This window comes from Equus przewalskii, chromosome 9 (genome assembly GCF_037783145.1).
Source record: "Equus przewalskii isolate Varuska chromosome 9, EquPr2, whole genome shotgun sequence".
In the NCBI taxonomy this organism is placed as follows: domain Eukaryota; kingdom Metazoa; phylum Chordata; class Mammalia; order Perissodactyla; family Equidae; genus Equus; species Equus przewalskii.
In genome coordinates, this window is record NC_091839.1 from 74,803,161 (window position 1) to 75,956,593 (window position 1,153,433).

The following is a 1,153,433-nucleotide window of genomic DNA, read 5'->3' on the forward strand; positions in this document are numbered from 1 at the left end:
TATAAATTTGGTATAACTTAGAAGGAAATTGCCAATGTGCATTAAAAAACATCACTAAAATATTCACATTCTTTATTCTCCTAGTTATTTTAAGGAAATTATCCAAAATATGGAAAGTTTTATATACACAAAGATATTTATCATTTACAAAAGGGAAAGGTAGAAATAATATAAATGTCCAACAATAGGCAAATTCATGAGCATTATCTTGATAGAGTATCTCACAGCCACTAGAAATGAAGATTATTTAAAAAAAGAGTAAGTTGCAATGTGGAAAAATGCTTATGATAAAATGTTGGGTAAAAAAACTCAGAAAACAGTACAGAGTTTCAGTTTGGGAAGATGAAAGCATTGTGGAGATGGATGGTGGTGACACTTGCACAACAATGGGAATGTACTTGAATGCCACGGAACTGTATACTTAAATGTGGGTAAAATGGTACGTTTTATGTTATGCATATTTTACTACAATGAAATAATCAGAAGACAAAAGTTAATATGTGCTATGATTACAACTAAGAAAAAAGACTGAAAAAAACCCATAAACCATAATATTGATATAATTAGTAGAGGATGTAAAATAATAAAATTTTATAACTGCCCTTCTCTATTTCCCTACTGTTTTTGGTATATAGTTAAAGTGTATCTTTTTATTTATTTATTTATTTATTTATTTTGTTTTTGCTGAGCTAACATCTGTGCCAATCTTCCTCTATTTTTTGTATGGGTCATTGCCACAGCACGGCTGACAAGTGGTGTAGGTTGGTGTCCAGGATCCAAACCCATGAACCCAGGCCACTGAAGGGGAGCACACCAATCTTAACCACGAGGCCATGGGGCCTGCCCAAAGTATATCTTTTTAAAGAGGACAAATTTGTATTCTGATTACAGATTTACCACACAGTTAATCCAAACATAAATTTAGATCTGCATTTGGCAAAAATGTTTTCTGGGGAATCCCAGTTCTATCAGAATTTAGTAAGTGTAATTGGAAAATAGGGTCTCCAGATCAAATAAGCTTGGACAACTCTGGACTGAGCACAGTTAAGTTCAACAGTTTCCTTCTCTATATCAGGCTTCTTTGCTATATAGGACTTTTCCATGGTTACCAATATGGTATTGCTCACTCTGAATCTGTTGGAGGCAGGGAAAGGAATGCATTGTTCTCAAATTTGGGACCATAGAACTCTTCAGTAGAGAAGTATTACTCAAGATTAGGGTTCAGGGAACAGAATTTAGGAAGTACTGCCATAAGCAGCATTTAATATCTCTGTATCTCAGTTTTTTCCCTATGAAAATGAGGCGAATCAATCAGATTTTTCAGAGGATTAAGTGAAATCTATATTTTTAATATATATTTTTCATATAAATGTAAATTTACTTTAGGTATAGATATGAAAGGGCCAGGGTGATAGTAATTGCTGTGTAAGTGTTCTTTTCCTTCTCTTGTTCCACTTAAGGATTATGTACAAACCTGAGACCCAGCAGAAGCAAGGTTTTATTTACCCACTGACAGACCATGAGTGTACCCACAATATGTATTTATAAGCAATTAGATAATATTCTCAGCTTGTTAATAACTAATTGCTAATATTAGGCTTTTCAGTTTGTAATGCCTACTCACCCACATGATCTCGGTGTCTCCTCAGTCCAACCCTGTGGAGTAGGCAGGGCAGGTAGTTTTATTAATTTCACGTAACGGATGAGGAAAACCAAAGTTTAGAGGGAATAAAATACTTAGCCAGGGTTATGATGCTGGTCAACAGCAGAGCTGTCACTCTGACCTGCGTATTCTGATTCCAAATCTCATCTTTTGCCCATTCCCCAATACCTAGGTACCTAATTCTAATCTCTGAAAACTTCCATTTGAGTTAGGCGTCAAAATCCTCAACGCCGTTCCTCAGACAGAGCCTGTTGGGCTGGTTGGTGGAAACGAGCTTCCATTTTCTCTTTCAAAGGAGATAAAAAAAAAAGAAGAAGAAAACCGAAAAGCACTTCCTTACAGTAATAGTCTTGCATGGGTGGGTATGTTGTCAGTAGAGTCCTCCAGGAAGGGAGGGGCAGGGAATTTCTGACAATAAAGTCCTTGAATAGAACCGGGACATTCAAAAAGAAAAAAAAAAAGGCGACCGTTAGTGCCTTTGAAAGCTGTTGCTCTGGACTGGTGTTGGAGTTTTCGACTGTAGGGCAAAGCCCAATTGCTCCCTGGAGTAGTGCTGGAACCTGGCCAGTTACTGCTTAGGTCTTAACACCAGAGGATCCAGGAACAAATGGAATAGTCATGACCATGTGCCTAAATCTCTAAGGAAATTCTCCTCTCTATATGTTCTTAGGTAATTCTGGATCAAATGGAAAGAAATGCACTGTTCTCAAAACCAGAGCTATTTTGTGAGTCCCTTGAACCCTTTAAAATATCCATAACTGAGGATTAGTTCAGAAACACTAGTCAAGAAAATGCACGGTCCGAAGGTTTTATCCAGGGGAAAAAAAAAAATAGCAAGCAGCTTTGAGAGCTCAGCGTTGCCAATTTGGAAGAGCAATTTGCCTACAGCTGGATATAATTAACAAGCATGGGTCAAAAAGGAAGCCAATCATAAAAGTGTGAATTGGATTGAGCTGGAGGGATGGGCCAGTGACAGTCACTTCCAGAGCTGACATATTCTGACTTCAGAGTCTCTCCCCATTTTCAAAAAGCCTAGTCTAATCATGCTAATAAAAGATTGAACTCTGAAGGAAAAAGTGTTTGGTTTTCATGGTACCCTAGGATGAGTTTAAGTCATCTGGGACACTCAATAGTGCGTTATTCACGCTTTATACTAGAGAGTAATTTCCATGCCATATATATATATATGTATATATATATTTCCCCTGCCCCCCTGGCTAGCCATAGGAGAGAAGGTATAAACGACCCTGACTACGTAGTATCCCATTGAATCCTGTTTGAATTCCTTTAATCTGAATGGACAAATTATCCTGAGATTTTTTTTTTCGTTTGTTTATTTTAGTAAAAACCAGGAAAGAGGATAACTCTTAAAACTAATTAAATACATCATGTACTCAATAATATATTTTGCAGGGTTAAGAGCTCATATGCAGAGTTGCAGCCTGAGGAGAATTAACACAGCTGAATGAGAAATTCTCTAATGACTATGCTCCTTCCTTCCTCCCACTTACTTCTGAAGGGGATTGGGGCGCTGGTTTCACGTATGGAACCCTGTGGATCTTACCATCTTTCTTCTCTGCTTCTTCTGGTCTGGAGACAGAGTGAAATAGAATTCGGAACACAGAATGTGGTGCTTCCAAAGCCCTGGAGATTTTTCTCATCCTCCAAATGTTCTTCAATAAAATCCTCCTTTAAACTGTTGGTGCTGCCACAGCATTCATAACCAGGGGAAGTCTGACAGCAAAATGAACCGTTAAAGCCTACGCGCAAACATAAGGGCTCATTTCAGTGCTCAAGGCCTCTTTAACCAAAGCAAAGAATTCATTTTGTCATTTGCAACCATTTATTGAGTGTACAACACAGTGATAGTTACTCTATGGGGGATACAGGAGAATTAGTAGTTTACATTTGAGTTTAACAGACAAAAAAATAAGAGACAACAAACTGTGTGTGTAATGTATACATACATATATATATATTCTCCTAAATGTGAAGGAATAGAAAGCAAACTATTAGGTCATGGTGAAGTGAAGTTGGAGGCAAAAGCCTTTGGGGGATGACCAGTTTTGAGCTAAATCTTGAAGAAAGTGATGGTGTGACTGGAAGAAAAAAAGGCCGGAGGTATAAACCACTTTTTGGAGCTTGAACTTCTTACTCCAACAGGCTTTCTGGGAAGTAACTGACCAAAATATGCCTCTCATTGACTGCAATCCCTGTCTATCCTGGAGATGAGTTCTCATTTTATTGTTCGATGTTTTCAAATCACCTGAGAAGCCGTGTTGGAAGACGCATAAAATACAGATTTCTTGTAACATCCGTTTTTATGCTTTTAAAGGTTCACAACTGCCTAAACTAAATAAGCCCAGAGAAGAGTTCAGTAAGAAATAGCCATCCAAGCACAGTGGAGTATTAAAATCACATGCAATTTCTTTGGGGCCATAATGAAATAATCAATTAGCTATTTTATTTGTTGACAACTACAGCTGATACGAACTAATGGTCCACCAATCTCAGCAGAAAGTCAAAGCACCACAAGCTACAACACTCTGGGGAAAGAATCAGAGGCTGAGTTGGTCAAAGCCTGGTTTTATTCCAGCTTCTGCGTGATGTAAAATGTCCATTTAACTAGTTCATATAAACTTTAGAGAAGCTTGGTGGACAATGTGAATTTACATAAGAAATGATAGTACTAGCTAATTTTTTAAAAAACACTTTCCATGGGGGTGGTAGGCAGAATACTGACAACCCCTTCACTCCCCCCCCAAAATATTCATGTCCTTGGAACCTATGACTATGTTCCCTTACATGGCAAAAGAGTCTTTGCAGGTGTGATTAAGTTAAGAACCTTGAGATGGCAATGTTATCCTGGGTGGGCTCAATGTAATCCACAAAGTCCTTATAAGGCAGGCAATAGAGTAGAAAAAAGATACAGGGATGGAAGCAGAGATCAGAGAGGAGAGAAAATGCTATACTGCTAGCTTTGAAGACAGAGGAGGGGGCCACGAGCCAAGGAATGCAAGTGTACTCTAGAAAGTGGAAAAATCGAGTGAATGGATTATCCCCTAGAGCCTCCATATGGAATGCAGCCCCCCTGACACCTTGATTTTAGTCCAGTGGAATCCATTTCAGACTTCTGACCTACAGAACTGTAAGATAGTAAATTTGTGTTGCTTTAAGCCACCAAGTTTATAATTGCTGTTATAGCAGAACAGGAAGCACATATTCATGGGTTATCTCGTTTGATCCTTGAAGCTATGATATCCATTTTACATGCTCAAATGAAAAATGACAAAACTGAGGAGAAAATCAATACTCAAATAGGTTACACAATTTGCTTAAGTAAGTGGTGGAGCGGAAGCACAGATCCAGGTACTGTGACCCCAGAGTCTGCAGTGTTAAGGAATGTGCTGTTTCAAAATACTGATTTTGAATGGCAAGAATATACTGAATTACCACAGAAAGGTACATTGTGAGAGAAAATTTGTAAAAATTTTTTGAAGGTATTTGCCATTTTCTGTGTTTGCAACAAATACCGTTCTGAACATTCTGTTTCAGTTCCTTTGCTATAAATGCAAGCAATCACATTCTAGTCCAGTAGAATTATATTATTTACTCAGAGGAACACATAAACTAGGAGATAGCCTTATCAGTAGTTGTCTTGAAGGTTAATCAGTTACATTTGGTATATTTCCTTTGGTATATACCATTTGGCATAGTTGTACCTGTCATTACATTGTCTTCCATAGATTATATGCCACTGAAGGGGCTGAGACAATATTTCTTCTATTGTCTGCAAGGCCCGGAGCCCATGTCATCCTAGCCACTTGCTTGAATCTTTTATATCTGAATCAGTTTGTCATTAATTCTGGGCTTCGTTGCCCCATTAGGAATCAAACTTTTGTTTCATTGTTGCATAGGCTGTCACTCTAATTTCCTGCAAGTCAAGGACTGTATATTGTTTATCATTGTATCTCCACCCGTAAAATAGTTATCACACAGTTGTTCAATCAGTAATAGTTGAGAAATGAATCAATGAATGGATGGGTGAATGAATGAAAAGACTTTTCAAGGTCAAGCAGCTTTATAGTCTGGCAGGAAAATGTACAGAATTCTGAGATAATGAAAGAACAAACCCTGGAGAGAGAGTTTAAGAATAATAGAATAAACTGAGAAAATCTTAACTCCTGTGGCCATTGGAAGTTTACAAGTATCGTTCTGATGCAAGATATTGAAGCCCATTTTTTCCTTTATTCCATTTCTAAGTTTTTTTTTGATAGCTACAACATTGATCAAGAATGCAGACTTATTAGTTTATTTCTTATGGTGTTCTTCCTGCCGATGAAATACTTATTGCATGCATAATAAATAGCCGTCAACACCACTTATTTACACCGAGAGATACAGAAGGTTTATATTCACAGCTCATTGTGTGAAACTCAGAACTCAGTTTCTACTGCAGCAATGAAGCTGTGAGTGTAAATCCAAGGCATCCTGAGTAAAGTGAGATTGCACCCTGAGACAGTTTAGGGCTGGTGAAGTCATCTTAGATCTGGGGGTTTGGAGGGTTTCCCCTCTTCCTAGATGGTTTCAAGAAGGGAAAGCTAAGTCTATACCTCTTATTCAGAATGTTGTCTCTCAGCTGTGAAATACCTAAGTAAACACATCCTGATCAGGTCAATGGCCCAGGATCAGTGATTGGTTATCCACCCTCAATTCAGGGGTGGTAAGATACCTCTGCTTTGAGCCTGCCCCACGCCACCTGATTTTTTCCTTCATTTATTTAATAAATATTCACTGTATGCCTCACAGTGCTGGGTACTATTCTAAGTACTGTTCATACAGCAGGGCACAAACTAGGCAAAAATCTCTGCACTGTGTTTCTATTCTAGCAGAAGGAGATGGACAATAAACAAATAAGTAAAACATATCGAAGGCCAAAAAAGAATAACTTCTATCATTACAATTAATACTGCAATATCTGAAAAATATCATTAAAAATAGTTTTTTTCATATTTTGCTTTTGAAACCAAGACTAGGTTCAACAAAATAATGTTACCGAAAGTAAAATTTTGACTAAGTATAAGAAAAGAATGTGTGATTAATAGATAAGAAAGATTTCTTTCTTTGCAACCATGTGTATTTATATTTTATGAATAACTATTTGACAGTCAGGGTTTCCTTTTTTACTTTGCCTGCTAGGAAACTCAGAGCTAAATTTTTAGTCATCTTTAGTAACTGTGTGTGACTTTTTGATCTACTTGGTTATGTACTAAATTTCTAGTGGTCTTATTTGCCTATTCTACCCTGGTTTTTCTTTCACTTTGATTTCTTTACTTATTTATATTTTAATGTATTGGTTTCATTTTTGTAAACCTGGAGCTAAGCCTACCAATAAATCAGAAAAAAAAAAACACTACTTCAGGAGAATGCGTACCTAAGTTTCATAGATTTATAGAATAGATTGAGAAGTTCTAACTCCCAGCTTCTTAAATCTTTTTAGATGAAAAATGCCAAGTCACAGAAAGTTAGGGTGCCTTATCCAAGATTTCACATCGCATCCTCAGGCATGTGCTAATTGACCAGCTGTCAGGGTGAAATGAGAATGGGGGTGGATTCTGCATTATGAAAGGCTATTGGTTAAAATGTAATCTAAGGGTATTCATCTCTAAATCACAGATTCTTGCTAGCTCTTAAGCTCCTATCTCCTCCATGTGACATTCTGCCAGTTATCCTTGGATTTGGGTGAGAGAAAGGGATTAGGATGACCTACCAGGTCCTGCAAATTATTAACAAAACTGTCAAGGAAAATAAATCTTGGTACAGAATCTATAAATCTTAGCAGATGGACATGTTTGAGGAGACTAGGTAAGACATTAGAAATGCTTTGAAATTATGCAACCTACTCCTGCATTAAAAAGAAATTATGTGATTCAGATCCAAAGGTATGATTTCTCAAGAAGAAAAATGACACTTGAGTTGGTAAGTGACAAGGCCCATCACAGAGCTATTTTGTCCAGTAGTAATACAGCTGCCGATCAGTTTACTAAGGAGCCCAAGGACAGATTAATTATTTAACAGTGGAATAAATTGAAAAGTTGGCCCTAACTACTCCAGTACAAATTGAAACACCAGATTCTGGGAAACTCTCAGCAATAATCACAGAAAATGCAAGTGAATTTGAAACTAGGTATTGCGATTGGTTTATCATTGCCATCTGCTTTTTCTTCCTCTTAACCCTCAACTTCCGTCGCCCCCCGCTCCAGCCCATCCAATTACCTCACTCCCCACATCCCCATATGCTCCTTCATATTTACCAATACATTCCTTTTTTTAATTTTCTTCTTCTTCTCCCCAAAGCCCCCCAGTAAACAGTTGTGTATTCTAGTTGTGGGTCCTTCTAGTTGTGGCATGTGGGATACCGCCTCAGTACGGCCTGATGAGCGGTGCCATGTCCGAGCCCAGGACCTGAACTGGCGAAACCCGTACCTCCAAAGCGGAGTGCGCAAACTTAACCACTCAGCCCCAGGGCCAGCCCCACCAATACCTTCCAATATGGCAATTCCTGTCTACATCGCTCCCTCCCTCCTTCCCTCTCCCTTCCTTCCTATATTTAATGTTCTGTACCCAGCATTGAGAGGACAGAGATAGAGCACAGGGGCCCAAACCTTCAGGTGCGTATGTTACCATCTAATGGTGAGTATGGGGACAGGGAGAATGATATGTGAAAAAAGAATTATGAATAAAGGCAAAAATGATGGGCACAACTGAGGTACAAACAACATGCTGTGAAAACACCGATGAAGAAGCAATTAATTTCTGTCATTTTCAAGCAAGCATGGGTGACAAATATCTTCACTCTGTTTATTCCCCGCCCATCTGTTTCTCTCACTTCTAATAGGGACAATTTGGGATGTGGGTTGTCAGTTTCTGCTACTGAAATGTGAAACTGGAGGATGAAATTTATTCTGATGTAAACCTCAGAAGAGGCTGTATTTAAGTTAGTATAGTGAAAGAACACTTTGGTGACCAAATCTCTGTGAGGAACAATGATCCCGTTGCCAGTTTCCACTTTAGGACCTGCCGTACTGGTTATTCCGACCATGTGTTCTCATTTCTCCCTCTCTTGTCCAACTTACCAATGCCTTTCTAGGATTTTCCAGTATTTCGCCTCACTAGTTCCTTGTACCAGACTATTCTAGCTGCTGTTTGCTTCAGATACAGACCAGTCTATATACCAGGACGACCTGATTGCCTGTGGATTATGAATTTAGAAGCACTCTCTAGAGACACTTTGTCTAAAATGCCATCATTTTATGAGTCTTACCAAACATTCAAATGTTCCTGTGAGGCTAGAACAGAAGGTCTATCAGTCATTTATACCTCAGTTTGAATGATTTCTTCATATCATTTTTCTCTAAACATCCAGCAGACGCAAGTTACCCTCGGGAGGCTAATTCATTCATGCAGCCACTATTTATTTAGCACCCTATTACAGGTTAACTTGTTACAAAAGCGAATTAGACTTGTCCCATTCATATGCCTGTTGGGGAAAGAAACATACCATAATTTTAATAAATGATAATTGTATGGAGGAACCACAAATGCTACCTTGGGAACTGGGTACAGGCTTCAGAGAGAGGACCACAGATCTGAGGTAAATCTTGAAGTTTGAGTTGGAGTTGGCCAGAGGGGGAAGAAAATTGGAATTAGGAACACTTTAAAATGAGGAAGTTTTGAGTGAAGGCCAGGATAGAAACTTACGCAGCCAGGAATAGCATAAGACACTGTGGGTAGGGGAGAAGAGGTCGATTCAGAACTTGGGAGAAAACACCAAAAAGGAGAAAGAGATCAGAGGAGATTATAAGACAGCCTGTGACTATTTTAGATTTTTGTCATTGAAAGCTTGTTTTAAGAGGCAAAGGAATAAGACAGTTGGGATTACATTAGTAGGATAACTTGGAAGGAATTAGAATGTGAAAAGTAGAACTGACAGTACATAAATCGTTAACATTACTTTTAACCAACCCTTCTCCCGGTCACCTAGGATCGGCATGGTTTGTTACACAGCAACATGTTGAAAAGCACAGGAGTGTCGGTTCCATCACTGATTGACTGCTTGCAAGTACCCACACTCTCAGGGCTCCGTTTCTTCATATTTCATAAGAAAGCACAGGAAAAGATGATCCCTAAGATCTCTCTTAGTCCTAAAGGCTATGCTTATTTTTAGGTCTTGGAAGAACTGTGCTGTGTATTGCAGTATCTGAGTAGACACAATCTCCTCCCCCTGGGAGTGTTACCAGAACATTGGCATCAAGGAACTCAGGGTTTTATTATTTTAAATTTTAAAAATAGCTTTTTTCCTCATTACAAAAATAATGCATGTTCATTACAGAAAAATTAGAAAGAAGAGAATTGTAAAACATCACAATTCCTACCCACTCCCACACAACCACAGTTAATACTTAGTGTATAATCTTACTGAGAATGCTATGATTTCATGTAAGACCATGTTCATTTAATGATGCCTTATTCCCTACCAGAAAAAGCTGCTTGTTTGCTTCCTCCAGAGCCAAGAGATTGTCACACAAATAACCATTGAGCATTTCATGGGGTTCAACAAATCCAGGCAGATTTCATTCTCCCTAGAAAGTCAATCAACATACATTAAGTAAAAGCTAATAGGATCACAGCTCAATACAAATGTCTTCCCTGTGATTTTAGATTAATGCTTCCTCTTCAAGGAACACACTCAAACATTAATAGGAGGTGTGATTTATAGCATATATACCATGTGTCAGGCACTGTACAAGGTACTTTCTATGTGCTATCTTTAAACCTCACATAATTCTCAAGGGCAGGTGTTTTGATCCCAGTTTTGCAGATACGCTCTCAGCAGCTTGCAGAGGTTAACTGACTTTATTATGACCACCTTGTTAGTAAATAGCTGAGCCAAGATATGGAACCCAAACAGCCTGGTGCCGAATGCCATCTTCTTACCACAATAGCAGCATTCACCAAAATGTTTTCCAAATAATATTAGTGTCCAGCGAGATGATATGAGTGTTCCATGAAAAAAGGCTTCACTGTCAACTCCGTTTGAAGAACATCACACTGCAGGAAAGAAACATATCTAACTTTATTTAATGCTTAGTTCCTTAATCTTATTTGGGCACTACACATGTTTTCACTGACAGACCTTCAGCCACATCACTGTAGAGACCAAGGTGAGCAATAATGAAACCAGGAAACATTCACTGGTCTAGATTTTTCTCTATTCAGTACAATTTAAACAACTACTGCCCACTAGGGACATTTCATGCAAGATCAGGGAACCCTTGAATACTAGAGCATAAAACTACCAAAAGCCATTATTTTCTTTGTAGTCTCAAGTACAAACTGAAACTGATTTATTGCAAAGTTAATGAAGATTAATCCATAAGCCCCCTTGCATGGACCCCTTCCAAAACCCTGGGAGGTTTCTAACAAGGTGCTCATATAATCATAAGCTTTTTGTAAAATTTGCGAGGAAAAAAAAAAAAAGTTGTACTTGTCATTGGCTAAGACTTTGTCTCCTTCCTCTTCAACTTGCCCTGTGCTGCGTTTTGTCCCGCTGAGTGATGTTGGGATAGCTGTGGACCTTTTCGGTAGTGAGCTAACTAGATGAATTAGGAATGCCATTAGATTTGCCTAATGCAGTGATTCTCAAGTGGGGGCAATTTGCCCTCTCAGGAGACATTCAGTGATGTCTAGGGACATGTTGGGGTGTCACAGCTGGGGTTGGGGTGGGACTATTCCTGGCTTACAGAGGCCAGGAGAGCTGCCAAACACCTGGAGTTCACAGAACACCGGTTCCTCCCACCGACAAAGATTTGCAGGGCTCAAGATGTCAATAGTGCCAAAATTGAGAAATCTTGGTTTAGTGGAATAAATTTTTATGGTTTGCAATCACTTTCACGTAGAGTTAAGTTATTCCTGATTGTCCTCATGTAGAAATGGCTTCCGTGAATATTCTGTGCTGACTTGCCCAGGGTCATGACTTCAAGACAGAAGACCAGACATCATATCACTGTATGAACTGACTCCGCCATAATAGACACTGCAAGTGTATAGGTGGCGGGAAAGAAAGAAGGTTTGAAATTTATGGGGCCAGAAGCCAGTCTGAGATAATTTTCCCAAACATTTAACATTGAAAATTAATAGGAGGATAACCTTTCAAACCAGAAGTCCTCTTCTGTTAAGAATGTCCTCAATAATGCAGTATGTAAAATTATTAACACAGCATACATTTTTCTCTTTTTGAATGAGGATTATGCAAAGTGGAGTTTATAGAACTCTTCAGATTGTAGGGCACATGCCTAAAGCGGTCCTACAAACTCCATGTATGTCTATTTTTAAAGTCACCTGTTTTATGCATCCCGACAGAGGGGCATCTTGCCATGACATTAGCAGCTACGAACTGTGAGGCTGAAATAAAGCTTTCCAAACTATCATTAATTTAAAACTCACTTGATCTACTATGCTAGAAGACAGACTGAATTATCTTTCCATTCCATTTCTAGAAAATATAGAAATTGTCATAGAAAGAGGTGCTGGTGAAAAAGTAGTATATAGGTATTAGGCAGAAAATTAATAGAAATGTTATGGTTTTCTTGAATTTTTCTGATGTTTATTTTATTTGACAGCTTTTTAAAATATATAATTTGTTGTGATTTCTTTTATCATTTTAAATATTCACTTTTGAATCCAATTTTGAATTTGTAATTTTAATTTCTTTGCTTAAAAAGGCTCCACAAAGTTATGTTAAACTTCACGCCCCACAGAACCTAGATATTCTCCTAGAAACACACTTTATTTTCGTACAAAATGCTAAATTGGTCTTTCTTTTATTTCTTTAAAGGCAATGTTTGCTTCCTGCTAATGGCTCGTTGCAGAAAGCAGCCCCACTGAGAAGTCCATTTTTTTCCCTTTCTTCTGTTCTGTCTTACTAGGACTGAAATATTCTCTTCCATTTCCCTTACTTAATGGAAAATGAAGATGCAAGGGGAAAAAAATCCCATTTCCTCTGTGAAACCTGCTGCCCTAGAGTCACAAGTATAATTTATGGATTCTAGGCATGCTTGCATTCCTTGCCACGCCAATAAAGTTTATTGAAATTGGAAGTGGAATTAAAAAGCTTAAACCAATAGAACCAGTCCAGGGGTCAGACAAAAATACATATGTAGGCTATACCCAAATAAGAATGTTGCTCTACCCTCAGCCAGACTGTAATGCACGTTAGCAAAAGCCAGTCTGCTTTATTTTCTAATCCAGGCTAATCATGTTAACATTAAGGAAAATTTTCATTTTTATTTAATATTTTAAGATCTAAGATTTGTCATTCCATATTAGAATGAGAGTCCAAGAAAAAGAGAACTTTTTGCCTTACAGTTCAGAGTTCCAGGACTTTAAGATTTAGAGAGAACGTGACAAAAAATATCTACGGTAAGGCTAAAATTACGAGTCAGGGTGAGCATTATAAAATTTAAGTAAAAATGAATTTAAAAGTGATATGAGTACATTGAATTGGTTGAAACATAAAATCCCACAGAGAAGTATTTGTGGATTGCTGCAGGAAATCCACATTAAAGCACGTTATTTCATGCCGAGAGAATCTCACTGAAATTATCAAGTACTCCTGTGGCAAAAGGGAAAGAACAACCCACAGCTTGATGGCAGCAGTCAGGAGAACAGCGCAACCCAAAATAAACCCCTCACACTTTCCGAGGGCTAGCTCCTGCTAATCAAATGTCTGGAAACATCTGGGCACTACTCGAAGTTGCCTGAACATTCGGGCCAAAGAGACAGACATGCAGGTGGCAATAGCGCGCAATAATATTTCAGAGACACTGCTTTTGAAGCATTTCTAATTTCATTCCATGTTAAAAACCTCCAGTCTAACAGGGAGGCAAAGACGACGGTCATCAAGAGCCTTAGAATGCAGATCAGGGAACATCTGAAGCTAAATGCACTCAGTAGGCTGGATGTGTGGGGATAATGCGACAAACGAAGCGTTAGGGCTCCTGACTCAACTTCTTATTCTCTACTTTGTGTAGCTCTGGAGTGATCAGAGAGGCTTGCTACCAGAAACTTTCGGAGGGAGAATTTGTGTACTTCAATGTTGCAGTGGGAGAATTTAGCTGAGAATTCTGTCAAGCTCCTGGCATTAGGGAAAATATCTAGAGGGCTCTGTAGGCTGAATCGTTTGCAGAATCAGGAAAAAAGGAAGTAGTCCGACATAAAGAAAAGGCTACTGATTTAGAGACAGAGAAAAGGTACAGAGCTGTGACCTGGGTAAATCTCTGCACCTTATCTGTCGAGTCTAGACCAGTACACATCTGAGAGTAGGGTGATGAAGACTGAATAACAGTAACAGATGTGAAATGACTTCACAAGGGGCCTGGAACTGAGTGGTTTCGTTGTTGTTTTAATAATTATTTTTCTCTTCCTTCATCTAACCTCAACTACACTTAGTTGATCATGTTTAAGAGAAAGCTGTTTGTCTACTATATTTTGAAATTAATCATCAGCATTTTGTTTCTTTATATGAGTAAACATTTTGAAATTTGAGGGAGAAGCTGTTAACAAAATGGAGAGACTTACTCATTAGATGGCTCACAGAATAACATTAGATTTCCCGTTTGCTGAGGAGAGGGAATGGAGACGTGACTTCCTAAGGACTCTGACTATGTTGTGTACTCGGAATTTCTTTTCAATTGATCAAATAAGTCCAACCTAATCTGAATAAAAATAAAGTTTCTAAAAAACAATATTACATATGAAAACCATGCTGAAATTAAGTCGTATTTTAATTTAAGCAGGAAGCTTGAGCTAACAATTTCTACTACCACGCGTGAAATGTCTAATCACTATTTACTAGAATGAAATACACCTGCATCTTTCTTCTTTCTTCTCTCCCTCCCTCTGTCTCGCTTTCTTTCTTTCTCTCTTTTGTTCCAGATGAACCAGAAGTGAGTTGGATCTCAGTCTCAATGTACTACATTTTAGACCTAAAAGATTTCGCATGATAGTCTTATTTATAAGCTTGTTCTATAAAGACTCTGATGACAGGATCATACTGTATTCCAATGTAACAGAAAAGTAGTTTACTATGTTAAATATAATATGAGAAGTCTATATAAAAGTATATTTTAAGAATACTATTTTAAATATAGTAATATTATAATTTTTACAGTTCTTCCTACCACACCATTATTCATAATTCTTGTTTTTTTCTATAAAAATAACATTGGTTTCATGACCCATAACCACATTTCTCAGAAACTACATGACCATTCTGTTAAAACTCTGGGGAAATAAAACTGAAATAAATAGCTGAAATCTACCAGCCATGTAACTATATTATCAGCACTTCGAAAGTTAATGGGCATCTGTTAAAATGTATGCATATATTTTCTTTCATACCTAAGCCCATCTTCCCCAGTTTTATGTCACAGTTTTCTTCTCTTCTTTTCAACACACTGAAATTACAGGTCCATAATGCCTTATCTGAAAATCTAAGATCCAAAATAATCTGAATACCAACAGGCGTTTTGAAACTCATATGATGGGAAAACCTAGCTGAACATGAGGTTACTTATGATCTCTATTTTACGCACTTAGGGCTGTTAACATATTTCGCTGTGAAAATAGCCATCTTTGATTACAGAGCTTCCACAGACCCCACTGTGGATGGATATAATGTATGATACGTATCCCACATCATTGGTTTAAAATTTCAAAAGTTCTTAACTTTGACACACATCTTGCATCATGGATTTCAGGAAAGAGATTGTAGACCTGGATTTCCTTCAAGACTGCTCCTGTTTTATTGACTCTCAACTTTTCTTCTTTATTTCTATTTTTAAAAATTCAATACACTTGGATTACATTAAAGTTCAGCAGCGTTTAGAAATTGATCAGGGGTTAATAATTCAAGGCCTCTTTTGTGAGCTATTAAAAGTAGAATTAAAATTATTTCTATTGGAGAGCAAGGGAGAAAATTAGATGTCAAACAAGAGTATGCATTTGAAAACACACAGAAAGGTGTGATTCCTTATCATGGAGGGGGATAGAATGCTAAATTCTAGGTAACCTTATTTAAATGAAGGAGTTTCATTTTATCAACACATCTCAAAAAGCAGATCCCTGGCACTGTATACTAACTGCTAAGAGCCCTATGATTTTCTATCATAATCCAGCTGTTTTCCAAGTTTTTGATAGATGGCCCTCAGTGCTCTGCCACCCTGCTCTGTGAATCATGTAATTGTTTACTGTACCGGTCCATTTAACTCCCTTTTAGTGCCATATCTCATACATACCCAGAGCATTTATATTTCCTTTCTTTGATGATGAAAGAAAACATTTTATGTTTTCTATATATGGGAACTCAGAAGACAAATTATTAATGCAAAAAGATAATTCACTTTTTTCCCTGTGTTGTCTTTTCCTTTCTTCCTTCCTTCTTTCCTTCTTTCCCTCTTTCCTTCCTTCTTTTCTCCCTTCCACCTTCTCTCCCTTCCATCCTTCCTTCCTTCCTTCCTTCTCTCTCCCTCCTTCGTTTACTCCTTTCCCTTACTTCTTCATTCTCATTTGCCCTTTCTTTCTTCAAATGAATATTATTTTGAAGCAACTTTGATGCATGTGGAGCCCTTCTCTTGAAATATAGTGTTTTTTTCTCATATGGAAGTTAAACACATAAATATTGCCCCATTTAAAACAACCGTAATGAACTTTTGTCCTTATTATCAAAATGCTGTTAGATATTACTTTAATAAGTGATAATATGATTATATCAATTAAGCAAACATAGATTATGTGTTAATGACATCTGGTCTGGATAGAAAAATAGGAATTTGAGAGTAAACTTTTCTAAATTTGTAAAATTTCCAAATCAACTCAGAAGTGTAAAAATATACAATAAACTGCACATAAAGTATACAATTTGATTAATTTTGGCATATATATTGCACCTGTGAAAACATCAACACAGTCGAGATAATGAACATATCCATCACCCAAAAAAGTTTCTTCAAGATTCTTTGTCACCCCTTCCTCCCATCCCTCCTGGTCCTCTCCCCCATCTTGTCATCAGACAACCACTCATCTGCTTTCTGTCATCATAAATTAGTTTGCATTTTGAACAATTTTACATAAATGGAATCAAGCAATGTGTACTCCTTTTTTTACTGACTTATATCACTTAGTATAGTTATTTTGAAATACATCCATGCTGTTAGGTGCATTAATAGTTTATTCCTTTTGATGTTGAGTCGTGTTACATTGTATGGCTATGCCACAATTTCTTTATCCATTTACGTGTTTATGAATCACTTTGGGTATATTCCAGTATTGGATATTACTAATAAATCTGCTGTGAACATCTACGTAAGTATTTGTATGGACAAATGCTTTCATTTTTCTTGAGTAAATATCTAGGAGTGAAATAGATGCATCATATGGTAGGTGTATATTTAACTTTTTGAGAAACTGCGACACCGTTCTTCAAAGGAATTGTACCATTTTACATTCCCTTCAGCAGTGGATGAGAATTTTGATTATACTGCATCTTCATCGACATTCGGTATGGTCAGCCTTTTGATTTGAGACATTCAAATAATTGTGTAATGGTATCCAACTGTGGCTTTAATTTGCATTTTTCTACTGACTAATGATGTTGAGAATCTTTTCATGTGACTGTTCTCCATCCATATGTCTTATTTGGTGAAGTATCTTTTCAAATTTTATATCCAGCCTTTAAAAATAGACTTTATATTTTAGAACAGTTTTAGATTTACAGAAAAACTGAGAAGTTGGTACCAGAGTTCCCACACACCCTACATCCAGTTTCCTCGAACATTTTATGTTAGTATGGTACCTTTGTTACAATTAAGGAACCAATACTACTGATACATTATTATTAGCCAAAATCCATATTTTACTCAGATTTCCTCAGTTTTTACCTGATGTCCTACATTTTTCCTGGGATCTCATCCAGGATGCCACATTATATTTAGTTATCATGTCTCCTTAGGCTCCTCTCATCTGTGACAGTTTCTCAGACTTCCCTTGTGTTCAATGGCCCGATAATTTTGAGAGTATGGATCAGGTATTTTGTAGGATGCTCCTTTAATTGAATTTGTCTGGTATTTTTTTCATGGTTAGACTAGGATTATAATTTTTTTTGGAAAAGTCTACAAGGGTAAAGTGCCAGTTTGATGATATCATATCAACAACATACACTATCAACTTGATTTATCACTGTTGGTGTTAATTTTGATCACCTGACTACGGTAGTGTCAGTTTTCTTCACTGTAAGGTTGCTCTTCCCCTTCCTTCTTTCCATTCTATACTCTTTGCAAAGAAATCACTATGTGCAGCCCACACCTAATAGGTGGGAAGTTATACTTCCCCTGTTTGAGGGTGAGGATTTATATAAATTATTCAGAATTCTTCTGCACAGGAAAGTTACCACTTTTTCTTCATTTATTTATTGCTCAAATGGGTCCAGCTTTGGACACTGAGGGCTCTTTCAGTTTGTTTCTGTATCCCTTTAACATACCTCTGATAATGTTTTGAGCACCTCGTGACTTTCCGGCATAAAAGATGCTCCAGCTTCATCCTCCTTATGAACATTTTTAAATTAGGTTGTTGTTTTCTTATTAATGATTCTTGAGGGTTCTTTATATATTTTGGATATAAGCCCTCTATTAAATATAGGATATGCACATATTTTCTCTAAGTCTCTGGTTTGTCTTTTCATTCTCTTAGCAGTGTCTTTTGAAGAGCAGAGGTTTTTAATTTGATAAACTCCAGTTTATAATTCTTTTTCTTTTATGTGTCATGATTTCAGTATTACAGCTAAGAATTCTTTCCCTAACCCAATGTCACAAATTTTCTGAGACTCTTCTAAATTATTTAAAGTTTAGGTTTGACACTTAGGTTTCTGATGCATCTTGATTTGTTTTGTATATATGGTGTGAGGTATGGACTGAGGTGCCCTTTTTTAGTATTCAGTATCCAATTGTTCCAGCACAATTTGATGAAGAGAGTATACTTTCTCCACCCACTGAATTCCCTTTGCACCTTTGCCAAAACACAATTGGCCATATATATGAGTATCTACTTTTGCACACTATATTTATTCTCTTCCTTTGGCCTATTTTTCTATCTTTACATCATTACCACCTTGTTTCGATTACTGTACCTTTATATTGTCTAGAAATAAGGTGATATAATTCTCCCAGCTTTGTTCTTCCTCAAAATTTGTTTTGACCATTCCAGGTTCTTTGAATTTCTAGATGAATTTTAGAATCAGATTCTCAATTTCTACAAAACAAAGATTGCTGGAATTTTTACTAGAATTGCATTGAATCTATGGTAAAATCTTGGCTGGGGAGAATTGACATTTTACAATATTGAACTTCTGATCCATGAACATAGTATATCTCTCTATTGGTTTAGGTCTTTTACTTCTCTCTGCATTGTCTTGAAGTTTTCAGTATATACGTCTTGACAACTTTTATCAAATTTATTCATAATTATTTAACTTATTTCATGCTATTGTAAATGCTATTTCAAAATCTCAACTTCTAATTGTTCACTGCCAGCATATAGGAATACAATTGATTTTGTATATTGATGCTGCATACTGCAAATTGCTAAACTAACTTAGTGGTTCTGGTAGGTTTTTTTGGTACATTTTAAAGGTTTTCTCCATATGACCAGGCCATCTGAGAATAAAGATAATTTTACTTTTTATTTTCCACCGTGGATGTCTTTTACCTTATTTTCTTGTGTTGTTGCACTACCTAGAATCTCCAGTGCAATATTGAACAGAAGCGGTGAAGTAGTCATCCAAAATTTGTTCCTGATCTTAAGCAGAAAGACTTTTGTCTTTCTTCATTTAGTGTAATGTTACCTGTTCCATGTTGCAATCAGAAAGCATTCAATGTTTTACTTTAAGTAGCTGAAGGTTAACTGTAGATTGTGGCCCTTGTCAAGTTAAGGTTTTCCTTTCTATTCCGGGTCAGTTGAGAGGTTTTTGTTTGTTTGTTTTGAGGAAGATTAGCTTTGAGCTAACATGTGCTGCGAATCCTCCTCATTTTTTGCTGAGGAACATTGGCCCTGAGCTAATATCTGTGCCCATCTTCCTCTACTTTATATGTGGGACACCTGCTACAGTATGACTTGATAAGAAATGCTTAGGTCCGCACCCAGGATCTGAACTGGAGAACTCCAGGCCGCCAAAGTGGAGTGTGCAAACTTAACCACTACACCACTGGGCTGGCCCCTGGTTGAGAGTTTTTATCAGGAATGAATATTGGATTTTGTCAAATGATTTTTCTGCATTCATTGAGATGTTCACAGAGTTTTTCTTTTCAGTCTGTTAATATGGTGAATTACACTGATTGATTTACATGTTATCAATTGTGATTTTGCTAAAATATTAAGAATTATATCATCTATGTTCATCATAAATATTTGTCTGGTTTTGGTATTAGCATCCTAGTGCTAGCACCGCAGAATGAACATGGGAAGTATTCCTTCCTGTTTAATTTTTGGGAGCATTTTGCCTAGAATTGGTATTATGTCTTCCATAGAATTCACCAGTGAAGCCGTCTATAACTAGAATTGTCTTTCTGAGAAAGTTTTTAACCACAAATTCAATTTTTAAAGTAAATGTAACGTGATTCAAGGAGGTGAGTGAAATCCGAATGGGCCAAACCCAAAGAAATTCACACAAAGCCCTATCAGTGTCATACTTGCAAAAACTAAAGACAAAGAAAACCTCTTGAAGGCAGAGAGGGAGAAATGACACTTTGCTCATAGAGAAAACCATTCAAATGACAGTAGACTTCTCATTAGAAACCATGAAGACCACAAGGATGTGGCACAATATTTTTTGAGTAGTTAAAGTAAAAGACTGCCAACCCAGAAGTCTATATCCAGCAAAAATAACCTTCAGGAATAAAGTGGAAATCAAGAAATATTCAGATGAAGAAAACTGAGAGAATTTGTCGCCAGTAGACCTATCCTCAAATAATGGCTAAAGGAAGTCATCTAACAGGAAAGTAATAATAAAAGAATAAATCTTGAAACATGAGGAAGAAAAAACAATGGAAAAGTAAAAATATGTTTAATCACAATAGTTTTTTCTTCCCTTCTTGAGTTTTCATATTGTGTTTTACAGTTGAAGCAATAATTACAATACTGTCTGATGCATTTCTAAATGTATGCAGAGGAATTATCTAAGACAATTATTTTATACATGGGTAAAGGATTATGAGGGAGCTAAGGTTTCTACACTTCACTTGATCTAGTAAAATATCAATGCCAGTAGACTGTGATATATTGTGTATATATAATGTGATAACTATCACAGCCACTAAGAAAGATGTACAAAGAGATACACGTAAAACACTACAGATGAATCAAAATGGAATTCTAAAAAACGCTCGAATAATCTGCAGGAAAGCAGGAAAAAGAAAACAGAAATGAAAAAGGAAAAGAACAAACAGAAAACAAAAAATAAAATGGCATACTTAAACCCTAACATACTGATAATTGCACTAAACGTAAATTATATACACACACAATTAGAAGACAGATTTTGGCAGAGTAGATAAAAATACATCGCCTAACCATATACTGTCTACAAGAAACTCACTTCAACTGTAATGTCATAGATAGGTTGAAAGAAAAAGACCGGAAAAAGGTATACTATGCAAACCTTAATCAAAAGAAAGCAGGAGTGGTAGTATTAATATCAGATAAAGTAGACTTCAGAGCAAAGAAAACTGCTAGAGACAGAGAAGGACATTACATAATGACAAAAGGGTCAATCCACCAAAAAGGCATAGTAATCCTAAATGTGTTTTGCACTGAACAATGAGCTGTAAAATGTGTGAAGCAAAAACAGACAGGACTGAAAGGAGAGATAGACATATCCATAATTATATTTGGAGACTTCAACCTTCCTCTGTCAAAAATTGATAGAAAAACAAGACAGGATTTAGAAGAACTCAACAACACCATCAACCAGTAAGATCTCATGGAGACTGAACATTCTATCCAACACAGCAGAAATCTTAAAATTGCTACAGAATATGTACCAAGACAGATCACATTCTGGGCCATAAAACAAACCTCAACAAATTAAAAGGACTTGAAATAATGTACAGTCTAATCTTTGATGACAATGGAATCAAACTAGAAATCAACAACAAAAACAATAAGAAGAAAACCCCCAAACATGTGCATACTAAACAATCCACTTCTAAGTAATTCATGGATTAAAGAAGAAGTCTCAAGGGAAATAGATACATTGAACAGAATCAAAATGAAAAAAAATCAAACTGTGTGGGACACAGATAAAGCAAAGCTGAGAGGGAAATTGCTAGCCCAAAGTGTTTACATTAGAAAAGAGGAAAAGTCTCAAGACCATAATCTAAACTCCCACCTCAAAGATCTAGAAAAATTTAAAAAAACCAAAACACCAAATCAAGCAAAAGGAAGGAAGTAATAGGAAAAAAAATGACAGTAAAGAGCAGAAATGAATGAAATTGAAAACATAAAAACAGTAGAAAAAAGAAATGAAGAAAAAACTGATTCTTTGAAAAGATCTATACATTTGACAACTCTGGCAAGACTAACAAACAAACGAACAAAGGCACAGATTATCAACACAGTAATGAAGGAGGACATCACTACATATCCTGCAGCCATTAAAATGACATCAGGGATTCTATAAACAACTTTATGCTTGAAAATTTAACTGCTTAGCTGAAGTGAACCATTTCCTCAAAAAGCCAAACTCACTCAACTCAATATGAAATAGATAATTTGAATAGCTTATAAATATTAAGTAAATTGAAGCATAATTAAAAACTCTTCCCCCAAATATTCGGATTAGATAGTTTTACTGCATAACTCTTCCAAACATTTAAAGGAGATTTAACACTAATTCTATATAATCTCTTCCACATAATAGGAGAGTACACGTCCTAATCCATTTTTGAAGCTAGTATTTCCCTGATATGAAAACCAAACCAAGATGGTACAAGAGAAGAAAAATACAAACCAATATCTCCACAGAATATAGACGACAAAATTCTTAAGAAAATATTAGCAAATAGAATTTAACAGCGTAAAAGGTTATACTCCATGACTTAGTGGGATTTATTCCAAAGAGACAAGGCTAGATCAATATTTGAAAAGCAATCAATATAATTCACTGTATTAACAGGATAGAGAAGTATCACATGATCATATGAATTGACACAAAAACACATTTGACAAAATTCAAAATCTATCTATGATAATAGCTCTCAGAAAACTTGGAATAGAGGGGAATTTCTCAAATTGATTTTAAAAAAACCTACAGAAAAGCTACAACAAATATCATACTTAATAGTTAAAGACTGAATGCTTTTCCTCTAAAGTCAAGAACAAAGGAAGTATGTCTATTCTCACCATTGCTATTCAACATGATACTGGAAGTTTTAGCCAGCACAATAAGAAAAAGAAATCAAAGTCATACAGATAAAAAAGGAAGGAATAAAATTGTCTCTATTTGCAGACGCCATGATGTTCTACATAGAAAATTCTAAGGAATCTACAAAAGAACACCTAGAACTAATGAGTGAGTTCAGCAAGGTCACAAGATACAAGATCAAGACACAAAACCAATCACATTTTTATGGTCTAACAATAAATACATGGACATGAAATTAAAAATAGAATACCATTTACAATCACTCAAAGAAAAATAAGTATAACCCTTACAAAACACGTACGGGACTTGCATACTGTAAATTATAAAGTGATGAGAAAAAGAAACTTTGAAGTTCCAAATAAATGGAGAGATGTAACCTGTTCATGGACTCGAAATTTCAATAGTATAAATGTCAGGTCTTCCCAAATTGATATACAAGCACAATGCAATTCCTATCAAAATCCAGAAGTATTTGCTTTTAGATATAGACAAAAGTTTTCTAAATTTATTTGGAAAGGCAAAGGGACTAAAAGAGCTAAAGCAATTTTGAAAAAAGAATAAAGTGGGAGAAATCACTTTACTCGATTTTGTCTTATATAAATAACTACAGTAATCAAGACTGTGTGGTGTTGGTCAAGGAATAGACACATATATCAATAGACCAGAATAAAGAACTCAGATATAGCTCTAAACAAGTATGCCCCACTGACTTTTTACAAAGATACAAAAGCAATTCAATGGAGGAAGGGCAGTCTTTTCTTTTTTTTTCTGTTGCCACCCCTCTCTCTTTTTAAAATTAAGATTACGATAGTTAACAACCTTGTGAAATTACAGTTGTACATTATTATTAGTCATGTTGTGGGTACACCACTTCACCCTTAGTGCCCTCCCCCCACCCCCCCTTTCCCCTGGTAACCACTGATCAGTTCTCTTTGTCTATATGTTAACTACCACCTATGAGTGGAGTCATACAGAGTTCGTCTTTCTCTGTCTGGCTTATTTCACTCAACATAATAGGAAGGGCAGTCTTTTTAACAAATGGTGCTGGAGGGATTGGATAACCATGGGCAAAAAAATCCTGCAGCAAAAAAATCGCACCTTATACAAAAACTGACTCCAAGTGGATTGTAGATTGAAATGTAGTACATAAAACTACAAATATTTCAAAGATTATATAGGATAAAATCTTTAGGACCTAGAGTTTAGTGAGAGCCTTAACCATGATCTCCCCAAATGTGATCCCTAGATGAAAAGAAATCCAATAAATTGGGCTTCATCAATATGAAGCACTTTTGCTCTTCAAAAGATCCTGTTAAGATGATAAAAAGACAAGCTACAGATTGAGAGAAAATATTTGTAAACCTCAACAGACAAAGGACTCATATCTTGAATATACAAAGAATTCTCATAACCACAATAAAAAACAATCCAACTAGAAAATGGACAAAACATATGAAGAGGCATTTCACTGGAGAGGATGTGCAGATGGCAAATGAGCACATGAAAAGATGTTCAGCATCACTCGCCATCAGGGAAATACAAGAACATGATGAGATATTACTTTGCATATATTAGGAGAGCTAAAATTAAAAAATAGTGATATACCAACTGCTCTTGAGGATGTGGAGAAACTCAATCTCTCATACTTGCTGTTGGGAATGTAAAATGTTACTGTCTTTCTGGAAAATAGCTTGACAGCTTCTTTAAAAACTACATACATTTACCATACATACCAGCAATTGCACTCCTGAGCATTTATCCCAGAGAAATGAAAATTTATGTGCACACTAAAACTTGGATATGATTGTTTATAGCAGTTTTATTTGTAATAGCCTCAAACTGGAAACAACTAAAATGCCTCTCAATAGTTGAATGTCTCTTAAAAGTATATCCATACCGTGGAATACTACTCAGCCATAAAAAGGAATGAACTATGGATATACGTGACAACTTGGATTGATTTGAAAAGCATTATGCTGAGTTTAAAGAGCCAAATTCAAAGGTCACATACTGTATGATTCCATTTATATAAAAGTCTCAGAATGAAAAATTATAGAAAGAGAAAGTAGATTAGTAATTTCTTAGGGTTAGAGATGATGAGGAGAAGGGAGTGAAAGTGACCGTAAAGGGGGACCTGGAGGCAGATCTTTGCAGCAATGGAATAGTTCTGTATCTTGATTGTGTTGGTGGTTACATGAATCTACATACAGGAGAAAATGGGGTAGAACTATACACAAACATTGTACCAATGTCGATTTCCTGGTTTATTATATTGTACTACAGTTACGGAAGACGTAACCATTGAGGAAATTGGGTGAATGGAACAACGAATCTCTCTGTACTACCTTTGCAACTTCCTGTGACTCCATAATTATTTCAAAATAAAATGTTTTATAAAGATAAATATAATAAATTAAATTATTTGTCATCTTGGGAAAGGTATGGGATTGTTGAATTTTCTTCTGATAGTCTGGGTTTTAAAATTGTTTTTACTGAGACTTAAAGGGAACATATAAATGAATATTTACATAGAATACAGGGGCAAAAAAAAGAGAAGGAGACAGAGAGGTATTTTAAGTCCAATGTGGAAAGACTAAATTATTTAATAGATATTGTTGGAAAATGGACTATATGTCTATAAATTTCAAATGTATCAAAGTCTAGCAATATTGGGAGGAAATATGCGAGAATATTTGATAGTCTTTATTTTCTTTCTTTTGAGGAAGATTAGCACTGAGCTAACATCTGCCACCAATCTGCCTCTTTTTGCTGAGGAAGACTGGTCCTGAGCTAACATCTGTGTCAACCTTCCTCTACTTTATATGTGGGACGCCTGCCACAGCATGGCCTGACAAGCGGCAGCTGTAGGTGTGTACCCATGACCCAAATGGGTGAACCCCAGGGCACCGAAGCAGAACCTGTGACCTTACCTGCTGTGCCACCGGGCTGGCTCCTGATATAGTCTTCATGTGGAAAGTTTTTCATTTTTTTAAAAAAGGAGGACAAAGAAGAAAAAAAACAGCCATTAAAGAAAGATGGGCAGATCTGAATATCAAAAAATTAGTTATCTATACAGCAATAAACCAATAAATTTACCAATATCCAAGTTCAGAGAACAAACAGCATATTGGAGACTAATATGCATCATTCATATTTTAAAGAGTGTAAGTTGCTGAAAGCCTGGCCACTGGAGCTTAGCTAACTGGGTTAGATCCCACCTGTACCTCTTCATTATTTATTAGGCTTTGGACAATTTACACAAACACTCTGCCTCAATTATTATTTATTTGTTTAATTTGATTTATTTTGGTAAGAACACAACATGGGATTATCTTATTTTAAATGATTATAAATATTCAAGACTGAAGAAAACATGGGAAAAATAGGAATGTCCATACACTGCTGATGAGAGGGTAAATTGTCAAATTTTGTTTTGTTCTCTGTGTTAAATGTTGCAGGTTTTCCTCAAACGTGTTTGAATTCGTAGCTCATTGCTGCTGCCCTTGGGCATTGGCATGGGAAGAGAGTTGGTGGTTAGTGGGATGGGAGTTATAAGTACTCAGCATTCATTCTTTCACTTAATCTGTTTATTTTTTCGGTCTAACGCTTCAGTCTCCCTGATCAACCCTCGGGTCCTCTGCTGGAGTGGGGAAACTGATCTGAGGGTCCGTGGGCCCCAAGAAACACCCCTTCCTGTACCAGATCTCGGGGCCTCTGAGTCTCATGCCTTTTTGGGATTCAGAGGGGGTGAATCTGCTAGCTAGTCGTTAATATTCTCCTCTGCAGCTCTTAGATTTCATCTTCATTTTGTTCTGCCAATTTGATTACTCTCCATCTGCTTTTCATCTTCTAAAATTTGTTCGCCTCTCTTACCCACTGTTGTCTTCTCTCTAATTCTCTTTGTCCTTGCAGGTTTATTCTTTTATCAGCATTACTTTCCATCAGTTTCATTTCTAGAGGGAGTGGAAATAAACACAGGAGTTCTCTCCACCGTGCTTAAATGAGACCCGTTTCCTAAAATTACCACAAGAAATATGATTTAATTTTAAAATTAAAAAAGTTACTTTAAAATGAATGTTGAATTAACAGATGAGGCCACCTCCATCTCTGTATTTCTATGATTCTTTCATTAAGCATGAATCAAATAGAGAGGAAAATGACTGTTTGATGATGTCCACATCCCACATATTCAACAGAGCCCTATCAAGTTTATTTTTATGGTTCCCTTTTCCTTTTTATGTCGAGATTTTATTTTTCAATTTGTTGAACAGTTGCTTGTGTTTGATGTAGGACCACACAATGTGGGATTGGCTTTTGCACATTGAAGAACTGTCAGCTCACTATGATGGAAATCTTCAGAGCTAGTTTCAGGGAATATTTGTCTAATTTGTATTGTTTTTTAAGTCCAAATTGCAAGGAAACAATTTATTATCACCAGAAATGTAAAAATGCCCAATAATCTCTAGCAGCTCCAAAAAATGTTAATTAGGACAAAAATACTAATAAAACCTTCCTGACCTATATAGAATATTATTGATTTGTTGGCTTGGGTTTACTTTCACAGATGTTTCCTACAAGATTTGAAAATAGAAACTAAGTTTAACTAATGTCATCTGATGTGTAAATACCTACCCCGTGCATGTACATATCAGTTTAGACCTCTTCATGGACTATAATACAGTACTCTCAAAGAGGAGTTTTATCTTTTCTGCTCTGTAATTGTTTTCGTTTCCATTAAAAGAGAAAGACACAAATAATAGCTAGAATGAAAGCACGCAATCTATGTTATGTCAGTAAATCCTTGATGTCTATTAAAGCCCCACCTAAACTTGCAATTCCCCTGACAGAGCACGTAGGAAGGCCTTTCTCCAGCTGCTGTTTTTGCTGATGAGATGCCAAATGTCTTTACAGATACATCTCAAAAAGAGAGAGAGATGGGAATGCAATTATAGGAACTCTGCTTTTAAAAGCAGTAGTTCAGAAAAGGTGAGTGATTTTATACTTACTAGATCACCACACAAGAATGATTTCAAATGATGTTCATTAACAATAAAAAAATGTTATCTGATTTTTAAGTGTTGCTTTATATCTAATAAATGATGGATGAGCTGCCCATCAACTGCCACTCAAAACTGTGGAGCTTCATCATGTGATGATTTTTTCATTTAAAAAAATCTTTCAATTTTAAACTTTGAACATTTGTTTCATTTACCTGGAATCTAATTTATTCCTATGCATCAATACTCATGAGCTGTACTCTGAAGACTTGTTATACCACAATGAATATAGAGGCAATCAATATGCAAATGTTAGTTATTTTCATGCATATCTTGATTTTATGTAAGTAACGTAACAAAGGAGTAGCGTTAGTGTTGTAAATATAAACTGTATAGTCTGAGAGTGAAATTTCAAGAATTTCCCTTCCTGTTTTCAAGGAAAAAACACTGCAATATCCAAATAATTCCCACTACTCCTGCTTTTCACATGATCCGCCCTCCAAAGAGCTTGCTCCTTATGTAGGAGGTGTTGGTTTAGATGAATATTCATATTTGTGAACATATTGTTTGCATTAATAGTCTTTAATGAGGATCAGCATAACATTAAAAATTTCTAATTTCAAACTTGGGATTGCAGAAATATTGATTCTTTGTTTTTTGCTATATTCTCCAGGCGTTTACAATCAGGATTACAACTTGTTAACTGTGATGGCCCAGGAAATAGAAATCTTGGAGGTAACAAGAAAAAAATAAAATAGAATAACAAACTCCTCTCTCTCCCTCTCTGTCTTTTCTTCCCATCCCTCCCATCTTCCTTCTCCCTCTTTCTTCTTTTTTTTTTAATAATAGTAACCATAGCAAATTGAGTTCACAGTTATTTGAGATTGGACGATGTTTCTTATTCATCACTTCCTAAGTTAGATTACACGTCTGTTCTTTAAAACAGCAAATTGTTACAAAAGTGTGGAGGAAAAATAAAACTGCCTTTGAGGATGGGTGATACATTTTTAGTGTTCTTGAATATAGGTGCAAATTGAAACGGAATAAAACAAGCAAGAGCAAATAGGGTAAGAATTAAAAACACTTTATCTTCGTTCTTCCATTTCCTTCACTACAGAGTGCAATCAATACTTTACAACAGGGTTAATACACTCTCTTCAAACATGCTATTATTCTTTCAGAAGCGCACAATAGCTTTATGAGTTATGCAGTCTGCAGTCTTTCCAAAGTGACAAGACTGTGAGGCTGGGTAGATCGCAAGCAATTCTTGGTACCCTCTGTTGGAGTATTTCCAGCCCACACCAACAATACAGCAAGGACTATACAGCTGCAGGTAATTTTAACGGTGGACGTTCTAATTTTAATTAGTATAATTAACAGAAACAAAAAACCCAGAAGTTTACTCTTTCTGCTCAGTACTTATTGAATATTCAGATCTTACATCTGCTCTCCATTCGAGCAAAGCCTGAGTTGCGCTACTTTGTTTTAGAGTGGTCTTAGTTTTATTTCGTATGAAGACAGTATCCCAGCTTACTCCTGGATACTTTAGCATAGTTCAACTTACTTTTATATAGGTTTTTGTATTTCTAAAAATATATTTAAAAACAAAAGCAAAAATATTATTTGAGCAACATATGAAATGTTGAATAATGTTGAAGAATACTGAGTAGCATTACTAAAACTTGTATTTCAACCTATTTTTCACAGATGACAGCAGAAAATCCTTTCTCATTGCAGTTTTCTTATTATTACCATTACCACCAAAATAACTAAGGGTAAAAAGCATTATAAGTATAGAAATCAAATAATGTAAATTAAATATCTGCAGTATATATAATGTCATATTAGAGAACTCATCATTGTGATTTCAAATGGGAAAAAAATGGAAAGGCATCTGTTACGGGTTGAACTGTCTCACCAAAAACAAAAATGTTGAAGTCCTAACCCCAGTAACTGTGAATGTGACCTTTCTTGGACATAAGATCTTTGCAGAGGTAATCCAGCTAAGATGAGGTCATATTGAAAATGGACCTAATCCTGTGGCTGGGGTCTTTCTAAGAAAAGAAAACAGAGACACGGAGACACACACAGGAAGAATGCCATGTGAAGACAAGTCGAGATTGAAACTATTCTGTCAGAAACCAAGGAACACCAAGGGTTGCCAACCGCCACCAGCATCTGGAGATAGGCAAGGAAGGATTCTCTCCTAGAGGCTTCAGAGAGAGTGTGATTCGGCTGACATCTTGTTTTCAAACGGTGAGTCTTCAGAACTGTGAGACGGTACCTTTCTGTTGGTTACAGCCACAGGGTTTGTGGTACTTTCTTAGAGCAGCCCTAGGAAACTAATACAGTATCCTCTGGCCAAATGAGATTCCACCTAATCAAAGATATTCTGTTATATATTAAGGCCCTTAAAGCCCTACGATTTGGCTGGGAGTGTAGGCAAGGCTGAGAGAAGAGTTTGTAGGAGAGGAAGACCCATCATAAACTGATTCTGTGCGTGATTACCGGAGGACAATCACCTACACCTAACCGATGAAGCCAATAAGCTGTGCAACGATAATGGCACACATTCTCATGTTCTTCAAATACTGAAACTCTGAAAAGGAAAAACATGTGTCTCATCACTTTAACAAGTACTTAGCACAGCTGAAGTTCTTTTTTTTTTTTTAAGATTTTATTTATTTTTTGCTTTTTATTTTTCCTTCTCCCCAAAGCCCCCCAGTGCACAGTTGTATATTTTAGTTGTGGGTCCTTCTAGTTATGGCATGGGGGACGCCACCTCAGCATGGCTTGATGAGCAGTGCTAGGTCCCCACCCAGGATCCGAACAGGCAAAACCCTGGGCCAGAGAAGCGGAACGCGCGAACTCAGCCACTTGGCCATGGCTCTTTTAAAAACGTTTTTTGAGAAATTATCAAAGTGGAGAATCATCAAATATAAAACAAACCAATGAAGGAAGGTATCAACTAATTTTAGAGCTGGAGGTTTAGGCCCTAATCTTGTTGACTTGTTACTCTGCCTCTTTGCCTGGTCTTTGCTCTCCTGGCTTTGGCCCTGGCTTATTCCAGCATCAGTTTGCAACGTTATTTGCAAGTATTAGGAATCCCCTTATATGGAGAGAGCAAGACATAGATGATCCAGAGACGATAATGCATTAGATTGAGAGAATAGAAGAAAAAGATAGAAACAGAACTTTCACAGATGGATTGGAGAAAAATAATTAAAAGATAGCACATTACACCAAGGAGAGGAAATAAACATTGGAAAGGAAGCAGAAGAAAGGAAGAATCAGAAACAGACAGTGCCCTGGAAAAACAGGGAAGACTGAAACGATATTAGAGGCAGAAAAACGATAACCTAAATTGCATTTGAGAGCAATATTTTAGAATAATGTATAGGATTATAACTTCACAAATATCTTTATAAAATGATAATTTGATTCGAAACAAGTATTAAATAATTATGTAAATGCAGCTTCTTTTTGAGCAAATATGTGACTGGAGAGGTTTGTAACAGATGCATCAGAACGACAGGGGAGAACAGATCAGGCAGGCCTCAGAGACATTGCAGGTTGGTTCCAGACCACCGCAATAAAGCCAATATTGCAATAAAGCAAGTGACACGATGTTTTTGGTTTCCCAGTGACATAAAAGAGATGTGTAATCTATTAAGTGTTCAATAACATTATGTCTAAATAAACAATGTACATACCTTAATTAAAAAATACTATATTACTAAAAAGATGCTAACCATCATCGGAGCCTTCCTCGAGTTATAATCTTTTTGCTAGTGGAGGGTCTTATAAAAAAAAATGCAATATCTGTGAAATACCATAAAGCAAAGTGCTACAAAATGAGGTATGCCTATGTTTAGAGGCCACAACATATTCTTAAATTAGTCTTCTACATGCTTGTCGAATAATCTCAGGACCTGTACTTTCTCTGTGTTCTTTCCCTTTAGATATTGTTACCGGGAGCTTTGGTGATATTTAATTAGCGTTTATAAAATACTTTAATCATTTTCACAAAATGTGGTATAAACTGTTATCAGAGTTTTGTGTATGCATTGTGTATGTGTGACAGTATCTACCAGTAAACAATACAACACCATTTTTCAGAAAGCCTTATCTGCTCAAACGATGTTCACATTCAATCACTCCTATGATGAGAACAGGCTCATCGGCTGCTGTGTGTAGATAAGAGGCACAAAGTGTGTAAGAAGAGAATGGAGTGGAAGAAGCATTTCATAATTTATCAAGATCTGCTGGCAGTAAGTTATTAAAAAAACATAACATTATTATTATAAGGTCATTTCATCCTGTTTGCTTTTCTACTGTCTACACTATTTTCCCCTTTGTTCCAATTAGTTTCTATTTTCTACACTTTGCTGTTTCCTTCACCCTCAAAATCGTTAAGTTTCCAAAGTCCTATTAGCCTAGGAAATATACATTCTCACCTCCCACATTAATCTATTCCACCTCATCTCTTTCTTTTGGTCATTTTTTATAGTTTCTGTTGCCTAGAAATCTGTCCATTGTGTCAAAATTCTCCCCATTACTTATAATTCCATAAAGGTAAGGGTGGGGGTGAGGGGTGATGAATATCAGGCTTAATTCGAATCTCCTAAATTTCCTCTAGACTATGGAGATGTAAAATACTCCTTTGGGAGGACAGGGCATATGTATATTTCTTTACAGAATACACGTTAAAAAAAAATGTGTGCATCTAAGGACCTGGGGAGACGAGCATCTTGGCATTTGTAATCCTCCCAGTCACTTTGAACACCCAGTGCTAGAAGCCTTTGTCTAGTTGTCTGGAAGGATTTGTACAAGTGTTTTCTGTTTAAATATAAACATATTAATCTATTATCAACTAACTTTTTAACGGAGATTATCCATGATTATCCAATGGGCAGGCCCTGGGGAAGCCGTAGAACCCTAAGAAGGCAGAGAACCTGGTAGGTTAGAATGACTCAAGGTGAGGTGGAAGCAGCTAAGGACAAACTGCCTGGTCATTTTGATGGCTTTTCCATCCAAAAGTACTACCACTGACTGTCCCATTGTCCAAAACTTTGCCACAATATTTTGAATATTCAATGTTCGATTCTCTTCTGCCGTTTGTGTGCGTTACATTTGAAAGCACAGCTAGGTTCCCTTGTTCAATACCCTCCCAGGTACTTTTTCTCTGACCCCATCGAAAGCCTATATTTGTTTGTTCTGTACTCAGATGTATTAAACAAATGTGCCAGTTGGAAATAGGGTAAAAACTTGTCATAAATACTTGTGTCTTCCTTTTGGGTTTTATTGTAGTTTGGCTTCTCTTCTCTAAAAGGTTTTTCTCTTTTTGAGTTCAGTTATCATCTCTGTAGCACGACTCTCAATTCTATTGCTTCACTCAACAACTTCCACACAGAGACTTTAATTTTACTAACATGTCTTGGGGTTCCTTATTTTCTTTTCATTATTTTTCTTTTTTTACCTTTGACCAACATCTCCCCGATTCCCCCATTCCCCAGCCCCTGGTAACCACCATTCTATTCTCTGTTCCTATGAATTCGGCTTTTTAGACTTCACATATAATTGATATCATATAGTATTTGTTTTCTTTATCTGCCATATCTCTCATAGCATGATGTCCTCAAGGTCCATCCATATTGTCACAAATGGCAAGATTTCTTTCTTTCTCATGATTGAATAATATTCCATTGTATATATATACCACATCTTCTTTATCCATTCATCCATTGACTGACAGTTAAGTTGTTTCCACATCTTAGCTATTGTGAATAATGCTCCAATAAATATTTTCTGTGTTTAATTTTTTTCTTTTCCTCACTAAATCTCTGTTCTTTGTATCTTTCGGTAAGATGTCCAAAGTCACTCCAAGTCAATCAATGGCCAAGCTTTTGCTCTCTCTTTTTTGTCTCTCCTTTTCAAGCTTTTCTCTCCATACTGCACTCAATCTTAGCCCTTTGCTCTCTAAGAGCTTCCTCATCTTTGCGCTGATATCTATGACCTTCTTCTCTTTAACTTTCTTGCACTTTTCCTGTTTTCCAAATCCATTTATTCCCCCACTCTCCAAAAGATTTTATTCTCTCATAAACTGCTGCATTTGTTCAATTCTCTTCCACATTAGCAAGGTGTATCTTTATACTGAAGATCCTTCAAGCTCCTTTCCATATCCTAAGCTTTCCTTTAAATGTATATATTACTGGTTTTGATAATTAATGATGTGTGTATGTGTTTTTCAAACATGATGAGTCCAAAGAGAGCAGGCAAAACCCACAACTATAAGGTGTAAAATTGGGAAAACAATTCAAAAGTGGTTATACGTGCACAAGCCCTGCTCATTCAATCACAGGAAACATCAGATGGACCCATTGCAGAAGCTGCAACAGGGTTGGGGATTTGGGTAGCTTGATTATGTGAATATGATAGAGCCTTGCTTATTTATACATATTCAACAGGTATTGGTTGAACTTTCATTATATACCCGAGTACGCTCCTATGTGATATGAAAAATACAGATGTGTTTGAGAAACTATGCATATCTTACAGAAACGAACAATTCAGTAGCTATGTCTTTGGACTTCTGGTATTGTCGTGCTTAAAAGAAATTATTGCCTAGATCAGGGATTGTCTAGGTTACAGAATCCATGTTCTGGTTACTATATTACACCATTTCACAGGACCTATTGATGATTTCTTCTAAATAATTCTCTTCTGTCCAGTTCTCACTATTCTACTACTAGTATTTCAGTTTGGACTTTAAAAAATAATTAGCTAAATAACTATTTTAGCCCCCTAACTGGTCTTCCTGCCTTCTAAGTTCTCTCTCTGTCACTCTCTTTCTCCCCACTTATCCATCTGTCTACCCCTCTATTTATTTTCTTCTATTTGCCATGTTCTTGACTAATTTCTGGGGATCCTATGGTGATACCAAGGTGGTGCCTCCCTTAAGGAACTGACAGCCTAGTTTAGTTCACTGCTGTTCAATTGAAGCTTGTATTTTCCTCCCTGAAAAGTCTTGAACATCTTTCAGTGCCTTTTAGGATAACGTTTGACCTTGTCAGGTCTTGCAGCACCTTCACATTTTGGCACAATGCGTTATTATTTGGAGGGAAAGGCAGGAGCCAGGGATGATTGATACCTTGCAATGTGCAGGGCAGTTCTATTTAACAAGGATCCCGCATGATAGTCAAATGCCCACAGGTGTTCAAAACTTCATCTGAACTCAGAGACTAACTCTGTTTTCATTATATGCCAAGCTTTTAATTTATTTTTTGAAATGGTTTTAATATGTACTCATTTTGATGCTAATTTCAACCAAGGTAGTAAACTAGCCCAATGGCTAGAAGCCTCTCGTATATTCAAACTTCAGGAACCAGAACAGGAAAATGAACAATGCTGTAAGAGAACCCTGGGGTATCACCTCTCCATTGCTCTCTCGACAGTTGACTAGGGGTGGGGTGGGGGGGTGGTGTGTATGTGTGTGTCTGCAGATGTTTTTAGCCTGGGATAGGCTGCAGTGCAATAGGGCACTTAGGGGATAAAATAGAGAAGAATTTATATTCTGTTCTTGCTCCACTGCCCCCCATTATCTTGGGACAAACAGCACCTACTCTAAATCCCTGCTCAGAACTCTTGTCCCAGGATCCTCAAGAGGAAATTTTGGGCAGAAAACAGCACTTTTTTTCTGAGGCTCCAAGAAAAACAGTTGGAGACAATCTGACCTCATCCTGTTGTGCCTCAATCTTACCAGCACAGTGGAACTGTCTCTGGAACTTTCACAAAGACTAATGCCCTGATCCCGCCCTTAACAGTTTCAGATGTAATTGTTTAGGGCGTGGCTTGGAGAATCTAAAGCGGGTCTCTAAACAGTTTAGGACTAGGGAATTCTAATTTAAGGAGTATCTCCTCCTAACACTGATTTGGCCAAGGGTGGTGAAAGATGAAGACCTGACCTGAGATGTTTTTGGGGTAAGGAGTGATTTTTCTGGTGTTTCAAGCTCTTCATCTTAGGAGTTACTAACCCCCTACCTGCACTCCCTGATTCGTTGAGCTGACACATTGGGACATACACATTACCTGACAGCGTGGCTGATACTTCTAGAGCAGTGGTTCCCAAATTTTGTTGCACAGGGGCTGGCTCCGTGGCCAAGTGATTAAGTTTGCACGCTCCGCTGCAGGAGGGGGTTGGGGAGATAAAGCAGAAAAAAAAAAAAAAAAGATTGGCAACAATTGTTAGCCCAGGTGCCAATCCTTTTAAAAAAAGGATTGGCAACAGTTGTTAGCCCAGGTGCCAATCTTAAAAAAAAAAAAAAAAATTTGTTGCACATTGGCCTCACACAACAAAGGACAGAGATCTCTGGAAGATAGGAAACAAATGAAGTGTGAGCCCTATGATTGCTCCAACTTTGAGAGAATTTCCAGATCATAAGGAGGATAAACACAGCTGGAGATCAGTGGGCTCCCCAGATTGAGGACACATAATTGGAGTCTCCAAAGGGGGAGGGACAGAAAAAATATTTGAAGAAATAATGGTCAAAAATTTTCCAAATTTGATGAAAGCTATAAACTTACACTTCCAAAAAAAATTATTTGGGGGAACACAATTTAGTCTGCAACATTTTTCAATCTATATATTTTTAATTTGCTCTGTAATCTATCAGTTAGAAGTCTTTTGTGGAAAAGCACAGTGAAATTATTCATATAATAGTGGCTTGACCATTGTTTTTCAAACTTTGATACTATCCCCAGATGATAATTGTACAACTTCTCTATAGACTTCTGTTTTATAGTCTGTTTCTTTTTTATTTCTTCTTAATCCATCTTTTATTTCCCCAAACCAACAGAAGGATACACTTCAAGATCAAAGTACCAGTGCCTGATATGGTTGTGGGTATTTTTGCTATAAGCATCTTTGGTGAAAGGGATTTCACTGCACAACTAATTGACTATAAAGACAATTTTGCTGTAAAAGATAAAATAACTGGTTGATTGATAGTTTGGGTTTCATTATGATTTCATCTGGTTACAAATGTTTTTCCTTTGGTCCATATAGCTTTCATTTGGGTACAACTATGCACTCTAACATTTGGGTGAAACTGATAGCTGTCTTAATGAAGGAAGAAATTTTAGCAAAGAAAAAAAGTGTGATGCCAAACAAGGAGATGAATCAATATGCCAAAAATTTTTTTAAAAAGTGTAATACTGTGAGTGAAAGACTTGGAAGACAAAGTGCTTAGGTAACAATCCACAAAATAAAATCACTTCTTTGTGCAGTATTGCCATAAATCTATACACATTTAAATATTCAAATATTTGTATTCAAATATTTTGTACTTTCATTTTTTGCAGTCGTCTTTTTAACTTTGTTATTAACTTTTTATGTTTCATTCTGACCTTTTCAATGTCTCTCTTTTTATTTTTTGTGACTTTATCTTTTATGGCAAAATTACCTTATGGCCAATTACTTGTGCTTTGAAAATGTTCTGGGTGAAACTGCTTGCCGAAAAGATGCTTATGACGAAAATACCAGGTACAACCTAATGTATGCCGTGGCAGGTAGCAGGCTATCAGGAAATGAGATGTGTGTTCTGTGATGTATCTCAGTCTCGTTCCATGCCATAAAATGAGGAATTATATGACTCCATATTTATAAAGTTCAGGTCATTTGTGAGGCTATCGTATTTCCCTTTTTTTCTCCTCTATGAAAATTTGTTAATTTTGTTACCGCCCAAGTTGGTCATCTGCCTACTGCAAGACACGCCAATAATCGACAGGCAAGGTGGTTAGAAAGAAAGGGATTTATTACAGCTGGCTAGCAAGGAGGAAGATGGGGACTAATGTCCAAAAGAACCGTCTTATGGAACAAAGACTACAGGCCACTTATGTAGGGGGCTGCTCTCTGGGTGGGGCAGACATCTGGTCTTAGTTTCTGATGATCTTTTGTTTTATTGGATATGGATTAGAGACCAGAGTGATGCCTTATACCCTGATCTATCAGTTGTCATTGATGGCTATCCACATAGACTCTCTGTCTAGGGGTCATCACATTCCTAAGGAACTGAAAGAACAAAGGTATTGACTTATTGCAGCTAGGAGGGGCCATAAATCTACAGAGCATGTATATCTCCTGGAGGGTGTGTATCCAGCTGGGTTAGTTAATCAGGTCAAATTACAATATGGTTTCTTTTCTACAATGTGGCTTCCCTTATGTCAACCTTGTGTTGAGCTGATATCAATTTGTCTTGACTTATCCTTATTTCAGTTAAGGTTATGTCCCTTTTCCCCTTATCATATAAGTAAGATTGGTGTGTTTACTTATTGTACTAATTTTCTATTGCTGCTGTAAAAATTACCACAAACTTAGTGGCTTGAAACAACAAATATTTATCTTACAGTTCTATAGGTAAGAAGTCCGGCACAGTTCTCACTGGGCTAAAGTCAAGGTTATGACAGGACATGTTCCTTTCTGGAGGCTGTCGGAGTGAATCATTCCTTCCCCTTTCCAGCTTCTAGAGGCTGCCAACATTCCTTTACTGCTTCTCCATCTTCACAGCTAGCAAAGGCAAGCTCAATGGCATCACTCTGAGCTTGCTTCTGTCTCCACATCTCTTCCTTGGCTTTAACTCTCTCTCCCACTTTTAATGGGCCTCAAGATACCCAGACAATCCAGGATAATCTCCCTATTTTAAGGTTAGCCGATTAGCAATCTTAATTCCATCTTAATTTCTCTTTGCCAGGTAACTTAATTTACATATTCGTGTGTTCTGGGGATTAGAATGTGGACATTTGCAGGGTGGCATTATTTTGCCTACCACACTTTTTCATAACATCAATTTTTGTTCTAGCATCCATGAATATTTCCCCTTTTTCATTTTCTTATGTTTATATGAAACGAGTTCACTTTACCCTACTTATCACAAATTGTATCTTATTCATTTCACATAGGTATAATCATCTGATAATTTCAATACTTTTTCTGGTGTACTAGTGCCTAATTCTTTACGTGTTGAAATGTAAATTATTTTATTTTCCTATTATGACTATAATTTTATAGTTAAGCCTTCCTTCATTTTTGAAGTTATGTGTGTTAGTTGGCTACATTATCTATGAATTTTATTTCAGGATCATAAAGAGGATGTAACAAAATAATTATAATAATTATTGTACGGGAGGGTTGGGTATCATAAGATTGAGAGCTACTGTGTTAGAAGTAGAAAGCTGACTCCTTGAGCCATAAACTGAAACCTCTTCAAGGCTAATTGAAGTGTTCTATCCAAAAAAATCATACAAACACCACTCATCCGCAAGAGGTGCATCCAAATACTTTGGATATTCAGGCAGATCTGGAGCTACCATTAATGGAAATGTCGACCTTGGCATGTCATTCATTTTAGTTTTATGAAGAACCTCTCCTCGCAGACCTGCGACTAGAGTATGAAATAGAGCTCAAATAATATACTTCGTTAAAATCTTCACAAAGCAATAACAGTTTAAGCAAATTACCTGAATGATTAAAACCAAAATTGGGCTAGAATTTACATTTTCTAGAGAAAAATTAAAAATGTGTCTTAATTTTATGTTGGCTACCAAATGACAATGTGCATACATTTTCAAAATTAAAATAAATATTGTATTCTTCTTTGTAACACTTTTAATTTCTATTTATATATTTATAATGGAATTCATTACCAAAAGTTTCCTTAATTTTATGGGGATAGTTTACATGCAAATATATATTGAACTAGAAAGTTTTTGTGTTTTTTTTAAATTCTCCACATTTTTCAATGGAGTAAATCTCATCTCTGACATTACAAGTCAAACACAAGCCTACAACAGACTTTTTTGGCTTCCTTCATAAAGATAATAGAGTGACTCAATATTCTGCTTCAGAGTTTTTTCTCTGAAACCTCTTCCCTTCTCCAGCTATGTAGTGATGGCGAGAGGGGCGGTGATGGTAGGATAAGGTGGCGCGTAAAGTGCTGGAAATCCTATCCCTCTCACAACTCTTTCACAGTTGGTTCCTTCCATGGGTCATGCTACGAAGGAAGACACCTCAGAATCTAGAAGGAGTTGAATAGAAATAATCTGTGGAGTCCTATCCTGGAATGTCTTGAGGGAGAAGAGTCCTTGATGATCTCCTCCTTCTAGAGGTACATGTGCACCTCCTAATCAAATGGGGGCTCAGTAGATGGTGGTCTTCTGCCTCCAAGAAACTGCCAATCAACAACTCAAATAGCCTCCACTGCCATGAGGATATGTATACAATTGAGTGTCTGGCTGGCTTCACTCATTCGCCTGCCTCCCTGCCCTCTTTCTGGTTTAGGCAGTAATAGATAGCTGTGGTGAATTCTTTTTTGTTAGACCTGGTGCTCTTTACTCATATCATTTCATTTAATGCTTATACCATCTCTATGTGGTTAGAATTATTATTATTTTACCGAGGAAGCCAATCAAAAGACACTTAGGAAGGCAATTAACTCTCAAGGTTATCGCAGTAAACAAGTCTCAAGGCCAATAAAAGAACAGTGGTTGTTTAACATGAATTTGCGCAATTCGTTCATTCTTTCAACAAAATATCTGAGTACTTAATATACGTCAAGCAGAGAGCTAGGTGTTGAGAAGGCAATGATCAATGAGAAAGAGAAGGTATTTGCCCTTTGGGAATGTAAATTCTCTTGAGGGAAATAGATGCAAACAAGGGAATAGACTAAGTAGTTACAAAGTGTAAAAATTTTGATGAAGAAAACACCTAAGGAACCCCAGTCAGGAAGAAAGTTATTCCAAGTAGAAAGTTCAGGCAAGGTGCCTCTGAGTGGGGACCATTTAAGCCAAGTCTTTAGGAAGACAAAGGAGAGAGTGTAGGAGCAAGCACAGCTTTCCAGGCCCTCACACAAATGGATGAGGAGGATGAATCATGTGTGGTTTGGGTAAGACTGCAGAGGTCATACAGGTAAAGCATTTTTTGGAGTGTAATTTGGCAATACCCATCCACATTTTAAGTATATCTTAAATTTGCTTGGATGCTGCACTTTCTTTTTGGTAGGCTTATAAAAATGTTCTTGCCTATGTGAACTAAGCTACTGGAAATCAGGTGAATCTCTTCCTTTCCTAAGGGAAAGGAGGATACGGATCCCAGGTTGTCATTGCTGTTTTTTCTTTTCTTTTTCTATCCTCTGGGCTATAAGTGATAGTGCTCCATTTTGGATTTTTTCCCTACTCTGCAGGCAGTCACTGATAGAGATCTTTCCTGGAATAGTAATAGGAAAATAATGGACAGCAAAGCTGACACACCACACGCTGGCCTCTGTTGAAGGTGCAATCATAACTTTTACTAAAAAAAGTTTATTTTGGTAAAATAATATCTTTCAAGCTGTCCTAACAGATACCAATGAGACCCGTTCTCTGTGGACAGGATGGCGGCGGGAAGCCATCCCAGATCCCCAGGGCCATGCCGTTGGGGCGGAATCCCAGAGCACTCACACAGTGTAGCGACGAGATTGCAGCTATACCAGTAAAACCTGCTCTGTAGGACGGCACCAGGCTAGATTGTTATTTGTGCTTTTGTTTTCCTGTAAATCACTTTTGAGTTTCTGTTTCTCAAGTCTGGAAGCAGCAGGCATGTAATTTTGGCAGAACCATTCTCAGAGAGTTTCTAGTTGTTTTATTGTTTATTTAGAGTGTGGGGGTAAGTAATAATGAAGAGACTGGTGCCATGGGTTAAGACTGGGCAAATTTCCATTTGCAGCTCTGCCAGCTGTCTACATTGTAGGCAAAATGGAGAGTTAAGCTAATTATCCAGGTAGTTTAGGCAAAAAGGCGTAAATAAAGAGAGAAGGATCCAGTGTTCCCTCCAGCCCCTGCCTGTGTCATTGAGGTAACAACCACAATGTTCTGCTTTAGTCTGGCTGTGGAAACCTGAGCCTCTTGTGGCTCAGGGTGACTTGCATTCTGAGAGTAGACTCTATCCAGCTCAGTAGGCTGTGACTTCCTTCCTGTGGCATAAAGAACATATGAGGTTAACTAGGGCAGGTAGGTAGACGTGATTTAATTCCAGGTACAAAACTTATCCCGTATTGCCTTGTATCCTTTGCTTTTGTGTGCTCTTAAATCTCCAGCGTAATTTGGCATCAATATATTTAGTTCTATTAAGAATTCTCCAGGCTCAGGTCATGCAATCATTTTAGGCAAACTGTGACATGTATTCACATGGATTTTTTTTCAATTGAGGCAACACTGGTTTATAACATTATATAGATTTCAGGTGTACGTCATTATATTTCAACTTCTGTGAGAACTACATCACATTCATTACCCAAAATCTAATTGACATCCGTCACTGCAGACATGTATCCTTTTACGCCTTTCGCCCTCCCCCTTTCTCCTTTCCTCTCTGGTAACCACCAATCTGTGTTTGTTTGTTGTTGTTGTCGTTGTTTTATCTTTCACAAATTAGTGAAATCGTTGGTATTTGGCTTTCTCTGTCTGACTTATTTTGCTTAGCATAATGCCCTTAAAGTCCATTCATTGTTTTTTTTTATGGTTGCGTAGTATTTCATATGGATTTTTATCTCTTTCTTTCCTTCCACATTTATTTAGTGTATATAATATTCTAGGCATTGTGCTACATATTAGAGAAACAAGTCAAACAATATTCCATTATGCTAATAAACTCAGACTATAGTTGTTGGGGAGACAGATAAGTAAATTAATAATTATACTACACTATGGATGACTATTTAGATAGAAATGTATATTGGAAGCTGCTAGAAAATGATACATGATAACATTATAGTACCCTAATACACTCACACACACAGAAAATACACAAAAACCAAACAAAACAAAGAGCAAATAATAAATAGCAAAGCTACCCAGAAAGAAAAATCTGGACTATCAACTCAGATGAATATTAATATGACATAGTTGTTGTTAGTTTTACGGGAAATGAACCTTATATGCAATTATTGGTGATCTAGGAGAATAGATTTACTGGATAAAATAATTTTTTTAAATAAGAGGTTTAATCTCTCTTTCATTGAATTATAAACATCATTACAGAATGGGGCATATTTATTTCTTCTTTGAATTATCTACATTTCATGACACATAATAGATGCTTAATTAAAAGGTTTGGAGGAAAGAAGTAAATACCACAACTTTAGAAAGTAATGATTCTTTTTTTGTAGGGTATATTAATGAAACATATTGCATACCTCTCTGTGTTAGTAAAGACAACATTAAATATGACATCATTTCTTTGAGAATTCAGAGTCATTGTTATGAGCAATAATTATTTAATTGAACTTTAGATGTGCATGCAGATAGAGATATAGGATGTAGGGACAAATGGCTATCAATATGAGGAGGTACTTTACATTTTCTTTCTTTTTTTTTTCTTGAGGAAGATCAGCCCTGAGCTAACTACCACCAATCCTCCTCTTTTTGCTGAGGAAGATCAGCCCTGAGCTAATATCCATTCCCATCTTCCTCTACTTTATACGTGGGATGCCTACCACAGCATGGCTTTTGCCAAGAGGTGCCATGTCCACGCACGGGATCCGAACTGGCAAACCCCGGGCCACTGAGAAGCTGAACATGTGAACTTAACCACTGCGCCACTGGGCCGGCCCCTACATTTTCTTTCTTGAAAAGACCCGTAGATTGCTGAATGATTGCTTCTAGTTTATTGCCATTGATTTGTTTTCTTTCTTACATATGTGGAAGTAAACCAGTGTACTGCTTGGCCCCAAGGGAAATGTAATATGACTATTCTGTCCCAATGTAAATCATAGAACAAAAATACACAGTCTTCTCTCAAGTGTTTCCTTACCCTCCAGAAAATTCTTCATTCTCATTGCCAGTTGATTTCTCAGTAGTACACAAATCATCATCTCTTTTTTCCAACCTGTCACTACTAACATGTAAACTTCAATATATTTTTCTATATATTTAGGTTAATATTTATCAAACAAGTATTTATTGAACAACTGCTATGTATCAGGTATTGTTGTAGGAGTTCAAGAAACATCAAGGAACGAAACAGTCAGAATCCCTAACTTCATGGAATTTATAATTATATATATAACTATAGTGTCTCACTGTTTTAAGAATTCATATTAGTGTAATTGGAACAAGAACACCTATTTATGAAAGAGTTTATAATATTTTACAGTTGACAATGCTCTTATAGAGAATACAATTTCATTGGAATTTCACAGATAAGATAGATAGATAGACAGGTGTTATTACTGTTTTTTTGCAATGTACAGATAGAGAACTTGGGCTTGGACAAAGCAAATTACTTCTGAAGGTCACATGGGGATAAGTAGCTGAGCTGCTTGATTCTAGATACTTAAATATTCCAAAGCTGCCTCAGTATTTTTTAATTTAGAAAATATTTGTATATTCATTATTTAATTTGTTCTTCACAGTAATCTATGTGGTACCTCCTGGTTCCACCCTAATTTTGGTACCTGATGGTATAGAATTTCTGGGTTATCTGTCCAAGATCATCTGGCTGGTAATGGTGGAACTGGAAATCCAACCACGTTCATTGAAGAAATCATCTCTGTGTGCTAAATGCCTGATGAATATTTTCTTTAATCTCTCTATATTCTTTTAGGCGAATGAAGTCCTAAAAATTCATCACTATGATGGAAATTTTTGAATGCTTTATGAATTAATATCCCATGACATCAATTTTTCTTATAACATTACATATTCTGAATAACACCCAGGTATACAGTTTGAATAACGAGTTGACAGTGGCAGGCAGCAGAATCACAAAACCATTACACGACGCATTCTGCTTCTCAGAGTATGTTCTACGATTTTCTTAGGTGAACCTATCATTCAGACAAGGCTTTCAAAAAAGCACATTGCAGATGCCAAAGTAAGGTTAAAACAACCAGAAAAACAAAAACAAACCCTAGCCACTCATCCATTAACACATACCTTGTAAATATAGATCTAGAAATGTACATTATTTTTGATGGATGGAATTCCCAATAGTGCAGGTTTTGTTACATAAAAGACAGCAGGATTGGTATATGCAAAAGCTGTTAAGGTATCCTTTTTCTTCTTAAACTCAGCGGTTTGAGATTATTACTGTTTGGCAAGCAGGAGTAAATTGGACCACAATTTCACCAGCTTTGTAGGAGTATTCCAAGAGACGGTGTTCATAAATGAGTCCCGAAATGCCACATAATTTTCCTGCCACTTCATTGTTTGATGGGTTTCTTTCTATGGACACACTCAGTCCTTAGGTTTCGTGTCCCACTGCCAAATGTAAAACCTGCTTGTCAAGTGGCACATAAGGGCCTCTGCCTTTTTGTTAATAGGAAGCACTTTGTATAGTAATGTGGTTTCTACTAAACTAACTGTTATCCTTCTTGTATAAACCTGAACGTTGCTCTGATTGCCCTGGATATTATGGTTTCCTTTGCCAGTAGATACCCCAGCGGAGGGCCCCTTGCCGGGACTGTTTGGAGTAACTTCAAAATGACACCTCCTCCAATACAGTGATGCTCTCGGGGCTCCTATGGTCAATAGGACTCGGGTTGTCCTTCTCCATGAATAGCCTAAACCATCTGACGAAATGTAGCTATTTTAGAGTTTGTTCTAAGAGGCTATTAGGCATTTAGGGTAACGGAAAGATAGGAAATCATCATATATCAGGCACCTAAAATATCTATCAGGCCCTGTGAGATGCCTTCCACACGGTATCTTATTTAATTGACACAAAAAAATATCTCTATAAATTACATATCATCTCCATTTCACAGATGAGAAATCTGGTACTCAAGAAACTTACATAGCTTATCTAAAGTTAAATAACAGAGCTGGGATTTCAAACTCAGATTTATCTCACTCCTAAGATGATGCTCTTTTTTCTTACCTTTTGGTTTACTGGGTTTAATTTGCCTTTAGACTAAATGAAAGTGAAAGAATTTCTCTTATGATAGGCAAACTGGTAGATTACATATCTTTTTCTTGAATCCATGAGTCTTTTAGTTTTCATGGCTCTATTTTTGGTTTGTTTTCTGTTAGTGAAAATAGACCATATCTATGCAGATGTAGGTTTGGCTATGGGGAAATTTTGTAAGTTGCATAGCAGTAGAACTGCCAAACTGGTTTTGCCCACTCTTTGCCCCAAAGCTCAGTTATAATGGGTAGGGTCTACTCAGTTCAGATATCTGCATATGAAATAGGTTAGAAAGAATCTTTTACTTGAGACTTTATGAAGGTAACCAAATGACTTATTAAGAATGACTAACTGTATTCCAGGATGAGCAGGGACCACGTTCCTTTTCTGTATAGGTAACTTAGGTCCATCTAGGGTTGCCATGGAAATAGCTTCTACAGGTGATTTTTCTGGATGCTTTGTATCCCTTGATCCTTTTGGTGATTTAACCAGTCTCTACCATCTGGAATTGATACTCTGTTTCAGAACCCTTACTGACAAGATCTTGGTCCTTGCATCTACAAATAGCAAGGGTTCACTTTGAGTAGAATGTTCATCAGTAGATTTCTACGCACACTGTGTCTCTCCAGTATGCTTGCTGCTTCGTTTGCTTATTAGCTCTTCAATTTTCTCCCCTTTGTCTCCACCTATTTAGGTAGGAGTTTCCTTTTTCTTTTTTTTTTAAATTTTGATTTGTTTGTTTTATTTTTGGTGAAAGTAACCAAGAACCTAACTCAAACTGGCTTAAAAAGTAAAAGTGGTTAACCCACCGGCGTAACTGAAGGTTTTAGTGGTTAGTCTGGACTTCTGGTTCTGTTCAATGAACAATCTTGCTTTATTTTTCTGTTATTCTCTTGGCACCCATCTCCTGCAATTTTAGCTTTGCCCTCAGCCTGGCTTGCCTTATGGTTATAAAATGGCTGCCAGTAGCTTCTGGATTGACCTGTTTCTCCATCCAGGTTTGTGGAAAAGAACGAGAATATTGCTTCCCAAACCATTGAGCTGCAGTTCTAAATTTTTCTCTGAATGAACCAATCATGGATGCCCAGGGGGCATGAGTCTAACCTAAATGATTTATTCCAATCAAGGCTCATCCCTGCTGGAGGTCATGTGCACCACAAATGCTTGGTTTCTACACAGTGGAGAACGACAAATACTCCATAGAAAGTAATCAAAATGCCCTACATACTGCATGAACCTAAACACTAAATTTGTCTTTATTTACTTTTTTGTTTGTTTTGCTACTAATACTGGAGCAAAGAAACTTAGAGGGAGGTTATTGGGATCTTTTTTGATGAGAAAGTCACATTCTTCTTGGTAACCATGGTGAAAACAGATTTTCTCATTTGTGCAAGTACTGAGACACAGCGTTATCAAGGCTTTCAGCAGGAGTTAGTATGGTCTAACCATGTGGTTCTCAAAGTATGGTCCCCAGGCCAGCAGCATCAGCATCACCTGGGAATGTTTAGAAATGCAATTATTGAAACAGAAATCCTGGAAGTGTGGCAAATATGAGTTTTAACAAACACTACAGTTGATTCTGATCACATTCAAGTTGGAGAACCATTGGTCGAACAATGACGTCCACCGTCACTATCCTGTGGTTTCCATATGTACTTGACAGCCTTGTTTACTTTCATTTAATTGCAATTTGAGATTGGGGTGTACCAGACCACTGAGCCCCCAAAAAACCATTTTCTTGTTATATTCTGGCGCATACCAATATAATTTTGAATTCAGCCAACATTGTACAGTTAGTTCTGCTATAATGAGTGTTTTTAAAAATGTGATTTTGTTCCAATGCAATTGATATATTAGGAAACAAGTTTGGCAGAAAGCAAACTTTGCATATACTTATGTGCTATTTCATCTGCTAGAAAAATTAGGTGACTACAGGAAACTGTACACAGCTGAGCTGAACAACATACACACGCTCATACCTCACAAGGACAATCGGTGGCCCACATTAATCCACATCTGGTGTTACAACTTCCTGTCGATTCAGAAAACCTTCCTTCCACCATTTCACAGTAACTCACAGCTGCAACCCTTCCACAAACTTCAGGTCATTTTCAAGGTAAAGTGCCATATTTGTTGTAGTATTCATGTATTTCTTATCCATTCAACAAGTGTAAAACTGTGCTACCTTTATTAGGTTCTTTCTGTTTCTGGTTCCACTGACAAATTTTTTAAGTATCATGCCCAGACTCCTATAGTTTTATGCCTTCTTTCTTTTGCATAGTGTGGAGATTTTCTTTTTCTTTCTTTTCTTTTTTTTTTTTTAAAAGATTGGCACCTGTGCTAACAACCGTTGCCAATCTTCTTTTTTTTCCTGCTTTTTCTTCCCAAATGCCCCCAGTGCATAGTTGTATATTCTAGTTGTAGGTCCTTGAAGTTCTGCTACGTGGGACGCCCTCTCAGCATAGCTTGATGAGTGCTGCTACTTCTGCACCCAGGAGGCGAACTGGTGAAACCCCGGGCTGCTGAAGCAGAGCGCTCGAACTTAACCATTCTGCCGCGGGGCAGACTCAAGATTTTCAGAAACATTTGTTGCATTAAAGCAGAACTGAGTGTAATTTGAGCAAAAATTAGCAACTTAAAACTGTTATAATCCTTATTTCAGGGTAGATTCTTTGTTTTATAATCATTATTACTTTGTTTCTTCACTGGTAAGCGCAAAAAACTTAAAACTTTCACCATCAGGGAGTGACAGCCTTAAAAACATTTATCAGTTTTTATAGCTATGCATTTTGCTTGGATGTATCATTGCAGGCTTTAAATACTAAAATATGTTACTCTATATCAGAAAATGTTCCAAGAAAAAAAATCTCATTTTTCCTTAGTTTCTTCTCTTTTTGATAACCAATTATCATAAAATACGAATACCTGAAAATGTCAAATTATCCTTCCCTTCTCAGAATAAAGATTTATTGATAAAAGCCAAAAGATTTTTAAAGAACATTAGGAGTTTGGCATCATATTGGGAAGGTTTAATAGCTTTTTATTATTGCTGTTGTTTTTATTGCTATTATCATTATTACTTGAATATATATATTTCTTTGTCTTATTTACCCTTTTCCAAAAGATTTTTATTCTTATATTTTTTATTAAACTCTTTAAGGGATGCAAAAAAATGCTTGTCGATTATAGTCATCCCTTACTGTATGAAGGAGGAAAGTTCTTTGGTGATTAGCTGTGTATATGTTATGCGCTGTTAAAACAATTGGCTTAAAGGCTGTGCTGAAATGACTCTTTGGACTTGCTTATTTTCCACTACATTCCCTGTCACCCTCACCCCCATCCGGTGGTACAGTGCTAGGAAAGCATGATTTCTGGAGTAATGAAAGCTCAGTGAGGAAATAATAGCACCTGCTGGCCGTTTAAAGCATTTAGCAATCAAACATGAATTGTCCAAAATGCATTGACCCTGAACAGAAATACACTGAAGCTGCTAAGTTTTATCTTAGTAATTATTCATTGCTTATTACTTTGTTGTTTGCATACCCTCTATGTTTTCCACATCAGTGTTATCTGTCTTAGATTGTGATCTGTTGTGACCTAGACTCTGTTTCTTAAATTGCTCTGTGCAATTAAACGCTTTGTGATTATGGTAAAAAGCATCATTATAACTGTTAGACTAGAGGTCTATGTACAAGCTGTATGCCATGGAGAGCAGCTTCTGTCACTGAGCAACGGCTGGGAATGCTCTAGATAAGGGCAGGACTGACAATTACTCAGTTTAAAACAATCCACTTATGCATACCTCTCAGTATACAACACTGGGCCAATGTGTGTGTGCGCGTGTGTGTTTGTGTAATTCACTTACTAATCTATAACAAAGGGAATACCAATTACATTTGGTTATATAGGAAGATCAATTAATAAATTTGTTAATGAGGACCTTTGGTTGGCTGAGTTGATTTCCTATGGTTTGGTCTCTTAAATCTGCAATCTTTATTATTCTCACTAGTGACTCACAGTAAGTGGTGAGGCATTTACAGCTATAAATACATTTTAAAATATCAGATTTGATACTTTGTATAATAAGAAATTCCCAAGCAATAGTCTCAAATAACTTCCATTAATATTTGCTTAGTGTCTGATAAATCGTTAGACATATGGTCCCACATAACCAACAAAATACTTTTTTCCAAAATTAAACTAACAGTCTTTGCAAAGATGTTCACTAAAAGAAAATGGAACACAATTACACAAATCAGGTCATTGGGTAAGAGTCAGTTTCGAGAAACACAAATTTGTGTTAAACAGTCTATAAAAACCTCTGAAGAAATATGACTAGTCATTAACTTCCTTATTCTTGAAAGATTCTTTTCCTCACTGAGTTTGTAGTCTTCTGCTTGTTAGCAAATACCAATTGGGCTTAAAAAAAAGGAAAGGAAAAAACCCACAAATGAATGTCAATCATTCATGTAAACTTTTGGCATTGTGTAATGAAGTACCCTGAAATCCTTGATGAATAAACATCTTGAATGCCAAATGGATTTTCAGGGGAAATATAAACTGACAAACATTTCTAAAGTTCTAAAGTCAATTTCCAAATTCCAAGTTATTCTTTCATAATGTACAAAACCCTTCAGGCTTCAACAGAAAGTACTTTTTACAATTTAAAAAAACCCCTGAAATTTGAGAATAAAAGCTTATATTTTAGAGAATTGGTGAGGAAATAACCCTTTAAAGGCTCCTTTTGTAAATATAAACTGCTGGGGGAAAAATAAGAATTTTAAAAGACAATGAAAACATTCTGACGTCTGGGCGTGATTTAGTGCTGACAAATATGTCCTGTACACAAAGTCTTTGTGTTCTAGTTCTGACTTGTTCACTAGCTCAAGGTTTGACCTTGGGCAGGTCATTCATCTCTGAGGGTCTTGTTTCTCTTAAGTCAACGAAGAGTTTTGTCTGTAAAATCTTTAAGGTGCTTCTCTTTCTAAAATATTATAAAATTATCATTCAGATACCATGGTATGATTTTTTAAAACCATTTAAATGTTTACAGAAAAGTATTTTTAATGCACACATTATGCTTAGCTACAACGTTGAAAGAGTTCTAAAAAATCCCAGAAGTGTCGCTTAAATTTACTATTGCTCTGATGACCAACCACTATTGGGAACGGGTGCACTTTTTCTCTTAAAACTTGTTTGTTCGCCTCAAATACTGTTGGAGGTAAAAGTACATGAATGTCTATTACAAAAAAACAGACAATTGGATATTATTTATCATAATAGATCTGTAGATAACATGGACCATTACCTACATATTACTTGTTAAATTTAATGCCCTCTAGCACTCGAGTAATTGTATTGAACCCCTCATTTGTGTATGTGTGTTTATCTTGAGTAAAGTTTATTCCAAAGATCAGTGCCTCTCAGTTAGTCAGGAAAAGGTCAAAGCTCTTACATCAGTCTGATGTATGTCAACTAAAAGCCTCAGAACTGGTGGTATTTCTCATTAGAGCCTTTCAATTGCAAGGTAAAGAGAGAGAGAGAGAAACCACAGGGCAGATATTTTTCTACAGTGGTTTGATTCAGTGAATGTTGTTGGACAAGTAAACCATTAACTGAATATAAAAATATTGCAAATACATATTTCTCATGTTTGTTTTCATGTTGTCTGCCATTCTGACAACTAAGGGGAAAATAATGCATTTGTAGAGGTAGGTAATCCTTGTATCTCTGTGTTTCCTGGGCCTGAAATAATTGGCAGTGTGAATCTGAAATGCAGACACAGGAAGTCACCCTTGGTTTGATGCCTTTTTTTGGCTTTTCGTGTTTTTATTTTGGTGCATTTTTTCTGATATCAAATATTACCTTGGTGCTAAAAAATCAAGAGGGGGAAAATGCAGGCGGAAGAACGAGAAAAATCAGCTCATTACTTCTCTCCTCTGTATGATTGGGCTCATGTGATTGGCGCATTAGACTTTGTAGTGTCATTTCCCTCCTTTCTCTGTAGACATCAATACTAGCAAATGAAAAGCAAAATTCTAAAGTGCGAGGAAAAGCACCAATTATTTATGTATGCACATAGTTTGCAAGGATTTCTAACCATTGATCTTCAGGTAACTGTCTAAGCTGAAGTAGACCTAAATGCGTAGGTGGCTGTGCTGTATTTTTACATTTATTGTAATTAATATCTAAAGCAAGAAGGAAAGGACAAATTGTCACTCTTATTATTTTCCCCATTGGCCTCTGCAAAAGTAGAAAAGAGGGGAGATTGCTTTCTATCTACTTGAAAAACATTTAAGGCATAGTGAATTCAAAGATCCTTAGGCATTTTCCTCAAAATTTCTTTCAGTGAAAATTGATATGAATCAGATTTATATTGAAAAAAAGGCAGGGCCATTGCTCCTAGCAGAGTTATCTGAATGGTTTGCTAGGTCAAACACTCTGCCAACTATTTTCCTCTTGATCATAGGATTAGTGTATTAGGCCAGATTCTTATCCTGTGTAACGTGGAGCAAAGTTATTTTTGGAATCTGACAGAGTGTACAATTTAACACTCCTAAAGGAGACTTTCTAAGATTTTACTCCCAAAAACTGAGTGGGTATTATAGTAAAATATAATTCCTATACTAAAGTACAGCTGTAAAAACTAAAATGCAGTTTGAATACATTCAGAGCGAGTCTTCAATGCTTTCTCCATTAAATAAAGAGATTGCAAATTAAAAGTACTCAAAAATTGCAGTTGACATTCAGAAACTCATTAGCTTCATTCTTTTCCAAAATTACCATAGCAATTAGTCTAAACTTTAATTGGCCAAAATTGTTCACCATTAAAACACTGATTTTTAAAAGACATTTTTTTTTTCTGCCTTGGACTTACATTTTTTAGAATTTTAAATCCATTCCTCTACCAGTTCCTGAAATCATCTGGCACATTTGCATTTGCATTTTATCTGTGCAGAGAGGACCTTCCCTTTCTTGGTCTCTCGCATGTTGACCTCTTCTGCTTGGTCAGACGTCTACGAGCATCTTGTGCCAATCATCTATAGATTGCACGCCAGTCATTATTTCCCCCCCAAAAAGGAAAAACCTGTACATAGGGATCCAATTTCTATTTAGAAATCTGAGATATGATCTTTTGTCAATTCCTAACTTTTTCTTCATGATATAATCTTTACGTTTTCATCTCAATTTAACTACTTCAGTTTAAGATCTTACTTCTTTATTAAAATATTTACCACCTTAAAATTATCTACTACAACTTACTACATGCAAACTTTTATATTCCTTCCTTCCTGTGTTCAATTAGTCATTTGTTCATTCAACAGCTTCTAGTGCTGACACTGTGCTAGCAACACGGAGTAAGAGGAAAGGGATGTGTCTATGATTTAAAAGTGCTTGCAAAGAACAGGTAAACAAAAAGTACTTTTAAGTGGTTAAGAGAACAAAGGAAGCAGATTACACAGGGCCTGCTGGGGTCCCAAAGGAAGGTATGGTTGCTACCATGTGGGAGGGAGATGGTGAAACAGACACCTGCGGGTGCAGATGATGCTTGACCTGAGTGTTCAAAGGTGTTTTTGCCGGATGGTCAATAGATGAAGGTGCTCTCCCTACAGACAGAGAACTAGAGGAAAAGCAAAGGCTGAGAAACTGCAGGGCGAATTCAGGGAACAGCAAGTAGCTCAGCCTGGCTCAAGCAGAATGAGAAACAAGGCACAATAGTGAGACAGGGTCCAATTAAATGGCTGATACTGAGACAGAGTGCGGATTTCAAACAGCATATAGGTCAGGGGGAGAAGCAACAAAGTTAAGCAAGAAAAATAATATGCTATGTATTTTTTTTTTTTTATTTTAGAGGGAACACACCAGATACCAGAAGAAATAGAAATAAAACATTTCAGAATCTAGCTTTTGCTTCCTGTTAGCAAAGACTCCACTAAGGTGGAGTAAAGGAGTATAACGAGGAATAAAAACAGAAGTAAGGAAGAGAGGGAGAGAAGCTGCTCTCCTTCCTGGAATGACAAGAAAGGTGGCCTACACAATTGTGGGAATGTGGGTACTCAAACACAGGTCCTTTCACCAAAGCTTGGTAAATATGTGGGTAAATATGAAATTATATTCAAACAGTTTCCTTAAAAGTCATATGACAAAAACCAAAACTATAAACCCATGATTGAGAAAATAAACTATATGATTGAAACTATAAACCATATGTAGAAGTGATATTTATGACAACAACAGCAAAAAGGACAATAGTGGATAAATATAACTCTTACTTTATAAAATTCTTACATTTTATGTGAAGTGCTATAAAACTAACTCTAAGTAGATCATGGTAAGTTAACGATGCATGTTGTAATCCTGTAAACATCCACTGAAAATAATGGACAGATGTGTATTTAAAAAGTCAATAGAAGAATTCAACAACAACAAAAAAATCAGTTAACCTAAAAGAAGTCAAGAAAGAAAGAAGATAGGAAGAAAAAAACAGGTAAGACAAATAAAAAACAAATAGCAAGTTATAGTCTGTTCTTGTTGTTTTAATTCAGGCTAAGAATCTCTGTCTTCTAATAGGAAGAAATAATTCACTCGTATCTACCATAATTATCAATTTCGTTAGGCCCAAGTCTTATTAAAATACAGAGATTTTTAGCCTGGATAAAAATATAAGGCCCAATTATATCCTGCTTATAGGATAATAACCTTTCTTTAAAGAAATACAGATTGCCTCGAGCAAAACAATGGACAAAAATTATACTATGGAGTCTGTAAGCACAGGAAATTAGTGGTCATATTAATGTCAGACAAAGTAGACTTCATGACAAAGTGTATTATCAGATATAAGTGTAATATTTAATAATGATAAACTGTTAATTCATTAAGGAAATATAACAATCATACGTGTGTACATGCCTGAGAACAGAACTTTAAAATTCTTGAAAAACGCTTGACAGAACTGAAAAGACATATAGACATAGCCAAGTAACATACTGTATTCTTTCATTAAGATAGAACTAGACAAAAAATTAGTAAGGATAAGGAAGATCAGAACAATATTGACTACCTTGAGCTAAATGATATCAGTAGAATACACTTAGCAACTGCAGAATATACGTTCTTTTTAAGTGTGTGTGGAACATTGACAATACAGTTGATATGACAGATCCAAAATTAAGTCCAAATAAATTTCAAAAGATCGCAATATTCCTGAGTATATTCTCTGATGACAATGAATGTAAATTAGAAATAAATAACAATAAGATATCTAGAAAAGTCTGAAATATTTGGAAATTAAATAACATTCTAATTTAATATATGAGTCTAAAGATGAAATCACAGAGAATATTAGAAAATATTTTAAACTGAATGGTAATGAAAATACAATATGTAAGCATTTGTTGTATAGGACGGCAAATTCTGTTTTCTTCCATAAGGAGTAACTGGTACAGGACTTGCCCTTTCTCTGTGAACAATTAGAAAACTGGACCAAATATATGAAACAATTGTTTGCAGACCTTGGCCAACAGATAACAGAGGACTGTGTTTCCTTAACAAATGAGTTAAGACCTATAAGCCATAGGGAGAAAAGGTGCATGAGAATAACCACAGACTTTTCTTTAAAAAGAATGCAAGTCAGAAAGTAATGAAACAATATTTTTTAAAATGCTAAAAGAATTCTATATCCAAAAAAATATTTTCATAAAAGGCAGGCAAATAAAGACTACTCAGACAAACAAAAACTGGAAGAGTTTCTTGCCAGCAGATTTTAACTACAAGAAATATTAAACAAAGTACTTCAGGTTGAAGGAAAATGATACCAGATGGAAACCTGTTTGAATGCAAAGGAATAGAGTGCCAGAAATGGTAAATACGCAGTAAATATAAAATCCTTTTTGCTTTCGTTTTTTGTGGCAAAATATACATAACATAAAATTTACCATTTTAACCATTTTTAAGTGTACAGTTCAGTGGTAGTAAGTACATTCATGTTGTCGTTCAACCATTGCCATGATGCATCTCCAGAACTTTTTCATCTTCCACAAAATTCCTTTCTTTCTCGTTTCATTTCTTTTATTTTTTACTTATTTAAATGATACTATACCATTTAAAGCAAAAATAATGACAACATATTTTGTGACTTGTAAGATACTTAGAAGTAAAATACATGACAACAATAGTACTAGGTGGGGGAGATATAAGTCTACAATCATAACATCCTTACGCTTTACATAAAGAGGTATAATATTTGGATGTTGAATAGATCACTTAAATAACAATAATTTAAAAACGCGTAGTGTGAAAAGTTGAAGATACATATTGTAAACCATAGAGAAACCACTAAAATAGCAAATATATGGCCAATAAACCAAGAGTGGAGATGAATTGTGTTACTAAAAAATACTCATATAATCCAAAAGAAGCATAAGATGAAAAAATGAAGAACAAATGGGACAAATAGAAACCAATAGCAAGATTGGAGACTTAAAAGCAGCCATATCAATAATTAGGTTAATTCAAATGGTTTAAGTACTCCAATTAAGAGGCAAAGAGTGTCAGCCTAGATTAAAAATGGAGTACTCAACTACATGCGGTCTATGTGAGATACACTTTTAATATAATGACACAGGTTTAAAGGTTTAAAAGTAAAAGAATGGAGAAAGATGTATCGTGCATTAGAAAGCCCTTATGATACATTGAGAGAGACACGGCACCCTTCTGTGGGAGTCCTTCCCAAATGCATATCCTGAATCCAGCCACGAGGAAACATTAGACAAAGACAAGACCCACTGAGGGAGAGCCCACGAAATAACTGATCTGTCCTCTTCAAAAGTGTCAAGGTTGTTAAAGTCAAGGAAAAATGGAAGCCTTCGTCCAGACTGAAAGAGACTAAAGAGACCTACAAGAAGTGATTCTGGAATTGGATCCTTTAAGTACAAACATTATTGGGACAATTGGCCAAACTTGAATAGGGCCCCAAGAGGCAGCCTGAAGAGTTAAATGAGTTACATGGTAGTATTGCATCAATGCTAATTTTCTGATTTTGATGATTACATTTTCTTGTGTAGGAGAATATCGAATGTCTTTGTTTGTAGGAAATATACACCAAAGCCATCAGTGTATTGAGGTTTCAGATTGATACCTTATTCTCAAATGATTCAGGAAAATATTCTTTGTGCTATTTGTACAACTTTTCTGTATGTTTGAGAATCTTGAGAATTTTTTTTAGCTTTAAAATTGCCCATAGAGATGAACAATAATTGGAATAACATTGAAACTCTCAATAGTATCGTTAGATTCCAGAGATAGTGGAGTAGTGCCTTCAAAATTCTGAGGGAAACTGCTGTTCAACACTGAATCCAATACCCAGACCACCTGTTAATCAAGCATGAGGGTAGAGTCGCAATGTTTTCAGATGCTCAAGAACTCAGAAAGCTTATCTTGTCTGTCAGACACTAGAGAATTTACTCTTTCAAAATGAGGGAATAAAAAAAATCCTTCCATTGATGGAGAGAAACATTAAAATGGCAGTGCTCAGATAGCCTAAAGAGTTAAAAGAGGGGCTCAAGAGTAGCCGAATTAGGAGACGGACCGAGGTCTGTCTGGAAACTACTCTTCAGTGTAGGTCTTTATAAATAGGTACATGCATTGCTTTACTCATGATGTTAAAGAATTATATTTAAAATGAAGGAGCTAAGGAAAGTAAATGAGGAAGTAAAGACGGTAAGTGAAGGCCAGTCTTCTCTACAATAAAAGGAAGGAAAAAGCAGGAAAGGTGGTTGGAGAAGAACATGGGTTTGAGAGAGATTATATTTCCTGCTAAATTAAGAGAAATAAGCATGGTGTTATAATCTGAGGGGAAGCCAGAAGAGTAGGTGATCAAATAGAAAGCACTAGAAGGATGCTTTTTCAACTATGCTGGTAGAAATGACATGTTCCAGGTAGATAGAAATAATTTGTAGTCCTGCATGCCATGGAGAGCTCCACTTTTCTTCATACAGAACATAGGCTAAGAAAAAATCGGACATATAGAACAAAGAGGATTGCAAAGTTTGGTGAAGATTTGAGATAATATTTGGGCTCATAGTTGAAGGAGCTGAAAGAGGGACTCATAGGATTGCCAAGCAGCACAGATGGTCCAGCTTAAGAGGTGAATAGACATTTTTCAGTAGCACTAGCCACACATTTGTATGGTTTTTTTCTTCAAATGTTATCACAGCCTGGGTGAAGGCGCTAAATTTAGATTTGGGACTTGCCCAATGGGTACAAAACAAGTGTTAACCCAGGGGGTGGTCTAAACTGAAGAGAAAAGGTAGCGAAACTCTGCAAGATGAGGAAGGAGGGATTGAAAAACTGGAGGTCAGAATGCGTTGAAACAGCAGTAAGAGTGGGATTAAAGGAGCCTAAAACTGGGATGGTGTGAAATTGTAGTTCAAGAAAGAATGTGGTGGAGGAGCAGGAGACAGAATTGGGACTGACTATTCAAAAGAATTGCCATTCAAAAGAAGTGGCCTGGCGGAAAAGATCACCAATAACTAAGCAGGGCTGATTGTGTAGAAGGAGGCAAAGCAGAGAGGTGCCTGGGGAACGTGGAGCTAGCTCTCTAATTGTTCGGGGAAGTTAGGCTGACTGAGAGCCTCTGCAGCATCCTCGCATTTTGGGGCTGACATTTCTCGGATGAATCAAACTTTCACCACGTCAAACTGTCTGTGGGTGATAAACCGCCTACTGTGGAGCTGGCCTTTTCCTGGTTTCTACTTTGGCACCGATTTAACACCTTAGTCCTTTCTAGCAAGGTCGTTTTTATTTACGTTTGCAATTTCCTCTGCATTTCAGCGGTACTTGTCTTGGCACACAGTCTCAGCTGCAGACAGCTTTTATTTGTAGGTTTCCCTATTCAGGAAGAGTTGTCCCTGTCATTCTAAGCTTTCCACGGAGCTACGACCCTGCGACTTCCTTCGAATTCAACTCACTGGGGAGGCCTCTTGAAATGCTGAAAAAAACAAGACAACATTTTGTACAAAGGAGAGAAGGCAATCAAAAAGAGATTCCAGAACCAAGTAGATACCACAAAAAGGACAGGAAAGTGAAGACAGTGACAGGAGCCAAAAGGACAAATGACAATACATCAAATCCTTCATAAGCCAGCCAGAAGCGCCAACACCAAGAGCAATGGCGTGGAGTTAGAGGTTTGCAAACAAGGAAGGAAGTTCTTGCTTCATAATTCCCAAAACTACCACCCAAGCTACTACAGGTCATAAAAAGACATCCTATTGTTAAAGTAAGGAAGTTACTTCCTGGCCTACAGTATTAGTGAACTGGTTAGTTTTGGGGGACTCTCCTTGAAATTCATTCAGGTATAGATTTTCAAATAAATACATTAATTGAGTGAAACAAACTTGTGTTGAACCTACATTTTAAAAACACAATGGTATAGTTAAGTAATGTGCCTAGATACTGAAAACATATTTGTCTAAGCACTGTCGTATTTTATAAAGGATGTTTGTATCTCTTTTCCCAATATTTAGCTGTCCTGGCTATGATGCAAGATAGATTAACAGATGTTCTGTAAAGTAATTGTAGTCAAATATAAAGATACAGTTCAGGGCACTTATAACATGCCTTTAAACATGGATGTCAGGAGCAAACTGTAGGTCACACGATCCCCTAATATGCCACATTTTGGACTGTTTGAAAAACATGGAAGTAGTGATGGTCAGGAGAGGATGCAGAAAGCAAGGTGCATGGCAGTTACAAAGTTCCAGAAGGAAAGTCCTAGAAGGTGTTAAAGATTTGTGGCTCCCAAATGAGCCTCTTTTTATCTGGGAAGATTTTCAGAATGATTTTTCAATCATCTATTTCTTTAAAATTAAGGGTATTTTAATCTAAAATACTCCACCCACTTGAGGTAGACATAAGAAATACTGAAAGACCATTTTCACACCCCCACTAACCATTTAAACTAACTCAGCTGTAGCATGTCCTGCCCTCACCCACAGATTGACTCCTGGTTCAATATGGCTATTGACTTTCACCATAAGTGGTACCCTGCATTACTCTCAGCAGGGTGAGGGGGAGCCCAAGAAGAAGGACAGGAGGGCAGGCTGCCTCAGCCCACTGTCCAGCCCTGGCTTCAGGTCAGAAAAGTTTTGCCTCATCTTCTCTCCACTTTCTACATTTGTTTCACTCTCCTGATAATTTCTGAGGGCCTGACCCTTTGGTCACACACTTGTTCTTCCCCCTCCCATTTCTGATGATCATCCAGACACTGTTTGCTGGGACTTGTGAAACTCCTAACTTGCTCTGATTTCCAATATTTATTTCTGTCCTCTTCATTCTTCCTTGATTACCCATTTCCCTGACTTTTTTTTTTTTTTTTTTTTTTGGTGAGGATGATTGGCCCTGAGCAAACATCTGTAGCCAATCTTTCTCTTTTTGCTTGAGGAAGAGTGGCCCTGAGCTAAAATCTGTGGTAATCTTCCTCTATTTCGCATGTGGGATACCACCACAGCTTGGCTTGATAAACAGTGTATAGGTCCATGCCCAGGATCCGAACCCACAAACTGTGGGCCGTCAAAGTGGAGTGCACAAACTTAACCACTACACCACCAGGCTGGTCCCTTCCCTGATGTTTTAAAATGTGTTTCTCTCCAGTTTCAGTGCTTTTCCTGACCTCCATTTTGCCCTGCCCCTGGATATCCTGCAGTAATTAATGCTGTGTGAAAGAAACTAATCAACCAATACTTGAAATTCACAAAAACTTTGAAGTGAGAAAAAACAAATCTTGCTTTTCTTTTTTCAATATGTCCCCATAGATTTCACTATCCTCCTTTATACAGGGACCTCAGTGGCACTAAGTGACAAATTACTTCTGGCAGTTTTCTGGTGATCATGGGTCAAACCCTCCATTCAGATCCAATGAGTCACTAGCTCCAACTTGTGAGCTGGTATTAATTTTGCCTCATTTGCAAAAACCAGCAAGAATTTGGGAGACAAACCATAGCCATTATAAGATATAGCTTCGGAATAAGTGAGGTTTGGGCTCGTGTCCCAGCTCTATTATATCATAACTTTGATCAGGATAACAACAACAATACTTTTTCCCCTAGTCTTACCATAGAGCTTGGTACATAATAAGTGCTTAATATGTATTAACTATGATGGTGATGAGTAAACACATGTAATGAATTGCCAAGATTTGGATTGGCTTTTACATGGACTTTCTTTAGCAGATGCCTGGCTCCCCAAAGATTCTCATGTCGATGGCATCCTCTCTCGCATAACTTACCGGCATTGTTTGTTAACTGTACTGTTCGCTAGAATGTCCATAAATACACTTCTGGCTTTGTGGAAATACTTCCCTCCCAACAGTGTCTGCTGACAGTTCCAGCTGGTATGACAGTCCCTGTCTAGTCAGGTGCTATCTTTCTGTCCTGTGACACACCTACCAGAAGTATGTGTCTCCAAGTTCATCAGCTGACCTCAGGAACCACCTGGAAAGGTTCCCTCCTGAATGTGACAACACCTCTGACTGAGCCCTTCATATCTCGTCACCACAGACCATCAGGAAAGAAGGTCAGGAGGAAAATGGCACTCCTCTCTTTATCATCTCTTTCTTTGCCTCATTATGATAAGCCTCACAATCCTTAGGTTGGGATGACCTACACAGCCTGGCCCTGGAGTTCTTCCCTGGCTCTTGTAGCACTTGCCACTTGTGACTTAATGGGTTGTTTTCAGCACGTCTCCCCTTCAAAATTCTAAGCTTTATGAAAACAAAGAAAACCTATGTACCTCCTGATTACCGCTTTATTCCCAGTTCCCAGCCCAGGGATGGGTAGGATCACTCACTGGTTAAGAGCTTGCGATCTGCAGCCAGCTGCTTGATGCAACTTATGACTCCACCCCTGCTCCCTGTGTGGATTTAGACAAGTTACTTCAATTTACTCGCTTGAAAAATAGGTTTTTTAATAAGAATGTTTACCTCTTAGGGAAAATTAAATAAGTTCATATGCATACAGCACTTAGCATTGTGCTTGGCACAGAGCAAATAGCTATTAAAGTAGGTGCTTGATAAATATTTGATGAATTAATAAATGCCACAGTAGGTCCAGCCATCAGCATTCCGCAGACATCATTTAATCACTCTGACTGGTCCAGCTGCCTTGAGAGCCTCCTGATTTTTTTCACACTTGTTTTTCATTTACTGCCTCTCAGGCTTTATTGTATTTGTGTCAAATCCTCTTGTCTAAACATTTAAGAAAGCAAAACAGTGTTACATAGTTTTAAAAACAATTATAATTTGACTCTATGGATTTCTAAAATTTCCCATACACAGTGCTTAATTGCCTCATATGAGGTTTTACATTGCTGATCAAATCCATTCATTTAATAGACCTGTCATAATGTGGTGAGTGGTGTGTAAAGAAGGATGCTAGATTAATGTGTGTATATGTGTGTGTGTGTAGGTATATTTGTGTGTATGTGTGCCTGTGTATATTTGTATGTGTGTGTGTGTTGGGAGTGGAGCTGGCAATGCCAAAGATGAATAGGATGAAGTTTCTGCTCTATGGAATCTTGAAATTCAATAAAGAAGATAACCATGCAAACATCTAAGTAAATCACAAGGTCCCATCCTCTGGGAGCCTGTGAGTATCTGCATCCTGCTCTGGGACGGCATAATCTTTCTTTGTGTCTATAATTTTACCCAGGCTGGCATCTGAATTAGAGTGTAGCTCCTAATGTTTCACTTTATCAGTTTGTACAATGCCCCACGTCTCTGTACACCGAAATACTGTTGCTATTAGCACAATGCGAAAAGAATCGTTTTCCCTGAAAGGAACAAAAGTGGTGCCACGAAGCTATAGAAAAAGGTAAGTCTCACAGTAAAAAGACTTTTCCTAAAAGGACTTCCTAGGGAACATTTAAAAGTATTTAAACAAACAAACAAATAAAAAAAGACAACTGAGTAGAATTTAAGCCTGTGTCCCTTCCATATTCTCTTACCCTGGTTCTTTTGACCCTTAGTGAATCACTTCTTGGGGTTATTTATTTCCCTCCCAACTTTGCTGTAAGACTGAGTGAATTCCCAGAGGGGAGGCTACAGGAGTCTGTCAGCATCAGAGTCTATTCTGGCAGGAAAACTATTCTATATAAGAAAAAAGAAATGGATTTCCTTTCCCTGTCGTTCAATATTTTCTTCCTCTACTTATTGGCTAAATTCCCCCATCCTATTTCCTCACAAATGTCAGGGTTGGGTTGCCCCACTCTCAGACAGCTCTCTTCATTATGATTATCAGTGTTAATGCCATGTCATTAATCCTCCTGGGCATACGGAGGCCTCACACTGAATGAATGGGGAAGGTCACCATGGAAACATTTGTCTCCATAGCTGACTCACTGCATCCCCCAGAACTGCTCAACCACATCCTGTCTGCCATCTGAATTGCACTGGATCAAGCCACAAATTTGGCATTGTCTGTAGGGCCATAATCTTTTTAAAAGCTATTAAAAACCTATGCCAAGGAAACGTTCCTCAGACTCATGGTAATAATATCGCTTGAGATGTGTTGACGTGGGAGATGCTATGCGACTAGTTGTTAACACCTTTCAATAAACATACAGAGCAAATATTACCTGTGGTTTTCAGCTCCCAGTTACTGCCCGATCCTGTGGTCTCCGGAGATAGGCACGGGCAAGAAACAAAGTGCCCATGTCGAAAGTAAGCAAACTGCCTTCACTCTCACATTTCAGACAGCATCCTCCTCAGGGTGTAGTGGGATCTATCAACCTGTAGCACAGTGAAGTGGAGGGGAATAAAATAGTCTTGGCTGGATTTTTTTGGCTGTTTCAATGAAAAAAGCAAGCAAGATAACACATGTAGGAAAATTATAGTTGAGGACTGCAGACTTCTCACTCAGCCTTATCATGGGAAGGCAGGAGAGCAGCATTTCCTAGATGGGAAATTAGGTCTATGCCGGGAGATATCAGGCTTACATGAAATTATCCGAGAACTACGGTGTACACCCCAGCCACCTCAGCACAGCCCAGTGGAACAATCTGTCTGGGCTTGCTACACTCAGAGCTGGCTGTAATCATGCCAACCTAGACCTGCAGGAGAAGCAAGCCTGGGAGTGAAAAAGGGAACAGACTATTTCCAAAGCCGAGCACATTCACTGGATCTTTGCAGGCAGGTGGGTCTGCATTTCTTGTTTATACTTTGGGTATCGGATGGAAGTCTTTACTTTGAGGGATAATAATAGTAGACATTTCTGTAGCACTTGCTGAAACATATGCCAAGCTGTCCATGTATGAGTTCATCTGATTCTAGAAATTATCATATGAGGTAGGTAGTATTCTTTACTTGATTTGACAATTTAAGAAACTGAGGCATGGAGCAATTTAGTGATTTTCCCCTGGTCACATAGCTCTTAAGTGACTGAGCTGGGACAGAAACCCAGACAGTTGGCTTCCAGAGTTTATTTACTTAAGCATTAGGCCATATATTTGCCTCATTCTCTCCTCTCTCCCTGTCTCCTCCTCTTTCTTTTCTCCCTCTCTCCTCTCTCCTTTCCTCTCTCTCTCTCTCTCCCCCTCCAACTGGCTGTCCTCTTGATTGGTCTCTTGCTCTCTCATATCCTTCCCACTGCCTCCTGTCTCTCCCTTAACTCCCACTCCTCCTTTCTTCTCCCTCCCATCTCTCTGTCTCTGGAAGTGGACAGTTGATGGGCCCTACTGGGTACAGCAGCTGGTCCCAGGACAAGGGACTTGGTCTCTCCCAAACTAACTTCTACCTGTAAAGCAGGAAAAGCTGGTCTTTGCTTCCAGATCCCCGCTTCCCACCAACCCTGCTCAGTCCCTCTCACGTTTCCTTTCTTTTCCACGGACTTCCAATTCTCTTGTACTCTTTTCCCTATCAAAACTTTTCTCAGAAAGGATGGATATCTCAAACTCATACAGTGAGTTCAATCTCCTTGTTTATATTAAAGTGTTCCCATTTTATGGACATTTGCTCCTTTTTTTTTTTTTTAAACTTTGTTATTGAAATATACCATATAGATGGTGCTGTGGACTGAAATGTGTATCCCTCCAAAATTTATATGTTGAAGCCTTAAATCTCAATGTGACTGTATTTAGAGATAAGGCCTTTAAAAAGAAAATTAGGAGCTGGCCCAGTGGCACAGCAGTTTAAGTTCACACGTTCCACTTCTTGGGTGGCCTGGGGTTCCCTGGTTCAGATCCCAGGTGCGGACATGGCACTGCTTGGCAAAAGCCATGCTGTGGTAGGCATCCCACATATAAAGTAGAGGAAGATGGGCATGGATGCTAGCTCAGGGCCAGTCTTCCTCAGCAAAAAGAGGAGGATTGGCAGTAGTTAGCTCAGGGCTAATCTTCCTCAAAAAAAAAAAAAAGAAAGAAAATTAAGGCTAAGTGAGGTCATAAGGATGGGGCCCTATTCCAATATGATTGGTGTCCTTTTAAGAGGATAAAGAGACATCAAGAATGCGTGCACACAGAGAAAAGAGCATGTGAGGATGAAGGAGGGAGAAGGCAGCCATTTGCAAGCTAAAGAGAGCAGCCTCTGGAAAACATTGTTAGCACCTCAATTTTGGACTTCCAGACTCCAGAGCTACAAGAAAATAAATTTCAGTTGTTTAAGCCACTCAGTCTGTGACATTTTGTTATGGCAGCCCTAACAGATTAATACGTATGGAGAAATAGACAAATCTTAAGTGTACAACTTGATAGATGTTGACATATTTATGTACTCTTGAAATCCCTACAGATCAAGAAACAGAACATTTCATGCACCCAAAGAAGCTCTCTCATGCCTCTTCCCACTCACTTTGCAAATTATGCCCATGTTTTCAGATCTACCTTCCTGCAGAAAGGGTGTGCTTAGGTCTACCCCAACATGTGGGAGGCCTGTGCCTCTGCAGGCATCCATCATGTCAGTGCCTGGGTGAGTGGGTTGATTCCAAGGGTCAGGGGTGGCAAGGATCTTGGCTCAAGATCTAAAGCAACATTCTTCAAGCTGTTTCACAAATGATAAAGATGATGTTACAATCTTCATCTGATTTCTGTGTCTGTTTCTCAATTGTTTCTCAATTGGGGATGGAAAAATATACCATTAGCTTCTTAAAACCTAACATCTTGGTGCTTGGCTGGGCCCAAGGTTGGAATTTTTAAAAATACCTTAATATTTTTATCATGAAAGGTTTCAAACATTACAAAATATAGGTACTAATATAATGAATCTACCACCTGATTTCAATAAATTGAGACAATTTGCTATATTTACCTGTGAAAAAAATTTTAATTTAAACTCCCTTAGTAAATCACAGAGTTCTACTACTATTCTTAAAGTCTAAAGGCTCTGGGTCTTGCAAACAAATAAAGACCGCCTCTGACAGAATCAAATGAAAACACAACCCAACCCAAAACTCATAATTGCCAATCCCATTGTTATCTAATGTATTTCCCAGTATGTTGGATATCATCTGCTAATCTAATGAAATACCCCAGAGCTCAAATTGGTCAATTTTAAAACTTATCACTTCCTTTGATATGTGATTGAGGATCCCATCTTGATTTGAATTAGACCTCTGGTGAAGGGGTGGGGGCAGCTGGAAGTTTAAGCAGATTTGGGGCTGACTTGCATGACTAACATAATTTGTCTCAGTTCCCACTCTCCAGGCCGGAAAGGTCTCAAAATCCATTTACTCATCTTGTACTCCATTATACATATAGGAAGAGCAAGTGGTGAGCCACCACTTGAAAATGGGACAACTTCACCACAGAAAATCTGGACAGATTTGTGAGGGGAAGAGTAGCATAAACTCTTAGAAGAATTGCTGAATGGGTTTAGAGGTGACAAAACTATTACTGGTGGATAGTCACCATGAAGAGTCCTGTGTCCTGAGGGAACATGCTCAAAAAATGAGAAAATTGGGACTTTAAGGGAAGACAGACAAATCGAATCATATTAAAGGTGAGCCAGGGAGAAGTTTACATTCAGAGCTGGTTTGTTAACGTTTTGGTGGGATTATCCATTCTAGCGTGGTGGAGGTAAACTATAGGTAACTTAGAACATAAAGAACTCGTCGACTTCGTGTACTTACACCAAAGACCTAAAGAGCATGTTTGAAAAACAAATGACCAGGCCTCCTGGAGAGAGAGAAAGAGAGAGAGAGTGAGAAAGAGAGAGAGATTGATTGATTGGAATTGAGAGAGCAAGAAAATGGAAAAGAAATTCGTCCCTAAAAATCTGCAAGTGGTGAGACCCCTACATAAGGTGGAGAAGACAAGGGACCAATTTAACAAGCAGGTTAAACTGTTCAAGGGTCCATTCCTTGATTATCTTGTGTGATCGTCTGTTAACTCTTTGGACTTATCAATGCAAATGAGAGACCACATATATTCCAGTAATAAAGAATCCCAGGCCACAGCTGCTGAAGAAACTCGAAACTGATCCTAGCGTGAGTGAGATGCTTCCGCCAGGACTCAGCAGGAGTTGTAGAGAAATAAGTATGGACTTTAATTTCTTTGAAAAATTAACTCACAGGGAGGAGATTTTATGTGTCAACCTGACTGGGCTAAGGGATGCCCTGGTATTTGGTAAAACATTATTTCTGAGAGTGTCTGTGAGAATGTCTCTGGAAGAGATTAGCTTTCTAATCAGTAGATTGAGTCAGGAAGGTTGCCTTCACCAATATGAGTGGACATCATCCGATCTGCTGAGATCCTAAATAGAATAAAAAGATGGAGGAAGGGCAAACTCGTTTTCTGCTTGAGCTGGGATATCCATCTACTTCTACCCTCGGACATCAGCCTTCCTGGTTTTGGGGCTTTCGGCCACAGACCTGGACTCACACCACTGGCCCCAAGATTCTCAGGCCTTTGAATTTGGACCAAGTTATACTACCAGCATGCCCAGTTTTCCAGCTTGCAAACAGGAGATTGTGGGACTTCTTGGCCTCCATAACTACATGAGCCAATTCCTATAATAAATCTCTTATAATAAATTCCTACGTAAATCTCTCTCTACATCCTATTGGATATGTTTCTCTGGAGAACCGTAACTAATGCATGGCCTGAACTCAGAGTGGATACTCTTAACTTACAATACACTGGAACTTTATTAAAACTTCTTTTTCCCTTTTTCCTTTTTATATTAGGATATGTTACTAGGAGAAAAATGAATAATTTAATGATCTCTTAGGATATCCTGCAAAAGTATGCTCGGAAACGTTTCCCCCATTTTACCTGCCACTAACAGTATATAAAGCGTGCAATTTTAATATACCTTGTCAAAATGGGCTGTTATCAATTTTTACATTTTATTTCAGTCCAGATAGACTATGTCATTCACAGTAACAAGCAACCCCCAAATCTCAATGACTTACAATAATTTTAAGTTTATATCTTGCTCAAACTACACATCTTTTTCAGGCTAGATGGGCACTCTGCTCTGTGTCATCCTCTCTCTGGAATCCACCCAGGAGAGCTCTGGAGGATGTTACATCAGCAATTAAATGTTCTGGCCCAGAAGTGAAAAATACCACTGATGTTCACAATCCCGTTAGCCATTACTAGTTACATGGCTTCACCTAATCACAGATTGCTCTGGAAATGCACATCTACCATGGGCCAACAAGGAAGAAAGCTAGAAAATACCTCGTGATCAGCAGCAGGATTGTTACATATTTTCACAAATGTCATAGCTGAAGAATGACAACTTGCCATATTTTCATTTATATTACAAGAAAGGTTGAGAAATTTCTTCTGTGTAAATTGTTCATGCTCTTTTTGTCTTATATATTATATTTGGCATGTTGGTGGAGTCTAGTACAAAAGTCGGTTGAGGAATTGAAATTGTTCTCAAGTTATCAGAAAGGATTTGCCAATGTCCCTTCTTCCCCAAGAAGCTCCATATAAGGAAATATTCTGGATGGTAGTGATCACCTGATCTGCAACACACCATAAGCAACACATCTTAGAGTTGTTTCAAGAGGGGAATTGACAATCAACCCCTGTTGGTGACTTGTGATTGATTCTTACTTATGCCAGTATAACATTAGGCAGTCTACCTAACTTACTCTGCTAAAGGCACCTCTTTTTCCAAGGTATGTTTGTTGGGTCTCTTCAATTGAAAGTGACAGGCTTCTAACTCAAACTAATTTAATAAAACAAAAATGTATGGGCTCGAGTAAAAACTACAGGCATTCCTTAGGTTTAGGCATGCTGGATATATGTGGTCAAATAATATTATCAGAAATCTCTCTCCTTCTCCCCATCTCTCATGTCTGTTTTCCTCATGTTGATCACAGGTTTTCTCCACGTGGCTGCAAAGAGAACCTTGTAAGTAAGTGTCAAACCTATATCATCCTTGGAACTAGGAATCTCAGAGAATAGGGTATGACCTTCCTTTTGCCACATTCTTATCAATCCTCAAAGAGACACTGCTTAACCTTACTTGAAAAATATCCCCCAATGGGACCAATCTCTCTATTTAGGGACAAGGGATAAGTATGTCAATCAGTAATTGGCTAGCTTTAGTTTCATGATATTGTGGGTCAAGTTATGTTCCCCCAAAATTCACATGTTGAAGTTCTAACCCCTAGTAACTCAGAATGTGACTGTATTTCTTGAGATAGTTTCCTTAAGGAGGGCAATTAAGTTAAAATGAGGTCTTTGGAGTGGACCCTAATCCAATATGACTGATGTTCTTATAAGAGGAACTCTAGACACAGATGTGTACAGACGGGAAGATCATGTGAAGACACAGGGAGAAAATGGCCATTGACAAGTCAAGGAGTAAGGCCTCAGAAGAAACCAATCCTGCCAACACCTTGATCTCAGACTCTTATGTTTCAAACTGTAAGAAAATACATTTCTATTGCTGAAGCCACCCAGCCTTTGGTATTTTGTTATGATAGCCCTAGCAAACTAATTCATGTCCTTACTCCTGTGGTGTGATGGGATAGGTGTGGCCCTTGGAGTGCCCACCAAGCCACAATCTCCACAAAGGGAGACAGGCAGCCCTCAGGAGGAAAAGAGAGGTCTCAGACTTGAAGAAGGTGGGAGGGATGCTGGACACACCATAATTGCTGATGTCCGCACAGGTGGAGAGTAACCAGTTTGCCTTGGTCCAAAGGTCATGATTTCACAGCACCATTCTGGAAGGACTATTGTTTACAATAGATTTCTTATCAGAATTATTCCAAACATTTTGAACCTCAGCTTCAACCATGACAATTTGGTGTAGTTTGGAATGACCGCAGAGCATAGTGTTTACAGGCTCTTGGGTTAGTCCTGTCTGGATTTGGATTCTGAATCCATCCATTTGCAACTAAGATTACCTTAAGAAGCTATTGGAGTCTGTGTTTCCTCATTTATACAATGAGGATAATGAAAGTACTTTTCTCTTACAGTTGTGAAGATTCTTTAAGTTAATTCATGTAAAATTCTTAACACAATGTCTAATATAGTAATAGAAATAGATGATACTGTCTACTATTATTCTTATCATACCTATTATTATTGTTATTTTTGTTATGTATAGATTGTCCAACACACTAAAATTACCTAATTGAATATGTCATTCAGAGTTCTGAATTTATAGCTTAAATATTATCTATATACCTTATCATTGACATACAAATGAAGATTTGTATCGACATACAAATGGAGATTTTAAATATGTCCTAAAGCATGTTTCAGGAAGAGAATAGAAACTAGACTTGCCAAATTACACACATTAGTGATGAGTACGTTGAATTCGAGGTGCCTGTGCAATAGCAAACTGGGAATATCCAGTTGATGACCGGAGCTCTGATGTCTAAGGACAGAAGTCAGGACACGAGATAATAATTAAAGAGTTGTTTGTTTATGTCAGAGATTGCAAATGCAAATTGAAGGAATTGATTTTTTTTTTCTTCCTAAGCAGCTTTTAACACATAAATGGGCTACCATTTCATATCATATCATGTAAAAATTTAAAAAAATAGAGCTCTTCTTAATAAATCAGGTGATGTGGGCATAGTGCTTGGCATTTTCATATGCCGAATATCGTTGGGAACTGAGGAGTAGCTGCCCCTTTTGGCCATGAAGCCAACTCTTCACTCAGGATATGAATGTACATATATTTGCCACTCATTTGGGCCACCTCCCTCCTCTCTGGAGGCGTTTGAGTGAGACCCTTGGTGAGGTTGACATTTAAAGCCAGAGATGCTAGTGAGGTTGCTTGTGGAAGTGGAAGGAAAATGGGCCAATTACTGAAGTGGGGAGAGAAAGAGGAGTCATTCAAGGAAACGGAGAAGAATCAGTTAGTAAGAACACCAGGAGAGAGCATCGTTATAGCACTCAAAGTGGCGGATAATGTTAATCAAAGGGTGATGGTCAAACAGTGCCACGTTCCCGAAGACACCTGGCAGGCTGAGTGAAAAGAATCTACTAGTTTTCTCAATTAGATCACTCATGACGTACATTAACTAAAGTAGATTCATTCTTGTGATGGAACAGAAATCTATCATGGGCAGAGGAAGTGAGGAACTCCTTTTCTGTTTTTTCAGTCTTTTGTCTAATGGAGAGATAGATGAGGTTTTATGGGAGTGTTGCCCCTCTGTTATAGAATAAAAAAGTATTTATTGACCACCTGGGAAGTTGTTCAAGTAGAAGACACTGCAAATAGGAGAGACAGAAACAATTGATGGAGCCCAATTCTAGCCAGCTGATACTGATAGAAGAAAATTTTAGTCACACCTATATATGTGAATTTTAAGTCTTGTTAGTCTTGAGGTGAATGTTCCATAAGTTCTTGGAGCTCAAAAAGTTTAAAAACTAATTTCACTCATTGATCCTACCCATCCTCAAACATATTTCTATTCCTGTATCCTCTCTCCTTGTTACGCAGTCTCCCCAATGAGAAATCTGGAAGTCGCTTTGTACTTTTTTTTTTTTTTTTTACCACCAGTATGTTCCTTTTATCTTTCCTGCCACCTCTCATCCAATCAGACATAAATCCTATTGATTCTTCTCTCAAGTATGTCTGGAGTCTCTTTTTTCTTAATCAGGGTTCTCTTTTCTGTGATATCCACTGAACCAGAAGCTGTTTGAGGATGAGGTTTATTCTCTATGTTTTCCCTCATTTCAGTTCATAAAAGCTTAGAAAACATATAAAAAATGATCAGTAAGTTTTGTGGAGATGAACTAAATGGTCTGGTCCTTGGTTTTCCAGTTTCCTGTCCTGCTACCCTTGCATCCTACACTCCACACTGGCTCTACAACCCGCTCTTACACCAATACCCCAGACTAGTCCGTGTTCCATGTATTCACACAAGCTATTACCTCGCTATTACCTCTGCCTGGAATGCTCTTGACAATGCGTTGTGCCCCTGGAAAGCGGACCTTGTCTCTGAAAAGTTAGTAGAAAAACTAATGCCCCTGTGAAATTTCCCCTTATTTTTCTACTTTTGTGCAGACCTTGCTGCAGAATATCAAATACATTTCTTTTTCTTTCTGGCATACAACGAAACATTTCCCAGCCTCACTTGTGTGACACGGCCACAGAATGCGAGTGGAAACAATGTGTGTACGCTCAGGCTTGGCCCATAAATTCCTCCCAGTTGCCATCCTCCATACCATTTCCCACATTCCAAAGGCAGATTTAAAGAACCCCTCAAGGAGATGTTAGGAGCTATGTGGTGAAGATGATAGCGCTATTGGAAAAAGGGACCCCAGGTCTACAAGTCATTGGTTGGAGGAGACCTGCAAACCAGCAGCTCCTGCAGGGGACCCTTGTGAGAGTGAGAAATAAACCCTCATTGTATTAAACCACTGGGATTTTGGCATTTATTCATTATAGTTACTAGTGTAATCTTAGCTAAAACAGCTGTCAATGCATCTTGTATCTCCATTATAATTCACCATGTTAGACTGTAATATAATCGATGGATGTGTCTATTTCTCCACTAGACTGTGCCTGTTCTGTAGACTTAGTCTCTATCTCAATATTCACAATATCTGGCACAAGAAAGGGGTTGTTTTACAAACATAAACCCTACATTTTATAAGAGATCCACAATATACTATATTGGCCTTTTCTCAAATTATTTTTTGAGGGGGAGGTTTCACAAAAAATAGTCCTCATAATTACAAGTATCTAGATTTTTTTCACACATGAAATTCTCTTATTAGAAAACACATCAGGTGTAAGCAGTCATATTTTTACCCAGTTACCACAAGGAGTTCCTTCTATTCAGAATAATGAGTGATATTGGACATATTTTCAAATTCAAATGTAATTTTAAAGTGTATAATTTGTTATTTGTATTTTCATCACTGGCAAGTGATGGTAGTTTGTGCAAATTAACGCTCACAGTAGGAGTGTTTTAGTACTATTGAATAATAACAATGCAATTTGAAAGGTAATTCTATTATGGCAAGCTTCCTGGGAAAAACAAGTGGCCTGACTGTTATAAAATTTGGAGTCGTTGTTAGAAATTACAAGTTTATTGAATAAGAAATACAGTAGTCATTTGGCCTTTAAAAGTGAAGTTTTGAATAGGTGTTAAAAAGAGGTAGTTTCATACAATTCTTTTCATTACCTGTCTCTTCTTTTTTTCCAAATTTTCAAACCCTGGATTGGAAGTAAGAATGAGTTGTGAAGGGAGCGAAAGGGTAATTGTTGTTCAAGTCAAAATAATAGCTCTTTTAGTTCTTTCTAAGCTTTTCTCTTCATTCCGGGGCAAATAAGATAGTTTCAAGCCATTTTAATTATAATGAGTGATTGTTAAAATAATAGAGAACAGAAAATGCCTTTGTTATTCAGCATTATTCTAAAAAGTAATTAGTACAAGTAAATCTGAGAAGTACTGGTTACTAAAATCCAATATGAGGGTATATGAATATCATTGTTATGTAGAATCTTACTTTATATTTTTTCTTCAGAGTAAAATCTAATTAATTTGAATTGATAATTATTAACTTTATGAGGAGTGAAACATTTTAGTCAGAAGTTTGTTTTATTTATTTGTTTTAAAATGTTGACAGTAAAAATGAAATTTCAGAAGATTTGTTTAATCTACTTACAATGTTTAAAAAGAGAAAAAAAGTCATAGTCCTGTTCACGGAGTTAATGCAAATTACAATGGAATCATAGATATTTACCAAAGTAAGTATAATAGGATCTGATTAATAAATAATTGAGTTTATGTTAGTGTATAAACTTGGAGTGGATGCAATTACATTTCTGTTATTTTATTTTTTACTGAGGAAGATTAGCCCTGAACTTAACCAGTAGGCCATGGGACCGGCCCCTACATTTCTTTTAAAATATCATAGAATCTTAGTTTTCTGTGTTTTGTTCACATATTTCTTCATTAAACAACAAGGGACAAGCAGATAGCATTTACAAGATCAATAATGAATCTTTGCTGCTCGGAAAAAAATGTCTCCTCAAGTTAAAATGCAGAAATTCGAAACAGGAGATACTAGGAAGCTGGTGACCCAAAGTGGGTTTTTTCCCTTCCATTATCTACTCCATCCAAACTATCTGCCTCTCTTGATTCAAATGGCTTCTGGGACCCATGGAATGGCTGATCTGAAAGGTCTTCATTTCTCCTCTTCCCGTAGGGCAAATGCCCAAGACCATCAAAGAAGCCTTGGGCTAGAATGTTAATCACTGGAATCAGAGAAAGCTTGGCCCTTAGAGATTAGTGGAAACCCAGAGGGAGATAACCATGTTTGTGGGCCTGGTTTTCATTGGTTTCCTAAGGGAAATGACATTTTTTTTTTGTAAATGAAAGAAAGAGAGTTGGACCATCCTCAGACTTCTTACGTGTCCCCAAGCCTGGGAGAGAATGACCGGTGCGTTAGCAAGGACTTCTACACTGCTGGTGGACCACCAGCGAGACCTCCAATATTTGTGCTACTTTATCACTGGTACTCTACCACCAGCCCTGACTTCCACTGAGTAGAAAAAATAAAACAAAGTCAAAAACATCAAAAGGGGCTTGGTAGCCAGATAGAGGAAGATCATGCAGAACAAACAAAACACGTCAAACACAATCGAACTCCTGAAGAACATAGACAGTAATTTGTACTGACATATAGAGTAACCATGGAGATTCAAGTACTTCTCAAGAAGTCTCTTTGGAGCTAAAATGAGCAAACAAACAAAAATAAAATTCACCCCTTCCCTCCCAAAAAGAAAAAACATGGTTTTCCAACCAAAGAATTTACGAGAATAATCGAAGGAGTGGCAGTCTTTGGTAAACGTGATGAGACTGCTATATGTCCCACAAAACCTGGTTCCTCTTTGTCCTAGGCATGTGGTAGATTACACTCCCCAGCCCCTTTGGCACTTATGAGTGCCCAAGCTGTTGAGTTCTTGCTAAAGGAATGTGAGTAGAAGTAATGTGCACCGATTCCAGAGCTGAAATACAAACTTCTAATCGTGATCCTCCGCTCTATCCCCATCTGCTAGCTTGTTGTAGATGCTTAAGGTGACCCGGGAAGCCCTATGTTGAATATGACAAGTCTCCGTCAGACTAGGTTGGCCAATCAGAGCAGACTCTCCCTGACTTTTACCACTGACACACTATGTGATCAGGAAATGCACTGCAGTTGGGTTGAGCAATTGAGTTTATTGGTTATGCCTTAAGTATACCTAATGAATACAGTGAGCTGAAAATTAGTGGTCTGAAAGATCAAAGGAAAGTAATATCATAATGTATATAATATAAAAATAGATTTATGGAAATTATAAGATATTTGGAAAGTAACTAATATCTGAACAAATGGAGTTCCAGAAGAGAAAAAAAGAACAGAGAGGAGAGCAATGATTAAACCAATGAAGAAAACTTCCCTGAGGTGAAGACTCGAGAGAAGTTAATGAAGTTCAAGTAGAACTGCTGAGAAAATATATACACCTAAGGATTCCATGGTAAAATGCTTAAAGAAAGACCATCATAAATATTCACCCAAAAGAAGGAAAAAAATTCTTACAGAAGAAAGAGAATCTGACTGTCAATGGAATTCTCATCTGTAAATGGTAAACACAGAAGAGAGTAGAGTAACATCTTGAAGGAAAAAAGACTTCAAGCCAGGAATCCAATGTCCACTTATAGAAGATATTCATCTATCAGTGTGTAAGAAAGATATTTATGATTACGCAAACCAAGTAGTCTTTGCTGCATTAGAAGAAAATAATTGAGAAAACAATGTATTCAATCCATAAATAAAATAGAAGAGAGATCCTGCAATAGAGGAAGAGGAGAAGAGAATATATAGCCATATAGCTAAATCTATGTGGATAATAATATCCTACTGATTTGGACTGTTAATGTGTTAATTGTGGAGTCATGATACTGAAGGGATATATGAGGACTGAATATTAGCATATGACCAAAAGTACTACATCGTTTGAGCCAAACCTAGGAATTGATAGTGGATGGGAGAGGAGAAGAGTAAAAGCATTTCAATAGTTTTATCTGGAGCATGTAGAGAGGGAAAAACTAAACATAGCTCATTGGTTTGTTATGTGTGAATATGTATGTGTGTATGTTTGTGTGTGTGTATATGTAAGGGTGGGAAAGCAGGAAGTAGGATGGAATTAGAGCATCTTGGTTGAGGAAAGATTTGCCATCTGATTTTTAATAGTAGTAGAGAGATAAGAAAGATATGTACCTGATTAAGAGTCTCATTAATATTACTATTAAAAAGTACGAAAATATAGAAGAGACCCATTAATATGAACATGAAAATAAAATGAATTATAACAATATAACCAGCAAAAATAAGGAAAAGGAAAAAGAAGGAGAAAGAATGTAAAATGCAGTCAGTTCTACAACTCAACATGCTCATTCCTAAAATAAATTCTTCTGCAAAATCATGCAATTAAAGAACCACAAGGCTTAGGGGAAAAATGGGGTCAGGGGTACAACACTCAAAAACTTTGTCAGTGATGCACTAATAAAAAGATTGGAACCTGATAAAAATGGTGGGACAGTTTTATATATGTGGAATTGTTAAAAAATACATAAATACTACAATTGACATGGCAAATTACCTTGAAAAGACCACAATTTGCTTGTGAAGGGAGGAGCTGGAAGAGTTGCAGCATGTGAGTTACTGTGAGGTCGGGGGAAGGAGGGCTAGCAAAATTTGCAATCTTTTGCAGCTTTAAATCCTGAGGCATGCTTTTTCTGCCTTTGAGATGTAGGTCCTTCAAGACACCTGTTTATAATAGATACTTGTTTCATCAATATTTAAAATTTGATCCAATGCAAAGCCTTCTTCTTTAATTAACTTTGATACTGTGGCTGGAAATTCTCTGACTTTCTCATCTGCATGTAGCTTTACCAACAGCTGAAGGCTTTGGGAAGTGTGACGTTTGAAACACCAAACCGGGTGTACTAACCCAGGTGTATTAGTAGCACTAACAGGAGCCAATTCTGCAGGGTTTGGTGACTGACATCTCTGTAAATGGTGCTTCCTCTTTGATTGTGAGAAAGGTTGTTCCCAATTGTGGCACTATTTGGTCTTTAATTCATATGCTCAGCAATTTTTCAATTTCTTCTATTTCTTTGGGCCTTGTTCTCATTTTATTGACTTTCACAGTACTTGAAGTTTTTCCAGACATAGACATTATTTTTGCGGAGTTGTCTCTGATGGTCCCCAATGTGGATTCTTTATGCTTGTCGGTCGGGAGATATCACACATTCTCTCATCTCTTCCAAAACACTTTATGTCCTGTTTCTCCTCCATACCTAAAGCTTTTCTCTTATAAGCACTGCTTACATGTTTGAGATGTTTAAAGAGTGGTTTTCTTCATATAGGAAAGTTCATAAATTCAAAAGAATAGAAGAATAGAACCATGGAGGACAATGCATGCTGTGAACTGCAGTCGCTGCTGCATGTCTCAGGGGTGAGCATGGTGCGTTTTGTGTATTAATTATGACATGGCTCAGGTCAGCCAGTACAGGCTTCTGCCTTTACTTGGTGTTTTTTAGGATATTTATGAAATGGTTCATAAGAAAACATGAAATTTATTGTATATCCAAGTTGTTCCCAAATATGTCAATCATGTTGGAAGAAATTTGTATTTTAAAATAAGCACAATAGCAGAACCAACTGAATATGGTAAAAAAGTAACATAAGTAACAAAATGTTATATCTGTCATTACATTAAATGTTAGTTGAAATCTCCCTTTCCAAGAAACTGTCAAATTGATGTAAACAAATCACAGTTATGTACTGATTTCACAGAAAATACATTATAACAAAGAGATGAGCAGAGAGATAATGAGGTAAATTCAAAAAAAATAACGCAGGAGTGCTAATACAAATAGCAGAGAAGTTGAAATTTAAAGATAATGGTACTAATCAGAATAAAGACAGACATTATATAAAAATAAAATTGCATTTATGAGGGAGATATACTGATTATAAACTTTTATTTAACAAACATAGCGACTAAATAAACTAAAATCTATTAAAAACTAAATTAAAATCTAGTGGAATTTATATATACAACAAAATTTTAGGATACCACTTTCAATTTTGAATAGATAAAGTAGAGAAAAAATTAAAAAGTTGTTTTGAATAAAACAATATTATATGTATATATACACACATATACTTGTATATGACCATAAATATAACATTTTTATATCCTTTAAGTATAGAAAATATTATAGATCAATTTTACATTTTAACTAGACGTAAAAAAATAAGTTAAGTATCAGAAAAAAGAATCTTACAATTTATCAAAGAATTAAAACACTATGATAAAGGCTTTATATTAGAAATGAATAGAGATTCATTATCATGAACTCTGCCGCCAGAGTTTAATATAAAACAAAGAGAATAAGCATATGTTCATAACAATATGTGATGGAAACAGCATTTTTAAAATTTATCAGGGATTTCGAGGAAAACTTTTAGAAAAAAACATTAAAATTAAAAAGGCCATTTACCAAAAACACAGCTGAAGTTTATTTCTTTCCTAAACAATGAAATACTAAAAATCCCTAAGAAATCATTGAGGCTTTATGTTTCCAAATGAAAAATGGACAAAGGATGTAAATGGGCGATTCATAGGAGAGGAAATCCAAAGTGTTCACAAATAAATGAAAAGATGGTCAAACTCACCAGGAGTCAAAGAAATGGAAATTAAATTAACAGTGCAATGTCATTATAACCTGATTACATTGGCCACAATAAAAAAAGACTGCTATCTTCCTACTGCTTGTGGCAGAATAAAGAAAAGAGTATTTTAAAAAATTGCTAGGGAATATATGAATTATTACTTTTTTTGGATAGGAAATCTAGTGACAGCTATTGTAATTAAAAGAGAAAAAATACCTTACATACCCTTTGATCCAGCAATCCAATCCTAGGTTTTTAGGCTGTAGAGTTAAAAGCACCAGTATGTAAGTATAAATATGTAAGAATGCTTAATTAAGCATTGTTCATAATACTTCCCCTCAAAATGGGAGGAAAATGAATACCCAGTATAACGGTTGAATTATGATAGCTGCGTATAATGACTTATTTTGCAGCTATTAAAAATGAATTAGAGCCATATCAAGGAACTTTGCAGAATTTCCGTGAGGTGTTATTGAAGAAATAAGAAGGAAAGGAAAAGAAACAGAAAAGTGTATATAATAAGATTTTGGTTTTTAGTAGCAAATAATGAAAAAATAAGTATATATTTATGAAAATATATATCAAAAAATAGGGTAAAATAGCTACTATGTCTTTAACATGGTTTTCTTGGAAAGATAAGGTAGAATAAATGTTGTGAAGAGGGGAGGTGAGGAAAGGTGGTATCAAGAAAAAAGCAAAGGAAAAACAAGCAGTAACAGACTACAAAAGAAAAAAAATGTCCAGGATATGATCACATTTATTCATCTATGCAAGTTAATATCCTGCTAGTCTTATAGGTTTCTATAAGAAGAGATTGGTATTTAATCATCAATTGGGCTTAATTGCAAATGCAATAAAAGCCCCCATAATGGCAACCTCACTCTATCAGAATATCAAGCTCTAAGAATGTGGGATTACATGGAAAATTTGGGTTTAAGAAGGGTGTGCTTGGGCTAGGCTCCCCTTGTACCTTACAGACCAGAGAGAGCATAGGCAAGATGCCGGCCTGACCTTGCCTCAGGAGCAGTAATGACGGCTTGAGGGCTTGGGTTTCTCCAAAAGGGAGAAACCCTACACATTTCCAAAGGAACCAGTAGGATTATCTTTACATAAGGATCTCATTACTCTGCTTTGCTTTCTCCATTGACAACTGGAGCCAATTGTGTGGAAGGTTATGGCAGGTGGCTACCTATGTACAAGAATATGAACAAATTCCTGCCTTACAGAATGGTTCCCTAGGTTTGAAACAAACATTCTGATGCCTAGGTCCCAACTACAGAGATTCTAGTTCAACTACTATGGAGAGAGGGGCTGGCTTTTTTGAGATAGAACAACAGAGAGACAGAGAGAGGGAGAATTAACTCTATTGTTCAGCTAGAATTGTAATCCATTTCAAATCTATCAAAGTCTCTGTATTACAAACCATTCCACATCCATCATTTAATCATTTAATGGGCTACATCATTTAATCCTCATCTGTTAGTGAACTAGGACAAAATAATTATCTAATTATTATCTCACAGGTACTGAGAAATAGTTAAAAGGGAATGGTGATGTTTGTCATCAAATAAATATATAAGAGGTGAGACATGGACTAGAACAGAAGAGATGAAGCTCTAACTGTGGTCAACTCTGGCAATACATTGGAACCACCTGGGGAACTTTACAAACTACTGATGCTCCCCTCCCCCAAGATTCTGATGCGACTGGCCTGGGCACGCGATTTTAAAAGTTTGCCCAAGTGATTCTATTGTGTAGCTAGGGTTACAGATAGCCACTGATCTAAGAGGAAATAGCATCAAACACTATAGAGATGTGTATAGAGGTGTGAAGACCCTTTGAGATGGATGTCACTTTATTCATTCATTACCTGAGTCAGACATTCAGTTTAGTCATTCTTTTCATTACATTCAATTAACTTGGTATTTATTAAGCACTTACTTTGTATTTTGTCAGTGAACCAGGGGCAGAGATTCTCCACTCACTCACCACTTGATAGCTAAAATGCAAATTTGTTTTCACTAATTTCTCCTTGTGCCTGGAAGGCGTCGTGTATTCTGACTCTGGCTCTGTTAGCAAGAGGGGCAAGTTTTCTCTTCTTTTCTCTTCTCTTCTTTTCTCTTGTTTGGTTTTAGCAAAGTGGGAAAGAGCCTAGGAAACTTTTGCTGAGTATCTACTCTATGTTAGGCAAGGGTTAGCATTTCACAGTTGGAGTCTCACAAATCTGTGAAGGAGGTATTATTAACACCATCTTACAAATGAGGCTACTGAGACTCGAAGTGATTACGTAACTTGTTCAAGGTTAAATAGCCACTTGGTTGCAAAGCTAGGATATGAACTGCGAAGTACTTCCTCCAAAACTTTTGATTACAGTTTCTCTAAAGCCAGAGGAGAATAAAATTACGTCCCCACTGGAAATTGGGTGTATAAGCATGTATTTAGGGAGGTGTCTGGGAAGTTAGCTTCTTTGAAGTTTCTTCTTATAGCTTAAAAATTCATTTGAATTTTTATTTCATCTCCAATATGCTAATTAAAATGTAAAAATTGTGTTTAACATACAATTAGAAAACATATTCTGATGTTTCTGCCTTAATGGCTGCAATTGATCAAGTTTATCAATTTCAGAAAATTGTGTCAAACTACAGACAACTGCCTCTACAGACAAATTTCGGTATCCAGACAATTCTGGTTTGCCTTGTAATCACTAAATTTCAGGAATTCATACTAACATAAATCTGGGGGTACAAATGGCAACAGGCTCTTTTTCACTGTAGTTCTGAATCTCCGACAAGTCTTTCTGAAAAGAAGCTCTCAAATGCCACCTGGATTGAAAACGTCTCTGCATCCCCTGGCCAGTCTTACTTACTTGCTGATGCTGATCTTTATTTTCCCCAGTGGCGTACTCCTCATCTCATGAATCAAGAATCTCAAGTGACTCATAGTCCCTATTATTAACTGTCTTCATCCAATTAAAACTTCATTTTCTGTGTAGTGATCATACACGTATTTCAACCACTCAGTTTGCAGCAATTTGCACCCTTGTAATTATTTATCCAACTCGCATAATTGTCTGTTTAATTTGTATATTTCCTGCTGGTATAAACTCCAGGAAGGTAGGAACTTTGTTTATCTTTTTAACGAGTGTATCCCCACACCTCGCATTTTGCCTGGTACATATTAGGCACTCAGGATTTGTCTAATGATTACAGTGTAGGACTTTCCAAAATAATTTACCCCTAAAATATACTTTTTACGTGCCAATCTTCATTGACCTTGAAGAAAGCATGAAGTAATTTTTAATTTAATTGATTGTGCTTTTTACTGTATTGTTCTAGCCATATTTTCCTTTTAGTTGCAAGATATTCTGAGAAGTTTTTGAGATTTTTTTTTGAAATGTTGATCTAAGAATGATGATTTCTTGTTGCTATTGCCTAGGGGTTTTATACAACAAAAATCCCAATATTCTTGATTATTTATATCTTTATGATAAAAAATTTTAAATATAAATAAGCATCAAAGTTCATCAATACCATTAGTATTAATAGCTTCTATGTACCATAAATTCATGAGTTTGGATTAGGAAAGTATTCTTTGGTTGTTTCTTCTGTCAAGATCATCTCAGGGACATCTGAGGGACAACTGAGTCAATGATATCAGATTGCTATGCATTTCTATTGTCCTGTGTGTTTTTACTGATTTCAGACCTGATTTTCAGATTGTTGGCTTTTAAATCCCTGTCAACATGGCCAATTGAAAATATAATTTAAAAACTATTTCTCTTTTGTAAAGTAAATGAAAAAGTCAATAAATTCCCTATCTACCCACAATTATTAGAATTCTCATATAATTGGGGAGCTCATCAAATCAGGAAATGGAGTAGCTTTCAAAGTTTCCCTGTGCATATCTACTAATTAGGTACATGCAACCACTCAAGTCTAAAAGTTTTTTAGGGTATTATTTCATATGTATTCTTTATTTATCACATGTCAAATACTACAGTTTTATCACATACACAGAAGCATATACATCATTTTTAGTGACACACAATTTTATATTATCTCATAGCATCCTCACATTAACAGAGAAGATATTTGTTGTCTGTTAAAAAAATGAAGCAAACAACAGAAAGCAGCTGAGAACATTGAGATTCAGTCTTGCCCAAGGTCACAGAAGCCCGTCTAGAGTTGGAACGAGTCACAGATCTGCTCTTTGTCTGCTGCTGTCCACTCTGATTTCAAAGTAGAGGCTCTTTCTCACTCTTTTCTATTTTAGTTTCAGAGTTCTGGCAGAATGGAAGAAGTATAAAGAGAATGGTTCACTGCTTCTCGGGTATACACTATCTTGTGAGAATTTATGGGTCGTGCTTGAGAACAGTGCCTGCATGGCAATTCTTGCAGCATCTTGACTGCTGTATATCATCCCATTTTCTTATTTGCCACAGTATAAATCAGCTTTGCAAATCGCCACTCACGCAGGTAAGTAACACTTTAGCCTGGACAGTATAGTACTTCCCAATCTCATATAGGGTTTAGTAAGCTATATCTGCTAAATAGACCACATTTTTTATCATTGTCATCTCCGAACCATGATTAATATTAACTGACGAATGGTGACCAAGGTAATAGTCTCAAACTCTTGGGGCAAAGAAATGATGCTATTGCAGCACCGCTTTGTTAGCAGGATGTCTATGAGTAATTAATAATTTTAAGATACCTAAACGGATAGTCTATGGGGTTGAGGTAGAAAACCTTCACCAGGCGTTGGCAAAAATAAATAAATAAATGAAAAATGTGCGGTAGAGTAAAATGCAGCTAAAAAATAACCTTGGCAGAAAGAACAGGCACAAAATACAAACTGGGAGCTCTTTTCAAGAAAAGTTTTGAGCTGATCCAACTGAGTATAAAGTAGAGCTGCAGGCCCAGGGTAAGGTTTTGCAAAAAACATTGATAGTGGATGTGTTTATGGTTTTTAAAGCTCGAACTAGCTCGTGTGCCCACAGCTCTGACAGCTCCTGGTGGAGGGGAAGCAGCAGGAGCCAGGAGGGAGCCTCGGACTAGCCAGCGGCGCCCCAGTTCTGCCTAAAGAGTTGGCCTCTCCTCTTGCCTGGGGCTGAGAAGCTGCAGCTGGTCCAGATCAAGGTACAGGGAGGGAGTAAGTAGGTGGTTTGATTGGAAAGACTTGATCTGGCACGAAGTCAAGTAGGTCAGCCAGGTGGGGCCAAGGCAGGCAGGGCCAGAGCTCCGTGAACTTGTAGCTTTGAGGAGGGATACCTGGCCTCTAAGGGCTTCTTGGCTAGAGGCTGCTCTGTTGTTCTTTCCTTTCCTGCCACAGCCCCCACCCCCGCAACCATGGGGTGGAATCCTCAAGTCTAAAAGTTTCAAAATGTTGGGAATTGTCTTATTGCCTGGAAGTAGTATCACATTACCAGGGGAAGTTTTTGTGTCCTGAATTAGAACTAGTTATTGATCTTTGCCCTCCATGGGAAAATCATTCCCTGGTGCTCGAAAAAGGGGAGTTCGTGCTGGTGAAAGGGGGAATCCTAAAGCCAAGGACACATCTGCGCTTAAGCAGATAAATCCTCACCTGAGAGCATCCGTAGACTCCGCAGCTCTCCTTCCTTTGCCCTTGACTCCGTCAGCTCTCTGACTTCACGAAAACAGTGTGAAGCAACTGATGAGAGGGGTTCCCCAGAGCATATCTGGCCCCTCTTCCCCCTGACTGCGGGTTGACAGTTGATGCAACACTAACTCTGAATAGGTGGAACTGACTGTTGTCAAATTAATATTTATACAGAATTTGCTCTGTATGCAAAACCAGTCAGGCTCAAGTTTCTAAACAGTGGACACTGGTTTTACAGATTGTGATGTTTTTAAATACCGTCCCGGTATGACTGAATCCTATGTTGGCGTGAAAGCGTAGTCATGCAAGTGAGTGCTGGGCCACTTTTAGTGCACAGTAATTAAGAGTCGCCCACAAGGTAACTTTATCATTATCTTTCAAGATAACCATGAGATTTTCAAAACTATTCTTTTTTCTCTCCTGTCTAACTCGAGTAAGAAACTCTCACAGAAAGAAGTCTTAACTAAATTTTCATTTTCCCCGTAACTTTTGTACGACTCTATTCAAGCTTCAGAATTTGGAATAGGCCCAAAAGTTTCCCTTTAGGCCATTCACTGACCAAAATGTCTCTTCTCTACATTCACAAAATGGACAATAGGCTTAAGGTATCATTACTCCAAGAAATTGCACAAGCTGAAAACATATACAGAATTAAAAGACATATACTTAAAAATATTTAAAAAAAACATTTAGATGTGTCTGAGGAATATTTCAGTCACTTGAAAATACTATGGAAGACAGTTATTCTTAAGCAGGTCTTAAAGGCAGCTGAACGGTCAGAGCCAGGCTCCACATCTGGAGCCACGAAGATGTTTGAGATATAAGGCTGTGGTCAATGGACAACCACAAGGCAATTTCTGAGCAGGGAAGTAAATAAGATTAAGAGGAGTTAAGAAAGGGAATGTAATGAAATGACGAAGGAGATCCTTCTCTCACGTCCCCATCGGATGTCTTCAACATCCTTTATATTTTTCCCTTTTGACACTTAGTAAGTTTAGAATTATGTATATTTAAGTGAAGACTGCCTACTTCTCAAATAAACTGTAAAATCCACAAGGGCAGGAACATTGCTCTTTTTCCTCATCTTGAATCCCTCATTTTCTGTGTATCATGCACATAACCTGTGCAATATGAGTGCTCAATACACTTTTATGAAAGAATAAATAAATGAGTGGAAGAATGAATGAATCTAGTAGGTAATTAGAAGTTTAGACAATGAAGGAAATAAGTCCAAGGATACCACAGAAAGCAGAGTTGACGTTGAATAATAGACTGAAGGTTTTGTGCTCTGTGTCCTGATTTACAGTCTGTTGGGGACCTGAGTGCCCAGGTGTTGACAGTGGCCAAGGAGCATTATGAGACCTGGAGGTGAATCTTTTCTCTGTGTTGGTGTTAACAGCAAAGCTAGTACCATACCCTGGATTGTGATTACACACTGTGTATACAATAATTGTGTAACCATCCAGGTAAGCGGTAAACAAAAACTGTTTTCATTTCTTAAACTCCCTGTGCAATTCTTTAGCATAAGAGATGATAAACAATTTTGGCAGACAGTCAAATGTTTGGAAAATATTTTCAGGGTAGTAATGAATACATAATTATTGTAATTCCTCAAATTTCATGGTAACTCTTAATTGCATGTTCAATAGGAACAAATTCAACCTGATTTGTCTAACTAGGTGGTTGTACAATAATTAATACCCATAATAAAGATATTAAAGGACCATCTTAGCTAATAATAGCAAGTTTATCCTCCTTAAATGGGCTATTTCTTTTTCCAAAATGTTTTGCAGTATAATTTATTAGGACTAGTTTGCATTCACCAAATTTCTTTACTAACTATCTACTAGAAGCAATTTGTCTTTTTGTTAATAGGCTTAGAAATTTGAGTTTTAAAGCCAATTAAAGAGAAAATTATCAAATGAAGTAAGCCTAATTTATTTAGCTAACTGACCAGCTTTTGCTTTTACAGAATAAAAAAATATGGAATTTTATGTCTTGTTTTTAATGACTTTCACTCTAGTACTTTAGACGTCAGTGCCCCTGTTACAGAATCCACAGAGTGGGCTTAGTCATTTACTGGTTAGCCTCTGAGTATTGCAGAGGTGTTACTTATAAACTAAAGAGGATCAAACTTGAAACAGTCAAAACAAATCTGTATTAAGGAATGTGTTTACTACCTCGTATTTACTAAAACATTAAAAAAAAAACTCAAGAGTTTCAGAAAATGTTTATTCAAATAGCAGGCTAGAGATTGGGGACATAGAGATGAAAAATGTAATCTTTGTCCTCAGGAAGTTCGCTGTCTAGTAGGGAATATAGATAAGCAAACCAAGCATTTCATTCCAGTGTGATGAGTCATGTAATAGAAGAATTCACACAATGTTTAAAAATGAGAGCCGAGAGTTAGAGACATGATTTTTCACCCTAGAAATAATCTATTTTGTTGTCAAAGAAGATTTTCTAAAGGCAGTTATACTTGATGGGTTTCTTGAAGGAAAAGAAGATATCAACCAGGAGGAAATGTGTGTGTATATGGTTGTGTGAGGGCCTATAGTTTGAATGTTTCAAATGGAGAAAAAAGCATGTGTGAAGAGATTAAGGCAACACATAGGTCTTTATTACTTGTAGCTCTGTATAGTATTTATATTTAGTAATCATTGATGAGACGCTGGGGGAGATAAACAGGAGCCAGATCATTGAGAACCTTGTAGAACATGATAAACCAATGACTCTTTATTCTGAGAATGATTTGGACCCAATGAACAATTTTATGCAGTATAGTGCCTTTTTTCTTTCTCCTTTGTTAGAATACATGCTATCTTTCAACATACATAAAAATAATATGGCCTCCTTTAAAAGATTTTGAATTTCGGGGCTGGCCCGGTGGCCGAGTGGTTAAGTTCGCGGGCTCTGCTGTAGGCGGCCCAGTGTTTCGTTAGTTCGAATCCTGGGCGCTGGCTGACATGGCACTGCTCATCAAACCACGCTGAGGCAGGGTCCCACATGCTACAAGTAGAAGGACCCACAACGAAGAATATACAACTATGTACTGGGGGGCTTTGTGGAGAAAAAAGAAAAAAAATAAAATATTTAAAAAAAAAAGATTTTGCATTTCAAAATAAAAATTATTACTAAAAACAAAGAATTATAATCTCCAATAAGATTTCTAAGTTACTCTGTAATAAATATGATTTGTTTAATTAAAGAAGTCTCTCTTCTTTCATCCTACTCCTTCCCCAACATTTAGATGGGATTATATGATTTCCTTCCAGGCACTCAGTTAAGAATAACAGCTTTAGGATCAGTGCGGAATGTGGATAGAGAAATTTCAGAATAAACTCGGGAGATCTGTGAGGAGGCTGCTGGGTATTGCAGGTAAGAAGCCACAGGTGCCTGAGCTGGAGAAGCAGTGGTAGGAACTGAGAGAATGGGGTTGATGTAAGAGATACCAAGGAGGTTAGATCAATAGGTCTGAATAAGAGATTAAATGGGTGATGGAAAAGATACAATGTTTAAAGTTGATTGCTCAGTTTCTGATTCAGCCTAATAGGTAGATGGCGACTCACATCAAAGTGTTTTGAAGGAATGGGTATGGAAAAGAGGTAGGAAAAATGTTGAGCTCAATTGAGGATCTATTGATTTAGAAATGAATGATATCTAACAGACGTGAATAAATGGGTTGGAGCTCAGGAGAGAGATGTGAGAGGCAAATACAGATTGAAACTCATTGCTGAACAGATGGTAGTTGAAATCGCAAGTTTGGCCAAAATGTTCTAGGACAAAGCGTTAACTGGAATTAGAAGAGTAAAAATGAAGAAACTTTGGGAAAAACCCATATCTTATAGGGAAGGGGAGGAAGATGAAACTTCAAAGACACTGAGAAAGAGTACCATAGAAGTAGGAATAAAACCCAGACATAGCAGAATCTTGGAAGATGATGGAGGAAATAATTTCAAGGTAGGAAAAATAGTCACGGGGCTGGCCCGGTGACATAGCGGTTAAGTTCACAGGCTCTGTTTCAGCAGCTGAGTGTTCGCTGGTTCAAATCCCAGGTGCAGCCCTAGACACTACTTATCAAGCCACTCTGTGGCAGGTGTCCCACATATAAAGTAGAGGAAGATGGGCATGGATGTTAGCTCAGGGCCAATCTTCTCAGCAAAAATGAGGAGGATTGGTGGTGGATGTTAGCTCAGGGCTAATCTTCCTCAAAAAAAAAAAAAAAAAAGAAACAAAAGTAATCACAATGTCAAAAGTGGCTGAGAGGTCAAGTAAGATGAGGATCTACAAGTGTCCATTCAAACTGGGAATTAAAAAGTCATTAGTGGCCAGACTACCTCATTTGTGAAAACTCAGGCAACATTTTAAGAATTTATGTTAAGCCAAAAGATTTCTCTTGTGAGGATAAAACCAAACCAAATCAAACAAAAACACTCTGATATCATAAAAGTATTTCCTTTACTTATTTTTCTAAATGTTACAAGGCCCTTTGGCCAATTGGTTTTTAAAAAAAGGAGAAGAGGAGTTATAATTGCTGCATCAATATCCTTATTAATTCAATCAATTTTGTTGATTTTAGTAAATCCATGTAATCAAAATGACAAAATTGGCCTCTCACATTCTATTTCTTTTTTTCATATTATTTGTATTTCTTTTATTAATTAATAATTCTGAATATAGCTTTCTAAACTAGCGTTAATGATTCTATATCCATAATTTAGTTATTATAATGTGAAGATTTTTTCCAGCTTTATTGAGACATAATTGGCATATAACATTGTGTAAGTAAAGTGTACAACATAGTGATTTGATCCACATATATATTGTGAAATGATTACCACAATAAGGTTAAGTAACACATCCATCACCTCACATAGTTATCACTTGTGTGTTTGTGTGTGGTGAGAACGTTTAAGATTTACTCCCTTAGCAACTTTCAGGTATACGATACAGTTTTGTTAACTCTAGTCACCATGCTATATGTTAGATCCCCCAAACTCAATCCCTTATAACTGAAAGTTTGTGCCCTTTGACTACCTCACCCTCCTCAATGCTGGTAACCACCAATCTACTCTGTTTCTATGATACGTTTCTTTTTTTTAGATTCCACATATAAGTAAGATCATGCCGTATTTGTCTTTCACTGTTTGACTTATTTCACTTAACATAATACCCTCAAGTTCCATCCATGTTGCAAATGGCAGGATTTCTTTCTTTCTTATCTCTGAAGAATATTCCACTGTATCTATGTACCATATTTTCTTTATTTATTCATCTGTTGATGGACACTTAGATTGTTTCCATGTCTTGACTATTGTGAATAATGATGTCATGAACATGGAGGTGCAGAGATCTCCTCGAGGTAGTGATTTCATTTCCTTTGGATATATACCAGAAGTGGAATTGCTGGGTCATAAGGAGTTCTATTTTGAATTTTTTGAGGCACATCCATGTTGTTTTCCATAGTGGCTGCACCAATTTACATTCCCGCCCACAAGGCACAAGCCTTCCCTCTTCTGCATATCCTTGCCGGTATTTGTTTTCTCTTGTCTTTTTGATAATAGCCATTCTAACAGAGGGGAAGTGATATGTATAATGTGAAACTTAGCATCAACTTTGGTAGAAGTTAAGAAAGAATTTAATGATTTTTTTAACCCTATAGAACCTCTCAGGAGGAGAGCCTTCCCCAAGTAAATCAGTCAATTAAAAGCATCAAGGAAAATTTATGCCCAGAGCTGGATTTCTCTCCAGCTGATTCAGGTTTTTCAGTTTAACCCTTAATAGGAGTAACACTACATAAAGTTCGAATTTGGTGACAATGAAGACAGAAAAGGGGAGGGAAATACAAACTCTTACTTGCATTACCTAACAGCTTTATTGTAAACACAGGCTAACTTCTATTTCAAAGTGAAATGATCACAAAAGCTCAAAATAATCTTGGGCAGTACAGGAGAGGAGAGAAAGCACTGAAGTAGACGCCAAAGATGAAGTCTCATGAGATGAAAAAATGGCAGGAGTAATATTTTTGGCCTGGGAAAGGACGAGATGTTTCCAAGAGGTGACTCCTTCCCTGAAACAGGACTGTGTGAATTATGTTTCCTGGGTACATGGCACCTGCAATGTAGATGGTTGGGAATTTTGGAAAAGTTAAATTGGTTACTTATTTCATTCCAGATCACTGCAAACATTTCCCAATAAATAGAACATCTCTACGATTAACAAAGGAAAGTTCCAGAAAGTATAACTCTTCCTAAGTCAGGGTCTCCTTGGTGAATATGAAGATATGTTCTTACTTCTGTGATCTGTTGTTCACTCAGGGAGCAGAAACAAGACTGATAAAGAGAATTTCTATTCTTTCATTAATTTAGCAGAGCGAGTTGGAGCCCTTGGTCTTCAGAACATCCACAGACCTGTGACGTCCTCTAATCCAGCTTGTGAGGAACAGAAGAACACCTGTCATTCCAGAGTCAGAGAGACACTCTAGGCTTCAAGTGAAGGTTAGAGGCCCAAAAACTTTCCAGAAATACCCCATGGAGCTATATGTGAAAGCAATAATTTCCTTTCTAATTCTAATTGATTTTAAAAAGTTTCAGTTTGGAAACCAATTGGAATTTTCACCTAAATATTTGAATAATCTAGCACTATGTGTCCGACTTAAGACACCTTTGAAAATCACTGCACGTGTCCACATAACCACATGGATCACCTATGCATGAATATACACAAGATTTTCAGGCCATGCCTCAAAGAAATATGAGATTATACTCTTTGCTGGAAAATTTCCAGCCCTGGTATTTATATCTATAGCATAATTTCCATCTTAAGATGTGATTAGATAATTTTTATAAGAGCTATACAAAAGTGCTTTAGGAAAGAGACATACTTCTCTAGAAAGGTTATCAACCAAATGATAGCCAAAGGTTATCAACTGGGAACAGGTCATTGCTCAAATTTCTATGATCTTGTGAAATATAGGAATGGCTAATTATTTCACAAAATTTATTACCAGTTTTAAATTTGTGAAGGTTACTGGGACAAATTAAACAGTGTTAGAAGGAATACAAAAATCTCCCTTTGGAATGAATAAAATTGCCTCTAAAGATGATCAAGCAATTCCTTAGCTCCTGCTTGTCAAACCCTGGCTACAGAGGGTGACATCTTTCTCACGTACAATAGCTACCACTCTTGTTCAAAAACATGCAGTGACTGAATATTTTCTAGCAAATAATGCTTCCCCCAGCTCTGCTTGACAAAAGTCTTAATCATCTTCAGGTTCTTTCCAAAACGTCATCTCTTTGTGAAGCCTTTTCTGAAGCGTTTCAATGGAATATAATCTCTCCTTCCTCTGACTTCACTAAGTACCCTGCTCTTCACTTCAGTATTCTGTTTAATTTGTTCAATTGCCACACTATTTTGTAAACTTCTTGGGGCACAGAGTTTCTTCTTCTGCTTTGTATTTTCTCTCTCCTTAGCCCTGTGTCAGATAGGTAGATGGATAGATAAACAGACAGACAGACAGATAGATAGTTGATGTTCTAATATTTTATTTTTAATTTAAATTGCAGCGAGGAAAAGGAGGCGACATAAAAGGATTTTGAACGACAGAGACAAGACAAGACACTGGCCAAAAAGATCTTTATCATCAGCTACTAATGGACTACAGTTGGAAGTGTTATGCCAATCCGTGTGGAGACTGGCTCTTTTTTTGTCATCGCATAATTTTCACTCTTGTTACAGTAGCTTATTTATTATATGTTTACCTTGATCCACTTTCTTCCTACTGCTGGATGCTAGAATGATCATGTCCCCTCCCTTTTCCTTAACTTCCTTCCCTCTTTTCCTTCGTTTTACAAAAATAATCTCTGCTACGTACACTATGCTAACATTTATTATAGTAATAACTAAGATGTGTTCCCTGCCTCGACAGAGTTCTCAGACTGTGTGTTGAGATCATAGGTTAACATCTGTCTTCACCTAATAGATCCTGAGTACTCATCATTTGCTGTGTTTCAGCTGTTCACCATCTAAAATATGAATCTAATGCTGAACACGTGGCTCATGCTGCAGAGAGTTATGTGCTTATGGGCAGAAACTTCACCCCTGACCTTCAGACGAAAATGACTGTTCCAATCGATGTAGTGTGTATAGCTCATGATGTTTTACAGTAGAATTCACTTGGAACAGAGGTACTGAGAGATTTGGATAATGGCCGCATGTCAATTTAGTGATAAAACCAGAGAAATTCATGATGAACCTTTAAGTGAGAGGACATGATTTTTCTTGCAGCACAGCTGAATCCTTGCTATTATAAGAAACTTTAGGGTGAAATTTTCTAGAATTACGCAAAACATATTGAACTACTATTGCAATAGTATGAAGTATGATGTCAAACCCATACTGGGATAGGATACACGCTCAGGCATAAAATATATTGTATTTCAAGTTGAACTTCGTGACAGCTGAATAAGAGGTATGGTATTGCCTTTTAATGAGCTAATTCCTTCCCAATTTTAAGAATGATGAAAGATCAACCCTTTGAGATTGCACAGCGCACATTTCTAAGAACTTTTATAAATCATCCCTATGTTCAAGTGCAAGGCAACCATAGCACAACTCTAAGTGTTAAACCAAAAGTGCCTTTCCAAATAGGGGAGAGAGAAGCAAATATTCACAGTAACAATATGCTGATTGCTTTATGAAATAGAGAATTAACCTTGGTAGTTCCTCAGTGGACAAGGCTTGGATAAAAGAGAAAGGTACTTCTTTTTATTATTATTATTATTATATTTTATTGAGTTATTGATAGGTTACAATCTTGTGAAATTTCAATTGTGCATTACTGTTTGTCAGTCATGTTGTAGGTGCACCACTTCACCCTTTGTGCCCACCCCCCACCCCACCTTTCCCCTGGTATCCACTAAACTGTTCTTGGTCCATAGTTTTAAATTCCTCATATGAGTGGAGTCATACACAGATTATCTTTCTCTCGCTGGCTTATTTCACTTAACATAATTCCCTCAAGGTCCATCCATGTTATTGCAAATGGAATGATTTTGTTCTGTTTTGCAGCTGAGTAGTATTCCATTGTATATATGTACCACATCTTCTTTATCCATTCGTCTGTTGATGGGCACTTAGGTTGCTTCCACGTCTTGGCTATTGTAAACAGTGCTGCAATAAACATTGGGGTGCACAGGACTTTTGGGATTGCTGACTTCAGGCTCTTTGGATAAATACCCAGTAGTGGGATGGCTGGATCGTATGGTAGTTCTATTTTTAGTTTTTTGAGGAATCTCCATACTGTTTTCCATAGTGGCTGCACCAGTTTGCATTCCCACCAGCAGTGTATGAGGGTTCCTTTTTCTCCGCAACCTCTCCAACATTTGTTGCTATTAGTTTTAGATATTTTTGTCATTCTAACGGGTGTAAGGTGATATCTTAGTGTAGTTTTGATTTGCATTTCCCTGATGATCAGCGGTGATGAGCATCTTTTCATGTGCCTATTGGCCATCTGTATATCTTCTTTGGAGAAATGTCTGTTCATGTCTCCAGCCCATTTTTTGATTGGGTTGTTTGATGTTTTGTGGTTGAGTTGCGAGAGTTCTTTATATATTAAGGATATTAAGCCTTTGTCAGATATATGACTTGCAAATATTTTTTCCCAGTTAGTGGGTTGTTTTTTTGTTTCAATCCTGTTTTCATTTGCCTTGAAGAAGCTCTTTAATCTGATGAAGTCCCATTTGTTTATTCTTTCTATTGTTTCCCTTCTCTGAGAAGGCATGATGTCCGAAAAGATCCTTTTCATACTGATGTCAAAGAGTGTACTGCCTACGTTTTCTTCCAGAAGCCTTATGGTTTCAGGTCTCACCTTTAGGTCTTTAATCCATTTTGAGTTTATTTTGGTGAATGGTGAAAAAGAATGGTCAATTTTCATTCTTTTACATGTGGCTTTCCAGTTTTCCCAGCACCATTTATTGAAAAGACTTTCTTTTCTCCATTGTATGCCCTCAGCTCCTTTGTCAAAGATAAGCTGTCCATAGATGTGTGGTTTTATTTCTGGGCTTTCAATTCTGTTCCATTGATCTGTGCACCTGTTTTTGTACCAGTACCATGCTGTTTTGATTACTGTAGCTTTGTAGTATGTTTTGAAGTCAGGGATTGTGATGCCTCCCATTTTGTTCTTTTAAGAGAAAGGTACTTCTTAGAGGAGACCAGACCGCACAGAACACTTCTTATCCGGATGTGGATATGTGCACTATCTGTTTAGCTCTGTGTGTCAGGTCCTTCTGCCTTATCCTCAGATTTCAGAAAACGCGTGCTATGTACAGCATGGCCATGATGGATCTGGTTTAGAGAGGGGTTGCCTGAGCATTGGAACATTTCTAAATGTTCAGTTTAGAGAGATTGAAAAATAGTAAGTACCACAACTGAAACCAGTGCAGAACCTGGGGTAGGTAGTTGGTGTTGGCGGGTGCCTAGAATTTGGGTTCCACCTCCAAAATTCCAAGGATATTCAGATGTATTTCTCTAACAAAATTGCAGTTAAAGGGGAATGGCATTGGGAATATAAATTGGTATCATATTTATATTTTTAAATCCTTTTCAGTGAGGAAGATTGGCCGTGAGCTAACATTTGTTGCCGATCTCTCCCACCCCCATTTTTTCCCCTCCCCAAACCCCCAGTGCATGTTGTATATCTTAGTTGCAGATCCTTCTGATTCTGCTATGTGGGACGCCACCACAGCCTGACTTGATGAGTGGTGTGTAGGTTTGCGCCCAGGATCTGAACCAGTGAACCCTGGGCCACTGAAGCAGAGCAGGGAAACTTAACCACTCGGACACAGGGCTGGCCCCTGGTATTTTCGTTTTAAAAATTACCTAGCATTAATTAGTACTTTCTATATGCCAGGGACTATACTAAGTTATTTACAGATAGTTTTATTTACTATGTGTCATGTGTCTCAAAAGTGTTAATTTTCTTGAGCCAATATTTCTACATCCAGGAACTTATACTATGATAGTAACCAATGATCCATACAAAGAATGCACTAAGGTGTTTGCTGCAGCATTATTTATATAGCACAGACTCTGAAATAAATGTCCAACAATAAAGAATGCTTCAGCAAAGTTACATGTTAGGATATTATGTACTTGTTGGAATCATGCTTGCAAAGAATACCTAATAAAATTGGAAAATGATCTCCATGAAATGTTAAGCAAAAAATTAAGTAGGCTGCAAAATAAAATATGTAAAATAGCTTTAACGTTACAACAGCAATAAACATATGCACTTTTATAAGAAGACAGAGGAAATACAGCAAAACGTTAATTATGGTTTTATCTGAGCGATGGGAATGATGAATAATTTTAGTAACTCTTTTAAAATGCATTTCTGCTTGTTCCAAATTTTCTGCAAGTTTATGTTGTTTATAATTAGAAAAATAAGCTTAGAAAATTTTCTGACAATATAATTCCTGGCTTCTCTGGAGGAAGATTCCCTTCACTTGGCTCCCTGCCTAACAACTGTGTCAGTGAGACCTCCTGCTCCTCTGATAATTCCTTGGGCTAGTGTTTGGATCTCCAGTTAGAGTGATTTTCTTCTAGACTTTGAGTGCATGATTTCTTTCCTCTGAAGAAACCAGGCCCCACGGCAGACTGTTGATTGTGGTGCCTCCCTTTGGTGAAGGGATCCTCGGGTAAACTATTCCATTCCACCTTTAGTTACGCACCGACACCCTGACTGGCTTCCTGCCTTGCTGAAGGTACTCTGGTGGGAACTCTGGGGATATACTGAGTGTCTCAAAAAGTACTTGAAAATTTGGGATGTGGATGGGGGATATCAAGCAGTCCTCAGCTCTCGTCGGCTTGACCACAGCTGTCTGTCTACTTTGAAGACTTTACTGGCAAGACAGCCTGCAAGAATGTCTTCATGAAAGTCCCTAGGACTCCTGGGTAAGCTAAGGGTAAGGGACTTTGGGGTTAGAAGTCAGTGGCTCCGGGGCTGGCCCCGTGGCCGGCCCTGTGGCCGAGCGGTTAAGTTCGCGGGCTCTGCTGCAGGCGGCCCAGTGTTTCGTTGGTTTGAATCCTGGGCGCGGACATGGCACTGCTCATCAAACCACGCTGAGGCAACATCCCACATGCCACAACTAGAAGGACCCACAACAAAGAATATACAACTATGTACTGGGGGTGGCTTTGGGGAGAAAAAGGAAAAAAATAAAATCTTTAAAAAAAAAAGTCAATGAACTATAAAAAAAAAAAAAAGTCAGTGGCTCCTACAGACCTTGGAGCATATGGAGACTCAAGAAATATATGATGAAGGGAAGAATATGGGGGAGATAAAAGTAGCCTTTAACATAGTAAGTATTTTAATTTTATTTATTTACTTAAAATGGAGAGTGTTGAATGGGGTAGTGGGGCAACTTAATTAATTAGTTCATTACTTTTGAGAAAGATTATCCCTGAGCTAACATCTGCTGCCAATCCTCCTCTCCTGCTGAGGAAGACTGGCCCTGAGCTCACATCTGTGCCCATCTTCCTCTACTTTATATGTGGCATGCCTGCCACAGCATGGCTTGACAAGCAGGACATAGGTCTGCTCCTGGGATCTGAACTGGCAAACCCTGGCCCTCCAAAGTGGAGAGGTGAACTTAACCACTACACCACTGGGCCAGCCCCTGATAAGTACTTATATTTATCAACATTGCTTTTCAGAGAATAGATAGAAGATAGGGAACACACATGAAGGAGGTCAGGAAATCGTTCTGAGGTAGGGCAAGTTTAGGGACAAGTGCCCCATCCTAGGACAAATATTCAGAGTTGATAAGGAAAATGAAGAGGATATTGCAGGGAGACATCATATAAAGGACATCGAGATACTTGATACCAACTCTTCAATAAAAGAAATTAAACATTGCTTCTTTTAAGGATCCAAAGAAGTAAAATTACTTATGGCTCAGCCCATCTATGGGCTACTGTGGTAGATGGAATAATGGCGCTGAAATGTGGCAAATCCTAATCTCTGGAATTTGTCAACATTACTTTATTTGGGAAAAGGGTCTTTGCAGATGTGACTAAATTAAGGATCTTGAGGAGATTATGCCGGATTATCCAGTGGGCCCTAAATACCATCACTAGTCTCCTTTTAAGCTAGAGGCAGAGGGAGATGCCACACAGACACACAGAGGAGAGGACATACAGAGGAGGTAACGTGGCCGCAGAAGCGAAGATTGGAGTGATGCTGCCGGTCTGCGAAAATGCTTGGAACCACCAGAAGATGGAAGAGGCGAGGAAGGATACTCCCATGGAGACTTTGGAGGGAATGCAGTCCTGCTGACACCTTGATTTCAGCCTTCAGGACTTCAGAACGGTGAAGGAATAAATTCTTGTTGTTTTAGGCCACTAAATTTGTGGTAAGTTGTTACTATAGCACTAGGAAACTAATACATAAAATAACTCACATTGGAGAACATCCTCATTACGATTGGTTGGGGAGAAACATGATTTTAAACGTTGTGCTTGCCATATGGTGAGAGGTAAAACCAACCTTAAAGAGTAGGCAGGCAGTGGTGGCAGGTATCTAGGAGCACAGCGGCAGCAATGCCATTAGCTATTCTTAGAGAATTGGAGAGTGAAAGGAGGGAAAAGTAAGAGGGAAAGCCTCCCCCTCCTGAGGCCCCAATTTCTCTTTTAGTTGAAACATTAAATCCTGGCACCTAGATGAGACGAAGTTGTTCTAGTTACAATACTGGGTGGGAACTGGAGCCAGAGACTCTGTGGGGTTATTTACCCAAATCCTGAATTATTCTTCAGAATTGCACGGCTGGGTAAAAAGGATCTATGCTATAGTTTATCAACATGGAAACCAATGGAAGGAAAGTGGTCTGACTCATTTTTCTGGACCTGAAGTACAGTTCTTTTCAAAGAAATGGTTTAAATTACTGGTTTTAAAAACAAAACAAAAACAACTGCTACTTCAAAACTCAAACTAGATCCACTCCGAAGCACTCTTTCCTCAAAACTACCTTGGGGATGCCAGACCTAGGAAATTTACATTTGACAGACAAATAGGAAAGTTTTTCATGTTACACAAAGGCGACCTTATAATCTAGCTGTCGGGCTGTAGCTCCATTGAAGCAGAGAAATGTGGGACAGATGAAGATCATTGGGGGAATCCAGCTGCAGCCACGGTCTCAGGGAGCCCCACTTTGGTTGGGTGAAATCCCAGACGCTTATCACAAAAGCAAGAGAAATTCGATAACGACCTGGCAGCCGCGACCAGGCTTATTCTTGCTGGAACAAGAGAGTGATATTCAGAGATTGACATGCTCTTGAAGCGATCAAAAGGGAAATGCAAAAGTGTTTCTTCTCAGAGGTTCCAGTCACAGTGAGTTTGGTCAGATAGTGCGCAGCGCCCCGTCAAGGTACTTGTTAGAGTGCGTAAAATAAAGTTGGGAAAGAAAGGAAGAGATCGAGGAGAGCAGAGTATTTATTTACTAAAAGGACCAATGAAATCAATCCCCTCTGAGTGTAAAAGGAGGAAGGAACTTACTCTGCTAGGTTTTTAAAATATGTGGGCAGATGATTATTTCTAGAGAACACGTAGTGGATGTTTGCCATGTATGCACCAAAGGTAAGAGAATTCTGCTGTGTCAACTCTCACAAAATAATGTATTAAAAAATCGATATTGATTTTTTTTACAAAAGTGATACATATTATTATTATTATTTTTAAAAACCAAGACTTGTAATAAAGGCATATAATATGGAGAGCGACTTTCCCATAAGTGTTCCCTCCTTGGAGTTAACTACAGTTAACAGCACAAAATTATAGAAATAGAGCTGATAAATTTGTAGATGCCATCCAGTCCAATTCACTTATTTGACAGTGGTGGAAAATGAGGCACAAACAAAGCTATTGAGTTGTTGAAGTTTGTGCAGCTAATTAGAAAAAATCTCGGTTTGCTCTTATATCACCTAAACATACAGATGCTTTTGTTCACCTGATTTTTCTCTCGAGCCACCAGGAACTCCTAGATATTTTGAACCTCTTGCTAGGTTGACCCAAACAAAGCAAGGAAGGAAGTTAAAAATAATAGCTGAAGACAGCTACAGAGAGTTACCTAAGGTAATCACATGAAGAGGTGGTTTATATTTGAATCATCAGTCTCAATAAATTGAAGAGAGGCCATTCTTATTTTCAAACTCGAGGAAAAAAACTCAAGATTGATAATGATAATATAATGATAGAGTATTGACCAATCTCCAGAACTTTGTGTAGTATAGGAATATATTTTTAGCTCTTTCTCTAGGAAACCTCCAGTTTCTGAATCATTTTGGCCAGTTCCTACATCTTCCTAATTTATCCTTTGCGGTACCTCCCAAAGCTGCTTATTTTATGGCAAATAATATGAAACAATTTCTGAGTTCTCTCCGAGGTTTACAAAGTTTCACTGAATGCTGGTGTTTTTTCCTCTAAAAGAATCTTTATAAATGTCCCTTTATTTCCATATCCTTTAAAAACCACATTTAATATTTAACCCTCTCTGGGGAGATTGTTCTATGGAAATCCCAGAAAATTCACTAAAATCACTTTACATATTCTTAACTGGTACTAACAACTGTGTCTCTCTTAAATATTTTCATATTTTTCCATGATTTTCTGCTTTTTCAGTCTTTCAAACTAGAGTAGTGAATACGATGAACAAAGAAATTGTCAATCTACCATTTTGGCCCTCGTAGCTTCCAGTACCGTTATCAAAGTGCCCTAAGATATGTCTATGAATGATACACTAAAAATACGTGTATTCATATTGTGTATGCATGTGTATTTATATATGTACATATGAATTGATAGATATATAGTTCAAGATTTTTGAATAGGAAAGGAGCTTGGACTTTGAGCCATGTAAATTTGGGATCAAATGTTGGCTGTTCTACTCGCTGGCTGTGTGATCTTGGGCAAATTGCCCAGCTTCTGAACCGTACTTTCCTCGTTTATAAAATGAAGATAATAATGAGTATCTTGGGGTGCTGTCACCAGGACTAAATAAGATAAAGAAGTAAAGGACAAGATACAATTCCTGGCGCCTAGTAGATGTCAACAAATAGCAGTTATTATTATTGTCTCACAAATAACGTTACATTTTCAGAGGACTAAACGATGTTGCTTAAAAATATTCAGCACTTGTCCTTTCTGTAACAATTTCTGTCATTTGGAAAATGCTACTTCTGTGGGGATCATTTGCAGATTGGAACTTTATTCAGTCTTTCTCAAACTGACATTTTCTCCTCTGCTCCGTCTCTGACAGCTGTGGCTGCTCTGCTGTTATCGCTTTCTGGCTCTTCTCCTTGTTCATGCATTGTTTCAGATTGGATTGTAACATGTTCTGGAACCATTTCAGGTATTCCGCCCTCTGTGCAATGGCCTTAGAATCAACTTCTCCCACAACTGGTTGTGACATTTTTATCTGTTGACCAAAAGTCTTAGTTGAACGTAGGTGATGTTGCCATGCCTCTGGAGTGCCTGAAGTTCAGAACTTTTTACTGGACACTTTCTCTTGTCACCTGATGCTAAGAGGAACATGTCAACAGTGAAATTTATCTGGAAGCTGAAAATGATGTTACTGATAGATTTAGGTGTCACATTATATGGTAGACAGTAATGTTGCTTGATAGAATATTGTTTGACTTTGTGCCAAAAACACATTGGGTTCACTCTAGCTGTCTAGCTCTTCGTGTATCAGTATGTCATTTGCTAGCATGCTAAAAATGTAGCAAGAGGCCAAGATTATTTTTAGTTGGAAAAGCTTCATTTACTTCTTATAGGCTGAATAGATCTTTAATGAATAACTTCTTTAATTTAGCCTTGTTTTTAACACATGAAAAGGAAATAAATATTCAGTGATTTGAATGATGGATTCTCTATAACAATGAAATATTTAAATGCTCTTACCAGGAGCATTAATCGACTGCAACGTTTCTTTTGACACCACAAGGATTTTCTATTAAGTGAGAGTAATCTTTTTTAAGCTAAACATAAAATCACAAACACAGAGAGCTTCCATTTTGAACTTTTAATGCTTAGAAGTGAGCGTTTATTCAGACTGCACATGGAGGTGTTTTCCTTAACTGTTGCATGCATAATGACCTCTTCTAAATCAGCATTAGTTTTATGATTAATTTTGAAACAAAAGCCTAAATTTTAGTCACTGGTGTGAAATGTTTCTTGGAGCAGGAAAGTGGAATTTGTTTTCCTCTAGCGCTAACTCATTCATCATTTAATGCCTTCTGATATTAAATGCCATATTTTCAATAATCTAAAATGATGCATAATTTACAAAATGCTTCAATTCTATTGCTATAACATTAACTGGGGTAGATGATATAGAGTAATATGAGCCTGCTGATAATGAATTTGCTGAGATAAACTGAAATCTAGGCGAGAGGGATGCCTGTAGAGGATTATCCTACCTTGAAAGTAAGAACCAAAAAGATGGTTCATTCGTTTGACTAAAGCATTGAGTTCATGCTCATGTAGTGAACTGTTTTCCTCCATTTTCTATCCAAAAATGTGTAACCAGGAAAAAATAATATTTTTGAATAATTTCTTATGGTAAATTAAGATAATAATAATAATTCTTCTATTTCTCATACAAGTAGCCCTTGAGGTAGACCATTACATAGCAAAAAACCCGCATCTATGACCTCACCAGATATCGAGGTCATTGTTGGTTATTTTTTGTTTTTTCTTTTTAAATTTTCTTTCTTTTTTTTTTTTTGAGGAAGATTAGCCTTGAGCTAACATCTACTGCCAATCCTCCTCTTTTTGTTTTTGCTGAGAAAGACTGGCCCTGAGCTGATATCCGTCCCCATCTTCCTCTACTTTATCTGTGGGCAGCCTGCCACAGCATGGCTTTCCAAGCGGTGCCATGTCCGCACCCAGGATCTGAAGTGGCGAACCCAGGTCTGCCAAGAAGTGGAATGTGCGAACTTGACCACTGTGCCATCAGGCCAGCCCCCTCTCTTTAAATTTCCTGAAGGATTATTTCTCAATCACTTTTTGCCCATTTGAAACCTGTGGTGTTTTCCTATACTGGTAGATTTCAGTCAAAAAATCAGAAGTCTTTCTGGATATTCAAACAGGAAGGGATTGACACAGGAATTACAGACACCACCATTGTTGGGGCTGGGGAGCGGCAGACAGGGAGGCCAACCTGCTTATCACAGTGGCCAGCAGACCTAGAGAGGACTCCTCTTGAAGATGCCATAATCTTAAGAATCTCCAAGAAGTGGCTGTCAATGTTCCTGCTGGCTGAGCCAGCCAAAGCGGATGATTTGGAAGCCTTTGCCCGTAGAATCCCATGTCTACCTGTCCTTATTTCTTTAACTGCTGTCAGAAAAGAATGCTGTTTTCTTCTTTGCTACTTGCTGCGGATCTTAATGCTCGCTCTCCATTTGCAGACTAACCTGCAACCATCCAGTTAAAGAGTCTGGGAAATGGAGTTTCAGATTCTTTTCCTTTGAATCAGTTGGGGTTACTATAAAAAAAAATACTGTAGTGCAGCAGATCCAGTGTCTGGTGACAGAGCTCTTCCTGGTTTACAGGTGGCCGTCTTCACGCTGTATCCTCACATGGTGGTGAGAGAGAGCTCATGTCTCTTACTCTTTTTATAAAGGCGTTAGTTCCTTCATGAAGACGCCACCCTCATGACCTAATCTAATCCCAAAAATTTCATAAAGGCCCCACCTCCAAATTGGGGATTAGGGTTTCAACATATAAATTTTGGGTGGACACAAACATTCAGTCCGTAGTAAATTCAGCATCCATATATGCCCTTCTACCCATATTTTAATTTCAAAAACAACCACCACCCAACTTCATGCTTCCATGTGATATGATGTAACTATGCCTTATTCGGCTATATACAAATGTGATCAAACACAGCTCACCCTTCCCACAAAAGGGCGGACACAGAGTTCCAGGAATCATCTGTCCCTGGGGGATGTCCATTCCTTTTCTAAGTCAATTCCAATTTTCCTTTGATATCTTATAACTCATAGAGTGACTTATAGGGTTAATCTATACTAATACATTTTAGATAGAAGAGGAAGGTTAGAAAATAAACTGGTTGATATATGCAAATTTGCATATAATAAAGCAGAAAAGGAGACAGGCTTAGCTTCTGCATACCTCATTTCTGCAAGTGGCTAAGAGGCCATGGTTGGTATTTATGATTTCCTTCTCTCACTACCCATTCCATTTACCCTCAGGAAGCATCTTGGTTGGTCATGGTTCTTTACCTGATGGGGTGATGCAAAACTTCATTTTTGAAGAGCTAGAGTTATTAATGGCCCTGCTTTTATGAGATTGCTCCACTCCTTTATTAAACTTTTCCACTGGACACATGAGTACTAAGAGACAACCTAGAGAATCGCTTGAATCCTCTCTGCCTTCATTATGTAGTAGCAACTCTATTTCTGCTTGATAATCAGCATAAATCGCTCCAGTTAGTACAGCAAACCCTTCTTTGCCTGTTGGCTTAGTGGCATGAAGAGTTCAAAGTGATGGGGGGGCTGGGAAGGCAGGGGACGAGGATTGTTTAAACTTCAGTTCAGTGAAATCATTGTTAGGTCCACTAGTGGAAGCATTTTCTTTAGCAATTAAGGCTTCTAAACTTGTAGAGCCAAAAGATGGGAAATGGGAAGAAAAACTTTCATGATTGGGTCCCTGAGGATAGCAGTGAGAGGAATCACTCCCATTTCCACTTCTTGGTTCCTTGGTCCATGTCTTGGGGCTATGAGAAAAATAGTGCCATATTGGTTGCTGGTTCAGAACATATACAAAATCTTGTAGGACAGCACCTAGCTGAACAAGGTGTTATTACTTAACCAGCATCCTAACTGGGTTTTTAATAGGATATTCCACTGTTGTATCAGGCGAGGAAACTTGAGGTGACGAGGCACATGATAAGCCCAATAAATTCCATGCCTGTGAACCTTTTTCTCAATCTTTGCTGGTAGCCCTTGGGCTAAAAGTGAAATTTTGTGGGTATCCTGATAGAGAATCAGGAATTCCATTAGTGTAAGGGTAGTGGTGATTACAAAGCAGTGCAGACAGGGAAGGCATATTCATATCTGTCGTGTTTGTTGTTGTGAAACATGTTGCTTCCTCCTCCATGATGAAGTGGTCAACCTGGCTAGTGGATCCTCTTGGGTATGGTGCCATAAAAGGGGACCAGCATCCTCCTCAGCTGATGGCATGTTAGGTGTTTAGCAATAACAGTAGCGAGGATAGTCTGGTTGAAGGAAGACCATGTTTTTTGAATCCAAGTGTAGACTCTATCCCTGATGCCTTGACTACTTTGTTCTTGAGCTCGTTGGTCAAGCTGAGGAAAGAAGGTGGCCAATATCCACAGGAAGTGTTATCTTCTCCACTTAATTACTGGGAAAATTCTCTGCAGTTGATGCCTGTTTGTGAGCACTTACTTGGGGCACAAACAATTTCAAACTTACCCATTCACAAAAGTTTACCACCTCTCATTCAGATCTTGTTTCCAATCCTTTGTTTTGTTTCTTTCAAAATCCTGAGCAAGAGGAAAACTGTTATCCACTTCCCATGGTGTAGATCTGCCATCTCTTTCAAGAAAAAGTAAGAAGTTGAATGCATTGATTTATGTACAAAAATGCATCCATTTTTGGATACTTTAATGAATTTTGGTGAATGTGTACATTGTGACCTCCACAAAACCCAAAATACAGAACATTTCCTTCATCCAGAAAGTATCCTTGTGCCTATTCGCAGTCAAAAAGTCCACTTAGCCCTTTTCCCAAACAAATACTGATTGGCTTTCCATCACTATAGAGTAGTTTTGCCTATTCTAAAATTTCATCTAAGGGGAATCATGTAGTATACAGTCTTTAGTGTCTGGCTTCAGTTCACTGTATAATATTTTGAGATCCACCAATGTTGCTCTAGGTATCAGCAGGTGGTTCTGTTTCACTGCTGACTAATATTCCATTGTATGAATATATCACAATTTGTTTGCCCATCACCATGATGGATATTCTTGTACAAGTCTTTCTGTAAATGTATGTTATTAATTCTCATGAATAAATACTTAGGAGTGGAATTAACGGTCCACATGTTAAGTGCATGTTTCACCTTACAAGAAATTCCCAAATATTTTCCAAATAGTGGTGGAATTTTCTGTTCCTCTCAGCCATATATGAGCATTCCCATTGCTTCACATTCTTGCCAATACTTTGTATTGTCAGACTTTTAAATTTTAGCAGTCTCGAATGGGTATTTACTGGTTTTAATTTGCATTTTTCAGTTGATTGATGATGTTTCAAAGGCTTATTGGCAAATTGTATATCTTTTTTTGTGATGTGTCAGTTCAATTCTTTTTCCCCTTTACAGTTTTGCTATTTTTCTCACTATTGAGCTGTAAGATGTCTTTATATATTCTGGAAGCAAGTCCTTTGTCAGATTATATGTACTGTGAGTATTTTCTCCCAGTCTGTGTCTTGCTTTTTTATTTTTGTAAAGGTCTCTCAAAGGGCAGTCATTTTTAAACTTGATGAAGTGCAAGTATCATTTTTTTGTGTGTTCATACTTTTTATGTGCTACCTAAAAATAGTACACAAAAACAGTGAAAATAGTACACCAAGGTCGCAAAGATTTTTCTCGTATGTTTTATTCTACAAGTTTTATAGTTTTAACTTTTACACTTGGGACTATGATCTATTTCAAGTTAATTTTTATGTATGATTTGAAGTAAGGGTAGAGGCTGCACATTACAGTCTTTATCTCTTGTGTGATTTCTTTCCATATCATCCACGTCTCTATTTAAAATACCCAATCTTTCCTTTAGTTTCTTAAACACACAGATACAGCTATAATAACTATTTGAATATCTTTGTTTATAAACTCTATCATCTTCATAATTTGGGGTCAGTTTTGATGGGTTTGTTTTTCTCCGCATTGAGTCTTATTTTCTGCTCTTTTAATGTGTGGAGGACAGACTTTGGGAGTTTTACCATATAGGGTGCTGGATATTTTTGCATCACTATAAATGTCTTTGAATTTTGTTCTGGGACATAGTTCAGTTGCTTGGAAGCAGATCAGTTCTTTCAGGTCTCGAGTTTAATCTGTTCTAGGTGGGATCAGAACAGCTAACTTTGCCGCACTGCTAAGGAAAAACCATTATGTGTGTTCTACCCAAGGCCCTATTTTCCACTCTGACTTGTGAGTAGAACTATTCCTGGCCTTGTGAGAACTTTGGGAATTTTCCCCTCGAATCCTTTTGGGTTGTTCTTTTCCATCCTTAGAGAGTCTCCTCACAGATATGCGCTGATCAGGACTCAGCCAAAGGGTCCGAGGGAAGGGCGAGCCTCTGAAGATTTCTCAACCTCTCTGTGTGCAACCATCTTCTCTCTGGGACTCTGATCAGCAAAATGTCGCCTTTTCCAAAGAGGCCTTTGGAGAAGTGTGGCAGGGTCATCCAGGTCAATTTTAGTACACTGTTTCCTCGTCTTCAGAAATATGTCGTATGCAGGCAAGAAAGTTCATGTCAGCTGACTGGAAATCCTCTCCCCTGGACGAGGCAGGAGACTCTCAAAGACTCTCACCCTCTACTCTCCTCTTCCGTTGCTGCTGTTGACAGATCTTTGCTTGATAAACCCTCTTTCTTTAGTGGTAATTTTGAGTCTTTCTTAGTCCTAGTCACATTGCAATCTCACTAATTAGTCATCTGCCTTGGGGTTTCCAAAACTCTTATTCACGTATACTGATAGTCAAGTGAGTCATTCCCATAAATGAGTAATTCAGTAATTATGTGTTGATTTTGACCAGTTTTACTTTCAGAGATAAATTCTGCTGTAAAAATTGTGACTACAATTATTGTGAATTAAGAATCTTGGAACACATTCCTGATTGAAAAAAATCTTTACTGGGGCCTTCTGTCTTATCATATGAGCTTATCTGTTAATATTTTCCTGTTTGCTCTTGCCCTTTTTATTTTAATTATATTTCATTGTCTAGAATATTAAATTCTTCCATAGTAAAAACTATTAATCTTTATATCTATTGTTTCATCTCTTACTTCAATGCACATGGATGAATTCATCTCTAATCCAGAGACTTGATAATCATTAAATTCTATTTTCTGCTAGATTGTGAATATTTATTTTATATTTGCAGATATTTAGGAGTGCTGTCCCAGCTCACATATTTCCCTCCTTATAATGAAGCTAGTCCCCTCCTACCTCACCACCCTCACCACATCACTTGGCTAATCTATAGCATCATGGAGATGAGTCCTCGACAGCCATGTTGGCCCAATGTGATTCTTCCTCTTTGATCATAGTGTTGTAACACAGTGGCCATCTGAATCAAGATGGTCTAATTAGCATTATTTTTCTGGGATTTTAAATCTGGGCTCTAAAATTTAAATTGAAAACGAGGGGAGCCACTTGAACGTATAAGATGCAATCTTAGGATGCTGCAGGATGAGCATCTTTGTTCACTGTATCTCTGAGGCCTTCAGAGAGAGATAAATGGATGAAGTTAGTACTCTGCAAGAAGCAGAGGGGAGAGGAGGAGAAAGGGAATTTTCTGGGGTTTTGATGTCTTCCACTTTTCTCTAAAGCCAGCCTATATTCATGTCCTTGGGCACTAATCAAATGTACTTATATCCTTGTAATAAATTCTCTTTCTTTTTTTCTTTCTCTCTTTTGCTTGGTCTAGCTAAAATTAGTTTATAGTGCTTATAATGCAGGAATTCCAACTAATAAAGTTTTCAACTTTTTTTTAGTAATAATTCTGGTATAAGCTGTCAGATATGTTTTCCAACATACACCCTAAGAGTAGAAACTACATAAACTATATACCATCTTCTGAGCAGCGTATGAAGGCAATTTGCAAAAGAAGGAGGCTAAGGTCGAGTCAGAGGCTGGTTAGGCAGATATCTTGCAGATCCTGTAATTTCTAAGAAAAAGAAGACTAGACTTGAGCCAGGTTAAAAAAAAGTTCTGTGTGGGAAGTTTAAGTACAAATACTCTAGAGCTGGAGACGGGACAGAAGCAAAATTGAAGGATGTTAGGAGAAGGCTGGAAGTAACATTTAGTAAAACAAGCTAATCTATGCAGAACCAATCTAGGATGAATCTTAAGAATAAGAGGTTTAGTTAATCATTTATTTTATCATTAAGCAGCTATGGGTGCAAAAGGCGCTGGACATATAGCAGAAACTAAGGCAGACACCACCCTTTCCTTGTGGAACTCACATTGTTGTTGGGATGGAGGAGGAAGAATTAAATAACTAATTACACATTTATTTACTTCCTGGTTACTGTGATGACTACTATTCAGGAGGACCATAAGGGAAGGAATTTGACCAGGTCTGGATAACACAGAATGATTCTTTGAGGAACTAATAAAGTGTTTCTGTATGTATTTCCTAAGCCAGACATTAAAGTAGCAGACTTGTTCCAGTGGGCCTGTGGATTGGAAAAAAAAAAAAGACTTTATAATTACTTGTAGAAAACAGTGGCAGAAATGTAAAAGCGTATGGGTTTAAATTTCTGAGTTTTTTTTTGTTATTACTTTGACATCAATTTTCTTCTTGAAATAAGTGTTAGTCTTGTGACGTAAAATGCAAAGAATAATACACATTGTCTAGCGTTGTCAGAAGGATGCAGAGAATACAAAGAATTATCCTGCCTAGGAAATCGACCATTCAAAGTGGAAAGGCTTTAACTATCAAATGAATCTAATGTGGGTTATGTATATCTCCTCATGCTGTTTCAGTAAGACTCGTTTTCTTTCTCCTACTCAGCTCACATTGCTCAGACTTTCCTTCAAACCTGCAGGCACTGGGAAGAGAAAGCAGATAGGAGAACTAAGCAGATTTTAAGCACGAGTTGTGTGCCAGATCGTATAGGAGGTGGTTTGCCATTCTTGGTTGCTTCCGTATTCTTAGAAATCCATTCTTTTCCTCAACAATCTAGTCATATCTAATTATCTAACAGAAGAAGGCTTTTTCACCAAGGCCATGGATCTTTGGAGTTTGGGCATAGGTCAGTGAAAACTTAGTATGTAATTGCATGTATATTTTGGAGTAGAGATTGGGCAAGAGAAGTGAGCTCATAATATTCACCAGCTTTAAGAGAAAACAGTGAGTCAAACTTGTTAGGTAATCTTGATCAAAAATCCTACCTTGTTCCTGAAAACTCTGACCCACGTTGATCTCACTCTGGAAGCGGTTCTGAAAGACTTAATATACTTAAACATAAACTGGTTTACATGCTACTTACTGGTTTGAGAAATGAATGTCTCTCGCAGATCAGAGGGAAAGTTTCTAGAGACATAGTTCTTTTATGCCTTTTTTATCTCTCAGTTTCCAGCACAGAGGTTTCATCTTAAAGGATAATTAAAAATTCTTGTTAACAAATATCATAAATCATTGCTCCTTAAAATTATTGAAAAACTGAATTTCCTAGTGAAAATTCATCTACCATCATATATTTCTATAATTTACAATTGGATTTGATTACTGTTCACAGGGTTTAATTATTTATAAAGGTAAAAATATCTTAAGTTTAATGAACAATACACATACAGTTAGTTGACTAATATCATTGAGTTATTTTGAAAAGGAATCTTATAAATGGCAATGTTTTCCTATTATGCCTAACTTTAAAAAATGTTATAATTAGTAAATTAAATAATATTGTTTAATTACTCAGTATGTGGTAAGCAGAATAACAACCCCCCAGCGATATCCACCTGCTAATCCTCAAATCTGTGAGTAAATTATGTTGGAATGATTTCATGGCAAGGGGGAAAGCGGTTGCAGACAGAATTAAGGCTGCTAATCAACTGACTTTAGAATAAGGAAATTATCCTGGATTTTCGGGGTGGGTGCAGTGTGATCACAAAGGCCTTTAAATGAGGAAGAGGAAGGCAGAAGGATCAGGGTCAGAGTGATTTGATGTGAGAAACTCACCAGTCTGTTGCTGGCTACGAAGATGGAAGGGTGCCATGAGCCAAGGAATGCAGGGGGCCTCTAGAAGCTGGCAAAGGCAAGAAAATGAGTTCTCTGGAGCCTCCAGATGGAGCGCAGCCCTGCTGATACCTTGATTTTAACCTTTTCAGACTTGTTATGAACTTCCGACCTCCAGAACTGTAAAATAATAAATTTGTATGGTTTTAAGCCACTAAATTTGTGATAATGTGTTACATTAACAACAGGAAACTTAATACACTATCAGCTAGGAATAATAACATTAGATTACATTATTGTCTACATTCTGTGCACAGAGTAATTGGTTAAAAACTTTACGTACATTCTTTTCGTTATCATACAACCTTGTGAATTAGACTCTTACAGCAGCGGACAGAAGGAAGTTTTGGATCAAGCTCTTTCTGACTCCAGAGCCCATGGTCTTAACCACTGTCTGAGCTTTACACTCTCCTCTTTGTAAATCATTCAATGAATGGTTGAGATATGTAGCACCAAGCCAATTATACATGGAGCACACATGAAGTGCTCAGAAAATGCATATGAATAATTTATATTATAATTATAGATGGATTTTTCTGTAAAGATACAATTCTTAATTTTCTAAAGAGCAGCATTTTGGTCCATAGGAATGTTCAGGATGCTGGAGTTATCTACCTCCCTAGGTAGAGGTGTTAGTGGCTGGAGCAACCTTGAGCTTGGCTATTTCTATTCTAGCTGTTCATTGCATCTATCATTTGAGAGATACTCAAGCCTTTGAGAGTTCAGTTCTTAAAGTTCTGAGACTAAGAAGATATATGAACCTCCCAGCACACGCTGGTGAGTCATCTTAATGTGGGTGTTTCCCTCAAGGTGCTCCACAAAGACATTTGTTACAGTACGAGAAAGTGAAGGCATATTGAACGTAAGGTCAAGTTACAGGTTCCCAAAAGCTGAGCATCGTATAAAACAACCGATCCATTTCTTCTTCAACTTCCCAAACTTGTTTTTCTCCATTTGCTTGAAATGTTTTCTCTCTTACACTGTAAGTAGGTTACCTGTAGTGCCCGATTCTCCCGATGGTATTTGCTTTCCGTTAACTTCCTATTGATTTTCGGTTATGTGTACACAGTACTGCACAGACATAAACTGCAAACCTCAGACTGAGAGAAGCTCTGAGCTATAACTGTTTTATCTTGGTGACAGAGCACTACAGCATGAATGTTATCTGTGGCCTCTTTAAAAAAATGTATTTAAAGGCAGTTGTGACAAGTAGGGTCAAGCCTAACCAAGTGGTGACATATATAAATTATAGTGGGGAGAAATTTGGCATCTGGGGGTGAAGAATGTTCAAGTAGAAAGGAGAGAATGGAATGGATAAAGATGAGTTTTTGAAAATATAGCATTATAGAAGGTGATGCAAGGTATAAATCATTATGAAAAGAAAAGTGAGAAAAGTGGGGAAGGGTGGTAAGGAAGAAACAGACAGCAAGTTGAGACCACATCTAAAAGGGGATACTATTTCTGAGACAAGTGAAATTTTAACCATTATTTTAACTTAATATGATTAATAACACCTCTCACATTTAAAAGCATTAAAATTTTTATTGTTTTGCTTTAGAACCTCAAACATGGTGGCAATACTTTGAAATCAGAGAGACTTTGATATATATTGGGCACATTACTTAACTTCTTTATTAGTCTCTGTTATGTCTTCTGTAAAATGGAAATAATACATATAACTTACTGAGTTATCGAATGGCTTTTCTACTAGTAAAGTACCTGTATAACTTTTATATTTTTTGAAAGTAGTAGAAATAACTAATATTCATATTTATATTAAAGCTGATTGAAATGAAAAGCAGTAAATGCAATAGAAAAGACTAACCATAAATAAAATAGATTGAAACAATCAAGCAAAACACAGGTGTTTTAATTTCTTTCACTTATTTTAAAAGTTTTGACTGAAGTCCACAATGGTGATTAAATGTATGACTCCATTAATAGGCATTAATAGGACAGAAGAAATACGCAAGCTAAGGAGACTGATGGCAGAGATAAGATTTTTTTAAAGCTGATGCATTGTGAAATCAATCTTAAATTAAAAGATTGTAGAGACTCTTTATATTATAATCTCATGTTTCAAGGGTTTGTGAATGTATGATTACATTGAGCTAAAACTGAAATTGAAGATTTTTTTCCTTTATCAAGTCAATAACAAGTAACTTTCTAGAATTTTAAGATTGTATTCCGCTTTTAGATGGCACTTCTAGAAACAGAGCTGTTATAATTACAAGAAAATTTTTATCACATTTTGGAAAAATGTTTACATAAAAGACCTGTAATGCATGAAGAACATTTAAATAATATTCACCTACATGAAAATGATGTCCCTCCTGAAGATTTTTTTCTTTGTTGAGGAAGATTAGCCCTGAGCTACCTGCTGCCAATCCTCCTCTTTTTGCTGAGGAAGACTGGCCCTGAGCTAACATCTGTGCCCTTCTTCCTCTACTTTCTATGTAGGATGCCTACCACAGCATGGCTTACCAAGCGGTTCCATGTCCACACCCGGAATCCAAACCTGCAAACCCCGGGCAGCCAAAGCGGAACCTGTGAACTTTACTGCGCCACCTGGCTGGCCCTGAAGCTTTTTCTTATTTGAGGAAGAGAATAAAGAAAGGGGTGTTTTTGGAGAAAAGACAAATTGCCTGTTATGTTTTAGCTCTATGCCTTTTTTTTTTTTAAAGATTGGCACCTGGGCTAACAACTATTGCCTATCTTTTTTTTTTTTTTTTTTTTTTTCTGCTTTATCTCCCCAACCCCCCCCCCCCATACATAGTTGTATATCTTAGTTGCAGGTCCTTCTAGCTGCGGGATGTGGGATGCCCCCTCAACATGCGTGGCCTGATGAGTGGTGCTATGTCCGCGCCCAGGATCCGAACCCTGGGACGCCGCAGCAGAGCACTCGAACTTAACCACTCGGCCACGGAGCCGGCCCCTATGCCTTCTTTCTTATGTATCATTTATACAAATGAAAATTTCCCATTTGTCTTTCATTAGTTAGTTATTGGAAACACTATTTTGTCATTCTTTTTTTTAACCGCATTTTGTTTGAAGAGTTCAAGATTCTAAAGCAAGAAGCTTAGTTACTGAATATTTTATATTGATCTCATTTCTTTCCTTTCCATCAAAAAGTTCTTACAAGTCTTCAGGTGCAGGAAAGAACACTTTGATGTTTTTCTCCTTTGGCCTGGTTGAGTTGGGCGGAGTGGTTTACTGGAATACAATTGACAAACGACTTTTTCTTGCATAATGACTTCTTAGACCATTGACTAACTTGTAAAAACTTAATTGAATTTCCCCAGCCCAACTTTAAGCTTCAATCAAATTTAGCATTTCTTACACAAATTATTAAAAAAGGAAAAAGAGTGTCTGTTGAGCACCTACTTTCCTGTTCTCATCCTCTACCAGGATACCCTTCTGGTTGGGACCAACATCGCCTCTTGATAGAATGATTTATGCTGCTGTGGTGTTAAAACCTCCTTCTGGACCGTGGTTCAGTCTTGCAGATCACCATGCTCCTGGACTGGGGAGGAGGAAGGCCACGCTTTCAAGTGTCTCGGAAGAAAGTGGATCACCACCACTTGTGGTAGTCCTGTTATGTGATTAGGACTTGGATCTTTTAAAAGGAACTTCCTCTCAATGTTGCTTCTCCATGCAGCCTCCCCTGATAGCTGATTCCCCTCCCCATTACCACTCATCAAAGAAGAGCATAGACAGCCAGCCCTGATGGCTTAGTGGTTAAAGTTCTGCATGCTCCGCTTTGGTGGCCCCGGCCCACTTCCCAGGTGTGGAACTATGCAACTTGTCTGTCGGTAGCCTTGCTGTCGCAGTGGCTCACATAGAAGAACCAGAAGAACTTACAACTATATACAACTATGTACTGGGGCTTTGGTCAGAGTTGTGGGGAGGAAAGAAGAAAAAAGCAGGAAGATTGGCAGATATTAACTTAGGATGAGTCTTCCCCTGCAAAAAAAAAAAAAAAAGAAGAAGAAGAGCATGGAGGAATTGAGGTGAGTCTGTACTCATGCAAGAGGGGTACATAATACTTATTGGCTTATTTCCTCATAATTCAGTCAAAGAAATGTGTATAGTGTCATTGTTTTAACTACTATTTGTTTATCTACTTTGTCTTTCTTTGGGAAACTAGATTAAGGAATCAGAACATTCTGTTGAGTTCTATTTACCAAAGTTATCTTTGAATCATCCTAATTTAGAAACAAAACCTGGTTACTCTTTGAGCACTGCTATTTAGTGTCTTTTTAGGTTCTATTTTCCAAGGGGAGAAAAACCAAAGAGGAAAATTCCCACTTGCAGCCTAACTCATTTATCAACCAGACCCTCAAGGTTGGATTCCCTAACTAAAATTTAAGAAATATCCAATACACTGACAGAAAATATTCCTGATCCTGATTTACTTCACATTACGTTGTTCCCAGGTCATCAGTTCCAGATTGGACAAGAATATAGGTATGGCAATTGAATTTACTCCATTTCCAACATATTCTTCCCTTTTTAGTGAAATAAACCTTGACTGTTTCACTCTGTTCCTAGAGTCAGCCCTCTGTGTCAGAAATTTGAAGTGGAAATGGGGATGTTACAATCCATCCAACCTTTTTCAGTGCCTCCTACGAGGAAGCATGGTGACACGTGCAGCCAGCACTGAGCAAAAGTTTCAGCAACAGAAACTAGTGCAAGAATAGGAACAGAGCAATAAGAGGTACAGCCATCAGTCCCTCAAGATATATTTATATTTGCTTCAGTCAATACTTTCTGGGTTTCATGCAGACCACTTACAATTTTAAGGTGAAGGAGGGAAGACAGAAGCAGAGGTGTTGCCAAGAGAATATTGAGAAAGTTGATTGCGGAGTCAATGTTCAATAAATACTTGGCATGTTAACAACACATCCTGCATTACCAGCTTCAAAAATTAGACTCCATATTTTTATGATAAAAAGAAGATGACGCAGAGACTTGAGCATAGAGAAGGATGTTCAGCAGGCTGTTGACCCAGAAGGCAGCATCTCCCCTAGTGCATTCATCATCATATCAGGTCTGTCCTACAGCCTTTCAGGCAGGGATGCTTGATCCATCACACGTCAAGAGCAGATCAGCCTCCGACAGTGAACTCTCACTGACCAAACACACAGGAAATGTGTATAAGATTAGATTCCTTAAAGCCACATCTGGCCAGAGTATTCATTATTCATTACTGAAGACTGCAGAGCATGGAATGGCTCCTCCCTAACTGCTGTCTCCCTTCCGTCTGAGGCTGTGGACATCATTTGGAAAGAGGCTACACTCTCCAGGTAAGGACGTTCCTCCAGATACTCTGCTTTCAGCTCTCTACCTCAATTCCTCTTTGAACCTGTTTTCTCTCATCTTCTACTCTTTCCGTCTTATGCCTCTTCTCTAATTCTCCCTTTTTACTGAATCCCTTTGTATTGATGCTTCAGTCAGATTTCTGACTGGCCATTTTTTTCAACTTTTCCCTTGGATATTGCCTCTCAAATGACTCATTTTATTTTCAATAACTGCAGTTCAATCCCCATACCCATCTGGGTGCTCTGGACTCGACAGCCTAGTATGGGACTAGAGACTCAGGAACGTATTTGACTGGACAGGAGAGTTAGTTATGTAATGAGGTGTTTAATGGCATCTGACAAGGAAAGCCTGATACGCCCATCTACACAATAGGGATATATGTGCTCCTAGAATTGCGCAGGTCATGGCTTTGGGCCATCACTCTCTTCCTAAACATTACCTAGATGAGCACTCCCACTATTTGTCTCTGAGGCACTTCTTTTTCTAGGATTACAGTCCTAACAATCCTCACCTCTGATGGATATTTTGCGTGTGTGTGTGTGTGTGTGTGTAGTAATACCTTAAATAAAGTGACTATCAAAACTGGCCAACTTTTTGGTTAACTTCATCATTTTGCTTGAATCAGTTATGTATTGGCCTATAGTTATGCTCAGGTGTCATTTTTTCCCTCTTATTCCCAAAATCTTGACAGGACACCTCACTACTATTCCCACATATCACCCACAATATTTATATTGCATACTGGTAACTGACTATGGGTTCCATATATTGAAAACACCATTCTGCATTCATTTGCTAAACAAATGATTGAGATTCTACTGTATACCATGCACCAAAATCTTGTGTTAATACAGTTATTCATTCATTTATTAATTCCTTTAAGGCATGCTATATTTATTGAGCATGTGCTACTATATATTGGGAACTATGTTAGATGCTTAGTATTCCACAGTGAACAAGGGGACAGTGTCTAGCCTCAAAGTGTTTACAGATCAGTTTGGGAAATCAAGTGAATAGTAATCACATACTGCTGGTAAGAGAAAACGTGGAGGAAGTCCTAAGGTCTTGTGGGAGCAATGATGCATAAATGTGGTGGCTTTCATATTGTAAAACGTAGTGGCAATGTGACATGAACAAAATGTACAAAGTGACCCAATACGTGAAGTAGGAAATCAGAATATTAGCTAACAGGAAAACAATTAAATAGTTTAAATCTTCAGATGCCAGTTGCTGGGCTGGAAATTTTTACCAAGTCTTTTTGAATGAAGGGAGAAAAAACCTCAATCCAGGTGGTTTGGTGCCTAAGAAAAGAAAAACCAAAGGCCAACAACAGTCTGAGAAACAGAAACTCAGTCAAGAACAAAGCTAAAAATTATCTTGTAACATTAATAAACAAAAGTGGAAATGTGGAAATGAAGAAGTTTGGCGGAAAGACAAATAGAAAAATTGCACCGCTCGAGAGTCAAAAGGAAGTCGAGATCTTCATGAAACAAAGACTTAAAGGGAAGAGCTAATGTTAGAAAACCACACAAAAGCCTGAAAGCTCAGAATGTTCAGATCCCTAAAGAAATAAGGATACCATCGTGCACATTTTATGGGGCATTTTATTTTCACAGTAGTTGATACTGAATGTTATTTTTTTCCCAAAGTGAGTCTACCGTATAACAACTAGTAAAATGGCAAGAACAACAGGCAAAATTGGATGGAAGACTCCATCTTCTAGCAGTCCAGCACCTTACCCTGTAATTTGTCTTTACGTTTTTTACTGTTAGCCTGTTCCTGAGTGTCTCATGTAACAACTGCTTTGTGGATTATCCCAACAATGAGTAGTTTGAGTGTCCCTGCATCATAGGCTGGGAAGACTTACGGGGAGTCTATTTTCCTGACTCCAGGCTCAGTAGTATTCAAACTAACCTAAATACATCACTCTTTTGGTTCTTTAAAACCTTTTATGAAGGAGAGGCCACGATCTCCTTGTTATAAGCTCTGTGGAAAACATCTAATTGGTAGGCTATTTTTAGATACATTTTCAAAGATTATGTTTTTTCCAAGTCTCTTCTTAATATAGTACTAGTGCACAATGCCAACATCACATGTTATTATCACGTCATCCTGGTACTTTAACTAATAGACCCCTGGGAGGGGGAAAATGAGTTTATTCCTTTGAAATGATATGTAGATTTCCTTTCTTAATTTTATCTAGTGTGTAAATTTGTCTGTCCAGATCGTGTATTTTCTTTTGCATCCTACATAACCCTCTCTTTGCTTTAGTCAAGGCTTAGAAGAAATAATGAGGAAGGGTACTTAAAAAGGTAGTGGAATTAAAGGTGAATGAGAGATTTGGGCTGAGTGTGAAAGGACTTGAGTAGGTAGTTCCTGAAATAAGAGGGAACGATGGGACTTTGTCTTCAGAGAAGGCTTCTTGGAGAGGCAGACTGGGTGTCTTTGTCAGAAAACATTCTGGACCAGGTGAATTGGGAAGATTAATTCAGACTGGTACAGGACTTTCAACATAGCTGCGATTACCTAATTTGTAAACTGACATACCTGTGTTTTTTCCACTGTCCTTAGGAAGTCAACATTTTATTATAAAATACTCTTCTGAATATATCTGCTACTGGATATCTGCGACTTTTGCCCATCTAGAACCCATTACCTTTCTCTCTTGCATTGTTTTTTTTTTTTTCTCCCTTTGGAAAACTATCCTACTCCCACTTTTAGGGCTTGTATTTTGAAGGAAATGACCACCTACCTAGATCCAGAGAGGGCTGTGATCCTGGCCTAGATAAGGAGTTTATTGGATTCCTTGCCTATGGAGCATGGTGGAGGTGGTGGAGGGGCATGGTGGGAATGACACTTCTCAGAGCAATCCTAGGATTAAACTATTGAAAAGGAGGAGCTCTCTCCGCCATGGTTCCTGAAAGAAAATGTAGCTTGGAGCTGCTCTCAGCTGTTTTGCTACTCCCTGGGGTATGCTTGAATGAATGAAGCCCATAGGGACAAAAGCAGACCCGAGAGAAGGAGAGAGACCAAGTCCTTATTGAGATACTTTGAGGCACTAGATTTAGTGCTTCTGAATGTGGAGTTTCTTAAACCTATAGAGTACCCTACCCCCCTTTACTTCCCACAAGCTGCGTTGACTTGCATTTTTCTGTTACTCACAACTAAAACAATCCTAAGTAATGAAATTGTGTTTTGCGTCCCCCTCACAGAGGGGCTTGGTTGCTTCTACATTTCAAATGCTGAGAATTCTACCTGAATCCACTTCCTTTCTGTCTTGCTTCACCGTCTGAAGAGAGGACAGTGAAGGCAGCATGAGTGGCCAACCAGCTAGGCACGCCACACAAATGGCTGCCATGGGTCATCTTGCTTATGCTGATAGCATAATAAACACTTCTCTCCCTTGTTAGGGAACAGGGTGGACTTATCTTAAACTAAAATTTCTTCTGAAGTGAATAGCAGTGAACAGCTGATATTTTTTTTAAGAAAGATCACTACCAACACCCTTTCATAGAGCCCATGAGGCTGCAAGGAGAAAGGAACAAAACGACACGACTCTCCAGGCTGCCCTACTGGAACCCTAATGTAGAAATTGCTGCCTTATAATCTTTCTCTTCCTATCCAGCAAGGCTAGTGTTGCAGAGGATCACAGACGCTAATCACTTGTTCTTGCTAAACTTCAAAGGGTGGATAAGAGAAAGAAACAGTCCCCACTGAGAAGGCGTGGTCTATAATATCTGAAGTTAGTTCTCTCCCTGAAGGAGAATGTGATTATGAGATACTGGGGTATTACAATGCTATTCTGGTGGTTTAAAGAAAGATAAATAGATTCATAACACTAGATATTAATTATACTAGATGATATATAAATTTGTAATACTAGGACAGAAAAAAGTCTTGTTTTCTTTATTAATTTTCAAGTTCCATCAGTTTTTCTCCTCAAGACTTGCATGAAAGCCATCTCTGTACTAGCAGATATAATGTCAAGTTGAGAAGGCTCTAAGTCGTTTGACAATAGGGAAAGTGTTGGGTTTTTAACTTAACAGATTTTATTATTTTTAGAAAATTTAAGAAAATATATCACATACATTGAAAATTGCACAAATCCTAAGTGAAAGCTTGACGAATTCTCACAAAGTGAACATGTAGTGAAACAAACAACCAAATCGAGAAACGCAACATGACCCGCACCCAAAATCCCCTGCTTGGTCAATCTACTCCTTTCCCCACCGAAAGTAACTGCCCTCCTGACTTGCAACAATGTGGATTAGTTATTGGCAGAGATTTGGACAGGTGGAATGGCCTACCGAAAGGTGAGGGAAGTTCCACTGATGAGTTTAAGCCTACAACTCTATGTGTATCTTTTACAACAGTCCCTACTTTCCTCCAACCCACACAGGAACCCACCCATGCATACTCCACATTTCCTCTGGAGCATGTTTTACATTGTTTTAAATCTTGCAATTGGATGATGTAAGAGGTTTTGTCATAAAGAGCTATGTAACATTGAATAAGGTTGCCATGGGGATGTCTGGGTCAAGTAAGCACCTGGAATGGTCATTGGGAGCACAGGTTAAGGTGGAGGCAGCCCTGTCCTCTCTTTCTCCCTCTTGTCCTCTCCAGAACTACCACCGTTTGCTCTTTAAATAGAAGCGAAAGGAAAAGAAATGAAAGTGTCATTTGAAGGCTTTCAATTTAAATCTCTTGCTTCATTCTTAAACCCCTCTTAATCCCTCCTGGTTTCCACTTTAAGGAGTACAAATCTCTTTTGGCAGGCTCTGCCTGCCTTCTGAGGCACTGACTTGGACACAAGCAAACAGGTTAAGGGAGAGTCTGGGAGCTCTGGCCAGGGTGTGGCCTGTCAGGCTGGTGAAGTGAAGTGAAAGGTGGCTTCCTTCGGAAAAATAATGGTCATTCCAATGTACTGCTGGCTGTTCTGAGTTTGAGAGTGTGATATCCTATGTCCCGCTAAACTAATCTCTTGGTCATTTGCCAAAGACAATAGCAAATGTTTAACAGAATCTAGTACAAATGCAGGTGTATGCTCCCCAGTCTAATAGGTGTTACTCAGTATGCTGGGATATCAGAGACATTTGACTTTTACAAGCATAGAAAAATGATTTGGTTTAAAGCTAGAGATGCTGGATCACACAATTACTCATAGCATTAAGCAGATTCAGAATTAAAAGAATATGCCTTAAATGATATTTTATTCTCTTCATTGAACAACAAATCTCAGTTACACGGACAGTGGGAATCTATGGATTTAGTAGTTTTCAGGGCAGTTATTTTAATTGGATTTAAAAGGGACATTATACTGTATAAACCCTCAAAATACTTTTATGTGGTAGTGCCATGGTTTATTATGTAGAACTCATTTAAAGACACACTGCAACATATTACATTAGCTTCTTAAAATCTTATGTATCACATACACATTTTTTTCTTGCAATGAGTAGTTATTGGGAAATAATGAGAATGATTGAGAGAGTGACGTTATGAGTTTAAAAAAGAAGGTCTCTGTCCTTAGAAGCTTGAAGATAGGGATTCTGAGTCTGTGCTTTGACTTAGTGCCATCCTTGTGTGAAATAGTATGTGGAAAACTGCAATAATGGGAATTATTGTATTTGTATATTGTATTTGTAGTGTATTTGAGGGAGGAGTGGACAGTTCAGTCCATGAATGCTCTGTGTCTGTGTGTGTGTTTATGAACTAAGTATAAAATAAAGTAGGAGTCATAAAATTGGACATAGGGATGGTCTTGCATAGTAACAGACACAATTGTATTCAATAAATGTTGAATAAAATAATGAATGAACAAAGAGCCTTGAATACCTAATGGAGGATTTGAGTCTTCATCCTGTAGGTACCAGGGAGATATCATGAGTATAAGGTATTTCCCTCTTTGTGACTGGAGATGCTGGAGTTCCTTTGATAGACGGGGCAAAGTTACAAGTTCTTAGATAGATGGGAACTGAAACAACTTTTCAGCTTTGAGGAGAAAATCCTATCTGACATCGTACGTATTTAAATTTATGGGAAGTTGCCCACAGGCAGTGGAAGGAGTTAGTCAAATACATGATAAAGAAACTTCAAAACATCTTGTACTTGGATATAAATTTGGAGGTTCAGTATCCTATGAACTATAACCAATCCATCTTTCCCAAAGCCTAATAGCACTTTTTTTCTGTGACATTAAAAGGCTTTAAATTATACCAGCAAGAGTTGTGACAATATCAACTGCTGCTAGAGTGATAAACCAAAATGCCATATTTATGTATATATAAGTACATATATGTACATATACACACACCAAAATGATATACACATATATAAATATATATACATATAAATGATATATACATACATATACATATTATATAAGCTAGATATATAAATGCTATACATACATGCACAAACACTTGTTAACTAGGTATTTAAACATTCCACGAGACAGAATTTTGAAAACTTTAAAAAATATTAATTCATTGGAGTTTCTTTTTTCTTTTTATAATTCAATTTATTTAAATTAAAAACAAAAACAGTTCACTTATTTCTCCCCCCACTGTCAGATTCTGATAGGAATCCAAATTTTATAAGTTATTTCCTTGAAGTCAGATCTATGACTTTTAAAATATAAACCAATTTATCTTATTCAGTTATTTTATTTTATTTTTAGTAATGAGTTCTAACAAAATGGTCCTCTTGGTTGTGCTCAGGGCACAGCTGGTGTCAGTATATTACTAGCCCGATGTAGGTGACATATCTTGATCTCTGGTCCTGTCACTATACTGTTCCCATCACCATTGTTACCGAACATGAGATGGGCCATGTGGGTCAATTATTTCCTGATCCTTATTGTCTGCATAATTTAGTTACCCTCTAGATACAATCTTTGTAAATAGTGTTGGGTTCTGGAAACTAGAGTGAGCAGATGGCATATGGGGAAACATTCACCAATCTTACCCAAGTTTACAACAGCTTCTAGTATAAGAAGACTTGGATGTTTCTGAGGTCAGCATGACATTTTGCTCACAAGTTGCCAACATAATATGAAACTTAACAGAAAATAGGTGAGGAAAATAAAGCTTTAGGAGTGTTTTCAACCTTCTATTTTTGGGGAACAAATGAGAGTCTGGTCATCATTCCATTTGGCATCTTTGGATTATTTTAATGGATTTTGTCCCAGATGGGTATTAGCATATTGGTAGGGCATGGTCAAATTTTTTAAAAAGGCGACAGCTACTGGATTGGCTTGAACTGTTTCCTTAAAATGGCAGATTAGTTTTGAGTGGTGTTTTAATACAGCTTCACAGCAAAGCAGATTTGTGTAATTTGGCCACCTGCTGTAAACATCAATTTTAATCAATCACATATATCTTTGCCAATATAGTTTATCAGTGGTAAAATGTTTGAAGATTTTGAAATGAATTTCATGATAAAATGGAGCAGCCATCTGGAATTGTAATATAGATTTTCTCTAAATGATTTACAAGGTATAAATTTGAAATGTTGCATAGAGAGAATATATACATATAAGTGTGCATCTATTTTGTTCCTGTTTACAATGCTGTTTGCAAGGACATTTTATCGTGAATGACACAGAAATTTTACCTACTTAACGAGGCCTGTAAACAGCCATGGGCAGAAAGACCCTGGAGCTCCTCTGGTCTAGCTTGTGTGCTTAGATAATGAATCCATCTGCTCTGCCCAGGATCTCAGTGATTATGATCCAATCTTGTAGCTTTTCAGTCAGTGTAAAATTATTGCAAAACACAAAATCTGCTTTCTGACATTTATTTCAAGCGATGCTCCTTTAACAATGTACCCCCCAATCCAAATACAATTTATGGGAAAAATGTTGTATTTATCCTGCATATGCAAGTTAGTTTGCCCCCTCCTACTCCCCCCCGCCCCCCCCCCCCCCAATTCTCTATAGTAGAAACTGCACGAACTGTTCAGGAAAGACATATTCAAAGAATTTGCATAAAGATTATATTACAGTCTGAATCTGTGAAGACAAAGATATTGAATATTTAAATTAGTAGTAATTTCTGCATTAACCCTTCAATCCACCTATTTCAAGGACGTGGCTTATTTTAGATTTTCTTATCTTAGGCTTATTTTAGGTTTAGTGATTTATTCATCACTAGTGGTAGGGAATGTGGGGGTTGGTTTTCATTTCCTCTGTTTTATCCCTCTTTTTATATTCCTTTTATTAGTCTATAACGTGCCACCTGTGGGGTTTTCTCCTTGAAGTAACTAGTATTCCTCCAGCTAAGAACATATTTTATTAGTTTTAAAACTCATCCTGCCTTTTATTCAAAATTATAGGTTTTGAAAAAGATTGGATATAAAATTAAAAATGTATACTCTGAATAAAAATATGTTTAAAAAAAGACTTAGGATTGCCAATGAAAGACTCATTATTAGCACTTAGAAAATAAACTATTTTATTTTATTCTATTTATTTTTTATTTTGTTAAATTAATTAATTAATTTATTTTTGGATATACGTCATATTTCAAGTTCTGTGTAGATTACATCATGATCACCACCTGAAAATTAATTATAGTCCATCCCCTCACATGTGAGCCTAACCTCCCCTTTTGCCCTCCCCCAACCCCCCTTCCCCTATGGTAACCACCAATCCAATCTCCAATGCTATGTGTTTTTTTGCTGTTGTTTTTATCTTCTACTTAAGATTGAGATCATATTGTATTTGACTTTCTCTCTGTGACTTATTTCACTCAGCATAATACCCTCAAGGTCCATCCATGTTGTCACAAATGAGCAGATTTCATCATTTCTTATGGCTGAGTGGTATTTCATCGTGTATAAATACCACATCTTCTTTATCCATTCGTCCCTTGATGGGCACCTAGGTTGCTTCCATGTCTTGGCTATTGTGTATAATGTTGCAATGAACATAGGGGTGCAAGTATCTTTATGCCTTTGTGTTTTCAAGTTCTTTGGATAAATACCCAGCAGTCGGATAGCTGGATCACATGGTAGATCTATCCTTAATTTTCTGGCTATAATTAACAAGACAGGAAACAACAAATGTTGGAGAGGATGTGGAGAGAAGGGAACCCTTGTTCACTGCTGACGGGAGTGCAAACTGGTGCAACGACTATGGAAAGCATTATGGAGTATCCTCAGAAAATTAAAAAATAAACTATTTTAAAGTCATTAGGGATGACATGTTATCCTTTTAATTTCTGTGGTATTGCCAATATATGGGATATGGAATACCAACTTTATAGAGATTAACTTTGAACATGTAACTAGACCAAGACTCGTGTAACCTCTCTTGTGCATTCTTTTTTTATTTCACTTAAAAGTAAAATATTTTGTATATTTGAAGTATATCCTTAGGTTATCACCTCATATAGAGAGAAATGAAAGTTCTTCTCACTTATGCATTTAACAAAACACATATAATGGACTGGGTATTTACCTACATCATCTGATGTAAAAACCCTGTGAGGTGACCGAGGCTGACTCTGGATGGCAAGCTGTTATCAATATAACATAGTAACTCCCAGGTAAGCAAATATTCATGACCCAACTTGATGCATGGTATCATGATTATGAAGAAATGCCTGTTTGGAAAACAGAGTTGGAAGCAACTCATTCTTCCTTGAATAGTAGGTAATGATTTCACAGAGGAAGTAACATTTATACTGGACCTTGAGGAATGCATAAGAGTTTGCCAGGCAGTAAAGAGCCTTCCAACAGAAAAAAACAGTATGAAAGAGTATAGGGAATTAATAGAAGGCTGAGAAGTTGAAGCCCACAGAGTTGCGTGAAAGAAGAAGATGGTGAAGAAGTAGGATGAAGAGTTTAGAATTCATCTAAGGTCAAATTATTAAAGGTATTATTGCCGTGATAAAGACTTATTCTGTAGGCATAGAGAGGTAGCCAGTATTTTAAAGCAGAGGTCTGACATGAATTGATGGATTTTTGTAAATAAATTATAAAGCGATATCATGGAGGTTGTACCAAACAGAAACAGACTGGTAGCAGAGTCAGTTATACAGAAATGGTACTGATCTGACACTTTTTTTCCAGCAGAAAACGAAACCATGGATTTTTCTAGAAAGAATTGGAAGAAAGTTGCTATTTCTCTCTTGTGCATGTTATACACTAGCATTGGTTTTACTGGTAGATTATAAAAAAATATGTAAGGATTAAAGAAGACCGTGCATACTTAAGTATTTTTTTTTAAAAAGTTTATCATCCTAGGATGATTTTTGTCTCTTCATACTTTTCTCAAGTTTCATGAGTGTTTTCATATGTCCAAGTTACTATTATATATACTGCTAAGTAGTTCCATCACGTTGATGAATGAACTCCATTATAACCCAAAAGACTGTTTCTTAAAATAAATGTCTCCTTTATCAATATTTTGCAGATGTCCAAGAGTACAAGCAACTGGTTTGTGTTTTGTCTCCTTTACTTGACTCTTCTTCAGAAACAGACATAGTATGAATTATTAGATAAATATCCAATAGGCAGCTGGTTAAAGAGAAAAAGAGAAGGAAGTATGTGAATGAGGAACACACCAAAAGATAATTTAATTCTTGTACCATTGAAAGTTAAAAAGGCAAGATGTCATGGGCTTTGGAAAGCAGGAACTCTTGTTATGAAGATTATTATTACTGTTGCTATATACGATGTCTCTATTTTTTACTTTACTTTCTTATTTACACTGTTCAAAACTCCTACTGTAATTGTTTATGAAACAGGATTCACATGTCTGGGATTGTTTGTCCATGTCAAGTATCATTTGATGGTTTTGACTTGATTTGACAGGTCAGGTCAATCAAAACAATGAAACAAGCCGCTACACTATACCCAGTCTAATTATACTGTCAACACTTTGATGTTTTGAAACAGTAAAGCACATTAATTATTTGCTACAAGGAATTTGGGGTCCTTAGCTGCCCTTCCAGCATGTAAAATGTTGTTCACTTTAGCAAATATGTAAAGGAATAGCTGGATTAAATTTTGAGCAAAGCAATTTATTTCCTTACTTACTGCTAGACTAGTACTAATGATTCTTGTAACAATTGTCATAAAGATGATTCATATTTTTCTGTGTGGCTTTACAAATGCACCATCCAGCATAAGATAGAAGATTCTAGTTTAATTGCTAACATTTATCTTTTTGGGTCTCATTTTCCCCCTGGAGTAACATTTCTAGAAATGATAAAAAATAAATCATTACTTAAAAGATTAGGCTTTAAAAATGGAATTCAATGTTATTAGACAAAAGCTTTTATGGGTGTGGGGGATGGCACATGTATTATTCTAGTTTATGCATTTTTTTCCCTGTTAGGCCACCAATATAATTAAAGAGTTAACTGGTATAATTGTCTTTTGGAGGTCAAAGTTTAGATTAAAAATATAAGAGCAGTAGACATTTGCTTTAAGTTTATTCTTTTAAACAATGCCTTAAATGAGTAACTCTTTCTATATCATTCCTCATCTCTTGCCCTCTGCCCCCCTTACCTTCATTACTTACTTCCTCCTTCTTTTCCTTTCACAAATAGTTATTGAGAGCTTACTGAGTGAGTACAAAATGTGTTAATGTAATGCCAAAGATGTTGCTGCATAAACAAATGCAAAGATTTCTGAGATTACAAGTACTGTTAAGATTAGTCTTGAGCAATATTTGAAGAAGGAAAGAGCTGCACTTTTGGAGGGATAATATCGTGAGTGGGTACCGAATATATTAGGGAAAAATTGGCTATTTAAGACTAAGTTCAAAAGTCCAGTTAGGTAGGAGTCTTGCAGGCATTGCAGATCTATCAGGCAAGAGGTCGTGTTCCAGCTAGCAGAGAGCCAATTTCTAGTAGACGATGACTCAGGTAAGGATGTAACAAATCACGGTTCTCCCTGGCCTTTTAACATGCCCTTATAAGGGAAAAGGGCATGGTGCAGACAAAGAACATGGGTAGTGAGGAGGAGGCAGGCACAAGTACTGGCTTGAGCTTTCAGAGAAAATGAATTCATTATAAGAGAAACCAAGTCCCTTTGTCTTCATCAGTGAGCATTAGCTGGACCCTAGTGGAGCTGGCCAAACAGAGTGGGCCCTTGTCTAGGATATTAATTCAAATTGATTGGCTAGATGTTTTTTGTTGTTGTTGTTGTTTTCTTCAAGAGGGGAAATATGGTAATTATAGAATCAAAAATTATCTAAGGAGAATAATTTCAGAGAACATAGTGATTAAGAGCATGCATTTTGGAGTCACACTGCCTGGATTCCAATCTCAGCTTCACTACTTACAAACTACATGACTTTGGGCAAGTTATTTAACCTCTTTGTGCTCCCGGAGTATTCTTATCTTAAAAATGAGAAAAATTATAGTATACACCTCAAAGAATTGTAATGAGGATTAACTGAAATAATGCTTGTAAAATGCTTAGAATAATACCTTGCCAATAGTAAATGATTGTTAAATACATTTAAAAAATTAGATAAAGGCTGAATGCACGAATAGCTCATGACAGAAATGATAAATACTGCTGTTATAGAAAAAAAGGTAAATGTGAGGTAATTCGAGTTTGGACTAGAAGTGTGGCTTGTGGTATGTAGAGGAAGGAGTGGATCTAGAATTTATTTCCTCTCGTTTTACAAGGCCAATCCATTTCTTGCCCAGACATGCCAAATTAGCCTGTATGTACTGCAAGCTCAGTCATATAAGAATTAAAAGAATCTAAGATTTCACACTCTGACTTGAAGGGACAAGAGCTATTGAAACCCCAACTCCATTTTTGAATTAGCAAAATTTGGACCAAACTTCTCTTTCCAGGGGACTTAGTAATCTTCAGGCCTAGAAACCTTGGGGCTTCTGAGAAAAGCGCCGTATCGCGCAGTGCACACAGGTCTGCAGACTGAATAGGCCAATCACAACAGCCGTAAGGATTTTAGAGCTGGTTCAGAGGCTCGTTACTAACCAGCTGGCTCTTGTGATTTGCATAGTATTTTTGTGGGTAGCACCTAGGACTTTTGACCTTTGAAAGTCTCATTCCATCTTTAAATTCATGATGTATCCATTTGGAGAGTCCCACAAAGGTGAAGACATTTTGTAGAAGCTGGAGAATGATGCAGATTAAGAAATGACTAATTGTCCTGTTGGAAGGTTGATTCATATTTTCCGTTATTCTAGGAGGAGAGATCTATTGGATGAAAAAAGTGTGAATTTCTCTGTATGTCACTTTGTTCAGTCCGTGGGGATAAGGGATTATTCTTTACAATATTTTCTAATGATTTGTCAAACTAATTTTGTATTCCAGAGTCACATATTGCTCTTGGGTTTTTCTCTCCACGTTTCCCCCTAGTGGATTATTTATATTTTTAACAAAATGATGAATGATTCTTTGTATGTTCTAAATGTGTTTATTTCCTCTGGAGAATCTGAATGAAACAAGTCCATTCTTGCAGAAGAATCCTAATATGGTTACCTATTCCTTTGAAATTGGATTTATCTTTGATTTTAAGAATTCTATACAAATTGGATACTGTATATTAAAAAGCTGCAATATTTCATATTTTTAATAGCAGAGATAAGATTGTAGAAGCAAGTTATTATAGAGAAGGCATTTTAGTTTCTTCTAGAGAGGAATATTTCAACATAAAATAAATCCATTTAGGGAAATATATTTTCTCTACATGTTACTAGGAAACTTTTAAAGACATGAAATTATTTTTATCCTTCCTGGAGATCTTTTTTCTTTTTTTCCCCTCTCTCTCTGATTTTTTTCTCTGGCCCCTATCACATTTTTGTACTTTGGCACTTAAACATTTGACTAAAATTTTGACTTAAAAGATTTATCTATTTGTTTTCAAACTGCACACACACACACACACACACACATATTATATATGTATGATGGCTGATTTTGGAGAAGAAAGAATAAAGTAAAGGGAAGATATGGGGCAACTAAGGCACAAAATTCTCCAGAAAATTGCTTCATTTTTTTCCTTCCTATATAATAAAAAAGTCATAAAAATTATATTTAGGGGTTGGCCCAGTGTCCGAGTGGCTAAGTTTGTGCACTCCACTTCAGCAGGCCAGGGTTTCACTGGTTTGAATCCTGGGCCCGGACATGGCACTGCTCATCAAGCCATGCTGAGGCGGTGTCCCACATGCCACAATTGGAAGGACCTACAACTAAAAATACACAACTATGTACTGGGGGCTTTGGTGAGAAAAAGGAAAAATAAAATCTTAAAAAAAATTATATTTAAGTCTTTGGAATTTCTCAAATTGGAATGGTATTAACTATCATTTGGAGATTTTCTAAAGGGTAGTTATGAACACACACATAAGTAATTGTGCAGTAGATAGCATGAGTAAAAAATGCATACAAGCTTAGTTGTCATTATTCTTATTGAAAATTGTTTATAAGATGGACTTCAATAAACTGTAGATCTTTAAGTTTTTAAAAATTTTGAGCTCTAATCAAGACACTGTGACACTTACGTGGGAAGGTATATATGTTCATGGCACATTGATAATATTTGTATCTTCCTTGAAGAGATTTATAGTTTATAACTTAGTTGAAGAGAAAGAAAGTTGCATCATGAAGATACAAGCTGGTTGTGAGTGGCACGGGAGATTAAAGGCATTTTTGACTCCTTAGGAGGATATTGGGTTGATGTGTATACACATAGTTCCCTGGAGAACAGATTCATACATTCCATTAGTTTCTCCTTAAACTTTAAAACCATGAATGCTTTCATTGTTTGGAGAGCTGTTGGAATTATTAGGGATGGTTTCTTGGAGGAAGTAAGATAAACTTAGAACTTAAAAGTTGGGTAAGCTGCCTATGGGTGGGGACACATACAGAGAAAAGGGAGAGTGTTCTATGAGAGGTCAAGAGTGCGAATGATGTTATAAGGCAAGAAAGTGTAAAGTAAATTTGTTCAGATGTGATGAGTAGGCAGCCAAGTTGAATTAGAGCTGAATTAAGTTGGGCCAAATTATGGAAAGCTTTGGATTCCAATTAAGATATTATCAGTAGAACGGGGTCTTTAAATGTTTTTGAAAGCTGAAATTTACTGTGTTGTATAAAACAGATTGGGAAATGGAGAGACATGGAGTTGGTGTTTTTTTTTTCATAGCATATATAAGTACGTGCAAGATTTAACAGGGAGAAGAAAAAGAAGTGAGGATGAGAGAAAATGATTAAAAAAAAGTGGAAATGTTTTTTCCAATTAGATGTGTGGATGCAAGAGCTATAACTACATTTATTCACCACAACAAAAAATGATTGAGTGCTTATTCTGTGACCCAGGCACTATTTTAGGGACTGGAGATACATCGGTGAACAAAGCAAAGTTGCTGCTCCTAAGGTGTTTACATTCTAGAGGATGCTACAGAAATCCTACTAGATGGGACAATTATGGTGGCACAGAGTGCTAGTTGTAAAAGGGGAAACTGTCACAAAGTTGTGGAGCTACTTCTAAATTTTTGTGCCAAAACAGTAGGCAAGAAATTTGCTCATTGGCATTTGGAAGAGACAATATTATTTGTCATTAATATTCCTTGTGAACTAAAGAATAAAGTAACTGGAGAGTATTTATATTAAACATCTATTTCAGGGGCCAGCCCAGTGGCATAGTGGTTAAGTGCACATGCTCTGCTTCAGTGGACCAGGGTTTGCAGGTTCAAATCCTGGGTGTGGATCCATACACCATTCATCAAGCCATGCTGTGGCAGCATCTCTCATACAAAACAGAGGAAGATGGGCACAGATGTTAGCTCAGGGTCAATCTTCCTCACCAAAAAGCAAAAACAAAGACAACACACACATGAAAACAAAACAAACAAAAAAACCACACTTATTTCAGAATAATTTTAACACTTCATCTATTTGAATGTTCTACAATGGCCTGATAGAAAAGGAGAAAGAAAAGAAAAAAAGAAAGAAAAAGAAATGGAAAAAATTTTTCTGGAAGTTTTTGGCTACCCAGATAGCAGCATTGAATTGACTAGGTATTGAACATCATATAAAACAAAAAGTCTTCAATATGTGGCAGTTTCTGTTCATGTTTGTAATATTGAGACAACTTCAAGAAATACATTTTCCTCAAGACTGTTTTGTCAGTGAGGCTGACTAGTTATAGTCTTACTAAGCATGGAGAAAGGATTGAAAGTAAGATACCACAATTCAGACAGGACAGCAGCCTTATAATGATATTAGAAATTTTCTTTGATTGGCTTAGATTTGTGTGCAATTCAAAATTTTAATTTAGCAAATGTTTAATAAATACTTTCTATGTTCAAGTTACTGTCAAAGACAATGGAAATTAAAAAAAGAAAGAATAAAAACCAGAATCCATCTTCAAGAAATTCACCATCCAGATAGGGAAACAAGCATGTTAAAAGCCAAAACAAACAAAAACTGTTATAATAAAACACGGCTAAAGGAGTTTAGAAAAAGGATGTCTAATTCTGCTTGGGGCTGTCTGGCAAGCAATGCCCAAATGAGTGAGTCTCAAGATAAGTCCCAAAGGCAGACCAGGTAGGAAAGGGCATTTTATGCAGAGGAAATTGTACAGGCAAATGCGTAAATGAGGCGTCTAGTAGAGAATTGCAGAGGTGGAAAAATTTTCCCTTCTTCCTTTCTAGGTTCTTTGGGTGGTCTAAAATTAAGTTGATATAAGACGGATTAACAGAAGAGAAACAAATTTAATTTTGTACGTGTGGGAACCCCATAAAAATATGAGACTCAAAGAAGTGGCAGCAGCAAGCTTTTATACTTTTTAGACAAAGAAACAATAAATTTGTGAAGAATTGACAAAACAAAGAAGTTTGGGCTTGGGGTAATAAATTGGTGAAGAAGTAACAAGGTTTGTTTATCCAGCCTTCTTGGCCCTAAATTCCCTGTGTCTGATGACAAGGATGCCTTCTACCTTCCTGTATAGGGAGGGTACCTTGCACATAGGAGATTTATCTCCTGCTTTCAGGGGACAAAGGAGGGTCAGAATGTCCTCGCACCAGCTGTTTCTCAAGTACCTTTAATTCAAAAAGATCAATATGCCAAAGTGGCATATTTCAGGGTGACAGATTCTGAACCCCTACAGAATGCTAAGAAAATTGCAAACCGAATGGTAGAATGCTAGTGGAGTTGCCAGAAGACATGACCTTGAGTGTGGCAAAGGCAGCTCGTGAAAAGCCTTCCACATCAGGCTGTGTTAGAACATTCTGAAGTGGACTTGTTCAAACCCGTATTATTAGAAGAAATAATGCTGTCATTAATCCCCAAACATAATATATCAAGCAATAACGCAAACCTATGAAGTGTTGTGAAATAGAATAGCTTAGTCTAATGTACAGCAAGGGGTTATTTTTGAAGAATGAATCTAGATTCTCTGGAGTGAAGGAGAGTCAGACCATAAAGAGATTTAAGGAGGTTTAATGAGCTTCCAAAAGGCAATCTTCATCTAGTCAGAGTGTAGAAGAGAGTCACAAAAAAGAATAACACTAATTTATTAATTTATCCAATACATCTTTATTAACTGCCCGTAACATATCACTGTGGGAGATGAGAATCTTGCTCTTGAGGGGTTTGTAACGTACCACAAACATCATGATCTCTGAGTCTGAAGAACTAGAGTAATAGCATCTTCTGAGCGATGTTGTGGTTACTTCCTGCCCCCAGGTATCTAGAGTGAATTATGTTGCTGATCTTCAAAGATTAGGAAGGTTAATGGACAATTGCATTTCTTAATGTGCTTGTAAGTGCTTCTTTTGTGAACTGAATGTTAGCCTATTTATAAGACCTGCCACAAAGTGGTCTAGTGGGAACTCTTTAAACTGGTGCTACAAACTTGGGGTTGTGAAAAATAAAAGTATTTTAAGTATATAATGAAAGCAGGAGAGAAAAGATTGCATGAGCAGAACAAAGAGATTGCATTAGCAACCATCACAGACAGTGTTGGTTGGTGGCCTACATGCAAATGTTCACTGATTTTGTTCTTGCTTTGCCCAGGGACGTTGAGCATCAGGAGAATTTGGCTTCTTCCCCAACTCCAGGGGTGAAGCTTGATTAGTCCAAGCCAATTATGGTAATTCATACCCCTGCCAAGTGATTCATTCTGGCATGGACATGTGACAGAATTTTGGCAAGTGAGATGTGAAGGAAAATCAGTTGACAGCTTCTGAGACAGTTTTAGCCATTCTTATTTAAGGATATAAGGAAGAGAATATGACCTCTCTCCATTGTGGCTTTTGGATATTGTGTGAGGATGTAATGTTTGAATGTTGAATGCAGCCATCTTGCTATCACGAAAGGACAAGGCTGAGGACAGATGCCTACAATCAGGTGATGGCTGTATGGAAGAGGTGGAGAGATGGTGGGTTCTTCCTGATGTAATGGACTGGCAAATTAACCAGCTAACCGTTCTGGCCCTGCCGTAGCTATAACATCCTATATGACACGACAAATGTCTATACTGAAGCCAATTTTGTTTTCATGGCTTTTCTATTTCTCGCAACTGAAAGCATTGCTGGGATGGAAAAACTTTTCCTCTACCCTTTTAGGATCAGTGTTTGGGAGCCTGCAAATTACTCTGATCAAAGACAGATTAATAGGAGAAAAGGCATATTCTTTTAAATTGATGTTAATATTCTTATGTGCATGCAGGCCTCAGAAAAGAAGTGAAAACACAAAGAGACAGTTAGACCTGGCAGCATATACAGTTATGCGTTGCTTAATGACAGGGATATGTTCTGAGAAATGTGTTGTTGGGTAATACTGTCGCTGTGCGAACATTATAGAGTGTACTTGCACAAACCTAGATGGTATGGCCTACTACACACCTAGGCCCTATAGTACTAACCTTATGGGACCACTGTTGTATATGCCGTCTGTTGTTGACCAAAATGTCATTATGGAGTGCATGACTATATACCATTTTAACAAAGGGCAATTTGTCATTTGTGGGGAAATGAGTACACAAAAGAAAAAGGGGTTTGTCTTCCTAGGGGAAGTAAACTGTAGGAAGATGACTAGGAAATATATGGTAGATGAGGGTCAGTGAGCATGGTTCATTATGCAGATAATTGTTGTCCTCTTTCTGGAGAGGGGAACACATTTACGAATGGAAATTGATGTCACGTTTACAAAGGGAAGTTTATGCTCCACTTTCAGGCAAAAAGGGGGAGGGCAGAAAGTTCTTACTCCACCTGTTCCTTCTCAATAGCCTTCAGCTTAAAATAATCCTTATGTCAAATTACATATTTTGGGGTGATATATTCTGATCCCCGTCAGCATCCTACCTGATATGGCAATTACTCCATGTTATGGACGGAACGTTTGTGTCCTCCCAAAATTCTTATGTTGAAACCCCACCCCGCAAAGTGAGGGTATTAGGAAGTGGGGACTTTGAGAGGTAAGTTGGATTAGATGAGGTCTTGAGGGCGGAGCCCTTGTGAGTGGGATTCACGCCCTTATAGGAGTCACGAGAGAGCTTGCTTCCCCTTTCTGCTTTCTGCCCCGTGAAGATAGAACAAATCAGCAGTCTGCAACCAAGTCGAGGGGGAAGGCTCTCACCAGAACTCAACCATGCTGGCACCCTCATCTCAGACTTCCAGTCTCCAGGACTGTATGAAATAAATTTCTGTTTATAAGCCACCTAGCTTATGGTATTTTGTTTAGCAGCTTGAACTGACTAAGACACCCCACTCTTGTGTTCCAAGAGTGGAGCCTGAGCATTTGCCCAGGCTGGTGGGTACGTTTTGTGCTTTCTAGGAGCTAAAGCAGATCAGAAGGGGGTAAGATTTCACGTTACATAGATTTATAAATTATAACTTTTATGTCTATAGTAAAACCAAATCTTATACATCCTTACAGTGAAGCTGGAGGTGAAAATGAGTTGAGAAATAAAAAATGAAATGGTTTACAAAAAATCTGCAGGCAGGTTTTAAACTAAGGATTTTATAGTTTATAATTAAGATGTTTTTCTTGCTTTTATGACTTACTAAGGGTAAAAACAGAAAGACCAAAAGCAAGTGATCAAGAACTAGCGATGGCTCAGGCAGACAGCTATTCAGGTGTAGAAATAAATGCAGTTCTGTGGGAAGTTAAAAGGAATGGATGAGCCCCAGCTGTCTCTTAAAACAGACATTTAAGGGAGACAAAGTTTAACCCTTAATGACTACAGCCTGGGAGTAAGGAAATTCAGAGATCTGTCATATGATCAATAAAATGTCTCTTTTTATATCACTATTGATACTATTTGTGTAGGGGTCTGAATGACATTTAAGAACCTCTTGGTTATCTGAAATTGAATTTCAGTGAAACTAGACTGTTATTTTGTGAAGCATCTGACTTAGCGTTTTTTTCTTTAGGAAGATATCATTTTAATTAGTGTATTTGAAGTTTGAGTGGATAGCTTTATCCTTTCAAAGTAGTGATTTTCTTCACAGACTTCAATTCTATGTCATATATTACTGACCTTTAAAATGTCTCTGAATTACTGCTGTTTTCCCTTCTTAAATTGGAAGAACTTTATTCCTGATTGAGAAGCAAGAACTGAAAATGTCACTTCTCCCGTTGCGGAGTGGAGGAAATCTTTTGGAAATGCTCAGTTTTCTACTTTCACAAAGTGCAGCTTATACTTGTAAAGAATGTTAGGTCAAAATTTTTTACCATTGGTATTTCTCACAGTCAAGTTTAGGGGCTTGACATCACGTAAAAACAAGCAGCAGAACCTGCAAAAAAATTTTCACCTGTTTTAGGGTATTCGGTACCCAACTGAGAGCAATTACTGGCAATATTAACGTATTGGCAAGAAATGTCAGAGTTTAAATGGCCAGTCTGAGTGTTCACTTTTTCTTTTACTTGCTCTGTGACTGGCTTATGAACAGTCTCTCTTTAAGGAAGATTGTGATCTTACATTGATTGACAGGCAGCAGTCACGGCTCCTATAATACGTGTCATGGCTCCAGACCAAGAGAAAATTATTTGTTCACTTGGAAAATGCTGTAAGTATAGGATTTGGTGTCCTGATTCATCAAGTGTTTACTGTGTGGGTGGCTTGTCTAATAAGTGATCATAGCACTTTAAAAATTGTTCTAGCAGCCTCCTAAACTGCATGGGGAAACATTCATTTTCTCAACAATTTATTGGATACCACCATAGGACAGAAGCCTGTACTAGGCTCTTGATAGCCATAGATAATTATGAATCTGCAGACTAGTAGAAGGAAACAGGGGTGTACATGCAGAGATATCCAAGTCTAAAAAGAGCCACCGGTGATATAGCTAAAGTACAATGTGATGAAGAGACAAAGATTGGGTACCATTTGTTGAAAAGAAAATCACCCATCTATTCATGTAACAAGTATCTGTTGAACATCTCTGATCCGCTGGGGACCATGCTTTGTGTAAGAGTTATAATGGTGAACAAAAGAGACTTATGAGGCTTATTCTTGGATGGTAAGATATTAATTAAAACATCTCACTAGTGTTTAATTACAAACTAAGTTAAGTATTGTGGTTGAAATGTACAGCTGGGTGGGGGTTGCAGTATATACAGGACAGAGAATTTAGCTTCTATATTTTCTTAAAGAGCTGGGAACCATAAGGTGGGTTCTATACTTGGATTTAGTCGTGTGACCCTTTGGTGCTTCATTTTCTTCATCCTCAAAACCAGCAGAAGTCATATTTATCTCATCTCACACAGCAAATTAACATAAATGAAGGAGCCTTGAAAAATGAAAAGCATTATACAGATGTAAGTCGTACGGCGTTACGGGGTAGTGGTTGAAAGCGCTGAGTCCAGGAACATCCTTTGCAGAACAAGATTGTTATACAAAATTAATTATGGTAAGGTCAATATATGGATTTTTTTTGTTGCAAGTATTTCACAAAAACATTTTACAGTAGGTAGCTGTTGGTTTGAGTCAGTAGAATGCTAAGTAGAGAATCAGGTTGCAGTGGTTTCAGGAAAAAATCAGAGGGGAAGAGACGTAAGGAGGGACCAGAAGTAGAAGTCCTGATTCAGTTCCTTTCGCAGAGGCACAAGTCAGTGGAGACAGCCCCTCTTTAAGTTCTGATCTCTTTCTTCAGGGAGAAATTCTTCACCCTCAACTCTCTTCCCCAGCTTTCCTCTGCCACTTTGGCCAGCAATGTCTGATCCCTCCAGTGGGCAGTTACGACGCGTCTGTGAGCTAGATAGGTCATCGAACCCCGAAGGACCTATGTCTGGGTCCTTGTGGGTTTTGCTTTTTGCTCCTTCTTCCTTTTTAAACAGAGTAGTCTATATGGTTATCTATTCCTTCATGTTTTTCTGCATATTTCCCTAATTTATGTTGTCTACACTTTGCTCTTCTAGAGGTGGAATCTTTAAAGATTAAATTCTGTAGATCTCGTACTTCCTTCAGCCTAAGTCCAGAGCACACTGAAACCAGATTTGATACTGCCTGTTTCTGAGCCTTCCAGGGAGTCCTCAGACGTACCTAACGGCAAAGGCATTTCAAATCAGCCGAAGAGGTAGCCAATGACCTTTTGTCATCCTCAAGCCACTCAAAATTATAATCTATTTCAGGAAGAAAAAATATTCTGGAGCTACTTGTTATGTTCCTTTATATCAGATAAGCAAGTGCTCTGACATTCTGGGTTTTTAAGGAACATATCACATAGAATTGATAGGTTCTTTTGAAAGAATTACCCACTGTGATATTTACTTCATGCCTACACATCACTCCTGGCAGGTCAAAAATCGCTATATTCTGAACATCTGAACTGGTTCTTTAATATCTTTATGTTAGCAGCAGCACATCTCCTGAAAGGAAGACTTAGATTTTGAGGCTATAAGGGTGATTGGGCACCGACGTCAGTCAGTCCCTTTATCACTGGGCAAGATTTGGCTGAATTAATCTGCTGTCTGGTGATCTACTTTCTCCTCTACTGTTCCATTTCATCCTTCAGAAGTTTGCAATCCTGGACAGCTTCAAGACACCTTCCAAGACAGAGAAGGGCTTTCATTAAAGCTATGAAAACCAAGTACATAAATGTAACAACAGTTCAGTGCAGTTTCCAAAACATGAAACATCATTGGGCATAAGGCAAGCTTTTTATACCCATCTCTAGAACAGCACTTCAGCTTCATGAACAATTCCTCAAACATTTCATGACAGTTGACTCTGTGCCAGGCATTGACCGTAAGCTGGGAGCTCAGGCTGGGGACTAGGGGTGAGGACGTGAGCATGAACTCAAGTGAAGACACACACAAAGGAGGCACTTCCAGGCCTTGTCAAATTCCCTATCATCTGATTGTATTTCTATTTAAAAATGAAGAATCTTTGTTTAGTTTTTCGGGGAGGAGGAGTGGTCTGTCACCAAATAAGGCGGGTTATTTTCTCCTTTGTATTTGCAACAATCCTCTTCTGTAGTTGATGTTGTCTTTGTCCTCCACCTGCTTGGTTCCCATCTGGGTATAACCCTGTGTCTTTTCTGTTTTCATGACCACTTTTCTTTTCAGGGGAAATTGGAAGAAAGTAGAACAGGATAAGCCTGTATTATTTTGTGCTCTTTGTTATATCTCATAAGTTTTTCTGTCTCTTCTGTACTACTTAAAAAAACAAAAAACAAGCCTTTGTCCATGCTTTTCCCTCTCTTCTGAATATCTTTTTTTCTTTTTCTTTCTTCTCTTTTGTCTTTCTTGTCTGAGTTAACGGTGCACGTTTTCTAAGTTTTTCTAAAGCTATTTTTAAAAGGATTCCCATTTTGTTTTCATAAAGTTTCTTTTTTCCTCCTATCCCATCTTCTATATGACTTTAATGTGATCTCTGCCCAAACAGCTAGAATAAATATCACTATTATTTATGCACAGATTACATAGCGTGAAAAAGACTCTATTCTTGTACTTTCCATCTAAAAACACTTGCATGTATTGCAATTCATGTTTTAGTGCCCAAAAACTGTACATAGAGCCTTATCTCAAAAGAATTGCTTATACACTCTATTTCTTCTTTATTTGAGTAGGGAGTCCTTCTTGTGATTTCTTTGAGGGTATAGAGACATCGGAAGACTAATTATTCACATGTCAGCTGGAACAAAAGTGAGGTGGCAAGTGTTGACATTTGGATTTCTAGAGAAGGCACTTTGTTTTTATCAAAAGGTAATGGTGCCAATTAGGATTTTATATGTGTTGATTCATTTTCACAAATATGAAGTTAGAGGACAGCTCAAAAGTGAAAGTCTTTGTGAAAGGGATCAGATGATAAAACTTGGTACCTATGTAAAAGGTGAGACAACCAAAAATTAAAGAAGAAAAAAGAAAGCTGAATTTACCACTCTTAGAAATTCTACATTGGGAATGGGAAAAGCTAAATGAAAGGGAAATGGCTTTAACTATTTCAACTCCAAACCCCTTATTTGAAAGTACTGTTAATTATATATTTGCTAATCATGATAAAATGATACTAATGTACGTTTTACTTCAACTCTGTCAGTGCTGTCATCATCATTGTCATCTTCATCAACATTATCATCATTATCATTGAATGCCCACTCCATGTAAAGTGAGATGTTATGTGTTTGTGCTATAAACAGACTAGACAACAGCCCTGATCACAAGGATGCTGTAATCTAGTAGTAGAGACGGTAGATGTACATAGCAATGACTGAATACTAATCAAAATCATTAGACTTCCTTGAATAGTCCCCAGAATTTGCCTTAATAGATTGTGATTTTTCTTCTTTATGCTATTATACATAATTCCTCTAACATTCATAATTAGATGAAGATTGGGTTTTAATCTATGTGGTTGGTATAAAAAACCCTGTAATTCCAAACATGATTTATCCTCTACAAAACTAATCTGGTATGAACTATATTTGACTCACTAGAGAATACAGTGATTCCTTAAATTATTGATCTCTATTTGTGTTAATCAGTGTAATTAATGCTTACTACTGGAACAAGTAAACTAGCAAATCTCATAATCTTAACATGATATCTGATAAGGGTTTGGGTCGATGGCTTTCCTGGACTGCTCACCTTAAGCAATGACTCAGGGTTGTAGTCTCTTTCAGTTGTGCAGCTCTGCCATCTTGGAGTCCATCATTTCCTGCCTCAGACAGAAGAAAGAGTAAACTATTAAAATGGAACCTTTTAGGAATAAGTAGCTTCTTCCAGTGTTCCATTGGCCTGAATTTAATCATATGGCTTCAACATAATAGTAAGCATGGCTGAAGTGTGGTCTTCTTTTGAGACCCTCAAAAAGGAGAACGGTGGGTCCACAGCATTGTCTCTGTTGCACTGTAGAATATTCAAGTAGAGATGACAATAGGCATTTGGAAATTAGGAACTTATGAGAAAGGACAGAATGATAAATACAGCCTTGGAAGACAATGACAATGATATAGATTTGATTGGTTGGGTGTTGGATAATGAAAACCGTTACCCATAGAAAGAACATAGTGATTAATGATTAGTGATTAAAACAGGATTTAAAGAATAGTTTTAAAAATGAGGAACAAAGAGAAAATCCTTATGTGACATGGACTTTTAATTGCCTCAATGTCCATTTCTTCTTTTGCAGAAAACCTGATTTACTGTCCAGCTAAAAGACTATTTTGTACTCTCCCTTGTGGTTGGGTATGACCATGTGGCTAATTTATTTCCATTGATATATAAGTGGAAATGTTACGTGGGATTTCTGCAAAGTCTCTTTTAAAAAGAGGAAGTATGTATGCACTTCATCTTCCGTTTCTCTTTTTTGAATCAGAGTTGACCTTTAGAATGGAAAGCAGGCACTAGGATGGTGGAGTAGGAAGAAAGAAGTCTGGGTCTCTGAAAGCTCTGACTGCCTTCCTCCAAAATCCTTTTACATGAGAGAAAATTATACTACTATTTTGTTAAAGCCACTATTAAATTTTGTTTTCTGTCTCATGCAACTTGTCTAAATCTTAAATAATACATCAAGGAACACCAACATTCAACACAAATAACTCTATGGTAAACTGAACCTAGATTTAATACTTCATATTTCTGATTTTTTCCAGATAGACATCAGAGTTACATGACAACAAAGGCACAAAAATATCAATAGAAGGTGTAACTTCTGACTGTTTATCATTCTCAAACCACTCAAAATTATAATCTATTTTAGCAAGAAAATAAATAGAAAAATCTAGATCTCCCTCTTATCTTCTTTTCTGTAAGATAAGCAACCTCTCTGACTTTCCAGGTGTTTAAGGAACCAATATCTTTGGAAAATCACCATTCAAGAAAACAGAAAAGAGTTCTGTGTTTAGGTCTTTCTCTCTGAAATATATAGAGACTATGGAAGGTGAAATAAAAAGAGGATGTGATCATAAAAAATTTTAATTGATTTTGCTAAACCCGTCCTTCCTATAAGCTGTTATATATATAACATTTTGGAAAATTTAGAGGGCAACGGAATCAATGAGTAATAAGTAACATGGTCTTATAAAAGACAAGTCATGTTGAAATTGATAGCTTCATGCAGAATCACAAACTTTGAGAACAGAGGAAAGATGGTAGATGCAATATGTAGTTCTTGGAATTTAAAAAACCATTAAAAGTACCTGAAGAAATATGTGAAAAATTAATTAGAATTGGCACTGTCATTTTGGCTCCGAAATGAGTGTCATTGAAAGAATTGAAAACTGTCTGATGGGTGATAAATACACGGTAAGATTAATGGCATTGCACTGAATTTTGGCAGAGCTATCCAGAAACAAGTCAGGGCTCTGATGACTTGCTCTCTCTCCTGTCTCCTTCTGTCTCTTTTTCTTTTTCAGCAGATTTTCATTAATCTTCTGAAAGGATAATATCATATAGTATTCCAACCAACTAATACAGAAATCTATATTGCATGTTGGACTCTTGTGTTGACCAAGAATTTTGATTAATTGTTATTAACAGATGAGTTGATCGTAATTGGTAGTTTTGTGTTATTTTGATGTCTTACTTTTCCTGAAGCTGCGTTTCAAAAATGCGGTGGCTGTGAGATTCTTTTACAGACTCTTGATCTACGCTGTTTATTTTTAAAATCTTTTGGAGGGGACACAACTTTCTTCTAGAACTTCTTTCTTGCCCTATTTTCTGGAATGATCTTTCCCCCTCCTTTGACTGTTTTTACTTTGCCACTTTTTTCCTTTGGCTCCAATGTTCTCATGAAGATATTAGATTTTTAAGTGTTTGGTAGTATAAATGAGTGATGGGGTATTAGGATTGTGAAGTATAAAAAAGTTGGTCTTCAGAGTTAGATCTGGTTTAAAATTACTACTCGTTAATTGAGTAATCTTGGGTAGTTTGTCTAACAGCTTCAAGCATGTTATTTTTATTCATAAGAATTTGTATATAAATATATATGTTATAAGCATGCTGTGAGAATTAAATGATACGACACATATAAAAATGGTTATTGGGTGCATCTTGTAGAGTAGATAGGCGGCCTATAAAGTATTTGTTTCTGTCCTTTTCTCTTATGTTCATCCATCCTTCTAGTCTTCCCTGTTCCTCTTCATCTCTTCAAAATAACGTTTGTATTTTAATAGAGACAACAGTATTCTAATCTAAGGATTAACTTCAGCGTAACTCTTGAGTTACACTTTGCCAAATACTTATTCAATCACCAGAGACTCAGCTTACCTCTGCCAGAAAACAAAGGAGCAAACAAAACATTTCTGTGAGTATTTTTATCCTGGCACATTCAGTGTGAACTTAGGGGAAATGTTACGTTGGCTGCTTTCTGTATCATCTTAGGAGTGTTTCTCATTGCACTCTTGATTACACTCACCCACACATTCTGATTAATGTCATAGTGGTGGCAAGCCCGTAGATGCCTAAAGCTGTATAAATAGAAAGAAGCTGTTTCAGGGCAGCATTTTGAAGTGGCTGTTTTTGTGGGGGTTAACCATATCTGTTTCCTGACAGAGTTCAAGACTTCTGTGGTAGTTTGTAGTCACGGGCCATCCAACTAGTGAGGAAATAGCAGCACTGACAGTGATTTCTCCTAAAAATTCTCCTCTCTGCTACTGTGGAAACTCCTAGTACTTCCTCATTGTGTCTCTTCTTCTCCCTCACCTGCCCTGACACTAAGTGGACAACCTTTATTTGAAATGTTAGCACTGACTCAGTTCGTCTCTCATCATGAGTTCTTTTTGCTTCCCTCCTTTCTTAAATGCTTCCTGAATTGTAACACCAGACTGTTTTGCAGCTCATGGATACAATTTAAAAACTGGTGAATTAGTTTATGTTTTCTTAAGAAGTGAAACTCTCATACGTTGACCTATTGTGCAGAAGTAAATACTACTCAGCAGAAGACAAGTTATGATTGTAGAAACTGAGTGTTTAGTGAGAAGTTGCTATTTAAGTGGCCACTTTGGAAAAAAGGAACAGGAATGGTTGGCAGTCCAAAGGAAGCATAGATCTACTTATATTGAGTGTGTGGCTGCAGAAGTCATTTTGAATATCCGTGTTATGAGTAAGAGGTGCAAGTACAAAGACGAATCCATACTCTGTATGGAATTAAGAGGACAAGCAATTTATTTTCCTAAATCTGTGGACGTACCTTAATTCATCAGAAACAGCAAATTCACAAGCACAAAATTGACAGAAACATGTAAAACTTTTCCAACAGTTTTACTTCTGAATACATTACGAAATATGACAGAACATAGTAAATTTCGTGTCATTTTATTTCCTGAGGGAAGTGCTAGGTTTGTAAATCCTAGAATATCATCAAACTGTTTTGAACTTCATTTCTTTTTGAGCTAGAATTTTAAAAGATTACATATTTTCTTGAAGAAAATGTTCATCCAGTTACTAATAATGAGGCTGAAGGAAAGGAAATGTAATTTCTAGAAATCACTTATCACTTTTTAAAGTTTTATAGTTCATGAACTGGAATACTGAAGATTGAAGTTTGATTTAATATTTAGTGGAAAGAGGAGAGTTTATTATTTATGTCTCTGACATTAGAAATTATTTGAGGTTTCTGTTACCAAACTTCATAAAATGTATTTTGTAAAAATGATTCTTAAATCAGGTTTTAGAGTGAAAAAAAAAAAAAACGTGTGCTGAAAGGAATTAGATCTTTAACACTGTAGCTGACCTAAATAAGTTGGAGAAAGTTTTTAAGCAATTTTGTTTCATTTTCCCATCAATAAAGAGAGAGATAATAATACTTACTTATTGCACAGGAGTCTTGCAATAATTAATTAATGTCTTAAAGCACTTTGAAGATGAAGACAATTTTATAGGGCTCATTATTAAAGATACATTTTTATAGTAAATATTAACCAATCAAAGTCAAGCATTTGGTCTCCTCAATTTATTTTTAAATGCTTCATATGGATCCCTATAGTAATTAGGAATTTAAAAAACAGCACGTATGAAAAGGATGTGAGATTCTGCTCTGCATCTTGCTGTTTGGATGTGAAGTCATGGGTAACTTGGTTTTCTGAATTTTGTTTTTCCCATGGACATGAGCCTCCCTCGTATCCCAGGGAGCGAGCGTGTATTGCTCCCAGCTCTGTATTCCAAAAACAGATTTGCCAGGTTAGACTCTAAGATTCATCTTTCTCTAAAGCCCTTTACTTAATACAAAGAGAAAGTGTGATATGATGGAGATTCTGCATATGGGCAAAACAAGAGTATTCATTCATTTAAAAAATATTTATTGACCATATACTAAAGCCTATAAAGATACACTAATAGGTACATTAGGAAATATAGAAATGTAATCATTCTCATGGCATTTTTATCTAATAGAGGAATTCAGGTAATTAAATTCAAGGTGGAAAGTGATAGATGCTCTATAGAAGGTTAAAAGTCAGTATTCCAATGGCTGAAAAAAGGGAGACATCATATGTGGTTTCAGGAGACAAAAAGTTTCTGTAAAGGTAGCATCTTAGTGGTGCCTTTATATTCAGTAGGAAAAAGGGGAGGAGCAGTATTTTAGAACAATGGTTCTTAACAGGGGCAATACTCCTAACCCACCCTGTCACACCCAGGGGACATTTAGAAATATCTGGAGACATTTTTGTTTTTTCACAACTAAAGAAGTGCTACTGGCAACTAATAGGATGCTGCTAAACATCCTGCAGTGCATAGGACAGCCCATTGCAACAAAGAGTAATCTGACCTTAATGTCAATTGGGCCAAGCTTGAGAAATTCTGTCCTTGATAGAAAGCACAGGACTGTCAAAGGTAGCAGATGGAGAAAGTATCAGATGTGTATGAGGAATAGTAGGCAGGAGTAGAGAAATAGAGGTAGGTAGTATTGAAAATGTTATTAGGAGAATCTTGAATATTAGGTTGGAGTTGATTCATTCTTTTCACTCATTCACTCACATATTCATTCAATAAATATTTATATCTCAGGCAATGGGGACAGAGACGGAAGGCATAGGTCTTGCTCTCAAGTTTCCAGTGTAGTTGGAGAGAGTTAGGTAAACCAGCTATTGTATGCCTGGTGCATCTTTGCCCGGTGATTGCTGCAGAACACCAATTCTACTAAGTGTCTTTAGAAAAGTTTGATTAAAAATAAAGCTTTGAAAAGACTACATACTATATCCTTCCCCTGCCTTGGGACTACACAAACAGACATATATTTATATCTGCTTGGCTTCATTTCAGCCAGTCATTATTTTGCCAATGTACCTTTTCTCTCCTTTTATGTAACAACTATTAGCAACCTATGGTGTGTTGGATAGCTTCCACTGTTGGGCCTTCGAGATTTGCTCTCTACTCTTCTCTACACTGTTCCATGCTCCAGGATGCTGGTCGCTATGGATTTCACACTCTAGTGCCCCTGGGCTTGGTTTTTGGTTGTGTTTGGCTTACCTGGGACACTTGCACTTCCAGGAGATGAGAGGGAGAGCAGAGAGGAGTTAGAGGTTTTCTGTCTGGGCTCCCTCTTCCTGTTATTTTTCCCAAGTAACCAGGTCACCAGAGTTTTGCTGCATCCCTCAACTGAGGGCCACAACTCCTTTCAGTTGGCCTTTCTCACAGACCTACCCTCTCTGCGTTCTTGTAACTGCTCCCTCTTTCTACCCCGCAGACCAAGGGCTGCCAATGTCCCTCACCTCTCGGAAGCCTTATGATTCTACACTATGAACCTGTCTACGTGTTTGTAAAAAGTCCTTTATTAAGTGCTTCTCAAATTACTCATGTAGGACCTCATTGTTATGTATAGAATACTTAGGAAATTATCTTATGGTAGCTGCTTATAAAAAGAATTCTGCATAGGAAGGAGTCCAGAAAAGTTTAAATTTCATATCATGGCCCATGAGAATCTTTTGAAGAATTTATTAGTTTTTTTCTGTGTCTGTTTATTTTTAAATGTGGCACACCTTAGTCAAACAGTTTGGCTGTTTCAAGAACCATTTTGATATTCTCTGTGTAATTCCACTTTTGGTATATTTGACTTCAGAGCAAACTTAAGGTTTTGGAAAAACAATGTGGCTCAAAAAGAGGTTGCTTTATTCTGGCAGATAGATTGCAAAGGAGGGAAGAGGGAATGAGGAGAGGAGCTGAGATGCATAGTCAACACTGCGTAGTTAATATTTTATTCCTCAAGTTTTCCTTTATTTCCTAAGTCTCAAGAAATAAAGACAATACTTTAAAAAGTCAGGATAATGACTCAGAGAGTTAGCATTGACAGGGAAAGCAAGAATGGACAGGGAATTATGTGAGTGTGGTTTACAATGCTTGGCAGCTTATCGGATATGATAGTGTAGAATGCTGATGTGTGATAAGCAGGGGAAGATGGTAATGGAAATGTAAAACATGATGCAAAAAACTGAACTCTTTCCCCTCCAACTCCTTTTTAGCTACCGATCACATCTATCTCTTATGAACATTGTGGTTAGAGTTTGTACTGAGATGAGATTAGCATGCAGGGTTATGACAATAATCATTTAGGTAAATAGAGACTCAGTTAATGGGGAAAGTAACTCCTGGTGTCAATTAACTAGAGAAAAGGTGATTCTTTTTTACAGGAAACTTGAATTTTGAAGTCAGACCCTAAATAGGCTGGAGCAGGGACTCGATCTCTTTCTTTTGATCTTGAAAACATCTACCTCAAGAAGGACCTGTAGTGGATTGCCTGTACCACAGGGAGGGGGACCGGAGACTACAAAGAGACTTAGGTAAAATCTCATCTTTGTCCTAAAGTCCCACTTGGATGAAATAAGCCTGCATCCCCAGCGAAAACAATGCATTTGTTGCAAACCAGTTTAGTTTAAGTGAAGGTACTCTTTGCATTTTCTTTTTTGTTCAGTTAATTCATACTCACAGGGCACCATACTTGCCAACCACTGTCATCAATTCTAGGAATACAGAAATGAGTAAGATACGGTTCCTGCCTTCAAGGGTCTTTTAATAATCTTCTTTCCAAATATGTCTCAACTGTGCTATGGATAACCAAGGAATGAGTTATTTAGCCAACTTGGTAGAAAAAAGATCCTCCTTGGTTGGCATGGTGGTAACAGCAGGAATCTGTAAGAAAACCAAAGACCAGTATGAATCTCAGAACAAAGTGAGGTGGTTGGTGTGATACAGTGATTCTCCCCATCGGGAGATACTCTGTGGGTCAACCATGGAGCATCTCTATTTTTTTTCCTTGAAAGGGGGTGGTATTTCCTTTCAGTTAAAGCCATTTCCCCTGAGGAATTAAGATAATGGTTGTATAACAAAGTTAGTATCAGGTCAGTATTTATTTTAGTTACAAAATGTCAAAAAATATTAACATTTTCAGTCTGAACGATACATTTCTGATGTCTGGTAGACTACTACCATCCAAAGACCAATTACCATCCATCACCATACACATGTGCCCTCTAGATTTCATGATGTAGCTTACACAGAAATTGAAATATAATGATGTACTCCTGAAATTCACATAAAGTTATGAACCAGTGGTATTTCAATTAAAAAAAATGAGGGGCCACCTGCTGCTCTAGTGGTTAAGTTCACAAGCTCCACTTTGGTGACCTGGGGTTCATTGGTTCAGACTCTGGGTGTGGACCTATATACTGCTCATCAAGCCATGTTGTGTTGGTGTCCCACATACAAAAAATAGAGGAAGATTGGCATGGATTTTAGCTCAGGGACAATTTTCTTCAAGCAAAAAATAAGTAAATAAATAAAATATCTGTTATTCATACTTTTTTAAAAATTGAAAGCAACAGAAATTTTTAGAGTGCTTTATATCTGATACACTCAGATAAATATTTGAGAAATTGGTATCAAATAATACTTTATCTTTGAACATATGCATTTGATCATCTCCAAGTTCTTTTTCTTTTTCAATTACTGTCCCAACCCTCTTCCCCTCCATTCACCAGCATCATCAAACACCACCCCCCTTTCCCAGTTACTTATGTATCCTATCATGTTTTAACAGCTTTATTGAGATACAACTTACATATCATGAAATTCACCCATTTAAAGTATACAGTTCAATGAGGTTTAGAAATTTATATAATTGTGCTACTATCACCATAATCCAGTTTTTTAATGTTTCAATTACCAAAAAAATCCCCTTGTACCCCTTTGCAGTTAGCCCCTGCTCCCACCCAAGCCCGAGACAATCACTGATCTTTCTGTCTCTATAGTTTTGGCTTTTTAAAGATATTTTGTATATGTAGAATCATACAACAGGTAGTCTTTGTTACTAGTTTCTTTACTTCATATAATGTTTTTGAGGTTCGTCCATGTTGCTGCCTGTGTTAGTACTTTGTTCCTGTAACTGCTGAGTAGTATTTCACATTCGGAGATACCAAATTGTTTATCCATTCACCAGTCAATGGATATTTGGATTGTTTCTAGTTTTTGCCTATCACGAATTGTTCTAAATAAGTGATTCTGAATAATGCTTATTTGCACCCAAGTATTTGTGTGAATGTGTGTTTTCACTTTTCTTGGGTAGACATCTAAGACTGAAATTTCTGGGTTAATATTATAAGTATGTGTTTAACTGTTTAAGAAACTACCAAACCACCACTTTTCCAAAGTGACTGTACCACCATATGTTGCCACTGGCAAGGTAAGAGGGTTCCAGTTTCTCCACATTTTTACTAATACTTGACAGTGTCAGTTGTTTTGATTATAGCCACTCTAGTGGATGTGTAGTGGTATCAAATTATGGTTTAATATCCAATTTCCTAATGGCTACTTATGTTGAGCATTTTTCATGTTTATGTTTATTAGACATTTGCATATTCTTTTTTATAAGTTCTTCTTATTGGATTATAAGAATTCTTTCTAAATTCTGAACACAAGGCCTTTATCAGCTATGACTTGCACTTATTTTCTCCCAGCCTATGGCTTCTCTTTTCATTTTGTTAATGTTGTCTTTTAAAGCCATGATTATATAAACATACATAGCCATAAACATATACATATGTAGGGATTTTATTTTGTCTTATTGGTTTTATTGAAATGGAAGCTGACTCTACATATCTTTCAGCATCTTGATTTTCTCACCAACATTAACTCGTGGAAATTCCTCCATTGGTTCTAATTCATTCCTTCTAATGACTGCATCCTATTCCGTGATGTCCATTCCCCTGTTGATGAGCATTGGATTTGTTTCTAGGCTTATTTTTTTCCTCCACAACAGCCAGTGAAACAACAACTACACTTGTATCTATATCTATATATCCTAAGTACTGCTGCCTTTATTTCTGGAGTTTGTAGCCCAAGAGGATGACTTTTGGCTGAAAAACTGGATATACTTTTAATTTTGATAGATATTTCTGGATTGATTTCTGAAATAGATGTGATAACTCACTGTTCTACTAAATGTGTGAGGATATTTTATCCCATATTCACACAATTCAGATAGTTGTCCACTTAAAAATACTTTCCAGTGACAAAGGTAAAATGTGATTGGACATTTGCATTTCTGTGATGACTAGCAAATTTGGGCATTTTTCATATGTTTACTACTTGATTGCATTTGCTCATCTATTAACTCCCATTTGAATCTTCATATATTTTTCCATTGGTTGTTTGTCTTTTCTTTTCAGATTATAATTGTATTTGAAGATTATAGGTATGAGCTTTTGCTATTTGAATTATAAATATTTCTTTCAGCCATTTTGTTTGAATCTTGGTTTTGCTTTTGGTATTCTTTGCAGTAAGAATTTTAAAATTTTATAGTTCCTAGTCTTGTTTAAGAAACTTTTCATCTCTAGACTCATGTAGTTTCTTAAAATACTTGTGTTGTCTTTTTAATATATTTTAAAATTCTTTTCTAATTTTTTAAGGAGGGTACTAATTTCCTTTATTTGTGTCTTTCTCCTTTAATAGTAAAGTGGTATAGTGGAAACAGTGACATTCCATTAGCCGACACCTAGAGGCCAGATCTTGGATTCTGAATACCATTGACTTCTAAAAGGAGCTAAATCTCCTAGGAGAAAGGGCTGATTAAAGGATGTGGCCAGGAAAATACAACCGAGTCAGGATTTTTGTGGTGCTAGAAAGCAAGAAAGTGCTCAGAGACTAATGGGATCATGTCAAAAGGACTCAGAAATCAGACTGAAGTTTCTCCCACTGGTCTGATTTAGGAAAATTGGTACATTAAAAATAGAGAATGAATAACAATGATGGTAAATGATTATACAACATTTGAATAAATGAAAAACCCTCCATAAGTCAATAGAGACATTCCAGGAAAAGAAATAAGAGAAAAGAGTAAATACAGAATCTAACAAATGTAGGAAAAGAGATAGATTGAAAAAATCACTATTGCAGCACCAATGTAATAGCTAATTTAGGCAGGAACGTCAATGGAGGCTAAACTCTTTGGCTAAAAGATTGTTGGGGAACATAGTCTCCCAGCGATAAAGTGTCACTCCAAGGATTGCTCACTAATTGCAAAGGGGAAAGTGTACCTTTAGTATGGAAAGATCTGACAGTCACCACGCCAATGGAGCAGACAATCTTAGCATTTACTAATAACACAACAGCAAATAAAACAAGCTGACCTTTGTGTCTCCTCTGCTCTACAACATAAAGTACTGTATACAAATCGTCACCAATAAAGTAGCCTTGCCAAAAATGTTTATTCTGACTAAAGCATCTGCTTAACTCTCAGTTTACAAGAAGTATTGGAATCAGAGAAACAAGTTAAATGACACTATTATGAATCAATCAGACAAATCTATAATTTGGGACATTAGCAGAGCCAACTGGGCTGGGCTTTTTATAAGTCAAAGTCAAGAGAAAATAAAAATTAAAAAAGTCAGTCTAGAGGAAAGAAAAGTACTCTCTAAACAGTAGGAAGGCTCTCTAGATTAAAACTGATTTCAGAAATATAAGAATTTTTATTGCAATATATGACTCTTTACTGGAGTTTAAAAAAACTATAAAATATATTTTCAGCATACTTGGGGGAATTTGAATAATGAATGAATTAGATGACATTATGAAATTATGATTAATTATTTTCAGTTGTGATGGTGGTGTTGAACCTATGTGGAAGCATGTTCTTCTTAGGATATGTGTGCTGACATGTTGTAGGTTTTAATTGCTACAAAAGTCTTCTTCATGTAAAGTGAAAATCTTTTCAGTACTACCTACTGGTCCTCATTATGACATCTGGAACTCAAAACATATGAGTTAATACTGTCAACAAGAAGATATGGTCTCTGCTATCAACAGAATAACCAAAATGTAACATGTAAAAGAGAGGATAGCAAAAATTGAGTTCTGACACTATTATTTCTGATACTGTTAATACTAATTATACACTACTCTGGCACACCACCTTTTAAATATATGATTCCTCCTAACAGATATATCTAGGCAAAAGTCACATATGTTGACTGCTTCCTCCCACTTTAGATGCCATTAAATCACAGAGAATTAAATAAATATTTGTTTGGTAGTCTGCAAAAATAACTTATTTATAAAAATAACCTATTTACAGGCACAGACACATATGTCTGTGTGTGATCTCTTTTTACAAAGATTATATATTTTATACAATAGGCATATTATATGTAATATACTATTGCATTATTATAAAAGAATATTGCCTGTAAAACTATTTATTTCAATTTGCTAAAATATTCTTAGTCATTTTGTACTCGATATACATTACAAGAATTTCAAGCACATACAAAAATAATGCATACTGTCTTGAGTAACTCTCTCCACTCCGTAATCCATCCTCCCATTGGCAAAAAGAACGACTTAACTGATGGCGAGTGGTGAGTGTAGAACACCATTGCTTCATGTTGTTGGATGTAAAAGTCACCCGTGCAGCCTCTATCTTTGCAACACACTGAGTGCTGAAGTGTTCGCTAGGTAGTTGAAGCCAGGATTCTGCTCCCAGCAACCTGAGTAAAGTTGTCCGTTCCCAGGGACCCGCACTGTCTTCTAGTGGGGAGTCCCCAGGTCTACACTCAGGTGACAGTACCAGGAAGCTCATGAGCTCTTGTAGTTACAGGTTTAGACTACATCCTCCAATTTAGTGCTATTAACCCCAATGCTGATATTTTGATATTCATCTATTTGGTACCTGTTTCTATTTTTATAATGTTTAGAACTTGAAGAGGAAGAGAAGATTTAATTTAGTGCCTACCCCTCAATCTGTAAGTTTTAGTAATTATGTATTTTGAGTATGTATGATAGTAGCCAAAAGCAACTCAGAATGCTACTGTTTATTTGCATTTTAATTTGACTATAGAATTATTTATTCTTTATTCTTTAGGTCCTTTGGTTCAATTCTAATTTAAATCACTTTCAATAAAACGTTGTTTCCTTACCTTCATGCTTTATAACCTCAGATAATAAAAGATACCATCATTTACTTTAAAGTCCGTATTCTGTAGGCTTGATTTTGAGCTTCACGAAGGGTTAAGAGAAAGACTGATGAATGGTTGTGATAAGGTGGTTATAGAAGCAGCTGCATAGGGTAAAGAGCTTGGCTTCAAATCCCGTTATATTAACTTATATTAACTGTGTGAAGAGACTAAAATTACTTAATCTCTCTGTACCTCAGTTTCCTTATATGTGAAATAATAACAATAATGTGTACCTCATAGAGTAGTTGCGAAGATTAAATGAGCTAAGACATGTGCAGTGCTTAGTATGGTACCTGCCATATAAAACTCAAAAAGCTAGCTCTTATTATGCATACTTGGTTGATAAGTAGATGAAGAATTAGGTGGGAATTCATTCTTGCCATGATTACAGTGAATGATGATCCATTTTCAGAGGTTGTGAAGAAAGCCAAGAATAGACCTATCCTAAAACAGAGAGGGGCAATGGCTATCATCTTTGTCCCAGAGAGGTGAAAACAAGTGGGAACTACACTCCATAAAGGATAAGGAAATCAAAACCTCAAGGACAAAATTCTGAGGAGAAGGAAAGAAACATAACAGGCAAATTATCAGTTATGTAGGGGAAAAAGCACTTGAAAAAAGAAATCTCCAAAAAAATGACTAAAGATATATAAAGATGATTATTCTGAATTGATCCATCCATCAATGGGCTGATCAAACAGTATCTGTAAGATTGCAAAGTGACCATTCGTTACATAGATGCTTTCTCTACTTGATGACAACGACACCAGGCAACCAGAAAATGTCATTTAGCCAGCACGCCCACCTGGACCTTCCTTGACTTTCATGGCGAAACTCTATCTATGTAGAGACTACATATTTTATCCTTGATACCAGATCTCACGATAGAGGGAAGACATGCATGTGCTTTGGAGTTCGTAGTTTCTAGTATTTTTGGTTGGTACTTCACAGATGTGGAGACAAAAAAGTTTCATGAGGAAAACATTATGGTTAACGTATATTAAAATAAAACTACCTTTTTTATATAGAAAGAATTCTACTTTTGAATTATATTCTTTTAGGTGAAATCTGTTGTACCCATAGCATCACTAGTGGTTTTTAAAAGTCACTAAGCCTCACAGTTCACTTGGTCAAACGCAAAGAACTATGAGCTCTGATTTCTAAGAAAGCTAATATGAAGTAATTTAAGTAAAAAATTAGCTTAATTTTAATTTACAATCATCTAACATTTTGGAAAGATTTATTTATTAACATATCACAATGATATTTCTTAGAATAACATGCTTATTTTCAGAGGCTTATAAGGATGCACTATACATGATTCTGTTTTATATACATAACTGTGGATAGATTTAACGTTGGAAGTTTCAAGCCCTTTTTTTTAGAATTTGGATTTTTATTTTCACTCTCTGTAGCAAGATAACTTTGAGATATGTGTGAGAAATATAGAGTGGATGGCAAAATAGAATTCTGTGATGTGAAGGGAAATTTGATGAAAGTATAATTGATTCAGAGATTTTTGTTGAACGAATGAAACCAAGCACTTTTCCCCCAACATCACAAACTAATTGCATTTCTTTGATTTCCTTGGAGACATAAGTGGAAAAAAATGTAATAAATACTGTACTTGTGTGTTTACTTACCAGAATGTTCTCCTCAGAAGAAGTAATGATACCCTTTCATTGACATCATCCAAGTGATAATATACTTTTGTTTCTGTCATTGGAGTAATAATAACCTTTCAACCACATCACTGCACAGTTCTTCTTTCTTTTATCGTACATAATGCATAAAAATAAAAAGGCTATAATATTTCTTAAGGAAAAAAGTTGTTATTTAAATAAATTCACAGACATCTGAAAACTATAGTTCTTTGGTAATGTGTACGAAAATTTCTATAGATACTTGTAACTTTGTACAAAAATTTAATTTTAATATCCTTTCAATTGTCACATTATACTTAACTACAGATCTCTGCTACTTCATATCTCAAAAATATGACTTAAAACCAGTTTTAGTTGCTTATATCGTGATAATAAGGAATTCTATTTTTTCACCAGATACTTCTCAGGCTGTTTCAAAGTCTGGTTTGCATAAAATATTACTGGTAGATAAACTGTTTGTTGCTAAAGACAGATATTATGTCTGAGCTTAGGTTGATGAGTGAATGTAATATATTTCAATAAGGGTTGACACTACTCATGGTGAGAATATAAACTATTTCTTTCAAATTACTTTAATCAGTTAACTTATAGCTTTAGTATAAAACATTGATATGTGTTTAGCAGTGTCCTTTATGAATTGCTTTCTATCATAATGAATTGTATACAGGGTGAAATGTATTGTGACTCTAATCTCTTTACTTCGTATTGCTTAAGAATAAAGAACATAAGACCTCTCTGTTTTTTCTTACTGTTTGCTTTACATCATCATAAATTGTAAAACTATGATTTTTGCTAGATGAAGGAAATCTGAACAGCATTGGTCTATATAATCAGAAAAGTGAACCATATGTTGAATATTGGAAATAAAGAACTAATCTTACTAGTAATAAACTGATCAGAAAGTTTCCTCCTGCAGACATGAATCTCAGGAAATAGGCAAGAGACATTTTATAGGAATTAATTATAAAATTTTATATCCTTTAAATATATGTTTATTAAATAAGTATCTGTTTCTGGTCTTGTTCCATGCCCTAAACTGCTTCATCTGAGCTGGATAATGTTGGTTTGAAGGCACACTTATGAGTGGAGGGCAGAAATGATGCCATCACTTCCAAATTTCTTCTATGCAAATAGTCTCTAAGTTAAAGCCTAAATTGTCTGGTGGGTTTTAATGGAACAAGGGAAGCCTAATTAGTAAGCTTTTTTCCAAAATTCATATTTAGTGTTTAGTAGAGCAAGAAAATAACTTTAAGACTGACTTTTAGCTGTTCTAAAAGTCATATTTTGGTTTTGTTATTGGAAGCAGAGGGGTTGTCCACCAAATTGGTGATAAGAGTGCTGAGATGACATGGTTATCTTGTTGGTGTGACTTCACGTGCCAGGTCCCTTTCTGTGGATATTAAAAGTGATGTGTTATTCTCAGCTGTAATTGTACTAAAATTCTTTTAGTAACGGCTTTATTGAGATATAATTCACATACTGCATAATTCACCCACTTATAGTGTACAATTAAATGGTTTTTAACATATTCACAGAGTTATGCAACCATTGTCATAATCAATTTTAGAACATTGCCATCACCCCAAAAAGAAATCCCATGCCCATTTACAATCACTCTCTATTTCTTCCCAGCTACCCTCCTACTGCCCCAACCCTAGGTGACCACTAATTTACCTTCTGTCTTTACAGATTTGCCTAGTCTGGACATTTCATATAATTGGAATCATACAATGTGTGGTCTTTTGTGACTGCCTTCTTTCACTTGGCATAACGTTTCCAAGGCTCGTCCATGTTGTAGCATGTATCAGTACTTCATTGCTTTTAATGCCAGATAAGGGTTATACTGCATTTTATCTATCCATTCATCAGTTGAAGGACATTTGGGTTGTTTCCATCCTTTAGCCATTATGCATAATGCTGCTATGAACATTTCTGTACAAGTTTTGAAGTGAGGATATATTTTCACTTCCCTTAGGTATATGACTGGGAGTGGAATTGCTGGATCATATAGTAACTCTAGGAACAACCATTTGAAGAGTTGTCAGAGTGTTTTCCAAAGAGATTGTGCCATTTTACATTCCTACCAGTGGTGTATGAGGGTTCTGATTTCTACACATCCTTGTCAACACTTGTTATTATGTGTCTTTTTGATTATAGCCATCCTAGTGGGGGTGGGTAAAGGGTATCTCATTGTGGTTTTGATTTGCATTTCCCCATTGATGTTGAACATAGTTCCAGGTGCTTATTGGCCATTTGTATATCTTCTAGGAAAAACGTCTATTTAAATCCTTTGCCCATTTTAACCGTTATTATTTGTCTTTTTATTATTGTTATAAAAATTTTTTAGATATTTTATGAATTTTGCTTTGTGTGGTTTACTAGAATGAAAACCTTAAGTGTGTGTGTGTGTCTTTCAATTATTTGGGAGTCTGTTTGACTAGCAAACTTTGTGGATTTTAATATGTTACCCAAGGCACAGCTTATAAAATAATGCAATGTATTGATTAGAACTAAAATTCAGGGAAGTAAATTATTTGTTGTGGGTCTTCAGAAAGAGTCTTCATTTTAGAAGGATATAATATGAAGAAAAAAGTAGATTTCCATGGACCTGTCTTTGCTTTATAAGGCATTTGAATTATTTTTTAAAAGAAGTATTGAAAATTTTAGCATTTGAGCACTTTTCCTCTGTTCAAATTTTTCTCATAATCCTTTCCTTGTACAAAATTATTACTTTTAGGCTACAAATTAAACCTAAAAGAACATAAATGTTTTTACATTTCAACAAAACAATCATCTTCACTCCCCACTCCCTTATCTTCAATTGAACAAATCAGGGAAAGAGTGAAAATCATGGTTATCCCCTTGGTGTTGCTGTGCTGGCCCATTTTCCAGGCACAGTATGGCAGAGATATAAACCTAGTTTGCATGGAAGAAAACTTAAGAGCAATCAAGGTTTGGAGAGGAAGCCAGCTGCCATGAAATGTTAAAGTATTAAGTATTTCTACATGTGCAGGTGGTGAAAATGGAGAAAACAGCAGTGTGCTCATGATGAGGCCCAGGTTCCCCGGCATTTGAAAGAAGGGTGACAGGTATTAATGGTCCCTTCGTTTGGATGTCCTTCTTTGGGTCAGGGATGTAGTATGAAAGTCTCCTTAAATGCACTGGGCAGAAAGAATGTGTAGCTCAACACATACATGACCGCCCTTTTCTAAAAGGAAGAAATTATTAAGAAGTATAACTAAAAATTATCATCCCAATTTGCAAACTCACTGGACAGTGTGAATTTCTTTCAGTGCTCCAAATATATTTTGGTCAGACAATTAAGGCTTCACCATGAAAACAAAACCAAAATGGACTAAAAATTTGAACAGACTGGACTTAGTTATAAATTTGAAAGTTTCGGCATACTCAGGGAACCAGCCTCTAAAATATAATCCCTATTTTAAGTACTCTTTGAAATAAAACAGGGTATAAATGTATGGTATAACTTTAAGACAAAATAAATTCACAAATGTACAAAAAATTTGTAAATATATGTAAATAATTTTTTATAGAACACATGCAATTCCTACTCACAAACAGATGAATTCCTAAATATCAGCAAGTTACTACTAATAAGGTGCTGAATGTAAGTCATGATCCAAGATCCGGACATAGAGGTAACACTGGTGTTTCATTTGAGTAATAGCTCCTTACACCGAGTGCAAGCGACATCATCTTCTGAGCTTCTCATTCTTATGCTTACCCTTCTTTATTTTACCTCACAGACATGCACTTGGAGTTTTGCTATTTAACAACCGAGTCCTTTGACAAGATAATAGTAACAGCCTAGTAGTGTGAATGTAGAGAAGAGCATGTGTTAGGCCAGGAGAGATGGAAATTGTTGATGTAGAAGGAAAAAAGAAAAAGGAGGGAAGAGGGAAAGAAAACCAGTAAGAGAAATAAAACTTTAAGCACAAGAATTTTGTATTTATAAATATGCTTTCTTTTAGCACTAGCTTTTGCAAGTGAGTGCCTGCATTTCGTGGTCTTAGTAAATCATAGCTGCTTAACCACGAGTTTAAAGCCGTTAAATTACCGAGAGCCAATTCTCCAAAACTTATATGCATGAAAAGATGTAAAAATAAAATAAAACAATAAGGAAAATTTCCTGTTTAAAATTTAATGCTGATGTGATTAAAAGCATATATCAATAGCTTAAAGGCAACCAGACTTCATAATCAAGGAGTAGGCTTACTATAACAAAAATAAGCTTCATTGTCATTTCTGGGTGCAGGTTTAATTTATTATTACTTTTTAAAAAGCAAAAATGGTAGGAGATGATTCATGTATTTGGATTGGAAACTACATTGGGGTCAGAGTTACCAGCCATTTAAAAGTAAAGTATCATTTGAGAAGGCTCCGGGGTATGCCTGAAGCTTTTTACTTGTATATCATTTGCTAATAAGCTAGTTATCTGGAAGCTATTAAATTAGAATATTTGATTTTGCTGAGATTAAAAAGAAATATTGGACTCATGCTTAATCTTTTGCGTAGAAAGCTTCCATTACATACTGCAACATTTTTTTAGTCCAATGTAATGTCTTTTTTTTTCTTTTACTTTACTGTATGTTTCTCTATTTGTTGTACGTAAAATAAAATGAGTATAACAATTGAAGTAAGATAAGGTACTGAGCTGATGTTTTACAAAGCTTCAACTTTAGAACCATGCCTGGTTTAAAGAATTTCATGGTTATTTGTGATGTATGAATTCACTGGTTTTTGCTAGTATATATTAAATTCCCAAAAGCCTATATCTGAAGGATAATTAGTTATCCTCTAAACATTTTTCCCCCTGGCTCTAATGGGAAGATAGGTATAGCATAGGAAAATGTGAGAATATTAGTGAGCCACTCAGAAACAAACTAAACTTGAGGAAAAAATTAGAGGTAAGAAAAATATCATGACCAAACTGGACTTAATGTATATTTGGCAAATGTTATGTTTTTTAGACTGTTATTTTTTATATTTGTATTTTCCTCCATTCATTTTCCCTTCTTTTTTTGTTCTTCTCTCCTATCCTTTCTCATTCCTCCATTTCTTTTCTCTTCTTTTTTTTTCCGACCAAAACTATTTTCTGCTGCAAACAAGACATGTTTCTACTCTGAAGAAAGTTTTAGAATGCCAGTGTCCTTCCATTTAGTTTTGCAAGCTCAAGGCATTTGTGTGTATGTGTGTGTATGCGTATTGGAGAAGTTTTTATTCTAAGAAAATTTTAAATATAAATTTGAGTTATCTTTCTCTTTGCCTAACATTTTATACATAGTTTGGAAACAAACTGCAGTGAATACTTCAGAATCTCTGTGGTCATATTTCCTTAAAATTTCTTTACTAGAAATGACTTTATTGACTTCTTTTAACTTGGAATATACACACAACTTAGTAGATCTCCCTATAATAGTTTTCTCAAGGTTCAAACTATGGAACTGCAAATATAAAAATATTACAACTAATTTCTTGAACTACTTATTAAACACAGTCTTCAAAGATCAAGTTCTTTGGCACAGGGAGTTATTGACTATAAATGAGATTTTTAAAATTTCACCCATAAGATAATCATTTAGAAATTTTGGAAATAACTTGCTCTCTGCAACGATGTTACAAGAGTGGGACTTGATCCAAGAATGATCTCCAAACTGGTTTGTTTATCTCATAATGAAGCTAAAGTGTAGAAATGGAGACTCTAACTTCAATGCATTGTTTGGAGGGAAAAAAAAAGACTGAAGCACTCTTGATTTTCTGATTTATCAGAGTTTTGCTCTGCCTGTGTAATCGGATTCTTATCCCTGGCTGCGCAGCTCCACAGGGAGAAAACAAGGAATTGCTCAGATCTGGCTCACCACAATTTCATGCTAATTTCAACTGAGCCCATCTCACTGTCCTCTTTTTATCTCTTACTGACTTTCTAACAAAATAATCAAAAGAGGAGATGCCATGGATATTTTATCTTTCTCCTTATTCTTCCAATTCCATATTCCCTTCGTCCTCAAGTTCCATTCTATTCCTCATCAAATGACTATTCTTCCTATCTATTTGAAAATATTCAGGGCACTTTCCCTCCTCCGCAGTTTGTCTATTTGTGATTCCCTTCAATTTTAGAGAAAGAGATGATTCTAGTATACAACCAAACTGTCTTTTTGTCCTTGAGCCAGCTCTTCCTGTTTCATAAGGGATAGTATGTTTACAGTTCATCTTTGCCAGGCCATGATTCCTACATCCTGCTTGACATACACGTTTATTCCCACATCCCTTTCTAGCTATGGTCATCTTTCCTTCTTTCCTTGTATTGACAAACATCTTAAATTTATTTAATTGTTTTCTCTTCTCCCTCACTCTTTTGGGATTACCCTCTCAAGATCTACTCACTGTCAACTCTAATAGCCATTTACTCTCAATCTTCTTAATTCTTTAATGTATTTCGTTCCTTAAAATGACTTTTCCTTAACTTCTGGGAAAGCTCATTACATTGCTCTGCGATACTCAAATTCTTCTTTTACTCTTTTCCAAATGCTCAACCTTTCTCAAATATTCCCATTAAGTCTTCTGTTGTTCTCTCTACTGAATACTACACCTCAGAGAACTCCTCTCCCCAGGACCACAACTCTCCTTTGTGTGTGAACAATCATAAAGTAACAATTGTTTCTCATTTTCAAAGATTTTGCTGGCATAATTATATTTAATCTTCAACATGAACCTGTGAGGTAGATATTATTATACTCAAATACAGACTCCTAAATTCATATTTTTTCAGCTTCTAACTATCTGGCCACTTTCCAAAAGTAAATTAGACATATATTGTAGTCAGACATTCAATATAGTGCAGTAAAGTATCCAGGGTCAAAGTTATAATTTTTTGTCTGTCCCATCCAGTGTACCCTCTCAGCTTTCCTATTTGGATTAATAATATACCCACTAGCCAAAGTCATTTAGTTCCAAATCTTGAGTTAAGGTTGGTTTCAAACTGTAGAGCTGTCAAGGGGATTAACTTGGATCATCATCTCTTGTTGGCAACTATGATCTGTTCCTACCCCCAGCACTTCTGACATCAAATGTGTGGGGTTTCCACAGCAAGCAATCCTCCATTTCTCTGTGGACTCAGCTGGGTGTCCTACCGTTTAATTCAATTCTGACGCTAACTCCTCAGAGTGATTGCAGACTCCACAGGTTAAGGGCTCAGTCCCACAAGATTGTCCACCTCTCTGCTTCAGATGCCAGTCACACGGAGTGGGTCCCCAGGTTACTCACACTTTTGTCCAATTTGACTACAAATCAGAGGTTCTCATGGCCCCCTCCTCAGGTTGCTTTAATGGCTCATAGAACTCATAGAAACACTTTAATTCCTATTACCAGTCTATTATAAAGGATATTACAAAGGATACAAATGAACAGCCAGATGAAGAGGCACACAGGGCAAGGTCTGGAAGGTTCCTGAAGGCAGGAGCTTCTGTCCCTATGGAGTTTGGGGAACACCACCCTACTGGCATGTGGATGCGCTCACCAGCCTTTCCTCTAGAGTGTTTATGAAGGTTCCATTAAGTAGGTACGGTTGATTAAATCATTGGCCATTGGAGATTAACTGACCCTCTAGCCCCTCCAGAGGCAGGTCAGGAGTGGGGCTGAACATTCCAACCCTCTAATTACACGGTTGGTTTCTCTGACAACCAGTGCCCATCCTGAGCTTCTTAGGGACTCATTGAGAGTTAGCTTCTTAACATAAACGCAGATATTGTTGAAAGGACTTATTACGAATAACAAATACACTCCTCTCACCCCCTATCACTCAGGAAATTCCAAGAGTTTTAAGATCTCTGTGCCAGGAACTGGGGGTGAAGTGCAAATATGTATTTCTAATTATATCACAATATCACAGCAGCCCTCTCTATTACCTGCCAGCTCATCCTTTAAAAGTCCACTCAAGGGGCTGGCCTCCTGGCCGAGTGGTTAAGTTCGCACGCTCCGCTGCAGGTGGCCCAGTGTTTCGTTGGTTCGAATCCTGGGCGCGGACATGGCACTGTTCATCAAACCACGCTGAGGCAGCATCCCACATGCCACAACTAGAAGAACCCACAATGAAGAATATACAACTATGTACCAGGGGGCTTTGGGGAGAAAAAATAAATAAATAAATAAGTCTTTAAAAAAAAAAAAGCCCACTCAAATGCCAACTCCTTCATGGAGTCTTCACCTGATTCCCCCCTTCCGAGGAAATGTCTCACAACTCTCTGTTCCTGTGGTACTTGTTTGTCCCCAGCCCGATATCGCTGAATAGTGTGGCTGTCAGAGCTCAAGTTCTTGGGTCACACAGGCCTGTACTCTCATCCTTGTGCTGCCACTTCCAGGCTGGATGACTTGTTTCAAGTCACTTACCTTTCCAAAACTTCATTTTTGCATGGTAAACATTGTCAATAACAATAACGCCTAATTTGTGAGATGCTTAAAAACATTAAAGGCCCGTAGCTGGAACATCGTAAGTGCTCAAAAAAATGACTGGCTAACTCACCTCGTAAAGCATAATATTGTGAAAACAAGCAGAACCTGGAATTTGAAGATCCAGTTCGCAGTTGTGTACGCTGTGGCTTTACAGTGCCGTGACCTGGCCATGATAACTAGACTCAGTGCTTTTCCTATCTCTGCTATACATTGAGATGGATTATAATTCAAATGAAAATTTCTGGGACAAGAGGAGAAATTTTTCGTTAAACATGTTCATAAACTATAAGATTCTTGGTAAAATGTAAACAATGATTAAATTCAAGCACTTGAACAGAGGAATCAGGTTTTGCACATCTTTGCATTTTGTACATCTTTGCATTTTGTTCATTAGATGAATAAACAAGAATTATGTGAAGAAACATGAATAACAGTATCTTACACATAAGCCTTTGGTTTGTTGATTGAATATACTTTGATATCAATTCTCCATTTCTTATATATAGATACTTTCCAAATCTGGTTGATTAAAAAAAAACCCTCTTATCTTTATTATTTCCCCCTGTAACCCAAAGCCACTCTCCTAATTAGGCCCAGTCTCTTTTGAGAATAACTGTAAGTGCCACCTACATGGCTGCCTTGCCTCCAGGTTTTAGCTCTATGAATTCATTCATTACTTTTGGCCATATCATCCCCTCCCTGAAGAACCTTCAGTGGCTTGCTTTTTCCCAGCACAACAAAGCTAAACTTCCCCCTGAATTTTAAAATCCCACATCTGTTTCTACTCTTCCTAGGCAATATTATTTCCCATCATTCCGTAACAAGCTTCCACTGCCCTACCAAGACAGGTATATTTTTTGTCTCTAGTAAACTAGGCCCTGAAGATAAAAATTTGCGTAAAATATTCAGGAACGTGTTCCTTATCTTCCTCTCACCTCGTATGCTTTCACACATGCAGTTTCCGTGTCCTGGAACGCCTCTTCCCTCCCACCACCTCATATAAATCTACCCAAACTCCATGACCCAACAAGTGTTCTTATTCCCCTCCCAATCTTTCCTCCAGTTCTCATTAATCTTTCCCCTCTCTTAAGGTCATTACATAGTCTTTTAAAATAGTCTAAAATAGATGATTTAGTCACATGGTCTAAGATTCAGAGGGTACCATGGGGCATATAAATCTTCTGTCCCTTGGCAGCTCCTCATTTCCCTGCTCCGAGATGTGCTATGTGTAAACAAACATTATACATATCCATCCCTCATGCCTTTTCCTCCCCGCTTTTTAATGCAAATAATGAATGGAGTGATGAAGCTGTCCCTACGGAGGTCACATTTGACCAGAAACCTAAATGAAGTGATTGAGCATGGCAGGTGAAAATCTGGGGAAAGAGAATTCCAGGCAAAGTAAACAGCAATTGCAAAATCCTTCACGTGGCAACAAGCTTGTTGTGCTGCAGGGAAAGCAAGTGGGCCAGTGTGGTCTGATTGGGAAGGTAAGAATGAGATGCACACCACGTGAGGATGGGGCGATGGAGGACCAAAACAAGGAGAATGATGTCAGCATGGTGAGGGGTTTGGAACTTATTCGAAGCTTGATGAAAATTTGCTGTAGGAATTTGAGCAGAGCATGTCATAAACTATTTACATTTTTAAGTGGCCATTAAGGGATGCTCTATTGAGATCTGACAATAGGCAAGTACAGAGAAGCAGGGAAGATATTGAGAGGTCTCAGCAAAAAGAAAGCTGTAAAAACACTTTCTTAAATGGGTCTTGACGTTGCAAATCAACTGAAATGACAGATCACCTAGAAATTAATGGCATTACTACATATTAAAACCCAGAGGATATAGACAGAGTGGTTCTTGGGGAGAAATTTGTAACAGTAAAAGCATCCATTTGAAATGTTGAAAGTCAACTAAACATTTAGCTAAATAAGAGTAGGATTAAGAAAGTAAGGTAAAATAAGTGGAAAAGATGAAGAAACCTATAAACAGGAATTAAATATAAATAAAATAAGACTAAAACTTGGTTCTTTGAAAAGAAGTGAAAAGGAGACAATTGGCAAGCTTGAGGAAGAAGAAAAAAGAAGACACATTAAGATCTATTAAAGGGAACTCTTGTGAGGGTGATATGGCTCACAATTCCACATTTTCTAGGATTGGCGTCTAGTACACGGTGGTTGATTCTTGGCCCCATCTATGGTATGTGGTCCTAACCCAGTACCCACCATTCATCAAGCAAGGACTGAAACACTCACTCAAGCTGGACCAATTATATTCCTTTCCCTGGGAATTTGACATTTACAACCTCAGAGACCGAGAGTGGTTAGAGCAGAGCAGTGGTCTTCCCTGGGGTTCAGTGTGCTCCTGCACATACGGGCAGACTCTTCAAAAGTTACCTGGACTCTTGGATAGATTAAGGGAACCAATTTCCATGTCTTGACCATCAATCTGCGCTTTAATTACGCTTTCTCCTTTTTATTTTTACAATAGCCTATTTCTCTTTTATAAAAAAATGCTGTGTACCTCACTCTGGCTTCCTGAATATTATAATGGTGAATTGCAGCAGTATGTAAAAACACGAGGATGCCAAAGAAAGACAGCTGGAAATATTGATGTTGGTGTTGAGAAAGTGAAACTCTAATGATTAGGTAGCAAATCTCCTGCAAATCAGGGGATTTCTTTTTCATCGAATTAAATGAAATTTAAGGGGAACCTAATAGAATTTCCATTGATTAGTCATTAAAAATAATTTTTAAAGAAATATCACTAAGTAATTTTTGTCATATATCCAATAATGAGTTCAAAGAATTAAATAACATTGCTATATCAAAACTCCTTCTAGAACCAGTTATTAATTTATATCAACAAGTTTCTCAGCACTTATATCTATGAAAATGAAAACAAGGGTAATAGGAATGTTGAGCCCTATTTCATTAGAGCAATAATAACATTCATCAATGAATATATAAATTAACAATAAAAATAAACGAAAAAACAGAAAATCTTCAGTTCCATCCACTTCACTAAGAAATGCTTTTTCAATTGAAGTTTAACAGTTTATGATTGCTAATTGTTAAAATTTGTGAATTTGTTTAAATCAGCTGAGAATAACTAGTAATTACAATAATAATTCAATCCAAAAGAAAAAAATAATTTAACACTTAGAAACTTATAGTCAAAGGAAATTAAACGTTAAACATATGCATAGTTTTCTTGTAGAAAAATATTAAAGGATAATAAATAAAAGATGCTCAAGCATAAAAATATCTATCACCTTGGTATAAAGTTTTATGGGGTCAAGTGAAACATAAAAAGGAAAATAGGAATGATATAAAATTCTTTACTTATAAAAGCTTTTTAAAAAAATGAATTATGGTGGGTGTCAAATCACTGTGGTATTTAGATTCTACTGGAAATATCTTAATGTGATAGAGCAGTTTCATTTGTAAAGTCCCACATTTACAACATACAGAAAATGATCTTTTTGCAAATACTTAAGTTTACAATACAAAATTTTAATTCTCAACTTAAAAATTCTTTACAAGTATTGAATCATTAGGTTGTATACCTGAAACTAACATAATATGTCAATTTTATCTGCATAAAAAATCCTTATGGAGATACACAAGCTAAATGTTTGTGACCTCTAGTTTAGAGAAGACCCACCCCTGAAAGAACCTTAACAACTGCTGGGTTTTTATAGTGTACAGCTGAAGAACACAGGCTTTGAGTTTGAACCGTTGACAGGCCACTTGCTCTCTGCAGGATATTGGATGAGTAATATACTAATTTATTCCTCAGTTTCCTCATCTAAAAAGTGGGAAAAAATATGGTACTTATCTCAAAAGTTGTTGTAGGAAGTAAATTAATACAGTGCCTGGCATACAGTAGGAATCTGAAAGCTTAGTTATTGTTAGTATAATGAAGAATGGGCTCTAATTAAAGGAATGGGAGGGAATATTAGTAGCTTTTAAACAAATATTTGACAAAAGAATTGTGAAAGGCTGGATTTATTGGATTTATCTTTAAGAAAATATAAATTGCTAAATTCTGCTCATATAAAGTAGGAAACATGAACAGAATGACAATTACAGAAGAAACTGGTACCTAAGAAAGGCACTAGGATTAGATGATTTTATGAACAAGTTCTTCTAATTTGTGAAAGATTTTTAGGTTTTTAAAACTACTTCCAAAAACAGGACAAGGTGGAAATTGCTATATTGGTACTAGTGTAACACTGCTAGCAAAACCTGTCACAGAAAGGAGTCATGTCCACAAACACACACACACGACAAGTCTCATTTATAGAGTATGATGTAGGGGCTGGTTCAGCGGTGCAGTGGTTAAGTTCGCATGTTCCGCTTCATCGGCCTGGGGTTCGCTGGTTTGGATCCCAGGTGCTGACATGGCACCACTTGGCACGCCATGCTGTGGTAGGCATCCCACATAGAAAGTAGAGGAAGATGGGCATGGATGTTAGCTCAGGGCCAGCCTTCCTCAGCAAAAAGAGGAGAATTGGCTCAGGGCTAATCTTCCTCAAAAAAAAAAAAGTATGATTTAAAAATCAAAGTTTAGGATTACAATCATGCTTAAGTATTAGGGAAACTATTGCTAAAATGGGACTAAGAAAAAAAACCACAACGCATACTTATATTGAGAATTGCTGACCTGAGAAATAGTAGCATATAGGATGTTCATAGTTAGGGAAACTCGGTATGTACAGATATCAATTGTCCTTAAATTAATCTATAAATTGAGTGCAATCAAAATAAAAATTTTAATGGAATCATGATTCCAAATTTTATCAGAATTAATATGTGCAAAGAAATGGACATACTCAGACATGCTTGGTGAGAGTGCTGTTTGTTACAATAGCAAATATGCTCTTATATATGCATATGGCATATACTATATATGGCTAACACATCATTATATATTTAGATGAGTAATGTGCATATTCGTTGGTCTAGCAGTGAGGTAGATGTTAATTGATTGGTGGAGATATTAGTAAGGGAAGAAAGCAAGTTGAAAGCCTGTTTAATATAATTTTATTTGGCTAAAAGTTCATATTTGTGTTTTAGATATATTTGAAAATACAGAGGAAAATGTCTCAAAAAATGCACATCCAAATGTTAACCCATAAGGCATTGGGAACTCTTTACTGCTTACTGCATACAGTTCTGTAACATTAATTGTTTTTTTTTTTTTTAACAAGAACACAAATTCTAACAATTAAAGTAAAAGTCAAGTCTTAGGAAAAATCATAAAGTCATCAGCAGCTATTGGATAAACCTGGTGCTTAGCTTGGACTTATCGTCAGAGAGACACAGACAGATGTGTCTCTTCTCCAGGTAGTAAATAGGGGCAGATCTGTGTTAGAAACTCGATTTTCACTTCAGTGAAACCACGCCATCTCTTTTGCAGTTGAATGTTTAGACCTATGTGCAAGGCCTTACATTGATCTCATTTAATGTTATCTTGTTAATTTAGCCCATTCTCCTCACCTAATCCAGATGGTTTGGGAACTTTCGGCCAGTCAAAAGGAGGTATTGTCTTCCTAACTTTATGACATATTACGTATTTGCCTAAATTATTGGTTGCTTAAACGTTTTCATTGTATAGAACCAAGAACAAGATCTAAGTCTGAATTATAGTATCAAAAGTCTCATTGTTTCAAGGACATAGGTGTTAAGAGAAGGTAGGCTCTCACAAAACTGGGATGTCAGCAATTTATCCTTGGGATGTTCCCATGTTCCTGTCTTGACTTTGGTTGCTCTGCCTTCCAGTCACGTCTTCCACCCTGATGCCACCCAGAAGCACTGTACTCTCATTCTTCCCCAATTTATTCTGTAGTTGTCTGTTCTTCCCTTAAATATGGACTCACCCTCCGTCAAAGTGCTTTCTCTCATATCTATCTGTCATCTATCGATCATCTATCATTTATCATCTATTTTTTTCCGTACCAGCAGCTGCCCTTGTTTTTCACACGGATAGGAGAAACACACACATTTCTTTTAACAACTTTGTATGTTGTCTCTCCCAGGAGAGTCTCAATTTGAACAGAGAATTTGATCTCAAACTTTTCCATAGAATTATCCCAAATAGAAGGAAAAAATCTCTATAAACCCAAAGGACTTGGAAAAATAGCTTAAACACCCCAGCAAATACTAAATTTGTTTGAAGCCCCATGTTTTCTCTGTTTAATTCAAGCATTACTGAATTCCATTTCATAATATATGCAGTTTAATATGAAATTATGGCTTCACATATGAAGTAAAATGAATCATTTACTTCACCAAATCTTTCATAAAATTGACTCTGCATCTTCAGGATGTGTTCTGTTAATACCATCACTCATGCTTCCTTGCACACCGCCTCCCCAAAGCACAGTATTTACTACTTAACTTTCATATGCATTTGTCTTTGGGAGTGTGCGTGCGTGTGCGTGTGTGTGAGTAGGGTATCATTTTGTACTACTATTTGGCAAGGTGAAATCACCTTCCTGACGTTTCTTAGGATCCTGCTATGCTTACTTGTAGGAGTTCTATGTAAGGAAATCAAAATGTATGCATAAGTTCCTTCCTAGGATTCTCTGCACTTTTGAAAGCGGAATTTCAAAGAGGACATTTCAGTGTCTTAGGAAATTAGTCACTGGAAGGAATTGATGCAGCTTTTAAAAGAAACGGAAGTTCCCAGAGAGAGTGCTAGTGCCTTGCTAGAATGAGCATCAGTAGGCAGGTTAATCAGTCATACAAAATGAAATTATGTGTGCACCTATTAAAGATTACCTTCTTGCTAAATAAATGAAAATTTTTATGATAGACATATTGCTTGTAATTGAAAGACCTTGATTGCGGGGGTATAATGACAGCAGAAACTTGAGGCAACCTGTTTGAATGAATTCTTTTTACAAAAATATTGAAAATGCAGATTAAAAGAGGGTATTTTACTTTCTTCCAAATATTTAAAATCAGAAACACAAAAGGAATAAAATAAATCTTTTAGTACTAAATCATCTTGGCGAGTGAAATCTTGTGTTTTGTTAATATAAATACAATCCTTTCAAAGTCTGATTTTAAATAATTTAGCATATGTGATCTAAATAATTTACAGCCACAAGTTAGATAACAGATGCTTGCTAGGAACCATTTATGTGAAACAAAAAGCGATGTCTTTCTTGATAAAGGCAAGGGGGCAGATCTACAGGTTGAAGATAGAGGATGTAAGAGAAAAAAAGGAAAATCGACTTTGCATGAAATTTAGGGATTCCAGTAAGGTTTGGCGGTTTTAAATGACTAATAAAAATCCTTTGCCAGTAGACTGGCACTTAGAAAGCCTAAGATCCCAGCTGTGAAGTTCTTACAAAGCAAAAGGTTCTCTTTTCGTGGAATCATTAGAACAAAGCAAGAAAATGAATCCACATCCTAAGAACTGGATTCGTGTGTTGTATGGATGATGGACGATGTGCAGGCAAGCGTTGTTAACAGACAAAGTTATATTTTCCTTCTTAACTCTTCCTCCCAGATTAAATTGACAATTTCATCACCATATTCAATTTCCTTCTTATTCCTTGTTTCCCTCCTCATTCTGCTCTTTTCCTCGTCGAGTCTATATGAGTAAAAGGAAATGGCAGAGCTGTCCTCAGCACAAACTTTGCTTCGGCAACTCTTATGTCACCTTGGCACCTGAAACTCAAGAGGAGAACATTAAGTGTCTAATTTTTGCTTAGCTCTGTGCTGGTGCCAAGCCAGCTCCAGTCAGGAGCTTTGGTAAATAATGGCCATAAAACGATCCTTAATAGGAAAGAACTGCAGGGCTTTCCGACATACTACCTATATTTTTTTCTCTGGGAAGAATTCATCCTCACATATAAGGTTTACCTGTCCTGGCATGTCCTCTTTTTGCCAAAGCCTCCTCTTGTTGGTGACAATGAGTTCAAATGATGCAGTAAGTCACTTTCGACCTCTCATATCATTTCATTTTGTCACAAGTGACAGGTGTTTAAGCTGAACTCTTTTCATTTTTCTGCAGGACTGGTGACCTTGAATTTGTTGAAGGTGAAATTTTCTATGCAAAAACTAGTAAGGAAATAAATGATTCTCTCAAGATTTCTTTCCTAAATACTTCACATAATTCTAGTGCTGTGGCTTAAGTATAATTTGCTATCTTCAGTGCAATGTGGAGTTAATGTTTAGGCTGTATTTTGTCCTTGGCTAGTTTTCTCTTTGCTCATTCAAGCAAATCTTATACCCTATTCCTCTTATTTTATTCTTTTGTGATTTGTACACTTGCTGTGAGTGAAAGCGTATGTGGGAACTGTGTTGTCATTTGAAAGTTTTCCTTAAAGCATTTTAATAATCTCTTAATTAATAGTTATTCGTGTGTCCACAGACAATTAAGATAAGTAAATTAGGTATTTTGACTTGTTTTATAACATGTGCTACTGAATTCTTCCCCACATTTTTGGAGCCTTGTGGTTTTACAAGTATTTGGTTTCTAAAGGCCAACACTAGGGGTCACCCTTCCTTATTTTAAAGTTTTAGTCATCGCCTAGAACCCACTGGCAGTCCATTAATCTCAGAAGAAAGTAAGCAATTTTGTAGAGGAAAGCAAAAGACTTTTGGGTCTGGGTGCTAGTAATTTTGCTTTTTGTCCTTGCCTTGTCGTGAAGCCCAAATTTGTAACAGAGTTTAATGAATGAGGGAATGTTGTTGAGCTTTTCTGGGCAAAAAAAAAATGTTTTGAGAATAAAAATTAACTTGGTTTGAGGCAGGAGTCTTTAGACAATAAGCATTTTAGGATATAATATATAGGGTAATACTTAAAACCATTAAATTTAAAATGTGTTTTTCATTTGATAATTTACTTATAGATATAATGATTTTGCTTAATAAAATAATATAAATATCTTCATAAAATGAAACGGGAGGAGTTAGGTAATTAGCAATTATGCACATCATAAAACTATGCGTTTATAAAAATTATTTGAGGGGCCGGCCCCATGCCAGAGCAGTTAGGTTCGCGTGCTCCACTTCAGTGGCCTGGGGTTTTGTTGGTTCGGATCCTGGGTGTGAACATGGCACCGCTCATCAGGCCATGCTGAGGCGGGCATCCCACACAGCACAACTAGAAGGACCCACAACTAAATATGCAACTATGTACTGGAGGGATTTGGGGAGAAAAAGCAGAAAAAAAAGAATATTGACAAAAGTTGTTAGCTAAGGTGCCAATCTTTAAAAAAAAATTATCTGACAATGAAATTGCAGATGAAAGTATATACTAAATCACATAATGTTGTTTGTTCACACTTTCTTTGGTGTGTGTAGAAGTGTTCATGTGTATGTGTGTGTGCATGTGCACGTGTGTGTATCTGATTGAAAGAATATTTCCATCTATAATAAAGCAAAGCATTTGTAGAGTAGCAATCACTAGTTCCTAGATTTGCTCCATAGTTCAATTCTGAAGGTAGGTCTTACAGTTTTATTTAGGAAGTGTGCTCCTCTTGGTAGCTATCTCTTCTCAGTTCAAATATTTCGAGTATAATGTGGCTCTAAAAAAGATCAGTCAGAATCCCAAAGAGGGTTTCTTTTTCCCTGAATTCAGATCAACCGTCTTAAAGTCTTTTTTTCTTTCCTACAAACTCTTTCCTCTGCCCTCTTCTCCCTTTTATTTTTTTTCTGGTTTTGAATGGGTTCCCACTGATCTTTCATTTCAGACATCCAGATAATAAAGACAATACTCTCAGTTATTAAATGCTTATTATGTGCTAGGCATGAAGTCTTCACAAGATCTTCATTTTAGAGATGAAGAAACTGAGGCACAGTGGTGTAAGTAGGGAGCCAGAGGCAGGCTCTGAAGTGAGGCTGTCAGACTATAGAAAGCATGTTCTGAAGCTCTAGGCTGTGCAGAGTGTGCCAGCTGACCACACAATTGTACATTGGCTACACATGTAGAAACACCCAAAGAGCACATCTTTAAACATGCGGTGGCCAATGCAGGATTATCTATAGCCTTCTATAGACGGTGATGCAACTTCAAAGGAATGATTGGAGTAGTGGCGTTTTCGATACAATAGAGGAATCAGCAGGGCAGCTATGTGGGAATCATGGGGATCACATCACACCCTAACTCTTTCCCCACAAAGGGAGCCGCATCATTTGGAGGGAAGAGTCTCGTTCAAGTGCTTAGCAGGGCCAGCGGCCTCCACGGCAACAACCAGGCCAAGCACTCCTGCTGCTTGTTGACAGCGATGTTCCTGTGTGCTGAACAGGAAGATGGGGAGTGGTTAGAAGGAGATTAAATTACATTTCCTTCATTCTTTAGCTAATTTTTTTCCTGTATGTAGGTTTTCCCGAATCTGGAGGAAGAACAGATTCATCTTTCCTCTGTGCTCCTATAGTAATTTGTATATATATTTTATTGTAATTTTCTCATTATCTTATAATTACGTCTTTGGTGTCCTGTTTCTGTACCTAATCTACAAGCTCACTGAAGCTGAGGCAATGTCTTATTCTTTGTTGCATGCCCAACATGTGCACAATGTCAGACATATGAGAAAATGAAAAAATGATGGTGATGAAATGAACTCAATTTTTAAAGGACTTTTTGCCCTATTTTGTAATATGAGACTAAAATATTGCTCAATACTGGTAAGATGGAGACTGGGGGTGTGAGGATATTTTGCTAGGCAGATGCAGCAGGTTATGGATGATTTTTAGGGAGGAAGGGAGAGAGTGAGGCCAAATTGAATTTCCAGAAAGGGAAGGGAGGGAAATGATGAGGCTCACCCCGTTCCTGGACCAAGGTAGCTGTTCTGTGTCAATTTCTAGATGGCAGGCTGTATGTTGTACTTGGAAGGTTAGAATAATCTTTTGCCAAATTGAGTTTGATATAGGTAATTACATTTCCTCACTTCATTTTCAGAGTTGAATGGAACTCGATTTGGGGCTGAGGAAGCATCCTCTTGCAATCTAGATGCCCACTGAGGCGCCTCTGTCTGCATCCACACGTGCTGCTCCTATTTACTCTACAGGAATCTAGTCATGAAATCTGCCAAGTTCCCATGGTTGCCACAAAATTTTCACTCACATTGGGTATTTTTTGAATTAGAAACTCTCTTTAAGGCTGACAAGTCCGTAGGTAGCAGTCACATGTCCCCCCTTATTTTGACTTTATTCTGTCCTTTGAACCCATCCCATCTCTCTCTCCTCTTTTCTCTGAGTACATCTTCCTCCCCGACTCATGCAGCCCTGACACTAGCTAAGAGAGAGAAGAGAAGAAATGAGCAGGAAGGTTCTTGCTTGATTGATGCTTTCATGAGGTGGCCCTGAGCTTCCTGGGAATTGATGTTCTTTTAAACTGCGTTGTTTTCCCACAAGGCGCTTGTGTGGGTTCCTCACAGACTCCCCTCATTCCACCTCTTAGTGCTAAGGGTCTCACACCAGTAGTTTCCTTGTGAGGGAGAGTTCCTTTCTACTTTCATATTTAGACAGACATCACTCTCTCTAAATGCTTTCTCCAAAGCCCTCTCTTTTGTTCTGACATGAAGACAAAAGAAGGCCTAATTCCTTCTCCCTTGGGTAGGGAAGAAGCGTAGCACAGTAACTTTCCAAAAATTCTTTACTAAATTCCTCCAACCCTTTTATACACTCAATGTGGGTGGAAATTGAAGACCCGCAAAGTCAGTTCCTCTCACCATTTTCTGCAAATCTCATTACTGGTCTTGCACCTGACTTTGATATGTGGTCTTAGGGCTTTGGAGGAAAACGGAGGTTAAAAGTTCAATTTTAATGTCCTATTAGTCAAGTTACCACTTGTGCCATGATGCTGAAAAAGAACTAAAACTTCGCGTGGTTAAAATACTTACCCTGTGTCACATATCTAGTAAATGGTAGAATCTCCTTTTTGGTTATTGTGGTAAAATATGCATAACATAAAATTTACCATTTTAACCATTTTTAAGTGTAAAATTCAGCAGTATTAAGTACATTCACATTGTTGCGTGTTGAATCTACTTTTAAACCAAGGTCTTTATACATCCAGGCCGAGCGCACGTTTGTGACTCCAGTGGTTTTCCTTCTGTTTGTGGCACTCCAGGCTTCATGAGAGCTTCATCAGCCTCTTCCAATACCCTCTTCTTTCTCCTAAACCTTCTTTCTCTCTTAAACCCTTCTCTATATGTGATAAGTTTTCTTGTATAAATATTTCACTTTTAAGTTCTACTCAAAATAAATGTTTAGAAACTGTCCTACTCTATCTTTCCTTGAGGACCAATTGTTCCATCCCACCCAGTCTTTCCCATTCCTACTGGAATTTTCCATCTTACATTTTTCAGCTCACAAGAAAATGAAAAAAACTTGGAGCTCTCTTTAATAGTAAACCGAGGTACTATCAATTTACTAACTCCAATCTCTGAAAACCATCCTGCCTGAAAGTTTAATCATGTCTCATCCCATAAATAGGCAGTTCACGTAATGATTTCCTATTTCCTGCCTTGGCCTAGGATGCCGCTCATTAATTAATTTATACAATATTTGTAAATATACTCACGTGCCGCATAACGAGGTTTTGGTCAACGATAGACCACATATACAACGGTGCACCCATAAGATGAGTACCGTAGAGCTTATGTGTGTAGTAGGCTATACCATCTAGGTCTGTGTAAGTGCACTCTATGATGTTTGCACAACGACTAAATCACCTAATGATGCATTTCTGAGAACATATCACCATCGTTAAGCGATGCATGACTGTATATAAGGACTTGCCTGTAAAGAAAAAATAGATATATCTACTACTTAAATTTGAAATGTTAAATCAAAAGACAGTGTAAACAAAGATAAAATCCAAATGACAGACTGAAAAAACTTTTTCACATATATACGAAATATATATTTTGTATATATATGTTCATATATATTTTTTCCAGTTCCGGTATTATATAATATATACTTCATATATATATGTATGAAAAAGCATATGAAGTATATATATGCCAGAACTGGTGTGACACACAATGCTTTTGTTTGTCCATTAGTACTTCTTGTTTTTGAACTTGGCTCACAGTACTCCCCTTCCCTTGAAAAGCTACTCCACCCCACTTTGACGGGGTGATTGTCTCAGTGCTTTCAGTCCCTGATCCCTTGGCCATAGGGATGGGCTCTTGACCCAGGCCTGACCAGTCAGAGCACTCCCTTCTTCCCAGCCACAAGAAGGCCCATGGGTTGTCACATATCCGAGGGCAGAAGGGTGTGAGAGTCTCTCTGTCAGTGAGGTGAGGCTGTGGTGCTGAGTGTGGGGTGAGTGGAGGCGTGGGGCACAGAATCTTGCTCTTTCCCTTGAGATTATTAATTTGGGATAATGTAAATCTAGAATGGCCAGCCGCAATACTTTTTTTCCCGTCTCTTCATCTTATGAAGGAAACTGTCTGAAGTTAAAGAGAATGAGGACATCAATGTGAGAGAAATTCAAGACAAGAAATACATTCAGCTCTGGTGACATTGTTTGGATGCTGGAATTTACTCATCCTCAAAACATATGCCTTTAATGCCCTTGGAAGTTTTCCCCTTAATAAAACTTTCGGTTGTCTTTCTGTCATGAATAATCTGAAAAGGCCTGACTAACAAAATTCTGAATACATATATTGATTTTCAATCAATAAGAAAAAATATAAATGGCTTAAGAGAAATGGGCAAAATTATGAAGAAGAAATTAGAACAGTTGAAAAACTTATGGAAAAATTAGTTCCCTAGTTCATACTTGCTACTGAAAACAGAAGATTGAGACAGATTAAAGATTTAAATGTAGGGAAAATGATCAAGAAGAAAATATAGAAGTATCTATATTTTTTTCTAACCTTTGTGTAGCAAAGATCTTTCTTATCATGAAAGGATCATAGGAGCCACAAGGAAAAAGATAGGTTTGACCAAATGCAAATGTAAACAAAATTAGTGATAGACAATACTTTGGTATGACTTTTTTTAATATTTAAAAGGCATAAGCACAAATATTTTTAAAAAACAGAGTAATTCAATAAAAAGGAGAAAAAGAATAGACAATTACTATGACAATAGCAACAGCAATAACTAAATAAAACTTATCTTCAGGATTAGTGGATGCAAAAGGAAATGAAATTACTCCATTTTTACTCTTTAGACTGGTGACAATCAGAAGATGCAATAACCTCTAGGATGACAACTGTGAAACAAAACAGGACTTTTTAATACAACATTGGTAGGATGGTAAATTGGTAAAAATTTTTGGTGGATTGGACAAAATACTTTCATGCATTCATTCAAAAATATCCATTGAGTGTCTGCAACGTGCCTGTTCTACTCCCCGGAGTTAAAGCACTGAACGTGATGGACAGAAATCTCAGATCTCACAGAATTTCATTCTGTCCAACTTAGCGTGCAAACTCTTTGACCCAATAATTACACTTCTAGAAATTTATCCAACAGAAAATTTGCGCAAGTGCACTGAGGTTGATGTAAAACGATATTCTTTGTAGCACTGTTAGTCATGTAAAAAATTAGAAACAAGCTAAAAGTTCATCAATATAGGACTGGTTGAATAAGTTGTGGTATTCACTGTGTAAAAATTTCCTGTAGCTATTAAAAATAACGAGGTAGTTTTAGGTCTATGTGTTTAGGCATGAAAGATATTTATCTATGTATATACATATTTGCATTTTTGAAATTCTAGAGGCAACTACATAAAAATGGTTTCCTCTGGTGGGGAAATTACGACAGACTGTCCTTTGTGCGTTTCTAAGTGGAGTGGATGTGTTTTCTAAAGGGTATATTTTGTTTGTATATCAGAATTTTAAAATGTACAACCTTATTAGTAATCCAAGAAATCCAAATGAAAACAACATGAGATACTATTATTGTCTTTCATATTAGTTAAAAAAAAAAGAAAAAAGAGCAATGTTGGCAGAGAAATACACACTCTAATACATGGGTGTTCTATTGACGTCACTTTTTCTAGATGACAGTACTTAGGCAGGGTCCCCTCTGACTGTCAGACTAGCTTGTGGCTTTAGGCAATACTACCCCCTAGCGGTCGTCATCATTCTCTTGTCACACAAATTTTTCGACTTCCAAGGGACTCAGAAGTAGACTCGCAGCTAGGATTCTGGCCTTAAGAGTCCACGTATTGGGCATGCTTGACCATCCACTCAACCAGCAATCTACCCACCCCTAATCCAGCCTTTGTTATCTGAGAAAAAAGCCAGTGATATGTAAGGAGAGAAATGTATCACCAGAGTCCCAATGCTTGTGAAAGAGCAAGGTCTTGAGAAGGGGAGAGATTTTTTGGCTGGCCAGTAAACAAAAGCACCAGCATCCAGAGGTCCAGAAGAGGGAAGCGCAGGGTTCAGTGTGGGCAGCCGAGGGGGCGTGGAAAAGAGGAAGACTGCACAGCTAGAAGACAACCACCAGGGGGCTACAGAACCGTCCATATCTCCTTCTATTCCCCTAGCCCAGCCGTCATGGGAGGATTAATTAGGAGAGTAAACGGGAAACCGTCCAACTTTCTTCTAACTTGTGTTCTCACCCTGCATTAAACACATTTGTATTTCCAATCAGGAGGCCAGTGAAAAAGATCTGCCTATCAAAGGCCAAACAGCGTATCTGTTCACCTGGCAATTCCAATTCTAGGAATTCAAGTTTAGGAAAAGTACTTGGCATCTCTGTAGATTTATGTACAACAAGGGTTACTACGAAGGGTAGGAATAATCTAAAATCCAATAATAAGGGAATTCTGAAATATATGGCATTATCCAGTGATTGGATACTGGGTAGCCTTCAGAATCGTCTTGAAGAATACCTACTTTCAAGAGAAATACTAAAATATTTTTATTATGTGAAAAAATCAGGATGCAGAACAATACATAACCAATTTTGTAAGAAATCTGAAAGGCATGTATATATAGTGGTCCCCCCTTATTCATGGGGGATCGTCCCAAGACTCCCGGTGGATGCCTAAAACAGTGGATACTACTGAACTTTCTGTATACTGTGTTTTTTCCCATACACACATATTATGATAAAGTTTAATTTATAAATTAGGCACAGTAAGAGATTAACAACAATAACTAATAATAAAATAGAACAATTGTAACAATATATTGTAATTAAAGTCCCGTACATCTTAGCAACCTCACCATACAACTATTTTCTTTCCTTAAGGCAAGAACTTTCACCTCTTCACTTAAAGGAAGCATTTTACTGCTTCTCCTTGGCGTATCTGAATTGCCACCGTCACTACTCTTGCACTTTGACGCCATTACAAAGTAAAAGAAGGGTTTCTTGAACACAAGCACTGCAATAAGGCAGCAGTCCATCTGATAACTGAGATGGGCACTAAGTGACTAAAACAGGCAGGTAAGGGTAGTGGGTAGTGGGTAGCTAAAACAGCGTGGATTCGCTAGACAAAGGGATGATTCACGTCCTGGCAGGAGGGAGCGGCTCAGCATCAGATTCCATCACACAACTCAGAATGGTGTGCAATTCGAAACTTATGAATTGTTTATTTCTGGAATTTTCCATTTAATATATTTGGACCACAGTTGACCACAGGTAACTGAAACTGCAGAAATTGAATCTGCAGATAAGGGAGGACTACTGTATTAACACGGTTGAAAGGATATACGTCCCGAATGTTAACAGTGGTTATCCCGGAGAGGTGGGACGGTTTTTGTGATTGATGCTTCCTTATGCTTTTGTACATTTCCAAATGTTTTAAATAGACATATATTACTTTTATAATTAGAAAATATTTAATTTAGGGCAGTATCCCCTGTTGGATTGTAGGTGCAATTCAAATTCTTCCTTTTATGCAACCGTTCTCATAATAGTTTTTACTGGCTTAATTTAAGAGTCAGTGATTTTAGATAGCCTAACTTGTGTCTTTAAGATTGTCTTCTTATTATTTAACCATAAAGAACGTAATAATACATATCATATGATGTTTTAAAAAAATATTTCAGGTTTTGTTTTTTTTTAACTGAGGAGAATGGCATGTGTAGCTTGGGGAAGTGGCCTTCCCTACATAATAGAGCTAATGCCATTGTCTAGCCCACTGGCTCTTTGAGAAGTAAATCAACTTGATTTATGGAAAAGGCCTGGCTCATAGTAAATTACAGAGCTGTAATATTACCTACCATCATCATCGGCAGCAAGAAACAATAATTTAACAGACGTGATATTCTATATAATATTCTAACATCACGTCTATTATATTATTGTCAACCCCTTTGCTTTCAGCGCTTAGCACTGGTCACGTATGCAGAGAATTGTATACCTAGCGTTCCTCCAAGTGGTTGAGGAGATATCAGCAAATAACGTGTCCACGGTTCAATCATTACTATTCCCCATCTTTCTGAGAAAAATTCTTAAATCTTCAACAAGCAGACAGATCAAATCTGTTACCAAAATCCATATGGATACAATACTATTAAATTTGGTTTGGCTCTTCATTTGGCTTCATTTTAATCAGTAGTTGAAAGAAATTGTCATCTTCTTGGCAAAATATTCTAAAGTCTGCTGATTTTTGTTCTCTGAGCTTGCTTTCTGACATATGAAACTTTGTTAAAATTCATCAAGTGAGTAAACAAATTAGAAGGCAATTCTGAATGGCTCTGCTTTCTGCTCAGATTCGCACAGTGAATAACACTGGTGCACAGGTAAATTAAGGAAGAGATGAGCAGATACAAAGGGCACAGATAACTACTTCCTATCCACAGTAAGGTTCTCATATCCACACGCGTACCCAGGAGATTCAGAGGAAGGCTGAGTTTTAACTGTTAATAATTTTACACTATTTCAACATTGCAGTATTTCTAAATAAATACCACAGTAAGATTCCTACCTACTCCTTTATGACATCTCACTACACAGAAGTGTTTGAAGAAGATCCCCATGAGGAAGAGCCTGTAACTTTAGAAAGTGAAATGAAAGCTGCCCTGAAAGTGCTGGGAGGAAATACGTCACGGGGGAGGACGGGACAGCAATAGAATTATTTCAAGCCACAGAGACCGAATCTGTCAAAGTCCTAACAACAATATGCCAACAAATATGGAAAACAAAACAATGGCCTACAGACTGGCGACGCTCAACATGTATGCCAATCCCAAGAAAGGAGATGCCAAGGAGGGCAGTAAGTACAGGACCATTGCTGTCATTTCCGGGCAAGTGAGGGGATGCTCCAGGTGCTGCAGCAAAGGCTTTTCCCTCATAGGGAGCAGGAAAGGCCTAATGTCTGACCTGGATTTCAAAAGGGGAGAGGCACACGGCTCTAACTGTGATTGTTCATTGGCTACCAGAGTGCCCCAAAGAATTTCAGAAGAAGGTTGGTCTATGTTTTACGGACGACAGTAAAGCCTTTGACTGTGTGGATCATGAAAAGCGATGCGCTGCTCTGAAAGAAACGGGCGTGCCTCCGCACTTGATTGTCCTGATGTGTGACCTGTACTGTGGGCAAGAAGCCCCTGTCAGGGCAAAATATGGAGAGACAGAATGTTTCCTACAGGCAGAGGTGTCAGACAAGTTACCTTTTATCTCCCTATCTGTTTAATCTGTACGTAGAACATATACGAAAAACTGGGCTAGACTCAGATGGAAGAATGAAAATTGGTGGAAGAAATGACAATCTAAGAGATGCAGATGACACATCTTACTGGCAGAAAGCAGCAATGACTTGAAATGACTTCTGAGAAAAGTGAAAGAAGGAAGTGCCAAAGCAGGACTGTGTTTGAACATCAAGAAGACGAAAATCATGACTGAAGAAGAACTACAATGGTTAATGTAGACCATGAAGACATCGAAATTGTTAAAGATTTTGTTTCCCTTGGTTCAGTCATCAACTTAAGTGGAGACTGCAGCCAAGAAATCAAGAGAATGGGGCCAGCCGAGTGGCATAGTGGTTGAATTCGCACACTCCACTTTGGCAGCCCAAGGTTCACAGGTTTAGATCCCGGGTGCGGACCTACACATCACTCTTCAAACCTGCTGTGGCAGCACCTTACATACAAAATAGAGGGAAATTGGCATGGATGTTAGCGTGGGGGCAACCTTCCTTACCAAAAAAAAAAAAAAAAAAAAAAAATCAAGAGAATACTGAGACTTGGAAGGGCAGCAATGAAAGAATTAGGAAAGATCAAACGTAAGGGAGTATCATTAGATTATCTACACTTTTGTATCCCCAATTACTATGTATGGGTGTGAAACCTGGACATAGTGAAAAAGCCTGGCAGGAAAATAAATTGATTCATTTGAAATATGGTGTTGGAGGAGAGCTCTATGGCTACCCAGGACAGTCAGAAAGATGAATAAGTGGATCTTAGAGCAGATTAAGCCTGAAATATCGCTAACGGCAAAACTGTTAAAACTGACGCTGTCCTGGGGCTGGCCCCGTGGCCGAGTGGTTAAGTTCGCACGCTCCGCTGCAGGCGGCCCAGTGTTTCATTAGTTTGAATCCCAGGCGCGGACATGGCACTGCTCATCAGACCACGCTGAGGCAGCGTCCCACATGCCACAACTAGAAGAACCCACAACGAAGAATACACAACTATGTACCGGGGGGGCTTTGGGGAGAAAAAGGAAAAAATAAAATCTTTAAAAAAAAAAAAACAAAAAACTGAGGCTGTCCTACTTTGGGTACATCATGAGAAGGCAGGATTCTTTGGAAAAGACAATAGTGCTGGGAAAAGTAAAAGCAGCAGGAAAAGAGGAGGAACAAATTTGAGATGGACTGACTCCATAAAGGAAGCCATAGGCGTGAGTCTCCAGGAGCTGAGGACGGCTGTTAAGGACTGGACATCATGGACAGCACTCATTCACAGGGTCACCAGGAGTCGGAGCTCACTTGATGGCCTGTAACAACAAAAAAAGAATCTCTAAAGTCATTCGGCTTTTTGTTTGTTTTGTTTTCTGGATGAGTGAATTGAGATTCACAATCTTAGTTTGAAGGAGGATTTTGCATTTATCTTTTGCACTTCTTCCCCATCAATGAAAACTATTGATTGGGCAAGCCAGACTTATTACAATAGTACAAATGTGCAAAGTTAAGTGGATTTATTAAAATGCAAATCACATACCCCTATATAATCACTAGCCTATTAAACGGTAGCTAGAAACATCTATTTTCAATGGAGCAATTTACTAATTCTGAATAGTTTGTCATGGGAATTAGAATGACCGACTTTTCAGGCTATGAATTATTTATTAACAGGAATAATCATCAAATGGCCCTTTGCCGTTATTATGTTTATGGGGCCAGAATATTTTTAAAAAGCAATATTTAAAGTGCCAAAAAAGTAGCAAGCTCAACTTAAATTTGTTTATGTGAAGAATTCAGGACTTTTACCTCTCATGATTTCTGATCTAGCGACTTTAAAAATCAAAAAGGACAGGAAAATTTAGTTCTGGCTTATCAACTTCAAGCTCACTGGACTAGTCAAGCAGCATTTGTCCCTATTTTGAAGCCATATATTAAAACTTGCTTACTAACTTTTTAATGCACATTTAGGCTGCCAACTTGAACTAATATAATTATCTCTAGAAATTTCACTCAGTGTAATTTATTTCAGATTTTGATTTACAAAATCCAAAATGAGTATTTACTGAGAACTTAAGAAAATAACAAATAACTAATTGATCTTGATCATATTATACAGGTTTGCTACTATTTCTAAAAAATATGATGGGTAAGATACTCTGAATGACTCTCCCAAACAAAATAATTACAATGCTTTTTAGAATATTTAAATATTTTGAAATGTATTGCTTAGCTGGCACAAAGGAAAGGAATTTAGAAAGGAAAACCACAAAATGAAAGCAGAAACCCCTGGGGGTAAAGAAGAGCCAAAAAGTTGCTATCACTCTGATAGATCTAAAGCTTACCCTTGGAAGGGTACATGGAGTGTAGGGCATAGGATATAAAGCCCAGAACCCATGCAGGATGCAGAGTCTTACAGGAGACATTTACATAAGCTGAGACCCTAAGGATATAAGGGTAAAGAGAAAAGATGTGCAGTGCTGAAGGGGATAGCAAGGGCATTTTCCTGTCTTAACCTTTGTTCTGGGAAAAAGGAGAAAAAATAAACTTGATGAAACAATAAACTTCACAATCAGATTTAACACTTTAGACTTTGTTAGTGCAGGGGAGGAAGACATTTCCTCTTCCCAAATGTGGGTTCGTCTGGCCAGAGAACAAATTAAATTCACATGAGACAGAATAGCAAGAGAAAATTAAACAAAGCTTTATGAGGAACCATGGCCCGGGGCCTTTCTTCCCGAAGGAAGAAAGGGCACTGAAGAAGTGGGGTGCACATAGTGGTTATATACCCCCAAACAGGGTGTTTCACATGTGATTGAAATGTCCCTTTTACAATAGTCACGAGGCTGCTCTGTCAGCACAGAACTCGATGGAAATGACAGATAGGTCTGCTGTCCCAGTGAACGCCGCGGGGTGGCAGGTGTGTTGCCTCGGGCTGGGGGGGGGGTCACAGATGAGCGCCGCAATCAGTTCCCAGCCTAAAGAAAGATGCTTAATCTTTAAGGAGATGCCAACGTTGGGAGGGGGAGGGAAGTCAGTTACAGGAGGTTGCCAGAGAAGCGTAATAAAATGCAGATTTAAGTCCTTGTCTTTGGTATTGATTAAGAGTTTTTAGAGAGAAGGTCATCACCTTTCTTCTTCCTGGTACAGAGAGGGAGGCACCTTTACAGATAGAGATTTACCTTACAAATGTAAATGTGTCCTAACGAAGGGCAAGTTCCATTCCTCAGAGCCTCCTTCCCTGTCCCAGTTTATCAAAAGCAATCAGCCTCAAATAATCCTGATGCCAAAGAGACATATCTTGGGGTGGCCAATTCCAGGTCCCCACATTAGATACACATCTTAAAATAGTAAGGGTGGCTAAAAAACTGTATTCTGACAGAGTATAATTTCTAACAGGTAGAAGGAAAAATGTGATGAAGAAAACCAAACTCAATCTTCAAAGAATATAAGAAATTAGTAAAAGCAAAAAAAGAAACAGAAAAAAAAAAGACTCAGGTCAATAGAAAGCACATAAAAATTGGTGTGAATAAATCCAAATACAGCAGTAATTACAATAAATATAAATGGGTTAAACTTTAAGCATATAATTTTCAATCTAGGAGGAGAGCGTAATGAGGAAAACAAGATCTAACCCAAAAGAAGGCTAGAAAGTCATAAAAGCAAAAAGAAAGCAGAAAAAATAAGCAGAAGAACAACAGAAACATGCAAGAAGGTGATACTAGTAAATCCAAACACAGCCATGATCACAATAAATAGAAATGACTGAACTAAATTCCTAGTTAACATAAAAATTATCAGAGTGAAAATTCAAATATCTGCCATTTATATCAGACACACTTACTATTATAAAGATATAAAATTAAAAGAATGGAAAAGATAGCCCTCCTAAAAAAACTAAACCAAAGAAAGCTATGTTATTACCAACAATATAGACTTTTAAAGCAAAAAGCATTATTAGATATGAAAAGGGTACTAGATTTGCTATAAAAAATGAAAACATTAAAATTGTAAATGAACAAATCCACTTTCTTAGAAGAAGATTTTAAAATCATTTCTCCAGGAATTGATAGTTCAAGGAGACAAAATAAATAGTAAAAATATAGCATATTAACATATTGGATCTAACAAGCAAAGAATGATGCTCCTAAGGTACCCTTACAGACAATCACTTGGACAAACTCGTGATGTGACATTTTACCATTCTCCACTGATCTGCATTACCTTTGTTATACATCTTTCCCATATGTGTGAAGATCTATGGCTAGGCTGTTTATTCTCTATTTGTTTATACCTGCATTGAGATAACATTGGCATAATTATTATAATTTTTTAGTAAAAATAATGTTAGGACTATATCTTCACCTTGCTCTTCTTCTTCAAAATTTTATTTTTTATTGGTAGAATCATTGGTTTTCCATATGAATTTTAGGAATATAAAATTAAGTTCTATGAAATTCTGTCAGGATTTTATTTGGAATTGCATTGAAACTATAAATTACTTTTTGTTGCTATTGCAAATTGTATCTCATTTTCCTTATATTTTATAATAGATTACTGAATCTATTTTTCTGCAATGCCTCTTATAATTTCCTGCAATACGACTCTAGATTGCCTTTGATTTTCTAATTAAAAACCATGTCTCCTGAAAATATGCCCAGTTTTATTTTCTCCATTCAGATTCTCATAACTCTCTAATTTTCTTACCTTTTTGAAATGCTTGAAGCCACAGTATGATGTTCAACATGATAGTAATAGCAGGCCTATTTGTTCTCCTGATTTCAATGTCAATGTGTATTACATTTCCTATGAATTTTTGTAAGATGTCCTTTTCCAGGATATAGTAGTTCTCGTCTAATTCTATTTTCTTCATTTTTTAAAAAGCCATGAATGTTGAATTTGGTCAAATGTATTTTTCTATCTATTGAGGTTTCATATAGGTTTACTCTTTGATTTGATACAATGGTATCTTACATTAATATTCAATTATCCTTATGGTAAAACCAAACTAGACATCTATGTGTGTGTCTGTGTTTAAGATCCTACCAACTATGACATGCTAATATTGGAGTTTTTGCATACATGCTCATAAAAGATATTGATATTTAATTTCCTTTCCCTAACTGTCTTTGTCCAGTCTTAGCATCAAGACTACACTAGCTTCATAAAATTAGCTGGAGAGTATTCTATCTTGGGAACATTTTGCATATGATCGAAATTCGTTCCTTACATTTTTTATGGAAATTATCTCCTTGGGTGGAAAATAAATAAATAAAAATGCGTGTGTGTATGTCTGTTTATATATATATATATATTTGCAAAATCGAGGTTTTTAGTTGTTACCGGTTTATTCAACTTTTCTACTTACATGGCGGAAAAAATTAATAGACATATGCTCAGATAAAAAAAGTGATAGTTCTATTTTAAAAGAAGAAGAGAAGAATTAAATTGAGGAAAATTGAGTGGCTCCTTTCATATATTAAATAAGTATCCTAAATAGTTCTATCAAAATCTTTTATGGTGTGTCTTATATGTTTTATACTTGTTCTATTTTCTGATACAGATTTGTTAAAAATTGTCATCATATTTGTAGATTTTAAAATTTCTAATTATAATTCAGATTTTGTGTTTTACATTTCAGGCCTATATTGTTAAGTGCATATAATTTCATAGTTATTTTTTCTTCTTGGGAGATTATATCTTTTATGATTGTATGTCAACCTTCTTTATTCCTAATAATATTTTTGCTTAAAATTCTATTTTCCCTGGTATCAATATCAATATTGCTTCAACATCTGTGTATCTGTTACTATTTGCATGGTATATCTTCTTAACCCCTTTATTTTCAAACTTTCTGCATGGTTTTATTTGAGGCATGATGCTTGTACGTAGAATGCAGTTGAATATATATATGTATATATTGAATAAACAGGAAATATATATATTTGTTTAAATTTTTTCCGGTATGGATTTGGCAGTTAAATATTGTCTTTTTTGTTTAATCCTAAGTTAACATAACTACAATTTTTAATTCAAATCTATAACTTTTTAGTATTTCTATTTCTGAGACACACAATAAAGATCTGAGCATGATTTGCTTATCAAACAATGTCTGAAACTTCCTTGTCTTGTTATTTTAGCTAAGAATATTAATTCCCCACTTTAAAACTCAAAAGCATATTTTTAAAGTGTAGCTAGTTGAATTTACTATTTTATCAATTTCAATGCTCAACATTTTTTTCTATTTTTCCTACCTTACCTCCTTGTTAGCTGTTCTTTTGATAAAATACGTGGTTCAATTTTCTTTCAGAGAATGGCTAGTGGGTAAATAGTCTTAGATATTGTATGTCTGAAAACATCTTTATTTTGCCCTTACTCTTGAATAATAGTTTGGTTAAATATAAAATTGATGTTGACAGTTTTCTTTTGTTGCCTTCCATCTGTCTTTGGATATAATTATTCTACAGAATTTTCAAATGTATTGTTTCAGATGAGAAGTATGTCTTCTATCTGACCTGTCACTTGTAAGTAATTTGTCTTTTTTGCTCTGGTAGCTCTTAAGAGTGTCGCTTTGTGCCTCATGCTCTATAGTATCAGTACGCTGTGTCTACATATGCAAGTTAGCAACAAATCAGAGGCTGAGCTCATGCTTTTCTTCAGTTCTAGAGAATTCTCAAGGAGCTATATCTTCAAATATTACATCATTGTCAGTCTCTCCTATTGTATCAGTGTTTTAGGCTTTCAATCCATCCTCCATATTTCTTCACTGCTTTGTCGTATTTATTCTTCCTTCTCTGAACTGTATTCTGAAGGAGCTCCTTCCTTATGCTCATCTTCCCAGTTATTCTGTAGTTGTTCCCATTTCTATGTTAGTCACATATATTACCTTTTATTTTAATGATGTTAGTTTTCGTTTTTAGTGTACTTAAATAATCTTTTTTATATTCTTGATTTATTTCTTAAGGATTTCTAAATTTTGTAATTTGTTAAGTTTAAAAGGAACCATGTCTCCTTTTCCCTTGCATATCTTCAACATATTTATTTTAAAATCCTTGCCCCCATTTTTAAAAATAATTCTAAATTAATTGGAAGGAATTTGCATTTTAATTATCAATTTTCTTACCTGTCTTTAGTGTTACATTTCTTTACATGTTTTAGAATTTTTACTGTCTCTCTTTCTCCCTCTCTCTTCCCCCAACCCCTCACTTTCTCCCACTTTGTCACACTCTGTCGTATCTCCCTGCCCAGCATTTTGCATTTGCTTCAAGCTGGTCCTCTGATCCTCTTTTTCAGAACCAGGTCAGATAATGACAATCAGTAATGCCTGGCCAGTGGAGATATTGGAACTATCAGATCTATTCACAAAGCCAGTGATTAGTTTGGTTCAGTCTCTTGTCACAAGGTTGTCTATCTTTTTGTCTATTTTCTAGTCCTGAAATGTCAGGCTGTGCTGTTTTCATTTGCATTCCATTTCTGGTCAATGGAGATATTTATTTTGAATTTAAGTATGCCTATGTCATTTTGGTTTCTCTATATTTTATTTGTCATTGCCGTGGATCAGGGGAATTTATCAAAGGACGTAAACTTTGTACTACTTTGGCCTGGGTATCTGTTTATTCACCTTAGTGTTCACCCTTGCATCATGCTTTCTTGCCCCTAACCATATTTTGTCTTCTTGGTATTGTGATAATTTTTGAAAGGTGGTTACAGGTCTTTCAAGCTCCTTTAAATTTGTTTAGTCTCTGGCTATTGAATCACAAGCCTTTGCCACTCTCCTAAGAGCAGTTCTCTTATCGCTGGAGCTGCCGTTGCACTGCTTCTTGGTCTGTGGCACTGTCTCTGTGCCATACACCATTCTTCTCTTACACTTGCTTTGTGTCTGCATCTTCCCTGAAATGTAGCAGTTTTTTCTTTTCCTGTTAACCACCAAAATAGAGATCTTATTCTAAGGGTTCTCAGGATTGATTTTATGGGATATATTCTTGTTAGGTGTGACCAGATCTCGTCTTGGTCATTCTAACTTTGGTGGATGCTGTTGGTGCCTCATCCGTATCCTCTTGGTATTCACTCTAAATGCTGAAGCTTGCTTTTTGAAAGCACATATGGCTTTCCCTTATGGGCATTTTATGGCTACAGTAACTTGTCTGGCCCAAACTAGTACACACCCAAAGTGCTGGAACATTAATGCCATTAGAAACAGTCCTCAGAAAATTGTGTGACGTGGTATGTATCTATCCCAGGTTCCTGCCCCTCATTTGGGTAACTATGAAGCATATTCTACACTGTTTCCCACAGTTCTTTAGTGATATTTGGTTCTAGTTGTCCACAGCAGTAACTTACTTGTATCGCATCTTTTGGCTTCCTTTTCTCTCCACTCTTTTATAGGTATTTACCTGGATCATTTCCCATATAAATTACTTATATTCTAACCCTTATCTCTGGGTTTGCTGCCGGGGGATTTCAACCCAGATTGCAACGATCTTGTTGACACGCTCTGACTAGTGTTGATCCATTCCTATTGGATCTGACAGCAGATATTGGCACCACATTTTGGCTATCTCTTCTGAACGTTTTAGTTTGCTCTTTTTACACGTCTGTTTTTTCTATGTGCTGAAGTATTTACCTACTCCGTAAGAGAAGTCCCCTTGTTTTTGCTAAAGGGGCAAGATTCTAGCAGTGCCGTTTAGAAAAATTCTCCCTTGCTGACTCCTAGTACCTGACAAAGAGTCTCTCTTTGACCCAACTTTAGTCAGGTTCCTCTGAATCCTTTTCCCAATGAAGACTTGATTTTTGGACTTCTGCAAAACAAACTCAGAAATCCTCAAGATACGAGACACCCCTCACGTTAAATAAGAAAACAGCAAATTGACAAGATTCATCTATGTCTGTGTTGGGAACAAGGTCACAAGGCAATCATGTTCTTAGTGAATATCTACAGTAACTCTCAGGTTCCCAGCTTCGATTGCATGGTGTCTTTAGGGGCTGGAAAACTACACCTGTTTACTTGACTTGAGAGTTTCAAAGAATAGAGTGGTGGATGGTATGGTTGAAAGCTTGGTTTATAGGGATCAGAGGCAATGGTGTCATACAGTACTGGGACTTCTCTTCTTCCTGTTCCTCCTCCTCTTTCTGTGTAGTGGTAAAATAATTATTTAACAGGTAAAATGATAAACCTTTGTAAATGTATTCTGGATACATAACTAACTTTTATAATGGTACAACAAGCAGGAACTTTTTAGTTTCCTCTGTTTTTCATAGTCTCCTTCGTTTCCATTTTTCATCGGGGAAGTCACATTGATTTCTGCTATAGAAAGAAGGCTAAAATCTGTCACAAACTGCTCTACAAAGCAATTTAATCTCAATAATCAGCTAGCTGAATGGATATCATTCAGAGGCAAAGAGACCACCATGCAAATTCAAGAGCATTTAAACCCAATGTACTTTTAATCTCTCCCCAGTTGACAGTAGGCAAATATTGATACTGGGTACTAAAATCTGTAAAGCAAAAGAGAATGATTTTCATGGCTTTTGAAAAAAGCCACCGGAGTCACTTTGCCAGTTGTTGTTTCTTTTCATCTCTTTGAATTGGCTTATTGTTTCAGGCTTTGTCCCTCACTCAGAGGCAATTTACACAGAAAAGAAGTTTACATTTGCATATTCTGTTGAAGAATTTGAAGCTTGTTTCCTTGGAAACTTTGGTTGTCTGGAACAGTTATTTACATAAACAATGTTTTCATCAAAGCTAACACTTCCAGGGGAAGGGGCATATTAATACTTCGCCCCAGATAATTCATGAATTAAAAGTAAAATATTTTTCTGCTGAGATTTATTATGATTAGCAGAACTTGATTACTTTTATCAACAATTTGAAATAATTAAAAAAAAAACTTTCCAAAGTACAGGTTTGGTTACATGCTCTATATATTACATAAAAATATCCCTTTATTCAATTCAGTACTGGTAGGTGGAAAGTTAATTGAAATAGTTGTTGAAAGTTGGATATGAGAAAAAAATGTATAGATGCATATTTCAACATTTCCCTTTAAGTTAAAATGAGTGAATTTGTATTCATTTGTTGATGGAGATCCCAAACCTTTGCTTTGCTGGATCTGCTGAGAAAAGTTCTACTTCTTGTTTCTTATGTGAACACATCTATAAGGCACTCTGTAATCTTCTATTTTGGTTTCCTTAAACTTAGAATGAGAACCCATGTACTTGCAAAAACAATTGTGTAAATGCCTTCTAGATTTTTTTTGTCAGTCTCATGTCAACCTTTTACAGTTTTCTTGTCTACACTTCACACAACAGAGAATACATGTTAGTGACTCACAATTATGGAATCTTTCAAAGCATTTAATTTAGTTTACCTAGCAAACCCATCATCAATCACATTTCATCAATTTGCATAAAATTTAATTTAATTACATAATTGTAGTAACAAGTACAACTGGCATAAACAGTTTAGGAAATTCAACTGAATCTTGGTAAGCATATAACTCCACTGGTGGGAACACATCCACTCACAACAATTCCCCTGCATAGTGTAGCGGAGAAAAACTTCTTTCTATCCTCTTAGGTTCTGTGGCTGGGCCTAAGAATTAAACAGATAAAAGAGAGATTAACAGGAGAAAAATATAGAAATTTTATTTAATATTATTATATGTACATGGGAACTTTTAAAAGGAAAAGGAAAATGAAGGCTCAAACAGCCATTAGGTCCAAAAAATTATATAGCTTTTTTCTTTCTTTCTTTTTTGAGGAAGATTGGCCCTGAGCTAACATCTGTTGCCAATCTTCCTCTATTTTATGTGGGATGCCATGGCTTGATGAGCGGTGCTACGTCCATGCCTGGGATCCAAACCTGTGAACTGAGGGGCTGCCAAAGTGGACCTCATGAACTTAACCATGATGCCACCTGGCTGGCCCCTATTTCTTTTTTAAAAACAGCAATAAATTTTGGGGATGTGACAAAACAAAGGAGCTTGGGCTATGGGCAAGTGGGACAGTGGCATAGTGACTAGGAAATATAGGTGGGAAACTAATGGAAGCAAAGGGTTGTTTTAGTAGGTTTGTTTGTACAGATCCATTGGGCGTTGACTCCTAGTCACTGGTGATAAGAATGTTCTTCTTTTCCTCGTGGAGGGAGATCACCCTTCCTGTGTGAAATTTTACAACTTTCTTTTAGGTAGAAAAGGGAGGTCAGAGAGCCTTTTCCGCATTTGCTGTTTCTCATGTGCCTTCAGCTCAAAATGATCAGCATGCCAAAGCGGCAGATTTTGGGGTGACATGTACCAGGCTCTGCACTTTGTCTTGGTGATACAAGAGTGAATCAAACAGAGGAGAATCTCTGCCAGCATGGAAAGGTAGATTAGCAAATAAATAAATAAGGGCCAGTGCAGTGGCCGAGCGGTACGTTCCTGTGCTCTGCTTCAGCAGCTTGGGGTTCGCCAGTTTGGATCCTGGGTGTGGACTTATGCCCCACTCAGCAAGTCATGCTGTGGTGGCGTCCCACATGGAAGAACTAGAGCCACCTACAACTAGGATATACAAGTATGTACTGAGGCTTTGGGGAGGAAAAATAACAAGGAGGAAGATTGGCAACAGATGTTAGCGCAGGGACAATCTTTGTCCCCCAAAAAAGTGTAAAAAAATAAATAGTTATTAGTAAATAACTGTAACCTCTCTTATGACAAATCAGGAATGTCCGTTACCTGAATACTTTCTCACTTTCACAACATGTGTGGTCCTTTCCCCGTGTGAGGTCCGTGATGTTGAAGTTAGAAGCTATCACCATGGCCCTTCCCACATTGAGTGCATTCAGAGGGTTTTCCTCCAGTGTTAACTCTCTGAGGTGGAAAAGATATGTGATCTGGCTGAAGACAAAACCTATCTTTTCCTTCACCTTTTCCATCCACTGTGACTTCTTTTTGACTTTGAGCAAAGTATGCATTCTGGTGAAGATTTTCTCCAGTGAGCCTTTGAGCAGAAGTGTAAGGGCGTTTGGAGAAGAGCTGGCAGACTTCAGGATGCAGTGCACATCAGTCAGTATCTTTCTAGGAGGAATGGAGAGAGTAACTCATCCTGCTGATTCAGTCAAGCAGACTGAATCTTCCTATGTATTTGTCATTACAGTACGATTTGGGGGCATAGGAACACAATTAAGCATGCTATCATCATTTTTCTGATTGGCACACTGGAAATGTTTTCTTCCAGATAATATAAATGCTACTGCCTTTACCCTATTTTGACATATCAGTATTATTTTTATAAAATCTAAAAAGTAATATTTTAATAATAAATATGTTTACTTATAACTATTAAAAAAAATTTTTTTTTTGAGGAAGATTGGCCCTGAGCTAACATCTGCTGCCAATCCTCCTCTTTTTGCTGAGGAAGACTGGCCCTGAGCTAACACCCATACCCATCTTCCTCTACTTTATACATGGGATGTCTACCACAGCATGGCTTACTAAGCGGTGCCATGTCCGCACCTGGGATCCGAACCGGGGAACTCCAGGCCACCAAAGCAGAATGTGTGCACTTAACTGCTGCATCACCAGCCTGGCCTGATGAGTGGTGCTAGGTCCATGCCCAGGATCTGAACCAATGAAACACTGGGCCACTGAAGCGGAGCATGTGAACTTAAACACTCGGCCATGGGGCTGGCTCAAAAAATATTTTTTTATGTTTTCAAGTTGAATTTTTATTCATTCATTCATTAAGCGTTTGTTAAACTCTAGGTGGTAGACATGATTCTAAGCGTTTGGGATGTACCAGTGAATAAAACAGCCAAGATTCCTGCCTTCTTAGAGCTTAACTTCTAGCATGAAAAAGAAATGATAGTAAAACAAACATAAGAGATAAGAGAGTTGTAGTATGTTAGAGGATGAGCACTATGGGAAAGGAAGCCGAGCAGAGTAGGAGGGGTGGGAGTTTGAAGAGGAAAGGGTGGAGTCAGGGTAAGTCCCATCTGGAAGGTGATAATTTGGGCAAAAAGCTAAAAGAGGAAGGGAGTTAGTTTTGTACATGTAGTGGGGAGAAGAAAGCACTAAAGTGTTGAAGGTAGAAGTGAGCCTGGGGTGATGGAGGACCCCAAGGGGCCAGGAGGCAGGAGCTGATGACTGAAGTGAATATGAGAAAGATAGAAGTCAGAACAGTAGAGTTACATGGTCTCAATATTGTAAAAGGATTACTCTGGTTGCTGTGCTGAGGGTAAAGTGTATGTGGCCAAAGGATGAAGTAAAAAGAACAGTTGGGAGGGTATTGAAACAAAATAGATGAGAAATGATGATCCAGACCCTAGGATTTGCATGGTAGGATTCTGGATATATTTTGATGGCAGAGCCCTTAAAATTTGTATTATTATATGTTTTTAAAAAGTATTCTGGTTCTTTGCATAGGATGGAAATCATATATTGGAAAGATTCTATTATTACTTTGTAATATTTCTGGACTGTTTATTACTCTTCCTTAACATGAAAAAATATTGAAAGTCTATCTGGCTGATACTCACACAAAAAACCATCATTTTTTTAGTGGGAGTGATCAACCCTTGGAGATACATTTCACAGATCATACACGGATTAGTTTTTAAGATGAGCTTGGCTCTCCTACCGTGTATCACTTCTCAGTGCGTTGAACATAAACAGATCTCTAGTTATAGAAATGCTGTAATTCATGCCAAATTTTAATTCTAAAATTTATTTTCAAAATAAACACCAGTGTTAAGAAGGATGATTTACATATACATACATCACACATATATGTTATCTTTCTAAATGGGCCTTCCTAAACTATTAATGACTTTATTTCTTTTCTTTTACTACCAACTTATTTGAAACAAGGAGGCTGACATTCTGAAATGTTTGCAGATGAATCTTACATTTTTCCCCTTTTCTCTAAGTGCCAATTCTGGTCAGAAATTGAAAAACAAATCAAATATCACCAACTTATTTAACATTGCTGTCAAAATCATTCAACTTTTAATATAGCTGCTCTCTAGATCTTTGACTCCCAATTATAAGAAGATATCTAGTATTTTCTTTTTCACTCTTTTACCCTAATCTTTATTTCAGCAGCTTATTTTCTTTCCAAACAATTGAAAATTGTGTCATAACTAGTTTATTGCCTTCTACTGACATGGTGACTTATTGAAATTTTTTAGGCTATAAGACGTGATGTGTTAATGAAAAAAACAGAGACGAAAATGATTAAAGTGAATATAAGAATAGAGAGTGAATGTACCACAGTGGTAAAATCCACTCATCCTCCTGGATAGGAATCTGAACAACCTGAACATTTTTTATAGCAACTTGATTTTGACAGCCTGGGTCTTGCTGACAGCTGAAAAATATGTGTTGAAAGTTTCAGAATTTCTTCAGTTTGGGTACTGATAAGCTTGTTTCTTCTAGCAAAAGCAGCATTCTCTTTATTGGAATTTAGGCAGCTAGCTCTTCATGGACAACATAGCCTTAAAATGATGACAGGAATGGATAAAAAAAGATCTCCAATAAGTATTCTCAATTATCAATTTGATTCCATGCATTTAGGGGTTATTCATGTTTTATTTAGATCAATTTCAGTTGTCTAATACCACTCACAAATTTTTCTCTCCAGCAAGATCTTTCCCCTGAATATGAGGCTGTATGTCTATGTGCCTGCCATTCATGAATCCCAAACTCATCTCTCAGTCAGGACCCCTCCCCACCACCTCGCTCGTTCCAAACTCTGTAAAGGTCATCTCACCTTAATTGATAGCACTTAATCCTTCTGATCTCTCTGGCCCTAAATTTGGATTCATCCTTGACTCCTCTCTTTCTCCCTTATCCCACATTCAGTCATCAGGAAATCCTGTTTGTGGTATTTTCAAAGTATATATAGCATCTAACCACGTCTCTGTCTGAACCACCTTCTGCAGACTAGATGATTACAACAGACTTTTACGAAGTAGGTAGATCTTCCTACCTCTCATCTTGCCTCTTAACAATTTATTCCTGTTACAGCAACTGAATGACCCATTTAAAACATAATTAATTTTCATGTCACTTCTCTGCTGAAAACTTCCATTGATTCTCCATTTCAATTAGAGTAAAGCCAAAGTTCCTACAATGGCCTATAAGTCCTTACGTGACCTAGCCTACTGTTACTTCTCTTACACAAGTGTTCTTGATCAAGTGTTCAAGAGCCACCAGGAAAAGAGGCCTTAGTGAACACACCTGGATCTCAGGTCAGAACACGGAGGGGATTACCTTAGGAGGGAGTAAAAATCAGAGGAATCTTAACAAAACTGTAATCCAGACTCTACTTAGCTCAATCTCTCATTAGGTTAAGATGGCAGCTACCCCATTCAACTCTATTTGCTAGGTGGAGAGAATACAAAGCCTCTTTGGAGGAAGTCAATGTTATCTGGAGTCACGATTATATTTTTACAGACAATCTGTGCTATTTCATTAACATTAGGCATGTTAAGAGAGAGAATAACATGATCAGAAAAGGGGAAAAAGTAGACAATAGAAGCAGATTCACAGGTGATCTATAATTAGAGTTAGCAGATAGGAACGTTAACATAAATATAAGTAATATGTTCAAAAAGAGGACAACATGGGTGAAAAAATGAAAAGTTAGAGAATGTTACTATAAAATTAGAAATTGAAAAAATTTTGCCACTCTAGGGCTAAAATTAAGAATGCTATAAAAGCTTAGAAACATCAGGAAGCAGGATTCAATGGAAAATATCTAATTTGAATCCTTAAAAAGAAAGAACATCAGAGACATATAGAACACATGGATATAATCTGGAGTTCTAGAAGGAGAGAGAAAATGCAGTAGGGGCAGTATTTGAATAGACAATGACCCCAAATTACCAAAAATTGATGAAGGACTCACTGGAAATACTCTCCCAGAAAACCTTTAGCAGAATATTTACAAAGAAATAATACTCAGGCATATCATAGCAAAACTTTGAGAACCAAACACAAATAGAAAATCTCAAAAGCAGCAAAAATAAAAAAAGACACTTAATCTTCAAAACCTGACAGCTAATTACTCAGTGGAAATGATGGAAACCAGAAATCAATAGAATGACATCTTAAAAAAGCTGGAGAAGAGATGTGCCTACATGAATTTTACATCAAACAAATAATCCTCCAAAAATGTAGAAAAATAATTAATGACATTTTCAGACAAACAAAAAGTGAGAAGTCACCACCAGCAGATGTGAGTGAACAGAGATATTTGTGGAATTCCTCAGGCAGAAGTAAAATAATTCCAGATAGAAATGTGGAAATTCAGGAGATAAGATAAATATGTGGGTAAACCCAAACCTATACTGTTCACACAAAACAATAATAATAGTAATGATTTAGCGTGCTTAAAATATTTGAAGAATTAAAATACATGGTAATACAAAATATGAGAAGGGGTGATAACCAGTTTTTAATTACTGTTCTGGCTTTTTCTAGAGCAACAAGCTGAATGACTTCCAACATAGCGATAGTTTTACTAAATATTTTGCCATTAAGTAATATAGTCATCCATCTTTTCCATTTCTAACATCAGTTTTCTCACTGTGTCCTGCCTGATCACTGTCAATGCCACACATGCATGGTATTTCTTAAAGGAGTTAATCCACTTCAAATAACTAATGTCTATAGTAGTTAAGATCATATTAGATGCTGTAAAATTAACAAACAATACAAACAAAACAAAATTTTGTGGGTTTATATGACTGAAGATTACTTTTTGCTCAAGTAATATCCAACACAAGGGCTCTTGGTTGACAATTGGCCTTACATCAAGTGCTTCAGGACCTCGCTCCTTCCATCTTATGTTCCCACTGTCCTTTGGGACCACTAAGTCCTCTGCATTTAGTTGGCAAATAGGATAAGAGAGTGTGAAGAAAGCAGAGCTGTTTCTCAGCTTGAGGTGACACCACTTTGACTCACATTACACCGGTGTCACTGCCTAAGGGTGGCAAAGAATTGGAATTGCAGACTTTGGAAGGACAATAGGCATCCCATAGGAGCTCTTACATTAGTGAAGAGACATCATGAATTTTTATTGGACAGTTAATCAGTTCAGTCACAGGAAGCTTTGTAAATAAATAAACCGAATGGTTTGAAATTTGTAAACAAAGCTTTCCTCCCATCACAATAACTTTAAACCACATTCAAAATTCAATAGACTTGATGAGGTATCTCCAGTATGGGGATGGGAAACCTGTGTATTTTGTGCCATTCTGTAAAAACTTTCTTTTAAATCACTAAATTTAATTGTGAGTTATATCACTAAAATGATAATACAATCACTTATTTTATGATACACATGTTGAAAAAATACATACATTGTACTTGAGAGAAGTATTTGTGCATTTCAAGTTATCTACAATGAATTTAATCTAATTAAAGGCAAGAAATAAAGAGAAGATATTCATGAGAGTGTTTTAAATGTGGATATTTTGTAAATCCTCTTTTAATTCTACCCGCAACAGCAAGAGTCTTGAAGTTACACAAGCTTTCAAAATTTAGATTAGCCTTTCAAAACTCACTCCTATTAAACATGGGAGGGTATAAAACAAATAAAAATGAGCATCTTAAAGAGATAGTGCTGAAATGCTTAATTTCTCAAAATCGCTCATACTTTAACCGTGGAAGAAACATATGATAATTATGGTCCTCTCATGCGTGACCTGAGCCCATACCTCCAGAGGAGAGGGGTGACTATTTCGACAACATAAATTCAAACTCACAGGCTATTTGCATATATTAGATATACTCAGCAGTATCAAGCCCAATTAATGGGAGAAGATATTTTGTGAGTTGCAATAACAATTTAACATGTAAAAATGTGTCTTATAATATTAAATCTAAATTAAATATCTACTCAATTATTCATTCTACCCATTTAATATGGAAGTGCTACTTTTTAGGTTTTAATTTACAAATGGAAACGTTTAAAACAACTACATTCATCCATGGATATATTTATTTGCATCTCAGAATCAAATGAGATGGCTGTTTAGAAATGGCTCAATCTCATATACTGAGCTTATGCCTTCTATTAGTTTGCCAAACTCATTTAGATTTAATGAAAACTTCTCACCAGTTATCCATTTTCAACATCCTTATTAAATTAGTGCTGAAAAATTGTGTCTATAAAGCATTCAGTGCATTGACTCGAGTTGAGTCCCTGGAAGGCACCTTCCAGTATGACACAATAAAGACACCTTTAAAAAGTTTTAAACATCATATTAAGTGCTAATTAGATCTGATCAAATACATATTACATTTTTATTGTAGTTCATTTTGTCTTGATTTATTATTGAATACAGTAGTTGCATTTCTTAACTTGGTAGGAAATGGATTGATTTCAACTTGTAATCTTTAAGACTGCAACTGACCTGTTGATTTTTCTTTCGTTTGACACAGGAGTTTTATTTGGATTTGGCAATGAAGTTTTTTGAATAGACAAAGTAGATGAAGACCTACCTGTGAGGTATTCCTTTTGTCTTTAGGGCCAACGCTAGAAAAATTAATATATACTTTTCATTGCCAGAATCAAGGGAATTTTGGTCTTTTGTAAAGATTATAAATGACGTGAGGGCAATGGCTATGTCTTAGATATTTTTTATATCTAGACTACAGCTAAGCAGTTTTACAGCCTGTAGCTGTACTGAAGGAAGGGCGGGAGGGAGCTGGAGAGGGAAGCAGAAGCTCATTCCTCCCCAGAACCAGAGAGGGGAATGGGAAACGCCTTGCTGCAGCCTCTCACAAAATCAGTCTCCTCCGTGAACAGAGTGTCTTCCTGTTTGTTTTCCTTAATTTCTCTCAGATGACGTTTGTGATTTTCAGTACATAGGACTGGCATATCTTACCTTAAATTTCTTTCCAAGTATTTTATGTTCCTCAATGCCTATACAAATGATATATTTTTTAATTTTTTTAATTTTTTTTTAAAGATTTTATTTTTTTCCTTTTTCTCCCCAAAGCCCCCCGGTACATAGTTGTGTATCTTCGTTGTGGGTCCTTCTAGTTGTGGCATGTGGGATGCTGCCTCAGCGTGGTTTGATGAGCGGTGCCACGTCTGCCCCCAAGATTCGAACCAACGAAACAATGGGCTGCCTGCAGTGGAGCGTGCGAACTTTAACCACTTGGCCATGGGGCCAGCCCCACAAATGATATTTTTAAAAGATTTCTTTCACAACTGTTTGTTTCTAATACAGAGAAAAGGAACTGATTTTTTTATATTAGCTTTGTATTCTAGAACCGTGATAAATTCATTTATTCATTCTACTAGTTTGTTTTTTAGGTTACTTAAATTTCTGTATGTAATGATGTACGCTGTGAATAAACACAGTTTTACTTCTTGCCTTCATATCCTTTATTTATTTTTTAAATTTCATTCTTGCCTTATTGCACCTCCTAGGACCTCCAATAAAATTTTGGGTAGGAAATTGAGAGTGGGCATCTTTGCCTTGTTTCATATATTAAGTGGAAGTATTTGATATTTTACTGAAGTAGCTATAGGACTATGGAGGTATCGTATCCTTCCTCAGATTAAATATATTATCTTCTATTCCTAGTTGCTGTGGATTTCTGTCATGAGTGGGTGTTAAATTTTGTCAAATGATTTTTTCTGCATCTATTGAAATGATTTAATTATTTGACTCATTTTGTTAATATGGTGGATTACATTGACAGATGTTCAGATACTAACCCAACTTTTCATTCCTGTGTTAAACTCCATTCAGTCAAGATGTGTAATCACTTTTTATATTCCTCGATTAGGTTTGCTAATATTTTGTTAAGGATTTTTGCATCTATAGTCATGAAAGATATTGTTCTGGAATTTTCTTGCCTTTTAATGCTCTCATCAGGTGTGGCTCTGAGGATTCATTTCCAGCAGGGCTCTGGAAACCTTGCACCCCAGAAGGTCTAAGACCGTGTGAATTCTGTTTCATACCCTTCTTCCACTGCCACTCCTCAGGAAAATTCAGGGAGTTATGGAGAAATTGTCAGGCACATTGATTTATCTTTTGCATCTGAGGCTCTTCAGATTTCAGTTCTTTCCACCAGCATACACTGATTTTAAAAGCTAGTCTGGTTTCTCTTCATTTCTGCAAAGTCTTTCTATGACAGGCCCACTTACTGCCCACTTGTTTCTAGGCAAGTCATGTGCCCCCAGGCATGGAAGCTGTCTTGGCTCCCTAAGCCTCTATGCATGGTTCATTTCTTGGTGGGATTTAGCTTCTGGAGGCTTCCATGAATCCACCAACATTTGATGTTCCCATAGAATGCTAGATATAGGTTTATTATTTGTCTTTTTTTCTTGTGGTTACCATGAAAAGCATATATTTTTTGCATTCTTCTATATCCTACTTAGAAGTAGAAATTCTTTCAACTATTATATTGTGCCTTCTGCTTGTAGAGACAGAATTATCCCTCTTGTCTGTGTTTGCTAATAGACCAATTTTTTTCCTACTAAACCTTTTTCTAAGAGTACAGTCCAGCATGGATCCAGCTTACCGTTATGTCTAAGATCTTGTCTCTTACTTTCACCTGTTCTTTAAAATCCAAGCCTCTAGTTCATTAAAATCAATAGACATTTCATGAAGAATCATCCTTAGGTTTTAGCATACTGTGCAGGTTGTCAGCGCTTTCTCTTTTTTTTCTTCCTTACTCACCCTTCTAGAAACTGTTGCGAATTCCCTTATCCTCAAGTGAGCTCAACTCTGCTTATAGAAGCTTGTTTTCTATATTTTATCCAGCATTTCTAGGTGCTTTGTGGTTGGACCGTATCTAATGTGCCATATTGACAGAAAACAGAGTCACCTCTTAGGGCTTCATAAAGCTTTTAACCTTTCACCCACACAATCTGGAAATAATATTTTTTCTTCCTCTGAAACACTCCAGTACTTTTCAGTTCTTCTTTTGTGACACTCAACATGTTCTGTGCTCTATCATTGTGAGTTTGCATGCGTGTCCTAGCTGTACGAGAGCGTAAGTTCAATACAGGAAGGAATTTTCTTACATTCTTTGTATCACAGTGCAAGCCTGGTACAATACACTGCATATACCATGCACTCCGTGGAGGAATTGATGTGTGAAGAGTATAATAACGTGGATGAATTTCCACAGAGAAAAAGCAAAACCATTTCTGTAGACGAGGTAAAATTCTGAAACTTTTTTCCCTTTAGTTGTAGCTTCAGACAAGAATAAATCCAAAAGGAAGAAGACAATGGAGAATGGTCCTTTTCTCAAATCACTTACCCCAAAGTTGTGCTGCCTTCAGAGCATGATTGCCAGACTTACTAAATAATAATAACAATAATATAAAATATCCAGTTAAATTTGAATTTCAGATAAACAAGGAATAATTTTTTAACATAAGTATGTTCCAAATTGCGATATTTGCTCAAATTTAACTAGATGTCCTGTATTTGATCTGGCGACCCTATTTAAATTACAACCAGGATACCTGGAGTCCCACTGCTGAACACTTTCCAGGTTTAGTTTCCTTGGCCTGAATCCTGTACCCAAGACTTTCTTTCTGAACCCCACTTCTTTCAGGAGGATAATTTCCTCAGTGTTCTTCTTCCTGTTTTTCAAGATGGCTATTAGAAAACATACAAAATTAAGCTGTGTTTTAAGTAACAGTGGGTCAATCCCGGAATTTTCAAGTTCCTATAATACATGCCCAAGTTAATAGTGCTCTTTTGGAGTCAATGTTATAACCCAAAATAAGAGATTCTATTAATGGAAATTTCCAACTAGAAACAAAGATATTTCCAAAAAGCAAGGCAGAGCTTTATTTTCAAAACAGACCAGCAATGTGGCTGCTAATGACACTTATGTTAGGAGGAACACTCTGCCTCTTGGGATCATTATCATATAGATTTTGTGAATATTAGTTGCCTGGTCTTAACTATAATTGAAAACTTTTTTTTGGTGTTGTTATTTAAAAATATTTTTAAAAATTTTCTTGGAATATTTTAAAATTTCAAATGATCACTGTAGTCTTGAGTTCTAAAAAATTAGTGAAAAAATCATAATACGAACATAATTAAAACCAGCCATTAAAGCCATAAAATTGCTCACACCACCAGTGTTTTTTTTCTCTCCAGATCATACATACTTACTGAATACCACAACTTTCCCATTACTAAAGTAAGCGGTAAATCAGGAAATAAAATAGGATATAATCGGAATTAAGAAGAAATAAACTGCTACCTAAAGTATTCATCTAACTAGATGAATTTTTGCATTTGGGACTAATGGTAATCCTTTCATCTATAAATTTAGATTTCAGACTGATCCTCTCAGAGAATATTATTACTAGAAGAGGGGATAGGAAGAGGAATTATGAAATGTTTTCAAGTAAAATAAGAGGAATCTTATGAGTATTTTAAGCACACATTTATTTTTATGAGATAATAGAGATTTTTAAATTATAGCAAACAATTGTTACATTGAATATAAGGAAATACTTGTAATTGGAGTGTATAAACCAGGAAGGTAGCTACCAACTGTGGACAACTTTCGGATGAACTCTGATAATCATCATTCTGGGATAGACATCTTTTTGATGGTTTTGTACATTCTAAAGACTTGTCTGCAGTTTATTTCTGTACAACAAATCAGATTTTAGAGTTGAAAGGGGCTATTTTTCCTGTGGTCCTCAACCATTTTCTCCCCTACTCAATACACTTGATGGAAACAACCAATTCCTATAGGTAACTAACTGCTGGAGTGGTTCCCAAAGGAGTGGAAGTTCAGCCTCTTGGTGAGGGACTGGGAGACTGATGAGGGGCATGGGTAGTTTGACACAGTCCTCCAAATCATTGTGATATCCTTTGCCCTTCCTTAGGGATCTTGTATCTAATATCATTTTTTTTTTTTAAATGAGGCAATTGAGAGTCACTTTTGTCCAACATCGTCCAGAAAATGAGGCAAGGAGTTAGAATTGAAACCCAAGTCTCAAATGCATGTTCAAATGCAGTGCTCTTCCTAATGCATCATGTTTTACTACACCCTTCCTAAAAGCAGCTTGGCGTCAGTAATGATTTATCACTTCAGTTCACAGATGCATGTGGATTCTTTGACCCTTCTTTTTCTTTTTTAAACTGATTCCCTTTAACTGCTGTGAAACAGAAGGTCTCTGGGCAGAGAAATACTCACATATGAATTGCCTGAGTTATTCTTAGTTTGATGCTTCCTGCACACTCAGAAATATCAATACAGTTTTACCAGTCGTTAAGCCGATTTTGTCTTCTTTGATTATTTTAGGTTTTGAAACATATTGTTAAGATGTTTAATCAAAGATGAAAAATGTCAGGGCTTTTGCCCGAGTGACTAATTTTGATTAACTCATCCAACCAGCCTGGTTTGCGTTTCCATACTATGGTTTCCCTAATTTCATAAGTTCAGACAGTCATGTGACTGGGAGGATCCTCTCAGGGGACAGCAGAGAGTGATGGCGCACCTTCCTTGTCTGGTACTAAGGACAAGTAGATAAAAGAGGCATTGTCATGCAGCTGGGATCTGTCGGGCTCTGCTCATGGCACCAGCTTCTTGGGTGAATCTTAAGGAGCTACAATTCAGAAACAATCTAGTCAGATCAAAATGGTGCCTCCTCTTTCTTTCAAATACTCACTACATAAATTCTTTCATGTCCCTCAATTTAATGTCTAAGCTTTGAAAGATACTCTTCATTTGTGTTACATCTTGAACGTTCATTTTATCTAAAATAAGTAGATATATAAACTCTTATCAGGATTACATTCTTTTATTAGAGCTCCTTTAATTTATTACTAATTACTAATTCATTTATATTAAAAAATTCATTGGGTGTCTATTATGTGACAGATATTGTCCTAGGTCATGTGCACAGAGTAGTCAATAAAACAACATCTTTGGGGCCAGATGGAAACTAGACTTTCGGCATGAACATGAGGCAGTCTATACAGAAGCCAAAACATAATGACTTACACCTGAAATTTACACGATGTTATAAACCAATGTAACTTTAATAAAAAAGGAATCTTTGCTCTCATGGAACTTGTAGTCTAGTTGGAACTTACAGTTTTATAGTCTGGTTGGTAAAGATTTTATGTGTACATACATACCACACACACACACACACACACACACATGTCTGCACATGCGTATACATATATATGAGAATGTTATGTGTGTATGTAGATATACATTCATGTCTACATACATATATGTATATCTATGTACATGTGTGTTTGGTGATAAGTGCTAATAAAAAAATAAAGTGAAGAAGCGGACAGAGATATTCCCAGGGGTGCTATTTTAGCTAGTCAGGGAATGCTTCCCTGATGAAGTAACAAAGTCCAGAGGAAGATTAAGTGAAGGAGTGAGCCAGGGACGTATCTGAGGAAGAACACTGCAGGCCAAGGCAGGGGCTTGCTGTGTGTGTTTGTGGAATTACCAAGAGGGGGTGTGGCTGGTGCGCTGTGACAGGAGAGGGACATGAGGTCTGAGAAGCTGTCGGGAGCTGGGTCATGCAGAGCTTTGTGGGCCTTCGTGAAGACTTTGGATTTTATTCTGCATAAAATGGCCATACAGTGGAGGGTTCTGAGTCGGGGAAGAGCATAATCTAGCTTATGTTTTAAAAATGCTGTGTGTGTGGTGTAAAGAATAGACTCTAGCGGAACAAATGTCGAAGAGGGAGATGCATGGGGAAACTGGTAAGTCAATACAGGCAAGAAATGATGCTTGGACTGATGTGGCATCTGTAGGGGGTCAGATTCTCAATATGTTTCAAAGGTAGAACAAGAGGCTTGGCTGATGTTTTGGATATGAAATGTGAGAGGAAGAACAGCTAAGATGCCATCACGATTTTGACCTGAAAACTTGGAGGAACAGACATTACCATTTGATTGAGAGGAAAAAATAAGATTAGATAAGTAGCAATTTCCAGATTCTTCCTACCAGTCTAACAATTCTCCCTGGATATGAGTAAAAACTCCCCCGAAAGGCTGAATTGGTTCAGTACCTCTTTCTGTTACTTCACGGGCATTTTTCACACTTGCTAATGAAAGCTCAGGTTGGCAGCAGAGATAAAAATGATTGGTGGAGCTATTATGGAAATATTCAGAGAGTCTAACAACTGTCTTGCTTGACAGGCAGAAACAATGACTACTTAAGTGGCTTTAGGGACTAGGAGTGGCCTAAAAAAACCCCAGCTTAAAAGAATGTCAATCTTGCTGCTGAGTTTCTGACTTTACTACCTGTTTGCTAGTATAAAAGAAATAGGGAAATTTCTTTCCCTTACCTGGATTTTAAATCAGTACTAAATGTTTAAATGCTGAAAATGAAATTGATTTAATTTTTCCTTTTTAATTAGCAGGAAAGGATTTGCTGTTTATTGGGTCCTGAGAGTAGAAAGGAGAAATCTAGGACCGTTTAGTATACTGATACTTCCGGTACTGACAAAAAATAATTAGAGATACTGAATAGAAATTAAAAATAATTTATAAAAATAATTCTTCAAATTTGTATCATGGACTGATTTTTTCCTTGGATATATGGTTTTTGACTTTTTTGGTCTGCATTTCATAAAATCCAGGATATTTTATTGCTAGGGGAAACTAGCAATAAAAAGAGCATGGTAATTTAAAAAATACAATAGCGTACCAGGAGGCAAACATTTCCAGAAATGACACAATATTTTGTGTGCTATGTTAACATCCTACATGCTGGGCTCCTACCACACTTATTCTAAGAATATAAGCCACAAAACCAAAACTATTTTCAAAATTTGTTTTAGAGCTTTATGTAAAACTCATTTCTAAATGTATAATTTTTCAACTGAGCATTTCCTCCAATTATTTGCTCCTTCTGAGCACACTCCTTATTCTGTCCCACGACACTGTCATCAGGAAGCAGAACGGTCCTCTTTCCGTTACAAGCCATTCCTCCTTAGCATCAACATCAAACACCCTGCTGTTTTTGAGAACTTCACTCTGACTCCAAAACACTTCCTCATTTCTTTCCTGAACAGCCTTCTCGATCTTTCCCTCCCATTCACTGAGGACTTTAATACACAGATGACAGTTTTCCATTTTCTGCCATATTCCTGTACCATCCTTGGTTACTGCAACAAATATATGGGTGATTTTTGCAACATTCCAACTCCTCAGTTTCATGCATTCTCATCTCCACTTTTCTTCATTCCCTCAGCCACATAGCCTAGAAATTTGTACCACCCGGGACTTACCCCCCTCTGAAATACTCAATCCACAATTCCAATTTCTGTGCACACCAACCTTCTTCTTCTCACCCCAACCTTCTCACTCTTTCCCCCTCATCTTACCTTGTCTCTGCCTTCACTGGGCTTTCTTGTGTTTGAACACTTTCATTTTCCACCTCCGCCCGCTCCTGTCTTTGCACGCATTCTTATTCAGGGTAGATGTCTTGGTGTATTACTTCACTCTCTTTCCAGCCTTTCAATCCCATATTAAATTCCCTTTCCATCCTATCTACTTGGCACGATATGACTGTGTCCATCAGGAATTCTGGTTACAAGTAACAAAGACTGCTTCTGGATCACTAGAGCAGAAAATAATTCATTGGAAGGATATGAATAGCTTACAAATTGGTGAAAAGACAGGAGAACAAGGCTCAGAAAATGGGCAGACAGCAGTGGAGGCTTTCCAATGAGCTCGCAAGCAAGGTCAGGTTACAGGGACATCTGCTTAGGATGCTAATGGGGTTTAGATCATGCTAACCCCCAAAATGGCACCTCGACATATTGAATCTCTCAAGCTGGAGAAATTTGAGAAAATTGCCAACGCCTGACATACCAAGGCTGTAGCAATCTAGCGGGCTTCCTCACTGCACCTACACATGGGCTGCCGAACTCTGCTAGAGAAACTTATACAGTTATAAATTCATATCCTTAATCACAGGCAAAAATCCAAGTGTCACCAGGGTTGTATTTCCTCCTGGAGACTCTAGGAGAATCCATTTCTTCGTCTTTTCTAGCTTCTAGAGTCTGCCTGCACATCTTGGTTCATGATCCTCTTCCTCCATCTTCAAAATAAGCAATGAGGGTCGAGTCCTCCTTGCATTCCATCATGCTGATCTCCCCTTCTGCCTCTCTCTTCCTCTTTTAAGGAGCATTGTGATTACTCTGGACTCACTAGGATAATTCAGGATAATCATCTCAAGATCCTTAATCATATTTGCAAAATCCTTTGCTATGAAGGGTAACATAGGTACAGGTTCTGGGAATTAGAACATGGACATCATTGTGGGGCCATTATCCTGCCTACTACATACCTCAAGCACTCCTTGTTGCCCCTAGACAAAGGTCATTTCTCAGCGTTCTTCAGAGTGGCAGGCACAAAGTCTAAATAAGGAGAAAACAGCTCATTTACCAAAAAAATTGTGAGATTTTTCTAAGATATATTGCAGAAACTTAAGGAACAGATTTGGGAATGTCTTTTAAGAGTGTTAGACTTAGGAGGACAAATGTAACCCTACATTGGACCAATTTTTTGAAATGGGTACATTTATTAGATATTCTCAACTTTATATGTTAACTTTAGCAGCTGGAATTAGCTTTAATAATTTGTTCTGCTGGTGATTGAAACTTCAACTGAAAAAGGTTGATGTCCAGAATTCCCAAGCATAATATACAGGAAGGATCCAAAATTTAAGGAAATAAGAGTTTTGGAATATTTATCATGTATGACCCGAGCATTCCCCATCTGTTATGTATTCTAAGGAGAGCTAAAGGATCCTCACTTAACTAAGGCAGTGTCCTTGAAAAGCCTGTGGTGACTGTCTTCTGCAGACTATTGATGACCATGGGAGATGCTGCTGGTGAGATAGGTTCCCTGATTTTATCAGGGATGATGGGCTCCAGAGTGACAGAAACTAAGTCTCCATGCTTACATAGGACCAGAGACAGGGTAGGTAGGTTTACAGTGATGGGCAGTAGGGATGTGGTGGGAATCTGAATGTTTTAACCCACAGGAATATTTCAGGATGGCTATTTTTTAAAAAATGGTATGTATCAAAGAGGTATTTTAACTCATTATTGATGGAACCAACAGAATGGTAAAACTTATTTTTTTAAAAAAGCTATAGAGTAGATAGAATTACTTATAGCCATGGAAAGAAAGAATGCTAGATTAAGATTTCTAAATTACATACAAAAAATTTCAATGCCCTATGGGTTATATAAGGTTTTCTATGGTATAACAATCGTTTGCATCTCTCCAGGATAAAATTAATCTGCATTGCTATAGAAACAGAATCATCTGCTTCCTGTCAGTTTTCTACTCACCAACACCTACCCTTAAGGAGTGGCGAAATACTCTAATCAAACGTACACTTCCCTAGGGGTTAGATAATCCTTGTCAGATAAACCCGCTGCATAAGAGTGTGACAGTGAGAGGACATGCGATCATCCATTTGCGTTTCCAAGTTTTGGATTTTTTTTTTAACAGTCCCTCCTTGTTGAACCCAAATTTTCTTCACCTGTGACCAAAGGCAACCACTGAGGCTTTTTGCCACTATAAATAAGATTTGTCTTGCATCGAATCATATACGATGTGCTCTTTGTGTCTGGATCTTTTGCTTAGTATAAAAATTTGGGGCTGAATATTTTTTGATCGTCCACTGTTTTTGTTGCTCTTCAGTTGTATTCCATTATGTGGATATACCGAAATTTATCCTTCTATCTACTGGTGGGCTTTTTGTGTCTATTTTGAATAAAGCTGCTAATAATCTTCATATACAAGCCTTTATGTGAACACATGCTTTCATTTCTACTGGATAAATAGCTACAACTGGAATTAATAAGTTGTATGGAATGTGTACACCTTTATAAAAAGCTGCCAAAGAGTTTTTTAAAGTGGTTAAACCATTTTACATTCCCACCAGTAGTTCATGAGAGTTCCTGGAGCTCCCTATCCTCACAAACAATTGGTATTGTTAGTCTTCTTTATTTTAACCATAATAATGAGGAGGTAGTGTGTTTTAGTCACTTTGGGCTGCTATAACAAAAATACCATAGATTGTCTGCCTTAAACAACAAACGTATGTTTCTCATAGTTCTAGAGGATGGGAAGTCCAAGATCAAGTCCCTAGCAGATTCAGTGTCTCATGAGAGCCTGCTTCCTGGTTCACAGATGGCTTTGTTCTTGCTTCGCCCTCACATGGCAGAAAGAGAGTGGGAGAGCTCTCTGGGGTCTCGTTTATAAGGGCACTAATCTCATTTATGAGGGCTCCACTCTTACGACCTAATCACTTCCCAGAGGCCCCATCTCCAAATATCATCTCATTTGGGATTAAGTTTCAACATATGAGTTTTGAGGGACACAAACATCCAGTCTATATTATCGTGATCACTTATTGTGATTTTAATTTTCATTTAACAGATTGCTAATCACATTGAGCCTTTTTGCACGTAGTTGTTAGTCATTAGTATGTCTTCTTTTGTGAGATACTTGATTAGGTCTTTTGCCTGTTTTGGTGGGGAGGTGCTTTGTCTTCTAAATATTGAGTTGTGAAATTTCTTTATATATTGTGGATACAAATCAGTTTCAAATATACACATTGAAAATATTTTCTTTCAATCCATGGTTTGTCTTTCCATTGTCTTTACAATGTATTTTCAAGAGCAGAAGTTTTGAATTTTAATGAAGTCCAATTTAACAATTTTTTTTAATGAATGATGCTTTTTTTTTTTTGGCTATCTTTGACTGTTCCAGAATCACAGAGGTTTCGTCCTATGTTTTCTCAACAAAAATATTATATTTTTAGATTTTATGGTTATGTCTACAATCCACGTTAAGCTAAATTTTTTTGTATGGTATAAAGTAAAGGTCAAGGTTTATGTTTTTCTATATTTATATCCAGTTGTTCTAGCACCGTTTATTAAAAAGACTACATTTTTCCCATTAAGTTACCTTGGCACTATTGTCAAAAATCAATTAACCACACGTGTGCAGGTCTACTCAGTACTCTGTATTTTGTTCCTTTGATCCACAGCTTTATCCTTACACCAGTGACAAATTGTCTAGATTTCTGTAGCTTTATACCAAGTCTTGAATTCAAGTAATGCATGTTCTTCAACTTTGTTCTTCTTAACAACTATTTTGGCTATTCTTGATCTTTTGCATTTCCGTATAGTTTTAGAATCAATCTAGCAGTTATCACAAAAAGCCTGTTTGTTTTATTGGAATTGTATTAAAGCTGTAGATCATTTGTGGAAAACTGTCTTAACAATATTATGTCTGTGAATTCACGAACATGGTTTATCACTCCATCTTTTTAGATGTTTTAAGAGTTTGCTCAGCAACGTTTCCAAGTATTTAATATACAAATTTCCCACATATTCAGCTAAAGAATCAGGGGTATAGCTGTGAGTATTTCTGGGGCTCTTTTTCTGTGTAGACCCCTCATCAGTAGAATATCACCCTGCAATTTCCAGCCTCCTCAACCTCCCTGAATCCAGATTTTCACTCTTTCATTCAGTGAAATCATTGCACTGTCTTTGAGATTTTCTCCATGAACTAAGGTCAGGACTGTGTTTCCAGATAAAAATACAGGGCAATATAAGGCTCACTGGTTTGTTTCCTACCTCTTACTATATTTTTGTCCAGTTTTCCAGTTCTTGATGTTGAAATAACTAGTAGGATATTTGTTATTCCAGCTTGGTCAGAAGTTGTGATATTGTGATTTACAATAACAAGAATATTTGGATGGCAACTCGACTCTTGTGGTGAACATGATGCAGCCTATAAAGAAGCTGAAATATAATGATGTACACCTGACATTTATATAATGTTATAAATCAATGTTACCTCAATAGAAAAATGAAGGAAGAAAGGAAAAGAAAAAAAGAAATATATTTCTGGTCGTTGTCCTCATTTCTGGCACAGAGCTCCTAAAACCCTTGTAATTTCTAGGTGGTGAGAGTGATAAAGGTGTATTTCGTTACATTAATGAGGTGACTTGGAATGCGCTTAAGGATGGGGGCTGGTTGCCAGTGGAGCCAACCGTGTGCCTAGACGGTTGTAACTGTCAGTCCCAAACCCTAAACTCCTTGTGTGGGGAGAGGCGTCAGGGACTGGAGATGAAGTTCAATCATCAATGGCCAATGATTTAATCAACCATGACTATGTAATGAAGCCTCCATGAAAACCTAAAAGGATGACGTTCAGAGAGCTTCCATGTTGGTGAACATGTGGAGGTGCTGGGAGAGTGGTGCTTGGAGAGGGCACGGAAGCTCCAGGCCCCTTCCCTATACCTTGCCCTATGCATCTCTTCCATCTGACTGCCCCTGAGTTATACCCTTTTATAATAAACTAGTAATCTAGTAAGTAAAATGTTTCTCTGAGTTCTGTGAGCTCTTTAGCATAAGAATTGAAGCCAAGGAGGGCCTGGTTGGAACCTCTTATCCATAGGGGTTTGGTTAGAAGCACAGGTCATAAACTGAGCTAGCAACTGGCGTCTGAAATGGAGTTGTGGAGGAAGCAGTCTTGTGAGACTAAGTTCTCAACCTGTAGAATCTGATGCTGTCTCTGGTAGATAGCATCAGGATTGAGTTGAATTGTAGGACACCCAGCGGGTGTTGAGACTTTTTGTTTAGATGTGTGGAGGCCACCCCTATACTCACGTCAGAACTGTGATCAGAAATCTTAGAAGCAGATCTCCTAAAAATCATTTTAGGTTATGATGTGAGATAAAGAGCTAACTTCTTTAATTTCTAAGTACTAAATGAATTCTTAGAGCACTGTTTAAAATCGTTATTCATTGACTTGAAACATCAACTTTATCATAAAGTTAATTCTTAAGTATACTTATGTCTGCTTCTGGACTTGCTATTCTCTTCCATTCATTTCTTTACTTATACTTAAGAAAGTATCTAACAGTTTAATGTTAGCAGGTTGAAATATATTTTAGAATCTTCTAGTGCAGTATCCTCTACCTATCTTTTCTTATAATTGATAAGGTATGATATGTTATGATTAAACATAGAAATATAAGACTGTGTACATTTATGTTTTTAATATGTCATTAATCTAAAAAATATTTTCTTCTTTCATTTAAAAATACCATTTAATCTCACTTTGGTTAACTACATATTATCCTGGATTTGGTTGTTTAGTAGTATTTAGATTTGATGAAGGAAAAGAAAAGATTAATCTGAAGAAATTATTCCTTATTAAAACAGGCTTATTTTCTCTATGCTATTTTGTAGATGAATGAATGAATTGGTATATCTGAGCTATTAGTAAGAAATTTGTATAAATTCAAATATTAATAACTTTAAACTTACAAATGTTAAATATAATCTAAGGATTTAAGATGAACAATCTACATAGGAATTGAGAATTTGATTTGATTCCATTTTATAGCAATAAAAGTATATTTTTGAAGACTGAGTAACTTCTGGAGGATGTTGAACTGAACCAAGTAAATAAAACAAATTCCAATAAAAATATGAACTTTTGGGACTGAATGTAATAAGATATTATACAGAGATATGAAAAATTCACATATGGAAGCCACAGTTGAAGTTAAGTTTGTAGACAGAAATATAAATATTAAAAACCTTATGTAAAAGCAGGAGGCATATGTGAAAAAAGATAAATTGTTCATTTGGCTCTAGAAGGATTTGTTTAACTTTGATCATCCATTAATTTATTCGGTCTACAAACATTTATCGAGTTTAGAATCTGCAGTATAGCACATTGCTATGTGTTGAGGATATAAAGTTATGTAAAAAAGACCTTTTCTAACTTCAATGATGACACATGTTCATAACGATTAAATTAAATTTGATACAATTTTTAAAGTGATAATACAGATATATAACACATATGCTCTCAATGAATAGATATGATCTATAAATTTTATAACATTAATAATAACCATGCTAATATGGATTATTAGCCTAATGTTAATATTCCCACCTTTAAAAATATTATTTTATTATATGTGCATATTTTATATCAAACTAACAACCTAGGATCTTAACAAAAGAAAAAAGTTGTCACAAAGGTTGCCACAGCTTTGACCAGTGAGAAAACAGAACTATAGTTTGTCCTTCTGAATTTTCTCCTTTCCCTTGGGCTTCACTTAAACCCGAGAAAACAAATAGTTGACCCAGTTAAAGGCTTGAAAGAAAGCAGTTCCTGGGGGAGTAAGAGAGATCACGAAAACGAGACCAAAGAGGGTGAAACACGAAGGTCCTGCTCTGAAATTGTGCCTCCTGGACACCTAGTTGTCACACCAGCACTACTGCTGCCCACTCCATGTTACCCATGTGGCCCTTTATCTTTCTCTTGCCCCAATTGTTCACCTCTTCTTCTACCCTCATATCCTCTCATGCTGTCACCTCAGTAAAAGTGGGACTCAGGAGCGCCATTCTAGAACACTCGTGAACACAGAAGCACTGTGCCTCCTGGTTCACCACTGCACATCTTAAGGTAGCTTCAAGAAACTGATCCTCAAGAGAAATTCTAATTGAGGATCACATGCAGCAAAGATCAAATTTGCAGATTATAAATCTATTCATAATCTTCATTATCAGTAGGTTAGTATTATCTTCATGAGCTCCTAAGCATTGGCAGAGAAAACAAGGTACCCACTGTCCTAGATTAGACAGTCTCTACTGGTCTGGTGCCTGGTTATTTATTCCTTGAGCATGTTTAACTTACTCACATATTAAACATACCACTTTGAAGGAACTTTACTCTCTCCTTCTCCCTCCTATACTCAGGCATTATGGTTCCCATCTGTGGGATGTGATATCATGACCTTTCCCCATGTCCTTTTTGGTGATGATAGAACTCATTCTAGTCTCAGCGATCGTGGAAGTTCTCTCTGCATCAAACCACAGAATCTTTCCTGATGCTTCTGAAACAAGCAAATATGCGAACAAACAACTGAGCCTCTAATGCCAGCTTCCTGGAATTTTGCCTCTTCCTGGTTTCTCTGTGAACTCACATCGGTATCCGGCACGTGAAAGACGCTGTAAAGGTGCAGTGTTGGTGCCAAGGCATAAAATTCCCTGACTCTCAAACTGTAGGAATTTAACAAATGGGCATTGACTGTAATGGAATAACGAGGCTGATGTTTATGGAATGGATTTTCGTAACTTGAGCAGCATTTCCTAAAGCAAGCCCCCAGACTATCCCATGGGACAATTCATGAAAATACACACAAAAAAAGGTTTTAGGGCCTAATGAAGGCAGTATAATAAATATAAACTAGGTCTTATGTTGTAGATTCAATGCACTTAAACAGAGATTCTCTCTCGTATGTCCCATTGAGGAAATCTACTTGGCATAATAATTCCCAAGTTTATTTGAAATGTGGCTTAGGGCATTGGTTAGGAGCTCAAGGTCTGCAATCAGGCAACTCAAGATCACATCCTGACTCTGCCATTTGCCAGCTGTGTGACCTTGGGCCAATTATTAAATCTCTCTGTTTCTCAGTTCTATCGCCTACAAGAAAGGAATGGATGATGAAAACTGCCTCATAGGTTTCTTGTGAGGATCGACTGAATTAACAAATGTGAAGTGTTTTGAATAGTACTCGATATAAGTGCTCCAAAAAGATCTGTGATTGTGACTTGATTTTCATATCCTCTTTTCACGTAGCACCTACTAGTAGCTAGTTATTAATAATCTATTTGTCACTCACTAATTCCCAAATGCTGGTCATGTGTTAGCTGTTGTCATGGTCAGTTTGGGCTGCTAGAATAAAATACCATAGATTGAGTGGCTTAAACAACAAACATTTATTTCTCACAGTTATGGATGTTAAGAAGTCCAAGATCAAGGTGCTGGCAGATCCCATGTCTGGTGAGGGCCCACTTCCTGGCTTGTAGATGGCTGTCTTCTTGAATTTTCTCGGGGTAGAGAGTGGACAGCGAGGCAGGAAGCTTCCACTTCTCTTCTTCTACAAGCACGAATCACATTCATGAGGGCTCCGCCCTCAGGACCTAATTACTCCCCGAAGGCCCCATCTCCCAATATCATCACATTAGGGGTTAGAATTTCAACATATGAATTTGAGGCGGGGGAGGGGGGGGACACACAAACAGTCAATCTGTACCAACTGTACTACTAATATTTATTTTTATTTTAAAGATTACAAAATTGAGACATAGATTAAGTCATTTCATTCGATCAACAAATATTTACATAGCAAGACATAAGTATCAGGCCTATATTTAGAGGTAAGGGGCGCACAGGGTAGAAACCTTGGTCTGTCTGACTCCGAAGCTTGTGCCAGCAGTGGATGTGCTTAACCGTCTGCTTGTATATGTTTAAGATACGTGAGACATTGAACATGACTATCTGCTACCAAGATCTCCAGTGCAGAAGAATCTATTGTGTTCTGCGAACTTGGCACATCTAAGAGTGTTGTCTAGGCCTAGTTTCCCATGGCTGAATGCACGAGGGGTGAGTGCCTGACCCAAGGATGGGTGATCAGGTGCCTGATGAGTTCTGCCAAACAGGGACAATAGTGATCAAATGAACAATCTCAGACTTTCTCTTAGGGCACTTGAATATCAGAAATACTAAGAAAGAGTCTTTAATCTCATAAACACAGGATGGAGAGATGAAATGTTGTGAACTCATCACAACATGGTTAAGTCCTAGGCTCAAAACACTCACTTCTGATAGAACAGTAAGAGTCAGGTGCATCTGATTTTCTACTAGAGCTGTTACTAGATTGCAGTGTCTATGAGGTCTGGCTTGTTGCTGTTCATATCTTACTTTCTTCCCATGCATCCTTTGGAACAGGAAACTTGACTAGCTAAGACGGTGCAAAGATGCTGCTAACCCTTTCTCTAGATCTGACTACCACAAATATCTGTATCCACATAAGCAAAGAATCTTTGGTTCCTAACTAGAGAAAGAGGTAAGGATTCTAGTTAGAGGTCTGAATTTTTTGAGAGAGAGGATAGAGAAGATGATTCTTTGAGTTTTGAGTTCATTACTACTACCCTTTCACAGGGAATCAAACTCAGCAAAAGGAGTTATAAAGAGATATAATTCCCTCCATCCCTTTGAAAGAACTGTGTGGTATTCAGGGCAAGAGATTGTGACCCCATTTGGTGGAACCATTAGTGTAGGTGCCATGAGTCTAGGGGCCCTGCAGAGCAGATCTATGCTCACAGACAAAGCAGAGCCCAAAGTTAGTGAGGAGGATATTCTTCTCACATCTGCATCGAACAGGGTATCCTCCCCATCCTTTGGAGTCCTACAGCTTGGAGCACTGGCGTTTCCTGACTAGAAGCAGTGACTGTCCCAAGGGCTTCTGCAGTCAGAGCGTAAGAACTTGCGTGAGTTCGAAAGGAAAGCTTAAGATTAGTATACATGTGACATGATGACTGCAACTGACCGACTGGTTTCTAAGCACAAGACAAACATCCTTTGAGCACTTCCAGAAGAAAATTAAAAACCTGGAGAACAAGTTGAGGGGAGATTATTTCCTGCTTAGGCAGATAGCAGTGAGGATGATGACTCATAATTGAATATCTCTCCATTTTTAAAAATCAGTCTGTTAAGGCTTGGGAATACTGGTTATAATTAAAATAAATCCCTAGCACCTGGGGTAACATCAGCATGTCCTTAGAGATTCCTTCCAACCTGAAAAAGCTTAACTAACACAATTATATGGTATACTACCGACAAGAAGTGAGTACAGAGGGCAGTATTGAGAGTTTTTTTCTACGAGATTAATTTGGGGATGGGAAAGACTGAAAGTTATTTTGTTATTTTTATTTTTGGTCATTTCAAACCAGAAAGCGTTACAATCAAAGAAATAAATAACAAAGAAAGAATCACATGGTAGAAGTTCTCTCATAGAAATAAATAGTTGAATTAAATTTGTACACTTTAACAAATTACTAACCATTACTATAAAAAGATATATGTACTTCTTTTTATTCAACTTTTTATTTTGAAAAAAATTATGGACTCACTAGAAGTTGCAAAAATCGTACAGAGAGGGTCCATGTACCCATCATCCAACTTCTATTAGTGGTGGCATCTTACACAGTACGTTATCCAAACCACGGGATTGACATTGGCAAATTACAATTAACTAGACCAATTTCTCAAATACCACAAACCACCAAAATTCATCCAAGATGAAATAGATAATCTGAATACTACTGTAAATATTAGAGAAATTGATCTGTATTTAAAAGCTTCTGGAAACCAAATTTACAGATGGTTTCACTGGAGAATTCTACCAAGTTTAAAGAAGAATTGATGTCAGTTCTACAAAATGTTTTCTGGAAAACAGAAGAGGAGAGACCATTTCCAAACACTTATGTTTTTGAGGCTAGCATTACCTTAATATCAAAACCAGATGAAGATTGTACAAAAAAGCACACCACAGATCAGTATTCCTCATGAACATAGGCACAAAAATCCTCAATATTGGCAAGTTCAATCCAGCAATATATTTCGAAAAATTATACACAATGACTAGGTAGGTTTTATTCTAGCTACACAAGACTAGTTCAACACTTGAAAATCCGTCAACGTATCTGTATGCTAAAAACTAGAAAACCATGATGAAAGTAATAGAGAAGATCTAAGTAAGTGGAGAGGGAAACTATGTTCATGGATAGGAAAGCTCAACATAATAAAGATGTCAATTCTCCACTAACTGATCTATAGATTAAACACAATTCCTATCAAATTCTCAGGAAGAGTTTTTTCATAGACATACACAAATATATCTTAAAATAAATATGGAAATGCAAAGGAAATAGAATAGCCTGAACAGTTTTGAAATACAATAAAGCCAGAAGAATCACACTATTCAATTTTAATACACTGTAATACATATATTTTTTCTATGTCTCTACTTAACATGATAAATATTTCTATCTTCTGAATATATAAAAAACTAGTATAATTATAAATGTGTTTTCATGTTCTGTGTGTTAATTCTAACACTTGTTGCAGTTCTGGGTCTGTTACAATTGGTTGGTTTTTCCCCTAACATAATTTCCTGCTTCTTGGGATGCTTGTTGATTTTTTTTATTGGATGACAGGGTATATAAATTTTACTTGGTTTGTTGATATATAATTTTGTATTTCTAGAAATATTCCTGACCTTTTCTCAATGTGGCTAAGTTACTTGGAAACAGTCTGATCTCTTCTGCTTTTTAAAATTTGTTTTGCAGAATAAGAAGAGCATTTAATCTAGGGCTAATTTTACTCCATTACTGGGTCAAGACCTGTCTGAGCAATCTTTACAATGCTCCTTGTACTATGAGGTTTGCCAGTCTGGCTGGTGGGAACAGGCTCTACTCCTGGTCCAGGATGAGCACCAGATACTGGTCTCTCTAATTATTTGAGGTGGTCTTTTCCTCAGCCATGAGTCGTCTCCTCACATTCATGTACCAGTGAATACTCATCTACATATGGGAGGTGAATCCTCCACAGTACTCTAGGGTTCATTCTCTATGAAGCTATCTTCTCTGCTGGTACTCCTGCCTTTGACTCTTGTCACCTTGGTCTTTCTAGATTTTCAGCTTTGTTTTCTCCACCCAGGGAGCCTGCCAGTTTCCTTCTGTGTACCCCTTTTCTGCACAGAAGCCTGGAAATTCTTTCAAGGCACTAAACTGGGGCAGTAGTAGAAATCACCTCATTTGGGTCCCATCTCTCAAGGATCACTGTTTTTCATCTGATGTATTGAAAACTGTTGTTTCGTATATTTTATCTGCCTTTTTTAGTTATTGCAAGTAGAAGGATAAATTCACTTCCTGTTACTCCTTCTTGGCCACAGGTGAAAGTCCCACCATTCTATTTTACCTGGACATTTTTAATGTCCTATATTCTCTCTCTTATGCCACTTTCACTCTCTTACAGTAAAGTCCTTTTGCTGCAACCAGAATAATTCTTCTAAAACACATAGTTGATCAAGAACTCTGCTAAAAAACCTTGATGGCTTCCCATAGCATTTAGCATGAAGAATAAAATCTGATAAAAGCCTAATATGGCTTAGACATCTTCCATGTAAATCTGGCCTTAATCCCTCCAATCCAGTATCTTTCACTTCTTCCTTTCATATCCTATACTCCAGCCACATTTAACTTGAGTTCTTCAGAGGTATGAGATAGCCTTGCATCTTTAGATGTTCACACATCCTTGACCCCTTCTCCTAGCTATCTCTTACTCATCCTTCACTTTTTCCTTTAAAGTGTATTTTCTCTAGGTTTAACTCAGTACCTAGCACACAACAGGCACATAATAAATGTTTCCTTTAGCATATTGTTTTTTGGGCTTGATGTGGGGAGGATGGAGTTGAAAATAGATTAATCCTGGATATTTGTGACATTTTGATTGTAAAACTAAGTGAATTCTAAATAAAATTATGTAACTCATGCTTACTTTCTCAAGATCTTTCTATTTATACTGAATAGTTATAAGTAAGGCTGTTTTCAAAGTCTTAAATTTCCAGTGGAGTTTATCCACCTGCTCCTTTTTCTCATCACCTCCACTGAGTCGTCTGGCCTCTCTCCAGGGCTCTCCACTTCGTGCCAGACTTCACCCAACTCAAAGTTGGCGTAATCATCCAATTTTATTCCAGGAAAGGCCCTTCTCCTCCTTCCTCAGGCCAACTGGCATCTTCTTAAAACCCTTTCATATTCGTGGCCCATGTTGTGTTCCAGGTTCCTCTAGCCTTGGCTTTTTCTCATAGCACACCAGATTCTCTAACGAGGCAGAGACTATTCGTCTTGACTGGTGGTGGGCAGAATTCCTAGTCCTATTACAAACCACCAAGCAGAAATTATTTAACTAGAAAGAAAGATGGCATTTAAATCTAAAAAAAAATATCAAAGGATAAAAATAGAGGACAAAATCTAATTTCGACACTTTAGATACAGACCCTCAAGAGAATATTCTCATAAAAACCATAATGTTGTTAATTACTGACACGTAAAACTGTACTTTAGAACACGCTTCAAAGGTTTTCTTTTTAATTTAAATGACTTTAAAGTATGTGTACAATGATGTTCTTTGAAAAATATTTTTCTCTCCTTTTAATTTTTGAGGCCTTCTTGAATATAGACTTAGTTAACATTTGAATCATATATCTATTTGTCATAAAATATTTATTAAGTACAGATATGTGCAAAGCACTGTGCTTGATCTCAGAGACACATAAGGATCAACAATGGACGTGTGGGCTCTGCCTCCATGGACCTACGTGTGGTTAGATCACTAGAAAGCTAGATTTTGGTTCAGCGCTGAACCACAAAATTTTAGAACCTCTACAATGCCTAACTATATTACATACCTATTATATTATTTTTGCATGTACTTTGCAGAAACTGATATAGTAATTAAAATTTGACTTCCTTTCTATCCTACTGTTTTTTTGTTTGTATTCCATTGGTGCACAGAATTAGATTAATATTTATCTTTGTTTTATCCTATATTCTTATCAGTGGCTCTTACAGACCTTATTTATTAGTTTGTTTTTGTCTGCAAGCAATAATATAAAAGCAGGTAAACTAACACCCACCTTAGAAACTAGCACATCTAATGATCCAGTCCTTGCCATTTCTCCCCCCACCTACCTCTTAGCGCCTTTTAATCACTATTATCTTGGATCACATATGGATATTGTCTTGCTTTTAGAAATATGCCTTAGTCGTAGTTAAGTATCCTTAACAAGTAGATTGCTTTAATTTCTCAATTTTATAAAAATATATTATGCAGTATTTTAACTTTTTGGACTTACTTTTCCCACTTAAATTTATATTGCTTCATTAGTGTTGTTGTATGAAACATTTTCATTCATTATTTGAAATTATTGCATTTTGTGAATATACAATAATTTAGTCATCCATTTGCCTGTCAGTGTACTTTTGATTGTTTATAAATTTTTGCTATTAGAAACATTACTGAAATAAACATTCTTTATATATGTCCCATTTACCTTTGCAAGTTCTTCTCTTTGATATAAGATTATCTGAGTTAACCACAAGTTTCCTAAAAGTTATCAGGAAAGACAGGAATGTTTTAAACTGAATTTTGTTATTATATGAACTTATGTCTCCCAGACAAATTTCTATTCATTGTGACATACGTGTATATAGAAATGAGATACTAATATTTTTTGAAAGCTAATTTTGTCAGAAATCTCAAATTTGCTGTCCAAAGATTAAATTCAACCTGCAAATGTTTCCTTTTTTTGTTTCATTTTCAAAAGTACACACAGTTCTCTTTTTCTTAATTAAAAGAAAAAGTTAAATATTATGTTGTATCTCACTTGGTGTGTCAGTTAAGATGACATCCACTTCTGCACAGGACAAGGATTTCTCATGTTCAGCTAAAAAAAAAGTAAGACAAGAGTTGGGACTAGATCTGACAAATTGAGAGAAACTAGGAAGCATTGTCCAAATACCACTTTCTCATATGATAGAACACAGAAGTTTGAACAAGCAATTTGGAGTCAGTGAATCCACTGATGTCTGTTCAGTGTTGATATTATTGAACATCACTTTCAGTGACCTCTCTTATAAACTTAATTAGAGATTATTTTCTGTTGTAAACCTTCTTGTTTAAACCATTTATCTTGTATCTCTCTTCATAAAGAAAACCTCACAATAAACTTTTTTTACCCATGACCAGCTAGGACAGTGGCTGGTGCTTCCCGAAAGTATGGAACAGAGGAATCTCAGTTGCTTCTCTCAGGGCTGGCTTGATGCTCTGAAATTTTGAGGTTGCATTTGTAACTTATTACTTGACCACACGGGTGCACTCAGAAGCCCTCATAAACACGAGAATCAGCTATTTAATTTGCTATAACTCATTTATCCAGAGCTGTAAAGTGTTTCTATTGGATTCACATGAAGGTGTTGATACTCAAAGAACTTTCCTACATTGTTAGAGATCCTGTGCATAGGAGCAAGAAATGAATTACCCTCACAAATAAAATACAGCAGATAAGACTTTCTTTACAATAATTAAGTCTTTAAAACTGTTTCACAGATTGTGTCAGGTATGAAAATGAATTTATTCAGGGATTTTTAAATTTCTCTGGCACTTAAAAAGTAGTTTTCCTCTCTAAAAAGAATTTTTAATTATTTGGAAGCAATAGTGATGGGATTTTAGCAAATATTCTGATTATGAACTGTAAAACTTTAATACATTATGTTAGCATTATATCAATTTTTCTTCATTACTTAGATTAAATAAAATTGGATATTGGGTTTTTATGAGCCTTACATAAATCAAGAGACACTTTACATAGTGCATACACCAACCTGGACTATTGGAAGTGGGTTTTATTTTGTTTTACAAAGCAAGCAAACAAATAAAAAACCCACTCCAACAATAGTGCCACTAACCTAATTATGTCTATATAGTCGAAGGACTGTTCACATAACCTCTGTGATCTCATTGACAAAAAGTGGCAATTATTTTGCTTTTAGATAATGCTTTGTAATTGTTGACATATAAATCTGCCACATCCTTAATTCTCCAGTGGGCATTTATTAACTGCCCACGGTATGTCAGGCACTATGATAGATCTTGGAGAATCAAGGTTAACAACAATAGCAGATTCAAAGGCTCCTTTAAGGCATTAACCATCTATTAGGATAGCAGCGGAGATGGACTTATTAGAAAGGAGTGTGAAGGGTCAAATCTTCAATATTCCTTGGAGAGTTTGCATTAGCAACAATCAAAACGGATTTATTTACAAGGGACACTATCTTATATTATGTTTTTAGGTTGGGTAGTGGAAGTACTAGGTTGGGAGGTGGAAGTTCTGGGTTTTGGTCTCAGCTCAGTCAACAATACCTTAAGAACTTCAAAAGATCCTGTTTTCTCATTTGTAAAATACAGGAGGTAGAGTAAACGATCTTTCAATTTTCTTTGAACTTTAACATGCTATCATTCTACTTATGTGCCTGCATAATTAAGAGATTTGCTCTACTAAAATGCAAAAGAAACTGGATTGCAAACAACTTTTTGTAGTAACAGGACAATAAATATATTGTGGGCTTTTGATTTTCAACAGAAAGACATTATTCATTTTTACAGTTTAGTTCAGCAGTAGGCATCTTGCCAATATGATAGGCACAAAACCACCCCTTACATACAAAATAATCCTTTGAATACCACAACATTCCAGTCCACTGCTATTCACTACTGTAAATTTCTTGGTAGGCTAGTTCACTTGATGATGGAAAAATGTGGACTGTCATTCCAAGAAATTATATTTCATATTGAAGATTTAATATTGTGAGATTCTATTGAGGACTTCCTTATTTTGTATTACACCTATCATCACCTTGTTTTACATTTAAAAATTTTGGTTTATTATGGAAAATGTCAAACATACAAAAAATGACAATGATATAATAGTATTCATCATATAGTTTTAACAATTATCAATCCATGACCCATCCATTACTATATGCTATCCATTCCTGATTATTTTCAAGGAAATCCCAACATTGGGTCATGTCATCTATAAAGATAATGAGAAAGCAATCTAACCCATATGGAAACCAGGCTCAGACTTTTTCCTACTTCTTCAGTTGTTTGTATCTGACCTTCCATCAGCGTGAGCATGGTGCGTGATGAGAGATTATAGGAAGCCTGCTCAATTGTTTCACTAATTAATGTGCTTTAGTCTTTTTTGAGCTTGATCTCAGATGCACCATTTCCATCTTCTTATGAGTTGCTGCTGGGCCTGCCTGACTTTACGACTTAGTGGACTTAGTAGAGCACGACTCATGATAGGCAGTTCCATATGTATGGCCCCTTGGTGCTCCAGGGTCAAGTGTTACATCTTTATCAGGGCCCAGTAACCCACTAGGAGCTGTCTTACACAAAGTATGTAGTTCTCCACTGCAGATGTCATGACCCTGCTCCATCACCTAGCTGCCTGAATTGTGATTCATCTGCTAGGGCTTGCAATAAATTCCTCACTACCTTTTTCTACCATTGATACATCCATATTATTACAGGGTCTACTAACCTGTATAGCTTAAGAAGCAGGTTCTTTATACCACGCCCTCAAACTGTTTCATATCCCCTACCTACTCGGCTCTAGGCAGAGATAGCAGCATTTCATGCTACCCAGTATATGGACTGGGAGGAATGTGTTGCCCTCAGAACCTTAAGAGATCAAAGAGGTAATGTCTTTCCTACTTTGTGGTTGGGGATGCAAGATATGGTAATTTGTCTTTTCATCTGGAGAAATTGTCCTGTCGTGCCCCTGACCACTGGACCTCCTAAAATTTTGCTGATATGGCAGTCCCCTTTATCTTCAGAGGAGTTCACTTCCCTTCCTCTGGAGCACGTGTCTTTCCAAGGCTTTCAGTGTGCAGACCACCTTTTGCTCCTCCTGCCTGATCATCGTGATATCACTGATGTAATGTGTCAATTTGGTGTTCCGGGGGATGTCCATAAGACACAGGTCTCCTTGTACTATATCATGATGTGGAGCCAGAGAGTTAACCCAGCTAGTTTTGAGGCAAAACTGTGACTGTATCTTGGATATTCCATATGAATGCAAACATTTTCTGTTCCCCTTTTCTGATTGTGATAGAAATATAAAGGCACAGTCGCTCACACATTCTTTCAGTCTACCACACACCATGTACCTAAGGTCTTATTAATGTGTTTGAGCAAAAACACCATATTCGGCAGACCAGATGCAATTGGGATTCTACTTGGTTGAGCTTGCAGCAATCTATAGTCATTATCCAGAATCCACATTTTTTTAGGAACCAAATTGGTGATAGAAATGGATATATACGTTAGGGACCATGCCGCTCTCTCATTCACTATTCTCTACCCATCCCACCCCCAAGATGTGATATTGTCTCTGACAATATTAATATTCTCCACTGTGACCTCTTTTACCAAGGATCCATTGCAACCGTTACTACAAACTGTTAAGAATATTCACCTCAATTATACATTTGGGGTTCAGCTGGGTCTGTGTGTCCAATAAACGCATTGTAAACTAGACTTAAGCCAGAACTCCATTTATTACTTACCGCTTTCCCACCCCATCACTCTAAAAGGGGAGCTATACTGATTCTTTGTGTCTCTAGAGTTCAATGTCAACTTTGAATTCTCTGTCCAATATTCCTCAGAATATCTGATTATTCCTGGTATACAAAGACTTGAGAAATGGTTTTAGATCCCTCCGGAGAATGGCTGAGGGGAGTCCTTACCATATATACTTGCTGAGGTGTTGCAGGCTCCTAACTGCTGGTGAATTCATTTGCGTCGTTTCATATAGATTTGGTATTGATTCCTAGAAATTGAATTGCTGGGTCAAATGGTAAATGTACATGTAATTTGCTAGATGGTTTCAAATTTCTCTCCACAAGAGTTGTATTGCTTTCCTTTTCCATTTTTTTTTACTATTGTTATTTTCAAAAATTTTTGTAGGGGTGGGACTGGACTGGTGGTTTAGTGATCAAGTTCGTGTGCTCTGCTTGGGGTTTGGGGGTTTGGACCCTGGGCGCAGACCTATACACTGCTGATCAAGCCATGCTGTGGTGGCACCCCACGTACAAAATACAGGAAGACTGGTGCAGATGTTAGCTCAGGGTCAATCTTCCTCACACAAAAATTTTTTTTTGTAATTTTGTTTTATATTTCTGTTTGTTTAATAGAGTGTCTTTAATTTCCAGTTGGATAAAACTCTCAATTTTTAAAAGTTTATGTTTAGTTTTATTGCATTGTGATCAAAGGATGATTGTATTATATCCATATTTTCAAATTCGCTGAGTTTTTGTGGACTATATCTTTATCTTTACTTATTTTTTCTACCTCATTTGTCTTGACTTGATAGAGGTATGTTAAAAATTTCTCCTTGTTAGTTTACTTCTATTTCTCCTAAAATCTCCTGCAGTTTCTTCTTCATGAAGTTTTTCTTGTGTTATTGGTTTCATGAATATTAATGTGCTACTTCTTCATTGTGAATTGTAAACTTCTACTTTATAAACTGTTCTACTTTGTCTCCTGTAGTGCTTTTTTGTCTGAATTCCACCTGTCAGACATAAAGATTGATATCCCCTGCCTTCTTACTATTTTCATTTTCCTGATAGAGCTTTCTCTATCCCTTTAATTTTAATCTTTCTTAATCTCTTTGTTCTGACTCCTGAATGTACACCCTGTTGGGTTTTACTTTGTTAGCAAATCTGAGCACCAATCTTTAAACAGGTAAGTTAAGCCCACTTACTTTTATCCGTACAATTTCTATGCTTGTCTTCAATTCCCAGCATTATTTTATGTTGTATTTACACTTAAGTATATCATACACTAAAACATACAGTCCTCATTATTTTGGCTATTTTATTTGTTCTCTCTCAAATGCTCTCTTTTGCTCTTTGGCATATCTTTTGACATGTATATTTCTGTTTTAATGGTTATCTTTAATAATGCCTTTACAAAATATCCTTATTCACTCCCCTACTGCCTTTTTCTTTTTTCCAGTTATTGCCCACTGGTGTTCTCCTATGAATATTAATGAATTTAGTTAGTGTATTTGTTTCCTAGGCTTTCCATGACAAATTGCCACAAACTTCATGGCTTAAAACAATAGGAACTTATTGTCTCACAGTTCTGGAGGCCAGAAGTCCAAACTCGAGCCGTCAGCAGGGCCTCCAGAGCTCTAGGAGAGACTCTGTTCCTTGCCTCTTCCAGCTTCTGCTGGCAGTTGGCATTCCTTTGCTGCATAACACCAATGTCTGCCTCTGTGGCCATGTTACCTCCTGCTCCTCTGTCTGTTCTCTGTGTGTCTTTCATAAGGTTCTTGTCATTAGATTTGGGCATGCTTGGATAATCCAGGATGATCTCATCTCAAGGTCCTTAACTTAATTACATCTGCAATGATCCTTTTGCCAAATAAAGTAACATTTATATGTTCACGGATTTGGCATGGCCATCTTTTGGGTGCCATTTTTCTTTGAAAATTTTTATTTTGAAAAATTATCCATCACCCAACTTTAACGACCATCAATATTTTGACATGCTTGCTTCATCTATCCTTCAATTATTTCTACTGAAGTATTTCCAAGGAAATCCCAGACTCACGTCATTTCAACCCCTCAAAAAAGCAGAGATATTTTCTTACATAACCGCAGTGCCATTATCACATCTTGTATAATTATAAATAATTTTTATTATGATCTAATATCCAGTTCATATTCAAATTTCCCTAATTATCTCAAAATGTCTTTCTGCAGTTGGTTTGAGTTAGGAACTAAGCAAGAGACTCTGACTGTGTTTGCTTACTACGTCTTTTAAGTTATTTTTAGTGTAGAACGGTCCTCTCTCCTTTGGTTTTTGATGCCACTGACTTGTTAAAGACATTGGGTCAAGTGTCCTGAGGAGTTCTGGATTTGGTACATTTCTTCCTGTGCCATCATTTAACTTGTTTCTTTATCTGCAGTCTTTCCTGTAGACTAGAATTTAGGTGAAGAAACTTAGAAATACATTCAAATTATTTTTGGGTGCCATCTTTTGGACCACCTCACTTAGTGTCTGTTCCTCCTCAGTATAAAATACTCAATATTACTTTTATACTTAAAATACTCAGTAATACTTTTATACTGAGTCCCATACTCAGTATAAAATAATTGTAGTCTATACTTTTAGAGAACATAGTTATTGTGACCATACTGTTTCTTTATAGCTATCATTTCATTTTAGTTCTACAGGTAAATACATACTCAAAGCTTCTTCCAGACATCATGCTGATGGCTCCCAATTTGTTTAGGTTGCTTAAAACTTGTTCTCTAATGGTTTCCTCCAGAAGTGCTCATGGAAGCAATATTCCTTTGGTTCTTCATGTTCCTGATAGTTGTATGCTTTGAAGCTTGATGTGTAGTATGGCTTGTACGTATGTATGGCAGTTTGCCTGAATATAAAAATCATTGGCTTACATTTTCTTTCATTGTGTTTCTCAAATATGTTTCTTTGTTGTCTTCCAGAGTAAAGTCCTGCTGTCAAAAAGTCTAACGACAATCCAATTTCCTTTCCCTTTTAGGTGTCTGAATGTTTTTGCCCAAATGCTCAAACTGCCCCACTCCTCTTTTCCTCCTTTTTCTTAAAAATTCAATTATTTTCCTAAATGTGACTGGATTTTCTTTTTCTGGATCATTTATCCACTATACAGTGTGCCTTACAATATATACTTTCCACTTCTCTTTTTTTCAGGAAAGATATTTTGAAACATGTTTTTAGTATTTGTTCTGTTTCCTGGTGTTGGTTTTCATATGTTGGATGTCCCCTGTCTTCCAGTGACAGCTATCATTTTCTTTTGAATCTCTTTTGAGCTCTTTCTTTATTTTATCTTGATTTTTAAACATTAGCTCCTTTCTATCTTCTCTTTCTCTCATCATTATACATGCTAGTGTATGTGTGTGTCCTTCTAGTTTAGTCTTAATTTCTGAAATGATTTTTTTCTTTTATTTATAATTTTTTCTAAGTTTTGTAGCAATCTTTTCAAATCATGCTTTTGTCCAGTCATCACATTTATGTTTCTATAATTCTTACTTACGCTATTCATTTATAGCTTGTAACAATTTCTTAATTTCTTAGTACTCATTTTTTTAATTGCAGTGTTTTTGGGGTTTTTTTTGTGAGGAAGATTAGCTCTGAGCTAACGTCTGCTGCCAATCTTCCTCTTTTTGCTGAGTAAGACTGGCCCTGATAACATTCAAGGCCACCTTCCTCTACTTTATGTGTGTGATGCCTGACACAGCATGGCTGGACAAGCGGTTCATAGGTCTGCACCCGGGATCTGAACTGGTGAACCTGGGGCCACCAAAGCAGAACGTGAGAACTTAACCACTGCACCATGGGGCCAGCCCCCTCTTTGTACTCATTTTTAATGATTAGATAACTGTTTTGTGGGAATGTCTTTCTAGTGCACCTTCATTGTCTATAGGGACATAAGCTTTCTTCTTAATCTCAGTCTTCTTACAATAATTTTATCTGTGATTTGATTGCAGTCCTTTTCATTGCTTGTTCTTGAGATTACTTTTCTTATTTTCTTAGGAGAGAAGAGTGGGTAAGACTATATTTTCTAACTTCGTGATTCTAGACCTCCTTCTTGTGTTAGCTTAGTGAAGTGTTGAGATAAATGTGTCCTCGTACTCTGAGATTTATGACTTTTGCCCTCTCCAGCAATAGATGACCCGTTCTTTCTTTGCCCCTCCCTGATTTCCCGTGTCCTGCTCAATTTGGATCCTAGTCTCCAGCGGGTTTTAGAAAGAGCTTTGATGGTTTATTTTATTTGTTCATTTTTTAAATAGAGTTCAAAGGGCTCAGACTACTCTGATACCTTATGATCCTACCATGGTTTCCTCCATTGTGTCCACAAATTAGAACCTATCAAGTCCTTTCCCAAATTAGCTACTGTTCCCATGTTTGCTCTCCCAGGTTTCCAGAGCTTGGTGGTTTGGGGGTTTTCTAGCTCTCAAGGCCCTCCAAAGTCCCTGTGCCTTTCCTCTGCCTCCTTCTGCACAGTCGCCCAACAGGACGATCTGGGTCTTGTCCTTGCAGTGTGCATCCTCACCTAGTAGCATTTTAAGGTTTGCAAGGATAACTTGTCACCTACTATTGATGTAAAGGTTTTCCACGGTTTTTGATTTTGCTCCCCCGAGTACACCACCTGTGCCTGTGGGAACATTAGCTAAGATTCAAAAACTACATGTATTAGTTTGTGAAGCTGCTGTAACAAAGTACCACAGATGGGGTGGCTTAAACAGCAGAATGTATTGTCTCACAGTTCTGGAGGCAGGACGTCCTAGAAGTGCGATCAAAGGTCTAGAAGTGAGAGAATGTGCATGCCTGTCCAAATTGTCCTGAGAAGTCTTAGAGATTACGGTAGTCCTCGGGAAGTCATTGGGAAACGATTAGATAGGGACGGTGTGAACAACGTTTGGTGACCTTGAAAGTTAGGCAGAGGAGACAGACTGCCTGAGAAAAACCGAAAGCCGATCAAGCTTCGGGAGTCATATTGTGTGTTAAAGCAAATTTCAGGAGATTAGCCTATCTGTAACATGCTTGATGGAGTCAAAATAAAATTAAAATTGGTAGATTAATTTACATTTTATAAAATATGTTTACATTCATTTTCTCAATGCTGGTGGAAGATAGGAATTGAAAACTTATTTAGCTTTGATAATTTCCCAGGAGATTTGCACAAGTGTTATTTCATCTAGTTCCTGCAAAAACACTTTGATGTATGAGTTAATGCTCATATGTTATAAATGGAGTAGTTTAACCCAGAGAGTTGAAGTAACTTCCTCAATAACATACATTTCATAAGTGTTAAAGGTTAGATTTGAATCCAGGTCTCTCTGATGTCAAGGTTCCTGTTCATTTTCACTATCATACTCTGGCTCACAGGAGCTTGCCATTTCAGGGGTGTCATAAAATATATATTGGAGACTTGACAATGAGATTGGAGTGGAAAGAATGGACATGAGAGATTTGGGGAAGGAGGATGAGTGAGTGAATATCACATATATGTATATATATATATATATATATATATATATATTTTTTTTTTTTTTTTTTTTTTTGGTGAGGAAGATTTACCCTGAGCTAACATCCAGTGCGAATCTTCCTCTTTTTTTCTATTTTTGCTTGAGGAAGATTAGCCCTGAGCTAACATTTGTGCCAATCTCTCTATGCTTTGTCTGTGAGCTGGCTTCACAGCCTGGCTGATGACTGGAGCAGGTCCACGCCTGGGATCAGAACCTGCAAACCCGGGCCGCTGAAACATAGCGTGCAGAACTTTAACCACTCTGACACGGCGCTGGCCCTGTGATTGTATATTTTTTGAAGTCAGGAATTATATCTAGCTCATTTTTGCATGTCCTGTACTCAGCACAATGAAGCAATCTGTTAGTTGCTTTTCAAATTGTTCTATGGGAATACAATGCCGAACTTCATTCTTACTCTCACTCAAGTCAAAACAGCACTCTGTCATTTTGTGTTGCCCCCACTAGAGTAAAAATAAATTTTGAAAAAATTAATAGTGTGTAATTAATCATTTACAGATTTAACTGTCCCATATATTAGAGAGAAAGCTATTTGCTTAGTCATTTTTCTTAAGTTAGTGATCAACGATGTCCTCCTTAGTACTGTGGGCCTGGGAGAAGTCTGTGTAATAGTTGAAAGTAACAGAAGAAAACTGAGAGAAGGGAAAGAGAAGCAGTAGTGACCAGTTAAGCCTTTCTTTCTGGGGAACAGAATTGAGCCGAGTAGCAGCGCGACCACGCCATTTTACCTCCACCTTCTCCCGGGTCTGGCTTCTGGTCTTTAATGCTTCTACGTTCAGAACAATTTTTGGATCTCTCTTAATTGCATCCAGTCATGGATAATGTAAGGATGTTACTATGTTGTCTGCACAAAACAGGGAAGAGAAACAAGGGATGTTGACACTAAAAACATGGACAGAGTGAGGAGCTTCTTCCATATAATATTTTAAAATATATTTTAAGTGATGTTAATAATTAAAGAATTAGGTGATGTTAAAATTTGTTAAATTATTTTATTATATTAAAATTATGGGATTATGTTAAACATATAGAATATACGTTTCATTAATAGTATTGAATGCTATTTATAAATTGCTTTTGATTTATTATAAGCTTAAAAAGTTCATGAAATCAAACTTTAAAAATTAAATAATAAATCATGAATGCATTAAATTTATTTTATAATAAATAGTGAATAAATATATAGGAATCACGGAGGGCTTGCATTATGAACTTTTTTTTTTAACCCAAAAACACCGATTAGAGTTCCCATCCCAGTAACAGTGAGTCACTTTTATCAAACTGACCCTCCTGTTGATAACTGTTGTAACTCCAGATTTTAAAAAATTGTTTAAAGATATTCAAAGCAATCAAAAGCATCAGAAACTGCATGGGACACAATCTTTTAAAGAAAACAAGTGAGCAAGATGATATTCTTACTCACTTGGTTTTCTCCCCGAGGGCACTTCCCAGTTTCCTGAGACATACAGAGTAACAGAGTTCAAGCAAACATTGGCAGTCTTACTGGACTGAAAAGACTGAGGTTGGAAAAGACAAGATCAGGTGAAAATTGAGGGTAAAATCCTCAGAAAAGAGGAAGCCTCGGAGAAGAGATGCCCACCCCGGAATTCTGCACACACACTTCAGCATACGTGTTACCTTCAACTCCTTGGAATATTTTAGGAATCCTAAAATATGCATATGGTAAGCAAGACTCCGAGGAGCCAAGAGGAAAGCAGAAACTGGGAGGTCAAAGAAGTGCGAGTTTGTCATTTAAATGTTGCTAAATTCTAGCTTCTGGCCCGTGAGGCAATAAATTTCTGCTGTTTAAGCCACTCAGTTTGTGTGCTTTGTTACAGCAGCCCTGGCAATGAGCAAAGCCTATGCAGCAATATATAACAAAGAAAATAGATCTTGACCAAGTGCAGTTTATTCCATGAATGCAAGGTTGGTTTAAACTTTGAAATCAGTCCGTGTAATTTCAACACATTACCAGGAAAAAAGGAGAAAAAATAGGATCATCTCAAAGATGCAGAAAAATCATGTGACAAAATTCAACACCAATTCACGACATAAACAAATGAACAAAAACTCCCAGGAAGCTAATAATGAAAGGAAACATCCCCAACCTGATTGAGGACATCTATGAAAACTCTACAATTAACATCATATATAATGGTGAAAGACTAGACAGTCTCCCTAAAATGAGGGTGAAGAGACTTATCACTCTCATTGGCTTTTTTCACCATTGAAATGAAAGTCCTAGACAGGAAAATAAAGCAAGAAGAAAAAAGGCAGGAAGATTGGAAAGGAAGAAGTAAAACTTTACTTGAGGATGATATTTGTATACTTTAAAAACTATGCGTTTTACAAAAGAAAACAAAAATGGAAAACTGAGCCCACTAGAACTAATGAGTAAATTTAGCATGGTCACACAACTTCTTCCAGAAAAATGAGGGAGAAGGAATACTTTCTAATTTATTCTTTAAAGCCAGCATCACCCTCACACCAAAAGCAGACAAATACACTTACAAGGAAAGAAAATCATAGACTAATATCCCTTGCAGACGGATGCAAAAATGATTGACAAATATAGTATATAAAAATGATAAAGTATTATTCCCAAGTGGGTTTATTCCAGTAATACAAGTTTGATTTAACATTTGCAAATCAAAGATATGATTCACCATATGAACGAACTGAAGCAGAAAAACCCATATCATCATCTCAATACATGCAGAAAAACGCTTGATAAAACGTTTTGATGAAATGTTTGATAAAACCCAAATTCCTGTCAAAACACATAGCAAACGAGGAATAGAAAGTATAATAGTTGGTTTTCTCCAGAGGAACAGACCAATAAGGTATCTGTATCTCAATCTACCTATTTGAAGAAGGGGAGGGGAATGATAGAGATGGCTGAGGTGGGTGGTGGGATGGAGACATTTATTTTAAGGAATTGGTTCATGTGATTGTTGGGGCCGTTAAGTCTGAAATCCGCAGGGCAGCCTGGCTGGCTGGGAACCCAGGGCAGAGTTGATGCTGTAGTCTTGAGTCTGAAGGCAGTCTGGAGGCACAATTCCTTCCTCTTTGGAGGATCTCAGTCTTTTCTCTTAAGTCCTTCAATTGATTGGATGAGACCCACCCACATTATGGACAGCAAACTGCTTCGCTCCCTGTCTACCGATTTAAATGTTAATCACATCTAAAAAATACCTTCATAAAAACATCTAGACTGGTGTTTGACCAAACGGCTGGGCACCAAAGCCTAGCAAAGTTGATACATGAAATTAACTCACAGAAGAGAAAGTCCTCAACTTGATAAAAGTCTTCTATGAAAAATCTACAGCTAACCTCATACTTGATGGTGAAAGATTAAATGCTATCCTCCTAAGAAGAGGGAAAAAGCAAGAATATTCAATCCCACCACTTCTAATGAACATCATTTTGCAGCTTTTAGCCAGGACAATATGGTAAGCAAAAGAAATAAAAGGAATCCAGATTGGAAAGGAAGTAATTTTATTTTCATAAAATGATCATTTTCGTAGAATATCCTATGGAAGCTACAATAAAGCTATTATAACTAATAAATGAGTATAACAATGTTGTAAGATACAAGATCAATATGTAAAAATCACTTACACTGGGGGCCGGGCCCTTGGCTGAGTGGTTAAGTTTGTCTGCTCTGCCTCAGCGGCCCAGGGTTTCACCAGTTCGGATACTGGGCGTGGACATGACACTGCTCACCAGGCCATGTTGAGGTGGCGTCCACATGCACAACTAGAAGAACCCACAACTAAAGTGTGCAACTATGTACTGGGGGAATTTGGGGAGAAAAAGCAGGGGGAAAAAGAAAGTAAATACTTAAAAAAAATCAATTATATTTCTACATACTAGCAACAAAAAATATGAAAATTAAATAAAATAATGTTGTTTATAATGGCATCTAAAATATGCAATAGGGATAAATCTGACAAAAAAGGGCAAGACTTGTACAATGAAAACTATAAAACATTGCTGAGTAAAATGAAAGAACTAAGTAAGTGAAAAGACACACAATGTTCATGGGTCAGAAGACTAAATACTGGTAAGATGTCAATTTTCCACAAATTGATCCATACATCCAGTCGATTATATTCATTTATGTATTGTCTAAGGTTGCTTTAGCTCTCCAATAGCAGATGTGAGTCGTTGAGACAGACTGCACAGCCCACAAGCCACAAGTATTTACTGCCTGGTCCTTTACAGAAAGTTTACTGCCCTCTGCTCTACTTTATTTTCCACCCTGGCCCTGGATGTTTTTCTGGCCCCCTCTCTGTCCCTTCCCACTCTTACACTCCACCCAGGCTGAACTGCACACAGACCATCTAATCCACCGTGCTGTCTTTCATCTGTGGTTTTGAACATGTTGCACTGTAAAATTTTTTAACCATTGTTCCTCCTATTTGACTGGATTATCTCTTTTTGTAACCCCTCAAGCCACAGTTGAACATATTGCTTCCTTTAGAAAGCCTCACTGAGCCTGGAAATCTTATGGAGTTGCCCTGACCACATGCTCTTCTTGAGTGTTCTACATTTTCTAATGTAAGAGTCAACACACTGTAAGTAGTTACTTCTGTCTTCTTCGAAAGATTGTAAGCTGCTTGAGGAAGGAATTGTGTCTAAAATTTTTTACTGAGGACTGGCACATAATTTCTGTTCAGTAAGTAATTACTGATTGAATTAATAAATAAATGACACCTTAAGACCGAGATAGCTTTGGCCCTAGATAGCATGGTCAAAGAAAGCTTTTATAATTATCACTATGATGCTGACTACTGTTCTCTTCCAAAAGAACTCCATCCTATTTCTCCTGGTTAGTCTACATTCTAATTTGAGACACTGAATTACAGTTCACTGACTCTAACATTTCAAGAAAATCACAGAAGCATATTACAAAGAATTCTTCTATAAACATTTATGAAATTAACCTTTCCTCTGGCATAGCATTGGTAGAATTCTGCCTAGGACATAACTGAAACTAGGCTCTTCCAGTCGTGTGATCTCATCTTAAAGAAAAACAAAAATTAGTCTATTGACTGATAGGCTAACCTAGGAGGCAAATTCCCTGGGCTCCTTTCCTAGACCAACCACTGACCTATGTATATAAAAAGTGCCTACTTTTATTTGCAGCCCAGCTTCTTCCTATTCAAAGAAAAACGTGGGGAGACAATTGCTTCCCCCATAATTCCTTAATATGGTTGTTGAGAGGATTGACATCCCTGCAATATTTTAAAATAAAAAATTCGAAGAATTCTGAGTGCACCTTCAGGTTGCATGGAGGAGGAAGAAGCACACACAGATGCTGGAAATGATGGATCCCAGCAGCTGGGTAAAGGGAAGGACAAAAATTTACATTTTTATCATGTAAAGAAATACTGTATTGATAGTCAGGATAAGTAAATGAAGTTGCTTTAAAGTAAAAATGAAATTTGAAACTAGTGTGCAATGGAGACACCATATGGTGTTGACAAGTGAGAGTGATTTGTGAAGATTTACCAGTGAAATTTACAAGTGGAGTCTTGAATGCAAATTATTAGTTTACATAGCCAGTTACTTAGTCTTTTATAAGTAGAGGATTTGACCCAGGACAGCTGCGTTTTGACTGAAGAGGAGGGGACAAGATGGCTCTAATACTAACTGGTTGGCAGTTTGGATTAAATACAGTAGGAGCAACTCTGGGAGCTAGAAGGCACAGTGAGATGTCTAAAAAATGAGAGGATGATATTTGAGAAAGACACAGGTTCATTATTGAGATTTTAAAAGACTAAAAGGGGGTGTTAAATGGAAGTGCTTATTTTTAATTAAAGATTTATGTCATAACTATATATTGGAATATAACAAAATGGCACACATTTTGGAATACACAGATATTAAGTTAGCTAGAAAAAATACAAAGTGACATCAGTTATGTTGCCCCAGAAAAGTAATGTCCTGAAATTTCTCTTCCTCTGTTTTGCACGGTGTGTTTGACCCCTACCTGTGTGAGAGAAAAGGTGATGAGCAGAAGCCACTATCATCTCTGCAGAACATTTTTGACTCAGCAGCTGAAAGTGACAGCTTAGGTTATAGAAAATTGGTGGAGATACAATTGGATAAATAAAAGTCATTTTTTCTTTCAGAAGTTAGAGTATATAAACTAAGAAACAGAAGTTTGCAGAGCCTAAATATCCGAACTTTGGTGGAGCGGTAAGCAGAAACTGTTGACTTGGAGTGAAAAATAAAAAAAAGATAAGAGAAAGATAAAGCATGAGCACATGATAAGATTACCAGTGTTCTTTGCTCCTTCTGGGTAATTTCCCACTTCCCAGAGATGAAGGACAGATGTGTTAGAAAGCAAGCAATACAGCAACAAGTGAAAAACTGCCACAAACACCAAAAAAAAAAATCCCCAAAAAACTCAATATGAACATTTATGAAAAAAATACTTGAGAAGGAGGGCAGAATTAAAGTCAATCATTAAATAAATTAAGAAACCATTTAGCAAGAGATTTATGATCTTTATACAATTCATAAGGTATTTTTAGAGGGAATATGTCATTGGAAGAAAAATAATAAACCATTTAGTGTTGGGTTTAGGGGATGTTTATCATTCAAATTTGGAAAGTAATGAGAGCTGTCTTTTAAAAGATGCTACTATAAATAATAATAGTAGAAGCATTAAAAAGTCTTTTGATATGTGAAAAGTTCAGTTTATTAAACATGACTCCACCAACACTGACTGATGACAACGCTGCCGTTAGGTGTTGAATAGCAGAACTATGTTCCCGGCACTTTGCAAGGCACTAGAGGTCCTCAGGTAACAGTCACAATATCTGCTATTGAATTGCTTATAATACAGTGAGAAAGAGACATGGAAACAGAAAAGTACACTACGATGTACGGTTGGAGAGGCGTGCCTGGTACCTACATGAAATATTGATGAAAGTGCTCTTAAGTCTCAAATTCTCAGATTGGATGTTCAATTTGTAGAGCAGAGAGAGATCTTATCTGTTTTCTTCAACACTTTATTTCCGGTTCCTAGAATAGTGATTGGCATAGAAGAGTCTCAGAATTTTTTAAAGGAATGAAAAAAATTAAATCTGCCTTGGGATGTTAGGCTACATTTCACAGTGGAGGCGATGCATAAACTGACTCTTCAGAAAAGACAGGGAAACAACATACCAACATGTTCAATGTCACAGAAGGGTAAAGCAGCTTGATTGTCTGGTTAGCAGCCATTAGTGGCTGCCAGCCTTGGAGGAGGAGATGATGTCTCTAATGGCTGAAGAGCCTAGAGAGGTGGGCAGGAGTCATTTCAGATGGATCAGAAACGTGGAGGATACTGAAGATTTGATGAAGAAGTTTGCTGAGATAATGGACGAAAGTCACTTGCCTGAAATTTTCTTCCTGAAGGAACAGAGTTTGAATGGATCCTTCGATTAGGGCAGAGAAATTTCTGAGACTTGGAGATGCCAGGAGAGTTTCTGGGGGTGGGGTCTATGTTGCCTCCAGACATGGAGAGGCAGACCAAGGTAAATAGTTCCTAGCACTGGGCTATTGTATATCACAGTATAAGTCATTTACTGTCCAAGAATTCTGTTCTGTTGCCATTCAGTCTTTAGTGGGAATCTTGTCCAAAGTTGTAGCATTGTCTTGGTTGACTGTGGAATGTTAAGACAATATCTTGGGATACCATCAGGGATATCTGGAGGACAATGCAATAAAGCCATTGATGGCTAATGCAGTTGTAGTTTGAATAAGACGCATGGCACATTGCTTGGACATAGGAGTCGTGCATAGATATTAGTCGCCTTTATCTCCTCTGCCCTATAACATTGAATATTCTCACCATCACAAGTATTCATTTGTCTCTCACTGCTCTGTATCAGTGAGCTTCTCATTTAGTGTTTGATCTTCTTCTTTTCCTCTGTAAACAACTTTCATTCCTCTCCTTCCTATTCCCTAAAATGCTTGCCCACATTCTCTCCAATAATCCATGTTAATCAGTTGCATTAAAAATCCAGGGATTATCTCTATTGAGATACCTAACATCAACCTAATCCTGTGTGTTTATTTCCTATGCTTGAAATTGATTTTCCTTTGGTCTCACAAAATCTTAGCCAACCCTTATGTTCCACCACAGGCCCTACCTAGTCCAAAAAGTACCCTAGCCCTACTGAGTTTGGATTTGAACTACTATTGCCTTTAGATTAATACCACTCACTAGGTCTTAATGATTTTCTGTGCTAGTTATGTCATCATGAATGGAGTGTAAGCTCTTCGACATCAGACCTTTATGTGTAATTATATCCCTCATAGTGTTACATGCAAAGCTAAGCACATGATGGATGCTCATTAAATGTGCTTGTGTTTGCTGACTTCAAGAGAGGCCACATGTGGGTGGAAGAAGGATTCTTGAGTCTCCGGACAGTACTAACCCTTGGCCCTTTCCTAACAGGGAATAGTTTGCTGATTGTGCTGGGATGTGCCTCTTCTTCTTCCCTTCCCTGTCAGACATCTTTATGACCTTCCTTTTGTCACTCTACTATTTTCCTTCTGCCATCAAGGATTTCCTTGGTTCTGCCTCTATGGGATCTTTATGATTATAAAATGACATGAGGTAAGCATGGAAAGAATTTGTTGCATATCACTGAATAAGAGCTGTTGCTCATCATGAGGTAATGTGATATGGCAAGCCTCTAATCACTGGAATGTTCTGGGTATATTATTTAACACAACAAAAATGGAACAGTTACACCATGCCCATATGACTTTATGAATTTATTCTCAGGATTGGTGAAGCAGTAACCATAAATAGCTGCTTGTATTTTGCTCTGTTATATATAAATGTAACAAGTAAGTACAGATTTATTTCCAGTGTCTTGGTTAGTCAACTGGTTATCAGATATCTAAGGATCTTTGCTGCTATATAAATACAAAATGGACTAGCACTTGCTTGAGCTTTTGTTTTTATGTTCTATAAAGTTAGAAAAAAATAAGTAAGAACATTGGAACATTTATCAATGACATTAATGTTGTACAAAAACTTGTATAGTAAATTTGACTGTTGATACAAAATTGTTATCCCTCTCAATATCCTTATTACAAAGCTTTGTGAATATATAATGTACTCAAGTTATTCTAAACAGCAAATGAGAATCATGTACACAATTAACTGAAAATTTCATTAAATGAATTATGGTAGTATTTTTCTGATGAATAACTTAGAATATTAGAAAAGGCAAGATGATATATTTTCTGCATTTGGTCTTCAGACAGAGCTGTATTTTTGCTTCTACTGACCATAACAGAAGTTTTCTCTCTGAGATGTGACAGAGAAGAAAAGATGGTCATTTCTCTCTGAGAATATCTCTGATTGTTATTCCCAAGAGAAATTGCCCAAAGGCCCTCTTCTGCAGTTACAATCTTTCTCAGACAAAAAAACAGCCCCTCAAAAGCCATGGAGAGCTGTGAGCAAAGAAGCCTTTCCCGTGGGCTTTGCCCAGCGCTTCAGGTCTAATGCCTCTGCAATGCCTCCTCAATACCTTTCAACCGGTTCTGATTCCCAAATTGAACAGGGTTAGAAATTAATACTAGAAAGACTATTTGGAAATACTTGGTGAGATTAATGTGAGAGTGACTGGTATGCAGTCATTGCTCTCCAAATGCTACTTAAAGTTGATTAAATATGATGAAGTAAGGCAGAACTCTAAAAGGAAAAGATTCAATACATAGATTATATAGTACTGGTTTTGATTGTTTGTTGGTTTTTATTTTTTTTTAAAGATTTTGTTTTTCCTTTTTCTCCCAAAGCCACCCAGTACATAGTTGTGTATTTTTAGTTGTGGGTCATTCCAGCCGTGGCATGTGGGACACCACCCCAGCATGGCCCAACGAGCAATGCCATGTCCATGCCCAGGACTCAAACCAGTGAAACCCTGGGCCTCGGAAGCAGAGTACATGAACCCAACCACTCGGCCACGGACCAGCCCCCTGTTTTGCTGGTTTTTTACAGTGGCAAATGTGATGAAGTGATGTCTGTGTGTGTTGCACTTACACGTGTTTTGTGACTGTTAGCAGTTAACTCTTTAGTTAGTTATAGATCGATCCCTGTTTGGGGGAAGTACAATCACATCGCTTTTCTAATGGCTGACTTCCTGTTTGTGGATGTATATTCAAAGGAGCCAGAAGACAGCCTTTATGAGATGAGCACCACAGTCTGTGAGAAATGTGAAGGTGCTGATAATTTATTGTTACTTCCTTTGCCTTTCTTATCTGTCCTCAGCAACTGGACCACATCAGCCTTAGAACAAGCTAAGTCTAGAGCAAAAGTTACAAAGGCAAAGTCCCTAAGCCCACACCTTGCACTGCTGCAGGAGACTTAGGTCCCTGTGTTGGCTCATGGACTTATGTTTTCACTTACCCATTCTCTGAGAGACCATGGAATCTTCGGCTTCCATTACCACTGAGAGGCTCCCGCAGGACTGTGGGTGCACGCCCACCATGTCTACTCTTAGAATATTAATTCAAACGTTTTCCACCAGTTCTCACTTTTTCTCTCATCTCTAAATACCACCACAGACTGCTCCACAAGTTCACAGAGTTGGCAGAGATTTCCTTCATTGATTTCAGCATGAGTAACCAACAATGTGTAATTGTCTTTCTCAACGATTATTGCATTTTGTCTTCAGCTTTGAGGTTTTTCGCTGAGGTTATGAAGAAGAGGGGTAATCAAACATCAGAATTAAAAAACTTTGTTTTCCAGAATGTACCTGTGGCAGCCACGAAGGCGGGCTGTTTGAATCTCTCTTCAAGAAGGAACTTGTTGTTCAACCGCAGTTAGTGCTGTGAGTTGATAGTCTACAGCTAGGAGTATCTTCAGTGTCTGTCCCAGCCTTAGGTCCAAATCTATGCTATTCCCAGCCAGCTCATAGTCATGACTGAGCAGGATATGGGTGCTGGTCCTGGCATGTCTGCCCAAGACACGACTCCACTAAGGGACAGTCTTTGCTCCAGCACTCCCTATTGATTCGCCGAGATTTTGTCAGCTCTGTTTTGCTGTTAGAAGATCTCCCTGCCCATTCCTTCGTATAGCTCCCTTTTCCTTTCATACATGTCAGATTTTCATTGTGATCTCAAGTCTTTCTCTATGAGATTCTACTTCCTCCAACTTTTACCTTTTATTGGCATTACTCTTCAACAAGCTTTTTATCTCAGAGTCTGCCTCCCACGGCACCCAACTGACAGTATTTTACCTCATTTGTTAATGCTTAAAAAAACTGCTATAATTTAGAATCTAATCTCCCTTTTACTCGCTTAAGTTCCCCAAGAAGCAGAGCTTGAGACAAGGGCTTATGTCTAGCAAGCTTATTTCACTAAGTCATTCCTAGGAACAACAGTTGGGCTGTGGACAGAGTGAAACAGATAATGCAAGGGTAGTTAAAACAATCACTGCGAGTTACTGGGGCTACGTTCCAGTAGAGACCTGTTGAGGAGGCCGTTCAAACCCCCACACAATTATCTCCAGGAGGAAGGGAGAAAGGGAGTAATTTTCATCAGCTCCCCTCCCTCATTGGTCAAGGGTTGTCCTTGGGGTGCTAACTCATTGCCATTGCCAGGTTTGCCTGTGTAGCAGAATAGCTGAATGGATTCTTGCTGGCAACCCAAAAGTGGGATAGCAGAGAATCATCCCCTTGCCCAGAAGTGAGAGAGATGAGGAGCAGCTGAATCAAGATGCTGACATTTACGCCTCTGCACAGCTGGAAGCTGCAATGAAGGCAGTGGGTTAAGTGGATGTGAGGTGTGGCAAAGAGGTGCCCTATATATCCCCTCTAGGAGCTTCATTACCCATGAAGTTAGGTTGAATTTCTCCTATCTTAAGGGCTTCTGGGAAATTTCCATCTTTGAGCATCTATTTATTAAGAAAATTCTGAAATCAGTAAAATTATAAAGAATAGTGTGCTAAAACCCCAGGTATCCAGCTTTAACAACTACCAATATTCTGCTATTGGTATAAGGTTCACCTTTCTCTTCCCTCACTTTTTTCCTGTTTTTTTTTTTTAAAGATTTTATTTTTTCCTTTTTCTCCCCAAAGCCCCTGGGTACATAGTTGTATACTCTTCGTTGTGGGTCCTTCTAGTGGTGGCATGTGAGACACCGCCCCAGCGTGGCTTGATGAGCAGTGCCATGTCCGTGCCCAGGATCTGAACCAATGAAACACAGGGCCGCCTGCAGCGCAGCGTGCGAACCCAACCACTCGGCCACGGGGCCAGCCCCTCCTGGTTTATTTTAAAGCAAATTCAAAGTAACATTAATTTTCATCCACAATAACTTCAGTATATATCTCTACTAGATAAGAATTTTTAAACCTAATCACAATATCATTGTTATATTCAGCAAAATAAACTTAATTTAATACCCAGTCCATGCTTATTTTTACCTGACAGTTTCCAAATTTTTTTATAGTTGGTTAATTTGAATTGGGATTGTAACATTGCATTTGGTTGACCATCTCTAAAGTTTTCTAAAAATCTGTTATATATGTAATATATTTGCTGAAGTAACTGGATATGCCCTGTGGAATTTCCCACACTCCACCTTTCACTGATAAAAAACTTCCTGGTACTGTATAATATTCCTCCATACCAAAGTTCTAACCTGGGGGTCCCAGATCCATAGAATTCAGGGAGCCTGTGAACATGGGGGGCGTGGAAAGACATCTTTATATTCCCTAACGTCTAAGAGAAAATCAGCATTTCCTTCATGTTGAACGTAGGCAACAAACCACAGAAGTATGAGCACTGCTGTACAGATTTTTGTTTCTATTTTTCATAAATAGAAATTATTATGGCTGTATCATATAATACTTGTTACAGAGACTTTGAAATATTATTTTCCTTCATCAATACTCCATGAGACTCCAAGTAATCACAGTCTCGTTGTCCACAAACCTGGCCAGCCGACTAGGGGGCAAACCTGGGTCTAATGATTATTCAATGACACCACAGTGACTTCTGTGTCCAGCTCACATGAGAATTCTCAGCTCTGTTTGTGTTACAAAAAGACAATAGCCTTTTGTAACACAAGTGGGTGCACAGGCTATGATTGCAGATTAAGCAAATTTAAAACACCCTACCGTTGAGGTCAATACAGTATTTGCTACTTGATAGAATTTATTGTGATTATAAGCAGGTTGTGTAGTGGATTATTTACCAATTCTAAGTTCTGTGAATAACCTACCTTATTTCTTTTGTTTTTCTTGTTTTTTTTTAAAATTTTTTATTGAGTTAATGATAGGTTACAATCTTGTGAAATTTCAGTTGTACATTATTGTCTGTCAGTCGTGTTGTAGGTGCACCACTTCACCCTTTGTGCCCACTCCCCACCCCCACTTTCCCCTGGTAGCCACTAATCTGTTCTCTTTGTCCACGTGTTTAAATTCCTCATATGAGTGGAGTCGTACAGAGATTGTCCTTCTCTATCTGGCTTATTTCACTTAACATAATTCCCTCAAGGCCCATTCGTGTTGTTGCAAATGGGACGGTTGTGTTCTTTTTTTATGGCTGAGTAGTATTCCATCATATATATATATATATATATATATATATATATATATATATATATATACACACACCACACCTTGTTTATCCAATCATCTGTTGATGGGCACTTAGGTTGCTTCCACATCCTGGCTATTGTAAATAATGCTGCAATGAACATTGGGGTACATAGGACTTTTGGAATTGCTGACTTCAAGCTCTTTGGATACATACCCAGTAGTGGGATAGCTGGATCATACGGTAGTTCTATTTTTAATTTTTTGAGGAATCTCCATACTGTTTTCCATAGTGTCTGCATCAGTTTGCATTCCCACCAGCAGTGTATGAGGGTTCCTTTTTCTCCACGACCTCTCCAACATATGTTACTATTAGTTTTAGTTATTTTTGTCATTCTAAGGGGTGTAAGGTGATATCTTAGTGTAGTTTTGATTTGCCTTTCCTTGACGATCAGCGATGATGAGCATCTTTTCATGTGCCTATTGGCCATCCGTATATCTTCTTTGTAGAAATGTCTGTTCATGTCTCCTGCCCATTTTTTGGTTGGGTTGTTTAATTTTTTGTTGTTGAGTTGTGTGAGTACCTACTATGTGCCCAAATCTGAGAATAATAAAGTAGAGAAGCTTTACTGGAGGGAATTATTCTGAATGAGTGTCTAGTTTTACTTTATATCACAAAATAATTGTTAGTGTTTAGCTTCTACCTGCAACTTCATGTTTCCACATTATTATTACATCATTCAATTTTTTTCCATAGGAAATGAATCAGTATTTTATTTATGAAATTAAGATAATTAGACTTAAGATAAAATGTGATGGATCCAACGTAAAGCCACTTCACTAAATCTGAAAAGCAAGGTAGGCCTGAAGAGCTTATGTTTATAAATAGTAGATTGAGATACTATCTTAGTTTTCTAGGGCTGCCATAACAAAATATCACAGCTTAAACAATAAAAAGTTATTTCCCACAGTTCTGGAGGCTGGTAGTCCAGGATCAAGGTGTCAGGAGGATTGGTTTCTGGTGAGAGCTCTCTTCTTGGCTTGCCGATAGCCTTCCTCTCACTGGGTCCTCACCTTACCTTTGCTCAGTGCCTGAGCATTCCTGGTGCTTTCTCTTCTTATAAACACACCAGTCATATCGCATTAAGGCCCGACTCTATTAGTCTCATTTGAACTAAATCACCTCTTTGAAGGCCCTATCTCCAAATATAGTCACATGGATTAGGGCCCACCCATGTGACCTCATTTAACCGTAATCACTTCTTTAAAGGCCCTATCTCCAAATGCGCTTGCATTCTGAGGTTACTGGGGATTGGGACTTCAGCATAGGAATTTTGGGTGAACATATTTCATCCCATAACAGATACTCACAGTTGTTACAAGAAAACACACTCTTGAGGATACAACTTTAAAATTGTTCCCCCTGAGTTTGTGTCGAAAACATCATCTTTTCTGTTTTCCCACAATCAGTCCCTCTATAACCAAATATTAAGAGGCTACATTTCCAGGACAACCGGAGGAGCAAAGAGAATAAAGAAAGCTTACTTTGTCTTTAATTTTGAAGGCTCTTTCCAAATGTTTATTTGTAAATTTGCCTACTTGCAAATTGAGATGCATAGTCCTATAGAAACAATATTTTGGTTGATTGTCAGTTGCCTAAAAGAACTCAAAAAGTCCATTTAATTTATAATGAGATTGAACTACTGTGTAACTCAAACATAAACTCTCTCATTCCAATTGGACTAAGCATAATTCAGATTTCTTGATGCAAGTGGTAAATGGGGACAGCTGTAATCACAGCAGCGAATGTTTCTCTCCTTGATCTTTAGCAGCAACTTCCATCCATTCATTCAACATTCTTTGGACACTTGCTTTGTGTTCAGGGTCCTGCCTGAGAGCTTAAAATACAGCATTAAGAAGGGTAAATTTTTGCCGGAATGGAGCTTATGATCTAGGAGGTGATTGGGAAGTGAAAGTCCAACAGCAGGCGGAAATCAAGCTGTCCTCAGCAATATCGAGGACGACAGTTCTGGCGACCAAACAGTCCTGTCGCAAAACCAGTTTTCCCCAGATGACTCAAAAGAAGTTTTCTCTATAAAAATCTACTTAGGAAGATGATGACAAGGTTGAGGAAACAAAATATATTGAGATTCTCAGAGCCTAGCCATTACCATCCCTATATATGAAGAGTCCAAGGAGGGAAATCCTGGTATTGGAGCCCCATGAGAAGTGGGATCATGGAAGAAGGGACACAGAGTGGGGGCTGTAGATGGTGGTGGTGGTGGTGGCGGGGGTGCTACTGACAGAAACATGGGCCAAAGAATGGCAGTAGGGAGAAGAGAACATTTCAATTTCTTTGTCCTTCTGCTCTCTATTCTCCCAAGAGTAGCTTCCTTGTCCAAATCCTACAGGAAGCCAGGCAGGGAACTTGAGTGATGCAGTCCACTGGGATTAGCAGAGAGGGAGGAGGATAGGCGGGGGAGAGGAGGTCCACAGGATAACAGCAAATCACTAGCACAGAGGCTGCAGTAGGGCTGAGATTATAGCTAGAATAGCCATTTGGACGCATTATGTACAGCCAAGAATACTTGTATGTCAAGCACTGTTGTTATGAAATAAAGTTTATATTTTGTCTCTAAAATCAAATCATGGGGAAGACTAAGTAACATATGCAAAAAATCAGAGCCAGAAAGAATAGTAAACAATCATGAGTGGAATAATTTAAGGAAAGTGGAGTCTCAGGCAGACAGATCACTGAGAGTTGCAAATTTACATTTTATCAAAAATCAATTTTGATCAACTGACCAATTTTATTCAATGGTGGCCTAATTCTTTTTCCTGAGCTTGTGCTCAGTGTCATGGTAATTCCGTCACTGATGTAAGATATTTTTCCAGTCCGTGAAGTGGATATGCCCTACTGGAGTCTATTTCTTTGAGAAAAGGCTCTGACAGCAAGGTCTTGGCAGTATTCCCAGGGTGGCAAAGTCTTTCTATCTTTGGAAAGAGTTGTACAATTTCAGAGACTGCTAAGGTAGCTGGGTGGTAGTTGGATTAAATATAATTGGATAGTATTTTTAGGACATTGTGTGAGTATGAAATGTGTTAAGTGATAAGGTAAATGAATTCTGTTAGAATGATAGAAAATCACCAAGTATTCATGTACAGAAAACAGCAAAAATTATAAGTAGTTTTATAAAATATTTTCATATTGTTTATCAAAATAATTGGGACAATTATAATTAAGAAATCTACTGTCTGATCAATTTACTCCCATCTCTGCATAGTTTCTTGGCATTCTAAAATGCAACCCATATTATGATTGACAAGCAAATTCATCTTTTACATAGCTTCTAAAACTTCATCCTCTTAGGCAAATATTTCTCAGTTCAATCTATCTGAACATGTAAACTCTGTAACTCATTATTTCCTTAGTGTATTATTTGCACAAAATATACATCATGACTGTAAATACTTAGCTTGCTTAATTGCTGGATTTAATTCTATTTGTTAACTGACTGATCATTTGTCTCACATTTTTGTAGTAATTTTTAAACTTTTATTTTGCCTTTTTTATTGGGGTAATAAAAATGGCTTAACATTGTGTAATTTCAGGTGTACATTATTATACATTAGTTTCTGTATAGACTGCATTCTTCTCAACACCAGTAGTCTGTTTTTTTTGTATATTAATTAATTAATTAATTAATATTTATTTATTTATTTATTTATTTTTGTGGTAACATTGGTTTATAGCATTATATAAATTTCAGGTGTACATCATAATATATTTTAAATTATTTGTAGATTACATTGTGTGCACCACCCAAAGGCTAATTACAATCAATCACCACACACATGTGCTTGATCACATTCTCCTCCCTCCTTCCCCGCTTCCCCTCTGGTAAGCACCAATCCAATCTCTGTTGCTATGCATTTGTTTGTTGTTGTTTTTATTTTCTGCTTATGAGTGAGACTATATGGTATTTGACTTTCTCCCTCTGACTTATTTCACTTAGCATAATATCCTCAAGGTCCATCCATGTTGTCACAAATGGCCAGATTTCATCATTTCTTATGGCTGAGTAGTATTCCATTGTGCATATATACCACATTTTCGTTATCCATTCGTCCCTTGATGGGCACCTAGGTTGCTTCCAAGTCTTGGCTATTGTGAATAATGTTGCAATGAACATAGGGGTGCATGTATCTTCATGCACGTGTGTTTTCAAGTTCTTTGGATAAATACCCAGGAGTGGAATAGCTGGATTATATGGTAGGTCTATTCTTAATTTTCTGGGCTCTATAGTGTTTTCCATGGTGGCTGCACCACTTAGCACTCCCACAAGCAGTGTAGGAGGGTTCCCTTCTCTCCACATCCTCTCCAACACCTATTGTTTCCTGTCTTGTTAATTGTAGCCATTCTGATGGAAGTGAGGTGATATCTCATTGTAGTTTTGATTTGCATTTCCTTGATAGTTAATGATGTTGAACATTTTTTCCTGTGCCTGTTGGCCATCAGCCAAAAGAATCACAAAAATCATGGAAACTAATCTTGGTGATTTTTTAAATATCACTCTACATCTTAAATTATATATAGAAATAAACAAAAGTATATCTAAAGAACATATCTACAGATATTACAATAATCACTTGACTTTTTTTTTTTTATCAAATAGAACCTCTATTCCCAGAGATTATATCTCTTTTTCTATGTAAGTTTATCGAAGTTTATGATCTGGAGATCCAAGAGTCTTAAATGACTGTGGCTGTGTGAATTGGGTAATGTGTCTCAAACAAGAGCATTATCAATTACGAGAATTGAACATTTGTTTTGAAAATATAACTCCTGGTAACTTAGCTCTTAATGGATCTGGAAGACACTTATCATTTGGTTCCATCATGTTCAGTTCAGACACATTTTCCTCTGGAAGCATGAATAATATTGCATTTCTAGATCTGGTTGAATACTGAACAATTTAAGAATGCAGGAGTACAGTATATATCAAAGTTTTAGACGGCTTTCTCTCTTCTATTTCTCTGCTGCCAGCAATAACCACACCTCCTTATTTCGCATAGACTTCCAGAACTGACAACTGTGTCTGAAGAGGGAAAGAAGAGTTAACATTCCTCTTGTCTTTTTGGTTTTAACAAATCATTCTGGATGAGCTGAGGCAAAACTCCAGTTAGAATGAGCTTGAGAGCACTAGGCCAGAATTACAGTATGAGCTCAGGATGGTTTGTGTTAAAAGTGGACAGAGCCTTTCAATTCTTCTTTAGGGACTGAAAAGTCAATTTGGTTTACAGTTCAAATGAAAAAAGATATAAGGATTTGTTCCAAACTTTTTAAGGCTTTAAAGCCAAAATTCTTCAGTTTTTAAAATCTACACGTAACAACTACACAAAACAAATAAATATGGGTTTTTATATGACTGTATTGGAGGAAAGATTAGAGGGATTAGAGCTATAGGAAACATTGTTTAGCTCAGAAAAGAGTTCCAGGAAGGATATCTCGATAATGTACGTATCTTCAGATCAAATCATGCTTAAAGATTATGGTACTAATATTTCTTAAAATCCTACAGAAGAGCAGGCTCAGGCAACAATTTGATAGTCAAGTTATTGTATACTATATGTTAAAGGAGTTATTGCTTAGAAGGCCATTTATGAGTTTATTTACATGGAGAGAAAGACTTGGAGGTGGTTTGTTCTTAGCTGGGGTGGGAACGTGAGCAGTGCAGAAGTAGACCCATGGACTCCCTTTATAAAGGACTCCGTGAACCAAAGGAGGCTCCAGCAATGTCAGTTCAATGCTTCGGCCTAAAATGTGGCAAAGAGAGAGGCACATTCCACTTGTTTATTTTTTCTGAGCAATGCAGCATGATGCAGACACAGTGAAGACTGGAGGAAATTCAGTGTCATTTTCTTCTCTAGTGGGTTTGTAGCTTTGTAAGCAACAAGAAAAACTACCCTTCTCCTGAAACAATATTCCTTGGAGGGCACAGACAGCAGCAGCAGTGTGAGGGGCTGTATTCAGAGTGCCTTGGTAGATAGCAAACTTCAGGGAAATGTTCGACCAAGATCAGAACATTGTGAGCATGTATGAGACAAACAGGGGTAGGGGACTGTGCGGGGATGCTGAGTATTTTTCATAGACAAAATCATAATCCAGTGATATTTGAAGTATTTCTGTTAATATGATTATTTTCTATTGGTAAAGTATGCAGACAATAGCTCCTTTCCTAGCTCTATGATCTTAAAAAATGAAAGAAACAAGAAAATGAACAAAACAAAGACGATTAACAAATCTCAAGGCAAAGAATGGCATATTCCATTTATGCTCTGTATTTCAAGAGCTATTTCCCTCCCACATGGTTTCCATGTTCATTACTTCTAACTACAGTTGTGTAAATGGTAGTAGGTTTCTTACTTTAAGTTTCAAGGTTGTTTGGATCAGCTGGCATGTGGAGAATTAAATGCATAAAGGAAGACCCAGGAGCCTCTTTTTCTATTGTGGGGGGGTAACACTACATTTGGAAACCTTTAGAGAGTAACTCTTCAAATTTCTTAAAGTCAATAGATTTATGAGAAAAGCATGGAGTGTCTTTGATGAGTTGATTCAAATAACTTCTTTACATTGCCCTGATTCTGATGTTTTTTTGATGATTTTAAGCACAAATTTTTGGGTAAAGTAAATTTCAAGTATGAGAGCTATACAATAGCCTTTCAATATATTTCTTCTGCTTAAAATAGAAATGTTAGTTACAGGTATTCAACCAAAAACCTTGTCTGGAACAACAGACATTGAAATAAAATGGATCGTATTTTCTATGGAGCTGCTAAAGGACACATACAGCTTTAATGATTTTATTTTATTTAGAGTATTGAACTGGGTGTCAGCGTCCGACAGGATTTCCAGGGTCTGCAACTTTCCTTCTATCACAATCATTGCCTCTTGACTCCATCAACTTTGTTCTTGAACTGGTTTAGAGACAAGGGAGGAAAGAGTAAGGATTGCTTACTCAAGAGTTGGGATCTCTTACTCAGTAGATCGAGGTTAAGTCTCTCCAGCTCTCACCTTTTTATTTCTGAAAACTAGGGTTCTGGTCTGCTCTTATTAGTAGGAGGCATGAATTAATTAAATGAACTCATTATTTTTTATGGGTGCAAACATGTCCTTTCAAATTCCCTACCTCAGTAACACCACTAACATGGGTGTCAGAGTAAGAAATTTTGGAATTGTCCTTAATTCTACCCTCTACCTCATATCTCAGATTTAGTTGTTCATCAAGTTCTATTGTTTTCACATCAAAAGCCTGTTTCATCTGTTCATCCCAACTCTGTCTTCCGAGTCTAAGAATTCCATCATCTTTTGTCAGGTCATTTGGCATTGCCTCTTAGAAGTTTTCATTGCTGTTGGCTTTCCATTTATAATTTATCTTTCAAGATAAATTATAACTCTGGAAGAGTTAGAGTTAATATGTGCACTGGCAAAGTCTTGACTCAGCTTTCACAACCTGGATTAAAATTCTACCTCTATCTGACCTTCGGTGAGTTGCTTAGCCACCCTGTGCCTCAGTTTCCTAGTCTATAAAGTTGGGATAATAGTACCTTGTTGTCAGGGCTGTGTAGCTGATTCTGACTCCTAGCAACCCTCTGGACAGCAGAGTGGGACCCTGCCCGGGCTTTCTGCACCATCTTCTTACCTTCCGGAGCTCTATCAGACAATGCTCCACTGCTATTCATAGGGTTTCCATGGCCAATTTTTTTTCAGAAGTGGGTGGCTTGGTCATTCTTCCTAGTCTGTCTTAGTCAGAGAGCTCCCTTGAAAACTGTCCACCATGGGTGACCCTGCTGGTATTTGAAATACTGGTGGCATAGCTTTCAGCATCATAGCAACACACAGCCACTACAGTATGACAATCAACAGATGGGTGGTGTGGTTCCCTAACCAGGAAACTAACCCAGGCCATGGCAGTGAGAGCACTGAATCTTAATCACTAGACCACCAGGGCTGGCTATAATAGTCCCTAGTTGTGAGGAATAGGAGAGAAAATATATGTGAGGCACTTAGAAGAAAGTGTTCTATGATGCCGACTATAATAAAACATTTTTCTGATCTGAACCCTGTGTGATTCTCCTGTAACCTGTTGAGTATATTCATACCATGGCATATAAGGATTTTCACAGTGATTCCAGGTTACCTTTCCAGGCTTGTCTCTGTGCCCCATAAATATGCCCTATCTACTCTAAAATATTTGCTATTTTGTTGATGCATACTGTATATTCCAACTACATATTTCCTCATTTCCACTTCCTAGAATGACCTTGCATTGCTTATTGCCTGGAAACTCCCATTTGTATTTCAAAGCCACAGTCAAGTTCACCTCTGCTTGTAGCTTCTTCTGACCCTTGCTTTTTGTAACGGACATTGGTGTTTTGCCCATACCCCCTTGGTTCTGTCATTTCTTTCCACGTACAATGGCCTGATTTCCAACAGTCATTTTTGTCTAATGGCAGCCTTTGGGCTATCAAACTCACTTTGCCATCCTGCTACTGAACCTACTTCACAAAATAAGTGTTGGGATGAAGAGATGAGATATAGAGTTCCTGGGAATTAGCATCCCTCTTGGAGCAGTCCTTAATTACTAAGTATCATATTGATGCTATGCAGGGTAAGTATGCATTCTGCTGGGATAATCTTGAGGTATGTGTTTTGCTTTGTTTGCTGGAGTTTCTTTCACAGTGATAACTTAACAGTGTACCCTTTAATGGCTGTGTTTCCATCCTGCAAAAACTGCTTGTATTCAAGTTCTTGGCTCAGGGTCTGTTCCTGGGGGAGCTCAAGGTAACACACTCCTTTATAAGCTTTTCCATAGCAGTTTATGCATGTTCTCTCTAGGTTTCTTAGAAGATTTTATTATAGAACATTTTATCTGTTTTGTCACATCCTCTGGACTGTGAGATGTTGCAGCAAAGGGTCATATCTCATTTATCCTTGTATTTCCATGATCTTGGACTAGACTTGGCCCATGACGGGGCGTCAACCATTGTTGGTTACTGAAATGGACAGAGATTATCCTTTGTGTCTTCAAAGTCCCTTAATCACACTTTTTAGTCCTCTGGAGTATTTGACCCTGCTGTGACCTTAAACTTCCCTTTCAGGCTTTGCCTTCCAACTGGTCACTGGTTTTTCTGCTCCTGCTTTCCTGGCTGGTCTTTCCTGAAGAAAACGAGGGAAGAAAGGAATTAAGAAAAAGAAGGAAAGGAAGTGAGAGAGAGATAGGGAAAGAAAGTGAGACAAGGAAGGAGCAAAATGAGAGAGAAGAGAAAGAGATAGAGAGGTAGAAGAAGAAGAGGAGGAATAAGAAAAAGAAGAAGAAGAAGAAGAAGAAGAAAGAGGAGGGAGCAGTAAATGACAGGACAAAATTGAAATGGAGAACAATGTTGAGAGTTCATGTTAGATACTCTTCTCCTTTCAATAAACTACAAGAGGAAATCAGCTGAATAAAATTAACTGAGATAAAGGGAATAGAAAATGCAAGTTTGAGTGGAGTGGAAAAGGCTTCCAAAACTTGATGAGAAGAATAGTGTAGATATATAGTCAGTGATGAGTCAAAGTATTGGCATTTTGCAATCAATAATCAATCACAGAGCATCTATTATACATCATGTCCCATAGCGAGCAGGCCTTAGACCATTATATCTCACAAATAATGTAACACTATTACCTTTCATTGGTCTTCTCATTCTAAGTTTTTGGCAAAGCTACCTCAAAATGTGTATAAATAATACCATTAACCAGAAATCTGAAAATATTCATAAACAAAATATTATGTTAAATAACTTATTTGAGCCTTGAAAGTAAGCATTCCTTCATAACATACAGCTGCTATCAATGTCAGAATCTATTTTTTGCTATTTTGTTGTCCAGTAAAGAGAAAAGTACCTCTGGCAATATCACTTTCTTTATCATCTTTGCTGATGTTATCCAGGAAGCAGGATATTGAGTCATTGTCCCAAAACAGGAAAAAAATGTCTGTTGAGGTCTGCTCTCAGGTTTACAATATATTCGAAAGTAAAGTGTAATTTTATAACTAGAGTCTTCTGACCCAATTTCACGATCTTAAGAAATTTTAGGCCTATGGCAAAAGTCTTAATCTAATGAGTCAGGTTTTAAATTCAATCACAATCTTACATTCTTCTTCTTTGATATGATATTTCCTTAGCAGTTTATCAGTTTTCCCCAAAAGATAAGCAATATTTTCTGTCGAAATTACTACATACTTTGGACCTTGTGAGAAGTTAATTATGCAATTATAAACAGTGTCCATAATAGGTAAGAGGGTGGATTTGGCATCTAACACACCTGAAATGGAAATTTTTTTCTATCACTATGAGCTGTGACCTCAGAGAAGTTATTTAACTTCACTGTATTTTAGTTTCCTCTCCCAAAATGCAAAAAGGGAGTAATGTAAGAACTTAATGAATTAAAGGATAGCTCATAAAACACAGCCTGGAAATGACAAGAATTTGATAAATGTTAACAATTTATATTGAATATTGATTTGCCTTTCTGTTTGTTTGTTTACGCTGTCCATTACACAGACTATCTCCCCATATACAGGGAGTTCCCCACCTAAAAACCCCAGGGAGGAGGGAGAGTCCACTTTCCTCAACAGAGGCTTAAATGGCAAGTATTTGAGATGCTGGGATATCTAGCATCCTTTCCAAGCCCTTAGGCTTGGAACCAAATGCATGTAGCCTATACTTTGAATTGTGAGATAATGATGCAAAGAAATATGCATGGAAGTGAATCTGTTTGGTAGGAGACAGAGACAGGTATAGCAGCAACAACCACCTTCCAGGGACAGCAGGAGCAGAAGTCCTGACAGTTGTGTCCAGAATTGTTAGCAGTGATTCCTGTGGCCTTGAACATCCAGCAGTGGCAGTGGTCGCACAAGAAGTAGCAAGTTTGTAGGGTATGATTTGCCTGCTGCTCTGATTGTGTGGCCTCTGAGTCTGGTTCTCCAACCCATTTGGAATTAATTTCAAAACATTCCGTTATCTTGAATCAGCTAGGTCAACTTTCAGTGCAGCCTTTGTGGCTTTCAGTGAAGATCCCTGACTAATACAAAATTAGGACCAGAGACATTTGCAATCAACAAGCCTAAGGGAAAATGGGCGTGGGGGGAGAGCACATGAACACACGCATGTTGACAAGTCTGGGATTTGTTCACCGGCCTAAAGGCAGAAAAATTCTAGCAAATATTAAAGGATGGAACTTTGGTAACCAATGGCATGTGGTACCTGAGCTACTAATTAAATTACCCCCTGGGGTCATCTACTATAAAATAACAATTCAAAGCAAGGCTGTGAGAGACCAGAGGCCGTTACAGTAGAGTATGAAGGGAAATTCAAGTATGAGAGATTTTTTTTCTAAAAGTAGACACCTTTAATAAAGAGAATGGTTTGCTCAAATTCCAAAATTCTTGGCTGAAGTCTATAAACAAGAGTGTAAATAAGTGAATTTCTATGTCCATGTTAAAAGCAAAGAAAAAACCCCTATCATCTTTCGCTGCACAGAGCCAAAGACACTGAAAGCTAAACATAAGTTTGAGTCTCTGCATTGCTGAATTATTTTGGGTGAATTCATTGCCTCACTGACTTTCTTAGATGAAAGTTAGAGCCCTTATTGGGAAAAAGGTGCCCAATGAAATTGGAATTGAGATGCTTGGAAAGTTCAGAGAAGCCCGAACCTCCAATGCTTTCTCAGCCTCCTTTGCCTTGTGAAAGCTGCCACATCTGTTTTGATGAGGTTGCTCCTCTCTCGCCTGGCTCACCTAAGAGAGGAAGGGAGGGATTGCTAAGAGGAAGCTGATTCTATTCATGCCCTGTGCCAATAGTTTCCTCATCTCTAAACCAATCAGAAAAGATAGAGTCCAGAATGCTTTAGGGGCACAATTACAAAGTCAAACCTGGCAAAGTTATATGCACACACACACACACACACACACACACATGCAAGAAGTTGCAAGAACTTGCAAATTTATACGGATAAAAATATGATGAATATATGTAAGGTTTTTTGAGAGCCTAGACTAGGGGTGGCCTGTAGACTAAATCTGCTCCACTAACTGTGTTTATAAATAAAATTTATTGGAACACAACTCTGCTCATTTGATTACATATTGTTTATGCTGCTTTATCATTACAATGGCAGAATTTAATTGCTGTGACAGAGACTGTCCCACCTACAAAGCCAAAAATATTTACTATCTGGACCTTTACAGAAAAAGTCTGCTGACTCTCAGTTTAGGCCAAGGAGGAGAGAACAAAGTTTTGCATCAGCCTGAATTTGTCGATCAAGGTTGGCTCTACCAGCAAATCTGGAGCCAATGTGCTGCTGAAGCTGGTGAAGGTGATGTGAATGTTTTACTTTTATTTTGCATTAGACTCAGTAGTGAGAAATTCCATATTAATTTAGGTGCCAGAAATTCCTTACTATTAATGTAGGAGAAAAAATCCCAATATTGGAGAAGTTAGACATTTTGGAGTGGACTTAGTATGCACTTCCCTCCTTAATTTGTCACATCTTCTGCCCCTATAAATGGACAGAAGCCATAGGAATATTTCATTTTCAGAGACAAAATAGGCCTGGTCACCGTAAAAGGCATTAGGACTGTCTTAGAAATTGGATTGATCATACACCAAGGTGTTTTGGTGGTGTTACTTTTGTTGTGTTGCAGTGGCTAATTGACCACGGAATTTCTAGCGCTGAAAAATATGGACAATCCTTTAAGGCCCTATTTGATTTATATGTTCAAAAACTCTGTGTCTGAAGGACAGTGGTGTGATTTGAACTCACAACACCTGAATCTACTCACAGGTCCTCAGCCCCTGGATTAGAGGAGGTGAGGCTCCCAGGAGGAAAGACCTCTCAATAAAAGGTCTTGTATAGAATAGAAATAATAAATTCTCAAAAATATTCAGGATATCATTGGCCAGGATAACGGTACACTGTGGAAAGAGAAATTGTCACACGGATCAGGAGTAATTGAACCATACCTTGAATGAAGACTGGTTTTTTGGTTTTTGGGTTTTTTCCCCCTGTTTAACTACACTCTATTAAGTAGTTGATAAACATGAAAAATTGTTTAAACTCACTAGTAATCAAAAACATAAATAAATCAAGAGGCCAATTTGCCTATCAAATTAGCAAATATATTTTTTTATTGAGGTCATAATGGTTTATAACATTGTGTAACTTCAAGTGTACATTATTGTTTATCAGTTTCTTCATAGACTGCATTGTGCTCACCACGAATAGTCTAATTTTTATCAATCATCATATATATGTGCCCCTTTACCTCTTTTGCCCACCTCCCTACCCCCTTACCCTCCGGTCACTATTAATCTGTTCTCTTTATCCATGTGTTTATCTTCCACATATGAATGAAATCGTGCAGTGTTTGTCTTTCTGTGTCTGGCTTATTTTGCTTAACATCATACCCTCAAGGTCCAACCATGTTGTTGCAAATGGGACAATTTTGTCTTTTTTAATGGCTGAGTAGTATTCCATTGTATATATATATATATATATATATATATATATATACACCACATCTTCTTTATTCATTCATCAGTTGAAGGAAACTTGGATTGCTTCCAGGTCTCGGTTATTGTGAATGATGCTGCAATGAACATAGGGGTACATTAATCTCTTTGAATTGTTGATTTCAAGATCTTTGGATAAAAACCCAGTAGTGGGAAAATTTTTTAATTTTTTCAGAAATCTCCACACTGTTTTCCATAGTGGCTGCACCAGTTTGCATTCCCACTAGTAGTTTATGAGGATTCCCTTTTCTCCACATCCTCTCCAACATTTGTTATTCTTTGTCTTGTTTGCCCATTCTGATGGGCATGAGGTGATATCTCATTGTAGTTTTGATTTACATTTCCCTAATAATTAGTGATGTTGAACATCTTTTAGTGTGCCTGTTGGGCATCTGTATATCTTTTTTTGGAAAATTGTCTGTTCATGTCCTCTGCCCATTTTTCGATCAGGTTGTTTGTTTATTTCTTGTGGCATTGTATGAGTTCTTTAGATATTTTGGAAATTAACCCCTTGTCTGATATATGATGTGTAAATATTTTCTCCAATTTGGTGGGTTGTCTTTTTGTTTTGTTCATAGTTTCCTTTTACTTGCAGACACTTTTTAGTATGATGTAGTCCCATTTGTTTATTTTTCCTTTTGTTTTTCTTGCCTGAATAGTAGACATGGTATTTGAAAATATGCTGCTAAGACCAATGTTAAAGAGTGTAGCGCCTATATTTTCTTCTGGGAGTTTTACAGTTTTAGGTCATCCATTTAATCTTTGATTCATTTTGAGTTAATTTTTGTATATGGTACAAGATAATGGTCTACTTTCATTTTTTGTATGTGGCTGTCTAGTCTTCCCAACGCTATTTATTGAAGATACTTTCCTTTCTCCATTGTATGTTCTTGGCTCTCCTGTCAAAAATTAGCTGTCCATAGATGTGTGGGTTTATTTCTGGGCTTTCAATTCTGTTCCATTGATTTGTGTGTCTGTTTTTGTGCCAGTACCATGCTGTTTGGTTTCTATAGCTTTGTAGTATAGTTTGAAGTGAAGAATTGTGATGCCTCCAGGTTTTTTTTTTTTGTTTTGAGGATTGCTTTGGCTATTGGGGGTCTTTGCTGTTCCATATAAATTTTAGAATTCTTTGTTCTATTTCTGGGAAGAATGTCCTTGGCGTTCTGATTGAGATTGCATTGAATCTGTAGCTTGCTTCAGGTAATATGACTATTTTAACTACATTTATTCTTCCAATCCATGACCATGGAATATCTTTCCATTTCTTTACATCTTCTTCAATGTCTTTCAATAGTGTCCTATAATTTTCATTGTATAGTTCTTCCACCACCTTAGTTAAATTTATTCCTAGATATTTTATGCTTTTTGTTGTGGTTGTTAATGGGATTGTTTTATTCACTTCTCTTTCTGCTAGTTCATTATTATACTTTCCTTCTATACCCATTGTATTGAGATTTTTTTTATCATAAATGGATGTTAGAACTTGTCAAATGCTTTCTCTGCATTTATTGAGACAATCATGTGATATTTCTGCCTCACCTTGTTAATGTGGTGTATCACATTGAAGGATTTGTGGATGTTGAACCATCCCTGCATCCCTGGTATAAATCCCACTTGATCATGGTATTTGATCCTTTTAATGTATTGCTGTATTTCGCTTGCCTATATTTTGTGGAGGATTTTTGAATCTATGTTCATCAGTGATATTGGCCTGTAATTTTCCTTCTTTGTGTTGTCCTTGCCTGCTTTTGCAAACAGGGTAATAGTGGCCTCATAGAATGAGTTAGGAAGCGTCCCATCTTCTTCAATTTTTTGGAATAGTTTAAGAAGGATCGGTATTAAATCTTCTTTAAATGTTTGTAGAATTTGTCTGCAGAGCCGTCTGGTCCCAGAGTTTTGTTTTCTTGGAGGTTTCAATTACTGTTTCAATCTATTCACTTGTGATCTGTTTATTCAGATTCTCTATTTCTTCTTGATTCAATTTTGGGAGGTCACGTGAGTCTAAGAATTTATCCATTTCTTCTAGGTTATCCAATTTTTTGACATATAGTTTTCCACAGTATTATCTTAGAATCCTTGGTATTTCTGTGGTATCTGTTGTAATTTCTCCTCTTTCATTTCTCCTTTTATTTATTTGAGCCTTCTCTCCTTTTTCTTAGTGAGTCTGGCTAAGGGTTTGTCAATTTTGTTTATCTTCTCAAAGAACTAGCTCTCAGTTTCATTGATCCTCTCTACTATTTTTTTGATGTTTCTTTTTTTTCTGCTCTAATTTTTATTGTTTCCCTCCTGCTGTCTTTGGGCTTCGTTTATTCTTCCTTTTCTAGTTCTGTTAGGTACAGTTTAAGATTAGTTATTTGAGATTTTTCTTATTTGGTGAGGTGGACCTGTTTTACTATGAATTTCCACCTTATAACTGCTTTTACTGCATCCCATAAGAGTTGGTATGTTGTATTTTTCATTTCTCTCCAGGTATTTTTAAATTTCTCCTTTGATTTCTTCATTAATCCAATGGTTGTTCAGTAGCTTGTTGTTTAGTCTCCACATATCTGTGAATTTCCCAGTTTTTTCTTGTAGTTGATTTCTAGTTTCACAGCAATTTGGTTGGAAAAGGCATGATTTCAATCTTCTTAAATTTATTGAGGCTTGCCTCGTTTCCCAACATATGTTCTATCTTTGAGAATGTTCCATGTACACTTGAGAAGACTGTCTATTCTGCTTGTTTTGGATGGAATGTTTTATATATATCTGTTAAGTCCATTTGCTCAAGTTTTTCATTTAAATCTACTATTTAGTTTTTGACTTTCTATCTGGATGATCTATCTATTGATGTCAGCGGGGTGTTGAGGTCCCCTACTGTTATTGTGTTGCTGTTAATTTCTCCTTTTAGGTCTGTTAACAGTTGTTTTATATACCTTGGTGCACCTGTGTTAGGTGTAAATATATTCATAAGTGTTATGTATTCTTGGTGGAAAGTCCCTTTTATCATTATACACTGCCCCTCTTTGTCTCTCATTATCTTTTTTATCTTGAAGTCTACTTTGTCTTATATAAGTAAGGAAAAATCTGCTTCCTTTTGTTTGCCATTTGCTTAGAGTATCATCTTCCATCCCTTCACTCTGAGCCTGTGTTTGTCTTTAGAGTTGAGATGTGTTTCCTGGAGGCAGCATATTGTTGGGTCTTGTTTTTTAAAAAGCAATTACTTTCCAAGAAATAACACCAATCTGACGCACTCTGCTAGGGTATTATTGCTAGGATTGCATTGTGGGGTATGTTCACCCAGATAATAAGAAAGTATAGGAAAAACAGAGAAGGTTTGTCGTGATTCATTCACTTGGGCTGGGCACATTGGTCTCCTGAGTCAAAATTAGAATAGTAGAAGGATGAAGCGGGGAATGAATGTTAAGTTCCCAGTTAATAAGTTCTGCCACATCATCCTATATTTATTTTGCCATATTCCAAGTGTATGATTGGAATAAATATGTTTAGTAACTAGCAACTCCTCCTATTTACTCATCTGAACCGTGGTATATAGGTTACTATGGTAGGGAGGGCTAAATGAATTCCCTGGAGTTCTCCTTTCCTAGCAAGGTATAACTTGAAACCAATATCCCCTCCATGGGGAAATTCATACAATCAACAAAGACTTGAAAGAACCCCAGGAAGCCCGCCAAGCATTGTGCTTCCTTTTTAGTGTTGAGGGGTGTAAGAGACAATGATTTGCCTTGTCCTTTGAAAGGGATCTACTGGCATTCTCCAGACCACTGACTCCCAAATTTCACTAATATAGTAGACCCCTACCTTTTCATAGTTTATTTTCCCCCTTCTGGAGCTCATTTATTTTATCAAGGCTTCTGATGTAGTTGCCACTTATTGCTCATGTGGCCCTTTTAACATGACATCCTTGATACCGAGGGGAACATTATGCTGTTCTGCAGAATGTCCACATGCTCCAGATCCCCTCAAGCTATATTGTGATAGACTGTGTGTTAGAGAATTAACACAGATGAGGGAGAAGATTGTAAATGCACATGCCAAGAATCAGATCAGTGTCCTTAACTGTTCTTTAAATTTGAAAGTCTGATGAATCATAGCACTGTGTGTGTGTGTGTGTGTGTGTGTGTGTGTGTACAAGGACAATCCCAATATAGAAACAGATTTATTTCTAACAGTTCATTTATAAGTTGGTTATTTGGGCTTTGGATTATTCCTAAAAAAATATTGTATGCTTAATTACACTGCTTACTAGGCCAGCCCACAAAGGTCAACTTAGTCCTATTGGACTATAAAGTAGGTACAGTATGATAGCACAATGTTGATTTTCGGTCCTAGGAAAAGATAGCCATGAAATACAGTAGGATAAGAAAGAAGAGCCTTCTTTTGTCTTTGGGAATTAAAAAGAAAACAAGTTTTCCCATCCTACTTATTGGCCCTTTCATACTTCTACTTCCTTGCCTGAAATTAATTCATTAAGTTAGTTATTGAAGTGTAGCACTGACCCAACTTCACTACAATATCTAAAGGGATCTATATTTTAAAATTCTCTACCTCTCTTTAATTAATTTACACTAACGTTTGTACCACTGTATTTTCATGTAAATATGGGAAAGCTTTAAATTTGGGTTGATGAAACACTACATTGGTAGCCGGCTGTGCCTGTAGGTCTGCTCCCAAGACTGGTTCACCAAAGCTGTTTTACTTTGTACAGCTCCTTCTTTTCTCTGTTTCTAAGTACGTAGATCACTTGAAAACCTTTAAGGTTTTTTTGGTGGCTCGTTGGCTTCTGAGGGTAGAGAAAGTGGGTAAAGGTAGGTGGTTACACTTAGGATTATCTGTAGATTGAGTTTTAGTTAAAATGAGGCTATAAAAAGAAGATTATCTTCTCATTAGGTAGATATTATCTTTAGAGAGTATCATTAGTTCTATTTAGGAACCCTGAATGCACTAGGGGTCCAAAAAGGAGTAGTGAGGACCACTGCGAGGGAGAAAGAGGGAGAAGCATAGAGAGCTGCTGAGTGGGCAGGGCTCCAGTGCCCTTCCCTCCCACCACAACTCCTTCTCTCCCACTCCTTCATCCCAGTCACCTTTAGGCTGAGCACTTCACTGGTTCTATTTGATTTGCATCCTAGACTTTATTTGAGGAAAGGATTCCATTGCTCACACACTTTTAAGAATATCTAGATAAGATGATCTTTAATGTCCATTCTGAATCTGAATTCAGTGGCATGGCACTTAAAAGCTCATCACTTATAAAGTCCTACCAATTTTTTGAGATATGTGAAATATTTTGTTTGTATTACAATTTTTGATGAATTTCAGAGAAATTAAATAAAATATATTTTGTTTAGTTATAAATAAAATTTAAAACTTAATGAGAGACAAATACATTAAATTTTAGGATAAAAACTTTTTTCCCCTTCTAAGTCTTGATATTTTAAAACAGCATTGAATCCCTTCAATTTCCTCATCTGTAAAATGGAGATAATAAATGTACCTACTTAGTGGTTAAGAAAAACTAAAGTATTTAAAGCTTTAGGAGAGTGACTGGAACCTAGTAAGCATATAACATAAATTAGTAAATTATTATTATTGCTTATATTGAAATCATCAACTCTACATTACTTGTTTGACCACTGAAAATTTGAGTAACTAATTTATGAAATCACAAAAAAGAAAGAAATAAAGAAAAATTAGGACATTTAGAATAGTTTGAAGTAGAAATGCAAAAAAGAAAACAGATGGGCAATATCTAGAAAGAAAATTTTGCTCAATATTGCTCATCTGCTACTCCTTGCCTGCATGCTTTGCAGTAATATAAATTTTCCCTTTTTTTCCTGCAGTAATACAAATCTTCAAACAAGCAATAGAGTCCTCAGTCTAGATTGTGTCTGCACCTCTTTGGTTGCTGGCAAGGGAACGGTTAGATCCAGATTTTTTGATAAAACTACATAGTTCTCATATTTATCCCATGAGAAGCAAAGCGGTACAAATTATTAAAATTAGTAAGAGGCAATTATTCTCCTTGTTAATCAATTCTGGACACATTTGGCAGCTTTTCTCTTGCAACAGAAGTACAATTCAAATAGATGTGGTAAAGACTCTTTGCAATAGTGTTATTTTAATTGACAGCATCAAGTTCTCTTTAGTAGGCCATAACCTTTGCCTAAGAAAGTGTTAAGATTAGTGTTTTTCATTTGAAAATTACAGTTTCCTAAAAACACCATTACTGTTCATTCTCTTATTAATTTAAAGTATGCTTGTTCACAGAAAAATAAATAGAAGCTTATCCAATTCAGGAGTTAGAAAATAATGCATTTTTCTCCTAATGGGAAAAAGTTGGTATTATTTTGTTTTCTTTTAATAAATGGCCATTCACATAGGTCAGATCAGATATCAGGGTTTTTTAAAGGCCAGACTAAAATGAAGCTTCTATATTTAGTGAGCATTTACCAGTTTTTGCAGAGATAAAGATGGTAAAGGATTGTCTATAGGGTACTAGACCAGATGATCATTTTTCTGTTTTAATGGGTCCGTTCAAGCACTTAGTAATGATTTAAAACAAGAGTGACTTTTACTCACTTTTAGTCCAGAAGAGGAAAAGAGATCAAAGGACTTTTCTCTCCCTTCTGGATGATTCTTGGTATCTGTAAGAATAGGGATGCTCTCACGCCCTCAGCAACAACTCCAAACTCTCAAGGTCTTACAACAGCAGGCCAATGGTTCTGGCTTACTGGAACATTGCCAGACCTCAGGACAGAGTGGGGGAAAGCATGGTGAAGCAGGCAGAATGACAGCACCTCTTATTTCACCGGCCACAGCAAGTCACTCAGCAAGCCTGAGTTCATACTGTGGGGAGGAGTTATCCCTCCTCTGGGAGGGTCGGTAAGTGTCTTTTGCAGCTCTCTTCACAACCATAACAGCAAGAGGCCTCGCCAGACCCTGCAGGCCTGCACGTGAAATGTGCAAGGAGAGAAGAGTTTTAGTTGTGCCCTAAGTTGGTCATTTCTCTAGAGTGAGAAGATGGAGAAAAGATCAAATGAGTAAAAAAGTTAAAATTGATCTTTTATCCTGAGCATCACCTCTAGCTATCCCCAAATTACTCTAGTTAAGAGTGTTCTGGGTTTACATGTCCTGACAAGAACAGGGAGTTTGAATTTTGTAACCGCATTTTGCTCGCTAACTTAGAATTAAGAGATTATATCAAATTATTTTCTTTCTCAATACCTCTTTTGATGTAAGTGTTCTTTCAGTTGAAAATTTCTGTAGTACTATTCTAGTTATAATGAGTCTTCAAGCACTTTGTCCTTTATATGTTCCTTTTTATAGTTTTTGCCTTCATGCAGATCATGGACACGTTTTGATCTCAAATTACGATACGATGTAAGGTATAACAGGTTGGTGGGACATTTAGAATCTAAAGAACATCAATCTGACACTTAAGATATAAATTTCAACCGTATTTTTCTCCTTCAGAGGAGTGCTGATTCAGGGAACACTCTATATTCTTAAAACTCTAAGTCAAGGTTAACGATGCATTTTATGTTTCATATAAGGGCTTAAAGTTTATCTGCTGCAGAAGTTAAATAAAAAATCTGAAAGGAACAAATTTCCTTTAAAATGGTAGAAACTGTTTTACAATACGTTTTATAATTTATATTAATAACTGTGAGTTAATTATTCTTTGAAATTTTTTCATCTCTTCTGGGGTAGACTTACCCTAATTACATAGTTAAATCTCCATTTTTCCTTCTAGCCTCTGTCCGAAGGGGTGGGTCCTCCTGTCACTTGCCTTCCTGTTCCCATATGAGGGACATGCATTCACACCCCGTCCTCTGCTCTTCTCACTCTCTCCCTCCACGGGAGGAGGAGTGAATTCTCCGGTTGACAAATTGGGGGCAGGAACCGAGCACGCAAAGCTGAGGCTTTCCCATTTTTGCTGTTGCCTGCTTGCTCAGGCTCTCCGCCCCATAAATAAGGTCTATTCGGGTGGACTCTGCGGGGTGGTGGTTCTTGCGGTTCCCCAGAGTCGACTGTAAGTAGGTGGATAAGTGTCTAACTCTGGGGTCGGGAACTGAGAAGTTCTTGTGGCTACACGATTAAGCTGCATTCTCCAATGGTACTATCACATACACTGGTTTTCGGTTTCTCCTCTGCCTGACTTCTTGGTCTATCTTTTAACTGATTCTGAACTCAAGCAAGGAAAACATTGCTCGTCTTCAAACCCTAACCTGCTATGCATCCTCTAAGCACTCCCACACCTTGCTCACTGCCACAGATTAACCGCTGTATGACATCTCGTGATTCTATCCAATTTTCCTGTTCCTCTTCACCAGACTAAGCTGGAATGTCTGGAAGCAGGGCTGGGCATCTATATTTTCAGAAAACTACACTTATCTTTTGATGTGCTCCCATGTTAATGAAGATGCTGATTTATATGAGTTATATTTGTTGCGTATATCCTCGTTTGCTTTTATATTTTCATTTCATTTATGATTTATGAGATAAATATTTGAAATTTACTAGTAAAAGCTATTCATCTTATCTTTTTCCATTCTATTCTCCTTTATCCTAAGAACTGGAAATTTTCTTGTAGATGTTTAGTGTTTGAACTTAAAGCAAGTTTTTAAAAATCGCTACAAACATGATCCATGGATATACGTATATTGTTTTTTAAAAGCCTAAATTGCACAGAGACATATTTACTAAAACATGAACATTCTCCATTAATAACATTTGTGTCCTTATATGTAACTGTTGGGAAGAATTTGGCACATGCAGATATAGTTTTATATTCCTAACTTTAATGTAAAACTACATATTGCTTAGTAACTTTTTTTTGTTTTTTTCTGCCCTCAGGAAGATTTGCCCTGAGCTAACATCTGCTGCTAATCTTCCTCTTTTTGTTTTTTTTTTTTTTTTTTTTTTTTTTTTAAGATTTTATTTTTTCCTTTTTCTCCCCAAAGCCCCCCGGTACATAGTTGTGTACTCTTCCTTGTGGGCTCCTCCAGTTGTGGCATGTGGGACGCCGCCTCAGCGTGGTCTGATGAGCAGTGCCATGTCCGCGCCCAGGATTCGAACCAACGAAACACTGGGCCGCCTGCAGCGGAGCGCGCGAACTTAACCACTCGGCCACGGGGCCAGCCCTAATCTTCCTCTTTTTGTATATGAGCCACCACGACAGCATGGCCTCTGACAGAGGAGTGGTGTAGGTCTGCGTCCAGGAACTGAATCCAGGCCGCCAAAGCGGAGCATGCCGAAATTAACCACTAGGCCACTGGGGCTGGCCTGCTTAGTAACTTTTTAAACTTAAAATATCTTGGTGACATGTCTGTGCTTATAGATCTACCTCATTTTGGTAATGGCATAGGATTCTATATAAAAGACAAATTGTAATTTAGCTAACCCTTCCCCAGTGGATAGAGTTTGAGTTCCCAGTTACGTACCATCACAAACACTCCTGTGACAATCATCCTTGCACCCATATCTCTTGGCTCACTTCTACAAGTACGGGCTTCCTTCTCTAATGTTATGTATGAGCTCCTAAAAATCCTTACGTTCTTCAAGATGGTGCAGTTAAGATACCAGGACATAAAATAGAGTGTGGCAAATCACTCAACACCTATCCCTCTTGGAAACTAGAGCACCAACAAAACCAAGTTGATAATTGGGGACATCATGTGGGCTGTCCAGGCAAGAGAGCTCTGTGTGCCTGGGGCTGCCATGGTGGAGATTAAAAATGTACAAAGTCAGTAAATGGAAATGCTGATAAAAGCAGGGCTGGTGGTGCTGAGAGAGTGTCGATGAGGTGGAGCTGTGAGCTGGGTGGATGCCATGATGGTGGGCACAGGTGGCAATACAACCTGCCATAAGATGAGAGTGACATTACGCTGAGGGTGAGCCACCTCGGGAAAAGCCTGGGCTCAGGCACTAATTTTTAATTTTTGAAAATAGAGCTGAATGGAGCCCTGGTACTACCACGTCAGCCCAGCTGTGGGCTTTTTCCTTTTCTGCTTAAGGCTGTATTTCTATTCATGCTTTCTCTGCTTCCTTCACTTGGGAAAAATAATGTATAAACCTACACAACTTCTGTGTGATATTTGCATCCATTCCCTTACTTATGAATCAAGTATGAGTAATTCACATTACAGAAACATGGACCAAAGTCAAACAGACTGTATTTATGAGACATATGTTCCTGCAAGTGGAATAATTGGATCAAAGGCAATGTATGTTTTATATGCACGGATTCTGTCAAATTGTTCTCCAAAAACCCGATAATAATTTATGACCGCAGAGTACAACAGCATTTGTTTTCCTGTATTTTCCCCAGCACTAGACAGGATTCCTCCTTACATTTTTTTTTGATCAATTTATTTCACACATCTGAGTAGAAACAGAGATTTCATTATTGTTTTCATTTAGATTTCTGAGATAACTAGTTGAACAATTTTTTTATCTTTTTTTAAAAAATGCGAATCTTTGTTCTTGTGCATTATTTGTTTATATTCTTTGTTTCTTTTATGTTGGATCATTTGCTTTCTTGTTAGTGGTTCATAGAAACCTTTTAAAAACAATTTATATAAACCATGTGCCCAATTATTATTTAAACAAAAATTCCTCATAGTCTTTTGCCTATAATTTAACTTTACATGTGGTTTCTTCCCACATGAAAAGTTTAACATTTTTATGTGGTCAGTTCTGCAAATTTTTCTCTCATGGTTCTGAGCTTTGTGACTTGTTGGGGAGGAACTTTCAAATCTCTGTATTATTAACATATCCTCCTCTATGTTTATTTACACTTTTAAAGTGCTTTTGTAGTGTTAAAATTTGAATCCATTTGGTATTTATTGTTATACAAAGAATGCAGTCATAACCTAATTTCATTTTTTTCTCAATTGATAGTCAATAGTCATGGTGCCATCCTTTCTCCACTAATTCATGATATTTGTAAATCTAAATATACACCATTAAATTGTTCTATTATTTCCCCATTGCTAAAGCATTAATGTCTTCCCTGGTTCCTCTTCTTTTTTCTCTTTTTTGTTTCCAGTTTCCAAAGGTTTTATTGGTAAGTATGCTTTAGAAAAGAATACTCACTCCTATTGTTTCCATGTCAGTAGAATGGAGAGCTGTGTCCAGACACTCAAGTGGTGCCCAACGAGAGTACTGCATGTCTACCTCTCGTATATGGATCCAGTCATGAGCAGAAGATATGTAGTCAACCACTTCTTCAGGTTTAAACTGTAGGCTGATTTCTTCTTGAGGACTTTTTACCGAATCACTGCCATGAATGATGGTCCTGCCAACGTGAATGCAGAAGTCCTGCGTTCTTGCCTGGCTTAGAATCTGCTGGATTGTCTCCCCAACCGTAGTCACCCTGCCTTCACCATATCCAATACCTCTCTGACCATGGCCACAACCGGCCCTGAGTTCAGGTACTTCACAAGTAAGTACTTGCCAAAAAGAATGAGCAGTCTTCCAACTTAATATAGGACTGCTCCAGGTGTTCCTCAGTGACCCAAAGGAACATCATGGTCACAAGATGGAGTCCCTTTTGCTTGAAGACGTTGATGATCTTGCCCACCAGATCTCAATGCACCTTGTCTGGCTTGATGGCGATGAAGGTGCCCTGGGTGTTGGCTATAGCCTGAGAAGCTGGTGGAGGCCAGATGACCACTGTGCTGCTGTGCCAGAGCTGAAAACTGGAGCTTCTTTTTTTGTTTTTAAGCAAAATTTTGTTTTGGCTATTTGTAAACTTTTTTTTTTTTCCTAAAAGAATTGTAAAGTGACAAAGATGATCTCCATGATAAAACTTCAGTCAACCTCTTCTGAGCCCTCTTCTGGACTAGGCCTTGACCTCAGGCTTCCATCACCATACTTGCAGAGCCCACTTTTAGCAAGAATCCTGTTAAGTCAGTGTAGAGAGACTCTTCCTACTCTTAATATCTGATCACCCACAATAGCTGATCCGATTCCTCATCCCCACACCTCACCCTCAATATCTTATCACCATAACCTGCCTTCAGCAAGTATCCTGTGAAGTCTGTTTAGCAAGAATCTCCCTACCCTTGATATCTCCTCTTAGTAATTTTCCATCACTGACTCCCCCCAACCCACCCAACCTCTTCCTTGCCTGCGAATCCACTTGCTCTTGTATTTGGAGTTGAGCTTATCCCTCTTCCCTGCTGCAGACCTCTCATTGCAATATTCCCTCTGAATAAAGCCTTACTTATCATCTTTAAGAAACGTCAGAAGAATTTTTTCTTTAACAAGGTCGGCTTGTCAGATTTCATAAATAATTCTTCTAGTATTTTAATTGTTATTGATGAATTTTGAGAAGAACTGATATATTTAATATTTGATTCTTTCTTCAAGAAACATGGTCTATTTCTCTATTTCAGAAGGTTTTGAAGTCTTGTTTTTTCTTTTTTTAACGCCTGTTAGAAGGTTTACTTTATCTTTTTTTTTGTAAGGAAGTTTGGCCCTGAGCTAACATCTGTTGCCAATCTTCCTCTTTTTGCTTGAGGAAGACTGTTTCTGAACTAACATCTGTGCCAATCTTCCTCTATTTTATGTCAGAAGCCACCACAGTGTGGCTTGACCAGGGGTGTTAGGTCTGCATGGGGGATCCGAACTTATAAACCCTGGGCTGCTGAAGTGGAGTGGGGGAACTTAACCACTATGCCACCAGGCCGGCCCCTAGAAGACTCATTTTATCTTTTATAGGTCTAGCATCTGTATACAAACACACACATGTGTGCAATTTAAAGCTTTAGTAAGATGAGAAGTATTACAGCCTTACAAAACATATCATTTAAAAGTTTAATTACATAACTAAGTTTCTTTACATTTATTTAGTTTTGAGAAATTGAATGAAAATTTTTTAGTTATTTTTAGTAATGTTTGCTACTCTCAATTAGAAAGACTAAAACAAAATTAAATATTTATGGTTTACAAAATTAAATATGTATACAGGAAATGTAAGGAAATAAACTTTCAAATGATTTTTTTGGTAGGTTTGTAAAACTCACACTTCTGAAGGATCAAAGCTTAAAACTGCACCAACACATTTGAGACATGTTGTCTATTGATTTAATATAATTTGTACTAGATGTCATTTAATGTAAATTCCTTACAAAAAGGACATTTCCTTGTAGATAGAGGGGGAAAACTTCTACTAGCATTCTATCTTGAAAATAAGACAAAAATTAAAAAAATAAATATTTCTCTTAATTTTATCAAAATAAAGGATATCGTTTTAATTGCTCTTATTTTCGGCATACCTAAAGAATGAATTGGGTGCTTTGCTGTAAAATTGTCTGACAAAATTGTATAAAAACATGATATGAGATCATTTGTTTCACATTTGACCTTTGCAACAGAGTCCTGAAACAGATCACTTTCGCTAAAGTGTGCAAGCTCTGTTTGCTAAACATTTTGATCTTAAAACCATTCTTTGATCTTAAAACCAATTCTTGTTTAAAGCATTCTTCTTGTTACTATGCTTCTTCATTGTCTCTTCTTTAATTGCTAACTGGACCAATTTCAAATGGTCTGGTCTGTGACTTGTGTGGCTCCCCAAATCACTTTCATTGACTTCATGCAGAGTTACAGTTTTGGCATGATTTTTATTTTCATATTGCAATTCAGTTGCGTTGTACTTTTATTGTATTATTTGAAGTAATACCTGATAATCAATAAGAAATCAACAAATAATTTAGTATGACGTGAGGGATAGATATTTCACTTACGTTCAGGCACTAATTTTAAAATTGAGCTATTAAACTATTTTAATGTCATAATTACTTAATAATGACTTTATTTTTCTCTATTTAACCTCACAACTGTAGAGACTTAGAAAACTTCTCAGACAATCATCATAATCATCATTGTTTTATCATGTCAATACTGTCTCAGATATTTTCAGTCAACTTTCTTTTTTGGTAAGTTATATATTAGTTCTCTTTCCATGTTGGAACCCATGGATATATCTTATTCTTTTAACTCATACGTATGCTTCTTAGGTTTATCTAGTCTTCAGTTGGTGGAAAGTTGGGAAACTTCTGATTTGTCAACAGTACAATGAAAATCTTGCATAGCCTTATTTAAGTGATATGAGAATATTTCTCTAGAATAGATATCAATTAGCCTTGCTTTGTTGAAATGATAAGTATTTTACATTTTAATATATTTTGCCAATTTGTGCTTCTCAATGTATTGGCCAATTACACACTTTCGTGGATATTGTATGAGCACCCCCTTTCATGCTTTGTCCAACTTTTGAATGTTTAAACTTCTTATTTTTTCGCTAACCTTGTGGATGAAACCTGTCATTTCATTGTTGTTTTCATTTGTTTTCCAACTAGCTAACAAGGTTGAGTGCCTTGTTGTGTGCGTATTGTTGTTCACATTTCCTCTTTTATGAATATTCTCGACACATTCTTGCTCACTTCTCTGTTTAATTGTTCACCTTTCTCTGTTGATTTTATGAGTATTTTATAAATTCTAGGTACTAAACTTTTATCTCTTATATATGTTACACATATTTCCTACCTATCTGTGGCTTATATGTTCATTTTATTTATTTTAATGTTGACACTGTTTATGGCTTTTGAATTTTGGAGGGTTAAGAAGTCTTCCCTATCTTCAGCTATATTTCCTTCTAATGCTTTTATCATTTACTTTTAACAGTTTTAGTGGTTAGCGTCTTAATCCACTAAAAATTTGATTTTGTGAAAAGTCTGAAGCAAGGAAATCCTGTGGGCTGTACCTTTAGAGTATGTCCAAAATCTGTCACTTCTCTCCACCTCTGCTACTCCTCTGGTTCAGGCCACCACCCGATGTTCTGGATTTCTGCAGCAGTCTGCTAACTTGCAGTCTGCTAACTTGTGCCTACACTTGCTCATGATGGGTTATTTTCAACAAAGCAACCAGAGACATCTTTTAAAAATGTAAAATAGCAATTGCTGCCCGTTTCACTCAGAGTAAAACCAATATCCTCAAAATGATCTGGCCCCATCACTTCGACCTGTCTCTTACCACTTTGCCCACGCCTTCCTCTGTCCCTCGCCATCTGCAGGTGTGCATTGGCTTCAGTTTATACACCACCCAGATCAGCACTCATGCACTGCTTTCTACCTGGAGTAGTGGCTTCCTCGGTCCAATAGGTCTGGAGCCAGATTGCTGCTGTGACAGCTGTTTCTGCTTTAGATTGATGTCCCCCTGCTATGCCAGCTGCTCCTGATCCCTCTTTAATGAATGGGTACAATCTCCCTCTTGCCTCCTGTTTTGAGGTTCCATATTGCCAGTGACTTTCAAGACAGAGGCAGCAGCTCCCATTTTACTAAGCACCCGTACATATGCAAGTGTGAGGGGCTAATTCCTAAATGGTGAACTTTGACAAAGGAGGATGGGAGTGAGTGGATAAATTCTCCCTTCTCCCTCTTTTTGGGCCAGAGGAGCTTAGTGTGACCTCTGTGAAAATTTCTTGCATGACCCAGCAACTGGTTTGCCATAAAGTTGTGTCCACAACAATAATATTCCGCTTTATTTTGTTCCATCTCATCCCCTGCTTTGCTGCATTTTTCCTGTGTTCTGCTTCCCCGGGATTGTACTTCCCAATAAAATGTTAGCAAAAATGTGTTTCCTTCAGAGTCTGTTTTCTACAGACACAGAGTAAGGCAAGTCTCTCTTCAAATGTCACATTTTCCCTGAGGCCTAAGGCAGATGCTCACTCCCAGTTCCAACCCCCATCTCCTTGACCATTGCATCTATTATCTAATATTTAACTTACTTAATCATTGTGGTTACTGTTTTTATCTGCTCTCCTTCCCCAGAATAAAAGCTTTAAGGCTACAGAGAAACACAGATTTTTGTTTTGTTGACAGTCCTAGCCTCAACATTCCAAACAATGCTTGGCATATAGGAAGCGGTGAAAAAATAGTAGTTGAATGTACTGAGAGAATGGGTGTTCACATGAATGCTATTGACTGAGTGTAACCACCATTGCCACTACAATGAATTTGAACTTGTCTTTGCTTCTTTATATTATTAGTTGCCCATTAGAAGACCTGCAGGGGTGAGAGTGCCTGGGCGGCAATGCTTAACACTCTTGCCCTTGTCAGCTTCCAAGAGAGCTTTTTATCTTCTTATTGGGCAAGAAGGGCCCTCCTACAGAGAATCGAATAATGGCTGGGTTCCCAAAAGGACAAACCAAAAAAAAAAAAAAAAGAAAAAAGATAAATGTTCCTGACATTAGATTTATAAATTAATTTGGAGGGACTCTTAATAATGTTGAATATTCTTATCCAAGAGTATGGTAAAATCCTCTGTTTAATTAGGTCTCCTTTTCAGGCTATATACACTTTTGGAAATATTGTTTTACATATAAGTTTTATGCATTTCTTGTTATACTTATTTCTAGATAGAATTTTTCAAAATTTGTGTTAATAAGTTCTCATTTTCTAATTGATTGCTTGTGATATATGCCACAAATATTGTTCTTTATTTCTACAATAATTTTGCATATATCTTCCTTGCTGGATTCATTTGTCACTTTTTAAAATAATTTGTCATTTTTCCATTTAATCATTAAATTTATTTGGAATTTTATGTACTGGGTTTAGTGAAGATCTAACTAAATTTTATTTTTTTCAAATGCTCAGCCGACTGTTTAAGCCTTTACAGTTGATTATTTCTTTTTTTCTCTTCGTTAATTTATGGTGCAAATGAGCATAGACTAAATTGTTTTGTATGCTTGCCTTTGCTTCTAGGCTAGCTATGTCTTATTATTCCCTTTACACCCATTCCTCAACTACATAGAGAAATCTGTTCCTTTGATTGTGTGGTCTGCTTACAGGATGGCTATGAAATGCCTTTAGCAGAACTAAAAATAACCAACTAACTGGACGTCTCCAATGGCAATTACCTCAATATAGCCAACCCACACCTGGCGGTCTTCCTATATTTCCCATCTCAGTTACTAACACTGCCAGACAGCCAGCTGCTCCAACTTGAAACTTTAGAGTAATCCTTAAATCCTCATATCCGGTTGGTGAGCAAGTCTTGGTAATTCGCTCTCTCAAACATCTCCAAAATATTTTCTCTCCTCCCTACTGACACTGCATTCATTTGAGCCCTGTGCTCTGTCAGATCTCGGCTTAAGTGTCACCTCCTTGGAGAGGGTTTCTTGATACCCTATTTAAAGAAAGCTTTACCTTACAGTTACTATCACTTGTCTGTTTCCTTTATAAGTGGTACAATGATTTGCAATGACTCATTTAAAACTTTTTACTAATTTATTATTTGTTTCACCACTGGAATGTAAGTGCTATGACAGCAGGACCTTGTCTATCTGGTTTTCTGTAGTAGCCACAGCATCTAGTTTCCAGCTCTCTGCAGCCACTCTATAATGATTTGTTACAAAAATGAATGAATAAAGGACACAATGCCTTCTTATTAGGTTCATTTGCTTCCATTTTCCTTACTCATCTTTTCCAATCAAACTTTCACGCTGATAGAATTGTTTATCAAAAACAGAGATCTGATTGTGTTACTTTCCAGCTTAAAAACTTTCAGTGTATTCTTAAGTACGAGATAGATAGACATCAATTTCCTCAGCCTATAAAAAGTGGTAGAACTACTTTTAATCCACTTTAAATGAAGTTTTGAATAGAACTGAAGGTACAGTATTAGGTCAAAATCTTAAAATTCATATTTGGTCTTAAATTCTGCATTTTAAAAACTTAATTCTCTATAGAGTTTTGGACTAAAAAAAACTCCATGAATTTGTCTAGATTATATTTACCCTTTCTTCAAAGACGTTTTCAACTTAATTTTTCCCATATATTAATTTCCATTTTTCTACTTTCCATGTTTCTATTATTTTTTATTTCAATTGTTAATCTTTTTCTATATTTTAGAATCCTAATAGTTAAACACTATCCTTTCTTTGGTAAAGCTATGGAAATTTCACATAAAATAATTGTATTTTGTCATTAACATTTGAGGTTGATTTCTCTCATGCCATTCTCTCTTCTACAGATCACACGTGTGTGGCAATTATCCAGAAACTTACATTTTAATATCTTTTCCTCTTTAAATAGAAATAATTTAAAAATCACAAATAATTGACATTAAAATTATGTATTGGACATGTAATCATTTTTAATAGCTTTCTATATTGTAGAAATATAATGGGCCTATAATATATTGAGAGTTTTTTTACCTACTAAATTTATTTCCATATAGTTTAGTAAAATGATTTCCTGAGTTTTCACTCTTTTTAGAATATTTTAATAACGTTATCTTGAGTTTTACTTTGTTCTTTCAGATCTATTCTGTTTTTACTTCTACATTTTTCTTTTTAAGTCAGTGTCTTAAATTATATGAACAAGACAGTCTTTCTATTGTTGAAATTTCCTAATTTGTAAATCAACTCTTTAATTTTCTGAACTTTAATGCTACTTTCTAATATAAAATGGTCCCATGTTTATTGTCAATCCAATATTTTGTGACTAATTACTTAGAGAATATATTTTTGTAAATAAATCCCTAGTTTATTAATAAATAGTGCTATGACTCCTCATTATCTATAATGTCAACAATTAATTAAATAAATAATGACATAATTTTATAGGTTGTAAAAAAATATCAATTGGGTTACCCACAATTATTCTTTCTGTTCTTGATCCTCTCATATTTTCTTAAAGTACAGCTTGTGAGGAGCTATTAAATATAATTTGAAAAAATTTTTAAACATTGTGATCCATTTCAAAGGCCATATTATTAATATGTAGAGTAATAGAATAATCTCAGGTTATGATCCTCAAAATTGTCCTAACTCATTACATTTTTTACATAATTAAGATGTATTGTCATTACTTATACCCAGTCTTTCTTTATTATTTAAAAAGTGTAACTTTGAGACTTTTACTCCCAGACATGAGGGACTAATTGGTACTAAATTTCCTATATGGAATAAATAGAACACTGGGAAAAATGTAAAATGCTGTTTTAAGATATTGGGTAACAGGCAGTACAAATCTGTATGCCCTGAAAAAAGAGAAATATGCAAGATGATTCTAGTGATTGACCCAACTTTCTGTCTGGAGACAGCTCATGAACAATAGTGCAAGGAGAGAGAATGCAAGCAGAACATGGCAGTCCCACTGAACTGCAGAAATAGAGATCAGAGTTTGCAGAGAGGCAACTTAAATTTGTGATGTATAGGGCTGGATGAGGGTAATTTTGAGGGATAAAGCTACAGGAACCTCTGTGGGGGTGCTCTTGTATTTTTGACTGAATATCAAACTCCCCGTGCAAGAGTTGAAGCTCTGCGGAACCATGTAAAGAATTATGAGAGAATTGAAGCTGAACATACAGGACCCGGAGACATTCATTTCCAGCCAGCTACAGTGAAGAGATACTATTTAGCAGTTCTATAATTCAAGAGAGACCTAGAGGAGTCATGTTTTAACAGAATAGCTAAACCAGATCTAGAGTAAAGGTGACTCTAGTTATACCCTAACAAAGCTTAAAAACTAACACTGAAAGGATCATGCTTATCCACACTTGATCTTAGTGAAATGGCTGAGAAGTGACTCATCCACAAAACAAAAAACATCCTTCTTCAAAGGAAGATAACAAAGTCTAGTCACTCAACAACATAAAATTTATAATATTTCATTACCTTAACAATCAGTCAATAATTACTAAACACAGAAAGCAGCAGAAAATGTATGACTTATAATTAGAAAAAAGTCAATAGTAAAAGAACCAGAAACGAGAGATGTTTGAATAAGCAGATAAGAACTTCAAGATATCAGTTGTAAATATTTTCAAAGAGTTAAAGTTGAACACAAGAAAAAGAGAAAAGGAAACCATAAAAAGAAAAGAATGAAATATAAAACAAAATATGTACTGGATGGACTTGAAAGCAGATTAGGTGCTGCAGAAGAAAAGATAAATTCGCATAGCGTGGGGCCGGCCCCATGGCCAAGTGGTTAAGTTTGCATGCTTTGTTTTGGCTGCCCAGGGTTTCGCTAATTCAGATCCTGGGTGCAGACATGGCACTGCTCATCAGGTCATGTTGAGGCAGTGTCCCACATACCACAACCAGAGGCAGTCACAGCTAGAATATACAACTATGTACTAGGGGGCTATGGGGCTTTGTGGAGGAGAAGAAGAAGAAGAAAGAAAAAAAAAAGATTGGCAACAGTTAGCTCAGGTGCCAATCTTTAAAAAAAAAAAGAGAGAAACTTAAAAATAAATACACATAGCACTATAGACTGAAAGTTTATGTCCTCCAAAAATTCATATGGTGAAACCTAATCCCTAATATGATGGTATTTGGAGGTGGTGCCTTTGGGAGATGATAAGGTCATGAAGGTAGAGTCCTCAAAAATGGGATTAGTGCCTTTATAAAAGAGACCCCAGAAAACTCTCTTGCACATCTGCCGTGTGGTCTATGAACCAGGAAGGGACTCTCACCAGACACTGAATCTGTGAGCACCTTGATCTTGGACTTCTCAGCCTCTAGAACTATGAGAAATAAATTTATGCTGTTTATAAGCCACCCAGTCTATGGTAATTTGTTACAGCAGCCCAAACAAACTAAGCTACAATGATGCAGCAATGAAAAGTAAACACACTGAACCACAGAGAGAAAAAAGATTTTTTAAAAAAATGAATAGAATGAGAACTGGTCTCATAAATAGAGGAAGGGGGACATAAAAGATTGTTGAAGGGGCTGGCCCCATGGCCAAGTGGTCGGGTTTGCGCTCTCTGCTTTGGCAGCCTGGGGTTTCACGGTTTCAGATCCTGGATGCAGACATGGCACCGCTCATCAGGCCATGCTGAGGCAGCATCCTGCATGCCACAGCTAGAGGGACCCACAACTAAAAATATATAACTGTGTACCAGGGGGCTTTAGGGAAAAAAAGGAAAAATAAAATCTTAAAAAAAATTTGTTGAAGAAGTTACTTAAATTTTCCTAAATTTTAAGAAAAATCTAAGCTCACAGTTCCAAGAAGCTGAGAAATCCCTCAGCAAGATAAACATTAAAGAAATCCATGCAAGGTGCATAATAATAAAATTTACGCAAAGCAGGGATTATGCAATAATCTTAAAATCTGCCAGATAAAATAAAGAAACAAAGATAAGAATAACTGCAGGTTTCTATAGTCAGAAACTGTGCAATCTGGAAGACAATGAAACATCTTTAAAATGCTAAAGAGGAAAAAAGCCTGGCAAGGTAGATTTCTGTATGAAGAATAAAGTCTAAGTAAAAACTTTTTCAGCAGCCATAAGATGAGACAATTTCTTACTAAAAGACAACTTACTATTATAGAAAATAAGAACTATTGGGATTATAACATATAGAAGAATAATATAAAAGAATAACAGTAAAAGGGCAGAAAGGGAAAATGAAAGCATACTGTTTTAATATTTTACATTATATATGAAGTAATATAATGTGAAAGTGTGATGTAAGTTAAAGTTACATATTTTACACCATATACATGTACAATGTACATATATATGTATGCTATTATTTATAATAATACATGTTATGATGTATATTTAACTTACATCACTGTATATATATATGACAAAAATGTATATAATATATATGTATGATGGTGCAGATAAAAATAGAATACTAAAAAATATTTTTCAAAAGGAAAGTAGAAAAAGAAAAAAAGAATAAAGAACAGATGGGGCAAATTGAAAACATAAAAAGCTGGTAGATTTGACTGAATCGTACGAATATTTATGTTAAGTGTAAAGTGTCTAAACCAGAACTGTATGTATGATTGAACTTTCAGTTGCAAAAGAAATGTCCCTTGTCCATGTACAGTCTAAACTGTCCATATGTGGATTTGAACACTTGAATTGTGGCTAGGGTGACTGAAGACCTGAATTTTTAATTTTATTTGATGTTAATTTATTTATATTTAAATTTAAGCAGCCATATAAGGCTAGTGGTTACTGCACTAGACAATGCAGATCTAAAAGCCCCAATAAGAAGGCAAAAACTTATCAGTCTAGATGAAAAAGCAAGATTCAATGACATATTGGATAAAAGAGATACTCTTTATACATAAAGACTCAAATTGATCCACAATAACTTTGAGATAATAAATGTTTACTATTTTAAGCTTCTAAATGTGGGGGTAATTTATTCTGAAGCAGCAGATAACTAACATAACGCCTGAAAGGTGAAATAGAAATATCAACATTTAGACTTGGAGATTTCAACATTGATCTTGGAGTAATTGATAGAATAAACAGGAAAAGTGTAAGTATAAAGAACAACACTATCAACCAACTTGACTTAATTAACCTTTATAGAACACTCCACCTGAGAACAGCAGAATACCATTGTTTTCAACTGAATATGGAATATTCACTAAGATAGACCATGTGCTACAATGAAAAACATATCTCAATAAATTTAAAAGTTTTGAAGTCAACAAAAGAGAATCAAACTAGAAAATAATAACGATAAGATATCTTTAAGATGTCAAAAAATTACATAACAACTGCCTTAATCCATTTGGGCCGCTATAACAAAATGCCATAGACTAGATGGCTTATAAAGAACACATATTTATTTCTCACAGTTTTAGAGATAGAGAAGTGCAAGATCAAGGCACTGGTACATTTGGTGTTTGGTGAGGACCTGCTTCCTGGTCTTTTTGCTGTGTTCTCACATGGTGATAGCGGGCAAGAGAGCTCTCTGGAATGTCTTTTATAAGAGCATTAATCCCATTCATGAGGCTCTATCTTCATGCCTAATCACCTCTCAAAGCTCCCACCTCCTAATACCATCATATGGGGTGTTAGGCTTTCAACATATAAATCTTGGGGAGGCACAAATATTGAGATCATAGCAACAACACACTTCAAAATAACATGTGTCAAAGAAGAAACCACAAAAGAAATGTAAACAAATATTTTGAATTGAATTAAAAATTTCTTAAATTCCAAATTTGTGAGATGCAGCTAAAGCCCTACTTAGAGAAAAATTCAGAGCTTTGACAGTTGAGTTATGTAATAACTATTAATATAATAGTTACAATATAATACTTATATAAGCTATATAAGAAGAAAGGTCTAAAATCAATGATCTAAGCTTCCACCACAAGAAGCTAAAAAGAAGAGTGAAGTAAACCTAAAATAAGTAGAAGGAAGGAGATTTTAAAGAAATAAGGGGAAATTAATGGAACAGAAAATGGACTGACAGTAGAAGAAAATTATTGAAACCAAAGGCTGATTCTTTGAAAGAATAAATAAAATTGACAAGCCTCTATAAAAAAGCTTGATATAAAAAAATAAGGGAGACACAAATTGCCAGTATCAGGAAAAAGGGGTCATCACTACAGGTCCTACAGACATTAAAAAGATAATAAGGAAATATCACAAAAAGTGATGTCAGCAACAAGGCACAGTGAGCTCTTCCCTTAGACTCTCCCCCTAAGATACAATGAACAGGACATTTGTAAACCAGCAGAGGACATTTACACAACACAATATATGTCTGAGAGATCCATCCAGCCATATATCTGAAGCTGGAGGTGCTGGACCCTGTAGGAGGCAGTGGAAAGATGTAAGGATCTTCTTTCCCTCCCTGGAAGTGACCTAGGGTGCCAGATTGTGCACAGCTCTGAGATGAGAGGAAGAGGGGTAGTCTTCTGTGAGAATGCCTTCACTCTCCAAGTTGCCTCCCAGGCTGTGTGAAAGCTCCACACCGAGGAGGCTAAGCAATTGCAGGAGCATCTTCACCAAGCTGAGTACCCCAGAAGGGCAGATGCAAGTGCATAGTAGGAGTGCCCCCAGGATCACACAAGTGAAAGTGCTCCTCACCCTGTCTGGCTTACCAGCTCAGCAGGTCATCCAGAGTAAGGGACCATGACTAGAGCACCTGTGCATATGTTTGTAAAGCAGTGGTGGCAAGTGGGAAAATGCAGATAGGCCAGTCAGCATAGCTTCCAAAGGACAGGCACAGCTACCAGGGATTGCAGCAGGCTCAGAAGACACAGCTCCTGCTCCCCACCCCAGTGACAGCAGGTAGAATCTGCCACCGGATACTTTCACTATGTGAAGGCAGAAATCCATCCTGTCAAATAGTACAAAGAGGGATATAAATACTCCAGACCAGAAGGAAATTGACAACAAGCCAGAAATTAATCCTGAAGACACAGATATTTGCAATCTAAATGACAGAGAATTCAAAATAGCTATTATAAAAAAACTCAATGAGATACAAGAAAACTCAGAAAGATAATTCAATGAAATCAGGAATAAAATTAATGAACATAGGAAATTATTCACAAAATAGATTGAAACTATAAAGAAAAACCAAACAGAAATGTTGGAGATGAAAAACACAATGAATGAGATAAAGAAAAATCTGGAGTCCTTAAATAAGAGAGCTGATATTATGGAGGACAGAAATATAGAAATGCTTCAGATGGAGGAGGAGTGAGAACTAAGGCTAAAAAGAAATGAAGAAATTCTCTAAGAAACATCCAACCTTATTGGGAAAGGCAACATAAGGATTATAGGTATTCCAGAGGGAGAAAGGAGGAGAGAGCTTGTTCAAAGAACTAATAGCTGAGAACTTCCCAAACCTGGTGAAGGAGCTGGAATTACAAGTAAAATAACCTAATAGAACTCCTATTACATCAGTATAAGAAGACTTTCTCCAAGGCACATATTAGTAAAACTGACAAAAGTAAATGACAAAGAAAAAATATTAAGGGCAGCAAGGCAGTAGAAAATTGCCTACAAAGGAACCCCTATCAGGCTTTTGGCGGCTTCCTCAGACAAAAATTTTCAGCCAAAATTACTCTATCTGGCAAAAACGTCCTTCAGATATGATGGAGAAATAAAACAAAAGGTAAACAAAAGTTGATGGAGCTCATTGCCACAAGAACCCCTCTATAAGAAATGATCAAGAAGGCCCTCACACCTGGGGAAAAAAAAAGAAAAGGTTTATAAAGCCTTGAGCAGGGAGATAAATAGGCAAAATCAGAAAATTGCAGCTCTCTAGCAAAACAGGTTAGCTAATACTTAACTATAACATTAAAGATAAAGGGAAGGAAGACATCAAAAATAACAATAATCACTTCATTTTAACCACAAACACAATACAAAACAGAATAAGTTGTGACAATAACTTAGACAGGGAAGAGGAAAGGGATGAGACCTGCTTAGACTAAGAAATAAGAGGCTATCAGAAAATGGACTATCTCATCTACAAGATCTTTTATACAAACCTCATGGTAACCACTAAACAAAAAATCAGAACAGAGACAGAAATGATAATAAAGAGAAAACTGAGAAAACCATCTTAGAGAACCACCAAACTGAATTGGCAATCCAAAATACATGGGATGAGAAACAAGAAAAATACAGAACAACAGCAAAACAAGTGACAAAATGGCAGCTGTAAGCCCTGGCATATCAATAGTCACTCTAAATGTAAATGAATTGAATTCTCCAATAAAAAGACACAGAGTGGCAGGATAGAATAAAAATCAAGACCCAACAGGGCCTGGCCCAGTGGCATACTCGTTAAGTTCACACTCTCTGCTTTGGCAGCCTGGGTTGGCAGGTTTGGATTCCAGGCACAAACCTAGCACCACTCATCAAGCCACACTGCGGTGGCATCCTACATAAAGTAGAGGAAGATTCACATGGATGTTAGTTTAGTAACAATCTTCCTCAAGTAAAAAGCAGAAGATTGGCAACAAATGTTAGTTCAGGGCTAACAAATGTTGCCAATCTTCCTTACCAAAAAACCAAGACCCAACAATATGCTGCCTCCAGAGACATCTCAGCTCTAAAGACAAACACAGGCTCAGGGGGACAGGATGGAAGATGATACTCCAAGCTAATGGCAAACAAAAGAAAGCTGGTGTTGCCATACTTATATCAGACAAAGTAGACTTTGAGATAAAAAAGGCAATGAGAGACAAAGAGGGGCAGCATACAATGATAAAAGAGACACTCCACCAAGAAGATATAACACTTATAAATATATATATACACTTAACACAGGAGCAGTAAATTTTATAAAGCAACTATTAACAGACCTAGAGGGAGATACTAACAGCAACACAATAAGAGTAGGGGACCTCAACACTCCACTTACATCAATGGATAGATCATCCAGCCTGAAAGTTAACAAGGAAATAGTGGAACTAAACAAAAACCTAGACCAGATGGACTTAAAAGACACATAAAGAACACTCTATCCAAAAACAGCAGAATATACATTCTTCTAAAGTGCGCATGGAATATTCTCAAAGATAGACCATATGTTGGGAAACAAGGCAAGCCTCAATAAATTTAAGAAGAGTGAAATCATATCAAGCATCTTTTTCGATCACACTGCTATGAAACTAGAAATCAACTACAAGAAAAAAGCTGGGAAAGCCACAGATATGTGGAGACTAAAGAACATGCTACTGAACAACCAATGGTCATTGAAGAAATTAAAGGAGAAATAAAAAAATATATGGAGAAAATGACAGTGAAAATACAACATACCAACTCATATGGGATGCAGCAATTGGTCCTAAGAGGAAAATTAATAGCAATACAGGCCCATCTTAACAAACAAGAAAAATCTCAAATAAGAAACACTAAACCTACACTTAACAGAATTAGAAAAAGAAGAACAAAGCCCAAAGTCAGCAGAAGGAGGGAAATAATAAAAATTAGAGCATAAATAAATGAAATTGGAACCAAAAAAACAGCAGAAAGGATGAGTGAAGCTAAGAGCTGGTTCCTTGAGAAGATAAACAAAATTGACAAACCATTAGCCAGACTCACTAATAAAAAAAGAGAGAAGGTTCAAATAAATAAAATTAGAAATAGAAGAGGAGAAATTATAATGGATAGCACAGAAACACAAAGGATTATAAGAGAATACTATGAAAAAGTATATGCCAATAAATTGGACAATCTAGATGAAATGGATAAATTCTTAGGCTCATACAACCTCCCAAAACTGAATCAAGAAGAAGTAGAGAATCTGAATAGACCAATCACAAGTAAAGAGATTGAAAGAGTAATCAAACCCCGCCCCCCCAAAAAAGTCTAGGACCAGATGGCTTCTCTGGAGAATTCTACCAAACATTCAAAGCAGATTTAATACCTCTCCTCCTCAAACGATTCCAAAAAATTGAAGAAGACAGAACAATTCCTAACACATTTTATGAGGCCAACATCACCCTGATACCAAAGCCAGACAAGGACAATAGAAACAAGGAAAATTACAGGTCAATATCACTGATGAACATAGGTGCAAAATTCCCCAACAAAATATTGGCAAACTGAATACTGCAACATATTAAAAGGATCATACATCGTGATCAAGTGGGATTTATACCAGGGACACAGGAATGGTTCAACATCCCCAAATCAATCAATGTCATACACCACATTAACAAAATGAGGAATAAAAACCACATGATCATCTCAATAGATGCAGAGAAAGCATTTGACAAGATCTAACATCCATTTATAACAAAAACTCTCAATAAAATGGATATAGAAGGAAAGTACCTCAACATAATAAAGGCCATATATAACAAACCTGGAGCCAACATCATACTAAATGGGGAAAAACTTAACAGGAAACCTCTGAGAACAGGAAAAAGACAAGGGTGCAGACTCTTGCCACTCTTATTCAACACAGTACTGGAAGTTTTGGCCACAGCTATTAGCCAAGAAAAAGGAATAAAAGGTATCCAAATTGTCAATGAAAAAGTGAAACTCTCGCTGTCTGCAGATGACATGATTTTATATATAGAAAACCCTAAAGAATCCATTGGACAATTATTAGAAATAGTCAACAATTACTGCAAAGTTTCAGGGTGCAAAATCAACTTAAAAAACTCAGTTGCATTTCTATATTCTTAATAAAGAAATAGCAGAAAAAGAACTCAAGAATACAATCCCATTTACAATTGCAACAAAAAGAATAAAATATCTAGGAATAAATTTAACCACGGAGGTGAAAGACTATGCAATGAAAATTATAAAACATTATTGAAAGAAATTGATGATGACATAAAGAAATGGAAAGATTTCCTATGCACATGGATTGGAAGAATAAACATAGTTAAAATGTCCATGGGGCCGGCTCCATGGCCAAGTGGTTAAGTTTGCGTGCTCTACTGCGGCGGCCCAGGTTTTCGGATCCTGGGCATGGACATGGCACTGCCTGTCAGGCCACGTTGAAGTGGCATCCCACAACCCACAACTAGAAGGACGTGCAACTAAGATATACAACTGTGTACGGGGGGGTTTGGGGAGATAAAAGCAGAAAAAAAAAAGGAAGATTGGCAACAGTTGTTAGCCCAAGTGCCAATCTTTAAAAAAAAAAAAAAAGTCCATACTCCCTGAAGCAACTAACAGATTCAATGCAATGCCAATCAGAATCCTAGTGATATTCACAGAAATAGAACAAAGAATCCTAAAACTCATATGGGGCAACAAAAGACCCCGAATAGCTAAAGCATCCTGAGAAAAAGGAACAAAGCTGGAGGCATCACAATCCTTAACTTCAAAATATACTACCAAGCTATAGTAATCAAAACAGCACGGTACTGGCACAAAAACAGATGCACAGATCAATGGAACAGAATTGAAGGCATAGAAATAAAACCATTTATGGACAGCTAATCTTCAAACGAAGGAGTTAAGAACATACAAAGGAGAAAGGAAAGTCTCTTTAACAGATGGTGTTGGGAAATCTAGACAGCCACTTGCAAAAGAATGAAAATAGACCATTATCTTACACCATATGGAAAAACTAACTCAAAATGCATTCAGGACTTGAAGTTAAGACCTGAAACCATAAAACTCCCAGAAGAAAATATAGGCATACAGTCTTTTACATTGGTCTTAGAAGGATCTTTTTGAATACCATGTCTACTTGGGCAAGAGAAATAAAAGAAAAACTAAAAAAATGGGACTTAATCAGACTAAAGAGCTTCTCCAAGGCAATAGAAACCAGGAACAAAATGAAAAGACAACCCACCAAGTGGGAGAAAATATTTGCAAATCATATATCCAACATGGGGTTAATCTCCAAAATATATAAAGAACTCACACAACTTAACCATGAACAAACAAATAACCTGATCAAAAAATGAGCAGAGGATATGAACAGACATTTTTTCCAAAGAAGATATACAGATGGCCAACAGGCACACGAAAAGATGCTCAACGTCACTAGTCACCAGGGAAATTGCAAATCAAAACTACATTGAGGTATTACGTTACATCCTGTAGAATGAGTATAATCACCAAGACAAAAAAATAACAAGTGTTGGAGAGGATGTGGAGAAAAGGGAACCCTCATACACAGCTGGTGGGAATGCAAACTGGTGTAGCCACTATGGAAAACAGTATGGAGATTTCTCAAAAAATTAAAAATAGAAATACCATATGACCCAGCTATCCCACTACCGGGTATTTATCCAAAGAATTGAAATAAAAAATTTGAAGAGACTTATGCACCCCTACTTTCATTGCGGCATTATTCACAATAGCGAAGACGTGGAAGCAACCCAGGTGCCCATCAACTGATGAATGGATAAAGAAGATGGGATATATATATACAATGGAATACTACTCAGCCATAAAAAGACAAACTATCCCATTTGCAACAATATGGATGGACTTTGAAGGTATTATGTTAAGGAAAATAAACCAGACAGAGAAAGAAAAACACCATATTTCATTCATTCATATGTGGAAGATGAACGAACATTTGGCCAAAGAGAACAAATTAGGGGTTACTAGAGGAGAAGGGGGTTAGAAGGTGGGCATAAGGGGCAATGGGGCACATATACATGGAGACTGACAAATGTACAATTGAAATTTCACAATGTTATAAACTATTATGATCTCAATAATATAAAAAAGGAAATATCATCAATACCTTTATGCCAATGAATTTGACAGCTTAGCCAAAGAGATAAATTCCCTAAAAGGTACACATTACCGAAACTGACACAAGAAAAAACAGAAAATCTGAATCATTCTATATCTACTTAAAACATAGAATTTGTAATAAAAATCCTTCCAGAAAAACCTGTAGGCCCAGACGGTTTCACTATTGAGTTCTATCAAACATTTAAGGAAGAAATTATACAAATTCTACATAAACTCTTTCAGGAAAGACTATATTCCACCTAATTATATAAGGCAGCAGGACTCTGATACCAAAAGCCGATATAAATATTACAAGAAAATTTACCATAGACTAATATCCCTCATGAATATAAAAATAATTAAGTATTATTAAATCTAAATCAGAAACATATAAAAGGGATAATATCATGACAAATTGGGCTTTATGCCAGGACTGTGAGTTTGATTCACATTGAAAAATCAGTCACATAATTTATCATATTAACTGAAAAAAAAGTTTATCGAAACAGATGCAGAAAAAGCATTGCCCAAATTTAATACTCTTTTGTCACAAAAACTCTCAGCAGAAGAAGAGAATTTCCTGAACTTCATAAGAAGCACCTATTGAAAACCTATGGTCATCATCATAATGGTGAATGAATGACTGCTTTCCCGGCCAATCAGAAACAAGGCAAAACGTCCACTCTCATCACTTCTATTCAACTTTTTACTGGAGGCCAAAGGCTGTGCAATGAAGCAGGAAAAAAATAAAAGGCATACAGGGTGAAAAAAGAGAAGTAAAACTGTATTTGTAGATGACACGATCCTGCACATGGAGCATACTAAGGAAACACATATAAGCTACCTTAGGTGGTTTTAACAATTTTGCAGGACGCAGTGTATATAGCGAAAATCACTTGTATTACTATTAGCATGAAAAATTAAATTAAAAAATTCTGATTACAATAGAATCCAAAAACACGAAAAATTTAGAGGTAAATTTTAGGAAGTATGTTGAAGACATACGCATGGAAAACTACAAAGTACTGCTTAGAATATTAAAGATGTAAATGAATGGAGACGTTATATTCACGGATTGGAAGGCGCACTATTGCTAAAATATCAATTCCCCAAAAATCTAATCTATAGATTCAACCCAATTGCAATGAAACTCCCCATTACATTATTTTTATGGTAGAAATTGACAAACCGATTTTTAAAATTGTATGGAAATGCAAAGGACCTAGAATAGTCAAAAGGGTTTTGTTTTGTAAAGCGAAATTGTAGGGTTTACGTTACCTAACTTTGAGGGTACTATAAAGCTACAGTAATTAAGACTATGGCATTGGCATCAAGATATTTATATATAATATCAATGAAAAGAGAGGCCAAAAATAGACCCACGCATGATGAGCCGACTTCTGAAACAAGGGCCAAGGTGATCAGATGGAGAAATGACATCTTTCTCAGCAAACGAGGAGGCAATGAATGGATGTCTGCATGGAAAAAGGAAAGCCCTGACCTAAGCCCTTTACTTCACAGCAAATGCCAAAATTTGTGAAGTGAACCGTAAACTGAAATGGAGTAGCCGAGGCTATAAAACCTCTAGGAAAAAATAGAGAAGACAATCTTCACAACTTTGGGGTAAGCAAAGATTTCTGATTCAGGACACAAAAAGTATTAAGCATTAATGAAAAATTTTAATAAATTGGACTTAATCAGGTTTAAACACGTATGTTCTTCTAAAGTAGTTTTTGTTCACAAACTGGTCCCTGTACACCAAGGACAAGGAGAGACCGAAGAAAGAGGCAGACTGCTCCAGATTGGTAGGTGTGGGGTTTAATAAGCAAGGGGACTTATTTGCTTACAAGGCTGGTCTTGGGTGGCCACAAGACAAGTCGATCTCCGCACCCACCCGCCACAATCTTAGAAGTTTATATAGAGACCTTAATTGGGTTCAGTCATGTACACTGTCCAGATGGTCTCAACAACACATTGCTATTTCAAGGCCACGTCCTTGAGGCAGCTTCTGGTGTGGGGAAGGCGGGCAAAATGCACATTCCAAGGACAGGGGAGGGGGTGAGGGACCGCCAATTGCTCAGGCCCAGCTGGTGGGTCAAACAGAGGTCACACCCTCTAGATGATGCCCTCTAACAGCAGTCGAGAAATGGGAAAGTCGTGCAACAGACTGAGAACAATGGTCACTATATTAAGTATATTTGACAAAGGACTTTTCTCCAGAATATATATTTAAATCTTACAACTTAATAATAATATGACAAAGCAATTGGGAAAAATGAGCAAAAAGTCTGAACAGACATTTCACAAGAGAAGTAACAGAAACACCCAGTAAGCCCTTGGAAACATTTTCAGCTTCATCAGAGAAATGCAAATGACAATGCCAATAAGATACCCCCACACCACCACTAGAGTTGTTAAAATTAAATAATAGGTGCTGATAAAGATGTGGAGCATCTAGAACTCTCAAATATTACTGGGAGAATTTAAAATGATATAATCATATTGCAAAACAGTGTCAGAGTTTCTTATAATTGTATGTCCACGGACCAACCCAATAATATCACTCTTATGAATTGAGAAATATAAACACATGTTCATACAAACACCGTATTCAAATATCCATCGCAGCTTTACACTTAGTAGCTCAAAATTGGAACAATCCAGATGTACTTCTTCAACAGGTAAATGCACAAATTGTGATGGATCTGTACAATAGAATATTACTCAGCAATGCAAAGGAATGCACTGCTGATATAAAGCAACAACAAGTCTGTATTTCCAGAACATGGTGCTGAGTGAAAGAAGCCAGATGCCAAAGACTATTATTTTATTGTTCTACTACATTAAATTTTTTGCTAAAATAATCTATAGTGACAGAATCAGATTAGTGGCTGCCTGTTTCTAGGGGTGGAGTTTCGGGAATTACTACAAAAGGGCAGAAAGGAAACTTTGGGGGAGTTGCAGAAATAGACTATATATTAATAGGGGTAACCATCAAGTGAGAGTTTACATTTTCAAAGCATATCAAATTGGTGCCTCAATTAGGTGTATTTGAAAAAAAATTACAGCTCTGATAACACTGGTTCTGTATCTTAATTTTCATTAAAGAATTTGTAGTTTTTCCCTGTGTTGAATCAAACAAGTAGAGTTGACAGCAGAGATTATAGCCTTAGTCTCAAGACTTGAGCCAGATTCCATTTTGCAGTTTCCTCAATAAAAGAAAAACGATTATACAGTTTCCTAGTACTAATATTAGCAGAACTAAGGGAGGCAGATAACACTGAGAGATATTCACTCTCTTCAGCAGCATTTGGCCAGTGGTTCGCGATCAGTCCTATTAGGAACAATACCTCCTTTATTTTATTGAAAGGAATTTCATAGATAGATCACCTAACTTCAATGTAATATTTTTAAAAAAGGAAAAAAGCCATCTATATAAAACAATATGTATTTCAATGTAATTGCTTGAATAAAACTACCTTAGTAAACAAAATGCAATAGAAGTCTGAACCTGTTCCCAGAGTCACTGTCACTGTCACAGAGGGGTATTGATACCGTCCTGGAGACAAGGCCACGAGCAGGGTTATCAGTGATGTGATTTTCTGAAACAGTCAACAAATCTTGGTAAAGTCAAAAACCACAGAGAATATTATTTCCTAAATTTATATGGTAGATGGATCCTGGAAAATAAAAACCACGCAAAAAAATTTATGTGCAAAATAGACTTAAATAAGGCTGCAAATATAATGCAAGGTTTTTTTACCTACATAAATTGCCCAGTGGCCCATTCAGCCCTGCGTGGAGGACAATTTATGGTGTAGGACTGTCCCGTCCACTACAGGACAGCTAGCACTCTGCCCTCACAGTACACCTGTGCCAGCAGTATCCCCCAATCACAGAGGAAGCCAAATGACATCCTACAAGTCTCATAAAAACCCTGTAAGGAGCTGTTCCAAACCTGATGAGAACCACAGACCAGAAAGAAACCAACAAACAAAAAATTAGTAAGGAATTGTCATCTGAGCCTGGGGTGGCAGAAAAACCCCAGAAATTCTGTTGAGTTAAAGGATGAAATGGGGACTGGAAAAGATGAAATTTTGAGTCTGAAAGGAAACAGCTGAAGAGGGGTTTTAGCAGCTTTAAATAAATGTCTCGTGACTGAACTGAAAACCTTAATGTTAACCTTTCTATTGGTCACAGGCATTGCAGTGGAGCAAGGGCACTTACTTTCTTCTGTCCTTTCTTTCCTGCCCTGGCAGCAGTCTATCAAGCAGTTTAGTCCCCTGGCCTGATTTGCAGCGTCCCAGGACCACCTTCCACCCTCTGGTAACGTGTGGGCCCCCAGGCCTTTGGTACGGTCCTGTCTCCAACGTGGGCCACCTGGACACACAGGGCCGGCACAGCCCTGCCCAGGCCTTTCTCACGAGGTACGTATCCCCTGCCTTGGTAAAGTTCCTCGCTAGGCAGATTTCCCACAAATAATGCTTTCCATGTGTAAGGATTTTACAGATCACAAAGTGCTTTCATATCAATTACTTCCTTTAATTTAAAAGAAGTTCAGCTGGCAGATCAAGCTGAGAATGATCCCCTCTCAGAGGGAAGGACCGCTCGAGGCAAGGTCTTTTGCACCGAGGACCCTTTAAGGGCCTGTGCCGGGCCTTCTGTGGGGCGAGGGCCCGGGAGGGGGAGCGCGGGGGAGTGTCCTCTTTCTCCCCCCATCCTCCGTCGGCGGCCAAGCCAAAGCCACGGGGGCCTGTCTCCTCCTCTAACCCAGCAGCTGCTGCTCACTCAGCTCACAAGCCAGGGCCAGGGGCGAGGGCGCAGCGACTCCTCCGGCTCCCAAGAAGCGGATCCACTCGGGGCCACCGCGATGCCCGGAGCCGCCCGGCTCCTTCTGGTCCTGCTGCTCGGCGGGGGCCTCGGGGGCGGCCGGGCGCAGCGGCCGCAGCAGCAGCGGCAGCCACAGGCGCATCAGCAGAGAGGTACAGTCTAGGCACGGGCTCTAGATTACATCCTTTGCCGGGCTCGCGGCCCCTCGCCGGTCCCGTCCTCCTTCCCACAGTTGCCGGCCAGGGACCGCTTTCTTGCTTTGCCCTTGGGGAGTGCGCTTTGGGGCGAGAGGGGCTAAACTTGGTTCAAGTTCACTTTCAGCTCTTCGAGTACACCGTGTAGGGGAATTGCCTACCTCCTCCAAAGAACGTGAGGCGCTTTTCACGTTCATTCTTCTCTGAGAGGACTTGCTGTGACTACACACCCTGCAAATTGATTTCCGAAATCTTTCTAAGAGGCAAACTTTTAACCAATTGAAAATTTAATAAAAGTTTCTCCAAATCAGATTCCATCCCGACAGAGAAAAGTTCCCCAAGCTGTGGTCCATCTTGGAACGGTATGGAGAGCAGCTCACACATCTTTTTTAGTTAAAGGGACTTTGTTTCTTACTATTTGAAGAGGATTTGTAAGGCGGTGAAGTATGTATGTGGATATTTTCTTTTCTGGCAATGGCGCCTCCGGCCTCACCTTTTCTTTACCCACATCCTCTCTCAGATACCTTATTTTATTATAGTGAAATTTCTGCTGTTACTTAGATACAGATAAGGTTTCTGTGTTATCTGTATTTTAACTAAGACCGCAGTGACCAGATAGACGCTTCAGGGGACTTTGGAAAACAGTTGTACTTAGTGTAACTCAAATTATTCTCTTCAGAGTGCCTTGGTGTTTATATGCCCATCCTTTCAGAAACTTGGGAGTCTTTGAAGAGTTATTTTATGATCATGAATTTAAAGGAAGCACATGTGCAGCGTTTTAAAACATAATTTATAATGCATTATTTCACCAAACATTTCTGTAAGTGGGAGACCATCTATCAAAGTAAAAAAATATTTAACAAATATTTAAGGTCTGTTTTCAAATATCAAAGTATTTATCCTAAGAGTGCGAAATCTGGAGGTTAGCAGCTTTTGGAAGTTTTGATGAGGCTGAACCTGCCAAAGTTTTGAAATATACTTATCCCTCTTTTAGTTAACTGGAATAAAGCTGTGTCTAACAGTTTTGATAGTTTTTCTTTGATAATCAGGATTTCTAGCAGTACTATTTTATTTTAGAAGGAGTGAAAAAATACTCTAAGCTCCTTGCTACAATAATAACTCTGATTAAAATTCCTAGGATAAAAATGACCTTAAGTTCACCATATAACTTTTTTCTTCTATTTTTGCTTTTCCTTCTCGGAGAAGTAAAATGGGGTCAATGTGGCTTAATAGAATTTATGAGAGTGATTTTGAGAATATCTCTGGCAGCTGATTTTTAAAAATACTGCTTTTAAAGATTAACCTTGCTCAGTTATGTGATATGTTTTAAGAATACACAGTACTTTAAAACTGTTAGGCAGCTGGGAGTGAAGAGAAGCCAAGCTTACCAACCCTTCTGTTTACTTGGAGTGGGGCAGAAGCTCAAAGCATGCAGAGTAGGGATCAAGTGGGTTCCTGAGAATTTTTCCTAGCATGCTCTCCCTCCCCTTTCTGATAATTCCTCCTTCTCTCCCTTCTCCTCCTTCCCTCCTTTCCTTCCTCCTCCTCTCTTTTTTTGTTTGAAATAAAATTCACTCTGATTTCTATGGTCCAGGCACAAGTTGAGTTGAACGCAGAAGGGCGAGTTTATGCTGCCATTCTGTTGAAAGATCGCTTGAACATCATATACATGTACAGTAAGGACTTCTGGGTGAAATAACTATAACATGGAATCTACTATAGACTGCTATATTCTGTATTCTAAAATCTATTATTGTATATTTTATGGATCATTTGCAACATGTTTAGAGACTGGCTCAAGGATATAATGGTTGAAACCTGTTCATATTAAAAGTGTATATAAAATGTATTTCATAATACCTTAAATTTGTATAGTGCTTTCTAATTTAAACATGCCTTATATAGATGAGCTTATTAGACTTTCAGCTATTATTATTCTTGGTGGACAAATTTCAAACCCTAAGGCTGGGAGTAGCTGTGACTTAAGTTCATGAACTCATAATAACTTAATTTTTAACAACTGAAAGTGCTTCTAGTAATGTTTATGCTAAAGTTCCCTTCTTATGGTACCCAGATTTCTTCCATTTATTTTTTTGAAGCTATACTTCCTTTTCAATGTTGTTCTGATAATGCAAGCTCTCAGTGAAGCTCATTGGATATGAGTTTGACTGAAGAGGTGTTTTCCTGGCTATCATCAGTTTTTGTCTTTTCACTTATACTAGCGTTGAGCTTCCTGGCCAAGCACTAATGGTTTGGCATGAGTGCTATTTTCCCTTCTAGTATGGTGCCAATTTATTATGAATGTTGACATGAAGCAACCATTTTTAGTTGTTGCAACTCAGTTAAAAACTAGCTTTTTGTTTGATTTTTTATTTTTTCTTAAAATTTTGTGTAGTTTCTATAGGATACTGAATGGTAGAATGAACAGCATTGATTCAGGAAGAATGATATTCCAAGGAAATTCTTTAACTAGATTTAACATTGATAAAATAGGAGAACGATGTGGTCAAAGTGTTTCTGCATTTCAGCAAGACAGTAGATAAAATCTTTTCCAGATATTCTCATGAATAATGTTTGGAAATGGAAATGTGATGGTAGGTAAATTGGAATTGATTGAAAATAGTTTCCAAAGACTATTGCATAGTGGATCAAGATCAATTGAGAAAGAAGTCTCTAGGAGTGTGACAGGGGTTTCCCTGTGTTCATTTGTCTTAGTAATGACTTGATGGAACAACATAAAATCCAGTCTTATCAGAAGAGCAGGTGGTCCAAAGTGGATTCAGGTGGCTAAGCTGGTTAATAATAGATTCAGGAATTTTAAAGGTCTTTATAGCCTGGACCATGAGCAGAAGCTACACGGAGTTAGGTTTATTATTTGTATCCAGATGTTAAGTAATTTCATTTGCCCTCTTCTGAAAATTTATCATGTCCTTTATATGTTCAGGAATGAGTACAAAAATAGTATGAGAAAAGACAGTCTGAACTGAAGCAAGTTGAATATGAACAGAGAGTGTGACACAGTGACAGAAAAGTTAACTCACTTTTATAAAAAAACTCAGAAGCAGATGGGTTTGTTGGTTTAGGACACATTTGGGTGCCTCATTGACAAAGGGATAAAAATTCAGAGGAGGAAGAGCAGAATAGGAGTCTGAAAATATTTTCAGAGGAGGACTATTCCAAGTAAAGACTGTTAATTTGGAGAAAGGCAGACTTGGGAAATCATGAGATATCCTCGAATTTTTGGAAGGCTTGTTGTTTGGAAGAGAGACTAAAATGTCCTTTCTACAGCCTGAACTTGGATCCACAGAATATGACAAAGAGGAACCGTTGAGTTAAATAAAATAGGGGGGAGCCTCCTCCCTCTCCCTGCCCCTCCCCGCCCCTCCCCATTCTGAGCTGTTCAGAAATAACTGTTGGATTGTGTTGGGTTGTGTTGGAGCACGTAGCTTCTGGAAATGTCCACACAGTGGTCAGATGTACAACTTGTCAGGGATGATTTGGGATGGGCTGTTCTACAGAGAGGAAGTTACTCTTCAAGTCTCAGTCCTTTTCCGAGTCCCCAAGATTCTGGTGTTACAGTCTATTGTTTCTTGGAGTGCACAATTCTTAAACATGTCAAGAAAATATTAAATGTGTATAAATGTGTTTTTCGATGCCTTCTGGGTTTTAAGATAGAACCATGTTTGAGACGATTCTCTCATATTTTTGGCAAGAATACTTAGAAGTTTCCACATCACTGTCAATTGCATGGTTCTAAAACATGTTGTGTTACAAAATGTGAGGACACCTTGTAAATTACCTGAGAACTTTTCAGGGGGTTTGTTGTGGCTGTGAACCTGGAATTAATTTTATTTGGTATTTTCTTTTGCTACATATGTAATTTGTTGGCTTGCTCACTACTCACTGACCTAATGGTTTAGTAAAAATGATTCTTAACAGACAAAATGTATAGCTGAGAATAAGAACATATTCAATACTGACTATTACATTGTAGATTAGTAGAATTGTTAAAGTGACAAATTTTATATTTTTTATCTCACATAGTGTATAAAAAGTGCTGGTCTATCTTATGCCTAAAAGTTTTCTATCCTAGGATTTCGTGCTAAGTAATGAACTGAATCTATATCAGGAGTTGCTAAGGATTATGAAAATATTGCCCATGCTCTGCCAATGCTTCTTCATTCTCTTCAGTTACTCAAGCTCCTGAAATATGGGATAACTGTCATCTATACTGTAATAACTACACTTTTCACCTTCTTTATATGTAGTTATTTTAAAAGTCAAATGGGTATCCCAAAAGTTATAGCCAGGTATGACTGCTGTAAGAAAATCATGAGTCCGTATTTTATGGGAGAGATTTAGTAAAATAGGAAGAACAAATTCTGAAGGAGTAGGATTTGCAATTCTTAAATCTTTCAAATAAATTGCAATAGCTATGACTCAAAATTTTGCTTTTTGGTAGATTTCACATCTCCGTATTTTCTCAGTTCCTACTTATCTGAGGCAGATCATTGTCACTATTTTTCTATTCATGTATTTAATAAATACTCATTATTCGTTGACAATGACTAATGTGCCAGACATTTCAACTTGGACCCCTGTGACTGAACCATTGTTCCTTCTTTTGATCCCATTAGATTTAGCAGTGAACTATAAAAAAAATTCACTTAAACTTTATATGAGGTCTCATCTTCTTTCATAATGTGCTTTAGGATTACAGGACCACAATTCTGGGCCACAATGGAAGAGGAGGAATTGGGACCTAATAGGATCCAGAATAGGGAAAACTAACTTCAACCTAGTCTATACATAGCAAGATGCGTGGGGTGGCTGGCTGTCTAAGTTATGAGTCCAAAGAATGTATCAAATGCATGCTTGATTCCAGTCAGCATAACTATCCAGTAGGATTCTACCATGAGGGTGGAGCCTGGCTGGAAGAATTTCCAAGCAGGGTAATAAAAAAAATGATGACTCCAGGTCGTCTGTCTAGTTTGCAGTATGTCCTTATTTAGCAGCTGGAGACTGTGTAAAAAGATGAGGAAGAAAATGTTGTCAATGGCCAAACAATTTGTTTAGCTTCTAATCCAGAAGATTAGGATTTAGGATTTGTGTATAGTCACAACTCTGAAATGGGTAGCTAAGTGAGAAATTAGGCAGAAGCCTACTTGCAGTGAATGAGAAAACGAGGGAGAGAGTAAAGCCAACCTTAGATTGGCACATGTTCTCAAGACTCATACTGGGCTCAGTGTATACCAGGCAGACAGAAAGAAGACTAATTCTGGGCTGTGCCAATTGGTCGACTGCGTTCCAAGGTCAGAATTTGTGCAGGAAGTCGGTGGGGTTGGGCCTATGTGTATTGGAATGTGGTTAATGAATGAATGTGTTCAGTGAGTAAAACAGACAAAAAAAAACAAACCCCTGCTCATGTCGAGCTTATTTTGCAGTTGAGAAGACAGAAATGTAATGAATAAGTAATGAACAAGTAACGTAATGGATACCTATATTGTGCAGAATGTAGAGGGTGATGAGATTCCTGAACAAATACAGCAAGGTAAGAGAGTCAGGAGTTCTAGGAGTGGAGGGAGGTTGGTGCCACTTTAAATAGAGTGATGAAGGCCGACCTCATTGAGAAGGTTACACTTGAGCAAACACTTGAAGGTGATGTGGGAGCGATTCATACAGACATCAGGTGGAAGACAACTCTCAGCCCAGGGAACAGGCTTATGAAAAGGCACAGTGAGAAGGATCAGAGAAGTAATGGGAGGCTGGGTAATGTAAAGATTTTGCCTTTTAGTTTGAGTGAGATGGGTGGAATTGGAGAGTTTTGAGCAGAGTTAAATGAATGAATGAAATAATAGTTAATATTTCTTTTCTCAAGCAGGCTTGAATCCATTGGACTGGACCAACGGTCCAAGTGTATAATTATTATAGATTCATCTCCTGCCCAAAACCTCCCATTCATAGAGCATGTTTAAGTGACTCCATTCCAGAGGATTCCATCTCAAGAACCTTATTATTGGGAAGCTCAGATGCATCTTTGTAAAACTTTTTTTTTTCCTTTTGGCATCTCAATCCTATTTCACAATTAAAAGAATATCAACACCTCAAAAAAACTCAAGTGCAGGAAACTTCTATATTTTCTTTTGTTTTGCCCCAGTGTTCTTAGAAATATGCCATAGGTTTCTTAGAGTTATTTTAACTAATGTGCATGTTAAAACAAAAATAAGTTATTCACAATCCCGCGTGGATACATGTGTACCTTGGAGTTCTCTTTTTATTATTCGTTTTGATATCAGAGCTAAAGTTTAGATACTATTGTTAAAAATGACACAATGATGTATTGATCTGATGACTTCTTTTAGGAAATGAACTTTGAAATGTTACCTAGTTTTACAATCAGAAACTTATTCTATGGGCTGTTTCGATTTTTATAACTTCTTTAAGGATCACTGTAAGTCTTGCAGTAACCTTTGGAGTAAAGTAATGCAATTTTGTCCTGACTAAATTCAATCATTTAGAACAAATTTAGGTGAAGAAAATTGCATAGCTTCTCTTTCTCTCTTTCTTTCTTTCTTTTCTTTCTCTTTTTCTCTTTCTCTCTCTCTCCTTCGTTCCTTCCCTCCCTCCCTTTCTCCTTTCCTTCCTTTTTTTTCCCTTTTGTATCCTGCTTGTGAATAAAATATGGTTTTCAAAGAGATGATTCTAGCAAATGTAACTTTTAAGAGTATATGTAAGGCAAAACTTCACTTAAATCTTTCTTCTTATTAAAAGCCACAGATAATTACTGTCTAAAGATAGCTTTGAGGCATAATCTAAATTTACACGATGAGTTAAAGCTAGCCGTTTGCTTGTCAAAGATGTACAATATGGGTAAAAAAAAAAACCCCAGCTTTTTTGCAGTCATTTTGAATGTGGGTTTTGACAAGGGAGCTTTAGACTACTTGGCTTTTATTTGGACACGTGACATTTAGAAAAAGATCATAGAGGACAGTCTATTAGTGGGTTATTACTCATAGCACTGGCTTCCTGTGACAGGCCTAATCTAGTTCAAACAGCAAGTTAATCTATGCAAATTCTGCGTGATGAAGACCTGAGTTACTGTTTGGTGCCTGGAACTTAAGAAGGGCACCTTGTGCAAAGTTAGTGATGTCTTTCCATGTACGGTCCTTTTAGCCGGCCACTGGGCTGTGCACCTGCCCAAGGCTCTTCCTTTTAGCTGCATCTTGAGTGCCAGATGCTTTAGATTGGTTTAATAGTATCTAGCACATTGTGAACATTTGCATGTTTATTTACATTGTAGAGCTGTTTAGTAGATTAATTTAATTATCCTCATTTTATAGAAGGAAAATAGATGCCTAGCAACTTGGCAAGGACAAACTCAAATTGCAATGCTAGTTTTAGAATTAGAAGTTAGAATATGTTCTTGCTCCTGATTTTATAGATGCTAAGTTGTCATCTCCTTTGGAGTTTTAGATCCTTCCTTATCTTTTATAAAATACCTTGGAAAAAAATCATATATCCATTTCTGAGTTATGTTAGTAGTCTAATTTGAAACAGGAGATTCACTAGATATTATGGAAGAATAAGAAATAATATGTATAGTCTTGAGGGGTCTTTTTCGTTTAAACATACACACACACAGAAATAAAACTATGCAGAAGTATACATACACATATGACTTAAAACTATGCATAAATTCAAAAGTATTCATCAAATTTTAGGCTTTAAATTCTTAGGATTTGGATTACTGGATGCTGAACTATAAGAAAGTATTAATTGACTATTGGCTTGTCTAAAGTCAACTTATAGAATCTACTTCAGCAGACTAGAAACATAATGATGTTTATTATGTAATGAATTATTTAAAAAATAGTCAATGTATATGTCAGCGAATGAAAAGAGCACGAACCAAGTGGATACACCTAAGAATCAGAGCAGGGTTACTCTGAAAATTCCTTCTGAAAAAATGTAGACCACGAGCATCTTCATAAGAGGATTCAAAGAGTTCCAACTGAAGTTGAACTTCTCATTGAAGACAGAAAATTTTGCAAACCTTCTAGATTTTGAGAGTATGTATATATGGATGGGTGGATGATGTCAGTGTGTATGTGTGTTGTATGTGTGTATGTATCATTTATAGTTTAGCACTCTCAGTACCTAATTAACTTATTTATCATATTGCTATTTGATTTGTTTTCTTAAATCATTAGATTTTCAATTTTATAAAAAAATCCAGGATAAGAGCATCTTATTCTAAGAGCTTATAAAACTCTCTTATAAGAATATATAAAACAATGAATATATAAAACAATGAACCTAAAAATTGAATTTACAGAAAAGCCTAGTTGCCTTGATAAATAATTACGGACCGCAGAATAAATTGTAAATGAGATCATTATATTTTTCATTCTGGTGGCTGCACCATTAAAACCCTAAAATGTAATCTCTTTTAAGTTGTTTGTAACATATAAGGTCCTATTCTAAAGGGGAAATAGGGCTAGTGGAGTTCGCTGCATCAAGTATATTTTTTCAAAAGTCTATATAGCCACCACAATTTCCTGGCTTATTGCCTGCCATGCCTTTTTCAGTTACTGAATGAGACTGAAATTATGAAAGAGAGCATGAAGTAGTGCAATTGTCATTTCAGGGAGCTCCTTTATCTCACTGGTTTGTCATGAGTATATAAAACAATGAATATAAAACATGGAGCATCTATTAGTGCTTCAATAAATGTGAATTTTCAAAATGCCTCAAGAAAAATGAATTAAGTCTAAAAACTGTCTTGGTGCCAAGAGATTCTTTGGTTTAAAGCAACACTTTTCCTCTAATGCTGTGGATTACCAACTCAGCTGAGGCTGTTGATGAAGGAATTTACTCATATCCTTGAAAACACAAATGTGTAAATTCAGTTTTAGTTGGAACTTGTGTTGTAGTATTTCGCTATTCTGAACTTCATAGCTTATCCTACAAAAAATACTCTTGTTAACGTATGTCTCCTTATACCTTCAATTTCCATACACATTCCTCTGCTTTGGAGATAACCTTGAATAGTAGAAAAGGTATAGACTTGAGGATGGTTAGAATTGATTCATAGCCAGGTTACCACTTCTTTTACTGAGCAAAAACCTGAGTCAACAGAGTTTAAATTTCCCATGAGTAAAATAAAATTGTTAGGTAATATATGTGAAAATACTTGGCAGCTAATCAGTAAATATTAACTCTTTTCTTTTTTCTCCTTTTTTGTTTGATCACATAGCTCAGAAATGACGTTTGCATATGTGAATATATATATATATTTTTTTTGCTTAACAAGAGCAAAACATTCCAAAAGTTTCTTTGAGTAGAGCCTAAGAGATTATAGATGGCAAACTATTTATGCCACTGCAGAGAGACTGAAGAATTTTCTGAAGGTCACACAACGTCGGTAACAGAGATAGGAAGAAACACAAGGTCCTATAATTAGCTAGTAGTTATGTTAGTAGCTCAGTGTGAGAAGTGGTTTAAACAGGCAACAGGATGGAAATTTTAGCAATACTTTGTGGCTATTTATGTTTCATAGATGATAGAATACACTTTTTTTTTCTTCTAGGAATCCCTCATTTTTGGACATGTGTTTACTTGAGATTGATAATTTTTTAAGAACTCTTTTAACATATGTAATGTGTCAGAAAAATATATAGCATATAGTAAGTGTTCCTTAAAGATTATTATTTTCAGCCTATGAAGTACATGTCCTCACTGCTATCTGTTTGGGGACAGATGACAATTCAGCATGTTTGACACAATGGAGGTTAATTTCAGGACAGTCTTCAGTGGAAATTCTAATTGGATTGTAGAAAAGCTCTCAATATAAACTCTGTTTATTTGGACTTTCTCTAATCATTGAGGTGAAAAAATAGTCTTGGGACACATTATTTAATGCCAACCTGGATAGGGAGAATTTTTAGTGTGTCTACCTGTGTATTAAATCTAATGGTAAATTTCTAAAAAGGCAAAACCAAAACTACCTCAGCAAATCATATAATCCCCAAAATATCTCCACAGAAACCTGTTTTTCTAAACTTGGAAACATCAGATTTTGAAAATGTTTCAGGCAAAATACTTCCTATAGGCTCTTTTACCATTCGAAAAGTTGCAATCATGCTTAATACATAATATACAACTCTTCAGTTTTTCATTCTGGTATTAGAAAAGTCGCTGGACTTATAATTGGAACACCAAAATGCAAGTTTTTCCTCCAGTTCTTTTTAAAGATGTGATGCTAAACAACCGAGAAGTCGTTAAACTATTCTCAAACTGAATTTTCCCTCTAAAAAAATTGACAGTATAATGTTGAAGTCTATCTTATGGGGTTGTTATAAGGCTTAAATAAAATGTGACATGCAAATAATATTATTAATAATACTATTCGTTATTATCATAAATGATACTTTGGTCAAAGGTTGGGTTTGATCAAAGACATTTTTCGTTTATAAACTTTTGCTTCACCCCATTCTTTGATTTTTTTTTTCTTCCTCCAGTGGCTGTTAATACAGTTAGTTCTTCTGTATTGAGAACCATGGCATATCCTCCTTCCATTTTTGGTGTGCGCCATATACTTCCCAGTAACACAGAAAAAGTTAAGTGGCGTGGAAGGGAAATACTTTACAATGCATAGCCTATCTTTATTGGTTTTGCAGATAGTTATGGATACACTTTATATTTAGACAATGATATGTTTAAAAAGTCTTCAAAATACTTTTTTATTTCTCTTTATTATCTTCCTCAAGCTTGTACAAAATATCTTTCACTCAACTTTCAAGGACTAATTTTATCCATAGAGTTCCTGGCATGGTGCTACTTAAGATGTGCTGAGAAAGCAACACTATCCTAAAGTTCCTTACCCATCTAGTCTAAAATTTTATCTTTAAGTATTAATTCCTTTGGACTATGTGTTGCGCTCTCAGGCCATTTTCCAGCTTCTAGGAGATCCATACATTTTTGTTTTAAATTAACACATGACCGTGTTCAGACGCTCTGAACATAATTCCATGGATTAGGTCAAAATTGGTTCATGTATGTGACGAATCTGTACGGTTTATGATTTTCAATTATGTAATAAGTTGAAAAACCAGTCCAATCATATTTAAGACAAACTTCAAGAGCTGTTGCTATTGCAGAAAGCTGGAACGACATTTAATCAACTAGTTTCTCTTCCAGCATCTTCAACTGTGTAGCAGTTAGAAATTAATAAGGTAGGTTTCAAAATGATAGGATTTTTTTGTCTTTTGTTTTTATCTACTGCTCTATCTCAGTCTCTAGTCTGGCATGTGGTAGGCACTCAATAAAAACCTGTAAAATGAATGAAGAAGCCACTCTTTTTGGACAGACCAAAAGGATTTCTTTAAAAAAAATTTTACATGTACTTTTTTTCCTAATATTTTTATAGTCTAAATAAATCTTTTTGTAAGATGTAAATTTCCACAAATCCTGAAACACAGTGTGCACAGATACAAGGTATTGTTGTCAGTACCACTTGGGTGATAAATAAGATATTTTAGAAGTTTTTGAGATTTTTTTTTTTTCCTTAAGGATATTCCAGGAAGAGCTGAGCAATTTTTGAGCTTTGGATGAGTGATGTGTATTTCTTGAGTTAATCAGAACTTTTCTATATGTGAGGCCTTTTGGGTGAGAATTATAAGACCTAAAATTAAAATGCCCATTTCAGATGAAAGTTCTAGTGATAAAATATAGATAACTTATGTAGAGTGACTTGATTGGCATCTGTTTCCACTTTTCTTTGTTTCTTCTTAGATGCCACAGAAGTCTTTTTTTATTTCAGAAAGAAAAAGCTTTAAAAAACTATTCCCTAGGCCTCCACAGTATATCAAATAAATGCATGTACTGTGCCCTTGGAGGTGGTCTCTTTCTTGGAGTTGTTAGCAATCAAAATGGTGACATATGTAGAATTAATAAAAGAGATTTGTAGTCCAAGACACATGGTACCTGCATTCTTTTCCTTATTTTATGAATGGAACTCTGATGTAAGGCCAGGCAAAGCTGATTTTGTGTGGTGACCACTTTCTCTTAATTGCATAGCACAGAGCCTGGCACATAGAAGGGTCACAATAAGTACTGAATGATGGAATTATAGAAAAAGGAGAGCTAACTTTTAGAAAGAACACGTGCTTATGGGTATTGAAAAAATAAGGTGATAGTTAAGAATATGATGCAATCAGAAGTAGGCAGTTAAAATTTCTACTCAAGTGCAGAAAAGGGAGCCAAAGATAGAATTTACCAGCACATAAAGGAAAGGTGCAGACCATGGAATGCTTAAAGACGACCAATTAAATATTTAAATATTTAGTTAAATATTTAAATGTAAGTGATGCTTCTAGGAGCTTACCAGCTATCATTTTAAATATATCACAGAAATTAATATTCAAGGCTCCTCATCAATTTCCTTCTTAACTCCTCCACACTTTCTAAGCTCATCACTTGAAAAGGATTCTGGCTTTACTTTTTTGCAAATTAATCTCTTTTCCCCCACTTTTTGCACAAGAAAATTCTCCCCATCCGTGCCTTTACTAAGTTGTTTGAGTCATGAAGAAACCTTCCTTTCCTCAGCACACCCTACTTTTGAAGATCCTACCTCCTCTTCTACTTTTAAAATGGAATTAAAAACTCATTTCCTCCAGGTCCTCAGTGATGAATCCACCTGTCTGATCACTTCTGTCACTTTAGCCCCGCAGATCATATGTATAGTGTAAAATTCTTACTCATATTATGTACTTGAATTTTTCCTGCTTGATTTGTGTTTATATGCTGAGAGTGTGAGAGAGGTAGAATTTGTGTTGAAATTATATGTTTTATTCTTTTTTTATACCAATTGAAGTGCATATCGACTGAATTCTATGTGAACTCACCAGGCCATAGCAGCATTTTCAATTGGGAATTTACTTAAAGGGAATAGAAAAGTGGCATGTAGCCTTGATTTTTATTCTCTTGGTATGTATTCTTCATGGATAAAGAGACAGTACAATGATTGAAAAGACCATAGGAATTAAATAATGAGGAAACTCTGCAGCCAACTATATAAATATTAGCATACTAGTGCGTTTCTTCCAAGTTAAATATCCTACTGAAACTGGGAATTAATATTAAACACTTAAAAAATTTCTGTTCAGCTATTAGCTAATATAACTTTCAGATAGACCAGAGCCTATAAACTAAATGTCTAAATGTAAGTAACGACCTAACATAGTTGTCATGATTTCCATGGAGAGAGAAAATCAAATCCTATCTGATGGTTTTAATTACAGCCTCCTTTTCTACCATGCTGCTGTCATATGCTTTCCATTTGTTTAGCATCTGGCATCTAGGATGTTTTACCATTTTACCACCATTTCTATGCCTCTACACAAAGCTTTTGAGTCCTCTGGCATATAAAGCAGTATACCCCTACAGTTGGAATAAAGGGGTATCAAGACTTAAAATGAATGACTTAGCCTGATACAAATAAGAAGCGATAGAAATAGAATCCCAGATTTTCTAAATCCCAGACGTACATTTCTGTTCTATATGAATTCTTCTAATATGGAAAGTAGCAAATTTTATTAAAAAAAGGAGAAAGTTATTATGAAAATTGCAACATTATAATAATGTGTATGGAAGGTAGAATTATGAGTTTTGAAAATTAAATCCATAGATAATCTATAACATGTTTTTTTGATTCAGTCAAAAAATTATGGTTTCTCATGTTCTCCAGAGGGAAACATCCATTCATGTATCCATGTGCATAAGATGATTCTTACTCCTCCATCCACTAAATTGAATTGCTTATTTCATTTTTACATTCTATTTGTAAATATGACTAGACACAACTTAAAATATGTATACCGTATTGTTTTATATTAACACACAATTTTCTGTCTTTCATAGTAGACTTGCGTATGGTTTCATATATTAGGGAATTACAAATTAAATTTATTATAATTCACTTACTAAAATATTGATGTTCAAATCTAATGTTATTTTGAGTATTCCCTTTGATGGATATGGGAGACTTACAGTGAAATCATTGTTTCACCAAGATTTCTTTCTAATAATACATTCACCATTGCTGAAATTATATTTTGTGCATTACATTCCATTGACGTAATTTTAAACTTCCATTCTACTTCACTATAAGTGGAATTTCCTATCTGACTCTACAATAAGTGGGTTACAGTATCGTTGACATTTAGTAGAATTACAGATCTTCGGGTCTTTGTATAGTCTGCATTAAAATGCATTATGTGTGCTTTCAATTCTGTTTCAAAGAAACTACCATTGATTTACATAGTTGTATAGAAGAGTTCTGTTAAACTCCACTGCTTGGTTTCATGGTGGCTTCTTTTCTTTCTGAAATCATTTGAAAACATTTCTTAGTGTATTTGCAACTATTGGATAAAAATGAGCTAAAACTTATGGATCATAAATACATATGTGTGAGTTTTCTCCAGCAGTAAGTCTTTATAAAGCCTTTGTGGATCTTAAGCTCTAATTGTAGCTTTCTCTTGTAACTTTCTTTTATTCTATCCTTTATTATGCAAGCTCTTGTAGAAATTTAAGTATTTTAGATAGTGCTTAGAACAGCTGTCTCTTTAAAGATTGAAATTAAAGTATTTCTTTTGTCTCAAGCTCAGGGGGAAAACCTTTGTTAGAATAAGATTTTTTATCTGGATACGCGTTTCCGGGATGTGTAGGAGAACTCGTGCTGTGGAGGCTGGGGACGGAGGGGCTGCGCTGAAGGAAGGGACAAATAAGATGGACTTTGGTTTTGCGAGGGCTGGTCCTGGCGTCTCCTCATCTATCCTGGAAGATCTCAGAAGTAAGCATCCAACTGCAGTAATCCTTTCTTTGGCTCAAAAGGGCTCTTAGGACGCTGGACTGAAAGGGGAAATTGCCCTAGCTTAAAGCCGTTAGTTCTAGAACCATCATTCCCTCAAGGGTCTGAGACCCAGGGATGACCAGTGCGTAGGCTAAATCTGTTCAGTCCACTTTGATGGGAGGAACATTTTAATTTTATCTATAGCAAGATCATCCACTAGGTCTGTACTTAAACCTTACTAGACTTCTCCTCTTCTTTTTACTCTTTCCTGTCTGGGGAGAAAAAGAGTCACAGAGTTAGTAACTACCTCAAGAGACAGCTTTATATTTCATCATTATGCCACCCACAGTCTTAGTTCTTCAGCTTGGTTTGGAGGCATCCTGTTCGCAACTTACAGTAACAGATTTGGAATAGAAATGCCCTTGACAACAGTTTTAATAAGCATTTTTAATTCCACAATAAAGTCATCGAGAGAAGCATTTTCCTTTGTTTCTATCTCCCAAGATAAGAGTATCTGGAGGGCGATTTCCTGCTGAGTCCCTTAGCGTTATTGCCAGGTCAGAAAGGAGGCATGGTAACACCAAACGTTGTTTTGCATCTGGAAGCCGGAATATAATAAGCATTGTTAATTTAGTTAAAGAAAAGACAGCTGTTTAAGATTAGCCTTCTTGTGTATGTGTGGGAGTTGCCAGAATAATGTGTCTTTGCCAAGATGTGTATGTTTTTCTTTTGCTTATATGCAAATTTTAATTGATGAAGGAATTAAGGAGCTAAATGAAAGAGTAAACTATTTTATAATTTTAGTTGGAGATTGGTTGATGTGTACTTACCTAAGTTCTATAAACCAGATAACTTTGAAAATCTTTCTATGCTTACATTATATTCTGGGTCACAGTTTCCTGTAGTATAGCTGCTAAGCCAGATAACTAACACTATTTCCAAAATTAACCTTCCTGGTAACCATTTGTGCCTTGGCCTAATTGATACTTTGCAGTTAAACCACTGTTGTTTTCTCATGTGTATTTTGATGATTATCTAGGTTATGAACATTTACGTAGATGTGTATATGAGATTTCTTGGGAAAAATATAGTTTGAGCATAAAACTCTTATGTCCATTGAGCTTTCACAAGCTTAACTTATTTTTCTGTTCTACCAAAGGGGTAGTACCAATTATATGTCAGGCGTTTTCTTTACTTTGTTTAAACTATTCCTGAGATTCCCCAAGGACTGGTATTATTGCAGTTGCTATTCTTTAGCTGAGGAAACGAGGCCTGTCTGGATTGTAAGATATTTACAGAGTAACAGAAAGGCACAATCTCTTTGTTATAAACAAATTCTTTGAGGTGTAATTTACATACAATACAATTCACACATGAGTATACAGGTTGATGACTTTGACAAATGTGTACACCCATGTAACTGCCACACTAGTCAAGGAAGAACATTTCCCCTTTCCCAGAAAGGTCCCATGTGCTGTTTGCAGGCTCCTACCACGCCTCCAACCTCTTGTCTGATTAGTTTCATCTGTTCTAGAATTTCCTTGTATGTATCACCATGTACTTTTTTCTGTCTGCATTCTTTCACCTCATGTCTGTGAAAGTCATTCATGTTTTTGTTTTCATCAATATTTTGCTCCTTTTAATTGCCAAGAGTTTCCAACATATGAATGTATCTCAATTTTTAATTTAACGTCTGTTGATGACATTCAGACCGTTTCCAGTTTTTAGCTATTTTGAATAAATTTGCCATATATGAGTTATGTACAAGTCTTTTCATGGACATATGTTTTCATTTCTCATATTTATCTAGGAGTAGAATTCCTGGGTTGCATGGTAAGAAATATATTTAATTTTATAAGACATGGGGAAATGGTTCTCCAAAGTGGTTGTATTGTTTTACTTTCCCAAAATGAAAGCATAATCTTGATCTAGTGATGTTTACTTACTTCCAGCAACATAAATGTTTGGTTAGCTAACCTTTGGGATAAGAAATGATACTATAATTGATCACTTTCCTTTCTACCCCTTCCTTTCGCTTGCTCTCTCTTTTTAGAGAGAATTAAAAAGAATGAGGATAAAAACACATGCTCTACATGGCAAGATTTTGTTTTTTAAGAGGCTTTCTGGCAAATTTAAAATTTCTGTGAAAATTCTACATGGGCTTACCAAACAGAATAAATATACTTTGTTAACCTTTTAAAGTAGATTATTAACCATTTGTTAGCTACTTGTTTTACAGTATTACGATCATGGGGTAAAGAAATAATAATAATGATAATGGGAAAAGGAAAATCCCAGTTTATTCATTAGATAAGAATGTTGAACATGCATTACGAGTAAGAAAAGATTTTCTATACTGTACATACAAAGATGAGCAAGACATAGTTTTTTCTGCGTTTTCTCTACTTTTTCATAAAAGTAGAGAAAAGAGTAAATGTATATACACAGGGAGATTAATACAGGCAGTATGTATGTGGAAAAGGCTTTAATAAATTTATCAAAAATGTTTTTAGATTCTTAGGGAAGTGTAAAGATTTCCATCTCATAGGGCAACTTTGCAGAGGAGATAGAATTTGGCTGAGCCTAACAGAAGAGAAGAATTTTGATGAGCAGATCAGGGAAAGAGCAATTCAGAAGAAGAAATGGTAGGTTTGTGGGGATGGCTGATCAGAGAGGCTGGTAAACTGAAACAGGATTGATGAACTGGGAGAACAAAGGATTAAGTTTAGGTTTATTGTTAGTGGGGAAAGAGGTTAGCTTGTGATAATAGGCTGGAAGCATAAAATTAATTTTTGAAAATTTATCCATTCTGAGAGATTTTGAAAACTAAAACTGGGGTCTGGTAGTGTGTTATTTAGGTGAAATGCAGAAGCAGTCATTGGCTTTGATAAAGCTGGAGATTTTTTCTACTTTCAAATTTCACATTTTAGTAACTTCTCAAATTTGATTACTTTAGCCAGAGGAAAAGACACCTCATCATAGATTTAACCAATAATTGTAAAGAAGTATTTGACTGGTGTACTTTTTCTCTAAATAAGACACATTTACATGAAAAAAGATTCCTTTTACTCTACCCAGCTTCTTGTTATGACTTTTCATATTGGATAAACATCCACGTGAACTTAAGTTATCTCGTTGCTTCCGTTGGTTAGATGGCATTAATAATTTGGTTTTACTTATTAACTAGAGGTATTTTAATACAAAATTCCTTGTAAAATTGTGTACTTGTTGCTTATTGCAACATGGTGACTGCAGTTACTATACTCCTACCTCTGGAATCTGATTTGTGGGCATCGTCTACAGTTTATTTTACTACTGCAGTGGTAATGCAATCAGAGTGCAGCTCTCAGAGCAGATTAGAGGTGCTTATTAGGAGTAAGATATAGTCAGAATATACCAGAAGTAAACATATTTTAATGTAATGGAATTACCTCAGCACGTAGTTAATCTAAATTAGGTGACTTTATAATTGAGTTTGTGTGCAAGAGAAGACAACATTTATCTGTTATGTCGAGCATATATGTTTTTAATATCACAACCAAAGTCTCAGATATCTCTGAGAGTCAGTGTGGGTGCCATAAAATGCAGCTGTCCTCTTCTGCTGTGGGTACAAATATATGGCAAACCTAGACCAAAATTAGAACAATAAAAAAGGGATTGTGGGGAAATGGAAGAGAAAAAAAATTAGAAGAAGAAGAAAGCTAACTTGCCTATTCTTTCTTTTCTCCAGGTTGTAAACCAATATAATTTCCAACCTTAATAGTTATGGAAAAATAGGAAGGGATTTATTTCCTTTTAAAAGTAGCTTTATATGTCTCAAGGTTTTCTTCAATTGTTTAACTGTCACAATTCCCAAAAGCCATATGGTTTGAGGATGTCACATTAATTTGATATGTCAAACAATGGTTTGTGCTCATTGGCTTCCTGGTGTAAGTAGCGAGATAAATGCTACTTAAACAGTATTTAGGTGCATTTGATTTTGTGCATTAGAAAATATACGCATGTTTATTATAAAAGTGAATGTTGAAATTAGCAAACAAAATGTTAAGTGAGCAACCAAGAAATACTACTTATGATAAGAGCTGACCTGTATAATTTAACTGTGTAATCCTCCATAACATGTGTATGTAATATTTGCTTCGAGTTCAACATCGCTCCTGGGCCCAGACATCCCAGTTCAGTCTCAAGCATGTCTAATTTTGAAATAGCTGTGCTCACTTCAAAAGAAGAATTGAATTTATTTTTATTTTATTTAATTCTTTTTAGTTTTAAAGCTGTACCACCTAGGTAGGTCACAAAGTCAGCTTTCATGGACACCTCCATTTAGAAGAATCTTAAGATAATTCTTATACTTGAGCCTGAAGATGAAGATAGCAAATTCTTTAAAAAAGAAGTGATCATTGAACATGGGTTAGTCATTCTTGGGTTCTTTACTACTGAACTTTAATATGCTTTAAGTTATAATTTCTAAAATGTGTTCTTAAATTCGATAGGATATTCATATTGTATTGTGTTTTACAGATTTCTAAATTCAATAGGATATTCGTAATATATAGTACTTTTCAATTTTTTAATTTTACTGAAACCAATGAAAACACTTCCCCCCAAATGTTTCGATACCCAATGTACATTGCTGATTTTGCGTAGTAGTCAGAATGCTTAAACCAGTAAGTTAGACCCATTTATAAACAGCCCTTCTTGGAGCAGTTTGTCTCTAGACCTTATTAAGTGATAGAGATAAGGTTGAGCTAGGAGAATAGCTGATCTAATCTGAAATACTTGGCTTCTCATGGAACTTTGCCTGAATGCCATGGCTATGCATTCAATATTTGGTCAAGTGCTGAAAATCAACATATATTTGCCTCTGTCACAACATTTTGTCAACATTCCACTCACATGGACAGGACAGAAAGGATAACGGAAAAACATCGCTTTTCTTAAAAAAAAAACCCACATACCTAAATACATACATGCTTGAATACGTATCTCCCCTTCTTTTTATTGCTAATCTGTTTTTTAGATTAGTCTGCAGTTGACTTCCAGGAGTTCTGGGAGTACAGGGTAAGAGCTAAGGAAAGAATTCCACCCAGAGCATTTCTGATTCTTTTAGTATTTTGTGGAACAGCGTGAGAGATCTCTTCCAATTGTGAAGGATAAGTACAGCCCACTGAACACTGCTTCAAAGCCGTTTACCACAAGCCAGTTATAATGTCGAAAACATCAGAACCCTTTCTTTTCTTCTATATTTGAATAATGATAAATGCCTTCAAGCTGTGTGAGAACTATTGAAGTGTGTTTCTCCGCAGGTAAACTTGGCAGTGTCTTATATAACTCCACTCGATGGGAGTATTACTTAAACAGTGTGAAATACATTGTCTGACAAGAATTGTATCACAATTTGGCATGATGTTTATGCAAGTGGATAGTCTGCCAGTTATTTGTAGTTTAAAAAATGGACCTCTGAGGCCACAATATAAAACCCAAGTCTTTATTTGGATATTTGTAGTGAAAACTATAATTACTCCTTTTGGGAGAATAATGTAAGCTCAATCATTTAGCCATAGTCCATCAGGTATGCATGATGAGAGATAACTTGCCTGCTCTTTATTTCTAAAATAAGATGTACAATATAATTAATTAGTCACTATTTTTTTCTGAATATAATTTTGAAAAAAATGTCTGAATATAATTTTCACTGAAATTCAAATATTTAATTGCACATGTACCTAATGCCTGATCATCTACTTTTTGGCTGCTGTTATTTATTATCTAACTGCCATGCCATTCTTCTTTGCTGCTAGTTGGTCAGCATCCATCTCCTTTGGTGATGATAGTCCTGCCTCTTATGGCAAGTTTCAATAGTGGTTTCATGGTCCTAGCTGGACAGCATAATAGCCAGGGAATCAAAAAGACTGTTTGGCTAATGGGCATATGGGAATGGAGGCCAAAATTTTCAGTCATTGTCAAATATTTGAAAGACTTCGATTCTCTTGATTCGTATTCCCATTCATTGAGTTCGTAGGCACTCCAGAATAAATGTAACAATCAGAGAGAACAGTAAGTGTAGATATCAATTTTAGCAACTGAAACAATTGATATTTGAATCACTGAGCGTCTCATGTGTGAATGTGAATACCTGGTTAGTTACGTGGCTACTTGTGAAATGGGGTATGCAGTGCTCCACTAACTGGCGGTGACCACTATAAGGTGAAGCATCTCACTACTCCGATCAAACTTCAGTAGAATAACTGGCATTTCAAATCTTCCTTCCCTTATGATTTCTTTGTCTTTATCCAATGATTACTGTTTTAACTTAGAATATGATTGCATACAGCTCCAAGATCCTTTCCTTTTAGGACAGGGTTTCTGGAATAGTGTGGACATTGAGAAGTCTGGGAGGCATCACACAACTCTGAGGACCTGTTGTGTCCTGTCAGCAGTGGCTGTGAGGTCAGCCCACGACTTAGGGCTAAAAGTAATGCACAGCCTTCCCACTCAACTTCTGTTCCATCTGAACGGTCAATAAAATTGGAAACTCTTTGGTGCTCAAGCTAGATCTTTTCTCTGTTTTAATGGGAATGATTTGGGTAAGTTACAGTGCAGATGGTAAGATTGGATGTGATGGATGGAGCTTTGGGAAGTAGGACCTTTTAAGCCTTAGGTTTAAAATGGGTGAGGTGTTTTGACTGCTCCCCTCCCCCACTATCTTTACATTTGTGTTTACTACATTCTCTTCTCTACCTCAATCACCTGATTCTTGTTCTTTCTTTCTTTCATTCTCCATGTGTCAGATTTCTTTTTATTTCCTCTATCCCATGTATCTCATTGCGTCTCTTTGCCCTTGCTCTTCCACAAATAGGACATAAAATTGAAGTCCCCTCTTTTTAAAAAAAATTGATAATAGAAGTAATATATGTTTATTACCTGCTCATTACAATTAGAAACTGTATATAAGCAGAAAAAAGAGAAAAATTTCCCACTAGTCTCCACCAGAAATTGATTGAGTGCTTTGAAGATTTATAATTGTATGGAGAGAAGTTATTTACCTTATTTTTCTTAGCTGTTTTAAGAGTTTATTCTTTGTTCTCAATTTAAAAGTTCATTTTATCTTTTATTGTACTTTCTCCTTTACTCCTTTCCCATACCACAAAAGCTAAATTAAATTTTATTTGCTTTATATATGCCCTATTAACTTCAGTGGAGAAAGGGACCCCTCTTGCTTGCGTCAGGATTTATGTGTTTTTATATTTTGTTCTGGAGGTAAGGAAAATGAGAAGAGCTTGGCATCAGCACTGGCGCTTCCCCATGGAATTTTAACTCCATCACACCCCCTTTACTGAATGTGTACAGCATTGAGTGTTATTTCATTTTCTGACATAGATTTTTCTTTTTTCCTGTATATCCCTTTATCTGCCTTCCTTTCTTTTTATCTTAATATCTTAATATCTCTCATGTGTTCGTGTTATTTTTTTTCCTTTAACCTCATTGTTGTAGAGTGGAAAGAGTCACCCTAGTGTGACAGAAAGGTTAATTTTGTTATTTTCTTGTGCTTGAAAGTTTTGGAAGTAAGCAAAAGTAATTGTTTTCCCCAACTTGAAGTTTACCAAAAAACTGGCATCACTACTGTAAATTTTCAAAACTTATAATTAAATTAGTAAAGTAGGAATTTTGTACTTGATTTTAGAAATTTGGAAACATACACCTCAGGATCTAAGTAAACTTGCTAGAATGAATGCACATATATTTTGCATTGCTGTAATAGTTGTATTTATCTGAAAATTTAATATATTTTTAAGCATAAAAATTTACATAATTCTGAATTATCTAAAGAGGTTGGAGTTCATAAAAAGAAATAAAAGAATGTTGGAAGTTAGAACTTGTACATTTATCATCTTCTGTTCCTATCTCAGCTATCCTCCAATAAACACTATCTAGAAAAGCACTGCTGCCCAACCCGTTGTCCAACCAAAACACTGGTGGTCAAGCTCATCTTCATTTTCCTCATTCTCTCCACTAGACCCCATTACCTCCAATTACATCCATTCTCATTCTCTTGTAGTAGGTTATAATATTCACAGTATTATGCAAAAAATGAAAATTCTATGTTTTTAGTATAAAACGATTTGTGACTCTAAGACTCCCGTTGGCTTAGGGTAAGCAACTTCATCTAGGTGTTTTCAGGTAATTTCAGTTCAATCTAGTACTTTTTGGGTCACTTTCCATTTAAAACTGAGTCATTTCAAGCTTCAGCCTCCTGATCTTTCTCCTGATACAGAGTCTAGGTGTGGTGAGAGCGTATGTAACATCATGGTGTCAGATCAGGGAGGTGTGCATTTTGGATCCTGATTATATGCGTCGACATTGAGAGTGTGTTGTGATTGCTTCAGCTAGTGGAGATCAGGAGTCTCTCCTAGTACAGATTCAGCTCCCCCAGAGCAACCTCAGTATTAGCTTCAACTATACCATTCTGTGTGGCCCATGCTTTCCTCCTGTGCTGGTCCCTTTGCTCTGCGCTCTGGTGATCTCTAGCAGATGAACTGACTCCCACTCTGATTCCTCAATGATGGGCCCAGAAAAGTGTTAGTTTTCTTCTGCCTCCGCCGTGGAGCACTCATGCGGGTTGTTGTTCAGGTTGGTGCCCTGCTTGTGCCTATTTATACATGAGCCATATTCAATCAACTATTTTCCCAATATCTAGAGGTAGCAATTTTGAGTGTTCTATGTTTTAAACTTTAATGTACAATTGATGTCAGTCAATCTTGATAATAATAATACTCTTATTACTACTACTAACATCATCTAACAATTATATAGTGGTTCATATTTTCCATGTACTATTGTAAGTGCTGGAAACGTATTAACTCATTTAATTCTCAAAAGATACAATGATGTGATAGTATTGCTCTCATTTTGTAGTTGAGGAACTTGGGGCATAAGGTTAAATGACTCGCCAAGGTTGCACTTATTAAATGGCAGACCAAGTAATCTGACGTTAGCGTCTGCACTCCTAATTGCCAAATTCTGCAGCGACCCCCCATAGGTTTGGCTTTCCTCTTCTCACCTCTGCCACTTGTTTTGTCCTCAGTGGTCCAGGGGCTAGTCTAGTCCAGGGGAGAGTGGAGGAACTTATTCAGCAGAGAGCATATTCCATCTGCTTTCACATACTCCAACTGACTCACCTGAATTCTAACCTTTTAGATTCAGAAACCACAGATTTGGGATCTCTATTCATTGTTCTCTTCTTCCCCCGGCCCCAACCTCTGACTTCCCACAATAAAAAGATGCTCACATAGTCTAAGATTCAGCCTGTCTTCATCAGATGGGAGAAAAACAGAACACGTTAATGTTTTAAATTGTTAATTTGTCTAGCACACGCTTTCCAGAGAAGTCCAATCAATCCTATTTCCTGCAAATCTGTTAGGTGAACATTATGAAGTAGTTGCCACTTTTGTAGGTTAAAAATGGTAAGTAGCAGCAATTTCATATGGTTCAACCTAATATTACTTCATCAATTTCCTTACAGCCTCGCAATCATTACAGTGATTCAGGCCACCATTGTCTCACAACTAGAAGTCATCACAGCGGTCTTTTAATGGATCTTCCTGCTCCCCATTTCGCCTTCTCCCATTTGTTTGTTATACTTCAGTTGGAGTAAGTTTTATCAGACGTGATGGTGTTGAGCCACTCCTCCGTATAAAATGCTGTAATGGCATCTGGTTGACCTTAGGATGAAATCCAAGCTCTGTTAACATAGTTTATAAGTCATGTGGCCATATGTTCCAGTTAGTCTCTGACAGCCCTGGTTTATACCTGCTGCCCCAGTTTAATTATTAAAGTGCTCCCTTTTTGTTCTCAGAAGTTGCCTGGTTTAGATGATGAATGATATGATCACCTTATTTAAAAGGTACCTCATGATCGGGCCTCTGCCTTTCTCTCCAACCTCATCTTTCACTACTTTTTAAATCATAATCTGAGCTGTAGCCATCCTGAACTCCTTTGGATTTATGGAATGTGTCATGCTCTCTCTCACTTCTGAGCTTGGGCCCATGATGGTGTTTCTGGCTGCAAGACCGTCTGTTAACCTGACTAACTCATGCCCATTTCTCACAACTGCATTTATATGCTTCCTGCAAAGAAGCACTTCCTCATCTCTAGACTAGCTTGAATTTCCCTTTTTTTGTACTCATATTTGCTTTGTACATCCCAATCAAATCCACTTCCCGGCTCTAATCCGGTATGACTGGTGTCTCTATAAGAAGAGGAGGAGAGAGACAGAGATATAGGGAGAAGTCCACATGAAGGTGAACATAGAGATTGGAGTGATGCATTTACAAGCCAAGCAATGCCAAGGATTACTGGCCACCGCCAGTAGCCAGGGCAGAGGCATGGAATGGAATCTTCCTCAGAGTGTCTAGAAGGAACTGACTCTTCTGAGACATTGACTTTGGACTTCCAGCCTCCAGAACTATGAGAGAATAAATTTCTGTTGTTTTAAGCTACCCAGTTTGTGGTGATATGTTATGACAGCACTCGGAAACTAATATAGCTATTTTGAAAGGAAAAAAAAGTATATCCAGTATATTTGATATGGAAAGGATGGAGATAGAAATTGTAGAATGATCAGAGGAATAATTACTCAGGATTTAAATTAAGTGCTGTGCTTTCTTACTGCTCTCAATCTACTGCTAATTCTTTCTTTTTTCCTTTTTTCTGAGGGGCGGATGAGGAAGATTGGCCCTGAACTAACATCTGTTGCCGGTCTTCCTCTTTTTGCTTGAGGAAGATTGTGCTGAGTTAACATCTGTGCCAATCTGCCTCCATTTTATGTGGGATGCCACCACTGCATGGCTTGACGAGTGGTGCTATGTCTGTGCCCGGGATGCGAACCTATGAACCCTGGGCCACTGGAGAGGAGCGTGTGAACTTAACTGCTATGCCACTGGGCCAAACCCCCTGCTAATTCTTTTAATCACACAATTACACAGTTACTCATCTGCAGTGGTGGTCTGACCATTGCTGGGCCATATTGTAGGAACAAATAAACCCCTTAACGTTACAACTTAACATTACAGAGGTTTAGTTCTCAGTCACACAGCGATGTCCAATACAGGTCCGTCGGGTGGCTCAGGGTCCCTGTCCTCCTTCTCTTGTGATATCTCCAACTCAGTAGATGGCCTCCGTGCTTGCAATGGCAGAGGGTGAGAGGAGGGTGGAACTGACACTAGTTCTTCAGTGCTTCAGCTGGGAAGTCATCCTCTGATCTACATTGTATTATCAAGAAGTAGTCATATGTGCCTTCTAACTGCAAGGGGACTGAGAAATATAGGTGACACAAGGACTATGATGAGAACTTCTATCTCTGCTTAATCATAATGGCAAAGGAAAATATTCTTCAAAATCTATTAAAATTGCACAATCATCTCAAAGGTTCTAGCTATTCCTTGATTTTTGGTTTCTTTTATCCTAGTAATAGTCTTTTTAAAAGCTTCTTTTCACATGTATACAGCTATTACACAAGTCCTTCCATTTCCACGGTGTTATATTTGTCCATGCCAGAACTACTGAAAACGAAAACAAAATTCTTCTCCATCCAAAATCACTCCTTATTTAAACATTCATCATTGTTCAGTTTTAACATATTTGAACTGCTTGTGCTGAAGGAGAAGGAGGGAGAGCAGGATGCAGAGGTGGAGGAGGAAGAGAAGGAGAGGAAGAGAAGGAGACAGGGAGAAGAGAAGAAAAAGGGAAGAAGAAAGAGAAGAGGAGAAGGGGAAGAGGAAGAATCCACTGAAGTTAGAGTAAAAGAAACATCTCAACATTTTAATTATATTATCTTGTCTATCAATTGACTTGTCAGTTATCAGAATTCAGGAAAATATACCTCAGGAAAATATTCCCCCTGTGTAACAAACTAAAGCTTTACCCCACATACTTCTTAGTGTCTTGTGTAGCACATTTACACTTCCCTGTTAGATATTTGTATGAGCTCCATGCACAGGTGGCTAGAGGGAACCCCCAACTTCCCCTGGATTTGTAGGTGCAGCTCATACAGATCCTTATTTCCCAGCATGTGACGCTTTATGGGACTCCACTATGGGCCAGCCACTCCTTCACATCAATCTAGTTGCTATTGCTTTTTACACGATTACATCTTTTTTTAGTTAAGAAAATCATTTAACCAGAAATAATACCAAAAAACCTTTTACAGAATACACATGCTTAAGTCTCACAATATATTTTTAAGATCTTTATATATGTTTGCAAAGGTAGTATATGAATATATTTTGGCTGTAAAAAGTTCAGATGTAATCTCACACACATTAGCTTGGCAGCTGCCTTTAAACAAAAAACGGAAAATAAGTGTTGGTGAGGATGTGGAGAAGTTGGAACCCTTATACACTATTGATGGGAATACAAAATAGTGCAGCCGCTATGGAAAACAATATGATGGTTTCTCAAGAGACTAACGACGGAATTACCATATGATCCAGCAATTTCACTTCTGGGCATATACTCAAAAGAATTGAAAGCAGGGTCTCAAAGCAGTGTTTGTACACCCATGTTTGTAGTGGCATTATTCATAATAGATAAAAGGTGGAAGCAATCCATGTACCCAAGGAGGGATGAAAGGATAAACAAAATGTGGTCCATCCATACAAGGGAATATTATTCAGCCTGCAAAAGGAAAGACATTCTGACACATGATACAATATGAGTGGACCTTGAGTACGTTATGCTATATGAAATAAACCAGTCGGCAAAAGGCAAATACTGTATGATTCCACTTATATGAGGTACTAAAGTAGTCAAATTCATAGAGATGGAAAATAGAATGGTGATTGCCAGGGGCGGAGGGAGGGGAGAATAGGGAGTTATTGTTTAATGGGTATGGAGTTTCAGTTTTTCAAGATGAAAAGAGTTCTGGAGCTGGATGGTGGTGATGGTTGCACGGCCACATGAATGTACTTATTACTACTGAGCTGTACACTTCAAAATGGTTAAGATAGTGCATTTTATGTTATGCGTACTTTATGTCAATTAAAAAAATTCACACATAATGTCCTCACTCCTATTGTTTTACCAAGAGAAAAACAATGTCTGTATTCTTCAGTTATGAGGTCTTTTTTTATGCATTTATATAAGCACGTATTCTCAAGTAACCCTATATGGTTTATTCTTTGATTAGTTTTGTTTTTCACGTAAATACTATCCTACTACACATCTTGCTCTGCGTGTCCAACAGTGTTTAAGTTCTATTACGAGAGATGGCCAGGGAAACTTCCTTGGCCCAAACTGAAGAAGCATCTTGTTCCCTTCCCTGCCACATTCTTTGTGGTCTTAATTCCTTTGGACTGAGACTCTCCATTGGTCCTTCGCTCATGAGTCATTCTGGTGGATTTTTTCATGGCCCACCACATCTCGGATTTCTATCTGCTACTTCTACCATTTCCATATTTCTTCTCCTCAAATTCCCTTTTCTACTCAAGATTATATGTCTTTCTATGTCTGTCTGTCTATCTATCTATCTATCTATCTATCTGGGCATACGAGTGGAGTGTTGGGATTCAAAGGTGAAATCACATCTTTTTGCAACTCTTCAAATTGCCTTAGTTTTTAGTCTGTTCTTAATTTCTTTAAAAAGCCTTTTTGGTGGTGGTGGGAATAAAAGCTCGAGTCCAATATTCGCTCTCCTTTAGGTCTCTAATCTTTAGATATGAGCAGTTTATGGTGTCAAGGATCAGAACATATCATACCCCAAATTTATAGTCCTCAGAGGTTACTCAAATATTTGTTATACTTCAATAATAATCTGATTTGTTCTCAATATTTAGGGTGAGCCCAAGTTGAAGAATTGGAAAGAGAAGCTTCAAAACTCAAGTTCTTTAATAGGCTCCCAAACTACTGACAGCTCAAATCTTGTTTCTTTTTTCAATGTAGGGAAATCCAAAATAACAACGAGATCCTCCATATCTAACCATTATTTAATACTAATATTGTATCTTGGTTAATAAAAGATATTATAGACCATATTTGAATATTTATGCTCCTTTTTAAAATTGATAATCCTTTTCTGAGACAAATTCAGGAAATCTGATCTTTCTTTTGAGATTTTCCCTCCTTTTGAAGTTGATAAAGACCACTTCGCCCATTAGAAATATTGTACAGTAGTATAGTTCAGAGTTGATAAGTTGTTTTAGTATGCAATGGATGTAACATAGTGGTATTAGTGGTAAGACTGTGAAACAAATCCCAGCACACTTAAGCTCTGCTAACAAAGACGAAATGGAGAATTAAGTCTGTATATGCTGAATCTGATTAAGGTTGACATCCAGTTTGAATACACTCATTCTGTGAGGTATAGTTTTGGGTATAAATCATCAAGCAAGCACAACATGGTGAAGTTGGAAGCAGCAGGACACACAGATCTGCTGGATTTTAGGGGACTGAGAATGTTTTATGCCTATCACACTGGGATCCATACCTGATATTTGTCTGTAATAAAATGACTACAGCATTCCCTGGTCAACACGCCAATCTCCCTCCTTTCTCCTCACTCCTCGGGAGCAATGACCTTCAAACTCTTTTCTTGGTAAGCAATACATTTAAGTTGTGACCAGTTCTCTCTCTCTCTAGTACATTCCCCTCACCCAACACACACAATGAACATGTCACAAAATGTCTTCAAGCAATAGTTAGACTTATTACATACAGCACATTCCAATATTTCAACTCTCAATTCTTTATTTTTAATAAGAGTTTTGACCTACTAAATTGATTTCAATAGCCACTCACATATCGTAATAACAATTTGAAAAATCTTCCCCAGAGTGTTTCATTTTATACATTTGACTTCATTATCAGGATAGTTGAATGTGTGTTGACTGAGTAATGAATCACTTGTATTTACCTGCATAGAAACCAAAACATTTCTGTGAGCTGAAATCTTCGTTCAGGAAATTTGCTTGAAATTCTTTAAAATGGATTTACCTTGTTACTTCTTTACAAAACTTCATGTCTGTACATGCTAAGGCAAAGGGAATGGAAAGCTCCTTTTTTAAAAATTATAAAATTATCATCATGTCATGCAGAGGATTATCTTTAAGTAGGTACTTATTAATTATCTCAGTGGAGCTTAGCAATCTTCACTTTTATTTACATGGTGACCTTCTAGGAATGAGATACAAAAGCTGTAAGATTGTATTAACAAATGAGTCCTGAAGGATTCAAAATTCATAACTATCGCCAATTTTAATGCTTAAAATAGTCGTGCTCCTCCTTCCTGAACGACTTTATAAATTCTTGTCTGCATTGTATTTGTCATTGGTAGTTAATTTTCTTCCAGGAATATGAAGCCAATAAAATAAGATCAACATTCTCTCTGTTGGCTCAAGAATGTGGTGGTCAATCGAATGATGCAAAATTTGTAGTCTCATCTGAGCGCATAGATTGAAACATCATTTTTATGTTGATGACTCTAAAGTCCTTATTTCCATATTTGAACTCTTCTGTGAACTCCAGCTCCTAAGTTTCAACTGCCCTTCCTCATATATCCCTGCCAGGACTTATAACTTAACACAGGCTAAAGTTAATAGTTAATAATATATATATATATAAACTTATATATAATATGTAATATGTCTAACTGTAATATATATAACTTAATAACTAAGCATGCTCTCCTTGAAGTTCCCCACTCTCTTCACCGCCTGCCTCAACTCAATCAACTCTTTCTCTTCTTGTTTCCTGATTTCTGCTGAGGACACCGACGGTCTTCCAGGCATAAGCCCTTAGAGTCACACCAGATCCCTTTCTTTCCTCCTATGTTACATCGATCAGCAAGGCCTCAATTCTGTTTCTAGAGTATTTCTTTTACTCTCCTACTTCACTCCATTACTACTGCTTGCATCCGCATCACCTTTCATCTGAGGTATCGCAATCACCACTTGAGGTAGTCACTGCACATGCCCCATTCTTGTCCTTCTGGGCGCATAGTAGGATTGTACTTGCCCATCTCCTGGAGTTAGGCATAGCCATAGTCAATGAAATGTGAACAGAAGTGACATGTGTTACTTTCACATTGAGTTCTTTAAAAGCTAGTGCACAATTTACCATGCTATCGAGACAAATGATCTTCCACATGGATGTTTGGGTGCAAAAGATATGAATCAGTGCCCCCCCGGGCCCCAAAATCACTTAGAACAGGAGCAAGAAATAGGTCTCTGTTAGTTTAATCCACTAAGACTTTGGAATTTCTGGTTATACAATATCCTAGCTTGTCCTGAGTGATAGAATCCCTTACCTGATTTCTCTGGTCAATCTCTTCCCTCTCCAATTATTCTCTATTGCTGTCATATTAATCTTTCTAAAAAATGTCTCATCATATAAATTCCTTACTAAGATCTTTCAGTATTTTCCAGTATCTTCACATCACAGTGTGTATCTCAACTTCCTTTTAAAAGAACCCCAGCTCTTTCTTTACACGCGCACACACTGCACACTTTCTACCTCATTGCTTTTCTTTTTCTATGATCTAGGCTGCCATCTCCTTCTAGTGCTGTCTGTTGAAGTGCTACCTGTTCTTAAGTAACAATTCAAATGCCACCATTTCTATGAGGACTTTTCTGGACCCTTGCATTAAAGGCACAAGAGCCACCTCCCTCATCTCCCAAAGGACTTTGAATCTCTATTATAGTTATCACACATTGTAGCTACTATTCTGAGTAGATTTCTAATATGGCAGGAAATGGTCTTGCACTTCCATATTATTGCAAATTCTGTTGTATGATACCTAGTGAATATCTTAAAATCGCATAAGCAAATGAATAAAATTAAGGTTCCATTTAATTTTATTTGTTTTTATTTTTATTTTTTTGAGGAAGATTAGCCCTGAGCTAACTACTGCCAATCCTCCTCTTTTTGCTGAGGAAGACTGGCCCTGAGCTAACATCCATGCCCTTCTTCCTCTACTTTCTATGTGGGACACCTACCACAGCATGGCTTGCCAAGCGGTGCCGTGTCCGCACCTGGGATCTGAACCGGTGAACCCCAGGCCGCCGAAGGGGAATGTGCCCACTTAACTGCTGTGCCACCAGGCTGGCCCTCCATTTAATTTAAAAACCGTCACTTTTCTCTTTAGAAACCATGTGATTATTGGCAACAGCAAGACAAGTGCTGCCAATAAATATTTATTATGTTAAAAAATATAAATGTTATGGTAGTCATTTTCTTTCAAATGATCTTCTTAAAGATGATTTTTTCTAAGAATCACTTTGACTTTTACCCTTTTATCTAACTTATTTTATTTGACTTTCAAGCGGTTCTTTGACTCCAGTTTTTAAACAATTTAAACAAATAAAAATGACTTTCGAGAACTGTTATTTTCAAGCTGTTCCATTCCGAGTAGTGCATTCGGACTGTTATTGGAAAATCTGTTCTTATTCTTGCCATTTTAGATCTATTACTTTGTTTCAGAGAATAGCAGTTGTTCGTTATACTTTTTCTCAAGCTGCTTTAAATGCACCAACCATTCCTATCTGAGTAATATAAGGACTAAACCTAATGAGTATTCTTCTGCATTTTCCTAACTGTAATTATTAAAAGAAAAAAGAGGGGTTTGCCTGCTGGTGTAGTGGTTAAGTTTGCATCCTCCACTTTGGCTGTCTGGGGTTCACTGGTTCATATCCCGGGTGTGCACCTACCCCACCGCTCATCAAGCCATGCAGTAGCAGCGTCCCACATACAAAATAGAGGAAGATGGGCACAGATGTTAGCTCAGGGTTAATCTTCTTCAGCAAAAAGAGGAAGATAGGCAACAGATGTTAGCTCAGGGGCCAGTCTTCTTCACCAAAAAGAAAAAAATAAAAAGAGATCTAAACATTTTTATTCTACAAAGTCATATTCAAATTTGCCCCTATATTTTATTGTAAAAGTAATCTTCACAGTCATAGCCAAAAGAACAAGATTAGGTCATTCTCTATCACACATTACAAGAGCTTTGCCTCTTCTGTTGTGGGCTCTTTAGTGATATCCTCCCCAGTGGAGCTCTGTGTCATTAACTGCAATTTTACTAATGTGAAATCCTCACTAAGAGGGACTAGGCCGTATGCAAATATCTCCAGTTGTTTCCTCCAGTGGTGATGCCTTGGAGCCTGAGAATCAATCACTCAACAAGTATTTACTGAGGGCTTATGACACTCAGGGCTTAAGCTGTTATAAAGAGAATACCAAGTATGGGATATAATCCCTTCCTCGGGGGTTTATGCTCAAGACAAGACTTGCATACATTACAGAGAAATGTAAGAGTAAATGATCAAGTTCTAAATTGTACTGTACAGCCTATGAGTGGAAAAAACTGAGAGAAAGGAGAAATCAGCATGGGACATGAATGGTATTAGAGAGTGGTCCTTAGGCAGGGCCGGATTTCAGAGGGTAAGCACTTGGCAACAGCTTGTGGGGTCAGGTAAGGATCTCCTGGATCCTTGAGGGAAGTCCAGGGTCACCTGGAGTTAAGACTTCTGAGTCTAAAGCCAGGCTGCTTATGTTCCAATTACAGCTTCAGCACTTACAAGTTATATGACTTTAAGAAACTCACTAACGCTCTTTGCCGCCATTTCCTTATCTGTAAAAATGGAGGTGACGGCCGTAATAACAATAATATGAGTGCCGATCTCATTGAGTTGTTGTGAGGATCAAATGAAATAGTAGGAAGAAAGTAGTTAGAACAGGGCAGAGAATATAATATTTTATAATTTTATTTATAGCTAATATTTTATGAGGACCTTACAGTACTAGGCACTATTTACACGGATTATTCCATTTGGTCTGCACCACAGTCTTATGAAGAAAGTTTTGTTGTCTGTGCTTTAGGTGAAGAAACACTTGGAGAGGTTACAGAAGTTGAGTTGTCACCAGTTAGCATATGGAGGAGCTTGTAGGCAAACCTAAGGTGTTTTTCATCTAGCACAGGAAGATAGGCATTTCATCACCACGTCCGCCTCCCCAGATGCGTAGGAGTCCAGTGCCTGGATTCCATGGAAATAATGAAGGATCCAGGCACGGGACATTAAAGGTTACAACTCAAACTTCCAGAGGATGTCCTTCTCAGATGTGTTCCTCCTCTTGTATTTTGTTGTGCTTTCTTATGTATTCCAAGGAAAGAAAGGACAGCCCTGGGAGTACCAACATTTAAGGGTGAGCAAAAGAATAGGAACTAGCAAAAAAGATAGAATTCTATCATCTTGCCTTGTAAACACCCTCCATGTTGGGTGGTCTTGATCTGCGTAATGATCCCTGGTGCCCAATCCAGAAACTTCAGAATGATCCCACTGTTTTCTTTCCATTTGCACTGCTTGTTAACATCTTCAGAGTCCAGACTTTAGTATTTTTCCCTCATACTTTGACAAAGACTTTTAACCCATCTTTTTGCTGCCAACCTCTTCTTATTTTGAGCAATCCTCCTAAGTCTAGAGTTATTTGCCAAAAAACCAAAGGTTCTACACTTTTAATTTCTCCTCAGTTCCCACTCAGATTCTTCACATGCTCTTCACCTAGTCTAGAAAGACTCTCCTCCACAATTTTGCTTGGCAAACTCGTCATCTTCTAACACTCAACAAAAATGTTCCTTTTTCATGAAAATGGGGACTGTCTGTCCTTTTGATATTAACAGTTTTCTTTTGTGTTCCTGTCTCTATAATAGCCCTTAACATAATGTTACAATTTCTCTTCCTTGCTAGAGGTAAGCACCACAAGATCAAGCATTTTCTTGTTTCACTGGGTGTTCTTGTGCTTGGTACATGGTAGCTACTCAATAAATACCTGTTTAATGAAAGCATGAATCTGTGTATAAGATCCTCTTCTTCACCTAACTTTGAGTTTCTTAAAGGTTGCAACAGTATCTAATTCATCTGCTTCCTTTGTAATTAGCAGAGTGTCTGATACACAGTACCAAACTTAAACATATAAATAAACAGGGGATTAAATGTTTTAGAGGGAGGCAGAGATGAAGTTTTCAGTCAGAAAGTCTGCCAGAGATGAGAGAGCAGATGGATGTCATGGGTACAGGTAGGTAAGCAGAGTCCAAAGTATAGGATCATAATCAAAAGCAGAGAGGAGCAGGAGAGTCAACAAGAAAGAAATGATCAAGCAGGTTGAGTAGAGACTGAAATACCCGTCCATCCATGCCTGTATTGACCAACTCCTACTCCTCATAAGATACTTAGCTCAAGCATTTCCTCCTCTCAGAAACAAGTGTTGGTCCGGCCCTGTGGCTGAGTGGTTGAGTTGGCGCGCTCTGCTTTGGTGGCCCAGGGTTTCACCAGCTTGGATCCTGGGCGCGGACATGGCACCACTCATCAGGCTATGCTGACTCTGCGTCCCACATGCCACAACCAGAGACACTCACAATTAGAGTATACAACTATGTACTGGGGGGCTTTGGGGAGAAGAAGGAGAAAAAAGAAACAAGTGTCTCTCCTACACAGGTTGAATTGCCCTTCCTGGTTCTCTCTGAATGCTTTGAGCGAGCCCCCATCACTGCCTTCCAAAAAGACTTCTCTTCCTCTTCTTGCCTGTTCCAATCTGTTCTCTTCTCTGCAGTCAGAGTTGTTTGTCACTCCCCTATTTTAAAATTTGTAGTGATCTACCGTTGTTCCTATAATGAAAACAAGAAAAGCCTCCGCCATTCTTGCCCATTGTGGGGTTTGCCGTTATTTTTTTAAAGATTTTTAAAAATTACTTTTCCTTTTTCTCCCCAAAGCCCCTTGGTACATAGTTGTATATTTTTGGTTGTGGGTCCTTCTAGTTGTGGCATGTGGGATGCTGCCTCAGCATGGCCTGATGAGCGGTGCCATGTCTGCCGCTGAAGCGGAGCATACCAACTTAACCACTCGGCCACTGGCTGGCCCCTGCCATTACTTTTGAAGTTATGTTTTGTCCATACTGGATATTTTTGATTTCTTAAGTGCATTCTGTGTTTTCTCCACTGCTTTAAAAAACCCTTATCTCTGAGCCTTCCTACTGCTTTGGAAGATTATTCCCACTGGCCTACTTATTTTTCAAACTTTAGTTCAAATATCACTTCCTTAGAGAAATCTCATTAGACTCTGCCTCTCCCTACCCGCACCGAGAGCACATTCCTTTGTTAGGGTACTGTCATTTCAGAATGTGTCGCCATTGCTAAAACTAAGAGTGCCGTCTCCTGAAATATGATGTTGAAGCGATGGAATCAAAGGGAGTTGGATGTGTGGGATATTATTTTAGATATTAATGAGAGATGTGTAGTATTTGTATACATATTTATATATTTTTATTTGTATATTTATATTCCATGAAGAAGAAGTAAAGAACAATGACGTAATAAGCATGGGGCTTTTAAGATAAGTTGCCTGAGCAGAAGGTTTTCTTTGGGTGATGGTGGAAAAGAAAGCTTACTACAGTGGAGCAACTGAATGGAAAGCCTTCAGAGTTAGAAAGAGCGATTTAGATGAAATGAATCTATCTCAGACTTTCAACAAACAGTGGCTTCATATCTACTAGTCACCAGCCATCTAATATTAGGTGCTGGAGAAATTGAGCTAAGTAGAATGAGGTGGGAGAGATTTATTGTGAGCTCTTGAAAAGTAAAGTAAATAATCAAAGTTTGTGTTAGAAGACTAATCTGAAAGCTTTTGAAAGATGGATCTGGAATAGGGAGGAGGTAAGTTGAACGCATGAATAAGTCAAATAAATTGAATAAGGTAGCCATGCTTTTTGTGAATATTCTGTGCCTCATCCTTTACTTTGGTTCTCTTGACTGTGGAAGTTGACTTTGTTTCACTAATTTTTGTTTCTCATACATTCCATTAAAGAGATTTTTAAAATTTAGTTTTCAAGATTCAGAAACAAAATAAATGACATGCTGGACCAACAGAGGAGCTTAGAACTAAAAAAAAAAGGAAAGGAGATGGTGGATATATAAGTGAGAAACATGATAATGAGATTCATTAACAAGATACACCATTAAGAGCAAACATAGTCTCATGGGTGGGTGGTAGTTTTGTTCTCTGTGGTAGTTTTAATCACTGACGGTGATTTCTCATATATACAGGGCAGCGAGGGGTCCTCACATCACCCACATACACCTCCATCACTGAGAAGTTCAGAGGCAGAAGATGAAGGGGGACAGTGTTGGTCTCCATTAATCTTAGCTTGAGAAGAGCAACTCTAGAGAACACTGTCTATATTTAGCTATGTTTAAAGTGCTCCACCACAAAAGAGCAGCAGAGAAAACAATCTCATTAAAACAATCTCAGAAAACAATTCCAAGATATATGGTTAAAAGCAAACCCAACAAGTGAAACCCAAATAGTGTGACCTTCCCTTGACTTCTACTCTCACAGCTCCACTTACTCAAGTTCTGTTTTGGACGTCAAGCTTTGTTCATGCCGTAACTTTTGTGGTTATTCATCCATCCCATCTATTATTTTTCCTCTTCTATTTTTATTGAGTTCTTCTAGGAGAAACTTGAAAAAATCTTTATCAACAAAGGTTTTCACTCAAGTGCTTTTAAATAACAGTATGTCTACAGTAGCATTTAAAAGTGTCTATTCTATTGTCATTTAAGTCACTGTTTATTGAAACTTCAATGAAGACTAGAGAAATTCTTTTCTTCCAGTTCAGTTTAAAATGAAAAGCAAAAAAAGAAAAGATGGGTAGCAGCCGAAAACACTTTATAAATTATTATTCTTTTTATTTAATTTTAAAACCATGAATTGACTCATTTAAATGGATTCTAAAAGTTTGTGTGTGTGTGTATGTGTGTTTGAACACTGTTGTCATGGAGATTAAAACACTTTTTTTCAGTTGTATGCACGGGGAATGGCAGATTTCTTCTTGTCGATGCTTCTGTGGGATAAAAAGTGTAGTTCCTGTAGAGTAAGTCCGCTAGTTGATGGTTTTGTAGAATAAGAAAAATTTAGTTAAGGAAGATATGTCTTAATGGGATTGTTAATATGTAGTCTCATTTTGGGTTACATTTAAATAAGCATTCATATATTTCACCTGTGTACTATGGAGCATCTTAACAATGATCAGTTCCTTTGGTAATGGCCTTGGTTACACTTATGCCCAAGTACTTACCGAAGGGAGCTCACTTGTGGTGACAGGGCTAACTGTCCCGGAGAGCTGTGGGCTGGCGGACTGTACCCCTGATGACGAGGAGGAGTGCCATCTGTGCCAGCTCTCCTCAGCTTAGCTCCATGGGCTTGCACTGTCTTGCCTTTCTACATACTCTAATGTCATTTTTCTCTTTTCCCTTTTAAGCACAAACTGTTTATTTTTTAAGGCATCTAGGTTTTAGTTCTGTGTGATTAGAGAATGTGTCTTGGGCAAGTTCTACTTTTGGAAGTAACTGTGATTTTCTATGTGGACTTGTACATAATACATTTTCCCAAGTGACCAGGAAACAGTGAGCATTTCATAAGTTTTATCTACTCACTAACATATCAGAGTGGAAATGATATTAAAAAGAAATCACCAAATACTACCCATGGATAATGTAGAAGAAAACAAAAAGTTGAATGGTTATACTTTTTTTTTCCCTTTACAACAAATCAGCATCCAGTTTGGACATTGCCTCATTTTAATTCTCAGGTTGTATGTTGCTGAAAGTTGAGATTTTCTTACTGACAATTCTCTATTAACATTTGATAAATATGTCTAACTGGATACCAAAATTGAGTTATTTAAGAAGGTTATTAAGGAGAGACATACTTTTTAGCCAAGGAAAAAAGGAAAATAAAATGATGAGGTATATTTTTGCCCCAATACATGAACATTAAATATTAATGTAATGTCTACACCTCCTGTGGCTTGTTAAATTGTTTGACATCCAGCTGGAATGCAAAAGGTTATGTCATAGCTAGCTTTTCCTATTGCAAGTCCATCAGTTCTGTTTATTTGTCCACCAATCTTTGATTAGGTATCTATCCTGTGCCACTTGTGTGCTAGGTATGAGGATACAAAAATAAATAGGACTCCTGACCTACAGAACCTTTGAGTATTGTGTTTGGGAGAGAAACATAAATAAATAAATGTACCAAGTCATTTTAGCTACTGGGTTTGCACATTTTTCCTTTATGCTTCATTTGGATTTTCCGGGCCTTCAATGGTTCCCATTTTTAAGACTAAGCTCAAGATTCAACTCTTTCCTTGAAATTAATTGATCCTTCTTTAACTTTCCATCAGAAAGAAAAGAATTAAATAAACAGTAGAGTCTAATGACATTGAAAAGTGCTTTCAATGTAATGTTGAGTGAAAAAAAGCAATATTTTAAATTTGTATATTCAATGTGACCCCAATTTTATAATTCTACCTTCACTCCATATATGTGAATATAATATATAAAAAAGACGTTGGGGGCTGGCTCCGTGGCTGAGTGGTTAAGTTTGCACGCTCCGCTGCAGCAGCCCAGGGTTCAGATCCTGGGCGCGGACATGGCACAGCTCATCAGGCCACGTTGAGGTGGCATCCCACATCCCACAACTAGAAGGACCTGTAACTAAGATATACAACTGTGTACGGGGTGGGAGGGGGGAGTTTGGGGAGATAAAGCAGGAAAAAAAAAAAAAGATTGGCAACAGTTGTTAGCCCAGGTGCCAATCTTTTAAAAAAGACTTTGCAAGTAACTTAATCATGAAGTTAACAAGTTTTATCCATGATAAGATTGTGGCTGATTGTTTAAAAATCATGTTTTCCTGTATAATAAGCATTTATTACTTTTATAAACAGAAAAACAATTTTTTTTGAAAGAGTAAATTTAAATTGAGGAACGAGACAGTGATTCTTATACGTTCTTTTGTGCAACTTGATTGTGAAGGGAAAGAGAGAGATTATGGGAGACAGAGGGAGAAGTTGGGCTGAGGGAAGTTATAGTATCATGAAGGGAGATGCTTAAATATCGTTATAATCTGGGCAGAAATTGCAGAGAGTGAGAGGCTAAAATGCGAGGGAGAAAATAAATAGGGCAGCAAGATTTTTAGGGAAGCAGGAATAACTCAGATTTGAAGAACGAGTGACGGGATTAGTTTTAAGAAGGAGAAAGAAAACCTCTTCCGAGACTATAGGCAACGGTGTGAGAGTTAGCCATAAAAAGTACAGAGATGAGAGGGTGAGAAGTTAAAGGAGTCCCTGCCTGGGGCCTAATTTCTTGCTTTGAATTAGGAAGACAGGTCATTAGCTGAGAGAGAGAAGAACAGCATGGGAGTGATCCTGAGGAGGTTAAGGCTGGGGAAATCTAAATAACGCAGCTCACAAGAAACGGACTTGATAGCCAACTGGTGAACAGATTTGTGGCTGGACTGAATAGTGACCCTGAGCTTGGGCTACCATGAACTTGTATTGAAGACTCTGTAGGAAATATCAATTTCTCCCTTTATACGCAAAGATTTATACTGGTCCTATAAATGACCTTCTTCATATTCTAATTTACATACTTCTAGGTTATCTTTCTCAAACACAGATTTGTTCAGCTTATTTCTTAACATGACCCATTCTGCCTCCTCTTATTCCAAGACAAACCACCACTGCTTCTGAACTGCTTCCTTCCACACACACAATGCGTGCTATTCTTCAGTCAACCCAAATTACATGCCTTTCTCTGAACATTAGCGTGAAATTATGAAATTAGGGAAATGCAGTATTTGGTATTTCCCAGTCCATTGTTGTACATCATCCAAATCTGAGATAAATATGGTAGAATGTTTTAATGTTTTTAAGAGTAAATAATCTCATTAAATTTTCACAGCAACCCCTGTGAGTTATGTCTTATTTTAACATCATTAAAAAGATGAGGATGAACATACGGATGCATATATCTTTTTGAATTAGTGTTTTCATGTTCTTTGAATACATATCCAGCAGTGGGATAGCTGGATCATATGGTAGATCTATCCTTAATTTTCTGAGGAATCTCCATGCTGTTTTCCATAGTGGCTGCGCCACTTTGCACTCCCACCAGCAGTGTGTGTGAGGGTTCTCCTTTCTCCATATCCTCTCCAACACTTGTTATGGCAACTGGACTTTTGGTGGTGAATACGATGCAGTCTATACAGAAGCTGAAATATAATAATGTACATCTGAAATTTACACAATTTTATAAGCCAATTGGACCTCAAGAAAATAATTAAAAAAAAAAGATGAAGACAAAGCCAAGAGAGGATTATTAACTTCTCAAGGTCATACGGTTCCTAGTGTGAGAGCTGGAACTGAAAACTAGACTGAAGCCAAAGGGTCTGTCTGTCTTTATCCTCTTGCTCTTTCTCTTAGGACAAACTTATTTGAGTTACAGCAAGGTGGAAGGAAGACTGTTGCAAATTGCCTGATGAATTAACCCTGTGGAAAGACAGAAATATGCCCCCAAAAAGGGAACATATATATCAAAATTAGGAAAACGTCTTTTTTTTGAAGAAAGGCAGAAAGGGAGGAAGGAGAGAAGAGAGGAAGGAAGAGAGAGAAAGGAAGGAAGAAGGGAAAGAAGGGGAATCTTTGATGAGCTTGTGAAGGATGTTTCCTCGTGACTGAATATGTATTTATTTAGGTGCATTTACTTAAAAAAAAATAAAGCAAGGAAAAAAAACACAACCAGATACATTCAGTAATTTAAAATAGGATAATTATTTCTGTTTTAATTTCATATGTCTCTCATAAGTTCTTATTTTAGAGTTTTAAAATTTTTGTAGACATATTTAAGATTCTCAACTTTTACTTAAAAATCACATTTATAACTTTAGGAGCATATATTTTATGTGACAACCTAACATTTACCACCTAGTGTTAAAGATGAACCAGTTTGGAGATAATTAAGAACTTTTTTGATATATTTAAGGATTTTAGACTGTCAAAAGAAGTTAAAGGTGAGCCTTTATTTTTTCTGATTATTTCTGAAATATTTTGATCCTAAACAAATACATGCAAATTCTATGTGGAGAATTTAGGGCATTAAAAATTTGAGAAAAATACTATTTAAGTACTTACAATATACCAAGTACTGTGAATGATGCTAGAAGTACCGAGACATAACGATTGCTTATCTCAAAGAGCATATCTGTTAGACAGATGGCAGAAATGAATAATAGGAAATATAACATGATATAAGCTTGTTCCAGTAGTGAGTATGGGGTGCACAGGGAAAGGGGCATGTAGGACGACAGCCAGGAGAGAAGTTTTGGGATTGACATGCCATGAAGCCAGGCAAGGCAGGAGGGGGGAAGAGCATTCATCAGTCAAGAAAAGTAAGTGCTCTGGAAAGGGTCATCATTTCTGCAGCAACTCATCATAAAGGAGCTGGGAAGGAGAACAGGGAATAGTGGGATGGAAGATGGGTGAGGACCTGGGTAGAGCAGTGTCTCCGTGGAGGCCATGGGAGGTACCTGATTATCTTAATGTTTTTCTCCATCTAAACTCTGGTAGTACTGGAACTTTCACAGACATTTTGTTTACTTAATTTTCTGGGGAAAGTTCTTAGCTGTCTAAATATTGCCCAATACTTGGGTAATCAGTGACATGGGAAGAACCACTGTTGGGGAGATTTAGTGGGTTCCAGAGCCATATTGCCTTGAATTGAATCCCCCTCTCTCACTTATTAGCTGTGTGACCTCAGGCAAGTTACATAATCTCTTCATACCTTGTCTGTGTACTGGGGATCATAAGAGAACCTACCTCATAGGAGTATGGTGAGGATTATATATGTTAGATTATTATATTACATTACATGGATGGATAGATTGATAGACATATAGATATATACATGTAAAGTATTTAGCAGAGTCCCTGGAACCAAATAAACATTAGATATTATGATTTAGTTTACCTGAAACATTGAAATGATACAGTGCTGCGGGCATGCAAAAATAACATAATCCTTGAGCCAACCCTGATGGTCTAGTGGTTAAAGTTTGACTCTCTCACTACTTCAGTGGCCTGGATTAGTTTCCCAGTCGCGGAACCACACCACCTGTGTGTCAGTTGCCATGCTGTGGCAGCATCCCACATAGAAGAACTAGAAGGACTTACAACTAGGATATACAACCACTGGGGATTTGGGGAGAAGGAAAAAAAAGGAAGAGGAAGATTGCCAACAGATGTTAGCTTAGGACAACTCCTTCCGTGCAAAAAATAAATAAACAAATAATAACATAAACCTCAACTACTGAAAATTTATCAGATTTTTGAGTATCTATGACAGAGAAAAGGAAGAGAGATCTGGTAGCATAATATTTGAGATTCATAAAACTGTTTCAACAATAATGTAACTGTTTCTTGTCTGTGTGAAGTTTGATGGTTATTTTCACAGAGACAGTAAAAAGCATCGACTTGGGAATCAGACAGATATGAATTTGATTTGTAGTTTTTCTGTCTCCCAGCTGTTTGACCTTGTGCATGTGCCTTTAACTCTCTCTATTTTTTTAATCTGTAAAATAGGGATACTTTCCTTGCAAGAATGTCAAGAGGATTCAATGTGATAACAGGGATAAGTGACTAGTAGAGTACCTGGCCCAGAGAAATCCTCAATGAGCGGTAGCTGTTATTAAAAGGAAGATATTAGGGGAGATATGGCACCATTTCCAAATAAAAATCCTGGCTCGATATCCAGGGGAAAAGTTCTTTCAAAGAAATCTCCTTCCAGCATGATGTCCAAAATTAAAAGTATTCGTTTATAACATATAATACAGGAGTAATTCTAAATGGAGGTACTGTCATTATCAAGCAAAACTACGGAGATAGAGCGTGGAGTCTGAGTTACAAAGTAATCTGCTGTGATCTGAGGGAGTGAGGCAAACCCCAAGATAGCGACTGTAGGATAAATTCTGCTAGTGTCTTCAATCTAGTGTCATCTGAGTTCTCCATTACAGAAGGGAAAGCTTTTTATTGTCTTCAGAGCTGTTGATACTGAATTTGACTCAGCGTGCCACAAGAATGCTGCTTATCCATTTCGGCTTTCCCATTTAAAAAACTCATCATCCTTTTTATTTATTTTCAAAATTTCTATATTTCGTAAATAATACCAAGCCTCAAAACTATTTAAAAAGCACTTCAAACCCTAAGGATTTTGTTTTTTGAAATGGAATGAAAGACTTTCTTTAAGGATATGGAAAAGTAAGTGTCTCTCCCATAGAGCATCATATTTTTACAGCTCTTGAAAATTTACTTAAGTGGCCTAGTGTTGGTGGTGATCTGGATGTTAGCCAACATGAGTAGAAGTTAATTCCAGATTTTATGATCAACAAATAATTTTTGAGCATCTACCATAAATAAGCACTCTATTTGATGTTCAAGATCTAAATATGATAAGATATAATTTCAGCCCTTGAGGATCCCAGTTTATTGTGAAAAATAGGCACCATAACAAATAAATGCTGTTGAGTTGAACAGAATTAAAGCTTGACTATTCAGAAGCAGTTGCATCTATGTTTGGGAGATTTTTATAGTTGTTGAGTTTTACCATGCAAAAGCTGGGCACACCCTTTGTAAAGGAAAAAAGGAGCACTCATTTTTTTTTTTTTTTTTTTTGCTGAGGAAGTCCACCCTGAGCTGACATCTGTTGCCAGTCTTCCTCTATTTTGTGTGTGGGTTGTCACCATGGTGCCCGGAACTGAACTTGGCCAACCAAAGTGCAGCACTCTGAACTTAACCACTAGGCCACCAGGCCAGCCCAGGATCACCCTTTTATATTAATAGTAATAATAATTATTACATTGTTGGATAACTTTTGTGTACTGCCATAGATATTTTATGTATTCCTAGAATTATATAAGATAGGTAGTTTGTCTTATGTTAGTCTTCTTCTGCAGGTGACAGTTTGTCCAGAAAGTGCAAAGGAGTCCTGGCTTAGCCACGTGTTGACCAGGGCTTGCAGTCACTTCCTCAGGACTGGCCCCGCCTGTCAGCTTTCCGCTTTGTTGTCTGTGTTTTCATCTGGGCTCTCTCTACGGGTGCCTATGTGGGCGTTAGTTGTTACAGGGTTAGATGGTCCTCAGCACTTTCAATCTCAGGAGGAGAAAGACCTCCTACTGCTAAGATCACCATTAATCTCTGATGGCCCTGCACAGGTCGTGTGTCCAACCATATGTTCCCAGGAGCCAATGTCCCTTGGGCAGCTTAGGTCGCATTTCCCTGAGTATCAGTAAGGAGAAATCGCCTGATCTTTATTCCCCAGCTGGTAAGTGACAGCAGCTGGGACTGGAATCCATATGCCTTCCAGACAATCACTCTGCTTCTACTTGAAGGACTTTTCAATTGAAACTGCTTCCTGGTTTGTTTCTCTAATTTTGTGTGAAAACCTATTATCCTCTCTTTTAAGTAAAAGCAATAAAAAAAGTTCCTCTAATATTTTCTTCTCACAAAGAAACTAGCATTTACATAGAGTGGATTTCATTAGGAGATCTAATCTTTAAGGAAGAAAAACATAGTTTGTATAAATACTAGAATACCTTTTATTGTTTAATGCCTCCCACATTCTTTTTTTTTTTAAAGATTTTTTTATTTTTTCCTTTTTCTCCCAAAGTCCCCTGGTACATAGTTGCGTATTTCTAGTTGTGGGTCCTTCCAGCTGTGGCATGTGGGATGCCGCCTCAGCACGGCCTGATGAGCAGTGCTGAGTCCACACCCAGGATTCGAACCTCCGAAACCCTGGGCCACTGAAGCAGAGCGCGCAACTTAACCGCTCGGCCATAGGGCCAGCCCCCTGGATTCTAACATAATTGACAGTCTGCGTCATCCACCTTCCGTCCTCCAGATAAGCCCCTTGTAGAAAACCCACAACGCACCTGTGTCTGTAGTATGTATTTTTGTGCATGTGAATCTGTGTGCATATGGATGTGTGTATGCGTGTCAACGTATGTGTGTGCATGTGTGGGGTGTGTGTGTGAGAATCAAGGAGAACAGAGAAAAAGAATATGATGTTAGCTTATTGATGTACTATGATAATTTTGTTGAATGCTTCTTTTTTTCTCTTCCAAACCGATGAAAGGACAATCTGGGATGTGCTGTTTAAAGGAGATGAACTTTCGCCCCCCTTTTTGAGGGCAATTTTAAAAGAAGCTCATGTCTCAGATGTTTCTAGTCGAAATGACAAAACTGCAAAGTACATTTGCTTTATTCTAGGTATAGTTTATTGGCAGTATCCTTTAAATGTTGAATCCCAGCTTATCTTTCTTGATCTTCAAAAGTTCCGCGACCAAATTATATCCTGCAGATTTTTCTGTTATTGTTGTGCTAAATTTTGTGTTTCATCTCTCCTGCTTCAGTTCCACGGGGAGGTTGGATCGACACTGTTTGAAGGTGGACTTGAGTCCTGAAGTTTGTCTCCTTGACCAGTGGATTATTTTCTAATTTTTGAAATTGTAGCATGCATATTGGAAAGGATATTTATCTTGAGTGTCAGTGTGTTGTCATTATTAGTAGCAGAATCCATTTTTCAAGCAAAGAGAACATAAACCTCATAATAATGTCTTATAAAATTACTCTTGAAGGTAGCTCTTATTTTAGCTGTTACAAAACGGGAAGAAACATCACAAGCATTAAAATGTAATATCCATAGTCACAGTGGCATACCATCGAATAAAATGAAGACATGAATATTTAAATTAGGATTTGTTGTTTTACACTATATTATTTCAGGAAGAAATTGCAAGCTCTGGAAGTTCTTTGTGTCTTAGTGAAAGAAGATTCTATTTTTTATAGCTCTTTTAGGGGAATATCTGCGTCAGCAGAAGATTGCTAACAGTCATCATATTTGATTTTATTTAATATTTCTTAAACACCTAACCGTTGTTTTTATGAAGGGGGGTTGTTGGCATTTTACATTATCCATTCCTTGACTCAATTTTTATTCTCGGTGCTGACCTGACGTATGGGATGAATCTACAGTCAGAAAGCTCTGTTGCGCTCAAGTCCATAGCCAGATAGAACACATTTGAATGAAAAAATTACAAAATCATAGAGGGGGATCTATTTAAGAGCTTTTGAAAGAATCCCTTGGCTTAAGGTAGAGAAGTATTCTACCGTTAAACACTAGGTTGTGCATTTTCCAACTTAATTTTCTTTATCATTCTAAGTATTCTCCACAGGAATTTAAGTTTCAGCAGTATTAATGGGAATTCTCAGTGTGTCAGGAGAAGAAGATTATGATTTATGAGCTAGATAAACCCATAAGACACAGGTGTGAGTAAGGATAGTGCAAAGAGTATGAATCACTCTTCACAAGGAAATACTAAATAATAAAATTATTATTGAAAAACTTCACACAATTTTTTCCCTCGGTGATAAGAACTACTGTGTTTTGGGCCGGCCCGGTGGTATAGTGGTTAAACTCATGTGCTGTGCTTCGGCAGCCTGGGGTTTGCAGGTTTGAGTCCCAGGTGTGGACACACGCACACCGCTCATCAAGCCATGCTGTAGTGGCATCCCACATACAAAATCAAGGAAGATTGGCACAGATGTTAGCTCAGAGACATTCCTCAAGCAAAGAGAGAAAGATTGGCAATGGATGTTAGCTCAGAGCCAATCTTCCTCACCAAAAAAAAAGAATCACTGTATTTAGAAAGAGAAGCGTTCAACCCAGCAATCATTAGAATTGTTCTATGGTTCTATTTAAGGTAGTGATAGATCTTGTGTTTATATATAATTCATTAATTTTTCTCACTAACTGCTATGAGATAGGAACTATTGTTATCCTGATTTACAGATGAAGTCATAGAGATAGAAATAACTTTCATGAGGCCACACAGCTAGTAAGTGGTAGAGCCAGGATTGGGGCACATATAAAAAGGCCCTAGAATCTGGATCCTTACCAACTAGCCTATATGGCCACAGCAAGTGAGTTATAGAGAAAGATGACAAGTTTTAGCTTTAGCAAAACTCCAAAACAAAAGATCAAAATATTTGGAAGCACTCAAAATTGGGAATATTTTTAAAATAGAATAAAATTAACAGAAGAACAACACGTTCGATAGTTTCATCCCTACGCTACCTTTACCACTCCAATTATGGGCACTTGAAAGAAGTTTGGATTTCCAAATTTATTTTTTTACTAAAAAATTAAATCTATCATCTGTCTATTTTGTTTATCTCTCTTTGCCAGCTTTGTCAAATTTGAGGAGCAAAAATGGAGCTCCCCATGCAAAGAACTTAGAAGTTTTGGCACTAAATCAAGCCATTGCTTAATCATTGCAAAAACATTTAAAATGCCTCTATTTCTCAAAGGAAAGCCACACACGGAGGGTGGAATGTAGGTCCTGTGGGTGACTAGCATATCTACATAGATGTAGTGGGTAAAAATTGCAGTAAAAAATGTTTTTTGGGCTAAAAGAAAAAAATAAAGGCTCAGCTGATCAAAATACGTGAATTCAAATGACTCAGTATTTCTTAGATTATCATAAATTTCACTACCACTTTTATAGAAAAATAATCACAATTTGCATCGTGTGAAGCAATACCCATCAAAGATACACAGTGATGTACCATGGAGCAGAGAGAGCCGCAACATGAACGCGGCACATCCATTTTACTCACAGGCAATTTTAAACAATATTTTTTATATCAAATAAAACATTTTATGGAATAGAATAAAATTCATTTGAATTTTTAAAAGGTCCAGTGAGACTCTTTAAAGAAATTCCAGAGTTGTGCCTGTTAAATTGGGGCTATGCCACCAGACCCCTGGTATATCCAATTTATTCTTGTCTATCTTCAGGGAAATTTTGAAAGAAAAGTTTGAGAAGCAATAAGATAATGCAGCTTCACCTAGTTATTCTGTTTGGATATTGGTAGTAAATTTTTGATACTTATTATGAACCTAAGAGTGAAGGTGAAATACAGTGCTGGATGTTTTTATATGATTTACTGTGTACCTGGTCTATGTTAATCAAATAGGATAGATAAATGAGTAGCCTTGTTAGTGAAAGAAAATAAAAGGCAATTAATATATAATAAACACAAATTAAAGTTACATGATATTTTAAACAGTACAAGATTGAAAAATATGTATGTCTACTAATTTTTTTCAGCTTGGCCATTATTGCTGTCTGTCTGTAAAGATATCACATGTGCTCTAACATTATCATCCACTGCTTCCATTTTATTTGTTATTTCATACAAATTCATGTTCACTTGTCAAGAAATATTGTTTCAGGAGGCCACAAAGAAGAAACTTTTTTTAAAAAAAGAAACTCTGAAATGGAATGATGCCATGGATGGGTTTTACGTGTGGCTGAGTGTGTGTGGAGTGAGGAGAAATTCAAACTAAAATGCTCTGTAAGACACAGCATGGAAATATCAAAGCAGTGCAATTCTTCTGAAAATTAAAGATTACACTTTCATTCTATGTTGGGCCTATCCAGAACATGATAATATTTTGATGGAGCCACAAATCCTCAGGTCACTCTTGTGTTTTTGATTGTCACCCAGAAGACTTACCGGGAAAATAAATGATTTGCTTTTATGGTGGCAATTTCATCAAATTAGGGATGTTTTCCCAAATATCCTTTCAAGTTACTGAGTATTTATTATGAGTATTATTATGAGTGTGTATCAAGTTATTGAGGTATTTGGACTCTAGTATTCTTGAGGCTATTTTTACTTTTAGTCTGTGCTAATTTATAAACCATTCAATCCAATAGGATTATACTTAGAATTCCTTTTTATTTTAAATTTACCTACTTCAGGTCTTAAGGGATTATTTCAAGTACTCAGCTGGGGTTTGATACACTGTCCACGTCTTTTGTATTTACATTGTTCTATGGATTTCAAATGTATATTTCCCATTCAAAAAAGATTTTTTTCCAGGCCGAAATATTTATCTTTTGAAATCTGTTCTCTGGCAGCTTCTCCATTGCAATAATTGCCTTCACCTTTTTTTGGACCTTCCATCAGGTCAATGTCTTATCAAAACTGTGTTTACTTACATATTTGTGAGGGGCACTTTTTTTTGTAACAAAGGAATACTTTTCCTTTTGTTTTCGGTATTCTTCTCGATGAGGCCCAGTGTTTTGTTGATCTTTTTGGCTGTCTCACTGGCTTACATCTGTTATCTTTAAGGAGAGGTTTGCACAGTATCAGCGAGGTCCCTGAGAGCTCATAGCTCAGTTTCCATTAAGTGTAGTTTGGAGTATTTTTCCCAGGGTGTACTATTTCATGCCAATTTTCTGCCTATTTTATTGAGAGTTTTTCCTGAAATGTATTCCTCTCTCTGTGTTTGACTATCAAGAAGAGCTGTGTCATCTGCAAATTGGAGGTTTTGCTTGAAAATCCTCTTAGCCCATACAGGGGATAATTTACTTCATCTTGAGTTGGTTCCTTTTATCACTTCCCTGTTTCCTGTGTCTAATCTCTTTATTGCTTTGTAAAAATTACCATCTATTCCTTTTCCTGATTATGAAATATTGCATATTCACATTAAAATTTTGAAAATTCATAAAGGCAAAAATAAGTAATCTCCCCAATCAAAAATAATGTCTGCTAACATTTAGCATATGTGGTCATCTTTTTATTTGCAGGTATACATTTTTACATATTTGTGATCACACTTTACCTACAATTTTAAGTACACATTTTTTCACAACTTTTAATCTTTCATCTTCCCTTCTTTGAAAACTGCAAAACTGTACCATTGTCAGTAACCTCCTCTTGTCCCTTTATTTAATTTTGCAACTGCCTCCATTCTCTAGCATTCTTGATCTGCCTAAATAAGTTTTAGTATTTCTTCTATTTTTCTTATCATCTCCAAATACACTAGATAGCTTGCTTATATGTCAGGTAAACTTTATTGCCTGTCTCTGTCTGTACCCTCTATGCTGCTCCTTACCTGCCAAACTGTCAACTCTGAGACGTCTCAAGATATATGTATATATATAAAGCAGCCAGATGTATCCCTAAGCACCTGGAAGCATGTCTGGCAAGTGTTAGGTATTAAAAAATATTTGTCAAATGAATGGTTTTCTGTTTTCCCATGTTGAAGTTGAGAAGTCCTGCCAATTTTCCCCATCCTATATTTGTGATCATGTTTTTGTCTCTGTAATCTCTTAAGATCTTGTATTGATCTCAGTGTTCTGCAATTTGATGGCAATGCCTTGTACTATGAGTTTTTTCTTTTTGAGGAGGATTAGCCCTGAGCTAACATCTGCTGCCAATGCTCCTCTTTTTGCTAAGGAAGATTGGCCCTGAGCTAACATCCATACCCATCTTCCTCTACTTTATATGTGGGATCCCTGCCACAGCATGGCTTGAGAAGTGGTGCATGGGTGTGCACCTAGGATCTGAACCCATGGACCCCGGACGGCTGAAGTGGAACATGTGAACTTAACTGCTACATCATGGCCTGGCCCCTATGCTATGAATTTTTTCTATTCTAGAAACTCATAGCTTTGACTCATGGATTTTAATTTTTATTATTAATTATTTAACAATGCATTATCTATCTATGGGACTCTTGTTAGTTGGATATTGGATTGGTCCGCTACATTTTTATCTTTTCTCTAATATTTGACTTCTCTGTTTTGTTTATTCTATTTTTTCCCCCCTGGAAGACTTCATCACCTTTAGCTTACAATAATTTTTTTGTTAACATGAATTTATTTTTAATAACTCTTGTGTGCTTTCAGTGCCCTTTAAAAATTAATACAGCGTCCTGTGCTTGTTTCATGCATGCCATATATTTTCCTAGTTCTCTGAGGATTTTGAAGAGTTTTTAAAATTTTATCTTATATTTTTATTGTTTCTTCTGAGTTCCTTTCCACTTCTCTGTTTTGTGTTCTGTCTTTCATGGTAAATGTAAAATGTCTAGGGAGATTTGACTGTCCAATCATATTTATCTGAGACACTAAAATTGTAGATCTATTGGTGTCAGAAAATCTTGTTAGCTCATTAGAGTATGATCAAATTGTCATTTAATTGAGAGACTGTTAAATACCTTATGTGTAAACTATTTTCATGGACAGGTATTTTCAATCTTTTGTCTTCTAGCATTTCTATTGGGAATGGGGTAAGTATTGAGGGTTAGAATGATCACAATCACAGCATTCAGTGTGTAGATTGTTGCTTTTCTGTTTTCAGTGTGGGACCCTACCCTCGCCCTTATCTTCCACTGTATGGATAATGGAGACTTTCTGGTTCAGTTTCTCTGGAGAATAAATCCTATCTCCTGCCAAGTCAACAATGGTGTAGTAGCCAGACTTTATGGGGTTAGCAAGGACATCTGGTGACCTAACTCGTTTTTAAAGACAGATTTTACAGCCTCTTTCCTTATTCTTGCCTTATAAATTATTTGATGCCTTAAATTTCAGAGACATTCTGGGGCTCAGCAGCTCAAACTATCCTTCTTCCTGTGATTTCCTCCTCCCCCTTGCAGACACATCTTCTCCCCGGCTTTCTCTGTTCTGGGCTAGGGTCACTCGTTCCACCCACTTTCTTTCTATCCTTTATGAATTAGTTGACATTTCTTTTCTGCTGTCATCTTCTGTCTAGTTACCAAGTGGCTGTATATCTTTTTGTTACTTTACTCTTACTTTAGAAAGTTTTGTAGGTTAAGTAGGGTTAAATGTGTGTGTTCAAGGCCGCACCATAGTCTCAAGTATAGATACTTTAATGTGAAGCACAAACAGAATATGACATCACTTCCATCTTGTTAATTTTGAGAGTCTGTGATTCTGAACCTATCTATCCTTTCAATCAAATTATGTACTAATAGTATTAAACTATTTGTTTAATTCTATGTGCATTATACTAATAAGTATTTAAAACTATACTAAATATCAAATACTAAAAAAGTATTTGATGACAACAGATTTGTCAAATGCATGATTATTGTGACTTTTTTCTTTTTTTATTGAGATATAATTGACATATAACATTATATTAGTTTCAGGTGTACAACATAATGATTCAATATTTATATATATTGCAAAATGATCACAATAAGTTTAGTTAACATCCATTACCATACATAGTTATAAATTTTTTTCTTGTGATGAGAACTTGAAGATTTACTTTCTTAGCAACTTTCAAATACACAATAGGGTATTATTAACTATAGTCACCATGGTGTATGTTACATCCCCATGATTTATTTATTTTATAACTGAAATTTGTACCTTTTGGCACCCATCACTCATTTCTCCCACCCCCACCTCCCCTCTCTAGCAACCACCAATCTGTTCTCTGTATCTATGAGCTATTTTTTTAATTCCGCATATAAGTGCTATCATATGGTATTTATCTTTTTATGTTTGACTTATTTCACTTAGCATAATGCCCTCAAGTTTCATCCTTGCTATCTCCAATGGCAAGATTTCCTTCTCTTTATGGCTGAATGATATTGCATTGTGTGTGTGAATATATATATATATCACATTTCAAGTTCAGTGGTTCTATTTCCCTTTACTTGAAAACAAAATCTTCTGAAATGGCAAAGAGAAAGTTTGTCATCTACATCTCTTATTAATGAAAGGTCAACAAGCAAACATCCACATTTTTCCTCCTGAATAAAAGAAACTAATGATGAGAGATTAAGCTAGTTATTTTTAGTATCTTTGTTGTCTTTCAAATTATTACTTTTTTTGAAAAAGAAAATACATGGCTGTGTTGCGGGAAGAGCATTGACCTGAGAAACAGATGTTCCTTTTCTGATGCAGTTATTTCACTGACTGATGTTTTTGGTGTCTAAAGTGTGATTAGAGACTTAGAGTGTAGGATCAGATGGTCTTTAAAACCCCCTTCTTCTATTCTCCTCCCCTTTCTGTGTTTTCGCCTTTCTTTCCTTCTTGATGCTAAGACATGACTCCTGCTCCCAACTGGCTCATATTCTAGGGGTGAAAATGTTGATACACACCATCGATGAACATACGAATAAACAATATCATGTGGTCGTATAATAACTGTAAAAAGGTATGTAGAAAATGCTGGGGTTATATGGACTATTTTCTTAACAATCTTATTTCTTACCCAGTAGACAGTTATCACTTCCAATCATAGAAATATAATTGAAATAGCGTCTCCCACGCCTGAGATCCTTCACATCTGGCTATCTTTAGACCTTATGTTATGTAAAATTCACTGAGTATTTTCCACTGAGTGCTCTGTTTACTTTATAAAGTCTTAAATCAAAATGTTACATCAAAGGAAACTTCCATGAAAAGAACCTCCAAACAACGAAATGCTCCACTCATCTGTTGAAGCCATCAGCAAAGGCAGCACTGTTATCCCAGCTTATAAACTAACTAGACTCATCCTTTTGGCCCTTTCACGTATGTTTTCCCCAGGACCAAAATTCTGCACATTACTACTAAACACTGGCAAGGAGACAGGTTAAAAACAGGCAAGATATTGCCTTTTTGCTGACAAAATATTTATTGAAATGCTATCTGCATGAAGCACTGGGAAATTCATCATCTGAATAGTCTGAATTATAATGCATGGAGAATGTAACCCACTTGGGGGACGTACCCTCAACATTCTTCTAGGTTAATTTAAACCAACATGCAGATGTTTTATATGATCCGTGAGTGGCATCCAAGAAGGTTGTGTTTATCCTTTTGAGCTTTGAATATGCTGATCACCTTTCATACACAGTGTCATTCAATGCATTTAAAAAAAAATATTCTTTTTCTTTGGAGCTAAGTGGTGGGAAAGAGAAATCATTAAAGACTGGAATATAAAATTGGTTTTGACTCAAAGGAAGTCAAGTAAGTTGAATGCCTGTATTTTTTAAATGGGAGTGATCTCTATTATTACTAAAAGAATCGGCATTTTGTGTGGTACCTGACATGGGAAAGGAATGCTTGATGAGTAGCCAATGATGTTGAACTTGCTGTATTTTCCAACTGACTTGTTTTTCTTACGAAGGCAGCATTTTAGTGAAATTGTGTTTGTTTTTCTTTCTGATGGGTTCTAATTGAAGTTTGAAGGTTCATTACACAGTGCCTGGGAATATGTTGTCAAATACAATTCACCTCTCCCGTAGTGAATGTTGGCATAATTTTATAGGACAGGGGACTCCAGAGTGCTCAGCTGTCATCATATTTGACTCCAATTTCATTCATCGTCGATAGAATTTCTACAGTGTTTTGAACCTCTGCTTTCAAATGCCAGTACACTGAAGCAAATATTAAAGAGTGGGTTTGAATCTAAGCAGATGAACATTGGCATTCGAACAAAACGTTATAAGCTAAGCCTTCTGTTTCTTTCAGTTATGTTGAAAAAATACAACCTTAAGTGTTTCACAGACGTATCACCTGAAATCCAAAAACACATGCTGCTTCATCAAAGTCAACTTCATTTAAGTTTAATAAGAAAAATAAGAATCAAAAATGTTTGCTCTTATTATACACGTACTTCTCACGCAGCTGGACATTTCTGATTTTGTTTGGGAAATTGAATATATGTCGGGTAGGTTTGAGTTGCTTGGTAAATGAGCCTACTTCAATGTGAGGACTGTTTTTATTAACAGGTTTTATAAACTGGCTTGGTAGTTTCCAGCTCTGTGGCAAGAACAATCTATCATAATAAACCTGTAACATAAATGTACAGGATACATCCTTGTTTCAAGAGTCTATAAGAGGAGGCCCTCATGAACGATTTATATGAGAGGATCATAAAAGGAAGTTCTGCAACAGTACAAGTGGCGACAGTGAACGGTGTGTTGTTAAAATCTTTTAAATCATGAACAAAATATACTTTCAAGAATTTATTAATCTTGCTCCGAGTATATATATTTTTAAATAACAATTGGAAGGAAGAGGGTATTTTTTAGAAGTACTGAGCTGACTATATATTAGAAAAATAAAGCAGGGAAGTGATCTCTGTTCTGACTGAAATATTTTGCTCTGTTTGACATTTGGGTGCCATGATGGCTGTGCCAGTATCATTTTGTTTTTCTCTTGTGCAAATTTAATAAAACTCTTTAAATATTAATTTGTACTTTGGAAAACACAAACTTTGTTATATTATATTTAGAAGAAAATCAGCCTGAGGATATGAATCAGATTTGATAAGCTGGTCATCAACCAAACTATTCTATTTATTTAGTTATTCAAAGTAAGTAACACTGGGAAAGAAAATTGAGATTTGTCCATTTTTATTTTACTCCCATCATTTTTCTTATTTGAATTCTTATTTGAATTATTCATTTTATTCTTTTTTCAGCTCAGCTAAGCTCTCAAAATGAAATGAGGAGTAATTTAAACAGTCCAGATCTCTGAGTGTGGGTGTTTGTAAACAAACAATAGCAATGGCGTTATTATTTATGGCATTTAAAAACTGTATTTAAACAGTTAAAAAATATTTCCTCGTGAGCTGCATTTATTTTATAATGTTTACAAATGAGTTTTTAAATGTCTCCCAATATTATTCCCTCTTCAGATAGCAATATTTGAATCTGTCTAAAGTCATCTTTTATTCCAGTTTTCCCTTTTTCAGTTGTGGAGGCAACACATCAAAACAGTATACAAAGGCCTATCCTTCTGGTTCCATGGATTGTCTTTCCTCTTGAAATATAGCTTGTTCTTTGGAAGATTAGCATGTAAACCAGCTTTTTTTTTTGTTCTTTTTTTTGTAATCCTAAGAACAATATGACTCTTCTAAGATCCTTTTTAGGATATCATTAATTGACAGTAAGGAACATTGAAATCCACAGATAAACTTGCAAGGAAAAGAAAATTCATTTGAATAAATGTTTGATATTAAAATAGTAGTAGGTCAGAACTAGATTGTTTTTAAATGATCTTTCCAATTAGTGGGACTTCACATTGGGTTCAACATGGTATCTGAAATGCAAATGCTTTCATTTGCTTTTTTTTTTTTTCTTGAGGAAGATTAGCCCTGAGCTAACTGCTGCCAATCCTTCTCTTCTTGCTGAGGAAGACTGGACCTGAGCTAACATCCATGCCCATCTTCCTCTACTTTTATATGTGGGACACCTACCACAGCATGGCTTTACCAAGCGGTGCCATGTCCACACCCAGGATCCGAACTAGTGAACGCCTGGCCACCGAAGCGGAACATGCAAATTTAACTGCTGCACCACTGGGCCAACACCTTTATTTGCTTATGTGCTAAGTAACGGTCTAAGAAATTGATCATAGATTTTAAAATGTGACTGTTTTTATGTTCTGTGTTAGTCTAAGTTTGGAGGTTGGACACTTGTTTAAGATCAGTTGAATATCTGAGTTAAATTATTTTTTGGAAATCAAGTTTTCTCTAATTTTTACCTTCTGTGGACAACTTCTTGAGGTCTCTTCTATTCTTCATGGTTAACACATAGGCTCAAAAAAAAATTAAAACAATTCAGTACAAAGACTGGAAACAAAAGAAAAATAATTTGAACTCAAGGGATTTTCCTGGGCAAGGCCTTAGAGAATGTGCCAGCTTTTTAAGAAGGTATTGTATATAAAGGCCACATTTAGCTGAATAGATAGAAAAATCCTTATTATTTTGATTAATGGTTCAATTGTTGTCTCAATGCTAAATATTCATAAAAACTATCTATTCATTCACATTTTAAAATGAGGTAAATTAAGGAAAAAGTAGGTCAATGTACTGAGAAATGAGCTTTCCTTTATCAAATGGTTAATTCCATATTCTTTAAAAAGAGCAAAGATCAGCTTAGCAAATAAGGTATTTGTGATAATGAAAAGTACTATACAGAGGAAAACCACCCTTTTGTTTGGAGTGTAGAATTGATTAATTAAATTTCATTGTAGAAGTATTGCATCAAATGCAATTCAAGGGCAAAATTCTTCCTCATTACAGGACGAGTGAAGTCCACATTTCAGTGGCTAACTCAAGTGAAAGTGGGAAAATGTGTTCACAAACCTTATGCAGATTGTTAGAACTTGTGCAAGATGGTGGCGAATACAGACCAAGGATATGCCCGGGAGTCAGCAGCCTCCATTCATTCTTTCCGCGACAAAGCTTTCAAGCCCAGGCTCTTTGCATTGAGACAGAAAGCAGCATCTGGGCAGCTCTCATTCCCCCCTGTGCCCGATGGGGTTTCTCTGACTGACTGCTAATGAACACGTAGATTGAAGCTCTCTTCCCTTCCCAAAGACATACAAAATCAAACATTGATAAAAAGAGAAATACTAATGAAATCAATTTTGAAACAAAATGAAAACAAAAATGTATTTTTAAAGGTGCCAAAGAAAAACACAAATAACTGTCTATCAATTATTGCATTAAATATCCATTGAGTAAAATGTGTGTGCGGGCACTATTAGATTGACCTCTTGTGAGTTGCATGAGCACCCACTTGCTATATGTCAGGCTCAGAGACATCGTCCAGACCACTCTTCATGCTACATATGATTCCTGTCTGATAATGTCCTGAGGAGGCCACCAGAATCTGTACTGACTGATCCCTGAGAAGTCTATTTGCCAGACATTTCAAAACCATCCCTGCTCAAGAGTGGAGGGAAATCCCTGCCAATCAGGAGCAGAAGGTTTGCATGGGCTCCCAGGGAGAAGACCCGTCTCTCCCTAGGGAAGCACAGATTTACTGCTCTGTGGCTGACGCAAATTTGAGTCTGAGCTTTGCAGCTCAGGTTATTTCTAAGTTACTCAATCTCTAAAGAGCATAAGATCCTCAGCCTCAGGTCCATCATTGCTCAAGGATAAAATCCCAGACCTTGAACCTGCCCTACTTTCCTCCAGCCCAAACTGTAAGGGCCAATTTTGCTCCTTAAAGATTTGCATTAAACTAATTGTTCATTATAGTTTCTCTCTAAAGATGAAAATGAGTCTATTTAGTCAAACAAAAGGAAATCGATAGGAGGCAACTATTAAGAAAGGGCTTTGCCTGCGGCCTGGTGAGCAGCTGCTGTGCTGGCTGTTCTGGGAGATCTTTGCAATGACCAAAATGAAGCTGTAGCAACACTGATGTCCTGGATGTAATTGTCTTTTCTGGGGGAATATGATTTAGTAAACATATTGGGGACTAAAGCATATTTATTTCATTCAGTCATTCATTCAACAAAAATTTTTGTACTCCTATTGTATACCAGCCACTGTTCTAAGCAGTGGGGAAGTAGGAGTGGATAGGTCTCTATTTTTGTGATGTTTTCATTTTAGAAGGGATGGGGACTAGGGGAAAAAGCCAGTGAAAAAGGAAACAAATAAATCAACAAAATAATTTCATATCGTGTTAAGGTGAGAAGAAAATAAAACAAGTGTTGTACTAGCTCATGGTGGGGGGAGTTAGTTTGACTGGGTGGTCACGAACAGCCTTGCTAAAAGAGGTGACGTGTTAATTGAAAGACTTTCCAGCTATGAGAGATCTGAGACGCAGGTGGTCCCAGAAGGACAGAGAAATTCAGAGGTCCTAAGATGCGAATGAACATCTGTGGGGATGACCTTCTCATGTCTGAGGAACAGGAACATGAAGGCTGCGATACTGTGAGCCAGGATAAGGGTCTATGAGGTACAATCAGAAGACGTGAAGGCGCCCGGTCGTGTAGGATCTTATAAACTGTGGGGCTTTGTTTGAGTCTTACTCTAAGTGCATGGGAATTCATTAGATGATTGTGAAACTAATGCTTGTTTAATGCTATGTTACTCTGCCTGCTAATTGGAAAACAGATTGCAGGGCCACAAGAGTTGGAAGCAGGCCATGCTTCTAGTCAAAGAGCTCACAGAAGACTTTACCGAGTTCCGTTTCTGTAATTCCCAAGCTCGGAAGGAGACCATTAGGGCTTCTTCCTCAGCTGCTCTTATTTGTTATGGGCCGAGACCCCTGAGAAGATAAAATATGGCACCAATTACACCGTTAGTTCTGGCTGACACCTCGGCTGGTTGAATAGGTTAATGTAACTAGAGGGAAGATGACAGAGGAAAACTTTTATATTTTACTTCTGTCGTCTCCACAGGATGACAATAGCACTTTATAACAATCACGTTGATGCACCCTATCAGACGTTCTGAATTCTTAGACTGTCGCTCACATTCCAGTTTCTAAAGGCACTTCCCGTGAATTCCCAGTTCTTTGAGAATACATTTTAGTTATTATATTACAACTTCCTGTGTTGTTTTAAAATACTTGGGTAAATATTTCCTTTTATTTTTAAAGCAAATTAATATTCTGTATACAGAAGCCATACCAAAAATGTTTCTATTTATATAGAGCATGGAAAATTAAAAGTGAGCTACAAATGGAAGACGTCACATACTTGGGGAGTAAGTTTGAGCTTCCTGTGCCGGTGGGCTCAGGTCTAATGCTGGGTGAAGATCAACCAAATACACTTATAGCTGGTGTTGTCGTTATTTTGAGGTCTAAGAAGAGATAATAAATATCTATACTCGAAAACAGAATCTGGGTAGAAATCAGTGGAAATAATTTTTGTTTCAAGATTAAATAAATTGAGTGAAGTAAAGAATCTGGCTCTTGGGCAGAAATTGATATCATTTTCTTTAAAATGAGTTATAAACTGCAAACCACTAGCATTATTTTGATTGCAAATTACCAAGTTTAATTCTCATGAGTATTGAAATAATCTTCTGAACTCCACATCATATTTTAGCCACAAGTCTGTTTGTTTGATTTTCTTTAATAATCAGTTCCTTGAAAGAATGCAAACTTATGGTGACTTTTATTATGCTATAAGGTATTTTAAAAAATTTCTGCTTGGATAAAATATTCTACAGTCTGAATTCCAGACATAAAGGTGGAAATTAAAGTGTGGAGATCCTTCAAATACACTGTCACTTTTAATAGTTCTCTTCTATATTACTTGACCTGCCAATGTGAAGAGTCTGGAAGAGTTTTTTCAGCTGCATTTGATTTTTCCAACCCCCTGTGGGTACAGTTAAGAAGATGACTTATTTGGAGCTTTTAACTGAAACTGGATAGTGTTCAAAGTTTCAACAGACATAAACACATTTTAATTAAGAACAAATAATATAGAGGCTGGCCCTGTGGCCGAGTGGTTAAATTTGAGCGCTCTGCTTTGGCAGCCCAGCGTTTCACTGGTTCGGATCTGGGGTGCGGACGTGGCACCGCTCATCATACCACACTGAGGCAGCATCCCACGTAGTACAACCAGAGGCACTCACAAGTAGAATACACAACTATGTACTGGGGGGCTTTGGGGAAAAGAATAAAAAGAAAAAAAGATTGGCAACAGTTTTTAGCTCAGGTGCCAATCTTTAAAAAAAAAAATAATAAAAATTTTTAAAAAATTGCTCAACTTTTCTCTAAAATTTATTCCTGAGCATCAGCAAATAACCTTTCATTACAGAATAGAAAATTCAGGAGTTGGAAATCATATTTTATCTTATTCTTAGAATTTGTTTCTCTTACCTTGTCAGGATGCTTTTTCGTAAAATGCTTTTTCTTTACAATTAGTGATAGAGTTATCATCACTAAGCTGATCATTCCCCATTGGGTTGTCTATACTAGCTGTCTCTTGATGAAATGAACTAAGTTCTAATTTAGAATGACTGCATGAACATTGATAGCTAAGTGGGTCTCAAGTGAGAGGTGCTGGCTTTCTCTTACATGTCTCTTGAAGCAAGATTTCATATGCAGTAGGGCTGGTTTTATGAGTGACCATTGGAAGGTAAGAAAAGGAGCTAAAACTACTGCTTTCTCTTCCTGGTGTGTGGTCTCCTCGTTCTTGCTCTGCATCGGTCTTTCAGTGGACTTCAGAGGGTTTGGGTGCCCATGACTTTCACCGTCAGGAAGAGCCCACCTCCTTTGCCTTCCTGTGCCTGGTACCAAAAAGGTGCAGTGAAGACTGAAGGAAAAAATATTTATTTTCTTACCTTGAGAAAGCATTTTGTTACCATATTTATAATTTAACATGATAGCTATATTGATAATTTAAAGTTCAGCACATTATTTTAGCAGGTAACTACTCATATTTTTTATGTGCTTAGTGTTGTCATAGGTATAAATAGGGTACCTGCCCTCAAGAAAGTGTATAATCTTATTATGCATAGAGATAAGAAATAAGTGTTTTCACAGAAAAAAAAAGTACTAATATAGAGAACATAGGGAAATAGCTGATGTGAGAATATGGAGGAAAATGAGCATCATTGCCTGATAAGTAAACAGAGAGCATTCTAGAAGAGGTGGTCCTTGTGCTGAGACTTGGAAGATGTGTTGAGATTAAGTAAGAGAGAGATTAGAGAGAAGACGAACAGATCTTCTGGGCAGCGTGTCTAGTAAGAGAGCCTGTAGCAGGAATTTTAGTGTAAGGAATTTACTGAGGGAGTGCTCTCCAGAGAGAGAGTGAGGGAGCAGTGGAGGGCAGGGGAAGAAACTGGACAAAGATGTCGTTTCAGGAGAAGTTGGGCCTCAGCCTGACACACTGTGTGGTCTGGAGAGAGAATTGCACAACAGGAGGGATTTTGCTGTTAAGGAATAAGGCACCAGGGTTTTATACCCCATATCCTCGAGCCATTGGCTGCAGGCCAGGGGTTTGAGGGTAGAACAAGTGATGTAACTTGCTAGGTGTCCTGGGGCGAGGTGGCTCTCACCCACAAAGGGGCAGTTCTCTGGCGTGTGCAGCTGAAAGCCATTAGTGTCCAACCCTTGCTGCAGCTGAGGGATGGCTGCTCGGTCCTGGTAAAGAGTTCTGGGCAGGGCACCAACAGAATTGGCCACCCTGGGGAAATTAATGCTGGGAGCAGAGAATGTTAGATGTGAGAGACGAGACCAGCCTGCTGGGCAGGATTCATTAATGCCAGTTTGTCAAGACTTCTAATTGGTAACACTTTATTAAGCATTAGATATTATTCCTTTGTGAGTTTTGAAGCAATGACACTGTATTCCAAAACATTACGCTGTAAAAGATCTGTATCATTCCCTTCCTTACAGATAGGCCAGTTTATTGAGTACGAACACTGGATTGCGAGTTGGACAGATCTGGGCCTAGACTCTGGCTTTGCCCCTTGCTGTTTAAATGGCTGTGTGTGAGTTACTGAACCACACTGGACCCCAACTTGCGCCTGTAATATGTGAAGACTCGTGTCTGCCTCATGCATGTTGTGTGCATTACATGCAATAATCCATGAGAAGCACTCAGCACAGGGCCTGGTGCACAGTAAATGTTCAATGAGTGGTATTTGTTACTTCACTCCAAATGAGGAAAACTTGTGTTCTCATACTGGGTGTTCAGGGCCATTGTTGACTCTTTTCTGGGGGTTGTTGATAGGGCTGGGATCAGGGGGAGGCGAACCAGATGCCTTGGACACGCTTGCATTCGTGATGCGAGAGTGAGCACCTTCTTAAATTTTATGCCCTAGGGCACCTGCCTCACTTCATCATTGAAAAGTAAATCTTGATGCCAAATTAGAAAAAAAAATGATATTGGAAAGGATGGTTTATTTATATGTTAGAACATCCATAAAGTCCGCTATAAAGGAAAATCTATTCATAATGAAATGATTTTAGTAATCTCTCGAGAACAGCTTTAATTCCAAATGATCTCTGCGTCTCTTGTAATGGCTTTCCAATATTCTATGAAAAGTATGGGTGTTGTTTTAGTTATGATATTGGTGTTTTAATTTCCTTTTATTCTTGAGATATAAAATTTCAACTGAATGAAAGAATTGAAAATACATAGGAAAATAAGGAATTACAAGTTAATCAACTTGCTTGTTAATTTAAAAGCAGTTACTAGTAAGTTACTATATTGCAATGAAAAAAAAAATGGTTTCTAAGACTGGTGATTTAACAATTGCTGCCCTAATAGCTGAAGTCATTTTTATGTGGGGCAAGCTTAAATCAAAGCCATCGTAAGATGCTACAGACCTCTTAATAGCTTGGCTCGAGTGCTAATGAGCTCAGGACATTAGTGCTCATTTGAGAGCAAGATTCATGATTCCTTTACCATGCAGTCCTCCTACCTCTGGCTTTGACTCTAAGACATAGCCACACACAGAGAAGGATGCTGGTAATAACAGAATTTGACATGCTTTATCATTTTTCTTCTGCCAGTATCACTTTGTAATCCTTGAATCAAAAAGAACAAGGACGTTATTTAAAAAATAGAAACTTGATTTGAAATACATTATTTTATGCCTTTTTCTTTCCATTATTTTCTTCAGAACACCTTTAAAAACTCCGATAATGAAAACTATTGAAACTATAACAGTATTTATGGCATGATTTTTAAATGCTTCTTTTAACTATATGCTTCTCTAGCTATATGAATTAATATTTGGTTTAATTGTCCTTAGACAATATAATTATAGGAGTTTTCTGGGTTTCTTCATGAGAATTTGCAGATGAAAGAGGGAGGAAAGAGGAGGTGAGTGGAGGAAAAAAGGATACTTATTTTTCCATCTACCAATGGGGCTTCAAATTGCCCGAAGAGCTGAAAGTTAGAGTGACAGAGACAAGGGACCATTTAAGTCTAGGGTTAACCCTATCGCTTTACCTGTCCCTGTGAATAAACAACTAAGATGACTCACTATAAATGGTCAGTCACCATGGGAGTGGATGGAGTTCTTGCTTTGTGGTGACAATGCCTTATAGCCAGTCTTCTTCTGTAAGCAATCCTGGGAATTGCCTTCCAGAACAAATGCAGACTCACATTTCAAGTCAATGTATTTCCCTCCTCAATTGCTTTTTAAGCTTTGAATGTTAACACTGACCTAGTGCCCCATTTAAAAGGCCTGAATATATCACACAGTGGCTAGCCCAGTCAAGGTAAGTAGTCAGACACCAGCATGCTGTGCAAGGCAGCTGGCCTTTCTTGTAATTCAGGCTACTGCATTTATGGTCAGTTAACCAGGTGACCTCTAGTTGCCTTATCAAGCAGAGACTTAACTGTTGAAGAGGTCACATGGGGCAAAAAGTATCCTTGCATCCTACAGAAATTGTTGCTTGAAATCACAGAATGTTTGTTATTATTTACTAACATCCAATTTCCCTCAAAAGACATGCCACTATGACTTGAAGAACAGTCAACCCTGTAGGTAGACAAGATCTCAAACTCGAATACTCATACCTATTGGTGTATACAGCAGCGTGCCCAAGAAGTAGCCAAAACTACAGGATAAACATGCTACCAACTTGTGGAATATAAATTTCACTTGAAAATTTTGATGGACTGTGGGACAGGAAAACCACTGTTTTGTATTAAAATATATTCTGACATATCACATGATGGAACTCAAAGTTCACATTGCAGTTTTCAGATAAACTCCTCAAAGTTAATATATTTTCTGGGGTACTAACTCATACTCTTCTGCCAATAGTATTGATGTCTTGGAAAAGTTTGAGAAGTGCTGTCCTAGACTGCCATTGATTTTCAGAGAAATATCTGTAGAATTAATCAATTAGAAAAGTTAGTGGAAATGAGCTTGTGGATTCACTAATCCATCCATCATTCCATCACCATCCATCTATCTGTTCATGCAATATATATTTATCATCACTCTTATGGACTAAATATTTTGTTATTAACTTTGAATATAAAAATTAATCCAACAGGCATTATATCTGCCTTGTGACACTTATAATCTAATAGCATGTGGTGAACTAGGTACAACAATAAATTAAACAAGATGCTGTAGAAGCATATGACAGAACAACAGATTCTTAGAAGAGTTAGGAAAGACTTCCTGGAGGAGGTAGCAACTAATCTGAGATTTTTACGGATGAATAGAAGCTCAGGCTAGTAGAATCTGCAGTGGGGTGGGGTATGGGTGGATAGGGTGGAATGTTTCAGACACATAATCTAGCACTTTAGCTTGTGAGGAGAGCCCTAAGTAAGAAAGTGTATGACCTATTCTAGGAAGTGAAAGAAGTTTGCAATGCTTGAAATATAAGGTGTGGGGACAATGATAGAAGAGAAGGAGGAAGTAGGGATCAGAGGAAAGAGTGGGGAGAGGTAAGGTTGAATAGTAAGCAAGAACCAGATCAGGAACCACTTTGTGAGCCTCGTTAAAGAGTTTCAGAGACATCCCTCTGATGGCAGTGAGGAAAATGAATCAGCGGGATCGGACAGGGAAATTTATTAAGAGGCTATTGAGGTAATTGAGAGGATTGATGATAACGATCTGAACTAGGGTGGTGGCAACAGAGATGGACAGGCATGAATGGCCTGATGGACATGTTTAGCAGTTTGACTCAAAGGGCTTGGTAACTGATTAGATGTAGAGTGTGAGGAAGAGGAAGGGGTTAGGCATGACACTCAGATTTCTAACTTGGTTGAAAGAAATACAGAAAGACAGGTTTTCAGAGGAAATAAGAGTTTCTGCTTGGATTTTCTTTTCTTTTCATTTTCAGTGCCTGATAGATACCCACATATGAGTGTCTAAGCAGCAGTCGAATAAATATTTAGAATTAAAGCTCAGGGGAGAACTCTAGCTGGTGATAATGATTTGGGAAATTTCAGCATATAAGTAGTCATTGGAACCCAGGGGAATGGGTGATGTTGTCCAAGACAAGTTGGTAGAATGAAAAGAAGGTCTAGTAGGAACCCTGAAAGGCGTCAACACAGCAGAGGAGGAGATGCTTTGCTTGAAGAGGTACTCTGCATTTGGATTTTCTCTTTGAGAGCAGCATCATAACGGGAGAAATTAAATCTTTTCCCTATTTCAGACCATTTTACAGTGGTATCTCACTCATGAAGAGTGTGTGATGTGAATGCTGTTGACATTCATGAGGACTGTGTTTTAGGACCTTCGAATCTGTAAATATCATTTTAGTACACATGAATCCCCAAAATGTCTAAGAAGCTTAGGTTCATGGTTCTGTGTTGCAAGATATTCTCCAAAGATAATACTTATGAAACTGATCCAGACAGTAGCCTCGTGCCCCAATGCCAATAGATGGACATAGACTATTTTTCTTGTCCTCCAAATTGGGGTTCCAAATAGAGCAACACTGTGGTGTACTACCATATGGAAGACTTAATCCACGTTTGGCTGCCTTCTGCTCTTGGATATGTGCACGTATGCATTTTATTCTGGTGATAACTGTGATGAATGGCTTTTCTGATATATAACCTTTTTTTATATCATTAGCTTTGGTTAGAAAGAACTTCACATGGCTACATGATCAACTCTCAGCCTCTTAATGCTCTTTTTTTTTTTTTTTAAGGAGAGAGAGATTCTTAAACTATGCAAACTAAATTTTACCTATGAGAAATGCTGATTCATTAGCTTCAATACTCTTTTCAGCCTCTCTTGCTTCAGAGGAATGATCATATACACTTTGCATTTCACCTGAATTAGGTTTCCATTGAGGCAAGTATTTTCTGAGTGTGTCCTCCCTTCATAAAATTATTTTATTTTCAAAAACCTTTCTCTAGTTTTACCACTATTTTGATAAATTATTTTATAGCAGATAAAATTGACACAATTTTAAGACAACATTTTTCTTGTTTGCCTCAGAGATATAGTTGATTTGTTCCCTCCCTAGATTGGAAATACTGCAAAATCAACGTTTTACTTTTATATGAATCCAAAATATATATTCTAGTTCAGTACCCTCAGTACTCTCCGTTGACTTTCTTTTAAAGGGGACTTTTTTCCCAAAAGAAACCATTAAAAAAATCATTTCCTGATTTACTCTGTAAGAGAGATGAGGTTGGAGTACAGCCTGCAATGAAACAACTATCCTGGCTGCTGCCAGATTCATGGGCTGGCTGACTGACTCACACATTAACCAACCAATTTTGAGACTCAAAGCAGGGCTTGAGGAGAATTACCAATGAATATTTGTAATGAATTATTGGAGCTGCTTGTGAAGAATTGAAAGTTCAAATATTAAGTCTGTGTAAGCCAAGAATCTGATTATTCTTTCAGCAAATATTTTCTGACCACTTTCTCTGTGCCTTAAGCATAGATAATGAACAAAAAACAGACCTGTCCTTCCTTTAAAGGCACTTGCTGTCTCTTGGGGAAACAGACTTTAATCAAATAATCAAGCTAACGTAAGTCTAATTTACCATGAGGTAAGGTAAGGAACTGGGTTCTCAATAGTGCGTCATCAAAGAATGTGATCTTCAGGACAGACAGTGGTCAGGACACACTTCACTGGGAAAGTGATTCTTGGAAGAATGAGTAGGAGCTAGACAGGCAATTTGGGGCAGCGGGCTGGGGAAGGTGCTTAGAGAGAGACATCCCCATAAAACCAGTCTCTGTCCTGGTACATTCTAGAGACCACATAGAGCCCTCAGAGATGTAAAAATGGTCATTGTGGTTGGAGCACAAAGGTGAGGGGAAGAGAGTTTAAATTGAAGAAGGGGTCAGATTGTGCAAGGCTTTAAAGGTTATATTAAGGATTTGGCACATTATCCTAATTAAATAGTGTTGATTATTTGGGTCTGGGGTTGACAGACATTTTTGGAAGGGTCAGGTAGTAAACATCGTTGCAGCTTTTCAACTCTGCTGGTGTAAGGGAGAAATAGTCGTAGATAACAGGTGTGTGAGTGTGTGTGTGTGGGGGGGTGGCTGTGTTTCAATAAAACTTTATTTACAAAAACAAGTCATGGACAGTATCTTGCATACTCCCCAATTAGGTAAATCCTAAATTTACTGCCTTATTTCCAAGTTTCTCCATTTGAACTAGTACAGAGACATCTTGGGGACTTTAACAGTGCATCATCAGCAAGCGTCAATGTACTTTACACATTGAAACTTGGATTAAGAAAAAAAAAATTGGACTCCTTTGATTTTCCTTTGAAGTTATGTCACACAAAGAAAGCAGCAGCCTGGTTCATCCACCAAGAGAAGAGCATAAAAGACAAAATGAAATGCCAGAAACTGCATCACTAGAGGGAATGAGTGCTAAGGAAATGTTAAAAAGGTTTCTTGAAAAGCAAGGATCACTTGGGAGGTGAACTTGTTCAAAGCATGCATTAACTCGCCTCTTGCAAGAACAAACCATATTACAAGGCTCTGCTCCAGCCTGTCTGATATGCAGCACCTGTGGTCTCCATAGACAATAGACTCTGCATTTGAAAAATGTTGGGTTTAGTGCTCACGCTGTAGAGAATGATGTACTGTCATAAAAATGTTCACGTGAAATCTGAAGAAGCCAAAAAAGACTTTAAAAAAAGTGGGTTTGGCTCCCCTTTATAATCTTGGTACTAACTTCTTATAATTTCATAAAACGTTTTTATGCTGAAGTGACCAGTTTATAATATTCTTGTCACAATTACATAGCATATTCAAAATACTTTGGAATGCTAGACACAATTTGGCAAAGATATTTATTGCTCAGGATAGGGTAGGTTATGCTGCAGTGACAAACCACCCCAAAATCTCAGTGGCTGTAAACAGCCAACTTTTTTTTCACTCACAATCCATGTTCATCATACTCAGCAGGGACCTCTACTAATCATGGTCACTAAGGGAGCAGTTATCATCTCAGTGTTGCTGGTGGCCATGCTGGAAGGGAAGAGAGAGCTCTGGAGCAGTTAAATGCTTGGCCCAATGTGACACGTATGAATTTTTCTCACAAGACATTGGCCAGAACTGGTCAAATGGCCCCCACTCGCCCATAGCGGGCCAGGATATTCAGCTTTACTATCCATGTGCCCAGAAAGTGGAAAGCTGGGAATATTTGTCAATCAGCACTCAAAACTATCACAGACAGTTTTATGTTTGCTTGTATGATTGTTGCATTCATGCTTATCGCTTCAACGTGACGGGGATCAACCACAGAGCAGGGACTGTGATAGTTTTTCCTCAGTTCCCTCCACTCAGTATCTAAAACGGTACCCTCACAATGAGGGGCTCAAAAACTGTTTGTTAAGAATACATTTGTTAGGAGAGTGGGTGGAGCAAAATGGCAGGGTGAGCTGACCCAGGATTCTCTCCCCTCCAAAATATAACAAAAGATTGGAAGAACTGAATTTCAGAGAATAAACATAATGCCAGCTCGTTAGAGACCTACAATACCAAGAAGGCGGATATCATAACCTTGCTTACACCCTCGGAGGCGCTGGAACGTAGGAGAGAACATTGCTCCTTCCCCTAGAGTCTGCGATCGCTGCGGCGCTGGTCGGGAAGGAGCTGGGGAGGGGCCGCACGACCGGGGGATCATCCAGGACTCCTGTCGGTGATTCAGTGGAGACCCGCTGACTGGGGGGGGAAGCTTCCGTCCGCAGGGACCCTATAAATCAAGGGCCTTGGGAAACCAGAGAACAGAACTGATCTGAACCCAGACAGGCGCGTGTGAGTAACAGCCCCTCCCCCCCAACAAAGCCAGTGGGCGCAGCCATCTTGCCCCAAGACGGAGAGCTAACACGCCGCTCTCAACCCCCATCTAGTGGCGACAGGCTGTAACTGCAACTGAATTCTACCACCATGAGAAAAGACCGCTCCTCTACCATCCAGCAATTTATAAAAGCCCCAGACCAGAAGGAAAACAATAAAAACACAGAATTAAGTCCTGAGGACTTGGAATTAGGTAAACTAAGTGATAATGAATTCAGAGCAGCTATAATCAAAAAACTCAATGAGGTAGAGAGAAAGATAGAGAAACAAGCCGAGTTCTGGAGTTACTTCACAAAAGAGATTGAAATCATAAAGAAGAATCAAACAGAATTACTTGAGATGAAAAACACAATGGACCAGATAAAACAGAATATGGATTCCCTGAATGCCCATGTAGACAACCTAGAGGAGCAAATCAGCATAATCGAGGACAGGCAGGCTGAATGGCGCCAGACAGAGGAAGAAAGAGAACTAAGAATTAAAAAAAATGAGGAAAATCTCCGAGAGATAATGGGTTCAATGAGGAGTAATAACATAAGGATCATAGGAATTCCCGAGAATATGGAAAAGGAAAATGGAGCAGAAAGTGTGCTTACTGAAATTATTGAAGAGAACTTCCCAAATCTAGGGATCAACGGAGAAATGTGTGTAGAGGAGGGTTTTAGATCTCCTAGATTTGTCAATGTAAAAAGACCCACCGCAAGGCACATAATAGTAAAGCTGGCAAATAGGAATGATAAGGAAAGAATACTCAGGGAAGTAAGAAAAAAAAAAGAGAATAACCTATAAAGGAGCCCCTATCAAACTGTCAGCGGATTTCTCTACAGAAACCCTACAAGCTAGGAGAGAATGGAGTGATATATTCAAAGCTTTAAAGGATAAAAACCTTCAGCCAAGAATACTCTATCCAGCAAGAATTTCCTTCAGATATGAGGGAGAAATTAAATCTTTTCCAGACAAACAAAAGTTAAGGGAATTTGTAACTAAAAGCCCTCCATTGCAAGAAATCCTCAAGAAGGCTCTCATACTTGAAAAAAAAAAAAAGGGAGAAAGGGGACACAATCCACAGACTAGGGAGACGGATGGATAGAACCAGAACAGGATAGCAAATATTCAACTATAGCATTAGGGTAAAAATAAGGAAACTACCAAAACAAGGACGATCTTAGCACTCTAACTACAAATTAATAAGACGAGTTGGGATAAAAAATGAAAATAATTATTTAGGAGGGCTAGAGCAAAGGGTCTAAATCAGTATTGGTCGAGTAAGTAAGAGACCGCCAGATAATAGACTATATTATACACGAGATTCTAGATACAAACTTCAAGGTAGACACTAAAATAAAGTACAGAACAGAGTCACAAATCATAGATAAGGAAAAATCTAAGAAACCCAGCATAAGAAATTGCAGTATTAAATGGGTAGTCTAAAGCACACAGGAAAAGAAACACAGGGAAACAAGATAATGAGCGACAGATTGACAGCATTAAGTCCACATGCATCAATAATCACTCTCAATGTGAACGGATTGAACTCTCCAATAAAAAGACACAGAGTGGCAAAATGGATTAAAGAACAAGATCCAACCATTTGTTGCCTCCAGGAAACACACCTCAGCCCCAAGGACAAACACAGACTCAGGGTGAAGGGGTGGAGGACAATACTTCAAGCAAATAGCAAGGAAAAAAAGGCAGGTGTTGCAATTCTCATATCAGACCAAGTGGATTTCAAAATAAGACAGGTAAAGAGAGACACAGAGGGACAATATATAATGATCAAAGGGACACTTCATCAAGAAGAAATAACGCTTATAAATATCTATGCACCCAACACAGGAGCACCAAGATTCATAAAGCAACTATTAACAGACCTAAAGGAAGATGTTAAAAACAACACAATAATAGTAGGGGATCTCAACACCCCACTCACATCAATGGACAGATCATCCAGACAGAAAATCAACAAGGAAATAATGGAGCTGAATGAAAAACTAAAACAATTGGACTTAATAGACATATATAGATCACTCCACCCTGAAGGAACTGAATACACGTTCTTCTCAAGTGCACATGGAACATTCTCTAGGATAAACCATATGTTGGGAAACAAGGCAAGCCTCTACAAATTTAAAAAAATTGAAATAATAACAAGCATCTTCTCAGATCATAGTGCTATAAGGCTAGAAATTAATTACAAGAAAAAAGCTGAGAAAGGCACAAAGATTGGCGACTAAACAACACACTACTGAACAAGCAATGGATCATTGAAGAAATTAAAGAAGAAATAAAAAAAAACCTGGAAACAAATGAAAATGATAGCATGCCATACCAACTCATATGGGATACAGCAAAAGCTGTATTAAGAGGAAAATTCATTGCAATACAGGCACATCTTAACAAACAAGAAAAATCCCAAATAAGCAACCTTAAAGCACACCTAACTGAACTAGAGAAAAAAGAACAAATGAAGCCCAAAGTCAGCAGAAGGAGAGAAATAATAAAAATCAGAGCAGAAATAAATACTATTGAAACGAAAAAGGCAGTAGAAAGGATCAATGAGACAAAGAGCTGGTTTTTTGAGAAGATAAATAAAATTGACAAACCACTAGCCAGACTTACAAAGAAAAAAAGGGAGAAAGCTCAAATAAACAAAATCAGAAATGAGCGAGGAGAAATAACAAGACTCTGCAGAAATACAACAGATTATAAGAGAATACTACAAAAAACTATATGCCAACAGAATGGATAACCTAGAGGAAATGGATAAATTCCTGGACTCCTACAATCTCCCAAAGCTCACTCAAGAAGAGGCAGACAATTTGAACAGACCAATCACAAGGAAAGAGATTGAATCAGCAATCAAAAACATCCCAAAGAATAAAACCCCAGGACCAGATGGCTTTCCTGGGGAATTCTACCAAACTTTCAGAGAGGATTTAATACCTATCCTTTTCAAGCTATTCCAAAAAATTAGGGAAGATGGAACACTTCCTAACACATTCTATGAGGCCAACATCACACTGATACCAAAACCTGACAAGGACACCATGAACAAAGAGAACTACAGGCCAATATCACTGATGAACATAGATGCAAAAATTCTAAACAAAATTTTGGCAACCAGAATTCAGCAATTCATCAAAAGAATCATACATCAGGATCAGGTGGGATTCATACCAGGGACACAGGGATGGTTCAACATCCGCAAATCAATCAACGTGATACACCACATCAACAAAGTGAGGAATAAAAACCACATGATCATCTCAATAGATGCAGAGAAGGCATTTGACAAGATCCAACAGCCATTTATGATAAAAACTCTGAACAAAATGGGCATAGAAGGAAACTACCTCAACATAATAAAGGCCATATACGACAAACCCATAGCCAACATCATACTCAATGGGCAAAAACTGAACCCCATCCCCCTGAAAACAGGAACAAGACAAGGATGCCCTCTATCACCACTCTTATTTAACATAGTACTGGAGGTCCTGGCCAGAGCAATCAGGCAAGAAAAAGGAATAAAAGGAATCCAAATAGGGAGGGAAGAAGTGAAACTCTCGCTGTTTGCAGACGACATGATCTTATATATAGGAAACCCCAAAGAATCCATTGGAAAACTGTTAGAAGTAATCAACAACTACAGCAAAGTTGCAGGGTATAAAATCAATTTGAATAAATCAGCAGCATTTCTATACTCCAGTAATGAACCAACAGAAAAAGAACTCAAGAATACAATACCGTTCACAATCGCAACAAAAAGAATAAAATACCTTGGGGTAAATTTAACTAAGGAAGTGAAGGACCTATATAATGAAAATTACAAGGCCTTTCTGAGAGAATTGGATGACGACATAAGGAGATGGAAAGACATTCCATGTACATGGATTGGAAGAATAAACATAGTTAAAATGTCCATTCTACCTAAAGCAATCTACAGATTCAACGCCATCCCAATCAGAATCCCAATGACATTCTTTACAGAATTAGAACAAAGAATCCTAAAATTCATATGGGGCAACAAAAGACCCCGAATTGCTAAAGCAATCCTGAGAAAAAAGAACAAAACGGGAGGCATCACAATCACTGACTTCAAAACATACTACAAAGCTACAGTAATCAAAACAGCATGGTACTGGTACAAAAACAGGTGCACAGATCAATGGAACAGAATTGAAAGCCCAGAAATAAAACCACACATCTATGGACAGCTTATCTTTGACAAAGGAGCTGAGGGCATACAATGGAGAAAAGAAAGTCTTTTCAACAAATGGTGCTGGGAAAACTGGAAAGCCACATGTAAAAGAATGAAAATTGACCATTCCTTTTCACCATTCACCAAAATAAACTCAAAATGGATTAAAGACCTAAAGGTGAGACCTGAAACCATAAGGCTTCTGGAAGAAAACGTAGGCAGTACGCTCTTTGACATCAGTATTAAAAGGATCTTTTCGGACACCATGCCTTCTCAGAGAAGGGAAACAATAGAAAGAATAAACAAATGGGACTTCATCAGATTAAAGAGCTTCTTCAAGGCAAATGAAAACAGGATTGAAACAAAAAAACAACCCACTAACTGGGAAAAAATATTTGCAAGTCATATATCTGACAAAGGCTTAATATCCTTAATATATAAAGAACTCTCACAACTCAACCACAAAACATCAAACAACCCAATCAAAAAATGGGCTGGAGACATGAACAGACATTTCTCCAAAGAAGATATACTGATGGCCAATAGGCACATGAAAAGATGCTCATCATCGCTGATCATCAGGGAAATGCAAATCAAAACTACACTAAGATATCACCTTACACCCGATAGAATAACAAAAATATCTAAAACTAATAGCAACAAATGTTGGAGAGGTTGCGGAGAAAAAGGAACCCTCATACACTGCTGGTGGGAATGCAAAGTGGTGCAGCCACTATGGAAAACAGTATGGAGATTCCTCAAAAAACTAAAACTAGAACTACCATACGATCCAGCCATCCCACTACTGGGTATTTATCCAAAGAGCCTGAAGTCAGCAATCCCAAAAGTCCTGTGCACCCCAATGTTTATTGCAGCACTGTTTACAATAGCCAAGACGTGGAAGCAACCTAAGTGCCCAGCAACAGATGAATGGATAAAGAAGATGTGGTACATATATACAATGGAATACTACTCAGCTGCAAAACAGAACAAAATCATTCCATTTGCAATAACATGGATGGACCTTGAGAGAATTATGTTAAGTGAAATAAGCCAGCGAGAGAAAGATAACCTGTGTATGACTCCACTCATATGAGGAATTTAAAACTATGGACCAAGAACAGTTTAGTGGATACCAGGGGAAAGGTGGGGTGGGGGGTGGGCACAAAGGGCGAAGTGGTGCACCTACAACATGACTGACAAACATTAATGTACAATTGAAATTTCACAAGATTGTAACCTATCAATAACTCAATAAAAAAATAAAAAAAAAAGAAGAATACATTTGTTAGGAATAAGATAACTAGAAGCCGTCTATCTAGTCTAGCTCTTTGATGATAGTGCAAAGTAATGTGCCCCTTCTTGTCAACAAAATCTTCAGGAATGTGGATTCCATGTAATAGTACCCTTGAAGTAGATGTAAAATCATTATTGAAAATTATAGCCTGAAAGTCTCTATTTAAACCAGATGCTGTTTAGAAGGAGCTGAGGGTAAGTTTTTAAATAGCCACCTTTTCCCACTGTATCAAGAGAGATGTTGAGATGCTGCATATTTGGCCTTGGGGGTTTACTCTATGGGTTCATACTAATCTAGATCATTCTGCTGTAATAAACAACCCCCCAATTTTGGTGGCTTAATACAACAAGGGTGTATCTCTCTGTCACATTTCTTGTCCAACTTGGATTATTAGGGAGGTAGAAAAAGGGACTCTGCTCCATATAGCCACACTAGGGCTGAAACTAATGGATGCTCCACTGTGTGGAAAATTGCTGGTCATCTTCACTGAGATAGGGACACCTAGTGGGGCCCATGCATCTCCTTCATGCTTTGGCCAGGATGGCGTATGCCCCTTCTTCCTGTAGGTCGCTGACCAGAAGCCATCGCATGGCCTCACCTAATGCCGGGTATCTGAGTGATGTGGGAGAGCAGATGGGATGTTGGGAGGGCACCAGTTTTTCTACCCCACACATAATCTGGACAGAGCTCTTTGAAAGGCCTAAATGTTTATATGTCGATATATAGAAGAGTTCCTTTGCAACTGAGGGGGTTTTATCCTGGGCATGGAACTCACTAGAAAGCAAACGTGTGTTAAGACCATCAGGGATAGAGTAGCTCAGTCATGGTTTGCAAAAACCATCACTGTGATTGATGTGATGATAAAGTGATAGGAAGAGTATCAAAGGAGAAACAGATTCGATTTTTAGAGTCGTGTCTGGGTCCAATGAATGTAGGCTGTCACTGCCGTTATGTACAAAACAATGAAAGTTCTATCTGCTGTTAGGAGAAACATTTTATGAATTGATATCAAAAGTAATTTCTGATATAAAATATTAGAACAGTGGGAGAGAAGAAAGGTTATTTTACTTTTCTAGATTGGTGTCACATAGACTAACATTTGGTGTACATTTTAAAGTATTTTGCTGGTTGTCCTGTAAATACCTTGACTTTCTGTACTATGTGTCACATGAAATGACAGTACTCAACACATATGAATAGGCTGCTGATAATAACCCACCAGGTTTTATACATTTATATTGATTGAAAGAGGTTCTCTTTGGGATTTAATTTTCTTTGTGACAAAGGAAGTCCATTCTTTTTTTTTGTAGGGACATTTCTCATGGAATAATGGGTCATGTTAGGAAACATGTTTATTGAGCTGTCCTCATATCTGTTAAAGGAATTTCACATCTATAAATAAATAAGCTTATTTTTCCATGGTGCCAGAGAGATAGTGAGACTTTTATATAAAAATATTTCTTCCAGCTGAAATATCATGATTGTTATTCTACTATTTCCTCCACAAATACTTAGTGAACTGTGTGTCTGTTCTAGAAAGTTGGGGTAGATATTTTAATTTTTTCTTGCTTCTTGAGAACTACTTTCAACGTCAACAAAAATAGACTTGATTTTAATGTGTATATTTTAGGATTTCTTTGGACCAATCCTAATAAATAAATCTGGGATACCAATCATTGGACAGATGTAGGATTTTTTATTTAATTTAAACTTAAATCAGTGTAGGATAGTATTCAGAAAGTCTTAGTACTTACTTTTCTGGTTACAATTGTGATTGTCATTTGCCCTAAACCAAGCTACTTCCTCTTTGCTATAGTTCCTAATTTGGTGAAGGCCATCCTAATCATCCAGATGGCTAATTCAGAAGCCCAAAGTCATCCTCTCATTCACTCTGTCCTTCAGTCACATGTAATTAGTCCTCAGTCACATGTAATTTCAGTCTTCAAATACTTACTGATCCCCTCCCCTCTGCCCTATTGTCTCTTCCCTAATTCAGGTCATCATCTCTTTTCAACTGGCTTATTGTAAGATCCAGCTGTTCGGTCTCCCTGCAGTGATCTTTCTATAATCTATCTACACCTGATAATATCATTCCCTAATTAAAAGTCTTTGGTGGCTCCCTATCACTCAGGATAAAGTTTACTCTCCTGAGCATTGGATGTACTTCCTTTCAGGATCTCAGCCTTGCCTGCGTTTCTAGCCTCAACCCTCACTCCTGGCCTACATGCCATCTGAACCTGAGACATTAAAAATGACTTTTAGCTCCTCCAGAATATCATCTTCTCTCTTGTTAGCTTTCTTTTGTAAATACTATTCTTACTGCCTTCAACACAGAAACACAACCCCCAGCTCCCAGTTCATCAACTTCTACTCATCTCTTAATTGCTAGTGACTCCTTTTGGAAGCCTTTCTGCAGTTCCTGGTCAATTGGGCAGCCAGCCTCTCTGCTCTCACAGCACAGTCGATTCCTCTAACATACCCTAAGTCACGCGTTATCAGAATTGTTGTCTTCCCTGCTTGTTCTCTTCATTGCATTGTTCCTTAAGGACAGCAGCTGTGACTTCTTTATTTATGCTTTTTTTTTTTTTTGGAGAGAATTTAAAAATACAGGAAAAAAGAAGTGGTAAATAAATACCCACATTCCTATGTCTTAGAAATAGCAACTCTTGACATGTGTCATGTTTTCATTTTCTTACTAAAGAACTAAAACAAAATACAACTAACTTTAATCTCTATCCTAACTCCTACTCTTCTTCTGCCTTTCTTACAGGCAACACCATCATAGGTTTGTTGTCATTTTCCTTTCCATTAAATGTACTTCCGTTACATATTATCTATCTGTGGCCAATATTGTATATATATTTTTTTCCAATTTTTAAAATGATTTGTACCTTCTGTAAGCTACTGCTTGCAATTTTATTTCAATATTATATTGATATGTATAGATCTCCAAAACATAATATTGGGTAAATACGTCAAGAGGTAGAATGTTACATAAAGTTTAATTTTTTGAGTGAAAATGGTATATCATCGTTGCCTTCATTTGCCTTTTTGGTTAACAATGCAATCAAGCTTTTTCCCATTGAAGATTCAGATGTTCCTGACCCTGAATTTCCTGTAAATTCACAATTTTTTCCAGAGAATGAAAGAGTGAATGCTCACAGGCTGGAGGAAGTGGGAGTATTCTAAGAAGCAAAGACAGGCAGTGTGGTTAGTACCCACTTTATTACGAGAGTGGTGGAATGAGACGCTCGCAAGGAGGATGGAAGAACACGATGCTAAGAAGCTTGGGTTTTATCCTCTGGTGATGGAAATTTATTGATGCGCTCTAACCAGGGGAGCAACTGCTACAGAGCAGAGTTTTGAAGAATCAGCTTGGGAAGGATGCTTTGGAGGTCAGGGCAGTAGGGAGGAGAAGATTTGGAGCAGAAAAACGACTTAGAAAAATATCGCAGCCGGCCAGACCAGAAATAAGAATGGTCTGAAGTGAGCAGAGGGAGTGGAGACATGCAGCAGCACACGCTATTTATTTGGGAAATTGAATTTCAGGATTAGGATAGGGTCAGGAATAAAGTTACGTATTTTATACATATAATGCAGATGTTAATGATATTTATTACATGTGTACCACTGATTTTATTTTTCTTTCATTTAACTGAAAATTAAGGCAATCAGACCCTATTAAACATTGTCTTGTGTTCGTCATTGCATCCCCAGTGCCAGTACCTAAAAAGCATACAATGAATAAATATAATAGACCCCTATAACAACGACTTGCATTTTGCAGAGTGTGGTTATTGCAAACTCCACCCGTTCCCTTCCTATCTTTCAGCCATTCTCATTTACCCACGCCCCAGAGATGATTCAACCACCGCATCTTTTTGTTTTATTTTGTTTCCTGCTGTGTGGTGCAATTCAGAACTACTAGCAAATTCTTGTCTTTAGTCTGATGTGATCTTTTTCTGCTCATCAACTACTCGTGTTCTTGCTGTGCTGTAGTCCCTCTGTATAACTGATGTGACTAACCCCTCCTCATTCATGGCAGGTGATTGAAAACTTACCTCTCTCCTTAGGGACTCATTCATACATATTTAAACATGAAGATCATTAGAGACAAGTATCCAGATGTGAACTCTCTCTCCTCCTCTTCTTCTTTCTAAACTTCTCATTTTCTCTGTTCAAACATTGCCATCTTTCAATTTTCTGGACACCTTTAAAGAAAAAAGCTGTGTCTTACAAATTCTGCAGAATCGAATTACAAATTTCTTGTAATAAAAGGCATTTTTCTGTGGAAGAAACAAAGTTTCTTTGTAGAGATGAGAATTTAAATGAATTTTTTGCAAGGAGAAAGGGAGACATTTTTCACCAATCTTACTGGTTTCCCTCTGAATTTCTCTGTAATTTAATCTTGATAGTCACTTTAGATGGTGACAGACATTGTTCAGTTAAATTTCACTCCATCCCTTAGTTTTCCTGGGGGAGTACTTGCAGCTGTATTTGTATTACAGAACAGCATAAGTTGCCTATATATACCTTGGGAATCACTTGACGCCATGGAATCAGGGCAGAAAATAAAATAAAGTCTCATGCATATTTCAGAGTTTACTAGAAACTATTACTTTCTTACTCTTCTGTGTAGATCTTCTACAAATTAATTAGTTGGTCAGTCTGAAATACATGATTTTTATTATGCATTCGAAGACTGTATTACTTTTTATTCCTTTGATATAAATCATAATACAGTGTCTTGTAAGTACAGCTTTTAAAAAACTCTTGTTCATAGCCTGCCTCATTCTTTTTAGATTTATGTCCATGATGTGCGTGGTCCTGAATGTGGAATGGATCTCTGTGAAGAAAAGTGGGTCAGATGGTTGCTTGTGCAGATTGGGGAGAAACTGAGAGCTTCCTGGGCTCTTTTGAAGGGTGCTGTTTTAAAATACGGATTAGTCAAGGTTTACAGTGCTGTTACCAGCCTGAACACTTCAAACTACCAAGCAATTTTAAAGTATTCAGTGCTTATGGCAAAATTCTGGTCTTTTGATGTTGGGGCAAGAGGAGTATTTTATTGGAAAGTGAGGCAAAAATAGAGACAAAAACATGGGATGATTTTTTTTGAAAGAATTGACTTTCCTTTAATAAGAATTTTTTACTCCTTTAAGATCTACAAATGTCCACAAAATGGTAAACAAAAACAAAACAAAACTTCAGTTTAGAGCCCACTTAAGAATCAGATAATAATCCTCCAATGTTTAAAGATTTTCTTTCTTATGGAAAACTTCAAACATATAAAAATAGACAATATAATGTAAGGAACCCCTCAAGTACACATTAATTGTTTCAATAATTACCACTTATCATCTAATTTTTTTTCATCTGTAACCCTACCAACTCCCCTTTTTTCTCACTGGATTCTTTTGAAGCAAATTCTGGGTATCATATCATATAATCTGTAGTCTGCAAATATGTAAGTATGCACCTCTAAAAGACAAGGATTCTTTTTAAATGCATAATCCCAATACCATTAAAAATGAACAATAATTATTTCAAATCTTCAAATAGTTGGCGATGATCTGACATTCCATTTTCATTTATTAGCTGGAATACTTATGTAAAGAAAAGTTTTCCATCATTAACTGTTTTTTACCCCCAGGTAGAGTTCACACAGGAAAGCAGAGCAAATACTTGATACTTTTCCTGTATTTCTCAGGTTTTGGAAAAAACCAGTTGGTTCACTAGTATTCTTTAGTGGTCACCAATTTGCTATTTCTATTTTCATGAACTCATGGATTTTTAACATATTTGATGTGTTTTAATTCATTTCACTATTCTTTTCAGTGCCCAAATTGTCCCATTTGGGCTGGTGGGAATGTCTTCAACTCGGCTTCTTAGTCTTTCAACTCAATGTTCCTTTGTATTTTCTATGCTTTCTGGTATATTAAGATGTTACAGGATTGTCTTGCATATTTCCTACGGTAGTCTTTATATACAAATGGTCATTTCACCAAGGGACCTGGTTCCTTATAGTGGGAAACGATATTTAGAGCCCGCGTCTAGGCCTGCAGGGCAGTTCACTGTTAATGTGTTGGCAGTTTCTAGGTCTTTCAGTGGACCCTGTGGGAAATATGTATTTTCTAAAAGAGGAAATACATGAGGGTTCATGCTGATATGTCCATTTAGGATTATGGGACTTATATTTAACTTTTTATATTTGTATCTCTTTTCTCATCCACTGAAAGTTTTTATTCCTAATGACTTATTTGTTCTATCATTCTATATCTGTCTGTATATATAATTTCAGAATAATATCAATATTAGCTTATACAACATAGTTGCTAAAATGCTTTTTAAAGATTTCCTAGTCATTATTTTGTATTTCTGAAACACCTCACTAGACATGAACAGTCAAATTACCTTTTTTAAAAAAAATCACTTGAAAAGATCCTTCTATGGTTAAGCTACCAACTGTAGGACAGCTTCTTTTGTATCATATGATTTTTTTTGCTTTAAGAGACTTTAAATATTTTTGTTTTATTTTGTTCTATAAAGACGTAAAACTTATAGTTCCAAAATCAAATCTGTGAAATGAGGTATATTCAGAGAAGACTAGATTCCTTCTCTGTCCATCCATCCTGTTTATTGTCTCCCTGATGTGTAACCATTTTCTTTAGTTTCGCATTATCTTGATGTTTTTAAAGAATGTATCAAAATAGTTTATTCAAACAGTCCACTTAAGGATATTTTTTCCAGTCTTTTGCTACTATAAGTAGTCTTGCAATGAATTGTTTTGTGCATGTGTCTTTTATATATTTGTCACTGTATCTTTAGTATAGATTCCTAAAAGTGTGATTACTCACTCAAAGGATAAATGTAGACGTAAGTTAACTAGATATTGTCAAATTTCCCTCTATGGAGGTAGTGCCATTTTCCAGTCTCAAGACCAGTAGATGAGAGTGTGTGTTTCATCACAGATTCTCCAGCAAATCATATGTTCAAACTTTACATTCCAAAGCTTTTCTGAAGGTTATGTCTGGTAGTTGGCTGGGGAAGAGGAAAAGGGGAAAATTATATGATGGGAGGAGTCCTGGACTTGAAATTAAAAGATCCAGGTTCAGTTCCTGGCCTGCCAATGCCTGCTTGTTGGATCTTGGACACATAGCCAACTTTTTCATCTGTTCCATAGATGTGTACTGAGAATTAAATGAGATGACATCTGTGACAGAATGCCTTAGTATAGTAGTTACTCATCATGTAGTTTTTTTTTTTAACCTTTTTTGTTTTGTTGTGGTGAGAAAGATTGTCCCTGAGCTAACATCTGCTGCCAATGTTCCTCTTTTTGCTTGAGGAAGATTGTCTCTGAGCTAACTTCTGTGCCCATCTTCCTCTAGTTTGTGTGTGGGACGCCACCACAAGATGACTTGACAAACTGTGTGTAGGTCCACACCCAGGATCCGAACCCACGAACCCCTGGCTGCTGAAGCAGAGCATGGGAACACAACCACCACGCCACTGAGCTGGCCCAGCATGTGGTGCTTAAAATGTACAGCAATAGAGATTTTTAAAGTATTCAGAAACTTCCAACAGTCCTTTCATGGGAATAGACAAGGAGATCTCTCTTATTGGCCAGTGATGTTGGGGTTGCCACCACCCAAGATGCCGTGAAGACCTCTAGTGCCACTGCCAAAGGCTGAAATTCCATGTGCAAACAATAATTATAATAACAGTAAATATGTATTGCTTTCAAAACTACATGCCTGAGCACTTTACCTGCATTAATAACTATGTAATTATCACAAAACTCTGTAAACATAAGGGCTGTTATCCCCATTTGACAGATAAGCAAACTGGGGTAAGAAAGGCTTGGTAACTGCTCAAGGTCATGCAGCTAATATGATTGAGTCAATATTTGAAACTGGCAGTCTGCAAGAGTGTGTGTGTGTGTGTGTGTTTTGTATTTGGCTGTTTGGGTTTGGGGGAAGAAAAGGTTCAGTCCCACAGATTAAAACCAGTTCATGGCCTGCTAGATAGCGTGATGACGTATCCCCATTTGTTCAGGATCATGCTGGTTTACTCTTGACATCCTGATGTCATTGCTAGTAGCACCAACTTTGATTCTCGGAAGTCACCCTACTTTTGGGTAAAAAGAGACTATAACTCTGTAGGCAACTTATGAAGTGGCTTAATGTTATAGTTGTTCGAAGTGTTTAGTGAGAGAATCTTTTTTCTTAAATTAAAAAAAGACCACTGGAAACATCAGCCTCCTGGTGTGTGGTCTGCTAAATTCTTTGTAGTAGCTAAGGATTGAACCAGCCGGCAATTGTGGCAAATATCGCCTTAGAGCTTCAGTGCCTGGTGGGGCTCAGTGTGGGCTTGTAGAGAAAAAAGAGCAGCCTGCTTCAATGCTGGTCTCTGATTCCCTACATTTTAACAATCTGTATGTTCCTGGGGCTTAGATAAGTGCCTGGCACAAACTGGTCACTTAATGTTTTTTTGAATGAATGAATGACCCTTAATTGGTCTGTTGCCACTGTGATGGAAGGAAAGAAAGGTAGCTTACCCAGAGTACTCAGCTAAGTTGCGTTCTTACCTACACATTTGCATTCATATTGCTTCATCTCTTCTTTCAGAGAAAAATGTCGCTGACTTGAACTGGAAACTGCTTTTTCAAACTATATCACATATATTTGTTTTGTAAAAGAAAAATCAGGGACCCAGGGTAAATGGTCTGTTGGTTGAGTCATAGCTTAGTTTTATTGTATTTATTTTGTTATTTTCAATTTGTGCAAGTAAAGCTGAGCATTTGATCTGATAATTAGCACCTGAAATCTTGTCTCTTTAGAGAGTGCCCCATGAAAGCACAAGGGAAGGGGTTTTAAGAGCGGGCGTGACCAGTGTACATTCAATGGAAAAAATAAAAATGTCCGCTTGACGTTGACCAAATAACCTTGCTAATGCCAAAGCAACATACAGGCTATGACTATGTTATCCTGGGCAAATAACATTATATTTTCCCTATCAAATGCAATTTTCAGTAAAAAATAAAACATATTAAGTAAAAAATATTTTTATGGGCAAATGTTTTACTAAAGTTATTAAACAAAACCTTCTAGCCCAGCATAACACTATGGCATTGTAATAACGTGGAGAACAAACGCTGCTCTGGGCGCGAGGGTCCTTGGGAGGCAGGACCCCAGTCCTGAGTGAGTATTACCTGGACAATTACCTGGTCAGTTTTTGGGATTCTCATAAGTTCTTAGAATTTAGAATAAATTAGGAACATTTTTATCTTGAAGTCTTGGAAATCATAGGACTGCGAGAAATTTGGCTCTTCACATTTTATTTCCTATCTTGGAGATTAAATTTCATCTGAGATGAGCCACATAAATTAAAACTGAAGCGTTTGAGTTAGAAAACTCAAATTTCTTCAGACTGAAATTGTTTATTTAAACAAGTCTATTAGATCCAATTCAAATTAATAGGATACCAAATAAAAATGCAATTATCCTTTCTTTGACAATTAAATGAAAAAGAGGACAAAATTATTTTATAAAGTAACATATATTGAGTTTCTGCAACAGCAAAGGATAGAACAGCAAAGGGTTATTTGTCATCATGAGAACATTCTATAAAGAATGGTAATGGTGGTGGTGTGTGGATGTAGGTTGCTTAAACACTATGGCCTGGTGGCACAGTGGTTAAGTTTGCATGCTTCACTTCCGTGGCCTGGGGCTCACAGGTTTGGATCCTGGGTGCAGACCCAGCACTGCTCATCAAGCCACGCTGTGGCAGCATACCACATAAAATAGAGGCACAGATGTTAGCTCAGTGACAATCTTCCTCAAGCAAAAAGAGGAAGATTGGCAACAGATGTTAGCTAAGGGCCAATCTTTCAAACAAACAAAAAAAATAAAAATAATGACTATCTACAAGGTGTTATGATTGTGTTTGAGTCTGGCTTGTCTAATTCTGTAATATTTAATTGAGCAGATTTATTGATACTTTAAAAAATTTTTTTAAATGATTGAAAATGGGGCTTCAGCCTTCAAAATTCTAACAATTGAATTGTATAAAGCATACACATGTGAAACATTTGTTTGAAAAATTATAAAAACTGCATATAAAGCATGGGAATGGAGTAATATAGAGAAGAATCATGTGAGCTTAAGTTTCTTTTGAGTAAGTGAAATCATGCACGGTGCTCATATATGGTGGGCTTATAAAACATCAATTTATGAGGTAGCATTCAAATAGCCTGCATAGACTGTGTAACCATGGACCTTGGAATTTGTGTTGAAATTCTTGATGTACGTTTTCTAGCTGGGCTACTAGAAAGCAAGACCCTTTCCTCTCATGCCTCAGCTACTTTATTAAATCTCTGCCTTGCACAGCTGTCTAAGGATTAGAGATAATATATACAAAGGGCCTGGCTCATAGTAAAGTGCTCCTAAACTGTAACAACTATTTTTTATTTCACATCAGGCTTTGTTGATATTTATAAAAGCCAATTTTCTAGATAACTTGTTGAATAGAACTGAGTCATTATAAATATATATTATTTTAAGTGCTGTCTGATTATTGTTATGGCCATTGTTGAAACAAAACCAAATACAGAGCCAACACCAGCCAGAATCTTGCATAGCTTTGTGCCAGGGGAGTGTCAGGCTTCCACAGACTACAATGTGTGGTTAGCTTTTTCTGTTTTTCAGGTCCTTGGCCTGTGCTATTTCAGAAAAAATATTATTCTCTTTTGTATTTCCCATTGTCTCCCTGCAAGAAGCAATTATTTTAATTATTGATTATTTATGGTTTACTGGGGGACCAGTTTATTGTAACTCCTAGGGATAAAACAACAACAAATGGGATGCATGTGAACATCTCATAAATGTGTATCTAACAAAGAAAACATACATCTTCAGATATGAATATGCATTTAGAGCCTGGCTTGCTGCCCCACTGCTAAGAAGTTGTTCTGTGCTTCAGCTTCCTAATATAATAGATCCTGCAAATGGAAGCTCTGGGTCCAAAGCTAGAGGTAATAGCACCCTATCGCGTTTTGTGTCTGGGAAGAAGTGGACTTTGTGTTGAGGTGATTAAATATTTATCAGTTTGCCTTAAGCCAAGTACATGGTAAAAGACTAATCTATATTTTTGTTTTATTTTCAAGTAGATCACTTTCTCTCTTATTTATCTTGCCTTAATCAGAGAGTTCATTGTTTATGGAAAAGCTTAATCTGAAATACTTTCATTGTGTGTATGTTTGTTACCTAAAATAAATGAGCTAAAAGTGTTTTTAATTGAGTTGCAAGTGATGACTTGTCAGTACATAAATTACATGATTTTGTATGTTTCTTTACATATAAAAAGAAGATATTTTAATCAGCATGCCTCCCTAACTTCAGGGTTGAAGGAAATACTCTACAGAGCTAACTAAGAATGTAGGTATTTTAAAAAATGTTTTTTGGCTTTATAAAGTGGACAATTTGATCGTTATTTCTTTAGTGTTGGATAGAACATTGTGATCCTATCAGTTTAAAGAGCTATAAACATAGAGATGATCATTTAGGTTGACTTTTGATTCAAACAGTAAGTTCTTGGGATTTGGGCTATGTCATATCCCATATTACATATCCATACAAGGGAAAAACTGCCTTCCTGTGATTTTGGTTTATTTTTTTTCCCTGAGAACAACATCCTGCTGGGAAGTTTATTTTATTCTCTTAGGTTTGCTTTCTTCCATTTTATTTTTTTCCTGACAATGATAACTTGTTTACAAATAGAAATTTATATCAACCCACACAATCCTTTTTCCTTCTACTGTTGATCTCAAAACTGTTCTGCCGTCCTGAAATATGAAACACTGGTGCTATACTTTGGTTCAACCAATGTTCCCAAAAATGTAAATGGGTGAAAATGTTGCAGTCTATTACAGAAGCAGAAACATCTTCATATTTGCTTACAAATAAAAACTCATTTTGAAATTCTTCACACTAAATTGAAGAAGATAAAGCAATCTTCTTCTCATATTAGATGGTGAAGTATAAAAAGCGAAATTTTAAGGAACCATTCCTGTTTTGTTAGGACACAAAATTCTGTGATAGTTGCTAACTTCTTTAAGAAACCGTTTAGGTGAAACCTACAGTTGGCTATGAAATCTATTCTAGGACAAAATAAAATGGTGTTGGAGTTACATGTCTAACTCAAGGATGAGCTATTTAGTCAAACGGACCATTTGAGTTTTAATTTTTACATATATGTCCTATGTACTCTTGACATCTATACGTGTGTTTAATTTCCAGTGAACTCAAAATTCTGGACGTTGTCTCCTTTGAGTATTAACTTGGCAAATACATCCCTAGAATAATGATTTACTTGTATGTCCACATTATTTGAAGTCAGAGTGCAGATTTGCCACTGTGCTTTATGGCCAGCGCCCATTTATTTGTGACTTTTTAACCTTTTTACATTACAGCATGTAGTGTAGGATAATTGATATGATCAGCGGTTTAAAACTTCTAATGCAATGAGAGAGTCTTGGCATTTATAGATTTAGCGTTCCCTGTTCTACTCTTCCAGTTTCACACATTTATGAGAAATCCTAAAGGTGTGTAACACACTTTGAAATTTATAAGGAAAGGAATGTGTGGCCTGACTCCTGTCATCTGCAGCCAGTAAGCGAGCCCTGCTGACTACCCGGTACCAATGTTGCAATGTGGTTGTCTATTAATTGGTGCCTTCTTTTAACTTTTATGAAGGAATAAAACCTTTATTTCATAGCAGGAAATGGTACCTAAAAAGAAGTTCAACAGCTAGTCCTTAAGGGTTTTTATGTATTTGGAGATTTGTGGTCTCGTTATATCTCTCAGGAATGTCGTAGTTTCAGTGAAGTTGAAGGCGTGTCTTATTTGTGGTCAGATTATTTCATTAGTTGAGATGTAGCTTCCCATTAAATCAGAAATGTTGCAAATTAGAAATAGTTTCCAAATGGCAAGGAACTCAAACAACTATCATTTGTGATAAAAATCTTTTTTTTTGCAATTCAGGGTATCCGGATACTGGACCTAGGAATCGGCATTTAAAAAGAACTAACACACAAACACACACACCCCAGGCTTTCACATTTAAATTTAAATAAAATGTCTATATTCTATAGTATAATTACCTTCATTGTTCAGTGGGGAAAATGAAGAGCTGGAGTCCTGATTAGCTGGGTCAGGGAAGGAAGACTCCAGCTGGGTATGTATTTTGTGCTATGATGACATTTCGGTTTTCTGGCACGGCCTCATCCTTTCTGTCTTCACTTCCTGTTGATGATTTTGTTGTAGATACTTCACGGGCTTCATTTCATTGAATCTACTGGCATGAAGGGAAAAGTCGGAACAATGTCAAAGTAAGGTTCAATTCTCAGTTAGGGAGAGAGCTAGCCAAAAGAAGAATGGAAATTTTGTTTAAGATAGCTGAATCTCCTGTTTTAAGTAAAAATATTTTGAGTATCCTAAGCCAAATACATCACTAGTGCTATTTAATTTCTCTACCTGTCAGTGAGAATCAGCCCTTAGGTGCATCGCAAAATCTTTCTGTGGATGAACTCACTTACCCCCATCAGTGAGTGCCACGGGGTTATTTATTTTAAATGACAACAACCACATTTCTATGCATATCTATTGATCATGCCAAAAACATTCTGACTGGAAAGCTGAAAAGAAAATAAAAAAGCGCTCTCTTTTTCATACGAAAACATTTCTGACCAGCAGAAACTGGAAAAATATACACCAAGAATTTAGATATAATGTGGATAGGTCCTGATTAACAATGGGCGAACAGGTATTTCTCACAAATTTCAGTAACATTGTCTTGACAGTGGTTCCTGGTGCCTCTGGGTTGCTAGGCAACCCAAAAGAGAATGGGGAATTTTCACTCAAATTTACTTATGTGTGTTAGATTTTATACATATTATATTGACAATATATTTTACACATCATTGACTAGTTGTACATTTCTATTCTGTCTTTTGTGTGAGCTTTTCAGTAGGTACCTGAAAGACACTCTACCTGCATCCTTGACCCCCTTTTTTGAAAATTAGCATAGCCCTAATATATGCATTGTTGTGGTGTCGTATGTTATCTTGACTACATGAACAAAAGTATGCAAACTTTTTTGATGCAGAAAGAACAGGTTTTTTTTTTTTTTTAATATAAGCTTTACAATATGTGCCTGTGCATATGTGTCTGAGAGAGAGAAAAAGAAAGAGAAGCAGTGTTTCTAAAACAAGAAATCTACAAAAGAAAGGAATAGTCTCTTCGCTCCATCTCATTCTCATTTAATTACTATAATTAATAGATGCAGAAGAACAATTAATAGAATCTTTAAATCTAGTGAGATATTAAAGATCTAAACTATGGATATTTGAATAAAAGACTATTCAACTTGGGCTTTTTAAACAATACTCTGTGATGTTTAAGGAACTGGTGGTGTAATTTCAAGTGGGAGTGCTATAGTTGAGAGCTGGAGTGGTTTTCTGAATCCACTTTTAAGAGTTAATGTTATGCCAATGCCACAAGCTAGAGAATTAGATGTAACAAACGAGCTTTAAGGAATGATGCATAATGGACTGTGACAGCTGAAACTACTGAACATCGATGGTCCAAATGAAAACGATGGATTAGGAATCTTTGTGGAATGATTACACACTTGTAATTTTGTGAGAAGTACAGCTGAGAAGAGCAAGGAACATCAGGGACTATTATTTTAAGGAAGACGTCAAGGATTTGGAGTATATATCTTTTTATTAGCTTAGTTAGTTTCCAACTAGCCAAATGGTCCAAATTTGTGAATGAAAAGGTTTTCAATGTATCACAGCAAGATTAGGGCACCATTTCTGGACAGCAGGCAGGAGTTTAGAATCTCCGTGCTCAAAGAATGGAAAAGATAGAATCTGATACATTTAGAGGCTGATATGCTTTGAGTTTGGATCAATATTTAGTTGAGTGCTTTTTTTGTGTTATTCCCTTTTGATTGAATCTATGTAGTTTCATCTTTGAAACTGAAAATTAAATTGAACGTAATATCTACTATGCATTTTATTAAGATAATTTTTCCCTTTTTTTTTGTGAGGAAGACTGGCCCTGAGCTCACATCTGTTGCCAGTCTTCCTCTTTTTTGCTTGAGGAAGATTGTTGCTGAGCTAACATCTGTGCCAATCTTGCTCTGCTTTATGTGGGATGCTGCCACAGTGTGGCTTGACTAGCGGTGCTATGTCCATGCCCCTGATCTGAGCCTACAAACCCCAGGCCACCAAAGCAGAGTGCATGAAGTTAACCACTACGCCACCAGGACTACCCCAAGATAATTTTTTAAAATAGCATTTATTACAAGAATCTTGATCATATATCTAATACAATGTTTCACATTACAGAAATTTGGAGATAATTAAAAAGTATCCTCACGGGTTTGTTTTTCTGGGCAAAAAATATTAGGAACATGTGGAAGTGAATCACCTTAAATTATATAGATTATATAAATTATATAGTCAATAGAAATTATTTTGTAGGTGAAAATTCTCATAGGTATTATATGTCAGACGACATATCTATTTAACATAATTCTATCATATTTAGCATAGTACTGCATTTACCTGGGTGGGTAAAGAAGAATTCTGTAGGATGAAGTTGAGAGGTTTTGATGAGAACTAGATATTTAGTGAAGAAATGAACGGTTCCTTGGATTTGCAACTCTTCAGTGACACATTCAATTACCTAATAATCTGTGAATCTCAGAATTCGTTGAAGGTATTATGGTTTACCATACTTTTGTTATTTAGTAATTTAATCCTGATTTGCCTATAGATGAGTTTCTGGGTTCTACCTATATATTTCATGCTACTTTTAATTCAGTTTTAAAAAATTGAACTCAAATACCATTTTCTTTATTATATGCTATCAAAGAACCCATTTGATTGATTTTTCTCCTTTTAATTAGTGATTTTTTATGTCAGTGTGACCAGTAAATGAGCAGTTATATGGCTTAATTTCTTTTATTTCACTAAAACCAAATGATAGCATAATTAGGGGGTTTGGGACATATTGACTTTTTTGTTTTTGGTATAGATGGCTAAATAAATATTGAACTTTTCCTTTACTATTTTTAGATTTTTGACAGGTATATTGTCAAACCTTACTCTCCTCTTACTTCTGTTTTAGTCATTCTATTAATTTGTATACGAATCCATTCTCTGCTGATAATATAAAAGTGAACAAAACAGATACGGCGTTTTTCTTCATGGAGCTTATAAATCTAATGTAGGAGAAAACCAGTAAGTAATTAAACAATGTAATTATATATATGGTAAGTGCTATGAAGGAAACAAACAATGCAATGCAATAGACAGTAATTGGGCAGGTTATTTTAGATGAAATAGGGCTGTATGTGGAAGTGACATTGCAACTGAGATGAGAAGGAAAAGAGAAAGGCTGGCATGTCAAGAGCTGGGGAAATAAGCTCATCAGGCAGAAGGATGAAAAAGTGGATGAACACAAAGGTAAGAAAGGGTTTGCTGAGTTAAACAAATGGCCAGTGTGGCTAGGGTAAAGTCAAGGAGAGAAAGAATGATATGAGTCAAGATTGGAACTGTAGACATGAGCTAGCTATTCAAGAGTTCACACCTGTGATAAGAGGTTCAGATTTTCTGGTGAGTTTTAAGTAAATGAACCAAGTGGCTTTCTTAGAAAAGGAGTTGAGGAGGTTTGTAGTGCAGTGATTTTAATGATGGATCATGGAATCATTAAGCCAAGAAGGAGAGAATGATGGCAGGGAGGAGGTGATGGATAAGAGAAAGCACCATGACTTGTGGTAGAGGGGTACAAGAGTGAGTGAGTTGGAAGGGTGAAGTGATATGGTGAACACCATGTCTAGGGACAAGCCATGAGAGAGTTCCTGAGATGGTGAGCAGTAAAAGAGGTTCATGAGGAAGTCAAGGGCCTGTAGAGTGGGTAAGTCACATGTATAGGCTTGGCAGTTACATGAGGGGGTTTGGAAGGAAGGTGGTGAACTGGGAACCAAGTCTTTAATAAATAATCGGAAGGTGGGTTGATGAAAGCAGTGGAGGATGGTAGTAGGTGGTATAGCCTAATGATAGAAGCTTCAAATAGGCTGAAATTTTTGGAGGAAAAGAGACAACTGATTGGCTAGTGGCAGTAAAAAGGAGCCAGGTTGACATGCGACCTACTGCTAGGTATTGAAAGACTTAAAAAATTAATTTTCCAAATCAGAGAAATGATAATCGTGGTCATTTTCCTTCAAATATAATCAAGTCTCCATACTCACTGACTTGCACCCACATGCATTTTTTGGGCAATTTAGCTGGGACGTATTCTTATGAGGACAGGATTGTGTTTGTTTCGTGGCCTATCAGGGCCTAACATATTGTCTTCTCAGTAAAATCTGATTGACTTAAATTCATTGACTAAAGTGTAAACTCAATTTCGTGTTTTTCTTACTTTGATTTTAATTTGCAAACTAAGAACAATGTACTTTTCTAATTATCTGGCCTTATTTCTAATTCTTTTTGTTGTATGCTATTATAGTATATACTCATATTTTGACACTTTATAATTATTGCCATTTATAAATACTGCTAATTAATATCTTATTGACACATCATAATATTCTATTAACTGGTACTTAACACATTTCCCGCTTAACACGTTTCAGGACATATTTATAGTTGGTGTTTGTTGACACTATCTTATCCTTGTTTCAATGTCCGTGATCCAAATTTTCAAGTAAAGCCTCATGGACTCATCAGACATTCAGGACTTATATAAAACATCTGCTAAGTTTTCAGACATTTATTTTGGACAGAAAAAATCTACTGGAAAGAAAATTCTACTTCAATGTGTTTTACTTTGAATAAAAACTTGGAGAGGTTATGATTTTACTGTCCTTTTTAATGTAAAAATGCTAAGCTTTCTTTCCCAGAGTTTCTTCTCACTGTTTATGTTGGCCACTGAGATTAGGTCAGTATAGGCAGTGATTTTTAAATTCTCCCTCTCTTTTCTCTCCCTTCCACCCTCCTTCCCTCTTTTCTTCTTCATTAATTTTTAAATATACACATCTAGCATATTTTATTTCAAGGGGGAGAAGTGGCTAATAGTTGCTGCATTCTTAAATCATTCTAATAGCTCATCCCTGATATTTAAAAAAATGGCTTACTAACATTGTCTATTGTGCTTTATATAATGAGATGATACAAAGAAAACTTGCTTATTTTTTAGCATTATAACACTAGTATTTTACAAAATTGATGGATGTGGATAGATTTTTAACTTCTCATTACTTTCAAAATTTCCAATAATTTAGTAGTAATTGCACAATTTTAATCAAATTTCAGCTCCTATGCTGAATACGTAGAGACTAATAAATTGTTGAGGGAATATGTTACAATATTTTCGTTCTGGAAAAGTTTTCCAATTCTTCTAAAGGTCTATAGATTGACCCAAAGATGTCTCAAACCAAGGGATAAAGTATATATATATAATTTTTGTATTTCTGCCTCTTTATATATTTATTTATTAACTCTAGTCTTCTGTGGACTTTTAATGTCTTTCTAAAATCCATTTGCTTCTTCCCAGTCCTACAGCCAGTACCTTCATTCGGAGTCTAAATGTTTCTCCCCTTGGTTTCTGAACAGCCTCTAGGTTAGTCGTCTGCCACCCTCTCCTCGTTCCTCCCATTCCCATATCACTCTTGTTTAATACTCTCCTGGGGATCCCATGTCCCCAAAACGACTTGGTATTGAAGCTTTTAATAAGGCATGTACCCCTTTATAATCTGGTCCCCGCTCATCGATCCAACCTAATCTTTGACACTTCTCCATTGACACACTACCCTCCTGCCATAAGGAACTCTTGGACGTTCTTGTGCAGTGAGCTTGCATACACTTCCTCACAGGCTGTCCCTTCTGCCTCTCTTCTCCTAAACTTCCCATTATTTGCACGGGTAATGTGTCCTCAGCTTTTAAGAATTTCCGGAAAGTATCACTAACGTCCTAATCCCTGAATAGTCACTACTTTGGACTACAAGATCTTTGTACTTATTTATCACAGGGTATTGCCACTGAAGGTGTGAGTATCTGTTTCCCATCATGGACTTGAGTAGCTATGTAAAGGGGCTTAGGGGAAGCCATCTCGTGGAAGGGGCCCAAGGAGACTTATCTCTAAGATGCATTGGGAAAGCAATATTTTACTTAGATTATATTTATTTGAGGTCATTTTAGGGAAGTTCTGAGAGATTATTGGGAAAAGGTGAAGTATGAGGGATAATGAACACCTCTTGGCACCCCTGTTTGCTGTTTCCTCCACTGTGGAGTGAGCTCCTGGAAAACAAGAACCATGTCCATCTTCTATGTGTCCCCTGAGAACCACATAGTGTTCGGTAAATAGATTGTATGCCTGGCACATAGTAGGCTCTTAATAAATATTAAGTGATCAGGGATGCTAGATGCTATTCATGTACCCATATTAAAGTGCTTTCGAAAAGTAATTCCTCTATGGCATTGAAATCTATTTAATCTATCACTCTTGTTCCAAATGACATGTCTGATCCATGTGATTTGATTAAGATATGTGGACTCAAATGGGATTAAACCAAACCATTGCCGTTTCTATGTAAATATCGCGTGAGTAACTAGTCTAACGTTCTATTCACTAGTGGAGATTTTGTGAAAGGAACCTCTTTGGCCAGTGCTTTTCTGATGGAGGAATAAGTCAGAATTATTAAAAGCTTGCTTTCTCCATTTTGAGCTGCCATTTTTTCCCTAAGAGCTGCTCCACATCCAGCATACCTAAATTGCCTTTCTGAAATACGGCAACACGAGTGTATTGTCAGGATAATGGTCTGTGTTGATTAGTTTGTCTTTGGGGTGCAGTTGATTCATCTGATGATGGAGATGCTGCTGGTGTTTCACGCAACCTGCTATGGTATGCGGGCTTTATTGGCGTCCCAGCAGCAACACTGACACGAATTGTCAGATTTTATGGGCAGTTTTAAACCTAATGAAATATATTCTCGAGAAACTTCTTTCACCATTTTAGTAGTTGTACATTTGAAAGAAAAGAACTAATGTACACAACACAGGTTAGTTCCGGACTGAAATCGTGGAAGACGATGACAACATGCTTATTTTGTTCTTGCACATGGTGTCATTAACTGCACAATGGGATACTGATGCTGCCTCAGAGGCTGGTATTAATCTTTGTGCCAAAGCTTGCAGAAACTCTGCGTGCATTTACTGACGTAAGTGTTGCTGTCCATCTTTTTGATTTTAAGATTACTCCCTTGGGGTATAAGGTAATATAAGGCTGCTGAACGTTAGAAAAAACTTCACAGTTAGTGAAGGTAAGAGATGTTCATTTTCTTCCAGTACAGAAATTGAGAGTACAAAGCCATGCAAGAGACAGGAGTCCTGTCACTGTTGGGTAATTTACATACATTATCCAATTTAATCATAACCTTGGGAGAGTGGAAATATTGTTAGTCCTATTATACCAATGAGAGACTAAAAGGTTTTCTGATGTTTGATCCCAGGTCTACAAGAATCCAAAGATGTATCCTTAATTAGCACTTTATAAAGTCTCTCATCAAAGCAGTCATTTTACTAAATTTATCCTCTTTATTAAGACTAGATACAAAAAAACCTATTTCCACAGGTAAAGGAATGTTGACAAGAGTCCATGTTCAAGACTATGTAATCCTTTCATTCCTTTCTACTTCTTTAAATACTCCCGAATTGGTGATATAGTCAAGATCTGTAGTTTGCCAAGAACTTTGGCAAGATGAGATTACTTTTTGGATAGAATCACTTGCAGGAATTTTCCAAATGATTCATGCAGAATCAGCTTAATCTCCTGGAAAACATTTTAGGGACCACAAATACATGTTGTACCCAGGATGTAGTGTGCTTACTGCAATGTGGTCTATGATTTTTTTTTCGGCATGCATAATCCAAAAGATAGATAGAAATGACTGAAATAGCACTTCCGCCATAAACAAATACTCTCCTACAATAGAATATTTTCACTTGTATTAAACATACTAGTATCTCTACCAAATACAATTAATTGAGAAAGGCATCATGCCATTAGTATCTCACCTGGTGGCCATGGGGAGTTGATCATCTCCCTTGGGTGTCTTTGGAGAGAATGGATGTTAATTCTTTAGTCAATTACTCATTTAGTATGAAAAAAAAAAACCCTATAAAATGCTTGAGCCACCTTGTAGAAATAAGTTAGCTATTTTTCCACTGAGATCATAATCTGTCAAGTTAAATATTAGGAATTCTCTCTCTTTTTTCTTCCAAGCACTTTGGAATTATGGCTCAGATTCTTTAAACACTCTGTATTGTAATTAGTTTTTCAAAACCTCAAAATTTTGACAAATATTCCACATTTCCTTCTAATTAGGATGGTTATTTTGAAAAGGCACAATGTGCTTAATCCAAAACTCCGGACTGAAAATAGACATTGTAATGAGTCTTCAGAAAAATGAAGAAATAATTTTTTTTGAAAAAGTGTGAAGTGATTAATTAAACATTTGACCTTTTGTGGCTTCTCAAATGTCCATTTTCAAAAAGACAGAAGCAGTTAGAAGGAAAAGATATGAATGCCCATTCAGGTCCAGAGGACAAAAATAGTTTAAATTGCCTTGATATATGTTCATAGATTGCAAATGAGCACTTCTTAAAACTTAAACCTTTGAATATGATGTCTCCGGCACAGAGTGAGTTCTCTCTATATACAATGTGATTCTTATTGCCTACCAGCTGTGTTCCAATTTCAGCAGATGACCTTCCCTATAAGTTTTATACATAACTCATAAAAAGCATGGCTCTGGAGAACAATTATCATGACAGGGAGTGTGCTTTCTTGATTATCCGGAGGGGTCCTGTTTCCCACCTCTTATTTTGAAGGATATTAAAGGTAAGATTAAAAATGTGCCAGTTGTTCTGTTTGCCTGATTGCAACAGTGAAGGAGACAGAATTGATTCTAGCTTATGGCTCACGGTTTCAATGTTAGTCAGCAGCACCTGTTGGCCAGCAGCTGTGGGAGATTATTGCAGGTTTCTTTGTCAGGAACAGTGTGGCAAAAATAATAAATCAGATTTAAACTGGTTACAGAAGGGGTTTGTTTAAAAGGTTTAAATGTCTTTTTATAGTCAAAGATGTTAATTCTAAGTGGTGAACCAGAATGACCCTGTGTATATCTTGGTACCAACTAATATTTTCTAAGTCTGGTTAAAGGTCATACATCACTGAAACCAGGATAATGCTCTCCCAGAAACACAGCAGCATTGAAGCCTTCCCTACCAAACAGGCCTGAAACGATAGGAAGGGGACAAGATTCCTTTAATTTTCTTTTCTCTTTGGTTCAGGTAAAATGGAGGATATAGCTGTGATATGAGAATTTCATATGGCACACATAAATAGTAGATTTGAGGAAATCAATTTTCACTAATCTAGAAAATTCTCTTCTCTAGAGAGAAGGGATTTAAAAACTTTCGTGATGTGTTTAAATTCAACATATCTTTCTCCTATTTTGAAGAGGAAGGGAAAAGTGACTGTAAGGTCATAATGTGGAATTGATGTCTCCCTTCCTAGTATATTATGACAGTGCACATGGAGGCAAACTAAGGAGAACATTCATGGTGAACAGAAAGGAGCGAAATGTAGTTTTTAATTTTATTATTTTTCATGGCAATACATACTTTATATATTCCATCACTCCTGCTTGTCTAAATATGTACTTTCCTTGTGGTAAAATCTCAAAAAATTCCGCAGATGTTTTGGGGCTCTGTCGGGCAGGTGAATGGTCCAGAGCTGAAGCAAGTGTTCCATGACTTTTATTTAATATATTTATTTGCTGTACCTATACCTTTACCTATGCATATAGGTGCATCTGTAGCCCTATATATTCAAGTGTCCATTTTTCATATTCAAAGTTTATTCATGAGAAAAGCAAATTTATTCTTCACCTCATTTATCGATGTGGAGAATAGCCCATCTTGCTCATTTTACTTTGCAAGCCCACTCGCTATTCTTAGCTCCCTCTTTCTCTTTCTTTTTATTCTCTACTAACAGAGCCTTCACCTATTGAGGCAGACAGGATCGCTTTGTGAAGAGTAACTCAAATTAACCACATACATCATTTTGGTGGCAAACCTGGGAGTCACCAGTCATTTATAACATTGAATCCCCATCTTTTGGTAACGGGGGTAAGAAATTCTACACGAGCTCCTCATGTGGAAAAAAGAGATCTGCTGATTCTAGCATTTGGAAGCCTTGAGCCCATCTTTCATAGAATCAGGTTAGACTCCACCTAATGGATAAGAGTTGCTCTTCTCCTGTGCCCAGGTGGCTTTTCCATCACTAAGTCTTCTTAAGCTTGGAAGGTGGCAGTAGTGATCTCGTCATCAAGACTGAGCAAAGAAAAGGCCTTCACAGAGATGACTCTTACAATCTCCTATTCTGAGAGCACCTGTTTCTCCCAGTACTGTTTACTTCAGCATTTTCAGGGTCACTAGGAAAGCTTTTCAACAAATCTGGTTTCTTTTTGAAATTATTTTTGGTAGTTTTGTCACGTGTGCCTGGTAATTCATTTTAAGTGGTAAAGGGACGGAGATAATGAGTGGATAGAATTCTAAATGCTCTAAATCTCTTTTATCCTGCTACATTTTTTTCCATAAATTTTTTCTGATAACATAGAAAATTTGTAAAAACAAGAATAAGTGTAACACTGAATACAGATCATGCATTAAAAGGGGACAAACGTGGCACTGGGCTCCTCTTCCATCACTTACATTCTTCTCCCTGTGGCTCCCTCCTACCCAGGACCCAGCTGGAAAATCTCAGGGTTAAGTTTAGTCATTGCATGCAATTCCAGGCTGTAACTTGTCTTTCTGCAAAATGAAGATAATATTGTAGTTCAAAACTCAGCCATCCACAAACCTTAGGGAATATGTTTTTATTATTTCTCAGCAGGAACATTTAAAATTTCTTTAGCTATAATTGGCACTTACCTGCATTCTTAAACATAAAATATAGATAAATTTACCTACTTTTGTAATTCTTTCCCCATTATTATATAGTTTTATTTGAATACAATAACATAATATTCTGTTAATTTATTTAAACTATTTACCTCTTTCTCCAAATAACCCCGAACTCCTGCACTATCACCTTTAATTTGTTTCTTCAGATCTGCTGTAATTTGGAATTGAAATTCTTAAAATTGTTATAATAATTTATGAAATAAAAAGAATTCTCATGGATAAAATGCACATTTATTTTGAATATTAAGAAGACTTTCTGTTTGTTTTTGGAATACTTCCTTTTTCTTGACTATTCACTGGAAATGGCTGGTTATCATTTCTACAAGTCTTTCAGTTATTGCAGTTTCATTAGAGATAATAGGATTTTGTCCTTGAGGACGGATGCTATGCAAATAGTGCTTGCTCACTGAAGAACAAGAATATACTGTATTGGTTTGGGTTTTGGTTCATCAAGGTGATGGTTCATAAAGAATAAATACATTTTCCATGGATAAAGTTAGTCATGTATTTTAGCTTATTAAGTGAATTAAAGGACAATGAAAAAAAATCATTTTTAAGCCTGCTGTGCTTGGCCCTCACTAATTATGTTTTTGCCTATGGGATGTAGATTCTGGAGGCTGTATTTAGACTCAGTGACATATACGCCATTTATATATGATAAAATATAGAAGGTTTACGTTAAATAGGAAAGTGCTGTTATGTCCCTTTTCTCTTCAATAATTATATTACACTCATTCTTTAAAGACCGGCAAATTCTCGTCTCTTCTTGAAGTATCATCTATGGTCATCAGGCTATGGCATGAATCCCACTTTTAAAGATAAAGCAGATATGGTAAAACGTCACTAGTCTCCCAGCTTTTCTGTATGATTGACATTTTTATTGAAAAATTTGGAATAAGTAGAATAATGTGATAGCAAATGTCTAAGGAGCTATTAAGATGGTTGGGGAAGAACCTAGCATAGCATGTTGTAGGAGCCAAAAGAATGCTGATGTGACTGGAGAATAGAAGGTATGGATTAGAGAAATAGAATGTCCTTATTCTAGAAAGAAATGTCAGAGAGGTGGTCAGAGGCCAGAACGTGTAGGGCTTTGTAAGCCAGGATAGACGTTTGTGTTTTATCCTAAATAGATTTTAAGTTGAGATGTGGCATGCTTCTGATTTATATTTTAGAAAGATTTCTTTGGGTGACATATGGGGAATTTATTGTTGGGATGTAAGATCTGAAGTGGGAGACAAGCTAAGAGGCTGTAGGAACAGAGGTGTGTTGGTGGCTTGGATAGGATGGATTTCACGGGACTGAAAAAAGCGGACACGTATGAGATATTTTGGCAGGTGGACTCAATAGTACTTACTGATGGTTTGGATGCAGGTGACAAGAGACAAAGTTTAGTTAAGATGATTAGGCAAGGAGAATCAAAGATAAATCCTAGATTTTGGTTTTGAGCAATTATGTAGATGGCGACGTCAGGTGATGGAATAGATTGGGAAAAGAACTAGATTTTCAGGGAGGGAAGGCCAGAGAATAAAGAGTTCTGCTTTAGCCATATTGAATTTGAGATATATTTTAGATATGTAAGTAGAGCTGTTGACTTAGTATTTGGATATATAAGTCTGGTGTTTTAGTAAGATTTATCTTGCAGATATAGATTTAGGAGTGTTTGGCATGTGGATGGCGTCTAAAGCCATAGGACTGAGCTAAAGAAATGATGTCACTAAGGAAGAGTGAACAGATAGGGAAAAGGAGGGTGCCCTTACTAAGCCCCGGGGCACTCTCACATTTAGCTGTTAGCAAAGGAACAGGAAACAATAAATCAGACCACTAAGGGGTAGTTGTTAAGGTAGGAGAGAAACCAGGAAAGTGTAGTTTGTGGAAGTCAAGAAAACAAAAGGTATCAATGAACAGGACATGGTCAATGTACTCAAATTTTGCAGAAGAGTCAAATAGAGTGGGAAATGACCATTGTATTTGGGAAATTGGAGGTCATTAATGCCAGGGCAGAGCATTTTCTGTGCGATTAGGAGAAGGAGTAGATGAAGTTAAGAAGGAAATAGGAAAGAACGGTAGAAAACTTTTTAAAATGAAATTTTCTCGGAAGGGGAGAAGAAATATGGGGCAGTAGGCAGCGAAGAGAGGAGCTAAGGAATTTGTTCATGCATTTGTCTGTCTGTTTTGTTTTTTATGTCATGTCTTGTAAACTGATGTGAATGATCCAACAGAGAAGGAGACTGGTGATTCAGGAAAGAGGGGATAATTGCAGGAGCAACATCCTTGAGAAAGTGGGGGAGGTTCTGATACAGCTCCACAGACCACATGTGGAGGGCTTGGTCTTTGATAGGAAAAGTACCCTTTCATCTACAGCAACAGGAGGGGAAGTAGAGCGCGTGGGACGGATGCTGGGAAGTCGGTATATTGGTGCGGCAGACATGAGAAGGTTTCTGTCTCATTGCTTCTGGTTTCTCAAAGAGGTACGAGGCAAGGCCAGCAGTGGAAAGTAAGGCAGGGGAGAGGGACATCTAGTACATTTGAAGAGCAAGGAGAAGATACGGGTACCTCATCTCTGTGCCACCGTATCCCATTACCTTAGGTCTGAGCTTGTGTACTTCTTACACTGGCTTGGACAACCCAGCAAATCCTGGAGCTGAGATTGTCACTTCTGCAATTTTGCCGCTTCAGGGGGCAGATCTAGTTCTCAGTTCTGCCTTTTATAGTTCATTACTCATTCATGCATAACTATTTATTGAGTGTCAACTTAGAGTATCAGAAACTGCATTTAATCATTCCAACCTCCACTTTTTCATCTTTCCATCATCCAGATTTCAGCTGAATCAGAAGAATCCATATAAAAGCTGCCTTCAGGTTGCCCGTTAATGAGTCTAAGATTCTCTCAAGTTATGTTTTCTGAATACAAAGCAGAAGAAAGATGCCCTTTGTTCTGTGCACTGTCTGCTGCATTGTGGTTTTGTTGACTGAAGAGCATTAATGAAAAGAAAAAAAGCTGTTTAGGTTTGGATTTCTAATTTTCAGGTTAAATATCCTCACTCCATATTTCTTTGGAGTCAGATAGGTATGTGTCCAAATCTTAGCTCCCTCGCTTACTACATATTTGACCATGTTGCAATTACTTAGCCTCTCGTGGTTAGAACAAGGAATATAAAAATCTAACTAATAGAGCTGGTAACATAATTATGAAAAAGTAAGGATGTAAGGATATGATATAATAAGTGTCCAATATTGTCATTAGACTCTAACCAAGCTTGAGTATATCAAGCATCATTCTGTCAAGGAGAATTATCGAGACTTAATGCCTTGAACTATAACTCAAGAATTAAATAGAATTCGCTCCAAAGTAACCAACTAACGCTTTTCAAAATACCTGAGAACTCTCTTGTCTGAAATTAAACTTAATATAGATCATTTATCAGTGAAAATGTAAGCATGTTAACTAAAGGATACAAACTTAGAGATTAAAAAATGCAGATAATCATATTTGGAGGTACAAACCAGAACACAGATGTTAAGGAGAAGTTATCTTAATCAATCCTTAATCAATTATATCAAATCTCCAGGATTTCCCTCCCCCTTAAAAAAAACACATATATTACAAGTTTAGGCTGATCAGGATCATCAGTGTGTTTGTTCTGAGATCATCAAAGTCATGTGTGCAATCTAAGGAGCACTGGTGCCAAATGAGAGCATGCTAAGAGAGTCAGAAAAGGGGTCTCACTGATGAACTCCAAGGAAAGGAGATGTACAGCATCTTGAAGACTTGGCTACTCCCGACAGTTTATCTGTATTGTGGGTTATAAATGTATTTTTAAAAAATGTTACTTAATAGTATCCACAAGTATTTCACCATGAAAAGAGCAAACTTTTCAAATAAATAGTATGAAGTACACCATCTTTATAATTATTTTTGTTGACCTTATTCTTGCCAACTCTAATCTTATTAGGAAATTTAATACCCTAACACTCTACAATTTCAAACATGTTCTATTTTTTATTTTTGGTATAACTATTGAAGGAAGGTGTTACTTTTAATAAATATAAATAAATAAAGGAAGTATTCCTTGTTGTTCCTAATCAAAGGATTTCTTTTTATGTAGTTGGCACAAGGAATTGGAAATGATGCACAAAAATCCAGCTTTCCAACATGCGAGGTTGTTTATGCATCTTGAGTTTGCTCATTTTTTCAATCGTGTGCATTTTAAAATCACCATTTGTATTCTGTATTCCAGCTTTTGACTGTAGTAGGAATTGGGATTGGAGACAATGAGAGCTGCGACGTACAATATATAAGCTTACATCCAACTGAGAAAAACGACCACTCCTGTCTGTGCTTCAATCAGCAGGAGGTTTTCTTTTAGTTTGTTTAGAAGAACCAGGTCCTGTCATCTACATGGCTTATAATATTTGACAGAAAAATTTTCTTTTGCCCTTTGTGGCTTAAATGCTGAAATCCACAGACACTTCCATGCAGCTGAAGAACAGTTTAAGGTATCATCTACGACAATGGCAACAATCAAATCAAATCAAATTGTAAATTATTGTGCATAATAGACCTAGAACCATTACCTGAATACCAAACAGCGAAATAGTTCTCTATAACTCAGATTAGACATTAAAACATTTTAGAAACAAGTACGTGGTATAAACCACTTCTGAAAATTCTTTCGCATTATCTACTGAAGTTAATATATGCATATTCTATGATGCTGCAATTCAACCTGTAGGCACACACCCAAGAGAAATGTCTGTACTTGTGCATCAAACACACATCCAAGAATGCTCATAGCCGCACTATTAAGAATATCTAAAGTTGGAACTAACCAATGACAGCAATATTAACATGGATAAATATTTGTGGTATAGTCGTGTAAAGAATTCTATAAAGGAGTAAAAATGAACCAGTGGTTGCTACACCTAACAGCATAGGTGAATCCTCAAATGTAATGTTGAACAAAATAAATTAGACATCAAACAGTACATACCACATGATTCTATTTATATAACAGTAAAAAATAGATGCAATTTAACTATCATATTAGAAGTCAAGGCAATAGTTCTCTTTGGGGAGGTTGGAAATAAGGATTGAAAAGGCAGTTTCTTGGCTATGGGAAATATTCTCTCTTGACCTGGATAATAATTATATAGGTTTTTATTTATGACCATACAGTAAGATTTTTATTTATGATAATACAGTGAAATTATACAAAGGTAATAAATTTATGCATTTCTCCATACATATTATATATATATATATATATATATATATATATATACAATGTATGGCATATATAATATATAATATGATGGCATGCAGTGTATACCACTTTTTTAAATGTTTTTAAAAGAAGAAGAAGAAATCTCAGGAAATAAAAATTTCTCCATTTTCTCTTCACTAGAGATAAATAAATCAATTATATACAAGTGTGTATATAGCGTGTTATGTATAAGTTAAAACATGCTGCACAAGCAATTCAATAACTCCATTTAGACTTTCTTATGGATCACAAAACAGAGCTAAGTTTAGTTACATTCTATTTAGCCACTTAAGGAATTAAAATTAAAACATATTTTTTCTGAGTAAGCTTTAAGTATATTAACTGTAAGAAAATTTAAAGTGAGTCATTAAAGATTTTGTAACTCAGAATCTGTTGAATTTATCTTGATTTTCATCGAGTTCAATAATTCACTTCAATTTAAGTTAAAACATTTTATTTTCCTCCTACTGTGTGTGAGGTACTATGCTTTTTATATAATAAATGTTCCTTTTATGACCTCCTAGTCAGAAAATTTTATTCATAAGGGTACTATTGATTCAGCAAGTACATATGTTAATCTATGTGTTACTTACCAACTGCTCAAAAAGTAAATTATGGAAGGTGGAAGACCTGCGTAAAGATGCTTGGCATCTGACAACCTAACTGGCTAACAGAGTCTTGCAAAATTTTATTTTTAAAATGTATAATATATTCCTTTTTAAAAACCATTTTTCAGAATCCCTTGGGATGCATCATCTAAGAGGATGATAAAGGTGATACTACTAGCTGCCGCCTACTAGGCATTTGCCATGTGCCAGGCACGAACCGCCATGATTGAGGAGACACGTATGATATGTATGTTTCCAGAGAGAGTGAATTTTAACAAGGAATTTTTTTCTTCCTTAAAATTGATGGAGTCGTTTCCCTAAAACTGTTATTTCATTTATCCTATTAAAGAGAAAATTGGCTCTTTTAAAAGAAGAACGCCATCCTTTGATGGCTGTCATCTGACATATTTAAAGATTCTTTAAAAAGTTAGCATTAAGGGGGGATGGGTAAAAGAAAAGCAGCTATCCTAGATCTTGTGGATCTAAATGCCTGCGCAGAAATACCTCACATCCTGAAACCAGCAGTTTTGTTTCTGATGGCATCTCTTTCCACCATGTGATTTAACATTTTAAAGAGATTTTCCTGTCTACTTTGTATGGAAAAAAAATAGATTGAGAATATTTCTTTGTCAAATCTAGTTGCTTTGGAATAAAAATGAAAGAGAGGACATGTGTTGAGGGTTGTAAAATGTTTTTTGCTATTTTAAGTTAGAATTGGTTGTGAAATAATAGCCACATTGAGCAAGAGCTTTTCTTTTAACAAACAAATATGAAGTATTTTAGAAAAGGACTTATAAGAGAGAGGACGTGATCTTTTATGTTGCTTTAAGAAACATATGCGTAACTCTAAGGGGGTTGAAAATGTCAGGAAATTAATCTGAAGGCAACTTGCACATGTGGGAAGAATCAGAAGTGATGACTACGGTCTTGAATTAAAAGGAAGAATTGGTAGGATATGTTAAAAGTGATACAAAAGTCAAAAGATTTGTGAGATTTATTATTATAATTTTGAGTTTTTTTAAATAAAGAATACAAAAAAGTTAAATAGTATTAAGACACTTAAGATAAAAGAAAACATATTTATTCATCCCTCCCTTGTTCCCAGTCATGTTCCTCTTAGGTGTCTAATGTTAACACTTTTTGGCTATTTCTTCTGATTTTTTTAAAATAATAGGCTGCTTTCATATTTCTCAGTTTGTCAATTTTAGATACTATCAATTGACATTATGTTTTTACAAATCACAATTTAGCTTTTTTACACCCATCTTCCTTTCCATCCTTCTAATATACTTGCACCACAGTTTTATTTCAATAATTAGTACTCTCTGTCTTTTTTGATGTAAATGTTGTCCAATGTTAAAATATGTGCTATCCCATGTTTACATGTCCTATCTTGAGAGCTTATTTTTTGTTTATTTATGATTCCTGGGTTTCTAACTCTTCTTGGCTTCTTGTACTATTTGCCATTATATTGTTTCCCCCCTCAAAAATATTTCAATATATTAGTTATTCCAAATAATCCCACTTTTCTTTAGATCTCTGTGCCCAAAGTCCTCTATGTTCTGTCTAAACTTGGGTTCATTGTTCCTTCAGCCAATTCTATTGTTTTCCTACATTAAGTCTACCTTGTCTAGGAATATATAATATCTTCTTTCTTGTTTTATTTTCTCATTTTGCTGGAGCACATCCTCAAGTAATTTCTTAAGAAAAGTTGCATGGGCAGTAAACTTTCTGAGTTTTAAGCTTAAATCATTGTATTATACAAAATGTAGTTCCTTTTAGTCTCTATCCTTATTCCTTCAAGTCTGGGTATTTCTCTATTTTTTTTTAGATATAAGTTCTGTCTAATTTCTCCATTCTATCTGTTTGAAGCTCCTATTAGTGAAATTTGGCATTCTTGTACTGATGATCTATGTCATCTTTTCCCTGCTATTTTTAACGTTTTTCTTTTATTTCTCTTTTGCAGCAAAGTCTTTAACTCTTTCTTCCAAAAGTTGTACTGAAATTTTATTTTATAAATATTTCTTTTTAATATTACATTATTCTTTTTCCTTTTTTGATTCTCTCCAAGAGTATTAATGAGGCTTCTTTCTTTACTTAAAAAATGTTATCACCAGTCTTTTGTATAGTCTTTTGTGTTCCAGATATTTTTTCTGTTTACTCTTCCTTCTTCTTTTCTATGAGCACTGTTTACTATTAAAAACTGCATATCTTTATTCCCTACTGACATTGTGCTGTCAGGTTCTAAAATGTCCTGATTGAGGAGATGATTGAGATGATTGAGGGCCCTGGGTGTGAGGGCAGGGCACCCAGGTGATTATGTAGAGAGCCAGCTGTTTTTCTGGGGCAGTATCAAATCCGAGAATGTGCAGATTTTTTTTCTCTGGGGTCATAGCATTTCTCCAGTGAGGTAACCTCCATTTTTTCCCTGGGGGAGAGGTGGCTACAAGTATTTGGAGCCACACTGTCCTTGACTACAAGTGGAAGAAGTGTTCACCTATGCAGAAAAGTTTCCATTACTTTTGTCAAATTATGTCTCCATATAATCACATTTAATGCATAGCTTCACAACTTTAATTCCTCAGTAACTCTTTGAAATTTCCCCTTTTTTGGATTTGCATTTCAGTGTATAGTAGGTTAAATCCCAGTGTTCGGGGAAAATCTCTGCTTCTGAATTACAGTGGACTTGATTATGTGGAGCCCTGGATGCTGAATTACATTATCTCACATAGCAAGCAAAATATTGAATTGTTTAGCACGTTATATCACTTATTTATTCCCAAATCTTTCATCTACGAAGTGACTACTCTTCTACGTTGACTTTTCTTTATACAAAAATCAACATAATTTTGGAATAGCAAATTATTCAGATGCTGAAGTTACATTTTCGTTGATTTCAAGTAAATTATAGGCTGGTGGAGTTAGATATATACTTTATGTAACGTAGCTTATTTCTTAAAATTATACAGAAAGTGCACATACTTCTGGAAATAAAAATGTTCAAGAGCTAAGAAGTTCTCTCCTGTTATTTTCCTTTCATTTGCCACAAACACACACGTATATATAGTGTAGTTAGTTCTGTAGCCACAAGAATTAGCAGCAGCTTTGGAGAGAAAATAAGAGAAAGAATGCCCCGAGCATCCCTTTGAATAGCTCAGGCATGAACAGGTGTTATTATCCCAGGAGGAAAGTGTAAGTGACTTTTTTGTAATTGGAAGTGTGTCTTACCCTGATAAGAGCTTGTGGATAAGGAAAGGAGAGACTAGTAAATAGCTAAAGGGAAGAAAGCCAGAAAAGCTTGCTGTGTTCCTCCACTTAAGTATATGTCATTTCTTTAGGGGCTGCAGGTTTTACAAAGAGATGAAGACTAATTTGGGATGCTACTTACCTCTGTTTCCAAGAGAAAAAGAATCCTCTAGAATGTTGTTTTAAGTAGGCCAAGGAGCAAAACTAGGCCATAAGGCATGTCAGGCAGCTTTATGAACTTTAAGGTTCTAGGAAATTTCATCCACTGCAGAGTTCCCCAGTGCTTTAAACAGAATTAGAAAAAAAATAGCAGTAAAAATCAATCATGTTAGTAAAAATTTCTCCTGCAAGAACTTACTGAGTGATGGGGTCTAAGTAGTTTTGCTGTTAGTGTTGTTTTGTTGGTTGGATGGTTTGCTCTGGATATTTACTTACTTATTTGCTTGTTGATTTTTAGTGTATAAGTAAAACTTGGCAAGGCCAACAAAAGAAAATAAAGTAGTCATTCAGGAAGCTTTAAGATAACATCATACATTTTTGCGGTTTTTAAGGCTGAGATTCTATTTCATTTTACTTAAAAGGAATGTTACAATGCTCCACATTTTTGTCTATTCTGTATTTTTGCTTATTCATGAAACTCAGAAGAAATTCTGTCCACTGACAAGCTCTCATTGTGTATTCAACACCGCACTAATCCCTTGTTTGCTCTAAAATTAAGCGTTCAATGATATGCATGTTATAAATGTAATCTAAGTTGCAAAATTTTCTTGGTGCTTCAGAAATTGTACTTTAATCACTCTTAACCAAAAAGTTTAGCAAAAGTAGTACTTTGACATACAATGTCAGCATGTTCTTAGATTTTGATTAAATGTGGACAAAATCGATAGGTAGATACCTGAGGAGTGCCCAAATAAAATCATCATACTTCAAAAGCTTTTCCTGACATAACTCACAGCTGTAGACTTTGGCTTTCAAAAATAAAAGAAAACAGGTTTGATAACTAGAAAGCACTTACCCAAATTTCTATTCAAAGAGGACTTCTTTGCAGGAAGCAGAATAATAACTCAACAAAAAAATAGAATTAGTAACTTCAAAATATTGTTGTATTCAAAGGTAATGTGAGTTTTAATATTATTCAGTGCTTCCGGTTTAGATATTTGAGAAGAGTACTGGCATCTACATGCCAATGTAGATCAATGCTTTGAATTTGAATATCCCCTGTAATTGGGTCCTACTCCATCCATTTTCTTTCTCCTTTCTTAGTTATACTTTTAAGATGCCACCCTATTAGCTCTTTCCCTTCAGCATTTCAGTTGCTTAATTCTTCCCTTTTTAAAGATAAAACAAACAGAAATTTGAATTCTACACTCCTTTGTGTCCACATCCCTACCTGCTGCCTTGTATCCATTCACTCCTCAACTGGTGACTATCTGCATTCAGTTTCCATCTCTCGATGAAGCTGTTCTCATTAAATTCAGCAATAAGCTCTTAATTGCTGAATCCAGTGAGGAGTTTTCTCTGTCTTTCCTGATTTTTTTTTTGAGGCATCCAACATGTCTGAATACTCCCTCTTTCTTTGAAGACTCTCTTCCGTCGATGTCTGAGACAACACTTTCTTATAATTTTCTTCTGCCCTCTTAGGTTTGTCCTTCTGCGTAAGCTTTGTAGGTTCCTCTATATAATCCTTATGTGCCGATGTTCTTCTGCATCCCATACTGCTTCTCTTTTTCAGTTCCGTAGAGTTTCTCTGTGAATCTGCAAACACTTCCTTGGCATCCATGTCAAGTGTATATTAGAGGTAATCTCGTCTAATCTCCCTCCCTTTTCACATTTAATATCACTTAACGATTTGTATTATATATTTGATTTGACTTGTTCACTTGTAAGTCACGCTCTTTGTTTGCTCATTAGACACCAATTCTATATCAATATTATTTTTGTCTTTGTCATTCACTCCATATTACAGTACTTGTTATAAATGCTTAATAAATATAAATATATATCTTTGTGAACAGATAGATGAATAAGTTGTCTGAGTTCTCCAAAGCCACATGATAATGACCAAATGATTAGCAGGGCATAGATAAGAGCTAGTCTGAGACTGGAAGAGTCTTAGCAGCTGCTTTAGCAACAGTCTGGGAGAAGTTCTCTATCTCTTCCTTGCATTTGTGAAAGTTGATCTGTGTTAAAAGCAGAATGATTCAGAAATGTAGTATAGAACTTAAATGCAACCTCAGTGTTGGATCTGCTTAAGTACTATGTTATATAGAGAGTTCATGAGATAAATAAATCAAATGATATGTGAAAAAAATTTAGGAAGTGTGATAAAATTATTTCTCAATTTCTACAGGAAATATGGTATACCTAAGGAACAGATTCAACCCAATTACTCCATAGCAGTAGATTTGTCTAAATAAATTCATGTTATGTGATGATAGTAATGATATATCCAAATATCTTTCCATTTTTTGACTAGGCGGGAATGTGCTTAAAGTCTGTCAAAATAAAAAGTCAATGGCATAAGAAGCACTTTCTTTTAACTTCTGAAAATTTACAGATTAATTTAGTGATAAGTAGTTTTGGGGTTCACAATGTATAGAAACGACTCTTGCAATGACGATAATTCCCCATTATACATAGTAAGTTTCCATATCTGAGTGAATCTGTTGAGGAGGCTAATTTAGTTTGAATCATTGGGAAGAGAGAGAATTGAGGTATTATAAAATATGAAAAATTAAATGAAATGTATACCTCTGCTATTTTTTGCATAAAGTAGACCTTTCACTTCCAATTACAAAAAACCATCTCTTTTTTTCTCCTCTCACTCCTGCGTTGCTTTTTACCTGTAGTAAGTAAATTTCTGAGACAAACGCAAATATCCACATACTTTGTTTTTCCATTTAAAAGAAAAAAGTGTTATTCAGACACATGCTACTACTTAAAAAAAGCAAAAGCTTAAATCATAAATTATATTTTTATCAAGCATTTTTTAAAAAGTGACTTGAGAACAGTTATTGTTCTTTCCTAAAGGTGGAGATATCACATTTTGCTCTAATATAGCTGTGATTGCTTTTTTAATCAATAACTTTGTTAGTAGGTCAAGGAGAAATCATATATAAGAAGAAGGGTCCATGGAGAAAAGAGACCAACCATATCAGAATTAAAATTAAATTGAAAAAATTTAAATCAAGGAAACCATTTTTGCTTCTTTCAGTATGGTATGCAAATTCAGGCATTTTAAATGGGAAATGGGAAATTTCATCGCTGCTGAACAGCGGTGATGTGAGCTCTGTGGTTGGAGAGGATGCTGGGTACAATATACCTGTGGCAGCTCTTGCTCATTTAAGGAAATTACATTGAAACATTCTGACTACATTATGGAGCCACAAGAAAACCTACAGTGATTTATTTTTAGTGGAAGAAAGTACTTGATCTTTTTCAGCTCAGAATCATTTTCCACTCATGCTATGCATAACGGGCAATGCAGATTCAGTCATAAAAATGTATTTGCTGGGCACACACCTGTGTACACACTCACATGTGCAGTTTTACCAACCATCCATGTATTGCTTTGCATGTGTCAAACCTAGCCATCAACTAGAATTTACGTTTTAGTTTGAATATTAATTTATCTTATCAATACAATGCCCTTCACTTACTGTCTCTCTATAGACTGTTTTACCTAAGACGTGTTTGTGATTTCATATTTGATGTGATAGGGAATAGAATGAAAGGTTGTGTGAAATTAAAATTGTGATATCAATTATCTTTCTATCATGCAGAATGAAATAGTTACCTTGACCAGACATAAGAAGTATCTTTGGTAATTAAATACATTCATATTGTATCAACTAAATGTGTAGAATATTGAGTCTCTGTTGAGTTCTATGACACTTTAATTAAAACAAATATAGTATCAAGTTGCAAGTAGTACAGCGGTAGAATATTTTGCATTAAGACACATATATAGTGCATATGCACATACATAGTGCATATATGTGCACTGAAATCGGATCTAACAGCAAAGATGAATGTAGTAGCTACAAATTTAGAAAGAAGGCTAAGAATAAAGCTGTTTACAAGCAATTAGTATATATGTGCTGTGTTAGAGGAAGGAGAATTTATTGTGAGTGCAGATGTATTAACTCTTTCAGACATAAGGATTCTATTTTCCAAATAACTCCATTCATATAAGCAATATGCTTTGTGTAAGTCAGGTTTCAGCTTCCAGCTGTTTTCTGATGTCGATAAGTGAAATACCAAGGTTTGAAGTAGTTCTGAGTACGCAGCCTTTCCTGTCAGGGATTCTAGCAGATGCTGATATAATTTAATATTCGTGGAAGACAGAGCAAATATAGAATAGCATCAAATTGATTTTGCAGAGTTTTCAAGCCAGATGTCCCTTGGCATTTACATGAAAGAAATCTACTGTGTACCAAGTTGAATATTTTTGTGTGCAAGTTCTGAGCCATGGTATGTAGTCACTGGTGTTTTGACAGCCATCTGCTCTGGCCTTCCTTACTCTATTCAGCCATAGCTAAAATGGAACAGTTTTCAAAGTGGAAAATTCCAGGTATTTTTGATTATAAAAGAACAGAAAGCTGGTACTCAGTATTAAAAATAAAAAGTAATACATATCTTTTGCTTAGTAATAATCCCTGTATTGAAAGAGAATGTATTAGAAATAGCTGTGCAAAATAAAACAGCTCTTGGAGAACAGAGACCTTATCTTCTTATTGAGTGAGTTTGTTTTAATTGTGTGCAAGGCTCTGGTTAGACACTGAGGGAGTTACAGAAATGAGTAACTCCACAGTGACTAGCCCAAGGCTGCCCTGGTCTTCTACACAAAAGCACTCCAAAGATGTTCGCTGAATGAATGTTAGAATCCTTGTATAATAGCCTGTTTATTTGTAGAAATTTTCACACAACTGATGGGTTTTAATATACGGAAATGCAGGCACACACACAGACATGATATGCATGTTTGTAAACTGTAAATGAATGAAAGAAAGTTTGATAATTATTTTTGAGCGCCAACTATGCTCTTACCAATGTTCTAGGCATTATGGAGATTCAAGACAAATATGTAACATTTTTTCTAATGTCATGGGTACATTTACATAAAAAGAATAAAATAAAGAACATTTTAAAAATGACAAATTGTATGATATAGATTAATTGGTAAAGAATAGGAAAGGATGGGGAAATTTTTTTTATCAAGAGGATGGATTTTGAGCTGATTTTGAAGGAAATATTAAATTTAGACCTATGGAGAATAATTCAGGTAAGGAAATTAACTTAGGTGAGGTGGGTAATGAGATAGTACTTTCAGAGTAAGGTAGGGAAATCGTTTGACTAGCGCATGGACTTTTAATTGAGAATAATAGGAAATAAATTTAGAATGAACTGAGGTGTGGAAGGTGGATTAGAGTAGGAGTATGGAAAACTTGGGGTATCTAGATGAAGGATTTGTATTGAAGCTAAGAGTCAGGTGACAGTCACTGGAGGACTGGGGTGGGGCAAGAACAAGAAGAAAGGGGACTTCTGTGGAGCTTAATCTGACAACAATGCACAGGAATCTAATGCTTTTAATAAAAATGGGGATTTAAGTTGCATCCATACTGAGGAGTTTAAAATATATTTTGAAAAGCAAGGATAAGAACTGATGATTAGAAGATAAAAGAGAAAGATTTGTCTCAGATGACTCCAAAGCAATGTGAAACATACACACACACAATTGTATTTTAAATTATAAACTATTTGTGTTGTTCTCTGCAGTGTAAGTTTTTTGGACTCATATTGGAAACCAGCCTTTTGTGTTGTGTTCATGCATTAATTGATTCATATCAAATATTTCTTCAATGCTTTCTTGGATCCGGCATTACACAAAGCAAATATAGTATTAAACAACCTTTCAATTTAGTTTAGAGAAATAGAGACGATAAGCAAATATTATTATGAGTATCTAGTAATCTTCAGGCCCCAAATCAGCTTGATAAGCATGATTCACAAGCCTGCTGCATTACTGAGAAGGTAGACAAAATATATGTCTCTAAAAAGTGACACTTTACCGGGTGTGTTTGTTGTAGCCAAGCAAATATACAGTATTTTGAAAAATGTTTTTTAAATGACTTGTTTCAACATGCTTGGGACAAGTTAATGTTTACAGTTTTGTGAGTGAATAAATCTATATACTGAAAACATTTCATTCAATATGTTCAGCTTCTTGAGTTTTGAATAAACTTTGGAGCCTGAGGGAATCATTATGTCCTTAAATTTAATCTTTTATGTGTGTCTAAGTTTGAGCTCTTAGTATTATCAACTGTTCACCATTATTTTAATATTTTAAGTAAAATAATTACCTTTTGAAATATTCTACTGTGACCAGTAGCTTCTAGCCATAAACCAATCTAATGGCAATCATGAGATTCAATATTAATAAGAAGAGATGACCAAGGTTTGGCTGTCTTGACATGGCTGAACCCGCCAAATATATATTTCGCTTACAAAATATTTTGCTTACAAAATAATCCACAATATACTATCTAAATATGATTTTAGATGATACAGTATATTGGTAAATTAACCAGTAGTACAAAAATAGATAAAATATTATTAAAGATACAAGGAGAGAGCAGTAAGTTAGAGAAATGGGCAGACACAAATCAGAAGTTGCATATGTAAAAGTGAAGAGCAATTTACTTTGGGAGCAGAAATCTCATGACACTAAAGCAAGATGACGAAGAAATTACTCTGCGTGCAAGTGTGGAGAGAAAAATAGCTTGTGATACCATAGTGATCTGAGAGCTCATTATACATCAGAAATGAAGAGCTCTAACTACCATGCAATTAAAATCGTAGAGAGTATAAATAAGAGTGTATCGTGTGGTGGCATATAAAAACTCAGAAGTGGATGGAATTTTAGTAGAGTGATACTCTTGAAAAAGGAAACAGATTAGGAATATTTAATTAAAGAACAGTTAGACACGTTCTGTAACATCTTTCAGGCAAGAATGTCTCATTGTGGGTATCATCTTCACAGTAAGATTGATTCTCCAAAGATGCATCACCCCTGGACACTTATAAAGATGTTCTACTTCGTCTCCAGTAGCATATATTCGGGACTCCATCAACTTCTCTCTGTCAACATGACTGCCAAGCAGGACTGGGAACTGAACAAGTTTCAGTGTGGACAGCTCATAACCCCTCCCCGTTATAAAGAGTCGTTTTCCTCTCTTCTCTGTTTGTGTCCCAAACTCATTGACTCTAGTGAAGATAAAATGCTTTTCGAAGATCTGGACATGCTTGTAATGGAAATACATATAATGGTATTTATTCTGGGGGGACTCTAAACAAAATTAGAAAATTTAAAGGATTGAAGTTATTAAAGAACATAAAATGGGCGATGAGTTATTTCCTTAATGCCTACTCATAATTGGAGAAAAGAGACGCGCTCCCAAATACATAAGTTGTGAGAACTATATGAATTGTGAGAAAAAAACATGTGAGTTGTGAAAAAAAAAAGAGACTCCACAAAATCAAGGGACATTTTTGGAGATGTTTTTAGTTAACAGTAGTGAACTACTTTGGGTCACATTTTCCAGGTAATTTTTCAGAAATTTTCTAATTTTGAAAATCACAGTTTGGTTTTTAGGAATGGCATGGTCTCTTCTTCCTTAGACCTCTAGGGCAACCAGTTGTAGAGCCTTCTTGCCTCTACCCTGTGACTCAGATCTTCTTGCCAAAGGCCGCCTCTGGCTCTTGGCTAGAAAGCAGAGTTTTTCCACTTGAAAGCAGTTGACTGAGAAACAGATCCTTTCTCTAAAACCCTTATTTTTAATTTCTCCTTCTCCAAACCCAATTTCCAGATCCTAGCCTAGGCGTATAAGGTAAAGATTAGCTGAATCTGGTTTCTCTGGACTTGTGTCCATCCGTACCTTAGCTCACCCTCTGTCTTGATCTCTGGTCGGACTCACTTGGAGTATCTTTGAAATTTTCCACTTGCTGTCTGCTGTCAAACCATACTTCTGGTCCTTTATTTGCTATTTCCAATATGGAAATGTTTCTAATAAAATTTGTGCAAAAATTCCATCATATAATTCTCTTGCACTGTTTGAAGCTCTGTGAAGGCAGGGGCCTTGCCTGTGTTTATTGCCGTCTAATTACTGCCTAGCTAAGTCCCTGGACAACTGGAGGAATTCAATGAATATGTGCTAGCTATAGTCAAAGAAGAACTGTGATTAGATTTTAAAAAATCAAGTTCCATATTTAGGAAGTTATCTCTCTTTACTGATCTTCCATTATTTTATCTATAAAATTGAGATAAAGCCTATCCCTCCTATCTTATAGTTTTGTTGTGAGAATCAAGAGATAAGTGAAAATATTGTGGAAAGTTCAGTGCTACACATTTATTGTGATCAGTGAATTTCATTACTCAAACAAATGTTGGTAACACTTATCATGTGACAAAAAAGGCTCATGGTTTTTGTTTTTATTTGTTTCAGATCAGATAAACTAGAGCAAATATACTTAATCCATGCAGAATTTTTAAAAAGGAGTTAGAACTTGTTTGGCTATCAATTCACAGAATGTCTGAGATCATTCTTGAGTTTTATGAATATTTACTGAGCACTTATTTGACGTCTATGACTAATTGTCTCTGAGAATAAGAAGATTAATTAACTGTGGCCTCTGTCTTCAAGGAACGTAGAGTTTAGTGGTCGTAGAATGTTGGTAAAAAGGCAAAAACAAAATTCTGACAAAAACCTCATTATATCTGAGAGTTTGTGTGTGCTTGGTAAATGAAAAGTATTATTAGCAAGACTATGCTAAATGACTGTAAAATGCTGATTTTTCACTTCAAGTATTTACAAGAGCAAATAGAATATTTGGAGTTTTCTTGCATAGTTATGTGTGTGTTCAAACAGCTGCTAGAGAACAAAGTGTTTTGCTATAAACACTGTCAAATCTCACTTCAAAAAAACCTTGTCTATGAAACAAGTATTTCCATAGATGTACTGAAGCTGCATAGAATTTGCTTTTAAAGCATAAAACAGAATTAGATGCTTGAGTCAGCTGTGAAGTATTTTTTCATGCAACCCTCATTCTAATTCTTCACCCTGTGGATCAGGCTAAGACTTGGTACAAATTGAAAGTGATAATGCAATATAAAAGTTCCAGAAGCAGCCCGGCGGTGCGCATAACTTTAACATTGTATTTATTAGACCTGTAAATTTATATCTTCCAATAGATTGGGTTTTTTTGGAGGAGGGTGCTGGGGGAGGGTAGACTGGGAGATTGGGAAATACATCAATAAATCTAAATCTAACTTCTGATTTATCAACCAAACCAACCTAATCCCAGAGAGAATTCAAAACAACGGACAACAAAACACAAAAGACAATTTTGATTATTTTCCAAGACAGAGGATAAGAAACTACCCAGAGGGTAGAGCTTTGGGTTTAAGAAGACAACACAATAAATTTTAAGGAAATCTTGGTTTTAGCCTTTGAGACTAACATTATCTTTGTGTTGTTAAGTCACTAAAATGATAAAAGAAATATATCTGTTGGGGTTTTTTTGTATGCTGTTTTTGTCATGTTTTGCTTTTTTGTGTTTTATCCTTTTTGTATTTTGACAAGAGGGAGATTTTTGCTTCTTCAGAACAGACACACCACACACAATTTGTGCCCTAAATTCGAATATGGATTTTTCAGTGAAGGGTACTTTCTGAGCATCTTTATGTGTTCAGCCCTGGCCAGACTCTAAGAATGCAGTGGTAAACACAATAATCAAAATAAGCGTGGTTCCTTCCATCATGGGGCTCCTATTCCAGCAAGGGAGATAGACCTTGGATGAATAATCATTATATAAAATTACACATTGCAATCAGTGCTACACAGGAAAAGTAAGGCATAATTAGGGATTGTAATAGGAGACTATTTAGAAAGGGTTAGGAAAGATACAGAGGAAATAAGATATAAGGAAGATATACTTGTGAAAGATAGGAAAGTGTGAGGAGTCGAGGAAGGTTAAGGAGCAGGGATTTCCAGGCAAAGTCCTGAGGAAGGTAGAAGGAGAGCCTTGTTCTAGAAACTGACTAAAGGCAGTAGTCTTTGAATGTGATGAGAGGATGTTGTAAACCAAGACAATAATTTTGAATTTTAACCTAGGTGCAATTATAATCCATTGAAAGATTTTAAGAGGATTAACTTAATCAGATTTGCATCTTAAGAAAATCCATTTTGTTAAAAATAGATTGAAGAAAGGCAAAGGGTAATCAAGAGTCCATTTAAGAGGCTTTTGCAGAAGTCCAGATGTTAAAAATGCTTGCGACTTGGCCCCAAATGTTGGCAGCAGTGCTGGAGAGAAGCAGATGGATCTGAAATTAATTTTGGGGTTAGAATAGTCTTTAGTGATGGAAAGGCATCAGTGACTCCTAGTTTTCTGTGTGAGAATCTGGGTGGGCAAAGTAAAATGTGTTGAGCTAGAGAGAACTCAGGAGTAGCTAAGTCATGCTGGGTGTGGAGGGACAGGGTTGGTACTGAAGCACTGGAAATCAGGGGCTCTGCTTTGGTTAGATTAATTCGGAAATGCTCATGAGACATGTGATGTAGGTGTCAACCCAGCAGTTGGATGAGGGAGCCTGGAGCTTCAGAAAGATATCTGGCCTGGAGACGTAACTTGGGAGTTGTTGACTAAGCAGATGGTATGCAAATGTCTTAGAAATGCATGAGATTATTTGGGGAGAACAAAATAAGAAAAGGAGCCAGGATCATGCCCCAAAGAACTCTAGTACTTACTGATAAGAACAAATGAAAAAGAGCAAAGTAAACGAATGCGATTTTTCTATTTCCTTTTGTCTAGGCCTTTTAAACCAGGGGAATGCACTGTAGAACAGTGTTCTTTTTAATATCTGTTTCATCATTAGAGATAAGAAATTGTCTAGCGGTCTTTAAAGAGCGGGGCCCATGGGGAACAGCATCTTTCCTTCTCCCGTTGAATGCATCAAAGCTTACATGAGCCTGTCTGATATTTTCGTTTGAGGGACATGAATATAAGCTCATGATTGTTGCATAGCAATTAGTTTAGAGATTTATCATATTTTTATTTTTACATTTTGGATCATTAGCAGGCACAGACACAAAGTTTTCAATTGGTGGATTTCCACAATACAAACACCTCTGTTGTTAGGTAATTGCTAACTTAAGGCTCTACATTTCATTTTCAGTGGCTTAAAAGTGTTTTATATTTCCTCTCTTTTGCCTTTTTTTACTTCTCATTTTTAGTTTGCAGGCAGACCTGCCAAAGAGACATCTAGTTTACAGGCTTGGTTTTGGAAGCAAGGCAGAAGAGAACAGATACCGAACATATGTTCTGCTGATAATGATGAAATGAGGTTAGAAGAAGCTTGGAAGCAGTCTATTTCTCCCCAACTGCCACCCCCTCAATGAATATTTTGGGTACCCTTATGCTAGAACATTCTAAATAAGTGCCCCAGCTATAATAATTATTTTTTTTTATCATATGATTCTGAAAATCTTTAAAGTGATTCAGGATTGTTCTACCTGTGGAACATAAAAAAAAAATAAACAAATAAAGCAGTCTGTAGATTTTACTTTTAAGTAAATAGTGTGTGAAATTTCCATACACATTGTAAGGACTGGAAATTTTGTGACCAGAGCAATGTCCATTAGATAACAGGTACTCAATAAATGATGGAAGTGGGAGTAGTGGGGACCTGTATTTTGGGGCGATAGATTTGAAGTTAGATAAATAATCTATTCAATGTAGCCCCAGAGATGATTTTTTGCTAAATTTGTTTGTTTTTGTTTTGCATTTCAAGAAGTCTTTTTGAGAGGTAGTATGGTCCAACTTCAATTTACCAAGCACAGGGTGGTTAGAATTAGTTTCGAAAAATATTGGGAGTCTGAGGAAGTTCGAGTACAAATGCCTTATCTGAAGTCACCCTTACAGAGATGCACTATTAGCTCTTCCTGGTGTTTCTGTTAGTGCTCTTATCAGAAACCTGAGTTAGAATGACAATTATTTTCTTATGTATGCTTAAGTTTTAGGTTACTGCAAATTCATGATGCAATCCAGTCTTAATAAGATCAATGATGCCCTTTGTCAGGGCAATAAAATTCTGTAGTGCTTGCCTGGGCCAAATGGCTAAGATGGCATTTGAGTTCATGGTGGTCCTTATAGTCCTTACCTTAGTCAGAATATCTGCTATGTAGAGTTACGCATTGATATTCCGTAAGCAAAACCTAATTAAGCTCCATTGAAGTATATCTGGTTACATCTGGTTTATTTTGTTGCTCGTGATAATAAAAATTGCTTAAATTTTCATCTTAATCTGTTTGGAAGGAATGGAGTAAAGAATTTTTAAAACTAATTCCACAGAGGAACATGTCCTGCTTTTTCTGATTAAAAAAGAGGAAAAGAGACCAAACCAACCCAGAAGCCTCCAAAAATACCCTTTTATTTTGGAAAAGGGTCAAACCAAGCAACAGTAGAAGACAAATTTGAGAGGCCTGGAAACACGAATTAGGACTAGAATAGGTTCTCTTGTATTTTTTTGCTTCCGAACAACTGAATTCGACATTATTTTTTCCAGCTTATGAGCGTTGCTGTGTCTGGACAGCTATTAGTTCAAATTGGACTGATTTTCTAGTTCTATAAAACTCTTCATCTGCATCGTGGATCGAGAGCATTAAGTTACTTCCTGCAGCGCACAGCTGGAAATCATTCTCTTCGGCAACATTTTGTTTTGTACCACTTTTGTTTTATACCAGTGTGTTCCTACACACCCACATAGCTCCGGATTTCAGCAGACAAGTAACTCCTTTTCTTCCTTGACACGTCTTAGAACATTTTAAATTGGCAGATTCCCTTTCGTGTTTCAAATACTGAATCACTGGCAAACAGCTCTGTTTGCTTGCATGAATATTCTTAAAAATGCTCCACAGACCTAGAAGGCTAAAAGGGAAAGTTAGAAATATTCAAACAGACAGCTTCCCCTTATGCTTTTGAGAGGCTGTAGGTGCTTGGTGTGAACGAGCAGGAGAAATATTGTGTGCCAAGACTAGGATGACAGAAAGAGAGAGAGTGTGACAAAGAGAGAGAGGGAGATGTGTGATGTATTGCTGTAAACAATACACATGATTTTTAAAAGTTAGTAAAAAGTTGAATATATTGAAGAGAATTGTTTCATTGACTGGATGAGTTTTCCATAGCAATCTCCAAGTACCATCTGCTATCGTTATATTAATGATAGTGTTTGCAAGCTGGACTATAGGTATTAACAAGAAGCATTATTTGAGAAATTAAAACACATACATTGTGTATACCAATACATAAACATATATATCAATATCTTTGAATGTTAATAACAAATATTACGATGTCAATGAAAATAGCTACGTCACCATATTCATAGTTTCATATTTAAACTGATGAAAATAAGAAAATGTATTTAGAAATTCTCTTTGACAGACTACATTGGAAAGATTTTCTTTAAAATGATGAGTTAAATTGTGGCCACTTTAAAGTGATGGTTTACCAAACTCCAAACAGTTAAAGGTAATCAAAGTAAAGAGCACAGTGAAAAAACTAAAAGGAAACTTTCACAGTGAAACAAATTTTTAAAGTGACCACTTCTGATCATGATCATGTGTAAGCATTGAGTCTTTGTATAAATAGTTATAATTGTTGTCACTACTATTGTTCCTTCACATTTTATCCTAAAGATGTTTAAATGAAGCAACTGTGTACATATTATCCATTTTGTCAGTTATGATAAAGTTACTCTCTTTTGATCTTCCTATCTTCACTATGTATGTGTGGGTGTGTATGCCTCTGTGTGTGTGATTGTGTGTGTGTGTGTGTGTGTGTGCAGGGATGTACAAACATAGCATTTGATCTTTATATGTATCTGGCTTCTTGATCACAAGCAACAGACATCACCAAAACTGTTTAGCTTAAGCAGAAATGTAATTGAAGTATCTCACATAACTTACAGAATTGTTGGAAAAATTTGAAAACCAAGTTTAGGAGATGACAGATGTCAAGGCCATTCCTAGGTTTCACTGACTGCATAGTCTAGTTAGGGTCCCTTTACAGATACTGCTGTCACCCCTTCCTCTCCCAACCCAGCTGGTACTATTATCTTTGTTCCTGTCCTGATCTTATTTTCTTTATCTTCTCAGTCCTGTGCTTCAAGTGCTCAAGATTAGAGCCCCAGGCCAAAGTCATGTGCACTTGCCCAAATTAATAAGGGGAGAGGAGAAGAAAGATCTCTCCTACTTCTACTTCCTTGGCAGGAGGTTGGGTACTGCATACCCTCCATACTAAATACAATGCCAATTACTCAAGAATAGAAGTGGAGGCTGGATGTTGGATAGCCAAGAAATGATAAAGGTCTACTACATTTTTCAAATAGCTTGGGTTTCTTTGAATTATTTCAATGAACTGAGTACCACTGAGTACCAAAACAGAGTTCTACATTTCTACTAAATCAAGGGTCTGATTAATTTAATGGTTTTTCTTTGCTGGGTATCTCTCCAGAAAGATTATACAAGTGTATGTATTTATTCTCATTCAATAAATTTAAATTTGAACTGTATTATATGCTAGCTAATGTTATCCCCATACTCAATAAAATTATACACCAGAGAGCCACTGTAAAAGTTATTAAAGTTTCAATGTGATGAGGGTTATAATAAATATCAACTAAGTAGAATGTAGACACCAGAAAGAAACAAAAAATTCTGTGTGGCAAAGTCAGGAAACATTTTCACCAAGCAGGGGTGTTAGAGCTGAGTCATGAGAGATGAATAGGTGACTACATAACAAAAAAATGAAAACATTCTATGTAGAATGGACGAGATAACGTCGGGACAAAGAATTTTCAAAGCATCTGGTATATTCATAAATAGTAAGATGTCAGCATTCTGGACATGTAGGAAGGCATGAAAGAGGATGGAAACAGATGAGTTTAGAGAGGTAGATAGGGGCCTGATTATAAATGCTCAGAATACCACGGAATTTGGCTGCTACGCTATAGGCAAGAGGCAACTCACAGAGGTCTTTAAAGAAGAAAATGACATGATCAGACTCAATTCTTTGGAAGATAATTTCCACAGTGGTGTGGAAGAGGTGCAGAAGTAGAGTTTTGCAGGAATACTTGTAAGGGTGCAGTTGCAGTATATATGAGGTAGGATAGGATGTGCTTATATGAAAGGATAGATAGATAGACAGACAGATACATAGATAGGTGATGTTAAGGCAGAGGGAAAAAAATAAATTTGAAGCAGAAATCTTAGAACGGTGAGAAGTAAGAAATATTTGTCCTCAAAGTACTCTAACATTTTTTCCGGTTTCTGTGGAGTAACATTTTATTAATGCTGGTTTATGTTCACCTATTTAATAAGAATGGCAAAATTTGGGGAATAAAGGTAACTGTGACTTGGTTAACAATATTTTTGTGGCTGGTCTTCATGAAGTCAGTCAGTAATGGAGGTGAACACATGGAAAGGGTGAACAATCTGGACTTTTAGAAAGAAGTGGTGAGTGACAACAGGAGGAACACATTTGTAAGTAGCATTTAGAATCAGAAGAGGTGACTTTTCCTCTCTCGGTGATTCTAGGGATCCACTGTGGAGATCTACAGAAGTGTCATTTTAGAGGAAATCAAGGTTTCACTTACAATAAGAAGGGGGAAAGAGTGCTTTCTTAAAATGGAGAAATTTGGAAATAAATTATGAGACTTGTAAAACTATGATGGAAGCTGGCCTGTGAGTGTGCATGCAGGAGGGAAAAGGAGAACAAGACGGCATAAGACTCAGGAATGACGTAGGAGGTGAAAGGATTTTCATTTAGAGCAGGGAGGTGAGGGGGACAGGGTGGATCTTTAATAATAAGACGAATTCTAAGTCATTTGGGATTACAACAGTTGTGCTTGAAAATTAGCTGTGCCATTCATGTTCTGGGAATTATTTTCTTCATTTGTAAAATTCAAAGTCGAACGAGGCTTCTTTGAACCGAATACCTTTTGCTACCAGATAACCACCTTCTGGTTCATCCCCTGGACAAACATTGCCTACAACCTGAGGAACTGGTCTGAATCGTGCCACACGGCAGATCACACACTAGTATGTAAAGTGCATTTCTCTTCAGCTCACTTGTATTTCTTCAAAAGACAACACTTATGTATTAAATATGACTGTAAGTCAAAGTTCTTCATTTTTCTGAAATAAAAGCTGGAAGAACTGGAAACCTATATAAGAAAAATAGAGTCGCCTGCTGATTTCTGGCCTGGGGTTGTCTGGAGAAATGCAACTCTTCGAAGAAATGTCAATTTAAAATTTTATTGTTACTGGTATTGACAATTTGTAACAGCCAATGATTGAGATAAATCATATGTATACATATGTATATATGATTATGTACACAGATACACACACGTATATGCATACATATAATATTTCTATAGATTCTTTACCAAATTTAAGAACGTTTTCCCGCATACAGAAAGTTGAAAGAATCATACAGTGACCACCCATATATTCAGCATCTAGATTCTAAAATTAGCATCTCTTTATATTTATCATACGTCTTTCCGTCTGTACATAACTATCCATAAATCTATCTTATACCGTTGCAAACTTTATGCCTAAACACTTCATCATGCATATCATTAACTAGAGTTCAGTATTGATTTACTTTCTTTTTTAACGTAAAATTTCCCTACAGTGAAATGCACAAGTAACATTCACTCGCTGAGTGTATCATTCGCTCTCTGAGTGTAACAGTCAATGAGTTTAACAAACGCCTACACCTGTGTAAAACAAACTCCTATCAGGAGGATTACGTCACCTCAGAAATTTCTTTTGTGCCTCTTCCCTGTCAGCCTCTACCCCTAAAGTCAACCATTTTTCTGTTTTATTTCCCCAATAGGTTAGGTTTGCCTGTTCTAAAAGGTCATATAAATGACTAATAGAGTCTGCACCCTTTTTTGGAAAGCTTATTTCATTTGGCATAATGCTTTTGGGAGTCATCCTGTTGCATGTGTCAGTAGTTTGTTGCATTTTACTGCTGAATAGGATTCTGTTGTATGAATATACCACAGTTTCTGTATCAGTTCTCCCATGGATGAAAACCTGGGCTGTTTACAGACTTGGCTGTTACAATAAAAGCTTCTATGGACAGTCTCATATAGGTCTTTTCATGGACGTCTGCTGTCATTCCTCTTGCATGTTTACCTAAGAGTGGAATTTTGGGGTCACGAGTTAGGTGCAGGTTTAAATTTATTAAAAAATGCCTAAATATTTTCTAACATGCTTTTGTTAATTTATATTCCCAACAGCAATGGAGTAGAGTTCTAGTTGCCTCACATACTTTGAAACATTCGGTGTTGTCAATCTTTTGAATATTTTACCTCTTTATGTAAAGCATAAGAACCTTGCAAATATAAAAGTTCATTTATCGTGATCCCTCCATTCACTATTCCTTTATTATAATTCTCATATATATTACATCAACATACATTGTAACCCCCCAAGGCAACGTTATGATTTTTCTTTAAACATTAATATGTATTTAAAGAAATTAGGAAAAATATCTATCAATTTATATTTAAGCTTACTTACACTTATGTCATTTCCAATTTTCTATTAATCCCATGCAGTGATCTTTTTAAATTCTAGATATTACCTTTTTCAGTTCTAGAATTTATATTTGGGATTGTATCGTAGCTTCCATTCCTCTGCTGAGATTTCCTATTTGTCTTTTCATTGTAAGCATTCTTTGTGTGTCCTTGATCATAGTTATGGAAGCTGCTTAAAATATTTGTATGCTACTTCTAACATCTGGTTGCCATCAATGTTGGTCTCCATTTATCCATTCATTGCTTTTCTCTAAAGTATGGGTGGCATTTTATTGTTTCTTTGTATGTTCGGTATTTTTTTAAAAATTGTGTTCTGTATGTCATGAATGATAGATTGTAGAAACACAGGATTCTGTTATGTTCTTCTGAATAGTCATCCATATTTTATTTTTGTGTTATATCAGTTGGTTAACCTGTCTGGACTCAAACTCCAAAGTCTTGTCTTTCCTGTGAAACGCAGCAACTGTGATCTCTGTTTTGTTCTTTTAGCCCCAGCTGGGGTACTTGGAGTCTGACTAGGGCATATGCAGTTCTGGCATCAGTGAGAGATTTGGGAAGAGTTTATACACATATTTTGAGGCTCTCTTTCTGTGGCTTTCTCTTTTCCAGTATTTCTTCCTCACTTTACAGCAGCTGTGGTTGTTCTTAGTTCTGTTCTCTGGTTCTTCAAGACAGTGAAAAAAAAAAAAGAAGACAGTGAACCTGTGGTTTTCTATTTGAGTTTTAGCCATCTTGTATGGTACAGTCTGCAGCACATGCAATATCTTCCTCCTTCTGAGCATACACAGCTCTTCTGGCTTACTTGTTTTGGGTTGTTCTCCAATGTCTTCAAGTATTTGGGAATTTTAAAAAATATATTTTGTTCAGAATTCATAGTTGCTATGTCTAAGAGGCTTGGTCCAATAGGAGCTACTCCACAATTACTAAAAATAGAACCCCCATACACAGGTTTTCAAAATGCTTCTGCCATTTGAAACCAGAATGTGGAATTTTGAGAATTAAGATCACCAGAATCATGCAAACTTGTATGAATATACTACAGTATTTGAGCAAGCAAATATAGTATAAAAAATCCAAATAAAAAATGAAAATTTGGTGAATTTTCTAAATGGTTGCCATATTGTAGCAAAATTTCTGTTTTCTACATGATATAGCCTTAGCTTTTTTAGGTTGTCTGTTTACTAAATGTATATGTTATAGAACAGAATACATTATAGTATTCTTTATATAGCATATATATATATTCTAATCACTAACAGAAACATATAATATAGAGAGAATAAATATTATTTGTTTTTTGTTCAGACTTTGTTCCTAAGCCACAATCTGACTAAATTTACTTAGTCTAGATACTATTCAGAAAAGAAATGTCAATCATAATTGTATGGATAATGATGACTGGCTTTTATGTCATTAACATTACGTGACCTCACATTGAGTTAGGAGGCTGTAAGTCAATACTCTGTAAAGGTTCACCAGCTATTTGTAGTTCATTTACACTCGCAGTGTTTACATAATCTTAAGCAAGCAACACATATTGAATATGGCAATAGATATTGCTCTGCTGCTTTTGAATGGGAGTAAATAGGTGCAGCCTAATAGATTTAACATATAATGAAAATGGGCTGCAATCTATAATACAACCTGCTGAAGATTCAATGAAAGCTGAGATATTGACTGACTCTTCAAATTGGTCGTTAGCAACTAATTGGAGACCTTCTCTGACCAGTACACTTAACTGATTTCTTTTTTTAAATAAACAATAAAATAGCTGATAAAATTTCAAAAGGGGACTATTTCCTCACTGCAAAGCAAAGCAATTAAATTGTGAAAAGGTTAATTTCGAGCACGTGATCAATAAGTGTATCAGAAGCAAATCAATGGTAAGAGCTGAAAGATAATAAAAGTAAATTCTATTACTATCTTTAGTTTATGATCAGAAAATTCTGTGAAACAACAAAGGGGTGGTGACTGGGTAAGTAATTTCTTTTATTAACTATGTAATTGATAAGCTTTGCTGAGGGCCAGGTTTGGCTCTTCTTCATGCCCTGATATGAATAAGTCTTCTGAGTTAAAGAGCTGAGTTCAAATCTTAGTTATCATAATCTTACAAATTCATAACCTTGTGCATGTTGTTTACCTGAGCTGCACTCTCTTCATTTGTAAAATGGGACCAATAAAATCTACACAATGAGGTTACTGGAGGATTAAATCATATTATTTAATGAATACAAAATAGCTTCTGAATCAATGTTACCTCCATACCTGTATTCCTTTTATAGCCATGTCATTTTGCTCACATTTTATTCATTGAGCATTTTATTCATTCTGTGAGCAGATTGAGATGTAATACGATTCTTTATTTTTGGAACATATAATGTACAGTGAAATAATTTTTACCATCTATCTTCCCATTTTGGTCCCCTCCCACGATTACTCAGATCTGAGAAAGCACAGGCCAATACAACTCAAATCAGGTCCCGTAGGACTGCACCAAAGCAGGGCATGAGGAGTCTTACCTGTACCTACAAAACAGAATCCAACGTCAGGGTCAAGGTCAGACTAGTCAGAGGTGAGGGAGGAGGCAAAGATCACAGAACAAAAACTGATGTTGGGGTGGCCCATGTGGCCTATTGGTTATAGTTTGGTGCACTCCACTTTGGCAGCCCAGGTTCCTGGGTTCAGATCCTGGGCATGAACCTACACCACTCATCAGCCATGCTGTGGTGGCAACCCACATAGAAAATAGAGGAAGATTGGCACAGATGTTAGCTCAGGGCTAATCTTCCTCAGCAAAAACAAATAAACAAACAAAAAGACACTGACAATCTCCTGGGGCAGTTTTCCAGATGTTGGCTCCTGCCTGAGACAGCTTTTGTCTAAGCAAGCTGGCTTTGTTTGGAGGGGCCAGAAGGGACTTAAGAACCTAAATACATCCTGCAGGCCAACAGGATGAGAGGTAAAGTTTTGCCCTCCTAAAAACAGCTTCTCATTATATCTCTTCCTTCTTACTACCTTTTTTTTTTTTTACACTGTAAATTAAAAATTTAAAGATGTGGAAAAATCCCACTAAAACAAATTGCTAACAGCGACCAATAGGCAGTGGTTTGTGTTGGTATGTATGTGAACCATTATGTGTGTTCTGTGTGTAATCTATCTGTATCTATATCTATATCCATCTTCACATCTGTATCTATATACACGCTATCACATCATCTAATGGGTTAGAATAATGACAAATTCAAGTACTCTGTCAGTCACACAAATCCATGTAAGCTTTCAAAATAAAGTCCACATTCGTATGCTATTTCCACTGCCTGGTATGTTTCCTTTTGCCTTCCTCCTTTCTCTACCAGATAAACTTCTATTTCTTCTTCAAGATGCAGCTCAAGATCACTTCCCACAATAAGCCCATCCTAACAGAACTTTCACTCCCAAATCTTATATGGTACCTGGCATAGTATATGCTCAACACATATTTAATGAAATAATGATCATACAATACATACATACAAAATGGTGATGAATGACAGAAAAGAAAGATATACAGCCAAACCTTATTTACTTAATTATATATCATTCACCAACCTAGACAATAAAATGTCGAAGGTAGAGAGAGAATGCTCTGGGGATGATCAAATTACTTTTAAATTTATAACTTGACAAACTTCACAAAATTGAAGTTGTTTCCAATAAGCCTAGTATACACAGGCAAAACTAAAAAAAAAATATCATAAATAACTTTTCTTTAGTACTTCACCTTTTACAAAACACTCTGTTTCCTTGTGAAATAAATCACAATAGTTTTATGAATAGCTAATATTTTTCTGATCAATCATCATATTAGCTGACCTCACATCCCGTTGACAGAATGTCTCACTAAGTGGCGGCCAGAGCATAGAGAGGGGCGAGGGGTGGGGGAGATAAATTTATCCGGAAGAATGACTGGGATAGTGACTGCAATTAAGTAAAAAAGTAAGTTCTCAACTCCTGGCAAACAAGGGAGAATTGGAAACCTCAAATAACTGTTAGCTGGAGAAAAGCACAGAGCAGGAGGGCTGCTGTGGTGGGAGGGTGCTGGATTGGAACAGCAGAAGCAGAGGGACTTTAGAAACTGGTAGGAAGGGAGGCTGTTTGCTGGCAGCTCTTTCGGAGACCTGAGAGTGACTGAGATGAGAACTGAGGTGTCGCCTGGTCTATGACTTCAATGGCTCTTTGAAATTTTTGAAAGCGATTACAATAGAGATTCAAATTATTTAAAATTATTTTTTATTTGCTGTAGTATTGTTTATTTCAATGCAATTCTAAAGTTAACCAGCACCACAAATTAGCAATAGATTTGTGTAAGTTTCATATGACACGTGTAGAAACGATGTGGTATAGTGATTAAGAGGACAGACTCTGGAATCAGATTATTTGAGCTCAAATCACAGCTCTGCTACCTGCCAGCTATAATCCTGGGCAAGTTACCAAACATCTTAATAAAATAAGGGTGATAATAGTATGAAGCTCATTGGGTGTCTTGTGTAGCAAATTCGTCCAAACAATAGGGAGTATTAGAACAGTCCCTGACAGAATAGTGCCTGGCATATTATAAACATTCAATAATACTGGATATTACTATTATTACTATGGTTATTATTATTATTTAGATGAAGCAGAAGAATGTTTACAAGGTCAATATTTATAATTGATTAATTTTACAAGTATATTGAGTCCTTACTCTATACCCAGCATGTGCTAAGTTTTGAAGATAAGGCAGAAAACGCTTGTGAACTCAAAACTCTAGGGATCTCAATAAAACATCAGGACCTAAGATTTAGTCAGTCAAGGACTTTCTGTCAGAGGTTGAATTGATATGGACCTACTTAGCATGTACATAGAGCAGAGACTACCTAGATGGTTAGCATATTCCTTACATAAATTGAGTCAAATTATTTATAATCTCAAGTGCACTTTCTTCAAGGTGAGTTTTTCACTTAAAGAGTGGCTTCTGATAAGTGACTTTACTAAATTGTCATTGAAAAGAGGTGTATGAAATGCAACTACTAGACATGTATGAAGCAGAATTGACAGTAATTATGAAAAGTAAAGAGCTTGGGTTGGCATCTTCTATGGAATGAAAGGCCTCCCGAGCCCTGCACTGAAATCAGCCTCTGAGATTGTCTCTAAGCAAGCTGAACAATTTTATCTAAGAAATAATTTCTGGTATATGATCATGGACTACTACGATTACTTGTTTCTCATAAGACATTGCTAATAATATGGCTGTGTAGTGCAGAAGGTAGTAAAGAATGGTTTTCCAAAAGCTTTACTCACGTTCTATCTTCTTCTGTCTGGATATAAAGGAGTTACAATAACCATTTATGCTAAAAGATAATTGAAGCATAAAAATGACCATGAAAAACATAGATGCATAGTTGTGCAAAATCTTTACACATGATTATAATTTCCTAGTAGATATCGAATAGTTGAAATGGAAGATTCAGTACGACTTTTTGCCAATAAAGTGAACAGAAGATTGTTTTTTTAAAGTACGTTAGAGAGAGGATGTTCTTTCTAATTAAGTATTAGAAGTTAAAAATTAAGAAGATAGCTTTAGATTCCATATTTAAGACCCAGAAAGAAAAAACCACAAATGTTTGTTTGATAACACATGCTATTTATGTAGTGTACTCAGTTAGGTCAGATATTTAATTATCACTGGTTATTTTATTTTCAATTAATTTAATGCTCTGAAAAAATCCTATCTTAATTTCATTTTAAAGTGCAGCAAAATCACACCACGTCATTTCTGACCCACACACCTTCATTTGTCCATCTTTTTTAGGTTTATTCCCTGCTGTCCTGAATCTTGCTTCTAATGCTTTCATCACCACAAACGCAACATGTGGAGAAAAAGGACCTGAAATGTATTGTAAATTGGTGGAGCATGTCCCTGGCCAGCCTGTGAGGAATCCTCAGTGTCGAATCTGCAATCAAAACAGCAGCAATCCATTCCGTGCGTATTTTAATTTGTATTTGTATTTGTATGGCACTGGGTAGGAGCTATAATTGAGAGAGTTTCAGGCCAAGTTGCATGAAAGTCAAAGGGCTTGTGATCCCCAAATTCCTAGAACTTTTCTTCCACTGTGAGCTTTTTTGCAGCCCCTCTCTGTCACTTGACAAACATTATTGGAGTTCCTTATGTGGACCAGGTGCAGTGCTGGAGGAGGGTTTTCGAGCTGAAGACCTGTGGCGGTCAGTAGGTTTACTATTGCCAGAATAGTATCTGAGGATATGGTTATGAATTCAGGCTGTATTCGTTCATTGGTCACTTATGTACCAGGTACTGTGCTGGAGATCCAACAGGAATAAAGTGTGGTCCCTGGCTTCAACTAATAAAGAAATGGGAAAAAGGGCAGACCGTTGCTATATAGTGTGTTAAATACACTGGAAAGAATGAGCACAGGGGCCTGTGGGAGAGAGAGGCGGGTCAGAAATTCAGTCTAGGTGTAATGAAGGCTTGCCAGAGAAGTGATATCTAAGCTGAGATCCAAGGACAGGTATGAGCTGAGCAGGTAAAGAGGGCAGGGAGGGAAGAGAAGGAATGCCAGGAAGAGAGATCAGAATAAGACAGTTCCCCTGCTTTCTCAGGGAACTGCAAATAGTTAGGAATGCCCAGAACTGAAGGTGTCAGAGAGCAGAGAGTAGAGATGAGTCTGGTGCAGAGGCCGGAGCCAGATAACGAAGCTTTTAAACACAACGAGAAGAGAGTTTTAAGGAGCAGTGCCGTACAAAGCCCACTTGGTGGCTTCTAGGAACCACACTGATATCTTAGACTCATTCATGTATTTATTCAGCAAGCATTTGAACACCTGCTATGGGCAATGCATTGTACTTGGGCGTAGTGTTGAATCATACATAGCCCGTGGCTTAAGAGACAGAGGAGACGCAGAGGAAATAGAAAAGTAAATTGAGTGCTAAGGGAACATGTAGAGATTCCTGGGAGGGAGCAACCCATGTACTGAGAAAAGAAGGGTTAGTAAGAGGAAAAGGGGAAGAGTATTGTAAAAGAAAAAGCATACATAAAATTTCAAGGCATGAAACAGCATGAGGTATTCATAGAACTGTGAGTAATTTGGTTTGAGTAAAGATTTTATATGGAGAAGGGAGAATGCTGTGAGATGATTCTAGAGATGGGGGTTGATTTAGAGATAGACATTGGGAAATCATCAAATATAAATACTGAAGAGGTTAACAAAGTGAATACTTAATGTCAATGAGGTGAGTTATAATGGGACTAAAGCTTCTCAATTACATTGTTTTTAAATTTGCTTAGTTTTTCTTCTTTTTTGTTTCACTTGTAAAATTTATAAACTGAAGAAAGTTTTCTCTCACAATTTACATTTTTTATCTCAAAAGAAAGTTGGGAGGCATTGTGCATACTTTTTCAGAGCTGGTTAAGGGGAAGAATGCATAGTCTCCTCTCTATTATATAATTTAAAGATGCCAAAAAGATTAATGTGTTTGGAGAATTGAGACTTTTGTGATTAAAACTGCTGGTCTTGTATATCACAGAATGTTAGAAAAAAAAAAGATAAGAAACCAAAGATAGTAATCATTCGAAACCTTTTAATGACTTGCCTTTTAATGACTGGTTATTTCCTATGCCGCAGATTGTATGGTATGGGATAGGAGTGGGGGAGTGATGGAACACATTCCATCTCTTTGCTATTCTTGCATAGAATGATACGGACAAAGGACATAGGTCAGATCCCCGGGGAAACATCAAAAGCAAGAAAATTGAAGGAAAGGCCAGAAAATAAATGAATTGATGGACTATGAGCTTTGAATTCGTTAGGGAGGAAGATGAAGCCTGATGTGGAGAGACTGCGATTGGTTCAGGAAGTGGTGGCCTTGATGATTTCATAGAGAACATGGGGAAGCCTGGAGGCTTGAAAATGGGTTGGGAGGGAATGGTGGGCTGGTGGTTGGGAGTGTGTACATGTGTGTTTAGGAAGAGCTAGGCAGAGAGGAAGAGTTAGAGACATAAAGGATGTAAAATCAAATATATGTGTGTGTACATGTGTATGTATATAAATATATACGTTTATAGTTCCTGCCTATAGGTACAGTGTTTGGGTAAGTAAGGCTCGGATATAGAAGGCAATTAAACAAATATTCAAAACAGTGAACTCAGGGCTATACCATGTAGTACATCTTGTAAATGCTTTCTGAGAAGGAAAACATCAGTGGGAATTGAAGTAAGAAGAGAAAGTTCCAAGAAGGGGGTCAGACTCAGATGGGCATTAAAAAGATGAATTAGCTGAGCTAAGAAGGAAGAGAAAAAGAAGAAAATGTACATAGTCATAGAGACAGGATAGACGGAAGGTACAAAGATTGGGGTGGAAAATAATTGAGTGGAGACTCTTGGTTGAAAAAATGGATGAGATGCATTTACCAAATTGAGTCCAAGAGCAACTCTGTCACTTTTCTCTTCAGAGTTTGATATTCAGATTCTCTTGTGTCTCAGTGGAAGACATCCATATTTAGGCAATCTCACTCCATATTTTCATATTGGGACAAAAAAGTGAATAAGTTGTTTGAGGGCATATGAGGTACGTTTTGTATCTCCCATTTTTATTTACTTGTAGTGTTTTTTAAATTTATCACAGCCTAGATTTACTTTGTGCGATAAATTTAATTTTAAATTACCAGCTTCATTACGTTTCAAAGTTGCGTTTTGGAACTAGAAATTTAGACAGAATAACAATCTAGAGAGTAAAAATCTAGCAATAACCCACATGAATATATTTTAGTAAAAGTTGGAGTAACAGATGATAAAATGCCGCAAATTCTATGAAGAGCTAGAATAAATCTGAAAGGTCTGGACTTAATTACTATACAAAGAAAAGCAAACTCGAAGTTCCTGACTGTTAATAGATTGTGCTTTTCAACTAAATACTAGCAGTTTGAAAGGTTTACTTCATCAACGATTCCCTCGCCAATTTTCAGATGCAATGGCCCTTTAGATTGACTTGCGTAGCTATCCCTGTTGAGGATGTTATAAATTTCTATCTCCTTTTAAATAAGGGAAGTATGCCAACAATTAATCAGTATTTGCAAATTAATTATGATAAAACTTTCATAATGGGGATTATGGTTAAATGTTGATTCATCTCCCAGTCTTCCTTTTTGTGACTAATTCCCATATCAATTTGACCTGAGGTGGCAGATATCAAAATTTCCAATTAGCTCCTCTCACAATTACCTAAGAGCTATGAATTTGATTTGGAAATGTGCTTGTGTGTGTGTTTTTCTATCACATATTAAACCCACAATCTGCAAAGACGGTTCAGGAAGATGTTTGGGGAATGTTTGCTGTGATGTTTATTTCTCCAGAAGCAATGCCAGTAGTAATTCACTTATGGTTCTGATTCCTTATGTGCCAATTTTCATAACCATTCACACCCCCAAGGGCGTTTATTTGATATTTAGTTATGCTTCTGGTATTTGTTGTAATTATGAAAACCCGATGCCTTCTCTAGCTTCAACAGAACAAGTTAACTAGCACTAGTTATTATGTATTCAGCAATGTTACTTTTCATTAATGAGATAGGATGTCTCATCTCAGTGGACTGCTAATGTGATAAGACTTGGTACAAGACAAAGTCCATCCAGTTGTTTAGTTGACATAGATAATTTACCAATAAAAGCAAATTATTTTTGTCCTGCCTTAAATACTCACATTACTATAAGTAACTGAAAGGCGTAAGTCTTTATGTTTTCAATTAAGCAGGTTATAGCAGACTATGTCAATAAAATTGGTGTTTAATTAAAATGTCCAAAATCTGAAAATGGCAAATTTAATGAATATTCAGTTTTAAATAAAAATTTCTCTTTTGAAGATGATTTTACTTTACTATCAGACTCCTGTTGCATCGAGGACTTCATTTTGCTTGATTTTTATTGTCAAATTTTTAATTAAAAGCAATTTGTCTTCAATTAAAATTCAGAATGGTATACATCTAGAGAAGGTGTGTAATTAGTTTTACATTTGTGCATAATATCAGAACATTAATAGTGATAGAATGTTTCTCCGGTAACCCCATGAGTCAAGAGTTCCCATCTGAGATATTTTTACTCGTCCATGGCAAAATGAGAACAAAATTCCAAATTTTTCATTAAAATAAAATGAATACCTTTAAATAATTATCCTTCATTTTGATGTTATGGTTTTTAAAACTTTTGTTGGTTTTAAATATCCTTCATTTTCTGAAACAATGGTGATGGCATATTAAACGGTAGTAAAACACTGGAGGCTACCACAACTTGGAGAAGTAAAGAGCTAGAACTCCTATATCAATTCCACAAATTGCTCTCACACACATTTTTAAAAAAAATTTTACTTTTTTCTGAAAGTTTGGAATCTGGGAAGTAGCCCTGTGAGTGGAGTTTTGTTACGCCTGCTTCAGGAATGACACAGAGTTTAATTGACTCATCTCTGGTCAGTGAAGTACTAACTGGTAGAGCCAGCTGGAATCTCTAGCTCCTCATACTCCAGCTCTTCATATTCCAAATATTATGCTCTTTCATCACCATTACCATTAGAATTGTTGGCTAGATTACTACATTATGTAGGCAAATTGGGAGTCCATGATTGTTCTTCGTAGTCAAATGTTTTGTTCATTATTTGAAGTATTCCTTCCAAAGTATTCTTTTCCAAAAAAAATTGTGTTCTAATATAAAAGGTTATTCTTAGGCCGTTCATTTGAGACATCTTTCAGAGAATTAGTGTTATAAAAGTTCTCAAGACGGACACCCCAAAGTATAATCCATAATGAACAGAAGAGTAGCAGGGAAGCTAACGTCTACTTTGTTTACGTCTCTGTGGGCAAATATGGTGACTTCCAAGTGAGATGTTAGGAGCTTAAGTACCCTTACTGCAGCCCTGGGAATGGAAATCAGAACATCTTCAACAAGCTCCACACCTGTTATCGTCATCCGTACATGAGCTGAGCCTGTTTAGAGGAGGAGAGAAGGAACAGAACTTGTGTTACTTGGGAAATGAGAAGCACAGATTTGAGTCAAGAACAAATGATTGAGAACCAAAAGGGAATGAGGGCTTTGGCAGCTTGTGAGTAGTGGCTGCTGTTGTGAGATGTGTGGAGCTAAGCTGGAGGAGATGAGGAATTTGAGGTTTGAGGATTGCGAGAAGGAACTGTAAGAGAGTACTGTAGGGGGTGGGGGCAAAGATTGCCCACACCTCCTATTTTCTATCTCCAATCTCCCTTTTAATTCTCACAATAGATCCTGTTCCCATCTATCTGGAGTAAAGGGGAGGAAAGATTCATGTTTTGTTGGTAGGATGGAGTTTCATGTGCCATCCTCTCCCTGCTTGCCATTGCTGTCCAGACGCCTTCACTGAGTTAGTGATTGTGGGGACGGGCAGATGCTGGATGGGAGGTTGGGAGTATATTTCATTATATTTTTAAATAGTGGTAGAAAGTTGGCAAGCTAAGGACTGACTGCAAAAAGCCTCAGAGGATGGATTTGACAGCATTTTGTATTAAAACCAGATACATATTGGATTGCCCAAGTCTTGGTAATAATGAATGTGTCAGAAGGGCAAATCTTCAAGTACCTTTCAGCCACAATTGAGGATTTTATGTTTCTGTTAACAAACTTGATGGCATACTAGAGCTGCCTCAAACGGTACAGTTTTTGCTTCTTTGAATGACTGACACATCAATTAGATCTCAATATTATTTCTTCACACTTAATTTCTGTAGTTATCTTTAAAGTTGCCATTTTAGTTGATGGCCAGAGTGCTAAGCAGCTTCTTCTCTTACAGCCTAAGTATTTATAACCATTTCACACTATCTTGTAGAGTGCAATGAAGAAGTTAACATTAAATAAATTCTATGGAAGATATGAATTGCTTTCTTTTTATATTCTTTTAATGTTTGCTAGTCATATGATGATGGTTTTAGCTTAGATGTACCTTTTTCTTTAAAGAAACAACTCTAAATTTATCATATGATCTCTTCTCCTTCTTTCACGTGCTGCTGCTCATTCAATAGAGAGACACCCAATTACGAATGCTATTGATGGGAAGAACACGTGGTGGCAGAGTCCGAGTATTAAGAATGGGATCGAATACCATTATGTGACAATTACACTGGATTTACAGCAGGTATAGTGTCTCCTTTTTTTTTTTTTATCATGTTCCACTTTAAAATTGTATCTTGGATTTGCTATTTGCGTACACAGTACTTCTTGGGTGAAAGAATGCTTTTTGTTATCACCCTCCATCCTTTTCTCGATACAATGAACAGAAGGGCATATTCATTTAGTAGATTGTTATTTTAAAATATTTGGTGTTTATTTCTAAAGCACGGCTAAAATGAATTCACACAAAGAGTTTAGAACTGAATTAGGAGCTGACTCTGTTTTGACTAATGAGAGTTAATGATGAAAATACAGATCAACAAAATTTTACATAAAGAAAATATAATAGTGCTATTTTTAACTTTTAAAATAATACAGCATTCCCACTCTGTTCGTGGTGTGTGTACTGAAAGGTTCTTGGATAATAAGGCTCTTGAGTAAATTGCCTTTCATTACTGAGAGTTGAGCAAGCTGTGACAGCTGATTCTTAAATTAAACTTGGGGCACTAAATGAGGTAACGCGCTTTGTAGTCGTATAAAATTGATGTTGCGCGTCGTTCGAGTTTGTGTTGCATAGGCCTAGGTGCCTTCTACACTTAATTTCTTTTCTCTTTCTGTTCACATTATTCAGGTGAGGCTGAAGTTATTAATCAAGCATCACCATCACCCCAAATTATTTAGGCTTAGGATGCCAATAAGATGGAATATGGAAAAATGTTTCCATGTTTTGCTGTTATTCCAAATACAAAAGCTTGTTCAATTAGCTGAAGGCTGAGGCTAGAGGTTCTGAATTTAGATGATGTCTTTAACTCAGCCTGTTTTTCTCTCATTCTCTGGAATCACCGTCAGAAAGACTCTCAGCCACTCCTTCCTGGCCCCGTGGAGATAGACCAGCAATGGAGTTTGGGGTTAGTGAAGGGGGAATGGCCAAGATAGTTAATGTCAGATGCCATATACTGTAGAGGTCGTGTTTCCACAGATAGCCGTAGCAGAGGGAAGCACCAGCCAATGCGGGTTAGTCACATTCTCAGGGGCCAGATAGGCACCAGGCGTTTTCCTAAGGGATGCCATTTATCATCACAGGAGTATAACCTCCCCCCGTCAAGTTTTGGGCCGATTTTGAACAGGGTGCACACATCCGGGAATTGTAAAGAGCTGGCTTGTGGGTCTCACAGAAGATCCTCTTTCCACCCATCTGGGACTCCTCAGGACCTGAGCAACTGGGTAGCAGCAGGGGTTCAGTGCAGCAGTTAAATTGCCAGCTGGCATGGATTTATTTCTACTCACACTCGCAGCTGAATGTCAGCCTCGAGTTAATGATATTTCCCAGGAAGCCTCCGAGCCCTAACAGGGAACAGTGGCAGGGCAAACGACCACACTGATCAATCGTGCTTTAGGTCACTGAAGTCTTGTGCATGAATTCCCTGAAGACCCTAGCCTCGCAATGGACTTCATCCCGCTCATAAAGACAACTTGGTTCTTCTTCAGTCACAGCGGTTCTCCCCCTTCATTTGGTCATTGAAAGTCCGCTTTCCCAATCAGGAGAGAGGCTGCTGACTATTGCTTTGGGTCATCTCCTGGGATAGGGAATCAATAAAGAGTGATGGTTAATTGCTCTGGTTTACTCTCCACCAACTCTTTTAGATCATACGTGGAGCAAGAGTGTCAATTATTAATATAATTTGCACATATCGCTTATACTACTCTTGGAGCCCAACCAGATAGTATTTACTTGTCATCAAACAGTAGTGTTTTTTTCCTTCTAATTTACAACTGGATGGTACAGTTACAAGTTTTTACTCATCATTTCTATCCACCATGTCTGTCATTATTAATTCACCAGATCAAAGAGTCCACCTGAAAGCCCATTTTTCAACAAAGCCATTTATGTTTTCCCAAGTTTGCTTTGCGTCCCTACTCATCCATTCCCACATGTTGTCTCAAGAGTTACGTGGATTTTCCTGTTCTCTCCTCTTCCCATTTAGTTTAATGGCCTTAACAGGAGTGACTACTGAAGACATCTTTTACAGTTTAGTCTTCATAATAAGTGGCACAAATCTGTTTATAAGACAGGTCTGCTTGACTCCAAAGTCTCAAATATACCTACAGGAAGTAGAACAGACTTGTCCTCATATGCTCTCATATCCCAGGATGATGCCCACCTGTGTCCTTATTTTCTTCAGCCCTTTCCTACTTTCTGTTCAAAACAAAGGGAGCACAATCTATAAAATGAAATAAATTCTTATTTCTACTTAACTAAAGATTTTAATTTAGTCAAAGATTTAATGATGTAAAAAGTTAAGCAGGTTTTGTAATCAGATTCCTTAATGGGCCTCCTCGTAGACATTCTTATTATTTCATTCACTTCTTCTCATAATAGGCCTACAAGGCAGCTAGTATTATTATTCCTATTTAATTGTTAAAGAATATCGAGACTTAGAAAAGTTAAGAAACAGCCTTCTTAGCAAAGTTTAGTATGGGCAGGACTGGGCTTTCAACTTGAGTAGTCTGAATACAGACCTCAAACTACAGCAGTATTTCCTAAACTGGGATATGAAAGCCTAGCCTAGAGAGCGTATGAGAGTTTTTAACATATAACTTCAAGGGGCCCAGACATTGTTTGTGTTCAAGAAGTACCACACTATCATCTCCTGGCTTCTGTGGGAGAATATAGCCAACATTTGTCTCGTCATGAAAAAAAGGACCAGCTCTCTCATTTTCTTGCCTCTCAAAAGGCATAACTGCTGTTTTTTCCACCTACAGCTTGAAGATATAATAGGTTATTCAGTATAATGTGAGCTGTTAAGCAAGTGAGAGTCATGGGCAGCAGTTTTACAATGAATAATAGGTAAATATCACTAAATGTTGTCATTGATTCAGCAAGAGGTTTGACGATTTATTAGTTCTCTTTATTTTCAGGTAAGTGAATTTCAACAATTGCCAGTTTTTTGTTGTTTTTGATATATACTTGGCTCCTTTGTGAAATACTTTTAATAAATTACTGTTTTAAACATAAATAGCCATTTTCTTGATTAAATCATTACAGATTATGCTGAAAATTTCTTTTAAATTTTAACATTCAAGATAAGTACTAGAAAAATATAACAATTTATTGAGAAAAAAGTAGCTACTTATTTTATAAGTAGATTGGTTTTGGATTTTTATTACTAAGGGATTATTAACTTTTCCCAGTTCTACTATTCACTCACAGCATAGCTTGAGCAAGTGATTTAATCATGCTGTGCCCCACGTTCTAGATGAGCAAAATAAATATTATGCTATCATAACAAGAAATTTGAAATAATGATAATTGCAATGTAACAACTGAATTCCGTCTGGCAATTACAGCTTTTGTAAGGTCCTCGTATCAGCGTAAGCTCAAAGAGAAGCTTGCCTCTTCCGGTGGTGTGTATGCAAACACCCAGTATGATGGCAGAGAAAAAGATACATTAATTTAAAAGACAGTAATAGGGACTTGAAGGTTAATAGGATGTCCAAAATATTCCATTTTAGTCTCTTTCCAACCAGACTTTCACCACAATGTGTGTTATGACATCTGATCTCATTTTATGACTTTTTAAATCTGGCCATTTTCTCAGGCCTGCCCTTTGATTCGTTTAGAAAGAAAGCTGATTGGCAAGTGGGGTAAAAAAGAGGGAAAACTTTTGAATAGACGTTGTTAACATATATTGAGGTCATATTCACTCCTGGATAATCCAGGTAAGCGGTGGAATTAGTTATGGTTGTGTGTAGGAATTTCCTTCACCTCAGTAAACATTTCCCTTGGTCTGTCCCCCAAAACTGAAAATGTATTTATCAAGAAAGGTTGTCTTACAACTACAGAAATCAAGTTCCACACGTTCTCGACCTAAATATTTTATTCATTGACCTTATGGAGACATATTTAGTGAAAGGTTAACAATTTTAAATACGAGTTATGTTTTGGAAGGAGGTTAAATTTAGCATTTTTATGCAAATATTATTATTCTTGTAGAATTTATGTGAATAGCACAGAAGCATTTTTTCCTAAAGCTTTGAGCTATTAATGTAATGATTGAACCTGTCTGTAATAATAAAACATGAAATACATTGAAGTATTTCAGTATATTCAATTCTTTCATATATTCAAATTTTTTTGTTTAAACCTAATAAGAGTGATCAAATTTTCAATCTTGGAGGAAGATCATTATTTTTTCATATCTTATTCTTTCCTCACACTCTCTTCCTCCTCGTTCCTATTAAAAGGATCTGTTGTTCTGTACCTTAGAGAGCGTTATTAGCGCCACCTATTAAAGAATGTAAAAAAATGAGATATATACAATTCATAATTAATCATTCAACAGGTAAAAAAGAGTATAAACAGTATCTGTACATAATATCTCTTTATCTAAATAATGAGACATATACATGTAATATATGGAAAAGCCGTATAAGATTTCAATCGTCCTGGTTGAATATGCTTCTATTCAACACTGTCTGTTTGATTCCGTTTCCTCCTGGAGACAGCTCTCTGTAAAGCATTACCCTGACATGGTGAGTAGATGCTTATTTCGCTGTGGTCCCACTAGACTGTGAGTTCTGGAAGGCAGAGGTCTCTGAATGTTTATATGCCCCATGGTGCTCAGCATTTAACAGGAACTCAGTAGGTTTGATGAAAGAATGGTCCATGGCTGCTCTTCAGATTGCTAGATTTTTCTTGGTACTATTTTGAGTCACTGCTAAGTTGATGAATATAAAACTAATGATACAGGAGATTATAATCTACAAGCTCAAAATGTCCTACACAGATACATCTTGTTTAGTATACCAGAATATAATTAAAATCACAGTTCTTTACCTGCTTTAGGTTTTTTATATTTTTTTTAAAGATCATTGATTCCATGTCACAAGTAAGATCTGTGGTTAATTAGAAAATGTGTTCTCTCTCTAAATGAATTTGTGCTGACCTTTTAATCATTAATAAAAGTGACAACCAGCTTCCGTGTCTATATTGTACAGAACATTAGTTCTAATTGTCTCCCCTTCAGTCTACTTTCAATGCTGCAGTCACATTGATCATATTAGTATGAAAGCAGATCACATCACTGCTTCCACTGAAACTCTAATGGCTTTCCATCACACTTAGTGGGAAAAGCACAATGACCCACAAGCATTTATAGTATCTTTACCTCATCTCCTTTCATCTGTGGCCTCATCTCCCCTTCACTTGCCCCACTGGCTGCCTCACTGGGTCTTGGAGGCCTTTGCACTTGCTGTTCTTACCTCAGGACCTTTGCACTTACAGTTTTTCTGTCAGGGATTATTTTCTCCAGTTTTCACATAACCTGTTTCCTCCCTTCCTTTGGGTTTTTATTCAAGTGTCACTTTCTTAGCAAGAACCTCCCTGATAGTCCTATTTAAAATTGCAAATCCCTCTCTACTTCCTAACCCTCTTTCCTGCTTTATTTTTCTTCATAAAATATGTCACTGTCTAGCATGCTACGTACATCTTACTATTTATGTTGTGTTGTTTGCCTCACCTTTCTAAATGCAGTTTTCATGAGAGTAGAGATATTTGTCTGTTTTTGTTGTTGTTGTTAATTGCCACATTCTAAGCGCTTAGAATGGTACCCAGCAGAGAGGAGGCACTCGATCGATTTGTATTAAATGAATACATAATTGGATAAATGAACAATGTGAAACATTGATCTATAATGTAAGAATCTTATGAAAGCTGAGAATGAAAGGAAGGATGAAATAATTTCATTGTGTTGCTAATGATAAAATATGCCGTACTTTTTTTGTTTTTTGAGGTTAAAGAATTATTTTATTAAGATCAAGAGCTCTACATAACAAGTATAATATTATTTTGGGTCCAGTTTGTTCTTTTTTTTTTTTTTCATTTTTTTTTTATTGAGTTATTGATAGGTTACAATCTTGTGAAATTTCAATTGTACATTAATGTTTGTCAGTCATGTTGTAGGTGCACCACTTCACCCTTTGTGCCCACCCCCCACCCCACCTTTCCCCTGGTATCCACTAAACTGTTCTTGGTCCATAGTTTTAAATTCCTCATATGAGTGGAGTCATACACAGATTATCTTTCTCTCGCTGGCTTATTTCACTTAACATAATTCTCTCAAGGTCCATCCATGTTATTGCAAATGGAATGATTTTGTTCTGTTTTGAAGCTGAGTAGTATTCCATTGTATATATGTACCACATCTTCTTTATCCATTCGTCTGTTGACGGGCACTTAGGTTGCTTCCACGTCTTGGCTATTGTAAACAGTGCTGCAATAAACATTGGGGTGCACAGGACTTTTGGGATTGCTGACTTCAGGCTCTTTGGATAAATACCCAGTAGTGGGATGGCTGGATCGTATGGTAGTTCTATTTTTAGTTTTTTGAGGAATCTCCATACTGTTTTCCATAGTGGCTGCACCAGTTTGCATTCCCACCAGCAGTGTATAAGGGTTCCTTTTTCTCCGCAACCTCTCCAACATTTGTTGCTATTAGTTTTAGATATTTTTGTCATTCTAACAGGTGTAAGGTGATATCTTAGTGTAGTTTTGATTTGCATTTCCCTGATGATCAGTGATGATGAGCATCTTTTCATGTGCCTATTGGCCATCCGTATATCTTCTTTGGAGAAATGTCTGTTCATGTCTCCAGCCCATTTTTTGATTGGGTTGTTTGATGTTTTGTGGTTGAGTTGCGAGAGTTCTTTATATATTAAGGATATTAAGCCTTTGTCAGATATATGACTTGCAAATATTTTTTCCCAGTTAGTGGGTTGTTTTTTTGTTTCAATCCTGTTTTCATTTGCCTTGAAGAAGCTCTTTAATCTGATGAAGTCCCATTTGTTTATTCTTTCTATTGTTTCCCTTCTCTGAGAAGGCATGGTGTCCGAAAAGATCCTTTTAATACTGATGTCAAAGAGTGTACTGCCTACGTTTTCTTCCAGAAGCCTTATGGTTTCAGGTCTCACCTTTAGGTCTTTAATCCATTTTGAGTTTATTTTGGTGAATGGTGAAAAAGAATGGTCAATTTTCATTCTTTTACATGTGGCTTTCCAGTTTTCCCAGCACCATTTGTTGAAAAGACTTTCTTTTCTCCATTGTATGCCCTCAGCTCCTTTGTCAAAGATAAGCTGTCCATAGAGGTGTGGTTTTATTTCTAGGCTTTCAATTCTGTTCCATTGATCTGTGCACCTGTTTTTGTACCAGTACCATGCTGTTTTGATTACTGTAGCTTTGTAGTATGTTTTGAAGTCAGGGATTGTGATGCCTCCCGTTTTGTTCTTTTTTCTCAGGATTGCTTTAGCAATTCGGGGTCTTTTGTTGCCCCATATGAATTTTAGGATTCTTTGTTCTAATTCTGTAAAGAATGTCATTGGGATTCTGATTGGGATGGCGTTGAATCTGTAGATTGCTTTAGGTAGAATGGACATTTTAACTATGTTTATTCTTCCAATCCATGTACATGGAATGTCTTTCCATCTCCTTATGTCGTCATCCAATTCTCTCAGAAAGGCCTTGTAATTTTCATTATATAGATCCTTCACTTCCTTAGTTAAATTTACCCCAAGGTATTTTATTCTTTTTGTTGCGATTGTGAACAGTATTGTATTCTTGAGTTCTTTTTCTGTTGGTTCATTACTGGAGTATAGAAATGCTACTGATTTATTCAAATTGATTTTATACCCTGCAACTTTGCTGTAGTTGTTGATTACTTCTAACAGTTTTCCAATGGATTCTTTGGGGTTTTCTATATAGAAGATCATGTCGTCTGCAAACAGCGAGAGTTTCACTTCTTCCCTCCCTATTTGGATTCCTTTTATTCCTTTTTCTTGCCTGATTGCTCTGGCCAGGACCTCCAGTACTATGTTAAATAAGAGTGGTGATAGAGGGCATCCTTGTCTCGTTCCTGTTTTCAGGGGGATGGGGTTCAGTTTTTGCCCATTGAGTATGATGTTGGCTATAGGTTTGTCGTATATGGCCTTTATTATGTTGAGGTAGTTTCCTTCTATGCCCATTTTGTTCAGAGTTTTCATCATAAATGGCTGTTGGATCTTGTCAAATGCCTTCTCTGCATCTATTGAGATGATCATGTGGTTTTTATTCCTCAGTTTGTTGATGTGGTGTATCACGTTGATTGATTTGCGGATGTTGAACCATCCCTGTGTCCCTGGTATGAATCCCACCTGATCCTGATGTATGATTCTTTTGATGAATTGCTGAATTCTGGTTGCCAAAATTTTGTTTAGAATTTTTGCATCTATGTTCATCAGTGATATTGGCCTGTAGTTCTCTTTGTTCGTGGTGTCCTTGTCAGGTTTTGGTATCAGCGTGATGTTGGCTTCATAGAATGTGTTAGGAAGTGTTCCATCTTCCCTAACTTTTTGGAATAGCTTGAAAAGGATAGGTATTAAATCCTCTCTGAAAGTTTGGTAGAATTCCCGAGGAAAGCCATCTGGTCCTGGGGTTTTATTCTTTGGGATGTTTTTGATTGCTGTTTCAATCTCTTTCCTTGTGATTGGTCTGTTCAAATTGTCTGCCTCTTCTTGAGTGAGCTTTGGGAGATTGTAGGAGTCCAGGAATTTATCCATTTCCTCTAGGTTATCCATTCTGTTGGCATATAGTTTTTTGTAGTATTCTCTTATAATCTGTTGTATTTCTGCAGAGTCTGTTGTTATTTCTCCTCGCTCATTTCTGATTTTGTTTATTTGAGCTTTCTCCCTTTTTTTCTTTGTAAGTCTGGCTAGTGGTTTGTCAATTTTATTTATCTTCTCAAAAAACCAGCTCTTTGTCTCATTGATCCTTTCTACTGCCTTTTTCATTTCAATAGTATTTATTTCTGCTCTGATTTTTATTATTTCTCTCCTTCTGCTGACTTTGGGCTTCATTTGTTCTTTTTTCTCTAGTTGAGTTAGGTGTGCTTTAAGGTTGCTTATTTGGGATTTTTCTTGTTTGTTAAGATGTGCCTGTATTGCGATGAATTTTCCTCTTAATACAGCTTTTGCTGTATCCCATATGAGTTGGTATGGCATGCTATCATTTTCATTTGTTTCCAGGTATTTTTTGATTTCTTCTTTAATTTCTTCAATGATCCATTGCTTGTTCAGTAGTGTGTTGTTTAGTCTCCACATCTTTGTGCCTTTCTCAGCTTTTTTCTTGTAATTAATTTCTAGCCTTATAGCACTATGATCTGAGAAGATGCTTGTTATTATTTCAATTTTTTTAAATTTGTAGAGGCTTGCCTTGTTTCCCAACGTATGGTCTATCCTAGAGAATGTTCCATGTGCGCTTGAGAAGAATGTGTATTCAGCTCCTTCAGGGTGGAGTGATCTATATATGTCTATTAAGTCCAATTGTTTTAGTTTTTCATTCAGCTCCACTATTTCCTTGTTGATTTTCTGTCTGGATGATCTGTCCATTGATGTGAGTGGGGTGTTGAGATCCCCTACTATTATTGTGTTGTTTTTAACATCTTCCTTTAGGTCTGTTAATAGTTGCTTTATGAATCTTGGTGCTCCTGTGTTGGGTGCATAGATATTTATAAGCGTTATTTCTTCTTGATGAAGTGTCCCTTTGATCATTATATATTGTCCCTCTGTGTCTCTCTTTACCTGTCTTATTTTGAAATCCACTTGGTCTGATATGAGAATTGGAACACCTGCCTCTTTTTCCTTGCTATTTGCTTGAAGTATTGTCCTCCACCCCTTCACCCTGAGTCTGTGTTTGTCCTTGGGGCTGAGGTGTGTTTCCTGGAGGCAACAAATTGTTGGATCTTGTTCTTTAATCCATTTTGCCACTCTGTGTCTTTTTATTGGAGAGTTCAGTCCGTTCACATTGAGAGTGATTATTGATGCATGTGGACTTAATGCTGTCAATCTGTCGCTCATTATCTTGTTTCCCTGTGTTTCTTTTCCTGTGTTCTTTAGACTGCCCATTTAATACTGCAATTTCTTATGCTGGGTTTCTTAGATTTTTCCTTATCTATGATTTGTGACTCTGTTCTGTACTTTATTTTAGTGTCTACCTTGAAGTTTGTATTTAGAATCTCGTGTATAACATAGTCTATTCTCTGGTGGTCTCTTACTTACTCGACCAATACTGATTTACACCCTTTGCTCTTCCCCTCCTAAATAATTATTTTCATTTTTTATTCCAACTCGTCTTATTAATTTGTAGTTAGAGTGCTAAGATCGTCCTTGTTTTGGTAGTTTCCTTATTTTTACCCTAATGCTATAGTTGAATATTTGCTATACTGTTCTGGTTCTATCCATCCGTCTCCCTAGTCTGTGGATTGTGTCCCCTTTCTCCCTTTTTTCTTTTTTGAAGTATGAGAGCCTTCTTGAGGATTTCTTGTAATGGAGGGCTTTTAGTTACAAATTTCCTTAACTTTTGTTTGTCTGGAAAAGATTTAATTTGTCCCTCATATCTGAAGGAAATTCTTGCTGGATAGAGTATTCTTGGCTGAAGGTTTTTATCCTTTAAAGCTTTGAATATATCACTCCATTCTCTCCTAGCTTGTAGGGTTTCTGTAGAGAAATCCGTTGACAGTCTGATAGGGGCTCCTTTATAGGTTATTCTCTTTTTTTTTTCTTACTTCCCTGAGTATTCTTTCCTTATCATTCCTATTTGCCAACTTTACTATTATGTGCCTTGCAGTGGGTCTTTTTACATTGACAAATCTAGGAGATCTAAAACCCTCCTCTACACACATTTCTCCGTCGATCCCTAGATTTGGGAAGTTCTCTTCAATAATTTCATTAAGCACACTTTCTGCTCCATTTTCCTTTTCCATATTCTCGGGAATTCGTATGATCCTTATGTTATTACTCCTCATTGAATCCATTATCTCTCGGAGATTTTCCTCATTTTTTTAAATTCTTAGTTCTCTTTCTTCCTCTGTCTGGCGCCATTCAGCCTGCCTGTCCTCGATTATGCTGATTTGCTCCTCTAGGTTGTCTACACGGGCATTCAGGGAATCCGTATTCTGTTTTATCTGGTCCATTGTGTTTTTCATCTCAAGTAATTCTGTTTGATTCTTCTTTATGATTTCAATCTCTTTTGTGAAGTAACTCCAGAACTCGGCTTGTTTCTCTATCTTTCTCTCTACCTCATTGAGTTTTTTGATTATAGTTGCTCTGAATTCATTATCACTTAGTTTACCTAATTCCAAGTCCTCAGGACTTAATTCTGTGTTTTTATTGTTTTCCTTCTGGTCTGGGGCTTTTATAAATTGCTGGATGGTAGATGAGTGGTTTTTTTCTCATGCTGGTAGAATTCAGTGGCAGTTACAGCCTGTCGCCACGTTCCAGCGCCTCCGAGGGTGTAAGCAAGGTTATGATCTCCACCTTCTTGGTATTGTAGGTCTCTAACGAGCTGGCATTATGTTTATTCTCTGAAATTCAGTTCCTCCAATCTTTTGTTGTATTTTGCAGGGGAGAGAATCCCGGGTCAGCTCACCCCGCCATTTTGCTCCACCCACTCCTCTCTGTACGTTTTTTAATTTATGAATTTTCCTTTAATCCTCAGGTTGAAGAGCATGATGTAAATTTTCTCATTAATCCTTTTTCTTAACATGTTCTAAACTTCAGTCATATATGTTACTCTCTGTGTGACTTTACTGAATTTACAGTTTTATTTGGGAAGAGCAGGTTTCAATCAATTTTACTCTTCTTTTTTAACAACAAAATCTAGGACTGTAATTTTTTCAATGATATTTTATTATTTCCCAGTGAAAAAAACATAGATGTAAAAAAGGAGGAAAAGGCCCCCATACTGCTGTTTAAACAAGAGTGTAGACATAGGATATTATGTATTTTGATATAAAATGCTTATGAACTGAATTCTAGCAACATCGTGAAAATGTAAACCTTTTGGAGATGCAAATCCTGTTTCAAATTGTGTCAAGATGACTGCCCTGGAAAATGATTCTTGAAACCAGGGAATAAATTTGAGAATTGTTTATTTGAAAACAGAAATAATACATGAGGAAGAGATCTGTTAAAAATCTGTGGGAAAAGATGTTAAAATTTTTAAATCATCCTAATTCTGTTTTGGAAAGTCTGAACAGCGCTGCCTAAAATAGACTGAATGTGGGCAATTTTTCACAGCTATCTGATGGCTTCCACACATAAAACACAACTGCATTTCATCACGTAGGTGGAATGTTGTGTATTCTCCCATTTTGCTTTTGAAGTCTATGTTTTTACTTATTATATGTGTATTATACATGTTTATATATTATATACACATATATATTAGATTTTTTCTAGAAACTGACTACGTATTTAAGTTATGTGATAGCATGTGTGCTTTAATTTGTAGATAATGCATGTTTCTCATATGATCCCGAGTTTCTAAAATACAAACGTGGCCATAAGGGTGAGAGTGAGGCTAGGGGAATGGAGGAGATGTAATTGTGCCCTTGTTCCACTTCCTGACCCATCCCTTATCAGTTCATTTGCCTTGGATAAATTGTCCCACTTTTATGCTCCTCCATTTGGTTGTATGTAAAATGGAGCTAATAGTACCACTTCTTTATTAAGAAGATTATTATAAGGGTAAAGTGATGTAATGTCGCCCAATAGCCTGCACACCCCTACACTTACAGTTGATAGTCAGCAAATATTAGTTCCTGTCTTCTACACTGAAAACAATGCTGAGCAGAGACCAAATGGCTAGAGTTATAATGAAAGTGATATAAGAAAAATACGACAAATGCTAGTGTAACTCAAAAAGAGTTTAATTACTGGGATACTTAAATGATATCTACAAGTTTCACTTGGCATATAATTTAAAATTATCCTATTCAATATATATTTAATATTTTATGAAAACTAATATTTATATTAAAAAAGCCTACAAAATGTCACTTGGACATTGAAACTCTTCTATAACACCTTCTGTACTATTTTGTTCTTACTATAGTCTCCTGATTACTTGAATTTTTAGTTGTTAAGAAGTAACTTTATTCATTACTAATATGCTTTTCACTTAACTTTTTCTCTCTGTATTATTTTACTTCTATCAACTTCATTTTGTTATTTGCAGGTATATTTTTTCTATCTTTTTATTAATTTCAACTTTTTGGCCAACTTGCATTTTAGATATGTCTCTTATAAACAGCGTATAGTTGAATTTTGATGTTTTATCTAGTCTGACAATTTGTCTTTTTAAAGAACATTTATTTTCCACATGTATGTGTCTATCTAACATTTTTATGAACGTGAAGCATGGACACAAAATGTTGACAAGTCATAAGTGAAGCTTGATGAAGTTTTACAAGTGGACCTACAACCCAGATCAAGATAACCAGCAACCCAGAAACTGCCCACATCCTCTCCTAGTCATTCTCTCCTGTCTCTTTAAAGATAACTAGTCCACTAGCTTCTGCTCCACAGTGAAGCTGTTGACCAAGTTTTCTCTGCAGATAAGATTTCAGTTACAAGTCAATATCTGTAATAAATATGAGACTCTTTAGAGTTATTATTTCTTATTTTCTCTGTTTAGTTGAATTGGGCTTTTCAAGAAATACATCCATTTCTCTTACATTTTCAAATATACTGGCATGAAGTTGTTAATGAGAAACTGTTATTACCTTGTTAACGATAAATGATCTGTAGTGATGCTCCTTTTTTCATTCCAGATATTATTTGTGCAACTTTTTATTGTTTTTGTCCTCGACAGCTGTAAGAGGTTTTTAAATTTTATTAGTCTTTTCAAATAGCCAATTTTTGGCTTGGTTGATTTTCTGGATTGTTAGATTATAAATCTGAGATTGCATTGAATTCTGCCTTGGTGTGTCTTGCTTTTTACTTCCTTCTAATTTTTTTTGGATTTTAGGTGACTTTTTTTGATCTTCTTCAAGGGATACTTAAATTATTAATATTTCAGCTTTTACTTTTTCAAATATATTTATTTGAGGGTAGATATTTGCCTCTACGCATGGTTTTAGCTGCATAGTATAAATGTGCTATGTTGCATTTTTCATTATAACTAATTTAAAAATATTTTCTAATTTCCATTGCAATTGTTTTCTGTGAGCTACGGGTTATTTAGAAGCTAAGTACTTCATTTACAAACTATTGAGTATTTTTCTCATCTTTTTGCTTTTGTTTTTCTTTTTTTCTCACTTAATTTCACCATGGTCAGTATATTTTCAGTTCTTTGGAACTCAACTTTTTGAGACTTATTTTCATCCACCATATGATCAGTGACATTAGTACACTTGGGAAGAATGTGGATTCTGTAGTTGTTGGCTGTGGTGTTATAAATATATCAGAGTTATTTTTGTTTATATATTGAGGCTATTTTATTAGGGGCATACAAATTTAGGATTAGAGCTGTATTAACCTTTTTTAATACTATTGCTAGCAATAATTCTATTCTTAAGGTTTACTTTTGTAGCTTTCACTAACTTCCTTTTCATTAGTATTTGCATGATACAGCTTTTTCCATTGCTTCTTGTGTCCTTACATTTAAGGGAGATCTTTTGTGAGCAGTGTGTAGTTGAATTATTTAACCGGTATGAGAATCATTGTCTTTAAGTTGGATATTTAGTTAACTTACATTTAATATTACTGCTGATATTTGGGTTCAAAGTGCCATATTCCCATTTGTTTTCTATTTGTCTTTTGTTACTTTTTTCTCCTGAATACCTTTCTTTTAAAATGTTAAGGATTTTTCTCGATTTAATTATTCCATTTCTCTTTTCATTAACTGTGTTCTGCGCAGTCTTTTATTGCTTGTACTAATCACCATAATCGTATAGCATGCATGCTTGATTTATCAGAACTGCTATAAATTGGTGCTTTCACCACATCTAAGACAAGGCAAAGGCCTTATAACGCTTTACCTCCATACTCTCCACCCGCCCCACCGTATACTCCACAGAGTCAGATTTGGTCCTACAGTTCTGATGTGTTTAATTCTAAATATATGTATATTAAGCTCCATAAGAAATAACTGTTACCATCATAAACAGTCAGTATTCATTTAATTTTAAACACGTTTAACTTTTTCTGTTGCTCTTTGTTTATTCTTTTGCTAACATACTTCCATCTCAGATGGAAGTATATTACTGGTGACAAATTCTCTCAATATTTTTTCCTGAAAGTCCTCATTTTTCCTTTATTTTTGATGCATATTTTTCATTAGGAATAAACTTCTTGTTTGGGAGTTATTCTCTTTCAGCACTTTAAAGATTTCACACCATTATTGCCTGAGTTTCATAAGTTCTGTTGTGAAGTCAGTGAAATTTCTTATTGCTTCTCCTTTGAAAGGAGAGTGTCTTTTTTCCTTTCTCTCCTCCGAAGATCTTATACCTGTATCTTTGGTGTGGAGAGATTTACTACAATGTGTCTAGGAGTGATTTTATTTATATAAATACTGATTAGGATACAAAAGCTTCTGGATTTTGTGGATTAATGTCTTTCACTGGTTTTGGAAACTTCCCAGCCAATACTTCTCAAATGTTAGAGTCCACTTTCTCTCTTCTATTTTTGGAACTTCAGTTATACATATATTAGACTTTTCATCAGGTCCATTATATATTCTACACTTTTCTTTATTTTTCTCTCTCTTTTATTCCTCTCTCAAGGCTTATTTAATCTATACATTTTCTGGTGATTTATTTTCCAGTATACTAGTCCTTTCTCCTGTTGGATCTAATCTTCTATTAAACACGTTTACTGAATTCTTTATTTCGTTAATTCTATTTTTTCAATTCTAGAATTTCCATTTGATACATTTTAAAAATAGATTCCAGACAGCTTCTCCATTTGGTTGTCTGGAACACATTAATCACAGTTATTTTTAATTCTATGTCTGATAACTAACATTTGAAACATCTTGTGAGTCTGTTTCTATTGTCTTTTTCCCCCTTCTTGGTTGACTGATTCATGGAAAGTTCGGTAGTTTTTTAATTAAATAATGTACATAGTATATGAAAATTTGTAAAAATTCTCTTAAAAAGATTTATTTTTATTCTGACAAAAGTCAGAGTAGAGCCAGATTGCCTTGATTTAATCAGTTATTTAGATGTTTTGTGTCTGGCTTGACTGGGGATTCGATGGCTGTCTCTGGTTTGCCCTTATTTCTAGGCGGGAACCTTCAGGGCTCCCAACTAAAAGCCTTTCCCTTCCTTCTTGGCTGACTCTGAACTCCAAATTTTGTCTTCTCAGCCCTCTGCTTAGCTTTTCACTTCTTATGAGTTAATTTTTACGTGGTGTTTATCTTCTGGCTCCTTCACTGCTTAATTTGGCAAATTTCTTGAAGACAAAACTGAGCAGAATAGAGGGCTCATTTCTCTATGGCTGATGGCCCTTCACTTCCTAGCTGACATCATAGCCCTGAACCCCAACGTTTATCTTCTCACCCTGTGAGACTGGTGAAAACTCTAGGGTGTAGCTTTCCCTGTGAACCTCTATTCACCTCTCAGCAAATCCGTGACCACCCTCAGAGGAAAATGGCCAGCTCGTCCTGAGCTGTAACCCTGTAATCAGGTCTGGCTGCATTGGTGGCTCTCTGATGCCTTCAAACAGCTGTTTTTAGTGTTTTATTCAGCTTTTATAGTTTTTCTCTCTGAGAGAAAATATGGATTTGTTTTATTCGTGCTTTTTAAAACCCAAATCAGAGCATATTATCTAATGAGACTTTTTCTTTCGTTTTTTTTGTAAATTTAAGAAATAGTATGAACTATTGCTTCAATAATAAAATATTGGAATATTTTTATGGGTTACGAAGAAAGCAGGAAAGAATATTTAAAATTAAGATCATCCTGGAAAATCTGAGATGCATGAAATTGTCATCTAAATTAGTCCTGAACAAAGTAGGGACTATCGTCAGCAGAGAGCACCATACTTCCTATGGTATCTGCCTTGAATAATACCTAAGAAAATCATTTGACAATAATACATTTGACAAATATTTACCAAGCAACTACTACTTGGCAGGCACTGTTCAAAGCCTGAAAGTCTGGCCACGAAGGAGACAGAAGTCCTTATTTTCCAGGTCTTTACATTCTAATTGGAGGGGTGGGGGGTGGTGCTGGGGAGAGAGAAGAGACATGGAAAATTAAGTAAATAGTTTACAATAGTGAAAGCATCATGGAAAAAAACAAAAGAGGATAATATGATAGAGAATGATAAAAGGAACTACTTTATTTGTATTTTCTATCTATGCATTTTTGAGAAAATGACATTTGGGCTGAGAATTGGATAACAAAAGCTGCCAGTCACAGAAAAAGCTGAGTAAAGTTTATCTCAGGCAGGAACAAATTTGGTATGATGAGGAATGGAAAGAAGGCCAGTGTGCCTGGAATGCAGTGATGAAGAACAAAGGGTGTGTGAGATGATGTCGGCGAGATGTCTGGGTCTACTTAGTTCATGTAGGGAGTAGTCAGTCATGATAAGGAGTGCGATTTAATTCTGAGTGTAATGAGAGACCTGCAGCGGGATTTAAGCAAGGAGTAACATGATTTTATTTGTGTTGTTAGAAATATTACTCTGCCTGCTAAATGGAGAAGGAGTGTAGTGAAACAAGAGTGAAAACTAGGTGGCAGTTAGGAAATCACTGCAATATTCCAGCTAAGAGATGATGGTGACCTGGACTAAGGTGGTAGTAGTGGACGGAGATGGACGGAAGTGGTAGGTTGGAGTTTAATGTGAAAGTTGACTTGACTACATTTGATGGTGGAATGGATGTAGAGAGTGAGGCGAAGATGTTGACTCCTAGAATTTGGGCCTGAAGAAATTTATTTTACTGAGATTGTGTAGATTGAAGGAGAAGCAAGATGGAGATACTAGGCAGTAAACAAGGGCTCTGTTTTAACATGGTATGTTTGAAATGCTGTCCAAGTGGAAATATTAAAGAGACACTTGGATTTACGAGTCTGGAGTTAAGGGGAGAGACTAGAGCTAGTGAAATGAATTTGGATATCACTGCAAAGAAATCGTATTTCACACTAAGGCCCTGTTTAAGATCGCCTAGAAAGAAAGTAGAGTTAAAACAAGGTTCTAAAATTGAATCCTAGGTACTACAAATTTAGGGGTGAGTGGAGTAGGAGGAGAGGAAAGTGAAATCGGAGAAGCGAAGATAAAATGTATCAAGGAAGAGGGAGTGGTCAACTGGGGCAGTGTAGCTGCTGAGAGGGACATACTGAACCACTCAAGTGTTGGAAATATCAGAATATAGAAAAAAATATTAAATTTCAATGAGTGATCGTATTTTCTTCTATTAGGGAATCTTTAATACAAGCGGAATGGCTCTAAACACTGAGATTTAATTTGCAAGCTTCCATCACAGCAACACCTGTCAGTGTTCCATTTATTTATTTAGACATGCAAATGTTGATTGTGTAATTTTTGAATTAAGGTAACAGTTAACAAAACTGTATAAAAAATAGATTATAACATCCTTTACTTATTAGCCAGATTGTGTCTAAATATTAGAAGTAATATATTCTCTGTCAAAATACCTCAGTTTTGTTTGTTTTTACAAATGTTTTAATGTGGCTTTTCAGCCAAGTTTACTGTTGGAAGGTTGTGGTAGATTAATCTCAAATTAGCTGAAACAATGAACTCGACAAAAAGAAAAATCAGCCTCATAATGCAGTGTAACCAGGGAGATAGTCCAAAACACTAATGAGCAGTTGCCTCTCTGCTTTGGGTCATTATGATTAGATTAATTTAATAAGGCAGGTTGGGAAGCAAAGATGGATAATCTTCAAAATAGAGAGTAAATACTTAATTTAGCTATTTTCCTTCATAGAATTTACGATTTCTGTGCTAAAATCTTGCATTAGTGGGCTGGAATATGTGATTTCTCAGTAATAATATTTAAATACAATTTCCATTTTTGCCTCATCATCATCCTCACCGCCACCTCTGTCAATGAATTCATTTCAAATGATCAGCTTTTCACTCGTCAGTGTGGAGAATAATTCATTTGATTAGTGATGCTGGAAATATGGCAATGTTTATACAATGAAAGAGAAAAACCAAGAAATGGAGGAAGAAAGTGAAAAGATATTTCCCACTGATTTTGGAATATACTCAAGAAAATTAAACTGGTCACAAGATAGATTCCACTCTAAGATTCCCGTTTATTTTATTGTAATACACATAACTGAGATTTCACAGAATTTTGTTTGTAAATAGATAATATCCTGATGTCGTGATTAACATACCTCCACTTGCTGTTATGAGATTTCAAGTGGCCCTGCCACCATTTTATATATGTATCTAGATAAATGTGGGTATATTCCCAGACACAGAGGAGAAGATATTGAGTAGGCATGTGTCTTGGTTCGTTCAGGCTGCTATAACAAAAAACCGTAGACTGGGTGGCTTATAAACAGCAGAAACTTATTTCTGACAGTTCTAGAGGCTGGAAGCCCGAGACTCCTCATTGTAGCCTCACATGGCAGAAGGGACGAGGGCACTCTGTCAGGTGTCTTATATAAGGGCACTAATCCCAATCATAAGGGCCCTGACTTCATGACCTAATCACATCCCAAAGGCTTCATTTCCTAATACCGTCACTTGAGGATTAGGATTTCAATATATGAATCTGAGGGTGATACAAGCAAGCTGACTACAGGAGTGTGTTACTCTGTGTACGTGATATAGAGTCCTCCTATGTAATGCGCAGCACCCTATATATCTTTCTTTTAAGAGAACCTCATAGGGCCTCCTATTTCATCCGGTTTCTTACATTGCCTTTTGATATTTCAGAAAGATTCTTTTTCTGAAAGTTGTTGTTTTTATCCACATCATTGTACTCTCTGACAATCAACAAAATTTTTCACTTTCTTTAAAAAAAGACTGTATGTTCCTCAGTACCACTGTATTAAATATTATCCTTTTCTTCTCAACTCAAACAGTATTTAACACTTTGGACCACATTTTCACTTATGGTCAACCTCTAGGAGTATGTTATGGTTCATTTTTTAAAAATTATAGTAAAATCTACAAAATATAAAATTTACCATCTTAACTATTTTTAAGTGTATAGTTCAGTGGCATTAAGTACATTAACATTGTGCTGCTGTCACCACCATCCAGCTCCAGAACTCTTTTCATTTTCCAAACCGAAACTCTATAACCATTAAATAATAACTCCCCATTTCCCCTTCCTTCCAGCCACTAGCAACCACCATTCTGCTTTCTGTTTCTCTGAGTTTGACTACTCTAGGTACCTCATGTAAGTGAAATCATACAATATTTGTCTTTTTGTGACTGGCTTATTTCACACAGTATAATGTACTCCAGGTCCTTCCATATTGTAGCGTGTGTCAGAATGCCCTTCCTTTTTAAGGCTGAATCATATTCCATTGTATGTATATACCACAGTTTGTTTGTCTATCCATTCATCCATCCAAAGACACTGGGGTTGCTTCCCCCTTTTGACTATTGTGAATAATGCTGCTATGAACATAAGTATACGAATATCTGAGTCCTTGTTTTTGTTCTTTTTGGGTATATACCCAGAAGTGGAATTGCTGGACAATATGCTAATTTTATTCTTAATTTTTTGAGGAACCACCATAGTTTTCCATAGCAGCTACACCATTTTACATTCCCGCCAACAGTGCATCAAGGTTCCAATTTTTGCACACCGTCACTAATACTTTCTGCATTTTTTTGATAGTTGCTATCCTAATGGGTGTGAGGTGGTAGCGGTTCAGATTTTCTTTCACAGCTCTCTAATCTTTCTTGAGATAACTTGCCATAAACCATTCTGAGAGATATATAATAACTTGTAGACCATATGCTGTTGGAAAGAACAGCAGTGAAGAGTGCCCATGGAAAGTGTGGAAATCTTGAAACATGAAAGACACAAAAATTACATTACAAAAATTAGAGGAAGTTAAATCCTGGACAGTTTTGCTCAGCTTGCTGAAATGTGTCATCAACAAAAGGCCAACAACAGCTCAAAGACTCAGTTAGGAAGTGAACTGTTTTATTTATTATTTGTGTAAATTATGATTTTCATAATATAAATATAATACGTAGAGTACTTGTGTTTAGAAATACAACAAGGCACTTTTGTCTCTAGGGAGTTGGCACTGGCACTTTTTGGAAAGCTATTTTGTCCTAGACACTGGGCAAAATGTTTCACATGAATCATCTTCTGAGGTTTCTTCAACTCTATAAGAAAGATGCTATTATAGATGGGAAGATTTTGCATCAGAGAGATTTAGCAACTTGATCAAAATTTTACAACTGGCAAGCAATAGAGCTAGTCCAAACACAGTTCTCTCCATTTTTAGAGCCTGCCCTCTGTACTCCAAATCGACATTCATGCAACTTAATTCCTCACCCGAATCTTGAAGGAATTAAGAGCATCAGGGCTTCTCTGCTGCATACGATTTGCTTTGGCATGTATACATGCCAGTAACTGTTATCTCACTAAAAACAAGACTAGATTAATATAAAAAAAGGATTAAACTGAAAAACTCTACCTCTAAATTAAAACTTAGGATTACCAAGAATATTACTAACCTCTAACATATATGTATAGATAGAACTTGAAATATTGAGTTGACTATTTTAATCTCTATCTGTGTTCTTGACCTTCTCAAAATGTTTTGGAGAGAGTTATTGTGTCATGAAGTGCCGTTCATTGGTCAATTTAAGTACTTCTCCTTTAATGAATCATGCAGAATTTGTGGGCCTTTGATAAGAGCATTCTTTAGGCAATTACAATTGCAACGGACTAAACACTATGCTTAGAAGACTGGGGAATGATTATCATTGATCCAATTTGGTCAAAATGATTTCCAGAAGTTTAAATCCTTATTTCTTCATTTTTAGTGTGATTCATTGATTTTCCTAAGGAAGGGTATTTAACTTCTCTCCAGTAATCACAATGAAAGTCTGCCTGGATGTTTACATATTGAGATAGCTTTGAAAGTCCTTTTTGCTCATAGACATGAAGTAGAATTCCATACTTTAAATTTTACAAGAGAAACATTTCTGAAGACATAGAAAATAAGTATAATTTTTTAAACACAAGAAATTACATGCTTTTTATGTCATTGTCAAATGTAGAAAATGAGGGTTAATGTGCTAAAACAACTTGCTAGAACAAAATTGGTTATTAAAAACTCGTTTAATCCGTATGTCAAATATTTGCGGTTTCTTAAAGTCACATATTTCAATCAAAATATTCTTAAAAACATGGTGAGAACTTTGACAAAATAGTATTTTATACTTGAAATGAAATTAGGACTGGATGATTGGATTAAAAGCCACAATTGCATATTATACTATTTAAATGTAGAAATATGTAAGAGTTCTCGATAATTTCTTTATGAATTTTCATTACTTGCCTAGTACTTAAGTGGTTGCTGGTGACTGGCATATAGTAGATAGATACCCAATAAATAGCTTTTGAGTAAATGGACAGCTTTGCTGAATCTTATGGTCTCTGAGCTTTCTTCTCTGTGTTTCTAAGACATTACTTTCTTAATTATATTATCTCACTCTTCTATAATAAGTTACATAAATTTTCCCTTGCTCAGGAATAGCATAAATTGCTAATAGAACCTCTTAGACTTAACTCAATTTTTCAGTAATCTAAATCTTTTAAGCATCCAATAAAATTAGGATGTAATGTGCTATTTCTCCAGTAAGAGGCCACTTTCAAGTTTCCGAAAGGGTTCACTTGCAACAAAAAACACTTGTATCAGATGATTACAAAATGTGAGGATTCTGTTTGGGGAATGCACTTACAGTAGTTGATATTCTACATTGTAAAAAGTAAGCCTCTTATTTATTGTCTTTCCTAAACTTGGCTATTCAGTTTCCTGAGAGTAATCTTTATTCCCTGTTAGAATATTGACTGTATTGACTAGCTTTAAGTTTCCTGATTTTCATTAAAACTTTTTTCTTTTTTTTGGCGAGGAATATTGACCCTGAACTAACACCCATTGCCCAGTCTTCCTCTTTTTGCTTGAGGAAGAGTGGCCCTGAGCTAACATCTGTGTCCATCTTCCCCCATTTTGTATGTGGGATGCCACCACAGCATGGCTTGATGAGCGGTGTGTAGGTCCGCACCCAGGATCTGAACCTGAGAACCCCCCGGCTGCTGAAACAGAGCATGAAAACAACGGCTATGCCACTGGGCTGGTCCCTTATTAAAACTTTTAATTCCAAAATAATTCGTGAACTACATGCTGATATAAAAATACCTTTCATCAAACATCTTTTTCTTTATCTCTTTAAAATCATTACATTTTACTGTTTTTGGTAATGGTTGTAAATGAGTACTTTTAATTTTATTCTTGAAACATTTGGTTTTTCCATTGGTACTTTCCTACAGGCTGTTTTCCCCATGTAAATCTTGTGATTTTTTACTTAGGTTTCATAGCAAGCCTAGCTATATTTATGGACTTTTTTTTTCTCATGAACTAACTTTTTGATAGATTCTGCTTTGTTGTCTTATACAAGTTAGTTAACAGCATTAACATTTGAGTTTGTTTCCTTTCAGTTCTCTTCTGCATGCACAAACACACATACACATACACAACACATAGACGTGTGCACACACAAATACTCATGAAAATTAAATTGTTGGCATAATGTAGATAAAATTTTATGCCCTTTTCAAGTGTGTTTTGTTAACTGAATGTTATATTATTAATATCATCTTCATATAATTATATAGCATTTGCAATTTAGTTACTTAAAACTTAAATTGCAAACCTATGGTCTCATGGAGCTCCTACTTCCAGACCTCCTTGGGATTGTGGACTCCCTGAAGTGCAAGGGTCATAGAAGTGAGACAGAACACTTAGCAGGATCTTAGAGAACAACACTGACTTTACCTGCCAATATCATGGGAGCAAGCACTATGACTTTTCATAACAAGTAATAAATCTCTATCGATGATTAAATATTTTAAAAAATGTATTGTACCATTGAGCCAGCCCTGGTGGTCTAGTAGTTAAGATTTAAGAGTGCCGTGGCCCAGGTTCATGTCTTGGTCAGGGAACCACACCACCCATCTCTTGGTTGTCGTACTGTGGCGTTGTGATGCTGAAAGCTATGCCACCAGTAGTTCAAACGCCAGCAGGGTCATCCACGGTGGACAGGTCTCAGCTGAGCTTCCAGACTAGGACAGACTAGGAAGAAGGACCTGGCCACCCACTTCCAAAAAAATTGGCCATGAAAACCCCATGAATTACAGTGGAGCAATGCCTGATATAGCTCTGGAAGGTGAGAGGATGGCTCAAAAGGACTGAGCAGGGCTCTGCTCTGCTGTGCACAGGTCGCTAGGAATTGGAATCTACTCAAGGGCGCTAAAAACAACTGTTTACCATTGCATTATTTACAATCCCCTTTCTTCATTCTGTATTCATTACAATATAAAACCAAACCAAACCAAAACAAAACAAAACTCTCAAAACCAAATGACTCTTGCCAGGTGAATTATAAGGATAGATGGGAGTGAGGACTCAGGTAGATTTTACCCCCAATTAGAAGATATTTATCTACTGATACTAATTTCTCTTTGTCTCTGTCTCTGTTTCTCTCAGGTAAAATTTTCAAAATAGATCTATATATACTATATCTTCTTCAAGCATTCATCCATTGATGTGCTCTTAGGTTGTTTCCGTATCTTGACTATTGTGAATCACACTGCAATAAACATGGATGTGCATATATCTCTTCGATATCTTGTTTTCAATTCCATTGGGTGTATGCTCAGAAGTGGAATTGCTGGATTATATGGTAGATCTATATTTAATCTTTTGATGATCCTCTATATTGTTTTTCATAGTGGTTGAACGAATTTACACTCCCACCAACAGTGTACCAGGGTTCTCTTTTCTCCACATCCTCACCAACAATTGGCTTTTGAAAGCCAGCACAAGCTGACTCCAGCACGCCGCTGATATCTTACCTGTCATGGGGAATATAATCCCCGTGAGAGAGAAACTTTGTTATCTTCACCACTATTTCAACACTTAGGTTAAAGCCTGGCGTGATAAATAATGTGTTGCTCAATTATTTTTGTAGAATAAATGAATCAGTGAACTTATTAATATATCACTCTGTGGCTCTTTAAAATATGATGGAAGTGCAGAATTTTAGAATCTGTAATAGGAATCCTGGGAAAAAAAGATGAGAGTAATATTAGCTAAAGCAAATTTGACTGCAGAGGTAACTGTCCTTCTTACCTGTCTTAATCAAGGAGCCACCAAATCCCCATTTGAATATTCTCTCTTAAACCTCCCTAAAGAGATTACTGAGAATGTAGATGTTTAAATGCAATCTTTTCATATTTAAATAATTTCATTTATGTTTAGTCTGCAAAAATTGATCTGAAGCTATTCTAGTGTGCTGTGTACTTTAAGCGTTTGGTGCATGTCTGAAATGTTCACATCAAGAATGTCTGCAATTCAAATCATGACCTTGTTTTGTTTTACATTATTATTTTAAAATGACCTAGACACAAAAAGGATTAGACTCAAAAATTTTAATAGTCATATGGCTCTTCTTCACTTCTATTTGTGATGATACTTAATGGTGTATTCTGCTGAACAGGTAAGCAATGGAAGAATGGCCTCCTCTGCTGTTTAGATGGATTCAATTTACAGTGTCAAATTTAACTATTGATGATCTTGTGCTTTACCATTTGATGTTGAGTAATTGTAGTCAATCAAACTTCTCAAGAAGCCCACGCATTATGTTTTATGCCTTCGGTATCACAAATGAGAAAGAGCTTGATTCCATATTGGTGAAATACTGCTCCTGTTTCCTAAAGACATACTGTTCTTTGTGATTTGTTTCTAGACATTGTGATTAAGTGTTCTATTGAATAGTGATTTCAGCATCAGAATACGACAACATTTTGAAGTACTCTAAATGGAAATGCATGTAGAGTTTTTCTAGTGAAGGCTTTTATATAAACTGATCATGTTAAGAGCTGATAGAATGCTCACAGCAGGACATTTGGTACTACAGAAAGCATCCAAAATCAGTTGTTCTTTTCCTGGACAACTTTAAACATGACTTTTTGTGACATTCATAATCAGCTTAATGGGAAGGATTTCAATGTTAGAAAATTGTTCTACGTCACTTTTAAGCTTTTGTTTTCCCCTCCTGTACCATGAGTCCTAGTTTGACTAGACTTGATTTTCTCTAGTAGTGAGGGTATAAAAGAAAGACTTTTTACTTTGGTGCAACCAATGAATTAGTCCTACATGGAGAGCTTTGGGAAGTCCATGAGCAGTCAAAGATGCTCACAAAGCAAAACACTTGTTTGTGAAGGGGCCATAGAGAAGATGCTCTCTCGGTGTTGTCTGTGTGTGCTACAGATCCTTTCTGAGCTTTGGAAATCCAGCTCTCAGCTCTTCACGTGTCATTTTTGACTCGGCATGACCAAAGTTATGTCATAATTTACTGTTTTTCTATCTCAAAAAGAAGCAGTTGAAATTTAGGCGGAATACAGAGATTGAAGAATATGCAGGGTGGTGGTTGTAAGAATTTTATCATATGTCCTCTTAAAATTGTAGTTTTTCAGACATATTTGTCATAATTTTTTGACACTCAGGTTTTAGAAAATATCTACACAGTAGTCCTCCCTTATTCATGGTTTCACTTTCCATGGTTTCAGTTACCTCTGGTCAACCACAGTCTGAAATATGAAATGGAAAATTCCAGAAATATACAATTAATAAGTTTTAAATTGCTCCCTGTTCTGAGTAGAGTGATGAAATCTTGAGCCCTCCAGCTCCATTCTACCTGGGACATGAATCATCCCTTTGTCCAGTAGATCCACACTGTATATACTCCTCGCCCACTAGTCACTTAGTGGCCATCTCGATTATCAGATCAACTGTGGTGCTGTCACAGTGCTTGTGTTCAAGTCATCCTTATTGTACTTAATAATAGCTCCAAAGCGCGGGAGTAGTGATTCTGGCAATTTGGCTATGCCGCAGAGAAGCTGGAAAGAGCTTCCTTTAAGTGCAAAGGTTAAATTTCTTGGCTTAATAAGGAAAGAAAAAAAAATCATAAGCCAAGGTTGCTAAGATCTACAGTAACTTTTATTACAGTAAAGTGTTATAATTGTTCTATTTTATTATGAGTTATTCTTGTTAATCTCTTACTGTACCTAATTTGTTAATTTTATCATAGGTATGTATATAGGAAAAAATATAATGTATGTAGGATTTGGTACTATCCATGGTTTCAGGCAACTACTGGGGTCTGGGAAGATATCCCCCATGGATAAGGGGGGGGCTACTGTCTCTTTATTTGAGTGTCATCTCCTATCCTGATTTTTAAATTGCAGCTGGAATAACATCGGGTTCTGCTGCTTTCTTGTTTTTCATTTCATTTAGACACTTCACCAGCAAATGAGATCACCTCTTTAAAATTTGGGGTAAAAGCCAGCTTCACAAACCTTGGCAGAATTCTCCCTTTTGCAAATTTTCAGTACAGAGGGAGAATATGTGACTTAGACATATTTCAGATTGTTATCCTGGTAGACTTTCCCTCTGTCACTAATGAGGGATGTGTCATCTGTACCTATCAATGTTGTGTGGTGGATAGGGACGTTCACCCTCTCGGTACTTGTAGAGATCAGCCCAGAGGTCCCTTAAATCATATCAGAGGTGGCATTCCATTTTTGATCACATATTCAACTGAATTTAAAAAATAATTGAGAATCTACTATGTGTAAGGCATTAAAAAGCATTTATAGAATATTCTACAGTTTCTACCGCTAACAAATTATAGTTTTTGGTTTGCTGTTAAAACAAGGGCAAAATTGCTTCTTTATAAAGCAAAAATAAATTGTCATAAGGGATGTTCAGTTGTTAGTTAGAAATATAAAATGGGATGGGAGAATCTGGTTAGGTTAGAAATTGAGATGTGAGAATTATCTTTAAAGGAGTTAGTTGAAATATTCATGGACATGGAAGGTATTATTATGCAAAAAGCAAAATTACACACAACTGGATCTATAACTTGCTCCATAATTTGCTAGTTACGTGAAGTGAAACAAGTCAACTAGTGTATTGGTTTTCCATTACTGCCATAATAGATTACCACAAATTTAGTGGCTTAAAACAACACAGTTTATTATCTTACAGTTAATAAGTGAGAAGTCTGACATGCACCTTTCTGGGCTAAAATCCAGATGTGGGCAGGGTACATTTGCTTCTGGAGGCTCCGCAGGAGAATCCACTTCCTTGATTTTTACAGCTTCTACAGGCCACCAGCATTCCTTGGTTAATGGCCTCTTCCTCCATCTTCAAAGCCAGAAATGGGTTGAGTCCTTCTCGTGTTCCATCACTCCAACCTCCTCTGCTGCTTCCCTCTTCTATGTTTAAGGACCTTATGATTACATCAGACTCACTCAGATAATCTAGGGTTATCTCTCATCTCATGGCCTTTAACTAAATCATATCTGCAACGTCCTCTTTGCCAGGTAAGGTAACATACTCACAGGTTCCAAGGATTAAGATATGGACATCTTTGAGGGGTCATTATTCTGTCTACCACACCTATCCACTGTCATTTCAATTTTCTAATTAGTTCCTACTTATCTCATAGGATTCTTGTTAGCAGAAACAAACTTCTGTATGCTGAGGTGCCTGGCAAAAACTAGGCACTAAATAAAATGTTACTTTCCTCAAGGAAAAGATTATTAGGAAATAGAACATTGGGACACATCTTTGTTAAGGAAACCCGAATTAAAAAGGACCGCAGTGGGAGCACCCACCCAGGGCTTGGAGAGAAATTCGGAAGCGCTGTCTTCTGAATACTCCTTCTGTCTTCAGGCCCTCCTCTCCCATTGTTTTCTTTCCATTTTAGGCAAAAAGCTGCATGAGGAAAGCATATTTTTCTTTTTTGGAAATCCCTAAATTATAAATAAATATCATTTTTCCAAAAACAAAGAGAGTTTCAGAAAGGGAGAGAACAACATAGTGAAAAAATCTGTAGAGACTTCAGAGAAGATGAAGATGGAGAAAAAAATGAATTTTCCAACCAGTTTACTGATGGCTCTTCTGAAAGTGATTAAAGTAGGTGGGTGGTGCAAGGGCTACAAGGGGTTAAATAGGGAAGGGGTAGTAAAGTCATCCACAACACAGGGTACAGCTGACATTTAAGAAGGTCATTAGAGGACAAGAAAGTGGGACAATATATAAGCAGAAAGATAGCTGATGCTATTTCATTTGTAATAGCTGAAATTGAACAAGTGTTAAGTGACTCTGATCTGTTGAAAGAATTCGTGAACCAAGATCAGAAAGTTTCATTCTGTCTTTGATTTGCTATTCTACACTGTTAACATTATATTTCTAACTCTTCTCATCACTGCGAATCTTTGCTATTATTCCCCACATGCTTTGAACTAGAGTGATTCATTCATGTCTGCAATGTCATAAATTGGAGAATGCATAGGGTCTTCTTGCCCTGGTAACTATAGAAGCATAAAAACAAAGCAATGCCGAGTGTTTCTCCAGGGTGAATAATTTTTAGAAGGCAAGCTTTAAACTGTCACATTTCCGATTGTCTGTGATTCACACCAATATATGTTCTGTGATGGCTTCATTGAAAGGACTGTCCTGTTCTATGGGGGACTCAGCCTACCTGATCTTTTACCAGTAGCTGGCGTGAGAGCCGTGCTGTGCCGATGGCTTGTTCACAGGAGGCAGGTCAATCTTTTGAAACCATAGATTGTTTCAGATGAGAGAGAAATATGTGAGGAGAAAATAGATGTCAAGGGCAGTGCAAAAAAGAAGGAAAATGCTTGTCTGAGTTTTACCTACAGCTAACATTGTTAAAAATTATAGCAACTTAATGAAGCATGGAGCACTAAATGTATTAATAAGCTGAGGGAGGACCTTATTCATTCCAATTTGAATTCCATTCACTCGTGTTACTAGTTTTCTTAAGACTGGACTAAAATTTTGATACCTTCTGGGCCTGCAGTGCCCTTTAGAGTTGATAAATAATTTGAAAGGATTCTTAAGATATATTTCTTGAGCTCATAATGCAATATAGTCACAGTATGAAGCAGAGTTAACCATTTATCAAGATAATAAAAAAAATGCATTAAATATTTGCTCTTTAAGAGCAAGCAGTAAATTACCAGTACTGGTAAAATCATTATGTGAAAGTGAATCATTTGTTTATTAAAATGGGATGTATTAGTAATCTTTTTTATTCTGATTATGAGAATTTCCCGACATACCCAAAAGTGTAGGGAAGAATACCATAGACCCAGACGTAGCCAACACCCACCTGTAAGAATTAACTCATGACCCTTGTATCAATTCTACACTGATCCATTCCCTACCCCGCCCCCCAGATTATTTGGAAGCAAATGCCATGCATTTCACTTTCTCTATAAATATTTCAGTATGTCTCTCTGAAGGATATGGCTCTTTTGTAAACAAAACCGTTGTCACACCTAAAAATTAATACTATTGCTACTATTTCTTTAATACTAACGAATATCCAGTCAGTATTCAAATTCATCAGATTTGCTTCCAAAATTTTTTTAACAGTTGGTTGATTGAATCAAGATACACCTGAAGTCACGTACTGCATTTGTTTGGTATCTCTTAAGCCTCTCTTAAGCTATAACCTCATTATTTTTTATTTCCTTGCAATTTATTTTTTGAAGAAACCATATTGTTTGTCCAATAGAGGTTCTCACATTCTGGATTTGCTAATTGTATCCCTGTGGTGCTGTTTACATGCTCCTCTGCTACCTGTAAACTGATAGTTAAATTTAGACACCTGCTCTGATTCAGGTCCACTTTTTTAACACGAGTACTTTGTAGATAGTGCTACATGCTTCCATCATACTGCAGAACATGTCCACATGTTTCTCTTTTGGGGATTTTAGTGGCCATTGATGACCGTTAGTGGCCATAGAGCCATCAATTCAAAAGGGCCTCCTTCATCATAAGCAGCAGCATTTGTGTTACTGCAATTTTCTCCACATTGCTTTTTTCTTTTAACAGCGTGTCCCTCCATTCGTTGTTCTTCCATCTCAGGTTTTCTTGGCTGTCACTTCTTCCAAGTCAACTTTATAATCAACTTACCTCGCTCTAGGGGAAAACAAAACCAATATTTTTAATGAAAAAATGAAATTGCTTTACATTTATATATTAACTGAGGGAGAGCTGAAAAGTAACTTGTTATTTTTCAGAGCTAGAAGTTGAGGTTTTCTTTCCTGCAGAGTGAGGTAGAGAAATGCTTCAAATACTTTCCCATGAGTAGTTAGGTCTTGATTAAAACCCTTTTTAAAAACAATTTCAACAAATAATTGAACATTTTATCTTCAAGGGATTATCATTAGTCATCCGTTAGATTATTGTTTCTTAGAAATTCTGAAGTGGTAGAGTAATTCATTTTCAAATGTATAAACTTCAGATGAGTTTAATATGAGTATAAAAAATCTGTTTTAATTGAAGGCAGAACATTGCTGTTTCTCTGGCGACATGGGAGCCACTTCCCCTGAGGGGCAATGGCACATTTGCTTACCTACAACTCATTAAGTTCACACTCAGCAGTTGTAGTACGTATACACTTGGGGAGGGGCGGAGAGAATAAATGAGCTGCGCATTATAACTTAGTGACAATTACAAAACATTTCAGTATGTGAAATTATTGTAAATGAATGTGTCTGAGAGAAAGTGCAGGCAGGAAAAGGGACTGTCCTTCTGGACTCCCCACCATGTTATTCTAGGTCTATCGAAGTAAGTGTAAATGTACAAGAGACGTAAAACTCACCCAGAATGTAATAATCAGAGGTATTTCCAGGTTGATTTTTTAAAGTTTAAATCATCATTTAAAAGCTTTTTATTTTTGGAGCTTGATTCAAACATAGACCCAGTAATAGTATTATCAAAATCTGTATGATGATCTCTTCGGAGAATTTTTAAGGTTATTGTGGGCCACTTGTTTTCTGCGATTGCTCAGAAACTTTTGCTGGGGAGTAAGAACTTGGCTGCATGTGGTTTGCTGAGGGTGGGTCTTTGAGTGAATCCTCTGTTGTATCCAGACTTCTGATGAATTGCCTACATTCAGCCCCACTTCTGACCCCTGCTTCTGGTCAAACCTGTCACTGTGACATTCTACTGGACTTCTCCGGGGGCAACAGCCTCTCTGAGTACCTTAGGCCATGACCTCTCCTTTCCCTGATCAGCCAACTCTCATGGACCTTCCAGAAAAATAGCGAACTCTCTTCAGTCTCTTCTCTTTGTTGTTACTGGTTTCTGTTTTAGCTCTTTATTCTCTCTTTTGAGGTCTCAGGTGAAAGAACAGATAATGACATGAACTGCATCCATCAACTCACAGAGTCATATACACATTTCTATAAAGCTTCCCAAATTATTCCAATGGGTGCTAAGCTTGAAAACTCATGATTCCTGGGATACTTTATGGTTCTGGTATTGCGTAACTCTCATTGCTTTCTGAAAGACTGTCTACCTATATGGACAAATAAGGGAATTTGGCAAACACATTATTAGAACTAAGAAGACACATGAGTTTTCAAAATATATTAGAGTTGGCCTCACAGCATGTGGAAATGTTAAAATCCATAACATCGGCAAGAGCAGGTACTAGAATATTGCAAAACCGCTTTCAAAATTAAGCAATTTTGTTATGTGGACAACTATTTGCTCTAAGTTAAAAGACAGGCAATAATGTGGGGAGAGAGGCAGCGCTCAACAGTGGGCAGAAATTAGATGGCCACATGTTCTCTTGAGCGATTAGGAAAGAAGAAATGGAAGAGAGTAATTTAGATCAAGTCCTGTGAGAAGGATAAGTGTTATCTTCCATAGAGAGAGAGAGTGGCCTTCACTAATATTTTTATGACTTTCGTGGGGATCAGCCTACAGCAAACAGAGGTCTCATGGCATTGTTACAACATTAAGGAGTCATACCTTGACCTGGCTCTCTTAACTGTGTGTCAATGACACTCAAAAGTCTCAGTAAAGTCTCTAGAACACAATACTCTTTGGTAGCATTTCCCAGATCTCCGATTCCTCTGAGGACCTAGAAATTGGATAAAGTGGGTTCCTGAGAGTCATAGCAGAGAATATTTTTTTAAAAATCCAGACCCAGCAATGCATGGGCTAGAAATGGGTTCTGGATGTCAGACTTACCCACATGGGTTGTAGGTGAGCTAAGATATTCAGCCCCAGGGCAGTGTCGAGAGTACCCAGATTTCCTCTGAGCTTGCTCACTTCAGGCTATGAGGTCTCCTCCTTTTGCCCCAGGGCTGCACCAACATCATCTTATCTCAGCCATGATGAGAAAAGGTTGGAAAGCATCTCTGTATATGGTGGTCATTGTATGTTACTTGTTACCTTGGGACTAAAAGATTCTTCAGAAAGACTTTATTCTCAAGTTCCACCCTAAATGAAATTAAGTTCTTAACACTCTGTTATAGCAGGAACGTCTAATTTAGTGCTGCATCAGTGAAGTAATTACATGATATTTTGTTAGGTGACATACAAATGAACAATGAAATAGAAAATTCTCTTTGTTACAGTAAAATGTCATATATTTGGGGTTATTTCAAAAGTTATTTGGATTTTTTTTCAGACACCAAGTTTGTAAAAAGGGCCCTCCATCAGAAAAAATTTGGGTGTTGTGCGCAGATATCTAAGGTTCATCGAAGCCTAGCCATCACAGCATTTTTGTACTTCTTATAATGAAGGGTTTGCTTTCTTTGTTACACCCCATATAGGTGGAGGCTTTATTCATCTGGAAGCAAGGTTTGTAACTACTGATTTTGAAGAGTCTTTATACTGAAAATGTAAGACATAGTTAATAAAAGTAGTAGAGGTACCTTAGAGAATTATTCTATTAAGGTCATTAAAATTTTGGACTACTTAGAAAATCACTGTTAAATTTTCCGTCTTTCTCTGACGCCTTCAAAGCATACTTTTGTTCATTGTGTTTTTCAATAATGCTGTCTACCACATTTTTAGAAGTTTATTCAAAATACTACATGCCAAGTAATTTAATTAACTTTGCATGAAATGTGAAAGAATCCGTAGAAAATAAGTGAAAAACCGATACTGTTTTGAAATCGGACTCCTCTAATATTCTCTAAGGCAGTGCCTGCTTTTCCATGTCACTTAATGCTGCCTGTTCTCTGGCGTTATAGAAAGAGCCTGTGGAATCTCTAGCATAACTTTTTTTCGTGGATTTCATCTATTATTCCAGAGCCAACACAGAAGCTCCCCAGTCATAAATCCACATTGTAACTCCGAGAGAATTTGGCCTCTTCCTATATTTGCTTGCTGAGCTGCTTTCCAAACAAAGTTCTTTATCCATAATCTTAGTGTATCTTATTTTTCTTTTTGGGTACCTATAATCTCTAATCATGCTTTATTTCTCTTTTTGTTCTCCATTTAAAAAATATCTCTGTACAATTTTTTTCTGGAAAGAAAGATGCGAATTTGAAATATTTACGTAAGTTCTTTTTTCCAGAGAACATGCACTGCTTTGTGTTCATTATCTCGTTATCTCTTCCATAGTTTTGACTTTGGAAAAGAAATACTGGGAAACAGAGAGTAAAAGAGTTTAATTTCTCAGCTCATGGGGAGATAATAAGATGAACACCCAAGCAATATTTGTCTTAGTTCTTGCAAGTGATGAAATATGCTAGTGTTGCCTGGGATTCAAGCTCTAACAAACAGGAAAAACAGTGTTGAGTTAATAGAAGTTAATAGATGGAAGCGTGTTACACTGATTTCTGTTGTTCAACGAAATCTAATAAATATCGAATGCCCCCATTTGAAAAGAGTTATAATAAGGATTGTGACATCTTTAAAGATATAAAAGCTATAGTCTCTGCCCTTAGGAGCTCACAATTTAGTTATTTGTATTCTTTATCATTTTACAGACCTTCTCATGAATACTTTAGAATTACCAGAAATTAAGATCAGAGCGTTTTCTACTTATGGTAGAGACAACTATCTCTCTGCATTGTATCAGATTAATCAAGTTGGATGCTCCTCAGCGAATTTCTTTTTACAGAAATTCCATGTGCATGAGTTGTTGAATATGGAGTGTCTAAGAGAAAGAATTCCTTGTGAATAACACCTAAAAACTGCAGAAACAGCAGATATTTTGTATAATGGTTGATGGAGTATGTTCTATCTTACTCCTACTTTTGTCCTTTCTCTTATACTTATTTTGCTTTTTCTAAAAAAATAATTTTATTGAAAACTAAGACATGTTACTACAATTAATATAGCAGGATATTGGATGAACAGTAAAAGCTCTTCTCCTCCTCTCCTTGACTCCTTATTCCCAAACCTCAGAGATCACAGCTTCAACAGTTCATGTATATCCTTCCCCAAAATGTCTAAGGATGTTAAAGTATTTATATGCGCACACATATCTATCTGCAATTATACTTATCTGTATACCTCTGTAAATAGAAATTTATAATGTTTCCTACCTGGAGTCAAATTCAATAAAACAGAACGATCAAAGCCCAAACCAATCAGAGCAGCTGTCTTGGCTGTTCCTTGGGATGCTGAGGTTAACCAGATGGTCTCAGCAGCGATTTATCAACAAATAGTGGAGCATTTCAACATTTTAACCAGCAGTTTTTCCACAACTGCGCCGAAGAGGCAATTACCAGCCCAGCTTTCAATCATTTGATGGCTCACGATTTTCCCCTCACTGCACACAAGTAGAAGAGCATCCTAGTAAAGCTCGCAACAGGCAGCATCACAGCCACTTGTATTACCCCTCGCAGAGCAAATTTTCATATTTTTAAATTCAGTCCCTTAGAGTTTACCATAGACACTGTACATGTATTCATGAAGATCTCATGTCAAAACTATGAAGCAGGTAAAGTTTATTTCTAGAACTTTCCTGTCAGAATATCCTCTGCAGCCCAGCAGCCCCTTTCATCACATTGTAGTGGGTCTGTTCTCCTAGTTGTACCCTTCCAATGACCCCAATCTCCCAGAACTTAGAAGTGGCAAGCTCCTCATATCTCATAGCATTTACTAACCAGAACATACCATGTTGCTTTATTACTAGTGTATTTTTTGTATGTCTTATTATTACAATATATTATCAATCCATGGATGGTGGGCCTGTAATTTCAACTAGCTTGTATCTCTCTTTCTACCCAGAGCATTACATTTAAATGTCACTGAATAATGTTTGTGCGTTGTTCTTTTGGACGGCATCGGTAAAGACACACATATGCACTATCACAAAACATCCAGAATATTATTTTTCATGTTTCCAAATTTTATGTAGATTTGAAAATAGAAAATTGCCAGATTCCCCTCAATTGTCACTCTGTTGACTTCTAGTAACTTGACGCCTTTCTTTATTTCCTTTTTTTAACATATTTACCTCTTGTATAGAAGGTACAGACACCTTTTATTTAATTTGTTCCAGTTTAAAACAGTTGTCTGCATGTTCTAGAATTTCTTCTCCCTTATTTTCTATTTGGGGATATAGAGGAATTGACATTTATTGAGTATTGATTGCCCAAGTCCTTTGCTAGGGACTTTTCATATATTACCTCATTTAATGCAAATTTTCTCTCAGTAGTGTACTTGTTATTGACCTTAATTTGCAGAAAAGGAAGCTAAGAGTTGGAAAAGTAAAATACTCTGCCCAAGGTCACATAAATGCTGGGACCACAGTTTGAACACAAACTGTGCCTCCAAAGCCTATATTGTTTTTGCTGCACCACACTAACTCCGTCTAAGTGGTTCTTTCCCGAGGATTAGGTGACGTAAGTAACTGTGTTTTCTAAACTATCAAGCACCATCCTCACATGGAATTTTTAGTGCATACTTATTATGCTAACACAGCACAGTAAGTAAATTGGGAGGTCATGAATGCTTTCTGTGATCATGAATATAATGAAACTTTAAAAATTAGGTGAAATGATGTCCATGAGTTGTTAGAGAACTCAAATCCAATCTTAACCATTTCTTTTAAAGGCCTGGCTGTCAAAATGAAACATCTTATCTTAGCAAAAAGGTATAAAATATGAACATGTAACAGTAAAATCATTTCAGAGAACATAATGAAGTTATGGAATAAAATCTGAAATAAAATCTATTGTAGCTTTGAGCCTTACATGTGATACAAAATGTTGAGAATGCGTTGGAACTCAAAGTTACATGTGGTCGTTGTCCCTCTTCCGCAGGTGTTCCAGATTGCGTATGTGATCGTGAAGGCAGCTAACTCCCCTCGGCCTGGAAACTGGATTTTGGAACGCTCGCTTGATGATGTGGAGTACAAGCCCTGGCAGTATCATGCTGTGACCGACACAGAGTGTCTCACCCTCTACAACATCCATCCCCGCACGGGCCCGCCATCATACGCCAAAGACGATGAGGTCATCTGCACTTCATTTTACTCCAAGATACACCCCTTAGAGAATGGAGAGGTAAGATGAGAAAGCTCACCATACGTACATTTACAATGGTAAAATAGGCCTGTCAGAGAGACTTGAATGTATCAGTAATTAATGTCAGGGAGATTTTAAAATAGGCTTTAGCAGAAGTACATATAAATGAGTTATTAAATAAAAAGGAAAAAAAATCTAGAGTGATTAGAATTTTAACTACTTTCATCTAGAATGTGTCTCCCATCTCCAATAAAGATCAGAGAAGAGGAAATGGGTTTAAGTTGGAAAGTCAATAATTAATTTTACATATAAAGGGACTTTTTCTGACAATGAGGATTGCTAATGGTTGGAAAAGGATTGAAACTTTAAAGGAAACGTTAGATCTGTGTGTACTCTGTTCTGAAGATGGGAACAAAAGTGGTGAATTTGGGAAAAATGTAATTCACACGAAGGACCTAAATAAAAGGAAATTCTCTCAGTCTTTGTGTGTTTTTCTGCTGTCACCACATAGGGCTACAGTTGGGTTTCTTTCCTTTGGTCAGGCTTTGTTAATATGCTTAATTATATGCTTGATTTAAAAGTCTTGCACTTCTCTGTAGCATCTTTTATCCTATGGTTAAGATTTTAGATTCATTCATAGGTTTAAGCCACAGATTCAAACCATAGCTTCACCGGTTACCAGCTGTGTTATCTTGAGCCAGTGACTTAAATCCTCTGTGCCTCAGTTTCATTTCCCATAAATTAGAAACAGTGACAATAGTTCTTACTTCGTATGATTGTCAACAAGATTAAAAGAATTATTATATTTAAAGCATTGGAGTAATGCTGACAGACATATACATCAAGCGCTCTGTTAGCATTAACTATTTTGTTTGCTGCTGCTGTAATAATAACAATAGCTATTATTGTTGTTGTTAGTAGTAGTGATAGCCTCTCAAATACCCAAACCTTGACAGAGTGACCTTCTTGGACTCTCTAATTATATTTCCCTAATCTGTCCCAACAGCATACGTGGCCTTCCTCCTTTTGTCCTACCTGCTTATGTATATCTCTATTTATACTCATGTTTGATATTCTCTCCTCACTAGTTCACACACCTGAAACTAGTATCATGTTCTGCATTCACATGTTCAGAAATCCCATTTTCGTATCCTATCATGGCCACCTCAGGCAATCTAGAGTTAGCTCTTTAAACACTTCTGGGGGAAAGTTAGATTTTTGATATAAATCTATCACACTCTTTTTAGGCACTGTTATTCTATGAATGTATAGTGGTGCCTTACTGTATTTCAAATTCTATGTTCAAAAATATCAGTTTTGGGGAAAAAATTTCCAAATGGTGCTCCCAGCAGTAATCTCAATCTGCCAAATGGCAGAGTCAATGCAGTGAGTTAAACAGCTGTTCAACCTGCTTTGTGCCCAGAGGCATCTAATTCCTGGCCAGATTGGCCTGAGGATATGGAAGTAGGGAGAGAATTACAGAGAGAATAATTTGAGTTGAATTTTTATTATTTTCCTCTGGATCCAGTGTTTATCCAAGACTAATAATTATGTAATATTTATAAAGCTTTTCTTTACCTTTAAGAAAAAAGGTCCAGTTCAGAAATTGGCTCAACACTATAAAATGTGCCTAGATAGGTATGCAACATACGTATTACATACACATCTCCAAGCCATGCTTTCCCTCCATTGATGGTGTTTCTTCATTCTTTAGACCATGTTAACCTGCTAACAAGGAACAAACAGATATGTTGTTTGTTTGTTTAACTGGCTACCTTATTTTCCCTCTAGACATTCAGTAAAAACTACTCATTGATGGTGACTGTTAAGAACAACTTATTTAACTTTCTCTGTGACATGTTTCCTTATTTATTTATTTTTCATAGGAAAGTGGATGAGTTGAGGAACCAAAAGTAGTTCAAAATACTTGAAGTAGAATGCTAATTTTTAAGAATAAGAATTAAATTCAGAGCTCTTTTAGGATATCTGCTTCATTTTATATAGCTTACTCTGTGAAACATGCTACTTTTTGGAATAAACAGGTCCAGAGAAGGTAGGTGATATTCTCCAGGACTCCCAGCTCAACTGGTATCAAGGCTGAGATAAGAATCCATGCTCCCTGACTCCCAGGTTAACATTTCTTTCATACTCTAGTAAAGACTAGAAGTTGATTTTTAAAAAATTGATAATTGCTAAACTCAAAAATGGTTTACAGGAGACATAGAGATGCTAGATTCAGTTTAAGTAGAAAGAGTCCTAATTCTGAGATATCGTGGTAGAGAGGAGTGCACATGAGATTGGAAGCCTGCATTCTGGTCCTGGCTCCAGTCCTTGGGGGACCTTGGGCAGGTCACTTAATCTAAGATTGAATTCCTTTAATACATGAATTAATTTAATATATAAATTGTCCTAAGTTCTCTTTCTGTTCTAAAATTACGTAATTTTGGATATCACTTACAATATAACACATGGGAATGGATTCTTGTCTCCAATGTTTGCCAGAAAAGTGACTATGAAATAATCTTACTATCATTAACCTTTAGTTTTAAAATGATGCACTTTTGAATACCACCTGAAATGTAATTATTAGATGTTTATATCCAAAACATCTCAGAGACTAGCGTTCCAGTTAAGTAAGAGAAACAAACACATAAACCAGTAAATGCAAAATGATAGTATAAGTGCTACAACAGGAGGGTGTAGAGAGAGTAGTAAATCCTCCCTGGGTGAGCCCAAGGAGGCACATTGAGAAGATGACTTCTCAGAATACAGGGAAACCAGAAACAAGTCTTAGTATCTCAAAGGTTTCAAGGCCAACATGCAAATTCATCTCCAATATGGCCTATGGGTCAAAATAGGCTTATAACAGAATACACCTCAAATATTCTATTGTTGAAGGATATTTTTATTGAGCATGGAATTCCAGGTTTGCACATTTAATTGTCCTCTGGTTTCCACTATCTATGTTGAAAAGGTAGCTATTTAATAATTGTCACACTTTTTTGACACACTTAATTGTCCTCTGGTTTCCATTGTCTATGTTGAAAAGGTAGCTATTTAATAGTTGTCCTTTGTATGTCTTTTCTCTGATTTTTCTTAAAAGACTTTATTTTTGTCTTCTTTTTCAGTAGTTTTACTACGATGCTCCAGATCTGCACTGCCCAAGACTATAGTCATTAGCCAAATGTGCTTATTTAAATTTCAATTAATTCAAATTAAATTAAAATTTAGTTCCTCACTTGCCTAACCACACTTTAAGTGCTCAGTAGCCACATGTGACTAGCAGCTACCACATTGGATTTCACAGAATAGAACATTTCTATCACTGCATGAAGTTCTATGGGCAATGATGTTATAGATGATATCTTTGTATTTTCTGGGTTGGGATATATTTGGTTGGTATATCTGCAGAATGATGACTTTCATCAGTTCAGGAAATAATTCAACCATTAATTCTCCAAATATTTCTCCTTCCATGTTCTCTCTCCTTTATAAAGACATTTAAACATAATTTAGAACTTCTCATTGTGTACACCATGTATCTTATAGTCTCCTTTGTATACACTCATTCTTTTGGCTTTTTATTCTTCATTCTAGATGTTTTCTTCTGGCTTACTTCCAGTTCGCTAATTCTCTCTTCAGCTATATAAAATCTGCTATTGAAACTATTCATAGCTTCTTAATTTCATTTATTATATTTTTCAGTTCTAGAATTTCTCTGGTTCATTTTCAAATACTTTAGTGTCTAGTTTTATATTGAAATTTTATGTATCTATTAAAATTTTAATTTAATAAAAAATTCATATTTAAATTTTGAATCTTCTATTTTCATCTCTTAAGCATAAAATAAAAATTATCTAAGAGTTTTTACTTGATAATTCTAATATCTGGCCTTCGTGGATATATTTTATTTCTGTTTCATCTCCTGATTCTTTTTTATGCTATCTTATATCCTCACATTCTTGATTATTTTTGCATAATAGAAATTGTATTTGAAAAATTGAGTGTAGAAATAATTTGAGGCCTAAGGTAGTATCTTCACCTTCTGAGTATTTTCTGATGTTCTGCCAGGCAATGGCAATATGGATAGTCTTAATCTGATTTTAGAGATTCAAATTTCTGGGTCACTTACATGCCTCAAAGCTGTGCTATAACTCAATGACGGCATCTATAATTCCAGTTTACCCTCATTCCCAGGCTTCCTGTCTTTGGAGTACAAACCAAAGTGTGTGGAATTTATCAAAGTACCACTCGTACAAGTCCTGGGATCCAACTTTTGTCTTCTTAGTACAGCAAGGCTGTCAAAAGCACTGCTCAGTCTCTCAGCTATGTCTTCTGGACAGGGAAATGCCCCCAGGACAAAAGTTATCACAATACACTAATTACCCCTTTAGACATCTTTCTTCTGTCTGATATTGAGAAGGTGATTCTTCACTCTCTTGATAGCTCTCAGATGGCTTTAAATAAATGTTTTTATATATTATTTCCAGTTGGTCTAGTTGTCATCATTGAGAGTTCTGGCGCTAATTATATAATTTACTATAAACAGAAGCATAGTCTTATATGCATTTTTTAAAACTTTTTATTTTGGAATCATTTTAAATTCATGTTAAGTGTATGAGGAGTACAGAGAATCCCATGTCCCCTTTACCCAACTCCCACTGAGGATAATATCTTACATAATCGTTATGCATTTGTCAAAATTAAGAAATTAACATCGATACATTACTATTAGCTAAATGACAGATTTATTCGTATTTCATTTATGTTATCATTAATGTTTATTTTTTTTCTTTTGGGGTCCAATTTGGGATACTATATTGCATTTAGTCATTGTGTCTCCTTAGTTTCCTCTAATCTGTGGCAATTTCTTAATCTTCCCTGGTTTTTCATGACCTCAATCATTTTTAAGAGTACTGGTCAGATGTTTTGTAGTATATGGCTCATTTTGCATTTGTCTGATGTTCTCTCAAGATTAAACTGGGATTTTTGGGTTTGTGGGAAGAATACCACAGAAGTGAAACACTTTCTTACTACATCGCTCATTTATTTTTATATGCACATCTCTTGTATATTTCCTTTTTTATTGGTTTATGAGTCATTATGCTTCTAGATAGATTTTTATTTTGGACAACAGTGTGGAAATATTCACCATGATTTGAAATGTATGTTTTTGACTAAGCATTGAATGATCATTTGCATCCAGGCCTTCACAATACCCTCTGAATATAATTTTAAGTCAGAGAATAAGAGAAATTAGAGTATTTTTAAGGTCCACTCATGAAACAAGGCATTATGAAATCAAAATGTCTCAGTTATAACACACTAATTAAGCAATAATGTTTTTGTTATAGGTATAGAACATTAATAGAAAATAATCTTCTGTGACTAACACTGAATCTATTGAATCTGAGGTTTATTACATTGTCACTTGCCTGGAGAATTTTGGAGGCATGTGTTTTAGAACATTTAAAATGTTTTAGAACATTTAAAAATATATTTCAGGTTTATTACATTGTCACTTGCCTGGAGAATTTTGGAGGCATGTGTTTTAGAACATCTAAAAATATATTTCAGGTGAAAAGTGCATCATTTTAGATCTGAAAGATACTTAAGGTAAATTCCTTATTGATTTATTAAAGCCTGTCATAGCTCTTGACTTCAGCTTCTATATATAAAATTCAATACTGCCCTCTGTCCATAGCATCATTGGAGACCGTTTAGCCTTTCCTTCTGGCTTCTTGAATCTTAACAGATCATCTCTGCTTGTTTCTTCAACTTTATTTGTTGCTCCAATCACCCCCACTCTTTCCCCCCACTCTCTGGCTTGGCCCCTTCTCTGCTCTTCACCTCACATTGCCTATGAGAGATCAACAAGTCTCAATCATGTGGATTCACCAAATGGGTGCTTTAGGGCACCTACCCAGTCCCCTAGATAATTAGGTTCAACTACTTCCAAGAAAGAGATCAGTCCTGCATTCTGGCATCCTAGGCTTGTCCCCAAAGGGAGAAGAGAAGTTCTCTCTGAGCTGTGAGATCATCAAATCTCAGGGCCCGGCAAAGGAGGGATAATGGAGAACAATGGAGGGATGATACTATGAGCCAATATGTTGTTACCCAGGCTGTAACTAGAAGGAGGTTTTGAGCAAAAGTCTTCAGAGTTTCATTTTACATAGGCAGTTTTGTATCATCAATGCCAAGAGAGGACTCAACGTGGACCCTTCTTTACCTTGCTTTGAGAGAACAATCCTGAGTTCCCAAATAGGAGTTGTGGAGTATAAAGCAACAAACCACAGGGGATCTCCATTACTTTGAGGCCAGTCAAAGAGAAAAGCTTCAGTGGGAACAGCTACATATTCATGCCTCTCTAGCAGTGCTACAGGGAGCCTACTCCACCAAGAGCTACTATCAGCCAAAGTGCTGCCTCTGTGGAAAGCAATTGCCCCAAGATGCTATTGAGAACTGCTAACGAGAACTGACACTTGGAGGCATGGCCGAGAACTACACTTGTAATAGTTCCTCCTACCTTGGCCTTCCTTGGAATTCACCAGGGACGTTCGAAAGAAAGCTATTTCTGGGACCAGGGCTTTTAATTCAGCAGATTTGGGAAGGGCTCAGGAAGTTCTATGTATATTTTAAACAAGTACTCCTGGTGATTTTGATGTCCCTCCTCCCAGCTTATTGCTCGGGTGTTTCTAGCCTTCCCGAACCCTGGAGCAGAACAGATCATCAGTTATTTAGGGGGAGAGTCTCAGTCGTTCTAACGGAAGAAAAAGACTAACATTTTTCCGTCAGGAAACGTGATTGTCTTTGGAGGACTGAATCTCTGGATGGGTTTGAGTTGAGTAAATGAACTTCGAGCTATAGCCAGGTTATCGATGGTTGAACGGGTGGATGAGAGAGGAGAATCACGTTAATAATACTGACAAGGATGGGGCTGTTATAGATGGCACTGCTCTATGGGTCCTAGAATTAACATTGTAAGAAATGTTTCCCATTATATGAGATTCTTCCCTTTCTGTGACTGGGATTATTCCTTTTAATTTCTTGGATTGTCACTAGAGTGCTCACTAAATATTCATGGTTACCATAGCAATTCTTGCTTCAGTTTCCTCATACAGAGAACTTTCAGTTATTGACATAAGATTCCCTCTCCCTCTTACCACAATACTTCCCACTCTCCTGGACGGCAACTCAAATAGAACTTCCATTCACTTTCATTCTGCTTCCGGAACATGGCAGGCTTGTATAAAAATCCCTGGAGAAACCATCATTAATTCTTGAAGACACTTTTTTTTCCTGTAAACTGTATGTAGAGCTTTGATATTATTTTTATTTCCTATGTGACAGAATTTTATATACACAGACAGAATATTTCTTTCCTCTTTTCATCACCTGACATTATGGTGATCCTAAGAATTGAAAACACTGGAGAATGAAGAAACAAACTCAACACAATACTAAAAACGTTTCCAAGATCCTTATTTGATGTACTATTGTTAAAGGTATAGAATGATTGTATGTGTGAGTTCGTGTGGAAATTCGAGAATGGAGATGAGGAATTAGCCTTTCTCAATTACCCTTGCACTTACATTTTTATGGAAAAGCAATAGGGTATCACTAATTTGTATCGATTATGAATAGAAATTTACGAAATAATTATTTGGGATTTTAGACTTCCTTTCTCTAAAAATAATTCTTGCATTGATTAGCATGAGGCCAGTTAGTGCCTGGAGCAACAACATGAAAGTGCCTCATTACAATGAGGTTTACATGGTGGCCTCCAAAATAGCAGAATGTTTCAACTCCGTTTGGGATACATAGAACACTTGAAATATTTTGGGATCACACACAAAATCCATAATTCATTTAAGGTATTCTATTATATTTGTTTTGTTATAGTTAAAAAACACACCTTTGTAATAAAATAAAGATAAAATTAAGAAGATTGTATTCCTCCTTTCTGTTAATATTATAATGTTATGGACTCCCCTCAACAATAAAGTATGAGTAAATCCTTGTTAAATTAATGCAGTGTTGTTGAAAAGCCATGAAGGCCGGAGAAACCATACAATATAGAATCTTGAGGACCCGGTTATTTAAGACCTGGTTATCTCAGTGTCATGGAATAGGATCTATTGGGATCTACTAAAATGGAACAGAAGGGTAAGCTTCAGTTAAGCTGGATAGGGAAGGCAGGGTTGTGCAGAGACACAAAGGCACAGCCTGCTGTCTTCTGGGTGTTCACTAGATTTGGCTCTCAGATATGGCTCTGGCACTGATTCACCATGGCACTTGGGCAGACGAGTAAATTATGCCATGTGTGCTCCAGCCAGTTCACGTGACTATAATGAGGATCAAATTAAGTCACTTAAGATACTGCCTCCTTGTAACTTGTATAATATGAGAGCAAATTCTCTAGTTCAACAGTTAACATTGGTCTAAGTCCACCCTAATTGCGGGAAGACTGAGCTGGCTTAGCCTGGAATGAGAGTGGGGCACAAGGAAGTGGCAAGGCCATGCATGCTGTTTTGTGGGGTCAACACTAGAGGAGGTGGGGCTGATTAAACAGGACTGAAGGGATAGACAAAGCGAAAACCGCGAACTTGCTGAAGTTGAGAGGGCCAGAAGGAAAAGATGAGGGTCTCTAGAGCTGATGTGGATTAGCCCGGGGCCAGGAAGGTAATAGTAATCATAGCGAGCATTTATTACGCAGTGGTTTTGTGACCTGTGCTACTCTAAGAATTTACGAGAATCAACTCACATGTACTAAGTTATGTCTCATTTTGCATTCGAGGGAAATGTGTCACAGAGAGGTCAAATAACTTGTCCGGGTTTCCATAGGTAGTAATTTTGGGAGCTGTGATTTGAAGCCAGTGAGTCCTCTGAGCACTAGAAAGGCACAGGAACAACAATTCTCTTCTGTGTCTGAGGTTTTCTGGAGAATCTGTGGGCACCGTAAATGCAGGAGTTCCCACCTCCTGGCAGGCCCTGCTTTCTCTCTGTCTGAGCGTGCACACGCCAGGCAGGCGGCTGCTGCCTGTGTTTTTAGCTTCCTGGGATTTAGTCTTTTTTTTGTTATTTTTAAAAATTATTTATTTATTTTGAGGAAGATTAGCCCTGAGCTAACTGCTGCCCATCCTCCTCTTTTTGCTGAGGAAGACTGGCCCTGAGCTAACATCCGTGCCCATCTTCCTCTACTTTATATATATATATGTGGGACGCCTACCATAGCATGGATTGTCAAGTGGTGTCATGTCCACACCCGGGATCGGAACCAGTGAACCCTGGGCCACGGAAGCAGAATGTGTGCACTTAACCACTGAGCCACTGGGCCAGCCCCTGGGATTTAGTCTTTTAATGTTTTAAGTTAAGAAAGGATTCTTTACTTTCCTCTTATTCTTTTTTGGTGGGTAAATTACTTCTTACTGAATATGGTAGTTGTTTTGAAATATCACTTTCTTCTTTTCTTTTCTTTTTTTTTTTTTTAAAAGATTGGCACCTGAGCTAACAACTGTTGCCAATCTTCTTTTTTTTTTCTGCTTTATCTCCCCCAACCCCCCACCCCGTACATAGTTGTGTATCTTAGTTGCAGGTCCTTCTAGTTGTGGCATGTGGGATGCCGCCTCAGCATGGCCTGACGAGCGGTGCCATATCTGCACCCAGGATCCAAACTGGCAAAACCCCGGGCCGCTGTAGTGGAGCAGGTGAACTTAACCACTGGCCGCGGGGCCGGCGCCTCTTTTTTCTTTTTTTAATGAATCTTTTTTTTTAAAAGATTGCCACATCTGTTGCCAATCTTTCTCTTTTTTTCTTCTTCTCCCCAAAACCCCCCAGTACATGGCTGTGTATTCTAGCTGTAGGTCCTTTTGGTTGTGCTATGTGGGACACCACCTCAGCATGGCCTGATGAGTGGTACTAGGTCTGTGCCCAGAATCTGAACCAGTGAAACCCCAGGCTACTGAAGCGGAGCGTGACAACTTAACCACTCGGCCACAAGGCCCACCCCTGCTTCCTTGTATTCTTAACCTTTTTATTTATCTTGTTTATTTTTTACCTTTTTAATGATTTTTATTTTTTTTAATGATTTTTAATTTCTGGTTTTAAGAGTTCTACCTTGGCATATTTACATTTATCATGTATTTTTTTCTTCCTCAAACTTTGCTCTGGTAAATTATTTAAATTTCTTTCATATTGTCATATATATGTATATGAAAACCATATGAATAGGGTTATATAAGTATATAAAATATGAAAATATATATAAATGTGAAAACTCTGTGAGTAACATTGTCTGATAGAGCACCAGAAGGTGAGATGATGGTGCAAAAAGAGCCGGCAGAGTTCTGCTCTGCTGTCCACAGGGGTGCTAGGAGTCAGAGTCGACCTGATGACCCTAACAACAACAAATATATATATATATACATAATTTTTATTTTAAAATTTGATGAGTTCCCATTATGTTATATACTTGTCAGAAATTTTTTTTTGTCTTTTAAATTTTTTAAAATCTGGCTTTGACTTCTAAAATGACTTCTTGTAATTTCATCAATTTTATTGTAGCTTATATTTTATAGCATTTTACATTACTTTTGATCATTTTATTTTTGGCTTACTTTGTGCTTTTATTGTTTGAATATCATTCTGTACATCTTATGTTTAATTGCTTTTATTACTTTCACAGTGGCAACAGGATATGTGATTGTAAAGAGCACAATAAGCGTAACCCACCCTAGGAAGAGCCTCGTATCTTCTCTCCCTCTGTTTAGACCATCAGTAGCCCTTTCAGCTCTCCTTAAAACATCTCTCCCAAAACTTACAGTTTCTCTTCCATATCAAATCCCAAAAAACTAAAGCAACACAGAAGATCCACTGACTAACAGATCTCAAGATAATATTAATTTATAAGCATAACTGTTAAAATACTTTTTAAGGTTGTTTTTACTCTCCAGACTCCTAAGACAAGCTGCTCCTCTAAAATTTCACCATATGCAATGGTTGAATATTGAACAAATATTTTAAACACATAAGGAAGGTGGTTCAGGTTTTACTCAGAAAAGAATCCTTAAAACACACATCTGGTTTGATTTTTAATAAGAATCACATTTCAAGAGACCTAATAGAAACTATATAAAAAGAATTTTAGAAAATGCTTTTTATTTTAATTTTCATCCAATATGGCATTAGCTATTGGCTATAATTTCTTTCCAGCTATGGTTATGGAATGAGTCTTCCAGTCTATGGAGGGTCCCAGGGGCCACTCCATATTAAATAGGCCATTGGCAAATCGTGTAAGGTTTCTCACCAGGAGCATCTTAAGGACAGAATCCATTGGTTCTATATGGGTGTAGTACTCAGCTCTGGCTGCTATAACAGAATCCCATAGACTGAGTGGCTTAAACAGCAAACATTTATTTCTTACAGTTCTGGGGCTAGGAAGTCCAATATCAAGGTGCCAGTATGGTTGGATCCTGGTGAGGACCCTGTTGTTGGTTTCCTCACATGGTGGAGAAGGCAAAGACATGGTGGAGAAGGCAAAGAGAGAAGCTCTTTAGAGTCTCTTCTTATAAAGGCAGTAATATCATCATGAGGGCTCCACCCTCATGACTTATTTATCCCCAAATGTCCTGTTGCCAAATACCATCACATTGTGATTAGAGTTTCAACATATGAATTTTGGGAGGCCCCAGACATGCAGTCCATAAGAGGGGGTTACTCTTTAAATGAACAACAGACCCCTATCGAGTAGCCCAGGTGCATTTAGAACTCCAGACTTCTCAAGCGTCATCTGCATGTTTCAGCATTTGACCACAAGCTTTACTGCCCTACCAAAAGCTCTCTGAATATAGAAACCTTTTAATTCTTTGCCCATTTCCTTAAGAAAGAAAGGACACAATGCCATGTTAGATGGACTTGAGATCCATTATAATATCATAATTACTTTTAAAAATAAAATTCTCAAATACCCTAATCCTTTTTTGGAATCTTTAATATTGGATATTAATATCAATAGTAAAACTATATTTCTTGAAAATATGGACCCATTTTGTGCACATGATAAGAGAGATTATAGCACCAAGGTTTTAAATGACTTCTAAGGTATTAATTTTTCCAAGCTATAGATAAGTATATCAAATAGATAAGTATATCAAATATTACATTTGGCAAAGATAGAGTAATCCCCATCTTAAAGTAAATTATATTAAAAATGTTAAGCAAAGGACCAGGTGAATACGTTTCTTTGTTCCATCAAAACTTTAAATATTTGTGTTTTTCTTTTTTGTGGCGCATGCTAATTCTTTCAAATTGTTACTTTTACTGTTAATTAATTAATTAGGTAAAATCTTATCTGGACTGTATTGACATTATCTATCTTATAGTCAGAAAAGACAGCCCCCTATACCCTTAAATTTACTAATCTGCTAGTCTTTTGGACATTTCTTCAAAACTTTTTCAGTTTTCATCTGAATAAATTTCAGATTTCATTTTTTAGACTGGTTATTTTTTGTATGAAGGACACTATATTTTGATGTGCTCCACTTTTGGTCAGTTCTAAAATCACTATTATGTAAGGAAATCAACAAAGAAGGAAATACAATTTAATATTATGTAGTCTTTAGCTTATCCATCCAATAATGCTTTTCTTCCACATAAATACTGTGAAGACAGGTGCACAAGTATTTAATTATGTTGGCACCTTATAGAAGAATTTCAAGAAAGCTGGATTAAACCAAGTTCCACTTAAACTCACTGCAATTTGTCACAGAAAAAGCCTATGTTAAAGTTCTCTGAACTGGGAATTATAAATTGTTGTCAGTTATTTGGGTCCCAATTCTAAAGCATATTGAGATTACAGAATTATGAAGCAGGAATAATATTCGTTGTGTGCAGAAACAGGGAAAAAAAGAACTATTAAACGCACTAGATATTATTAGAAGCATTTGAGGCCACTGAAACTCATCTTGTGGTTTGTAAAATCAAGTATGAAATTCTAAGCTAACATCCCATGATGTAATGACAGGTCATGCTAGATTTGATGATATTTTATCATTTTTTTCACAGCACTGAAGTGAGGACCAAGTCTTTCGTTAAAATGTGAATCTCATAGGAAGGAAGATTAGTGGATTAACTACTGTTATTGTTATCAATAACATTGGCAACACCATTTTGTGTATGGTGCTCCATCGATTTCAAAGCACTTGTCATATACTCTTTCATCTGATCTTCACCAAAGCCTTGGAGACGGTTGAAGCCAAAATATTTATCATTCTCATTTTAAAGACGGACATTAAATAACTGGTTTGTTCTCACATAGTGGTAAATGTTCATTAATCCCTGGTCCAGGTCCAGTTCAGATCTTCTGATGGCAAATCTTATAATCATTCTGCATCATAAACTGAATGCTCAGGTCCAATCAGCCGTCTTCTAAATGTGTATTTACGATTGGTCACAAGGGCTGTGTGGTACTGGGTGGATAATTAAGTGCCATCCACCATCTCTACTGGGAAAAACCTAAGGCCGTGTCAGTTAATCAGTCTCACATAGGAAAGATAATGTACTATTACCTTTATTGCAGAAGTATACTTGAAAATACAACGAAGGATCTTGAAGCTATTAAAATAAGCTTCTGATCCTTAGGGAAACTATTGCAACACTGGAGCTCTCATCAAAAGTCCTTGAGACAAGTAACCCAGGAGTAGAATGGCTATGATTCCACTTTACAAGCAAACTTAAAAAGATATCAGCACCTGCTTTACCAGGTCCCCTGCTATGAAAGGAAAACTGGAGAAAAATCTACTGCAAAGCCTTCTAGCCTGGGGATGTGTACTGTTTTGCACTATGGCCAACTGACTGCAGCCAAATATTTTCATTAGAAATACGTAAGTGAATAACTTTGCTGAATTCTGCTACCGGGGAATCACATAAGACATGCAATTTAAATTCTAATCATGGGTCGCAAAAATCCTATGATACTCATTTTGCAAAGGAGATTGGCAGCCCTGGCAAGATTACAAGTTAGAAAATTAAATTCTCCTGTGTAAATTTGTTCTTCAGCTTCATTCAGTAATAAGAATTATTTATTTTCTTATTCAACAGATAAGTGCCTTCTAAACCAAGCCTACTATTAGGTTGAGCTACATGAAATTGACAATATTTGACTATTTTTAGTCAATAAAAATGCAGTTTCATGTGGTTTAATCTAATGTATGCCAAAGGACGAATATAAATACTTGCAGAAATTTAAACTGTCCTCAGCATAACCTCACCTGCACACATTATTTTAGAAAAAGCACTAAAGAGAATTCAAGTCCCTTCACAGAAACAATAATTTATAACTGTAATAATTTATACTAGTTATATTGTGAAGGTCTTTCCTCACTGTGTTACTAATATGGTGAATATTAAGCTAAAAATGAGTCACTGCATTTGTTTCTTATTTTTTGGTGGTGGGTAGAATAGCAAATAGGATTTTCATATGAACAACCAGACATTACATCAGGTGCCATGGGGAACTACATGGAAAGTGAAGTTACTAGTAATAAGTTTTGGTTAGTTGCTAGTAAGTTGGGAACTGATTCATTTTGGCTCATAGACTGCAAAGCATGTGTGTGTATATCTGTGTTTCTATACGAACACATCCGAGTACCCTTATACATGGAGCATGATCACACGTGTGGATCTTAGTTGTATCAGGAGTGACAGCTGCCACCTTCTCAGAGGCATTTCAAATATTTCCAAACTTGACATTCAACTTACAACAAGTACCCATTATTCTCTTTGGGGTATATTACCTCGTTGCAAAAATATTGGTGCAAATTTTTGAAGATTATGTTAAGGAAAAAAATCTTTATTGCATTTTGAAGAAAAAAATAATCGTAATGATTTACTTTTGCTTTCTTTCTTATCTCTAGACTTGTTCTTTTTATCAGTGAATGAAAAACATTTTGTTCTTCCTTATAATTTGTTAGGTTGCATCCATTCATCTTATAACAAGATAAACTTTAGTGTTGAATTAGCTTTGGTAGAGGAGCTCCCGCATTAATCACCAGTAAACAAATGCATTGCCAAAAAGATAGGACATCAAAACTATGACTGGGATACAGTCTCAGTTCAACAACCAAATGATTTGATATTAAAAATAAATTTTGTGGGTTTATATAGCAAATGAGTAGTCCTCAACATTTGGCTATTTTTTCTGTTAACAAATACTGACCACCACCTATGTGGCAAATGCTATCTTAGGTGCAAGGGATAAAAGACATTATATTTTTGGGGGATAAGATAAGAGATTATGTAAATAAATCAGGGAAAAATCTTAGAGTCTTGGGCAAGGTGGTAAAGGCATGCCTAGCACAGAAAAGTCTTGGTTACAGGGAGAGAGGGACAGAAGGAGAGAGAACGCAGTGACCTGAATAGGGAACTGCATGGTTACCACGTAGAAAATGTGGGCAGGAAGGACGGGACACAGGTTGTGTTCATAGCAATTGCTTTGACTCACCATGATTATTTCAGCTACTGAATATCTGAATAAATTGAGTGGAGAGGCTGTCTGTACTGAGCTGTAAAACAGTTTCAGAATGAGAAAATTCAATTTTAAACTTACACTTAGAAAAAAACCCAAACACCTGCCATGCAGAAACATGTCACAGAAACAGATTTCAGGGGAACAGAATTCTTTTCCTGTACAGTAATTATGGCTAAGCACTTGTTAAAATAAAAAATAAGGATGTTTATCAGCATAAGGAATGAGAGCATTTGGGTTTTTTGCCTTCGTTTATAAAATGTATCCTGTTTTGTAATTCTTTTCCGACGAGGCTCATGTGCTATGGGGTTCACTCTTTAGCATGAGGGACCAATTTCTAGAGTCGAAATGGTTTAGTCCCTCATTTTTTACTAGTGTTTGATCAATCCTTCCATTGAGAGATAACTTTTTAATAATTCCCCAAAAAAGCATGGGGCAGTGTTTGACCTCTAGGTTACTGTCACAGGTGAAGCAGTCCAGTTGGCAGAATACGAGTGCACTCTTATTGCTGGGCTCCTTGCTAAGGAAAGCATACATATTTTTCTTGAGACGATGACTAGCTGAAAGCATCTGAGAACTGCTAGAAAGATAAAACTGTAGAGAGAAAAGCCAAAGGCAAAGTTGCCCATTTTGTCAGCACTTACATTGTGTTGTTGGATGCTATGACATAGTCTCTACTCCATTAAGCATCTGATACTTGCTAACAAGGTGAAGCTACTTACATGGACAACGTTAAATATAGGCAAAAAGATAAATAAAATGCCTCTCTGTGACCACACAAAGAGTGTCTAAACATGGACAGAGGATTGCAAATTGTGTTCTCAGTAAGCCAAATCATTAGGACAGTAGCGAAATGAGAGCAAATGGTGTCCTGAGCAATGCAATATGTTTGTACCAGTCCTCTTACCTGCAGAACGACTCTGCTAAAATTTGCCAGGGCTCACTAGTGTCTTCAGGCACCCCAGGGAGGGCAGCCCAGGATATCGGCCACCTTCAGCCCTGCTCTGATTAAGGCTCTGCATTAGGATAGAGAGGAGAGGTAGTTCAGGGCATTTTATCTTATATCCCTGGCAAAATAGCACAGTTGATGCCTAAATTTCATTTCTGAAAATAGTACAGGTAATTTTTCGGTCAAATGAGACTTTTATCAAAAGAGGAAACAAAGGCAGAAAGTGGAGAGGAGCTGATGTCAGTACTTCCGATGATACTGAAGTTTGTTTTAAAGTAATAAAAGTCACAGTATCTCCAGGCACTTTGGACTCCAAAATTGGAAGAAGCTCAAATGATGACAAATAGGATATTCTTATGTAAAAACAAAGAAGGGACTTGTAAAACCTAAGGTAAATGAAAATCAAGGTTGAAAAGATATAAAATAATTAGGTCAGGAGCAATCAGTAAAATATATGCCAAACCAAACAATACTTTGATATTCTGGTCTGGAATGAGGATTTGGGGTTATTTTGAAAAATAACGTCACTACAACCCTGTCCAGAACTCACAGCTGCAGAAACAGAAGTAAACAAATCATCCTATTGGAAGACTGCGAGGTTAAAGAACAACCAGACTCAAACTCAACGAGATTCTTGTTGGTTCCAGTAAAATGATCATAGCTCGTACAATTCCCCAAAGGAAAACTACAAAAGGATGCTTCTAGAGATAAGAATACAAATACCATTTGCTTGTTTGTTTGTTTTTAAATTAGATAACAAAATGAAGATTAGGTAAAAAGGTGTTTTCTGTATTTGCTCTTAAAAAATATCTCTCCATTTAATATGCAGTCATTTAACATGAAATCTTTTCTCGCTGTCTTCTCATATATCGTTAGGTAGTGGAAAGATGCTACTGTTTACCAGGTGTTGCTAAAAGCTATTAAATTCCATGAGGGAAGACTGTGACTTGCTCTTTTTTGCACTTTCCCACTCCCCAGTTGACATCACTTGAATGTATGTGTAAGATTTTCTATGCCAACAGCCAAATCAGATCATTCTTGCCTGGGAGTAGAAAGTGGGACTTGACTTATGTAGGTAGACTATCTTGATTGACGAACCAGCCAGCTTTCACATTTGTGACACTGAGGTAATTTTGTAGCATTTGAATGTGTCATTCATTTATGTCCTAGAACTACACCAAACTCCTGGAAAAATCAAGGAGAAAAAGGTAACCAATTATGCTGGATTCAAATGTAAATATCCACATAAGAATATTAATAAGTAAAATATATTTGTATGAAAATAATTTTTATTTTTTGTACCTCATCTCTTAGAGTAGCTGAGACATCTCTACTTTTTCTATCCAAAAATAACACATAAGCAAAATGCTACAAGGCCCCAGAATGTTATCTTGAAGACCATGCACTAGTTAATCAAGGCAGGAAACAATTTTGCAACCCTATTCCATCATTTAACAGAGTAATTTCTAAAATAACCAGTCTCCTGTAACTTAGCACCAAACCAAATTGGTGTCACCACTTTGATTTCTCTTTTGAAATTAATTTCCAGTTCAGTTTTCTTTTGCCTCTGGTGATCTGGATGATCATTTTGTAGCATCTGGATAATTTTACGTTAACATCTGGAATTGAGGTTTTTTTTTAATTTGTCTGATGCATATAGAATACTTCTGTAGGAAATGTATTTTCTCAGCTGCTGTTTATTCATTTCAAAGAGACATGGTTAAGTGAGTGTAACAGCTTCTAAAATTCCTGAGGAAACGCAAAACATGTTTAATACAAAGTCCTTCCAGTCTATTTTCTCTCCTCCTAGCTTTTCCCATGGCAGCAATGGCTGATCTGTACAGAAGGGAGAGTTTTGAATGGTAACAGGTGGTGTCGTGGAGAGCATGGGCCTTTGAAATCAGTCCTGGTCTGGAATCGTGGTCTGGCAGTCAATGGCTACGTAACCTTGGGCAGCTCTTTGAAGTTCCATTTCCTTATCTCAAAAAGGAGAAGTATGAAGACGTATCTCCCGACCTTGGTCGTACTAAATGAGATGATTTATATAAATTATCCAGTTCAAGGTGGGGAGTCAATAAATGGTAGCTGTTATTAGCATTTATTTCTGCGTGTTACAGAATGCAATTTAGGATTTCTTCTTTTCCTGACCTCCTAATGTTTTATGCATGCGATTAGCAGTTTGGCGATTTGTACAAGGTTTTTGAGAGCTGATACTGAATGTTTACTTTTAAAAACTTGCTCTTTGAGTGGAAAGAGAAGGAAGGAATCAAGCTGGCTAAAGACATTATGGAGGAAATCAGAGAGCGCTTTGTTTCTGAGGTTCTGTAGCACAAGCTATATGTGTGCTCAAAGTAACTTGAATTTTTAAGCAACACTTCAGAATTCACATACTGAAATAACAGCTATAAGTACAAGCTGTTGTGGTCTCGTGGATAAAAGAATCCTACATTCATTATCATGAATGAAACGTTGTTCAAATGTTTTGAAACTCTTCTTTGATGTCATTGTTTTTGTACTAATGACTTGTTAACCAGTCTTGACTCTAAATGACTTTTATTCATTCCCCTCCCACACCAAAAAAATTATTCACCTTCAGAGATAAAATTTTGTAATACTGAGTTAGTCAAAGAGATGTATTAAATGTTCTGAAGACAAGTCTGAATAGTTCCAAAATCTCTTGAGGGTTGTTGGGATAATTGTAAAACTAAAGCAATTAATGTAAAAGGTTTTTCATTCATTTAGTTGTACAATTTTTGGTAACTTGGTTAAAAAATTAGCAGCTTCATTTTACGTTCGCAAATTAAAAGGTAGTTTTCAAAGGAACATGAGTTAACAAAGTTTTAGAGAAATGATTTTAATAACATGGGATTTCACACATTGATTCTGAAAACCCAATAATTTTCTTAAAAATATACTTTCACATGCTTTAATGCTACCTTAAAGAAATTGAGAGTTTGTAGATTGTCTAGTTTTTCACTCTTTCCCCAATACTTAGTAGGGTTGGTGTTCAATAATACTAGATAACACTAGGTGAGTAAATAAATGAAGAGGTGATGAAATAAATGAATTCATTACCATTGTTTATTAAAGAGACATCCCTTTTTATACCTCTACTTATTTCCAAGAAAAGTGGCAAACATAACAGAACACATTAAACTGACCAACAAAGGAGAAAATTTAACTAAACAAAAAAATTAAAGATAAATGCACATTTACTGCTCATCTGGAATGAATTAGTTATTGCAGTTGAACTCTTAATTTGATTCAGAATTTTCAGACAATTAGGAAAAAAAAGGAAAATGTTAATTTATACGGTTTCCTTGTCTGACAAAGAAGAGCTTCCAAATTTTCAAGACAAACATTTTCTTGGCAATGAATTCTCAGAGAAAATTTTAACGCAGTCCTTATGTAAAGACTTCAGATAGCAAAAAGTACAAGATTTTCAAGCATAATGAGTACAGAGGAAAATATTACTTGTTTATTTCTATCACATAAGAAAGCCAAGAATATAAACTTGAAATTTTCACTCAATAATGATATATGTGTCTCTGAAGAACTAAATAATATGGTTCAATTTCATAATTTTATGACAATCTAACAATCCAAGAAGGAGCTCTGGGGGTGGATGGGTAGTGTGTCCATCTTCATGTCACTCTCGCGTGTCACATGCACAGAGAAATCCCCAGGGTTGAATCACTTGGCAGGGATTTAAGCATCAATATTCTTTCTTGCTGGGTAGTCTTCTGTGTGATTAACATGGAGAATGTACTCCAGCCAAATGGAGAGCCAGTCCACTGCCACACAGGAGTGCATTTTCAGGTGGCTTGTGGTTAGAACCAATGTATTTTCCCCAACATACATTTTGAGTAATAATAGCTAACGTTTATTGATTACTTGCCATATGCCAGATACCATTCTAAGCGCTTTGCATCTCTTAACTCATCAGACTTTCACAATAACCCCATGCACTGGACACTATCATTGTTCCCATTTTATGAGTGAGGAAACTGATGGGCAGTATTACATTGCCCAAGATTATACAGCTAATAAACGGCAGAGCCAGGATTTGGGCACAGGCTGATATTATGCTACAGCCTGTGTGCTTAGCCACTGTCAAGAACTTACCCTCAACCTACCTATGAAATTGTACTAGAATGTGGATTCTACAAAAGGGATGCTTTAAACTCTTTCATGTAATATAGAAGGAATATTGACATGACCAATGATAAAGGGAGCAATAACAAAAATTTGCTCGCTTTGACTATGAAAGAACATCAGTGTGACTCCGTGCCAAGTATCTGATTATGAAGAGAATCGCATTGTGATCAGCAGGCTAAGATGAAGAAAATGACCCTGAAATAGCCAAATGAATGGGTTAACCTATTCCATGGCATCAAGCTCAAAAGGAGTGCTCATCTTATGGAAGTGGTTGTGGTCTAATGGACAGTGCTTTGGATTTGAAGTAAAAAACAAAAATAAAAAGAGTTTAATTCCCAATTCTACCATTCACAGTATCTGTAACCTCCTAGTGTTTGCTTGTTTTGGGATATACCTTCCTAGAAGCTCAATTTTCTTATCTGTAAATTGGTTTAATATTCCTCTTCCCTGTACTCTCTAGCTTTGTTGTGATACCAAATAAAATACTGCGTGCATACCCTTGTAGATTCTAAAGCAATGTACAAATGCACAACATCCACACGTAGTGCCATAGGTGAAAGGCATGCATCCAATTAATGTACAAGCTGTACCAAGTTATTTCAGTTCAATTAAAAAGACAAGCAGCTTATCTACAGACCAATTTCATGGCATTTAAAGTTGGAATTTCATCTGTTATAAATCTATTCTTAATTACTCTGATTCTATCGTTGAGAAAACTTTAATAGACTGGAATGTATGCCAAGAGTATATAGAGTCAGAATCTCTCTAAAAATCAAAAGCTGATGGGAAATTTCTGAAGGCTATGAAAAATGTGTTATTGTTTTTAAGTACTTTCCTCAAGAACGGGAGAAGTGAAGCCAGGACCAGTGGTGGTGTTGATGGGCAGTTTCTCCTTATGGGTGATGTGTAGGAGAGAGGGACCTAGTCTGAAAATTCGTAAGAGGGCAAAGAGTCATATAGCATACTTAAAGTTTTATTTTAATACTTTTAAATACCAATTTAAAGATAAATAGTACAAAATTATATAAAATAATTATATGAGGAGAATTTCACTCTGGTCAGTAGGCCAAGATGAAGGAGAGCCTACGGTCTTCTCCCCTTATTCTCTCCGCTGCTAACGCTATTAGCAATTTGGTCTGTATGCTTCTAGATATCAGTCGCAGTGCATCTATGAAAACACGTATAAAAGTATATAGTGTAATCTTGTATTTTTTCATAGATGGAGTTATCCTTTACATGGTATTTATGGTCTGCCTTTTTACTTGTGATGTTGTAGACTTTTTTTTCCATTTCAGTATTGGTAGATTTACATCGTTTTTATTTTAACTGGGATGTAGGACTTCAATGAAAAGTGGGTGTCCTACAACTTATTTAATCATTTCCTAACTGATGGTCTTTTAATTTATTTCCAACTTTTCATGATTATAAGCAATGCTGTAACGGGCATCTTGTACAAATGTGTTTGTGTTCTTCCATGAATGGTTCTGTAAATAAATCTGGGAGATGAATCACCAGTTAAAAGATATAGCCATTGTTATTTTGACATGCACTGGCACAGAATTGAGTGAATAACCAAAAAGTAAATATTTCTAAGGAATGTAGAAGTTTATATTGTTTAGATTAATAGAAAATTATCTATCATTTATGCTTGCTTTAACTATGTCTGTGATATGATCAATTTAAGAAACTTTGAAGCATAATTTCCAATACTTGCATTCTAATGTCATAAAGAAACTCTATTTGTAACCAGAAACTGCCAGGCCCACAAGAGAAATAAATATGCCGAGAACATTTTTAAGGTTGTCAGAGCATATTTTAGGATGTTCCAGCCTGAGTTCCTCAGATACATATTTTGGTACATTCAAAAAAATTAAAAGAAATTATTTAACTATCCCAAATTCCATTCTCTTTCTCGATCATTAAGAGTCTCTATGTAAGGGAGTCATCAGTGACAAAGTAAAGTAAGGTTGAAAATTGAGTTTTATATGTTTGGGGATTTCTGAGCACAATTAGTGAAAATACATAATGTAACTATTTGTAAAGTTTTAAAATTTCATTATTGATAAAAAGAAAAGTCAAATTCAAATGAAATTAAAAAGTTTTGTTCCAGGGAACATTGTCACGCACAAAAATTGACATGATTGGGCTAAAAAATTTTTGAACTTACAGGATTTATGAGGATCATACTGAGTAAAAATGTATAATTATTTTGTCAATAAAAAATGTTATGGAATTTCAGCTTCAAAAATCAAGAAAAGTGAAATCCTTTTGCAATGTTTCCTAAAAGATAGTGATTAGTATAGCATAAAACATGTGGATTTTAGCTATGATTTATGTGACCTTGGAAGTCAGACCTTTCTCCGTGGATGACTTCATTTTTGTCTCCAGCGCTATTTTGTTTAAAGCTTTACTTATCCTCCATCAAGTGATCGTTCAAAGGCTTTTCGGTATGTCTCTTCCAGTTGGCTTGAGAAATCTTCGAGGAAATGAGTATCCTCAAGAGTCTACACAGTCTTTTGCTATTGCATTTGCCATGACTTAGAATGAAGGCAGAATATACAGGAAAAAGTGGAAGTGAGCGCTCCAGAAGAATCCAAATGTACCTAATGTCTTCTCATGCTACTTCCTTATTGCCTTTAATAAAAAACAGCTTCTAAATTGCAAGAATATTTTTAAGCCACATGATTCAGTATGCCCCTTCAGCTGGACGTTTCAAGGAGACTTTTTAAATGCTGAAATGATTAACAATACCGGAGTGAAATTGCACAGACTGTGTGGTGTGGAAATAGTGGGTGGGAATACACATTAGTCTAGAGACCCCTGCTGAGTGCAGGACGAGGAGCTCCTTCCCCATTGTCCCTCGCCCATGGTGGGCCTGGGATGTATTTTCAGAAATGATTACTTACAGAGCACTTATAACAACAAATGAATCACCGTCTTCATTGTGCTTGTTCCATTTTAGGAAGTTTGTCTACTAGGCTGTTAAATTGGGAGATTTACCAACTTAATAAGAAAAATATTTACTGTTTCTTCCAAGGCCTCAGAGTCTTCTCTAAATATGCTTCCAAGTTTTATTTCAGTTTTTGTTATATGATGCCACTGTTTACCATATATTTGTACTTAGTTTGAATATTGAATTTAGCATGAGTCATTCCCGTGGATTAACAATTTTCTATTCTTGTGATATCTAGTCATCCCTTCTCTGTGTTTTCACTGTTGTGCCTGCTGTTCCAAGATCTCCCTGAACTTTACTCATTAGAACTGGCAGAGCCTCACGACACCTGGAGTAAAAGCTGGAAGCTCTGGAAGGAGGTGCTAACAAATAACCTCAAATCTGGAAATTGTACGCTTTAGAAAAATAGAATCGTCCAGTTAGTGAATCTCTAGATTAAACCTTCTAATACCATTATAAGTGGGTTTTAAGAAAATTATATCCAGAGCCTCTGAAAACTATGGAAAAGGCTATGGATCAAAGAAATTATAAGGCGGTAGCAAATTGTAAATAATATATTTTGAAGTTATAATTAAAATTATCCAGAGTCAATTTTCCGAGGCATTGAGCTATTAAAGATTTATGAGCTGCCTAAAATCTCAAATCTTTTTTGAGGTAATCGCTTCACTTGAGATAAAGGAAAGGTATCTTATTTGCTGTTTCACTGCTTAAACCAGCATGACAAAAATCAAATTTGTGATTATTACTCATTATTATGATGTTTATTGCAAAATTATGGTTAACCCTTAAAATTATGTGAAAAAAGATCATTAAATGTTGTTTTAGTCTTTCCTTAAAACTTATAATAAGCAGAACTTACAAATTCCCTAAACCAATTAATCCTTACTTGAATATGCAGCTAAACATCCTATGAAAACTTTAGGCTTAACTCTATGTAAATCTTTCATCATATCAACTGATGATTTATAAATGATTAACACATTATCGAAGGAAGTGGATTTTTTTCCTAGTCTCATTTATACAATCAGCATTTATAATGTGATTTTTGAAAAAATCTTCTATCAGAATTTATTCCCTGTTTGTTAAATGTTCCTTCCCGAGACAGCACCAGTATAGACTCTGGGTTTCCCCTAGACAACTGGATTTCATTCTGGGGAGCTTCAGTGCTTACACTTGCTCATTATCGCAAACACAGCCTTAAAGATACACGTGGTCCAAAGCGAAAATTCAGGGAAGTATGACCCATAATGCCTTCATGCTAGGTTTTGCTTCATGCTTTTGGAAATCTCTGGGAGGCCCAATAGCACTAGGCAGAATCTTGGAAAGCAGGATTATGTATGAAGTTTGCCACCTGATTTTCCCCAAATGGTGCTTATGTGAACATTTGTAATTTGTGTTTTTATAGGGATTGAATGATCTCCGGGTCTGCTGGACAGGAGTTGTGTAGAGCAGTTGTCTGCAGCAGAGTGCATTTCCCATGCGTTGGGGTGCTCCTGCTCACCCGCATAGCTCCACCATGTGCCTTTACTGTTAGACTTGAGCCCCACTTCCTACCTGTTTGCTCTTCGGCAAGTTCTTGGCCTTACTGAGCCTGTTTGCTCATCTGCAAAAACAAGGAACGTAATAATACCTTCCTAACACTGAGAATTAGGTGAGATAAACTTAAACTACAAACTCAGCAGTTAAATGCCTGTTTTTAAGTTATTACAATTTACATCCATCTATTTCATGTGGTGTTTTCTGGAAATAATCTTTATATTTTCGTTAATAGTCGAGATTCAGAAAGCTTATGCCTAAATTCAGATGACAAACCTTGGCAAGTTGTTTATAAATTTTGAAACCAGAGACACTGATTGTCTTTCTTCCAGACTATCTTTTCAAGGCTCTTTATAGAGTGGACAGCCCTGGAAAGTAGAGATGGTATCTCTCTGTGAGGCCAAGAGCAGGTTTGTTGATAGCCTTGGAAGATACAGATGCTGTCTCCCTCCAGAGCAGGGGCAGCATGCTTACTGCCCAGAGTAAAAGATTCAGGTTGCTTACACTTGGGGTTCCTCATCTGTAACACAGCCCACTGGAGTGCAGGTATCAATCAGTCCTCATCATGTCTCTCTGTGAGGCTCAGGGACGGCAGCAAATATGCTGATGCTCATGTGGTCTCTTTGCTCATGCTTGGTGATAAAGTCCTTTTTCCCTGTTGATGGAGTCTCATATGTTCTGCCAGCATCCTTGAAACTGCGTCATGCTAACTTTTTATCTTGCAAATAAGGTAAACTCTAAAATCCCAGGACCTTCACCATCTTTCTTTTTTTAAACAGCTTCATTAAGATATATTTTGCATACCACAAAATTCAAAAGTATAAAGTGTACAGTTCAGTTTTATTTAATGTATTCACAGTGTTGTGTAACCATCATCACAATCTAATTTTAGAACATCTCCAACACCCGAAAAAGAAACCCCATACACTTTAACAGTCATTCCCCATTCCTGTCCTTTCCTTGCTCTCCCTGGCCATGTTGGGTTGAGTTAGAGCAAAGCAGGGGAGGTGGAAGCAGGAGAGCAATGAAGAGGCTTTTGCAGTACTTCAGGGGATAAATGATAGTAGCTTAGATCGTGGTGGCAGCAGTCAAGGTGGAAAGAAGTGTCTGAATAGAAGATATATTTTAAAAGTAGAGCCAATAGGATTTCCTGACCAATTGGATCTGCCAGGAGGATTTGCTGATTGATTTTCCATGAGGTGTGAGAGAACGAGACAAGTAAAGGATGAGTCCATGGTTTTTGGCAGGAGCGACTGCAAGGATTGAGTTGCCATTAAGTGAGCTGGGAAAGACTGTGGGTGTAGCAAGTTTTGACCGGAAGGAACAAAAGTTTAATTTTGGATATGTTAAGCTTGAAGTGTCTATTAGACGTTATGGCGAGGTTGACTAGACAGTGTATAATATTCTAGAGTTCAGATGAGAAATACTGCTTAAAGATGTGAATTTGAGAATTTAAAGCCTTGAGACTGCATGAGATCACCCAGAAAGTACATGAAGGCTGAGAAGAGAAACAGTCCTGGAACTGAGCCCTGAGGCACTTCCACCTCAGAGGTCAAGGAGATGAGGTAAAACCAGAAAAATCAAAGAGCAAACACACAGTTTTGGACAGAGAGCTTTCTCACAAGAACATTGCTAGCATTACAGATTCTCTTTGTTGCAGAATGTGAAAATAATCTTTTGGGAAATGTGCTCTCAGACCTTGGTGTGATTTATATAATACGCAACTGACTGTTTACTAATTCCATTTGATTCCTAAAAAAACTAAAATGTTATTAAATAAACAGTGTCAGGGGAAGGGGCTCCAAGTTCATAAAGAAGAACTTGAGCAGGGTTTTCCAGGAAAGTTGTGGAGAAACCCAAGCTTTGCTGCAAGTTAAACACAAGCAAACAAACTAGTGTATACTATTTCATGCCCCTCAAGGTCCACACTGTCACATCAGATCTTAAATCTCGTATCTTCAAGTATATGTCGCAACGGTATATTCTTGAAATAAGATGTGAAGGATAAACTCTGACTTCAGAGACTTGCCCTGAAAAGATCTTATGACATAAATTATATGATTAGTTTTCAATCCTGACTTTTCACTGTATTTGTGAAACTTTGAAAGACATTTATTTTTAAGTACAATTTCATCCGTGATATTTTAAAAGCCTTGTAAGTAGAATTTTATATATTGAAAGAAAAAATGAAGTACCCACCATATCATTCATGTTAGTTTCCTCTCCACTATAATGAGCCAGAACTCAAGAAATTTTTTATTTTTATGTGAAACTAAGGTGGTGTCTTATGTGATGCCAAACATCTGGGTGAAACTGAAAAATATAGTTAGTCATCAATGTTTATTACTATCTGGATATTTGATGTCATGAAAATGATAAATCATAATTAGCATTTCAATTTGTCAAACAGATGTTCATTGAAATACAAACATAACCTATTTCACAAGCTGGAAGGACATTTTAGATGACCCGTAATTGTTTTTCTACTTCTCAAAGTTAAAGAGAAAACATTTATTAACATAATCCATTCAATAATGTGTAAAGATAGGATATGTTACTTTATAAATACGAGAATTTGCACTGAGATGATAAGGTGTTAAAGTTAATTTAACCTTTTGTGTTTTAATGATATTAAGGACTGAAAATGGAAGCAGGCAGAATTATAAATTATATTTAAGTTTCAAGCGTGTTGCATATTTTGGCTGGATTTTTTTTTTTAACTCTAAGCCTTTCTTTATAAGTGACATTGACATGGTAAAATCCTTTCCATGGTGAATGATTATTTGTCTTCAATGGGCTACAAAGCTTTGATTTGATATTGAGTGAAAATGTTTCTCAAGTAAACTATCTTTGGTTACCAGTTCCTTTCTCAAATCTTTAACATTTCCCAATATCTCCCTGGAATTCTGGGTGGTGAAGGAAATATGTGGGCAGGCTCTGCTATCTGTGCCTTCCTCTGTTTCCAGCTTGAATTTTCTATTTTTATTGTGACCTTTAATTTTTGTGACTTATTTTCCTTTTCTCCAATAACCTCTGTTTTTGAAATGGTCTTCCTCCTATCCCTTAAAGAAACATTTTAGGAATAATGAAAAACACAACGAGTATTAAAATGGCTGAAGGAAAGGCAGCATTGTTATAAATAGAACACTCCAAAATAATTATTTTGAAAGGGCAACACTCATTTGGATGTATAAACTCTGGAATGCTTATTTTAAAATTGCTCGCTAGTTTACTGACCTACACACATATTTGTGTTTTTACTTGAAGAAGAAACAGGATTGTTGGTGGTATATGTGTATTTCTGTACAGATTATATAAATTGATGATGTTTATGTCGTAAGAGAATGTCTCCCTTTCACTTTGTCAGTACCACCCTGTCATTTTTTTAAACATGCCACTAGAAAGAAATAGGAATATATAAACGCGATAGAAGAGATTCCGATAAAAGTAAGGTGGTAAATTAGAAATGAAAATAGATTAAATTTTATTTTAGAAAGTGACATACTTTAGAAACCCAGTAAAGGAGTTTTAAAGAACAGGGGTATAGTTATAGCAGTTAAGAGGAAGGATTATTTCGGCTAAAGAACATTGCTACAGGATAGGAAGGTCATGAGATAAATCAACGAAAGAGCTTCACTGTGATAGAGAAGAAAGGATTGGAACAAAAAAGAAGGTAGATTATCAGGAATGAAATTAAAGAAGGGACTGAATATTGATCAGATTTTCAGGAAAACCTACAAACCCCAGTCCATACTAATGCCAGTCATAGGCCTGAGAGTTTTCAAAACCAACTCACTAGGGGCATGCTCCAGTTTGTTAAGAAAAGTCTGTACATCATCCTTCCATGTAGGTAATCAGCTCTTTGGGGATGCCTATTAATAGGATTTCAGAGATTCTTACTTGTGTTTCTCAAAAGACCGCCATGCCCAGCCATCTAATAAGCAATGGCATCTCCTATTAACGAGTCTATGTCTTTAATTAGCACCTTATCAGACAGAGATACTGAGGATGGCAGGGATGCTGTTAGTGGTGGGACATTAGAGGCCTAGAGAAAAGCTACAGGGAAGCCTGAGATGAGAGAGAAAAGGTAATTTTAGAAGAGTAGAAATCGGAAGCATTGCATTCTGGCTGGTGAATATTCACGGGACTCACTGTGTACGTTTCTTTCAAGGAACCAAGTTCACAGCTGTTAGAACTGCAAAAGCAACATAGATAATCATGACATATGCTTATTTTTAATATTTTATAGGCGTCATTGCTATAAACGATCTCAAAAAAGAGACTAATGTTAGCCTCTTATCTTGGAAGTAAACATAGCAAGAGGGAAGAAGAAATGAAATGTTCTCGTTGCCACTTCTCACTGGAGCCAGTTTAGAATGAAAACAAACAAAAAGCTCTTAAGCTCAACACAACATTTATAGCAATTTTCCTAATTCAACTCCTTTTCTTTTTGCTAAGGAGGAACACGCGTATTTTGGTCATTAGTAGAAAAGGGAACGGTGCCTAAACAGCCTATTATAAATTCTTCTGGGAAAGCATATTACAAATAATTGAAAACAAACCTGATTCTGTGAACTTGGCAGCAAATGTGTAACAGAAAGCAATACAGCCCTGGCCCCTGGATGATTGATGAAATGTTTTATTCCCTTTACCCTTCATTCACGTTGTGTTTGTCAAGAGGAAAGAGAAAAGGAAATGTTGTGAAACAAAATCCACTCCAGACAAATAACTTGCAATAATGATCCATGACCTCAAATCAGCTGTTTATTCATTTTTCTCAAGTTTTAATGTTTCTAAATATTCACTGGTCTGCATGTGTTCCTGCAGAAAATGAGACCTTGAATTTCAGAATGACCCCACCCCCCGTCAGCTAACCAACAACATGAGCTGTATCTGAGCTTCTCTGAGGGCATGGCCCTGCGGCTTCCTGTGGTCAGTTATTAGTGTGAGTCCAGCAAAGGAACAAGAACACTGTGTACTCGGTAAATCTACAGAAAACTTCATCTTCCGGTTGTGTGGGAGGAGAAGTCCCTTGGTGTGCTCTGTTTCTTTGAAGGGGCCAAGGCTCTGTTGGTGCTGTACAGATGTTAGGGGTGCACAGAGCCAGCATCCTACAAACCTAGTAAATAAATGATTATGATCCAACTCTGTACAGAATAATTGTAGGAACCTGAACGTAGGATACTGTTGACATAGTTCCTATTTGTTGTTGTTGTTGTTCAACAAAGCAGGTAAAATTAACACCAAACCTCTTCAATGAAACATTTCCTTAAAACCTTGATATTGTTGAAGGATATCTAGCCATCTGTGCACATCAAAGTGCTGTGCTGCAAACCTGGTAACTCCAACACAATTTCAAGGATGAAGTCAGTTTTACAGAGAGCCCTTCCCAAACTGCATACTTTTCCTCTTCAGCTTTCTCCTCTCACACACTACTGCCCAGACGTCAGTAACTCTACGACCTCTTCCTACAGCCCTTGTGTTGGCACTTGGTCACCTACTCTGTCCTCAGCCCCAAAGGCCATTGTGTCAGGAGATGGGAATATAGGCCATTCTGCAGAGCAACAGCCCCAGCACAGACCCAGTGGGGGTTTGAACCAGGAAGCCCTCTGATCTTTCTTTGTCTTAAATGCTTATGGGAAATTGGATATGAAAAGAATGCAAAAGGCAGGCACATGTCCTGTTCTCCTTGATGCCTGGTCTCCTGTTGATGTTCAACGATCTTAGCATTTCCAGAATCACCTCTCTGTTTGGGTGGGAACTTTTTCTATTACATATGTTGTCTGAGGCTGTCCAGGTTGGCAGTAGGTCACTGCTTTAAAGGGTGCAGCACATCCTGCTTAGCCAACAACTAACACTTCTTAGTTTTTCCCATGTGTTAGGCATTATTCCATTCAGGTTACATGAATTCTCTCTTTTAATCCAGCAAAGAGAATGATAAGGTAGGTATTATTGTTATTTGCCTTTTACAGAGAAAACTGAGGCACAGAGAGCTTAAGTAAATTGCCTACACTCACGTAGGTAGTAAGTGGCAGAGCCAGAATTTGAAGTCAGGCGGTCTGTCTCCAACATATATGGTCTTAAACTGTGATTAACTATTTGAACGTACACAAATACACACAGTTATAGAAAGCGTCAGGCAGAGGCTTAGCCAAAATTCGAAAAGCATACGTATACAAGCATCCTTGCAATCTTATACACAGACTCATTGGTACCTTGATTTATAAACCTGGTGAAATGAAAATTCCTTAGTTACAGAAATATAAAATTTTGTTGTGTAAAAAAACTACAATATTTTTTGTTTACTTTTTTACTCTTTGTGCAATGAAAAAATCTTATGATCAGAGAGGTAAGACCTGTAGTTTCCCCTTACAAAGATAGGCTAGAGACCATATTTAATAATAGAGCACACGATTTCACTTGAAAGCGTGGAAACTTGACCAACCGTGAATATACAATTTCACTCTAAAGATGAAATGAAATGAAGCAGGCAAGAGTAAAAAAAAAAGTAAGAGATGAGTAGAGAATAAGATATAAAAGACACCAAAAAATTAATAAAATGAAAGCAAAAATAAGGGGAGAGAGAAAGAAGAAAAGAACATGGCAGAGAATGAGCCTGTCCCTGTATTGATGAGAGTAGGTGGTTGGTAGGCAAGTGTCAGAGGGCGGGGGCAGGTGGGAAGTCACATAGAGACAAGTTTCTGTCTACATATGTTAGGGATGTTAAAAATACAGCTAGCCTAGGGGACATGCTCAACCTTGAGAACTTTGTGTCTATGTTCAAACTCTTCTCTAAGTATTAATATGTCTCCATAATTTAGTCTCTGACATCTTGTTTGAGGTTGAACCTTTCTGAATGTTAAATTAGTTGAAGTTGCCAATGGCCATCCCAAAATGCTTCTTCTGTATAAATGGGAAAAAATATCAAATTAATGTATTTATATAGCTTTTCATTTATAAACTTGCAAAACACAGACACACACACACACACACACAAACAATTTCTCTCTGAGGAACCTTGAGTCAGAGAAGGAGAATGAAAGAGAGACTGAATTTAAATTTCAAGTACGCATCTAGGTTTTGTTCCAATCTAATGACACAGGATCTGGCACTGTATTTAGACCTCCTGCTCCAAGATTTTATTTTAATTTTAAACAAGTGTTCCCACACGGGGACTGAAAACAAAACAGGAAAATGTTGCTTAAGTTTTCCTCTGTGCTGTTATTGTCTGTCTTTCAAGTGTACTGATTGTTCTGTCCAATGTAGGTCATGGTACTCTCAGTTGCTTTTTTTCCTATTTGGGACTTTCTCTAATAGTTCTCCACATTCAGGAAGAGCATGTTGCTTTCACAGATATTTATTTTTGGTATTAACATATTATTTTCCCCTTCTTCCTATAATTTGGCGTTTTAATGATTCCTACTTAGTAGAATTTACCATAAAGTATAAATTAATTTTTTTGCATACCAGTAACTGAATTTTACTTACTAAAATACTTAGGTTAAACTTGTCATAACCAATTTCACTTATTATGATGTTTGTAAGACTTTAGGGAGGGTTGGTACTTTTCTGGATAATTGATGCTTTAGACTTCAACTCTTGGACATGTTCTGGTACTGGTTTTGGTCAATGGAGAGCTTTGCTTCCATTTAACATGAGGATCTCTACTAATATGGATCGATGCCAGTAGGTGTTAATCAGGTCTGGCACTGTCGCTTGTCTTAGTGATCCATTGTGCTTTAATATACCTCACTCCTGCTCTTTCTCAGGAGACCGGGGCACCACCTGATCCAGTGGTGAGTCCTGAGTGGTGAACTGGGGCATAGTATGCAGTCTACCCCAGGAAGTCTAGAGTCGATAAAACCAGTAGGATAAATGTGACCCTAATTCACGAAGAAAAGCCAAGAGCTGGAGAAATCAAACAGTATAGATAATTCCAGAGGAGCAAGAACAGGACAATAAAGAGAAAACAGAATTAAAAAACCAAGATCAATCATAGACAGGATTGGAATGGAAGTAAGGCAAATAAAAGAATGGAGGGAGGGTGCATGGCAAAGGCTCTTTCCAGTGGTGCTGGAAGTCTGCAAATAGGGCCTGGATGACCAGCTATTGTTCATTCAACAAATGCTTACTAAATTCCTGCTCTGTGAGGTAGCGCCGTGGCGAGCTGAGGAGCTCAGCCAACAAAGTCAGACTAGAATTGGAACACACTCTAGCTATAGGAACTTCGCCATACTCGTCAAAATTTCAGCGTCTGTTTCTCTTCTTAAAAAAGGAGACAATAATATCACCAACCTTATGAGATTGTTGTAAGCTTTAAATGAGTTAGTACTAAATGAGTTAGTAAACACAGATCACATGCAAAAGTGTCTGGTATCCAGTAAGTACACAATAATAACCACTAATGTTTTTACGAACAAGGTCCTGTGTATTGCTTGAAACAGCTCTGAAGTTGGAATAGATGACAAATGATTCTATTCTCTTAGGCTGTCTCTGGTTGAGACACACCCACAATGAAATTTGGAGCAATGCAAATGTTTGGGGAGAGTGAGAGAATGTTCCCTCTGGTGATTTTCCCTCATGGCCTGCTCGGAAGCTACTCCCCTTAGATTCTTTCCTGGCTGTGAATTTCAGATGATGTCTGTATCCCTATTTAGTCTTAGCTTGACAGTACAAAGATTTAGTACTGACATGTGCATGTGATAAAATTTAAATGAGAAGCTCCCAAAAGAGGTTGAGGAAACTTATTTTGACAACTCTTCTTTTATCCATGCAAATATTATATTTTAACTGAAGAAGGAAAAACACAAATGATAAATGAAAAAAAATCTTTTAACTTGGAGTAATTTTTAAAATTATTATTTGAAAATAATTAGAAATTTTAAAATAGATGTATAATGAGCTCCTGTGTGTCAAGGTTCTTTCAGAGAAAAAAGAAAGAGAGGGGGTGATATTTATATGTAGTAATAATTTTCCCTTTTCGAAAATTTCCGAGACTTCGTTGGCTTTGTTCCTTTTATACATCATGACCAGTGGAAATGATCCCAAGATCTTCCATTCAATTATGATAGATTATGGTTCACCCATCTGGGCAGGTTTCACATGAAACTAACCTAAGCTCATTTTGAGCAAGGGGCTTAGAAATAAATGCTTTGCTGGATTGCTTTGGGTTGTACAGAGCTGGAAGACCACCAGAAGCTTTGTGAAATGAAGGACCATACCACTTTTGAGACTTTGAGATTGGAAGTGCTAAAGCAGCTGAGACATTGCTTCTATTTTTGATCTTTCCAAAAACTTAGCCATTCCATGTGTTGAGTAGTTCCATAGGAGTTAGAAAGCACTGCCACATGAAATCTGCTATTGGTACAAAAATAAATAACTATGATACAAAATGAGAGAGAGAGAGACTGACTCTTCTTTGACCAGGAAAGAAGCTGCACAAATCTTTGGAGCATAATATTTTAACCAGTTTCACTAGGAGGGAAGATAAATAAAAACATAAGATGATGAATACTCTTTGAAGAGAACTGATTTTCTTATTATGCTGCAATTTATTAATGACTATTGCTTTGACATTGAAGAATCTGTTTAAATATTTCATGGAAGGCAAAGCTTTCATCCAGGAATGACAAATGGAAGAATTTTAGTGCTAAAGAATAGGAGAAAAGCAATCTAAGTTTCAGGGGCAATTGGAACTGAGTACGTGTCAAAAGCAAAATATCATCTTATGGGAGAGCAAAAGACCTGTTAAGAGTAAGCTCAGGGGTGGAGCTGTCAATGACACAGTCATATGTGTTAAACAGTTCATTGAGCTGACATTTCCCTGTATTTTTGAAATAGGTTAGTTAAGGAAGTTAAGGTCATGCACAGTCCTTGACATTTTATGTATTAAAATATTACTTTTCAAGCATCTCAATAGTCAGCAACCATGGAAGAGTAGTTGTTTTGGTTGGGCTTTTAAACTTCTAATGATAGTGGGATATTTATTAAGGACCCTCCAAACTAGTTCAGTGCATGACACTGCATGAAAAGATAGTCTTTCAAATTCTAGTAAGTGGGAATATTGAGGCGCCTAAAGGAATGTATCTATTTATACAAGTTTATTGTATTATTTTTATCTTCAGAAATGCCTGTACTAGTGTCTTAAATAATTTTGTGTTGGTTTAACCAAATGTTGGAGCTACAAGGATGCCCATGCTATGTTCTTTTAGGTACTTGAATTATTACAGCTTTAGTGAGATTTATTCAATTATGGTAAATAAAATTCATGCTACAATTCTTGATGTATATCCAATAAATGGAATTAAAAATATAGATAAAATATAATTAAAATATATGCAAAGTCAAATTTTAAATGATATACAAACGCAAAAATTGTGAATGTTTGAGGAAAGAGTTAATTCATTGGAAGTTCTATCACAGTCTGTAAATTTGGGCTCTGATACTGATTTACTCAGTCAACAAATAATGATTGAGAAGCTACTATGTGCTACTCACTACATTAAGTACCGAGAGTACATTGTACGTAAGACAAAGTTCCTGTTCTCATTGAACTTACAGTCTAGTAGCAGACACAAGCAAGTAAATAGACAATGAAAACAGGAGAGCTTGGAGAATTCACAGGAGGAGCTCCAAGACAGGACATGGAGGTGTTCATCGAAAGAAGCAGTTGGATCTCAGCTGAGACCTGAAAGATGTATAATGTACATCTGTGCAAATGGGGAGCAGTAGGGAGGCCATAAAGGTGTTTGACAAAAGGGTCCAGAGATGAGATAGACCATGACACAAAAGGGGAAGTGAAAATTATTCAATTACCTTGAATATAGAAGGCAGTAAATATTTTTGGATGAGTGAGTGACTCATTTAAATGAATGAATGAGAAATATTGATGTGTGAAGAAGGGGACCAGAGATGATGCTTGAGAAGCATATGTTTTAAGCCTTCAGAGTACTTCATTGTCTAGATGTGCAAATGAGCAGTATTTGAATTAATAAAAATAATCATAAAAATGACAGCTGTTAATTGGGGGAAATAAAATATAGGATAAAGGAAAATAGACAGAGGACTTCAGTAAACTGTGTCTGAAATAGCTGGAAATAATGGACTGGGAAAAGATTGAGTCCTCAATATCCTATCTGCTCATTAAGGCCTAAAGATTCTTGATAGGGAAATCTCTAGTCTGAAATGTTCACATATTTTATTAACCTGCATTATAAATGACATATTATGCAACTTTTATTATTTATCCATTATATTTTTATTACCCATGCATTAATTTATATATATTTACGTATTTTCACATTTTTAATACTTTAAAAATATTGAATGATTTGAAAAGATTTTAAAAATTGCAGTGAAACTTTTCTGATAAGATGAGGAAGGTTATTTTTCAATAACTATTTAGTTACATACAATAAAACTAATGACAATCCATAAAGATGATAATACATTTAATAAAAACTTTTCTTCTAGAAGCATTACTCTTTAGTTGTTAATTACGTTATTGATAGTTATTGCATGTCCTTAGTGTTTAAGGAATCTACTCTATAATTTTAATATAGTTTATTGTTTTTTGATGGACTCTTTTGTAAATAACAGTACATCAAATTTATAGGTTGGACAATGAAAAAGGCGGATCGTGATCTGCCCAAAGAAGGAACGAACCAATGAGTAAGGTCCACTTCGCTCTGGTTAACAAAATTAAGTTGAATTGTTCTTAAGTTCAAATATAATGCCTTACGAGTCAGAAAACACATTTATGTGTTCTTCTCAGCTGAAAATAGCCTGTCAAAATGAAACTTTGGTGTAAGAGAAAATAAAGTTAACTAATGTTTAACTGATATTAAGAAACATAGTAGACTTAGATATGCGGAAATCGTGGATAAAGCCATTAATTTCCTAATTTTCTCTAAATCAACATAACTCAAAATGCTTGGGTAGGAAATGATATGAAGGATTACTGACTTTAATTTTATTTTGTGGAAACAGCACTCTCAAAGATTTACTCATACATTAACAGAAAAATCCGATGAATTATTCTATGAAATTGTTTTGAGATAGAAAGCGAGTTGAATTTGCGAAATATTTAGGAATTATATGTTTCATTTACTCCATTTATTTATTCAAAAATTTTTAATTAGCACTTGATTTTTGTTAAATAATGTCTTATGTGCTGGAGATTATATCAGTTATCAAAACAGATAAAAGTTCCTGAACTCTTGGGGTTTATGTTCTAGTGGAAGGAGAGACAAAATCAACAAGGTAAATTATATTCACGGTAAGTCAGAAGACAAGAACTACGGAGAAAAATGAAGCAGCGGGACATCCTTCATTCCCCTTCATTCAAAAGGGAATAGTGAGTGCCAGGATGCAGTTTACGCTGTAATTAGAACATCACGGAAGGACTCTGTGAGAAGGCCTCATCTAAGCAAGGTTTGAAAGAGATGAGGAAGTGAGCATTGAAATATCCAGGAGGAGAACATTCCAGGCAAAGGAACCCCAAGTGCAAAAGCCTGGAGGTAAAAGCCTGTCTGGCGTGTTCTCTCAAAGATAGCGGTCCTCCTGCAGCCTTGTGAATGAGGGAAAGAATAGGAAGGAGCTCAGAACAGTCATTGTTTTCTCCTTTGGCAATGTTTGAGGGTGGGAGGGACGGCACTGCAGATAGTATAGGATCTTGTAGTTCATTGTAAAAATTTTGACTTTTATTGGTAGTGAAATAGAAAAGCATTGGCAGGTTTTAAGGAAAAGAAGGGCATGACCAAAGTTATATTTTAAAAGACTGTTTAGCCGCTGTGTTGAAAATAGACCCTAGGGAGCTAACAGTGGTAGCAGGAAGATCCTATTGGACCGTCTGGGTAGAAGATGGTGAAAGTTTGGACCCAAGATGGTTTAGTGGAGGTGGTGAGAAGTGTTTGGGTGCTGGATGTATTTTGAAGGTAAAGCAAATAGGATTTGCAGACAAATTGGATGTAGGAAGAAAAAAACCAAAAGCAAGCAAGCCTGACTCGAAGTTGTTGGTCCTGAGTAGCTGAAAGGGTAAAATTATTTAGCGAGATTGGGAAGACTGTGGGATCAAGAGCAGGAACTCAGTTGGAGATATAAGCTTGAGATACCTATTAGACAGTCACAGAAATGTATCCAGAATGATACTGAAGTTCAAGTTCATGTGGCTGATTGGCAATAAGCCAGTTACTGAGACGTCAGTGCTTGGAGAGGGAGAAAGTTTTATTTGAATTGGCCAAAATGAGAAGGCTGGAAGATAGGTTCTTTCAAATCCTCCTTAACGAAAGAAGAAAGCAGGAGTTCTTTATAGAGCTAAGGGGTTTGGGAGGAGGAGTATTGGAGGAACAAAGGGGACGTCCATGCTTCTTTCACTCCAGATACAATCTTGGACCATCAGACCTCTGGGTGTCAATGCAGCTGGGAGCTGGTTATCAGGTGATGGAAACTTCTTTAAATGCATTCTTTTTCTTTTGCAAAAGAAGGTCATAAATTCTTCCGACCCTTGACTCATCCCTCAGGTTAAACAAGAAAACAACAAATTAACAAGATTAGCTTCCTTTCATCTGTGTCTGTGTTGGGAACAAGGTTGAAGGGTAGTCATGTTCTTACAGAATCTTTATAGTAACCCTCAGGTACCCAGCTTCAGGGAGGCAGTTGGATCCTGCATCCTGACCTTCAGAGGAGAGCTCAGGCCTGGAGATATACATGTGGGAGACATCAGTGTAGGTGGTATTTAAAGCCATAAGCTTCGATGGGATTGCAAAGTGAGTAAGTGTGGATAGAACAGAAGAAAAGGTCAAAGACTGAGCACCATGGTGCTCCAATATTGAAAAGTTAGGGAGGAGAGACAGTAGTAAGTAGCAAAGAATATTGAGAAAGGGTAACCGGAGAGGTAGGAGGAAAACAAGGACAGTGTGGTGTGCTGGAAGCCAATGGAGTAATCAATTGTTTCAAATGCTGCTAAGAAATCAAGTATGATGAAGACTGAAATTTGATCATTTAAGGGGTTCCCAATGACCACCCAGAGCCTTTTCTCTGTGCTGGAAACACGATAACAAGTTGTTGCACTATCCCCCTTTCCTAAGCTTCATACAACTCACCCACTTTCTCCAAAGATATGCTTTTTTTTTGTTTTTGTGCAGGGTAAAATAAAAGGGATTAGGCTCATTTTTCAAAGTTATCATTGTAATCTTGTTCTCCTCTCTGAAATAATATCATATTAATCATGATGTACCCCCAAGTCTCAGCCACTCATTTACATACAAATTCTTTGACTCACCTATAGATAGCTAATCTCATCCTAAACATATGGATTTTATTGTTATATCCCCTAGGGTCATCTGAGTTTCAAATTGTTGTACCTATTTCACTGGCACACTTAGAGACTGATAATTCAAATGGGATTCTAAAGTGTTCTAAGAGAGCATACTACACATCAAGTTGTCAACTCCATCCACTTCCACTATTCATTTCAAGGTTTCTGGTAATTATTAATGATCATGTAGTAGCCTTCGTTGTCCCATCCATCCATTCACTCAACACACTTGCATCATGGGGAAGAGTATTAGGAACAGAGTTCTTCCAACAATCTAAAGCAGATGTGGTAATAAAAATAGAAAAGCATAATAATGAGGGACACTTATCCATACTAGAAATCTGATTATTTGCTGCATAAAACACTTTTAAATTGTATTCTCATCATAAAAGTAAAAATGCCATAGAGGCGTAGAGGTCTTATCCATCTGCAAGAGAAACATGATTTATATTGTCTGCTTACACTAGGAAAAACAGAATTATTTGGATGGTTAGAGTGTAATATTGGCTTAATCATTTGGTCATAAAAGGATATTTCTCAGGAGTTTTTTCCTTTTTATTTATCTGTGATAACTAATTTCAAAGAAGAGTATAATTTTAAAATCTAAAAATCCAGTTGTTAATCAGGCTGACATTTTCAGTTGGAATGAATTCCTTTGACAGCATGAACATATACCCACCAACATGTCTGTAATGGAAATCGTTTCGGAAGACACTAGATGCCACAGACTTCCCATGGCCTCACAGCAAGATAGTGGTAGTCTTGAGGACTGACACTTTTCATCTTTTTGAAGAGAGACACCCTCCACTTGTCACCCCACAGGAAATCAGGAAGTATGCTCAACCATCCCATGGACTTGGAATTACACAGCATCGTGCCAGTGGAGCTATCCCCTCCAATATTATGATTTATTTTGAAGGAGAGTGAAAAAAAAAAGAAAGGAAAAGAAAAGAAAAAATGATGGAAGGAAACTGCATACAACATGGCCAAACAGCTGGCTGGTTTTATATCCCAAAAACAGCTTGAGCCTAACTATACTCACAAGATCTCTTGGCAGAGGAGCTTGATGAAAATACCAAAGCTGTGAGGAGAAGTGTTCTTTTGATGAATCCTTTATGTAGCTATCATATGGTTTATTAACCTAAATGAGAACATGTGCACCATTTTTTTTTAAAGTTCCTGTATGTTTAGATGAGGAAGTTACTGATTCCACATACAGCACAAATATGATTCACCATGGCATTAATACAAATAAATATTAACAATTTTCCAAAAGTTTAATGCTAGACATGTAGCAATTTCCTCCTTTCTTTCAAATACCATTTTTAAGGAGCCGTCAAGGGAGAGTTGATAAGACTGAAATTTAAGCATGAATTCAAGGGCACTGGTGATATTTTTGAATGCCAAAATTAATCTCTAAGGGGAACTAATTTTAATTGCTTCATACATCTATTTATTCCTTCTTTTAAAATTGAATTGATATCTTCTTAAGTAATAGAGACAAGCTAATTTTAATCACATTTCTGGCTCACCTGCTAAGTGCCAGAACTGTGGGATATACGAAATCTACTTTACTCTTTTAGAATTTCCTACATTAGGAGGAGGGGATTCAGTATTTTGAGATTTACTATTTTAGTAGAGCTTGCATTCTATCATCCTCAAATGTAAGTGAATTTATTCTTTACTAAGTAACCAAGGTAGACTCAATTAGCTGAGACACTTCATATTTTTGCCATGCGGCATTTTGAGTCTATTCTTTGTGACATCAGAATTAGTTTCTCATCTCAGAGTTTGCTATATTTATTTCTCTAGTGAATTCGTAGTTTATTGGCAGTCAGCGTGTAAAATGTGCTCAGGGATTATCTAAATGCAGGATGTTAGGAATGGAAACACATGTCATTGCCTCTCCTGTCAAAAAATGTAATTAACACATATGATATATCATCTTGCAAAAGTGTCTGAAAATTCCAGTGGGCGACCTCAAGTCACGGTTCCCAGGGCACGTAAGGACTGTCATGTTCCTGAATAGCTCCCAGCCCAGCACAGGACTCCTTTCTTCTTGCATTCTGGTCTCTTTAGCCTCCTGGGTGTGTGTGTACATGCTTGTGTGCATGCGTGTGTTTGTGTGTTTCAGCCCAAAACCTATCACTCGATTTCAATTTTTTTAATAATTTTGATTTGATTTAGTTTATTGCATAGGTAATAATGCTTTTACAAAGCACAAAAAAGTGAAAATAATTTTTTCTATCACTATATTGAGAGTTTCCTCATTCTTTTTTATGCTGTACATAATTCACTATATAGATGTATAATTTATTTAATCAGTTGCACATTGATGAATATTAGATTATTTCTAGCCTTTTGGTTTACTAAAAAAAAAAATCTTACATATATATGTAGTATTTGTAGGACAATTTCCCAGAAGTGGAATTTCTAAGTAAAACATTCTATACATTTGTAATTTTAATAGTTATTGCTGAATTCGCCTTCAGTGGGGTTTGTGCCATTCTACGCTTACACCGATAAGTGTATGAGAATGCCTGTACCCACCCAGTCTTGCTATTATGGATTATTATCAATATTTGGAGGTTTTGACAAGCTGAAAAAGTGGGAAGAGTTTACTATTATGATTTTAATTAACAGTTGTCTTACTCTGGGTGAGGTTCACTATCTTATCAAAAGTTTAACAGCCATTTATCTCCTTTTCTTTCAATAGTCCCTTTATATCTTTTTTTTCAAAGATTGTCACCGAGCTAATACTTGTTGCCAATATATTTTTTTCTTCTTCTTCTTCTCCCCAAAGGCTCCCAGTACATAGTTGTGTATTCTAGTTGTGAGTATCTCTGTTTGTGCTATGTGGGAACGCCGCCTCAGTGTGGCCTGATGAGTGGTGCCATGTCTGCACCCAGGATCCAAACCACTGAAACCCTGAGCCAACGAAGCAGAGCGTGCGAACTTAACCACTCGGCCACGGGGCTGGGTCTCCCTTTATATGTTTTGTCTGTTTTGCATTATGTTGTTGGTCTTTTTTCTTGTTGGTTTACAGGAGTTCTTTAGGTATTAGGGAGATAACCCCTTTATCTATGATAAGAGTTCTTTTAATTCTGTCAGACATTTGGCCCTCATTAGAACTCTCTGCCCTGTGAAGTCCCTGAGGGGGTGTGGGCTCCCTGCACCCTTCAAGGGTCGTTCTTTGGCCATTTCTCCATTTTTTACATGGAAAGTGGTGTAATTAGATTTTGTTTCTGCCGATGTCAATGATGCTAAATTATTTTCCTAAAAAATTTACCATTCCATCCAGATTTGAATGTATTTTCATAGACTATGTTATATCCTTGATAAACTTTTGCCTTCTTGATCCATCAACTACTAAAAAACAAACAATAACAGAAAAACAACCTATTGAAATCTCTCACTCTACTTGTAGATTTATGTTTAATGTGTCAATTTTTGCTCTCTATATTTTATGGCTGTATAATTAGATACTTTCAAGTTCACAATTATTTTAAGTTCCTGTTTTGTCTGATATTTTGTGCCTTTTTTCTTTTTTTACCAAGTTTCTGGTATCCCACTGTACCAGATTCTTAAATAATTTGGGGGCACAATCATTTTCAGGAAGAGAATGATTTAAGATTTTATGGAAATCCTAGGAAGATTGATGCAATGTCTTGGAACAGAGGAATGAGGGTAATTGCAGCATATAGAGAACACCTAAAATGTAAACTAATGAATTGAATGTACATCTATTAAAAGGTCCATAAAATTTCCCAATTAGTTCGCTACATTTCAGTGAGTAAATAAGAACCTGCATCTGACTGGCTAATTGGGAGAAGAGGAGCTGACCCTTATTTTTCCAAGAAAAAACAAACCAAACCAGATATTTAAATCTTGATAAACTTAATTGTTGAATTCTTTCTCACATTGTGTAGATTCACATCTCTTTGATCAATGGGAGACCAAGTGCTGATGATCCTTCTCCCGAACTGCTGGAATTTACCTCTGCTCGCTACATTCGCCTGCGATTTCAGAGGATCCGCACCCTGAATGCCGACCTGATGATGTTTGCCCACAAAGACCCCAGAGAAATTGACCCCATTGTCACACGAAGAGTAAGTTCGGATGAGTCATATTGGAACCTATGAATGATATTGCACCTGTCTTTTTAATTGCCTGTTAAATCACTTTAAAAGATATTTTTCAGTGATTTGTTGCAGCGGTTATTATCAACGACTTTAAAGTTCAACAGATCTTCCTTTGTTCAAATCTCAGCAGATTCTGATTCAGTAGGTCTATGAGTGTTGAGAAACTGCAGTTCCAGCATGTTCCCAGATGATGTCGCTGTTGCTGGTCTGTGGACCATTTTGTCCAATCAAATAATTTGATTTTATGCTTCATTAATGAATCACAAGCCATAGTTTAAAAAAGCACTGCTGTAGGGGAAAACTGATTCCATATACTCTTTTATTTTCCTTTATGAATAAAATATCAGAAAAAAAGATTATAGCATCCTTTCAACAAATCTTTGAAAACAGGAGCTAAGAGAAGTGCTGTTTTCTGGTGTTAAACTGGAATTTGTGGGATTATGACCTAGCCCAGGTTGCTATGAGTAACAATTATGCTTCCTTCTGTCTATGCCCCACTACAGGCACTGGTTTATGTCACTCCCTTGAATGCTGCTACACAACCAAGACACTATTACAAAGAGAGTCAATTCAGGCTATGATTCCATAAGGCAAATCCATGTTAACAGAATATCTACTATTTGACTAGAGGTGGAGGTGAAAGGAGTATTGTAGGGAGAAATTAAGATTGTGGGACAAAACACTTAGTTCTAGAATGATTCTGCTAAGTTCAGACTGTTGCCACCCGTTGCCAAATTGCTAAACCAGTAGGCTGAATATTGAAGGGCCACTCTTTTCACAGGTTGTGAATACCCCTCACATATTTTCTCCTCTCATTACTTAACTTGCCCACACTTAACCTCTCCATCATTGCAAAATCACCTTCAAATTCTATTATCCCCATAGAACACGCGGATGTTTGAGTGCCCTGTATTTTCCAAACCTGAAATTATTTTACCTCATATTAGATTTCAGCATATTGTAAATTGTCTTATACAGAAGTAATCATTATTTTCCAGCAATGTTTAGCTTCTTCACTTAAAAAAATCACTTTTAATTGTAATTTTGGCATGACTTAAAAATATATATGGAAGAAGACTGAATAATTTTGAAGTGAAATTTAATCTTTTCTGACAGTATATCTATCAGAGGAAAAAAAATCAATGGAAGTAAATGTGGTCTTTTTATCATCTTTTGCAGAAGGCAGAATGGGGGTTGGGGCACACATCTATTACTCATAACTTCATTGTACATGAGCCTTTGAAATAGTGCAGTAACATTTAACACAAAAATATGTTTTTTGAAAATACTCAAGTTCAGTAAATGCTACATATATATTTAAATATATAAAAATAGGATATTGAATTTCAGCTCCTCTTCATGACTCAAAAGTGAGGCATTACACATTTATATTTAAAACAGGCTTCCCAATTTTAAAAGCATCTACAAAAACTACTGTATCAGCTTTCTGAGCAAATATGCCCTATTTGTGTCTATATTATTGAGTGATGAAGTTAGTGAAAAGCAGACTTTTGCATTACCTAAACTTCCTAGCAAGTTCCGTTAGTCTGAGGTCTAGGTTTATCAATAAGATAATGTGACAAAAATATTATAAAAGACACTATATGTAAACCACAAAAGCAAACAAAAATAAAAAAGAAGTAAAGGGAATTTATAGTCAGGGAACTAAGATTTGTGTTCACCTACTTATTTCTAAGTCTGTTTGGTCTTTTTCTTTTTCATGTGAATATGTGGAATAATGGAACCATCTGCCCTGGAGATGGTTATTTGGACTCCAGATGATAATGTGGAGTAATCTCATAATTATAAAATGTCATATACATATTAATTAAAATTCTAAAAACAGTCCAGTTCTGTCATTGCAATTAATCTTTAAAAAATAGCTAGGTAGATTAAAATAAGTAGAAACATAGCTCTATATTAACTTCAGATGGGAAAGTAATTGCATGGACATTTCAGCATAATAATAATAATAAAAAACAGTGTTTTATACATCTAGTTTACTCCTCACATTATGTGAAGTCAATCTTGCAGTTAGTAAATTTTTATTTCCTTGTTAATGTGGTTAAGAAATGTATTTTTATGGGCACATTCTTCTAAATTTGTTGATTCTTTTCAAATCCATCAAACAAAAGAGTCTGCATGTGATTCATGAATGCTGAAGTTACTATAAGACAATAAAAGAGGCTTTCTTTCAAGAAACTATGTAAGACGTACTCCAGCACGGACTTTGTACTGTCTGTGGGAAAGAAATTTCTAAAATGCCCACCTAACGTGGATTAGAGGAATTCTTTCTTTGTGCTATGATTGCCATGCAGTCCCTTCTGTGGGCCCTCAGTTGTCCTGCAGAAACACAATCGTGCTTCAAACTAAGGATAAAAGCCGAAAGTAAAGTTTTTAACCAAATATCTCCTTTTGTTACTTTCACCTTGCAGTCATCTTAACAGGATTTCTCTCTGGATTGCTTTTTGCAGTATTACTACTCGGTCAAGGATATTTCGGTTGGAGGGATGTGCATCTGCTATGGTCATGCCAGGGCTTGTCCACTTGATCCGGTGACAAATGTATGTATATTTATAGGACGCTTAGGCAAAATGAAGCTCTGAACTGTGAAATGCTTCATGAGAGGCTTTGCTGATAGGGACGCTGTGAATGGGTGTCAGGTCCCCACTTAGACGGTGTAACAGAAAGCCCTGCCAGGGTGAAATAGAGCTGGCAGTTAGGATGATAGACTTTGAAGTCAGCCATCACAGTATCAGAAAGCAGATTAGTTTTTTTTCCAGAAAGGCTCCAAACTGGTGTATCTATTTTGAAAGTTCTCTAGCTATGACAGCTTGCTGTATGATTTAGCTTTAGAGAATGCCAGCCATCAATCAACATGACTATTTCTTTTAAAAGTTTTCATCAAAAAATTAATGCAAACAAATGAAAAATGTGCATGGAAGGAAATATAAATGGTCCTGGAACAGGAAGCTGAGGTAGGGCTGGGGCAGTCAGGACTGGGGTAGAAACAAATATTCAAGAGAGCATCGAAACTACCAGGCCAGAAAATGCTGGAAAGCTTTTGGGTTGAATTTTTCATTAATGACAATGCATTAAACAAACATAACATGAAAAGAAGATGAATGAATATCTATTTTTCTCAGTCACAAACAAACTGATGAAATACAAAATCATCTACTGTGTAGTATATGGAAGAAATATATTGAGTAGTAAGAGCAGTGAACTCGTACTATGTATAGATTTTTTTTCCTGCTAAAACTGTAATACAGATGGCATTTCTCCCAAAGCTAGTTCTCTGACTAATGCATTATAATGTTACCTCCTAGGGAAGGTTAAATGCCCTGGCATATGTGTCTGGGGAGGTCCGTGGTACTGCTTTCTGCCTGGGGTGGGTGCTTGCTATCAGGTTATCAGGTGTACAGATGGGCGGTATTTCCCAAGCTTTGAGAGCCCACAAGGTGACCTTGGAGGGCCAGTTCCACACGATGATTTGAGACTGGACTCGGAGCACACACAGCCAGGCGATTAGTCCTGGGACATTCGATTTCTATTATGCCCATGCCCCTGGAAGCCTAGGAACTACTCTCTCCCCTCTGCCCACACCCGCAAATGTTAACATTACTTTAAGGGAAGCCTTAGAATGGATACATCCAACTTAGAAAACCTGCAGATCTCAGGCATCAGAGAAAGGATCTCAGTCTTCAAGACCAGTGCCCCTGGGCCTCTGCTCTCTTCCAAGCCTGAGCCCAGTGATTCCAGAAACAGCCTGGACCTCTCTAAGCTGGTGTTGATCAAACATACCAGCTCCAAGGCTGGCACCTCTTCCTTCCCAGGCTGACAGGAGGTTTACATTTTGGTACATAGTCTAGAAACTTTCTCTTTTCTTCATTCTACCTTGCAGGGAAAGCTGCTCATTTGTGGTTCTAAAAACTGCTGCAAGTGTGCTTTTCCCTCTCTTTTTGACAGAAATCCCGCTGTGAATGTGAGCATAACACGTGTGGTGATAGCTGTGATCAGTGCTGTCCGGGCTTCCACCAGAAACCGTGGAGAGCCGGCACGTTCCTGACAAAAACGGAATGTGAAGGTGCGTTCCCGGGGGGCTGACCCATGTGCCATGCTTCCTTTGCCGGGACAGGTCATATAACCGTGTGGTGACGTAAGGGAAACTCGTGTTTCCGGCTTATATCTTTTATCTGGGGCCATAGCTGGTAAGTTCTTTTACACTGCTATTTCGGCTGTTCAGCTTTTCAGGGTTTTTTTTTTTTTTCATATCGCAAATATTTACCAAACAACCTAGGAATTTACCACTGTGTGAGGATTATGAGAAATAGATAAGAGCATAGTATACACTTATTGTCATCAAGGTGAAACTGAAGCTTCTGGCATAACGTATATGTGTAGACTAATAGAAATATAAATAAACATTGAGCAAAACCCAGATGACATAGAGAATTGCCTTCTAAACACATATGTTTATAAAACAGTTCTGACACCAGAATAGCTCCAGATCCTTCTGCCTCTTCCCTTTGCAGCCCTCATTTGAAAATGAGCCCCTCCCCTAGTAAATAGCTTTTGAATACTCATCATCTGAAAAAGGGAGAAAAACCAGAGAGATTATACTCTACATGTTAGCACCAGTTTATTACCTGAATTTAAAAAAGCACTCTGATTCATTAATTAGACTATTAAAGGGGAGTGTCTGGGGTCCGTAACTGGGAAGAGTACAAGAGTGATAGGAAACAGAGAAGGTAAGAAATCAAATTTGTGCAAAAAGAATATTTATTTTAATAATAAGCACCAATATTTTAAATGTATGGTTTCTCATTAATAACAGTATAAAATGCTAATGTTAGAAATGGCATCAGTGATACTCATTAGCATAAACTATGCTATGGCATTTATTGGGCAGTGACAACCAAGAAAAAAGCCAGTAATGAAAAATAGGAAAACAACTGGCTACGCAAACATGTGCCAACAAATGCTCGTTCACACTTTAATATTATCACTTTTGAAGACCACCCATATGTCCAGTTTTTCCTGACAGGAAATGCCCAAAAAGTGTAGCAGATGACTTTACAGCCTGATGTTGCCAATTGGCCCAATGTGGTGAGGGGAAGCTGGAGAAACCCGTGTTTTTGGACATGTGCTCAGGCCAGGATGAGGCCTGCAAACAAAGGCTTATGCTGAACTATAAATCTAGACTGGCCACAAAGCCCCATTCATTTGAACTCAATTATGAATATTTTACTGAATCAGTCCTGACCATCTTTTTTCAGTTCAGTATGTGTATATGTTCTCCAAAGCAGGCTTGGTAGATGTTTTTTTAGTAATATCAATCCTATATATTTATTGAATAAAAAATGTTTATCGTGTATCAGGTGTCAGACATGATAGATCTTTAAAACTATTGAATCATAACAAACTTTAATCATAAAATATTACCCAACCATAAAATACATTTTATTTTCAGCTTAAGAGTCTGCATATACTATTGATGTCTTGAATCCTTTCCTTTTCTGCTCTCCCCTCTTCCGCCTTTTGGTCTGTGTCTGCCTGCTTATGAAGACCTTTTGGTTTAGAAATCACCCACCATTCCTGAGACATATCTGGAGGAATGGGCCGCCCCACCCATGGTCCTAGACCGGCTTCGGATGTCCAGACTTTGTGTTCTTCAACACCCCCCCGCCCCGTTCCTGACAGCCCCTCGGCTTCTCCACAGCTTCTCCCAATGAGAGTAGATAGTCATTCCTAAGAGTGAATTTAAGTCAAATGCCACCCATGGATATTTGCTCTCAAACTTCTATTTTAATTCAGTTTCCCTTCTGCTTGTGGAACATCCACAGTCACAAGTGGGAGTGGCATTTGAGGGTGGGGATCCTCCCTGTGGTCTCCGATCATCCATCACACAGTTGTAATTAGGGAATGTTTAGTGGATCTGCAAAATCCTTTACCACTCTGTGAGTGTAAACAAGGAACCAAAAAGGACAGATCAAACTTGTTAGCAAAGGGATGGACAAAGCAACGCGAAAGGAGATTTCCACTTGCTACTATACACATTTTTTTCTTGGATTATTGTTTTGTTTTTTTTATTAAAGACTGGCACCTGAGCTGGCATCTGTTGCCAGTCTCCTTCTTCTCTTTTTTATTTCCTTCTCTCCAGAGCCCCCCAGGACATAGTTGTATATTGTAGTTGTGGTCCTCTGGTTGTGCTATGTGGGACACCACCTCAGCATGACCTGATGAGTGGTGCCATGTCTGTGCCCAGGATCCAAATCAGTGAAACCCTAGGCTGCCGAAGCAGAGCACAAGAACTTAACCACTTGGCCACTGGGCTGGCCCCCACATTTTTTAAATAGTGGAATTAAGAAACAATTTTATGGGGCTGGGCCAGTGACGTAGTGGTTACATTTGGCATGCTTCACTTCAGTGGCCCAGGTTTACGAGTTTGGATCCCAGGCACAGACCTACACCACTCATCAGGCCATGCTGAGGCAGCATCCTATATGCAAAATAGGGGAAGATGGGCACGGAGGGCACAGATGTTTGCTCAGGGCCATTCTTCCTCACAAAAAAGAAAAGGAACCAATTTTATGGTTCTTTGTGGAGCAGATAGGAGATTGTATTTCCAAATTGAAAAATAAATGTTTTTTTTTTTTAAATCTACAAATTAAAGATGGGGGTTGTAACCATAAAACCTTGTATAAATATAGTGCTTTTGGCAATGTATGCATTCTGAAAAGCTTATATGAAAATTTTCTTTTCCAAGTTGAATTGTGTTTCAATCACCTACTAGTTAGAAAAATCTTTCTGTAATGTGACAAATCCTTTTATAAGATAAATAATTTCTTTGTAATTCATTTGAATTTAATTTGGATTTTCGTCAGTCTAGTTTATTTAAGGCAGGATGTGTCTCTGAAGAGCAAGAAATATTCATTCCATTGCTAAACCTGAACTCAAGGACAGTTTCATATCATGTGTCTTGGACATTGTGTGAAATTGCAAACTGCTGATGACAGAGAGAAAATGGCTCTTTGTGAGTAGGTGGTATCCATGTCCTCTGGGCTATAGATGGAGAGCTGTGCAGCCACAAGGCCTTTAACCAGCAACCAGGCCTGAGGCAGAGAGCTCCCTGCAAGGGCTGTGACAGGGACAGCTCATGCATCAGTATTTTACCTTCATGAGCTCATGGTTATAAATACTCTCAGCAGCACTAATTCCAAATCATGTGAGAATAAATTTGTATTACTCTGCATTTCTCTCTATTTATATTGGCAGCAGAAATTTTGACTGTTTCTTGCAACGTATTTTTACAACAGGATTTTTAAGAATTCTTGTTCATTGTCCTGAAGATATAAAACTGCTTATGATGCCTGGTGATTTATATTTATTACTCCATGGTCCCTAGAATAAAGTTTGAAAACTCTCCATTGATATAGCAAGACTACTGTATTCTGAATCAAAAGTCAGCAGACTGTTATTGCCACCAACACGACAAGGAGATAATATCCTTACTATATTAAGAGAGCTTCCATACCAATAAGAAAAAGTCGATAAATCTGTTAAAAATGAGCAAAGATCAAAACAGTCATTTCTCAGGAAAAGAAATGCCTGATAACTATAGAAAACGATGATCACACTTACTCATAATTAAGGAAGTACCAATTAAAACAATGAAAATCCTCTTTTTAACTTATCAAAGTGTTATCTCTTCCATTCAATGATGGCTTGAAAGCTTTCCATGTCCAGGAACTGGATTAAAACGGTTGATGACACAGTGTTGGTGAGGCTCTACAGAAAGACTTCTATCAAATCTATTGAAGGGAGAGTCATCTGACATAGCATTTTTGGAGTGGAATTTTGCAAGTTCATTGAAATAAAAATTTTACATGCCCTTTGACCAGAAATTATACTTTCAGGAATTTAGCCTATAGACCTACTCATGGAGCTCTACAGGGCATATTATCATAATCTTTGTCTTTAGTACCCAATTGCTAATGCTACCGCTACTAACATTTCTGGAGCTGAGTATTTACTATGCATGAGGCGTTGTGCTCCGTGTTTTGCATTCTCAAAACAACCATAAGAGATTAAGTACTAAAATGACGCTAAGACTTGAATTTTCTCCTCAAAGTCACTCAGCTGGCAAATGTGAAGCAGTCTAACATTAGAATCCTCACTCCTACCCCCACCTCCATGTCCTCCTAGTTTGTGTTCAGTGCTATTTATAAAGGAGAAATCTGGAAACAAGATAACTGCCCATGAATAGGGACCTGGTAAATACTTGCATTGGAGAAGTACCCTGTGTAGCCTTAGGGGAAGCATATGCTGATAGACAAAGAGCCGTACCATTTACTGTTAGTGAACGGAAACAGTTCAGGACATCTATAAATGTCCTCCCTTGTGGAATAAAAAAGATTGAGCCGTGTGTGTGTATGTATGTGTGTGTGTGCATGTGCGCGTGTGTGCTCACACACTAAGAAACTCAACATCTGAGGGAGGAGTCTCTGCAAAATATATCCTTTCCCTTGTTCCCATCCTAAAATAAATTCTACTCATTTCTCAAAACCTCAACCAGTTCCTTCTAGGGAAGCGATTTTTCACTTCTCTAAACTCCTGTAATGTGATGTGAAAAAGAAAAAGATGAGGAAGAGGGGAAGGGGAGGAGCACAAGGAGGATGGAGAGGAGAGGAAGGGGAGGCGGAGACATCAATTGGGAACTTATTTATAAGGCATTATGCTAATGATTTTACATGCGTTTTCTCACTTAATGCTTTTAAGTATCCCTATCTGGCAATTACTGTTGACCACTCCACGTCTTATATGGAAACTGAGCCTTAGTGAAATTAAGAAGCTTCCCACATCACGGGACTACTAAGTAGTAGGGAGAACCCCCAATCCAAGATGGAGTGATCTCAGCTGCTAAGCAAACCAGCTCTCTTGTTGTCCTGATTATGGCCCTGAGACATCCTGTCTCTCTCATTAGGTTGAACTGGAAGGGAACTGGGCAGTGGTGAGCCATGAGGACTCTGACCTCTGGCTTTAGAGTGGTTTCCAGCACTGATTTGGTTACCTTTGCAAGTTACTTCTCTGTGCCTCAGGTTCCTAACATATGAAAGGAGGTTCATAATATTACCTAACTCATAAAGCTATTTTGAGGATTAAAGAACATGGCATAAAAAAACCCCTAAGTTTTAGTTATCATTAGTTGTAAAACTATATTCTAAACTTCCTTTTTTACCCATAGGATCTAACGCAGAGATTCACATATAGTAATTATTCATTACAGATTACCTGAGTGTTAATCATGCAGTGCCATAGTTCAATAATTTGTTTGTCATAATGGGAAATTATATGTTGAGCCATAGGAAATTTCTGTTTTGCAAGATAAAATTAGTAAAAACTGTGAATTTCATACGACTCGGCTTAATTTATATGCTTTAATTATTTCAAGTTCCATTAAAAAGTGTGAATTTATTAATATATCCAATAAATCAAAATACTTTCTGCGTACTTTTGTACTGATTATATATATGTATACTAACAGTAATATAGTTTCCAATTTAGTATAAAAATCTATTATATAACAGAAAATGATTTTTAAATATATCTGAAATTAATATTTATGAATTTATTTTTCCCTAATCCAGCATGTAATTGTCATGGGAAAGCTGAAGAATGCTATTATGATGAAAATGTTGCCAGGAGAAATCTGAGTTTGAATATACATGGAAAGTATGTTGGAGGGGGTGTATGCATCAATTGTACGCGAAACACTGCTGGGATCAACTGTGAGACATGTGTTGATGGTTTCTTCAGACCCAAAGGGGTAAAGTATGCTTTTCATTCATGAAGTATTATTTTTGGCTTTTCCATACAAAGATATATCATATGGAGAAATAATTTTGATAGACTTCAAATTCTAAAAGGTGACTAGGAACGTTTCATAATGGAAACTGATATAAATATTTGAGGATGTGGTGTAAAACATTTCCATCTCTCCAGAAAGTCCCATTGTGTCTCATTCCAGTCAATTCCACCCCCAGGCAAACTCTGTTCTGATTTGTAGAACATAAATTAGTTTTGCCTCTTAGAGAACTTCATAAAAATGAAATCATAAAGTACATACACTTTTGTGTCTTCCTTCTCTCACTCAGTATAACATTTTAAGGTTTCTCCATGTTGTGTGCATCAATAGTTAGTTCTTCTTTAAAGAAATTGCTGGGTAGTGTTCCTTTACATGAACGTTCCTTAATTTTTAATCTGCTATCCTGTTGAATATTTGGGTCATTTCCACTTTTGGGTTAGCTCCTATAAAACAATTTTATATGTCTTTTTGTGATCATGTTTTATTTCTCTTGTGTAAATATCTGGGAGTAGAATGCTTGTTTTGTAGGATAGGTATATGTTTGACTTTATAAGAAACTGCCAACATTTTGCCAAATTATTAATAACATTTTACATGTTCACCCAAAATGTGAGTTCCACTTCTTCCATATCATCACTAATATTTGGTGTTGACCATCTTTTTGAATTAGCCATTTTAGTGGGTGTGGGTGTAGTGGGTGCGGCAGGTGGGTATTTGGCGACCACTGAGTCCTTCCCATCAATGCTGGTGCTACAGGAGATCTTCTGTTATGGATTTACAGCAGATCCCCTTATGGATTTAATTGTCATTTTACGTGCTTATTGGCTGCTCCTATATCTTCTTTTGTGAAGTGTCTGTTCAAGTCAAGATGTCCTTTTTTTATTCTAGAAATATTATAATTTTAACTTTTAGGACTATGGCCCATCTCAAGTAAATTTTTGTGTATTGTGTGAAATAATGATTGAGATCTACATGATTAACTTGTTATTCCAGCACCATTTTTTTTTTTGAAAATGCTTTCTTTTTCTCCTTTGAATGGCTTTGAGGCTTTTGTTGAAAAGCTATTAATTACGTGGGTCAATTTCTGTTGGTCAGTTTCTGGAGCCCCAGTTCTGTTCCCTGGATGTATTTGTCCATCCTTATGCTAACAGTACACCTACCTTGATTACTCTGGCTTTATAAGCCTGGAATTCAGAAACGTAAGGGCGCTGACTTTATTCTTCCTTTTGAAGATTGTTTTGGCTACCATAGGGTCTTTACTTTTCCGTACAAATTTTTGAATCAACTTGTCAATGACAGAAATGTTAGTTGGGATTGTTGGATAGACTCGAAATACAAATATGGAGAGAACTCACACTTTAACGGTATCGAGTCTTCCAATCGATGAATTTGGTATGTCTCTCCACTTATTTACATCTTCTTCAATTATTCACAGCAGGGTTTTCAATGCAGAGATCTTGTACGTCTTGTGTGAAATTTAATCCTCAGTATAATGTTTTGTATTACTGTAAAAAATACTTTTTAAATTGTTTAATGTTATTGTTAGAAGGATTTTGACTATTGACCTTGTATCCTATATCCACGCTAAGTTCATTTATTAATTCTGGTACTTTTAAACTAGATTATTTAGAAGTATACACATAAACATCATAGTTCCTGTATATAAATTGAAGTTTATTTCTTCCTTTGCAATTTTTATGACAATGTTAGCTAAAAATGGTGACAGTAAACATCTTTCTTCTCGATTTTAAAGAGAAACATGGTATTTCACCCCTGGGCATGGTGTGAGCTGCAGGTTTTTCATAGATGCTCTGTATCAGATTCAGTCGGTTCCCTACTACCCCGAGGTTTCTGAGAATTTGTGTAATATAGAGGGATTGAATTTTGTCAAGTGCTTTTCTTAATTTACTTAAATGAACATAAGAATCTTCTCCTTTATTCTGGTAACCTGGTTAATGTGCACTGATTGTTTTTTTAAAATATTAAACCAACTTCCCTTCTGTGAGATAAACCCCACTTGGTCATGAAATATTATTTTTTTTATTTATTGGAGAATCCAATATGCTAATATTGGTTAAGAATTTTTACATTTTCTCATAAGGGATATTGGTATGTAATTTTACTTTCTTATAATGCTTTTGTGGGTTTTTGTATTGGGGTATAATAGCTTCAAAAAAGGAGTTGAGATGGGGCCAACCTGGTGGCATAGTGGTTAAGTTCACACACTCTGCTTTGGTGGCCCAGGTTTTGTGGGTTTGGATCCCGGGTGTGGACCTACACAACGCTCATCCAGCCATGCTGTGGTGGTGTCCCACGTACAAAATGGAGGAAGACTGGCACAGATGTTAGCTCAGTGACAATCTTCCTCAAGCAACAAGAGGAAGGTTGGCAACAGATGTTAGCTTAGGGCAAATCTTCCTCACCAAAAAAATAAATAAATAAATGAGTTGGGAAATGCTTTGTCTTTCTCTGCTTTCTGAAATATTTTATGTGAGATAGGAATTAATTTTTTTTAAATGTTTGATAGAATTCCCTAGTTAAACTATCTTGGACTTCAGTTTTCTTTTCTTTTTTTCCTTTTTTGTAGGAAGAATTTTAATAATGAATTCAATTTTGTTATTAGATACAGAAGCTAGATAGGTTTTGTATTTTTTCTTGGTTCAGTTTTGATATATTGTATTTTTCAGAGTTTATTTCATATAAGTTGTCAAATTTGTTGGCAGAAATCTTTCTTAATATTCCCTTTTTATGCTTTAAAAGTCTATGGTATTTATACTGATACCCTCCCTTTAATACTAAAATTGTTAATTTATGTTTTTTCTCTTTTTTTTAATTTGTCACTCATGATGGGGTTTATCAATTTCCTTAAAGTTTTTCAAAAAACAGTTTACCCTTTTATTATTTTTTCTCTATTTATTGATTTCTCCTCATGTTTACTATATTATTTCTTTAATTTGTTTTGGGTTTAAATTTCCTATTCTTTTACTACCTATCAACTTAGAAACTTAGATTATTGATTTTAAACCTTTCTTCTTTTCTAATATAAGCATTTAAATCTAAATCTCCCTCTAGTAGGATCTTTACCTGCTTCTCATGAGCTCAGAAATGCTTTATATTCATTATCATTTATTTAAAATAGCTTCTAATGTCTCTTGTGATTTCTTCTGTTGTTTAATTTCCAAATATTTGAGCTTTATTAAATATCAGATTTTTATTGAGTTCTATGCTGAGTGTCTTATGCTCTGAGAACATTCTCTAAGATGCCAAACTTTAGAGGAGTTTTGAGATTTCTCATATGGCTCAGCACCTGCTCGCTTGGTAAACGAACGTATGCACTTGGGAAGAATATTTATCCTGAAGTCTTTAATCGCTGTAAATGTGGATTTGTCCAATCCATGGTTGTCGGTTCTTACCTTTCATTTTGTCAGTATTTCTTCATGTTCTTTGAAGCACTATTAGGTGCTACTCATTTAGAATTTTTTATATCTTTATGTATTTTATGTCACAACTTGACATTTTAATAATTATGAAAGTCTCCACTTTATCTCAGGTAAAAATTTTTTGTCATAAAATCAGCTTTGCCTCCTATCAAGGGTAGCTGCACCCGCTTACTCCTTGCATAGTAAATATTTTTCCATTATTTTACTTTCAATCTTTACATTTTTATTTTAAAGCAGGTCTCTTATAAACAGCAAAACAGGTGGGCGTTGCTTTTTTATCCTGACAACCGTCGTCTTTTAAACAGCGTGTTTAGCCCCTACTTTTAATGGAATTAATGACATGGTGGAGTTTGCTGTTTGTTTTCCATTTGCATAAAATTTTTGTTTGCATTCTTCCTTTTCTGTCTTCTTCTGTGTTAAACAAATCTTTCTCAGTGTTTCATTTTATTTCATGTATCGTCTTTTTAGCTGCACTCCTCTGTATTATTTTTCAGTTTACACTATTGTGGTTGCAGTTTATCTTTTTAACTTTTTAGTGTCATTCAGAGTAACTAATATAATACTTCACATACGGTTAAAACTCTAACGTTAGTATAGTTCTAATTTTACCTCTTTTAGGCTATTGTTTTCATATATTGCACAATGTTGTAATTTTTGTTTGAAGTCACTTTTCTTTTAGAGAAATGAGAAGAAAAAGAAGACAGTTTTGCATTAACCATATATTTGTCGTTTCCAATACTTTTCCTTTCTCCCTAGGTTCTATCTGGTATCATTTCCCTTCTGCCTAAAGAACTTCCCTTAACATTTTTTTGGAAGTGCAGAACTTCTAGTGACGAATTCTTTCGGCTCTGTTTTATCTGAAAATGTCTTTATTCTACCCCTCTGATTGAAGGATATTTTCATCTTAAGAATGTTTTTCTTTCAGCATTTTAAAAAAGTAGAATTTTCTGGATTTCATTTATTCTTATGAGAAGGCAGCCATCATTTGTATTTTTGTTCTTCTATATATAATGTGTTTTTAATTCTCTGACTGATTTCAAGATATTTTCTTTATATTTTCCTTTTAGCAGTTAGACCATGTATACACAAACGATGGCCTCTAGATCAGATTTGGTCCATGGCTTATATTTCTCTGTCCTGCAAACAAAGAATGTTTTTCACATTTGTAAAGATTTGTTAAAAGGAGGAGAAGCAGGAGGAGGAAAAGAGAAGAAGAAGGGGAAGGGGGAGGAGATGGAAGGGAAAGAAGAAAAAGAAGAACAAGATTAAGAAAAAGAACAAGATGGACAAGAACAAGAAGAAAGAGGAGGGGAAGGAGGAGGGGGAGAATGAGGAGAAACAGATCTTTGGAGCTCTGCTCTCTCTTCTCCTTCTGAGACTCAGCTACGTTCTTATCAGGTTGCTTGACTATGTCCTGTAGGTTACTGAGGCTGTGCTAATTCAAAAATTTTTTTGCTTTATTCCTCAGATTGAATAATTTCTATTTATCCGTACTGTTTTTCCCCTGCCATCACTGATCTGCTGTTAAGCACATCCAGTTAATTTTTTAATTGAGATATTTTACTTTTCAGCTTTCTAGAGTTACTATATTTTTCTATAGTTTCTATTTCTCTGCTGAAATATTCCTTATATTCACTCATTATAAACATTACTTCCTTTATCTTCTTGGGTCTATATAAAGTACCTAGATAAGTTCTTTTCTGCTAATTTCAACACCTAGGACACCTCAGCGTCTGCTTTTATTGATTTGGTTTTTATTGAATAAGGACGGCACCTTGTTTCTTCAGGAGAAACAGGAATCCTGTCTAGTAACATGATTTACAGGAAATTACGGATACTACAGTGTAGTGACAGGATTCTGTTATCTTCCACTGAAGATTTTTGAATTTTGTTCTAATTGGTAGGCAACTTACTGACTGATGACCATGAAATTGTGGTGGCTTACTTTTACACTCTGTTAAGGTAGACAAATAGAAAGCTCAAGGTATAGCTACCCTTTCTAACTTGGGTGACAACTCCAGTTCTGTTTACTTTATGGTGTGCAGACCTGAAAACTGCTCAGGTCATTCAGCTTTCCAGCCATTACTTTCCACTGGATTCCTTGGAGTCTCCTGAATGGATGTACAATGAAGGGATCAGTTAAACATTTGAGGGGTGTGGATATGCAGATTTTGGTGCTGCCCGACTATGAACTTGGATCTTGGCTAGTGTATTTTTTTTCTTTCAAACCTCAAATCCTTCTAATTTCTGCCTGCTTTTGGTTATTATCCTAGGCCCTCAAATATTTGATTATTATATTTTGTCCAGAATTTGTAATTATTATCTGAGTGTGGATCCAACCCATACAAGACACTCCCCCATTGGAAGCTTGATCAAATTTTTATTACAAGTCAAGTAATTAAGTGAATTTGAGCAGAGATTATGGTATTTTAGTACTTATAAAAATACTTATTCTATGTTGTATGTTAAAAAATTCAAATCATTGCCGTGTTTAATATTTGGGTAGAAATCTATTGTGTTTTTATGAGGATATAGAAAGAAAAGTTTTGTGCAGAACAATTTTATAGCTAAATAACTTATCTCTACAATAGTCTTAAAATTATTGTCTTAAAATCTGATTTTAGATTTATCCATTAAATACATATAGTTAATAGTTAAATTAAATATATATGTGTAAATATATATATAATGTAATGTTTACTTTGAGGACTAATTAGTAATCTAAATTATTATTTTAATAAAATTTAGAATTAAATTTAAAGTAAATATACTTATAGACTTTCAATTACCACAAAGAGAGATAATGAATTAGGAAGCTTTGGTTTACTCAAGCTCATCATTGAAATCATAAATCATATTTATAAGAGCCAAGATTTTACCCAAAAGAAATTTTTTGCCATATGCCCACAGAGGGTTTTTTGGGTTTTTTTTTCATGTCTTGGTGGTTTTCTCTGGGTAGAAAGCCCTTCTTCCAATTCCACTCTCAAATTGCTACTCATACATCAAACTCCAGTCTACATGTCACCTTTTCTTGAAGGATTGCTTGACTTCATTGTCGTGTGTTATTACTCCCTCCTCTTTTGCCCCCCAATGCTCTGGTTGTATGTCTATTTTATCACTTGGCACATTCTACTTAATCAGTCTTTCAAGTCTGTTATTTCTGTAAGCTTATTGGAAGCAGAGATCAGCCCTTACCTATCTGTGCCTTGCACAGTCTTTACGTCATAATGAAGGATGAATGAATATGTCTTAAACAAAAGATGATGTTGAAACTGATCTGTGAACATAGTTGATTTATATTCTGTCAGACATGTAAATAACTCTCTGTTTATGACACTAACTTATATTAGCATGCAAGTTTACAAGTTTTCATTTATAAATCAAGCCAGATATATATGTATATAAAATCTGTATTTTGTGGAGGAAATATATATTCAATAGTATTTCAGTATTTCCTAGGCAAGTTTAATTATTTTTTTGTTCTTATCCTATTGCATCTGAAAAATAAATGTTGATATACAGTATATTAGCACAGTCTAGTTTTAATTAAAATATTCTAACATTAAAAGCTATTAGATATATTGAGTATTTAATATATCTGAGGAATCTTATGAGATGCTTTACATGTTATTCTTTTTAATTTTAATTTAATAGCATCACTATATTCCTATGATTATCCTCATATTACAAGAAAGTAATTAAGTTGCACAAGGCCACATAGCCAGTAAGTGTCCACAATGGGATCTGAGCTCGTTTTTTTAATTATGGAGCCAACATTGTTTCCCCCCCAGGTTATGCTATCTCCCCAGAAAACCAAATTTTTATTTAAATATTTAACATTATCCTTTTTCAAACACCAGATACCAACTTATACTTAATTAATCACACTATGATCAATATGAAAAAAGTTCCTGAAAAATAGATTTTGGAGAAAATGACTGGTTTTGAATTATGTTGTAATTTTAAAAAACACAATCAGGAAGACTTTATTATGGAATGCGTATTAGAGAAGATCAAACAAATATTGTTATTTTTCTTTGTTATGATATTGGTACTGTGATTATAATAAAAGAAATAGGTGCATACTGAAATGTGTAGGGGTTAAAAAATTCTTTATCTGGAATTTTCTTTAAAAGCTTCAGCAAAGGATAAAAAGTGATTAAACTTATATGGCAAAATCTTGACAAGTTCAATCTAAACAAATATATAGAAGTTTATTGTACTATCCTCTCTACTTTTACATATCAATTTTGAAGAAATGGATTTTAGAAATTGCAAATACATACTAAAGATAGTTTCTTTTGTTATAATTTTCTCTCTATAATTTATTACTATGTATTATTAATATTAATTTGTCCTTAAAAGTCTACTGAATTGAAAAATATTGGTGTTTTCCTTACACTTGAATAAAAGCATTTTAATATTTTCATTAGGTATCTCCAAATTATCCCAGACCGTGCCAGCCATGCCACTGTGATCCAGTTGGTTCCTTAAATGAAGTCTGTGTCAAGGATGAGAAACATGCTCGACGAGGTGAGAGCTTGGGACAGGCCATTGTTGTGATAAAAGGACAACTGAAAGGAGAACATTTGGCAGTAAATTTCACTCACTTGAAAATTTATTCTTATATCTATCAATGTTCCTTCTAGGAAGCAATTTTTTATTCATCTAAATAATTAACTTCATGTTTAAGTATAATGCCTTAAAAGCTAAAAGAGTTGAATAATTTGTTTTGCCTCATATATATATGTATATACATATTTACATATCTGTGAATATATATATATGTTTTCTGGTCAATCACAAATCTGTAGTGTATGTAATTTTTTTATGTCTTAATATTTATTAGTTTTGTAGTTTTTATGGTTTCTAGTGTGAAATGACAGCATTCATTGAGAGATGTGTGTGCCACAAGGGGAGGAGCGAACAGAGACCACAGACTGAGATGTAGTCAATAATATGGAAAGCAAAAAAGTGTACATGAAAGCCTAAAAAAGGTAGCGGTCATGAGTTAATGAAGGGAAAGAGTCTGACACTAATTTAAGCCAAATACTTGCATTGAAGATTGAAATTCCTGATGAACTCCAAACAGAAAGGAATCAATGGCCAAAGTAACTCTTTGATGTAAAGGACTGAGGAGTTACTTCCAGAAGAGTTGCTTGCCAAGGTTAAGTAGAAAATTCACAGAAGGTATCTGGAACAGTTTCCTTATATATCTAAGAGTGGAGTCTTCTCTTCTTAGGAAAGACTAAAATAAATCATGGCTGCCATATATGTTTTCCCCCCAGTGACTTTCAAATTAAAGGAGAGGCAATATTTCTTTGGCACAGTTTTACCTGCTGTCTTGATAAAACTTTAGGATTATCAATTTAAAGCCTATAGCCTTAAATCTGAAAAGATTAAAAAACTTATTTTAATATTCAAATGGTGAATTATTGAGTTAATTTTTCATTTCTTAGGCTCTTATGTTTTTATAGTAATAACTAAATAGCATTATTTTCTGTAATGTCATTTAACTTTCTCCCATACTTTTAAAATGTTAAGTATATCATTGTTGAAAAAGTGATAAAAAATAGAAAAGTAGAAAAATAAATATACAGTGCTGTGGCAATTCAGCATAAATACTATTATTGACACAGCACCTAAATCATACATTACTATATGAGTTACCATAATTTATTTACCCACTCAATTTTATGTAAGATTGTTTCTAATTTTGATTATTGCAACCAATGCTTTAATGAAGATATTTGAATATAAATATTTTCAATTATCATAAAAAAATACGTAGTAAAATGAAAGTTTAACAGTAGGAAAGGGAATAAAATAAATTGCAGTAGTGTCCTCTTCAACCTATTCACCTCAGTTTCATTTTAAAATTTAATCACATTTAGCCTCTTCTCCTGTTAAGTTCTTTTGAAAGAACTTATCGTCTAAATAATATTTTTAGTATTTTTCATCTCCAATAAATTTTGCTTTTGACTCTCCATCTTGAAAGACGAAGGAATCTTTCATTCACACTGCCTCCTTCCTTCTCTCCACCATTCATACATTTTTATTATGTATTGCTTCTATAGTATCTTTATCATGTTAAATAAAAGCTTAAATCTCTTATTTCATGATCCATTAAATTTAGACTCGATCTTTTGAGGTCCTACTATGCCAGCTGAGAAAAAACCATCCCTACACTCTCCACTGATCTTCCAACCCACTTGAATATGTCTGTCAGTTGCATCTTTATCTTTTAAGTGATTGTACAGTTATATTTGGTTCTATACCAATAATTAATTCTTCTAATTTTAAAATTGAAATGCAATAATCAAAATTTATAATATTATAATTAGATATACATTATTCAATATAAACTTGAGTTCCAAAATTGGGCACATACCCATAATATATTTTTATCTTCATGTTTGGTGTGATGTTCTCTTTAGGAAAAAGCCTAAGATGTAGCCTAATGCTTTGGACTTCCTTAGTCACTATGACTAACCAGAGAGTGAGAAACGATATTCCAGTATCTCATTGGCATTAACCTGATTACTAGAGAAATGATTACCTTTGGTGTAAGGTGTTTTTTCCCCCATAGATTTGTAAGAGCTCTTTAAATATTAAAAACAATAATAGTATGTCATATTTGTTATGAACAAGTTCCAGAATTTGTTTGTGTTTCATTATCGATAAGAATTTTTAATACATGAAACAAATTTTATATAATCACCTATTACAATTCAGATAAACATCTTTAGCTATAATAGTGACATTATGCTAAGATTATTATATACATTAGTATTTTTCTATTCAATTTCTTCCATATCTTTATCATTCTAAAGCTGTCCTCTCTCCCAAGATCAGACGAATGTATTTATTTTCTTAATTTTTCTGATTTTTACTTTATGATACTTAATTTCTTAATCAATCTGAAACTTACTTTAGTATATTTTACAAAGGAACTTTCTATCTTGTTTTTCCCGTAGTCTCTTTTAGGTTCATCTAATATAGTTAAATTCGTATAATTTTTTCTTTAAACTTATTAAATATATTTATTTCTTATTCTGTACCTCCTAGGAGCACTCTCCATTATCTATAGGAGACTGATTCTGCACTTTGATTTTTGTGCTGACTCTTACTCAGTGGGGCCTTGTTTTCTTGTGTATTTCATGATTGTGAATGTGTGTGTGTGTTCTCATGCGTGTATTTCCTAGTTTCTCCTTTCAGGAGCCTTATAAAGTTCTCTGATATGACCTCCTAACCTGAGTAGTTACCTAGAATTTGTCTTTTGTTCCTTAAAACCATGCTCCATGTCCTAGTCTAGCTAATCAGAATCAGTCAACTCCAGGAAAGACACTAGCTTAAGAGCTAACTTATTCCTTTAGAATGTCATTTTTTTGTAGTTTCTGATCTACAAGAATTTCCTTGTCTCATACCAGCACAATCATTCTATCTATCTATCCGTTTCTTTAATTTTATCCTGTATTGTCAGGCATTCTGAACAAGGGTCTTTGGACATCTAATTCACAGTATTTCCAGAAACAGACATTGAGATAGACATGATTATTACATGGAGTACATCTACACTTAGTCCCACTGTCTGGAAATTTTAACATTAGAAGTAAATGTTAACTTTTTGGAATACTTTTACAACCTTTGTTGAAATGATCAGATTTCTTTTCCATTTGACCTATGAACATGTTATGTAAAACAATCAACTTATGAATATTAAACAATATTTATATTACCAGAATAAAATCTTGTTGGTCATCATGGAAGGTTCTTTTAATGTACTGTAAGATTCAGTTTGGTGTTTATTCTATTTAGGATTTTGTCATCTGGGTTCATATGTTAAATTGGTTGTGCCAACAGTGCTGCCTTGGCCAATCACTTCATTTCTCTCTGCCTTGGTTTCCTCATCTGTGAAATGGGAAACATAATAGTGCCTACATCATCTTGATGTTTTAAGTATTAAAAGAATTAGCCCATGTGTAGTGTTAACGCTAGGTATAATGCCTAGCATAAAATAAGTGCTATTTGTGTGTTAGCTGTTATGCTTATTTAGGGTAATCTTTGTTAGATTTTGATATCAAGTTTTTACTTGCTTCATGAACTGAATTATGTGTAGTGCTCTATTTTTTATATGCCCCATAAGAGATTCAAACTTTGAAAACATTTTGTAAAAATTAGCTGTTGCTAAACCATTTTTGCGGTCACTCTTTGATCCTTGGTTCTCTCCTGATACTACTTTTGCTTAAGGTTCTCTTCTTTACTTGCTTTTCCTTTTGTTTATTTTTCAACTCTCCCTTCTTTCCTGTGGGGTTCATTTTGTTTTCTCTTTTTTTTTTAAATTTTGTGAATTAAATTTTAATTTATTTACGTTATTTTTTGAAATTAATGGGCGTACTTAAGCCTAAAATTTTACTTTTGACTACAGTTTTTCTATATCCTATAATCATTGCTATCTTCCTTTCTCACTGCTGTTGTATTTTATTTAGAAAACTATTTAATCTGCAATTGAAGTCTTGATTTTTCTCCTTAAGCCAAGAGTTATAAAAGAGAAATATTTATTAATTTTTGGAGTGGTTGAATTTTGTATAAAATTCTATTATCATGTTTGATATTCATACTTAATTTAAACCTAATTTATTATGGTATTTGTTACAAATATAGAAGTAGTAATTTATGCTTAGAAAACAAGGCTTGGATAATTTCTGCTTTGAGAAATTGGACATTTTGTGGACTAGTTAATAATAAGCTACAATAAATATTTGTATGCCATATAATATATAATTCAACTTTATTAGATTACTCAAATTTTCTGTCTTTTTTTTTCTAATTCATCTGTAATATTTAAAGTGGATAGGTTAATGTCATTATCAGCCATTGATTTGTGGACAATTTTTCTTTGATTTCCAGTATCTTTTGTTGTCTCTGTATTTTTGTACTTATATTCAGTGCCGATTTAGAGCATAAGCATAATAACTTAAATTGTACTTTTTAATTATATCTTTATCAATGTGAAATGAGAGCTTGTCTTATAGGATCTATGTTAGTTGAATTCTACTTTGGCCTTTATTAATATTACTACAACTGTTTTTACTTTTCTATATATTTTCCCGAAGTATATTTACATTCTTTTATTTTTAATATTTCTTGTCATTTTGTGTATTTCTTGTGAACATTACATGCACATATTTTTAATAAGAACAGTGAGACTGTGTAACTCATCTGTGTGTGGTCGATCTGTATGTTTGACACCCTTTCTGTTGTTCTGTTTGACGCTTTCTCACCACAATCTTCCCTTGCTTTTTTTTCCCTTCCTTCCCTTTTTTGAGTGGACTATATTTTACTGACTTGCTCTTATATTTTTTCAGATTTCAAAGGTCAGTAGCTTATATTCATTAACACTGCATTTTTTCCATTTCTCTAATCGAAGACAAGAATAAATACTGCCTTTTGCATTTCTCTATTTAAAAAGAAAAAGTAAATTTAAACTACTTTCATTTCCCTCCTCTGTTTCTTTTATCCCTAAAATATCCATTCCCATGAACACTCTTCGTCTTTATCGTACTCAGTGATGTTGTACTTAGATTATTGTTGTTAAATTTTTAAGTAGTATATTTTTACTCCCAAAGCACTTTTCCATCTTGCGATGGTCTCAGGAGCTTATGAGCCAACAGGCATGCACAGATTTCTGCTTATTTTATTTATTTACTTTTTTGCTGAGGAAGATTTGCCCTGAGCTAACATCTGTTACCAATCTTCCTGTACTTTGTATGTGAGCTGCCACCACAGCATGGCCACTGATGAGTGGTGTAGGTCCACACCCTGGAACCGAATCCTGGCTGCTGAAATGGAGCATGACGAACTTAAGCACTAGGCCACTGGAGCTGACCCTGTGCTTATTTTTAATCCAGTGTTATCAGTCTGAGTTATGGAAATTACTCCTTGATCATTGTAGCAGTTTTTCCGTAGCCTTAGTTTTGGTAGATTCTTTGAGATTTTCTCTTTTTTTTCATTCTCAATATTTTTAAAGATTCTTAGAAGACACCATGTTAGCCAATCATAGCCAGGTTCTAATTAAACCCTACGTCGTTTGGTTTTAACTTTTCTTTATTGACGTCCACCAAGAAACTAAATTTTTTATTAAAGTAGAATGTTAAAGCTTACTATAATTAAAAACTTAGAAACTAAATTACATATTTGTTTTAAAAATGTTGATACTTATCTCTCACCTTCTAGGTCTGGCACCTGGCTCCTGTCACTGCAAGCCTGGCTTCCGAGGGGTGAGCTGCGACCGCTGTGCCCGGGGCTACTTTGGCTATCCAGACTGCAAACCCTGCAACTGCAGTGGGGCAGGGAGCACAAACGAGGACCCTTGTTTTGGACCCTGTACCTGCAAGGTACATTGTTTATTCCAGTAAAGTCCCACTGTTAGGACAAAAGGTCATTTTCCTTGGCTTCCCTGTTATATCTGCTGGCACTAAGCAATTATAACTTCTCCTGTAAATATCCACTGTCTGTTCTAGATGTGGCACTCCTATAAGTGTCTTAAGAACCAGGTTCATTGCAGCAAGACACCTGCCATTTGTCTAAAAACCTACAAATGCACAGAAGACAAGTCATCTTAAGAAACTGTCATTTTATAGCAAAAACACTTTTCCCCCATTACCTATCTAGTCTGTTAGTTTAAAAATATATAGCACTAAAAATAGGAACCTTTTAAAACTACTGTACACTCAAATCTACTATCTAATTGTATCTAATTTTGAGAATAATTCTGTCAAGGGCTTCATCCTGGATTTTTTTTTTCTTTTTGGTGAGGAAGTTTGGCACAGATGATAGCTCAGCAACAATGTTCTTCAAGCAAAAAGAGGAAGATTGGCAACAGATGTTAGCTCAGGGCTGCCTGCCACAGCATGCTTGAAGAACAGTGTGTGGGTCCACACATGGGATCTGAACCCATGAACCCTGGGCCGCCAAAGCGGAGAGCATGAACTTAATTGTTACACCACAGGGCTGACCCCTCATTCTGGATTTTTAAATAATCTTCTGAAGTTTGAACTCAGATACCATATGAGTATACCATATTTGAAAATACTATCTTCATTCTACTGTTTAGTTAACAAAAATGTAAGAAGCCCTAGTGAATTGATTAAAGGCTCAGTATTTCCTCCCAAGAGTACTTTCAGAAATGCAACTTTAGTTGTTGTACACATTCAGCCGATTGCCCATCATGTTATCACCAAGGGCTGCATTACACCTGCAGCTTATGCACGTAGAGGAAACACGGAGGCAGGCACACTTCTAAAATGATAAAACTGATTTCCTTTAGTTATAGGAATCAGTTCCAAAATGTTCAGAGCAGTGTTAGCTACATTAACTAATAGAATGAACACTGCATTGCAAAAGTTAGCATGCCCTACTGATGTAAAAATTAATGTTACTAATTTTTTGTCTTTGTTCTCAATCATAGATGGAACCTTATTAAGAATCTTTCCTTTATTAATTCTTTAGCCTTATCTAGGCAGCTACAAATTACCTGCTTACAGTTGTTGTATGTATGCATGTGTATACAAACACTAAAGCATAATGGAAGAAGTAAATATTAGTATTAATGTTAAATGTATATTTACTGGGACAGTGATGTCTGAAATATCAGGCTAAATATTATAATAGTTACATAAGAGGTATATGTTTTATCAAGGGTAAGCTGGGTACCTATTCTGAACGACTGAAACAATAAAACACTTGTCTACATAATCAGGCAGTAAGTCCGCAATCCACGGTAAAAAGATGTCATGGACCGGAACATGGTAAAATTTCTGGATCTAGTACATTTCATTCCAATATTATTTGAAGTGAAAAATTGCTCTGGTGGACCACGGCAGGGTAGCTGTCTGTGGGAGACGCCTTGTTGAGAGATGCCTCCCCTCTTCATCCTGGATGTCTTTTGGGCAAGGCTACAGGCTCCTAGTACATCTTCTCTAATATTTAATAAAACGTATCATGTGTGTGCTTTATTTCTTTTCCAAAACTCCACAGCAGAAATCTCTAACCTTTATCACTGTTCAAATAAAGGACAGGCAAAGCTGTACTTAAAATGGAAGCGAAAACTCCCAAGTCTCTAGAATATAGGAAATCAAACTGGGAAAAAAGATAGGGAATGTTTTTAAACACTTATCTTTCATACTGTGCAGATGCTTGGTATTTACAAGGACAGAGTCACCAGTGAGGGAGGGAGGCAGGCCTGGTTTCGTTCAGTGTCTTTGGTAAATATAGTGAGAAAGGCTAGAACAGGAGTAGCCCTTAGCAGAGCTCCGGGGGAAATCTCCTTGAGCTACTGCCTGCCCTGCATCTGCCTCAGTGTTGTCCCAGGAATGATTACAATCCTGAGAAGAAGGATGCCCCCTATGAAGACTCTGGAAGCTCTACACAATTAAAACACAATCACAAAATCATGAGAGAATGAAAAATTAACTAAATAGCCTCACAAAAAAGTGCACTTTAACTGTGTGCTATCTTAAATAAATGACCATAAGCTCTTGCAAACTAAATGTTCTTAGGATAAAAACTTGCAGAAAACAAGTTTCATTAAGTATCTACATAATATAAAAATGACGAATTATATGCATACAGCTAATGAATTATATCACAATATATGTGCATGTAATGTACTGTGATTATGTACCTATAGCCTCCTGTTTATAAGAATAATAAATACCCAGTGTTCCAACAAAATATGCATGCAATTTAAATACTGAAAAGACATTTCCTAAGGTAGAGAGAAATGTGATAACTCATTATGCTTCGCAAAAACGTGATGTGACATAGGTGCATCAGTTGATTACTGAAAACAACATGGATCAAAAAGCTATTTAACAAGCAAAATTATACTGAGAAGCTAACATACTTGAGACTTAAATTCAAATAAAATGATATCTGTATAAGAGTTCATCTCTACAATGCATATTAACAAGGAAGCATTTGCACATTTATTCCCTTACACTATAACATAGAACAGTTTTTCATAACTTTCATTAGAAAGAAATATCTTACTTACTGAAGTATGCAGTCCTTTTAAGGAAGCACTTTGTCATGAAGTCTTGGGCCTAAATTTATTTCTATTGTAAATTCTAAGTGACTGACGTCCTGCTAAAATGCCATACTGCGAAAAGTGGGTGCTACGTTTCCCATTTCTACCATTTCAAATATAAGTATACTGGATAAAACAGAGCAGATAAATTTATAATCATGTTAATTCAGGAAAGAAAGGAAAATTCCTAGATGTCAAACCAAAGAGGGAAATTTAATTCAAGTTTAAGCTCAAGCAAAACTGAGCAACTAAGGTCATGGGGTTGGGGGTGGAAGGTTGTTCTTAGTCCTGAGATGGAGGTTAAAGTTTGGAGTTTTAATGGCCTCTCTAGGACTTGACACTAGGATTTATACTCACAGAGGAAATTGGAACGGAATTCACTTAATCACAAACTGTAGAAATGCTCCCTGACAGTGGAACAGGCAGTAGAAAATTCCACCTGCGAGCTGGGAGTGGCAGCTAGAAAATTTCCTCTTTCCCTTGGGGCTCTAGATGAGGGAAAACTGGTGTGCTGTGAGGAATCAAACCCCCAAACCTGTGTGCCACGGGGGAAGGGGGTCAGTTTTTTCTCCCTTTATGTTCTAGAATTCTTCGAGTCAGGCAAATAGTATTCCCAAAGGAAAGAAAGTACAGCCTCAACTGACAATGAGTTCAGCATAAAAGGGTACCTGTACAAAAGGAAAGTAGCTACAAAAGGAAATCAGAAGCCTCAAAAATCAGAATATTTGTACACTAAGAACTAGAAAGAATGGGATAGTCTGAAAGATATTGCGTAAACATAAAAATATGTTAATCATTTTATTATATCATTCAGAGAAATAAAAAGATGTAGAAAATGTATAATCATAAAAATATGATTAGAACATAAAAGAATAAAAAAGAAAAATAGGAAAAAATACAAAATAGAGCCCTATATTAAAATAAAAAAATAAGTGTTTGGAAAAGAAGTCAATGTAACTTAATTCTACAATAAAAAAATATATATAGCTGTTAAAATTTAAAATTCAGTGAATGGGTTGAACAAAAGATTAGAAACTGCTGGATAGAGAATCAGAAATACAGATCTGAGGCCATTACCTGTAAATTGACATAGGGAGGTAAAGAAATAAAAATAGGGGATGCAAAGCAGCTGATAGAATGAGATGGCTGATAGAATGATAAAGGTCAACATAAATTTAGCAGGAGTAGCCAAAGAGGAGATTAGATGAAGCTGGGGAGAAACAATATTCAAGGAATAATAAAGGAGAAAAGAGTTACGAAGAATTAAAGAAAATTATACATCCTCAGTTTGAAGAATATATAAAAGATATCCACCACCAGGGCTCATAGTAGAAAATCTGTCCACCAGTCAGGACAGAGAGAAAAATATTAAAACTAGAGACAAATATTAGATTATTATGTCTATCACTCACAGCCCAACTTCACTGAAAGAGCTGTTTAATGATGTATACGCTCGGTAAGAAGAATATTGAAGCTGGAGTTCTACCGGATTACAGAATATAAGACTCAGTCTATAAAAAGCAATAGCATTTCTATACCAGTGATAACCGATTAGAAAATGTAATGAAAATATTTAGAATAACAACAACAACTCTATGATATCCAGAAATAAATATTTTAAAGTGGAGATAATTTTTTAAAAGATTATTGAACATAAAATAAAATTTTAAATGAAGAGATAGCTGATAAAACCAGTTGCTGGGAAAATCTGGAGAAATGGAAATGCTTTCTACTGCTGTTATTAGATTGAATTAGCCCCACAATCTTAGGAGGGCAACATGGCATCATTCAGTGTCATTCAGATATTGGAACCGTGATAGTCAGCAACTCCACATCTAGACATTTACCCTAAAGAAACTCGTACAAGATACAGAAAGAAGTATATGAAAGGTGTTCAACGTAGACTTACTTGTTATGATGAAAATTTAAAAATCTAAATATTCATAAATCAGTAAGAAAAATAAAGTGTAGTATATTCCCGTAGTCTGATACAAGAAATAGTTCAAGTGAGTGAAATAGGTCCACGTGTATAAACATTGATCAATTTCAGAAACTTCAAGCAAAGTGAAGAAAACAAATGCCATAATATTATCATTTATGTAAAGTTATGAAACATGAAACAATTTTATATTGTGTGGATACACATATATAAATTTTAAAATTTTGAATATACTGATATGATGTGTACTAGTTTCAGAAGAGTAGTTAACTCTAGAGAAAGCGGGAAGGGACTAGAATGGAAGTGAAGTGAGATCCAGGTGTGCCTAAGTATTATTCCTTTAAAAATATATCTGAAACGCACAAGAAAAAATGTTAACGTTTTTTACCTCTAGGTTGTGAGTAATAGACAGTTGTCATATTATATGTACTTTTATGGCGCTTGAAAATAATTCCAAATTTAAAATTTGTTTAATTGAAGGAACGATTTCCTGATTTAAAAAGAGGTAACTAACATTCTTAATACAATATCAACTACTATCATCTTTACCCAAAAGATTTTCTGTTACATCCTTGTCTAGACAATGATATTAATGAACATCATCCTCATTATATTTTAAAATATGAAAGCAATACTAGCTCAAGACACAAAAATATTTACTAATTTTTTTGTTATTGCGAATCTTTATCTTCTTGTGAATTATAAGAGGCAAGCCAATTACAAATGTATGACAAGTCAATCGAATGTAAATTCTATTCTGACTCTTGGTATATATTTTAAGTTTCACATACTAGAAATTGGCTCTTGAAATTTGGTGTCATGTTAACCATTCAAAGTCAGTTGGATTGCAAGCTCTGATCAATAATATAAATTGACGTTGATCTAGGTAGGAACGTGTGCTTTTATTTTTAATGAAGTCTGAAAATAGAAAGATAAATAGCAAAGTAAAAGACCAGAAATCAAATTCTGTGTTTTCGTCTTGTTTTGCTTTGGGTTTTTTATTTCCCTTTGCATTAAGTCTTTATTGGCCCACAAGATTATGTGAGCTGACCTTGGCTTAACGCTCCAGAATGTTCTTGAGCTTCAGGCACTATCTTCCAGCCTTGCTTAAATTCCTTGAGTCACCAAGCTCTTTCTAACTCTGGAATTTTACAGATTCTATTCAGACTCCTGGGAAAACCTCACCTCTGGCCCTCTCTCTTTGCTGATCTAGGCATCTTTCAAGGCACAGCTCCACTTTCTCAGCAAAGCTCTCCTGAATCCCCCAATATAAATCATTCTCCTGCCATGATAAACTTGTTAACACCTTTTTCTTTTCTTTTATGATCTTTTCACAATTTATAATCCTGTTTAATGTCTATCTCACCTCAGTGATGACATGGATCCTATATGTTTTCTTCAGCATTGAACAATAAGAAGATAATATATGACTCATACATGAAAAAGAATGAAGGAAGAAAACTAAAAAATTGTGAAGCTTTGACAGTTGCTTAAACTGTCTGATTCGCATTTCTTAATCTGTAAAGTGATGATATTAAATCTTTCTTGCCTAACTCTCAATAGGTGTAATTATAAGCTTGAAGCCTTGTGCAAATGTAAAGTATAATCATAAATCCCTGATGGATTGCTTTTTTTTGTTTATCTATATTGCTGTTTTACTAGTAGAGATACGTTTCCACCCTTTTCCCTGATAAGATCTTTATGGCGTGTGCTAACATTTTTATTGGTTTTGGATTTTCCTCCTCTTTTCCACTTATGTACAGGAATGATCACCTCATTAACTTGTTAGGCTTGACCTTTGGGCATTTCTACAAAACACATTCATCTTATGTATTTGATCTCGAGTCTAAATTACAGATGGACAATTTTTAGCATAAAAAGTGTGGGCAGGAATTTGTCTACTGCAACAGCTACAGTTCAAAAATATTATGTTAATGAATTTTTTAATATTGAAAGCGAAGCTTATGAAAAGTGAGAACTAATTTTCTTTTATTTCCTTCTCTGCCTTTCTAACCCACCAACTATTTAATTTTTAGCCTTGGAACAGTATGCTCAACAAATACTGCTAATTAGCTAATCATCCTTCTTTTGGTAACTTCTTTTAACGCTAGGATGCATTAGAATGAAGGCTGTAAGAAAGGAAAATCAGTACTTGACTACAAACACCCCAAAAAACAAACATGACTGTGAAATTTCTGAAGCAATTATCACAAAAAATAACTTAAATGTCACTGGAGATATCCCTGGTAACTTCGTCAATAGAATTCCCGGTTGACTAACAGTCACAGTTAAACACGTCCTCCTGACATTGTACCTAATTTATCAGGAGTAGCTTCATGAGAGAGAATACAGGGAAGTTGCTGTGGCTCTATTTCTCCAGAGAAAAACTGTACTGAGGAAACTATAGCAAAAAGGAAATTGACGTCGACTCAACGGTGTCTGATGTCAAGAAAAAAAGACACTAGTAAGATCTTTCTAATTCAACTTTGCTTTTAGGGGAAAAGAATACCAAAGAAAAAAAAACGGCAGCCATTAAAAGTTTCTTTGCAGAAGAGGCCACGACATAGCTAATTAGATACTCAGCTAAATGTGTTCAACGGAAATACGTTCCTCCCTAAGGGGATGAAAATTTGTTCTTGAGGGGCAAATATATCATATTCATTTTATGTATAAGGCAAACATCCACACAATGCATCTGTACATACAGTATATCTATTATATTGAATTTATGGTGGGGATGATTATGAAAAAAATGACTGATGAGGCTCCTTAGGAGCATGATAAGGAAAAATAGATTGAGAACCACTGATCTAAAGTGAAATGACACTTCTATTATCATAATATGTAAGAGAATAAAAATAGTATATGGATTAATAATTTACAATGGAGAGATAATTGACAATTAGTTGCTATTTAATTTTTGTTAATACAACCAATTAGAATAATGTTTTAGGAACAAAGTATATTATTTGGTTTTAAGAAAATATAGTGATATAAAATAATATTAATCTCTAGAGTGGAAGTCTGGAGCATTCCGCACATTACCTATTTCATAGGCTTAGGTGTGAAAATGACCCTTAAATTTGTAAGTTAGAAAGAATCAATAACAGACTTTAAATAAGTAAAATGTTAAAATGAATTTACTGGATTGACAAGAGCTGCTCAATCTACATAGAGAGAGAATAGATTAGACCTCACTTTGTTTAGACAAATGGTTATAATTTCTAAAAAAATATTAAATTATAGGTTAAAAACTCTTTTAAAGTTTATCAGTACCAAAATGTGATAGAAATAATAGCTAAAGGAGAGAGAAATCTCATAATGACTAAAATAGCATTTAGGCTGGAAATTGCAAATTCTCGCCATCGTTAGATATTTAGGATCAATTATATTCACATCTGTGCTTTAGAAATTGAGTTGGATGGTGAGAAAGTATAAGGTTTGATCTCTGCATTCGAAGACCTTCATAATACAAATGTCAAGAAAAGAACAAAATGTTGGTTTTACTGTTTGCATTTATTTTAATAAATAACTCTTAGTAGGCATTCTTACATCTAAAAACATTTCAATTGGAGAAGACAGTGCCGCAGTAACCTGTTTTAATCCTATCAGGAAAACCTGATATACATCTTTTTCTCTCAGACCTTTGGCTTTTCTGTCTTGTATTTTCTTCATGGGGATGGAGGACTGGTGATAAGCTTGGTGTCAGACCCACAGCATGTACTCAGCACCCATCTTGGGGCAGAGACTTCTACCTTGAATTATACTTATGTGTTCACTCTCTTACTTCCTTTGATAACAATCCTCTTGAGGGCATTTTTATATTCCCTCTGGCATCTTGTATAATGCCTTGTATGTAATATCTCAGCTATGAATTGATGAATAAATAATAGTAGAGAATAAAGGAACAGTGAGATAATGTAAGAACATTTATTAATAATTTGATATTGATAGCAAAGAATATTAAATTTCTCAAAGTACTTCCACAAATTCCTCTGCTTTAGAGGGTTCGCTCTCAAGCTGAGAATCAAAAAAATTAAGTACTGGACCATTCATAGCAAGAGGATCTTCCAAGAATGAAACAGGAATACATTGAAGGGCGGCTTCGTGGATGACAGTGGTTGAGTCACAGAGAAATTTTGAAAAACCAGTTATGCACTTGGGAACCCATAAAAAGAACTGAGATCCAAGCTGCCAAGATCATGTATATTAGCAAACTTCTAGAAGGTGGGGAACCTTTATGTCTTTGAGGTGCTATAAAAGTCCTGGAACACTATGCTTCTCTGTTTGAATTTTGCCATGCTAAAATATCTAAAATATATTAAATGTCAAACTGAAAAATTCTCTAGTAATCACTGTTTTAAAACTAATATTTTTTAAATAAAACTTTGGAAAAACAATCCTTAAGCAAGAAATTACTCAGATATGTACTTAAATATGTATTTTCTCAAGAGAGGTTGGAAAAGGAAGTAGAACATGATATAGCTAATTCTCTCCATGTCGAGACTTGTCCACAAAGCTGAGTTCTAGCAAGCTAAAAATATTTTCTTCCTAATCCTTTATCTTCTTGCCAGCCTCGAAAGGTCCGATAACTAGGCCATAAGGAAGATATATAAGTAGGTTCTATAGCCACCATATTTACTATTTAGTTGTCTGTGGTAGAGCCTGAGAAAAATCAGAACCAAGCACTTTTCAACTGAATGAATCCAGCTCAATCTGATTAGGAGCTACCATGCACTAAAGAAAAGGAATGGTATAGACTCGGGAGTAAAGAAGTAGGAGTCTTGAAACTTAAAGTTGTGGTGTTAAGCTGACATGATGTGCAATCTTATGTAACGTCTATGCAAACATTGTAAGAGTTGAAAATTATTTGTGAAGAGGGTCGGAGTGAATTGGGCCCAGGGAGATAGAATAGGATAAGCTTGAGAACCTATAACAGAGTCTAAAATATTTTGACTCAAAGATTTGTGACAATAAACAAAGCAGAACTATCACTTGGCTAACCTGTTTGTATAGGTGTAGACATCCTATCATCATTCCCATAGTATGTTGGATGTCCCTAAGACTACCCTTATTTTCGCTGATTTACTGGAAGGACTCAGGGACCCAGTAGAGCTGTTATACTCATGTTTGTGGTTTATTCTAGTGAAAGGATACAGATTAAAATTAGCAATGACAAAAGGTGCACAAGGAAGAGTCCAGGAGAGACCAAGTGCAAGCTTCCACTTATCCTCTCCCAGTAGAATCATGCCGATACCACTTAATTCTCCCAGCAACAATGTGTAACAACATGTATGACGTATTGCCAACCAGGGAAGCTCACCAAAGTCTTGAGTCCAGGGTTTTTACTGGGGGTCAGTCATGGAGATATGGAGAACCCTATGACTGACCTTAACCACTCAGTCTCCAGTACCCCCAGAGGCGACACTGATACATCGTGGCCCAAAGCCCCACGTTAACAAAACTAGACCATAATCACATAAATCACATTGGTAGCATAAAATATTTGGAGTGACCCCTGGCCCCAGATATACAAAGCCAATCTTATCAGGCAGGATATTCCAAGGGCTTGTAGATTATCTCCAAAGAGCTGATCAAGGGACAGTCTTTACAATTCAGAATGTGCAGGCTTGGAGACTGCAAGCCTGTTGAGTTACCCTTTACTGCACCCTAGAGTAATGAAAGATTTCTTTGTTCCAGTGTCTCACATTTCATAGATATTTTACCAGCTAATGCCAACTTAAGTGCCTCAAGTATAGTTCTGTTGACTTTTCCCCTGCTGAATAACCTTTAATGACTTACCAGTTCTTAAAGGGAAAGATCCATATCTCTTAGGGTAAACTTACAGGTTCATTATCTGAAAGCAGGGACCCTGGAACCCAAGTAGCAAGTGAAGTGCCTAGCACAGAGGAAGTATTCGATGCATTTGTTTTGAAAGAATAAGTAACGGATGAACTTTCTACCCTTTGCGTTATTTCTTGTTCCCAGGATCTCTGCTAACATCACCCTCTCATTCTATCTCATCTAACAGGTCGAATTTTTAAACAATGCTTCATGATTTAGGTCAAAGTCCTCTCTGGTCAGAAAGTCTCCCCAAGCCTTCATAGCAGGAATCAGTCCCTCCTCCTCTGTGTTCCCATAATTTAACTTATTTCTGAGATGCACTTAATGTATTCCACTATGCATTATGGTTGATTGTTAATGTATCTTTTTACCCAACTCTAGATGTTGGCTTTTAAAGACAGGGACCTTGACCCACGGATTTTTATACTCCTGAGAATTTCTACCCTAATGTGTTGCTTCAGATTATTAAATTAAATTGAGTATTGCAATTATTTAATCATAATTTTTTCAGGGTCATACTACCAGGCTAAAACGGAGCTAAGGAAAATGTAACTAATGTCTAAAAATGTCTAATTGTTGAACTTAGCCTGAATCTCAAAAAAGTGGTACTATAAGGATTCAAATTAGAGTAAATGAGAAGTAGATTAGACCAAGCGCAGAAGAACACAGAGGCCACAACAGCTGTGCTGTGTCCTCAGTGGATAAGCTAAATTATAATTATAGGTATGTTTCATCTTTTCTGCCTCTATACTCCTCTGAAGACACTCTCAACTTCAGGGCTTTAGGAATTTATGTGTCACCATAGGTCTGAAATTAGTTTGACTAGCTTTGCTGTTATTTATCATCTTGAAATATCCAGAAACTACCTTAGAAATAAAAACTAGCAAGAATGTCAGTGGCAATCATTCAATTTGCGTACCTATCAGGAGGCTAAAGTTTCACACGTGAAATGCGCCTAAGGACACTCCTTTGTTTAGGCTCCCACCAACATAGAGGTGAAGTTGTGAGTGAGTCATAGAAATGGAGTCAAAAGTTAACTTTAAGTAAATTGTTTTCTTAGATACAAGGAGAACCTCTTTATTTGTTTATTCTTATAAATTTCTCTATTTTTTCATGGTGCTCTCTCTTCTATTTTTCCTCTTATATTCTCAGATCTTATCATCCCCATCTTCTGCCAATCTTGGTTTACTCAAAATATTTTGATTAAACATCTACTAGGTGCATAGCACTTCACTATGCCTGAAAAACACGACCACCAAGAGATCATTTAAACTTAATAAAATTGTCTTAGGTGAGTGCTCAATGTTGTCCCAGGAACCCTGCCATTTTCTGGTCCTATAAAGAGAACTAAAACAGGGTTTCCACCTCTGAATAGGTTATATAGCTGGAGAGAACAGTCCTAGAAGATACAGCGATGGCTTTTTTTGTGGTTATAATAGAGTAGTGTAGAAAGTGCTATGGGAATATAGTTGGGAGAGAAGTTAGTTCTCTAAGGAAAAGGAAAGCTTCAGAATTGAGGTAATAGGGGAATTCAAGGAAGAGGAAAAATGTGGAGCAAATGCAGGTGTAGGGATATTGAGAATCTGTTTCCTGGGAAGCAGGGAGCCTTCATTTAGAAGTTATTAGTCAAGATTGACCATTCTTTACATTGAGAGATTACACCCTCCCCACTTTTTTGTCATGTAGTCTGCTTTCCCTGACCTGAGTCCACATTATAGCCCCGCCTATAAATAAATAATTTTTCAGTATATTGAGACTAGGTTAATGAAATCAGCCTAGAGAGCAGTCACTGAACAAGAATTATTTTTTCCCATAGTGTCACCATATGATTAGCTGGTTATACCAATGTGTTAGAGGAAGCACTGAAAAATGAACCAGGGCAAACTTTCTTCCTGTTCTACTTAGTCTCATCAGGAAAATACTGCGGCTGTCTGCCCCAGTTTCTCCACCTGTCTGCTTCTTATGCTTGCCTCAGCTGTGTGTATTTTTAATGTGTAATATGAAAAGTATTTTACCATCTGTGTGATATCCACGTTCCATTATACAGCCACATATTAGTTTAATGCCTTTAATTTTATCACATATCATGTGTTCTAGGAGGAAGTAGTTCAACAACAGAGGATGGTGACCCAATCTGACCCCATTTTAGTCAGTCTAACTTACTGCTGTATTTATCATCATGACGTGTACTCTATGCCCTTGACATACATGAAGATCAAACTTGTAACCTTTAGTACAGTAGTGTCTAATATTCTTTCCCATCTATGTGGTTAAAAAGAATATAGCTTAATAAGGAGCTTTTGAGCAGATTTTTAAAAACATCATTCTACTTTATATATGTTTGAGAGGTAAAGTGAATAAAATACACTTCATATTTTCCTTAAACAGAAGTAGAGATGATTCTTTACTTTGAAGGGCATCTCTGTTGCTAATGCACCTCTCTATTTATAGGAGAACGTTGAAGGAGGAGACTGTAGTCGCTGCAAATCCGGCTTCTTCAATTTGCAAGAGGATAATCATAAAGGTTGTGACGAGTGTTTCTGTTCGGGGGTTTCAAACCGATGTCAGAGCTCCTACTGGACGTATGGCAATGTAAGCGACAGCCTTTTAATTCTGTGTGCCGCTCCTCGGGCCTGCTTGCTATTGTTATTCTTTTGTAAGAAATTTAAGGAGATTTTTTTTCTTGTAGTGAGCTTCTACTTCAAGTTATCACAAAGAAATGATGGAATTTTCTTTCAAATGCTATTTGTGTATCTCTGATCCAAGCCTTTAAAGTTTTGTTGGCAACAATGTGTACACTGGATCCTCCTGGAATAAGTAAACACTAGCCTTTTCAGGGTCCAAGATTAGTATGTGAAGCAGTAATGGAATTAATATTGTTTTAGCCACAAGGGCAGACGATTCAACAGAGAAAGCATCAGCTGATGATATGGAGAATTACGTATTCCATTCGCCAATGTTATTGGTATGTAAGTTAAGAAAGACTTCTTTATTATCTATATACATAGTACATATTACCCACCAGCCTTTAGTAACTATTTGATGTTGCACAGGCCCTTTCATTGTTAAAAGGGGACACTACATTTGAACATCTTCCTTCTTAAGTGATTTGAAAAGTTTCAAATTCTTACCTTTAGTAGTTATTGGGCTTTTCTTCCGCTAATATTAACATTTTTCCTTCCCACTTCCACTGCCCACCACCCTCCTGATGCCTTTCCAGCTCTTCAGACAGGGGTCTGTCTCCTCCTGGAAGACCTCTGAGAGGAAAATGGGAACTTCAGGGAATTTCAAATAGCCTGTGTGGTAGCACTTAAGAATGCAGAGTGGCAGGAAATGGGCTGGAGAAAGAGAAGCCTAGAGGGGACGTGGAAAACTACACCATATAGCCTTGAGTGTGCTCAAGAATTGGATTCTTATACTTGAAAAGTCACTGAAGGATTTTAGTAGGAGACTGATGTGATCAGGCTTGTGTTTACAAAGATCTCTGTTTCAATAAACAATCTTCCCAACACCCCTTCCTTTCAACTTTAATCAGCTAACTAATCTTTAACACAATTATCAAATATTTTTCTCTGCCTGCACTGCTCTTAAGTGATCTGAAAGGTTATGTGTAATTTCTGATTGTACTGTTGTGTCTAAATTTGAATCTATACATACTTTATCAATTGTGTTGTTTTCAGAGCAGATTGCATAGAACCAGCAGCAAACGGACATCTAGTCTAACTTCCTCCTCTTGTTTGTAGACTCCCCCCGCCCCCTCCCCCAGACTGCTCCATTAATAGATCAAAGTTTCATGGTTAGCAGAGAGCAGAGGTGGCACTCAACCTTGGTTCTCCGAAACTAGGTCCACTGATATTTTCATTTCAGAAAGTCTTCTGGAAAGAACTTCCTCTGAATCTCACTGTGCTGTCTTAGATGGCCTGAAGGTGATGTTGGAAAGGGACAAGAAGGAAGTAATATATATCTTATTGTCTAGCTAGCCAATAAGTTTTTACCTGGCCTGTCTTTCTCTTTTGAGCAGGGCAGTCCCAGCAATTCCACAGCTTTGGGAGATGCGGAATCAAGTGATCTCTACATGAAGAAATTTTTTTAAATATTTCCTCTATGTATCATCACCGTTACCATTCTGTTCCCCGCTCCCACATCACCAAACAGCTCACACACAGCTAGTGGGCTCCTGGTAGCTGCAAAACTAGTATCCAGTATTTTGGTAGGACAGTTTAAATTAGAATTGTAGCTGTCTACCTGCCCCTGGCTGGAATATAAGATGGAAAAGCAAATCATCATGTGTTCTCTAGTTCCTCCTTCGAGTTTCCTTTCTTTTCCAGGCCAAGGATCTAGGCTATGAGTCCCTATAGCACTTCTGACCTCATGAGCAGGAGTAGGTACAGTATTGTGAGCTGTGGTCACAGCAACAGGCTTGTGGATTTAAATGTCCTTAAGCCTCACAGTTGAAATTAAAATAAATGGGTAAAGGAGGAAATACTGAATGAAAATCCACCTTTCAGGCACTGGCATATCTCACTTCTTTTCTTCCTCTGCTTTACAAATACATGTATAACACCTTCTGAAATAATCTTTTCCATGAACAAAATGAAATTACTGGTGGAGTGAAAAATATGAAATTCAAAGTCCAGCTATAAGATAACCTATATAACATTATACACATTGTGTAATTTTGAATGAATTTATATTTTTGAGAAAGAGGTATTTGGAATCAATTTTTTTCAAAAGTATTGGTTCAATAAAAACAGATTATTTCATATTGCCATCCAAACTCCTAGAAACATCAAGAAAAAAACAACGAGCACCTATAATGAGTACATATGATAAATTTAATGATATTCACAACATATTTTTCTAAATATTTATCATTTTTTTTTTATTTCCAAAAAATGGACACTACAGGAATATGGAAGACAAAAGAGACTGATGGATTTTTTTTTTTTCCTCAGTGATGATGATTGTGTGTTTTCTTCCAGATACAAGACATGAGTGGCTGGTATCTGACTGACATCTCCGGCCACATTCGCGTGGCTCCCCGGCAGGGTGACTTACATCCACCTCAGCAGATCAGCATCAGCAGCTCGGAGGCCCGCCGTGCCCTGCCCCAGAGCTACTACTGGAGTGCCCCAGCTCCCTACCTGGGAAATAAAGTAAGTCCATGTGGCGTTTGCTTCTTGCTGCTTTGCTTTAACTGATCAATAAAGAGAATGGATTTTATTTAGTATTTCTTTAGAGAAAGATAAGATCAAGTATATACTGTATTGGATTGCCAGAACCAACTAAATCAGATGGAGTTGGATATTTCTCCCAGGCCCCATGGCCACGGCATCCCATAGTAGACAACTATACATAGTTAGTGTTCTGTGTAAACTTTTTGAATGAACGAATAAATTAATGGAGCCTTTAGGATATTTTCGAAAAACAAATTGTAGATAGTGGAAGAAACTTTGCTGTGTTTACTTGAAACGGCTGTTTTTCTAGAGCTGTCTACGATGCGATACTTACTGAAGTTTTCTTCATCCATTTCTATTTCACTTCAGAACTGATATTCAAGAGAGCTACTTTTCTACCTTGTGTGAATGTTAATTGGAAATGAAATTTATTACATACCTAACTTAATGCTTGCCGTGGAAGCTTATGTAAACAACATATTTCCTGGAGCTCAGAAAGCAAGTTACCCTAAAAGAAGTGCCAGATTGAAGGCACATGTTTATTTTAAAGCCCACTCACACACACATAAAAACACACACAGATAAACAAATGGAGCAGTCTCAGAAATGCAGGCGCTTTTTACCCCCCGTTTTGGATTAACTCTGCCTAGATGGGTGCCTTGATTTTTATCATTTTATTTTATTTGACTTTGCCTAATAATTTGTTGGAAAGAAAATTTGGTATAGTGATTCTAAATCTAAAAAACTTCTAAATCTAAAATAACTTGCTTGTTCTGTGAAAATTAATACCTTGTCAGCTGACAAATTATCTAAGCACAGCAGAAACTGTGACGGTCACAGAAAAATCCCTTAGCAAATTGATACTATTTAAGCCTACTTTCGACCTGTAAGAATGTGTTATTACTTTTGAAGAAATCTTCATTGATTAAACAAATAAAAATATTTTTATAGTTAGTGGTTCTCTTGCATGGCGTGTGAGGATTGAGATAGAAAAATTTAGGAATTCGTATGCTACTCAGTGAATGGGAACTGGTGGTTTTAGCTGATTGAAAAACTAATTCATGGCCAGTTTCTTACTTTTTAACAGTCTTCTAAAGGCTATTATGAAAAATGTGTAAATGAATAAAACACATTTTCAATGAATATGAATTTTAAAAGAGAGAGTGTATGTTCCATAAAATTATACAGCTGTAATAAAAATCTAATTAAACTTTTATTTGCAAGGCCCCTTGCAACAAGAAGTCATTCTATCCTATTCAATTTAGGAACCTCTTATATTCCCAATAAGAATAAAATAGCACATAAGACTTGAATGCCTATAGCTTAATACTGCCAAGAAAAAAAAATACATACATAAACTGTCTTTTTTCTTTTTTCTACTGCTCTGAGGGGTTCAGAGAAGAGCGGGGTCAAAACTGGGTTAGTTTTGGAGTTGTTATTTTTCTTATGATGGTGAAATTTATTTAAGGGTAGCTTATAATAGAATATTCTTTACCATATTTTCCATCATTTCTTCTTTGGTCATAAGCTTTTTCTTTCTGTTGGCTGAAAATCAAACTGACAGAAGGAAAACAAGCAAATGGGATATTAAATAACATCAGAGGAAAGAATTTGGATATCCTCTTCATAGCCTTGGTTCCCAAAGATAACTTCCCTTATCCTGGCTGAACGGTTTCTTATAACCACCCACAACGAGCCACTTCATATTCCCCCCCAGATCCTTTTCACATCAAAAAGCTGTGCTTGCCCGTGTTTCAGTTCCCATTCAGTGAACAAAATAATGGTAACAGGGTGTGCAAATTGTTTGTATGGAAGACATTTTTTAATGCAATGTGGAAACCCTTGGTGGTTTCCTGTCAGATATCTCAGTATGAATGAAACAATTTGCCTTAATAACTGAACCATATAAATTTTTGATACTACAATAATACTGAAACTCTCACAAATTACCACTGTACATCTTAACTGTCATGTCACATCACGTAAATTATAGTCGTGATGACATGCTTAGCTTGGTTGATTTACTCTCTCGCTAAGGAAATGGAAAATTGCAGGGCCTTGTTTATAAATTCAATAAAGCCACTTTTCTAAATAGTTGAGGCTAAATTCTTTACCAGTAATTGCTGTTCGAATCAGAGCCTTTGCCAGAATCTGACAGAAATAGTCTATCAAGAAACTGGTGCATCTGCTTAGATACTGAATTTCATTTAGATCCATGAGGCTGTGGGTACGTAATCTTTCCTCTGCTTTTTTAGTGTCAATTCATAAGTTAAAAAAATATTTATGAGATGCTATTAGCTTTTCCTAAATATTTATATAACTCATTTTCAAACATTTTCCAAATCACTTGTTTATAAGGCTACTTATAACAGAAGGGAGACGTGCTCTGCATATTACATGATAATGAAGATACCACAAGCTCTTCCTTCTCTTTTTAGGAACCTAACCCCAAACAATAAAACTGCTGTCACGTGGAATTCGCTTTGCTAACATAGAGGTCCTCCTGATCCTAATCAAACTCAAGAGTGCTAGCCAATTTAGCAAAGGAGTACTTCGTATCCGAAGAAACATTTTTATTGACTACAGTGCCTCTCTGGAGTAATGAGGAATACCTAAGTGAATCTAAGTGTGTATGTGGATGGTAAGCGAGGCCCAGAAAAACAGTGCATTTTTATACTGCCCATTTAAAAAATTTCCACCATGTCAACTAGGAGTTAGTTCCTCAACAGCAATCTTGAAAATGTTTTTTTCTCATTTGTGACTGAAGATTTAGCACAATTAACACAATCAAATGTTAATCCTCCCCCCTGCCACCCCTTCTAGACAGTCAAAGAGCATTAACTCAGGCACCCACAGGGCTTGCTAAACAGCATTTCATTTTCAAATTGCTTGGCAAACGTTAATGTTTGGCTTTGGGACGTTTGTTTAAGCCTGGATCTAGGAAGGAGCTGGGGACGAAGAATCCTGCTGCTTTGCTACAGGCTACAGCTATTCAGAAACAGAAACAGTTTGCGTATTTCAGAGTTGGAATAATTTACTCCTTTCCTAAAGCAAGTGCTACTGGAACATTGAAATAGTCATTTACTTAAGGTTACCCTAGTGGTCTGGAATAGTCACTGCAGCTTGCAAAAGCAATTCTGTTCGCGTCTGTGGAGTTCCCTGAGAATCTGGCTTGGCCTGTCCACAGTTCCTGCACTACCATTAAGGTCTGAAATTCTGTCTGAGCACTGTTAAATTAATCTTATGTGATTTGTTCTTTAAAAAATAACGTTTACTTGCTGCAACATTATGCTGCCTTTTTCTGTTTCTAGTTTAGAGAATCTTTTAAATTGTTTCATATAGTTGCCAAGAATACCTATAGCCTAGTTTAAGATGCACATTATGAGTCTGCTGAAAAAATAGCATCTGGCTTCTAAAAGCAATCTCTGGTACTTCTTTGTTGTGCTTGCTTGACTTTCAATTCTGCCTGTCAGATCCCAAGTTAAAGCTGGGGATTTGAAGGAGATTGATGACTGAGATTTACAGGACAGGGTAGTTCTCTTTACATAAAAGGAGCTTAACAAATACTTTATGATTAATGCTACACACTTAAGAACAACAAAAAATAGTTTTGATTAGGTTGCTCAGAAATGACTCTCTAGTGAGATTTAATGAGAGTTGAAAGATGATTTCAATCTTGGTTAAAAAAATTTAAAAACTCACTAACAAGCATGATCCACTCTTCTTTTAGCAACGTAATTTGTCTTTATGACTTCCTTGCTCCACATGCCTCAAGATTATTCAAAAGTAAAGTCCAACCCTCTCCCCCATCCTTAACTTCCTCGGATTTAAGTCTTGGATTAAATGGAATAATTAAGAAGGTATTTATATGTGGAGAATGGCATGGCCATAAAAGTAAATAGGATAAATCAGCTGTGATTGAATTTTTATTCCATAAATCAGATCCCATCACGAATGATTTGATAATGGAGTAGTACCAAAAAAAATAAATTAGTAGCCTAGCATAAACTGACTAAATTATTAGGAGTAAAAGAGGAAATGTATTTATTAAAAAGCAAAACAAGCCAAGAACTCATTTACCGCCCATAGTTATGGTAATGTCTACTAGAGAGTGTTAGCCCAACTCCAGGTCAAACAGGAAAATCTCTTAATCTTATCTATCCTTGTCATTATATTATCTTGATATTTTTCCTAATTAAATTTATAAAACACTGATTCTAATATTGTAAATGATTATATAAAAGGTGATTTTAATATTCATGTGCATTGTTCTGTTTACAGTGCCTTATAATGAGATACAATAGGGACAAAGTTCAGTTTTTAACAATTGAACAACTGAACAAGTACTAAATAGGGGAACGTTCAGTTTAAGCACAATTTTATGAGAAAAATATAGGAGTTTACTTAACAGTAATTTCAGTGACTCCACTTTGCAATATGATTGCCAAGAAAACTAACATAATCTAGAGCTATGCTGATAGAATTTACTGGTCACATCAAGTAAGGTAATGGTTATACATATTCTGCACAAAGCATGCTAACTAAAATATTCAACTTACTGGTGAATTTCTGTTTTTATCTATGTTAAGATACATGACCAAGATCATCAGCTAATAAACTAGTATATCCCAACTAGAAAGAGATAGAGCTAAGACTGGAGTCCAGATGTGTCTCGTCCTTTCCAATTAATCACTTTTCATTCAACTATTTTTATTAGTTCTTGTAAGGCATTTAGCTTCTGGATAGACATGCTTGAGCAGCTTATCCAAAAGAAAGTGTAAGAAAGGAAACAATAAAGATAGAAATTTACATAAATGAAAATTAATGGAATAGAAAACAATATCAATAGAGAGGCCACAAATCCAAAAACTTATTTTTAAAAGGATTACAAAGCTCTTGCAAGATTAATAGAAAGAAAAGTGGGTAAATTTCCACACAAACAATTTTAGAAGTGTAAATAGGGACGTTACTAAAATTACTTTAGAAAATAAAAAGGTAAGAAAAATCATGAAAACTTTATACACAATAAATTTAGTTACTTATAAAAACAAGTAAATTTCTAGAATAATGAAAATTAATAAAACTGACTCAAGGGAAAAAAACCTGAAAAGTCATATGAACATTAAAGCAATTGACTCAGTAGTCAAAAAAATCTTCCCATAAAGATGACACCAGGTCTAATTTCTTTACAGGTGAGTTCAATATTATTCAAACCTAAAAAAAATTCAGTTGTACACAAACTTTCTAGAAAAGAATAATGGGGATTATCCCACAAGTAATTTTATGTGACTTTGTGAAAGTAGGTTCAGACATCCTAAACAGAGCATGGACAATCTGAATCCATAATGCATAAAAATGGTAAAACTAAATCGCCCAACTTACTTTTATCATAGGAGTTCAAGTTGATTTAATATCAGAAAATCAGTTTAAGTAATTGGTCTTATTGACTGATTAAATGAGAGAGAAAAAAGCAATTATCTCAATAGATGTAGAAAAATAAATAGATAAAATTAAATAATGATTCATGATGTTTTAAAAGATTTGCAAAGTAGGATTGGAAAGGTACTTCTTTATGATGAAGAGTATCTACACAAAAATGAATAGCAATATTTAATATGAAATGTTGGATGAATTCTTTCAGATCACAAACATGAAAAAACCTTCACCATGAACGCTTTTATTTAACGTTGTACTGGAAGATCTGGACAGGGCAGTAAGATAAGAAATAAAAGAGAAATCAGAACGGAAGAAATAAAACTGTCATTTGTCAGTGATATGATTATCTGCTTTTTGAACTTAAAAGATAAATTATTAATAAGTGAATCAAGAAGGGACCTGATTATTGTATAAAAGTCAACTGTATTTCTTGCCATCAGCAAAAATCAGTTATAAAAAACACTTTAAAAAGAAGCGTTTTATAATAGCAATAAATATTAAAGTACCAAGGATTAAACCTATGTGGAAAAGCAAAGGGCCAACAATGATCAAAGGAAATCCTCAAGGAAAGCTGGAGATGGGGTTTTAATCAAAACATCTGATATAAAGACTTAGCACTTATTTTAAAAAGATATCATAATTAAGACAAAGTGCCATTGATGTGAAAATAGATAAAAAGATCAATGGAACTGAAAAAGTAGCAGGGAAATATGACATGCATATATGGATCATTGATTTTTATCAATGACGATAGGACAGACCATGTAATAAATGGTTCTAGTACCACTGATTATCTAAAGAGAAAAAAAAATCACTGCATGTCTACTGCACATTATACGAAAAATAAATTCTAGTTGAAACTGGACAAACAGGTAGTGTAAGACTGTGATCCCTGAGAAAAGGGAAATAAGTGAGGAGAGGCTTACCATTGCCCCAGATTTTTCCCTGGGTGCAGTTTCCAAGAAGTGCACTGAGGGAAAACTCAAACAGCATGGTCTAAAAGACAGAGACTGGAGCTCAGGGAGGCCAATGAAGCTAGAATATGTGGGACAGAATATTAGAGAAAAGGGATCTGGAGAGAGACAGAGACAGAGTGAGGGATCCAGATATCTGTCAATGTGTAAAAGGAAACTTCCAGCCTGGCTGAGTATTGAGTTGAATGGGAGAAATCTACCCGAGGCTGATGGAATAAATACCAAAAAGTACTAGGAGAAAATTCCTGGAGCTAACACAGAGCTGGTAATAGTTCGTTTTCCCACCACCTGAACTGGACCATCTTCATGATGGAGAGGACATCAGATAAGTACTCAGAGAGTGTTGTCTTAGGAGAGGGGCAAAATTAGCCCCAGACTACAGGCTGCTCTGGAGTCCTCCCAACAAATCTTAAAAGCAAACCTTATAAGAAGCCAACTTATTCCAAGTAAATTAACTGCTTGCCAAAACAAAGTCCAATACTAATCGATTAATTACAACACAATCCAGCACCCAACAATGTAAGATTCATCATGTCTGGCATCAAATCAAAAATTATCGGGCATGTAAACATGTAGGGACACATGAACCATAACCAGGAGGAAAATCAGACAGTGGAAACAGACCCAAAAATAACAAGAAAATCATGCCAAGGTACATCAGAATCAAATTATTTAAAAAAAAAAAAGCAATGATAGAGATAAAGAGCTATCTTAAGATCAGCTGAAGAAAAAAATGGCACATTATGTATAGAAGAACAAAGATAAGAAAGATAGAAGGTTCTTGTCAGACACGATACAAGCTAGAATACAGTACAGAGATATTTTAAAGTATGAGAGAGAAAAGAAACAGCAACAACAAACAAACAAAAACTATCAGTCTAGAATTCTTTACCAGGTCAAAATATCTTTGAAAAGTAAAGAGAAAACGAAGAATTTTTCAGAGAAATACGGACTGAGATACATTTTCACCAACACATCTGCACTAGAAGAAATGTAGAAATTTCTCCCAGTAAAAGAAATATGATAGCAGATGGAAATTTGTCCCAATAAAAATAAATTGAGTATCAAAAAGGGTAGGTAACACTGCTTTCTCCACTGGTTGCCACCTAATAGAAGACCTCAAACTCGTCATCTCTTTAACCCTATGGCTTAACACAATGGTTTTTGAATGAATAACAAAATACACAAACTTAAAATAGAATTTCAGGCACTCTTTGTATAAAATTTTTTTCAAAATTGTAAAAAGGAAGACTGTGCCATAACAAGAACATCAAAAAGCCTTCCTTCTGCAAGCTACCTTCCTTATCTCAAAACTCAAGAAAGCAAAACCAGCATCAATTTGAAAGTGTTTCCATCAAATCTTAGCGTAAAACATTACGATTTTTCTATATCCTTTTCAATAACACTTTACACCCATGTTCCATGTGCAGCTCAGTGGAGAAGCATAGGGGACCAATGGAGTGCTGGTTCTGACACACTAGCCCGAGTCCTCGTGGGACAAACCCCCAATATTCCTGCCTCTGCCACTTCCAGTAGATCTGACCCACCAACTGTTGTAGTTCAGTGGGGCAGTATGATGCCATTTCTGAACCTATCATGGCCAGAGTGTTCTTCATATACTGAGTTTTTGGTTTCTTGTAGTTAGTTTAATTGTTAGTAGTGGGAGAAGAGCAAGGTGAGAGGGAAGGCCGGGACACAGATATGTATAGAGGGACAATGGTGTGAAGACACAGGGAAAAGACGGCTATCTACAAGCCAAGGAGAGAGACCGGGAACAGATCCTTCCCTCACAGCCTCCAGAAGAGACCAATCCTGCTGACACCTTGATCGTGGACCAGCAAACTAGTACATTGTTTTCTTTCTTTCTTCATTTTCATGAGAATAGTTGAAAACTATTATTTTTGCAAGGGGAGGCTGTGGTCAGTTATTTTTAGTGTTTTGGTCCTTAACGCCTTTCACAGATCTGATTCAAATGCTGGATCTCTGGCTTGTTAGTTTTGGGATCTTGGACACATCCCATAATTTAGTTGAGTCTTACTTTCATTATCTGCAGAATGAGAGTTCCAGCACCCCCTCAGAAATGTGCAAAGCCCTCAAAATGCCCTTAACACACAGAAACTGTTCGATAAATGTCAATTGCTTTGTGAGTTTCTGTGGTTGTTTGCTGCAGTAATTTATATCAGAGGTAATCTTTATATCAATAAAAGACATTTGTTAAAGAACACTTTGTCCCCTGCCTATTTATTGCTATCAGACATAGCATCTGGTGGTGGTAAGGACAGGATATCATTAAAAATAAAATTGGACAATTACAGAGAGTTAGTTTTAGCCAAGTAAGTAGATTGTTTGACTTAAACAGCAGCTTTGTAGCAACGTGAAAAAATTAAATCAGTTAGCTAGCTTTTTGAGAGACCTGCAGAGTGTTTTGCATTTTATCTTGAAGACTCCAAAATAGAGCTAACGAGCATCACTTCATGTCTTTCCAAGCATATAATGTGATAAGGATCTCACTATTCCTGCTTCACTGAAGACTTAGTGTTTAAGGGGATTTGAGATTTCTATCCATCAATAACTGATTAGAGAAGTAAATTTTATAAGCATAATAAACATAATCAATACTCAGCAGCTATAATGTAGCTAGTTAAAATGAGCTCGTTAATGTAGACCCCAACCCAATATGACTGGTGTCCTTATAAAAAGGGAAAATTTGGAGGCAGACACTCATACAGGGAGAACGCCACGTGAGCATGAAGACAGCCATCTACGAGTCAGGGAGAGGGACCAAAATAGATCCTTTCCTCACAGCCCTCAGAAGGAACCAACCCTGTCAATACCCTGATTTTGGACTTGTAGCCTCTAGAACTGTAAAATAATGAATTTCTGTTGCTGAAGACGCTCAGTTCGTGGTACCTGTTATGGCAGCCCTAGTGAACTAATACAAATAAGAAAATGTCAACTTTTTAAAAAAATTCCATAATTTTCCTTTTTGCTATAATTTATAGCAAACAAGAAGCTAATCTCTCTAATATCTAAAAGAGTTCTAGAAATTGATAAGAGAAAGACCAACAAACCAACAGAAAAATGGGCAACAGGTAGGAGTGAACAGTTCATAGAAAAGGAAATACGAATGGCTCTTAAGTGTGTGAAACTCTGTTCAATCTGACTCATGATATGGCAACGACACTGAGAAATCGCTTACCGTCTATCTTAGGAAAGACAACAAAGTGGATAGTGCCCAATTACTGAGACTTTAAAGAGAGAAAGATTCTTATATGTTAGTAGTGGGGATATTTATTGATGCAGTCCAAGAAAACCAATTTAGAAATCTTCACCAGAGTTGCCAATGCACATATGCTTACCTATTTATTTTCTGGGAGTTTATCCTACAGGTATATATAAACATGTGGAATGCAAAGTTATTCATTCATAAATGTTTGTGATAACCACAAAAATGTCTATCATTGAGAGACTGACTAAATGAGTTTGTGGATGTACACGCAATCAAACACTACAAAACTATAAATAAATAAGGAAAGAACTTCTTTGTATACTAATATGGAATGATCCAAGGTATATGGCTAAGTAATTAAACCTGGAAGCAGAATAGTGTATATAGCACTACCATTTATGTAAAAAATAGTGGCAAAAAAGGATATATATTTGTAATTATAAGGTTACGTAGCTATTTAGAGTCACAGCTAGCATTTGAATTGAGGGGAATTTGCATTAGAGGCTATCTGCTGCCCCACTCAAGAATAGAATATTGCTAAGGTTGTAAAATAGGATATTTTAGGGGCCAGTCCGGTGGTGGAGCAGTTAAGTTCACGCACTCCGCTTTGGCGGCCCAGGGTTTGCCGGCTCAGATCACAGGCATGGACCTACACACTGCTTATCAAACCACGCTGTGACAGGCGTCCCACATATACTTAGAGGAAGATGGGCACAGATGTTAGCTCAAGGCCAATCTTCTTCAGCAAAAAGAGAAGGATTGGTAGTGGATGTTAGCTCAGGGCTAATCTTCCTCAAAACAAAAGAAGATATTTTAACTAGAACTGCCTTTATTTTTTATTTTAATCTGTTATCAACTATTACTTTTCTACTCTAGAGTTTGTTATAAAAATTATTACTTTGATATGAACACTTAATAAGTATTAAGTGCCCTAATCCTATAAACTAAAAATTGGGTGGCTTGCTCAATTAATCACAAGGATTCAGGTAGCACTCTTATCTTTCCAGATAGTTCAGGAAGAATTGTTTTTGTCTGCAGGGCCTGCTGGGGAAGCATAAAGCTTACACTTTCATTCCTAAGGTCTTCACATCGCTTCCAACAGTAGTCGTCGAGTCAAAGCAGGTGCTCTCTCTCCTACCTTTTTCTGAAGCTCTCCCTCTCTTACCTGGGTCTGAGATTCCAAGTAGTTAAAATCCAATATTTGCCACATGGAAAAAGGAGCTATGTGATAAGACCCCAATCTGAAATGATGAATTATTAAACAGGTAGTTTGTTGGGTGATTGAAAATTACCTGCAAAAGAGTGCTTATCTCCTTGAGGCGCGTCGAAAGCTGACGGAATTGAGCCAATTAGACTGTCTCTTCAATGAGTTGTGACCTCTCGATAGTAATAGCTTATTATGATGATAAATGAACCCATCTCTCCAACGGAAGCCTGAGTACACACTTCAGCAGTTTCCTTGAATCATCCGGCCATTACCTTTCAACTTCACATCGACAGCAGTGACAGCCACAGGAGCAGAGAGCATGCCTGACTAGACACAGATGATTGTTTTACTCAGATGAATATATTTACAGATATTTCCAAAGAAATGGGAGCTCCTTATGCATTGTGTTCACACTTGAAATATTTACCATATGACGTTTCCTTTGTTAGGAAGAACTCCTTTCTGGCTACGTCATTCTGAGATAACTAGGTTTTGGGTTTTGATTTTTTTTTTTGGTTTTTATTTGCTGTTTTCAATATTTGCATTTCTTATTCTTATTGGTTTCCTGATTGAGCAAAATTTCAGAATAAAAGTGTTTTCTTATATTGACAATGTTAGTAATATGCAGACAAGTGTGTATTTTTAATTAACTAATTTAATCCTATTAAATTTCACAGTTGATATTTGATGTGGGTTGGGGAAATCACTCACAGACTCCTTTTTATTTGTAGAGAACTTTTGTAAAGATTGTTGGTTTAAGAATCACATGGTCCCATGGCTGAGTGGTTGAGTTTGCGTGCTCCGCTTCCTTGGGCCAGGGTTTCGCTGGTTCGGATCCCAGGCAGGGACGTGGCACTACTCATTGGGCCACGCTGAGGCGGCGTCCCACATAGCACAACCAGAGGCACTTACAACTACAATATACATACACACATACATACATGCATGCATACATACAATATACATACATACATACATACATACAATACAACTATGTCCTGGGGGGCTTTGGGGAGAAGAAGAAAAAAAGATTGGGAACGTGTTAGTTCAGGTGCCAATCTTTAAAAAAGAAGAATCACACAAGTGTAAATAGGTTAGGTTTTGGTTTTTTATTTTAAGGAAATGTAAAAAATTCTTTACGTAGTTACTGAAGTTTGATATCAATTTCCTTTATTCTGCTATAGTGATATTTTTTGTTTGAGGACAAAGTGTTATTTATTGTTTTTATAACAAAATACAATCTTCTAATTCTTCATGAGTATTAGACAGATATAAGCTGCTTACTTCCCAAATAAATTCTTGAAAAAAACCTATTCACAAGCAAACCTAAGTTTATGAAGTTCCTGCAGTAAGGGGAACACCGGCCACCTTGACAGAGTCTTCACAGTGTATCAGAAGGTGAAGAGCAGGGGAGGATAGTCCTGGGTTTTAGGGGAAAGGTTGGGTGATTTCGAGGGGGATCTTGCATTGCAGGCGATTGGGCAGAGTTTATGATGTCATAGCCTTGCATGTGTCACAAGGGCAAGGCAAGAGTCTTGAAACGAGTGTTGAACAGCACGCAGTTAGTCTATAAGCAGGCTGGTTTAGATGGGTCACAGTCCAAGAACCAGGTTTTCTTGGAGCTTGTTCACAGAATATTTTAAAATGGGGGTTGGGAATGATGCTTGTTCCCAGGATAGTTTAACACAGGAACAGGGAATTGTGTTGGCTTTAGTTCTTACAGACAATCGCTGTGTGATCATAGTACAGTTACTTAGCTTTTCTGTGCCACTTTTTTCTTATGTGTAAAGGAGAGATAATATTGATACCCACTTCACAGAGTTATTTTGAGAATTAAATGAATTAGCACATAGACAATACTCAAGACAGTGCCTGATAAATAATAAGTATTCGTTATTTTTAACTCCAACTGGGCCTAATTTGAGGTCAGACATTATTCAATCAAAATTTTAGAAAGGTTACATACACACACACGCACGAAAGAAAGAAAAAAGAAAAGAAAAAAAGTACAGAAAAATAAAGAAATAGAGCAAGAGAGAAATAGAGCAGGACAAGATAAGAAGATCCGTTCATATACATTTAATTTTTAGGGAATTTTGATTTAGAAAGTAACTGTCTATTGGTACTTCTTTTTTTTAGTCCAAATCCATCAAGAGGTGGTCTGGTCTTGGAGTAAATGCCTTTTCTCCAGTTTTCCTCTCGGGCTGGGTTTGAAGTGATCGTCAGCCTTGGGGTTCTGGAAATAAGTCCTTTATAATGAATTGGAACTGGAGAGAACACACAGCTGAAAGCTTCGCAGGCCATTGAAGCTCCTCGAGCCCATTTCCTTCCTTAAGCTTATTTTCCCCCATCGTCACAGGAGGAAAAAACAATTGAGTGGGCTTTGTTCTTCTTGTATCAAATAGTTCCAAATTAAGGTGTGATGGTTTTCTACAAAAGTCAAAATGCTTTCTTTTGCTTTTTCTTTCAAAACAAGTGTAGAGATAAAATTTGAGTATGTTAATACCCAATCATAATTCTGCTGTTGATCGGAGACTTTTGAAACTTCACACAGGAAACAAGAGAGTGGTTTAATGTTTCTCACTATCTTGCAGACATTTGGAGGATGGTGGGTGGAATAAGTGTTTGAAACAAGAAATGATTTTCTGGGGCTGACCCTGTGGCCAAGTGGTTAAAGTTCTGTGTGCTCCCCTTTGGCGGCCCGGGTTCAGGACTTTGGATCCCAGGTGGAGACCTACTCCACTCAACAGCAATGCTGTGGAGGTGTCACACATACAAAAACCAGAGTAAGATTGGCACCGATGTTAGTTCAGGGCTAATCTTCCTCAACAAAAAAAACAAAAGAAGAAGAAGAAGTGATTTTCTGTTGTGCCAAACATGAGAACCTTGTGCTTGGTGAAAGATATTTTGGCTGAGGAACGCATGAACTATGCTGAGAATGAACCTCAGGACAGCTCGACCCCACAAGGCTTAGCAGGGACAAGGTTCCACTCCATGTCCCTGACTTGTGCAGTACAATATTTTACTTAAAAGAGAAAAGCCATGTTAAGGAGTTCAGCAAAACCGTTAAACTAACTCTTTCTTTTAAACTCTAGTTGTAGCTACACAGTCTCTCAAGAGTGGTGCTCGGGTCCCTCCATATCAGAGTCATCTGGGGTCTTTATTGAAAATAGAGATCACTGACCTCTACCCTGGATTCACTCAGTCAGAAGATCTGGGAGAAATGTGTGGAAATCTACATTTTTAACGACCTCCCTAAGGGATGCTTTATCCATAAAATTTTCAGGGCCACTCTATTGTTACTTTGAAAAATTACTGATGAAGTATCTGTAGATAATTTTTGAGACCTAAAATTCCCAAGGCTAAACAAAAAATCCTACAGCATGCCTGAGACTGAATTCAGAGTTTGACTTTCTTACCCAATAGTTTGGCCTGTACAAGGGAACCCCAAAATAACCCTTTCTTAGCCATCACAAAATAAGTAAATCCAAAGCTATTTATCAAACGCATTACAAACAGGAACATGCGCACAACACACAAATATACATGTTCACATTGGCAGAAAGTGAATCTTAGAAAGAAGCTGTTTTCTTTTTTAATAGGAAGTCTAAAATGCACTGCCATTAATATCTGCAATGAGGACACTTGGTGGGACCAGAATAATACATGAGGGTTAGTGACGCATTCAGATTCTAGAAGAGGTTCCTCTTCTTTCTGGATATGTGTTAATAGTTTTGCCATTTGAGCTCTGCTGCCCACTAGCCAAGTATAAACACAGGCAAGACCCTTAACTTCATTGGGGGTCAATTCTTCATTGCTGAAGTTGGGGTTTTGGTGGTGTTATAATTTCTTAGCAACAGAACCTATTTTTCAAACAAAATCTAAATTAGAACGTGCAAAATCAAGAAAAATGGTTCAAGTGGATGACAGGGCCATTGCTGGCTCCAGCGGGAGACAGGAATGGTACTGATTCCAATGATTGGCAGGTCTGGTTCTGGTTATGGCAGATGACGGGGCCAGGAGCTCTTACTGCATTGTATCCCCATGGCCTCATCTGTGGTTTCCCCAAAAGAAATCTAAGTTTTGCAGAAATCTGGTATGAAGCAGACCAGATGAATTAGAAAGTCTACTACAGATTTAAAATTTTATGATTCTAACACTGAGTAGAATCATATAATCAATTGACTGCTAACAATGAAATAATAACTCAACAAAGTATAGTAAAGTGACTACAAGACACCAATTGAAAAGAAAAAAATGCTTCTCAGCTGTGCTATTGTCCATAGCCAGATGCATTGATGATACATAAGCCCAGCCACAGAACATTCAGGATGTGTCAGAGCAAAGCAACTAAAATGATTCAAGACACTGAACAGTCAGTGTGCAGCCCAATCACTTCTTACCTAGAGTACAGAAAAAGCCATCTAACTTTCTTTCTACCTCCAGCTTCCCAAATCTAATACTTTATTCACATACCTGAAGGAGGGAGATCTTTATAAAACTCTAACATGATCGCCTCAGTCCGCTGTTTAAAATCCCCCTGTCTTCAGGATACAATGAAATCTCTGAGACCATTTGGGACTTGGAGCTCAGGAAGGAGTCCTGTGGCACAGCCACTAAAACGCCCATGTACATCCCATGCCCTCTAGTACTCTCCTATCTCGCAGTTTGCTTTTGTCTGAGATTCCCTTCTACCATTTTCCTGAGTGACTAACTTCTATTCATGCTTCAAAATGTAGTTCAAGCATTGCCTTTAGTAAAAGACTTTTCTGACCACCCCTTCTCCCAGCACCCACTGAGTTAGGCCTTTTCTGCACTTTTCCCCTGAGACCTACACCCAGTTTGCAGAAACATTCCTTCCTCACTGTCAGTTCCTGGATGCAGCTCAATTCTGTTCCCGTTTGTTCCTCTAGGACTTAGCAGATTGCTCTGGGCAGTGTAGGAGCTCAAAAATTCCTAGTTGAGTGAATAAATGAATACTCTGGGTGACTAGTGATTATTTCTATTTTCATAGAGGAAACATAGGTACAATTCTCCTAAATAAAAAAGTTTGAAATCTTAGAGAAAGTACTTGGTTGGAATTTCTTCAGAAGTGCCTGTCTGGATTTTCCAAATATTTTTTAAAATAATATTGAGATCATTTAAGGCCACGTCCATTCAGAGCCAGACGGATGTCCTCATAATGGTTTGCCAAATTCTTTTCTAGTTCTCAAATTTTGTGAGCCTGTACAGCATTGTTTGTGTAAAAGTCTTGTTCTTTGTGGGTCAGGAGGAAGTTAAGATGTTTTGGATATTTACATAGAAACAAAGAATTTCAGAACTGGAAAGAACTGGAGCAGTGTTCTCTTAAATGGTTTTCACACTGTGTTCTATGTGGTCCTCCTGTGCTGGGGCAGAAGGTAGGACGGAGCAGATAGGGAATCCCTTTCACTCTTAAACCAGGGCGATTTTATTTATCTTGCATGTTGAGAATAGTGGAACGGAACATGGAAACTGAGACTCTGAGAAACGAAGTCACTTGGCCCAATATATAGCTTCTCCCGAGACCAGGCTGACGTTAGATTTATGACCTCCTGACTTCCCTGGAGATCTCTTTCCCTTTTTTCCTATGCAAATGTGAAAAAGAGTAGGCTATTTACTTTATGGTCAAGGTAAGTCAAAATCAAGACACTTGTTTTCAAACATCAATTTAGAGTTCATGCCATCAAATTAAAGAAGTTTGTTAACTAAGTTTGAATTGCTTTCCCTTAGGAAGCAGCTGCCTTTCAAGATAATAAAATAAACAGCTACAATAATATTTGGTCAGCTGTGGCTTTTAATTTAAATGTTTGACTTAGTGCTGTTTAGTCTGCTGGATTCCAAAATATTCTCTGTGAGAGAAGCATACACATTTTAAAGCATTTCAAATGTTTATTATGATGTCCAAGGCCTGGCTGTCTTTCTATCCCTCTGCATCCCCTGAGCAGACATGAAATTGCTTTGGCAGCACATATTTTCCAATAAACATATTACTTTCATAATCTAAATTTTTTAGAAGAAGTGACAAAGATGAGATAGACCATTTTCTTCTTTACTGTCTCCATAGTTTTGCCATTCCAGGAATGTCATGTAGTTGGAATCATACTATATGTAGCCATTTCAGAGTGGTTTCTTTTGCTTAGTAATATGCATTTAAAGTTCCTCAATGTCTTTTCATGGCTTGAGAGCACATTTCTCTTTAGTGCTGAGTAATATTCCATTTTCTGGATGTACCACAATTTATTTATCCGTTAACCTACTAAAGGACATCTTGATTTCTTCCAAGTTTTGGCGATAAAGAATACAGCTGTTATAAACATTTCTATGTAGGTATTTGTGTAGACATAGATTTTTGTGTGGACTTAAGCATTCAACTCCTTTAGGTTGTGTTGGAAGAGAATATTTAGTTTTGTAGGAAGCTACCAGTGTTCTTTTAATGTGGCTGTGCCATTTTGCATTCCTAACAACGATGAGTGAGAGTTCCCATTGCTCTACATCATCACCAGTATTTAGCGTTGTCAGTGTTTTGAACTTTAGACATTCTAATAGCTGTGTAGTGCTATCTCATTTGTAATTCCCTAATGATGTATGATGTTGAACATCTTTTCATATGCTTATTTGCAGTGTGTGTAACCTTTGGTGAGGTGTCTGTTCAGGTTGTTGACTTTCTTATTGCTAAGATTTAAGAGTTCTTTGTATATCTTATATACAAGTTCTCTATCAGATACATCTGTTGCCACCATTTTTTCCCAAAGTGTAGCTTGTCTTCTCATTCTCTCAACAGTGTCTCTTGTAAAAAAGATTGTTTTTAATATTAGTAAAATCAAAATTAGCATTTTTCTTTCATAGATTATGCCGCTGGTTGTATCTGAAAAGTCATTGCCAAACCTAAGCTCATCTAGATTTTCTCCTGTGTTATCTTACAGGAGTTTTATAGTTTTGCATTTTATATGATCCATTTGGAGATCCATCAACCATTATGAGTTAATTTTTGTGAAGAGTGTAAGGTCTATGTCTAGATTCTTTTCTTTTCTTTTTGCATGTGGATGTCCAGTACCAGCACCATTTGTTGAAAACACTATCCTTTCTCAACTGAATTGCCTTTGCTCCTTTGTCAAAAATCAGATGAGTATATTTGTTTGGGTCTATTTCTGGGCTCTCTATTCTGTTCCATCGATCTGTTTATCTGTTCTTTCATCAGTACCACACCGTCTCGATTGATGTAGCTTTATAAGATCTTGAAGTTGGATAATGTCAGCCCTCCAACTTTGTTTGCTTTCAATATTATACAGGCTATTCTGGGTCTTTGACTGGTCATATAAACTTTACAATCAGTGTGTATATATCCACAAAATAACATGCTGGGATATTGATTGAGATTGCATTGAAAATTGGGAATAACTGACATCATAACAATACTGAATATTCCTATTCATGACCACAGAATATCTTTCCATTTGTTTAATTCTTCTTTGATTTCTTTCATCAAAATTTTGTACTTTTCTTTGTGTAGATCTTGACATATTTTGTTAGATCTGTCCCTAAGCATTTCATTTTTTAGGTGCAGATGTAAATAATATTGTTTTTAATTTCAAATTCAAATTTTCATTACAAATTTATAGGAAAATAATTGAGTTTTGTACCATTTACTTCTTTCGATAGATGGGATCAAAGGACTAAGAAATTGACTATATTGCTCTACCTATAATGAGTATCTTGAAAATTCTCAGCTTCCTCTGAGAACTGTAACCTATGTATCTCAAGGTTCTGGGTAAAATGTTGCATACGAAATCCTTGTAAGACTTATCATCTAAAAGGCTAAAGAGAGCCTCAAGAGATTATTCAGATCAGAGTTTTTGCTTCCCAATGGATTCATAATGGGTTATGTACAGCATTTAGCTGCAAATCTAACTCAGTATCAAAGCTTCTGACTTGGACCACTCCCCCATATCCAGAAAGTCGGTCTTTATTCTTTTAGTATAAGTTAACTAGAGATACTGCTTTTCCACTCCATGCCACAATAATGCATTTCTGGAGGGTTCTAGGATGCCAGCCCCTGTATATTTCTCAAGGCTGTGTGGTATGATACCAAAAGTGATGGAGTCAAGTAGACCTGATTTTGTTTTTAAACCTAACATTAACTAGCTGTGAGATCTTAGAGAAATTTCTACCTCATATCCTTTGTCACTTTAGCTATAAAATAGAGATTATAAATGCTACTTCATAGAATTATTGTGATGATTTCATTTAATAATACATAAAACGTCTGGTATGTAATAGGAACTGCATAATTATTTGCTCCGTTGTTTTCCCTTGATATTTGCAGGGGAAAAACGACTTGATTCAGTATCCAGAATTATATGACAGATTTCAGTCGACTAACTGACTCTGGAGGAAGAGGTTTTGTCACTTTTTCCCCTTTGGTTTTTAAAAGGTACCTAGAGAAAAATAGAATCAGTGACCGTAAACAATTTGCTGCCTACTGATTTGGTATGAAGAAGGGCAATAATGGTTGGCTCTGACCTACTGTGCAGGGCAAAAAATGAGCTCAATAAATGATAGAAATCATAAATCAGAGAGCAAATTCTTTTTTTTTTTTTTTTTTTTTACCAATGATGGATAACCATGAAGCAACTAGGAAACAGAGTCTCTGGGTTATACAGCTACAGAAACCTGCAGCTATATTCTATGGAATAAGCACCGTTGTGGAGATGGAAACTTTATTGTTTATATTTTATGAAAATTGTTCTCTTTTGTTTTCATGTCAGTTTGAGGAAAGAATATCCTTGAGGGCAAAATATGTCTTTCATACATTAGGGCTGCCTCGAGCATATTCTGGCACATAATATAAATGTTAAGTAATCCCTATGATTAAAATGATGCTCCTTGGAAGGAGGATGGAGACACATGGTAATCTGAATAGCCTTGAGCTAGTTTGGCAATAAGTAGACTTTTACGTTTCTAGAATATGTAACAAACAGTGCTATGTTGCAAGTAGGTATTATTAATCATTGAAATACAAAAGACATTTTCTTGGGATTATGTAATAATCTACATTACAACTGGAGATATTTATCATGATAAATGCTAGTCTGTGTTGAATCATGGAGGGATATATGAGATCCATTTTCATTGTTAATGGAAATTATGATTTTATTTTGTTAATACAGTGAATACTGACTTAATAAATGATGAAAAGCACTAATATAAAGTGCAGTTCTTAATATTCTATATTGCACAATTAGAAAATACTTTAAAGTTATTGAGAATACTTGGAAGAGATTGTAATTATCAGAAACACATATTATGCCTAAACATGTGTTAAGGACTTTGTTTTGAAATTAGATTTTGCAGCAGGAAAGTAAGCTGCATAAATATGTCCTTAAAACACAGGTAAATACAAAGCGTGTGTTTTGAATACAAAATATACATTTTTAGAATCTTAAACCCATAAGTTACTTCTTTTCACATACAAGTCCCCAAATCTGGTTTCTCTAATCAGTTCATGTCTATTAAGTTTATAATTATGTTAATTGTGTGAATGCACATGAGTACCAAATCATTTGGTCAATCTTAGAAATCTTTCTGGTGATTATCTACTCTTCTTGCATTTGAATTCAGCCTTCCCTTTAAATTAGAGAAATGAGTGACAACAGGCTACCTTCCGTAAGACCACCGTAATCATATAGAGAGCTACACATTACTTTAGCTCAAGAATCTTTCTACTGGAAATGTTCCCACAGTGTTTTCCATGGAGATCATCTGTTACCAAGATGTAAGTAAATTTGAACTTTTCCTCTTTTAAAATACTCAATTCATATTAAAACATGACATGTTTCCTTCTTTGAAACAAGATTGTTAAAAGACCCTTTTGAATATTTTTCATAGAGGAAAATGAAGGCAAATTTAAACAAATGTCAGAGTTTCTGAGAAACCTCGGGATGTAATCTATTTTAGACTGTCATTTGTGGCCGAAGACGGCTTCCTCTCTATGGGCTTAGGGCAGTTCAGGCTCTACAACTTGAAGAGGTGGTTCTCAAGCTCAGATACAAATGGATCTTGTGAAGTTTCTCAAAATGCTTTTCAAAGTCCCAGGAGAAAAATAAACTTGGTCCAGTAGCCAGTAGTTTATGTCCCAGAAGACTCCATGTCAACCTAGTGGAGTCAAGAAGTGTCTTTCTCTCTTTGCCTCTTAGTGGTGTACAAAGGAGAAGATAATTGTCACTTGTAGGCCAACTAGAACCGTCCCAAAGCCAGAAGCTCTTAGCTCACATGACCAGAATTCATAGTTTGGTTTTCTTTTTTCAAATATCAGAAACACCAAATTTTCATTGTCATAAGGGTCATGACATACTTTAGTATAATTGCAGAAACTACAAGTAATGAGTCAAGGCTTAAAGCACTGAAATGTAGAATATAAACTAGATTAAGACAGATAATATCCCCTGATTCATTATTGCAAATGACATTAAGAACAGCCTTGCTCTTATCACAGGTGGCATGGCAATTTACTCTTAATGTATCAAAAACACAAGTATACATATATTATCAGTAATATAATAATGATATTCCAATTGAAACGTCTTACTTTATCGTGAAAAAGATTCATTTATGCATAGTATTTCTCCTCCTCTCGACTTTCAACTTGCTGGTGGGAAGAACAGTATTTTTTATTCATTTTGTGGTGACTCATTCTCTGTGCTACCGTAGAGATAACAGCTATTCAACCAGGTTTATTGTATTCAATTGAATTATAAATTTCCGAGCTTAAAATGTTTGCTATACATTCAATACACTGGTGCAAATTATAAAGCCTTCCTTGAAACTAGCTAAAATATATTTAGTTGTTAAAATTCTAGGGGAAAAAATGTGATTAAATGTGAACTACCTCCACAGTATAAAATGGCAATAGGCTTCAAGTTAAAATAATGAATTTCTCGTTTTTTTGGTAACATTTATTAAATGCCTATTACAATTCTGTACTTTCTGAAAATTGATTGTAATGAAGAGATCTTGGCCATTATAAAATTGTTATCTAGTCACAGGTAAAATAAATGAGAGAATTATATTCATTCAAATATAGAAGCATCTAACTTGGAGAAAAGATGAATTTATACTTTTAAAACATCTTAGCACTCATTTTCTGTATTTTATGTTGAATAAAATAATATAGAAACATAATATTTTCACTTGCATATGCATAAATTTAGGTATATATTTAAAACTATAATCATTTTTATTAAAAAGCAGTTATCTTTTTTTTTAAAGATTTTTTTTCCTTTTTCTCCCCAAAGCCCCCTGGTACATAGTTGTATATTCTTTGTTGTGGGTCCTTCTAGTTGTGGCATGTGGGACACTGCCTCAGCGTGGTTTGATGAGCAGTGCCATGTCCACGCCCAGGATTCAAACCAACGAAACACTGGGCCGCCTGCAGCGGAGCGCACAAACTTAACCACTCGGCCACGGGGCCAGCCCCAAACAGCAGTTATCTTTTATTGCTAAGTATTTCTATGTAAGGCCTCAAACATATATACCTTAATGGTGGTATAGTGAGAAATGTACTTGTGTATAGTAGAGACTTGCCAATTATCCCTTCAAGAATTTCTGATAATTTGTTAGTTTTCACAAATTTGCGTTAAAATACCCTAATAATCCCCTAAAGCACGTATTTCAAAATATATGGGTAAAAATGTCACCGTAGGTCAGTAGTGTTCAAGAAGCCAGAAAGTATGTGATCCATAGGAGTGTGTGTGGGAAGAAGAATAGGACTTCTCTAGGTGTATTTTATTTAATCTAAAAACTAAGAAAGAATCCAGGGTTTTTTCAGTGTTTAATGTCACTATGTGGATTGACACTAGCCCACTCACTCTGTGGGGCACCGTGCTGTGAAGATGTTCAGAGGGAAAACTTTGCATTTACAAGGTCGGCAGATTTATAGCGGTAACCTCACTTGCTCATTAATTTTGACATATTATGAAATATTGTACTTTAGTTTTGCTCAGTGAGGTTGATTTATGAATTATATAACCTGGTTTTTAACTAAATTAAGACTCACCAAATAAATACATGGGTTTAATACATCCTTTCAAAAAGCTACAGTGAAGATAGTTACGACAAATGCAGGTACAAGAAATACAATTACTCAATATTCCTTTAAATAAGAGCTTTTCCCCAGTCACAAAATAAAGTAAAATAATGACAACATCAAGCCTGACAGAAACTTGGTCAATGAGTGACAAATTAATTGTCTTTCAAAAGCAACTTTTATTATACAGAAACAATTTTGAAAGCAATTGTTCAGAAAGCTTCTATCATTTTGTGGCTCAAATTAATATTAGTCTACCAACCACAAAAACTCTTTTCTGCACTTTGAAACTAGAAAACAGAATTATCTAACCTATTTTTAAAGTCTTCTGAACGGAAAGTTTCAGTGGGCTTGGAACTTTTTTGTTAAATACATTAAAATGCCACATTTTCCAAGTAATTTTCAAGTACGACCAATTATTATAAGGAAATTTATTAGTCAGATTTCAACCAGAACCTAAGATAATTGGTGGAGAGGCTTGAAAATGTGTATCATAATTTAGTATGCTTAGCCAATGATGTAATTCTTATAATGGGACCTATGTATTTTGTGTATGTGTGGTTTCTCTTTTAAGCTGTGAAATCCATTAATAATAAATATTAAAATAAACTGAACCCAGAAACAAATCTTCAAATCTCAATGCTTGGTAATATCACTAATTAGCAAAACAAAACTTTCAAAAATAGAAAAGCATATTTAATTACCTTGCTCTTTCTAAAAAAGATAGTATTATATTGTTGAGTAAAGAGGAGTTTCATATCAATAATTAAATTGAATATTTAAAAATAGTGTTTATTTTATTCCTCATACTTTTAAGCCTTTATCTTTGTTTTTAAATAAATATATAATATATTATTATCATAGCACATGAATATAACATATAAATATATATAAAGAAGTGTATGTATATGTAAATATATGAGATGAGATGTATAAATAAATATATATGTATGGATGTATTATATACTCTATATATATGTGTGTATGTGTGTATGTGTGTGTGTATACATATAGGCCCTAAAAAAGCATTTTTATAGATAAAATTGTAAAACCGAAAGTCTATAGACCCCTGTTCTGGGTAACTATGTAATGCGGTAAATCCAGCCCTAAGAACAATCTGTGAAATAGATGAAGTTTACCTTTCATGCACAATTAACACCTTTCCAACTGTGGCTCTCCTTCTCCTGGTGATTATCTAGGATTCTTCTACTGCTCTTAATTATTCCATTATATAGTCTTTAGTGCTCAAGATAGACACTTAAGGGAGTAACCATTTCAAAAGTCATTTTAAGAGGGACATTTGATGACAATTTATGTCTTCATTCATCCTACATGTATTAACTGACACCTGCTATTTGGCAGTAACTCTAGTCTCTAAGCAGTGAACACAACAAAAACCTTGTCCTCCTGGAGCTTATATTATAGTTAAAACAGAGAAAATTAATTAGGTAAGTACATAAAATATAGTATGTTAGATGGTTATAAATGCTAAGGAGAAAAATACAGCATGGGAAAGAATAGGAAGATTGATGATAGGTGGATGGTGCTGTAATTTTAGGTGGAATATTTAGTCAAAGACCTGAAGATGATATAGGAGCAAACTATGTGGATATCTTGGACAAGAGGAAAGAAATTGGAAATGTCCTTAGACATGAATATTCCTGGTTTGTTCAAAAACACTCAGAAAAGGGTGCTCGAAAGGGAGAGCAAAAGGAGATGGGGAGAGAGAAGTATCGTAGGCCTTCGGGTCATTGTAGTCTCTACATTTTTCTCAAGTGGGAAGCCACTGGAGTACTTTGAGTACAAAAGTGTAACGATCTGACTTATGTTTTAAGAGGGTCAATATGACTATTATGTTGAGAACAGATTGAGGAACAAAGGCAGAATAAAGTTAATGAAGTCAAAATAATGAATTTGAAGGGAGGTCAGTCAGTAAGGTGGTGTGTTTCTTCAGATATGTTCTGCTCAACAGTTGCAGGCGCAAAGGTAAAGAGTGGGATTTAACTAGGGTGTGGTTTAGCCACTGGAGTACGATGAAACTAGAGATGGGCAAGGGAGTTGAGATCATTTACAAAGGAGGGGTTAAAATTATTGACCATGGGATTCAAGACAGTGGTGGAAAAGCCTGAGGCCATAACAATTTCCCATTTTTCCCTCTTTCTAAAATGTTCTTGGTATTTTAGGCAAGACAAGTCTTTGTTTTATGGGACTCTATAAGGCATTAGAAAATATTTAGTATCTTTGGCTCCCAGACGCTGAATGTCAGTAGCACTTCACTACAAATTAAAAGAACAATATGTAATTTTTGACAGTTTTTTAACTTCATTGCTTGTCCTTCTTCCTTGAGATGGATTTTATTCTAAATGCTCCAAAAAGCACGGCTGGTTTATATAACATTAAAATACTTATGCAAACACAAAAACCAATCCAGTCATCTATTTGTTACACCCAGTACAAAATATGCCAACAAGGAAAACATAGGTTAACATTTTGAAATTATACATTAGTAAACACACAGGAATTTTTACCAATTATTTAAATAGATTTCTTATTTCTTAGATATAGGAATAATCGTAATAACTGAAATGTTCTGAGTATTCATATATATATCTGGATTGTATTTAGTGTTTACATGTGTACCTGGCAAAGTGCTAATAGTTTACCTGCATTGTCTGGTTTGATCTTCACCCAGTGCTCTGAAGGATGTATCATCATTATGCCTGTTATCCCTATTACATAGCAAATAGTATAAAAATGTGTTTATTACTTGGAGAACGGAGGAAAGTTTTGCAATACTGTAGTATGGTTGTTCACTTTTCATCCGTATGTGTTGACATTAAACAGTTCCCGGCTGCTGAGGCAGCACTGTAGAGCGCACCTTCTTTTCCAGGCATAATCACTATTCCTTTGTCCTTTTAGTTCCTTCGACTGCTCATGCACCTCCTTCCTCTTTCTTTTCACACTGATGATTAAAATTGAGAGCTTAGATTTTGTTTTTAATATAAAGCAAGCCAGTGGAACATATGCTCTCCAAAATATTGTTTAGTGCATCTTAAAGTGATTCAACTGCTTAAAGAAAATTTTCAGCTTCTGAAGTGGCATGTCATTAGATATTAGTGACATTTACTTATAAATGAGTGGATGTCCTCTCCCTCTATGGAGCTACCATTACCATATCAACACCATATCTATGGAGTTCCAAATACATTGCTAAAAATGATATAGAAATAACACAAGTCACTAAGGTCCCCTTGATTGGAACTGGATTATGCAATGTTCTTTCCTTTCAGCTCAGTAACCTGGAAAATATAGCTGTCTATTTAAAGAAGACATTTTCTTATTTGGCAGAATATTATCATCATACAGCATATGTACAATATGGTCCTAATTTTTGTCTATGTGTGCCAGGCTTAGAAAAGTCACTTTAAGTTTTACTGAATTTATTTTGGAGTTTAACTCTTACTTTTGACATGATTTATATTCCAAGGAGATTTCAGCTTCTTCCTGCTTAAAACTCAACAAAATGACATTGGGTACATAGAGAAAGTATATGCTCTTATTATAGCTGTGTCTGCTGGGGCTATAGTCCTGTTGTTAGAAATCTGTCAGAATTTTCACTGTATGCCTTCCTGTTCTGGGTGTTGTGATTTAATCTGCTAACTCCTATTGCCCCCTTAAAACTGTGCAGCCACCCTGTATCTTAGAACAAAATCTGTATATGCAAGTTCCTTTCTCTTTCTTTATACCTCCCCAGCAAATGTGTCCACATCCTAATCCCCAGAACCTGTAAATATGGTACTTTACATGGCAAAAAGGACTTTGCAAATGTGATTAAGTTTAAGGACCTTGAGATGGGGAGGTTATCCTAGATTATCCCAGTGCACCCAGTCTAACCACATGAGACCTTAGAAATGGAAGAGGAAGGTAGAAAGAGGGTTTACTGGTGTTACACTGGAGGAAGAAGAAGGAGAGATTCGAAGCATGAAAGCTTGCTATCCATCCTTGCTAACTCTGCAGATTGAGGGACCCACGAGCCAAGGTATGTGGATGACCTCTAGAAGCTGAGAATGGGCATTGGCCGACAGCCTGTAAGGAAATGGAAACCTTGTTCAACAATCTGAATGAACAAGGAAATAGATTCTCCCCTAGAGCCTCGAGAAACTGATACAGCCCTGCTGACACCATCGTTTTAGCCATTTTAGCCCAGTGAGAACCTTGTTTTCATTCTCACCTGCTGAACTGTAAGATAATAATTTTGCATTGCTTCTAGCTGATCGCTTTGTTATGACAGCAATAGAAACTAACGCAGTGTATATGCATGCTTGTATCATTGGGCAGAAATGGGTGGGAGTTATTTTGTTCACAACCGAGGGGAACTAATGGGATAAAAAAAAAATCAGTGGAGAAGATGCCATGCTATTTGCTCTTGTTACCCTTCCCTTTCTTGGAGGACCTTGACAAGCTGGTTTAAAGCCTCACTTCAGCAGGGAAAAAGGTGGAGGTTTGGAAGTGAGGAGATATTTTTGTGAAAAACGTGAGACAAATTGTGACACAGGGTAGAGGAAAGGGCTGTTTTCCCTCACATCTACTGGAGCAGGTTTAATACCCTGAGAGTTGAGGGCAGCTTTGCCTGAAGCTGGGTTCCCGCTGTGGGCACTGACAGCTGAGTAAGGATAAGGGGCTTGAACAGATCTGCTTTGGCGACGTAACAGGGCCTAAGGAGTATCCTTATTGGACACCAGTGTCAGTGAGCCTTCGTTTCCATCCACAGGTTTGTGAGACCTGAAAATGTATGTGTTATGTACACAGACTATATTTACACTTAGAAGAGCTTCAAGTAATTAATGTCCAAATATTCAGGCATTTTAAATGATGTCATATAAGGCCACAAATGTAGATGAAAACCCAAAATGTAAATCATTCATCGTAATAATTCTACCACGTTAGCCGTTAGCTATCATGTGGAAGCCCTCAGAGGGCACCTGGTTTTGCTGACTTTTGTGTTTTTCGCTTATATCACAGAGTCAGGATGTTCAAAGTGTAACACAAATAGGAGGTAAGTTGAAAAAAGAATTTAATAACGGTATTTCTTCTCCATACATGTGTTATATTGGAGCTATTTTCTGTGGTAAGAAACCCATTAACTTGAATCTAGTTTAAATTGAATAAGTAACTTTTATTAAAAGCAACAAAATGTTTATCTGGGGGAGGTGCATTTTATGAACAGTTGCAAAATCAAAACTGCATTTTTTAATTAAGCCATATCGATGTGAAGTGGAAGTTAATATGCTCATTGTCAATTGTGTATGTACTTTTATGCTATTTAGAAAATTCGATTACGAGGGTGGTATTTTAAATATTCAAATAGTAAGTCACCTAGGTCATATGCTGAGAGGCATAAAACTGATCATTGACTCTGGGTATTGATGAAATTATATAAAGGAAAGAAAAATTTGTCAATAGACTCAACCACGTTTATCTCAGTAACCTACCACAAATTCTGGTCTCTGTATTGGAGTGAATGAAATGCAATAAATTGAATTAATCATATCTTATTCTAGTTTGTGTTAGACATAGAGGTATGATTTTAAAGAGCTAGAAGGAACATCTTAAACATATCTCTGAAATGTTAAGAATATAATTTCATAACTCTAACCTATACAAGAACTTATTGACTCATCTGAGTGTGTTTTACATTCCCTGTTGAATGCTGGCATTGACATGAATGACAAGCAAGAAAATTCCAGAGACTGGGAAGCATAGAATGAACAGAACTGAAACAAAATAAACATTAAGTATTTGAGTGTGTAGTATTTGTGGACAAAAAGAATGGCTTCTTCCCAATTGTTATGCTGCTAGAGTATTCATGGTTTTGGATTGTTTCATTTTGCTTTTATCAAGTCAGGATGAGGAGCCAGTGAGCTTTATCAAGATCACTCAAAGTCCCTTGATGCTCTTGCTTTCTCCCCTCACTTGCTGTGTGTGGTCAGCACCTTTCCAACAGAGCTAACTTTGTTTCACGTCACCTTTTCCAACCAATGACAAAGCGACCAGGCTTTTCTATCTTACTACCTTCGTATAAAAAAGAGATCTACATTTTTGTAAATTGCGTTAAAATACAAATACATGATTCCCTTTGCTATATCCTTAGACTTACGCTTGCTTTGCATAGGGCCAAACTTAACACTAAGCCATATGTAAAAATATGCTTAACGAATTACCTAATAACTAAAATTGTTGAGAATTTTATTTGGTCCAGAAAAATGATCAAATTTTCTTGAATGTCAGATGTATAAAATAAGATATTAGAAAAAGTTAATAAAATGATGAATGTGCTTACCTGATGATTATGATACACATTAACATTTCTTCAGTTCTCATTAGCTAAATATAATGTAACTCTAAAACTGTCTATTATGGCATTAATTTGTTAAAAATGTATTATGCAAAATATCTTGCATAAAAGATACTTTGCCTGGATGTTCTTTTCTTTCTTATTTTTGAACTTTTTAATGAAGGTAAAGTATATTGTCAGATTTGACCACTTTTTTAGAAATAGTCAAATTCTTTGTTTTATATCGTTTAGTGATTTGATTCTTAATTTCTTATTTTAAATAAGTAAATTTCATGATTATTCAGAGAGGCAAACTTTTCTCATTAGTATATTTTCTTAGAATTAGTTGCTAATTAGGAATGATCCTGGGGCCGGCCCCGTGGTCGAGTGGTCAAATTCATGTGCTCCACTTCAGGAGCCCAGGGATTTTGCTGGTTCGAGTCCTGGGCGTGGACATGGTCCCCCTCATCAGGCCACGTTGAGACAGCATCCCACATGGCACAACCAGAAGCACTCACAACTAGACTACACAACTATGTACTGGGGGCCTTTGGGGAGAAGGAAAAAAGAAAAAAAGAAGGATTAGCAACAAATGTTAGCTCAGATGCCAATCTAAAAAAAGAAAAAAGAAGTGCTCCTAGTTTCTCTAATAGCTATGAAACTATTCATGCCATTAGTTTTCACCAGTCTTTCTTTGTTATAATGTAAAATTGTGACAGTATATCATGAATTTCTTCTTGTGTTTGAAGAGTACTCACTGCATATTTCTTGGTTGTTTTTTATTGAAATGCAAGCAAACAACTGTAGTAGTGGTAGTCTTTTAGTACACGAATCGATCTTGTGAAAGGTTAAGAAAGAGGATGTAAACATTTAGCAAATAAGTCTTACTGAAGAGTAAAACAATGAAAAATAATACTTAAAAGAACTCTGTTCATTTTATATTCATAAACAAGGCCTATACCAATGGAATATTTTAAAAGTTAGGCCCATGACAAACCACACATACACACTCATGTACACACACATCTTTCAAAAATTCTAACACTACAAAATTTTTGGTTTCATTCTCTGACCATGGTGTGGTCAAGTACAAATTAAAGATAATAAACAAGTAGACCGCTTAAAATCTTAAGAACATGCTATAAAATGAGTGTTTGGCAGGAAGAAGTTAAAGTTAGAACTATATATAATCTAGAAAACAAAGTATCATAAGGCAGAAACTCTGAGATGAGGCAAAAGCAGTCTTCAGGAGGAAATCTAAAGTCCTGACTGCTTTCATCATAAAAGAAGAAAAGGAGGAAGAGGAAAAGGAGGAGAAATAAATCAAGGTGTCAACTCAAGAATCTAGAAAAAAAATGACACAGAATACTTATCACGTTCTTTATGACTAATGACCAGCACCTCTCTCTCTCGTTTGCTCTCTCTCATCACTCGACCCTCCCAGAGAGCAATTATTGTACTCTGTTCATCTCTTTTTGTCTTTGAAATCTATCCATTTTTAAAACATGGATTACATTTTCGATAAATGTTTACTGAACGAATGAATGAAATTTAAAAAGATATTTGTCCAAAAAAAGCAAGAGCATAAAGCCGCTCTACAGTACTCTGTTCTCATAAAAATAGTATATGAAAAAATGGAACAATGTTAGCTCCAAAGAAAGACCATTTAAGAAAAACAAAGCTATAGAACAACATAGCTTTTGACTGGTGGTAACTGAACTTATTTCAAACTAGCCAGAGTATGTAACCCATAGGGGAGAACACTGAGATCTAAGAGTTTTCCAGTTATTTATTACTGAGTGACAAACCACCTGAAATTAGTAGTGTAAAACAACTATTTTAATATGCACACAGACTTTTCAGGTAAGGGATTTGGACAGGACATCGCAGGGATGGCTAGTCTTTGCTCCAGGATATCTTAGGTCTCAGCCAGATAGACTTGAATGGTTGTGGTTGAATTGACCAGCTGGAGGCTTCGTCATGTACATATCTAGTTCCTGAAATGCCGTAAACGAAACGCTAGACTCACCTGAGTTGGACGAGCAGACATCCCACACATGAACAATATATATAGCCTGGTCTTCCTCAAAGCATGGTGGTCACAGGCATCTGGACTCCCTCACAAAAGCTCATGGCTTCAATAGAATACGTACCCAGAAAACAAGAAAAAGGTTTAGTGGTGTTTTATGATTTTACCTCAGAAGTTGCACACAATATTGCATTGGTCAAAGCAGTCACAAACTCGCCCAGATTCAAAACTGGGGACAAGGACCCCAGTGACATTTACTGGGAGTTTAAACCATTATAAAACCAATCATATTTTAAAATCATTAGAACAAAATAAAATAGAACAGGAAAGATATTGTCGTAAGCAAATAGTATCTATGAACACACATGGAGACATGGCACTGAAAGCCAAGACCCAGGATCTTTGCCAGTGTTTGTGATTTGGCCTCTGGCCGCAGGTTTTCTTTCTTTTTGTTTTTGTTTTGTTTTTTTTTTTTTTTTTTGAGGCAGATTAACCCTGAGCTAACATCTGCTGCCAATCCTCCTCTTTTTTGCTGAGGAAGACGGGCCCTGAGCTAACATCTGTGCCCATCTTTCTCTACTTTATACATGGGACACCTGCCACAGCATGGGTTGACAAGCAGTACATAGGTCCACACCTGGGATCCGAACGGCAAACCTGGGGCCGCTGAAGTGGAACATGCATGCGAGCTTAACTGCTGGGCCACCGGGCCGGCTCCCCCAGGTTTTCTTAATGATGAAATAAGTGCTTTGTGGCTAAAAAAAAAAAAAAAAGTCTAATGTCCTCTGATAAGTGAGAAAACAAATTAAATTACTAAGATTCTAAGTCAATTTCTCCATCCATGATTATTTTCAGAAATACTGCTGTAGACTCTAAAATGATGGAAGGTTGTTGATGTTATCAAACGACTGCTTATTTGTCATTGAATAAATGACTACTAAAGAGCAGGTGGTGATGTAGGTTTTCTTTACCGTCCACTTTTTGTGAATTTTTAAGAAATATTTTATATTTCAAAATTAAATCTATCAATTCCAAGAATTTGAGTGACCTAAATGATTTAACTTTGGAGAGATGAAGGTCAATATTTTTATGTCTCAGCAGTTAGGGCATGGATTAACTCAAGAGATGTCTTCCTTCTCCCTCACTGGGAAGAGAAGCTCCTATTAAATGGACCAAAAAGCTTATGAAGTTTTGCCCTTGCCGTTTACAAAGTATACAAGATACTGCACATTTTTGGAAATATTTTATTTTAGTCATTGGTAATTGGAGATAGCCTTCTGTTTAAACTGATACCCAGCTCCCAGGCTTTCCCACATCCCAAGCTCTAAATGGGAGATCCATGAGAAAAACTGATGAGGAGCCTGAAAACTAATGAGACATAAAAGCTTTTGAATCTGACCTTGAGATGTGATTTGGTACTTATGATGTTAAATTACTTTCCCTCTTTTAAATAGAGAAACAGCTGGTCTGTGTGGGAGGGATGTTCAGTTATGATAGCAAAGAAAAAGAGAGACAACAGAAATTTTCAAGTCTTTAGAAATAGCCTGTAAAATACAGTATGTACTACAAAGTCCAGTGCAATGGGTCAAAGTTCACAGAATGCATAAAGTTTGTCCCCCTTCAAAAAGTGTGCAACTGCTATGCCGAGGGGAATGTGCATGAGGAAAATAAGCGTCCAAAGCTGCATAAATATTTGCATCCCGCGAGAGTGTGAGAAAGTGTGTGTTTCATGTTGTGATTGATAGGACTGCTTTGAGGCCCCTCTTTGAACTCTTCGTTGGAAGTTTCGAGTGTCCTGAGGGTCTGTCTGCCTTTGCATGGCAGGAACTCTGTTTTCTTAGAAAATAGTAAAGAACACTGTTTGTACTCCTTTGTTATAAAAGGGGACCTACAGTTGATGGGAATTGGGGAGCTTAGGAGAAAAATCACAAACTCTCTCATATATTTCACAAGAAATTTTGGCCATTGTTTCTCCTTGACTTCTGGGGTTTTTTGGTTTTTTGTTTTCTGGTTTTTGTTTTTGACTTGGGGAGACCGTAGTCTCACATACTTTTAATGTATGTGTGATGAAATTTGTAGATTCTGGGGAGGCTATTTTATTTTAATGATTTGCCTACTGAAAATACAAGGAATGAAGTGAAGGTGAATCTAAAATACTGTGTAATGTATTTGCTTGGCTGCAATCATTTCTGCGTCTTAGAGAGTTTCCCTGGTGAAGCAAGAGGTCTTGAAGATTCCATTGAATTTGTACGATCTGATAGGCGTCAGTTTCTGTTGTCGGGGAATTTTAGAACTAAAGGTACCAAATAATAAAAGTATACATATGTGTAGTCTCCAAAATGTGTTAATAAATATTACTTCATATGAATCTCAAAATAACATGGTAAAGTAAACAGGAAAATTATTGAAATTTACACAGTAGAGATGATGATTTTAAAGCTTGCTGAGATAAATATTTGTTCAGTCATACTTCCATGAAATTCTCGACTCAGCATCATGTCAGCTCTTTTCAATTCCATATTCTATACTTTAGTTTTGGTTTTGTTCTTAAGAAACAGATATTTTTAAGATTACACATCCAGTTTGAGCAGGGCTGGCTGACGCTCACTTCTCCTGACACCCTTTTCTTTGTGTTTTCTTAGCATTGCCCTTCCAGAAACCTCGGGAAATACATTTTAAAGCATTCTTTATAAAATGCCCTTTCTGATTGGTTACCAGGGACATTTTGCAGGTGCTTCAATCCCACTTCACTCAGATATTCCAAATAGCAATGATGATTCTTTCCATTAGAGTCATTTTGTTTGATAAAATTAATTTAAGAATAAATAATATCGAAGAAGTAACTACCATGTATTTGGGGGTTAACTCTTATTTTCCCTAATTCTACATTTCTGTTTGAATAGAATATATATATATACATATGTAGGTTAATTGTGTTTCATTGAATGAAGGTACTCAGATTTGTTCACGAGTCCTCATGGAGGTTAAACATTGACTCTAGCGCTAAAGCGTGAGGGTTCAAATCCTGGTTTTACCACCTACCAACTTTGTAACCTTAAACAAGTTATGTCATCACTCAATGCTTCACTTCTCTCATCTGTAAAATAAATGTAACAATAATAATAGTATGCCTCTTTCATAAGGTTTTGTGAGTATTGTTTTAAGGATCAAATGGGTTAATGTATGTAAAGGCACATTGCTGAGTGTTTGGGATCTCCATCGTTATCTTTGTTAATATGTCTATTAGCAATCACTACTGGTGGACGTAGTCTGTTTTCTGTTTTCCCACTACATTGTTCAATGAATAATCATGTGCCTAACTATATCCCGTATGTGCAAGGATAGCCTTGGATAAATTTCTAGAGCTAGAATTGCCATGCCAAAGTATATATGTGTTTGCAATTTAAATAGATATTGGCAAATTGCTCCTGTAGATTTTATCCATACTCTAACCAATGCGTGAAAGTGCTTGTTTCCCTAAACCCTGCACCAATACAATAGGTTATCAAACTTTCGGAACTTCGCCAACCCAGTGAGTGAAAAACGGTATTTAGCAAAGTTTTACTTTGTTTGCTTCTTTTTATTAATGAAGATAGTATATCTTCATGTTTAAGAAACGGTAGTGTTTTCTACACAAGCGCTGAGACTTAAATTAACAAACCTACTTTAAATTTACTGAATTTGCAGAATAATTAGGAGACGAAATGAGATAATGTTTAAATAAATGCCTAGTATAGAAAATGGAGAATAGGTTTTACTAGGTTCCTCTTATGAATTCCTTATAAAAATCCTGCAAGGTAGGTATTTTCATTCTCTTGTAATCATAACACAACTTATACTTCAGAATTAAATTAATTTGCCAAAAGTCACACAGTAAATATATGGACTAAGATTAGAGAGTGGGTCAATCATATTCTGAAGCACATGATCTTTTATTATAGACACCGAGAGTATTTGAATGTGTGTGTGTTTGTGTGTATGTGTGAGTGTGTGAGAAAGAGTCTTGGGAGGGGGTATTTAAAAAAGCAAACATTAAGGATACATCTCAACTAACAGTGACCTTGAACAATTTAACCTCATAGAGCCTCAATCTCCTCCTCTAAACACTGGAATAATAATGATAACATTAATAAACTTATACAACAAGATTTGGAGGATTAAATAAAATGATGTGAAAAATGCTCTTGAAATTCCAAAGTTCCATGCAAATGTTAGCTTGATATATGGCTCAGTAATTGGTTCCCCTTAATTTTTGAGACCTACCATATTTTTTATCTTATCTGCATCTTGCTAAAAAAAAAGCCAGACATAGTTTTTTTGTTTTTAAACTTAAGAAAAAACAGATTTTACTGATTTGTCACGATGATATGGTAGTCAGAGAATCTTGCTCTGGACAGTTACCCAATTTTGGAGGTTGCTTTACACAGTGGCAACAATAACAAGAATAATGATACCAGCTAGCCTTTATTAAACATTTATAAACTGTCAAGCACTATTCTAGACTATTCAATTGAATTCTAACAACAACCCTGTGAGGTCTTTACTGTTGTATCCTCTCCATTTTCCAGATGAAGACTTGAGACAAAGAGAGATGAAGTAATACTCTAGTCACACACAGCTAATAAGTGGCAGAGCTGGCTGTTTGCCCCCTAGAACTCTAACTCTGCAAGCTGCACTCTCTTCTGCTGTGCTATTCCGTCTCTCTGATACCGTCTACACAAATACGTTTCTCTCAGTCAAATGTGTTGCTCTGTCCTATAAATACCTTATCTCTAAAATCATACAGCAGGTGTATGTAAAGCTAATTACTAATTGGTGCTTTATGATAGAAATTGAAAAGGGCTACCCTACTATTTAATTAGCCAACTATTAATCAATTAGCTGTAAAACTTAGCATGGTGAAATTGCAAGTTGCCCAGTGATGTCAGATCTGGTCCAGCCTCTCAGCAGATATAGGCATTGCTTCTGCATCATGCCAGACACATGGACCTCTATTTATTATCCTCAGGAATACAGATATCCTATGAGGTAGCTCATTCCATTTTCAATAATTCTAGTTACGAGAAGTTAATTCTTACACAGGATCAAAAAATAGGCCCTCCCTCCCACTTCCTTATATAGGTTCTATTTCTGTGCTACAAATAGAGCCAGGTTTCTCCCTATTATACATGGTATACATTCAAACGTTTGAAGATGAAGAAAACAATCGTGTTTCCCTACGTCTTCTCTTTTTAAGGTTAAATATTCCCAATATCTTTCCAAACCCCTTGCTCAGCTTTTAGAGCCATCAGCATCCTGGTGGCACCTCTTTGGATGAGCTCTAATTTGTCAACCACTCTCTTAAATGGCGGGTTCGAGAACGTGCTCTGACTAGCTCTGACTGCACTTGGATCATTGCTTCCTTTAATCTGTATGCTAGCTGCTGTCTTCATATAGAGAGTATGTTGTTGACCAATATATCAGAACATATTGGAAATGTATTTATGACTTATAAAATACATATCAGTGGGTGCTGGAATTTCCAGTATTATCCTAGTATAGAGAAGCTGGCAAAAAGTAAGACATATAGTTGCTTTACGTGTGTAAATGTCTAAATGACTTAAATATTGCTTTTTTTCCTTTCAACTGTAGATCAAACTTCCCAAACGTTAAAGGTTCCTTATTTTCAAACAAATGCACTTGTGGCTTGCCAGTCAGCAGTACAGTAAGTTCCTACAGAAAGCTCCAATCACGAAAAAGCTCAAATAGACATCTCCTTTGGTCTGTTTTTAGGACTGATAAGAATAGAGAAACCAGTGAAGGGCTGTTTTAATAACAACTGCAAGGTGTCTTATAGGGGTAGTACAAATTTGTCCCAGTTTTTTATACCTTCTCTATCTATAACACATTGAAATGAGATATAGTGTTAGATTTGATTAAGATTCAGCATATATTTGTACAGCATGTACTATCAGTAAAATGCTTATGCAAAGTACCCTGGGGAAACATTAAAACATGAATAAGATCTGAATCCTGCCATCACTGTGATCTCGTCCAGAAACCCCAAGATTTTAAAGATTTAGAATCATGAAATAAATCTCATTACAATTAGGTTTTTAGTATGAAGTATTTATGGTATTTTAATTTGAAAACTATCTTTATTAAAACAGTATGACTTACAACATTTATTGAATATATGCTATGTACTAGGTACCAGGTGAGGAATTTTAGGTATATTTTCTTGTTTCATCCTCAGAACAAACTTCTGAGGTAGGTGTAATTCAGCTCATTTTAGTGGAAATTAACTGAGACTCTGAAAGCATAAATAACTTTCCCAAGGGTCATAAAACATTTAAAAGCATAACCAGAATCCAAAACCAAGTCTAGAAAATACTCAGAAATAAGCTTGATCTTTTACCTGATTTATATCTGATTCCTATATTAATGGACATGTCAGATAACTAGCACAACTCTTTAGTGTCTGTTTATTCTGGAAGAAGACATTTGAATGTGTTTTATTAGCTTGTTGGTTCTCCTCTGGGGTGTGACTTAGTTTCCATTGCACCTCTGGGAATCTTTTCTTCTAAAACTCACAACCAACTTCTACTGCTGTAATAAAGAATCACCTGCAGAATCCACGGATGAGGGAAGAGAGAAAAGCGAATAGTGTTAGATCAATTTAACATCAAATCAAAATAGTATTCCAAGACTGATGTTATGACTTCTGCTTTTGTGGGAAATAAGTTGACTGCTATTTCAAAATAACCTCTATTTAAATCATGTAACCTGAAATTAGTTGAGCTCATTTAAATATACAGTCCTTCCAGCTGTATTTAGCATTGCTGATGGTATAAACATTGAGAATTGCCTATGGGCAAGATGAGAACTCTACTTATTACACTCTTGTTCCTACTTTTGCAATAAGTTGGGGGAGGGCTATATATTAGCCGTATACTATTGAAAGTAATGAATATCTTTATAAGACAAAATACTCAAGCAGTAAGAGAAAGGTTAAACAAAGTTCTCATTCAGACAGAAAATAGCAAAACTGATATCCCTTTTTACAAAATTCTCATGGAGTTCCCACAAGGATTATATATTTTGTTTTTCTTCATTTGTCATTTATGTGAAAATAGTAAATCTGTTTCTCTTTAACTTAATGGAACTTGGATTAAAATATGCCCTGTTACTTTAATCAGCATCAATGCTGTACATCATTGGCATGCAGTTTTCTGTTTTCTTGACAGAGAATTTAAAATTTTTTTAATCCCTAGTCAATAAGAAGCTTATGTATATACAAAAGCATAATTTGTGGTTTATTTGATTATATCAATGTTTAATTATGTATTGCCTGTATTTTTTTGTACTTACTATTTAGACATAAATTAATCCAACCTACAGCAAGAGTACTAATGGAACATTCCATCCAAACACAAGTACATAAACAGAAGACAAACAGCTGTTGCAAAGATCCCAGTTTGAGGCCTGGGCCTGATAACAAAAAGCAGTTTAGAGAACTTGGCTCCTACCGTTTACGCACATCTGTTGAGATTGTCCTATTTCAACTTAATTTCAACTTGATTAGTGCATGTCCCAAAGTAGCATGTAGTTCTCTAAGTCAAAAAACTTGGAGGAAACATTAAATATTAATTTATTGTATGGGATGTTATATTTCTAAGTACTTCATCATCTTCTTAGCAAATCTATTTATGAGGTGTTTATATTTTTAAGTTAGATCCCCAATTTTTAATTAGATCCCCAAATGGATCTAAGGGTTTGTAGAAAATATGTGAAATAGAAAAGACAAAAAAAACCCAATCCATTTATTTTATTTTAAAATTTTATCTACCTCTGTCTACCTTCTTGTTATATGAGAAGATAGAAGTGTCTGGTTTTCAGTTGCAACCAAAAACATTCTTAGCTCATCAAACCCTTATAATTCCATTTGCTTTGAACCATGACTGCGTATAGGGAAAGCATAATTGGGCCCTACTTTGTTACACAGGAGGCAGATAGCTTATGCTGAAGATAGGTTGGCATTCAAGTGGATAAACAATTAACTTAACAAAAATTCATACGGAAAAGTCATATTGACTTCTGAATTCCTCTAGATAGGTCTATCACAATTTTGTTTTCCTTCTGCCAATCAAAGCACTGTAATGAATATCTGTTGGCATTATCAATAAGAAACATTGTATATCAATATTGGCTAGGAGGTAGGTTGTAAGAATCTGGAATGTCATGGTGCAAGTTGGAAGAATAAATAAGGTTGAGTAGTTCCATAAGCAGTTGGAGGACCAGGTTAAAAGGATGCTGGTTGGTCCTTTAGTTACACTGAGGGAGCATCTCTGGTGAGCTGCCACTCGACTCTGTCCATGGCCCTGCTGCTTTCGTAATTTTCATCACTACTTTGTATACTTATGAAATTTACATGATACAAAATACAAAGGAATGTAAAATTATCTTATCAAGTTGGAAGTGGCCAAGTCCAAAAAGGAAGAAATCCCAAAGTCAGGCCTTTCCTCAAACTAGTTCTGATAACTGCATGTGTGAAAAGGACATTGTTGTTAATGTAAAATAAATACTATCAAAACTGCGCTATGGCTACCAAGAAGAAAAAGAAGAAGAAGGAGGAGGAAGATATAGAGGAGGAGGAAGAGACGGTGATGAAGGAGGTGGAGGAAGAGGAAGAGGAGGAGAAGGAGGGGGAAGAGGAAAAGGATTGAGTGAAAGGAAGGAAAGAAGGCGGGAGAGGAAGGCAGAGAGAACAAAGGAAGGGAGGAATGAAGAGAGGCAAGCAGTAGAGTCCCTCAAGGGTTTCTTCTTTGTATCCCCTGGACTGCATAATGTGGTCTCTTGCCTTCCAAACCAACATTTCTAGACTGTATTGTCTCTGTTTGACACCACAACTCCTAGTCCATTTTCTATGTGTTAAAGGTGATATAACTTTCAGACCTCCCTATAAATTCTGCCTGTTCTCTAATTCAACATTCCCTTGCATCTATCATATTCTAATAATTATCAAGCTTTGAAAGGAGAGAAACATGCTCTTATGTCAATGTTATAAATGTACGGAAAAGCATAACAAAACCGGAAGTGGAATACCCTTTCTATGTTAAAAGAGAGCCCCATGAATAGATACATTAATAAACATTTATGTGGGAGGGATAACTTTTCAGAGTTTAAGGCTCTGGGCTTCAGAACCTAGAAAGATGAATCACTTGCCCTGTTTGTAATATTAAATTGAAATTGACAGATATGTTTCATTTATCCTGCTCAATATTACAGAGCCTTTACCTCATTTGATTTTAGTATATCCCTCTTGAAATATTTGCTCTGGTAAGCAAAAGCAAATATTAGGTTTTACACACCATTTAGTGGAGAAAGAGTGATGATGTTCTGACACGAGAGAACCAAATATTCTGGGCTTATTTTTATGAGAAGAATTTCCTTCCAGATATATTGTCCTCCATAGATCACCCGTCCTTCAAATTTCAATTCATATTTCTTGAGATTGGGGGAAGAAAAGAGAGAGGCTAGAACACAAGTAGCTGAATACTAAATACTTTTGTAAAGCTTAGTTTTATGAATTACCTTTAGCCTTTTCCGCTCATGAGGGAAGGCTTTCCTGCCTCATTAAATCTTTAACTCAATGTGCTGCACACACACTACACTATTATGCATGACATTAGGTTATATATTGCATAGTAACTATAATGTTACTTGCAAACAAGCTGTTTCTTTCCCCTGAAGGTAGAATTAAAACAGGTACTCAGGGGAAACAACTACTTGTGTTGCTCTTTTCTTAATGGGGTGAATCTGAGAATCTGGAGAGAGAAGGGCTTTGCACTGCGTATCTCCAGGAATGGATGGGTGCTGGTCCTTTTACTTATAGTGCCTTCTCAATTTGATATCTCAATCTCTCCGAAGAGAATTTCACTTAATAGATATGGAGAAAGGTGAAAGGCTAGGTCATTGGGGACTTTTATGGAATGAACCATTCTCATTAAATTCGTTGTCTCTTTGTATTGAAAAGGGATACAACTTTCATCTCTGGTAAGTATAGTCTAATCCATCCAATGAATATAAGAATTGTCTCAAAGCAAACCGGAATTGCATTTATTTCTGCCTGTGGAAAGCCATTATTTTTTCTAGCCAATAGAATGATGACAGTTTATTCCTAAATAGCAGGAGAAAATGAAATGTTCTATTGGCTGTACAGGCAGTGCTCTGTAAAATTACAGTAATCAATGTTCTCCTCCAAATGGACTACTTTGAAAGTCTCAAAGGTAGATTTAATAAAGAGTACAAAGTTCAAAATTGTGGAAAATTAAAGTTATGCACAGTACACATACTTACCAGTGTCATGTGATGTACTGTTAGAATTATTCAATGTTAATGAATGCGTTGGTTTATACAGAGCTCTACCTGTTCTAGAATCCTTTGGCTCTCTTATGTATTTTGGTTGCCACTGGCTCCTCAGTAGACTTTGGGAATATCACTGAAAAACTTTGTTCTTTGGTCTTATGACCAGTGTCATTACTATGTCAGTCTTATGACATCAGTCAGGCAAAGAAAGAAAATCAGCACTTGAATGGTGGTAAAGCTGTAAAAAATGATAGTTTCAGCAGGAAAATTAGTTTAATCAAACCTAAGTAGCAGCATGGATAGATATAAAAAGAGGCTAGATCAGAAGTTCCCAAACTTTGTCAATTCCTCATGCTCTTAGTGTCTCCGTATTTTTTTGCTCAGTGCCTCCTAGACCAACTGAAATGTTCCACGATAGTTAGGGCCAAACAAGTTCATAAATATTTATGTTCTAACAACTTAGCCATCATTTAAAAAGATAATGCACATAAATTCAGACGGTATAATAATTTCTTTTCTTTATAAATATTCACAATTACTTACGTAGGATCTGTGTGACTGCTGGGTAATACACAACTTCTCAAACCTATAGTCAGATGAGACACTGCTACCTTTATTTCCTGTTTCATATTGATTTTTGTGCAATACTTGGTTTTTATCACAGCATCCACCAAAAACTTTGCTTAACAAAGATATGACATGGCTGAAAGTGCAAGTAAACAAAAGCATAGCTCAACATTTTGAGAACATCCTTTAAGGGAATATAGTATTATCTATCATTACAGGTGTGAACTACCTCAAGCTAGTTGTTTGTGTGGTGTCCAAAAGATATACGGTATTGTATTTCCTTCAAACTTTTACAGTATCCTCAGTGCCTCTGTGAGTTCACTGCAGTGCCCTGGGGCACCTTTGCACAGTGTTTGTAAACGAGGGGCTACATAGATCCTAGAGAGTACTGACACTGCACAGAATATTATAGATCCCAGGGCCACTGGAGATTCTTCTTTAGGGTAGCGCAACAATAGAAGCAATAGTTGATAAAACTCCCCAACAAGAAGACTGAAGTCAGAGAATTGAATTCAAGGGCTTGATGAGGATATAGTAAGGGGGATGTGCCAATGGGAATAGAAAATTAGACAAGAAGTATTTCAAGAGAATAGGACTGAGGCACTAATCTGATATAAATAACAAAGAGAAAACAATGTTATGTCGCACTTACTGTTTCCAATTTAAAATAGAGAAACAAAGCAATTGACTTGACCAGATCATGGCAGTTGGGAAAATAACCAAGTTTGTTTCCTGGGAAGACCCAGAGGAGGAGATTAACTTAGGGTATGTTGAATTGTGAGACATTATTGAGCAATCATTCAGTACTGGATCTTGTAGGCTGAATTGTATCCCTCCAAAATTCATATGGTGAAGTCCTTACCCCCAGAACCTCAGAATGTGACTGTATCTAGAGAAACGACTTTTAGAGGTAATTAAGTTAAAATGAGGTGATTAAGGTGGACCCTAATCCAATATGACTGGTGTCCTTATAAGAAGTGATTAGGGCACAGACACTCGCAGAAGGAAGACTGTGTGAGAACACAGGGCAAAGACTGCAAGTACGAGTCAAGAAGATAGATCTCAGAAGAAACCAACCCTGCCAACACCTTGATCTTGTATTTCTGTTGTCTAAGCCACGTAGTCTCTGGTCCTTTTTTATGGCAGCATGAGCAAACTAGCACAGGGACACAGCACAGAATGGAAGATATAGATTGAGGAACCGACTATAAACATAGTTCAGTCCATGAGAGAGGAAAGGAAAGTCAATAAGAAAGGATAACCAGAACAGAGTGAGAGACTTGGAGACATCCACACACTGAGTACAGAATAAGAGAGAAATACATATCTATAAATGGGACAGAAGTACGAGCAGGGCAGGGGAAGGAGTATCAGGAACACTTAGTGCAGTAGAAGACAAAGGAGTCAAGAATCTTAAGAACTACTACATGTCACCTAAAGATTAAGAATAAAATTGAAGAGAAGGTCCATTTGTGGTTGCTAGACAGAGTTGACAAATGACCTTTCAAGAAACACTTTTAACAGAATACTAAGGGTGGAAGACAGGCTGCAGGACATAAAATAAGAAAGGGTAGATGGATAGGAATAAAGAAAATGCATGTAATACCCCATATCTCAGAGTATGACAGTAAAACTAATAAATAACAAAGATAATAGCTAGAGGAAACAATACAGTCAATTGATGATTGGCAGCCCTGTGCACATTTCCTTTGATGGAGAGAGTGAAGATTGGGATATTGAAGGGATTATAGGAGAGTGGGGAAGCAAGGATGTGGAGGAGCCAAATAAAGGTAGCATTTGGAATCTGGGGCAGTAAATAGATGGAGAAGAGGCAGAGAATTCTTCATCCAAAGCTGGAGGAAAGGACTCTTTATACTCTGAATATTCTCAAACCTTTTCCCCCCAAAAATAATCTCCCTCAGAAAATAACATCTTGTTTTATAATTGGCTCAATACAAAGACTCATACAATGGTATATACCATTTGGGGAAGATGCATTAGCTGGAAACACCACCAGGAAATGCTTGGTTGAATTGCTTATAAAGAGATTAGTTTGTGGAGTTGAAGGAAAAATAGAGGCAAAGGAATTTAACAGAGACTAAGTAATTATTCCTAGGGGTACCACCTCTAAATTGTGGGATGATGTCTTAAGCAATCTTTTAAAAAATTACTTAAATAAACATTCGACTAAGTAATTACATAGAGGTGATCATAAATATGCACCTTAGGGTAAATTAAAAAGACAATGATTCTAATATTATGGAAATGGGTTCTTACGGCTTCGGGGAAAAAACATCTGGTAACAGGATCATGCATCTTTTTAAAATTGCCTGTTTTTCACATAACTTAAGTGGAAGTAAAATGGATTCACTCATGAAAGTTGTTAGATGATTCAAAAACTGTTTCTAATAATCCCAAAGCATGGGTATCAAAGATGCGTGAAAGAGTTTGAAAAAAAAAATGTTTTATGAAATGTGAGTGAAAAAGCAATTTTTCATTATTATTACTATTATTTTTATAAGCCCTCGGGAGGATAAGTTGAATTAATTCTACTCCTTAGTTCATGTTGTATATTATCATTGACCTGCATGAGGTCCCTCTCTTTTTCTATGTGCTTATTTGTCCCCTTTTTCTCCATTTTTACCCTCATTCCTCTCCCATATGATATTATTTTACATACTAGATGACTTTATAACTATTATAAGTAGGTATGGAAACTACATTAACAAATCAAATGTTGTAACAAAACATTTTCTATTTAATCTAAAGTCTTAAAAACTTGAATATTCAAATTACACACATTTTGGCTCTTTTGATTGCCCAAATGGGAATTACCTTTAATTCTAAGTTCCTTATATTTGGATATATATGGTAATCTCTTAAATTAATTTAAGAAATTAAGAATTAATTTTAGGTTTTTTTAAAAGGGAAACATATTCCAGAGAAATAATAATATGTAAACCAAATTTTAAATAATTGAAATACATTTGGAAACTCAAAAGTTTTGCAACGTTATATTATCGTGTCCCAATGTCCTTCAAAAAATCAATCCCTGCCTCCTACTAAAGATTTTTATTACTTTAGAAAATTGTAAATAGTTCATTTCTCTCTGAAATATATAAAGCATTCTTTTCTGTTGACTTTCTAGACTCCTCTCCTTGAGAAGACGTCTGGCTGATTTTGAACAGGCACGCTATGTGAAATTTTGGATGCTTATCTTAGAACCAAAACCCTTTTACATAGATTCACCCCTCATTACTCACAATAATGCCAAGTGTTATAGTCCAGGCAGATATTTATTATTTTATATATATAAAGACATCAGAGTAGAGCTATTTCTCAGTGGAGCTGGGGAATAAAAGTTTTCTGAATTTTAGTTCCTTGTAGAACTCCATGTAATGAGCTCTTCGAAGACATTGCAGAGCTGCAATTTTAAAATCCTGTTTAATCAGCCATAGCGAGCTATGTGCCACTCCCCATGGAGCAACTTAGAGAGGAATCCGGGCTCCTCCTGCTCCATCCAGCGCATCCCTGGGAATTGCTTTGTGGTCAAGGTCTGCCATGAGGGGCCAGAGCCACGGGCTGCGAAGCTGGGGCTCTGCTTGTCAGCGTGGAGGAAACAGCAGAATGCAAATCATCAGCTTTGTTTTCAGAATGTCTTTACTTACAATGCTGGAGTGGAATTTTTAAAAAAGGACTGCGGTATTTGCATTGAATCTGTCACTCAACCTCCAGTGTTGATTCCTGTCCTATAAATGATCTTGCCTTCCTATTTTTTTCCCTTTCTACAAGGTTACTGTCAATGTCAGAAGATGTAAACCTCAAGCATACATTGTAGGGGGCTTGGTATGCATATCGGAAGGAAAGAAGTTTGTTTAATGAAAAGGGATAATAACATTCATTCAAACCAAGCATATTTGATTACACATGAGAAAGTGTGTTTTCTTTGTGAGTTTTGATTGCGTTTTACTATAATAAAATTTGCTGCTACTTTTTAATTTTTCTTTGACCAACATTTCCCAGCTTAGCTTATAGTCTATGTAAAGTGCTTGTCAAATGGAGTGATGTCTTTGTTGAAAGCATTCAGACTCATAGAAAGTGAGTGACCCTCAGGGATGGGTAGAAATCTCCCAATTTTGTCGAAGATCCTTCTCTGGGAATTGTAAAGCTCAAGCTACAGACTAGGAAAATGACAGGAGGGGCTGTGTTTGGTTTCATGGACCCTAACCTATTTCAGCAAGCTTGCAATACTGGGGAAAATAATACTTGAATTTATATTTGTGTCGGGCTCTCTGTTGATGGGTAAGGTTCATAGAAAGGTTACTCCTAAAGAAATGTCGATCATTCTTACTTGGCACTCTCGTGATTTCTGCTTCTTCCAAGTCCTGCCCTCTAGAACAATAAAATGATTTTAAAATAATAAGTAAAATGTGATTTAATAGCCCATCTCCGGCCCTGTAATGATTACACATCTCCTCTCTTGTAGCTCACAGCAGCTGGAGGACAATTGACATTTACCATATCATATGACCTCGAAGAAGAGGAGGAAGATTCAGAACGTGTGCTCCAGCTTATGATTATCTTAGAGGTAGAGTACGGAGGGGGTCATTTACGTTCAACCATTTTACACTCTTACGTTATTGGAGGTTATTTCTTACCTGGTTGGCTTGCCATTAATTTACATGCTTCTACAGAAAAATATCATATCTTGGGAATTTTTTTATGCCAGTACTTTGTTTCGCTCTGAGACATATCTACTAGACTGAGTATATTCATTTAGTTCAATGATAAAGGATACCTTTAGACCAGACTTGGAATTTAAATTAAAAACATAATGACCATGTTCCCAAGAATATAAGTATGTTGAAAGTGTTTAGGCAAATGCTGCTTTACATAGTTGTATTTTTTCCATCTCTCCTTGCTTCCCAGTAGATTTTATTGTCTACTTCTTTGTTTATATTAGGTAGAAGTAAATGAAAAAGGAAACTTGCTTATTCAGGTGTAGTTAAATCTTGACTTCAAAACTCCTAATTTAGATGAGAAATATATATAGAAGAAACTGCTTTCGGGATTCAGAAGGCCATAGCTGATTCCAAAATGCTGCAAACCTGGTTATCTCAGAGGCGCTCCCACTTTTTCTCTTACCTGTCCTTTCACAGGATGCACGCCCTCCCTGCAACACTCACACATACTCAAAGGCACACACTTGCAGGCACGTTTATGAGTCCAAATGGGTCCATGTTAATTTAGCACCGGGCCCTGTTGTTCTTTGTCTTCAACCTTTCACCCATGTGAATCAATGACAAAATTCTTCCCCCAAAAGGAGTATTTCCAGTATCAAATGAAGAGGTCTGGATGATATCTATCATTGCATCTATATGTGTGTGTGTGTCTATGGAACTAGAAAAATATCTTGGAATTCCTTTGAGATGAAAGGGGTTCTCTATATGTAAAATGTTGAGAAGTTATATATTATTAATATGAATGAACTAAGATCAGAAGGATAACCTAAACGTCATAGGTCAGTGCATATGCTCCTTATTATAATGCTATTATCTCATTGTGAACCTTAGACTGCAGGGTCTGTTCCTGCTTAGTTTTTGTTTTTTTCCCTTTAAACCGATAGCTTAACACACTGTTCTACGTTTTCTTCCACATTTTCCTGTACAACCCACATTTACTATAAAATAATAAATTTGAAATATACAATTTTTATGCACTTGTTAAAATCAAAGTATTTGTAATCACGAACATGTATGAGTTGTCAGTAATCTGTTATTCTTGTTAACAAGGAAGCAAGGTCATGCATCATCAAGAAGCTTATACTTTGTAATGCATTTGGTTAAGGCTAATATTTAAATTGCCTTCTCTGCCTTTCATACATACTAGAAATATGCTCAATGACGGGGAAAGCCAACCTGAATTTAAAAACCAGAAAGTGGAGAATCTAAATACAAATACTTTTTTACCCTTTTATACCTTTCTTTTTTTTTCACAGTTTTACCCTTTTATACATTCTTTTTCCCTTTAGGGAAAAGACTTCAGAATCAGCACAGCCCAAGATGAGGTGTACCTGCAACCATCTGAAGAACATATTCATGCATTGTCACTTAAAGAAGAATTCTTTACCATACATGGCTCTAGTTCCCCTGTCAGTAGAAAAGAGTTTATGACAGTGCTGGCGAGTTTAAAGCGAGTCCTCGTACAAATCACGTACAGCCTTGGGGTGGATGCCATCTTCAGGTAAACTCAAGAACTGCATCTCCTGGTGTTTCCACATCTGCCTTGGGGCAAACATGTGTGTGGGCTAGAGTGACTTTGAACATCCCTAGGGCTTGCTGTCTTCAAATAGTGGACAGGAATGGAGCGTTGATTTTCTGAAAAGTGTTTCTATTAAAGCTTTAAAATTTTAAATACCCAAAATGAATTTGTCTTAGCCCTTTTTTACTATTGATTCCTTTGCAATTCTGGCAGAACATGCAATAAAAATAATCCCAATGCTGAGAAGTGCTATACGGGAAAATAAAGTTTCCTTTATGATGACTCGGATCATGGGAAACTAAAGAGATACAATTCCAGGGTTACTCATGTTCTCATAGTGGCTTGGAAAATATTTTCTTACGTTAATTTATTAACTAGTTTCTGACTTACTAGTATATAGTTTATAATAAGAAATATAAGCACCTTCATTTAAATAGCCACCAGTCTCTTTACAAAACTCTGTACAACCATAATGGCTGCATGGTGTAAAGCAGAGAGAATGAGCTCTGGAGCCCACCTGACTGGGAGGTCAGTGGCTCTATGCTGAGTCTATGTGCCACCTTTGACAAGCGACTGGTCCTCATGGAAACGTGATTTCTTCAAGTGTAAAGCGGAGATAATGGTGTCTACTTTTCAGGATTGTTTTGAATGTTATATGTGATAATTATGTAAGGTGTTCATTATGTAGAACACTTTCAAAGATTGGTGTCTTTTTGTTCTCGAGTTTTTTCCTTAAAAAAGAGAAGTCCCTGGCTTGAACCAAACATGCCCGGATCTGGCTGACAGTAGGCTGCTATGTTTTCCTTTTTTTTTTCTTTTTGCTGAGGAAGATTAGCCCTGAGCTAACATCCATGCCCATCTTCCTCTACTTTATATGTGGGATCCTGCCACAGCATGGCGTGCCAAACAGTGCCATGTCTGCATCCAGGATCCTAACTGGCGAACCCCAGGGCGCCGAAGCAGAATGTGCTCAATTAACCACTGTGCCACCTGGGAGGCCCCTATTTTTAAAATAATGATGTTTGCTTGACAAAATTTCAACTTCGTCTGTGTCTGAATGAGCTCTCTTCCCTTCTCCTTTTTTGCTCTAATAATAAATAACACAAGATATTATGGCAACTTCCTTGTAAATCAGATTAAGTTAGATAATCAAGTGTGACCTAAAACTGACAAGTTGGCATACCCATTATCAAAGCGATGTCTCCAATACTGGTTTATATATAAGAAGATTTTTTGTTGTTGTTGCTAATGCTCCTCCGCCTCCATCATTTGCTTGTGCTGCCTAGTTTGTCTTTCACTTGTAGTGTTTCAGTTAAGTGTAATCATCATTACCATCTCCCGAAGGAGGAAACTGCAGATTCATAACAGAACCATTGCCGCACAATGTACCTCTTTTGCATAGGCAGTTCTGCTAGAAGCTGGGTTAAAACACCATGAAGATGAGAAGCAGCACTTAGGAATTTATTATCTTTTTCCCCATTTCGTAAATAGAGATTGTCATGATGTTTACACAGTACAAAGAGATGAGTCCTCTGGCTTTCAAAATGAATGACAACCAAATTGACAAAAAGTGGCTAGGGGGCTTATTTATTTTTGTCATCATTGCTTCTCAGATTAGTTAATCCAAAGGCATTTCCCCCTGATTTATGTCAGATAATTTCAGTGTCTACCCATCTTAAAATCATCGGTCTCATTTGAAGCTTTCTGAAGTTTTCCCGTACTTGAGCAATATGTTCATGGAGCCTGGCTATGTGAACCGACACGGGAGCTAACCCAAGTCTGTGGCTGCTTTCTGCAGCCTACATGACCTAAGGCACTGTGGTTCAAGAAGTAAAAGCCAATGTCAGATTTGAAATTCCTGCCCACTTTAGGTGGGCTGAAAGTCAGCATGAATCCTGAGTCGGCGAGCTTGTCATATTTTATCTCTGATCTACTAGTGGGTAAAGTCATATTTGTAAAACAACGCTTGAATTGATTTCAACTTGCCTTGCATGGTAGACTTCCGACTTGGTATACAGTTTGTGTGCAAGCACAAGTCAATTGAAGCTATGTCAACAAAAATTCACGTTTCAATTGATTTAAGGAGGATTTACTTCCATGATCGTTCTCTCAGCAAATGGGCTTAGGTTCCCCCAGTTCTGTGGCTCAGTGGAACTGAACGGTGGAAGAACTGGGCTGCAGGTCAGCATTTTGACTTTTGTTTTCAACTCAGCTATTCAATAGCTGTAAACATAAGTATAGCTTTGACCTCTTGGGATGTCAGTCACCTCATTTGTAAAATAAAGAGGGGGACAATTGTTTGCCAACTTCAAAAGTTGAAGTTGAAGTTCTCACTGTGAGAATGGAATTGGAGGGCTCAGAAGCACTTTGTTAATGGCCAATCGACATACAAATCTGAAGCATTTCTATCTGGCCTGCATCATTGAACGGAATAACGTTTTCTCCAAGTACCATTAGTACTTGGAGGCATCCAGAATAAAGCATGTACTGATATTTCTAAAATTGTGACATTTTGCTGTCATTCTTTTCCAGAATGCTGAGAGGCCCATGAAATAAAATTACACTAATTGATTTTCTTCTCATGGTCCCCATTGATAAGATGAAGATAAAAATAGGAAACTTTCATCCTTCTTTTAAGAATGTAGGAGAAATCAACCTAACTGCACATCTTCCCTCTTTACATTCTCCAGATCTTAGATTTAATAGCATCCTTGATGTTTAACTCAAGCAAGGAGCCTATTCGGCTTCTCTTAAACACCTATTAGATATAAGACATTTACAAAAAATACATTTTCTTTTCCCTCTATAGTAGACGTTTGAACAGTTCGTTCAATTTCCAATCTCCTCCTTTTGGAATATTTCATTTCCCGAATCTTTGAGGGTAGATATAGTCAAATGACTTGGTTTGGCCAATGAAATGTGAGCTGAAGTGAGGCATTTTCTCCCCTACCCCAGGAAGCACTGAATTGCTAGTGTGAGACTCTCTGGAGCTTATTCAGCTACCAGAAGATCAAAACAGCCTGAAATATTGACAGCAACATGGAGGTCAGCTGCCCTGAACCATCACCCAGACCTGTGGAGGATTTGACATGAGCAAACTTTGTTTTCTGTTAAGCCACTGAGAATTTGGAGTTGTCTGTTAACACGGTGTGACTGAGCCCATCGTGAATTTATTGTGATAACACACCATGTGTCTCTATTGCTAGAAAATAAATATGGAATCTTTTCAAGACAAGATGTTTTCACATGACTTTTAGGGTAAATTCTGAAAGGTATTTTGGTATCAAAAATATTACACAGAATTTATATAATACATAATCTAGAAAAATCCTTACAAAGGAGTCTTTGATGATTATAGAAATAGTGTTAATAGTATACTTCTACTTTTTGAAATTAATTGTACAGGTAATCACATTTTGAAGAAATTATACTGATGAGGAGTCTAGGACTTAAAAAGATCCATGCAACTTGCTAGGCATCAGGCTGTTGGTAAAAGATTCAGCCAGGATTTAAACCCACTTGTGTTTTCTCCCTGTTGTCTCTGACTACCTCCCAAATCTATTCTGTGAATACTGGGCTCATTCAGTCTGCCAACATTTACTGAGTGCCTTGCCTGTGCTCTTTCTAAGACTCAGTCTCCTCTTCTGTGAAATGACAGGAACAGTAACTAACTTTCAAGATTCAAAGCTAATTGAGAAAATGATGTATTTACAACACCTGACATGCCATCTAGCCTGTGTTAGGAGGCAATGTAGAGTGACAAGATGATCGTTGGTTTCGGAGTCACACTTAAGTATGAATTTATGCTGCACCATTTGCTATTGTATGAACAAGACACTTTACTTCTCTGAGCCTCAGTTTCTTCATTTGTAAATGTAGACAAAAACATGATTCCTACATTGGGTTCATTGATACTTAAATGAGATGTCTTTCAAGCCCCCATTTAGAGCATAGAATATAGTAGACACTCAGTACACAGTAATTTTTATAATATGGTAGTTCTAGGCTGAGCAAGGAGGATACAAAGGTGGACATATGATCATTGAATTCAAAGAAGGCATAGTCCAGTATGAAAGGCAGACACACACTTATGATAGTACAATATACAGAACAAGAATAGTGCACAGCGCACGCTCGTGGGACTAAGGAGGAAGAGATGATTTCTCATATTAGTATTTAATATATTTTTGATGAATGGCTGTAATAGTATCAGATTCTGTCAGTTATTTCCCTTATTTGATGTGGGATTGAAAACATTTAAGAGAAAACATCTAGCTCTTTCCCAGATGGCCTACGCAGCCACGGACTGGGCCAATGAATGATTCTGTTGCCTCTTTAGGAATGGAGTGAAAATTATCGGACTCCTCTAATTGCATAGTACTTTGTGGAACTTGCAAAGACAGAGGCTAAAGGAAGTTCTGAGTCATTATTTTATGTTTTGATAAAAACAAAATAGAACAAAGCACCTGAACAGCAATAGAATATGTATGTGTGGTGGCTAACACAAAGTAACATTTGTTTAAGTAGAATTAAATGGGGGTCTTCAATATAAAAAAAGGTGGACAGGAAAAAATAGTTACATAAAAGAGTTTTAAGATCAAAGATCTTGTTTCAAGAAATAATTTATTTTATATATTTATTATTATTTTTTAGTAAAGTATAACCTATTTGGTGGGAAATATAGTAAAACAAAATTATTAAGAATAATCTTTAAGTCAGTCCCAGGACAATGTTTCTAATATGATTCCAATATTTTCAATATTGGCTTACATAATTATGTCTTTTCTCTTCATCCATCATCTCATCTGTAGTTCCAAGTTGTAATAATAAGGAGAAATAGGCAGCTGAAGCATTTGACTTAGTGCACAAGTCTTTGATAGTTCATGCATCTCCAAACTTTACTACTTTATTACTGCCGGCATTATATATTTAAATGAATGTAGCCTGGTATCAAGAAAAGAAAACCACCATATTGAAGGGAAAAAAAAATAAACCGCAGCCTTCTTCACGAGTAACACTTAAAACTGTTAAACGCATTAAAATCCCATTTAACAAATAGCAGAACCTAATGAACACTGGGACTGCTCAGTGAATGCTAATGTGGAATATTGCTGGGAAAGATGTTTGAGTGTTGAAATTTCTCACAGCTCAAAATGGTTACATAGATTAAGGAGAGGAACATCTGTTGTTCAAAAGACGAATGAAATTTGGCAGTTCATTGAAAATATTTTTGTTTTTGTTTTGTTCTATTTTAAATTGTTCCTTAAAGTAGTCAATTACTCATTTTCTATTTTGAAACATTCCAATACTCTTTTGTTACATTTTGTTTATCAATTTTATATGGAAAATCCTGGGAGCATATCTATATACAATTGACCAGTCTGCTCTTTAGTAAATTGTGACAGTCTTTTTGTGTGCTAATCAACTAATACAGCGATCATGAAATCATCTAATTCTGAAATGAAAGTGATCAGAAATATAAGTTCATCATGTGACAGCCCATTAATTGCAGGCAATTAGATGTCACAATACATTCAGATGAGTTCTGACCTCTGGCCTCAAGTCCTAACTCCAAAATTTTTCTTTATTTTCTTTGTCAGATCTAACAAGTAATTTGTCTTCTTCTTAGCTGATTTTATTCATCTGAAATGTGGCTACTAAGATTTAATGTATCATTTGTCATGGAGCATGTTAGTCATTGTTTGTTACATAGCTACATTTCATTCATTTATTCTATACATTCATTTATTCACTTATGTAAGTATATACTTAGTCTTGTGCTCATACATTCATCCATCCATCTATCCATTTATCCACTGACCATCTATCCATTCATCCATCCATCCAAAAAATATATTGAACATGTATTGATATGATTAGGTTAAGTATATAGATGACAGGACAGGGTCTTTGTTCTCAAGAGGTAGCTCATAAGCTCATGTCAACATAGGCAAGTACTATGCTTAGTTTAGTAATTCCAAACCCTATATTGTCTTAAGAATTGCCAGATCCAGAAATTCGACTCCTGGGTCTATACCCAAAAGAACTAAAAACAGGTACTCAAAACATACTTGTACACGAATGTTCATAGTAGGACTATTTACAATAGCCAAAAAGTGGAAACAGCCAAACATTCATTAACAGATGAACGGGTAAACAAAATGTGGTATATTCATACAATGGACTATTACTCTGCCATAGAAAGGAATGGAATACTGATATATGCTATAACATGGATGAACCTTGAAAATATTATGGTAACAGAGAGAAGCCAGACACAAAACGTTATGTATTATATGATTCCATTTGTATGAAACATTCAGAATACATAAATGCATGGCAACAGAAAGCCGATTTGTGGTTATGGGGGGCTGGGGGAAGGGAGAATCGGAAGTGACTGCTTAATAGGTTCAGGGTTTTCTTTTGGGCTAGTGGAAATGTTTGGAACTAGATCGAGGTGGTGGTTGCACAACGTTGTGAATGTACTAAATTATGCTTTAGAGTGGTTAGTTGTATGTTACATGTATTTCACCTTGATTAAAAAAAAAAAGATGAAGAAAGAACTGCCAGTGACACTTTTTGTACAAGTTTATTTGGTGGGAAAGAAAATGACTAGAGATTTTCTAAAAATCTCTGTGTAACCTGAACACTATAAAACAGTGATTTTTGGCTCTTACCAGTTTAGGACCTTCTGCCAGGTTGTCCAAGCTGTGCCCCCAGAGAAGCAAGCATTCAAGTAGTGTTGGATCAGTTAATCTGTAGCTAAAGATAATCCGTTTGTCTTTAGAGGATGCCAGCTAGCACTCAGCATCTAAGACGAAGCCATCAAATTGCGCATTTTCTGAGATTTCAAGTTGATTTTCTTTCCACTTCTTGATCATGTGTGAACTCATACATATTTCAAGGTCCTAGCAAATTTCTAAGATTAGTGAAGTGGGGGTAAAAACAATAAAGATTTTAGAAACTTGTTGCTGAAAAACTTACAACTTGGTTAAAGGTTGTCACTTTCGAAGACACGTTTAATGAGCCCATTAGCTTTGTTCTCTGCCTTCATTACAGCAGGGATTCTGAAATCCGGCAAACTCTTTGCTAATTGGGAATCACCAGTTAATAAAAGTCTACCGCCCCTCTTGATAAAGCAACCAAAAATGCATGCGCCAGCAACGGTTGGTTGCATCTTTCTCATGGTTAAGGATGGCATATTATGTGTTACAGATCTCTATCAATCATTTTAAAAAACAATAATTATCATTATGAATCAATAGTAGTCATTTAATTTTATGCTCTTAGAGTTTAATTAAAATTTATTTTATGCATTAAAATGACAAAGAACTAGTTTTGGGCATATAGATAGTATTTCTTGTACTATTCATGTAGTCATTTTTATCCTGTTTCAACTGTCAATGAGAATATGTTAATAAAATACCTAGCATTTAATAATCACCTGCATGTGTTATGCATTATATCAAGAACTTTATATTCATTATTTTGTTTAATCCTTTAATTAAGCTCGTGATGTGTGGACTGTTAATTTATCTCCATTACCTAGATGACAATATTGAAGCCTAGAGAGATTAGGTAATTCCTCCTAAGCTACAGGACTGGTGAATATCAGAGTCAGAAGATGAATCCTAATCTATCTGACTCCTGAGTTTGTGTTCATAACAATGGAGCTTTTAAAATTTCTTTTATTAAAAAATGGGGAAAAGCCAGTAAGACACCAATAACATCTATTTAAATTGTGAATGCATATTGTTTGCCTAATTTGATAAAGGAAATACACACACACTCTCTATAATATACATATATACCATTTATGTAACAGCATTTTTCAATTTGGCCAAACCAGCTTTCCCCCAAAATAAGGAGGGAGACCAAATCACTCTGCTAAAATCACCAGTTTGTACAGAAGTACCAATAAAATGAAGCCCATAGATATGGAGAACAATGAATTGAATTTAGGCCCAAGACAATTTAAGAAAATAAGTTCTAACTAATTTAATTGAACATTTGAAGGTTTCACTTTTACCTACCAACGTGCAGATTTAATTCTGAGAAAAAAGAAACCAAAATAGCATTCATCTTTTCTTTTCTTTTCTTTTTGGCTTTCATCTTTTCTTTCAATTTAAAAGCTTGGACTGAATATTAACATTGTCTCCTTCTGCTTTTCTAGTTTAAATTTTAAAGTAAGTCAAACAGTCATATAAATGTTTTCTGTTTTAAATCTCCTTTACACTGTATGATTTTAAACTCTCTATCTCTAAAAAAAGGAAACCAAAACACACAGCCAAAAACCATGAAATGAGCGAGAATCTTCTCATTTCTTTCCAGCATTGGATGGTGGTAGTGGTGGTGAGCACTTTTAACCGTTCAGACTTTGCCTAATATGATGAATGACCAGAGCTTCAAGTTATGGATATTCATTATCCTTCTTTCTTTCCTTTTTTTCTTTGGTTTTCTTTTTTTTTTTTTTGCTTGAGGAAGATTAGCCCTGAGCTAACATCTCTGCCAACCTTCCTCCATTTTTTTTAATGTGGGTCACCACCACAGCATGGCTGACAAGTGGCATAGGTCCACACCCAGGATCCAAACCCATGAACCCCAGCTGCCAAAGCAGAGAGCACTGATCTTAACCACTATGTCATGGAGCCGGCCCCCCAACCTTTTTTCTTAATACAGATAGTTTGCTTATATTTACATCATTGTTACTATACTATTCCTTGAGGTATATAATACCTAAGAGCTTGTTTACTTATTTACCATCTCTTTTTTCCTCTGCCCCAGGTTGGGCTCTGTTGCCCTTGAATCCGCGGTCCCCTATCCTACTGATGGAAGCGTTGCCGCGGCTGTGGAGGTTTGTCAATGTCCAGCAGGGTACACTGGCTCCTCTTGTGAAGTAAGTTTCAAGAATGTATCCGTAGTGCATTCTAAATTCCTTCAACATTGCTGTCAATAAACTCTTCTAAAACAAGTTCAAGTTTTTCATCAAAGATTGAACAAACAAATGATCATATGTTACCTAAAGAAGAAACTTGCATACCTGCCCAATAGTCATGGCTTTCAAATAGAGTGCTACTCACATAATGTCAGCTTGAAATAACGTTCCTTTTTGACATATTTTGCTTACTATAGCTAAAAATCTGATGTTCTCATGTTTGTTATCTATATAATTTGTTGATAAAATAGGATGAATGATAGCAGAATAATATTTCGAAATATTTTCCCTTTATTCCCACTCAGTACTTACCAGGTTACCAGAAATTTAGCGCCTCTTTTTTTTTTTTTCACTTTCCCTCCACTTTTTTAATCCTGTGTGCCACACTGTTTCTCAACTTTATTCCTAAGAGCACAACCAAATCACAATCATCTGAAGGACACAATCTTCATAATGTCAGGAGCATATTATATGGAAGAAGTACCTTGATCTGGAAAAATCTCTGCTGGTCTTTGATTTATTTAGCACCTAAAGTTTGAGATACCTATTGTTGTCTCAATATCCTAGATTTGTAATAAGATTGATGCTTCTTACTAAATACCACAGTGTGTCACTTTAAGGTAACAGATTTTATTTACTTCTATGTATTTTCTTTAGGTAGTTTGAAAATTGATTTTACTTGAAATCTGGTCAAAAAATGTAAACCCCATTTCCCTGATAGAGGGCATGGCTTACAGATAAATAGGAGCTTAAATTCCTTAAAAATGGTGCCTTTAAGGAATCATTTGAGCGTACCAAGATGTTCCACTTCAGCACACCACCCCATTGTGCCATTTATAGAAATACTCTAGGCGTTGCTTTGTCAGTTCTCTTGTGCTTTAAAATAATACATGCTTCCAGAGGACGCACAGGGCTGAGAGTCATATTTGTGACAAATGTGTTTTCTTTAACTGGGCTCAGACTCACATATCTAGAAATAAAACTAAATATAATTCACTGAAGTACTTACTTTTCCAAAATTCATATAGAGAAAAATAATCATGGAAATGAATTAGCTCTGTCCACCCAAATTTGATTTTTCATGTAAAATCCATGCTGTCTTTAATGAAATATATTCTTGTATTAAAAACCTAGAAGTTTTTATTTCACATGGAAAGCTCTCTTTGAATCTTTACGTTCCTGTTTCAGCTGGAATTATGTATACCTTGATTCTATTCTTGCTTTAGTACTTGTTCCCAATTAGTTATTCTCAGTTCTCTTCATCATCCTTTATACAAGTTCCAAATGCCCACTGAATATAAAATTGTCTGAATATTAGAACTGTTTAATGGATTATGCTTTGTTTCTTCTTTCCTTTCTCCAAAAATATTTAGTGAGTATCTTTGGTAAATTCTGCACTGGATGCTAAGGGAATTATCAAGAAGTTGCATCACAATCTTTCTCCATAAAGAGCTAATAATCTGGTTAAGGAGACAGAATAAATACCTATGAAAAATTGGAGCACCGCACTATGTAATTAAGGGACCAGTAAGTGGTTCAGAATATAAGTGCAATAATCATTCAAACAGGTGAGCAATTCCAGTGGAGAGAGATGTCACAGGATGTATCCTGGAGTGGAAAAACGTCAGGTCGAATGCTAAATAATGGCAACAATTAGGTAGGAAGAGAGAAGCATGCAAGTGTAGAAGAGTCAGAACAAAGAAGCGGAGGCGGGATCATAAGAGCTTGCTGTGCCTCTCACACAGTAATGATTTGGTAAATAAAGTAATTTTGAAGCCCATAAAGGAATTTAGTTGAATCAGGAGACAATGAATTCTGGAACTCTTGAGTTTCTCTCTTACTTCTTCATTTCTTCTACTGTCTATATATTTCTTCTTTTCTTTGTCAAACTTCCTATCCCTAGACTTGCTATTGTCCATTCCTATCCTTTTCCTGATTTCATTTGCTTCTTTATTGAGCTCATAAGGCCAGGCACTCTAGCTTTGCTATCACTAATATCCACAGACCATTTACAAGCTGAGTAAACTCCAAAGACCATTAATGTCTTAATTCTAGGTTGCCAAAAACAGATCAAATGACTCCATTATAAAATAATTCTCTTTTATTTCATTTGGGAACACTATGTTGATTCAGAATCTTTTTTCTCATTTCTGCTTGACTTCTTATAATTCCCTCCACAGTCCCTCTTTCAAATATTTGCTTAGTTTCCTGGTACCATTATCATTCATTTCACTCGACACATGGGACAGTAAGAAAGTGAAAGCAAAGTCGGGCATTGAAAACAGAAAGTTTTAATTCAAATATAATTTTCCTCTTCTATATGATCAAAATATTAACCACTTCAAAGAAGTGTGAATACTTTCATTTAGTTAACAGATATTGATGACGATGTATTTTGAGACAATCAAGGCTCAAAACGAATGACATGGATAATAATGTGATGAACAATACAGATATAGTCCCTGCCCCCAAGGACATTACATTTAGTGGTAGGCTAGACAATATGCCAGAAAGAAAATTTAAATAAATGCGATAAATCCCACAAAGAAAAGAAGCAGGCTGCCTTGATAGAGGTCCTGGGAATGGGTGTAGGAAGATTAGATGGGAGGGACTACTTTATAAAACGCTGTCAAGAAAGGCTTTCGGAGGTGGTACATCTAAACTGAGTTTAGGGTCGGCTATGTAAAAAGAGCTGATGAAGAAGTGAAATAGAGCTTGGAGTCTGCAAGGACCTGAAAGGAGGCAAGTATGGCTGGAGCCTAGTAAGCAAGGGGGAGAGTGGCCCAAGATGTTATTGGAGGAGCCAGGCCATTCAGAGTTTTGCGTGCATGATAAGAACTGGGGATTTTATTCTGAGTGCAGTGGAAAATCATTAAAAGGCTTTAAGCTGGGTGATGCCATGATCCGAGTTATATTTTTTGAAGAAGTAATTTCAACTACAGTATGAAGAACATATTGTAGAAAGAACGTTGTAAGAATGGTAGTAAGGAGGACAGTTAATATGCTCTTGTGGTAGAACATAGCGATCATGGTGTTTGAGGATAAAGGCAGGGCACGCAGAGAGACTGTGTTTATTCTACATGTATTTTGGTAGTAGAACTAATAGGACTTACATAGACTACATGCCAAAGGAGAGTTGAAAGAAATAAAGAGTTTAGGAATGAGTCATCTTACTAGCTTGAGCAATTGGATGTGGTGCCACTTACTGAACTGGAGAAGACTAGGAGAGGAATGACTGCGGGAGGAAGGATGGAATCAACAATCCATTTTAGAAAGAATTAGGTTTGAAAACCCTGTGAAGTGTAGGCACCACTGTACAGTTAGAATATGCAGCTCTTGGGCTCAGAATATCTGTCTGCTCTAGAGATAACTATTTGGAAGGCATCATCAACCACTGGACTGAGTAAAATTACCTAGTGGAGAGTGCGATAAAAAAGAGAAAAGTGACTAAACCCTCAGGACCTCCTGACAATGGGAAGTTGGGTCAAAGCAGAGGAGACAACAAAGAGATAGGACCAAAACTTGGGGACAGTGATGTCATGGAAGTTGAGAGAAGAGGGTGTGTGAGCAAGAAAGGAGTCAACTAAGCCAAATGTTGATGAGAGGCCAGATAAAACGTAATTGTAGAATTATCCATTGAATTTGTCGACCTGGATTTGGTGACACAGACCAGAGCACTTTTAATTGAGCGATGGTGGCACAAGACAGATTAGAATAGAATGAAGAGTGAAAGGGGAGTGAGAAAGAAAAGACTTTTTAGGGTAGTTTTACTGAAAAGAAAAACAGGTAGGTAACTGGAAAGTTATGGGATATTAAGGAAGTAATTTAGTCATTTTTGTTATTTCTGCTGGTGAATTTCTGATAGAGATACTAGATCATATTTTTGAGCTGATAGTAATGATCCAATAGAAAAGAAAGCTATTGCTGATGCAGCACAGAGAGGGAATATTGGGAAGACAATAGGTAATGGAATACAGATTGCAAGTGGAGTGATATTCCTTTGAGAGGATGAGGAATGCTGCACGCTCCACCCACCTTGTTCTGGAGGCACTAGGGCAGATGGAGGTACCCGCTTATGCTTGTGGACTGCATAGTGGAAAGAAGGCTTCCATTGGCTTCAATTTGCTCTGTGACTAATGAGAGGCACTCACTAGCTAAGAGAGAAGGTGTAAAGAGTTGGGAAGTTTGAGGAAAGAGGATGTGGTGTGAGTAGTACATTTGCAGAGCATGTATTTTAAAAAGCTTACTAATGACAATTCCATGAATATTTGTCCTGAAAACAGTAAATCAGCTCTCTTCCTGTTATCAACACCCTTAATTTCCACCCCTTTTGGATATGTAGCTTCACCAATTTTTAAAATATATATTACAGAAGGAAACCTTTCCATAAAGAATCTAGGGTGACAAAAATTTTAATGGGGAGAAATTATTAGAAGAGGATAAAAAATTGACACCTTCTTTTTTAGTATTGCTCAAATTAAGAGGAAAGTTGCTTTCCTTTCAGATACAAAGTATCAGCACATCCTTTTTTCCATGTGTTTGTTATTGATGTTCAGATTTAAGAGTCCTCATATCCTGAGGCAGCAGGAACATTTCCAACAATACACAACACAATTCTATAGACTTTATTACTTCAGTGGTTTCTCTCTTGTTTCCATTTTCAACTGGAAAAAAGGTCTTTTCATGATCTATTATATTGTAGTTAACCATCCAGAAATATAGTAAATAACCCACAATATGCAATCATCACGTGGGGGAGGTCATAAGCTCCTGCAGGGCAGCAATGTTCTCCCCATTTGTTTTCCATCCATTCCAGTTTGTAGTAACCACCCAGAAGGGAAACCTAATTAAGAGTGCCAGTGGATTTAGAGCAGGCACTGACACACAGGTGCTCTGAGACCTAAATATCTTTTTTTAATCAGAATTCCATTTTTAAATAATAAAATGTTTCACACTTTAACAAAGGAGTGATGAATATAAGTAGAGTTCTAGAAGAATAATACCATATAATAAAATATCAAGGGAATATATGGTAAATAAATCATGAACTATTTTGTGTAAAATTGAGAAAGCATAATAGGATGATGGAAATTGAGAATGAAAGACCTGAATTATATATAAGTAGAAGTCAGCTGTGTATGTGATCAGATGGATGAGAGGGGCACTGCCTTTCTTACGCATGATTGCAAAGCTTTTGTGAAAGTGCTGGAGTTAAAGGCAGGCTGCATGCAGGGAAGGTAGCGCATTGCAGAGAATCAGCGTCCCTTGGGTGACGTCAGGTGCGCCCTTAGGCCAAGGTTCTCTTAAGCATCCCCTTATATCGGCTGCTTTTTTTCAGGACTTTGCCTTCTATTTTCCTGCCTGTGCTTTTTACTGTGAGACTGTCACATTTCAATTCTTTATATCTCTGCTTTATTTTACCATTTCAGAAGAGCCACCAAGCTAATGCTTCCTCTAATCTCATACCTGCCTGTAACGCTAAGGTCAGTACCAGCCTCCGTGTCAGGAGGAATGGCTCGGCAGCGATGGTTCAGTGATGGCAATGCTTTGATAAGCACATTTGCCGAGTTAGCTGCCTCAATTATTTTCTTTTATCCAAAAAAACAAAAAGCAGACTTTTTCTTGAAATCCCTAAGACTAACCTGAAACCTTCCCTTTCTTTCAGTCTTGTTGGCCTAGGCACAGACGAGTTAACGGCACTATTTTTGGGGGCGTCTGTGAGCCATGTCAGTGCTTTGGCCATGCGGAATCCTGTGATGACATCACTGGAGAATGCCTGGTAAGTGCTTCCTCCTTTGGGGATGCTGACTGACAAGGCTGAAATCAGCTCAATTGGCCCTGCAGCTCAATTGCTACCTTTGGGACCTTAAACACTTGAGTCAAGAAGTGATTTGACAGAGATCTTTATATTGAACTGAGTTGGAAGCTGAAAATGCTCTTTCATATGTGGTCTCCCCGACTAGCAAGTATGAGGAAGTGTTTACACCTATTAGTCTAAGAATTAAATTAGGATCAGATACATCATAATCAAACGTAACTAATGACTGGGATGCATATCTACCTCGAATATATATGGCTTCAATCTCTTCCATAAATCTACCAAAAATAGAGTGTACTTCCACAACAGGAAATGATTTTTATCCGCATGACATGAAAAGTGTAAAATATATCCTTGGTAATAAACATAACTCAGTTTTTTTTCACGTTGAAAATGAGGGCATATTGCATGGTTTTGATTTTTAAATGTCAGTATTTAACTAAATACAAAGCGTCATACGTACGTTAAAACTAATAAATATATGCAATTCACATGCACCAGAGCTGCTAACTTCTTCTACAATTAAATTGATACTTTTAACCAGAAAAAAAGCTCTACAGAGGGTGAAGCACCTTCCATTCTGCTAAGAAGCTTTTGGGTTGGAGAATTACACAGAATAGACCATTCTGATTAACTCAAGGGCATGTTAGTTTTATATTGTCTGACATGGCATGAAGCTTGAAACAACACTTCTCATTTCATTAGTCTTGCAGAAACACAATTTGAAACGGTGCCAGTTTAGGAGGATATCATATTCTCATTTCCCTGCAGAATTTAAGGCAGACTCTGTTATCTATATTTCTTATAGTTCTTTCTCTTGCTCATTTTTTTCCCCTTTTTACTCTATTTAAAAGCTTCTGGGAAAAATCCAAAATGAAAATTCAGGGCTTTTGTTTCAGTGTAATTTGACATTTAGGTTTATTGATGCTCTTTCTGCTTTCTCTATATAAGATTTTGTTTAATTGCATTGCAGTATAAAGCGTGATAGCCTTAATTTGTGGATCTGTAGATTTTTCAAATGGCATTTTTATGAATAGAAAGACTAAGTGATTTTCATTTGAATTATACCATAAATCTTTTAAGATGTACCTTGGGAAAAATATTGAGTTACCTTTAAACATTTTACTAAGATGCAATATGAAATATTCAGCCCAAAACTGATATGGTTTGCTTTACTTAAACCTAAAAAGACAAAAATAAATATATCACGATACCGGACTTATAATGTTCCCAATAGGAATATTTCCTGTTGAATTCATTAGGATTAAATCAAATCATGCTATTGATCCATTTGGTTATGTGATATTAGAATAAAATGGTTTCATTCAGCATAATTTGGGGAAGAAGAAAGGAGGGAGCAATGATTATCTGAAGCCTACTAATGAACCTTAGTTTATTGGCTCTGTTTTGTGGACAGGGAGGTAGGAGGCCACATTCGAATAACAGAGGGAATCTTAAGGAAATAGCAGAGAGCATGATGATAGAGAGAGAATCTTGCGCTTTCTGGGTTTTCCATTGTAGCTGGTAAATACGTGATCATGTACAATGTTTTCTGGCAACTTTCAAGTGACCTTTATCCAAAACGGTGTTGATAACTAAGTGCCGATATCCCATTTTGAGCATATTGGTCCTGATAATGATGCACAAAGAGAAGAATATTTGAATGTTGTGCATCAAGGGCATTCTCTCTGTTCACTCGACCAGCATTTTAGCTTCTTTTCTCTTATTTATGTTTCCCCTCCATCACTGAACAGATAATTTATGAAATTTACAGATAAACTCCTTTTTAGGTGGCTTGGCTTTGAAATCTGATTAGAAATTAATTGAACTGTATTTTTGATATCGGATTAAAATCCAGACCTTTGTTATAATGTGGACCCATAGAAAAAGGTAATTTTAACTCAAAGTACGTTTGAAGTGACCCAGGAAACAGTCAAAGCCATATGGGAGGATGGCACACTTGCTTCTTCTCGTTGTTCTTGTGATATGTGATGTGAACAGACATTCGGAAAGCACTTTTCTAGCAGGACAGCTGTAAAAATAAGCAGCCCATCAGAGTGAACTTGTCATCTTTTTCAGTTTTGATTTCCATTATATTGTTGTCTAATACTGTTTTATAGTTTCAACTGCAAAAAAACTTGTTTTAAGATTAATTTTATTATTTCCATTAAATGAAATATGATGATAGGAAATGTAAGAAACTTCTGCATGTTATTTTTCCTTTAAATCAGAAGTTAAAGAAAAACAGATCCCTGCGTTGTATAAGATTTCCAGCTGAGTTTTAGAAATACCATTTTTGGGGCTGGCCCCGTGGCCGAGTGGTTAAGTTCGTGCGCTCCACTGCAGGCGGCCCAGTGTTCCGTTGGTTTGGAACCTGGGCGCGGACATTGCACCGCTCATCAGACCACGCTGAGGGAGCGTCTCACATACCACAACTAGAAGGACCCACAACTAAGAATATACAACTATGTACTGGGGGGCTTTGGGGAGAAAAAGGAAAAAATAAAGTCTTTAAAAAAAAAGAAATACCATTTTCAACATGGTTAAGACAATCAGTTTTTTATGACCTTATTTTTCAAAACCCCTAAGTCTTTGAGGATACAATTTTGGTTGTCAATGTGACAATATACAAAGAATATTGCAAAAAACATACCAATTTTTAGTAATAACCAACTTTAGCTAAACTTGAAAACTGAAAGGAACTGTTATGAAGATGAAATCAAGAAGAAAGTCTTTCTTCAAATTGACCCAAATATTGCACATTCCATCCCAAAATGCTATTATTTAGACAACTGTTGATAGTGAAGTTAACTTCTTTTCTATCTTTAAAAAAAGGTTGCTAAATAAATTTGAGAGAGAATTTAAAGTACCTTAAAGAAAAACCTATTTTCAAGATATTAAAGAATTCTCTATTCACTCGTAGTTGATGAAACTGTCATGGGATTTCAGATCTTGAAAACTTCATGAAATATAGGTTTTTGCCTCCTCATTTTACAGAATGTAAGTGAGAGTTTCAGAGAGTTAAATGATTTGATTTTAATTTGATATATTCTGCTTAATAAAGGATCTGTCCCTCTTCCCAAGGAATTTAACAAGCAGTGTTCAGAAGTGTGTATTTATTTGTGCGTTTTTTATTAAATTCATTCATTACATGTCACTAAAATTGAGCTTCTTTAAAAATATACTGAAATAAATAATAGTTCAGACCTTTCATTAAATTAGGCTGACTATCCCAGTGGTCCTCCAGATTAATAAATTTTGCTTCATGCTTAAAGTGAGTTTATATTTTGGTTATTTTCTCTACGTATTTGGTTATTGGTCATAAAAATGAAAGTTTTGCACACAAGCTCTGATGAACTCTTTTCAATGTGAGAAAAAATTACAATTTTATATGCTTGTGAAATTAAAAATGTGTTTCACTCATAATGAATTTATACTGTATGTTTTTTAATAGAAATTAGATAACATTTTAATGTACCATTGGAGACTGAAGAAGTTATGTCTACATGGTGCCAAAACATCATAAAAATTTATCAGATTGTGTTATTGGAAGCTTTATAGACAATTCCATTGCTTGATTAACGGAATTGTTTACCCTAGCACCAGTTTTGATGAGTTCTGTGAACACAGCCTGACTTAATGAAAGTACTTTAATTAATATAAAGAAATCAAGACAAAAATTATTTTATTTTGACTTTTTTACTTTTGAAAAGGACATGGGTCCAAAAAATGCTAGTTGGAAGAAAAATGCAGTTAAAATTTTTTTTTTTAATATCTGAGGGAAATTGTGATATGCCTTGTGGTTGCATTATATATAGGTATAACTGGTAAAAGTTTTCAGTATTCTCATTGTTTCATTAAGAATCAAGCAAGCCCCTCACAGATGTAATACATCAGTGCAGTGTCCAAATCTTCAGAGTCCACTGATATCCAAATTAATCTCTGAGGTAAGAGGGCCACCGTCCCAGAGGATGTGTTTGACTAGCCACAGTTCTCCCTAAATCAGCCATTTTAAGCTGAACAATTGATTTTTACCTAGAATCGGCTACAATTTCCATGAAACATGTATCATTAGGGCTCTATGACTATACACACATACACACACACGTGCACAATCACATTTATTTCCTTAAGAAAAAAATTACAAGCTAAAGATAAAAGGAAATAAGATTTGCATTTCGAAAAAATATTATAATGAATTTCAGTCATCTTTTTGTAAGTATGCATATGTGGAAACTAGTGTGTAGTTTATAAGCTAGATATTAAATTAACTTTCAATGCTATTTCCCAGCTGTAAAATTGTCCATTTAATGTGGAAAATTATTCTTTCTGGCAGGGAACAGACTAATGACTGTGTAGACCTATTTTTGGTAACATGTGGATGCTGGAGACCAAAATGATAAACTCTGATGTGCATTTCTTTCTCAGAACTGTAAGGATCACACAGGTGGCCCATATTGCGATAGATGTCTTCCTGGTTTCTATGGCGATCCTACGAAAGGAACCTCCGAAGACTGTCAGCCCTGTGCCTGTCCACTCAATACCCCATCCAATAAGTGAGTAACACGTTTACCTCTCTGATGTGTGGGGCATCCAGTTCTGCAGGTGCATATTTTGATATAGCATGTACCCTTTCTCTTGTCATCCATAAATAAATAATAAATACATGCATGAATTTCTCAGGAAGATAATATGAGTTTTTCTAAATATAAAATATTTAAAGTTATGGATATTTATTCCACAGAATTTTTAATATTTTAGCTCTAGTTTTGGTGATTTAATATCCAAGAGACAGAACTCAAATAGAATTTCTAAACCAGCTCCAAAGAACAGACATATGTTATACAAACATATACACGTGCCCACATGCACGCTCATGCAGACACACGGATCTCTTCATACCATAATAAAGAGGCCACTCATATAAATGTTGCTCGTTTAGGTCTCAGTCTCACCCTATTTATTTGTGACTCTTGGGCAAGTCACAAGCCCATCAAAAAGGTAAAATAAGAGAATCAGTCTAGCTGACCTTTAAGCACCAGTTCTATCCGTTAGTTATCACATGGTTTATCATATAACATCATATTATGTGTATACAAGTATCTCATTGAAACCATTGTAATAGTAAGTGTTATAATTTTTACAACTCTTTTGATATGGGTGATAATTAGCACCTTCTTTTGCATAAACTTGTTCAAATTAGAACAATAATCTCTTGGAGAGACTTAAAAGTATCTATTTTGTCTGCCTCCTCCCCTTCCCCTTTTCCTTCTAGAGCAACACTCTAGTCCAGCTGCTGTCAGTCACTATCCCCCAGGGGGACCATTCCTAAGCAAATACCTAAGCAGAACGCTGAAACCAAAAATGATTTTTATTTTAATGGGCCATTATTGAACCAAAATCAACATGTTTTACTAGTAAAAAATTGTAAATAACTATAATGTTAAATGAAAGTGATTTTTTGAGAATTCTCTTAAAAGTAAGCTTAGTGAGCACTTAATAAAGTTCATATTATATTACACACTTTCCAGCTATTTCTAAACTCTGATAATTTTTAATGATTTTTTAAATGAAATCAGTCAGTTAAGGCTTTTAGTGTGAAGGTGTTATCAAATTGGTCATACTCTGCGGTCTTCCCTGAGATATTCCTAATGAAAATGGTCTTTTGTTGGTAGAGTGAGAGAATACCACAAGCCAAAGACTGAGAATAATTCTGCCATTATGTTTAAAAGTCTTCATTGGAGCTATGCTTCCTTCTCTTCAGCCCACATGAAATCCTTGTTTTCCTCTGCAACAGCCTTCCCCACTAGAATTTTCCACCTTCATCATGGGAAAAGAAAAGGAAGGACTAATATTTAATGAAAGCAGACTGCTGTATTCTAGGCATAATGCCAAACACTATATTTAGTATTATTTTACCTTCAAAACAACTTGATAATGTGGGTATTATTACCCTCACTTTACAGATTAAGAAAAAAGACTCCGAGTGGGAAAGTAACATTATAGTGGCAATTCTGGAGCTTGAATTCCTTGATTTAAATGCTGAGTTCCACACTTTCTAGCTGTGGGACTCTAGGAAAGTTACTTAAACTCTCTGTGCCTCAAGTTTCTCATTAGTTGTGATAATAGGACCCTCTCAGAGGATTGTTGTGACAATTGTACAAATTAAAATACCCAAAGCACCAAAAATAATGATTGGACATGGTGAGCCCAATACAAGGATATTATTAAGTAACTTGCTCAGAGTCATAAAATATTAAAGTATCAGAGTTGGAATTTTTAATATAAAGTCCATGTGTTTTTCAGTCCTCTGCAGTCTACGCTGAGGATTTCTTTAAAAAATACACTGCATTTTAAGTGATAATATTAAAAGCAATTAAGTGGGAAATTGGGTTAATGTATATTAGTGATTAGAACATTTCCAGAGTTTAGGGCATGAGCCTGGGTGGGTATACAACTGAAGGTCCTTTGGCAATCAAGGGTGTCAGAGAAGAAGAAGGCAAAAGGGAAATCTCCTGGAAAATAATGGTACATGAGAACAAATTAAATTCCTTCCCAATGAAGGGTTAGTCAGCCCTGTGTTGGCCATAACATGACACAAACCTTATGTCATGACACATGACAAAAACCTCTGGTGTACTGGTGAAATTAGATCACACAGTGGAGAATCTGCTCATTCCCTCTGGCTGAATGGAATTCTCCAAAACCATCCAACGCACACAAAACTCATTGTCTGACACTAGCTTTCACTGAGGAAAACAGAGGGATTGCATCTGGCCACTCATTTGCATTGCTGTCCTCAGCCCAAAAGTCATAGGCACTGGCACAGCCCTCAATCCAGCAGAACTGGCCATTCAGAGGGCCATGTGAATGCTAGCCTATTAGATTTTTGGAATTATGTGATTGGTTACATATGCAGATCTTAAGGGTTTATCCTCAACTTTGACCAACATTCCTATCAATGCAGAGGAGCCCTGAGGGAGAGAACTGTGTCTGGGTAATTACAACCCTTCGTGGTCCACCCTTCTCTGTTCACTCTGCTTCTACAGTAATTACGAGTTCTAATTGTGTTCCTGAAGGAAAAAAGAATGTCAGCAAGTGTTAAAACACCATCTGTTAGTGCCAAAAGGATTGAGGTCCCAGTGTCCAATGATGGTATTTCCTAAAGTATGTGTATTGCAATTTGAGATAATTATGCAGATCTTGATTCTTTAAAATAAAGGCAACTCAATAATAACAATATCAATTATGCCAAGTATTTAAAAATCCTTCAGTTTTCAAGGTGCTTTCATTTATGCTAAATAATTATTGAATTATTACTTAATTTTATCCTTTAGAAGTAGAATTAGGAATGAGTCATAACCTATTTCGAATTCCAGCTTTTAATAGAGTATCTTCATAGGTAGAGAGGACAGTGATAATCCACTTAGTTTAAAACCCTTAGAAGTTTGTGTCCAAAGTTGTAAAGTCTTATATTTAACACAACTTTGAAAATTAACACAGTTTAGCTGTGCAATTGTGATGCGAAAAATCCATTTTAATCTAATAACCTAAAAATTTTTTTTAAAGATCCCTAAGTAATGGGACATTTAGCGACTTAGGGAAGCTCTCATTTTTAAAATTATTTTTAAAAGTCATTATTGCTCTAACGTGAGTTAGAAACTCTGAGGAATAGATTGAATATTCACATATAATTCAGAAGATGGGATTTGAATTTTCACAGGTTATTCAGGAAAAAAAAATCAGCTAAAGGTTGCTGCAACCTTCATCTGGAAGTGTAAGGCTTACTGAGAGTTTTCCCTTGGTGATTTATCTACTTAATCCCTGCTCATAAATCTTATGGATCACAAGCATTTTGGCTCCAAATTTCTTAGATAATATTGCTAAATAAATCAAATGTGTAGGGAGATAGAGATAGATTGGTACAATTACTATGATGTATGAATAAGACAAGGATGTAATATTTAAATTATACATATATATCAACTTCATCAACTATTTACAGTGTCCACTGTTTGCTTAGCCTTCTCATCTTGGTGAGGTATATATTCTAGCTATAGATTGTAACTAGGTAGTGAAATTTATCACTAGAGAGGCAAATAAAAATTTAAACATTTCTAATTTTTTTGTTCATGAATTTCTGACATCACACAGCTTATAGATTAAATATGACATGAAATAGACACAGGATTGTCTACCCTTGAACACTTAGGATGCGTTTGAATAGATAATATTATTAAAATCATCGTAGATTTCCATCAGTTATATAATAAAATTAGAGAGATCATTGGCCCAAGGCTGGACCAAGGGTAGGTCCTCAGTAAGGTCTGTCTACTAATATCATTGTGAATAGCACTTCCTCTTTTTGTGTATCAGGAATGCTAAAATTTGCATTTTTGAAAGAATGGAACACTTCTAGAGCTGACTTTTGCCTCACTCAAGGGACCACACTGAATTATGGTTGTTAAAATTAGTACTCATAATAGAGAAATATAAATATTCTAAGATAAAAGGTAAATTAAAGGAAATGTTCAATTCAACAACATTCCTCAGAAATTTTAGAATGTGTTAGATATTTTAGAGCACTTTCCTACACGTTGTTTAATGTCCACATGGGTGATTATGATCTATCTTACTAGTTCCAAATACCAGAAGGGAAAACTAAACTCCAAATTAAATGCGTTGATCGTGATCATGCAACTTGCTTGTGGCAGAACCAATATTAGAACCCATATACTCCGATTGACCTCTCTGTGCTTCTTCCGATGGGACTGTAGAAATAGAAACAATTATAGAGACATCGAAGAGAAGTAAAAAGAAAATTTAATAGAACTCAATGTTAGACAAACTGTGAATGTCTGTTGTAAGAAATGACTCTAGAGTTTGGCAACAGTTATGCTAACTCAAATGTCAGGGACTACAGCAGAGTGAGAAACTGCACGTTTAATTACTTAATAAGTAACTCAATCCCTTAAACATTAAACAAGTCAGCATACTTTGGCAAAAATTTTTAAAGTATTATTAAATTGCAGCTCTAATTTATTGTTGGACTATGCTAAATATCTGCTTTCACATCTTATTAGCATGAAGGTCTTTACCCTGTAGATCATATTATCCCATTTTGCAGAATGAGAAAATCAGGTTTAGAGAAATGTAGAAAATAGCCCAATTCTAATTACAAGATCCAATTATGGACATTAAATCAGATTTCATAGTATTTGAAAATAATTAAAGAAATATGTGTTTGCTTAGTGGTTCTCCTGAGAATAAGTAGAAGAGAGGTCATTCAACTGAAAGAAGAAGAAACTTCCGGAGAAACTAAAAATTGATGTGTTCCAAATCACGATCATGAAATAAATGAGTTTCCCCTACATTTTTCTCTTCTTCTTCTCAGCCCTCTGCTCCGTGGACATTCTCATTACCCATACCCCTGGTTTCCTCCCTGATACTTTGCAGCATCTCATCTCTTTTTGGTTTCTCTTCCCTACCCAACGTTCTAGGTAACAATTAGTTAAAAGCAGTCTTGCTTTCCTATTGTATATGCAAACAAAGGACCTGCCCTGACTGTAATTGTTAAGATGGAAATGTTATGGCAGCGACTAAAGGAGTGGTTATTTCATATCACATGGCAATCTCAAGAGGCAATTCAGTTCCCTCTTGCTTTGGCTGTGAGAAAGTTCAAAGCCATATGTTGATCTGCTACTATCAAATGAACATACTTTACAACATATTCATATATATAATTATGTACATATAAGCATTTTTTACAGTATGCATTTTATACTCTAAATATACTCTTGATTTCATCTTATTTTTTAGTTTTTTTCTCTTTAACCTTATTCCATTATTTTATCTTAATGTACATATTTTGATAGGTAGAATTAAATTCTTTCTGGAGCAAAGATAACTGTATCTGTATGTGGATATTCATGTACATAGATTCATATACATATGTTCACATACATATTCATATATATTTGCATATATACATACTTAGAAATGGATCATTATAAATATTAAAATCTATGTTCAGCTCTTTAAAAAAGACTATTTCCATGTGCAGATTCTTACTATGTAGTCCAACAATAGCTTCTCTTCCTCCTGCTATTTGTGGAAAATGCCTGTGGTTCTGGGATCTCTTGAGTCTTCTGTGGTGCACGGAGTGCATAATCCAGAAGCAGAGCACTCTCCTTGCCCGTGTAGAGCTAGCCAACTAGGGTTAAATGACATAATCTTGGAATCACTTGAAGTCAACGTGATCTGACACTCCCCTCTTTCTGTCACAGAACAGTTAGCTTCATATTTTAGCCAAAATAAGTGTCAAGTTGCTGTACTTGCCAATCTAAATTCTACAGACATTTTTTATTGTACATGTTTATTTCTCATTTTGATTTTACTTTTGTTGTTGAATGCCATCTTCTCTATAGCTATAGCTGCAGTTATGGCAGTAAGGGAGTGAACTCTCTGTGTATGTTGTTTGAAGATTATTGAAGCACAAATACAGGTCTATTTTATGAAGATGTTTTATTTAGATGCACCATGTCAAGTATTTATATTACCAAAAGTTTAAACTCACTTAATTCTTACCAGTGAGTTGAATGCTGGTTGACTACAGGGAGAAGGGAGCACCGAATTAGAAATCAGAAGTCCTGAATCTCATTCTAAATTCTTCTGGAAATTATCTATGACCTTGGGCAAGAAAAATGATGCCTACCCCAACCAGCTCATAGGATTTTGTGAAAATGCAAAAAAGTTATTTGTAAAAGCACTGTGAAAATGAAAAGAGCTAGTTAAAGCTAATATATTGGTATTGCTTAATTTTTTTTCCTGAAAACCGTTGATTTCTGTCACTGAGTGCATTTTACTTCTGTCAGCTTTAACTGATGCATGGGTATATTTAAGAATTTGAAATACATTTTATAGTTTTAAAGTGTCAGAAGCCTTGTGAAGCACCTTTGACAAGACTTATGGTAAACTGATTGGGGATTTAAAAAGTTAATTGGTATGGTTTTCTTTCAATCACTGTGGTCCCACATGGGTGGGAAATCTAGATCTTCTAATTAGAGCCATTTTCTCTGTAGATGATGAGATGGTTATTGAACGCCAATTTTAAAAGAAGATATTCACGCATTCTAGAGATTTGTCAAAATCTAGTCTTCTCTTTTATGTCTTCTTCTTTTTTAAGAAAATCCTATTTCTTTCCATTTCTTTCCGTTCACACTTGTGCCAAGAAAATCACCCATGGTGAGCTCATTTTGGATCATGGATGGCAAGCCACAGCCTGCTCTCTAAAAGATGGTTCTCCTCTCACAGAGCATAGGCTGGGTGTGCCTCGATGGGTGTGTTCACGGCAGCCACCAGAACCCCTTAACACGGAATCTTTTATCTGGATAATATTGTAAAGTCAAGATATGCTAGACCAGGCTTTCCCCCCCTTACCTCAACAGATTCATTTAGACTTTCCACTGAGTTGAAATGTTTAAAGTGATAGGACTACTTGGTTCTGATAGCTTGCTACTATCAAAAAAAAGAGAAAGAATTATCAAATCTTTACAGGACTGCTATGAAGTAAGACAACGGAACATTGTTCAAAAATAGCACCCGTGATCTGATCTGCACAAAAGTTAGGAAAGAACTCCAAAGTCATGCAAGTGTCAGGAGCAGAACGAGATCAGGCCTTGCAGTGCGTAATTTGTTGTTCTCTCTTTAATTCATTTAGCCATCAAGTAAGCCTCTACTGAATTGTCCTGTCATATATAATAGAAAATAAATCTATTTAGGGGAAACATAATGAGAGAAAGATTAATTGGGGGCATTTCCTTTTAAAATGGTGGAGCAGCAGAATTCACAGAATTCAGAATGGTTGATGGCTCCTCAGAGAGCTGTCGTGCCAATCCCAGGGTAAAGGTTCGCGCGTGAGGGGTGCCTCTCACAGGGCAGAGAAGTACGGCCGGAGTCGAACATTGTTGAAGGCTAAAGCTAGCGCAGAAATGCTCCACTGGTGCCTGACTGACGTTCAGCTCTTACTTCAGACCCAAACTGGAAATATGTGCAGAGAGAGATGTAAACTTTGGAACGTGCCTGAAGGTGTGAAATGGCAGGGTTGTTTTTGTTTGGTCTTATTATAAATTTAGGCAGGATATGTATGCTGGATCTCTCCTGAAAGCTTTTCGGAGGATTCCATCTGTGTGAACAGCATGCCCATGAGTACACATGGGCAACAACTTGCACACACACACATACACACACACACCTGTGGTAGCCACACTGGACGTAAGAACCCCACCACCACCACTGCTACCACCACCACTTCCACTACCACATACTGAGTTTTCCAAAATCTCTTAACAGATTTCAGGCTGCTTGAAATTTAAAAGGCTTTGGCTAGAGAGAAAGCATGAGAGGCTGTGCTTTGCCAGGCCTCGAGAATCCCTAAAAAGCGACTGCCCAGTCCCACTTGTGACTGACGATCGCGGACCCAGAACAGTCAAGTCAGTTAATAACACATCACAGGGATATTGCTCTCCACTGGGCTATCTTCACGTCTGCAGAAATAGCAATGTCATTTCATCCTCGATTGGCCAGACCCTAATCTCTGTCTGTGAGATGAGAATGACCAGCCTGGACCCTTTGTCACAGCAGTACTGGAGGAAGGGAAATGAAAATATGCTGCTAATGACTTTGTGTATGTGTTTCTTCCCTGTATCTGTTGTTCCCTGACAACGTCAACGTAGCTTTAGCCCGACATGCCATTTAGACCGAAGTCTTGGATTGATCTGTGATAAATGCCCTGTTGGGTACACAGGACCACGCTGTGAGAGGTAAGCACATACTACAGTGTCTTTCAAAATGATTTCTACCTTGGGAGTTATAAAACCACAGGCATTATCATCCTTCGCATTGCCCCAGAAAAGCCACCGCACTTGGTGAGGTGAAATAAAGTTTCTCACCACACTTGTCAAACAAATACATTATATTTTTATAGTTTATTTATTCTCTAGAAATTGCTCTATAAATTTCCATTCACTCAGAGAATGTTTGATTAATGTTTTAATCTTAAAGGTTAAGCATTAGCCTACAATCTTTCTAGAAAGTATTGCTCAAGTGGAAAGTCATGCACTTTAAAATTTATCTTACTGTCTACGTTGGCACCATTTATTTTTCATAATTAGCTTTTTGTCCTTAAAATGTGGCTTAAATGTGTAGTTCATAGTTGAGCAAGTGGTTCATAATTTACCTTAAATATATTTGAAAATAGAAACAAAATGTAATTTATTGTCATGGTTTATATCCTCTTCTAATTCCTTCTAAGCCAGCATTTTAATTCCTGTTGATTTTACTAGGTAGCTTTGCAGAACCGTAGATACTATTTTATGAAATTTTTATCATTATTTTTCCTTCTGAAACCTTTCTGAAGAAACAGCTCTTGTGCATTTCAGTCTCAGTATGAAAATGGTACAGAGTTCTCCCTTGACATCATTGGCAGACACAACAATGTCTGCCTGGTTTTAGCACTGAAAACAGTCCCCATCGCAAGGGGGAAGGACGACAGAAGTGACCTGTTTTCACCCGTCGTCACCAAGGCTAACACCACAGAGGGCTGTTTTTGCCTATCCTTTCCTGTGCTCTTGGCAGCCATCCCCCCTGTTTCAACGAAGGTGCACAATGTTAATGAAGCAGAAGCCAGTCACCCAGAGAGAATTTAGCCAGCAACTAGCAGTCTGTGGACAAAATGCCAATGACAGTTGCCAGCAGCAACAAGTACTATTTGTGAGGATGGCAGCATCTGTAAATTAGTAATGGAAGAACAGAACTGAAAAAAGGATTTATTTGCAATTGAGAAACTAGAATCTTTGATTGTGTTAAAAAAAAAAAAAGGCGGGCACCTCTATATTACTTACCGTACTAGCAGAACACGTCATTGCCAAGACAGATTTACATCAAATCTAAAGCCTAACCCCCCTGGCTCACTACAGGCAACCTTTTTTGTAGCAACTGGAAAATGACAGCTGCTCTGTCATACAAGGCCATTAAATCCACTTATTTAGGTGAGCATGGTCCCTGATGTATTTATATTGCTTTGTTAAATGCTCTGTATTTTTTATATATGTTAGACAAGAGTTTTTGAACCATCTATAATTTAAAATCCTACGTTTTATTTAACAAACATCTGCTTATCAACTACCGTGAGCTAGGCATGGGGCTAGATGTAGGATATAAACAGATGCATTATACCCTCCTTGCCCTTAAGCGGCTCACATCTTTATGGAGTGAAAATGGTTGAATGTATTGGGAGAGAATTCTAGTCTGAATAATAAAAATCACCAGGAAAGAAATACCTGACAGAAAGCATGATTTCCTGTCTAAAATCTTTATGAATCTGATTAAAAAGATGGAAACATGCATATGCAGCTTAACAAATGGCATATCTTATCTCCAATTCAAGCCTTTTCAGTCAAAAATAATCTTAAGCTATTATTACATAGAAAATGGGATATTATATTTTTTTCCAACCAGAATTTGGATTAGGGTTTTCCAGGAATATTTAGGGGTAATCATTTCTCTGTATTTAGATGAGACGAAAAGTCAAATGGGTCGGAAATATTAAGAGAAATATTTTTTGAGATGTGCAGCTGAGACAGAAGCAGGCGAGAACAAGGGTCAGTATAAGAAGGAGATACTGGTTGTACTGAAAATCTTAGAATCAAAACCATTCTGCAAGTGATGGGTGTAATCAGTGTATGCACATCGTGTACATCAATTCAGCCCTGGAAAACTAAAGCGATGTTTCCCAAACTGTAGATGTCCTTGGAATAGAGTTCTGTCATCACATAAGTTTGGGAAGTATCTATTAGCAAGTTAGAAGTTCTGACATGTCCTGGAGGGGAGAAATCTGTCCAATTTGTTTACTCAGCACTTTCTAATCTTGTGTCACCATAAATCCCTTGCTTTTATTATATAGCAAGAATTCATCTCAGACTACAGCTCAGGTGGACAGGAATCCTAACTTTATATTCTTTAGCTGAATTTAATTTCTATTTTGAGACCAAATTCTCCATATGTAGCAGCTGTGGGAGCTTGGAAACAATCTCAGTCAAGTATACCTTAAACGTGTGCAATATTGTATGTCAATCATATCTCTAAGTTTTTTTCTCTCCTCCCCAGCTTCCAGGCTTGAACCAAAGTTTTAACAAGCTTATGTAATAGCAAGAGGCTTCAATGCTCGAATGAGTGAGTGAATGTGTGTGTGTGTGTGTGTGTGTGAGACTGTGTATGTGTTTTGGGCAATTGGCGTACGGCAGGGCCAACCAGTCTTTGTAATTCACCCGAGTGTGTTTCTGCTCTTCCTTTTTCTTGTTCCCCTGATCACCTTTCCTTTCAGGTCTAGTATCTCTCTCCACTGCTTTCATACCACTCATGGGGACACGGATCTCATTTTGCTGCTGTCATTCCACACTGGAACCCAACAACATCTCTACTCTCATCACTTCTCTTCCATTTGCCTTTCCAACTCCATCTCATTTTCTGCTTGGGGATGAGTTGTAGGAGGAAGTGTGACATTCATGGAAATGGTGACCTTTACAGCCTAAAGTCCAGAAGTTTCCTGTTTCTGCTTTCTTCCCAGTAAGGTCCTTTCTCTCAGTCATGTAACACAAGAAGACCTTCCTGCTTGAATTGAAGAAATGAAGACAAATCATGAATGAGAGAATGGCAAAACAAGATATGAGAAAATGTTGATGGATATTCTGGCACATGTAGAACACTAGTTACAGTTTTTTGGAAACTTTTGCTTGGGGCTAAAGCACCTGTACTTTGAAATGCCACTGCTTTTCTCTGACTGGGGGATGTTTGAAACGAAAGAAAAGAGAGGTGGGGGTGAGGGAATGAGGTACTCATCAGGGCACGTTGCCAAGATTCTAGGCTTTTATCATCTGGACAAGAGCAGAAAAAAATAGAAAAATAAGAAGACCGTGTCTTGAAGGGCAAAAAGAGATGGGTGTCGGAGCATCAAGAGAAATTAAACAGAACATGGGGGAAAAAGTGAGCTAAATACTGATGAACATGCCCTTCTTGGCACTAAGCTACTTTCAAAATGTTTGCAGCCTCAGCAACATATCACACTTCATGGAGAAAGACCTTTGAAAAGACTGTGGCACCTTCACCCAGCGGGATCAATAAGACCACATGAAACTTAATGTTATGCATGACCCCTGAAATCTTGTCTCCTCCCCAGCTGGCCAATTTTTAACAACTCCTCCCTAAATGAAGAGAGAGGCGTCAAAGTTAAGACTAATTTCACAATTGTCACTGAAAATGAAGAAGATACTTCAGTCTAATTGCTTAATATTTGGAAAACTCACCTACAATTTTATCCACTTGATTCATTTTTCGATCAGAGAAGTTCCTTTTTCCTTTTTAGATTTTAATTCCAAAGCCCTATTTAGATATTCTCTGCTTCAGAAATGTCTGACACTGAATCAAGTCTAGTTGCCATCTGATCACTATGCTGGCGAGAATTTCTACTCATGTCTGAGTCTTCTTGAGCCCTTGAGTCCTGGATGCAGACCATGGGGCTACAGAAACAAGAGAAGAAAGATAGGTTTACTTACTTGCTAGTACCATTAGCAAAATTGTGACTCCAAGTGAGGTTTCAAAAGGCTGCTCATATTTGGTTGTGCCGTTTGTACACTGCACAAAAGTACTCAGCAAAGGGGGAGTTTGAGGGCTGAATCCAGCGTGCCACTTCTTGCCAATGTGCCTACTGTACTGTGTCTGGGTGCCCAGCCATTTCCACTATCTCTTGATTTTTCTGCATATGCCCAGAGAGGGCCCTTTTTTCTAATTTGCAGAAAGGCACCATATAAGCAGGGAAACTCCCTCAGTCTTTAGCTGATTGGGTCAAATGGGAGGTTGTAAGAATATAGCGTTATTGCATAGCCACACTGACTTATACTGTAGCCACTCTCCTCTGTGCCTTTGCCAATGCTGTTCCCTCTGACTGGAAGACAGCAGCCCTTCCACTTTTCTACCTGAGACTAACCCTGCTCCATTCTTAAAATTCAGCTCTATCATTCTGAAAGCGTCCTTGATTCATGCTGATCTGGGTCGGCCGCCCTTATCTCTGCTTCCATAACAGCATTTGCATATCTCTGGGAGTTCATGGGCACATTTTTCAGTGTATCTTTCTTCTCTGTGGACTGTACTGTACAGGCTGTGCTTTATTTACAGTAGTGTCATGTAAAAGGGCTCAGTAGATGTTTAAGGAAGAGCGGGAGGGGAAAAAACAAGAGTTTTTCTAATTCGCTTACAGAGATTAAAGCATTGTTTTCAGTCTATAGATAATGGGAATGCAGGCCGCAGATTTTAGCCAAAAGTTATTGAAAACATGATGGAGCAGAGTGAGATAAAGGTCTCACCAATGTTGCCTTCTTCTCATTGCTGTTTCTTTCCACTTCCACTTCTGCCATTTTCTTTCTCTCTCTTCCTCTGAAGTTGTTCCTAAGTTATCAATAGAAACAATCATGTTACTTAACTCCATATGTTATCTGGAGTCTCATCTATGTTTAAAGGGCCTCTTTCTAAAATATTGCAATTTGATTTGAAAACAGTTAACAAATGTGGAAATGAAATGTCCCTTATTATATCAAGATGTCTATCTCCAGCAAGGAATCCAATAAACTCTGTTAAAAATTGTCTTCATTCTGCCTTGCATATGAAAATGAGAGGACTTGAGATTTCAGGTTACAGTTCATTTTGGTGGAGTGAAAATCTGAGAAGGTGGAAAGGTCTAAAGGACTGTGGTTTATACTGATTGTAATTAGAGGATTAGATTGATTTTAATTAGATTGCTCAGACTATAAAACACTATTATTGATAATAGTTATATGATTAACAGTATTGTATTCATTGACCCTAGAATTACTTTTCAATTTCTATTGCAACTTTTTATAAGTCTCTTAGAATACTGCTCTGTGTATAAAAACACACACGCACATATACACTAGTGATAAAACCGGAACGCACACTTTCAATAAAGTGGCATATGAATTGTTTATCATGTATCCAATGTTTCCTTACATGTCCTACAACAAAAAGTAAAAGACAGACTCTTCTTCAGTCATTCTATTTAATTGTAGTTATTTTTCTCTCGGACTGAAGATTTTCTTTTTATTGTAGGAGAATTTGGGGCTTATTAATTGGTATCTATGTTAAGAAAAATTCCCAGATCTCGTTATGTAATCCCATCTCTCCTGAGGGCAGTAAGTCATTTTGAGGAAAGTGAGCTGCAAATAATGGGCTTTCGTTGGCTGTGATAATGATCATTGTATATCATTATTCTAGTGGAGTAAAGTCACCATCTTAATGGTAAACAAAATGAGATGTGAATATATGTGGATGTGCTCATAACCTCTGAATATCAAGTAAGGCAAGAAGAACTGGGTTAAAATTCAAAAAGATCTTACCTTTATTGAATGCCTCTCCTAAAGGGACTGGAGGCTAATTTTATGCACTGAAGGGTTAGTGCATAATTTACCACAGAGAATTAATAAACAATTATATTTGTGGGTGGCAGCATTCTTCCAAGAAATATTTATACAATGACTTTTACAAATTCTGAAATATTTTGTGAATATAATTAAAAGTAGTAATCTCACTTTAAAAACTATGATAAAAGGTTAATTCTACAAGATTATTATGGCACCTTTAAATGTTCTAGAAACTTAGAATAATCAATGTATCTTACCAAATTAATGACTTTGCCCCATAATCATGAAGTCATTAAAGTATCCTGATGTGATGTACTGGATTTACACCATTTCTATTTCAAATGGTAGAGATTCTCTACGCAATGACTTACACATCTGTGAGTAGGTGAGCATGACAGTAATGTTCTGTTGAGATGATATCCTACCACTCTGTTTTTGTTCCCCTTCAGTTTTGACCCTTGCTGCCAAAGACTCTATTTTGCTAAGATGGCCCAGGTAACAGAGCTGGCCTGACTGTAAGACTTCAGGTGGACTGTTTCGTTTCTCCTTTAGCAAGTGTGGCTTAAAATGAAGCATAAGCAAATGCGACTGAAAGAGAAGATAGAACAGAATGCAAATAGGTGCTTTCTATGAAGGCATATCTGCGCATCCATAACATTAAGTAGCATTTTAAAACATAACATATAGATAAAGGGAAATTTGATACTATAATTGTAAAAATCTTCTCTGCCATGCCTCATAAATAAACGAACTCTTGGTGTTTTTTTTTTTTTTCAATAACATGTGAGATAATATTTAGTCCTTTAAAAAACAAAAAAGACCTAGAGTTTGCTACTATGAGTTGTGGGCACAATTAAGCATCACCTTATGGCATAGCATGCAGGCATACCTGCTTCTCAGTAAAGACTCTTCAGTGAAAATCTGCCTCTGTCTGGATATGCAAATACATGCAAACCCATCATTAATGCAGAGACACCCTCAGCCCCCACCTAAATAATAATGAGAATCTTTTGAGTCACAGTTTTCCGTTTAATAAATTCTGAGTTCTCACAGCTGAATTTCCTTTTTGAGCCTGTTTTTTCATAACAAGCTCTTGCTGCGACAGCAACAAAAAATATGAACCTTACATATTTGTACAGAAAACAACCAATTGGACTAGCTACATATGATGTGTTGTACTACAAAGGCTTTCCAACATGGACCTAGATTCCTCTAGTGTGCCAGCAGCAGACTTCTTAATTATGCCTTGGTCTCATCTTCAGCGCCAGTGACAAGATTTTCTGCTTTTCTGGCTGAAATATAATTACTAGTGGGGCTGGCAGGATTTCATCTTGTATCTACACTTTAGTTATAGAAAAACATTTTTTTAATCACCTTGCATTTGAGAAAAGGAGCACTTAAAAACAAAACGTACCATCCTGGGAGAGGATACGATGAAAAATATGTAAACATTGCCCCCACTGGGTTTCATTGAGTTCTTCCCACATGCTCATTGATGAAATTTTTCGCCTTAGGTGTGCAGAAGGCTATTTTGGACAACCTTCTGTACCTGGAGGATCATGTCAGCCATGCCAATGCAATGACAACCTTGACTTCTCCATCCCTGGCAGCTGTGACAGCTTGTCTGGCTCCTGTCTGATATGTAAGCCAGGTACAACAGGCCGGTACTGTGAGCTCTGTGCTGATGGATATTTTGGAGACGCAGTTGGTGCAAAGAATTGTCAGCGTAAGTCCTGAACTCTTGATGCCCCTGACAGAATTGATACATTGCACCTCCAAGTGGCTGATGAGTTCTTGAGTGGGGATTGGAGAGTGGGAAGTTATATGTAATACGTGTGTGATAGATGCACAGCCTACGCACAGAGTCTGCATGTTCTAAAATATTTCATTGTACTGATAAAGGAAATCCTTTGAAAATTGCTGCATTGTTGAGGTGTCCGTTTTTCCAATGATACACATATTTTTGTTTACATGTGGAATGAAGATTTTAAAATAAACTTATGTCCGTTACAGGAAAGAAGAATTTGGAAATTAGGTAGGCCCTATTTATCCTTATGGTTTATCTTAATGCCAATCATTTTCTTGAAATAAATTTATCTGCCCGTATTATTTTATTAGTACCTGTCAGTAGGTGTTAATCTGTAATGCATTCACGTGTGAACTTTACGTTCTTGCCTTTCATAATAGGTGTAAAATTTTGTTAATATTTTTACACACTGGCATTTGTAATTGCTGAGTGATTAACCTTCATCTTGGGACTATTCATAGAATGCTTTTTCTGTGTTTTCCTTCCACAAAATTAGCTGCTGTACAGCTTCTCCATGTTAGACAGTACCTTCCTCTCCTCATCTTCACCTCCTTAGGCGTGTTATCCAATGTGGCATAGAATTTGCAAATGCTCTATATTAGTAGTACATAATATGTGAGGGGAATCCTGTTGTGGAGAGTCACACGGAAGCCGAGCCCATGAGATCACTGAGCACTCTAGGCTGCCTCATCCACTTCACCTGCTGTCACAATCTTCAGGCTGAGCAGGTTATGATACCAGCCCAACAGCTCATGTCTGCTGACTTCATTATGCAAGAAGGGACTCTTCTAATTGTTCAGTTGAGTACCAGGACCTGAAAAATTGTAGAAATCGCTGGAAATGTAGAGTCTGTTATTGCCTCTGCTGTAAACACCAAAGAGCTGGTAGAGTGCCCCATTTCAATAAGAAGTGTGTCTTTCTCTTCATAGATTTGGAAAATGAGTTCCAGCTTTTTGTCATTTAAAAGTGACAGTTTATTGAATCAAAAACAAATCACCTTCTGGAACAATTGGCATCTGTTAATACCACCTGTCAATCTATAAATTTTTTTAAAGCAAAATTTCCAGCAGGCTCAGAAGTGCCTTTAAATACTGTGGAGTTATAGCATCTGTATAAAATCGTAAGGAACTTAAGAAATTCTCCCGTTCAAACACGTCATCTAGGTTCTACACTTTCTAGCTATGTGACCCTGGGCAAAACATTTGACCTCTTTGAGACCCAGTTTCCTCATCTACCTAAAGGGTCATAATTGTCTGTGGGGATGAAGGATCTAGCACAGAGAGAGTATCCAGTGAGGTGCCTAGGGCCTGGGGTGCTCCCATGAGGCAGCTCCTTGACAGTGGTGCTCGGCTCCTAGTAGTCATGAGTGTCCGTGCTCCACTAATTTGAGGGCTGTGTTAATCTTTTTGATGACCTCTTTTTCTATCTTCCAATAACCCCTTCCATAAAGTTGAGGAGATTGTTCTACTTATTTTATTGTGGTAAATTGAGGATCTATGGCATGAAGTCTTAAGAACACGTAGAAGAATATGATATAAAACCATTTTTGAGCCATCACCCATTTTTATACCACTTGCCAAGAGGTATCGACGTGATTATAGTTTTTAATGCTCTTCAGCATATAAAAATATAAGCAACTCCTTTACTATCTATTTTTATAAGTTTTCATAGATACAATAGCTCTTCTATGCATAGCTAGTAAATCCTCAAGAAAAGAAAACTCATAATAAACTATTTTAGTTGCCTCTAGATTTGTTCATGAAAAGTACACCACTACAAAGAAGTATATTTTGCTTTTTAAATTTTATGTATATTGTTTGTGTCTTACATTTCATTGGAGAATGCCAAGTAAAAATTCTATTTGCTTATGATATTTTTAAGATGACATTAATTTATGGTAAATTTAATCTTTTGTATTCCCCACTCTAAGAAAAAAAAGGGCTTCTAAATTATTTGAGATTTTAAAAATTGACATATGATATACATAAGAAACTCATATAAAGATATTATAAGTATGTACTACAATTCTAGTGTCCAAATGAAATGGAGATTTAAGGAAAATATTTTCTTCAGGCTTTTCTCACACCTCAGCTATAGATTATCCTTAGGCTATCCCCTGAGGAAAATGACTGGCAGCTTCTTAATGGCCCCCCAACTAGTATCAAGTTAGCAGACACTGAAGGCCAAACTGCTGGAAGAAAAATCAAGCAATTTTTAGAAAAGCAGTGAAACTAAGTAGAACCTCGAGCTAGGTGAACAGAAAATAGCATAGCCTGACAGAGTAGGTATTTATAATGCATTTGTAAGTTGTGGTCAAATGAAATATCCAGAGACATGAGAAATTATTGTACAGAATCTACCAAAAGCATCTCTGAACAGTCTAAATTCCCATGCCATCTCCCACTCACATTTTTCTTCTGGTAACAATACAATTATATGTATCATTAAAAATACACTTGTAGAGTACAGAGTGAGCCATTAATTACTGTTCTCTTTGTGAAAAGGCCACTTAATTTTTAGACTGATGTATTATATGTTTCAGAATAGCGTCAGTCAACTTCATAACACAGAAATGACAAAAGATTACTTAAACCAAATATATTTTCTATCTTTGGAGATAGTATATAAGTTGTAAAACCAAAGTGATTTTTTAAAATTTTAATGCTATATTCGTAACATACTAAGAAACAATGTTTTTATCTTTTACAGTTTTCTTTTCTTATTGAATGCATTTTATATATAACATTATGTAAATTTAAGGTGTTTGAGTTCCTTCGATACATTCTTATATTGTAATATGATTGTTGTTGTAGAGATGTTTATCCTATTACATAATTATAGCACAATGTTGTTGTCCATATTCATTATACTGTGCATTAGATGTCTAGGGCTTACTTACTACTTTGCAAATTTGTACCCTCAAACAGTATCAATCTTATCCTCCCCCCTGCCCACCCCCTGGTAACCATCATTTTACTTCCTATTTTTTATGAGTTTGACTTTTTTAGATTCCACATATAAGTGATATCATACAGTACTTGTTCTTCTCTGTCTGAGCCTAATGTGCTTAAATGGCAGGATGTCCTCCTGTCTCATGGGTGAATAATACTCCATTGTGTATATACACCACATCTTTTTTATCCATTCATCCACTGATGGACATTTAGATTGTGTTCATATATTGACTATTGTGAATAAATGTGGAAGTGCATATATCTCTTCAAAATACTGTTTTCATTTCCTTTGGGTATATACCCAGTAGTGGAATCGCTGGATTGTATGGTGGATGTATTTTTATTTTTTTGAGGAATCTCCGTATTGTTTTTCATAGTGGTTGGACCAATTTACTTTCCCACCAACAGTGTGCATAGGTTCCCTTTCCTGCACATCCATTTGTCCATTTCTCCACAGCATTTGTTGTTTCTTGTCTTTTTATGATGGTCATTCTAATGGGTGTGAGATGATATCTCCTTGGGGTTTTGATTTACATTTCTCTGATGATTAGTGATATTGAGCATCTTTTCATGTACCTGTTGGGCATTTTGATGCTCTCTTTGAAAAAGTGTCTGCTTAGATCTCTGCCTTATATACTCTTCTAATCTTAAATATGTATGTATATATATACATGCACACATATGTATGTGTGTATAGACAACAATATATAAATACGTATATTTGTATTTCACCTCTCAAGCTCCTTTTTTGAGCTAAACACAAAAACTGGCACATAATAAATAATCATTAAATTGAAAAAATTAATTAATGTTGCTTGATTAATAGTGGCATTAATATTATGCCAAGGGTGCTATTAATTTTGGTAATTTCTCAAAGTTATTTTAGCTCTATAGACAGTATGCATTACTTATAGTGAGATCATGATATTTTAAATGTTACCACAGTGTATCTGTGAAGAAGTGAAACAGCTGGAGGAGTGGCGGAGAGAACATTTTCCTGGAGTCAGGGGCCTGAGGTTCTAGACTCGGCTATCTCACCTAGATCATGTGGCCTTGTATGAATTATGGCTTCTTTGCATCTCAGTGTACTCATTCTCAAAACTGGAATAATAATGATGACATTAATATTGTAACAATGTATGATGTGCCAGGCACTGTGCTATGCTTTACATGAATCATCTCTACAGCTAGTAGAGTTGTAAGGATCACAGGATATAATGTTTAACAGAACACCTAGCAACTCAGAAAACATTCTAACGCTCAGTTGCCAGTGTTATCATCTGGGGGATATTTTTATTTAACAAGCCTATTAAGACTATTAGAAAGTTTTTCTCAACTACAGATCTCTCTTCTCTTTGCAGCTTGTGGCTGTAATGTCAACGGCTCCTTCTCGGAGATTTGCCACACTAGGACAGGCCAGTGCGAGTGCAAACCCAATGTGCAGGGGCGGCGGTGTGATGAATGCAAGGTAGGGAGTGGGAGCTGGCTGATGCATTACTTCTTCCTTGAAAATGTGTATTCGCTTTCAAAGACATACGCCTTAGGATATTGAAAGAAGAAATCAAGATGATCTGATTCTACATGTAAAATTACTGTGATCCTTGAAATGTTTTTTCAAAATAGAACCACATTTTCCTACACTGGCATTTGACCTTCGACTTCTAGTTCCTTGGTAGTGAAATTGTGTGATATTTACTGCAATTCAAATGTTTCTGAAACAGCATACAAATTTTATCTCAGTCTATGAAGAGTAAAATACTCTTCTCTTTGTTTTTATGTTTTTGGCAGAATGAAATGGGTCACACCCTTTGCTTTTAGCAAAGACTTTGTTTTAGTTCCATCATTTAAAAGTTAGTTCCAGTGAGCTCTCTACTTAGCACAAAGTTTCAGTAGAGAAGCTAATCAAGGGATTTTTAGATACATCATTTTGCTAAAATGAAACAAAAATCAAAATCCGTTGCTCTCCGTTCCTGGACAGATTGCCTGCCTTCAGTATGGCGAGCACCTTGACTTTCCTCCATGAACAAGTGGATTCATGCTATCTCTTTCACACAAACACGTAATTTTGATGATAAAGACTGTTAAGCAGAAGCAGCATTTCTCAGATGTCAAACTGGCCTTTCTGTAGGAAGTTTGAAAATATCACCTGCTTCTATCCCTTGAATAATACCGTATGCTCTTTTTTTGTGTTTTTGTTTTCTCTCTGTTGGCTTGTAAAGCCCAATATGTGGTGGGACCCAGAGAAGCGATTCTCTGTGTTATGTGACTGCAATCCCGTTGGCTCTGTGACTCCACAGTGTGATGTTAAAGGAAGATGTGTCTGTAAATCAGGCTTCATAGGGCAGCGCTGCACCCTCGGCAGGCAGGTGCACCGGCAGCAAGAGCAGTCACAGAGAGCGCAGCAGGTGCTGGCATCTCCCCAGAGGTGGGGGCTCAGCAGCTCCAGCGGGTGCCCTCGGGGAGCCTATCGGCCTGCAGCTCCGGTAATCCCAGAGGTGCTGCATGGCTGTGCCTGGGCGTGCTGTGTTCCTGTGCTGCGGCTGACCTCCCCCAATGGCATTTTACCAATAACAGTTGCTAAGTGTGCAAACTGCAAATGCGAAAACTAGACAATTCCTGATTGAAACCTTGCCTTTTAAAAAGAGCTATCCGTGTGTTTTTCAAAGTATATTCAAGTTCATAGATCACAAAAGTTTCAATGAACTCTGGATATGTAGAAAACAAAGAAAAATGTATTTGTAGGCACCTACAATCTTCGAAGCAGAAGGAACCTCAGGCATCACTAGGAGCAAAGTCACTTCTATGAGTGAACAAATGGAGAGAAATCTAGCAAAGAAAGTGACTTACCCAAGAAAATTCAGCTCACTGATCTGACATGTCATCATAATTATTGACTTTGTTACATTTCCACATCATAATTTTGCTCGTGTATAGAACACACACAAGAAACATATTTTCACACACTATCCATGTACAACATACACAAAGAAAAGAAGCGTATTTCTACTACAAAAACTTGGCCCCCTTCTCACAAAGCAGGACAAAACAAATGCTGGGAGGGAGGCCGGGAGAGAAGGAGGAAGGGAGGGAGGGAGGAAGGAGGGAAGAATAGGTCCAGGGCCAAGTTGCAGGGTAACAAGAGACAAGATTTGCCAGTGCAGAATCAGAGCCTGTGGGAGAGTTGAGGGTAGGGGATGGAAGAAGATGAAAGTAAAGTAAAAAGTAAAGAAGAAGAAGAAGAAGAAATTCATGGTTTTATTTCTGGGCTCTTTATTGACATTTTAAGAAACGAGTTCTATTATCAGACTGCCTCAGGTCAGTTCCCAGCCTCACCCCTACCTAACTATAGAAGAGCCCCTTAAATCTCTCTGTAATTCAGCTTCTTCATCTGCAGTAGGACCCACTTCACAGGGTTTCTGTTGGCTTGGATCCTCCAAGGAGCAAATGCCAAGAGATTTACTGGGGGAAACACCAATGAAAGACGAAGGGGGAGAGAGAATAGTATGAAGGGGACGTTCTGCTGCAATGCAGGTCTGACTGTGTGAAAGGAGAGAGGGAAGGAAAGATTGGGTAGAAAAGCCTCATTTGGTGCATTCTGCCAAAATCCAACATTCTTGACGAGGCCGATGGGAAGTAACCAAGCAAAATTTGCCCATGAGAGGAATCCTGGTTGGGGTAGAGTTTCTAGTACTTTATTGTAATCAGTCATTGACTGGAAGATGCATGACCTGGTGTGAGCTCCTCCAGTGAATCCAGAAGAGTGGAAGTTGGAGCTGGTCCATCAGCAACACTCCCACTGCAGGTTCTCATGCAGGGAGATCTGGCCAGGAAGCTCCACGGCTGTTTCCAGGTAGTTGTGAGAACAGTGCATGAGACACGCATCCGGAGAGTTCTTAGTCAATGTTAGGTATTACTACTGTCGTTACTACTATTGTTACTAAATGAAGAAATCTTTAAAGAGATTATGTTTTGAAAAATAAATGCACACATTTCAAGTAAAAGAAAGGGACAGTAACTGATAAAAATATCTCCAAAATATAAATGTAGCAGAAACTCAACTCATTCGTTCTCTTTTCCTACATATCCTGCAGCACTGCTGTGTGGACTGGTGTTTTGTCCTGAGATCGTTTTTGCCCCTAGGCAATATATGTGACAGAGAAGAGCACAGACTCTGAAGCCAGGCTGGTGGGTTTGGAATCCTGACCCCACAATTGGCTAGCCAGTGATCTTAGGCAGAGTACTATATCTTTCTGTGCCTCAGTTTCACCACTCTGTAAAAAAGTGAGGATACTAACTATCTCCCAGGAGTCTTGAGGATTAAATGAATTCGTATTTGTAAAGGGCTTCAAACAGTGCTTGGCACACAGCAAACACAATATGTGAGTGCTAGTTGTTACTATTACCCCAAATGAGAATAATTTATGGGAGTTCCTCACACATCCTGCTGAGACTACAGTCTCTGTCTCTCATGTTTCCTTTCCCTCATTCATCTCCATCGCTGACCAGGGATGTGTGCTCCTCAAATGGGCTTACTACAGGGGTCTTCCCTAGGCTCTGAAATAAATTTTTGACACCAAGTTTATTAAGATTTTATCACTGAAATTTGGTAGTATTTATTTTGGTATAACTTAGACTTTAAAACTACATTATTTAAATATTTGAAAAGTACGGTAGAGACATTTCTTTTTGTGTATTTCTTTACATAATCAACTTTAGAGTTTTTAAAAAAACTAATTATTCAGAATTTTATCTAATATTTTATTGATTTATTCATTAAAGATACATATATATATGCTAAGCAAAGGGAAATTTAGGAACTAAAGATGGATGTAATGTACATTCTACTTCTACGACTCAGATATTTTTAAAAATACTGTTCTAGTATAATATGCTCTAGTCTTTTTTCTATGTATATATGTTTCTATTTGTGTGTGTCTGAGTGGTATGTGTGTCTTATGGATATGTAATTAGAATCATAGTGTATATATAATTTCATATTCTGCATTTTGGAAGTTTACTTAGTGCTATATCCTAAGCATATTCATATCATTAAAACTGCTTCAAAACAGCGTTTTAATGATTGCATATCATTTCATAGCATGAATGTATCATAATTTTATTTATTCAACTTTTTCTCTAACATTGAACATTTAAGTGTCTCTGCAGTTACTCACTATGATAAATAATATTGTAATAAGCATGCTCCCACTTTAACCCTTTTCCCAATTTCTGATTATTTCTGTAGGTCAGGTATCTAGAATTTTACATTAAATTGCTTTATATGAAGAAAAATATTATATGCTTTAGTTTTTCCTTGTGTAGTTGAATTTAATTTCAAAATCATGCATTTAGGTCATTTGTTTGAACTGATACATACTTTCGTCTTTAATTATATAGTGAATCTAAATTAGAACTAGAAATAAAGTCAGCAGTAAATGTAAAGATTAAAATGATTATCAAACTCAATCCATTTTACATTTAAAAAACAAAACTATTCTTAGCTACAGTCATTTCAAAAGACTAATTTTCAGTATGATTTTGTTTTCTGGAACTTATTTTTAATACTCATTAACAATAAGGGCACAAATATCTAATGAGACTTATTCATTTCTCTTTGGGTGGCTCACACCAAGTAGCAAGATTTATTTTTACCAAGAAGTAATTATTAAGTCTAATTTTCCAAAATAGGAATTATTTTTACAGAGAAGTAATTACTGGGACTAATTTTCCAGATTAAAATATCATAATAATGTGACATACTTCTATTTTAAAAGACAACCCTGACGTACTTTAAGTAGGGTATGTGCTTTTCATGTGTCTAGTAGGAGTGATTTTTTATCCATCAGCATTTTTAACATAATCACTCTAGGCCTGATAATACATATTTCAAGAAAGTCAGCCAAAGCTAGCAATGCTTGACCAGAGAAGGTTATTTGTTATAAATAGATAAGCAATATGCATATGAGAGCAATATGTATCAGAGAGTAAAATTTTCCCTTCATTTACCTAAACTGGTCCTTTCACACAGGTTCTCACAAATCCATTTCCATTCTTAGGATGAAACCCAAAAAACTAGATGTTTGTCAAACCAATTATTTTGTTAGTGTAGGCATAAACTGTAAGTTATAATGTGAGGCTTGTAGTGACGATTAGAAGTATTTATGGGTATATGACAAAAATTAGATCAAATAGAGGAAATAAGATTTGTTTTAACATGAGGCTGTAGGTCAATAATATTGAAAGCATTTTTACCAAGTAGAAGGATTTAATAAGATCTGAAAATAATCAATTCAGATTATTGGGAATGAAGCAAGAAAAATTTTCAATTAAAAGAGAAATGTCACTTATAGCTTATTTCCACACTGCTGTTAGAATCTTGGAAAGTATAGGGAAAGGCCGATGAAAATATAGCAGACTGAACAGTAGTGCCCTAATTCTGCCACTAATCTTGATGAAATTTCAAAGCAATTGAACTTTTCTCTTTGGATATTGTAGAAAACGTCCTTTAGATTAAATGACAGCAAATTGTCATCACATCAGTGAAGAATCTTGATAACCCACAGGCCCCTCGTTTCCCACCTGATCTTTTGGTATTGTGCATCTTATTTCATAATGAATTCATTCATTTGAGTTTAATTTTTCTCCTTCCTATTTAATGATAGCCCAAAACCTTCGGGGTACGATCAGGAAGGGGGTGTGTCCCCTGCAACTGCAATTCCTTTGGGTCTAAATCGTTCGACTGTGAAGAGAATGGTCAATGTTGGTGCCAGCCTGGAGTAACAGGAAAGAAATGTGATCACTGTGCCCATGGCTATTTCAACTTCCAGGAAGGAGGATGCACAGGTCTGTAAATAACACTAAACCCTATACATTCATTCTCTGGTTTTGGTGTTTGGGCATCTGTAACAGTTTGTTCTTCAGGGTTCCCAGAGATTAAACGAAATGCACCTTGACAACAAATATATGACACAAAATATTTAACCTAATAAGTAATGTATATTTATTTGAAATAAATTAACAAATGAAACAGATTGCAGTTTGAAGCACTGCCCTATAAATACCTGTGCTTGCAAGTACTCAATAAAAATCCATCAGCAGATCCCATTCTGCTGTCTCCCTCCCTGTCTGTGACTCCACTCTGCCTGTCACTCAAAGGCCACTGCAGCTTGAAAGTCAAATGTTCAATTTTTCTGGTGCCAATGTTATCTTACTTTAAACTTTATTCCCAAGCTACTACAGTTCAACTTTTCATTTTCCTCTTGCAAAATTGGTACAAGGATCAGGAAAGTTAATATCTTTTTCTGGTAGAAAAAGTATGCTTTCCCCTACTTTCAGGTCCCTTGAAAATTGTGATGTTCTGGGAAAGAAACACATTGGCTCTAGATAGTTAGTTCACCAGACGGTGCAGGCAGGGGAGTCGAACCACGATTCCCACAGGCAGTGTCTTCGTATGCCCAACCACAGCGTTTCCACAAATCATGATTCAAGAAAATAGGAATTAGCACACTATAGATGAAAGTAAATAGTGAACATTAGCCTTGACTTTTCTGTCACTAATTTGGAATTGATCCTATTCCAACAATCAGGTTGAATCTTTTCTTTGCTTACTAAACTCACCGATTCAACATTGATGATACGCCTATAATCTCAGCACCATGATAAATGCATGGTAAGATTTTAAGACATTGTTATTGACTCTTGTAGCAAATTCATGTGAGAAGTGGCAGAAATAATATCTGGAATTATTTTAGAAACCAATACTTTTCAGATATTCTCAACCACTTTTGATATAGAGTTTTTATCATAAATTAAGCCGTTGTAACTTATTCTGAACGCTGCAGTTGTAGATCCTCTGGGAATCTGTATGTGATCTCTAAGCCAATATCTGTATTTACTAGAAAATCATAAAGCTGCATTTTAAAATATACTCTATTCTTTAAATCCAACTCTCACTAACGTTTTCACTTAATGTGAATTAATGAAAGACACTATACATTCAAATATATCCATTAACAGAAATTATAAAGGAGAACAGGAACACTATTTAAAATTATGAAATGGTGATAATATTTTAGAAATGCAGACTTAGTACCATTAAAACCCAGAGAAACAGAACAGAAAAACAAGCACAAAATAGGCAGGATAGCTTTATGTTTGAGAACAACACTGTCACTAAAGAGCTTGGATTTGTTTAGTGGTCCCACCAGTGACTCGTTAAGTGACTCTGAATGAGTGAAGTGGTCTCACTGTTACTCTGTAAAATTTATCTATTAAATCAAGAAAATAATAGTATCTACTTCACTGGGTTTTTGTAACAATTAGTTAATGGCTATAAAATATTTATAGTAATGCCTGGCACCTAAGTGCTCTGTAAGTGTTTATCATTATTATTAGTATCATTATTTCTTTATTAGTATCATCAACTGCGGTAAACATTCCATTTTGGTGGGGGAAAACGAGCTAATTACTCAAGGCTTCTTTCTCTTCAGTGTTATGAGTCCACTAAAGAACGACTTAGAGAATTTCTGTTTGCACGTAATGATTTCAACTGTCCCAAGATGTTTTTTAGCCCATAAATTTAAGCATAGTGTAAATTACTTTTCTTCTTAATGAATGGCACATATAAAATAAATCTTTTGGCTTAAAATTAGCAATAAAAAAAATAAAAACAACAGCTAACGTTTATTTAGTGTTTATGTCAAGTATTGTGCTGAGCATTTTTCACAGCTGGTGTGGAATGCTGGGAGCAGTGATAACTGTGATCCCTTAAAAAAGTGAAATGAATCAAATATCCTAAATGTATTCCATTAAAAAGATTAATCGCCTTGTAACCAATTAAAAGGCTTCTTATAACATTAGTCTTCTGTTTGAATCTAATTCTTTAGTGTTTCTTCTCTTGCTTTCCCTTCTTTGGTAAGAAATTCCACACTAAAACATCTTCAGTAGCTGGGTCAACTGTAGCTAATAAGTGGCGTACATTCCTTGTCTTCAATGTTCTGAAGATCTTCCCAAATCTTATTTTTGCATCCTTTGAGAAAGTGCCATGGATAGGGATGTTTGCACTCTTCATATATGGCATCATAGCTAAGAAAATGAAAAAAATCTATTGAAAAGAAATAAGGCAGGTGGTAAATAAAACTCAAAAATATATTTTTGTATATACAGTTCTATAATTCAACTATTTTTAAATATTTGCAAAACTGAAATATCTTGATGTATGCCATTTATAACTATATGCATGATATATGGAATTTAAGAAGCCTATTAAGCTTCTTCGTTTTATTGCAAATCATAGTCATCGACAGGAAGGAAATATTAATCTGTACATCCTAGAAAAGTCAGTTATGAACTTAAATATAGAAATAAAATTTTAACCTTATAGTATCTAGATATAAGGTAATACAGTTAACATGGAAACTGATACATCAGTTCTGTCTTTCCCAAAGCAGTTGAAAAGCGAAAAATACTTTACCTTTTGAAGTTATTAAATGAAATATAACATATATTTATTGAGCAAATCCTCTGTGAAATACACTGTACTTTGGTATAAAAGATGAATGAGGTAAGTTTTCATTTTCAAGGCCCCTTAACCATAGTATGGAAAATAAAACAACACAGATCACAGCACAAAACTTAACATTTTATGTCAAATTTTTACTTTTTCTTTTTTTCCCTTTCACCTGTGAAGCTTGTGACTGTTCCCATCTTGGTAATAATTGTGACCCAAAGACAGGTCAATGCATTTGTCCTCCCAACACCATTGGAGAGAAATGTTCTAAGTGTGCACCTAACACCTGGGGCCACAGCATCACCACTGGTTGTAAGGTGAGTAAGTCACTTTATTTTATCTAATAATGTTTTTTAAAGATTTTTATTTTGATAGACCTCTGTAGTTGGGCATTTCAAAATCCAATATTATATTACACAACAATCTGGAACTATCACTATGGAGTGATTGCAGATATTGATCCATAGCTTACATTTTACTTCCGGGAAAGAGGACGAAGTAAGTACACATTTATGCAGCTTCATCCATGATACCTACTAAAAAAAGGAAAAAGAAAAAAAAACAAGAAATTTTATAATAAAACCAGAAACAGCTATAATATCATACTTAGACACAGTGAACTATTTCTGCAAAGTACAAGGAAATTAGGAACTAATTAAAGGAATTTGCCAAAAACTATAGGAATTGCCCTTAAATTATCAGTTTCCAGGAAGTTGTTGAGAGGATTCTGAAGAGTCTTATTAACAACATTTAGTCTGGAAAGCTCCTCATATTTTTCCATGGGTGGACCATAGTGTAGTAAGATCAGACCCACATTTAGAGAAATCTATCCGGCATCTGGATGGAAAGTAACTTATAAGGCAGGCACAGAAATATTGTTTAGAGATGACAGAAGCTTGGACCCAGTTAATGAGCCTCCACAAAGGTGTCGGGGGCAGGCGACCTTATAGAACTCTTAGGCTGATATATCTTCTGGGCTGATATATCATGTTCAACTCAGAGATTTAGGCGGTAAGAAAGAGAAAGCTTAAGGATGACTCCCAGGTTTTGCTTTGCAACAGAGTAGATGATGCTGGCGGGATTATAGGAGGAGAAGCAAGTTCAGGATGGGAAGGTTATGAGTTCAAGTTTTTGTCAGCTTGTTGTGAGGTGTTAACTAAATAAAATACAGTTCCCCCATTGAAAGTGATGAGTTCTGACCAATGATTACAGTCCTCCTCCCATCCCTTGTGCCCCTTTTCAGACTCCTTCTCCTCACCCTCCACTCGGCACCAGGAAGCTACTGTCTTGCCTTCTGTCACTATAGTTTTACCACTTCTACAAATTCACATGAATAAAGTCACACTCTATATTGGTGTTTGGGTTCTTTTGTTTGTTTTTTGTGGGGATTATATTTGGTCTGGCTTCCTTTACGTAGTATAATTCTTTTGTAATTCATCCATACTGTTGCATTTATCTGTAGTTTGTTCTTTTTAATTCTTTAATAATTTTCCTTTGTATGATATACTATGGCTGGTTTACTTATTTGCCATTTGATGGGCACTTGGATAATTTCCAGTTTGGGGCTATTATGAATAATTTTGCTATGAACGTTAGTGTATAAATCCAAAGCACAAGAGTAGACATACGTTTTTGTTTCTCTTCACAAGAATGCTCCATACCCTTGCCAACACTTGGGGTTCTAAGTCTTTTTAATTTTAAGCATTCAGTTGGGTGTGTGTTCATATCTTTGCATTTCTTTAGTGCCTAATGATATTGGGAATAATTTTTTTCATTTACTTGTCATTCATATGTCTTTTTGGGTGAAGTGTCCATGCAAATTTTTTGCCCATACATTCTAACTGCCTCAGCTACTCCAAACTCTACTCTGTTTCTCAACTCAGCTGTAGTGCTGGGCTTCCACTGGGTTCCCATCTCTGTGTTGCAGCCTAGAAACTGCCTTTGTGTTCTCCCTCATTCATTTTCCTCCTCTCAGAAATCACAGTTCTGTGCTTCCTGTTATCCAATGTCTGAAAACAGTTGTTTCTTGGTTTTCATCTTTTTTGTGGTTTTTTTTTTTTTTGGTCCTGTAGTTTAAGAGCTTAGAAAAGGGGAGATGAAACATGTAAGTACTATAAAAACTAAGAAGAGACTGTTTAAAAAGAAGGACTGATCTTTAGTACCTAATACAATACAGAGGTCAGTAGGGTTAGGGCTGAAGTGTGCCCATTAAATTTAAGGGCAATACATAAAGGCATTTTGATGTTAGTGGGAGTCATGCCAATTGGTCACACTGAGTTGAGGAATTTTGGAATATGAAGACCAAGTGTGACCTGTTTGCCTCCCCGGTAGTACCCTGGAGAGATGAAAACGATTTTTTCCACTGAGTTAGCACTCATGTGGAGTCTAACCATCTTTACATATATGATAAAACACCTGAATACACTGGTCTAAAATACACTGATCTGGAGGAAAACAAGAGTATTGGTGATTGTTCATGGAAGTTCAGGTATCTGATTTCAACTAGACATGTGATTAAAAAAATAAAAACTAGACAGGGCACTCATTTTTCTATTGCCAAGAGCACTATTAAATTTGAGAATCCCATAGAGCTACATTTTGGGAAACAAAACAAAAATTTATCTAAAGTTCAAAAGTTTTTTGATGAGTATGAACAATGCTATAAGTTTCTTTGGCTGACGTTTTGCATTTTCAACTTTGAATCCAACCTTCTGCCGCATCCCTTGGACTCATGAATAAGCCATAAGGAAACTTATGAGGGATCTATTCTATCTGTAAAATTCTATGATGTGGCCAAACTCTATTGAAACACCTGAAATTGAAGCTGATCTCTAATATTCAGGATATAAATTAAGATGGAATATAAACCAAGTTTCTAAAAGTTATATGTTTGATACCATTATGTTTACTGATCATTGAATAAACATTATATTGATTGCAGTTGATTGAAATTTTTTGATTACTTTGAACCACTGTTAAAAATCTAAATTTCTAAATAGCTAGATGCTTCATCATTATGAACAATTGCAAAAATGGATAGGGTCCCCACAAATATTTATGAACATGTTTTTTACTATTTGAAACACTTGAATGACTGCAATCTAAATGAAAAGTGACGTGAAATTTATAGGCTCTTTCTTTGTGTCATGGATAATTTCCCTGTGCTGAGGTGTAAACACACACCATTTGAGCTTTTATTGAAGTAGAATACAAAGCCTGCCATCTTTCACTAGCAGGGGAATAGTGCATAAATCCTCTATTGCTTAACAAACATTATATCTAATTATAATTTGTCTGATGTTAGCTATACTGCTATCTAAACATATGGTTAATGGTCTTATTTATTCTCCACTATAACTTCCTGAATAAACTTCCTGATTTGGAAAGGTCTCAATGTCTATTTGTACTGTCAACCAGTCCTTGAGAATTAGTGCTTTGGTTTTACACAGTAAATTGGGTAGCAGACATTTCGTATTTTAGTTAAAAGATAAGGATGTCTCATAAAACATTTAAAAATTCATTACATGATTCTAGTTTTCATAACATATCAGAATTTTCTATTTCTGATGATGGCCCATTTTGTTTAAGTGAGTCAAGGAAAAATTATTTAAGCGAGTAAGTCAATCATCCTTATTTTAAATATTCTACATCTGATATTCTATAAAGACGTGTTTTTCGGGATTATGACAGTGGGTTTTTCTATGCCTTGGAAACCACGTCCATATTTGTAATATACTAAATAATAACGTGTTAGGTCTTTGGGTTTAAAAGCACTTTTAGCAGCATCCCCCATGCAGCCTTTTTTACTGGATGGCAATGAATAGAAAAAGACTTAATCATAAAGACACCAAAAATAAGACCTGGTGATTATTTTAATATCAGAATTTTGGAAGATATTTCACCAAATATTTAAAGAGGAAAGAGATGATAGAAGAGAAACTGGTGATTGTACATTACATTCTAGAAAGAGTAGTCCCATAAGTACACAACAGCTGGCGGGAGCAGACGCAGGAATACCTCCAGTAGGGGTGGATATAAGAATTCAGCCGAGCAATGAAAGTGTGAGAAGTATAATGTAAGATCTAACTAGACTTGGATCTGTGAATTTGGCAAATTGCTATGCACATAAGTCTGTTCTAGAGCTGTAGATCTGGGAAGGATAATAGCACAGCATCAAAAAGAGGTCCCAGACAAAATGCAAACATTGTGTGGTGGTAAACTCAAACACAGAGAGATGGTACTCACTGGGGTACCAAGTCAGGACTACTTGGGAGACGGAAACCACACCGGTTATTTAAACAGGGAAAGTAGACAATAAAGAATAGTTAACTGGTGGAAAGTGGTTAGTTACTATAAAAGAGAGATATAAGGGGTCCTGAAGTAGCAGGTACAAAACAACAGCTACTACTTCTCGGCTGAGGGAGGGTGGACAGTAAAGGAGCTAAGGACTGGGACAGGACATTCCCCTCTCCCCCGCCCCCCAGCAAGGCTGAGGTTCTGACATCTTTGAGGAAAATGTGACTACCACAGGAACACACAGACTGCTCATGGTAAAACAAAAACAATCACCAAAAAAATCTTGCCAGAGTTTGGGGTCAAGTGCTGGGCCATAGAAGCTGCCCACCATTGTTGGAGAATGTGAGCATGCTGAAGCTGCTTAGAAGCAGCCTGTCGTGGTCAGAGTGTGTGTGCAGACCACAGCTACTCAGAAAGATGCCTAGGGAACTGTGTGGTCTGAGGGCACAGATAGAATTCTTTCTGGGCCCCTGGGCTCTCCGGCTAAATAGTAAAATAATGATAATGACAATAGTAATAAAGGTAAGAACCCAGGACAGACGTGTCTTCCCACCACTTTGGCCTTCCCCCCTATAGGGCCCTCTGCTGACTAAGCCTAACGTTCGGCTACCTGGCTGCAGGGAAATGTCTAGGGGTCTAACTACAGTATCACAAAGCAGGGCAAGGAGAGTGAACTTAGAGCTCAGAGACAGTAGAGTGATCATTGGCACAGCTGCTCTCTGAAAAGGATTTATTCCAAAATCCTAAATGACATTTGAGAAGTCCACTTGGCGTTTTCATTCAACTGCCAGGAGATATGAGCTCTGTAAATTAAGAGCAGAAAGCCTTAAAAGAATACAAGATGAAGAAACACGGGGACGAGCAGAAATTAAAGATGAGTGAGATGAAGTAAAGAAATTATTGAAAAGAAGCTGAAAATGCAATAGTGTAATTAAAATAAGCATTGGTGGTACAAACATACACTAGAATCTTCACTGTGTAAAATTGGCTCTTTGAAATGCAGAACAAATTTGAGAGGCAAATAGGAAAATAACTACAGAAGTCATTAGGATATTATAGATTTAGCAGAAAGGCAAAAATGATATACTTTACAAATTATAGGTAATCCTGAAGAAGAAAACTGATCAATTAGAACAGAAATAAAAATAAAAAACAAATTTGAAGAAATAACATTGAATCAAAAAATTATTGGAGGCCGGCCCTGTGGCTGAGTGGTTAAGTTCGATGCTCCACTACGGCGGCCCAGGGTTTCTCTGGTTCGGATCCTGGACACGGACATGGCACCGCTCATCAGGGCATGCTGAGGTGGCATCCCACATGCCACAACTAGGAGGAGCCACAACTAAAATATATACAACTATGTACTGGGGGGGTTTGGGGAGAAAAAGCAGAAAGAAAAAAAAAGAAAAAAATGAAGATTGGCAACAGGTGTTAGCTCAGGTGCCAATCTTTAAAAAAATAGAAAATTTTGTTCTCAAACTGAAGGAAATCACCATGTTCCAGTAAATTAATTTTAAAAGACTTAAACTCTAAAAATGTCTAGCAAAATTTTGAATTACATAAATGAGAAAATCCTACGTATGTCTGTCTAGGAAGAAGAAAAAGGTGACCAGCAAAGTACCTCAAATCAGGCTCGTCTGTAAAACTAAAATGCCAAAAAACAGCATCCTCAATGTCACTTGTCTAAGTCTTCTCTAGCTTCCCCACATCTGGTTTGGTGATCCGTCCATGTTCTCAGAGCATTCTGCTCTTCCCAGATCACATGGTGCTTATCCCATTGCCTTGTATTTGTATATTTACTTGTCTCCCTCTGTTAGACCCTGACGGATGCCTCTACATAACTGCTGTAAAAAGGAGACTATAAGGTAAAATGACTTTGTCTAAGTTCAATCTTTGAAACAGAAAGTGTTGGAAGAAAACCCATACCTAACTCCTCCTTGCCACAAAAAGACAGAGAAAGGGGTTGGCCCCTCTGTGGAGTGGTTAAAATTCTACGCACTCAGCTTGGGTGGCCCTGGTTTGTGGGTTCACATCCCAGCATGGACCTACTCCACTCATCAGCCGTGCTGTGGAGGCATCCCACATACAAAACAGAGGAAGACTGGCATGGAGGTTAGCTCTGCAACCATCTTCCTCACCAGAAAAAAAAAAAAAAAAAGAGAAAACACATTTTTTTTCTTATTCCAAAGCATTATGGTTTCTGGACACATGTGTTTTAGCAAATACGGGAAGCAATTTTAATGTTACGTTCACGGATGTTTCCCAAGTGACTAAACGAGAAGAGGATGAAGGATATAATAGACACATGATTAATCTGTGTTTAATGGCAGCATAGAAACATTAGAATTAAAATTTTAAGAGATTTCCTATCTTACTGGTTCCTGTTTTTCTCTCCTCTTTAGGCTTGTAACTGCAGTACAGTGGGATCCTTGGATTTCCAGTGCAATATAAACACGGGCCAATGCAAGTGTCGTCCAAAATTCTCTGGCACAAGATGTACAGAGTGCAATCGAGGTCACTGGAACTTCCCTCACTGTACTGCCTGTGCCTGCTTCCTGCCTGGGACTGATGGCTCGACCTGTGACTCAGAGACCAGAAGATGCTCCTGCGTCGATCAGACTGGGCAGTGCACTTGTAAGGTAGGTGCTGCCGAAATACAGGAAGGAAAAGCCTCACTGGATTCTGTTTCCACTGCTAAGTCTTACCTTCATTCACCATAAATTACTCCTGCTTCGTTACGCTAAACAAACAGACGGATCAACAAAAACTCATTGCCAGACGGTGTTTTTACTGATGCGTGTTCACTGGCATACACATAGCACCACTTTTTAAGAACTTCTCATCAACCAAAACCTAACTTTTTTTTCTAGTTGGTAGAGGTGCCATGTTTTCAATGGTAAAGTTAAATTTTTCTTTAAATATTCACTTTGCTTAAACAAGAATAATCTGGGAGGGAAAAAAAGGCAGTTTTCTTAAGCATCATCAGAGAAAATCACAGCTAAACAATAAGACTGATAAGAAACTATTTCTCTTCAAATTAATCCGCAATCACTGTACACTGGAAAATATGTTTACTGCTGTGGAAGTTTAGTAAAATCTCGTCATGTATAAACACTGACATTATAAACAGTGACTATGCGCAAATTTCGGCCCTCGTTACTATTGTTAAATGATGTAGAAAAACAGCCAATTAAAAAAGATGAGGGATTTTTTTTCCCTCTTAGACATTTCTGAAAAATCAATCCCAGGATAAATGCAGTCAAGAAAAAATCTACACAAAGAGAGACAGAGGAGACAGGAAGATGAAATCCAGGGAGTGACGGCTAAAACAGGCTCGAGAATTTAAGAAAATGGCAGCTTCTGCCATTAAGGGCAAAACACAAGATACAATGTTGCACTATTACATACTATAATTACGGTAATGCGTTATCTCTAATGCAGGTCATCTGTGTGTATATACGTTATATGATTATAATTATGTACATCTACGTTTTAATACACTGCCTGTGTTTTACAACTTTGCCTCATGCCACAGTCTAGGAATCAATATTTTCCTTTGTTTTTAAATTCTCATGATGCTTTCACATCGCTCACAGCAGAATTGTAGGCAATGTGCTGCTTAGATTTAGAAAACAATATATACCATGCTTAGTCATGTACTCATGTATAAATGAAGCACTTTTCAGACCCATGAAATCCTAACAGTGAGATTAACTATGTATGCCGTATGAGATGTGAGTCTAATACTCAGCATTCTTTCCTTTTTAAATTTTTTTTAAAATGTGCTCTTGCTATTCATTCTCAAGTTTATTTCTCCCATAACTTCCCCGTTATGAACTCTGAGGGCGCTCATCTTTCTCAGGTGAATGTCGAAGGTGTCCACTGTGACAGGTGCCAGCCTGGCAAATTCGGACTCGATGCCAAGAACCCACTTGGCTGCAGCAGCTGCTACTGCTTCCGCGCTACTACTCAGTGCTCCGAAGCAAAAGGCCTGATCCGCACGTGGGTGAGCGAGGAGCTGCTGGGCTGTGTAATGGTCCAATGTCAGATCCTGCTGGCGCTTTTAGCCAGGCACTGAGAGCTGGGAGGGAAAGGGAAAACATTTAGGGAACCTTTTCCCCTGTGCACGTTCAGAAACGGTAAGCAGGCCACATGCCAATAGACAGGTGGAGTAAATGCCTTTTTTCGCCTTCCTTGAAAGCAGTTCATTTATTGTTGATAAAGAAATAGATGCCGAGCGATAAAGGGATGGCAAGACGCTGCCTTCTGAAGAGTGAGGGCACCAGAGCACAAATGCTGACACATGCTAGTGAAGCAATGATGAACCAGAACTTGTTGCACGTCTATTCCAGCCAGCCTTGGAGAATCGTAGACTTTTAGGGTAGAAGCATGTTCATTTTTACTTTTATTTTCCTTAACTCTTCTTCTTCTTCTTCTTTTTTTTTTTTTTTTGGTAAGGAAGATCTGTTGCCAATCTTCCTCTTTTTGTTTGAGGAAGATTGTCTTTGAGCTAACATCTGTGCCAATCTTCCTCTATTTTGTATGCGGGACACCGCCATAGCATGGCTTGATGAGCAGTGTGTAGGTCCATGCCTGGGATCCCAACCTGTGAACCCTTGGCCTCCAAAGCAGAGTGTGGGAACTCAACCACTACACCCCTAGGCTGGCCTCTAACTCTTCTTACTTTTAAATTCTACTTTTTATTAGTGTGAAAGACTCAAGTTTTCAAAGATGTTGTGGCTTTCACGATGCAAACAAACCAGACGTGCCGTCCTTGCTCACTATGCACAAGTTCTATTTCTTGTGAGAACACTCATCACAATGGGGATGGTGCTGAGATAGACATGCAGTCCACCACTCCAGTTTAAAGAGTGCCCACAAGACCAGGACTCAGCCCCCTGCTGTGTTTTGATTCCACACAGGTGACTCTGAAGCCTGAGCAGACCATTCTGCCCCTGGTGGATGAGGCACTGCAGCACACAACGACCAAAGGCATTGCTTTTCAACACCCGGAGATTGTTGCAGACATGGATCTAGTGAGACAAGATCTCCATCTGGAACCTTTCTATTGGAAACTTCCAGAACAATTTGAAGGAAAGAAGGTAAGGACAAGAACTTTGAAGTCACTAAGAATGAAGTAAAATATGTTTTTGGAATGCTGCCATTTGCAGACTTATCTAACTTCTCATTTCTCATTTGATTTTGTCAGCTGATGGCCTATGGTGGCAAACTCAAGTATGCAATCTATTTTGAGGCTCGGGAAGAGACAGGTTTCTCTACATACAATCCTCAAGTTATCATTCGAGGCGGGACTCCTGCTCATGCTAGAATCATCATCAGGCATATGGCTGCTCCTCTGATTGGCCAATTGACGAGGCATGAAATTGAAATGACAGAGGTAAGGTTATTAAGCTTTTGGTGCAAGGATGCCTATGGTTTCGTGCTCAGTTTTGTCAAAGTGGTTTCTTTTCTTCTTAACAGAAAGAATGGAAATATTATGGTGACGATCCCCGAATCAGTAGAACTGTGACCCGTGAAGACTTCTTGGATGTTCTGTATGATATCCATTATATTCTTATCAAGGCTACTTATGGAAATATCATGCGACAAAGCAGGTAAACTATAACGGAAAATATCCAAGTGAAGTTCTTGTTCTAGAGTCTATAGGGAAGATCAGGAAGACATTACAAAGGAAAGAATTAAAAGGGATTGGTCTCAGAGTGTGGTGACAGAAGACAAGGACGGCTTCCAGATCACCTGGTAGAAGTTACTCCCATTCCCCAAAAAGGAAAATAAGATGGGAAGCAAGCTCAAGGGGAAAAAGTATTGAATTCACTTTAGACATGCTGAGTTTAAAATGCCAGTCCGAAATTCAGGAGAAGATGTCCTGTAGGTCGGAGATGATTAACTGGTGTGTTATAAATAGGTTGCAGGATTGCTGAAAAAGTGACGTCCCTCAACCCTCGGGGGAATTAGGCAGGGTCAGGTTTCTTCCAACCATGAGCATTCCTATCTGTTCACCCCTGTGTGCCATACTGTATTGTCATTTTTCCAATGCATTATGATGTGAAAGGATTGGGATTCATGTTGAAAAGAAAAGGACACAGAATAACAGCAAGATTGAATGTGGCATCATGGAAGCCAAAGGATGTGAATACTTCAAGGGAGTATTCAGTGTTTTCATATGACCCAAAAAGGACAATTAAAGGAAAGTTTTCTGAGACTGACACTTAAGACCACTCTGGTGACATTCACAATACCAATTTCAGTGGAGTCCTGGGCAGAAAGGGTCTCAAAGTTTTGAGGAATGAATGAGACACAATGAACCTAATATTATGAGTATAAACTGTTGTTTTCCGTGAACATAACTCTAAAAGGGAGGAATGAGATAGTGTTAAAGTTCAAAGGATGTTTAATTTGAGAGAGAAGCAAGCATTTTTACAGAGCATGGGGGAAAGAAATTAGTAGGAAGATATACATCAAAAATGACAGAATAAACAGAAAATAAACAATGGAGAAGTCAAGCGAATTCAAAATCCTGAGCACGCATGGTCATGTTCCCTGAGCGGAAGGGACAAGGTATCCAATGAGATCAAATGAGGAATCACAAGGAGGTAGGTAAGTTTTATACCCTGGAGGCAGCAAGTTGGGTGGAGTTCATACACATAGTCTCAATTTCTCTGGCCTGTTAATTTCCCTCTTACATCCTGTAAGAATACGGAATCAATAGATGTTTGGAAAGAATCCTATATAATAAGTTAGTTAACCAGTGCAGGAAAACAAAACAAAACAAAACAAAATGACGAAGCCTCTCATTGGCCAAGCAATGAATATAAAAATACCATATTTCCAATGTTTATGCTGTACTAAACATATAGCAGAAAATCCTTTTCTTTACTGCAGAAGATCCATATTGTTGATTGTGTCAAAAGTAAGGACTTTTGGTAAAAGAATAAATCAAGGACCAAAATTCGCTTTCAAATCTGTATTCCTTTGGTTTCCTTTTCATATTTCTAACTTCTCACAGAAGATTATTTTTATGTGAAATAATGAAATAGCGTGTACCAAAAATATACTGTCAGCTATCTTAATTAATTTTCGAATATGAAATAAAAATCAGGTGGGAGAGCCAAAGCAGGTGTGCATGTCATAGAAGACAGCAGGTAACTTTGTGAGAGTGCAAATATGTCATTTTGCAAGTTGTTCCATGCTACAGTAAAAAATTTGGTAGTACAAGAACATTTGGTTCATGGAACTGATAGAAGCAATGGTGTCATCCATTTCTCCTTGTACTTTCTTTGCTGCTTTCACACCAATTCCATCTTCCTACACTGTGAGGTTTTCTTTTTTTCCCCAGAAGTCTCTTTCTTTTCTCACCTTACTTCAATACCTCACGAAATAATATCCTGTGGCCTACCAGATCATGTTTTGAAATTGGAATAAATACATACTTCACTTTTTCTAGGCTCAGTAAAAACTAGAGTCATCCTCTAGAAAGAATAAGAACAAATAGAACAGTGGATAAACACTTGGGACAGTGGAATTGTGACAAAGGTCAAAAATACCTTTGAATCTTCTCCCCAAAGTAATTACGACATAACCTTGCAATTTTATTGTTACAAGTTTAAATAGTCTCACAAATAGTGAGTGTAAGAGTTCTACATGTGGTTTGAGATTCAGACTTTGTACATTTCGTCAATGCTGACATTTTCTTTTTCCTTGCCTGTCTTCTCTTACATTTATTTGAAGGACATCATAACTTCCTGTTTCAGTATTCATTTGAAGAGAAGCCTGAATTTGGCCAAGTCCCTGATTCAGGCAAAGCAGTTGCTCTCCAATCCCCTGAGAAAAAATGGTGGTTTTTGCAGAACCATTGATAGAGAGATATTGCGGAAATATCTGTCCTTGGTACTGTTCAAGTATCACTTGGTTTTTAAATACTAGCTAGTCTTTTGTGTGCATGCACGTGTGGGACATGCATGCACAGGAGAAAGGAAGGTGACTCTTCAAGTTATAAAATACCATGAGATGCCAGCAGAGATGCGTTGTCAACAAACACCAAATTACCTTCTTACTCCCACAGAGAATCAGGGGAACATAAGCTCCTCTTCTTACAGGAGGGGAGCTGTTTGTTTACAGCTCACGGCCACTAAGTGTCCTATAAGGAGGGGAGAGTACAACTGAATTTGAACTGACCGTGTGTTCCATAAAGGGTGGTTGATCTGAGTGCAGATTAGTATGCCAGCGAAGCTACAATGGGCATCCATAATTCAGTGTCAATAAAACCTACCTATGCTTGTTATAAAGTTTATGATTCAAGCTCCTTAAGCTATTGGAGGTGACTTTTATTGAAGCAAAACTATTCATTGTCTCATTTAAAAGTTTATTTGCAGAACATTTCATGTTACCAGTTAGTCAGTCATGAAATAGTCTGAGTTTATGGACTGCATATATTTTTTAATGTATAATTTCAAATTAATGGAAAGGGTATCAATATTTTCACTGGGAATAATTTTTTTTTCAATTATAAGGACCTTTCCACCTATAGGAAGGGGGAGTTAAGTTACTTGAAGGATCTTTTAAATAAAATTAGCAAAATACTAAATTTGAAAGGTTCCCTATCCTCGGAAAGAAATCAATATTGTTAGATTATGCCTGATTGTTGTTTCCTAAAGTTCTTGAAAGGACGTTTGGAGACTCAAGAGGAAGAAATCAGGGACAATTGTAAATTAAAAGCAATTTCACCAATGACTACCAGCGATATGCTAAGGGGGAATGACCTTGGATTGTCTGTTTGAAAGAATATAAATGTCTAATTAACTGACCATGTCTACCTGAAGCCACTCACATTTTAAAAAGTGGGGGAAAAAATCTTTGTAATAACTTCTCAACAGGACATCAGGCATCTAATTTACTAAGCTCCTTACAATTTATGTGAGTATTTTCTAATATGTAATCTCAACCTTTGAGGAAGCAACGTTGCAGTAATAAGATGTGGCCCGTGAGCCCCAGGATTTCAGGCAGCTTCAAAACATGAGACCAAGCTTGAGAGTATTGGCAAAAACCTGAGGAGACTCTTCTTGCAGGATTGAGTGCTTGCTAGGTGTGCTTCATTTTCTGACGTGATCATCTAAGTGCACACTCACTGTTTTCAGGATTTCTGAAATCTCAATGGAGGTAGCTGAACAAGGACGCATAACACCAGAGACTCCTCCTGCTCGCTTGATAGAAAGATGTGATTGTCCCCCGGGCTATTCTGGCTTGTCCTGCGAGGTAAGCTGGCTCCTCCCAGCCTTTTTAAGCTCAACTCACTGAACCAGCCCAATGGAAATACTTCCAGAACCACCTTTGCTGCCATCAGTTTTACTTTCATGCATACCATTAACCTCTTTTCTTTGCTCTTCCACTCACAGTGTGAGACACAGTAAGAAGGATGCTATTGCTCCCTAGAAGTAGGAATCACAACTGAAGGGATATATTTGATAAAAAGTACAAGATTTGTGAAAATATGGAAGAGTGAGGAAATAAGAACGTTTTATAAGGCCCGTTTATTATAACTGGTCTATTCTCTCGGCACCACCTCGGATCAGTTAGAGACACTTAAACTGCAGTCATTATGAGATGGGGTTATAATGAGTTTTGAAAGACTGTTTTTATGTAGAACACGACAAAACTTAGGCGCTAAATAAGCAGACTAGTCCCTTCAACATAGGCTTCTCAGAAGGACGTGTATTGTTCCAACAGGGCCACTATCATTCAGTCATTATATTTTTAAAATTTCTTTTTTTACTTTCTAGGGTATTTCTTTGGCTGTCCTGAGAATTGAAAATTTTCCAGATCTTCATCTTCTGGAAGTTAATTTAATTTTTACAAATATTAAATACTCATAGGAAGAGTATGATATAAGGAAAGGAGGAATGGGTTACAAACCGAACTGGTTTTGAATCTTAGCTTCAGCACATCCTAGGGCTGAGACCTTGCACAGGTTACTATACCTCTTTAAGCTTCAGCTGGTAAATCCCTGAACCTGTAAGTTACTGCCACCACACTTGCCCCTCCCCTGGAGACCCCACAGTCCTCCCCACAGTGCGACACTAAAGGCTGGTATGGGAGGGGCCTCCAGGACCTGCTCCAGCCCTATGGCACAGATTTTCTCTTTAGTCAGATTGGTTGGTGCCCACAGCGTGTGGCTTAGATAGTTTTAATATCTCCCCGACCTACTGCCTAAGAATGGGGTGAAGACTGAATGAGCCGTCAACGTGCAGCACCTGTCACAGTGCGTAGTAGTAGTCAACGTTAATCGATTTGATTACTTAACAGAATAAGTAGTTACATGTCCATGGCATTGGTTTGTTTATAAATAATGTTATACATTTCCTTTTGTATAGAGGAGAAGTTTTATTATGTATGGCTCATGAGGCAGATGAAGTGCAACTTAAAGACAATGAGCTTAAATCTCTTGAGACTTGGCATGGTATAATGATAGTGAAATTTTATTTGTCTCAGGGAATATTTGGCTGTGCTGCTGACTGAGCGACCTTGGTCAATCCCTTAATTTCTACAGGCCTGAGTTGTGACGTAGTTATCCAATCTATAAAATTACAGCCTGGGTTTTGAAGATCTAAAATTCTCTTGATTCTGCAATATTATTTTGCTATAGAAGTTATTGGGTAAGTAGTCAGGATTGACCTTTAGATATCTTGAAGAGAAAGTTACTACAACGATATTTTTTCTGCATTTATTTAAAATAATACTGTTCACGTATGAACAAAAATGTTAGCAGAGCAGCAAACTATTTTAATGCAGGCCACCTTCCATTCTAGATATTAAATGTGAAAAACTCTTTGTATTGTGATTGGTATGGTTTTTAAATAGTAAATGCTAAAATATTCTTTCCCGTTAATCTTAGTAATTTTCCATCATCATATGAAAATATAAATTAGCACAAATAGAGCAAATGATAAATGAAGAAAATAAAGAGAAGCTAGGAATACACACACAACATCCTCTGCATTGGTGGCTTCACGTTGTCCTGTGGATTTTACTTAATCTCCTATTTACAGACAATAATAACAGAAATATCTTGGTGGAGAGATTATGCAGATAAAGGCCTATCTCTCATAATAAGGTAACTGAGGTGTTCTCCACAACCCATTGCCTCTAATCCATTATACGTTTTATTTATAATTCATTTTGATTCTAGAGTGTAATTACCCAGGCATAAAATCTAATCATCAAAGCAAGAGCTAAGGACAGTTTTGAAGTAATACATTCCATTCCAGTAACATATGCTCTGGGTCATGAATACACAAAACGATTCCTTTACAATATTTTCACCAAATGTATCGTATTCTAGGGACATCTGCATTTACAGGCTATTCATTGCATGTTTTTGTGGTTGCAAATAAACAAAATTGTGTCAGTTACCAGCGAAAATATAGACAGTTCTGAAGCCTTTGCTTGTTATGACAGTGCAGCCCTGTTCACTGAAAATGTTAGTTCTGGAAATGCCTACTTTTTATAATTTATGATTTAAAGGAGAGACCAGATTACCTTTAGAGGTCAAGAAAAGGAGGCACTTTCCTCACCACGTTTGTTGGTGCGGGAGCCATTGAGTTTACCATACTTCGCCTAAGCTGCTCCTCACCATTGTCTCAGTGAACCTTGTTGCCTCAACTGACCTCACTCAGGGGAAACTATTCAGCCTTGAATGTGGGGTTCTCTGCAACAAGATCATGGAAATCAGAAATCTGCAGATGGTCTCACGTCCTATTTTGATCATTTCAGCCTCTTTCTCCGCCCCATGTTTTAATAGAGCTTCTGGCTCATAGTTGAATGGCTGTTGTCTTCTGGGTCACCACTCAGGAGCTATCACTTTTGGCTAGTAAAAAGAATTTTTTTAAATCCTCAAACAATTTATACCTATTATGAACTCATAAAACTCAAAAGACAAAAGAGTGAGAATTGACTTTTATTCTTACACATGCACACCTCTCCCTCAGAATATCATTTACCACTTCTGGTTGCACATGGATGACCCAAAGACTCTGTTTCCACGTATATAGAAATATTAAAGAACATTTGGAGCAAGGGGCCCCCCTTGTAACTTCGTTTCCCCATGCAGCATAGAACAATCACTGTTGCCTTTGTTTTCAGTCTATGCTCACTGACTGGATTTTAAAAATATCTGGAATAGAGGTACTCATGTTGATTTAGTCAAGCACTAAACATACAACATCTCATTTAATATTCACAACAACCCTATTAAAAAAGTACTTCCCATTTATTGGGTGCTTACTGTATCCTGCACGACACCAAGTGCATTTCCTATTACTCTTACACCAACATCATTAAGTATGTATTATGACCCCCATTTTGTGGATGAGGAAATGGAAGCCACGGCAGGTTAAAAAACCTGCCTGTGATCACACAGCCAGAAAACAGCAAAACTGACATCTGAACCTAGATCAGCCTGTTTCAAAAAACCTAAACACACTTACATTCAACTATTATGTTATACAACATCCTTATGTTCCAGGTGAGGAAACCACAGCCCACAGCATTTAAAACCTGCCCAATCAGATGTAGCAAGTGGTGGAATGGGAGTTAAAGCCAGGATTGCCTGATTGCAAAAATCCGTGTAAACATACAAGATAGAGTGTTCTTAGTGGCAACAGCACAAGTATCTGTTGTTGTTGAACTCCGAGGAGAGAGGAGGGGATGTTGTGTAACTCTGCACCTGGTGCGTGCTCGCTTTTTACTCTCTTGTCTCATTTCCTTCTTGCCACCCTCCACATTTCTGTGCAAATTTGCTTCTAAAATTTTGGTGAGATATCATATTATGAAAATAAATTAAAGATGGAAGGAAAACAGAAGAAAATTGAGTTATGAATAATTTCAACACAAGGAAGGAGCACGTTGGGAAAGATGGAGTTAGAAAATAAGGGGATAAGATTAGGATAGTGTTTACTTATTCGCTTTTCTTTCATTCTCTATTTTGTTCCAGACTTTAAAAAATAGCTGTTTCCTTTCCTCTTTTGTTCCCAACTCAAATGTAGCCATTCTTTTGAATTTTGCCCTAATCCACTGAGAAGAAAAACATCTGATATTGAAAAGCACCCGCAAAAACACATAGAAAGAATAAATACAAAAAGGATCCAGGAAAGGAGGAGATTCAAGAGGAATAAATATGTCCCATTCCTTTAAAAAAATGTTTTAAGTTTCTAACTCTTGCGTTGTGGAAGAGTCTCTTTTTCTTTGCTAAGTCTTAGAAATTTAATCTGTAAAGACACAAAATTAATCTGGAGTGTTAGAACTGAAAGAATCTTCAGAAATCATCTGAGTTAGTACACCTGCTCATTTTGGGGATGAGGAAATCATGTTTCAATGACACCAAGTGATTTGCCTGTATCCCTCAAGCCATGCTAACTTGTGACATCAAGGCTTCCATCTTAATTTGTGTCATGGTACCAGAATCTGTGTGCCGTTTATTTTATTTTATTTTTTTATCTTTATTTATTCTTTTAAGGCAGATTAGCCCTGAGCTAACATCTGCTGCCAATCTCCTCTCTTTGCTGAGGGAGACTGGCCCTGAGCTAACATCCATGCCCATCTTCCTCTACTTTATATGTGGGACGCCTGCCACAGCATGGCTTGACAAGCGGTGCCATGTCCGCACCGGGGATCTGAACCGACGAACCCGGGCTGCCGAAGCGGAACACGCGGGAACTTAACCGCTGAGCCACCCGGCCGGCCCCTGTGTGCCTTTTAAAGACACACATTTCTCAGCAGAGAATGAGAAGCATGCAAGGGATTCACAATCTTGGCTGCTTATTAGACGCTCCTAGGAGTTCCCTGGCCCCACTCTCCACCAATTCAATTAGAATCTCTTGGGGTGGAGCCAGGCATGAGTATGTAAAGCTCCTCAGATGATTCTACGTACAGCCAGGATTAAGAACCATGGAGATAGGTCTAGAGGGTTCTACACAGAGCTCATCTTGGAGCTCAGGCTTGGAGTCCACTAAGGACGGTTTTCTACCTCGTCCTCTGTCCTTCCAGGGAAAAGCCATAGTAATAGGAGAAATTGGGTGTTTGGTACAGTAAATGTCACCTATGGCACTCACCGTGAATTTTGACTTTGTAGTGTTGGGCTTCTTATGATTCTTCAATGAAAAGTACTCTTTCTTCACTTTCTTCTTCTTCTAAGACTTGTTTTAAACTTTTATGTAAGAAACAAAATAGAGTTAGAACCTCTCAATTTGTCTGAGTTTTACATACACACACATGCACACACACCCACCCCCAAAGCAAATATAGCAGTAAAATAACAACAATTATATAGGTATCCAAGGATGAAATCCATGGAAAGAAATCCAACTTTATTCTACAATCACCTTGTACAAGAGTTGGAACAACCCCTGCTGTGGCACATTTTTAAATACACCTTGGATTGTTTCTTCAGTTATGCTTAAAGGAATTCCTCAGCCATAATTTCCAGACCTTATTTGGATACAATGGCAAAATGAGCCTTGATTTTAAATAACATGAGTAAACTTACTAAGATATATGATTAGATCCACCATAAGACAAAGGAGACTCAAAATATTTTGAATACCATTCCTGGTTTTATCAGCTGGCTCAAAGCTGGGACATTAATAACTCTCACTAGAATTTCCTGCAGGCTGTGATAAAATCAGAGAGACTTAAGTGCTTAACTGAGGTACTTTCACATTATCCAAATCAGAGCAAACAGGGAGAGTGGTGACTGTTGGTTTTTTCTCTTTCTTAGGAACCTCTTTGCATATTCTACTCTGGGTGACCCAGTCCAGAACCAAAGGAATACGGAGGCATTAACAAGTTCTTAATCCAATATATTTTTTCCTGTTTATTCAGCTATCACTTTTTTTTCATCAGTGGGAGCAAGATAGCCTGTGAAAAAAATCCTACATGGCCAACAGGATCAAACTGTCCCTTTACAGTCTTCAGTGGGATCTGAAAAATAACTCCTACCTCTCACCCCTGAATCAAACAATGTCTGCTAAACACAGCAGCTTTGTCTACCCCGGGGTCTGAGCCCAGAACACAGGACTGTTCTCATTCCCTCTCCAGAGCTGTGGGCTTCCTTCCAGAAAGCCAGAGATGTTTTTTGAGACATTTACATAATAAACCCGAATGAAGATGGAAGTCTTGATTCTGCATATGTCAGCTTTGCTAGCAGTGTTCTGTTTGCTCTCAGATTTTTATTGCAAAATGAAAAAAACAGATCAGGGAAAGATAAACTTTATTGGTGGCCTGATATTCCCAAGACATGTAGAGCTTTCATTATTTTGAATTTCTTACATTTATGGTCTGTAAATTATACTGATATAAATATTGCAACTGTGACACTTTTTTACTTATTTAATTTTTTGCTGAGTCTCATTGGACGTTTGCTAGTTATCCATCAAACACAGTAGAAGCAGATTTTAGGTTGTCAAGGACATTGGAATTCTCTATTTAGTCCATATGACAATTTTATTTAAAAACAAACCTCTTTCTCAAGAAAAAGAAGACTGTTTGAACCTTTCTCAGGCTGAGGTGTATATGCAAATAACAGCTTTCCTTTGCTAAAGTCTGATAACACGGATGCTGCCCGTACACTCTAGGGACCAGGCAGAAATACACATTCATAATCAAATTGGCACTTATGTTTGTAAATGATGTTGCCTTTAACGTAAGTGAGGGAAAAGAAGTCCTACTTTTTAACCACTGAACAACACAAGTGTTGCTAAAGCAAGATTTCTAATTTGGCTGTTCTAACTGGCTTCCATTTCTTTCAGACATGCACGCCAGGATTTTATCGGCTACGTTCTGAGCCGGGCGGCCGCACTCCTGCACCAACCCTGGGCACCTGTGTTCCATGTCAGTGTAATGGACACAGCAGTCTCTGTGACCCTGAAACCTCCATATGCCAGGTATTCATTGGAGCCTTTCGGGAACGAGGTCAATGTGCCCTTTTCTCTTTACGCATGCTCAGATACCATGTGCAGAGGTCAGCTAAACTGCAGAAGACTGAAGTGTGCATGTGTGAGAGTGTGCGTGTGTGAAACAAAACATGCAGAAAAAAAGACATCTACATGTTATACACGTTTTAAAGTAATTAAAAAATGATAATTGGAAAAGCTACTACTCATGTCAAGAAATAGAATATTAGCATCATAGAAGAACAGCTATTTACTTAAAAATCACATGATGTTTTTTTCCGATTATAAAAAATAAGCTTTTTATAAGAAATTTGAAAATTTTAGAAAAGTGCTAAGAAAAAAATAAAAGTCATCCAAAATTCATTTTTATTTATTCATATTATTTATTTATATAAGATAAACATTTAATATTTTAGGAATTTCCTACCAATTTTATGCATGTGTTTATAAATAATATTTATAAAATACCATGAGTGCAGTTTTATGTTCTGCTCTTTAAAAGTACATATGATGGGGGCTGGCCCCGTGGCCGAGTGGTTAAGTTCGCGCTCTCCGCTGCAGGCGGCCCAGTGTTTCGTTAGTTCGAATCCTGGGCGCGGACATGGCACTGCTCATCAGACCACGCTGAGGCAGCGTCCCACATGCCACAACTAGAAGAACCCACAACGAAGAATACACAACTATGTACCGGGGGGCTTTGGGGAGAAAAAGGAAAAAATAAAATCTTAAAAAAAAAAAAAGTACATATGATGAACATATTATGTCGCTAGATATTCTTTAAAATCTTTACAATCTTTGATTGGATATCCCATAATTTAACCATTTTCCGCAGAATTTAGGCTGTGCTTATTTTGTGTTATGTTCCTGCTAACACCCTACTCTACCACTGATATCCTTGGAACAATCAGGGCTATCAAGAAATTCAGGTTTCCTGTGTCATGACTGAGATCTCCCAGACTCTAATCCCAGCCAGCTCTGGACAGCTCCTTGGCTGAACCCATTTCCCACGTCTCCTCATCTTCCGAAGCCCCTCCCTCAAGCCTTGTGGAACCACACTCTGACATCAGCAAAACCCCCCACCTAATCTCCCTCTTCCTTTCCTGTCCACTTCATCTTGCCCTCCTGCTAACACTGCTCCCCATCCTCTCAAGTCGCCGCCACTGTTTCTCTCACGCTCTTCATTCCCCTGAGCCTGGAGGAGGCAGGTGTCCTTGCTCCTCACTGCCACTTTCATATCATTCTCCTCTTCTCCTCCATAACAACACCCAGCTTTGAGCCTCATGCCCCCACCTCTGTGTCCATGAGCTGCCCCATCTATGTGCCCACTACTCCTGCATGTTAAATTCATCTATAATCCTCAGGTCAGCCACCTCATTGCTTGAAGAATTTCCCTCTGTTTCATTGCCATTCTCTCTAGCACTACTCCTATCATAATTCTTGGTGATCATAATGTCCATAAAATTAACTCTTCCATACTTTGGATGAACTATTCTTGTTTCTAGAAAAGACCGAGTCTGCCACATATGGCATAGATCCTCGTCCTCTCCCCCACTCAAGGATATCACTCCACCTAGTCCTGTTCTCTCCCTCCTGCATCATCACTTTTTGGTTCTTCTTCTGTCTTGAAAAGTAAACACACACACACAAACTCTTGACTCCAGTTCCTGTCTTGACTTCTACCACTTCATTCCTCCTTTCATACAATGAAGACTTGTTGATACTCTGTTTACAATTTCTCTCCTACCATTCTCTCTTGAAAATCAGGCTTTTACGTCACCACTCTGCTGAAGCCAATGACTGGTGTTCAGCTGTCAGTCTTCATCTCACTTGATCCATCAGCAGCATTTGCTACTCTCAGTCACCCGTTCTTCCTGAAACTTTTCATGTTCGGTTTGCTTCCCTGGACTCAATATGCTAGAGACTTTTTAACTACGTGGCTGCTCCTTCTCAGTTGCTTCTCCCTTTCCTCCTCTTTACCTGAAGTCTGCATGCTGATATCCTAGGATTCAATTCTTGGAGCAATTTGCTTCTCTAACTACACTCATTCTCATGGTGATGCCACCCAGGCACATGACTTTCAATATCTATACTGAGATCTCATTGCATTTACCATTTTTCTACGATTACATTTGAGATCCAACTCTAATCTTTCTAAAATTTATTGTGGTATGGAGAGGTAATCTTTCTTCAAATATGTATCCCTTTAAAGAACCACATTAATATTTCCTTTTCTCCTTGATACACCATGGTATCTGAATATATACAAATTTGTTTCCTCTGTATCAAGATATGTTTAAAGGATCGTCTATTCTGTCTTACTTTTTATTTATTTTTGCAATGTTCTGGTTACTTTCATTTCATAACTAAATTATAACATCTGGTAAAGCAGGGGCCTTTGTTACTCTTCTTTTTCTAATTTTCTTAACTGGTTGTACTTACTTATTCTTCCAGATGACATTTTGATTCACTATTTCAATCTCTTCACCAAAAGATCTTACTAGAATTTTTACTGGAATAACTATTTGTACAGAATAGCTATCTTTACACTATTCAGTTATCATCCCGCAACCCAGGAATATGATCCTCTTCTGTATGTAAACATTTTGTGTCTCATAGTAAACTATTCTAGTATCATCTATATAGGTTATGCATTTTTATATTAAAATTATTTCCATGTATTTTACATTTTTAATTCAATGGTAAACGTTACTTTTTTTGTTCAATATGTTTACTAACTGGTCATTACTGGTAAACATTAACAGAACAGATTTTTTACATGTATTTGATGTCCAACTACTTTTTTTCAGTTCTAGAAGTTTCTCAGTTGATTGTTTCAGTTATTTTTACATTTACAATAATATTATTTGCAAATAATTATAATTGTGCTTTTCCTTACCAGAAACAATATCTAGTATAATAATTTCATATTTTTGCGTTGATTAAGTCTTCCAGAAGATGTTAAATACAAAGGTAGTCAGCTTCCTATCTTATCCCTGATTTTAATATGAATGCCTCAAGTCTTTCACCACAAAGTATTATGCTGGTGGTTAGTTTACTTCTTTTTCTTCCTGGCTTCCTAATGATATCTTCTTTCACTCAAGATAGGATATTGAAATTATCATATGCTTATTTGTGAGGAATGGAGTGGAGGGGAAGATACATTTAAGATATGATTGGATATACTTTATTACCTTAAACAGAATGATGAATGATATTGAGTAGATGAATAACAGACTATTATTAACCATCCTTGAATTCCTGAACTAATCACTATTTGGTTTCAGTGCAGTATTCTTTCACCAATCTGCTGGCTTACAAAATTCAATAATTTCAGGAGAGGGAGTTAATTTACACATTCTTAAGTGAGAATTAAATGCAGTTTTCTTTCTAATGCGATCTTCATTGAAATCTTTTAACAGGGTTATGTTCACTTCATATGATTAATTTAGAAGTATTCATAAAGGATACCATTTAATTTCAGTTTTATTTAGCATAAAAGTTGTCTTTACACCATCCTTTTTTGACCAATGGCTATTATAGCTATTTTTGCGCCTTAAGAATCCTAAATACTGGGGCTGGCATGGTGTTGTAGTGTTTGGGTTTGTGTACTCCACTTTGGTGGTCTGGAGTTTGTGAGTTAGGATCCTGGCTGCAGATCTACATGCCACTCATCAAGCTAGGCTGCGGTGGTATTCCACATACAAAATAGAGGAAGATTGGCACAGATGTTAGCTCAGGGACAATCTTCCTCACCAAAAGAAAAAAAACAAATCCTAAATACAGGTCTATTTTCTCACATATCCCTAGATGAAGTAAAAAGTAAATATATATATGCATCAAACATGCACAGCTAGTATAAATTATTGTGCTCTGAATTTTTATATTTTCCTTAAGGGAACTTACAACTTTTGAATTTAGGCAACTTTCTTCATCTTTGAAACAGTCCCATGAGGCAAATAGGAAATAGCTATCATTAGTCTGATGCTGTAACTGAGGAAACTGAAGCACACTGATTTCTTTTGTATGTGTAGTGTGGATCTCAGTTTAATTTCATATCCATTACACAGTGCTCACCCTCTACTTTGGTATGGTGGTCATAAGCATGACTCTGTGGTCAGACTGCCTTGATTCAAATCCTGGCTTCATCCCTTATATGAGCCTAGTCAATTTATCAAAGCTCAATGTGGTCTTAGTTTTCTCAATTATAAAATGAAGATAATAATAATACATACTCATAGAGTTTTTGTAAAGAGTCAATGAAATACTGGATAAAAGACTTAGAACACTTCTTAGCACATGGTAAGCTCCATAGAAATGATAGCAATGATGATTGATGATGATTAAGATGATAATTACCATACATGTTATCATCATTTATAGTCTTAGAACCAATTGGGTGATAATTAATCAAAAATGAATGTTAAAACCATTGTTATCTCTATCATTATGTTAGATTTTCTCATATCATTTTTCCTTTTTCTTTACACTTTTCTTCAAAAATAAGGGGTAGAGAAGAAACAAAACCATAAAAAACTTGAAGTCTAAGCATTTCAAATGTTACATAAAACCCACATCACTTTGTAACTATTCTCTTCATAATTTCTAATGACACTTACCAGAGAGCTGTTGCTTCATTCTAGGCGTTAATGACTCCTACACATAGGCATGTTATGACCAATAGCTCAGTGACTATTTTTTCCCTAAACCATTAATAGTTTCCCATTAAGGAAAATTTTCTTCAAAATAGAAAATAAAACATACATAATATTGAACCCCAAGCCAGGAGGGGGAGAGGAGGGAAATGAAGTAACAGCAATTAGTACATACACACATGCACAAAAAAAAACACACAATGAGATACACACACAGACACTGTTATATATAAACATTTTCAGAGTTTATCTATAACATACACACTTATATCTATATCTATTATATATCTATATCTATTTCTATCTGTCTATATGCATATATATTCTCATTTAATTGTCACTACACCCCTATAGTCAGTATTATTTTTCCTATATTTCACATGGGAATATTGAAGTCTCAGCTAGCTCAGATAACTTTCTCAAGACAAAATAGTTTGTGAAAATATTATTTTCACTCTATCACAGTTATTATTTTAAAATAAAGGGGAAAAAAAGAAAAAGTAAATCTCCATCCCAGATCCACTCTGTTGTCTGAAACACGGTCAGTGTCTGTGGTGGAGCACTTAGCCCTGTCTTCAGTGAGTGGACTCAGAACTAGAATCTACTGTGTTTCAGTGTTCTAGAAACTTTATCTTATTTAATCTGCCTAACAACCTTACCAAAATAAGGATTTATTAACATTTTATTACAACTCTAAAAATTAATGCTAAGAAAACTTAAGTAATCTACAGAGCCATGGCTAAAAAGTATTAGAATCAGGTTTCAAATCCATAACAAAATTCTGCTCACAGACTGAGAGAGAGTAAACACACTCTAAGCTGAGTCAATAAGTTTAATTTTGAAGGCCTAGGTTAATTAAATTCTACAGTACTGATAGAAACTGCAGTGTGATTAAGAGTTGCATACGAAAATATTTGGAAAATCATGAAAACATGAAATTTGTCACAGGATAGGAAAGCAGTGAAATGTCATTCCAGGTTTTATGAAGGTAACTAAAATGTAAAAAACAGATTGATTCCGATATCTAGTGGAACTTAAGGATTGTTTACTTAGCCAATATCTGTCAACTCTACAGTTGCTTGTTAATAAATAGTGCTCATTAAGAATCAGAATAGGTTCCCTCAAAATAAAACATACCAAACTAATTGCTAGGGTTACTGTGTATATAATATCTGAGACACTTGTTTCCCAAATTCCAGTACAATTTCAAATTCATCAGACAGTGTGATACATCATATCTCAAATTCAGCAAAAATAATAACAGCTACCATGTGACCAACTCTATATATGTACCCAGACCAGGGCTGGCCACTGGAGATAGACTTTTCTCATTTATTCTTACAATAGGTTTATGAGGTAGACAAGATTATTTCTTCTTTTACAGTTGAAAAACTGATCCTGAGAGAAATGAAACAATTTGTTTAAGTCAAAAGCCAGTAAGGGGCAGATCTGTGATTCAAACTCTAGTTTGTTTAAATAGGTATTTGACAGAATGTTTCATGATATCCTCGGAAACAAGGTTGAAAATATGAGCCAGATGGTAATCAGTTAACAAGTTTGATGGGTGTAGAAGTTGCTGAACATTGTGACCTGCAATAATCTCTAGAGATGTCCCCAGTGATGTGGCACAGGCTTCGTGTCTGACCCCGTCATGTTCAACGTCTGTATCAGTGATTTGGATGAGATCCGTCAAATGTTCAGATGACATACAGCTGGAAGGGTTACCTAATGTGAGGGATGGTGGTCAAGAAGCCAAAAGAGCCTGACAGGTGGAATTGTGAGCCACAATTAACAAGATGAAATTGATAGAAAAAAGTTCTGACCTCAGGTAGGCTCACTTGTTTATTCATTCTTGTGGCATTTGTTAATAAATATTTCCAACGTTTAGGAATTGTAGTAGGTGCTGGGATTATAAAGATGAAGAATGCACGGGCCTTGTCCTCTAGGAGCTTACATTCTAGTGTTTAAGTGAAAGAACAGAGGAAATGACATATACTAGCAATTTCTGTGAAATTCTTCTTACTCGACTGCAGATTCATTTGTACAAGATCCAGATCAAGGAAGTACATTCAATATATTTGCAAAATCACAGGTAGAGACTTAGAATCTTTATTTTAAGAGAAATTCTGAGTAACCAGGATTTTTAAATGTTTAGCTTGGAAAAAATATATTTAGCTTGAAAAAAAACTGAATGAAGTAATACTATTCCTTAGATATTTGTGGACTTTCCCCAGGAAACAGGAATTAGACTTAATCCACATAGCTCCAGAAGGCAGAACTTGGACCACTGACTGAAAATTAGAGGGAAACAAATTTTTATTCAGCATAAGGAAAAACTTCATAGCTTATAGTTAGACGAGATGAAAAGGCTGCCTCATAAGACTTCATGCATTTAATAATGTATCAAGTAAAGTGTGGAGGCCTGCCCCGAAGGAAAGAAGGTCAGATTTAGCAGCTTCTCACTTTGGGTCTAGGGTACTATAGCATTAATGTTACAGTCACTGGATTTAGTAGAATAAATATATACCACCAGTCTTCCTATGTATAAAAAATTATAAATATCATATATTCTAATCTATTATTGAAAATATGCTAGCATATAATCACTCTTGAGAATATAAACTTCTCATTAGACATCTAAAATACAAAATTTTTCCTAAAGATTAATTTCTATGTAAGAGAAATATGTCCACTATGTCAAAGCAGATAGGAAAGTCATATCAAAAGTCTATGTCAAAAAGTTTCAAAACTAGCATCATGATTTATGTGTTGTGTTTGTGAACCTAACCAGAACATTTGATTCAGGTAACCGAGTTTATGATGTCCGCAGCGCTGTGAAAGATTGTCCAGAGGTTAAAATATTTGCTTGCTCTGTGAAGAAATTATATAGAATTGTAGGTATAAGAAAAGCAAACTATATTTTTGAATCTCTAGGTTTTTAGTAATGATCAACATTATCTTTGTTTTGATTCAGTTATTAATGTTCATTAGGTTACATAAAATAATTCATTATGCAGTGACTTTTCTTTTTACAGAAGCAAAATGCTGATAATTATTGTTTAAGATCTCGTGTATTTTTTGGCACATGTTCATTTCTATAACTATAAAATTTGTTGTTAAAGCACTCCTCCGTTAACACTTATGCATCATTTGACACCTTGCTGAATGATTTGAGACTGGAATTCATAGATTATTTTGTCTTGGAGACATTATCTTTCACCATGCTTCTGTTAAATATGGAATGGCTGTTTTATTGCTAAAATACGGTGGTTCCTTGGGATAGCTGAATAAGAGAGGATTATGGTACTTCAATCAATATCAAAATATGACAAATCATCTTGCTCTGCGAACCACCTTTCTGTAAAGTCATTAGACTTGAAACCTGGCCTTTTTCATCGTAAGAAGCCTGATCAGTTTCATCTATACTTCCTAGAAGATGCATTCGTTCAGACAGTCATTCAAAATAGTCACTGAATGCCTACCGTGTTTCAGTCACTGTGTTGAGCTAGAAGAGCATCTAGCCAGACTTAGGGCATCAGAGAATGTTTATAAGAGAAAGTGACATTTAAAATGAGAGCTGAAATGAACAGGTGACAGCCAGGTAAGAGGAGGAAAAAACATTCCAGAATAGGGGATTTGCATATGAAAAGTCCCTGGGGTAAGAAAAAGCCTTGCATAATTTGAGAATTTCAGATGATCCTATATGGCTTCAGTGTAGTGTGCAAAGCTTGCAGTGGCTAGAGGTAAGGCTGGAGGGGTAAGCAGGCGCCAGATTATAGAGGTCTTCCATGCCACGTTAGAGAGTTTGCAATTCATCCTGAGGACAACGGGAACCAGTCCAGGTGTTTAAGCAAGAGAATGGCATGGTTTGATACATTCTGTAGGATGATTGCTCTGATTGCTGTGAGGGGAAATCACTGGATGAGAAAATTTGGAAGCAGGATCTTTGGCTAAGGGGCTGTTCTAATAAACTGGATAAAAGATGACAGTGGCCAGATAAAAATAGTAGCAACAAGGAAGTAAAGAAACAGAAAGTAAGAGAATCATGAAACACGGTGATCAAACAGATATCTGGGATGAGAGAGGCCTCTAGCCTGCCGGCCCGCATAAGTGAGCAGATCACAGTGACCCCAAATGAAATGGGAAATACAGGAATATTAGCGGGTTTAGAGCAAGATGAGCTTAACTTTTGACATTTCAAATTCAAGGTGTTTTTGCCAGTGGAAATTTAAGTCCAGGACTCATTAGCGATATCTAGACTAAACATACAAAATTAGAATTTGGGCACATAGACGATAACTGGAATCATACTAATAGATGAAATCACCAAGGTAGAATGTATAGGGAAAAAAGGAGATGAGAACCAAAGTTAGAATCAAGGGCACCAATCTTACTAAACAGAAAAGGAAGGAAGAGTCCATGAAGGAGGCTAAGAAAGAGCAGCCAGAGGTGGGAAAAAACCAACAGCCTGTACAATTAAAGAAACCACAGGAAGAGAAAATGTCAAAGAAAGGGGGGCCGGAAATACCAGCTGCTTCGGGAAATTCCTGTGTCATGAGGACAATCATTGTCAGTAAATTTTCATTTAGTAACAAAGGTCTTCCACATGAGCCTGGAATTAGGTTTCAATGGTAAAATCAGAAGCCTCTTTAAAGGGTGGATAGGAGGTGAGGAAGTAGAGACCAGGAATGTTAATAATCCTTTTAAGAAGCTTATGGAACATAGGATGGAAGTTGTCAAGGGACTTGAGGACCCCAGAGATATTTTTAAGATAGAAAAGTCTTGACCAACCTCAAATGTTAATGGGAATAAGCCAACAAAGAGGGAGAAAATGCAAATGCTGGAGAAAATGAGAGGCAAGAGGGCTTCCTTCCTAAACCAGAGTTTAGGAAGAAAGCAGCTTTACATAAAGGACAAAAGACCACTTCCAGGGCCTGCTGGTGGTGCAGTGGTTAAATGCGCATGTTCAGCTTCGGCAGCCTGGAGTTCGTTGGTTAGGATCCCAGGTGCAGACATGGCACTGCTTGGCATGCCATGCTGTGACAGGCGACCCACATGGAAAGTAGAGGAAGATGGGCATGGATGTTAGCTCAGCGCCAGTCTTCCTCAGCAAAAAGAGGAGGATTGGCAGCAGTTAGCTCAGGGCTAATCTTCCTCAAAAAAAAAAAGGCCACTTCCTGTGGACAGAAGTAAACATTAAAGGGATGGAAAGTCATGCAGGCAAGATGGTGAGTTGTTTGGCAGGAAGCTGAGGGGGCACCCAAATGAAGGCTTCCTTTTCTCTGAAAATAGAGGCTATCATCTGCTGAGAGTGAGGTAGAGAATTAGAATATGTGAGATTTGTATCCTACCATTTGGAACACTGGATCCATTTTACATTGAGTTATAAAATCATCTGTAAGTGATACAATTTATTTTTAAAAATAGCACCAAAAACGTGAAAAAAACCAATGGTCTAAAATTCCTTGTGGTAATGTCACGGTTTTGTCCCAGAGAATAGCACAAATTCTCAAAAAGAGTGAATAGAAGTTCTAAAAAATAGATTAAAATTCCATGGCAGTGTCTGTAGAGGAAGTGACTTTAGTTATTGTTCGTCGTGAGTGACCACACATACCACAGGAAACATTGTCTGGCCGTTAGAAGACACATGAAAAGTAAGTATGTACTTCTTGTTTGATTGAATGAAACAAAGAGCCCAGCGTGTGGCATGTGGTCCAAGGTCAGTATGGAGCCTGCAGGTGTGTCTGTGGCTCCAGCTGAGTTGATCAGGAGATGGGTTCACGAACAGGTACATCTATTTTGTTGCTGAGTTTTTTGCTTCTCAACTTTTCTTTGGATATTGTTTATTAGAAGTCACCCTTCTGATCACTCCAAATCCTGTTTTACAAAATCAGGCTAAAATCCAACTCCAAATTCCTTCTATTTCCTCCTTTTTCTTAACTCCCAAAGTCAAGGGTCACATTTCCACTCATAACAGTTCCTGCTGCATTCTTGCTGCCACATTTCTTATTTGTCAGGGTTTTTTTATTTTCCCAAAGTAGAAATAGTGTCTTATTTTACCTTTTTCCCTCACTTGATTCCTCTCAGTGCCTGTCTCAGTGCCTGGCAGGTGGCTCTTCCTAAGTCCTTATGGCATGAATGATTGCTATGTGTTAAATATAACTCTACTTTATGAGAGTTTTAATTTCAAAACTGTTTCCCGCAATTCTGAAACTATTCTCATTTTCCTGTGGAAATGTCTTAAAGCATGTTGCCCAAGGGTCTCTATTACGCAAGCATGAAAAACAGCATATGGACCTGAGGCTCCTGGTTTCAGATTGGGTCCTCTCTATCCGTTAAGACCCATCAACATTTGGTGAGAATTAGATGAGCAACATTCTTAATGTGGTAACTAGGCTGACCTTCTTTTTTTCCTATTGTTGCCCCTTTAAACATTTTTACTCTCCATCTTGGTTTGGTTTCAGAAAGCCCGCTGCTGGGCATGCACCAAGGTCCCAGGATCTTTAGCACTGTTCTAGCACCTTGTAGAGAAGAAGCATAAATGGCCAGATGATATAATAAACTTTAGAAATGTGTGAAGTCTATTCCCCAGATTAGAGTAAGAGAAAAATCTATACAGAGATTGACATAGGAAAAAGAGAACAGAAACTCTTATTGTCAATGTAGCTACGACAGCTCAGTATTAGTTTCTCAGATGAAAGAGCATCTTTAAAAAGATGTATATCAAGAACTGAGTTTTCTAGGGGCTGGCCCCGTGGCTGAGTGGTTAAGTTCGCGTGCTCTGCTTCAGGGGCCCAGGGTTTCACCGGTTCAGATCTTGAGCGTGGACATGCCACCACTTGTCAGGCCATGCTGAGGTGGCATCCCACATGCCACAACTGGAAGGACCCACAATTCAAATATATATATATAACTATGTACCGGGGAGATTTGGGGAGAAAAAAGAAAAATAAAATCTTCAAAAAAATTAAGAACTGAGTTCTCTGACGATGTGTGTATGTATGTGTTCACAGGAGCACACACACTCATAGGTGGGGAGCTATGTGACAAGTTACATTCTAACTCACGTTAAATTAAAAACAAACATCTCCCTTTTCCTTAACAGAATTGTCAACATCACACTGCTGGTGACTTCTGTGAACGGTGTGCTGTCGGATACTATGGAATTGTCAAGGGATTGCCAAGTGACTGTCAGCGATGTGCTTGCCCTCTGATTTCTTCCAGCAACAAGTAAGATTGAGAAATAGTACCATATTTCCCAATCAGTAACACCATCTGTGTAGCACATGGGCTTTCTATGATTTGGCTATTTTTTCCACGTAGACAAAATCTCAATTTAAGTTAGAGACTTTTTTTAACACTATAATAACATGGCAAAAGTGAGCACATAATACTCTGTGGTCCATTTCTCCTTTAAAACCCTGTCCCAAGTAAATAATACTTATTAATAAAAGTGTAAATGCCAATATTAACATAAGTATGTTTATGAAATAAATGATATATGAACAAATGTGCATAATTTTATAAACTTTTATAAAAGTCTAGTGTTTGCTTATAATTCTGTCATAAATTTATCTATGAAGGATTGTTTGGGTGCATATTGTATCACTTTTGTGGCTGTTTCCACTCATTTTGTGTGTTTAATTCATGATTGGTAAATGATCATCAAGAAAATAATAGAAAAATAGTGCAGTTAAAGCAGAGTGACTTATTATTATGCTCCAAAATAAGTCAATATCTCCAAGAATCACTGCCCGCTTTCTGTTAAAATGGTCCGAGCTTGGTACCATGGAAACACAGCCATAAGTGAAGACAAGCTCTGGAATATTTTATTTAGTGCCGTCTGAACATTCTGCATGGGTTTATATATTGATGAAAACCCCTAGGTGTTTTCATTTACCTTTTTGCTCAGGAAATCTATAGTTTGTGCTACGTGATTTATAGACTTCAGTCTCTACAGGATAGGGCAGTTTTTCTCTAAGAATTTGCTTTTGAAAAGAATGTAGGGCAGTTTGTTCAGAATTAGGATCCTGCACACCTTATCTCATACATATAAGAACCGCAAAGCAACTCAGATGGAGAGATATTTCCACCTGTGTCCACTCAGGTTTTTTTCTCCATCTTTGGCTTTGTATACATTTTGAAAGCATTTTCATGCAAGCTCCTTTTCTTGTTGAACAGAATCACAAGTCTTTTATAGGGTACTGAATGTAAATTTTTAGGTAAGTAGGATATTAATGAGGATAAAATACATGATCTTATTGTTCATCCAAGCACCAACTTGTAGGTGTATGAAAAATATTATTTTCATTTTCTTTTCCCTAATCTCCCTCTGACAACCAGATTTAAACAAGAGAATGTTTAAATTTTAGAAAAATTCAATAACTAGTTGGTAATTTCCTATGGGGTGAAGTATAACAAAATGTACAAGAGATACAAAAGAGAAGGATGACATCTCTTGGAAAGGCTCGCAATAAAACAAGTGTCTTAAGTGAAGTCAACTAAAATGTAAACAGAATTCAAAGGCACAAAATACCACATCTGATTTTGGAAGCTTCAAGAACATATTAAAAGAAGTAGTATTTAAAATAGATTTTAAACAGTAGATTGAAGGGTTTTTACTGGTAGAGATAGCAGAAAATTATATGAGGAAAAATTTAGAAACAGAAAACACAAGGCACGTTGAAGAACTCGTAAGTAAAAGAGTTTGCAACATGGAACACAAATAGAATTTCGTAACTGCAGATGAAAATGAATGGGAGAATGGAGGCCATGTGGTAGAAATCCTTGAATACCAGTCTAAGCAATTGCTGTTTAATTTTCTATGTAATGAGGAAACACTACAAGTTTTTATTAAAAAAAAAAGGTTAATGTGATCAGAGCCACACTTTAGGAAGACTTCATAATAGAGTATAATGAATTGAAACAGACAAATAAGAGAAGAGAAGAGACTGATTAAAAAGCTATTGCACTAGCTTAGGCAAAAGATAATTAGAACCTGAAGGTAGGTAACAGTAACAAGGATGGAGACAAGGGGTTGGATGTGATAAAATTGTTGAATGCAGCCCTACGGAACTAATAACTAATTAGATATGAGAGGTTAGAAGCTGGAGGTTTTCAGCCATGTTGACCCCCAAAATGATGGTGCCATTAACTGAAATAGGGAAACCAGGAGAGAGCTGCTGCAGAAGAAAGACAATTTATGTTTCAACTAGGTTCAAAGTGATGTGAAGGGTGTGTCTGAATGGAAATACGCAAATAGCTGCAGGAGATGGAAGTCTGAAAATTGGAAGGGCAGATGAAGGAAGAGATATGTTAATAAATGAATTAAAGTTGGATAAGATTTCCCAGGGTAATGTTATCAAGGGCAGCACATGGAAAGAAGGAAAGACAGGACTACCTGCATTAGGGAAGCCAGAAGAGAAGGAGGAGCCAAGACAGGAGCAGTCAGGGAGGCAAGGTTGCTGAGGCCACACTGCCGCTCACACCACAAGAGAGAAGAGCAGCAGTGAATGAGCTTCAGATGCTGCTCTCTCAAGGAAGACTGAGAACATATGGTGGCAATTAACTGTGAGGGTCATTGGTGAATTTTGACAATCAACAGTGGAGTCAGACATTGGGTTACAAGGGTGTGAGTTTACAGCTTAAAGAAATTTCAAGAAGGGAAAATAAGAGTACTCCTTTGATACATAAACAGGATCTATAAAAAAGTGTGTTTTCAGGGGCTGGCCTGGTGGTGTAGTGGTTAAGTTCACGTGCTCTCCTTTGGTGGCCCTGGGGGTCACCAGTTCAGATCCCGGGCATGGACCCAGCACCGCTTATCAAGCCATGCTATGGTAGGCATCCCACATATAAAATATAGGAAGATGGGCACAGATGTTAGCTCAGGTCCAATTTTCCTCAGCAAAAAGAGGAGGATTGGCAGTGAATGTTAGCTCAGGGCCAATCTTCCTTAAAAATAAAAGTATGTTTCCATCTCTGCTTTATATGATTTGTAAAATTTAAGTGTATATTTTATGCAAAAGACCCTGTAAGAATCAAAATACCAAATCAAAGTGGTTAGTTCAGTGGCTTTCAAATTTTATTGATTGCAACCACTGTAAAAAATACTTTTTTCATCATAACGTAGTACACAAAAAACTGGATGTGTATAGATATTTACATATCTATATTATATACCTAGATCTATATTAATAGATAGTATTATAAGATATAATTGGTAATATTTTATTATAAGATATATAGATATAATAGCATCTATATTATGGTATTTTGCTATTCAATTTTATTCTCTTGCATTATTAGAAGAAATTTTAGTCAAAACTCACTAAAGTGGTGTCATGACCCACTAATATCACCACCTAAAGCTTGGAGTATTAATTAGCAAAGCAAAGACCCATGGTAAGAGGAGAAGGATGAAAATGCAAACAAAGAAGCCAGCCAGGGCAAAGAAGAGAGGCTCTTTTCCCTGAGATATAAATATAGATTCTGAAATATAGACGTAGGAGGCTGAGCTGCCTGTCTTCAATGACTTCAACCTGTGAGTCAATGAAAAGTAAGGGTCAAGTGTGCTGAGTGATTGCAAACTCTCTTTCATGCATTAGTTCAAGTCTTCGAGATCTCTTTCCGGCTTTTAACCATTGTGACAGTGCAGCATTGCTCGCATACCCCCAGGAGGTTTTCACTGCCTACCTAAGGAAAAGTCAGATATTTTAGCAAAGTATTAGAAACTTCTGCAATCTTACCCTCTTTCCAGGCTCAATGCACTCTCCTCCCTTCTACGATGATGCAAAGTTGAGTTTCTTGCTCTTCTCCAAATGTGATCAGCAATTTGTGCCAGACAGAGAAAGACAAAAACTGCAAGGCTTCACATATGTGTGGAATATTAAAAAACAAAAACAAAAACAAATCCGTAGGAACAGACTGTAGAATGGTGATTGTCAGGGGCTGGGGAGTGGGAGAAGCTGGTAAATGGGTCCAAACTTTCAGTTATAAGATGAATTAGGTGTGAGGAGCTAATGTTGAACATGGTGACTATAGTTAGTAACACAGTATTGTATTATTGAAACTTGCTAAGAGAGTAGAACTTGTATTCTCACCAAAAAAAAAAAGGGTAGATACATGATATGACAGATGTGTTAATTAACTAGATAGTGGGAATCCTTTCATAATTTATATACGTATATCAAATCATCACAGGTACACTCTAAATATTTTACAATTTTATTTGCCAATTATACTTCAATAAAACTGAAAAAAACACAAATCAATATAGAATGTATTATAGATAATTAAAGGGCTACCGGGAAAAATAAAGCAGCCTCAGAGGATTTAGTGACTGGGGTGCCATTTAGTGACTAGGGTTCTCGATGCAGATCGTCACAAATAGATGAGGCTTCTGCAGAGTTGAATGAAGTCATGGAGAGGGCCATGCGACTAGCTGAGGATGAACAGTCTAGCCAGAGGACAAAGCAAGTACACAGGCCAGGAGACAGACCCATGCTGGGCCCATGCTTGGCAGACAACAAGGATCCAGGGTGGTGGGAGCAGAGGGAAGGAGGGGGAGGGGGAGAGAAGCTGGAGTCAGGGCAGCCACAGTGGGTAACGAAACGTCCTGAGGGCTAAAAGTCTTCCAATGGCAAGAGTGGCTTGGAACAGGACAGCGCAATGATGTTAGTGATGGTAACACCAGCAGCCTTTGCAGATAGAATACATGTGGAATGTGGGAGAAAGGAGATAAAGTTGACTCTGTGGTTTATAGCAGAGCAAATGGAAGCACAGAATGGCCATCGACTGGGATGAGGAAAATTATAGAAAGGTCAGTGGTTATTTTTTGGAGGGGGGAGCTCAGTTGTGGAGCTGTTAGGGGAGACGCAATATTTAAAGACTTTAAGACTAAATGAGATCATTTAGGAGAGAGGGGAGAGGACAAAAGAGGACAGGATAGGAGAAATCTGAGGACTGAACTGTGAAGCATATTAAGAGGTCAAGAACATGACATGACGTAGATCCAGCAAAGGATACTGCAAAGGAATAGCCAGTGAACGGGGATAAAAACCAGAAGGAGGCGGCATCCAGGAAGCAAATTGATCTCTGTAGTATCCACAGGGATTGACACAGAAGAGCAGACTTTAAATCTTAGAAATCCTGTTGAGGCAAATTTGCAATCAGTAAACATAAGGAAATGTAAAAGATGGCCACTGAGAGAAGGCACAAGGGTTTCTGAGTGGCCTTGCAGACAATATGACAATTGAGAGCAGATGAGGGAGTTGTGAGCAGAAAGAATAAACTAACCTCGAGTAGGTTGTGATTCTTACTTCCTCCTTCATAAATCTTTGTAAGTGGTATAAAGAAAAGTTTTAATCCACCATAATAGCGTACTTCAAAAAAGTTTATATCAGCTATTCAGGGAGAATTATAACATCCCTGTGTAGTAATTGAAACAGATATGTTACTGTAAAGAAATATAGTTTAATGATGTTGGCTTTCTAGAGTTTCACTTGAAATGTCTAAAAATCTCTTTCCAAGTGTCTATATATGTATGTGAGTTTGTGTGTGTGTATACGTGTGCCTACAGATGCACTCAGCAGCAAGCTTTAAATTAAAGATCTAAAGGCTTGCCAGAATGTGTCAATTATGTGTTTGTGGGTCTATTTTTGTGAAGGCAAAAAATAAACGGGTTGGATAATGAGCTTGTGAGTAGTCAATCAACGTGTTCGCATCTTTTGCAAAGGTTAGAGTTTCTTTCTCGTTTGTGTACTATTGATTGAAGGCATTAGAAGACAGTTAAACAGAGTCCTCATGGCACCTGACCAATAGGAGTTGTGGCCCTGGTCTCTACACTTTATTGCTTTTTCAGTATCATCTGGTTTAGCAGCCCAACAAAAAGAAAAACGATGTTTGCAGCATTACCATTTTGCAACAAATATATGTGTTTTGTATTCCTGAGTTTCCAGTGCCCCATGCAGTTTCATCCAGTGGGAATGCAGCGCTACTTATATTTGAGAGACATTTGTAACCATCCCAAATTCCGTGTTAATATAGTTGAGTTTTCAAGTTGTCAAGTCTTTGTTTTGCAGGGTAAGGTGATCAGAAATCTTGGAGCAAGCCTGACCTGCTGTGGTCTATCAGTGTTGTGGTGAACACAGGGCAAGTTCCACAAGAACTACTTATTAGAAAAGATCAGAAAATTGTCAGAAAAGCACATTCATTTTCATGTAGAAAGCTTTCCCTTTTTCTCGCCTCATACTAAATCACATTACTTTGTCCTTAGAGTAAAATGTAGTTTGAAATCCATATGTGAATTAGAAAAGGCACTCTTTTATTTTAAGTGAAACATTTATTCACACTTCACGTGTTGAAGTGCCAGTGGCAATTTGGGCTGAGTTCTCAGAAAAAAAATTATATAACTTTTATGCCTCTTTTTTTTTTACCTGAAAGATATTCAGTAGTACTTATTCTATGATCAGGCAAACGTGCCTGAATTCTGGTCACCTTTTTCTTTTGATTCATGAAAAATAGGGCAATTCTGCTGGATGTTTAATATTTTCATGGTTGTCATATCATTGTTAAAATTTCAAAGTTTTAACATGGTCAGTGTGATGCTTTGTTAATTCATCAAAAACCAACCATATTTATGTTGACTACGATTGGTGGTATTTAGTTGTGATATCTTCCCCTTGAGTAGGACCTCATAAATAATTACGAATATGGCCTTTAAAACCAACTAAAAATAAGTTCCAATCATCTCGATAATGGGTAGGATTACTTAAATTTATAAAATAAGTAGTTAAAAGGCTTTTCCCAATCTTTTCTTTTCTGATGCAGTTTCAGCCCTTCTTGTGTCATGGAAGGCCTCAACGATTACCGCTGCTCAGCCTGCCCACGGGGGTATGAAGGCCAGTACTGTGAACGGTATGAACAGTCGTGACACCTAGAGATCTTGTGATAAAGGATCACAATAGAAAAGTATTCATTATTTTCATATTTTCTAGTAGTTTATATGCTTTTGAAAATATTTGTATATCTTTAGACTTTCTCCAAAGAAAGCTGTTTGCTTCCATCTTATACTTAGACTTTCTCCAAGATTCCAAATTATTTCACAATTATATAATTTATATTTTATACATATATAGAGAGAGATTTTTACAAGAACAAATAAATCACATCAATTTCCAAAAGTTTATCAGTAGTTAACAATAATAAAAAGCTGACCACATGTAATTCTTATTTTAGTTCACTGAAAAATATAGGCTGGAACCAACTGTGTGAACATCACTGTTCAGAGCACCATGGCACTACACCAGCAAGTGCATACATGATGCAGGATGTAAATGGTACCAAGCATTCATAATTAGAGCAACCCAAACAATAAAGTGTCGGTTATTCGGTTCTCCATTTCAACAGGCACACAATATTATTTAAGTGATTCCTCTCCCTGTATTTTTTACAAAATCCGATAATGCATGTATGTAACTATTGAAATGAATACTAACTGTAATACAAATGATAAATTAAGAAACACAATTCCAGACTGACTGTCTAGTAGGATATCGTAATATTTTCTAGATTCATATTTTCTATAAGATCAGTATCCTGGATATTCAAGTTTATCATCATCACTTTTAATATGTTTTGGGTATTATCTCTAAAATAAAAGAGAGTAACTAATATTAACTATCGGCATTAAAAACGTATGATAAATTTAGCATAATTGATAACAGCATAAAGTTTTTTAAAGACCCTTGAACACAGCCTAGGTCCGCCAACTTAGCTTGGTGCCATTTTTCTCATCTATAACATCAGAATAGCTGATGTTCTACCTACTGTATGCTAACATTGTGAAGGTCAAGGGTGTGGAGGATACTGTTGGTGCCCTGCCCAAGCATCCACACAGAAGCCTCTTCTCCCAAAAGAGGGGCAAAAAGGCCTGAGAATTTACCCCACCTTCCTCCAGGGCTCCAGAGCCAATAACCAAATAGTGTGGGAGTACAAAAGTCCAGCTCCTTTGCCCCAAAGCTGAACAAACTTTGAGATGTTATTCATGCTATAGAGCTTTCCATGGAATCAGGCTGGGCCATCACCTGGAATCACACCATTGCTTGGATTCTTTCTTTCCATGTCCTGCTTCACCCACTCCTTTGCTGTATTCTTCCAAGATCATTTCCTTAAATTATGAATCTCTTTGCAAAAATAAACCCATAAAAATTAATTTTATCATCACCCATTTAAAAAAAATCTTCTTTTGGTCTAATCAGCAATGGTCATTTAATAGCAGAAATAAGTAAGTCACTAAATAATTACACTTAAGTTTTATAAATCCCAATGCAGTTTCTATAAGTTTGTGAAATATATTTCCAAGTAATTCTGTATTATTTGGAAGAAATAATCTAATACTTGCATATAATACAACAAAATATCTAATACTTGCATGTATATAACAGTGCATTTACAATTTTCCATGCCAACAGAAATCAGCAGCAATTAAATAACTCAAAACAATACAAAATCCAAAAATATTTCCATTTGTTTTGGAGATATATACATCATTTAAATATATGTATTTTTAATGTCCACCCGTGTGCATGGTATTCATGCTTAGCCTAATATTCACTTCATGCCTTTGTAAAGACCAGTAGAATGAAGACTCAAATCATCCCTGGACACCAAGGGGATTATCTTCAGTAATTTATGAAAAAACATTTCATAGTATAGCTGCATTTATAAATTGGAGTTACCACTATCTACAGAAGCATGTATACAGAAAAGACCGGAAGGGTACACTGAAGTGAATAATTATTGTCTTAAGGCAGAGTGGCTACAGAAGATTTCTTTTTTTTAATATCCATTAACGTTTAATCAGTAAGAGTTGACAGTTTATGAAGCATATAGACGAGCAGAGTCCTACACTACGAAATGTGAATGGCTTGTGTTGTTTTTGCAGTTCTCAAATGTTGATACAGCTTTAAATTCGTCATCTCTAACATATAAGTGATCAGGTTATATTTCCCTGAAAAACAGCTGTTATCCAGCTAAATTAAACCAAAAGGCTCGGTGAAATTTTTGTTGTAACTTTCCAAATAAATTTGTTCCACTTCTGAGAGCTTCTTAAATCATTTAATCACCTTATGACCTGCCCAAACTGAGCTCAGGTCTGAAACTGCTTAAATGTCTTGAGTGTCCCTGTAATAGAGAAATGGCTCCCCATACTTTAGCTTCGTTACTCTTGTAATAAAATCTTTGAGCATTTAATCAATCTGAACCAGTTTACAATAGAATTCTTTCACTGCAAATATTAAGAAACAATTCAAGTGGACTTATTTAAATGATATTCTTATTGAGCATTTGTAACATTTCATTGGAAATAAAATAATTAAAACTATAAATGTATAAAAGCCTAATGTTACAGATAATTTTCTTCTTGCTTTGCCTTTTCTAACCGGCGCAGGATGAATTAACTTTCACAATCAGCCATGCAAATTTCCACAATCCAGGCCATGAAAGATGGTCTGAGATTATCTGGCCAGTGTTTATAATTTTTGGCTTCAACCTCCTACTGTCTTTCAACATCCTCACGTAATTACCTCTTGAACAAAAGTTCTGATGGTTGCTTGTATTTAGGCTGATTATATATATAATTTATTGTCTAATCCAGGATCTCTAAGGAGAGACAGGAAGTGTTTTTAATAATTAAACCGGGACAACAGGTAATCTGGGACCATCCTCTGTAAACCAGAGCATATAGTCTTCCTAGCATCTTGTAAAGTTACCAAACTTCCCGTAACATAACCCATAGTGATAGATACTTAAGTGATGGATGCATGCATGGGTGGAAGAATCAATGAATTGATTGCCTTTTGGATTCATCCAGTTGGATTTCCTAATTACTCAAATATATTCTATTTGCATAACATTAACCCACTTCCGTGGACACACAATGAAAAATCCATCTTGAGGAAGATGTGGTAGAAAGGAAATACCAATAGAGTTAAATAGAAAATCTAGGAGTTTATTGCCACTTAACTTGATTCTTTTTGCTCATTAGTAAAATTAGTGGATTGATTTCTTTGGTCAATTTGATCTCTAAAATGCATGCATCTGGGAAAGCCTAACAGTCAATATATAATTTTATTCATTTCCACTTGAAAAGGAAGACTTCAAAAAAAAAAGTTTATGATGTAGAGCAGTGGTGGGCAAACTATGGCTCACAAAATTGGCCCGTGGCCTGATTCTGTATGGCACCAAGCTAAGAATGGTTGTTACAGGCAAACATTTACAATTAATTTGATGATAGGAAGCAGTAAATTCGAACCCAAGTTAAGTAAATTTAATACCTCAACAAGAATTACATTCTTCTCATTAATAGATTGGTTTTACATTAGTAGATAAGTATTACAAAATAATTTGTACTCAATTATTATTATTATTGTTTGGAATTCCATCAACCAAAAAGATGTTTGGAAATTTATTTCTCTCTCACTGCGTGATTTTGATTTTGCCTCTTGACCTGCAAAGCTTCAAATATTTACTGTCTGGCTCTTTACAGGAAAAGTTTGCTGACCCCTGATTTATCGACTCTTGGTATCAGTTTTGTTTTAACAAAACACACAACAGCATCAATTCAGAGATACATTATTAATCTCCTTTGCTTTGTCACCGTTTAAATCTAGGTGTGCCCCTGGTTATACTGGCAGCCCAAGCAGCCCTGGAGGCTCCTGCCAAGAATGTGAGTGTGACCCCCATGGCTCGCTGCCTGTCCCCTGCGACCCGGTCACGGGGCTCTGCACGTGCCGGCCCGGAGCCACGGGGCGGAAGTGTGACGGCTGCAAGCACTGGCATGCGCGCGAGGGCGCGGAGTGTGTTTGTACGTATACTAACTTAGCTATCGGTTCTGGGACCTTGGCTCTGTTTCTGTTGCATTTCTAATGAGAAAGACTGTCTTTTTCCCCCCTTTGTTTGCAAAAGCTAGTGCTACTCTTCATTCTTTCTGACGCTATCTATCCACCTTCTGCTGTTCGCCTGCTGTTTTTGTCTCCATCCTGCTGAGCCAAAAACAGCTGAGAAAATCCTCAGCATGCTTCAGTCAGTTCACGGAAGACCTACAGCAAAGCTCCTGCAGACGTATTCTGGTCTATTTTGTCCATCTCAGAGTTTGCAGTTTTACTAAAATTGGCGTTGCCTTTGTGACAGATTAAAGATCTGGGTTTATTAAATTTTTAAGAATCCTCCTGAATTTGTAATCAGCTGGACAGACACTTTAAGCCTTGAATTACAACTGACTTTTCTCTTCCTGGCTTTTACGGGAATTCATGAGCATACTGCTTCCTAACTTTCTCTTGGACGCAGAACCTGGAAGCGGTGAGGGTGAACTCCAGTATTTTGACTCACGTGTACTATAAATGGAGGGTGATTTGCTCTCTCGCTCTCTCTCCTTGTTTACCTGCTTTTGGATTCAGTAATGCCATATTGAAAGTACATCAAATATCAGTAGTTAAATACGGTTCTTGGGCCTTATATAAATTCTAATCTAAAAGAGGTTATTTATAAATTTAGGGAGGCACTGTTATATTATAGTATTCTTCTCCTTGACAGAATTTACATTAGTGGTCTTAATTCTTTCTAACAAATAGAAATGTAAAATATTCTGGTACCTTTTATTTCAATGCTTACCTATTTTAATGTGTTTATGCATGCCGGTATTTCTGGTTTTAACATCTTATGTGTGTCTAAATCTTAATAACATTTTAATTAGAATTTTTACTTGTGCTGTAGTTTCATAAATTACCTCGAAAGCTAATCTGACTTTTAAAATATGGCAAAACGTAAAGACTGGGTGAGTTTGGGAATATAGGTTTTTAAATTTTTTTTTCTATGTATTGCAACCATCTTTAATGAAAATGTATCACATTTAAAATAAAAATAAATGTCAAGCTTGATGGGGAGAGTAAAGTAATATGTAATATGCATTTACATTATCACATTTAGTTCTTGGTATACATATATTCACTCTGCTCAATTATAATGGTGTATTTCAATGATAATGAAGTCGACTTCCAATGTAATCCAACTAGTTTTAATATTGTTTTCAAGTTAAATTATTAACATGGATATATTGAAGTAGATAATATATAGTCCTAATGTAAACACTAATCTAAACAGTCTTGAGTTCAAATTATCAATTTTATTAACTATCCAGAAATAAACTTGAAGTAAAAAGATCACATTTGATATGAAGCCCAAAATATTATAACACATTAAAATTTGTGAGAGATAAAATAATGGGATTATTTTCTGACCATTTCTTTTAAAGGGAAATGTCATTCTGCCCATCAACAACAATGGCTGTAAGTTCTTATTCTGTTGATGATCAATACTTTATATACATTTAAATAAATTTATAACAAGAAAACTCAATTCATTTTTTTCCCTGTTACATAAGTGAGTTTTAAATATCCCAGTGATATGAAAAGTACCAATCCTCCAGATACAAAGTTACACCAGCCTTAAATGTTGATTTGCATTATTCTTGTCCCATAGGGAAACGTATTTTCAGTCACTATACCTGATAATTCAGTGCAGTTGCTATGTCCAGGAAATGTTAATATTCTTCTGGTGGATTAAATTATAGTGGTTTTTCTTATACCAAAAAAAGTGTTAAATTATGGGGATTTTTTTTTGCTATTTAGACACTTTTTCTAAAGTGTTTATAATTACTTTATAAATAAGTATATTTCTTTTATATTTATAAGATATTTGTAATAAATATTTTCATTTTATAAATGCTGTATAGATTTTCTTCATGCTGCTCTTAAATATTAGTGATTTCTACTTACTTCTAGGAATGTTTTCTCTTTACCATTTGTTAGGTTAACTGTAAGAATTGTTACATAGAGTGTCTTCAGATTTTTCTTCTTTTTTCATCTTTTACAATTTCTTCTGCTGTGGAAAATTATGTTATGGTTCTATCATGCTGGCCTTTCCCAGGACACGGTTCCTACTTCTAGTTTTGAAATGAGATAAAACAAGACACAAGTGAGGACATAACTCAACTTATCCTCACTTCTCTTTTAGACTCTTTCTAGATCCTTAAGCTAAATTAGAGCAAGAGACCAAAGAATGGCGTCACCTGGCCCATTTGATCTGCAGGGCCTGTGCTAGGACATGTGACTCTAGCGGAACTTTACAAGGCCTGGTTCCAGCAAGAGAATATATGTATACTAAGAGAAATATCTTCTGAGAAAAGCTTCTTCTCAGCTTAGAGCCCATGTTACCTCAATGAAGAATAAAGATAAAATGGGCTAAAGATACAAAATAAAAAGTTTTAAATATATATAATGTCAATAAATACATATTTTTTTTCTGCTAACCATTGAGACTCTCTCCTCTAAGATTTCAAACGTTATAGTAGTTATGATAAGTTGTTATTCATCAGAGATTCTTTTAATTAAGGTCACATCGGTTTATAACATTGTGTAAATTTCAGGTGTACATCATTATATTCCAGCTTCTGTATAGACTGCATCGTGTTCACCACCAAAAGTCTAGTTTCCATCCATCACTGTACATATGTACCCCCTTACCCCTTCGGCTTCCCCCCTACCCCTTCTCTGGTAACCACCAGTCTCTCTCCATATCGATGTGTTTGTTGGTTGGTTTACCTTCCACATATGAGTAAAATCATATAGTATTTGTCTTTCTCTGTCTAACTTATTTTACTTAGTGTAATACCCTCAAGGTCCACCCATGTTGTCGCAAATGGCATGATTTCATCTTTTGTATGGCTGAGTAATATTACATTGTATACACACACACACAGATATACATACTACATCTTCTTTATCCATTCATCCATTGATGAGTACTTAGGTTGCTTCTAGTCATGGCTATTGTGAATAATGCTGTGATGAACATAACAGTATATATATCTTTTCAAATTAGTCTTTTCATGTTCTTTGGATAAATACACAGAAGCATAATAGCTGGATCATATAGTATTTCTGTTTTTAACTTTTTGAGAAATCTCCATACTGTTTTGCATAGTGGCTGCACCAGTTTTCATCAGAGATTTTCAGGTGGAGTCCTGTCCTCTATGCAGGTGAATGGCGCACTAGTTGGGTGCCCAGATTCCGTTGGCTGCCTTTTTATGTTTTCCTAATGGGAATAATTTGGCACAGCCCTACCATGTGTTCTTGCCTTATGCATTTCGGTGAGTTCTGAGTGGCTGTTTAATAGACTTCCCAAGTCAGGACTTGTCCTTAGTAAGTTATTTAATACAAATCCAACCTCTTCTTTAAACCTTCATCCGTAATTTACATGTCATTTTATAAAATGAGGACAACCACCTGCCCTTCTGAAATTTGAGACTGAGCAGGAAAGCCATTATTTCTTTCATAATAAAGTTTCATATTGTGAAACACAAAACTTGGATTTGTTCATGTCCTATTTCCTATAGACTAGTAGTTAACACACAACAACCCAAGTGATGTTTAAACTAGATTACGAGTATCATAGTAAAATATATTACTCTCCTAGAGAACAGAAATTAAAACTAGTAGCTGTTGGTAAGATGCTGTTCCACAGAGTGCCTGAAATAGCATGTTATAAATATCAAATTGATGCTTCCTATTTTTATTTGTTGCATGTGAGATATTAGGAATATATCAGCTTCATTATTTATAGTCACAATTTATCTAAAATATAACATTTAAGATGATGTTTTGCTTGCAGTGTTGCAAAAGCCATCATGAAGTGTGTTTTCTACCTGCAACCTAAGCTAAGCCTAGCTAAATGTGGTAACGTACCTTAACTCCAAAATACACACCTTCCAGCCACTTGGTGAAACCTGAAGTCTGAAGTTTTATCCTACATTGGTACCGATCTAGACAGACAAAGTCAAGGTTATTGTTTTAAATAGCCAATTACTGCCGAGGATCTTACCACAAGAATGCAGAGGCCCTCAAATATTAACACTAGAACACTGCTGTCCTCTTATCATCAAAGATGATTGCTAGTGGCACTTACTGCTCCCTGTATATGAGGGCAGGAACAAAGTAGTGGAATGCGGTTGATCACTGTAAAGAAAATAGGACTTTCTATAATAGAAGATGATTAAAAAAAAAATCAGTTGATCTCCAGATGCTATTTAGTGAGCTTTGGCTTTGCTTTTCCGCTAGGTGATTCCCCTCCATCCTGGCCCACTGAATGTTGTCCTCTCTCTGCCTCCACTTAATCCCCAAGCACTAGTTCCTATTCAAAGGCCAGTATGTCTACGGTAGTTTTCTACATCTCTAAGCCGTGGCATGTTGTTCAAATGCAGGCGTCAGGGAATCTATAAAAGCAACTTGTGTTCATCCTGTTTGCACCTTCTCTGCATCTGTTTTGTTAGTAAAAGACGCTTCGAGTTTCTTGTTGTCAACCTTCTCAGCATAGGTCCAGGCTAACAACATGATAGAACAGCCAACCATCACTCTGATTCCAGGTAGTGTTCCTGGTTATTGGCAGTCAGTCTCAGCGGTTTGTATGTCGCATTGAGAAAGCTGTTCTGTTAGTGGATGAAGGAGTTGTGCCATTGAACTGTCATCTAGAGAGACTGATCACTATTTCCTTTACTTTCAGTCGGGCTGCATTTTAAGAGAAAGTTCCATCTGATTACAATTTTCACTCTGCTAGATCCAGGAAGTTTATTGTCCTCGAAGAACAATAAAATCATGTGATTTTAAAGTCAGAAGAAGAAAGATAATTTTATCATCTCCTTTTTGGTGGCGTTCCTGAAACAGACGATCTTCTGATGCCACGAAGCATGCTGTTGTGAAGTGGCTCCAGACGGTTGGAATCCTGGCCGGCCACATACAAGTTTTGTGACATTAGATTAGTTAACTTTTCTAAACCTCATTTCATTATCTATAAAATGGAAATAAGCTACTACATACGTATATGTGAAGTATGTAAGCATAATAGATGCTTCATAAATCCTGGGCGTTATCATCATGGTTCTCATCATAAAGTGTGGTTTTGTGCAGCTCATCAGTTCCTGATGAAATATCTAGGTTAGGCTGAATTCTAGCTTTTTATAATTAAAGTCACTGAAAACCTCTTTTATGACCACCTTACATTTTTTTTATCTCTTTAAGTTCTTCACATGACAATATTTATAGATTCATAAATATTCTGATTGTGACTATTTTTCTCATTTTTAAAATGAAGATTTTAATAGTACTTGCTTCATAGAATTACTGTGAACATTAGATGAGATGATGATGGCAAGATATAACATATTGCTTGCTATGTGGTGAATATTGTGTAGATAAAAGTTACTATCCCTTTATTATTTACAGTACTTCCAAAGTTTCCATTTGTTTTTTGAAAAGCTACACCATACTTGAACCATATTGAACTTGTTTTTCATATATGTACAGAATTCTGTATAATATATATAGTAAATAAAATTTATATATAAATTTTAAATTTAAATTAAAGACAAAAATTTATAGTATATATAATGCAAATTTTATATGTAAATTTACATATACGCATACATATATATATACACCACAACTTGGTACATGAACAAATTCACTAGCTTCATCTAAAACCTACAGAATACCCGTCCGTTAATTCAAAGAAATAATAGGCAAAAAAAGCCTTCTTAACCAGTTTAAAACCAAATTTTTATTTTAGAAGATATTTACTTATATATAATAATAAGCCCTAAATATATGTTAATCCAAAAGTTTCTTCTTGAAGGGGAAAGGGAAAAGAGAGAAATAAAATCCATACCCTTGAACTCTCAGTAGCCTTAATGTAGAAGAGTTAAGTTAAAGCATGGATATTCAGACAAAAATTTTTTCTTTTGTTGAAAATGTATATTTACTCATTTTATCCCCATTTGAGTAGAGCAGACAATTTATGCATCTTTACCTAAAATTGGTTAATAGGTTTGGCCTTTTCAAAAATACTCAATGCACTCGTTTCAGCTTCAGCTTCCTTGGTCTGGCTGCAGCCTGTGAATTTTTTGTGACAGTATGCCAGGAGTTATTATGCATGGGGGACTCTGGTGGAAATGCAGTATTTTGTGCTAATTGCTAACAGAAAGATCTGTAATCTCAGCTGCGTGATCTGCCCCTTCCATGTGCCCAGCTATAACGATCAGAATTTAGTACGGCATTTGTTAATATTAGACACCAATTTATCCTGACACTTTTATAGGCAAAGCCTCAGAAACATTTAGTCATGTAAAATATAATCATAGTCTTGAAATATTTGCTTTTGCTCCCATGCATTTTAGGCAGGATCTCACTTTATAACCTTATCTCTATAGCGGAATTGAATGGTCTGGAGGGGTCCTTTTTGGGGCCTGATTATAAGCTGGGGGTTAATTTACACTGAGTAGTTACTGCACCCTTATCAAAGAACAATGGTTTACATAGCGTGAATATTCCATGTCTCTATATACTCTTCAAATCTTCCCTTTCATAGTGAATTAAATGTGGTTTTAATTTGCAGCCCATTTCCAGTGTTTGGTGCCAGACATTTCAGATTTTTTAGGGCAAATGGAAGCAGCTTGTGGTGTAAGTAAAATATTTTGTGTCAGAATTAAATAGCAAACCATTATGTAGAGGGCGCACTTCCCCCACGTGTTTATCTTATAACTGTATGAACTAGACTCATAGAGAAGCTTTGAAAAAATCCCCATGGCTGTGCTATTCATAAGTCTTTCTGACTCATTTGGACAGGTGTTAGTATATTACTTGGAGCATACCATAAAACTTACCTTCCACTTATGGAAATGTGCTTGTACTTTGTTCCCCGCAAAGCAAATACAGAGACCATAGACATGGGATAATAGACCTTTGGACATAGAGACATAAAATGGAATGTATGAGTCCTTAAAAGAGCAATTAAATACATTTTCATTTCAACGGCTGAAGATGAGGAACCAAAACAGATGGGCAGGGGGTAGAATAAATGAGAGAAAAATCAGTATTCATCATGCCTCTTGGCATTCTAGCTCACCAATTTACTCTGTAGTATATTACAGTAAATCAGATCCAGTTCTGCATTCCAGTCCCTGATTTATTCTTGTATGAAGTAAAGACTGAGAAAACTTTTCCCTGAAAATTTCTGCAAGCATCAGTAAGGAGCCACTAGCCATACTGTTATCAATGAACTGACTCAATTCCCTGCTTGGACATGAGTAGGTTATAAATTATAAATAAATTAGAGAAAGGGCTAGAAAAGATTCCTGAGAACACGCTGCTCTAAAACGCATGGTGAGATGTCATGCTATCAAGTATCTTCTGAGATCTTGAAAGTAAAAAAGAGCATATTGCTTGCTTACATCTTGAGAACATCTCAAAATACATCTTCACTGGAAGTCGAATGGAACTTTTGAAACAATAATGAACATGGACTCAGTGGGACAGGAACCTTCATATTCTTCATAACTTTTAATAAAATTAGGCATTCTTAGTAATACTTGTTTTTAACCTTTGAATTGCAACTTGTAAGTCTCTGATCTGAATTTACGCTCTAAATCTCACATACGAAACTTAGGAAAGTGTCTCAGCTATCTGTTGCTGCCACTCCAAAATTCAATAGCTGAAAACAACAACTGTATATATCCTCAAGGTTCTGTAGGTTGGCGATTTGGAGTGGGTTCCATTGGATAGTTCTTTTGTTGTCATGCCTGAGGGGTCCCAGGTGGCCTCATTCACTGTGATAGGGCTCAGCTGGAATTGTTGGGCTTGCCTTTCTCTCACTCACCTTGACTCTCTTGCTCACAGAGGTTAGCCTGGGATTGTTCACAAGGCAGCAGGGTTCCAAGAATGTGGAAGCAGACACTGCAAATCCCCTTGCAGCTGAGGCTCGAGAGTCACACAGTGTCCCTCTGGCACGCTCTGTGTCAACCCAGATTCCAGGGCAGCGAAAGAGACTCTACCTCTTAATGGGGGGAGCAGCAAAGAAGTGGTAACCATTTTCAATCCACCCCAGAAATGAGCATTGCCCTTATCTGGTCAGTAGCTCATCCCAGTTGTTTCCTTCTTTTTCTTTCTTTTCTTTCTTTTTTTGTTTTTGTGAGGAAAATTCGCCCTGAGCTAACATCCGTTGCCATTGCCGACCCTCCTCTTTTTCTGTTTGAGGAAGGTTAGCCCTGAGCTGACATCTGTGCCAATCTGCCTCTACTTTGTATGTGAGATGCCTCACTGACAAGTGGAGTAGGTCTGCACCCGGGATCTGAAGCCATGAACCCCAGGCCTCCAAAGCGGAGTGTGCAGAACTTTAGTCACTTGGCCACGGGGCCAGCCCCCAGTTGTTTCTTTCCTAATAATGTTTTGTCTCTCTTTTCTTCCCCCCAATCCCTGCATTCCAATAACTCTTTCCTGGGTCAAAACTGAATTACCTCATGCAGATATCATAATAGTTATCTCCTTAACATTAGTCAGTCTCTGCCTCACTAATCACAAGACAATTTTCTCCCTCTAACCATTGCTTTTATGCTATTCTCCTGTCCCTCACACATCTGTGTGGTTCTCTATTTTCTATCATATATCAGGTTCTCGCATTCAGACATTTCCTATTTGGCCAATCTCCCTCTCTCTCTCTCTCTCTCTCCACCCCTTGCCCTCTCTCCCTCTCTTCCTCTCACTGTCCCTCCTTTTCTCAGTCCTCTCTTTCTAATTCCATGATCTCCAAATTATTTTTTGCTCTTCTTTCACAAAGATAGTAGTAAACAAATATTTATTGATTATTTACTATGTGCAAGACACTTTCCTAGGCACTGTGACCGAAGGTGATTAATTGGTCCCTTCTCTGGGGAGAGAGAAACAATATATAAGTAAATAAAATAGTAAGATAGCCCGTACACGCTTGAGTGTTGAGATAACAAGACAAAAGGAATGCAGTAGTGACTGGCGGGGACAGTAATTTCAGAGTCATCACGGCCTACCCCTCCAGGGAAGTAGCACTTGAGAACTTGACCTGAACATCCAGGAGCCACAAAGGGAAAGGTGGAGGGAGAATTGTTCTAGTCGGAGGAGACAGTAAGCAAAATGTTGTCTTCTAAATCCTTGCTCTCTTTAGGATTGAGCATCCCTAAAGTTTATCATCTGCTCCAATAGCTATGAACCCTGGCTGCATAACAGGATCATCCGGAATCTTTTAAAAAATGCTGATGCCTAGGCCTATCAACAGACCCATCAAATCAGATTCTCTGGTGGCGGGGAGGGGGAGTACCTGGATATCTGTATTTTATAAATCCCCGCCTGATTCCAATGTGCAGCCAAAATAAGAACCACTGACTTACAGCAGTGCTTTTCAAATGTTAACGTGCATAGATCACGCGGGAATCTTTCTAAAATGCAGATTCTAATTAACTAGATCTGGCGTGGGCCCAGGATTATGCATTTCTAATAAGTTACTAGGTGATGCCAATGCTGCCGACCTGATTGCTACTCAAAGTATAGTGCACAGACCAGACGTATCAGTATTCCCCTGGGAGCTTGTTAGAAAAGCACATTCTCAGTCAGAGAATGAGAAACTAGGTCTTTCGCTCACCTCTCGAATCAGAAACACCGAGGGTAAGGTCCAGCCCTCTGTGATTTAAGACAGTTCTTCAGATGATTCTGAGATCCACTAGAGTTTGAGAACCAGACTGTGTCTTGGTGTTTAGACATGGTCCGCTTGGCACCTAAATGTGTTCCAGGTTATGTTTTCTACGATTGTTTCATGTAGACAACTCTGTCAAAACTTCCCAAGTACTTGCATTGAACTGAGGGTGTGAAGCCGCAATTCTCTCTTCCTTTCATGTGATTTCCATGCAGAGCAAATGCTCTTTCATTCTGGTCGGGAGAAGAGGAAGAGAGACAGCTCTAGTTCCAGACTTCAGCTCCTGCCTCTAAAGCCTCTGTTCACTCAGCTTGTAAGGCACCAGGAGCTTGCAAAGCCCCGGCAGGTGGCACGCTACAGTTGCAGGTGTCACCTGCAAGGAGTTGATTTATTAAAGGCCTTGCTGGGGCCGTTTAATCCCTGTGAAAGGGTATTGTAACTCACCTCTAACTGCTGTCCTATCAAAAAATCACCCTCTGTCCTACTCTGCGTTTACAAGCCTCAGTTAATGGTTTTCTCTCCATTAGGCAGCTTAGGGGAGTGCTGTTTAGAGCCCTAATTGAATTCTTGCCAGTTTGGGGCATGATCAAAGCTGCTCCAAATCCTGGTATTTTCCCTCTTCTGTATTTTCCTCTCTTCTAACATGTGTATAGTTTTGATACCTCTATCTGTGGAATATAAGCTAGAAATTATAACTGTATCCATGAATGCATATTGTAAATATGGTAGCACGTGCTCCTTGGCCTGGAGAAGCTACACCTCATTACTCTGATGCAAAGAGTGAAAAAAAGATGTTTTTAACTAAAAAATTCAAACTGAATATGAACATCTTTAAAATCCTCCAAAAGAATCAATGTATTTTAATTTTAGAAACTGTAGTATTTGTGAGATTAATTTGATAATGAAGAGACAACAGTCCATTTTTTCTCTCCACCAGTTCTACCACCAGCACCCCTCCACCCCCACCAAATTCCCATAGTCCTTTCTAATCATCAAAAAAATTATAGGTAGGACATTAGCACTCTTGGCTACTTAAAGAACAAAGTTGTCCTGGCCCTTGGCAATGATTGATGCACAAAATCGGATTAGGTTAATCATGTGAGCAGGAATCTATGGGGCTGCATCTAATCATGGGTGATAATGTGCTGAAACACTAAAGAGGAAGAGCTGGCAAATAAATAAACAAATAAATAAAAATCATGAGGAAAAAGCATAAATGATAAAATTCTTTTTTTAAGAAAAATAATTCTTCTCAATAGCTGTCAAGCTAAAAAGTTATAGTTTTCGGATATGTCATACATTACACACGTGGAGACACAATGCTGTCGATGCCCCACAGTGCAGAAGAGTGGCACTGCACATTTGCATGCATTTTCAGACTCTGGAATGTGTTCTATGCCCTCATTACAGATTCCCTCTAGGTTGCTCATATGGGAATTTCTGGAGCGATTATAATGTGATATTCTGTGTCTTACTTCTCCTTTAATACTTCTGCAATAAACTCATTTCCCTCAAACCCATTGGCTCCTCCTCTTTGGTTCCTTGTTTCTATCATCATCCGTATTTCAGGTTCTGGGTGACAGGCATGTCTGTTCTTTTGTTGTTCTCTTCATCTCTTTTCAACTGTCCTCCATTTGAAAGCATTAATTATCTGAGATGAGTAGCATCATCTTTCACAGAATTATACTTGGGCCATAAAATATTTCATAGCTGAAATCTTTGAACATCTGTCTGGGATGCTTAGCAGAAGTAAATATTTTTTGTCGTTTCTGTTTCACAGTTTGTGGAGATGAATGCACGGGCCTCCTTCTCGGTGACTTGGCTCGCCTGGAGCAGATGGCCATGAGCATCAACCTTACTGGCCCACTGCCTGCTCCATATAAAATCCTGTATGGGCTTGAAAATACGACTCAGGAACTGAAGGTAGGTTGGAGCAGCAACAGCAAGAGCCTGGGAGAAGAGGACAGAAGCTCCCCAGGGAGTAGTGGCCGTAATTGGTAAATGCTCTTCCCGTTGCCCCAAATCAAGACAAGCAGCCGTTAGGGAAGTTCAGAGACTTTCTAAACCAGTGTTTTTCAGACTTGAGAACTATAATATGCAGATTGCTATTAAGAGAAAAGAGGCTCATGCACCACCCCCTGTTTGGTCTAAATCAATTTTATGATGTCACTTAAATATGTGCAAACATAAGATCAGGTATGAATTATTTGTACTTATAGCTTTATAAAATCAAAACAAATTAATCCTTACAAAAGCATAAAAAATGAAATTCAAATTAAAAACATTAATATAAAATAACAGATGATTTTTGCTGAAAGCAGATTCCTACTTGCAACCAGAATATGATACTGACTCCTTCCACACACGTTCTTTTATCAGTACATTTCTCCTACCCTTCCGCAATTTGAACCAGAGAGCCCCTTGCAAGGAGTCCTGAAATGACATTCGGCATCACTTGACAAGTCTGCATGATTTATGTGCTCAATCTGCCATATGATCAAACACGCATGCAAACGTGGGCTCTGAGATCCAGCGGTCATGCTCAGCTCTCTGGGGTCCAGGCTGGGTTCCATAAATGCTTACATTAACATTTCAGTTTCTTGTCAAAGTGAAAATGCAAGATTAAAGTTTTGTACTAAAGAACCAGTAGACCTTTGAAAGTACTTCAGCAAGAGCTAATTTGAGAAACACTATTCTAAAAGACTGTTAAAGCTTTTGGTAGTTCATGAGATACGAGAGAATGTTAAGGAAATTGCAGTTTCATCTGATGAAAAAAGATGAAAGGTGAAAGATTGATATACATTATCAATCAATTACTAGATATTTATTGAGAATTTCTAGAAAATCCCAGTATTGCATTTGGTTCCCTGGGGTTTCATGACTCCTATAACGTCGTGTCTACTCTCAGGATCTTAGAGTCTAGGTGGTTAACAAAGTAAACAACAATTAAACAATGTGCAAAGACACATAATTGCCATGTGCTTTACAGAAATTTGACATAGAGTACAAAGATTGGAGAAATAGGTAAGATTCTGAGTAACCAGAGAATGCATCATTAATGAGAGTATAATTTGTGTTGGACCTTGAAGGACAGAGACAATTTTAACCGAGAAATATTGGCGAGGACTGGAGGAAGAAAGCTAAGATTTATTCACTAGGCATTGGCAGATATTCTTCTAGGGAATATATTCTTTAATCTGGACCATAGCCTTTAAGGTAAGTATTATTACACTATTTTCCAAAGAAGAAATAAATAATGACCATAACAAGAATAACATTTGTTGATGAGTAACTCTGTGCTAGGCCATTGAGTAAAGTCTTTCATGGATTGTCAAGCATAAATCTTACAGAAACTTCAAGAAGTAGATAGAAGTACTGTATCATCTATAGTTGTTTCAGGTAGGGAAGCTGGGGCACAGAAAAGTTACCCATGAGACACAAGGTCACATGGCTACTAGGTGTAGAGCTGGGATTTGAATAGAGGCAGTATAACTTTCGGCCCTGTGAGAAGGAAACCACCTTTGCAAAGCTCAGAGAGAGAAAATAACTTGCCTGGGAGGACCCAGCCCACCAGTGATGAGGTCTCCTTCACTCTCGGCTCATACGTACTCTTGCCGCCTGAGCAGAGGCAGAAGTGTGAATGCACAAGGCTTGTCTGGCAGACATTAGAAGTCAGGCCTGCCGGTGAAAGATAAGGCTGGAGACTTGAGTGGGGCAGGGTGACGTGACGGACAACCTTGAAAACCAGGCAGAGGAATCTGAGTTTGCCTTGTAGGCCCAGTATTCAAGAACGTGAAGAGTTTTAATAAAGAAGATGCTGACCAGTTATTTTCCTTATACATGGAGGGAATACAAAGAAAGGAAATTAAAGTGGAAAAGTGAATACTTCAGCAAGACATAGAAAATGTTTAGAATAATCCTTAAGCAATGGATGAAGTTCTGAAGGGCCCTGTAGGAGAGACTCTGATCTGTAGACGGATTCTGAGCCGGGGGTCAGTAGTCTGCTTCCTTATGGCTGGGTGTTGGTCAAAATGACCTTGATTTTTCTTAAATTCCAATCTTTCTTGATTCTGTGTTTGTGTTCTTTGTCCGTAATTTGTTTAATATCTGAAAACTTTGGATCCTATTTTGATATTTTGAAACCTTAAGCAAGTTATGTAGCTGCTCTTTGCAGTTCCTGTCACTGTGTCAGTGCTCCCAGACTCCAGCCAGAGCTCACCAGGAACGCACATGCGATGGAACAAGTTGGGTTTATTAGCTCATTGCAACAAGGGACACTGCACGCCACAGGGAATTTTGGGGTGTCTTAATAAGAGGGTGTTAGGAATAATTTCTAGTTTGGGGGTTTGTGCTAGGTGATTTGGGGCAGATTCCAAGGAAGCAAGGCTTTGCGCTGGATCGGGTGCTATTAGGAAGTGGGAATAATCCTATAAGTAAGTATTCTAATGAATCTTACCTAGAAGGAGGGAAGAACAAAGGAGGGCTGAAGCTGTGCTTAGGAGGAGGTGGTGGTCACTCGTATTAGCCAGGAAATGGGATTTGGGTGCTTCTGTGGTCTGCACAGAGATCACAGTTTTGTCTGTGTTTAGACAAGGTTATGGAGTGGTCTCATGTTTTGTTTCATTCATCACTGTCACAGAGTGACTCTGTCTAATGTCAGTGTTCTGTGAGATTGATGATGTTCAAGAGGAGAAGAATATGGCCTAGCTGTGAGTGCCAGGCCAGCTCCAACCAACGGGCCAGTTGCTTAGTGCCTGGCCAGGTCCCTATGTCAAGGGCTCTTGTGCTCTTTCTTGCCTGTAAACTGTATGTCTGTTGATTGAGATGGGAGCCTTAAAGAATTAGAGGGAGTTCATCTTGACTCTGCATTACTGGCCGTGTGATCTCATGTGAGTTTTTAACTCTTCTTCAAGCCACAGTATGGAATAACATTTACCTGATGGAATTGTTGTAAGAATTAAAGGAAAAAAACAAAAAAGCCTGATATATGATAATTTCTCAATAAATTATGCAATTTGCATTATTTACCAGAATATTCCACACAGCGATTTGTGTATGTGTCCCATTGAAATAGTCTGTTTTTCTTTCAAGGTGAGAAGGCTAACTTCTTTGGATACAAAGGAAAACTGGGTTCTGTTAAGTGTTTGAGCCCATGATGACTGCAAGACCATTTACTAAAATGCATTTGGAATGAAATCTCTTTCAGCACTTGCTGTCACCCCAGCGGGCCCCAGAGAGGCTGATTCAGTTGGCAGAGGGCAATCTGAACACACTCGTGACAGAAATGAATGAGCTTCTGACCAGGGTAAGTTGGCAAAATCATGAATCTTCTAAAAGCAGATAATCATGTAAATTAGGGAAAATTACTTCAAATTTCAGACATGCAAATCTTGTTCTTCCTAATTCTCAATTTGGTGCATGAAGTAGATGTATTTTTGACTTGCTACTTCTGCCTCAGATAAAATCCTAGAACCCAGTAGCACAAAGACGTGTTAGGATACTCAGGAAGCGTCAAGAACAATAACTAAAATTACCAGAGTAATGGTGTATTTTGAAAACTCTATGCAGTAGCTTCCACAAAAGTTTTTATCAATTCTGAATTACAAAAGCACTGTCTTTGACTATGTAGAGAAAAAGAAAAACGAATGAAAATACTTGTAGTCTCTTTGATCTCATCATGGGATTTTTACATTTGTATAAAAATACAGTCTAAATCAGTATTCTTACACAAAAGAGAAAATCTTCTTTATTGTGAAAATCCCAAGCATTTAAGACACTTTTGAAAGTTAGAATGTCCATGTTGCATTGATCAGACTTTTTAAGGAACGGAGAGTTTTAAACTTTCAAAACTGCAAGAGGGTTAAGGTTCTTTTTGCTACTAGGGAGCGAAGAAAACAACATAAAGTCCGCCATCTTGTGGCCGGAAAAGTGCATGGACAGGAAGACTGGCCTGTAATTTAGGGATCCACTTTGCCTATCTAAGGGCTTTAAATGAGGAAGAATATTGGAGCCAGAAGGTTCTTACAGATTATCTAGTCCATTTATTTTTAAGGAGAGATATGAATTAACAATGGCCATACAATTCACTAAACTCAGGGACCTACGTAGGACCTGGTGTCCAGATTCCCACTGGCCTGGTACTATTTCCACCTGACCTGCGGCTGGTTTAGACTTGCCACAGGAAAATCAAATGGGCTTCTCAGCACATAGTGATTCACAATGGCCCTGCTGTTACAATAGCATACTAAACAGATTTTCAGAATCTCATACCAGCAATATAGAATGTATAGATATAGAGTTTCTTGCCAAATGTAGTTAGACATTAATTAGATTAATGAGCATATTTATCTCATATTAACTTAATATATGATAGTTCTGTATTTGTTACATGAATACAACTAAATAAGAAATTTTAAACAGATCATAACAGAGTACATTTGAATGGATCAGTTCAACAAGCACTTGAGAATGTTCATTCCATACAAAGCCCAAGCTATGTGTTGGCAGATGAAAGATATAAATGAGGCTCAGTCTCTTCAAGGAGCTTGCAGTCTAGTGTGTGTGTGTGTGTGTGTGTGTGTGTGTGTGTATAAGCACTTAAGTGTGTGAAGTATAATATGGGACAACTGCATGCAAATATATAATACAACATAAAACAAAATAAAGGAACAAGAAATATACCTGCAAAATATATACACATGGAATAATTTAATCTAGTTAAGGATAGTTTGGGAAATTTCCTTGGAATTTGTAGCATTTCATTCATTTGTTCATTCATTCATTCTTTCATTCTGTTAATAATTTTTGGGAGTCTACCGTGCTCTAGGTACTATGACAGAATGACAGACACTGTCATAGAGGGATAAGCAGATCTAACCCAGTCATTACTCCTAGTGGGCTGATTACAGCCTAATGATCTGAGCCTAGAGACAAAAGAAATATTTCACTAGGAGAGTTGGGTCTATATTATGTCTTAGTTTACATTCTTTTATCTTTCCAGCAGACTCTCCCATGCTAAATTTTTCAAAATAGACTTTATATTTTAGAGAATTTTAAGGTTCAAAGCAAAATTGATTGAAAAATACAGGGAGCTCCCATTTACCCCCTGCTCCTACACAAGCATAGCCTCCCCCATTATCAACATCCTCCACCACAGTGGTACATTTGTTACAATAGATGAACCTACATTGTCACATCATTATCACTCAAAGTCCATAGCTTACTCTTGGTGTTGTACATTCTGTGGTTTTTGACAAATGTTTAATGACATGTCTCCATCATTATAATATCATAAAGAGTAGATTCACTTCCCTAAAAATCTTCTCTGCTCCATCTATTCATCCCTCCCTCCTCCTAAACCCTTGGAGACCACTGATCTTTTTACTGTCTCCATAGGTTTGCCTTTTCCAGAATGCCATAGGGTTGGAATCATACAGTATGTAGACTTTTCACATTGGCTTCTTTCACTTAGTAATATATATTCAAGGTTCCTCCATGTCTGTTCATCACTTGATAGCTCTTTTGTTTTTAACACTGAATAATATTCCATTTTATGGATGTACCACAGTTTATTTACCCATCTGCTTACTGAAAGACATCTTGGTTGCTTCCAAGTCTTGGCAATATGCTTAAAGCTGCTGGAAACATTCATGTGCAGCTTTTTGTGTGGACATAAGTTTTAAACTCATTTGGGTAAATACCGAGGAACACCATTGCTGGCTCACATTGTAAGAGTATGTTTAGTTTTGTAAGAAACCGCCAAAATGTCTTCCGAAATGGCTGTACCATTTTGCATTTCCACCAGCAATGAATGAGAGCTCTTGTTGCTCCTCATCCTCACCAGCATTTGGTGTCATCAGTGTTTTGAATTTGGGCCATTCTAATAGGTGTATAGAGGTATCTCATGATTGTCTTAACTTATAATTCCCTAATGACATATGATGTAGAACATCTTTTTATAAGCTCATTTGCCATCTGTACATCTTCTTTGCTGAGGTGGCTGTTCAGGTATGGCTATGGCCTGAATGTTTGAATCACCTCAAAATTCCTGTGTTGAAATCCTAACCCCCAAGGCAAAGATATTAGAAGGTTTGGCCTTTGAGAGGTGATTAGGTTTGACGGCAGAGCCCTTGTGAATGGAATTAATTCCCTTATACAAGGGACCTCAGAGAAATCCTTTGTCCCTTCCTTGCCATGTGAAGACATAGTGAAAAGATGCTGTTAATGAACCAGGAAGCAGGTTCTCACTAGACATGGAATCTGCTGGGGACTTGCTCTTGTACTTCCTGGCCTCCAGAACTGTGAGAAATAAATTTCCGTTTGTATAAGCCCCCTAGTGTATGGTATTTTGTTATAGCAGCCTAAATCACAATTCTTTTCTCTCTCTTTTTTTAAAGGTATGCATTTTGGTGAGGAAGATTGGCCCTGAGCTAACATCTGTTGCCAATCTTCCTCTGTTTTTTTCTTCTCCCCAAAGCCCCAGCACATAGTCGTATATTCTAGTTGTAGGTCCTTCTAGTTCTTCTATGTGGGACGCCGCCACAGCAGGTCTTGATGAGCGATGTGTGGGTCCACGCCCAGGATCCAAACCAGCAAACCCCAGGCTGCTGAAGCAGAGCACACCAACTTAATTACTATGCCACTGGGCCAGTCCCTCTTTTCTCATTTGTTAATTGGGATGTTTGTTTTCCTATTATTATTTTTTTTTAAAGATTGTCACCTGAGCCAACATCTGTTGCCAATCTTTTTTTTTTTTCCCTTCTTCTTCTCCCCAAAATCCCCCAGGACATAGTTGTGTATTCTAGTTGTAGGTCCTTCTGATTGTGCTATGTAGGACACGGCTTGATGAGCGGTGCCATCCATGTTCACGCGCAGGATCCGAACCAGGGAAACGCTGGGCCGCTGAAGCAGAGCGTATGAACTTAACTGCTTGGCCATGGGGCTGGCCTCTGTTTTCCTATTATTGAATTTTAAGAGTTCCTTGTATATTTTGGATAACAGTCCTTTATCAGATATATCTTTTACAAATGCTTTCTCCAAGTCTGTGGCTTGCTTTGTCATTTTCTTGACAGTGTCTTTCACAGAACAGAAGTTTGTAATTTTAATTAAGTCCAGCTTATCAAGTATTTCTTTCACAGATCATGCCTTTGGTGCTGTATCCAAAAAGTCATCCTTTTACTCAAAGTCATCTAGATTTTCTCCAATGTTATTTTCTAAGATTTTATAGTTTTGCATTTTACATTTAGGCCTAAAATACATTTTGAGTTAATTCCAATATTTTTAAATAAAATTTTTATTTTAGGATAGTTTTAGATTTACAGAAAAGTTGCAAAGATAGTACAGAGATGTCTCATAGACTCTATACCCAGTTTCCCCTACTGTCAATATCTTAGTACTGTATATCTGTCACAACTAATGAACTGGTACTGATTTACCATTATTAACTAAAGACTATACTTTCTTCAGTTTTCACTGAATGTCTTTTTATTGTTCCAGGATCCCATCCAGAATGCTACATTACATTTAGTCATTGTGCCTTCTTAGGCTATATTCTCTAGACTGACAATTTCTCAGGCTCCCCTTGTTTTTGATGATTTTTGACAGTTGCAACAAGTTCATGCATTTTGTAAGATGTCCCTCAGTTGGTGTTTGTCTCATGCTTTTTCGTGATTAGATTGGAGTTATGGGTTTTTGTGGGAAAGACCACAGAGGTAAAGTATCATTTTTATCACAGCATATTAAGAACCTATGCAACCAACACATCTTATCACTGTTGATCTTGACCTTGATCGCCTGTGTGAGGTAGTGTCTGCCACATTTCTCCACTGTAAAATTACTCTTTTTCCTCCTTTCCACACTCCAGTACCATTTTTATCTGCCATTCTTCAGATTTTGTAACAGAAAAAGCCTAGAAATAAGACTGCTGAAAGCAAAGATCTCCTGGATGAAGTGAGGATGGCAGGAAATGGAAATCCTCACTTATTAATTAAACTTGCCCCTACCACATTTATCATTAGAAACATAACTGTCATGAAGACCTTACATACTCAAGTTGACATGATCAATTCTTTCTTTCCCTGTGGTCAACCTGATGATAATCAAAAGGTGAATGGATACACATGGGATCATAACCAGAGGGCTAGATGATTTAGATATCCAATATGATTAGGCTAAGATCAGCAGTACCTTTATCTCCAGGCATGAATGATGAGGCAGTTTGGACCAGAGTATGAGAAGTGCAGTGGCTGTGACTTCCTATTATCCATGGCTGCATTAGAGGACACAATGTCTTACACTAGGACTGCACATTGGAATTACCTGGTGCCAGGTCCCACCCCCACAGGTTATGATGTAATTGGTCTGAGGTGCAGTATGAGCACTGGGATTTCCAAGAGCTCTCCAGGTGATTCTGATGTCAGCCAAGGTTGAGAGCTAAGGCGAGCTGATAGTCACTTGTTGGATCTAGCTCCTTTTCCTCTGCACAGGGCTTTCACTGGTACAGCCAATCTTTTTGATGCTCCTTTTCCTCTGCTTTGTTGACTGACTAGTCTCTTTATGACTGACACGTTCTTTGGATTTGTTAAAAAATTTGACAAGTCTCATCCAGCTGCCCTCTTTCCTTCAAGTGCTGATATATTTTATGCTTGTTTTTTTATGGAGCAATCTAGTTCTCTAATAGCCATTGGTAAAGAGAATAATATTCCTCCCCAAAACTAACATTTAACTTGTATTTTATATAATTTAGCTAATATGTAAAAATTACATAAGCAATGTATTACATAATCAGATATCTCTTTCAATGTATTTTAATTTATTGCCATTTTCCTTCCCCATTGGCATATAAGTTCCTTGGAAATGGGAGTCACGTTTAGCATATTCAAACTGTCCTATAATACGTATGGACTATTGAGATGCTTTTTGATGACAACTCCATATACTTCTATAGCTACTGTGATTAGGTTCCTCTTTTGTGTCACAGCCAAATTTTTTGACGGACTGGGAGACAGGTCTGTATTCACTTCTCATCCACTGCAACCTGGACTTCCACTCCCAGCCCACTACCCAAACTATCTCTACAAGATGCCCAATGACCAGGTGGCCACTGAATCCAGCGGAAACTTTATTTGACTTGAACACCCTGTAGAAGTTGCCACTTGTCACCCTTCCTTCCTTCTTGACATACTCTCCTCTGTTTCATTCTTAGTTTTCTGATCTTTCCTCATCAGGCTCTTCCTCTGCCCATCCCTTAAAATTTTATTTTCTTGGGGTCCAGTTCTCGGTCCAGATCTCCACTCACTCTGAAAACTCTTTGTGTTTCAATTACCAGGTATGTGCTGATGATAAATAAATCTATATGTTCAAGACAGACTTCATTCTCCTTCTTCAGTCCTATGTACCTAACTACTGACTGGACACCTCAAACTAACCTCACCATCTTTCTCTTAAAACCCATACTTTCTCCTATTTAGAGCACCTCAGTGATTTATCCTCCAGTGTTTACCCATTCTCTCAAAATAGAAGTGAACAGGTTCCCCTTTACTCCAAACTTTCTTTCACCCCCAACCCAATTCAGTTCAGTTCTACGTCCTCTGTTTCTAAACCTTATCCAATTCCAACTGATTATTATTTATATAGCAGAGTGAACTTTCTAAATCACAGATCTGATCATATTACTCTCCTCCTTCAAATTCTGCAACGGCTCTCCATTTCATTCAGGATGACATGTGATGCTCTCCTGTCTGATCTGATTACTGCTTAACTCCCCAGCCCCATCTCTCTCCTCATGGTCTGGTCCTCTGGACCCCCCACACATTGAATATATAAGCCAGAAACCTAGAAATACTCCTTGACTCTTCTTTCTTCCTCATTGTCTTCCCACTATCCAACCCATTACCAAATGCAGTGGGTTTTACTTCTAAGTATAGCTCTCCTCTCCACTACCCCACTCTCACCCAGTCTCCATAACTGGAAGTTTGGGATTACCACATAAGCTTTCTAGCTAGCCTTTCTGCTTTTACTCTTATTCTGCTCCCAATCTGTTCTCTATGGTGTAGCCAGAAGACACTTTTACTATTCCAAATTTGAATATGTCACCGTAGTGCTTAAACTCTCCCCCCTGACTTTTCATTGCTCCTAGCTTAATCTTCCCCTTGGCCACATCTCCCACCACTTGTGGCCCTGACCATCTGCACCCCAGCCATACTATTCTTCAGTCACTTTGTCCCACCACAGAGCCTTTGTACACGTACTTTCTTTAGCCTTGAAGTAAATGACCTCCTCCTACATCTTGTTAACTTCCGTTAATTCCAACCACTTTTCCAAATTCAGCTCATGGAAGCCTGCTTTATGGGAGCCTCTGTGACATTCCAGGTGTGATGAGATTCATCCTGTAATTGACTTACACCCTGTGTTTTTCCTTCAGTTTGTGATTATAAATTTATTTTCATGATCATGAGAAATACCTCTCTACCTCACCAGTCTGTAAGCTCCAAAAGGGCAGGAAGCGTGTTTTGTTTTTTGGGGTTTTTTTCTGCTCACGATGGTTTTGCAAATATCATGCACATAGTATGTGGTCATTCAATATGTGTTTAGTTAATTCATTGTGGATAATTTAAATAATAGCATTTGAAGAACCAGATGAAAGGTAGAGAAACACACGATAAGCACTGATTTTGAATTTCTCTAAAATACGCTAAAATCAGACATATTTTATAATTATATTGAGCTGGATATTTTACTTTCTTTGATAAACATCTCTTAAAAGTTTATATTCTATAAGGGGAGAATGCTATGTAATAGGCTGAACTACATAATATATCAAAATATAGCTTTATTTACATTGTCTTTTTATTGCCTATTGAAAATCAAATTTAAATGAAGATAAGGCATTTTCAAAATGATGAAACTAGTTTTTAAATGATTTAAATGCCAACATTATTATATGTTTACAATGCCTTCTTCATAGTTTTAAAAAGTTTAAGTTGCCAACAATGTTTTTTATTTCTGCTATTATATGGTAAAAGAGAGAGAGAGAATGTATAACAAATTTTACTTGTTTGGTTTGTAACTTTCAAAATTGACACCTGAAATACTTAGGGAGAAATTCCACATGGAAGTGACTTGTTATCATTCCACAGGGTCAATTGGCTGCCCCCATCTCTTTCCTTGTGTGTTGTCTGTCCTAGCCGCTTGCCTGAGGAGCACTTCACTGACACTTACATACACGGAACTGGTAGTGTTTGAAGATTACCCTTGAGAATATCATATAAATGATTAGATCTGAAATTTAATTTTAGCAGGAAACCATGTAAGTCTGCAAATGCAAAGGTGGATGGCATCGAAGCAATGTTGTTTATTCAGTAGTTAGATATGCTCCATTAGATTCTAGTTTTCACATAAAGAAGGCAGAAAATGAAAGACACTAGTAATATCCAACCAAGAAAATTATGTGCGGATTTCAAGAGGCATAGTGAGAGCTGCTTGAGCTAAAGCAAGAAAGTAACAGCTACATTGTTCAGAAGTAAATTAATGTGTGCCTAATGATAATGCATGCTGCCTGGATATAAATACTCCAAAAAAAAAAGAAGAAAAATAAAAGGAACAAAACACCTAGTTGAGTGAACTTGAATGTAAAATAAACGTAATCAAAGGTAAGAGACATCCATAGAAGGTGCTGTATGAGATATCATTTACAAAGGAACACTGGAAAGATTGTAGAACAGAGGTAAGAGGACGTAAAAATAAGAAAATCAAAGATAGAGAATAAAAGGAAGATTGTACAACATATTAGGATAAATGAGAAGACATTTGTCAAATACTCAAAGGACAAGATAATAGAGAAGAGGAAAGATGACTAAGGAATGGGGATGGTAATTTAATAAAACGCAGGAAGAGCCAAACTGAACCAGACAGATAGCTTCTATCATGTGGTATTTAGCATTCATCTGGAACATTATCAATAGCCTGTCCTGGGTGAAACTGATTCTTGTGAATTTCGCCTTTACAATGATACCAGGCTCCATCACCACTCCCCACAGGTGACAGTGCATTTGTCATAGGCATCCTTTAGGGAGTCTCTCATGTGTGGTTTTGACAAGAGTGACTCTTCAACTTAATTACTGTGTAACGAGTCATGATTTTTAAAAATATCCATATGATATTCTGATATGGATTTTTAAATATGCTAATTTACTAAAATCTAAAGCTTATACACTTAAAGTACTACATAAGCTGGAGCAATGTCCCTCCTCCCACCCAGAATGCTCAGCTTGTTCATTTATTTTCCTGGATGTTGGCCAAGCATAAGTTAGTGTTTGACACAGACAGAATATGAAGCTATAAGACAGAAAATTTGTGTTTTGTCCCCAATTCCCTCTGTGTGAGTTCAGATAAGTCACTTAACCTCCCCATACCTTTTTACCAGGGTAAAAGTAGGGACCATGCCCTCTATGTATCTCTAAAGGTAGGAAGAGTAGATGAGACACAAAAGAGTGTTGTAAGCCCTTCTGAACACTCATATCAGTCTAGGGTACAGCTGAGCCTGACCGTGTGACCCATCGTTAAGAGTGCTAATACCATAATAAGTCAATGCCTTTTGGTGCCAGGAACCTCACATCTCCTCCTCTGCTGGAGTGCAGCCAAGGAGCAAGCTCTTCCTGTCTGTGCAGGGCAGGCCACTTTCTTCCTCAGTAAGGACCATGCTGGCCCTAAAGAGTCCTGCCCATTCCCAACTCCACCCTTTCCTGCACAGCATGGTACTTGGTGTGTGACAGCAAGCTGGTTTTGAATTACCATGAGGCCAGGGACTAGAACGCAGTGTGGTGGGGACTGGAGGCTCTCAGGCCTGGCTCTCCTCCTAAGCACTCAGCTGCAGCTCTTGAGCAGCAGCTTCCAAGGAGGCTGTGAAAAACACCCAGAAAACTGCCCAGCCGTCCACATTCGCTGGCAAGCGTATCACGAGGCATATGGCCAGTTTGAATGGTATTGGGAAGGCATATGGAGAGAGATTTTTTTTCCCTCTAACAGGCTTTAGAACTTCAAAGGGATAGTTGGTTTGATTATCATTATATCAGCCAATCACCCAACATCTTTGACCCCCTACAATACACCAGGCACAAAGATAAGACATAAGCCCCAAGGATGGAGATTAAATATATTGGCAAAACACCTAACATGACTACCGAAAATAGTCATGAATGCTGGTAACGATGGTTGTTTCTGAAAATCTAAGAAAGGAGAACACGAGCCAAAATATCAGGGATGGCTTCACAGAGAAGGTGAATCTCAAAGGCTGGATTTATTTTGGATAATTGGAGAGGAGAGAAGGAGCAATAGTATGAACAAATGCTTTTTCTGGAAATGTTCATAGAAATGTAGGCAATAAGAATGATAATAAGGTTGGCAAGATTCATTAGGAAATTGTTGTTTAGTCATATTTAACAACATTGCTTCAATATTTGCTATAAGTCAGGCATCATATAATGAGCTGGATAGAAAGTGATGAGCAAAATGGACTGGGTTCCTACCCTCTTAGAGCTTACTTTTGTCAGGGAGGCAGCTAATAAATAGGTAAGCCAACACATAAATGAGTAATTCTAAAGTGCACAGCACTGAGAAGGAAGTGTTCTGCTGCAGGCAGTGTGGAAACCTGGAGAGGTGCCCTGGGAATGGCCACACCAGGAAGAGATGCTTATTAGACTGAAAGCTGATGGATGACAAGGATCTGGTCACTGAAAGTATAGAACAGAAATTCATCCCAGGCAAAAACAACAGGATACCAAGGCCCTAAAAAGGGAAGAGTTTAGCATATTTCATATACAAAAGGAGGTAGAGAGGTCAATTGCATAGGGTCTTAGTGATAACTTTTTTAACTTGTTTCTGATCATAGGTCATGTAGAATTCTTGACATCTTAATACTGGAGTACTTATATAATTGGTACAGAGTTTGTTAGTGATGACTCTTACACATTACTGTAAAAATTAACTAGGTAAATAGAAGTCAAGGCAATGAGCACTGTCTTGATTGTCTAGAATTTAAAAGGGACAGTGTATCAATATATGTTTATTTCCAAAAAATTAGATGCTTTGTGCCATTAACAAGAATTGGTAAGCTTGATGGTATAAATACTTATATAAATTATTATCTTTTCATAATACATATAAGCTATTGATAAAGCAAAAAATAAATTTTAAGTTTAAATTATAATGTACATTTTCTGTGTAGTAAGAGATGCTAGTGCTCGGGATACATTAATTCTGAAGATAAGATATTGAAAGGTGACCACAATGGAGATCAGGTCCCTGTGAGATGTGAAAATAGGAGCAATATCATAGAGCACAATCAAGTCCAGACTAGACAAACATCTAAAGAAACTTAGACAGCCCCAACATCTTAAGCAGCTGACCTTAGTAATTCTAAAGCAGCATTTAGAAAATTATGTTTCCTATGTATGTGTAAAAAGTTACTTCATCCATCTGAACCTTGAATCTAAAAGTGAAAATAATCCCATTATTGATATTTTTGAAGAGTTAATTCAGAGCATTTTAATACATTGATTAACAACCTCTAAATCATTGTGTGTGTGTATGTGTGTGTATATTAAACTTTAAAGAGTAATTCTAAAAACTTCCAATGAATTCTTATCCTTTCTTCCTTTTATTTGTGATAGTAACACTTTCAGGTTGCAAAATTAGATGATAATTGTTGGACTTTATATTCTACCTTTTGTGCAAAACCTTGAAAACTTTCATGAATTAAACCTCTACCTGCCCTTGGAAATTCAGAAAATGCAGTAAAATTCCTGTAGCATCTTTTACCATGTTCTGTGCTGGCCAGACATTTAGTTCTCTTTTAAGTTCTATTTAAAATCCACTTATGTATAAAGAAATTTAGATTCTCTGGGCATGTCTAGAATGCAGGCACTCAAGTCCAAGATTGTGGAGTATTAATACTCTGCCAACCTGGACCTTATTCAAATTTTATTGAGGCAGTTTGTGATTCTTTGATTGATTATCTGTAGATTACCCCTATCTTTCTTGTAAAAAAGAACTCATATTTATTAGCATATGCATACACATAGGAAAATGAAATATAAACCTATTATAACATGCTCCAAACCTTGTAGTATTTTTAAGAAATTTTTAATTTTGCACAAGCCATTTTTATTTGACTAAATATGGTATATCTTAATTATGAACACATTAAATGGATTCCCTTGGTCAGATGGTATTTTCAATGTGAGTAAAGGTGGAAATGTCTGAAGATACTCTTTTGGAGGTGAGGTGTTTTGGGGTCTGTTTCGTTGTGTTGACAATGATCTATGGTTCTGGGATTAATGGCCATCTTTTCTTGTGATGTCATATGGGGAAAGTTAGCATTTATTTTTCTTTAATGTTTTCCTGGCATCTTTAAAGTGTTATACAACAAGCACTTACTACTTACTAGCTAAGCATCTCCCCTTCTTTGTGTCTTTAATTAACGTATTGATCTAAACCAAATCTATAGGATGAGGCTTATTGAGACAGACTGCCCATGCCTCCTTCCAGAGATCATTGCTACACTCCACACTTTTTCAGTAAATAAAATATGGACAAAACTGCAACATGTGGAGGCTGAAGAATCCATTAAAGACTTTTGGCAACAGTACCTTAAAGATATTTCAAAAATAATTGCAATTTATCGCTTCTTCTGTGCCATTGCATATAACGAGGGTTTGAAAAAGACCAAATACAGCTCTCTGATTTCCATTTAATGGAAAAAGTAATAAAGTTTAATTGTATACTTGAGCACAGGGCATCATTTCCAGGACATCTGATCAATAATTCATCGATTGTCTTTGGCTCAGAGTAATATTTGAAAGAAAATGTAGCCAGTGGGAGCTTATCTAACTGTAGCTTCTTCTTCTCTATTAATTATGCTTTTCCCGAATTTGGATCATTAGGCTACCAAAGTGACAGCAGATGCCGAGCAAACTGGACAGGATGCTGAGAGGACCAACACAAGAGCAAGCTCTTTAACAGACTTCATTAAGGAGCTTGCCCAGGATGCCGAAGGTATCAGAAAAGTCATAATTTAATCATTATTTCTCCCAACAGAAAAATTGAAAAAGGATTACACAGGACTGGAATTTCTCTAGTAAGAGATGACATTTTTAAATTTGAGTGTTAGGTTTTTAAAAATATTTTCATCAACATATTTAAGGGCATTATCTGCTGAGAATCTACAACCTACAGTGTTAAATTAGTGACGACAATCAGTGAATTAGTAATTATGAGTGCAGAATAGCAGTAAATTGAATGCGTTCCTTAAGGAATGCTGCAATTTTTGAGAAATGGCTATTATGATTAAATAACTAATGGACAACTTATGCTGTGCTATTGTTTGCATTCAAAACTATTTAAAAGACTTTTAATTTTTCAGAAAGCTAATTTTATCACTCTACTCAGTACTTTAAAGAGGCACTTTAATTTCTCAAAATGGCTTTTAAAATACTTGGTACTTGTTTTTAATGATCATCTGTTGCTTGGGATTTGGATGTGCTGCCTTACCAGGAGCTGTCCTGCATGTAGTCCACACTTCTCCAGGAGTTAGTTCTTGGAGTCTACCAATCTGATTGAGAATCAAAGTGGAAGCCATTTTGGGGCAAAAGCCCAGATTAAGAGACTCTTAAAGAAAACAGATAATATAAAACAACTCCACTAGTTATTAAATATCTCTTAATGTATAATAAACATGCATGCATGTTTAGAAAGTAGGAAAAAAGTTGCGGGGTTTTTTTTTTTTTTGCTTTAAAAAAAATTTTTATTTCTCTACAATGTTATGTGTTTTAGATACATGGCTTTGTAATATAGCCAAATAAATCAGGACATGACATAACTTTCAAGACAGATCCTGACAGGTAATTCTTAGGAATCTCTGGCCAAGAAGAGACAGAAACTCCCAAAGATTGCCCACTGTAAGGAGTAACAGAGTTTTAATCTGAGGCGAACGTATCAAGATCTGAAACAGAAGTTGCTCCTACCAGAAAAATCTGAGTTAACTCCTTGTGCTGTATGCTCTGCTAGATGAGGTTGTAGTTTCCCTGGTTTTATCTTCCAGTGATGCTACTCGAAGTGTCCACCTCCCCTGCCTGCCAAAAACTCCCCTTGCAGGTAGAATCATTTTGCCCTGAGTGACACCCTGAAAGCGCTAGTCAATTTTCCAGGAACTTTTCCTTCCATCTCAATCTCAAAGACTCAGTACCCAGAAACCTATTCTGGGAATTCATTTTGATCATTTCAATCAAACATTGGTACCTAAGAATAAATGCTAACCCGTGTTTCCAGTAGACTCCAGTATCAGCACTGCTTACTTTCTCCTCTACGTTACAGCCTCCACCTCCTAATTTGTGCATCGCACAGAGGACCAGCAGGGGGCGGGGTGGAAATGATACTTAACCCAGGGTTGGCTCACCATCCACAATCTATCCACCATGAAAAAGGGTTATGTAACTTCAAAGATGTCTCCCATTCTCTAAATTGTGCATCAAATGGTCCAACGGTCTGTCCAGTTGGGGCAGCTTTTTCTAATTCACGTGAAGTGCCGTGTGGGATAGCTGTGGTCCTGCACCTGAGGAAAATGTGAACACTCCTCTCTTCTTCCAGCAGGTACTGACGTAAATGACAACAAAAATGATCACCGCAGCCCTTTACAAAAAAGACGTTGGCAGAATTAATCCAACTGTTCAAATTTCATGAAAATTTAAACTAGAATATACCAGAGTTAAACTAAATCTTCACCGAGATGTATATCTGTACCTCAAGACTAGATAGTCGGGAATTTTTTAAAAAGGAAAAGGAAATTCACCAACAGCTTTAAGTGGGTGATACGACATAACCATACCCTGTTTTTCCTCTCTCAAAACTACAATAATGAGGATAATTATCAGTACTTTAAGGTTTTATTAGTGACAATAAATTGCTGTGGTAAAAGTGAATGGTTCAGCCTGGCGTTTGTCTATTTCCACTTTATTTTTAGATAGATGGAATACCTTTCTCATCCTATCTTCCATTGTAAGTCATGACCCTTTATAGATAATCGCATTCTATTAATCTAGGCATTCTTATCTCACTATAATTTGCGTGTGTGTTTGTGTGTGAGGAAGAGTGGCCCTGAGCTAACATCTGTTGCCAATCTCCCTATTTCTGCTTAAGGAAGATTGTCCCTGAGCTGACTCTGGTGCCAGTCTTCCTCTATTTTATAAATGGGATGCTGCCACAGCATGGCTTGATGAGCGGTGCATAGGTCCGCCCAGGATCCGAACCTAAGAACCCCACAGCGCCAAAGCAGAGTGCGTAAATTCAACCACTATGCCACCAGCCGGCCCCTTGCTATAATTTTTAAAGTCTACTGTGCTATGAACCCTGATTAGATCATGAATAAACTATATTTTATTCTCTGTGCCATTAGAATTAATGAGTGAACATACATAACCCATTAGTGTATATCCTGACATCTACGAAGATGTGATAAATGCTAGACACCCTTCTATCCTGTGTCTCAGGTCACAGGAGTATTTTTCATTCATGATAAAATTACCCATCAGAGGATATTGTTTTTTCAAGTTCAGTATGAAAAACAGCTTTGCTTCTCCTGAGGAATTAATTCACTTGCATGTTACAGATGTTGTAACCTCTGAAGGGTCCCCTTTTCATCCCTTTATGCTTCAGCTACTAAGACACTCAGCACTGATTTAGGGTCCGCTGTGCTGAACATTAGGGTATGCCATTCTGTCTATTAATACTTCTCCTGATTTGCATTAATTTTTTTATCTTTATTCAATCTCCTTGTATGTCATTTTATCTTGTTTTAAAGATATTTTAAAACTACTTTAAATTGCCTTTGAAATAAGTTAGAAACAAATAAATACATTTAAAAGATAGATTTATTTTACAAAAATGTTTGCTACTGTTGGAAACATACTGAACTGATAGTAAATATCTTTGAGTAAGAGACTAGATAACACATTCATCTTTAGCTTAAAAAATACCCAGAGACTTTCCACTTTCCAGCATTGTTCTAGCATTATTTTGCTAAAGCAGTATTTTTGTACCCTAATAATTTCTTCTAGTTGCTTACATATTACTTTAATTTAAAAGAAATGATGCATGCATTCCAAAAGGTACCACCATCTTTTCCTTTTTCTTTTCTCTCTCTGATATCATTCTTTTTCCACCAAATTTTTGTCTGCAAATAGACCAGAAGTGAGGCTCTGTCTCGCTTTCCTTCCTTCCTCAAAACCATCTTGGCCCAGGGCGTAAATCCAATCAAATTTCAAAAAATATGCCTAATCAAAGCTCATTTATATATCCACTCAATACAGGAAATACATGCACCTTTGGCAAGTTGGAAAGTCAGGTTCATCCCTTTCATTAAAAAAAAACTGCATGCACATGCATGCAAATAATGTCAGTGGTTACTTGAGCGCCATGATTGGTTTGAATCAACTGCACAGACAGGCATGCTCAGGCCAAAGGGTGGCGCTCTATCACAGGCAGCGCCACGTGGACTGCTGCCTTTCTTGACATCTGGGAAGTAGAAACCTCCTGCCAGTTAATCATCACCGCCGTTCTGGCGTGGTTCCCACATAGTCTGCTGGACCTAGGAGCTTTCCAGTCAACCAGTCCATGGTCACTGTGGTTCCTTAGCAAAGATGACACAGCCTAGGTGATGTCTTACTAGCAATAGTGGTGGAATCTTGAGACAGTTCCTTGGCATACGTCAAGGTATTAACCAGTGGCCAAGAGCCGCCCTCCCTAACTTCTAGGAATACAGCGCCTGAGCGATAACCTCTACCACAGGGCTAGGAATGGCCATGTTCGGGCTTTAAACCACCTGATTCAGATCGTCCCACAGATTAAACTATGGCTATCAGGCATAAGGGGTTGACCGCAGCAACTTTCTAACCAAAGACATTTATCTTGAAAAAAGAGTAAGAAAGATGCAGTTTGGAAAAGGTCGAATTAGAGACTGCGACCCAATTCGTTCTGCTAAACCAGTGATTCTCAAACTCTAGCGCACATCAGAAGTTCCCGCAGGGCTTGGTAAAACAGAGATTGCTGGCCCCCACCCCCAGAATTTTTGACTCAGTAGGTCTGGGGTGGGCCCTAAGAATGTACATTTCTAACAAATTCCCAGGTGAAGCTGATGCTGCTTGTTTGGGGACCACAGTTCAGAACCGCTGTACCAACCACCATGCCACGCTCTCCGTGGCTGCTCTCCATGGCCTGCCTGTGTGCACCTGCTTCAGGAACTCTGTATACTCTCCTTGGAACAACTCTGACTAGTGCTGATCAGAAAATTTAATCCAGGGGCCAGCCTAGTGGTGTAGTGGTTGAGCTTGTGCACTCCGCTTCAGCAGCTCAGAGTTTGCAGGTTCAGATCCCAGGTGTGGACCTAGCACCACTCATCAGGCCATGCAGTGGCAGCATCCCACATAAAATAGAGGAAGACTGGCACAGATGTTAGCTCGGCGATACTCTTGCTCAAGCAAAAAGAGGAAGATTGGCAACAGATGTTAGCTCAGGGCCAATCTTCCTCACAAAAAAAAAGAAAAGAAAAGTGCATCCAAGAATAGAAATGAATTTTCAGGATTCTTTATGTCTTAAAGAGGTCTTAGGATGCAGCCTTGAATGATAGAGAATGTCTCTTGGCCAACCCAGATCCCTCACTCTAGGGATTTTCATAGGTAACATTGTAGAAATAAGAGTTCAGCAGACAAAAGAGTTTGCGAAAACATCTTCCTTCAACTTGTTAAATTAATGTTCCATAGAACACACTTCAGAAAAAGTTGGTCAAAAACTAATGGTATAACTTCATAAATCTCTCAATTCACCAGTTTTTCAAACTTTTTATTTGACATAGAATTCCTTTTTCAAGTGAAATTTGCCCAGAACACCAACCTATGAAACAGATTCTTGTCAGAATAGACTTCATTTGGAGAACACCCGAAAGCACCTGGAGAATCCTCAGATTCCAAAGAACACAGCTGAAACCCCCCTTAATGCATTGGAGACACAGCCTCTTGCAATGGATGTTACTGCCGGAAGATCTCCTTGAGCCCAAATCTATAACCCTTGTCCCTAGACCAGTGCTTCTTTCCTCATTTAAACAAATGAACACTGAATTGCATGGACATGCAAGGGCAGGGTCATTTCAGAGATCTCATCGCTGAGAGTATTGCTGTACTCAGTATTTTAAAACTGAGTATGCTTGTCTGCTCAGCAACACAGACCTGTGTGCTCAGCGTCGAGGGGTTATGCTACACGTCTCATTTTGTACCTCCTACATGAAGAGGGTTTGAGGCACTTGTATTTCTTCCTTCTGAGGTAGAAACACCATGCTTTAATTATCATGCCCCCAAAATGAAATATAATACGGAGAAATACGTCACACTTCCCTCTTTGTCGTGGACTGTTGTGTTAACTTGCTCTCTATTTCCCAGCAGGGACACCCATGGCAAACTACATTTCATTTGGAGACGGCGGGGAAGAGCAGATGCTGAGTGTCATTTTTGCATGTGGCATTTTTGTTTACTAATTTCCCAAATTTGTTTTGCCCCCTGCAGCTGTAAATGAAAAAGCTGTAAAGCTAAATGAAACTCTAGGAACTCAAGACAAGGCCTTTGAGAGCAACTTGCAAGCACTTCAGAAAGAGATCGATCAGATGATGACAGAACTGAGGAGGAAAACTCTAGATACACAAAAGGAAGTCGCTGAAGACGAGCTGGTGTGAGTTAATGCTCTATTGTTTTTTCATTTGATCAACTGAGCTTTCCAAATTGTTTTACAGTTTTCTAAATTTTCCATCACACATATGAGTAGAAGATACGTTGTTTCTTTGCTATTTACTGTTCATTTACTTAGTTATACTTTCTCTTGCTCTAAAATGGATTGAAAGTAGACTTTTGCCTGTATATAAATAATCAAGTCAATAGCCTTTCCTGGTGCTGTCCCTTGTATAATCGGGCTAATGAACTTGCTTTATTAACCACCTGTAATAGGGACTTTTAAACTATCAATAGTTGTTTGTTTTAATAAAAGTATCTTTGGAGAAATAAAGTTATGAGTTTGACAGCCCATCCTATGCGTTTTGTCATCTTAAGAAATGCTGAGTAGAATAGTCGTCAAATAATAAATGCCTGATGCTTTGAAATAATGGTGGCAAATAGTGATAGTAGTTTTACTAATGTTGATGAATCCTTGTGACTAAACACTCAAGAAAAAAATACATTTTTACATTCACAGTCATCTAACTTCAAAATGATGGTGTTATTATACTTAAATAATGTATACTAAAGCTGTAACATCTGAAACACCTGAGAACTTGTTAGAAGTGCAAATTATCAGCCCCCCACCCCAGACCTGTGAAACTTCTGGGATGGGGCCCAGCAGGCTGTTGTGACAAAAGCTTCAGGGGTTATGATGCCTGTTAGTTTGAGGACTGCTGTTTTTCATGTATTTAGCCTTTGTTAAGGGCTCAGATATTAACAGTTTAGGAAAACTATCAAGTTAAACCCAGGAGACTCCCACATCACAGAGTTAAAAGGAGAAGAAAAGTAGATCAAAATCATGATATTGTCCTAGCATGTCAGTAACACAGAGCTCTGTTCACAGTTTCTAACCAAACATATCAATATTCATACCTGATGTTCAAAGTAACAGAGAGAAAATGTCTCATTATGGTGAATCAGGTGGGTTTTTTTGTGAAGTGAACCATAAAACTCATTCATCAGTAGGATTATGAGAATAATATGAGACTGCGTCCAATTGAAAATGCTATTTTACTAATAAATTTAAAATAGATGGATTTTTGTGCTTTAACTTTATAAATGGTCTTGCCACTTTTCAGGGACCCATTTTCAACTTGGTTTAGTACACCCTGAGTCTCCTTTAAATATTGTCTGACTTTTCCATTCTTCTAATGTGAGCATCTCTTTGTGACACAGTTTAATACCAAGAAACCCTGATACCATGACAAAGGCTTATTGTGTATTTTGGGGCTGGGTGTGGTTGTAGAGCTGCTGAAGGCCTTCTGAAGAAAGTGCAGAAGCTGTTTGGAGAACCCCGAGGGAAAAATGAAGAAATGGAGAAAGATCTTCGGGAGAAACTGGCAGACTACAAAAACAAAGTTGATGATGCTTGGGACCTCTTGAGAGAAGCCACAGATAAAATCAGAGAAGCTAACCGCTTATCTGCAGCAAACCAGAAAAACATGACTGCTTTGGAGGTAAGACTTAGGTTCATCTGAACCAAGAAGTGCAGGGTAGGGAGTTGAACACGGCTGGGTAAGTCAGGTTGATGCTCGTTTACAAAGATCAAGAAGATGACTCTGAAAGAGACTTCTAAGAAACAGAACAGAGAATGATCTTTTTTTTAAATCAGTGATCATTGCCCAAAGAATCAGATAAAATTTATGTCACTTAAACTATTGAAGATTTTTAAGGACAGTATGGCACAGTGGAAGGAGCTCTTCACTGGGAGTCAGGGGACCTTGGTCTTGATAACTCTACCACCAACTGTATCACTACAGCTTGGGCAAGTCAATTAAGGTCTCTGAGCACCAGTCCCCCAACTATACAATGAGGGCCTTATACCAGAGCATGTCTAGCGTATCTGCAGGTACTGATATCATGTGATTTTGCAATCCACCCAACCTAATCCACAAAGCGTGGTTTAGACACCCAGGCTGCCATAAATCACAGAAGAACCAAGTATTTTCTAGTGGAATCTGAGCACATAAGCAACAGTTCACTGAGAGGCCAGAGCTCGGGAAGATTTTGGTTTTCTATTTGTTTGTGATGTGTTTTATGAAATGATATTTTACAAGAGGCTAACATGAACAGATCAAGTCTCAGTTATTTTTCCTCACAGACAGGAGGTACTTCTCTCCTCGAGAGACCATAGGCAGCCTCTGCCTTTCCAGGGTGTAAATGCAGCTGGAACTAAAATAGATTCCTCCATCTATTCCTCCCTTCTTTCCTTTCTTCCTTCCTTCCTTCTTTTCTTTCTTCCTTCCTTCCTTCTTTCCTTCCTTGCCTCCCTGCCTTTCTCTCTCTTTCTTTCTTAACACTTAACATTGCAAATTGGTCACTTTTCCCAAAAGTAAATTCACCACATGGGATGGTACAAACCCTATATTTGGTATTTAAATAACAACAACAACTTTCTCCCCAGAGACAAGCCTACGTTTGCTCTTTTTAAAGTATTTGACCCCAACAGATTTGAAACAGCAGCAGACCTGTATTTCTTCTGACATACAATTTTACCTTCAACCATAACTGAACACTCTGTGGCATAGATTATGCCCTCAAAAATGTTTCTGGCATGACAGTTGAATAAAACGAATCTGGATTTTTTTTATCCACTCATTTCTTTCCCTTTTACTTTGGATTAAGAAGCAAGAGGATGAATTAATTTTTTTTTTTTTCTGAGTCCCTCTCCTGGGACTCAGCCTTATCATTTTGAGGGAAGATTGAGGAGGCTCACTTTTTTCTTAACTGATGTATCTAATCTTAACCAATTTGGAGTCTGCTGACATGCCAGCCGTATTAAAGAAAAAGCACCAGTGTGTTAGGCAGGCTGCTGGGCCACTGTCATCTCGCAGGCTCCAGCATGATTCATCCTGCTCCGTGACACACCAGTGGTGTAACTTACCCAGAGGTGCACCTCTCCATTTTATGGCAACAGTTTAAGAAATTAAAATTGCCTGTGTGGAAAGCATAATAAGCATTTGGGTGCAGTTCAAGAAGAGTTATGGTGGCACAGTAAATGGTGCTTTCAGCTAGTCCTTCCTTTTAGTGATGTTTAAAACTGGGAGCCATCATTCTTGGGCACCCCTAGAAATGCCTGGAGCTGGTGTAATCAGTATTGAAGTTCTAAGTGGGCCTTTTTGTATTTTCATTTTATACGCCACGCTTAACTGAAGGCTTGTTAAAAACTTACTGGAGTAAATAGATAACTGACTAAATTAGCATGAGTAAGGCACAGCCAAGGCTGATTAGACTAATTACCAAGCTCGGCACTAGACTGGCTGAGAAAGAGTCACCTGAAGAGTTTGTTAAAAAGACGGATTCGCTAGGCTCCCTCCCAAAGTCTGAGCTGGCTGGTCTGGGGTGTGGCCCAGGGTCCATATTCTAAAATTCTCCCTCCATTAATCCGATGTGCATGCATATTTGAAAACAACTGATACCTTGTATCCATTTGATTGACTAATGAGCTGTGTTTTAAATATATGACTTCATTGTGCCTGTGCCCACAAAAAAGGTAATATAATTAAGACCCCATTTTTTTTTTATTTTAAGAAGGTAAGCGTGTAATTTTTATTAAAAATGCTTATCAAAGGGCCAGCCCTGTGGCCTAGTGGTTAAGTTCAGCATGCTCTGCTTCAGCAGCCTGGGTTTGGTTCCTGAGTGCAGACCTACACCACTCGTCAGTGGACATGCTGTGGCAGCATCCTGCATACAAAATAGAGGAAGATTAGCACAGCTGTTAGCTCAGGGCAAATCTTCCTCAAGCAAAAAGAGGAAGATTGACAACAGATGTTAGCTGCAGGCTAATCTTCCTCAGCAAAAAAAGCAAAAAAAATAACAAAAAATCCTACTTGTCAAGCCCCTACTAAATTCAGGAAGTGTGCTAAACAGTGTTGATTATGTCAAAGACTGGTCCTTGCAGTGTAGTCCTTGGAACAGCAACATTAGCATCACCTAGAAACTTGTTAAAAATGCAAATTCTTGAGCCTCACCCCAAACTTTTCAACTCAGAAACTGGGAGTGAGGCTCCCAGTTTTAAAAACCCCTCCAGTGATTCAGAGGTTCTAAATCTGAAAGTTTGAGAACCACTGATATAAAGAATAAAATGCCATCTCTGATGACTTCAGGTGACTTGTATTTCGTGGGAGGTGCACACGAGTCAACCACTCTCTACACTCCCTGGTTATCATGGAGGTAAGCAAAGGAAGTGCATCTTAATCCCCCGACTTCAGAGAGGACTGGACATGTGTGCTACGTCCTGAAGTCCTGAAGGGAGGGCACTAGTTAGTCAAAGTAGAAGGAAAAGAAAATTCCAGAAATAGGGAAAAGCATGTGGAAAGACAAGGAGAAAAGAATGGTAAGACATTTTGGGAAAAATGTGGTGGTTTGATAGGATTGGAATGAAGACTGCATGGGAATGCGTGGGAGGAGAGAAGCCAACAATGATAGCCAGGGTCCAGACCTTGAGCTATAGGAGAATTGCACTCAAAGACCAAGGTAAGGAATTTGGTTTTTATACTGAAAGCTGTAGGAAGCGATTGAAATATTGGAGTCATGGAGTAAAATTACATTTCGGGGAATTTGCGAGTCGCTCATATAAACTGGAAAATTGGTTTTGTGTTAGAAAATAGTGTGATACAAGGCTAGGAAAGTAGGCATGGATAATATTTAAATCTCTGTCAAACACCTACCATATCAGTGACCAGGGTGTTTGAGGGTAAAGAGGAATAATTTCTGGCCTCCTCAAACTACAGACTCCGGAAAATGCAGGCATTTTCACCTTCACTGTATGTAATCCTGTGGTTAACAGGGGCTGGGAGAATCAGCAAAGATTCACAGAAATGATGGCATCATAGCAGAAACCGAGAGAAATGGTGGAGCAGCATGAGCACAAACAGCGAGCTCTGGAAGTGTGAGGTGGTCTGAGGAAAGTCAAGTCGAGCGATGAAGCTCACGCATAACCTACACAAAAGTCTGTAGCAGAAGATAGCTCTGGAAATGGCGTTCGGAGCCAGATCCTAGAAGGCTTTGCATGTAGCCTTCTAGAAGCGGACAGGGCATTTAGAAGAGCATTTCCATCGATGGAGAGAAGGCAGAGGGAACTGTGGGCCTGATGGGCAAAAAGAAGACCAGTAATTCAATTAGCAAAGGAACATACACTGAACAGTCTGTCCCCAAATCTACCATTATAACCTCACAAAAGGAAGGACTGCAAAGAAAGTCGTGAGTTGCCAGATAAATGATAGACAAGAAGATAGCTTTTGTAGGTCTTAATCCACCCCCACGTCATCCCCCTGCAAAAAGAGATGTTAAACTTACAGAGCTCTGGAATGAATTAAGATCTAATTAGAAGTTAAAAGTAGAAATATAATCAACCTTGGCATCTAAACAGAATCACTTAACAATTGTGCTTGTGGTTTACTTTTGGAGAATTCTCTCTATACATGGGCCTCCTTGTTCCTCAGACACTCAAAGCTTCCTACCTTAGGTATTTTATATTCTACATCATTCTCTATCCGTTGCCTCTCTCTATTTATTTTTATAGCACTCATCATTACTTGAAAATATATTATACATGAATTTACTCATTCATTTTCTCCCTCCTGAAGGCGAGCCATGAGGAGCATGTTTTCTTGCTCACTGTATCCCCAGGGTTGAGGACAGGGTATGGAACAAAGGCAGAGCAGAAAATGTTTTCCAATGAATAGATAAAGTGCCATAAAGCAAACACAAATAAATGTTATATCTATACTTTTATCAATATTTGGGAGCTCCAAATCTCCCTCTCTCCTTGGTTCAAATCTAGATTCCATCACTGTCTAATCTGAAAATTAGCCACCTCTGAAGCCTCCTTAATCTTGAAATCATCATTTCTGCTTTAGTGTGATCCGTAACGCATTTTGATCTTTGCATAACAATTGGTTCCCTAAAGTAACTCAAACAGAGCTTTCACAGGGATTCTCACTCACTGCTTAATTGAAACCAAAATGTATGTAGTTCTTCACCTAACATGCATGTGGACATATTCTCTCTCCCATTGGTTCAGCATTTTAAATTACCTTGATTCATTCATACAAACAAGTCATGTTTTAAAAAAGATTCTTGAGTGTCTGTACACAGTAGAACTATAAACCAGCTCATAGAAAAGCTAAGGGCTAACATTGGTAGTTATGTAAAAGAATGCCAGACCCTTGGAAGATAAGATATGACTTGTAACCAGGAACATCAGGACAATACCTACATTTGTTGTCCATAAGAGGGAACGGCATATGGAAACTTCCTCTGAATTAGCCAGTGATGGGAGTAGCTGAATGAACCAAGTCACTAGTGCAAGTCCCAGGAATAGACTGTAATTTCATTTATTCATGCAAAGATATCTATTGAGAAAACTTTTATAGATACTGGAGATGGAGTGATACATAGGACTGTTTTTATGGAATTTATATCATAGTAAGGGAGATAGTCACTAAACTAATAAAGAAGTATATAATATGGCCATAAAGTCTGGAGCATGGGCTAATATCCATAATAAGCGATATGTTCAGTGGCCCTGCATGATGACTTCAGTATGTTATCCTTCATTGGCTGTCTACAGTTCCACAGGTTGTGTGTGCCACTAGTCCCTGTCCGTGCATCTTGTGATGGAGTGGTGTTGCTGATTTTCATTAAACAACCTTTGCTTTCAGCAACTTCCAGAAGAAGCAATCAAGATGGTGTAATCTATGCAAAATATAAAATAATATTATCTATGTTTCTTTAGTTTATGGCCACCCTATCGAATATAGTTCAGATAAATGAGCGCTAGGAAAAACAAAATAAGGTAATTATAATTGTTAACAATTATGTAGTGTTTACTGTGTGCCAGGCAGTGTTCTAAGCCAGTTCTTCTTAAATTTTACTGTGTGTATAAGTCACCTGGGGTTCTTGTTAGAACGCAGATTCTGAGTTGGTAGTTTCCGAAAAGGCATTGAGATTGTGTATTTCTAACAAGCTTCCAGATGACGTTGATGCTGCTCGTCAATGGGCCACACTTTGAGTAGTAAGGGACTAAGCATTTTACCTGAGGCAAAAATGCTTGACCCAGGTTTCATAGCTTGTGAGTGGGCAGAGCTGGGGTTCCAACCCAGGCAGGCTGTTACCTGAATCTAGTTTGAAATCCCCGTGCTCTAGTATATAGAAAATAACTAGGATGAGAATGAGTGCTGCCTTAGATAAGGTGGTCAGTGATGTGACCATGAGCAGAGAATGGAGGAGGAAACCAGACAAACAGCTGGGGAAGAGCACATGGTGGAGGGAACTGCAAGCATAAAGGCTGGGAGGCAGGAACAAGGTATGTATACCTGGCAACACATTAAAGTGGTGGTGAAGAGGTAGGGAAGGAAGGTGTGAAATTAGCACTATCCCAGTGCAAATAGGAAATGTGATTCTATAATAGGAGAGTCAGTGCTTTCACAGTACAAGACTCAGGCTCTACTATTAGTTAGACTAGGGTTCAAATCTTAACCACACTTTACTAACTGTGTGACTTTGGGTATATCACTTGACTTGTTCAATTTCCTGTTCATTTAAAAGGTGATAAACACAGGACCCATAGAATTAATGTAGAATTAAATGAGAAAAGTTTATAAACTACCTGGCATGTCTTGAGATGTAAATGAATATATAAACCAGCTTTATTATGTATATAAAAACATAAATGCAGAGGCTTAAAATTATAATTGATGCAGTTAAATCCACAGGTAAAAAGGTGATGAGTCCAAAGCATAAAGAAAAAAATAGGCAAACCTGTGCTCCAAATGCAGAAATAGCAATATTTCTCTCTCCTTGATTTTACTCTTCTAGGGAGTGAGTTCCCTGTAGTTTTGAAACAAGCTCAGTTTCAAAGAAAAATTCAAGTCTACTCTGTTTTTATGAAAGAGTCCATTAAGTTTATTCTTCCACGTGATAGTTTCTCTTTTTTTGAAAAGTACTTCCTCTAAGTTCTCCTAAAAATCCCACTTCCAATTTTTACAGAACTCCCATAGAATAAACCTCCTTATGTTTACACTCACAAAATACTCATTTGGACATAGATTTTGGAATTTAATGTCTAGTTCCAATGTAATTCAGTGCACTACCACATGTTCATAATACATATTCAGTGCCTATATTTTAGTTAAAAATGGATGTCCAACTTGCTTTAGAAATCATTTTTAATTCCTCAGCTACCATCATATAAGTTTTCTTCTTTTGGATGACTTTCTCACAATGGGAGGAAGAAAGTACTTGTACAGGCGTTTAAATAAAATAGCTCTTGGAGGACTGGCTGGGAAGTTCATGTCATTCTCATCTAGCCTAGTTGTCAACAAGACATACCTTTTTTGCAAAGCCTTTGCTCAGACAGCTCAGGAAAGGCAGGAATACAGGGCTGGACAGGATTTTACCCAAAGGGCATCTTGATGTTTTGCTCATACTGTCCTACAGGAAAAGAAGGAGGCCATTGCAAGTGGCAAAAGACAAACTGAGAACACATTAAAAGAAGGCAATGACATACTTGATGAGGCCAACCGTCTTGCAGATGAAATCAACTCAGTCATAGACGTGAGTATCTGCTAAAACCCAAAGGTAAAAGAAAGACAATATTGACATAGGCTTTCATAAATGGAACCAATGAGAAGTCTCAGTAATATCAGCAAACATGAAAATTTTTTTCTTGTGGGTGTAAAGTTGTGTTTGCATCATTTTATTGTGACCGTTTTCTTGTGACCACGTGGTATGATCACAATACTGCTCGCAACAATTACAACTTCATGTTGTTCTCCCAATAGACGGGAATGTCTCTGTGACGGTCCTCTCAACACTCACAGAAACCTGTATTTTTTTCCACAGTGAATGAAGAGCATTTCTTGTTCATAGGACGGCACTTTCAATCTGCTTCAATGTTTATATAACGTTAGTTAAAAGAGAAATATAAACCTACAAACAGACTTTTAACATACTGTCTAATGCAGTAGATACTGTGATATGTGGTAATAGAAATGCAAATGGTTAGAGATCCTAGTGACTAGCATTTAAGAATTTTTACTTATGCAGTAGCATTTTTTTAAAAAGTAGATTCTTCTTCGTGTAAATTGGCTTCATATATTTTCTAATCTCTTTTATTAAATAACAGCTTCTATTCTCTATTCTCTTTTCGCTATATTAGAAAATTTGAAGTTTCATAAAAAACTAAGCGAGTCTAATTAGATCTCATAGAGAAATTAGTAAGTGAGAGGAGGCTTGGACTCAGTTACTTAAAATAGCTTCTCTTCTCTACACATCAGTACGTTGAAGACATTCAAACTAAATTGCCACCCATGTCTGAGGAACTTAAAGATAAAATAGATGACCTCTCCCAAGAAATGAAGGACAGGAAGCTTGCTGAGAAGGTGTCCCAGGCTGAGAGCCACGCAGCTCAGCTGAATGACTCATCTGCTGTCCTTGATGGGTACGTCATTTGTTGTTGGAAACGTCTGTGTATCTTGACACTTGTCCAAAAGTTTTGACTAACAGAAACAGTAGAGAGTGGCTTTCAAATCTTGATTTCTGTAATTATGAACATACGAGCTGCATGGCCTTTCTGTGGAAGAGCCTAATTAGGAGAGTCTAGGCAAAGCTCGACTGGAGCAGCATCAAAAGTCTAAGTTAAAAATGTATTCAAATCTGGCTTGGTGGGAGTGAACACAGCCCTAGGCTACACTTGGAAAAAATAGTTTCTGTTCTTTATTAGAGAGCACAGCAGTTGCCTTATTAGCATTTTAAACAATAATATATAAACACACATTCTGCTTCAAATTTCACTTTTATATTTTTAATGAAATCAGATCTATTTATTGTTAAAAGGGTAGCTTTTGAAAATGTGTCTCCATACATAGCCTTTAAGTCTTTTTTTCTCTTTCAAACTCCAGGGAGACACTACATATTCCCCTGAGAAATAGCAGCTCACCAGAGCTGGGATTCTTATGTGGGTCAGAGGAGGGAGGGGCAAGTGGCGAGGTGTGTTTGACTTACAAACAGCCTTCTGGGAATAACCGGTATGCTTCCCCTACAATTCTGGGATTGTCATGACAAACATAGGGCTAATAGCTCCAAGAATCATTTTCCCAAATAAATGTGTATAATACATGATATGTGTAAGGTTCTCTTCCAATACTTAATACTCATTGACACAAAGGAAAATATTAATATTTGAAGACCCTGGGCACAATTCATGCACAATTAATTTTCTAACAGATTTTTGCCAATGTAGCGTGAAGGTTGGTAGATGGAACAGTAAGCTAGAAGTCAGCAGACATGGGCTACACGTCCTTAATTAGTGACATTTTGGTCGTATGACCGGAGACAAGCTATTTAACCTTCTGAGATTTGTTTTTCCTCCTCTGGGAAGTAACCTAGCTTAGGGAGATCTTGTGAAATTCATTCCAGTCATGTGGTACAAGTGCTAGGAAGCATGTCATGTGCTTCTCAAAGGACAAAAAGGATCGTCCCACTGCTCGCACTTGCATGGTGCACACAGTTGCAGAAGCTTTTGGAGGATACCGTCGGTATTTAAAAGTACCTCAATAGTATTTTATAACTGAATTATTTAGGAATATGAGTTTAAATTGAAAGCTACAACATAATACAATAAGTACATACTTTATTATGATTTGGAATAATCATAATTATCTTGCCTCTGATTATTTGGAAGCCATATATGTTATAAGTAGGATGTTCTTCATTTGACTACCAACTGCCCTGATGTTCTTTTTTTTGGGTAATCCCAACAGAATCCTTGACGAGGCTAAAAACATCTCCTTCAATGCCACTGCAGCCTTCAAAGCTTACAGCAATATTAAGGACTATATTGATGAAGCTGAGAAAATTGCCAAAGAAGCCAAAGGTCTGGCACATGAAGCTACAAAACTGGTAAGAAACAAAGAGCGTTACGTACCGAGGATGGAAGTCCATCTCTGAGTAAGCACCTAAACTAAATTTCTCAAATTCAAATGACCTCTGGAAAATCCTAGTAACTTAGTAAATTTGTTTTGAATTGTTTTCAAAGCCTGCTTTTAAATTTTATCCAAAATAAGTTCTCAACGTGCTGTAATCGCAGCAGAATTCTTCTTAGTCATTCATTAACCACTGCTGATAAGAGTCTCGAAATTATCACAGATGCCAAGCAGATCTGTGCTACCAACTCACAGAAGAAAAACAGTCAAACATAAGACTCCGGACAAGGAAATTTATCACTATTATTCCAAATGTCATCAGTAAGAAAGTGCCTTGAAAATTAACACCACTGCGTGCAGTCATACACAAACTGGTTATATGTGAAGTTTGACTATAAAGTATTTTACAAAACACATCAGATCCCATGCTTCTAAACTATTTATAGTATTTTTATCAATTGAAACATTTGCCTTCAAAGCAACCTTTGGCTGCATCCTTGTTCAAAATAAATTTTGAATTAATATTTTAGAGTTCGTTGGCTTCAAGTATAGCACATTATCTGAGCACCTTCAATAGTGACAAATCTTCATCCTTTACATGTAGAGCAGCACTCTGTAAATAAGTTATGTGATAAACTTTGGTAATTCTATTTTAGGCCTAAAAATATTTCATCAGAAGCATATCGTGAGTTAAAATGTTCAGAACCCTTAGTTATTCCTTTGGCTTCACGTAGAATCTCCCCAAGATATCAGAATTTCAGGAGGAAAGAAAACTGGATTGGACGTTTGGCTGTGAATGAAATATGCATAAATAATTGGAGTTAAAGAAATAGATCAATATTTTCTTTGCATTGGTATAAGGCACAAACGCTTTCTTGGATCTCAGGGATATCAGAGATATTTACCATGCTCTTGGAGGGTTTATATTGCTGTCATAGTGAAAACATTATACGCCATCAGCAATTACTGCTGTTTTGGTTTCTCTGGCATGAGCTCTACTAATACCATATGTTCTGTTTATTCTTTTTCAAAATCATGACACAATTATTGCCGAAACTTCCTTATGCTCAGTTATGCTTTCAAAATGAACCAGTTTTTCAAATCTAAACTAAATTATTTATCCATTTTCTCCTAGATAGTTTTCTGTTTTAAAGACCCTAATTTCCAAGTTCCCCATTTTCATCTGACCTATGTTTTATTGGTTGACCATTTTCGGCATCTAGCACAGTGGCTGGTAAATAGGAGGCACTCATGAGTGAATGAATGAATGTCCTTCTAACGGATATTTTTCATGCCTATTCACAATCTTTTGTACCAAAAAAAATCCACTATTGTCATAGCTTCATCCTTATAGACTTCTAATGTTTTATGTTAAGAGCTGTTTAACTTCACCCAAGTTTAATAGGAGCACTTTACGCATAGGAGACTCTCATTTTTGTGCCAACATGAAACGCTCACTTTTCCTCAACACCGATGATTATACGTGATAGGCTAGCCAACCTCAAACACAGAGCTAGGGGAGGTTCTAATACATTACAGTAGGTCCCCTTGTTGTTGTTATTCTTGCTCTCCTTCCAGAAACCATGTAAAAATTATTAAATCCCGAAAAATTACAAAATAAGGGCTAAAAAGAATTGCTGTTTTGTTAAATGGCTATCTAATTGATCCCAGAAATTTTGTTGGACTGCATTTCACAAATAGAATAAGTAAAGCTTTAATATATTATAATATATATTATGTCATTACAATATAGTTTTATTTTACTGGGAAATAAATATATTTGCCAATCATTAAGTTGAGCAATTACCTAGATAGGACTAGCATTCCATAAATGTAAGATCTGGTATTATTGCTAGAGCTGTAGATAAACACAGAAGAATGAGGTTAAGATTATTATTTCAAAGGGTAACAATACAGAAGCGTCCTCTACTCATTTGAGTCTAGCCTTACAAAGAAGGAAGAAGGTTTTCAATAAACTAGAAAGTACAAAGAAACAAAGTGGGAATTTATACATAGAGGAGAAAAAAGACCCCTTAGAGGAGCAATAAAACAGCCAATTACTATTGTGAAGAAAATGGATGTGAGATAATGTGAGAAGAAAAAAAACATTGAAAATACCATAGGAAAAGAAAGAAATGAACAGCGGAAATAACCTCAAAGCATAATTGACAACATTTTTAAAGCAATTTCACTTTTAAAAATCTACTTAAGTCTGCCTATTTATAAACACACACATAATCAAGAATGGAACTGAAAGGAAAATGTAAGTGAGAAGAAAGTTGATCCTTTATTTTAGTTAAATAATAAGCAGGTAGAGGTTTTATGCAATTAAAGTTTTAGCGTAGTATTCCTATTAAAGAGTAGCAGCTACTTGTCTTGCATATACAATTTATGTAAATATCCAAAGGAAGTATTTTAGGAACATAGACATGAAAACACAAACACTATTTTTCTGTTAGTGTTGGGTGGAAAAACTACTATAAATTCTTCATTTTCCTACACACCATCTCCAAGATAACATCTCATTTAGTACCTCTCATTGGTGAGTGCAAGGAAAGGGAGAAAAGAAATATGTCACTGTTCAGAAAATAGAATATGGAGAACCAGTAATTTTTTTCTAATCTTAATTGCTTTGATGCTCTAAAAAGTCCTCAGACCCTAAAACGGCAGAGAATTAAACCTTTTTTTAAAAACATTTCTAGATCAGAGGTGAACTTGAAACCCATATTAACAACCAGATCAGATTTTAGAAGCAGGTGAACAAATGCATTTCATATGCTGCTCATCCTTGGAAGGACTACCAGAGGTAGTAGGCTCGGCTTCAGTGGCCCTGGGATAGGAGGCCCTCTGCCCTTTCCACTGGAAAGGTTATAGACTCTATGTGCTTGAATCTGGTGTAGCCAAACAACAACAAGGAAGGGTAATGTAGAATGAATTCCATAGTTCTGATCCTCTAAGAATGAAGAATCATCACACAACAATACTCACACAATCTCTGCCTATTCTGAAATGTTTTCTTTCCTTCCTTCCTTCCTTTCCTCCTTCTTGCCTTTTCTTTAAGTCAATGGGATGAACTATGTGAGGTGGACTTCGATGTAGAAAATGTAGGCGGTCCTCACCTTCCTGAGGTATCTTGCACTAAAAAAAATGAATCACTCTTTCACTTCCCATGGCAACTGAAGAAGCTCTCTTTCTTCTGTCTCCCCTTCTTCACCCTGTAGTTACTGTTATTGTCTGAAACTCTCTCTCTCTCTCTGGCTGTCTGGCCTGTCTGTCTGTCTGTCTGTCTCTCTCTCTCTCTCTCTCTCACACACACACACACACACACCAACAATGTTGCTTACTACTCTCTAGTCCAGATCCCCTTTCTCAATTAGTCTCAGTGTTTACTCTGATCCTCACTAAGAATGAGCATTAGAAATTCAGAATTTATTTATACTGGCCTTCAACTCCAGGACACAATGTGGTCTTCCTCTTTATTCTCCAAATTCAAGTTCTGTCACTTGCTGCAATTATCCATCATTCCTGGGAGCCGTGATTCTAAAAACCTTCAGGGTGGTCCTTCGCAGGGATTTCTAGGAGAAATAATATAAAATAGAGAAGAAAGTGACGGCAGTTTTTAAGTGATGCATTTTCTCACAGAAACAATAATAATGGGATAGTTAGTAAAGAAGAGTGCTGTGAAAGCAAGATGTAGGCTTTAGATAAACTAAAGAGAGGAGGAAAGTCTAGAAAAAATGATATTGTACAGAAGGAAAATATACCTAAAAATTAAATAAGGGTAAAGCCGTAGACACTTGATCCTAATAAATACACGAACTGCTGTTGTAAGTGACTTCCCAGTGTTTGTTCCTTAATAGGAGAAGAGTAAAAATTCATAGAAACTTCCAAAGGAGCTTTTTCTTGCTTTAGGGTGAAGAATCTAAGGAATAAATTGGGTCTTTTACTCTTAAGTGGCAGATCAGTGGGGAGAAAAACCCTGATAGAAAGCAAGGACACCAAAAAGCAAAATCAGGGAGCTCTGACAACATGGCAGCCTGAGCTCATTCAAAGCCATCCTCATGTTAAAAATTCAGAGAAATCCTAGATAAATTATAACTCCCAAAATTTAGTATGTACTTCATTTTAGAAAGAAGAAACAAAAGGAAATCTAAACATAAAGAGGGAGGTGAAAACAGAATGGCACATTCTAGAGCTGGCACGTTGGTGACTCCATGAATTTAGAACATAAAAATAGATCATGATGTCTAGGGGCTGGGATTGTAAAGCCCAGATAGGGAAAAAAGACATCACAGACATCACTCTGAACCTACAAAACGAGGAGTCACTAGTTGAATGTATGCCAAAACAGGAAACTCTGGAACAATTGTGCTCATCAGAGAACACTCATGGCTTCCACCTCCAGAACATTCCAAGGAGCCTTCTTTTCATGCCTCCAGTTGTGAAAGATGTCTCTCATAAGATGCTAAAACCACAAGCCTACAGATTGAAGTCCAAATTTATACCATCCATATGGCACAAGACTTCCCAAGCTGAAAAATTAATGGAGGGCTGAGGACTGCTCCTGCCTGTTGAAACCCCTAGAGCATCTAGAAGGATATTAAAAAACTAGTCTGTTTAGATACAGTAACTAATCAACTAGGAGAGAGGGTAGGCAGACAATGCACTTTACATGCTCCTAAGATTATTGAAAAATCTGAAAGAGAATAAAATGTTAAAAGAATAAACAGAAGAGTGACAAAAGAAGAACTAAAAAAGCTTATGAAAATCTGTGCAAGAAGCAAATAAAATTTCTAAAAATAAAAAACATAGTAATTTAAATTAAATAATGAATAACAGAGGAAAAGAGAATTAGTTAATCAAAAGAGTTGAAACATTACCCAGAATGCAACAAACATGGTAAAAATATAAAAGGAGTTTAAAAGACAAGGAATTTAGATTGTAAAAATTTAGTGAAGTCTATTAGGAATTCCACAAGTTGAAAAGAGTGAGAACAGAGAGTAGTAAGAGTCAAGGAAATACTGAAAATTTTCAAGTGTTGGTGAAATAGTTGATTCCTCAAGTTAAGGAAGCCCATCATGACACATAAAAAGAAGTCCACGCCTGGAATGATCATTGTTAAACTACAGAAACAGAAAAGAAAAAGAAAACAAAATATTAAAATAATCTAGAGTGAAAATGCAGATTATCTACAGAGGAATAAGATTTGCGAGTTAGCCTGTTTCACACTGAAGTCGTTATAGAAGTCAGAAGATGATGCACTGATATCCTCATGACACTGATGCAACAGCCTGGCAACTCAGAAGTCTATGCCCATTTACACCTTATTCAGAGGAGACAACAAAATAATGGCATTTTCAGATAAAGAAAGACCGAGAGTTTACCAATCACAGACTCTCACTGAGCTTCTATAAAATATGCTTCAAAAGAGATGTCAACAAAATCAAAGAAATTGGGAATTAAAGGGGAAGAAGAGAACAGGAAAATAGTAAATGTGTACAAATCTAAGTAAGCCTGTGAAAATCAGATAACAATTACTAAATATGTGGAATCATTTTAAAAAGTAGAACTAAAAAGCAAGAGAATAATAACATGAAGATAGAGCAAATGGTCAGAGGTTAAAGTTTTTAAAGTTCTTGAATTTTTAGGAGAGTAAAAAACTGGTTAGATTTAATCTTTGTTAAGTACGTATTAAACATTGAGGATAGTTATAGAATAAAAATAGCAGCATTAATCAGAGTTCTCCAGAGAAACAGGACCAATAGAGAGATTTCTTTGAAGGAATTGGCTCATACCGTTGCAGGGGCTGGTGAGTCTGAATTCTGAAGGACAGGTGGCAGGATGGAGACCCAGGCAAGAGCTGTTGCAGTGTCAAGTCCAAGGGCCGTCTGGAGGCAGACTCCTCCCTTGGGGGCCCTCAGTCTTTTCTCTTAAGGCCTTCAACTGACTGGATGAGGTTCACCCGCATTCTGGAGGATAATCTGCTTTACTCAAAGTCTACTGATTTAAATGTTAATCACATCTAAGAAGTTCCTTCACAGCAACATCTAGACTGGTGTTTGACCAAAAATTGGGTTCCAGGGGCTGGCTCCATGGCCGAGTGGTTAAGTTCGCGTGCTCCACTGAGGCAGCCCAGGGTTCAGATCCTGGGCGCGGACATGGCACCGCTCGTCAGGCTACATTGAGGCGGCGTCCCACATCCCACAACTAGAAGGACCTGCAACTAAGATATACAACTGTGTACAGGGTGGGTGGGTGGGGGGGGGGGGGTTGGGGAGATAAAGCAGAAAAAAAAATTGGGTTCCACAGGCTAGCCAAGTCAATACAGAAAATTAACCATAACAAACATCTATACTTTCCAAATAAGCAGAGAGAAAAACATGTGTGAAGGAGAAGGAGATTTTCAATTGACTCTATAAAAGGCAAAAATAGAACAGGAGCAAAAATAAAAAAAGCCCAGTAAATATAAAACACCAAGTATGATAGAATTAAATCCAAATACAGCAGTCAGGGTAATTATTTCTAGCTGCCTCAGGAGATAACCCCTGAAATCTCAGTAGCCTAACACAATTCAAGTTTCTGTCTCATATCACACCTAATGTGTGTCAGACAACCTTTCTTCATCCTTTAGCTACACCACACCACGTAGCCTCCGAGGTTGTCCTGGCAGAGAAAGAGAAAGAAGGAAGACACATGCTGGCTCTCACCTGCCTTAGCTGGGCCATATCTGGTCTATGGATCAGAAGTAGTCACGTGCCTCAACCTAACTGTAAGTGAGGCTGGGGAAAATAGGAGTCACGTAGAATATTTGATGAGTATTAACTGTCTCAGCTTCACATTGTCTTCATAATAAAGGCAAACAGGTTAAATTACTAGTTCAGTAGCAATGATTTCCATATTGGATTAAAAAATGTTTAACAAATGCAGCCATCTGTATAGGACATACACAAAATGCCACTCATGTTGAGGGTACAGAAGACTGAAAATGAAGAAATGAGAAAGGATACACCGGGGAACTCTAACCAGAAGAAAGCTGGTATATTAATAACAATCAAAATAGGCTTTAATTTTTTTAAAAAGAGTTATTAGAGATAAAGAGAGTCATCATAATATAATAAAAAGAACAAGCTAGCAGGAAGATTAAAAATTTCTGAACCTGCAAGGTTATAACTGCAAAGCCTAAGAATAAACAAAAGCAAAAGTCAGAATGAGGAAATCAACATATCTGTAATTATAGTGGGAGATTTTACCATATCCCTCTTAAAAAATTGATAGTTCAAGCTAAGAGATGTAAGGATGCAGGAGATTTGAAAAGTACCATAAACAAGCTTGATTTAATGGTCTTTAGAACTCTATATCAATGAGATGGTTAATTCTATATGCCCCATTAGATAAAGCATTCACGAAACTTAAAAAAAAAAAAAAGACCATGAACTAGACCACAAAGCAAGTATCAGCAGATCCCATGGATCCAACAGCACCTAGACTACAGCCTCCGATCACAGCGCAATAACGTTAGAAAATTACACAGAAAGACTGCCCCTCAAAAAATGTTTTAAATAGAAAACACTCTTCAAAGTAATTCATGGGTCAAAGAAAAAACATAATCTGAAATTTAAAAATATTTAATAACTGAATGGAAATAAAACTTCTACACAGCAAAAGTTGTGGGATACAAATAAAGTGGCACTAAAGTGACAAAGTTTTAAATGCAGTTATAGGAAAGGATGGGAACTAAAACCAATTATTTAAAGTTTCTGCTCAAGAAGTTAAAAAAGGTACAAAGAGGGGCTGGCCCCGTGGCCGAGTGGTTAAGTTCGCGCGCTCCGCTGCAGGCGGCCCAGTGTTTCGTTGGTTCGAATCCTGGGCGCGGACATGGCACTGCTCATCAGGCCACGCTGAGGCAGCGTCCCACATGCCACAACTAGAAGAACCCACAACGAAAAGTACACAACTATGTACTGGGGGGCTTTGGGGAGAAAAAGGAAAAAATAAAATCTTTAAAAAAAAAAAGGTACAAAGAAAGGAATAAGAAAGAAAGCAGAAATTAATGACTGAGAAGAAAATATTAGACAGGGTTGACAAAATAGAAAGCTGATTCTTACAATAAACAGGCAAGACAAGAACAATTAAGCAGAGAGATGACATGTGTGAATAAGATCAGGAATGAAGAGGGGGAAAGAACTACGGATATAATATAGATTTAATAAACATGGATATACTAGGGTACATGAGCAACTTTATTCAAGTAAATTTGAATGCTTGACGAAGTAGACAATACATCTAAATCTACTCGAAAAGAGATAGTACACCTGAGTAGAACTCTATAGTCATTAAATGAATTGAATCAGTACTTAGTAATTTACCTGAAACAAAATAACTATGTCTACTGAAGTTTTAAGGATTCATCCAAACATTCTAAAGAACAGAAAAAGAAGGAAAGATTCCCCAGCTTATTTTATTTTTGCTTGATGGCAAAAGCCTGTATAGGACAGTATTAAAAAGAAAACTGTAGGCCAATCATAAATAGAGATGCAAAACTGTAAGTACAATATTGGCAACTCAAATCCAAATGGATATTTTTAAAGAGCTGATCAAATACAGCAAAAAGTTAATATCAATCAGATATGGATGATGGGAATACAGGTTTCTATACTAAGTTTTGTTCTTATCTGTATGCTTAAATTATTCCTAGGTAAATGTTTTAACTAAAATGAAAGTTTAAGAGGCCTTAAATAATTTCTTTTCTTTTTAAATTCATGATGCATTTGTATTTTAATTGATTTTAAACTGAAAAGAGCAGCAGATAATTTCAAGCAAAAATAACCTGACTTTTCTTACCTCTAAACTCACACCCACAGGAGCAAACTGTTCTAAATCTATCAACTACTTCTTCTCCTTCCGTATATCTCTTATTATCATTTTATTATCATTATAATCATTATGATTATGCTATCACGTGATTCATTACTTTAGGATATTATCTGTTTAATCACAGCTGTGATAAATGAGATGCAGTTCACTAAGAGAGTATCACGTTGCATTTCCCTCCCACCCGTTTTCCAGTATAGACACATCACCGTGTTTGGATCCTTTACTGTTTTCTTTTTGAACTCAAGTAAAGGTACTTAGAGCTCTGTTTTCTGTTCCAGGGATGGTGGGCTCCACACTCTGTAAGATGAAGGCTTTGTGACCTCATTCTCCCTACTTCTACCCTTTTAACTTTCATATTGTAGCAATTTCACAAAATCATATATTTTATCTATAACCATAACTGTTCCAAGACAGAATGTAGAAGTCTTTTCTCCGGAGCCCTTCCCTTTCCTTAAAGACCCCCTCTGATTATTTTCAGTGGGGGAGAGACGCGGGCACTTGATGTCTGGTTGCCAGTTGCTCTGGCAAGAGGGAAGCAGAGAGGGCTTCTTTATTCCATAAAACGACTTGCAGTGAATTATTTACTTTTATTCTCATGATTAACTTACCCTCTACCTTACCTGTTGTTTCTGAGGCCTGGCCTTCTTTGGCTTCTGAGCACCTCTTCCTGGCTTATACCCAACAGTGCAGGGTGAGGGGATAGTAACTGTAAGGGATGGAGGGGCGTATGTATCTAAAACTCCGTGTTGGTGTGGTCAGGGGAGTATCTCCATCCTGCTAACGGGAAGATTCCTCTGCTGAAGTCATCCTTCTTCTCTTGACTCCATCACAGTTTCATTTCCCACTGATCCCCCCTGCACAGTTACTCCATTTTATTTGTTCTCTTGGTACTGTTTTCCGAAAACAATTAGCCTTTTGCTCAAAACTCAAATTTTAAATTAAACAATCCATATTTCTGAGGAGCCTTTTGTTTTCTTCTTGTTTATTTTACTTCCTCGTGGGAAGAGTATGGTCAGGGCCTCCACTAACCCATGCAGTCCCTGGCTGAGTTAGGACAGGCGTCCCCACTAAGAGAGAGACGCCAGGGTACACAGCGTGGTGAGCAGTACCCTGGCCAGTTCCATCGCCACTGGCACAAACCTTTGGGTCAGACACAGACAGCATAGCCCCAGCATCCGGGGCTTCGAGAGATGCTGCGCCTCTCTGCTCGCTTTCTGCTCTGTGCAGTCTGCTCTTGTGCCAGCTGCCACTGTTTCACCGCTTGGCTGTGGTGTTTGGTTTTGTTCCTGCTTCCTTTTCCCACAAAACACTGTCTCCACAATTAAAATTGAGGATGACAATAGACTCCCAATAGGCAGAAACATGGAAAACCATGAATGACCCCCTGAGTGTTTCACTCTTTCACTATTTCGCAAACAATATTCCATGATTTTAACATAGGTAACTCCTGGCATGTAGTAACTAATCACTAAATGGAGATCGCCCCTTCCCGTCTCCAAACACTGAGGCTAGAAATCTAGAATAGTCTAGAATAGCTCAAAGGCTCCAGAGACTCAGAATTGACAAGCTATTTATCTTGCCATGAGAGAGAGAAAAGTTGAATAGAGAAGAAAATTTCAAAGGAAAAATAAAATTAATTTCTTTCCCTATTGAGTTTGACATAATGTCTGAATATCTGTTTGAATGTAGATACTTTGTAGGATTTTTTTTAATTGATGAGAATTAGGTTCTAGTGGTATGCTGGAATTTCTGAGTCAAGATGGGGGAAGAAGACAGCTGGTCAGAATTTGGGAATTAGAAGATCTGTCTTCAAAGTAAGCACATATTATCTATGTTTTGAGATGTGCCTACTAAAGTAATACTACCTTTCCAAGAAATATTGTGCAGTCTATTCTGATCCCTACGTTGGCTTTATTCCTATAGAAAATATAGTCCTCAGAGCATAGAACTTAATGTCTTATCTGATTTAATATTCAATCTCCAATTACATAAGATTGTTTCTTACTCTTTGACAGTTGCAGTGCTTATGAGTGGTGCTAATGAACTATTTATTGATAAGTACGAAATATTACACATGCCCACATTTTCAATTTTCTCTTTAAATTTTTAATATTTTTAACCACATATTCAAGGTACTTAATGTGTAAATAGCATTATGAAACACAACACACAGCATAGTCAGAGATAAATAGATTTCTAACCTGCCCTCAAATCATATTTATGTTTCTATTATTTGTCATGCTAGTAAAAATAGTGTTTTCTAGCTTTTACCTACATAATTTATTCCTTTTCTTTGTTATAATTTTTCCTTTCCTTCCTATTATTTTCCTTTAATATTATTCCTAATAATTTTTTCTTCTTTATTTGTTTTGAGTCCTTATAGTAGCAAGATTCTTTTAACACCACTGCTATTGGTCAATAAATCATATAGTTAAACACTGTGAATCTTGGAATAGTGGGATTAAACATTAAGGCATTTCTAATGAGTGTTTGTTTAGAAATGTAGTCATATATTCTCTTCAGTCTGTCTTATTTAGTATTTGCTTTGTGTAATTGGATGAACCAAAATCCATAAAGAATACTCGCAAGGTCATTTTTGATTTTTTTATTTCCTACATAAAGGACTGTGCAAATATTAGCAGAGTACATATCACATTCAAAAGGCCCAATAAAGTATGGTGTCAGTCAAGTTGTAAACTTTAACTCACATATACCTTGTATTTATCCTGTTAACCACTACTTAGAAGTCATTCAAACAGTAATTTTGACTTCTTGTTAATGTCTATAATCATTGGAATTTGTTTCATACCAGTGTAGTGTTAATGGAAAAATGATATAAATCCATAATTGATATGACAATTAAATTTGCAATAAAACTGGTGAGCATTTCTCCTCCTTCATCAGCAATTCAGCAACTTATCTAGGAACTGAGTGATTCACACAATAGCGACTATGAAAAAGTCAGTGAGGATCTCAGTTACCTAGAACAGCATTGAATCTGTGTGTGAAAATCCTGTTCATTGAGCTACCCTGACTTTAGTGGTTGTCTTTGTACATGATACATTCATTTGAGTCAATAACTTTAAAAAATCTAATGGAAACAGAGAAGCAAATTTCCATTTTATGATCCAGCATTAGACGTATTTAAAAATTCAGGGCACAAAATGTTAAAAAGGGTTTGTGTCATCAGTCAGAAACTCTTCAGATTGATGCTATGTTGCAGCATAAGTTTGAACTAATTTTATTCAAGGCAGCAGTGCTCTCAAATGCCCTATTTAGGATTTCCACCTATAGGCGGAATAATCAAAAGGTGAAATCACCATGTTGGGTTTGATTCTGGACATTAACTGGAGAGAAAACTCTAAGCCCTCTGAGTATGTTCTCTAAGTCAGTAGACACTTCTCCATTGCCTTGACTCAAAAACAAGATTCTCTGTAGTTTCAGCCCATCCTACGGCCAACAGCTTGTCCAGTCCCTGCCTCATTGCAGCAAGCTGGTGACACCCATAGGTGCCGAAACAATGGCTGTCATGCTGTAATTGGTGTAAACCTATTCTCACTTAGTTACATATTTTTAAATCCTCTCTTGATTGTCTTTCTCGGTGCTCTCATCAAGCTGAAAATCCGCAGACACACATCCTAAATTCTCCTGAGCAATTTTGGGGATTTCCCATTTCATCTCTGAATCTCCTTTCTGTGCTTTCAGTCTTGCAGAGATTCATGGCTCCTTCTCCCATTGTAAGACATAGTATGCAATGCTGGGTAGACAGCCCTTCGACAGATTGCTCACCAAGGCCGTCCCTTTGAGTTGTTTCTTGACTCATTTTTGATTCACTATTTCATTTTAATATCTTATACTATTTTAAAAACAAAGGCTATGTTAAAACACCTTTAAAATTGATACACAGTGATTTCCTTATTTTAAAATTATGTAATGATCTTTTCAATTATTACAAAAGCAGTTCATATCCATTATAGAAAAATAAGAAATACAGACAAGCAAGAAGGAGAAACTGCAAAATGTGCATGATCCCCCCAACCACAAATAATCACTTTTATAATGTTGTTTATCTGTCTATACCTTTTCCTATGCAAATAGTTTTTGTACAAATAGATAATTTTTATATAACTGTTTTATAGCGTACTATATCAATTAACATCCCATGTACATTTTTTCAATAGTCTCAAAAATCTTTTATCTTTTAAAATGTATGTAGGACTAGATTCCACCATTTCTTCTGAGAATTTATTTTGTATAGTAAGAAAGTTCTCCTTCATTTTTTCCAGCAGCCTAACAACATACCTCAATATAAATTTCTTCTGATGTATCCTTTACATAAACACATTGCAGCTAATTACCATTCTTTACATAGATCCCTGTACATTTTGATCAGTTTTATTTATTAAAAAGATTTTAAATTTAAAATCATCTAAGTTATATATTATCTTGGCACATTATCCCCTTTGGAAATATGCAAGGCTTATCTTCTAAAGTAAATTATTTCATAAAAGGTAAGTAACAGAATAGATCATAAACCAAGCTGATGAATTTTCAGTTACAACTTTCTTTAAAAAACAAAGAAGAAAAGAAATATTCTGCCTCTTTCCTTAAAGCCAACTCTTTCAATGAATTAAGAAAATTTATCTCTAATAAAACAGTCATTTGAGGAGCATTTAGAAAAATAATAAAAGTATAATATAAAAAGTAATATAAACAATAACTTTCAAGTTTGCTCATTTAAATAATAAATCAGTGGGGTGCAGGTTTCCCATCTGATAAGCTTAATTTCAGATCTGACCTTCGCATCTCCTTCTCCTAATAGGGCCTCCTCTGACAACCAAACAGATATTTCTGTGCTCCATTATGACAGTAATCATTTTCTTTATAAGGAATATTTTGTCTGTCTCTCCACTTCAGTACAGTTCCATTAGGGAAGACAGAATCTTTCCATCTTTGAATAATCAGAGCTGATTCTGGTGCTTGAGATAGCTAAAAACTTTTGTTGGGTAAATCAATCAATTCATTCATCTATTAATCAATGACATGATGCTTTAATGAGACACTATGAATATTTAACAAATAGTAGGAAGAAAAAAACTAGTATGTATGAAAAGCCAATTAAGTGCCAAGTCCTCTGTTAAATCTTTATATACTTTATCATTTCACTTTTCCTATATCTTTCCTTCTCTAATGATGCTTCAAATCATCTCATATTTTCTATAGGTAATTATTGACCAATAAAAACATACAGCAACCTACATATAGTAATAGATTCTATTTTGTATATTATAATAATTTATATATACACATGCATACGTGTATATATATATATACACACACACGCACAGAGAAAAGAACTTATTTATAAAAATATAATCTCTAAAAAGCAAGAAACAAAATATCTTGCAACACTAAGAACCTCATTTATATTTCACATATGCTGTAGACACAGCTCAGAAACTCAGATGTGATGCTTATGAATATGTATGAAGTATAATTAGCTTGGAAAATGCTGCTTCATCACCTGTCTTGATATTGTCGATGTGCTCCAGTGACTTACTAAGCAATGTTGGAAAAGGAACTCTCCAAATTCCAATGAGTTGAAACAGTTCTGTTCATCCATAACATGTTAGTGTTTTCCATTCTGTTATCATATGAAAGGCTTGTCATTTAAACCTGGGTTGTTGGTATACTGCTTATAACTGACAGTTGTATGCCATCAGCTCTTTACTGTAATATTTTGGAGTGCTTCCTGAAACACTGAAACCTGTTTTATTCCTCCACATCTCTTGAACCCAAACCTCTCATTTCCGCTGCCCCTGCCTGCAGTTGCAGCTCTCTTTTCTCTGGCCCATGCTGTTACAATGACCAGCTGACGTCTCCTTTTCTTCCCACACAGCTGCCCAGTTCATCTTCCTGGACCGAGGCTCTGATCATACGCTCCTACTCAGAAACATGCAATGACTCCACATGCCTTATTGTCCAGTTTCCTTAGTCTGACTTTCAAACTTTCCAGAAATTGACTCCAACCTACCTAACAGCCTTGCTGCTTCACACCGCCCTTCATAAACTCTACAGTCCTTTGCAGCTGAAATACTTGCTCTCCCACCCATGCATCAAAATCCCCTGCCTCCTTGCCTTTCCTTGCCTTCTTGCTATTCAATCTCCTACACACCTGTATATGCTCCATATCTCCTTATCTGAGCAGAGTGGTTGACTAAGGATCCAGGAAGAAATCATTGGCTTCCTGAAAAGCAGGAAAGACAAGATGCCTGGAAGCAAAGGCAGGAGATATTCCTAAATGCAAGACCAGAAATTAGCAGCAGGGAAGTCTATCAGCAGATGGACTTCAGTCAGGGCTCCATTATGTTGGTGGATGAAGATACGAGGGTCCAGTGGAAGACCCTAAGTTGATAATCAGCCAGTCAGACTAGTCAGAAAAATTCAGAAAGGTCACCAATATCCAATGTCAGGAATAAAGGAGCTGAAGTCACATAACTTCTGCAAACAGTAAAGGATAATAAGAGAAAATTATGAACAACTTTATGCCAAAAATTCAACAATTGAACGAAATGGACAAATTCTTTGAAAATCACAAACTACCAAAACTCACTCACAAATAAATAACTTGAATGGCCCTATATACAGTAAAGATTTGAATTTGTACTTAAAAACCTTCACATACGTACATGCACACGTAAATTCATAAATTCAGTTCCAGATGCCTCCTCTGGTGAATTCCACCAAACATTTAAGGAAGAAATAATAATGTTTTCAGTGAACTGACGAGGACAAAATATGTCTCACCCCATTCAATGAGACCAGTGTTACTCTTATACAAACCAGACAAAGACACTGCAAAAAAAGGAAAATTATAGACCAATATCCCTCATGAACACAGATGCAAAAATTCTTGATACAGTTCTAACAAATCAAATCTAATCATTTATTAAGACAAGCTACAAACTAGGGGAATATGTTTGAAAATTATGTATCTGATAAAGGATTTCTATCTAGATTATTCATAAATATCTTTCAATAAGAACAAATAATCCAATAAAAAATTGGACAAAAGATTTAAACGGACATTTTGCCAAAGAAAATGGCAAATAAGCACATGAAAAGAAGCTCAACATTATTAGTCACAATGAAAATGCAAATTAAAACCACAATGAGGTACACACCTATTAGAATGTCTAAAATTTAAAAAGATTGACTATATCAAGTATTGGAAATGTTGTAGGCAAATATAACTCTCATACACTGCTGGCTGGAATTTAAAATAGTACAAATATTTGGAAAATTAGTGGTAGTTTCTTAAAAACTTAAACATACACTTAGCATATCATCTAGCCATTCCACTTGTAGGTGTTCACTCCAAGAAAAATTAAGGCATGTGTTCATACAAATATTTGAACACAAATATTCATAGTAACTCTAGAATATCCAAAGCTGGAAATAACCCAAATGTTCATCAAGGGGTTAATGAATAAATAGACTGAGGCATATCTATAAAATAAAAAAGGGATCACATATTGATACACATGCAACATGGATCAATGTCAAAATAATTACATCAAATGATATAATTTATTTATAACTATTAAATAAATTTCTATAAATTATATAAAATTCTATAAAATGCAAACGGATAGTGATGGAAATCAGATCAATTTTTTTGTTTGGGGATGGGGGAAAGACAAGGAGAGGTGAAGGGAGGGATTAGAAGGAAATGATGGATATGTTCTCTACCTTGATTGTGGTGATGGTTTCAAAGGTGTATATATGTCAAAACTTATCAAAATGTAAATTTGGAATATATGAAGGTTGATACCACAGTAAAACTTGACTGGAGAGCAAGTCAACTCTCCCTCCCTCCTTTTTCCCATGGCTCACTTTTCATATCCGAGATTAGCTTTAAAATTTTAGTTGTTAAGTGTTTGCCAGATTATGTTCTTCTAGAAAGGCATTCACACCTCAAGGCTGTGGGGAAAGCTCTTTTCTTTCTCTCTTTTCTTTCCTTCCTTCTCTAGTTTCGTCTAGTATTATGAGTGACCCTTATTATCTTGATGTCTCAGGATCACCATTATCAACATTCGTTATTTTACCATGGTGATACTGGCATCTGCTGAAACCCACTTTATCCCAGTCCGAATCGACTTAGACTCCTGAGCTTTAAAAACTCTTCTCTCTACTTGTTAGTTTCCTGTTTCCTCAGTGTCAGACAGATTGGCAGCTGTCACTTCTGCTGTTTTCATGTGCCTATTTAGAGAATCTTTGTCCTTCTTTCTTTGTAATTTCCTTTCTCTAATCTGCTTTGATTTAGAAAACCTATAGCCAAGGGAATAAGAACTGCATGTAAATTTAGAACAAATATAGAACCTGAGTGGATAATCAAGGCTCATTTTTTGAGTAAGGCACATTGGATTTGTGCCATTTATATGACACTCTTAACCTTTTTTTCAAGATAAATGACACTTACGTGATGTTACTGTATCTAACTCTGCAGGGGAACTAGAGGACTGAGGATTTCTGTGTCCTCAGTTGAAAAGACTGTCCATTTTCCATAGAATAATTTGCCAGGGTAGTCAGACAGCTCTTTTTGCAAGTGCTAAATGTGTACGCACGATGTCCCTTTTTATTTATGTAGATATGTCCAATATATCCTTTTGTAGATATCATGGTATTATATAACTAATCTGTTCTGTGAGCAATAGATTATTTAAATGAAAGCTATTGGTGTAACACCTTACAATAAATTTTTCCACAAGAGTAGCAAGTTCCGTAATCTTTCCTAGTTTAATGCTCAAATAATGTGACTGATAAAAAAAAATGTTATTAAGGCACTGTAGATGTCTGTGAAGAGTGTTATGTCTGGGATAACCTGAATTCAAATTCATAGCTTCAACAACAAGTATTTATATTCTCTAGCTGTTCTTGCACCCTGGAATACTTTTCCAATTTAAAATTTACACAGAAGATCCTATTTGATTTATCTCTTGGTATAAATGTATTAGGTAATGATTGCTGAGAAGCAAATACTATTAAAATGGCTACTAGACATTCAATCAAAGGCTCTTTTTCCATATCATTCTATTATCTTTGTGTCACCTCTTTTAATCTAAGCCTCAACAAATACAGCTTTGCTGGGAGATGATTGTGGCTCCAAGATGGTCACTTAGAAGACTGTGTTTTGCCATCGTTCTCTGAGATGCATTTAAAAAAGGAGCAGTGTGTTGTCTCATTTCAACACGTAGGGGACAAGAGGTGCTCCCCACTGACCCCACAACTCAAGAGAAATGTGCTCAGGGATAAAGTCAGTGGATGTGTTTAGTTCTTAATTTGCTTGACCCTTCTACAACACTTGATAATACTGACCAGTTATGTTCTTGCAACATTGCCAGCCATCATGCTTCGAGCCATGCTTCTTTTGATTTCCAGAATATCATGCTCTCCTGATTTCTCTTCGTCCTCTCCAGAATCTCAGTCACTTGTCAGCCCCACTTTCTAAACTTGCCCCTTCAATGTTGGGATTCCTAAGGGTTTTGTTTCAGGACTTCTTCTCTTCTCCCAATAAACAGTCTGCTGATTTTAATCACCAACATGTGCTGATAATTTGTAATTCTAAATTTGTAGCCTAGAATGCTTTCCTGAAAGTAAGCCTTGTATGTCAACTGCCTGCTACCTCTACTTCGTAAACCTATGGTTTTAGATATGTGACACTTCTTGTTCTCTCCACAGGCAACAGGTCCTCAGGGTTCATTAAAGGAAAATGCCAAAGGCTCCCTTCAGAAAAGCTTCGGGACTCTTAATGAAGCCAAGAGGTTAGCAAATGATGTAAAAGGTTAGTGTGACCTCTCTTTATTATTATTGTCAGGTTAATTGTACTTGTAATTGGCAGGCTATTTTATCACACTATCAGAAAAGTGTCATTGTTTTAGCATGACTTTTATGATTATTTTTCTTATCTAGATTTAATGCAAGTAAACTATCTCAACAGTTTTATATTTTTTCTTCATATCTCATTTTGCACTGGGTTATTATAATTTTAAACCTAATTTCTATGGCATCATTTCACCTATGTCAAAAGTACAGTAACTTATAAATTAAAGTATGATAAGTTTTTAAGAGCACCAAACCTCACTTTGTTTTGGTTTCAGAAATGATAGCCACAAAGGAATTAATCAGGCAGATGTGGTGTAAATGTCCTTGTGAAACATTCAATTTTGTTAATGGGCCACATTTCCTGAAAAGTATTCACACCTTTTAAATACATTTTCATGTATTTTATTCCTAATTCAAGGATCAAAGTGCATAAAATATCTACCCTGTGATGTATCGTGGGTTTTGCATTAAAAATGTATTAGTAAATATAGCTGCTGCTCTCTAGATAAGCTATTATATTTATCTTTTCATTCAAATATCTCCTGTTTCTCATTGGAGTTGCCTCCTGTTTCCCTCTCCAGTCTCATTCCTACCACTTCTAGCTTTCATCCATCTCCTCAACCTTGCTGAAATATTCGTGATCCTCCCAAAACCTGATTCCCCTCCAAGCTGCCATGCTTCGCAGTGTTAATCCTTCTCTTTGGAGTGCCTCAGCATCCCTCTTTCTTTTTCATCTCACTACCTTCTACCAGACCTTCAGGTCTTAGCTTAACTGTTATCTTCTCCAGGAAACCTGACACCCCATCTGAATTACAGGCCCCTTCTCTGTGCACACTTTTCTCGTAGACTTGTCTAGCCACTGCAACCAGGGACTTAGATTCCATCTTCTTGAGGACAGACATAGGGTCTTCTTTTTCACTTTGTGTTTCTAGTGTATAGTATCACAGTGACTAACTCAAATCAGGAAACAAGCATATTTTAAAAAATAAAGGAATGGTGTCGGTCTTTACTAACTTTAGAAAGAGAAGAGGTTTTATAATCATTTATATTTGTCATGCTTTAAACGAGGAGTCCTTGGTCTCCAAAAGAGGCTGATAGGAAATTACAAGTTTTTCTCCGTCATAGATGGCACTTTGATAGTAAAACCGTTGGACCGTGAATCACAGGTGAAATAAGACCCCTTGTAGACATAATTCTGTGCAGGAGATTGCTCTTCTTATAAACTGAAGAGTAACTGGAAAGAGCCAAAATCCGTTTTCCTGTTGGACAAGTTGAGTTGTTCTCATTGCTTTGTGGTCTTCCTTGCTGTCCAATACCCCTGCCCAGAATGAGGACTGGGAGGAGGGGAGTAAGGTGAGTCATGGAAGCACGGCGTCAGCCTTGCCCTGGCCTCTATTTCCCCACAAACACTGGTATTATAGAAAGGAAGAAAGAATTTCATTTTTAAGGGTTTTTTCCAAGGGAAAAAGAAATCTATGGACAGGTATGGTAGAAAGGGTTCGGAGACAGAAATGTTCATTAGTTTAAAAGTCTTTTTTTGTAGTTCAGGTAGTACATTATTTAAAGTAATGAAAACCTGCAAACTACTCAAGTAATAATTCCTCCCAAAACCCAAGCCAAGGCTCTGACGGAGATGGGAATGTTTTCTTGCTACATTATGACATTCCCCTGATTTGTGGCCAATTACCCAAGTTATAAAATGGCTGTTAATCAGGGAAATGCCATATATTACCACCAGGAACTGCCGAAATAGGCCTACCGAGCAAAACTCCTGACAGCAGCTATTAAAATAGAGATTTAGTCATTCCTCTCTCTATGGCGCCTGGAGAGGGAAGGAATAAAAGTGGCAAGGCCAGTATACCCTCCATATTTCTAATTTGTTACTTGGTTCAATTCAGTATAATCCAGTTAGTTCATGATCTTTAGTCATGAATGACTTAGCGCTGCTCACTGCCATTTTTATGCTGTCCTTGCCTTGAGGGAGTCTGAACTTGCCAGGAGCAATTTGTTTTGCTTTTTAATCTTTGAATACATATTTGTTAAAATTAAATTTGCCCTTGTACTCGTTTGAGATTTGAAGGCAGTCTACATTGCACTAGTTGAATGTCTGTGGAGATAAAAATCGTTTCGTTGATGGATACCGGGCTTGGTACAAATTGGCGAGTGAAAGAGTTAGAAGATAAATTAATACCACCAGGTGAATTAATACTATTTTGCAGATTGATGAGAAATTTTATCAATAAACTAGCCAGTCGAGGTTCTCAAGGAATGTGTACAGGGCAAGGAATGAAGTAGAAGATTGTGTATTAGAAGTCTGAGAATACTAAGATTTTACAATTACATACCTTATCTTATATAAATAACAACATGGAATCATAGAGTAACTATTCAAGTTTATTTACTTCTTAATTTATCCCTAAGTTTTGTCTTTGCCCAAATAAGTGAAATTATTTAATTACTTAGGAACAAATAGATAACATTTCTGTAAAATAGATGGCACTCATATGAAATTAAAAGATCTATTCCCACGCCTGAGACTATTGAATCAGTAAATTGCATGACATGTGGTGCTGTTCAACACGGAGAACAGTACCAAAATTATTCCAAATGTTAATTTTTATAAGTCAATCAATAGTTTCCTTTTATACTATGATCCTCCAAACAGTCATTCAGTCTAGACAAGTATACAGAAAGGTTCTGAGATCATGAATGTAATACACTTGCAATTACTAACCTATTAAGATTCTATGTTATTATTTTAGGTTAGAAAAAGAGAATAAATAGGAATACTGCAGTTCTGTGAAGCCAAAGTATGATACAGTAGTCAAATTTATCTAAAGCGTTCTTTTATTCTTAAAGATATACTCCTTTTGAATTTCCATGCTACCATTTGCCAGAATCAGCCTTTCCATTAGTAGATGTGTGAAAGCAAATAAAATCTGCTCCATTGACGAAAAATAATTTTGGACTAAATGGATGAAATCAAGCCTGGATCCCCTAGGCTACCATAGTCCAGACAACAAAGCAATCTTTTCCAGTAGAAACTGCTGATTCCTCATACAGAGTTTTAGTTCCTCCTTTGGAGTGTGAGTAGAGAAAATTGGGAAAATAAAACAAGGTTGGATTCAGTTTAGGAGTTAAAATGAAAAGTGGCAAAATAATGTCAAACCTAGAAGGGCAGGAACTATTGGAACCGGAGAAAACTTGTGTTACTTAAAGGTATTAAAATTCAGTTTCTTCTGGAATAGCTGCTGGCCAAAACAAAAGGAGGCTACAGACCCACAGTCAGGCTTTAGAGCTCCTCCTGGAGGAACCATATGTGGGTTTGCCGTCTGGTCGTTGTGGTTTCTCATTCTACTGGCTGAAGTGAGGACTCCCCTTGCTCCTGACATCTTGTCTTTGGAGATCCTGCCACCAGACAAACAGGCCTTCCCTCCTCTCCTCAGGCTTCTTAATACGACCTCTAGTGGGAGGAAGAGCTTTTTCGGTTGCAGCTAACAGTGGTAGAGGGACTATCAAGCTCTGGGCCCATGTTGAACAAGATCTAATTTGGCACTCGGATCAGGACAGGGTTTCTCAGTAACATGCCTTCCTATAAGCACAGGCCCAATTAAGTGATCTCAGAGTTCCTGTGCTCGGTCGCTCTAGTAGACATGTCTGAGCAAAAGAGGCAATCTGAAATAGGACACCTCCCAAACTTGTAACAGCAGCTGGGGGAAGGGAAGCATGGAAAAAGATCATGAAAGACACTAGAAGAACAAAAGGTGGGAAGACTGGGGTAGCAGCCTCACCAAATCAGTTGACAGGAGGCCAGGGACAGGGACACAGGTCTCGATTTCTCCCAGCCTTCTTTCTTGCTCAGCTGCTCTTCCTTCAGGTCTCAGAATCCTGCCCTGGGTCATGGGGTTAATTTAAGGGGCTGGTTCTTTAGAAATCTCAACATTAAGGAGACAGAGGGCTATGTAAGTAGATGAAAAATTACAGTAAAGTGACTTGAGGGCTATTGTACCTCCTATGTTCTTAAAATATCCAAAGATGAAAATATAATGTAGTGTTATGTAATAAGGTTAGTTAATTGTATAGAGCAATCATGTATTATGTAATTTAGCAAAGTTGACCACCTCTCATATGTAAAACAAAATCACTTAAGTGGAAGAAACACTAAGATCAATACTTTAGCCCAAGTTAGTCTGGCTCCAAAACTGATGCTTTTAATCACTGCTGGACAAAAGCTCTGGGCTTCTGCCATAGCGCAGAAGATGACACATTAACATTCATGGCCCTAACAAATGTTTGATAAATGAATGAGTGAGTGGATCAATATCCAAGAGTAACAGAAATCTCTCATCACTAGGAAGGTCAAAATCAAGGTTTCCATATGACCTCATACAGATCCCTTGCCTGTTTCAAATGTTGTGCTTCAGAACTACGTGTAGAAACACTGCAGAGATTAACCTATTCTCTAATTCTGAGGAACTTCTAGAACAAAAGATAAAGCACACTTGTAGGAAATAAAATTTATATAGATTAATTAATTTTTTTTGCAAAGAAATCCTAAAGAGAGGATATTCCTTTATTTCTTGGTAAAGGAGCATATCAGAAGTGATCATAAGTCTGTAAAAGTCATTGTTCATAATAAGACTGGTGTCATGGTAATGAAAAAGTTTGTTGCAAAATGTTATCTAGATGGCAATTTGGCATAAGATTCCATTTAACCAGATCCCTTCAAAATTAATAGTAGTTCTATGAATTTCACCCTGTGGAAGAAGCATTCTCTCAAGGTATTTATTTGTACCCTGATCATATTAATAAAAAATAAAAATTGCATTTGAGGAACTTAACTACATGAGATTGAATAGTCAAATAGAACATTTCCATTAAAATCTGTAAAAATCATTCTTATATTTAGTTGAAAACTGTTTTCAACATTATTGGAAACTGATAAATACACCAGGGCAGTTATCAAACCAATGTGAATTATCAAGCCATTGTGAATTGTTTTGTAACCATTTACTGCCTGCCTGTGGTAAATCCAGTACTTTCTCATACATCTTCCAATTTATTTCTCATATCAGTCATATGAAAGAAGGTGTCATCCTCATCATACACGTGTAAAAGGGTCTAGAAATGGCATTTGAACCTACATCTTCCAACTCTGAGTCCTATCATGATTTCATTGCACCACACACATTTTTAATGACTAGAATTTTGTGACAGAAGACATTATTGATGATCAAAGAAATCACTTGTAACAGCTTTGAGACAGTATGTAGCATAGTTCCATGTTACCATTTATAATTTAACTAAACTCTAATTCATTCTAATTCATTAACACAATGCCAGGAACGTGGTAAACATGAGTAAATGTGTATTATTCGTGGAAGTGACTTACAACACTGCTTAGTGATTTTCATTCTGAATATGTCTACCTTGTACAATGTCAATGGATATGCAGCAAAGGGAAATGATTTTGTCAGGCATGTTTACAGTCTACCCTCACTGCTCTGCTTCTTCCCCTCACTTTATGAGCTCTATCTCAGCCAACCCCTTTCCTGGACATTTGTCTTCTATTGTGTAAGGACAAGATGAGAAAGGGAGAGCCAAAGCTGAAGGTGTGTGTGTAGCCTTTGAGATTTGATGTGTGATGTCTAGAGAGAAGATGAAGAAGAATGACGTGGATTATGGGGTACGAGAGCTGAAGAAATAAGGAGAGGAGATTCTATAAAACGTCATGATGGATTATAAACTGGATCCTTTTCTTGTTCTCCAAAAGTTACAACTAAAGAATTGGGTTGGATTTTCTTTTAACCATCAATAATTCTGTTTCTTTGGCCATGTGATAGTTCAAACTGGACCACATGCTTTCTTCCTTGCATTTTAGTTATAGATACATGCTGCTTCATTTATCTTTTCATTTAAGCCAGACTTGGAGTGCCTATTTTTCTGGGTTTTCATTTCTATAGTTTTGTAAGTTTTCCATTTTAAAATCTGCATTTCTTCTCTGTGCACAACTTCTACTCACCTAATTCTATTGACAAAGCTATAAAATGTTTAGATTTGCTTTGAGAAATTCCAGAAGCTACTTCAGAAAATATGGTCAGAGAGTAAGAAAGGATAAATTAAGAAGGACTCAGAATTAAATAGGTGAAACATAGAAATCAGAGCGAAGTCAGAATATTCAGATTTTGCCTTTCTAGCATAGAAAGCGGAGGATCAAAATTACTACTTTGGAACTTGAGGGCTGGCAATAACAAGATGTTCTTCAGATCAATCTTTCTTCTGAATAATTGGCCTGATTTTTCAGCCAGTGTTTGCTATCAGAATGCATAAAATAGGGTAAACCAAGTGATTCCCTTTAAATTAATGGTTTTCCACTGTACATGAATATCTTGCTTGCCAGAACATTTTAAATGTTTCATTATTTAAAAAGTAAAATCCAATCAAGAAGCTAAGAAATGAAATTTGTGCTGTTCCATTTCCTTAATTGATGAAGACTTCCAAGTTAATATGAAAAGAGCAGTCTCTTAACTATTCTTAAAGCATTCATATAAATATCACAGTCATAATCAGAGTGGCTTTATTTTTGAAAGTATACTTTCAATAACCTATCCAAAGATTTTATTTTAGCACAAACAGTGAAAATAACAGAAGTATTAAAAGACAGATGAATTTTGATTGACAGAGGAGAAAATCTAATTACTTGGAAAGTATGTTTTGAGGAACTAGAGTTGAAAATAATATCTTAGTGACTGAAATGGATGTACTGATGTTTTAAAGCTGTGCTTTGCTGGAATATTCTATACTTTGTTTTGCGGTGATGTCTGGTTTTTGGCTCAGAACTTAAAAGCAGAAGCCTTAAACAATATTGCATGCTTATATTACTGTAACATAACAGTGGTTGAATCCATCTTCCTATAAAACCTTTATATGAAATGGAGTGGATCATTAATTAATATGTTCCATATTCTTTTGTACATCCAGAACACTGATAGTTAAGGATCCTCTATCTGTCTTCCTTTTCCTTTCCTATTCTTCCCAGATGAAAGCCAATAAAGGTGAGGGCTGCTCTCCAGCTGCCAGTGGCCTGCTCAGATCCTCTAAGAAGCCAGATGCACTCCGTATACCAGGGGTGGACACCCAACCCCTTCGAGACTGTCTGGCTCTGTTCTGTGAGACGTAGTCTCTCCTGGTCTGCCACCCTGGGTACCAGGAAATTGATGAAAACAACAGTCTTCATGTTGGCAAATAGCAGTCCTCCTCGGTTCAGGGTGCTGAAGTAGTTTTTTACTGTTTTAAATAAAAGAGCAGAAATACATGCACAGAGAAAACAATTTAGCCAGCATGACCAGATATAAAATGAAAGGTTTTGGAACACCAGACCTCACACCACCACTCACTCCCTCACTTGTCCCCTTGCTAGTTCCTGTCTGCTCAAAGTTCTCTGGTGTGTTTTTCCCCACCTGCCCACCACCAGATCGCCCCTTGCCAAATGTTTGTGTATGTGTCAGTGTATGTATGGCGGGCCTTGCTTATTTTCATGGAAAGATCTTAAGGATCTTCTTTTTCACCTCTGCACCTACTCATCTGATTCTTTTTAAAGATTGCATAGAAACCATTTTAGGACATGCCATATTGATATAAACAGTCCCTAGTACTAAGCAATTTTGCTATTTCTCTATTTTTGCTATTATAAATAAAGATCTAATGAATATCCTAGAAGATACGTATTGATAAACTTTTGAAAGTATATCTGTAGGGTAAATTTCTGACAGCACAATTGCTGGGCCAAATACATGTCTATTTAAAATTCTAATAAATTTATTAAATTACTCTTCAAAATACGGCATCAATTTGCACTTCCACCAACACTCTTGTGAGCATGTGGTATTATCACATATTTAACTTTTCCCAATCTGAGAGATGAGAAATAGTAACTCACTGTTCCTTCACTTTACTGTTCTTTAATTATAATAAGGTTGGGTGCTTTATTTTAATTTGGTAATTGATTATTTCTATTTATTTTTTTGTGATCTGCCTATTCCTATATTTTGCTCATTATCCTTAAAAATGTGGAACATTTTCACATTTGCCTATCATTTTACATGTAGGTATTGCTAATCCTCTTCAAATCATTCCAATTTGATTATATGTATAGCTTACGTGAGGTTCATATGATTTCTTTAACTGTGAACAATTTTTAAGGCAACAAAGGAGAGGATGAGAGGGAAAGATTGGACTGGAGGAAGAGAGGGGGAAAGGATAGGGACCAGGTCGGGGCTGGGGGAGCACTACCTAACACGCTTTACAGATCCCTGGTTTTGACCTCCAGTACTGGTAGAATGCAGTGGTTAAGCGCGAGCCAGCATAATTTCTGGAATGTGACTGCATGGACTTGAATCTCAATTCTCCCATTTACTAACCATGAGAACTTAGGAAACTTACTAAAATTCTCTAAGCCTCAATTTCTTCCCTTGTAAGTCAGAGATGGTAATAGTATATACATCATAAAAGTGGTCGTAAGGATTGTATCCCTAACTGCGGCACATACACGGACTCAGCGACTGCCGGTCATTACTATCACCATGAAATGTTGGCCAGCCCAGGCCAGGAGGGGGCTCCCTCTTTCCTGGTTCTTTCTCAATGCTCCGTCTTACTTGGGGACTCCACTTTTATTTACATTTTGCATTTCTATGAAACTAATTTAAACAATTAGTGTGCATCTGCTAAGGGAGTAAATATTATTGCATAATAGACTATATAAAATATCGTCAAGAAATGATCTGCTTTATCGAGTGAAAAGAGGTAAAAAAGTATTGCAGGAAGCATAGGGTTTTACATCTTTCATTTTTTCAATTCCACTGTTCACTAATAAATGATGTAAGAAAAGGAAAGATCCGGTTTTAAGGTACACTTGCGGTTGGATACGTAACTAAGCAAGATTTCTAAACTTACACTCTTCTGTCAGCAGAATCACCCTTTATTTACTTTCCTCTAAAAGATTTCATAACTTTCACTCTTTATATTGTTACACTCAAACTCTAAATTGCTTAGTTACTATTATAATATGAACTACCCTGAAGTTTGGGCAATGTTAAAAACTAGAGGAAAGAAGCAGGACAATTTGCACTTGTGTTATTACATTATCTCTAGTAAATGATATTTTTAATGTTATGTTAAGGAAATCATGCTAAGGTAGTGAGAAAAAACTGATATAATTTGCCTGTTTGAAGGCAATTTGTAAAACATTGTTTTCTCTATTAAAAAATGACAGTTTAGAAGAAATGTGCCAGAAGTTGTTTTTCCATTCCTTTGATTTTTTTCTGTTTCAAATAAATATTAATAGGATGTTTACTGAAAGTGGGAGATTCTGCTTAATAATCATATTGATTTGAGATTTTTGAAAGGTAATCCAATGATCCATTTTGATAATAAAATTTTTAAAATAAGTAACATTAATGGGAATGATGTCAAGCAGGCATCATTACAAATGCAATAAAAGACTGCTCCTTTTTCTTTTCTTTTTTTTTGATGAGGAAGATTGGCCCTGAGCTAACAGCTGTTGACAGCTTTCCTCTTTTTGCGTGAGGAAGCTTGTCCCTGAGCTACATCTGTGCCAATCTTCCTCTATTTTGTATGTGGGACACCACCACAGCATAGCTTGATAAGCCATATATAGGTCTGTGCCTGGGATTCGAACCTGTGAACCCCAGGCCACCCAAGTGGAGCATGCAAACTTAACCACTACACTGCTAGGCCAGCCCCAAAGACAGATTATTTTGAAGTTTTTTTCTCCATAGAAAACCCATCAAATTAAGTCAGATAAAGATCAGATATCAAGAAGAAAACATAATTGTTGAACATTGTTGACTCTGTTGAAGAGTCAAATGGTCATATAAACACATTTATTATGATCTCAAATATATTTATGGATAGATGCCAATAAATTAAATGAATTAAATCAATTTTCTTGCTTTTTATTAACTTTAAGTCAAAATAACCTGAAATTGTATAGCCAGGTATAAGCACAGAGATGATTAAGATTGTTTCATCCTTTTTTGTTACCTGTCCACAGAAAATGATGACCGTCTGAATGGCTTGATCGCCAGATTGGAAAATGCCAATGAGAGAAATGGGGATCTCCTGAGAGCTCTGAACGACACTTTGGGAAAGTTATCGGCCATTCCAAATGGTAAGCATCAAGGACACTGCAACCTGTGTCAGTTGACCTGAACTTGTGAAAAATGTTCTAACTTTTACCATTTTTTTAAACTTTACACTTGTACTGTTGTCAGGAAATTGTGAAGAGTACATAATCCTCATACTAATCCTAGAAGGTGACTAGCATTATTATCCCCACTTTACAGGTGACACACTGAGGCACAGATCCCGAGGGTCATTGTTAAAAGTGGCATATATGAGATTTGAACCCTGCAGTTTAATTTCAGAGCCTGTGGTCTTAACCCCAAATCTACACATACTATAGGCATCTATATATGTACGGTATACGTTCTTTATACAATTTATGATCAAGGAAACAAATGCATACATTTATACAACACAGGAAATATTAAAATCTTAATGATTTTTACTTTTGTAACATTAAAAAAACCTAAGTAACTTTCCAGATTTTCATGTCACCTCTTCAGTAGTAAGTAAGGACATATGTGGAAGATTTTCAATGCTGAAAACAGAAATAAATACACAAACACGTGGTCAAACATACCTGAGAAAACCTCTCTGTCCTTAAACTGAAATATATTCATTTTTCCCCTTTTAGATGCCCAGCTTAAATCCTAAACCTCATTTTGATGAAGCGATATGACTCATGTGGATAAATTTCTCTCTTTAGTGTGTTCAGCAGCAAGTCACAGTATACCCTTATACAATGAACATTTAGAATCATCACTTTGCTATCTTAAGAGCTAATCACGTATTCATGGCAAAGGTTCCTGAGAAAATTTAATTTAGCTAAAAATTGACTTCATTTGCTACAAGTGAGTGGGACAAAGTTCAGCCTTTCCCTTTGTACATGTGGGACCGGAGGTCAGCCAGCCGCAGCCTCCCTTTGACAAGCATGGATTAAGCCACTCACTCCAGACTTTTTGTTTTGATTCGCACACCCTCTTCTGCTGACAGACACAGCCGCTAAACTGCAAGCCGTTAAGGACAAAGCCAGACAAGCCAATGACACGGCAAAGGATGTGCTGGCACAGATTAAAGATCTCCACCAGAACTTGGACGGCCTGAAGAAAAATTACAATCAGCTGGCAGACAGCGTGGCCAAAACAAATGCTGTGATTAAAGATCCTTCGAAGAACAGTAAGATCTCCTTTTCGACCTTATGTCTCTTATTTCTTCACACTATAGAATATCCTAGACTCCTAACTGTTAGACTGGAAGAGACCATCATAGTGACGTAGTCTGTCCCTCTAGTTTCACAGATGTGGCTCAGGAATTGAGTGTCCTGCAGCTCCAGAACTAGAAGCCAAGCCTCCCAGCTCTGCACCAGAGCTTTTTTCATCCAAATTTTGTCCAATCAAGAGGAAGTTAGGAATGCTCAGTCTGGGTGACATTTGGTCATTGAAAATGCAGTTGTACTTGGGAAATCACGTCTTCAGAGTTGGTGAGCATAGGTGTCAAGGAGCATACACATCAGCAATTCTATTAGAACAGGGTATTAAAATGGTATCGACTGGACAAGCGTTAAAATTCAAAAATATTACTATTTTATTATTTAGATTGCAGTTAGCTAACATTTTCAGGAAATTGTTTTTCCAGTTTCTAAAGAAGACTATTTCTGCACATCTTTTGTACATTGCATCAAATTATATTGAGTTAATAAGGATTTACTGAGAAAATGTGAGAGAATGTAATAAATGATCATTTATTAAGTATAGTCAATAAACATTAGAATTTTTTGTACTCTTTTTTCTATTCTATCAAGTGATAAGATGTTATCCTGTTACATGATTTCACCAAAGGAGATGCTTGATTTTTTGGTACTTGTCACTCTTAAGAAACTAGCCCTCTTTATATACCAACATTTTCACTGGGTATCAAAGTATTTGCAGAGTGCAATAACAAAAACACTGTTATTGACACTATATGCTGTATAATCCAGATGCTATTTAGGAGAGTGCAGCCTGATTTCATACCCTCGCCTCCGATCAAGTGCTAATGATGCTGTGCAATGATAGACGTTATTAGCACGACTCCTTCATAAGGAAGGAAGAGTGCAAACGCATATGGCGTGCACTTCGGAGCTAGGGAGAAGGATTTGTTCCTCACCGTTTCTTCAAGGAAATTTTTTCTTATGTAAGCCCAGAGATAGCTTCACTCTGCAGTTCAAAGATTTTGTCTGAATAAGTGATTCAGAGGCATGCCTAATCACAATATTTACCCCAAAAAAGGAATGAAAATAAGTTTTAAAGTAAATTTCACTCTCTCTTTTACTTATTTTATAATTTAAGATATTTCATTCAATTTCAGAATGATTCTCAACTGATGGTGGCCTCTTCATAATATTTACCCTTAACTTTTTTGATCCTATCCTCTGTCAAGAGATGGTTAATTATCTGTAACATTAATTAAACTAGATCTGTTTCCTGTCTTATTAGAACATTGTAATAAAGCTTTTAATATGAAAAAATAGCTGGCTAAATGACATGGTTTTGAGTACTTTTATTTGATAACACTTTAACTTAAAATGGGGTGTGTTTGTAATTAGTACCTATTGTGAAAAGTATCATTTTTTGATAGTCACTATCAATATCTATAAAAAATATTTCCTCATGAATTTTCTAATTTCTTTTTGTTTTACTTCCATATGCAATTACCTGCAGAAATCAGTATGTATATGTTTACTCGCATACCTTTTAGTAACTTTATGCTTGATTGCCTATTGCAAAAAGCCTCAGCTTTGCATGTTACCATGTATGGGTATTGCTTTAAACATTACATATTCTTTCCAGTGTCGCAGCATTAATGCCAGATATATAAAAGGAATCTTCCCTTGCAAAAAGTTCGTATGTGGGTGTGTTTGACATAAAATGTTTTCAATTATGTTATAAAAAATTAGTTAAATGTCCGTATGATGCCCTCATAAAAGCAGAAGACTGAATTCATCCACAGATTGAACTAAAGTATGATGCTTCTAACACAAATGCAGCCAGTGATGCTCAAATGACTTCTTTGCAGTAGCAATAAAGTAGATTAGGTCTATATTGTTGTTGTTGCTTTGCTCTCCTGAAGCTTACTTTCTCCCTCCTTATAAGTAATTATTCTCAACTTCTAGAGAATTATAATTGGAGAAGCACATAATAAAATTAAATCTTAGCAAATGAGCAACGATTGGGACATAAAAATAATCTCTCTTAAACATCTCATAGTTTAAATTCAAAGTCAAAACTAAAAGTGCAAAATATAAAATAATAGTAATAAAATCCAATATATCAAAACCCGAGAAAGATGACCAAAACTGTCCTCAGTGGAAAATGAGGACAACTATGTTATTTTATATGCGTTGAAATAAACAATTTAAAATTGGCAATCGACCCTATAAAGTTAGACAAAATAAAATTAACCAAAAGAAAGAAAATGAAAAAAATGTTAATGAGTTAGAAGACAGAAACATAATAGACTTGATAAATCTAAGAGGTAAATCTTTAGGAATATAAAAATAAAAAATTTTAGTTGTTTGGCAGACATAAGAAAAATAAAGCACAAATAGGCAAATTTCTAAAAGGAGCTCTAACTAGATAAGGGAGGAAATTTAACTCATTAGAGAATGCTTGGCAAAACTTTACGCTAATAAATTTTAAAGCCTAAAAGAGATAGATAATTTTCTAGAAAATCATTGTTATCAAAATCTGTTGTCAGAAGTGATTTAAAAATCTACACAAATAATTATAGGAGAAAGCCAGAAGTTTTCAAAAACTGCTGCACAAGGAAGGATCAGACTCATTATCACAGATGATTGATTTTTAAAACCTTCGGGAAGATCATTTCTGTTTGACTTCAACTGCTCCAGAAGAAGGAGGCGAAAAAGCAAGAGGAAGGCAAAACCCCCAGATTACATTTTGAAACGTTTGATGAAAACTTCTGGGTGCTTAGAAGAAGAGGATCCATTATTTGCCTAAGCCTGAGTAGTTTTAGCTAAACTCTTTTGTCCTCTTTCCCGTGAACCTAGATCTAAATCATTTTTCCTGAATTCTAGAATAATCTGTAGAAAACCAAAGTAATACTGGAAATTTAAAGGAAGGGAAAAATGGACAAATGGTTTGTTAAAAGTGTACATAACAAAGGAGTAACTGTGTTTATGTTGAATATTTGTACCATTATGTAACAAGGTCTTTGACCCCAATAACCTGCATTTCAGGAAGAAAATACTCAGGTCTTGCCCTAGCAACTCTATTAGTTAAAGTTAATAATAGACTTATGGTCCTTTTAAACATCCCTAACAATATAACTCATATTTATGAGCATGAATTCAAAATACTTTCAAACCTAGTTTAAAAATAATAATTTCCTTCCTTTTGAACGCGTTTGATTTATTTCTGAGGACTAGCTCTCAGTGGTCCAATGTCAGCCAAGGAGCAGATCATTCATCGTCTAGCAGGGCAAATAGCCTTGGACCTTAAGCAGCTTCATTTTTTCATCAGAGTCACAATGACAGAAAGCAGAACAATACAGTCTCAGTCAGATAACAAATGACATGCTTTGGATAAGACTGCTAGCATCCTAGAGATAGAATAATTGGTTTTCCATGTGTCGTTTGCCCACCTATGAAAAGCACGTGCGAAGAGTCTAGGGATCAGTGATAACTTTCAATTATTTTAGGGTTAAACCTCTTTTGAAACTGTCAATATTCAACCCTTTCTTTTTAACCTACAAAAACGGCACTTTAATATGGTTCAACCTAATATAGAGAGCAGGATAATCAGGTATTCTTCAAAATGAAAATGAACTGCAGAGGAAAGATTCAATTAAAATGTAAGACAGGCCTCAGTCTAAAGGTTGTTCAACACTGAAACGTTTTTCGTAAGATATTTTGATAGCTTCTGTAAGATGTGCAAAGGCAGTGAGAAAAAGAAAGAAAACCAATTTTGTGTGGTAACTCTGATTTAAATACAGTTCTGGCCTGGACAGACTAGGTGACATTTTAAAGATGCTTTCATTTCCTTGATGTATGACTGAAGTTCTATACTATAAAAGTTAGCTTTTTGGCTGAAGCACTGAATTGAGTTCTTCATATTCTCTACCTTCCATGCTGACTTTCACCTGAATCCCAAAGCCTGTGTTGGCTCTCTTTCTCTAACCTCTCCTCCTCTGTCCTGCTTGAGTCCAAACTAAATATTCCCATTTGCCATCACAGACTTTGCTTCAACAGCCTTGGCCTTGCTTTTGTCATGTGGATAAGACAAAGTCCTTTCAATTATTTAGTTGAGCATACTGCTATTTTCATTTCTGTGTGTGTCTGTGTGTGTACGATGTGTGTGTGGTATGTGCTAATTTTGTTCTTTGCAGTTGCAGATGCAGATGCCACTGTGAAAAATCTAGAACAAGAGGCTGATCGGCTGATAGATAAACTCAAACCCATCAAGGAACTTGAGGATAACCTGAAGAAAAACATCTCTGAGATAAAGGAACTGATAAACCAAGCCCGGAAACAAGCCAATTCTGTAAGCTCTTTTGATTTTTCAGTGTCAGTAACTGATTGTAATTTGGGATATTATCCCCAGAAGGAATACCTGCCCCCAACATATCGTGTTGTATGACTCCTGGTTCTATTTCTTTAACTTGAAGCTATTTGGGGTTTGAAGGGAGGATGGAAGGTTAGATTTTTTTTTCATAAATTTCAAAAGGCATTTCATGAGAAGAATAATCACCATTTGTAGTTTTAGAAATGGGAATTCTGATATATTTTATTATTGTTTGAACAAAGTAATTCAAATATCAAGAATGGAAACCTTATTATTGTATACTAAAAAGGCATGGATGAGAGTGCCTTGCCCTTGATGAAATCAAAAAAGGCCAAAGAGTGGGGTTGTAGCAGGAATGAATGAACAAGGTTATATGAAGTAACAGCAAAGAAGAGCCATTATTTTCTACTCATTCTTTTGTCTGAGCCCAAGCAACAACAAAAACATTTTGGTTACAATTTCTACACTCTCTTTTTAATTTTTGGAGTAAGAATAGGAAACACCTCACTTGTCTCAAAATTTTGCTGTTTATTAACTCATTTAGAAAACCATTCAGATAGAAGCAGAAATTTCTAGAAGGTAGCACCCTAATGAACCAGGGCAGAATTGTTAAGTGCCAATATGAAACTTCATCAGGCCTAGTAAAGTCATCTCATGATGATTTTAGAAATAGAAGAAAAAAAAAATAACAGTTTTTTTGTTGTCAGGTTTAAACTCAAATCTTTTTAGATTCTCAAGTCTTCCATCTCGAAAATTCCATTTTCTGAACTGTGGAGCTAGAATGACCGGAAATGACCTTTATTGGTCCATAAAATTTCTATGGTTTTTTTGGGGCTGGCCCCGCGGCCGAGTGGTTAAGTTCGCGCGCGCCGCTGCAGGCGGCCCAGTGTTTCGTCGGTTCGAATCCTGGGCGCGGACATGGCACTGCTCGTCAGACCACGCTGAGGCAGCGTCCCACATGCCACAACTAGAGGAACCCACAACGAAGAATGCACAACTATGTACCGGCGGGCTTTGGGGAGAAAAAGGAAAAAATAAAATCTTTAAAAAAAAAAAATTTATATGGTTTTTAGTAGCAGCCAAGAATATGATGACTGATTGACAGTATATCCTTTTTCCTCCTTATCATATCTGATACTGCTAAACAAGGCCAAGACAGTAAGTTCAAGGGGAACCTTGAAAAGGAATTCACGACTTACTGAAGAAAAATTTAGAAGATAACAGAAAGATTAATGAAGATGATGCATATGAGCTCAAAGTAAAAGAAACATATAGGGTTGAGAAGACATACATCGAGTTCAATATGAAAACCATGTAGGCAGGATGATGACATTTGATCATTGTAGATGTGAAGTACAAGGTCGAAATAAGTCAGATGTTACTCCAAGTTTTGGAGTTTTATCTAAGATTTAGCCAGTGTAGAAAAAGCATCTCCTATGTTCAAGGCTACTTGCTGTGAGGTACGCAAAGATGAATAAGTTCTACTCTAAGTTTATAGTGTCGTAGAAGAAATAAGATGTGTACACAACTCGAAGATAATGCAGAATATTGTGCTATATCACATGAGCAAAAGGAAGTGCTATAAAGTTCTGAAAGGAAAGACCACCTCTTGTAAAGACCAGAAGAATTCCTGAAGGGAAGGATTGAGCCAGGCCATGAAGCGGGACAGTGCTGGACATGAGAGGTGAGGATGACAAGGGAGAGCATTCTAAGAAGAGGGATGAGAAGCCAAGGCTGAGAGAGAAGGAAGCTTCAGAGTCATTTCATGAAAGAGCAGCCTACTTTGCCAAGATTACCGGCATTAAACTGGAAAGGTCAGTGGAGGCCAGGTCTTGTCAATCCTTGAATAGTAAATTAAGCAGTTTCATTTGGGTACAATCGTACCTGGGATAAACCTCACTGGGGAGGAGAAGCTGAAAGTTCTTGAATGTGAAATGTAATAGAATAAGAGCTGTGCTTTTTGAATATGAATCGGGAAGTAGTTTTTGAAGGAGATGAGAGAAACTAGAAAGAAGGAAGCAAATTTAACAAGAGACCCAACTGTAACAGTGGCAGTGACAAGAGAATGGAAGAAATTGATATATCACTCCTATATTTTGTAATGTTAAGCTTGAATAAGCAAAAATAGTAAATATTCTATTGTGAACTAAACACTTAGCCACATTTTCTGACTTAGTTGTCAAGTGGAGAATTCTGGACGTTTTTATTATTTCTTCATTGTAAAGAAATCTAAAAATATGCCGGTATGGTCATCAGTTGTAAGTGCTTCCCCATCTTACCCCCCATCCCTTAGGGAAAAAGCTAAAATTCTGGCATGTAAATATAGAAAACCTGCCTCAAAATACGAAATGAAAGAGAAGTATAAAATTAATGCTAGAAAAAGTAACTATTGTCCATGCCTTTTAAGGAAATTTTCAATCACTTTTGGAAATGGAAGTTACAATAAAGTGCTGTATTTTTTGTAAGATGTTAGAAATATGGAAGCAGCCAAATTTTTTCCAAATGAGTTTTATGCTAATTGAAGATGACATTTGCCTGATTTACAAATATATTTGTAATCTGGCATTAGTGTCTAGATGTGGCCCTAACACATACTCAGTGTGACCAAGGAATTAAAGACATTTCTTTTCAGGTAGCCTTCTTTTGGTTTGTTGACTCTGAAACTGAGTGGCTGGTACTCTTTTTTAAATGAATGACCTAGTTACCGGATGAAAAAAATGCAGTGAAAATCCAATAGATACAATAATGGGATCCTCAGTAATGTTTAATTGAGGTCCTGAGGATGAATTGGCAAACAGTGTTGTATGAGAAATGCCTTAGAGATACCTAGTGTTCAGTGATTTTTATTTAGAAGTCTTACTAAGGGTTCATGTTAGAAATAGTAATAATTTGTAGAATCAAATATCCTAGGAGGATGATTGTGTTTCAGAAATTTCTTCTATCTAATGAGAAGGATATATACCAGAGATTTCTTCCAGAGAAATTTGTAAATACTGCATTTTGATTTGCCTGTTTTAAGTTAGTTAAAAGAAATATCTACACGTGGAAATCAAAACACAAGGTATCTAGTTGGAGAGATTAACAGCTATGAACGGGTTACCTACAGTTTGGGCTGCCTGAATTTTTCAGGTACTGAGGCTGTATACAAAACCATAAGCCGGAAAACAGAAACTCCAGAGGGTTTCTTATAGAAATGTGTAAGAGTTGAGCCATAAGTTACTTTACAAGATTAATTGCTGGCATATTGGGTATAATAATGTCATTTTGTTCAGAGAATCATATTTTTTAGATATGTAAAGTGTGCTATAAAGTAGATTAATTGTAACTCCTAGTGGCATTAAATACCCTTAGTTTTAAAATGGCTACTCTCTTAGACTTTCAATTCTCAGATGGAGCTTCATCTCTTCAATTAGGCTTCAGTACTGGTACTCTGTCTTCCACGCTTTGGCATCCCCCTTTCCAACACACCAATCATGTAATTCCCTATCATTTCTACCAGATATGCCTAAGCAAGGACAGAAACTCACCCTGCGATCACATGGCCATGCATTCCACCCATACTCAGTCACTTCTTCTCTAAACAGCAACCAAGAAGTATTATTACATTGTGTTCTTTAAACAAAATAAGTTATTTGTAATTAAACTAGCCAAAATATGGCTCTATGGCCAAGTGAATACAGCATTTATGAAATAAAGATAAAACAAGGTACACACACAGTTGCTTTTTACTACTAATCCAGCCTCAGCAGGAACTTGGGTATGATTTCCTGCCTGGGAGAGCTCAATTTGTCTCTCAACTCTACACATGAATTCCAGTCAGACCTTGACTTCTTCTTTTTGATCTTCTTATAATGTCAATGGCACTTATAGCCTGCCTCAGATATTAAATTTGCTCAGTGCCAAGGTCTTCTCTGATGATGGTTTTGGTTCACTTGCTGGAAATTCCTAAAAACTCACTATATGTTACACCTTTTCCTCAACATTAAGAACGTCTAAAGACTGCATTTCCCCTACCTGCCCTCAGCTCTATTGCCTTTCTCCTGCTTTATTTCATCCTTTTCATCTCTCAGCACTGGGATAAACTCTTTGTTTAGCTGCTACTCTATCACTCGACACCCTCTGCCAGCCTCCACTGCACATCTGCTTTATAGTATTAAAATCTAGGAGAAAAGTTGTACATTTCCTGGTTCTATTTTTCTGCAATTCATCTTGGCCCGCCTACTCTCAGCACTTTATATAGGAGGGAAATTCCATCCTTTCTGGAGCAAAGAACTAACTTCCTGACTGAAAATCACACAACCAGGAAGACTCTCTCCCCAGGACACAGAGAAAACACTCTGGGGACCAGAATGGACCCCAGTGCTGTGCACTTCAGTTGGCAGACCCCATCCTTAGAGGGAAGGGAGGACAGGGAAAGCAGTCTAAGCAGTCGGCTTTCTAGATCATTCCAGCCATTGGCCACCACACAGGGCTCCATTACAATGAGCCCGTTTCCTTCCAGCACACAATTCCTCCGTGTGGAGATGCAATTTGGTCAGTAGATTAGGTGAGGAAATGATAGTGCTGTACAAATACAAGACTTCTGCAGGGTCTGAGGAGATGCAACAGCTCTGTCATATCCCCAGAAGTTCGCAAACACATATAAATTTACATATTTGTCAGTACCAAAAATCCTTCCCTTTCTTTTGAAGCCAACCAATTTTGAATCCAGCACCATCTCAGTGTAGTCTATACCACCTTGGAGAACGGTCCTGGTGCTGCCTACACCCACACCCTAATTAGACTCTTGGAGATACCATCAAGTGTCACCATGATATGGAGACCTGTTTGGTGTCCGATGATAACTTATTTGGAGTCTGCACAGCTCTTTCATGTGGGTAGCAACAATGCAAATGGGTTTTCTTCCAAGTATGAAAGCTATCTGAGTAGCACAAAGTTCTGGAAGGAATAAGAAAATGGAAATTCACTGTTCATGAGAGCCAAGAGGCTTCCTGAAGCCTGGCATTGGAATCCACGGTAAAGAGAAGTTTTACCTCTACCTGCCTCTGCCTCCTACTTTGAGGACTATCATGGAGCAAAGTAACAGCTTCTCGCTGAGTCCAAGCAATGACATTGCCGCCCTGAAAGTGCCCTTTTGTTGATATACCTGAAGCAAAGGAAATTAAATCAAGTAATCAACTGGTGTTATTTGTGATGGAAGAAAGGCTCCCTTTCAGATTCTATTCACATAGGAATTTCTTTCTTAGCAATTTATAGTAATTTTTAAAGGACTAGTCAAAAGAAAAAGGAGCTGTTAAATACATTAGTAGTGATAGCCATTGGAAATTACTTCTGTTTCATTTCCTGGCAACTTAATAAAAAGGTATAATTTATTCTGAAATGCATGTTCTGAGTGGAATAATTAAGATTCTTCTTATTGTTAGAACATCTAGAACAAAATCTATTTGGCATCTTTTAGCTGTGAGAACAGGGAAAGGTAGGTAATTTCCTCTTGAAAACCAAAAGAAAAATGGTTTTCTACTTTGTGATACCGAAATTTGCTGAAAATGCTGAAATTTGAATTGTAAAATTTCATTAAACAACCTTAATGAAGATCATTACCATTATCTTCATGTAAAATCACCTTTTGAAAATGTTCCATATTCATAAAGGAGAAAGGTATGAAGGGAAGAATTTGTTAGTTGCATGCTTCAAAAAATATTAGCATGCTAAGAAGACGCGAGACTGGGAACAGCTCATTGTCGATATGCTGGTGGAAAGCTACTCTTCTGTGCCCTCATTAATGAGTATAATGTGTCTGCATACGGGCATTTAATGGTACTATTTGATGATAGAAAAATAACTTCAAAGAAGACATGATGATCATGATGATGGCTTCGTGGTTGTTCGGCAGCTACTTCAAACTTTCTGAGAGATTGAGTCTTGGTTCTTTGTACCTTGTTTTCCTTCAAGATCAAAGTATCTGTGTCATCTGGAGGTGACTGCATTCGAACATACAAGCCAGAAATCAAGAAAGGAAGCTACAACAATATCATTGTCAACGTAAAGACAGCTGTTGCTGACAACCTCCTTTTTTATCTTGGAAGTGCCAAATTTGTAAGTCTAATATTCAGCTTTCCTTTGGTCTACTGTGTGTGTGTAGTCAGAGGTTAGTCCTGGTAGTGGGGAAAATGTGTAGAATCTAATAACAAGGTCCTAAAATTGTATAAAGTGGCGTTTCAAGATTTGAAAACTTCAGAATTTTACCTCACAAAGTTTTTTTTTCTATGCAACTTTTTACACTATTTAGGCATATCTGCTTTCATTTGTGAGTATAGCAGCATTTACTTTGAGTCATATATCCAGAGCTAGCTATTGACAAAGAAAAACTAATAGGAATAAGGCTTTTTCTTTTTTTTACTTTAAGAAATTCTAATGAACTTTCCTGTTAAATGAAAATGGCAAATTGTACTAATTTCGTACCAATGAAAACTCTTATGATTCATGTTGAATTTATGACTCAAACTGAAATAAAAGAAGTTGTAGCCACAAAAGCTCATCCAAAATGTTCTAATTCCTTTCATTTGAACCATTTGACTTTGCCGGCATGGAGACCTTCCAAAATGAGTAAGACTTATCAACAGGCCACTCCATGTAAGTCAATACTTGCAATTCAGGTGAGAAGTTCCAGGTCACCTTGGTTAAAAAAATCGAAGCTGGACCCTCAAAAATGTCAGTGTCCTTGGAGAAGACAATAATGAATTTTGAATCCAAATATTTGCTTTTATCTCTACCATAAGTATCAGAGTAAGAAAAGACTTTGTCTCAAGATTAGACCTAACTAGAATTGGTTAAATTAACACGTATGCAACAGCAGTTTGGACAATGGAATATTACTTAGTCATACGCAATAACAGATCATATCATTTTAGAATTTTTATTGTGAGCTTTCTAATTATTTCACGTATCTCTAAATGGCGCCTGTTGAAATCTCTGCTGTGTGCTTTCTATCTGATATCTATTGTTTTTGTGTTCCTCTGAACTAGATCGACTTTCTGGCTATAGAAATGCGTAAAGGAAAAGTCAGCTTCCTCTGGGATGTTGGATCCGGAGTTGGACGTGTAGAGTATCCAGATTTGACTATTGATGACTCATATTGGTACCGTATTGAGGCATCAAGGTAGCTAAATCAATAAAGATTAAAATAATTGACAGAACTTTGAAGTAGTTTCCTAGTTTATAGGAAAATTCCTACTTCCATTTCAAGAAGGTAGCTATGTATGTATGTAATTTTATGTATTGTATATTTATGTATAAATGTGTGTGAATGGGTATCTTTGGAGTACCTGTTATGAACTGACAAATCTTCAAGGTGTTGACCAGAGAGACCAGTCCACTTTGGACCCCTCATCTGGTTGTTCCATAGGAATTTTGAGGTTCAGTTGTTTTCAGTCATCTTGTCACACCTGAAGAAGTACTGAGACTCACCTTTATTCAGCACAAGTCAGAGTGTAAGAGATGCCACTGGTGCCTGTCTTTGGTGTGCACAGCTCCTGTTCTGGTCTGCATAGCATCCTTGCCTACAGGCACGTGCAGTATCTAAATGCTGGCAAGAATATATAACATGTCAGGTCCACACTACTGAAATGGGAACTAACAGAAAATTGATTAATTCTATCCTTTTTTTTTTCTTTTTTTTTCATTTTGAGAAAGATTAGCCCTGAGCTAACATCCACCACCAATCCTCTTTTTGCTGAGGAAGATTGGCCCTGAGCTAACATCCATGCCCATTTCCCTCTGCTTTATATGTTGGACACCTGCCACAGCATGGCTTGATAAGTGGTGCATAGGTCCATGCCCAGGATCTGAACCTGCAAACCCCAGGCCGCTGAAGTGGAGCACGCGAACTTAATCGCTGTACCACTGGGCTGGCCCTGATTAATTCTGTCTTTGACGTTTTGATTCAATTAACTTCTAGCAGTAAATAGATTACTTATAGAAAACATTTCTGTCCTCAATACTTTCCCCTCATTTTCTCTTCTATTTTTCCTAATTTTCAACTTCCTACTAAGCCCAAAGCAGCTAGCATTTAAGAGGTGTGGTTAAGGGCCAAGGGAGAGAATTGAAGTTGACCAGAGATGGATAAAGAAGACTTGAGGATCTGGTAACCTTTGAATCCAGGTGACGGATACATAGAATTCCGTTCTATGTTTGGATATGTTTAATTTTGTCCATAATAAATTGTTTAAAAGAAAACTTAATAAGAAGCAATATTTTCAGTTCCCTTTTAAGATCTTCAGTAAGTGTGTGTGTGTCTGTGAAAGAGAGACCGACAGACAGAATGTGCCTCCATGTGTGATGGTGAGGGAGGGATTACGCACCTTACTGGGTTTCAGAACATTTCTATTCATAAAGTACAGTTCTTCTAACAGAAGAGAGACATTCTGTGAAAGAAGAACCTTATTTGATAAATTCATTCTATTGTTTCCATGTATTTCAGTGAATACTGCACTCTCAAAGATAAAAAGATTACCAAAATGAGACAGCAGGGAGAGAAATATGACACTAAAGTTTTGTTGTGACTGCTTGTCTCAGAAGAGAGACCACATTTTCATATTTAACAATTCATGGAAATCAATCACTTAAGAAAATGAAATAAGATAGTAATAGCTTTCAAAATTCTATTAACTGAATTTAAAAGTGAAGTTCTATACAATTTGTATACACAACCCTGAAGACTAGATATTATACTATATACATTAAGATGGTATGTCAAACAATAAAAGTCACACAATTCCAGGAAACTTCTTCAGCAAATTTGGATCCAAGACATCAGAGGGATTTTAGGAGAAATGATGCAGCTTAAAGCAGAAAGGTGGCTCATTGGGGTTCACTTGCTGAATTAAATTAGACAAAATGCTAAATGAAGTAATATAAACGTTTAAATAATGTGTGTTGGTAAATAGTACGTTGTTCTGTAAAGCGATATGAAAAAGGCTTTCTATTTAATCAAGAGCAATTCCATCAGCCAACTGCTTCTGTGTCATTTCGTATCAATGGACACATGCAGAATCAGGGTATGTGGCTCACTGGTCCTGGTTGAATCTGACAGTAAACATACATCAAAGATCTGACTCTGGGTTTTGATTTGCAATTTAATAAATCTGGAACTTTTGAAACTGAACACTCAGTTCTCTCTTAAATATTCCAAAATAAGTCTCTGCATTTATACCTTCTAAGTCTGAGGTTACTAGAAATGTGATACATATTTCATTTTCCTCCACTTCATTTCAACACATATGCTGGAAGAACTGGGAGAAATGGAACTATTTCTGTAAGAGCACTGGATGGACCCAAAGCCAGCATTGTGCCCAGCACACACCACGCAGTGTCTCCTCCGGGGTATACAATTCTAGATGTGGATGCAAATGCAATGCTCTTTGTTGGGGGCTTGACTGGGAAATTGAAGGTAATGTGTTCATCCCCATCCTGTTTATTTCACCTGTGTAGACCATTCCTGACGTGATTACTTTGGGGGAAGGCATGATAAAGCTCTGTTAAAACCTGACCACTTTTTACTTAATTAGTGTTTATGAAAACATGAATTCATTTTGAGTAAGAATTTTCTTCCTTGACTATTCACTCTAGAAACCCAGTACTTTTAAGCCTATGTGTATTTACCTAAACAGTTGTTGTTTTGCCCTTATCTGTGGCACAATTTTTTTATATTCTTGTTTTAGTTGCCTCAAGAACAAAGTGTTTTTTAAATATACCCCATTTTTCTTAATCAATTTATGCTTTATTGATATGAGGTATTATAAAGTTCAAACTCACATCTAATTAAAAGATTTATGAATACCTTGGGAAATATCACAGAAGCCATAGCTTTCAAATCCTGCTCTGATTTTTAAAGTTATTTCGAGTTGTTCTTCTCCTCATTCTTATAGAGTAATGCTCTTAATATTCATAATTGCTTCATAACGGGTCCTTGTGCATTTCAAATTGCAAAGTGCCTGCATTTTAAAGAAGCTTGTGTTGATTAAGTGGAATTAGGTGTTAGAAAAATGACCTGTGGGTGAGATGTAAGCGCACAACCAAATATAACGGATAATCCTGGGCTTGTCAGAATCATCCCGGGATGAGATTAGTCAGAAAATGTGAAAAGCCAGAGTGACCCCCAATTTCTGAGAACTCAGCCTCCATATCGAGTGAGGCTGTTTTATTTGCTTGGTGCACGAGATGTGACTCTAAAGTATTGGAATTGATTCCACAACTGCACACTAAAATCATCCTCATTTCTCAGAACCGCGCATAAATATATATGGCACATAGCAATATACAGTCATATGGCGACTTTCTCGCCTACCCATAAAGATGAATACAGGAGTAGCACAGAGTGATACAAAAAACATGAATTCTGAAATCAAATCCAGGTCCGATTCCCTGCTCTATCATTTACTAAAATATGACCTTACACAAGTCACTTAACCCCTTCGGCTTCAGTTTTCTCAACTAGACAAGGAAGATAAAAATATTTCCCTTGTTTGCACATTGTAGAATATAATAATAACTTTCATAACATTTATATAGTCCTTACTATGGACTAAGTAATGTTCTAACTTATTTAATTTTCATCAAAAGATAGCTAATATCTTCCTCATTTTATAGTCAAGGAATCTGAGTAAGAGAGGAGATAAATGACTTAACCAAGGTCACATAGCAATTAGTGGCGGAGCTGGGGTTTGAACACATGTTAATAGGCACAAGAGCCCACTCTTAATCACCGTGCCTTACCACCACAAGGAATAGTGAGATTATATGCATAAAATTTATAACAAATGCCCGAGACATGGTAGTCACACCTTAAACTGCATCTTAAATAATTCTTATTCAGGTGTCATTAGGTATAAAGCAACTTCCTGATGCCAGTCTCCGGGAAAAAGACAGACAAATAAAATCTATAGAAAATCTTAATCATTTTGGCCAAGAGTTTCAAGGCCCCTGCCACACTAGACTATCAACCAAAAGCTGAAAACAAGTAACTAAATCAACATACTAATGAAAATTCAAAGGCGCAGGAAAAAATCCCAAGGATAGCTTTTTAGGATGCAAGAAGGAAAAGCAAAAAGCCAGTAGAATCCACAAGTAGGATAATCATCCTCTGGAAAATTAAGAGAGGCTCCAACTGATGAGCAAGAATCCCGAGGACTGTTCTGACTTGTGAATGCCAGCGAGTCTGATCAACACTGTCTCCATGGTAGTGCACCACTTGGTCACAGCCATAGGAAGGTGTACCTGTCAATAGTTTAACCTAAAATTATAAGTACAAATTTTTAACTACTCAGTGACCATTTGCTCTACATTTGTCGTAAAACCCAAACGTGTCAATTCACTCTTCCTCCCAGATTATTCAGATAAATGTGGCTTAGCTTTGGCAAAGTCTTTCTCAAGTTATAGGCATCAGAATATGGTATCCATTTGTAATATGCCAGTTCCAAAAGAAACAGTTGTCTAAATTACAGCAAGGTTCCCTAGAGTGGACCAGGTCATGCCCCTCTTGTGACTGTGCTCTGGGTTAAGAGTTTTCCCTGTGAGAATGACACCAGGGTTGTCATTCAACAAATATTTATTGAGCCCCTATTAGATGTCAGGCTCTGATCTGTGTATCCCAGTGAACAACACTAATGTAGTTCTTCTCTTACAAATTTAAACTTTCCCTTCATTCTCTTGTGCTGGAAACATTCTTGGATGTAAAAGGAAGTAAAAAGGTGGGGACAGCACCAACAAGCATAATCTGCATTTCAGCTCTCTTTCCCCTTTGTGTAGGCAGTATCTACCCCTTCTCATGATCTCCGGAGAGAAATGTTCCTGGTGGTGTAGGAGCACTCATGTTTATTAAACAACTTCTTTGTGCCAGGCACCGGATGTAGGACCGAAAATAAATGATCTAATTTAATTCTCCTGATAACTCCGTGTTATAGACAAAAAAAATAGAATTTCAAAGAGGATCAGCAGCTCACCTAAGTCAGCAACTAGGAAGTGTTGAAGTGTTTATTTACTAACGGCGATAAACTGGTATAGCACAAAATAACCAAGATCTGTGAGGATAGGATATGGTGAAAAGATGAATAGGTGCACAACCCAGAATATCAGAAAGAGTGGATGATAACTACTCCAGATTCTGCTGCTCATAACTCTCCTGGGTACTGTAAGATTTTTTGTGAAATTTAAATTCTAACAAATATAATGTCTCTCTCTGCAGAAGGCTGATGCTGTGCGTGTCATTACATTCACTGGCTGTATGGGAGAAACATACTTTGACAGCAAACCTATAGGGTTGTGGAATTTCCGAGAAAAAGAAGGCGACTGCAAAGGATGTACCGTCAGGTTAGTTGAGAGGAGGACTCTCCCTCGGTCTGGCCTGTGCATCACAAAAGCTCTGGTTGTGTTGTACAATATTCTATTGCCATGAGGATGAGGCGGAAGAGGTTTGAAGTGGTTATGTTCAGAAGTGGATTGACCATGAAGCTAATGGGACTTCAGTTCCCTCCCGGATTTGTGTGGATACTTTCCAAGGTCCAGGGAGGCACCCCAGCAGTATTTTTACGTGGTCATGTGTTTTTGTAAAATTTGCAAAGGTACGGTGTTTTAACTTCAATCAGATAAGACTGCTATCTCTTTCCACTCCAACTTCCCTGCATGTCCAGTAGGTTTTCATGTCTCTGGCTATCTTGTACTCATAATTTATTTTTTCTTAAAGAGAGCTCTCGCTAAACTGCTTAAGCTTCAGGCCTCACAGAGCCTGGCTGGACTCCCTCTGCTTGTGTTCACAACAAAATACAGAACCTGGGTATGGTGTTATCTCCTACAGGATTTTCCAAATGACACATAGGGTCATGTAAGTGTTTCAAGTGGAAATCCATGGGTCTTGAAGATTCTGCTCAGGTGGAGAAGGAGAAGAAGGAACCAAAATAGACCAGGGGAAAGTGCAGTAACACTAATCATCAATTATGAGATAGAGGTTAGAATGTTGGAATTTAAAAATATTAATTTTTTTAAATTTAATTAATTAAAATTAAAAACAACAAGCATACAAAGCACATATAGAGAATAAATATGCCTACATAAACCTGAATAGAGGACAGAAAACAATTAGGTAGAAGTGGAGGATTTCTCTGCAAAAAAAACTTAGAGCCCACTAATCAGCTGAGCCCACAACTATTTTAATTATATTAAATTGAAGCTATGAACTTTAAATTAAAATACCTGGAAGCTTAAAATACATAGGTAGCAACTCTAAAATTATTAGGAGCCAAGGAGTTTGTATTTTTTATTTCCAATATAAAGGGCACATGCGCATTGCCAGGACCCAAACTCCCCACAAATGCAGCAGAGTACACTTCACATTTTCTTCTCAACATCTCTAGAGTTTCATAGAAGAAAGTAGCCCCAAAATATTCTCTCTGCAAATTTCAACTTCCAACTCTTTATTTATTTTTGTCATCATGGACTTAACATGGTGTTGAAGACAGTTTGAAAGCCTGATCCGTTCATGGTTTAAAGTGGTTTTATCAGTAATCTTCATTAAATCTAATAGGAAACATTATCTATAAAATTCTTTCAATACAACAAAGACAATGAGGTCCACGTTAATATTCTGCTACTCACACATCAAAACCAGCTTCTTCCTAAACATTTCTTTGGTAAATTTATAAGTAGAATTTTCAAAAGCCTATTGTCAATGAAACATCTAAAGCATTTAAATGTCTATTCAGTAGTGCATATCACGTATTAAGACTATAACATCACAGGGGACCGGCCTGGTGGCGTAGTGGTTGAGTTTGTGTGCTCTGCTTTGGTGGCCCAGGGTTCTCAGGTTTGGATCCTGGGTGCAGACCTACACACCACTCATCAAACTATGCTATGGTGGCATCCCACGTACAAAATAGAGGAAGATTGGCACAGATGTTAGCTCAGGGACAATCTTCTTCACCAAAAAAAATTTTTAAAAAGCTATAACATCATTAATTATCAATTCTGCAAAGACCTTGTGCCTTTATGTGAATTAATATAATTATAATAGTATTCCTATGTATATGTAGGATGTTCTTCAGATTACAAATATTCACCCTTACAACTTCCTGATACTAGGATGAAAAAGTCCGGTCTAAGCCATCAAGAAACTTGGAGGGAGGAAAAGACAAATACTAAAATAGTCAAATACCAGGGATAATAAAAATCCCCTTAAAAAGGTACACTCAGAGTATACCATGATTATTCATGTAGGGTTAGGGACATCAAAATCTGCTTCGTGAAGGAGGTGACATTTGAGGTGGGCTTTGGCATAGAGTGAGAGTCCAAAAGAGGAGCTGGCAGATAGAATGTGGAGCACATCCTAATCCCAAGGACAAGACAGAGCAAAGGTAGAAAGACTGGAAAGCCAGAATGTTTTTAGAAAAGAGCAAGTAAAATCTTCTCTGCTATGCCACTTGCTTCATAAATGTGAATTCGCTCGGACAGGATTGGCAAATGGTAGAGTGATGTGGAAGTAGCATAGGTTCCTACACAGTTCTTCCTAGCATATTAATATTTTGCATCAAGTAGAAACAGCTGATTGCAAAGTCTACCAACACAGCTGAAGATACCAAGCTCAAGAGTACGGCTCCACAACACAGCCTGCACATGGTGCCCATTCCCCTGTGAACTTGCCCTTGGCTTGGCCAACCCCTCTATCTTGGAGGTGTTCATTGCCATTTCTCCTCCATCGTTGTGCATTTTGCCCACATCTGTCACTCAGCAGCATCAATCCTTACTTACCCTCGTTGCTATCAAATTACCTTCACCTATTTCTTTTAAGGTAAATTTCTATAGTTACTAAAATAATTCTTTATTTTCAAATTTTTTAACATACCTTTTTGAATTATGCTATTACTTTGATCAAAATTGTTATTGTTTTTGTGAGTGCTCTGATTACAATGTTGCGTAAGTTTTGAGTGACCTGCCCCAACACCATTTTCCCCAAAGCCTTGGAATTTGATGTAATAATTTTTACACAACTCCTCATGTTTGTTTGTTTGTTTTCTTTGCAGGAGAAGATGTATTACACTTTATTATAAAGACCAATTGTTCCAGTTTTAGAGTAGAAGTGATTATATGGGGAGATATAAAAGTTGAGGCTACAAGACGTAGATTGAGAAAATTTTATATATCTTAGAATGTCAATTTTAGAAATTTGCATTTATTCAGTAATCAGTAGAAAGGATATAATTGTTGATATGCTTTAGAAAGAGTTATCTGTCGGGGTATAAAAAAGAAGTGTACCTTATGTTTCTTAAACTTCTGAAAATCACATTAAGGTTAAAATAGAAAAAAAATTGCTACAAGTAAAAAGTAAAAAGTATACTGAACAGTGACACTGAAATGCTGATGAAATGTGAATATGCTAAACCTCAGTGTACATCTAGTTCTGTAGCTACAAGTTACATGTGGAAGAACGGGCTGTTCTTCCCAAATAGCAAAATTAATCCATACTAACTTGACCAACATCAAGTTTCAAAAGAGAAACAAAAGGCAGGTTAAGAAGGTTAGCATTTATTGGTTATAAAAGAATAGTTACTTCTCCTGGTAAATGTATTCAAAACAAATCAGAAAACTCTAGTATAATGTTAGATGTTGAAATACTATGGACCAAGCCTGGAATGACTCGTTTTTCGCCTCATCTCAAAATCACCAATTTAAAGCTAGACATCCATTTGGGCTAATGAATTAAGTGAAATAGGCTAATCTACTTCATGGTCCCGGAACATAACTCTTGCCCGTAGATTCGCCTTTTGCTTGAATAGGAGCATCTCCTATAGGGTTGGAGAAGGAATGGGCCTTAGAAACCATTCATGGATCTAACCCGTTCATCTCACGGTCGGCAAACTGAGACCTGAGGAGTTAAGTGAGTTGTAGCAGGACCTTAGTGAGATTCCATCGGACTCCAGGGTACCTGCCATTTAATCTGCTATTTTTTCTACTATATGTTGAGGTAATTAATAGATTAATGACATAAGGACATCAGGGTATAAATATCGCAGAGTTTTATACAAGAAAAATAAAATGTTATATGTATTTTTCTTCCAATACTGATCCTGACATTGAGGTTTTAAGTTTGTTTGTTTGTTTGTTTGTTTTAAGTTATAAGGGACAATGTGTAGAGCCAAAGCATCCAGAAAACTGTCAACAGTGACTCCCAGGGCCCTTTCTGGGATTGTCGTTGGGTACCATGGCAGTGCATAATGTGAAGTTCTAATATTTGAGGACTTTAGGGAACTTCTGCTTAGTAGACTCTACCGCGTTCTCTAATCTTGAATGCGATGCTCCAGACTATACATTTGTTGCAATGATGAAGGAAGCCCAAGCAATAGCCGATGTGCTCACTATCAGTTACACTGTTAATAGGCTTATTTGGTTCCTCAAACTTTCAGGTAGCACTTTTCATGAATACTAAAAATCATCCTTTCAGTTTACATTACAAAAAATAATTTGTGACATCATCTGATCTTATTCCAAATTAGATATAACTTAAAATTACAAAGATCCGACCATAAAAGACACAGAATAAGACTCTTCTTTTCCTTTTGTCTTCAGAGATTTATTTCTCTCTGGTCCAAGAACAGAGAGAGAGCCAACTTGTCTAAAATGTGCATTTCTTCCTCCACAAGCCCACTAATGTGTGTACACTCTTATTTTTCTCATTAGCCAAGATTTCATGCAAATAGTAACCTATGCTCTTGTTATTTTACCAAGACATTACTATAATATTTCTCAATATCTCCTCTCTACCCTCAAGTTAATACAACACTCTAACTTCAGAGATTCAAATATGCAGGTGTTTACGGCTTAAAAAATATCTCCACAATTGAGACCTACTCTGTAACAACATCAATTAGATAGATGAATAGCGAGATAGATAAACGATAGAAAACTTTGCATTTGAAAAAGAAATCTTTTTAAATGTTATGTTTACAAGACATATGTAAGATATTCATTGATTATTCAACAAATATAGATTGAACATATATGCCCCGTGAGGCAATTTGCTATACTAAAATCTCCTTCATTCCACAAACATTTACCAGATTCTGCTCTGAGCCAAGAACCAGGCTAGATGCTGAGTTTGTGCCTGCCGTAGAGCCTGGCCCATTATCTCTAGCTGGTCTCCTAGAGTTTACATTCCAGTGAAGAAGACAGATCAACAAACATGCGAATAGCTAGAGGAATCCTTTATTGTCTGAATCTAATCTGTCCCAGAAAAACCTACTGGATAGCAAGCATTCAGAGAGTGGAAACTTCTATTCCATTATGGTTTTTTTCTTGCAACTCTAAGTTTGTACATTTTGATCCCCTTCACCCTTCCCACCCAACCCCTGTCCCCTGTTATGTTACATATATGGGAAATGTAATAATGCATTCTCAACCTCTCCAAAATCCCCACCAGTTCACACCACTAAGACACACTTAAACACCAATATAACTATCCACCAATTTAGCAAAACATAAAGCATTTAAAACATCAATGACCTAGTTGTTAAACAGCTAATGAAGTCCAGATGAGAGATGGTGTTACCTGGTCTAGGAGGGTGGCAGTGGAATTGGAGAGAGGTAGAAGGATGGAAGATGTACTTGGGATGGTTCTTGCCCCGCAACGGTTTACAATCCAGTCTCAGAAGACAATCTGATGTACTGAATACAGATAAACCAAGTAGACATTGTCTGATTCATGTGAAATGTCTCTCTTCAGTCCTCAGGTGGAAGATAGTGAGGGAACGATTCAGTTTGATGGGGAAGGCTATGCACTGGTCAGTCGCCCCATTCGCTGGTACCCCAACATCTCCACTGTCATGTTCAAGTTCAGGACGTTTTCTTCAAGTGCTCTCCTGATGTACCTTGCCACACGAGACCTGGTAAAGATATGCACAGCTGACCTTCCATAACTGAAAAAGTGTTTGCTTCTTTTCCATAAGATTCCAATACAGTTATCAGTTGTTAAATTATCAATTGTTGTTCAAAGGAGTCTGAGATGGCTGTGTGATAGCCAAGAGTAGGTGATGCAGATAGTGTTTATATATTTTCACTGATAACTTTAATTATAGATACAATTTCATTATTATTTATTTTCAATGTAACTCTCCATATAATCCTTTAACAGAAGCACACAGTAAAGATGCCCTCAGTATGGAATCATGCAGCAGCAAAGTTACTTTCCTAGTATTCTTCTAGAGACCTAAGTAGACAAGTGATTCTAAATATCCTCATTGTTTTTCCAGATCAATATTTCTTCATATATTCTTTCATGGGACATACCTTTTAGTTTGCTTAATATGTTTTCAAAGGAACACATTTTTTACTCTTTTCACAAAAGGATACGTTCTAGTAATTTGGTTGTGACCATTTGCACCATAATATCACACCCACAGACATTCACAAAATAGCAACACCAATTCTGTTCCAAAATGGATTTCAATTACAGAACAACACATCCAGTAATTTAGCCACAAGGCCCTACTATAAACCCCACAAGAAAGTGAATACCTGACTATTTCTCTGTGTCTCTGATCACTGGTGTATTTTTGCTCTATTAATAGAAAGATTTCATGAGTGTGGAGCTCACTGATGGGCACATAAAAGTCAGCTATGATCTGGGTTCAGGAATGGCTTCTGTTGTCAGCAATCAAAACCATAATGACGGGAAGTGGAAATCATTCACCCTGTCAAGAATTCAAAAACAAGGTAAGTTTCTGTAGTAATAACACACTCTGAGCCTTAATCACGCTATCCGAAGTGCCCGCGCACCTAATCATGAGGAAGACTCTATCATTTTAGGTACTCACAAATTCTGGGAAAAATTGATACAGTCATTTCTTTGGCTTAGATTATAGGCGGTTTGGGTTAGACGTGACTGATTGAAGAGCCAAATGGTCTGTCATTTTCGTTTGAAACTGAGAGCTTAATTTGAAAGCATAAAACTGTCTTATAACTTGTAAAATTATATCCTGTAGTAGGTTTGAAAAGGTTGTGTGCTTTTCTTTTCTTCCTCTTTTCCAAGATGCTTGCTTTGGAATGGCCCACAAGTGGAATTTGTGGAGGTCGTACAGCACAGCTACCACTTCTTTGCTTTTTAAAAATGCCCGAAATTTGTATGTGTGCAAGTATATAATTGGTAAATAATAATGTAGCATTTCTATGGTTCCAGGACACTTAAGAACACTTTTAAAAACATCATTTCGTTTGCTCATATAAGGAGGTATTTTGTTCTGGTGTTAGAGAAAAGGCAAGATACACTCAAACTTACATGTGGTCACAGACGCATATATATATATAAGATCTCACACTCAAGACAGAAATGCAAATCTATTAGGTCCTAATGTGCTAGGATTGATATTTAAGCATAATTTCTCTAATTCTGTGTACTATAGCATTGCCAATATCTGTAAATGAATCTTTGATACTTCTGTTTGTATAATTAGACTGAAGTCATTTTGACCCTGCCGTTGTGACAGTTCATGAAAGTTTAACTTGGCATCACTCTTCATTCCTGCGTTGAATAGTTATTTGCTAAGCACCTTCTAAGTACTATGCAGGAGCTGAATGAAGTCTATGACAAGCCCTTGGCTCCAAGGATCTTGCAGTCTAATGGGAGAGACAGACACATGAATCAGCAGTTAGAGGATAGAAAGCTAATGGCTGTATAGAGATCCGCAGAGCAGGCCAGGAATCCCAGAAGACAGAGACGTTGAAGTCTGGGAGGTCAGCTCCCAGGGGAGTGCGCTGAGGCCCAGCAGGAGTTGAGGAGTTTGCCGGATGAAAAGCACCTTTGGACATTTCAGAGAGCTAAAAGTGGTGTGGAAGCCTGGAGGCCTCAGGGAGCACCATTCGTCATAACACAGACTTTTCCAACTGCTTTCCCTTGGAACATGAGACCCTGGAGAAGCTTCTCAGTTCGGACAAAAACTGGTTTTAAGCTTGTATAAATTGGAGCCCTGCTGTCTACATTGTTCCCACATAAGAGAGGCACCATGCACATTTGCCTGTTAGAGACTGCAGAATAGTTAAAAAGGATGTTTAACTCAGTTTGACCAAATATTTCTCAAACTTCTTTGATCCCCAGAATCCTTCCATTTCTACAATCCTGCATTCTGCTGAACACACTTCAGGAAATGTTTCATTAACTACGAGTAAATCCATAGGCCGACACGAAGAATGCTGGCAGAAAATGATCAGAGGAGGCTAGAAAGATGAGAGAACCAGTTTGTAAAGGGCCTTGAGAGCTAAGCTAATGAGTTTCAACTTTATCCTGAAAACTATGGGGAACTGCTAAGAGTTTTCATCAGGGGTGTGACACCGTCAGATATGTGCTTGAATCAAGTTCTTTAGCAGCAACTTGAAGGGTAGATTGGTGGCAATTTCAGATGCTACTGCAGTCTGCCGTGAATGCGGTGAAGAGTAAGGAGAACGACACCATGAGAATGGGGAGGAAAGAATGAAGCTGAAAGATGTTAAGCATTTTTAAATTGAGGAGCTTTATGATATACTCGGTGTGGAAGCTACGTTCTAAGAAAGGGGGGATGAGGAATGATTCCCTTTTTTTTGCTTAAATAACAAGAATATGTCAGTACCATTTACCAAGCTATTGGATACAAGAAAAAGAATAGATTTTCTAGAAAAGATGCTGAGCTCTAATTTGGACATGTTGTATTAAAGGTACACTTGGTGTCATGAGCAGCCTGGGGAAACTGGGTAATTGACAGGCAATTAGTTAGGTGTTATCTGAAGGTTAGCAGAGCTCCAGGAGCGGGAGGGATAGCTGGGAATCATCAACATGTTGTAAACAGTTGTAACTGAAGAGGGATGACAAAAACCATGCAGCCATATCTAGAATAAGATGATCCAAAGCCCTGAAGCAAACAGCAGTATTGAAGTGGGATAGCAAAGAAAGACCTCACAAAGAGGCCTGTAAAGAAATACTCAGAGAAAGGAGAAATAAGGAAGATAGATTTTCACAAGACCAAACTGGAGGCGGAGTGACCAATTAGGTCCAAGAATAGTCCAGGCAGGAGACGAATGATGGCTTGAAATAAGATTTGCAGTAGGATTTGACACTAGGGAAATGTAAAATCCACAACGTGATACCATTATACAATTATTAGAATGTCTAAAATTAAAATGACTGAACATACCCAGGGCTGGCAAGGATATGAAGCAACTAGAACTCTTATACACTGCTGATGAGGATGTAAAATGGAAGACCACGTTGGAAAACAGGTTGGCAGTATCTTAGAAGGTTACGTATACACCTACAAAATGAACCATTCCACTCCTAAGTGTTCACTCAAGACACATGAAAACATATAACTATATGAAGGCTTAAACCACAATGTTCATGTCACCTTTATTTGTGATACTCAAAAAGCAAAAAACAACTCAACATCCATCAACAGGTGAATGGATATACAAACTGTTGTATATGCACACAATGGAATATTACTTAGCAATAAAAAATGATTATTAATATGGACACAAAATGGATAAATATGAAAATAATTATTCTGAGAAAGAAATTAGACAAAAAGAGTACATTTATGTAAAATCATATAGAAAACACAAACTAACCTCCAGTAAAGAAAGGAGATAGAGGCTACTTATGGATGGAGTTATTTATTGAGAGACAGGAAGCATGACAAAGAGGCATAAGGAAACTTTTGGGGTGATGGATATGCTCATTTTCTTGATTGTAGTGATAGTTTCATGGATGTATACATATCTCAAAATTTGTAAAACTGTACACTTGAAACATGGACAAATTATGCCATGTCAGTTATACTTTGATAAAACTGCTTTGAAAAATAGGACAGATATTAGAGTTCTTTAGGAGATGAAATTAGTAGGGCTTTTGATTGAGTGGATGTGGAATGGTGAGAAGAAAGTCAGGATGACTCACTAATTTAGGAGATTGGGTGGGGGTCATAGTGCCACCAAATAATAAATAACGTAGACTTGGGAGTAAAAGGATAATCTTTTTGATTTGGAATATGTTTAGTTTAAGTACTGAGGAAGCATACAGATGGTGGTGTCTCACTTGCTGAATATGGATTTTTAGGCAAAAATCAGGTGCACGCATATCCGTTTCTGAGTTGTCAACAAGTACATATAAACTTGAGGTTACCCAGGCAGCTAAAACCTGAGAAGTGGCCAAATGAAGGCACATTAAGGACCATCAACATTTCAGAAGTATTCAAAGAAATAGGTCTCGGAGGAAGGAAGCTGAGAATGAGGTTGGAAAGGCAGGAGAAGTTGGAGAGTTTGGCATCATGGAAGCCAAAAGAAGAAACTTCTAGAAGGAAGGAAATGTTAACATCAAATACTGCATTGATATGGATTAAGATAAAGGCCAAAAGGACCCCATTGGGTTTGGATGTAAAGACGTTACTCTGGATTTTAGCCAATTGGAATCCATGGAGTAGTGGGATAGGAATTCCAAGGCTCCAGCAATGTGGGTCATTGTTCCTTATCAGCAACCAGATTCATTGTTTTACATGAATTATTCTCAACTAGCTTGTAAAAGCTCTGTCCCTTGAATTCAAATACTCTCCTGCAGGAGTCATTGCCCTCCTTCTCTGAGAGTCAGTTAGACCCAGAGTCAATAGTGGAAGTGTGCCTTACCCCCAAGTGTGTTGATATGGACACAAAACTGAGAATGATCATTTAGATTTTCAATGGACTGTAAGAGAGAAGAAAAGACTTACCAAAGTGAAAACAAATATCGTTTATAACAATTCAGCACTGGTTAGAAAATACTTGTTAAGACGTTACTCTGTGTCTAGTATTTAATAAAACCCTTATTTCCCTGCTTACCCATAAGTGATGTCTGAACTCATCAACTCTGAAATTTTATGTTAATAGCTATTCTGGAAGGGAAAGAAGTATGGCAAGGAATAAAATCACGTGTTAGCATTTCATAGCAGAACCCATTTCATCGTTATCCTTCAGGAAGTATTGAGTAAAACTCTTCCTTTAAATCGGTAAAAATATGCCATCCTGTGTCTCCGCGGGAGTTAATGCTTGGGCCAGTGAGTTTCAATTCAATTGTGTTTCTGCTCTTTAATCAGTTTTTCTTAGAATAATTTCTAAAAATGCATATATTCACTCGGATAAGGAGAAAAACTACCTCCAGTCACTGGCTTGCCTATGATAGAAGCAGAATCTCATTTTCACAAACACCATGAAAATACATACCAGGTCTGTAGAAAGAGGCTATTCTCATGTTCCAGTCAGCAGCCCCGTATGAAAACTTCTTTGCTGATCTGGATAAAAAGGAATATGTATGAAAAGGTCTTGAAAACAGTTTTATAAATCTTTCTTCTATTTTAGCCATCAGTCTAGTTAAGAAGATATGTGTATGAAATTAATATGTCTATGAAAGTAATTAAATTTTTAAATCTTAACTTGCTAAATTTTTTGAATAGGACAATCATATTTTAGCTGTTTTTTGTTGTTTGCTTATTTTTACAAAAGTCCGTTTTGAGGATTTGAGGATTTAAGGATTTGAGGTGTTAAATTTTGGTCATTTTTTATAAGGCAATTGTGTTTGATTTTACTGAAGACACTTCCTTTTGGAACGAAAGGGCTACTGATTACAATGAAATTTTGGAGTGTAATAGTTCTTTGTTTTCCAGAGAACACTATTCTAAAAGATGATGAGTTGAGGGAAAATAATAATGTTCCATGGTCAAATAAATTCAGAAAATACTTCTTTCTCTGTGTCCCTCTGTTGGAGTGTTACATTGCATATCAGCGTGTTGAAAGATGTGGGCAGCCAAAAAATTAAGATGTATGTTTAATTTTGCTTAACCTAGTGTTTGTCATATTTATTTGAACCAGGAACATCCAAGAAACTAGTATTGCAAAGAATAAACATTTAGAAGTGCCCAAGCCATTGGTTCAAATGGTTGTTTGCAGACCCTTGCTAATTCAGATCTTATGTTAGGCAAAGATTTAGAGACCATATCTATCATGCTAATGAAGCGATGCCTCAATATGCATCAAGGATCCAAAATATATGAAGCAGTTAAGGGCTGGGCCTAAGCAAACATTACAGTGAGAAAGCACATAATTCAGAAAGAGCCTAGCTTGACTCTTAAGAATGACGGGGAAAATCAATGAGATAAGGGATTCCCACCTGCTTTCTGAACAGAGCAGTTTAAATGGAGAAGTGCCTCTCTTCTTTCCTTTTTCCTTTCTATTTCTGAATTCTTATCCTCATTGTATAAAATATATTTTTTAGAGACTTGAGAGAAAAGCAATAAGGCATGAAGACTGAACCTTTCTCACAACACTCAGCATCCCTGTCTAAAATGTAATTTCCAGTGGATGTAATCATCATTGCCATCATGTTGCAGAACCACACATTCCCACGTCTCCCCTTCATGCACAGCCATCTCGTTTGCATCACTTTAAGGATGACCTGAAACCCGGGCACTTCTGTAGATGCTGACATTTACAGAAGGAGCCACAGACTCAGTATATTTCTAATTGATAATCTAATTGCTAATTAGATATTTATCTTAGCATTAGTTAGTTATTTTATTTTATAACTACTTATCTATATTACAGAAAACTACATCAAATGGTTCTTTGATGTCCAGATGAATTTCTCGCTTGTCTTGATTGGTTTGCCTTCACTGATGTTCAGTCTATTATTTTCATGCTCTTTGTGGATAGTTTTTTATACATAAATGTGTTTTATTGGTGTTGTCTCTGCAATTATTAAATAGTTGTATATTGTACAAGTGCTTGAGAAAGTCAGTATTAATTTGAGAATTAAAGTAAATTTATCTTGAAGTAACAGTGATGACATACATGTGGTTGGTATTCCTCAAATAAAATGTTAAACTTTCTCTCTCCTTGACAGCCAATATATCCATTGTAGACATAGATACCAACCAGGAGGAGAACATGGCAACTGCATCCTCTGGCAACAACTTTGGTCTTGACTTGAAAGCAGACGACAAAATATATTTTGGTGGTCTGCCAACACTGAGAAACTTGAGGTAATTTCGTGTGTATTTAGAGCTAAGGATTAAGTTTTAATTAAATAGCCACTATGCTCACTAGAGTTCTGAAATGTAATTACAACAGGAATGCCATATAACCTTTAGCAGCAAAAAGGCCAATCAAAGAAAATCATGTTGCATGTTAGAACAACACCAGGATTTAGAAACCAAAGGATTAATTTGATATCTTTGTTGACGAGACAGATGAAAATCACTGTTTCCCTTTTGTTCACCCAATGCAAACAATTATAAAAGTAATTAAAGATGGAGACTAGAGTTGAATTTGGATCTTGTAATTGCTGTTCTCCCTGCACATTCGCTGGAGATAATGGCACACTGACATTGCTTAGTGTCTGAAAATTAGTCAGGGTTCCAGGATACTGTGAGTATAACCTATTTTATCGCTAAGCATTAGCATGATAATGGTGTATTGGAGCTTTCCCATATGCCTAATGCTAAAGCTATATTAGTTTTTCTCATACTCATGCCAACATTTTTTTAAATTTCACATATGTTTTTTAGATAGCAAGATGGTGAGATATATTTAGCTCATAGCTTAGTTAGTTCAAAAAATAAATACAAGTAACTTAAAAATGTTAGAAAATATTTCATATGCTATTCAATTAATTTACCGTTGGTTATAAAACATCTTATAAGAAATAAAACTTATAGAGTACTTTGTACGCAATAAATGTTAATTGAATTTAATTAGAATGGGATGAATTGATTTGGTTAAACTGGAAGAGATTTCTATAAATACAGACTACCGTGTTTTCACTTTTTGTTTTGTCTTGTTTAGTTAGTTTGTTAGTTTTTAATGGTTCCAAAATTCCTGTCTAGGTGTTTCTACTCTAAAAAGGCACACTACAATTGGAGAGATCTCAGACTAACTGAAAAGTATGATGGTCAATTATTTCCATGTTTCCCAAACGAGCAGTGGAATTTCAGTCTCGTTTCATGATAGCTAGCCTGCAGACTGAGTATTCTTCTCCCTGTATCTAAACTCATAGACCAGGCAACTGCCTAATGACCAGTCTTTCAAGGGTAGAAGTTGATAAGCTTCATAGTGCAGATAACTGGTTCTGCATTCATCTACATTATAATGTATTTGTGTTGGGAATGTAGATTTAAAGTGTCTGGTCAGAAAAATCATTGCAGATCAAATGCGTTTGCATAGTGATGTAGTTATCACTCAAATATCCATTTATTTATTCAACAAGTGTTTGTTGAGCATCTACTCTGTGCCAGGCACCATATAAATACTAGGAACCCAGCCGTGGTTCAAGTCTAAGATTTACTTTGGGAGATCGTTAACTAAATTCTCTATAAGTGAATTAGATACAGCCAAAATAAAGCTATCCAAACTAGCTTTATTTATTCTAGTGATGACTTGGTTTTAATTACCATAAAGTGATTTTTTAGAAATTATCTACAAAGGTATATACGTTAACTTCATTGAGATGGGCTTGTGTGTTAGTCTGCAGACTGCATATCTGAGTCTTTATCACTAAGATGTTTTTACTTTCACAGTACAGCATTTCACAATTGTAATATTTCTAGGAAATGGCACATTATTCCAAAACAATCTTTAGACATATATTTGTGACTACTGAAGGAGCCGTGCATTCATAGTTAGCTCTTATTTTGCCCATAGACAGGATCTTAGTATGATAAAGTTCAAAAGATGTGGTAAACATAAATTATTTTTACTTACACTTACTGTTAAGTTCAAGCTCTTTGAGAAGCGGTATTTATAAGCTACTCAGGAATACAACAGCATAGCAACATTTGTGAATTTTTCCATTCCAAGATTGATGAAAATGTTTAAATTTATATTCCAAAATAAAAATTTTCCAAGAGAATAGTGTGAGAAATGGTCATCTTTCGATTCTGATTTCACTGAGGTCAAGGGCATATGTCTGTTTTCTGTTGTCTGTTTTTTACATTCCTTTCCTTTGAAGATCCCCGTGAGATGCTTTTTAAAAAGATTTATGATTAAATTTATTGTTTTACTAAATGAAAATGCAATTATAAGTAAATTGTGGTTTTTTTTCTCTTCCCTTTGACCTAGTATGAAAGCAAGGTAAAATTTAAATTTATGCATGCCTCCTTCAAGTGCATGGGTTGGGTACATGTGGCTTCCTAGATAAAATAGCAGCACAGAAACAGAGCGACACCTATGCAGCTTATTTCATAGTACATTTCATGAGCAAGTGATGCATTCTGAGATCGTTCTCATGTTGCCCTTTGCTTACAAAGATGCTGCTGCTTACCCATCATCAACTGGGCTGCGATTTGACTTTTTTCACTGGTCGCAATGACGGATTTGCTCTGCTTATTTGTTCAGCTGCCACGCACAGTGCCCCCTGGTGCACATACGCAGCAGCACACACAGGAAGGGCAGCTGGTCAGGTTGATGGGCACAATCTAGTTCTGGCGAACAAAGCAAAGTGGTCTCGTGGGTTGAACCCTGGACTCTGGTCTCTAGCACCATGCTATCTGCTAAATAATCAACCTGTGCTCCCAAATGCTTACCACTGCCTTGTTGCTTTTTGCAAGCCTGCAAATACGCAAATGTTTACACAGCCCTTGCACCTCTTGGCAAAGCTGCTTATTTATTGCCGTGTTCATTTAGAATTAGCTATGGAGCCAGAAAAAAGGAATCTCTGGAGATACCATATTTAAAACAAGTGTTTGTATTAACGGTGAGGAAGTTTGCAGACAGTGCTCCTAGCTTTTCAGCAGCATTTTCACTCCTATTTGCAGAAGAGCATCAGAACGAAAGCTGTGAGCAGCAGGCCTCTGTAAGTGGCTGATCAAACCCCAGAGATGTGCAGGGCTGGCACACTCTGGCTAGAGCTACAGCCTGGTGTTTTGGTATTTCAGAGCCTAACTGTGCCATATTTCTGGAAAAGAGTTAATTAAGCTAAACCGATGCAAAAAATTTTTAAAGCAAAGGCTAAACTTTTAATACCAGAAACTAGAATATATAGAAATGAAAGAGTAAAAAAATTAATCCAACTTGTTTTACAACGATACGGTTATGACACCAGTTGTGCTGTTTGCTGAGACAGCTAAATGGCAAAGCCTGGCTTTCCATGGAAATATATGCTAATAAAATTCTGGAATGACACTGTGTAGCTTTGTAATTTTGCCTTTGAGGCAGACAGGGGAAGCAGGAACCTGTGGTTACCATTAGGGGTCTGATCACCATATGTGATTGCTTATCCCCTATGAGTTTCATACCACTGAGCTTGCTGAATCCTTGTATTTTGAAGGACTTCTTTGTATTTCCATGAAACAATGGACTATATAACTTATCCGAGTGATTTACTTTATTGATAAAACCTTGAAATACTTGTGATAATTCAATCAGTCTTCCTCTAAAGGAAAATATGGAAGCAAATGAACACTGTGAAGGAAATTCACCCCTTCCCTTCGCTTTCTACAACAAGAATAGAAGCAAGATGCTTACCCTCCAGCTGGGCGTGTTCTTCCTAAGAACCAACTGGCTGAACAGAAGGAGACGACCTTGAGAACAAGGGGAAACGATCGAAGAAAACAAAGCAGTTGCAGAGAGAGGAAAAAACAAAGCAGAACAAATCCCTGGCATGACGTAAATCACCCGATGCACACTGCCAGGCTCTGATTCGCCTTCCCACCCGTTTGTCCTCGCGCCAGGTGTTTTTACTAAGACAAAAAAGGGATGCCTGGAATCATGGGATGATGAGGAGAGAATTAATCATTACCTTAATAAGTATAAAATTTTGGTGTTGATTGGGCAGTTTTTACAGATGCCTACTAACACCAAAAAAGTATTACTTTTACTATCCCTATAGACCTCTGCTGTTTAGTATAGTAGCCCCTAGCAACAGTGGCTATTTAGCTTAAAATTAAATAACAATAAATTTGGTTTCTCAATGGCTACATTTCAAGTACCAATACCCACATGTGGCTAGTAACTACTGATTTGGACAGGGCAGAACAGAGTGTTTCCATGAGCACAGGAAGTTCTATTGGACAGCGCTGGGATAAGCTAATAGTACCAGCATTGACGTCCCGCTGGCTTATGTTTGTGGAGCACTTACTGTGTGCTGGCATATTTATCCCCTTTTAAGCAGTAGTGAGCAAAAAGTAAACGTTCAAGTGTCTTTTGGGTATAGAAGCCATTTTCGACTTTACTGGCAAAATTAAATGTATGTTCTGTGCCTTTGGTTGCTTTCTGTCATTATTGCTCCGTTATAGAGTAAGGACTTTGGGTCAATCTGTGAGTTCAATTTTAAGTATCTCTTTTTAGACTATGTAACCCAAAAGAATGTTTCTCAGGCTTTGCTTAAATTAAAAGCTTTAAAGAGAAATATATTATTAGTTTTCAGGTGTCCCTCCAGCCCAAAAATGTCTCAATGACAGAAATTTTTATTTTTAAAAAAGAAAAGTTTCCAGGTTTTTTTTCCCTAAACTTTGAGCAAGATTTTATCTAACTTTTTCGGTATGTGGTTTGATTATGCTGCCTACACAATTGTCTGCTCTTGGGTAGAACAAAGAAACACGTTGCATTAAGCATTTAATAAGACGTCAGTTAATTCCTCTATTTCAATGCTGTGGGTGAGATTATTTTTTAAAAGGAGAGGAAGAAGACCTACGTAAAAATTCCTTGTGCAGGATGCTGTTAACATCCACTTACTCCAGCCAGTGGATAACGGAAGCATAGGTTGCTGGGTACACGCGTGCATGCAGGCACAGTCTGAAAGACATGTGCCTGCCTGGGTGTCAGTTAGCTCCCTATGGCTTGTGTCCAGTAGTCACAGAGGCTATACCGCCATTATCTTAATGATGTTGCTTTTGTTTTCCATGTAACTTTTCAACAGGCCAGAAGTAAATTTGAAGAAATATTCTGGCTGCCTCAAAGATATTGAAATTTCAAGAACTCCGTATAATATACTCAGTAGCCCTGATTATGTTGGCGTCACCAAAGGATGTTCGCTTGAGGTTGGTTTGTTTTTAACGGCTTCCTAAATACATTCATTTCAGGTTTCACTTACTTAGTTTGGGTGCTCTTATGCGGACCAGTCCCTTGTTAATATATTGAAGCTCCCACTGACCCTAGTCTAAGCTACGTGTAAATGATACAGTACGATTGAATCACTTCTATAAATTACCGTGATCAACTGAAATTAGGAAGTGGTATTATGAAGACTCAAAATTATGAACCAATTTCCCACATGTGCAGCACTTCATACCGTGTATTTTTAATATTAATCTGTCTTCTGGTTCTGTCTTTCTTTCCAACATTACTTTTCCCTTTTCCTCACTTTTGTCATCTATTTTAAATTTATGTCTTGTATATAGCTTTATTAGCAGCCTTAAATCTTTTTTCTGGAATGTGTCAGGAGTTTACACAAATAGCAAGTAACGGTTTATACCGTACTCATTAATGCATAGCATCTTGTCTATAGTTTGGAAGTCAAACCCATTTTTCTTTGAAAATGGCACAGACTGAGAACTGTCCACAAAGACTTGTCTTTGACATGACTGCAAAGGCCCTTGTTATCAGGTATCTTTAGTATCTTTTCTTTATTGCCAAAGCAGCCCAGCAGCCCCCTGATTCCACGTGACTGTTCTGCCCTGACTCTTCAATAGACGCTGACCTGTTGGAGAGAGAAGCCCAGGTCACAGCTCTGCTTTCTTAAAATATCTATAAGCAAGAACCAATAGTCAACAGCAAGTATTAGTAAGAATTTTATGGGCATTCTGAAAGTGATGAGTTTGTTTAAGAAAGAAAAAGTTAACTATATCATCCTTACAAGTTTTTAAGTACCCTGATATGACACAACTACTCATTTTAGCTGCTTCCTCTCACTAAAATTACTTTAAAGCATTACTATAGAATTCAAGGAAATGGAGGGAGAATGAGGAGGAAGAAAAAGTGAATCCACCACTGAGCCATGAGGTTTAAAGCCTGGAAGAGAGCTTCAGAGTCTTCATTGTGCACAGTACCAGCTCCAATTTGAAATTAGCCATAGACGTCCACCCTGAGATGCTTGGGAATCAGGAAAAAGGAAATACATACAGAGCTGAAACTCTAAGGATCCACACTGACTTCTTAAAGAAAGTTTTACTGAGAGTTTTAATCTTACTACGCTGAACTCTCATCCACATGAGGAGGGAAAATCGCCCAGAAAATGAATAGCCTATATGTGTGAAAATGATGATTCTGTAAACGCACTTTTCAGTAACCAGGAATTATTTTGCAACTAAAACATGACACAGAAATTTGATGTGGATATATACTGAAAAGTCTGCAGAGTAGTTTTATCCGAACTCTCTAAAACTCTATGATTTGAAAATTTGAATAGAAAATAAATTATATATTTTGCAATACTTATATCACTTAACTGGGTCTGAAGCACTGTGGAGAAAATATCCCGCATTAAAGAATTCCTTGGTTTCACTACAGCAAAATCCAGGACTTTTAAAATGAAGCTTTTAAGCTGTCTAAATGCCCAACTACACGGGCTTGCTTAAGTAACTCCTAGCCCATTCATACAATGGAGTGTCCTCCTGCCATTGAAAATGATGAGATCTATGTTTACTGTCAGAGAGCGATCTCCCGCATATGTAGTGAAAAGAAGTTACAAATGAACATGTCTATCATGATTCAATTTAAATAGAGAGGAAGAGAGTGGAAGAGGGCAAGGTTATGACAGATAAAATGAATGCATGCATGAAGGAATAAATGAATTACCAAAAAGCTATATGCCTCTACACAGCTGTGGGATAGAGGTGATTTTTGCCTTCTTCCTTTTGCACTTTGATACTATCTAAAATGTTACCGTTTTAATTTTAATATCATCAAGGACAATGGTTTTCATTTTGAAAAGAAAACTAGACTATAAAAAGTTTGGTTTATTTCTTTTTTAAGATTTAGATTTTATCTGATTTTTAAAAATGCCTCGGGTGGCTAAGTTCACGTGCTGCGCTTCAGCAGCTTGGGGTTCACAGGTTTGGATCCCGGGCACAGACCTAGCACCGCTCATCAAGCCACGTAAAATAGAGGAGGGTTGGCACAGATGTTAGCTCAGCGACAATCTTCCTTAAACAAAAAGAGGAATATTGGCAACAGGTGTTAGTTCAGAGCCACTATCCACACACGCACAAAACAAAATTCCTCTAGAATGTATTTATATATTTGATGGCAATGGACATCTTTACCTTGGGCCCGTCACTGAGGCAGAATGTAGGCAGAGATCATCGTCATACTCAGCTGTAAAACATAATTACTTGATAGAAGGCATTCGAGGCATTAATTAGCGTGTTTGCAAGGGAGATCTAGCAAGATAGATTTAAACCTAAAGAGAATATCTATCAATGATAACCTTCTATATTTTAAATCAAAAGTTCTAGAATAAAAGCAGAGGCTAGAATTTTCATTGTAACCCAAACTGCTCATAAAATTCAAAGTTAGAGCTAGAAACAGCATTTCTTCAGTCGCTCTTAAGTTCTGCATGTAACTGTGGGTATTCCTGTTTTCTAAAGCTACAACACATTTCATGATAACATGGATTGCATTGAGAAGGGTGAGTGACATGGAGAAGTTGATGTAAATTTTCGTTTCTAATGCTTTCTTCTCTTCTTTCCTTTTACCCACAGAACGTTTACACAGTTAGCTTCCCCAGGCCTGGTTTTGTGGAGCTGGCCCCTGTGCCACTTGATGTCGGAACAGAAATAAACCTGTCCTTCAGCACCAGGAATGAATCTGGTATCATTCTCTTGGGCAGTGGAGGGACACCAGCACCACCTAGGAGAAAGCGAAGACAAACTGGCCAGGTACCATCGCCCTGGCTAATAATGCATCGATGATGCATTGATAATGCATTTTCCTTAATGCTTATGTAAAACAGTTATTTCATAAAGAGACTGGGGAGGCATTTCGGACTTATAAATTGCTCCTGTATTTTTAGGTTTGCATCATTTCTTTCCACTATCATCTTCTTAGGATAATTATTTCCACTAGGACTTTCCCATTGGTCAATTCCAGGTACGCTCCCACTTGGATTTGCACCTATAGTTCATAGGGGTTTAGCATATGCATATATAAAAAGAGAAAACAACATATATTCAAATTATGTTAATCTTCTCTTGTCTCTAAGTCCAGCTCCTTACCAGATCTGTGGATATCCAGCTATGGTCCCTTAAATTTAAATTTAAGTTCTTTCTAGGATTAGTTTCTCAGTTTCCCTAGCCCACGTGATACAGTCTGTTAGAGCCTGACCCACTCTACCCTCTCTGGACACAGGGAAGGCAGAGAATGGACTTGGGATAGGAGAAGGCAAATAGAGTCAAACTAACACAGCTGTGGCCGAGTCCATGCTCAGTCTCACTGGTGGCATTAAAATAAAGCCTATAGAGGGGACTGGCCCTGTGGTCGAGAGTTTAAAGTTCTGCATGCTCTACTTTGGCAGCCCAGGTTTGCAGGTTTGGATCCCAGGTGTGGACCTGCTCCACTCATCAAGCCATGCCATGGAGGCATCGCACATACAAAATGGAGGAAGATTGGCACGGATGTTAGCTCAGGGTGAATCTTCCTCACCAAAAAATTTAATTAATTTAAAAACATAAAGCCTACACAGGATCTGCTTTGTAAGGTTGTGAATTCCAATTTTCATAACCCCTAGACATTTGATTCTGTTAAAAAGCTATCCCTTCATTGTCCGGATGTAGGCACTATAACTTCTTTATTGCCTTGATATTCCTCCAGTAGTTTCAATCATATTTTTAAAAATATAATTTTTTTCCTTTTAATCTAGTTTTTCTCAGTGAAAGTGTTTATAGGAATTACCTCGTCCACTATGGCCAAAGAATGGAATGCTTCACAAATACGTCCTTAAATATGCATGCATCCTTGTAAACCAGGTTGTATTGTTTGTGATTATATGTGTTTCTTAAATCACTTTTAGCATTTAAAATTTAGTAATCAATAGTATGTGGGGCAGCCCCATGGCCTAGTGGTTAGGTTCAGCATGCTCCACACCGGTGGCCTGGATTCACAGGTTCAGATCCTGGACACAGATCTACACCACTAATCAGCCATGCTGTGGCAGCAACCCACATATAAAAGATAGAGGAAGACTGGCACAGATGTTAGGTCAAGGCTAATCTTCCTCAAGTAAAAAAAAATCAAAAAGAAGAAGATTGGCAACAGATGTTAGCTCAGGGCTAATTTTCCTCAGCAGAAAAAAAAGGACAAAGAAAAATAATAATAAAAATAGGTAATTAATCTTATTCTCCCCCCCAAAAAATAAAGACTAAACAAAATTTTAGCAAATAAAATACAAAGATGTATAACCACGAGTAACAAGGGTGGTTTGATATTAGGAAATCTAAAAACATATAATCATCTCAATAGATGCAGAGAAAACATTTGGTAAAATTTAATACCCATTCCTGATTTTAAAAAGTAAACTTTAGTAAACTAAGAAGAGGAAGGTACTTCCTTCCTTAGCCATCTGTAAAAAGACTATAACAAATATTCTTGATAGGCAAACATTATAAACATTTTCTATAAAATCAAGCGTAAGCAAAAGATGAATATTATCACTGTACCAGTCTTAGCCAGTGAAATAAGAAAAAAACAAGTAAGTATAGTATAAGAACAAGTATAAACTTAGGAATAAATGTAACAAAACAAGCATAAGATCTATATGGAGAAAATTATAAAACTTTACTGAAAAATGACAGTAAACTACTTACCAAAAGTATCCTCAATGAATGAGCATAGTCAACATGTTAACAGAGAGAGAGACTTAATGTTAAAAACATCAATTCTCCCCAAAATGATATGTAGATTCAATTTCAATGAAAATACCACCTTATCATTTTGTAAATTCTGACAAGCTAATTCTAAAGTTTATGTGGAAGACCAAAAGCTCAAGAAACTGCTGAAATAGGAGAGTAAGGTGGTGGGCTGTCCTACCCAGTATCAGCACGTTTAAAGCTAGAGTTTTGAATCACAGTAGTGTGGTGTTAATTCACGGACTCTGTGCCAGTGGAACAGAATAGAGAGCCCTGAATATACTCAAGTATAGAGGGAAATGACATTTGCCAACAGGTGGCCCAGCACATCACTAGGAAAAAAGTGGATCTTTGAGTGAATGACTCTGGAGCAACTGGTTGTCCATATGGAAAAAATGAACCAACTTCTACTTCGCACCAAACAGAAAAATAAATTCCCAGTAAATTAAAGTCTTAAATATGAAAAGATAAAACTGTAAAATTTTTAGGAGAAAATATAGGATAACTTTGACCTTGGGGAAAGGAAGGATTTATTGAACAAAACAAGATTATAAGAGCAATTTCATTAAAATTAAAACTTTCTAGACATCAAACAACATAAAAGACAAACTCCAGCCTGGAAACTTACAATACATATAACCTACAAAAAACTAGTAAACAGAATATAAAAATAACTCTTACAAGTCGATAAGAAAAAGACAAACTTACAACTAGAATATACAACTATGTACTGGGGCTTTGGGGAGGAAAAGAAAAGAGAGGACGATTGGCAACAGATTTAGCTCAGAGTGAATATTTCCCAGCAAAAAAGAAAAAGAAAAAGAAAAAAACATATACAACAATGGGCAGGAGACTTAAACAGGCATTTTACAGAAGAGGAAACATCAATGACCCAAAAACATATTTTAAAAATATTCAACCTCATTTGCAATGAGGGAAATGCAATTTCACACCACACTTGACTTTATACCCACTAGATTGGTAAAACATTAAGAAATATGATAATACCACTGTCAGCCAGATGTGGAACGCCGGGAACACTTAATCACTGCCGGTGGAAAGGGTAGATTGTTACAGCCACTTTGGAAAACCACGTGGCGCTATCTTGTAAAGTTGAACATGTGAACACTCTACACCCAGCAATTCCACTCCTAGGTATAGTCCCAAACTCTGCACGTGTGTCCAATGAGACATGTACAAGAATGTTAATAGCAGCATTCTTTATAATAGAAAAACTAGAAACAACCCAAACGTTCATCAGCTGGAGAGCAGATAAACTGTGGCACTGTGCATAATGAGATATTAAGCAGTAGGAAAAAGAAATAAATTATAACTAAACATAATAACATGGATGAATATTAGAAAACTGCATAGAAGTGAAAAAATGCACTACATACTGTATGATACTATTTTTATAGATTTCTAATATAAATAACACTAAACAATGTATTGTTTACAGATATATATGTGAATTTTCAAAAATAATTTCTAAAATGCCCGGGAATGATAAACATAAAATTCACGTCAGTGGTTACCTGAGATGGAGAAGCTGAGGGATGGGATGGGGAAGACGCTCACAGGAGATGCAGTGGGATCGTTTCTTAAATTGGGTGGTGGATTTTCAGAAAGTCATTGAATTGTACAGTTGTGAACATAGCTTCATCATTTAATGCATGTCCCTTATGCTGTGAGGAATATAGAGAATAGTCATAAAAAATATTTTTTGAAGGGGCCGGCCTGGTGGTGCAGTGGTTAAGTTTGCACGTTCACTGGTTTGGATCCCAGGTGCAGACATGGCACCACTTGGCAAGCCATGCTGTGGCAGCCGTCCCATAAAGAAAGTAGAGGAAGATGAGCACGGATGTTAGCTCAGGGCCAGTCTTCCTCAGCAAAAAGAGGAGGATTGACAGCAGATGTTAGCTCAGGGCTAATCTTCCTCAAAAAAAAAATTTTTTTTTTGAAGAGTAGAGGGAGAAAAAGTGTTATCTTACTTCTTGCTGCATATAATAAGCACTGAGTAAATTTAAATATAAATGTTCTCTTCAATCTTTTATCTTTTAATCCTGAAAAATAAAATTTTTTCTCGCTATTACAGACGAGACATCTAGTTATAATAGGAGGACCAAATCAAACACACAGATGTAGGTTTCCGTTAGAGGGTGTTTATTTCCTAGGTCATTGTCAAATAATTAAATGTCATCTACTGACTCCAAATTTCTCCTTATTGGGCTTAAATATATTGACTTGAATCATCAGCTTTCAGGAAAGTTCTTAAAATAGAGCATGTTCTCCTTAAAACATGAGAAATGAGAAAATATTAGGTACAATAGTATAAACTAATCTAGAAATAACATGCTAATGTTTCAACATTTAACGATAATGCATATCTAGTTTTTAAAATCTCGTAGTAAATGCTATCTGAAAGAGGAAACAATGTTAAATAAATCATGTCTGTCATATAGTCAACGCTGGTCAAACGGACATATTTTATTTTTCAAAGCAAACAGTTTTAATACCCAGAGGATTATTTGTGATTGTGTTCCGCTAACAGGATTTGAGTCATCAAATAATCGGCTCAAAAATTTTTAATTGAGTGAGTAGTTAGCAGTTGCCCCTTTAATGGATGGTAGGCGCTGATCCAGATCCTGGAGACATTTTATTTTGGACACAGAGCTGCATAGACAATTTAGTAAAGCATGGGAGACGTTATGATGTTTAAGTGAAACCATCTCCACAGCCTCAGGTGACTGTGGGGGACGAGTGATCATCCCACAAGAAAGGGAGCTCACGAGGCATCAGCTTTGGGGACGAGGACTGCGTTCAAGCTCCCTGGGGTTCACAATCTGATCTCAAAACCATACTGGTTGCTATAGTAACAGTAGCAAGAAGAAAGCGGGCATGTTTGTGGATGAAAAATTGTCTTCTTTCTTTCTAAATGTGGGAGACAAGTTACTCGTTGGTGATAGAAATCTAGTCCACCAGCTCGGAGATCAAATTGAAATCCAAACACACTAAATGCCACGAGGTTGGGAGTCAGCCTGATTTCCAAAAGCTGCACAGTCTATTCAGCTGTGTGTCCAAAACGAAAACTGGTGAGTATAAGGGAGGGGGATTTTATTGACACCCTTTGTTTCCTGATGGGTTTTGTGAGTCAGAGGCGCAATTCAAGCACAGCTGCTACTTTCGGCATCGCAAGTACTGCTGTATTACTACAACCACTTTCCACATCATCTAACAAGCAAAAATGATAAATGATTAAAAACCTCTTTCCGACTGCTTTAAATACTCTGTTTAAGAAAATACTGAGTCTTAACTTCTCAGTTACTATCTCAGAGTGGATGAATCTTCCCGTTCCATCGGGGAGCCTCTAAGGCTCAGTCATAGATGAGAGTCCTCTTTAATCTTCAATAACGTTTGCCGTTGCAGGCCTATTATGCAATATTCCTGAACAGGGGCCGTCTGGAAGTGCATCTCTCCACAGGGACACGAACAATGAGGAAAATTGTCGTCAGACCCGAGCCGAGTCTGTTTCACGATGGGAGAGAACATTCCGTTCACGTGGAGAGAACTAGAGGGTAACAATAGCCCTTACTGTCTGTCATAACTAATCTGAACTCCCTTGCCCGCCTTGGTCTCCGACTGGATCTTTGTGTATATGAACATACGAGGCATGTGAAATATCAAGTAGTTTAATTTCATCTTCTTTACATTTCATACTTCAGGAACCTCATTTGCTTTGGCCCTTAGGCGATCTGTTCTTAACATTTTTATTCTGTGCAGCTCTCCTCTCCACCTTTGGAAAAACCAAACGCACTTTCTGGAGCTATAGATAAGAAAAACGCTCTCCCTCGGTACCTCTCAAATGTTCTCTTCTCAGATAAGGTATGCCCATGGTGAAACACACAGAACGGCTCGGCTGGAGCCAGCAGCCTTCGGCAGCTGCTGTTTCATTCAGCTTCCAAAGCAGTTATGGCAGCTGCTTAGAAATCTGTCACAGATACAGAGCGTGGCAGCCACTGCAGGACCTACTGAGTGTGCCTCATCTGTGTCTGCCTCCAAGGCATGCAGGCTCCCTGCAGAGTGGCTTCAGGAGGGAGTAGAGTGAGAGTGAGAAGGAAGAAGGCTGCAAGGAGGGCACCTCTCTACAGGATCCAGGAGAGCAGCTGATTCCCAGCCCTGAGTCAGGGGATCGGCTACGATAGGGTTCGAGACTGATTTCTTACGTCTTCAGAACACTGCGGTACTTTATACTTACTTTATTGGGAATGTCATCTGTATTTTTCCTCAAAATGCTGTGTGACAACTTAGGGAGGTAATTAGTTTAGAAGGACAATTAGATAAAAAAGAAAACAGAAGCCCAGAGACTTCAGACCTCCAAATCAGCAATCCATTTATTAGACTGAAGACAAAAAAGAACTGGAAATCAAATCTGATGAAACCTTAAAACACAGAGAATACTTTGAAATACAGCAACAGCATGAATATGTAGCAATAGTTCAAGTAAGCAGGCGCTATTCTATAGTTAAAGAATTACGTTTGCTAATTAGCCTATGTTTTCTAATGATCCTCTTGTGTGGAGAACAGTTTAGATAAGTAGGAAGAATTTCTTACCTTCTGAGTAAATGGTTAAGCTTTCCTTAGCTCATTTTTCTATTATGTAGAGCGCTAGGTTGTAGGCTGAATTGACGCTAAGCTTTCTTGCAGAGTGTCTACTAACTGAGATGTTTAGAAGCCATGATTAAAACAGACGAGAGATGGATAGCTGGACATACTAAGAACTTTTCTAATCTAATAGCCAGATATTGCGTTCATGGTCTCTGAGAAGGAATGCAAACTGACTTTTCTCGTTCGAATCTTAAGGAATGCTCTAGAATACTAATTTTACATGTCTTCTAGAGTAGATTTTAGGTCTTTTGCCAAACCTGAATCCTTCTCATTATAGGAGGGACTTTTTAAAGTCTTTAAACTTTAAGGAATTTCAATAGGCAAATGCAGCTTTGAGAAATTTAGTTGACTAAGAATCATCCAAAGTATGTTATTTTGCAGAGAAAGGATTCTGATATTCCCAAGTGCATTACAATGTTGTGCTAAGGTGTCCTTTTAACAGGTGTTTCTTCAAGAAGGGCACTTTCGTCTGCCAACTTCACAGCTGTTGGCCATCAATCCAAACTTTATTTGATTAAGCTCAGTATAAAGTACATCACTGGAAACTGGTCATTCAGTTAATTGGCCATATAAACAAACAGGTTTGCCATTCTCTGTTAATTAAAGGATAATATATTGGACATATTAGTGCATAATCACTGAACCCTGTGGCCAGGCAAGAACACGTTTGCTACCATAATGTCTCGTTTAGCACTGTAAGGTCAAAAAATAATCATTACCTATCCTTTAAGCAAGTGCTACAATTAGCTGATTAACCAAAGATTGCTAATGACCCTAAGAACTTCACCCAGAAATGTTTTTTGAAGGCTTCATATACCTATTCTATGGCATGCTCTGTGTCAAATACTAGACAAAGATTATGTCTTTTAATCGTTCCAAATGTATGTGAGATCTGTATTACACCTTTCATCACAAATGAGGAAATATTAACTAATTTGCCCAAAATCACATAGCTAGTAAATAACAGAGCCAGAATTTAGACCAGATGTATACGACTTGAACTCCGTCTGTGCTCACCAACATATTTCTTACCCTTTCTTGTAAGGTAATTCCAAATCTTATAATTTGGAAATATTTGCTTTCTCCCAACACCTTTCAGACCATGCATGCCAATTATCATTTCTTTTCCTAAAACCCTGGATAAGATGATAATTTTAATCCCATCTCAGAAGATCATTGAATTTCTATCAAATCGAAGGGCCACCTTTTCCAGATCGCTCTTGCCTTCTCTCTTCCCCTCTACCTCTCTTTACCCCTCCTCCCTCCTTCACTTTCCTTTTCTTCCTCTTCCTCTGGAAAAGTCTCACTTCAGTCACTTTGGTATCTAATTCCGTGGTGCTCCAGTGCCCCCACCTTCGAGAACTGCTTTGCCCTCTGATCCTTCTCCTGGAGTCCACCTAAGTGGCCAGTAGTTCTCACTGGACAAAACATAAACTCTAAGAGCCCGGAGTAGATGCTTAGTCAAATAGGTTTTCTCCTCTGTGAGAGTTTTCTTCACACAGGTACAGAATTAGACTAAAGACCACAAAGTTGGATCAGATATTTCAGGAGTAATTTGGAGTTTCCAGAATGGGATCATGATTTCGACACAGCAACCCAAATATTTCTCTCTTGCTGTCCAAAATGTATTCAATCAAAAGAATTTCGGATTTTGTTTTTCATGTAAATTACAAATGTTATGCATTTAGTACTCTTGAGATCTTCTTCCACATATACAATCCATTCAGTGGTGGTTTGAAAAAAAATCTTAAATCAATATTCCAAACAAACAAGAAACAGAATGTAAGTAATAAAATATTTAATTATGAAACTGCAAGAATCAACCATTGAAATTGTAAGAAAATACAGCTGACCTATCACAATACTCATAGTAATATAATGCTTATTATAGTGCTTTTTGCAGATAGTAGGTCCTCAGTAAAGAGTTGTTGAATAAATAATTAAAGAGCAGGAAACACACCAGAGTCATAATGGACGTGTTGGCAATGTCACTTTATGAAAGAACCAAAGAAATGATCTGGATTTGATGCTTTTGGAATGTAAAATACAAGCAAGATTTAGCTGTAGTCTTCTCGCAATGCCCTTACTAAGTAACACAGCCTCAGTGCCATCCCTTGATTAATGTTTTCCATGGTTTGAAGTAGATATTTTTATCCTCATTTATAAATGAATGAAATGACACTGAGTAAGATTAAGTAACTGGCCCAAGGTCACATAGTTAGTAAGCTTCCACACTAACATTTAACTCCTGTCTGTTCCTTCTGAAAGCCCGTGTTCTTTCTCCACATCCTCCCTGTGATCTAGGAAGAAAGGACCACTGTTATGGTCCTGGGGGCTGAAGCAGATTAGAAAGAGCCTACACCAGAAAAAGGAGGGCCTCTGGCTCCTTAAAAATTCTAATCAAGAGCAGAGATTTTCTCTCCTTGAACAATCTTTAATAGTGGCTTAAGCCGCTCATTAAAGCTCTTAGGAACACTGCTATATCATGTTAGTAAAAGGTAGCTTTCAGCAAAAGAAAAAAAAAAGTGTGTGTGAGGGGACTTCCCAGTGAGTCACGCATCCCCAGAAGCGAGCGGTCTTCTAACAGTCTCATAAAACCACCAACATTCTCAGCAATGAGGTTGAACCTCCTGATTTTTGCCAACACACTCTTCCAGAGTCTGAGAAAAAGAAAAGTTATGTCATTTCCACCTGTTTTTCCTTTCAAACTAAATCCAACCTGTCCCCTCTGCATGCCCCCCAAAATGACATTTTGAGCCACAACGAAATCCATTTTTTGTTTCATTCTCTTACATTTGATTTGTCCCAAAGTGGACTAATTGCTCAGTGCCATTTCAGAGCATTTTTGCCCTGGTTTATTGTTTCCAGTTCGACATGTGGTTTCTTTTCTTTATAAAATCAGTAAGATGGCATTTTACAACTGAGTTTTCCACCCAGATACTTTGATTTTCTCCCCAGATATGAAGTAAGTTTTTGGTAATCCATTCTTGATCCTCGGGCTAGTGACTAATACTTATGACTAATAACCCCATGCTGACTCTTGGGGCTGAAAGTCAAACCTGCTTCTAAAACAAAGGAGAAAATGCCTGTGGTCATTTTCGTCATCGGAACTCTTTGTCTCCTTCTGATTCTTCACCCCAGGATCCAAGGATTGTTGTGAATAAGTAGCATGAGGTTCTTAATTAGTGGTGTGTGAGTTATCTCTCATAAGCAAATTAGGGAAATTAATGAAACAGCCACTAAGGAAAATCATGGCAAGGAACAATTAGCGTGTGTTCTTGCGTGCCTCTTCTATTCAAAAGCCAGCAGCTACATTCTTTCTAAAATGTCCTGTAAGTGTTTGCTGTTGATTCCTGCAATCTAAGCTCTCAGGAGTACAGTTTGTCCCCTAGCAAGAAGATAATAGCTAGCACAAACCAAGAAATAAAGAGCGACACAAAAAACGTGGCCCCATGCTGTGCTAAACCCGCTGAGCCTTATACGATTAGACATTACTACGCTGTACAGAAGCCTCGGCTCCACGGTCTCATATGCTGGGCCGCTGATGTCAACACCACCAGAGGCTAATGTTGCAGCTACCCCATTACCTTGTTTCAGTAAACTCTCAGTGAGAGTTAACGAGGGAGGCAGAGGGACAAGATCCTGAGACAGTCTCGTTCGCTTGGTGCAGAATTCCCAATCATTAGATTTGGCTCACTTAAAAGCTACAGGAGGGACGGGTGAGGAAAGAATTTGATTTCCAATTGGGTTGGACATTCTGTGTTTTATGCTTGTTCATTTTCAATGTTTTATCAGCATCTTTACTGTTCAAGTCGATGAAGACAGAAGGCATATGCAAAACCTGACAGTAGAACAGGCGATTGAAGTTAAAAAGCTTTTCGTTGGGGGTGCTCCAGCTGAATTTCAACCTTCCCCTCTCAGAAATATTCCTCCTTTTGAAGGCTGTGTGTGGAACCTTGTTATAAACTCTGTGTAAGTGAATCTCTGTGCTACTAATTTTTTTTTTTTTAATATGAGGATCACTGTTGTAGCTACCCCATCCAAAACCATGGCGAGAAGGAAACAATGAAGATCTTCAAGTTAGATTTTTAAAATTGCTCTGATATTCCTTAAAAGAGGGGATGGGGGAATTTGATTTAATTGTAAGGAAGCAAGACAATGAAAAATAAAGAAAAAACTATTTCATTTTAATTATGTTCCCTTAGCCCCATGGACTTTGCACGGTCTGTATCCTTCAAAAATGCAGACATTGGTCGCTGTGCCCATCAGAAACCCCACGAGGATGAAGATGGAGCAGTTCCAGCTGAAATAGTCATCCAGCCAGAGCCAGTTCCCACCCCAGCCTCCCCTACACCCACTCCAGTTCTGGCACATGTAAGTGCATATATCCCACTGCGTTCTAATTTTTACCCAGCATTTTCGGTCATTTTCCGAAGGAAGGTTATTCAAGATGTCAAGTACACTCTACTGCTAGAATTAGAACAAAGATACCCTGTCTATGAAAACCTGTTCTCCTTGTATCTTCCTTGCATTGCTTTTATTTCTGTATCTGTTTAGCTTTTACGATTATAAAATAGCATGTGTTTTCAACTGAAAGTTTAGAAGGCACAGAAATGTCTACAGAATCAAGAATCAAATCTATCCATAATACCACCGCACAAAGGCAAGCAGCGGTTTTCAATCTCTTTTATTTGTATTTTACATAGTGGATCTCATACCGTATATACAATTTGGCATTCTGTTTTTAAAAACTGGTAACACATATTTAAAACTGTTTCTAGACATCATGTAAATGTGTGTCTCTAACATGATTACGTGTGTGTGTGCCTGTGTGTATGGGCACACACAAACACATACTGAGACACACAAACTATTTCATAGTATGGGAGGCAGTGTATCCTTAATTGTATTCAAATCCCAGCGCTCTAAACTATGGTCTGTATGAATTTGGGAAAGCTCTTAGCCAGTCTATTCCTCAGTTTTCTCATCTGTAAAATGAGGATATTGACAGCACGTTTGTCAAAGAGTTATTACAAGAATTTAAAGAGATAATGTTTGTTAAATACCTGGCATATACCAAGCATTTAATAAATGGCACAATTACTATATAGTAATGATCATAGTCACTGCTTTTAAGTGTCAGTCACTGTCTAAACAGTTTCCATTCAGTATTACATGTAATTCTCATAACAGCTCTGTAAAATATATATTGTCATCCCATTTTTAGTTGAGTTGATAAGAATTGCTAGCCTGAGTAACTCACCCACTGACACAGCAAGTAAATGGCAGGATAGAATTTTAATCCAGAGGGTCTCACCCTATAGTCTGGCTCCTTATCACTGCAACACTCTTTAATTTATTCTACATCTTCCCCACTGTGGGCCAATTAGAGGGTTTCTAGCTTTTCACTATTAGAAACTATATTCTATTGAGTGCCTCTGTTTGCCAGACTTTCTCACTGTCTCTGATTATTTTCTTAAAATAGATTCTTAGAAGGAATTATGAGGCCAAATGATGAATATACCTAAGGTTCTCAACACATGTATCTGAATTGCTTTTTCCAAAGGTTACACCAATTTATGTTCTCATCACCAATATATCAGAGAGGGTGGACCACACTACACTCTTGACAGCACGTGCACCGTGTTTATAATCCTTGCCAGTTGATGGGTGGAACACATCATCTTGAGTGCATATTTTGAAAACTCTTGAACATTTTATTCTCTTCCTTAGTTTCTGTGATGGAATTGGTTATTCTGTAGAGCAGCGTGCTCCTTGCCTCTAGGAATAGTTATTAAATGAGAAGCCAAATAATCATCTTTCAGAAAAACTAGTCATTTACTCCAAGCATTCATTTCATCCTCTGTAAAATGTGGGTTAATATCCACCTACCTTGCCTACCACATGGGATTATTCTAAGACTCTAATGAGATAGTATATGTGGAAGTTCTTTGCAAGTTGGAAGAAGCACACATGCGTAGACACTGTGAGGAACTTCTACATTTACTGAGTAACTAGTATGTGTGCAGGACTCTGCTGGGCTTTTTTTTTTTTTTCCTAAGGAAGATTAGCCCTGAGCTAACATCTGTGCCAGTCTTCTTCTACTTTATGTATTGGTCACTACCACGGCATGGTTGATGAGTGGTACAGGTGCAGGCCCAGGATTCAAACCCACAAACCCAGGCCACCAAAGCAGAGCAGGCCAAACTCAACCACAATGCAAAGGAAAGGCTGGTGATTGTCCTCTTTTCCCTCATATACCTTCATCTGTTCCCCAGACTCAAGAATGTGTTTTCAATTGAAAAATTTTAAAATATCATGGCTTGAATAAACTTCTTTGACCTTCGATCCAAATGTTCACTTATAGAACTGTTTCTATAAGAAAATAGATCCTAAATTCTGAACAACTAACTTATAAATTATAATTGGCAGAACCCCCTGAGATCATCTGGTCCAACTGCCGTCTTAAAACGTGAATCTTCTTATATATACTTGATTTAGACTTGTAGACTCTGCTTGAACACTTCATTGACAAGGATGTGCCAGTGTTATGATGAGGCAGGCTCTGGTGGTTAGAAAGCCTTTGGTTTTATAATGAAATAAGGCTGTGTCTCTATAACTTCTATATAATGATTGTATTTCTTTAGCCAAACACATTAAGTTTCTATCTTTTCTAAATTCCCTTCAAGGATTTGAAAATAGCCGAGTCTCCTTCCTGAGACTAAATATTCCATTAGCTCAAGAATTCTTCACATGACCTAATTTCTATGTCCCCACTGATCAATATTCTTAAGTTGGAAATACCCCTTTTAAAATATGGCCCCTCCCTCCCGTCATCTGTCTTCCTATTTCTATGAATGCACCTGAGAATATTTTCACGTTTTCTAACAGATAGCTTGTGCTATTGGTTCATAATCCGGTACCATGTAGAGTCAACCAAAACCCTGAGGGCCTCTGTCACCTGAATGGCTCTTGAATCAGTTCTCTCAGCCAGTCCGTGCTGAACTGATAGAGCTGGTTGGTGGAGAAGCCTGCTGGTCTCCGACTGCCTTTCTTTCCAAGTGCCCACAGGAACTTTGTTTTATAGGAAGTGTCAAGCATACCCCTCTGTGGTTTCTAGAGATCACATTTTTTCCCTTGTTCTGAAAATAAAGATACTTTCCCATCTGGGACTGTATTTTAACTCATTTTAAGTTTTCTTATAACCTTCTGTTCTAATTCCAGTTTCCATTTTCTCTCAGCAGTGTATGTTTTAACTTTCCAAAAACCAAGCGTTCCACTTGGTAGACAAGACAAAAGCAAAAGAGAAGTTGAGTAGCAGTCCTGTGGGTTGCCGTAGAAAACCCGGTAGAATTTAAAGCATGGCAGGGGACACCATTAAACTCCATCCCAACAAGATGGTCAGTGGTACCTAGAAGTGTGAAAACATGTCCGTGGAATGCAAATTTTAATATGTTACCACACTCTGATATTTAAAATCTTGCAGTTGAGGGCTGGCCCCATGGCATAGTGGTTTATTTCATAAGCTCTGCTTTGGCGGCCTGGGGTTCATGGATTCAGATCCCCGGAATAGACCTACAAACCGCTCATCAAGCCACATTTGGCAGTGTCCTATATACAAAGTAGAGAAAGATCGGCACAGATGTTAACTCAGGGCCAATCTTCCTCACCAAAAAAAAAAAAAATCTTTCAATTGAAACAATATAAAATGATGATGACATAATTATGACATTATGTTAAGTGGGAAAAACAGGACATAAAACTGTATATACTGTGTAATCACATCTAGATCAATAGATAGAAAAACACATCAGAAAAACCTTTGCAAGAAATACATCAGATGCTAACAACAGATGGGTTATGGACTAGAGCTGATTTTCATCATTTAAAAAAATATTCTTAAATGTGGTTTTTTTCCATAACTTTTTGAAGAAGATAAATTGAAAGCAACAGTTTTCAACGTTTTCTCCTCTGCAACATCCACTTGGAGAGCTGATTCCTCCCCTGGGGAAGAGGAACGTGGTGAGCGGGACTCTCCCAACCCCTCCGTGGTGACAGCCACTGAGGAAACAAACTGGGCCTTTCATCCAAGAGATCCAGGATCTGGCCCTGCCTGCCTTTCCTGCCATCGCCTACCTACCTTGGCAAACTCTGGCATGTTACTTGTCTTCTCTAAATGTAACATGATCCGCTGAGAAAGAGGACAATAATCCCTACCTTGGAGGATGATCACGAGGGAATAACCTACGCACTGCACACAAAGCGCCTAGCACAAGGCCTGGCTCTTAGTAACACCCCATCACTCTTCTCTGGGAACTAATTCTTTTCCCCTTTCACACTTTGGGGATGCAGGCAAGTGCTTGGAAAAAGGGAGCGAGTATTCCATTGTTGAACAATTACGAACTCCAACCTGAAATGCTTATTATCTCTCAAGTCTCCCATCATTTTCAGTTCTCACCATCTTCCTTTCTTTTCTTAAATCAGAATGTAGACTTTAAGAATTTACTTACGTATTGAGACTTACAAGTTAATTCCCAAGGTGGGCACTGCCTATATAGGCACCCCTGTTTGTTCTAGAACAGTTGACAGGAAAAACTCCTATTAGTTCTCAGTACCCTGGCCTTTCTTTGTCTTCTTTACACCGTGACATGCCTCCCCACCAGAAACTTATAGCCGGAGGACAACAGTCACCATACTCCAGGGCAACTGAAGAGCATCTTGAGAAAGCCCTGCTCTGTGAAATGGATTAGTCAGTCCTTTTATTAATCCATGCCGAAACCTCACAGGTCAGAGAGCATCTTCTGCATATTACATCATTTGTTAGTGGTAGCCTATCTTCTCTCTATACTTCTCTCTTATCCTTTAGCCCATTTAGAGCTGAGTAAAACATTGCTACATATTATATTTGTGGATGTTGCTCATGGAGGATGGCAGGGTGTGGGGGTAAATAAGAGTCTGGACTTCTAGTAACACAGAAATTTGTCGAAATGTGACAAGCTCTCTGCAAGGATATGCCGTGTTTATACCAAGTCTTCAGCACCAGCGTGGCCTGCGTGGATTTGTACACAACAGGCTGACTGCATTTTTTTTGGCTTGAATTTTGTTAAAGTCAAGTAAAGTCAAGTCGAACTTAACACCTCAGAGTTTAAAATGTGAGCACTAAAAAGAGCAGTGTAAGCCGCCGTGAAGAGCCCCTGTGCTATTAAGGCTCTTTAGGAGCTGGAGGAAAGAAGGAACAGAGAGGAAAGAACAGAGCAGAAGAATGCGATTTCTCAGCAGCTTTCATGCTAGGACTTTAAAAGCTAAGTACAGTCCAGGCCAAAGGATAAATCGATTGGATACTGATACGTATTTAAAGGGAAAGCACACACTTTCCATACTGCAAGGAATCTCTCTTCAGGCATTAGGGTGTAACTATTATTGCAAATGCCCAGTGCTTACCAAAAGAGCTCGAGTGCAGGGAGTTAACATAATGTGGTTTCCCAATACACAACGTGAGTAGGAATTGTATGTTCCAGAACATTAGAGCCAGTGATGCAAAAAGTATCTCGCAGTTAGTATTCATCTATAAAGAGCATGAGGAAGAAGCACCCCACTTCTCAGATGTGATTTTAGCCAATATTTGTTAGAGGGATTATTGACTCATGAAAGAAGAAAATGATGCCGTTTTCATGGTGATTCATCTCTGGGTGCTTTCAAGAACAAAGATGCCAGTTTTGATAACTGCAATTTAAATCTCTGCTCTGTACCCATCTAAATCCGAGGAATGCCTATCCGCCAATCGTTTGGTATCCTGAAGCCGATAACTTATTGCCAAATGTCAGCCAACATCCAGCAGTATGAAATGACAGCCTCTTTATTCTGGCCTGAAGTTAGAAGAGTGACAGCATGAGGGTGAAAACGTTCTCGCTCCATTGCTGATCCACCGCACTATCCACCTGCCTAAGCGCGGCTTCCTCCAGAATCCTCTCCGACCACAGGACTGCCCTCCTCTCCAGGGGCACCCCCACAGTTACACTCCCCACCCGAGTCCTGCCTGCCCACGACTTGTCACCTGCCAAACAGAGACAGAGAAGAAGCGAGCACACCATGTCCTCCTCACGCATCATGTTTCCCCATAGTACTGATAGTACTTCAAAGAGTCCCCACAAGGTGGCAGGGTTGTAACATGTTGAGATTGATGAGCCTCCATGGAGACTGATTTTTAAATTATTATTGTTGTTTTAACACGTTTCAAAGATCGGTGTTTCCAAAATAACACAGGTAAACTCTTACGTCCATAAAGACGATGCCTCCCCTCGAGCTCACGTTGGCTTGGAGAAGGAAGGCTCAGCTTACAACAACTGTTCTTGAAAGGTTCCTTAAATACCTCAATTTAAGACCCTTCCTCCGGCCCCTTTTTCTTAGCTTAGATTTCTACGGGAAACAGGGTTGAAAATGTCATGAATGACTAGATCATTTTATTCTTGTGCAAACCACGGGCAGTTTCTGTTCCATCTCACCTGGTCCCCTTTAAAATCTTAGAAGGAAAACGACGCTTGAGCAGCAGGGTGAGCAGTCCACCCTCGGAGGGGCTGAAGGGGAGGAGGAGAGCGCAGCATGGCAGGCAAACAGCTAGGAACCGCATTGTCCTGCACATGTCCCAGCATCAGGCCCGGCTTCTGATGCATTCTCGGGAAAGTGATGCAAAGCAGACGTGGTCCAGTCCCATCTCCCTATAACCCAGTGAAAGGAGGGATCTAGACTGGCACCAAAAACATGATCAGATAAGAGGTTGGAGGCTTGTCTTCCTGTTTAAATCCAAAAGTTGATGCATATAAAAACCCTCTTCCACGGGCACTTCTCGGTCCTCTTCCAACTGCAAATATATAAAGGAAGGTGACAGACGTTTTATTAAGGCAGTATCTGTGATATCCATCCCATTGCAAATTGATGATAGCAAACATCACTTTGGATGTCCTTCACAAACAATGGGCTCAGCATAACGGCTTTATACTTTAGCTACCTGGTAGAGTGGCCCTTCTGTCACCACTCTCTTCTATAACATTGGCCAATCGGAGACGGTTTCCTTAGCTGCTGCTTCCTTCCACCTGTTTCTCAAGACCCGCCTGTCGCAGAAGTGAGGCAGGGGCCCCTCCAGGAGGCTCTTCCTGAGTCTCAAGTGGGTGTGTCATGTAGTGCTTCTTAAAAGGACCCTTTCAAAGGCCCTGTCTTTTTCTGGTCAAATGTTTTCATAAAATAACATAAGTGGGGCCTTTCTCATGTAGAAAATCTGGTAATGTGACAGAGAACTGTTGCCAAGCTCAGGACCAGCATCAGAATTGCTCGTCCAGTGTACCAGCAAGCAAGGTTATCACAGGGTTCAGACCATGATGCCCGAGACATATAAAGACGAAAGCTCTCTACGACAAACAGCTGCTGCCAATAAAATACCTAATCTTGACAATTGCCACTTTGAGAATTTCAAAGATTATATCAGAAAGGTTATTTTATATTAACATTTGTAGTTAGTAACTGGACAAGTGACCACAGTGGTAACAATGGCGTGGAAATAAGTTTCCTATTTCTTATGGTGGTTTTTTTTAGGCTACACATCATTCTTCCCTAATTCTTCAGCATCCGTTGACTTTTTCAATCCCTCAGTCTTCAGATCTGAGGGTTTAGAGATGTTTTAGCCAAATTCTGCCCGTGCTGGACTCACGGCAGGTAGGACTCTCTTAGAGCTCTCTGAGGAGGACTGCAGGCTGCTTACATTTGTTGTCATGGTCCTCTGTACAGGAAATATGGGGAGAGATTGATAAACAATTCCAATTCTATTAATAGCATCACTGAAGGCTGAGACATTAAGCTACCAGAGGCTTCCATTTGGGCTCTTTTTGCAAGTAGTGTAATAAGAAAGGTGCCGCATGTTGATTCCAAGAGAGGCCATTCAGCTGTGTGAATAAATAGCATTTTCCTCTCCTCCCCACTGGGTTTTTGCATATCTGCGTGAATTTCAGCCACAGTCTATGCTTTGCAACTGACCATCTCCTGGGAAGCAAGAAGGGAAATACTTCCATGAAGACCAATTTTATAGCATTTCAAAACTCTTAAAGGCTTTTACCTGCTGTGGCAGAGTGCTTTATTTGACTAAGCTCGAGAGAAACAAGAGCAAGGCTTTTCCTCATCAAGTAAAAATTTCCTGTGTGGTAATGAGTCATCTTCGAGGTACACTATTTGGGAAGAACATTCTGCATCAAAAGCCTGCCTTAGGCTGTTCGAGCACCTCTCCTGAGTCAGCGCTCACCGGGGCAGTGGCCCATCCAGAGCTGTTAGGTGCAGATCTTAAAAACAGATGTGTTGTTGAAAGTGTGCAGGTTATTTATTTTCCCATGTACAGCCTGTTCTAAAAGACTTCCTGAGCAGCCTGTGCATAGAATTATCTTCTGAAAATAGAGAACAGAGGCAGAAATTGTGGCTTGTGGAAATTTGAGGAGCCTTGATTCTCTCCTGAGCTGAGGGTTACAGTAGCCAAATATAGTCCACCTAGCCAGGACTGGGGATGTAATTTGCAGGGCCCCTTCTTCAAAAATTATTAAGAATTTCAAGATGGTGACAGCAGAGCATTAAAACAACGTCGGCACAGATAGCACGCCTCTGAAGCCAGCCCTGCACCAAGCAATCCCTTGTAAGCACACTAGGAAGTTGATCTTTGAACAGTGGCAGTTGAAATGGTGTGTAGTGGGTTACATTAAAAAATGTGCTGGGTTGCCTAGCAACTGGCTAAGGGCCTGAATGGGCTGACTTGCAAGTTTAGATACACCATCTTGAAAGTCTAAATTCATGGAAATCCTCCAGTAGACTGATAATTTTCAAGAAAAAGTAATATAGTGAGAGAGAGAAATGGGAAGGGCAAGAAGGAACATGTTTTTCTATTCTTATAACCTGGTTGTCCCCATTCAATCTTCTAAGAATATAACTCTTCATAAGTAAAGTAAAGAGGAGAAAGAAATTCCAGTTTTCTCAGAAATATAAACAATAGTTTTCCTTAGATGATAATGAAAACACGAATTGATCAATAAATATTTTTGAGCAGATTCATTTGTCAATTCAAGGGTGCAGTAAAAGAAAACTGACTCACATTCACTGAGCATTTACTGGTAAGTACCTACTATGTGTAGGGCACAGAGATGAATAAGAGACAGCTTCTCTTCTTAAGGAGCTTAAATAAGATCATACGAGAACATTAAGCTAAAATAGAGGAGACCATTAGACAGCAGCATTACATTTTAAAAGAATGGAGCCCATCATCTCCTCTTTCTCTCCTTGGTATTCTACAGGGTCCTTGTGCCGCAGAATCAGAACCAGCTCTTTTGATAGGGAGCAAGCAGTTTGGGCTTTCCAAAAACAGTCATATTGCAATTGCATTTGATGACACCAAGGTTAAAAATCGGTATGTATTATTCTGAGATATTGGATAAGAACTGATAAACGGAAGTATCGAGTATTTGCATTTATTCAAATTTAATCAACTACATTTATTCATTAATGAGGTGAGCTTTTTTTAATACACTGAGTACAGTAGAGAATAGAATTATATTTGTCTGAGTCTGAGCAGCCCAGTACAGGAAATCAGCAGAACTGGAAAGTCCTCATCTCAGAGGTTTTCCTGTCTTTTGTGAACATGCACCCATGATCAGTTGCAACTCTATCTTAGGATAAGAGTGCTCTTGTTTTTCTGTTTTACTTGCATGCTTTTATTTCACAGCCTCACAATTGAGTTTGAAGTGCGAACCGAAGCTGAATCAGGCCTGCTTTTTTACATGGCTCGGATCAATCATGCTGATTTTGCTACAGTTCAGCTGAGAAATGGATTGCCCTACTTCAGTTATGACTTGGGAAGTGGTGACACTAACACCATGATCCCCACCAAAATCAATGATGGCCAGTGGCACAAGGTAACAGTCCCTGGGATGTTGGCAGTGCCCTGTAAAGGGCATACTGGGTGGTGGCCATTGGCATTGCCTTGGTGCCAGAACTATACGCCAGTGCAGACACTGACTCCAGTGCTCCTGGAATGTGGCCAAGGCTAAAAATAAAGCAAGCTCCAGATACAACTGCCCGCCCTTGGAAAATGTGGTCAGACCTGGGTAGGTCTATATTTGATCACTTATGTGCCTCATCATGGTATTACAAGATCCCATCATTGCTACACAGCTGTGGTTCCCAAACATCTGTCCACAAACTAGGGCCAGGTAGTTAAAGACATTTTCTCTACTCTAAGTGAGAAACATGGGACAATGGGGTATGTGGATCATAAAGCTCTATGTATTCAATTTAAAGGAATAGTGTTTATTCTGAGATTACATTTTCCTCTCTTTTCTAAAATAATATTTGACAAACTTAAAAGCTGACAACACGAAAATGGGCCCTAAGACGTACCCCCCGATTCCACCCCATACTGGTCTGTGAAAACAGGAGTCTGGAATCTGCTATATCGTGTTTAAAGGGCCCTAGGGTGTCATTTCCACCAACAGTCATTTGGAACAACTTTTAAAACGTTGGCCTTACACCCAGAAACTGGTACTATTATGGGCACAGAAGGCTCATTTGCCAGCTTACTGTCCTCTTTGGCATGACTGCAAATAGATAATATACTGCCTGATTAAAACGAAAACACGGAATTTGTTTCTGCACCTGTGGTAGGCTATTAAGTAAAGCTTCCCTAGGTAGACCAATAAAATGTGTTATTTTCAGAGTATGTATTATTAGATGTTAGATTTTATGTATTAACATCCTTTGACTTGTCATATCATATAGAAAGCCAAAGAACATGAAAAATTATCATAAAAATGTGAAATCAGCCAATGTGTTATCTTGGAAATAAGAAATGGAATCTTCATATTTGCTTGGGAGCTTATGACTAGCAAACACTGATCTTTACAAAGGAGCTCTCATTAAGGTTTAGTCTCCTCTCTGGCTAACAGAATAATAAATATGACACTTGAGAAAAAGACATATTGTTGGGCCACAGTGGGGATTAAGAAAGAAAACTTCAATCCTATAAGAGCCAAATTAAAGAGGGGTTTTATTTCTGAAGATTTTTCAAAATTACTTCCCAAACTAGAAAAGCAAGTGTAGAATGAGGTCTTGAATTATTCTAATTCGGATGTAGATTCATTTTTAAACCATTATTGTACTCCAGCATTTCACAGGGTTACACTCTCCTTTTCCTAAATTCAGACTCAAGATTTTTATGCTCAAGCCTGTCTTCAGACCCCTTATTTTGCTCTATCCTAGAAGATAATTCACTCCACTGCTGTAATTTCAGCATTGGTCAGCTTTCCATCTTCCTCCCTGACTGTGCTAATCAGCCGCTGCAGAAATGGCAGTGCAGCCTGGATGCGCTGCCCTTCATTCAATTCTGCACGAGAAGCGCCTGTTAGGCAGAGGGATGTAGCATATCTGAAATTGTGTTGGGGAGACCAGGCTTTGCTCAATCAAACTAATGCACTTTTAAAACCGGACATGAATTTTGTAGCCCACTTAAATCACGACTGTGCTCTCAGTCTGCCAGATTCCTTACAACATGCCTACCTCTTGATACATATGCTCACTTGGCAATCTATAGAAGAGTCTTCAATCTAAAACTCATCCAGGAAGATTTTGTACCCTTTTTGAGATGGTAGTAATGGCAAAGACAGAATTTGAGCTATTCTGTAAGTAGGTTTAATTTCACTTATATTATGAAGTTGGCACTCAGTAAGTTACTTCAGTTTTTCTAAGGAGTATCCTAAAAGTTTTTATGTCTCATACTCTGCATATTTGAAATTTGTCCATGATTAGCATTAATGAGTCCTTTTCTTTTTGTAGATTAAGATTACACGAATTAAGCAAGAAGGAATTCTTTATGTAGATGATGCCTCCAACAGAACCGTCAGTCCCAAGAAAGCTGATATCCTGGATGTTGTGGGAATGCTGTATGTTGGCGGCTTGCCCATTAACTACACTACTCGGAGAATTGGTCCAGTAAGTGTCTAATTTGTTTCTTTGTGGCCTAAATAACTAGCTGAGTCATGTACGTATTTTGTATCCGTAGGTCACATTGGCCCATGACCACTTATAATTGAATAGGAAATCATCTTTTCTGAGAAGGGACAGAAAGTCTTCTAGACCGATTTGACTATGAGAAGCAATATCACAGAGCAGAGTGTGGACCCTGGAACCAGACTCCCTAGGTTTGAATACCTGCATAACTGTGACTAGCTGTGTGATTTTAAGCAAGTTATTTAATCTTTCTTTCACAAAGTTTCCTCTTTTGTAAAATAGCCTAATAATAATACCAAACAAACAAGATTGCCATAAAGATTAAATGAGGTAATATACGTAATCCGTTGGAAGAGTAGCAAGCATATAGAAAGCAGTGGACGACAAAGAAGCTGGTGACGGTATTGACGGGATTGTTTCAGGACTAGAGATTTAGAAAATAATGAGAGATACAGTATTTTGAGTACAGTTATCTGATATTGGATTCAGAATTTAAAGTCTTCATAATTTGGTATATCAGTATTCACAAAATAATTTTTTATTAGACCATGTGTCGATTTGCTTTGGAAATTATTATTTTGAGAAGCGCAGAGGATTAGCGTTTTTACAGAACTCACTGCATACAAATGGGATACATTTCTATACTCCAATTAGAACACATGGTAATGTGGAGTTGTTCTTCATCAAATGCAATTGTCCATTGTAGTTGTAGTTCTCAGTATTTGGCTCCTCTGTGGATGTGCAGTATGACCTTCTCTTCATAGCTATTGGATATGCTACCCAGGCCTGTCACAATGAAAGTCTGAAGTGAGAGTGGCAGGAGTGATTAACATGCATCCCTAAAACCAGATGAAATATACCAGAGCAGAGTATGATTGATCGATTTCTATAGCCCCTAAACAAAGAATGTGTCATGCAAACTTTCAAGTTTTGTGGGTACATGCATTTTCTCAGGAAAGGGTCCACTGCTTTCATTACATTTTAGTAAGCAAGAAGCATTGAACCAAATCTAATTATCTTTTCAAATAGAATTTGAACATAGATTATGACAAAATGTATCTATAGAAAGGTTAGTAAATTATTAATAGAAACATAAGAAACTAATTAAAAGTTATGATATTCATATGGGGCCCATAGCTCTGTCCAACCAGTGTTCCCCTTAGAGACATAGTGCACAGTATTTAGAATATCAGAACGATCATATTCCAGGCTAAATACATCCTAGATGAGAAGCATAACAGGATTATCTGCACCCATGCCATAAAGCCTGGGGTGATAGTGCAGGTCCAGGCAGCTTTGGGGAATGCCATAAGACAACTGGCCAATGATTACACGCATAGAACACCCAACAAATGATTGCATTCCACATATAGGCAAAGTTCTGCTAAAACCTGATACTTGTGTCTTCTGACTTGGATATTTAGGTGACCTACAGCATTGATGGCTGCATCAGAAATCTCCAGATGGCAGAGGCCCCTGCTGATCTTGAACAGCCAACCTCCAGCTTCCGTGTTGGGACATGTTTCGCAAATGCTCAGAAAGGAACATATTTTGATGGAACAGGCTTTGCCAAAGCAGGTAAGGCTCTTCCATTTCCTTCTTGCTGAACATTAACTAGGTACAAATATTCACTTCTTACCTATGTGGAAAAATAAAAGTCCCTGGGGTCCTAAAGCAGTATCCTTTATTTCAACCAGAAATAAAAAGGTATAGGAGGAATAAAAAATGCCTCTTAAGTGAATGTATCTGATTCTGAAAAGAATTAATAGAAGAAATAAAGTAAAAGGCTATTTGGAAAGTTTATTCCATCTCCTTTCCTGGAGATCAATAACAGCAAAATAAATGAAATTCTGTAAGAAGTTTCCGATATTTATACTATGTGATTTATCTACTTTCCAGGTTTCTCTGTCTTCCTTTCTGGGATGAGAAGCCATTTTTCTTTCTTGCTCTTCAATTCCCTGCAAGGCTCCCTCTCATGCTCTCCCCTCACACACACAATGCGCACATACTAGTGCCCATTTCCCATCGATAGTGATGATGACTAGCACTTCCGTCTTTCTTGAAGTGTCTCCACTTTCCAGAAAATGTCCAGTGCAGGTCTGGATCACTGATAGCGCATATGCAATTTGGAAAGAAAAATATGAAATAACCTCTACATAATAACAAAAAAAAATCTGACATTAATATACTTTAAGATAGAATATTCAGTCCTATGATTACCATAGACACATGAATTGTCTATTAGAAGCAATTAATGAGCACATAATATACAGAAGTTACCATGGGAAACAGAAGTAAATGAGACGCTATTTCTTCCTTCTAGAATTTGCTATTAATGGTAAGACTCTCTGTGCTCAGAAATCACAAGAAGGCAAATAAAAATGATTAAAAACTATAAAAGACGTAAAAGCAAGGTTCTGTGGCTATTTAGAAGAAAGATTAATTTTGGCTGGGGAAATCAGGAAAGGTTTTATGGAGGAATTGACATTTGAGCTAGAATTTAGAAGGTGAGTTGAACACCCACATGCCTAAGTTGTCAGAGAGAAAAGAGCAGGACCCTCCAACAGAGCATAAGTGGGAACTTTACCCATGCAGAAGCAGAAAAGAGAAAAACACAGGATATGTTAAATATTGAAACATTGGGGGTAATGATGACCCCCAAGTTCCATGTGCTGTGAAAGTCCAAAGCCTTCCCCAAGACTTCTGCAAATTCACAGATGGCTAGCATTCTCTTGGTTAAATTTGATGGCAAGCTTCGGCTTCAGCTTCTGCACTTAACAGATTCACTAGCCATCCTGTCTGGGCTTTTTTGCTTCCAGATCAAACTGGACCAGAAAATTAGCCGTTTCCGCAATTTCCAACAACTCCTGCCGTCTCCATACACAGTGTAATGCAATCTGTGTAAGACTGGGGTGGTCAGAGGAGGTTGTGTCACTGGAAAACAGACAGCTTCAATTTAAACCTTTGACATCTTTATCCTTAAAAGCTTTCCAGGCATCCAATCAGTGGGGTTTTAATGGCCTCCTTACTCCCTTTGTCCTCAGCTGACCTGCCTCAAGTGTCTCCTCTCTTCTCCTTACTTCCCCTTTCAGGAGCAGAAACAAGGTCTTTCTGTTTTATCTTGCAAAACAACTCAGCTTCTTCTACCCTTTATTTTTAAAATCTACTCATCCCAAACCATCAAAGTTCTCAGCAGATAAAAAGTCTTTCACATAGCAGGTGCCACCCTTCATTGAAGACTGTTGTGATTACACATAGTGTTTATTTCTTACCTGATAAATAGAAGACATGGAGAAAATTTCCGTGAGTTTCCTACTAATCCACGCAGTTGATGTGGTCTTGCCTGGTCTTAAGGAATCACTTTGTTTCTAAGAGGCATGTCTTCAATGCTTGCTAAAAGATTAAATAAACTACTGAATCAAATATGGAAAATTATAGAGAAAGCATTTAACTAGATGAACTAGAAAAGTCTATTTACGTCCCAGTTTCTTCTCCTTCAAAATTGTGCTTGCAATTCCTCTCTTTATTAATAAAATGTTCAGGAAATTTTGAGCCCTTTCATGTCATTGTGGGGCCGTTTAAAGTTACCCAGTAAAATTCTACTGAATCATCACTGAAATGCTTGACTTAATCCAAGAGTAAGACTTCTAACATAATCATTCCTGACTGTGAGATTCTTTGAGTCAATCTCAGCATATGTTCATTCGTTCATTTATTCAACAAATGTATATTAAACTTCCGCTATGTGCCAGATACTTTGGTAGGCACAGGGGTAAAATGGTGAGCAATATACACAAGGTCATTGCCCTCACAGAGTTTACGTTCTGGGAGAGAGGGCAGCCAAGAAAATAAGCAATAACTATAAAGTGTGTTATATGATACAATGGTGGAAGTATAGGCCATCTGAGAGTCTGGAACTTATTATAATTGGTTAACATCTAAATTGAAATCTAGTAAAACCATTGTGATGCGGGGTCGGTGAGCCGAGGAGTCGAAAGAAAGATTTCTTAGACTCTTAAGATCTGGCAGTAGTGCTCTTTTATTTAGAGAATAGTGTAGCATGGGGACGGGACCCACGGGCAGTCAGAGCTTCTGCTGCCCCGAGTTGAGGGTTAGAGCTAAATTTAAGGCATAGGTATATGATTCATCTCTTTACAAGACAAAGGAAAGAACATGAAAAAAAGTTAAAATGGTATCAGTGCAGGTGGGATCTGGTCATTGGGTGATCCCATGACTTTTAGACAAGAATCAAATCGGATTAAGTAAAGGTTAGAAAGGTTAGACGCCACCACCCTAAACCAGTTACATGAGATTGCCAGACAGCAACCAACTTAAGTTCTTGCCTTCCCCATTAAGAGTTTCTAGGGACAAGGTCATCTCTCCTCTTCTTCCTGGTACAGAGAGGGAGGCACGTTTTACAGGTAGAGATTTACCTTACAAATGTAAATTTGTCCCAACAAGGGCAAGTTCCATTCCCCAGAGCCTCCTTCCCTGTCCCAGCCCATCAAAAGCAATCAGCCCCAAACAATCCCGATGCCAAAGAGACATATCCTGGGGTGGCCAATTTCAGGTCCCTACAAGGTCATCCCTTCTTCCTTCACAAACGCAAATGTCTCAAAAGGGCAAGCAAAATTCCAGTCCTCGGAGCCTGCTTCTCATCTGCAGTTTTAAAAGTAACCAGCCTAAAAATCCTCATCATAAACCGTTTTAAAATTAAGCAGCCTAAAAATCCTCATCAATTGCATTGTACAAATTTGAATTAACAATCCGTAAACTCTAAGCCACAAATAAAAAAATATCTGCATTTCACAGTTGGTGGGTTCAAAGTGGGATTGGACCTTCTTGTAGAATTTGAATTCCGTACAACTAGAACCACTGGAGTTCTTCTGGGAATCAGCAGCCAAAAGATGGATGGAATGGGTATTGAAATGATTGATGAAAAGGTGAGTGTGAGCTATCTTAACATTCCTAATGTCTTCGTGATATTGTTGTCCATATGTAGAAACTCTAGTTTGAAGCCTTGCTGTATTCTTTGTTGAGAGAAAGCTAGATTAAATTTTTTCATTTTTCTGGATTATCTCAATTTATGTGTATTTTCAACACACTTATTCTGTAGACCAACATAAACTTTAAATGTGCTGACACTACAGTAAGCCAACTGTGTTGACTAATAATGGACCAGTTTTAGATCTCAAGCTCTTACTGTGTTGCTAAAAGTGCACTGTTATTCTCCCCTTCACAGATACATAGCCTATGAAACTCTTGATTCCAATGTAAAAAAATAAAAGGAGAGGTCTTGGATTATCTGAAATCAGTGTTTGCCTCTTATAACAGTAGGCACTTCTTAAAAGTCAAGGTGGCTAGCTGACGTATCGTTTTCTCAATTTTTATTTAAACGCTTCCAGATACCATTTCAAAAAAGAGCAAAGTTATAATCAATTTATATTAGTATAATATATTTTGTCAATTTGCTTACAATAGATAATCTAATTGGTCACACCTCTTTAGTCCCTGCCTGCCTATGAACAACAGTGGAAACCTGTTTGTATATACTTTGTACTATAGGGAGACCATAAAAAGGGGAAGGCAAAGGAAGAAATTTCACAAGTTTTCTATTTGGCTATTAACTAGGACTCACACTTCAACTCATGTTTCCACTCCCAGAGTATTGTTGCCTCCCAAAAAGAAACAGCACATAGTGACCTAAAATATGGTTTCCTTTGCCTCCTCCATCTCTCATGTCAGTCTTCAAACCATCGTTGAAGGCAATAAAGCAAAAACATCCAGGAGCACAGAGGTAAAAAGGGCGAACAAATAAGCATCCCTTAGTAGTTTGGCCAGATTTTCAAAGTACACTTTCACTACATCTTGTTTGAGTAAGCTTAATTTCATCACCTGATTATAAGTTTCTATCAACTTGTCAGTGTTTTGAGTTCCATTATAATGCCTGTGGATTTCTCACCGACATCATTTTATATGCAAAATCCTGTTATCACAAACTCCACCCAGTATAGTAGAATCTTAATATTTGCATCACTGTATAGTTTACAAACTTTTCACCTATTTACTTGCACTTTTAATCTTCTTTTTAAAACCCCTATTTCTTTTCTTTTACCTCATCAAATGTGTTGCCAGATTGACTGTTTTTAATGTTTCAATATGCTTCTTTTCTTCATCAGCTTCAAAAGAATTCTGTCGTCTCAAATTTCAGAGTCTGGTCCATGTTACCAAAACCAGATTTTTCTCATTTAGACAAGAACTTCCAATCTAAGTTCTTCATTGTTAAGAATTTAACTGGCCTTCTGGCTCAAAGTCTTTGGCACCTGTGACATGAAGCTTGCCCAAAAAAGTAATTTATGTAGCTCTTAATCCTGTATATAAAATGGAATCCATGAAGGAAAGAAAAACACATACAATTAAAACATCAAAAGCTTAAATTAAAAAAGGCAACAATCATTTAAAATGAATTTGTAAACCAAATTAATGAATCACTCTAAACAACATCTTTTAAGAAAATTTTATAGGGTTCACTAAGAGCTCTCACCCTCTAAAAGTTCTATGGTAGAATTTTTTCCTGTGTATCTAGGTCCTTTTTATGTCAGCTGGCCTCAAATTGTATTTCACATTTTCTGAAAGCAGAATTATTACCAGCCTCACACATTTTGCCTATTCTCCCAACAATGCCCAAAAGCAAAGAACATAATTTGTGACTTCTGGTCATTATATTTGTATTTTAATTTCTGTCAAGATTTTTTTTTTTTAATTTAGTATGCCTATGTTCATTTTAAACTGTTCCAGCTGATGTCTTTCCTAGAGACCTGAAAATTTTTACTGTGTGAACCATCATGATCTCCTTCCACTGCAACCATCTGTGACTGTTCAATTTCCTACTTTCTAGCTCATGTTTCATGTGGACAATGGCGCCGGTCGATTCACTGCTGTCTATGATGCTGGTATCCCAGAGCAGTTGTGTGATGGACAATGGCATAAAGTCACGGCCAACAAGATCAAACACCGCATTGAGCTGACAGTAGATGGGAACCAGGTGGAAGCCCAGAGCCCAAACCAAGCATCCACATCAGCTGATACAAATGACCCTGTGTTTGTGGGAGGGTTCCCAGGTGAGTGTTGGCTACCCCAGCCAGAATCTCTTTGCTCTATGATGTTGGTAGTTTTAGAAGATATTTATCTTTCCATAAATAATGTCCAAGAATGTGTGCTTAAGTATACTTTCTTCCTAGCTTTAGGCCCTGCTCCCATAAATAACATCTTACCTGACATTTCCAGTGTGTAAAATGAGCATATTACTTACATAAACCACATGGGACTAAATTTTTCATGATAGCCCCTGAAGTTTCATTTCTGGGGAAATGGAGGCTACAGGAAATGAATCTGGCTTATAAAAGATATGAAGCATTTAACAGCAATCGAGGCCTGAGTTGGTGTTCTTTCTAACTTTTTTTAAATTAATATACCAGAGGAATCATAAAATGTTATGGAACTTATTTCCTCAAGTTCTGGAAATCATTGGGTTAAAGGTAGCTAATTTCCCCCTTATGTTATTATAGAGTTTATATTTATATTACAAAGAAACACAAGCAATAAGTCGGCACTCAAAAATCCTCCTCGAGGGGCTGGCCCCGTGGCTGAGTGGTTAAGTGCAAGCGCTCCGTCGGTGGCCCAGGGTTTACCTGGTTCGGATCCTGGGCATGGACAACACTCGTCAGGCCGCACTGAGGTGGCATCCCACAGGCCACAACTGGAAGGACCCACAACTAAAATATACAGCTATATATTGGGGGGATTTGGGGAGAAAAAGCAGAAAGAAGAAGAAGAAAAAAAAAAGATTGGCAACGGTGGTTAGCGCGGGTGCCAATCTTTAAAAAAAAAATAATCCTCCTCCTCTAACACTTTAAATATAGCCTGTGAACCACGGAGAGCTACATAAAGTGTCCATAAAGAAGAGTGCCCAACTCGATGAGAAATAAGCCAAGTGCCTCTTAGTGAATATTATAATAACACAGATTCCTGGAATGGTCTGTCAGTATTTGGGCAAGAAAAACTTTCACCCCCATTTATATAGAGCTCCTCTGCTTAACAAAACAAGCAAAATATACATTCAGGAGTGGTTGACATGGAGAAAGATAGATGGGTAACGGGGACCAATTCAGAGATCCTCTTGCCAAAGTTGCTTCTGGGTTTCTGGAAAGACCTGCTTCTGCTTCAATCAGGATAAACCCCACGATATTATGAAGGAGATAATGTACTTCTCCATTCACAGTCTACGAAACGGGATCCTAGTTAGCACCTCTGAGGTGCTGAAAGAAGGGAGTCTATCCTTAAAAAGAGAAAGATTTTGTGTGAGTTTTCAACCGACTTAACCTTTCGGCATTTATTTTTACAGTGTAACAAAGTAATAAGGTCACCATTAAAAGCCCATTTCCTAATTCAGTACTTAAAGTATTTGATCGATTGCTTCATTTCATTAAAAAAGTTAATAAGTCACGACTGTAAACTTGTTCATTCCAAACCAAGTTCTTTGATGTCTTAAAATGTCTAATTCTGGATGTCTCCATATCTCGTAATACGTTCGTGTTTCTCTACAAGTTTAACAATTAGTGAAGCTAAGAAGAAAGTCACTAGCTTTACATAGAACAGCCTTCCAATGGAATCGCAAACTAACAACTGACTTTGAAACATGCTGTTAACACAGCAGCTGAATTTCAAAACTGAGCTCTCTGCTGTTTTTCAGACGGCCTCAACCAGTTTGGCCTGACAACCAACATCCGGTTCCGAGGTTGCATCCGGTCTCTGAGGCTCACCAAAGGCACAGGCAAGCCGCTGGAGGTTAATTTTGCCAAGGCCCTGGAACTAAGGGGCGTTCAACCTGTATCGTGCCCAGCCAACTAACAAAAATAAGTTTAACCCCAAGAAGGTCCTTCAAAACAAGTATTATCAAGTAAAATGGATATATTTTACTTATATATGTTGTTAAACTAATTTGTGCATGTATATTGAATTCTTTTTGTATTCAGATGGTGCTAATTCAGATCCCAGACTGAAGTTTAATTCAAATTCTTTCTCAAATCCATGAATATTAAACCAATTATTTCATTCTAAACAATTGCTTGTTTTGTGTGATTTTAAGGATAAAAGCGAACTGACCATAAATGGTTGAATTTGCAACGTGCCCTGGAGTCATCTCAAGAAGAGCTCAGATGTACTTTGTGAAGCCAACTTTTTTTTACTAACTTCTGTTAATACTTTTATCATCCTTTTCCACGTATGCCAGCTTTGCTTTCTGTCCAGGCCATTGAAAACAACAGTGGATTTGGCATGTGTGACTGGAGGAGACAGCGCCCTTACCCCCTATGTTTGGGAAAGCATTAGCAAATCATTTCCCTGACCCAGGTTCCTTATTAGAGAGTTTAACTGGCCATGTGAGTGAATACCTTTTGATGCTGAAGATAGAGGGTATAGATCAGACTCAGGCCAGAGAGCTTAATTACTTGATTTTCTAATTTGATAATGATTTATAGGCTTCGGGGAAACACCAGAACCAAGCTCTAGAGTGACAATTAAGCAGACATTTGATACTACAGTATTGAGGCTCTGGGCTCTGTAAGTTTTCCGTGAATATCACAATGACAGAGAAATAGTGTTGAAATGCATTATTACTTACCAAGAAACAACGAGTCAGAAACATAAAAGGTGTACATCCTTGAGTCTTTTTGAGTTGTAATTTGACCTAACAAATTCGTTTGCTAAAAAATTTGTTTTGTCCTTGTTTTACCCACTGTTTCAATCATCTTCAAATGGGTCTGTGAGAAGACTGGCCTAGATTTTATTCATCAACTTAAGAAGGAAACATTTCATTTGCCATCTTCAGTAGAAATAGTTGTAGTCTAATCACACAGAACATTTAAAAGAACAGACTTCCCTCGCAATGGTAATTTTAGCAAGAGAAGAATAATCCTCTCTGACAACTTTATCCACAGGGGAGGGAAGGTGCTGTTTCTAATCAGGAGATTGCTAAGGCACTCAGCATTTCCTCATCAGCCAGTTGATTGATAGTTCGTCCACACAACTTCGTTCTAGAGCAACTGGTTCTTAACCACGGCTCCATTTTGAAATTACCTAGGAAGCTTTGAAAAAACTGGTGCCTCGTCCAGTGATTCTGATTTGGTCTAGGATGTAGCCTGGGCACGAGGATTTTTAAAAAGCTTCCCAGGCAATTTTAAAGTGCCCTCAGGGATGAGAGTCATTGTTCTAAAGAAGAAAGTTATCCGCTATGCCAACAAAGAGTTGTAGAGACTTTTGAGAATTCTACTGTTAACTTTGTCATGGCCTTTTCCACACACATGAAAAAAATAATATAATATTGAATCTAGTTAATGCCTTTTGATCAGCCTTTAAGCAATAAAACTCTTTGAAAACCAACGTGTTTTGAGAGCGAAGACATTAATTCTGCACTCAGTAATGTCTTCACTCTCAAAACACATTTGGGCTTATTCTGGATAATGAGTGGATAAATAGGAGTAAAGCTACTAAGTTCCTAAATTAAAAGCTAATGCCTGGAGCCAGCCCAGTGGTGCAGCAGTTAAGTTCTCACGTTCTGCTTGGGTGGCCCAGTGTTCATCAGTTCGGATCCCAGGCGTGGACCGATGCCCAGCTTGTCAAACCATGCTGTGGCAAGCATCCCACATATAAAGTAGAAGAATATGGGCACGAGGTTAGCTTAGGGCCAGTCTTCCTCAGCAAATAAAAGAGGAAGATTGGTGGCAGATGTTAGCTCAGAGCTAATCTTCCTCCAAAAAAGAAAAAAAAAAAAGCTAATACCTTTCTTTCCTGAATCCTGAAAAGAAAGATACATAACAAATTTGAAAACAAAGGTACTTAATTGGCATTCCGATAGACTCAAGCCCTGCTGAAGTCAATTTGTAGGCAAGTGGCTTAGAATGGTAGAGTTGGAAGGGCCCTTTGATATCAATAAATACAATGATTCTCAACTCCAGCTAGACGTTAAAATTGCCTTGGGTACTTAAAAAAAAAGACAGAATCTTACATCTGAATATCACCCCACACCTAAAAGTGTAATCTCTGGGCAGGGCCCTGGCGTTGGCTTGTTTTAAACAACTTCAGTTGATGCTAGTGTGTGACTGAGGCTGTGAACTCCTGGGCTTCTACTGCCTCTGTACTTTATGGGGAGAAACCGGAGGGAACCAGGGAGATTTGGTGGCGTGCTCAAAGTCCCATGGTAGGTAAGTCTTCCAAAGCAGTCCCAAGAAAGTCGATCTGGACCCAAGCAGAAGTCGCTGAATCAGGCGTTGGCTAAACTGGTTCCATAAAAAATTCATACTCTGAAGTGCTTCACGAATTCGTATGGACAAAGCGTGTCCAAATTCTAAGATGAGAAATAAGGAAATTTTATGAAATAGAAAAGTTTCTCGAGCATATTTTGAATTAATTTTCTATGTCAAAAATCAGATTAATTTTTATCCCCAAACAAGATAAAATGTTTCCTGCACCAACTTGATCCCCTCAATAATTTCCTTAACTCCTGCCACCTACAGCAATCATGAAGAAAGCAGAATACTTTTCATTTATTTCCAAACACCCACTCCTACCAGGTTGTCAGCCTTCTTCTTTAAGAAGGTGCTTTTCACTTTAGAAGAAAAACATTTGTGAGGGGGTTTTATTGAAGTCACCATGGTGAGCACCGCTGACAAAGGAAAATAAAGAACGGAGCAGATTTCAGCCCCAAATCACCAGAAGACACCCAGACACTTAAAACTTCAATTAGTGGTTTTAAAAATCATAGATATTTTCTCCTTCTTTGATATAGCCTATTGTCCCCAACTACAGAACTCTTCTAGATTTTTGACTCAACAACAGAGGAAAAGACTACTTTGACAAACTGAAACTTTCTTGATTTTATGTGAATTATTTACTGAATTGTTTTGTATGTAAAACTGATACCTACGATTAACATGAAAACAAAACAGAATAGTCAATTTTTGCAAGTATCGAGAATAGCCTTCTTTTTCACTGCTGCTTGCAAAGGATATGACTTATTGCTGATGCAATTTTTGTCTCTTTTTTCAATGTCTTTTAGTCTCCGTTGAATCGAGAGAGATAAAGACATATGTGCAACACTCATTTGCTTAACTGAGATGAGTAGATGCTTCAGACCCAAAGGGCACCTGAAGGGAAGGGATGCCCCAGATGGGCCCTGAATTCCATTATTTTGGAATCTTGACATGCAGGGTCTTGGCTCAGACTCACTCTTTGTCATTTGGGCCAGTTACTTAAGTGAGCATGGTATTCGTGCCCATTACTGAAGTGAAGGTGTTATGTCAGGAAATATGTCCCTTCAAATTCGTGCGTTGAACTTCTCCGAAGGTGACTGTGTTTCGAGACAGGGCCTTTAAAGAGGTAATTATGGTAAAATGAAGTCATGGGGTGGGTCATGATCCAGCGACTGCTGTCCACGTAAGAAGAGGAGACTAGGACACAGGCGTAGAGAAAAGACCCTGTGAAGACGCAGAGAGAAGAAGGCCGTCTTCAAGCCAAGGAAAGAAGCCTCCAGAAAAAGCAACGCTGCTGACCCCTTGAACTCAGATTTCTAGCCTCCAGAAACGTGAAAAAATAAATTTTTGTTGTTTAAGCCACCCTGTGTGTAGGCCTTTGCTATGGCAGTCCTGGCAAGCTAGTCAGAGCCTTTCTACATACATGCACACACATACATGCATGCACGTATACATACATACATACCTAAAGCAGCACATCTCAGGTTCCCTGAAGAGTGACATGTACATCAGAGAAATCGATTATTTTGAACAGTGACTATTGTCACTTACATAAATGAATAGAAAAAAATTGAGACTGAAAATAATAAAAGAACATGCTTAAATAGAGGAAATTGTTTTATATGTGCTTGGAGATATTAGGAATAGCTACATAGCAATTATAAATCAAAGATATAAGGTTCTACTTAATAATACCACTTACTGAACTTTTCAGTACAGTGGATTTTCTGGAGAGCTGGTTGTATACTCGGGTTTAGAGAACCGCTCATTTACCCTTGGACACGTCAAAGCACTTCTTTATTTGAAAAAGGTGTCTTCTGGAGCTCAGGCCTTCTGCAGGGACTTACCTATGGTATAAGAGGTGGTAGCAGTGGAGGTGGTGAGAAGTAATTAGATTCTGATATAATTTGAATTACGGATTCCACTAATCATGGATTAGCGTTTCCTGAAGGATTGCCTATGGAAAGTGAGAAAATAAGGTGCTGCAAACTTCTAATCACCTGAAAGGATAGGGGAGCCAATATTCGGGGATGGGGAGGTAGACGGAGTAGGCTTTTTATGGAAAGAAAAACCAGGAGTTTAGTTGAATTCAAACTGTCCATTAGATATCTATGTGCACTGTACTGTAGGCAGTGCAAATATGTGAGTCTGGAGTTCAGAAAAGAGGTCCGAACTATAGATAGAAACATGGGAGTCATCAGAGCGTTGGCATTATTTATAGCCGCAAGTCCGAACAAGATGGCTAAGGGAGTGAGGCGGACCGATACTCCAGCGTTGGAAGTATTAAGAGTACAGGTGTCAGAAAAATTATTTAGAACTTGAAAATTGGCAAAAGAAATTGCTAAGTGTACTTTCAGTGCAGGAGTGGGCTGTTTTACAGCTCTGTAGGGTCAAAGGTATCCTGTAGATTTTTGTCTAGTAGAGATGAAAATAATTTCTGTCTGGTAGAAGACATAACCCAAAAGGTAGCGATTTTCTATCTAACGGAGAAATCTTATCCTAATATTTCTTAAATGCTTTTTAGACCAGTTTTAACATCTTATTGGTTCTTTCATTAACCAATGAGTCATAACTATTTGCCTGAGAGTTATAGCTATTTAACCTTTGAAAACTTTCCTTCAGCAGGAGAGAAGGGGAAACCAGCTGAATTTGCCCAGTTTAATTCAAAACTAAAATTCAGGTCACACAATTTATTCATTTATGATTGAATTTTCTCAGTATTCTTACCCTGTGTTTTCATTGCTACGTTTCTTTGGAGTAAATATTACTTTAGAAAGTTGAAACAATGTTAAGAAAAAAAAGGTTAAGAAAAGAATTATAGCTTTTTTTTTTTGAGGAAGATTAGCCCTGAGCTAATTACTGCCAATCCTCCTCTTTTTGCTGAGGAAGCCGGGCCCTGAGCTAACATCTGTGCCCATCTTCCTCTACTGTATATGTGGAACGCATACCACAGCATGGCATGCCAAGCAGTGCCATGTCCGCACCTGATGAACCCTGGCCGCCGAGAAGTGGAACGTGCGCACCTAACCACTGAGCCACCGGGCCGGCCCCGAATTATAGCTTTTTATTTCACTTTTTATTGATAATTACTCTCTCCTGCTAGTTTACTCTCAGCTTTTACATACACAGACACACACACACACACACACACACACTATCCAGTCTTACTTGTCTGGTAATGTCGGAGCCAGGAACAGGTTATTTGTGGCCAAATACATAACTGACTTTTCTATTACTTTACAGAAGCGTGGCCTGAACTTTTGACACTCAAACTCTTAGATCATATCACACAATCATAAGAACATGGATCAAATTTTTTAATCACTGTGTTACTTTTGAATTGTATAAGACAAAAACATCGATTTTAAGAAAAAAATTTATATCGCCATATTATTTAAGATCATTTTATATGGCTTATTTATATAATATTTTCTAATAAAGTCCATTATCTTATGTATAACTGAAATAAAACTATTGACTGTTAAAAATCACAAAATATCTGAAGAGACTCTCCCCAGATTTGAAGCCTGTTTGGATTGGCTGACTTGAAATGCAAGCTATGCAGCCTCACAGAATCCATCAGACCGGCCCCAATGGGCACTTCAGGGAGACGGGCGATCATCCTGAAAACTGAAACAGCAGCATTAACGCCGTTGACTGCTGGTGGAGAAAGACCAGCCAGACATACTAAGACGTGGGGAACAGAAAAAAACACAACATCAAGCATGACCCCAAATCAAAACTCATCAAACAGATGCTACAAGTATTAGGTGACCATGAGTCACTGAGCTACATTTCTCATTGGTAACTCTATAGAATATGTTCCAAGGTCAGACCATCAAGGATTTTATTTAAATAAGTAAATAATGCCTCATGAGTCTTCAAGAGGTAGGATAGGCCAGCTGATCTCTTTCTATGGAGGCAGGGCAGGAGGAAGGAAGAGGGGGAGGGGACGAAAGAAAGAGAGAGATTGAGAATTTTCTCATTTTAAAAGTGATGCCTACTCTAATTTAAATATATAGGTATAATTTAACATATATAGGTATAATTTATAGGTATAAATTTAGGGGTATAAATATATAGTAGAATTTAAATATATAGGTAAAAACAAAATTATTGGTAAATTCCTTTTGTTTGGTCTTAATATGCAGAATGTATGCTAATACTCTAATTGAAATTTTAGCAATGTGCTATGGCATCAAAAATGTATCAAAACTAACTTTATGATCTAATGTTTGCAATTTTTATATTTTTGTACTTTAAAATAGCAATTGTTTCATTTTGATATTTTTCATATTTTGTTTCTCAATGACAATTAATAAAGGAATGTTTATGCTACTACAAGCAGGCACTTCTCAAAAATACACATTGTTATTCCAAATGGTTTGGTCCAAGTAAATTAAAAGTAAACTGAATATAGTTTAACGGTTTATCTTCTCTTACAAATTGGTTTCTAATGCATTAGAGATAATAATGATGCCTCGTATAAAATTCTTTATCAGATGAATACAAATTATGAGGCACATTTGCAGAAATTGACTTCATCTTGGTCAAAATATCCAGGCATCTGGCATCACTCTTTTGGGTAGAAAACCAACCAAGTAACTGAATCATGATCGTGTTCACCTGGTTTTAATTAACTGGCACGCACTCTCACTTGCCGTGCCAGTGGGCTCTCAACTGTGTAGTTATTAAGGCAAAAATTTAATAGTTATTTTATTTTGTATAATGTCCCTATAAATGGAAATAGAAATTTTTTGCCATTTTGCCTTCATGAAGACAAAAACTCTTTTGAACACAGTCATAAAACCCTGGGGGTAAAAAACCATCACTGAGGAAGTACCGCTTTAGCAATAATTTTCAAATTGTATTTTGAGACACATCAGTGGATCATGAAATCAAATTACAGGATTATAAAAGAGCAATTTATACGATAAAGTAGAACAGAGTGCAGTGCAACGGTACAGAATAGAATAAAACAGAATAGACAACATCAAACTGCATTGTGCAGAGTAAGCATCATTTTGTGAAACTCGCTTTATGTATGTGTGTGAGTGTGTGTATATGCTGGGTTTACATATAATGAAAGTGTATGTAAAAGGTATTTATTTCTGTAGTTTACAATTTAAAAAATGTGAAGTAGAGATTATAAGAAATAATAATATGGGGAAATAAAACGGCGAACAAAGAAACGGGATTGATAAGGAAATTTTTTTCAGGAAGATTAAAATAAAAGACTTGTAAAAATTGTTACTAATCCAAATAATATTGGTTTAAACCTATGTAATATATACTATTAAACTGAATTCCTAAACTACGCTAGAATATTGTATTTAAAAGTGTAGCTCAGGGGCCAGCCCTGTGGCCGAGCGGTCAAGTTTGCGTGCTCTGCTTCGGCAGCTCAGGGTTTCGCTGGTTCGGATCCTGGGCGCAGACATGGCACCACTTCTCAGGTCATGATGAGGTGGCGTCCCACATGCCATAACTAGAAGGACCCACAACTAAAATATACAACTATATACTGAGGGGATTTGAGGAGAAAAAGCAGAAAAAAAAAAAGAAGATGGGCAACAGTTATTAGCTCAGTTGCCAATCTTTAAAAAAAAAATGTGTAGCTTCATAAATAGCTCCCCAAATGTAATTGCTCAGACTCTACCAGATACCAAGAGATTCAGTAGTGACCAGAAGCTCATCTCCAAAAAGATGTGGTAACAATAAAGAAGGGACATGGGAGAACGATGCTCTCGAAGGAATAATTGAACAGGAGTCTAACAAGAACTGAAGACACCAGGATCCAGCACATGAAAATGAAAATAGGTCTTTTTTTTAAATTAAAACATTGCCAAAATCCCATTTCCTTAGAGGACTCTGAAGAATAGAACCCGTATTAAAAGAAAAACAAATACAAGTAAAAAGACAAACAATAAGGGGCCAGCCTGGTGGCACAGCAGTTTTCTCGTGCTCCACTTAGGTGGTCCAGGGTGTGCGGGTTCAGATCCCGGGTGCAGACCTACACACCACTTGTCAAGCCATGCTGTGGCAGGCGTCCCACATATAGAAAATAGGGGAAGATGGGCACGGATGTTAGCTCAGGGCCGGTCTTCCTCAGCAGAAAGAGGAGGATTGGCGGCAGATGTTAGCTCAGAGCTAATCTTCCTAAAAAAGACAAATAATAAGTTGTTCTGATCAACTTTTCAATTAAGAATAAGATATTTCTTAGAATCCATTTCTAAAAACCAAATTGAGACATAAACTAATGAAAGTTTATGCAACAATAAGAGCTCATGCATAATAAAATATTGGGGAAGATAATATGCTGTATTTTGTGTAGGTTTTTAAAACCCTTTAGAAGATGAAAGAAAAGTACGTTTATTGAATGTATTGAGCTGTAGAAGACATCTGCCCCAAATCTATTCGCCTTACTTCTGGGAAGGACTCCCTACATTTCCTTTGAGGACCTAGCCTTCCCACTATCCTACCGCAGACACGGTTGCTGGTATGGGTGACTCATCGGTGAATTCCATCCCACCTTCCTGCCTGCCGTGACTTGGGGGATAAGGGATCCAGTCAGAACCAATGAGTTTTCTGTTAGGCCTGTTTGGAAAGATTCACCCCACTGCTAAACCAAGGCACAGTGTGTATAGGATGTGACAGCTGGGACTGTTGCATCCAACTTGCTACTGAGGAGCGCCCAGCTGTGCCCAGTGATGGCAGGATGGAACCTGAGGATGAAGCTGACAAAAAGCAGGGTAGAGAAACCATATCTTCAGCGAGTAAAACCTCATCTGAAGGCTGTTATGACTCTGGCCTTTTCAACCAACAAGGGATAGTTCCTTTGTTGTTAAGGCCAATATTAGAGTCTTCTCTCACTTGTAACATTCGGTTCTAACTGAAAGATGTGCCAACAATGTGCTAGGCCCTACACACACAATCTCTAAATGAATCCTCTCAACATCCCCTCATGGCAGCACTGTTATCATTCCCGCTTTAGATACGAAAAAACAGAGGCTTAAAATAATTGTTAGTTGCCCAAAGTCACTCATCCAGGAAGTCCTGGAACCATGAATTTTAAATTGAAAACATTCACATTAGGTTCAATACTTTCTGAAAGTAAAGTCTTAGAATATTGTTTTTCTTCACATATTACTTTTAAAAAATGGAATTTGCGGATTAAGTTTAGGGTAAAAAGTAGTTATTGCGAGCCCAGGGCTGTTCTCACTGAGAAGAGAGGTAAAAGCTATCATTCCTGACCTTTCTTTCCACAAATATTTTTAAATCCTGTAATATAAAGAAATTGTTACGATGAGAAGCATATATCTTATCCAAGTTTCTTTAATGTGTAAGGAAAACTATCAACCAGGAAAAGCAACGCAAGGGTGTATAGTGTCAGGGTTTTGTGTGGAACCCAAGGAAAGAACAGAAGCCTCATCTCGTAAAGACGTGTGATCAAGAAGTGAAAACCATCGGTTCCCCCACGCTTGTTCTGCCTCCATCTCTGCTTCCCATTGTGTTGCTGCTTCCATCTTCCCTCTCTCCAGATGGGACTCCCTGCTATGGCTGCGTGTACATAGGCAACTTCTGATCACAAAAGTTATTTTTCAAGTTGCTCATAGAGAAGTGCTAGCTACTTTCCATCCAAATTTTTCATTCCCTAAATAGAAAGCATGATTGGTTGGGTATGAACCAAGTGTTGATCTCTTGTGATCAAATCAGTGTGGCCAAGGGAAGGATTGGGTAGTACAAATAGACCTGTATATAACATTCCTCCAAGGCCGAGAGGTGGGAGAGATCCTGGAGAGGAGGGAAACTGACTACACAGAAGCCCACAAGGCTGTTCAACTATAGCATGGCAGCAAGACAAAATAAGACAGAGTCAGTGCTAAATTCAGGGTGCATACAAGTTTCAGGGAGAAGGGGTTCCGTGGGGTCATCAGGAGAGGCTTGGAGACCCTAGTGCGACTTTGACCCTGACTCTGCCTCTGCTCCAACTTCTGATCAGCAACTTCAGTTATGCACCAACGTCAATTATTGCAGTGTGTGGGTTTTTTCCCCACAGCACCAAGCAATTCTTGGACACCAGCTGGGAGTCCTACAATTTAACTCAACTCTGACACTATCTACCTGGAGATAGCATCAGATCCCACAAGGTTAAGGGCTCAGTCTTACAAGACCACCTCACTCTTCTTCAGAGGCAATCACAAGTCCAGGTTGTCACCTGTGAATCTGAGGTTCCAACAACCCCCTCTTTGGATTCAATTAATTTGCTAGAGTGACTCACAGAACTCAAAGAAACAATTTACTTATTAGATCACTGGTTTATATTAGAAAGATCTAACTCAGGAACAGCCAGATGGAAGAGATGCATATGGCAAGGTATGAGGTAAGGGGCACAGAGCTTCCACATTCTCTGAGTGTGCCACTCTCCCCAAATCTCCACATGGTCACCAACCTGGAAGCTCTCTGAACCCCAACCTTTTAGGTTTTTATAGGGACTTCATTACCCAGTCATGATTGGCTAAATCATTGGCCGTTGGCGATTGATTCAACCTCAGCCCACTCCCCTCCCTGGAGGTCCAGGGTTGAGACTGAAAGTTCTAGCCCTCTAATTACATGGTTGGTTCCCCTGGCAACCACTTCATCTTTAGGTAACCAGTTGCTTTCTGAAAGTCACCTCATTAACATAACAGAAGACATCTTTATGTCTCTCATCACTTTGGAAATTCCAAGGATTATATTTCTTGTCATAAATCACAATATTACAGACTTGAACTTGGCCATAAGAGATTTGGGAAGGAGGAGGAAAGGTAATCCAAATAGGGAAATCTGAAACCCAGACTCCTACAGAAAGGGATCTAATGAATGCAAGTATCATATTTTAATAAAATATGTAACAACAGAAACAGACATTGACCAAAAAAATGAACCATGTTGAAACTAGAGCTGTTTTTGATATTCCCAAAGAGGTCGTAAAAATTATGTAGTGTCTCTTAGAATCCTTCCAAAAGACATGATAAATGAACTTCTAAACTAAGTACTGGTTTTGAAATAAGTTTTATCACCGCAACTAAAAAATATTTAGTCATTGATTAAATGATAATGAGTTTTTAAAATCCTTCTTCTTTCTCCTCCTGCTTCTAAACAACCTCATCTGATACTTCAATCTAAATTGCTCCATCATTTAAAGGCCTAGTGTCTACTCAAAATGTTTGGTTGGTTTGTTTATTGCAGTCGACATAGTGCAAATATGAAAAAAATCTAATTTTCGTAATGGAAGGCTTATAATCGACTCAATCCAATGTATTTCTGAGTGATTAATAAAGCTACTTTTCCTCATAGCAATGAGACAGACATTAAATAAAAACATCTCTCAAGAGTACATAGTAATCCAGTGACCTTCTCATTATCTAAAAACACTATAAACTGATCCAAGTGGAACATGGACACTGAATCCACACTCAGCTCTACTGAACTAAAGTACATAGATTGTTTTCCCACTCGAATGGAATAAAAATTGTAAAACTCATATAATGAGCTTTATTTATGCTTTCTAAATCAAATATGATTTTCAGAAGTGATTTTTCAAGAAATTCTAAAAAGAAGTACCAATATTCAGAGCATGAAAAATTGTAAAGTGCCTCTTCCACCCTTTTCTCTTACTGTTTTCTCCCCTTTCCTCTGCCTTTCCACTATGTCACTCTCTTGTTTAAAAACAGCCTAATCTTGATGAATGCCAGATTAAGATCAATAGACATGGCTATTAAAAACACAGAAGAAGAAAAGTTTATCGCTCCTCTCTCATCCAACACCTAATACTGAGGGCCTCCTATATGTAATGCCCTGTCCAGGTGCTGGAGACACTATGTTGAATAAGAGGGATGGACTTCCTTGTCTCTTCCATTCTTATGGAAATTAGTAATTATTTGTTAATAAAATAAAAGCTTATAATAAGTGCTATAAAGCTAACACATGAGAGTAAAACTGAAGGAAATAGTGGGAACCAACTTTAGAATGGGTGCTCAGGAAAGGATCTTCTGAGCCGGTGACCCAATGCTGATGCCTAAAAATGAGAAGAAGCCAATTATGTGAAAAGTATGTGCATGTGTGTAGGAGAGGCAGGGCCTCGTGTCATGTCAGAAGGCAGCCCAAGCAGAAGGACTAGAATGTGCAAAGACCCTGAGGTAGGACAGAACAGATGTCTTTTAGGAAGGCGAAACAAATCGGTGTGGCCAGAGGATAGCAAACCAGTAGAAGGGTGGCATGAACTGAGGTTGGACAGAATGACAGGGCCACCTCATTCAGGGTGTTACAGGCCATGGGGATGAATTGGGGTATTGGTTTAGGAACCATGAGAGGCCACTGAAGGATTTTAAACATAGGGTCTGATTCAAATTCTGTTGCTGCTCTCTAGAGACAGGTGGAGAGGCACAAAAGTAGAAGAAGGGAGATCCTGCAGTAATTCTGGCAAAAAGACAATGGTGGCTTGGATTAGGGTGTGTTTGTAGAAATAAAGAGAAGAAAATAAATTACAGAATATTTTGAAGAAGCAATTGGACTTACAGAGGGATTAGGTGTGTGGGAGGTGTCTGAAGGAGCAGACAAGGAGGGAGAAGTCAAGGACAGCTTTGAGATTTCTGGTTTGAATGACCATGTAGATGATGATAGTATCATTTACTGGATTAAGGAAGACTAGGGAGGTGAGTGGAGGGTAACAATCATCATGCTATTGCTTAACAGAAAGCCCAGACTTAATTTGCTTTAAATCTTATGAAAATGCATTATGTGACATAACTAAGAGGTACATAGCAGGGCAAGATCCAGGGGCTGTGCGTTAGGGCTGTAGGTCTACTTCTCTGTGGTCCTCTTAGCTCTGTCCTATTCCATATAGAGTCACGCGGCACTTACTGATGTTTCAGTCAACCACAGACAGCATATACGATGATGGTCCCGTAAAATTAGTACCATATAGCCTAGGTGTGGAGTAGGCTATACCACCTAGATTTGTGTAAATACACTCTATGATGTTCGCACAAAGACAAAATCCCCTAACAACGTATTTCTCAGAACGTGTCCCTTTCTTTAAGTGATGCATGACTTTATGGGGTCTATCCTCAGGCACAATGGCTGCCACAGTTTCAGGCATCAGCTCTTCCAGAGATGGGAATGGCTATCTCAACCATTGTCTCCTTTATAGTAGTGAAGACAGATTTTCTAGATGGCTTGCGGAAGGCCCTCCTCGGGTCTTAACAACACCCTATACCAACTGCGTGCACGGAGAAAGGGATCTCCATATTGTTTAATATCAATCAGGATTTTTCCCTGAAAATAAAGATAGAATCCTCCCCCTAAATTGAGTGAGGAAGTTCCAAATCATAAAATAAAATCAGGACCTACGAATTTACGCAAATTTATTGAAAATGTATGTCCACCTAAAATCCTGCGCAAAAATGTTTATAGCAGCTTTATTCATAATTTTCAAAAACTGGAAGCAACGAAGATGTCTTTCAATAGGTGAATGGATAAGTAAACTGTGGGCTATCCAGACAATGAAATATTATTCATAAATAAAAAGAAATGAGCTCTCAAGCCATGAAAAGACATAGAGGAATCTTAAATGCTTAATATTTCTTAGTGAAAGAAGCCAATCTGAAAAGATTACATAGTGTTTGGTTCCAACTACATGACATTCCGGAAAAGACAAAACTGTGGAGACAGTAAAAATAGCAGTGGTTGCCAGGGGGTCAGGGAAGGAGTGGGGAGGGATGAATAGATGGAACACAGGGTTTTTAGGGCAGTAAAACTATTCTGTATGATACTATAATGGTGGATACATGACATAATGCATTGGTCACAGTCCACGTTATACAGCACAAATGTAAACATTCACGTGAACTGTAGACTTTAGTTAATAATAGTTTATCAATACTGGTTCATCGATTGCTATAAATGTACCACACTATAATGCAAGATGTTAATAATGGGGGAAACTGTGTGGAGGTGGGAGGTAGGGAGCATGGGAGCATGGGAAGGAGGTACATTGGAACTCTCTATACTTTCTGCTCAATCTTTTCTTTTTTTTTTTTTTTTTATTTTTATTTTTTTAAGATTTTTTATTTTTTTCCTTTTTCTCCCCAAAGCCCCCCGGTACATAGCTGTGCATTCTCCGTTGTGGGTTCTTCTAGTTGTGGCATGTGGGACGCCGCCTCAGCGTGGTCCGATGAGCAGTGCCATGTCCGCGCCCAGGATCCGAACTAACGAAACACTGGGCCGCCTGCAGCGGAGCGCGCGAACCCAACCACTCGGCCACGGGGCCAGCCCCGTGCTCAATCTTTTCTTAAACCTAAAATTGCTCTAAAACTAGTCTATCAAAATAAAATAAAATTAGAGTTCTGCCAGTAAGAAACATGAGATAGACAGAGTTGCATAGGTGGCTAACAGTGTCTACAACAGGTGAGGGAAAGAATGAGTGTGCCTTTTCAAACATACTGATTTGAGATGTGAACTATCACAGGGATGTTTCAGGTAGGCAGTTGGATATGTGAATCTGATGCTTAAAGGAAAGATCTGGGGGACATACATGAATTTGGAGGCAAGGACTCAAGAATCCATGGAGATCAGTAAGATTTCCTAGAAAAGAGAGTAGTGAGGGAGAGAGAGCCCCTAGGAGCAGATTTGAAGAGCCACCACATTTAGAGGTTGGACGTAGGGAGTTGATGTCAACAAAGGAGAATGGAAACGAGTGGAAAATTAGATTTCAGGAAAACGTGATATCAGGGAAGATAAGAGAGGAGAGTTTTTCAAGATAGGAGTAGTGTTGAATGTGTTTTTCGAAAGATAAATGAGAAGACGGTCCTTTAGTAGAAAACATGATGACCTTGGCAAGAGCTCTTTCTGTACATTGGTGGAGGAAGACTTAGTTTGAACAGCGAATGGAAAACAAGGAATTAAAGAGAGATTTTATAGACAATTAAATGTTTCCTACTTTTTTAATAAAGGGATTATTTTGTGTCAGTCCAATGTCTTGCATATAAATTTATCCCACTCACCAAAGAAGTGAAATGAAATAAGAACGTTAAATTATTTGAACACATGTGTGCCAACATGATTCTGATAAAAGATGCTGGTCCATTGAACAAGTTTATACTGCTCCATAAAAGACACTGGTTCTCGGAGGGGAGCGGCGGCTCCGGTGACTGAGAGATCACTAACTAATCAGATCACACATCTTCTTACCCAGGTCGCTCAGCCAGATTCCAACTTGGGAATTGAAGGAGGGCAGAATGCTGCCAGATTTCTAGAGCTTAAATAATGCAGTTTAAAAAATCACTCTCCATCCATCAGTAAGTAATAAAACCTTATACACTTATTACAGTAGAATAAAAACAAACAAGATAAAACATAAAAGTAAAACATAGAAATATGGATAATCCAGTAGAATGTAGCGGACCAAAAGATGAAATTGAATGAAGTGTAAGCACTAGGACTAACCACAGGCTCCTTACCACCACACCTTTCTCCCCCAAACACCACATAGGAAGGCCAGCAGGGCCCTGTAAGATGAAGTGGCTGCTGCAGAATGTGAGTGACTTCTGACTGTTTTGCCAGCTGAGCTCCTACTGGAAAGGACATCTGATAAGTTGAGGTTCTAGGAGGGGTCTCCATTCTTTGGTAACTCCAATGTGACCACAAAATCCAACAAAAATCTCCTCAGGTAACCTCAAAAAGCTTAAATAATATTGAGTTTATAAGCAAAGGTCTTACCTGACATCATTTCATGTCCATCTTGTTTTATTGCAATGGCAAGGTGTGTACTAAGGCCAGACTCGGAGAGTGGACGTATGTACTGGGGGCAGATTAGGGCACAGGGACAATTGACAAAGTTCCTGCTCCATGTGTAGCGTTCAGAAGGCTGTGTCAACCATAACCAATGAGTCTCGGATCAGATGATTGGGCGGAAAGAAAGATTTGGATGGAAACATTTGCTCTGAGGGCTATTTTGGAAGCGTTCAAATATAACCACGTGTCAGAGATACTGCAGAGAGTTCCTCTTAGAAGGGAAGGAGACATGCTAGCTTAGTGAGATAGAAAAGGAGTCGACCCAAAAGACAGAAGATCAGTCTGGTTTCCACCATTTAGATGTCTGATTTTAGATGAATCACTGAAACTCTTTGAGCCTCATTCGCCTCATTTGTAAATAAAAATAACATCCTATTCTGTGCCTGACTCAGAGACTTCAATTTTGCATTTCCCTCCTTTATTCCTACATGATGTTGAATACATATTCTTCCCTTTTTTCCTACTGGTTTATAGTTACACTTTCAATTTTTATTCTTTTAATTTTTTAAATTTATGATTAATTCTTTAACTTTAAAGATACACAGCTTAAAGTCTAAATTTGATTTCAATATAAATTCTAAAAGGATTTAGGATTCTTCATCGTCATCCTTTCCATCTTCCATGTTATTTCTGTCTAGTGGTTTAGTTCCACTTTGCTTTAAACTCACCCAAGTAGTTGTTGTTGGATTTTTGTTGTTGTTTTGGGGTTTTTTAAAAGAACACTTCAGTTTAAAAACTTTGCTTGCCATTTCTTCCTGGATTCCACCTCCTCCTTCTGGATTCTTTCGTTTGTTTTTCTTGCTGAGAAATATTATTTAATTAGATCATTCAGTGAGAGTAAACCTCTTAGCTTTTAAATATCTGGAAACATGTTTGTTTCATTTCTGATACTGAATGATAGTTTTGAGTGTAGAATTCCAGGCTCACACTTTCCCTCAGCACTTTGAAGATACAATTGCATCACACTCCTGTGTGTGTGTCAGTTGTCACTGATCTGAAGTCTCTTTTTATTCTGATTGGCATCTTTGTAAGTTTTCTTTCTTTTCTCTCTGATAGTTTTTTTGGTTTTTTGGTGAGGAAGATTGGCCGTGAGCTAACATCTGTGCCAATGTTCCTCTATTTTGTATGTGGGACGCCTGCCACAGCATGGCTTGATGAGCAGTGGGTAGGTCCACGCCCAGGATCTGAACCCACAAACCCTGGGCCACCAAAATGGAGTGTGTGAACTTAACCACTAGGCCACCAGGCTGGCCCCTCTGATAATTTTTGAGATCGTTCCTTTGTTTATGATAATCTGTAGTTTCACTACAATGTATTTAGGTGAAGGTTTGGTTTTCTTTGTGCTGTTCAGAATTCAATGTACTTTTTAAATATAAGACAAGTTTTCTTGCAATTTGGGAAAATTCTCTAACCTATCTCTTTGAATATTGCCTCTTCCAAATTATCCTATTCTCTCCATTTGAATCCCACATAACTTTAATTGGAATTTCTCATTTTATCTTCCACAGGGCTACTTGTCTTTCATAATTCCATGGGCAAATTCAGGTTTTTGGGGACCTGCAATTTATACAATCTGAGAGTCTTTTGACAGAAAGAATACAAAGTATGAATAGAAAATTAGACGTGAAGTGAATATTTCTCTAGAATAAAAAAAATAAATCACACAAATTATATATTGAAACAAAACAGACAAATACCACAAACATAAGAAACTCTGGAAAAATATAATTTGTATATTAACTGTTTGAATACCTCCATAATACTTTTTTCTTCATTTTTGAGTGTGTATTCTTCTATGACAATAATTATGTAATATCTTTTTCAGTTGAGGGAATAGAATGATATTTTCGTCTGTTCTCTTGTTTGGTTCTTGTTACTGATAATTCGTCTTTACAAAGGCTTCTTTTAGTGCCACATTTTATCATTGGTAATGTCTGTGTTTCGGCTCGTCAGATATGGGAAAAACCACTGGCAAGTTTCTTTCGTATATTAACTGTAAGACCACATCCCGGTCCCAGATATATCAAACCTTCTTTGTTATCCTTACTGTCTCAGTACCAGGGGCTAAAGGACATTTTCCAATCATGAAATGACCTCTGGTCCTGCCTTTCGGTGACATGATGCTAGGTATTTTGGCACCGTGGTACTAAAAGTATTCCTGGAAGCCATTCTAACCCTAGGATGCCTACAGCAACTTAGCTACACCAAGAAGTCACTGCAAACTACATAAATATATCCCACCAATCGCAAACCAAAATATCCCCATGTCAACTTTCCCTAAAATGTACACAGCCACTCAATTGCTACCTAACATGAGGAAAGTGTGACAGAGGCCAAATGGAATAGAAAGATGATACAGCAGTCTTAAGCAATGGCAGCTTAAAATCTCACTTTCGCAAATTTTAAAGAAACGTATAATAATATGAACACATTGCTAAGGAAGGGCATATTGCTGGAAGGATTGTTCCACACAAGTGAAGGACCTGGAGCATAAGCATCATTCACTATAAATCTGGCAAACCTGTTTCTATCTAGTTCCCATTTCTTTACCTCTTTCCACTGTATTCTGATTTCTTCACTTCTATTTTGCATTTCACGAATTTTCTTTTCAGTGAAATTACTATTTATCTCATCTATTAACTTTTTCATTTCAACAACTTTTTTATTTCTGAAATTTCTATTTTGTTGTTCTTCACACCTTCCTGTAATTTAAAAAAATAATAATATCCTCTTCTTATGTATTCAATTTCTTCTGCTGTATCTCTACGCATTTTAAAGATACTTATATTTTAATTTATTCCAAGTTGCTCTATTATCTATAATTTCTTGAGTGAGAATGCTCCGGATTTTTGTGCCAACTAACGATCTCAGGGTGGTAGAGTACCCTTGTGTTTTGTAGTCTTTGACTGTGCGTCATCGCGATGAGAGTCTCTGTGCGCTGGCTTATGAAGGCATCCCCATGGGGCAGTTCCTGTTCACCTTTATGAACAAAGCCCAGGTCTAGCACTCTGCCACATGTGCGGTCTGCAGCCTCAAAACCATCTCTTCACTGGTATTAAAACCCCATCCTCTTGTTGCAAATGGATGTGAGACAGTTTGATCATTCAGCAAATAGTAGATTTTGGGGGAGACTGTTGTTATCTTCCCATGGATTGAGGTAGGGAGCGGCTGATACCACACATAGACATAAACACACATGCATCACAAGTATATAACCTCCATAACCGATGGTATATCACAAAGAAAGCAAGCAATGAGCCAAATTCTGCTCACCAGCCCCCCACAAAAAAGAAGGCAAATATTTATTAGCAAGCAAGTACAAAATTAGTTACATGCTTGTGGTCTTTGCCTCATGGCACCTTGCATATAATCTTGCTCCCACACAGAAACAATATTCTCATGGCAGAACTACCTAGATTTGGAGTCAGATCAGCTGACTGGGTCCCCCCATGATGTGGAGGAACATAGGACCAGTTTTGTGCCGCAGACCTCAAGCACGACAATAGCTGTACCAGTCTTCTAAGCTGCGTGATTTTCATACTTTGTACCTGGACGATGTTCCTAATCAAACATCTATCTTGAAAGCAACTCATTTCACCACTGAAGAAATTGTTTCTAACATCCCTTAAACTAGTAACAACCTCTCTGGGGAAGATTTTGATAATATTTGAAATGCTAAACACCCACCCGTGACAGTGTGGATTCCTGACGAAGGTACTTCAAATACTGACTAACCCTATCTGTCTCTGTATTTGTCAGCTATAGTCTTTCACATTGTAGGAAAGTATCTCCATCTAACTGGAAAGATGGCCTAGAATCACGTTCTAGCAGCTTCATGACCATTTCAGCTTGAGAATTCCAGGGTACAGCGCTCCTCTTAAATGTAGTATTCAGAACCAAATGACCTGAAGTAAGTCAAACATCATCAGGGAAAACACGACTCTTAAGCCACTGAGATAGACATTCTAATTGTTTGCATGATCAAAGAGGTTTTTTCAGCTGCTCTTTGGCTGGTGTTGAGTTTTTAATAACCTGTTATTATTCAAACACACACACATCTGCTCAAGTTAGGGTTCCTCCATATTGTAATTGTATAATTAATTTTTTATACCTAAATTCAGGATTTATATGTATCCCTTTTACATTTAATTTTACAATTTTCCCTCCATAACATACAAGTTTTTTTTTTTTTAGAATATTTATTCTGCCATCTGGGTGAACAGATGGATGGATGGATAACATCTAACATTACTCCACTAAGTAGACCATGTTTTACAGTCAGCAAGCCTGTCCTAAAGCTATTTCAGGCTCTGGATCCTGCTTCTATTATTTCCCTATCATTGCCCCACTTTCTCTCCTTTTTGGAAGTTGCAAGCAGTCCCCACTAGCAGCCAAGGAAATTGCAACTGAAGAGAAGAGCTAACTATGAAGAAATGGTAATTTATGAAATGGTACCCTTGTGGCCTGCATTATTACAGGCTCCCAATGAGCCTAACTCCCTTTGGGGGAGCAGCTTATACAGTAGGAGAAGCTGATTCAATGCATTTCTGATTTTGCATCCTCCCCTGGTAGTCGGTATGCTGCCACCAACTCTGCTAAGTGATCAAGTTTCATGGCACACGTAATGATAGCACTGCGGGACTTTAGCAAGCAACCAAAATTGGAGGTGGCTGGGGAAAGCAAACAATTATGGAAAAGCTAAGGATCAGAGAGAGGCCGCTCCTAAGGTAGAAAATTCTTCCTGTTTCAGCCTTGAGTCCGGGGAAACATAAGTACAATGGTCAGTTGTACACTGTCCAATAGTCATGGACTTTGGTCGCTACCAGCCTGGGAATGTTTGTACCAGGCAATCTTAAAAGTAATTCAGCCGATTATTGGTCCCTGTAGCCATCCTGTCATTCTATGCTAATAATAATGGTAATAATAATAATAATTACAAGTCTTGCTACAATAAGCTTTTAAAAGATCAGCACCCTCTAATTCCTAGCAAAATAAGACTTGATAAAGGATACAGTATCAGATTACTCATCTCTCAAAAGTTCTTGAGGGATAGTGTTGTCTTGTTGGATATCTGAGACTGTGGTTTTTGTTAAATGAATTATGTCTCTAGAGATGAGTTTAACAGGTGCTAAAGACCTGATTCTTTTAGTCAACGACTTTTTTCTCAAAACTTTAAGGTCTCCTGTGTGTATACTTAAACTCTAGAATTGGTTGTACTTCCTTTTATACAATTGCCCTAAAGAAAAAAAATGGCTGTATAACCTGCCAGAGTTCTCTTTTTGTTGTCTTCGCTCTTGTCGATGTCTCTTCCATGTCTCCACAACCTCCCCCACTTCAAACCTTCCTTTCATTTTATAGTCATTTGTTCATACAAGGAAAATCTGTTTCTTGGTTTCCTAGTGGTGTTTCATCCATACTTTCTCTTAATAAAGTGAATATTTAGAGTCAGAAAAAGAATCATTACAGATTACAAAATGCTGACAAAACCACAAACACCAAAAAATCCAGAAAAATAACATTATTGTTAACTGCCTGGCGACCACCATCATCCTTTTCTTTTAGCTGCCTACATTTTGAGTACCTTTTCTTTCTGGTAAAATATGTATAACAAAATTTACCACGCTTTTAGGGGCTGATGACAACCATTTGTCCATTGCTATGTGCTGATTATTTTGAAGAGCTCCCTCATGAGTCTTATTTCATGTTTGAAAGATGCTAACCAAATTCCCTGCTAAGCAAAGAGGAAATTGCTTCTTTTGCCTTGATTCTGGATTATCATCTTCATTCTCTTCAAGAGTAGTGAAAGCAAGGAGGCTGGACAAGTCAACTATTGTGTGCAGACAGAGAATTCCAATTCAAATGGAACGCTCAGCTCCAGCTTTGACAGCCTCCTTGCTACCCTTTCTGGGGGACTGAGCTACGAGTGCCGGAGCTGTGGGGGCTCCCTCCATAGCAAACACCTGCATGTGCAGGTTTATCAGAGTAGTGACTGCCATAGCTGCGCTGGCTCGGGGGCATGTGAGTGTGGTGGAGCGGGCGGGGGGGCAGATCTTCAGCTCAGAAAATGACAAACCAGCAAATCTACCAAATCTGCCAAAGGAGTAATCTCTTCCCCAAGTAGATGAAGAAGTGTAGCTTCTGGTTTGAGTTCAATGGACTAGAATCCTATTAAAAGGCTAGATTTCAGTTTTTCTGTGTTAGGACTAAATGTCTTTTGCATTGTTTGTTAAAGAAATATACGCGGAAAATAAATAAATACGAAAACCATGCTGTCCTAAATAGCTATTTGCCTTGTCTTCCACAGATGTAATTTGAAGGCACTGATAAAGAAACTAGAGTTCCTTAGAGGCCTCCATGTAATTACAAAGGAAACACTCCAGAAAACAAAAATGGCAAATATATTTAAGATAATTCCCCGTGAATACACTTTGGCTGCTACCATCCATTTTATTACAGGCTCTTTAAATTGCTTTCTTGCTGTTCTCTACCAGAGGCTCAGATCAATCTCTAGGTATCGTTGTGAGGGCTTGTCCAAGGTAACAACACCTGGTGCAGAGCTGGAATTGTTTTATTATTATATGCTTTATTATTTACGCAGGGCGTGTCATGCTGTGCAATAAGTCTTTGCCTTCATTAAGCGACTTTGAATCTCATAGTAGGCTTTACACACAAAAGAGAGCAGCTTGCAGCAAACGTTTTAGTTTAAATAGAATTTCTCCAGAAAGCAAGGAGCACAGGGTCACCTTCATTCAGGGAAGGAGAGGCGGTGGGGAGACATCTAGAGCACAGCGTGAGTTATCGATTTATCACTTCTCAGATCCAAATCCACCTTTCCTTCCACACTCTGCAATAATAGTGAATTCTGCAAATCTCTCTCCACTGCCAGCTGGCCCAGTGTTCAACTCTGTCAGGAGAGGGACGCTGGAGGAGGAAGAGGTTTCCTTGTTGGGCTCTTGCAGAGTGTGCGATTTTTTCAGCAATGCCTAGCAGCCAGCAGCAAATGACCCCTATCTGTGGGAGCACACTCCCTTCAGGAGACAGGACAGCAGAGTGTCCATGATGGCGTATCTCACCGAGACTGGCTTCTCAGCACCGCCCCGCCATGGGGCAGGGGGGCAGTTTCCTGAGGGAGGGCCATTGTTCAGCATCTCCCCATGAACAGTTTGCCTACACACAGCCATGAGGAGGCTTCAGGGCAGAGTGCTCATGGGCAGGCTTTGCTCCTTACACAGTTTCCCCAGCCTCCCACAGCCTGCAGAGCTCTGAGGCACAGCACCTCCATGACGATGGCTGCCCCCAGCACTCCAGAGGGAAGATTTCCAGCAAACTTCACATACTCCTTGAGCCATGACTGTGTCCTTTCCAGGAAGGTCTACATCTCCACCCTGGGAGTCATGGCCTTCTGGGGTGCTCCACCTCAGCCCCGGGATGATGGCTGCTCTTATATCTGCTATTCTTGTATTTGTTAGCATTCTCTTGGCTTGGGTTAGCCAACCCCTCATTACTGAAATCCCTTGGTAATTCTTTATGTCAAACATTTTCTATTTAATTTTGTGTGTTTGTGTGTTTTCTGTCTCCTGCTGGACCCTAACCAATACAATCCCTCAGTGGGAAGGAAGAGAGAGGAATGCTCCATGCTTCACAGAAAGAAGAGAGGCTTCATCCCTGACATTTCAGCCCCTCCCCCACTCCCCATACCCGTCTTCCTAACAACACGCTTGCCACCACTGGCTGCTCTCCACAGACGGTGATGATTGGCTTAAACCCATTGAACCCTGGCCCCCTAAAAGCTCCTATCTCCCTCACTCCCTGAGTTTCCCGAAATCTCTGCTCATCTTAGATACATCTAAAGGGGATGAGTAAGAAGATCACTATGATTTCTACACGAAAGGTACTAAAATGAAATAAGTATCCCACTTGACCTTTGAAAAAATTCACAGCTTGATATTTTGTAGCAGATTCTTGAATAGAACTCTGACTCGATCAATATTGCAAATTGGCAAGTTAGTGAAAGTCCTGGAAAATCATGCTGAGAAACTGCAGAAATTTGCTCATAAGGTGAAGGTCTGTCAGGAATTTCTGAATAGCTTTGGACACCATCACAACCACGGTGGCCTGGTTTTGACACCATAATCTCCCTCTCCACCATGGCACGCGGAAAATCAGTGCTCGTTATATAATTTTCCAGTGCATTACCAGAGTAGTGACAAAGTGACTTCCTATGATGACTATAAATAAAAGAAATGCACACTAAGACTCTAGTCTAGTAGAGTAGCCTATAGTTTAGTTAGTCATTCAAGTTAGAGGTTCTGATCTGATTCCTCTACTGACCTTTATCCTCTTGGCCCAAATACAGTTATGCTCCAATTATTCCTCTGCTCGTAGGTAACTTTAAACTCAGCTAAAACTGATTCATCTGACAAATTAAAATCTGAGTATAAAATATGAAATAAACAATGGACTTCTGTCCAGCAGCAGAAATGCACGGCCAAACTGTTTCACAAGCATGCAGCAAAAGGTGCAGAGCTGTGTGTTGATATTTGAAATTCATTCATTTAAGGCTATGGCATAAAATCTGGTTCCTGAAGTCTGCAGAGATATTGTACTGACGTTTGGCTTTGGCAGTGCTTGGAAATACAAGTTTCATTTTTATGTCTGTTATATTCTTATTGATCTCCTCTTCAACTCACCCAGGGACATCATACTCCTCATGAGGTGCTGTCTGCCCAAGGACCCAAATCCCACCTATAACAATTCCAAAGGGCGCCATGTATATAGGACACACGTGAGGGCCCCTGGAGTTGCAGAGGGCCTATGATAGTCTCACAGAGAGATGGTGGTAACTGAAGGCAAAAAGAGACAGGATGGAAATTACTCGGATTTTAGGCTAGGGACCTGCGAGGGAAGAGCGACTGTTGCCTGAGACGGGGAACATAATAAGAGGAAGCAGCTGTTGCTGAGAAAGGTGACAAGAGGTGAGGTTCTGCCCCAGTTCCTCATGCAAATTCACTTTACAAATTTCAGGCTGGTTAGTCCCCTATTTTTGATCTTCTGAATAATCCCATTCAGACTTAGATTTCCAATGGATGGGTACAGGTTCCTCCTCCTGCCAACCATCTACTTCCCTACACCCCAGACTCCATTTCTATAAGTCCCTCTGAACAGTTGTTCAGTTAACTACTCTAATCCTCTCTCCCTTCCAGGTAGAGTTACTGAGAAGCAGCCGCTCTGTTGTCCTCCCAGCGGAAAATATTTCTCCCAGCGTGGAGAACAGAACGCTGTGTGAATAGGTACAGCAGCTCACAAAGATTACAGCTTCTGATCAAAGGGGCACTTCTCCCTGAGGCCTAGTTGTGTCCTTTCCCCACTTTCTCAAAATCTATGATCCCTCATATCATAATTTCCCAGTTCTCTGGTCCAGCTGAGCTAACATCTGTACCCATTAAATAATAACTCTCATATCCCCTCTCCGCAACCTCTGGCAATCATTATTTCTACCTTCTGTCTCTATGAATTTGACTAATCTAGGGCAATTCGACTGTTCTAGATTCTACCTCATATAAGTGGAATGGAACAGCATTTGTCTTTTTTGTGACTTGCTTATTTTATTTAGCTCAAGGTCCTCAGGCTCATCCATGTTGTAGCATGTGTCAGAATTTCCTTCCTTTTTAAGGTTGAATCACATTCCATGTATATACGACATTTTGTTTATCTATTCATTGGTCCATGAGCACGTGGATTGCTTCCACCTTTTGGCTATTGTGAATAATGCCACTATGAACATGAGTGTACAGATATCTCCTCAAGATACTGCTTTCAGTTCTTTTGGGTGTACACCTAGAAGAGGAATTGGCGTATCATATTGTTCGTTGTGTTCTTGGACAAACCTATAATCCTGCGCCAATCTCAATCCCCATCTCTCTTTTTCTCTCTCCCTAATTTAACCCTGCACTCACGCAGCTAGCTGTGCACAGCTGCAGAAAAATGAACAACCATATCAACTTCTCTCAATTCAGGACTAAGAAGTGCGTGACCAACCATCCTTGTCTGCCCAGGACTATCCCAGTTCTAGCATTGAAAGTCCAGGTCCCAGAAAACCCCGGAGACCTAGGCCAACTGGGACAGTTGGTTGTCCTGCCAGAAACAGGCTCTTGTGATCACACTGTACTCCCCCAGTCCATTCACTCTCCTACTCCCCTGAAAGACTGTTTCATAACTGACTCCTTAAACCTTTAACACTCCATCCCGATCCTTATTCTCAACTAAGGACCTTGAATCCTACTTCATGGAGAAAATGGAAGCACACAGAAAAGAACTTCTTGTATTTCTACACACTTGCCAGCATCTACACTCACATCCTTTGCCTTCCCTCCTAGTACTACAGAGAAACAGTTGTTGCTCTGTCCATGTATGTATCCACATGCCTCTCAAATGGCAGTCCCTCATTCTTTGAACTACATCCCATTCCTCCTGTTGAAAGATAAAGTGAGGCATATTAAAATTTTTAGGAGTTTATTTGAGCGAACACTGATTCCAACTGGGCGGTGCCAAACCGGAATTGGATAGAAGTGCTCCTAACAGGAGCTGGGGCAAGGTTTTTAAAGAGAAAAGGAAGCAAAGCAAGGAAATTATTTGATTGGCTATAGCTTAAGCGGTTGCATTATTTGGGAAAGTTGGCTGTTTGTGATTGATTGTTCTTCTTACCCTTGAGGCATTTACAGGAATCGACCCTGGCTTAGGTCTTGGTTTGCTTACGTGGGCTACCACGGCATAAGAGCCGCCTCAGTCTAATGACCTCCTCGTTTGATTACTTTAACACTTCTTATCTCATTGTTATTTCTCCTGTGTTTAAAAAACCAAAGAAAAACAAGCTTCCCTTCACCCCCCCTTCTCCTGTCAGCTATTACCCCATGTCTCTGATTTTTATAAGCAAAACTCTCTGAAAGTGTTTTCACATATTTTCTCCAATTCTTCTCCTCTCCATCTCTCTCAAACCCCTTTCAACCTAGCTTTTTTTTCCTGCCATTCTATTGAATTCGCTTTTTTCAAGATTGCCAATGATCTCCATGTTGCTAAATTCAACCATCAACTGTCAATCCTCCTCTTACTTCTTAACTACATTCAATAGGTTACAGCTGATAGGTTGACACAGTGGGTGGTTTCCTCCCATGTGATACACTTTTTCTCTTGGCTTTAGAAACACCTTCTGGGTTTCCCTCCTATCTCTTGGCTTCATTTTCCTCTTCTCCTTGACTTATTACAGGCTGGAGTGCTCTGAGTCTGTTTTCGGCTCTCATCCCTTTTCAATCATGCTCATTCTTTTGGTGATCACACTCAGTCCCCTGGCTACAAAGATGCTGATAACCCTCAAATTTACATCTGCAATCCAGACCTCACTCCCAAACTTGAGATTCACATGTCTTAACTGACTAACCCATATCTCCACTTGGAAGTCACTAAACAGCTCAAATATAACATATCCCAAATTGGAACATATGATCTCTACCATTCCATTCCCAACCTTCTGTCCCTGAAGGCGTCCTCCTCTTAAATGATGGCAAACATATCCTTTCAGATTCTCAAGCCAAAATCATTGAACAATCCTTGAATCTTACGTTTCTCTCACACTTAAGTCCAACCCATCAGAAAATCCTATTTGTTCTACCTCCAAAATATACCCAGAGTTGCATTTTGCTTGTGAATTTCTGCCGTTCAGTTAAGTGGCAGCTGTCATGCCTGCCTGGTGCTTCCTGCTGGCAGTTTGTCTCCTTCAGCTTGAGTATTTTCAAAATAATAGAAAAAGAGAGAAAGCTAATGAATAAAAGGGCATGGCGTGGGTCTGAAACTCTCACTGCTTCTTAGAATGTCTTTGTTTTCAACAAAGTTATGCTTAGAAACACAAACACTCAACAGGAAGAAAAATTAGAAGCAAAGACTATAGATCTCGTACAATGTTTTAATTTATGTTCTGTACAGGGTCTATTACATTCAATGCTTAGTGAATGCTCATTGACACAAGTCAAATATCTTACATTTATATGGTGGCTTATCATGTGCACAGCCTTGTTCTATGCTTCACTCAAACCTATTTACTCTTTATAACAATCCTATCAGCCTCTCATGTCCTTGTGGGAAGAGACTGCGTTGCATCCCCAAAGGCTAGCACAGAACCTGGCACACAGTGGCTGCCCAGCAAGTGTTTGTTGAGTGGGTTGTCTCACTGATGTAGGCGTATTATCCTCATTTTACAGGTGACAAAAATAAGACTCAAAGACATGACTTGTTCAATCTCATCAAACTAATAATCCAGAGTGAGCTGTCCTCTAACACCTAAGTTATGAGTGTTCTCTGCATTAATCACGACATGCATATTACTCACAAATGAGTGATGACATCTCTGTAGAGTGGAGTTTAATGTAGTAGAGTAACGATTTAACACATGATGATTACTAAAGTTAAGCGGATTTGGTGTAGGTCTATACTACCAAAACCAAGCTAAATGTTAGAATAATATTTTGGAGAGATCTTAACTTATTTGCTTTTCCTACAAAGTCCCCCATGTAATGAGGTAATCATATAGAGCCTCCTGACAGATGGTCCATCTCATCCATATGTGAATACCTCCCCAGGACAGCCCACTCAATGTTATAATTCTTCTTTGTTCAAAAGGTATTCCTTATTTAATATTACACATGCCTACTGGGTTCCTACTATCTGCTTTTGGAAATTTTCTACCTGATGGCCTGAATTCTATTCTTGGGACTAGCACAGAATATACCTAATCTTTGTTTGCTCCCTCTCACCTCTTCAGGTTTGAAGACTATTAACATGCTTACTCTTGCCCCGTTCCTTCCTTGGGGAAAAAATCAACCATGTTTCATGTGACATCATGTCCAAATTCCTCACCATGAATACATATTAGATTATGACAAGTCCTCTTAAAATGTGCTTAAAAGAATTTAATATAATTCCTCCGGATGGTTTGAAAATCCAGGATTTGGAGGCTATGCCTTCATTCTACTTGGCCCTCTCTAACTTTAGTTGACAGAGTTTAAGATCATTGCCTTTTCTCCCAAAATGTATTGCATAATGTAGAGTATATTAAATGTGTGACCAACTAAAGAACCATTTTCTAATTCACAGAAACTTTTGCCCAAAGAGCTGCACCAAGCCTGTGCACTTACAATTATTTTTTTTAATCCTAATAAAGAACTTAACAATTTTCTCTAAATTCATATTCATTGTTTCAGAATGGCTGATTAGCTTTCAACACTGAAAGCTTCAGTCTGAAGACTAAACCCTTCAGTTCACAGGCCAATTTTACCCGACTAGACAGAAATGAAGAGCATCTTGCCTTCTGTAGGTTGAAATGGAACTTACGCTTCTGCCTGCAGATCTCCACAGCTTCTCGATGTTCAGGGCCTTAGTCCCAAACCTCTGCTCTCACACATCTTGTGCTCTGCTCCCTGATCTCTCAACTTCCATCTTCATAATTCCTTGGCCCTTCAATGGCCCTTCATACCTTGTATCTACACATGGTATCTTTTCTTTTTGCTTTTTTCCTCAACTATCAGTAACGTCTTGGGCCACTGTGCCCTCAGCAGCTCTTGGTAAACACTCTGCATTATTCAGCCTAACCTTGAGACCTCATGCCCCACAGTGTTTGTCCTAGTCCCACAAGCAGGAGCCACTGGACAGTTGATGAAGAAGCATTTTCCCTTGAACCCTCCTGAAATTAACCGTTTGTATAACTGGAATTTGCCTTGTTTTTCTCTTGCTAGTCACCTCTCTACAAAGGCTTGGCCCACTTTCCTTTATCCTTAGCTGCTGGTCACAGTCAAGTTCTGAGTATAATACTTAGCATGTTATTAACTTCATCCTGAGTATCATCTCTCTTTGAAAATTTTAGTGATCAGATTAGAATGTCACAGACATTGTAGCCCTTCAGTCAAGCCCAGGTTCACAGCATCCTTTCGGACCAGCATCTGGACCGCAGGTCTCCCTTCTCTGAGACCAGCCTTACAACAGGATCAGTCCCCCAAGTCCTGGTTCCACCTCCATTGCCATCTTTCCATCTATCTTAATCTGCCTGTCTATACCTACAGTTCCTAGGCATGCCTTAGTCCAAAGCCATGCCTGTTAAAACTTCTGAAATAACCTTCATTGATTGTTATCCACAACTAGTTGTCTACACTCTGTTGACTTGATAAATATTTCTTTTTCTTCATTTAACTTGTGAGCAACAACAAAAACATTCAATAGAACTGTGTCAACCTGCTTGAGATCTCCCAGATTTTAAAAAATTTAGTTTTTTAAAATGACCCATCAATTAAAGCTATTTGACTAAAGTTGCTTAAGCATACTGTAATTGAATTCACATTTCACAATTTTCTACTAGGAAACAAGAAAGATATGGACAAATATTTGCCTAACATAATGCTATGTCTATGACAGTCTACTGATTCACCAAAACAAGTTTTTAAAAAAATAAAGTTAATTTGACATGTTTTTCTGGTGAGCCCAATTTAGTTCCTGATACTCAGTGCTTACAAATTTATCATTGCTGCAGCTCCATGGGTGAGAATAGCTTTGGATTAGTTGCACAGGGGCAGAAGGTTTCTTTTACAGGTCACTGTAGAACCACAGTATCTTTTTCCTCTCACCTTTTTGAAATATGCTTTCAAACATTGCTTAATAAATAAACTTGAAAAATGTAGAATTTTTTAGAATTTTATATTTTCCTCCAGAATGAAAAGAAAAATGAATTTTAGCATTTGTCAGGACTGGTTTCAACCTACAACTTACCAGCCATATGACCTGAATTTCTTTGATTTTCAATTTTCTTACATGTGAGTGAGAACATAATACCTATATTTCAGTTTACAAGGATTCAACTAAAATGTAAAGCAACTAGTCCTTACTCATTTAATAAAGATAAGATCCCTCTTTCCACTCTTTCTCTCAAATATTAGATCTCAAGCTTCTTATACATTTTCCTCCTGAAGATTTTGTTTTCTGTTTCTTAAACTTTTTATAAAAATCTTGATTGCCTACCATTATCTTCTTCCACTTTCTTCCAACTTAACCTAAGAAAATATCAGTTTCCCATTATATTTGGCAATAGATATACCTAAGAAAAATAGTAAAATATGTATAGGCTCCTTGGCGACTTAAGTTCCAGGAGGTGCTCATTTAATGCTCTCAGGAATATCCTACTTTATCCTACTTAATTTGGACATATTGATTATACTAAACCAATGGTATTCTCTGAAAATATATATATATACCTTGTAAATAACTCTTCACATTTCGGGGTTGGAAATTGGGATGGGAAGCAGATAACACTCAATCTTAACTCTCTCTGAGTTTCCCAATGTTCCCCCTCTGCCAGCCCATTTCTCCCAAACTGTTCTCTTTAATGGTTATTGCTGAGTCATGCCATCACCAAACTCTCTGACATCTTGTTTCTTTCACATGGAGGCATGTAGCTAAATATGCCTAGATGCTATCATTTGGAGTATACTGTTTCTTCTCCACTTACATGTGTACCTTATTAATAAACATCATTTCCATTTTCTCACCTCCTCTGGAGTCATCCTTTGATGTTTCTCGCATATTGGGTTCCCAACCATTAGGACTTGCTTTATCTGTCCTGTCCCTTTTGCTACTTAAAACCTCCCCATTTTTTTCAGCGTTTAAAGGTAATCCCACACTTCACCCACATAAAGCCAAACTTCTCATCCCTGGCAGCAAATAACTAAACTAAAAACCTACCCCATGCCAACTCGTATATAACAATAATGGCACCACTCACTTCCAGTAATAGTCCCTCTCTATCTTGGTAATAATCAGAAAACATATCCCTTTGGGAAATTCATATGGTATCGACTTTAGAAAACATAAGAGAGAAGAGTGACAGGAACTTTTGGACAAAACAGGGTAATCGGGACCATTAGCAAGCACCATTCCAGTCAGCCAGGACACACAATTAGTCTTCTTCAGTGGCCGTTACATGATGCCTTCCGATTTCAATCTCACGGCAGCTTTGGAACAATTAAGGAGAAGTTACGCCATATACAGTAACTAACCTGTGCAAGAGACAAGCACACAAGAACTAAAAAAGGGTCATTTCTTAGAAGAAATTTATAATAGCTTAATTTTCTTTATATTACGTATGTTTACACTACCTTAGACAGCTTTTTAATGTCTAGTAGAAACCACTTCAAACAAGCCCAGAAAATGTCCTTTACCAGCTTTCTTACCTTGACTGACATTAAAAAAAAAACTAATAAATTTCAAAAGACTTGGATATCTTAATGAAGTTTGAAAAGAACTGGTGGCCCTAAGTTTGAGTCAAGTCCAGAGTTTGCTTAAGGACCCTGGGTAAATTGCCTTGCCTCTTTGAGCCGAAGTTTTCTCATCTATAAATGAGAATAACATTATCTGCTTCCTAGAATGATTGTGAGGAATAAATGAGTATGTATGAAAAGATTTCATAAACTATAAAGTGCCAAACATACATGGTAAGTGCTATCATCTGATTCCAGCAAAGAGCAGAGTAGAACAACCTGTCAGACGAGGGGGCAGACGACAAAATGTCCGCTTTGATCAGCACACGAATTCCATTCCCCAAACCACAAAATTATCCTCACTTCAAGTCACCATTCTGATTTTTGACTTCTTATGGAATAGACATCTCTAATGACTGTGTAGAGATTTATGAGGCACTGGCAAAATGATATTACAGCTGTAAATCTAAGACAAGACATACAAATACTGATACCAATACTGAGAAGTGGACTCATTATATTGCATTTTGTTAGAGTTAACTAGAAAAAGTACTAAAAGATTGGATGTAAAAATGGTGTTTTCTCATTGAATATTAACATCTCCCTCTACATAAAAATAGACAACTAGTTTTCTAAGGTAAAAAATAAATATTTTTTTCTAAACATTTTGCAATCATTTCTCTTTTTTTGTGTGTGAGAAAGATTGGCCCTGCGCTCACATCTGTTGCCAATCTTCCTTTTTTCTTCTTTTTTTTTTTTCTCCCCAAAGCTCCAGCACATAGTTGCATATCCCAGTTGTAAGTCATTCTAGTTCTTCTATGTGAGATGCCACCACAGCATGGCTCGATGAGAGGTGTGTAAGTCTGCACCCAGGATCCGAACTGGCGAATCCTGAGCTGCCAAAGCGGAGCACACGAACTTAATCACTTGGCAACGGGGCCAGCCCCCTTGCCATCATTTCTAACATGTGCTTCCCAATCGCCCCTCATTCTCGCACTGGAAGCCCCGTGGGGAAGCCTATGCACATCCCCCATCCTATCCCCATCTCCTATGCCTCTCTTTTGCTTCATCACTTAAAAATGCAATCTACATGCTATCAACTCCCAAATAAATATCTCCAGCCCAGACTGATCTTGATAGACAGACTTTCACATCTGCCATTCATCACCTCCACTTGGATGTCTAAAATGTCCCAAACCTAACATGCCCCAAACTGAATTCCTGATCCTTGCCCTCTATCCCACTCTACTCAGGGTTTTCCCCATCTTAGCTGATGGCTACTCTATTCTCCCCCTGATTAGACCAAAACTCTTGGAGCTGCATTTCCATTTCCATCCTGTCAGGAAATCTTGTTGGCTTTACCTTTCAAAATACATCCAGAACCTAGGGGCTGGCCCGGTGGTGCAGCGGTAAAGTTCGCACGTTCCGCATCTCAGCGGCCTGGGGTTCGCTGGTTCGGATCCCGGGTGTGGACATGGCACCACTTGGCATGCCATGCTGTGGTAGGCGTCCCACATATAAAGTAGAGGAAGATGGGCATGGTTGTTAGCTCAGGGCCAGGCTTCCTCAGCAAAAAGAGGAGGACTGGCAGTAGTTAGCTCAGGGCTAATCTTCCTCAAAAAAAAAAAAAAAAAAATCCAGAACCTGACACTTCTCACCAACCCCACAGCTACCATTTTGGTCTGAGCCAACATCTCTTGCCGGTTATTGCAATAGCCTTCTCGCTGGTTTGTTTTCATCCCTGTTACCCTCATCCTCACTCCCAGCTCTGAATCTACTTTCAAAACAGCAACAGAGTGATTCTTTTAAAACCTACATCAGTGCATATTATGGCTCTGTTCCAAACTCTCCAAGACTAACACATTTTATTCAAAGAAAAGCCTTATATGAGCTGCTCCACTGTCATCTCTCTGACTTCACCCTCCGACCCTACTCTGGCTCACTCTGCCTCAGCCACGCTGGCCTTTTTCCTCTTTAAACAACATGCCAGGCACATTCTCTTCTTACAGCCTTGGTACTGGTTTGTCCATCTGCCTGGGGAATGCTCTTCCCTAAGCCCATATTCTAACTCCTTCCTACTGTTCACTTTTTCACTCAGGCCCACACTGACCACCTTATTTAAAATTGCAATTCTCCTCTCTGGTACTACAGATTCATCTTATTCTGTTCTTTTTTTTCTCTCTAAATACATAGTACTTACAACTCCCACATGATCTTTATTCTTTGGTTTCTATCTCCCTCTATTAGAATACAATGATCAAAAGGGCAATATCCTAGGTAGAGTGCCTGGCACTCAATAGATATTTATTGAATGAATGACTTTGTCTGTTGGTTATATAGAACCTTGAAAGTTGGGTCACTTTATGTGTTAGTTTCCTATTGTTACTCTAACAAATTATCATAAACTTAGGTGCACAAGACAACTCAAATGTATTCTCCTACATTTCTGGAGGTCAGAAGTCTAAAATCAAGGTGTCAGGAGGGCTGTGTTCCTTCTGGAGGCTTCAAGGAGAGTCTGTTTCCTTGTCTTTTTAGCTTCTAGAGGTTGCTTATAGTCCTTGGCTCGAAGTCTCTTCCTCTCATCAATCCAACCTCCTGCTTCTGCTGTCACATCTTCTACTACTTGCTTTGATCTCCTGCCTCCGCTTAGAAAGACCCTTGCAATTACAGCGGGTCCACCCAGACAATCCAGGATAATTTTCCTTTCTCAAGATCCTTAATGTAATCACATCTGCACACTTGCTTTTGCCTTATAAGGTAACATGACAGGTTCTGGGGATTAGGACATGTACATTTTTGGAAGGCCACAAGTCAGCCTACCACATGTAGAAACCAGTTTATGGGTTGAATATGAGAAGCATAGCATAACTAGGCAACAGCTGCAAAGATAATGAAACTGCTATACTGACCAGTATACCAGGCATAATAAAGGATAGTTGAATAGGAGATCAAGTTTTATTCAGATAACTTGGGAGACAGATGATACAATATCTATGTAAACAGGCACATACTGGAGATGGAAAGAAAATCAGTAGACTTGCATTAGAGAACTGTTGAGCAGAGATAAGATATGAGGCTGAGAACTTGATCAGGGGTGAGACATGGAAATTCTCCTAAGCCACATTAAGGATTTTGGACTTGGTTCTAAAGGAAATTGGAAACCACTGAGGGGACTTACATTGGTAAGTGGCCTGGTCAGATTTACATTTTAAAACATATCACTCTTGCAATAATGTGGAGAAAAAGAATGGGAGAGCCAAAGGATATGTGAAAAGACCATTCTCCAGGTGGGAAAACGATGCAGTAATGTAGGTGAAGTGGCTCGCTGTTAGATTGAGTCTCAGTTTCCTCACTGTAAAATGAAGATTGCATTGTTATCAACTTCACCTGGTTATTGCAATGATTCCATGAGAATATGCATAAAGCAGTATGTTGGGCATAGAAACTGTGCTGCCTACTGGCGTTGTAACTCCGAATCAAACTTTAGCCAGCCGTTGCTAACACAAAATTACAGAGATACTGCTTAAAAGGAATAAGGTATCGATTACATCTAATACAAGGTATTTAAAAGCCAATAAGACATTGACATAAGCACAGTGAGATAAGGAGCTGGCCTCTGCACTGATTAGGTTGGGAAGACATGTCTAAACACAGGAGGTAAGAGACAACCATGAGCTCAGAGAGAACTTTGGATCCCAGATTTCAATAACAGTAAAATAAGGAGAAAAAAATTCCCAGTAGGACTTTTGGCTGCCAAAGACTAAATATGATGAAAATGAACAATGCTGAGGGTTCTCAGAAGTGCTTTCCTTAGCGTCAACAAGCAATGAGGTATGATAGTATTGTGTGTCAGCATAGATTGGGTGTGACCAGTCCTGGCCCTGTCACTTATTGGGTTTACCACTGGGAAAGTCATGTAAACTCTGAGTGGCAGCTCCCCTTTCTGAAAATCGAGAGAGTCATAGAAATTCCGCACACGTGGGTCTTCAACAGAATTTAATGAGAAAATGCTCACAAAGCGCTAACAGTGCATGGCACAGAGTAAGCACTCAAATGGTGGTGGTTGTTATTATTAATGTTATTAATTGCTGTAGCCTTTTTTTCTTATATGTTTATCAGTCCAATGCTTTTTGAGGAATTACAAACGGCATCCTGAAAGGTGTAAGAGGCAGAAAAGAGGCCAGCAAGCAAGCAGTGCAGGGAACGTTCGGGTCAATGCCAAGTCATCCTTACAAAACACAGAATATACTCGCCTAGGACTCAAGCAAGGATTGAAGTGTATTAGCAGAGAGCAGACTAAGAGTGAGCAAGGCAAGATAAGGGCAGGAGCCAAGAGGAGAGAGAATGACAGTATTGATGCACCAAGAGAAGCTCACCTCCTGGAGTGCCTGACTCACTGTCCCCAGGAATCCCACAGCACACGAGGAGGAGGATAAAAGAGAACAATGGCTGCACTTTCAGGGCTGCGGCTGCCCTCTCTGCAAAACACTGGCACATTAACCCTCTTTAAAGGAAAGGTGCAAGAAGCTGTGTCCAGCCTTCTCCAGAGGTCATTGTCAGAGTATGAAAAAGAACCACTTAAAAATAACAAGACGGCTGTGGTCAACAAATAAAATTCTGGAGACCGTCTCATCATCAAGATATCCCCAAGACTAAGAGAGTCCATGTTTCTGCCCTTTCCATGGAGTTGGATTGCCATGGTTAGAAGTTGTATATGGAAAAAAAATAAATAGATGATCTAATTTTCCAAAAGCCAAGGGGGAAGTGGAAGCCAAGCATAAGAAAAGGAAGGGATGTCTACATGACCGAATCGCCTCAGAAAGGAGGGGAATAGGAGTCCACCTGGCCGACATTCTTCCCTTTCGATGTCCCATGAACTCAGGCTGAGACAAGTGCATTTAATCCTATGGAAAAGAAGTCCTCTGGTTTCATCTCAGCAAAGTACATTAGAGCAGGCACTTGGAATGGTTGTCACAAGATGAATTTAGCAATTTTCAGAACTAAGAAGTATTAGATGTCTCTGGCAGACTAGACATGATTGATTACACATCACTCTCGTACGAGAAAGATTTCAATGGCTCCCCATCGCCTACCAATTACAAGCTCCTCACTCTGATTTTGAAAAACTTTCCCTTTCTCTGCTAAGTGCCCATGATGAGAGAAGAAAACCGAGTGTTCCCAGTGCAATCCCAATGGGGTGTGGAGACTAACAAGAGGATGCTCAGTCTAAATTCTAAATTCCCAGGAAAAACTGTCCACCTCAAGGCAAGTGTCCACCCTGGGTCCAATTAGCCATGGCAGGTCACACACCAGCAGCATGCCCCGGGGACACCAGCACCCTGCCCCAGGGAAAGGGTGCTGTGGATTTGGTAGGAATCCCACCTTGCCCCTCTCTTTACCTCCTGTTCCTTCTCCTCAGTCACACTGGACAGTTTGCCATTCCTTCCACTTCCTTCCTCATCATTTTCCACAGGGTGGAATGCCCTTTGTCCACAGATCTACCTTGTGGAAAAAGACATCAGACACAGCCTTCAAGGACTAGGTTTGAAAATTGGTCAGAATATGTGCTGAGACTCACAGACCTTAAATTATATTTTACTATGGTAAATTCAAAGGACACAGGTCTTAGTAAAGGATGACATCAAGTTGGGGATGTTCAGAGAGTGGAGCTTCTCCGGTTTGTGCTGGTTCCTCACCAGAGGACACATGTAGATGTTGGCATACATGCTGTAGAAGCCTGGGACAGAGGTATTTTGAGTTTCTTTTAATCCCAGCCAGTCACTTTGAAATCAGAGCATTATTACCTTCAAAAGATCACCAGCACTATTATTATTCTGACTCCAATTCCAACGTGTGGGTTTTCCGAATACCACCAAGCAATTCTCTGATACCACTGGGTGTCCTACAATTCTACTTACTTCTGACACCAACTACCCACTACTTCAGTTAAGGGCTCAGTCCTACAAGACTGCCTCCCCACTTCAGATTCCAATTAGAAGTCCAGGTTGCGACCTGTGCTTTCGGCTCACTGGCTATACATTAGAGGTTCTCACAACCACCTCCTTGGGTTCCATTTATTTGCTAAACAGCTCACAGAACTCAGGTAATCAGTTTACTCACTAGCTTACCGGTTTGTTACAACGGATATTTAAAGAATACAAATTGACAGCCAGATGAAGAGATACACAGGGCAAGGTCCCAAACAAAAGAGCTTCTGTTCCTATGGAGTTTGGGGCTTGGCACAGTGGCACATGGAAGCGTTCTGGTTCCCCAAAGTGGAAGCTCTCTGAACCTGGTCCTTTTGAGTTTTTATGGAGGATTCATTACATAGGCATGATTGATGAAGTCATTGGCCAATGGTGATTGAACTTAATCTCCAGCCCCTCTCCCCTCCCTGGAGGTTGGAGGTGGGACTGAAAGTTCCAACCCTCTAATCACATGATTGGTTCCCCTAGCAACCAGACCCCTCCTTAGCTGAGTCCAAAAGTTGGCTCATTAACATAACAAAAGACACTTTTATGGTCCTCCTCACTCAGGAAATTCCAAGGTTTTTAGGAGCTCTGTGCCAGAAACAAGACAAAGACCAAATATATATATCTTATTATAAATCACAATATTACAACTATATTGTTGAACTAATCCCAGTTAACGTATCAACTATACCTCACGCATATAGTCACAGAAGGACAACTAGTCACGAGTGATCAGTCATCTGCAGAGCTACAGGTCCTAGGAGGTACTGAGCATGACAGGCTTGGCCAGCCATGTGGACCCAACTCAGCGCCATCTCATGCGGATGCCTCTTCCTTATCCTTCCAAGTGATGTAACAGCTTCTTCTTTCCCATCCCCAGAACACTTTGGTTTTATCTCCTGAATCAGGATGTGAACATTTTGGCACATTGTGAGTGGTATGTGCTTTGTAGTCAGTTTGAATCCTGGCGCAGCCACTTAACCTCGTAGAGAAAGTTTCTCACTGGTAAAAAAACAAGGGATAAAAATATCACCCTCTTGGGTGTGGTGTGAAAATTAAATGGCAATGCATGTAAAACACATAGCACACTGTCTGGTACAAAGTAACTACCCAATAAAGGCTAATAATGTCCTTATTATTTCTTGAGGGCACAATCTGTATTTTATTGATATTTGAGTACATCGCCCATACATAAGTATAAGAACAGTAAATGAATTAAACAGAAAATGGCCACTCCAGGACAATGCTTCCAGGCACCTGACCCAGAGACTTGCCAAAGTCCTACTTACATGATATGGACATCTTCCCTGATGACAACTTGAAACCTGACAAAGATACCAGCTTCTTTTAGCTAATTATGCCTCCACCATGGCTAAACTTGCACATCTTCTGTGATTCCTTTTAAAATCCAACTGTATTACATGTGTGTAAGTTCTAAGTGTTTATTAGCTGCAGACACTCACTGAGCACCTAGCATGTGCCAATTACAACATTAAACATGGGGACACCAGATGACAAAAAACAGACCTGTTCTCATGTACTGACCATCTCATTCCTCGATGCACTATCTCCTTTAACACATAACGTTCACTTCACGTTCACCAATCCACAGCCTACACAACTTAACAATTTGTAATGATTTCACCTCTCAGTCTTCACATTCTCAAGCTGAAGAATCATAATCTTTTCCAACTGACAGCATCCTCATGCCATCACTGAGAGCCCTACTCCAGACTTGCTCTGGTTCCATTAAAACAGCAGCATCACCAGTGCTGCCATCATCATAACTAATATTCACAAAACGATGGATCCATTCATTTACTGTATCTAGACTTCACATAGGGGTTGGTTTACCACAGCTCTATAGGGTATGGTCTCTGCTGGGTTTTGGTATCTCTTTTGATAAGCCTAGAGGTTTTTTGGCCACAACAGTTCACTGGGTATTTGTCTTCATGGAACAACCTACATAGTGTCTACCAACTTTCTACTGTAGGTTCAGACCCAGGGTTTTAAATTTTATGTTTTAAATTTGAATTAATATTTCTCCCAAATTCTGGGCTTTGTACTTACCACCCTTGAAGGTCATCTGCTACCTTTGCACCATTCAGAGATTTGTAAGGTCTTCTTAAAGTCCAAGATCAGACGCCAAAGGATCCTCATTCTAGGATAATTGGATGCTACCCTGGGTCTGAAAGGCTGCTATTTGTTTATATTTTTCTAATTTTTATTCACTAATCTTGTATCTCTGGACTCCTAGTCACTGCATTTCTCTACCTAGAGAAGCTCATTTTCCTCATTCTTTCTTATTGCCTCCATAGGTAGTTCCCTAACCAGATGGCTCTTCCAGTTCCATAACAATTGCACTTAGATATATTTTGTACTTAGATGAGTCTTGGTATAAAAGTTTGAGAAACGACTTTAACACCTCAAATACATGTAACAGTTTACCTCTACCCAAATGCCTCTCCACCCTCACTTTCACAACGTATGCAACAAGAACCTTAAATATTCTTATGCTCTTTGAGTCAGTAATCATTTTCTGGCATACTTTTCAGAAACTGACCAAATGAATTACCACAACAGCTGGGTAACAAATCCATATGTATGTCAGATTGTTTCAAATTGTTCGCTTTCAATAAATACAAAGAACCTATTAGCTGGTAGATCATCCCAATTTTGACGACAGATCACTGTGATTTTGGCATGCAATGAACTTTAAAGGAGTTTTAAAAACTGCATCACTGCTATAACTAAATTTTTAAATTCTGATTTGCATTTGTATGTGAACAAGTTTCTCATTGCCTACATATATATATATACATACATATATATATAATTGAAACAATAGTAGAATTGCTGCTGAATTCATTAGGAATAAGTAATATTTATTCGTTGGTAGTTAAACTGAGAAAAAACTGAAAACAGGATTCTCATTAAGAATCCTGTTTTCAATGAAATTTAAATTTTGTATCTTTTAACTTCATCAAAATTTGTGATACATTTTTGCTGTTTGATCAACTATAATGTATATACTTATTTTGTTGCAGAGAAACGTAATCAATTCATACCATTGAATAGATTACTTTAGGATAAATTTCTAAGAAGGAATATAATGGAAATAGGAGTTCAAGGAAAAACAGGAGAATTAAAAATTTCTTACTATTAATGAAGAGCTTTCATGTATTTTTTTAAACAGATAAAGTATCAAGTCACTATGGTATTAAAATTCCACTTGAAACATTTTAAAGTATTAAAATGTCCTTTGCAATTATTTAAACTTACCATGAAAAATTTTAGATTTCAATTAAAAAATATGCAAGGTGATACATAGTTTGTAAAAGTCATTTTAGAGGGTATGTGAGTGAAAAAATTTGAAGAACAGAATTATAGAGCACTTCAATGCATGCTGTTTACCTCTCAATAATCAAGATTTGGAAACAAAGCTTGTAACACTTGTCCTAAACCTTGTTTTACGTAGCATCATATTTTCCAATTTATCTAATATATAGTCGTTAGGTTTTGCTATCTGGATTATAGTGGGCAGATCAATGACTGACTATATGTGGCAATGATGAAACTCAGTGAGAGACAGAGGGGCATCTCCCAACCAAGGGCATTTTTGGAACAGCTGCTAATGGAACAAGCTTTAATGAATCAGAGTTATCATCCCCTTTAACACCAGCTTCCAAAAAAGCTTATTTTAAAATTATTTTATTTCAACTTGGAAAAGAACCTTAAACTGAAAAAATCATAAAAATAAAATAAAATTAATGATCTCTCATAAGGACCAGCAAAATTCTTGGGGAATTTTTCACCTTTAGCACAGTCAACTTTAAATTTCAAAAGTCACTAAATTATTTTGAGTAATATTTTAGATAGGAATCAAAAAGCTCTTGAATTAACTAAATATAGAAGTATTGATAATATCAGATATTAGAAACTATGTGTGAAAACTATTTTATGATCAGGTTTCCCCTCTGCAAAACATTGAAGGAAAAGAAAGGAAAATCTTGATAAACCTTATTCCTTCTGCCCCTCCTCCCAACAATCCCGACTGAATTTATAGTTTCCCATTCCTGTTTACATCTTGGCCTACTGCAATAGGCTTCTGTTCCCATCACTCCAAAACAACGTGCTCTCTAGAAGGCCAGCCCTGAACTTGTAGACTTCAGCTCCGATCTTCATCTCGCTTCAGTCTTCATCTGGTTTACCTCTCTCAATTATTTGACCTAGTTGACCATTTCCTCCTTGCTAAAGCTGTTTTCTTCCCTGATGCCAAAGAGGTTGCTCTTCTGACACTGCTACTATGGTTTGAACGCTCCCCCTAAGGCATCTCTTCCTTTATGCATCCCTTAAGTGGAGGGAGACATACCTCAAAATTGTCCTTAGCCCGCTCTTGGCCCTACACTCTCAGGGGAACATCTCTGTTGCTCCAATGGTTTTAACTATCAGCTCCATGCAAGTATGTTCAAAATATACACCTTTCAAAGAAATCTTACCTAAACAATGTCTCATTTCCAACTGTTGAGGCGCATCACACACCTCAAGCTCAACATATGCTCATTTTCTCTCCCTTCCACACCCACCCTACTCCCCTCTCTCCTGCCCCAGTCCCTTCATCCCAAACCAGCACTTGCCCTGTTCTCGGACTCAAAGTAAGTCACTTTCATCCTCTCCTAGGGGTCTTTACCACCTCCCTCTTCCACTCCTCTCCAGCCAATGGAATCATCAAGTCCTCTTGACCCCAACTCTGCCACATCAGCATAACCCATTCTCACTCGTTTTCATTGCCATAGGCCTAACTCTGAGTCTCATCCTTTCAGCTAGGTCTGGTCTGTGGTATCATAGCTGGGCTTCCAGCTTAAACATCACCGCCTCCGTTAACAATTACCCAATTAATGGCATCCTTTCTCTATGTTCCCACAATAGTTTATCCATAGTTACTTGCACCCATTTCTGCCTTCCTCAAATCAGAGTCCATTTGCTGAGAACACATTCCCTGTCACCAGCCTGTATCGAGGCTATCTACAGATCTAAAGCTAATCTCCTGTGGAAATGCACCATAGGATTGATTTTTACATCACCACAATATAAACCATGGTGTGGCACAGAGCAAGCACTAAAATGTTTGGAAAGAAAACGAAAGGCGGGACAGAGAGAGGAACAAATGGAGAGCCATGTTTCTCTCTGAACCTTGAAAGTATTCCTTATCATAACAACATTTTCTAATGAACTCAGTATATTTTAAGGAATTATGTAGCAATGCCTAATCACTTCTTAAGAATAAAGAATGTTAATTCAATCCCCCTCCTTAAGATGAAGACAAGCATGAGGATTAATGAACCATGTCCTAGCATGTGTTTCAAGATTCTTGGACAAAAGATGATGTACAATCTCTCAAAAGTTAATTCTCAGAATTCCCTCTGGCAAATATGCACGGGAGGATACAAGCAACAAAAGCTAAAGTGCCCCAAGATTTCTCCCCCTGAAACGAGAGTCTTAAAGGCACAAATAATGATTAAGTCATTTCCTTTTTGTATTTGTAACAAGGCTACTGTCAGGGGAAAGACATATGTTACCTGATTATTCAGAATCCAGGCCACTCTGACTCTCCCTAAGAACTTCCCTCCAGGGGAAATTCCTTGTTCACTGTGGCCCTGGCTGGAGGGGAATGTGACTTAAGGCAGAGATTACATAAAAGCAATCATTTTGTGAAGGTTATAGGAGATGCAACAAGAGACAGAACTGCGCTGCCTGGGTGCAACGAGGGATGAACATCAAAAGAGGAGTAAAGACAGCTGAGGGGGGCTGCGTTCTCTGAAGCTTATCTGAGCTCCTTTGGTTGAGAAATCGAGACTGGAAATCTCAAGATAAAAAGCTTGCTTGTGACAAAGCCAGTGCATATTGGCTTTAGTTGGAAATACTACAGAAGCAGCTTTTCTTGCAACCAATCTGTTTCTCTTACACAGGATGCAGCTACATGTGAAAATAACTCATGAAACCCTTCAAAGAAGTCTTAAGCAGCTTAAGAAATGGTTTTATGGAGGGAGAGGGGTTCTAACGTTTCATATGAAACCCTTTCTACCAGAGCCAAGTTACCCCGTGAAATGTTTTAGGTCAGAAGTGAAAAAGAAGCCCGGGCCAAGGCCAGATTCTAAGATGTGAAGCCAACTGAAATGGAAGGAAAATTATTATTGCTATATTTATTAACTATACAATTTTAGAAGCTATGGATCCAGGAAAACCAAGACACTGAAGTGGGACCTTTGTCAGCAGGAGCAGTTAACATCAACTGCAGAGGTCCAGGGTCATCCTACAAGTGAACAGACAGCAGGTATGGAAAATAAACTGGGTAAGAGTTTGTTTTCTTCCTGGGCCTCCTGGACTGAGATGCAGGAAGAGAATTCTGTCCCACATGCCAGCTTGTTTCCCTTAAATGAAACCAAGCATACTTAAAGTTGAGCTGACCTCACCTGAAAGTGAGAAAAGATGTTCTGGAATTATTTCTGTGCCCTTTGCAGTGCCACAGATACCGAGGAAGACTGACGGCCACTGATTTCCAGGTGGAAAAGTAATATGGCATTGGAAACATAATACGAATGAGATGGAGATAACATTGGCATTTGATATATTGATCATAATACCACTGGGGCCGACCCCGTGGCCGAGTGGTTAAGTTCCTGCGCTCCGCTAGGGAGGCCCAGGGTTTTACCGGTTAGGGTCCTGGGTGCGGACACGGCACAGCTCGTAGGGCCATGTTGAGGTGGCGTCCCACATGCCACAACTGGAAGGACCCACAACTAAAAAAAATATATATAACTATATACTGGAGGGATTTCAGGAGAAAAAGCAGAAAAAGAAAGATTGGCAACAGTTGTTAGCTCAGGTGCCAATCTTTACCAAAAAAATACTGCTAATAAAAACACCCAAGTTTTTTGAATACTGTGAGGCAAATACACTGCTGAGCTCTTTATATTGGTTAATTAATTCAGGCAAGCTTCTAAGAAGTAAATATTCCTTTTATTCTCATTACACAAAGTAGAAAATGAGGCACAAGTGAGCAGCTTGTCTTAGGTCACATTAGTTAACATAGGTAGTCTGGCTCCAGTGCACGTCACCTCTTAAAAGGTTACTTAACTCCATAAATTCCAGCTACTCTTTAGCCCAGCATTCAAGGCCCTCTATACAACACCTCCTACTTCTTCTGCTCGCTAGTGTCTCATCTATTTGCCCCCTTGTGTAGCAGAACTCCTTGTAAGAGTTGTCTTCTCCCGTTCTCTCTTAACCCTTCTGTAAGCCGTCTTTCATCCCTATCGCTGTACTGAACTGCTCAGCAAGGTCAACAATGACCTCCACATAGATGAACCCGGGGGTCGATTCCCAGCCCTCAGCTCCTTTGAGCTATAAGCAGCATCTGATATTGCAATCTTTCCCTTCTCCTCGATAGCCTTTCTTCACTTGGCTCCTGGCACATCACAATCTCTTGTCGCCTCAAAGGTCACTTCTTTTCAATCTCTTTGCTCCCTCCTTCTCCTCTTCCTAACCTCTAGCGTTGGGAAGCTCCAAGGCTCAGCTCTTGGTGATTGCCTCTACTATAGCCACACTCATTCCCCTGGTGATCTCATGCAAACTCATGGGTAAAGTGAAAAGTCCACACACGTGCCTATGACTCCAGCCCAGACCTCTCTCCCGAACTGTGCATGGATAACTGCCTACGGGACACTGCCACTCGGATGCCCAATAGATACCTCCAATTCAACAGGTCCGCCACTGAACTCCAGAATCCCTCCCTCCTCAGAACACCTAGTTTCCCTCACTTTCCCTATTTCTGTTGTTGGACACTCCATCTTTCCAACTGCTTATGCCAAAAATCTTGTGGTTAGGGGGCCAGCCCGGTGGCGCAGCAGTTAAGTTTGCACGTTCCGCTTCAGCAGCCCAGGGTTCGCCAGTTCGGATCCCAGGTGCGGACATGGCACCACTTGGCATGCCATGCTGTGGTAGGCGTCCCACATATAAAGTAGAGGAAGACAGGCACAGATGTGAGCTCAGGGCAGGTCTCCCTCAGCAAAAAGAGGAGGATTGGCAGCAGATGTTAGCTCAGGGCTAATCTTCCTCAAAAATAAAAAAAGAAGAAAAGAAAAAGCCTTGTGGTTATTCTTGATTAAAAGCGCATTCTCTCTGTCTCATTCCAGAAATCCTGTAGGCTGTACCTTCAAAAACATATCCAGAATCTGACCACTGCTGATCACTCCACAGCTACTGCTCCCACCAATGGTGCCCTGTTTCAGTCTCAAAAATGTCCTGATTTAACAATAAATTACAGTGGTCCTAATGCAAGGCCCTCCATGGTCTCATGCCCATCCTCAACCCAGTGTTACCTCTCTGGCCTCATCTGTTATTTTCACTGGCCCTCACTCCACTTCAGCCACGCTGGTGTCTTCGCTAACCTTTGGTAAGCTCCTGCCTCTGGACCTTTGTTCCAGTTATTCCCTCTATGTAGAATGCTCTTCTCCCAGATGTCTACATGGCAAGTTCCTCACTTCCTTCAAGTCTTTGCTCAGTTAGCAGATGTTCAGTGAGAATGCCTGTTTACTACTACAATGAGCCTATCCCTCCACTCTGTCCATTTACCCGGTTCATCTTCTTTCTGTCTTCATTGAACTTAACATTCTTTCAACATACTATATAATTTTATCTCCTTATTATTTCATTATTTGTCTCCCTCCACTAGAATGTAAGCTCTATGAGAGCAGAGCTGTTGTGCTCATTGATGGACCTTAAGGGCAGATCACGCCGGGCACATATATGTAGGTGCCCAGTAAATATTTGTTGAATGAAGAAACAAACACATATGTACAAAAATAAAGACAGAGGTCATTATGTCCTCTATCTTAAACTTTCCACTTTCCTGGATCACTGTCTTTCCTTTTGTCATGATCCTTCTGCTTGAAAAAAACACTACCAAATGTCTAATTTTGGCTTAGAAAAATCTCTCTTCCCTCCCTCTCCACTCATTGGGTTAAGGATAAAAGCGGACTAATCGATTGAACATAGAAACTCTGAAATGAATTATTATTTATAATTTTCAGAATCAATGATCAAAGGGAGAGATCCATGGTGTTCTCACCTAACTGCCTTGCAGATGCCTTAACCACTTCCCTGTGAACTCGGGTTCACTTGCAAAACTTCCCAGTCTAGCTGAAAAGAATCCCTGACCAATACTGCCACCTACTGATCAGCAGGTGAGAAATCAGGACAACGGGGCAGAAAGCGCGATCCTGTTTAAGCAAAGTAGGAAAAGATAACGAAAAATCCCATGAAGTCAGTAAAATAAACAGCTTTTCCCAAAGAGTACTAGCAAGGAGTTTATAGCGAATTCTACAGCCGCAGTAAGCAAACAGTGTGTAATTGTAAAAAATTACAATAATCCCCTTCAGAGAAGAGGAAGCACCTCTGAAATAGCAACAGGACAACCAGTTTCCTATAAGTACCAACTCTCCACCTCCCCACCAGCAACTTCCTTAAGAGTTAGGATGTCTGAGACCCAAAGCAAAGATATATGTTGTTTTTATTTTCCCTCACACACAAATAAAAACAAATCTACCCTGAGATTTAAAATTCATTAGGAAAAAAATTTACAGAAAAAGCATTGGGGTTAATTCCAGGGCACTTATATTTGAGGCTCTGCCCTATGTTTCTCTACTTTAGAAGTAGAGACATTTTTCTTGGTTATTTAAATGCAATATTGTTCAATGTCAATGGATGTGGGTCATGAGTTCTAAGAAGGACTCGAAATAAAACAGCATTTTCATATTTATTTACCACCATCTGGTACTTTTTCAATATCAAAAGTCCCTCGTGCCCCTGTCCCCAGGGACATAGTAAACAGCAAAAACTGGCTGACAGAGGCTTCGGGAAGCCATCTATGTCAATCGTTTGCTCCTGTCTTTTTTTGAAGTTGTGCACTCCTAAAATGTTTTAAGCCCTTGATTTTGCTTTTATATTGTACTTTCCATTAAATTAAACCATTAGTAAAACATTTTGCTAACTTGGAAATTAACATAATCAAAATCAAAAATAGAATACTCTGTGTTTTTAAAAATCCTAAAGAATAGTAATTTGCGCAAGGAAAAAACTAAGGAAGGGAACAAGTTTATTTCCCCCACTTCTTCCCACTTTAAGAATTACACAGGAGCAACAGGAGCAATAAGAGTAGAAGCGGCTTCTAACGAAAACAAAAATAGTCCGACACACACTCGTGACCACATAGGATTAAAATAATTCCAAGAGAAGATAATTTAGAAAAATGCATTTAATTATAAAAAAAAATTTTAAATAAAAAAGCAGTGGCATCAATCTGCACAGAGTTATTTAGTGATCATATCCACAGGCCGCTCTTGTAATTATATGCTAAAAATTTATGACTGTTCTCATTAACAGCGTTTTCCCTCCTAATTAGAGTGGCATCAAGAGAGTGTAATTCTTCCTAAAGTACTGCTAAAAGTATCCTAAACACAGTTTGTGCAAGTCATTTACATCACCTTTTATTTACTACCCTGTAAGCTCATAAAATATCGAACATATCTCTCCCAGTTCATGCTTCTTATTTACAATACAGAGGCTCATCTCTTGTCACAATAGGTTTGTGCATTAAAATCCCTGGGAGTAGCGGTTTCCATGGCATTTTAATAAATTCACTCTCATTATTGAAAATAAGTACACAAACACAAGCTTGTTCATATGAATGTGTCGTACCCAGAAGAATAACTCTTCCTGCAGCCTTACTGATGAGTAAAAGAATCCGCCTGTCGGTTGAATACACTCTCAGTCCTTACTGGATTATACGACCATGCATATGGATACTGCTAATACGACAATAGGCAAAGCCTGCTATGATTTTTTAAATTTCATTTAGACGAGGACAGCATACATGAGGTGATCTGGCTTTCACTCCCGTTATCTAGAATCCAGTTATTCCACATGGATATATTTTATTTATTCTCAGTCTATAAGTATTTCATAGTTCCATAGTAGTTGGCAATGGAGTTCTGACAGTTCTATATTCTTGATAGTGGACACAGTTCTGTGCACATATATCAGATAAACTGAAAAAAATGCAAATCACTTCACGTGATACAGCAGGAAGAAGTGGCATGCTACTGTCTGGACAAATGATTCAAAGAGGTGAATATTAACATTCAACAGTGACAGGAACACTGTTGAATTCAGTCTGAGTTAAGATGTACTGTTTTCACAAGTTGCCACACCTGGTATTTGTTATCTTTTAGGTTAAAAAGCAAACTTAAGTGGTGAAAGGCAGCTGTGAGGAGGAGAGAACGTTGAGAAAGCATGGATTACTGTATACAAGATTTTAAGAGAAAAAAATACAAGGGAAAAAGAGTATATTTTCATATTAAAAAAACTATGTCACATCTAGGCACATTTCACAGAGTATATGAAAATAGCCTAGAAGCTAATTAAGTCCCTTCCCTCTCACTCCAGAGATATTTGTTTTCTAATAATACTACTAATAATAATTAACATAATTCTGGCAGCAGCACAAATCTATAACGTTTTAAGGCTTGAGTGTCACTATTCAACAGCCGGGTACATTTGAATAATAAGTGTCCTGCCATTTCCTTCATGTATCAACACTCTTGACCCAGGGAGGGTTATTAAGGAAGTCCTGGTGGCTGTCTGCCGCTGGAGTCTTCTAGGATGGCTTCGACTTTATGACCCACTCAGCATTTGGGTTGAGCTGATATAAGTCCTTCATGTGAGTGTCGTCATCGAGGCAGCGTTCCCCTATAAAGAGATGCAGCATCAGTTCCACACAGTGGGGAAACTGGGATGCAATTCTCAACTTAAGCCTAATGGTTTAATTCTGAAGTCTTACACTTCAAAATCTTTCCCATCCTTTCCCATCTCCCATCATATTATAAGACTTGCCCAAAATATTGAAAAAGCCAATTTAGTAGTCTTTCTCTAAATGAAGAGTTTTCAAATTAATTTAGGAAGTTGAAAATACTTTGTATGATAGGCTTTAAATAGCTCTTAAAAGCTTATTCACTTTTATCAAGTGTGGCAGCAGTTTTGCATCCACGTAAGTAAGAAACCACACTTAATTCCCAATAACTAACAGTAAAATGCAAAATCAAATATATTAATATTTAAATAATCTTTACTAATAGGGTTAATGAGTCTAGGTTTCTAATGGAGTTGGGATTTATTCAAATTTTAAGAATGAGCCTCCACATTCCTGTATTCAACTTTCAATATTTATCAGCATTTTTAAGTTCCAGAAAAAAAATCTATAAAACTTATCTTAAAATATTTTAAATTACTATTTTGAGTTAAATAGCATTTCATTTATTTGTTAATAATTTCACCTGTACCATCTGCAAGGTCAAAAAAAGGGGGGAAGTTAATTTCAAATTTTAATAAAGAGATGAGTACAATCCACCGCTAACTACAAGTGGGCAAATAAAATATGACATAGTCAAAGATAACCCATGCTTTTGTATCAAGTATCCTATTTCTATTGCCTAAGTTACCAATGTGTTTGTGTGTGTGTGTGTGTGTGTGTGTGTGTGTATTATTTAGTAGGAAATCAACAGGCAAAAATAACTTCTGCTTTCACTAAAAATATCTAGTACTAATACCATAATAAAAGTGTTATCTTGGTCTTAAATAAGCTCAACCACTTCCTTTATTAAGATGTGACATAAGCATATAAAAAATAAAGAAGTTTAGAAAAACTTCATTAACCATTCTAGAAGTGATTCTTATTTCAGGGCACTTGCCTTTTCTGAGACTCAACACAGATAGGCATTTCTAAGACGAAGCTCAAACAGAGCCTGAAGAGAAAGGTCAGACCACTAAATGGATCCACAGTATTCATCAACTATGTACAGCATGCTATATCTTACTCCTAATTTCCTTTTTTCCTCCAAAGATATAAATAATACCTATTGGCAATGTCAAATCAGCACATGGAATACAAAGAGAAAAAAATGTGCTTACCAATATTTCCTCCAACTTCATACAAAAACACTTCCCCTTTCTTGAGAGTCTGGACTATCCCACTATTAGAGACAAAACAAACTGATTAGTTGTGTCATCAGACAGCTTGCAAGTAAATCACTTTAATGTGCTTGGGGAATTCTGGCTCGTAATGGAAAATTCATAACTTAGACACACTGTAATTATCTACACATTTGTATTTTCCCATCTGTTAAATGTGCCGAATAGGTAATAAAGATGTCACACCTGTAAATTAAAATAAACAAATGGAATCATACATCTGAAGGCAAAATAATAAATCAGTATCTAAATTGGGAAAATTAAAAAGAAATGTAACAATATTTTAGCTGCCAATAAAATTATTAATTTGATCATCTACTTTGTATAGGGGCCAAAAAGGTCCTCACAGAACTATAAAAAGAAATGGTCCCATGTCTGTTTTCACATTGCATTTACTCACTAAGCATTTATCATGGATTTGCTGTGCTGACAACTCTAATAGTACACAGGATGAATGTGAAGAACACAACATGGTTCAGAACCGTCCCTGGGTTGGCCATCCGAATATGGAAGGTACACACATTCAAAGGAGAAGCAAATACTCATTGTGAAGACTTGACACGTAGGAGACACTTACAGGTTTATCCTCGTCAAAGAATAAACTCTTCCAGAATATTAGCTTCCAATAATAAAAATTGGTAAAATTGAATGGTTTGCAAAACTCTGTGTACAAATTACCTGGGAAACGTGCTAAAAAATCAGATCTAGGGCTCTAGAAACTCTGATTTAATACATCTAGATGAAACCTAAGAATCTGCTTTTGAAACGCTTTATAGTGGATTCTGATGTATGGAAAGGTCTGTGAACCACTGACAGATGGCCCTGAAGATGCACTCCCTGGAATTGAGAAGAGAAAACCAGGTCTGACTTTTATTCAAACTGTTATGAAAAATACGGTACGGGAGAAGCTTTCTTAACCAACCATTTAATGACTCATCTTTGGTTATTCAATTCTATTTACTCTGCTCTCTGCAGCACACTAGACGCTCAGGGCTATAGACGTCCTCAGCCTAGGATCCACCTGCTAAGCGTTTCTTAACCAAGAGACAACTCGCTTTGTTTCCAAACTGGTGAAAAAGATGCTTCCAAAAGATGCTTATCTTGCAAATAATTTAATTATTATTATTTATTTATAATATAGTACATAACCTGATAAACTATGAATAAAAGAAGAGGCGTTATTTCTATGAAAACCAAGTTGAATATTTGGGGAGACTTGATAGAAAAAAAAATCTAGTCAGATATTGCTCTCAGATTGCTTCTCCAGTATCACCACTCTTGTTCCATTTCAAAGAACCCTTAAGTGGATTTCCTGGTATATACAAGCTTTCGTGTAATGCTAGTCAACAAATCCATGATTAAAGAAAAGGCAACAGCCTTTATCAAAGACTGGTGAATGAATGGGCAATTTATTGTACATTTATTTTATGCTATTCACGTGTTCTTGGCTTCAGTAGAGAAAGCAGGGGAGGAAAAGGATGAGCAAGTAGGGTTTCCAACTGCCCTACACAGGTGGAATGCAAACGGCAGGAGGAGGGGAAAGTGGTGGAAGAAAATATGCACATAAACATTTATTAAGAATTTCACTTATTAGATGGCCCAGACAGTGCTGTGTGCTTCATGGTCGCTTTCCCTGCTAATTATCACAAGACTATAATGTAGATCCTATTATGGTCCATTTCTACAGATGAGGAACTTGAGACTTAAAGAGATTATAAAAACTGGCCTAAGATGAAACAGGAAAAGCTGGCATTTGGATCCACGTCATTTGCCCCCAGCATCCCCAAGCATAAGGAAAGGGGCTGAGGATTGGGGGGAAAAGGAGGCAAATGGAGACCGAAGTTCACCAGACTTCCCTCTAGGTGGAGCAGAATGGGGAGAAGGGAAGAGGCAGAAGAAGAACCCTGCTTCCGGGGGCGGCAAATGATTATTTAATAAAAGCACCACAAGCAGAAAATCCAAATATGCAGATGACAACTGTCCCAAAGCTGGTGCTTTCTATGAGAATATGCCTAGTACTGTCACGCTATACCCTAAATGTACAACTAAACTGCACAACTTCATAGTCACATCTTGTGTTATCAGCAAGCAGAGGAACAAAAGTACAGACTAAATCATCACTTGGGTCCTGAAATTAAATGCTGTGTAAATTAACCGTGGCTAGCCCGGAAGTCTGGCCAGATCTTCAGCTACACACTCTGAGAGAGGATGGGAAGCCGTCCCTGGGAGGAAGAACGGCAAGAGTTGGTATCTACTAAGTCACAGCAGGGAGCAGAGAGGAAGTGGACTGACTTCACGTTGAAGTAGAGAGATACTTTAGGGAGCAAAAACATCCAAGAAATTCCAACTGCTCCCGGGACTTAATCCTGAGAAATCCCAGCCACTCTCAGACTACACCAACGGCCCCAGATCCCTGATGGTCTCTAGAGTCTCTGGCCAGTATGGAGAGTGGCTAAAGGACTGCTTTTGAAGGCAGAAATCACAGATTTAGAATTCAGCTCCACCATCTATGAAATGTGTGATCACGCAAAGTCTCGGTTTTCTTATCAGTGAAACAGAAGCAGTATTAGCACTTCCTTCAGAGTGCTGTTGAGAGGGAAGTTCAAGCTGGCTACTGAAAGCCCAGAGATTACCCAGAAGGCTGGGTTTTATTTCATCACCATCTTTTAACTGCCCAGGCTCATCTCTTCTCCCTCTGTATAAACCCTGAGGGAAGATACTTTAAAATATATTTTTATTCCCCTCCCAACATCTAGCAGACGGCCTTAAAGAGAACAGAGACATATTACACACTTGTGGTACTGTATTGAAATTGGAGAGGTTTTGACAGAAAACTTCACTGAAGTCCTTGAATGTTAGAATGAGGAGATTAACTTCTACAGGAAACTAAAACAGAGTATTCATAAGCTAAGATGCCAATGCCTCTGTCTTTTTAAAAACAAAATTTAGATTACTTTGTTTCAATGAGTGGAAATGAGGGAGGAAAGCACTAAAAATACAATTTTAGCTAAAAATAAGAATTCAAAGGACAAAAACTGAAAACCCAATACACTTGTTGGAACCTCTAAAATTCAAGGAAAGATAACGCAAAATGTCTTGGAAAATGTTATCTTCTAATATCATCCGAGGGACGCCAATGGTGTCAAAGGACTCCTCCTGCCCCGTCAGCCGCGGCACAGAGAAGGCTTGGTCACCCCTACGAGGACTGTGTGCTCTATCCTGGAGACTTCAGAGCTCAAGGGACTGGCTCTCCCCTCTCCAATCTTTATACCTTCTGTTTCTAAATTTAAGCCTGTCTTTTCATTCATTATATTTCATAGAAAAAGTTGTATCTTTTATTTGTTTATTTTAATCACACTGTATCCTAATTAGTGATTTTCCTAACAGCCTACACACAGTAATTAAGCTCCAATTAGCATATTCTGGAAAGAATATTGAGTGGTCCCCTGTGCCAAGCCCACTGCAGGCAGAGTACAGGAATGCTCAGACTTCCTGCTTCACACAGGCTCCATTTAAACACAGACCACACCGAATGAACCGACTCATTGCGACAGTCTCATTGTTAGGTTTCCTCTTCTTTTCTGCTGGGAAGACAAAATTTTTAAGCACTTCACACCACCCATAGTTATTAAAACAACGTGGAGGAGGGGAGAGAAAGAGAGAGAGAGCATGCAAGTGAGTTACACTCCAGAATAATTCAAACAAAACAGGCCTCTACCTTTCTTGGCTGAGAAACCTGGCAAGTACATCACTGGCTTTTAGTTCTTCAGTTAGCTGTATTGCCATGGAAACTTTCGAAAGATGGGGAGCCTGCACTCGAATCACTCCCTGAGGAACGTCAGCCTGCAAAGCAATAATGACACTGGAACAAAGCTGGCAGCAGCTGGAACATGTAACTCTGTGCAATGCATTGTATGGTAAGTGTGCTTAACTACTACGCGTTTTACTTCACCACATAAAAACCTTAACTACTGTATAATGGAATTTGCTAAATTACATCAAACCTCAAATATCCTCTTAATGGTGATAGGGGAACTTTCTAACGCTTGTGCAGTAATGCTTAATTATTTTTAAAGATGTAAAGAATGACAGCAATAACCATTACTGCCATATTAAGTGCTGATTTCTGAGTATTATCTACTAGAGGGTGCTTCTTCATGTAGCAATTTATGAAATTGAATCAGAAAGAAGTTACTTTGTGTGCTATTGCAATGTATGCATATTAAAGATCTTCTGGCACATTCACAAAATTTCACAAAAAAATTTTGACCCTGAGAGTATTAAAAAAAAAAAAATGAAATACACTTTTCTAATACGTTTGTAGTGTGTCTGCTCCTCACGTGGCTAATGAGCTTACACTGTGACCACACACTTTGAACTTAAGATGACCAATTGTATATCCTTTGCCCAGGGATGTTAAGAATATTTTCTGTATTTGGGAGAATAGCAAGGAAAGATTTTGAGAATTGTAACATGAAAATATCAGCTACGGCATTCGAAATATTAGGCTTAATTAATTCCTAATGGTTCTGCTAAAATAAATACTAATTTATTATTTATAACCATATACACAGAACTTAGAACAAGCAGCACACACAAATTATGCTTAAAAATAACGTTTTAGACACTAATAACCTGTTTAATTCAACTAAAATTTACTAAGCATCTACTGAGTACCAGGCATTGTGCAAGGTCTACTTACCCTGCAGACAAGTCAGACACAAGTCCTTTACTGTGCACAATGTTATCTTTGTGCTCACAATATCATTTTTATGTACATGATCTTAAATTGCTTTTTTTTTAAACATAAAGCAGATATACCACAGGTGGAATTAATGTGATTTCTTTCAAAGTTCAACAAAACAACACAGCTTTAGAATCAGGCTGCATAAAAATGTAGGTGCCCCCAACAGATTTAAAATTGCTTCTCAGTAACATCTGAGATGTAGAGTGGGAATAACAAAGAAAAGAAGGGATACTGCCTAAGACCGTACAAGGGAGCATGGGATTGGGTAAGACCTCCTTGGAAGGGCTGCAACCATCTGTTTCACCTGTGGAGACCCTGCAGCGGGCCTGACACCAACCTCAGAAACCCTGCTCCCCCGCACCTGACCACTCAGGGAAGAGCCGCAGGGCACACTCCTTCCCACGCAGACAAAGCTTTCTGGCTGTCCATTCACCATCCTGCTGGGCGAGGGACTGCCTTCCTAGCATCCTTGTCTGACTTCTCTTCCTGGGGAGATTGTGTTCAACGTGATCCCCAAAGGGGGTCCCACTCCCAGCCTGGTCCCAGATGCCTCAACTCTCTCTCCATCTCTCCTATCCAGCCTGGACCCTTGGCTTCCTTCGTTGCCTTCCAATTTTGGGGGCATGCAGTTTGGCCTGATTCCTTAGTCTAGTCTCTGACCTCGACTTTGCCTCTAGGATACAAGTCTAACTTACCTTTTTCCTCAATTCTGTGACAGATTTTATTGTCATTTGTAACATTTTGGAAAATGAACGGCTTCTTACAACAGATGGGGCATTTCACATGGTTGGTACCTTTTTCCTTTCAAAGCAGTTATTAAATCAATGGTGTAGCTCATAATTCAGGGATCACGCCACGTGCACGTCTACGTTGGGTTTCATCTCTAGCTTACAGCCATCCTGCTGTGGCCATTCTGCCTGCTCGCCTGGCCTCAACTATCTATTTCCTCATAAGAGGTGGAAAAGAATAAGCTGGCCCTGACAACTCAAATGTTGGAGTGAAAACTATTACAGCAACAGTTGAAGAACTAAGTCTGTGTCTACTTGGTTAGGGAAACTACTATTGGTATTTTGGATTCTATTGGCCTATGATTATTATTATTATTATTATATAACTATATATTATATAATATAATATTACATATATAACTATATATATATATATATAAGTTATATTATGGACGGCCCTGAATGGTAAATCAGGGTTTGCAGATAACCATCTACTTTAAGCTGATTTAAAAGATAGGAAATTATGCTCGAGTCATAGGGCCAAATATCCCTACATACAGGTTTTCTTTAGTGAAAGTGACACTGAAAAAAATTGTTCATAATTACGTCTTATTCAACCCTAGAATATCAAAAAGGCAGGCAAATCTATGCCAACATTCGAAGCAAAGTAAGATGATATGATTGAGTTTTTATACACAAAACGTCCATAATAAATGACTTACAAAAGCAAAATGACCCAGAAAAATGATATATTGCCATAGAGAGTTCAGGGATGCGGCAACCTTACTCTGCCCCCTGCCTTTTCCCCCACTATTCCTTGTGGGACATTCTATTGTTGGATAAAAAAGGCCGGTCAAAGTTTGCTACACACACCCATCCTTTCCTATCTTTATGTATGTTCTGCTCCCCTTGTGCAATTTCCCCTGTTATCCATTTCAAGGCCAAGCTCAAATACTTCAGACTCTATGGAACCTTCCATAATCCACAGGGTCAAAAGGAACATCCTCCTTCCACTGACATTTCCACTGAATCCCTTTTATGATGGGGATCCTAACATACGACACCTGTATTCTACGTGTCTGAGTCACATCTGTAGCCATCCATCAGTGTTTACTGATAAAATGAATCACCCAAAAGTATTTCTCACTAAAAATGGCATGTTAATAATAGTAAAATTTCTCTAGAATAAAATAAAGTATGCCAGTGTGTATTTCCTCAATAGCAAAAAATAGTCTTAGGTACACTGTCTAAAAGAAACCAGTTAAGTTGCCTCCATCTACCACATGGTACTCCCTCTACCACTGAGAAAAGACAGGAAGGGAAGGAGGGTGGAAGAAAGGAACTGAAGATGCTACAAGGGATAATTCAGGCACTTACTCCTGCATCGAGATACCAACAGCAGCGTGCACCTGCTTGAGGATGTTACCTCTTTTCCCTCAAGGCATCTCATGAACAGCTTGAAGGCCTCTAATAACATGACCATGGCCTACACTTTCTAAGTGAGTTCAGGGATGGACTTCGGAGAGTATGGATGTGCTTCCTTATAAACACAGCACTGAGGTCAGTGTGATGTCAGGCTGCACCCAAGGGCACCACGTCTGACACAGGAATCCAGAGTCTCTCTGATAATTCGAGTTCGGAGGGAAGAGGCCCAAGGTCCAGCTGCTGTGGGCACTTGAGAGTTCCCATGTACATTCAACGTGTCAGGTAACTGCCCTACTACGGCTTTTGTGAGCAGATGGGGAGTGGCGTGGATTCAGGTTCCTGACAGCTGTGAAACTTCCCACACCCTTCCCCTCAGTGAGTAGGAGTGAAGCTAGGCCAGCTCTAGATCAGCTTTTTTTTTTTTTCTTTCTTTGGAGGAAGATTAGCCCTGAGCTAACTGCTGCCAATCCTCCTCTTTTTGCTGAGGAAGACTGGCCCTGAGCTAACATCCGTGCATATCTTCCTCTACTTTATACATGGGACTCCTGCCACAGCATGGCGTGCCAAGTGGTGCCCTGTTGGCACCCGGGACTGGAACCGGCGAACCCCAGGCCACCAAAGAGGAACATGCACACTTAACTGCTGTGCCACTGGGCCGGCCCCTGGATCAGCTTTAACCCCTCCCAAACTACTAATTGCACAATTTTGACTCATTTCACGTAGAAGTGCAAGATCAATGCCTCTAAAAAGCTTTTCATTAGGCCAACCATGGCACAAAGCACCTTCCTAGGTTGACCGGCCACATTCTCTGACAACTAAGAAACCTGTGTTCTAGCCAGGAGGGTGTGTGTGTGTGATAGGAGCAATTCTCAGAGTGTCTATTTCTGTGGTAACACATCCCATCCAAAATTCTCACAATATGAAGACAGAGTCTGACTCAGTCTGCATCTACCATGCTCTTGACTGTTGGAGAAGAAATGAGTTTAACTGGTAGATGTAACAGTTAAAGATGAAGAGTTAAAAAGTTGTCTGGAAAGTTTCTCCTCAATATATTAACAGGGGTGGACAAATGATATTTACTAAAGATGATAAACAATAAATGATGCCAAAGCTCTCATTTAAATGGTGTATGACAATTACTATTAAGTTCCAGAATCATGCTGTATCAAATACCAAGACCATTAGTAGATACACCGAGCTGCTGAGCTGTGAGTGGGCACAACACACCTGATCATTAAGACAAACGGTCTGTTCTTGAGTCATAATAATAACTGAATCTGTGAACAATATAATCTTTGTACCCTTCCTATTTCATGTTTTTTTGTCTTAGCTGTGACGCTCTCTCTCTCTCACTTTGGTGTGCTTGTGAGCTGAAGTTACGTGTTGTGCAGCAAGACTGGAAAAGAACAGTATTTGACTCACACTAATAAAATTTAGTCACAAAGGATTTTACAACTTAGAAAATGTTAGTTAATTTCTTAAGCATGCAAACACTGTCATAATAGAGAAAATGATCTCATATGGTCCTCATGTGTTTTACATAGTGACAACGTCTACTTTTTAAAATATAATTTTATTTCTTATTATTTCGTTAAGTAAACTGATATTTTCATCAGGTGTAGAGATAAACACTACATTGTTCCTATTTTTGCACTCTAGAGATTAGAAATTTAATGTCAGACCTTTAGAAGAGACATTAATTCCATCTCTTTTTTTCACTAAAAGCTAATTTAAATGTAAAGCTGACATTTCTAATGCTATAGAAAAACCTTTTATCTTCAAAAGGGCAAACTGGAAATACACCTTTCTCAAAAAAAGGCTGGATATAACACATATTTTAGAAAATTAAACAAGGACATTTTAGCAAGGTATCTTAAAGTAAAATGGCATATTTATCACCTTAGTCTGATTCGAGGTGGGCATATAGAAGGCATTCTCTATGATCGATCTGGAACCGTCTACGTTCTGATTACAATCGGGCCTCAGTTACCCAAATGTTCAAAGGTTTACCCAACACACAGATTTAGAGAATTTTAAAGAAGGGCCTGAAATAACTTCATAGTTAATAAGCACTTAACTTACAATGAAATAAGTTCTAATATTTTCCTCTTTTAATAGGGATTTTTTTTGCACTATAAAAAGAAATCAGAGAATGTCTTAAAAAGAAACAAGAATTTGTGCTTGATACTGTAATCTGATTTTCCACCTGGGTCCCCAAGTAGATCCAGACACTGTTTTCAGACCTAAAGCAGATGCTTGAAACAACACCTGCGAAGATGCTCTGCATCAGAGCTGTTAAATGAAACCAGAGATGGCATTTGAAACAGAGTGGTGACTACAGACAGGCAACCCCAGCCACGAATGACTCAGAGTCTACCCTGCACTGCTGCCAACTCCAGGATTCTTCTGGAGAAGATGACAGAAGGTGGCAGCAACAGATTTCTTTTCCATATCCAAAGCCCTAAACCTTAAAATGTTACTAGATCATTCTGGAACTTTAAGCAAGTCACATAAGCTCTCTAAAACTTTAGTTCTTCAACTGTAAACTCAGAGTGTGACACTGGGTCATCCTGAGTAAACTCTGAAGTTAACCATTTGGGAGACAGCTTTCATTCCCTCTACCAAACAGGGTAGACGTGGTGAGCAGCCCGGCTTAGTTCACAGAATCTCAGAACCTCGCTCTGTGCCCACACTCTCTCGTAAACATACAGCTTCCCTTTACTTTGAGAGGTGGGCTTGAATGACAGAAGAAAAATCATGCACATATCTAAGTCCACAATGGACCTTGAAACTGGCATGACTCAGCAATTCATAACCAGATGCTCTTCAACGCTACCCTAGATCCTTATTAGGCAGAGATGCAAACTGAGGTATTATGGCTGAAATGATAGGATGCCTGATTTCCTTAAAAATACTAAAAGGAAAAACAGTGTGGGAGACAAGACGGAATAAAATCAGAAGAATCTGCTTGATCGTTGGTGATGAGTTTATGGGGGTTTATATACAATTGTCTCTATTTTTGTGTACATTAGAAAATCCCATAATAAAATTAAATATATGTACATACACATGCATGTTACCAAATGGGGGAAAATCAACCTTACTGTTTTTATACAGTACACATGCCCAGGTCCTGCTCTGGGACATTCTGACCCAGAGGGTCCAGGGAGTGTCTCAGTTATATTTTGTTGTTGTTGTTGTTCTTTTAAGTAATACTACAGATGTTCCTATTGCATACCTCTGGTTGAACACTATTAATCTGGTCTTACCCTCTCATTTTATAGAAGAAACTGAGGTCCAGAGAGATAAAATGACTTGTCATTAATGTCTCATTGATGGCAGAGCTAGGACTATATCCTCGAGCTGCATGACTTCTGGTGTGTGATGTGGTCATGTGTATACAAGAGTGCATGGATGTGTTTGTGTATGTGCGTGTGCGTGTGTACACTATCAATCACAACTGTAAATTGAAGGCTATCAGAAAATGGTTATTTTTAATAGTGTAGAATTTTGTTATTTTTCACCAAGTGTTTCCTCCTGCTGTCATTAACAGATAAGTTTTATTAGCATTAAGAAATTCACATTTGTACCAAACAATTCATATGCTGTAGTCATTAAAAATATTTGTCTTATTAAGTAGATTGAGTGTGTCCCTTACAACCTGGTTCATGCTATTAATTTACCTAGTCAAGCATGTCTTAATACCATGAATGCCTGATTATATATAGTTAGCATTAATAGCATGCAGAGTGCTTTAAAAAATATTACCTTGATGAATTTTCATGATCTACAATCTCTCGTCTTTCATTTTTCAATCTCTGGCAACTTGGCTTCTTCTACCAACAGTCACTTGACAATGGTTTTGAAGACAGTCACGACTGACCTTTCAAATGCAAAATATAGTCGACCTCTATCCAATGTTAACCTAACTCAACCCCCTGAGCATTTGGCACTACTACCCAAGCTCTTCAACTTACGTGACTCCTCCTCCCCAGGCTTCCAAGATACTATAATCTTCAACTTTCTCTCACTTCCTATTATTTCTTGGCCTCTTTTACCAGCTGGTCTTCCAAGGCCCACTACTTAAATATTGGTGTCCCCCAAGGATTTCTTTGCCATTTAATTTTCTTACCCCATACATCCCCTTTGTGTAATAGGAACCACTCTATGGCAAACTACAATCTCTATGCTCATCACAAATGCACACCTCCAGTCTGGCCACTCCTTGAGCTTCAGCCCCATGTAGCTAACATTCATGGAGGCATGTCGACCCCAAATGTCAAAAACTGACTCATCAAAAGTCTGCTCCTTTTGCTTGATGCTCTATCTTGATGATAAAGTCACCCAAGGTAAAATCAATGAGTCATTCTAGGTTCCTCCCTCTTCCACGTGCCTCACGTCCAGTTTCCACATCTTGTGGGTCCTACTGGCTCACATTCAACACTTCTTTCCATCCCCATTGCTAGGCCTTGGCTTGGCCCAAGACTGTGCTAAAAACTATATATTAAACATATGTTATAATGGCAGTAAAACATGTTCACTCTATTAATAAATAAACCCAGAATTTGGGTATACATCCTTCTCAGAGTTTTTCTGTAATCTATAAGGAAATAGAAAATAATGGTAAATAGTCCCAGATTTAAAGCCATACAGATTTGGTTTCAAATTCCAGCTCTACCACGTCCTAGCTAGATAACCTTAAGTAAGTTATTTAAGATTGCTGATTTTCACTTTCCTGATCTGTCAAAGATGAGACAATAATATACTCCAACTAAACCACTATGAATATGAAACAAGACGATGTTTGCAAAGTGTTTAGAATCATGTCTTACCTCTGGTAAGTGTTCAAAATAATGATAATTATTACTCATTACAAATATAGCAATATACTATTCACTGATTTGCAACTTCTTTCTTCAAAATATTGTGAATATCTTCTGATGTCTCATAAATTTCCATAGCATTTCATTACATAGATATCCCATAACACATTTAACTAATCACCTCTATCCTTTTGGTTTATTTCTAATTTTGGCCAGTATAAAGAAAATGGCGATGAACTCAAGCATAACTATTTGCACGCTCATCTTATTATTTTTCCCTTTGAAGGAATTTCTGAATCCAATGAGGAACATGGTTTTCAGGACTTTGCCCCATGCCAACTGTTCTCCAGAAGGATTCTACCAATTTATATACTCCCATCAAGGCTGGAATGAGCCAGCATCTTCTGCCTAATCTCCTATCTTTCACTCCTCCAAGCTTTCCTTCACCTGCCATCATAGTAACTATTCTAAAATGCAAATATAATCACATACCTGCAGGGGTCACGACTTTCAGTGTTTCTTGTCATATACAGAACAGAAGCCCAGCTCTTCCTTGAGCCCCACTCCAGCCTTCCTCTGGCCCTGCCCCTCCCTGCACCTCACTAGCCAGGATGCCTGAATTTTCCCTCCAAACACCCTCAACCATCCCCACTTAAATATCAAATACATATCTCACACTCAACAGGCCACAAACTGAAATTGTGAACTTCCCTATTTAAGTGTCAATTCCATCCTTCCAGCTTCTCAAGCCAAAAAATTTCAAGGTATTCTTGACTTCTTTCTTTCTCTGACAGCTCATATCATTTCAATGCCAAGAAATCCCAATGGCTCTAATTTCGAAAAATATCCAGAATCCAACCACTTCGCCCCCGGCAGTGCTAACACTCTGGTCCCTCATGTGGATCACAATGTGAAATTCCTAAAGGGTCTCCTCGAGTCTATTCTCAACACAACAGCACAAGGGACTGTTTTAAAACATAGTACACATTTTCAAGTCTTTGCTCAAAACCCTGCAATGGCCCCATTTCACCCACGGTGAATCCAAATTCCTAACGATCGCCCACAAGGCCCTAGGTAATCTGGTCCCATTGTCCCTCTGATCTCATTTCATACCACTGTCCCCCTTGCTGGCTCCACTCCAGTCACAATCACTTTGCTAGTCCTCAAATATTCCAAGCAAGCGTGACTTAAGGCTTTTATACCCACTATTCCTTCTGCCTGGAATGTGCTTCCTGAGATAGACACCCAGCTCAGCAACCTGCCCTCCTTCACATCTTCACTCAAATGAATAACATCCAGACCACCCAACTTAACATTGCAAGAGGCTCCCCTCCCAATTCCCCTTTTTCTGTTCTACCAATGTTATTCTTTTTAGAGTACTTACCACATACTAACATACTATGTAATTTACTTATTATATTTATTTTTATTTATAGAGCAACAATCTTTATCTGTTTTATTCAATAATGTATTTCAAGAGCCTAGAACAGTGCCTGGACATAATAGGCACACATCAAATAGTTGTTTCACAAATGAATCAAACACCCCAGGTGCTTTCATGCTCCATAGTTTCATGCTACACATTCAAATGATTTAGAGGGAGAGTCAAGAAACAGGAACCAACAAGACAGAAACGGGGGCGGTAGGGGGCTTATCACAAAGTAGATGGTCCTCATTTCATTCAAAGGAAACAGCTGCTACTCAGATCCAAGCAATTGTTACACAGGAAAGCAGGTCCCCTATGGCACGGGGACAGGGGGATGTCCGTATGTTCAACTTGTCCAGTTAAGATAGAAGTCCAGACTTTCATGAAAAATTTCTATTTTTTAAATAAATAAATGTTTTATTTCTGATCTTCTTTTTTTTTTGGTGAGGAAGATTGTCACTGAGCTAACATCTGTGCCAATCTTCCTCTATTTTATGTGGGATGCTGCCACAGCATGGCTTGGCAAGCGGTGCTAGGTCCACGCTCAGGATCTGAACCTGCGAACACCAAGGCCACTGAAGTGGAGTGCACAAACTTAACCACTACGCCACCGGGCTGGCCCCTCATGTTAAACCTTTTAGTTTTAAAATTTTGGCAACTGATGGAAGTCTATGTAGAAACACCTGATTAGTGAGTGTTTCACCTGATTAGTTAGTGACTCACCACGTATCTATAGTATTTGACATTATCTTGTACTTTGTTGTTCTGTGTTTTCTGTGTATATTTGTTCTCCCTAATAAAATGATAGTAACTGGGAAAAAATTCTGGCAATTGACTATAATTTTTCAACGAAAGTAACAGGCTCAATGAACCTGCACTAGGGGCCAATGTCACCGACGGGCTACCGCCCTGCCAGGAAGCTTCCTCTGCTTGCAAGACCTCCCTCTCCAGTTTGCTGCCTGAATGACACTCACATGTGTTTCATATCTCAGCTCTCCTCCCCAGTGAAGCCGTTCTCATGCTCACTTCCTGTTTTGTAGCGCAGGGCACCATGGTCAGGATTCCATCACACACTTCTCCCCTCTGAGCTCAACCCTTCCTGTCCCTCTCTTAGCTCCCTGAGGGTGAGCACTAAGCCCCACCTCCCTTTGAACACCTTACAGGGACTCAGGGCTTGGCACCAAGGAGGCACTTAGCAGCATTTTGTCAAAAGAATCACTGAATTTCTCAGAAGAGAAAACCAAAACTCAGAGAGATTAAGTGACCACTAACATGATAAAACTGAGATTTAAATCTGGCTTTAAATCTCAAGGCTTAAAATGGCAATACACCTTCTAAAGAGTACAGAGATCATCTGGGACCAGCTCTCATCTAATTGACCCAAAGGACAAGCTAAAGAAACCCAAGTTAATGCTGTTTTTCTGTCCATGACAAAATTATTTAAATGTTTCATCTCCAAAAAAGTAACTTTTTAATTTTTGCCTGGGGATTTATTATTAAAGAGGTACAGCACAAATTTTGTTTCCTTAGGTACATACTGGGAGTATCACATTATAATCGCCTTACAGAAAGTCTATAAATCGCCTAAGTTAATATGAATAAGCAGGTCTACAAAACAAGAAGATACTCACATATTTATAATGGTTTTTAGAGGAAATGGAACATTCTAAATTAAACAAAAATGTATCTCAAAAATCCTTTCTAATCTATGATAATATGAAGACCTGTCTCAAAAAATATAAACATTATTTACATTTTCCTTTTATTAAATTTTGTTTTTAAAGATACTTAAAAATTGATGAAAAATGTTTAATGCCAAGAAAATGTTATTTTGTAACAGCAAGAGCTATAAATAAGTATAGGAGAATTTTTTTTTTCTACAATTATTGGATCCCTAAGTAGGCCAAAGCAGAAAAATCAGACAAAGGCAGGTAATTGCATTTCCACATTATTCCACAAGATGTCAGCATGTAACTGAATAACTTCCATGGTGGTGGGGGTGTCTCCACGGTAAATAGAACAATAGAAACCCTTTCGTTTCATGATCGTAAGTTAGATCATGAACTCACTTCATAATGTGTTTTCATGTATATTTCATTATTTTAAAGCCAGTTCTCAATATATTCTTAAAGCAGTTTGTAAATACTGATATTTATGTATTTCTTTTTTGAGGCATTTAAATTTTCTTTGTTCCAGTGTAACTCTCTCCAAATTCTTATGATCCAGTTAAGAACGTTTAAGTATTTACTCAAGCCCAGGAAGGATCCTATGTATAATACGAACATTGACCTATTTGTCCGGGTTAGTTATTTTTCCCCATTTTGCAGATGGGAAAATTGAAGAAAAAAGATCAGTGGTTCACGCAGAGGACTCTTGACTCACTAGACATTACACATTCAGTGGGCAACTGGAGTCTGCATGGAGTCCTTTGTCTGTGAGGGTGTGGGCGTGGGTGTGTGCGGTGGGGCTGGGTGTGTACTGAGACATTCTGGTCCTGTTATCTTCCTTTGTTCCCCACTAACAGCTCACATGCTGAGTCACCAACACCTGAGCAACTGTCAGTACTGATCCTCAGAGTAGCAGGAGTATAGTTACCATTGTTGATGCCTTTAATTGATAAGTAGTACCAGGACCCAGTAAGAATGTAGAAAGTCACACTACAAAAACATATCAAACTCTGTTGTATGTGTAATCTTAAAAACAATACTGAAATCTGTATTAAATATGTATCTTCAAGTTTTTCTTACATCGTTTGCAGTCTTATCTTGCTTTTCATATTTTTCTCGGTCATAAGCCATTTTCTTCAGCAATTTCTTCATGGCTTTTTTATCTTTTTTATGATTTTCGGTGTTTTGCTTCCTCACTTGGTTGACAATAAACTTAGGAATCTATGGAAAAATGAAATTAAGTTTGGGGAGGAAAAAGAAGTGGCACCATTTTACACTATGGAAATAATTTTTTATTTCTTAAATTTGGGGAGAAGTAAAGGTTTTCTCTATTTGATAAGATTATGCCATTTTACATGCACCATTCATTAAATTTGGGGAAAAAAATGCATCGTATTACTCATTCACCTTGTGTACAGAGCATCCACATGATGCAATTTACCACCCATTGTATAAGGTTCGAAAAGAGGTTTGGTGAAGTTCAAGGACATAGTGGCTGTCTTCTATGTCTCGTATGCCAAGAGTGGAAACTGCCTGAGGGACTGGCATTATTGGCAATGGTCCCTTTAGCAGCCACCTATCTACAACCTAGCCTCTAGCTAACCTATAGTTAATAACCAGCCAGCCTCTCTTGTCAAAAGAGAAACTCGCCAATAAATAAGAGCTGACAGGTATCTAGCAATGATCCAGGAAAAACTGAGCCTCAGAAATTACATTAGCAAAAAAAATTTTAGACGTTATCAAATGGAAACCATGAAATAATGTTATTTTAAAACTTAAGATTTAATCAACGGACATTAATTTTTTTAAATTAATTTGAAATCACCCCAATCAGTTACTTTTTTATAGAGAGTATAACAACAAAAAGACTTCAGACTCTAGATATCATCACTCATTAACAGAGCTTAAAAACGTATACTTACTGTCCATAGAAGTTTTTGATACTTAATCAATAAGTGCATGATATTAGCTGTCCCAGCTGCCATTACAAATTCTTGCTGTTCGCTGGACTTCAAACCCAATGTGTGACACATGAAGAGGTTCGGGGCCATGACCATTGCTACATTCATGGCTGTCATCTTATTTTTCTCTTTACTGTCTATGACTCTTTGGAGAAATTCAAGCAAGGCCTGAAACAGAAAAGACTCTGAGGTTTGTGTTGTACACGAAGATAGATTAAAGCACTGTAACATGTGGGATTTTTCTTTAGTTAAAAAAATAAGTTGTACATAACATCAGTCAGCTAGCCACATCCAACAGGCGTTGTCATTAAGGCTTCTCCATTTGGTTCACACACCCTGAGGTGGTTCCTGGTTTTACTAAGGACTATGGCACCGGATGGGAAAGAAGGCCTAGAGGACCCACATATGAGCTGGGTGGTGGGGAGAGGAATGGAGAAGTGTCAGCCCTCTAGCCTACTGGAGACTTGGAGCCCAGAAAAGCAGTTTAAAATATCATAAGATATTCACTTGCTTCAGGAAGTGCTGTACTTTTATCTCAAGGAATTTAAAAAAAAAGGTGCTCTTAAAAAAGCTCATTCAACCTCAGGCTATTGCTTTAAGGCACTCAACAGCTGGCTGAGAAGAAATCTAAAAAGAATGGAGATTGTGATGGGGAGGCAGGGAGAATGAAGAAAGACCAAAGAGAAGAGAATTTTTAAAAAATGAATGAAGGATGTACGAATGAATCAAAGAAAGAAAAGGACCTTTTCACCAAAAATGGCTAAATTATGCTCAGTTTGACATCGCCCACTTCCCACCTCTATTGCCAGCAGGTGAGTGTCCTCTGTGCTTATGTTCCACAAAAGCCACAGCAGCTTAGATCACCCTCCCCTGGCAGGGCTTAAGGCTCTAAGTTCTTCTTTTGCCTTCTTTCGTAAAGTAATTTTGGTCTAGAACAATAATAACAATAACTGCACAGCTATTCCATGTTCTCTATGGGGGAGGCATAGCTTTAAGTACATCATAGAGATCATCTCACTTACTCCTTATTGGAGCTAGAGAGATGCTGTAATTATCCCAATTTTACAGATGAGAAAACAATGTCTAAGAGAACGTAAGTAATTTACCAGAGGTCATATAGCAGGCAAATGGTGGAGAAGGAATTTAATTACAGGTCTCTCTGGGTTTTGTTTCTGAACTCTTAACTACTAAGAGTCATGTATTCACGTTTAGCCTAAAATCTCTACCTGAAAAAGGTCAAGTAAACTATACCAAAATGGGGGAAAAAAAAAACCCAAAAACACTGGATTCATCTCTCATAGAATTTCAGATAAAAAAAAAAATTCCTGTAAGTGCTAACAGGTTGATCTTAAATCAAGCTTAGCTGCTATATGGACCTCAAAAATTTGAAACAAACTAAAGGCATAGCCTTAATATCTATCAATGAAATTTATGTATCTAATTTCTGATACAGTACTCAGAAAGTTAAATTGTAATCCAAGCATAAGGTTATACAGAAACAGTATCTTCTCAAATGAGGACAAAAGATTAATTAGTGAGGTTTGGAAAAAATATTTAATTTTGTTCCAGAGACCAGAATAATTATTCAGGGACCAGTGTATCTCTTCCTTTATGAGCATAAATTATAGAGATTAGGTAATAAGCCACTTTAATTGTGGTGTGCATATGCAGTAAGATTATTCAAAATATTACTAGCAGAATATTAGAATGTGTGAGGGTAGATATGAGATTAACAAAAGGTTAGCCCAGCCTTGCTGAAAGAACTTCATCTCCAGATATATTTTCTCTTCATGTGAACTGTAAGAACCGTCCTCTTAAAAAAGTATCTAGGGGCCGGCTCCTTGGCCGAGTGGTTAAATTCGCGCGCTCCGATGCGGCGGCCAGGGGTTTGGATCCTGCGCGTGGACATGGCACCGCTCGTCAGGCCAGTTTGAGGTGGCGCCCCACATCCCACAACTAGAAGAACGTGCAACTAATGATATACAACTGTGTATGGGGTGGGGGTTGGGGAGATGAAGCAGGAAAAAAAAAAAGATTGGCAACAGTGGTTAGCCCAGGTGCCAATCTTTGGGGAAAAAAAAAAGTATCTATCACCATTCTGGTATCATATGAGTATCACTGGATCCACTCTCTGAAAATCCAGTTTGAGTCCCAGCACAGTCAGTTATTAGCTATGTGTGATCTTGGGGTAAACCTTTTAACCTCTCTGCTCTTTAAAGTCTTCTCATTCATAAAGTAAGAATACTAATCTCTTAGCCTGCTAGGTTTCAGCGAGACAATGTACATAACGAACTTCCTAAAATTACAGAAAGGATAAACAAATGCCAATGATTATATTAGCATGAATCCCCAGCTGATATCTTAATATCAGTCTTCATTATTCCTCCAAGTCAAAGTAGGTATGACCATCGGTCCAATAATCAAAGGTAAGAAAATCCTGGTCAAGCGGCTTGCCCAAAGACACTTGCAGCTTCAGGTTTAATCCAGGACGTGGTGTTTAACACAGTACCTCCTAACCATTAGATGTGCTGTACAAATAGTCTACACGGTCACAGACACAGTCCTCTACCTCCAAATGACAACTGAAAGTGTGGCACCAGAACTGGAAAAATTGGGGAAGTTTGGGTTAAGCTTCCTGAAACTACCTTGTGCTGGAGTTTCCCTTCTCTTTTACAGAACTACATTTAAATGGTTTATAATGGTTTATTCTCTTGTACACATGGTCTACTTGTTTCAATGTTTCTATTATTAGAATTCTTGTTTGAAACCTTCAGTAAAGCTGGCCAATTAAGCTCAAAAAGCTTAAGTAAATTAGTAAAATTACTTGTTTGCATTTTCCAATTTTTTACCCCCAAAAGTATTTCCCACCTTATTTATAAAGTTGTGCTCCCAGTAACCTCATGTGTAAAAATTAAAACTAGTCAAAACTAAAAAATATTTATTTTTAATACAGAATTTTTTAAAGAAAGTGCCTGGGACTTTGAAGGCAAAGTCCAAAAAAGGAGTTTGAGACCAGCCTCACCCGAAAGTAACCATACCGGAGTAAGTGCTTCCCCCAACAAGTATTTGGACTCATCTGAATGCAGTGTATTGTCAGTAAATCACATGTCTTTCAGTTCCCACCTTATAGCAGTCATTCACAGGGTCATCACACAGACAGCCATCTTTATGTGAATAAGACAAAGATGCTCCTTCCCCTTTCTGGGTAGTTGAGGCGCTGGGTCAAGGGCATGGCTGACAAGCAGAGAACAGACTGGAAATACATTCCCACCTTGTCCTGGGCCGGATGTCCCTGTTTCAGCCACGATCTATACCCCCTTACACAGCAGCCCTGGTCACTCAATGTTTGAAAGTAACCCTTTCTGGAGTTGGCCTCTGTCTCCAAAACAAAAGGAAACCTAATGCTGCCTTCTCAGTTATTCATTAAACAGTCAGTGGAGCAAAAGATTTTTTTCTGACTTAGTCAAGGGAATAACTCTCTGGAAGTTCTCCTGTAGCAATGTAGTGTTTTGACTCCAGTAATCCTCATAAGCTGCTTCATACAGAAAAGTCGAGTATTAACATTCATTCCATGAGCGTGAGAACCATCACTCACCTAGGTTCAGCTCACAGAGTCTTAATGAGGCGCAAGAAAAATTCCCAAGATTTACCAAGTGGTAGTTGTTTTCTTGACATCAAATTTCTTGACATGATATTTCATTTTAAATAGAAACGTGGGGGTTAAGGGTAACAGCCCCCACCCTTACAAGTATAAAAAAAATTTTTTTAAGGCAAAGGCAAAACTTAAGGTAAATACTCTTTCTAAATTACATAAAAATAATTTTTTTTTCTTTTATAAAAGTTTATAATTAAACCTTTTACAATTACTCTATAAACTTTTGCCCTTAAGAAAAATAAATCAATGTGGAACAATCCACTGATTATTATAAAAACCTCAGACATTTATAATAAATCATATGAATATTAGACCAAATCACTTTGAAATGATGATACAAATCAGAAGCTCAGGGTAAATCCTTAGAGAAACAATTAGAATTTGTTTGAATTGGTTTATCTTTTGGCTAATGAAACATTTCGAAGTCATCATCATGACGTACTTCAAACTCTGCTGCTTAGAACTATAAACAAATGTAACACCTTTAGGCAACAGCGGGTTATAACGATGAGCCTTAGGATTTTCTTTTTAAACATTCATTTTCATCTCACTAATACACGCTCATTAAATAAAATTTGGAAATTACAAAAAAAATAAGAAGAAAAAAACAAAAAGCACCCAGGTTTCCATTAACAAATGAACCTCAATCATCTGTTTGGGGAGAAGAAATGTTACAGTAAAAATTAAAAAGCCAAACATGTAATAATATTATTAACATGACTAACTTGATAAATAAATTAATAAAGAGTTAAAGACTTTCACCATCTGTCCTCAAAAATAGGTCTTTTCTTTATAGACTACTCCTAACGTTTCCACCATCATATCATATTGTTTTACCACAAATACTGGAAAATCACTCTGCTCGGCTGTGAGGGACATTTTGGTAAGTGCATCCCGCTGACCTTCAGCGTGTCTCTGTTGGCGTCGGGCAGGAGGATGACGAGAAGGTTCAAGGCCTGTAGCTGCTGCTTCTTGGTTGGAAGATCTGCAGACAGATTAAATAAATCTGAACACTTTTCTTTACTCTCTTTTTTCGTTTTGTGAGCAAAAAGTTATTTGGCATAAACATCGCCGTGAAATGTAAGACAACGGCTGAGCAGCGAGCCTTGCTGGAGCGTGCTAGGGGAGGATCAGAAGCAGCTGCCGCCGTAGAGCTCGCTCGCTCTCAGGATGCTCGCTTCCAACTGTGATCATATGACGGGCGGCCTTATGTTTGCAGACACACAACAGTGCTTTGGAAATCATTTTAACTTCTGTGTGATAATTATTCCCCAATGAAAAGACACAGAAGACTGGCCTTCCCACGACATGGTGTCGGGGTGCCTTTGTAACAGTGAAGTTTGTTTCTTTCATAGAGAGGGAGCAAATTACGTGGTAAGAATCTACCAATTCCCACAGGAATATGTCAGACAGAGCCTGGAACCCAACAGGTGTTCAAGAAACGCTTGTGGAATGAATTAGAAAACCCACAAGCAAGGAAAGAGTAGATGAGGTACATTATTATCATTGACACTCATCGTTTTCAGTAGCCGTTACCCTATTTAAGTAACACTCATAAATATTTGGAGTCATTCTGGCATTTGTTTTTCTGGGATAAATCTGGTCCTTTAATCCATATCTAAGGAATGTATGCAAAATAACACAACTTAACCATTAAAAAAATATTTAAACAGAAGAATATTTCAGTCATGTCTCCCCCCAAAATTCTGAAGAAATATTTGATACAAGATGACCCATGGGAATTATCTCAATATTACACGCTTTAAGAAGAGCCTGGAACACGATGGAATATTTTTCAGCCATAAAAAAGAACGAAATCTTGCCATTTGTGAAAACACGGATGGACCTTGAGGGCATTAAGCTAAGTGAAATAAGTCAGACAGAGAAAGACAAATACTGTATGATCTCACCTATATGTGAAATCTAAAAAAAAAACCACTCCGGCTCACAGATACGGAGAACAGACTGGTGGTTGCTGGGAAGGGCGGGAGGAAGGAGGGAATGGGTGAAATGGGTGAAGGGGGTCAAAAGTTACAAACTTCTAGTTATAAAATAAATAAGTCATGAGGATATAATGTACAGCATGGTGACTATAGTTAATAACATTGTATTGCATATTTGAAAATTCCTAAGAAAGTAGATCTTAAAAGTTCTCAACACAAGAAAAAAATTTTTCTCTATGCATAGTGACAGATGTAAACTAGAGTTATTGTGGTGATCATTTCATAACATGTACAAATATTGAATCATTACATTGTACACCTGAAACTAATATAATGTATTTCAATTATACTCAATAAAAAAAATAGCCGGGAACAGTTCTGCTTGACACTGTAGCTCAGTATAGTCATTCATAGTACCCCCCTTTACCTCTCAAAAGTACCCCAATTTGGAAGTTAAAGATATGGTCACTAGAACATGGAGATGGCATTTTTCCTTTTTTGATGACCTCTAGGACTAAAAGAGATAATTATAGCAGTATGTAAGCCTCATAAGAGCTCTGTGTTCACTGGAAAGGAATCGAGAACTACTCAAGGCGTTAATTTGGAGCTTGCCCAAATTTTGTGAGACCACAAAACAGCAAGACATAGGAAGTTTGTTGCCCTCCACCAATGAGGCAGCCAAGCTATTTGTTCCATGTTTGGGCATGACAATTTCAAAGTTAATTTTTCAGGAAACAATCACAGATTGTACCACATCTCCTTGTGCTTTTATGATAACTGTTAATCCACAGCTTCTCCAGTAAGTGTTGCTTTTAACACTTGGCAAGAAAAATGTCTCAGGGATCTTATGTGACTCATTCTATTATAAAAGAAATGTGAAGTTTTCAGGTTTTAACATGAAAATATCTGGTATTGCTTAAAGGGCATACAGTTAATCTGTACCGGAAGAGAACATTCTGTAACTTATTTACTCAGTGATGTGTATTCATAAAGGAAAAAGAAAACAATGCGTGGCATTGAAGCACCCACTGACAACACTGAGTCAATATGTCTAGGCAAATATATCTGGTTATATTCTTTGTAATGCAAAATGTCATTAAAGCAATTAATCTGGATGGCACCAGTACAAGGACTGCTTCAAAGAGGGATGGCGCTTACTTTGGACAGCCTGAAAGGCTTTGAGATATTCGACGCTGAGCAGTGGCTGGGGCAGCTCCCGGATGAAGAGCTTCAGCAGGCTAGCGGCATCATGCTGCTTGACACTTTCCCAATTAAAAGTCCCTTCATAAAACTTTGCTTCTAGTTCTTGGCAAAGATTCTGAAAGGCAGAGGGGGAAAAATAAGCTCCCAGTAAGTGCATTTTTTTCTCTGCTGAGTGATACACTTCCCCCTTGACACGAGATTCTACTCTTTAGAAAAGACACTTCAAAGTACTCACGGCCAACACCTCTCTGTTACTCAGAAAAAATACTACTCTCCTCCCCCAAGTGTACCTTACCAATGAAAAATTATACCCAAGGCCAAAAAATTGAGAAACTTTACTCATTTTCCTGGACACGTAACAAACCTTAAGCAGTAAAGTTTTAATTAAAAGATTAGCTAAAATAGTCTTTCCATTTAGGGGCCTTCCTTAGCTCCTGTAAGTTTTCATTAAATTAAAAAAAACACTAAAATAAACAAGTTTTATGTTTTATATTATTTAGAAGTACATTACATAACAAAATACATAATCAATCTCTGGGCCTAAAGCAGAAGGCTACGTCTGATTAGTCACCTCTGGGAAATGGAAAACCAAATTCGACAGCAAATGAGGCATGAAAATACATCAATACACCCGTCTTAAAAGCACAGGCCATAAGTGACACAGGCGCCCGGCTGCCAGCTGCAGAAAACAGCGTGAGTCCATGTCGAATTAGAAATACCTAGTTCATTTACCTCAAGGACTCTACAAAATTTGCCAGAGAAATTATTAGTAATAAATCAATTTAGTTTCAAAATTACTATTTTCTACATGGTTTTTCACTGTGGCATAAATCCTACTATGTTAGAAATCCTTCCAAGTTTCTGTCACTTCCTTCTATTATTTGAAACTGCTCTCCCAAAGAACATTCTTTGTGTGGAAGGTGAATTTATTATGCGTTCTTCTCCCAACACAACACCATCCTCTACCCTAATTATTTTTGTAACTGGTGAAATAGATACAGGTGAGAAAGAGGGAAAGAGGACAGAGAGGGAGAGAGGAATATAAGAAATTTGGTGGGGCAGGGGAAGAGAAGACAACCAGAAGTTTTGCATATTATCTTTAAATTATTTATAATGGCCCAGCGGCTGCATAATTTGGCATGTGACTGCAGGCTGGGTTGAAGAGTCGAGCCAGCTGACTCCACTGAATTGACCTTCTTAGAAATTACATTTAGTTGGACTCATCCTCTGCCAGCTATCCAGTCAAAATGTAAAACGTGCATTATACTCACTATTCTTACTAAAGTGAACGTGTTTATGACTCTTGTGAGCTGGCCATCACATCCTGCTAATCAGTGCTGTTACCGGTGAACTGAGAAGCAGTACTCTTGCTGATATGGGCAATGTGAAGTCAGTTGCCTGTTTCTGAGGGATTCTTTCTTTGTAAGAGCATGTACTTCTCAACAGAAGTTATCTCAGAATCACACACAATGCCAGTGATTGACTGGTGGTGAAACTGCTGCAGGTGCTAGCAAAGGAAGTGACACAATGGCAACCTATCACGCTTGTAAGTTTTGGCCACCTCTGTGCACCAGACTCCAAACCCAGGGGACACAGGCTGAATGAAATTTGTGAGCAGGTTATATCCAGTTACTCGAATCTGAATAAACTGAGATCACCGTGTAGTAAGAGCTAAATAGGCCGAAACTTGTGTCCTAAATTGAGGAAGCTTATCAAAATAAGCAGGTGATGCGAACTGTGGAATGTATGAATAGCAATCCCAGTGCTGGCGGGGCACGGGCACAGTCACAGGTGAGGAGAGTGAGTGCCCGCCAGGAGTCATTCTTTCCTGATTCAGCTCTAAGACTTCATGTAAAAGAACTCTTAAGGAGATGAAGAGAGAACATCTCTTCACTCTATCCTATTTTCTCGTGGATTTGCAAATTCAGGAAGACAATATATTGGACCTGGACAGGGACTTGTGTTGTCTCAGTGTAGAGCTAAAGCTGAATTTAGAGGATGGGGTAAAGGAGATAGCTAACGACTGCTAACCAAAAACATTCCCGAGATAAATTTCCCAGACAGAGCCACAATTCCAAGTAGGAGGCCCCTGTAAAATGCAAATCCTCTGGGAGACATATGGCTTCTGCATCACCTGTAGGGTAATTCCACCTTTGCCATGCATTCATCAGATGCCTTATTCCCCAGAGCAGGAGCTGGGTGACAGACAGAAAGGAAGAGGATACACAGCATCCTAGGATAGTGGGAAGAAAATGCTATCTTGAGAGAAAAGAAAGGAAGGGGGTGGGGGGCTCCAACTGGGGAATCTGGGGATCAACTTGCCTCTATCACAAGCCAGACTCAGATTACGTTGGATCCAGTGAGACGGACAAGTGCAAATTCAGGCACGTGGCTGAGACAGTCTCACTTTGCCGGCTCACTAAGACCAATAACGTATGGGGACTGATATCAAGTCACCCACTCTGCTCACCCGGTGGAATTTATCACTTTGCCTTTTTTTTTTTTTTTAACTCAAGTGCTATTACTCATGCTGACTAAATGTCTCCCCAGCTCCCTACTACTATTTTGACTCATTGTGTTCTCTTTTCATCAGGATGGAACTACTCTTGTCTTTTGCTTGTTTACTTTTGCTCCTGTTTTATCGCACGTAGAGGGATTAAAATCATTTGCCTCTTTATTTACCATAGTATTATTGCAGGTAATACAGTGATTTTGAAAAAATCAAAACTTCACAAAAATCAGAAGAGAATGTAGAAAAACTAAACATAAACTGCATGTTAAGAGGTTTTTATTGTTATATTTTATCTACTTTCCTACCAATGGGAAGAAGGGGTGAGGAGGACAAGCAAGCTTTTAAAATGCAAAAATATGGTTAAACAATAAAGTTTTACATTAGTAGAACCAAGATTACCTTGATCCTAGTGGCAGCTCCAGGTATTCTTAAGAGGCCTTCCGTTTCCAAACCTCCCTCTTCGATTCGAGAAATCAGCTGTGTAGAAACAGAACATTCTGATTTTGGTATTCTTAACAGGTACAATTCCAAATTTGACATCTGTTTCACATATAAGTAAATGAAAACTGATGACAATGACGAGTAAACTGGATTTCGTGAAGTTTTGAATGCTATCACACTATCACTTCCTTTAAACCAGTAAGTCTCAAAACTTCAGTTATCATTTAGCAGAAGTTGGGTCTTATTCTCCTTTGCAACAGAAGTGTATAATTTCACACAACAGCTGTGATAAACCAAACAAACATGGACTGAAGATGTTCATTGTTTAAAAGCAACTAATACCATCCATTTCATCTGCTTTTCCAGAAACATACATTCTACAATCAAATAAATCTCATGAAATTCTAGTATTTGCACATTTACATCTTATTTTTAGCTTGTTCAAAGAAAGAATTATTTATGAGATGAAGGGAAAAAAAAACTGCTTGCAAATATCCATTTTTAAGCCTTTAAAGCTTTGGGTGGTGAACTTAAATAAAAAACAATTCTTACATAGGACTTTCTAAATCATTCCTGATGCCCAATTAATGCATACAGATCTCTCTATCTCCAGAACCCCATTAAAATAACAAAGTTTTGTGTTTTTTTTTAATAAGGCAGAACTCACAAGAACAAGGCAAATGGAGGAATTACAATGACATACTATTGGAGGCTGGGAAGATGATAAAAGATTGGTTAGTTTCTTGGCAGACTGATCTTCCAGTTGGAATGTGCATTCCCTGGGTAAGTACACAAAGGCTTTATAGGGGTACTCTACTATTTTAAGGAAACCAATTTCCATGTCCTCAGGTTAAATATAAGGCATTTACTAGCATCTTGTAGGTTTTCCTTCCTACCCGCTCCCTCCACTCTGTTCACAATAGCTTTCTCCTACTTTGTAAAAGACAGATCTACTCTTTACTCATCCCCAAACTTACTATAATACTCTGCACACCCTAAGGCATAAAATCTTCCGGAGTGCGAAGAGAATGTAAAATTTTAATTTTTTTTCAGTGCAACCTCCTTTAACGATTTATCAAGACTCTATAAACTACATAAAGTTTTTCTTTTGCTTATAAAAGTGTCTGTTAGGAGCAAAGCATGGCATTGTAAACGAGATCTTTTGACCTCTGTCTAGATGTTCTGAAATAGACACTAGAAGAGACGGGAATTTTCCTTCAGAACCTCACCTCTTCTATCCCTGAATTATAGTCAAAGAATGGACTGATCTTGAGGGAGCCAGATAAGAATAAAGCAAAGAGTAGTCTCAAAATTCTCCCAAGGATTTATTATTAGCTGAAAAGAGAAGCATCTTTGACCAAAGTAGTACATGATTTTATTAAATTCAGCTGGAACATTTCCCAAGACCACAATTTTTCAAGTTACAATGGATAAAAACCCACAGCAAAAAAATTCACACAAATTATTTTAGATTAGATGGGCGTTATTCAATAAAGTATTCAAAACCAAATTTATCAAATAAAACTACACAAAATTTATTCAATGTACAAGTAATTTTCATTTTATTTCATCTTATAAAATGTTTAAAATGTTCTATTAAAAAATAAAATTATATGCTGACTGTTGGATAGCAAATTAGTTTTTAGCAGCATATGCCTTTTGCTTTCAATAAATATACAGGAAAAATCGATGATTTCTAAATAACTGAATGAGAATAATTTCTGAACTTTTATATTTGTGTTCTTTTTATTATTCTCTAATGCTGAATTCTAGCATTCAATAGAGGTGTGAATATCTATTGTCTGAAGGAACGCCATGTGTTTTCTTATTTCTCACTTTGAAAATAACATTTTTAGCTACCACATTATATTGCATTATTAACATATAAATAATACTTTGCAGCTCTCCTTTTATTTTCAAGACTTAAAAATGGAAAATATCTATACTGTTCTATATATTTTAATCACGCTGCTTTTAGTAATTTATCTTACAAGGTACACTGTGTCATTTATCAGAAATGTTCACAGCATTTCCCAAAATAGATATTGTATACCTATATGAATTTATGAATTAAAAACAAATTGAAAATGAATTCAGAATTCTTTGACACAAAGTATCTTTGATTTGGCTGATTAGTTTGACAGTGAGAACAGGATTTGCTAATTTGGCAGAATTTTTACAGATAAAAATTAAGACTATTTCTATTTCTCCAACCCCTTCTGAGAATATGTTTTAAAAAATGTGCCTCTGAATGGGGAAAAAAACACAACAGATACAATTCACAGATACTAGATAAGCTTTGCTCAAGCCCTTTTTGGGTATATTTCTCCATAACTGAGAAAGTATAACTCTCTAAAGACTGGTAATGAAACTTTTTGCAAATCAGTGGTTTCCAATTTTTTCCTTTCTACAAAATTGAGGAAATACTCACTTGAGTTGTCAACTGATAAATCAAAAAAATATTTTTCATGATAGATCACTGTGATTTTTTGCTTATAATTCAGAGGGGATGCAAACAGATGAGTGTTATCGAATAGTAAACACTTTTTATTTCCTTTTACTTTTTGTATGAACCAAAAAAATTAAGGCTGTTATCTGGTGACTTCAAAACTGGTGGGCGCTCCAAGCCTCCAGAATGTTGAAGAGACCAAAAATGTAAAATAACTAACTAAATAAATAAGTAAGAAAACAATTTCAAGAGAAAATGACAAGGACCTGGATGCAATCCTGAGCCTGATCAGGAGGCATCCTTGAACCTTTGTGGAGAAAAAAGCTTACACTTGGCTGGTGCGATGGTGAATTTGATGTGTCAACTTGGCTATGCTATAGTGTCCAATCGTTTGATCAAACACCAGTCTAGCTGTTGCTATGAAGGTCTATTTTAGATTTGATTAACATCTATATATTTTGATATGATTTAAATCAGTAGGCTTTGAGTAAAACGGATTACTCTCCATTATGTGGGTGGGCCTCATCCAGTCAGTTGAAGGTTGTCACAAAAGCAAAGAATGAGATTCCCCAAAGAAGAAGCAATTCTGCCTCAAGACAGTAACATAGAAACCCTGCCGCAGTTTCCAACCTACAGATTTTGGACTCATCACGGCAAGATCAACTCTTGCCCAAGTTTCCAGCCTGCTGGCCTGTTCTACATATTTCAGACTTGCCAGCCCCCACAATCACATAAGCCAATTCTTTAAAATAAATCTCTCTCTCTCTCTCTCTCTCTCTCTCTCTCTCTCTCTCTCTCTCTCTCTATATATATATATATATATATATATATATCCCACTGGTTTGGTTTCTCTGGAGAACTCAAATACACTTGGAAAGGCTGCTGCTGAGATCTCTGCTTTGTACAATCATCTGTTCATAGTAACTCACACCTTTTATCGATATTAAAAGAACTTGAATGTACATGTATGGCCTACATCTGTGAGCATCCCTCTGTTAATCAAAGGCACTGTTGACAATTATCCACACAGATACAGGTTCTACAGGAATGGCTGGCAGAGGCTGATGAGTAGGACAAACTTTGTAGAACGAAGTTCTTCAGCAGAAACACTGAGATGCGGGTTTGGAGGTAACGGTGAACATGAGGAATAAAGGAATCAGAGGTTAGTAGGTAAGACAGGTAAAGGACTGTTTTGGAATAGCAGAAGAATTAGTGACAAGTAGATTGAGCTTTAGTATTGGATGAGTTTGTTGAGCCAATCAACTGTGAAAGTTCCCCTTGCTACTCTTAGTCCCCCCAGAACCTGCAGAAACCGTGGTATGCCTGGGCTGCTGCAAAATATCTACAGCTTGGGTAGTCCGTACCTGATCTGACCCGCCTGGCTTGCTCTGCATTCCCCAGCTTTATCAAACGTAATCTATGTTTCTGAACAATGATAGCTCAGAGGTTAGACGGAAATTTTTATATTGCCATAGATAATCCCCTTATGAATAATTGAGTGTTGACTACACAAGAGACTTGATAGTTTAGCAATCATTTTCTAATTCTACTTTACGGTTTTTTTGCCTACTTTGGAAGTAGGCACTGGTAAATTAAATTGGACATCCTTACTGTAAATACAAAAGCTTGGGAAAAACATACAGGCATGAAATATTCATGAGGATTCAACTCCCTCGAAATTTATAAGCAGTTCCCACTCCTATGTGTTATAGAATTGAAATCTCAATTATACACAGCCAGCTAATAGAAGACAGGAAAAGGATGCCAGGTAATCACAGTTACAGAAATAACACAGAAACCACTACCATGAAATAAAAATTATGAGCCCTTGGAACAAATTTGTTTCCTGAACAGAAAACCAAAGAACAAAATAGAAGACCCTACTAATTGGAAAACTATATTATAATAGTATGAATGCAAAAAAATCCACTATTAGCACAAGTATGTTCTCCCTCTGCAAACTCATCCACGTCTACTCACTTTTTGAAATATCAAGGGTATTCGAGTTCCTGATACTTTCCTCTGATCTTGTTCTAACAATACTGTCAAGGGAACACCAAAAAGGCCAGAATCTGCAAGAAAAAAATAAAATTTCTTCACTTTCATGAATCTATAAAATATTAATGTAAAAATGTTACAGCATCAGATTTCTGATATTGTCATTCAATCAGACAACTATTTATTGAGCACATACTGAATGAATTACACTGTCTTGCCATTAGGCATACACATCCCACTAGGAAAATGCTGGTCCTGCCTCACAGAGCAAACTAGCAAGGAAAGACAGCTAAACAAATGATTGCAAATAATCACCAAAATAATTAGAAAAGTGTAAACTGCTACATAAGAGAAATAGTGCTGTGGGGGTATGTGAAATAGACAAATAATTTACTCAATGTAATACAATGAAAAGTTCTGGCTTAAAGCAAATATCACTCATCTCTTCCATAGTTAATTGACATTTAACATTCTACAATACAGCAAAATAGAAATGTTTGCTTTTTGAGAAATCGGCCAACATTATGATATTGTTCTACAAATGTTTTTCTTTAGAAAATAGAGTAGATACATGGTATTCTTGAATTTAAATTGGTAGTTTTATATATTCGGGAAGAACTCCAGGAGAAATGACAGGCAATAATTTGTAATTTTTCTAAATTAAAATCATATGTCTTCAATCTGGTATGAGCATAACTTCTACCCAGCTCCTCCCACTCCACCCCCATTATTGAATGAGTAGTTAGCACAGGAGTGTAATACACATCACCAGGGGAGATATAAATCATTTGTAAACACAGAAAGGGGAAATATCCTGTGGTATGAGGACAGACATTGTAAACTGTGAAACTCAATAGAGATGCCATTCAAGAGAATGCCAGTAACCTAGTAAATTACTTTTAGTTTAGGAATTAAGAAAAAAAATGTAATCTTCAAGAATGTCAAGAGTCTAGTTTATGAGATAAATATCTTTGATTAGATACAAAAATATAAAAAAGATGGAAAGAAAATCTATTCTATTAATAGTGATACTCAACGGGAATGGCTTAATATTTCTCTCTACTAAAATGCATTCTACAGCATAATGTAAAAAAACCTCTTAAGCCACTTTAAAAGTCTTGAGCACTGAGTCACAGCTATTGAAATTATATGTCTATTTTATATTTGGAGAAGGCTTTGTAATGAGATTTTGAAAAAGCATCCGAAGTCTTCATTATCCATAATGGACTTGTGGAAAACCAGAAGCACTGTTTAACTCAGAAATTCACCATCTCAAGCCTTATGCTAAAATACTCAAAGGAAATGCATACAGAATGAGGTCTTTTGGGGCCCAGCACATGAGAGAGAACCTGAAGGGAAGGTACACTTCAGTCCTATAGAGAAATTGCCTCTAAAACTTAAATCAGGTGAACACCTGTCTTTGCTAATGTTACCATAGCAACTCAACAATCCTCATTCTTGGTTTCTCTTTAGGAGATAGCTTTGAAGTTAAACAAGAGGTCAGAGATTCCTAAAGAGTAAAGCTTTGTCAACAGAGAATTACCTGGATTTCCAGACCAATAAAATCTTGGAAAAACAAAAACTGAGAAGGTGTCTGTTCTCTATCATATTATAAAGAACAATGGATAAAGCAAGCTGCTTACAAAAGAAAAACTACATACACTCACAATGAATACAAGTGGGAGGTATTATGTACCACAATGGCACTATTTTCTTAATACAGTGAAAAATGTTTTAGCAAAATACAGCAGTTAAAAGCAGAATGTTAATGAACACAGGGACAGACTACTAACTAGCCTATGTATTTCTCATCAAAAGATTAAGCAAAAGTAATCCAGCAGGATCAACCATCCTAAAGCTAATTTTCAAGATCTGATTTTGGACATAAATAAATACATGCACCAAATGTATTGTTTAAATATACAGCTTTCAAAGGAGAGATCAGATGAGTTAAGATTCCTTGATCTGAAATTTCCTTCTATGGTAATTAAATATTTGGTTATGCCTTTATTTTCTATAGTCTAGGAGACTACATTTTTAAAACGTTTTTGAAGTTAGGAGATTTTCAAAGGCAATGTTTAAGAATTTGAACTTCAGATGTATTCAACTGTTGGTTTATCTTGTAGGTGTTTCCCTTCCCGACAAGAAAACTCCTAAAAAACTCAGCCTTGCTACTTTAGAAGTAAATCTGACTATTTTAATTTCAAAATTACCTTTTGTTTTGATTTTCACAGCTTTTTGTTGTTTCAGTTCAACACCCAATACATCATAAAGGGCAGTCAGCTCAATTAGGGCTAAATAGCAAACTTTCTTCATGTCCTGGCATGCTAAGTCACCAATCCTCGTGGTGCCTGTTTTGTCTTTTGGCAATCTGAAATTCTAAAATAAACATCATCAGTACAGTAAAAGAGTAAAACCCTCTTTTTAATGAAAGAAGACAAATTTTAACCATAGAAAGAAGTTATATTCAGAGTAGTGACAATGAAAGTTATGGCAGATAATTTCCCCAGTCAGAATGAAGAGCAAACCTGCCAGCAGGATGATCCCCAAACCTGTGGGGAGTTCAAGGGTCAATATCTGAAGACTGACAGACAGTGGAACCAGCCCATGTACTAGGAGTAGTAATACCAGAGGCAAAGAGGACAAAGGAGACAGTAAGCCCAAAGGAGAAAAAGAACTCTACTGAAGGGAGCTTGAAGAACCAGGGAAGATTAGAAGTCAAGCACAAACTATGAAGAGGAGGAACAGGGAGGGGAAGTGGAAGAAAAGGAAGAGAAAAAGGAATAGCAGCTATGAGTAAGTGCTTAGAATATTATAGTATATTACATATTGTATGCCCACCAGATTGGGAAGGAGCGAAGGGAAGGGGGGGGGATGGGGAGGGGAAAAGGAAGGGGAGGGGTGAGGAGGGAGGAGGAGAAAGCCATGTTATTCAGAGGACTATTGTGAGGTTTAACTGCCTGGCACTTTCCAAGCACTTCTATGTGGTTGCTATGATTATTACTTTCACCACTGAATAGATAAACTGAGACTTAGAGATACTATCATCACAGGCAAATAAGTGGTGGTGGTGGTGTTTCTTTCCTTTTCTCAAATATTATCTACTACCTATTCAGCCTCTTTTAATAGTAAATACATTAAATATAAGAAAACAAACCACAAGGTAGAAATAAGAATTTCTCTAACATATTTAATACAAATTACAGTCCCACTGTATTTATGGATTACTAAAACAATAATTACTCTCTAACAGCTTGGTAAAAATCATATCAAGGTTGTATCTTTTGGGTTTACCCTTGACTTCTTCATTTAACTTAATGGCCGAGGATGTTCAACTGATTCTCTTTGCTTTACTCATTTTTGCCCCATATTACTAACACTTCATAGTCTAAAAACTATTGCAAAAGATATGTCCTAAAGCAGCAGTTCTCAAAGTGTGGTTCCAGGGAACCCTGGGGGGGTACCCAACACCCTTTCAAGGAGTCCAAAAGGTCAAAATGATTTTAATAATTAATACTAGATATTATTTGCTTTCTTCACTCTCATTCTCTCATGATTGTATAGTAGAGTTCTCTAGAGATACAAGACATACTATTAGAACAGACTGAATGCAGTAGATATGAGATTTCAGCTGACTTCTACTAAAGTTGCTAAAATGTGAAACCAGGTCACATTTTTTCATAATTTTTGTTTTACAAAATATGGCTATTTTTCATAAAAATGTTACTTTTATTAACGGCAATATTGTATTTTGAATGAATTAAGATTTTTAAGATTTTTCTATTTTAATTTCTAATATGGTAAGTATCCATATGTAGAACTGGTATAAACAAAAGTTGTTGTTTCTCTCCAAAGTATTTGTTAATTGTTTATTTATTAAGAGAAACCATTCCTTAGTCCATGTATTCATGTTTCACAGTTCAGGAATACAGGTCAGTGACAAACTTCCATGGAAATCAATGTAAAGAAATTCTTTACATTCCAAGATCACCCTGTACCAGCCCTCTTCATCTCCTCAAAATCTTTCATAGAATCCTAATTTCTGTAGAAATCTGCATATGTCCTCTTTCTTGGTTCAGCCACAGCAAGCTTGTAGACAACCGCAACCCCCAAGAAGACAACGATTGCTCCAACAACATAAAAGTGCTTCTATCTGAGGTTTCGTCAAAGCCCTGGAAGCCATAGTAGTTTTTCTACTCAACACCAACATCGCTCCTCACTAATAAAACAAGAGCTTTTCGAGGTCCTCAATTTTTAAGAGCCTAAAGGGGTTAGAGGACCAAAATGTTTGTGAATCGCTGTCCTGGAGCAAATCCGAAAACCTGTAACCTTTGCTAACTGAGCAGCTACTTCCTCTGAAGCAAACTCAACTCCAAGAAAGAACCTTCAAGTCTACTAGAGGAGAAAAGAGGTCTTTCTTAATTTTTGTAATACACTTTTTTCCTTAGGAGAAAAAGTAATAGACATCGAACATGCAGCCTAAATGAATTTCCAGCATAAGTGTTAATGGCCTCCATGGTGCACTGCATAGGGGTTGAGAACATGGAGCCAGACTGCAGGTGGAAAATCCTGAGTCCATCACTTACTAGCTACATGAGCTTTCACAAATTACATCACCTTCTGTGCCTCAGCCACTTCATCTGTACTACGGGAACAACGACAGAACCGACCTCAGAAGGTTACGGTGAGGATCGAATGGCACAGTAAGCACTCAAAAACTGTTAACTATTATTACTACATCTTTTCAAGAGCTTTTTCAATAATTTCAAGATTTCATGGTTTTCCTTTTCTCCTAAATATTACTGCAAGGCAAGAAAAAAGGACAAGGATAATACTCATATTTGATGAGTGGTTTCTCATTCTATTCCACAAAAGTCCCAAAAGGGTAAGAATCATTACAGCACATTCTAGGTGGGGAAACTGAGGCTCATTAAGAGACTTAAATATGGCCACAAAGCCAATGACATAAAAAGGATGCAAACTCAGACCTCCTAAATCCTCAACACAGTAACCATTCTGTTCTGCTCCATTTTCCCTGTCCACTACAGCAAGCAGGAGGCTATTGATGGCTATGGATGTAGGACTGAGAGCTCCCCGGGGAGAGGAGCTGTGTCTTAATCACCTCTGTATCCCTGGTGCACCTTAGGCCTGCACGCTGCAGGTCCCCTGTTCCAGTCTATCGCCGAATGAAGACACACACCCCCACAGGCAGAAAAGCACAGAGCAGGCTCAGTGAGGGGCAGGGCCACTGGCTGGATGCTCCCCCAGTTTCCTGTGATTTGTACTCAGCTTTACTTTTAAACTCACAAAACTCTTCACATTTTCTTCGTGCCTGGCCCCAGAGTTCTGCTAATTGCTTTGTTTTCTGAAGGGCTGAACCAACTCTATTTACCAACCACTTATTTAAAAAAAAAAAAAAGAGTCCCAAATGTTTCATTACAATCAGTTGCTTTTGGTCTAATAAGCCAAATACGTGTAATATAATTATTTACCCAAGCATCACACAGGGTAAATGTTTAGAGAAACCTGAAATATTATTAGTTCAAACATTTGATTTACCTAGCAATATATGTCATGAGCTTTATTTATTTATTTATTTGAACACCGTGCTTAATGAAAGGAGTTAGTTCTTTATCCCAATGTTTAATTCATAGCAGCAGCTTTAAATATTTATGAAGTTTCCTGTCATTTTTGTTTAGTTAATAGACTGGGTGGTTCAGGTCGTTGGCTAAGAGAAGGCAGTGCAATTTCAGCATGAGAAAAGCTCTTTACCTTTTGAAAAATGTGCTTAAAGAAAGGAATTAAATAAAATTTTTCAAAAAATATAAGGTCGTCGGTTCCCAGGTGTTACCGTAAATGAATCAGGGAGCTCTCCCAGATCGCACCCCTCTTTCGTTGGTATTACAGTCTGAGGGACCCCTTAGGCATTGCATCAGTAATGATGAACATGACTTTTTACACATCAAGTCACTCTGGCTTCATCTGGGCAGGCAAGAGAATCTACTCTTACCTGGTCAGTTTCCACAGATGATTTTTTTCTTATCATCTGCTAGGAAATTCATTTCTTATCTAAGATTTTTCCATGTGTAAAATGCAATTTTACTACAGTATTTCATTCATTGTCATTTCCAGTGGATGAATACTTTTCTAGATAAATGAAGTTTTAGAAATCTTTCAAATTTATAGCTTTTTTTTTTATTTCCTTATTTTTTTTAATGGAGAGCAATAGCCATAATTTAACCTTTTCATGACAATCCAGGGCCAGGACTCTAAACACCTATTTGTGTACTGTGCACAAGTGTGTGTCTGCCTTAGGCTTTCAGTTTCCTTGCTCAATCTCAAATCACCATTTCTTCTACTGTCCTTCAGCTTCCTCCAGAGGTGTTCCCTTCTCCAGCAAACTCCTGACTTGGGCGTCCTTGTCTAGTTTTTGGCCTTTAGTATGCATGGAGCTGTGTTACATGACAACCAAAGTTGTTACAAAACATGATTTTACCCCAATTAAACATAATTCAATAAGAGTCCAAAAGACCTAAGAACTAAAATACAGGCAGCATCTAGAATATGGGTTTTATCATAGTTAGCATTTCAAAACTATTATCTTAAAAATTCCTGACTAAATCCTTAGTCTCCTAGGTAAGATGAAGGAGTGCTATTAAATTTCCGTCTATTGTATATGTTGGACCCAGCAAACCAGAATGTGATTTACATAACATCCCAAGCTATCCTGAATAAGCTGTCCGTAGCTCCAATACAAGGACAATTAAACTCCCACCTAAATTAAATGCATATATACCTTTAGGGCAGATCAAGTGGAGTCCACATGGTCATCCAGAAAAAACTCTGGCTTCAAAAGCTTAGTCACTGAAGCCAAGCCTCAGCATGCCATGGAAACTCTCTAACTGTTTCCTTCTATGAAAATCATAGCATCTGCCTCATAGAGATCATTTGGTAAATAAATAATTACAGAGCATACTTTCTGAGATATACTGGGTACACAACAACACAATAATCAGTAGCTAAATTTTCAAACTAAAGCACATTAAAGTTATAAAACTTGATCTCCAAATTTAAGAGAGGAAATTTAATTCCACTGTGAGAGATCATAAAGAATTAACAAAGACACTCAATGCTGTAAGAAAAAGGAACTGAATACGAAATGAGGTCAACAGAGAACAATGTATTATATAAAGCCTAATGCTTATTTACAGAAGCAGGGGAGCATGGAGTTGAAATGGAATTTACGGTTTTATCTGCTTAGACACATGCCTCAGGGTGGTGAATATAAATATTCACTTTATCAACTGTGGTGAGGACTTGTAGAAAGCTTAACAATATGTCCGTGCCTTCTAGAAGACATATGGATAAATAAATGATTGTAGAGATGAACAGATGCACACATGCATAAATAAACACATGGCTGGATTGACAATAATTATCAAAAGCATGGTATCTAATAGTTTAAAAGATGATTTTATATATTTTATCTACTATAAGTTCACAATCAGGAAAGACTTTAACAGTGAAGGTAGACAGTGAGCTAGACCCCAAGGGATCAGCTAAGGCTTCCTTGGTAAACATGGAACAAGAAAAGGGCAGAAATGGAAAGATCATTTTAACCTTGGGGCACCATATGAATAAAATCAAGAAGGTAGGCAAGCACAAATGTAGTTTGTTAATCAGAGAATAAAACAACAGAGGAATTTGTATCTTTAAATCTCTCAGATGGAGTTATATTTATGCCATTGTTGGAAGCAACAGCTTAAAAGTCAACAGTGTCTCCATTTTATTGAATTAGATGCTACTGCCTTCATTTTAAACCCTTTCCATCTGTTGAGATGAAGACTGTCACTTTTAAAAGACACTTTTGCTAAAGATAGTCTGGGAGCATGGATCATCTCTTCAGGCCAAATGATGCATATTTCTTGACTTTTCCCACTGGGTATGAAAATAGATTCTTAAAAATATATGATAACGACTGGAAATAACCCAGATGGCCACCATTAAGGGACAAATTAAATAAATTATGATACATCCTCACAATGGAGTACATCTATTTAAAAAAATGAGAAATATTTCTCCATACAACTAGAGAGTGATTTCCAGAATATACCACTAAGTCACACACAAAAAAAAACGGAGGTGGAAAAAAGTGTGTATAGTGGGCTACCGCTTAATTAAGAAGAGAAGGATAAACCATAAAATTAAAAAGAAGTTTACTTGTACGAGGAGGGAGGGAATTGGGTGATGGCTCAAGGATAGAAGCTAGATTTTTAACACACCTTGTTTTTAAATTTGACTTTTGGACTACACAAACATTTTACTTGCTTACAAAACAAAATAAACTTCAAAAAATCAATCCCTAAAAATTGAAAACAAAATGAAAGAAATTAACCCAACCATGTATGTATGCAGTTGGGGGCTTAATGGCACAAAGAATAACACTCCTAAGCAACCTAAGACATAGAAATTTCATTGTTACATTCCTTTTGGGGTATACCCCACGGACACAAACAACTGAAGAAAAGAAAAACAAGTTTAAACTGTTTTCTAATAATCATATTGTTGATGATAGTGTTAGTACTGTTATTCTGGAATTGCTGTGCATTAATGGAGGATAAAACAAACAAGCAATTATGCAATATTCTAATTATATTATCTGCTGTATCCTGAGAATCACTAGTCTCAGCATAGAAGACAGAAGATACAGATGTACTTCTGTCTTCTGAACAGGGTTTAAGCAATGGCCAACCCAGAGAAAGGAACATTTCCATTGTCCTGATCATAGTCATAAAAGTATATTTCTACTACACGGAACCAGGGTTTCTTGCAGAAACAGACAATTCCAGATATGAAGCAAAAAACATACCAGATAAGTATGGGAAATTTTGTCTAGGGTCATGTCATATATGTTTACATCCATGAGTTAACATATCATTTTCATTAAAAAATTAAAACAAAACATTAATTGGTTACTAGCAAAAGATGCTAGGGAACAAAAGGAATTTTGAAAACTAGTAAATACAAGGAAGAAGTAAGCATTTTGAGAAGGTTTTTCTTAAAAGAAGTATTCAAATTAATAAATAAAAAGAAAAAATTGGAACATCATTTTGTCACCATTGATAAACTACTGGATCCAATCACTGATCAGCAGCAGCTGCTCAGAAAAAGAGACAGACAACCAAGCATCTGTGTCTCCTCATGCACAATAACATATGAAGTAGACTTGACCAAAAAATGAACCTGAATCTGATAAATCTGGAGTCAATCAATTTACAAGAAACAGAAGAACACAGGATAGAATTAGTCAGAGGGGCAGAATTCTCTACAACTTAAATAACCAGGTTTATTCAACAACTAAATTTTAGCGGGGAGAGAGAGACAGAGAGGGGGAGAGAAAGAAAGAAAGAAAGAGAGAGAGAGAGTGGGATGTAGAGATGGGGAGAGGGGGAGCGGGTAGGAGAAAGGGAGGGGGAAGGAAAGAGAGAGGGTTTAAAAGAGTCTTAAAAGACATATCAACCAATTGCAATGCATGAACATCATTTGGATTCTGATTCAAACAACCTGTAAAAAAACTCATGAAATTAGTGATATAATTTGAAATTTGAAACCTGACTGCATATTTAAAATTAAAAATTGTTAGCATATTTTTAGGTACAATAATGGTAATATGGATATATGTTTATAAAAAAACACTCTTTAGGGGTCTGGCCCTGTGGCCTAGTGGTTAAAATTCTGTGCGTTCCCCTTCAGTGGCCCAGGTTCATGGGTTTGACACCCAGGTGCAGACCTATACCACTTGTCAGCCATGCTGTAGCGGTGACCCATGTACCAAAAAGAGGAAGACTGGCAGAGATGTTAACTCAGGGCTAATCTTCCTCAAGGAAAACAAAGAGGAAGATTGGCAGTGGATGTTAGCTCAGGGCAAATCTTCTCAGCAAATCAAAACTACAAACAAAAAACTTCTTTATCTTTTATAAATACATACTAAAATATTTACAGAGGATAAAATATAATTCAGAGATATGTTCCCAAATAGCACAAAGTAAGGAATTATACGGGAGTGTGGAGAGGTCAGGACTACCCCTAAGTTAATGAATGTTGGGGCCAGGTGATGAGTACTGGGGGATTCATTATACTATTCCTTTTATCTTTGCATGTGTGAAATTCTACAAAATAAATACATTAATAAATATATATATTTTTAAATATAAGACATTCAGTAGCAATGAGAACACAGCACGCAAGCTTGGTTTCTAAACACAATCTGCTACTAAAAGGAACCAGGGCTCCTTGAAGAAAAAGATTCTTTCCAGTCTGAGTGGAGAACAGTACAAGGTGAGCATGGAACATCTTGTACTAGAAAGCAAAGAAACAAAACAATGACGAGGGCATGTTGAACGACATAGGAACCAGCTCAAAGGGCTCTCATTGGTCAAATTTCAGTAAATTTGAACATCAAAGAAAAACGATGATTTATAAAACATTGAATGGAAAACAGAAGCCATCAGTCCATAGAGATATTCAAAAACAACAAGAGAAAAGGGAGCGGAAGTAATTACTACAGAAGATTGCCAGCCAACCAATATAGAAGAAATACTAGAATTCGAAATTGCCCATTTCTCAAACACCAGTTTAATTATTGTTTCAGGCAAGGATTACAAATGCATGGTGAAATCACTAGAGGATGGGCGATTACTGACAAATGGAATATTCGCCCAGTCTCAAGGATCACAAATTAGTACTAATCGCACCTAAGAAGAGGTATCTTTACAATGGGGAGATCTGTGAACATCTCCTAAACCAAGTGGTCAAACTTCCGCCACCAACAAAGGGACTATCTGACATTGTGCCTGTCTTCTGATGATCCAAGAGGAGACCTAAGTGTCATTGAAGGAGAAGATTGGCCAGAAATATGTAACTTGAGTCCAGTCACAAGGAAACAGACAAAATCAAAAATCTGACTTGGACTCTTTAAAAACATGAAAAAAGCAGGGAACCTCACCTAGATTCAAAGAATCCAAAATGATAGGACATCAAATGTCACACGTGACCCTTGTTTGAATCCAAAATGGGGGTGGGGAAGGCAGAAGCTATAAAGGACAATATCATGACAACTGGGAAAATTTTAATATGACTGTATATTACATATAATTATTGTTTTAGTGCTCAATTTCTTAAGTATTATAGCTGTTTTGTTTGGTATGCCCTTCTTAAGCTAAAAATAGTGTGTATCTGATAGCACAACATATATACAGACAGGTGTAGAAAGAGAGAAAGCAAAGGCTATAAAACTTTAGCTGCTGAAAGGATCTACATGAAGCCTTTAGGGTGTCTGCCATACTTGTTTTTCAACTTTTCTATGGGTTTGAAATTTTCAAAATAAAAAGCTAATGAAAAATAGATTCATATTTAGGGACATCCGAACAGTGTACCACATACAGGTAATGGGCCATCATCGCCTCTGTTCTTCTGAATCTTCTCCTTGGAGCTCTCTTTCTGACTGACTGCTTGCTCTGCAAATGATACCTCCAAGTTGATATCCGTTTCAGAGGCAGGTGCCTCCTCAGGCACCAGTAGGATCAGCTCCTTTTCACCAACAACTAAGCTAGATGCCCGGTCTGGGAAAAAAACAAAAGACCCAATTCATACGCTTTGTTTATTTCTTTGTTGACTTCCAACACATCAACTGTACAAAAACCTTTGGGAAGAGTACTACTTACTATAGGCAATAATAAATGGTTATTTTAATAGTAAAAAGGATATTCAAGGAATCCTAAGGTTACAATTCGTAGACTGGCTCCAATTTCAAAACACTGCTGAATGATCTCAAACTCTGAATGAAAAACTCCACAGAAAATTAGCAGATTTAATTGTTGTTTTATTTGACACTGGGTGATTAAAAGCAAAAAAAAAGAAAGAAAAAGGAGGAGAAGGAGATTAGTTTTACTCTCTTAGAACTAGCAATATGCCATTTAATTTCCTCACATTGGGACAGATTCCTGGAATAGAGCTCTTCCACGCCCTGTGCTTCCTTTCTGGAATGTTACCTACCCATCATAGTAAAGATTCCAAAACAAGAGTTAGTGCCAGAACCTTATCACTGTGGGAGTCAGGTCTGGACGTACCTGGTACAGGAACCAATAGATTTTACACCTGATTATATCAAAGACCATAGAAGTTCCTAAAACCAAAAACCTAGTCAAATAAATTTCAGATATTTACATCAACATTTCAAGGGTATAATAAGTTTAACATTTGTTTTTGGTTTGTTTGTCGTTAATCCTCCAGGAAAAAAAATAACATTTGAAAACCTCTGTGCTGAAAATGTCAGCTTTAAGCTTTGGAGAAAATACTTCTAAATTTGACTATTTGACATGTTTTTGGTTTTAACACAACTCACATTTAGAAAACCTTGGAACCAATGACCGGATTACTTTTATTATCTCATCGCAGACATTTAATTCATAGTGAGCAGCTATGAATTACAAAATAAAATGACGTAGTGCATTTATACACTTATATACTATCACAACAAGGTGATGAAAGATAAAGTTAATCTAAAAATTTAACAAACATATGCTATATGTAGTTATATTATTAAAAGCATGCTGCCTTCAGAAAAAGATATTTATGGTTATTTAAATTAAAAACAAAAAAATTTTGTTTTACTCAAAATCAAGAATAAATAAAAATCTAGCCTTATTCACTCCCATTTAAAAAGCAGGACAAGCTTCGTGGGCATGCGACCTGTGCAGTCACCCAGGGCTCCGTGCAGAGACAGGCCCCCTGCTGGGTGTAACGTTCTACTGTTGCTCTCCTGAAATTTGAACAGGAAGTCCTCCATTTTCATTTTGCACTGGCCCTGGATATTACATACACAGCTGGTCCTGGTGGCACTTCACAGTTAAGAAAGTAAACATTTACCTAGGCCAATTCCAAAAAATAAGAATAAATTTAAGGCTCTTTGATAGCATTTATCTGCTGTCATCTATGCCACATTTACGCTTTTCCAACTGCCTGTGACAATTTTTTTAATTAGCATAACTAGATCTTTTATGATTAATTTTTCAAGTATTAAATGTCAGAGCACAATTTTAGTTTTATTTTCCCACTGGTTTACACTGCTTTACGTTTTTCTGTGAATATGCACGTTGGTTTCCTAGGAAACCATTCTCAGAGGAAAAAAAATGATGAGCCATTTTCTTAAATTAGAAGCTACCTTTCCAGAAGCTGTGTGTTTATGGACAAGAGTTTTACAATGATTCCTTTTTCTCCTCATCACCTCCATGTCAGAGTTACAATAAACAACACCCCCTAAACAAATGTCCTGTGCTGAATTCAAAACTGAGTGGAGAGGGGCCGGCTGAGTGGTTAAGTTCGTGCGCTCCACTTTGGCAGCCCAGGGTTTCGCTGCTTCGGATCCTGGGTGCGGACATGGCACTGCTCATCAGGCCATGCTGAGGCAGCGTCCCACATGGCACAACCAGAGACGCTCACAACTAGAATATACAACTATGTACTGGGGGGCTTTGGGGAGAAGAAGAAGAAGAAGAAAAAATAGGAAGATAGGCAATAGATGCTAGCTCAGACGACAATCTTTTAAAAAGATTAAAAAGAGTAGAGAAATTAGAATTTAGTTAGAATACATTTAAAATGTATGAATTTCCTCCAAAAGGTGGCAAAAATGAAAAACACAGCATATAAAGCCTAAAGGTTCAAATGGTAAATCAAGTTAAGGCAGATAGCAGGGGAAACAGTTTTAGGGGCGATGGAGGGGTGCTACTACAAGAAATGGGAGACTAATTGGCTAATGAAAGTATCTACAAATCAATCGTCTAACCTCAAAGAGAAAAGTTAACAGACAATGCTGAGATAAGTCTTTTGGCTGTTAAACTTCTACAGTATAAATAATATATTTATCTAATCTATTCTCCTTTGGTTTTGAAGTAGACAACAGCACTGGGTTACAAATATTTTACAAAACTCTTTAAAGTTTTTCAATTGTCCCAAATATGCCAAAGTGTCTTTATTTTAGAAAAGAATTTTCCCTCCTCTATGGAAAGCAAAAAAGAAAATAAGACAATATACATACTAATATGAAAGTTTTTAAAAATTTGGAGACATTATTAATATTTCTAAATATACGCATTAAACTCTGGGCCTTTCATATACATAGAATTGTATAACTTAATGAAAAGTTAAGATTGATACTTAGCAGCAGAGTAATTAAAAATGCGACAACCCTTGCAATGTTAAAACTTTATAACTTTTTCATTTAGAATCAGTATCTTTGAAGATGTATAAAAGTCCAAGTGTAGGGAGAACATTTAAAATAAACTACGCTGCTTACACTTTCAGATTTCAAGCAGAAAGAGCTCCACTTTGAACTCCAATATTTTCCATGCATCTCCTTTTTTTTTTTTTTTTGAGGAAGACTGGCCCTGAGCTAACGTCTACTGCCAATCCTCCTCTTTTTGCTGAAGAAGACCGGCCCTGAGCTAACACCCATGCCCATCTTCCTCTACTTTATATGTTGGGATGCCTACTACAGCATGGCTTGCCAAGTGGTGCCATGTCCGCACCCGGGATCTGAACCGGCAAACCCCAGGTTGCCAAAGCAGAACGTGCAAACTTAACCACTGTGCCACCGGGCCGGCCCCTCCATGCATTTCCTTTTGAACCTTTCAATGTTCGCGTGACACTGGTTGATTCACTGGCTAGTGAAAGAGCATGGCATTGCCCAGAACAGGTGCGGTAGCAAATACTCAGACTTAGATGGCATTACACACATTCACTTATTATTCTGACTGGAGCCTCTCTGCCCACTTCACAGCATTCCAGCAAAAGCAGATGTAAGTCAGGCAGCAAATCTGTCACACTTCACTCGCCTGCTGCAAGCCAGGCTGGAAAGTACTCATATAATGAACTTGTTTTCCAGAACTTCTGTTTATATAGCCTACATCACCATCTCTGGCAAGGGAGAAAAACATCAAGAAAAGACAATGTTTTTCTCAGTACTCATTTAGCAATTGTCAGTCACTCTCCCCCAAAGCCCAAAGCATCCTGACATTGGCACAAAACGTTCATCATCTCCCATGATGACCAGGCTCTCTAGCCGGCCAGCGTGGCTATTCCAGCTGCTCAGCACATCAGTGTTTGCTGGTACATAGATGCAGGGAAACACCCAGTAATTTCATTCTGATATAAAACACATAACTAAAGACACGTCTATGGTATAGTAAAAACCAAGTGCTTTTTATAGATGTAAATATATAGACATGCATATGTCTATACAAACACACGCACACAGTTACATATATATGTGTATATGTCTGTGTGTATTTTTTTTTTTTCTTTTTAAAGGCAGCGGTGCAGGAGAGAAGTTCTGAGAAAAGTATGGAAGGAAAAGTAGACGTAGTGGATGCTCCAAGACTCCAAAATGTCCCCTATAATATTGGACTAACCCCTGGTTTTTATAGGAAGGTTGGGAACACTTCCCAGCCCTCCACAGTCTACCTGATGCTTTTCCCTGACTGATTCCAATCCAAATACACAACTATTAATGGCAGGAACTCTCCAGGTGCCCAGTCTTAAGAACATAAGCAAGAGAAAAGGATAAGTCATTGAGCTGGAATCCAGCAGTCACAGACCACCTTTGTTATAGTTTTAAATTACAACACATTACGGATTAAATTTTTAAGCTTAAATCTATGACCTTAATTTAGAACATTTTTCCTTTTTGTAAATAAATGAAATAGCTATAAATTCTTTCTTGATAAGTACTAATAAAGTCTCAATATTTACTTTCATGCATGCCTTGAATGTCTAATCCATTTCTGAAATAACAGATATACAAGAGGAAATGTATGAAAAGGAGAATTATAATCAATTGCCAAAAGAAATCTTAAGTATTTTTTTAAGTTTTTTTAAACTTGCTGAAAAGTGATCCATTTATGAATTAAGAACTTATGATTTAAGAACCACGCTTCACATTCACTGGCTCCACTTACTAGCTGTATGGCCTTGGGAAAGTAGACTTCATGTCTTTAAACCTCAGTTCTCCCATCTGTAAAATGGGTCAAGAACAGCACGTACTACACAGAGTTCTTGAGTCTATTAAATAAGGAAAACAACTCCGCATAGAGACTTGCACATGGTAAGCATTCAGGAAAGCTGACTACATATAGAGCTATCAGAACAGGTAGTGATATACAAACATTAAAAAAAATAAATCAAAGGCCCACTATACACCCAGCCTTATGTAATTATCCACTTGGGTACTTTATATTAGTATTTCAATAGAATTTGCCTACTAGAATTGAAGGTGAATGTTCTAAAAGGTTATATCTGTTTGTCATAGTAATAAATGATAAAATACAAGAGAACAGGTCCAACATACCATCTTTTCCTCGGTATTTGTTTTCATTTGTTCTCACTGACTGTGATTCAGTGCCATCTGGAACCTAAAGATAGAAAATGGGCCATTTAGTCATCTCCAACTCACAACCAGAGATACGGTATTGTAAATAATTCCATGAGTAACCTTTACAGCACAAGAAATGTACTCAGAATTATAACAATCACGGAAAAAAAGCACTATGGTTATAATCAATAAGCAATTGTCCAACAAATATTTGATTACCCACAACTAGTAAGACATAATGCTAAGCCCTGTGGGGAATATGAAAAGTGTCAAGAGCATCCTTGCCATCAAGAATACCCCCATTTAGTTGAGAGAGAAGACAAATATATCAAAAAGCTAGTAAGATCCATCAACAGATGAGTGGATAAACAAAATGCGCTCTATCCACACAGTCGAAATGTTGTTCAGCAATAAAAAGAAATGAAGTACTGACACACGCCATGACGTGGATGAGCCTTGAAAACCTCACACAAAGTGAAAGGAACCAGTCACAAGGGCCACAGATTGTATGATTCCATTTCTATGAAATGCCCAGAATAGGCAAATCATAGAGACTAAAAAGTAGATTAGTGGCCTAGGGGTAAGGAGAGGAATATGGAGAATGTCTTGCTGGAAGGCACAGGCTTTCTCTTGGGGATGATGAAAATGTGCTAAAACTGACTGTGGCAATGGCTGCAAATCTGGGAATACACTAAAAACCACTGAAATGTAGACGTTAAATGAGGGAGTCAGATGGTTTGTAAATCACATCTCAATAAGGCTGCTATAAAACCAACTTATAAGTTGACATGTAGATAATAAAATAGAAATTCTTCAAATTTAAAAAAAAAGCTAGTAATCAATGTGAGACAAATTAAAACTAAATTGCCAAACAGGTAATAAGAGTTCAGATATTCAAAGGAACTCCTTTCTCAAGGGTTGGGGCAGTGACACCCGAAGAACGGAGCTCTCCACGTGTTTGTGGACATGGCAAAACAGGCCAGATCCCCTCCCCAGCAAGTGTGGCCAGGCAGTACCTCCTCCACATCAAGGAAGGCTTCAGAAGGAACTCGGGAATCAGGACTCCAGATCAATCGTACATAAAGGTCTACCTGATTGAATTATCTTTAAAATAATCACTCTATTGGATTTTCATCTCTACACAGAAGCAAGTGTCCTTTATAGTCCCCTCTCCATACATTTTACCTCAAGCAGTTAGCCAAAAAGCACTCACCCTTCCACCTGCAGTCTAAGAAGGATCTAGAAAAGCAGTGAGACAGGTACAGAGAGGCACTACTGAGAGACTGGCAGTTCCCAGGACAGTGCACAGTGACTACCGAATCGCAAAAGTGGTGCAAGGGTCATGGCACTACTTCAATCCCCCTCAGGACAGAGCAACACCATTCTTCCTCGGCCCACAACCCTGTAAAAGGCTAGCCCTCCACGGCACAACGAACACAGTGAGTGAGTCTAATCTTACCTATCAACACATATTTTGGAGCATGTGGTCGGAACTGTTTTCCTTAGCAATTGAAGATGACAGTGCGGATGGTATTCATTTCTGCATTATATTTCCTAGTGTCAGCAAGGGCTTCAGGAGGAAGCATTTAAAATGGAAGAGCTGAATATGTACTTATCTGAGAATAGAATAACTGTCAGTGAAGATAGCTGGCCCATGTTTGCTTGAGGGATGGGGGACATATTTTTAATGAGTGGTAGTGTTTCAATGAAAGGCACGCAGTGTAAGCAAGTTAACATTATTTTAATTCAGTTGTGCTATTTCTCTCTTAATGACTCCATGAGATGATACAGTCCACCAATTACCTTGGACTCAAACCATGTGGTTTAGACAGTACCAGGAATTTGGTGAAAAATGCTGCTTCTAGCATTGAGTAGCAAGATCCCCTTGGAGATTGGAAGGAATCCCAAGTATGTATTCTGCTTAGGCTCAGCACTTGGCCCCCTCCCCCTTTTTATTTACTCTTAACTCTGTTAGAGAGGGTTCTTCAGTTGAGAAGGAAATGTCATAATACCATATTTCCTCACCATTCATTTTTCTACAGCTGGAAACTTAGCCCAGTCCTTCAACTCCAGAGCATGTCCCAAATAATCACCGGGTGGTAAGCAAGTGCTTAACTGCCTCATAGCAGCAAGAGACCTGCTCAGAGCAATCCAGTGACCCCAAAACTCCTGTAAAATGGACTGGATTTGATCCACAATTGATCATGCAAACAGAGTAGCAATCTATAGCGACAAAGGATTTCCTGGAAGAATGAAATATCTACAAAAAGCAAAAAACCTCTGCATGACAGAAGGATATCTTAAATATAAGCCCTTTCATTCCTTCTTTTTTTTTTTTAAAGAATCATATGATTTTTTTTACCCTTTATTTACAGTGTAAATATGATTCTTAACATCAGAATCACATATGGAAACCCAAATATAGCAGGATGCAGAGTGGTTAAAACCACGTCCTTTAGAGTCAGACAAATTTGCCTTTACTATCTACGGGACATTGAGCAAGTTACTTAAAGTCTGTGAGCCTCAGCCATAGAATGGAAAGACAATACCTCACTCACAGGACAGCTATAAAGACTAAACAAGATAAAGCAAGGAAAGTAGCCGTCATGGTAAGTGTTCAGTAGTGGTGGCAGCAATTATTATTGTCATTATCATCACTGCAAGCATTGTTCAAGATTTCTTTTGTTTGTTCTCAATCCAAGCATCCCCCTGGGTCTTCTAGACCAGAGCTATTCAAAGTGCCAACTGAGAACAGGCCAGAATGTAAATCAGCTTCAACCCTAAGAACATCATTTGGTTCAGCTGACTTTTTTTTTGGTAGCAAGACTTTCTCAATAAAAGAACAGATGATATTAATTTATATTTTTTGCAAGCTCCTTAGGTCCTCACGGACAAGTAACAAATAGCCTACCAACTGGCTGTTTGGAGTAGCACTGGCTAGGTTGCACAGGTCTCTTACTTTTGCCAGGCCTTCCCTGATATCTCTTCGTCTTCCAGACTTCGACAGCTTCCACTAACAAATTAACCATCTTGACAAATATTTACTCAAATCTTCTATGTGCTGGGCACTGACCTAGGCACTATCCACAAAGGGGAAGTTTTGCATGCTTCAGGGTTCCTATTTCGTAATTCAGCTGCAATTAGCTCCCTCACATTCCACTTCTATTCATCCCCCAGTGAATCTAGAAAAAAGCAAACATTCCTACCAGAGTTAACAGATAAGGAAAAGTCCCCTACTTCCTACACTTTTCTATAAGTAACAATTGGCAGTCACGTTGTCTCGGGATTGGCGCCACTCCTAATGCTCCAAGGACACCTAACACAAGGATTATCACTCTGAATTTTAACTTGTTTAATTTTCTGCCCCATCAGTATAACTTCTAGAAGGACAGGGATCAAGTCCCTCTTGATCACTGCCAGTACAGAGCTTCGGTGCTTGGCATGTACATGCTCATTAAGTTTTTAATGATTTCAATTAAACTGGACCAGTCCAGTTGATTCGAAGCAATTATTCCTTTGCTTTAACATCAAAAAAGAAAACCTACTTTGTCGTTTGACTCTCTCTGTTGAGCAAATATGTCTCTGACGTCAGGAATCTGGTACTGTTTGTTTTTTTTCCTCAAGGTCTGAGAGACGGTCTCTACCCGCTTCTGAACAGCTGCTGCCTGGGTCCGGGTCAGTGTTGACAAAAACACCATACTTTCTTGGGGATCTCCAGCAGCCTCTCCGAAGAGATTGGACAAGCCGGCCTCCTTAAGCCACTCTTCTTCCAATTCTCCCTCTAAGACAGTAGAAAAGAATGGCATTTAAATCACAAAATAGGAGAACTTTTACATTTTTTAAGCTGTTTAAAAACTCTTACTGAAACATTTATCGCAACCCAACTGCAGTGCTAAGAATCATTATCGGAAACTTGGACAGCTGCCACCAACTCCGGCCACAAAGATATCAAATTTTAGATCCATTTCATATATACTCAATTAAAATTTTCAAATGACTTCACATATAATTAACCTCTAGAACTTCTCTGCAGATTAACTAGGGGAAGATAACACTGTTCCTTTTCCAGAGACGAGCGAGCAATGAAAAGATAACTTACTTCCATCAAGTTACAGAAAAAAGTCAATGCTGAGGATAGCCATTAAAGCCCATGTCTTGGCTTAAATTCAGCACTGCCCCAGAATCCAACACTAACTGATGGAAAGGCTTGCGTTCTCTGTCCACTGGAGCTGACAGGGAGTGTGGCAAAGAAGTACAGAGCATCTGGACATGAGGAACTCATTGATTTCAAAGTAATTTTTTTAATCCCCTTAGTCAGCATATCAGATTCGTGTTTCTCACAAATAAAAAAAAAGCACACTATTTTCAGCAAAAAATTAGCTTATTATAGGAAACTAATAGCTGAATCAATTCAAAACACTAAAAACAGGAAGTAAACAGCAAAGCAAATATTGCGTAAGATCTAATGAAAATTACAGAAAAATCAAATGATAACTAGAACAGATTCACTCCAAGCACAAAGTTTATAGAGGAAAATAGACCAATGAGTTGGGACACAAAAGACTTGCACTCATACCCCATTTCTGCACCTTGATAGCCATGTCACTTTGGGCTAGTCACTGAGCCTCAAGTCGATTCTGTTCTCATCTGTCACATGGAGCACAGCTGCCCTGGCTGCCTCATAACCAAATGTGAGAATGCTATATGGAAAGAGCTTTGCAGGGCTCTATTACAGCCCGCATCATGTGATGTAGAACTGACTGGTTTGCCTGTCTATCCTTCTACACTACAGAAACTCCTCGAGAGCAGAAATCAAGTACTAACAACCTTGGCTTCAAGAAACATAACGGAGCACCAGGCATTCAGCATGCCAGGCAAGAAAAACTGTTTACTGACACAAAATGTCAGCCATTATTATTAATGCTGTTAAGGGAGAACTCAGTATAGGTGCATAAAAACAAATTGCCAGAAAAAGCCGATATTCCCATGAAAAGAAAAGTAATTAAATAGAGTCACTTGTGCTATTAAAAAGTAAAGGTAAAACTCAAGCAATTTAAAGTGAAAGAAAAGGCATGGGCATGTAGAAACATCTCCAATTCTTCTCAATAATCACATTATGAACAATAACCTATGAATTCATTTTAATCTTGGAAAATTATGAAATAGCTAATGACACATGACTATGTATCAGGCTTGAATGCTGTTTTCTGTAGGATGTTTTCTCTTTATTCAGCAGCCCACTGGTATGCGGCTTCCATCTTGAGCCATTGAGACAGAAATGTTGAGAGATACTATTAATTATCCCAAATAAGCTCGATTTTTCTCGTAAAGTGAGAAAGAATGAGAGTAAAACAGAAGAGAACCCAAACAAAAGAATGAGTTCTTTATAATTTTCTTTTACACATCTAAGAAATGTTAAATTAAGAAAAGTCTCCAATTTTCTTTTTAAAGTCTTATTGGTTGATTTTTCAAGCAATGTTATAGCAAAGGAGAAAAACCTATTCAGGTCAATTTCGCTGCCTAAACAACTCAATGCTAAGTCATTTAGTTAAGAAGTCATCCATTAAAAAGGAGGTCATTATTAGTGTGGGTTATTAGACACTGACTGTGGCTCTTACTTTTCTGGCATTTATATCAACTTACAAACCAAAGACATACTTGCAAACTTATGGATGGCACCAAGCATAGAAAGAAAGCTAATATAATAGATGCCAGAATTGGGCATCAAAGACTTGGTGACTGCTTGAATTTGAGAGATTAAAAGGAAAAATATGAAATTTAAGGGAAAAAAATTTCTACGTGTTTCTTGTAGAATATCAAGTATAGTAGTGGAGACTGTGGGAAATATGGCTGAAAAGAGACTTAAGAGAAATTATGGACCAAATACAAGAAACAAGCAAACACGGAGGCTAAAAATGTGAATACCGTCTTCCTCTGTACACATTTGCACCCTTAGATTAGCTGGCTAAACCTATGACATTGCATCCAATCTGCAATACTCTACTTTGAAAGAAAAGATGACCAGGACTGGGATGGGTCTGAAAATCACCCACAAGGATTGGTTTATGTGAATCTTCTTGCTTTCTAGAAGGACTTGGCTAGGAATAAGATAACTATCCAGAAACATTCGAAAGACTATGGTGTAAAAATACAATAGACTTGTTCTGCTCTTCCAAAAGGCAGAATTACAGCAAGTGAGTCAAAGGGAGAGTACAGCAGATTATAAATCAATAAAATAAAGAACCTCAAAACAACCCAAGCTGACAGACCAAAGGAGAAACAGTATCCCTGCAAAGTAGTGAGCTTTCCATCAGCATCTATACTTACTAGAGGCCAAATGACCATGTGGCTAGGACACCCCAGAAGGAATTAGAAGGGAGCCTAGATGAGTTCAAAGATCAAGTGTAATTCTGTCTGATACAGTACGCTTAGTCAACAAGATTCTAGGCATATCTAAGACTAAGTGAATTTACTCATGCCACTTATGTTTGGCAGCTGTGTCCATAAATCTACCACAAACAAGTAATTTTCAAGTTGAAAGGCAACTGGCATTATCTTTTCTTTTTTGGTTGAACTAACTTTAAAGAGCTTTTTTTTGTTCTCCTCTTCCTTTCCATATGTTCACCTCCCATAAATACATTTACAAAAGAAAAAGTCTTATTTCTTTAGTTATTACCATCAGGCTCTTTGACAACCACGACCTCTTGATCTTCTTGTCGGTTCTCATTAGATTTCTTGATATTTTCTAGTTCAGTCCAATAGTCTTCCATAGATACTTCATCCATAGAATCCTGAGAACTGGATCGATCAAACGGAGGTTTTTCCGTCACTTTGGTGATTTGCTGGTTCATAGTGTACTGGCCACATCTGCGACTATAAATTCAAAAGAAAACATGGTTCATTTTAGTACATGAGGAAGCAGTATAATTTCTAAAATAACATAGCACTGAGCTGGGGTATCCAGAAACTCAAGTTCTTAATAAAACCGAAGAGATATGTATTTTGAAATGGTTTGCCTTGAGATGCTACTGATTATAATATACTTGTAGAATGAACCAAGAGTTTCAGTCTCTACAGAAAAGTATGAAAAACAAATAGCAATATGATAAATCATTTTTGCATTTCCATCTCTCTTAAATTATTTTAAGATTCCTTTAAACCTGCAAGTTTGTTCTTAGGAAGCAATAGGTTAAATTTGATTGCAGGCTATTAATTAAACTGGGATTGAATTTTACACAATATTTCATATTTCTCGTTTATATTCGTAAACCAAACTGAGTCAACCCTCATTTTGCAAAATATCTGCAATCAATGAATGAGGTACTATTTGAGTTTCCATTTTATCTTTGGAATTAAAACATAAATAGAACGATAATATATTAAGTTCACTGTCACATTCTACTATAGAAAGCCACTTTTTTGTGTGTGTGTGAGGAAGAGTGGCCCTGAGCTACTAACATCTGTTGCCAATCTTCCTCTTTTTGTTTGAGGAAGATTGTCGCTGAGCTGACATCTGTGCCAACCTCCCTCTATTTTATGTGGGGATGCTGCCACAGCACGGCTTGAGAGTGGTGCTAGGTCCACACCAGGGATCCAAACCTGCGAACCCTGTGCCACTGAAGCGGAACGCACAAACTCAACCACTATGCCACCAGGCCGGCCCCTAGAAAGCAATGTTTAACCTCTACTTACAAATGTACCTGTTACTTAAAATGTGGTAAAACCTCACTTATTGGGAAAATTCATTTCTTGGCAATTCTGAATAAATAGTTAGGAATTACTTTAAACATTTATTTAAAATATTATCTATGAAGACAGGGATAAATTGAATAAATGAAGGCGTTTTTATGCCTTCAAGTTAACTATATTTTTTCCTTATAAGTCACATCCCACCTACTGTTAAAATTAAAGGACCTTATAATAAAAACCCATATATAATAGAAATATTAAATTTTTGTCTTATTATTGTTCATACTGAGATAAAGGGGGAAAAGCCTAATTACTTAAAAGAGGAAACTGTGTTTCAGTTATGGTGCTTCCCTTTTATAGACAATAATTTTTTTAAAATACAGTTTGAATGGGGATAGTAATTGGTGAACTCGTATTTTGTTATTCTAATTTCAAATTGCTCTTTTATCTCCCAAGAGGACATTAGGAAATAATACTTTGCTACATTGGTTTCACTTACTGCACATATGGAAAATAAAAAGAAACGCAATAAAACAAAATTCTTTACTAGCGTGTGAACATTTTCACATTTAAACTGGCCTTTCCCATTATGATTTAAGTAGCACGATTTAATACCACACCAGGAAGAGGGTCACAAAACTTGGGTCAAACCTCCCCGGCAGTTTAATTCCAACTGGTTTCTTAGAAAAAGTCAAAGAATTTAATTGCCTATTGCTGCAAATCAAGGCAATGCAGCTAACTACTTAACTGTAACATGTTAATAGGCCAGTTTTATTCCTTTAAAGATGGTTCTCTCTGCCTTGATTACGCACTTTACTAATACTCGTCGCATGAATGAGTGAACAATTGCTATTCTCTCTCCCCAGTAGCAACCCTGGGGTGGTGACGTGCGGTGTTATGATCAGGGCCAACACAAGGAAGTCTACACATGTGTGTGGATCTCTTTCCTCCAGTCTCCATTGTCCATTGTTCACTTCCCCCATACCTTAATTCAAGGGGCACTTCCTCCCTCCCTGCCCCAGCCGTCCTGTTTACATTGCTGTATCCCCCCTGGTCCCCTTCTCTAGCCCAGCTGGCCAGGACACAGTCAGTGTTCTCACTTGACAGTTAACACTCCTGATTGTTAAATTAAACTGTGAATGAGAAAGCTATCTCCATCTTAAAAACGAAAAATAAGTTATATTATTTTTTTATTTCTGTGATCAGCAGCCCAACCTATCCATGGGTCATATTCCTTAATCCTGCTTTACCAGGAGACCTAAAGCTAGTTTACAGACTGTCCAGCAGATTCGCTTTTGGTTTATTTCACGTCAAATACGTAGTTGCCCTATCTTGCTTTTGTTTTCTCTCTCATTATAATGTAAGACTGTCTACCTTACTCCTGTCTCCTACAACCCTCAGCCCCACGGGAGACACAATAAGTACTGTGGAATGTGTGAAGTATAATGACTAATGCCAAATAATTTGGTTTATCTGCTCACAGAAAAGAGGTGCAGCTGAACTAAAAGGACATTAAGCCTTTCACTCCTGAAGGAATGTGTTTATTCTGGCAAGAATTTTCCGGGAAATTTCCATTAAGATAGCATGTGCTGAAAAATGCAAGGGCATTGAGCAACAGTATTGTTACGTAAATATACCTTCTGTATCAAGCCCTGCCTTCAGAACATGCATAAAGCAAAAATCTAATCGCTTAGTGCTGATGAATTGACTCAATATTTTGACTTTAATAAGATTCAAAAGCTGAATAGGTTTGTTGTTGATAACCTCAAGACACTGAGTCATGCAAAGGAGGATTTTTTTTGTCGGCGGGGATTGCTGGTAAATGTTGCAAGAAAACATTTTCTTTTTTAAATCTTAGAGGATGGGGAGAGGGGAGGAGGAAACGACCTGGTGACAGACTTCCCACCTTAGTCACCATGCCAAGCATTTTACATTTTCTCTAAAAACGTAACCGAACATTCTTTAATTACAGTTTACATCAATAAACATGTCACTTCTTTTCTTCTTAGAATATCCTCTACTTTTGTACTCCAGACAGGCAACGGCTAAAAGTCTGGCCCTTCTAAAAACTGTGCTGGTAAGAGGCCAGTTAACTAGTTTCCGTGTTTCTGCTTTTAGGAGTATGTTATACGATACCGTGCTCATTCTGCGAATTGGGTTCAAATACATAAAAGCAACATCTGCTCGACATAATGAAGTGCAGAGCAGAAACAGTCTATATTTCCAAAAGATCCAAGCCAACACATGGTGCTGAAATCAAAGAAACACAGTTTGCACCATAGGCAACTACCAACTAGCCCCCCACCCCCGACTTACTGGCAAATGTTCCTTCTTCCTCACTCCACTCCAGAATCCCATGTGCCAGTCATTCCCCATGGCCACTCTTCAAAAACTGCCACGCTTCTCACCTCTTACAATTATGGCGACAGAACTAGACACAGTTCTCTAAAAGAAGTGGCTTTCTAGCTGGCTGCACAAGTCATGCTCTTTCCAACACTTCACAGTATGATCATTTTGCCTTTTTTTCACGGGCACTGACATCACCAGCAAATACTTTCAGACCCTTACGGGCCTTCGTGGAATGTTCTTTCTTTTTCATCTTACTAGCATGTCCTCATGTTGTGTTTATAAAAAGTGGGGCTCCATTTCCTTGTATTTTCGCTGGGTATACTTTATCTCATTTTTCTGTAATAGTTTTTCCACCTGCTCAGTGACTTTCAAATGTACTGATAGCTTTCAGCGTATTAGTAATGCCTGTTATTTATGTTGTCATTGAGAATATTAAACTGGTCTGACACAATTCATTCTTCACAAGGAGGTGGAGGCTGCCATGCAGTGTGCTGTGGTCTGCCAGAAGAAAACAAGCTGACTGAGGACTCATCCTAGGAACGAGGCAATCAGCAGACACACGGAGCACTCGGAACTAGGAGTCATAAGGACAAAAATTCCAGCTCTACTTAACTATCTCTTAGGATCTTTGGAAAATCACTTCTCTAATTCTAACTTTTCCTGTCTATAAAATGGGAAGGATACCTAAGAAGATGAGCTGCTTTGTTTGTTGTGTGTTATCACATAGGCATTCCTACTGATGTGCGTGATGGGTAACCATGAAGAGGGCATTCAAGTCAGCATCCTTGATGACACCTGCACAACTGCTCACTAGAGATAACTCCCCCTCCCATAGTCCTATAAGGTCACCTTTGCCCTCTTCTAAGGTTCAGAGAAATCACTTACCCTTTGGACAGCTGTTCTTAAACCTTTTGGTCTCAGGACTCCTTTACACACTTAAAAATTTTCAAGGACCCCCAAAGAGCTTTTGCTTATATGCATGATATCTACTGATCTACACACTATTAAAAATTAAAACTAAAAAAATTTTTAAATACTAATTCATTTAATAAGAAAAATAATAAACATCTAAACATTAATATTTTTATGGAAAAAAACCTCTATTTTCCATAAAAAAAAAAAACCAGTGAGACGAGTAGCATTGTTTTACATCTTTGAAACTGTCTTTAATGTCCGTCTTAAGAGAAGACATCTGGGTTCTCCTATCTGCCTCTGCAGGCAATCTTTTTGATACTGCACGTCCTCACGTGGTCTTTGGCAAACTCCATTGTATTCCCATGAGAGGAGGAGAGTGAAGAAGGCCACTAACGTCTTAGTGTTATTATGAAAATGGTTTTCATCTCCTAGACCCCTGAAGGTGTCTGCAGACCCCTAGGTGTTCCCCGACCACACTTTGAAAACCACTGCTCTAGGATTCCTCAAAAACAGCTCCTAATGGATCTGAAAAGTACTTTTCGATTCCGTGGGCAGCGCTCCAGAAAGCCTTATTGAAAGAAACAGACATGCTTTCCTAGTGACTCTTGACCTACTTCTTTGTTTATTTTAGTTCGGTTTTACAGCCTTTCATCAAAACTGGGACTTATTCCAATGATACATCCATATTTAATTTATACTACAATGACAAAGAATAAAAACATCATTTAAAAACCTCTGCTTTGCCAAAGTCTTTCATCATTTGCTTTTATCCATCATGTATAATGGGCAGAAATTCTCTCTAAGCTTCCCCTTTAGGCCAGTGCATTTGAAAATGTGTGTTTTCTTTAATGCGCCTTTGTCACCCATACCTCTTCCTACGACCATCTCAAGGCAGATTTATTTGGAACTAGGACATTGCTTTGAACTCTTATTTACCTATCTGGTCCACTCTCTACTTTTTGTACCCCACCCCATCGAGGGTCCCGTTGCTCCACTTCATATCCAGTCGTCTCCTCATTCTGCCCCTTCAAGAGGCATTTTGTGATCCAAAGTCTGCTTTCTTGAAGTCCTTTGATGCTAGGACTCGGTTTCGTTTATTAGTTTTGTTTTCTTACAAGAACCTTTCTAAAAAAGCTACCCTTTCTTTCATTTGCCTTATCCTTCCTTTATTTCCAATGCAGGAAAAGAAGTGACTGGGTTGGGAGATATAAAAGAGAAGAAAATAAGGTTTATTTTTGTTCTGTTTTCAATGTACTTCCCCCTACCCAAAAAAAAGAAAGCTCTTACTCAGATCATGACTTATCATCAACCATAATGACCACGTATATTTTAGATAAAGCCATATTTAAGAGTAAACTCAAGGATGGTATTGGACCCCAGAGACTTGAATGTAGCCCATCATTTTCTAGATGAGGTAATGAGGTCCCAGGGTTAGGTCATCTCCAAAATCATCCAGCAAAGTGATGACAGAACCAAGATTACTGTCCTCATTTCTTCTTCAGTGGTCATTTTATTATACCAAATCAACTACCATAGGTAGAATTTATTTATTTATTTTTGCATCAGATGCTCCATTCTTTCTGAGTTTGTACTGCACATAGCAAAACCAAAAGAGATTTTGTGAACGCAGTCTATAATTCATGTTTTTAAATGACCACTACACTTATCTAGATAAAAACGCATTTAACAATCAAACCATACCTCTTTAAAATGCATGAGAAACCTTCTTCAATGCCTTCTCTAAAATATGGCTAGTGTCAAGCTGGGGTGTGACTTCAAATATACTCATTTTTTAAAAAGCTTTCTTTGTTTTGAAAACGCTTAAAATGTTTTAAGCGGTTTCAAAACTCACTCTGCTTCCCCAGCTACATTATCTCTATGTTGGAAGAAAAATTAAAAACGTGTCTCTGATGTGTAGATTTTTCTTTCATTTTGGCAGTGATATTAAAGAAGCAATCACTGCCACGATGAGATGCTGAAGTTATTAATACCCTGTAATGGCCCTGTCCATCAGAATACACTGAATTTGAATGATTATGAAGAGCTGCAGCCTATGAATGACCCAAGTCATTTTTTCCCCTTGTAAGTGAATGCCTACTATTGTTTAGCTGAAAGTAGTAATTATTAGAAGTGGCTCTGACATCTAGGAAGAAAGAACACTGACAACGCCTGAAGGCAGCACGAAGCTGAATATAAAGCAATACCATCCTGGACTCTTCTCACACCCAGGTAGCCTTCCGTGCCCAGGGCAAGGATTCCTCATCTCTTCTATACGACCCACCTGCTACAGTTTTAAAAATATATTAACTTTCACAATTCAAGTAAACATACTTTTATTTTTTGCATATATTACCCCTTTCATTTGGGGGGAAAATAAAATTTACTCATTTCTTTTCAGCTTTCTCTTTCTTTAAAAATAAAGTCACTTAGGGGCCAGCCCGGTTGCACAGTGGTTAAGTTCATGTGCTCCACTTCGGGGCCTGGGGTTCACCGGTTCGGATCCTGGGCATGGACCCAGTACTGCTTGTCAAGCCATGCTATGGCAGGTGTCCCACGTATAAAATAGAGGAAGATGGGCATGGATGTTATCTCAGGGCCAGTCTTCCTCAGCAAAAAGAGCAGGATTGGTGGCAGATGTTAGCTCAGGGCTAATCTTCCTTAAAAAATAAATAAAGTCACTGAACATCACTGAATAGCACGTTGCAGTCTTCGCAGAGTGTCCACCCAATTTTGACACACAGCAAAGCAATGAGCAAATAAACTGATTATCCTGTATTTACCCAACATTGCCTAAGCAAAACTGAGAAGAGAAGCCCATTGGTGGTGACACTGTTGAGGGCTAGCTTTGAAAACTTCACTTTATCCATTTTTACAGGAAACTATGGCGAAACCGATTCATATGCGAACATCACTAAAAGAATGGGGATACAGGCAGTGACCACCACCAGGTCTAGCAGCAAGAAAGGAGAAAAGGCGCAAGACAGCAAGGCATGTGGAAGAGTCAGGAGGCAGCCAAGACAAGCTGGAAATACTCCCTTCCCTTTTCGATACAGACACAGGGCACAAAAGGGGCAATTATGGGCTATCACTGGCCACCAGCATAGGTCTTGCCATTTAGAGCTGTGGCTCTGGGTAGCAGTGAGATCCTCTTTGTTTCTGAGCTCCCCAAATCTCTCTCAGGAAGCAGTTTTTCTTCCTCAATTGGAGAGACCATTCAACAAGTAGTCAGATGGGAGCCAGGGGGTCTTAATGTGAAAATCATCTTCCAAGACGAGGGTGGAGGAATCGGCAGTGGGGCTCTGACATAAAAGATCAAGATCCTGGAACACTGGTTCAGAGCATACCAAACTGAGTTTGCATATACACATCACTCAATTATCTGTCACCATGTCTTGCATCCACCTGACATCCTGTACCTGCAACTTCATCTCCAAAACTCTTTCCTTTTCTTGTCCTGGTTAGTTGAAGAGGCACCTGGAGATTAAATATCAGCAGCCACTTTGCATTCTGAGCATAGGCTCTCCGGTTGGATTTGTTTTCCAGTGGCCATTACTCAATTTTATATCTTGCTCCCTTTCCCCTGGGGGTTGGAATAAAGAAAGACATTTCCTCGCTTCTTCAGTCTCCCCACAGCCTTTACCACATCCTGCACCGTGACGCTCTGCTGCATCTCTCGACTATGCTGTGTGTTCCTTGGGGCAAATATCTGTGGTTTTTTAAACCTGGGTATCATTGGGTTCAGCAAACTGCTCACACAGCAGATGATTGTGAATTCTTCAATTATTAATTACTGAATTATTGCTGCCTCTAAACCAACCTCCTTTTAATTTCTAACATCTTCTTTATTTAACCGCACAAAACTACAAAGGAATAAGACCAGGACATGAGAAATAGACAGTAAAGGAATCAGTCATCAGGAAACTCTAAAAGGCAATTAACAGGTCATTGTTCTATGTCTCTGTAACTCTTACGTGTTTAGTCTGAGAGTAGGCTTCCTTATGAGGGAATAGAAATACACAAAAGAAAACGCTGATTTCACATCAGACTGTACTTAAGATTAGTCACAAACAAGCACTGGCTTTCAGTTTGTTAAGCATACATTCCCTGGTTCCATCCTGTCAATTCTATCTCTAAAAGACATTTCAAAATATTGGTTGAATGTCTACTATATGTGGGGCACCTTATCAGAGATGTCTGTTCGAGCAAGCTGTTCAAATCTTCATCATGAGATAGAATATAAAGGACACTAACACTAGGTATGGGTGGAACTTCCCAATTCCTCACTGAACTAGCGGCCTAGACAATTCTCCAGCACAGGCCCCCGGGTCATGACCTCTGCTTTAGCTTGTCTCTAACACGCTCCAGGCCCTGCTGCGGTTCACCATTCCTTCCTCAGTAAGAATTTCACTTCCCCTCTGGCTGCCCTGCTACCCATTCACCTCTACCCCATGCCCGCTCAACCCATCATTTCTGTAGATTGAGACCAGTAATTTGAGGTCACCTCCATAGCCCATCTGGGGATCCCTCCCTCTCCCTGGTCTGTTTCTCACAGTCCTGGGTTTGCCTGAAGCCCTTTCACAGGTCCATTATTAAGGCTGTTCTTCCCTGAGATGGAGTCCAGTCACCTCACCACAACTGTCTAATACCTGGTTCCTGTTTCACAACAGTCATGTGGCTTCAAAGGTAGTTCTCAGAGTCCAAAATTTTCATCAACCTTTTATCCATTTGTTCTTATTGCTCTGGGTAAATCAAACGTTTTGCCTCTTCCGTTTCAAAGCCGCACTCCTCTTTTCTTTCTGAGGAATCCATCAAGTTTTCAGTGCATTTTCAGAGGTGAAATGAAGAAAAAGATTCACCAATGAAGATCAAAAGTCTTCCCTCTTCCCTGATATTCTTGAACTCATCATTCAAAAGGCCCCACCATGCCTTCTATTAGCTCAGAATCTCCTCATTACAGTTTACCAACGTGACTTAAACACACATTGATACACACAGATACATTTACACTAATGTGCAAGTCTCTCGCACACAAGACTCAACAATGCACTTTGAGATCTGGGATCCAGGAGAGACGTTTAACTGTTGGCCAGGAATTTTATTCTTGGTGCTGACTGACCACAATTTGACAAATTACAATTTTCTGATATCCCCCTCCAGTTCATGAAGTTGGTTGCTACTGATTCATAATGCCTGCCATTGCACAAGTACTAAGAAAATATCTGTTGATATAACACAAAACTTCACACATTAATATTTTCAAATTTAATGATGGAATAGAATTAAATATAATATTGGTTTTCCTTATTGCCTGTGGCAAAACTGTAGCCCTTCATAACACTTTTACATACATATTAACATCAACTTTCCAATGCTAATAAAAACATGAACACAAGACAAAGCTAGATTTTAAAAAACCGTTCAAGGGTCTAACCTGGTGGCACAGTGGTTAAGTATGCAAACTCCACTTTGGTGGCCCAGAGTTAACAGTTTTAGAACCCAGGCACAGACCTATGCACCATTCATCAAGCCACGCTGTGGTGGCATCCCACACACAAAATGGAGAAAGACTGTCACAGATGTTAGCTCAGCAACAATCTCCCTCAAGCAAAAAGAGGAAGATGGGCAACAGATGTTAGCTCGGGGCCAATCTTCCTCAAAAAAAAAAACAAAAAATCCCCGAAAACCTCTTTGATACTAACTAGAGCTAAATACATGGGTATATTATGGAAGAGATGTGGGCATTATTATTAAACTCTTCTTGGTTCTCTGTGATTATTTATTGCAACAAGGTAGAGCAACCATCTCATATCTCAGTGGGGCTATAGGGGTAAAAACCACCCTTCCACCGGCCAGCAGAAGGAAGGCCGGACACCAGAAGAAAATTGTGAAAGTGCAAGGCTATCTGGGTTTATGTTACACCATGAAAAGGAAGAGGATATTCATACATTCTTTCAAAGTAATGCTGGTGAATAGTAAGAGTAGAACAACTGCAAAGAGCAGCAACAGCGTGGCAGATGCCTGGAGAGGGAAAAAGAAAGCTACTCCACTTAGGCTGCAGTGTAATTTCACAGATAGCTACAAATGACCTTCAAATAATGCTTGCCCCGTAAGTACTGAAGGCCAGGAAGTATTTTTATAAGCCAGGTGCTAAAAGTCAGCTCTATTGAGGAGATGGAGAGGGTGGAGAAATAATTTCCAGCTAATCAAATAATTTAGCCAAGCTTAGAAACAATTCATCCATGTGTTCTCCACTAAGCGTCTGCGGCAGTCAGTTACAGAGTAGACTATGTGAATATTACAGGGCAACTTTTCCCTTTTTAAATGAGATTATCTAAGCCTACTTTTTTCTTAGTATGTTTTAGAATCTGTGCTGACTCAACACAAGATAGGTGTGAATGCAAGTAGCCTAAAAGATGCATGAAACATAAAATAAGAACATGGGGATCCAAAGGAAGTTTCCAGTTGTCAAGTACTGCTTGAGGGTGGGAACTTGAAGCTCAACATTTGAAGGAAAAAAGAAAACAAAACAGAAATCCCACAAAAACAAGTGTTCTCAGTAAACACCACTGAGCTCGTTTTAGAGGACAGGAACAGGGCTCAGAGTGCAGTGAGACCTAATGTGACCATGAGGGATGGGCAAGGGTTTTACAGGAAGGAATTACAGGAACCTGCAGGGGGTGAGGGAGGAAATGCAGAAGGTAAAGAAAAAGGAGTTTAATGATAAAACACAACGAATGCTATTCCTTAGCATTACCTTATCATCTAGCATAGTTATGGGCACACCAAGCTCTGGTAAATGCCACCTACAGGCACATCAAATTCTGGGAGGATTAAATTCCCCAAACAGGAAGTTTATGAACCTGTCCTAGTTTAATTTTTATTCTTGTCATCTTAGGAATCCTAAGTCTCTAGCTCTTCACCAGTCTTCTGTTAGCCTACTGTTTACCTCTTGCCTTAATGGGGCAGCAAAATTCCCACTTAACCAAAAGCAATATGGCATCTGGTTCCAAAATGCCATTCCACCTGGGAATCTGAGACAGGCTAAGAAGTCCACAAGAAGTTAATGCCCTTGAGAGTTCTCTCCCTAGTCACAGCCAAGGCTGTTGGCACTCAGTAAAAGCTGATGCTTACTCCATGTCCAACTCAAGGATTTCCATCCCTAGTCTTCCATCCTTCTTGCTCTCCTCTACTTTCCCCATTGCTCCATATCTGGAGTCTCCTTTCTGCCCATTCCCCACAAAGAAACAAGCCAGACTGATTATTTCTATTTTTTTTCCAAAAGGTCACTGCTGGATCGCCTTCCTGAGCTCCATAAAGCACTGGCCAAGGCTCCCACGACCTCACATCCCAGCCAGGTCGCGCACCCATGCCTCTCCTTGCCAGGAAAAAGAGGTGGAAGAAAGAACTGTTGTTTCAGGAAGTTAACAGTGCAGAAGAGATTAGCCAGTGGGCTACTGAATAGGGAACAGAGCCTCTAGAGACCAGAATAGAGTCTAGGTTCCAAGAGGAGAAGAAAGGACTGGAGGATGTAGTGTCCCCCAGGGCAGAAGGCAGTATTTGTGTAGTGGGCACCAAAGCCACAGTCAAAGTGTATGAAGGCATCAAAGATGAACTTCCTTTACTATCATGCTGCGCTAAGTCTTCAGAAAGACCTAAGTTGTCATATACTCTATGGTCAAGATCTAAGACTAAGAACTTTGTTCCGTTGTTTTTATTTTTTTTTAACTCAAGTGTTTGAGAGCCAACTCTTAAGGGTTCCCACCTCATAAAGAACTTTAGTTATTTGCTGAAGCTGGTTCTATAAAGCAAAATGCACAGCTTTTAGAAGAAATATTTGTGAAACTCTAAGCATATGCTAACCAATCTAATGCAGGAATGTTAATTTCTTAATCTAATAGTTTTGTGAATAGAAAGTTTCAGTGAACAACAATGCGACATTTATTCATTGGTCTTCATTATGGATATTGGTTGGAATTCCAGATTTAAGCTTTATTTTCAAAAATCATTGTGGTTGTGGTTTGACAATAAAGTTAACCCACATAACGAACTATACCTTCCATTTCAGGTAATGAAGTGGACACTGGAAACAACAGTGGAATTGGAATGAAATCGATACTTCAATATGTTGGTGGAGCGATGCTATAGAGATTGGGTTCTTGCTTGTTAATAGTAAACAGATTAACTAAGTTGTGATTCATACATTCATTCAACAAATAGTGACTCCTCATTAATTGCAAGGAACTACACATGCTGATGTCCAAAGTCCAAAGAAGCACAGGGCTTTACCTCTGACTCCGGAGAGTCCACATTCTAATAGAGGAGATAAACCATGTAGGAAAACAACAATCCAGGGCTTCACACTGGATGAGAGGTACAGACAGTGTGTGCTGCCACGCTCACTTCCAGTTAAACAGAGGTAGATGCAGATGCCAGAACGTGTAAAAAACGTTTGTAGCACAGTAAGAGGAGGTAATAAGGGAGATTCCAGTCTCTTGCTATACCTCATTCTAATTTTATAAAGCCCTCCCCAGAGCCAACAATGTCTTCCTGTTATTTGATTCAACTTTACTTCCCTCTAATTTAAGCCCATTTCCTCTGAGCAAATAAAGAATTAATCAGTGTCCTCTTTATATTAACCCTTTTGCTGGGAATAGTTTTAAGTCAGTCCTGTATCATACCTTGAATGGGCCAATGAATATCATTCCTTTACTTTTCCCTCCTAGGCTTTAAAAAGGAGTGTCTTACAAATATACTCATTAGTACACATTATTAATAGCATCGGACTCATGAAGAACTAGCTACAGGTAACCGCATATCATCCTTGTTCTGAAATTTTCCTTTTGGGTGTTTTTCAGATTGGCTCTTGCTCTACAAGTGAAACCTTCAAGCTGATGTTGATTTTAGAAACAAGTACCTGTTCAGGCCCACGTGGGTGGTCCTTGGCACACACACCAAAGTTAGAAACCTAATCACAATGTTTTTTCTTCCTCACTGAGGAAGTGAGCCCTGTTATTAATTGCTTTCTATGGTTCTGCTTTCTTTTTCAAAAAGCCTTTGCTGATCATTTGCATTAATATTATGCTAATAAAATTAAGGGGATGCTAACTAATTCAGTCTCTTCAGTAGTAAGTAAGGATCAGAGAAAGAGAGGTAATTTGCATATTTTCATGATTGGAGTGAATTGGCATTTAAATATTCATCATCATTTCTGAAGAAAAATAATAATACATGTTGGGCCAGCCTGGGCAGAAGTAATTTCTCCAGTGGAACCATCTAAAACCCAAGTATTTCAAGAGATATTTTCTCTGCTTCTAAGCATGGCTCTCAAATGACAAGGACGAGCATTCAAACACAGGGCAACCATCTGCATCATAAATACATTTCAGTTCCTCTCTGCAGAAGGAATTCATTTACTGTGGAAGGCCATTCACTTCCACTTCTGAGTGCTTATTCCTCAAAAAGCTTCCAAGAATTGTGAGAACAATGATTAAAAGAGGATCTTTCCATCTGCGCTGCATTAGGGCTGCAAGACAGCCCCTCCTGCAGAAACAGCTTTTGCATAATTCATTGTGCCATTTTAAACCCTAATCAGCGAATTGCAATAAGGCATGGAATGAGGACGGAGGAGGGAACAGAGACTGATACTAACGGACTACCTCCTAAGCATGCACCTACCCCTCACTTTGGGCTCCTGCTCCGTGAATCACAGTATACATACCCTCACCTTATTTCCAGAAGGTTCCACTCACGCCTGAAGTGCCATCATCATTCTAAGGCCATACTAATGTTCCATGAGAAAGTATTTCTTAGGTTATTATCATAGGAGAGTATAGGAAAGATTCTACTGGGAGATGGAGGAACTTGGCCTATCTCCAGCTCTACTATTCATTGTGAGCATGACAGACACATTCACCCTACAAAGGACAATACCTCAAGTCTCTTCCAATTCTAAAAGTTATATAACTAATGTGTTCACCCTGATTTTTCACCTATAAAGCCTTAATTTGCCCTGCCACTTTGCCTTACTGTAGATGGTGGGGGGAAGGGCCTCTCTGGGTCCCCACTTCACCCCTCAACTATAGCAGCTTTGCTTTGACTTGCTATTTGGAGATCCATTTAAGAATGCACTGGAAAGGATCCTGTGACTACAGAAAATTAGAAAAACAACTGCCTTAGATATCTCAAGTTTAAAAAAAAAAGCTTTTAAAGCTACAGAATCCTTAAATTTTAAAGACTGAAAAACTAATTAGCCAGAAGGTTTTAATGATGGTAGGCAACCTAGACGATTTTGAAGCAGCAACAGCAGTGAGAAACAACGAGGGAGGCAGAGTTGAGGAAGAGGAATGTAAATTTTATATTAAAATTCCTCCCTCTCCATCTCTTATTGCTCCCTAGGGCATGGTAAAAACAAACAAACAAACACATTTTGAGTTTTATATTTACAGCCGACATCCATGTATGGGCGACATCCAGTAACGTTCCTGAGATTTATTTGGTAGTTCAGTAACAGTTGGGAGAATCATCTCAAAAGACACTGCAACTTGAAGAACTAAGTTCAGTGGCACTATCTTCTCATAAATGATTTTATTTTTAAATCAATAACTCATAATAATTGAAAACTTAACCCTAAACATCAAATGCTTGACAGAATCTTAGCACTATTTAGGGGGTGGCAGGAAACCTTCCTGAGTTGTTTTGAATGTGACAGTAAATTGCTATCTAATTAAAATAAAGGACGAACCACAAAAGTAATTTAAAATTTTCTAGTAGCCACTTCAAAAACGAGACAAGTAAAAAATTAACGAGACAATAAAAAGAGACAAGTAAAATTAATTTTAATAGTATACTTAGCCCAATATACCCAAAGTATTATCACTGCAACCCATAATCAATATAAAAATTATTAATGAGATTCTTTACTTTATTCCTCTAAGTCTTCAAAATCCTGTAACTTGCAACTGCATTACCACTCAGTTTGGACCATCCCCGTTTCAAATGCTCAGCTGCCACAGGGGGCTGTTGGCCACTTGGTTGACAGCGCAGCTGCAGTATGAGTGAGGAGGTAGGCAGGTTCTCCTTGTATAGGCCAATACATACAAAGGACGTAATGTCCTCCTACCGTCAACCTGCAAAAGTCAGTGCCTGTTTGTCTATGGGCTATTTGTTCTTTCACTGACTCAGCAAATATTGAATGAAAACCTCCCTTACTCTACATGTTAAACTATGGGATGCAGATATACTTCAAAGAAGTTGGCCTAGAACTGGGTAGGCAACAAAGACAAGTCCCACGAACTTCAATATAATATTGTAAGTGGTAACTGCTAGGGAGCCATAGATCAGGGAAGTCACAAGCTTTAGGGAGGAGACCTGGTAAAGGCTTCACAGAAGTGGTATGAGCTGGATTTGGAAGACTGAGTAGGATTCTGCTAGGCAGATGAGAAAAGCATTCAAGGCAGTGGCAACTATATGAGCCACAGAGAAGACAGAGAAGCATGTACAGTGAGTTTCCGGAACTGCGAGTGGCCTGATGGAGACAGACCGCACTGATTTCCAGGGAGGTGTGAAGCCTTGGGGAAGACAGGTGGTGTCAGGCATCGAGGAAAAAGAGCTAGAGCCAAATTGTGCACGACGTTGCCTGTCATACTGAGACACTTGGAACGCAACAGTGGAAGGTTTTTTAACAAGCAAACGTCACTACCAAATTAGTGTTTAAGAAACGTAACCTCAGAAGTATAAATACTGAGACAACCTGGAGCTATGCTGCTCTGGAGCCGATGGGGATCTCAATGCGGAGGGACTGGTAGAAACAGAGGTGAACGGACAAATTCAAGATGCTTTTCCCAAGTAGACTCAAAAATCCTTTGGTGACCAGTTAGATAGAATGGATGAAGGAAACAGAAAAAGCCAAGATGATTCCACAGTCTGTTCTTGGATGGGAGGGTAGACGGCAGTCATAAACTTGGAAATAGAATACAGAACAAAGAGGAGGTTTGACAGAGAACATGAGGAGTTCAGTTTGGACCTGCTGATGAGTTCGAAATATGTTAGCAATCCTTGGGTGACATCAGGATCCCTGCAGCTCACATCATCTTATACAAGATTCATTTGTCCACCTCTGTGCCTTCATCAATGGTCATTTGGGTACAAGCTGTGTTTCCTGGACCAGCATCGAGCTCATCAGAAAAACAGAATCACAGACCCCACCCAGACAATGCTGAATCTCAATCTGCATTTTACCAAAATTCCCAGGTGACACCTACGCACATTCAAGTCAGAGAAGAACTGCTGGGAGTATTTGAAAATCTTCATCAGGAACTCATGAAAGGTACCGACGAGAGGGCGGATAATTTTGGAAGTCATCAGTATCTACATGAGAGTTACAACTCTGGGAGTGAAAGAGAGCTTACTCACAGAAAAGAACTTGAAACAGGATGAAAGCATCTGCATGGTGAGGTGGTGGCTGCATGTTTGGAATTAAATAAAGAACCAGCATAAAGGTAAACACTGGCTCTCTCTCGTTAAGTGCACTAAATAAAAACTGAACCAAGAAGAAAAGGAGGAAAAGGAAGCAAAACCTTTAACAATAATGACAGAACCACAATGGCACATCCACATAAGCTGTAAAGAACTTCTATTTCTGATTAAGATAAACTCACATTAATTTCCTGAATATTCAAGGATGCTGAACAACAAACATGTTTGCTAAAAAACAAACTTGATGTGAGGGGAGGCAGAATTAAATGGAAATTTAGAGGCCACTGCTTGCTGGGGCAGAGGTAACCAGAACGTGGGAGATCAGAAGGCCTGGGTGCTGGCTGGCTTCACCAGACAGGGCATCTCACCTCTCCATGCCAGTTTCCTCAGCTGTATACTGAGCGGGCTTGAGAACAAGATAGTCTCTTCGAAGGGGATTTCCAGCTGTGGCTGCCTATGATTTAAATTGGTAGTAAAGTGAGATTCATTTGTTGCCTCCAAATGCTCCCTGACGATAGCATGAAGAATGTTCCATTTCCCACCCTCAGCCCATCCCAACCACCTCATCCCACCAGCTTACCCACGAACAACTTTTCTGAAGTTGCGTTCAGAATCCAACAGCTGTTTAGAGCTGGTTTCAAGTCCACCAGGCAGGCTTCTGTGTCCTGTGTTTCCCAGGTGACACTGACATCACTGCCTGGTGTTGCCACGCACACACCCAGAATGCAGAGGCCTTGCAACCAAGAACCCCTCCCAATACCCAGGCAAACTGCTGCTCCCTGAGGCATAAGACCCTTCAAATGCTTCTTGCTGGATGCCAAATGATTAAAAACCATTGTGCATAATTACCATTCCATGTAAAAGCCTTAAAATAGTTTTTCAAACTTGGTTTTACTGCAGGTCACAGAAGCAAAGCCAGGAATAGCAAGCTGTGCTTTTATATGGGGAATAGTGCACATGAATACAAATATGGCAGAAGATGAAAGCGCAGCAGACCAGGACAGGCTGCTCTTTGAGTGGAGACGGCAGCCCAGTCTGAAGGGTCCGACAGGGCACGATGCCTACTTCTCGGCCCCTTGAAACAAATACTCAGTGTAATCCCGCCCTCTCCTTTTGAAGTGGGTGCAATTTGTCCACTGTCATCCTCTTGCCTTAAACTATGCTCCAATATGGACCTGGAGAGGTGTTTTCGTTCTTCCAGTGCAGATGCCCTTCACATTAGCACATGAAAGCCACTAAAGCATCTTCTTGCGTAAGAAACTCTTCCCTCCACAGCCAAGTTGCATCAGATGGTCTCCTTCAAATGATACCAAATCCACCTGAGCAAGCCTTCTTCGTGTTTCTCAGGCACATATCCAAAAGTTAGCTTGTTAGTTAACATCAGGAAGCCTACAGCCCACATCCGTCTCACACAAGATTCATTTATCTTTACCTCTGCACCTTTGTCAAGGGGTACCATTCAAACACAAAGAGGCACACTAACCCTGCCAACTTTTAATCCCAACAAATCTCAGTTCCTACAAAGAAATTTTAAAGCCTCAAACCTGCTGGGAAAGGGAGGAAATTCTCATGCTGCATTTCAAGTGTAAACGTTAATTAAATTTTCACTATCTATGCCACACAGTGGCTCCATCACAAGAATGAAAGGAGCATCTGATAATTCACCAGGAACAATGACCACAACAACAAGACTATGAAGTAGTCACTACTATTATCCCTACCCTAAGAATGAGGAAACTGAGGCTTAGAGAAGTAAATCAACAAGTCCAGGACAGCCACAACACAACCCAGGCCATGTAGCCCCAGAACCCATGCTCTTAGCCTCTACCTGATAAAAGGTTTCAAAACCTGTTCTCAGAAAGTATTATTCAAGATATGATGGGTCTCAGAGCTGGAGCTACTCTAGAGATCACTACATCAAATCATTCTCTACTTGTCTGAGCCTCACAGCGGGGTCAGGAGAGGAACAGCAGCAAATTCACTCTAATTATCAACGTGCTAAATGACATCGTGATACATACAAACAGTCCAATCCCTGTCTTTCCCTGACAACACAGGCCTTTTCTTCTTTTAGAGACAAATTAAAGAGCCAGTTCAAGTCCTGCACAAAATCCACCCCTTGTCTCCTAGGCCTCATAAAGTCTAGTCCTTAATTATTCAAATTCGAATATGGCAGAGCAGAAAAATAGGGTGATCCGCCCAGCGACATACAGGTAGTTAACAGCTACACCAAATTTCTAAGAAGGTCCCTGATTCTCAGTCAGTAAATAGCATAACCAAGTACCTTCCACTAGGACAGATGGTATTATGACAGAGAAAACATTACTCTTCAACTTTATCACCAGGGTAATAAAGACAGGCAATAAATACTCTTTTATGGATACTTATTTTCCTACCTTGAACTTTGACAGCCCAACCCACCGATCCTTTGACTAGTCTAAAGAACAATTAGCCACAGTGATACCACTTTACATATTCTCCAGCAGATTCCCACCTACCGAAACTTACTCCTTTGGAAAGAAAAGATCTGTTAATAGGAAGACTTCAGCAGTCACCAACTGGGACCCTGCAATCTAGATCTGGCTGGCAGAAATGTTTACTTTGGCCAGCAGGGCGTTTTAACATTTTTTGATTGGCTTACCACATTTTTCTCTTATAACTTGTTTCCCTGCGCAGGCATCAGCTGCTGAGGGGCCGGCTCCTTTGAATGGGGGATATGCTTCCAGTTTGCCATAACTCCCACCAGGCCCACCTGAGTGTGACACTATCTGCTGGTCCCTGAGGCCATCTGGTTTGTAGTCTCTGCTTTACTGCATTAAAATTATGGCATTAAAATAGCATGGCCCACTATTTCAAACCCACCACCAATATGGGAATTCTGCATCAAAATAGGACTCCCTTGACCAAGAAGAAAGTGAATGCCACAGGGTGTAGGGGGAGAGGATTGAAGTGGGAGACTGGGTATTTTAATTCTAGTCCTTCCTCGGTGGGTAAATAGTGGTATTAGTTTGATCTAGTCACTTAACCTCAATGGATCATGGTTCTTTCCTCATTTGTAAAACAGTAAAGTTCAACTGGCTACTTAAGGATTTTTTTCCAACTAAAAAATCCTATAAAGTATCTCTTACTCTAATCTCGTACCAATACAGGAATTTTCCCGGACAGAGGGACATTAGGGAAGAGGGGAACACAAAGGATTTTAGGAATCACATAGACTAGAATTTGATACATGGTTCCAACATTTTCCGTGACATAGTAGACAACTTATCTAAAACCCTTGGAGCCTCAGTCTCCCCACATTAATTCATTTACTCAAAATGATTTATGGAGCATGTACTACGTATCAGGTAGCTTCTCAGTGCTGGGGATCCAGCAGTGAACAAAACAAAGTCCCTGATCTCCGGAAGCTGGCATTCTTGTGGTCAGGAGACAGAAAAGAAGCAGAAATATTTATAGTGACGAGAGTTATGAAAATCAATTCAGTGGGTTAAGAGGATGGGCGAGGGGAGGCGGGATTATTAGCCATGGGAAGAGAGGACCTCTCTGATAAGACATTTGAGCAGAAACCTGAATGAAGAGAGGGTTGGAGGAGGTTTAGCCAGGCAGATAGCTGGGTATAAATGGTTCCAGACAAAACACCCAGGAGTTGTAAAAATTTCATGATGTGACCAGCAGAACTGAGAGTCATTGTGATGAGCTGCCTTCCTGCCCACCTCTTCCCTCCCACCCTTCCCTCCTCTAAACGTGTGTGGTCTTCAGGATCTACCGTCTGCCTTTACATCAGCACCAAACATATCAAAGCAAAGCAGACCTCACCTTTAATTCCTTGTTCTAACCAATGACAGTCTACATCTGTCAAATCCTATGTTGATACTCAAGTAAGAGAGCCAAATCCTTCCTCAACTGTGTCTTGAGAAAGATCCCTTTGTAACAAAGTACTCCAAAGTACATACAGGTAGTTCATGTTTATGATCTGCTCTCCTTGGAGGGTAGGCGGCAGAGCCGAGGTTAAGATGACAGTCTCCATGTCAGAGAAGCCTGGATCACATCCCAGCTCTCTGCTTGTTGCCTGTATGACCTTGGTCAAGTCACTTAGCCTCTCTGCATCTCATTTTTTTCACCTGTGAATTGGACACCAACACCATTACCTCCTTTCAGAGTTGTGGTGAGATTTGAATGAGCTTATGTCCATAAGACACATGGAACTTTCTTGGCACTGAGGAAAGAGCCCAGTGACATGTATCAATTTCTATCAGGGCTTTTGATTGCAAATTACAGACATCAACTCTGATCAAGCTAAAGGGAATTTTATTAAAAGCTTACTGAGGGGCTGGCCCCGTGGCAGAGTGGTTAAGTTCATGCGCTCTGCTTCGGCGGCCCAGGGTTTTGCCAGTTCGAGTCCTGGGCGTGGACATGGCACCACTCATCAAGCCATGCTGAGGCAGCATCCCACATGCCATGGCTAGAAAGACCCACAACTAAAAATACACAACTATGTACCGGGGGTCTTTGGGAGAAAAAGGAAAAATAAAATCTTAAAAAAAAAGAAAAAAGCTTACTGGGTGGCGCCCAGAATGTCCAGCAGCCAGGAATAATGCCCCAAATCATGCCATGGAGTGGGTCTGGGACGCTGTGAACCCATAGACAATGCAGCTCACACCACCAGTGCCTGCAACACGGATATTGTCCTATTTTTCAAGTGAGAAGAGAGCTCTACCTCCCAGCAATGCTCACAAAGTAACTAATCCCCAAAACTGGAATGGAAGCTGAGATGCTGGGCAGCCAAAAGAATGACAGGTGTCCAACCACACCACTATGACAATATATATATCCTTTGGAGCATCTACTGGTTTGCTCACACTACTTCCCTCACCAAGAATGCCCCGGCCCCCTCCACGCAGTTCAACCCCATCCTGGAGGCTCCCTTCTCTGGGAAGCTTTGTGACCTGACTCCAGTACCTGCTTCCTCCCTTCCCCCACTAATTCTCTTACAAGGCACCTCATTATAAACTGATTTACACTCTGACTACACATACTCATATACAAACAGACACAAATCCTCTGGGAATACACAGGGTAGAGATTAAAAACTAATGCACATATGGTTATAAATAACCCTGCCTGGTTCACTAATCATTTCATGTGTGTATATCTCAACCTACCCAGAAGGTTATAACTCCTTGTTGACAGGAAACAGCATCCTTCTCTCCTGTACCTGTTAGAAGCCTATTTTTTGTTCTTTGCCAACACTTAATACCCACCTCCTTTAAATCTGGGATGAAGTATAGTTTTTATATTGAGGGTCAAATATCTAATTCATCTACAAATAATTCTTTGTTAAAAAAAAATAGATTCAAACTCCCATATAATATGGGGAAAGTAATCAGCGTCAATAAATTTCCCAAAATATTTCATTTACAAATGATAATATTCATCTTATAAAATCAATTTTGTACCTTATTTTCAGATTTAAAAAAAACCCACTATTCTCCTACTCTAAAAAGTGGGGAGTCTCACATTGCCCCCATTATACCAAGAAAAAACAGGCAGGTTTTTTTTTTTTCCCATGGAATAATATCTCCATCTTGTGGGCACTATTGCTCAATGTTTTCAAAAGTCATGGCGACATTTTCAGAACTGTGACATCTCTATACTGTTCAAGGATAGATAGAATTGAACTACAAGCTCTATTTGGTCCATAAGCCAAAAAGTTTCCTATGTCTTTAATAAAAACGTTTTCTGCACAGAGCACTTATAAATGTAAAACAATTAGAAGACTACAATATTGAATCAGGCATCAGCCAGGTCAACAGAAAAAATATGTATATATTTGGATCCACACATACTTAAAGAAGAAGTCCTCCCGTGAAAGAGTTCTCTTCTCCCAATGAGTAATGAACTCATTCAGGAAACATTTATTGGGATCTAGAGTATCCAGCACAGTACTGGCTACAATCCTCAGGTCAGAACCTGCCAAGCAGAAGGCAATACATTCGTGAAGGGCAAAAAGAAACTGACAAGAACCTCAGTGAGTCCCAGCAGGCTCCTGGCCAAGGGCAGAAGGCTGCTAATGTTTGTCTGGGCTCTTGGCCAAGAGAAGGAAGGTTACCAGGCATTCTAAAATATGTGTGTGCAAGAGAGTTGAAAAACAAGAAGGGAGACAGGGGTGGAGAGACAATGGAACAATGGAAAAGCAAGAGAAGGAAGCATCAGCGGCATCCTTTTCACCAAGGGGAAGGAAGGACATGCACGTCTATCAAAAAGAAGTAAAAACAGAAAATGAGGAAAGAGGCCGAGAACAGTTCCTATCTCTCTAGTCCCTCTGTACTTCAAACGCCTCTTGGGAATTTGAGCAAGTTTACATCCTACACATACCACAGATATTTAGAGGTACCTAGCGCTACCTTCTATCCTTTTGGAATTATCATACATCAGGCTTCTTCATTTTCCCTCATTCAAATAGCTTTTTTCTAGAGAGGGAGGTAACTGTGTTTCCCAAGCTAGGACATGACATCAACCCACTGTTTTTAGCCATCATTTAGTATTTCAAAACCACCTGTTTTGTTGAAGAAGTTTGTCAGCACATGATGGAGCACATGTGCAGTATAAATGTAGCATCCTCAAACACTAGTCCCCAAACTACCAATTTATCCAAATATTCACCAATAAAAACATTTTGTAGATCCAACAGCTCTCATCCTCCCCAGATTCTCTTTTACATCTCTTGGCAAACCATATGAGCAGTCAGTACAGGAGCAGCCTGGCTCATTGGTCCCCAGGCTCTTCAGTCGGCCCTTCAAGACCCTGTGAACTCTGCTCAGCTTTGCTCCCCATCTGGCCTCAGGCCCATCTCCAGCTTCTCTCTTCAAGGACCTGTCTCTGGTCCAACAGAACTGGCTGCCAAGCCCACTGCAACACAAGCACCATTCCTGCCCCAAAAGCCACGTCTGCACAGTCCCCATCCCATCTCTCACCCTCAATACCTTCCCTAGTGCCTACCATGGTGAATGACAACGATCCCCAGTTCTGATGGGATCCCTGTCATGAGAGTCTGGCAGGGCGAGGACAGTGCAGGCTTTGGAGTCCCACATTCCTGCCACTCGCTGCATGCAGAACCTTGGGCAAACTCTCCAACCTCTCTGAACACCCCTTTCCTTACTTTTAAAATGAAATAACAACAACTACCTTGCAAGGCTGGTATGAGGATTGGAAATAATTTAGGTAAAGGGCCAAATACTACACAGTAGATACTCAATAAACGAGGATCGTGATTTGAAAAGGAAACAAGACTGTGAGTGCCTCAGGTCCAGAGAAATGAAGCAATTACATGAGCGGCTGTAGTACAAGCTGTGGGCTCCTAGACAGCAGGGTCTGCTCCTTCCTCTCATTCATGAGCTCGGGGCTCCATCCACTGTGCTTCACATTAAAGAGCAATAGAAAAAAAAAATAATATGTACCAAAATGTTGACGTAACTATCTCCAGGCACTGGTTTTATAGGCAATTTATTGTTCTTTTTATGTGTGTTTTTCAACATTAAATTTTCTGGACTGAACAAATATTATGAAAGTTATGCTAAATGCATTCAATATCTCCCCATAATTTTGGAGCCCCAACCCCCATTACGTATTCTAAGTAGAAGTTACATTAACAATTGTCTCTTTTTTCACTTGACTTTACATCTATCTACTTATCCTCTCATACTTTGTCCAAGTTTCCTCCTCATGGACTTATGCTTAGATATAGTAATTTCTTCTAGACTGAAACAAGAACAGTTTTTATTAAAATTCCCCTTAAATTTGACTCCAAAATATTGCCTCAGAATTTCATTTGCAACCACAGTGAGCGTTAATGTTAGATATTAAGTTCAAACTTTCTCTAGCCTAAAACCAACTTTAAAAAAAGGAAGTAAACCTAAGAAATCCCATGTTTTAAAGGATGTCTCATCATTATGACATTCATACTTTCTCATGTGTCAGGTGTCTACAGCCACTTGCAGCTTTACTATTTTAAATATTCTTTAATATATTATTCAAGCTTACAAGTAGAAGATAGAGAAATCCCTCAATTCACAACAGAAGAGGCAAGAGCGTGCCCATTGCAAGGAAGACCACAGATCATAGGTAACTTTTCCCTCCCTTCTGGCAGAGGACCCTCACACTAACGATGGATGATGGCACCTGCTCATAATTTAAAAAGAAAAGAAAGTTCCAGAAGAAAGGGTTACATTGGTGAGTAAATTATTTGGAAAATGTCTTACGCCACCTACTTTACATCAAAAGGAAAATCATCCAGACGCAGTTAAAAAAAAAGAATGCGAAGTCATAACTTCTATTTTTTTAATGCCCTCTCTGCACTGAGCCCTTCCCCACAGCTCCCCTCTATGGGCTGCCCACCCAACACACCCTTCTCTCCTTCATTCCATCTGCCTGCATCACCAGGAAACCATGTTCTCCCCAAAGGCCTATCATCTCCCTCCCTTCCACAGAGATTTAACCTCTTCAGCCTTCCTGGACTCACAAGAAGGGGCTGGTTTCCACCCATTTCTCAGCCTGAGACTGTCAGCTTTTAACTCTCCCCAGTAGAGAAAACCTACCTTTTCAAATCACAACATTCATGGAGCCACAGTATTTTGGAGATATCAAGAGTTAGGAACCTTGGACATCATCCAGTTAAGTGGATCTTAACCTTAACAGACTTGCCCTTAACATAATACATATTTTACCATGCCTACTTTTACCACACTGAAGTGAAATTGAGATAATTTATCTCCACATAATTTTAACGAGATATATATGTGTATGTACATAGGCTCTTTATTTTAATATTAAGGAGAAATAAAGGAAAATAACAATATTATGTTTTTTAATAAGTGAATTAATGCATGGGCACTAAAAACAATAAGGAAGTAGTCAACTGCTTATATGTACTTAAAACAAGTGAGTTTAGATTTGGATAAAAAAAAGATTAGAAAATATTCCACATAAGAAATACAGAAAACAAGAGAACAAAGGGACAGGTGGTGCGTGGAATTAAATATCTGAGTTAAGATAAGCAGAGAGGAGACATTTTCACTTGGTATCCTTCAGGAATGCCAACTGGGTCATTCCAAAGTCACAAAGGATACCAGACAATTCTTTGTTTGACAGGACTGTCCTGAAACCATAGGATATCTAACACAATGGGAACCTACCCCGCAAACAACGAGACAACATCAAACACTCCACAAATTTCCAAAATGCCCTTGAGAGGACGATGCTGCCCCACTGAGAAGCACTGGCTCAGTTCAACTCTCTTCATCCTCATTCTGCCTTTGAGAACAGAGGCCCTGACAGGCTCAGGGATTATACTCACAGCAGGTTACTGACGATGACACAGGTGGTTTCAGAAACAAGTCTCGTGATCCACACACACACACATACACACACTTCTTCCCCTCCCCTCTCTCGTACTCCTGGGCAGATTTTTCACCCCTGCCCTCTGCAATCATCTCCCTTAGAATGTGGACATCCGTGTCACTTTGACTCCACACCTCCTCGGTCCTTCTTCCTTAATTGTGTATGCTAATTTGTCTCTGTTGCATATCAAGTCTCATTAACATGGTCCCAGCCTGAGCCTTATTAACTCCAATCACAAAGATCTCTAATTCGGCATTCCCCTTCTTGAACCACAACCAACCTCCTTCCAGTCTTTGGGACCTTCCAGTTCCCAACCAGCCCATCATGTCAGCTGCTCCTTCCCACATCTCACTCTCTCAGGACCCAGGAGAACTCATTCAACACTGCTCCCTCAGCACAGGCCATCATATGTATCTTGAGTCTTGGATTACGCCCCACTGTCGGCTTATTACTTAGTCCTTACAGCACAGAAGTGTAGAGTATGTTAAATTCCATGCAGAAGCAGACCTGTGATATTTCATATTCATCAGCTACCATATAATTCTATTCAGTGTAGTTCCTTCTAGTGGCTTGAAAAGGTCTTTCAATAGCTGTCCCAAAACTGCTGAGCCAATCCCTGATTCAATCCACCCACAGAATAAATGACTTTGCTTTTATCATAATCAGGCAATAAGATATGAAGATGCCCCTTCCAGTAATGTCTCTGTTCATGCTCTATGTCTGAGTGGAATGTCTTCTTTCTGAAAAACCAAGTTTTATCTTTCCTTCAAAATCCAGTTCCCGTTAACATCCTCAGTAAAGATTTCAAGCTCTTGGTCCATATTGATCTGACTTCTCAAATTATTAATAATGATAGATTTGCAGAGAAGAAAAATCTTTAGATGACCTAGCCAAATCGTTATATTTTACAGATGAAGAAACTGGGACTCAGGAGTAGAAACAGTCTCTGGTCATAGAACTGGTTATTTGCAGACAATGCTGCAACTGAAACATCTCCTTTTCCACCCAGTTTCTTTTAAATACAGCAGTGAGTAATTCGATAACATTTTAAAAACCAGAAAAAATGGTTTTCTTTAAAAATATGCTTTTGGATAAATGTTAAAAAGATAATTCTACTATGCTTCATATTGTCATTTATACAATACTTAACAATGGAGTTTATTTATTTTGGTGAGGAGGATTGGCCCTGAGCTAACATCTGAGCCACTCTTCCTCTATTTTATGTGGGATGCCACCATAGCGTAGCTTGACAAGTGGTGCTAGGTCCGCGCCCAGGATCCAAACCTGCAAACCCCAGGCCGCCAAAGTAGAGTGCACAAACTTAACCACTATGCCACCAGGCTGGCCCCCAAAATGGAAATGTTTTCATTTGCTATATATTTTCATACTACATGGAAATTTAATGCAAATATCCAGTTCCAATTTCCCTTGCTCATTCCAATTTTTTTCAAGTCAAACCATCTCCAGCTTTCCAGTACAATACAGCCGTGCCAAAAAATCTTAAAGGAAGTAGCCAAATGAATGACTCAAATGAAGCTTTTTAATTTTACAGCATTTTGGTTTCAAAGCAGGTTTATTTTACAAGTGTTTTTCTTCTTTATTTTATGACTATATAGCAAGGTTGGAGTAAAAAAAAAAATCACAGTATTTAATCTGAAATCATTTCTTAAATTTCTAAAGTGTGCCTTCCATGTCTTTGTTAATTAGTCAGCAATGACTCACACACTCTTTAAACTCACAATACCCGTCTCCTTGCAATTTTTCAGCCCTCAGTCATCTAGGTGGTAAACATCTTGAATGACCAGATGAGATTACTTTCGTTCTTTTCGGGAACTTATTTTTACTTTCGTTTCTTTTAAAGTAACATATCATCGCTGACTCCTTTTTAATGGTATCTGAAGAAAAGACGACACAAAATCCAGAAGACCAACTCATCTCAGACCGACAGGTACACAACTATGCTGAACGCACTTCACCAGCCTAGAAAATCTGATGTTCCTATCCTCTCAAGGACGTCTATTCTTTGAAGCGATTTTATGCACTATTTTAAACACAATCAAAATGTGGAAAAGGAAAGTTGATATTCTCCCAAAGCCACTTGACCAAATGAAAAAAATCAGGAAAGGTTTCAAAGATACTGGCTCAAAGTTCATTTTCTGAATCTCCAGACCTACAGAATAGTTCACACACACACACAGACACATACACAGATACACACACACTCCTCTCTTTGAAAAAGGTGTTAGTCACTGATCTGTTTTTAGCTTCTTCCCAACTTTGCCTCAAGCTTTTAATCTCCCCATCATTTAGGAAATATACCATATTGAAATATTTTATAAACTGTCTAAAAATTTCAATTAACTATTTTTATCTACATGAAATGTGTTCAGTGAAATTCTCATTATTACAACCATTCAATATTGAATCAAACTAGCGTAAGATGTCAGCTAGGCAGGTGAGAGACACGAAGGTCTGTAATATCTATCTATGACTTAAAGGAGAACGGCCATAGGCTGCCTGGCTGGCTCTATCATTAACCATGTAATCTTGAATATGTCACTTATCTCTCTAGCCTAATTCCTTCCTTGTAAATCAAGGGAGTAGAGCATATGAACATAGTATCAGTTTAAGTTTTAAAAGTCTATGGCTCTAGGAAATTACAAATAATATAAAAATGTAACATGCTTAAATGAAGAAAATGTTTTTTCTTAAATATATATATACATATATATAGTTGACCCCTCAATAGAGGCATTGCCTTAGAGCTAAACTATGAATCCCTTTTGTTTATAACATCAGCTCATTATCATATATTAAGTGTGGCCAATTGAATCTATAAAGAATTCACAAGTTTTATTTTTATAAGGTGTCACTTCTACTTTTCTTTTTAAAAAGTTTGACAAAATTGCTAGTAAGAGCAAAATGGCCAAGAGAGAAGAGAACAACAATAAGGAGGATACCAGTAGCTTGTACTCAGCTCTCACCAACAGCCAGGAGCTTGTTTCGACATTTGCACAGGTGATTTTGCATTTTCTCCTCACAACAACTGCACTACACTGATTCGTCAGTTGAGAAGAGTGACAAAGTGCTTAAGCACCTTGTTAAGGTCATACCGTAAGTAGGAGAGCTGGACCTGGACTCCAGGCAACACACTGTCAGTTGACACAGATGGCTAACTCTGTCACCTCATAACCTCTCATTAAGAGGCCAAGTGGCACTACAAAGGTTAGTTCAATCTGACACTAACCAGCTCCATAATCCTGGAAGTCATTTCCACATCTACAATGAGAGTGGATGTTCGAGCAGCTGTAGCATTCCGCTATCTGGTGCTGTAATCTGGAAAGTTCACAGACATCTGAAAAGACTGGTATTGATCTCTGGAGCAACTCTCATAGCACAGCCACCCGCCCTTTGCCCTACTTTGTATAAACAGATCTATAACCAAGGAAGCAGCCTTGGTACCCAGCCCTAGGAGATTATGAGAAAGCATTTCAGAAGGAATAAGAAGCAGAGACTTAATTGTTTTTCCCCTACCCTTATTCCTTGGAAGATACATGTAATCACTTCCCTTCCCTATGTCCCTATGACTACCTGTGCTGCCAATCAAATAGCTCTCAATTCCAGACCCGCTCCCACTCTAAGTTCAACCAATAGCCACCTCACACCACCCCACTACACTCCACCCTACTCAGTGCTTGCCCACAGTTGGAGGAGCAATTGTATCCATATAAGAGTTGATCAATAAGAGGCCAAAGACCTTCTTTTTTTTTTTTTTGGTGAGAAGATTGGCTCTGAACTAACATCTATGCCAATCTTCCTCTATTTTCTATGTGGGGTGCCACCACAGCATGGCTTGACAAGTGGTGTGTAGGTCTGTGCCTGGGACCCAAACCTGTGAACCTTGGGCCACTGAAGCAGAACACACAAACTTAACCACTGTGCCACCGGGCCAGCCCCAGCCAGAAATCATTTTTACTGACAGCTCTTATTTCTGCTGAAGATATAAAACAGATGCCCTGCAAAAGAACCTGGTTAGTGTCACCAGGGTCAAGCACTTGAAGTAGCATATCAAGCCTCAGACTGATTCTTCCCTGGCTATTTTCCAGATGAGGCTATTGAAAGTTGAGAGAATGAGGAGAGCAGATGAAGCCAAGCTTCCTCACATCTGACACAGCTGGTCAGTGTTTCTGTAGAATGTGGGAAAGCAATAAAGCAAATGTGGCAAAAGCAGTCAATGTCTTCTTACAAGTGAAAGTGGTAAAGACTGTTACTTCCGCTTTCTGACCACCCATAAAGGTTAAGTGACCTCCATGAGCTGCAGAGGGGGCAACAGGTCAAATATCACCACTAGAACCCACATCAGTGGGTATTCCATTAAATAAGGCTCAAGGTATTTAGTGGTTGAACATTCGCAAGTGTATAAAACCACCAAACCATCCAAAATCAACCACTGACTCTCTAAGGAGGGGTGTCAGGGCCCTGGAGGTGGTTTAGGAGCTCTCACACCTTTAGCATCTCCAAAGTTAGACCTCATGCTAAAAAACATTCCTTTTCTATCCTTTTTGAAGATGGAATGAAAAGACTCTGCCTAACCATGGAACTCAATATAAATATTATACTTTGCAGAGCTTCCATATTAGACGGTTGCAATAATACTCTTTAAAATGCCTGAAAATTAGATGCATGCAGCAGGCACTTCCCTGAACAACACTCATCAGGGATTCCAGGTTCTTTTCCTTCCATCACCAGCTGGAGGTGCGTAACCTTGAACAGCAAGCCAGTGGATGTTCATCGGTGATTCTGGATTCTGCTCCTGGGATAATAACACCAATGAATTTTTATACCCTTGAACCTAGATAAGTAAATCACAAAGCCTGATCTAAAACTGTAAATTAAGGGAGACTGTCAGGGTCCTGGTGTTAAAAGACAAGTTTAAATAAAACGTTGCTTTTGTTGACTAATATATTCTTCACTGCTCTTTTTTGTTGTTCATAAAAATCATACTTGCTTATGATTATGAGTAACTAGGTTTAGCCAGTTTAGTGAACTCTTATTTTCACTAAGCATGACAATGTAACGTTCTGGCTCTAAAAGAAATAAGACACTCTTTTAAAGCATTCGGATTCTACTTCTTGGTCAGACTAGACTTACATGTGCTATTCGTCAAACTCCTAGAGCTGTCCTAAAATTGAATGTTGATGCCTGGAGAATATTCAGTGACAGACACAAAATAACAATGGTTGAAATATTTCTCAGAATTTTGTCACCACTAAGAGTACATGGAAAGGCTCCCTGGACACACATTCCCAATCTTCTTCTCTTGCACCAACGCCATTCACAAGTTGTTTCTTCCTATCACTATGTTCTCCTTGTCTTTGCAAAAAACTTTGCTCCTAATCTTCACCACTTCCACCACTGGCCAGGATGAAAACTTCCCACCCAGAAACGCTACTACTATCAAAGCTCTGAGTAATTCTAAATGTGTGAAGGGGAAAGGGAATGAAAAACAGCAATAACTGAAAGGTAAAAAATCAACTTGTGCATTGGGTGTCAACCACATTTTCTTTACTAATTATGCTTCACGTTTCCCCAAAGTGGAATTAAATCTGTTAGTGCAAGAAAATGGAAAGGTGATTTTGCGCAAACAAGAATGCCAGCTCATCCTGGGGACAGGCAGCCTTCAAGCTGGGGTTTTTCAAACTGTGCCCCCCAGAACCCCAGGGATCCATATGGGTAGGCCCTTTTGGGTCTCTGAGCAATGTTTACACAAAACACAAAATAAAATCCTACCTCACATCTCTGCACACATATCTGAACCAACCTAAACGTATCATTGATGAGAAGGTAGCAGTTCTCCCTTAATCTTTTTCTAAATCCAGGGTGACATATTTGCACTCAAGAAAAACCGTATAGGTGAAGACATCACTCAGACATTCATACACAACACACTGAACAGATGCCCAGCAAAGTGCAGGAGCCGCTGATTAAATTCATGCAATATACAAATATTTATTATTACCTGTTCTGCACCAGTCTCTCTTCTAGGCACTGGGGATACAACACCCAACAGAACAGACAATAGGGGCCGGCCCGGTGGCGCAGCGGTTAAGTGCACTCTTCAGCTTCTCGGCAGCCCAGGGTTTCCCGGTTCGGATCCCGGGTGCGGACATGGCACCGTTTGGCATGCCATGCTATGGTAGGCGTCTCACACATAAAGTAGAGTAAGATGGGCACGGATGTTAGCTCAAGGCCAGGCTTCCTCAGCAAAAAGAGGACTGACAGCAGTTAGCTCAGGGCTAATCTTCCTCAAAAAAAAAAAAGGAACAGACAATAGCCCCTGCCCTCTGCAGACATAGCAACTAGATACAAAGTAGTTTAGAAACAAAACAGCTATAAAAAGCATCTGGGGAAACATTGTAGAAACGTTAATACAGATTGCATATTAGACCATAATTATTTTTGGTGTGATAATGGTAGAGTACAGTGGCTTTCAAACTTGTCTGCACTGTGGAATCTCCCAGGGACCTTCAAATAAAAAAACAAAACTGATGCCTCTGACTCATTGGGGCATTTAGATTTAATTAGTGTAGAGTGTGGCCTGAGCTTTGGAATTCTAAATTTTTAAAATTAACACTTTGAATCCAGATGTAAGATTTATGTGTATTCATCACCCCATTTTTAAACATTTCTAAGTGCTAAAATTTTTCACAAGAAAAGTTGGGGAAACAAAATCAATTATCTTGTTCGCTTGATCGTCTAAGACAGGATATTGTCCCAAGTACAAAATTCAGCAATTCACGAGCAGAAAACTACATTCAGATGGTGAGGCATGTTTCAGAATTCACCAAATAGCTTAATTTCAACTTATTAAAATGATTTTACTGTCAACCTTTTGCTTCAATGCTTATTTAAAAAGGTTTTCAAAAGTAGTAGTCCAAAATCATCGTATCTCTGAAAGAACAGTGCCTCCCTGACATTATTCTGAAGATCATCTGCCTCTGGAGAATGCTGCCAGCTCAGGATGCATTTGGATTTTATCTATACTGAGGCAAAAAACACACTTTAAAGTACAATTTAAAATAAATCCTTAACATACATTTGATTTGTCCTGATTTGCCTCTTTCTCCTAAAGAAGTAACAAAACATTGCAATTAATATTATGTAATCAGTCTATTCTAGCACCATCTGTCATCTGGACAGTTATTATTCATAAGGGAAATTGTCGTTATTATTCATTATTTATATCTCACCAACTTGATTTTTTTTCTGGCAAGAATATAAAAAAGAAGAGTGAGAAATATAGCTGGAAAAGCAGATTGGAGCCCTGATTTGAAAAATATTCATACTTAAGCGTGCAGTCATTTGGAAAATATTTACTAAGACCCTACTATGTGCCAAGAAATGTGGCTGCAATTATAAACAAGCCAACCAGAATGCCAAATTTACAGTCATGTTGGGCAAACAGACAAACATGCATGACACAGAGTGTTGCTTTTGGAAAGTTGATGATCGGAATTAAACTAGATCAGATTTGTATTAAAAGCGTATATTATGCACAAGTAAATAAAAGGGGAAAATTTCCAAAACTTAAATTTGATGGCATAGTCCTCCTGACCAAGTTGCTTTCCATTTCGTTTTTACTGCCTTTCCCTTGTGTATTGGTTTCATGTTTCCGCAAATTACTACAAACTTGGTGGCTTAAAATAACAACAATTTATTCTCTCACAGTTCTAGAGCCTAGAAGTTCAAAATGAGGATCGTTGGTGGCAAGGTGTCAATAGAGCCATATTCCCTCCAGAGCTTCCTAGGGGATCCATTCCTTGCCTTATCCAGCATCTGTTGGTATCAGCATGCCATTGTTTGCGGCCACATGACTCCAATCTCTGCCTCCATTTTCACATGCCTTCTCCTCTGTGTGAGTAAAGTCTCCTCTAACTCTCGTAAAGATGACGGTGATTGCATTTGGGGTCCAACTAGATAATCCAGGATAATCTCCCATCTCAAGATTCTTAACCTAACCGCATCTCCAAACATCCTTTGTTCAAATAAGATACCATTCACAGATTCCAGGGATCAGGACCTTAAGTCTTTGGGAGTCATTATCAGACCACCACACCCACACAGAAGGCCCTAAGAGTGACAAGGACAACAGCGGAAAAGCCAACTGGACTAAAGCAGAGCATCTGTAGTTCTGCTCCAATCACATCTGAAGAGTTTATCTACTTCTGTACAGCTCCCCTTACTCCTCTGCTCTATTCATTTGTGGATGGCGAGAATTTAATTAAATGAGATTGGAAAGCACCATACAAACTCAAAGTAATGTTACTTTTTTTCTCTCTTCTGCTTCCTCAGTCATAACCTCCAAGTTCCGTGCAGAAAAGCTCCTGGAACTTTCACTTGCCCATTTCAGGACTCTGGCTTGATTTTTCACTATACTACAGGGAGAAAGAGCCTAACAAAGTCATCAAGGCAGCCCAACACGCTGCCAGTTCTCAGGAGTCTGTAGGACCAGAGGTGAACCTGGGCAAGGCCAAAGCCTCGTTGGGTAGAACTCTGGAGCTAGAACCATTCCGGGCCCTAGAACTGAAAAAATGACACGGCACTCACCCTGGGAACATTCTAGTTCGAGTGACTTTGATTATTAGAAAAGTCAGTCTTGGCCAGAGATACTAAGAAGTTCTAAGGCCAAAACTATATGGACAAGAAGAGTGGTATAGAGAAACCTCAAGATTTCCAGTCAAAACACTGAGGAACTGTTGTGCCTTCGTACTTGAGCAATTACAACAGTGGAGGTGAGGCCAAATCTTTCCTTTCTTGACCAAACCTTTTGAGTAGAACCATAACCTAGGCCATCATAATCCTGACTCGCCTAGTTCTCTAGTCGCCTGGATATGGAGAATTGTTGCTACTCTAGAATCCATTAAGCTAGTGATCCTTTGTTAAAATTCTCATTCAGAAGTATTTCTTAATATTATGACTACTCTAAAAACAAAAACATCCTCATGAAGAAAAGTTAACATGAATCAATAATTGCTTATATACAAATTCCATCTACTTTCTTCCCATTCCCAGATCTGCACTAACGTATAAATTCAATTCTCAGCCTCTCAGGCAAGAATAACAATACCACCTTATACGCTATGATGCCATTATAAGTATATTTCCATTTTATATGAGCTATTAAAATTTTTTGCTTTTATAAATAGAATAAATAAAAATTCATTTCTCATTGCTGCATTGGCTTAAAATACAGCAACATGAAAGCAAATGCAAAATAGAAAAACAAACTAAAATCCCCAAGATGTTAGCTAGGGGTTGTCTGATATACAGCAAGCACTGTGAGACAGTCCAAATACATAAAACACTGACTTTCACCTTCTTGTTTTCCAAGAACATGGCAAACAAGCTCACGGGTTAGGCAATCTCTTATCTCCTCTACCTCATTTATTGGCTTGCCTTCAGGCAGCAGATGTTCCAGGCAGCTACATAATACATCAATTCTTTCCACCACCTCATCAAGCAATATCCTCCCACCATGGTGAAAAGCCCACATTTTCTTGTAGAATTCTTTTTAACTTATTAAGTTTATAATGCAACAATTGTGCCAATAGGACACACTGTAATTACAGAATCATAGAATTTTTAAAAAGTGGAGTCACTGGAGATTCAGTGTATGAAAGCAGACATTGCATCAATCCCCATCACACTTTCTGGAGAAAAGTCATTCCACCTCTCCCCCCACCTCCCTAGCTTTGGCTGAACCAAGGAAAGGACAATATTGGTGTCGATAAGTATGAAGACATGCCAGGGTCACAAAAGAGATAACTCCAGCTTTAGAATGTAAAATAATCCACGTGATGTCTCTTTGCCAAGCCAGAATACTGATATGACGCTGAAGGACACTAGCCCCATTTCCACGAGGCCTCCGGCTAGTTTCCCTTTCTGGGCCAGTCCCCAAAGCAAAAGATGAGGTCTTACAGCCAAGTAGCAACACAGGAATCAAACCACAGCTGCTCCCAACACAGGTTGCAAATGAAATGTCCTCATCGACAACCAGGAGGCATTGTCTGTGGGTAGTTGTTGAACCGTGGATTTCTGACACTGGTGTTAGAGAGTCAAATTCTTTCATTCTATTTGGGTAAAAATAAACTAATACGTTGGAGATACAAAGAAAAATTATTATGTCCCCAAACACTGTCATATAATCAGCAATCATGTGTTGACTGTTCACAGCATGCTTGGCATTAACTTGATGTTCAAAATTGGGGATAAGTAAAGAAAACAACATGTTCAGTTCTTTTATGGTTTATATTCTAAGATGGATACGATAAATGTACACAGGTGGCTGAGAACAAGGGACCACACAATAAAATCCAAAGAGAATGTGTTTTTTTGAAAAAACTCATACACAATGCATTTTTATCAAAGAAAAATATGCTCCTAATAATGCGTTTTTATCAAAGGACATAGCTTGATAATATTACTATCTCCTATTGGCTGTTCTAGTTCTTTCTCCTCCTTCTGCCTCTCTTTTCCTTTATCACTGCCACGGTTTAAAGTAATTACTGCCAGATTTACATACTCCAGGAAAAATTTCTTTTTAAAAAATTTGGGGTGGACGGAATCAACACAGAGTTGCAAACTTTCTATTTGCCAAATAAGGGCCTTTTTTAAAAAATGAAAAACTATTTACTCGCACTAGCTTCAATTCATTAAAGACACTTGATTACACAAAAGACTATGTCATCACATTTATTCAAGTATAAACCACCAATATCAGATCCTTTCATATTTGATTAGAAGTGTGAATTATGGAGCAAGAAGAATAGGAAATAAAAAACAGGAGGAAAGAAAAACCATAGTGGGTCAAAAATAAATAGACGTTGAAGATAGCCAAGACTTTCCTTATTTCACAATTTTCACTAGGGTCAGCCCAATTTACCTTTAGCAATGCAATAACAAGAATCAAGGTGTGTCTTTTGTGTCTTTGCCTTGCACTGAGTTGATGAGGTGAAGGAGGACACCATCAAGAATCTTAAAATGATGTAGAGATAACTAGAAAGTAATACAGAGGTTTTACTATGGGAGAGTTTTTCTAAGAACAAGACGGTGAGAAAACACTTGTGAGAAAATTACTTTTTAAAGTGTGGATTGAAAAGACAAGAAGTTAGAGGCCAAGAAACAGACACTGACAGCATAAGATGGTTGAAGGGCAGCTTAGGGTGGCAGTCGTTGAAAAATAAAGTACAGATGTGAGAAATTCTAGGGAGAAAAAAATAACAAAGCTCAAGAGCGCGCTCCTCGAGCAGGCCTGGGGAGAGAGATGTCAGCGATGACTCAGATGTCATGAGTGGAGAACAGGCAGGCCAGCGGCAGGACTGCCAGTGACCCAGAGGAAGCAGAAGAGGAAATGATGCATGAGATAGCTAAGAAACACTATAAATAGTTACATATCTGTGGTTTCTCCAGCAAAAATGCATGCATGAAACATTCTGTATTCGACATGTTGGTTAAAATTTAACTGGGAGAACAACAGCATATTAACAACACAAATTGTTTCTTTAAGATAGTATTTCTAGGAACGTGTAAAACTACTGAAGGAAAGTAAAATTCATTAGTGGCTAGCTGTGGAGTAGTCACATAAGTGACCTTTATTTCCTGCTTTGTACTTTTATTTATTTTTCCAAAATTTCTCTAATGAGAATGCTATTTTGTTGGTAGTATTTTTGAAATTTCATAACTGAATATGTTAGAATGTTGTGTGTTAGTCTGTAAGTTTCACGGACACACATACACACACACGACACGCGTCCACCTACTTTAAGCATAATGGAGCTCTGAGCACAGGTCGGGCACTGCAAACCATCACTAACATATCCAGAGGAAGCTCATGGGGATCATTGTGGTCTGCCATCTGGTGACTTTCACATATTTGACATGTATCAGAAGTACATACATTGACCATACTTCAGCCAAAGTGAATCATAAAAGCCAAGAAATTTCAGCCCAAAAAACAAGTTATTTAGCCTAAAGCCTGCCACTGCCAAGGACCAATAGCACAAGGAATTTTTCACTGGGATCTGTAAAGAATGCTTCTAGAATTATAGAAGATATCAGTACTAAGATTTCTAATAGTAAATAAGGCCCTTCATGGTCGTCAAGAAGTGGAATGGGTACTTCTGAACTAAACTGGGCAAATCCAGGTCCAAGTTCACTGAAATAGAGAATGATTACTATTCCTACCTCACACTCAGGCTGTGGACGGTGAACACAGTGCAGCCATTAAGAGAACAGGGTTTTGAACCAAGCGCTACTACTTTCCTAGTGTGTCACCTTGAGCAAGTTTTCTTAACCTTTGTGCCTCATTTCCCTGATTGCAAAATAGAGATAATAATTATCCCTCCCCTCTCAGTACTGTGAAGGATATAGAAATCAATATTCAAATAGAGGCTATTGAAAAGCCCATAGGATAGTGCTGGGCAAATACAGGCACTGTGTAAAGCTTAGCTATTATTATACATATTTTTCATCATAAAGTGAGATGCTGAAAAAGCCTAGCCTTTTCAAAAATTATACTTAAATGCAACCATAAACTAATCACGTTGGTGACCATTTGATACAGTTTTGCCAGACTCAAATCTACAAAGTTGGTTTTTTTCCTTCCCACTTCCTCTTATCCACCCACACGACCTACGTGCAAAGATTAATATAGCTGATACTCGAGTTCCTCAAGAATAATGACAGCCCGAGAGTGAGCGAGAGCTGCATGGTTTTTTCCTCTCTGTATCATGCTCTTCCTTGCTCAAGCCTAGGAAACCAAGGAAACTTCTTTACTCAACAATCCAGTGTGTTGGCAACAACTTTCAAAATCAAAAGCAAGTTGACTCACTGTAAAAAGAAAAAGTCTGTACTAAAGGAAAATTAAATAAATAGATATTTTACAAAAGGCTATAATAACTAGATCTCCCACAGTGTGAGACAGCCTCTTGGAATCCAACTGTGAGTATTTCCTCAAGTCACCTCTCTGGACAAAGAATCTTTTCCCAGCAGGGCAACGTGCCAGCACAAATACTCTCACTAGTGCCAAACCCCACTACAGTGGCCGGCTTCTGTCTGCCTCAGCCACATGGTCATCAGCACTGCCCTCTGCAGGCCGGGCTGCTCATCTCCTAGATGGCTTGTCTTTTTTCCAGCCATTCACAAAGGCTCCCTATGCACTCTACACACGATTATCAGAGAGCCCTAGAGAGCTCACCCTACCCTCTAATCTGGCCAATGACAGTAGTGTCAAGCCTAGCACTCCATCAGTAAGACGCCAGGTCAAAGGTCCTCTCTTAGGTAAGCTGACAAATGCCAGAGGCTTACCCAGAATTCCCTTGGCCCCTCACAGGAAGCTAATTTCTCCCAAGTTCAGCCTCTTCCCTGGGATACCAAGAAAGCCAACCACCTGGATATTCCAGAGAAATATGGGCCAAGAGCTTCCAGACTCCTCAGAAGTATTTATACAGACTCCTGGCTTTCTCCAGATTCATATTTCTTTCAGAAGTCAGGGCAGTCACCTAGTCAACTTTCACTGAATTCTCTCTCTAAATAAGCCCAGAGTTTCAATGCTTCGGGACATGAGTTGGCTGCAGGCACTGAGCAGGGATTCTGCTCCCTTGTTAGGGACCGGTTTCTATGTACCACAGCCTCAGGACTTGCAACTCTGGTTCGCAGGTCTCAAAGAAACTGTAAACGACCACATTTTCTAACCTTCCAAGTTACTGCAAACGGTAGAAACTACAAATGTTAGCTCTGGATCTACTAAGGGTTTGAGGACCTACTGACAGAGCGCGTAGCTGTAACCTCACCCGCATAGAGTTAAGAAAGAGTTTTCTGCTGTCCAGAGCTGGCAAGCCATAACCTCTTCCCTCTCCTCAGGCACCAAGGAGGACTCATCAGGATGCCCGAGTCAGGCTCAAAGCCCACCAACGTCAGCCTGGCCTGAAAACGCTCCTTTTATTCTCTTCCCTGAACATGGGAAGGAGATAGGTGAGCATCTTTGTTCTAGGAAGGCAGACTTCAATATAGGAAACGAACTTACAGGAAGCTACTCACATTTCATACAAAAAGCCACCCTTTCTTCCAACCACATCTTTACCTGCGCTGACCATCTCCCTGCCTGTCTCTGGATTCACTCACAGATGTATGGTGAACTGAGCTCATCACAGGGCAGACGGGCAGAGACGATCTCAGCCAGCATAAGAAGTTCAGTAAGGACCAAGCACTTCTTTAGTCATTTGCAACAGACCTGCATGCTTTACATAGTTTACCTCATTTAATCCTCACACCACCAGGGAGGCAACAGAGAAGTTTAGTAACTTGCCCAAGGTCACATAACTAGTAAGTGCTGGATCCAGGAAATGAAACCATGCTGTCTCCCCATCCAGAGCCCCCTCTTTTCAGCACAATGCCATTCCATTACACCTGTCCCAGTTCACCAGATCCAATGGTCCATGATGGATCAGCTGGGTATTCAGAAAAGTGGGCAGGTCACAGCAGACAATGATTGACAGAAATTCCAAACCTTCAGTCCCAACTCTTAAAGATTAACCTTTAAGTCTTACTACAAATTGGCCTCAAGCTCCCTTCCAGGCTTTCCTTCCTCCTCTCTAAGCATCCTGTCCTCTAGCCCAATTAGAATCCAGCTAGAATTAAGCCCACCTGAGCCTTTCTCTCCTCAGAATGTGTTTACCTTCTTTCCCCAAAGGTGAATCCTACCCAACCACTCCAACAAGATGAAACCTGACACTTTCTCTGGTCCTTAGTTGAATGTAAGATGTCTTTCCTCTGCAAATACCCATAGCAGGGTTGTTGATTTTTTTTAACTTCTATTATAGTAACTGTTACTTCCTGTCCTGTATCACAGATATGTGACACACCTCATCAAACTTAGTAGAAATTTGAAAACTCCTTACAGGGGTTTATCTCTGAATAGCATAGTGTGCCTAGCATAGGACAGAATATTAAGTTTCTACTCAACAAACTTGAAGGAATTAACATAGTAACAGCTGTTTTTGTTTTTTGGTTTTTTTTTTAAAGGTCTCTTATCCTTGACAGCTACAACACTGGGTAATGAAAACAAATACAGCTGCTACCAGCGACTATGATTCCATTGTTTGGAGATTCAGTAGACTGATTCTAATGCACTGGATCTAACTATTGTCTAATATAAAAATCTCTATTTTCTTTCTACCTCCTTGAGAATCTCAATGCCACAAGGCCAAGAAGAGGAAGATTCTAAGTAATTCCTTACCATCCAAAAATGTATGTGCTGTACTTCTTTTTTGTCTGGAATGTATTGAACAAGCTGAACCAAGGGGGCTAATTTTAAATCTCTAGAGGAATAAAGAGTTGCTACCACTAACAATCACTCCCCAGCCAGGCCGCTGAGGCCTCATCAGCAACTTGGGAACAAACTTATCCATCTCTAGCAGGAAAGACAACAAGGAGAAACCGGAAAGGCAACACTCCTCCTCTCAGAGGAAGACCTGGAGCATCCCCCAGGGAGGAGAAATGGGCAGCTACTGTTTCTGCATTTGAAAACCTCACCAGAGTGGTTTGATGAAAGACACAAGAATGATAATCCACTTACACACTATTTCTGTATTAAGCGGTCTTTTTGGCATAGTTTTAGAAATCATTGTAAGTGTGAAGGCAAAATACATACATTTAGCCACCTATTTCTCTCATCCCTCAGAAAAATCATACATTTTTCCATTTGCTTTTCATGGGGACCTGAGAAACAGCATCCCTGCAAAAACAATCCTTTCTATCCCTCCCTCATTCCTGGCATCCCAGCCTTCAAATTCCCATTCTGAGTTCCGAAACTACAAAGAAGTTTTGACTAGTTTGACTTACTTGATATTTAATTTTAAAAGGGGGATAGTTAATTTCTGTTTTAAAATAATTACATAAATTAAATTATGAACCTAATGCTATTAACAAGAAAACATACAATTGCTTTGTCTAAATAGTTCATTTATAACATTTTATTCATCACAAAATCAATACAAACTTCCTACTCATGTAAACCCATATATATGTGTGTATGTGAAATGATTTGTATGGAAATTATAGGTAAAAATGAACCAAATGACTTATTTATAAAGTACCAATATTATCTTCATATATGTGCAGTGCCTACAGTGGTACATGCCAAGAAAATGAATGAAACCACTGCTGAACTAAGGACATACACATTAGATATAGTCCTACAAGTGCCATACTTAAAATGGCAAACTCTTAAATATCTAATGTTTAAACAAAAGTGGTAGATTTTACCCTAATTCAAGTCATCTATCATTACATAACAACACACAAATTCTCCAAATGGAAAATGGTTCATGTTCTAAATATAATAAAACATGATGACAACTCAGATAATAAAAAACAGTTGATGGTTGACATTACTCACAGGTACAATTTTACAATCTATAGATAAGGCTCATTTTCAAACAGATCAGTAATACTGCCCTTATTTACCCCTTATCTAAGATGTCATGCAAATCAAATACTAAATAATGTAAATATTCACTTTGAAAATATTCTTGCATAGAGAAGAGGATACTTATCAATAATACAGCATTATGTAGATTCGTAGCATTTAATATTCCTCTCAAAGAGAAGGAAAACATTTCATACCACAATTTCATGAGCTTAACAACACGTCACAATTTAGAAGATTCATGAGAGACCAAATAAATCTTATATGCTTTCATAATATTTGGAAGTTTTCTTAAAAATCTCTGAAATTGAAATTCACTTCAGTGCTATCATTTTTGATTGAATACAAACTGCTTTTGAAAGCTTACTGAAAAAAGATGCTAGTGGTATGCAAAAACACGGCATAAGAATTGTTTTACATCTTGGTCATTTATATATTGGGCTCAGTTTACACAGTCCTTTGATGAGTAATATAAGGCATGTTATATTACTGCAAAAAATCCACACAATTTAATAGGCTATTCAGTCATTAACTTAGTCCACTAATAAAAATGAGATGGGGGAAGAAGCAGTTGAGTATGTGAGGGGGAAGGATGGGAGTGAATAACCCAGAAAAGGTCACCTGCAATGCAAATACACCACCACTTTCCCTACCCCAGTCCTTGATAAAGGACCTCACAGACTTTGCCCAGCTCTTATCAGCATGGGGTCCTCAAAAGCCCCAGGAACTCCACTCATGGAGCAGCAGATAGGGGCTGGGGGTGGGGAGATACCGCAGCAAGCAGACCCCTTGCTTCAGCCTACAACGAATTCTGTGCACTGTAACGTTTTGCTCCGGAAGCTAGTTTTTCCTAATGAAATGTACTCTTTCAATACTTTCTTCAAGATGCTTGGTTTACCAGGATTTCAGACAGAAATGTGAAGACTGGCCCCTCCCAAGCTTTAAACTTACTGGCCTAGGGTTCACAGAACAAAATTTTAAAAGAGAGATCTTTGATATCAGCGCTATCAATTAAAAAGTAAAAGAAGATACACCTGAACATCTGCTTCCCTGGCCACCTACCCAGGAAGCATAATTGAGAGGATGTGAACCACCCCACAACGGCAACACACAAATGGTCTCTGGCGCACACCCCATCCACGTAATCTCGGGAATCTTCTCCCATCCTTAGTCTGCTTTCAGTTCCTCAAAAGGCCGCCAAGAGGCTACATTCTCCTTGGAGAATGTACGGAGGCCACACCTCTCTGCAGCCAGGTGCTCTGGTGACTGCCATGCCCACTGGCCTGATGCTCCCGCTCCTGGTCAGCCCACAGTGGCCTTCCTGGGTTCTTGGCTGCTCTTGCATGCCACCTCCATGGCCCCGGTGCCTTAGGCATGGCCTCCTCTCATAGCCATCAGGACCTGGCCTGAGCTGCCAGCACCTCTGTAAGGTGACAGAAGCAAGCGTCCCTTCCATCCATAATTGCTCTCTTCTAGGCCTCTGCCCATTTTTTCTGTTCTTGACCCTGAAGCCCAGGGACACCCCTCTTTCCCTTGACTGATACCTCTGGGCCCACTGGTCCAAGACAAGGACTGGGCAGCCTGTGCTTTTCTGCCCATTTTGTCTTTACAAAATGTTTTATAAAATGTTTTACTCTTTACAGAACACAAGTCTCCTTCCTTCCTTCTCAAAGAGGCAGGTTGTCTAGGGAGCTCAGCTTGCCTGAGCAGGCCCCTTTCTCAAGAGTATTCCATTATGCCTGAGTTCCCCGGCAGCACAGGGCTCAGATTTTCCTTCCCCTTCCCTGTCCTTTCTGCACTGGGTTTGTAGACTTGGCAGTTTTAGAAGATAGTTCCATGCGAACCATTTGCCAGGGTATAGATATAATGGATACAATATCAAGGATATACAAGGACATAATGTCAAGGAGCTTAAAAAGGCACAGAACCTTGGAAGACAAATAGGAAGGCATGCAGACATCACCCACATCACCCACTCTACCTGGTAGAGCTACACAGGATGGCATCCTAGGAAAGCAGAAGCACTTCGAATGGACACAGAATTCTATTTTTGCTAAGACTGGCAATTTGTGGCAGCAGGACATTTATGGGAACATGTCATGCAGGGACACCCTGGCCTGGAAATCAACTATTTATAAAACAGGTCTAGGTTTGGGACTGAGAATAAATCAATCCCCAACCTTTGGCTTTCTGACAAGTTTCAAATTATTTTGCCTAGAAATGGGGAAGCTCCAGAAGGAGGTGTGGTGAGTTGATCACTTGGTTTACAGTTATAAACTAAGAAAATCTACTCACTGTGCAAAACATCTATGGCTAAAAGAAAGTCACAAATATCTGCTCTCCAGCCAGCTGGCCCTCACTCACCATCTTCTTAAATATTTTCAGGAATTTCATCAAAAGTGCTTTTGAAGATCATAAGAGAATACTATGAAAAATTATATGCCAACAAATTGGACAACCTAGAAGAAATGGATAAACTCTTACAACCTCCCAAAACTGAAACAGGAAGAAATAGAGAATCTGAATAGACCAATCACAAGTAAAGAAATTGAAACAGTAATCCAAAACCTCCCCCAAAATAAAAGTCCAGGACCAGATGGCTTCTCTGGAGAATTCTACCAAACATTAAAGAAGATTTAATACCTATCCTTCTCAAACTATTCCAGAAAATTGAGGAAGATGGAGCACTCCCTAACACACTCTATGAAGCCAACATCACCCTGATCCCAAAACCTGACAAGGACAACACAAAGAAGGAAAACTACAGGCCAATATCACTGATGAACATAGATGCAAAAATCCTCAACAAAATTTTGGCAAACCGAATACAGCAATACATTAAAAAGATTATACACCATGATCAAGTGGGATTTATACCAGGGACACAGGGATGGTTCAACATCTGCAAGTCAATCGACGTGATACACTACAGTAACAAAATGAGAAACAAAAACCACATGATCATCTCAATAGATGCAGAGAAAGCATTCAACAAGATCCAACGTCCATTTATGATAAAACCTCTCAATAAAATGGGTATAGAAGGAAAGTACCTCAACATAATAAAGGTCATATATGACAAACCCATAGCCAACATCATACTCAATGGGCAAAAACTGAAAGCCATCCCTCTAAGAACAGGAGCAAGACAAGGGTGTCCACTCTCACCGCTCTTATTCAACACAGTACTCGAGGTTTTAGCCAGAGCACTTCGGCAAGAAAAAGAAATAAAAGGAATCCAAATAGGCAAGGAAGAAGTGAAACTCTTGCTGTTTGCAGACAACATGATCTTATATATAGAAAACCCCAAAGAATCCATAGGAAAACTATTAGAAATAATCAACAGCTACAGCAAAGTTGCAGGGTATAAAATCAACATACATAAATCAGTAGCATTTCTATACTCTAACAATGAACTAACAGAAAAAGAACCCAAGAACTCAGTCCCATTCACAATCACAACAAAAAGAATAAACTACCTGGGGGTAAATTTAACCAAGGAAGTGAAAGACCTATACAACGAAAACTACAAGACTTTCCTGAAGGAAACTGACGACAACATAAAGAGATGGAAAGACATCCCATGCACATGGATTGGAAGAATAAACAAAGTTAAAATGTCCATACTACCTAAAGCAATCTACAGATTCAACACTATCCCAACCAGAATCCCAATGACATTCTTTAAAGAAATAGAACAAAGAATCCTAAAATTCATATGAGGCAACAAAAGACCCCGAATTGCTAAAGCAATCCTGAGAAAAAAGAACAAAGCTGCAGGCATCACAATCTCTGACTTTAAAGCATACTACAAAGCTACAGTAATCAAAACAGCATGGAACTGGTACAAAAACAGGTGCAGAGATCAATGGAACATATTTGAAAGCCCAGAAATAAAACCACACATCTACGGACAGCTAATCTTCGACAAAGGAGCTAAGGGCCTACAATGGAGAAAAGAAAATCTCTTCAACAAACGGTGCTGGGAAAACTGGACAGCCACATGTAAAAGAATGAAAATCGACCATTCTTTTCACCATTCACAAAAATAAACTCAAAATGGATCAAAGACCTAAAGATTAGACCTGAAACAATAAGTCTTCTAGAAGAGAATACAGGCAGTACACTCTTTCACATCAGTATCAAAAGGATCTTATTGGACACCATATCTCCTCAGATGAGGGAAAGAATAGAAAGAATAAACAAATGGGACTTCATCAGACTAAAGAGCTTGTTCAAGGCAAGGGAAACAGGATTGAAACAAAAAAACAACCACTAGTTGGGAAAAAATATTTACAAGTTATATATCTGACAAAGGGTTAATCTCCATAATATATAAAGAACTCACATAGCTCAACAACAAGAAATCAAACAACCTGATCAAAAAATGGGCAGGGGACATGAACAGACATTTCTCCAAAGATGATACACGGATGGCCAATAGACACATGAAAAGATGCTCTTCATCACTAATCATCAGGGAAATGCAAATCAAAACTACACTAAGATATCACCTTACACCTGTTAGAATGGCAAAAAATAACCAAAACAAAAAGTGACAAATGTTGGAGACGTTGTGGAGAAAAAGGAACCCTCATACACTGTTGGTGGGAATGCAAACTGGTGCAGCCACTATGGAAAACAGTATGGAGATCTCTCAAAAAATTAAAAATAGAAATACCATATGACCAAGCCATCCCACTACTGGGTATCTATCCAAAGATCTTGAAATCAGCAATTCCAAAAGTCCCACGCACCCCTATGTTCATCACAGCATTATTTACAATAGCCAAGACAGGGAAGCAACCTAAGTGCCCATCAACTGATGATTGGATAAAGAAGATATGGTATATACATACAATGCAATACTACTCAGCCATAAAAAAGGATAAAATAGTCCCATTTACAACAACATGGATGGACCTTGAGGGCATTATGTTAAGTGAAATAAGCCAGATAGAGAAAGACGAACTCTGTATGACTCCACTCGTAGGTGGAAGTTAAACATGTAGACAAAGACAACTGATTGGTGGTTACCAGGGAAAAGGGGGGGTGGGGGGAGGGCAAAAAGGGTGAAGGGGTGCACCTACAACATGACTGACAATAACGTACAACTGAAATTTCACAAGGTTGTAAACTATCATAATCTTAAGAAAAAGTTTTAAAAAAAAAGCGCTTTTGAAACACCACACAGGACATTTTATTTTGAGACTTTTGGGTCTGTGGTAGGCCAAAACTTTAATGTCCTGGTGGCCCCTGAAGATTTTGAATTATTTTACTAAGGGAAAAGGAGTTGTTCATTGGCAACTGCGACATTTCCACACTATCGCAGCTAAAGAGAATTGCTCATTTGGACTTCAGTGGAAAGTTCTCACGCAACAGAAAGGGCACTGAGACCATCTAGATTGCTGGGGAAGACACGCAGACAGTGCAGATTCTCAGCTATCTTACTGTCCTACTTGTAGGGATAAGGAGAGTCTGACTGTTCCGCCTTTATAGCAAGATACAACCACCTAATGGCAATGATGACAGTGGTGGTGGCGGTGGCAGTGGCAGTATTTTAAAGCCATATCTTATAACTGTGTCATGCTGGTTCCGGGAGATTTTCAATGCATTTGAAGAGAGTTTCCAACTGATAGAGAGAGAAGAGAGGCCCCAGCCCAGGGCTTTCTCCTCTCCTTTATCTACAGGAACCCTTACTTCCCCATGGGTTCCTGCGGCTCCACCACAGCCATGGCATGCCCAGACTGCTCTTTGAAACACCCAGAGCAGGGCTTGCCACGGAAGGCATCCTTCCCATACACTGAGGCCCCACTGTCATGCTTTGAAGAGAGAAAAACTCAGAGGGGAGAGAACTGCACTTATTCGGCGCCTCTCAGCAGAATGCAAATGACCAGGGTTCAAACCAGAATTGATCCATATACAAGCTGTGGGATCTGCGACCAGCTATTCCATGTACAGGAGCTTTCCCTTTTTTAAGGAAAGGATAATAATTTTCCCCTGATGAGGATAAAACAAATTCCATTTTAAAGGGTTTTGAACATAGAGAGTATTCAATAAATATTTGTTTTTCTTTTCCTCTATGAAAAATTTGCCCCAGTTACGTGAATAGCTGACCACAAATGCCAGGAGACACCTCAAGGCCACACAACATTATTTACTAAGTGGCAGAATTTAATAAAACTATTTACTACTTCATTGCAGTAAATGGTATCTTGGGGACTGAGAGCCGTTAAGGTGATTTCCCAAAGTGCCTATGTCACTGCTAATGAACTGCTTAAAATCCAGATTGGCAGAACCTTCTCTCAACACCAAAGAGAGCAGAATATTCATTATAAACATACACACAAACTACCAATCAAACATGCTGTTGTAATTTAACTTGCTCTGTATACACTTCTAGAAACCACCTTCAGTTGACAAAAGTTGGAAACAAAAAATTGCTATGAACAGCATAGTGGTGAAGACCTTGACAGAGTCTGTCCAGGTCCAAATCTCAGCCCTTACTAGCTGTACCATCTCAGGCAAGTGACTTCACCACTCTGTGCCTCCATTTCTTCCTGTGTTAATCGAAGAGATTGTCACCTGCCTGCTTGGGTTGTTATGAGGACGGAAGGAGTTAAAACAGCCTCTCTAACTTAGTGGCAGTCATCCTTACCCAAAAACCAATGTTCTGCAAAAAATCACTAGGATTGTCCTATTCTTTTGAAAGGAAAAAGTAATATATAACATCTACCCAAGACCCTCAACCAGTTTCTAAAAAATAACACACAGCAAAACTCTCATATGTAATTAATACACTATCACATGGAATGTAAAATGCCTAAAATGCTCTTTACTGAAGATCCAACAATTACTAAGATTCAGTGTTGCTTATAGACTGTCACATGGCAGATATTGAATATGTTTTTCAAGCTGTCCACATCATACTAAAAATCTAACTCAAAATATTTCCCCTACATCTGTGTTTAAAATGTCATATTGGGTTTGGAAGTATAAATATAAATTTCCCTATAAAACCATAAGCTAAAAAATGTTTTATTAAAAGCCTTGCGTTCTATGAATCCTGGGTATTAAAAAGCAAGAAACATTCTTACTGTGGAAACATGTTCACCAAAGGGAGAGTCTACAGAGTATGCACGTATAGATGAAATGGATGGTGGCCGGCAGAAGAAGGGCAATATAAAAACTAATACAAAATATATACACATGTTTCTTACTAATTTCAAAGTGTAAAGTTTTTTTTAACATTTTTCCACATATAAAGAGATAGCATTTTGAGATTTCATAAATTGTGTTCCCTAAAACATTGGTAACAAATGTTCTGCAAAAATTAAAAAGGGGGGGCTCCTAGGTCAAATAAATTTGGAATATGATTCTTGCTACACATTTTTTAGGAATTCACAATACATGCTAGGGTATTATATGCAAAATTTCTGCAGTAAATTTTATTTACACCAAAATATTAGACCACAAAACGCTTCTTTAATGGAACATCTAGTAACAGTGTTCCACACACAATTTGGGAAACAGAGATCTAACCCTTTGGCTTATTTACTGAAGAAACTTTGCTTTAAGCAGATTAACTGAGTATTAGCTTCTCCGGAGATGTGTGAAAAGCAATTAGAACCGCCTTTCATGTGAAAGATGTTTTTGCCTACAAAAATGGAAATGATACAGTTTCCAGTCTACAGTATAGGGGATCAGGAAATTGGTGAAAATGTATTTATCTAAATGACCCTAAAATTTTAGGAGTTAAGTGATCTGACAAATAAAGCATTACCCTCAATTCCATAGAGAAATAATTTCAATTTATGCAGTAGCTCCTCACAAAAACAATGGCAACCCTAACTGGAGAGGCAAAGTGCTTCTAAAGAAATATAAACATATTCCAATCTTAAAGTACTGTTTTAAAAAATTCCTTTTTTTATTTAAGGGAAAAACACTCCCCCCCGGCACGCCCCCCCGCCCACCGCCCCCGGAGTTCAGAGGGTATCCTAGCCATGTATCTTCCTCCTTGCTTTGAAGAAAGTGTGGCAAGAAACAAAGACAGTTTAGTAATAGGTACAGTAAAGCAAAAGTTTCTAAATAAGAAAGAAAGGAAATCCTACAGTGATGTTTTTTAGGTACGTTAAGGTTCGATGATAATTATTGGACAACTGTTAAATGTAACTAATGCAGTGGGAGTAGAAAACTAAGTAACTCAAATACCGGCAATAAATTTTTATATAGCCTCTGGGATGTTTTCCATATGTATTACGGGATCTCAAAAATATTATGCACTCCAAAATACTACATCTGAGTCCAATAGTCCCTTAGAGTAAATATCACTGAATGTAAATAACAAGGGCCTCTGGTAACTTTGCTGCTATCAAATAGAGGGACATTTTCTTCACAAGGGGTGTCTCATTTTCCAGGACTTATTTTTCCAAAATTCAAATTCACTTGTGCCTAAAATCAAATTCAAATTTAGATCTCTCTTTGAAAAACATTTTTGAGAATCAAGCATATTTTTTCAGTGGAAAGAAAAAGAGGCTCCATAATAAATTGACCTGCAAATAACGAAACCTAATCCTTCCAAAATATCAAATATCAATCAATTCATACATGTAGTTGAATTTCTGTTATATACAGGGTACTCAAGCCATCTAGTGCGTGGGATAAAGAAAAATTAGGCCCCCGCTTAAGGCATTTATGTTCTTGATGTTAGAAACACTTCTCCAATATAAACGTACCTGACCAAGCAAGGCAGAGGGATAAATGCACATAGGATGAGTATATACTAGTGGAGAATTTTAAAGTTTGGCTCCAGGGAACAAATTTCTGGAGAAGTAGACAATAAGACCAGGAGGGAAAGATACAAAGAGACTGGAAGGATAACTGAGTAGCTTGTGTCCAAAGACGGCCTCCCTGCGTGCAAGCCATTCCCTCATTGAGAGGTGACGTCTATTCCCCCATAGACTTGAATCTGAGCTGGCCTGTGATTAGTTGGCCAATAGAATATGGCCAAGTGGCACTCAGTAACTTCCGGCAGATTCCTAAGAAGAAGCCTGGCAGTTTCTACTTAGACTTCTTGGAAAGCTCATGCTGGGGAAAGCCCAATGTGAGTGTAGGAAGTCTGACTATTGTGACATGGTCATGCTATGAGGAGAAGCTGCACAAGGAGAAAGAGATGACCCACCAGCCCAAGTGCCAAACCTGCAAGTGAAGAAGGCTCTGATGACCCCCGCCTCAGCCCACTTGCTTGACAGACCCCAAGAAAGAACTTGATTGTGATGCTCCAGAATCAAGCGAGAAAACTATTATCATTTTAAGCCACTACATTTTGGGGTGGTATGTTACAAAGCAACAGATAAATGAAACAAGCACCTTGATCTTTAGGATAGGAATCACAAACTGGTAGTGCCTGGGTCAGATCCAACCTGCAGACAGGATTTTTTGGGGCTTACTCAGTATTTTAAAAATTCTAGCTAATGCTTTCTACCAAAACCCAAAATTTTCTGAGGTCTGCACTTTCCAGTCAGACACTTCATTCATTTATTATATAACAGGCCAGGCCTCCATTGATTCTTAAGTATATAAACCTTTCTCTAAAAAATGAGCAAAGGATTAATACACCTATACAATTTCCTAAATATATCCAGCATGACGACACTGTGTGACTATACTATAATACAGAATGATCCAAAATGCTATAATTCAATAGAATTTTAGTCTGGAAATACTGAAGCATACAGATCCCCATTTTCAATAATAAATTAAAAATTAACAATCAATGATTCATTTAAAAAAAGAAGATACTCTACAAATTTACTTCTACCTTGACCCAAATAATTTCTATCAGATGATGGACCATAGCTGTGACCGTATTATTTGGACCAGAAAGAAATGAACAGACACATACTTAGTAACTCTAGTCAAAAACATTAATTATAGAATAAGTTGATTGAGTTACATGTTTCTAGACTAGCTATAAATAGCCAAAGTTCCTTTCAACTTCAGTCGCCAAATATCTTTTCTTACTCAAACCAAATCTCAATTACTCAACAACAAATTCTTTTAAAGTTTTATATCTAAAAGAACCATGTCACAGCTTCCTAAAGATGATACTGAAAAAGCTCTTTTAGAATCCGTTTGAATTATACTGCAAGCTCCTTCAAAGCAGGAATTCCTACATTTATTTTATTCTAGACTTATCATTTACACCCAGCAAAGACCTTCACAGTTGTTTAGTTAAAATAAATACTAAGATTTTTAAAAAGTAATCTAAAATTTAAGATATTCCATATTTACATATTCTTCACGTCTTTCTGAGTTACCCACATCTCTTTCTAGGTAGGATTCTAATTTTATGGTGCTCATCAACAATAAATAACTCCTAGTATTTTCCTCAAAATATAGACAGTATCTGACGGGCATTAGCATTCAGAGATAAACCAGATTTTTACAACCAAAGCTCCTAAACTTCAAAAATTCTTATTAGTGTGAATCCCAATAGTTTTCTACCAAGTTGCAGTCTTACAGCAGCATAACATTAAAGCATTTCCCACTTCGTTAAATTAATTACAGTATATAGTTCTAATCTGATTCAACTAGGGTCATAAGGACATATATCAACTTCCATCTTCCTAAATTTTCCAGAATAAATGATGAATTTACATAAGTGCAGAATCCCTAATGGAAGACAGGTACATGTTTAGGAGATACAGGAAGACCCAGGTCTTGGGGTATACAGAGCTGCCATGGCCCTGGGGGAGCACAGTGTACTACAGTAGGATAAAAACCAGCGCTTCCACTGCTTAATTCACAGAGAACCTGAGAGGCAACAAAGAAACACCGAACAGTCACTCCCGACTCACTTGAAGATTTTATTTGGGTTTGAAAAATTTATTTCTAAACCTGCTGCTGGGAACTTAGGACACATTTTCCTATAGTAACAAAGCTACAAGTAAATGGTATTTTGAGTTTTCTAGCCAGTGAAAAGAAATCTATTAATCCATAAAATGGCACAATTGGAGAATTTACAGCTCCGTGGAATTTAAATATCATTCATGCTATTTCTTTCCCTATGGAAAACAACTTCTGCATTTCTAATTGACACATATCCCCCCCTGCCTCCAGTTCATCATCTCATTCCTTCCTCTAGTTACTTCCACTTCCACCAAAAAAGTCCCCAGTCTCTTAGAGGTGGAAGCAAGACAGGCTGCTCTTGCGAGTCATTTGTAAGCTGGAGCTACGGAGCTCAGAGCAACTTGAAATGCAGGCAAAGGAGAGGCTTGAGAAGTGGCCAAAAGAACAGAAATTCCTAGCTTAGGGCCCAGTGCACAGTAGGCATTTAAAATAAATTCACTTTATGTACGATATAGATGAAGAGAAAAGTCAACAGCAAGGTTTTCAAATTTGTGTTCTAAATGGGAAAGGGGATAGGGCACCCGGCTCAGTGGGGAATTGGGTGGGGGAACACATCCCCCCAGAGCTGTGCCATGGATACAGACCCTCAGCTTAGTTCTGCTCCATCAAACATCACTTCTTGCTTATGACATCAAGAGTTGCTCATAAAGTACATAAATTAATATTATAAAGGGAAAAAAAGTGTGAAAATGATCCTTTTCTCAAAGCCTTTACCTTAGTTATAGTGAAACACCAGTACTTCTACCTGCAAGGATTCCAGTAACTTCAGGTCAACTTGCTCTTTGAGGAAGATGAGCAAACACCTTTCCCTTGTTCTACACAAGATGATTTTCCATCTCATTAAGAGTAACAAATGATTTATGAATTTGCATCTGCCCAAACTAAACCATAAAAAGCTATTCAAAACAGTCACCTGGCCCTACAAAGGATTCAATACTTGTAAGTCCTTTTTAAGCTACCTTTTTGGTATTCTTAGAAGCTATTAAATAATAATCTGAGCTATTTTTCTAACTTATTCCACAAATATTATTTTTAAAATAAAGAAGCTACACTGCATATGTATTAAAGCAACCATTCTTTTCCCAAATTATTTACAAATCAGTCTCAAAAATGCTTTCTAACAGTATTTCCAAATTAATTCACCAACAGGTAACCATCTTTGCCTGCCCCGCAACATCACAGAAAATTATTGTGCTTTCTGCCAAGCACAGTACTAAGAACATTACATATATTAACTAATTCAATCCTCATAATCACTCGAGTTAGACACTATTATCCCCACTTTGCAGAAGGAAAAGAAAAAACTGAGGCCCTATGACATTAAATAACTTGCCCAAGGTCACAGAGCTATTAAATGACAGAAGCAGGACTCCAACCCAGACTGTCTAGCTCCAAAGTCCTTGTGTGTAATTACTACACTCTACTCCCTCTCACACTTATTCATGCATTCAAACTGGTATTTCCTGCCTAGAGATGGTCACTTTGCTAAGGCCTAGGTATAAAGAGACAAAAAAAGGCAAGGTCTCCATTCTCAAGGAAGTTACATTTTAGTACACAACAAAAAGTAAAACACAAATTAAACCAAAAAGTTCAGTATGACAATTCTGGTTAAGTGAAATGCCTAGGGAAAATTTAAGATATTGTATTGAAAAGGATTTGTAATAATACTTCTCAACTGTATATATATATATTTTTTAATTTTATTTTTTATTGCAGTAACATTGGTTTATAACGTTACATAAATTTCAGGTGTACAACGTTATATATTTTGATTTCTGTGTAGATTATACCATGTTCACCACCCAAAGATTAATTACCACCCATCACCACACACATGTACCTACTCACCCCTTTTGTCCTCCTCCCCCCCTCTGGTAACCACCACTCCAATCTCTGTCTCTCTGTGTGTGTTTGTTGTTATTTTTATCTTCTACTTATGAGTGAGATCATACGGTATTTGACTTTCTCCCTCTCATTTATTTCACTTAGCATAATACCCTCAAGGTCCATCCATGTTGTCACAAACGGCCGGATTTCATCGTTTCTAAGCTGAGTAGTATTTCATTGTATATATATATACCACATCTTCTTTATCTGTATATTTTTTGAAAACTCTCAAAAGCTACATATGTGATCTTTATAATTAACCTTGTGAGGCAGACAAAGTGCTATTATGCTCATTTCACAGATGAGGAAACAGATAAAGGTATGATGTCCTCAACGTTTTAGCAAAGATGCCACATCCTAAACATCTTAGCAAAGGTGCCACATCCCTTCTGAGGGAAGCTGCCCTACCCACAGATTCTGCTTCTCTAAAAAGACCCCAAATGGTCAAATCACAAGCTTCCTGAGGCAGCTGAAAAAGATTAACTGGGCAAATCTGATCCCCTTTCAAAAATTTGAAATTAAGAAATAGAGAGATGGGTCAGTTTGCTATGAGATGTAAGACGATAGAAGGCAACAAGCTTGGGGCATCCACTAAGAGCCAAACTCAAGACTGAAATGAGATTATAAAGCCAGAGGACAGAATAGAGTCTCAAAGAGGAAGCAGACAGGCCACGTGACAGTCATGATGGAAGAAGGCAACGCCTCCTTTCCCTATGACCCAGAGGCCTGCAATAAACTTCATTTTCCCTAAAGACACTTAAGTATTCTCTGCAGCCAAAAAGCAACTACCAAATAGCATGAGCAAAGGAGACAACATTTTACGCTCTCTTTCAACAGGGAAATTTAGATACTTAATGGACTTGAGTATGCAAAAGACTCCAGATGCAGCAACTGGCCACACAGGTCTCCATGGTTTCTGTTTACTTCTTGCAAAAAAGGGATAAACTTGGCCAACTCACAGAAACAAACACAGAAGTCAAAAGAATGTGTCTTCAGAATTATCCAGAATTATCCATCATCCCTTCTGCTCCCTTTGCCTTAATCCACTCCCAACACCTGCACTCTTCCCCACTCCCTTCAGATAATGACTTCTTATTCTCTCTCTCCTCTTATCAAAGAAAAAAGAAGTCAATAAATATCAATACTGACTAAAGCTCTTACAACAAACCATTCCACCTCAGAGCATTTGTCTGAAATGAAAGGTCAGGTCAGGATAGGACTTACCCAGAGGAGACAGTTCAGGAGTGGATGGGCATTACACCTAGCCTAACTCATCTTCTCCCCCAACCCAAACCTGGAGGTCACATAGCTCCCCTCTCAGCACCCCGGTACCGTCACCACCCAAGCAACAACATGGAGGTCTCAAGTTTCTGCAGCTCCAAGCTCTCTCACAGTGACACCACTAGGGTGACAAGCAGAGAGGCTTCTCAGGACTCTTGGGCAGAGCCGAATCAAGAAGAGGCAGGACAGAGAAGGCAGCCAAAGGAAGTGAAACCTCACAGATCCAAGACCATGGAGCACAGGGAACTTCCACCTCAAACAAATGCAGCCTTGGCCCCTAGGATGCTGGGTCTTCCTTTTAACATGTGACTGAGACTCATGTTTACAGCTAACGAGGAATTTAACAATAAGAGAAAAACATAAGTCATTTTGGTGGTCTAATTATTAAAAGCTATTTAAATCTAATTGCCATGCAATCCAGTAGCAATTATGTGCATCATTAACTGCATCCATTTTTGTGAGTTCATTTTGCTGCAATACTCTTAAAAGCATGATAAATCCTCAGAACTTAAAACATAAAAAGAACAATCATAAGCCTTTACATAAGCACACACCCCACTTAGAAAAGAGAGACAAGAGTGGGCAGTGCAGGTGGACAGCGAAAGCAGTAAGTATGCCATGGAAAAAGGAAAGTTTCCAGCAGGTTTGTTTTTTTTAGGGAGGGGGAGAATTCTTGAGATTTCTAAATCCTTATATTTGAAAAGCATAAACCTAATATAAGTTCCATGCAGCTAACTTTAGACAGGCCCACAAAAATCACAGGCCTCACAGACAAGGGCAGTTAAAAGGCAAATAGCACGGTACTCTACATAAAGACCAGTCTAGCTGGAATACCGGGTGTGTCTTTTAACAATTCAAGAGAAAATTATGGATGTCTTCTCAACTACACGGTAAAAAAAAAGTAAGTTTTTAGAATGTACTCTTAAGTCACAAAAGGGAGGATTCGATCGATCTGGAAAACAATTATCCATATGGACAGGTTAAAAATGCATTTGGCCACTAAATCCTGCAAAACTAGAATGAGGAAATACGCCTTAAAAGCTAAGGTTAGGAAAAATAAAAGGAAATGTTACTTCACTTATGACATAATTGTATTATAAAAACCCCTTACTATCCTTTCCTTCACCAAAGAACGGACATAATTTCAGATATTACACAAATTCAGAGGGAAAGAACTCCATGATATAGTACATAGTTTTTTTTTAAATGCTGTGAATTCATGTAAAAATTCTGACCTCATCAAGAAAGACAACCATGTCCCACCCTTAATGCTTCTCTTGAGAAGATGTTTCCCAGTTGCACGTCCAAAATTGATTTTCAGATCTTGCCCCACGCAGGCCCCTTTCACCCTAGAATTCTTCCCCAGCTAAATATATAGAGTGCATAGGCCAAACCCTGCAATAATCTTTAACTATTCTCATTTGTTCATAAACCACCGACATCAGGAAATCCTACAGGCTCTAACTTCAAAATACTTCATGCTCACCACGTCCACTACATAAACAACTGAAACCCTGGCCCAAGCCCCCATCACCTTAAGCTCCTGAGTAGTGTCCCTGTTTCTACCATCTACAATCAACACAACAGCCAGAAGTTCTCACAGAAGGACAGAGCAGAATAGGCTCTGTGCCCCCCAGGTTCAAAACCCTCCCCATTCACCAGCACCCATCTCACTATGAGCAAAAATTACCTTCCTCAAGTGGTCTACAAAGCTGTTGGATCCACCTGTCCCACCTTGTTTTCTCCTCCCCACCCCCACTCACTCTCGCCTCTCCAGCCACCTAGGACTCTTTACTCCTCTGGGCACCTGCTCCAGGGCTGGCTCCGGGCTTACGGCTTCCACATTCCCTCTCCCTCCTCTCCTCGAAAGCTCTTCCCCTATCTCTTGCCCACAGATATCTGCAAGGCTCACCTGCTCAGGTCTTCCTTTTCTACTCCGTATCCCCCTCCCTCATACACAGGTCTTTGTCTGTTCTGTTCCCCAATATAGCCCCAGCTCCTGGACAACTGCCTGACACACAGTAAGAGCTCAGTAATTATATGTGGAATGACTGAGTGACTGAATGATTATGCTTACTATGCAAGTTTACAGAAGCAAGAAATGGGTAGGACTTGAGAAAGTCTAGAAGGAAGCTAAGCATATGACCAGGACAGCCCTGTTCCATTTGGCACACTGGGCAGCAGCAGTTCTTAAAGGAGGCGGAGGGAAGAATGGAGCCAGCAACAGTCCAGCTGCCAAAAGAGGACCCACCCACATTCCATCTTGTCATAAAAGTCAACGTTTGCAGTCCTCAGCGTGACCCACCAATGCCCCACGGCTGGCCTGCTGTACGGGGTTGTCACTAATTCCAACTGTAAATGTTGCTATGGATCAAAAGGACACTTCGAAGGTCTGTCAAACTTCAAAGGTCTCAACTTTTACAGTGTGGTTAACTTGCAGTTATGCCCATTTTAGTTAAGCACATGGATCACGCCTATGTTTCTTAACACATGATGAAATGATATTTATGAAAATGCTTCTGCAATAAGGGAGAATATGCTATACACTGCAAAGCTCAATAATTTCTCTCCTCTTCCATTTACCTAGTGTCAAAGAAAGGAGCAGCTAGCTATAAACCAGACACTGTTCTATGGGCTTTACATGGATCATCTCACTTAATCCTCTCAATGAAATGAGTACTAATATGAAGTTCAATTTACAGGTAGAGAGTTAATAGCCCCTCCAAGGCCATACTGCTAATGACTGGGAGAGTCGGGATGTGAACCCAAGTAGGTTGACCCCCGAGCCCAGAGTTTCAGGGGGCATGTCATCACGACACACTGCCTCTTAGTTCTGCTTTGCCCAACAACCAGTGGCAAATGGAGTCAACCAAACAAGACCTTCTAAGATGAATGCCGTACATTTATTCATGGGAGACACAAAAATATCTCACGTCAATAAGAGTTAAAGTTCCAATAAGAAGGAAAATAACATTTGACATTAATATTTATCAAAATATTAGCAAAAACTAATATAAAGCAAATGGGATAGTTTTTCTTAAAATAGCGGGAAAGTGAAGAGAGACAAAATGTAGTATTGTTTGAAAAAGTGTTCTGCAAAAGTAAACATTAAGAAACCCACTTGAAAATTAACAAGTAAATAAAGTCTTATAAATATAGCTACTCATAAAAAGTAGTTTCCTTTGGAAACATTTGACTATGTACAAGTCAGTCAGAACAACTAACATTAGCATATTTCTTCAAATCCTAATGTTTTGAGGAGGAAATACGACAAAAAGATGAAAACAGAATTCGAGGGGCTCTAACCAGGAGTAGGATGGATTCCTTAATTAGGCATCCAATGAGTGTGTCTTGATAGAGAGGGATAATGGAATGGAATGCAGAGAATTTTAGACTATTAGATTACTCACAAAAATATTAATTTCCTACTATCCCAGCTTCCCCAAAAACCAAACAACAATCAAAAAGGACTTGGTAAGGTGAGGCTAAACATCAAACCCTCTCTATAAATATCCTAAGTCATACCCACAGCCCTTTACTTTTCAAATGGCATATATTTGAGTTCATCTTATTGAACTAAATGTTGATTAAATAGTTCATGGAAGTGCATGTTATTTAGAAGAGCAAAATCTTGCATTAAGCAAAGTTAGACTTCCGTGTTCCCTCCAGCAACTGCTAAACAGGTGGGAGGGAACACAGAACCTACTTTGCCTCTTTTTAAGAGTTTGGTTTTGTTCTGCCTTTGGAAGAGCTCTTTAAAGGAGGCATCAGCCATCAACCTTGCACTTGGGAGCAGCTGCCCAATGTGGGAAGCACCAGCTGATCAACCCAGGCAGAGCCAAAGCCCTGGGCACCACCACCCCCACCACCACCATCTTTAGGGGCTCACTCCTGACCCCATTGCACCCTCAAATCCCTCCTGCCAACCAAAATCCAGTATCTCAACCCTCACAGGCTAAACGGGGAGCCTCCCAACATAACCCTAAGCTTATCTGATAAATGATAACATGGTTAATGGTAAAAGCTTATTAGGACTGTCCTTCCTCCCTGCCTTTCCTTCCAGCCCTCAAACCAGGGCTCCCATCTTCTCCAGTCAGTGTAAATAACTGTCCCTAGGACTCTCACTCAGTGGTGGGAATTTGGGGTAGGATGGACAAGCAATATGGTAGCCAGGCGAACACTCACTGTGTGGGCAGCTGCCCACCCTGTGGCCTCAGTACCTCTTGATTCTGCTTCAGCAAATAGGCTGAGAATGATCTGTTCCTCTCCTGTTGTCTCAATCCACTCCAGGATGGGCCACCCACAACAGGCTGCAAAACTGCAAGCACAGGATAAAGTCTCCAGAACCGGATCTGCAGCCCCAGGCAAAGGCCTAGCACCACAGAGCTTGTGACATCCTCACTAATTCCTGGGGTTTGAGTCCTCATGGTGAAAAAGAGAGGTCTGGACTCCGAGTCCCTAAGATTCTTTCCATTCTCACAATCAAGATCCAAGACTCAGCTCAGATCCTCAGGCCACCCCAGAGTAAAGTCGCTGGAGAATAAGCTAACTTTGCTCAGTTCTGGCAATTCTGACCATCACGTGGAATCCAAGTTACGGACAGCATGGGGTTGGTGTCGCAGGCTGCTTACTGCTACATCAGTGCTCTACCAAAAAATGCAGAAAACACTGCATGATCTCTCACAGAAAATACCTAAGATGACAGAAAATAAAGTGGTAACATCCAAAGCACAAGCAGCAATTCCCTTTCGTCTTTGGAAATGAATTAATTCAATAGACTACACACTGCGGTTGCTATGTGAGGAAAAGTTCTGGTCAGCATGAGAATCTAACACAGAGTATTAGTCATTCTTTTGACTGTTCCCCCTCCCCCACATCTGGAGATTTTAAAACAAATGAAAGAAGGCATTATTCCAGCTTAAGATATAAGTCACATAAGAACAAAGAAGGTTTTATCATCACGTTAGACGTCAAGGAGGAAATGTGCTTACTGATAACTAATTTAGTGTCTTACACTATTAGGTCAGCATTTGCTTTTTGCAAGGTTCTAGGCCAATATTTACAATTTATATCTAAGACTGGAGGTAAAAATGTTCAGCTGGTGAGAAGGTCATTAAGGGAATGAAGGGAAAAAAGTCCTTGGAAAAACAGAACAAAGTACACAGAGAGAGAGAGAGAAGTATTCGTTGTGGCTCAGTGGTCTATACAACATTTGCCCTCTGCCTGGAAAGTAATTTAACATTAACCACATTTCTCTCCGGCAGCAGGGTACTACGACCTGACAAATGCTCCTGTTTGAAAGTCCCTCTCCACCCCAAAAAAAATCCACAACGCGAAAGAATGTGAGACATACTGCCACAGGCCAGTGTCTTGGGCTTTTTGCCTAAGAGGTTTGCTTTCAGTGAGGAGAGGGAAAAACACACACACACACACACTCTAACAACAACAGATTGTACAGTGAACGGCCCCTGCCTGTTGGCACACTTTCCCGACTAGCAGTTCCAGCGGCTGTGCCTTGAGCCCATTCAAGAATTCCACCTCATAGGAAGTGCTTCAAATATGGTCATTTGATCTTGGAGCACTTGCAAATGCACCTGCTAAGCCACAAGTGTGATAGCCACAAGCCCAGTTCCTTCCTCTCCATCCTTTCCAACACATATGGGCTATTTCAGACTTGGACTCGATGAGATGCGAAGGACAGAAACCCCCAGCCAACCACTTCTGCCGCTGCAGGAGGTCAGCACGTCGTTCCTCTCTCCCCACACCAACTTCCCTGTCACTTTTTTCCTGGCGCAGGTAAGAGGGTTTTGTTTTGTTCTCTGGCTTTCAAATGCTGGGGCTTACCTCGAGGTGTCTTCGTCACCTCCCTTGCCATGGCGCCCCCCCACGGCCTGGTCCTTGCCGCTGGGGTGGTAGGCAGTGAGCACAACTCCCTGCGAACTGGACAGCCAGCTCATGGTGAGAGAAGGGGCATAATTTCTGCGATCCCGTCACAGAGAAGGGAATGAAGTTCCTGGCTCGCCTGGAAACTCGGCTCATTAGCATCGGCCAGCTCCTCCCCCCGGGGCGGGGATTCACGCGGAGGGGCGGGGCCCCTGCCAAGAAGGGCTGCCCGGCTGTCCAATGAGAAGGGCGGTGACTCAGAGTATTGTTTCAGCCCGGGCAATTGCAGTCCCAGGGCTTCAGTTAAGGGCTGGGAGTGGGGGGCGCTTGTAGCCCCCTCCTCCAGAGTTATTCTGGTCTGATTACACTGCCAGCTGTAGAGTCCTCTCATCAGAGTAAGTACAAGCCGCTGGGTCAGGAAACAATGACTTCCTGCGGAGCCTTTTTTTCCCTTCCCAATTCCTGTTTCTATCTGATAATTTCTGCTACTTCATGTAACATGAGTAAGGGCATTTCTTAACCCCTTCAAGTTCAGCGTTAAAATTAACCATAGCAACAACCAATGGACCTGCGACAAAACTCTGCAATACAGGTCACAAGAAAGGCTTTACCTTTGTGTCTAGTTTAAAAGTCTTCATAAAAATGATTGTGTCCCCTGGAATGTCTTCTTTCCCATAAAAGCCAATGTCAAGCTGAACTCTGGCTTTTATCCAAACACCCTTCAGTACCAAAAAGAGGCACGTCTACTAATACTCTGTTAAATGTTACTGCTGAGAACAAAAACAAACGTACTTACCATTTGTTGAGGACCTACTGTACACCAGGCTCTGTCGGTGACAGGTGTTTCACAGGTAGTGTCTCATTCAATTCAGTTCTCTCTCTCTCTCATACACACACACACCCTACAACAGGTATCACCATCTGCATTCTGCAAAGTATAAGGAAAGTGAAGCTGAGGGGCACATGAAGGATCTTGTCTAAGATAACACAGTTGTTCTGTACCAGAAGCAGGACTTGAATAGAATTCTAGGCGAAATTCCATTCTTTTTAACTAGTATGCTGTTCTTTATCTTGTACACTAGGGAACAAGCTCAAAAGGTATGAAAAATTCAAAAGATGTTTCTGAACTTCCTCCTCTGAAAACTTCTACTCTCTTCTGTAAACCTAGTAGTCTGAATTGAAGTGGGTTTTCGTGGATCTTTATGATCCATTAGTGGATCTACCTAAAATTCCTCATAAAAAGTTTTCAACTTCATCATTCCATAAACATACTGTTGACACTTTCGTTATTTAAAAGGATCATGAGAAATAAGTACTTTATTCATACTTACTCTTAAAGTATCTAAAATTTATTTCTTTGAAATCCACTTTAGTATCTAGTGAACTCTTATTTACAAAAGTCTTCCTAAAAAAAATCTTATTATAGCTTCTTCCCTTCCCCTCCACAATTAGTTGTTCAACTTTCCACTTCCATCCACACAGGGCTCTACTTGCTGTCTCCTTTCTATCCCCACTGCCTGAGTCTCCTCCGCACCCCATACTTAGGTCTTACTTCCAATCTTACAATGGCCTTGTTAGTTCATTTTCTTGCCTTCTCCCCTAAGTTATTTTGCAGATTATCATCACACCCAAGCACAGCACTAATGCATGTCTCGTCTTGCTTAAAAAAACTTTCACTGGCTCTCCATGGCTAACAGAACCAGTTCCAAACTTTTGAACAGACCACTGAATGTTCTTGCTACCTTACCCACACTAGTTTTTCCATCTCCTCTGCCAGGCACCCTTCCCTCTGGTCCCAGTGTCATTCTTTTCTCTTCCTTCCACATCTAACTTAATCCTTCCACAAAGTGGGCCTTCAGTGAAGCTTGACTGGATAAAGAACTGAATGCATTTAATGCATCCTTATAAAGTACACTAAATTTTTAAATTAAAATTGGTAATACTAGACAAGTGATTCCCATGCACATACTAGTGTGAAGCTATGATGACATGCTTTCCAGTTCAGGCCAAATGAAAAATGCATGAAGAGAGGCAAAAAGGTAAGTCGATTAGAGTCCTTATGTGGAAAAATGATTAATGCTCCCCACATTCACCTTTTTTAATATATATACAGCAGTTCTGAAATGAAAAACTACAGAATCACTACCCTCTACAATCATTGGTGGCGGGCTGTACACTCTTTTGGAAACTCTTTTCTTCTGTTGTCCTCTTCATCCCACTCCTTCCTTTCTCTTACTCCCTAGACCTCCTTTCTATCTTCTTCCTTCATTTCTCTTCTATTTTTCCTTCCTCCTTTGCTATATCCTCAGTCTGTTAGTGTCACACATCCCCACTGACAGCCATGAGCACTGCCAACTCTCATGAGACAACTCATGATAAAGAGAGATTTTTGTCCAGTTTTAACCAAAATGATGATTAAGTTATATCTTTGCCTAATTATGCTCCCTCCACATGTTTGATAACAAATACAATATGCAGATTGAAATGTAACTATTTTACAAGTTCAAAATAATATTTGGGTTCACAGTAGCCATGCTTTTTAATTTTTGTGAGGCAGAAAATAAAACGTGGTACAAATTGATTTATACAGCTTAGTACATAAAATTTGAATCCTACTAATTTAACTTTCAGGTACATGGAAATCCTCTGGGCTCCTCTCCTCTCTGCCCACTAAGCCCTGTTACTCCTCTGAGGATATGGCCTGTCACAGGCAGACAGCTGGCAGGATTGTGCCCTGGTGTACATAGCCTCAAACATAGGCTCAAGTACATGAAAAATAGCTTTCCGAATTTTCTTATGACCATCACAGAAGCAAACCGTACTATATATGCTCCTTTGAAAGGCTACTCTTGTTTTACATGCAAAACCCTATCAAGATTTAGCTAGAGTCCATCTCTTACACCACATCACCCTTCCTCATAGAGACACATGTTATGAAAAAAGTACTATTTTACTCCCTTCCGCAAGCACTTTAAACAAACACTGAGACCCTAGCGTCCTGGAAGATGTTAATATTCCAGGCTACTGATTGCATGCCAAACACTTTCCTGTTATGAAACATCTTACAAAGTAATTAACAACATCAAGACAGTTGAAACATTCATTTCATTCATTCTCCTTAAATGGGGTGTACTGGATGACAGGGAGGAAAAAGGAAGCTGCAATTTATGTGCCCAGATAGGTTGTTAAAAATAGCGTGAAGATAGGATTGCAGCCACAGACAATTTGACAACCATGTTCAAAAACAATGAAAAAAAAAATTCTTAGGTTCAGCGCTAGTCCTATCAAAGAGTTTATTAACTGGTTCTCAGATTTTTATTTAGGAGCCTATTTAGTTGTGCGGATTCTATTTTTGGTGTACCAAGATTGCAATGCAATCAACATATTTGTCAAAATTTTTCTCAGTTGGTTTCTGTCGCTTTAAATGGAATTAACTAAGGAGAATGAGTAGATTCAAACAAACTCTGCAAGATGACTGAAAGCCTGTATAGGGACACAAGGGCGTGTGAAAACTGACCTTTCAATTGGCAAAGTTAAACTCAATTTACAATAACATAACGAGAACTTGAATAAATTAGTCATCAACTGTGAAGTTAAAGTTTTACATGGGTGATCAAACCTAGATTTATACAGCAGCATTGACTAATGTGGAGGGAGTGTTCTAATACCTCCTAGCTGATGTTTTCTCAAGCCTTTGTATGAATAATTCTGGTGAGCCAATTCGGTGCTGGGGAACTGTGACTGAAAATTATTCCATATACAGATTCCAAAGCTACTTCCTCGGGAATTGCATTCATTGTTACTAATTCTGCCTGTGGAACAACAAAGAAAAAGCCTTTTCCCTCTTTATGGACAGGTCTAAAACTTTCTGCATTCTCAAAGTTATTTTCTTAACTGTTCCTCCAGGAAGAAACACTAGCTGTGCCTGGGATAATTTGTAACTGCTGTTGCCAGAGGCTAATTCAGGCTTCTCGCAAACATCTAGAAAGTCTTTCTTACAGTTAAAGAGTTTACTACCAGTAAACAGTAATACATAATGTTGAAGTGCTTACTCTTTGCTAGACATGGTACACACAGTCTCTTATTTGTCACAACAATCCAGAGAGATAAATATTAGAATTATGCCCCCTTTAGAGATGAGGAAAAGGAGGTTGCCCAGCTAGTGGGCGGCAGAACAGGACATGTAAACCTGGGTTGATATGATCATTGGGCCTGAGCTCTTAACCATTAGAAAGGTTACAGCTGTCCTGGAACAGACTCTATTTTGTTTATGAAAAGGTCCACATGAATAATTAATGAGGTAAAATAATCTACAGCAAATCTAAAGTGTTTAACCAAAAAGAATATTGATGTAAGTGCAATGCTATGGAGATGAACATTCAGACAGGCACAAACACATCAGTTTCTCCTCTGGTACTTTGACATCTCTTTTTCACGTCTAATTACTAGAGGAGCATGGCATAGTATACATACTACTAGACAAGGTCATCATCATTATGCCATCACATCTAACATTGTTTCTGCTTATAGAAATGAAATACTCTGGCAATTAGGCTTCTAAACACACTTTTTACAATTTTGCAAAATTTTTTAAAATATCAGGCAGAGACAGATCTAGGTTTATGAACCCTGAAGATTACAGCATTTGTTAGATACAGGACCTTGGAAGCGGCTTTGCAAGAGCAGGACTCCAAAGGTTTAACATCATTTAGCTTCATGGTAAATCCACATCTTACATCAAAACTAGCCTACATTGGAAATTGGGCAAGAGAAAAAGTCAATGACCCTAAACTTTTCTTTGGTTTTCTCTTCATTGCTGCATACCCACGTTACAAACACTTGCATTTAGAAGCACCAAGTAAGAATAATACAGTGTATTCTGTAGGTAGGTACACTCTGGAAAGGTAGTATTTTGCTTTTGCATAAAGACTCAATTTGAAATGTCTAGAATTATATCAATACTTAGATTTGGCCCAAAGCCACAACTTTGTCTTGAAGTAGACTACAAAGAATGCGTATCTCCTTGTCAAGGAAAAGAAGCCTCTGTGATTGGGGAAGATTTGGTGAGGCTGAATATCTAAGGAAAGGGCTGAGTTGATTTGTGGCTTGGAGAAAAACAAGGAAACAGAAGCTACAGTTCTATTGAAAAAAATTGGTGGATATCCATTCTAAAATGAAAGTGGTTCTTCTAATGTTTTAGAGTAGTTCCTGGAATAGACCTTTTTTTTTTTTTTTTACCAAAATACTTGATAAAACTGCAAAGACAGATGGCATCAAAAAAGAATTTCTATTTTGTGAGCCCTTTGGGAAATTTCTGTGTCTTCAAAAGTGGAGAAGCATAATTTTACTGGAAAAAAAATATCCTTGTACTCCATTTACGGATGGAGTACCTAGAATTTTCAGCAACTCCTTGGCGTTGTGCTTTGTCAGGTGAAGAAACTAGACTCTTATGTCATCATAGATCAATGCTCTCTACAAGTGTACACACTAGTCACAAAAACTATTCTAGAATCATGCAAGTTGTCAATATCACCAGAGTGTGGGCCTTAATCACTAACTTTTCAAAAAATGGTGTCACGAAATAATAGAAAAATACTAGTATTCTTTTGATTACACAGAGCTTCGGTAGTTTTCCAGGGGATGGCCAGATATGTTTGTATTTCCTAGAGAAGTTTTAGTTTTTAAGAAAAAAGGAAAACCCTCCAGATAATTTCAAAGAGGAATTTAATCAGGGAGTTGATATCAATTTAATCATTTAATATCAATTATTTCTGGTCAGTTGAGTGAGTAAATCTTTTCATTTTCAAAGGTGCAGAACAAGAAGATTTGTTCTGGACAAGCAGCCACCATGCCAGCAGAGGTTGGAAATTGAAACACTAGACAAATTTTTGCATGCCATAATTGAATGCTGGTGTAGAGAGAAACAACTTCTCAATTTCTCTGCAAGCAAAAATCTTAGGAGAGCTCTTTCTCAAGTTTGCTTCTACTGGATGAATGGGAGAGTAACAATTCTTGACTTCCTTCCATGACTTCAGCTTTGGGTCCTGGAGGATTCTTGACAGGCCTGTCTTGATGTCCAACACAGCAAGTTATAAGAATTCTAATTTTCTCTGCTGTTCCTATAAACCTATAGGAATCAGGATTTTCAGGAATTTGTTATCAAAAGGAAATTAAAATGAATTATATATAAAAGAAAATAAGTACATTACTTTGTGGAGAAACATGCTTTTTGTTAAAATTTATTTTGGCAAGAATTTATTTTGTTTCTTGTTTGACCATTTGGCATATTATTTTTGTTTTTTGGAACTAATCATTAATTTTTTTTCAAATAAGTGAGTCATAGTTCCTGGTAAAAAAAAAAAATTATGCCATATTCCCTCAATTCTAGGAAAAAGATGTTAACATTTTTAAAATTGGTATATACCTTGAAATCAATCAGACTGTTTTAAATGGTGGTAAGACTTTTACTTCCCTAAAAACAATTCACTTGGTTTGTTTTATAATTAATGGCACTCTGGAATCATTGAAATAAAGTATTCTGTCTCTGCAAAATTTTGGTATAATACCTTACTTTATTGGGTACAATGAATTTACTTCACTGGTTATAATTGACTTATTTCACTGGAAATTTATTTCTCTATGAAAGAATAAATTTCCAATGAAATATGTAAATTATATTAAGAATTTTTAGTATAACTGTTTATACTGGTGTTTTTGAGCCAGAGTCCATAAGTTTCAACAGATTCTCAATATGCTTTCAGAAAAGATGAAGAACCATTGCTCTAGACATTACTATAAAGGATTTTCACCCAAATGCCCCATACCTCACTCTAATTCAGAAAGATCTCCTTACATGATATCTTAGCCCCAAATTGTTTGTGTTCCTGAAATATACTCTGAAAATATCTAAAGAATTATTTGCTTTCAATTCTATTTAATAATTTGGCTAGCTGGCTTGTTACAGAGGCTCAAAGAACATAGCTATAATCACGAGGACCTTGCCCTTCTAAAATTTTAAAACAGACCCCAAATGATAGGGTTGAGTTGTCAGAAGTTATCTATATCTGCTCCCAACTACTTCTTTTATAGAAGCAGCTGCTAAGGAAAAAAGGTGAAGCAACCACTGGTCAGGCAGATGGTTACAGAGTGAGGAAAATGCTGTATCCTGGCACCACATAAACTGCTCACGTTCAAAGACTGCTCAACACGCAGTCCCCAGCTCAATCAAAATGTCTATGTAAGACCTGATGTCTAGCTCTTGTGAATCACTCCTAAATAATGTCTTCAAAATTTCTATCCCCCTCGCCCCCACCAAAACCCTACAATTCAAATACTGAAAAAAACTTGGATTGTACTACACGGAGTAGAAAATATGATTTTCCATCAACCTGTCTTCCAGCTAACTATATTGCACTTTTGTATTTTTCCTTAAATGTATGTAAGACATATATTCTTCCTTTCTCGATAATAAAATTATAGGTTTAATATGAGATATGTCACATTCCTGCAGGGAAGGATTAATAAGTAACAATAAACGTCATAAAATTCCGTGCAGGCGTCATTCCAAGCACGTCACAATGCATTCTACATATACAAATGCCCACCAACACTGGAGATTAGACAGAGTCAGGAAGAAGAACTTTTATTGCAAGTTGGCATGAGAGCAAAGAGCAGGGAGAGAAGCGCCTCGGTGTGACAAAGGCAGGTGATTCTTCCAGAATTTCCATGCACATGTTGGACCACATCACTCCTTCCTCTTAATCAGAAGTTGTTTTTTTAAATTTTTCCAGCTGAATATACCCTTCCAAGTCTTTGAGTTCAAGTCACACACTGTGATGTTCTGGGAAATTTATATCACTCTAAGTTACCAAGAATTCAAATCACGGCAGTCGAGCCACATTTAGGTCACGAAAATGAGACATGCATCAGAATTCTCCTCACAGCCAGACTGCACCCCTCAAAAGTAATCCTAGTCTTACCTTGCAAAGATCATCAGAATAAAGCCTGGTGAACACAGGAACACCTCACTTAGAGAAGACAAAGGGAAATGTGCAGAGCCCACGAGAATCAGATTTTTTTCCAGAGACTGCCTTCACAGTATTCTGTGAAGTCTATTATGAGCATTCACATATTAGAAGGATATACATTTAAAAAAAAAAAACTTGTTGGAGCCACCATCAAACATGAAAAAACGACTTTTCAAATGTTTCGGTCCAGAGCAAACATTCTACCACCTCGATGTGAACGAGAGGCACAAAATGAGCCCGGTGGAGACTCCTTCAATGGCCCAAGAGCAGGCACCAGGCGCCGTCCACGGCCTTCTGGGCTACTTTGAGAGAGACTAGTAGGCCTGCCTCTAAAAAAAACATGACTCTCGAACAACCCACAGTTTCACCACCAAAGTAACATGTGGGGTTATACTGCATAGCCACTGGCTCACGTCAACAGATAACCTGAGGTATAGACGGGTCAGATACCACCCAGCCCCCAGGAGTTTATGTTCCGTAAATGGATGAATGAATACCCAAATGCTAAGGGAACAACCAAAGGAGGTACAGAATTCCAAGATCTATTAAGATTTCAAGAAAGGGGACACAATTAAAGTAATGTGCAAGCATGATTTTTCCCCCCAAGCTTTCTGTATTAAACGTTTATTTCACAATTAGAGAAAATGCTAGTAAACATATATCAAATAACAACAACCCACTAGGTCTTGAATTAGGGTGGGTAGAGCAGGGCTTTCCACAAGGAGAGAGAACAAAAGAAGCTAAGGCAGGGATTCCGGCCGACTGCTTCCACAAAGTCAAGGCGTGTTCACAAAGTGCTGTGAAGGACGCAAGGTCGGGGAGGGGAGGCAGGACAGGGAGATGCTACATAAAAATACATAAATTCGTACCAGGTGTTCAGAGTCTTCTAGTGCCTTGCAAGTAGTTAGTCGATATTCCATAAGCAGCAGGGACTAATCAAAGGTTACTGAGCAAGATAGTAACATAATCAGCTCTGCGGAAGAAAGAACACTGTGGTGGCTATAAATAGCATGGATGGGAGGAAAAAGAAAAGAGATCCTTAGGAGGGCACTACAGTGTTGCTTATCAGTTAGGAGGGTGCTGTAATACTGCAGCAGCGGCCGACTGGCCTGTGCTTCACCTCCTCTCCCAACCTTGCTACCTACAGCAGTGCACGGCACAGAGACATTGTAGCAAGACACACTTTAGGACCTGGTGGATGCCTGGAAGTGGGAATGGAAGAGGGAGGAGGCCAGAATCGCCCCCTGGCTTCTAACCTGGATGAACGGAAATGTCTAACAAGTGGTTAGAAACAAAGCTGTTTTGGGGACAGGCTCTGATATGTTCCCACAGTGGGAAGCCCTCAAGCGACACGCAGTTATGCGGTCCCTGGTGACATCGGGTAGGTGAGGAAAATTTTCTTTTCATACCTGAAGTGTTGGAGTTCTCGCCAGCCCTCCCTAAGAGAACTAGTAGCCCACACATTTTCGTGTGCCCACCTCATTGATGAGTGCAGCATTTACCCCTTTCTCAGGGACGCTGAATTTCCACACTGGGAGTCCACTTAGACCCGTCAAACTTCAAAACCGACAACAAAAATTGTTAACCATGGGTAAAAGATTAAAAAAGAAGGGAAAAAGAAAGATGAGAAAGTTGAATTTATTGAGCACCTATCAAGTTTTAGGCAGTTGCTAGGCCCTTTAAATTTTTCTCTCTTCACATGGGGATGATAAGCTTTCAGACGCATCAGTGCACTGCTCACTATCACACAGCCAGCCCTTGGCAGTCTGGAAGCTGGCTCGGCTCACTCAGAAACCCAACTGCAATTTCAAACAGCAGGCACTCATATCCTCTTCATTGAAGTTTGATGATATTTTCTTACTGAATTAAGTCTATTTCCTTGTTATTTGATCCATTTGCAACCTAATTAAAAATGTGATTACCAAATAGGAACAAGAAATGCTGAGGCTAAAAGAAAAAAGCTTGTAATTAAAATTTCCCAGGCTAAACTGAGAAAACACAAAAGCAATTTCCACAGCACCTACAGTGATTCCAACCTAGAGGTTTAGGGCCTGGGGGTCTAATATCCACTGTCTACTGGTCTATCATAGTATAGTCTGATCACGCACTTTGGGTTTCGCAGTAAGCCCTAAGGTTTTGGTGCTTACCTTCAATTTCAATCCATCCTCATAGTTTTGTTCTATCCAAACAAAAGAATAGTATGAATTGATTTACAGATCACAATACTTTTGAACATTTGGTTTATTCCATCTTGAACCAATTTTCTGTGAACAATGAGATGAGGAAAACATCTGCTCCCAAAAATGCGGGGCCAGGTGATATAACATCCTTTTCCCTCTTCCTTTTCCTTCTCTTTAAATAGAGACCCATCCTTGTTTACAGGATGAGGGCAGGAGGTAAAATCCTTTCCAAAAAGGATGTAGTATGTGATATTGTTATTAAGGTATTGTGTAAATTGTTACACAGGCTGCCTAAGGAAACTGACCAACAAAAAAGTAGCTAAGCTCTCACCTATGTCAATAGTTACCTGTGAGCAACCTAATGGAACTCAGGGGAATTATGGAAAATCAAAGGCTCCAGAGAGGTCTCTCCCTTAACTTACTTGTGCAGCTAAGCCTTGGTTTCTGAACCTGTAAGATGGAAATTACATGTTCCTACCTGACAGGGCTGTTGTAAGGTACAAATAAGCTGGTGAAGAGAAAAAAGGAAGAAGCATTCACTGAATTTGTTCATTGAATGTCTATATGGTGCAGACCCCTAATCGTACAGATGAGAATACAGCAACTCAAAGACTAATGTCAGGGCAAGCTTATTGCCCAGATTTAAAACAAACATACAAAAAAATGGCAGAGCTAGGATTCACAATAAAATTCCTTTGATCCAAAATCCATGCTTTTCCCATTATTCTATCCTGTGTATAAAGCAGCATATGCATTATTAAGGTAAGTTTAGTCTTATCATAGTTTACCAAATCTAAGAAACCTATCTTATTAGACTTATCATTCATTATCTGGAAACCACTGGTAAAGAAAAAATACTGCCAATAATATTCTGAACACCACCAATTGTAAGTTTCATTCCAATTTCAGAGCTATTCAAATGTGAATGAAACAAATATACTTCTTAGAATTGATGAAATACAGAAATTGAATGACCAAGTAGAACCAATTTTTTAATTTCACCAAAAAAGTCACAAATTTGGTTCTTTTAAGATGTGTCACATATTTCAAATCATTAATAAATGATACTGATATAGTCATTTATTCAATCGAGAATTTATACATTTATGTAACTACTATCTGCTTAGCTCTGTCTCAACCTTCAAGGACATATTACTAAAAAATAGCAATCAAGTTACCAAACATGTTACCAGAAAATAGCAACATTACCAAAATAGCAATCAAGTAAGTGCTCTGGGTATGAGACTAGAAGACTGCAAAGGTAAGAGAGAGCTCAAAGCAAGGATAGTCAGTCCTTCCAGGAATGCAACAAGTTGTCAGTCTCTTCATGGAAACACAAAAGGTGTTACAAAGTTACAAGTAGTTACTTAATCTTCAACTCTTACAAATAATTGACTTCAATGCAAAGCTCCCGTTTTCAATATGAAAACCCCTACTCTAGATTTCTTTATTTGGTTATCTATTTATCCTTCTTCATCTGTAAGAAGGCTCATCGCCTTTCAGAGTGACACAGACACCTTGCAATGGGGCATGGTTTAATTGGAAGCCGCCCAGGTCTGGCTTCTTCCAGACTTTCCTGTTACCACCTATACCCATCTCATTTCCTGGCTTGGTTTTGGGACTCCTGGAAAGACTCTGGGATTGTCCCTTGGCTGATCCATACCGCAGGATTTTCACTGAGCCAGTCTTGCTGGGACAAAATGCTGTTTTCTCTAGGAATGCACATGAACCCTCAGGAAGTCCTAGAAACCATCTGATGAGGCCTGGATCACTTGGCAAGGACATAGCTTACTTCCTTTCAGATTTCTGATTTGCACCAGCCAGTGAACTTATTGTAATCTGACAGATTTCAGATAGAAACACAACCATTCCTTTCTCAATACCAAAGTCGCTCACCCAGCCCATTAATTGATACAGCAAACTTTAAATTAATTAATAAAAGAAGAAAATTCCTAACTACCTTTTGATAGTCGTGGAATATTCTCTTAACTCTCCATTTCCTGGATTAATGTGATGGTCACTAAACTGGCCCTAGAATATCACTCATGGCATAAATATCGTCAGGTCGTTTGTTTATTGCTCTATAACGATGTGTTCCTTGGCCACTCATCAGTTTTTTCTTTCAGATGATACTTGTGCCATGCACCAACCAGTGCCAGGCTCTGTATTCATAGGTGGTAATAAGTTGATGAGCAAGAAATAACAAATTTGCAAAAAGCTAGTGGACCCAAATCCTTAGATCCCCAGTTGCATTTATTGTGTCAATTACATGCTACTCTTTGCTATTTCATTTCTATTATCTCAGTTAATCCTCTCTCTTTGCCTCTATTGAACAAATGAGGAAACTGAAAGATTAGTCAGAAAGATTAAGCGATTTACAAGAGAGAAAACCACCAGGGTTCAGATTTAAACTCAGGTCTCCTGACTTTAAATCAGTCATACAATCTGTTTATTAAGGCTTGTTGCTCATGACATCCATTCCAAAGGAATATTATGGTGCAGTTAGAAGTTCCAATCTCAAGCAGATTTGTACTGAGTTGTTTTGAGCATTGTTGCATAAAATTAATGGAAACTGGGAGCACAAATTACTAGCAGCTGAGCAGAGTACCAGAGCTGCAGTACTCTGAACACTATGAAGTCCTTCAACTAAATAGGTAGACAATTAAGACACCCTCTTATTTAATTTGACAACAGAAATACCATGGATCCATATTTTAATCATACAAGGGCCCTACACATTTTCTCTGTAGTGAGGGAGTCTTATCCCTTCAAGGGAAAAATTAAGCTATTTATATTTCCAGACTTTGTATGTGTTAAAGTTATAACGTAGTCATTGGAATCTCATTATGGTGAATTCTAGGTTCATAATGAAGGATTGTTCCAAAGGTGACGCACTCTTATGCTGAGATAATAGTTGGTCCCAATAACTACATCCCCCTGATCAAAGTCAGCTATGCAGCAGAGCACTTAGCTTCCTACTTACTTCCCTCTCTCTCTGTACCGTATCCCAACATAAGAGGGATTTGAGGCTGGCCATTTTAGTTCAATGTGTACCACTAAGCCACATACAGAGCCTAGCATTTTAAAAAGTGAAAGCCTTTATTTCTCACAGGGAAGAACTAGGTATTAACTTAGATCTCCCTCGGACATTCTCTAGAAATTTCCAATTACTGAAGTATGAACAGCATTTCAACCTGTGATCATTTCACTATTACATGATCCCATAGAATATGTCTGGCCTTTATTCTACCACTCATCCTTTTATACCGAAGTTGTTTATACTTCTGCCAACTCCCTCCCCTGTGCGCACACGTGCACACACACGAGGACTCCATAGGATTATATGGTCCTCTAGGGCAGAGATGTTCTAACCATCTCTGTACTCTCCATATAAAGTCTGCACATAGTCACTCATTAGTATTTGTTGACCAAAGTACCCATGTAAAAGCCACTGATCTAGCCAAGGACACAAGTAAAAACCTCGAGTCCTGCTTCCCCACAGAAGGGAGTGGATAGGTCAGTGAGAACCCGTGAAAACAGCATAATAGAAATGCAGCAGATTTGGGCCCCTGCTGCAATCGTTTTTTCGGCTGATAAGATAAATGCTGGAAGTCTGTGGTAAGAATAAGCTATTCTACTGAATCTGTCATTGTTAATACAACTCGCTATCACTTATGAGGGAAAAGCAACTCAACTACACATTCTGAAATAGGGAAGGAAAAAGAATCATTTTCATTCTATTCTTTTAGCTCCTCTTTCCTAGAGAAACCAGAATCACTACCACACTAGAAATGACTAATTTGTCCGTAGTCTTAGCCTGTCTTTATCTTCCTGGGCTTCAGAACACATGACAAAAATGCATCGAGAGAAGCACGCAAAGTCCCTAATTTCCTGCAGCACAGCATAAACTACCACTGGCATCACTAATCAACAACTATAATTAAGCCTAATTATAAATTACAAGTATCTTATTTTAGAAGACCTTTGCTTTATAAATCCTAGACATTAGAGACATTATTAACTTAGCTGCTTGAAATTATTCCAGGGCCGGAAACATCCTTCGTGCTTTCTTGCCTCATGTGTTTGTCTGGAAGCAGCCCTGCAATGAGGATCCTACCCTTAGGTTCACAGGGGTCAGAGGCAGCGATCCACTTGGTATGAGTTGAGCCTCTCTGAGAAGGGGACTGTATGCCACCTACCCAAATCTCTCTTCTATTTACACCTGTAACATCCCCTTGGGTTTCAGTTTCTTTTAACGGCTCCCCCCTGAGCCTGGTGTGATTTTTGATATGAATAGTCCCAGGAAATGTGGTAAACTCCAGCCCTGTCAGTTTAACAAAGACCTGAATTTAAGGGAGAGACCCGAAATGGGAAAAGAACTATCAGAAAAGGAAGAAACAGGTCCACTACAGAATATACACAAGTGCCTGGCAGAGTACGCAAGCCCCTTGTTTCCAGCTTTGAATCACCATCGTTTACGTTTTGGTTGGGTTTTGAACATTTCCAACTATAATTGAGACAACCAAAGTATTATCTTTGCCAGGTGTAAGTACTGGTATAAAATAGGAAGGAGAAACCACTATGGTCATTTGGGATGCGACAGCCCAGTGATGACCTGCTGTTTTCTGAACTGTAAAATGCACTGCACATGGGGACCTCTGTGCTCCTTTTCAGCCCCAACACAATAAGTCTAGGGTACAACACTGCGTGAATTTCCCTGACAGTGTGATTGGACCACACTTTGCACATTGGTAGGTTACGTAGATTTAATGGTGATAGTCACCAACTGATTCAAGGCCCAGTGTCCAAAATCCCTGACCTCTAGAAACACTGGATGGCCAAGGGTGGTGAGAGAAAGCTCAATAGGGAGGAAATGTTTGCTCCTCTGCCTCCTCCTCCTTGAAAGGCCTTTTATAGGAAACTGCAAATCATTAAGGGGGGCTGCAGGAGAGCAGCTGTCGTAGGTGAGTGTCACTGACTCTTTTGCCTGGAACACTGTTGATGGTGGTGACTATTAGCCATTCCTGACACTCACAGGATGCTGAACATGTGTCAAGTATAACGGCTAGTAGACATGGTCTTCCCATTGAAAGAGAAAGGTAGCATAGCAAGAACTTGCTTTGGAAAAGAAAGCTTAGTATTAGGGGTTTAACTTAACAGTTCGGAGTTGACTTTATCTCAAAGCCTATCAGCAGCTTGGATCACGGGACTGTGGCTTGATCAGGACATCTCTTCTAAACACAGGCATCACAGCACCTGCCACTCCCACTCCCCTGCCCACAGTCCCTGGAGAAGGGGCAGCCAATCCCCAACAGCCATGTTCTCTACCCTCTACCTCTAGCCAGAGCTAAAGATTAATCCAGCGGCATCAGTAGTAAAAAGACCAGCAGCTTCAGGACATCTAGTTTCCAGAACTGATGTTGATGCTAATTTGCTCTGTGACTTTCTGCAAGTAACTGGTGTATGCCTCAGTCCCCTCATGGAACAACGAAAGATCAGATGGGCCCCCAGATCCCGCCCACCTTTAATGATCTGTGACAGTAATACAAATCCTCTAAATAGTGCCATGGATTATGCTTGCTTACTGTGTGCCAGGCACCACACTAAGTGCTTTCATCCATCATCTACTTTAATCTTTACAACAATAGTGTATGTGACGGTAATATTATTCCCACTTTATAGATTAAAAAAACTATCAAAGACTCAAAGACAGGGTTTACAAAGGGGTCTACCCTGCTTATACTTTTCTTAAGTCTTTTTAGTTAAAAGGTATGCTTTGTTTAAAAATCACACACAAATTCACAGTGGGCAAACCAAAAAAAAAAAAATCTCATAAAACCAGATTAAAAATAAAATGAAATCGTATTTTTATAACTGTTCTATTTTACAATTGACGACTTTACTTTTTACTCTACTTTTTAAACTGCCAAATCAAGTGAATAGATTCATTCTTTGAAACACAATGTTGCATAAATCTCCATGATTCCTCTGACAGGCGTCTAAGAAGATGTATGACTGCTCTACTCTGGTACTGAAATAAAAGCAGCCCTAAGAAAACTCATCTGTATCTGGGTACTCGTGTTAAAAATGCCTTAGCCAGGGGTGACTCCACTTCAGGGCCAAATGCTTTTCATCCACCTGTCACTTCCATCAAGCATTAATATGAAAAGGCAATATTTTTACCAGTTAGCATAATGAGGTGAACTCTTAGCTTTAATTTGGTTGCCACCTGCTGGCTGAAAGACAAAATCATCCCTCGGCAGCAAAGACAGCGTGGTAACTCAGGACAACTGTAAACCAAAGAATTCTCTGTCATTAGCATAACAAGCTTGGGTGACATCAGGTTACCTTCTAAAGGGGAAGGGGACTAATATTTAATGTGTCTATTGCATGCCAGAAGCTTCAGATGCATTATTACATTTAATCAGCACCCAACTAGGTGACTGACCTGAGTATCAACACCACCATTGTAAAGAAGAGAAAACAAGCCACTGCCTTCAGAGTCCATGACCAAAAAGTGCCAAGGAATTCAAAACCAGGTCCCACTCAGACATCAGCTTTCCTTCATCACCAACACACACTCTTCTAGTTACTCATGCTTCTTCTCTACATGGTATGTCCAAGTAATCCCACGCTGTAAAGAAAATACTGATGAGTTGAGACTTAGAAGCAGAGCTACAACTCATTGCAGAGTCACAGAGCCTTCGTGGGATTTCATAAGTCAAGAAGAGACAAGCCAGATAAACACTGCATAAATTTGGCAGGCGAGCCATCAATGATGAGTCAGAGTAAGGGAGAATGAGAATACTGTAAGAGCCACCAATAAAAGCAATTTCAGGGGATCAGAAAAAAATAATGAATTTTAAGTTATAATTTCAGACATTCAGTCCTTTAGTAAAAAATTGGAAAAAGGAGGGTTGGGTATTTTTCTTTAGTCCATTTAGGAAACACTTACCCGCAAACCCACTCCCTCATGGTCACTGTACTGGGTGCCATGTGGCACCTACACAGCCCAGCTCCTGGCTTCAAGAAGCTTCTATCAAGTTGGCCAGACACCAATATAAAAGAAAGCTTCTCTACTCAGAGCCCCTTTCTTATCTACCATCCCCTTTGTCTCTGAGAGGCACTACTGTTGAAAATAACAATGGCTAGTATTGAGTGATAACTGTGTGCCAGTTCTGTTCTAAGCACTTTACATATGTTAACTAACTTAATCTTTACATAATGGTATGAGATAGCTAGTATCTTTACTTTCTTTTACTGATGCAAGGGTAAACAATTTGCCTAAATTCACAGATCTCTTAAGTGATGGAACCAAACCCAGGTACTTTGCTCCATAGTTCATATATTTAAAGACTAAGCTATGCAGCCTCTAAGAGAAGTATTATTGTCTGGTTTCAAAGAAGGACAGGAACATAAAGGTCAGATGACTTTTCAAACGTTGCACAGTTAAGTAGCTGGAAGTGGAACTTGCTCTCCAACCATTAGTCTGGTTCTCAACTACTACCATCATGTTGCTTACGAAAATAACAATAATGATGCAACAAGCATGGAGATTATTCATCCAGGTCACCTAAGGTAGTTCGAGGTCAGGTTCTTGGGAACAGAACCTGTAGCAGTGATGACTACGGAGTGGGCTTATTCCAAGTGAGGCTGTTTGGAAGCTGTGAGTTACTTCCAGACTCAGCCCAACGGGCCGTGAATTCTTCCTTTATCTTGGAAGCCCAGCTTTCCAGAGAGACCTGGAGCAAAGGAACAATTCTGTAATTGAGAAGAGGTGACTAACTAGACATCTCAGGTAGTCCCTATACATTGAGGAAGCATGTGAACTTCCGTTTACATGGTTTATCAAATTAGAGTGATCATCAACTTCTGGGGCAAATTCAAAGGGCTGCCTTATGTTCTGGAGTCAATTGGAAGGATAAGAGAATTACAATCCATTCCAGACATCTCTTTGGAAGTAACAACTACACAAAATCATTACCCTCAGATGAAATTTTACTTGGAAGTTTTAGGAGGAATAACCATTATTATTTCATAATCATTTCTCACATTCATCTAAAACTGTTATAATTGGAGGATATAGTTATAACTAGTATTTCCCACCAATCAAACAAAGTACCGACACTGAAAGTGATGTGTGTATAATGAGATACACAGACAGACAGATTTGGAAATTAACCCGTCCAGAATTAGAAAGACAAAGTCATGGCTATTGGTCACCTGTGAGTAGACCTAAAAGAATTTGACAAATGTTTCTTCTCTGGTCCTTTTTATTCAATTTCTCAGGGCATGAATGCTTGTATGGCTCCATGTCTTTCTGTTTTTTTCACTATAGAATGATATGTTTGTTTTCCTTTAAGAGGGTTATGGGAAGGAGGAAAAGAAAAACACAAGTGGGGAAAGGAAAAACGTACACTGGTAAATGTAGGTTCTTCCATAGAGAATTTTACAAGTGAGCTACAATTTTCATTGTTCTAAAATATTTTATAATCTTTGCCCATAGCTTGAAGATAGATCTATCATGCTCATCTCTGAGCTAAGTAAACTGTATTTGTTTTAAGCCCTAATATCACATTTCAAGAAGAATGTATATCTGGAGAGGATGACTGGGATGGTAGGAAAGTCCCAAAATATATCATATGAGAAAAAGGAAATAGGGATGCTTGTCCTCCAAAAATAAAAAACATTCAGAAATAATAATAGCAAACATTCACTGCATATGTATTATATACCAGGCATTGTGCTAAATAGTTTACATGCATTATCTCATTTAATCCTTACAACCACTATATGAAGTAAGTATGATTACATTTTACAAATGTAATAGTATTTCCAAGGATTGGAAATACTCACTCACCCAAGATCACAAGCTGACTAGTGAGAAGGTAAACCCTTTCTGTAGGTCCACCTTCATCAGAGCCTCGCACCTTGTTCAATCTGCAGTAGTGGCTGCAGCGTGAGAGAGAACGGCCCAGCCTCTCTCATGGAGGATGGGGTTCTGGTACCACTGCTGCCACCACCTGGGAGTATGACATTGGGTAAATTATCATGTCATGCATCTCTGTTCTGTCATGTACAAAAGACGAGTTGGGATGATCACCAAACTTTCTTATAGCTCAAATTCTATAGCCTCAAATATTTGAAAGGGTATTGAACAGAGAATGAATTTTGTGTTGCTCTAGACGGCAGAACTAGAATGAATGGGATTACTCAGAGACGGATTGTCTGGAATACAAGGATTTTTCTGGCACTGCTCAAGAATATAATGGAATGGAAAGAGTCACAGAATAAGTGAATATATGAATGAAAATATAGATCTCAAACCCCTTCATTCAATTTTGATTGCATCTACATTTTAGCAGTATTTTGATATATTTCCTAGTAATAGTAAAGTAGGACAAAAGTAGACCCTGAATTCAACTTTTATAATAACACAAAATTCTAAAATTATACTCTGTGTACCTTCTATTACTTTTTTCCTAGACTTGAGGCAGTCTTTCAAAAGAACTACTCAAATTCTGAACCCCATAAATGCTAAAATATTTTAGCAATTTGAAATAGTTTAGATATATTATAATTTGACAGTGCCAATGAAAATGCTGTAAAACGTCCATCATCAACAAAAAAAACTTCATGTTGACAGTATTTATGCAATGATCCATTCTCAAATATAAAAGTTTTAGATGATAAATTTATTTTTCTATCAAACTAAGGTTATAGTTAAAAAATTTAAGATATTGATGGAAAACTCATGTTGTATAGCTGTTCTACTCTAAAAATGATCACCGCTCTGGAGATGACGTGCAGTCTTGATTTCTATTCTCAGTCTCTCCATTTTAATCTGCCAGTCTTGCACCCAGCAGGACAAGTTGACAATCCTATTGAGTTAACATATCTAAGGAAAGATCAAAGGGCAAGGGAGGAAAGGCTTGGGCAAGGCAGGGAGAGTAGCCAAAAGTATAGAAAATGGCAGTATCTATCCAAATGACATCCAGGAGGCAAAGAGCCTCACCAACTGGACGTGGAGACCAGCTAGACCTCATCACTGAGAGAAACAACTCAAGTCTAATGCATCTAGCACCTCTTGTTTTTGCTGGCAAAACCTTTTTTCATGGCATCACCTCACATGTTGGTCTGCCTAGAGACACTGTGCTAACCAGACAAACTCTTAAGAATTTTCCCACTTCTGAAATGTGTCACTACTGCTCCCTAATAACATACCAATAAAATGGTTTCTAAGTGACTTGACTTTACAGAGTATAAATTGACATGCCTAGTGGATACTCCAGTCCTTGTGACCAGTCGACTATTTTACACATGAAGAAAAATATACAAAGGAGAAATGTGTACCTCTATGATTTATCACAATGCAAACACTCAAGGAACCACCACCTCAGTTAAGAAATAGGACACTGCCAACCCCCCAAAACCTTGTGCCCCTTCCTTCTCATCACTGCCCCGGATATCTGCACTTGTATGATAATCAATTCCTTGCCTTTTTTTTTTTTTTTTAATAGGATTGCCACCTAAGCACACATTCCTAAAATCATGGTTTAGTTTTACCTGTTTTTTGAACTGCATATGAAAGTAAATATATAATACGTATTCTTTACTGCCTGGCATTATAATTTATGCTCACGAGATTCATCCACATTGTTCAAATATGTGTAGTTTACTTATTTTCATTGCTGTATAGTGCTCCATTACATGGATAGAACACAATTTATCCACTCTACTGTAAATGGCAGTTAGGGCTGTTTCCAATTTTTATTCATACAAGTTATGTGCTATGAATGTTCTTGTATGTCTCTTGGTACACTTGTCAACACATTTCAATCGAGTATACACCCAGGTGTGGAACTGCTGGTATGCATACCTTCAACTTTACCAGATAATGCCAAACAGTTCTCCAACGCGGTTGTACCTATACATTTTTTCAACAGTATAGGAGAGTTCCTATTGTTCTACACCATTACCAACACTTGGTATCGTCAGTTATTTGAATTTTAGTTAGTCTGTTGGGTGGAAAAACTTTTTAAGTCATAAACAGTTAAATTTTATCAAACATAGACAATCAAATAATTTTTGTCCTTTTTTCTGTAAATGTAGTAAGTGATAATGATTGATTTTTTCTTAATGTTAAACAATTGTTACATTTCTAGAGTAAGCCCAACTTGGTTGTTACTTATTATCCTTTTCATATACTGCAAGATTTAGTGTGCTAGTGTTTTGTTAAGGACTTTTGCATCTACTGTCACAAAGAAGACAGGAAATGCATGCTCTGGTAGGCAGACTAACGTCCTGCTCCCAAAGATGTCCATATCTTATTCTTTGGAATCTGTGAATATGTTCCATTACACGGTAAAGGGACTTTACAGCTGCAGATGGAATTAAGGTTGCTAAATAGCTGACCTTAAAATAGGGAGAGTATCCTTGAGTATCTAGGTGGGTCCACTGGAACCACAAAGGCCCTTCAAAGTGGAAGGAGGCATAAGAGGAGGTCAGATGACGCAATAATAAGTTGATAAGGATTCAACTGCTGTTCTTGGCTTTGAAGCAAAAGGAAGAGCATCAAGCGCTAAGGAAAGCTAGCAGCCTCTACAAGCTGGAAAAGGCAAAGATTCTTCCCTACAGCTTCCAGAAAGAAACGTAGTCCTACTAATACATTGATTTTAACCCAATGAGACCTGTATGTCCAACCTGTAGAACTGTAAGATAATAAATTTGTATTGTTTTAAGCCACTAAGTTTGTTGTGATAAGTTACAGTTGCAATAGAAGACTATTTCATGTGCTTAGGTGGCAATTCTACAAAGAAAATTGATTATCATATAAATTTCTTGTAATAACCTTCTCAGCGTTTAATATCGTTATTCAGATCTCATAAAAAATATTGAGTGTCCTCTCTTTTTCTACTATTTCAAAAAGTTTGAAAAAATATTCATGTTGTTTTGTTTTCTAAGTGTTTTGTAGAATTCATCAATGAAGCTATCTAGGCCAAGGCTATCCTTTGTGTAAAGGTTGTAATTACAAATTAGACTTATTTAATAGTTATAGGATGATTACAATGTTCTATTTCTTTTTATGTCAATTTTGTTAGATTTACTAGGAATTTATTAATTATTAAATTTTCAAATATATTTATATAAAGTTCATAATATCCCCTTGTCTTTCTTCTTTTTTTTTTTTTTTTGCTTCTTTTTTTTTTGGTGAGGAAGATTGGCCCTGAGCTAACATCTGTTGCCAATCTTCCTCTCATTTTTTTTCTCCCCAGAGCCCCAGTACATAGTCATATATCCTAACTGTAGGTCATTCTAGTACTTCTGTATGGGATACTGCCACAGCATGGCTTGAAGAGTGGTGTGTATGTCTGCACCCAGGATCCAAACCAGCAAACCCTGGGCCACCAAAGTGGAGTGCGTGAACTTAATCACTCAGCCAAGGGGCTGGCCCTCTATAATGTCTTTAAGATTTAGTTATGTCATGCTTTCTTTCTCAATATTGGATATTGGTCTTCTCTTAATCTTAGTCTCTCCAAGAGGTTATCCCTTTTTTTTGTTCTTTCAAAGAATCTACTTTAGGATATGATTGTTCTTTATTGTATTTTTATTTTTCATGTCATTAATTTCTGTTATTATCTATTTTTCTTCCATGTCTTTAAGCTAAATTGCTATTCTTTTTCTAGTTTCTCACATTGGATGCTTAGCTCATCGATATTCAGACTTTCTATTCTAACATGCATATCAAGCTATATTTCCTTCTAAATAGGCTTAGGTTTAACTGCATCTCACAAATAGAAATATGCAGTATTTTTATCATTCAATGCAAAATATTATCTAATTTTAGATTAGATCTAAGAATTAGGTCTAAGTGTATTCAAGTCCACCATAAGGGATTTTTCTAGTTCTTGCTGGTTGTTGATTTCTAACTTATTTGAATTGTGATCAGAGAACTTATTATGTAGGATTTCAATCCTTTGAAATTTGTTGAGACTGGCCTTTGGTTCAGTATATAGTCCATTTGAACAACTGTTTTACACATGCTGACAAGAAGGTCTATGCTGCGGTTGTTGGCCTCTATATATGCTTAAGTCAGGTTTGCTAATCACGCTATTCAGATTCTCCACATCTTCACTGGTTTTTTGTTCATTTTTGCTTTTAATTGCCCTGCTCGTTGTTTTACTTACTCAAAGAGATATGTTAAAATCCCCACTGTGGTTGTGGATTTGTGCATTTCTTCTTGCAGTTCTGTAAATTTTATGTGGCAGGTATCTCTTATTGCAAATTAATGCACTGGCATTCTGATCTGTACCTTGCCCTTTCACGAGGGTCATAGAGACAGAGTGAGTCAGGCTCTGAAAGCAAAATGGCCTCTGGGTGCCCACAAAGGTCTCTGGATCAGGGGTTCTGAAGCTTTGTGCCCTGAACTCCTTTCTCAGTCTGGTGAGAGCTGTGGATATTGTCTGAGAATAATGTTTTTACATGCATAAAATAAACAGGATAACCAATGAAATTAACTCCTTTAAAATTTAGTTATCAAAATGTTAAAAACAATTGTGAGATTATAACAATTATTTCTTTACTAGTATTTCAATAACAAGATCTAACGGTGGTTCTTAAAACCTCCATAATTTGAAAGTAGTGATAAACACAAAAGGCTTTTCAAGGTATTTGCAACTATTATGTGAAATGAAAATATCTGTAACATCAATTTGTGACAAAGTAACAGGTTCTATTAATACTGTGGTGGTTTATGGCTTACATTCTTAACTAAAGGAAATGTTCTATTTCACTGAGACATTAGTGAAAATAAATTTTAATTTTTTTTTTCTGTCCAAGTTCACAGGTACACTGAATTCCAACCATTAAGGGGTTCATGTTTCTGGACCATATACTAAGAACCCCGGCTTCAGATTGTCAAATCAGAGGTCAACATTTTAGAAGGTGCTATAATGGTGTTCTCACATCTAGTTTGCTAGCTTCTATTTATTCAATTCTCTTCCTCATATTTTCTTCTTTTCCCTCCTTTCTTACTCTTGTTATTTCTCATTCTTCAGTTTATAACAAAAACTCATAATCTTCCCCCATCCCCCAAGCATCTTTTTCTCCTAACTTCACTATTTCAGTAAATGATATGATTATTTTAAGAAATACAACTGTTTCCTTCTCTCAATCCTTATAGCAATATATTTCTCTTATTGCATTTACCATACTATGTTTTGCATTATAGATATTGGTGGGCTAGCCTTATCTACATAATTAGACGATAAATTTGTATAAAGCTGCACTCATCTTTGTATTTCACGCAGTATGAAAATAGTTGCTCAATAAATAATTTTTGAAATTATATAATTAACATTGCATCTGAAAAAGATTACCCTCTGAAATTTTATTCCTCCTTTAGAGATCAATTGAGTGAATGAAAAAAGTTTTGCCTTTGATATTTCCTTTTTATTGTCCTATTTCTTTCTTGAATAATCTAAATGTAGATGACATCCTCATTTTATTTATATTAACCCAAACCTGGAAACCATCCAAAGCCCGTTTACTGAAAAATGGACAAAATGTGGTACTTTTATGTAATCAACAATAAAAAAAGAATTAGCTTTCGATATAGGAAACAATACAGGTGATTCTCTAAAGCATCATATTATGAAACAAGCCAGATACCAAAAAAAGCAAGACACAAAAGCATACGACGTATTTCATTTTAAATGAAGCTCAAAAATAGACAAAAGTGGGGCTGGCCCCGTGGCCGAGCGGTTAAGTTCGCGCGCTCCGCTGCAGGCGGCCCAGTGTTTCGTTGGTTCGAATCCTGGGCGCGGACATGACACTGCTCATCAAACCACGCTGAGGCAGCGTCCCACATGCCACAACTAGAAGGACCCACATCGAAGAATATACAACTATGTACCGGGGAGCTTTGGGGAGAAAAAGGAAAAAATAAAATCTTTAAAAAAAAAAAAATAGACAAAAGTGACATATGGTGATAGAAGTCAGAATAGTGGGGGCATGGGGGCAGAACATGACTGAAAAGAGCCCAGGAGAACTTTCTGGGATGCTGGGTATATGCTTTATCTTGGTCTGGATTGAAGGTTACACAGGTGGACACATTGTATACATTCATGAAGCTGACACTTAACACGCTTCCATTTTGCCCTAGGTAAATTAGGTCTCAAAAAATTAAAGTTAAAGGAAAAAGACCTGTAGCCTTTAGAAGAAAGTCTACTCTGAGGCACTATTCCATGCACTGAAGAGAAAGCAGTAAAGAAAACACTGTGTGATGAAGAACAGAAAAATGAATAATATATATTGTGATTGTAAACTTCTTTTGACCAGAGTAAAATATATGGCTAGTAACATAATTTGACTGGCAACCTTGCAGAAACACTTCTTATTGATGTCCTATTTTTATTACAGCTTAATGTCTTTATTAATACACAAGCAGTAAATGTTCTTTGTAGAAAATACAGAAATTCAAAAAAAGCATAAAAAGTTTAATTATCCCTAATCTGACCACAGAGAGTATTTTCTTTTTACATTGGCCAGATAAATTATTTGTTCTTCTATTGGGTCATGTCCAAGTTAACAAGGAGTTTCTAACCATAAATTCCAAGATCCCTTTCACACTGAAAATATTCCATTCTAATCGATTCATCTCTCATTAAAAACCAAAACAAACAACAAAACAAGAAACTCAACTGGGATATATTTTACTGGCAGCTTTTGGCAATAAATAAAGGGAATATGGATCTATGCAACATTTACAAAGTAAATTTCAACCATATTAAAAAACATACTAAGTCCGTTGGGGCTTGGTTGGCCTCAAGGACCCTTGATTTTCGTCACTGGCTTTTGGAAATTTTCAATACATAAAGGATCCGTAACCTCATAGAGCAAGCGGGGTCAAAACAGATCCAGTCTGAAGAATAAAGTGTTCCAGGGGGTCCCCAAGGACTGCAGCAACACTTCCCAATGAGGGGCAGTTCCAGGGTCAGTGTATTTAGGAAACAGGCCATGCCATTTCTTAGCTCAGGAAAATCAGAATTCACATAGTAAGATGATGCTCTCAGAGGTCCTAAAATGGAAAAAGTGTTTTTACTGAACACTTTCCACGCTTATTTGGCTAAGCCCCTCTCTTCCCTCTCCCAAGTCAAGCAACAACTAAGAACATCTCAAACTAAAGCCGCACTTTGGAAACCCCAGCATATCAGCTCATCAGGCCCCTCCCGATGGTCCCCGTCAGCCCTCCAACCTCATCTCTACAATCTTCCACAGCCAAACCAGTCTGCCCCACAGCAAGCCCACTGCCACTCCCCGTAGCTGGCTCAACCTCCACGCCTTAGTCCATGCTGTTACTCAGCATGAACACCCTGCCCCCTTTTGGCCTCCCGAGCTGGTAAATGCCCATTCCTCCTGTAAGTTAGGGTAAAACCTGCTCCTCTGGGCCAGGGAGGCTTGGGCAAACCTTCCTTTCAGCTTCCATTTTACACCCCAGTTTTCTTCATTCTAGACATTTTCTCAATATGTTCTACTGTCTTCTCGTGTGACTCTCTACACACAAGTCTAAGTGAGACCCCTGGATGGTAGGACCTTGTCCTTTTTGTCTTTTACGAAGGTAGACTGGCAGACAGGAGATTCTCAACAAATATTGGTAAATGAATGAATAAATGAATGCTAAATTATGGTACAAGCTCTTTTCGGGGAGGAGAATCAAGTGGAACGGCTGTTAGATCAAGGCACCCATTCCCTTGTTTCATCACCTGTTGGATGGTGTTAGAATTCTTACTAAAAGTGTATTCCTTCAGGACCCCAGACCTCCCCACTTGTTATCCTGTGAAAAAGCCAATGGACTTAATGCCACTGAACTGTACAGTTAAAAATGGTTAAAATGATAAATTTGATATTGTGGATATTTTGCCACAATTTTTTAAAAAGCAAATGGAAAACAAGAAGTGTGGTAATGTGGTAAAAGATGGTAATCAGTCTTTGGGTGGTGAACATGATGTCGTCTACACAGAAATCGAAACATTGATGTACACTTGAAATTTACATAATGTTATAAACCAATGTTACCCAAATAAATAAATCAGTAAATAAGAAGTCTTTAGAAGGTTTTTTCCTGACTGTTGGGGTTGGGGGGTGGGGGGAAGGGGGAGGAACGCAGTAGGGTAATCCAATCCCTACAATCTTTTTAAACCAATTTCTCTGAATAGACCAGCAATTTTAAAATGTGCTAAGCTGAAACTGAAAACAAAACAGAGGGTAAAAAATTAAACAAGTGAAAAAAGTTATAAAAGCAAAGACACATGTTTTTATTATGAAATTAAAACACAGAAAGCCCCTTAATTAGAGAAAAATAGAGAAACATTACTGCAAATGACATCCCCATTAGTCCTACTTAAACTGCAAGGGACAGCCTACCGCTCACATGTGACTATAAAGCAAGTTAACTGGTTTTACAACAAAACACATTCTATTACCACATAAGAACTGTCTATGAGAGAGATTTTTACGTGGCTCATAAACCTATTCCAAAAGATAGCCCAGCAGAGGTGTTTCAAGCCTACTTTGATCCTTGACGGACGCTTATAATAACATATCCCCAAGGCATCCGCTCCTCATAAATTTTCTTCAAAGGGGACAACATTTCTGGTTTGTTTTAGAATAATCTGTAGTCACTTTATAGGCAAGCTGCTTCTTTATTCTACAACCTTAATCAAAAGCTCTAGCATTTATAAGATAGGCAGAAAGACGAACTACAGTGAAACTTGATCCATTGCTCGCATGACTCGTAAACACACAGAGAAGATACATTCTGCTACTTTTATTTTTGTCATCCTTAAAAATAAGGCACTTTATTAAATTGGCTTAACTAAGATTTTCCAGGTTTCCCTTATAAGTAAAGTAACAAGTAACTATGATGAAAAATGATCGATGAAGAAGAAATTAATACAGTTAATCACATAAAGTAGCCAATTTCAAAACACAAGAGATGCTTTCCTAGAAACAGTTACAGCACAGCAGGAAACAGCATTAATAGCAACTTTGCAAAACAAACACAAACAGTTCTACAATTTTCTCTGTTCATATGCTGTAGCTGTTATTATTTTTAATCAAATATGAAAAAGAGGGGCTGGGCCGGTGGTGCAGCGGTTAAGTGCACACGTTCCGCTTCGGCGGCCCAGCGTTCGCAGGTTTGGATCCGGGAGCGGACATGGCACCACTTGGCAAGCCATGCTGTGGTAGGCATCCCACATAGAAAGCAGAGGAAGATATGCACAGATGTTAGCTCAGGGCAAGTCTTCCTCAGCAAAAAAAAAAGGAAGATTGGCAGCAGATGTTAGCTCATGGCTAATCTTCCTCAAAAAAAAAAAAAAAAAAAGAAAGTGAAAAAGATAAAAAGTATTCTCCACTTACTTTCATGATTTGGCAGGAGGTAATAACTTTAGTATTTTCTATCACCTTATTTTTATTGAAACTAAGGCCAGGAATTTCTGTACTTTTAACCTTTACCCCACAAGCTGTTACAGGCTACACTGAGTTAATGGACCTATTTTTTCCCTTACTTTTTGTAGACAGATAATCCAGGATCAAAAAATAAAAGAAATCACTTCTTCTGGAAGGAGCAAGTATAGCCAAGTGGCCGCCAGCTCCTTCCTCTTCGTCCCACTGAGCAATTACTGAACAGCTGAGCCCTACAGACACCAACCAAACATCCTCACCACCTCTAGCTTCTGTTTCTCACTTCCTATCCCTTTAAAGGTTTGGACCACGTAGGTAAATTTCGCAGGGGCCTAAATAACTGATGAGAGGAGTATAAAGTGAAATCTATCTATCAATTCTGCATGACCTGCCATGCTCTTTCACCTTCCCCAATGACTACAGTATCAAATGCCATTATTTTGCTGCTACTTGATGAACCACTAAGGCCTAGGGATTAGCTCCTGACACACAGACTCATTAAACAGACCTTCCATCCGCCTCACTGAGCAGTTTCCCTGTCTGGTTCCATGACCCTCTCTCCACAGGATTCTACACTTGAACTTCCGACTCATCTCTCTGTTGATTTCTTGGAGCTGACAGTTTGTTCTAGCCCATCCCACACAACTTAGCCAAATTGCCCCAAACTTGACTTCTGACATGCCAGACTTATGCCAGACCAACCAGCATACCTTCTAGCTCACCCAGGTCCAGACATTGGCACCCCTGGCCTGCCACTTTATTTGTAATTTCTAGACTGGATAGTCCACAAAATAATGGCGTATCAAGTTATTTTGCAGGAATGCTCTAAGCTATTTTGGAAGGTGGGAGAAGAGACACCTTTGCATAGCCAAAAAGTGAGACCTAGCAATAAGGACTCTGATTCAATAAGTGACATCTACTAACAGAATGATTCCACCTTGTTACTAAAATGTGAAACACGTGAGAGATTCAACAGAACTATAATATATGATACATCAAATAAGGGTTATCATCAAAACATAAGTGAAGAGAAACTGGAAACTGGAATCAGAGCATTATATTACTAAAAGAACATTACATATTATTTAAAATACGCAAAGTTAGCAAATAGAGTGTAAGTTTGGTCATCCTCAACAAATCTTGCTTTCTTCACATAATCACAAATTTTTTCTTTTCTTTTTTTTTGCTTTTTAGTAAGGAAGATTGGCCCTGAGCTAACATCTGTTGCCAACCTTCCTTTTCATTTTCTCCCCAAAGCACCAGTACATAGTTGTATATCCTAATTGTAAGTCCCTCTCGTTCTTCCACATGGGATGCTGCCACAGCATGGCTTGATGAGCGGTGTGTGGGTCCACGCCCAGGATCCGAACCCATGAACCCCAGGCCACCGAAGTGGAGCGCATGCACTTAACCACTATGCCAGAGGGCCGGCTCCATATAATCACAAATTTAAAACAATCTCTGGATAATAGCACAAGAGTGATGGTGAGGGAAGACACAGAGCAGCATGTTTAGTCTCCACCATTTTAGCAGAAGGCAAATATGTTGGGAGAAGAGAAATGTTTCCAACCCTAGGTAAAACCCACTGGCAGAAGCAGAACGTTTGAAACCCGTGGGCTTCTGTCTAGGTTGGTGGAGCTCTTCTCGCACCACTTGAGTTACATGTTTACCAGAAATCAGTAAGCTATTCAGGCTAGTTAGCCATATCATTTTAATTAAGTAATTTAATTATATATTATTCAAACTGATAAAACATGAGCTCGAAAAGAATTGTTTCTATGAAAACTAAGTCAAACGCCTTGGGAATCCTTTCTAACGGTAAATTGCCAAGAAAAATGCTGTTGAACCGGGTGAGAGTGGGACAACTATAAAAATTAGAAACGTATAAAAATCCAGAATTCTACACTCATGTCAGAAGAGGTTTTAAGCTTTAGTATCTTATGATTTTTTTAATAAAACAATACACCTCAAAATACATTACACCCATATGTTTCCATATGATTAAACAAGCATGGAGAGAGATATGGAAAGGTACACCAGGTTGTAAATTGATTCCCTGTCTTTGTAGTATTTTGTTTTGAAAGTAGTTATGGGGCAGAGGTGAGGGAAAAAGGAATGCATGTGAGAAAAAATGTTATACAATAAATAACATCATATATAAAGAGAATCATGAAAGGACAGTCATTAAAATATTAATGGTAGTTATCTTGGAGCAATTTTTTTTTTTTTTTAAAGATTGGCACCTAGGCTAAGAACTGTTGCCAATCTTCCTTTTTTTTTTTTCTTCTCTCCGCTTTATTTCCCAAACCCTCCGGGTACATACTTGTATATCTTAGTTGCAGGTCCTTCTAGTTGTGGGATGTGGGACGCCGCCTCAACGTGGCCTGACGAGCGGTGCCATGTCCGCACCCAGGATCCGAACCCTGGGCCGCTGCAGCAGAGCGCACGAACTTAACCACTCGGCCACAGAGCCGGCCCCAGAGCAATTTTAACTTTACTGTATTTCTTTATATTTCATTGTTTTATAACGAGCATTATTATTTTATATAATCACAAGAAAAATGAAAACATTCTTCGTTTTGGATTTTCTTTTCCTTTTTCTTGCGCAAGATTAGCCCTCAGCTAACATCTGCCACTAATCCTCTTCTTTTTGCTGAGGAAGACTGGCCCTGAGCTAACATTTGTGCCCATCTTCCTCTATTTTGTATGTGGGACACCTGTCACAGCATGGCTTGACAAGCGGTGCGTAGGTCCACGCCCAGGATCTGAACTGGCGAACCTCGGGCCACTGAAGCAGAGCACGTGAACTTAACCATTATGTCACTGGGCCAGCCCCTGGATTTTCTTTTTTTTACTATTGAAAAGAGAGAGAGAGAAGAGACACCATGAGACTAACTTTTAGGGAAAATCAATGATTAGACATTGCATGAAAATTCCCTTTGATCCTGGCTGACCGGTTCTTACACAAAAGGGGAAAGACCTGAGAGCCACCTCTGCCATCAATCTCTAGAACCTAAAGCTTCATTCTTCGGGGAACCAAGGGACCTGTGGTTTCACACTTCTTGCACTCCCAGCTGGCAACACTTGGCCTTAGCTCCACACTGTCTTGTCCATGTTTGGCTGCACTGTTTTAATAGAAAATTTACATTGCCTTTTATATACCGATAGCCCAAAGGCCTACTCATAATTCCACGTCAGCTTGCCTTCTGGTGGATTTTCAATATTTAACTCTGGGCCATTGCTTCATTCAAGCAATGTCTGTCACATGTTCTAGTTTATTTGGAAGAGCAATACATCAGCCATTGGCTTCCCAGTGGAGAGGGAGCAACAGATGGGAAGGTGTTAACCGCACGGGTTATGGGACTTTCAGTTCCGGTGATACATTCCCAAGTATAAAAGCGAAAAATAGCCTAAGGAAATCTTGACTTTTTAAAAGTTCACTTAAAGGAAATATGTAATGGGCAACAAATTCTAAAAGAAAAAGCATAACTTTCCTACAACGCAGACTAATAATTCGACAAGATCTGGGACCAGAAAGAAGAATCCAGCTCTTCTTACTATGTTCGAGCAATCCTCTGGAGATCTTGAGAGGTGAACATGTATTCTTGAACTCTCTAACATATTTTCCCTTTTCTAAGAAATCTCAATCCCAGACGTAGGACAGCTTAAGAAAAAAGGCCACCCTCACCCTCCTCACAGTCTATTGTTTCTTCTCTACTAACTCAATTATTTATTAGACAGGCTAAAACAGCAGTTACTATTTACCTGCATCGTGCGTATCAGGACTTTACCTAATGTTAACTCATATATAAGGGGCAATTCAGCCTTACAGAAGTTACCAAACATGCCTGTGTTTCTAGATAGTTAGTAGATGGTAAAGCTGGAATTCAGAAACATCTGGACCCCCCTGGATCCAGGTGAGAGCAGGTACAATATGACCAAGACAGAGACACAAATCTTCCAACTCTCAATTTTTGCTAATAGCTCAATTAATGAAAATCTACCTTAGGAGTGGATTCCAGAAGATTAGGCTTACTTTGCAGGGGTTCCATCACCTTGGTTCTGATCTAGAACAGTTTTGTCTCTAAATTTCCCCAGGATGATTCGAGAAATAAAAATAGAGTATTCTCAAGCTACTACAACTGACACCAGTTTTCCAAGTCCACTGCAAAAAAGGATCCATCCTCTCCGAGTTAAAAGGATCATGATGGAGAAAAAACCCCAACGTGGCTCTGTCGTTCACACCAGACTCTAACGAAAGCTGTTTCAGCAAAAGGCTCCTGGTGGTAGAAATTGGAGTGCATCTCAGCGCCGCTGGCTTTGCTTATGCAGAGTCCTGGCAGACACTGACCCGGCCTGGCCCCCTTCAGGGCTCTCCTCATCCTGTCTTAATAATTCATTTGGTTTCACTTTCACTTACACACAAACATACACACCACGCAAATGTATCACTAGAAGTCATTATTACCACACTGAATATTAATGTCAAGAGTATGTATTCTAAGCCCATCCAAAAACACAATTATTTCTCACTGGGAAGAAGATATGGTTAATTCCACACATCTCCTCTTCTGAAAGTAATAATTAGATTGTTCAGATGCCGTATACAACATAATGCACTAAACCAGAACTTTAAGCCTCATGGTGTTAAAAGTAGAAGTCAAACACAAAAATCAACTAATTCAGTAGGATTACATAGTTTGCAAATTATCTGCTTTCCATTTTCCTTCTCTACATTCAATTACTGCAAAGATAGGCAATGTGGTGTGGAGGAAGGATTCTGAACTTGGGCGCCAGCGGTCCTGGATTCTAGTTCTGACTCTAACACTAAGCTGCCGTGTGACCATGGGCAAGTACCTTAACTTCTCTGGTCTTAGTTTCCTCATATGGAAAAAGGATAAAAAGATGGACAAATAACTTCTAAGACCTCTTCCAGTCTAATCCCCTCCAATTTCAGTCTCCACTTTGGAGCCCACTCATTCAGCCTATGACACCACTTCCCTACTTTAAACTTTTACTTGAAATAAGCATGAATTTTTATCATTGTCTAGGATCCGCATTAGAAAAAAAGACCACTTTGCTATAAAACTGACCAAACATCTGCTCTAATTTTTTTCCCGGTTTTATTGAGATACAACTGACACATAACATTGCACAGTTTAAGGTGTACATCCTATTGATTTGATATTTGTATATACTGCGAAACGATCACCACAATAAGTTTAGTCATGTAACATCCATCACCTTACATAGCTACAAATTTTCTTCTTGTGAGAAGTTTTAAGACTTACTCTCTTAGCCACTATCTGCGATATAACATGGTTCCGTTAACCATAGTCACCGTGCTGTCCATCACATGCCCACAACTTATTTATCTTATACCTGGAAGTTCGTACCTGTTGACTGTGTTCACCCACTTCCCCCACCCTCAGCAACCACCAATCTGCTCTCTGAGTTCCATTTTTTTGGATTCCACATATAAGTGAGATCACTCAAGTGCAAAAAAAATATAGAACTGAGGAAGCAGGAGAGATGGCGTACTACCAACCGCTGTGTCAAACGAAATTTGTGGTTATTTGATGCTGTTGATAAATGATGTTATTAGACTGTTCAGAATTACAAATGAGGTTAGAAGTACTACCAGATATTAAGCAGATTCTATTTCACGATAATTAACAAGGATAGAAAACTAACCATGCTAAATCACATCAGAAATGTCCTTCGGCTCTTTTAGGCATGCCAGGAAGAATCCAAGAGCTTTTACTGCTTATCCTATTCCTGTGCTCCTGAACGGGGAGGGAAGCAAGAGGAAGAGCGTTAGTCATCTGCAATTAATTACTCATTGAATTTTCTAAACCGTGATCATCTTTCCTTTGGAGCTTTCATCTAAGTATCTCTAAGAACTTTTGAATATTAATTATAACAACACTGTCCTGAAATAATTTTTGGCTGTGATTAAAATTACATGCCCTACTTTTGGTTACTCTCTTCAAGTGTGGAGCCTAAAAGAATCCTAAAAGGTTAGAGTTTGAACAGATGTTACAGCGCATCAAGCCCCACCCTCACACTTTAGCGATGAGGTTATGAGACCACAGAGGTTAAGAGACTGCCCGGTTTCACCTAGCTAGTCACAAAGCTGACTCAGCATACAAAGAACCACATCCTGTTCTCCAAGGCCTCACTGGAGCTTAGCCAAAATAACATAGTTTATGATTATCTTAATAATCTTTTGCCCATTCACCGAAGTTACTAAAAAAATTAATTTGTAGATAAGTTTCCCAGAGACAAGGCCAGCACACAGGTGGGAATGCCTGCTACCACATAACGGATGATCTGGGAGCCTAAACAAAACATGTTTTCCTTCCTGAAATTGTCAATATTTGTGTAACTCTCTCAAAATTCGGGTAATCAAGATTAGGTTAATCATCTCTACATGATGAGTTGCGTACTATTTTGGAGTTGAATGGCATGAACTGTATTCAAATCCAAGAAAGCAACCCCTGGACATCCAACAGTCCACTTTATCAGGCTGGTAACCTCAGAGCCTGGGTTCAAGCGTGTTACTTGTAAGGAATCACAGTTACTGGTGAAATAGCTTCTTTTTTTGTTTTTTTAAGTGACCTATAGTGCCCAAGGTTCTCTGGGAAACAGTGGGCCACTAGAGTGGGAGGTGAGGACACTGGTGTACGAGTGAGAAAAAAAAACAGGAGAACACTGAGAGGATAACTAAACACTATTTCAATTAATTCACAATAAGGCATAGGTCTGGCCCTCAAATGCCACACTTCTCTCAAGGGAAGACCATACTGACACGGTTCAAAGCTGGGCATGAAGAATCACATAGAGTTGGCTCCTCCACTCGGCAGCCATGAGACCCTGGGCTTGTGACTTTACCTCCTTAAGACTCAATTTTCTCATCCATAAAGTGGGGATAAGAATTGAAACTCCCCCCCACCCCCCAACAGAACAGTTGGAAGAATTAAATGAAATAATACAAAGAAACAGTAGCAAATGTTAGACACATAGAAAGTACTCAACAAATTGACTCAGACGTGCTGCAAAACAATTTGTCCATCTTTACTCCAAATGTTTACACCTTAATGGCTTACACAGCAGTGAAGAGCAAAGACCCTCATGAGGCATGCCCTTGAGGATGTGATTTTTCTTCTCTCCTGGAAAGCTCTTTTTAGAAATTAACCAAGATAGTGTGTCCCTTTCAAATTTTTTATTTGAAGGTGAAAGGCTTAAACTAATCCTCCTGTCCATCGTTAGTTTTTTATTTCTTCAAAGAAATTCAGAAAATGAGGGGAAATTGTATTGACCTGGGTCGTATCAGAGCATCTAATCTGAATACTTCATTCTGTCTTCACCCTTGTAATTTCTTTCCTTCATTTTCTACCTTTTGCTTTCCTCTGCCTCCCTACAACTCCTCAAAGAAAGCACAGAAGATGAAAAGAGAAATGAAAAAAATTATGAGTAATAGTTGAAATACAAATAAATTGAGTTAATAGAGCCCAAAGTCTGGAACTTTCACGACCTAAAAACAAAAACCTCTAGAGAATAAATGTGTACCCTTTTTAGTTATTTTCTTTGTGCCTTGAATAATGTCACAAGCCTGTGTCCTGATGACATATATTGTAATGTCCAAAAAAGCAAAGAAACTCATTTGATAGAGCTCCTAGGAGTATTCCTTGACTATATCATCTTTTTCAGATATTCAATTTACTTTAATTTGCTACAGTAGGGCCAGAGTTACTTAGCTGAAATGATACCAGGAGGTCTGTTTGGTTAATGTTCTGCCAAAAAGAAAGAATTTTAGATTTTAGACCTAAAAAATTAGATTGATCAAAGTTCCACGCCAAATTGGAGATAAGGCAGAGTTTTACACTGGCAACATATCAGGTCAGGTGTTCCTTAGTTATAGGTAGCCTGAAATCATCAAGGATGCACTTCAGAAAATAAATTCTATTGCAAATCAAAACAAGGGTTGCACGTGTCCTGGAAATGTCTCCCATCTCTTTTGTTCTCACGCGCCACCTAGCGTTACGTAAAGGAATATTTAGCTAAGTTCTCATCTTGGCTGGGAAGATGAAACTTTAGTCTGGAAAGAGATGGAGCCCAAAGCCCTGCCTTCATTTATTGTATGAGGCCGACTCGCTGCTTTCCGGAAGTGAAACATAGATAATTATTAATAGGTATGGGATTAGATTTTATTCTGGGAAAGAGGGGACATTCTCCCTCATACCTTGTTGACTCACTGCATTTACTGTCCATAATCCTCATCATCACTTAGCAGTTTCAGCGGCACAGAACTGAGACATACACAATATTCACGACAGAAACTGAAGTATCACGGTGGCTTTGGAGTGAGACAAATAACTCTGTGATTTGGGGAAAGTTATATACTCCACACAGACTCAGTACCATCATCTGTCAAATGGGCATCATCCTGTCTGTCATCGTCACCATATCTGTCTCAGAAAGTTGTTAGAGAGAAAACAAAGAATGTGCAAAGTCCCTGGTAGAGTTTATGATCCTAGGAAGCAGTCGATTACTGGCAGCCATTTTTAATATTGCATGAATATCCCTATAAAATGGAATTGTTGGAAGCCAATACTCTGCTGGACCAGCACCCATTGGGGCAAATTAAATTCAGCTATGTTCAATAACTGGAGTTTTCTCTCTTTTCTCTAGCAAGCCTGCCCCCAGTGTGCACGCAGTCCAGTGTAATGGGTAGAGCAGAGGATCCAGTGCTGACCTGGGGGAGTGGCTCAAACCCCAGCTTCTCCGCTCACCAGCCAAGTGACCTCAGACTTTCCACTTGACTTCTCTATGGTGAAGTTTCAATATCTTGTAAATAGGGATGTTGATAATACCGATTTCACAGGTTTTTTGTGAGGATTAAGTGTGTTGATATATAGACGTGGCACACAGCAAGTGCTATATAATTTTTTTTCTTTTAGGACAATTGGCCCTGAGCTACCATCTGTTGCCAATCTTCCTCTTTTTTTTTCTTCTCCCTAAAGCCCTAGTACATAGTTGTAGGTCATTCTAGTCCTTCTATGTGGGATGCCACTACAGCATGGCTTGATGAGCAGTGTGTAAGTCTGCACCCAGGATCCAAACCGGCAAACCCCAGGCCCTGGAAGTGGAACATGCAAACTTAACCACTTGGCCACAGGGCTGGCCCCAAGTGCTATCTAATTTATCTGTTAAGTATTAACTGTAATTTAAAGCAAAAAGTCATTTACTTGTTGCAAGTACTAATAAAAATGTTGTAGAACAATTGATATGTAACTCAACCTAAATATTCAACAAAAAGACCCCTTTTGTATAAAGGTTGATTTCCTTAATGAGAAATAACTAGGAAAACTTCCATATTTTAGGCATCTCTAATAAATATTATTTAAAAATGTCATCTTCTTGAAAGATCTTTTTTTGTGCGTGTGAGGAAGATTGACCCTGAGATAATATCCGTTGCCCATCCTCCTATTTTTGCTTGAGGAAGGTTGTCCCTGAGCTAACATTTCTGCCAATCTTCCTCTGTTTTGTATATGGGATGCTGCCACAGCATGGCTTTATGAGCGGTGTGTAGCTCCGTGCCTGGGATCCAAACCTGTGAACCCCAGGTCACCAAAGCAGAGCACGCAAACTTAACCATTATGCCACCAGGCCGGCCCCTTGAAAGACTTTTTTTGATAGAAGTATTTCTGTTTTAGTTTAAACAATAATAATAATTTTCCCTGATGTCCTTCTCTATGCCCCATGCTGTGCTGCATGTTTATGGTTATGATGTCACTTAATCCCCAGGATGACACGTTGGGGGTGGAGGGCACAATCATTGCCAGACTGTAGATATTAGGAACTGAAACCTTAGAGAAATTAAGTAATTTACCCAAGTTCATAGAGACAGTATGAAAAAACAAAAATGAAACACCAGGGGGCCGGCCTGGTGGCACAGCAGTTAAGTTCACACATTCTGCTTCTCGGTGGCCTGGGGTTTGCCAGTTCGGATCCTGGGTGCGGACATGGCAGTGCTTGGCATGCCATGATGTGGTAGGCATCCCACAGATAAAGTAGAGGAAGATGGGCACAGATGTTAGCTCAGGGCCAGGCTTCCTCAGCAAAAAAGAGGATGATTGGCAGTAGTTAGTCAGGGCTAATCTTCCTCCAAAAAAAAAAGAAAGAAACACCAGGATCCCAATCCAGGAATGTTTATAACCACTATGTGAAATGGCCCCTCTGCATCTAAATGGTCGAAATGGTGTCCTATAAATATGTCACAGTGAAATAATCCCCAGATCCTAAAGCAAATTGCTTAACTTCTCTGAGTCTCAGTTTTCCTTAGATATGAGACTGGATGGATGAGATGGTTCAAGATACTGAAAACTCTAGAATTTAAAGACAATAGTTTTACTTCATAAGGTTAGGAATTTATTTATTTAAAATTTAAAAATATATCTACAACGCTTTTTCTGTTGGATTCTCTAATTGGTGTTCTAAAAATTATAAATTCATCTATACAGGTGCAACAAAGGGTTAGATTTGCTATTACCTAATTCAGAATTCAAGAGGTATAACCATCCGTAATGGATTCTCATATATGCATCCATTATGTATCCATCCATATATGTTATATATATTACATATTAGCTCTGTATTTGGTCATTTTAATGATGCCCAAAATTTCTATAAGCCTAGCTTTAAAAAAGAAAACAAAAACCGAGCATCCCAGAGGTTCTAACTTCTCAATCAAAATATACAGTATATTAAATCTATCACAAAAATAAGCAATATTATGAAATTCACTTGTTCATTAATTCCACATATTCTTCTCTTATTCTATAATAATATTAAAGATGTCGTCTCTTTGTTTACTCATTGGGCAGGCCCAATTTCTTTATTTCAGTAAACATAAAACAGGGAAGAAATCTACCACAAGTCAACCTAAATATTAACTAAAGAGAACATCACCTGCTGGCATTTTGTTTTTATTTTTCCTCATGTCAACCAAATATATATTTTAAAAAAGAGGAAGATGGTAACATTAGTGCAATCTTCCGTTCTTTGGCACTTTGGTTAACACACACCCAACGACTGCAAAGAAGCTCCTGTTATCACAGTACTGACACAATAGACAGTACTAAACTCAGGCTAAGCCCCCATCAATCATCCTATGCAGCCAAGCCCATTCAATGGCCTGGCCAAGAACGTGAATTTGGCAGTGGTTCCTAAGAGAAGGGAACTGAGCTCCTGATAAATGAACATGTTAGTGTAGCAACTACATTTGTGTAGAAGGAAGGAGGAGGACACCCCCACGTCTCCAACCACGCATTGTAAGGGCCACAATCTTTCATGTAAGGGTATTTGCATTCCCTTCACAGCACTCATAACTCTGAAATGTTTATTAATTGTCTCTCTTTGCCCATCAAAATTCAGGTTCCATGACAGGAATTAACCTGTCTTCTCACTCCTGTATCCTAGTGCCTAGAAGAGCGCCTGACACGTAACAGGTGCTCAGAGCACAGTTACTGAGTAATGAAAGAAATCATGCAAGCAGTTAAAAAGTGACTCTCTTTCTGGATAATTTTTATCCCTAACTCCTTGGTGTTAGTTATTGTCCTTTCTACCTCTGTACCCTCTATAACCAATCTTCCGCCTTGGTTAACATGTCTTAATCTGAAAACTTGTCAAGGTCAAGGGCAGAGAGTGGCAGCGTAGTGTTGGGCTGTTGGCCTGCTCCTGAGCTCTGAGGAGGCCCACCTCAAAGGACACAACTTTCCTTCTGGGCAAGAGACATTCAAGATGGTTCCACTCTCCTTTTGAAACTTCTTTCTTAGGTCTTTCTCATAGACTAAATGCTTTCATTCAGCAACATGAAGTCTGCACATCTCCATTATGTCTAGATTTACAGAGTTCTTTATGTATTGAAAGACTTACATCTTATAAGCATCTTCATTTTTCACTAAGAGATGCATATAATCTGCTCCATTCTGACCCATGACATGCATAAAATGTACTCCTGCACTGAAGGCTTGCTTTCTAAATAAAAACCTAAGAATTGTTTAGAACCATGAGGGATGGACAAACCTACATCCACAGCTCCCTTTAGACATCCTCCACTCTACTCCTACCCTTCCCTCGCCAAATCTGTAGTATTTCTGGCAAGGCCCACATCCAAAGCACACATGAAGGCTCTAGGCTGACCATCGGGACCGTTCCATTTTCCATTCCCTGCTGCTCACCTCCACTGGAAGTAGATCTCATCATGCCAAACCTGGGAAGAGGCCAGTGAGCTGCAGTAGGCTGGTACTTTATGCTGCAGCATGGTTTGTAAGACCAACCTTCACCTCAAACCTCGGGAGTCAGTGAGCACAAGCTGCACAAAGTATCATAGCTCTTCCAGTGGGGGCGTGAGCATCAGACAAACGGCAGCCCTGTTGGTATCGCCCAGTATCCTCCTGGACTTGGGTGTGGTACTGATTCTCAGTCCAGCTATCCTCCATTGTCTCCTAAATTCCATTTGATGTCACTTGAAACCGGCCTTTTTCTTGACAACCTAGACAAACCAGAAACCCACATGCACAGGTGGGCACAGACCTGTGGGCCTTGCAGAGCTCTGTGAGAGAAGACACAGTCCAGGCACAGCCACAAGAGTACCTAAGGAGCTTTTCAAATACACAGATCACTGACCTTTATTCTCAGGAAATTTTGATTCAGGAAGATTGAGGTGGGGCCAGAGAATCAGTATTCTTCAACAGTCCATTCACTACCGTCGCTTCTACCCAACGACTCAGCCATCCAACTCACTATGTCGGAACCATATTCATTTGGGGAACCCACTGACCTAAACCACAGTCCCATGAGCAATGCTAAAAGCAATGAGAACTACTTCATTTTGCCCTCAAGAACAGAAGAGCACTCATTCATTCATTCACTCATTTGCGTATCAGGCATCACGCTAAAACTCCACCAGGAAATAAAGATGAATAAGATACAGTTCCTATGGGCAGGAACACCTTACATTATTTATGGGGTCCAAATGCAAAATAGAAATGCCGGACCCCTTGTTCAAAAAGTATTAAACACTTCAAGAAAGCGACAGCAGAGCATTAAACCAAGCACAGGGTCCATCTGAGCACGGGCAAAACATATTCATTTTGGGAACCCATTGCCCTAACCAATATTCTTATGAGCACTGCAAAAAGCAACAGAGTACTTCGCTGTGCTCTCAAAATAAGGAGAGCCCTCAGCTGCACCCATGACACGGACCCTGCCTGTGTATGAAGAAGGAATCTAAAACATTCCCACCTTAGAAATGAAGTTCATTCAGGCAAAAAGTGATGACTAACAAAAAAAATCACTATTAAGAAAGAACCTCTATTTCCATCAATTCTTATAGTTGAATAACTAGTCCTTGCACTTCCAATGAGTGTGCTTAACATAATAACACAACAGGATAATGAATTGACATTCTCCATTACTTTGGGGTTTTCCTGAGTGCTACTGCCTTCTAGAAGCTATAAAGGTAAATCCTTAGGAATAAAAGCCCCTCTTCATAGAGCTGACTGAGGCATAAGAGAGTGATAGCCATCAGTTCATGAAAAGGAAAGAAAAACAGGTCTTCATTTCCACCGAACTCACAATAGCTTCCAAATCTCCTTTCTTAATCTCCTAATGAAACACAAGAAAAAAAGAGTGAAAATTTTCACTCAAGACAGCCAGATTGAAACCTAAATTAATCCACATGCACTTAAAAAATGAGCTCTTCCGTACCTTAGAGCATTATTCTTGCTAAGCCATTTGTCAAACTCACATTCATGTTAGTAATCATCACAATTGCATAATATAGAATTATGTAGTTTAAGAAGTTGATGGCTATTTTGTTGTATGGATTTGGGGATCTATAAACCCAAATCTTGGTATTTATTCCTATCCTTTTAAGGCCAAGGAATTTTTTAAAAGTGTGCAGACCAAAAGCACGAGTGAAATGCTTTTCCTTCATAAACACGGTGCTGAAGAGCTCTTTGCACGGCTCATGACTGTCAGGGTTACCACGTCAGCTGCCAAAGTGCCAAAGATTTGGTTCTTCTACTTTTACTATTTCATAGCTGTTTTGCCTTGTTTGTGGTCTGACATTAATACTCAGTTTCAGAACATTACAAACAGCAATCAACAAAATTAAAACGAACACAGCCAGAGTGTGCTGAAATTGTGGCAGAGGGCAAACGAGCTCTCTAGTCGAAAGCACAGACACAGACACAGGGCTTTATATTGTTACAAACTACCTACCCGGATGTTAAGGGATGTCTTCTAGGGAGAAGAGGAGTTCCAGCCAGGAAAGAAGACCTCTCTCGTGCCATTTCTAGAAGGTGCTTAGACATTTAAACTTGCTTCCACGAAACCATGGGAAGGTGGCAGAATGCAAGTTGTTCCTGCCCCCCTTCAAAATAAAATCTCACTCACTTTCAAGAAAAGTGGAAAGAGAAATTATTAAGTACAGAACTACAATTGTACACAGTGAAAAAACAAAAGTTACAAACGAATACTTATCAAATTCACTAAGGAAAAGAAAAAGAATTTTGCTGAATTGAACACAGTGGACTTTTTGGACTAGAGTTTAAGTGAAGTCCACTGATAAATAAATGTAATGTACATACAATAAACAACATTCCAGTTTGGAGTTTTTCTTAAAACTGAGAATGTAATGAAATCTATATCTAATTGCTACTTAAACTTACGAGTCAAAACATCTTATACGTGGCTTAACAAGAGCCCATATGATCGTTCCAAAAGCATGATGATTCAGTATTCTTCAGAATCATTCTTTTTAAAATATAGACCAACCCTGAGGATTCTGACTTGGTAAGTCTGGGGTGAGGCCAAAGCATGTTTTATTTTTAAAATAAAAAATTTTTTTTAAACTCCCTGGGTGATTCTGAGACACAGCTAAGGCTCACAAGCATTGTTCTAAACTAATGGTTCTCAAAATGTGGTCCCCAGACCAGCAGCATTAGCAACATCTGGGACCTTGTTTAAAATGCAGCTTCTGGATCCCCACCCAGACCCACTGAATTAGAAGCTCACCAGGGGAGGGGCAGCACTCTGCAGTTTAACAATGCTTCTAGGTAATGCTGATTCACGTATAAGGTTGAGAACAGCTGTTTAATCCAAAAATGAGTTATGTCAAAATCATCAGTCTTGTAATTACCAAAACAAAGCGACCAGATCTTTCACCAAATTTTCTTTTATAGTTTCTACATTCGACATTCAAATCAAAATAAATCTCAGAAATTTATTTCCTCATCAAAGGACCTAAGAGCTGCTACTTTGAAAATGTCCCTATAAGCGATCACTTTTGTCACCTTGATCTCAGCCTCCAGCTCCTTCCCTGGGATAGAGCAGAGGTCAGCAAACTTCTGCTGTAAAGGCCCAGATAGTAAATGCTTTCAGCCCTGCAGGGCACATGATCTCTTGTCACAACCACTTAACTCTGCCATTCACAATACATCAAGGAATGGGTGTGGCTGTGTTCCAATAAAACTTTATTTACAAAAAGAGGTGTCAAGCCAGATTTGGCCCAAGGGCTATAGTTTGCTGACCTCTGAGTTTAAGAAACGATGGCAGACTGGTTGAGAAAAAGACAAAATGAAACATACCATCCCTCACTCCATGAGCACCATGGAGTGCGGCATACACTTATCCAATCTGGAAGACGCTTCCAGGTGAAGGACAGACTACAAGGAAAAGGAGAGAAAGTGCTGTGTCTCATTTATTCACCCATCACTTATCCACACAGCAAACATTAATTAGATGCATACTATATGCCTGGAACCAAACATCAAAGCCATACCTCCATAGACCCAAGTCCAACAGAAGAAAAAATAAAAAATAATTAGAAAGAAACAATGCACTGTGGTACAGCAGACAATGGAATATTATTCAGTGCTAAACAGAATGAGCTATGAAGTTAGGAAAAGACAACGGGAAAACAAATGCATATTACTAAGTGAAAGAAGCCAATCTGAAAAGGCTACATATTGTATGATTCCAACTACATGATGTTCTGGAAAAGGCGAAACTACGGAGACAGTAAAAAGATCAGTTTGCCAAGAGTCAGGGGAGAGGGAAGGATGAATCAGCAGAACACAGAGGATCTTTAGGGCAGAGAAACTACTCTGTATGATGCTATAATAGTGGCTACATGTCATTGTACATTTGTCCAATCCCACAGAACATACACCACCGGGAGTGAACCCTAATGTAAACTCTGGACTCTGGATGATTGTGATGTGTCAATGTAGGTTCATCAACTGTAGCAAATGTACCACTCTGGTGAGTGATAACGGGGAGGCTATGCATGTATGGGGGCAGGGGGTACATGGGAAATGTCTGTTCCATCATCTTAATTTTTCTGTGAACATAAAAGTGCTCTAAAAAAATGAAAATCCATTGAAAAAACAAAAACAACATCCCCTATGCAGGGAATGATAAAAGAGATTTGATAGGACTATTAGTTGAGGGATCTTAGAATGTAAAAATAACACCAGTGAGACTTCTGATGCTATATTGCTGTCCCAAACAAGATGGTCTTATTCCAATAAGTCACCCTATCTGCCCCAGTACTTCACAGACATAGTTTCAGGGTTAAGTGGACCAACTGCTTGAGTGAGCCCAGAGGGTTGAAGGAAGAAGCCTGGTCCAACGAGGGACCACACTCCACAAGAACAATAGTAATAATGACCCCAAAAAGTATGCTGCTTTTAGCCTGTCATGGCCTCTCTATTTCTAGGTGCCTTGTCATTGGACTGTAAATTCCTGGAAGGCAAGTCCATATTTTATTCATCTCTGTATCTTCAAGAACTAATGTAGTATCTGGCACATAGAAGGCACACCATAAATATTGTGTGAGAGCTTGAAATGAATAAACTACCATTAATTGAGAGTCTACTGAAAAAAAAGAAACAATGCTTTAATACTGATCAAATGGCTCTGGGAATATAGAAGAGAGAAGTGACAAGCTCCGAAGAAGCTGGAAACAGACATCATTAGGTCTGGATCTCCAGATTATGCCACTTAGAGAAGGAGAAAGATATTCCAGGTAGAGGAAATGGCAGGTGCAGAGGCACAAAGCTCAAGATTAACACATTGAAGAAACAAAGGAGAGATCAAGATAGCTAGAGCTTGGGGTAAAGTGGTGAGAAAGAGAAGGAGATAGAAAAAGGCGGCAAATCGAGATGTACTTTTCAGGTGAGAAATTCAGTTTTTCCAAATATGTAGCATTAATATCGTATAAGATGGAAACTGTCATGATCTAACACTTAAAAAGAAACTCCCACTAGGTCACTCTGGCTGTAGCACTGAGGATCAATAGGAAAGTACTGCAGGAGAATGCGTAACAGACCTGGAGAAGAAGGAAGTTGATTGAGCCAAAATAGTGACCGGGAGAAAGGGATGGAAGGAAAATATATGAGGGCTTTTCTGCACTCACACAGACATTCTTTCCTATTAGATGGGGAAGAAAGACCTAAAGAAGAGTCTCCTTTTCTCCTTTGGGAGACTTTAGAACAGGTAAGACTCTTACCTGAGTCAGAAAATACAGCAGAAGCCAGCTTGAAATACAAAGATAAATCCTATTCTGTTGTGGACACGCTGAACTGCACATGCTTAGGGAAGGATAAAGAGGTGCGGTCTCAAATGTTGATTTAATAGAGCATCTTAAGTGAACCGCTCTAAAAGCTTGAAAACACAATGCAAACAAACAGTACTAATACTTTTTAACAATAACCAAGATAGGACACACTTGTAAAATATAATGTATTTTGAAATCAGAGTAAGAGGTGAAACAGGCACATTCTTAAGGAGCCATAGGAGACGCCTACTGCAAGATTTCCCCCTCCAATGTCAGGCATCCACTGCCCCGGGGGGGAAGCCCAGCTCTTCCCTCACCGATAAGCTGAAAGCCCAGGAGCAAAAACCTAGAAAAAGAAATGGTTGGTCCTCCCAGCCTCAAGATTTCTCTTGGGGCACTCCAGGCCAGGGCCAGCCTACCAAGTTCAGCCTCTTATTGGGCTACCTCTAGTGAAAAGATTCCCAAAAATGGTCAGAGAGTTTTAGTAGCGAAGTCTTTGTGAAAGTGGAGATAGTGAACAATACAACTTACAGATAAGGTTGGAGGCTTAGATGGAGCCTTCCCAATCCCAAGGAATGTAGTGGGACACACTTAGGATATGGGAGGGGGTGGTATATCAGGAGAGCATTCACACAGGTCACGGAGCACCCATATCTGATGTACAGTAAAACAGCTGATGAATACATAAACTGACGTGGCACATGAACGTGTTTTTTCATCCACATTTAAAGCAGACATTTTCTAGTTTATTTAAGCCCAAAGAGATGTTTTGTCAGAATATCCATAAAAAGTCAGTTTCCTAAAAATAATATGTTGGCTTCAAAAAGGGTTCATAGGATAGATAACAAAAATATTATCTGTAAATTTGAGTGATAAGATTATGGAATATTTCATTCCTCTTGGGGACAGGTCTCTTACTTTCTAAGTTTTCTACAGGATAGATACTAAAAATATTATAGTGATTAAGTTTGAGTGGTGGGATTATGATTTAAAATCCTTGAGGACATGTCTGTATATTTTCTTGGTTTTCTACAACAAAAATACATTACTTATTTAATCAAAAATAAAATAGAATTTACAGAAGAAAGAAAGTCTGTGCACGCTGGCTTTCACCTCCAGTGCTCCCTCCTTAGTTCAAGTCGCCAGTGTGTTCTGTCTACCGCAACAGCATCCTCCAACTCCCAGCTTCCCTCTTGGCCCTACAGCGCACTCTCCATTTAGCAGCCACAGTGCTCCATTATAATGGAAAGTCCTCCAGTGGGTTCCCCCACTTAAAAGATTCAGGCTGTAGCGACCCACTGACCTGACCTGGCCTATCTCTCTGATCTTATCTCCTCGTTCTCCCCACTCCACCACCCACTCCCACCCACCACCCCTAACTCTCCCCCACCCCAAATGCTCTTCTCCCTCCTGGCCACACTGCTTTACATCTGTCTCTAGAACAAACCAAACCACCAGAAACATGTCCCCAGACCTCAACCTCCTTCTCATTCCAGACCAAACGTCATCTCTTCAGAGAGGGCTTCTCTGAGTGTCCTATCAAAAGTGACACTTTCTACTATTTCTCTGTCTGCTCTTCACAGCACTTACAATAACCTGATATTAGCCTATTTACTGTCTCCTTCTCCAGGTGAACCACCCGACTCGCCCACCATTCTGTACTGTAAGCCCCTTGAGAGAAGGAACCTTACCCGTCTCGTTCAAAGGATTCCCCTGAACATCACAACAGAGCTCATCGCATAGGTGCACGATGAACCCATGGTAAGGAAGAGGGGAGGAGACATGTTATCAGCTGGAAAGATTTTATCTGAAACTGCCTTCAGTTTATTTATGTCGTGCTGGAGGAAGTGATGAAGACTCTTTCTTTCTCAGCATGCCAGGACACCACCATTGATATACTGAAGTAGAAGCAGAAAGTGGTGATTTAGTTAGGGCTGTTCTTCTGAACGCTTCTCCTGGGTGACTTCCTGGAACTGAAGGTCTCTAAGAGATTCACCAGGTCAACTCTGCAAGGGTTTACAACTTTATTTTTTTAAGTAATATAATCAAGACCTTCAAGCACAGTAATATAAGGAACTTAAGCATGCAGGAGAGGGGAAGTGGAAAATACACTGATTTCTTCCAAGAAATGCAGATATTCCAACTGGACTTGCACCTTTGAAAAGACATCAGTCATGACCTACCCTAGCCCCCCATTGCTGAGCTATTCCACAGAAAACAACGTCACGGAGAAACAATACCAGACTTCTCAAACCTCAGGCTGTGTCTCCATTATCAAGCTGAATTCCTTGCTGTGACAATCTGAAAGTTGTGGCTGGGCTGAAAGCTAACTAAGCCCTTGAAGAAGACACAGAATCCCCGGAATTTTGGACATGAATATATCAACCCTAGAATTAGTTTGATATTTCTGGCTTTTTGCCTAGATGCCAGTTAATGTTTGAGTATTTCCACTTCTGCATAGGTACAACTGTACCTCCTGGACTAACACCTTTCATGCTATACCAAGATAGTTAGTTAGCTCTTTTTAGACTGCTATAAAAAATCTGATGGAGGAATAGCTGAGAAAGTCCTATATTATACTGTTATTAAAATAAAAGTATTTCTGATCATGTGGGCTCTCTATTGAAAACTACTTGTGACATATACTGGTCTAGGTTTTTACAATGAACAAACTACAGCTGAGCCTTGTTCTAACTCTAGACACTAGTCCAGTCTGCCTCGGAAAAGGGAGAAATAAAGAAGCAGACACAAGTTCTTCCTCAATGAAGGGAAACATGCATATTAAGACTGAAGTTCTAGCACTACTCGATTGTTAAAAGGGAAAATGGAATTCATTATATTATTTCAAGCATTTGCTTCACAAACTAATTCAGTCTAAGGGAGTTTATAAAATCTCACTTATTTTCTAACCGATCTAGAAAAGACACCAAAGGCGGGTAGAGGGGCTGGGACAGGTTAGTGACAGACACAGCCCCATCACCATTCTCACCTCTTTAAAAGGAAAACAGAATGACTTGCACTGGAATAGAGTTTTACTCCTCCTCATGTGTCATAATTGGCTGAGGGGGCAGTGAAGGAGAGGAAAGAAAAGGACCAACTGCCTGCTCCTCAATATCCAAACATGGGGACAACTTCGTCCCTGTTTTTTTCTTCTTCCGATTGATCACTAAGGCACCATTCTAGCTGACAGCCACCAAGAACAAGCAGAGGCAAGCCTTGGGAGACAGTTTCCTCAGTAAAATCCCGGGTTATTGAGAGCTTCTGAAAAGGGTGCTTCTGCAGTTAATTCCACCCAGGGCCGCCTGGGCTGGGGATCTGTGAACTCAGGGAGTGTGAACAGGTGAAAGTCAGAGGCCAGACTATCAACCTCAGAGTTCCCCGATTGGCAGCTTTTGTCTGGCCACAGGTCAGCTGGGAGCTCAGAACTCAGGGTGCTGCGAATGCAGAGAGCTGGGATACCTACACCAAAAAAGGGGGGGAAGGAATGATTTCTCCCAGCTCCCAGGCCAATGCGACTTTAAAGAACTCTGTCTCTTTCGCAGAACAAAGCCTGTCAACTGAATGCTGGTGGGTTCTAGTCCATATAGAATAAACTAGAAATAGCAATTTTTCACTCTGCACAAGCTTGATTCCCTCACCCTTTCTTACCAGAGGCCGTTCACCTGTTCCTCATTCACAAGGCAGCGCACCACAAACACTAAATTATGTTAAAAAGAAAACTTTGAAAGCAATAATCTGTCCAGAAATGCCAACTTTTCTCAGTGAAGCATTTACCCCTCAATCATGTATGTCCTTGTCTTATTTCTTCCTCTTTATCACTGATAGATTTGGAAATTATTTTGGTTTTAGTTTTGATAAGAAAAAGTCCTTTGATGTCTTAGAGAAAGAACACATAGTTACTGTTTTAAATGACTTGTCATTAATAAGTTTATTTTAGGATAAAGTAGGAAATAAATCTAATAACAGATGAGAGAGAAAACATTCTTCTGCCCTATTTGATTACAATTGCAAATATCAGGCAACATTTGCAGACCTACTGTTACCTTATTAACATGGGGTTTACTGGGAAAAGAGATCCTTTCTGTCAAAACCTCCAGCCAAATTAACAGTAATTGAAACTGTAGCTATTACCAGATGACATTCTGGATAGCCTTTCTTTGGTAGCACAGTGTTAGATACATTTATGGGAATGCTCTTGGTTTATGTTCTGAAATTCTCCTCTCACATTTTTCTTTTATGTGACGAGCCATCTGAAGATGTTGACTCCACAGTTTCCATTGAAATGTTAATTTGCAATCACAAAGCTACATTTTGAAAATGTTTCTTTACTTTTGAACTGACGCTTCTGTGAGAAGCTATCCTGCTCAACACTCAGCGAAAATGAGGGTGCTTTTTTATTTTTCTTTACACTTGTGGGCTATTTCTCTCTCAAAAGTAAACCCTGCACATTTGTCTTATCTTTACAAATAACCAAATAACGGTAGTATGAACATTTCCTCTGGTCCGCTTAAGTTCATACTGATCAAGGTTGATGATGAATTTTAATGCTGTTAATTATTCTCTCTTGGCTGTAACTGAAATCATAATCATCTTTAAAAAGGCTATCAATGATGATTTCCGTTCGCCTCTACGGCACGAAGTTCCTTTCCCCAGAATATTCCAGGAATCTTGAAAAGAAAAAAAAGTGCCCTTAACCTCGTCTTACAAATAGAGACCTAAATGTTACCAAACAGGTCAGAGACAGGGGCAAGAATGGCAGAAGTAAGAAAGAAGAGTAACGCTAGTCTTCAACTTCAAAGTGAACACTTTTAAAAATCACGAGAAGTCCTTTTTTCCCAGTCTTCCTTGAAGACAAACTTGTAATGTAACAACAAGGTTAATAAAGACCCTTCCCAGCTGTGACTTTCAGAGCTAATCAATACATTGAAAAAAGAGACCAGCACGCACAGGTGCTCTCCTTACCCGAGGTGAAAGCAGTGCACGAGTTTCGTTACTACTGTAACCATCCTTCCCAGGTCAAGAGCAGGGAGCACCGGGCGACAAGGAGTGAAGACAGAAGCGACGATTTGAGCTGCTACAAGAATCTTCCCGGGCACTTCCTTCCGCGACACACCTCCTCTCTCCGGCTCCGAAGAGAAGCGGCTCTCACTCGCCCTCCAAGGCTAAGCCCCAGCCTGTCATTTCTGCTCGATCATTCAGCCGCCGCTGGAAGAGAGGGGCTGCCGCTTGGGGACCAGGAGTCCCGCGCCGAGCAGGCGGGGACCGGGCTGGAGGACTCCGGGGAGCCCGCTGCCGCGCGGCTGCACCAAAGATCCTAAAGACGCACGTTGTGGGGCGGAGAGGAGCTTTCCAGGAGCCGGGATCAGCCGCGGCTGGAGCCCCGAGCCGAGCGCAAGCCGTAGCTTGCAGGCAGCTCAGAGCGCCCGGCTACTGAGCATGCTCGGCTGCCCGCGGCTCCGACAGGGGCCTTCCAGCCGCTGACTCCTCTTCCTGATTTGAGAAAGGAGAATGGCGAAGTGGGCAGAGGGTGAGATTTAGTGCAGGTAATTTCTGGAACATGGAGATGACCTCCTTCCATCCACCCGGCAGAAACAAAAAAGAAAGAAAGAAAGAGGAGAAAGGACTCATTGTCCTGCACTTAGCCAATGTTTTTGATTGACAGGTTGGTAGAGATGTTTGGAAGCTATCGGTGGTGTTTAGTCTTTAACTCGCTACCGGAAAGATGAAGTTGCCTCTGGGGTCAAGTATGCGGTGTAGGCTGTGAAATTGCTGTCGCTCAAGGATTAGGTATGGAATTGCGTCTATTTGAAAGTCTAGGCAATGTGTTACGAGCTAGTTGATTTCTACACAAATGAAATCTGCCTTTAGACAATGATTTTCTCAAGTAAAACAAGTATTTTATAAAGTGTGTAATTTTTGAAATTTAAATGTTAACAACCTCTATTATAACAACGTACATTTGACATTGAAATCTTTCAGATGGTGAGCTCAGAAAAAGCAAGGAATATTGCTTATTTGTGATTGCAAACCCAAATCCTTTCTCAGGGCTTGGTAAATGGCAAATGCTGCATAAATGCTTGTGTGAGAATGAGTTGCAGGTTTGTCAGATAATCTATAAATGGCATTTCTAGGAAGGCTGATGTTCTTGAATTTGATATGCGCCTAAATTTGGACTCTTGACCTTCTCAGATTTGCATTTTGGGCAGGCCAAGTATTTGAAAATAGGAATACACTTAATTTTTGTCATATAAGTGTCCAATGCATGAACAAATTGGCTTTTAAATATGATTTTTACTTTTGTGTTCTTCTGTGTGTGTGTGTGTGTGTGTCCCCTTCTCTTTCCAACTGTCTAAGATGCTCTTTGCCAAGTTGAGCCAAACCCAGAGCATGTTCTCTCTGCTGCTATTGAAAGCAGGGACATTGGCTCTTCATGGTTTGCAGATAACAAAATCATTTCATTTTGAAAAACTTTTAGCCTGTCATTTCTGCCAAGTCTATGGAGGTGAATCCAAAAGGCTTTCATGGTTGAAATGGAGCTATAGTCTGCAAGCTGGGCCTGTGAGAGTCCACACCGAAACATGGGTGAGCTAGGAGTCCCCGCTCCCTCCCTCTTCCCCCGTCCCTCCTGCTTTCTCTCTTCCCCTTCCCCTTCTCCATCCTCTGACTACCTTCTACTCTCCTTTAAGACTCAGGTGCTACCTAAGGGCCTCTGGAGTCCAGAGCCCTCCTGGCTCCCCTCCCCTTTGTCTCTCCAGTGACTCCTTTTATCACCACACTTTCTGGATAGTCTTTAGCTGGAGCATACCCACCTCCCACCAGCTGTGAATTCCTTAAGGATGCAGACAATGCTGACTGTTTGCATCCATACAATTGTAGACATCTGCACAATTCCTGGTTTTCATGGGTTTCAGATTAGATTAAGGCACAGGAGGGAGTCCTTCTAATTGTGGTGACCAATTAGAAAATTGGTCCAGTTAATTTAGGGAAACTTCCTAGAGGAGGTGATTCCAGAAGAAAAAATGATTTTTTCAATATAGTCAAATAAGAGATTTCATAACTGGAAAGAAAGAGGCAGACCTGTTTGTGCCGACCTGGTAAATACAGACAACCAGGGTGGAGCTGTTTGATGGCCTTTAAGCCTCGCTTCTCTGTCCCACGTAGAAATAAAAGCAGAAGTCGAGGCACATCTTCCCTTGCCACAGGCCCTCTGGACCCACTCATTTTGTTTCATAGTGGAGATTCCTTACACCTCATTCACCTCCTACAATTTTTTTGCTATTCATTATATTGCAGTGAGTCTAAATCCCAGAGATTAGCCAGAATGTCCTAATCATCAAAGCCAAGAATTTCTCGGTTTAAATGACAAAATCATAGCCATAATTTCTTTGACACCTTATTCTCTACCAGGCACAGCTAAATTCTTTACAGATATCACATTTAATTGTCACAAAAAGCATCTTTTAATAGGATTGATCACGATTTTACATTTTGAATTTACAGTAATAATATGTTTGTGGATGTCCAAAGAAAGTGGGCATATGAACCGTAATTGGTAAAGTTCAAGGACAGAATATTAACATCTCTGATGATGAAGCCAAGGCTTTGAAAGCCAAGATAATATAGCTAATAGGCAGAGATGGCTGTGAAGTCCATGCTGATAAGTGCTAATGTCCTTCAGTGCTTAACCAGATCACAGCCTCCCTCCTCACGAGTACCTTCCCCAAGGAAATATGGCTACTTAAAGCTGGAAGTGGGGTCAAGGACAAGTCAACTTGATGCCAAAGCCTAGGCTCTAACTCTATACAACTCTTTCCTCTTTTGAATTCAATTTTAAATTTTGAAGGTGCAATGTCTGCACCTGATTCTATTCTTTTTTGGTTTTTCTAAAAACTTAAGGTGTATATACTATTCATTCATTCATTCCATTGTCACTACTTTGGTTATCACGTCTCGTGATTGCAGCACTAGCTGTCCAATTAGCCACCCTGTTTTAATCTCTTACTCTCCAATCCTTTTTCCATACCGTTCCTAATAATCTCTTCCTAAAACTGCTTTACCATTACAGTGAACATGGCTGGTTGCCTTGGCAGAGTTCTCCCAACTGTCTCCTAATAGATCCTCAATTATGATTATTTCTCCATTCATCCCCCAAATAGTCCATTTGCCCAAGGAGAAGTTGACTGGTCTGATTGGTTTAATGGTAACCCCACACCCCTGCCAGTCAATATTGGTTAAGGAATGGGTATGTGACCTAAGTTTAGCTCATGAAGAGGTCAGGCAAGTTTGCAACAGGCTCCAAGAAGCTTCTTCTTTTCTCATAAGAGAGAATTATGGAAATCCACTAATGTCTAATTTTTAGACAAGTAAGCATGCAAGCCCTAATGCTACCAGGAACCATCTTTCCATCTTGAAAAGATCAGCTTGTAAAGAAGCCAGCATTGTACAATGTAAACAGCAGAGATGGAAAACCTGGTCCTTGGTGAATTGATCTACTTACACAAATGCCTACTTCACCTCTCCTCTTGGAATGTGAGCCAATAAAATCTGTTTAAAGTCACTTTAAATTGAGTTTTCCTTGCAGTCAAAAGCCTCCTGTCTAAGATATGCTTTTTTCACTTTCCTGTTCAAAATGCTAAAATGATTAAGAATTAACTAAATGTCTGAGCATAGCATTTGAGGCCTTTCTCCTGCCCTTTGTGTTTGTACTTTGGTCTCCCATTATATTCTGCTGTGCATTATACATTCTGGCCATGCTGGGCTACTTGCTCAAACATGTCATTTACTATCCCACAACCCAGTTTGCCATTGTCCTGCATTTTCCTACCAAAATCCAACTCTTTATTCAAGGTCCAGGTTAAAAGATAATTCCTGTGAAATAGTTTTCAGAATTAATATTTCCACCTTCTGTATTTTCATAAATGTTGCTTGTACCTCTGTGTGTAAATCTGGGTCCTCCAAGAAGCAGAGCCAAAATGGGATTAAATGTGCAAAAACTCTACTACAGAAAATATCTGTGAAAAAAATGGGGAGGGAGCCATGGGAGGCTGGGTGAGCCATCTGATCACGACCAAGTCAGACCCTGAGTGAAGGAGAAGGAAGGAAGGAAGCTGGATGCGGTGCAGTTCTAAGGAAAGTTCAGCTAGGCTGTTGGTGAATCCACAAGCCAATGCCTTCCATCAGAGGAGCCCGGCTTCTCCCAGAATTGGGCTACCTTAGTATCACTGCCACTTTCAGTAGTTGTCTGGGAGCGGCCTGTGGAAAGTGTGTCTGCAGCATAAAAGCTGTGATGACTGTCAGAGCCCAGCAGCTGGGGCCTTGGTCAGCTACACTCCCCGCAGATGGTGCGCTGGGAGGCGCTTTCTCATGGCCGCCATGCTCCTCATTTCCCACTCATTTGGTCTTGTCCTAAATTCTATTTGTCATGTACATGACTTTCTTCCTTACTGGATTATAAACTCCTTCAGGGCAAGACCTGGAGTCATCTTTACTCCCACTGTATGTTTAACAGAGTGGGATCTGAGTACAGTGTTACTGTGTTACTGAGCTGAATTCTGGAGTAGGTGGCCTTGAACTTCTGTATTAGTAACTCCTTATAAAAGGTATAGGGATAATGCCCCCTAAACTCCATGAGAACTTGCTTCCCAAAGACGCAAAATACTATTCACGATGAATATATTTTTAAAAGGTTAATTCCGTCTCATTCACCTTGCTCAACTGCTGCAGGCCTGTTTATCCCCACACAGAAGTTCACTTCTGCAACGTTACTGTCCACGAGGCAGTGAAGTCGAGCATTGGCTGATTAATCCCCCATTTTCACAAACTCAATTCCCAAGTCCAAAAGATTATTGAACGTGTAGGTTAAATTTACAATGCCCTTCAGTTCTTGACTGGGTAAATAATTTTCTCCAGCATGATACACTCTGTACTATTTCCTCAGCATTCATTTTTGAGTGATATGAAAATGCATCTTTCAGATACATTTTTCAGATAAAGAGACATTAATAATGATTCCCTAAGGGGGAAAAAAGATTAGAAAAATCTATGATTATTTAAGGTATAATATACATTACTAAGCAAAGAGGAAAAACCTGTAAATATAGATATTTTGGCATATCATTATACTCCATATAAACAGTGTTCTATGTATCATTGTTAATTTAGGATCAATTAGCCTATTTATGGTTAAGATATAATAATAGTGCTCATAAGTCAGGGTCCAGTAAGGAGACAGACACCCCACAGTAATTTGAAAGGAGAGGGTTTCATATAAAGAATAATTAAGCATTTTCGGAGAAAACTACTAAAAGAGAATAAAGAGAACGCTAAAGAATACCCCAGGCTGACGGGGTCCCCACAGGAGGAGGCCCTCCCCAAGGCTGGGACTCAGCCTCTTTGGGGTGGATGCTGTCCACCGGATGGTGGAGAACTTTGCCCAGGCCAGAGCTGGTCCACAACCAGCAAGCTGAGGCTGGCAGGGATGAGCTATGGGGCTGGGGCTCACAAGCTGGAAGCCTCCAGCAGTGGTGACAGAGGACTGAGGCTAGGAGGCAGAACACTGCCCGCTGGTTTGCTGATAAGATTTGCTGGGAGGCTGCCTGCAGGAAGTGCTATTGACCTGGCCGGGAAGCTGGCTGGAGACCGACTGGACTTGCCAAACCACCACCAGGAAATCACCAGCATGGGCATGAGGTATTGTTGAACTCTCTGGACGCCCACAGAACCTACCTGAATACACCCGTAAGAGTGTGCCGCTGAACTAACTGATGTAACGCTAGCTGGAGTGACTGCAGAACTCATCCAGAAGCTGCTGCTTGGAAATGAGGAGATGCCAATGAACTCCCACCTAGAGAGCCAGCTACGAGGACTGCAGAACTCACCTGCAAACTGCCTTGGGAGGTACTGCTGTATTTACTGCTAGATAGCCTACTGGGGCACTCTGGGAACTCACTGCAAAGACTTCTACAAGGGCTGCCGCTGAAACCCACTGGAGGTGAGCTCCACTGGATGCCTGCATGCCAGCCCAGCGTTGCAAGAGCAAGAATGCCGGAAACAGGAAGAGACATCACTACTTCCTGCAATGTCCTTCCAGCGCCCTCTACTGACAAAGCTTAGCACGATGCCAACTGGCAAGAGAGAGATGTTTCAGTATTTATCAGCAGGCAATGAAGGATGGATTTGGAGCTGAGAGGCAATAAATTGATAACTGTCTGGCACAGTGCTTTTGTTAAAATCGCTATATTGAAATTATCTCTTTACTCATTTGTCTTTTCCACTAGCCGATGATATGTAAGTGTTTCAAAGTAAGGATAATCTTTATATTTTATGTGTAGCGTGGTGGCTGGCACATATTATGTACTTAACAAACATTTGTCAAAATATGGTACTGCATGCATAAATATTGCATCCTGTGCTAAAAGACTCACTTGGTCTGACAAGCACTAGGTGTGCCCAAATTTCATTGGCATGAAGAGAGGCTGCTATCTTCATTGTTTGCACAAAGAAGGAAATTTGCAAAGTGGCAAGTGACATATTGCACATCTGTACAGTCTCTATTCTCTAAAAATAGGATTTTTGTAGTCCCTTAGAATTTTGGTTGGGGTTGACTGACTGGAAATCCTCCATGAATCACTAAATAAAAAAATCCCCCCTTCTTTTCAGAGGCAGATTATTCCACTGAGAAATTTACTGAGAAAATGGAAAAACCAATTATACCAGTAAGCTGAAAGATGGTCACTTTACATAGACTTTAGTAAAATGGAAAAACAAAATAAAATAAAAACTACTCAAATACATGGTAAAAGTTCCTTGTACTTAAGTATGCGTCAACAAGATCCATTTCTGTGTCATTCTGATTTAAGGACTGAATTTCATCTTATGTTGAAGGTATTGTCTGCACTGAATGAGTCTTGGAGTTGAGTAGAGAGGTGAATTTACTTAGCAAATATCAAGTATCTAATCAATGCCTCATGTAGAGTAACAGTCAAAGTAAGTTCAGGTATAGGCTTAGCTTCTCCAACAACGAGACCCCAAAATACAGTGGCTCAAAAAAGATACTAATCAATTTCTTCCTCACATTACAGATGTGAGGTAGACCCTACTCCACAAAGTCTAAGGGACTCAAGTTCCTTCTTTATTTCTGCTTGACCATTCCTTAGGCTCACTGGCAAAATTCAGCCCGTGCTCTGCTGTAGCACTGGCTTAGGGATAATGGGAAGAAACAGAAGCTTTGTCCATTAGTCCATCCGAAGGGTCACCTTTTTGGAAATTATCTGTCCAAAGTGAGTGTCTTTATCTAATTCAATGGCAGAACAAGGACATCAGTTTTCCCCCAAGTGATCACCTTTTCAAATCTGACAAAGACACTCTGTGCTACTATTGCCTTGAGCAGCACCTGTTTGTTCCAGCCCACGTAAAAGGAGAAAGAGAGAAAGTAGAGAGTGAGTAGTTGCCTTGAAGGAATGATGTTGAGGTTGCACTTCCACTCAGTTCCATTGGCTAGAACATAGATAGTCACAGCTTTCTCAAGGTAGGATGGCAAATATAGCCTCTACCCTGATGGGGGTTTTTATTAAAAAGGAAGAAGAGAGAGTGAAAGAAAGTTAGCAGTCTCTACTACACAAAGATATTTTATTCTGAAATCATTAAAATTTTTGCTTAGTTTTAAAAACATTTTATTTTAGAAACATGTTCACTATTTAAATTCTGTAATAATTGCTGAGTAATATTAACTATAAAATAATGTTAACTATTCTGAATATGTTAAGTGGATAGAGAACTGAGTTCAACTTCAGTTTCTATTATCATATTTCATTAAATTAATATATAGGCTGCTAAAAAAATTTAAACCACTCACCCTTAAAAAATAAATTGGTAGCTAATGTGCCAAGAAAAAAACAAGCACATTAAAAAACAATAAAGAGGGGGCCAGCCCAGTGGCGTGGTGGTTAAGTTCACACTCTGCACTTCAGTAGCCCAGGGTTCGAGGGTTCAGATCCCAGGCGTGGACCTATACATTGCTCATCAAGCCATGCTGAGGCAGCGTTCCACATAGAAAATAGAGGAAGAGTGGCACAGAGTTAGCTCAGTGACAATCTTCCTCAAGCAAAAAGAAGAGGATTGGCAATGGCTGTTAGCTCAGGGCTAATCTCCCTCACTAAAAATAAATAAAGAAAGAAAGAACGGAAATTTCTGGAGAAATATAGCAGAGTAGGAACAGAGTACAAAACTTAATTTGAAAGACAAAAATTATTTTGGGGCCAGCCCAGTGGCACAGTGGTTAAGTGTGCACGTTCCGCTTTGGTGGCCCAGGGTTCACCAGTTCAGATCCTGGGTGCAGACATGGTACCGCTTGGCAAGCCATAGGTAGGTGGTAGGTGTCCCACATAGAAAGTAGAGGAAGATGGGCACAGATGTTAGCTCAGGGCAAGTCTTCCTCAGCAAAAAGAGGATTGGCAGCAGATGTTAGCTCAGGGCTAATCTTCCTCAAAAGAAAAAAATTTTAATTAAATTAAAAGAATAATAATAAATTATTTAACAGCAAAAGTACACTGGTAACCTTAGGCAGGGAGTGGGGAGGGCAGTAACATCATTCATTAATGTTTGAAAAATATCATCCAGAGTTAAACCAAAGATACTAAGAACTAACAGGAACAGAGTTGCAATTTGAAATGATTTGGAAATCGCACTCTGATACACCCAATTTGAAGGATAAAGTAATGACAGGAATAACCATAATTGAAAAGAAAGCATAAAATATTATGTGACAATATTTTACAGAACTGTGCAAACAAATGTGAAAACCTGAGTGAAACAGATGATTTTCTAGAATTTTTTTTAAAAGTAACTGACCCCAGAATACATAGAAAACCTAAACAGATGAACAACCACACAAGATACCCAGAACATAATCAGATAAACTCAAAACAAAACAAAACAAAATGGTTGTATAGATAGTATCTTTCAAACTTTCAGAGTACAGAGAATTTCAATGTTATTTAAATTGTCTCAGAGCATAGAGAAAGAAGGAAGTCATCTGTACTAGTCATGGTGCTCCAGAGAAAGAGAACCAATAGGATGTGTGTATTAGTCAGCTCAGGCTGCCATAACAAAACAAAAGGCTGGAAGGCTTAACCAACTGGAGGCTGGAAGTCCGAGATCAGGGTACCAGCATGGTCAGGTTCTGATGAGAGCTATCTTCCTGACTTACAGATGGCCACTTTCTTGCTGTTCTCATATGATGGAGAGAGAGAGTATGTTCTCTGGTGTCTCTTCCTGTAAGGCCACTAATCTCGTCATGATGGCCCCACCCTCCTGACTTCCTCTAACCTAATTAACTCCCAAAGGCCCTCAGGCCAAATACCATCATATTGGGGCTTAGGGCTGCAACAGATGAATTTTGGGGGCACACAATTCAGTCCATAGCAATGTTTGTGTGTGTGCGCATGTGGAGAGAGAGAAAGAAAGAAAGAAAATATTAATGAAAAATCCTAAAGAAAATATGAACATATAAAATTTAACAGAGCATTAATGGCATAAAATATAATGACAAGGTGGAGTTCATTGGATGAATGCAAAAACAGGTCAGTAATAGGAAATATGTTTAAGCCCATCAGTAGGTCAAAGGATAAAAAGAAAAACATAAATGTGATTATCTTAGTAAAAGCTTAGGAGAACTATTTTTCGGGGCAGAGGAACTGAGAGAAGGGGGCTTTAGGAGCCTGAGAATGTAGGGGAGTCCCTGAAATGAGAGAGCTGGGAAAGGGGACTCCCGAATTATATGTATGATCTGACATAAGCCAAGCTCACACCTCATCTGTCCATGTATAGAATAGATAAAAAGAAGCACAGCAAAGGCTTTGAGAGCTGAACTATGATATAGAACAGTGCCCAATTCTCAGACTGGCCCACGAGTGCTGTGTGCACAGAGCAGACACACCACAGCGTAGCTCACCTTTGAAAACTGAACTGACAGTGGAACCACAGCCCATAGATTGCAATAGAGTTTTTAATCTGAGTGTTGACTAGTTGCTGTCCACGTTGTCCACAGGATTTTAGCAGGACCCAGAGTCTCACAACAGAATATTCAAACCACCTACGATACAGTACAAATTTATAAAAAGCACCCGAAAAATCTGACCAATACATAAAGGAAAAGATAATTATCAGATGCCATCCCTGAGATGACCAGATGTTGGAATTATTGGACAAACTACTACTCAGGAGTAAAAAAGATGGAATAGTGATGCACGCCACAACGTGGATGAATCTCAATTGCATGTGTTAAGTGAAATAAGCTAAACTCAACAGGGTACATTCTGTTTGCTCCTATTTATATGGCAGTCTGGAAAAGGAAAACTGCTGGGATGGCAAATGTCTGCAAAGGAGCGGCACAATGGAATTTTTTTGAGAAATGGAACTGTTCTCTGTCTTGATGGTGGTATGACTACATGATTCCATGCATTTGTCAAAACTCAGAACTGTACGGCAAATAGAGTTAATTTACATTTTGTAAATTTAAAAAAATATTAAAAATATCTTTAAAAATTATTTGTTTTCTATTCTTGAGGAATGATTTGACTCTAATGATCCACTTTCTATCTTGCATGCTAACATTGTCCAGTATTTCACATTCCTTTGTTTTTATAGCTACAAATTGGTCATCATATTTAATATTATTTTATATATTAATTCTCTCTTTTAAAGATTTACAATATGTAAAAAAGTTGTTTTTTTCCTTTTTGTATCTCATTTCTTTCTGCAATTACTGTTCTCCTTTCTGAAGTATTTCCCTTAATAATTAATTCAGCAACATTTGTTAACAGTAAATGTTTATGATGATAAATATAATAGCCACTCATTTTGACCTCACATTTGAATAATCGTTTATCTGGGTATAAAATCTAGCTTCTCAGTTATTTTTTTCTGAAAATTTTGACTATATCATTCTGCTGTCTTCTTGCTGCTGTTTATAAATCTGGTTTTTGTGCCTCATTGCTTAATATCTTCTTTGTGTTTTCAATATTCAGTAGTTTATGTAAGGATGTAGTATTGTTATCCTGTTGATTACTTGTTTTGACTTACAAATCTTGGATTCCTATCCACATTAAATTTGGAAGGTATACGTATATGTTATTTAAAAATTTACCTCTTATTTATTCTCTGTAGTGTCTTCTCGTGCAATACCAGTTACACACACCTTAAACTTTTTCACTCTATCCTCCATGTCTATTCATATTTCTCTTAACATTATCTATTTTCCACTCTGTTGTCTTCAGGATAGTTTCCTCACTAAAATGTACCAGTTCACTAATTCTCTCTATATATTCATATCATCTTATGTTTCATCCACTCAATAATTGTTAAATTCTGGTAACTATATATCTCTTTTCTAAAAGCTCCTTTTTTCCTTTTTAAGTTTGTTTGGTGATTTTCATAGTCACTTATACATTTCTCATGTTCTTGTTTATTTAGTTTATACTACCTTAATCATTTAAACATACTAATTTTATAATTTGTGCCTGATAATCCTATTCTTGGGGGTGGGGTCCAATCATATCTTTTTTCTCTGCTGATCTGTTTCATGAGGTGTTTCCATGTGTGTTTTATAATTATAGATTGTGAGTTTATCTCTTCAGGACTTTATGTAGAGTAATCCTGTGTGATCTGATTGGATGTATCCCAGGATTGTAACTAGTCGAGCACCAAAATTTATTGATTAATTTATTGGTATGTAGTTACCAGACTATAGAGATGATGGCAATTCAAACCTCAAACTTGTATGATCAGGTTCATGACTATAAATTCACAAGGGACCGTTAATTTTTTTCAACTAGAAACTTGGTTGAAGTTTTCCTGGTCACCTACTTGCGTTGGGTCCAACCTTCCCCATGTGTGCAGATGAGTTCTAACTCCTTATCTTTCTTTAGGCCCAATTCCCTACATGCTATTTCAGCATAGATTTATACTTGTCAATTTCCAAGCCTCTAATTTATCAAGACTCACATACCCCTGTAAGAAAGCTGAAGTAACAACTCACACTTACTCTTTTTGTGTTTAGGTTCCTTCACATTTTTGTCCTCTGAAGATTTGCCTCACTTTCTTGTGAGTATAACTGTGTACGTTAAAATGATATTTGCTATCTTTTATTTATCATTTCTATTATTTTGTACAAGAAAGATTTCCCATTTATCTTTACTATCCTATTTTCAGCAAAATTTTTCTTTTTTTACATGATATTAAAGCACGTTAATTTGCTCACCTCTTTACAAACTCTTCAAAATATTTTGATATTAATTTTGAAAGTATTTCAATAACTTCACATCAGGACAAAATTATGCAACATAGCCAATAAATAGTTCATGTTAAAGACTAAAAGGCTGACATTAAGTTAATAAACAATGTAGTAATCAAGCATTTTTGTGACTGATTTCTTTTAAAGAAGATAGTGAATACAGAAATGGTTAGGATGGGATAATTACGTAAATAACTTGAATTTAGGCAAAATCTTTTATTAAGAGATCCTAATTCTAGCAAGAAAATTGGCAAAGAAGTTTGAAGTTCTGCTGTGCAAATTAATAGTTCTGGATGTTTGCTGTTCATCATTTCTTAGAGACATAAAAATGATTTAGCTCGATGTTGGCAGGGCTGCAAGGAAATGAGTAAATGTTTTTATGGCTGATGGTAATATAAATGGGTGCCATTTTTGTAAAGAGCAGAAGGGCAATATGTAACAAGATCTTCAAAATATATTTATATCATTTGACAAAAGAACGCTACTTCTGATTACATAGCTTTCTTCTATTTTCGTCCATTCATTCCTTTCTTCTTTTGTTCATTGGCCAACAGTGTTTGGGGAGCCAATTATGTGTGAAGCATTATGATTATTCTGTGAATAAATAGATAATCTAGACATTATTCTTTCCCTTGAGAAACCATAGGCCTAATTATCTAACAGAATTTCTCTCCTACCTTCACACTCCACCCCTGCCCCCAAGGAGATGTGTTATATACAAAGATATTAGAAGCTTGATAATTTATAACAGCAAATTTTTTCTACATACACTCCTCCAATATCAATACAAATGAATACAATAATAACATGAATAATGAATATGTGGAATTCTATTTCTGCCATGAAAAAGTAATGCAATCAAAATTAACTTCCAGCCACACATATCTAAATACTTGAAAACTATAGGGGAAAAATATTTTTAAACATTGGAGAACTGCCAGCACAGGACTGTGAATTCTAAAGTGAAAAAATTGATGTTAAACCTTTCATCACCTATACTTTCTGCCCAGAGGTAATTCCCTGTGGCATAGTTAGGGAAACTCAATAAAGTCTGGCAATGATTCTGAGTTGAGTAGACCAAGGCTGAAGGTCTAAGAGGATGAACCATATAGAATTCATGGGACAGATTACCCAAAAGAAGGGAGGTACACAGAGAAAAATCTCCAGATATCTACAGTAGGGAACACTTGAGTCTTTATCTCAATACCAAAGTGCTCATATATAGGGTGAATGCTCCTAAGGCCAGACAAAAACAGCTTTCAAGGAAAGAACAATTACCGAGGACTTGTAAGATAAACACTCCCCAGAGCTCACATAGAGCCAGAAATTGGTCAAGGACCCTTAATCAGAGTAGAGAGATCTCATTGAAGACATGAGATTAGAAGGGCCACAAAATTGGTCCTAGAATAAAAGCTACTATAGACCCAACTTAAAAGTCCTTAAAAACAAATCTCACAAGGAACAAACTAGTTCAAAGGAAACTTAACTGCTTTCTAGAAACTAATCAAACAGTATGCTAAAAATACAACAAAATCCACTAGTTGACAATATAAAATTCACAACCTTCAGCTTTCCCTCAAACTCACAAGACATGAAGAAAAAGGAAAATGTAACTCATAACCATGAGAAAAATCAGTCACTAGAAACAGACAAGAAATGACAGAGATGATGAAATTTGCATAAAATGATATTAAAATGTCTATTATAAATATGATACAAATGCTCAAATATGTGAACGAAAGTAGGCTCATGATAAGAAGAGAAATTGAACATATAAAAAGCTAAGTGTAATTCCTAGACATGAAAACCACAATATCTGAATTGAAAAATACTCTGGAGGGAATGGACAGCATATGAGACATGGCAAAAATAAAAGACTACTGTACTGGAAGACCTGGCAACAGAATTTATTCAAAATAAAGTACAGAGAAGTAAAAGAAAATAATAAACAGAGCACAATGACATGAGGAAAAATACAGTCTAACATATACATAATTGGAGTCCCAGGAAGAGGGGTGAAGACAGAAATAAAACAACAAAGATTTCCAAATTTGATGAAAACCATAAATCCACAAATCCAAGAAGTTTAACAAACTCCAAGTAGAAAAAACAAAATTACACCATGTCGTATTAGAATCAAATTGCTGAGAACCAATGACAATGCAAAAATCTTAAAAGCAACGGGGAAAAAAGACATATTGCACACAAAAGAATGATGATTAGAATTGCTGTAGACATCTTGTTCAAAAAAATGTAAACCAGAAGACAATGGAGGGACATCTTTAAAGTGCAGGGGGAAAAATGATACTCTCACCCTAGAATTCTTTACCCAGTAAAAATAGTTTTCAAATATAAAGGCAAGATAAAGTGTTTTTTAGACAAGCAAAAGCTGAGAGAATTTATTGCCTGCATTACAAAAAATGTTAAAGGAAGTTCTTAGGTAGAAGGGAAATGATACCAGATGAAAATTTGAATCTATACAAAGCAATGAAAAGCAGGAATTTTAAAACTATGGGTAAATATAAAATATATTTCCCTATTTAAAAAAATCTATTTAAAAGATATGATGGTCTAAAGCAAAAATAACATATTGTGGGATTAAGAATATATGTAGAAGTAATATGTATGATAATAATAATTTCCAACAAAGGCTGGAAAGGGAAATAGAAGTATACTATAGTAAGGTGTCATTTGAAGACAGACTGGGACAAATTAAATACTTATACTGTAAACTCTAGAACAAATACTTTAAAATATTTTAGTGCTAATAAATCAACAGAAGAGATAAAATGGAATCTTGAAAATTATTATTAAATTAATCCAGGCAGGAAAAGAGGTAAAAAGGAACAAAGATCAAATAAGACAAATAGAAAACAAACGACAAGATGGTAGATTTAAACCAATGCATTGATAATTTCAGTAAGTGTAAATGGCCTAACACTCCATTAAAAAGCAAAGATTATTTGACTGAATAAAAAACAAGGGACAATTATATGCTGTCTACAAGAAAAACTTGCTTTAAACATAAACACAAATGACACTTTTAACAGATGAAAAATGAAGTGAGAAAAAAGATATCTCATGCTAACATTATTCAAGAGAAAGTTAGAATAGATATTTTTCTTTTAGGTAGATTTCAGAGCATGGACTATTACTAAGGGTAAAGAAGGACATTTCTTAATGGTAAAGATAAACATTTATATGTTCATCAAAAATATGTAAAAAAATTTAAGATATATTCATCTAAACACAGAACTCCAAAATACACAAAACAAAAACCTATAAAGCTTTAAGAAATAGACAAAACTACAACTACACTCCTCTCTCAATAATTAACAGAGCACATAGACACACAGTCATAAGGATACAGAATACTTGACAGTGCTATCAGTCAACTACACCTAACCGACGCTTATAGAGCCCTCCACTCAACAAATAGAATACACGTTCTTTTCAAGGGCACATGGGATAGTTATCAAAATAGATCACCTTCTGGGCCATACAGCAAGTTTCAATAAATTTAAAAGATTGAAATTGTACAAAATATGGTGTCTGAACTCAAAGACATTAAACTTAAAATCAGTAACTGAAAGACACTAGTAAAATTTAAAAACACACTTCTAAAATTCTAATAATCCATGAAACAAAGAAGAAATCACAAGGAAAATTAGAAAATATTTTGAACAGAGTAAAAACTAAAATCATCAGATCAAAATTTGTATAATGCAGCAAAAGTAGTGCTTATAGGAAAATTCATAACATTACATGCTTATAGTAGAAGAGAAGAAAGATCTCAAACCAATTATCTAAACTTCCACCTTAAGAAACTAGAAAGAGAAGAGCAAATTAAACCCAAAGTAAGAAGAAGTAAAAAAATAATGAAGATAAAAGCAAAAAATCAATAAAGTAAAAATAAACACAATACAGAATATCAATGAAACCAAAAGCTGATCATTTTTTAAAGTAGTCAATAAAATCAAATAAACTTCTAGATACATTGATTATGAAAATAAAGGAGCAAAGACACAAATCACCAATATTAGGAATGAGAGAGTGGACACCACTACATGTCCTACAGATATTAAAAAGACCCTAAGGAAATATTATGGAAAATAAAATGCAATAAATCTGATAACTGAGATAAAATGAATTTATTCCTTGAAATAATAAGCTAACAGAGCTTATTCAGGGAAAAATAGATTACATTAAGAGTCCTATAGGTGTTGAAGAAATAAAATTCATGGTTTAAAATGTCCCCACAAAGAAAACTCCAGGCTCAGAGACTTCTTTGGTGAATTCTGCTGGTCATTTAAGATATAAATAATCTCACTTATACACATACACTTCCAGAAGTCGGAAAAAGTAGGTACTCTTCCTAACTCATTTTATGAAACCATCATTATCCTGATACCAAAACTAGACAAAGACATTACAAAAAAAGAAGACTACATTCTAATTTCCCTCATGAATATACACTCAGAAACATTAACAGAATATTGGCAAGTAGAATCTAGCAATATTTAAAAAGGTCATCATGACCCAAGTTGAGTTCATCCCTGAAATGCAAGGTTCGTTTATCATTCAAAACTCAATCAATATCAATTGAATCGATGTCACCCCATTAACAAACTAAAAGCAAACAGAACAGGACAAGAGGGCCAATTTCCTCCTCTGACATTTCTGGTATAAAAATTTACTATCATTTATATCATCGCATTCTATAAAAACAAAATTCTGTCATTTATATAAGCAAGAAATTTTTTGTTTTAGATCTCTGTTATTCATTTTTTTGGTGAAATGGAATGTCTTAGGGAAAAACTGACAGACTTAACATGATATAAAGTGTTCAATGGTGTCTGTGTGTAGAAATCAGAAATGTATAATAAATGTATTAAATACTCTTAAAATTCAGTAGAACTCAATTATTTTTATTAATAAAGTGGTTGTAATTTTTGAATTTGTAGAAGTTATATATAGATTACAACAGTAGCAGCTAAAATCAAGAAAGTAGATAATATACTGGTCCTCAACATCATCACGACCTGACATTTTTCTTTTTCTTTTTCTTTTCTTAAATAGATAGTAATCTGATTTCTTTTTCATCATTTTTGTTTGGCTGAAATGATAACATAAGTATTATAACTAATTACTGAACACTTACAAAATTAGCAAATTTCTATAAGTATTCATTAACAGATGTTTTAAAAAATTTTCTCTAAATTAAGTGAAATGAGATAATATCTCGTACGGCATCATGTATTAAAATGTAAGCAAGGCAGTGGGTCATCATGATAAATACAGTAAGATAACATAAGAAAATAGCAAGCTAGGTTTTATTGCTATGATTCCACAGACAAATTGCCCTCAAAATTGGAGTGACTGAGGGTTCTGTGTCAAGAATTTCCCTGCACCTAGGTGGGGACTCCTAGAGATGGTGTTTGGGATGGCTTAGACAACCAACTAGGGTGTCCTTCTTCCCGTCTTATGTCATGTGTAATGTCAAGAAAGGAGAGTGAACTTCACAAAGGCATTTGGAACATGTTCCCTTCAGTTTCTTGTGAACTATTACCTAGAATGTGACTCAGAAATAAGACCTAAAAACACTGACTTAAAATGACTCAGAGTTTCTACTAATTAAGAGAAATATCATTTTTTTTTAAAAAAACCACAGTTGTAGCACTTTTTTTTCTTAGATTTTATTGAAGTCACCTTTTTTAGGTGCTAATTCATGCTTTTTTGTCTTACACTTCTTTGCCGTAGACATCTTTGCCCCAAGCATTTTTGGGGCAAACATTTTCCCCACATCACTAATTGGCCATAACCAAGTATAGAACACTGGGTTGTATATTATCTTTACTATTTTCTTCTTATTAATATTATTTGGGGAACCACCCTTTGAAGTTGGGCACTAAGACTCAAGCTAGCTAGACTCACCCTCTCCCTGTTTGAATCTGCAGTGGAGACACAACAGGCAGGAAAGGAAGCACAGTCATTTCAGATACAGATGTCCATGAGTTCTTGCTGAAATGTTTGACTGGTACCTGTTTCCAGAAGCATATATCTCCTTTCATAAACACTTTCCAGACGTGTTCCTCTTGGTTGTAATCTAAACATGCTCATTTCCAAAAATGCTAATGGGGTAACATCTTAACTAAATATGATATAATACTACGGTTTATTAAAAGCCTAAAATGTAAAACAGGCTACATACACTATCTGTAACTATCACAACACCCCTGCAAAGTACAGTCGGCCCTCCGCATCCATTGGTTCCATGTCCGAGGTTACGGAGGGCGGAATAAGGGATTTGCGCATCCGTGGATTTTGGTATCTGCCGGGGGCCCTGGAACCGATCCTGTGCGGACACTGAGGGACGACTGTAAATGTGTGACCCTCCAGCAGCAGAATGCAAATACTGCATCCATTCTGTATCTTGAGTCTTACTGCATTCTCTCCCCCCTCTAACAAAGTTACTATTTATTCCATAACTTTGTCCCTGTGTTTGTCATCAGTTTCATCTCTCCTGACTCAGAACTTTATATTTTGGTGTCATAATTTTGTCTTGACTTAATCGTAGGCTTTCCTCAGGGTTACCCCTCCCAGTCCAGGCTAGCCAGCCCTTTGCTGTATGTTTCCTGGCCACAAGTGGCACTTGTTCATTCAGTAAACTGGAAGACCTGTAACTTCTAAGAAGCAATCAAATCCACTTGTCTATTCCATGTAGCTGGGCAGCTGTCTGTCATCCACCCTGGGAAAGACTGGAGGTTTTTTCTCTGGAGAGAAGGTTTCTGGACTGGGGGAGACACCCAAGCACTGCTGAGAAGAAGGGGTGACCTGCTAAAAACAGGCCAATTAGAAGATGTAAGCAGACAGCATACTGAGACCTAGTGACTTTACGCTCCACTCCACAATACAGCCAGACCTTTATTCCTAAGGCACAGAAATGGGATGGTCTCTTCAGGAAACCCTCCTGGTCCAGGGGAAAGACCTAAAAACACCAACATCAGAGGGCCCACCATTAAATGGCCAGTCAGCTCAGCTGACAGCAAAGCTCATGGTTCAGAAGCACCGTACATGGACCCAGAGCTTCTCAGCCTCCCTCCCCCTTCACTAGCACAGAGAGCAAGCATTAACAGGTATCTGAGAAGAGCCTCTAATATGAAAGATATAAACCAAAAAAAAGTAAAAAAGAAAAGAAAAACAGAAAGAAGCCATTTGGGAGAGACATAGAAAGAAGGATAAAACCCTATCATTAATATCTCCATCTGTGAACAGCTTTTATATAATTTTAATAATGCATAACATTGACTATAAAGCCCAAATAACAGCCAAAATTGTGATACAGCTGTGTTGGGGAAAAGAGGGATGGCACATATATTTAATATATATGAGAAGGGAGCAGAGCAAGGAAAGAAAGTCAAGTCCTCATCCTTTCCAGTGGAAAGTCAATAGGAAAGGCCTAAAACTGAAAAGTACCAGCAAGTAGCAATAGAGCATTCTATGTAGGTTATAAATACCTAAAAATTGGTGATGGTACCTACCTCCAGGGAAATGAGGGAAGGATGACTAGGGGACTGGTGTTTTTCATAATAAACTTCGTGAAGACTTTTGCCACTTGAGGTACGTGTATAACTTCAACTTTGTTTTTAATTAAAAATACAGGGAAGAAGTGAATAAATAGAAGCCAACAGCAGCATATCAGCTAGAAAACTTTTTTAAAAGTCTATGCAAAAATGATGGTGGCTTGAATTAGGCTCATAGTGGAGGAATTCGAAAGAGATGGGCAGATGAACTATTTAATTTTTTTCTAGATTCATACCATTGGGGTTGGAAAAGATGCTTGATATGATTTTGACAGATAAACTATTTAAAAGTCACAGTACCTGAAAATTGGTTAGATCTGAACATCTAGCTGGGGAGACAGAGGCATCCAGGATGACCACTGGGTATCTGGCTTGAGCAACTGGGTAGACAGCGGTGCCACTTGCTGAAGGAGACAATCAATGAGGAGGAGCACATTTTAGGGGAGAAAATATTGAGTCACTTTTGAAACTGTTTCATTTAAGTTGCCTCTATATTTTCCCCAAAGAGGGAGGTCTGGGAGGTTGTTGGATAGGAAGTTCTGGAGCTTGAGACACATAATTAAGCTAGAAATACAGGCAGTAAAATTGTTGGAAAAAGGTGAAATAGGTCATAAATGTGTATTTTGTTTTCTTGCCCAGTATCCCTTTTCCTTGCTCAGAGTTCTTGTGAGGACACTCATCTGGCCAGCACTCATTCTGATCTACTCTTACCACAGGGATGGAGTCCAGATTGGCTCTGTAAGCACCCCGTCAACCTGGCCACAGTGCTTGGTTCAAGATGAGCATGTGAACTGAGATGGGTTTATTAGAACCCTTTTGGGGAGAGTGGAAACAGATATGAGAAGAATGTTCTTCTCTTTCCTTCTAGAATCCTGGGCCATGTAATTATGGAACTGCCAGTGGCTCTCTTGACTGTTAAGGGAGAGAGTCTGGCTGAGAATGAAGATAACATTGTGGAAAGCAGGGCTAAGGGACAGAGAAAACAGGACAGATTCTTACTATCATTAGTCACCTTCCTGGATAGAGCCAAGTTTCATCCTTTGAATTCCCCATTGATGTGAGCCGATAATTTCCCTTCCTAAGATGGTTTGAGTTGCCCCTGACAGTGTCTTGTCTTGTGAGTGGGAGTGGCTAAGTTGCCATGTGAGAATGTGAGGGGTACATAAAGACAGTATCTAAAAGAGCATCCTACAGGCCTCAGAACTGTGAGTAGAGGAAGAGGTGGCAGGAGAGACCGAGAAGAAACTGCTGAGTAGATAGAGAAAAAAAAGGAAGGGCAATGCCATGACAGTCATGAGAAGAGAGGATTTTCAGAAGCAGAGAGGGATCAACAATATTAAATGCTGCCAAGGTCAATTAATGCCTTAAAAACTTGGCCTTCACGCCGTGGAGCTGACCTTGAAGATGTTGGTAAGAGTAGTTTCAGTGAAGTAGAACCTGACGAAAATGGCTTGAGGAATGCGTGGGAGTTGGAGAAATTGAGACAATGAATAGAGACAACTCATTCAAGAAGCAGGGCTTGGAGAAGAAGTATGATAACATAGATGCTCCCAGGAGACAGGTCTGGATTTTTTTGTTGTTTTAAGAAAAGAGAGGCATGAGCATAAGTAAATATTGATGCAAAGGACCTAGTGAAAAGAGAGAAACTGATGTGAAGAAGTCTAATAATTTATGATGGGAAATCCGTGAGACATTGGGGGAAGTGTGATCAGGAACACTAGCAGAAGGGTGCACTTAGATAAAAAGAGAGAGGGTAGAGACATGGATGGGTACAATGAAGTTGATTTTATAAGCTTGGCCGAGAGAGTTCCTATCTCATGAATTTATTTTCACTGTGAAGTAAGAGGCGGGGCTATCTGCTGAGAATAAGTAGGGGTGGAACATTTAACTGAGGCAGATAAGATCTGAAATAGCCCCTGGACTAACAAGAACACCTGGCAGGATTGAAGGGCCTAGGTAAGCTTGTGTCCATGTGTCATGCCAGAGTTGAAGGAGCTGCTCCAGCAGTGAGGGGCAGCATGAGAGAAGGGGAAAGCTGTTTGTCTAGGGTTGACATAGAATGGCAGTCACTGTTTCCTGCAGAGTTTGGGGAAGGTAGAGTGACTTTCTTGGGCATAGAATTCCTTTCTTTAGAAAACAACCCATCAATTTTCTTACCTGAGGGTTTGTCAGGGAGAATTGATAGAGCTTATTGGTTAAACAGTGGGATGGAGAGTGGAGGGATAAATTTTACATCAGGAATAACGAAAATAGGTCTCTATCAGGCAATGAACAATTTATTTTATGATTCCTCAACTCATGTAACCTTCATGACAACTCTAGAAAGTAGTTTTATTGGACCCATTTTATGGCTGAAGAAACCAAGACTTGGAAAATTAATAACTTGTGCAAGGTCTCGAGGTAGGAACTGGCAGACAGCCTGTTGCACCATAATAGAAAAAGCATGATTTCTGGTGTATCAGAGACACATGTAAATCCAGATACACCAAATTCTTGTCACTATGGAAGAGCTACCCTTGTCATCATGTCTGATCGTAAACATCCAATGTGATTGATTACACACTGGACAGCAGCCCTAAGAAAGGCTTGGGGACACAGTCATGGCTCGGTGCTACCATGGGCACAGGATTTCCAACCATCCTCCCTTAGGACTTGGGCAAGAAATGTCTCTGCCCCGGCCTCACATTTCAGAAGTCCCCGCATATCACAAACTTCTGTGAAAGAGCCCATGGGCACCTCTGTTACTTGCCATCCGGGTGCACTCGGTGCTGACACCGCAGAACCCATCATCTGAAACACCTGCTCTTGCAGTAACACTTTGCATCCTCAGGGAAACACTTCACATCTCTTCTATAGCTTCTAGACAGATGCTGGCTGCCGCTGAATGCCGTCAAGTTTTGTGGGTTGTGTGGCTGACACTGCTTCTGAGTGCAGAGAAGATTTTGAATGTGGAAGCACTCAGGAAACAGGAGAGGCAAATTACCGATTGGTTAAATCCTTCCTCTCGGATAACGTTCTTGCATTAGACTCTGACATAATGAAGTATGCTTTCCCAGTGGTATCAAACATCCACGTCCTTGCTGTCCTGGTCTTCCACATCCATTGTTGCACGTGGCATGGGGGGAACATTTTGCAGTATTAAACAGTTCATATTACTCTTATATTTGTTTGTGTATATATCTATATCTACATTTACTTAAGTCTAGACATAACATGAGTAAAGCATAATCTAAATTTTTTAAATGATAACTAGATGGACACTAAATGCTGAGATTGCCAGTAATTTTGTTTTTGTCAAAGTATTTAATGAGATTTTATTAATTTCCTCCCAAATAATTTCAGGTTCATTTAAATAATTTACATTAAAATTTGTATTAATCATTATAATTTTATTTTGCGTTTTAATTTTTACATACCATTCTGAATATTTTAGAACATAACATTTTTGAAAAACATATAAACAAAATTTAATTTACATTTTTAATAAAAATACAGTCAAATTAAGTTCACTTTGATTATAATTGCATTTTAGTTCCTAATCCCTTAGGTCAGTGAGAATGAGTTCATGTTGAGATCATACTAGAAATAGAAAATAGAGAAGTAGAGCTCAGGGAGAAAAAAGCTGAAAAGCATGAAGACCAAAAATGTTCAAAGAGGCAGTGTGCTTAAATTTTTAAAAGCTGGAAACAACAAAAATGAGATTTATATTGAGCATGACCCACATAAAGTCTGCAAACAGGACATTATAAATTCTTTATTAAATACAGATTTAATTACTGTCCAAAAGAATGAAAATGCACTAAAATTATTTTTATTAGATCCACAACTTGAATAAATTAAACGAAATCCTAGAAATTGCATATAAATGAAGATTTAATGAAGATATTACTGTAAGAGATGGTGAAAACCACCACATAAAGTGATAGACATTTATATCATGAAAATGAAATATTTCATAAAATTTTCTTCAATAATGTTTAAATTTTATAAAATTTCTGTTTCATTCCCAAATATACATATTGCAAATTTTATTAAAAATGTTATTTATTATTCCTCAGCTGAGCAGTTTCTCCAAATTTAAATCAATTAAAAATACTCTAAGAATTACAGAGACCTGATATGGCTTTACTGTTATTAGAACACAAATTATGAAAAATTCCTGATTTTAACAGCATAATTAATTTTTTCCTGAAATGAAGACAAGAGAAATAAATTGCATGGAATAATTATACAATAATTTATGAATTATGGAGTGTCTCATTTTTTTACTCACTCAAACATCACCAGCAATCAACAGAGCACTCAAACTTGTACGATAATAATAAAATCACACTTTCTCGAAATAGTGTTCTTTTTCAGTTATATAAAAGTCATACTTTAAAATATTTTACATATTTAAAAATTACATATTTAAAAAATATGTTTTACATATTTAAAAAATTTTATTGCTGTTAAGATATTTTTGTCAAGATAGAGGGATAAACATTTTATTTAACAGTTTAATAACTTGATTTTAATGTTGAAATGTGTAGTCATATGGTCTAAGGTCTACATCTGTGTTCTTCCCACAGACCTCTAGTAATTAGCAATGGTTAACAGTTGTCAAGTCAGAATCTGTTAACTTAACCACATGTGGACTCATTAATGTAACCAAGGGATTCTGGAGAACCGCCTGACCACCCTTAATACCTCACTGGCATCATTTGGAAACAACAATGCAAGCGAATTAACCTAAGAGATTCAGCCAGGGTAAAAGAAATCAGAAAGGATGGATGCATGTAAGTAAGGCGATCTCTAATTCATTGGCTCACATCAGAACCTCCTGGAAAAACTGTGTAGAGTGGATGGGACCAGTTACAGTTTTCACATGGAAAAGTTTGCGCAAATTATTTTTAAATTATATGCAAATCCAGAATGGCAATGAGTTGCTTATTTATTTTAATTATTATTTTCCCTTAAAAAAATATGAGTGTGCTGGTATGTGGGAGCAGCTGCAATAAAGCATGCTAGTTATGACCTAGTGGTGTCATCTTCTCATTGACGAATACCCCAACCTCATCCTATCTGTAATGGAAAGACAGTACTTCTTTAGTGCTTCTAATGGAAAAAAATTACAGCTGTCAGAAGTGATAGCCTAGACTACTTTTATGTAAGCGTTTCCTTAAAGCTGTGAATCTCCAGCATTGGCACAATCTCATAAATTTTCTTCTCATTCCTTTTCTATTCTTCTCTCTGTTTGCATTTCCCCTCCTTTTTATTGTCCTCCTTATAAGTGTTTATCCATGCTAGCATTTCGAGTAATGCTTCTCATCAAAAATTTTAAAAAATATTTTGAATATATTAAGCCTCAAAAATGGGGGTCTTGGGGCCGGCCCCGTGGCTGAGTGGTTAAGTTCTTGAGCTCCACTTCAGCGGCCCAGGGTTTTGCGGGTTTGGATCCTGGGTATGGACATGGCACCATTCGTCAGGCCACGTTGAGGAGGCACCCCACATGCCACAACTAGAAGGACCCACAAGTAAGATATACAACTATGTACCAGGGGGATTTGGGGAGAAAAAGCAGAAAAAAAAAATGGGCCTCTTTGATAAAGCAATTTCTGTTTGGATTTACAACATACTAGTGAAAAGGATACTTTTAGTTTTGACATTTGAGAAAGTTTTTACCAATGTTAAAAATATGTGATGATATTTATTAGAATTTTTATTTTAACTTGAAAAAATACAGGAAAATGAAAATAGCAGCCACGGTTGAGAGCGCTCACTGGCCTAGGTCAAATAGACCTCAATTTAATCTGTGTGCTCCGTTTACCAGCTGTGTGACATTCAGCAATTGGCTTAACCTTCATGAACCTGGATTTCCTCATCTGCCAAGTGGGTATAACAATGTTCCTATCTCAAGAGATGTGAGAATTAAACAGAATTATCTGTATAAAGTGCTTAGAACTGTGTGAGGTGTATAGACAAGCTTGTGAGCATTATTATTGATTTCAGTCTTATTATTATTATTTATTATTATTATTAACTTCCTCTAATCTTCTTTTATAAAATAAAGTAATACACACCCACAATGGAAAATGTGTACAGTAGAGAAGCATAAAATAAATAATCTTCTTTCCTTGCCTCTGCCATCCCCCTCCTCGTTAATGGTTTTTCATGTGTTCTGCCTGAAAATTAGTTTGGAGACCAGCATATGTACAGTCCTTTCTAAAACTACACAGAGATATCAGACTTTGCATCCTGGAATTTTGTCACTTAAAATTTTATCTTGAATGTCTTTGTCTAGGCATCACGCTCTTTATGATGACTGTGTCCTGTTCCGTTGTATAAATGTACTGTAAATCAGGTAATGAACCTTCTTTTGCAGTTTTAGTTTTTGCAATTATGTCTATAAGGAAAAGTCCTCGCAGAATTTCTGAATTAAAGTATACGTGTGTTTTCTACTTTGATATATTTTGCCAAATTACCCTCCCAAAAAGTTTACACTAATTAAATTAGTGGTATTTTATGCCTTAGGTTATGGTCCTAAAAACATGTATGTAAATAAGTTGTTTGAAATAGATTTTTTCACTAAATTCACTAGAGCTGTGATTTATATTTTACCTGAGTCCATGGCTCTTTTTGATAATTTTTGAAAAATGTGGCCTTTCATCTTTCTGACGGTATGCGTTCAAGAACATGCACATGTGGGCACATGTTTAGAGGAGGCCCATCTGTGGTAGGCTGGACAATGGTCCCCAAAGACGTCCACATCCTCATCATTAATTTTAGCCCAGTGAGCCTTGACTCGGACTTCTGACCTCCGGAACCAAGATAATGAATTTGTGTTGTTTTAAGCCACTAAGTTTATGGTAATTTGTTACAGCAGAAATAGGAAACTAGGACACCACCCATGCATACCAGATGAGGACTCAGCTGTGTGGGCACATGCCCTGTAGTGGAATGTATGACAGCTTTAGAAAACCAAAAAATCCTTTGGTACGCAAAGCACTAAAAAGTGGAGCTGGCCGCTCTGCCTCCCCTGTGTTCCCACTGTCATGGTCCCTAAGCATCTCCATGGAATCTTCCGTGTTCCTTTAGAAAACTACTCCTTTAGAAAATTAAATAAGCTTTCCTCTGTGATTTGAGAATATATTTATAAATCGGATCTTTAAAAAAAAACTCATGTGTTTTCAATTAGTAAATATTTATTGGCATCTATTTCAGGATAGCTACTGTGCTGGACTCCAGGACACAGATGTAAACAAGACAGACTTATTCCCACCCTCACAGGTTATAGTGTAGTAAGGAATGTAGCCAATTCCAATGTAATGCGACAAATGCTTTGATGGAGAAAGACTAGGAGCTATATGGATGCACAGAATGGGTACTGTCAGTGGTCTCATGTGAGAAAGGCACAAGAGAGATTTTCCTGAAGGAAGGGACATCCAAGATGAGACCAGAAAGAGTTCGCCAGGCCGAGGATTAGCCTGTGCAGCTGCAGAGGAAGGAAGAGGGTAAATGGAAGAGGCATGTGGTGTGGAGAATCGTTCTGGTAGAAGGAACAGCATTTCTAAAGACCTAGAAGTGAGAGAGTAGGGTAAATTTGGGAAGCTAGAAGTAGTTCAACATGACCGAAGCACAGAATGCCGTGGAAAAATGGAAGGAAATCAGGCTGAAGCTCCTGAGGGGTCTTGCTGTTCCTAAGAAGGTGTTTTCACTTTACTGTCTCGTCCAGGCAGAGCCACCCGGGTAGGTATGGGGTGCGGTCCCATTTGCATTTAGCAGTGTCACTCTGGCCAGAATGTAGAGGACAGAGGAGAAGGAGCAACACTGGAGGCTACTGCAGGAATCCAACCTGGAGCCGTGATGGTGGTGGACATAGACCCCAGAGAATGACTGACAAGATGTTTGACACAGCCTGGTGATGAGGAGTGTTGTACCTCCAGCTTTGTTCTTTATTCTCAGGAATCCTTTGGCAATTTGGGGTCTTTTGTTGTTCCATATAAATTTTAGGATTCTTTGTTCTATTTTGGGAAAATGTTGGAACTTTGATAGGGATTGCATTGATAAATATATTTTAATAAATGAGAGAGATTTGTTGTTTTATTCTCATTTATTATATTTGCCCAGTTTTGGTGCCAATGTTATATCACATTTGAAAATAATTGGATAGCTTTTCTTTCTTTTCAGTTCTCTGAGATATCTTGTATGTGATAGGGATTTTCTGGTCTTTAATGACTTGATAAAATTACAATCTGGGCCTGATGTGCTCTTAGGGAAAGGATTTTTGAGTTTAATTTTAAAGTAAGTTTCTTTAATAACTATTAATTTATTTAGGCTTTCTATGTGTTCTATTTTTCTTAAAAGTTGTCCGTTTAATCATGTTCTCAATTTTTAATTTTAATAAGATTTCTAAAATCCACTGCATCTTTACTACATCTGCTATTGTATTCTTAACAGTGTTTGTGTTTTCTTTCTGTTTTGGAGAGTAGTATCACTTTCCATATTCCACAGAGATTTGTCAGATCTGGAAAGATCAATTTCTTTCACTGCCACTCCCTTTTATAATCAGAGATTTTAGTCCCATTCAAGATAAATTTACACTAACAATCTATTTGTTTCCTTAAAGAAAATGTTTGTAAACACCAGGTTTTTTGAACAAAATTCAGTATCAGCAAAACCAAGTCCTCACCTGGTCATGAGGGTGGAGGAGTGGGAGAGTCAGTAGCCACATATATCTGCATAGTGTATCTTCCTTAAGCCAGCAAGCATTCTGGAAAGTTCATTTTCCTATCTTGGATAACCTATTTTTATCTTTGGTTACTTTTAAAAATTTTGTTTTTATCATTACTAGTCTTCAATTTCTGTGTGCTTTGTCCAAGTCTGGGTTATTTCATTCATGTGACTTGAGATTTGGTAAGCCCTTTTCATCTGGAAGCACATACGGCTCTGCAGTTCTGGAAGGCCTTCACCCGTTACGTCCACATGTTTTCTCTCCTCCGTTCTACTGGCATATCCTTGCAAACTCTGATTAAATGGGTGTTGGGGCTTCTCAGTCTATCTTTCATGTTTCAATTTATCTTCCATGTTTTCTACCTCTTTATCTGTGCTGAATTCTGAGTGAGTTTCTCAATTCTTTCTTCATGTCATTCACTTTTCTCTTCAGCCATATTTGACCGCTAATTATCTTGTTTACTTAGTTTTGTAGATCAATGACTGCATTTTTCATTTCCATGATTTCTAAATTTATTTGACATATATATCACCTATTTATATATATGCTTTCATATGATTATTGACTGTTCTCATTACAGAGATGATGTTTCCTATTTTTCTCTTTGAAGGGAAATGTGGATACAGTTGTTTTTAAAGTGCTGCCTTATTTTTATCGCTGTGGTTGAAATTCTTCCATATTTTGAGTGTGCTATCTTCCATACAAGTAGGTTTGCTCACTTGATTTGTCATTTTTGCGAGAGCCATGCTGTCCCAGAGAATTTTTCTGCACATATTGTGCTCTGATTTGTGGGTGTGTGGTTTCTTTGTACTGTCTCTCTCTGTGTTGCATAGCCCGGACCAGGTCTTCCATTAGAACTCCTTGAGAGGGCTTTTCTGTGTTGGGAAGGGAAAGGGAAGGATTGGAGCAGAGACAAGGGGTGCCCCTTGGAGACTCCTTTACCGGGGGACCACATCTGGGATCTCACCACTTCCTGTGGACTCCTTACTTCCCTCTAAGCAGTGTGGCTCCTGAAAATACAAAGCCCTTTACTCACTTCAGGTCCTCGAGAAGATCCCAAATAGCACCCAGGGCTGAGGCCTGGGGTGGTGGGAATGGGGGGGAGTTAAATTATCCCCTCCATGGGGCTGAGGCAGGGAGGCAAGTCAAGGCCTTTAGGAGGCACTCTGCCTACAGAATCACCTAGGATGACCCCACGTTCTAGGTAAAGTGAGGCTATTGAGATGGGAAGCAATTGGATTTGTGTCAGATCTTCCCATGACCTTTGCCAACCTAGACTGGCCCAAGGGCAGCTTGTTTAAAGCTCTGCTCCTGGTGCCAATGTCTTGTTTTGTGAGTGGAAGCTTCCATGGCAGCTGAGATCTGCTGCTGGCTTTGGCACAAAGCTTCCTGGCATTTGGCAAGACCAGAAGCAGGCATTAACCTACTTTCAAAGGAATAATCTTGCCCAAAGACCAAGTACAGAAGGATGAAGGACAAGAAGAGGAGAACAGTAGCCAATTGACCGGATCAAATAAATACAGTGGAAGGATGCTAACAGTAGGGGCAGACACCCACCTTCATCTTTTGTATCTGTCTATAAACAAATAATTTTCTCTCAATGCACTTTTCAACAATGGTATGTTAGAATTATGCTGTGTTTAACATATTGTCCCCTACCCCTATTGTGGTAGTCAGAAAAATCTCAGCGCTTTTCAGAAGTTTTAGAAGACACCAAACAGTAGTTTTTCTGCCTAATGCCAGGCTTCATTTTATTAGCATCCTAGCGATCTTACGACAGCAGGTTCCTAGGAAAAGATGTTTATAATTTACAACCAATCACACTGATTCACTCATTAGAAGACTTGCTGACTACATTGGATTTACTAGAAAATGAACTGCAAGTCCAATTTGATAGCTCCTATATACATCTTAATTTACTAAAATTATTTTTTAGTGTCAAATAAAAGACTGAGAATCTCAAATCTAAAGAGAGTAAAAAGAGCAGAAAATTAAGAAAAGGTTACAAAACATTTCTGGGGAAAGCAGAGAGGGTGATTATTACCATGGGATTAAATATGTTTGACATTCTCTTGTAGAAATCACCAGTTAAAACCTAAATCATTCTCAGAGCTACTGAGAATTAGACTGAGAATCAGAAGTTATCCTTGAGTTCCCAAACCATTCAAGATAAAGAATGACACCCAGTGGTGACAGCCACTGTGACCAAAAAAATAGTCATATAATATGGTAGGCACCACCTCATCTAATTCCCATATATTCTTTTTCCTTGGTTCCATTAACCCAATTGTAAGCTGATAGTTTGGAATGTACTACCATTTCGTGTTCCTCTCAGACTGAAAACATGGTATTAGTTACCCAGGGGAAGACCAGGAGGCCTTTAAAGGGAAAGGAAAGAGGAGTTAGGTTTCAAGATTTACAAATTTATGTGATTTTTTTAAAAGTATGGCCAACATATTTTCACCTTTAAGATCTATTGATGCTAAACACTCATGAAAGGAAAAAAAATCAAATTTCAGTCATAGCTTCAATACAGAAGTTACTTTTTTTATATGAAGGAAAATAAAGACACCAATACATTGTGCATTACTGGTCAAAATACGCACAGCCTTAATGCATACTGGCCTGGATGACGATCTCTGGGTTTTCTATGCACAAGCCACTTGGAGATTGCTTAAGCGCTGGTGTGTCCATGCTAGGCCATGCCAGAGAACAGATTCTCCCCACACCAAGACAGTGGCCAGTTCGTGCATCTCCATCCACCACTGTGGAACTGATGGGTTTTTTAATTTTCTGATTTCCCAGTGCAATCAGACAGTTGATTCCCAGAGAATAGGGAGTGTCACATCTGGTGATGACCGTGGAAGGAAGCATGTCCATTACCTTTAACACTTCTTCTTGAAGATGGATCTTTCTGCCTCAAAACAGCCTCAAACTCAGCCTGATTGGGCATTATAATCTCTGCAGACTGTATTACTTTCCCCTTGTCAATGGGAAGGAGAGCCTCTAGATTTACATGGTCCAATACAACAGCCACTAGTTCAAATTTAAAATAATTAAGTTAAAAATTCAGTTCTTCAATCACAGTAGCCACATTTCAAGAGCTCAACAGCTATACGTAGCTGGCGGCTACTGTATAGAACAGCACAGATCTAGAACATTTCCAACATTACAGAAATTTGTATTGGTCAAACCTGCTCTAGAATATAGAGAGAGCATTTCCACTCCAGCAGCAAAATTTGGCCCTGAGAAGAGACTAGATGTTTTTTGACAAGGTGAATATTTTGCAAAGTCATTTGGGATAGGTTAAGGTGAAGGGACATATTTGGAGAACAAAGGATGGTTATCCCTCAGGCAATGATAAGGATTTTGTTCACTTACTGGTCTATATTAACTGTGGACAGGATCTGATTGGTTTGGAGCACACAGAGCATTTTTAGAGGCTGTGTGGAGAGAAGGTGAGGAAGAGAAGAGAGACCTAGTCATTGGCAGCAGCTAAGGGAGAGAGCCAGGATGTCTAATGAGTTGATGAATAAGGGTGCTGTGTCACGTGCAACGCAACCCTCTCCTCCATCTCCCCAAGAACCCTTGTGTAGAATATAAATTACTCACCAATGCCTTGGAAGTTGGATGCTGTTTTTGCTGAGTCTGCTCTCAAAGTGAGTATGGTCAAGGTACAATGTGTCCAATTATATTCAGTTTAAACAATTTACTCCCTTGCTACTGAATATCGTCTTTCTCCAAGGACAATGTGTGTGGGTCTTTTCCTTTTGACACTAAGGACTTTGGCTGGATCGGTACAATGATCAATCCCCTCCCAGGTGTGCCAGTGTTTGACAGGTCCCAGACTCTTCCAACATGCAACTAATTTGATAGATCGTAGCTGACTGCTTTGAAGCAAGGAAAAATGAATTTGTTTTTTCTCCTCATTGAACAAATATTTATTGTGCACCTGAAATGTCTAATATGTCCCAGACACTGTTCTAGGAGCTGGTTATATAGCATTGAATAAACCATATCCATGCCCTCAAATAGCTTAAATTCTTCTCCTTTTACACCCTATCATCTACCCAACAATAGCAAGTTAGAAATCTAAAAACTACTAAGTACGTTGCTTTACCTATGTTACACTTGAACATTCCTAGTGCCTAGCGTGATATCTCAGAGTCTAGCAAAATGTTTGTTGGCTGGCTAAATGAATGGATAGATGGCTGGGTAACTGGTGTGCTGTACACAGTAGGCATTTGATCGATATTTGTTGTTAAAGGCTACTCTAGAAGTAGGACGAAATTAAATTTCTCTAAATTAGAATTGGCTACGGACCATATTAATTTAGGTCTCAATTATATAAATCATTTTGTTGTAACAACTTAGGAGTTGATATGCATTGTAAAAATACTATTTTAATAGATGCATATTAATAGTGTAAAAATGACCATTCTTCATGTTGGAGGGGGGCAGTAAAATGCATACTCTCAGATTTTTGGTGGGGGAATGAATTAGTACAAACTTTCTGAAAGGCAATTTGGAAATATTTTTCAATAATTAAAAGACATTCATACCATATGACCTAATAATTTTACTTCTAGTGATCTATTTTAAAGGAATACCTGAGAATGCAAATAAGGATCTACCTAAGGTCTGCCTACTTAATGTGAGAAAGAATTATAAAGAAATTAAGCATCAATCATAAATAAATGGCTAAATAAGTTTTAATTCATTAATATTATAGAAAAATATACAGCCATTAACAACACACTTAAAATATGTTTAATGAAATGTTTTGAATATAAAAAGTGAAAAAAAAGCAGAATTGAAAACTATAGTCTAATCCAAAGTAGTCAAAAAACGCACATACACATATAAACACACAAAAACACTCGAGTTCGTGAGTTATCTTTATTTTCTTCTTCAAACCCTTTATATTTTGCTATATTTGAACAATGAATTACTGATTACAATGAATTAATGATTACTGTGATAGTCTCTAAGAGTTTGTTAATATACAAAAAATACATGGGAATAGTAAAGAGATATGAGCTCGGTTTTAAATAGCTAAATATGACACCAGCTTTGAAAATACTGGCTAGATTAACAAATCGATATTTTGTGCAGGTTCATTTAAGATAATAACTGGAAAATATTTTTAGTTCCTGTTTGAATTATTAGGCACCTGGGAGAGGGTGAAAGAAGAAAGTCATATGATAATTAATTTTGTTTTTAAAGATGATTTGGTCCCCTTGTTACTGAACTACCAGAAACATTTAGATAGAGTAAAAGAAAATCTAAAAGAAACAACTAAGGTAAGGAAGGAAGGCATAATATTTGGAAAAGTTGTAACTTTATTGTCCTCTATTAAAAATGTGCTATATTCCCGAATTTTTACAACTTCTATGAGGCCTTTTTCTACAGTAGAAATTTTCAATAGAAGAATTACATTATCTTCATCTGAACAAAATTGTATTTCCTCCCTTTTCTGACAATTTTTACTACAGCCATATCTACAGATGCTTTTGTTATAGATTTATTTACCTATCAATTCAGGTTTCTAAAGATTATGAAGAACAACTCTAGGAAATGCCTTTATTTTTCCTTAGGCTATCTGTCATAAAATTCTTTATCTTATAGTACATATATTCTCACTTCTATAGGATAATCTCTCCGGCTTTAGAGCAACACCAAACAGCTTTTGAACTTATCAATCCAGCTACTAAGGTAAATTGGTTGAATGAAATCCATAAAATTTTAAATAGGTGTCAAATCTTTAGACTGCAGATGTGAAAATAGTCCTCCTGTATATTTTGGGATCATTGTCAGCAAAAGCAAAGACACTGGTCATTCACTTGGGAAATAATTCTTTTAAGTAAAATATTATTAAAGGAGCATGTAAATAGTTTACATTATAAGATAACACAATAGTATAATTAAAGCATATTTATTAAAAGGTTATACATAACATAAAAGTATTATGTTTCTTAAAAATATGAAAATAGTATCAGTTTCATCTGAAAAATATGCATCAAAATACCAGATAGGGTCCTACCAACATATAATTCCATGTGGGACACTGAAAAAGTAAGTTAAATTGGCACGACTGTTGGCCTCTGAGAAGTTTATATACAGTTTAAGGCAATAAAACCTAAAGGGAATATTTGGTTGCTACATCTGATACACAATATCTTTAAGCTAAAATATGCACCTTAATTGTATTTTTACTTTTTGTTTGTCAAATGGTGTCATCAAATAGATAATGACAATCATTTTAATGAGTAAAAGAAGAAAACTATAGACTATTCTTGTGATCAGGAGAAAAAATAAAGAGGATTAACATAATAGTAATTACCTGGGCAGATGGATTCTAATCCTAGAAATAAGCATGCTAATTAAGCTATGCTACAGAATGACAAAATATTAAGGTCTTCTGAGTCTGGAGAGATTCTTATTCTAATTTACTAGTGTAACTTAATTCTCACTATATTAAAAACAACGTAATCAACCAAATCCTTTTTAATTGTCAAATTTATTTAGGCAGTTTTAATGTTTCTGTAAATTTCTTCTGTGCATATGAGTTTCATAGGGGCAGACTTTCTCATCAGCGTATTCATGGTTTGTTTGACATTTGCATTTTTCATCGATTGATCAGAATTGATTTTGTGGTATGTCCAAGAAGACTCTTTTCTATGTGTTGCCAATGGGATTTTAATCGGGGAATCAAAGATCATAATGCTGACCCTTTTCATAGCCACCCTATACTGCCTTCCTTCATTGACGAAAAAAATCTTTATTAGTATCAATGGAATTTACAGTCCCTTGACTGATTTAGTTGAGTTACAGATTTTGATACTCCCATTAGCAAACATTTTGGAGGAAATTAACAGGAAGAGTGAGAATAATGGATGGCAGACAAAAGTTTGTGTGAATAAGTAAATTCGAGAAAGAAGCACAGGAGACGGTATCATTATTTTCATTTCACATGTGTATGAGAAGCTTATATTATCTAACCAGTAACTGATCAACGCAAAGCGGTTTTTGGAAGCTCACCTAGAATACACACAATTAGCATGACGTTTCTTAGTGGTCGAATGCAGGTTTTTATGGAAGAAACAGATTTTAGGGTAAAAAGACTGATCCAGGAAAAAAATCTAGAGATGGCTTTTTTTTTGGTTTCTAATTGTTTCCCAAAAATGTTCTTGTGTGGGGGCAGGGTGGGGGGTGAGGGTGGGGGAAGAGGATGTTACTTTCCTGCTCTGTTTCTGATGCTTGTATTTTAGTTGTAACCATGGCGTACACTTCTTTTATATCAGGAGATATTTTAACTATATCAAAAAGTGGTAAATATTTAAGACAATTATATAAACACCTCATTTCAGTTTTAATCCAATTCAACAAGCATTTATTGAATAAATGATATAAAAAGCATAAGACTGGCAGTTCATAGCTATACAACCTTAAAAACATATGGTCTCAACTACATAGACCCTTGCTATTCAAACTGTGGTCCATGGACCAGCAGTGCAGGCATTTCCCTGGAATTGTTAGAAATACAGAATTTCGGGCTCCACCCCAGAACTTCTAAACCAAAATCTGCATTGTAACAAGATCCCCAGGTGGTTCAAATGCGCTAAAGACCACAGTCCAGGGAAAGAAATCGATGCTGATGTCAAAAAAATAAATAAATTATTTTGCAAGAATGCTTTAACACAGAAAAAAATACTGCGGGACAATAATAGAATCTAATTCTAGTTACAGGGATTTGCAATAGTTTTGAATCTGCCCTCTTCTATGTGACACTTTCCACATGATACATCAGCATTTTCCGAGTATGTCACTGGTCAAATACGTTTGAGGACCTGCTTAGAGAAGCCTTGTTCACCATGGTGTGTTGAAGATTCCGAGAAGTCCTGAAATTAATCAATCTGTTTTACTAAAACCTAGGATTCTATAAATATACTTAAACATGCAACTTTTATTTTCCTTGCATGGCACTATTAGCATACTTCAGAACTCATGCTCTATGGAACATGCTCTGGGAAACACTGCAACGTTTTGTTCATGAATTCTTTACTAGGATCCTTCTGCTCTCCATTAACATCTCCTTTTTATTTTCATAGCTATAACATATCCTGAATAAATTTAACCTCGAATATAGGCATGAACAAAAAACACAATTTAGCTCTGATACAATGTTTGTAATAATATAGAAAGTCTGAGGCAAATTAGTTCAGCTGCTCTTTTAAAACTCTTCCAGATCTGGATAGATAAAGTTGTCTTTGAATAAACAGTATGCTAAAGTCTGGCCTCCACATATCATCAAAATTAAGCCGGATCCTGCAAGTAATGAAAGGGCAGTTTTGGTTAACTACCAATAATGAATAATTCATTGGTGAGATTATGAATAAGAACAATTGTCATGACTAAAATAATGTTCCTGAAACGGACATAGCATTTGAAATAGAGTAGTTTATAGATTCAGCTGAGAGGAGGTATGTATTCTATGCTGGTAAATTGTTGAAATTCAAAACTTCCTCCAGGGAATAGGTGCATGGCTCTGTCAAATTTCTAGTAAGGAGCTCTTGAAACTCGAAACAAAGGCAATGAAGTCAAAGCACATGCCAGGCAATTTACAATTCTCAATTCTTTTAGCTCCTCAAACTTGCCGTTTGTTTGTGTTATGGCTACTTAAAAACATATTTTATAAGGCATTTTCTCTCTAATTATAAAAGGAAAACGTGCTCACTAACTGGGAAAATATTTTTAAGTATAGAAAAGATTTTGAAAACCAGAATTCCACCTACCTGAGCTATTTGGTTTTATGAAAATGCCTTCAGCTGTGATTTCATTGGCCCAGTGATTCTTGTTTGTTTTAAAATATTAACCTGGCCCTACAGGGCATTCACAAAGCTGTTGTTCCCTGTAAGGCAGTAACAGTGTAACTCCCAAGAAGGGTAAAGGTCCCTGAAGTAAGAGCCCTCAGTGGGTCAGAGGCCTGGTAGGACTGTACAACTTCCTTACGCAGACACAGACCCAGGGTGAGAGCAGGAGACAGAATTTCCAGGATGTTTAGCCACTATTCTCTTATATCTAAATTTTTAGCTCAAAGAAAAACAAAGATGGTTACCTCAGACATCCTTTGGCAACTGTCCTCTAAGTAACCCAACCCTCGTCATTGAAACTAAAACAGCTAAATTTTTAGCAAATTCTATTGGCCATTCTCTTCTGCCCAACTTGACTCTCCTTGACATCAAGGTGGCACTTGCAGTGTGGCTTAGCTAACTAGGGTTCAGTGAATTTTTTCATATTGTAAATCAAATCCAAAAGAGATAAGTTCTTGTTTTTCATAGAGAAAAGATCATTTCCATTTATACTTATAGTATTTCTTCAGTATCTTTTTTCTGATTTATTAAAAATTTACATCTTTGAAAGGCTTATACAAAATAAAACATCAGTACTTTCTACATGTGTTTTCTGAATGCACTAAACAATATTGGAGAAAAGAACAAAGCTAAGACTGTGGACATGCAAAGCAAGTGGAGAATTAAACTCTAGTGAGGGAGACTAATAGAGAATATAAATCATACTGGTTCTATAAGCAGACAACTCGACTTTAGAGAAAAGAATGTGGGAAAGTGGTGCATTTCCATTTCTCATCACTAAGTATGACAATAATCAGATAAAAACCATTGCCAAATTTACTGAAAAGAAGAAACCTAAAAATATTTTATGGTTAATACCTGGCTTCAGCTAAAGAAAAAGCTTTAGAAAAGTCCACTTTCATTTGGTGAATTTTCTTACTAGATATATGATTTATGAATTCAGTTGTTCAATTTGTGGGCAGAGGAAAGAAATGAAATGAAACAGTTTCACTTCTTCTTGTACAACTTTGAAGACAGTAATGCCATTCATGTAGAAAAGAGAACCAAAAGAATATGTCATAAATATATATCTAGTGTTTTATTCCCTGTAATTTTAGAATGATAAAGCCCTTGAGCAGTCATCTGATCCAATTACCTGACCCACATAAAAAATATTTTTATGCCCCTAGTTTATAAGTAAATATATATTTCTATTATACATACATATATATGCATATCATATATATATATACCTAAAGCAGCCCACCAATGTGATGTCAAGGGGAATTCCAACATAACTGCAATAGAAAAAAAAACGGTGTTGTTCATTTCAAAGCATACATTGTTTTTTTACTCATGAAGAAATACTTCTGTTTGGTCAAATCGTGTCCACATAACAAAGAGAAATTTTATCCGCATTCGTGAAATCAGGTAGCCCCAAAGTTGTCCTGAAGTCATAGCCTAAAAGGTGCTTTGTTAACTGACAGTCAGATATTTGAAACTCCTCTCCCAGAAATGATATTATGAATTACCAGTTCCTTGGGTCAGCTCATGGACTTGGTTTGAAGTGATATGCCACCAAGAAGGTTCTAAGACCATTCTGAATCCTCAGGGCCTGGCTCTCTCTGGAGTTCTGTGTCCCTTCACTCTCAATTTAATTCTATTCAGCAAGAGTTGCTAAGCCATTTCCTATGTGCCATATGTTAGACAATTAACTTGTCACTTCTCTGGGTCCAGAAGCTATCGTCTGTCTCAGCCTTAAAGATTCAGCCTCCCTGTATCCCCAAGCCCTTTTGCAAATATCCTATGGCTGTCTTCCAGGAAGTCTTACGTCACAAAGTAAAGCAGTGAATTTGAGATGGGGGTTTAGTTGTTCTCCAAGTTGCTGAGCGGAGATTTGTGTCTGAGTAAATTGATGCTAAGAGATTGATATGCTGGCATTCTCTAATAGCAGTGATGCTGGAATGCAGCAATTCATTTGGAAATTGTGTGCTCTTAAGCTAGAGACTGATTATAACATCAACAGACCAGGGTGCTGAAAATATGAGTGATTTAAGTTGTCAATAAATAATAATAACTTTGAATTATAACTTGTGGTTGATTACTACCCATACTTTCACTAGTATGCTGTATTCTTTTTGAAATAATGGAAGACGGTAAAGCAGAAAAAATTACAATGGAAGGGTACATTTTGAATGGATGGAGGAAGGAAAGGATGAAACTGTCGTATACTGAGTAATTATTATATGTAGACACTATCAGTCAATTTCTCATTCTCACTGAATCTTCACTAGGTCTCCCCCATTTGTAGAGGAGGCAGCTAATACGAGTGATGTTGTGACTTGCCTAAGACTGCAGACCTGGTAAAAATCTAGCACTGGGATTTGAATCCATTTTCTTTTGACTCCAAAGAGCACAGGGAGAAATAAAAAGCCCTTAGTTTAGCAAGAACCCGGTATTCTTGTTATAAGAACTATCGTGGGGAAGTTTGCAAGCCTGCCAGTGTAGGTTTCCTTGAGTCCCAGTTCCCAGTCTTTGGTCAATTTCTGTCTCAGTGAAGGATTTCGGAAGGAAAAGTATTCCTAACAGAGGCAAATCCTCTACAAGCTGATGACAAACAAGTTAAACATGAAAGGAGAATAGGAAACACCTAGATTTCAATGTAGTTTTGAGTTGAGAGATGAAGCTAATCAAACCTCTCCGAGGGAGTATTAGAAGAACTTGGTAGAAAAGAAGGAGCGAGAGGAGGGGTGAAGAACTCTCTTTCTCAGTTTTTATTATTTTGCCATCAGGGAACAATATGCATATAACAAAATTCTACTCTTATAAAGTGATTTAGGTGCAGCATCAGATTTAATACATTTTCTTTGTTTGTTTTGCTTACCAGTTGACGTGATGGCAACATGAAGAATAGTTACCGAAATAGCATAATCCCAAACCCATTCTTCCACAACCAGAATGAAAAGGAATCCACAAACAAAGTAAGTGACCTCTGTTGAGACTAAAAGAACTGCAAATAAAAGGAAGAATATAATTATTTGGGACTAGAGACACTAAATTCTGAAATACAGTCAGTAACAGGACCGTCGCAACTTACTCTGTGAAGAAATTTTGGTAAGAATTTTTCAAATGTCTATCTCTTAACAATCCTCAAATTTCTGTAAGAACTTTTAACATATTCCATCTCTTAATAATCCCTAGACTTACAGAAAAATAATAATATATAATTTCTGTTCACGTTCTTTGTACTTAGCATCCTAGAAGATAAAATACAATGAAGAAGTTACAATGTAACCAATGCATGCTGATCTGTAATTAGATTACAAAACTCATTTTAAGATATATTAAAAACTAATGAAAAATTCAGTTCTGAGTTTTCAGAAATGAAAAAAACAAATGTAAGAGTTTATTGAACTATAATGTTTCTTTGGTCCCAATCATTGCCTACCTTGGAAATGAGTTCCTTCGTGTCTTTGTAATAAAACGGTGTGTTCAGATAGTCATCTGGGAAACATAACCCATAACCATGGATGAGAGAAAGCCTCCTAAATGGCTCACGTGGTTGGAAACACCCTTCTAAATCCACCAGTTGTCTCAGAGTGCTTTCCCTGAACATGTATAAAGAGCTAGTTATCTATAGGTCAGGACCACAAATCTCTAAAAGCCTTGAAGATGTGAAAGGTCAACCTTTTGCCTCTGGTCTTTGATATGGAGCTTTAAGACTATGGTGGTTTCAAAGGAGAAATCCATCAAGTTTCAAAGCGACAAATATATGTGATATACCTTGGTGGTATATAAAAATTACCTTTCCTTTTAAGACACAGCAAATGATTGCTATGTTCATATAACTTAGGAATCGATAAATCTAGGTAGGCAAACTCCATTTTTTTCAGAGAAAAAGTAAAATAATCACATTATATCCTATCGTGCAGAAGTAATTTACTAACCAGTAAGTCAGTGATTGCCTTGTAGGTGAGCAAGACGGTAACCAAGCAAGTAAGTCCTAGGTGCCGTCCTCTTTAAAGGCCTCACACTTATTCCTCTTCATTTCTGTTTAATTGAACTCAACAGGTTTCAAAAGTTGAATGGAGAACTCATACGAGATCCTTTTCTATCATATGGGAATATGTAGGGTTCAGTTCAGCATGTCCTGCCCCCTGAAGTCAAGGCTGTGGATGGAACTGGACTGCTCTATCATATTGACCCCACCTTTTCTATCCCCATTTACAGATTTTACAGGTTAACTTGCAGCTATTGGAGATAGTGATTGTAGTCTGGAACAAGCTGTATTTGCATATATTGATAGAAAAGGCTTATGCTTTATTTGTGATAATGAGAAAAAGCATGATAAAGGAGGTGGTACAAAATCTAAAGTCAGGATACCAACCTTCTGGTCTCACCTTACAGTTAAGAGTTATAAAGCCTTAAGAACAAGCTTAACCTCGGGGTCGGTCTGTTTCCACTTCTATAAATTGGGAAATGGAGTACTATCTGGTCTACCCCCAAAAGTTGTTGGGAGGATTTTAATCTAAAATAAAAGCAATTTGTAACCTATTTTCTGCAATGCAAAGGAACGATATTAGTAATCAAAATATTTTAACTGGACTCACACTTTCCAGTGTCCTTGCTAAACCTGATCTCCTGGGTGACAAAACTATTGAAACAGACAAGAAACCTGACCCTAAGTACACGCCTACGGCTCTGAGATTACTCCTACCTTTTATCTCCGAGATTCAACAAGTCTAGATTCTCAAAGTAACAACTTTGAAGAGTTATGGCAGTTATCTCCCCAAACTCAAAATTAGGGATCTAATAGGCTAAGGGTTTATTGATATCTTTGTACAAATGTTAGTGTTTTGTGAGAGGAAAGGACAATGTAAACCATGCCAGGCATCCCGGGGATCCTTATTAATCTCGGCTATGTAAAAACACAGCCTTCTCCAACAAGCCTGTGCCATTGTCCTGCCTTTTATTGACAGGCCCAAAAGCAAGAATTAAATAGTAAGAGTTGTTTATTAAATCTCTCTCCCTACACAAAACACACACACACAGCCCGTACTTAACTCTTTCCTGTGACTGTTTCTTTATCATGTGTGGATAGTCTTGGTAGAAAATAAGTTAATTCTATCTTCATGAGGGAAGTGCATGAAGAGAAAGTTAAGATATAATGCTAGCTCTCTTGTTTCTCATTAGAATGAAAGTCTCTTGTCCTAACATGTTCTTTGTCTACCCAAAATTGAATCAATGGCACAAAGCAAGGTTACCCATTCGAGGAGGCTGTTCTAAAGCTTTCCATTTGAATTCGGTAATTCTAACTGACCAAGTTCCCATACAAGTCATATCTGAAATCTGGTTTCTTTGCTTCAGGCAATTTTTGTATATTTGCATATTTGTTCCAAAAAAAGATGTCCAGTGGTTTTCTAGAGAATTGTAATGTTTAAAGAATTCACAACTCATTAAAAAAAAAAAGTAAAAAGAAATTTAACAGAATGTTAAGAATAATTATATTTAGAAAGCAAGTTTGTGATTTTCTTCTTTTCTTCCTTTCTACTTGTAGGTATTTTATAATCTTTCATTAATTTACCTGTATTATTTTATAATGGAAAATAACATTAAAATCTTATTATTCTAAATATGGGAAAACTCACCGTGAATACCCCCGCAAAGGTATGTGTGACATATATTCACTACAAATAAGTATTATTGTTAACATCCATAAGGCTTATGAACATACTGGGTACTAATTAATAACTATGTCTTCAACAAAAATGTTAAATTTAAAGGAGAGAAATTTTGTCTTAGTGTATTCATTCTAATCATCTTTTCTTTGCAACAAGTTTTATACTATTTTGGGAAGAACAATTAAACTAAGCGGAATTGTACATCGAAGAAAATGAAAGTCCTCTGTCATCCCAGCTGGGAGATAACAGTTTGTCGCATAATTCTCCAGATTTCTTACCACTGACACCATGTATTTTACTCGATTCTACAAAAATGAATAATTGCAGTATGCAAACTTTTGTAGTCTTCATGTGTCTTTTTATATCTCATGAACATTTTCCTACCTCAATATATTAAATCATTCTTCCTTTTCTTTGAAAAATATTTAATGTGCAAAAAATTTACCCATAATACCACCAAATAAAAACATATAAGAATTCTACGCACTAATTCCACCCTATTCCATCTTTTAAGAATAGCCACTTTAAAATTTTTGATTGTACTTTTCCACGTTAATTTTTGAAGTCAGATATAAGATACAGGTGGCTGAGAGGAAGGCGTGATATTTTAAAAATTTTTATAAAACAAAAACTATTTTGATTTTTGGAGGCATTTAGTTCAGTAATTGACAAATATTGAAAATTTAAAACCACTTACCTTTATAATTTGTGTTGAGCCATGAGGGATTTGTTTTGAAATCAAATGGTGCCAGGACATCCAACTCATACACCCTGAAGATGTTAAAAAGGAAAATAGTTTACACTGGAAGAGGCAGTTCATAACTTTGCACACCAAAGCTTTGCACATCGCTCTTCAAATACCGGGATAAGTCATTAACTTTTCCCACTTTGTGGCGCATTTAAAGACTGACCGACTTTGATGGCAGCCAAGTGACCTCTTTATCCACATTGTCCTTGTTCAGTTAAGTCTACTTTGTCCGTCGAGTGGACTTCATTGTATCTGAGGTCTCAGCTGTAATCTTGGAAGCCCCTTCCACTAAATGTGGGAGGAGCCCCTCATGCCGTGTTGAGAGCATACCCTTGGAAACAAGACCCAGGTTCTAATCCTGACTGTATTAACTGTGAACTTGCGCAACTCACTTAACCTCTCTGGGCTTTAGTTTCTTATCTGTAAATTGAAGAGATTAATCTCTGAGATCCTTCCCCTTGTAAAATCTGAGTCTATAAAGTATCTACCTTCTACAGAGTCCAAGTTTGTTGTTGTGTGCAGCTGGGCCTCCTGGAGCTTTAAGGCCCAATTACTTCAAATTCCTCACCTCTGACTCACATTGGCTACAAACCCTTGAAAGCCCACGCTCAAAGAGCCCTGAAGATTCTCCGCTTGCCCTGCTCCAGGCACAGCCTATGTCTGGCCCCAGGCAACAGCTCAGAAGCCCTGTGAGCACCAGACGCTTGGTCAGTGGGTTTGCCTGCAAGCATGCCGAATACCATTCTTCCTATTGCAAAAACCCATGTAACTATTTTGTGGAACTAATCTGCATATTGAAATCGAAAGGCCCTAACTCATTAGTTACAAAATAAAATCAAATTACACAAGCAATCAACTTCTAGGAAATTATTTGTAAATATCCATAATGTATTTCACGGCAATCAATGTATTGGCAACCTGAATTTGTAGAGACAGAATCTAACCATAGCATGACAAAAAGTTCACCCGAAAAAATTGCCTCACACTTTCATGAAAATTATATCATTAAAAATACGTGTATTACTTTGTCCTCATGATAACCCTCTTTTGGATCATTACCTCCATTTGGCAAATGAAAACAACTGAAATAAGAGAAACTCTATGCCTTGGTCAAGATGATCCAGGAAGCTAGTAAAAAAACTGGGCTAGAATGCGGGTCTCATGACTCACAGTCTGAAGCTATTTCCAGTTTGTATCAGAAAATAATTAAAATGAGTGTAGATTACCTCTAAATTCCCTTCTAGTTCAAACTTGCTCTGATTCAAAACCAGCCCAGGGAGTAACATCTTCACTTTCTTTCCAGAACCATCTTCCAAAGGAGAGGAACAGTCCTGCATGGTCCTATCCACTTTATCTCATGATTGTTACTTTTATCATTTTCAAACATGACATATTTGCATATTCTTACTTAAAAAAAGTAAGAAAATATTTTATTTTATTTTTTTAAAGATTGGCACCTGAGCTAACAACTGTTGCCAATCTTATTTTTTTTTCCTGCTTTTTCTTCCCAAGTCCCCCCAGTACACAGTTGCATATTTTAGTTGTGGGTCCTTCTAGTTGTGGCATGTGGGACGCTGCCTCAGCATAGCCTGAGGATTGGTGCCATGATGGTACCCAGGATCCAAACCAGCGAAACCCTGGGCCGCTGAAGCAGAGCAAGTGAACTTAACCACTCAGCCACCGGGCCGGCCCCAGAAAATATTTTAGTTGTTAGCGCCAGTGGGTCAAATCTGACTCCTAGCCGCCCTGCGTACAGCAGAGGGAATCTGCCTGGTCTTTTTGTGCCACTCGCTCCCCTTCTGGCGCAGTATCAGACAGTGCTCTGCTACTGTTCATAGAGTTTTCACGGCCAAGTTTTTCAGAAGTGAATGTCCAGGTCCTTCTTCCTACTCTGTCTTAGTCTGGAAGCTTCGCTGAAACCAGTCCACCGTGGGTGACCCTGCTGGTGGTATGTGACCAGTGGCACAGCTTTCAGCATCACACAGCCACTGGAGTATGATGACCAATAGAGGGGTGGTGTGGATCTCTGACCTGGACATGAACCAGGTCATTAGACCACCAGGGCTATCTAGAAAACACAACATTTAAAAAAAATCTGCATCTTCTTTTCCATAAAGATATGGCAAGTATCTTTTCATATTCGATGTTAGATCTTTACTTCTGTCATTGATTCTGTCACTTACTTGAGCGTCATGCAGCCCATGCCCAGAACAGCATAGTACACAGCATAGAAGAGGATGACACAGATAAGAAAGTTCTGCAGAACAACCTGCGGAGAACACAGGAGTGAGCTCGAAGATCCTGGGCTTTTTCACATGGTTGTTGGTAAGGAGTCTGACAAACACACGATGATGAGCGACCGCTAGGTAGTGTTGGCTGGACTTGTTTTGCTTGGAGACCCACAGGATGGGAAAAACTTCAAAGCGCACATGAAAGTGTTGCTGACGAAAGAGGGTGGCACGACACACATCCACACCAAGGATTAATGCAGTACATAAATCCATACCACTTACCCTCCATCCGCCACAACAAACTTCCTAAATGCCAATATTTATATTTTAGCTTGACAAAATGATTCTATGTCTCAGCTGTCATAATAATAAAAATATGAAAGTGGCTAAGAAATTTTGAAAAGCGTGAACAAAAAATACATTATAACACAACAAAAATTAAACGTGTGCACAAGAATTTACAGAGCACTTGCCTAAAACATAACGGATGGCCCTGAAATAGACCCAACCACATATGAGACTTAAGAAGGAAGCATTGCAGAGTACTGGGGACCAGATGGATTACTCAAGAAACAGTGTTGTGAAAATTGTCTAACTTCTAGATAGAGAAATCCCATTAGATTCCAGTCTTTTACCAGACACCAAAATAAACTTCAAATGGATTGAAGGCTTAAATGCCAAGAAATAGAATGGGAGAAAATATTTGCAACATACTTCACAGGTAAAGAAAGAATCGATAATCTACAACACATAAACACATACAAATAAAAACAAACCAACAGAAAAATGGACAAAGTATATAAATAGGCAGTTCGCATGAATACACATTTAAAAAGCCAATAAACAATTGAAAATGTGCTGAACCTCACTATTAATCTTTTAAAATATATTCTTGTGAACATAAAAATGTGAGCATTTCACATGGGAAATTTTTAGTTTATTCTTTTCCCTTTTGAATTTTTTTAAAAGTCATTTTGTTTAGCCAACACTTCAACACTTTAGGATTATTCATTTTCTCTGAATGACCAATTCACCAAATTTACCAAGTCTTTTAATTGGCTTGGGTACAGAGAAGCCCTCTACTGAGGCAAGTAGGAAAAAGAGTTAGCACAGAGCACACCACAACCAATTGACTGAATGGACCAAATTTACCAAGAACTTAACTTCTTTCAACTATTTAAGGTGGGTGGACTGTTGGGTTTAAGAGGAGCATAGGAAACCAGGACTCCAGGTTCTAAGACCTTTGGAGCCCCACCTACCCCATGCCCTGATGCCATCCTAGCCCCTCCTATCCTTTGCCTACGGACTCCCCTTTGCCCCCCAAGTCTCTTCTCTCTCTGCCCATCACTCTCATCCCCCTTTGCCCTTCAGTATCTCCCCTCCTTGTCCCCTAATCTCCCCTCCTCCATGACCCTTAGTCTCTTCATTCTTTCCCTAAGCCCTGCATAGCCTTGTAGTTTCATGATGGCTGACACAGCCCTTTTTAAGGAAAGAAGTAAAAGGATGGATGAGTGCCAAAGAGACTTTCTTCCCACAGCTCTCTTTCTTTTATTGGAGAATAAAAATCTTTTCTAGAGGCCCCCATCAGATGTCCCACTTTGTCTCGTTGACCACCACTTGGTCATGTACCTTCTTCCTGAACAATCATAGGCAAAGAGTAAATGGCTCACTTCTGAAAATTTTTGATAGGTTTAGAACATTGACACTTTGCTCCCAGAGACAGGTACCTACTGCCTCAGTGAAATAAAAGCTGGAGTTCTATTAACAAGGAAGGAGGAAGGAGTGGGGTCGGCTGTGGGGTAGGCGACTAACAGTTTCTTCCAGGTGGAGGAATCAGTGTAGAAACAGCTAAAAGCCCTCATTTTGTAGCAATTATTTAGAGTCAACAGAAAAGGTGAAAAGTTTATCTGAGTTGAAGGTCCAAATATTGTGCCCACATATAAGCTGGCTCAATTCCTTCCCAATTGTTGGGATGCGATTCTGCTGACAGGAGGTGGGTGTGTGATAGGCAGCAACCTTAGGGCTTCTGCAGCCTTATAATTTTCTTAAGCGCATGTGTCTTTGGATTTGCTTTACTCTTTATTCTATGTATTAATATTAGTTTGTTTTTCTTTTAATTTGAGCATTAATAACCTCTAGTCGAAATATTTCTAGATGATTGCTTTATTTCATTTCAATCCAAAATATAATAAGTAATATACAGTTTCGATACTAATAAATAGTTAACATGAAACTATTTTGGTTTCTCTGTTAATATTGAAATTTAAATAACATTTTAATTTTTTAATATACTCACTTGCTATAAAACTTTACTTTTATAATCCAAACACAGGATTGTGGCTACATACTTAGAAAACCCACAAATACTAAATATGTGAAGACATTTGGAACTATTTTTTAAAAATGAAATCATAATTTGTGGGAGAATATATTTATTGACAAATTTTACCATAAATATACCTACTTTCCCCCCAAAATTTATAAAACTCTACATGCAAATATAAGGTGACAATAATGCATTTTAAAATCATTTTGAAAAGCAAGGCATAATTTTTGTAAATAATTTTTCCCTACCTGAATTGTAAATCTGGATTTTCAAATAATGATTTTCCTATCAGAAAATTCACTTGCCTCTAGTAATTTCTCCCTGTAATCTATACTCTACACAGCCTGCAGAAGTAACCTTCTAAAAGGCAATCAGACCATGATGCTCCCCAGCTGGATAGCCTTTGTTGGCCCCACAACGTCATCAGGAGTCACTCATCCATTTTTTTCTTTCAACAAATAGTCACTGGGCTGGGTGGCAATGCAAGATGAATTGTATGTGGTCCCAGGCACAGGAACCCAGTCCAGCAGTGTTTCTCAAATGTCCAAGCATCAGACTCACCTTGAGGGTCTGCTAAGACACAGATTTCTGGGCCTGGGCCCCAGAGTTTCTGATTCAGTAGATCTGAGTGGGCCCCAGGAATCTGCATTTCTAACAAGTTCCCAGAGGATGCTGAGTCAGTTGTTTCTAAGACCACACTTTGAGAACCACTGATCTAGAGGCAAGAACAATGAGTAAACAGATGACTACAATACAGAGAGAAGAGCTGCGACAGAGGAGGGTACAAAGATGTGGAAGCCCAAGGGAGAGACTAACAGAGGACAGGTGGGGGTTAGTGTGTAGGAAGGAGGGGTGGTAGCAAGGAACCGCCTTCAGGAGATAATGTTTGACAATAACATTTGTTATAGGTTCACTGAGTACCAGACACCATTTCTGCGTCATCTCATTTAACCCTCATACAAATGTTGAAAGTTAGGTTCTATTATTATTCATTTTTCTAGAGGGAAGAACGATAGGGATCAGAGAGGTTTAGTAACTTTTTCAAAGTTTGACAGTAAACTGCAGAGCTCGGGTCAAAGCCTGCTCTCTGACTCTTAACCATTCTACTATTTGCGAAGAGCTGGGGCGTGGGTGAGGGGTTGGTCTGGGCAGAAGGGGAAGCACCCGCAGACATGCTCAAGCCAAGCTTGTGTTGGGGGCGCAGTAAGAGAGTGTTTAAAGAGTTAGGCTCAGATCATGAAGGGAGTTCGATGCCTTGGTGAGGAATTTTGAACGTCTCTGAAGGCTAAGAGGAGACTGTGAAAGACTGAAGAAGGAGCAGTGTAGATTGGGGAGGGACCATTAAGTAGGGGAAATATTGAAAGAAATGATAATTATGTGATGTGCTAGAAGTGTTAGCTAACGCTACAGGGGGTGGCATTACATATATATACACATACCAAATCAACACGTTGTACGTCTTAAACTCACACAGTGCTATATGTCAGTTATATCTCAAAAATGTGAGAAATAAATGTTTGTAATTCTCTAGGCCAGCAGTGGAGACGGAGAAGAGGACAGACGCGTGAGCTAGTAAGAAAATGGAATCGACAAGTTGGCCAGTGGAGGGAGGGTTAAGGGAGAGAGGGCAGTTGATTTCATCTCCCAATTTGACTAGACGGACACTAGAGAAGGAACGAGATCAAGTCGAAGTGACTGGAATGACAATTGATGATCTAGCCCAGTGCTGTCCAATAGAAACAGAATGCAAGTCGCACATGATTTCAAATTTTCTAATAGCCACATTTGTAAAAGTAAAAAAATGAGTGAAATTAGTTTTAATAACATTTTATTTAACCCAGTATATCCAACATATTATAATTCCAACATGTATTAAATATTAAAAATTATTAATGAGATATTTTATGTTGTCTGTTCGTAAAACGTCTTAGAAACTCGGAGTGTATTTTATTTACAACACATCTCAATTTGGACTGGCCACATTTGAAGCGCTCCATAGCATGTGTGGCTGGTGGCCACCATGTTAGACAGGGCAGTTCTAACCGTTGCCTTTCCTTCCAGCCTCATCCCATCTACCCTGCCCCATACAGGTGATAGTCTAACTGTATTTACTATTTATTGGGGGATTAGTATGTGCCAAGCACTGTGCCTATATTTTCTCATTTTATCCACCCTTCCCAACACCCCACTATTACATGCACACATGGAAAACTTTCGGGGTTTGGGTAACATCTGAATTTCACAGATTTGGAAATTAAGGCAAAGAGAGGTTAAACTTATCCCAGCTCATATGGACTTCCGTGGCAGGGCTCCAGTCTACACTTGCTGGATGTTGGGGCTCCCCTTCTTTACTGTGTGCTGTCCTGCCTCCCACCGGGTAGGCTCACAGTGAAAGAATCTTGAATAATCCAATCTAGTCAGCACTTTCTTTTTAAAATTATGGAAACTGAGAGTTGGACAGTTTGAGTGGCACAAGGTCATATTTTTATTTAATGGCAGATTTGAGTTAGAAAAAAACATTATATTGAGGGGCTCACCCCGTGGCCGAGTGGTTAAGTTCGCGCACTCCGCTGCAGGCGGCCCAGTGTTTCGTTGGTTCGAATCCCGGGTGCGGACATGGCACTGCTCATCAAACCACGCTGAGGCAGCGTCCCACATGCCACAACTAGAAGGACCCACAATGAAGAATATACAACTATGTACCGGGGTGCTTTGGGGAGAAAAAGGAAAAAAATAAAATCTTTAAAAAAAAAGTTATATTGAATTACCAAGGAAAGGTATTTAATAATGCTACCAAATGACTGAGGACAGAACTTCATTAGGATGCAATTATTATTGCACTTTAGGAAAATCCGATATCAAAGAATCAGAGCTTATAAAAGTCTAGATATTTAGCTACTGCCAACATTTTTATTCTTTAAAAAAATATACTTGGATCCTGAATGAAATAAACCATAAAAAATTATGACATTTATGAGACATTTGGTTATTTGAACTTGACTGAATATTTGATGATGTCAAAGAACTATTGTTAATAATTTAAGGTGGTGTAATGGTATTGTGGTTATTCTTTTGAGTCCTTATTTTTAAAGACACATATGGAAACATTTACAGATGAAATAATATGATTTCTGAGTTATCTTCAAAATAAAAGATGGGAGAATAGGTAGAGATGTAGACGGAACAAGACTGATGGACAATTTTGAAGCTAGCTGATGGGTGAATGGAATTCATTATGCTATTATATTTGCATTTGCGTATGTTTACTTTTTCATAATAGTTACGTAAAAACTTGTCAACAAATTTATTTAACCAGTGGGCATTCTTTGCAAACTTTTAAATTATGGTTTTATTAATGAAATTTTGGAGAACGTCCATATTCCTTAGGGGATGGAGTAAGGGATCACCTTTGTTTAAAGCCTATATGTGCCAGGCGCCAAGCTAGCCACTTCGTGAACTTTGTTGCCTTTCATCCTCACAACAACACTTCCTGATAGAAAGCATTATCCATATTAATGATAAGAAAACAAATGCTGGCATGTTGCCTTGTGTGCCCCTCTGGGGTCAAGGGTGCCACAGTTTCAGGGGGTTTAGGAGTGCTCTGCACCACTGAGATGAGGAAGAGGGAAACTGGGCAGTTCATGCACTCAGCAAAGTCCCCGAGACTCGAGGGCATGCTGTTCTGCTGGACTCTCCAAGGGCAGTGAGGGGGAGTTAGCGAAGCCTACCAGCAAGGAGGAAAACCCCTCGCACAGCTCAGCCGCATGTTTTAGGATCTGTGCGGCCTTGTCTGCAGACCATGGCTCATGTTCCTTTTGGCTCTCTAGGCTTTCCCTGTGGACTCTGCCCTTCTCCTTGTCCCCGTCCTCTCCTACACTTCCATCTCAGGCTCTCCCCTGTCACTTTCAGCTCCCTCTCTCTCCCTCCATATCTGGTTCCCTTCAGCTGCATCCCTGGTGAGGGTAGTCAAGCTGCCTCTGGTATTCTCTTTTCAATCTATTGTTGGAGCACATTTTAGAAGTTAAAAAAAAACCTTTCAACATTGTTTACTCCTTTTGGTTGCATTTCCTGCTGCAGCAAACCTAATTCTCCGGGACAATGTCACCTCCAATTGGAGAACTGGCAGAAACACACACATACCCATGAGTGTTTCTCAATAATATCTTGTACATATAGGAAAGTCACCCTTGGGTTCTGCTGTTTCCTTTGTTCACCCTCCTCTTTGGTGCTCCAGCCACACTTAAGAACCTTCTATTCCTGGGAAATTACCTGCTGGAATTTTCTGTCTAGAATTACCTGTTCCTCTCTTTGGAAAGTTGACTGCCACTCATCTTTTCAGGTCTCAGCTGAGACCTCACTTCCACCAAGAAGCTTTCCGTGATGGATTATTCTTGGTTGGGCGCTCTCTAACACTTTCTTTTCTCCCTAACATCATCCGCATTAGTCTGAATATGGGTAGTAACCGACTGTGATTGGAGATTTATCATGTTCGGTACAGATCATTATAAATGCAGTTTCTTTATTAAAAAGCTTCTACCCTTTTTTGTTTGTGCATAGTTATAAAACTATCCTGAGAGTGAAATATATGTGTACAAGTCTGCAAAGTGTGCTAATTTAGGATATGGTAAACAAATACTTTCAAAGTCGCTTTCAAAAACTGTTTGCTATAACTGGTCTTTACCTTGTCATCTTCGTTGATCAAAATATTTTGATGCCAGCCATCTTTCCACAGTCTTAAACAATAAAGCATTTTTAATGAGTTGAAATTAAGGAAAGACTGTACCCACTATACAAGAACAGAGGAGAGTCCTATTAGTTTAAGGTTTCAAAATTCCTCTAAAACCAGGACCATCATCTTTGTAAGGGCTGGCTGGGACCCTGGCCAGAGCCTGGGTGTCTGCAGATGGTGTCCCTGAGGATTCAGAGCTGTTGTGGAGGCTGAGTGCTCCAGCGCATAACTCACTCAACCTGCTTGCCAGTTTCTATACTGGTTTGACTGGGCATAATTCAAAAAGGAAAAGTTCCTATTCCTTCCATTCTTCTGGAGTTGATAGCCACCTGTCCCTTTTCTCTTCATTTGTCTCTTGAATTTCTCTTGTTGTCTCACTTCATTATACCCCAAATGGGATGTCTTCTCCCCTTTTTCAGTTATTTCTCTCCTTTTGTCTGTATTTCATAAATTTTCAATGAAAGAAAGAGAGAGCCCTAGTCTCCAGCAATTACAGCTTGTGTGATTGTGAGCAAGTTACCACGAGCAATGTTTTTATCTGTAAAATAAGGCAGTGGAGCTTTTAAGCTTTTTAGGCTCATTATCTTTTCGGATAGCTAATGTAAACTATGGACCATGCAGAAAAGTAGATATGCTCACAAATACGTAAAAATTGTCTGCAATTTTGATGTTTTTGCAGAACCTCTCAAGCCCATCCATGGATCCCAGATTAAGAATCCCTAACCTTGAAGGGTAATTCCAACTCTCACTGTGTGGATGCCACATAAACGCATTCCAAGTCCTCTAGGGGAGAGAGTATCCCCATCCCCATTAGAAGAACTAAAGAAAGTATCAACTTACTCAGCATATCTACAACGATGGCAGATGCTGCAAGCTGTATAAATCTTATTCATAAGACTAGTATTTCAAATTTCAATGTGTTCATTAGGCTTCCTTGCTAGTCGTAGGGAGCAGAAAGAGCTCACCCTCTTAATGGTGGTAATTGAAAAAAAATCAGAATCAGTTAAGGAAACTGTATCAGCAGCTGCTCAGCTGCCCTTTGCCACCATTCAGGACCCACGACATCTCAGAAGTTAAGCACACAGTGGCACTGGAGACCCAACGCCACTGCAATAATCTTCCATGCTTAGGATTAAACTCTTCTGGTCTCTGTTTCTCTCTCTATTTCTTCTTTCGACTCTTCTCCCAATTAACCAACTCCCTCTCTTATGCAAATACAAAACAAGAACGAATCTGATTAAACAAATCAATCACTACCCTGGTATGTGGCACCCTGACTGGACAGAGCTCTATCAACAGGTGCTGATGGGCAGCTGACGAGACCAGGCAAGGCTGTCTTTAGTCAAATGAACTTCTCTAAAGCAAACAGGGGTGACCAATTGTAGAGTTCACCTCACACAAAGCATGGTGACCTATGTACAAGGTACTCCACAAAAAGGGCTGAGGTAAGGGAGGGTGCTGGGAGAACTCAGAAAGAGGCAGAGGAACCCCCGGGCCTTGGGTGTATTTGCTGCTCTTAAACTCTTAGAAAGACAAACTTCTGGAAAACAAGTTCAGATACAGACACATGTTAAAACTAATATGATAGTGTTAGTTATGAGGGTTGGCGTAGCTCCAGGAGGGGCGGGGTAACATGAAACAAGTCCTCTTGTTTGGGGTACTGGTTAGCAGTTTTCAGTCCATTCAGGTCTTTGGAATTTCTTTGCCAATCTCTGAAGTTCAGAAAGTTCTAAAATACTCTAAGTCCTCAGTTGCTTCTTTGATTTTCTAGATTCCAGCTACTGTTTAAATGACACGCATTCATCAACTCAGTCTCCATTCAATACAAAAGATACAAATATAGACAAATCTGACTATCGAACTAATAGTTCTCGTGGAAAATTCGGAAAACATGAAGCAAAAAAATGAAAATTACCCATACTCTCACTACTCAGAGAATAAAACAAGATCCATAATTCAAACGAATCTAAGTTAAATTGCTATTCAACACCTGCCAGGTCCTTTTGGCCAACATCTTTCTCTTCTAAAGATGAGGAGTAAATGGGGCTTTGCATCCCTCTCCCATATCCTCACTTCAGCACCTAAAAAATAGAAATCCGATAGGAAATATAAACGTCTTAATGGTGTTTGTCTTTAGATGCTAAAATCATAGATATTCCTTTTCCCTTTCCTGTATTTTATAAATTTCTAATGAATGAAAGAGAAAGACCAGATTTCTGAGTTGTATGTTATAATAATAGCAAGTGCTACTTGAAATTGTGCCAAATAAACAGACATTTATTAGCAAACAGACACAAAAATGTTTCTACAACCTGTCTTTGAAAACTTGGGGAGGTCCCACAGTCTGTCTCCAGCACCTTGACAAACACCTTGAGTGTATCAGGTTTACTCTGAGGCGGTCACAATGACACCTTGAAGGCGGATCAGCCATCCTGGCCAGGTCAGCTGACAGATTTCTCCACGAATGGAGAGGACAACACAAGAACAAGGACGTCTAGATCTTGGGTGCTTCTCTGATGGCATTTAGGTTACTGAGCTTTCCAGAGGCCTATATCCTGTTCATGTACGGGTAGTGAGGCCTGTTCAATTTTGCATATTTTGAACAAGACTCATTTTACCAGTAGAAAAAACAACTTGCTTCTTATGCTTATTAACAAAGACTCTGGTATAGGTTTCAGTAACAATTTAGGAACTGCCTGAGAACCTTTTCAAGTGTGGATTCCTGATGAGGATATTTCAAGTGCTAACCAACAGCCTCTGGGGTGTAGATTAACATTAATCTATGCACACGTATCTCACACTACAGTATACTAAAGTATTTTGTTTCACACAAATACAGCTTTTCAAAATAGATCTTCTCTTTTATATTAATATTCACATTTTTGGCCCCTTTAAATGGCTTAAAATTTAACTACAGCCTTTGCAAGAAGATGACTAGGTATGTGCAAAGGAAGGCGAAATTGTCATGTGTTTATTTCTCAATGGCAGAAAGTGAAAACAAAATTTTCAAAGAAGTTAAGTATTTTTTCCAAACTCTCATAAAAGCAAGGATGTTCTCCTATATAACCACAAAACTATTATCATACACAAGAAATTTGTTTATGGATACAAACTTTATTTATGTAGAGTCCATATTCAAATTTTTCCAGTTGTCCTCAAAATCTGGTCATCTTAAAATCAATTAAACTTTCACATGTCCTATTTGGTTGTCGTATCTCTTTAGTGTCACACTTTGAATTTGTCTGATGGTTTCCTCATGATCAGAGTCTTCGAGGAAGAATTCTACACAAGTAATATTGTGAATTTCCCATTGTGTCTCATGAGGAGATATGTAATATCATTTTGTCTCATTATTGGTGATGGGCAATTTGATCACTTGGTAAAGGCGAGGTCGGCCAGATCTCCTATTTTAATTGTACTGTTTACCCTTTGTACTAGTAACTAATCTGTGGGGGTGACACTTGAGACTATGTGAATATCCTGTTCCTGCAAAACTTTTTACCCCTTGGTTTTCGCGTGTCGTTGGTACACCTTGTCTGAATCGATTATTTACATTGGTGTTGTAATATGGTGATTTTTCTCATTTTATTTTTCCTTCTAATGTTAGTACACATTCTTCCATAAAGAGATTTCTCTTCTTATTCTTGAACTTATGTATTTATTATTTATTCATCTATTTTTTGTAACCTATGGTCCTTTTTATTTCTTATGTGTTATAGCGCATTAATATCATAATCATGATGCTAAAATTTTCCAAAATGTGACCAGTTTGAGCACCTACAAGATACCTCTTGTGTTAATTTTACATATCTCCATCATTTTCTTTGTACTTCCTCACTTTCTGTCACAGCGTGACATTTCAATGAAATACTTTTTTTCTTTTAAAAAAATTTTTTTCTTTTCTTTCTTTCTTTTTTTTCTTTTTGTGGAAGATTGTCCCTGAGCTAACATGCATGCCAGTCTTCCTCTGTTTTGTATGTGGGATGCTGCCACAGCATGGCTTGATGAGCAGTGTGTAGGTCCGCACACGGGATCTGAACCAGTGAATCCCGGGCTGCTGAACTGGAGCTCACGAACTTAATCACTACGCCACGGGGCTGGCCCCGAGATATTACTTTTTTCATCACTATATTTCCATATGCATTTTTGTCTATTTGTGAGCTTTTTATTCTCTCCCACTGGCCTCTGTCTTTCTATCTATTTATGGATTAATATCACACTGTTTTAACTATAGAAGCTTATAGTATAATATAGTCATACCTCCTAGCTATTTTGTTTTTATTTTGTATTTTACTTTTCCCTATAAACTTCAAAATCTACTTGAATAGCTCCATAAAACAATTTTATGTTATTTTTATTGGGATAATGCTAAATTTATTATTAAGAGGGGAATAATGATAACTTTATAACATTTATTCATGCTATCCAAAAACAAGAAAAATCTCCAAATTTATTCAAATTTACTTTCACATCTTTCAAAAGTATTTTAATTTTTCCTCAGATAAATTGTATACACTTCCTATTAAATTCATTTGAAATAAATCCTCTTTTTGCTACTAATGTAATTGAACTTTTATCTTCTGTTAAGTCATCTAACTGGCTATTGTTTGTGTATACAAAGGCTTCTGATTTTTGTTTTCAATTTAATATTCTATTACTTTACTGAATTTTTTTATTATGTTAGTGTTTTCATTGATTCTCTTGAGTTTTCCAATTACACTACAATATCATCTATAAATATAGTTTCACCTTTTCTATTCCAATTCTTATGGCTCTGTTGTTTAGTGTAGTCTGATTGTGTTGCCTGGTGCCTCAAACATATTTTTAAATAGTAGTGGAGTTAGTGAGTATCCTTGCCTTGTCCTTGGCCTTACTGTGAATGTTTCCAGTATTCTCCATTAAGTAGTATATGTACTGGCTTTAGGACTGCAATGTGTGTGTGTGTGTGGTTATAGATACATATTAACAGTAAAGAAGAAATAATCAGTTCCTATTTTATCCAGTGTTTTAATCAGGATAGGCTGTCAACTTTTGTCAAAGGCATTTTGGCATCTATGAAGATGATCATATGATTTTATAATTAGATTTACAAACATGGTAAATTATGCTAGTAGATTACCTAATATTGAACCATCCCTATATTTTCGGAATAAATATCACTTGGTCATGAATTTTTATTTTTATGATGAGCTCTTAGATTATGTTTACTCATATGTTATTTAGATTTTTACTTCCATATTAATGAGTGAGATTGATCTGAAGTTTATTTTTTATGCTGTCTTTATAACATTCAGATGACAATGTAATTCTTGTTTCATAAATGTTTCTTGTGGCTTTTCTTCTTTTTTTGTGTTCAGAAATAAGTAGCATTGGGAGTATATGATCTTTGCAGATTTAGGAGAACTCTTCTGTGAAAACTGGGCCTGGTCCTTTACAATAACCTTCTCCATTAATTCTTCGAAAACTGGAAGCCCTGATGCGATTTTGCAAAGCAGAATGCTACCTTTAACTAGAACAGCTTTGCTCTTCTCTACAGAGTAAAATCTGTATATTCCTCAAGCTCTGGCTCAGTATCATATTCACACTCCACCACCCACTCAAGGACAGAATTAATCCCTCCTTATTTCCTTTATAGCCATAGTATTATGCATATGTCTTACAGATTGGATCACGTGTGCTGTAGCATACTTGTTTAGAGAGCTGCCCACTTCTCTAGACTTTCAAAGATAGAGACATTGATTTAATCTTGTGTAATTCTTCAGCCACAAAAATATTTCTTAGCCATTAGTAAGGGTTCAATAAATATATTTTGAATAATAATGAATGAAGAGAAGGAAAAAAATAATGAAAGCCCACTTCAGTGGGAACCACAGTCTATTTATGAAAAATGTAGACTCTAGGATCAGATACACTGAGTTTCTTTTCCAGTTCCTCACTGGCAAGGTGTGACATTGGCCCATTACCTCCTGCATTTTGTTCTACTCATCTGTAAAATACAGGTAAAATCTCAGGGAGGTTTTGTATTCAGAACTTGTGTAAAATTCCTAGCATGAGGTACCATATGTGCTCAACAGATAACTTGCCTCCACTTCTCCCCGTGGGAAAGCCTGATTGTTGCTTCTTTGGACAATTCCCAGAGAAATCATGAGATATGGCTCTCTCACCTGTAGTATCATAGCACAGGGTCCAGCCTACTGTTAGTATTTCCCTCTGAAAGTGTTTGCAAAGATGAAATTCTCCTGTTCACGTCAACAACCACCACCGGAAAGTGCAGGATATGTTGTGTCTCTGGGATTTTTACTTGCAACATTTGTTTTACGATTGTAATTTTACATTAGTTTAATGTAGTTATGAAATGTGTATCCTACTGGAGTTCTGAAGAATAATACATTGTATTCTGAGGAACAACTTAGCAGTCTTCATACCTGGGCTCCCTTCCCAGTTCCTGTGCTATTTCCCCAGACAACAAATTAATTAAATGGCCTTTGGCCATGATTCTTTCCCTTGAGTCAGCTTTTCTCCCCTTTAAAGCACAGAGATGTGGGGATTTAATTAGCCCATTGCCTGGCACATGGCATGCACTCAAGAAATGTTTGTTGAGTCTTGGAATTCTCTTTAGATGAAGGTCACTTTTGCTATTGCTATTAATTTTTGAGCATATCAGGAATTCCTGTGCTGATAATGTCAACAACAAGGACTTAAGAAAAGTTAACTCATAACTTACAGGGATGTATCATGAAAATTCCGATTTTCAGCAACTCATTTATTTTGAACATACGCACTATTGGTCTAATGTTCTGAGGTTGTGATTCTCTGCATAAAGCTCTGGGATTCTGAAGAAGTGAAGAGCTGCAGCAATTACCCAGATATTTCCACCAGAGGGGGAGTGTGTGTGTGTGAGTGTGTGTGTGTGTGCGCGCGCGTGTGCATGTAAGCCCAGACTAAATATAGAGTCCCCATTCTTTATGTAAGCTACTTAAGGAAAAGGATATTATCTTTTAATTTTTATCTCTCAAGCAAAGTTATTACTGCTAGTTCAATCCTAAAACTACATAAATTATGAACAGGGTGAAATCCTTTTAAAAATAGGTTTTTAAAAAATACGTTCCCTGAAATGTTTTCACTGACCTAGAAAATTTTTCTTAGCTGTTGCCATACTTAACATTTCTTCCTGATGATCTTATGTTGTGACGACGGCAGTGAGCAGAAAAAACTGAGCAAATACACACAGCTCTGCAATTTTACTAAAATGAATGTAGCACTAATTCATAATCATAATTTAATTTTTAAGTAAAAATCTGACTTTCCAGGGTGTCATTTCCTTAAGGCTGGATGTTTATAGGCCCAAAGCCTGTGTGAATTTACACAGCTGCTTTGAGACTTTGCATATTTCCTTGTTTTAGGTGCTCTGATTTTTTTAAAGGGGTATTTTTATACTGAAATAAAACACAACTATTAACACTAGCCTCAAGGGAAAAAGAAACTAACAAACCAAACCGACAGCTTAAAACGTTTCAATACTTTGCCTTTAAAATCTGGTATATCCTTTAGAAGTTGGAAAAATAAAAGCCACCCCCTACCAAAAAAAGATTGAGGACAAACTGTCATGATTTCAGAAAAATGATAGCAGAAGTGCAGGTGTTAATATTAGAAAGGGTGCCTGTGTGTGAAATGGCACCTACGAAACAGCCACTATTTTAAGTGTTTTAGAACACTTTCTAAAGTGCTTCTTTAGGCTTGGGTGCCCCTACATTGCCACCATAACCACACGATGCAAGCAGTGCTGCAGAATGTTTTCTGCATGGCACCCAGCCCAAACTGAAACAAGCTGCCCACTGCCAGAGCAGCCACGTCTAGAGCATATTTACTTATGCCAGCGCTAGGGAGTAATCAAAAGGCAATGCAAAGAAGTCATTTGTCTTTACCTTGCTTGGAGCAACTGTGATCCGGAGAGCCATGTACACATCCTGTGTCAAAGAGGTGTTGAAAGCCACACTCCTTATATCGACCACATGTGCAAGAAGAGACAATTGTCACTGCGAGCTTTTCAATTACTCCCGAAGACTAAGTGTGAGGCGCAGCAGTGCGAGGTGACTGGATTACACAGAACGAGACAGAAGCCATCTGTGAGCCACGCGTAAGCTGCTGAGTGCCAAATGAATATCCTTATTAGGCCACTGGGTTCTCGTACCGCTTGTAGTTTGGTCAAGCTTGGAAGATGAGTTGATTGTTTTTAGAGAGTGCTGCAAATAGACAGGGACTTGAAATCTTCCCTGGCTATGTCTCACACTTAAATTAGAGACACCGGTTTTCAGTTAGGAGGTCGTGAGATCATCTCCAAAGGATGCTGCTGCCACTGATGTTGAAGCCTGGCTGGTCTTCTCTGTTTCACTCACAAGGACCACAGACTGCTGGAGAAAGAAATCATCAGACCTTTTCACATCATGGCAAAGCAATCTAAAAATTCTGACTTTCTGTGGAGAAACAGAATTCCCATGCTCTAAAATGATGGCCTTTATGCAGTCAGTGAAATGTTTTCAAAAACCGCCAGGATGCAGTACTGGAGCTCATTGACTCTCTGTGCCCCAAGGCTCCAGAACCATCTTTTCATGACCATGTTTCATCCTGTCATCTTTTGATTGACACCCACTTGTAGATGGGAATTTACCTGTGTTCTGTAGTTCTTTTCCCATTCCAGCACCTTCTTAACTTCTACATAGGGCACATTCTGCAATACATACCCCCATACATAAAAGCACGGCTCTGATGAAAGTGAAAAGAGTACCTTCAGCAAGCCCAGGCTTGATATTTTTCTTCTGGAAAGGTTTTAAAATTTGGCTTTCATAATGCATATTAATAACACTATCAGTGCTCTTTTATTAACGTGCCTTAGACAGTTCCTTTAATGTGTGGCTGCCCTGCGTCTCCGGTTCCATGGTGAGCTTTTGCAGAGAAAGGCTCTTCTGCCTGCTGATAACGTTGTAAGAGCTCCCAGCGTCTGCTTCAGATTTGGGACTATGGTGGACCCTCAATAAGTGTTGACGGGCTGTTCGAATCCCGTGCCTTACCCTGTTTGTTACAGCCATGGGGCAACTTTTCTCTCTAAGGAGGGCAAGGATTGTTTCCTGGGAGCGAGCCACAGCCCGGTTCAGAGCAGAGGACTTGTGCCTCACTTGCTCTACTCCCAGCCATCCAGAATGTTTTCTGTACAACTCAGATTCCATCAGAATTATTCAGTTCAACAGTAACCACCCAAAACCTGTCTTCTCAAGAAGTTGGCACCATACATTGGGAGCCAACGCTAATTTCATTACAACCACTCCACTGGATATAATACTGAAAAGCACTAATTTTCTATAGTTATACTAGAAAAATTAAGTGGTCGATAGAGTATATTAGGTGGAGGTTGTGTGTGTGTGGTTATATCTAAAACAATAAATATCTTTTATTTGCCCTACTGCTATCATCTGTCGTGAGAGTAGGCCGTGATATAGAGACACACACATGCACACTCAATAGCTCTAATTCTGCTTTCCAAGTTTGCCATTAGATTGACAAAATATTTGCATGTGTACATATTATATGGATATGTGTGTGTGTATATGTATATTTGTACATACATATATTCCTTTTCATTCAGCACACCCATATGAAAGTTAAGGAATAAAATATGGGAAACTCTTCAAATTCTTGGCTTCTGAATTGTGCCCCTTGACAGTTTGTCATGTTCCAAAGTATTTTCAGTCCCTTCATATAACTTGTATCCAGAGTTCTTCTTTGTTAAAACCTAACTTAGCTGCTTCTTTCGTGATAGCGACATTCCGAAACTTCAAGGTATTGAAGAGGCATTTTCAAGACAATAGTACATAATTTAGAACTTACTCCTGATGAAACCAGAGGAGAACATGAGTTCACATCCACAAACACTAATCCTAAATCTTTGGAGCCAGATATATTTCCAAATTCAAAAAGTTTTGAATTTTAGACAGATACTAGAATCCATATAATGCATCATATCACACATTCAAGGCATCTGGGGCTTTACTCTGTATTCAAACGCATTGTTGGAGCAGCAAAATGTATGAATCTTCACTCCAAGTGGGATAAATAAAAACTGTAAGTAATGTTATATCAGTTCAGGTAAGGTTTTGCCATCAAAGTAGTTCAGGTCAGGTAATGTTCTACCTACCACCAAAGGAGTGATAAAAATCATTAGTTGTCAGAGTTTCTAGATTTGGGGTTCATATGTAACAAATTATGGACATGTACAAATTTAACATAAGAATCTGAAGACTAGTGTTGATGACAGAGCTCCAAACACAATTAAGGATGTGGTGAAGATAAAGATGCTGCTTTGACACAGTCAAATTACCCATAAGAAGTAAAAAGTGAAATTCCTTTGTCCCAGTGCCAGGATTACATGAAAGCGGTGCCCACTGACGCTTTCTGCTCCTTCGATTACAGCTGGCTTTGCTCTGGAAGCCAGGCGCCGTATATTTTTAGTTTTACTGATTCTCTCTAACCCATTTCTCCCTTTCAGGGCCTATACCACATCTGTTATTCACTGCCTTTTTGAAATTAAAATATAGTACTCTACAGGATATCACTAAATCATAAAAAAATATTAAGAACAAACAGGCTCTATTTTATTTCAGGGAGCCGTGGAAATACTGATCAAAGTTAGGGTAATTTTTTTTTTCTGTTTATAGCCTTAATGTAGTTTCCTTTAGTTTGAGGCCTATGTTAAAGAGAAGATATATGCGTACACATACAAATACACACTGATTTCATTGTTTCAGATTTATTGAGTAGTAAATTGTGTATTGAAAGATAAAGTCACAATAACGGACAGTACCTCTAAACAGTAACGGCGCAAAATCAAAAAATAGTTGGCATTGATGTGTTGGTATGAGTATCTAGACCCTTACTAGATGGTAATTTTCATACTCCTCCCCTAACCTAAACCAGGGCTGCCAATTGTTGCAAATGTGGACACAAGTTTCAAGACCTCACTTTACCTCCTTTGAAGTCAGTTAACCACTGTTCTGAGCCTTGAAATGGGCATCACAGATGGAAGAACATTAGGAGGATACAGAAAAGAGCTGGAGAAGATATACATTTTATCGACTTGAAATAATACCTGGGAAAGCAACATACGAGGTAGGGCAAATTCAAGACAGTGATGGCAGAGTAAAAATAAATATTGAAGGATAAAGTTAGAGTCCTGATTCAAAGAATGGGGACTGGATTTTCAATAGGAAGTGAATATATACAGTAATGGGAAGGAGAGGGAGCGTGGTCCGGGGAAGAGAAACATCAAGTACAAAGGAAGTGGGAACCAGCCAATGAGATCTGCTTTGCTAGAAAACGAAGGATGAGAGAAAGCGGCTGAGGAGTGCTGATCGGTGGAGGCCTCAAAGCACAAACCAGAGAATTCTGTTTTGATTAAAAATAAAATAGCACTCTTCTTGAGCAGGGGCATGACGGATAAAATCAGCATATAAGAAAAATTATTTTAATGGCAGTATAGAATAAAACACTTAGAGAGGATAAGAGTTGGTTTATTGGAAAAGGCCCAGGATTTGGTTTTTGTGGGTCTAGAATAAATGAGAAGGAATAAGTTTTTCAAAACATTGTGGTTACCAAATAGGCCGTCTTCATGATGAAGGACCGAAAAAGAAGAAAAATGAAGAAGAATAGAAATGACTTCAAGATTTCGATGACAACAAATTAAGGTGACCATGACGCTATTGATAACAATGGTGAGGTTAAGAAAATAGAAAATGAGAAGCAAACTGTTGGATTCAAAACATTAAGTTTCGGAGCCAGTTCAAACTTCAGCGAGCATCAGAACCACCTGCAGGGCTCGTTAGCACACAGACTGCAGGGACCCATGCCCAGACTTTGTGATTCACTAGTCTGGGGTGGACCCAGTGTTTGCATTTCTGGGTACCACATTTTGAGAACCACTGATTTAAACCATGTCCTCAAAGACAATTAATGACAGTGGAGGTGAGGATGGAGGGGTCTGGGACCAAGGACGTAAGTACGGGAATTATCCATACCCAGGTCATTGTTGAAACCATGTCGTGGAAATTTCTGATTTCCAGCCCTTTCCATAATTTTTCTACCCTTTTATCATCTGTTTCCTTAATTATATTGCTGGCATTAAAGTGAAATAAATGTTCAGTCTCTGGCACTTGGAATAAACGGGACTGAAAGTTTAAGAAATAAAAACATTCATTCTGAAAATAGACAATGAGTGTCTAAGGCAAGATCAGAGTATAGCTTTTGAAGGATGCAGCAGAGATTCAAGAGCCAATTGCAATCAGGCGTCACTGTGGAGTAGGAAAAAGGACCTCTAGGGACTTGACAGTCTGCCGCAGAAATTTCCTCTCACTCTCAGTGAAGAAGCTAAAAGGTAGAAAGTTAAAAGGAAAAGTTAATAAGTCTACTTTGTATTTTAATTATTGTCAAGTACCCAGGTGCTTCAGTGAAGAGTTTCATGTACATATAAATTACTTCTGTGCCCTAGCATATTTGCAGAAATCTAAATGAGCTGTTGTTCCATTTAAAATTTAAATAACTCCCTTGAGAAAATGCCAACCAGATTGCTTCAGCTAGAAGCCAATGCATAAACATGTATTTGTTATTTACTTGTTAATGTGTTCCACATCTTTATGTATTTTGGTGTTTTTGCAGAAAACCAAAGTCCTCTGTCATGTGATTTGATGACCCTAAAACGGTGTGTAAAAACGTAAACATTATTGTGGTAGATGCAGAGGACACCATTTATACAAAGACTTTCTTTCGCCCTCTCAGAGATAATGGTTACAAAGTGGGATACTCCATTGTTCCGGAAGGGTTCCGATGTGCCTCAGCTCGCACATTTTACAAAATGGCAGGTTCAGATCCATGAGCGCAACTTTCGTAACGGGTGAGTCAGCGGAGGGAGGTTCCGCGGCGGCTTGAGGGCGCGGAGGATGGGTAAGGGGCGAGCTCGGCTGTGCGCAGCCGGCCCTGGCAGCCTGAGTCCGCCCCGGTTCTGGCGCGGCAGCTGCTGGCAGCAACGTGCAGTCGTTTCACATTCTCTATATTCTGACTGGAACTCACCTCTTAGAAGAATAATTTGAAGTTAGAATGGAGGTGGGGGCAGTTCAAGTTCGGTGCTTAATACTTGAAAATGCGCAACTTCCATCCTTCAATTGGGGGAAAATTTGACTAAAAACAGATTATTTTTTTAAAAAAATGCCCGTAGGGTTTCTTGGACATAAAATTGCTTTTTGAGAACAACAATACGATGAGTTAAGAGTGAATGAATCAGAAACATACGGATTACATTTTCCCTGAAATTTGCATGGATTTGGATGTCATGGAGAACAGAGCGCTTGGCAAGATGCGTTTGAGATTTTACCCAACCAAACACATTTGAGAAATAATCTGAGGTGCTTTGGTGGACACAAAACTGTGCCAAATTCTTGCATTTTTTATAAACTGCACTACAATAAAAAAAGGGGGGGGATAAAAATGACCTAATCGTAATTTAATGAAGACACGGAATACTGCTTGTACTGCAACCAGCCAGCTCTGCAGATAAGCACCAGCTTTCCAGGGGACCAGGCCAAGGGTGTTGAAGAGCAAATCTGAAGCAAACAAGGACAGGAGTTCTGCAGACTGCACATGCTCCCGGCCCCCAGATACAGCAGGACAACCTCCTGCTGCCGAGAGAAGGTTGTACATGCTGGCCATTTTTCTCTCTCCCCTAAGTGAAGTTAAAATCAACAAGAACTAAAATGTTGTTTTAAGAAAAACACATAATGATGCTTATCTGTATGCATTACTAGCTTTGGGGTTGTGTTTGGTGTTTTTTTAGTACACAGAATATCAATAAGCTGATACTCTCAGGCTGAGACTGTAATAAGAAGGACTTTCTGGTAAGACACAGCTGGGTTTATACCAATTCTGGTACTTTAGCAAGTCAAAATAAGCTTCAAGTTGCTTTATAAGCATTTACAAAGTCATTAACAATGTGATTTACGAGGAAAATATATATTTAAAAAAAAATCTCAGTTCGATTGTCTTCATTGTGCTAAATATTTTTCAGCCTTAGAAAAGGTCTTAGTGCACTATTTTTTCCCATGCTTTTTTCTGGTGGATCCAAGACTAACAATCCATTCATATAGGATTCATATTATGTTCCTATTCAGTAACTACATTCGTGTAATCGCTTGGAATGTAGTTATATATATATATATGGTTGTCTAAGGGTGAAAGTCAAAAGGTACTAACTTCCAGTTATAAAATAAATAAGTCCTGAGGATCTAATGCATAGCCTGGTGACCATAGTTAATAGTACTGTATTGTATATTTGAAAAGTGCTAAGAGAGTAGATCTTAAAAGTTCTCATCACAAGAAAAAAAAATGTGTAGGTATGTGTGGTGACAGATGTTAACTAGACTTACTGTGGTGACCGTTTCGCAGCATATGCATATGTGGGATCATTATGTTGCACACCTGAAACTGATACAATGTTATATGTCAATTACATCTCAATAGAAATATTTAAGAAAAGAAAATAGCTATGTTTATAAAGACAAACATTTTCTAATCATTCACTGTTTAGTTGAACAGAGAGGTAAAAAAGAGGAATAGAATACATACTGAGACCTTTATGGTGATGGAAACTGGAAAGTGATAATCTTTGTAGTATTTAATCCATGGGCCTAATATTTAAATTTATACTGTGGATGCAAGCAAGGATATCAGAAGCCTTGACTTACTCCAGATTTTGCTCTTGATCCCGAGTAAGTGAACTCACTCTTTCTTACTTGGCACATGGACTCTAGCTCCCCGAAGGAAGGCTCCTGTGAGAATAGGCTCTATCATAAGCACTTCACTTTCTGACTAATAAGCTGGTAATAAGGGCAGTTGTTTGTTTTTAAAGATTGGCACCTGAGCTAACATCTGTTGCCAATCTTTTTCTTTTCTTTTCTTTCTCCCCTTCTCCCCAAAGCCCCCAAGTACACAGTTGTATATTCTAATTGTAGGTCCTTTTGGTTGTGCTATGTGGGATGCCACCTCAGCCTGGCCCTGTGAGCAGCGCCATGTCTGCACCCAGGATCTGAACCGTCGAAGCCCTGGGCTGCTGAAGTGGAGCGGGCGATCTTAACCTCTGGGCCACAGGCCGGCCCCGTGATAAGGGCCATTTTGAAGTGGAATCCAGGATGATCTGGGAGTCATTTACAGAGCAGATCCTGCTGGGTGTGAATGTTATTACTTGGGAAAACTAAATTAGGTGTATAAATAACATTTGAAATATTTGAAAGTCAGTCCCTCTGGCTTCTTAACTCGGGCAATATCATATCGTCTGCAGGGAGGGGAACTTGGAAAGCGGCCAAGTGCAATGTGAAAATGGGTGCATTTACTCCGAAGACAGTAAGAGAGACCCAAGATACAAATGCTGGGTTTCTACAAGTCTTTCTTTAGAGGAAATATATCCATCTGAAGGGACTAGGGACCTTTATGTTTCTAGAGAGAAGGTCTTGAGCTCTTTGTGAATGTCTGAATTTGTGAATTCTACCATAATATACCATTTTCCCACGAAACAAAAGCAAGACCACAAATGAACATCTATGTACCTCTTCAGATGTGTAATGAGTTCTCTCTCTCACTTAATAAGTACGTTTTTACTGTTTCTGGTACTTTCTGAACCAGTTTTACAATCTGATTTTACTTGTTTCCACATAGAAGCCACAGGGGAACTCAGTTGCCTCCTAAAGCAGAGCCATTATGAACTCCAATATACATTTTTCAATATATCAGAGATTTCTATTTTTCTAGCTAAAAGTCTCTGATTTCTTATCCCAGCTTACTTCCTCTTCACTTCCATCATTGGTCTTAACACTTGACTTTCTTTCCAGGGCCTGTTTTTAAAAACAGACACAACTTTTGTCTTTTTACCAGACTTCCTGCATGTACCATGTTAGAGAAAGACAAGATGTTGCATTGAGGTGTGGCTGTCACATGAATGGCTGAGCTGACACCTTAGTGAGATGACCAGTTCTTATGAACGAGCTCCAGAGCATATGCATCTCAACTGGGGCCTCAGCCTGGAGGTTGCCTCCTCCGGGTGGGGTTTCCAATACTCTCTCCTGCCCCAAATCACCCATCTTCGTAGTTAGTGCTTCTCTCTGTGTGTTCCTTTGGCACCCTGAATTGTTGCCCATCACAACTCTTGTCACTTTCCGTTGTGATTGCCTGGTTACCTATTTTTATACCCACTAGGCTGTAAGCCCTATGAAGGCAAGCACTATCTGACCTAGTTTGTCATTTCTCTAACCGAAGCATATAAAAAAGTGCCCAGGACATAGCAGAAACTCAATATGTTTTAATATGTAAATAAATGTATCATGGGTTACATTCAAATATATACAGTGTTTCAGTAGAATGTGATGTTTACCAAGGGACTATATACATTTGAAAGCATGGAAACATGAATAGTATCAAGAATGTACAAAAATCGAACGATAAGCTTAAACATGATAGAGAGGTTTCCAGACAAGAGAGATTTAAAAAATTAAATTTAGTTTTTCTTTTCTTTTAGAAACAATTTTCAGCAATGCAATAATCCATTTTATACAATCTTCAATTTTCTTCCATTCCTCAACATTGAATACACTGTTGACTGCTTTAGATTTCACTGAGAAACCGGTTGAGGCTAAAACTTGTTGCTTTCAGCATGCCTAATGATAGCCATTTTTGTCTCACAATATCACATTTAAGAGACTCATGCTTTTTATCATTAATACCAACATTTTCATTTTTCCAATATTTATTGTTTTATAAAATAAGGTAAAGGCCATTGAATGTTAGAATGATTGTGCCAACAGTGCTCTACAGGCGAGAAAGGTGACAGTGCCGGAATGGTGACAGTGCCAGAACAGCTGAGGTTGGGCAGGCAGTGGTAGGCCCCCCACGTGCACTCCATCACTGATTCCTCAGGATCTTCCTCCAACGCCTGCCTTGCACGTATCAACGTCTCATACTCTCTGTTACTACCTCCAGAGTCAGCGACCATCGTCCCTCCCTAACCTACTGCACTGAGCTCCTAACAACCCCTGCTTGTATTTTTGCCCCCACAGAGTACCCCATTTACCACCGAGCAGCTAGAAGCATCCTTCGGAAATATAAGTCAAATAATTGGCTTAAAATCCTCATTGGCTTCTCATTGCTTTTAGAAAGAAGATTCAGATTTCTTATTCTATCATACAAAGGCCTCCCTGACTGGCTGATCTACCTCTCCGGCCTCATCTTGTACCACTCTTGGCACTCTTCTCCTGCCTGTTGGCCCGCGTTTCCTCTCCAATATGCCTAGCTCCTTCCCACCATGTGGCCTTTACCCTCTGCTCCTTCTGCCTGTGTTTTCCTTTTGTCTTTGTCCGTTTTTTTCAGATCTCAGGCTGTCTGTCCTCTAAAGCAGACACCTAATGACTCTAGCATAAGATCCTATTTTGCATCTCTGTGTAGAAGTCACTGCTCTGTGGCAATTTTCTCCTTTTTTGTTGATTGTCAGTTTCCCCACAAGAATGAATCTCTTTGAGAGCAGAAGCCTGGGTCTCTTGAGGAACTTGAAGCTATTGGTTAATGGGTAGTTCTGAGATTTTTTTCCCCAGAAACCAAAAGCTGATTACACCCTTAAAGAGAAAATCATGTCAGGAAGATTCCGATTGCTAACAAACTCCCTTTGTCCATGAGATTCCTTTCTTCCTGAATACATCAGATTATTGGGAAGATGAAATGCATGTGAAGCACTACAAAAAGCATTGTACACATACAAAGGGGCAACGGGCATGAGAGCATGGAACGTAACATCTGAAAACATTTAACACAGTACCTGACTCATATTAGGCACCAAAATTTGTTTATTGGTTCATATATTTTTCACCCTTGATTTGTTCACTCAGTGGATGTAGTTCACCAAACTCAGGTGGCACCAGTGGATGCTGGCTGTAAAAGGGACATGTCTTCAGAAAGGGATAAGAAGCAAGCCACCAAAGCAGTTACAAGAGAGGAAACCTGGACCTGGAACTCACTACTTTGCAGCTTTTCAACGTTAACAATATCAAAGTCGGCAATAACTTCAATGGCGCAGAATTGAATGCACTCAACAGAAACTTTTCTAAGAAGAGAAACTTGATAGAAGATTGTTGGTGGATCTAAGTGTGCCCTGATCTTAGAATCATTATTGATTTTCTATACTCTTAAAAGTGAGAATTAAATCCATGAATTTGCTGAATACATATACGGTTAAACATTATTCTACTTACTATGGATGTGTAATAAGTTACTCCAAAACTTAACGGCATAAAATAATAATTTACTATGCTCACAAATTCTAGGTCAGTAATTCCAGAAGGGCACTGTTGGTTAGGTCTCACTTAGAGCTCTCTTGTAGTTGCAGTCAGGTTTTGGTTGGGGCAACATTTATCTGAAAGTTTGACTGCAGCTAGAGGATCCATTTCCAAGATGGCGCCGTCACAGGCGTGGCAAATTGATCAGGTGCCTTAGTTCCTCTCCATATGGGCCTCTTCCAAGGGGCTGCAGTAGTGTCCTCATAGGATGGTGTCTAACTTCCCCTAGAGTGAGCAATCTAAGAGATCAGGGTGGAAACTACAATTCCTTTTACAACCATGAGAGCCACACACTGTCACTTCCATACTGTGTTGGTCACACAGGGCCAGCTTGGATTCATTGTGGGTGTGAATACCAGGGGTGTGGATCATTTGGGACCATTTTGGAGGCTAGCTAATGCAAATATCATTAAATATTAACATTTGGGGTAAATAATATGGTTAGAGGATGCCCATGGACCAAAAAAGGATTTTTCCATGGCTAAAGTAAAGAAAATGTAATCAACTGCAGAAATTAGTATCATAATTTTAAAAATGTTTTGTATATTTTTAAATTTTAAAATAAAAAACTTTAAATAGAATTTTATTTTTAAAGTGAAAAAGCATAATTGTGTATGAAAATACGAAATTGTACTAATCATAGAAAATTCCAAATATCTTTGCAGCTGATATCATTCATTCATTCATCCATTCAGTTTTACTAAAATTTATTGAATAACTGCTATGTACATAGTCCTGTGAAAGCAGCTGTGAAAAATTGATTATTGTCACCCTCTTTTCAAAAGCAACGTAAGCCAATAGAGGTCTTGGTGCTCTGACCAAGAAATTACAGAAAGGAATGACTCTGCATAGATTACTGCCTTAAAAAAATAATTCCAAAAAAATTTTTGGAACTTTTAGACCCAATTCCTGATGGTTTTCCACTGTTCCTTCCAGTGCAAACCCACAGTCAGTACGGGGAGGTAGGATGGGAGCCTTAAAACTTGATTTGAATAATCACCAGGGCTAACGTCTAGTTTACTTTTGATTTAAAGACGTGCTTGCATCTGAGTGCGCACGCACAGCCCCACCCCCACCTGCAGATGCTCATCCTGTAAAGTGTTGGTTGGCAATAAGTTGTGCAGCTGAATTGGGATCTTCAGGTTCTTCTTTCTGAAAATCAAGTCCAGATGACTCTAAAACAAGCCGCAGTAAGCAGGAGAGAACAGGTTTGACCAAATTTAGACCCACTCAGAGCCTCACGGAATCTCAGTTTAGAATAAACCAAATTTTCCAAATTTCTTTGGGTTTTGCTTTGTCGAGCACTGGGCAGTGTGTCTTTCCAGTAATTTAGAAGAAGAAGGAGAGGAGAGCAAACAGCAGCAGCGAAATAGGTTCCGCAAGGTCTTAGAAATGAAACAGTGCAGATAAAACGACACTCTGAGAAGCTGTTAGCCCAGCACAGGTCTGTAGAAGGATTCAGTCACCCTTTGAGGTGAGAATAGTTCCAAACTGCTGGGAGTCGGCGGGTGTTTGGAGTTCTTTTGAGCTTTACCAAACCTGGAGCTTTTGAAAACTTATCTGAAAATAAGTAAGCCCAAACTACCACTGGATTGATAACAGATACTGTGTTACAGAATTGAACACATTAAAAATTTATGAAAAGAACCATTCAATAATGCCATTTCGGCTCACCACGTTGCAGACAGGTGTCCCATAAACAAGTCCATAAGCTCGGTATTTGCATTTCTGGCCTGATGTGCTTGGGAAATTCAGTCAGAATGGCTCTTGAGTCCAGCAACTCGGCTGAGCATAGTCGAATGTACACAAATTTACATAGAAAGCTTTGTGCCAACACAGGATATTTATGTTTGCGTATAGCAGTGACATTCCTGGACAACCTGAAGTTTTGCAGAAAAACCTCAGGTGAGATCAGGCCCGATAATATTAATTAAATTAGGCTAGCTTGAACAAATTGCTATGATATAAACTGACATGGTTTCTTCAGCACGGGTTGAAAAAATAATGATCTATTACAGGAAGTGAAACCTGAATGCATGAAACTGAACCCACGCAAAACTGAAGCTCTTCACATAAACAAAGTTTCCTCCAAGAGAGCTCTGCCATACCCCGCTCTAAGACGGCAAATGTTTGGTGCTATATGTGAGATTTACACTCACCAGTCAGAAAATTTAAAAATGAATCTTTGTCTTGTAGAAAGCTTTTTGTCCCTTCTTTTGATTGCAAGGCCACAATTTGTTCTTTATGCCTGCTTCCTTTAGGGAGCGTATTTATTATGTAAGAAAGAGACTTGGGAGAAAGTCTTATTATCCACAGCGCCCTCCTGGTCAACGTTTATGTAAATGGCCATTCACAGGCCTGGTCATCCCAAGGACATCGTGTACCCTGACGTACAGAGTGTTAGCAAAATGGATTTGAGAAAGATTTCTCCTATTTTCAGTTACTTCAAAGTTTTGCTTTGAATAAATTATTAGTCACTTTAACTCCCAGTGATGAGTAAGATGCTCAATGATTACTGAAAGTAAAAAAGATTTCTATCAGGCCTTCCTCTTGAGCTCCCTAACAGAACAATGATGAAGCAACAGAAACCAAAACTAAACCCCAAAAAACAGGCTAACTGAGACCAGGAAAGAGAGGGTCACCATTGGGTCATCATTGGTGGCGCGTCACTATTGCCTAGGACAGATGTAATGGCAGCAGCACCTGGCTGAGGTGGGAATCCAGATGAGAAATACATCAAATTTAATGGCAACCCAGGGTCATTACTGAGAAAGAGATAAGGTCAGGAAATGTGTCAAATTCATTTAGGAAAATTAGGGGAATGTGGAAATTCAGAAAGAAGAAAATAAATTCTGCACGTAATTTCACCTGTCAGATATAATCTTTATTAAATTTCAGAGTTTCAATACAATGCTTTGTGTTACTTTTTAAAAATAGAGATCAGATTTGGTAAACTTCTTGACATTTCCATGTGCCAATAAGTATTCCATATTTAGAAGGGCTGTAGAATACTGCACAGTATGGAAGTCTCACTTTACTCAAATCCCTTATTGCTGGACTCTTGCCATACACAGGTTTGGTTAGAATTGTTGCTCTTGTGCTATTTTAAACATGGTGTGCTGTGAATTCTTTTATGATGGTGAATAAATCTTTGTATAAGGTAAATTACTAAAAGTGCAATCGCTAGGCCTGTGGATTTGAACATTTTTCAGGCATCTGTGAAGTATTGAAGATGTTCTAGAAAGGTTATAAGCTGCAATGTAGGCAGGGTGAGGCTCTTTTCAAGGCTTCAGCCCCAGTTGTTGTAATGGTGCCTCAGCGGGTCCTAGATGTACGGTATCTGGGACCTAGAATTTGGGAGGCAGAGGGGAAAGCCTGGCTGTACTCACATGTAACTGCACTTCTTCAGTTCTCTCTGCTTATTCCACATCATCTTATGTGGGGAACACATTATACCTAAGAGAATTATTGGGCAGTGCTAAGTGGCAGAAAGCAGGAGGAAATTCAGCTCCTTAAATTTTTTTTTTTTTGCTGGGGAAGATTAGCCCTGAGCTAACATCTGTGCCAATCCTCCTCTATTTTATATGTGGGTTGCACGATGGCATGGTTGATGTGTGATGTACATCCATACTTAGGATCCAGGCTCGCAAACCCAGGCCACCAAAGTGGAGCACACTGAACTTAGCCACTACATCACGGGGCTGGCCCCCTCAGCTTCATAATTTTTATCTTAAGACTATGAGAGATTTACTGACTTTCTGAAGGTTCTATAAGCAACTCAAGACATGACCTAAGCATAAAACGCAGGCTAGTGGCTATTCAGATAATTATCAGACCAATTTTTCTTTCTAATAAAAGTAACTCAGTTTAATTTCTAGGTTAATTTAAAATTAATAAAAGAAGTCAGATGAATAGCTCAGAAGGCTCCTACCTTCTTAATCTATGATCCAAACAATAGCATGCTTCTAATAACATCATTCACAAGTGAGCTAAAACAGTGTCCTCTCCATGGCCATAACTCAGGACTGTGGCAGAATTATACGTGTCTAAGAAATTCAGTCGGATCAATATCCTGAGACTTTGTTAAATGCCCTGATGAAGAGAAAGCTGGAAGGGAGGGGAGGGGTGCACCCAGGCAGGCGATGTAAATTGAAACGATTAAATCCCTTCGGTCATGTTTAATCATTCTGTGTCCTTTTACCGCAGATCTTCTTTCTAAATTTACTTGCTGGCTTTCTTCACGTCTCCTGCAGCTGGGAGACAGCACAGTTTTATAGGAGTGCCCTGGACAGAGAAACTGGGATTCTTGGCTCTGCCACTAACTAACTGAAAGACTTGGGGTAATTCCCCTATCCTTTCTGGTCTGTGGTCACTTAATTTGTCATGTAGTAACTTATATTTATAACAAGCAAATACCACTAATAAATACAGATATAAGCCAATTTAGCCTATATGGTGATTAAGACGTTTGACTATGAAGCCTGATTACAGGTTCAAATCCTGGCTGTATACCATTTAATAAGCACATAACTTTGGGAAATTTGCTTAATCTCCCTGTACGTCAGTCCCCTCATCTGTAAAACATGAATGATAATAGCATCACGTGAGAATTCCATGATGTAGTTCTTGCCTGTCGCATGGTGAGCTCCCACCAACTGTTAGCCGTTAATACCATATACTCATCAGAGTGAGTGGAAATTTATTACATAAGACCCTGAATCTAGTTTAGGAACCCTTTGGATTAATGCTTTTATTGCATCTATTTGAGCACTGTTTAGTCTAGCTCCGTATCTTTACTAGCAACAATGATTTGTGTTTCTGTCTCGTGGTTAGATCTGATTCATTTTCTAAATAACTTTTTTCTGCTTAGGGAGGCCTTCATTTCATCCTTATCTTCTTGTTTCAGACCTGCTTTCAGAAAAATACTGAAAGAGTGGCTTGCATTAATGATATAATTATGTTCAATTAGCTTTGAAAATATGCTTCAAATTTCATGAGAGCCTAAAATTTGTACCTTAGCTTTTAAAAGTTATTTTGAATCACACCAGTCATTCTCTTGAATAAAAATTTAGACAACACAATCTATGACAGGGTTGCAATTTAGCCTTATGTGGCTCTATTTGGGTCAGCCTCAAAGGGAGCTTAGTTTTCAGAAAGGCAGAAAAAGCTCGTTACAGCACGATTCACCCTGAAGAGATCTTTCAGCTCTTCCCAGAGGACATCTGAACTAACAAACAAGGCTTTAGTGTCAAAGAATTTTTATTAATGTAAAAAGAATTTTTATTAGTATCCAAAATTTAATACCACATCTTAAATTACTTCGGTTCTCATGTGATAAAAGTAAAATTAACTAAGCTATCAACATAAATTCAGATGTGGCCGTGCACAGGTTATAGTATTTTGATGGTGGAATAGTCCTCTGTGTCAAAAGGAAATATGTTAAAATAATAAGGTATTAATAGGCTCCATTATTTGAGTTGATGAAAGAGTGGCAAGTAATAAAATACTCAGCCATAAGAAATGACGAAATCCGGCCATTTGTGACAACACAGATGGACCTTGAGGGTATTATGCTGAGTGAAATAAGTCAGAGGGAGAAAGTCAAATACCATATGAGCTCACTCATAAGTAGAAGATAAAAACGACAGAAAAAAAAAAAAAACATAGCATTGGAGATTGGACTGGTGGTTACCATTGGGGAAAGGGGGAGGGGGCAGCAAAAGGGGTGATTAGGCTCACATGTGAGGGGATGCACTATCATTAGTGTTCGGGTGGTGAACGTGATGTAATGTACACAGAATTCGAAATATGATGTACATCTGAAAAAAATAAAAATTAAAATAAATAAATAAGAGTAATAAAATAGAGGGAGGAATTCCAAGATGGCGCCGTGAGTAGTCCTCTTTGTCTCTCGCCCTTCGAGTCTACAATTATTTGGACACTTATCGCTTGACAAAGGATACCCAGACAGCATCTCAGGACGTCTGAGACACCCACGCGACTATACATCGGAAGGCGGACGGACTTTCCTCCGGGAGGATGTGGAAATAGGTGAAAACTCTCTGACCCCGACGGGCAGCCTAGTACCCGCAAGCGGCTTTCTTCCAACGGACGCCCCCAGAGGATCCACACACATCTAGGGCAGGAGCGAGAACACAACAGAGGAGCGACGGTGGAAACAGGTGACCAGAACCCTACTTAAACCCCCCGCAATTACTCCTAAACGCAGAGGGAAACTTTGGAGTTGCACACCTGAGCCCGCGGGGAGAGTCTCTCCCCGCCATTGGCGGGGAGACCCGGCCTGGTGCTCGGGGCGCCCGGAGGGTCCCAGAGAGAGACACGGAGGGCACGGAGGTCTCCCAGCTGCCGTTGCCCGCCCCGTGGGACTAGGGATTGCCGGAGATCTCGGAGAGGACCGGGGCGGGGGAACTTTCAAAGGCGGGTCCGGCGACCCGGTGGGGAAGCGCCGGAGCTCCGCCAGGCAGCAGACAAAACTCTCTGTCTGCCGGTAGCAGAGGGGCCACGCTGAGCACTCAGGGCTCCCGGCAGAGGCCCGGACAGAAGCCCAGAGGGCGGGGCGACCCCCAGCTGCCGTTGCCCGCCCCGTGGGACTAGGGATTGCCGGAGATCTCGGAGAGGACCGGGGCGGGGGAACTTTCAAAGGCCGGATCGGCGACCCGGAGGGGAAGTGCCGGAGCTCCCCCAGGCAGCAGACAAAACTCTCTGTCTGCCGGTAGCAGAGGGGCCACGCTGAGCACTCAGGGCTCCCGGCAGAGGCTCGGACAGAAGCCCAGAGGGCGGGGCGTCCCCCAGCTGCCGTTGCCAGCCCCGTGGGACTAGGGATTGCCGGAGATCTCGGAGAGGACCGGGGCGGGGGAACTTTCAAAGGCGGGTCCGGCGACCCGGAGGGGAAGCGCCGGAGCTCCGCCAGGCAGCAGACAAAACTCTCTGTCTGCCATTAGCAGAGGGGCCACGCCCAGCATTCAGGGCTCCCGGCAGAGGCTCGGACAGAAGCCCAGAGGGCGGGGCGTCCCCCAGCTGCTGTTGCCCGCCCCGTGGGACTAGGGATTGCCGGAGATCTCGGAGAGGACTGGGGCTGGAGAGAGTTCCAGAGACCCAGCTTAGTAGCCTAGGGGGAAACCCTACAGGCTCACAGAAGCCTTAGGGAAAGCCTCTGCACAGCACCAGTAGAAGGCACCCAGCCGCCAGCCACAAGGCTGGAAGACCCCAGGGCAAAAGCAGCATAGCTAGGTGTACTAACCACAGACTGTAGAAGATGCCAATAGCTCTCCTGCGACCCATAGAGGACAAGTGAGATTTGGTGGGTGCTGACAGCAACTGAGCGACAAATAAAAGTGATCCCACCCCTGGCCGCTGGAAAAGCCCATAACACCGTTGCAGACCCCAAGGAGAGAGCGCATCTAGGTGGGCAACAACAGTAGGCACCTGCAGCCTGAAGCCCCCCGTGACGGCCCCCACGGCAGAGGAGGGAATCCAAAGGGCCACTGTGGCTACGAAGAGGGGCCCAGGCCCAGTTAGCAACTACGGACAGGGTTCCTGGTTGGTGAAGTATAAACAGCTGCTCCCCCCACTGCAGCAGCTGAAACAAGTGAAAGGAGCAACTAAACTCTATCTCCATGCGGAGGCACAAATCAACATCATCAAGCAATATGAAAAAATACATTAAATCTCCAGAACAGAAAGAAAGTAACAAATACACAGAAAACAATCCCAAAGAAAATGAGATATATAACCTAAATGATGATGACTTCAAAACAGCCATCATTAAAATACTCACTGAGTTAAGAGAGAATTCTGACCGACAACTCAACGAGTTCAGGAGCTATGTCACAAAAGAGTTTGATACGATAAAGAAGAACCAAACAGAAATACTGGAAATGAAGAACACAATAGAGGAGATTAAGAAAAATCTAGATGCTCTGAACAGTAAGGCCGATAATATGGAGGAAAGAATTAGCAATTTGGAAGATGGCAATATAGAATTGTTGCAGGCAGAGGAGGAGAGAGAAGCAAGACTTAAAAGAAATGAAGAAACTCTCCGAGAATTATCAGACACAATTAGGAGATGCAACGTAAGGATTATAGGTATACCAGAGGGAGAAGAGAAGGAGAAAGGGGCAGAAAACCTATTCAAAGAAATAATGGCTGAGAACTTCCCAAATCTGGTGAGGGAGATGGATCTTCAGGTGACAGAAGCCAATAGATCTCCAAACTTTATCAATGCAAGAAGACCAACTCCACGGCATATAGTAGTGAAGCTAGCAAAAGTCAACGACAAGGAGAAAATATTAAGGATAGCCAGGCAAAAGAAACTAACCTACAAAGGAACCCCCATCAGGCTATCAGCAGATTTCTCAGCAGAAACTTTACAGGCTAGAAGAGAGTGGAATGATATATTCAAAAATCTGAAGGACAAAAACCTACAGCCGAGAATTCTCTACCCAGCGAAAATATCCTTCAAATACGATGGAGAAATAAAAACTTTCCCAGATAAACAAAAATTAAGGGAGTTCATTGCCACAAAACCTCCTCTTCAGGAAATCCTCAGGAAAACCCTCATTCCTGAAAAATCCAAAAAAGGAAAGGGGCTACAAAACCAAGAGCAGAGGAGATAAGTAGAAGGACAACAACAGAGAGTAGCAGCTCTACATCAGAACAGATTAAACCATGGGACGAGAAACAAAGGAAACTGAAGAAAACCGGAAAACAAGACACAAAATGGTAGTGGTAGGCCCCCACGTCTCAATAATCACTCTAAATGTAAACGGATTGAACTCCCCAATCAAAAGACACAGAGTGGCAGGATGGATCAAAGAACAAGATCCAACAATATGCTGCCTCCAGGAAACACACCTCAGCCCCAAAGACAAACACAGACTCAGAGTGAAGGGATGGAGAACAATACTCCAAGCTAATAATGAACAAAAGAAAGCAGGTGTCGCTATACTAATATCAGACAAGGTAGATTTCAAAGCAAAACAGATAAAGAAAGACAAAGAGGGACAGTATATAATGATAAAAGGGACTCTCCACCAAGAAGACATAACACTTATAAATATATACGCACCCAACACAGGAGCACCAAAATTTGTAAAGCAACTCTTAATAGAACTAAAAGAAGACATCAACAACAATACAATAATAGTAGGGGACCTCAACACACCATTAACACCAATGGACAGAACATCCAGACAGAAAATCAACAAGGAAATAATAGAATTAAATGAAAAATTAGACCAGATGGACTTAATAGATATATATAGAACACTTCATCCAAAAACAGCAGGTTACACATTCTTCTCAAGTGCACATGGAACATTCTCAAGGATTGACCATATTTTGGGAACCAAAGCAAACATCAATAAATACAAGAGAGTTGAAATAATATCAAGCATCTTTTCTGATCATAACGCTATTAAACTAGAAATCAACTACAAGAAAAAAGCAGAGAAAGGTGCAAAAATGTGGAGACTAAACAACACGCTTCTCAACAAACAATGGATCATTGAAGAAATTAAAGAAGAAATCAAATATTATCTGGAGACAAATGAAAATGAGAACACGACATACCAAATCATTTGGGATGCAGCAAAAGCAGTCCTAAGAGGGAAATTCATCGCAATACAGGCTCACCTCACTAAACAAGAAAAAGCTCACGTAAGCAACCTCAAACAACACCTAACAGAACTAGAAAAAGAAGAACAAACAAGGCCCAGAGTCAGTAGAAGGAGGGAAATAATAAAAATAAGAGCAGAAATAAACGATATTGAAACAAAAAAGACAATAGAAAGGATCAATGAAACAAAGAGTTGGTTCTTCGAAAGAATTAACAAAATTGACAAACCCCTAGCCAGACTCACCAAGAAAAGAAGAGAGAAATCGCAAATTAATAAAATCAGGAATGACAGAGGAGAAATCACAACAGATACCAATGAAATACAAGAGATCATAAGAGAATACTATGAAAAACTATATGCCAACAAATTGAACAACCTGGAAGAAACGGACAAATTCCTAGACTCCTACAATCTCCCCAAACTGAATCAGGAAGAAATGGAGAATCTGAATAGACCAATCACAAGTAAGGAAATAGAAACGGTAATCAAAAACCTCCCCAAAAACAAGAGTCCAGGACCAGACGGCTTCTCTGGAGAATTCTACCAAACATTCAAAGAAGACTTAATACCTATTCTCCTCAAACTGTTCCAGAAAATTGAGAAAGATGGAGAACTCCCTAACACATTCTATGAAGCCAACATCACTCTGATCCCCAAACCTGACAAGGACAACACAAAGAAGGAGAACTACAGGCCGATATCACTGATGAACATAGATGCAAAAATCCTCAACAAAATTTTGGCAAACCGATTACAGCAATACATCAAAAAGATTATACACCATGATCAAGTGGGATTTATACCAGGGACACAGGGATGGTTCAACATCCGCAAGTCAATCAACGTGATACACTACATTAACAAAATGAAAACCAAAAACCACATGATCATCTCAATAGATGCAGAGAAAGCATTCGACAAGATCCAACACCCATTTATGATAAAAACCCTCAGTAAAATGGGTATAGATGGAAAGTACCTCAACATAATAAAGGCCATATATGATAGACCCACAGCCAACATCATACTCAATGGACAAAAGCTGAAAGCCATCCCTCTGAGGACAGGAACAAGACAAGGGTGCCCACTTTCACCACTCCTATTCAACATAGTTCTGGAGGTGCTGGCCAGAGCAATTCGGCAGGAAAAAGAAATAAAAGGAATCCAAATAGGTAACGAAGAAGTAAAACTCTCGTTGTTTGCAGACGACATGATCTTATACATAGAAAACCCCAAAGAATCCACAGAAAAACTATTAGAAATAATCAACAACTACAGCAAAGTAGCAGGGTATAAAATTAACGTGCATAAATCAGTAGCATTTCTATACACTAACAATAAACTAACAGAAAAAGAACTCAAGCACTCTATCCCATTCACAATCGCAACGAAAAGAATAAAATACCTTGGGATAAACTTAACCAAGGAAGTGAAGGATCTATACAATGAAAACTACAAGACTCTCTTGAAAGAAATAGGCGATGACATAAAGAGATGGAAAGACATCCCTTGCACATGGATTGGAAGAATAAACATAGTTAAAATGTCCATACTACCTAAAGCAATATACAGATTCAATGCTATCCCAATCAGAATCCCAAGAACATTCTTCACAGAAATTGAACAAACAATCCTAAAATTCATATGGGGCAACAAAAGACCGCGAATTGCTAAAGCAATCCTGAGCAAGAAAAACAAAGCCGGCGGAATCACAATCCCCGATTTCAAAACATACTACAAAGCTACAGTGATCAAAACAGCATGGTACTGGTACAAAAACAGGTCCACAGATCAATGGAACAGAATTGAAAGCCCAGAGATAAAACCACACATCTATGGACAGCTAATCTTCGACAAAGGAGCAGAGGGCCTACAATGGAGAAAAGAAAGTCTCTTCAACAAATGGTGCTGGGAAAACTGGACAGCCACATGCAAAAGATTGAAAATTGACCATTCTTTTTCACCACACACCAAAATAAACTCAAAATGGATCAAAGACCTAAAGATTAGGCCTGAGACAATAAGTCTTTTGGAAGAGAATATAGGCAGTACACTCTTTGACATCAGTTTCAAAAGAATCTTTTCGGACACTGTAACTCCTCAGTTGAGGGAAACAATAGAAAGAATAAACAAATGGGACTTCATCAGACTAAAGAGCTTCTTCAAGGCAAGGGAAAACAGGGTTGAAACAAAAAAACAGCTCACTAATTGGGAAAAAATATTTACAAGCCACTTATCCGACAAAGGGTTAATCTCCATAATATACAAAGAACTCACACTACTTAACAACAAAAAAACAAACAACCCGATCAAAAAATGGGCAGAGGACATGAACAGACATTTCTCAAAAGAAGATATGAATATGGCCAATAGACACATGAAAAGATGTTCATCATCGCTAATCATCAGGGAAATGCAAATCAAAACTACACTAAGATATCACCTTACCCCCGTTAGATTGGCAAAAACATCCAAAACCAAGAACGACAAATGTTGGAGAGGTTGTGGAGAAAGAGGAACCCTCATACACTGTTGGTGGGAATGCAAACTGGTACAGCCATTATGGAAAACAGTATGGAGATTTCTCAAAAAGTTAAAAATAGAAATACCCTATGACCCAGCCATCCCATTACTGGGTATCTATCCTAAGAACCTGATATCAGATATCTCAAGAGTCCGTTGCACCCCTATGTTCATTGCAGCATTATTTACAATAGCCAAGACGTGGAACCAGCCTACATGCCCAGAAACTAATGATTGGATAAAGAAGATGTGGTATATATACACAATGGAATACTACTCAGCCATAAAAAAAGACGAAATTGGCCCATTCACAACAATGTGGATGGACCTCGAGGGTATTATGTTAAGCGAAATAAGTCAGTCAGAGAAAGACGAACTCTATATGACTCCACTCATAGGTGGAAATTAGTATATTGAGAAGGAGATCTGATTGGTGGTTACCAGGGAAAAGGGGGGGTGGGGGGAGGGTACGGAGGGGGAAGTGGTGTACCCACAACATGACTAACAAAAATGTACAACTGAAATCTCACAAGGTTGTAATCTATCATAACATTAATAAAAAAAAAAAAAAACAATAAATTAGATATTTGGACAAAAAAAAAAAAAGAGTAATAAAATAGATGCAAAAGAAATCTACTTTCTTTCTGTCTGTCATCTGTCTATCTAATTATACCAGAGATAAAAGGATAAATCTGCCACTACCCCAAATTTGTGATATTTTAGGAAGTTGTAGTTTTTCCTGGATTAATATCAAGATACAGAAACAAAACCACTCCTGGAAAAATCAATCCTTCTGTCCCTACTTTTTAGGGAAGAATAGATTTTTCTTCAAAATATTGTAATGTTCATTTTTGAGATGAGTTATTAAAGTACTTGTAATTTATGAGCATTTGGCTCAACCTAAATATAAAAAGGGGTGACTTTGTGTTTTTTTAACTCCTTTTTTTATCAGACCTAAGTAAACTTGGGGATTATTTTAAATTTCAGATTTGAAACACATGTAGGGAAATCAGAGCAAAACTAAATTTTAACATCAAACATTCTGATGAGGATAGCACCTCATCAATTTGAAGTGCTTTCTAAATATGCCTGGTGATCAGAAGACGTGAGTTAAAGGAGACGTCAATCCCGATTTTTGATAGTAAAGCATTTCTGAATTTCATGCAATAAAAGGACCTTAACTTTAATGTCTTCTCATAAAGTTTTATATGATTCAAACCATCGAATTAATTTTGTCCAAAATAAATTGCATTTGAAAATCATATATTGGCAGCTAAAGATGAAAAGGAATATATATGTGACACTGGATCAAAGCAGTTAGTGAGATATAAATTGCCAAAGTATTATGTGTGATGCAACAAAACAAAAATAGAAAATATGATTTTGTCTCAAGATAATCCACACATGCATGAAGTTTATGGTTTAAGCCAACATCTCAATGAAAAGTACAAAGACCGAAGTGGGGACTGGCCTGGTGGCACAGCGGTTAAGTTTGCACGTTCCGCGTTGGTGGCGCGGGGTTCGCCGGTTCGGATCCCAGGTGCAGACATGGCACACTGCTTGACAAGCCATGATGTGGCAGGCGTCCCACATATAAAGTAGAGGAAGATGGGCACGGATGTTAGCTCAGGGCCAGTCTTCCTCAACAAAAAGAAGAGGATTGGCAGCAGTTAGCTCAGGGTTAATCTTCCTCAAAAAAAAAAAAATGAAGGAGTTGCAAAATGCTAATTAAGTGGGTTTCTTTGAAGGGCAAGTAATGTCTTCATGTCACTATGTATTCTAATTCTAATCATGTCTTACCATCCAAAAGCCACGTACTTGGGCCATATTGACCCACAAAATTGTCTTAACTGTGTTTTATTGTTGCCTTGCTTTTCACTGAGAGACATTTCAAGAAATGCTGGTATGAACTGCCATTTCTGAAAATACTGCCTGCATTATCTCCTACTGCCTCTTCAGCTGGGAAAAACTGTGCTCCCTGGGGAACTTTTTTTTTCTTCTAAAGAAAATGAGATCATTTTTTTCTTTTTTTGCTTTGTCTTCCTGGAAGCTCAGAGCCAAAGTCTTTCTCAACCTACAACAGCTCTGTTGGATCTTAGGACACACTGACATGTATTCTCACATCGTGTTCCCTTTCTCCCTCCTCTGGGCCTGTTTTCCTTTAGTATTGAATAAATTCTTTGTAGACAAGGGTCATAGTGGCTAGCTAGCTAGATATAATTGATAGATCTGAGGGACGTGGGGGGAACTGGAGTTGGTTGAGGTTAATAAACAAAGTCTACTGGGAGGGAATGGGTTATTAAAAGTAATATTTTATGCAGATGGTTAAAGTATGTGCTCATTATAGAAAATGTAGACAAGTTAAAGAAAGAAAACAAAATTCCCACAATCCCACCTGCCAGAAACATCTGCTGTGAGCATTTTGGTGCAGCTCTCCTCGGTGTTTGGTCTCCACACAGGATATGCATCATACGGACCTCTCGGCCTCCCCTGCTTTCCTGAGCACTCACACGTGCAAGCCCTGAGCTAGGCAGTTCCCATGCAATACCACATCACCCTCGCATCTGGGGAGTGGGTACCACTCTCATCCCACCAGCCAGGAGTGAAGAAACTGAGACACAGAGAGACTGCATAACTGGCCCAGAGCTAATTATAGTCAAGTTCTGGTTTGAGTCCAGGCAGACTGACTCAAACGTGTGCCTCACCACTGCTCTGTGCTACCATTGAGAACAGTGGTTAAAACTCCTTCTAAGTTCGGTGTGTCAAACCTCCTTCAATGTTCTCCATTAGTTGGAAGTTCAGTCTTTTCCTGAGATGAACCTCATGACAGGGTCCCTCTGGGAACTTCTAAGAGGATTGGTCATGATGCACTGTTACACATATTCAGAGCCCCTGCCTTCAGCTCTCTACTTCTATACTCTGGGGCCACCATGACTTCTTCGTTATGTATTCCTGCGCATGTTGATGCCCAGTTGTTGAGAGTTTGCAGACCACTGGTTCTTTAACGCTTGATTAGCAGATACTGACTTCCTCCTACCTGGGGAAATATACATTCACTACATATGACAGACAAGGGCCTATAGCCTTAACAAACAAAAAGCACTTGGTAATCAATAAAAAAACTCACTAGAGAAATTAGCAAATGATAAAAGGCAGTTCTTAAAATATTATCGTTCAATAAACATATAAAAATATGGGCAACCTCACTTTTAATTTTTAAAATGTAAATCCGAACAGTGAGAAATCAATCTCAATGTCCTCTCTCTCCTGTTGATAAATTGGCAAGAAAAGCATCTGGGTGTGAAGTAAATAAACACTCTTAAAGACTATTAACAAGAGAAACATTGGTGCAAACTTTGTGAAATAATTTGGCATTATTTAGCAAATGTTTAAAGGTTTTGCCATTTGATCTTGCAGTGCCACTACTGAGCATTTATCCTGAGCCTGTATTGCCCATTTTCACAGAGACAGATGATAAATGCAATGACTTTTTGTAACAATTTTTATAATAATAAAAAACTGAAAACAATCTAAGTATTTATAAATAGGAGATTAGATTTATAGATTGCGGTCATTGACACAATGAAACATCCTTCAGTTGTTAAGAAAGATGACTTCTAAGTATATGCCAAGATCTATCCACCCTGTGCATGCCAAGAATCAGTGTAGCTCAGTGGTTAGGGGTACATTCCGGAGCCTCAGTGCAGATTCTGGAACCATACCTGGGTTTGACTCTTGGCCCCAGCACTTATAGCTGGAGTTATCTATAGCAAGTATCATAATCTCTGTATGCCTCACTCTATGTGTCTGCAGAGTGGATGTAGGAACAGTACCCGTCCCTATGGTTCGCTGTGAGGATGAAATGAGTCCCTGTTGGCCAAGTGTTTGGATGAAGTCTTGGCACATAGGAAGCATTATATACATTTTTGTGAATAAAATAAATATGGATATGGAAAGTTGCATAAAGAACATGAGGTAGAAAGTGAAATGATGCAGACCAGTATAATTCCATATACCAAAAAAATGATGGGGGTAGGGTGCATACTTACACGAGAATACAGCATTTCTGGAAGCCACAACAAATAATGTTGAGTTTACGTCTGGCTTATGGAAAGGAGGTGGATGATCCCAGAGCCCTTTTGTTTCCACCCTTCTGTGCAGTCTGAAGTTCTTTTGTTCTGCTTCGTCAGGAAGTGGAAGGAGACACAGGAGCGGCAGCAACAGCTCCTGGAAGATTTTGTGAGGCGGAAGGCCGGTCCGTCCCGAGCTCCCAGAGGCTGCTGCAGGGTGGGACGGTGAATGCCACAAGCCAGGCGCGCATCATCTTGTCTCTGACTCCGCCAAAATACTGTCACACGCACACGTTCACACACACATGCACAAACTCACACGTGCGCACACATGCGCGTGTTACAAAATTAGGATCATGAGATGAATAAAACTTTTGTTCCTATTTTTTAAATTAATGATGTTAGATTTTCTTCAAAAATATGATTTTAATACCTGCACACTGACCTACCACGTACACGCGCCACCTCCTTTCCCAAACTGCTGTAAGGGACTAAATGGGCCTAGTTGAGTGGAGAATCTAGTCAGAGTGTCCTGTGACCTGCACAATGAATCTGCGGCCTTCCTTTTCGTTTTTCACTGTCCTGTGACATTCCCTCCTCATTGTTATAAAAATGCAGGCAAGGATCTGGCACGCTAATTCACTTTAAGGCACAAATTACTGGTATGGTGGAAAAAAACTGATACTAACATAGAAAAACGAAACTCTGCATTTTAACGAGGAACAAACCATTAATCCAAAGATTTAATTTGCCGCGGTAGCTTTTCAGTCATCAGCAAGAAGAGTAAGGGAAGCACTGAGCGGGATGGAGGCGACATTTAGCGTTAACATTTGCAGTTTGGGCTCAGTAAGTGTTGGTTGAATTGAACCATTCAGAGTCTGGCACAAATAGGCCTTCCATAGATCTTTCCTTTATTGCTGCAAATCGCTAGAGCATACAAACCATAGGAAGCCAGACGAGTCACAGAAATAACAGGAAACCACAGAGACTTCTGGAATATAAAATACTAGTTTTCCAATTTTGTCCACTCCTGCTTTCCAGCTTTGTTATAACCTCGGGCAACTTTACCTCACTTCTCTGCGCTTCACTTTTATCATCTCCACAATATGATCTAGGCTACAAAGATACCGGGAGAAGTCAATGCTCAAAATACAGTTCCATGCTTCTTGCTTTCGGCCTTTCCTTCCCTCTCCTCACGGGGAAGGGGGATGTCAGAGTAGCAGGTGCCTAAAACTCTTGACAATAAACACCAGTTCAAGTCCAGCCTTTATTTAACACATCCCGCCTAGGTGGGCAACTTTGTGAATCAAAAAAAATAGGCTAAAATATATCAAGTTATGTTTTAACTTAATTGAATGTTAATGCCTATCGCCTGACACTTTGATTGTCATTGAGAGGAGAAGCAGGCGGATAAAAATACATCTAGCATTTGTGAGAACGTAACATGAATTAGGTTATTTGTTGATGACCTCCTTGAATCCTGAAAATGGCTGCTTAAGGTAGACGCTTTACCCCCGGAGAGATTAAAGCTCAGTGCTCACCCACATGCACCTGCTTCAGCAGTGCTAGAGCTGGAATTAAAATTCCAAAGCCTCTATGTGCACCTTCACACAGCCTGTGCAACGGTCCGAGGTCTACAGAGGCACAGCACAAATTAAACATTACCATTATCCTATTAGGAAAAAGGTTACAAAACCAAAGAAGCATGAGTCACCAAAATGGGGTGACTCACCAACGTCTCTATTGTGAGAAATTTTTGCTCTGGAAATCTTCCTTCAAAATGGAAGGGACCAATTTGTGATGAAGTGTTTTATAAAATAAAACCATGATATGTCGATGACTATAACTGTATGTACTTGCAATAGCAGGATTTTTTGACACAGATGATTAAGCTTCTTAGAGGTGTATAAAGTATACTTTACATAGATATTTACATATGGAAGGACCTGGCCACCTGCTTCTGAAAATGTTGGCCATGAAAACCGTGTGAACAGCGATGGAGCACTGTCTGACACAGTGCCGGAAGGAGAGAGGATGCTGCAGAAAGACCGGGCAGGGTTCCCTCTGCTGCGCACAGGGTCGCCACGAGTCAGAATTGACAAATTTATACATAGATATTATAGATTTAGGATAAAATGTACATGCATATGTATGTGTATTATGTACATGTATCTATGAGTATATGTTGGACTCTTTATACCTGACCTACTGATAGCTAAGATTGAGTAAAACATTTAAAAAATGGGCAGATTCAGTTATTTTCCTTTCACCTTGTAAAGTGAAAGCTACACACCTTCCAGCTCCTTTCCTGGAGAATCACCTTAGCGCTATGTCCGTTCCCGTTGTTTCGCCTTTCCCATGCACGTTATTCCCATGGAAACCAGGGAAGTGCATCTTGCACACCTGTTGCCTTTTCCCCCTAGAATGTGGCCGAATGTCTTACCATCCACTCAACAAATATTTCTAAGCTCCTATGCTTGTGCCAGTTGCTGCCAGGCGGAGCAAGATGAAGCCCTGCAGGCACGGACGCTAAGTCACTCTGCTCTCCAGGAACCCACAGTGTAAGGAGATGAAGATGCGTTTGGGGCAGTGGTGATGGTGAGAGAACTCCGCATGGTGGGAAGCTGAAGAAGGGAAAGTCCTCTTCTGAACGTAGGGTCAGGGGAGAGGGCCAGTGATTATTTTTTTCAGAAAGTGTGAGTAAGCTGGTCAGAATGTGTAGAGAAGACACCAGAAAACTGCGACTTTAAGCTACATAGTTTTATAATATTCTTTGACTGGCTTTAGAAGGAAAGAGATTGGAAAACAACCGCTACATTCAGGAAAAGAGCCAAGGCATGGAGGCATCCTTCCGGCCTTGAGAGTGGCACCTCATCTCCTGTGCTACTGAAAATATGTCGGTGAGCAGAAGTGGCTTGTCCCAAGCCGTGTAGTGAGAATAACCCTAGCCTCCCTCACCCAGTCTGTGCACAGGCCCCGAGCTGGGGGGCGAGGAGAGGGGACCTGCCTGTTCAAGTCGGACACACTGGGAGTTGACTCTGCCTGCCATTTGCTAGCATGTGACCTCCACCAATTCTCTCGAAGTTTTGACTTCTTGGTTTCCTCTTTGGTGTAATGGAGATATTAATAACTATCTCACAGGATTTTTTTTTCTTTTTTTTGGTGAAGACTAAAGAAAAGAAAAGATTTAAAGCACTTAGCCTAGTGCCAATTGCAAATGTTCAAAAATTGTATTTAATGTCATTTTGCTTCTACACAAACGTCATTTTCCTCCCCCGGATGTTACTAATATCCATGGCTTCTCATTATTGCCAGCTTTACAGGCTTACCCTCCCTCCTGTCATGTTTAAAACTGCTGCTGGACTCCCTCACACTGCCCAGGGCCACAGCGCAGCCTCCCCTGGGTCCCCACCCTAAAGGGCTATCTGTGTGGGCTGGGGATGCCCTGTTCCGTCATCGTGGTATTAAAACCTGCCCTCAGGCCTCATGTACATCCTTACTCTGGAATATTCTGTGGCTGTTAAAAAAGCACAAAATACATGATGTGAATATACTCATTAGCAGAGATTTCTAAGATCTATTACTGTATGGAAAAAAGGAGGTAAGGCTCAGGATGTATGGCATGATCTCCTTATTGAAGCAAAATCTACTTCTCTATTGTTTAAGATTTTTCAATGAGCATGTACTGATTTTACCAACGTCTCTGTCTATTTTTAAGGAAATTGGTGTAAGTTACAGGCATTACAAAGACTCTGATGAAATGGAAAATGCAGGCTAAAATACAGTGATGATGTTAGGGAGCCTGCCTTAACTAGTGTTTCCCCAAGTGGCCATGGAAGGCAAATTTGGCAGATGTTAATGGCTTTCTTTTATAGAAACAAAGGTGGCTTAGTCAGGTCAGTCTGGGAAACACCAAGTTAGATGAAGTCAACAGGTTTATTTAACGTGAGATAGCTCTGAGCCTCTAGGGTGCTCATGTTCCCTGCGAGTCTGCAAAGTGGAGAGTATGGGGTTCAGACAACATCATCTTTTTCTATGGAGCATGCCCACCGTTTCCAATGGCGTTTCCCATTGGAAAACATCCAGTGGGAGAGGGAGCTCCCAAAATTTCAGAAATGCTGACCTGAACTTTCTGTCTCCTTAAATATCTCTAATTTTTATCTCTGTTTCCCTTTACTCTCTTCCCACTTACACCCCAGCAAGTATTTGTATCAGATTGTTACCCTCAAGCTCAAAACTTTGTCCATTTAATAACTATATGGAAAATCTCAATGTCAAACGAAATTGAAATATAAATAACTTCAGGCTGTTTACAATTAGCTCAAAATAAAAATCATCCTTCTAAAATAAGTATTTCCTCTAGTTGGGAGAAATATCTCCTATGCTAGATATTTCCTAGAGGAAAGAAGATTTTGTTTTTTAAAAAATACTTCTAAGTTCAATTCTTAAATTGGACGCGGTCATCATTATTATTTGTACCTCATGTTCAGAGATTGAGTTGCTCTTCATCACTGAGCTCTCAGTTTAGGGCACGTTATCATCATTGACTCCTGCAAGGTCCCTTCCCGTCAGCTAAGTTATTAATTCATTCTTTCACCTGTTCAGTTCTATATCCATTTCCCAATTCCATCTCCCTCCCCCAACAATTCTAATGTGTTTAAATACATTAAACACAGAATTTGGGGATTTTAAGTTTGTGTAAAATGTGGATTGTTGTTTTATGTTACATATTCTAATTTACAAAATGGTTTATATTACATAAATTTTTTCTGTCTTAATTTTCCCACTCGGTGCTATGTTTTTAGGGTTCACCGTCTTGCTAAGTATACGTATAGTTGTTACTTTTAACTGCTGCATAGCAGTTTGTGGTGGCAATTCATTCACTTTCCCCTGTTCACTTCCCCAGCGAGGGCACCCAGATTTCTTCCAGCTTCCTACTCTGCAAACAACACTGTGATGAACATCTCCTTGCACATCCCTTATGGACCTGTGTGAGATAGACTTTGGAGTATACACCCAGGAAGGGGTGTATACTGGGTCATAGAATAAGCATAAACTTAAGTGTTGTCATATTGTTGGCTTGGATGGCTGCACTAGTCTACTTTCCTACCAGTGATGCGTGAGGCTTTGTATGACACATTCTTGCCCAAATTTTTCATTAGCCAGATTCCAATTTTTGCTAGCCTGATGGATATGAATTAATATCTCATTTTTATTTGCAATTTTGGTAGATTTATTCCAACCCTGCTGCCCAGGATTTTATGAGATTTTGACTGTATAATAACTTTTAATAAAATAGGTAAAGTTAAAATATGACTACCAGGAGTGACAATTAAATCCTTAGAGTCACATAGGCCAAAGTATGCATATGATAAATCAATGAGTTTTGCATCTGTGTGTGAATATTTTGCTAAGCAATATTGAATGAAAAACAGAAAACCACCACATCTAAAGAATTTCCAAGTATTATTTGCTAAAAATTAAAGTGTTCATTTTATTATTCTCTACATTCTTCTTGCAACAGGAAATGACTTCTGAATACACTGTCTCATCTGTCATTGTCAAGGATTAAATATGAACCAAATTTGCAAGGTATTTTTTTTAAGTTTGCTGGAGCAGAATAATGTCATTGTCAACACTGTTAAACATTTTATGACTTTGGGATCTTTCCTTTAAAAAAAAAGCACATTGCCAAACTAATTAAAATTGGTCATGAATATTAATGTTTGAGTTGAAAACAACTGCCACTAGGTGGCAAACAATCTACACATAGAATTATACAAAAGAGAAAATTAGAAATACACTGTATCATATATGCATATTACACTACACAGTGCCAAAATATCTGGTTAATACAGTATCTTCTATGTATCATTAATAACATCACTACTTGGAAACATAAGGCTACAAAAAATGAGCAATGCACTTTGTGAAAAACTGAGCTTTCTTTTGTCTGAAGTGAAATTTTTTAGTTTTTTAAGGAGAATGAGGATAGCAGATATTTGGCCTTAAAATCTAACATTTGTCATTAGTGTGGAACTGGTACATGGACGTTTATTATTTATCTCATCTGTGCTCTCCAAGTAAGACATAGCTCTGTGGTTGAAGACACATTGATGATGAAACACTATAGCCCTGAGTGACCTTGAACTTGTCCACGGCTTCTTGTCTGGCTTCATGGATTCTATATGGTTATTAATCTTTATACTATGTTGGATATAAAAGGAGAGAAGTATTGCTGGGATTTTTCTTTCTCCATTTATGGAAAAAGAAAATAGGAAATATGATGTTACGGTGAAGAATGCAGACCGTGGTGCTGGACTGCCGGGTTTAAATATTAACACAAATGCTTACAAGTTGTATAACTGTGGTAGCTTGTATTATTGTTCCGAATAATAATTTCTCCTTCTTGTAAGAGGATAATGTGTACCTCACCCTATTGATCTTGGGCTTGACCATGTATGTGCTCTGGCCAATGCTATGTGAAAGAACATGGTGTATTCCATATGTAGCCAGCAGCTATAAGGGCTGTTGTAGGTTACCACCATCTCTCTTGCTCTTCCCCTCTACCAAGAAAATTGTGTGCACCTAATAAGAACTGGCTACTCCTTCACCCTAGGGCCTGGATTGAGAAGACCCACAAAGAAGAGCTAAAGAAAATCATGTGCAGCTGCCAAAATATAATATGAGCGAGAAATAAGTCTGTGTTGTTATAAGCTACCAGAATTTTGAGGTTAGTTGTTATCACAGCATTATCTAGTGAAAATCGATTATCATAGCGACTTTGGGCCTCAATTTCTTCACCTATAAAACGAAGCTGATAATATTATCCATCTCACAGGGGCTGGGGGATTGAAAGAGTTAGTATAAATAAAGAAGATAGAACGGTACCTTGCATCACTGTGGTTAAATATCATTATTAAAATAGTCTAAATGTATATACAAGAAGAGCCTTCATTTATTGAATGAGTGCTATGGTCTAGAAATGTTTTACTCATGATTTTATTTAATCATTGAACATCTTTCTAAAGTATTGACATTCTTATTTTATAGAAGAGGAAACTGAGACTCAGAAAGGTCTCCTATTCAATGATTTTTCCAATCATTTGTAACTAAGGACCATTTTTTTGCGTATGTTTTTCCTTCTAATTGATCATGGACTAATAGTTTTGGAAAAATACAATAAAAGTGAGGAAAATTAAATAAAATGAACAAATTAAAAAAGACATACATAATATAGTTCCAATTTTTTATAATTAGATTCATAAAATTATTTTTTAATTAATATCATTGGAACAAACAAGGTTAAAAAATAAAATAACTACAAAAGCTGGCCACATCATTCAGTGACAATATGCATACAGGCAACTAATATAGAAAATCACTATTTTACTTGTGATATTTTGTCATTTCTAATTGTAACTAAGCAGAAAATTATGAATTAAAAGCAATTTCTCAAATTAAAACATCTGCATACATACTTGAAACTACAATTTCTAATGTGACAAATAAGCTTGCTTCCTACTTATTAACTTATCTAATTTTTATTTTTGTTTTAATAACACTCATAACAGAAAACAAGTGTCACAGAGCTATGTTAAGGGGAATGAAATAAGATTTTAAAGCAAATTCAAGATATTGATTTTTAACTTTTGTCAAAAAATAAACCGAATAATGCTGTATGTTCAGAATTTATATTTAATCAGAAAGCAAATCCAACCATATTCTGTGGAGTTACAGTTAAATTTAAATTATTTTTTAATGAAAGAAATAAATTCTAGATTTGACACTTTTAGATCACAGTTGGCAAACCTCAAAATACCATTTTGTAACCAAGGCCCACTGAGCAGAGCTGGTAGGCATCTTGAGTCAATGGATCCATGTAACACTCATCATGTGATTTCAAGAACTCAACTGTTCTATACACTCTTGACTGAGATGAGTCTACCGATCAGGTACTTGAATGTTTCAGCAACTTTCTAAACATCTATGCTTGATTTCTGAATTTATCTTTGCAAACCAGCAACAAACAATGTGCTGACAATACCATTCTGTGAAACACACCTTGAAAAGCAATGGCTAGCTAGTAGGTGATACAAACAGATTTCAATCCCAGGTCTGGCTGACTGGTCTCCTTCATTATGTAAGGTCCTTTCTCTATTGGAGGTGGCTAATCTGTAAACAGATCATCTGAGACATGGATTATATTCATTACACTGCCAATACTGCCTAGCAGGAGCAGCTGGCTCACAGCAACCTAGAGCCAGGCAGAGAGAGGATGATTAGTTTAAGGAATAGCTATGTAAAGCTTGTGTGTCCCTGTAGATTGAACTGTGTATTGCACTAAATAAATATTGCTCTCTGCACTTCAAACCCGAATAGTGACTTTTAGACCTCATTTCTTTGAATTGTCAGTACAGTTGCCAAATTTTTAGTACAATTGTATGCTCTTTGATGGCAGAAATAAAATTTTAAGTGCTTCTGGAAATCGGTATGCATCTATAATTGATTGACTGGTTAGTTGGCTGGCTGGTTGGTTGCCTTGGTTGGTTATGACACACAAGAATGTATTGGCTACCCGGTCTAAATAAGCTCATATTATGACTAAATTTCCACCATTGGAAAAATAAGATGAAGTTTCTTAATGGAAAAAATGACATGTATACCATTCGAGGAATCAACCTGCAGGCACAGGCAGAGGAATTTGGGTAGAACCAAAAGATTTAAAATTTGCTTCATTACCCACAGTTAGGATCAGGGCATTTTTTAAAAAGCCTTAGCTCTATCTACTCTGAATCCTGTTTTAAAATTCAAGCATTTTTCATTGCAAATATAAAGTCATTGAATTTAAATAAAATTGTTATTCCTCATTCAATATGTACTTATATAAGTCAAGAAAGTTTGTTTGCTTGCTTGTTTGTTTAATAACTGTATTACATAGTTATACATAAATTTAATATTTTATTGCTCAACTAAAATTACCAAATAATCCTTTACTACATTTTCTATTTTGGTTTCCTTTAAACACTGAGCTGTAAGGGGTCTTACCTGCATTACCACAAAGAATAATTTAAAGTGTCAAAACATTTGTAGTAATAAATATTTTCAGGCTGGAAAAATAGAATAGATTTAAAAGACATATTGATTGTCTTTTTTTTCTTAGTCACAGAAACAAGCAGGTGCTACAAGCTAGAATTGAGTCCCACTTTCTTGAAAAAGTGGTTCCCTTTATGTCCTTGTTTGCTTTCCCCGTGAGCTAGTACTTAGTATGAAGACAAGCAGAAACACTTTACTCATTAAAAGAGTTTTCACGTGTTAAGACGAGAACCAGGAATATAACCTGCAGACAGCATCCAGCTTCAGGACCTGAAAATCCCAACTTTCTCCAGGAAGCGGGAACGTGTCAGGAGGCATCCTTTACTCCAGTGCCTTCAAAGTCTTTCCTCCTGCACTTCCTTAACCAATTTTGAAAAACTTGTATCCTTTCAAATATTTTTAAATT

At 37.5% G+C, this 1,153,433-nt stretch overlaps 3 protein-coding genes, 3 long non-coding RNA genes and 1 pseudogene across 21 annotated transcripts; 4 read left to right on the forward strand and 3 right to left on the reverse strand.

The window, feature by feature from the left end:
* Positions 1–88,162: 88,162 nt before the first annotated feature.
* On the forward strand, positions 88,163–96,089 carry LOC139073409 (uncharacterized). Its single transcript, XR_011522106.1, has 3 exons — positions 88,163–88,268; positions 91,259–91,387; positions 92,456–96,089. It is a non-coding gene; the product is annotated as an uncharacterized lncRNA (long non-coding RNA).
* Positions 96,090–271,615: 175,526 nt separating this feature from the next.
* Positions 271,616–275,609, reverse strand: LOC103561078 (nucleoside diphosphate kinase B pseudogene; annotated as a pseudogene).
* Positions 275,610–294,471: 18,862 nt separating this feature from the next.
* Positions 294,472–836,793, forward strand: LAMA2 (laminin subunit alpha 2). 2 transcript variants are annotated; one of them, XM_070557039.1, is made up of 63 exons: positions 294,472–295,476; positions 427,778–427,948; positions 434,013–434,125; positions 471,272–471,514; positions 514,841–515,020; positions 517,528–517,617; positions 519,023–519,140; positions 524,704–524,882; positions 532,795–532,894; positions 538,598–538,758; positions 551,686–551,826; positions 554,217–554,390; positions 601,124–601,225; positions 602,669–602,880; positions 611,683–611,794; positions 617,499–617,612; positions 622,080–622,207; positions 630,386–630,472; positions 637,654–637,865; positions 642,262–642,368; positions 647,563–647,743; positions 650,589–650,725; positions 657,107–657,343; positions 658,567–658,710; positions 659,627–659,806; positions 659,914–660,102; positions 660,186–660,319; positions 663,860–663,977; positions 670,523–670,657; positions 682,424–682,548; positions 689,146–689,232; positions 692,988–693,181; positions 704,702–704,844; positions 708,128–708,226; positions 720,861–720,972; positions 726,525–726,687; positions 727,975–728,185; positions 735,171–735,287; positions 736,010–736,173; positions 737,495–737,633; positions 756,272–756,374; positions 766,488–766,604; positions 767,552–767,734; positions 771,941–772,095; positions 778,069–778,212; positions 779,142–779,275; positions 781,405–781,564; positions 784,358–784,482; positions 789,881–790,043; positions 790,725–790,869; positions 797,048–797,186; positions 802,058–802,178; positions 804,840–805,016; positions 810,408–810,556; positions 815,442–815,618; positions 815,852–816,020; positions 824,966–825,078; positions 825,394–825,583; positions 827,499–827,654; positions 829,097–829,250; positions 832,485–832,615; positions 834,571–834,793; positions 836,425–836,793. In XM_070557039.1, exons 1-63 carry the CDS (start codon positions 295,365–295,367, stop codon positions 836,580–836,582), a joined length of 9,351 nt encoding a protein of 3,116 aa, XP_070413140.1. In that variant the 5' UTR covers positions 294,472–295,364; the 3' UTR covers positions 836,583–836,793. The 2 variants fall into 2 exon arrangements, with proteins under 2 accessions (XP_070413140.1, XP_070413141.1); XM_070557040.1 differs by having other exon boundaries at positions 692,988–693,043.
* On the forward strand, positions 478,706–484,785 carry LOC139073410 (uncharacterized). Its single transcript, XR_011522111.1, has 2 exons — positions 478,706–478,980; positions 484,538–484,785. It is a non-coding gene; the product is annotated as an uncharacterized lncRNA (long non-coding RNA).
* Positions 836,794–885,369: 48,576 nt separating the features above from the next.
* Positions 885,370–1,056,569, reverse strand: ARHGAP18 (Rho GTPase activating protein 18). Of its 8 annotated transcripts, none has more exons than XM_008523341.2 (16): positions 1,056,100–1,056,519; positions 1,052,829–1,053,035; positions 942,239–942,435; positions 939,108–939,343; positions 935,539–935,602; positions 930,579–930,757; positions 921,350–921,515; positions 919,119–919,210; positions 914,648–914,725; positions 911,692–911,851; positions 909,493–909,575; positions 904,897–905,103; positions 904,055–904,195; positions 891,877–892,001; positions 888,099–888,160; positions 885,370–886,880 (listed from the first exon to the last, which is right to left on the reverse strand). In XM_008523341.2, exons 3-16 carry the CDS (start codon positions 942,411–942,413, stop codon positions 886,789–886,791), a joined length of 1,860 nt encoding a protein of 619 aa, XP_008521563.1. In that variant the 5' UTR covers positions 942,414–942,435; positions 1,052,829–1,053,035; positions 1,056,100–1,056,519; the 3' UTR covers positions 885,370–886,788. The 8 variants fall into 8 exon arrangements, with proteins under 8 accessions (XP_008521563.1, XP_070413115.1, XP_008521561.1 ...); XM_070557014.1 differs by lacking the exons at positions 1,052,829–1,053,035; positions 1,056,100–1,056,519 and adding exons at positions 959,358–959,443; positions 959,570–959,646; XM_008523339.2 differs by lacking the exon at positions 1,052,829–1,053,035 and having other exon boundaries at positions 1,056,100–1,056,569.
* LOC103552990 (uncharacterized) lies at positions 1,056,558–1,106,459 on the forward strand. 6 transcript variants are annotated; one of them, XR_545364.2, is made up of 9 exons: positions 1,056,558–1,056,680; positions 1,056,800–1,056,924; positions 1,068,194–1,068,237; positions 1,080,582–1,080,788; positions 1,081,736–1,081,881; positions 1,082,294–1,082,353; positions 1,096,463–1,096,556; positions 1,099,133–1,099,242; positions 1,100,502–1,100,856. It is a non-coding gene; the product is annotated as an uncharacterized lncRNA (long non-coding RNA). The 6 variants fall into 6 exon arrangements; XR_011522110.1 differs by lacking the exon at positions 1,100,502–1,100,856 and adding an exon at positions 1,099,413–1,099,591; XR_011522108.1 differs by lacking the exons at positions 1,082,294–1,082,353; positions 1,100,502–1,100,856 and adding an exon at positions 1,106,093–1,106,459.
* On the reverse strand, positions 1,089,609–1,117,648 carry TMEM244 (transmembrane protein 244). Of its 3 annotated transcripts, XM_008523332.2 has the most exons (6): positions 1,117,216–1,117,648; positions 1,102,188–1,102,273; positions 1,099,954–1,100,027; positions 1,096,460–1,096,585; positions 1,094,829–1,094,873; positions 1,089,612–1,093,051 (listed from the first exon to the last, which is right to left on the reverse strand). In XM_008523332.2, exons 1-6 carry the CDS (start codon positions 1,117,246–1,117,248, stop codon positions 1,092,957–1,092,959), a joined length of 459 nt encoding a protein of 152 aa, XP_008521554.1. In that variant the 5' UTR covers positions 1,117,249–1,117,648; the 3' UTR covers positions 1,089,612–1,092,956. The 3 variants fall into 3 exon arrangements, with proteins under 3 accessions (XP_008521556.1, XP_008521554.1, XP_008521558.1); XM_008523334.2 differs by lacking the exon at positions 1,094,829–1,094,873 and having other exon boundaries at positions 1,089,609–1,093,051; positions 1,117,216–1,117,418; XM_008523336.2 differs by lacking the exon at positions 1,102,188–1,102,273 and having other exon boundaries at positions 1,092,100–1,093,051; positions 1,117,216–1,117,416.
* Between the last annotated feature and the right edge of the window lie 35,785 nt (positions 1,117,649–1,153,433).

Coding starts and splice junctions, on each gene's coding strand:
- LAMA2 (XM_070557039.1), top strand. CDS start 295,365: ATGCCCGGAGCCGCCCGGCTCCTTCTGGTCCTGCTGCTCGGCGGGGGC. Junction 434,126..471,271: donor TTACACTGGATTTACAGCAG/GTATAGTGTCTC, acceptor CCTCTTCCGCAG/GTGTTCCAGATTGCGTATGT. Junction 538,759..551,685: donor TTGGACCCTGTACCTGCAAG/GTACATTGTTTA, acceptor CTCTATTTATAG/GAGAACGTTGAAGGAGGAGA.
- TMEM244 (XM_008523332.2), bottom strand. CDS start 1,117,248: ATGGCTCTCCGGATCACAGTTGCTCCAAGCAAG. Junction 1,100,028..1,102,187: donor ATGGGCTGCATGACGCTCAA/GTAAGTGACAGA, acceptor TAACATCTTCAG/GGTGTATGAGTTGGATGTCC. Junction 1,094,874..1,096,459: donor TGTTGCCATCACGTCAACTG/GTAAGCAAAACA, acceptor TTTCTATTGCAG/TTATGTTGGAATTCCCCTTG.
- ARHGAP18 (XM_008523338.2), bottom strand. CDS start 1,004,907: ATGAGCTGGCTGTCCAGTTCGCAGGGAGTTGTGCTCACTGCCTACCAC. Junction 942,436..1,004,794: donor GGTGACGAAGACACCTCGAG/GTAAGCCCCAGC, acceptor TTGAATTTATAG/TCGCAGATGTGGCCAGTACA. Junction 939,344..942,238: donor GGTTGTCAAAGAGCCTGATG/GTAATAACTAAA, acceptor CTACTGTCTTAG/AGGGAGAATTGGAAGAAGAG.